Raw genomic sequence first — 983,932 nt, forward strand, 5'->3', positions numbered from 1 at the left:
GTTCAAGAAATGGGAGTGTTCCCAACACTTCATCATAAATGTCAATTGAAGGCATTTGGGTGAACATGGCTATGTTTTGGATTTGATGTATTTAGGTTGGATTTCCAATGTGGACTGGGAATTTTACGCCCAAATTAATTTGGGTCCCTGACCATGAGCCTTAGAAGCAATGGTCTTGCAACGCGGGATAAACCCAACAGCAGGGATAGAATTTAAGGGTGGCATGGGAGCACAGTGGTTAGCACTGTTGCTTCACAGTACCAGGGACCTGGATTTGATTCCTGGCTTGGGTCACTGTCTGTGTGGAGTCTGCACACTCTCCGCGTGTCTGCGTGGATTTCCTTCGGGTGCTCCGGTTTCCTCCCACAAGTCCTGAAAGATGTGCTGTTAGGTGAATTCTCCCTCAGTGTACCCGAACAGATACTGTAGTGTGATGACTAGGGTATTTTAACAGTAACTTCATTGCAATGTTAATGTGAGCCTACTTGTGACACTAATAAACATTATTATTATTATTTTTAACGTTTGAGGTGTGCTCTCTGCAGGCGGAACCAGAAACGGCCGTGAATCCCAATCCCAATTAAAACTTGCAATGTTTTGCATCCAAGTTGGTCTAGCAGGGCCAGCAGAGGCGGCACACCGTGAACTTCAGAAATGGCCTCCACAAGCCATATAACAGTCCCTGTCAGCAGAATGCCAGCAGCAGGAGTCCACAGCAGATGTGAGGGGGATTTTGGTGGCCAGCAAGTGACCCGTTACTCAGATGGCTGCATCCAAACCCTGGTGGAGGCAGCAACACACAAGAGGAATGCTGAGAGACGGGAGGAGGAGGTCAGCCTACCTCACGAAGAAGGCAAGAATTGAGGTGGCAGCGGAGGTCAGTGACTTTGCCCAGTGAATCTGAACCAAGTACCAGAAAAGATTCAGGTGCTTCTGTGCTCTGCACGGTTATGTACTGTGGGCACTGAGAAAGATGGCCATCCATGTTTGCGACCAAGTGTGTGGGTTTCATGTGGTCATGGATCACACATATCCCTGTGCATCCTAAGGCTGGAGAGATGAATCAGCAACCTCTAGTTCATCAAAGGCTCAGGAATCTGAAGTGTGGAGGTGGGGGGACAGGATGGTAATATTTGCAAACCTCTCGGGGCTGTTTTGAGATGGGAGGTGTGTGGGCAGCATGTTATGGCATTCGAGGTGAACATTGCAGCACTCGTTTGAAGTCTACACTGACTTGCAGGAGAAACGGAACCTCAACAATTGGACTGACCTGTCACTGGTGGAGGGGGGGTTGCCAAACCTGGTGGTCCTCACCAGCCATGAGCTGGGAGTTCTGGAGCTGGAGGGCGAGCGAGAGGGAAAGTTGTGAGGGCACAGTAAGACTGACAAATGTAAGGGCCCTTAGGCTGAAGCAATACACATTCAGATTGAAGGCGATGACTCAGTGTTTGGTCGACAAGAACCACCTCATTTATATGCCTGGCACAGATAAACCTCAATGCAACTAATGCTGTTTACAATGGATAGCATGCACTGAGATGTTAACCCGTGTGATATTGTCATGTGAGAGTACCTTTAAGAAATGGGTGTTTTTATAGAATAACTGTAGTGGGTGTACCGATAAGAAATGGGTGTTTATTACTGCAGTGATGTCAGAGTGTGGGTGGAGCTGGGCTGTCTGTCAGCTTTTAGTTTCACTTTGAGAAAAGCTTGGGTGTGTCTGTGTTTTTTTCGTTTCATTTCAGTGTTGGAGCTGCAGCCAAAGAAGGTGTAATGTTGTTCTCTCTGCCATGTAAAGACTATCTCTTGATCATTTGGTGAATTCAGAGTGATAACTGTTCTCAGCAGTGAATTTAAACCTGATGTGCTTCTGTTAAAGGTCTTATGGATGTTAAAAGGAAAGCTTAAGGATTACTTAGTGTTGTATTCTTTGGGGGTTGTATTTGAATTAATGGTTGCTCAGATGTCCAGTGACTGTTTTAAAAAGGTTAACTTGAGTTCGTAGAATAAACATAGTTTTGCTTAAAAAAATACTTTTCGATTTCTGCTGTACCACACCTGTAGAGTTGGCTGTCTGCTCCCCATACCACAATCTAATAAAAGTCATGGGTCAGGTGAACTCCATGGTACACTTTGGGGTTCTCTAAACCCTGGCCCATAATAATATGACTCATAAATAGTACCCTTTGTTTTCATCCCTCAGATGAGCCATCCAACAGAACCAGCCAAGAATAAGACGACCCCACCTTGACGCCCGAGACATCGAGGGATACATGCGTGGCACATCATTTCTCAACATCAACACCGGCGGAGATTCATGCTCACCATGTCGGGAGGACATAAGGCGGCAAATGTTGGATGTCCAGTGGAACACTGTGCCACCCCTATAAGTACTAATTTTGGTTTGCTGCTGCACATGTTGCGACAAGCTGAAAATCATACAGGAAATGTTAAATTTGGGTCAATTGGGGGTTTAATCCACTTAATTGCATCCCTGCCACTAAGCGAAAGATTGTGCGAGTGCGTGATGATGTTGGGATACATGTCCAATGGCATTACATGCTATTTCATGGTCTTCTAGGTCAGGCACACAGTCAATTGGCCACTGCAAAATTCGACCCCAGGTCTTTGCTCTTCCTGGTGTTCAAGGAAAAATCACACGCTATCAAAGGTCTTTGTCAATACTCCAACGATCTGTCCTGGTTCTTCTTCAGTCTGAGCACTAACTTATGCATTATCAGCCTATTGTAGTTCCAATACAGAAGTGATCATTCCCTAAGTTGTGGCCTTCAACTGGTTGAAGAAATTACCAGCTGCGATAGGTTATTGCTACACCTGAGGGAAACCTGTCTGTAGTAATTTGCAGCATTTGTTCAGACATACCTCTGTTTGACAGGGCAGGGGTCTGTGGAGGAGACATTGCTTGGTACTGTTATTTGCGTATTGTCTTGCAGGAGACGGATGTTGGATATCGGCATCCATATGCAGCAGCACGCTCCAAACGGCAGTTTCATTCATTGAGTCAAAGTTTTGTACGATCAAAGGAAGCCATGTTCTGCTCACCGCACTGTTTCTGAAATCTGTGCGTTGTGCAAATCATTTTAATTTTGTTCCTCTGGTATGTTGGAAATCACAAATTGGACTCTGGAGGAACCTTCTCTGCAATTAGCGAAAGGCAGTTGAGAAGTAAACTAGCTAGGGCTTGGTCAACAGTAAGGGGCAAGGCAAAACCCTGTGTTTGCTACATTTTGACTTGGCATTTTTGAAGATTGTGATCACCATGGTGCATTCAAAGTCACTTAGAATTTCTTCATCCTGCCCGAGCTTCTCAAAAGGGCCATGTAGATGAGAGATCAATGTATATCCATGCACAGGAGAAATCAGTGTATCTCCATGTATACAAGAGATCAGTGTTTCTCAATGCATACGGGAGATCAACATGTTTCAAGATGAGAGGTCAGTATGCCTCCATGTATACACGAGATCTTATGCAAAAGAGAACAGTGTATCTCTATGTATACAAGAGACAAATATATCTCCATGTATACAAGAGATCAGTGTATCTTAATGCATACTGGTGATCAGCATGTTTCGAGATGAGAAATCAGTATATTTCCATGTATACGAGAGATAAATATATCTATATTAATACGAGATCAGTATATCGCCATGTAGACAAGAGATCGGTATGTCCCCATGTGTATGAATGATCAGTCTATCTCCATGTCATAGAGCCATATAGAGGTTTGCAGCATGGAAACTCGTCCTTTGGCCCAACTTGTCCTTGCCGCCCAGTTTTTACCATTAAGCTAATTCCAATTGCCCGCATTTAGCACATATCCCTCTATACCCGCCTTACCCATATAACTGTCTATATGATTTTAAAAGGCAAAATTGTACCCACCTCTATTACTACCTCTGGCAGCACATTCCAGACACTCACCACCCTCAGTATGAAAAAATTGCCCCTCTGGACCCTTTTGGACTTCTCCCCTCTCAACTTAAACCTATGCCCTCTAGTTTTAGACTCCCCTACCTTTGAGAAAATATGTTTACTATCTACCTTATCTATGCCCCTCATTATTTTTTGGACCTCTATAAGATCACCCCTAAGCCTCCTACGTTCCAGGGAAAAAAGTCCCAGTCTACTCAGCCTCTCCTTATAACTCAAGCCATCAAGTCCCGGTAACATCCTAGAAAATCTTTTCTGCACTCTTTCTAGTTCAATAATATCCTTTCTATAATAGGGTGACCAGAACTGTACACAGTATTCCAAGTGTGGCCTTACTAATGTCTTGTACAACTTCACAAGACGACCCATATTCAATGTTCTGACCAATGAAACCAAGCATGCCGAATGTCTTCTTCACTACCCTGTCCAGCTGTGACTGCATTTTCAAGGTGCTATGAACCTGTACTTCTAGAACTCTCCAAAACACCCTACCATGAACTGAGAAAGTCTTGCCCCAATTCTATCTACCAAAATGCATCGCCTCACATTTAGTAAATTAAACTCCATCTGCCATTCATCTGCCCACTGGCCCAATTGATCAAGATCCCGTTGCAATCCTAGATAACGTTCTTCACTATCCACAATACCACCAATCTTGGTGTCATCTGCAAACTTACTAACTATGCCTCCTAAATTCTCATCAAAACCATTAATATAAATAACAAATAACAGTGGACCCAGCACTGATCCCTGAGGCACACCGCTGGTTACAGACCTCCAGTTTGAAAAATAACCTTCAACAACCACTCTCTGTCTTCTGTCATCAAGCCAATTTTGTATCCAATTGGATACCAATTGGCTAACCCTAACCCTAATTGGATCCCGTGAGATTTAACCTTATGTAACAACCTACCATGCGATACCTTGTCAAAGGCCTTGCTAAAGTCCATGTAGACAATGTCGACTGCATTTCCCTCATCTACCTTCTTGGTTACCCCTTCAAAAACCTCAATCAAATTTGTGAGACAGGATTTTCCACTCAGGGACCCGCAATTTTCTCCCAAGCCTCCCACAACATCCTGGGATACATTTCATCAGGTCCCGGGGATTTATTTACCTTGATGTGCTATAAGACTTCCAGCACCTCTTTCTCTGTAATATGTACACTCCTCAAGCATCACTATTTGTTTCCCCAAGTTCCCTAACATCCATGCCTTTCTCAACAGTAAATACCAATGAGAAATTTTCATTTAGGATCTCACCCATTTCTTGTTGACCGGCACATAGATGTATACGAGAGATCAGTATATCTCCATGTACACGAGTGATCGGTATCACCCATGTATACGAGTGATCAGTATGTACCCATGTATATGAGTGAACCAGTATATCTCTATGTATACGAGTGATTAGTATATCTCCATGTACACGGGAGATCACTATATCTCCATGTATACGTGTGATCAGTATGCCCCCATGTATATGAGTGATCAGTATGTCTCCATGTATATGAGAGATCAGTATATATGCTTGTATACAAGTGATCAAAATGTCTCCATGTATATGAGTGATCAATATATCCCCATGTAAACGAGTCATCAGTATGTCCCCATGTATACCAGTAATCAATATATCTCCATGTAAACGAGTGATCAGTATGTCTCCATGTATATGAGAGATCAGTATATCCCCATGTATAGGAGTCATCAGTATGTCCCCATGTATACCAGTAATCAATATATCTCCATGTATACGAGTGATCAGTCTGTCTCCATGTATATGAATGATCTGTATGTCTCTACGTATGGTAGAGATTAGTATGTCTCCATGTATAGGAGCTGTCAGTATGTCTCCATGTATAGGAGAGATCAGTATGTCTCCATATATACAAGTTATCAGTATGTCTCCATGTATATTACAGATCAGTATATCTCCATGTATATGAGAGCTCAGAATGTCTCCATGTGTACGAGAGGTCAGTATATCTCCATGTATACGAGAGATCAGTATATCTCCATGCATATGAGAGATCAGGATTTCCCCATGTATACGAATGATCAGTATGTCTCCAAGTATATGAGAGCTCAGTATGTCTCCATGTATACGGGTTATCAATATATCTCCATGTATACGAGTGATCAGTATGCCCCCCATGAATACAAGATATCAGTGTGTCTCCATGTATACGAGAGCTCAGTATGTCTCCTTAAATAGGAGAGATCAGTATACCTCCATGTATACGAAAGATCAGTATGTTTCCATGTATACGAGTGATTAATATGTTCCTTGTATAGCATTTGGATACTAAGCGACAATTTAGCATGGCTGATCCACCTAACCTACACATCTTTTGGCTGTGGGAGGACACCGGAGCACCCGGAAGAAACACACGCAGACACGGAGAGAACATGCAAACTCCACACAGACAGTCACCCAAGGTCAAACCGAACCCGGATCACTGGCGCTATGTGGCAGCAGTGCTAACCATGTGCCACTGTGCCACCTGACTGACATAGACTGGTAGATGGCAGTAGTTTGATCTTTGATGTTGCCAGGATGTCTTTATACTTTTTCATTGGTAGAGAAAGGTATTTGTGACCACAAAATTGTGCTCAGCCCACAGGGCAAGGAAGCACACATAGTTGGAATTGGAGCTCCAACTCCATGCTTTCTAATGGTGTGCAGTAATGATCATGGTTGTCCCCCACCCTAGCTGCCATTGAGATCATTGACACTGACTGGGTGGGATTCTCTGTCCCACCGGCCCCATTTTCCAGTGCGGCGTGCGGTGGCAGCGGGATTCTCCGTTCCCGCAGCCGGCCAATGGGGTTTCTCATTGTGGCCACCCCCACGCCTTCAGGAAACCCGTGGACGTGGGTGCGCTGGCAGCGAAACGGAGGATCCCACCGACGGAGAATTCCACAGACTGTGTTGTTACTGCTGCCAAAGTTGTGTCTTGGTTGGATTAAGTTTCTTTCACTTCACCCTAGGAGTCCATTAGCACTGATGAGGGTGGCTGCTTGATTGCCTTTGAACTTAAGACCGAGCGTCATAAGATGATCCCAACAGAAAAATCGTGGAGTCCCTAATGTAAGGTTCCTTCCTATTTATCCCTTATTTGCCCTTTCTTTTATTTTGCCATTATCATTTTTGATCCATGGGTGATTAATGGACATGTATCTTTAAGTCAAGCAGCAGAGTGAATGACGAACTCAGAAGTTACAGGAAAGAATATTCTGCTGGTGTCTGTTGAACAGGAGCTTCAGACTTTTCGGCATCAGAAAGAGAGATGGGGTGGGAATACGGCCAAAAAGCCATATTCTGCAAAGTAACAGGTGGTGATTGGTTATTAGAGACCTCAGCGAGATGTTGAATCCTAGACATGGAAGGTCTGCTTTTCTCTCCCTCTTCAGAAAGAGTGTGAGTGTTGGATTACTGAAGCTGCAGAGAACTTAAATGAAGGAATCTGCAGGAAAGCCATTAAAGGTGGCAAGCAAATATCAGCTGCGGGATTCCCCATCGGCGGGATCCTCTGCTTTGCTGGCAGCGCACCCGCCCGCGGGTTTCCCGATAGCGTGGGGGTGGCCACAATGGGAAACATCATTGATCGGCTGCGGGAATGGAGAATGGAGAATGGAGAATCCCACTGCCAGCACACCGAGCCAGAAAAAGGGGCTGGTGGGACAGAGAATCCCACCTGAATGAAACTACAGTGAAAACTTCGAACTGAAAACAAAGTCTGAAGAGGACCAAGGTGCTGGAAACGTCCATTTGAAACAAAGACTCTTTTTCACTTTTACTTTTTTTTTAACCCCCTTTCTTCCTTTCTTTGTTTGTCTGTCTTGTGTGCGTGTGTGCATGTATGTGTGTGTAGAGGATGGATGGCAAGTTACGTGGGAAATTAGGAATTAGATGATAGTTAACCAGGTGTTTTGCTGCATATTCCATTGTAGTTCTAGTTATAAATAAAAAGTAATTGTGTTTAAAGTTAGAAACCAGGGGCGAGATTCTCCCCTACCCGGCGGGACGGGCGGTCCCAGCGGGATGAGGTGGCGGGAACCACTCCGGCGACAGGCCGCCCCAAAGGTGCAGATTTCTCCACACTTTTAGGGGTCTTGAGGGGCTAGGCCCGCTCCGGAGTGGTTTCCACTTCCCCGGCTGGCGTGGAAGGCCTTTGGCATGCGCAGGGGGGTGTCTCTTCCGGGTTGGCCATGGTAAATGCTGTGGCTGAGGCAGAGGGAAAAGAGTGCCCCCGTGGGCCAGGCCACCGTGGGGGCACCCCCCAGGGCCAGATCATCCCGCGCCCCCCCAGGACCCCGGATCCCGCCCGCGCAGGCAGGTCCCGCCGGTAAGAGAGGTGGGTTGATCCTCACCGGTGGGACAGGCATTCCAGCAGCGGGACTTCGGCCCATCGCGGGCCAGAGAATCACCGGGGGGGGGCCTCGACCGGCGCGGCGCGATTCCCGCCCCCGCCGAATATCCGGTGCCGGAGAATTCGGCTAGGCGGGGGCGGGATTCACGCCAGTTCCCGGCGATTCTCCGACCCGGCGGGGGGTCGGAGAATTCCGCCCCTGGTGACTGAAATTATTTGACAGCCAAGGGCCAAAGTTTTTGGATATTTTTGGAAATATTATTGGTTAATTCACTTGTGTTGTGACTCTGGTCAAGTGGAGCAGGAATTGACTACGCAATAGCCCAGGGTGTCATAACATAATTTGGGGGCTCAGGTCTGGGATCTTTGGAACGGTAGATGATGAAGTTTGGGTGACAGTATAAATTAAATTAAACAGAGACACCAGGGGCGAAATTCTCCCCCAACGGCGCGATGTCCGCCGACTGGCGCCAAAAACGGCGCCAATCAGACGGGCATCGCGCCGGCCCAAAGGTGCGGAATGCTCCGCATCTTTGGGGGCCGAGCCCCAACATTGAGGGGCTAGGCCGACGCCAGAGGGATTTCCGCCCCGCCAGCTGGCGGAAATGGCGTTTGTTGCCCCGCCAGCTGGCGGAAATGGCGTTTGGTGCCCCGCCAGCTGGCGCGGAAATGCGGCGCATGCGCGGGAGCGTCAGCGGCCACCGACAGTTTCCCGCGCATGCGCAGTGGGGAGAGTCTCTTCCGCCTCCGCCATGATGGAGACCGTGGCGGAGGCGGAAGGGAAAGAGTGCCCCCACGGCACAGGCCCGCCCGCGGATCGGTGGGCCCCGATCGCGGGCCAGGCCACCGTGGGGGCACCCCCCCGGGGTCAGATCGCCCCGCGCCCCCCCCAGGACCCCGGAGCCCGCCCACGCTGCCTGGTCCCACCAGTAAATACCAGCTTTGATTTACGCCGGCGGGACAGGCAATTTCTGGGCGGGACTTCAGCCCATACGGGCCGGAGAATTGAGCGGGGGTTCCCGCCAACCGGCGCGGCCCGATTCCCGCCCCCGCCCAATCTCCGGTACCGGAGACTTCGGCGGGGGCGGGATTCACGGCGGCCAACGGCCATTCTCCAACCCGGCGGGGGGTCGGAGAATGACGCCCCAGGTTTGTAGTGATAGAACAGGGTGGCACTGGAAGCTGCTAAGATTTTTCTTCAGGTGGACTACTTGTCCCTGGTTTATTTAAAAGAGCTTCGAAAAGACAAGGTAGTTGAATTGGCAGGGGAATTAGAAATAGAGTTACCAGTTAGAGCTAGGAAGGTGGAGATAACTGATGCGATTTCTCAGCATTTAAATTTGAAAGAGATGCGAGGAAAATAGGGGAGCCCACGCAGTACTGTAGCATTAAATACATTTTCTAGTGGAGAAATTGAGCTGGAGAGAATTTGGTTGCAGTTTGAGCATGAAAGGCAATGAAAAATAATAGAAAAAGAGATGGAGATGCAGCAAAAAGAAAAAGAAATGGAGACGGAAATGAGGAGGTTGGAATTAAAGAAAGAAATAATTACAGCTTAAGGCACCGGAAATTAGGGTGGAGCTTAATCTTCGAATGGAACCCAGTGGCGATATGTTTAAATTTATACAGAACCTCCTAAAATTCAAAAAGAAAGAGGTAGAAACTTACTTAGGGCTTTTGAGAAAAGTGGACATTATCCATGCAGAGTAATTTGACAGGGCGGGCACAGGAAGTTTATGCTGCACTCTCAGAGTGGATGTCCAAGAATTATGTCTAGCCAAGAAAGGTTATTCTAGGTGCATATGAATTGGTTCCTGAAGCATATGGGCAAAAGTTTTGGAATTTAAGGAGACAGCCAGGACATACGTATGCTGAAATCGAACGGGTTAAGCAGAACGATTTTGATGGATGGATATGAGCATTGGGAGTTGCAACCACCGATGAGGCTCTGAGAGAGGTCCTTCTCGTAGAGGAAGTTAAGAATTTCTTACCTTCTATAATAAGAATCCATGTTGAAGACCAGAGGGTGAAGACTGCTAGACCAGCAGCAACTATGGCTGACGATTATGAGCTAATTAATAAATTTAAACCTTTGTTCCGTCACCCCCATAATTTTGAAAAGGATAGGAAGTGGGAGAGTGAAATAAAGGCAGGTAGCCGAGGTAAAGAATGAATAGCTGGGAATGCACTGAGATCTCCTCCTCAGACCGAGTACTGTCACGCTGACGCATCTCCTTTCCCCCTTAAAGTTCTTTGCACCCTATTTATGAAGAGACAACCATTTACAAGAACAGTCCGTTAAAAGATGGTGAGGTAACGCAATACGTTTACTCAATATTTCAGTCTATCAGGAGACTTCTGAATTTTCTGACAACGCCTTAGCTCCCTGGCCGGCTCTGCCCCAGTTGAGGTAGCGATGTCTTGAGCAGCAATCAAGTGGTTTGTTGTTTCAGGACGTGCAATAGTGCAGACAACTGCTTCAGTTCCCATTGGGACAACACGGGGTCCTTTCTCTGGAGTAACCGTTTCCAATGAACGTGGCACTGTTGGAGGAACACTGGTAGGTGTTGCTGGTTCAGCCTGCTCTGCTTGTATTGTGTCAGTTGCTCTCTTTCTTATGTTGTCCAAATGTTCCTTACTTTTGTCCTTGAGGTAAACCAGATAGGACACAGGGCCTGATTTTGTTATGATCTTCCCGGGGACCCAGGCTGGGCCAACTTTGAATCGTTGGATGAAAAGTCACCTCGAAGGACCTATACTTTTAACGGAATTGTGATATGTCGTTTGTATACCTTGTTTTACCTCCACCTTCCTGCTATATTGTGGAACACTAGGTCTAGTCTGGTCCCGAGACGCCTTCCCATTAGTAACTCTGCTGGGGATACTCCAGTAGAAATGTGGGATGAAGTCCTGCGAGTTAGGAGGAATCCAACAAACTTCAATCATAAGAGTGTGGTCGGCTGACTTGAGCGACTGGACAGCTCTTTCTGCTGAACCATTTGAGGCTGGATGATAGGGCGCCATGCGCACAAGTTTTATTACAAAATGCTGAAACTCTGCCTCTGTTAAAGGCCAAGCTGTTATCAGAGACTAAAACTTCTGGCAGGTCTTGCATAGTGAAGGTTTGCCGTAGTTTTTTGATTGTTGCAGATGATGTTGTTGTTCTCATTTCATAAATGTCAAGCCATTTGGAATGGCCATGAATAATAATTAAGAACATAGTATTCATAAAAGGACCTGCAAAATCCCCGTGTAACCATCCCCAAGGTCGGCCAGGCCACTCCCATGGGAGCAAGTGAGTTTGTTGGGATTGGCATTGATCACAACTCGTGACTCAATTTCCGATATGCTTATCAATGCCTGGCCATGCAATATGACCTCTGGCGAGCATTTTTATTTTGGTCTAACCTATGTGAGCACTGTGTAACTCCTACAGCAGGGTTCCTCTTGCTGGGCCTTATACATTAATGATCTGGAAGAAGGAACTGAAGGCACCGTTGCTAAGTTTTCAGATGATACAAAGATCTGCAGAGGGACAGGTAGTATTGAGGAAGCAAGGGGGTTGCAGAAGGATTTGGACAGGCTAGAAGTGTGGGCAATGAAGTGGCAAATGAAATACAATGTGGAAAAGTGTGAGGTTATGCACTTTAGAAGGAGGAATTTAGACATAGGCTATTTTCTAAATGGGGAAATGCTTAGGAAATTAGAAGCACAAAGAGTCTTGGGAGTCCTTGTTCATGATTCACTTATGGTTAACGTGCAGGTTCAGTCGGCAGTTAAGAAGGCAAATGGAATGTTAGCATTCATGTCAAGAGGGTAAGAATACAAGACCAGGGATGTATTTCTGAGGCTGTACAAGGCTCTGGTCAGACCCCCATTTGGAGTATTGTGAGCAGTTTTGGGCTCCATATCTAAGGAAGGATGTGCTGGCCTTGGAGAGGTTCCAGAGGAGGTTCACAAGAATGATCCCTGGAATGAAGAGCTTGTCATATGAGGAACAGTTGAGGACTCTGGGTCTGTACTTATTAGAGTTTAGAAGGATGAAGGGGGATCTTATTGAGATTTTTTTGTTCAAGCCTGGTGCGTTTGGCTTGGCAATTAATTCGGACGTGGCCTCTCCGATTGCAGTCAAAACAGATAGAATACCGGAATTAAAATTTTTCCTTGGGGGTAATCTACCCTGCACCTATAGCACTAATTAGAAATCTTCTGTCACCTGTCTTGCTCATTGAGATTTTGCTCTAGCTCTTCTGTGCACTCCACTTGCAGATGTTTTGCACCATAGCTGATTCACCTTTTCTGTCTGCACGCACTGTGCTTTCCAATCATTCAAGCGTGTGATTTCACTGCACTTACATCTCTTTGATGTGGTCAATGTTTACAGACATTGAGGATTCACCACTTAGGCCACTCAAGCGTGAAAAACTGGCGTGAAAAGGTAATTTATTCAGGGGGCTCACAGAGACCTGAGGGGAAGCTTGTTTTCGGTGTCGGGGTGCGGAGGCCAGAGTCTCCCAAACAGAGAATCCAGCCCTCAGAGTTACTAGAGATGCCCAAATTTCTAATAAGATTGCAAGTTTGGGTCTAAATCCTGGAGCTGGCAACTGCAGTCCCGATTTACCTTAATAGCTGCGAGGCTCAACAGTGCTAAGCAGGTGAAAGTTCTCAAATGTGTTTCTTGCAGTTTAAGTATATACAAAGGAGGACAAAGAATGCCACTCTACCTCTTAACTCCCTGGGCGTCGAATGGCCAGTGCTCAACTGCTGCTCCATGGGTTTGTATTCGTATTCCGCCACTCTGAAAGTCAACTGCCAACTCGCGCACTGCCACTCAACAAGTCAGCTGCCGCTCCACGAGTTTGGACTCCCGTTCTGCCACTCCACGAGTCAACTGCCAATTCGCGCTCCGCCACGCGAGTCAATCACCGCTCCACAGGTTCTGCCACGCTACCACACTTATCAATTCCAACAAATTCTGGATTATTTTAACATGTTTGTGACCCGTTATTTTTAAGAGATGTTGATGCACACTTGAGGCTGAGCTTTTACAGCTTTTTGGAATTGTGTTGGAAGGTGGGAGGTCTTAAAATAGCACGGGGTCTTTGAGAGAAGAACTCAATGTCTTCCCACTGTCATGGCATATTTCCTCCAGTGGGAATGCTGGTCACATGGCCACCCTAATTGAGCCATTTGTGGCCAATTAAGGGGCACTTATCCCCACTATGGGCACCTTGCCCACATCGGGATATGGGATAAACCCTGCCGCGTCCCAGTAGTTTTGCAGTGGGGGGAACCCTTTGATGGCTGTGCCATGGCCTGCAGAGGGCAACAGGGACATGGGGGAACAAAACTGCCAATGCACCACAACCACATCCCTAATTTGCCATGGTCTGCCTGCCTGGCTCCAGCTTCCCCCATCCTAACTCTCCTCTATTCAAGGTCACTCTGCCATAATGGCCCCTCTCCATAGTCATGCACTCTCAGCAATAGCCTCTGTCAGTGGTGATGCTGCTGAGGTGCCAGTCCTCTGATTGTCCTCAATTGGACTCTAGCCTTGATGACAGCTTCTTAATTGGCCGCTGCCAGCAATATACCACTACAGGTTCACACTGCCTGCCGGCGCAGGGACAGATTTTGCTTTCGGTCCTGGAAGTGAGACTTCATCATCTCAAGCAAATTCAATCCTTTATTTCCACAAGGCTTTTTTTCCAATGAACTGATAGTTAACACAGTGCAATAATGAAAAGGAGAGCGGATTTCAAATGTAATTAATTTTCCTGCTCATCTTTTCTTACTTCTGATTTATTATAAAACCTAACATGAATAAGTATATATAACTCAGTATTTACATATTCTAATTGATGAACAGGTAGCTTGATTTCTGACTTCTCAGTATCTATCTCGAGCACACTTGTTGGCAATTGGTGGAAAATCGTCGCCTATCTTTGCCTTCTTTTACAATTTGCCTGAGAAAAAGGCGACCCCACAAGTCTTAGAAAAAAGGCTACAAGTCCAAGCGATGCATTTCTTCAAAAACCTCAAACATTACCAGATCCTTGGCAAAATAACAACTCATTTTATGATATCTGACTTCAGGAAAATCTGGATTACTGGACAAAGATTCTATTAAACTATTCCTCTGAAATCTTATCTGGGTTCAAATCGCAGGACTGTCTTGATAATGCAATTTGTCAGTCAGAGATTTAGATCTTTGTCAGTTCATAGTAAGTCTTAGTGAGGTTTTCACTCGAGAATAAACATCTCGCGTTGAAGTAAGAGGGAGCAATGTGCAAAGCTTTTGTCTTGTCAGCTATGCATGCAGCATTAGTAATAACAATGGTAGAAAAACGTTTGGTACATTTGTGTGAGTACAGAAATGAACAAGGATTATTAAAACAAATATGTCTGATGTAAACTTCTGTCAATGAATTTTATTCTCATTAAAATTAATTCCTTGAGTTATGATTCTGATTTTTCAGGTATATAGCAATAAATGTGCATTTGTTTACAAAAGCGAACTTCAGTTAAACATTCACTTCTTACAAACCGGGGGTAGCCTTTATCATTTGATGCTCGATTAATAATTCCAGAAGCGAGATTGGATGACAATTGAAGGCTTTGTTGGACTCGATGTTTCCCCCAGCAGCGCAGGTATAGAATGCAGCTGCTAGGGAGACACAGACTCTTATACTCCGCCTTACTGGGCGGACCAGCAGGCAGGCTTCACCAATGATATTGCTGTCTCAGGTACCTCCCACACAAATGGTCTTACAGCATCAACCTGGGTACCGTAATACCCCTAATACCGACTACCACATTCACCCTCTGTTGAAAAAAAGAGTCCGGCGGGGGTGGTGGTCTCGCGTTATACAGTGGTAGAGGTTGAGGTTATGTTGGTACCCGGTATACATTAGTACAGTGTTTTGCCTTGTTACATGTCGCAACTATTTACAGTATTTATTTACATTCAAAATGAAGCAATTAGTCGGCCGAGGGCCCTGGTCGTCCTCTACGATCATCGCAGTTTCGGTGGTGATGCAGGCGGCGGCTCGGGCATCCGTGGCTCCAGGAGTGTGGCTTTGGCTTCTTCGGCAGCTTCATCACCCCCATATGGGACCAGTGGGAGAACCGATCCACCTGGGAAGGGGGCGGATGTGGGGTGCGCCGGTGGGGCTGAGGATGGGGACCCAGTGGGCGCCAGGTCCCGTAGGGAGACCCTATCCTTTCGGCCGTTGGGGTACGCCACGAAGGCATATTGAGGGTTAGCGTGAAGGAGGTGGACCCTCTCGACCAATGGGTCTGACTTGTGCACCCGCAACTGTTTGCGGAGCAGGATGGTTCCAGGAGCTGCCAGCCAGGTTGGGAGTGAGGTCCCAGAGGAGGACTTCCTAGGGAAGACAAGGAGACGTTCGTGAGGTGTCTGGTTGGTCGTGGTACATAGCAGTGATCGGATGGAGTGGAGAGCATCCGGAAGGACCTTCTGCCAGCGGGAGACTGGGAGATTCCTGGACCGTAGGGCCAGTAGGACGGTCTTCCAGACCGTTCCGTTCTCTGTCTCTACCTGTCCGTTTCCCTGGGGGGTGTAACTGGCCGTCCTGCTCGAGGCAATGCCCTTGCTGAGCAGGAATTGACGCAGTTCATCGCTCATAAAGGAGGACCCCTTATCGCTGAGTATGTAGGCGGGGAAGACAAACGGTGTAAAGATACTGTGGAGGGCTTTTATGACGGTGGATGCGGTCATGTCGGGGCAGGGGATGGCGAATGGGAACCGGGAGTACTCGTCAATCACATTCAGGAAGTACGTGTTGCGGTCGATGGGGGGGGAGAGGCCCTTTGAAGTCCATACTGAATCATTCAAAGGGACGGGAAGCCTTTATCAGGTGCGTTTTCTCTGGCCTGTGGAAGTGCGGCTTGTACTCCGCGCAGATTTGGCAGTTCCTGGTGGCGGTCCTGACCTCTTCGGTGGAGTAGGGCAGGTTGCGGGTCTTAATGAAATGGAAGAATCGAGTGACCCCCAGGTGGCAGAGGTCCTCGTGGAGGGCCCGGAGTCGGTCCACTTGTGCATTGGCGCATGTGCCGCGGGATAGGGCATCAGGAGGCTCGTTTAGCTTCCCGGGACAATACAAGATCTCATAATTGTAGGTGGAGAGCTCGATCCTCCACCGTAAAATCTTATTGTTCTTTATCTTGCCCCGCTGTGCATTATCGAACATGAAAGCAACCGACAGTTGGTCAGGTAGGAGAGTGAATCTCCTGCCGGCCAGGTAATCCTCCAGTGCCGCACATCTACTATGACCTGGGCCTCCTTTTCAACTGAGGAATGGCGGATTTCTGAAGCGTGGAGGGTGCGTGAGAAGAAGGCCACGGTCTGCCCGCTTGGTTGAGGGTGGCCGCCAGAGCTACATCGGACGCGTCGCTCTCGACTTGGAAGGTAAGGGATTCATCGATTGCGTGCATCGTGGCCTTTGCAATGTCCGCTTTGATGCGGCTGAAGGCCTGGCGAGCCTCTGCCGACAGGGGAAAAACCGTGGATTGAATTAGTGGGCGGGCCTTGTCTGCATAGTTGGGGACTCACTGGGCATAATATGAAAAAACTCCCAGGCAGCTTTTCAGGGCTTTGGAGCAGTGGGGGAGGGGAAACTCCATGATGGGGCGCATGCGTTCGGGATCTGGGCCTATAACTCCATCATGCACTATGTAGCCGAGGGTGGCTAGATGGTCGGTGCTGAACATGCATTTGTCCTTGTTGTAGGTTAGATTAAGGATTTTTGCGGTATGGACGAATTTTCGGACGTTGGTGTCGTGGTCCTGCTGGTCGTGGCCGCAGATGGTGACGTTATCGAGGTATGGAAACGTGGCCCACAAGCCATACCGGTCAACCATTCGGTCCATCTCCCGTTGGAAGACCGAGACTCCATTTGTGACACCGAAGGGAACTCTTAGGAAGTGGTAGAGCCACCTATCTGCTTCGAAAGCAGTGTATTTGTGGTCGCTAGGGTGGATGGGGAGCTGGTGGTAGGCGGATTTTAGATCCACCGTGGAAAAGACCTTGCATTGTGCAATCTGATTAACCAGATCAGATATGCGGGGGAGAGGGTACGCGTCGAGCTGCGTATACCTGTTAATGGTCTGACTATAACCGATGACCATCCTATGCTTCTCACCGGTCTTTACAACCACTACTTGAGCTCTCCAGGGACTGTTGCTAGCCTCAATAATACCTTCCTTCAGTAACCGCTGGACTTCCGACCTAATGAAGGTCCGGTCGTGGGCACTGTACCGTCTGCTCCTGGTGGCGACAGGTTTGCAATCCGGGGTGAGGTTAGCAAAAAGGGAAGGTGGATCGACCTTGAGGATCGCTAGGCTGCAGACAGTGAGTGGGGTATAGGGCCGCCAAATTTAAAAGTTAAACTCTGGAGGTTACATTGGAAATCTAACCCTAGGAGCGTGGCAATGCAGAGGTGAGGGAGGATGTAGAGGCGGAAATTTTTATATTCCCTTCCCTGGACCGTGAGGTTCACTAAGCAGAACCCTTTAATCTCTACAGAGTGAGACCCGGAGGCCAGGGAGATGTTTTGAATAACTGGGTGGATAGGAAGAGAACAGCGCCTTACCGTGTTGGAGTGTATGAAGCTCTCTGTGCTCCCGGAGTCGATCAGGCAGGATGTTTTGTGCCCATTGATGAGCACAGTCGTCGTCACGGTCAAGAGCGTTCGGGGCCGAGACTGGTCCAGGATCACCGAGGCAATTCGTGGCAAAAGCTGGAGGTTTTCCTTGGGTGTGGTCATCCGAATCGGGGTCCTGAGACTCCAGATAAGATGGCGGCGCCCACTGGTTGCACATGGCTGGGGGTGTGCAATATGGCGGCGCCCATCCGTCGCACGTGGTCCCTGGGGAACAAGATGGCGGCGCCCGGGGCCCCGCACGTGGCTCTGGAACAGGAAGATGGTGGCGCCGCTGGCCGCACGTGGCTCGTGGAGAGGGTTGTGGTGGCGGTCCCGGTTCGCCCCCAGAGACCGCGGCGACCACCCGGGCCTGGCATACCGCCACAAAAAGGCCCTTTTTGGTGGACCCTTTGCAGGTGGAGGAGCGGGCCGAGCAGCGCTGCCAGGGGTTCTTGGCTTGCCCGCAAAAATAGCAGTGGGGCCTCCCGGGGTTGCCTGGTAGTCGCGCAGCACAAGATTGTGGGGGGATGGGGGATGCATCGGAGTCGGCTGCGGGGGTGTTCCACGCTGCCCAAGGGGCCGCCACGCGGTCGGGTACATAAGCGCGGACATTTCGGGAGGCCACATCCAGGGAGCTAGCAAGGGCCCATGCCTCCTTGAGGCCTAGTGTCTCTTTTTCTAGCAGCCGCTGGTGGATTTGGGAGGACAGCATACCTGCAACGAATGCGTCCCGGATCAAAAGTTCTGTGTGGTCGCTGGCTGAAACTTGTGGGCAGTCACAGTTCCTACCTAACACCAGGAGCGCACAGTAGAATGCCTCCAGCGATTCCCCGGGGATTTGTCGCCTCGTCGCGAGCAGATGTCGGGCGTAGACCTGGTTTACTGGGCGAATATAGTGTCCTTTCAGCAGGGTCATTGCGGCCTCGAAATCGTCCGCATCCTCGATGAGGGTGTAGATCTCTGGGTTCACCCTCGAGTGGAGAACTTGCAGTTTCTGGTCCTCCGTAGGTGCAGTCGTGGCCATCCTGAGGTACCCTTTGAAGCATGCCAGCCAGTGTTTGAAGGTTGCCGCTGAGTTTGCCACGTGGGGGCTGAGTTGCAGACACTCAGGCTTGATTCGGAACTCCATTCTTTAAAATTCAGTCAAATAAATTGATGCTCGATCAATAACTCCAGAAGCAAGATTGGATGTCAGTTGAAGGCTTTATTGGACTAGATGTTTTCCCCCCCGCAGCGCCGGGATAGAATGCAGCTGCTAGGGGCGACACAGGCACTTATACTCCGCCTTACTGGGCGGAACCAGCAGGCAGGCTTCACCAATGATATTGCTGTCTCAGGTACCTCCCACACCAATGGTGTTACAGCATAAACCTGGGTACCGTAATACCCCTAATACCGACTACCACATCATTATAGTAACGGGAGGTGGTGTCGGGGTAACTTTGTTCTCTGTTCGATCTGAGGGAAGCAGCCACGCATTAGCCGTAGGTTAGGGCACAGAGGTTTATTTATGACTTATAATCAAATCACCACTCTTTTATTACACTCCTTTATTATTTTTTATTACACTTCTTTGTGTGTTTTGATATACTACTGAGCGTAATATAATACTGAGTGTCAAACCTTGGGTACTGATGAGGTCTTCTGAATCTCGATGAAGAAGACTCAAACTCGTCCAGTGGTAACAAAAGGTTTATTGAGTAACTATAACAATAATTGTGTGAGTTCTTTACTTTAACATTGATACTAGTGATAAGGTTAACAAGATCTAATTACAGTAACTATGCGTAACTACACTAACCATCTGAGCTAATCTGATACTCCTGTCCTGATCACAGTACACCCGAATGAGCGAGAGAGAGCGAGAGAGGCACAATGCGGTTGCTTTTATACCCCTGTTGGCCCGACCCTCTAGTGATCATCTGGTGCTACTGATTGCACATTAACCCCTTATGTACATGCACATAGAGATCACTACAACCACCACTCCCATGGGGTCTCCTTTCCTGACCTGCAGGGCAGTGTTTTTATACTAGAGGGGCTGCACCTAATATGGGGAAGTCTTGCCCCTTTACCAAGGAAGTTCTTGTTCCAGGGAGGGCAAAGGAAACTTGAATGGTTCCTACCCAGTGACCTCCGCTGGGGTTATAACATCACACTGGACTAGCAATCCAGAGACTCATGGTAATGCTGTGGGGATCCTGGGTTTGATTTACACCACAGCACATGGTGGAATTTGAATTCAATAAAAATCTGGAATTAAAAGTCTAATGATGATCATGAAACCATTGTTGATTGTCGTAAAAACCCACCTGCTTGACTAATGTCCATTAGGGAAGGAAATCTGCATCCTTACCTGGTCTGGTCTACTTGTGATTCCAGATCCACTGCAATGTGGTTGGCTCAAATTGCAAAAAAAATCAATTAAAAGGAATAAAACCAGATGGACCACCCAGTATTAGCCAAAATTCCTGAAACGGCAATGCAAACCCAGCCCTGTCGACCCTGAAAAGTTCTCCTGACTAACATATTGGGATCATAGTCTCACAGACTTGCCAAGCAATAGTTTGGAACAGTCATACCCATGGAATCATATCTTACAGATGACCATCACCACTTGCCCTGCGAGTCCTCAACATCGATTCCGATCCCCATCAGTCTCATGACAGATCAAACATGGGTGAGAAAACCACTCCCCATTACAGCTTGGAGGAAGCACTGAGGGTGGCAAGGGTGCAGAATGTACACTGGGCAGGACACTTCAATGTCCATCACCAAAAGTGGCTTGATAGAACTACTACAGGTCAGGCTGGCAGAGTCCTAAAGGAGAGAGCTGTTAGAATGGGCCTGCAGCTGGTGTTCATTGAACCAACAAGAGCGGAAAAAATGAGCCAACCAGCCTGCTGTCCGTGACAGTATCATTGGAAGAGTCAAGCTTGGTTCAGTGAAGAGCCCAGGAGGGCATGTCAGGGCCCATTCCCAAAGCTGGGAAGCTTGTACTCTGCGTGGCTCACGGAGAGGCTAATTGGTCCATAACAATCAAAGTAGATTGATTGAAGGGATCAACTTGCACTATATTTGAGGGCGACATGTGGCGCAGTTTGGTCTTCGGCCTCGCCGCCCCTCGGTCATTGCGCGCATGCGCGGGAGCCCGGGAAAAACGTGCAAAATGGCCGCCCTCATCCAGGCTTAGGCCCTGGAGCTGTTTTACAGCCTGCACCCGCTCTGCTTCATGGGGGCCTTGCCGCGCCGCCTCTGCCGCTTGAATGTACGAGTATCGGTTAGTGGCGTGCTCATGCAGAACGCAGGTTTCGATCGCTATAGCGAGGGTGAACTGTTTAGCTTTGAGGAGTTCCTGGCGTAGGGGGTCCGATTGCACGCCGAAAACGATCTGGTCACGGATTATTGAATCGGAGGTGGAACCGTAATTGCGAGGCCGAAGACCAAACTGCGCAGGCGCGCACTACGTACGACCGCACCGCGCATGCGCGGTGGCGCACTGAACGTTCTGATGTCACGACGTGCGACAACTGTGGCTCCTCCTACTTAAAGCGACAATGTCCCGCAAAATCTCAACGCTGTCTCCAGTGTGGCAGGCTTGGCCACTACGCAGCCCTGTGCGGGTCTGCTCAAGAACCTGCCTCCCGTCGCTCCCACCAGCAGCGCAGGGACGTCCGAACGATACAACAAACGGTCACCGATTCCGACTCCGACATGGTTCCAGACCCTGACACCGAGGATCTCAAATCCCCACTCCAGGTGGGCATCATCACCAAGCACACGGTGCTTCAAAAGAAAAAGGCCAAGCCCTTCCCAGTGATGAGCATTGATCCGGACGATGAGTGGTGTGCTACCCTCACGGTCAACAAATCTCGTATCCGATTCAGGCTGGACACCGGCGCTTCAGCCAACCTAATTGTGCGGTCTGACCGGGACAGCCCCCACGTTAAGCCGACCATCCTTCCATCGCCTACCAGCTTCTCGACTACAGTGGCAATGCCATTGCTGCCAGCGACTCATGCCAGCTTGTGGTGTTGCACCATTCCTTAAAGGCCACCCTGCCCTTTGAGATTGTAGGGGCCACTAAAGCTTCCCTGCTCGGTGCTCAGGCATGCAAGATCCTGAACCGCATCCAAAGGGTTCATTCCATGTCACCTGCTGAGGCTTCAGCATCACCAGATGCCGACTTTCAAACACAACTGAAGAACATCATCACTCGATACCACAGCATTTTCGAGGGCATGGGCACACTCCCACGTACAAAATTCTTTTAAAACCAAATGCCACGCCTGTGGTTCATGCACCTCTCCGGGTACCGGCGCCCCTCAAGGACCGCCTCAAGCAGCAGCTGCAGGACCTCCAGGACCAGGACGTCTTATCTGAAGTAACAGAACCAACCGACTGGGTCAGCTCCATGGTGTGTGTTAAGAAACCATCCGGAGAACTATGCATCTGCATGGACCCCAAAGATCTGAACCGGAACATCATGAGGAAACACTACCCTTTCCCAAAGCGCGAAGAACTCACTTGCGAGATGGCTCGCGCCAAATTTTTCACAAAGCTGTGCGCATCCAAGGGGTTCTGGCAGATACAACTTGACGCATCCAGTCGGAAGCTCTGCACCTTTAACACCCCATTTGGCCGGTTTAGTAACAACCGGATGACGTTTGGCATCATCTCAGCCTCGGAGGTGTTCCACCGAATAATGGAGCAGATGATGAAATGAAAAATGAAATGAAAATCGCTTATTGTCACAACTAGGCTTCAAATGAAGTTACTGTGAAAAGCCCCTAGTCGCCACATTTCGGCACCAGTTCAGGGAGGCTGGTACGGGAATTGAACTCTGCTGGCCTGCCTTGGTCTGCTTTCAAAGCCAGCGATTTAGCCCTGTGCTAAACCATCCCCTAGGGGGGCTGCTAGCCCCTAGCCCGATGGAGGGCATCGGAGGGGTGCGGGTATATGTAGATGACATGACCGCCTGGTCTACCACCCCGCAGGAACACATTGATCGTTTCCAACGCGTCTTCCGGAGAATCCATGAGCATGGCCTCCGCCTCAACAGAGCCAAATGCTCCTTTGGTCAAATAGAACTAAAATTCCTCGGTGACCACATATCAGTTTGGTGTGCAGCCGGATGCAGACAAGGTGTCGGCAATCAATGCCATGAAGACACCGGAGGACAAGAAGGCGGTCCTCCGCTTCCTGGGCATGGTCAACTTCCTGGGGAAGTTCATCCCCAACCTCGCATCCCACACCAAGGCTCTCCGCAATCTGGTGAAGAAGACAACCAAATTCCAATGGCTCCCCGCCCACGAGCAAGAGTGGCGTGAACCCAGGGCGAAACTCACCAAGGCCCCGGTATTGGCATTCTTCGACCCTGCCAAGGAGACGAAGAACTCCACTGATGCGAGCCAGTCCGGCATTGGAGCAGTGCTTCTCCAACGCGGCGACACCTCCTCATGGGCTCCAGTCGCATACGCATCGCATGCAATGACACCCACCTAGCAACGCTATGCGCAAATCGATAAAGAGTGCCTGGGCCTCCTCACGGGAATTGTCAAATTCCACGACTACGTCTATGGACTCCCCAAATTTACTGTCGAAACCGACCACAGGCCACTGGTCAACATTATACAGAATTACCTTAACGATATGACGCCACGCCTGCAACGCATCCTCCTTAAACTCAGGCAGTATGACTTTGAACTGGTCTACACCCTGGGTAAGGAGCTCATCGTCGCCGATGCACTCTCCCGTTCTGTCACTACGCTCTGCGAGCCGTCGGGCTTCGTGTGCCAAATTAATGCTCATGTTGAGTTCTGCGCATCTAACTTGCCCGCCACGGACGAACGACTCATCCAAATTCGTCGTGAAACAGCCAATGATACTTTGCTTCAACGCGTCATGCGCCATCTTACAGACGGATGGCTCAAGGGCCAATGCCCGCGATTCTACAATATCAAAGATGACCTGGCAGTGGTAGTTGGAATTCTGCTAAAGTTGGACAGGATCGTTATCCCGCACAGTATGCGGGAGCCCGTCCTTGAGCAGCTCCATGAGGGTCACCTGGGAGTGGAGAAGTGCCAACAGTGGGCCCGTGAGGCAATGTACTGGCCTGGCATCAACCATGACATCGCCAACGCCATTCTCAACTGCCCGACATGCCAACGGTTCCAGCCAGCTCAGCCAAAAGAGACCTTGCAGCCACATGAACTGGTGTCGTCCCCCTGGACCAAGGTTGGCATTTATCTTTTCCATGCATTAGGCTGGGACTATGTCCTCATAGTGGACTACTTCTCTAACTACCCAGAGGTAGTTAGGCTGCATGACCTCACGTCGACAGCAGTCATCCGTGCGTGCAAGGAGACCTTTGCTCGCCATGGCATCCCACTCACGGTCATGTCCGATAATGGCCCGTGTTTTGCTAGTCAGGAGTGGTCCAACTTTGCCCAGTGGTATAATTTCACGCATGTCACCTCAAGTCCCCACTACCCCCAGTCGAATGGCAAAGCTGAGAAGGGGATACACGTTGTCAAACGACTCCTGTGCAAAGCGGCTGATGCGGGATCCGACTTTTACCTCGCACTACTTGCCTGCAGGTCAACTCCATTGTCCACTGGCCTGTCACCAGCTCAATTGTTAATGAACCGCACATTACGAATGACGGTGCAAGCAATACACGCCCCAGACTTGGACAACTTACCTCGTCCTGCGTTGAATGCAACTGTCTCGGGCCCAACACAAGACGGCGTACGACGCCCGCGCCACAGATCTCACTGCTCTCGTTCCTGATGACCAGGTTTGTGTACAACTTCCTGAAGGTGGCTGGTCTGCCGCCACGGTGGTAATCAAGCAAGTGGCCCCCAGGTCGTTCCTGGTTCGTATGCAGGATGGCTCTTTTCTTCGCCGAAATAGGTGGGCACGGCGGCTCCTTCCATTCTCGCCGCCAGATCATGATGCCCTGCCTCGCCCTCAGGACAGGCCCATCCAAGAGCTCGCAGATCTGTTGCCACCCTCTGCGACTGACACAGTCCCGCCCGTTCCAGAGCAGGCGGCCCCTGACCCACCCTTGCGGCGGTCAACCAGAATTCGTCGCCCACCACAGAGACTGAATTTATGAACTGCCTGAATTTATGAACTCTCTAAACTCATGGACTGATTGTTTTGTTACCCTGGTTATTTGTTCACTAGTTTGTACATATTGTTATTCATGTCCCGTGTTTTGTTACATACAGTCTATCTGCACTCGACACCCTCCCGTGTAAATATGTTAGAATTCTATACTCTGTCTTGACACTGCTACAGCAGAGGTTTGGTGAATTATTGGCCCTCTTTTTCCCAGCGCTTGGCGTGAACTGCCATGTCCACCATAGACTGCACACAGGAGGGTAACAAGAGCGGTCTCACTGAATCTGAGTGCAGTTTGTCCCTTCTGGAATGCCTCTCCCCTCACTCCAATGATGCAGATATCTAGGCATGGAAATATGTAATAAAAGTACCAGTCCTTTCTGCTAAAGGTGATAGATATGCGGAATTATAAACTTTCTGCTGCCTATGAAAAATGACATGGTTGACAGAGAGGTTAGCTGAAATTTAAATGGACTTACCTGGCCAGACTGGAAAATGCAAAAATCTTCACTATGTCTAGTAGATGCACTCAATTGATCATCTGATGGGTCACCCGACACTGACCCATGCCAGGGGGCCCTTTAATGTGCTGGCTATTACGTTGTTCCAGGTCATAGTCCTCCAACAATTGGGCAGGATGGCGGTCTGTAAACCACCCTTGCCGCTAATTTGTGGTAAATATTTGGCAGGCACCTAACGTGAGCTTGGAAGCCAGAACGCCACTGCCTTGCGGTGTGGAACCTGCCCCAGGCGGGCGATTGTACGATTCAGCCCCTCATATTTGTACAGGTATGTGCAGCAGTAGAATTGTCATTGGTACCAGAACTGATTTGAAATATGTGTAAGGGTTTAAGTTCCCCAATTTAATATCGTTTCACTTTTCAGAATGGCTTACCAGTCACACTTGAGAATATGAAATTTTAAACAGGTGACCTAATTTCTTTACAAATTAATGTATATCATTATGCATTTCTTCATGTTTTGAATGGAACTATGTATTCTTCCTTCTTCTTTCTGGAAGATTTGGCTATGACTTCAACTTGGACCAATGGAAATCAAATTTGCAACATTTGCCAGATCTAATTGATTCAAAGTTAACTGGTTGGCAATTTCATGGTCTAAGGTGTCTTTGTGTTCTTCATGAAATGTGGGTAGACTTGTTCATTTGGCTGGATGGCGGAACAATATTACAGGGTGACTCATTCACATGTTTGCGCACAACACTGAGAATGCCATGTTCCTCTGAGGTAACAGCACTATTTAGTTTATGGATGTTTGGCACTGTGATTGTTAATTAAAACAAACTGGACTACTTCTTGGGAGAACAGGGGCAGGGGGGAGGGGGGCCTTGATATCCCAATTCATGCTTCACAGTACAGATAATGAGAGAGTATCTTTATTGTATTTATTGAGAACAAAATAATCAAGCACATGTTGACTGGTTAAGTTGTTTCGTTTCCACAAACAGCAAGTCTTGCATGTCGAAGAGAAATTGAAATCTTGAACCCAATAAACACACACTGTATATATATACATTCCTAAAAAGGAAAAACAATTAATTAATCTAATCCTCTTATCATATAATGATGTCTGCTTACATTTAATCAGTATTTGTGCAGTATAATTCATGTCAACGAATGTAAACCTATACATCAAATTAGTGAGCTGCTTAACCCATCTCGTTTTAAACAATTAATGATGTACTGTGCAAGGCTGACAGCAGTCAGAATCTGTTCCTTGTTCTATTTTTTAAAATTAGGCTGCTGCTACTGTGCAAATTGCATTATCCATTGATCTGTTCTGTTTGTCTGCCCCTGCTGAATCATTTACGCATAGAACATTAGTACTGAAACGTAGACTCCTTATACCGTATGCGAGTGCTGGTGTCTGCTGTCAGTTCAGTTGTATTTGATTTTCCCTCATTGTGCTGATCCAGCAATACTTGATGCAGGGGTGGAGAGTGCACCAGAAAAGGGACCATCCCCAATTAATGCCGAGATTCGACATTACCGAACAACACAGCAGCCAATCGGCTGCCAGCACTGTGAAATACAGCAATGTATCACTAGAGGGATTTCTGGGAAACTGCAGTGCTTTTACTATGATGCTGACCTAAACATTTCAGCACTTCTCTCTCTCTCCCCCCATCTCTCTCTCTCTCTCTCTATTCCAGCTTCCTCTCCTCGTGTTGTGGGTCAGTGTTCATTTAAAAAGGGTAAAGTTGTCTTAAGTCATTAGGAACCTGTTTTCTTTTTCCTGCTCTGGCTGAGAGACTGTCCTGAAAATCCTATTGACGAGAACTTCCCTATAAGGAGCACAGGCTAAGGTAAGGCTGCCTCGCTGCAATAGATGATTGAAAGTACTTCTCTCAATTGCATGCATCATTGTCAGACTGCTGTTGCCTTACTGCACTGCAGCCAGAGATTTCCCTGTTTATACAAAGCTGCAGCTCTCTTGGTGTGTTGAATATAATTTGGTAAGAGTTTGATGCCTTTGTAACAAATTGAAATGAATGACATGAGAAACCAAATTATAATGATTGAGAGGGAGACAGAAAATTGCACTATAGTATATCTCTCAACATATAGATTCTGAATAGAAAAAAACATATAGTCTGTGCTAACACTGTAGATCACCAGTGTCTTTTTCTTCATAGTTGTAGGTTTTCAGGCTGCATGAAGCTGTACATCCAGCATAGTATTACTTCTGCAATTGTAAAAAGTAAATGGTTTGCTGCTGTATACCTGCCTCTGAATGAATGTTACACACTGAATGTTACCAATGTTATTACTCAGACTGAGTGAAATTCAGAGATGCTTCAAACAATTCTTTATTGTTTAATTAAACTGAAATTAGAATCTGTATGTGTATAGAACATTACTGCTAAAAATTAATCATGAGTTTAATCAATAAATGATATTGTTAATTTATTAAATGAGTGAAAAGTTAACAATTGGTTGCATTTTTTTGTGATACATATGGTGCATGTTTTTCCCCAAAACTCAAAGGTGGCTTGGACAAGCCTGAAGACCAGAAATGAAGTTTGCTTCAAAGACTCAGCTCTGACCTTCTTAAGAAACAGACCATTTTTACAGAATGTTCTATTCATCACTAAAATTGGGAGAATCTTTCAAGAAATGTAACTTCACTTCTATTTCTTGGCACTGGAGTGCATTGTAGAAATAGATTGTGATCACAACAATTGTGGTGCAGAAAATCTTTGTTACTGGGCTGTTGAGAATAATGGAAGAGAGGACAAACTGGAGCGAGAGTATGAAGGGTGGCGAATCTTGAGTGAAATAAAACACTGTAAGAGGCTACACTTCAAAGCTTTGCTGTACATTTACCGATCTGACCACTACCACATTAGGGGTAGGTGTTAGGGTTAAATTTCAGTAGAGCTGTGAGTCCTTTGTTTTCTCTCCAAAATTTATAAATTACAGCTACTTATTGTAAGCTCTTTGATTCCTTCATGTGTTGAGAATAATGTTATTTGATTACGGATGTTCCTGTTGACTAATCAGCTTCTGTCTTTTCTCCATTGGAGATAGAAGTGTGGATATGTTCCAATTAAAAGTGTCATTGGTTTGAGTTAGATTAAACCAAACTACGCAGCTTAGTACAGTAAATGCACTTTATTTTATATGGATCATTGTTTTAAGTATATGAAATGAAGCTTGATCAATTAAAGATTGTCATTTTATTGACCAGAGAATAAAGTTTGAGACTGATTTCTTCAGTATACTCCTTCAAATATTTGGGGAAAAAACCATAGCTAATGTCATGAACATAAATAAAATCAGCAATAGATGAAATATGAAATTGTGAAATACCTTAATGTCATAGTTGACAAAATATAATTGAATTAGGTTTAAAAATGTCTATGGAAGTCTGGTGAGAGATCGCTATTAAAATGAAGGCAGCATGAAAATTCTGTAATCCATTGGGTATAGACACCGACTGCATTTCTAATAAATTACTACCTTCTGCTGCCAAATGAATATTTCCTGTTAATTTTGGAAGAGAAAAAGTCATGTTTCTAGGCTCTAATCGATCGTGGCTCTGAAGGGGTTGTGACTACGGATATTCCACATTTGAATCCAAATTAACTCCTTGTAAAACTCTTTCCACTGCATCTTTTTTTGGTGTAGTTGTGAGCATTGGATGATGAATTATAACATACTGTACTAACCTCGTGGCAATTATAAAACTGGAGAGAAAAAAGCTGTTTCACACCTTAAGATTAGTTGTGAAGCATTCATTATGCTGTCAAAGCTTAATAAAATGAAGGTTAACTATAATTACACAAAAATGTTTGCAGTACAACACTATAGAGTGGCCAAGGTGTATTCCCTCTGATTTACTGAACATTGCACGGCATTGCCCTTGGCTCAAGAGTTCCACCTTGAATCTCTTATCCTGGCACAACCTTAATGTGATTGAGCAGCAGTCTAAACCAATCTTGAATGTGTATCTGATATATGCCTTGATGAAATGGATGAAGGCTGAGTAATTTAATTTTGGTGGGGAATATGGCCATTCATAGAATTGGTATGAGAGTGCTACAAATGAACCTGTAAATGATGCCACACCGTAGGTGCAAGGCAGTTTCCTGTTGAGCGTAAATTGAAACTCCAGACCCAAAGTGACTTTGAGGCAAAGTGCCTTGAGGTTCCTTTCTTCCTGGGGAGTCTCACACCTCTTTACACTGTTGTCAGGCTGGACCCTAACTGCACATTCTCCACTGTAATTCCGGTGCCCACTGTGAGGCAAAACTGCAATGCCACGGTGGCAGAGTGATACATCCTTGCACATAATTCTAGCGATGCACAACGTGCCACTAAATAAAATACATTTTACAGGCTTGTTGCAATCAGCGTTTGACACATAACAATTATGTTGGAAAATTGTATGGTGCTTCAACATTATTGTACAACAGCATATTAGAAATCACTAAAACTGTTTTTTTTAATACTGACCAATTAAGCAAGCTTACTTGAGTAATTATCTGAAGGATCAAGTCAATTCTGACAAAGCTAAGGATGTTTTAAAACAGCTCTTGTTATGTTTTCTGACTTCGAACCAACTCATGCTTTTTAAGAGCAATGGTCTTCAACAGTCGATGGTACAATGTTGAACATCAAAGAAAATAATATTCTGTTTTTCAATTTGGGTGCAAATAAAAATTAAAAATTCTTACTTCATATTTTAACATTTTATAACTTGGGGGACCTCATCCAATCCAAAATACAAAGATGCTGCAGAAACAACAATTTCAGCAGTGAGAGGAGAGAGAAGAAAAAGCCTGAGTCTTTCCCTGTTGGTTTTAAAAAAGACCTTTCTCTGTCACAATCAGTAACTTGCTGCAGTACTTGAGGTTCTCCAGGACTCGCTTCCAGTAAGTTGTCCTTGAGTGCTTTTATGTAGTTGTCCACTTACGAATGAAAATGTGTGAAGCAGCCAGGAAAAGCTCAATACATCAACTGAACTTTTCAGACTGCCAAAATTTGAAATATTGCATGTTGATATATTGCTAATTACATGCTGGAAATCCAGTTGTATTAATTTGTTAACACAATGCCATTGGATACTGATTGATATCAATCTGTACCCATTTACAGCTTCGGACCAGACACTTGGAAAAAGTGAGAAACTCATTGCTAGAAATGACACCAAGCAAATGAACTCTGGGCAATCAATCTATCAGCATGAGATAAATCCCTTCTGTTGGCAGACATGTAATGGCAAAATATTTCAGTGTGCGCTTTCTGCCAAACCTGAATCTTTGCTGTGCATGTGCCACCACACACACTGTTTGGTGTTACCTTACATATGGTTTATAGTGGCACTGTAATTTTCTGTTAATCTCAATAGAATAGCCAGTAATTTGGTTCACCCAGCGCTGCCACCGTGCTCGCTAGCCTACATTGGTCCCCGGTTTCAAATCTCTCCACGGCCCCTCGCCTCTCAATTTCTGTAATTTCTTCCAATGTTGCAACACCCCTCTCCATCCTCTTCTAATTCTGGCTTCTCATGCAGCCATGATTTTTAAGATATCACTGTGCCTTCAGCTGTCTAGGTGCTGAACTTTGGAATTCCTCCCGCCACACATCTCTGACTCTGCACCCGTCTCGCCTCATGCTCCTTAAAACCTTTCCTTTCCTAACGTCACCTTAGGAAATGTAAATCAGGTGGGATTTCCTGCCACTTCATCTGCTGGTGAGATCTTCTGGCCCCACTGAAGGTGACCACTCTTGGCACACTCCGGTTGGCAGGATGGGTGTACCAGGCAAAGCACCATAGAGACTAGTGGGACTGGAAGATCTCGCCGCTGAATAATGGCGAGCCACCTCCACTGCTGAAAAAGACACCGTGTCGGGGGTGGGGCGTGAGGTGATGGATATCATGACCTCATGTCAAACTTTGATTGCAAATGTTAAGTACCTTGTATCAGTTTTCGAAACACATGTAATGTAAACGCAAGTTGTCAATTAACTTATGGATATATAATCCAGCTTCCAACAGCCTCCAAATCACTCTGTCTTTGCCAAGTGCCACTGACTACTCATATCCATGGATTTCGAACATTTATGCCCTTTTTCATTCAAATCCTACCGCAACCTCATTTTCCATAGTTCTGCTATTTCTTCTGGTCCTAGGTGCAAAGACTGATTATTTTTTAGCCCCAGCATATTCATTTTTATCTATTCCTCATTGTTTTTCTTTACCGTAGGGAGAACTACTTCAGCCACAATGCAATCCCATCTTCTTGATATCCTCCCTTAGCAACTCAACCATTTCACCGCTTTGTCCCCAAACCTTCACTTTCACGCTGATCCTTTTTGAACATCCCTCTGCTTGACAATTTTCTCCCCAACTCATTTACTCCATAGTTATCAACCTGTAAGTTGAACGGCATAGAAATGCAAGTTTTGTGCCTTGTATTAAACTAACAGCATGCATCAATATTTCTTCCAGCAGTTACATGATCCCAATGTCAATAATACACAATTAGAGTAATCTATCTAAAATAGAATTATGTAGGTCAAAATATTTAATTGTGTAAGCATGGGGGTCAGTCATTCCTTTTAATATTGCACACCACTTGTCTTTCTTGACATGTGATTCACACCTACATTTGTAGATTATCCCTATTAATATACTTCAGAATTCATTTCTTCAATTATAAATCTTTAAAACATGAGACTTGTTGCCATTATTGTTGTTTGGATCATTTGTTTACCTGTGGTATGTGAAATCTGGAAACTTTTTCTTTGACACTTAAAATGCCATGTAATGCTGAGACAGAAAACTGGAGCTAACTTTACAGGGCTAGGTTTCCAATGTTCTGGTTGATTTGAATGTGAGGCCTTATGATTAACAAGGGAAGCTTTGGACTGCGTGTGAATTTGTAGATAAATAGCTTTTTTTCTTATCAATTGTATGCCTGAAAATGATGGATGATGTGAGTTGCGATAGTTATTTGCCTTGCATCGTCTCAAAGTTAAATAGTTAGTTGCTATGAGGGGAGTATTCAATAGTTGCTACGAAGGGAGTGTTTGATAGTGTATATGGATGATGTTTTTGAAGCATGCCAAAATTTATGGATTGGTTATGTGTTATTATTGAAATGGATGATATGTGTGACAATATATACGTACTTGTAGCAAAGGTATGAAATTGTGATGTAAATGTGGGGGAGTAAAATAAGATGTCCCTGAGTAGAATTCAAATCACATCTGATAGTTGAAAATTGAACGTGATTTGCTACATCCCATATCATCTTTCACCTACACTGACAATAAGGGCACAGATATTTTGCAAGCTAATGCTGGCATCAGTACTGATTGCAATCAGTGTCGATGAAATGACTGATTGGAAGAATGATGGATGACACTGCAAACCTGCATTTAATGTGACATTTAATGGCCATTCTTCATTGTTTCAGCTGAGAGTTCAGTTCAGGGAGGAGTTTGGAAATTCTCCTGGCAGTTCTCTCTGATATAGGAACAGAATTAGGCCATTCAGCCCATAGAGTCTGCTCCACCATTCGATCATGGTTGATATGTTCCTCATCCTCATTCTCCTGCCTTCTCCCCAAATTAATCAAGAACCCCTTATTAATCAAGAACACCAGATTTGTGTTGGAGGTGCTTTTACCTACAGGGCTACAGACCAAGAGCTGGAAGGTGGACTTAGAATAGTTATTCCTCCAATTGAGGTTTCCAAAGGTGGAAGAGGGACTGATGGCAGGACTGGGGGCCCCGATTGGGCTGGAGGAGCTGATCAAAGGGATAGGAAGCATGCAGGCGGGGAAGGCACCGGGGCCGGACAGTTTCCCGGTCGAGTTCTATAAAAAATATATGGACCTGTTGGGCCCGCTGTTAGTTAGGACCTTTAATGAGGCAAGGGGGGTGGGCTTTACCCCCGACGATGTTCCGGGCACTGATCTCCTTGATCCTGAAGCGGGACAAGGATCCCCTGCAATGTGGGTCTTACAGACCGATTTCCTTGCTAAATGTAGATGCCAAGGTGCTGGCGAAGGTCTTGGCCACGAGGATTGAGGATTGTGTGCCGCAGATCATCCATGAAGACCAGACGGGGTTTGTGGAGGGGAGACAGTTGAACGCGAATGTGCGGAGGCTTTTGAACGTTATCATGATGCCGGCGAGGGAGGGGGAGGCGGAGATAGTGCTGGCGATGGACACTGAGAAAGCCTTCGATAGGGTAGAGTGGGGGTACCTGTGGGAGGTGCTGAAGAGGTTCAGGTTTGGGGAGGGGTTAGTCAGGTGGGTTAGGCTGTTGTATGAGGTCCCAGATGGCGAGTGTGGCCACAAATAGGAGGAGGTCCGAGTACTTTCGGTTGCACCGAGGGACGAGACAGGGGTGTCCCCTGTCCCCCCTGCTCTTCACACTGGCGATTGAACCCCTGGCTATGGCACTGAGAGAGTCGAGGAACTGGAAGGGGTTGGTGCGGGGTGGGGAGGAGCATAGGGTGTCGCTTTATGCGGACGACCTGCTGCTGTATGTGGCGGACCCGGTGGGAGGAATGCCAGAGGTAATGAGGATCCTTAGGGAATTCGGGGACTTTTCGGTGTACAAGCTCAATATGGGGAAGAGCAAGCTGTTCGTAGTTCAGCTAGGGGACCAGGAGAGGGGGATTGGCGAGCTCCCACTAAAAAGGGCGGAGAGGAGCTTCAGATATTTGGGGGTCCAGGTGGCCAGGAGCTGGGGGGCCCTGCATAGGCTTAACTTTACAAGGCTGGTGGAGCAAATGGAGGAGGAGTTCAAGAGGTGGGATGCGTTGCTGCTGTCCTTGGCGGGTAGGGTGCAGTCAATCAAAATGACGGTGCTCCCAAGGTTTTTGTTCCTGTTCCAGTGCCTCCCCATGTTTAACCCGAAGGCTTTTTTCAGGCGGGTTAACAGGAGTATAATGGGGTCTATGTGGGCGCGAGGGACTCAGAGGGTGAGAAGGGTGTTCCTGGAGCGGAGTAGAGATTGGGGGGGGGGGGGGGGGCTGGCGCTGCCCAACCTCTGTGGGTACTACTGGGCCACAAATGCGACAATGGTGCGCAAGTGGGTGATGGAGGGGGAGGGGGCTGCATGGAAGAGGCTGGAGACGGCGTCCTGTGTGGGTACGAATCTGGGGGCGCTGGCAACGGCGCCACTGCCGCTCCCTCCAAGGAGGTATACCACGAGCCCGGTGGTGGTGGCGGCCCTCAAAATTTGGGGGCAGTGGAGGCGGTATAGGGGGAAAGTTGGGGCTTCGGCATGGACCCCATTACGGGGGAACCACCGGTTCACCCCAGGAAGAACAGGTGGAGGGTTTTCGGGGTGGCACAGGGCAGGGTTACGAAAGTTGGGGGACCTGTTTGTGGACGGGAAGTTCGCGAGCTTGGGTGAGCTGGAGGAGAAGTACGGGCTCCCACTGGGGAACCCCTTCAGGTACTTACAGGTAAGGGCGTTTGCCAGACAGCAGGTGGTGGAATTCCCGCGGCTACTGCCACACACAGTACAGGACAGGGTGCTCTCGGGGGTGGGGGGGGGGGGGGGGGGGGAGTGGGGAAGATCTCGGAAACTTACCAGGTGATGCAGGAGGAGGAGGAGGCCTCGGTGGTGGAGTTGAAAGGTAAGTGGGAGGAGGAGTTGGGAGAGGAGATCGAAGAGGGGACGTGGGCAGATGCCCTAGGGAGGGTGAACTCTTCCTCATCGTGCGCAAGGCTCAGCCTCATACAGTTTAAGGTGCTGCACAGGGCACACATGACCGGGACAAGGATGAGCCGGTTCTTTGGGGGTGAGGACAGGTGTGTTAGGTGTTCAGGGAGCCCAGCAAATCACACCCATATGTTCTGGGCATGCCCAGCGCTGGAGGAATTTTGGAAGGGCATAGCGAGGACGGTGTCGAGGGTGGTAGGATCCAGGGTCAGACCGGGCTGGGGGCTCGCAATATTTGGGATGGCAGAGGAGCCGGGAGTGCAGGAGGCGAAAGAGGCCGGAATTCTGGCCTTTGCATCCCTGGTAGCTCGGCGAAGGATTCTCCTTCAGTGGAAAGATGTGAGGCCCCCAAGCGTGGAATCCTGGATCAGCGATATGGCAGGGTTCATTAAATTGGAGAGGGTGAAATTCGCCTTGAGAGGGTCGGTACAAGGGTTCTTTAGGCGGTGGCAACCGTTCTTAGACTTTCTGGCAGAACGATAGACATTGGTCAATGGCAGCAGCAGCTCGGGGGGGGGTTACTTTATTTTTGTTTATGTTATTTACACTGGAGGGTCTGAGGGAGTGTATATACCTGTTGTGTTAAGTCGGGGTGTTAATGTTAATTTATTATTTATGTACAGTGGGGGAGGGGTTGGGGGGTTGCTTTTTTAGATTGTGTTTTGTACTTAACCCTGTTGGGTTCTTTTTTCTTTCTCATTTTGTTATTGATATTTTATGAAAACCTTTAATAAAATTTTTTTTAAAAAAAAAGAATAGTTATTTCTTAGAACATAAGAACTAGGAGCAGGAGTAGGCAATTTAGCCTCTCGAGCCTGCTCCACCGTTCAATACGATCATGGCCTCAAATCAACCATCCTAGCCATCCTTCAACCCCCAGTACTAATTAAAAATCTGTCTAACTCCTGAAATTTACTCACTGTCCCAGCACCCACCGCACTCTGGGTAGCGAATTCCACAGATTCACGACCCTTTGGGAGAAGTAGTTTCTCCTCATCTGTTTTAAATTTGCTGCCCCTTATCCTGAGACTATGACCTCTCGTTCCAGAATGCCCCACAAGAGGAAGCATACAATCCACGTCTACTTTATCCATACCTTTTACCATCTTATATACCTCAATTTGATCTCCCCTCATTCTTCTAAACTCTCTACAAAGTCGAGGCTTATACTACTCTAACTCTCTTCATATTCCAGGTGCAGTCTCAACAATACCTTGTATAGTTGCAATAACACTTCCTTACCTTTATACTCTATTCCTTTAGCTATAAATGCTAACATTCCATTTGCTTTCTTTATTATCTATTGTACCTGCATGCTAGTTTTTTGCAACTCATGCGCGAGGACACCCAGATCCCTCTGCACCGGAGCACCCCAAAGTCTCTCCCCATTCTGATTATAACATGTTCACATCCAGCACATTTGACAACAATACACTCACTATAGAATTCTTACAAAAGCCTGTTATTGGAAATTTACTTAATAATTATTTTCAGCTTTATTAGATATTTTTATTTGTAAAATATTATGGATACTTTTGCAGTACAAAGTTGCAATGGGTTTATCAGCTCTTAAAGTAGTTAATTCAAATAGATTATACCAAGTTTATGATGAATATTATTTTTCTATTGCTGTGTTTATCACTGTAAATCAATCAGGATAAAAACGTGGGGCCATTACTTTGACAGCAACCTGGTTCAATTCTTAAATGGAGGCTTTTAAAATATTTGTTCTTTGCTGTAGTTTAGTACAACTAAATTGTGTGGAGGTAATAGTTAATGATCAGAGAGTCTTGGTGAGGAATTTCCAAAAGTATCAAGAAAGAATCATGACTGAGTCGATTCTTTATACTTTTCTGTAATAACGCATATATTTTAATCAGTGCACCATTACTGTCTAGACAAAATTTGGTGTGTGGCTGAATCAGTACCCTTTTTTAGTTTTTTTACAATGCAACTTCATGATGGTGGAAAATTAATCAATTTTGTCTCAATCATAGAATCATACGGAACAAAAGAAGACCATTTGACCCATGGGTGTGCTAACATTTCTTTTCAAAAGCTATCTAACTATTCCCATTCCCCTGCACTTTCCACAAACCTATAAATTTATCCTTCTGAAATAAGTATCCAATTCTTTTTTCAGAGTTACATTTCATACATCTCTGCATTTAATTTAACCTGACATGTATGCCAATTTCACCAGTCCGTCAAAATCCTCCTGCAGTCTTTATTTAAAAATAAATTTAGAGTTCCCAATTCTTTATTTCCAATTAAGGAGCAATTTATCATGGCCAATCCACCTACCCTACACACCTTTGGGGATGAGAACAACGCAGACACTGGGAGAATGTGCAAACTCCACAAGGCTAGTGACACAGGGCCAGGATCAAACCCTGGTCCTCAGCACCATGAGGCAGCAGTGCTAACCACTGCGCCACCATCCTATAAAATAATAATCGCTTATTGTCACAAGTAGGCTTCAATGAAGTTACTGTAAAAAGCCCCTAGTCGCCACATTCCGGCGCCTGTTTGGTGAGGCCGGTACGGGGAATTGACCCCGTGCTGCTGGCCTTGTACAGCATTACAAGCCAGCTGTTTAGCCCACTGTGCTAAACCAGCCCCTGCAGTCTGCTTCTCTCTTTCTCACTCTTTACTACATTTCTGAGTTTTTTTTCATCTGTTAACGTTGAAACTTTGCCACCTTAACCCAAGTCCAGGACATTCATACATACTGGGCGAAATTCTCTGCTTCGCGCCGCCAGTAGTAGAGTTCCCAGTGAAATGGAAAATCCTGCAGTGGTGAAGAAAAGGGATCGACAACGGGTGCCGATCTGTTCCGATGCCCCGGCCCCATGCTGGCGTCTGCATCGAGGTCCGTGTCCCACGCCAGAGGATGCAAGTGGGCCATTAAGACCCATTACATCCACTTAACGGGCCGGGCACCATATTCTTCGGGCACACATGAATTACTACTGCTATTGATAAGCATGCCCCTGGAACGTGGGACCTCGCGATGGGCCATGGGGGTAACTCTTTATGGGAGTTGCCCCCCGAAAGTCCATCCGAGTGCCATCCGCCGCCCCCTCCCCTCCCCACCCCCACCACCACAATGCCTCTGCCTGGACTGCTGTCTAGCTTCCCAACACGGGTTTCTTTTCTTGGAGGCTTCCTGACAGGAGTCTCTTTTCTGGAGGGTGAGGGACAGCACAGGAACAGGCCCTTCGGCCGTCCAAGCCTGAGCCAAACATGCTACCCATTTAACCTACAAACCTCAACGCTCCGGGATCCGTATCCCTCTATTCGCATCCTATCCATGAATTTGTCAACACGTCCCTTAAAGGTCACTATCTTACCTAGTTCCATCACCTCCTCCGGCAACAAATTTCAGACACCCACTACCCTCTGTGTAAAAAAACTTATCTTGCACAACTTCTCTAAACTTTGTCCCTCGCCTAAACCTATGTCTCCCTAGTAATTAAATTTTCCACCCGGGAAAAAGCTTCTGACTAGCCAATCTGTCCGTGCCCTTCGTAATCTTGTAGACTTTTATCAGGTCGCCACTCAACCTCCTTCGTTCCAGTGAGAAAAAAACGGATTTATCCAACCTCTCCTCATAACTAATGCCCTTCATACCAGGCAACATCCTGGTGATCCTCTTCTGTACCCTCTCCATAGCCTCCACATCCTTCTGGACCACAGAATCATGTAGCAAACCGAATTGAACACCATGGACTGGACTCTTCTGCCCCGCCCGCCGCAAGAACGCCACGGTCGAGACACAGACACCGGACCGCGGGCGGGATTCTTCGGTCGCCGGGCGGGCACAGCCGGAGAATCTCACCCTACATTCCAACTGGGATACTATATTCCTAGTGTCCTGACAGGTGTCCCTTTTCTAGGGTATCACGGTGGCGCAGTGGGTTAGCACTGCTGCCTCACGCCGCCAAGGTCCCAGGTTTGATCCTGGCTCTGGGTCACTGTCCGTGTGGAGTTTGCACATTCTCCCCGTGTTTGCATGGGTTTAGCCACCACAATCCAAAGGATGTGGAGGATAGGTGGATTGGCCACGCTAAATTGCCCCTTAATTGGAAAAAATGAATTGGGTACTCTAAATGTATATATTTTTTAAGGAGTCCCTTTTCTGCAGGGTCTGAGGGGGTCTCTGAGGGGAGGGTAGAGACTAGCCCGCGGGACCTCTCTCTTGGGCCACCCGCTCAAAATGGTGGGATTGCCTCGAGAATCCTTTCGATGCTCGCCATGCATAGATTTGCATGGTGAAGGAATGGGAATTGCTTTCTGCTTTGTGCTCCCAGCACTAGCGCTAATCAGTTGCAGCTCCACTCCAGCAGGAGAGCATTGGGTGAGATTCCCTGTTCCCCGATGCCGATTTTATACGCCATTGGGACGGCCTCAGCGGGTCAAATGAAGACCCTACCCCCCATTCCGCGGCTGCTGACTGTGTCCAGCGCCACCACAGTCAGGCAGGTGCCATATTGCTGGCTGTTGGGGCTTCTGCGAGGGCTGGGGGGACTGGTGAGTGGTGGCGAGGGGTTGGCTGGGGGTTGGCTGGGGGCGCGCTATCTGGCAGGTCGGGTCCGCGCACAGCTGGCGCCATGTTTTACGTCTCGACCGCTGCAGGACGTCACCGCGAGCATCCGCGGCCACGGAACCAGCCATTCTCCAGGCATTTATTTCATGGAGCCCTGGAGTTTTACGCAGCACAGCTACTAGCCCCTCACCAGTCGCAGGATCAGTGAGGGGGCAATGCCGATTTTTTTCCATGTAAAACGCCACAGATCCTCCACATTTATCCTCCAAAACGGAGAATCAGGCCCATAGTTATCCAATCGGAGAATTGCCCACTGTATCAAGAACAGAAGTCCCAACACTGACACCTAGGGATCACTACTGTTGTGTTACCTGCGTGGTCGATAACACGTGTTACTCAATCGTTGGTTGATGGTGAGGTCCTCTGAATCTTGTTGAAGAAGACTCAAACTTGTCCAGTAACAACAAAGATTTATTGAGTAACTATAACTATTAATGCATGAGCTATTTACCTTAACATGGAAACTAGGAATTGGTTAACAAGATTTAACAATTATAACTAAACGTAACTGCACTAACTATCCATATGATTCTGATGTTACCCTGTCCACAGCACACCCACGAGAGAGAGAGTGAGAGACCCCGTGTGGCTGCCTTTTATATTCCTGTTGGTCCAGCCCTCTAGTGATCATGTGGTGCTGCTATCTACCCATTAATGCCTTGTTTGCATGCACCTACAGAGATCACTACAACTACCCTATCTTTTCTACAGTCGGACAAATAACGATTCACAGCTTCAGTCAGAAAAATAACGATTCACAGCTTCAGTCAAATAACGATTCACAGCTTTCTGTCTCTTTGCTAATATTGTGTCCATACTGCCACTACCCTTTTTAATCTCATGTGTTTCAAATTTGTGATAAGGAAGACTTCCATTCATGGAGCACCTGTCATGACTACCAGATATTCTAAAATGCTTTACAGCCAATGAATCAGGGATTGTCCTTCTACAGCCTCCCAGGCAGGGTCGGCGAACTTGCTGGTTGGATGTCTGGCCGATGACGGGTACAGATTGACGCCTCTGCTCAACACCGTCCAGACGTTTGGTGAGACTTGGTGTTGTCCCTCTGTGAAACATGGTGTTGTCTTCCTGGCAGCCCCCCCACCCCTCCCCCCTCCCTCTCCCCCCCCCTCCCTCTTTCCCCCCCTCCCCCCCCTCTTTCCCCCCCTCCCCCTCTCCCTCCCCCCCCTCCCTCTTTCCCCCCCTTCCCCCCCTCCCTCTCCCCCCCCTCCCTCTTTCCCCCCCTCCCCCTCCCTCTCCCCCCCCCCCCCACCCACCCACTCCCCTAGACTTCAAACAAGTGATGTGAAGTGCCGGGGAGGCATTTAACAGGAGTGGCCACTGATTGCACAGATTTGTTTTACCGGGGCGAGTAAATCAGAGGCAAACCACCACGAGCGAGGCGTGAAACACGTGGAGAAGTGAATCTTTCTGAAAGGGGCTGAATATATGGCGATGGCACCGGCGGGATTCTCTGCGGTTTTCTCACCGGACCTGGCACCTTGAAAGAATATTGGAAAACTCTGCCCATTCTCATTGCTGGAATGCAGGAAATGCAGCATCTAATTTTTCACAGTAAACTCCCACAAGCAGCCATGCGATAATGAGCATCTAATCCACTGAGATAACCCCACAGTGTGAAGAAGGTGATGGGCGCTCCACCCCTGCCTTTTCTCTCGATTCTGCCCAAGTGTCAAAAATCGTGAACCAAAGGATCCAGTTAATAACCATGCTAGAGGCAGTCACAGCAGGAAAATCCAAACCTGTTGACAGGAGCCACCATAAACTACTCCAAATTACAGCTGTATATTTATAACATTGAGTTGCAAACCAAACAATTGGGCAGAAGACTCTTCAATGAGCTCCAGCGACATCAATGTTGTTTGGAACACTTGCCTCAGTTATATGAGCTGGTAAATGACTGATTCAAGTAAAACTTGTCTGAACTGGCTTTGTGTACCTGAAAATGGAACACCAGTCTTGTGTTATGCTGCTCCGTGTAGCATGAGCTGCTTCCTTGATGTATGCTTTGACAAAGGAAGCTCCAGACTAGGACATGAGTTCAACTTGTTTATTGAACTATTAATACAGTTCTTAAATGAGTTTGACTCTCTGCTAATCTAACTGTAGTAACTCAGTCTATCTTTATCAGCCTGCTCTAAGCCACGTGCTGGGTGTGATGCTGCTGATCAACCCTGCTGTACTCTCTAGATGTCTCTCTATGGAAAGAGGCAGAGCATGTGTGCCCTATCCTTTTTATATGGGTTGTGAAGTGCCCCCTTGTGGTAATGCCACCTCTGGGTGTCCTGATTACCCATTGGTTGTGTCCTGTTCTAATGACCCATTGGCTGTATGTCTGTGTGTAATGACATCTCTGGTGCTCCCTCTGGTGGTTACTTAGTTGTAGTTGTCATGATATTCAAACACACACATCATGATAGACAGACCAACAGACAAATCAGCGCACACAACACGACAACCAATCACAGACAAGGACAGAGACAGTATAAGAGAAGAAACACGACACCTGGTGGCCAGTCCATCTAGAGACCAGGACAAGGACAGGACCTGATTAACAACACACTCAGGGAGTCACCACGTGCAGAGTATCAAGACAGAACTGTAAATAGCATGTTAGAATAAAACAGCGTTGTACCAAATGCAACCGTGTTGGCTCATCTGTACATCAGAGCACCCAACACCACAGTAGTGTATTTACTTTAACCTCTTGTGTATATACAGTGATGCATATCACCACAACCGGCAGTAGTTCTACCAGCAGTGTTTGTTTTTGACAATCTTGAATTGGCATGAACTGACCTTCGCTCATTTTTATCACTTCTATCTTTTCTATCATGTACACTAAACCTTACTGTGCATTTTTTCAGTAACATGTCACTGAGTTGTAACTCAGAGCTGAAATAAACTTCAAAAATGGGTATTCTGCACGATGCATTGCATTATCAACTCCAAGCAGTGTTGATATTGCATTATCTACTCCAAGCAGTGTTGATTCCTGAAGTATTCCAATTTAAATCTTCAAGAATCCACATTTTGATTTCTGATTTAACTTGCCATGTTAATTTTTCAATAAAGAGTGACTTCCAAATTGATAACTAGTATTATAAAAGATATTGATATTTTTATTTTCTCTTCTCCCTCGCCCTCTTTAAGTCTTCAGTTTTATCTGCCTCCTTATTTACCCCAGTATTATGTACAGCTTTAGGCAGCTTGCTCAACTGCTCTGGGATCTCTTCCAACTCATTCTGTAACCTACTCCCAGAAGAGGAAAAAGAGCATCTCGAAATGACAATTCTTTTAAATTTGCCTTCCAAGATTGAAGCTCCAATTTTCCAAACGTAACAACTCAACGCTCTTAGAACAGTTCAAAATACCTTTTCTCTACATTGCTTTGGAATGTTAGGTAACTAAACCCATTTGACTTCTATCTATAGTTAAAGCTGAATTCATGCAGAAATGTTACTGTTCCTGTGATACAATTCCTATTTCTGGAAGCTAAAATGAGTGTGATTACTATTACAACAACACCTAAGCTCTTTCATGACAGATGTAGATCTGCAGTCAGCCTGATCAGACTCTGACCTGACCCATAGGCTGGGACTTTCTGTCACCGGGTCACGCCGGCGTAAATCAAACAACATTCTTAATGGCGTCAACCAGTCGTGCTGGTGGATGCCGGCCAGCGCGGAGGTATGGGTCGGCGTGGGGTGGCCGGTGGGGATGTGACGGCACGGCCGTAGGTGGGGGGGGGGGGGGGGGGGGGATCCGCAGTGCCGGTGGAAGGTGCATGCTAGTGATCGTGGTCGGTGCCGGGGGTGTGCCGGGAAGGGGGGTTCCTGGGGAGGATGAGTGCTGGGAGGGTGAGTGCCGGGGAGGGGGGGTACTGGGAGGGTGAGTGCTGGGAAGGGTGAATGCCCTAACCCTAACCCTAATTTAGGGGGCGGGGGGGGGGAGGGTGAGTGCCAGGGAGGGTGAGTGCTGGGGGGCGGGTGGGGGGGGCAGGGTGGGTGAGTGCTGGGAAGGGAGGGGGCTGGGGTGGTTGAGTGCCAGGAGGGGGGGGGCTGGGGAGGAATGATTGCCGGGGAGGGGGAGATTGGGGAGGGTCAGTGCCGGGGAGGGTCAGTGCCGGGGGGGGGGGTTAGTTGCCTGGCCAGGTTCCAGGTGGCAACAGTCGTGACCATGTAGCTCATGGCACCTGGCTGTGCCTGTGGAGGGGAGTATGTACAATGATGATATGTCGTCCATACCCCCTCCCCACCCCCTGCAGGCCGTAATGTTTGGGCATCACCCAGCTATGTTGGCCGCCGTGTCGGGAGCTATCCTTCTACATGTTGCCCTGGGGGACCTGGAGCAGGAGCGTGCCAGGGAGGCGGCGGAGGCTGTCGCAGAGGAGCGTGCCGCAGAGAGGCAGGTAGCAGCTGCCCAGGCTGGAGGGCTGCCTGTCCGACAGGATGAGGAGGAGGTGGTGCCATGGCGACGGAGACGCCCGATGAGGCCTTGTGTGTACCGGCACCCGCACGTCGTACCAGGACCTCACGGACCGGGCATGCAGGAGCCGAATCAGGATGAGCCGGGAAACCGTCACCCATATCTGCCACCTGATGGCACACCTGGCACCGCGTGGCACTGGGGAGGACACCCTCTCCCGGTGGCCGTCAAGGTTACGGTGGCCCTGAACTTCTACACGCCGGGGTCAATCCAGTCACCGAGTGGGGACCTGTCCAGCATCTCATACATACATACAATTTACAGTGCAGAAGGAGGCCATTCGGCCCATCGAGTCTGCACCGGCTCTTGGAAAGAGCACACTACCCAAGCTCACACCTCCACCCTATCCCCATAACCCAGTAACCCCGCCCAATACTAAGGGCAATTTTGGACACTAAGGACAATTTAGCATTGCCAATCCACCTAACCTGCACATCTTTGGACTGTGGGAGGAAACCGGAGCACCCGGAGGAAACCCACGCACACACGGGGAGGACGTGCAGACTCCGCACAGACAGTGACCCAAGCCGGAATCGAACCTGGGACCCTGGAGCTGTGAAGCAATTGTGCTATCCACTATGCTACCGTGCTGCCCCCGTAGGCATCGGTGCACCGGTGCAACCGTGCAGTGACGGATACATCGCGGAGCGCTACATCCAGTTCCCTGTGGACCAGGCCAGCCAGGATGCCCGGGCAGTGGGCTTCGCTGCCATGGCCAGGATGCCCATGGTCCAGGGGGCGATCGATGGGATGCAAGTCGCCATGCAGCCACCAGCTGATAACAGGGCTGTGGTCACGATTAGGAAGGGGACCTACTCCATGAACATTCAGGTGGTCTGCGACAACCGCATGAGGATCCTGCACGTCTGCGTCCGGTACCCGGGCAGTGTACATGACTCGTTCGTATTGGCGCAATCGTTTATCCCCGCAATGTTTGAGGGACGCCACACCCGGCTGAGGGGCTGGTTGCGGTCGTGATTGTTGACGCCTCTACGGAGGCCACAGACTGACGTGGAGAACTGCTACAATAATGCCCATGCAGAGAGGTACTTTGGGCTGCTGAAGAGGTGCCTGGACCGCTTTGGAGGGGTCCTCCAGCACCCTTCGGATAGGGTCGGCCGCATCGTTGTGGTCTGCTGCGTCCTGCACAAACTACCCAGCAGAGGAGCAATGTGCTGGAGGCAAAGGAGGGGGAGGGAGAGGGGGAGGGGAAGGGAGAGGGGGAGGGGGAGGGAGAGGAGCAACACTACGAAGGGCAGGCCTCCCCAGATGAGGAAGATGGGGGCAATGTACAGGACAGACGGGCTGGACATGGACGGGAGACTGCCCAGCGTTACCGGCTGGGCCAGCGGGCACGGGACGGGTTGATAGCCACCCGGTTCACAGACTAGGGGGTGTGGGAATCGCCGGGTATGGGCACAGACAGCACAGTATGGCACCAGCCTACCACACTCACCCCACCCACCAACCACCAGTCACCCTTACCCCACTCATCCACCACCAACCACCCTCCCCCCACCCACCCACCACCAACCACCCTCACACTCACCTGAGGCCGACGTCCTATCACCCCTCACACACACACTGGCGCTCACCTCACACCCACCCCCGCATGCATCGGACAGAGCACAGAGGCAGCTTCTGTAGGTGTGAAAGTGATTTTAATGACAAACAGTTCATACACATGCCCTCGCCCCTATAACTAATCTGCCCTGCACCCGTGCCAACTTACTCAGTGTCTAATTTTGTGGCGTTACGGGCCCTATGGCTACTTCTAGGTGCTTCCCCAGATGGTACAGCAGTACTGGAGGTGGACTCCTGTGATTCCTGCCCTGTGACTAGAGACCCCTTTGGCCGCCGTTTCCTGGGGACCCGGCCTAGATGGGCCAGGCTGCAGCTCGGGCGATTGGGATGGCGAGCTGCCAGCCTGTCCAGCCCATTGCCCACCAGCTGCACCCGGGACGGAAGGGGAGGTGTCCGAGTTGTCACGGTGTTCCGGGACCTCCCCTGCAGGGGGACCCGCAACGGGCCCCAGCACCTCCTCCTCCCTAGGGGTGCCCAATGGCCCCAGGGCATTTCCATGGGTCGGGTGTGCGAACAGATCCAGCATCCGATGCACCCCGGCACCTGGCACTGCCAGTCCTGGAGGCCTGCCCTGGTACCAACAATGGTCTGCAAGTTTGCAGCCATGGAGCTCAGGGAGTTGGTCATCCCTGTCTGTGTCTGGGCGACGCCGGCCAGCATTCGGGCAATGGCGCCGATGCCTTCAGCGATGGCCTGTTGAGACTGGGCAACGGCATTGAGCGCCTCTGCGATCTGCTGCTGGCTCTGGCTCATGGCTTCCTGTGAGAGGGCAGCCATGTCCTGGGCCATGGACGCCGCCTGCACGGAAAGCCCCAGGCCTTGCATACTGCTCCCCATGTCTGACACCGTCACCCCCATTGTCTCCACCGCGGACGCCACCCGTGCGGTGTCGGCCTGGGTGGCACGCATGACCAGCACCACTCCCTGCTCCTGCACACGGGTGGACTACTCCACCTGCGTCTGCAGCTGCCGCAAGCCGGCCATCACCCACTTCGATCGTCCCTGGGCCCATGACTGCATCGGGCCTATGGGTGGGTGTGGTAACTCCAGGAATCCGGGACCTTTCTGGGCGGCAGATGGTTGCTTGCACCGGGCTGCCCTCCGACCGTCCGGCCCCTTGGCTGCTTCTACCTCCACCTGCTGTACCAGGACGGCTGTGTTGTGCGCACCAGTTAGTGTACCAGAGGCCACATCGCTAAAGTACCCAACCGAAGTGAGTGTCTCTGCGATGGTGGAGAGTGCAGGAGATAGCAGTGGCGTAATGTCAAGGTCCTCATCCGACCTGAAGTCCGGGGTCCCTTGGAGTGGTGTTTCCTGGCCGTCCGACTCCTGTGTGGGTGTGTCTCGTGTGGGTGTGTCTCGTGTGGGTGTGTCCCGTGTGGGTGTGTCCTGGGTGCTTGTGTTGTGTGTGTCAGTGTCCCGGGTCGACTGGGACGGGGGCCTGTTGCTGTGGCTGCCCTCCTTGGCGCTGGGTGTGGCCCACCGGCGTCGCCGCACTGGCACTAGCTCGTGGGCGCCCTTGCACTGGGTGGGGGTGTCGTATGCCTAATGGGCCGGAGCTATCGCTGTCTCGTGGGAGCCCTGGCACTGGGTGGGGGCGGCGTATGCCTGATGCTCCGGGTCTATCCCTGGCTCGTGGGCTCCCTGGCACTGGGTGGGGGTGTCGTATGCCTGACGGGCCGGGGCTATCACTGTCTCGTGGGAGCCCTGGCACTGGGTGGGGGCGTCGTATGCCCGACGGGCCGGGTCTATCCCTGTCTTGTGGGCGCCCTGGCACATCTCGGGGGCGGTCGGCATCCGCAGGGATGGGTGGGTCGACATTTGGTCCTGCAATACACAATACAGCATGCATGGTTAGACACACAGACGAGGAGGGTGGATGGGGTAAAGGGGGGTGGGGGCTGAGAGGAGCGGGGAAAGGGTAAAAGGGGGGGAAAGGGGAGAGGGGAGACCAGCAGTGGTGTGTATGATGGCATGGGTTCACATCCCATCCATGCAGCCTGCATGGGTGGGTGCAGCCATGTCGGTTTCAGCTAGGGCTGTCCCACCCATCGCGGAGTGGGGAGGGGGTACCCACCACCCATCGCGGAGTGGGGAGGGGGTACCCACCCTCGCTGCCCTGACTAGGTCATTGACTTTCTTGTGGCACTGGATACCTGTCCTGGCTATTACGGCCACGCGCTAACGGCCTCTGCCACCTCCTTCCACAGGCGCCGGCTGAGGTGAGGTGCGGCCCTGCGGCCGTGCCCAGGGTACAGAGCCTCCCTCCTCTGCTCCACTGCGTCCAGGAGCGCCTCGATGTCGCGCTCCTGGAACCTCGGCGTTGCGCGGCGGGCGGCCGTTTTGCCGGGTCTCCGGCGGGGGCGACTTTTGTGCTGCGATGCCGCGCGCGCGATTCCATCGCAAATGGCGTCACGCCGCTGCTAGCCCCTTCTGGGCCGGAGGTTTTCCTATGTTCCGATTGGCCCGATGCCGGTGTGGTTCGCGCCATTTTTGACGCTGGCGTCGGGCCATCGCGCCGATCACAGAGAATCCGCCCACTGTCCTTAAATGTAGCATCGCGTGAGACTGCTGGAGGAGTGACTCTCACATCGTTTGGTTTTGTCACTGTAGGTGTCTGACACTCCAGTGCTGTATGAAACCTGGTTTGAAACATATACTGGATCCTTTGAACTGTTTGGACACTTCTTTCAATCTATCTGCAGCTCTTGTAAATATTTAGAAAGTGCTGTTATTCCGACCTGCACTCTCAACGCTTTTTAACTTGAATGTCTGGGTTAAGGGTTGTGCATGTGTGTAAATATCAGTTACAGCACAATATAAACAAGGTGCTGCTAGACCATAATCAATAATGCAACTGTTGGTCTCGACCCTTATGTGTTTCCTAACTACATTTTTCTCGTGGAGAGCATGTTCCAAGATTTTAAAATAAACGACTCCTGAAATGTGACTTTTCATATGTCTATGAATTTTAAAGTCTTATTTTCTCTCTGGCATACTTTAGTTGACACTTGGGTCAGATCGGCAGGAAGTACATATTCTGTACTGCAGCACTTAGTCATGTTGGACTTCCTCTTGGGGTCTATATTAAATGAGTAGATCTCCTTCACCTTTTATTGCACTTACGTTTGCAACAACAGCAGATGTGGTTACTTTTTTTTTAAATTGAAACTGCATTTATTAATATAATATAGGGAAAGCAAGTTTCTAGTTTCATGCTACTTTTTAATTATTTGTGTAATATTAATATGTACAAATGGACTTATTCTTTCTCCATAAATATAGCATCATTAGAAAGTGGAAGAAAGTACTGGGATAGTTTCACTAAACACGAAGCTGTTTTTCGTAAAGTGGAAAAAGTTTAAAGCAACTTTTATGAGGATCTATTTTATTCAGGTATCTTCCATTATCTTTCAATGCAGTTAACCTTTTGTAATCGTTCTTGTCAAAACATAGTGAGCTTGTATCACAACCCCCATGAGATCCATGGAGAAACCATTAATGATTCTCTCCCCCCCCCTCCTCCTCCTAGTGGGGCTGGTGGAGTACGACCTTCCCCAGTAGTGGGCAGAGGCACTCTCGGTTGGGGATTCTAAAGCCGAGCATAAAAGCTGTTCGAGCAGGGACCGGGCGGTTGATTGTCCCAACGGGGCCTGTGATTTGTAGATACTTTATGTTAAAGTAAAAAAAATCTTTAGCATTCCTACTGCTGGCTTCCTTCGTTATTAAAACTTGAAATTCAATGATCCATCATGACAGATTAACCTGGAAATATGAATTATTCTGGCCTTTAAAGCCAATATTAACATTTTCTTCAGTATTGCCGCAAGAAATATTGACAAGCAAAGGAATCTGAGCGCATTTACATAGTATTTAGTAGTTCCTCATGTACAAGTTGATAATACATTATCAGTTTAATTCTGCATTTGGGAACTATAGTGGATGTGAGATAGTTTGAAAGGTAGAGTTTCATACTGCTTAAGTCTGATGACATGTGGAGTTTTTACATCTAATTGAGTACATAAAATGATCAGGGATATGTTTGGTACCCTGGACACTTTTAAAGCTAAATATGCTGACAGCGAGAACACACCTTCTGATAAAACATTTAAAATCTAACAGCTTGGAATTTTGCACGAGCAGGGTACCACCCTGAATGTAGGCCTGCTACTAGGCTGTATGCATAAGGTGCAATGAATAAGTAATATAGCTATTGAGCTGAAATAAGTAGCTATATCATAACACCACTGTTGAACAATATTAATGCAGAAAAGATTGCATCTGACTGTCATGAAAACATGTTTGATATACATCTGCTTTACTTTACTCAATTTCCAGTTATGGGGTTTTACTGTATAATATGGAGGGCAGCACGGTGGCACAGTGGTTAGCTCTGTCTCACGGCGCCGAGACCCGGGTTCAATCCTGATCCCGGGTCACTGTCCGGGTGGAGTTTGCACATTCGCCCCTGTCTCACCCCACAACCAAAAGATGTGCAGGGCAGGTGGATTGGCCATGCTAAATTGTCCCTTAATTAGAAAAATAAAAGAAAACTATATAATATGGAATCAATTGAACTAAATCATCTAAATCCCATCTTTCTGTCATTTGGATGAGACAGTAAACTGTCCTGGCAGGTGGGTGGAAAAGACTCCATGACACTATATTTATAATAAAGCAAGAGATTTTCCCTGGTGTCCTGTCTAATATTTATCCCTCAGTCGACATGACAAAAAACAGATTATCTGGCCCCTCATCACATTACTGTTGTGGGAGCTTGTGTACAAATTAATCTCCGTGTTTCCTACATTACAGCAATGACTACAATTTAAAAGTGCTTCATCGGCCACAACTGTTTTTGGGACACCCTGTGGTCGGGAAAGGCGCCATATAAATGCACATCATTTTATTTTTCATTTACGTAACCCTATCCCAAGTTATTTACCAATTAGAAGCCTCTGACAATTTTGAGCAGTTTGCCAAATTAATTCCCCTTTTTGAAAATGCCAACCCTGAAGCAATTGCTTGGTGATACTCCATATGATCTAATTATGGATCTGACAAATTTTCATCCCTTTATTTAAGAATGTGTGTCAGTAAAAGTTCAGATGAGATTGGAAATAAGCCACTTTTTGAACTACAGGGATGATTGACATCCTAATATAACACATTCTGAATCCATTTTGTTCACCCAAACAAAACCTAGATTAATGTTTGGAAATTCAACCTTACAGCAGTCCCTTTCCACATATATTTGATGACAGATTAGAAAATCCATAATGAAAAAGGTAGCTGCTGGAAGCTATTACTCTACAATAGCTATTATGAAAACCAATTATATTCTGAAGTTTCATTTTTAATAGTGTAATTTGTACAAGTCTATCAAAAAGTGAATGCACATTTCTACAGAAAAAAATAACTGGAGTCATGTTATTAATGTAAAGTATAATTGGAAAAAAGAATGATTGTTGGGTTGGGCAACAGACTGAAACTTCAACCAGCGTTATTGAATTTATATTAGTATGGCTATGTGCTTTATGTGACTTGCCATTTTACCTGTTCCACCATTGCTATGTTGCTGCATCAGTGTCCCACTGATCTTCCAATAGAACAAGTACATATTCACAGCACTCCAGTGGACAGGATGCATCTGGTACATCTGACAATGTCAACAGGCTCATTCCTCTGCAGAGAGTGCACCTGAAGCCGGTCTCTGGTAGTGAATATTGCAGCAGATTCATATGGAAGCAAATAGTGCATATCTGCCATCTTGTGTGCTCTAGTGAGCCTGTCGTACAAGGCCAAAGTACTTCACAGAAACCTGTGCCAGTCCCTTATTAAAATTCACACTGACTGAAAATTCTGCATTATCTTTTGTATAGCCACAGCCGTTTGCTGTTCTCTGTTGTTTGGCCTTTCACACCTTTTTGTTCTCTCTGGGAGCTGTCATTAGCACTCTTTCCCCATAGTTTCTGTGGCTATTAGCACCCCGTTTCCCTGGGCCTCTGTGGCTATGACTCATCTGTGTACGCGAACAGGCGCCGGAATGTGGCGACTAAGGATTTTCACAGTATCTTCATTGCAGCGTAATGGAAGCATACCTGTCACAATAAAGATTGTTATCTTTCATTCTCACTCCACAGTATAAATATTTCCCACTTTCTTTATCTTATAGCTTTGAGAAAGGGACTCAAAACGTTAGCTCTTTTCTCTCCTTACAGATGCTCCCAGACCTGCTGAGATTTTCCAGCATTTTCTCTTTGGTTGCAATTAACATTGCTTGATAAAATACAAAAAGAAGAGGTAATTGCGGCAGTAGATGAGCATTTAAAATTGCCTGAGACACAGTCAGAATCATTGGAAATGGCAAGAATTCAATCATAGATCAAGCAGCTTGAACATGAAAAAGAATTAAAGCAGCTTGAATGTGAAATGAGGGAAAAATAAAGAATAGCCCGAGCAGAAAAAAAGAAAAGGAGAGAGAAGAAAGGGAAAAAGAACAAATAGTCAGAGCAGAACAAAAAGCGAGGGAAAAGGAGGTACAGATCAGGGAAAAGGAAAAGGAGAGAGAGGAAAAAGAAAAAGAGAGAGACTTTGAACTTCAGAAACTGGCCATGAAAAGTGAAAGTCAGTTCAAATTGGCGGAGGTAAAGAGAAATGTACAGTCTGAGGATAGTGATGAGGATAGTGAGCAAGAGCGCCAGAGTCGAAGGCTTGGTGGGGATCTATTTAAATATGTCCAAGCATTGCCAAGGTTTTATGAGATGGATGTAGAAGCCTTTTTCATTTCATTTGTGAAGGTAGCTAAACAAATGTAATGGCCACAGGACATGTCGGTATTACTGATTCAAACAAAGTTGGTAGGTAGAGCTAGTGAAGTGTTTGCATCACTATCAGTGGAGGTATCTTAGGTGCACATGAAGTAGTGCCTGAAGCCTACAGACAAATGTTTAGAAATTTAAGGAAAGAACCTGGTCAAACATACATGGAGTTTGAAAGGATCAAACAGAGTAATTTTGATATGTGGATAAGGGCTTTGAAAATAGACCAAACGTATCAAGCTCTGAGGGAAATTATCATTTTGAAAGAGTTTAAAAATTCAATTCCTGATGTAGTGAGAACTCATGTGGACGAGCAGAGGGTTAAAATGGTGAGATTAGCAGCAGAAATGCAGATGATTATGAATTAGTTCATAAATCAAAGTTTGGTTTCCGACATCAGTTTCAGCCTCTGAGGGCTAGAAACTGGAGAAAGGAGAAATACTCAAGTGGTAAAGGGGATCTTTTGGGAGATAATAAGGATAGTGTACCTCCGATTAAAAGGGAAATCCAGGAGGGTGGAAGAGAAATTAAAAGTTTCAGATATTTTACTGTAATAAACTAGGCCATGTAAAGTCACATTGTTGGGGGGTGAAGAAAAGCATTGGGAAGGCTGATGTGGTAAAACAGGATAAGACAGTGGGATTTGTTAAAGTGGTAAAGGAAAACCCAAATGAAGTGAAGGAGGTGGAAAAGAATGCACAGCCTGATCAAGAGGTGATTGATAGAAGGTGCCAGATCGCTTTCAAGAATTTACTTGTGTGGGTAAAGTTTAGTCGTGTGTATCAGGAGGAGCAGGTAAAGAATTCAGAATTTTAAGAGATATGGGAGCGGGTCAATCTTTGATGGTAAGAGATGAGGAGTTATGTAGTTTGGGAGGAATATTGCCAGAAAAGGTGGTAATATGTGGAATTCAGGGTGAGAAGAGTAGTGTTCCATTATATAAGGTGAGGTTGGAAAGCCCAGTGAAGAGTGGTGAAGTGGTAGTAGGAGTAATAGAGAAACTATCTTGTTCAGGAATATAGTTTATTTTGGGTAATGATATAGCTGGATTGCAGATGATAGTGATGTCTACAGTGGTTGATAAGTCAGTGGAAAATGAAACAATTGATTGTTGAAGGACGAATATCCTGGGATTTTTTTGATTGTGTAGTCACAAGGTTGCAAAGTCACAGGTTAAGACAAGAGGACAAATCAAAGAGTGAAGATAAAGTTGAAGTTGAATTATCAGAAACAATTTTTGATCAGATGGTTGGAAAAGAACAAGAACAGGTGGAGGATGAGGCGGATAATTTTAGTTCAGGAAAGTTGGCGGAGTTACAACAGAAAGATATAGAAATAAAACGGATGTATCAGAAAGCATACACGGAAGAGGAATCTGAGTGTATACCAGAATGTTATTACCTTAAAAATAATGTCTTAATGAGAAAATGGAGACCATTACATATGCAGGCAGATTAAAAGTGGGCAGAAGTTCATCAAGTGATAATGCCAGTAGGGTATAGAAAGGAGGTTTGAGTTTTTACTTTTGCTTTGAGTTTGGAGTTGGTTTGTGGCTCTGTGGGTTTTACATTCGCTTTGAGTTTTGGACTGGGTTTTGAACTGCACAGGTTGAAAGAAGTGTTTCTCTATCTTCATTTTAAAAGCTGTTTTCAGACTACTTGATAACTTAAAAGAGATAATTGCTTTCTAGAAGGAATTCAAACCTGTTTGAGAAGGGGAACAGAGTATCACTAACATGTCTTATACTAGTAAGAGTGCCATGTGCTGGCCACACCTTTAAAAAGGGGGTTTTGGTTTATGGGATCTTGTTATTGAATTGGAACAGTTAAAGGGAGAATTCAATAAGGGTACATAGATTACTGTAGCTGTGTGGGGTCTTTATATTTGTAGTTGATAATAATTCTTACTGTGTGTTTTTTTTAATTAAAAGCACGTGTTGAATAACATCTGAAAGACAGGCTCTTGTGCTCACCATAACCAAAATCAATAAACAGTTATAGGTCAGGTGAACTCCATAAAATATTTTGGTGTTTTCTAAACCCTGTCCCATAACACAATGGGTCCTGTACACAATTAAAGTAACCCCCCACCCCCCCCCGGCATGGTCAGTTGGTGTGTGCCAATATCGGGAATTTCTGCCATGGTCTTTTTTATAAATCCGTGTCGTCCCAGTTGGGTGTGTACATGTTTACCAGGACTACTGGTGCCCTGTCCAGGACACTGCTGACCATGACGTACAGTCCCCCTGGGTCCGTAACCATCGTTGTTGCCGGAAACATCGTCCTCTTACTAATCAGTATGGCTACCCACCCCAGCCTTCGTCCCATAACATGAATGGTGCGTCTGTCCCACCCAGCCTTTCTTTTACCGCAGTGGTCCTTTTCCCTCAGGCGCATCTCTTGAAGATAGACTACGTGGGCTTTCAAACTTCTCAAATGGACGAAGACTCTGGATCTTTTTATTGGGCTGTTAAGTCCCCTAGCATTCCAGATGACTATCCTGGTGGGAGATTCTGTCCCCGCCCCCCCCTCCCACACCCTGCCCTCCTCTGGGAGCAACCATACTCACTTGATGGATGTGCCCCTGCACTCCTGGGTTTCCCATCGTTAGTGGGCAACCCAAATTAGCCACAGTCGCTGTTCTCGCCATGAGGCCAGGCTCCTGCACTCTGGGGTTTCCCTTTGTCCAAGGGGCACCCAACATTGCTGACAACAGTGTGTACGCCATGTGGATAAGCCCCTGCACTCCGGAGTTTCCCTTTGTTCAGAGACCCTCCAAAGTGGCTGCTTGTGGTGCCATCTTGTTCCTTTAATCTGCACGTTACCTGCTGGAGACAATCTGGGACCCATCCCTCTCTTTTCCTTGTGTTCCCTCTTCCCCCCCTGCTGCCCCCTCTCCCATCTCCTCCCTTTACATTCCCCTTACCTGCCCCCGTGGTTTCCCCTCCCGTCAGAGGCTCCTCCCTGCCAGGAGGTGCACCGCGACCCCCCCCTTGCTGTCATACTTCCTGTGCTAACTTTCCCGGCTAGTGTGGTGGTCCCCCACTCCCGGGGCTTATCTTACCCCTTTCCCCATGCCCGCTAAATATCTGTTCCCTCTGGCTATGCCTTACCCCTCCTGCGTTCCGCTACCCTCGTCCATCTCTATGATCTGCTCTTTCTGATCAAAGTGAGGCAGTACAGTCCTGTGCAGACATAGTGTGCATCCATCATAGTTCTTTTCTTCTCTCCCTCTTTCCTCCTCTGCTTCTCCCTCAGCGTTGCCTTGTCTGCCCCTTGTCCAGGCCACTCGTCTGAACAAACTCGACTGTCTCTGCCGAGGTGTTGAAATAATGTTCCTTATTTTAAAATGTGACCCAGAGCCTGGCTGGGAACAGCATTCCAAATCTCACTCCACTCCTGTACAGAGCCAATTTCTCCTGGTTGAACTCGGCCATGCGCTTTGCCAGATTTGCCCCAAAGTCTTGGTTGACCCGGATTCTATGCCCTTCCCAACTGTTCGCCTTCGTCTACCTTATCAGGATCCTCTCATGATCCTGATAATGATGCCATTTTGCAATTATCTCCCTTGCTTGTTCTCCCACAGAGTGATCTGTACGCCCTGTTGATCTCCGGCGGATTGGCGAAGCTGACCGTCCTGACTTGGTTGCCCAGCATTTGGGCCTTTTAGCCCATTGGGTCCCTGCCTTAGATCCCCTCTGGCAGGCCCACGATCCTGATATTCTGGACTCGGGACCTATTCTCTTGGTCCTTGACTTTCTCCTTCAAGCTCCCTGGGTCGCCACCAACCTTTTGGCCTCTGTCGCTCTGGTCCATTGAACCCTTTTCCAGCTCGAGGATAGTCTTCCCCTATGCCTTCTCCTTCTTCTCCAGTCCATCAATCGCCACCTGGATGGCGACCAACGCCTCCGTCACTGCCATCTTGACCGCCACCTGGATTTCCACTCTTATTGCCTCGCTCATCGGCATCACTTCCTTCATCCAGGTAGTGGGTGGGAGACCTTTGTTCGGCTCGTCGGTCTCCCTCTCTCAGGGGTGGCCAATGACCCCTCGCCTCGTGGGTCCGCCGACTCGTCCATCCGCTGCTCATGAAATGAAAAAATGAAAATTGCTTATTGTCACAAGTAGGCTTCAAATGAAGTTACTGTGAAAAGCCCCCTAGTCTCCACATTCCGTTGCCTGTTCGGGGAGGCTGGTATGGGAATTGAACCATGCTGCTGGCCTGCCTTGGTCTGCTTTAAAAGCCAGCGATTTAGCCCAGTGTGCTAAACCAGCGGAGTGGCCTTTCCCTCCGCTTATGTTCTCTGTGGCCTCTCGAGCTTCCTTTTGATGGCATGATGATTCTGTCTTTTTCCTTTCTTAATTGTGGGAAAGATGCAACGGAATTTTCGGACTAACTTCAACTAAAAGTGCCTATTTGGCTATGTTCTGGAGGAGAGCCACCTGATGTGCATCTGCTCAGCTCAGCTCATCACTGTCACTGGAAGTCTCCGCCATTTTCATTTCCACTGCTTTCCAACACCTGGGCTCCCGCCGTGGGGGTTGCACTCTGGGTGACCAGGACCAAAGGCAAAATGTTCTTGCTGATTCCTTCCCGCACAACAAAGACCCTTGACATCTGGGATGGATGTGCCGGCACCAGGGAGTCGGCGGGATAGATTCCAGCAAGAAAATACACCCACAGCTATCGCTACCCCAATGACCATCCCAGAGGTCATTTCGTTGGCAATGAGCTGGAGGGGGCCCACTGCCTTTATTGCATTTTGACACCACAGTGACACCTATCCAAGTGACTGTCCGGATCAGTGGTTTCCCGATACGGATGGAGCTTGATACAGGAGCCACGGTTTCTGTGATCGGCTGCCACACGTACAACCAAATTCAGTCAAGCATGCGCATCTTGGTGTTACGAAATACTGACGCTCAGGTGGACATGTACACAGGGATGCCATTGGAGATCAAGGGTACCTCCGATCCAGGTGGGAAGCCTGATTGATAGTTATTTTATAATCTCCGCATAGGTGTCTCCTCCGAAGTCCCCATGGAATTCAGGGCTCAGTCGAAGAACTCCCCGTGAAATAAGGGGTTCAGTCGGCGAACTTTCCACTAGTAGTGGTAACAGTTCCGGGCCCAAATTTGCTGGGACGTGACTGACGGAAATGTCTCCAGGTGGACTGGCAGTAAATATGCCGGATGTGCCCCGATGAGCCGGAAGCAGTATTAGCAAGTTTCCCAGGGTATTCCAGGACGGTCTCGGTACCAACTGTGGGGCTTCCGCCAAGATATCAGTGGACCCAGAGGCCCAACCACACCATTTTCAGGCCTGCCCGTTCCCTATGTTTTGAAGCTAAAGGTAGATACAGAACTGGACCATTTGGAGAAGCCGGAAATCATCCACCAGCCCAATTTGCGGATAGGGTTGCACCAGTCGTGCCGGTAATGAAACCTAATGGTTCTGTCCATCGCTGCTAAGATTATAAAATGACAAGTTCTTGGGCCTGAAAAACTATTATGGGAAGTTCATCCCCAACTTGGCAACAGTTGTTGGCCCCACTGCACCTGTTGTTAAAGAAGGGCCAGTGGTGGTTTTGGGACCCACCGCAGCAGAGTGCTTCAGACAAAGTGAAACGATGACTGTTTGACTCACTTTGATCCATCAAAACCTTTGCTCACATGTGATGCCTTGCCCTACGGAATCCGGGCCGTCCTGGTGCACATGATGGACGAAGGTACCGAGCTACCAATTGCTTTCACTTCACGCACTTTGGTGGCACCAGAGCAGAATTGTGTTCAGATAGAAAAAGAAGGTCTGGCATATGTGTTCGGAGTAAAACGGTTCCATCAGTGTGTTCGGCCTAAAACAGTTCCATCAGTATGCCTATTGACATGCATTCACAGCGTATACAGATCATAAACCCTTATTAGAGTTGTTTAAAGAGGATTAGGCAATTCCCTCAGTGATGTCCACTCGCATTCAGTGTTGGATTCTCCTCTTGGTGACGTGTGAGTAGTTTTACATGGCTAGGGACGGAAATCTCCTTCGTGGACACTCAGCCGCCTACTGCTACCCACCAGTATGGCGACGGCATTGGACAAAGTAGTCGTGACCTTACATTTTATGACTGTTTACCTGGGCTGACAACCCAAGGAAAGGTATTGACGCAGACAGACCCGCTGCTGGCCAGCACCGTGTCCTCCCAGAGGACCTAAGGGCTCTTACCATAAAAGTGCTGGGACTCAGCATGGTGGAGGGCATCCTACTGTGGGTTACCAAGCGTGGCCAGGGAACAATTTTGCAAGACCTCCATAGCAGATACCCAGGGGTCTCTAAAGAGAAAATGTTGGCCTGAAGACCAGGGGCGTCATTCTCCGACCCCCCGCCAAGTTGGAGAATGGCCGTTGGCCGCCGTGAATCCCGCCCCCGCCCCCGCCGAAGTCTCCGCTCCCGGAGATTGGGCGGGGGCGGGAATCCGGCCGCACCGGTTGGCGGGACCCCCCGCTGGATTCTCCGGCCCGGATGGGCCGAAGTCCCGCCCAGGAATTGCCTGTCCCACCGACGTAAATCAAACCTGGTATTTACCGGCGGGACCAGGCGGCGTGGGCGGGCTCCGGGGTCCTGGGGGGTGCCCCCACGGTGGCCTGGCCCGCGATCGGGGCTCACCGATCCGCGGGCGGGCCTGTGCCATGGGGGCACTCTTTCCCTTCCGCCTCCGCTACGGCCTCCACCATGGCGGAGGCGGAAGAGACACTCCCCACTGCGCATGCGCGGGAAACTGACAGCGGCCGCTGACGCTCCCGCGCATGCGCTGGGAAACTGACAGCGGCCGCTGACGCTCCCGCGCATGCGCCGCATTTCCGCGCCAGCTGGCGGGGCAACAAACGCCATTTCCGCCAGCTGGCGGGGCGGAAATCCCTCCGGCGTCGGCCTAGCCCCTCAATGTTGGGGCTAGGCCGCCAAAGATGCGGAGCCTTCCGCACCTTTGGGCCGGCGCGATGCCCATCTGATTGGCGCCGGCTTTGGCGCCAGTAGGCGGGCATCCCGCCGTTGGGGGAGAATTTCGCCCCAGGAATCTCTAAAATGAGAATGGTGGCCCGACATAGACGTTGATATTGAGAAGTAAGCAAAACAGTGTACATGGTGTGAGGAGCACAAAAAGCTCCCCCCCGCAGCACCACTTCACCCATGGGAATGGCTGGGCTGGCCATTCTCCCGCCTCCCTGTAGATTTTGTGGGACCTTTTCAGGGGCGAGGTGCTTCATTATAGTAGATGCACATTCCGAATGGATGGACGTGTGATGACTGGTGATGACTATATCACCTGTCACCACCGAGCGGTTCAGTCAAACGTTCAGTGTTCACGGACTCCCCGAGGTACTTGTATCAGACAATGGCACCGCTTTTACAAGTTCAGAGTTTGCGAATTTTGTAAAGCAACATGGGGTCCGTAATGTCCGTACCACGCCTTATCACCCATCCTCAAATGGGTTGGCGGAATGTGCCATGCAGACATTCAAATTTGGGATGCGAAAACAGACCTCGGGTTCCCCAGAAATTTGCCTCGCCTATTACCTGTTCTACTATAGAGCCACGGCGCGTGCTACCATTGAGGTAATGCCCGCAGAACGTTTGATGGGACATCATTTGCGAGCACAGTTGAGCCTTGTTGCCGGTCATTGGGGATTGGGTCCGCGACCAGCAGGAACAGGTCGGAACAAAGCGAGCCAGACCCATTAGGGAACTCATTGCAGGTGACGCTGTTTATCTCCAGAATTTTGCAGGCAGACGGGGTGGAACGATAATAAAACGGTACGGGTACACGGTAAAGACTCCAACCGACACGTGGACCATCTCCGAAACCGGGTGTGAGCCGGGCACAGGAGACCCTTCAGGAAGTAGGAGGCATAAACAATAAGGAGAATAAATTGAAACTTTTCTACAGTTATTGCTTCCAAGTGGTTCGCTTGCAACTTCCCTGCTCATCTTTGAAAGAGCGTCATTAGATCACCCTTTCCTTCCTAATGCTAAGCAACAAGGTTTGATTTCCCAGATTATTACAGAGCACATCGCTTCTGCCCATCTTCCTCCTACAGCCACCCCGCTGGAATTCTCTGGCCGTTGGGATTCTCTGTTCCCGCCGGCAGCGCACCACAGTCTCCCAGCGGTGTGGGGTGGCCTCAATGGGAAATCCCACTGACAAGTGGCAGGAGTAGAGAATCCTGCCACCAGGGATCAGTGCACCACCCAGAAACACACAGTTGGGGGGACTAGAGAATACATCCCCCATCCCCAAAACAGCCACTTAATGATAATATCACTTCTGGATTTGTTGTCAAATCCGCAGCATTGATCTATGGACCCACACAAAATAAAGGAAATTTCAGGTGAAACGTAAAGGAGTAGGAGTTTGCACAAAGAGAGGGAGAAGTTTGATGATGGATTCAGGCCAGTCAACGGTTTTGCCTCAATTCAATAATGCATCAAGATTATTGAATTGAGGCAAACTGTTGGAGTCAGTGTAGCCACTTAAAATGGCCAACTCCCGATTCAAAATGGCGAACGGCAAAGGCTGATGGAAAAGTCAGCCAACAAGACAAAAATGAGCAGCTGCAGGTTGGCTGTGTATTTACCTCTGGAAAGGCCAGATACTATCAATACCAGCAACCATCAGCGTAACAAAACAACAGCCATCTGCATACTAATGAGCAATCCCTGGGAACAATAAGCAATATTTAGACACACAAAGCAAAACCAGACTCTTCGGCGCCAGCAGGAGCCTACACAAAAGGAGGTGAACGAGCACATCAAGACCGCCCATCGATCAGGGAACCGCTCCAGCATTGGAGAAAATCGAACCAAACGATTGGGACAAAGTCCAATCACTTGGGACCAGGTACAGGCTCCGCCCCGAAAGACAGGAAGCCCCTGGGGACTATAAGAATTGAGCCCTAAGTTCAAATCGCTCTTCTTCTCCACCTCTTCGCTCTGTTCACGCTCTTCTTCCTGCCCGGTCACCCAGCAACAACGAACCAACATTGACCATGACCGGAGCAGTGAAGATCGAACTTGTAAGTTTTAATTCAACGCTCGGTACAAGATAGGCGCTCCTAGCTACCAATCTGTACCAACTTCGAATCCCGCAGGCTCAGAACCCGAACGAAAGGCCATTTGTTTCCCTGACCTGGTGGGCCAGTTCCAAGTTAAGTATAGGCCTGTTAGTTGTAGAAGTAGCTTAGACGTAGAATATGTGCATGAGTAGCGATTACTGTGTATAATAAATGTGCTTTGATTTAAACCTTACTAATCGGTGTATTGGGTTATTGATCATTACTCGGACTTGAACCTCGTGGCGGTATCATAAAGATACCTGGCGACTCAAGAGCAAAGGTAATAAAACAAAGCAATTGAACTAAGGCAAAGTTAGCAACATCAATGAGGAGTAAAATAAAGGTGAGCACAGAAGCAAATTCATCTGCATTCTGTTGTCTGCATCATCCCCCTCACTCTCCTTGCCAAATCCATTCCATTGCATTATTCTCACACCCAGTTGAAATGCAAGCACACTCATTGTTTTCCTTCTATCCACTTCCTCTCATCTTCATATATTCATCTGCCACTCACCCTGATCTTTAGGCAACATGTTGCCTCTTCCTGGGGCCAGAGTTTTCACATGTACAGCAGTAGCTTGCGCAGTTCCTGGGCAATGAATCCTCAGAAGATTTGATTCTTTCTCAAGGTCCACCATACACCAGCACAGACACTCGCACTTTGATGGATCCGGATAGGCAGACTGTTAGCTTTTTACCTGGTGACTCACACATGACAATTGAGCAAATCCAGACTTTGACAGGAATCCTTTGTGATTTACAAATACTCGCGATTGATATCGAGCTGTGCTGATTGTCATGTGTGTGCAGCATGTCGCCATGAGAAACCAGCCAGAGCTGCAAATCTGGACGCCTTGCCATGTGCAAATGATTGGGAGAGTTGTGATTCTCCATCTGAACACGACAAGGATCGAAAGGCACAAATGGTGAGTGCTGTGTCACATTTCACAGTGTGTAGCCTCCAGGTACAGATGGGAACAGGTATTCTTTTAGGAGGCTGAAGATGGCTGCCATTACCTGATGGGTAAGTTTGGGCTCCCAGAAGCACTGCTATTCAATGAGATCAGGGAAGATGAATCTCTGCCTGTACACCAATTACACTGGCATTGTTTCCTGCATTGCTGCTGTTCCCCCTCTGTGCTGACCATTTGCACGTGAAGACTTTTGCTGCTGTTAATGGTCATTATGCTCAAATCTAAGCTCAAATCTTGAGGTGGCTGCGGAAGGTACATATTAATCTTGCAGCGCAAGTACTCCCAGTACGAGGGAAGAACGCATCTGTGAGCAGTGAGTATTCATTGCTGTTGTGTGCCTGACTTTTAGTGAGCTCCATATCTTTTAGCCTTCTCACCTTCGTTTCAATAGTGAGCTCCAGGAAGATTGGGAAAATTCCTGTATGTGAAATATGTGCTGGGTAAAAATATTTTTGGAATACACAGATTTAAGCATTGAAGTCATGAACCCACCTCTCTGGAAGGGGTTAAGTGTACACAGCCAAGTGCAATTTACAACCAAAGTGAGTTAAAGTTGGAAGTTTGTATACTGGAGTGAGCTTCCAGATCCACTGAGATTTTTTGAGCAATTAAGCCCTCCTAACCACAAGTAAATCCATATGTTTCTCAATGTTAGATTTCCTCCCTCTGCCGTCATTATATTTGCACTTATGACTGGATGTTCCGCACCAGAGCTTCTGAAAGATGTCATTTTATCGTAGGCTGAGGATTCCATTCCACGGCGTCCAACAGGATGGCTGATCATGTCTTCCCATTTCCAAGTAACACTCCTCCTGTCTCCTACTATTTCTCTCTCCTTAGATACCATGCCTTGAAAGAGCCTTGGTGACCATGGATTTCTGTGTTGATCCATGCTTTTGCTTTGCAATGTAGTGCAGTGATTTATGGTTGCCTTCTGAAGTTGGCTGACCACGAATCTCTTCACTCTGACAGCCTGGCTGGCATAACTTTGGTATGACAGACAGTGACTGGTATGACAGACAGTGACAATTGGAGCCATCAATTCGATTTTTTCTCTCATTTCCTCTGTGGCCTTCCTTTCCTTTCCTTTCTTTGATCTCCTATGTAGCTTTCCTCCACCAGAGATGGCAGTGAAAGACTCTTACCCCTTAGTGTAGTCATTGGGCGGGATTCTCTGTTGCCTGACACCGATATCGTAATCGGCAATCGGGCGGAGAATCCCCGTTTACAACTGATTCGGGGGCAGCACCTTTTTTCAGATGCTCCGCCACCTCCAAAACTGCATCATCGAGGAGTACGGCGCACCCCGTTGGGATGGCCTCAGGACGTTACCTGAAGGCCCTCCACCAATGCTTCGCCACGATGGGCTAAGTTCCCGATGGCGCGGTTCACTTGTGCTCTCAGTGTTCGTGAACTCGGCGTGGACTGTGTCCAGCGCCACCACAATTGGGTGGGTGGGGGCATGCCGCGAGGGGTGGGGGAACTGGTCGGGGGTGTCTGGGGGGGCACTATCTGGCAGGTCATGTCCGCGCGCGCCCAGCGCCATGTTGTACAGTGCGACCGCTGCAGGTCTTCGCCGTACGCATGCCGTCCAACATTAATAAAGTCTCCATTTATCTCTTCTGATGATGAGTGCACATCGGAGGTATCATAGCCTATTTTTCTCCACAGAAACAGATGGCCTGCTGTGTGTTTCTAGCACTTTCTGCTGTAACTTCAACAATTTACAGTACAGTTGGAAGACTCTGAGCTGGGGGGGAGGGGGGTGAGAAAAGTCTGACCTGAAACTGGAAAGTACTTATCATCTGCTTTGCAGTCAAATTTTGGTGCTTGGTATGGCATATGAGATTGAGCTCCAATCCAAAAAATAGCAAGGCTTTCAGTTTCTGCCAAGTTGTCCTGATATTAGTGTGCAATTGGCCCAAATTGTCCAAATGGGTGCAAATTCAATTTGAGCATAAATTACTGCCATAGAGTTTCCATTATCTTTTGCATTAAAAATCTGTCTACCGTGCAGCACTGCAACTAATGTCACGGCCATACTGCCGTGGCGATATTGTGACACTTAAAAAAAACTATATTTTGTGAAAACAAAACTGTGGTGACTTGAGACAATGCACTGGAGACTCCCAGAAACAGCTATAAGGTTCCTTCCTGTTTATTCCCGTATTTTCCCCATTGTTTTATTTTGCCATTATTATTTTTGATTAATGGACATGTATCTTTAAGTCAGGGGCTGAATTCATAAGTTACAGGAGAGCACTCTGCTAGCTTCTGCATATTTGAACAGGAGCTGCAGACTTGTCGGCATCAGAGAGAGTGATGGGGTGAGATTCGTTTTGTTTGATTGGCTGGTGGCTAATGAATTCGCCAAAAGGCTGTACTCTGCCCGGTAACAGGTGGTGATTGGATACGATCCCAGTGGAATGATTTTCAAAGTCCCAAGGAATTTCAGTTTGAGTCTAGGTAGCACAAAGACAAGAATCTTCTCACACATTCTCCAGAAATTTCTGGGGCTACGTAGAACCTGACGTATGGGTGAATCTACAGGAAAATGATTTCATGAAGACCAGAATCTTTTCTCTCTCTCCAGAAAAGCTGTGAGTGCGGTACTTCTGAAACTAGAGACCTGAATGCACCTACAATAAAAACTATTAACTGTTAATTGAGGGCGGCATGTGGCGCAGTGGATAGCACTGGGATTGTGGCACTGAGGACCCGGGTTCGAGCCCTGGGTCACTGTCTGTGTGGAGTTTGCACATTCTCCCCATGTCTGCGTGGGTTTCATCCCCACAACCTACAGATGTGCAGGTTAGGTGGATTGACCATGCTAAATTGCCCCTTAATTGGAAAAAAAATAATTGGCTACTCTAAATTTATAAGAATTTTTTTTTTTTTATTTTAAAAACAACTGGGGCAATTAGGGGCAGCACGGTAGCATTGTGGATAGCACAATTGCTTCACAGCGCCAGGGTCCCAGGTTCTATTCCGGCTTGGGTCACTGTCTGTGCGGAGTCTGCACATCCTCCCCGTGTGTGCTCCGGTTTCCTCCCACAGTCCAAAGATGTGCATGTTAGGTGGATTGGCCATGATAAATTCCCCTTAGTGTCCAAAATTGCCCTTAGTGTTGGGTGGGATTATTGGGTTATGGGGATCGGGTGGAGGTGTTGACCTTGGGTAGGAGGGGGGTTTTGAAGGGTAGGTGCAGTCTCGATGGGCCCTTGGGTAGGGTGCTCTTTCCAAGAGCCGGTGCAGTCTCGATGGGCTGAATGGCCTCCTTCTGCTCTGTAAATTCTATGTTAAACTGCTGAGACATTTCTGCAATTTCAAAGCCTTCACGTAAGACAACTATAATAACACAACAAAATACATCAAAACAGATTGAGATCAATTCCATTTTGATAAGTATTTTTACCTTCACCTGTACCTAGTTTGGTGACTGTGTGAGACTCCGAGTTTGTGTGACACTATAAAAGCTCAAGAGACCCAAGAAGGTGAATCAGAGCAGCAGTTTATTTTCAGCCAAAAGAAAAGGCCACAACACAGCATACAGCACTTAGGTCACAACCGGGACTACCAATCATAGCGGTCACAATCCAGGCCGGCTTTTAAAGGTTGATTCCATGAGCCACAACTGATGGGCCTCAACCCTTTAGCGGGTAAATTCGTATTTCCTGAGTCCCACTGGGAGACCAATCAGGTCGTCCCCGTGGGTCTCGGGGTGGCGGGGGGAGGTTATTACAGATACATAGGGTGGAAGTTAATGGAAAAATGTCGAAGTTCATTTGTGGCAGGTTTTTCAGGGAGTTTCCCGTTGGCTCTACCAAAAAAGTCACTTTTTTGGGGTCCTGGTTCAACCCACATTTAGAATTTTGTTCTGCACTGGGGAGCTGAACTCCGAGATCGGGCCTTCATTTTCAAAGGGTGTCCCAATCTCTAAGTGAGCTTGTGGTTTCCCCACATCATGGGCAACCTCACCACATGGGCACAACCTGAAATCCCGCAAGCGAGAACATCCTGCTGCGTGGTCCCGCCCACCCCCCCCCCCCTCCGTTCAGGATAAGCACGTCCTCTTCCAGGCCCCCCCTTCCAGGACCCATACCCGTCACCCCCTCACCTCCCAGTGGCCCCTACGTACCAGCCATGCACCTGCCCCACCCTTCAAAATCCCCCTCCACCCTTCTTACATGGACAAACGCTGCCCCTGTGCCCTGACGCTGGGCAGTGGCACCCAGGCACCCTTCCACTGCCATCCTGGCACCCTGGCAGTGCTCCTGCCAGCTTGACAGTGCCAAGGTGCCAGATGGGCAGTAGCAAGGTGCCTGCATTCCAGGGGGAGGGCCAGAGAGCCACCCTGCATTATCACTGGCCATCAGGGAGATGCCCTCCCTCCCCGGGTGCTGTTCACACATTTGTGTGGACCAGTGCTGAACGGCGCCCAGCTGCAGCCTCACCGGGGAGGCTGGTAGATCCTGGAAGCCGGTGGATCCTGGGTGAGTGTGCCTAAGTAGGTTTAAAGACAACTTAGGCATGTGCCGTTTAGTCATGCCCCTTTGGGCAGGATTCTGATTTCGACATCTCACGTCAATTGGGTATATCCCTTGAGGGGTAAAGGCTGCCGGGAAGCCTGCGGGAGGCCTCTCCCAGGATCTTCCGGTCGCATTGCTCTCTTGCCCGATCGCAGTCGGCAGATTGCATCCATAATCTATTTAATAACCTCCGGAACAAGGGTGTGGCAAAAAAAACTAATCTCTTTTGCTTGGTTCTTTGCAATTGACTAACATTAAGGGTAAGAAAAACACTCAAACAAAAATAAATGAATCATGGACAATAAAGGTAGCACCTTAAAATTGTCCATGGCGCACTGCTGCCTCACGATGCTGAAGATCCGGGTTCGATCCCGGCCCCAGGTCACTGTCCGAGTGGAATTTTCACATTCTCCCCATGTCTGTGTGAGTCTCATCCCACAACCTACAGATGTGCAGGATTTGTGGATTGGCTGTGTTAAATTGCCCCTTAATTTTTTTTTAAAATGCCCATGGCACTAATAAACAACTTTATGTCGTTAAGTTATTTAAGGTTATTTAAAATCTGGCTACTCACAGATCGTGGATTAGACACTCTGATTAAGAATGCTTAATTTTTTGTAGTAAACACTTTCTCCACAATGTTAGCAAAGTTACACAAAGTTACCACTCTTAGACATATCAAGGAATGCCTTTTAGTTCAACATTTAAAAAAAAATGTTCTAAAATATTTCTTGATTGTCCTGGTTGATTAACGTTTGCCAATATGAGTATAAGCAGAATCATAAACAAACAAATTCTGTAAACTTGTCCAATTTGAACTCAGTTTGCAGCTGGATTGCTGATTGCACCTAAAGTGGAAATTATTGACCAAAACATTTGACAAATCAGGATGGAACAGGAAATTGTATGCATTTATCTGGAAGGGTCCTTCCTGCCTAAACCCTTATTTATCTTTTTTTTATTTTGCTTTTATCATTTTTGATCTACGGATGATTAATGGACATGTATCTTTAAGTCAAGCAGCAGAGAGGAGTGAGGAATTCAGAAGTTATAGGAGAGAACACTCTGCTAGTTTGAACAGAAGACCCCAGACTTTTCAGCACCAAAGAGAGAGATTGATTGGCCAAAAGGTTATGCTCTGCCTGGTAACAGGTGGTGATTGGATCTTACTCCAGTGGGATAGTTCTCAGAGACCTCAGGGAGCAGTTGAGTCCTAGACACACAGGGACCTCCTCCAGAAATGCTGTGAGTGCTGTATTTCTGAATCTGCAGAGACCTTGAAGGAATATATGGTTTAAAAAAAACTCAATCTAAAAGCAAAAAGAAAGGTGCTAAAAACCACCATCTGAAGCAAGGACTATTTTTTCCTTTTAGTTGTGATTTTCACCCTCCCCTCCCCTCTGTATTTGTTTGTCTTGTGTGTGTGTGTAGAGGATGGGGGCAAGTTAAAATGGGGAATTAGGAATTAGATAATTGTTAACCAGTTTTACCTGCTGCATATTTCATTATAGTTCCTGTTATTAATGAAAAATAATTGTGTTTACATTTACAAACCTGGTGACTATAATTATTGGGCAGCAAAGGGACAAAGACATCAGGTATTTTTCTCAGAATTATTGGTCAATTGACTTGTGTTGTGACTCCAGGTCAAGTAGGGCTAGAATTGACCGCGCACGAGCCCAGGATGTCGTAACACATCAAAAAATACGCTAATTCTGAGTTGGAGTATTATTTCACTCTGACATGATTTATTGCTCAAATGCAGTAAATGGTGCTAATTTAACATTTGAATCTGTAGGTTTATCTGGCAATAGCCTTTCAAATTGGTAAGAATCTGAAGGGGTTGCCTCGTCATTACTGCACAATGCGCAACCACTTTCTTATTGCAGATACTCAGAAATTCTTGTTTATATTGTTGGTTGGAATTAATATTGTTGCAGCCTCTTTATTTCTTGTGAATTCACTTCACCTCCACAAAAATGTCACCTACAGCTATTTTACATAAGCCACACTTTACATGCAACCTTATCATCAAACAAAAGGACATCTGGCACTTAACAGATGGAAGAAATTGTACAATCATCAAAGGAGTAGACAGAAATGTACTAGATTAACTACCTAGAGTCATTTGTTGAAGGCAGATAACAGACAGTGATTATGTATAACGTTGCTACATTTCCATCTGCAGTTTTAGGTTGTTGGAAATTTTAAAGAGAATTTTATGGGATTCTTCTTAAAACTTAGTTTGTTTTCAACATTAATCTCCTCAAAGGTTGATGCATACAATGCACTGGAACCTTCTCCACAGGTAAAACCTGTGCACCGAGTCATACCCATTTCTAGGATGACGTCAATTCAGAATGAGGTTCCGCTAATTAATTCCGTTTGCCGAATTAACGCAAACATTTATACATCAGTGTTTTACACTTCCTAAGCAATTGCTTAAAGATTTTGGTGTGCTAGCCCAAGTGGACAATTGGTGCTCGCTCATGCTACACAGGAGTTGGCAGGCAGAAGCTGACTAATATTCTTACATTGATCACAATTCTGCTTTGTAATCGGCTGTACAAGCTGTAGTTGTGATAAGTTGATCGAGCAAAAAGATTTTGAAACCTCTGCCAAGATGATGAGATCAATGTGATTATTTTAATCCTAAAATTTGTTCAGTAGCCTTTCCTTGAGTACTTTCTTCTGGTAGATAAGGTCATTTAAAAACATTATTGTACGAGTCTCAAACCAAAACAAAGCCCACGCTAAAATATCATCCTTTTGTGTTGGATGAATGATGTAGATCTGGATTGTTTGAAAGATCTGGGAAGGACAGGAAGTGCAATGGGTTAGCACACAATGATTTCAGCCCCATCATTTATGTTTTAGTTTTCTAGGAGAATGTGCATGAATGTCTGATCTCAAATGCCTGGAACAACAATAACTGCTTATAATTATATAGGATCTTTAATGGGGTCAAATGTCCTCAGGTGCCTCACAGAAACAGACATATGACACTGAGCTGCATAAGGAGGTGGTGGAGTAGTGAGATAGGTTTTAAGGAATGACCTTCAAGAAGAAAACAAGGCAGAGGCTGAGGAAGGGAATTCCTGAGCTTAGGTCTGAGTCCGCTAAAGGCAGAAGCCACCAATGTGGAAGCAATTAAAATCAGGGATAGAAACGCTTCCAGTGGCACTCGTGAGTGGAGCGGCCGCGTTGAGAAGAGGCTCCCGCCGGTCCGCGATACTTTGGCCTTTTTCGGTAGTTTCCCCATTGTTTTTTCGATCGTGATTTCTTCGGCTTTGGAGCCTGAGGGACGGGCGCCAGATCGTGCCGGTTTGGAGCCGGTGAGGACCCCCATGGGAGTGTCCGGCGGCTGAAGGAGCAGGGGGCGGTGGGGGCGGAGCTTGGCACGAGGCAAGGCCCAAATCCAGGACGAATGTAGAGGGGGAGCACAGCACATCGGGTGGCACCCGCTGAAAATGAATCATAGATTATCATAGAATTTACAGTGCAGAAGGAGGCCATTCGGCCCATCGAGTCCGCACCGGCTCTTGGAAAGAGCACCCTACCCAAGATCAACACCTCCACCCTATCCCCATAACCCAGCAACCCCACCCAACACTAAGGGCAATTTTGGACACTAAGGGCAATTTATCATGACCAATCCACCTAACCTGCACATCTTTGGACTGTGGGAGGAAACCGGAGCACCCGGAGGAAACCCACGCACACACGGGGAGGATGTGCAGACTCCGCACAGACAGTGACCCAAGCCAGAATCGAACCTGGAACCCTGGGGATGTTTGAAGTCCGGTCCCAGGGGAAGAGATTTTTTGAATTTTGATTTTTGAACATTTCTTTTAAAATATTTTTTTTTTAATTTATTTTTTATTTAAAATCAGGGAGAGAAACATAGGAAATAGGCGCAGAAGTAGGCCATTTGGCCCTTCGACTTAAACCACCATTCAATATGATCATAGCTAATCATGCGAATTCAGTATCCCACTCCCCATACCCCTTGATCCCTTTAGCCACAAAGACCACGTCCAGTTCCCTCTTGAATATATCCAACAACAACATTCAGAATTCCACAACTTCACAACTCTCTGAGAGAAGAGGTTTTTCCTCCTCTCAATCCTGAATGGTTTACCACTTATTCTTGGACTATGACCCCTAGTTCTCAATGTCCGCAACATCGGGAACATTCTTCCCACATCTAGCCTGTCGAGTCCCATCATGATTTTACATGTTTCGATGAGGTCCCCTCTCATTCTTCTAAACTCCAGTGAGTGCAAGCTCAGTCGATCCAGTCTTTCTTTATATGTTAGTCCTGCCATTCCGGAAATTAGTCTGATGAACCTTCGCTGGATACCCTCAATAGAAAGAATGTCCTTCCTCAAGCTAGGAGACCAAAGCTGCGTACGCTACTCAAGGTGTGGCCTCCCCAAGGCCCCGTATAACTGCAGCAAGACATCCCTACTCCTATAATCAAATCCTCTCGCTATAAAGGCCAACATGCCATTAGCTTTCCTCACTACCTGCATGCCAACCTTCAGTGACTGATCAGAAGACTAGAATTAGAGGATTGCTGACATCTGGGAGGCACGGAGGCACAGTGGTTGGCAGTGCTGCCTCACCGTGCCAGTGGCCCGAGTTCGATTCTGACCTCGGGTGACTGTGTGGAGTTTGTACATTCTCCCCGTGTCTGTGTAGGTTTCCTCTGGGGTCTCTGGTTTCCTCTACATTTCAAAGATGTGCATGTTAGGTTGAATGGATAAGCTAAATTGCCCCTAGGTGGGGTTAGGGTGAAAGGGTGGGGGATTGGGCCTGGGTGGGATGATCTTTCAGGGGGTCGGTACAGACTTGATGGGCCAAATGGCCTCCTTCTGCACTGTAGGAATTCTAGGATTCTATGATCTCCAGATGGTTATTTTAAGAAATACATTCAATGAATATAGGTGCTGCAGGCTATGCCAGCATTAATTATCCTAGAGAAGGTAATGGTGAGATGCCTTCTTGAACTGCTGCAGTCCTTGTGGTGTAGGTTCACCCACAGTGCTGTTAGGGAGGAATTTCCAGGATTTTGATCCAGTGACAGTGAAGGAATGGTGAGATAGTTCCAAGTCAGGATGGTGAGTGACTTGGAGAAGAACTTCCAGGTGGTGGTATTCCCATGCCTCTGCTGCCCTTTACCTTCTAGATAGTAATAGTCGTGGGTTTGGAAAGTGCTGCCTAAGGAAGCTTGGTGAATTTCTACAGTGCATCTTGTAAATGGTATACATGGTTGCCACCGTTCATCGGTGGTGGAGGGATTGAATGTTCATGGAAGGGTGCCAATCAAGCAGGATGCATTGTCCTAGATGATGTTGAGCTTTTTTAGTATTGATTGAGCCGTACTATTCCAGGCAGGTAGAGAGTATTGCATCACACTCCTGACTTGTGCATCTATAGATGCTGGACAGGCTTTGGGGAGTCAGGAGGTGAGTTACTTGCAGCAGGATTTCTAGCCATTGACCTGCTCTTGTAGCCACAGTATTTATATGGCTAGCCCAGTTCAGTTTCTGGTCAATGGTAATCCAGAGGTCTTGTGGCAAACTGGTCCAGAGGTACGGAAGCGACCAGAGGTTCTGGGTTCAAGTCCAACACCAGATTTATTGGCCAGGGAAAGAGCTTCCATAATGTGGTTCAATGGGCTGATAATCAGTTTGGGAATCTTTCCGCCATTTTCCGATTATTCCCGAAAGGGAAAATAAGGGTGTGCGTGAAGATATGCTGAAAACAAAATGTTAATACCCCAGGATGTTGATAGTGAGGGATTCAGCAATGGTAATGCCATTGAATGTCAAGGGGCGATGTTGGAGATGGCCTTTCCCTGGCACATATGTAGCACAAATGTTACTTTCCACTTGTCAACCCAAACCAGAATATTGTCCACGTCTTGCAGCATTGGGACATGAACTGCTTCAGTATCTGAGGAGTCATGAATGCTGCTGAACATTATGCAATCATCTGTGAACAGCCCCACAACTGCCCTTATGATGGCAGGAAGGTCATTGATGAAGCAGGTCAAGCCTTATACAGCTCGGGATGACAGCGATTTGGGGGGGGTGGTTGTGGAATGGAGTGGCAGGACAGTAAGGGATTGAAAAACAAGGAAACAAATGTTATTATTGAGACAATGCTTTACTGGAAGTCAGTGTACGGCAGTGAGGTGGAGTGGTGCTGGGTGAATGACATTTATTGCGAGTTAGGACACAGAGTTTGAGTTTTGGATGACCTCCGGTTTATGAAAGCTCGAAAGTTGGAGTGTGGACAGGAAAATCATAGAATCTCGAGAGTGCAGAAGGAGGCTATTCAGCCCATTGGACCGGCACCGACCCTTCAAATGAGCACTCTACCCATATCCACTCACCTGTCCATTACACCCTATCCCTGTAACCCCATAAACTAACTTGCACATCCCTGGACACCTAAACGGTGATTTAGCATGACCAAACCTCCTAACCCGCACATCTTTGGACTGTGGGAAGGAACCGGAGCACCCGGAGAAAGCCCACGCAGACCCAGGGAGAACGTGCAAACTCCACACAGACAATCCTTTAGAATGGCCAATCCTGGAAGCAACAAAGGTATGGACGAGTGTTTCAATAGCAGAAGTTTTGAGACTGAGTGCGGAGATATGGTTGGGTGATGCACGATGTTACAGAAGTGGGAGTTGGCGGTTTTGGTGTCGTCAGGATTATGTATGGTTCAAAGCTGATCTCAGGGTCAAATATGACACCGAGGTTGTGAACAGTCCACTTCAGCCTTAGGCAGTTGCCAGGGGGAAAGGTTGAGTTGATGATGAGGGGGCAGAGTTTGTAATGAGCACCATTACAGAAAGCAGAATTTTCCAAAAAAAACGACAAAATTGTCATTTTCGATGAGCAAATAGGGATGATTTTGCCGGCCCGGTGGCTCAATCCAGACCATAATTTTCAGGCATTTAAATGTTTCTTTTCCCCCCATGTAAAACGCCATGCTTGAGGCTTGAAACAACTGATTCACCTGCCCCGGGGACATCTGAGCACTTCAATTAAGGGAGCGTTACATTTAAATGGTTCCACAGCACTTGCTCTCATTCAAGCCAAGAGGATGGCAGTAAGGAAACCAGCTCCTGGATTTCCAGAGTGGCCCTCAGCTAATTTCTGGATGCCCTGGAGGAGAGGGGAGCTACAATATAGACTCAGGCTGGCAGGAGGTGACGATCCCGCCTGGGGGATAGTGGCAACGCTGGCCAATGCAATGCAGAAAAACTGATGAGTGACCTTATGCACTCAGCCAGGGTGAGCGTTCCCTGTTTCCTCTCTGCACTCCACCCTTCTATCAACTCCCAGAATGTCACCTCGATCTCGCATGCCACCAACTTGTGGGGCTCTTGAATCTGACCTCCCACAAGCGCCCTCAAATCCCCTGGCATTAGAATCTTTCCCTGCTTAGGCACAGTGCCCACACATGCCTATTGTTATTGACTTCTGAGGCCACCAGGCTTCCAGCTCACATCATCCCTATTTGTGTTCCTGTAGGAGAAGCTTGCCCAAACCGCTGCGAGCGAGAGAAGACAGGCGGTGGGATGCCCAAACTGAAGATCCTGCCTCAGACCGAGGAGGGAGTCATAGAGCTTGCAGGGGAGGAGCAGGCAGGACTCCACTGACAGTGAGGTGGGCCTGCGACAGAAAAGTGAGGAGCCGCTGCACCTTCATCCAGATGATCAGTCTCAAGTGTGTTCTGTGTCGTCCAAACCCTTGACCAGGACATGTACTAAAACCATGTCCTTTACCTAGCAGGAACGTCAACCGAATAGCCTAGCCCCTCGACCAGCAATGTCCCACTACCCACCCTCAACACCTCGTTGGAGAAGATCTCGGTCATAGCTATCACCCGCACCATCCACCATCGCAGAGACATACACCTCGACTGGTGAACCTAGAAGGCAGGCATCTGGGTCACTAACCGGTGAGCACCACATTGCTTCTGATGTACAGCAGTTAGAGGCAGGAACGTCCCAGGGATCGGACAATCGGAAGCCTGCTAGATCCCAGGACTCAGCTGTGCCCCAGCCAGGTGCCATGCTCAGGACACATTCATCCCTCAGCTGCTTGAGGTGCAAAGGCAGAGCTGGGAATACCAGGAAAAGTTGTCAGCGACACTCCTGTGACTGCAAGGTTGAATGGAGGAGTCCCAAAGTCTTCTGTCACAGGAGGTGTTGCTGGCAATGCGTGGCACCCAGGCCAACACTGCAAGGGTAGCGTCCACTGTGGAAAGCCTAGAGCAAGAAATCAGATCCATGACTGGAGAACTCCGATGCATGGCTCAGTCTCTGAGGGCCGTGGCTGAGAGGACCAACACCATGGTGCAGTCAATGGATGGCGTCCAGGACTGGTAGCACCAGATGACAATGAGGCTACTGGATCTCACTCCAGCTTCCCCTCCATCCCATGGAGTAACCTAGGAGCCAGTGCACACCCAGAAGGAAGAGGAGCCGCTGGAGCACATCCAGGGGCCTTTCACCCAGGAGACCCTGGGAGTGAGCAGCCAATCTGAACCGCCCCTTTCTGATACTCCAGGGCAGTGGGCATAACAGGGTGATGTGGCAACAGCAGTGCCACCTGAAGGTAGGCCACGGTCCTCCAGGTCCTGGTCCTCCAGAGGACACTAGCCAAGGGCATCTTGGGAAACAGATGTAAAAGGCAGCAGGCCACCACTACCTCTGATGAATTGTGGGGGCACAGTGTGGGCATGGGTGAAGTTGGAGGGGTCATTATTACTTGTAACACCTGCACATGTCGCTGAACTAAATATTTTTGTTTGGCAACAGCTTAAAGCATTCTTTAACCCTCCTCCCAGTGGAATATCACTTCTCCCCATCTGGACACATTTCTTCTCAATGTCAGGCAGACAGTTAGGCCCACTGATGGCAAATGTTTCATTCACAGTGATAGGCCTCAGGCATAATTCAGTGAACCCTAAACCCTCACCCCTAATCCCCTCTCGAGCTGAGGGACAGAGAAATTTAGGGCCGAACCTCTCTCAGATATGGGCCGGGGAGTTAGCGTGCTGGCAGCAGACATACAGAGTCAGATATAAGCGGCAGCACAGACCACTCCTCTGTTTGAGGATTCTTCACCCTCCTGCATTAACTGGGCAGCAGGCAACGACTCCCCAACACAATGATGAGCAAGATATCTGTAACCTTCATCTGCAGTACTTGCTCCACCGGACAACATGCTGGGCCTACTCCATAATCAGGGCGTTTCTACCCCTCCTGCCCATGTGCATCCTCGCCCTCACCTGGACTCCATCCTTCAGATCCTGAGCAGCCTCTCCCTCAACTCCCTCCTGAACGTCACCCTCTTTTGAGGACAAGTGCCGCTCCTCCAGGTCTTCCTCAAGAAGATTGTCATCCTGCTGCAGAGTCAGGTTGTATGGGACACAGCAGACCACCACAATATGGGAGGCCCTCTGGGGGCTGTAATGGAGGTCCCCACCAGACCTGTCGAGGCACCGAAAGCGCATCATCAGGAGGCCGATGCACTGCTCTTTCACAGATCAGGCAGCACTGTGAGCCCCGTTGTGCCGGACCACTGCTGCCGTCTCCGACATCTGCACTGGCTCCATCAGCCTTAACATCAGGGGATAGCCCTTATTCCCCACAAGCCATCCCTGCAGCTTGGGGTGACCCCTGAAAATGCCAGTGATCTGGGATTGCCCAAGGGTACAGCCACCATGCATGCTCCCTGGAAAAAGTGCACATGGGCATGAGTCTCATCTAGTGGTCACACACCAGATGCACATTGAGGGAGTGGAACTTCTTCTGAGGAGTGGACCCCCTTCTGTTTATGGAGGGGACTCCCTGATGCCATGGGATGCATAGAACATCAAGGGTTCAATTGATCACCCTTTGCACCGATGGCAGACTAGCTATGATAAAGAATCCCATATCCCTTTCGTCTTTCTGGGCCTGGTTCAGGTCGAAATGAATAAAGTGAAAAGCCCTTGAATAAAGTGTATCCGTGACCTCACAGATGCACTTATGGGTGGATGTCTGCAAGATGCCGCACAGGTCACCCGTGAAGCCCTGGAATGATCCCATTGCATAAGAATTGAGGGCTGCCATGACCTTCACGGGCACAGAGAATAGGTGTCCTCCGCCGCCATGTGGCACCAAGTCCAGTAGAATGTGGCACAGGTACCGCACAGTCTCCCTAGTGAGGCGGAGTCTTTATTGGCCACATGTTGTCCAACAGGTTCATGAAGGACACTCCAGTCCTGTACTCCTTGGCCTCCTTCTGTGCCTTCGTGCCCCCTGCATGGTTGGTGCAACCTCCTGCCCCTGAACCCGCCTTGTGGCTCCCCTGGTCTCCTGGCACTGGGCCTTCCCTTGGTTCCACTGCACATTGCTGCTGGAGTCTGTCTTCCTCCAGCGCTGTGTAATTAGAGGAATAGCCAACTCCACTGGCTCCATAGTGATATCACTCGGTTAGTTGCAAGGGATGAGAGAGAGGGAGTGTTGCAGCCGGATAACATCACTACCTACCCTGAGCCATTGACCTCATGGACCTGGAAGCAGCCAGTCCAACACCTTATCAAGCGCCTACCACTCACTCGCAGCTCAGGTGCCCTACTATCTCCATTGCATGACTGGTCCTTACCTGTGCCCTTGCCCAGTCAGAGTTGTCTTCAGCCTCCTGTCTGGTTGTCCCCTCCCTTACTCTCGATATCACTGGGGGTTCTGACAGGAGGTTTATATGTTCGGACATCCCAAACGAGCCGGGTCCACTGGACGGTGATGTCAACCTTGAGGGCTAATGGATCCGCACTGATAGACATTGGATCCAGCACATAAGCAAGCCCCGTGCCTCTTGATCCTGTGTACCCAAGTGATTAGCCTTGAATCTTGTGGGTAGCTGACATTGTTTAGGGCTAACTCCTTTGATGGTCAATTAGTTGACAAGCATAAGTCTCAGAAATGTCAGAAGGCATAATTTATTTCTGAGCGGAAGAACGGAAGCTTATTCTACATCTAATTAATTCTATACTGGAATTACCCGAAAACGACACCAAAGGGCTGATCTTACAATAGGTGGCCGGAGGTTGCAAAATACAATTGCACTCTCAATTTTGGGAAATGTTGTTTTGTGGTTAGAAAGAAAGAAGCACTAAAGGCAAGCCAACAGACACATTAACTTGAACTGTATTACTGAATTGAGGTCCCACATCCAATGTCATAGTTTTAGATGAGGCTCCAACCTCAGCCACCAAAAAATGTGCATATAACATCTTGATGGGATTAGGCTACTTTGGAGTCAACTTGTGTTAAATTGCATGTTGGGTGGCACAGACCTTTCCAGTGCGCATGTCCTTTAAGTTCTTAATGCAGGCTCATAACATGTACCTTTAATAGCTGGAACCAAGTCCGACAACACAATGTCTGCCAGTATGTATCCATTTACTAATGAACTTCATCAAGTATTTTAGGGGGCTGGCTGAAGTGGACAGATGTGTGAACACTCTGCAACAAAACCATCTCATCAGTTATTCACTGCTTTCTCAAATGGTTGCAAAGGAAGCTGTTGTCTATTTGTGACACTGATTTGAACCTTGTCTGCAGATGCTACTCACTCCCTGGGAGTTTTATAAATTCATTAAGACAGAAAACAATGATGCCAGACACAGGAATTGCCAATTGCTCTTCCATCAACTCTCACCAGGAGGCAGGTTTAGTTGGATACCAAATTCTTTACCCTGCACTTACACATGTGGTTTACAATTTGCCTGGATCATCCCTCTGCTTAGTTTACCAGTTCAACTTGTTGTTCTGCATTTCTGTTGTAAATCAGCAACTGCTTCTTCTTCAGCTGACGACCTCCATTCCTTGGAATGCTGGCAATTGTGCTGATGCTAAGGAGGACTGTAGCTCATTTTGGGAAGAATGTATAGGAAGATCAGAAAGCACTTTATACATCATGAGCAGGATCCTCCATTCCGGAGTTCTTCCGGCGGAGTAGAATTGCTCCTGATTTATGCATGGTGAGGAGCTTGCAGGATTCCACTGGGCTGGCATCTATGAGTTGGCAGCCCGAGGTCCAGGCCCCCCGACAATGCTAATCCTGCCCCCCACTTCTGACAAGTAAGAGCATCCACCCCCCAACACCACCACACCCCAACCACCCCGGGAATTATGTGTGACCCCATCCCAGTCTGAGGGTGGCCTGCCCCTTCCCCCATCAGAGACCCCGCCCCGTCAGCTCTCTGGCATGGACCCGGCGACACAAATGGTGAGTTTCTGTGCTGTAAGTCCTTTGCAATGCATCTTGATCTACAACCAATTTCTCCCACATCAATCCACTCCACAGTTTGAAAAATCATATGGTATTTGTTCATTGTGAATGTCAGCATGGTTGGGCCACCACTTCCCTTCCTCCCTATGGTTGGATGACACCTTAGCCCATAAGCAACACATTTCAGAAGGTATTATCAAATATCATAGAATCCTTACAGTGCAGAAGGAGACCATTTGGCCCATCGAGTCTGCACCAACCTTCTGAAAGACCACCCTACCTAGGCCTACTCCCCCACCCTATCCCCATAACCCCACCGAACCTGTACAACTTTGGACACTAAGGGGAAATTTAACATGGTCAATCCACCTAACCTGCACATTTTTGGACTTTGGGAGGAAACCAGAACACCCGGAGGAAACCCACGCAGACATGGAGAGAACGTGCAAACTCCAAACAGACAGTCACTCTAGGCTCGAATTGAACCCAGGTCCCTGGTGCTGTGAGACAGCAGTGCTAACCATTGTTCCACCGTGCCACCCACACTTGAACCGGTGGCAGATTTAGAGTGAGTGGTGTCTTGTATGCGGCTTTATTTTCAGGGACCCTCCCTCAGCACCAAACCAAGGGAAAAAACATTTTCTCTTATCTCCCCCTGCTTTTCATTCTTTGCAAATGTTATAGTGCATTATCTTGCTAACTCAGTGAGGTACCCTCAATAATGATGCTTAGAGATTAAACTGTAAAGAAGGCTTTATTAGGCTAATAACTATGCTACAGATTTGGACGAGAGCTGACTGCTATACAGACCATGAGGCAGGCCTTTATGTATGGCTCCCAGATGGGCGGAGCCAGAGGCGGACTCCCCAGGGTTCCAAGCCTGGTCTTAAAGGGGACATCACCTTACATGATGATAAGGCAGTAACCGTTCATCACATTCACCCCCTATTTAAAAAGGAGTCCGGCGGGGGTGAAGTGCCATCATAGGTCCATCCGTCTCGGCGGCCGGATCGTCCTCCTCGATCTCCTCAGTTCGGGCGGTGGTGCGGCGGGCACGGACGTCCCGGTTGAGGGCACATCCGGGAGCACAGCGGTCGGAGCTTCGGTCCGGGTCGGGGCAGAGGAACTAGGCAGGGCCGGGGGTAGCGGAGCCGGCGCCGGCGGGGTGTGTCAAGGGGGGGGGCGCACGGTAGGAGCTCACCAACGGGTGGTAGGGCCGGAAGGGGGTGTGTTGTAGGGGGCGACGGGTCCTGCAGGGGAGCGGCGCGGGAAGGGGCGTCTGTGGTGGAGGATCCAGCGGGCGCCAGATCCCGGAGGGAAACCGTATCTTGCCTGCCGTCGGAGTACTCCACGTAGGCGTAACTGGGGTTGGCGTGGAGCAGTCGGATCTTTTCAACTAGGGGGTCCGTTTTATGGCTCCTCGCGTGCCTCCGGAGAAGAACAGGTCCCGGAGCCGTCAGCCAAGGTGGAAGCGAGACCCCGGAGGTAGACTTCCTGGGGAAGAGGAACAATCGCTCATGAGGGGTCTCCTTTGTGGCCGTGCAGAGGAGTGACCTAATGGAGTGTAGGGCATCGGGTAGGACCTCCTGCCAGCGGGTGGTTGAGAGATTTCTCGACCGCAGGGCCAGAAGGACAGCCTTCCACACGGTCGCGTTCTCCCTCTCCACCTGCCCGTTTCCCCGTGGGTTATAGCTGGTCGTTCTGCTCGAGGCGATGCCTTTGCTGAGCAGATACTGACGCAGTTCATCGCTCATGAACGATGTACCCCGGTCGCTGTGGATATAAGCAGGGAAACCGAACAGGGTGAAGGTGCTGTGCAGTGCCTTAATCACCGTGGCTGAGGTCATGTCGGTGCAGGGAATGGCGAATGGGAAACGGGAGAACTCATCGATCACGGTGAGGAAATAGGCATAACAGTTGGTGGACGGGAGGGGCCCCTTGAAGTCCACGCTCAGTCGCTCAAAGGGGCCCGAGGCCTTCACAAGCCGAACTTTGTCTGGCCGATAGAAGACCCATGGTGAGCGGGTCGCCGCGTGGCGCAGGCCTGTACTACGGGAGAGTCTGAGGAAGTCCGGGGGGGGCTGGCAGAGTCCGCGGGGTACGTACCCAAGTTATGTCGGGCCACCTCCAGCGAGGAGGCGAGCGTTAGCGTCTCCTGGAGGTCTTTTGCCCCGTTTTCGAGCAGTCGCTGCCGGATGTAGGTCGAGCGGATGCCGGACACGAAAGAATCTCTGATGTGCAGGTTCATATGGACTTCCCCTGTCACATCCTGATGGTCACAGTCCCTGGCCAGCGCGGTGAGTTTCTCAACAAACCCGTCGAGCGATTCCCCCGAGCGCTGCCGGCAGGTAGAGAGCAGATGCCGGGCGTGCACCTCATTGACGGGTTTGACAAACCGTTTGCGGAGCAACTCAATCGCTTCCTCATAACTCGTCGCCTTTTCCAGCGTGGCGGAGATTCTGTGACTCACCCGGGCGTGGAGTAGACGCAGCTTGCGTGGCCCCAGGATGGGGGTCTCTGAGGAGTCCAGGTAGGCCTCGAAGCACCGCAGCCAGTATTTAAAAATTTCCTTTGCCTCCGGCGTTCGTGCTTCCAGATTGAGCTTCTCTGGTTTTAGGCCTGCGTCCATCCTGAATCTAGTTTAGCCTAATAAACACTCAGCATTTACATTTAGGAGAGACTGAGGGCAGGATTTTCCAATGCGTCCCATTGGTGGAATCCTCCAGTCCCACCAGCAGCCAATGGTGAACTGCCTTCACCGCCAGAACATACGCAGTGGGAAAGGCTGGAAAATTCCGCCCGAGGAGTTGAAATATTTTATCATATACAAGCTCTCAGGGAAAGAATATTCAATACATTTTACTTGCGTAAAGTCGGGCTGTATTTAAAAATACAGGAAGCAAAGGCTTCACTTTCACTAATGCCTTAATTATGTATTTTCAACGCCCTGATAAACCAGATCAGATTTTTGCCAAACACAGGATAATCAAAATTCAAAAAAATAAATCCAATGGTGTGTAATTATTAAGTGTTTTTTGTAAAATGCAAATGAATGGTGTGCAGGCAAGAGACAGTGTGAGTCCAGACAACATCATTGTCCTTTCGGAAACAGCACTGGATAGAGGGGCCAAATGGCCTCCTCTCTGAGTACCAGGGAGCTCGATCTGGTCCATTCATAAAAACAAACCCGAGCATGGAAATTTAAAAGTTGCGAAAGGAATAACCACCAAAAGAATGCTTTGAAATAAGTTGTTAGCAGATACTAAAGTTTAATTCTACCTAACCTGTCAAGAAGCATCTGCCTCCTTTTCTACTTCAGTTGAGTGGCTGCTGAGTGCGCTGGTGGATTTGGGGTTGGACGTCCGGGTCCCATCTTGTCAGGGGAAGGAGGCCCTGTGGTGATATACATCACTTTAAGTACACAAAGGGTTAATGTACATACACGACACCTAGCTAGACACTAGAGGGAACACCAGAGACATGACACACAGACAATCAATCAATAGGTCAGTAAGATAGGACATGACCAATGGGCAGTCACGATACAGACAGAGGTGACACTATCACAGGAGGGCATTACACCAACCCATATAAAACGACACATCACACATGCTCAGTCTCTTTCCAGTGAAGACATTCAGTGAGTATAGACACAGGGTTGATTGAACATCATACCCACCACGTGGATTGTAGCAGACTGGTTCATCAGTCTGAGTCGCTATAGCAGGATTAACAGTAGCGTCGAATCCAAGTAGGAGAATTGTTAACAGTAATAAATGTGTTAAAGCTATCTCCAAGTCCGAACCTTCCTTTGTCAGAGTGCACATCAAGGAAGCAGCTTATGCTACGACAACAGCATAACAAAACATGGTTCCAGGAGTGAACTGTTTCAATCCATATGGTTAAAACCAAGCAAACAGTGACTACCGGCAACAGCAGCCAGACAAGATGATGGTCGAGATTCCGGTTCCACAGCAGCTCAGGTACCAAGGCAATCTCAGTGAAAACTGGCATTGGTTCAGGCAGAGATTCGAGATCTACCTGGTAGCGTCCGACCTTGATGGCATGGCGGATGTAGAAAAAATACCTTCCTTTGCACATCAAGGAAGCAGCTTATGCTACGACAAGAGCATAACAAAACAGGCTCCACAGCCCAGAGGGAGGGGGAGGAGATTCCTGCGACCTTGAGGGAGGGGGTTGCTCCCATGACTTGAGAAGCGGGCGGGGGGGGGGGGGGGGGGGGGGGGTGCGGGGTCCCAGGGCCTGGGGGAGAGGGGGAGCAGGGTACAAATTTGAATGGAGCAAACTGTTGTTGTGAATCTGAGAGGAGTGGATGGCAACCATTTCCCACTCGTGCTCTGTGAACACCTAACATCTGCGGCACTCATTCGTCTTCTTACCCTGTGACCTTGAACCCCCACCCCTAGTCCCACATGGGGATCTGACCTCCATGTACGCACAAACATACTCATATATAACATTTTTGCAACACCTAAAGCAGCGATCTTAGACCATGCCCAGCTCCCATTCTACCGTCTATCTTTGCAAAGGAAACCAGTAAATGTCATCCTGATTGATATCATCACTCCTTTGCACATTCATTATGCAGCAGACAAAGATGATTTTGCTTTCCCCGTTGGCAGGTTGCAATCCATTTGTCAGGTTTGTCCTGCTTTTTGGGGGGCCCCCCTGCCATACACGGTTAATTTCACAGTTAGTCCACCACAGACTTGAGCATCCTGATGCCCAAATCTCCTCCATCCCATGAACAGAACCTTAGAAATTGTGTAACATGGTGTTTCTGCTGGTACTCTTTGGAAATGGAGGTTAGAACTGCTATGGTCCACCGCAGCAAGTAGAGACATCTAGGGCGTCATTCTCTGACCCCCCCCGCAGGGTTGGAGAATCGCCGGGGGCTGCCGTGAATCCCGCCCCCGCCGGTTGCCGAAGTCTCCGGTACCGGATATTCGGCGGGAGCGGGAACCGGGCCGCGCCGGTTGGCGGGCATCCCCCCGCTCGATTCTCCGGCCCGGATGGGCCCAAGTCCCGCCGATAAATTGCCTGTCCCGCCGGCATAAATTAAAGCACCTATTTACCGGCGGGACAAGGCGGCGTGGGCGGGCTCCGGGGTCCTGGGGGGGAGCGGGGCGATCTGACCCCGGGGGGTGCCCCCACGGTGGCCTGGCCCGCGATCGGGGCCCACTGATCCGCGGGTGGGCCCGATCTGCGGGTGGGCCTGTGCCGTGGGGGCACTCTTTCCATTCCGCCTCCGCCACGGTCTCCACCATGGCGGAGGCGGAAGAGACTCCCTCCACTGCGAGCATGCGCAGGAAACTGTCAGCGGCCGCTGATGCTCCCGCGCATGCGCCGCCCCGACATGTCATTTCCGCGCCAGCTGGCGGGGCAACAAAGGCCATTTCCGCCAGCTGGCGGGGCGGAAATTCCTCCGGCGTCAGCCTAGTCCCTCAATGTTGGGGCTCGGCCCCCAAAGATGCGGAGCATTCCGCACCTTTGGGGCGGCGCGATGCCCGCCTGATTGGCGCCGTTTGGGGCGCCAGTCGGCGGACATCGCGCCGTTTTGGGAGAATTTCATCCCTAGTTTCTGTTGTATGAAGGTGTGAAAAAGGGGTTAGCATTCTTTGGTCCTTTAAAAATACATGGTGATGTGTGTTGAATTTATCTTTATAAATTATTCAAATATAGACAGCACATTTATTATTATTTGCATACTGATTTGATATTGAACAAAGAACAAAGAAAAATTACAGAACAGGAACAGGCCCTTCAGCCCTCCAAGCCTGCGCCGATCCAGATCCTCTATCTAAAACTGTCGCCTATTTTCTAAGGATCTGTATCCCTCTGGTCCTTGCCCATTCATGTATCTGTCTAGATACATCTTAAATGACGCTATCGTGCCCGCCTCTACCACCTCTGCCGGCAATGCGTTCCAGGCATCCACCACCCTCTGCGTAAAGACGTTTCCACGCATATCTCCCTTAAAATTTTCCCCCCTCACTTTGAACTCATGACCCCTAGTAATTGAGTCCCCCACTCTGGGGGAAAAAGCTTCTTGCTATCCACCCTGTCTGTACCTCTCATGATTTTGTACACCTCAGTGAGGTCCCCCCTCAACCTCTGTCTTTCTAATGAAAATAATCCTAATCTACTCAACCTCTCTTCATAGCTAGGTCTGTAGTACAGCCCCAACATTGTTACTGCACCCTTCCTATTTCTGAGCTCTGCCCATATCGCCTCACTGCTCGAGTCCTCCATAGTGCCCTCCTTCAGCACAGCTGTGATATCCTCTCTGACCATTAATACAACTCCTCCACCCCTTTTACCTCCCTCTCTATCCCGCCTGAAGCATTGATATCCTGGGATATTTAGTTGCCAATCATGCCCTTCCCTCAACCAAGTCTCAGTAATAGCAATAACATCATACTCCCAGGTACTAATCCAAGCCCCAAGTCCATCTGCCTTACCTACTACACTTCTTGCATTAAAACAAATGCACTTCAGACCACCAGTCCCTTTGCGTTCATCGTCTGCTCCCTGCCTACTCTTCCCCTTAGTCACGTTGACTTCATGATCTAGTTCCTTACAGGCTTTAGTTACTACCTCCTTACTGTCCACTAACCTCCTCATTTGGTTCTCATCCCCCTGCCACATTAGTTTAAACCCTCGCCAACAGCGTTAGCAAAAGCACCCCCAAGGACATTGGTTCCAATCCGGCCCAGGTGTAGACCGTCCAATTTGGAGTAGTCCCACCTCCCCCAGAACCGGTCCCAATGTCCCAAAAATCTGAACCCCTCCCTCCTGCACCATCTCTCAAGCCACGCATTCATCCTGCCTATTCTACTCTGACTACCACGTGGCACTGGTAGCAATCCTGAGATTACTACCTCCTGAGGTCTGACTTTTTAACTTGGCTCCTAACTCCCTAAATTCTGCTTGTAGGACCTCATCCCGTGGTTTTACCTATATCATTGGTGCCTATATGCACCACGACAACTGGCTGTTCACCCTCCCAATTCAGAATGTTCTACAGCCGATCTGAGACATCCCTGACTCGTGCACCTGGAAGGCAACATACCATTCGGCAGTCTCGTTTTCGACCACAGAACCGCCTATCTACTCCCCTTACAATTGAACCCCCCATGACTATAGCCCTTCCACTCTTTTTCCTGCCCTTCTGTACAGCAGGGCCAGCCATGGTGCCATGAACCTGGCTACTGCTGCCTTCCCCTGGTGAGCAATCTCCCCCAACAGTATCCAAAATGGTATACCTGTTTTGGAGGGAGATGACCGCAGGGGACACCTGCACTGCCTTCCTGCTTTTTCTCTGCCTTTTGGTCACCCATTCCCTTTCTCCCTCAGCAATCCTAATCTGTGGTGTGACCAATTCGCTAAACGTGCTATCCACGACCTCCTCAGCATCGCGTATGCTCTAAAGTGAGTCCATCCGCAACTCCAGGGCCGTCATGCGATCTAACAAGAGCTGCAGCTGGACACACTTCCCACACGTGAAGAAACCAGGGACATCAGCCATGTCCCTGAGCTCCCACATTGTTTGAGGGAACCCCACTTTTCTAACAATGTCCTTTGAAAAGCACCTTTTTGAGAAGTAAATACATATATATTATATTTATTTGATTTTGCCAAGCGTTCTTTGGTATAAAAAGTATTCCGCCTGAGTTAGATTTAAATTTTAGGGTAACTTTCACATAGACAATGCACACTTATACATTTTTTGACTAATTACATAGAATTTACAGTGCAGGAGGAGGCCATTCGGCCCATCGAGTCTTCACCGGCTCTTAGAAAGAGCACCCTACCCAAGTCCACACCTCCACCCTGTCCCCATAACCCAGTAACCCCACCCAGCACTAAGGGCAATTTATTATGGCCAATCCACCTAACCTGCACATCTTTGGACTGTGGGATGAAACCGGAGCACCCGGAGGAAACCCACGCAGACACGGGGAGAACGTGCAGACTCCGCACAGACAGTGACCCAGCGGGGAATCGAACCTGGGACCCTGGATCTGTGAAGCAATTGTGCTAACCACCATGCTACCGTGCTGCACTTGTACATGCTACATTGTATAGCACTTTACAATAGTGCATGTGCTATGATGTGAATCCATATATATTAATGTTACTTTTCCTCTGTGCATTATACAGAGTGAAATCGTAAACCTATTTACAAATAGTTTATAATGTAAATTACAAGAGATGTGCATTGGAAATTATCCAACCTCCTTGTGCCTACTTTGTTGGGTTCTGAAATAAGATTCATTTTTCTGGATTTATTGGACTGCTATTTTCCTGTTTGGCAGTCCGCTGTGAAGGTGAACCTGTATATGTTGCTGGATGCCTCTTTGCGGTATTTTTCAGCATTTGCTCATACAAGTCGGAAAATACAAAAAAAGTGCTGACATTTTGCAATCTGATTTATCAAACCAATTGAAGTGTAGATTTGCAAGCCTCTTGAATAGTCTTTTCATTCACATAAGGAGTCAAAATGATGTGAGGAAAACATTTTTACACCCAAATTCCTGAGAGGACGGTGGAGGCAGATTCGATTGAGGTATTCAAAAACTAATTGGATTGCTGCCTGAAAGGAAAGAATACGCAAGGTTACAGGGACACGGCAGGGGAGCAGTGATAAGTAGAATGTTGTTTCAGAGAGCCAATACAAACTTGATGGGCCACTGGCCTCCTTCTGCATTGTAAAGATTCTGTGAGGTTTAGAAGGACCCCTATATTGATGAAGCCATGAGGTAGTAATCAATTTATTGATATATTTCTAGTGTTTCAATAACTGTTTCATAAACAGGCTAGCAATGAGTGGTTTCATTGTTACTCTAAGCAGTTGTTGGAAAATTCCCCAAATTATTTATTAAAATAGCCTTTATACGTGAAGGCCAGCCAAATGCCCGTGTCCGAGTTGCATCAAGTCCTGTTCTCCTATCAACCCTGTGCTCGCTGATCTATATTGGCTCCCAGTTAAACAATGTTTTGATTTTAAAATTCTCATCAGTGTCAATTAACTCCATCACCTCTCCCCATCTCTGTAATCTCCTGCAGACCTACAAATCTCCCAAGATATCTGCACTGATCCAATCTGGCTTCTTGAGCATCATGGATTTTAATCGTTCCACCATTGGTGGCTGTGCTTTCAGGTTCCTCGGTCCCAAGCTCTGGAACATCCTCCTTACACTTCTCCACCTCTCTAACCCACTTTCATCCTGTAACCTACCTCTTTGATCAAGCTTTTGGTAACCTGCTCTAATATCTCCTTCTGTAGTTCAGTTTCATACTTTGTTTTATAATGCTCCTCTGAAACATCGTGAGATGCTTCAAGACACGATCGAAATAAAAGTTGTTGTTAAAAATGTGCAAAGTATTGACACCATGAAAGTACAGTAGTTTCATAATTTGTTCTTTGTTGTTTAAAGATCATATTTAGCTCAGTTCACAAATGTCTAACATAACCTGCTTTCTCAAATGTGCATAAGATAACAACATACAATACCTATCATTTAATAGCTACACAATTTATTTTGATCGGTACATTTTTGACAGAAAACATAACGCAGGTCGGAAAGGATGGGGGTCAGAATATTCAAACCCAAATTAATGTCAAAACAAGGATCCCTCAGCTTTGCATTTAAGAATGAGTAACAGTGCAAAAAGAGCATATATTATACGCTCATAATTAATTTTTTTTCTTATGTGATCGTTTCCCAATTCTATCCACTATGCAAAAATTTTAAACAGCTTGCATTAATTTGAATTTCTCAATGGGATGCTTTGGATTTGTTTACAATGGAACTAGCCTAAGCTAATTAATTGCTGCTCTGTATTGGCATCGCAGATGCAATATAGAAATTCCTCTTTACAATCTATTCCATGTCCTTCAATGGTGTACAATTCAGTAATTTCCACATTGTATAGTTAATGCTCCATTCCTCGCACAAACACTCCCATATAATCTGAAAAGATAAATCAGTGATATTATGTGCCCGATCCTCCGCCACATCAAGGATCCCACGGCCGGCGACAGAGGATACAGTCCTTAAACTATAACTGTGAGGCTATTGCATCTCAGACAGGATGGCTCTGATGGCCAAAATATTATGAACATCATCTGAACTCCAGCATCGCATTAAGGTCTGTAAATATTCAGACACGTATATGAAGTCGAGCGTACAGCATTTTTGTACTTGGCTGCAATCATGCTGCTGTATAGTTTAGTGCAGGTGCAGAGCTCTTCGTTGACAGTGACATGGTGACCTTCTGAAGGCAACGGACAACCAGGCAGAAGAAAATATATTGATTATCAAGTCGCATAGATACACAACTGGTCCAAAACTGAGGAGAATGATAGTGATGTAAGAAAATAGTTCACTGCTATAACCCTGATATTTTCAGATCAATGCAAAGAGTGGGTATCTGCCACAGTTAGAGTGCAATATTATCTCCAACTTGTGGTCAAGGATCAATTGGCCGGGATTATTGATGATCACGCAAAAACATTCATCATGGCATGCTACTTTAGTGTAAATGCTGACTGCCATTGTCATAATATGGTACTGTTCTATGCCACCATATATTGTACTATGGGTTCTTTCGATGTCACAATGGGGAGATTGTGAGACTTGTATATTTAAACATGAACCATTAATTGCTAGTCTTGAACTATTTATAGATCCAAGGTATGGTCATACATGGGGATATTCTATGCAAGTAGGTTGCTTACTTACAGGGATTGTCTCTGGACTGTTCTGAGTCTCTCACCATGTGACTCGACATCATACAGTGGGTGGTGCGATTCTCCAGTGCCACGTTAATCCTTGCTCTATTGATCACCTTTACTTTAGAATGGCTTGCAGGCATATAACACAACATCTCACTTTCTTCTCGAAAGAAAACGTACCTCCCTTCTACCGAATATTACAATAGAATCGTTGCATGTTATCCCTGCTCCCCCATCTCTACTCTGACTTTATAAATTTGTATGTGAGGCATGACAGTTCGACCACATCTCAGTGTCTCAAGTTTGGAGGGATGGTAGTACACTGTGTTTCTCGTACTTGGCTATTTCCATTTGATTCACTCTCTGAGTCTTGGTCCCTTTATTAACACATCTTCATTTTTTTGGACATTCTGGACTTGTCCCATTCATTATGAGGAAAATACGCACTCTGTTCATTCCTGCAGTGGACTCTTTTCATTTCCGTGGTGTCCGCCATGTTCTTGCTGGATCTTTGCATTTTACAAAGGAAACCTTCTCTTCCACCTGTTTCACATTTCAGCCAAACATTTATTTGCTGTTGTATTTTCATGTCATTTGGCAAGCTTATGAATGCTTTTAACTCTTCAGGTGCATCGCGTCTCAGTGCTGGATTTACATTTTCCGATCTCATTTCTGTCTCTTCATTCTCTGTCTGCAACAGAACTTTGAACTTGTCCTTCATTTTGCATTCACTGTTGGCCAGGTCTTTCTCCAACTAATTCTTGTGTTGTTTGTGTTGTGTATATGTGCTACTCATTGTTTCCGCTCATCCGCTCACAGCTTGGAAAGTAATATGGCTTTTCCTTTGAATGCCTCCTCTTTTCCATTTAACTACTTCACCAGCTCTTCAGCCTCTTTCTTGTAGCTTTGGGCTTCCCCTTGGATTGTGGGACATTGGTGAGTCTTCTCTGCCAACTGGTTCTTCAATGTGTTCAAAGCGATGTTAAATTAATTTTGCTTCTCTTTGTAATTTTCAAAAAGAATGAACTTTGACCGGAGGGATTCTAGTAGCATGTGAAAGTCTTTTGATAGGTTTTCCTTTTCTTTTCCAAGCTCATTTGCTTCATTTTGAGATTTCCTGTAATTCAGCAGAGTCTCCTCAAGCTTCTCTTGTTGTACTTCCATTCCGCTGTCTCACAGTCTTCATTTCTTCATGTTGCCGAATGGTGATGCATTGGTTTTGCACTTACTCATGACGGACAATAAACTGTTCTATCAACTTTTCATTCTCTGCCTCTGGGTCTCTTGTTGCCCTTGGTGATTTGTTTGGTATATGCTAGGCCACTCTTGTATCTGGTGCAACCATTTTCTTATCACAGACACATCTGACTTTTCTCATTTTCTGTCCTTGGCCTTTTGTTTTTTCTTGTATGTATCACTTTAAATGTGTTACCGCTTCAAGGCCGAAACCACTGTCTGCACTTGGTCTCTCTGCAGCTGTTAGACTTCTGTGCTGTTTGGGTTTTCAGGATTTTTTGAGCCCAATGACAAATATAGGTGCTTTACTCTTAACTTTGGGAAACTTTAGCAGTTTCTCTCCTAATTTGTAAAGACCGGTGTCAGGGCAATTTTTCTGCTTTTGTTTGACTCAGCAGGAACATTTCGCTCTCTCTATTTTTCCCATGTTTTCTCGGGGATCAGCTGTTTTGTTCCCCTGTTAAACTTTTAAAACTTTTTACTGTTTTATTTTTAAAAAAACACTACTGCCCTTAGGCCCCACAGATCTCACATTTGTCTTTGAATGTCCTGCACTTCGGGTGCTTCGGCTGGCATGTTATTATTAAGAGTCGTAAGCTGTCAGTTCCTTGGTTGTTGATTTCCTGTACTTCGGGGAAGCTGACGTGCTAGTGGTCCGTTTGGGACCCTTTTGTTTTAACTTTCAGCGATAGTGCTTCTGTTTCTTCTTTTAGCATCTCTGCAGCAGTTCTTTTTTTTAAACTCTGCAGGCTTTTCTTATTTGTTCTTATTGTGCACTGGGTTTCAGTATTTGACGAAGTCAGCCTTTTTTAAAGGTTTTTTTAAACCTTTGATTTTACTGATATGGAGACGCCGGCGTTGGAATGGGGTGAGCACAGTAAGAAGTCTTACAGCACCAGGTAAAAGTCCAACAGGTTTGTCTCGAATCACTAGCTTTCGGCGCACTGCTCCTTCCTCAGGTGAATGGAAAGGTGGTAGGTTCCAGAAACATATCTAAAGACAAAGTCAAAGATGCAAGACGATACATTGAATGTGAATCTTTGCAGGTAATTAAGTCTTTACAGGTCCAAACGGAGCAACTGGAAAGAGGGATAAGCACAGGTTAAAGAGGTGTGAATTTTCTCAAGCCAGGACAGTTGGTAGGATTTTGCAAGCCCAGGCCAGATGGGGGGTGAATGTAATGCGACATGAATCCAAGGTCCCGGTTGAGGCCGTACGCATGTGTGCGGAAATTGGCCATAAGTTTCTGCTCGGCGATTCTGCGTTGTCGCGCGTCCTGAAGGCCGCCTTGGAGAACGCTTACCCGAAGATCAGAGGCTAAATGCATTCCTGCCTGGCGATTGTCGCGTGATGTCCGTTCATCCGTTGCAGACCATGCAGACGCTCCGACAACGGATGAATGAACATCGCGCGACAATCGCTAGGCAGGAATGTTCCCTTCCAGTCGGGGAACACTTCAGCAGTCAAGGGCATTCAGAATTTTATTTTTAAAATGTCAGGATAGATGAGTGACTGTTTCACAGAGTAAGAACAACAATAATAATATTTATTAGCATCACAAGTAGGCTTACATTAATGCTGCAATGAAGGTACTGTAAAAATTCCCTGATCGCCATACTGTGGAGCCTGTTCGGGTACACTGTCGGAGAATTCAGAATGTCCATTTCACCTAACAAGCACGTCTTTTGGTACTGTTGGGAGGAAACCGGAGCATCCGGAGGAAACCCAGGCAGACACTGGGAGAATGTGCAGACTCCGCACAGACAGTGATCCAAGCCTGGAATTGAACCCGGGTCCCTGACACTGTGAAGCAACAATGCTAACCATTGTGCTACTATGTGCCCTTATATATATATATATATATATATATATATATATATAGACCAAGCATTTTAATTTTGTATATTACTCCTTCTAATTATCTTCAATGCATTACATTAAAAATGTTGCTATGCTTATAGACTTTTGAATAAAATATTCCATCATTTCTTCTGCAGTTGTTGCTGAAAGGATGAATAATGTTTTCCTGTGAAAAGGGTAAAGCCTGACTTGTCACACCTACTATTTCCACCTCCTCCATCTGTAGCATCAGCAGCAATCTCAGTCGACACCTCTCATGTTGCCCAAGGAAAGTGTGGCAGTCTAGTGTAATTGATTAGTTGTTTGTGACAATATTTATGAACTCACCATCCCCAAATCTAATTTTTAAAATGCCACATCCATGATGCAAAACTAATGAGGCCACCATTTATAGTAAGGTTACAGATCGCACGGTTGTAAAATAATTAGCATTGTTTCACCTGGCTGCATTGTCCATCTAATGGCTTCATTTGTATCAGTTTAGAAAAAACACCAACAATATGATCCAAGCGTTAAGAAGCAAGACTGATCTGCAGATTGTGCCTACCTTAGGTTCGAAATGCCTGGCCCTTGTCTTTTGCTCACCCAGGCCAGATGGTGGGGGGTGAATGTAAAGCAACATGAATCCAAGGTCCTGGTTGAGACCGTACTCATGTGTGCGGAACTTGGCTACAAGTTTCTGCTATGCGATTCTGCGTTGTCGCGCAGAAGGCCACCTTGGAGAATGCTTAACCGAAGATCAGAGGCTGAATGGCCTTGACTGCTGAAGTGTTCCCGACTGGAAGGGAACATTCCTGCCTTCCATCGGGCGATTGTCGCGCGATGTCCATTCATCTATTTTCACAGCGTCTGCATGGTCTGCATCCGGCTGCAACGGATGAACGGACTGAGGTTCCTAAGATTAGGAGGCATATGAACAGGGTGGATAGGAAGCAGCTGTTCCCCTTAGTTGAAGGGTCAATAACGAGGGGGCCTAATTTTAAGGTGAGGGGCAAGTGGTTTAAAACGGACTTGAGGGAAAACATTTGCACCCAGAGGGTGGTGGGTGTCTGGAATGCACTGTCTGAGAGGGTACTGGAGGCAGGAAACTTCACAACCTTTAAAAATTATGTGGATGAACACTTGAAATGTCATAACATTCAAGGTTGCGGGTCCAGTGGTGGAAGGTGGGATTAGTGTAGATTTAGTGCAGTTTTGTTGGTGCAAAATCAAAGGGCCAAAGGGCCTCGTCTCTCTGGCAGTCCCTCAGTGTCGAGGATGACTTGCTTCCACTCCGGGAAGGTAGGTTCTGCAATGGCTGAAAAGTCCGATCCTGGATCCGTAGACTCTGACACTCGTTTGGCAGATGGTGTTTGATGAGGTGGCAGGGACGCTCTGGATTCTGCAACCTCCTTCCACTGTTTACACTTGGCCTCCACGTGGTCCACCCTATGATGCATATAAGAGGCCAGAGACCACAGCTGTTCTGTAAACCATGAGCTTGGTGCTGGACTTGAGGGGCAAAATTCTCTGTAATCGGCGCAATGTCGGCAGACCGGCGGCAAAAACGGCGCAAATCAGTCCGGCATCGCGCTGCCCCAAAGGTGCGGAATCCTGTGCATCTTGGGGGGCCGAGCCCTAACCTTGAGGGGCTAGGCCCACGCCGGACTGATTTCCGCCCCGCCAGCTGGCGGAAAAGGCCTTTGGTGCCCCGCCAGCTGACGCGGAAATGACATTGCCAGGCGGCGCATGCGCGGGAACGTTAGCGGCCGCTCACGGCATCCCCGCGCATGCGCAGTGGAGGGGGTCTCTTCCGCCTCTGCCATGGTGGAGACCATGGCAAAGGCGGAAGGAAAAGAGTGCCCCCACGGACAGGCCCGCCCACGGATCGGTGGGCCCCGATCGTGGGCCAGGCCACCATAGGGGCACCCACTGGGGCCAGATCGCCCCGCGCCTCCCCCAGGTCCCCGGAGCCCGCCCGTGCCGCCTTGTCCTGCCGGTAAGAGAGGTGGTTTAATCCACGCCGGCGGGACAGGCATTCCAGCAGCGGGACTTCGGCCCATCCAGGCCGGTAAATCGCCGGGGGGGTCCGCCAACCGGCGCGGCACGATTCCCGCCCCCGCTGAATCTCCGGTGCCGGAGAATTCGGAACCGGCGGGGACGGGATTCACGCCAGCCCCCGGCGATTCTCCGACCCGGCGGGGGGTCGGAGAATCTCGCCCGAGGTCTTGGTCTTCGAATATTGTGTTTCGTTATTGTCCGAAAACTGCACTGGCGCATTAAGAGTCAATGTTGGATTTCATGATCAATGTCTGCTCACACCGGGAGGAGGCTCCCAAGGTATGGGAAATAATCCTCTTCTGTACTACATGACACTATGACTATGAATGAGTGAATGACTGAGTATGTGGGAACAAGTGAGTGATTTAGTCAGCGTGTGAGAGTGAGTGAGTGACTGAATGGATGTGTGGGAGTGAGTGAGTCACTGAGTTTGTGTGTGGGGGTATGAGTGACTGAGTGAGTGGGGGTGTGTGTGAGTTTGCTTTATGCCCAGCCTCAGTTTTCTCACTCACTCACCATCACACTGACACATACATACATATACCCACAAACTCCCACCCACATACACAGACTCTCCAACATTCTGAACATTTTTATTGCTTACTTTTTTTTAACTAAATAGTTTACTGCTTTGACATTGCTTTACATTTGTGAAGCAATTGTTTCTTTCCTTGAAACCTCAATTTTGTTTTGTGCCAAATCTTGCCTTTCCGAAATTTGCTTATCGACTCCTTGAGCGAGAAACCCCCCCCCTTCCCCTAAATAGGTTGGATAAACTTGTGCCAATTGATGCTCGCGGGTGTTTTATGTTGCTCACTCCACTTTTAACGGTTCACAAAATGGCATGCCTCAAAGAACAAAGAAAAGTATAGAACAGGAACAGGCCCTTCGGCCCTCCAAGCCTGTGCCGACCATGCTGCCCGTCTAAACTAAAATCTTCTACACTTCCGGGATCCGTATCCCTCTATTCCCATCCTATTCATGTATTTGTCAAGATGTCACTTGAGAATCTAGACTCAAACACACAGCAACACATACAGACAGAAAAGTGCATACACACACACACATGCAGGCACACACATACACACACACACAATCACTGGACTACGAGGCGTGATGCTGGGGCCAAGCAGGTCCCTACGGCAGTGTGTGTTAAATTCAAGCCAAAATAGGAAATGTTGCTGAAGCCCCATTAATGCATAGATCTGTGGTTTCAACCAAAGTTAAGGCAGCAGAGGAGGAGAAGCTCCAAGGAAATTCATGCTATTTTTAGGGGGCTCTGACAGCTAGGAAAGTGATTTCAAGGTTAAAAGCGTGTTCAGCGAGAGCTCCCAAGAGCAAGAAGGTAGCAGCTGAAAACATCCTGAATCAGGTGGTGACAAGGGCGTCAGAAATGGAGGCGGCTTGTGGAGTATATCAGTAAAAGTGTTCGGCAGGAAGAGAGGGAGTTGGGGATTGCAGATTTGTCTTAATATTCAATACAGAAGCACGACTAATGAAGGTTTTTGTACCTGGATGGCTCCTGAATAAAACATGCAATGGACTTGACTAAGGGGCCAAACTCAGAAATTTCTGATAAGGTAAGTCCCTGATGGAATTTACTTTTTTATGACGGTAGTAAATTCAGTGACACTGCCCCATCTTGGATCACTACAGGGTCATGAGCATCAACACATTTTACTTTTTATTAATTGCTTCTGTTTCACTTCAATATTTTCCGAATAGAAATAGCTTAATGCTAAAGGTTTGAGTTCAGTTGAAAAATATTTAATCTGCTTACATGTAAGCCCTCTTTCAGTGATTTTCTATTTACATATTATACTATCCCCTTTCCTTATGTAATGCTGTGATTTAATCTTTGCAAGGTCTGCTGTACTTCAGGTTTCTGCAAGTTCACATTTATTTCCTTTGGAATATGTTCTTTTAGCTGCAAGATATAAAGGAGAATTTAATTGCACAATGTTGCATTTCATATATAGGATTAAGGATTTTAAGGCCTTTACAACTGGCAAAGCGGCAATGTAATGGGTGATCGGTTATATTTAATTAAACGGGCCATTTAATCCCCACATTTAAGATTAGATTGCTTCCGAATGTAAAAATTATCTTCATTTTAATTTAATTAAAGATTTATTTTTCAAAATGTGCTTTGTTTGATATCTTCTAATTGGGTGATCAGTTGTAGGAACTATTGTATTTCTGTAAATCATGTAAATAATTTGCTAATTTATGACCCGTAACCTCCTGGCTTCCCAGTGTCAGATTTGGGGAGTATCCCAATGATCTGCTGGGGAATCCCTCTAGGAAGTTCCCACATAAGGATTTACCCAGCGATTAGGCAGAAGGGCTAACTTTCCTTGGGTATCTGCTTTGCGCTGGGAATAATCTGACAAAGCAACTTAAATCGCTAATTGCGGAAGGAAAAAAAAATTCTCACTTCAGAGTAACTATTTTAGACCCCTAGACGGAGTCCCGCACGGTGTGCCTCCTACATTCCTGAACCCCCATAACAAAGCAACCCACCCCCACATTATTCCCCACCATCAAACCCCCTTCCTGCCAAAACCCCTCCTCGCCACCCACAGGGGACACCCAACCTCACTCCTTTGACTTGAGCCAATCAACCCGAACGGCCTGACCCCCCCCCCCCCCCCCCTGCCCCACCACCAACCTGAATGACCTTTCCTAACCCAATCCAGCCCAACGTCCCTGACCTGCACAGCTATGGGGCATGGCTCCATGCCCTCAACCCGTAGCCCCACCCCCCCAGATGTCCCAACCCCCATATCCCATTCACTTACATGAGAAATTTACCTTCTCCCTTCACTGAGACCTTTTAATTCCCTTGCTTTACGGAAGCGAATGCTGCAAAACGGGGCGCAATCTCCTTCGCTCTACTCCTTTTACACTTCGTCACTGGAGCCAGGGACGTGCTTCACTGCCTGAGCCTTACCCGGCTTGAGTCAGGAAGATCAGGAAAGACACAAGCTTTACAATTTAAGCACTGGTTAATCGGTACGGACTGGCAAACAGCCGCTGATTGTTACTCCGAGGAGGTTACAGACGAATCACTCAGTCATTTGTAACCTTTCAAAAACTGCTATCCAGATCCATATCCCAATGTTGTGTTACAATTTTTACACTTTGTTAAGCTTTCATAATTTTACTTAAATTAAGCCATTTCTGATGCAGTCAACAGCATCACGTAGTTAAATCTAAACCAAATAAAGTACAAAATATACAAATTTACAGGTGTTGGACTAGTGAGCAAAACTGATTAAAACACAAGGAAATAGTTGAATATTCAAGTTGTCTCGCTTGTCAATTGTTGATTTGCTCTTACCAACAGGTTGCAGAGTCAGTAGTATATTGCTTTTAAAAACTGCATGGACACTCAATTAAGTGGATACCTAGGGCGCTATTCTCTTCCCCCCCCCCCCCCCCCCCCCCCACGCCGGGTGGGAGAATCGCTGGGGTGCCGCGCGAATCATGCCACGCCGCCCCGACCCCCGCACGCGATTCTCCCACCCCCCGGAAACCAGCGGCGCGCTAATTCGCACCGGGCTGCTCGGAGAAACGGCGAGCGGCGATTCTCCGGATGGATGCGCCGAGCGGCCGCTATGACACGAAAGGTTCCCGCCGGCGTCGTCCACCCCTGGTCGCTGCCGGCGGAAACTCTGCAGGAATGCTGGGGGGGGCGACCTGTGTGGGAGGGGAGGGGTGCTCCTTCACCGGGGTGGCCTCCGCTGGGGTCTGGCCCGCAATCGGGGCCCACCAATCGGCGGGCCGGCCTCTCCCCCTCTGGGCCTACCTCCTTCCCCAGAACACCGGCTCCATGTTGGTGAGGGGCCGGCGTGCGTAAGACGTTCGCCGCGCATGCGCAGGATAGCGTGGCCCAACTGCGCATGCGTGGGTTGGCATGGCGCCACCCTGTGGGGGCCAGAATAGGTTGTGTCCGGGCCCTGTTTGCGCCATTATGAAACGCGACGGCATTCACGACGCGCGAACACTTGGCCTCAATATCGGAGAATCGCCTAGTAAACGTATTACTGAGCTTTACCTACCTTTGTCTTCACCGTGCATCCTCATTATTCATTCTTGACCTTTAGATGAATCTTGCCTGAAAGGAGTTGGGCTAGATACTCATCAAATTGTACAGCATTTTCAAAAGTCTAATACTCAGCCCAACCGCATATTCAGAGGCAAGAGGCGTTCAAAAAAACAATATGGTAAGAAATTAATTTCCTGTCAGAATTGAGTATGAAGTAATGTGGAATGAGTTTCCATTCCAACAATAAGACTAAATGCAATCCAAACTTCAAAATACTTTGAGAAATTTCTGTAGTAGCAGGTTTGGTGGAGAATGATTTTAATTGGACTGTTAGTATATGCAGACATAGGGAGGTTGAATGTTCAATGATTCTCTGATTATCTGCAGTAACTTCAATGGATAATCAGAACCCCATGGAAACGGTGTAAATGACAACTTGGAATAACTTGCACAAATATTACTGGTGAAGATATTAAATATTTTATGTAAATGTGCCTGCTGCTTTTGGGTTGACCTATTGCAACAACAAAAAAAAATGACTTTGTATTATCCTGAACAAGTGAAGACCACTGGGAACATTAAACCTTCTAATGATTGTATCCCTGGCCTGGTCTATGGTAATTGCTTCCAATTCTATCAAACTGAACTGCTCAGCAGAAGACAGTGGGGCTTGAAGAGGCACTCCCGGCCCCACCTGTAAAGCAAAATAAAAAGCTTCTTTTAAAAAAGTGCTCAAGCTCAATCAAGTTCAGGGAGGGGCCCTTGCCATCTGCTCACTTCAGCTGTTTAAAATTGTTTTCTCTCAGTCAGTTTTACTCTAAGTCAGTTTTACAGTATAGCATCTAACTCTGAACTGCTCGGCAGAAGACAGTTCAGAGTTAGATGCTATACTGTAAAACTGACTGAGAGTAACCAATTTTCAAGGTCGAAACATTTATTCCATCACAAAGTTCTGTACCGGGCAGTAATTTAGTGGCAAACATTGCAAAATTGCAAGGTCCGGAGAGGGCACTTCAGCTAAGACCAGGTGAGTGGTGGGGCTGACTACTGGCACTGTCCCTCAGAAATCTGTGTTTTACAATGGAAGTGGGACCCTGTGGCAGGAGAAAGCCCGGGAATTCCTTGTGGGGCTTGAAGAGGCGCTCCCGGCCCCACCTGTAAAGCAAAATAAAAAGCTTCTTTTAAAAAAGTGCTCCAGCTCAATCAAGTTCAGGGAGGGGCCCTTGCCATCTGCTCACTTCAGCTGTTTAAAATTGGGAGTCAAGATGACTCCAGGGAGTCTAAGGAGCCTGGGTAATTTTGGCACCAATGTGCCTGACTTCAGCTGCGGAGTCAGCGTTAAGTCATCCTCCAGGTTTCCCAATTGGAGTTGAATTGTCACCCGTGTAAAAATAACGTCAGTCAGGGAATTTAGGTCGTAATTGTATATTTGATGGTAACTGTTCTGCCAACAGCAAATTATCCCCATGAAACATCTGGGTGTGTTTATCAAAACATCACTACAATTTCACCTGAAAAATCAGACTTTAAATAATTTTTGTGTTTTTTGATAATTCTCATGAGATGTCTCTTGTTTTACTTAATAAATGAATACAAACAAAATGAACATTTTTTTAAAAGAGATTTTAAACTCTTATTCAGTTGGTTAAGAGAAATTGTATAAATAAAGTTTTAGTGCTTGAGTTTTCATCTGGAATGTTAATAGAAAAAAGAAAATGCAAATCTAAACCCCTACACATCTAGAAGCAAGACGGTTTTATGGGGCGAAGTTCTCCCGAAACAGCGCGATGTCCGCCGACTGGCGCCCAAAACGGCGCCAATCAGACGGGCATCGCGCCGCCCCAAAGGTGCGGAATGCTCCGCATCTTTGGGGGCCGAGCCCCAACATTGAGGGGCTAGGCCCGCCAGCTGGCGCGGAAATGACATGTCGGGGCGGCGCATGCGCGGGAGCGTCAGCGGTGGCTGAAAGTTTCCCGCGCATGCGCAGTGGAGGGAGTCTCTTCCGCCTCCGCCATGGTGGAGACCATGGCGGAAGCGGAAGGGAAAGAGTGCCCCCACGGCACAGGCCCGCCGTGGGGGCTCCCCCCGGGGTCAGATCGCCCCCGCCCCCCCCCCCCCCCCAGGACCCCGGAGCCCGCCCACGCCACCTTGTCCCGCCGTTCAAAAGGTGGTTTAATCCACGCCGGCGGGACAGGCAATTTATCGGCGGGATTTCGGCCCATCCGGGCCGGAGAATCCAGCGGGGGGCGGGGGGGGGGGGGGGGGCGCCAACCGGCGCGGCCCAATTCCCGCCCCCGCCGAACATCCGGTACCGGAGACTTCGGCAACCGGCGGGGGCGGGATTCACGGCAGCCCCCGGCGATTCTCCAACCCGGCGGGGGGGTCGGAGAATGACGCCCATGATAATGAAGGAAATAGTGCAATACACGTTAGATGTCCTGTGCTGTCAAACAAAGTACCTGCCCCGGACCACCTCGAAACGGGCGGCACGGTAGCACAGTGGTTAGCACTGCTGCTTCACAGCGCCAGAGTCCCAGGTCCGATTCCCGGCTTGGGTCACTGTCTGTGCGGAGTCTGCACATTCTCCCTGTGTCTTCATGGGTTTCCTCCGAGCGCTCCGGTTTCCTCCCACAAGTCCCAAAAGACGTGCTGTTAGGTGAATTGGACATTCCGAATTCTCCCTGTGTGTACCTGAACAGGCGCCGTAGTGTGGTGACTAGGGGATTTTCACAGTAACTTCATTGCAGTGTTAGTGTGAGCCTACTTGTGACAATAATAAAGATTATTTAAACTTAAATTCATCAGCGTGTAAGTAGATTTAAGAACACGAGTGAAACAGCCAGTGAGAATTAGTCGAGGAGGAAGGCAGAACTTTGACCAAGGTTTCCCCCATGTCCGCGAACACAAATACAGAGCTTTTCCTTCATAGAATGTGAACTACAGATATCAATCCCGACTTTTATTACTGGATAATGACATCTGAGTGGAATACTATTTTTGAGGGTGAGGCTTAAAGGCGAAGCTCTGCAGGAAGCAAATATTTAACCGAGGTTTGTTTTTTTAAACTTGCTATATTTAGGATTGGGAACGGCTAACACAACTGCATTGTTTAAAATAGGGTTGAGAGACACATGGAAACTATTGAACAGCAAGGACATATGTTGTAGGAAGTGTCTTGGAAATAATTTTGAAGGATGAACACTTAGAAAAGCATAAATTGTTAAAATTCAAGACAGTTAGAATGCACTCAGTTAATGGAGGTTGTGTTTAATTACCCTCGTGCAGTCGACTTGGAGAAATACAATGGTTATGTACTCGGTTTATTTTGTAGAAAGCTTTTGTCTTGACAATTAATGGCTGTGGTAAAGAGACAAACATGTATGGGTAGATGTGGTGTTGGGTGCTCTGGTGCATAGATGAGCCAACACAGTTGTATGTGTTACAACTCTATTTTATTTTAACTCTTATAATACAGTTCGTTCTGGATACTCTGCACGTGCTGTCTCCCTGAGTGTGTCGTGTAGCAGGTCTGTCCTGGTCCTCCTCTCCAGCTAATACTGACCACCAGGTGTCGTGTTTGTGCTTTTATATCTTTCTGTGATTGGTTGTGGTGGTGTGTGTTCTGATTTGTCTGTTGGTGTGTCTATCATGATGTGTGTGTTTGAATATCATGACAGTAGAGACTTGGCAGGATTGGGAATTGGCTGCTGAACTTGGGTATGCTGATCAGGAAATAGCTTGAAATGCTTGCCAAAGGCAAACGGGCTGCATTAACAGAGTGATGGATTGCAAATAAAAAGTGGTTATGTTACTGCAGTATGTTTGTCAAAGTATTGTTTGTCAGCCCCACTTAGAGTACTCTATTTAGTTCTGGCCACGTAATCATAGGAAGGATGTTACTGTTTTTCAGAGGACACTAGGAGAGCAGGAGGGTTCAAGTTATAAGATGCAGGGCTCCTTCCAGTCTTTGGCAAGGCCAGGGCAGGGTGATCTGGCTGCAGCTTTCAGAGTGGGATTAGACAGGGCTACAATCAACAAATCAGACAAGAGGATTATAGTTGGAAAGCCGAGGTGTTGGTGGAAGTCAGAGACTGGAGCTGGAGGACTCAGGACAGAGCTAGGTTCAGGAATACAGTGAGCAGCCCTGGAGTGTCCAGCAGGCCCATGAAAGAGTGAAACAGAGGCAGAAAAGAAAAACAAGGACCCATGAGGAAATAGAGTGAGCAAGAAGCCTGGCCAGGAAGATTAATGAGTAAATGAATTGAAAACAATAACAGTGGCACAAAATGAATTGAAAGTATTGTGTTTGAAAATACCAATATCAAGATCAGATTATTGAATTGCATCTTATAGCTAGCAAAATAAAGATGGGGACTGTTCGAGAGGAACATGGTCACAGATTCAAAAGGACTTAGATCCTTTAAGTATCTGGCTTAACAGTTAGCGGATGCAAGTCAAAATTAGTGACAAAGCAGGGAAACAAAGTGAAATTATAGCTTGGATTTTCAACAAACAGGATGAAACAGGATCCTTTTCAAAAACGGTGAATGAGTCTCGATTCCAGATTTCCCAACACCATTCCAAGGCTTTCCAATTTTTATCAAAGCCTTATAATGGTGCAGGCTGGTACAGGCAAAATCCCACACTCCACACTTCCAGCCTGGCCAGCTCCATTGCAGGGATAGGCAAGTCCTATCCCTTTACAATTTTCATGGAGTTGGACCTGCTTTTTAAATAGTCATGGTTCGCAGCACTTCCAAGAGTGTCATGAACCATAGTATGCATGAGGGAACCTTTTGAAAGGTATATTGGAAAGATCCTACTGATGCCCTTTATGCCAAGCTATGCACCTCCACCCACCCTCAAAGCTCCTTGTATGCACTATACCAATGTAAGGTACTTCCATGCTCCTATACTATATCTAGAACCAATGAACACAGAAGGTTCAATAGGATGTGTTCAAAAAAAGTTTAAAAGAAAGCCATTCATTCATAACTTTCCACTTTAAAAAATAAAGTAATTTTAATACAGGAACTTAAAAGTGCCAATCATCCAGGCCCTTTAAATTATCAATAGTTCAAACTGCAAGCACTTGAAACCTCTTAACCGTGTGTAAATAAACATTGTGAAATTTATAGCAGACATTGGAGAGCAGCCAATGAATTGATGTTTTCCCTGGGGTTCAAATGTTTCAACAGCTTAATGGATTTCTGAGCTCTCAGCAAAGCCTCATTATGAATTATTGTATTGAAGACACGATGGACCACAAATGGGTGGAAGAGCATGTGGTGACCTGAATAGGGCTTGGGAGGTATGTGGGAAAGAGGACATGTAAGGAGTGAGTTTAAAGGGCCTTTCTTTTTTTCACAATAACTTGAACGTAGTCCCATAGCACAGAGGTGGGCCTTATAAACAGCCCGCCTCCATTCCCGGCAGCCCCTGTGGTTGCCTTATACCTCTTTCCTGAGTCAGCTGGCCTCGCCGAAGCCCACAAATGCCACCTCTGTTCCCTCCTCACTCCCCTCCCGCCACCAAACACCCCGCAATGGAAATCCCACCTTTGAGAGTATTTTCTCCCAAGACAGGCACACAAAACTGGGAATTTTCCAATTCCCGCTACCTGCCTCAAAGATGAAAATTCAGGCCTCTGTCTCAATGAAATAGCAAACACTGTGACTGATCAAGAATTAAATGGGACCTCTTAATTATCTTTCAATAAAACCTCTAAATTACTGGATCACATTCACACAAAGAGTACAAATCAAAAGAGAAGGTATTGCTGCTTTGTAAGCATAAGTCTGGCATCATCTGGGACACTGCATTTAATATTCTACGATGCTAGTCACATCACTGTATAATGGTGAGAAGTACAGTGTGCAATGAAACAGATAATTCCAGGTATCATGAGTTTAAATTATAGGAAAAGTTTAAAGGGCTTGTTTCTGTTGACATGATCTAATTATCAAAAACTTGTGTGGGGTTAACAAAACTGTCCACTACATTGAATGGCTCAAGTATCGAAGACCCTATTTTAAAAAGTAATTGATGGTAACAAGGGAAGTAAAGGACAATAGCAAGGCGGAATACGTGAAGTAGGAAGGCTATTGGAGAGTCGGCCCATGAAACGATTGGTTGCCTTCCTGGAGGTTGAAGAGTTTCTGGGATATCTTGAGGACATAGGCAGTTGAGGCCTTTTTAACTAAAAGCTTTTTTTCTTAGACACGTTATTGCTGCAATAAGTAGATTTTGGGAGGGCCACGAAGAATCCAGCACAAGTTTTAAGGATACAAAGTAATAACATTTATTTACAATAACATATATATATGACAGCAGCAGCAACTTCCCTTGCTGCACACTCCTTCCTGCTGGTTCCTAAACTGGCCAGCTTTATTTATACTAGGAGTTTACTAATAGTTTCTCCGCCCCCCTCATTGGGGAAGCTCATACTCCCACAGGATTGTGGGGTTGTCATTAGTCCCCAGCCAATGGTAAGTAGGCAGGTTATAACATCCCTCCCCCCCAAAGTCCAAGGAATCCACCGAAGACCCTGGCGAAGGAGGGCGTCGGACTCGTTTTGCCGCAGGTCGGACACCATTTGCACGCGGCGCTGGATCAGGCGGCGTGTAACGAGATGGAGACCGGCGCTTCCGTGATGACCGGCACAACGGTTGTACATCCACGGCCCGTGGACCCGAGGATTCCCCCTCTGATGCATCCTGTGTCTCCATCTCGGAGTCAGAGTCTGCTGCCTCCGTCATGTCAGCGTCGCTATCTCCATTCGGTTCTGTAACGACCTGCACAGGCTTCGAGTGAGGCACCAGTGGAATATTGTGAGGACTACCTTCCCCTGTCTCTGGTCTCTGCGGCTGTAGAAAGGAGCTCCAGTGGCGGGGAATCTTTTGAGGGGATAGTCTTCTGGACCGAGCGTGGTCTACATGTTTGCACTGGAGATGACCCTGGGCTTGCACCTGGTAAAATATAGGGCCCGTTTGGTGAAAGATTACACCAGGAACCCACTGGGCACCACCAGCAAAATTCCGAACGAACACTGGGTCACCGGGCGCAAACTGCCGAATCGGCCGATGCCGAGAGAATCCCTGTCCCTGCCATTCTTGTGTGCGGCGTACTTTTGTGCCAATGTCCGGGAAAACCATACTAAGGCGGGTGCGAAGTCTCCGGCCCATTAGGAGTTCTGCGGGAGCTACCCCAGTCACCGAATGGGGGGTGGTCCTATACGTAAACAAAAAGCGAGCCAGTCTCGTGTCCATTGATCTGGAAGACTGCTTCTTTAGGCCTCTTTTGAATGTCTGCACTGCGTGCTCTGCCAACCCATTTGAAGCCGGGTGGTAAGGGGCAGTGCGGATATGGCATATGCCGTTCATCTTCGTGAACCTCGCAAACTCCTCACTCGTGAATGGAGTGCCATTATCCGTGACCAGCACCTCGGGGAGGCCATGCGTACTAAACGACAAATGCATCTTTTCAATTGTTGCGCAGGACGTTGTCCCTTTGCACTTCTGCTAAAGAAAAATCCCATCCTCGTCGCCAGTTTTGTGAGGGCCACGAAGAATCCAGCACAAGTTTTAAGGATACAAAGTAATAACATTTATTTACAATAACATATATATATATAACAGCAGCAGCAACTTCCCTTGCTGCACACTCCTTCCTGCTGGTTCCTAAACTGGCCAGCTTTATTTATACTAGGGGTTTACTAATGGTTTCTCTGCCCCCCTCATTGGGGAAGCTCATACTCCCACAGGATTGTGGGGTTGTCCTCAGTCCCCAGCCAATGGTAAGTAGGCAGGTTATAACAGTAGATTAATATAATACTGCAATACTGATGTTTAACGAATAAATCAGATGTTCACTAATGGATACATCAGTGTGATTTTAATAATTACAATGTAGAGCATGACTGTAGCTAATTACAAGTTGAAAGTGATGGTACTCAGACAAAGAGGTGAATGTAAATAAAATGATCACTACGAATAAAAAGGTGCTGAAGGATGAGCTTAAATGGTTTTAAACTAATGCAAAGAGCATTAGGAGTAATCTTTTGGAATTAGAGGTTTAGGCACACAGTGAAAGTATTGACCTTAGCCTCTGAAACAGACTGTAAGTTGAAGATGGCAGGTGATGAGAGCTAATAGGGAGCCGAGTGTTTTACAATAGGCAGCATGAGGTTATAATGATAAGTGCAATATCCTTACAGATGGACGACCGCCAAGGATATTAACAAATAAATACATTTTTAAGGTAAATAATTATACATAGAGAGTGAGATAAAGGCTACTATATTCTACGACTCCAAATTCCTATTCTTATCTAACTGGAAACCGCGCTCAGCCCTCTGAGTTTGCATGTTCATGCCCGATTGGCTGGATGTGTCACATGACCCTCTGAGAATTCTCCCCCTTAAAGGAGAACTCTGCCACAGTAAGGCAACATGTAAGCGTTGTCTACTGGGTAAGTAAAGGATGGAGTTTTAGATGGCTGAAGAAATAGGTGCCGAAATCAATAGTTAAAGAGCAGCAAAATAAACTGGCAAGTTCACTCAATCTTCATGTTGAAATATAGACAATTGTTCAGCAAGCAAGAGCGACTGTCAGAAATCACTGTGTGATAATCATGTCTATGGGGACTTCAATGTTCTTGAGATAAAGTGAGTAGACTAGTGATATATGAGGGTGGGTTTTTTCCAGATAACAAGCTATCTCGCAGAGATGAACAATGATTGATCATTAGCGCAAATGCTAAGCAGAGGATCAGACCAGGCTCTGTAATAGACTGACTGATATATTAGTCTACCAGAGCTAACTGATAAGTTAAGAATGGATGTTCCAAATGTGTGTAGAAAATAATACATTAAAAAGCGGCACATAGGGAAAGAATGGATGACCTTCCCTTGTCTCATCCTCGCTTAGTAGTTCCCAATTTGTCCCCATTTTTGTTAATTTTTCTCCCAACTCCTTCATCAATTTCCTTTTCAACTGCTCAGTCGATTTTCATATAAACATGCAAAATAAGAGAAGTAGGCTATTTGGCCTCTCGAGCCTGTTCTGCCATTACAATAAGATCATGGCTGATGTTTGCATTTCGAATTCCACATTCCCATTTACCCCCCGCACCTACCCCGATAACCTCTGATTCCTTTGCTCAACAAGAATCTATCTGCCTCCACCTTAAAAATATTCAGTGATGCCCACCGCATCTCTGTGTAATAAAGCTTCGATTACATTCTACTCTCGTCTCGTCATAATTGATAGTGCATCACTGGTTTGACTCTCTGCTTGGGTCACTGTCTGTGCGGAGTCTGCACGTTGTCCCCGTGTCTGCGTGGGTTTCCTCCGGGTGCTCCGGTTTCCGCCCACAAGTCCCGAAAGATGTGCTGTTAGGTGAATTGGACATTCTGAATTCTCCCTCTGTGTACCCGAACAGGTGCCGGAATGTGGCGACTAGGGGCTTTTCACAGGAACTTCATTGCAGTGTTAATGTAAGCCTACTTGCGACAAAAAAGATTATTATAAAAAAAAGATAGGATGACTGGATTTAACAGTGAGGGTAGAGGACAGTCAATTTGTATGGGAAGCTGTTCACACCAATTTCCCCCAGAGATATATTTTGAGAGTGGGTTTATCTCGGAATCCAGAAAGAGGCGGAGACTCATGAACCAGTAACAAGCTTGGATCTTTTTCCTTTGGATTCAACAATACCACAATGTCACCGATGTCAAATCTCAAAAATGATCTGCCCTGCACCAGAACCCAAACGAATGGCAGCCACATAGCCTTTGCAGCATTTATACAGGTCCAACTAGTCTATGCTGGTGTTTATACTCCAGTTCTAATATTAAAATGAAAATACTGAAATGTTAGTAGGTGCCTCAACATTTCTAACAAAGTGAATGAATATGAAAGATGGATACTTGAAGCACCCTGGGCTCTGTATCTAGATCTCAATGTTGCAAAATATATCAGTGACTATTGACTGAATATATTTCACACTTGTTTTCACTTGATAAAAAAAACATGATTCACAAGTTTATACTATAAAATATGGTCCAAAAACCTATAGGCTATTCTGGCAAGTCTGTTAATAAGCTGTGATGATATTTTACTTCACTAAATTACACTGACTCTCTCCTGCGTACATTATATACTGTGCCTTTAGTCCTTAGGGTAATATTTCATTTCTGTTGTCCTCCTCCGAAGCACTCAGTGCATATATTACAGCAAGACTGATATGCTGTCAAAATATTCATACTCAAGAGTATTGCAAACCAATTTAAAGGGAAAGTACTCATTTCCTCACCCAATGAGAAAACTATAATGGAAATCGATTAAAAGAAAGTCTGTGATCGGGTATTTCAGAGCTTTTTGCCTAAAATGTAACTACTCCAGGTCTCTCCCGATAGCTCAGGTCAGTTTATTTGGTAAGTAGCTTAACCATTCAGTCCCAGGTGTGGTCAGTGAAATGACCCGTCAGTTAATCTCAACTAGGGCATAGTGGTAATACTACAATTGGCCTCAGTACCCTTTAGGTCACAGGAAAGTTAGCCAGATTGTTAGTCCTGATTACTATCTAACAGTTTCTGCTAGTCCAGGTTTGTTGACAGTGGGCAAGGATGGGGCATGATTCCCTGCACTGCACTCCGAGGTCGAATAGTCTGACTAATATCACTGATACGCCCCATACATCGATAATGGATCAGTTATACAAAGCTGGTGTCCCTTTAACTGTACTCCAGTGAGAAGTCTTGAGGAGAGGAGAAAATAAAACTGGTCAAAAAATAAATAAAACTTGAATGTAGTAAGTAAAGACTGTACATTGCAAAGAAATTATTTAGGCGAATAATGAAACAGTCATCATGACATTAAGTTTTTTTAAATGTATTTATCTCCATTTCTATATCTCAAATTTTATCTCAGGATCTATATTTATCTAGGACAATGAGTAATGTTGGCAACTCTACATTTATTGTCCACCCCAGTAGTCCTGAGAAGGTCGTGATGGGCTTTCTCCTTGAGGCACCGGTGCAGCCATTTAGTGTTGGGAGTGAGAAGATTTGAGCAGAGAAGAGGTGAACCATTCTGCATTCAAGGTCACTACTTCACACATATTTAGAAGAATATCTCAAAAATATTGTACGCGCGAGATAATATGACCCAACACGAACTACTTTCCTTCAAACCTATTATAGCTAAGTTCTGTGGAAGGGTCATATGGACTTGAAACATTCATTGTGTTTCTCTCTCCATAGATGTTGCCAGACCTGGGCAAGGATAGGGACATGGGACTGGGGTATTATAGCCAGAAGTGAAACATGGCGAAGGGAGGGCCAGGATTGGCAGCTCATTGTTCCAGGGTACAGATGCTACAGGAAAGAAGGAACAGGAGGTAAAAGAGGAAGGGCAGTTGTGTTTTTGAGTAGGGAGAATATCATGGCAGTACTGAAAGGGGATATAGCCAAGGATTCACCCACTGAGCCTATATGGGTAGAACTGAAAAATAAGAAGGGAGAGATCACTTTGATAGGATTGTGCTACAAGCCCCCAAACAGTCGGTGGGAATTTGAGAAGCAAATATCTAAGGAGATTACAGATAGCTGCATGCAAAATAGTGTGGTAATAGTTGGGGACTTTAACTTTCCCAACATTGACTGGGACAGCCAAAGCATTAGGGGCTTGGATGGAGAGAAATCTGTTGAGTGTATTCAGGAGGAATTTCTCATTCAGTATGTGGATGGTTCAACTAGAGAGGGGACAAAACTTGACCTCCTCTTGGGAAACAAGGAAGGGCAGGTGACAGAAGGGTGGGATCATTTTGGGACCAGTGACCATAATTCTATTAGTTTTAAGATCGCTATTGAGAATGATAAGTCTGGCCCAAAAGTTAAAATTCTAAATTGGGGCAAGGCCAATTTTGATGATATTAGACAGGTACTTTCAAAAGTTGATTGGGGGAGTCTGTTGGCAGGCAAAGGGATGGCTGGTAAATGAGATGCTTTCGAAAGTGTGTTAACCAGGGTTCAGGGTAAGCACATTTCTTTTGGAGTGAAGGGCAAGGCTGGTAGAAGTAGGGAACACTGGATGACTCGGGACATTGAGGCCCTGGTCAAAAAGAAGAAGGAGGCATATGATATGCATAGTAGCTGGGGTCAAGTGGATCCCTTGAAAAGTATAGAGGTTGTTAGAGTAGAGTTAAGACAGAAATCAGGAGGGCAAAAAGGGGACATGAGATTGCTTTGGCAGATAAGCCAAAGGAGAATCCAAAGAGCTTCAACAAATGCATAAAGTGCAAAAGAGTAACTCTGGAGCGAGTAGGTTCTCTTCAGGAACTACAAGGTCATCTATGTGCAGATCCACAAGAGATGGGGAAGATCCTAAATGAATATTTCTCAATTGTATTTACTGTTGAGGAAGGCATGGATATGAGGGAACTTGGGGAAATAAACAGTGATGTCTTGAGGAGTGTGCATATTACAGAGAAGGAGGTGCTGGAAGTCTTAAAGCGCATCAAGATAGATAAATCCCCGGGGTCGGATAAAATTTATCCCAGGACATAGTGGGAGGCTAGGGAGGAAATTGTGAGTTCCCTAGCAGAGATATTTGAATCGTTGAAAGCCACAGGTGAGGTGCCTGAAGATTCGAGGGTAGCAAATGTTGTGCCTTTATTTAAGAAGGGCCACAGGGAAAAGCCTGGGAACTACAGACCGGTGAGTCTAACGTCTGTGGTAGGTAAGTTGTTAGAAGGTATTCTGAGAGACAGGATCTACAGACATTTAGAGAGGCAAGGACTGATTAGGGACAGTCCGCAAGGCTTTTGTGTGTGGAAAATCATGGGCGGGATTCTCCGATCCCCCGCAGGGTCGGAGAATCACCGGGGGGCGGTGTGAATCCTGCCCCTGTAGGCTGCCGAATTCTCTGGCGGCAGGGTTTTGGCGGGGGCGGGAATCGCGGCGCGCCGGTTGGTGGCTGCTGGGCAGTGTCCCCCCCTCGGCGATTCTCCGCCCCGCGATGGGCCGCGCGGCTGCCCATTTGGGGCCGGTCCCGCTGGTGTAAATCGCAATGGGTCCTTACCGGCGGGACCTGGCTCCACGGGCGGCCAGCAGAGTCCTCAGGGGGACGCGGGGGGATCTGGCCCCGGGGGGGTGCCCTCACGGTGGCCTGGCCCGTGATCAGAGCCCATCGATCCATGGGTGGGCCTGTGCCATGGGGGCACTCTTTCCCTCCACACCGGCCGCTGTCAACCTCCGCCATGGCCGGTGCGGAGAAGAACCCCCCCTGCGCATGCGCTGGGATGACTCCAGCACACGCCGGCCGGCAGAGGCCCTTCAGCGCCGGTTGGCATAGCGCCAAACACTTCGGCGCCGGCCTAGCCGCTGAAGGTACGGAGGATTCCGCCCCTTCGGGGCGGCCCAACGCCGGAGTGGTTCACGCCACTCCTCGGTGCTGGAGTGGCCCACCCTGCCAGTTCGTGGAGAATCCCGCCCCTGGTCTCACGAATTTGATTGAATTTTTTGAAGGGGTAACCAAGAAGATAGGTGAGGGCAGTGTAGTTGACGTTATCCTCATGGACTTTAGCAAGGCCTTTGACAAGGTACCGCATGGTAGGTTGTTGCAAAGGGTTAAATCTCACAGGATCCAGGGTGAGGTAGCCAATTGGGTACAAAATTGGCTTGACGACAGAAGAGAAAGGGTGGTTGTAGAGGGTCATTTTTCAAACTGTGACCGGTGGTGTACCTCAGGGATCAGTGCTGGGTCTACTGTTATTTATTATTTAATTAATGATTTGGATGAGAATTTAGGAGGCATGGTTAGTAAGTTTGCAGATGACACCAAGATTGGTGGCATAATGGTCAGTGAAGAAGGTTATCTAGGATTGCAATGGGATCTTCATCAATTGGGACAGTGGGTCAATGAATGGCAGATGGAGTTTAATTTTGATAAATGTGAGGTGATGCATTTTGGTAGATCGAATTGGGGTAGGACCTCCTCAGTTAATGGTAGGTTGTTGGGGACAGTTATAGAACAAAGAGTTCTAAGAGTACAGGTTCATTACTCCTTGAAAGTGGAGTCATAGGTGGACAGGGTGGTGAAGAAGGCATTCAGCATGCTTGATTTCATTGGTCAGAACATTGAATATAGGAGTTGGGACGTCTTGTTAAAGTTGTACAAGACATTAGTAAGACCGCACTTGGAATACTGTGTACAGCTCTGGTCATGCTATTATAGAAGGGATATTATTAAACTAGAAAGAGTGCAGAAAAGATTTACTAGGATGCTACGGGACTTGATGGTTTGATTTATAAGGAGAGGCTGGATAGACTGGCATTTTTTCCCTGGAGAGTAGGAGCTCAGAGGTGATCTTATAGAGGTCTATAAAATAATGAGGGCATAGATAAGTTAGATAGACAACACATTTTCCCAAAGGTAGGGGAGTCTAAAACTAGAGGGCATAGGTTTAAGGTGAGAGGGGAGAAACACAAAAGGGTCCAGAGGGGCAGTTGTTTCACACAGAGGGTGGTGAGTGTCTGAAACGAGCTGCCAGAGGCTGTGGTAGAGGCAGGTACAATTTTGTCTTTTAAAAAGCATTTAGACAGTTATATGGGCAAGGTGGGTATAGAGGGATCTGGGCCAAATGCGTGATTTTGGAACTAGCTTAGTGGTAAAAGCTGGGTGGCATGGGCAAGTTGGGCCGAAGGGCTTGTTTTCATGCTGTGAACCTCTATGACTCTATCACCTGCTGAGTTTATCCAGCATTTACTGCTTTTATTCTAAGTAATGCTGTGCACAAAAGATAGAAGAGATATGTTGGAAGATATTATCAGATCATGAGTTGCAAATATATATGAGGTGATACATTCATGATGTGATATTATTTTTACGTTATGTAATGAACTCTAACCTCAACCTACATTATAATGTTCGTTGACGAGAATTCAATATTTGGAATGTTAAATCAATAAACCATTTTCCTGCAAAACAAATTTTGGTCCTTTACTATTCATTAAGTTCATAATAACTCTCTTGCCAAAGGTTTTAGTTGCTGCCAGATATTTTATTAACTTTATATAACATCTCCCATCTTCTGATACATTTCTTGTCGATTGTACTGCAGTAAGATGAATAGAATAAGCCCTTATGAGTGCCCACTTTCAACGCCATCAGTCCACAGTTGGTAAAGATAACTTGTTTTCAATCGGCTTAGCTGGAATATCTCACCTCCATTCGATAATCCATGATGTATCCAGTCTAACAACTAACAAAAACTTAGTCAACTGAATCAAGTGAGCTTTGCGTGAAGGCAAGATAGTGTTAGGGCTTTAATTAGTGACCTAACAGTTTGGAGTTGGACAAATATATGACTTAGGCTACTGTTGTAAGAGTTACTTTCAGTACATCAAAGAGCAAAGAATCCCTGAGGAGAAACAAGGAAACACTTCTTCTTTTAATCCAATACAGCCAGTTCTATATTGAAAACAATTTAGCTGTCACAGTGTTGTTTGTGACTAAGAGCAGCCAAAAAAAGATGCTTGTGGTTCCTGCTCTGTGGTAGTCACCACTGTTTGTATAATACGTGTATTAGAGGTAATACAGTAAGGCTCCTCTACTACAGGTACGGGGTTAGATCCCTGCCTGTTGGCTCCGCCCAGTAAGCAGAGTATAAATGTGTGTGCTCACAGAGCTACTGCCATTTCGGCATCAGCTGCAGGAGGCAACACATCTCTTCTAAATAAAGCCTCGATTACTCTCCACTCTCGTCTCGTCGTAATTGATAGTGCATCATGCTCTCTACATTTGAAATTTCTATAAACTCTATAAATTAGGTTTCATGCTATGCAATTTGTAATTGCCTACTATATAATGAGATTAAGTAAGGAAACAAAAATGCATTGGCGAGATTTTCCGCCCTGGATTTTGGCAGAAATAGTGACGGGAGGGAGGAGGGGGAGGGGCAAATCGATGAGGGGAAGCAAAACAGCTTTCTGGCTGATAGGATTTCCATGCTCAATTGTCTCCAACCCCCCCTGCCAATGATGTTATGGGGTTCCACGATGAAAAGTCAGGAACTGCATTGTCATTCATTACCATATACTTTAGCGGGCCTCCTTGCTGTATCCTTTCCCCCACATGGGAATTCCCTCCCCAGTCAGTGTGATGTCACATTGGCAGGGTTTACAACAAGTTGCATGAAATGGGAACCTGACGAAGAGTCTCCACTGGGGGTCTGCAGGTAAGTACAGCCCCCAAGAGGAAAACAGTCCGTAGTGATTCTAAAATTCTATAAGTCTTGCCCGAGCAGTACACTGACTGTACCTGGGCACAGCCTAGGGGCAGTGTCCGGGGAGGCTTCCATTGGGGAGGTCTACTGGGTGGTCTGGGCGGCTTCTGTTGGAGAGGACCATTGGGGGGGGTTCCGGAGTGGGCGGAGGGGTCCATGGCAGGGAGGGGTCACTGGAGAGAAGAGGGCTGTGGGGGGAACTGCTTTCTTATCTTTTTGTTTAGATTGGGATGCCTTTTAAAAAGGGGGCCCCAATCTCTTTAAGGCCAGTGCTTCTGACGGGGGTGGCTCATTCAGAGCCTGTCCTGCCAGCGTGATGAGCAGCACCTTCCTCCAGAATATTTTTTGACCAAGTGTCAAAAAACATGGCTGGAAAAGCCAGCAGTGGAACCGATGGGCTACCCATCGCTTTTCCCACCTTAGGGAAACTTAGGACGGGATTTATCGGCCACGTGTTTTCTGGCGGCAGGTTGACCAACCCCGCCATCGTCAATGAGATTTCCCAGTGACTGCACTGCACCCCTCATCGCCTGGAAACCCGTACGCCGGCGTAGGACCGGAATATCCCACCAGTGTGAACAATTGGTAGATTGCACCCTTAGTCAGAATTACGTCCAATGTGATGACATGACCTGATCCCCAATAGTTTTTGGCAAGACATTTCTGTGAAGAATATAGTTTTGCCTATTTCATTCTGACAGTGGAAACTTTACTGATTAATCTTCATAATGGATGAATATTAGATACCACACTGACCTGACTCAGGCCGGCATTCTCCCCTACCACGTCCAAGTCCCAACGTCGACATCAAAATCGGCGTGAACGACTCCGGCGTCGGACCCAGCAAAAGTGCGCGAATTCTGCGCAATGGAAGGGGCCAGCACAGGCGTCATGGGAAGCACAACAGTGCGACCCAGAACGGCGTCACTGATGCACGCGGCATAATTGATGGCGCACGGCGTCGTTGTTAAATCGACGCCATCAGCAGAGAAACGGCAGCGCGGGAAGATGGCCACCTGCCGCGCGATGCCGAGGTTCCAGGAGCAGACATCGAAGTGCTCCTGGACGCCGTGGAGTGGAGAAGGGAGGACCTGTACCCTGGACATGGCCGCAGGGTCACTGCCAACACCAGCCGGCACCAGTGGAGGGAGCTGGGAGAAGCCGTCAGCGCCGTGGGGATAAGGCCTGGACCGGCAGCCAGTGCCACAAGATGGTCAATGACCTGGTCAGGGCAGCCAGGGTGAGCACGTTCATGGAGTAGGTCCCCTTCCTGTTCGTGAACATGGCCCTGTTATCCGTTGGTGCCCACAGGGCGACGTGCACACCATCGATCGCCCCCTGGGCCATGCTGCCCGGGCATCCTGGTGGGCGCGGTCCACAGGGAGCTGGATTATCATAGAATTTACAGTGCAGAAGGAGGCCATTCGGCCCATCGAGTCTGCACCGGCTCTTGGAAAGAGCACCCTACCCAAGGTCAACACCGCCACCCTATCACCATAACCCAGTAACCCAGTAACTCCACCCAACATTAAGGGCAAGTTTGGACACTAAGGGTAATCTAGCATGGCCAATCCACCTAACCTGCACATCTTTGGACTGTGGGAGGAAACCGGAGCACCCGGAGGAAATCCACACACACACTGGGAGGATGTGCAGACTCCGCACAGACAGTGACCCAAGCCGGAATCGAACCTGGGACCCTGGAGCTGTGAAGCAATTGTGCTGTCCAGAAGGCTACCAAGCTGCCCCCACAAGGCTACCGCGATGTCACACAGGGCTCCCATCACTGCACGGATGCACCGATGTCTGGGAGATGCTGGAGAGGACCCCACTCGGCGACTGGAACGACCCTGTGGCGTAGAGGCTGAGGGCGACCGTCACCTTGACGGCCACCAGGAGATGGTGTCCACCCACAATCGCAGGCAGTGCCAGGTGAGCTATCAGGTGGCAGAAATAGGTGAGGGTTTCCAGCCTCATCCTGAATCTCCTCCTGCATGCCCTGTCCGTGAGGTCCTGGTAGGACATGCAGCGCCGGTACACACGGGGCCTCATTGTGCACCTCCGTCGCCGTGGCACCACCTCCTTTTTGAGTTGATTTGATTTATTATTGTCATATGTATTAGTATACAGTGAAAAGTATTGTTTCTTGCATGCTGTACAAACAATGCATACCGTACATAGGGAAGGAAGGAGAGACTGCAGAATATAATGTTACAGTTATAGCAAGGAGTAGAGAAAAGATCAACTTAATACGAGGTAAGTCCATTCAAAGGTCTGATGGCAGTAGGGAAGAAGCTGTTCTTGAGTCGGTTGGTACGAGACCTCAAACTTTGGCATCTTTTCCCTGATGGACGAAGGTGGAAGAGAGTATGTCCGGGGTGCGTGGGGGCCTTAATTATGCTGGCTGTCTTTCTGAGGTAGCGGGAATTATAGATAGTCAATGGATGGGAGGCTAGTTTTCGTGATGGACTGGGCTACATTCACGACCTTTTGTAGTTTCCTGTGGTCTTGGGTAGAGCAGGCTCCATACCAAGCTGCGATACAACCAGAAAGAATGCTTTCTATAGTACATCAGTAGAAGTTGGTGAAGGTCGTAGCTGACATGCCAAATTTCCTTACTCTTCTGAGAAAGTAGAGTCGTTGGTGGGCTTTCTTAACTATAGTGTCGGCATGGGGGGACCAGGACAGGTTGTTGGTGATCTGTACACCTAAAAACCTGAAGCTCTCGACCTTTTCTACTTCATTCCCATTGATGTAGACAGGGGCATGTTCTCCACTACGCTTCCTGAAGTCGATGACAATCTCCTTTGTTTTGTTGATATTGAGGCGGAGATTATTGTCGTTGCACCAGTTCACCAGATTCTCCATCTCATTCCTGTACTCTGTCCTCATCCTCCTACTCCTCCTCCTCGTCCTGTCGGGCGGCCAGCCACCTGGGCTGGGCGCCTGCCACCTGCCCCTCCATGGCACACTCCTTTGCGGCAGCCTCCGCCGCCTCCCTGGCCGCCCCTGCTCTAGCTGCCATACGGCTACATGCAGGACAGCGGCCCCCGACATGGCAGCCAACATCGCTGAGTGATTGCCAAACATAACGGTCTGCACGTGGTTGGGGTAAACAACATATCATCATTGCACATACCCACCTCTGCAACCTGGTGCCATCGGCTGCATGATTGTCACTGTTGATAGGTGGCAGCTGGCCATGAAAAATAAACCCCCGCCCCCCAATCCACACCCTCTGCAGACACCAGCCCCGGCACTCCCCATCCTCCCCAGATACCAGCCCCGACACTCTTCCCTCCCCCACCCTCCCCAGACACCAGCCCCGACACCACCCAGCACCCCCGGCCCTGGCCGGCCTCCTCCCCCGCCAAATGCACCCCGCCCCGCCAGCCACGGCCCAGCTGTCTCGACATGTGGCAGCCCCCCCACGCCAACCCCTACCTCCTTCCTCGCTGGCGTCAGCCAGCACGACTGGTTGACACCGTTAAATACCATGTTTGATTAACGCCGGCGTGAGCTGCGGTCACGTCGGCGGGACTTCGGCCCATTCGGGCCGGAGACTTGCAGCAGGCCCAGGGACCAGCACGTCGCGCCAGGTCTGCCGATTCTGGGGCCGCACGGCTCAATCCCCGTCAGCGAGCTTTTTCCCGGTTCGGTGCATCGCAGTCCCGGTGTCAGAGCAGCGCAGCGGGATTCGCGCGCCCCCCCCCGCACGGGCTCGGAGACTCCCGGACTCTGTCTCTCTTGACCGGAGATAAGACTGTATCAGGAGGGATGCAGTTGCATAGTGGTATTGTCATTGACTTGTAATCCAGAGACCCAGCGTAATGCTCTGGGGACCTGGGTTCGAATCCCATGCCAGATGGTGAAATTTGAATTCAATACAAATCTATAATTGAATGTCTAATGGTGACCATGAAAATCGTCGAGTGTCATAAAAACCCATCTGGTTCACTAATTTCCTCCAGGGAAGGAAATCTGTCGTCCTTACCTGGCCTGGTCTACAACACCAGAAAAGTGTCCTCCGGGATGGGTAATAAATGCCATTCCAACGAACGCATCTACATCCCATGAACAAGTAAATGAAAAGGATGCCAAGTGTAGCGCACAAAGACTCCGTGAGACGAATAGAGTGAAGTCGATGAGGTTTTATTAAGCGTGTCTGTTCCCCCGCAGCTCGATAGTAGAATGGCCTGCGGGGGAGGACTCCGGCTTCTTATACTCCGCCTTCAGGGCGGAGCTAGAGGTCAACGGCCAACCAGGACCCGGGATCTGTCAGCCAATGACATTAGGGCTTCCAGTCCCACATGACCCCTAATACATACTACCACATTCACCCCTTGTCAAAAATGAACCCGGCAGGGTGATGCTTCGCATGGTGGTAAGGGTTTACAGGGCTGGTCCTGGGAGGAAAACATTCACATGGCAATACAGTATGTACAATTTTGTCCTGTTTCAACTATTTACAGAAGGTATCGGGAGAAAAGCAAAATGTTCTTGTGAAAAGTCCATGTATTGATTTAGATCGACGCCACGAGTCGGTCGGGCGGTCTGGTCGTCCGTGTCGATCGCCTCGGCCCTGGTGGTGGTGGTGGTGCTTGTACCGGTGTTGTCGTCTCCGGGAGCCATACGGTTTCAGCTTGGGCTTTATTCTTGGTCGGGCCTGAGGGGAGGGGAACCGATCCTCCTGTGAAGGGGGCGGTCGCGGGGTGCGGCGGTGGCAGGAAGGGGGGTGTCGGGGGGGTGTGTGTGTTGCCGGTGGGCGCCAGATCCCGCAGGGAGACCGTGTCCTGTCGGCCGTCGGGGTACTCCATGTAAGCGTACTGCGGGTTCGCGTGGAGGAGGTGAACCCTTTCGACCAACGGGTCCGCCTTGTGTGCCCGCACATGCTTTCGGAGCAAGGTGGGTCCTGGGGCCGCCAGCCAGGTCGGCAGCGACGTTCCAGAGGAGGACTTCCTAGGGAAGACAAGGAGACGCTCATGAGGCGTTTGATTAGTGCTCGTACATAATAGCGACCGGATGGAGTGGAGAGCGTCCGGGAGGACCTCCTGCCACCGTGAAACTGGGAGGTCCCTGGACCGTAGGGCCAGTAGGACGGTCTTCCAGACCGTGCCGTTCTCCCTCTCTACTTGCCCGTTCCCCCGGGGGTTGTAGCTGGTCGTCCTGCTTGAGGCTATGCCCTTGCTGAGCAGGAACTGGCGCAGCTCGTCACTCATGAAAGAGGACCCCCTGTCGCTGTGGACGTATGCGGGGCAACCGAACAGTGTGTAGATGGTGTTCAGGGCTTTAATGACTGTGGCTGCGGTCATGTCAGAGCAGGGAATGGCGAATGGGAAGCGGGAGTATTCGTCCACCACATTAAGAAAGTATGTGTTGCGGTCGGTGGAGGGGAGGGGCCCTTTGAAATCGAGACTAAGGCGTTCAAAGGGGCGGGAAGCCTTAATCAGGTGCGCACCATCCGGCCTGAAAAAATGCGGTTTGCATTCCGCGCCGATGTGGCAGTCCCTTGTGACTGTACGGACCTCCTCTAAAGAGTATGGGAGATTGCGGGGCTTGATAAAGTGGAAAAACCGAGTGACCCCCGGGTGGCAGAGGTCCTCGTGGAGGGTTTGGAGGCGTTTAATTTGTGCGTTGGCACATGTGCCGTGGGTTAGGGCATCGGACGGCTTGTTCAGCTTTCCGGGACGATACAAAATCTCGTAGTTGAAGGTGGAGAGCTCGATCCTCCACCTTAAGATCTTGTCGTTTTTGATTTTGCCCCGCAGTGCATTATCGAACATGAAGGCTACCGACCGTTGGTCGGTGAGGAGAGTGAATCTCCTGCCGGCCAGGTAATGCCTCCAATGTCGCACAGCTTCCACTATGGCTTGGGCTTCCTTTTCCACTGAGGAGTGGCGGATTTCTGAAGCGTGGAGGGTTCGAGAGAAAACGGCCACGGGTCTGCCCGCTTGGTTAAGGGTGGCCGCTAGAGCTACGTCGGAGGCGTCGCTCTCGACCTGGAAGGGGAGGGACTCGTCGATGACGCGCATCGTGGCCTTTGCGATATCCGCTTTGATGCGGCTGAAGGCCTGCCAAGCCTCTGTCGACAGAGGGAAGGTCGTGGTCTGTATTAGGGGGCGGGCCTTGTCTGCGTACTGGGGGACCCACTGGGCGTAGTATGAAAAAAACCCCAGGCAGCGTTTCAGGGCTTTTGAGCAGTGCGGGAGGGGAAATTCCATGAGGGTGCGCATACGTTCGGGGTCGGGGCCTATTATCCCATTGCGCACCACGTAGCCCAGAATGGCTAGCCGGTTGGTGCTAAAAACGCACTTGTCCTCGTTGTACGTGAGGTTCAAGGCTTTGGCGGACTGGAGGATTTTTGAGGTTGGCGTCGTGGTCCTGCTGGTCGTGGCCGCAGATGGTTACATTGTCGAGATACGGGAACGTGGCCCACAACCCATGTTGATAAACCATTCGGTCCATCTCCCGTTGGAAGACCGAGACCCTGTTTGTGACGCCAAATGGGACCCTTCGGAAATGGTATAATCGCCCGTCTGCCTCGAAGGCTGTGTACTTGCGTTCACTTGGGCGGATGGGGAGCTGATGGTAGGCGGACTTGAGGTCCACGGTGGAGAAGACTTTATATTGGGCAATCCGATTGACCATGTCGGATATGCGGGGGAGAGGGTACGCGTCTAGTTGTGTGTACCTGTTGATGGTCTGGCTATAGTCTATGACCATCCTTTGTTTCTCCCCTGTCTTCACTACTACCACCTGTGCTCTCCAGGGACTATTGCTGGCCTGGATTATGCCTTCCTTTAGTAGCCGCTGGACTTCGGACCGAATGAAGGTCCGGTCCTGGGCGCTGTACCGTCTGTTCCTAGTAGCGACGGGTTTGCAATCCGGGGTGAGGTTCGCAAACAAGGACGGGCTTGCACCTTGAGGGTTGCGAGGCCGCAGATAGTGAGTGGGGGTATTGGGCCGCCGAATTTGAACGTAAGGCTCTGTAGATTGCACTGGAAATCTAATCCCAGTAAAGTGGGGGCGCAGAGTTGGGGAAGGACATGTAGTTTGTAGTTTTTGAACTCCCTCCCCTGCACCGTTAGGGTAACTATGCAGAAACCTTGGATCTGTACGGAGTGGGATCCTGCAGCTAGGGAAATCTTTTGTGCGCTGGGATAGGTGGTCAAGGAACAGCGTCTTACCGTGTCGGGGTGGATAAAGCTCTCCGTGCTCCCGGAGTCGACTAGGCATGGTGTCTCGTGGCCGTTTATTAGCACCGTTGTCGTCGTCGTCTAGAGTGTCCAGGGCCGAGCTTGATCGAGCGTAATTGAAGCGAGACGTGGTTGTAGTAGTGGAGTGGGGTCCGTTGTTGCCGTCCAAGCTGGCGTCGGGGATGAACAAAATGGCTGCCCCCATACATCGCACATGGCTGGGGGGTCACAAGATGGCGGCGGGGGTGGACAAAATGGCCGCCCCCACGCGTCGTACAGGTGTGGGGTGGTCCAAGATGGCGGCGCCCTTCCTCCCCTCATGGTGGCCGGGACCCAAAATGGCGGCGTCTGCGGGTCGCACATGGGGCGCTGGGGGCGTTGCGGAGCGTTAGGACCGCGCGGGGCTCCCTCATCTCTGGGGACAGCGGTGGTCGGGACCCAAGTTGGTAGCGCCGGCGGGTCAGACGTGGGGCGCGGGGGGGGGGGTTTGGGGGGGCGTTAGAGACGCGCAGAACTCCCTCTTCTCCGGGGAGAGCGGTGGTCGGGACCCAAAGTGGTAGCGCCGGCGGGTCATACATGGGGCGCGGGTGAGGGGGGTTGGGGAGCGTAAGCGGCGTGCAGGGCTCCCTGTTCTCCCGGGACCGCGGTGGTCGGGACCCAGAGCCGCTGCGCCTGCGGGTCGTACATGGGGCGCTGGGGGGTGTTGGGGAGCGTAAACGGCTTGCAGGTCTCCCTGTTCTCCCGGGACAGCGGCGACCTCGCGGGACCGGCACACAACCGCGAAATGGCCCTTTTTCCCGCAGCTCTTGCAGATTGCTGCGCGGGCCGGGCAGCGCTGCCGGGGGTGTTTCGCCTGGCCGCAGAAATAGCAGCGGGCGCCCCCGGTGCGACTTGGCGTTTGGACCGCGCAAGCCTGTGGGGTGTCCGGGGGGGGGGGGGGGGGGGGGGTTTGTCGTGACAGGTACGTACGGAGCCCAATGGGCTGCCGCGCGGTCGGGGCCGTAGGCGCGGGGATTACGCGCGGCCACGTCTAGGGAGGCTGCTAGGGCCCGGGCCTCAGAGTCCTAGCGACTCTCGTTCTAGAAGTCTTTGGCGGATTTGGGAGGAATTCATACCTGCCACAAAAGCATCGCGCATTAACATGTCCGTGTGTTCAGTTGCGTTCACCGAAGGGCAGCTGCAGGCTCGTCCCAAAATCAGCAGCGCGGCGTAGAATTCGTCCATCGATTCTCCGGGACCTTTCCGTCTCGTCGCGAGCTGGTAGCGAGCGTAGATTTGGTTAACTGGGCGGACATAGACTTTTCAGTGCTGCGAACGCCGTCTGGAAATCCTCCGCGTCTTCGATGAGGGAGAAAATCTCCGTGCTCACCCTCGAGTGCAGGACCTGTAGTTTTTGGTCTTCTGTGACCCGGCCGGTGGCCGTTCTGAGGTAGGCCTCGAAACAAGTCTGCCAGTGCTTGAAGGCTGCTGCCGCGTTCACTGCATGGGGGCTGATCCTCAGGCATTCTGGGATGATCCTGAGCTCCATAGTCCTTTTTAGGCACGCTTAATAAATTGTAGCGCACAAAGACTCCGTGAGACGAATAGAGTGAAGTCGATGAGGCTTTATTAAGCGTGTCTGTTCCCCCGCAGCTCGATAGTAGAATGGCCTGCGGGGGAGGACTCCGGCTTCTTATACTCCGCCTTCAGGGCGGAGCTAGAGGTCAATGGCCAACCAGGACCCGGGATCTGTCAGCCAATGACATTAGGGCTTCCAGTCCCACATGACCCCTAATACATACTACCACACCAAGTAACAAAAAGGAGGAAAAACAAGACAAAAGTGTCAAAAGGTGGCAAACAACTTTGATGTGCACAAGCTAATGAATGTCTTGAGAACATTCTTTCCAACAATTAATTAATTCATGGGATGTGGGGGTTGCTGGTTGGGCCAGCATTTATTGCCCATCCCTAATTGCCCTTGAGAAGGAGTTGGTGAGCAGCCTTCTTGAATCATTGAACTACATGTGGTGTAGGTACACCTACAGTGCTGTTGAGGACGAAGTTTCAGGATTTTGATCCAGCGACAGTGAAGGAACGGCGATATATTTCCAAGTGAGGATGGTGAGTGGCTTTGAGGGGACCTTGCAGATGATGGTGTCCCCATGCACCTGCTGGCCTTGTCCCTTTAGCTGGTAGGTGTCACCCTTTGTAATAGACTTGTTTATCTGATGTATGTATTACAGAAGAAGTCAATGGACCAGATTTATTTTTATACATCAAAAAAAAATTGAATGTGTTTAAGCAGTGTAGGATGTTGGTAGATGGACCTGCAGCTATGATTCCCTGCATAGTTCCCAATAATTGGTGGCAGATTAAACTTCCCTTACATTGCTGAGTGTCAAGTAGTGTGACGGTTATTTTTAATGTGAAACTTTGTTTGTGTCACTCCTATGGCATGTCTTGGGATGTCTTACTTGGTTAAACATGCTGTATAAATGCAAGCTGTTGCTAGGGATAGGGACAGAAAATCAAAGTGTCAAGCTGACTTACTCGCTCATGCAGCCTTTCGAAATGGTGCCCTGATTTCTGAGGAACCGGTCCTGCTGTCGAGCTCTGCTCCCCAATGCCAGTAAAAGTTCAAGGTGTGGCCTCGATGGCGAGAAACTTCCCAAGTCCCAGAAATGTGGCTAAGTGCCATTGGATAGTGGTGTCCATCTCGGCGTCACAGCCATTGTGAAACAATTGCCAAATGCGCCCGAGATCGCACTTCCAAATTTTTCCTGTGAATCACAACCCATATCTTTTGAGGATTCTTTAGCTCTTCCGCAATTAATGCGGACATGTTCAGCCTGTGATTACCTTCCTTCATAATTCCTAGCTGAATTTTTATGGCTTGCTTGTCTGATTCAGACATATCTGAATCAAGAAACCATGGATCTGTACACTGTCAAAACATTCTGAATTTTTATTGTAGGCCAACTGCATACCAATTCAAACCGAGGAATATTGAGGGAATTTTGAGCGTATTCTGACAATATCCATTTGACCTTCCTCCTTGTTTAATTCAACTTATTGTTGAGCATCTCCTGAAGCGCAAACTTCTCTGGCCCGATTTCCTGATGGTTTTGTTTGGGGGTTTTTTTGGCTCTCCCTCACTCGGTGTCGATCCGGCCCACACACTGATCACCCATCTTTCCCGACTGAGCGAATCCAGTGCTGACCCTCCTGATGCCTGATCCCACTAACTGAACTGGTGAGTTGCAATCTCACCATTAGAGGTCCGTTTGCTTACCAGCTCTCTACTTGAGCAGTATCCTGGCCTTTTCTGTGTACTCACCACCTTGCGATTTCAACACTCTACAATGCTGCGACCCCTCAGCGGAGTGACCAAAACGTCATGTAGCACAATCTAAAGCTGTTCACAATGCCAGACATGTACGTTACCCTGCTGCCACTCAGCTTTACCAATGCTGAACACTATCGTGCCTTTGTATCATTAGGAGTGATTGTTGTCTGTGTTATAAAGTGTTGGAAGATCCAGGAGCCCAGGGGGGGAGAGACACCGACGTTTTGGCCTTTGCCTCCCTGGTGGCCCGGAGGCGTATTTTGCTGGGATGGAGGGACTCAGAGGGCGTCATTCTCTGACCCCCCGCCGGGTTGGAGAATCGCCGGGGACTGCCGTGAATCCCGCCCCCGCCGGTTGCCGAAGTCTCCGGTACCGGATATTCGGCGGGGGCCGGAATCGGGCTGCGCCGGTTGGTGGCCCCCCCCGCTCGATTCTCCGGCCCGGATGGGCCGAAGTCCCGCCGATAAATTGCCTGTCCCGTCGGCATAAATTAAAGCACCTATTTACCGGCGGGAAAAGCAGCGTGGGCGGGCTCCGGGGTCCTGGGGGGGGGGGGCGCGGGACGATCTGACCCCGGGGGGTGCCCCCACGGTGGCCTGGCCTGCGATCGGGGCCCACCAATCCGCGGGCGGGCCTGTGCTGTGGGGGGCACTCTTTCCCTTCCGCCTCCGCCACGGTCTCCACCATGGCAGAGGCGGAAGAGACTCCCTCCACTGCGCATGCGCGGGAAACTGTCAGCGGCCGCTGACGCTCCCGCGCATGCGCCACCCCGACATGTCATTTCCGCGCCAGCTGGCGGGGCAACAAAGGCCGTTTCCGCCAGCTGGCGGGGTAGAAATTCCTCCGGCGCCGGCCTAGCCCCTCAATGTTGGGGCTCGGCCCCCAAAGATGCGGAGCATTCCGCACCTTTGGGGCGGCGCTATGCCCGTCTGATTGGCGCTGTTTTGGGCGCCAGTCGGCGGACATCACGCCGTTTCGGGAGAATTTCGCCCAGAGTCTCCAAAGTCGGGGGTTTGGGTCAGTGACATGGCAGGTTTCTTAGGCTAGAGAAGATGAAGTTTGCCTTAAGGAGTTCGTTACATGGGCTCGCTCAGAGCTGGCAGCCGTTCATCGACTTCTTCAAGGAAAATTGACCATCAGCAGGTGGGTGATGGGGGGTGGGGTGGTGGAAAGGGGAGGCATGGAAGTGACGAATAAGGGCAGGGAATCTAATGTATGGGTAGTTAGGGTTTAGGGCTGGGGGGAGTTGGGTGTGTTATTGTGGGTTTTTTGCGTGTGTCGATCTCTCTGTTGTTTAAAATGTTAAAATTATAAATGCCTCAATAAAATATTTTCTAAAAAAACACAATCACTCAAATATGCAAGTTCATTTATTAATTCTAGGCACATGTGAGCATATATATATGTATAAAAATCATGAAGACATCAGAGCTGTGTGTGCTGTGTTCTGCTCCAGGCCAACATGAAACTGAAGCTGAATAACATGACTCACATCCCTTAACATGATGGCAAATTACAACATAGATCAGTGCCACAAGAATGCAATGCCCTGTTAAAGACTAACAAGGTAACTTACTGGCCATTTTGTCTTTTATTCTTTGGTTCCCAAGGCACTCTTCACATTCTAAAACAAATGGCTGCATAAGTAACTCTAAATTCTGGTTAAGGAGTACCACTAACTCATCATTTTTACAATACTGAAGAATTTGAACCCTCCCCAACCAGAAAGTAAAGGATGTAGGTGTGCGTCAAATAAAACAGCTCGCTGCGGCACGGTGGTGCAGTGGTTAGCCCTGCTGCCTCACGGTGCTGAGGACTCGGGTTTGATCCTGGCCCCGGGTTACTGTCATGGAGTTTGCACATTCATCCCGCATCTGCGTGCCCCCCCCCCCCCCCCCCCCCCCCAACAACCCAAAGCTGTGTAGGGTAGCTGGATTGGCCATGCTAAATTGCCCCTTAATTAGAAAAACTAAAAAGAAATAAAACAGCTCCATTTCCCATCCAGTTGCTACCAATTCCCATTTTGCCACATCAGGTTTTGACAATGGATAAGGTTCTCGCTGACTACCTATGGAGACTTATTAATAATTATTTTTAAATTAAAAAAAAAACATTTTAGAGTACCCAATTCAATTTTTCCTATTAAGGGGCAATTGAGCGTGTTCAATCCACCTACCCTGCACATCTTTGGGTTGTGGGGGCAAAACCCACGCAAGCACGGGGAGAATGTGCAAACTCCACACGGACAGTGACCCAGAGCCGGGATCGAACCTGGGACCTCGGCTCCATGAGACTGCAGTGCTACCACTGTGCCACCATGCTGCCCGCCTTATTAATAATTTGAAACTGCTCCTGAGTAGGAGACCTGGACCAGCAGCACTGGCAGGCAAAGCTGTCAGCGGGTCACCAAGACTTAGGTTTAAAAAGAATTTCCTCCATGGAGCCGCGACTGATTGTCCAAATCCCACAGGAAAGTCTGAGACTCTATTCTCCGGTGCTCCAAGCCCTCGCACCACATTTGGGAGACACTAGAATTACCCACATCCTGGCTTGGTGCTGGGGGAGGGGGGGGAGCGGGCAGCCTCTGGTCCAATGATCTTTGTCCAGTTAAATTCTACAAATGCTCCAAAGAAGACTCCCATGCAGGATTATTCTGCCTGGAGTAAATGTTGACCCTTAAGTGGCATAATTTTCCTCACAGCAATTAATTGCAACTATAACAACCTTTCCTCCACTGTGGCAGATCAATATCACCAGACTGCATACATTAGCTGCCTAATACCACCTGAGAGACTGCCCTCAATCGTAAACCTTCATCTGATTGACTCCTTCACTTTTGTTGCAGGAGAAACTTGCAGACAACACATGTGCGAGGCAGAGACAAAGGGGGTCATCCTGACGTTAAAGAGCTAATTTCCTGTAATAAGCAGGAAGCTGCTTAGCAGGCAGTCTGCTCTAACTGCAGATGGTGAGACTAGTAGCACAGTGCTGGCATCAGGTGAGTTGGTCAGGTCTGCACAGTCACTGCAGCATCCTGAGAAAAGAGCACATGGCGGCAATCTTGCACAGTGTTGTCTGTCTCCATAATCCGGAGAAAGTCATGTTCACTCATTTTTAGCCAGTCCCATCCTTTCTTCCACAGCGGAGATAAAGGCAGAGGCTGAAGAAGAGGATGATGATGAACACAATGACAGAGGGTGTTCCTCAGGGACTATAAAGATGTTCTTATCGAGGTGAATGATGATAAAAAGAAGGATGTGAAGTCAAGCCATCCCATAAGTCTCAAGGTTTTGATTCTGGTCCACGTTTATCTAACCTAGTCTCCTCTGCTTCACACTCTCCATCATTTACATTCTCACTCACACACACTAGCTCAGGTACCTTGCTGCTGGGAGAAATTGGCTAATGTTATTGCGGATGTTGCAGCCGGTCAGGTACAAATCAAGGAGTGAATTTTCCCCAAGGAGGCAGGAAATAAGAGTCGGGACTGGCTTTAGGCCCTGAATCCACCTCTAATGGGAGTGCCAGGACATGCAGGTTGGATGGATTGGACATGCTAAATTGGTCCTTCATCATAGGTCATAGAATTTACAGCGCAGAAGGAGGCCATTCAGCCCATCGAGTCTATACCGGCCCTTGGAAAGAACACCCCCACTTAAGCCCACGCCTCCAGTAACCCAGTCACCCCACCAAACCTTTTCAGACACGAAGGGCAATTTATCATGGCCAATCCACCTAACCCCTAGTCGCCACATTCCGGCGCCTGTTCGGGTACACAGCGGGAGAATTCAGAATGTCCAAATTACCTAACAGCACATCTTTGGACTGCGGGAGGAAACCGGAGCACCCGGAGGAAACCCACGCACACACGGGGAGAATGTGCAGACTCTGCACAGACAGTGACTCAAGCTGGGAACCGAACCTGGGACCTTGGAGCTGTGAAGCAACTGTGCTAACCTCTTTGCTAGCGTGCTGCCATAATGTCCAGTGATGTGCAGATTAGGCGGGGTTACAGGGATAGGGTGGAGTGGACCTGGGTGGAATGCTCTTTTGGAAGGTTGGTGCAAACTTGATGGGCCGAATGGCCTTGTTGTACACTATAGGGATTCTATGTAAGGGATTCTATGAAAGATGGGCAGAAATTTGAGATTGACACCACTTTTAAAGGCTTTGCAGAGGAAAGGGCAGTAGGTAGCAATGATGGTGGGCTCAAGAATGATGGCAAAAGGGCGGCATGTGACACAGTGGTTAGCACTGGGACTACGGCTACCCATGCCTGCATGGGTTTCACCCCCACAACCCAAAGATGTGCAGGTCAGGCCGATTGGCCACGTTAAATTGCCCCTAAATTGGTAAATAAATAATTGGGTACTCTAAATTTATTTTAAAAAAGAATGATGGCAATAATTCTGAAAGTGAGGTACAGTTCCTGAGGAGAAAGAATCATTAACAATATCAGCTAACATGGCAGTCAGGAAAGGAAGGTGGGTGGTCTGTAGTTTAGTGGGAATAGGAGCGATGGTGCAGGAGATGGGTCTGATGGACAAGATAAGCTCAGAGAGGCCATAGTTGGAAACCAAGGGAACTAGAGAAGAACTCAAGTTCATAGGTCTGATCAGGCTTGATGATCTAGGGTTGATTTGTCTTTTTATTGGGAGGTGATGGAGATGTAGTTAAGGTAGCGGGGACAAAAGTAATGGTGTTAAATGGATGAGAACACTTCAGTAAACAATTGTGCTGTGAAGCTCCTTGCAGTTGTTATTAAAGAGATTCAGACTGGCAGTCTATCATAATACTTGTTTCTCTGTATTACTGCCTCCCAATCAAGGATACTTCCTTATCAACTTCCACATAAGACCATAAGACAGGAGCAGAATTAGGCCATTTGGCCTATCGAGTCTGCTTCGCCATTCAATCATGGTGTCGTGTTGGGTGTTCTGATGCACAAATGATCCAACACGGCTGTAGATGGTACAACTCTGTTTTGTTGTCTGAACAACGGTAACAACTAACTACTGGCTTGGGTACGTGCTTAGCTTACCTGTGGACCCAGCCCTATCACTATCTTAGTGAGGCACTCAGCACATGGTCTATATCTGAGTGGCGCGCTGTGAGCTCTGTGCTCTGAGCTATCTCCTGGTAGAATGAGCGGGAACTGTGGTGTTCCCTGTTTTATAGTGCGTGTGTTCTCACTGGTGATTGGCTGCGATGTTATGTGTGTGCTGGTTGGTCCAACTACCTGTCCATCAGTGTGTGTGTGATTGCACCATGATATGCTGATGTGGATATCATGACATCCCCCCCTTTCACAAAGGATATGTGCCTACATGCTAATAAATAGAAATGTGTACTGAGTGCGTCTGAGTATGTGTGTGCAATATTTACAACATGAGGCTAAACTATATACAGAGGAAGGTGTCAGGTGCAACAGAACAACAAGGTTGTACCAATAACAGAACAAATGCAATCAGCAAACGACGAGAGAAAACTTCTGGAACGATGAACGACAAGAAAAGAAACTTGTTAACAGTACTGTAAAACAATTCAGTGAGTCCAATGTGTTAACAGGCTCATAAGTCACGTCTCTCAGGTGGGCGACGAATTCGGGTGCCACCCATTCATCGCCCGGATCAATGCTGTGCACTGGCAGCGGCTGGTGGTTCCGACTTGGGGACATCCGGTTCTTGTGGATTACCGCAACGCGGAAGGGCTCCCTGTCTTCGGTATTGCTGGTCTGCATGCTATTTGGATATGACTCAGTGTAGGGAGGCTGAATCACCCGCACGTCCCTGCGAGGCTGGCGGAATTGTTGGAATTGGCAGGTTGAGCTGCTCGACAGCAGGCAGCATAGTGGCCCATCCTGCCACAGCGAAGGCATTGTCGCGCTTTGGCCGGACATTGCCGCTTTAAGTGGGCGGAGCCACAGTTGCCACATGTCGTGATGTCATGGCGTTTGTTGCGTCACCGCGCGTGCGCGGTGCGGTCCTACGTAGAGTGTGCCTGCGCATCACGTCCCTCTGCGTCAATGTCCCCTCTTTTGGCACGTACAAGCGCGGGAGGCTCGGAAAGCGCGCAAAATGGCCGCCCCCGTCCGGGCCGCGGGCTGGGAGGAACTCGATCGACTGGACCCGCTCCGCCTCGTAGGACCCGTGCCGTTTCGGCCGCCTGGATTTGGGAGTACCGGCTGGTCGCGTTCTCATGGAGGACGCAGGTCTCGATGGCAGTCGCTAGGGTGAGGCGTTTTATTTTAAGGAGCTGCTGGCGTAGGGTGTCCGAGATGACCCAAAAAACTATCTTATCCTGTATCACGGAGTCGGAGGTGGCCTCACAGCCGCAGGACTGCGCGAGGATATGGAGGTGTGTCAAATAAGATTGGAAAGGCTCATCCTTACCCTGCAGGCGCTGCTGGAATAGGTACCTCTCAAAGCTCTCATTGACTTCCACGCTGAAGTGTTCCTCGAACTTCAGAAGCACCATCTTATATTTTGTTTTGTCCTCACCTTCCGCGAATGCCAGGGAGTTATAGATGTGGATGGCGTGTTGCCCCGCCGTGGAGAGGAGGAGGGCGATCTTCCTGGTGTCCGATGCATTCTCCCTGCCTGTGGCTTTAGGAAGAGCTGGAAGCTCTGTTTAAACAGCTTCCAGTTTACGCCGAGATTATCAGCGATTCGGAGTGGCTGCGGCGGGCTGATGTTTTTCATGGAGCAGGATGGCGGATTTCTGAAAGGGTGCAGGGTAGGTCTCTCAGTCGCTGGTTAGCGTCCACTACTGGTATCATGTCGTGTTGGGTGTTCTGCTGCACAAATGATCCAACACGGCTGTAGATGGTACAACTCTGTTTAATTGTCTAAAAAACGGTAACAACTAACTACTGGCTTGGGTACGTGCTTCACCAGCTAACCTGTGGACCCAGCCCTATCACTATCTTAGTGAGGCACTCAGCACATGGTCTATGTCTGAGTGGCGCGCTGTGAGCTCTGTGCTCTGAGCTATCTCCTGGTAGAGTGAGCGGGAACTGTGGTGTTCCCTGTTTTATAGTGTGTGCTCCCACTGGTGATTGGCTGCGATGTTATGTGTGTGCTGGTTGGTCCAACTGCCTGTCCATCAGTGTGTGTGTGATTGCACCATGATATGCTGATGTGGATATCACGACACATGGCTGATATTTTCTCATCCCCATTCTCCTGCCTTATCCCCATAACCCCTGATCCCCTTATTAATCAAGAACCTATCCATCTCTGTCTTAAAGACACTCAGTGGTTTGTCCTTCTGCGGCAAAGTGTTCCACAGATTCACCACCCTCTGGCTGAAGAAATTCCTCCTCCTCTGTGTTTTAAAGGATCGTCCCTTTAGTCTGAGATGGTGTCCTCTGGTTCTAGTGTTTCCTACAAGTGGAAACATCCTCTCCACGTCCACTCTATCCAGCCCTCGCAGTATCCTGTAAGTTTCAATAATCTAGGTGATTATGAATGAGATGTTTTGCAGGCTGCATATGAACTGAAACATAATTCAAAGTCCCTTTCCATTTGTCAAGGAAGTGAAGCATCTCATTAAGAAACTGATGGTCCACTTGATGATTACTGTGGCAGAGGCCGTGCCGTGTCCCTTGCTGTTTGTACCAATCCTAGCGGGATGATTACCTACAGGAGTTGGATCTGGTGACCTGTAAGATACGGAGCGGGATTTCCATTGGCCAAAGCCAGAATCTGGAAACGCGATTGGGCGGAGAATCGGTTCCAATGCTGAAATCGTGACGGGCGCTAGTTTCACGTCAAACCGCAATTCTCCGGTGCCTCAACAGTGGCGTCAATGCATTCCACTCCGCACTTCGAGTAAACGCTGTTGGCATCTCATTAATGGGCCTGGCCTGGTATTCTCCGGGGCCTCCGCAATTCTTCGCCTCCACCGGAGGCAATTCCAGACGGCAAGGTTCACTTGTGCTTTTAAAAATCAAGGGACAGGTGCTGTGGCAGCTGAGGGAGAGAGAGGAGGTAGGACAAGGTGAGACACGACTGTAGCCTGACGGTCCTGGCACTGGCCAGGCTGACTGACTGGGTAGGTGGGGGGGGGGGGTGGGTGGGGGGGGGGGGGGGGGGAAATCTGCTGAGGGGGAGGGGGTGACGGGGGTTACAGGCTGTGGGGCCGGGGTGACCCTTTCGGGACTGGGACGGTGTCCAGGCACACACAGCCATTATTGCAGCCTGCCAGGCAGCCACCTTGCTACGCACCCCACGGACCACCCACCTTGGCCCCTGGTTCTGCAGAGTGACATCGGCCATGTGGGTGCCCCAATCCCCACCCACCTCCGCACCCCAGCTCCCACCCACACACCCCATCCTCTGCCACACCACCAAACCAGCCACCACTCACTGGCGGGGAATCACGCGGCCCACTCAAGGGCAACACTCACATTAGCCCCTACCGGGAAGGTGGATGTGCACCATGGAGCATAGGGCTCGCAAGGATAGCACCAGCCGATAGTACCCCTGACATCAGGAACGGGTCCCAGGGCCAAAGGCCCCCACGGTGCCGGGCACTGACAGGGCAAGGGGTGCTGAGATGAGGAGGCATGGAGGGGCAGAGCCCGCAGTGCCAACCGGGGCCCCCATGTAGCCCGGTGGACCTGGTTGGGCACAGGGGACCTTTTACACCACGGAGTCCTTCCACAAGCCGAGTGGGGACCTGTCTGGGATCACGCAGACCTCGGTGCACAGATGTATCCGTGCCATTATGGAGGCCCTATATGCCCAATTGACATAATACATCCATTTCAATGTGGACCGAGCCCACCAGTGGCACGGGCAGTGAAGCTCCCTGCCATCGCCGGGATGCCCCAGTTTCATGGGGTGATTGACATGATGCATTTTGCCCTACGAGCACCTGCAGGTGACAAGCAACTCTTCACAAACTGAAAGGGTTTTCTTTTGAAGAACATGCAGCTGGTGTGTGACCATCAGATGTGATTCATGCACGTTTGCGCCCTAAACCCGTCCAGTCTGCACAACGCCTTCATTCTGGCACACTCGACGATTCCCAACCTCCTCGAGGTGCACCTGTGGCTGGGGTGATGGCTCCTGGGCCAGGCGTTATCCGCTGCGGTCGTGGATGATGACACCTATCTGGAGCCCACAGACAGATACGGAGACCCGCTACAACGATGCTCATGCCGTGATCAGGGGCGTAACTGACAGTGCTTCAGCATCTTGAAGACAGGGTTCAGGTGCCTGGACCGTTCTGGAGGGGCACTAAGGTATGGTGCTGAAAGGGTCGCCCACATCAACATCGCACAGCAGAGGCACGACGTATTGGAGGAGGAGGATGAACACCAGGCCTTGTCCGACAACAAGGATGCGGGGAAGGGCAAGGATGGACAGGACATAGGGCCCAATCAGGCACAGGAGGCTACTCACATGTGCGCCAGGGTCAATGCACATGGCATGCTCTGATCGCCTCCAGGTTCACAGACTAGGGGGGAGTGGCCAGAGACACCACACCGCTGACCACCCCGCCCACCCCTTGCCCGCAACCACCTGCATCCCCCTCCTACCTTCTCGCTACGGGGTCTGGGCCTCGGTAGGCAGTAACAGCGGGTCTAGTCCATGGGATGGAGGATGATGACACCCCGCTCTTTGATGAACTCTGGTGCTCCTCTTCATTCGACAACATCTGACTCCTGCCCATGGTAGCATTTTCCACAGTCCATCTGAGTGATCCTTGCATGAGAGCTGGCCATTCCATCACACTGACCCATCGATTCCCTGGGTGGCAGATGTGGGGGCATTGGTTGAGGTGGGGAGGGTGTGGGTGCGACACCGGAGAGATGAGCGCTGGCTGGACTGGACTGGTGGGCTATCTGGAGCCCACCCCCAACATCCACCCATTCCCTCCATGGGATGGGGGTGCAAGTGGTGCTATCCCCTGAGGCTCCCCTGCCATCTGGGTCTGCATGCTCCCGGCCATGGAGCACAGGGAGTGGACCTCCTCCATCTGGGACTGCGGCACATCCCCCATTGACTGCCATCACCTTCTGGGTCTGTGCCACATCAGCCGGTGACTGTGCCATCTCCCTCTGGGACTGGGCCAGCTCCCTCTATGTCGGCCCCATGTCAGCCAGCGCCTGGGCAATGCCACCAATGCTCTGAGCCATAGTCTGCTGTGACTGGGCCACGCTCAGGAGGGCCGCTGCAATGTCCAGGTGGCTTTGGCACATGGTTGCCTGTGAGGCAGCAGCTCTGCCCTGGGCCAAGGCCACCACCTGCATATATTGCCCCAGGCCTTGGAAATGCTGATCCATAGCCGATACCCTCGCCCCCAATGCCTCCACCACGGATGCTGCCAGTGCAGTATTGGCCTGGGTTCCAGGTATGGCCGGCACCACCTCCTGCTCCTGCAGGGGTTGGTGCTGGGATGCTCACCGACAACCCTTCATGCAGTCCCTGGCTCTGCGACTGCACTTTTACGATCGGTGAGATTGTTTGTCCCAGAAGCCTGAACCCTATCTGGACACAGCTAGTCCCTGGGGTTGGCCCACACCTGCTGTACCGGAGCATGTGTGTGGTACACACCAGATAGTGTCCCAGGAGTCTCTTCACAAAAGTGCCCAACCGAGTGTCTCTGCGATTGTGGAAGGTATTGGAGATGCGTGTGATGGGAAATCAGTGTCATCATTGGACTTGAGCTCCGGGATGTACTGGATCTCGGGTCTATGGTTCGCGTCTGTGACGGTGTCATTGTCGCTGCTCAGCACCTGGAGATAGGGCTGTGGCTGGGGGCGCGGGACACAAGAAGGGCCCAGCACATCACCAGCACCTCCTGCAAGACACAAGACAAGGAACATAATTAGACTGCGGGCCTCGGGGTGGTGGTGGTGGTGGAGCGGGGTTGTGGAATGGTGGAAGGGTGATTTGGTGGTGGGTGAGGCTGGTATGGGTGTGGTGTGAGGGTGGTGTGGGTGAGATGGTGCTGTGGGAGTGTGAGGGTGGTGCTGGGAGGGTTGACACACATGTCACGGGGAGCCTCAACTCAGCAGGGTCTCATTTCCTTGCCCGACGCCGATCTCCACCCCGGCAACTGCCCTTTCCTCATGCCCACTGACCACTGCTCTGCTGCTGTGAGGGGCCGCAGGCCCGGCAGTCCCCCGCCAATCCTGGCGGTTATGGGCGACCTTCTCCGGGGGGGGGGGGGAACAGAAAATGCATAGTGTTAGACAGTCCGCCGCATGCAGCCCAGCGGGTGGGTAGCTGCTGGCCTCCGTGGTTAGGGTACCTGGCCATGTTGGCCAGTATGGCTGCCGACATGTGGTGCAGGATGGGGGATCATGTAATGCAAAACAAGGCCAGCAGGTTCAATTCCCGTATTGGCCTCCCCGGAATGTGGCGACCAGAGGCTTTTCACAGAAACTTCATTGAAGACTTGTGACAAGCGATTATTATTATTATTAGATTACTTATCGCTGTCATCTTGTTGGCCAGGATCGCATGCGTGGGAAGTGAAGTGTGTGTATGTGGCTGCAGCTTTTCAGTCTTCTGTGTGTCAATCATGAATCTGGTGAATCTTGCACCGTTTTTCTTTGTAATCGATTGTGTTCCACATGGCTCCAGTGCTAGCCCTTCAATGGTCGCCGAATGGGTCCAGGTGCGGTGCCAGTTTTGCTGTCCTAGAACTCTGCCAATCCTGCCCCGGCACGATCAGTGTCATCATTGGACTCGGGCTCCGGGATGTACTGGGTCTCAGGTCTACGGCTCGTGTCTGTGACAGTGTCCTCGTCGCTGCTCGGCCCCGGCACTTAGGGCATGATCTTCCCAAAAGGGAACAAAGTCCACGAGTGAGTGCGTTTAACCACGTGTTTCCTGGCACTTGCAGTGTTGAGAAGCACATGGTTATTCAACGCGGCTCGCTTTGAATAAAGGGCCAAAATAGGGAACGCGCAGCCGAGGCCGCATTTAGCGCTGTTTTTTAACAATAGGAGCTCTGTTCGCCGGAGCTCCCCATTGTAGCGAGAGATCTGGATGCCATTTTTAAATGGTGTCCCGATCTCCAAGGTCCACAAAAAAAACCTGACCTCCCACCCCCCCCCAACCCGAACGCAACATGGGAGATTCTCTCGGTGCCCAAGAGCACCCATGGCGGACAATCCCGGCCCGATCGCGCATATGAAAAAAATAATAGCTTTGTGCCTTGGCAATGCCAACCTGGCACCCTGGCAGTGCACTTGCCAACTGGCAGTGCCACCGGTGCACCTTGGCAGTTTCAGGCTGGCACCCAGGTAGCACTGCCAGGGTGGCAGGCTGGCATTGTCTTGGGTGCCAGGTTGAAACTGCCAAGGTACCCAGCAAAGGGCATGTAGCTGGGGGCTTCCAATCCCCTTGGGTACCCCCATGTGTGCTGTTCCATCTGGTCCCCATTTGTGGGGACCAGCACCAAATGGCGCTCTCCTGAGGTCCCTGAGGCAACACGATTGAATCCCAAAGCCTTCCGTACCTTGGGAACCTGCACACTAGTGTAAGACACGGGGAGAACGTGCAGACTCTGCACAGACAATGACCCAGCCGGGAATCGGACTTGGAACCCTGGTGCTGCTAAGCCATAGTGCTAACCACTGTGTTATCTTGCTGTGATGGGTTTAATATTTTGTGGAGGTGTGCCCACCTTAAATGTTGTCAGACTTTCCTTTCCTCCATCCTCTCTTGCCAATCCAACGCTTTCTCCTCAGTGATACTGATGTACAAAAAATATACGAACCCGGAATCCAGGAGCAGCTCCTGAGAAGTTTCCAATGTGGTAGGGGATTGGTTTATATGTCCTAGTTTATGGCTATCTAAGATAAATTGCTCCAAAGAGTCATTCTGGTATAGTAATCGCCACTGAATCTATCAGCAGGTGTTCACTTTGCAAAACATCCTTCGCTTCCAAAGATCTCTGCTGATCTCAAAAAGAAGCACACCTTGTACTCCTCAGTCTAACTTGCTGTTAGTGCTGTAAAGTTGTAAAGTCAGCATAGTCCCTGATGACCACAGGCCACTTTCCCCTTTGAGGGGGAGAGCTGACTGGTGGTGATTTTAAAAAATAAATACATTTAGAGTACCCAATTCATTTTTTCCAATTAAGGGGCAATTTAGCATGGCCAGTCCACCTATCTGCACATCTTTTAGGTTGTGGGGGCGAAACCCACGCAAACACGAGGGAGAATGTGCAAATTCCACACGGACAGTGACCCAGAGCCGGGATCGAACCTGGGACCCCGGCGCCATGAGGCGGAGTGCTAACCACTGCGCCACCGTGCTGCCTAGAGTGGTGGTGATTTAACCTGAGAATCACCACACCACAGGAGAGGGGCAAGGTTGAGAAGGCGGGGTATGGCGAGGTTATGTTCAGGAATTACAGTGCCTTTGTCCCTCGTTTAGATAAATATTAATTTGGTGCAGTGGGAATTAGTGAGAGAGAGGGCAGTAGGGTCAAGTTGTGTTTGGGAATTTAACAGTTCTGTTCAGCGAAAGCAGCTTCTGTCCCAATCTGTCAGCCAATAAAACGAGTTGGCCCAAATTTCAGGTCCCACAAACTCCCTAAAAAGCAGCTTGGAATATTTGAGAATGTGATTTCACAGCGGCTGGATTGAGCATCATATTACAAATCGGTTTTACCTGTCGAGCCAACCACAAGTTGGATCTGCGCATCTGTGTAAAGCAGCCAATTTGGTTGGAAAATCAAAGCTGCAGCAACTGAGTGAAGAAATGATTAAATGTCAATAACTGTAGAGGTCTAAAAAATATCAGTGGACATGAATTCAGATTCAGGAGAAGCACTGCAGCATGTAATGCAGTTCGCAGGCCCTCGTTTATCAAAGCTGTCATTGATTCACTGCAGAGCATGTTTGTCGCAGTAATATTCCTGGGGCACTGGGGCTTCAGCAAAGCGGGAATCACAGTGCTGAGCAGCAAAGGCTTCATATCATGGGCTGGTTTGGTGCCATGCTGTGGTCATAAAATGTACTGCAGGACAAAGTTCTGCAGTGAGGGATATCAGAATTCTTCTCCCACCCCCGCCTTAACCCCCTGCAACACACCCCCTGCAACACTGACAAAATAAATAACCTTAAGACTCAAAATGGGCCAAATCTGCCAAAGAGACTTCTGGAGACGTTTGAGTACATTCAGGACAATGGAAAAGATACAGATTTGAGCCAGAGCTCTAATTACTACAGCGTGGTTGCCACCCTGGGACATGGTGAAACCTACAGGAAAGGAAAATGGGCATAAAACTACCTCAAGGTCCCGGATAGGTGTCAACATTATTTCGTATGAGACAGGGAAATAAGTGGGGACCTGCTAATGTGACTTTATCCTCCATCATTAAGTTAAATGATCTTGTAAAAGTCAGTGAGGGTACAGCTCTAATCTTTACATTTCATCTCTAAATCAAATGTGTTTTGACTGTTTCATGTAGTTTGTTGAAATCAGTAGCGAAGGTAACTGCTTCTTTGTGCTTAATAGGAGGAGATAATAAACACAGATCATCATAGAGCAATACCTGCAACTGTGGTGTGACTGTGCATAGATTCTTTATATCCTCAATTATCCAGCAGACATATCCATTTGTGCTGTTGAGTCTCAAATGATAATCTCTTCTCCAGCGCGTGACAAACCCAGCCAAATAAGGATGTTGCAAAATCATTTGCCACATCAAGTGGAAAATCAGTTTGACCTACATTTTTTGAAAATGTCTTTTCCTAAGTTTTATTTTTGTCATCTGACCAAGAAAGTAAGTATGATTTTAGCGCATGGATATGTCACAACATGCCATCTGAAAGTGCATCTACTCACCGACCATGGCTGCCGTTTTCCTGTCTGGACAGCCCTCAATGTAATGTCTCTCCTTGTGCACATGCACTCCCATGTTGGGCACATGTCAAATGTAACATCTGCTATGGTTTGATTTAAATCAACAGCCAATTGCTTTGGCAATGCTTCGTTCACAGGAGGAAATTACAGTCGTGAATCTCAGAGCAATTCATTATTTTGTAATAAATAGAAAATGCAAATCAGCTTTATAGAAATGGATCTGCAAAGCAGGGCAACTTCACTCCTCGATCCAGCAACTGTGAAGGGGGTTGAGATCTACGTGCTGGTGCCCGTCCTGGTTAAGATGAGGGGCATTGAGGAGGGTGAACTGGTTCACGTGGTCCCTATTTTTCAAGGGAAGCGTCACAGTAGATCCAGGTGGATTTCAACAACTTACATTTATGTAGCACCTCGAAAAGCAGAAAAACATTCCAAGATGCCTCATGGGAGCGTTGTTGATTAAAGTTTAACACCGAACCACGTAAATAGATATTAGGACAGCTTGGTCAAATAAATGGGTTCTAAGAAACATCGGAAATTAAGATAAAGAGGTAGAGAAGCAAAAGGTTTTGGGGGAAGAATTCCAGAGTATAGAGCTTAGACTGCTATGTCGCCTAATCATAGAGCGGTTAAAATCGAGATGCCCAAGTAGACAGAAATGAAGGCGTACAGAGACCTCAAGGGGTTGGGAGGCTGGAAGAAGGTTAGAGAGGTAAGGAAGGGTGAGGATCTGGATGGGCTTGAAAACAAGGATGAGAATTGAAAAAATGTGAAGGCCAAGCAAAGAAGTTAAGCCGCCTGCCGTTTGATGGGAATAGGATGGAGCTGCGGAGGGTTCGTGAGGAGGTGAGAGAAAACTATATATAATGATCTAAGTTCAGGACAGAGAGGGAGCCGTTGGGGAATTTGATTTTGTGACTAGCGGAAGGGAACAGGGGAGCACAGTAAACTGAATGGATGGTTTCAATGTTAAGGATTTTCAAAGAGGAGAAGGATGTGGAGAAGTTTAGAAATTCTGACCCTGAGGCCTACACAGTGGAAAGAAGAGGGAGGTATGCATTGCATTACATATCCCCCCCGCACAGTGCATTGCACTGGATTCAGTGAAGCAAATATTTGGGGATCGGGGTTACAGAGTACAAGTAGGATCCAGAGATAAGGAGGAGCAAGGCTATCAAGGACTTTAAACACTACCATTAGAATTTTAAATTTGAAACACATGGGGCGGGATTCTCTGATCCTGAGGCTAAGTGTTGACGCCGTCGGAAACGCCGTCGCGTTTCTCGACGGTGTCTATACGGCCCGAGGATCAGTAATTCTGGCCCCTACAGGGGGCCAGCAGAGCGCTGGAGTGGTTCACGCTGCTTCAGCTGCTGATCCAGCTGTGGAATGGGCGCTGGGGGATGCGCGCATGCGCAGTGGGTCCGGTGCGAACCCGCGCATGCGCCGTCCCACCGGCGCGATTACTGTGTATGCGCGATGTGTCCTTTGTCCGCGCTGGCCCCGACCCAACATGGTGCAGGAGTACAGGGGCCGGCGCGGAATAAAGGAGGCCGGGACACAGAAATGCCAGCCCGCCGATCGGTGGGTCCCGATCGCGGGCCAGGTGACATCGGAGGCCCCCCCCTCCAGGGTCAGAACCCCCTCCCCACCCACAGGCCACTGACCCTCCAATGCCGAGGACCCGCCGGCGCCGTTCTAACCTGCTCTGAGCCGGGGGTCTTTTTACGGCCGCTCGGCCCATTCGGGCTGGAGAATCGTGGGGGGGGGGGCGCATAGAGCGGTCCCCGATCGTCGCCGGGCCGACCACGCCGGCCTCCCGCCGATTCTCTGACCCGGCGCGGGGTCGGAGAATCCCGCCCATGGCGATTGGGAGCCTGTGGTGATTGTCCCTTGAAGGGCAACACAGCAGAGTAAGTGTCACCTGGCCTGGGTGACCAATTGTGACTCAGAGTGGGAATCGCAACAGGGAAAAGAGTTCTCTGAAACAGAAGACATTCCAAACCTATCTGCAGACATGCAGCTGTTCTTGTATATCCTTGTAATTAAATGCTTTTTTGTTCACTACTGTCTCTGAAAGTGCATAGTTACATCTGGTGACGAGGATGAATTATCCTGACATTGCCTCTGGTCCAACACATGTGAGTATCCTGTTTTAATCAAAGTCTGAGAAAAATATACTCACCAGAATGCCTATCTTTGGAGCAATAGACCCACTGAGACATTGCCAGGCCCATAGTAGTGTAGAATCAGAAAATATGGACAGTTACAAGATGGGCGAGCAACAAGGAGAACAAACACATCAAGAGCCCTGGGTCAGAATCCACAAGAAAGGTGAGCAAAATACAGAAAGGTACCTGTACTTATATTGTAGACTAGGTGATGGTCCGGGAGGCTCAGTGCATGAAAGAAGCTGAACGACAGCTGCAGAAAAAAACTGCAAAATTGGCCGACAAAGTCAAAGGTTTAAAAAATAAACTCACAGAGAAAATAACCCTGCCGAGCAAGGGCTGTGTCTTCAAATTTAAAAAGAAGGAACTTGGATAGAAGGCAAATAATTGCTGCAATTAAAAAAAAGTTAAACGGTTTCAAAAAAACGGCTGGGACTAGAAAGCAGTGCTGCAGTTTTAAGAGTTACCAAAAGAAAAGAAACAGCTCAGAACACTCTGTACCTGCATTGATACATTTGTTGCAAAATACACCTTCAAAGCTTGTGTGGGGGAAAGGGTTACTGCAGTCTTAAAGCAGCAATACCCTTAATGGTGTAATACACTTAAAGTGGCAACCATAAAAAGAAACACACGGCTATGGACAGGAAAATTGGAGAAGACCCCAAACAAAGGGTGTCATGATATTCAGATAAACATCATGGTGCAAACATACATACACACTGATGGACAGATCAACGGACCAATCAACATTACAGCCAATCACAGGCAAGAGCATACACACTATAAAACGGGGAACACAACACTTCCCGCTCATTCCAGCAGGAGACAGCTCAGGGCACAGAGCTCACAGCAATCCACTCAGACATTCACCATGTGCTGTGTGCTTCTCCAAGATAGTGTTAAGGCTAGGTCCACAGGTTAGAGGGTAATGAACGAACCACAGTAACCAGTTTACAGGTTATTGTTAGTAATAAAACTGAGTTGTACCATCCGCAACCGTGTTGGTTTGTCTATGTAGCAGAGCACCCAACACGACAAAGGGCAACTCTCAAAAAGGTCCAGAGGCAATGGGAGACCTCAGAGGAGGCAATGAAGACTTCGAAGAAGAGGCAACAAAGGCCTCACAAAGGAGGCAATAGGGAAGCCCAGAAGGAGGGCAACAAAAGACACGAAATAACAGGTGACAAATGATCTCCAGAAGGAAGGAACCAAATGGGTAAATGTAGTGAATTTCAGAATGTAAAAAGTCAACACTTTACCAGAGACAAACTTGGCCAACCGTGAAGCCAAAAGAGTTTGACTGAAAACAAGTGGAAATGAAGTTTCAATTTGCAGAAACGCAGAAATTAAAAACTTCAAAAGAAATTATTAAACATATAGAGAAATCAGCAAAAATAACTAAAGCTACAGAGATGACATTAAAACAATAAGATGAAATGGCTGACAGCAAACTTGGAGAAAAATGAAGTTGCAAACATTTACATAATTTATTTAAGACAAAAGAGAAATTAATTGAGACAAACTTGATGGGCCGATTGGCCTCCTTCTGCACTGTAGGGATTCTATGAACCCTTATTAACTACATAGTATGAAACTTCGGGAGTGGATCAAGTTGGGTCCTTGGTATTTTTGTCTCTAAGACTGGACCCCTATCATAGCAAGTGGATATGGGAAGGATGGATAGTTCATCCACATAAGGATCAATTGAGTAGTAGAGAGAGGCTCCAGCAGTCAGTGTTGCCATGAAGAAATGTTTTCGAACCTGTAAGCACCAAAGTACCTGATTGACCTGTTATAGACATAGCTGATGTCTCCGAGGAAGCAAATAGCATTGAACTGCCTGTGCCAGAAGAGGTATCCGATTCTGCAGTTCCTGTTAATGGTGATCCTGTGGAAGGATCTCCAACTACAGAATTACTTCTCTCTACAAGAAACAGAAAAGCCCCTCAAAGATTCAATTTGCAATTGTCCAGCTTATGTATGCAATGTTTAGTTAGAATTTAGGACGAAGTAAATTGGTTACAGAAGATGGTATAACAGAGTTAAAGGAGGAGGGATGTGGTGATTGCCCTTTTAAGGGAAACACAACAGAGTAAGGGTCACCTGACCTGGGTGACCGATCGGCACTCAGTGAAAATCATCCCAAGGGTCGGAGTTCTCTTAGAATACAAGATGCATTCCAGAACTAGCTACTGACATGCTGCTGCTCTTGCAAATCTTTGTAAATACATCCTTTGTTATTCATTAATGAAGTCACTGAAGGTACAGTGCCATTGTATGTCAGTAAAGAAAGGGGAGATGGATGAGCAGGACCTGGTACAGAATTTGTGCAGAAAGGCTTTGAATGAGCTGAAATTCATACATTATTGGAAGTGGCCCAGATAGCGTTAGCGTAGCCAAATCCAGAGATGGCAAAGGTAATAATGAGGGTCTCATCAGCAAGTAGGTTAACGCACAGGTGAAGGTGGTCTATGCTACAGAAGTGATGTGGACATTCTCTGTGATGAAGAAAATACAGGGTCAAAAGGTAATTTCAGAGTGAAATAGTGAGCTGACGTTATGGACAGATTTTCTGAGCCCGAGCGAGAAAGAGAGGAATGAAATTGGTAGCATGGGTACAGTTATGGGCCAGGGTTTAGAAAATTCCAAAGTATATCATGGAGTACACCTGACCCGTGACTTTTAATAGATTTTGGTTATGGGGAGCACAAGGGTCCACTCTCCAGGTGTTATGCAGCAGAGATTTTTAAAACAAAACAATGTTTATTCTATGAACCCAGTTATGAACATTTCATAAACACAGTAAACATGTTATCAACCACCAACACACGTAACCCCACAGGTACAATACTCTATAGGTAACCGTTAATACCTTTCCTAGCAACATCCATAAATTAAACCCTTTTTTAACGAAGACAGCAGGTTTAAATTCTCTACAGAAACAGGTATTACTTTGAAATCATCAAGTGATCAGGAAACATTCTTTAGGTTGCAGAGAGAGATCATTACACATCTTCTTGCTTTGAATACAGCTCTCCAACTCTGAAAACAAAACCAAAAATAGAGCCACAAAGCAGCTTTACAGCTCAGAATGAAAGTAAAAAGACAAAGACAGCCTAGCTCCACCCACACACTGACATCACTGCAGCTATTTGATAAACACCCATTTCTTAAAGGTACATTCACCTGACAGTACAGAGTTGGTGATGGTGGCTAAAGACAATGACTTTGGTCTTCCAATGTTTAATTGGAGTAAATTGCAGTGATTGGCCGAGGCAGTGAAGTATCTGAGAGAAGTTGTCTGAGATGTACAGCTGGGTTTCATCATCCTACATGTGAATGCTGATGCCATGTCTGTGGATCATGTCTTCAAGGTGCTATGTGTCGATGAGGAAGAGAAACAGGCCAAGGATAAATCAATGAGTGAAAGCATTGTAAAGAAGATGGGAAGAGAATCCATTGCTAGAGCCTGCCTGATTATGAATGTATAATAAAATAAATAATTCTTGGTGATGCCTCAATGTCAAGGCTAGTGTAAATACTTTGAGGTATAAGCGATCAGGATTCACCTATGACATTTGGGCATCACAGGCAAAGCGATTAGGATTCACCTATGAGATTTGGGCATCACAGGCAAAGCTAGCGTTTGTTGCCCATCCTTAATTGTCCTTGAACTGAGGCCATTTCAGCAGTGTCAACCATACTGCTGTGGGTCTGCAGTCATTGTGTAGGTTTCCTTCATGGCAGAATTTCTTTGCTAAAGGACATGAGTGAATTAGATGGGCTTTCATGAGTAATCAGTAATAGTTTTATGCTCACCATTACTGATATCAACCAGTTGTCCATTCCAGATTTAATTAATTAAATTTCAATTATACCAGCAGCCATGGTGGGATTTGAACTCATGTCCCCAGAGCATTAACCTGGTCCTTGGGGTTACCAGGCCAGTAACATTACCACTACGCCACCATTTCCCTTCAAATCCCTGAGTAGGGAGGGTGAGAAAAGAAAGGTCACACCTGTCATAATGAAATTGATATTGATAGAGTGTCTCTGCAGCACTAAGTTCACTTGGCTGATATTTTGCACGGTTGAGCGGACGTTGCTAAGCGGATAGTAAGATTTGTGAATGAAATGAGATTGCTACAACTACATGATCAAAGAGATGAGGTTTTAAGAAGCCTTTAAAGCAGGAAAGTGAAGTACTGTACTGAAGAGAACGTTTTGGAGAAAACCAACATTTTGATACCGATAAACTTTGGGGGGGGGGGGGGGGGGGGTCAGTAGAGCTTTTACGAAAGGGGGGGGGGTATAGTCTTTAGAGCTTTTACGAAAGAGGACATGAGACAAAGAATCGTGAATTGCCAGATTTGTGCGGGAGTTGAGGCAAACAATCAGGACATTGAAGCAATTAATTTCAGAAATTATGAAAATGTAGTTTATGCAAGAGATTCTTTAAACTCTACTGCCATAACTATATTGTTGTTTTCTTCAATGTTTTATTAATATCGCCTAATCACCCTCTGCTGCTGCAAATTAATTTACACGCAATAGTTGCAGTGAATTATAACATCTTGTCCAATTATATAATTGTTACACACATATAAACTATTTTGAACTGATCAGGGGTTTGGCCATCTCTTTTTACTGATAAAGCTATATAATGGGCTGGATTTTGTGGGGCAGGCGAAGGCCTCACCCATCACTTGGGGAACCGCTGGGGAGCCCCAGTCAACTACTCCGATGGAATCAAATGCCTATTGAGTGGACACCTTCAAGCACCCCCTGTGAATGAGATCCAGGGTAGTGGAAGACACACTTGCAGAGAGTGGTGCCAGCTGGAGGCACTGCACCCACCAGAGATCCAGGAATGTCATGGGACTGCAGACCCAAAAGTCAGTGAGGGCGGGCTGGGGGCCGAATGAGGGTGGTTGACAGAATATTGGATGCAAGGGCAGGTGCGTGCATGAACATGAGAGGCCCCCCCAGTCCCTCTGGCCTCCCCCACTCTCCCTCCCCGAGAGGCCTCTCAAGGGTGCAGTTCCCGTTAAATATCTGAGGCACCACAAAATTGTGGTGAGTTTGGAGGGTAATGGGTGGAAATTGGTTCATTATGCGTCTAATTGACATCCCGCTGCTATCAGTCAGAAATCTTGCATCAGCTCCTCCCACCCTCTGACTTAATTGGGGAAGGCTGAGAGACTGACTAGAGGCCTCTCCCGCGATTAAATGCACCCGACTGCCAGGGTTCCTGCTGAAATGGGCTGCATTAGGTCCTGCCCAATGTTCTTCTCTGTCCTGAGACTAAAATTTTTGTCATTATTACGATGAAACCTTCATTTCAACATAATCTAACTGAATGGCTATTTGTAATTCAAAAGGATATCTCAAAGCGGGATTGTAAAACATAAATTTTTTCAGTAAAAAATACCCATATGCATCACAAATAAGTAATTAGTTTTCTACAATGAAGATCTCGAGTGAGTGTGATTTTGTCACACTAAATGTTACAGAGGAGTTGACCCACAGATTTGTGTGCTCTGCATGGAGATATTCAGTCATGTCTCATTTTAATTTCTCTTTCTGCTTCCCATTCTAATTCTGCAATGGGAGCAAGCTGAGAATTAATGCTGAGCAGTATTGTAATTGCATGTTCCAGCCAGGACACTTTTATTCGAAGAAGAACCCTTTGTAATTTCAATGGGCTACAAACAGGACTTTGCTGCACCCAGTTTATGCATTTAGATCAACAAAACTCACGAGAAGAAACTGCCTTAATATTTGGAACAATTCACAGATGTGCAAATTCTACTCATTTACCTGTGCCACCACTTATGTCTCCAAATCAACCGTCAGGTGTAACTGGGGTCAATAATTTATTGGATATTCTCCTGCTTCAACTTTGCTGGAAACCTTCGTTACACGCCACTGCGAGGAAATTCATGGACTTAGCCTTCTTCATGTGGCGAAGTGGAATCTGTGAGGTGATCTTCCTGAGGTATACAGCTAAAAGAGTTTGATGTGGGGGGGAGAAATCCAGAATGTTACTTTAATATAAATTGAAAGATTAGGACGCAATGTGATAGGTTCAAACTAGGAACAATACAGTTTAGATCTGATGTCACAATCAAACGTTGAATTAAAAGGGACTGAGCTTGCAAAAGGGAAATGATCGAAAACATGCTCATTCACTTGCTAGCTTACTTGGCCAACCACACACATACACACCCGCATACACTCTGCTATTTACATTTTTGTTTTATTCTTGGTTCAAGTGCAGGGTGTTGGGAGCAGATGCAGTGGTCCAGGTATGTCAGGGAGTAAGCAGCTATGAGGTAAAGGAAGGCAGAAACAGCTAGAGTTTCTTTAATTGATGCAGGCCCGTGAAGGGTACAGACTTGCTCTGTTGGCATATCTCTTTTCTGTTTTTCTGTCAGATTTCCAACCACTTGCTTCACATTTGGTAACTTGTTTCCTCGTCTGGTTGATGATTTTGAGTTATAACCACGATTTTTGTGCTCATTCCACGCGGACGCAAATCCTGTTATGGCCGCTAACTCTTACGAGAGGGCCATTATCTCAGTTTAAAATTTGCTACCCTTTATCCTAAAACTATGACCTCTCATTCTAGATTGCCTACAAGAGGAAGCATCTGCTCTGCATCTACTTTGTCAATATCTTTTATTATCCTATATACCTCAATTAGATCTCCTTTCATTCTTCTAAACTCTAGAGAGTATAGGCTCAAACTGTTCAATCCTTCTTCATAAGTCAAACCTCCTAGCTCTGGAATCAATCTGATGAACCTCCTCTGAACTGCTTCTAACCAACTACATCTCTCTTCAAATAAGGGGACCAAAACTGTACACAGTACTCCAGGTACAGTTTCATCAATGGTGGCACGGTAGCATAGTGGTTAGCACCGTTGCTTCACAGCGCCATGACCTGGGTTCGATTCCCGGCTTGGGTTACTGTGTGTACAGAGTCTGCACGTTCTCCCCGTGTATGCGTGAGTTTCCACCGGGTGCTCCGGTTTCCTCCCACAAGTCCCGAAATACGTGCTGTTAGGTAATTTGGACATTCTGAATTCTCCCTCCGTGTACCCGAACAGGTGCCTGAATCTGGTGACTGGGGTTTTTTTACAGTCACTTCATTGCAGTGTTAATGTAAGTCTACAGTTGCAGAACACTTCCTACACTTATATACTATTTCTTCAGCTATAAATGCCAAAATTCCATTGGCCTTCCTTATTACCTGCTGTACCTGCATACTAATTTTCAGCGATTCATGCACAAGGACACCCAAATCCCGCTGCATCAAAGTATTCTGAAGTTTCTCTCCATTTAGAAATGAGTTGCCTTCAAGTTTTCTGACCAAAATGGATAACCCCACACTTATCCACATTGAACTCCCATCTGCTAAATTTTAGCTCACTCGCCTAACCTATCTACATCTATTTGTAAATTTCTTCTTTCCTCATGGCAACTTACTATCCAACCTATTTTAGTGTAATCTGCAAATTTGGCTATTGTACTTCTATCACTATATCCAAGTCATGAATATATACTGGAAATAGCTGGGTCCTGAGGAACGAACCCTTTGGCATACCACTAGTTACATCTTGCTAACCAGAAAAATACCTATTTATCCCGGCTCTCTGCCCTCTGTTGGTTAGTCAGTCTTCTATCCAAGCTAATACATTACCCATAACCCCATGTGATCTTACCTTGTGTATTAACCTATTGTGCGGCACCTTATCAAATGTCTTCTGGCATTAAACTTCTGCCCATGGCACCCTGGCAGTGCCAATTGCCAGGTGGGTGGTTCTAGGAGCAGGGCCTCCAGAGAACCCCTTTGGAGGTGTCCCATTATGTGGATGGGGGAGGGCGATGATTGGGGGTGGTGCCGGCATTGGTGGGGGTGAGGAAGGAGAGAGATAATGGGGGAAGGGGCCTTGAACTTTAATTGTGATTGGGACGATCTTTAAAAATGGCACCCCGATATTTTAATCCCGGATTTAGGGCAGCACGGTAGCACAAGTGATTAGCACTGTGGCTTCACAGCGCCAGGGTCCCAGGTTCGATTCCCTGCTGGGTCACTGTCTGCACGTTCTCCCCGTGTCTGCGTGGGTTTCCTCCGGCTGCTCCGGTTTCTTCCCACAGTCCAAAGACGTGCAAGTTAGGTGGATTGGCCATGCTAAATTGCCCTTAGTGACCAAAAAAGGTTAGATGGGGTTATTGGGTTGCGGGGATAGGGTGGAAGTGAGGGCTAAAGTGGGTTGGTGCGGACTCGATGGGCCGGGTGGCCTCCTTCTGCACTGTATGTTCTATATTCTATTTGCCGGTTAGTGTCCTAATTTGCAGCAAGTTCTGCTCCCCTATTAATCCTGTGTTCACTGATCTACCTTGGCTCCTTGTCTAGCAACATCCTGATTTCAAAATTCTCATCCTTGCTTCAAATCCCTCCATTGCCTCGACCCTCCCTATCTCTATAATCACTTCCAGCTCCAAAACCCTCCAAAATATCTGGACATCTCTAATTCTGGCCTCTTGCCCCAATTTTAATTCCTCCACCGTTCGTGGCCATGCTTTCAGTTGACTCCTAAGCTCTGGTTTACTCCTCCTACATCTGTCCGTCTCCCCACCCCACTTTCCTCCTTCAAGATATTACTTTAAATCTATTTATTTAAAAAAGCTCTTGGTCATATGAGCCAATATCTCCCTATGTGGCTCAGTGGCATACTTTGTTTGATAATGTTGATGTGAAGCATGTTGGGATGGATCAGACATTAAAGACATTATATAAATATAAGCTGCTGTTGTTATTATTGTTGTGATGAAATTGTAGTTCATAAACGTAACGTTTTAAATGGACCATTTGAATGCTGAGACATTGGATACCAGCATTATGGAGGTAGCAAACGCTCAGCAAGCCCTCAGAAATGTGTTGGTTTGAGTGACCTTTAAAGTTTCCTGTACTCGAGGGGTGGACTTTGACCTTCCTGAATGATGTTGCATGCTCATCACATTTGCACTCTCTTGGGAAGGAAGATCCAAAGAAAACTAGCTTAACCAGCCAGCCCGTCCTGTAGGATTCCATTCTTTTGGGCTAACCTTAATGTCGTATTGAAACTAGCAAATTGTAAGGAAATCTAAGACTCAGATTATAAAATCTGAGGGGGAAACAAGGAAACGAGGATGAAACCGCCCAAGGAAAAAAAGAAGACATCATTGAAGATATTTTTTTCAATCAAGCAGACTGTCAGATGACAAACCCCTCCTGACATGACTGGTTGGGCCACAGACTAAAAAGGGTTCGAACTATTTTCTAATTTGCCATCGGTCAGTATTTTTAGTTAATTTCAGTTTATTGTGATGCATTCTTTCTATTGTAAAATGAGGCAGCAGTTTGGAAATTATATTTGTGAAATGTGTCTTATGAATTGAGAATATATTTCAGGAATCATTAATGAGATTTGATAATACCATGAGTGGTATTCTAGCAGATACCATAGGAAGTGACTTAGGCTGACACATCATCCTGTAATAAATCCTATCGATACTGTACATACAATATGTAACATGATTTGCTGCGCAACGTAACACAGTTTTGCACGGAAAATTCCCGGAGGCAGTAAAAATGCAGCTTTAAGAGTGGATTTGAGTGATAACAAATTACATGCCACAACAAATCACTTTGTTCTAACCATGATAGATTGCTGTTGCTGCACAGTCTCCTCCTTTTCAAATTGTCAGGGATCCGGTAGCTGCAATGTGTTGTTTTATGAATCTGTAAAAAAAACAATATTTATTTCTACCATTATGGACAAGATTATTCAAGCTGCGTAACGGGCTGTCTTCATTTCACTTCCTGTTAGGTGGACCATTAAATCAAGTGTGGCATGAGACAGCTGCAGTACCGACCTTCATTTTGATCGCCTTTATGAACCAACGTAACCCAACTTCCTGACAAATTATTTCTTTTTATGTTCTTTACCATTCTGCTCTGCTTGAGAGCAGTTACTGAAAAACAGTGACAACAAAATGTGAGTGTGGTTATGTGCTTTGCTCTGAAAATTGGAACTAAATAGGCCATGCTTATTTTGCACAGGCCACCCGGATTTGTCCTCCAGCCCAGAGGAGGAGGAATTGTAATTGGTATTCCGGAATATGGTTCCCCTGTGCCCACAGTGAAGGAACTGGTTTCCATTCAATCGATGGCTGTTGGTGGCCAAACTAAGTTGCGATCTAATGAATGCAATGGTTATTGAGATCCTTTCACTTGCTTGTGACATGAAGTAGAACTGAAATATGAATTGATTTGAAATTTCTTTCAGAACAGTTTACATAGAATTTACTATGGGAGAATTTACAGGCAGAAGGAGGCCATTCGGTCCATCGCGTCTACACCGGCCTCTGAAAGAGTACCGTACCCAAGTCCACACTTCTACCTTGTCCCCATAACCCAGCAACCCCAACCAACGTTTGGACACTACGGGGCAATGTAGCGTGAACAATCCACCGAACCTGCACGTCTTTGGACTGTGGGAGGAAACTGGAGCACCCGGAGAAACGGGGAGAACGTACAGACTCCGCATAGACAGCGACCCAAGCCAGGAATTGAACTCGGGCCCCTGCTGCTGTGAAGCAACAGTGCTAACCACTGTGCTACCGTGCCGCCCTTCAGAAATTTTACTTATTTTAACCAAATTTCTGCCTTTTCCTCTGCTTGCATATATATCCTTATACTGTACTAATATTCTTAAGACACAAAAGAATAAAAATAAAAGCAGTACGGACTGCAGGATTTGCCAAAACCAAGAATCTTAAACCATTGTGAAATGGTGAAAACCACATTTATTTTAAATGTGAGTTTTTGCCATGGTCAGCCTGCTATTATCTCACAATTATCCTCTTGGAACAACTAGCTAAAAATGAAAAAAAAAATCATCATACTGTCGTCACCTTCTTTTGTCATGAGGATCCACTGCAGACTTACCTAACTATTCAGAAAGACTTTGGGCATCAAACAGAAGTTGCGAACACTTTTTATCCATTCCTTTACTTATTATGTACAGAATTTTCTTAACTTAGGTCATGAGCTACTTATTATTCCTCATTTATCTATGAATTAGGCCACCTTCTGTCTTGTACCCAATCAATGTTTCTGTGGTGTCTATGTAGCCTCTCTATCACAGGCACGGCACGGTGGCACAGTGGTTAGCACTGCTGCCTCACAGCACCAGGGACCCGGGTTCAATTCTGACCTTGGGTTACTGTCTGTGTGGAGTTTGCACATTCTCCCTATGTCTGCATGGGTTTGCTCCGGGTGCTCTGGTTTCCTTCCACAGTCCAAAAATGTGCAGGTTAGGTGGATTGGCTATGCTAAATTTTCCCTTAATGTCCGAAAGGATAGCCATGGATGAGGCAGGGAAGTGAACCTAGGTACAGTACTCTTTTGGAGGGTAGGCGCGTACTCAATGGGCCGAATGGCCTCCTTCTGCACTATAGGGAGTCTATGTATCTATGTAGTATTACCTGTTCAGTTGTGCCTGAACAAAAATGTAAGCTGAAGGTAAACAGGTTATGACTGAGGAAATGTTACTTTGTGCATTATACAAATTTGTATTGATAGACCACTGGCAGATATCAATTTTACTCTTGTCCTCCAGTAGGGGCACAAGGAGTTTTCTGTGGAACAAGAACCTTGCCGTGGTATATCTTGTAACATACAAAGACTCTCCTGAAAATGAATGATCGGTGATTATAATTACAAATGCAACAATTTGGTGACAAAGATAATTCAAGAATATTTATAAGAGGATCTTGGATAATTTAGAGGGAGTTAAATGTAAGTTCAAGGATATAAATGTGATTAACTACTGAACTAACCCATGCTTCATTTAGCTGTAGGCTGTTGTATATCTGCAATGAGTCAATAACCATAAATCCGGGATGTCCCATGTATCCATATTTGTCTAAAATAACAATAGAATTCTACTCTTATAGGGACTCCGATTTGCTCTAACTGATCATTTTACTCCAATGCTTAACAGAAGACATAAATGTGACTATTTTGATGGGCTACACCATGCAAAAATAAATCAGGATGAATTTTCTCCATGCTTAAATGACCAAGTAGCAAAATCTAATTTCACTAATTTCTTGAAATCAAACGAATATTATAAAAAGCTAATTGCTTCAAATGTTTTGCCACTGAGCCCATATGCCAATATATCTTTAGATGGGCTTTCAGAGCTGACAAGAGCATTTGGTGCAGCTAAATGTTATGAGCAGTTGTGGAAAAGAAGCAGCAAAGCTGTGTCTACCAGATAAACAGCAAGTGAAAACCATATTGTGATGTAAAGCATCTTTCAACTCAGGTCAACTTCAAACGTAAGTGTTATGACCCAAATACTCATAACGGTACAGCAAGCAACAAAGGTTGTCTAGTAAATATTCATTTTTTTGCTGGTGCTGTCAAACATTGTACAGTGAATCACTACAAAAATAGGCAATGAAATATGCATGTCGATGATATATTGTCTACAGAAAGATAGCCTGTTGAAACAACACAGTATCCAGCAAGTTACAAAAATACAACTTGCTCTGTGCAACTATATAGAGATAGTGAAGAAATATAGCACACTATCAATTTGGTATCAACAATGAACTGATGACAATAGTGCTTTTAGTGTGCAGAGATATAACGGCACATGCTTTGAGTGAGAATGGATGTGGAGAAACAGTAAAGCCTAGATTTTGAAAAAGATCATTGGAAGTGCAAGATAGAGTGACAACAACAATAATAGGGAGAGACCGTACCCGTGTTCTGTTTGAGACTTCAACTGATTGTCACGAGAGACACTAGGACACCCACACATGGAGAAACAGTGAAAATGGGGGGACTGTAGGAAGGGATTCAGATCCCCATCTGTGCTGGAAATTCATCAACACAGTCACACTGGGGAGAGGCCTTTCGCCTGCTCCACATGTGGGAAGGGATTCAGTGCATCATCCAGTCTGCAGAGACATCAGAGAGTTCACATTGGGAAGAGGCCTTTTACCTGCTCTCAGTGGATGAGGATTCAGTGTTTCATTCACCCTGTAGAAACACCAGCGAGTTGACACTGGGGAGAGGCCATTCGCCTATTCAGAATGTGGAAAGGGATTCACTCAGTCATCCAGCCTGCTGAGACACCAACAACTTCACACTGGAGAGAGACCTTTCATCTGTTCTAAGTGTGGGAAGGGATTCACTGATTCATCTAACCTGCTTACTCACCAGCGATTTCACAGTGGGGAAAGCCCATTCACCTGCTCCAAGTGTGAAAAGAGTTTCACTCAGGTATCTGACCTGCGGACGCACCAGCAAATCCACACTGGGGAGAGGCCATTCAGCTGCTCTGAAGTGGGAAGGGATTCACTCAGTCATCCCACCTGCTGTCACACCAGCGAGTTCACAAGTGATGACAGAGGTTGGATTCTGTTGTTACTGCTGCTGTTAATCACATCACAAGGGTGGCATGGTGGCACAGCGGTTAGCACTGCTGCCTCACAGCTCCAGGGTCCTTTGTTCAATTCTGGCCCGGGTGACTGTGTGGAGTTTGCACTTTCTCCCCGTGTCTGTGTGGGTTTCCTCCGAGTGCTTCGGTTTCCTCACACAGTCCAAAGATGTGCAGGTTAGGTGGATTGGCCATGCTAAATTGCCCCTCAGTGCCCAAACAAAAGTTAGGTGGGGTTACTGGGTTAAGGGCGGGTGGAGGCATGGGCTTAAGTTGGGTGCTCTTTCCAAGGGGCGGTGCAGACTCGATGGACCGAATGTCCTCCTTCTGCACTGTGAATTCTATGAATAGCAGGGGCTGGTTTAGCACAGTGGGCTAAATAGATGGCTTGTAATGCAGAACAATGCCAGCAGCCCGGGTTCAATTCCCGTACCGGCCTCCCAGGACAGGCGCCGGAATGTGACGACTAGGGGCTTTTCACAGTAACTTCATTGAAGCCTACTTGTGACAATAAGCTATTATTATTATTATTATTATTAATAGCATTTGCCCCCTCCAGATCCTCGTCCTTCACTCTCTTTCTACCTGGGTTCTTTCCCTTGAACTTCTTTTATCTTCACTTCTTCTAAATTCTCTTCTATTATATTCTTTCACTTTTCCACTCAGAAATTCTGCCCTCCAAATTCCTTACTCCAAACGCTCAGTATGAGTGAGATATCTTCACTCCTTTCCTCACTCAGTCTCTTCACTCAACACTTTTGCATCCTTGGTGATTTCAACTTCCATCTCAACTCACCACATTCTCTCTCCTTTTTCATAACTACCCTCTCATCCCCCTTAAATCTCTCTCTCCACTCACAGAGGCCATATTCACGGCTGTTCCCTTGACCTTGCCATCTTGCATGGTCCCATCTTATCAATCAAAGATACGGCCATCTCTGATTACTTCATTGTATTACACAGAACCCACTTCATTCTGTATTCCTCCTGGGGCGGGGGGGGGGGGGGGGGGGAACTTCCCCCAATTTACTTACCACTGCACTTACAAAATCAGAAATATCTACCTTCTGCACAGTTTAGACAGTATTTCTGTTCAACTACTCATCCCTCAATCACCTCCACCATTGATGCCCTCTTCATGATTAATACAATTACACCCTCTCATCCTGGCTGTTCTCCATTGTACAGATCGCATCGCTTCACCCTAAAGTCTAAAGATTGCAGGCGGTGGAATTAGGTTTAGCCATCCATCACCAAATCTCTCAGAACCACAAAACACTGTCCAGTCTTGCCCTCATCTGCTGAAAATGTTCACTATTCTAGGATCATCCTAGCATGCAGAGGTACCCCTTTCTTATGTTCCCAACTGCAACTCTACTCTACTCTCTCCAGCAATAAGTGTGAGGAGATCATGGACTCTGTTACTAAGATTGGGACCATCCAATTAGCTGTCTCCGCCATATCCCTCTCTTCCACTTGGCCGCCAGGACAACATTTCCACTTAAGCTCCCCCAGTCCCAGTTCCGAATTTGTATTTTTCCATAGTTTCTCTCCTACCTCCTCTCATTCACTTCCCAAGCTCATCGTGTCTGTGAGATGTAGTCCTGCTTCTTTGACCACAATTCTCACTAATCTATTGACCCCCCCAACACCCCTTCCTGATCCCCGTGTAAAACAATGTTGTTAATGGTTCTCTCTCTCTTCAGATATTGATTCCTCTGCCATCATCTACCCCTGTTCGCAAACCCAACTCTTGCAAACAATTGCCTCATGTCCAGAGTCCTTCAACATGTTGTCGCCTCCCAAATTCAAGTCTATCTTTCCTGGAACTCCCATTTCTGAATCCCACCAAGCAGATTCATGCCATGGCCATAGGATGGAACCAGCTCTTACAAACTCACAAAAAACATCTTAATTGGCTGTGACTAAAGTAAACTATCCCTCCTTGACCTTCTTGACCTATCTGTAGCCTTTGACACTGTTGACCACATCCTCCTCCTTTACATCTCTCCACTACCATTGAACTGGGTGGGATAACTCTCACCTGAGTGCATTTTTATTTATATAATCGCATCTAAAGTGCAACTTGTAATGGCTTCTCTTCCTGCTTGCTGCACCATCACTTCTGAAGTCCTCCATGGATCTATCCTTAGCCCTTCACTATATCTTATCTCATATCCCTTGGCAACATCATCTGATACACAGCTTTAGTTTTCATATGTATGCTGACAACACCTAGCTCTATCTCACAACCACTTCTCTTGACTCATTGACTCTTGCTAAACTATCAGATTGCTTATCTGATATCCAGTACCGGCTGAACAGAAAACACCTTCAATTGAATATTGTTAAGACCAAATCCATTGTTTCCTGTCCTCAATCCAAACCCTCTTTCTTGGCTACCAACTCCATCCCTCTCCCTGGCAATATTCTGAGACTAAATCAGACTGTTTGCAATTTTGGTGTCGTATTTTGACCCAAAGGTGAGCTTCCAATCATATCTTTGTCATGTCATGTACTCTGGGATAACACAGGCTGCAACTGGATGCAGCTTTAACCAAAAGATACTCCGGCCCTTGAAGTTAGTTCAATCTTATTTATTGAACCAGTAGCACAGTTAGCACAGTTCTCTATGAGTTGGACTCTCTGCTAACCTAAGTGCGGTTACTCTGTCTGACAGAACCAGACTAGCTCTTAGCCACGCGCTGGAGGTGTGATACTGTAAATACACACTGACTCTCACTCTGTAGATGTTCATCAGTGGAAAGAGGCGGAGTGTGAGTGCCTCGTGCTTTTTATAGTGAGATACCACTCCTGAGTGTCCTGCCTGCTCATTGGTCATGTCCTGTTCTCTGTGTTCATTAGCTGTCTGTCTGTGCCTGTCTGCATATCATTGTCTGCATGTCTGCATATCATGACATCTCCCCTTTTATTTTAATGTTTTGTTGGCATTTGGGAACGTACTTACATGTGGTGGCATATATTAACATATTTACAAGCGGTGGCATATGTGAACGTATTTACATGTGAATCCAGATGTCCAATGTGAGAAAACAGAACATAGCAAACAAAACAAATGTTCATACGTCCAGTCTCTGGGGCTTGCGTCTGATCCTTGTCGACCACTGGAGAGGTGGTGGTGGGGACGACGGCACCTTGACAGGAGGGTTGGAAGCCTGACTGGTGGCCTCGTAGTTCGAAGTATCAGGAGGCGGCAAAACAACGGACAGAAACGGAGAAGAAAGCGGTTGCGTGAAGGCAACTTTGCGCAGTGTCCATCTGTTTCATCGCACAGCAGAACCATCAGCCATACGTACAACATACGAGCGGGGGGCAGCCTGTCGAACAACGACAGCTGGAGCAGACCAGCTACAATCCGGTATCTTGCTCCTGACTCTGTCTGCCGGGGATAACACGGGCAAATCGGTGGCATGAGCATCATAGTCCTGCTTTTGCTGGTTTCGGAGCTGCTGCACCTTCTGCAGCACCGGGAGGTGATCCAGGTTGGGCAAGTGTATGTGTATGGCTGGAAGTGTCGTCCGCAGGTCCCTGTTCATCAGGAGTTGAGCCGGCGACATGCCAGGGACACTGGGGTCATCCTGTACGCAAGCAGTGCGAGGTAGATGTCAGAAGCAGAATCCATGGCCTTGCAGATGAGCTGTTTCACAAGGTGCGCCCCTTTTTCAACCTTCCCATTGGACTGCGGATAGTGTGGGCTGGAAGTGACATGTTTAAAATGGTATGACTTGGCAAACGTAGACCACTCGTGGCTGTTGAAGCACGGGCCATTGTCAATCATGACAGTGAGTGGGATACAATGCTTGGAGAACGTCTCCTTACAGGCCTCGATGATGGTCCAAGATGTGAGGACTGAGAGCGGCCTTGCAGATGAGCTGTTTCACAATGTGCACCCCTTTTTCAACCTTTCCATTGGACTGCGGATAGTGTGGGCTGGAAGTGACATGTTTGAAATGGTATGACTTGGCAAACATAGACCACTCGTGGCTGTTGAAGCACGGGCCATTGTCACTCATGACAGTGAGTGGGATACCATGCCTGGAGAACCTTTCCTTACAGGCCTTGGTGACGGTCCGAGTTGTGAGGTCTGAGAGCTTCACGACTTCGGGGTAATTGGAGAAATAGTCAATAATCAACACGTAGTCACGACCATTCACACGGAAGAGGTCGATGCCAACTTTGGACCACGGGGAGGTCTCGATTTCATGCTGCTAGAGCGTCTCCTTGCTCTGCGCTGGCTGGAAGCGTTGACAGCTCGCTTCAGGCCATTGGCATGGACACGGCAAATACCTGCTAGAGACGGGAAACATGCTCTTCAGGGGTCGTGGACCATATGATGATGTTGTCCACGTACACACAAACCCCTTCAATGCCCTCCATCATCTGCTCCATGATGCGATGGAAGATCTCCGATGCCAAGACAATGCCAAACAGCATGCGATTATAGCAGTATCTGCCAAACGGTGTGTTGAAGGTGCAGAGCCTTCTGCCGGACTCATCCAGCTGGATTTGCCAAAATCCATGTGACGCATCTAACTTGGTGAAAAAACGTGCGTGTGCCATCTCACTGGTGAGTTCCTCCCACTTCAAGATGGGGTTATGTTCACTTATTATATTCTTATTGAGATCCTTGGGATCAATGCAGATGCGCAGGTCTCCCGAAGGCTTTCTAACACATACCATCGAGCTGACCCAGTCAGTCGGTTTGGTTACCTTGGAAATGATGCCCTGTTGCTGAAGATCCTTGAGCTGTGCCTTCAGGCGCTCCCTCAGCGGAGCCAGGACCCGGCGTAGTGCGTAGACCACTGGCTTGGCATCAGGTCATAGCAGAATCTTGTATCGATATGGCAGCGTGCCCATCCCGTCGAACACATCCAGATACTGAGTGAGGATGTCGTCAATGCCGGCCTGAAGATCCACATTGGAGGATGTTGTTGTGTAAACCTGCTGCACGAGGTTCAGCAGCTTGCAGGCATGCGCGCCAAGTAGGGATGCCCTGTCTGGCTTGACAATTCGACAACGTAACCGTGCATGGGTGCTCCAGTTGGAGACGAGTAGATGGCAGGATCCCAGTGCTGTGATGGTATTTCCGTTGTAGTCCAGGAGCCTGCAGGCTGCTGGAAGGACCCTGGGGAGCTTCTTGATGTGTTTGAAATCTCCCTGTGAGAGGAGGTTGGCAGAAGCACCTGTGTCCAACTTAAACTGGATGGAGCAGTGGTTGACCTGCATCACCGCTCGCCATTCGTCCGCAGAATCCACAGCGAGGATGGACTGAGTCTGTGATGAGTTGGATGTGGCATATTCACATTTGGTAATGATGCCCACACAGAAGGCAGAGTCCAGGCATTCTTCCTCTGCATCCGTTGTGCTGCCAGGATCAGAATCCTGTAATCGTTGTTGCACACTCTGAACGCACCATCGTCGGAATTGGGAGCGCTGGCCCCTGACTGGTGGTGCAGACCTGCACAAGGCTGCATCGTGTCCAGGCTTCCCGCAGTTTATATATCGCCTGCCTCTTGCAGGGCAGTGTTTCTTTAAGTGGGCGTTGTGGTGATATGCATCACTGTAAATACACAACGGGTTAATGTAAATACACTACGACTAAGTAAACACTAGAGGGAGCACCAGAGACGTCATGACATGCAGACATACAGCGAATGAACACATAGAACAGGACACGACCAATGGGCAGTCAAGACACCCAGAGGTGACAGTACCACAAGGGGGCATTACACAACCCATATATATGGTCAAGGCAAACATGCTCTGTCTCTTTCCACAGGCGACACTTGGAGAGTAGGACAGGGGCAGATAAGCATCACACCCACCATGTGTCTTAGAGCAGACTGGTTAGTTAGACTGAGTTACTATAGCAAGATTAGCAGGAGAGTTGAACTCATAGAGAACTGTGCTAATGGTTCAATAAATCACATACTTCAAAGTCTGGAGTATATTTTGGTCAAAGCTGCATCGAGTTGCAGCCTTTGTTATCCCAGAGTACATAACAAAACCGGCGTTGCCACAGTTCGAGCACGTCATGACGTCGGCGTCCTGACACTCCACGCATTGTTGCACATGCACAGTGCGGGTGTCGGCCGCTTCGTTATCCTGTTCGCATTGCGCATGCGTGGGACTCTGGGAAAAGCGTGCGATTTGGCCGCTTTCATCAATGCTGAGGCGCTGCATCCGGGAGATGGCCTGCACACTCTCTGCCTCGTGGGAGGCAGGTTTCTCATTTTCAGCCAATTTGCACTGGGCATAGCGATTTTTGGCATGCTCATGTCATGCACTGTGCATGTTTCAATCGTGACTAGCAAGGTCATATGCTTGATTTTCAGTAGCTGCTCTCTCAGAGGATCAGAGTGAACTCCAAAAATGATTTGGTCTCTGATCATGGGCAGCACGGTAGCATGGTGGTTAGCACAATTGCTTCACAGCTCCAGGGTCCCAGGTTCGATTCCCCGCTGGGTCACTGTCTGTGTGGAGTCTGCACGTTCTCCCCGTGTCTGCGTGGGTTTCCTCCGGGTGCTCCGGTTTCCTCCCACAGTCCAAAGATGTGCAGGTTAGGTGGATTGGCCAAGCTAAATTGCCCTTGGTGTCCAAAATTGCCCATAGTGCTGGGTAGGGTTACTGGGTTATGGGGATAGGGTGGAGGTGTGGACTTGGGTAGGGTGCTCTTTCCAAGAGCCGGTGCAGACTCGATGGGCCAAATGGCCTCCTTCTGCACTGTAAATTCTATGTAATGGAGTCAGCAATATCACCAAAGTTGCAGGACAGTGCTAGTAGGCGGAGGTTAGTTAAGAAGGAGTTGAAAGATTCATCTTTACTTTGTAGATGCTGTTTGAATATGTAGCACTCGAAGATTTCATTGGTGTCCACTTCACAGTGACTGTCAAACTTGTCCAAGATGGTCTGAAACTTTGTCTTGTCCTGGCCTTCGGTGAAGTGAAAAGAGTTGAAGAGTTCGATGGCTTGATCACCCGCTGTTGAGAGGAGAAGCGCGATCTTCCTTGCATCAGACGCACCCAAGAGGTCTGAAGCTTCGATGTACAGCAGAAACGTTTGCTTGAATGTCCGCCAGTTGGCACTGAAATTGCCAGAGATCCTGAGCTGGTGAGGAGCCTGAATCTTCTCCATGGTGCCGGGATACATTCGCTGGTCGTCACGGAACGGTAAACCACCTAGATTAAGCAGTCACCTGGTAGCATGTCGTGTTATGTACTCTGGGATAACACAGGCTGCAACTGGATGCAGCTTTAACCAAAAGATACTCCAGACCTTGAAGTTAGTTCAATCTGATTTATTGAACCAGTAGCACAGTTAGCACAGTTCTCTATGAGTTCGACTTTCTGCTAACCTAAGTGTGGTTACTCTGTATGACTGAACCAGACTAGCTCTTAGCCACGTGCTGGAGGTGTGATACTGTACATACACCCTGACTCACTCTGCAAATGTTCATCAGTGGAAAGAGGCAGAGTGTGAGTGCCTCGTGCCTTTTATAGTGAGATACCATCCCTGAGTGTCCTGCCTGCTCATTGGTCATGTCCTGTTCTCTGTGTTCATTAGCTGCCTGTCTGTGTATCATTATCTGCATGTCTGTATATCATGACAATCTTCGCATCGTCACTGAGACTACTTATTTTCACCTCTGTGTCATCTCTCGCTTTCACCCCTGTGTCAACTCATCTGCGGCTGAAATCCTCATTGTTACTTCAGTTTGACAGAAAAACACCTATTCCAGTGTTTTGTAAGAGTTTGCATCAATTCATTGTGTCTGACTATCCACCAATCTCATGTTTGTCATTCAGAAAAATCCTAGTTATCTATTTGACCTATAAAACCCTCAAGTGCGATAACTCATTAGTTGTTTACTCACATCAGTAGGTAATAAGCAACATTTGGGAAATGCTATTTGTCACCAATTCTTTGTTGTCATGTTGTTATAATGATATAAAGGAACCAGTCACTTTTTAAAAAAGAATTCCAATTAAGGGGCAATTTAGCGCGGCCAATCCGCATACCCTGCACATCTTTGGGTTGTGGGGGTGAGACCCATGCAGACACGGGGAAAATGTGCAAACTCCACATGGACAATGACCTACAGCCGGAATCAAACCCGGGTCCTCAGTGCAGTGAGGCAGCAGTGCTAACCACTGCACCACAGTACCACCCAGGACCAGTCACTCATAAAGGATTGTGTAAACATGTTGTGGGTTTGCTTATTTAGACACGGCACATGGGAACATTTACACAAAGGTAGAAAGCTTGAAGACATCAGCAGCAGAGCTGTGTGTGTGATCTGCTCAGAAGCAAAAGTGAAACAAAGACTGGATCACATGACCTCTCTTCTCGTGATGTCATGTTGCTATCTTTTTAAAAATAAATTTAGAGTACCCAATTACCTTTTCTACAATTCAGGGGCATATTACCGTGGCCAATCCACCTAACCTGCACATGTTTGGGTTGTGGGGGTGAAACCCACGCAGATATGGGGAGAATGTGCAAACTCCACACAGACAGTGACCCAGGGTCGGGATTTGAACCCGGGTCGTCAGTGCCACAGTCCCAGTGCTAACCACTACGCCACATGCCGCCCCCATGCTGCTATCCTTTAAAGATGTATTAAGACATTTGTCACAGTCAAACTCAAAGTTTGCAAATCAAACAAATCTGTTATTTCTGTTCAGCATCATCACTAAGATATATTTTCCATCATGGAAGAAAATTGTGATAATGCTGAATGAGTTTTAGCAAAGTGATAATGCAGGGAATTCTATACCTCGGTCCTTATATCTGGTCCTAAGTATAATGTCCAAGAATCCTCAGGATATTGGGCGGGACTGAATTGCAGGTGTTCTGCGGCCCCGATAGCACTCTACTCCCGGAGCTATTCAGGACATGCTAATGGACCAGCACTGGCACCTCGTGGAACTGGTGTGATTCTAACATTGGCATGCGATTCGCAGGAGTCGGGATTGGCACTCGAGAGCCCGACAAGCTGCAGCCGCATGTAAGCACTCCACTCCCCACGCATTCTCATTCCAGCCAGGAAGAGGCTGCCCCGAAGAGCTGCGCCAAGGTTTGCCGATGCAAAGCTGGAGATATTGTTGGATGCCATGTGGAAAGGCGGGACACCACGGGCGGAATTCTCTGATAATGGGGCTATGTCCCCACACCCGTGAGAAAATGGGCGCGAATCACTCTGGCCTTTCCTGGAGAAAGTCAAGAATGATTCTCTGTTTTGTAAGGGGCGAGCAGGGCCCCGGAGTATCTTGCAGATTCCAGCCCTGCACTTCCAGCCACGGGTCCATGCATGAGCGCGGCAGCCCCGCGCAACATGGCGGACCCACACAGCGGGCCGGCCCCGACAATATATGCCCCCCTCAGAACGAACGCGCCCGCCGATCGGTGGTCCCGATCGCGAGTCTGGCCGTCCTGGAGGACGCCCCTGGTGACGGATCACCCCCCCCCCCCCCCCCCCCACCAGGACGGCTGCGGACTGAGTCCGCAGATGCCACTCCGAGCTCCCGCCAGGTGGAACCATGAGTGAACCACACCGGCGGGAACTCGGCCAGTTGGCGGCGGAGTATTGCCGCGGGGGCCTCTTCCAATGGCCCCCGACCGACGCCGCGTTGACCACGCGTGCGCGACTGGTGGCGATTCTCCGGTCCCCGGAGAATCCGGAGAATTGCGGGAAGGCATCGGTCCGATTGCGGGTCTGATGCCCCATTCCCCGCCCCCGCGTTGAGTGCACATTGCGGCGCGGAGGCTCGGAGAATCCCGGCCCACGTTTCCCGGGATGGGAAGGAGACTGCCATCCACTGATGTCAGTGGCCCTGGACGCAGGGGGCAGAGGTCATGAGTACCAGGGTGAGTCACCACCAACACCTCAGGGTGACCAGGTGAGTCATCACCACCACCATGCCCCTGGCACCATCCCTATCCCACACTCACAAAGCCCATCACCCTCCGCTCCCCCTGCCCAGACAGACCACTAGGCAACGTTGGGTGAGGGCGTGCAAATCCCCAGGACAACCAGGGTGAGTCACCACAACCACCATGCCGCTGGCACAAACCCTCACCCCACACGCCCATAGCTACCTCCCTCCTAGAGGGCAATTGAACCCTACCCACCAGCAGTCCACACGCACCCCAACCTGCACCACATGCCACCAACTATACCGCCCGCCATGGCCGGGTACCCTTTGTACACAGGCCACTAGCTGCAGAGCCCTTGTGCTGCCTGTGTCGGAGTGTCTGTGCATTATCTGTCTCCCCAGGAGAAGGGTGAGAGAGAAGACCGGAGGGGCTCCACCGGACCTGTAGCCCCTCACCGCTGCAGAGCAGAAGGCCTTGCATCTGGTCAGTAGCGTCGGAGAGCGGGCAGTCGCCAAGGCGGAGGTTGGCATCGCAGATGTAAGTGAGCCCCAATAAATTACGATGGCCCTGTGACACGTGTGGCACCGCCCTGCCCCCACTCGACCCACACCCGTGATTTAACCATGCATCTTGTCTTTTGTCTTGCAGGGTCACCTGGCAATGAGGCAAGTCCATTTGGGCTCCTCCATCCCGCGGCTCACCAGGTGATGAGGCAGGACCTGCTAGTGACCCGAGCCGCAACCCCACAACACCAGGAGCACAAATCTGGGTATAACCGCTAACCACATCCAAGGCCGGCTGTTTGGCCGCGGCGAGGGGCCGTAAGGCCCCTTCCAGTCTTCTCCCACTCCTGGCGGTCATGGGCAGCCTTCTCCTGTGGAGGGAAACAGGAAACACAGAAAAAGGAGACATTTGTCAGGACTAGAAGGCTGGGAACAGACGAAGCCTGTGTGGAATATAAGGAAAGTAGGAAGGAACTTAAGCAAGGAGTCAGGAGGGCTAAAAGGGGTCACAAAAAGTCATTGGCAAATAGGGTTAAGGAAAATCCCAAGGCTTTTTACACATACATAAACAGCAAGAGGGTAGCCAGGGAAAGAGTTGGCCCACTGAAGGACAGGGGAGGGAATCTATGTGTGGAGCCAGAGGAAATGGCCGAGGTACTAAATTAATACTTTGCATCAGTATTCACCAAAGAGAAGGAATTGGTGGATGTTGAGACTGGAGAAGGGTGTGTAGATAGCCTGGGTCACATTGAGATCCAAAATGACGAGGTGTTGGGCGTCTTGAAAAATATTAAGGTGGATAAGTCCCCAGGGTCTGATGGGATCTACCCCAGAATACTGAAGGATACAAGAGAGGAAATTGCTTTGGTCTTGACAGAAATCATTGGATCCTCACTGTCTTCAGGTGATGTCCCAGAGGACTGGAAAATAGCCAATGTTGTTCCTTTGTTTAAGAAGGTAGCAAGGATAATCCAGGTCAATGAAGTTACTGTGAAAAGCCCTTAGTCGCCACATTCCGGCACCTGTTCGGTGAGGCCGGTAGGGGAATTGAACCCGCGCTGCTGGTCTTGTTCTGCATTACCAGCCAGCTGTTTAGCCCATTGTGCTAAACCAGTCCCAATTGTAGGGAAATTACTGGAGAGAATTCTTCGAGATAGGATCTACTCCCATTTGGAAGCAAGTGGTCGTATTAGCGAGAGGCAGCACGGTTTTGTGAAGGGGAAGTCGTGTCTCACTAACTTGATAGAGCTTTTTGAGGAGGTCACAAAGATGATTGATGCAGGTAGGGCAGTGGATGTTGTCTATTTGTAAGGCCTTTGACAAGGTCCTTCATGGCAGTCTGGTACAAAAGGTGAAGTCACACGGGATCAGAGGTGAGCTAGCAAGATGGTACAGAACTGGCTAGGTCATAGAAGGCAGAGAGTAGCGATGCAAGGGTGCTTTTCTGATTGGAGGGCTGTGACTAGTGGTGTTCCGCAGGGATCAGTGCTGGGACCTGATGTGTTAGGCTGACTGTTTCGATGTGGACTGCACTTAATGCAGGGAAGCTAGAAGCAGACGTCTAACACTGGAGAAAATCCAACACTATTTTATTCAACGATAGAACTGATATACATGTTCAGCTGTGGGTCGACACTATACTGAACTGACTGGAGACCTTGTATTAGCCTGACCAGACTTACTAGCTACCGCATGGTGTTTGCACTTGCTAGCTCGTGGACTCTGACTGTCTCAGTGGCTGGGTCCAGAGAGAGAGGGAAACCTAGTGCCCTCTGGCTTTATAGTGGTGGTGTCCCGTCTGGTGATTGGCTGCACTGTGTTGTGTGCTTATTGGTCGTCCTGTATGTCAATCACTGCCTGTCTGCACTTCAGTATATACATGAGTAGATATTATGACGACCTTTGCTGTGCGTAGTATATATAAATGATTTGGAGGAAAATGTAACTGGTCTGATTAGTAAGTTTGCGGACGACACAAAGGTTGGTGGAATTGCGGATAGCGATGAGGACTGTCAGAGGATACAGCAGGATTTATTTCATAGTCTTCTTATTTCATAGAATTTACAGTGCAGAAGGAGGCCATTCAGCCCATCGAGCCTGCACCGGCTCTTGGAAAGAGCACCCTACCCAAGCCCACATCTCCACCCTATCCCCATAACCCAGTAACCCCACCCAACACTAAGGGCAATTTTGGACACTAAGGACAATTTAACATGGCCAATCCACCTAACCTGCACATCTTTGGACTGTGGGAGGAAACCGGAGCACCCGGAGGAAACCCACGCACACACGGGGAGGACGTGCAGACTCCGCACAGACAGTGACCCAGCCGGGAATCGAACCTGGGACCCTGGAGCTGTGAAGCTCATAGTGCTATCCACTATGCTACCATGCTGCCCAACGATCTTAGATCGTTTGAAGACTTGGGCAGCAAGATGGCAGATGGAGTTTAATCCGGACTAATGTGAGGTAATGCATTTTGGAAGGTCGAATGCAGGTAGGGATTACACAGTGAATGGTAGAACCCTCAAGAGTATTGACAGTCATAGAGATCTTGGTGTACCACAGGTCACTGAAAGGAGTAACACAGGTAGAGAAGGTAGTCAAGAAGGCATACGGCATGCTTGCCTTCATTGGCCGGGACATTGAGTATAAAAATTGGCAAGTCATGTTGCAGCTGTATAGAACCTTAGTTAGGCCACACTTGGAGTATAGTGTTCAATTCTGGTCGCCACACTACCAGAAGGATGTGGAGGCTTTAGAGAGGGTGCAGAAGAGATTTACTCGGATGTTGCCAGGTATGGAGGGCATTAGCTATGAGGAGAGGTTGAATAAACTCGGTTTGTTCTCACTGGAACGAAGGAGGTTGAGGGGTGACCTGATAGAGGTCTACAAAATTATGAGGGGCATAGACAGAGTGGATAGTCAGAGACTTTTTCCCAGGGTAGAGGGGTCAATTACTAGGGGGCATAGGTTTAAGGTGCGAGGGGCAAGGTTTAGAGGAGATGTACGAGGTAAGTTTTTTTTAAACAGAGGGTAGTGGGTGCCTGGAACTCGCTGCCAGAGGCGGTGGTGGAAGCAGGGATGATCGTGACGTTTAAGGGGTATCGTGGCAAATACACGAATAGGATGGGAATAGAGGGATTTGGACCCCGGAAGTGTAGAAGATTTTAGTGTAGAGGGGCAGCATGGTCGGTGCAGGCTTGGAGGGCCGAAGGGCCTGTTCCTGTGCTGTTCTTTTCATTGTTCTTTGTTCAGTGTTAGATAGTCCAACGATGCAGCCCAGTGGGTGGATTGATGGTAGCTTCAGTGGCCAGGGCACCCGGCCAAGGTGGCAGGTATGGGTACCGGCATGTGGTGCAGGGTGGAGGTTCGGCCACCCTGCTGAGGGGTGGGGGTATAGAGTTACGGGTGTGTGGGAGAGGGATTGGTGCCAGGGCACAGTTCTGCCTGCACACTCTGGCCACCCTGAGGAGGTTGTGCAGTTTCTTCCAGCACTGTTGCTCGTGGCTCTTACTGCCTCTGCCACCTGTGCCGAAGCATAGCGAATGGCAACGGCTGGCAGTCTCCTTCCCGGGCCAGGGTACAGAGTGCCCGCCTCTCCTCCATGGCATCGAAGGTCTCAAGCTCGGATTCCGTGAATCTCGGGGCAGCTCTCATTGGTGCCATTTTGTTGGCTGGGATGGTGTGTGTGGGGAGTGAAGTGTGTATATGCGGCTGTAACTTGTCAGCTTCCTGAGTGTCAATCGCGAATCCGGCACCATTTCTCATTGGAATCAATTGTGTTCCACGTCCTTTAACGGTCGCTGAATCGGTCCATGTGTGGTGCCATGTTTGCTGTCGTGGAAGTCCTCAAATCCTGTCCCAGTGTCAACACTTAGACTTCGGTACGGAAAATTCTGCCGCATATATTTTCCCAACTCTCGTCTATTTGTGGGAGCACCAACTATAACTTGGCAATATGTTAAATACCCTGATCTGAAGCAATATAAGATGCTCATATCATTGGAATGTCAAAATTAAAAGGTCAATGTAATCCATAATGTTGCAGTCTCAAATCATGCAACAAAATATATGTCGTCTTCAAGGCATGGTCGCTTACTGTTTCCATGTTCGACAATTTGGCTAAAGTTACAGGGACCTTGGTGTCCATTTTCATCTGCCAGAATGAAGGTTTGAATGTGAAACATTGGGAATTATATGGGCTATGCAATGATTTCACCTCTACATTTATAGTCAACAGAGTACATTGTTATTGTGTTAATAAGCCACAAACATTTCATTATATTTTCCAAATGCACTAAACCATCTTCTGGGATCCAGTCGCTGGATATTGAAATACAAAACAGAAAATGCTGGAAATACTCAGCAGGACCTGTGGAGGGAGAAAGCGAGTTTACCTTGGTTAACCTATCACTCTTCACAGATGCTGCCAGACCTGTTAAATATTTCCAATATTTTATGTTCTTATTTCTTACGAAGTGATTGTTAACTATCATCCTGAATTTAATAATCCTGATAACTAAAGATCGCAAATCACCGATTGAGTTCCACAAATGGTTTTTGGAGAGAACTGAGGAATGCAATAATTTTGCAGCTCAGCATTCTAGATTCAAGGTAAGTAAAGTAGCTGGTACCAAATATGTTAAGTAGACGGATTGTAAGATACAAGATACACAAATCAAATGTACTATTTGCTTACTGGCAGCTTCAACAGGAGTTATCTGTCACTGAGAGTAGCATTGCATGTGGTGAGTATATAGTGCACACAGTGGAGCTGCAGAATTGAGTGATACCTCCTCTCACATTGGCTATTAAAGGATAGTGCAAATCAAAACCTTCAATGGAACTGAAGTGTGATTCCAAGGTATGCACATTAAAGAGAAAGAAGCTGTTAAAAGAGGCCTCGGCTATCAAGTGACAACTGTTAACACAAGACAGCATCATTCATCATGGCAGTTCTACCAGTTTATCCATAGCAGTAGATGGTGTTGCTCTTAGCAGGCCTTTCCATTCGGAGACTATTGGTCGAATCTTCCTCTGGGCTCAGGAAAACCTGACCTGCGCATTTTCCCAGTTCACAAAACTACATGCCTGACCCATGTGTGACTTACACACCCTTTTCTTTTCACACTAGGGTCGGGTATCCAGTGCTGTTTGGGAGTCGAGAACCAGTGAGAGAGGAGTGTGGATGCAGAGGCAGGCCAGTCAAAGTGTCAGGCTCAGCTCTCTAACACAGTATTGCAGTTCTGATAAGTATTGAACGCCCTCTAAATCTCACCCCTCACCTCCCTCATAAGCCCCATGCAAGCCAATGCGCCCCTCAGATCTCCCATACTCCCCTATGTACCCCATGTACTCTCCATAGCCCCATACCCAGTAAGCACTTTGTACAATCCCTCCAATTCTATATAATATCAATGGAAAATATGTTTCATTCCTTGGGAAAATATTAATTTCGCACCACCAAGAAAAGCCTCTAGGAGGGAAAATGCATTCTGGCATTTGAAATAAAACCTTTCAATACTTGCAATCCAATTATTTGATTAATCAATGGAGGGAAGCAAATGATCAGATTTTTTTCAAATGTTAACAGCTAGTTTTCCTTTAAATCACAGTAGAAAAGACGACAGCACAGGCTGACAGGACACTTTGCCATTTGATATTTTTGATATATGACATTTTTCATGGCATTGACGCATGTGAACAAATAGACAAGACTGGTCAATGTAAGGGTCAATTTACATTAAAGAATACATCCCTATACTGAGTCACTGCATTAAAAAAACACTGCATTACAATACAGCATTTTATAGTGACACTGAAGTTGTAAAATACTTTACGCTTCCCTTTCAGAATGGTCCAGACACCTCAGCAGACTTTCCACTCTTCACAAATTCTCAAGCCTGGCGTGCTTTTAAGAGGTTTCCAAAACCCTACATTTCCTGTTGTGTACTGTACTTGCAGGACAAAAGAATGGAAATGCTGAAGTGTGTGGGTTGAACACAATAATCAACAGAGGTTTATTAGATGGTTGTGAACTGTACAAAGGTTTGATCTAGACTGGCTCCAAGTCCACAAAGTAGCCGATGATGTCATGGACTATCACATGACTAAACTCTTAAAGTGACCATGCAACAACATAATAATGACAACCCACACAAAACACCTCCAGATGAAAATGGTGTGAGAGAAGAATTCCAATTTTTGTCCCCCATTTAAAATGGGGAAACCAACCTCAGCAGGGTCGAGTGAGCGTTTTGCAGACTTGGCATTCCTGACCCACATTAAGGCTAGGGGAACATGGCGTAAGGTCAGCAATGCTGAGGAAAATCAGATTTGTGGCTATTCAGTGTGGCTATTCAGACACTGAGAAGAGATTTGGAATTGGAATTTATATACTGAACTGCACTTCTAAACCCTGACACAAATTTGGCCTTATAGTTTATCAGTAGTTGACAACTTCTCCTGTTTCCCAGTAGTTAACACATCCAAGCCCATCAATGGCGCCATTCTATGCTATAACCATTCTGTGAATCTATAACTCCTGTTTCACACTTAGACAAGATTTTTGCATTGCATGGAATTCCAGAAGTCTTGGTTAGTTGTCAGTGTTTCAACAGTCCAATAATTAATAGATTACTTTGGATTCCTGGACCATCAATTCACAACACAATGTCACTCTCAAATGTTCCTGTGGCTAAATGATGCATGACAACCATGAATAAATGCTTTCAAGTGAACAATTTATCATAAAAACAGCAAAGTTCTGAATTCCTGCACCAACTCCTGAGCACACCTCCCCCACTATAGGTGAAGCAAGTGTAACATCTTTGTTTGATTGCTAATTGAAAATCATATGGCCTTACATTATTTTTAGAGAACAAACTATTAAGATTGTAATATTGTAACTTCTAGGCAAAAATAAAACAGTACAAAGCATGCAATGTGCCGTGTTCATACTAGTGACCGATAGCAACAGCTTGCATATAGTACGGTTAATGTAGTGAGACACTTCACAGGATCATTGCAAGACAAATTTTGATACCAAGTCACATTTACACATATTAGGGGAGGTGACCAAAAGCTTAAACAATGAGGTTTTAAGGAGTGACCTAATGGAGGAGAGATGGGTGGAGATATTTAGAGAGGAAATTCCAGAACTTGTATTTTAGCTAACTGAAGGTTTAAGTATCAGTCGTGGATTGAAGGAAATCGGCCATCGGGATTTTAGACTGGGGTTGTAAATGTCAAGGGAGTGCCCACCAGACCTCAAATGCTTCTCCAACTGCCATGTACAGCTCAGAAAAAAAAATGACTACCTGAACAAGTGATGGTCAAAATAAATAGTTCTGGTTGCTGCAACAGCTGTTTGTTGACACTTCCATGGGCACGTTCATTATGCCATTATTAATACGTGGCTGCGTTCCACAACCTAACATTATCTCAGCAATAGGGTCTGAAGTTCACTATTTGATAAATAGCTCAAAGAGGTTATCAAAGGATTAGTTGCCTTTGATGTGGGTATGTTAGCCCCAAAAAGAAGCTGAACAACTTCCACCTCCAAAGCCTCAGATGAATATTAGACACCTCCTGGCAAGACAGAGTGCTGAATAAGCAAGTACACCAATTTGCAGGGGTCTTCAGCATGTTTGTACTCTTGTGACGGGAGTGACTTCGTTGACTGGGCCATGTAAGCTGAATGGATGATGGCTGCGTCCCCAAAGACACGTTCTATGGTGAGCTTGCCAAGGGCAGGAGACTAACAGGTTGCTCACATCTTTAACCTATGGATGTCTGCAAGCGACACTCAAGTTGATTGGAGTTAGAGTTGATACATGAGAATTCCTTCCTGATGACTGGAGACAAGCTGTCAATAAGCGTGTGGAAAAAGCAGAGGACAAAATAAATGACAAGATAGCTGAAAAAAGGGCCCACAGGAAGGGGAAAAAAGCACCAGTCAACCTTGGGCTGATGCAATTCTTCTGTGCCATCTCCAAAAAGACCTGCCACTCACAAATTGGCCACTTAAGGCCACAAAAGATGACATTCACCCCAGAACTGGCACATTTCCCACGCACAACTCACTGATTCCCGAGTCAGGTGGATGCCATCACTGTGTAAAAATATATGCCTGTTTGTTTTTATAAGGAACTAGGCATTTGAATGGATTTAAATGTTTTAAATGATTGTTCATGAAAAGGAGTGTTTTGATTTCATAATAGTGAAAGCTGTAATAGATATCTAGATTATATTTTATTACATGAGATCTGCCCATGCTGGATATTGATTGAGATGGCATGGAGGATGGAAGAGCATAGGGTGGTCGGTGATGGGGGCATGGGTTATGAGTTGATGTTAAGTTGCCATGGGGGCTATAATGGACCATAGGGATGGATGGGGCATGGTATGGCATGAGTTGGCATTAAGATGACATGGGGACTACAAGAGGCCATGAGGGTGAATGGAATGTCATGGGTTGTCATGGAGGTTGTATAATGAGTGGATGGGGGTGGGGTGGGTGATGGGTTCAGAGTGGTGAGGGCTAGAAGGCAAAAAGCTGGAGGAAAAATCTAGGACAAAGTTCCAGAGAACCAAGACGGACATTTTAAACTGGCGGTTTCAGCACTTGTCATTCACCATGCTTGCCTCTTATTTGGTCCGGGATTGGAGGCAGGTGGATCCCAGGTGAACATTGGGTCTGACGGGGCACTTTTCGTGAGGCGTGTGTGGCAAGCTCATAAATTTCCCAATGCATGCTACCCGCCTTGGGAGCGAAAATCCGGCTGTATGAATTTATTTTCTGATTGTATCAATTGCAAGAAGTATGGACTTCCACTGGAAATAAGTAATCAATGTTAATAGTGATAAGCACATCATCAAGGAAGAAAAAAACATGAAAAGCATTAAATTCCCTAGCTTGTGAAATAAAATATTACTTTTCGGTTTATTTTGTACATTATATATTAAAAGCAATTTTCTCACAGATTCATTTAAAAGGCACTTATGTAGTCAAATTATACTTAAAATCAAAGCAGTGAAATACTTTTTTCTAAATGCTCAAATAGCACCAAGTGATCATAGTCACAATTGTCATGTGTACTTAATATGGACAATTTAATTCTTATATCATCTCACAAGAATTTAAAAAGAATTGTCTTGAAACCACAAGGAGTGAGTCAAAATATGTTAATCAAAATATGCAAAGTGGCTTTTTACATCCATTAAATTGGTATCAGGCTTAGCAGGCATCTTGTTCTGTGTTTTTACAGTGGTGATGCTGGGGAGATCTGTCTCAGCCCTTGATTCCAGTGTGGGCAGTTTACATTGCACTGTAATGCACAACGGCCTGGAGCTTAGCAGTTGAACCTCTTTTGAAAACAGTGAATGCATATTGCATGCACATGATAGCACTGTGGCACAGTACTGGGAGCAACCCCTCACTGGAGCAAAGATTCCAGGCATTGCGAGGATCTTAAAGGGTGAAATCTGAAGGGGACAGGAAACGTAGGAGTGTGATGTAGAAACTGCAGATAGAGTCAGGATTTCAGTTGCCATTGTTTCACTCCCCACACTTGGTGGGCACAAGGCAGACTTTCATCTGTCCCCATAGCAATCCTTTTCCTGGAAAAAGCCACTAGCCTGTCACTAGACGCTTATGGCATGGCACTCCACATCGAACATGGCTGACCCGATCACTCATACTACTACCATTTGTGTGTGATGAAAGGTTTTGCAGGTTGATACGCAACCTGTTGGCCGCCTTATGAACGCAACTTCCTTGGCCATCAGGTCCTGGGGTGGGGCTTGAAAACTGAGCCTCTGACTCAGAGGCAGGGCGGCTACATGTCGTGCCACAAGACCTCCCTTGGGATTTCTGTGGCCTTCTAAAATGAAGAGCAATGCCACTGAATTTCTTGCTGTATTTAGGATTTCTGCAATATTGCCCAAAACTTTCATTTTTACCAGGTAAATGAGGTGATTTAGTTTGAAATTTGGTACATTCAAGTCTGAAATCGATAGATTTTTGGACTCTAAGGAGGTCTCGGGGAATCAAGGCCTATGGAGATTGGGTGGCAAAGTGGAATTAAGGGCCAAGATAACTCATAATTTTATTGAATGCCAGTGCAGTCTGGAGAAGCCATTTGGCTAACTCCTCCTCTGATTTCTGATGTTCTTATGCTGTAATTAAAGTGAAAATTAGGAAATGTGTGTACATTATAGTTGAATTGAGATGGCCTGTTCTAAATATCATCTAAGGTGCAAATTATCCCCACATTACATCTTTGCGACTATCTGATTTCATCATTCTATTGTTTTAGAAAATATCTTTTAGGTTAGAAATTGAATTTTAAATGTAGATAAATGGAAACACTTGGTTGAGAAACTAGTAAACAAACCAGGGTGGTGGTGGGATTACAGTTCACATGGTAACCTGTGTCTGGTTAATAAGGGCAGAGTTAGAAGTAAGAAAACTCAAATAATGGATGGACTATCTCTGAGATTGGTTGGGAGTGGCAGTCCACAGTTATCATAATAAGGAGCTAAATGCACTTGTGAACACAAGAGAGTTTCTTGGTGGAACCAGCAACTCTGGAAAAAGAGTGGTCAACTCCACTAGAGATATAAATCATTCATGTAAGTCCCAGAATTAAAGGCTTGTTTTGTAAGTGAAAGGTAATTAGACCATCAGACCATAAGACGCAGGATCTGATGTGGGCCATTCAGCCCATCAAGTCTGCTCTGCCTTTCAATGAGATCATGACTGGTCTGATATGATAATCCTCAACTCCACTTTCCCACATTATCCCCATAACCCCAGACTCCTTTACTGATTAAAAATCTGTCTATCTCAGCCTTGAACATACATAATGACCCAACGTTAATAAGCCTCTGCAGGAAAGAATTCAAACAGATTCACTGCCCCTCTGAGACAAGAAATTCTTCCTCATCTCTATCTTAAAAGGATGTCCCCTTACTCTGAGAATATACCCTCTGGCCCTAGACTTTCCCAGAAGGGGAAACACCACTCAGTATCTACCCTGTCAAACCCCCTCAGAACCCTATATGTCTCAATTTTGTCGCCGCTCACTCTTCTAAACTCCAATGAGTACAAGCCCAACCTACTCAACATCTCCTCATAAGAATATCGCTCCTTACCCGGGATCAAAGTAATGAATGTTCTCTGGGCTGCCTCCAATGTCAGTTTATCTCTCCTTAGATAAGGGGACCAAAACTGTTCACAGTATTTCAGGTGTGGTTTAGCTGGTGCCGAGTATAGTTTTAGGAAGACTTCCCTATTTTTATGCTCTATTCTATTTGAAATAAATGCCAACATTCCATTTGCCTTCCGAATTATCTCCTGAACTTGCATGCTGGCCTTTTGTGATTTGTGCATAAGAGCCCCCAAATCCATGTCTGCTGCAGTTTTCAGCAGTCTTTCTCCACTAAATAATATTCATCTCCTTTATTCTTCCTACCAAAGTGTACAACTTTACATTTTCCGACAATATATTCCATCTGCCAAGTTTTTGCTCACTCACCTAACTTGTCTATGTCCCTCTGTAGACTCTTTGTTTCATTCTCACCACCTTGCCTTCCCACCTATTTAGGTGCCATCCGGAAATTGATTTACATTTCTATTGGGAACATCTCAACTATGCCACATTGTTGTAGTGATAGACTATACAGAGATGAATGTTTTTGGGTTATATCTGTGTTTTTACAGTGACAAAGAAGCAGTTCTGCTTGAAAACAGAGTGACAGCGAGGGAGCCAAAAAAGATAATTGTTAGCCTGACCTGCACCTTAAGCAGAGAAAGTACTTACATTATCATTCACTGCACAGAATGCAGGTGTGAGCTCATGCTCAGTTTGGAGACAGAGTTCATGAGGGGAAAAGAGGCTGGAAAATTTACCTGGCTTGGAGCTAGAGGAAGAAATCCACTATAACACACTTAGAAAACAAGCAGTCATCTTGGGAGCAGACTGGGCTTGGGAGCAGACTGGGGTAAAAGAGTATGAGTCTGTGCAGCACCTGGAGAAGGAGCACATAGTGCATTAGGAACTTTGGGCAGTTCTGATTTTCAAATCACTAAACATGAATGCAAGAGGCTCAAACTTTAGAAGACAAGTCCACATTCGTGCGGTCTCAACGAAAGATAGGAGTGAAGATCCTCTTGGTCTCAGAAGAAGCGAATGAGCTCTACAGATTCTTTTAAAGCATGCAAACGCATGGGTGGAACTAAAAAGTGGAACTGGATTTATAGCAGGAGTAATTAGAGACCATGGTGCAAGTTAGTAGTGCTTACTTTGTTTATTATTTTATATACAGTGAAGTTTGTTTTCATTGAAAAATGTGAAATCATGTGGTGTAGTTATACATAGACACATAGAAGATAGGAGCAGGAGGAGGCCTTTTGGCCCTTCGAGCCTGCTCCGCCATTCATCACGATCATGGCTGATCACCCAACTCAATAGCCTAATCCGGCTTTCTCCCCATCGCCTTTGATCCCATTCTCCCCAAGTGCTATATCCAACCGCCTCTTTAATATATTTAAAGTTTTAGCATCAACTACTTCCTGTGGTAAGGAATTCCACAGGCTCACCACTCTATGTGAAGAAGTGTCTCCTTATGTCTGTCCGAAATGGTCTACACTGAATCCTCAGGCTGTGACCCCTGGTTCTGGATACACCTATCATTGGTAACATCTTCCCTGCATCTACCCTGTCTAGTCCTGTTATATTTTTATAAGTCTCTATGAGAACCCCCCTCATTCTTCTGAACTCCAGTGAGAACAATCCCAACCTAGTCAATCTCTCATATGACAGTTCTGCCATCCCTGGAATTAGTCTGGTAAACCTTCGCTGCACTCCCTCGAGAGCAAGAACATCCTTCCTCAGAGAAGGAGACAAAACTGCACACAATACTCCCAAGTGTGGCCTCATCAAGGCACTGTACAATTGTAGCAACACATCCCTGCTTCTGTATTCGAAACCTCTTGCAATGAAGGCCAACATACCATTAGCCTTCTTTACCGCCTGCTGCACCTGCATGCTTACCTTCAGTGAATGGTGTATAAGGACACCCAGGTCCCGCTGCACACTCCCCTCTCCCAATTTACAACCATTCGGGTTTCCAATCTGCCTTCCTGCTTTTGCTTCCAAAATGAATAACCTCACACTTATCCAAATTATACTGCATCTGCATATCCTTATTTCAGCCAGTCACCTAATGTTCAACTTTCTTTTATAAAATTAACTGTCTCGATGGACATTGTAGCAACATAAAGAACATGTCAGGAAGCCACAGCACCAGGGGTTTTCAGTCTGGTTTTGGTATTATTTGAGGAAATCCAAGAATAAGGCTGATTGGTGTAGTTTGGTATGCACTTGCATATAATTTAGATTGCAGCAATCCATTTTGGCATAGGCACAGTCAATGTTGGAGTTGGTGGGGGGGAGGAGTGGAAGTTCAGGGTAGAGTTATGCAAGAGAAAAACTAGCTCAACTAGTATCTGAAAGTACAAGGGTGTGGGCACCTGTCTCATTAGCCTGGACCATAAGAAAGCCTTTTTACAGAATACTGCACACCTACATGATGGATGTGCTCTCTGAAATAAGTTTGATGTGGAGATGCCGGCGTTGGACTGGGGTGAGCACAGTAAGACGTCTTACAACACCAGATAAAAATCCAACCGGTTGGAACAAACCGGTTAGACTTTAACCTGATGTTGTAAGACTTCTTACTGAAATAAGTTTGGGGAGGGAATCTGAAATTGGATCCAATTTCTGTACAAAACCATCAGTCTCGCAGTTTCAATCAATGGGTGGGAATTGGAACGTTTTCCAATTAAATCTGGAGTCAGGCAGGGCTGACTCTTTCTCCCTTGTCCTGTTCTTGTGTTATGTCGAATGTGTTGCTGAGTCCATCAGGAATTCGGACATAAGAAGAGTGACTCCCAGGCAGTGAAGACTCAGATCAAAGCCTCTCTGCACATGGATGGTCACAGTACGAAGTCTTACAACACTTAGTGTCTATATGCGCGATCTTCCTGGAGATCCTCTCCACTTTGAGCCGGCAGTTTGCGGTGTCGATGGTAGCCATGATGTGGAGATGCCGGCGTACACACATGGATGGTGTCACCGACTTTCTGCTTAGATCTGCTGTTGGTGCGCAGACTCATGAAAACCTGTGACCAGTTCAAACTGACCTCAGGAGCCAAGGTTAATCATGACAAGAGTGAGGCCATGTTCTTTGGGAACTGCGCTGATTGATTCTTTGTCTCCTTCACCACCAAGTCAGACTGCCTGAACGTGCTAGGGATGTGATTTGGACGGACGAGAGCATGCACTAGGAATTGGAGGAACGAGTAGATTTGGTCAAACAAACTGGGCATGTGGGAGCGTTACTCCCTCTCTATTGCTACTACAAACCTGGTCATCAAGTGTGAGGTACATGGTGGAGGTCCAGCCCAAGGTTCATCCCAAGGTTCAAGGTTCATCCCAAGCAGTTCTGTGATGCAGGATTGTGTGCCCTAAAAGCTGCTCCCATATCAAGACAAACATCAACTGCAGCTGAAGGACCATCAACTCTCTGGTCTGCTGAGTGTTTGCAGACTGGCACATTCCAATGGTCCAGGACGATTTGTTGAGGGATGCACTAAAGGTTGGGTCAGCCATCGCAGCGGCGGGAGAGGTCACTGTCTAAGGCAATTGTGCACTGAGGGGCTGGAAATTGTCTCGAATCCCTCAGGCTGTATGATTCACAGTGAATGCATACCATTCCTAGAATCGTAGAATCATAGAATCCCTAAAGAGCAGAAGAAGGGTGTTCGGCCCATTGTGTCTGCACCAACCCTCTGAAAGAGCACCCCACCCAAGCCCACTTCCCCGCCCTGTCCCAATAACCCCTTAACCTAAGGGTCACTGTCTGTGCGGAGTCTGCACGTTCTCCCCGTGTCTGCGTGGGTTTCCTCCGGGTGCTCCGGTTTCCTCCCACAGTCCAAAGACGTGCAGGTTAGGTGGATTGGCCATAATAAATTGCCCTTAGTGACCAAAAAAAAAGGTTAGGAGGAGTTATTGTGTTGGGGGGATAGGGTGGAAGTGAGGGCTTAAGTGGGTCGGTGCGGACTCGATGGGCCAAATGGCCTCCTTCTGCACTGTATGTTCTATAACCTCTACACATCACTGGACACTCAGGGGAAATTTAGCATGTCCAATCCACCTAACCTGCACATCTTTGGAATGTGGGAGGAAACTGGAGCACCCATGCAGATTTGGGGGAAATGTGCAAACTCCACACAGACAGTTACCCAAGGCCGGAATTGAACCCGGGTGCTTGGCGCTGTGAGGCAGCAGTGCTAACCACTGCGCCACCCTGTTTCCCGCTTGATATTTCATGGATTAAGATTTTCTCAATGCACCTCCGAATACAGCATGGGCCGGAATTCTCTGGCCATTGCGATTCACTTTTCCTGCTGTCAGCGCACCCCCTTCCCATGGGTTGCCCAGCGAAATGGGATGGCTTCAATGGGAAATCTCATTGACAAGCGGCAGGAAGACAGAATACCGCCACCAGCGAACAGCGCACGACTGAGAAACACGGGGCTGGGGACCAGAGAATCCAGCCCATGATCGATGTAAAACATTTGAATATCATTGCACTTTCTTCAATGACCTTTTGAAATATTTTATAATATTGTTTTAGATATTTTATGAATATTTACAACAAAAAAGTCTTCAGCCTGTTAAGTATAGTATTCTTTTGACTACACTTCTAAATTGGGACCTAGCACTTTCAACCCATAATTTGACAATTAGCACATACTGGGTACAATATAGCCAAAGAACAAAATGGGCGCAAAAAGAAAGAAAAATAATCTCTAATCCATAATGTCATTAGATACAGAAGGACATTTTATTGCTATATAAATGTTTCATCAATAGATGTGTCAGCTTTCAGAAGTAAAATATTCAACTCACAATGTAAAAAAAAATGTCAAACATCTGTTAAAATCATGTCGTTTATTGGATAAGCATTTTAAATCTTGTTTTTGCAGGCTAAAATGGACTTTCATACAAAGTCCCATATTTAATTATAAAAATTATAGTAATTGAGTGCTCTTTATGTACATGTGTTTCATAACTGTACAGTGTCATTAAAAATGTTATCAGTGTTCTACAAACACTGGTACATGGGTCAATTAAAGGTTGTTGATTAAAAGGTTTTTTTCATTTAGATTGACAACCATCAATGAGCATGATTTATGGAGCTTATATTCCATTCCTAATGTATGAAGCAATAAAACGCTTACTATAAATGTCGAACTAATTACCAAGTATATTGGATTTTTCACAATATATTCTGCATGTAGCCTTTATGTAAGAGACATTTCTGAAAAATGCTGGGATGCTAAAGCGCATCAACTGGCTTATTTATCCACTCCCCTCCACCACTGATTTACTTGTTAATGCCATGCTTATTTATTCAGCAGCAATTTTTAAGCAAGGCTCCATGGGTGAGAAGGTTCCAAGCGATCTGCCAAATTGATCTCAGGACATCAGTAGAAAATGCATCAGACTAGAGCACCCCAGAAGTGATACAGGGGGAATGGAAAAAACAATCATTGAGGCACAGTGACTGATGCTCCCAAAGGACAGCCCTGATCCCCACGTTTTAACAGGTCAGCTGCGATGGGTTTCGCTGGCCAGCTTCCCAGTGGCTGACCAGGTTAGTTCTGGTAACATTGGATGCCACTCCATCACCCAGAGTGGTCCAAATCCCAACCAAGATGGCTGGCTATACAAATTCGGGAGCAATGCTCAATGGAAAATTGTTAACCAAGATAATTCCAGACTCCATCCGCAGAGGGCAGCACTCTTTTACTGGAAGGTTCTTGGTTAACCATTTTCTACACTGGGACTTACGGCAGAATTTGATGCCCGTCCCAAGGGTTGGTTTGGTAACAGTGGTTGTGTTGGTTGTGGAGGGGGCTTGTGGGGTGGGCGGGTGAAGTAATCAGGTGGGAAGATGTTTTGTGAAGATTCTGCCACCTTCCCACCTACCTCTGATATAGTCCAGGTTTGAGTGGCTCGAAGATGGCCTTCCCATTTAAAGGTCAATTAAGGCCCTTCCGTGCATGGGCCCTTCCCTGCCCGTGTTGTCACATGGACAGGGTCCATGTCACATGGGCATACCAGGGAAAACCCTGGTGGGTAGGCCTGTACCCTGGCTTCCAGGCCAGGCACTGAGTCCCCAATGGAGGCATGAAAAGAGGGGCCTAGAGTAAGAACGTTCTGTATCTTTCATATCAACCCTCCTCCCCTCACTTGCCAGAGCCTCCCTACCTAGCCAAGGAGAAACCCTCCCACTCATCATTTTCCTTGGGCTCCAGGGTCAACCCCTGGTGTAGGCCAAACTACAGTACCGACAGTGGATATCACTCCCACTGATTGGCTGGCAGCTATCTAAGGTGGGACATCTGTCCCACACAGGAATGTCCAGGATTGGGGAGTTTAGAATTCTCGCCATAGGTGCCGGGAATCCCAACATTGACCAGGCAGGTCTCCAACTGCGTTGAAAGCTACCAGGCCTCTCAGAGATAGCACGGTTTTCCAGCCATGACTCACTGAATTAAATTCTGCTCTTACTGTCTGAAAATTATTTTCAATATTTGGTTTTGGTTAACCATTCCCTCACTCACCCTTTACTAATTTCTGCACATTTGTTTTATCGCTTTGCATTTTTTAAGAATAATTTCCCATTTCAGACTTTCTTTCTGCAGACATTTTTCTCACTTTCAGTGAATGATAAACTAACATCTATAATTTTTTTGCAGCTTCTGGTGTACTGTTTCTTCTTGATTTCCCTTTCACTCCTATTCTCTGAACATTATTTACAACTTCTGTGGTGTTATAGCCCACACAAGACCAATGCGGATGATCCGATTAATCTCTCCCTGAGCCTCGTGGAGTACGAGCTCCCCCATTGAGGGATAGAGACCCATCAGCGGGCCTGTTAATTCATTGCCATAAAAGCCAGCCCAGGTAGGAGCAGAGTGAGAGAATAGTCCCGACTGGGACTTGGACTGTTGCATGTAAATACATTCCTTTTTGAAATAAACCATTTTTTAACTCTACTAAATTGGCGACGAGGATAAAGCGGAACTACAATCGGCACTGATAGCCATTTGGAGCACAGCCAGCTTTCTTCACAAAGGAATAAAGTTTGCACCATTTTGAGTATTCCGCTCCTCAGCAGGCTTGGTGCATTCGATACAGGTGTAGAGGTCTGGACTCAGTACGTGGAGCGCAACGCTCTTTTTTTAACGCACACACTGTCGTTGGGGATGAACACCTGACGAAAAACCACTACGACCCCAAGCAGTTGTCATTGTGCAGAGGTACCAACTTAATATGGCCGAGAGAACCCCAGCGGAGTCCGTTACCGGGTTTTTGACATGATTGCGCAAAATGGCAGAGTTGCGACTATGGGCCACCCGTACCTGAAATGCTGCTGGACCGCCTTGTATGTGGAGTACATAATATGGTGCCCTAGCGGAAATTGCTCGCCGACCCATTGCTGGAGCACAGAGCACAGAGAAGTGAGTCCAGGGGATGTCAGGGATGGAGGTAACAACGTAGGATACTCCCTATGCAACAAACTGTGACCCTAGTAGTGAGACCCCTGGAACTGCACCCTGGCCCGATCACAGTCGGGACCGGGTTCATTGACCAAGGGCTGTTGCAACCAGATGGGACACTGCTCCAGAATTAAAAAAAAAAATTTAGAGTGCCCAATTCATTTTTTCCAATTACCCTGCCAATCCACCTATCCTGCACATCTTTGGGTTCTGGGGGTGAAACCCACACAAACACGGGAAGAATGCGCAAACTCCACATGGTCAGTGACCCAGGGCCGGGATTGAATCTGGGACCTCGGCGCCGTGTGGCACACCGTTCCGGAATTGATGGAGGATGATCCACGGCGGTAAGGCATTTGTGGCTGGCAAAATCACAGGGATAGGAAACCACAGGCACGCCAGCAAGCTCGCCGCCCTACCCGAGGGAGAGACCAGCCGAAAGCCAGATGCCAGAAAGGGGGGAGCACGGTAGCACAAGTGGATAGCACTGTTGCTTCACAGTGCCAGGGTCCCAGGTTCAATTCCCCGCTGGGTCACTGTCTGTGCGGAGTTTGCACGTTCTCCCTGTGTCTGCGTGGGTTTCCTCCGGGTGCTCCGGTTTCCTCCCACAGTCCAAAGACGTGCAGGTTAGATGGATTGGCCATGACGAATTGCCCTTAGTGACCAAAAAGGTTAGGAGGGGTTGTTGGCTTGCGGGGATAGGGTGGAAGTGGGGGCTTAAGTGGGTCGGTGCAGACTCGATGGGCCGAATGGCCTCCTTCTGCGCTGTATGTTCTATGTTCTAGGAGCCTCCACTTCGAACAGCCTGATGATGATGAGTGTATGCAACTGCATTGCTTGGCATACCACAAGTTTCCACCGTCATGAATGACCACCCTTTAGAGGTTGATGAGGGTGTAGGGGACTGGACTCAGTACGTGGAGCGCATGCGTTCTTTTTTTAAGGCAAACACTGTCATTGGGGATGATCACTAGATAAAAAACCACTACAACCCCAAGCCGTTGGTCATTGTACAGATGTACTGCAGTTTCAGTCATCGGGAGGCAGACCTTCAAGAAAAGTCAGGACTGGAATTCAACAGCTGTGTTTGCGGGGGACCGAGGCAAGGCTAGCAACCCATATGGGGAAAGCCCTCTGCATAGCAGGCTCGACAATGACCCCATTTACATATCGGTAACAGACCATCAGGCTGCCGCTAATAATAGTGTGGGGCCCCAGACCCAGTCGCTGGGTTGTGATTGGCTACAATGCCTCTGGCTGGACTGGAAACAGATCTTCCAGGTGGGCACTGGCGGACGTTATAAAGCCTTGAGGAAGTACCCAGCAGTCTTCCAGGATGGCCTGGGCAAAACTAAGGGGACCATGGCCAAGATATATTTAGACCCTGAGGCCCAGTCAAAAATACTTCAGAGCCTGCCCAATCTCCTATGCATTGCTGATGAAAGTCGAGGGTGAGTTCAACCAATTGGAAGGCTTTGGGTGGGATTCTCCGTTTTGCCCGCGCCCAGGGGTTTCCCGACGGTATGGGGTTGCCCCACATTGGGAAACTCCATTGACCGGCCGGTGGGTCGGGCTGAAATGTTGCATGGCGGGCCGGAGAATCCAGCCCCTTAACTTTCACATTCATAAACTTTCACATTCATCTGGCCAGTATGATTTGCTGATTGGGTAACGGCAGTAGCCTCGGTACTAAAACCTGACAAAACCATACGCCTGTGCGGAAATTATAAGCTGACGGTAAACAAGGTCTCCCATCTGACAGGTACCCAATGCCACAGATAGAAGACCTATATGCAAATGTTGCTGGGGGTCATTCCTTTTCCAAGCGTGATATAGGCACACCTATCTTGGAGCGGGCCACTGATTCCAGGCCTTACGTAACCATTAATACACACAGGGGCCTCTATGAATATACAAGGTTGCCATTTGGAGTGTCATTGGCTTGCACAATTTTGCAGCATGTCATGGAGAACATCCTGAGAGGGCTACCGCATGTGGGAGTCTGCTTGGATAATGCCCTGGTCACCGGAGCTACGGAAAGGGAACACTTGAGCCACCTGGAGGAAGTCCTCCTCTGGTTTTCTGAGACGTGCGTTCGCCTCAAGGGGGTGAAAGTGCGTTTTCTATGACGAGGTCATGTACTTGGGGTATCGAGTTGATCAAGACGGGCTACACCCAGTTGAGGAGAATGTGCGGGTGATAAAACAAGCCCCCATACTGGAAAATGCAACAGATTTGTGGTCGTTCTTAGGTCTCAGAAATTACAACAGGAAATTTCTTCCTGGCCTAGCAACATCCCTTGCCGACAACACGCATTGCTGAAGAAGCACCAAGAATGGGTGTAGAGAGGAAGACTTCATTAGGGTATAGCAGCAGCGAACATCTTCAGGGTTGTTGACCCATTACGATCCCTCCAAGCTCCCTTTAGTGATGTGCGATGCCTCGCCTTACATAATTGGGCAGTATTATCCCACTGTCTGGCTGACGGACGGGAAAGGTCGATAGCATATGCATCACAGACTTTGGATGCGTTGGAACGCAATTACATCCAAATTGAAAAAGAAATTTCATCGACATATGTATTGTCGTCGATTCACCATTGTGACATACCATAAGCCATTGCTAGGGCTTTTTAAAGAGGACAAAGCGATGCCGCCAATACCATCTGCCCGGATACAGTGATGGATCTTCAAGCATCACCTCCTCCCCCATCCAAATGCTGACAAAATTGTTTCAACACTTAAATTCACTGACATCTTGCTGGTCACCGCACCCATATATGCGACTGGACACACAAGAAATCAGTATTGGTGAAAGCATGCCCCATTGTCTTACATGGAGGCCGGCAAAGGAAGCTGCCCAAAGAACAACGGGCCTTTGACGCCATGATGCAGGAGCTCATTATGGAAGATGGCATTCTCCTGTGGGGGACTTACGTCATGGCCCCAAGCCAGGGCAGACTAGCCATACTCCAGAACCTGCACACCGGACAAGCTATGTATGTGTGGTGAGCAGGCCTGGATGACGCAATTGAATGACCGGCCCAACAAAGTACCACAAGCCAGGAGCATCAGAACCACCCACCAACTGCCCCGCTAACCCGTGGGAATGCCAGGCCGGCCTTGGTTGTGCCTGCATGCCGATTTTGCCAGGCCTTTCCAAAGGTCCATGTTTTTACTCGTAGTAGGTGCCCATTCTGGATGTCCATTGGATGTCTTCCACCACGTCAAAGACTACTGTTGAGAATCTACGGCTCTCCTTCAGCACCCACGCATCCTGAATGGTACCCCTTTCACCAATCAGGGTGAGGCACATCCGCACGGCCCCATATGACCCTTCCTCGAACGGACTGGCCAAGCTAGCAGTGCAGATCACTTCAAGAGAGGGATGAAGAAACAGACCACGGGATCCGTGGAAACGAGATTAGCACTAAGCTGCAGAAACTGGATTATTATCTCACAAGGGAAATGTGCTCTATTCCTATTTTCGCTGACAAATCCAGAGAAGATCCATTTGTTTCTATGGAAAGTAAAGATCTAAGATAACTGTTACTAGTGTTAACGAGACAAGTAGATATGAAAACAATGCTTTAATGCAAAATTATCTTGCATTTGCCACGTCGCCTTTTGCAGGGTGAACCGTACTGGAGATTTTAATGATATTCTTAGCTTACAAACATTGAACGTTGATGCGCTTTGCGTTGTTACAACCGCATACTGCAAAGTAAAATTAAACTTTCTAGTATGTAAACAAACAATAGATGGTTTATATGTAGCAGTGTACAAGTTTCAACCAAAGCAAACTGTTAGATTGAGATTGGCAGGCTGAAATCTGGCATAGTCAACAAATTGCTGTTTTTTGTTTGACCGAAATAACAATAATGAAACGATGACAGTAAATATGGGCCACAAGGGGAAAAACATGGTGTACTAAAATAACTCAGAGGAAAGCTGTTGTAAACGAAGATGGAGTTATTTATATATTTACAATAGTCTGTGTAATCCTAGCTGGGAGGATGTATCTCACCAAGCCCTGAGTTGGGCCTGCTTTTATACCTTGCCCATAATGAGCCTCAGTGGTTGGCCTCCGCTCCCTACGTGGGGAGCTTGTACCCCGCGGGTCCCACAGGGAGATCAGTGATTGTTTCCCCGTGAGGGTTATGGAATGTACCTAACCTGGATTGTACAACACTTGCAGAGCAGCAGAATCTTGCTGTGCTTATGACTATTTTTGGTCATTGTGAAGTCACAGTTGTACCACATGATTACATTAAACGGACTTCCGGGTGCGGCGATGACCAGCTGAGTCGCACGTTTCGGCAGCTCCCGGTGAAACGGACTTTTGGGCTCTTGATAGGAGCCCCAACGGCAATTTTGACGGCTAAAAACACTGTGTGGTAAACCAGAAGGGAATCCCCCCTGGATACGGATGAAAAAAGGAGGAGAAAGTGGCCGGATTGCAGTGGATCCTTTAGAACAGTGGCAAGGAAGGCAAGCAAAAGCCAAGATGGCGTCGGAAGGTGGCAGTTTAACATGGGGCCCTGAACAACAAGAGTTCTTGAAATGCTGTGTGAAAGAGCTCAAAAAGGAAATGAAGAAAGAGCTGTTGGCCCCGATACTACAGGCGATCGAAGGGCTAAAGGAGGAACAAAAGACCCAGGAGCGGGAGCTTCGGGTCGTGAAGGCAAAGGCAGCCGAGAATGAGGACGACATACAGGGCCTGGTGGTGAAGACGGAGACGCATGAGGCACATCAGAAACGATGTGTGGAAAGGTTGGAGGCACTGGAGAACAACGCAAGGAGGAACAACCTGAGGATTCTTGGTCTTCCTGAAGGTGCGGAGGGAGCGGACGTCGGGGCATATGTGAGCACGATGCTGCACTCGTTAATGGGAGCGGAGGCCCCGGCGGGTCCGTTGGAGGTGGAGGGAGCATACCGAGTGATGGCGCGAGGACCGAGAGCAGGAGAAATTCCCAGAGCCATAGTGGTGAGATTCCTCCATTTTAAGGATAGAGAAATGGTCCTTAGATGGGCAAAGAAAACTCGGAGCAGTAAATGGGAGAACGCGGTGATCCGCGTTTATCAAGACTGGAGTGCGGAGGTGGCGAGAAGGAGGGCGAGCTTTAATCGGGCCAAGGCTGTGCTTCATAAAAAGAAGATAAAATTTGGAATGCTGCAACCGGCAAGACTGTGGGTCACATATCGAGGGAGGCACCACTACTTTGAGACGGCGGATGAAGCGTGGACTTTTATTGTGGAAGAAAAACTGGAATGAGCGGGTTATTATAAAGAACGTTTGAACAAAGTGGTGGGGCGAATGTGGGGGGCGAAGAGGGGGGTTAAAAAGGGGGGAAAGAGGAGTTTTATGTACTAATCCTGCGATGTGGTAACTTTTCTCTCTTCCACAGGTGGTGATGGGGGGAGGAGGGGAGTTGGAGGAGTTGGGGCGTTGGCCATTGGGGGCGGGGCCAAGGGAGAAGCGCGGGCTTGGTTCCCGCGCTATGATAATAATGGCGGGAATAGAGAAGCAGGAAGGAGGGGGCGTCGCACGGTGCGAGCCGAGGTCACGGGGGGAAGCCGAGGTCGGCCAGAGTTTGCTGACTTCTGGGAGCAACATGGGGGGAGTAATTACGCTAGCGGGGGATCTAGCGGGGGGGGTGGGAGGGGGGAATTACTGGGTTGCTGCTGCTGGGGAGAGGGGGGAGCTGGTATGGGAGGGGATGGGCGGGGGGCACCGCCTGGGGGAGATACAGCTGCGTGGGAACCGGGTGAGGAGCTGGAAAAAGGGGATGGCTAATCGAAAGGGGAGGAGGGGGGAGGTACCTCCCCCCCCCCTCCCCTTTCGATTAGCCATCCCCTTTTTCCAGCTCCCCAACCCGGCTGATCACGTGGAACGTGAGAGGGCTGAACGGGCCGATAAAGAGGGCACGGGTACTCGCACACCTTAAGAAATTTAAGGCAGATGTGGTTATGTTACAGGAAACGCACCTGAAACTGATAGACCAGGTTAGGCTACGCAAAGGATGGGTGGGGCAGGTGTTCCATTCGGGGGCTAGATGCGAAAAACAGGGGGGTGGCTATATTAGTGGGGAAGCGGGTAATGTTCGAGGCAAAGACTATAGTGGCGGATAACGGGGGCAGATACGTGATGGTGAGTGGCAAACTACAGGGGGAGACGGTGGTTTTGGTAAACGTATATGCCCCGAACTGGGATGATGCCAATTTTATGAGGCGGATGCTAGGACGCATTCCGGACCTAGAGATGGGAAAGCTGATAATGGGGGGAGATTTTAATACGGTGTTGGACCCAGGGCTGGATAGGTCGAAGTCCAGGACTGGAAGGAGGCCAGCAGCAGCCAAGGTACTTAAAGATTTTATGGAGCAGATGGGAGGTGTAGACCCGTGGAGATTTAGCAGGCCTAGGAGTAAGGAGTTCTCGTTTTTCTCCTATGTCCATAAAGTGTACTCGCGAATAGACTTTTTTGTGCTGGGAAGGGCGTTGATCCCGAAGGTGAGGGGAACGGAGTATACGGCTATAGCCATTTCGGATCACGCTCCACACTGGGTAGACTTGGAGATAGGGGAGGAAACAGGAGGGCGCCCACCCTGGAGAATGGACATGGGACTAATGGCAGATGAGGGGGTGTGTCTAAGGGTGAGGGGGTGCATTGAAAAGTACTTGGAACTCAATGATAATGGGGAGTTCCAGGTGGGAGTGGTCTGGGAGGCGTTGAAGGCGGTGGTTAGAGGGGAGCTGATATCAATAAGGGCACATAAAGGGAAGCAGGAGAGTAAGGAACGGGAGCGGTTGCTGCAAGAACTTTGAGGGTGGACAGACAATATGCGGAAGCACCGGAGGAGGGACTGTGCAGGGAAAGGCAAAGGCTCCATGTAGAATTTGACTTGCTGACTACGGGGACTGCAGAGGCATAATGGAGGAAGGCACAGGGTGTACAGTACGAATATGGGGAGAAGGCGAGCAGGTTGCTGGCACACCAATTGAGGAAAAGGGGAGCAGCGAGGGAAATAGGGGGAGTGAGGGATGAGGAAGGAGAGATGGAGCGGGGAGCGGAGAGAGTGAATGGAGTGTTCAAGACATTTTATAAAAAATTATATGAAGCTCAACCCCCGGATGGGAGGGAGAGAATGATGGGCTTCTTGGATCGGCTGGAATTTCCCAAGGTGGAAGAGCAGGAAAGGGTGGGACTGGGAGCACAGATCGAGGTAGAAGAAGTGGTGAAAGGAATTAGGAGCATGCAGGCGGGAAAGGCCCCGGGACCGGATGGATTCCCAGTCGAATTCGAGAGAAAATATGTGGACTTGCTCGCCCCGGTATTGACGAGGTCCTTTAATGAGGCAAAGGAAAGGGGACAACTGCCCCCGACTATGTCTGAAGCAACGATATCGCTTCTCTTAAAGAAGGAAAAGGACCCGCTACAATGCGGGTCCTATAGGCCTATTTCCCTCCTAAATGTAGATGCCAAGATCCTGGCCAAGGTAATGGCAATGAGAATAGAGGAATGTGTTCCGGGGGTGGTCCACGAGGACCAAACTGGGTTTGTGAAGGGGAGACAGCTGAACACGAATATACGGAGGCTGTTAGGGGTAATGATGAAGGCCCCACCAGAGGGGGAAAAGGAAATAGTAGTGGTGATGGATGCCGAGAAAGCATTTGATAGAGTGGAGTGGGATTATAAGTGGGAGGTGTTGAGGAGATTTGGTTTTGGAGAGGGGTATGTTAGATGGGTGCAGCTGTTGTATAGGGCCCCGATGGCGAGCGTGGTCACGGATGGACGGGGATCTGCATATTTTCGGCTCCATAGAGGGACAAGGCAGGGATGCCCTCTGTCCCCATTATTGTTTGCACTGGTGATTGAGCCCCTGGCGATAGCGTTGAGGGGTTCCAAGAAGTGGAGGGGAGTACTTAGAGGAGGAGAAGAACACCGGGTATCTTTGTATGCGGACGATTTGCTACTATACGTGGCAGACCCGGCGGAGGGGATGCCAGAAATAATGCGGATACTTGGGGAGTTTGGGGATTTTTCAGGGTATAAATTGAACATGGGGAAAAGTGAGTTGTTTGTGGTGCATCCAGGGGAGCAGAGTAGAGAAATAGAGGACCTACCGTTGAGGAAGGTAACAAGGGACTTTCGTTACCTGAGGATCCAGATAGCCAAGAATTGGGGCACATTGCATAGGTTAAATGTAACGCGGTTGGTGGAACAAATGGAGGAGGATTTCAAGAGATGGGATATGGTATCCCTGTCACTGGCAGGGAGGGTGCAGGCGGTTAAGATGGTGGTCCTCCCGAGATTCCTCTTTGTGTTTCAGTGCCTCCCGGTGGTGATCACGAAGGCTTTTTTTAAAAGGATTGAAAAGAGCATCATGGGTTTTGTGTGGGCCGGGAAGACCCCGAGAGTGAGGAAGGGATTCTTACAGCGTAGCAGGGATAGGGGGGGGCTGGCATTACCGAGCCTAAGTGAGTATTATTGGGCCGCTAATATTTCAATGGTGAGTAAGTGGATGGGAGAGGAGGAGGGAGCGGCGTGGAAGAGATTAGAGAGGGCGTCCTGTAGGGGGACTAGCCTACAGGCTATGGTGACAGCCCCATTGCCGTTCTCACCGAGGAACTACACCACAAGCCCGGTGGTGGTGGCTACACTGAAGATTTGGGGACAGTGGAGACGGCATAGGGGAAAGGCTGGAGCCTTGGGGGGGTCCCCGATAAGAAACAACCATAGATTTGCCCCGGGGGGAATGGATGGGGGATATGGAATGTGGCAAAGAGCAGGAATAACGCAACTGAAAGATCTGTTTGTGGATGGGAAGTTCGCGAGTCTGGGAGCGCTGACCGAGAAATATGGGTTGCCCCAAGGGAATGCATTCAGGTATATGCAACTGAGGGCTTTTGCGAGGCAACAGGTGAGGGAATTCCCGCAGCTCCCGACACAAGAGGTGCAGGACAGAGTGATCTCAAAGACATGGGTGGGGGATGGTAAGGTGTCAGATATATATAGGGAAATGAGGGACGAAGGGGAGACTATGGTAGATGAACTAAAAGGGAAATGGGAAGAAGAGCTGGGGGAGGAGATCGAGGAGGTGCTGTGGGCAGTTGCCCTAAGCAGGGTAAACTCGTCGTCCTCGTGTGCCAGGCAAAGCCTGATTCAGTTTAAGGTATTACACAGGGCGCATATGACTGGAGCACGGCTCAGTAAATTTTTGGGGGTGGAGGATAGGTGTGCGAGGTGCTCGAGAAGCCCAGCGAATCATACCCATATGTTTTGGTCATGCCCGGCACTACAGGGGTTTTGGATGGGGGTGACAAAGGTGCTTTCAAAAGTAGTGGGGGTCCGGGTCGAACCAAGCTGGGGGTTGGCTATATTTGGGGTTGCACAAGAGCCGGGAGTGCAGGAGGCGAGAGAGGCCGATGTTTTGGCCTTTGCGTCCCTATTAGCCCGGCGCAGGATATTGTTAATGTGGAAAGAAGCCAAGCCCCCGGGGGTGGAGACCTGGATAAATGACATGGCAGGGTTTATAACGCTAGAGCGGATTAAGTTCGTTCTAAGGGGGTCGGCTCAAGGGTTCACCATGCGGTGGCAACCGTTCGTCGAATACCTCGCAGAAAGATAGATGGAATGGAAAAAAGAAGGCAGCAGCAGCAGCCCAGGATCGGGGGGGGGGGGGGGGGGGGGAGGGGTGGGGTGGGGGTGGGGGGGGGGGAGGGGGGGGAAGGAGGAACCAGAAGGACTCTCAGGGTTGTTAATATATACTGTATAATATGTATAGGTCGTTGCGACAGATAATTATATATTGGACTGTTAAATTATATTTTTGGAGAGTGTTACTTGTGATAAGGCAGTTGCCAATTAGGGTTAGTTTTCATTTTTGTTATTTATTATTTATTAATTTTTTGTTTATAAAATAGGTCATTGTTATTTGTGTTGTTATAATATTGTGTAAAGGATGCACAATGTACTGTGTTGGTTGACCAAAAATTTTCAATAAAATATTTATTTAAAAAAAAATGATTACATTAAACACTGATGGTATCACTCTGCATGTAGGCCAAAATAAACCTGCAAATTTCATTTGAACAAAAAGGAAAGTAAATAAGTTAAAACACAACCCTACACATAAATAGACACCCTTCCTTAATAACTATCTCAGAAACATTCAAACCTAATTTCCCTAATTCTCAACACCACACAACTTCTGTAAACATCAAATGACTTTGTGTCACTTTTCTTTTTCCTATTCCCATCATCAAATTATAAAACAGAAGTGAGTAGCGCAAAATATAGCTGCCAGCTATTTCCTATTAAAAAGATAAAATTATATTAAACAAATGAAGGGCAACATTTTATAAAATTAAGCCATTATTATTTGGATTTCCAAATGAGACTAGAAATAAATACCCTCAACTACAATACACATTACACAGATATCAGCAGCAGAAACTAAATGGTCAGGCACCTCTATCCAACTTAAAGTGTTGACTGAAAAATTACTGAAACAAAAACAAATGAAGAAACGAAGAAGTGTTTCTGCTGCTTTGGAAGGCATGGTGCAGAGAACAATTCCTTTCTCGCGACTAGCATTCATATTGTCCCAGTGCTGGAGAAGTGTGAATATGATCAGACTCTAATATTGAGATCATAATTAATTTCAGAAAAAAATCCTGAAGCCAATAAAATGGTATAAGCAAAAAGGAAACTTTGCCACACATTTACCCGTGCTTCCCGATATGGAGTGCGATTATATAATTTAAATGCTGTGACTCGATTTTCATGGCAAAATATTGAGGCTTCACTTTTGATCATCATGATGTGAAATGTTTGGCCGTTTAGGGGTTATGTTTCTGCCTAAAGTAGCAATCAATTGCATGTAATATTTATGTCATGGTCTTGAGATCTGTGAAAGCTGCCCAACAATAGTCCACCTCAATCAAACATGCAATTTGGGGACACCCATGCTATTGTTTTACATGCAGTCCATCATGTGCCTACAGCTGTCTCCCAGTCAGAATGGGCAGTTTGCAGAACTTCAAAATGAAAATAATCATTACTCACTGACGTATGGTTTCTTCATCATTCATTGGCTGATAGAAAGATGCTTAGCTAATGCATTGGCACCGGTACAAGTTTCATCTGTCCTTCTGTGTTTTTAGGATCCAGCAATGTCAATTTCAGTGAGACATCTGTCCTCGTTATTATTGCCTCCTGATGCATATTATGTCAATTAAAGTTACACGGGAAAGAAGCTACATGCCAACAAATCATTGGAATATGGCTTCAAAAGGTGGAAGATGAGTGTTGAAATGTTTCAACTCTGCTGCTTGGGTTTAAAAAGGTCAACAAAAGGTTGAACAAAGTGATGCCAAATTAAAAGACATGAAACAGTAGACCATAAGATGTTGGAACTGAATTAGGCCATTCATTCCATGGGGTCTGCTCCGGTATTTGATCATGGCTGATATGTTCCGCATCCCCATTTTCCTGCCTTCTCTCCATAACCCCTGATTTCCTTATTAACCAAGAACACCAAATTTGTACTTGAGGTGCTGTAACCCACAGGGCTACATACCAAGAAGGTTATTCATGAAGCCTTTTCAACTTTGCCCCTCGTCTGAAGTGTGGAGATCATCAGGTTAAATCACCACCAGTCAGCTCCCTCCCTCAAAGGGGAAAGTAGCCTATGGTCATCTGGGACTATGGTGACTTTACCTTACCCTTACCTTTTACATACCAAGAGCTGGAAGGTGGAATTAGACAGAAAAGTTATTTCTTTGAACATAAGAACTAGGGGCAGGAGGAGGCAATTTAGCCTCTCGAGCCTGCTCCACTGCTCAATACGATCCTGGCTGATCTCATCATAGCCTCAATTCCACCATCCTGCCCATTCCCTGTGACCCTTCAACCCATTACTAATTAAAAATATGTCTAACTCCTCCTTAAATTTACTCACTGTCCCAGCATCCACCATACTCTCGGGAGTGAATTGCACAGGTTCATGACCCTTTGGGAAAAGTCATCCCTGTTTTAAATTTGCTACCCTTTATCCTGAGACTAAGACCTCTCATTCTGGAATGCCCCACAAGAGGAAGCATCCACTCCATGTCTACTTTATCATCTTGTATACCTCAATTTGACTCCTCTCATCCTTCTAAACTCTAGAGAATATAGGCCTAAACTGCTCAATTTCTCTTCTTAAGACCAGCCCCTCATCTCTGGAATCAATGCCACTACATCGTTCCCCAAATAAGGCGACCAAAACTGTGTACAATAGTCCAGGTGTGGTCTCACCAGTGCCTTGTACAGTTGCATCAACACCTTCTTACCTGTATACTCTATTCCTTTGGCTCCAAGTTCCAACATTCCATTTGCTTTCTTTATTACCTGCTTTACCTGCATGATAGCTTTGTGCGGCTCATGCACGAGGACATCCAGATCTCTCTGCACCAGAGCACCCTGAAGTCGCTCCCCATTTAGATAAGTTACCTTTCATTTTTCTGGCCAAAATGGCTGCCCTCACACTTGCCAGTGCAGGCAAGATTTGCGAGATTCAACAGCCTCGTCCCGACACCAAATTGGGCACGATGAGGCCATCAAATCACACCCAGTATTTCCCGCAGGTTGTTGGACCGAAGGGCCTCCTTACATGTGGTCGATGATTTTCCACATCATGAAATCCTGACCACACCAAGTTTGGCCTGTGAAATGGAAACCTGTCAAACACTCATCTCAGTCCTGGCGTTAAATTTAAGGAGGAATTACTTGTAGGCAAGACAAAGTGAAGCTATCAATAAATGACTATAGAAATCTGACAGATGGGAAAACAAATGCAAATCTCAGTGGCCTTGTAAAATACTCCAGCCAAAATATCCTTTGAAATGAAGCCAGTATGCAAGGTAAGACTGCCAGTAAACAAGAGCTGACAGGCATAACCATCGTCCGGTTATATTTCCGACTAGGAAATCAATGTGCTGGAAATGGGAGTTCATCGGGGGTATTTTAAAGGATGCAAAGTTATACATTCCTGGGTGAAATAAATCAAATGGAAGGAAACTACTCAATGGAGAGATTGCACCACAGTGTCTGAATCATTTTCAGGATTGTCACAAAGACAGGAGTGACAGTTATGATTTTCCAATACCTGGAAAATCAAAGATTGCACTATGGTAGCTTTTTCAACATAAACCAACAAAAATTCTACGGGATCTACAAGCATTAATTATCTAAAAGTGTAGTATCTCAGTCTCATGGCAATTGTGAATTTCAGGCAATAAATTTTGTACAAATTACAAACTGTTGAATTTTTTCAACAAAAAACCAATGTCATTCAGTAAAGAGAAAAGTATTGCCCGCTATATGTTCTGGCCTACATGTTACTCAAGTCTCAAAAGCAATGGCCACCTCTAAATATTCTCAGCTCAACTTTAGATGGGCAACAAATACTTGGGCCACGGCCACGATTCAGCGGACTGCAGTTAAAGTCAGCTAAATGGCATATTTGAGTGAGATGTTCCTTGGCACCATAGCGACGAGAAAGACCCCACTATTTAATGGCACTTTGCTGATTTTTGGCCTTAGCAAGGAATTCCCCATTGAGGCTGCTCTTTAAGTCACTTCCTTAACTGGCGAGCTCAATCTTTCGACCCCCCCCCCATTCACCCCCACCATGGGCTCAGGACACCTCACTTCACCCAACTTACTTATACAGGGGTCCTCAAATCCCCTCTTATGGGCAAGGCCAACCGGGCCTGTACCCTGGCATGGGCAACCTGGGCACCTTGGTGCTGCCAGCCTGGAACCCTGGCAGTGCTCCTGCCAGCCTGACAGTGTGACCCAGTGACTCTGGCAGTGTTGGAGGGCACTACCAGGGTGCTTGGGTGGCCTTGTCAAGGTGCCGGGCTAGCAGTGCCAAGGTGCACAGGTTCCAGGGGGAGTACCAGGATGCCACTCAGTCCAGAGCCCGGCCACCCAGGGGCCTCAACGCCCCAGTGAGACCCACGAGGTGGCAACACGACATTGTGAACCAGTGCCAAATGGCGTGCAGTTGAGGCCTCGCTGGCGAGGCCGGTGAATTCCGGGTGCTGGGTGCATTGGGCGAGTGCGTATTTAAATGAGCTTAATGGCTCATTTAAATACGTGCACCTGGATCTCGCCCAGCAAGAGCGAGATTCAGATCGTGACATGCCACAATATTCCTTTGAATCTCTCGAGACATTTCGAGCATCGTGATTCTCGATGAAGGCTTCTCACGAGATTCATTGGCCTTATCTCGACACCAAGTCAAGTGTGACGAGGCCACTGAATTGCACCCAGAAATGCCATTGTTGCCTGCATCGCATGGGCAAATTAAAATACTCAAAATCTACCTGCCCAAAGAACAGCAAGGAACATAAGAAAAGCATGTAATAAAACCAAAACATGCTGGAAACTCTCAGCAGGTTAGACAGCATCTGTGTGGTACAAGATTTCCAATAAGTTCTATTGTGCTGTGTCTTGCTCTTAAATAGAATGGACCCAGAGTAGGTGCAGTAAAAATAGAGGATATCAACAATAATGCAACATCTTCCAAACTCTTGGGGGAGAAACCAAACCGAATGAAAGCCATTGTGTATCCGTTCCCTGTTGTTTATTTATTCTAATATTGCTATAGGTAGAAGAGAATATTATTAGCACATAATAATGAGATAATTTCTGAAAGAACCATCTGCAAACTGATGAAAAGCAAACAAAATCCGAATACACGTGGGTTTCACAAAGATAAGAGGGACATGCTGTTGAAGCTTTTCATCTTCCAATCATCAGGACAAATTCACAAGAATGCTAATCACGAAAGAAACAACAATTTTACTGCATGAGAAGGGCATGCTGATTGGCTGGCAGTTGAATTCTGATTGGCAGGGACATTGCTATGGAGAATGCACCAGGGAGCTATGGAGAATGCACCAGGGAACAGTTAACTGCCAATCTTTTGATGAAATTAAAATCAGGCCAAGTTGACTCTGATTGGTCAAGCCACTACCATCAGGTATGAACCAGGGAATGGCTTTGGCCCCAATGGTTTTTTTTGGTAGATAAAGGTGCAATGTGTAGGCATGCTCCTTCTTCCTGCAAAGGGCAGGGCCCTGTGTGTCAATTTTAGCAATAACATTTGCAGTGTGCCTCACTTATGTGTGCTAGAAGCTACATATATTTCACATACAGGCTTATTAAAATCTAAATGGGAATCCATTCATATTCTTTATTAACTGGCAGACCTACATGTCTTCAAATAGTGTACTTTCTGTTTCTGGTTTCCGCTCATCATCAAAGATGGCTCTACTTATGTGTGCAGAATCATCTGTTGTGCATTTTAACATGCGTGCGGGGCCCAACTACAGACTTGCCCAACTTGTAACAGTGTGGATAAGGATGAATTGTCTGATTTTGTTCTCCCTAGACTTTTATGCTTGTCTTCTGTCCTTTGCTGCTTGTATTCTATATTGTTTGAAAGAAACAACTGATCATACTGATCCTGAAAAATGAGTTGCCCCCCGGGGAATTTTTCTTTGTGCATTTTCATCCCAGTCTGTGATGGACATGCCACATTTTCTGAAGTTTGTCTTCAAGGAGTCCTTGAACCTTAATCTTGACCTACCCTGCAGGCAGTGTCCAAGTTTAACTTGTGAATACATGACTGCCTTAGGGTTCAATCATCAGTCATACGTACTCCATTCCATCTGAGCTGGACTCTGATGATGAGTGCATCAATTCCAGGCATTTCTGCTCTTTGAAGCAGGTTGGAGTTTGGCCCTTTGTAGTCCCATTTGATGCCCATGGTGTTCCAGGTACATTTGGAGTGAAACCTGTCCAAGTGGTTAATATGCCTGGGGTAGGTAGTCCCTGTCCCACTGACCTGCAGGAAGGTAATACCACAGCTTTGTATACAGAAAGTGTTGTTGCAATAAAAGCAAAGACTGCAGATATGGGAAATCTGAAATAAAAGCAGAAAATATAGGATAAACTCAGCAGGTCTGGCAGCACCTATGGAGAGGGAAACCTAGTTAAGGGGCTGGATTCTCCGGTCCCCTAGCTGCGTATTTCTCGGTGGCGCGCCGTTAACTGGCAGCGTGATTGTGGTCTTCCAGCCGCTTGTCAATGGGAATTCTTAGAATCCCTACAGTGCAGAAGGAGACCATTCGGCCCACTGAGTCTGCACCGACCCTCCGAAGGAGTACCCCACCTAGGCCCCCCCCCCCCCCCCCCCCCCGCCCTATCCCTGTAACCCCACCTATCCTTTTGGACACTAAGGAACAATTTAGCACAGCCAATCCACCTAACCTGCACATCTTTACATTATGGGAGGAAACCAGAGCACCCGGAGGAAATTCATGCAGACACGGGGAGAAAGTGTAAACTCCACACAGTCACCTGAGGACGGAAAAGAACCCGAGTCCCTGGCTCTGTGAGACAGCAGTGCTAACCACTGTGCCAACCAGCCGCCCATATTTCCCATTGAAGCCACCCCATTGAAGCGGGGTGCTGCTGGCAGGAGAAGTGAATCGCAATGGCCGGAGAACTCTGTCCAAGGTTTTGAGTCCGTATGTCTCTTCTTCAAGTTTTGTTGTAAGTCTGTTACCTCTCTTTCCTCGACAGTATTTTGCACAAACAGACACATTTCTGAGCCTGCTCCAGCAATTCTATTTGCCACCTCACTGTCACAGCAGAAATTTCTGGAAATTGTGCTTCTGGGGTAGATTAATTTATATACACTCCTCACGGTTGTGTCACTGGTGGCTACAGTAGATGAGGTATCGTCAGAATTTTGTGGTTGTTGGTGGAGTCATCAGTCACTTTTCAAAATCATCTCATGATTCTTTAAAGGCTATGCCCTCAGAGTGACAAGAGGGCATGGTCATCAGCAAGCATCAGTTCCCCTATCATCATCTCTGATGCCTTTGTTAGCGGGAATGAATCCGGAGCAATCACTTAGCACTCGGGTCTGTTCCAGATGTCAAACAGTTTATTGATTACGCCAATGGGGAGTAACTCGTTGGGCACGCCATGTGCTTCTCCACTGAACAAAGGCAAATCATCAAAACTTATACAGTTACTCAGCCCACCTAGACTGGTCACGAGCCAATTGTACAGATTATAGATTACATATCGATCCAATGAAATTGTTCCTAGACGTTGTGGGGCTGTGTGATTGGCTGATGGACAGGCAGAGACACCTTAATGATTTTTTCCAGACCCCTTATCAACTTTGGCCTTCACAATAACTTATAAGCTTGAGACTTCCTTATGCTGACTTTGGTAGCTGGTTCCATTGTTCAGAGACGGCTGCCTGGGGGTGGCTGATGAGGGGAATTCTGCTGAATAAGCTATCCTCTATGTGGCTGTGTAAACTGACCCTCTGCAGGAATGTGGCCAAGCAGACCCCATGATGCTTCTGCAAATAGTTGTACTCCATTTTAGGCAGGAAATTCCATTTTAGCTAGCATTTTTACATTCTTTGTGTAATAGCAAATAATATGTATTTAATATAAATATAACATATAATGCAGGTGACTCTGCCCTGGGAACTCACTTCAACACTTTAATTGAGGACTTCAACCATCTCAGGTTGAAGGGATTGCCGTCTGTTTTGAATTGGATATATATTCCGTCAACATTTCCACCAAATTGCCCCAAAAGGTATTGCAGCACAGAATATCCTGAAGAACACAGGGGCCATGGTGCACCCCTCTTTCACACCACTTGTGACATCAAAGTAGTCAGTGTACTCGCCACAGTCAGCGACTCTGTCCATCGTTCCATTGTGAAACTGCTGTATCAGATTTACAGGTCGATCAGCACATCCAAGTTTGGTTAAGATATCCCACAAGGCTCTGTTTATTGCGTATAACTGTCATAAAAACAAGAAAATTGCGTATGTTGGTCTTTTGTATTGGGGATAGGGATATGTAAATGACCTTCAAAGGATGCATGGCAATCTGTCAAGAGAAATTGTGCATGTTTTAATAATAATAATAATAATAACCTTCTATTGTCACAAGTATAAAGTTACTGTGAAAAATCCCTAGTCGCCACATTGACATAAAACCAGCATAAAACAGTTATGTGCAAATTTCTTTGGGGAGAAAAATGGCACAGTTCTTTATTTCTTCCTTTGAAACATTTCAGCAATGGGCCATAATATAACCATATCAGGGGCAGCACGGTGGCGTAGTGGGTAAGCCCTGTTGCCTCATGGCGCCGAGGTCCCAGGTTCGATCCTGGCTCTGGGTCACTGTCCGTGTGGAGTTTGCACATTCTCCCCATGTTTGCGTGCACCCAAAGATGTGCAGGCTAGGTGGATTGGCCACACTAAATTGCCCCTTAATTGGAAAAAATGAATTGGGTACTCAAAATTTATAAATAAAAATAATAATATAACAATATCACCAATATTTAGCTGCTTCATGACAGATCATAGTCTGATTAAAACTACTACTTAAAGGAATGAGCTGCACAATAGATTTGGATCATACTGATCCTGAAAAATGTATTGTCAGTGGAAGGTGGTTTGATTTTTGAGAAGTATCCATTTAATGATTTCTACATGTATGCTGCTGCTGACACTAGAAATAGTATTTAGTGTGCATAAAGACATTAGGAACTGCAGAATGTGCTCAACGAACCATATGGTGGTCGAGCTTAAATAAATAAGATGATGTATGGAACTGTCTGACTGGTTCAGGTTAATGGACAAATCTGATGAAGCCCATGATAACACCTGTTCTGTCTGAGTGACCCTGGCAAGATAGGTCCAAGTGATTTATCCAACTGGAAAGTTCGCACTTATCTCTAGGTTGTAGCCTGGCCGTATTTTACAAAAGTGGTATAATGTCCTGAAATACCAAAACAGAGTCATTTCAGATTATGAAGCCCAATTGTCAGTTTGAAATTTTGCGCTTATATATCTTGATATCTCAATCCTCGCCAGCTGGAAGTGTAGACTATCCATGACTTGGTGAGGTAGTTGGGAGATTCATATTTAGCTCTCCTAGTGCTCTCCTAGCTTCCCGTAACAGCCCCCCCGAACAGGCGCCGGAATGTGGCGACTAGGGGCTTTTCACAGTAACTTCATTTGAAGCCTACTTGTGACAATAAGCGATTTTCATTTCATTTCATTTCATAGTGCACAGGGTTTAAGCTGGCATTGGAAAATAGTCTCCTGGGTTTCTTGGATGTTTATACAGCACAATTTCATGATCTGCAACAATGATGAAAGATTAGGAGAAATATATGAAGTTAACAGCAAGCATTTAAAGTAACAGGAAACGACACAATGACAAACACAAGCCAGACCCTGTCGGTTAATGCACTCGATGGTCAACATGCTGAAGCAACTCGATCTTGATTTTCATTGAGAAATAATTTTCTCCTCATTGCTCAGCTCCATTCTCGATCCACCCATTCTGTCACAAAGTCTGGCTCACATGTATGTTATATTGTTGAGGTGAGGGGTATTTTTAAAAAATAATCAATTTAATGGAGTGTTACGGTACAATCACTAATCTAGACAGTAAACATTGCATTTACATAGGAGAGCTAATTGAAAGACATGAAAACTGTATCAATTCCAAATAGATCGGGAGAGTGGAAGACATGTAGTTTGATGGCGCACTTACTTTCCAAGGACCTATTGGGATGCATACAGGTGACGCAATATTCTGTTTGACTCAACATGAACACTTTGAAAGACTGAAGGCTTGCTGTACAAATCCGAGCAATTTGAAATTTGCCTGCCTGACTTGGCATTTGTTAAATACCTGGCCTACATTTTGTTGGGAAGAATGTTGCCCCTTTTGCTGTGTTTAGCAGAGAATGGCGTAAAATATCTGTCACTCAGAGCAAGCAATGACTGTGAAGTCAGTCAGTGTTTAACACAAAAAAAACTGAAGTGACCGGTTCCAGGTAAGACTTAACAAAGTTAGATGCAGAATAATAAGAGATTTTGTTTCTTCAAGTCCAGACAAACAACCTATTGACATGGGCAGTGTAGCCACGTAAAATGGCTGCGTTCCGATTAATCTGGCCAAAACCCAATTTGAAATGGCTAACCCGAAAGACTGCTGGGAAAAGCAGCTAACAAGACACAAGCAGGCAACTGCAGACAGTATTGCATATTCGGCTCTGGGGAAGTTAGCCCAGATCGATACTCAGGGCTATCAACAGCCCATCAACCCAGGTATTTGCAGTTGCATTCAGGACTGTTTGCAGCCCATCTATCCAGACATCTGCAGTTAAATCGGCTATCCCTGGGAACAATTGCAACATATTAGCAATTGAATACCGGGCCAGACCTGTCGGTGCCTGCAGTGGCCGAAACAAAGACAGGTGAACGACCACCCCCCAATCGAGGAATCGCCTCACCATTGGACACATCGACCCCAGGGATTGGGGACAAATCCAATCACTTGGGACTCAGGGTCAAGGGCCGCCCCGGGAGGCGGGAAGCCCCTGGGCCCTATAAAAGTGAGGGGCCAAGTTCAGATCTCTCTCTCTCTCCTCTTCGCCTGCTCGAGACCTTCGCAAGAACAGCAACCGGTAACAGTAAGTTTGAATCCAGCGATCGCTATCCGGTAGAGACACCTAGCCACCGACCTGTAGCAGCCTTTTGAATCCTGCGGGCCAGATCTGATTGGACAAGCCATTCGTTTCCCTGACCTGGTGGGCTCTTCCTAAGTTAAGTATTGGCCAGTAGTGATAGGTTTATTATATAGATAGTAGTATTAGTGTATTAATATTGCTTGTTGTATATACCACCGTTGTTTTAATCCTTACTAAGCGGTGTGCTGTATTATTAATCATAACCTGAACTTGAACCACGTGGCGGTATCATAAAGATACCTGGCGACTCGTGAGCAAAGGTGACGTAATCAGAGCAAATAGACTAAGGCTAAAAGGAGCAACAGCAGACATTGTGTATTCATTATTTTTGCATTATTACACAAAAATGTGTTGCACTGACTGAGCTTAACTAATTGCTCTGGATACAGATCCTTGAACGTCACCTTCCAGATCCATACCCATTTCTCCCCGAAAAGTACAAAAGTCCCTCTCTTGCACTGCTTTTGGAAGTAATTTGGAAGATAATTTATGATTAGAGGTGTGTTTAATAGGGACAGGAAGAGTTCTTTATTCCAGTTAGGAATTCACTTCAATGCACCAGTTCAAAAATATTGACATATCAGAGAATGTTACAGAGCATCCATAGGTCAAAACTAGAAAGGAAATATTTCTCACTACGCACACAGTAGATGATGTAGAACATTCCTACTCCTGACTGGCAAAATTGAATACAATTTAAAGAACATTATGCATTCTGGAAAATCATATTACTTAACCAGCAGCAAAATGGAATTTTCTTTAATCAGTGCCAGCTTAGTGAGTTAGATGCTTCAGGAAATTGGCTTCCAATTACTGTTCTGACTGCGGATATTTAATTAAATGAATAACAAAAAATGTAAATGCTTCTGCTGTTGTAAGTTGGTGCAAAATATGTACTGTTCTATTGTTTCAAAAATCTTCCTAATGTGGTTATTCGGGCTCAGTGCATTTTCAATCATTCTTATTTTGCTTCAATCCCAGTTTTACATATGATCTTGATTTCCCTGATATGTATAGGAAGATTTGTGTCCATTATATTTCCTGCCTAGGTGGAGAGCTCAAATTCAAGGTGACATTTCCAGGTAACTGAACCACTTTGAGCTGGCATTCAGTGAACTATGTAAAAAAAATAAGCCAGGTGACCTCATAAGCATTCATTAATGGGATATATAATTACTGCTTAGTGGAGCTGACTGATTCCTTCCTTTCACGCACTTAAACTGCAGCTGGGTAGAAAAGTTCAATTTGTAACCTCCAGGTTGGGAATCAAGTGCTCAGCCACTGAAGCTATTGACCTTCGTATTCAAAAGTATAATTGTGAAGCACCTGGCTTACAGCTTATCTTTCCTGCTCGTGTCTGGTAAATCTTCAAGGATCTTGAAATGATAAGCTCTTCTTTCTATTCACACCTGCAATGCATCGAAGGATGAATATTATAGGCAACCAAGTTTGTAGGTCTCTGTAGTGTCTAGAATAAAAAGCATTGATCAATATTGCCACACGAGTCAGGTCCACAATGTGCATTTCTACAGGGTACGTTCTCAGACACCGCTCCTGCTAAAAGTAGAATTGGCCTCTTCAGGTTCATTATTTTGACCATTTAGTTGATAAAGGGAATTGGTAGCATAGTTATTAGCATTGTTCATTCACAGTGCCAGGGTTCCAGGTTCAATTCCCGACTTGGGTCACAGTCTTTGCGGAGTCTGCATGTTCTCCCCACGTCTGCGTGGGTTTCCTCCGGGTGCTGCGGTTTCCTCCCACAAGTCCCAAAAGACGTGCTTGATAGGTGAATTGGTGAATTCTCCCTCTGTCTACCCGAACAGGCGGCGGAGTGTGGCGACTAGGGGATTTTCACAATAACTTCATTGCAGTAATGTAAACCTACTTGTGACAATAAAGATTACTATTACGATAATAATTGAACTATAGTTGATTGAACAGATGTAAGGAATGCTAGTCACTTCCCAGGGTCAAAAAATGCCAGTCTGATACTTGGTCTGGTAAAAGTATAAATTCAGCATCTCTCAAAGCAAGGAGACATATAGGCTGGGATTAAGACCATAAAACATAGGAGTAGAATTAGGCCACTCAGCCCATCAAATCTGCTCCGCCATTCAATCATGGCTGATATTTTTCTCATCCCCATTCTCCTGCCTTATCCCCATAACCCCTGAGCCCCTTATTAATCAAGAACCTATCTATCTCTGTCTTGAAGACACTCAGTGATTTGGCCTCCACAGCCTTCTGCAGCAAAGAGCTCCACTGATTCACCACCCTCTGGCTGAAGAAAATCCTCCTCATCTCTGTTTTAAAGATTCGTCCCTTTAGTCTGAGATTGTGTCCTCTGGTTCTGGTTTTTCCGACAAGCGGAAACATCCTCTTCAAGTCCACTCTATCCAGGCCTCGCAGTATCCTGTAAGTTTCAATAAGTTTGCCATGCCTGCGAGAATGGAGAATTTGACACTTTGCCAACACTCCATTCACTGCACCGGGAATGATGAATCCTGTCAGCATGAACGGACAGAGAATTCCGGTGATAATTTTAAAATTAGTACCATTCGGTTTATAGAGGCTGCAAGATGCTTGACGTGGGCAACCTTTGGATTTAGAATGTGTGTGAATTAAATCAGTACTTAATGTTGCATTCACTATTGTCCTGTGGTATTACTCAATTGAGGAAACTCAGTAGACACCTCTCAAATGTGCGTTTGGAAAAACCTTGGTAAACAATATACTTTGCCATTCTATTTTGTCTACATATATTTGATAGTCAACTGCTTTAATAATGCTTGTGAAATAAATCATCAAATATTTTCACAGTAACTTCATTGCAGTGATAATGTAAGATGACTTGTGACAATAAAGATTATTATCATTATCATTATTAAATAAGGAGGAGATAAAAAGTTTTTTACAAAAGTAATTGCAACACATTGAATGAGATGAGATCTGCCAAATCACTTGAACAATATTGCACAAATCACTATCTACCCTTTCTAATGCACAGTTCAACCTTTTACTTCATATTAAACAATACAAGCAAGGCTGTAAACAGGTTAATTTGCAGTATATGTTTTTGGTTTTACAATCTAAAAATAGACATTTAGCTGTGAAGTCAGGCAGAAAATGGAAAAGTTGTCTTGCTAATAAACTGAACCCTATGGAACTCAACCTGTGGGTTTTGGCTCTGAAATCAGAATCAGCGGTTGTTGTGGAATTGGAATTAACATAAGCCCCATCGAAGTAGATGATATGAGGCCTTGCTATTTTTAAAATTAAAGCAAGTTCTTATTCAATGCAGCTGGAATGGTTATAAACAGAAGGGAGAAATTATCCTCGATAGGCTTTGTCTTCAACTGGGTCAGGTGGTTTGGTTCATTCGGATTTGAACTGCAGTTTTAGCCAAAGGAGGGAAGGATGTGTGAAAGCTAAGGATGCAATGTGACTGTTAAGATAAGAATTCAGAGAGAAAGACAATCTTCTGTATTTTATAAAAGGCAAGGTGTAAATCTTTGGCTCATGTTCATGGTCCTTATCATCCTCAGCTAAAGTTATGCGAATTAACACATGACTAGTTCAGCCTAACCTCCCACCTAACTAGAAAATGTTCAGAACCACTGTGTTAACCTCAACAGTGCTTGCTAGGAAGCATAAATACCTGTCAGAAATGTAGATGATACAGGAATAGAAGAAAGAAAGGCTTTCATTTAAAGGGTGCTTTTTATGAGAACAGATGCCAGTAATAACAAACATTTCTCCAACATCACTGCGCAAAAATGTAACAGTGAAAGTAATTGTATCCTTGTCAAATTTACAGTTATTCATTTCCATGTTAAGAAAAGGTGAGTTAAAGGAATGTTCATCCTTTGTATAGCTTCCATCACATTTTCTGCTCATCCATAAATTAAGCATCACTTTACAAAACAATTAAGATGGAAGTGAACATTTTCAGGGAAGTTGTCTCTCTTCTGATGACTTTTACAAGTCAAAGAAAAATAGAGCTAACTTGCATTTATATAGTGCTTTTCATGACCTCGGGATGCACCAAAGTACTTCACATGCAACTGTTATGATCTGTAGGTGGCAAGTGCCATGAAATCCAATCCCAAAGGGAAACTTGGCAAGCTAACACAACTTTTCTTCTTGTATTTTACCATGGGAAGATACATGTACTGAAGTCAGAAGCCACAAATTACAGTAACACTTTTGGAGATTTTAAATATTAAATTAAAACATGTATTAACAAAATAAAATCAAACTTAAATACATAAAATTACATTTGAACAGCTAAAATTAGCGTTGCAGAACAATGCGAAAACAGATTTCATACTTCACTAGACTCATAAATAAATACCGCTTCAGGCAATAATCCCTCATAGATATTTATTCTATAACGTCCAGTGACAATACACCCAAGGCAAAGCTACAATCAATTTAGTTGAGCGTACCACACAGTATCTCACTCCTTGGGCTAGATTCTCCACACCTAGACGATAAAATCATGGCCGGCGCCAGGGCGGAGAATCTATTTCCCCGCACGGAATCGGGGCCGGCGCCGGTTCCCCATTTCAGCGGGCCCCGACAAGCGGGTACCTACCTGCAGCGATTGCTGGAGGCCTGCTCTGCCATTCTCCACCCCCGACTGGCCGAAGCCCCAACGGCGTGGATCTAATGTGGTCCTGCCGGTTGGGAAACTAGCGTGATGGCTGGGGACTCAGTCTGAGGCCGCCCTGGCCGAGGGCGGGCCGATCGGAGGGCAGGGGGGGGGCCGTATACGCGGCAGGGTAATGTTTGTGTGGGCGGTCAGGGGCAGGCGCGCGACCGATCAGGAGGTCTATTTTTAGTGTCCAGCTCTGTGGTCTGAGTCCGCCATGGAGCAGGGCGCGGCCGCTCGTGGCCGCTGCCATGCGCATGCGTGGCCTCCGACCCAGAAGTGCGGGGGCCAATATCTGCAGCAAAAGCTGCTGATTTTATGCCAGGTCCCTGCTAGCCCCCTCCGGGGCGAGGAATATGTGGCCCTTTCACGACAGTTTTTCTAGCGTGAAAGTCCACAGTTTTTACAACTGCGTGGGGACATAGTCCCAATAACGGAGAATCCAGCCATCTCAGCTCTACTCTGCTGTGCAAATTCAAACTTTAGGGGCGCTATTCTCTCATAATGGGGTTATGTCCCTACGCCCACAAGAAAATGGGTGCAAATCACTCTGGACTTTCTCGTTTTGCAGGGGGCTAGCAAGCCCCGGAGTGCTCATTGCAGCTCTCGCTGTCGATGCGGGGCCTGCACTTCCAGTCATGAGCCTGGCCATCCTGGAGGCTTTCTCCGGTGACGAATCCCCCCCGGAGAATCGCAGGAGCAGCGTCGGACCCAATTGCGGGCCTGACGCCCATTATCCGCGATTGCAGGGCGGAAGCTCGGAGAATCCTGGCTCCCACACCAAGGACTGAATTCTCCATTTAGGAGACTCTGTGCTGGATTCTCCGATTGCCGATGCCAAAATCACATTGGCCGATTGGCCGGAGAATCCGTTTTGATGCCAAAATCAGGGGTGGTGCCGTTTTTCAAAACGGCGTAATCGGTGAGAACCGTTGGGATGGCCTCAGGATGTCATCTGAAGGCCCTCGCCCGATGCCCCACCCCCGATGGGCTGACTTCCCCGCGGCGTGGGGCACGTGTGCTCTGAGGTTTTGTCAACCTCACGTGGCTGCTGTGGACTGTGTCCAAAGCAGCCACAGTGGGGTGGGGGGGGGGGGGGGGGGTGGGGGGGAAGCCATTCCGCTGTCCAGTGGGGCTTGGTGGGTGCTGGGAAGATTGATGGGGGGTGGTTCGAGGGTGGCGAGGAGGGTTACAGGGCGGCACTGTCTGGCAGGCCGAGTCTGGGCGTGGCCGGCGCCATGTTGTCCACCACGACCGCCGCAGTTCGCTGCTGTGAGCATGCGCGGCCACGGACCCGGCAATTCTCCATCCGTTTCTGCAGGTAAAGCAGGGTGTGGCACGGCTTTTAGCCCCCCACTGGGTGGAACATTGGGGCAGGGGAGGCACCGGCTTTTTCTTTTTGGTCATAAGACTAGACACATGCTTCGGATATAGCCTCAAAATCGAAAAATCCAGCCCTATGTTCTCCTGCCGGAGCTGAATTGCACTAGTTACATCCCCTTGCAAGCATTAAGCAGGATGCAATTCAGTGTTCCATGCCATGCAAATTTATGTATGGTGTGGAGTATTAGGGATTCCCAGGGGAATCCTGATATCGGGCCGCCATCTTGGTTGGGCAGCCCAACAACAGTGTCCTGTGTCCGGCAACCCCTCACACCTCACTTCAACCCTGACCACCACCCCGCCCCCCCACCCCCCCCCCCCCCCCCCCCCACACTGCAAATCAGCTCCGATTCCCCACCGCCCACCGCATGGCAGCCCCCACCCACAGATTACCTGTGTGTCCCCATTACGCCCAACTACGGGGGACCCAACCCCCCCTCTCACAGACCCCTGTAATAGGAGGACCCCCCACAGGGAGTCCTGCCGAAAGAAACCCCCTCCATTGACCCTCCAAAACACAGACCCTCCCCCCTCACACACAGACCCCAACACCCCCTCAGACAAGGGCTCACTGTCCCCTGTCAGGAAGCTATAGAGAAGTCCAGACAGGGGCTGTGGAAAGCAGTATAACTGTAATACTTACCTTGCAGCTCAACGTGACCATTTATTGCAGGAGAGGGCCTACATCGGGTTTCCACAGATTCACTATCTGTACTCCATTCATGGCTTACGTAGTGGTTTGTGATTGACAGATCGTAAAAACCTTCTGCAGCTTTGATCCATTCATATCCCTTTGTGCTTCAGTGACCAAAGTGGTGAAACCCCAATGTTTGTAAATATTTTCACATCAAAGAGATGAAAGTTCACTAAGTGCATTCCAATCACTCAAACTCTGGGATCCCTGTGGGGGGACCTCCATTCACAGGGGTCCCTGGAGGCGAGCTCCCCAGTCACCGAGGTCCCTGTGGGGGTTCTCCCTGTTATAGGGTCCCAAGGGGGGTCTACTATTATAGGGGTAGGTACAGGCTTATTACAGGTACAGGCTATTTCAAAGGAGGGATTAGCTTTGTTTGTTTTACAGCTCTTCACAGTCCATTAATTCTGCAATTCTTCATTTTCTGAGCAGCAGTTGTTTGTAACCATAGGTTTTTCATCAAGGCTTTTTCTTTGCTCTGAAGTGCTTCCTAGAAAGGCCAGGTGCTCAGTCTGACTGAAATTTTCATAGTGTGTCTTTTTCTACCTCTTATGCAGGAACAGTATGCCTGTATTGGAGTTTTTTGCGACCATTGAAGAAGCTGGCACAACTCAGAAATTAAAGTCCAAAGGTTCCTCAATGAGGACCTTCTTGCAGCTACTGTTTAATTCGATGGATACACATTATGACAGATCCGGGGGGCATGGAAGCCTTTGCAACCCCCGGGTGGTCAGGGGCATGGCTGGACACTGCCCTGGCACTGCCACCTGTCACCAGGGAATGCCAACCTGGCTGTCAGGGGGACAAGGGGCAGTGTCAGATTGGCACTGCCAAGGTGTGGAGCCTGAAGGGAGGGACTGATGAAGCAAGTCCTGATAGAGGGGGCAGGCCTGAAGGGGAGCCCTGAAAGGGGTGGGAGGGCTTTGCGAGCTATAGAAGGGTATCTCTCACTTGGTAAAGGAGTGTTATGCCAGTGATTGGGGGGAGCCTTTGCCAGTGATTGGTGGAAGGACCTAGCCAGTGATTGGAGGGGGTCTAGAAGGGTATCACTCACTTGGTAAGGGAGCCATGATGTGGAGATGCCGACGTTGGACTGGGGTGAGCACAGTACGAAGTCTTACAACCAGGTTAAAGTCCAACAGGTTTGTTTCGATGTCACTAGCTTTCGGAGCGCTGCTCCTTCCTCAGGTGAATGAAGAGGTCTGTTCCAGAAACACATATATAGACAAATTCAAAGATGCCAAACAATGCTTGGAATGCGAGGAAAGGATGTCCCGAAGCGTGGTACATTGGCGAGACCATGCAGACGCTGCGACAACGAATGAACGGACATCGCGCAACAATCACCAGGCAGGAATGTTCCCTTCCAGTCGGGGAACACTTCAGCAGTCAAGGGCATTCAGCCTCTGATCTCCGGGTAAGCGTTCTCCAAGGCGGCCTTCAGGACCCGCGACAACGCAGAATCGCCGAGCAGAAACTTATAGCCAAGTTCCGCACACATGAGTGCGGCCTCAACCGGGACCTGGGATTCATGTCACATTACATTCATCCCCCACCATCTGGCCTGCAAAATCCTACCAACTGTCCTGGCTTGAGACAATTCACACCTCTTTAACCTGGGGTTACCCCATCTCTGGATCTGTAAAGATTTAATCACCTGCTAATGCTCGCATTCCAAGCATTGTTTGGCATCTTTGAATTTGTCTATATATATATGTTTCTGGAACAGACCTCTTCATTCACCTGAGGAAGGAGCAGCGCTCCGAAAGCTAGTGATATCGAAACAAACCTGTTGGACTTTAACCTGGTGTTGTAAGACTTCGTACTGTGGTAAAGGAGCGTTATGCCAGTGATTGGGGGGGGCCTTTGCCAGTGATTGGTGGAGGGACCTAGCCAGTGATTGGAGGAGGTCGCTGTCGGGTTTTCAGAATTAATTCAGAATGTCCAAATCACCGAACAAGTGCATTTGTCAGGATTGGTGAGCGCTTTAAAAATGTCTCTCCACTCTCTGTGAATCCAGCCTTGTCGGATTTTTGGGTCCCACAGCACGAATTACCCCGGCACCAAAAACATTTCTAAGTGTGGGTGGATTGCGAGCTGGACTGTATTGATCTACCCGGTGAGAATCGAGCCTCATTTCCCGCAGGAGGCTACGGCCGGGATTCTCCGACCGCGTCCACCCGGCGACCAGAGAATCCTGCCTGAGGTCAATGGAGGTCTCCATTCTACATGACTCACTCATGACATTCTTGCGGCGGGTGGGGCGGAAGAATTCAGCCCTACGCTTAAAATGTTTTGGGAGAATTCCACCCACGATCTTCAAAAGGTTTGATAACGATTTTACCACATTAACTATTTCCAAATTTGGATCTAGAAAGATAGATTTGATGATTGTGACAATGTATATGTTGAATGCAATGCTACCTCATAAATTGTTCAAAAGCTAGGAAATCAATATTGTCAATTTAAGAGAAGGGAGTACTATTATTGATAGATAAGTAACTTTCCACTGGCAGATTGTGTTCAAGAAATCACTGGCAAATTTCCATTCAGTCTTCTTTCCCCAACACTGGATATAGAGAAATTAAATAAAAGAAACATCCTGCTATCCAACAGCACTTTGCTTGGAGAGTTTCTCTCCACCAAGGCCATACGAGGAGTGATTTCATGTAAAGGCTGCTAACAGATTGCAGCATTATTTTGTCTGGCAGCCCTGATTTCTTCCCCCCCCCCACCCCTTTCAGGCCCTCCCCTCACTTTATTTACCCCCCACACCCCCAACCTTGGGGAGGATTCCCAGAACATCCTAACCCCCCCCTACCTGGCACCCTGGCACTGCCCGTCTGGCTCCCTGGCATTGCCAGCGCAGCACCCTGGCACTGTCACCCGGGCACCCTGGCATGGTGACACTGTGAGGGTGCCTGTGTGGCACTGCCAGGGTGCCAGGCTGGAGTGCAAGGTGTCCAGGTCCCAGGAGGAGTGCCTGGGTGCCACCGTGCCCTGTCCCCGACCACGCGGGTATCTCTCATGGCCTGGGAGACCCCTCCATGTGTTGTTACACCTGGTCCATGTTTGTGTGGGCCATTGCTAAATAGTGCCCTGGCGAGGTCTCCCAGGCGCTGCTGTTGAGTCCTGGGCACCAGGTGAATCCGGCATCTGGGTATTCAAATAAGCAGTTCGTCTCATTTAAATTTCAGATCTGGTTCTCGCCCAGTGTGGATCAGATCCAGATCCTGCCAGGTGGAGCGAGTGGGGTGAATTGCGTTAGGCTTGGCACGGAATCCAATTTTGGGCTCGCGCATGATTCACCCTTCGTGCCCGGATCCACGCCGGGCGCAAGGGAGATCGCTGAATGACGTCCTATGACTACGTTCAGTAGCTGCTCCCCATATTTCTAAACCAAAAAGAATTTAGAATCTATCAGGCATAGTTTGACCCTTAGGTCTGACTTGTCCTGTATTAACACTAGCTGTGACCGTAACACCATCAACTGCAAGATTAAAATTGAAAGTGATGGAATACTCACCCTTTTCCTGGAGGCTGTAGCCAGACCAACACTGAAGAAGCTTGACACCATATAGAACGGAGCGGTCAGTTTTATTAGTGCCTCTACTATTTAACTATTTAACTCAGTATCCATCACCTTCAATATTATTAGATAATGACACCATCATGTATAATCAAGCAGATGCACCAAAGCAAATGACCAAATTTACTTTAAGAAGTTTTACAACACCAACACATGAGTGCGGCCTCAACCGGGACCTGGGATTCATGTCGCATGACGTTCATCCCCCACCATCTGTCCTGGCTTGAGACAATTCACACCTCTTTAACCTGGGGTTACCCCATCTCTGGATCTGTAAAGATTTAATTACCTGCTAATGCTCGCATTCCAAGCATTGTCTGGCATCTTTGAATTTGTCTATATATACGTTTCTGGAACATGCCTCTTCATTCACCTGAGGAAGGAGCAGCGCTCCGAAAGCTAGTGACCTCGAAACAAACCTGTTGGACTTTAACCTGGTGTTGTAAGACTTCGTACTGTGCTCACCCCAGTCCAACGACGGCATCTCCACATCACATTTACTTTGGAGCATCATTCAGCCATCGAACCTCTAAACGCTGGAAGCATGATCGTGGGAACATCCTCACTTCCAGATTCTTTGCCACATCATGCACCTCCCTGGCTTGAATATATACTGCCCTCCCTTCAACACAACTGGCCAGAATCATGGACGTTACTACACAATGCCATCGTGGTCAGAGGTGAGGAGGATGGTTCATATGCAATCATCAGCACAAGGGTTGCAATTGTTCTCCTCAGGGCAACAAGTGTTATGCATGCAATAAATAGAGTTCAGGTAATGGTACCCAATAGCAAATTTTATAGAGAACAATGAGAATAAGGCACTGGTATAATTCTTGTATTTAGTGCTTGTGTTGGGGTTGTTCAGGAAGCTGGAGGGATCCAGATCGGGGGTCGCCCCTGGCTGAGGTGGTAAGGGGCTTTGCGTCTGTGAGGCCTTCAAGCCATCTTCAAACATTGAGGAGACTGATAACAGGGGCAAACATAGCTGCAGCATCTCTGACCCACCAGACCCTCCCAGGACAGAGCCCTATTGCAGCTTCTCTCATGAAAGTCAGTTTCACCCCGTTTGACTGTGAGGTGGCATTAGCCTCACATCTGAATGCTATTTTAAATAAGGAATTAGCCTTGTTACTTGTGAGAGCACTTCACGCTCCTGAACTCTCAAGTGCCTCCTCGGAAAAACAGGTGCCCTGTCTGAGAGGATGATGAGTGGATTGGATGTCCTGCAGCCTTTGATGCCTGAACAGTGTTCAGTCCACTAGGAGCATCAGCCCAATATAGGCAGCTGCCAACAATCAAACACTGAAGAGCAGGGCTTCACCACTGAGGACCCTCTTGCTGCTAGATGTAAGAGTTATGGATGAGCAGAGGACAGCTCTGAAGACTAAAGTGACAAAGGCTTCACATGTGTCAGATGTGACATGTTATAATGATGAACCTTTTAATGTGACAAATCATCATTATCCCGAGGTCCGGGTAGTGACATCACCAGTGTCCACTCAGTGCTCCTCACTCTTCTTAATCTTCCGAGGTCTAGTGCTATGTCTAGGTGTGTCCCCATGTTGCACATCAGAGGTGGAGGCAGCCTGCTGCTTTGCGTGTCGTGTGGCTTTTGATGTCTTTGATGGATGTACTCTCGGGGGCCTGGAGCCGGAGCACTCTGGCCAATTTACCGATGTCGCAGATGATGCCATGCCGCCCTGTTCTGCCCTCTGCCCTTGGAATGTGCTGGTGTCAGGAGGGGTGGATTCAGAAGAACTGGAAACTGCCTTAGTCTCCTTGGGTTGGGCTCCAGCACTTCCTCCTCCCGTAGGGCCCTGTGTGACTCAATCAGATGGAGGGGCAGCTGGAGTGAGCTCCAGATGCCTCAATGTCATCTAGGACTGCCAGTCCTGGAGGATCCCCATTGTCTGCACCATAGAACCATAGAATTCTTACAATGCAGAAGGAGGGCATTCGGCCTCTGAAAGATCACCCTACCGAGGCTCACTCCCGGGCCCTAGGGGCCTTTCACAGAAACTTCATTGCAGTGTTAATGTGAGCCTACTTGTGACAATAAAGATTGTTATTATATTATTATTATCCCCGCAACCCCACCTAATCTGCACATCCCTGGACAATAAGGGGCAATTTTAGCATGGCCAATCTACTTAACCTGCACTTGTTTGGACTGTGGATGGAAACCTGGGCACCCGGAGGAAACCCAGGCAGACACAGGGAGAATGCACAAACCCCACACAGTCACCCAAAGCTGGAATTGAACTTGGGTCCCTGGCACTATGAGGCAGCAGTGGTAGCCACTGTGCCACCCATGGTGCCAACACCCTCAGCGATGGTCCTCAGTGACTCTGGAGTGCCTCAGCAATATCCACCTGCATCTAGGACATGTCCCTCATCGACTGGAAATGATCTTGAGGCCCACAGCAATGGTCGTCACAGATTGAACGATACATTGGACACCACCATTCAAGACACGGACATCGTGCTCCAGGTATTCCATGCCATCGTCACCTTAGCTGTGTTGGCCTGGGTGCCATGCATTTCTGGCACCATCTCTTGCACCTGAAGGCTTTGGGACTCCTCTAATCAGCATTGTAGTTACTGGAATGTCGATAAAACCCCCTCCTGAATTTCACGGTTACGTCCTACCATCTCTGTCCTATCGTCCTATCAGCTCTGGACAAACCTTGACCAGAGCCTCGATATCTGGCAGGGATCCAGTTGAGTCCTCGAATCCAGCAGCCATCTGACTGCTGTCTCCCCTGGACTTTCCTGCCTCACCTGATGTGCATCAGCATCTGTGTCATGCTCACCAGACTGTGCCCCCGAAGACTGTCCACTTATTTCACCCAGCAAGTTGTGTATCTCTGCACTGGTGGAAGGTGCGGGTGATAGCTGTGATGCGTTGCCTGTGTTAGCCTCAGAGCTCTCCTCAGAGGTGTTCTCTTGGGTGGTAGGGGGGATATGACTCGGGATGGTCCAGCTTCATCAGATGATGATCCTGCAAGACAATGGACATGTGGTCAGTGAGAGGGAAGGATCATTTTGTGGGACATCAACAACTCACTTGAGACAGGTCATTTGGATGAAGGGGCAGTGGATCCTCACCTCGCTGGAGTAGGCCAACCTCACTGTTGGTTACTACTTTCTCCTTGGGCAATGCGTGGTCTCCAGGGCTCATTCCTCAGAGGGGGTGAGGATTTGGAACTCTGGGTTGCGCTCCGAAGGTTAGTGGCTCCAAAAAAAACATGTTGGACTTTAACCTGGTGTTGTAAGACTTCTTACTCTTTTCCTGTGGGGAGAAGGAGAAGACATTGTGAGCTGTATGCTTGATGGATTGTGGGGGTGGGTCTATGGCAGATGGCATGCGTGGGCATCGCACCTAGACATGAAGGGGTTTGACTGGTGGGTGCCAGGGGGTTCTGAAGAACAAGCACGAAGATCATATATGAGAGGGTGTGAGGTGTCAGCCAGTGGGTTGGGGGAGAGGAGATGGGGGGGGTTTGGTAAATTGAGGGGTGGCTGGCGGGCCTTCTGCCATGGGAGAGATGGTAACTTACCCTTGCAGCTCCTTGGAGGTCGTTTGTCTTCTTCTGGCATTGGACGACGGTCCTCCTGGTCATTATGCCCGCACTCACTGCAGCTGCCTCTGCATACCAGGTGGCATTGCTGACCCTGCTGCTGGTTCTCAGACCGTCTCGGGGGAACAGGTTTCCCTGTTCTCTCATTCACGGTGTCAAGAAGCCTGGCCAAGTCGGCATCCTAAAAGCGAGTAGCAGGCCTGCGCGCTGCCATCCTCATTTCTTGCGAAACAACCCGCTAAACACGCTCAAAATTACACTCAGAAATACTTTGGTTGTAGCGCATCCAAAGTAGATTGGAGGTTGACAATTATAAGCGAAACGCACTTTCCTAAAATAGCTACTTTTGTGTGTAATTAGTAAAATTGGTCTGAAATCTAATTGAAACTTGTAAAATACCATTCCAGAAGAGCATTGTGCAGTTTGTTGTACATCAGTTACGACAATAAATAAATTCAGAGGAAATCTTAGAATTCAGCTCTGAATTTGGAACCTAATTGTCAACTGGCCCCTTGTCAATTTTCGGATTAAACCTAATTGGTTAATTTACAATTTTTGTTCCTGAATATAAAAAAATCTGATTTTTGTTTTGGTTTTTAAAGGCTTCTTGTCTATTACCACAAATAACACTTTCCATTTGGCACTGTTAGGCTGTATGGCAGCCCAAATGCTGCACATTAAGGCTCATATCACAAGTCCTTGATTGCAGGCTCAAGCTCCAGTGATAAATAAGACTCCAAGGTGCTTCTCTATCAAAGAATAAATGATATGCCATTTCTGGTAAATGAGATGAATTCAACAGGGAGAGAGAGAGAGGCACACAGGCTTATTCTGTCATTGTTGGCTGGATATTCTGCAGGTGTGTGTATGAATCACCAGAGGACCCCAAGTCTGTGGAGAATTATAGGACTGAGCTGACATTGGGTAAGAATGGAAAGTACAATTTTTAAAAAAGCATCTCTATTTTCTGTTGGCTGACTTTGCAACCTGGGCTTCAAAAATGATTTTAGAATTATTGGCAATCACAACATGAGGCATGAAATGGAAGCAACAGGAATCAAAAACCAGCCAAATATATATAAACCAACAGAGAATGAGCCTTTACTAGTCACAGCATGCAAGTGTAGCTGAGTGTTTATTGTTTTTGAACTTGAGAGTTTGGATAAAACATGAGCCAATGTATTCACAACTATAATAATTAGGTTTAGATACCTTCTAATTCATGAGTCCCTCGGGAGGATTTAAACTAGTATGGCAGGGGCGTGCGAACCAGAGCGTGAGCTCAGAAAAGTGTCATAACTGAAGGGGAAATAGAGAACAAAAATAAGAGAACAACATCACCCCCAGGCAGAGCAAAAAGCTGACAAGTGTGAGAAGGGAGGTGGTCAATGCAGGATTGAGGGTGTTGCTCCTAAATATGCACAGGATACGGAATAAGGTAAATGAACTTGTTGAGCACATTGAAATTTGTCGGTACGATGTTGTAGGCATCACAGAGACGTGGCTACAAGGGGACCAGGGCTGGGATCTAAATATACAAGAATATGGGTCCTATCAAAAGAACAGGCATATGGGGAAAGGGGGCGGGGTTGCATTGTTAGTTATGGATGAAGTTAAATCGATAGCAAGGAGCGATATAGGATCAGAAGGCATAGAATCTCTAAGGGTTGGAGTTGAGGAATCGCAAAGGTAAAAAGACACTAATGGGATTTATATACAGACCCCCTGGCATGAGTCAGGCAAAAAATAAATCAGGAGAAAGAAAAGGCCTGTAAAAAAGGCAATATTACAATAATCATGGGGGACTTCAATATGCAGGTGGACTGGGAAAATTAAGTTGGTAGTGGATCCCAAGAAAAGGAATTTGTGGAATGTCTAAGAAATGTTTTTTGGAGCAGCTTGTGACAGAGCCTACTAGGAAACAGGCAATTCTGGATTTGGTGATGTGTAATGAGGCAGACTTGATGAGGGAACTTAAGGTGAAGGAACCCTTAGGGAGCAGTGACCACAATATGATAGAATTTACCCTGCAGTTTGAGAGGGAGAAGTTGGAATTAGATGTAACGGTATTAAAATTAAATAAGGGTAACTATAAAGACATGAGGGTGGAACTGGCCAGAGTTGATTGGAAAAAGAGCCTAACAGGGAAGCCAGTGGAACAGCAATGGCAGGGGTTTTGGGGGATTATTTGGGAGGCACAACAGAAATTCATCCCATAGAGGAGGAAACCTGTTAAGGGGAGGACAAGGCATCCATGGCTGACAAGGACAGCAAAAAAGCAAAAGAAAAAGTAGACAAAGTGGTGAGGATTAGTGGAAAGCCAGAGGATTGGGAAACCTTTAAAAGCAAGCAGAGGACAACTAAAAAAGCAATAAGGGGAGAGAAGATGAAATATGAGTGTAAGCTAGCTAGTAATATAAAAGAAGATAGGAAGAGTTTTCTTCAATATATAAAAGGTAAGAGAGAGGCAAAAATAGACATTGGACCACTGGAAAATATGGCTGGAGAGGTAATAATAGGAAACAATGAAATGGCAGAGGAACTGAACAGTTACTTTGCATCAGTCTTCATGGTGAAAGACACCAGTGGAATGCCAGAGCTCCAGCAGAATCAGTGGGCAGAGTTGAATGCAGTGGCCATTACGAAGGAGAAGGTTCTGGGGAAACTGAAAGGCCTGATGGTGGACAACTAACCTGGACCGGATGGACTACACCCCAGGGTTCTAAAAGAGATAGCTCAGGAGATTGTGGAGGCATTGGTGATGACCTTTCAGGAATCACTGGAGGCAGGAAGGGTCCCAGAGGATTGGAAAGTGGCTAATGTAACACCACTGTTTAAGAAGGGAGGGAGGCAGAAGGCGGGAAATTATAGGCCGGTTAGCCTGACTTTGGTCATTGGTAAGATTTTAGAGTCTGTTATTAAAGATGAGATCGTGGAATACTTGAAAGTGCATGATAAAATAAGACTGAGTCAGCGCTCTTTTGTCAAGGGGAGATCATGTCTGACAAATCTGTAGCTTTCTTTGAGGAGGTAACAAGGAAGTTAGACAAAGGAGAACCAGTGGATGTAATTTATTTAGATTTCCAGAAGGCCTTTGACAAGGTGCCGCTTAGGAAACTGTTATATAAGTTAAGAACGCATGGTGTTAAGGGTAAGATTGTGGCATAGAACATAGAACATAGAAAAATACAGCACAGAACAGGCCCTTCGGCCCACGATGTTGTGCCAAACCTTTGTCCTAGATTAATCATAGATCATAGAATTTACAGTGCAGAAGGAGGCCATTCGGCCCATCGAGTCTGCACCAGTCATAGAATTTACAGTGCAGAAGGGGGCCATTCGGCCCATCGAGTCTGCACCAGACAGTGACCAAAGCCGGAATCAAACCTGGGACCCTGGAGCTATGAAGCAATTGTGCTATCCACAATGCTACCGTTCATGGATAGAGGATTGGCTGACTGGCAGAAGGCAAAGAGTGGGGATAAAGGAATGGCAGCCGGTGACTAGTGGTATGCCTCAGCAGTCTGTGCTGGGACCACAACCTTTCACAATATACATTAATGATCTGGAAGAAGGAACTGAAGGCACTGTTGCTAAGTTTGCAGATGATACAAAGATATGCAGAGGGACAGGTAGTACTGAGGGAGCAACGGCTGCAGAAGGACTTGGACAAGCTAGGAGAATGGACAAAGAAGTGACAGATGGAATACAATGTGGAAAAGTGTGAGGTTATGCACTTTGGAAGGAGAAATGGAGGCATAGACTATTTTCTAAATGGGGAAATGCTTAGGAAATCAGAAGCACAAAGGAACTTAGATGTCCATGTTCAACATTCGCTTAAGGTTAACATGCAGGTTCAGTCGGCAGTTAGGAAGGCAAATGGAATGTCAGCATTCTGGTGGAGAGAGGGCTAGAATACAAGACCAGGGACATACGTCTGAGGCTGTATAAGGCTAGGGTCAAAATTCATTTGGAGTATTGTGAGCATTTTGGGCGCCGTATCTAAGGAAGGATGTGCTGGCCTTGGAAAGGGTCCAGAGGAGGTTCACAAGAATGATCCATGGAATGAAGAGCTTGTTGTATGAGGAACGATTGAGGACTCTGGGTCTGTACTCGATTGAGTTTAGAAGGATGAGGGGGGATCTCATTGAAACTTACAGGATACTGCGAGGCCTGGATAGAGTGGACATGGAGAGGATGTTTCCACTGATAGGAAAAACTAGAACCAGAGGACGCAATCTCAGACTAAAGGGACGATCCTTCAAAACAGATATGAGAAGGAATTTCTTCAGTCAGAGGGTGGTGAATCTGTGGAACTCTTTACCGCAGAAGGCTGTGGAGGCCAAATCACTCCGTGTCTTTAAGACAGAGGTAGATAGGTTCTTGATTAATAAGGGGATCAGGGGTTATGGGGAGAAGGCAGAAGAATGGGGATAAGAAAAATATCAGCCATGATTGAATGGCGGGGCAGACTCGATGGGCCGAGTGGCCTAATTTTGCTCCTATGTCTTATGGTCTAATGGTCGTATGAAAGTAGCCCAAGTCAGTTGCTCAAAAGATTAATTTTTCAAAGTGCATCTTCCACATTTGTCCCAAATACAACATTATATTTTGGATGTAAACTAAATGGTGCATAATTTCAACCCATACTGCTTGTTCGGAAAACAAAAGTAGTTTTAAGGGATTTATATTTGTATTGGTAAACATTTGAAATAAGTATAGATTTAGGTGTGTTTAATTGAATGTTTCCATGCCTGGAAGGGTAAATACTATAATTGGAGAAAGGTGTTTCGATGTGTGGGGGTTGGTTGAGTTTCAACTCGATTTTTATAGTGCTCAGAGGGGGCAAATGGTGTGAAAATAATCAAAAGACAGAAGCACGTGGTAGTTGCTTAGCAACTGGAGGTCATGTAAGGTAAAAAGCTTTTAAGTTTAGTTTAGCTAATTTGAGAGCACTTAGAGGCAGAACATCAGCGAGGAAATATCTCTTAACTCTGCCAGAAGAAAGACTGGGCGGGCCGGGAGCTGCAAAGAGACAGGCTTCCTAAAGTACAAAATACCGTCCAGATAACAAAGGAATTGGGACAGAAAGAACATTTAAGGCACCTGGGGCGGGATTCTCCGACCCCCCGCTGGGTCGGAGAATTGCCTGGGGCTGGCGCGAATCTCGCCCCCGCCGGTTGCCGAATTCTCCGGCACCGGTATTCGCGGGAATCGTGCCGCGCTGGTTGCCACCCAGGCGATTCTCCGGCCGGGATGGGCCGAAGTCCCGCTGCTGGAATGCCTGTCCCGCCGGCGAGAGTCAAACCAACTCTCTTACTGGAGGGACAAGGCGGCGTGGGCAGGCTCCAGGGTCCTGGGGGGGGGGGGGGGGGGCGGGGTGATCTGGCCCCGGGGGGTGCCCCCACAGTGGCCTGGCCCGCGATCGGGGCCCACCGATCCGCGGGCGGGCCAGTGCCGTGGGGCACTCTTTTCCTTCCGCCTTCGCCATGGTCTCCACCATGGCGCATGCGGAAGAGAGCCCCTCCACTGTGCATGCGCGGGGATGCCGTGAGCGGCCGCTGACGCTCCCGCGCATGCGCCGCCCGGCAAAGTCAGTTTCGCGCCAGCTGGCGGGGCACCAAAGGCCTTTCCCGCCAGCTGGCGGGGCGGAAATCAGTCCGGCGCGGGCCTGGCCCCTCAAGGTGATGGCTCGGCCCCTCAAGATGCGGAGACTTCTGCACCTTTGGGGCGGCGCGATGCCAGACTGATTCGCGCCGTTTTTGGCGCCGGTCGGCGGACATCGCGCCGATTGCAAAGAATCCCGCCCCTGAAGTTAAGAAAACAGAGGCCAAGGTATCGTTCAGAAGAATTCAAGGAAGAGTAAACAAAACGTTCTGAGATCAAAAGACAATCACAGCAACTGGATTCAAAGTGGGAAAACAGACTTTGGAAGAAGGTGAAAAGTTTGATGCAATTTTAAGACAGCCTGGGAATCAAGAATTAAAGCAATTGTGAGGAGTTTGCACAACAGTCAAGACAAAGGAATCGTAAAGCGGTTGGTATGAAATCCAGGACTGGTTTACCTGTTGAAAAGCGGAAGCTGTGTTTGAAAGTGTAATTTGTAAAACCTGGCCTGGATTTCAGAATGCAAACTGTCAAGGGAAAATATTAGTATGAGAGGTCGAGCGTGGCCCCCTCTAAGAGGCGCTGGAGGATGTAGTCAGAGCCTACGCCCGTAACAAATGAGTCTCTCATCAGCAAATTCGAGGGTTCTGTGGCCGAAACGGCCTGACAGTCACAGTCTCTAACTGGGGGGAACAGGGCACGCCAGAAATCTTCCACCGACTCACCGGGAAGTTGACGCCGTGTGGAGAGGAGGTGCCTGGCGTAGAGTGTGTTAGTCCACTGAGCCTAGTTTTCCTTCAGTAGCACCATGGGCTCTGCGTAGGTCGGCGCGTCCTGGACAAGTGGAAAGACGTTGGAGCTCAGCCGCGTGTAAAGGATCTGGAGCTTCTGTGCTTCTGGAATTTCGTCTGGCGCAGGCCCGATGTACGCTTCAAAGTAGGCTAGCCAATGTTCAAAGTCCTTTTTGGCGTTGTCTGCTTGCGGATGCAGCTGCAGGCGATCCGGCTTGTTGCGGAGGTCCATTTTCTGAAAAACTCAGTGTAATAGATTGATGCACGATCAATTACACAAAGACGAGAGTAGGATGTGATCGAGGCTTTATTACACTGAGATGTGTGGCCTCCTACAGCAGCTGACGAAATGGCTGCTGTACTGGGAGCACACATATTTATACTCCGCCTACTGGGCGGAGCCAGCAGGCAGGCATCTACCCCCGTACCTATAGGCCTTACCATAAAGTACCTATATCAACATCCTTTATATACAATATATACATCAATGCTGACTACCACACTTATTTAACGGTTTCCTGTGCGGCACCTTGTCAAAGGCCTTCTGGAAATCTAAATAAATCATGTCCACTGATTCTCCTTTGTCTAACTTGCTTGTTACCTCCTCAAAGAACTCTAACTGATTTGTTAGACACAACCTCCCTTTGACAAAACCGTGCTGACTCAGTCCTATTTTACCATGCACTTCCAAGTGCTTCGTGATCTGGGGCGTCATTCTCCGCCGGCGGGAGTCTCCGTTTTGCCGGCGCCCGGGGGTTTCCCGACGGCGTGGGGCTGCCCCACAATGGGAAACCCCATTGACCGGCCGGTGTTACGGAGACTCCCGCCGGCCGGTCGGGGCAGAAATGTGGCGGGGTGGGTAGGAGAATTTCACCCCTCATCTTTAATAACAGACTCTAAAATCTTACCAATGACCGAAATCAGGCTAATCGGCCTATAATTTCCCGTCTTCTGCCTCCCTCCCTTCTTAAACAGTGGTGTTACATTAGCCACCTTCCAGTCCTCTGGGACCCTTCCCGCCTCGAGTGATTCCTGAAAGATCATCATCAATGCCTCCACAATTTCCTCAGCTATCTCTTTTAGAACCCTGGGGTGTAGTCCATCTGGTCCAGGTGACTTATCCCCCTTCAGACCTTTCAGTTTTCCCAGAACCTTCTCCTTAGTAATTGTCACTGCACTCACCTCTGCCCCCTGGTTCTCTTGCAGCTCTGGCACCCCACTGATGTCTTCCACCGTGAAGACTGATGCAAAGTAACTATTCAGTTTGTCTGCCATTTCTTTGTTTCCTATTATTCTCCAGCCACATTTTCTATTGGTCCAATGTCTATTTTTGCCTCTCTCTTACCTTTTATATATTGAAAAAAATCTCTTCCTATCTTCCTTTATATTACTAGCTAGCTTGCACTCGTATTTCATCTTCTCCCACCTTATTGCTTTTTTAGTTGTCCTCTGCTTGCTTTTGAAGGCTTCCCAATCCTCAGATTTCCCACTAAATCTCGCCACTTTGTATGCATTTTCCTCAACCTTTATGCTGTCCTTAACATCTCTCGTCAGCCATGGATGCCGTGTCCTCCCCTTAGCATGTTTCCTCCTCCTTGGGATGAATTTCTGTTGTGCCTCCCTAATAATCCTCAAAAACTCCTGCCATTGCTGTTCCACTGTCTTCCATGCTAGGCTCCTTCTCCAATCAACTCTGGCCAGCTCCTCCCTCATGTCTTTGTAGTTACCCTTATTTAATTGTAATACTGTTACATCTGATTGCAGCTTCTCCCTCTCAAACTGCAGGGTAAATTCTATCATATTGTGGTCATTGCCCTAAATTCCTTAATCAAGTCTCCTCATTACACATCACCAAATCCAGAATTGCCTGTTCCCTCATAGGCTCTGTCACAAGCTGCTCCAAAAAACCATCTTAGACATTCGACAAATTCCATTTCTTGGGATCCACTACCAACTTGATTTTCCCAGTCCACCTGCATATTGAAGTCCCCCATGATTATTGTAATATTGCCGTTTTACATGCCTTTTCTATCTCCTGATTTATTTTCTGCACCATCTCCTGACTACTGCTTGGGGGCCTGTACATAACTCCCATCAGGGTCTTTTTACGTTTGCGATTCCTCAACTCTACCCACAGAGATTCTATGCCTTCTGAACCTATATTGCTCCTTGCTATCGATTTAACTTCATTCCTTACTAACAATGCAACCCCGCCCCCTTTGGCCATCTGCCTGTCCTTTCGATAGGACATATGTCCTTGGATATTTATATCTCAGCCTGATCCCCTTGCAGCCACATCCCTGTGATGCCCACAACATCATACCGGCCAATTTCAATGTGCGCAACAAGCTCATTTACCTTGTTCCGTATACAGCGCGCATTTAGTTACAACATCCTCAATCCTGCAGTGGCCACCTCCCTTTTCACACTCTCCTCAGTCACTGCACCCTGTACTGTGGCCCTTTGAGTTTTGACTATGGCTTCTCTGCCTTATACTTTCCCCCTTACTGCTTTTTGTTTCTGGCCCCGTTTTACTTCCCTCCAATCTCCTACATCCATTCCCATCCCTCTGCCACATTAGTTTAAACCCTCCCCAACCGCTCTAGCAAACACCCCCCGAGGGGGGTTCCCCCTCGGTTCCAGTCCTGCCCAGCTGCAGACCGTCCGATTTGTACTGGTCCCACCTCCCCCAGAACCGGTTCCAATGCTCCAGGAAATCGAATCCCACCCTCTTGCACCACCTCTCGAGCCACGGATTCATCCTATCTATCCTGCCATTCCTACTCTGACTAGCTCGTGGCACTGGTAGCAATCCTGAGATTGCTGAGGTCACTGTCGGGAATTTGACCCATTGGAGGCGGAGAATCACGGAGGCGCCGGAGAATACCGGGTTGGGCCCGCTAATGATATGCCAACGGCGTTTATTGTACGTACATTCTGGAACGCACTGACACCGCTGTTGAGGGGATGGGGAATTGTGATTTGGCGTGAAATTGGCGCCAGCCGTGAGTTTGGCATCGGAACCAATTCTCCGCCCAATCAAGTTTCCCGATTCCAGCATCGGCTGACAGAGAATCCTGCCCACGGTCATTTGAGCCAGAGTTCCATTCTGGAATTTTTCCCTCCAGTTATAACATCAACTGGGATCATAGCATTCTCCAAATAAGAAAAGGGGATCTGCAAAAAATGAATTCAAAGAAAACTATCCAATTTATTTGAGTGGCTAATTTTAAAGTTTAAACAGCAACTGTACGAACATTGAAGTAAGCAAGGTGACCACTTTAGTGCAGTTGTTTTAGTGATCATTCTGAATTTACAAGTATTGCAGAAACATTCTGGTAAGTATTAAATTAGAAAATGATAATCACAATGAAACAGAAACAAAGTATACATAACAAAATCCAAATCCACTTTGAAACACACTTAATGTAAACATAGTATTCCAGAGTTCAAAACTGTTCTGTTCTCACCTAGAATTTGGAAGTTTTATTAAAAGCAGCAGACAGTTACTGTCTATATAGATTTATATTTATTGATGGATCAAAGGTGCTCTCATAAAAGTACAAAATGGGCTTTTCCTTTTGAAGGATAACTGTAACAAGCAACACAATTTATATAGGAACCATTGTCTTTCCAATGCAGAATCTCCCCAAGCTTTCTCGGTTCAGAAATTGTGCCTTTGGTTTGGAAAACTACAAATATTACTCAACTACTTAAGAATGTACGGTCAATTTAGCGTCAGGTTTGAGGCGATGCTGGCTGGCACCCCTCATCAGAGACTGAAGCTGGTCAAAAGTTAGCATGAATTTGTGAAGGAAAGGTCACAACTGAATAAAAGTAAAACAGAAAATGCAACGTGCATCTGGCCAGGCAGCATCTGCAGAGAGACAACTAGAGTTAACTATTTTACAAAAGATCATTAGCTTTAAACATTGGCATATCTTTTTCTTGATGTGACAAATGATGTTCCCCAGGAATTTGTACCGGAGCCTGAGCTTTTTTAGCATCCACAGGAGTAACCTCTACTTTCATAGGACTGATGTACAATAAGTCATTTCAAAGCACATTATGGTGGGACGAAACTGTGGCCATTTAGCAGGAAAAGGCAAAAATTAATTTAGGGGGGGGGGGTGCGGTCACAGTCAAAAAAGCATTTTGAAAATTGAGAGACAAGTTTAAATTGGATGGATGTGGCCTGAAACTACTTAATGGTAAGATTATAGGTGGGATTCTCAGACGGGACATGTTGCAAACAAGAATAGCGGGCGGGATTTTCCTTTTTCTGGTGCAGCATGGGATCCTCCGTCCCGGCAGCCAGCCAATGGAGTTTCCCATTATGGGCACCCCCACACTGTCAGGAAATTCGAGGGCATGAGTGCGCTGCCGGCAATGCGGAGAATCCCACTGACAGAATCCAGCCCAACAAATTTGCCAATCCAGCCAAAACTCCATTCACTTTCAGCAGCACCTGAAAATCCCAGCCGTGAACAAGGACAAAAGATTTTAACCAATAGAGCTAATAAGTAGCCATCGGAGTTTGAGGGGAGGGAGTGAGGAACAATAAAAAGCCTCACTGTTGGAGAAGCAGGGCGGATACCTATGGTGATCGCGTGGGATGCTTTTGAAAGTGTGGTTGAAAATTCTAGTTCGCCAGAGAGCGTTATGGGGATCCAACAAGGCTTGTAGAGAACAGCATGTCGTGTTAGGTACACTGGTCTAACACTGGCTGCAACTAGATGCAGCTTAGATCAGAAAGATACTCCAGACCTTGAAGTTAGTTCAATCAGGTTTATTGAACTAATAGCACAGTTAGCACAGTTCTCTGTGAGTTCGACTCTCTGCTAACTTAAGTGTGCTTACTCTGTCTGACTGAACCAGACTAGCTCTTAGCCACTTGGTGGAGGTGTGAGATTGTAACAACACCCTTGACTGACTCTCTAGATGTTCATCAGTGGAAAAAGGCGGAGTGTGAGTGCTTTGTGTCTTTTATAGTCAGATCCCACCCATGAGTGTCCTACCTGCTTATTGGTCATGTCCTGTTCTCTGTGTCCATTAGCTGCTTGTCTGTATATCATTGTGTGTGTCTGCATATCATGACACAGCAGTACTGGGAATGAAGAACTCTCACTACTCAGGATATGACTGCACAATTTTAGCTTATTTGATGCTACTGAAGATTTGAGGCAGGGAGGTCCTCTAAAGGATCAATGAAAATGAGGGGGAAAAATCGACACTAAATATGAGCCGGGATTCTCCTTCCCGGGGACTAAGTCCCCACATCGGCGGGAAAACTGCCGCCAACCACTCCGGCATCAACAGCCCCCGAAAGTGTGGAATTCTCCGCACTTTTGGGGGCTACATGGACGGCGGAGAGGTTGGCGCAGCGCCAGTCGGCACCAAAGGGACTGCGCGAGTTTGTGCTTGTGCCAAAGGGCTGGCATGATCTTGCACATGTGCGGAACCGCCGGAGTGTTTTGGTGCATGTGCTGGGGCTTATCTTCTCCACGCCAGCCATGGTGGAGCCCTACAGGGGGCGGCGTGGAAGGAAGGAGTGCCCTCACGGCATAGGCCCACCCGCAGATCGGTGGGCCCCGATCGCGGACCAGGCCACCGTGGGGGCCCCTCCCGGGGTCGGATCCCCCCACGCCCTCCCCGAGGACCGCCCCCGCCGACTTACCTGCCATGTCCCGCCGGTACGTGAGCTGAGTGATTCACGCCAGCTAAAAACGGCCGGCCGCTCGGCCCATCGGGGCCCGGAGAATTGATGGGGGGCCGCTATCAACGGCCCCCAACCGGCGTGGCGTGAACCCTGCCCCGCCCGAAAAACAGTGCCGGAGAATACGGCAGCTGGCGTCGGGGCGGCAGGGCGGGTTTTGCGCCACCCCCCCGGGGATTCTCCGACCCGGCCGGGGTCGAAGAATCCCGCTGTAGGTCATTAGTATATGCTTCCTGAATTAATAGAAATGAATTTTATTTCAAATACACTGAACAAACCTTAAGATTTATCTGTGAGGCCAGGTATATTCCCTTCAATAACTTCAGTGGAGCTTTTGATATGGAGCTCAGCAGGATAGGGAGCTCAGAGCAAGACCGTCCAATGCTGTAGGGAGATACAAGCTGTATCACTTTGATCCACAGAATTTATTTTGTTTATCCTCCATGTGTATTCAAAAATATCGGTAAAGTGATAAGAAATGTGTTTCATAGTGCATTACATTGCTTTTTGGTTGTGGATTAGTTCTGGTACAACTGGAGCAGTGCGAGTGCTAATTAAGCTCTTGTGTGATTCAGTTTGAGAATGCTAATGCTCTAATTGTTCTCTTTGAAGGAAAGAATACAATAAAGAAAATAAAGAATACAATTCCAGCAGTTAGACGCACTGTACTGATGCCATATTAATTAGATATGAAAATGTATGGAATATCATTCGATGTACGTAAAATTGCAATTGGATTCTTATTAGTTTAATCCAAAACTTTCTTTCAAATGAGTTTATAGCAGAGTGCTCAAATCTGTTTTTGCATAAAACCTTCCTCACCTTACTCCAAACAGAATTGGGGCTTCCTCATCTGCTCCATTCATTTGTATCCCCCAGACTTGACTATTCCAATGCTCTCTTGGCCGTCCTCCAGCCTTCTATATTCCACAACTTTGACCTTAACTAAAACTGCCTAAATCACACCGAGATCTGTTTAGCCGTCACCCTTCTGTTTGCTCAACTATGTCGGCTCCTGGTCCAGGACACCTTGATTTTAAAATTCATATCCCTTTGTGTAGTTCCCTTCATATACCTTGGGATTCTCCGTCGGCCGACACCAAAATCGTGAAACGTGATTGGGCAGAGAATCAGTTTTGATGCCAAAATCGTGTCCAGCGCCAGTTTCACGCCATATCGCAATCCTCCAATGCCTCAGTAGCGGTGTCAATGCGTTCCACTCCGCATGTAAAGTAAATGGCATTGGCATATCATTAGTGTGCCTGACCTGTTATTCTCCAGGGTCTCTGCAATTCTCTGCCTCCATTGGCGGGAATTCCCGGCAGCGAGGCCCATTTGTGCTTTTAAAATTTGTGAAACATGCGCCTTGGCTGCTGAGGGAGAGAGAGGGGGTACGGAAAATGTCCAACATCACCATAGTTTGATGACAGTTGTGCCGATGGCCTAGGGGCTTCTACCAGGGCCGAGGGAAGTAGGGGGTGTGGCCAGGAGATGGGCTGTGGGGTCGGGGTGGACGGGCAAGGAATACCATTGCCGTAGCCTGCAAGGCAGCCATGCAGCTGAGCGTGCTGTTGACTGGCCACAGTGCACGTAGGGCCACGGGTTGTATGGGTGTCCCCTCAGCCACCCCCTTAGGTGCCCTCTGGCCCCAGCCAACCCATCAGCTGTATGGGCGTGCTGCAGCGCCCCCACACACCATCTTGTTGGCTGGGATGATGCGTGTGGGCAGCGAAATGCGTATACGTGGCTGCAGCTTGTCAGCCTCCTGAGTGTCAATCACAAATCCGGCGAATCCCGCACAGTTTCTCATTAGAATCGATTGTGTCCATGTGGCGTCAGTGCTAGCCCTCAACGGTCCTGAGTCTGTCCAGGTATGCCGCCAGTTTTGCTGTCATGGGCGTCCATAAATCCTGCCCCAGCATCAAAACGTAGTCTCAGGAACGGAGAATCCCGCCCCCCCATCTCTATAAACTCCAACCCTACAAATTTCTACACTCCTCCAAGTCTGTTTTTTTCACATCCGTGATTTTCATCACTCCAACCTTGGTGGACGTGCCTTTAGCTGCTTCGGCTAGAAACTCTGTAACTCCATCCTTAATCCTCTCCATTCCTGGAGTAATTAATTTCTTAAACCCATCTCTTTGATCAATCTTTTGGTCACCCGACCTCATGACTCCTGATCAGGCTTGGTGTTAAATTTTGTCAGAATGCTCCTCTGAAGCATCCTATGCTAAAAGTGTGATGTAAACTGTCGATAACTTTAGAATCTTACCAGCAGCAGCATCCTTGTTAAAAATAGCTGAAATCAACTTCACCAGAACTGCAATTAAAGCAAGGTACGTATGTGATGGTTTCAATCGATATTAATCCAGCTCGTTCACACCGGTGGATTCATCAAGGTCCAGTTCCAAGTGATGTTACAAGACTCGCGAGAGCTGATTGATTATGTGATTGAGCGCTGCAGCAACACCGGCACTGCTCAGTTGAAGGGGGATCATTGAGTCAGCTAAGTATGCCATGCCCAATTCACAGAATAGATCATCAGTCACTACATTACCTGGTCATCACAGTGAGCTATCGCTGTTTTTTCTAATACTGCAAAAGTGAAGTTTTCTATTAGCTAGCTTCTTTCCATGGCGAATATTATGTTAGTAAGCTGCATTCTGCACATTTTATTTGTCAGCAATATACCATAGGCTTTGAACACCCATTTAAAATGGATGCAGGAATGAATGTACTTTCATCTGCATTAGTTGTTAATAGTATTTAAAGAAGAACTTATCAACCTTATAGGTTTCATTGCTTCAATACTCACTGCTGGTTTGAGTTTTCATGCTCTTTTCCATTGCATTTACTGATAGTTTTCTTGTGGTTACATATTGCCATTTTCTTGCAAACCTCTATTTTCCATTTTTATCTTGCTGTTGCACCTTCAGTTGCCCCATCAAGAGTGTGTGGATGAGTAAACCAAATGATGTTCTTTTCTATTTGCTGGTTATGGAGATGGCAGGTGAAGAAGGTAGAATCACACCTGAGGCAGACCTGCTGTACCCACTCATACCCAATTGCTTATCCACACACACACCAAAATGCACCTACCTATGCATTTGGGAACAAATAGGTCTTGATCATTTACAATTCACTGGGAAGACAGGAGTGTCGGCTGAATCACCCAGGAAGAGCTCTGCCAGGGCCTGTCAAGCTGACCACTGCTTTCCAATTCTCACTGGCTGTTTCTCTCGTGTTCTTAAATCTACTTACACGCTGACGAATTTAAGTTTAAATAATCCTTATTATTGCCACAAGTAGGCTTACATGAACACTGCAATGAAGATACTATGAAAATCCCTTAGTCGTCACACTCCGGTGCCTGTTTGGGTACACTGAGGGAGAATTCAGAATGTCCAATTCACCTAACAACACGTCTTTCGGAACTTGTCACCCAGGAGGAAACCCACGCAGACGTGGGGAGAACGTGCAGACTCCACACAGATAGTGACCCAAGCCGTGAATCGAACCTGGGACCTTGGTGCTGTGAAGCATCAGTGCTAACGACTGTGCTACCGTGCCGCCCACTGCATGACCTGCACATGACTTATCAGGACTGATGACTGGAACATGGAAGCCTGGAGTAGGTGAGGTATGTGGCAACTGGATTTGGGTGGGAGGAGGGGGGCAAGGTTCATAGAGCATGGCGACGGTGAAGAGGGCAGACAGAGGTGGGGTGGGGATGCCTGGTGGTGGCGGGCGGAGGTGCAAGCATGAAGCCTTGCTTTTGGTTAGGAGCAGTGGGAGAAAGGACCAAGGAGTGGTGCAAGGGGTGTGGGTGTAGCAAGGGTTAGTGTGGGGGACGATGGCAGTAGTGGTTAATGTGGGGGGGGGCAATAGGGGATCATGTTTTGAGGGGAGGCGCATTCAGAAACCCTGGGGGCAAACTAAGGATACAGGTCGTGGAAGGGAATGGTCATGATTAAAGGGGGTAGTGGAATTCTGGGAAGTTAAGGGCAGGTTAGGGTTGCTGGGGGGGGCACTCGGAAATGTATGCAAATCATAGGGGTCTGCAGAACTAGGGTGGGCATGGGGACGTTCATTGGGGTGGGTTCATCGAGGAGGATGGGCATGTGGACATTGATGTTGATGGGCTGTTGCGTTTTGGCAGGGGTGGGGTGCAAGGGTGATGGTAGGGAGGGTAAAGGTTACACTGGGCTGGATCAATGGTTATGTGGGGAGGATGTGGGTTACAGGTGGACCATGTTTGGAAGGAAACGTGCACCATTGTTGCTGAGGCACTGTCCAATCCTTTGATGTCCAACTCGCAACATTCTGGGCGGAGCTCAGGTCAACTCAATTGGAAACTGAAGGGGAATCCTTACATACAATATCGACAAGGGAAAGATGTTTCTACAGACTAGGCAATGTAGGGCAAAGAAATAGTGTGCATGGGAAACATTTGGCATGTGGCTCGCAAGGACCCTGGCAAAGATAGATGCCTCCATCAATAGGCATGATTCGGGGGGCTAGGGCTGAACTCAGGATCAGGATCTGGCTGTATCCTTTCCCTGCTGGCTCCTGCAAAGGGAGGAGGAGAGTATGATGACTGCATGGGCTGCCTCCCTCGTTGCACAGAGTCCCACCCTCAGGTTTCGATGAGCAGAGATTAAACATGCTTCCTCACTGGATGGCTATGGGGTGGCCAGCCTCATCATCACCACAGGAACAGTCACGGTCCTCACCTGCCGTCAGCAACCTGAACTTTGTACTGTGTAAAGGGGCAGAGATTGGGCACACACCACCCTGCCGCACAGGCATGGTGAGACAGCCCCCTCCCAATCCTCAAATAAAGGACATCCCTTCTGTCCTCCATTGTGTTCAAAAGTGAGTCCAGTGAGGCATTGCTGAACCTTGAGGACAGTGCTGGTTGAATGCTACCTGTCATGTCCTACTCCAAAATCCAACGTGCGATGGATGAATAGTTGTCAAGGCATCTTTTAAATACCGTGTCTGGATATGATGGTTAGGGATGTGACTTCCAACCTACTCCACCATGCACATCATCAGAAAACCCCTGGCTGCATAATTAATTAGTCCAGCACTGCATGTTTCAAAGAACAAAGAACAATATAGCATAGGAACAGACCCTTAGGCCCTCCGATACCACCCTTGGCCAAAACCCTAAAGATTTGGTGAGATTTCCTGCTGGGCTATTTGCAGGAGTTCCTCTGACTTCTTATTGCCACTAGGTGACTTGGGACGATGATTCCACGAACATCTTCAACTGTGCAGCACTCTATCAATATTGTATTGAAATGCCAACCTAGATTCTTTGTTCAGGTTTCTGGTGAGAGTCTGAACCCACAATCTTCTCAGTCAAAGGCAAGAGTGCGAAGCCACTGAATTACACCCAAATGTAATTCAGTGTTGGGGGCCCTGCCAAGCCGAACTCTGGACTGACCTGCTTGTGTTTTAAGTGATGGTTCAGAATTTGCTGACTGAGTAATAGTGAGGCGAATGGCATTCACCATTATTCGTGTGCAAATGGTGCTGCAACTCCATTTAGCAATAAAATTAATATTCAAATGTTCCACTATTTTTATACTCTGAAACATGTTATTTTTCTTTCCTTAGAATGGTTAGAATGATGAGCATTCGGGCAAGATGCACCATTTATCTAAGTAATACAGAGGTTTGTGGAAAGCATTGACTAATGCAGTACAAGTAGCGCATGCTAAATGTTTATAAACTGAAATGGTTACTTGAGAGTTCTGCACGCTTTCTCAGAGGACAAGGGTAGCAGTATTTCAATATATTTGGTCCGTTTGAAGCTCTTTAGCCATCCTAAGCTGGTGTATTATGTATATTCTTTTGAACTAGTGAAATTCCAGCATCTGAGGAGCTTAAGAAGAACTAGCATCAATAAGATGCCAAGTCTCATGGAGTTGACTCTGTTTACATCATGTTCAGATGTATGAGAATTCAGCGATTACAGATGTTAATAGCAGCTGCTTTCTGACTCCTAATTTATGGTGAAGAGTTTTATGTTAGAGGCCACATGCTCTGTTTCTCCGATTCTGGACTATTAGGCTTCACCTCCATAGATCAGTCAGTCACTACTGGTGCGATTTAATGGGGGAAAAAACAGAGTTCTGGTTTCGGCATGTTTCGCGTGGTGTTTTTTGGCACCTATAGAGCCAAGAACGACCCCACTATCAAACGGGACGATAGGGTTCTTTTGGCCCCGGCAAGGAACACCTGACCGAGGCCACACTTTCCTAGCTCAGCTTGTCAGTGCAGGAAGAAATCAGGCACCATTTTTAAATGCTGCCCCGATCTCTCGACTGCCCACCGCTGCCTCCGAACCCCCCCCCCCCCACCAAATGCTGGAACCTACCTGTTAGGGGATGCTGGAATACCCCCCACATCCCACTTCATAAGGGCAGAGCACCCCAGACCCGATCTCTGGCATGGGCACCTGGATCCTGCCAGCCTGGCACTGTGGCAGTGTCCCTGCCAGCCTGGTAGTGCCACCTGGCCATCATGGCAGTGCCAGGGTGGCATTTCCAGGGTGCCTGGGTGGCAATGCCACAGTGCCAAGTTGGCAGTGCCATGGTCCTCACTTGGCAGTGGGTGCCAGGGTACCACCCGCCCCAGAGCCCAACCAGGCTTTGGGAGAATCCGGTGCCGACATATTTAAGTGAGCCTAACTGCTCACTTAAATATGTAAATCTGATCACGCCCAATGAGGACGAGATCCAGATCGTGACATCTCGCGAGGCGTTCCGCGCATCACTAATCTCACCTGAGGCCTCTCGTATGATGTAACATCCTCGTCGCATCACCGGGTCGAGCGCGTCAAGGCTGTCAATCACGCACTACATCTCTTCTCTTAGGAAAACAATAAAAAAGGCAAATAATTTTGCCTCCTTTTCCTCCACAGCCTCCCTGACCATGATTCTGGTGGATCACATTCATCTTTCCCATCTCCTGATCAGTAACCTTCCCATCTGTTGAAGACTGCTTTTGAGAGACACTTCTCTCTGAGAGGCACCAGATGAATGAAAGTTTCTATTTTGCCCTTGGGTCATATAAAATGTATAAGTTCACTTTACAGTGAAGGTTGTAGACAGTAGTTTGGATAGGGCACTATATTTCAAACCTCAGCATTTACAAAAAACCTGTGATGTAGCCAGTCAAGGATGTAAAATCCCTCCTGTTGAAAACGTCGAGTTAAAAAAAATGCCCAAATGGGAAATCAGCTTAAAGAATTTCTGCTTTGAAAATAAACCAGTTCCAATGCTTCACTGACCTCCCGACATTGAGGCCTGTTGCCTGATCATGGATGGAACAGATTATCACTTTCCTTAGTACATTAAAGCATTAGCTACCCAGCCTACATTTAGTACATATACAGTACACTACCTTTAGTGTATAACAATGTCACTCGTATCTATCGTTTTATCAATACAATTCTGATCACTGACTTTGCTGGGAAGTGGGAGTGGAGGACGTATGTGGCCCTTATAGATATAAGAGAGCAACAAGCACTGCTTTAAAACAGATTGCTAACCAGCAGCACACAATAGCTTCAAGCTCACAGGATCCTTGTGGAATACCATTGTATTAATATCTCTGTAAGAATAAAAATGAAGCATATGTTTTCTTCCTGGCTCATTGTCCTTGTTTATGAGGTTTTTTTTTACTGGCGCATTATTGCTCTGGACTTCCTGTAAATCTTAGAAACATACATTCCTGCAATCCTGCCATGCATTGGTCCAAACTGAATCCATACAAATTTTAATTGAGAAAGAAAGTATAGCAGTCACTGATTTACAGTCAAGGCTATAAAACTACAGTGCAAACGTATTAAAATGAATGTTATGAATGACGGTTATGGGGATAAGGCATAAAAGTGTTGAGGGTTATCATATCAGATCAGTCATGATCTCGTTCAATGGCGGAGCAGACTGGATGGGCCGAATGGCTTACTTATGCTTCAAGGTCCTCTGGTCTTACGGTCGAATGTTAACTATTTCACTCTGAAAGTCAACACCTGGCAACATTCCGACTGCAGCCCATCATCTCAGAAAAACACCAGCTGATGCCATCACTGCATTTGTGTCATACAAATGTTAAATCTTCAAGTCCTTTTACAAAGGCAGGGTGCAGATTGAAACAAATAGAAGTGTCATTCCGTCGAACATTTTTGACATGATTTTCATCTTGTATGGTACTGGAATATTATGAGATTGACATCAATTGCATCAAAGCAAGTTGAAATGTAAGTCAGGCATGAGTGACATGACAGGACTCGGCCCCATTTGTAGCTGAAGCCGAAGTGTTAGCAAACAACAGTTTTAGCAGGGTAAATGTAGCTTGAGGTGCCAGACTCTGTTCGTGTTCTAAAATAATAGCCTGGTGTAGAAATGATTATCAGAATTATTGTCACAGCCCAGGTATTTGGGTTTAATGGATTCCATGCACTGGCTTGGTGAGGTACTGCCAACGCAGAAGGCATTTTGTGTTGATGGGCAGCACGGTAGCACAAGTGGCTAGCACTGTGGCTTCACAGCGCCACGGTCCCAGGTTCGATTCCCCGCTGGGTCACTGTCTGTGCGGAGGCTGCACGTTCTCCCCGTGTCTGCGTGGGTTTCCTCCGGGTGCTCCGGTTTCCTCCCACAGTGCAAGGCGTGCCGGTTAGATGGATTGGCTATGATAAATTTCCCTTAGTGACCAAAAAGGTTAGGAGGGGTTATTGGGTTACGGGGATAGGGTGGAAGTAAGTGCTTAAGTGGGTCGGTGCAGACTCAATGGGCCGAATGGCCTCCTCCTGCACTGTATGTTCTATGTAAGTGACATTTAAACTTGTATTTAATGCAACATAGAGTGCATTTTGTTAGCATGCACAAGTTTAAGTCTGTACTAGTGAAGACGGAGCTGGTTTGGTGCTCATTCACCCTAGCCTCCTACCCAAAACATTGTGCAGTATTTTTTTTGCTCTCATGGATCTCCCCTGTCTAATCATCAGTCTCAGAAAGAGCTCTCTAGTGGAACATAATTCTCATACTGCTGCTCGTACTGCACTGCAGATGTCCAAGAATACTTCTGTGGATTGGGATTGTTGATAAGAGTGTTAGGAAGTACTGCTGTGTAAATAATAATTTTCACTCAACACCTTGCTAAGTGAAACCCCGAAAGTATTCATTTCTGTGGAGAATGGTGAAATATTAATGTATAGACATGCATATTAGGATTTCATTTCAGGGAGAAAAAAAAGACAAGGAAGGAATCCCTTTGAGCACTGCAGTACTGCATCCGCACCAAACTATAGAAAATGCCCAGTAGCTGTAATTGATTTCATTTCGTTAAAAACTGTGAATGCTTTAAATGAAGAATCGGGGCGACACGGTGGCACAGTGGTTAGCATTGCTGCCTCAGAGTGCTCGGGACCCAGGTTCGATTCCGACCTGGGTCACTATCTGTGTGGAGTTTGCACTTTCTCCCTGTGTCTGCGTGGGTTTCCTCCGGGTGCTTCGGTTTCCTCCCACAGTCCAAAGGTGTGCAGTTTAGGTGGATTGGCCATTCTAAATTTCCCCTAAGTATCCAAAGGTTAGATGAGGTTATGGGGTCACGGGGTCAGGGCAGGGAAGTGGGCCTAGGTAGGATGCTCTTTCAGGGGGTCGATGCAGACTCAATGGGCTGAATGGTCTCCTTCTGCACCGTAGGGATTTTATGATTCGAATTACATAAAGATAAATGAGAATGGTGTGGGAAAAGTTATTGAAGTGGCTGATCAGCCATGATCAGACTAAATGGCAGAGTAGGTTCGATGGGTTGAATGGCCTATTCCTGCTACTATACAAACTGGCAGTACTCCTCTCCATTAATTATTCTAATAAGGGCAGCACGGTGGCGCAGTGGTAGCACTGCAGTCTCACGGCGCTGAGGTCCCAGGTTCGATCCCGGCTCTGGGTCATTGTCTGTGTGGAGTTTGCACATTCTCCCTGTGTTTGCGTGGGTTTCGCACCCACAACCCAAAGATATGCAGGGTAGGTGGATTGGCCACACTAAATTGCCCCTTAATTGGAAAAAAAATAATTGGGTACTCTAAATAAAAATAAAAAAATATTCTAATAACCATTTGCATTCTGTGTATAGAATATGAAAGCAATAATTAAAAGTAAAATTTTGGTGCCTGTCTTCTGTGTTAATTTACCTATCTTGAAGCGCTCAGGGCTACAGTTTGAGAGGTGGAAGGTTGCTGGACTTCCATTGAAGCTGCTTGGAATGATCATGACAGGTGAAATCAGCCAGCTATCTCCAGGCACCTGTGTCGAGCTTATCTATTGTACAACACTGAAATGGCTAGCTAGGATGAAAAAGAACATCACAATTTGAAGAAAAGCAGTAACTCTCTGAGGATTTCCCAATACCACCTCCATTGCTCCTCCTCCTCCCCCACCCCCCCCACCCCCAAACCCTCACTCCATTTCCTCCAGCTGGCAAAAATTAACTTCCAGATCCCCAATAACATCCAATACCTGCTTGACAAATGCATTGCAATCAGAGACTATCTTGCTTCTTATGAGATGACTCTACCTATCAACAACTGACCATAATTCTATTTTTCCCAACAGTGTTAACACCATTTTTCTTATTTCTTCATGGGATGTGGCTGGGCCAATATTTATTGCCATCCCTACATTGGCTTTGATTTGAATGGCTTGCTAGAACATTTCAGAAGGCATTTATGAATCAACCACACTGCTGTGGGCCTGGAGTCACATGATGGTAAGGATGGCAGATTCCTTTTTCTCAGGGGGCATTAGTGAACATTAGTGTATTAGTGGTTTTTATGACAATTGTTTCATTTTTTAAATTCCAGATTTTTATTGAATTCAAATGTTACCATCTGTCATGGTGGGATTTGAACCTGGGTCCCCAGAGCATTACCCTGGATTATTGGATTATTAGTTCTTGCTCTTATTAGCCTTAGTTTTATTAGCTCTAATTCTGTCACCTTTGCTCACGAGTCGCCAGGTATCTTTCTGATACCGCCACGTGGTTCAAGCTCAAGTAATGATTAATAAGACAGCACACCGCTTAGTAAATGTTAAATCAACGATCATTTATTATATACAGCAATAAATACTTACACAATAATACTACCTCTAGACTATTACCTACCACTAAAGGCCAATACTTAACTTTGGTGATGGCCCACCAGGTCAGGGAAACGAATGGCTTATCGAATTGGGTCTGGCCTGTGGGAATCAAAAAGGCTGGTACGGGTCGATAGTCTGGAACACCTATCAGGTAGCGATCGCTGGAGTAAGACTTACTTGTTCTTTCGTCGAAGGGTCTCGAAGGTTACGAGTAGGAGAAAAAAGGGTCGATCTGAACTTGGCCCCTATCTTTATAGTTCCCAGGGGCTTCCCGCCTCTCGGGGCGGACCTTGACCCTGGTCCCAAGTGATTGGACTTGGTCCCAATCACTGGGTTCGATATGCTCCAATAATGGGGCGATTCCTTGATCGGGGGGGTGGTCGTTCACCTTTCTTTGTCTCGGCCACTGCTGGCGCCGAGAGGTCTGGATCGGCTTTCAATTGCTAATTTGTTGCAATTGTTCCCGGGGATCGCCGATTAAACTGCAGATAGCTGGGTTGAAGTGCTGCTAATGGTTGCAGGTATCGATCTGGGCCGACTTCCCCAGAGCCGAATACACTGTTCTGTCTGCAGATGTCCGTTTGTGCCCTGTTGGCTGATTTTCCCATCAGCCTTTTCAGTTCGCCATTTTACATCAGGGTTTGGCCAAATTAATCGGGAATCAGCCATTTTAGGTGGCTACATAGTCCAGTGACAATACCACTACACCATCACCTTCCACAACTTCCAGGACCCCACCATAATCTACAAACTGCACTGTGAACATTCCTTATAAAGTCAGATCTGTTTAGTCAAGAGTAACCGTGTCTTCATTTAACTCTTGTGATAACTTGAGGGAGGAGCAGGTTTGATGCAGGTAAACGTAGCTTTTATTGACAAGACATACTGCGATGCGCTTATGCGCTTACATGCTTGTTGCCATCTTTCTACTGGAAACCACGGTCCTTGTGCTGCTCATGGTTGATTGACAGGCTAGAAGGACAACCAGTCCATTTACTACAGCTCTCTTCCTCCAGCATATTCTGTATCCAAGAGGTCATCATGACCTCATCTCCAAATGAGTGATGGGTATTTGGGATTTTGGGGACTATTCCTGCAGCAGAGAAGACAAAAAATTTACAATGTTCATCCCTCAATCAACAGTGCATAAAGCAGCTTTTCGATTATTTATTTCATTGCTGTTTGTAGAAAAGCTTTCCCATATTACAACAGTAAAGATATTTTATAAACTGTAAAGTGCTTTAGGATGTCCTGTGATTGTGAAAGGCACAATGCAGAAGTCTTCCTTTAACCATGCAAGGCAGCACGGTAGCACAAGTGGATAGCACTGTGGCTTCACAGCACCAGGGTCCCAGGACCGATTCCCTGCTGGGTCACTGTCTGTGTGGAGTCTGCACGTTCTCCCCGTGTCTGCGTGGATTTTCTCCGGGTGCTCCGGTTTCCTCCCACAGTCCAAAGACGTGCAGGTTAGGTGGATTGGCCATGATAAATTGCCCTTAGTGACCAAAAAGGTTAGGAGGAGTTATTGGGGTTACGGAGATAGGGTGAAAGTGAGGGCTTAAGTGGGTCAGTGCAGATTCGATGGGCCGAATGGCCTCCTTCTGCACTGTATGTTCTATGTTCTAACTATTATTTTTCCATAAATATCATCTTCACAACACTGGATGCTGGGAAGACCATACTGTCATTTAGCATTGCTACATTCAATGGAATAGATTAGAAACCTCAATGACTTTCATCCCTCTATTGAATGCATCTGATCACGTGTGATTGGCACACATTTGAGGCCACCATTTTTAAAATGTATTTTTCAAGTCCCTCACTAAGTGACATTCAAACTGCACCACAAGGGATTTTCTGCCTCTCTTGCGGCGAGGGCTTTGGCGCAGGTGGAAACCATGCAAGAAGCCTGCCAGAAACATTTAAATTAGATTGACACTGGGAAATCCATCTGGGCTGACTTCCATTATCCCTGGTGGGAAGTAGGGATTGTGTTTAGAAGTAACTTCTTGAAATCAGCTTTAAACCTGCATAACACCCAATATTTTTCTTGGGTGTCCAAATGCCTCAGAGCACTGAATAGTTACTTTTCCATACAATGGTCCAGCCATTCGTTTCGAAATCAGAGCAGATATTGTATGAACCATATTTGTTTTCCTTTGCTAATGAGGCAATTATTTTTGATGTAAAATTTGTTGTAGCTGGCTTCTGCTTAGAATCAAGCACCGTATTCCGAGTTTCCCCAATTCGGTTCCAAGTTGCCATTAAAAAAGGACATTGCCAAATTTAAAAAAAAAACATGCAGTTGAGATTATTTTGTTTATTTTTTTCAAACTACATTGATTTACAAATTCAATTCAATCTTTGTATTGTTTAATCTAAAATGATATGGCTAATGTTGACTCATGCACATTAGACAAACTGAAGAGTTTAATTTGATGATCTGCCTGAGCTTTGTACAGAAATTACATTTCTGGGTTATTACATTTTTTCTTATGCCCCTGAAAAGAGTCATGTTCGACTCAAAACTTGTTTTAACTCTCTGGCTCTTTCGATGGATGCTAGCCGAAATTCTCCAGTCGGCATCGCAACCCCGCCCACGGGTTTCCCGGCAATGTGGGGTGGTTGCAATGGGAAATCCGAATGGCAAGCAGCTGGAAGATAGAATCCCGCCGCCAGCGAATGGTGGGCCACGGCGAAACACGTGGCTGAGGGGCGCGGAGAAGCCCGGCAGCTGTCAGACTTGCTGAGCATTTCCAGCACTTCAGTCTTTTCTTCGGACAAAATTATCTTGCTGTCTCGGCTGATTTCTGTAGAAATGCACTCTTCGGTGTAAGAGACGGTGTTCATTTCTGCTAATGGGGATTGTATACTCAGCTAGTGGTTCCTCCTCTGAAGATGAAGAGAGAGGTAGGAGGGAAAGGAGAGCAACATCCCAGAGAGCGGCCTGTGGGAGGAGAGGTGCAGGAAAAAGGGGGTGCAGGGCGAGCAGGAAGATTGAGGCAGAAGACACAACTACACTGCAGTGTTCAGGTAGCGCTCGAGCTACCTCAACATGTTTGAGGACCAGTGTGAGTGATGCCCTCTCTCTAGGGACACTCTCACCATCATGTGCCAGGTCATGAGGCCAGAGATCACCTCCAGCTGTATGGGTGACACATCTGGTCCTGAAGGTTAATTACTTGCTTTCCGGCAATTGCCAATTGCGTGCTGCCCCAGCATCCTGGCTGCTGTAGTCTGCACTCACGTGGCTATCAAGGCACTAGCAAGGGTGGCATGCGGCGCAGTGGTTAGCACTGGGATTGCGGCGCTGAGGACCCGGGTTCGAATCCCAGCCCTGGGTCACTGTCCATGTGGAGTTTGCACATTCTCCCCATGTCTGCGTGGGTTTCACACCCACAACCCAAAGATGTGCAGGTTAGGTGGATTGGCCACACTAAATTGCCCCTTGATTGGAAAAGAAAAATAATTGGCTACTCTAAAATCAAAAACATAAAATCAAGGCACTAGCAGGTATGCCAGGTGGCTTCCTGAACAGAAAGGTGTTCCAGCAATGGATGTTCAGATTGTATGCAACCACAGGACACAGATTCAGCAAGTCTGTGCATGCACCCTGGCAGCTCACTTGCAGGTGCCTAGGCTGTTCATTGCTATAGCTTGCTTGAATGGATGGCTCCTGGGTGACAAGAGCTATTCCTTGAAAACGTGATTAATGATGCCACTCCGGCACCCAACAACAGAAGCAGGAGATAGGCACAATAGGAATCACAGCTCCACAGGTGTGGTGGTAGAGAGGACCATTGGGATGCTGAAGATGAGGCTCTGATCAGGGAGAGCAGTGCAATATCCTCCAGAGCAGATGTTGCTCACAGTCATTGTGTGCTGCACTCTGCGCTCTGGCAGGGGGAGACTCATTGGAGGTGGAGGATCATGAGGCATCTCCACATACTGTGAAGAATGACTCTCCTGATGGATCATAGATTATCATAGAATTTACAGTGCAGAAGGAGGCCATTCGGCCGATCGAGTCTGCACCGGCTCTTGGAAAGCGCACCCTACCCAAGGTCAACACCTCCATCCTATCCCCATAACCCAGTAACCCCACCCAACACTAAGGGCAATTTTGGACACTAAGGGCAATTTATCATGGCCAATCCACCTAACCTGCACATCTTTGGATCTGATGAGGAGCCTGGAGAGGGACAGGTGAGGACGTAGAGACAGACATGAGGAATCTTCAGGGAGACAGGGGCACCACGGAGGCCTTGATATTGCACAGATAGACTGCCAGGGAATCAAATCTCCCTCTTGCCAAGGGCACAAGCTCCTTACCAGGCATTTGTGATGAGCCAACCTAAGAACCCAAAATCCACTCACAATCTTTGCAATAAATAAATGCCATGCACCTATGACAACCATCAAGCATGGTCACACTTGTAAAACAAAATCAACCTTTATCTCACATGCAAAGTAACAAAAAACAAACATGGCATTTCTTGGTGTTAACATTGACACAATAAAGAAAGTTTACAATGATGAATGGAAATAACATTACCCGTGATAAGTGGCCATTGCGCTCAATGTGCCTTAAACTTACATTTGTGGGGTGCTGTGTCTTGCTGCCACCCCCCCTCCTCTCCCCCCCCCTCTCTCCCTCCCTCCCCCCGCCATTGGAGGCAATCCACTGATGTTGCTGTCATGACGGGCCTGATGATCTTGGCGATCATCTCCTGGTTGGCGGGGTTTGATCGGGCTCAGTCGAGACAATGTACGACATTTTAAAACAATCAGCGGCTTTCTGAATCAATCAGTCCACAACTTTCCAAAATACAGTGAATGAAGTCATCATCATTTCCTTGCACCCGGCACAGCAACAAATCTCAACCATGGATTGGCTAAAACGTAAAGCAATAGGCTTTCCGTGGGGGTTCTCCTAATTATCCGCCACAACTTTGGTGGAAGAACCCCAGAGTTTACCTCACTTTTCCTGTGTCTCTGCAGCGACAGGAAAGACCTGGGGCGGGATTCTCCACTAGCCGGCGGGGCAGGGGGTCCCGGCGGGATGGAGTGGCGTGAACCACTCCGGCGTCGGGCCGCCCCAAAGGTGCGGATTCCTCCTTCAGGGTCTAGGCCCGCGCCGGAGTGGTTGGCGCGCCGCCGGCCGGCGGGAAAGGCCTTTGGTGCCACACCAGCCGGGGCCGAAGGGACTCCGCCGGCCGGCGGAAGTCCGCGCATGCGCGGGAGCGTCAGGGGTTGCTGATGTCATCCCCGCACATGCGCAGGGGGGGTCACCTCCGCATCGGCCATCGCGTAGGCTGATGGCCGAGGCGGAGGGGAAGAGTGCCCCCACGGCAAAGGCCCGCCCGCGGATCAGTGGGCCTCGATCGCGGGCCAGGCCACCATGGAGGCACCCCCGGGGCCAGATCGGCCCGTATCCCCCCCCCAGGACTCCGGTCGCGCCGTCTGGTCCTGCCGGTAAGGGAGGTGGTTAAATTCATGCCGGCGGGTCCGGCATTACAGCAGCAGGACTTCGGCCAATCGCGGGCTGGAGAATCGACGGGGTGGGGCCCGCCGACTGGCGCGGCACGATTCCCGCCCCCGCCCAATCGCCGGTGCCGGAGAATTCGGCGGCCGGTGGGGGCAGGATTCACGCCACCCCCTGGCAATTCTCTGACCCGGCGGGGGGTCGGAGAATCCCGGCCCAGGTTACACTTCATTTAAATTAGCTGTGGTTACAAGAGCTCTGATATCTCAATGACTTACGCAAATTGGTTTATTTTAAAGTACTGTTTAGGGTGGAACTATGCCTGTCTTGGGAGGGGAGGGGTATTTTCTCTCTCTTTCTCATACACACGGTGCCCTGCATCGGTGTGTCCTTTTCCGTTGGTCTGTGCTGCTCGTTTTGGCGCCTTTCCACCATTATGGTACTAGGATTGGGGCCGGAGATGGGGGTGCGGGGGATGGGGGTGGGGGGGGGGCGCAATGGTGGTGCTGGATGTGTGCTGGCTTGAGAGCTGGTGGTTTTGTGTTTTTGGTGTCTTGTAAATGCTTTCAGCATTTTACTAATCTCCGTGACTGTTTTTAGCATGTTGCTGTTTCTTTAGTATTCCTGAGGTGTCAATAAACTTAACGCAAATGTAATTGTTCTCACTATCACATCATCTGAGCTGAAACCTTACAAATTTGACTCTGAGGATTGGATCGGCCTGCAGTTGAAGAGTTAAGATGCCTGCTGCATTTATATTCCTGTGCGACAATGTAGAGCTGCAGCTTTCTATTCACTTTAATACTCAGTTGATCCTTTTGCTAAATGTCGTTGGTCTTTTTTCCAAGTCATTGCTGATCTTTCATTTTTTTGTCACATCTTCTTCGTGATAATTTTTATCTGTGACTGCATGAGTGCCATTGAAATTAGGTTCCAGGGCAAACTATTGGTCGGGAATAATTTATTTGCACAAGATGGGAGAAAATCCTCTTGCTCGGTCACAGGGTGTTCTTGAATCCTGGCTGTGGGTGCAAACTCATCAATTTTCTGAAATACATGTGAGGAAATGGTTATTTTTAGGCTGTTGCTGACTCGTTTTCTGAGCACATAAATTACCTGATAATGTGGATCGAACATTTGCCCAGCACACTGAAAACACTCCAGAATGAACCAGAAGGGAATTATTCACAGCAAAAACTGCAGAGCGTTTAATTTTAAGCTCAGATCGTATCTATCTTTATGCATACCATAAAAAAACCAAAGTATTTTTTTTAAATGACTTTTGTGGATTGAATACTGAGTGAACAGAATTATAATTTCCCTACTAGAAGGGATTTAGCCATGTGTAAATGATTTCTGTAACTAAGACAGGTGTTGCGATGTGCTATTATAAACCTGCATAAACCACAACAATATATTTTTTAGTAATGCTAGATTTGATGTGACCTTCCCCCAGCGTGTTTTCATTTCATTTGAAAGCAGTCCTCAAATCTAATTCCGAGCTGAAAAAGATATCGGTCTGAATTTCTGTTTACCTTTTAAGACAGAACAGCTTTAAGCTCAGTTTACAAGTATCAAGGGCATTTTATAACTGCTGCAGCTGGAATCAGAGAATTAGCAGTTAACCTGCTCAAAAGGAAATGAACGCTACTTTGCAGCGCTGTGCATTTGGGAAGGCTCAATGATTCAAGCAATATTTTAATCACCAGTGTATGAACACCACCATTTTGGTTGGCCAACACCATTTTGACCATGGTTTTATAAGCAGGAATACTTACATAACAGAGTGAAACCTCCTGATTTAATTTTTTGGGGAAAACAGACATCCTCCTCTGATGAAACAGTAGCATGAGTGAAAGAGTATTGGATGTTTTGTGTCTGAAGTTTAAAAAGAAAGGTTCAGACCTCGCCTTGTGCTGCTTCTATTCATTCCTCATGTCATTGTCGTAACAACTCTTATCTCATTTGCCCCAGCCCCACTCCGGTATCTTTTTAAAGCTGCTTAGGTTCATTCAGAATAAAACTGTTCTCTACTTTTCAAAAACTAATGCTGTATAAAATCTGCAGTCAAACAAAACTTACTTTGAACTTGTGAAATAATTTACAGCAAAGGCAAGGCCATCATTTATATTTGAACCACCCTACAAAATAAAAGAAAATAAGCAACGCTCGTGATGTGTTTCTCTTGCAGAACATGTTCCTGATATCAAGCCCAAATTAAAGAATATTATGGTAGAGGAGGTACTGCCGATGTGGTGGTTTTCATCTGAAACATGTTGATAGTGTGATAAATGCTTTGATTTTCACAGCTGCGGGTAAATTGAGCACATGGCCAATTTGTACAAGCCAGTGAGAGAATGCTTCAAGTGCTGATCTACATGCCGATTCAGGCAAAAAGTCTAGCAGCCAGTGAGGCACGATCAATTTGGCTGGAGATGAAGTTGAATTCAAACTGAGGCTTTATTAGTATCTGAAGTGTGGCCTCCTACAGCAGCTGACGAAATGGCTGCTAGCTGAAGGCCACGCATATTTATAACCCGGCTCCTGGGCGGAACTAGCATACAGGTGAACCTGTAGTGCAGGTTCTACCGTACAACCCTTAATATTGGAACACAGTGGTTTACCACAGCCAGAAAATAAGATGCAAAACATGACTGAAACACAGCGAGTGGGATTTAATGCCCTTCCCCGAGTAAGATTTATTTTTGGGGGGACGGGAATTGAGGCTCTGAAGTGTGCAATTAACACACACATAAGATCCACACCCCACTAACGCTGGTATTCAACCATCAGCAGGCTGGGTGGTCACCATAGGAAGTGCCCAAAAAGCAAAAAGGTTGTTTGGTGTTTGGGGGGGGGGGGGGGGTCACTTTCACAGGGACTTGGCATCAGAAAGGGTTGTTGGGGGGGTCCTGGTGAGAGCTATCCTCTTGAGATTTCTCATGCTCCTCCTGCTCCCCTAGCCAGTGACCCCCTCTCCATGACACTCTTCCCGCCCTCACTCCCTGTGGCCTGGATCCTTCACTGATCCTGCGCCTTTGTTGGGTGTATTGTCAGCAAGTACCACCCCTTCCCAGGTGCCACTGATGACGAGCTCCCAGCCTCTGATTTGGCTGGGAGCTCTCGGTGGGTGGTGGGGGGTGAGGGGTGGGGGGTGGGGGGGGGGGGGATTTTCACCTCGTTGAGAGTATTTTGTTTATTAAACTGTCAACAGTAGCAAAGATTTGAAAATCAACGATGTAACATTCCACAAAACACACTAATGATTGAACAATAAGGCAACATTACCGTTCCACAGTGGTACCAATGCAAAGCTATATCAGCTCATTTTCACACAAAAAAACCAAATGTACAGTATCACCCTTCGCAGGTTCCTCAACAGAAATGGAGGATTAGCCTGAGAATGTGTCATCATGTTCAGAACTTGGTCATAAAAATGATCTGTCCACCAATGTGTTACTTATTCCATATATCAGTGTCAATCTCTGTCCGGGAGCTGCTGCTGTACAAGCCCTCCCACATGGTCTAATCTCACCGGAACCAAATCCTGGCATCCACATATTCCATTGGCGCTCAAGGTGCAGTTGAACATCCTTGATTTCCAGCATGTATAACCCGTGGTGACGTGCCAGTTATACGCAGCACTCACCACACCAGCAGCAAAAGCATCAGCAATCTGCGAAAGCATTCCTTCCACGGCATTAGCAGGTGGCCCATATGGAACAATGTCACGCACCAGGTCCTGCAGCGTCTTCTTGCTTCAAATCGGATTGCCTTCTGGACTCATACGTTCCCTGAGCCTGGTGTTCCTGGATCCAAGTATCTTAGGAAAAATCATCCTTCTTTCCAGCTACAGAAAAAGAAAAGCAACAGCAGCCTCCAGGCATCTGCAGCCACCAACAGGTGCAAGCAGCAAACACAACCTGCCAGTGGATATTTAAGTGCCTGACCAACATGTAACATGTCAGCAGGCAGGGAGGGATCCAGTCACCTGCATTAAATACTGCTCTGTTTTTCTGCAAGTTCCAATTTCTATTGTTCTGTGCTGTGGCATCTGACCCATAAGTAGCTATGAGATATTTGCTGGCACTGCAAAGGAAAACTACTGCAACAAAATAAAAGGAAAACATTGGGGAAACTGAACATATTTTGACCTGCTGGGTTTCCCCAGCACTTCCGTTCCTATTTTAGATTTCTAGCTTCTGCAGTATTTTGCTTTTGTTTTCCGATTACAAAAGCATTTCTTCGTGAAATGGATCCGTAATATGTTTGTAACATTTAATTCTTACTGCAGTCCATGTCATATATAAGTTGGATCTTTGACACACATCAACAGGTCCCCATGAAACGATAGTGATATGAAGTACATGTTGCACCAAACTAACCTTCATGTGTGTCTGAAGAACAAATAGAATTTCCAGTGGTTTCTAATTGTGATTAGTTCCCTTTTTGAGGGGTATTTATTTGTAAAACACTTCATATATTTAACTGCTTTTTTCTTGAAATGAAAACTGAATCTTGAAGAAATCCAGAGCATAATGCCTCTGGAGATTCCACTGTAACCTTTCTGTTCTGTTTTCTGTGGCTTTACTATACTAAAGAATTATTTACATCAGGCTTTGACTCGAGTAGACCGACACTCAGCTGGAGAAGACCACAGTGCTGTCTGTCACAATAAATTGCTACTTAGACCGTACATTCTGTATGAAGGGAGTTCAACACTGGCTTGTGGTATCACTCTCCCTCCTGTCCTACTAATGGATTCTGTTCTACTAATGGATTGCAAATGAGCCACACCTACACAACAACATCAGCCACATTAATTTAGCTTTCCTTTAATCACATTCCATTCTCATTCCAATACAATCATCAAGCAGCCAAAGATTCTGGGTTGGAATGAAATATTTCCCTGTAGTGGATGCTGCGAAATCTAACCTGAGATGTAATGAGAAAAACAATCAAGTCCAGAACCTTTGTTCTGGAATGTCATGCCAATGGGGTGTTATAATAAGGGTGGGTATAATTCACCATGTCAGAGACATGAACATCAGTGCCTCAACTCACTTTAGTACTGTACCTGTGTGTGTCACGCTGGAAGTGTTGCTATTATCCCCCCAAAAAATATTTTTGGCAATATACTGTTCATTTTAATTTTTTTATAACTCTTTGTTGGGATGTGGATGCCGCCGACAGAGCCAGCATTTGTTTGCCACCCCTAATTACCCCTGAACTGAGTGGCTTACAAGGCTATTTCAGGAGTTAAGATAAGGCTTTAACATTTGTCAGGCCACTGGGCAAGAACCCCAAACACTTTCTTTTTTAATTATTAAAGCTGTGAGGAAGTGATACTTCACTTTAGGTGTGATTCTACTGACAATAGGGATATGGTATATGAAAACAAACTTTATTATTAGCACAGGATTAAACTCATTAACATCCCAGAAAATAGCTTACAATTAACAGTTAAACAATTCTTAACAATAAAAGGAAACATTTTATCTTTTAACTGATTACTTCTCTATCTCCAATCAAGCAAAACCCATTACAGGTCAAAAGCCACTTGCAAATACAGTTAGCAAACACAGGGGTACTTGCTGTTCTCTGGGTAGAGAGTTGCTTTTAGCAAAGCAGACCCTTTCAGATATCTGCAAGTCCTTCTGTGTAGAGAGTTGCTTCCAACAAAAGAGAGGCCATTTCAGACAGGGTGGAAGTCCTTCTGTTTTTGACAGGATAAAAACTAAATTGCCTGCTGCACACCTGGCTCCTCCCAAAAATTGTGTATTCTCTATCCCACTAACTGCCTTATATCCGTCCTATTAATGCTAACACAACCCTTCAATTATCTAAACTTCTTTCTAGAAACACAATTCCATTAGCCCTATGTAGGCAAACAATTACATGGTTGGAATGAATGATGATCTCACTTTTACGACACGCAAAGCTTTGACAAAGGGTCATCTGGATTCGAAACGTTAGCTCTTTTCTCTCCCTACAGATGCTGCCAGACCTGCTGAGATTTTCCAGCTTTTTTTCTCTTTGGTTTCAGATTCCAGCATCCGCAGTAATTTGCTTTTATCCAGCCTATTACTGTGGTCTGGAGTCACATGTAGGCCAGACCAGATAAGGACACCAGATTTCCTTCCCTAAAGGACCTTACTGATCCAGATGTGTGTTTATGACAATCAAACATTTCACGATCACAGTTACTGAGACTAGCTTTCAATTTCAGATTTTATTAGCTGAATTTAAATTTCACCAGCTACCGAAACCATATAACCACCGCCAACCCCCCCCCCACCCCTCTCCTCCCCCCCCCCCCCCCCCCCCAACCACCCCACAAAATACCAGGATAGCAAGCAGCCCTGCATGAGGACTGAAAATATATCTACATTTCAAGGTGAGGAAAAATATTCTTGACGGTGCAGGGGACTGGGATACATTCTCGAGTGTGAGCTATAATACCTCTGGCAAGGATCAAAAAGACACACAAAACCATCTTCTATTAAATTCCAAACTCGTGATGAGGACGTTTCAGTAAAGCTATATTTTTATGCTAATGTATGAAAAAGGACCATCCCAATACTATCAGTATTTTTCTGCCATGTGGGAAATGTTTTCTGTTTCACCAGTGAAAAAAATAGATATTTAGCAATATTTAGTCTTGTCAAATTCTGAGTGTTTTTGATTTTCTTCCCATAATTATCACAGCTCCCGTAGTTTGGATCACACACGAGACTCTGTTCCAACTCCCTATTTCCCCAAGAATGTTTATCTGTAGAGATTTTCAAAACATATCCAGGAAAATGAATATCAAACCCAGTCTGGCAGTTGCTATTAACTATTAAATTGTTTTTGCTTCAGCTCTCTCCTCAGCCCCCAAAATTGGAACAACATCACTTGAGACCTCAAGGAGAGGGCGGTTGAATTTGTCTTGTGCCCGCAGTGAGTGAATCAAATGCTCCATGTGCAGGTGCATGCTGGCTGAAGGCCCGAAACAGCATTTCAATGCTGTCAGCGCATAACAAGGCACACATTCTGCTCATCTTTATTTTATTTTTTATTTTTTTAAACAGTAGTTTTTTTTGAATTTAGAGTACCCAATACATTTTTCCAATTGAGGGACAATTTAGCGTGGCCAATCCACCTACCCTGCACATCTTTGGGTTGTGGGGACGAAACCCATGCAAACACGGGGAGAATGTGCAAACTCCACTCGGACAGTGACCTAGAGCCGGAATTGAACCTGGGACCTCGGCGGCGTGAGGCAGTAGTGCTAACCACTGTGCCACCGTGCCCTAAATTCTGCTCATCTTTACATGAATTTTGCAATCCAGCTCCTACAACCTGCATAGGGCCTACTTGGCAGGCTTAAGCAATCCCGTGCCTGTTGCAGATGGGTATGATGGTGCACTCATTTACAGGCCTTTCTGTTTTCTAGCATTCTTAGGTGTCAATAGGGCAGCTAAGGTCCCCTTGATGCTCAATTGTTGGTTGCTCATTTATCAGGGAGATATAGGGAGATATGAGTTGAATATTCCTTTGATTTTTGTAGTTTACAATTTCAAATGATTTCATTTTTTTTAGTTTCAGCTTTGCAACCATGCTTGCCCCCGGAACCCGAAGACTTTGGTTTTCCGGAAGCTGCTCAGCTGGTCATGGGAATAACGCCACCGGATCGCTAGTCGGCATCGTTTATGGTCGGAACTACAACGGTATCTGATCATTTTCGAACCTCCGACATTCGTTCATGATTAATGAAAACATTCTTGGCAAATACTTTTGCTTTATTTCGTCTCGCGCCGGTCCAAGAATTTCACCTCTAGCGGCATAATACGAATACTCCCGGCCGTCCCTCTTAATCATGGCCTCAGTTCCGAAAACCAACAAAATAGAACCATTATTCCTAGCTGGAGTATTCAGGTGACAGGCCTGCTTTGAACACTCTAATTTTTTCAACGTAAACTCTTCAGACCTCCAGGACTCTCAGCTAAAAGCATCAAGGGAGCGCCGAGAGGCGGGGGTTGGATCAGGTGGTGGCTCGCCTCCCGGCGGCCCGCCAGCTCGATCCCAAAATCCAACTACGGGCTTTTAACTACAGCAGCTTTAATATACGCTATTGGAACTGGAATTACCGCGGCTGCTGGCACCAGACTTGCCCTCCAATGAATCCTCGTTAAAGGATTTAAAGTGTACTCATTCCAATTACAGGTCCTCGAAAGAGTCCTGTATTGTTAGTTTTCGTCACTACCTCCCCGAGTTGGGAGTGTGTAATTTGTGTGCCTGCTGCCTTCCTTGAATGTGGTAGCCGTTTCCCAGGCTACCTCTCCGGAATTGAACCCTGATTCCTCGTTACCCATGGTCACCATGGCAGGCACAGAAAGTACCATTGACAGTTGGTAGAGCAGACATTCGAATGAGTCGTCACCATCATGAGGATGCGTGATCGGCCCGAGGTTATTCAGAGTCACCAAAGCGGCCGGGCAGGCCCTGATTGGTTTTGGTCTGATAAATACACGCACCTCCACGCGGGTCTGCACTCATTTGCAAGTATTAGCAAGTATTACCACAGTTACCCAAGTAACGTTTGGAACAATCACTGGAACCATAACTGATTTAATGAGCCTGTCGCAGTTTCACTGTACCGGCCGTGTGTACTTAGACATGCATGGCTTAATCTTTGAGACAAGCATATGCTACTGGCAGGATCAACCAGGTAGCTGAACCATCGTGACACCCGAGCCCACGAACAGCAGCCCAACCAAGTGTGCCGACAGGTGCAGGGCAACTTACGCCACAGTAGACCAGAAGAAAACTCCTGTTTGTGCGCGGCACATACACCACACACACTGCTTTGTCTTCATTCTAACGACATAAAAGCACTCCTGCGTCTTTGTATTTTTGTGTGTGTGCGCACACCCTCGTATGTGGGGAAAGTGCCGCCACTTTGTTTCACTTGGTCTGTCAAGTATTCATATGCCACCAAGATTTGTGTTTTGGAGATTTGAGGGTGTGCTGGTCCATTCTGTTTTGATGCAAGTGTGGCTCTCTCCTGTATCCTGAGACACACACACACGTACGGATTGGGAAAATATATAAGAGATCCAACAAGCACAGTGTGTTGTGTTTTCGTTAGCAGCATCGTTAGCACCCTCATTTAACCGGAAAAGTGCCGCCACTTTGCTTTACTTAGCCCGAGTACAGTCACCAAGATTTATAGAAAATGATTTGAGAGTGCTGGTCCATCCCGTCATCGATGCCATGTGTTGTTGCTCCGGGGTCCTTGGAAACAAACTCACACACACACACACACATGTCCCTTTTGTACGGATTCGTGACAGTATGGTGTGTTTCGCATCATTTTAGTGTGCATGCGCACCCTCATTTCAAGTCGGGAAAGTGCCGCCACTTTGCTGTCCTGTGAAGTATTCATCTGTCGCCATAATTTTGTTTTCATGATTTGAGGGTGCTGGTCCATTCATACATACGTGTGTGCGTCTGCCACACATATACACACACCGACACGCATACGGGCACACAAACACAAGGCACCAAGTCTATCATAAAGATGTGACATGAGTGGGGAGGGGGGTGGGGGGGGGGGGGCAGGGTGTGCAGCAACAAGGGTGGTGAACACGATCATAGTGGTCAAGTTGCCAAGGCCCTTGGGACACACCCGCTTGGAGTCGCCGGTCAGTGCTGTGTGTGTCTGACGGGGGGGTACACGGCTTCCCTCCCGATAGGGAATCAGGTACCGGGTGCAATCAACTCATGCCGTCAAGTGGAAGAGGTATGACACACACACAGGAACTGTGTGTGACCCTTCATTTCTTCCTTTTGTTGCCAGAGAAAGTGTGTTCGGCCATAGGAACAGGGACACAGTGCTAGAAAAGCCGACACTGGGGACTCGGAGTCTGCCCGTTCCAGGGCTCGAGATATTGCCACTGGGATCTTCCAAGAGAATAAATGCATGCCTCGGCCTCACAAGGGTCAAATGAATTCATTAAATGAGCAATGAATAAGTGAATAATCTGTCAGTGACATAATAACTATGTATTTGTCACAAAAACTGTTTTATATCTAAACCCACAACTTGACAAAATAATAAAGCATGGATCTTTTGGCTGTTCACGCCGGCGGGATCTTCCGGTTTCCAGGCATTGTGGGGTGGATTCAGTGGGAAATCACATTGATAGCAGCAAGGCCAGAAAATTCCACCACTGACCAATGGCAGGCCCCCTCCTGCTGCCGAGGAATATGCCAAGGGGAGGCTGGAGAATCTCGTCCATAGTCTGTGTGATCTAACATCAAGCTATTCTTTTATGGAATATTTTAATAAACATAGGGCTGGATTTTATGACCCATGCACCCTCCGCAGACATGTTTTCAATGGTGGAGGTGTCACATAAACTATGACTAGCCCACCGCCTTTCTGTCCACCCCACACCTAGTTCCCATAATACAGGGGATGGGTGAAACATTCACTGGGCCAGTCAACCTTAGGTCACCAGAGCCCCAACTACCCTCCCTGCTCCATCCTCCTCAGGTGCCTTCCCGCCCAAAAAGCCTAAAGTTTACCTCACTCTGGTCACAATCGCTCTTCATCTTGAGGCCTGGATGCAGTCCCAGCAGCCCCCTAGGATCTGGCACAGCTTTGATTGCTGGAGCTGTCCAAAAAGTAGTGCCAGCCTGGTACTCTGACAGTGCTACCTTGGAGCCAGCCTGGCACTGTCAAGGTGCCCAAGTGGCACTGACAGCTGGCAGGGGCAATGCCAGGGTTCCAGGTTGGCACTGCCAAGCTGCCATTTTATGTGCGCTGGCGATCAGGCCGGAGGTTCCCTGGGCGGGTGTTGGGGTGGGGGTGCGGGGGCCGGCTGGGGACTTTCCCATAGTGCATTGGGGCCTGGGGGAGGGGGGGGGGGGATCGGGTGTCACGTCAGGGGTCTTGGAGCAAAATGGTTTCCTGATCTCTCGCTGCACTGAGGAGTTCCGGCGAGCAAAGCTCCTGAGTTCAGAAAATGGGGCAATGTGCAACCTCAGCCACGCATTCCCTGCGGCTAAATAAATGCGCTTGCTATGGGACTTTGTTCCCTTTTAGTTGAATCGCACCCATGATAATCAATGTGCACAATGCATAACCCCACAAACCCCACAGCAATGTGATAAATGATGAGATAATCTGTTTTACGGGTGTTGGTCAAGGGATAAATATTGACCAGGATAAGAACAAGGTTCAACTTAATTGTCTATCATAATTAAATAAACCACATGATCTGCATTCCTTCAAAGTTACTTTGCTTCCTGCAGTTCGAAAGCCACTTTGAACCAATGGTGGTACACTAATTTAGGCTCAGTTTGACAGGGGCTGAATATGTGGGACTTCCTAAGGATACTGATAAAGCTACAATGATGTAGCTTGTCAGAATTAAAGCTATGGTAAGATTGTTCAGCTGCGATCACCCTATCTGTTAAGATGTTGGCTTACAAAGTTATCTGAAACCAAGGAGGAGGAGACATCTCAACCCAACATGACAGGCATAGTCCTTCAACTCTCAATAATCAATGCAGATTGGTCAATCTCCCTTGGTGCTCTGGAGTTTTATCTAACTGTCAGGTTGCCTGGTGTTGAGTTGTCAGATCTGTCAGAAGGTCTTAATTTTCACGATGAATCATGAATATTTATTTATTAATTTTAGCATCATTCTGCAACCTACTTGACCCCAAACAGTAGAATGCAATTCAGTGTCCTTCACAAATCATAAAATTAAAATTATCATTACAAATAAAGCTCTCGTACACACCACAGCATTTACTGGAGCATGTACCATTTTTCATTCACCTTGCCAAATGAGGAGCTTTGAAGAAATGCCCAATCTAAAATACCTCATTGTGAAACTCCTACATATTTCTAATGACTTTCCTCCTAATTCATAAATTATACAGTTCCCTCTGATGATTAAACCAAAACCCGACACGCATTGAACCCACTTTCACAAAGCACTTATAGGAACAAATTTGCTGTTAATTAATTTGACTAGTTTTGTTCTTTTAATGACTTGCTGACTGGATTATACAGAGGATTGTTCACCTGCTACTTAGTTATCAAGATCTGGAAACTTGTCAACAGAAAGTGGCTGTTTGTTCCTACAAATCATGGATCCAGTCAATAAGCTAATTGCTCAGTTATTTGTAGCAGACATTAGCAGTTAGGTTTTTTGACTTCATGAGTACACCAGCTGTCAATTGGTAAATTTGTCAATTTTCTGAGGTTTGTAAACAAACACTTAAAATGCTTGACTCTATGTAAATAAGCTTTATGAATACATTTTCCAATTGTATATTAAATTTACTTTAGCGCGTTAGTTTCCTTTAGTATTTCACCTCTTCTAGGGGCGAGATTTAATGCGCGAAGAACAAATTCCTGTTTCGGGCATGTCTTTCTCAGAGCCTGTAGTGCTGAGAACGACGCTGCTATCTAACAGGACTTGCCGTTATTTCTGGCCTCGGTCAGGAACAGCCCACCTTAAACCTAAGAGAAAAGAAAGGCGAACCACAGGAGAAGGGAAGTGGGGAAGGGGGGGCCGAAGGGGTGGGAGCGGGGGGAAGAGGGAGGAGACAGGGAACAATAGAGGGGAACCAGAGAGGGGGGGGGGGGGCGAGGGAATGATAGCCGGAAGGAGAACATGGGAAACGACAACAAACTCGGCAAACACAGTAACAGAGAGCAAGGAAAATACGGGCAAAAGACGGGACGAACGGCCAAAGTGGAGGTGAACGTGCAACGACAACGGCAGCAAAAAACGTCAGGGAGAAGCAAGTAATAACCCCAACACCAGATCCATTCTCGTATTGCCCTCCCTGTATTGGTGCCTACTTATTTGTTAAACATACTGCTAACTGTACAGAGTTGCTGTTGTTGAGCTAGTGCACAATATCCTACCAGTTTATTTTTATTTTTTTTCTCTTCTATATATATATATATTTTAATCTGTGTACATAACTGTAAATATACTATGTTCAAAAAAACCAATAAAAAAACATTTATAAAAAGAGGAACAGCCTTCCGAGGCCACACTTACCTCACTTCCTGCACTGACTAGCTCAGCTCGTCAATACAGGAAGAGATCGGGGTGCCATTTTTAAAATCCACCCCAATCTTTCGACCCCCCTCCCCCTCGGAATCCCTACTGCATCAACTTGACCTCTTAGGGGGTCCTCGGGACCCTTGTCCTTCACCCCACCTCTTCTGGGCTGGCACCCCTGGGCCAGATCCCTGGCATGGGCAACCTGGCAACTGGGCACCTTGGCACTGCCAGCATGGCACCCTGGTAGTGCCACCTAGGTGCCATGGCAGTGCCAGGCTAGCAGTGCCCTGGTGTCAGTGGGAGTGCCAAGGTACCACCCTGCTCAGAGCCCAACCACGCAGGGGGTTCGGAGGGCTTTGGAGACCCCCCCCCCAGGTGCCGTTACATCTGGTCCACATTTGTGTGAACCAGTGCTAAATGGCGCCATGACGAGATCTCTCAGGCACGGGCACTCTTTCACAGGTCTCAGGAGAATTGGGTGCAGACATATTTAAATGAGCCTAATTATAATGATAATTTACTGAACAGATAGGAAACTTCTCCACATGCTCTCCCTTCAATCCAAATCCCAATCACTCCAACTTCAGTCATTGAGCTCCAGTTTGCTGATCATGGTGGCAAAAAACGCAGTCCACAACAGTATCTTCACCCAATCCAACACAACCAGCATTGAGGCTCTATACACTCAATAACAGCTCTGTTGGGCAGGACATATCATTGGTATGCCTGATACCAGATTCTGAAGCAACTATACCATGTTTAGCTTGTTCGTACTCGAAGACACCCAGAAGGGCAGTGAAAATGCTTTAAGGATATCTTCAAACATCCCCCAAGAGGTCAAACATTCCCAGTGAGTCATAGGTGGCCCTGGCTTATGACCAACCAAAATGGAGAAAGTTCCTTTTAGGAAGGCACTGAACACATCAGGAGATGTCATTGGGAACATGGAGAGGTGAAGTTGAGATATCGCACAATAGGATCCAAACAACCCTACTACCCAACCCTTCAAGCACCACCTGTCCCGTAAGGTGGCAGACTCTCCACATCACGCATTGGACTCACCAGCCATCCTAGAACTGGAATGGCATCAAGTCATCCTTGATTCCGAGGGAGTGCCTCAGAGGGTAAAGCACACCTTATAACTATTATCAGGGGAAGAGGAATATTTAGCCATGGACATCTTTTTGACATCCAACTACTTTGACTTTCAGCAGGGTGGCACAGTGGTTAGCAGGGACCCCGGTTCAATTCCAGCCTTGGGTGACTGTGTGGAGTTTGCACTTTCTCCCCGTGTCTGCGTGGGTTTCCTCCAGGTGCTCCAGTTTCTTCCCACAGTCCAAAGACATGTAGGTTAGGTGGATTGGCCATGCTAAATTGTCCCTTAGTGTCCAAAAGGTTAGGTGAGGTTACTATGTTATGGGGATAGGATGGAGGCATGGGTTTAAGTAGGGTGCTCTTTCAAGGGCAGGTGTAGACTTGCTGAGATGAATGGCCTCCTTCTGCACTGTAAATTCTATGATTCCAAGACATCTTGCTGGAGGGTCCCCTTGGTCCCCAAGGAGTATAGGAGATGGATGCTGGGCCAGGAAGAGTAACAACCAGCCACTGCAAGTGAGATGAACAGGAGGGTGAAGTGGTGTCCTTCCCTCCCCACTCCCTTGATGGGTACAGAACATCCCTTCTCATCTGGGCATCGTCCAGTGCCATGTCTGAAACATGTGGGCCTTCTCATTTGGTCATTGAGCTATCCTGAAAATGCCATTGTCCACCAGCCAGGGCACTCTACATTTTCAGTGGAAGTGGGTGCAAGGAGCCAAATATCCTGCTTCATGAAATCTTTATCTAATCTGCACTTGACTGCTAAACCTGCATGTTTCTGATTTATCAGTCAAGACAAGTTCAAATTATGGTAACCAACAATCAGGCCCAATTGTATGCTAAATTCAGACTTCCAAACAGGCGTGCCTTTTCAACACCCTCTTAATGCCATTGCCCAGAATAATCACCCAGTTCTCTGACAACCTATCCAGGTAAGGACGGCAGATTTCCTTCCCGAAAGGTTTTGATGAACCAGATGTGTTTTTTTTACAACAATCGATAATCATTATGTTCATGAGACCACAAAATTGTTGGTGATGCGGGTGGGACATCGAAAGTCAGAAGATGGCCAGGAGGCTCCAAGAGAGCAAGGGGCAGAACAGGCTGTGTCCCGAAAAAGACGTGCTTGCTCTGAGGCCTTTAAAAATGGTTCTTAATGCTTTCCTTGAAATTAAACTAGACCAACTATCTCAAGTCTGTCATTGGAGATGCAAAACCTCCCCAAGGAATGAGACGATAAGAAGACTACGGGCGCGATCCTCTGGCCTCCCCACAGCGTGTTTCTCGATGGTGGGAAGCCGCCCGCCATTGGCTGGCGATGGGATCTTCCGGTCATGCCTCTGTCAACGGGTTTTCCTATTGAATCCACCCCACGCCATCGGGAAACCCACGGGGCAGGGGTGGGGGGGGAGGATAGGTGGGGAGGGGGGAAAGATGCACCATTGGCTGGACTGGATGATCCCAATCGCATGAACAGCTAGGTGATCTCGCCTATAGTAACAGTAAAACATCACTAAATCTGGGCAACAGCAGAAAACAGTATAGTTTACTTCAACCTGGTATCAGTAGCAAAGTCAAAGGAAAGTATGACAAAGTGAAGATAAGTCATGAATCATTTGGCCTAAGACAGGTCTGAAGGCCATGGTGATATACCACCAGGTGATTTGAAGTATGTGTTTGTAGTTGTTACAAAGCGACTTGATGCATTCCTTTATCTAATGAAAATTGAAGAGTGACACCGTCAATGTCACCTCGATCATTTGCTTGAAAGAGGAAATCTGACAAATGAAGAGGACGAGGAACCTCCAATAGTCCAAATTCTTAAGACTGCCCAAAGTAAAAGTCAAAAAGAAGGGCAGCATGGTGGCGCAGTGGTTAGCATTGCTGCCTCACGGCATCGAGGTCCCGGGTTTGATCCCGGCTCTGGGTCACTGTCCGTGTGGACTTTGCACATCCCCCCCACCGTGTTTGCGTGGGTTTCGCCCCCACAACCCAAAGATATGCAGAGTACGTGGATTGGCCACGCTAAATTGCCCCTTAATTAGAAAAAAAATAATTGGGTATTCTAAATTTATTTTTAAAAAGTCATCAAGTAAATGAAAGTAAAATAATAACCTAAAGTTTGCTGGTGTCACAGAGTCCACCAATCGAGCAAAGTGAGTTGGGGTCTTTGTTTAAGACAAATTAATAAATGTCAAAGTATCAACCATTAAATAGAGTTTGTAGTCAAAGTCAAAGTTAATAATTGGAGATGTAGAGCGAGCATAATTCATAATCAACATCACTGCTGTTTCCACTGTTTCCATCACCCACATCCAAAACAACAGCTACATTCAAGGGTGACAATTTGATTATTACAGCTGAAAACAGTTTTATTACAAAAAAAACATTTTTCTTTTATCACAAAAAAAGCCTTTTTAATCAGAATACCCAACCAGCCAACTGAAACCAGAACTTAAGTATCAATGAAAAAAGAGATATGTTGAAGCATTTTATCTTACACTCATCAGAACAACAGACTTCAATATATATATTTTTTCAGCAATACTCAATTATTTTACTATCTAATGACTATTTGTAACCAGAACAGTGAATTCTGATGAAAAGTCACTGACCTGAAACTTTAGCTCTCTTCCTCTCTCCAGAGATGCTGCCTGACCTGCTGATTATTTTCAACATTGCGGTATCTATTTTAGATTTCCAGCATCCGCCGTGTTATGGTTTTGTAATTGTTGCACTTTGCACCGGCACTAAACTAAACTGGAATTAAAAGTCTAACGATGACCATGAAACCATTGTCGATTGTTGTAAAAACCCACCTGGTTCACTAATGTCCTTTAGGGAAGAAAATCTATCGTCCTTACCCAGTCTGACCTGTACGTGACTCCAGATCCACAGCGATGTGGTTAATTTTTAAATGCCCTTGGGGATGGGTAATAGATGCTGGCCCAACTAGCGATGCCCTCATCCCATGAAAGAAAAATGAAGCTCTGATGTTAACAGTTGAAGCATATTTACGAATTCCTCTCTGAGAATAATGTTTATTTTTTTCCTGCCCCTCTCTCTGGGGAAAGAATTACCATAATTTGGGTGGCAGAATCTTAAAAAATAATTATTTAGAATTTCCTCGGTGTTTCTGACTGCAATATTTTCTGTTTGAAGCTCTTAAAAAATATAATGAGGCTGTGTGGCGTTATGAAGTAATTAAAAACAAAACCCTGAAAATTAAAGGGGCACGTTTCAACAGAGATACTTCAAATTTAATCTTGCTTTGAATGTGACCTTGTTTACTGTCCTTTGTTTTCCCATAACAGTTAGTTATTGCAGATCATTATTAATTTAAGAGAAGTGCAATGCTATTTATTTCTCTGACCCGAATAGATCAAGATCGGTAGAGAAACAAAATTGCACTGAAACCTTGATAGAATGTGTTTTTGATAAACAACTTTTCTTTTCCTATATGAATTCCTTGCCGATGCCAAAGACTTATTCAAGGTCACCTTGCACGAGAAGCAAATATTCATTCAACATTTGTCCCTTTTATCTGTTATATTGTTTGTCACTTGTCAATATCAAGATTATTTTTGGCTATGACTGAGGGTGATTTTATCAGAGTTAAACTATATTCTTTAATCAGTGGATAATCGGTGAGCGTGCTCTGTACTATGCTGGAATTTTGGAAGTACTGCATTGCAGTATTTTAAAGTACAGCATTCTCTATGGTGAGCTGTACTTCACATACTCAATTTCAGGACTCTTCAATAACATTCATGCAGGCTACATTCCTTCCCATTCAGATCATCCTATTTTCTGGCTGGCAGATTTAGTACCATTTTACACCCCATGCCACATGTTACAACCTTTATTTTGGGGGGACGGCTTTGGTTAGCTTTACCAGATATTAAATTACCAATTAATGTACTCAGTTGCAGAACGCTTTGTTTAGTTTTGCAAACATTAGCCTCTGTAGGGATTTTCATCATGTATTTGTACAAGAAGTACATTTTATGGAGGGAACTGTAAGGTGTACTGATGTAGAGATTGCACCCTCAGTTTTTAGGCTGTGTGGCTGCCAAAAATCACAATTGTCCCCAGTCTTGCAGCTTGTAAAAGTCTGCAGAAATTTGTGACATACACAGCAGGAATTATTGTGCATCTGACAACTCAAAGATGGATGCTGAGCATTTCAGGATCTCCCCCCTTCATGTTCTGCAATAGTTGCCATCAAAAGGCAGGAAGGTGACATGCTCTCGCTTTCATTATTACACTTTGCTGTGTAGGAACAGCCTGGAGTGACTTTCTCTCCCTCTCTTGCAGTAAGAGCTTGTCTGCACCTTTTATAGTCCGAGAAATGACGGGCATAACCCCACAGCGAGTTTTATGCTTTGAAGTAGAGAGAGAGACACACTGTGCCATTCGCCAGTGAATTCTTCACTGAATAATGCCTCCTCTGGCTGCACATTCAGTTCTCAGTCAACCAGCTGCGATACATTCCTTAGCATTCGTTCGTAACAAGCAAATTCACCCAGTCACAGAAGACAGCCTGGATGGAACAACAGCAGAGCAGCAGCTGTTTCCCCCCTCTCACCTCTCGATAGGAATTCCTTGATGTTGTGTGAGGCATTGTTACAAAGGCTTCTGTAAAAGTTTGATTATTGATTCCACTGGATGAACTATAAGGAATCCTTCCAAAACCTTTTCAGTATGATCACACACAGTGGCCAATGTGGTCCAAATTCTTCACGAGGTCTGCAGAGGGACTCAGGAAAGAGCACCTGACAACTTCAGTGCATCGTTTTGAACAAAATACTGGAAACAAAATTAACTTGTTCCTTAATAATGGTGAGATGAGGGAATGTTATGACTTAGAGGTCAGTGACAGAAAGAACGGCACTCGCCATTCATTACAATTGTAGCTGCTCACAGATATTTTGTTGTCTTCAGAGCAACAACCCGCTGTTGTCAGGCACCCAACCCTGTGCAGTGCCCTGGACAGGGTAACCTGGGGCATTTGTGAACATGGCAAGGCGAGCAACAGCGTGCCTCCTCAACCAATCAGATTTGGGAAACCTCACAAAGGCATGCAGCCTTCGATATTAAACACTGAGTTGCTACATGGGCAGGTCAGAAAAACATTTCACTGGATATCCACAGGTTTGGAAGACACTAGCTGCCTACACAGGAGAACCTTTAAGGATTAAAGGCACCGCAATGACCACAGCGACCTGCAGACAGCAATCAAACCAACTTCCACTCATCATTGTGCGAGGTCAAGGGCCAAGTCTTATGGGGCAGATATTGGTTCCAGTGGGTCAGGCTGAAATGGCTAGAGATTTTCAGGCTGTGTGTGGGAGGACTATATGAAGTCATCAGCAAATACCCTGAAGTCTTCCAGGAGGGACTTGGAAAAATAAAAGGAGTCAAAGTTAAAATTTATGCTAATAATAAGAATCTTTATTAGTGTCACAAGTAGACTTACATTAACACTGCAATGAAGTCACTGTGAAAATCCCCTAGTCGCCACATTCCGGCGCCCGTTCGGGTACATTGAGTGAGAATTCAGAATGTCCAATTCACCTAACAGCACGTCTTTCGGGACTTGTGGGAGGAAACCAGAGCACCAGGAGGAAACCCACGCAGACACGTGGAGAACATGCAGACTCCGCACAGACAGTGACACAAGCGGGAATCAAACCTAGGATCCTGGTGCTATGAAGCAATGGTGCTAACCACAGTGCTGCCATGTTGGCCCTGATGCTACGCCTAAATATTTTAGAGGTTGCATATTCCCTGTTGGAAAAAGTAGAGACCGAACGTCAATGCCTGGAAACTCGTTATTATAAAACCCGTACAATTCGAAGCTAACGGTCAGTTTGGTTTCTAAGCTGGATAGGTATCTCATGCTTCTAACCGAAGATCTGTATGCCAAGCTAGTAGGTGGCCAGACATTCATTAATTTAGATATGAGCCACGCCTATCGTCAACTCGAATGAGACGATCCTTCCGCAAGTATGTTACAATCAACAAGCACTAGGGCCCACAAGAGTATATGTGTTTGCCCTTCGGGATCTTATCAGCATGTGCCATATTCCAATGGATCATGGAGAACACACTGCAAAGATTACCTAAAGTGGCGGTGTACTTGGATCTCGTTCTGGTCATGGGGACTTCAGAACGTGAGTTCCTGGCAAATCCAGACGAGATCTTGTGGCAATTTTCGGAAGCTAGGGTACATCTGAAAATGGACAAATATGTTTTCCAAGCGAGCGAAGTGACCTATTTTGTTTATCGGATAGATAAAAAAGGTTTACATCCAGTAGAGGACAAGGTGAGGGCCATCAGGGAAGCACCAACTCCAAGAAACACCACAGAGCTGAAATCCTTACTGTGATTAGTAAATTATTATGAAAAGTTTATCCCGAATCTGGCATCCTTTATGATCGCGACACACACTATTGCAAAGTATTAAAAATGGTCTTGGGAGGCTCCAGATTTGGAGGTCTTTGAGAATGTGGAACAACAGCTGCTGTTGTCCAACTTATTGGCCCATTTCAACTCCAAAAAGGAACTCATTGTGACATGTGATGCTTCCACTTATGGATTGGGCGATACTTTCACATCGCCAAAAAGATGGAACAGAAAGGCCCATCACCTTCCCATCCAGAACCCTTTCGGATGCCGAGAGGGGGGTTTTCAAATCAAGAAGTAGAGCTCAACGATCATGTTTAATATAAAAAGGTTTCACCATTCGTCTATGGTGTTTAATAACAGTGACTGACCACAAGCCCTTCTTAGGACCTTTTAAAGAGGATAAGGCTTCCATTCGGATACGGCGTTGGGCCCTGTTGCTTGGAGCTGATGAATATCTCTTTGAATACCGCCCGGGAATGCAAATAGCTAACACTGATTCCATGAGACACATCCCACTGTTCTAAAGCCCGGTTCCCTTGCCAGCTTTGGAAGAGGTTGTGATGACCCTAAATCTTTTCGAGACTTTACCAGTGTTTGCAGGGTAGATCAAGGCGTGGACACAAAGGGATCCAACACTGTCAAAATTGAAGCACATGATTCTGAATGACGGAGTCCGAGGACAACCCCCAGAAGAAATTAAACCTTATCTGACCAAGAAAGATGACATAAGAAATGAGGAAGGCATCATTCTTTGGGATCCTAGGTAGTTGTCCTTTGCCCAGGGGGGGTGCCCTATACCAGTGAAACTACATAATGGCCACCCTGGGGTATCTAAAATGAAACTACTCGCCAGGAGTGATGTCTGGTTGCCCAGCCTCAACTCAGACATGGCGGATTGGTGAAACAACGTAGTTCACCCTCATAAACGGCTCCCTTTAGCCTCCCTACGTTAGTGAGAGTGACCAGGCAACCCATGAGTGTGAGTGCACGTGGACTTTGCTGGGCTTTTTATGGATTCTGTGTTTTCGACCCTGGGGGATGCACACACAAAATGGTTGGAGATACACCAACCTCCACTATGACCTCCACTACCTTCCACTCTATGAGCGAGAAAGTGTTTTCACACATGGAAGTCCCGGTATTCAATGGTACTCCCTACACAAACGGGGAGTTCCAAGCTTCAAGCACTCCAATGACAATTTAGAACAACTCATCACCCGTCATCAAATGGACTAGTCGAACAGGTGGTACAGAACTTTAAAATTAGCACGAAGAAACAGCCGTAGCATCTGTAGAGACCAAACCAGCATGGTTTTTATTTGGCTATAGGACCACTCCTTATACAACAACAGGGGACTGTTAATGAGACAGAGACTTCATATGAGACTAAGCCCAAACCTGGCGGGGAGGGTGAAGTCCTTACACGAGAACAAGAAAGTAAATTACAACTCTGCAAGAGCCGAAAGAATATTCAAGACAGGTGATCTGGTCTATGTGAGGAACTTCGGAGATGGTTACAGCTGGGTCCCCGGAAAACGGGCCCAGTGTCCGACAAAGTGAAAGTCCAAGCTGTGTCATGAGGAAACACCTGGATCACCTCAGAAGTAAAGGGTCCATCTCCGAGTGAACCTCATTACCAGCCATGGAGGTGATCGCCACTAGTACAGGCCACCGCCCAAAGCAAACCCTGCGTTCATCTCCCCTGATCTCGAGGACACAAATTCCAAGATGGAAGCAGAGCAAGCCGGTGTTCAGCTGGAGCAGACCGTGAGGGGGAATCTGCTTAGTAACTCTGCAATGCTCCCTCTGGAAGTGAAGGTCTCCAATTCAGTTCACACCTCCAGATCCAGTTCCACTCTCAAGGGACCTTAGACCGATTGTGAAGTGGCAGGAGAGCTCTCCCTGCGCAAGAGTGCTGAGGGAAAAATGGACTTGAGGAGGAAGGGATGTTATGGTTGCCATGAAGGACATGGGTGATCTGAATAGATCTCCCCATACCTTTGTGGAACATGAATTCCCCTAATGGGTGGTAGCTCGTCCTATAGGAAAAATACAGGGGGTACTTAAAATCCACTGCTCCAACCCAGGCCAGTATTCCATAGGGCCCCAGGCTTGGACCCATGTGCTGTAAGCCATGGCAGTGGCCTTTTTTGTTACTTTAATAGAAGGGTTTGGTGCTGGACTACTGACCTTGGTGAAGTTATTACAGCCGGTAAAATTTCAGCTTGCAATAAGTTGAAGGAGATCCAGTTCAAGATTCTACGCCGCATGCATATTACACCTAGTCTTAGACACAGGTTCGATCCTGACTTATCCCGGTTGTGCCTGAAGTGACAGGTAGTCGAGGGCGATTGAGTACATTGTCCAAGGGTCTGTGTCAAGATTAAATCCTATAGGTCAGGTGTGATGAGAGAGCTGGAGAGGATTTTTGGACAGAGCCTTAGAGTCTAATCCTGTATTTCTGATTCTGGGTCGCCCAGGCGGGAGAATCACGGATTCTAATGAAAAAAGGTTTCATAATATTCTGACTTTTGCCACTTACAAGAATATCCTATGTTCCTGGATTATTGACAAATATCCTTCTATCCAAACTGGCATGGGCTGATTATGGAATGGGACCCCATGGACTTTTTGACATCCGCTCTCTGCTGTAAATCTGATGCGTAAAGTATTGTGACCCTTATCTTAAATTTATAGGCTCCACTTTGGCTGAATTGCTTCTGGTGGGCTTTCCACAAGGGAATTAAATTTAATTGATCTCAGGTTGTTAGTTTGAATCGCTATACTTTGGGGTGTGCGACCAGTATTATTATCTGTCAGTATTAATTTAATCTTAATAATTAATAACCTTTATTGTCGGAAGTAGGCTTACATTAACACTGCAATGAAGTTACTGTGAAAAGCCCCTAGTCGCTACATTCCAGCACCTGTTCGGGTACACAGAGGGAGAATTCAGAATATCCAATTCACCTGACAGCACGTCTTTTGGGAGGAAACCTGAGCACCCACAGGAAACCCACGCAGACACAGGGAAAACATGCAAACTCCACACAGACAGTGGCCCAAGCCGAGAATAGAACCTGGGACCTTGGAGCTGTGAAGCAACTGTGCTACCCACTGTGCTACCATGCCACCCCTCTTGCCCTCTTTTCACCACTCACTTTGATATCTCATTGTTGGATTGACCCGGCATTCAGAACATAGAACATAGAATTTACAGTGCAGAAGGAGGTCATTCGGCCCATCGAGTCTGCACCGGCCCATGGAAAGAGAACCCCACTTAAGCCCCACACCCCCACCCTATCCCCGTGACCCAGTCTAGCCTTTCTTGGACACTAAGGGCAATTTATCATGGCCAATCCACCTAACCTGCACATCTTTGGACTGTGGGAGGAAACCGGAACACCCGGAGGAAACCCACGCAGACACGGGGAGAACGTGCAGACTCCGCACAGACAGTGATCCAAGCCGGGAATTGAACCCGGGACCCTGGCGCTCTGAAGCAACCATGCTAACCACTGTGCTACCGTGCTGCCCCCATTTAAGATAGAGGCTCTGGTCCCTCAATTGTCCTATTCTGAATCTATTCTGTACTGTTTGCTTGTATTTATGCTGCCAATAATTCTTGTTCTGTCTACACACGTTTTGCACCATTTTTTCTGTTATTTGCTGTGTTTATTGTTTAAAAAAATGGGGAAAACCTAATAAAAATTATATTTAAAAAAACTGCCCCATCAATTCGAAATCAGTAAATGTAAGATAGAATATTTAATTCAATGTAAAATCATATACAGATAGAAAAATAAAGAAAGGGAGAGGTGGAATTAAGAGATAAAGAGATAGAAAGAAAAAGTTAAAAAATATGTACTTTTGAATCTCCAACAATAAATAAAATCTGAAAAATAGGACACACCTAGAAAAGATAATTTTTAGTACCATAGTATTCCTACAGTGTAGAAGGAGGCCATTCAGCCCATCGAGTCTGCACCGCCCCTCTGAAAGAGCACCCTACCTAGGCCCACTCCCCCGCTCTATCCCCGTAACCCAACTAACCTGTATGTCTTTGGGCACTAAGGCCAATTTACCTAACCTGCACATCTTTGGACTGTGGAAGGAAACTGGAGCACCTGGAGAAAACCAAAGCAGACACGGGGAAAAAGAGCAAACTCCACACAGACAGACATCCGAGGCGGGGATTGAACCTGGATCCCTCGTGCTGTGAGGCAACAGTGCTAACCACTGTGCCACCATGCCGCCCTGTAGGATTACCAGAAAGGTTACTTCTTGGTAATTAACTTATGTCATTAAAAATGAACTTATACCTGAATGAACATGCTCTAACCTTTTCTGTTTAAGGGGGTAATTTGAGAGTAGGTACAGTAACCTCATGCCTTTGCATATATTTCAATGTTGAACCTCTTGGCGAGGTGCCAATTTAACGAAGCTTGTGGACAAACAGGGCAATTCAAATAGCAACGTCCCAATTTCCATGAGTAACTGCTCACATAGGGACACCAAAATTAACGTCTGATTTACTCCAAGTAGAGATGGTCTCTGATAGCCTCAGAATCAGTGTTATTATTACCGTACAATTTTGGCCATTAACTTGTACACTAACTTTTAAAGTGATTTCCAAGTACCCTAGTCTGTAGCCAAATATGTCAGTGAAACTGGAGATTTCTTTACATACAAATCTTGTGGATAGAGTTTCCTAAACTAGACAGGAGGTGTAGTATAAGGTCAATATAGACTAGAGGAAAACAAAATGCTTCCATTTTTGATATTTACTTTATGGATTGAAATTTCATTAGAAACGTTGGAATGAAGGGAACAAGAGAACAGGGCCCTTAAGACACTGCAAAGTTTTTCACAACACGTTGGAAGTGTTGTCCCAGTTATAACGTGTGCATATGTGGCAGCCATCTTTTCACTTTACTGCACAAACAGCAAGGAGATCGATGACCAGTGATAACAATTTCAGTGGAAAAAACAATGGATTTTTTTCACCAAGGAAATACAGACCTGGTTTAACATCGCAAAGAAAAAGCACTTTTGATTTTAGTATGCACTGAAATGCCAGCCTACGTTATATGCTTAAGTCTGGTGGCGGAGCTGGATACTTCCGCAGAACTGTCTCGGCAGTACCAGAGGCACTCAGACATGTGAGCTCCACATCCAAAATAAGGTGACTACTTTACTAGCCCTAATAACCAGAAAAATCACAATTTTGATTCTGGAAGAGTATTGGAGGTTCAGTGTGGGATTGAAGTCGCAAATGTGACAGGCTTAGAAACAAATCCTTGTTGAATTGAAAGTAGCTACAATTTCTTTGCACCTTCAGAGTAAAACTTATCAGTTTTTGTGGTACCGCTCTTGATAGAAACCATAAAATACAAAAGATAAATGGCGTTCTGAGTTGTAGAAATAGTGCCTGGAAGTTCATGGTGCTCTATCTGCCAATATTGGTGCAGCAGAGTGGAACCAATTCCTGTCCTTTCCTGAGGCTTTTTCAGGACACAGACTGATTTGAGCAGCCAGAGCCTGCGGCAGCATTGAGCACTGTGACCTGGTTGTATTTGCATTTCTGAGCTAGAACAGAGTCTTCCGGAGGCCCAAATCAAAGCATGCAGTTTTTAATTCATCCCCCTCTTTAATTTCCGTAATTGAACCCTCCAGGATCAATCAGATTACTCTAGTGAAAATGACCCCGAAACGTAAGAATTGAGAATTTCTACTTTGAGCTCAGTTTGTGATCTGTGCTCGAAATTGCACTCGTTTTCAAGAAGTCTTTTATTTTGCTCACGTTTTTGTTCAAATTCATTTCCATATTGCCAAACGTAAAATCTTCCATTAACTGTTGCATATCGGCAGCATTATAGAACATATTTTTACCTCCTTAATTTATTTATGAGTGAACATTGTTCAGTTTTAGTAATACAGCTGAGAATACCTTTATCACAAAGAATTAACATTTTGGCAATTGTCTAGTCCACCATCAGGGTGACCTGATCTAAATAACTGAAATGGGCTTATTAAGAAAAAAAGCTATCCAGCATCACTTATTAGATGCATTGGTGTCCAGTTGCCAGCTTCTTAGAAAATTAAAGAAACAAAGTATTCGGGTCTTTTAAAATACTCCTAATGGTGTCCTTGTACATAAGACAAACGCCTAATTTATAGAGCCTTGTCGAAGGCCCATAAAGAGCCAAAGTTGGTTATTCCGTCTGGTATGTGGCCAGTTTTGTATGCATCACTATATTCTAGCATGTCATTTTAAAACTGCTGAAACAGATCCTGCAGACATAATTTGTACTGGGTTTAATTTGTTCTGGAATCTCCTCAATCTTTGACACAGGTTTAGCCAATTTGGGGAAAATGGCACTGAAAAAACAACTCAACCTATTGCAACTCCTGCCCACATTCTGCAACATCCATGAAAGGAAGACCACCTCTATTTACTGATGTTCTTGGCTATCACCTTCATTATAACATGCATCTTACTGATGCTGCCAGTTGATAATGTTTGTGAACCATTAACTCTCCTATTCACTCCTTGAGTGATGCATGAGGTACAAAAATTGTTTTACAATATCTGCCATAACCCACAGGAAAGTTCCAACATTAAACTGTTGAATTGAAGACACTGGGGGGGACTTCCTGCTCCTGTTTCCGGAGGACAGGATCAATGGCGGGAGCGGGAAATCCCAAGGGAGTCCCAAGACACTGTTTACGTTGGCAGGATTTCCTGTGGTGGCAGTCCCTGCCCCCGGCCAATGAAGTGATGGAAATCCTGACGTTCAATGTCGTGTCCTCCATTTGAATACATTTAACTTATTATCAGGCCTTTGCACCTGATAATCCTCTCCCCCATTCTCCACCCCCTCCCTCCCCAAAATGAATCGCAACAGGTCTCCCAGGATGTGCACCTGGTGCGCAGAACCTGTCAGAGGAGTTCACGGGGTCATGCCCAGTCACTGTCTCTGGCACTGCCTTGGCAGTGCTGAGGATCATGCACAGACAGTGCAAGGGGTCACTGACGGGCGCAGTGCCGAGGGGGTGTTCCTTGGGGTTGAGCGGGTGGAGGTGTTACGTTGGTGGATGTTGCGACGGGGGTGTTCCATGCAGGGGTGTGTATTGTGGAGTAGGTTCTGTGGGAGGGGGGGTGCTCAGTGGAGTGATGATTGGAGGGGGGTTCTATTTTAATATTTTGTATCACCCTTTGAAAACGGCATCCCGATCTTTTAGAACCTGAGTTGCTATGGGGACATTCATTAAGAGCCCGTCCCACCAGCGTGAGACTCGCCTCTTGGAATCTTTTTTCAAATGTGCCTAATAATGCGGCAGAGGAAGCCAGCATTGGGGCCGCAACTTCCACGTGTTATTACCACTTGCTGCCACACTGTAAAAATATGAGATAATCCACCCAATATTGAGTGTAGTTCTGTATTGAGTTGATAAAGTTTCAGACCAAATATAATGTTCTGAGTAAAGGTGCAAATTGAAATTATTTAACCGGAGACATATGAACAAGTGAGTTCAAAATGAACCAGTATGTCTATGTGCAAAAACATGTTGTGCACGGCCTGACAGAATTGTTAATGCATTCGAAGTGAAGAGCTTAGGCCTTTAGTTCAAATAGCAGAGTTTCAAACAAACCTGTGAGCATATATTTGTTGTTAATGCCCTATCCATCTTAGCCATAACCCACTCCAGAGTCTCTTCCTGTAGTCCTGGCAGCCAAGCATATCCAGTAAGGATACACTGACATTCAATTGACTGATCCACTCTAATTCAACAGCTAGTGGGCTAATACCGTCAATAATGTTTGGTGCATAAATTTGGGTGTCAGCAATTGAGGTGTAGCGGATATGAAGCAATATCTTATCTTCCACACTCAAGTTGCCTGTACAACATAAGCAGCATGTGTACAGATCTTGACACTCAACCAGTACAAATGTCATTTGTAAATCAGTCATCATTGTATTTGCCTTTGTCAGTAAAACACACAGATAACATGATACTCTTCTGGTATGTTTTGTACACTTTGGTTTGTCAATGTTACTGAGGTCTCATTGGGGCAACAGCACAAAGAAGCGGTTGACAAGTCAAGGGCCAACAAATGTAGAGTTGTAATAAATGAAAATCTTGATAAAATTAATTTGTCTGCTATTGAGCAATGGGACTACAAAAGGAGATGTGTTGAACATTATTGAAGAGCTGTTCAAGTGCTCATTTGGGCATTCCCAGGTGAAGCTGTCTTTTATATTTGAAGTTGTTTTGTTTCCTCAATAACTTATTACATTTGAAAAAAGAACAACTTGGCATTTTAATAACACAGGAAAAGAAAACAGGTGAAAAAAACCTCAATTTCACTTACCATTATGAAATGGATGATATCAAAATTATCTATCATGTCTGCTAAGTATACTAATTTTGCAATGGGAATGGGTGATTTTGAGGCAAGTTTAAAAATGTAAAACAAATTGGATAGCACATTTGTTGAAAATATTACCAGGATTATTGATCCGAGTTAGAATTATCCTGAACCGGGAGCAGACCTAGAGTTGGGATGCATTGTGGCTGTTTAGCACAGGGCTAAATCGCTGGCATTGAAAGCAGACCAAGGCAGGCCAGCAGCACGGTTCAATTCCCGTACAAGCCTCCCCGAACAGGTGCCGGAATGTGGCGACGAGGGGCTTTTCACAGTAACTTAATTTGAAGCCTACTTGTGACAATAAGTGATTTTCATTTCATTTCATTTCATTGGAGAGGAGCCGGCTTTCCTGGAGGGAACAGCATATAATAAAGACAGAGCAATGAAAAGAATAGTCAAGATAAGTGGCTTCAGCATGTTTATATCAAAGTTGCTGGAGACCGGGTTGTATCAAACTGATGGTTCTGAAAATATAACCACCCAGGTGTTGTTCGTGGGAATACTACAAATAATCTGTATTAAAATGTCAATAAATATTGCATTGCAGTAGTGAACAATTGGCCTCAATGCATTAGATTTGTAAAAGGACAGAAAAAAAGACAATGGGTCTTAGGGGAGAAATGGAAACAGAGTCCAGTAATGCATGCGATTAGCCGGGTGTGTCCCAGCACTCAGAGAAACACCACGCTATCAAACTGCCATTCCAGCAGGGTACATGCGGCCAAGAGCGCACTTAGTTCCGTTTTCTGCTCTGAGGAGCTCTGCTCACTGGACCTCCTGATGAAATGAAAATCGCTTATTGTCACAAGTAGGCTTCAATGAAGTTACTGTGAAAAGCCCCTAGTTGCCACATTCCGGCACCTGTTCGGGGAGGCTGGTACGGGAATCGAACCATGCTGCTGGCCTGCCTTGGTCTGCTTTAAAAGCCAGCGATTTAGCCGAGTATGCTAAACCAGCCCCTGCTGGTTTAAGTGCAAGATGAGATCGGGACGCCATTTCAACCCCCTGACGTGACCCCTGAACCTCCCAAGCCCAAATCACCTATAAGGGGGGTACTCAGGCCTCCCCCAAACCCCCTCCCCTACAACTCCCCCACATGGTAGCCCCCAGGTCCGATCTGCAGTGCTGTGAAAATGCCAGCTTGGCACCCTGGCAGTGCCCCTGCCAACTGGCAATGCCACCTGGGTAGCCTGCCCTCCAAAACACTGCCTGTGAGGTGGTGGGAGAGGCAGTCACCGCTGCCAGTCTCACCAAGAGGAGACAACTGGTGATCCGGAGGGCTGAGGTTCACTGATGAATCCTCTACCCTGAAAGGGGCAGAGAACCAGGAAGGGTTCCAAAGGCTATGATGCAGAGCTCCACTGGTTGGGGAGAGCTCTTATGATCCCCCGCGTCCTCTGCAATGGGACAGCGCTTCTGAGGGGTGCAAACACTTGGTGGGCAACTGATTAGGCTTGGCCCTTGGTGACACAGCTGGGGTATGAGGATGTCCAGAGGGATGGTCTGGGTGGGCTCTCAGACGACCGGAGGCCTTCTGAGTATTTAATGGACATAGGCAGCACTCAGCAGTGTGAGCAGCCAGGTGCTTGTAAGTAACACCAAAGGGGTGTGTTTAAAAGTCAGACTGTAGCAAGTTTGAGGGGTTTGAGCCAGGCCACCCTGATCCCGAGGGGGACACCCCAAGTCCATGGATATGGCACCAAGTCATTACCTGCTACTGCCCCTGGTCTGGGCAGCCACCACCCCACCCCCACCCCAGCAAGCCCGAGAGTTTTCAACAGTTATTTAATGTTTTATTTAGCCTCCCGCCTCCCCACCCCAGCCATGCAGCCCAGTCCACGTTTGCAAATACTTGCAACAATTCATGCCCACAAGCCATCCACCTGAGAGGAGCAGAGCATCGTGGAGGGGCGGGGCATATTATGTCCAACCCATGAGATTCATGCAATTGCCAGTTTTGTATGCCGCTCATCAGCGTGGGGCGTAAACCAGCGAGGGACCGGAGTGTGGCGCCCGAAGCGAAGCCGGATGCAGCGTCAGTTTTGGCCCGAACGTGGTTCGCGTTTGCGGTGTCACGAAGCGGAGAATATCGCCCAATAATTTGTAAACAGATGTAGTGTAAACTGAATAAAAAATACCTCAGACAGAAAACAGATACCAATAGAATTAAGTTAAAATCATAGAACGATGCCGTTAGGGAGGATATGGGAACTTTCACTTTTTATAAACAAGTCTTTTCAGTCGTGTATTTGCCGTTCCACAATTCAGCCAGTAGGAGGTGTAGCACACACTGCATCGTGGGCAGCTCGATCCTCACCAGTAACCAGAAAAATACAGCACCCACATTACTGCTGCCAAGGGGGCTGATTCTGCAAAATCTTTATCATGTTGTATAACTTCTGTTTTCAGCTACATAGGACAAAACCTTATTCAGCAGGAGAGCAATTATTTAATGCACCAAATAGAAGTCTATATATGCATGCCTTATATATTTGTACAGTATCTATATAATATGCCAAAAAAATCTATACAATTCCAGGCGGGTGGTTGATGGGAATGGGTGAAAAAATGTCCATCCCAGATACTGCCTACCAAGGCCAGGCAAGAGACCGGACTGACTGCAAGGGACCATCATTTAGGTGTCTTGCAATCAAGATGGAGCCTAAGTCCTTGATAGGGGAACATTCAATCTATTCCTGACCCCACAAAGGAGGCAAAAATAAAATCTCGCCCATTGTATGAGTGAGGAGAGGAGAGAGCATCATTTGGCACAGTTATTCACAGCTGTCCGTACCCTTCCCCATAAAAAAGGAAGGCTTGCATTTTATTTTGTGCGTTTCATGACCACTGGACATCTCAAAGCACAAACAGCCAATGAAGGTGCAGTCACAGCTATAATGTCGGAACCGTGGCAGCCAATTTGCATATAAGCTCTTGCACAAACAGCAATGTGATAATGACCAGATAATAAGGATATCTATTGGCCAGGATTCATAGAGCCATGGACCCTTGGAGTGATTCAGGTGTCTGCCTTTGCACTGAGCTGTGGAGATTGGGGAGTGGAAGAAAATATCTACCTCACAAGGAGTGGTTTGTGTGTGAATTGTCTTGAAGTTTGTATTTGCACCCCTCACAAGAAACCATTCCAGAGCAGTGCTTAAATTGGCAATCTATTTCCAGCACACCATTTCCCCACGCAAACTTCCATGGGGAAACTTAATATTCAACAGCAGCCACAAAGAACATGAGATTTTCATATATACAAATTTGGAGCAAGAACACTTAGATCCTCGAGCCTGCAGCGGCATTCAATAAGATTATAGCTGATCTGATTGTTACCTCAATCCACCCTCGGTAACCTTGCACCTTGTTAATAACCTTATGAATCGAGAATCTATCTAGCTCTGCCTTAAAAACATTCAGAGACTTTGCTTCCACCGAATGTCTTCTCATCTCAGTCTTCAATTGGCGACCCCTTTTTTTAAACAGCGATCGATCCTTAGTTCTAGATTTTCCCCCAAGAAGAAACATCCTCTCCACATTCACCCTATCAAGACCTCTCAGGGTCTTAAAGATTTCAATCAGGTCACCTCTTTCTCATCTAAACTCCATTGGATATAAACCTAACCTGTTCACCCTTTCCTTATAACACAACCCACCCATTCCTGGTATTAGCCTAGTCAACCTTTTCTGAACCGTTTCTAACACAGTTACATTCTTCCCTAAATAAGGAATACTCCAGAAGTGGTCTCCTGAGTGCCTTGTACAACTGAAGCATAAACTCAACAGAAAATGTTGGACAATCTCAGCCGGTCTGACAGCATCTGTGAAGAGAGAACTGTTCTGGCAGACCTGCTGAGATTGTTCAGCATTTTCTGCCTTTGTTTCAGACTCTCGCATCCACAGTAATTTGCTTTTATCGTAATGAAGCGTAACATCACAACTTTTATATTCAATTCCCCTCACTATAAACAATATCTTTCCATTAGTTTTCCTAATTACTTTATGTGCCTACGTGCTAACTTTTGCGCTTCACGCACGAGGACACCCAGATCTCTCTGAATCTCCAAGCTCTGCAATCTCTCAATAATGTGCAGTTTTAGTCTCCTCCTCTAAGAAATGGAATACTTTCCATAGAGAGAGTGCAGCGAAGGTTTATCAGACTGAATGCTGGGATGGCAGAATTGTCGTATGCGGAGAGGTTGGGCCGTCTGCACCTGTGTTCACTGGAGTTTCGAAGAATGAGGGGAGAGCGCGTTGAACTATATACAATTCTGGCAAGTATGCAGTGATATTGTTTCCTCTGGCTGGGAAATCCAGCACAAGGGGTCACAATCTCAGAATAGGGGGTAGGCCATATAGAACTGAGATGAGGAGAAATATCTTCACTCAGAGGATAGTGAACCAGTGGAATTCTCTACTACAGAAGGCTGTGGAGGCCAGGTCACTGAATAAATTTAAGGAAACGTGATTTCAAGACTCTAAAGATGTCCACGGGTATGGGGAGACTGTGGGGTATGGTGATGAGATAGAGGATCAGCCATGATATTAAATAGTGGAGCAGACCCGATGGGCTGAATGGCCTCCTCCTGCTCGTATTTTCTATGTTTCTCTGTTTCCATTTTTATTGTTCTTGCCAAAATGGAGAATTTCACACTTGCCCACATTACACTCCATTTGCCAGATTTTTTCCCACTCAGTTAACCTATCAATGTCCCTTATGTCCTCTTCGCAACTTGCTTTCCTGCCTATCTGTGTGTCATCAGCAAATTTAGCAACCATACCTTCGGTCCCTTCATCCAAGTCATTTAGATAAATTGTAAAAAGTTGAGGCCCCAACATTGATCCCTCTGGCACAGCACTCGTTATATCCTGTCAACCAGTCCTGACCATCACTGTACTGAGAGAGATTTCAGCAACTTAATGGCAATAAAACAGAGCCCTGTGTTGGGCGCATTTAGCCGGGTGTTTCTAGGCTTCATTTCTAGGCCTCGCTGAGGAGTGATCTGCCAAGGCAGCACTTTGTCCCCTTTCCTGCACTAACAAGCTCTGCTCACCAGCGCAGGAAGAGAAAAAAATGGCACCCGATCTCTAGAACCCCACCGCGGCCTCTGGACAGCCCCAACCCACCAACCTACCTACAAGGGAGTCATCAAGCCCCCCGCACCTCATCTCATAAGGGCAGAGCACCCCTGGGCCCGTTCCCCAGCTTGGGCAAAATGCCAACTGGGCACCCTGGCAGTGCCACAGTGCCCAGGTGGCATCAGGGCACCACCCTGCACAGAGTCCAACCACCCAGGGGCTCCTAATTGCTTGGCGAACACCCCCTCCCCCAAGTGCCAGTTGCCTGGTCCACATTGGCACTCACTTAGGGTCTCTGAGGCATGGGGTTAGAACCCACACCTTGGGTAACTCTGGCGAGAGCACATTCAAGTCAGACTGACTGTATATGTGCAAATTTGGTTCTGCGGTCGTGGCACCTTGCGAGATCTCGTTAGATTTCATGAGGCGTGACGAGGTTGGTAAAGTTACCGGCCTCTTTGCGTCCCGAGTCGGGCGTGATGAGGTCGGTAGATTGCGGCCCTCCTCTCATGCTGGCAACTGAGGTTGATGTGTGTCCTTTAGAAAAAAATAAGAAACCAAACCTTTATGGCATATGGCAGTCATGGTGTTGCATCACAAATTTTGAATAACCTCCAAAATAAAAATAAAAATTGACTGGAACTCTGTGCAACCTGATTCTATCGTAGGTAAATTTAGTGTCTCTTTATCATTGAGATTGAGTGACTAGTTTAACTTTTAAATAAGTGTCAAGTGGGTTATTTAGTAGTACACTCACTTCTGGACTACAAAATTCTGGTTCAAACCGCACTCCCTAGATTTGATTATATAATCTAGGGTGACACTTCAGTACGCAACAAGTCCAACACTGTGAAAGAGGGCATCTTTGGTTGTGAATTTGAAACTATGGACACTAAACTATCCGGGTGAATGCAGGTTAAAAACATAAAACTCAGCAGATCTCACAGTAGCACAATGGTTAGCACAGTTGCTTCACAGCGCCAGGGTCCCAGGTTCGATTCCCGGCTTGGGTCACTGTCTGTGAGGAGTCTGCACATTCTCCCCGTGTCTGCGTGGGTATACTCTGGGTGCTCCGGTTTCCTCCCACAAATCCCGAAACACGTGCTATTGGGTAATTTGGACATTCTGAATTCTCCCACCGCGTACCCGAACAGACGCCGGAATGTGCCGACCAGGGACTTTTCACAGTAACTTCATTGCAGGGTTAATGTAAGCCTACTTGTGACAATAAAGATGTGGCAGTATCTGTGGGACCTTGAAGAAGTGTCATATGGACTCAAAACATGGGTAAGATCTTCCGGCGGGTCACGATGCAGGCCCGCCCTTGATTGTGGCGGGAACAGAAGTACCCTCCGCCGGCCAATGGTGGCCTGCCTCACACTGCCGCGAAACACGCCACGGGGAGACCAGAGAATCTCACCCTCTGCTTCTCTCTCTGTAGATGCTGCCAGACTTTCTGAGTTTATCCAGCATTTTCTCTTTGAATTTCAGACTTCCATCATCCACAGTATTTTGCTTCTATTTTAATGTAAGTGACGGGAAGGCACCTTTCAAAGAAGAGTATTTGGAGTTTTTGTGGAATACTGGCCAACAACGTTCTCTCAATCAGCGTGACCAAAGCATTAAAGAGCCATTTATTCCCTATTTAGAGGATTTGCTGTACAGATGTACATGCAAACTCACACATGTGGCAGCGACAAGTTTTGGATGTAATAGAGTGGTTGTGAAGAAGTTGGCTTGTACTAAGGTGCAAGGCAGGTGTTCAGGTATTTTTGAAATGGAAAATAAGCATGCTGCTATCTTTGAGAAACAGAAAGGCTCGGCTCAGCTGGTTTGCTGATAGCTTTTTTTTTCCAAGTGTGTGAATGCTTCTTTTAAAATAGCTTCATTCTTGACAGTTTTGCATTTTTACAATAATCAGGAAATGACCATACATATAACAACTGTTACAATTGTAAGGTTTGTAAGATTACTATATTTTAGGGCTGTATTTGAAAATTTACAGTAAATAGAGAAAGGTCATGTGATCTGTTCTGTCACCTGCCTGATGGTCAACCTGGGTGGTTTGATTGTCAGAGATCAAAGGAAGGTTTAGATTGTTTTACTGAGAAGAAGGCATTTATGCTTTGAGGTAAAGGCAGCAGTGTCTGAGTTTATAGTGAGTAGACTCTGAGATCTAGGTTTTTGTGGCGTTGTGGAGATTCCACGTCATATCCCCAGGATGTATTTCGGAACCCAAATCTATAAGTTCCATCCCATTTCCAAGAGATACTATTTTCACCTGTAGGAGATCTAGGACAGACCGTGACTCATATATGAGGGAGGCTTGAAATGACTGCTGAGTTCAATCAGACCTATTTTTTCCTGGAATGAGGGTATTATCACGTCATTTCTGAGTTACACATCTTTGGAATGGGCCTGCATGTCCGTAAAAGGTGGATAATGTCAGTGAAACTATCAAGCTGCCAAATTATTTAAATCTCCCATCCTTCAAATTTAAAAAAAGAAAAAGGAGGGGCAGGGATTCTCCGTTGCCCTACGCTGATATCATAATCGGCAATTGGGTGGAAAATCCCTTCAGACGGCCAAATCCGGGGGGGGGGGGGGGATTGATGCCGGTTTTTGCCTCTCCTCCCGTTCTGAAATGGCGCCATTGCATCACGCACTGCACGCTGTTTCACCCAGCGCCGCTGCTAGCCCCTCACCAGTCCAGAATCAGTGAGGGTTTGACGCCGATTTTGCAGTCGTAAACACCCGTGAATTCTCCGTTTAGCCGCTGAAACGGAGAATCCAGCCCAACATGTCTGTGTATGTGATTTTAAAAAATCTGTGCTTGCCGTTTCCATTGATGTTTGTTGACAGAGCCCTAAGTGCCAGTATTATTGCTTCTTTACTGCTTTCAACAGTGTCTTTTTATTACAGGAGAGGGGCTATAAATTCAGTTTGCTTGATAGCTCTAAAATGTTATTCAACAATTGTCTTTCTTTGTGGGGTCATGAATACAAATGTTTGTTTCTGTGGTGGATTAAGAACATTAAAAATATTGAATTTTGTTATGACTGCAAGTGTTGTTTTACATAGTGATGTCAGTCATAAATGCTTCAAACTTCATTTTATTTAATCTCAGAACACCTCCTGATGTCTGCCCTGGTGAATATTGGGTGAGTTGGCAGCAAAGGGTGTAAAGGGCAACAGGTAGGTAGGGGAATGGGGTTGACATGGGATATAAGGGGCCAAATGGATGGGTTGGTTTCAAAGGCTGGCATTTGTTCGTACTAGGTTAACATGGGGCTATAAAAGACTATGGGGATGAGTAGGGAATCATGAGTTGGCACTAAGTAGGTATAAGGGGCTTTGGGGATGAGTGGGGACCATGAGTTGACAGGGAAGGTATGAAGGGCCGTTGAGGAGGGTGGAGAATAAAGGTTGGAAAAATTTGCCATGAATGGGGCATAGTGGATGTGTGGGGAGTGTGTGAAGGCGTGTGAGGCATGTGAACTAGAAGGTCTGATATTTTAAAACACAGTAGGGAGGATGTCACATAGTACCAAGGCTGGCCTTTTAACCAGGCTGCCTTGGCACTCAGCAGTCCCTGTGCCCACCGATCTTGTCATTCGGGGCATTTTTTTCCTGAGGTGGGTGTGGTGAGCTGGGTGATTTCCCTACTGGAAACAGAAATCTAGATCTAGTTCTCCCAAAGTCCCGGAAAGCATTGTTGATATCAGATTGTAAGCAATTGTGTTGTAAACTATTAATCTACTCCTATGTTGAAAAGCAGTTGGGATCAAGGTTGGGTAATTAGCATTTCCACCTTAATACAAAGTTAACGGGCTGGATTCTCCGTTTTTTCGACTAAGTGCCCACACCGTTGTGAAAACTGTGGTCTTTTACGCCTGGAGAACTGGTGTCAAAAGGCCACAGATTCACCGTTTTGCTGGGGGCTAGCAGGCAGCCATCATAGAGCTCGCAGCTCGAGCTGCCGATACGGCCTCCATCACTTCAGAAGCTGCGCATGCGCAAGGCGGCGGTCTACAGCGGCCGCGCCGTGCTTGATGGAGGACTCAGCCCGTGGACCTGGACCGGCAAAATAATGCCCCACATCGGCCGCTTGTGCGCCCCGGACCACTCACCCATATTACCCCCAGCCCCAAATGAAGCCCCCTCCCCCCCCCCCCCCCCCCGCCCGCAGTTCGGCCCTCTCCCGACTGTGGCGGCCTCAGACTTAATCCGCAGCCGCCACGCGAGGATCCCAGATGGTGAGACCACACCAGTCCCACGCCGTCGGGAATTCGGCCGGTTGGCAATGGAGCATCGTGGGGTGGGCCTAAGGCAATGGCCTGACGCGGTGGATACTCGGTGCGGCGTACTCCATGAGTACGCCGATTTTCGGGGGGCGGAGAGTTTAAAAACTGGCGCCGCTCTAGATGTCGGCACCAAAACGAATTCTCCGCCTCGTCACCGAACGCATTTTTGCCTTTGGGGGGCAAAGAATCCACCCCAATGTGTTTTACATTCCAGAGGAAGCTATTTTTGAAATCAGTTCTAGACTACCCTACAAATTAATGTGCATCACAGACAATGGGTTTTGTGTGGTCAGCAGAGACAATAGGCTGCTTGAAATTGCAAGTTGCCACAGCCTGAAACAGGAGGGAAATGGATTCTAGTCGATGCTCTCTAAAAACTAAGGAAAGCACCTGGAGGTGGTCACTTAAAGTTGCTTCTTGGCCAGAATGCGGTTACAGACACCCACTGGAAGCTGGAAGCAATGATGAACTATTTGCTAAAAGGACTGTAATTCCGTAAGATATGTGATGAGTACAAAAAGGGATTTTTTTCTCTCCTAAGTTGCCTACAAAAAAAATGTTTTATTCAATGGTACTATTAGTCATGTGTTACAGAAAAAAATTTAAATTGTGAACTCTTGCCATGTTCTTCTTTCAGCTGGTGACTGGAAGTTTAAATCTTCTTTTGAAACGTTATCAATCTCTACAGAGATCATGGGCAAAATTCTCCACCAACGGCGCGATGTCCGCCGACAGGCGCCAAAAACGGCGCCAATCAGACGGGCATCGCGCCGCCCCAAAGGTGCGGAATGCTCCACATCTTTGGGGGCCTAGCCCCGACATTGAGGGGCTAGGCCGACGCCGGAGGGATTTCCGCCCCGCCAGCTGGCGGAAATGTCGTTTGTTGCCCCGCCAGCTGGCGCGGAAATGCGGTGCATGCGTGGGAGCGTCAGCGGCCGCTGACAGTTTCCCGGCGCATGCGCGGGAGCGTCGGCGGGCGCCGACAGTTTCCCGCGCATGCGCAGTGGGGAGAGTCTCCATGATGGAGGCGGTGGCGGAGGCGGAAGGGAAAGAGTGCCCCCACGGCACAGGCCCGCCCGCGGATCGGTGGGCCCCGATCGCGGGTCAGGCCACCGTGGGGGCACCCCCCATGGTCAGATCGCCCCGCGCCACCCCCAGGACCCCGGAGCCCACCCACTCCGCCTGGTCCCGCCGGTAAATACCAGGTTTGATTTACGCCGGCGGGACAGGCAATTTCTGGGCGGGATTTCGGCCCATAAGGGCCGGAGAATTGAGCGGGGGGTCCCGCCAACCGGTGCGGCCCGATTCCCGCCCCCGCCCAACCTCCGGTACCGGAGACTTCGGCGGGGGCGGGGGCGGGATTCACGGCGGCCAGCGGCCATTCTCCAACCCGGCGGGGGGTCGGAGAATGACGCCCCATAATACAACTTAATAAAGTTTAATTCAATTAATGCATCTGAAATTATAAAGCTTGTCTCGCAACGGTGACCAAGAAACTATCATTGATTGTCTAATAAAACCCATCTAGTTCACGAATGTTATTTGGGGTAGGAAATCTTCCTTTCTTCTCAAGTCTGGCCTACACGTGACTCCAGACCCACAGCAATATAGTTAACTCTGAAATGACCTCTTGAAATGGCCTAGCAAGCCACTCAGTTCAAGGGAAATTAATGTCCCATGAAATAAGAAAATGGAAAAATTAAATACAACAGTGGTCTTATGCCCCACCCGTAACTAGGAGGACGGGGCGAAGAAATACAACAGAACAAGGACCCCCCACCGGGTCGGGGAATTGCCGGGGGCCGGCATGAATCCCGCCCCCGCCGTGTCCTGAATCCTCCGCCACCGGAGATTCAGCGGGGACGTGAATCGCGCCGCGCCAGTCGGCGGAAATCCCCCGGCAATTCTCCGGTCTGCGATAGGCCGAAGTCCCGCTGCTGTCAACCCACGCCAGCCGGCGTGGATTGAACCACCTTTCGAACGGCGGGACAAGGAGGCGCGAGCGGCCTCCGGGGTCCTGGGGGGGTGCGCGGGGTGATCTGGCCCCGGGGGGTGCCCCCACGGTGGCCTGGCCCGCGATCGGGGCCCACCGATCCGCAGGTGGGCCTGTGCCGTGGGGGCACTCTTTTCTTTCCACCTTCGCCATGGTCTCCACTATGGCGGAGGCGGAAGAGACCCTCTCCACTGCGCATGCGCGGGGATGCCGTGAGTGCCCGTTGACGCTCCCGCGCATGCGCCGCCCGGCAAAGTCATTTCCGTGCCAGCCGGCGGGGCACCAAAGGCCTTTCCCAGCAGCTGGCGGGGCGGAAATCAGTCCGGCGCGGGCCGAGCCCCTCAAGGTGAGGGCTCGGCCCCTCAAGATGCAGAGAATTCCGCACCTTTGGGGCGGCGCGATGCCGGACAGATTCGTGCCGTTTTTGGCACCGGTCGGCGTACATCGCGCTGATTGCGGAGAATCCCGCCAAAGATCTCTTTGGGACAGACCCTTTGAAATTCTTTTAATGAGAAATTAACCGATGGTTCTTTACTCAAATGTCAATGGATTTGTTCTGTACTTCCAGGGGTTCCTGTTTTTATTTCACATTTTAATGAGTAACATTTTTTTTTTCTTTTTATCCCATATGGAATTATTCTTTCAGAAGACTGCAAAGATAGTTTTAAATGAACACAGGAACCTGCGTCCCTCTGTTCTCATGAAGGTAGGAAGTCCTGTGAAGAGCTGAATCTGGAAAATATAAACTAAATAAACAAAACAGAGCAAGAAGAAAGAGAGTAGAACAGAAGCCATGATAGAAGTCAGGTAAAACAGAGAAATCATGGATGTAGAAACAGCAAGAACTTTATTAAGAAACAAAGAATCGATTTCAGGTGAAATCCTTGAATAAACAGGGAAGACATGAAAGTGAAGGGAATTGGAATTGAAATTGATAAAGAGTACACAGAATTGTTTTAGTCATTAAATGAAAATGAAAATGAAAATCACTTATTGTCACAAGTAGGCTTCAAATGAAGTTACTGTGAAAAGCCCCTAGTCACCACATTCCGGCGCCTGTTCGGGGAGGCTGGTACGGGAATAACTGAGGGAGTAGGAGACTCTGTGCTGTTTGACAATGTCCAAGCAGTTAAGAGACCTCATCATCTTCTCTGGGTCCTCCTGTGAGAAGGAAACAAAGATTCAGCAAAAGGATATTGAGAGGTTTAGTCAGATTTGCCAGGTATAATATTATTTGGGGAGGTGCAAGGCTGTCCACTTCGGCAGGAAGAATAGAAAAGCATACATTATTTAAAGGTAAGGTAGCCATTTTCCCAGATGACCGTAGGCTGCTGTTCCCTTTGAAGGGGAGAGCTGACTGATGGCGGCTTGACCTGAGGATCACCACAGGTTGAGAAGGCAGGTCTTCATGAATAACCTCAGCTGGTACAGGAATTGAACCCACGCTTTCTGCATCACAAACTATCTGTCTAGCCCACTGAGCTAAACCAGCCCCAATGGATGGAGATAGCAGAATGTTGCAGTACATGAAATTATATGTGTCCTTGTCACTAACTGTCAAAAATATTAGCATGAAGGCACAGCAAGTAATTAGGGCGAGGAATGGAATGTTGGCCTTTATTATAAGGGAGGTAGAATAGAATAGTAGGGAAGTCTCACTATAGTAGAGCAGGACATTGGCAGGACCTCACCTAGAATGTTATGTGCATTTTTGACCTCCTTACTTAAGGAGAAATTTACTTGTAAATGCGTTGGGGGGAGGGGCATTGGTTAGCTCAGTTGGCTTGACGGTTGGCTCATGATGTGGAGCAATCCCAATTCCTGAACCGGCTGAGGTTATCCATGAAGGCCCCAGCTTCTCAACCTAACCCCTCACCTGAGGTGTGGTGACTAGTCACCACCAGTCAGCCCTTTCTCTAAAGGAGAGAGCAGCCTATGGTCCTCTGGGATTGTAGTAACTTTCACTTTCGTACTTGCATTGAAAGCAGCGCAACCAGGTTGATTGTCTTACGAGGAAGCGTTGAGCATGTGATGCCTATACTCACTGGAGTACAGAGGAATGGGAGGTGATTGAGCCACATAAGATTGTGAAGGAGTAGAAGCTAAAAGGAGGTTTTCCCTTGTGGAGGATTCTGGAATTGAGGGTCAAATTAAGGAGTCTCCTAATTAAGATTGAGATGGGGAGGAATGAATGTCATTCGTCTTTGGAATTCTCTTCCACAGGGAACAGTGGAGGCTGGTATACATTTAAGGCCGAGTCAGACAGTTTTTGACCTACATGGGTGAAAAGAATTATAGTGGACAGGCACAAAAGTGGAGTTAAGGCCACAATCAGATCAACCTTAATCTTACTGAATAGTAGAAAAGGCTTAAGAGGCCAAATGGCTTACTCCTGCTCCTATTTCTTATGCCCTCTCATAACTGCAGAACCAGATGCAAGATCGGCAGTTTATGTTGTCATTGGTGGTTCTTGCCGAAACCTCAACAGCTCCACCTATGATCATGTCAGATGTTGTAGGTTTGGTGTAGATGTCAATTTCAGTCACATAGACCAGTTGGCTGCAGTGTTTTCCCAAGTTAGGTGGTCTGCAATACAGAAGATTGTAAGGCCCTTATTTAGAGTGTCCTTATCATCCCTTATCTCCGAATGCAAATTTCTACCCATAGTTGAATTGCATGGCGAGAATTTAACTTGGCCATATTTACTTCAAGTGCATGCCATTTGTATCTAAACCTTTTGATCTCCTAAAGCTTGCAGCACACTGTCTTCAGTTGAAATAAATTAGTCACACACACAAACAAACAAGCTTGCTTCACAGAATAATACAATAAACACCAAAAATAGATTTAAAAATAATATAATATTTCATCACAGTTGTGTGTTAAATAATATGCATCTTTTTGCAATGTTGCCAGATGTTTCTTCCAAATCTCGTGTTCATGAGTGAAAGTACCCTTTAATTACATAATTACATAACATAAAATAAGATTTTGTCTTTTGACTGTAAAAGTGTACTTCTTAGTTGTATACTTGTGGGAAAAGAATACGACATTTGACACCTTGTGTCTTTAGCTTATGCAATATCTTCAGTAATGACCATAGAATAAGAGACACCAGTAACCATATTTATACAGAAATGATTTAAGAGCTTTATTGAGGATTAGCTTTTTTAAAGTTAATTTTATTTTCATGTAGTTTGTCATGTAACGATCACAGGATATTCGTCTCATGGACACCAAGCTAATGATAAAGTGGTTTAACAAGCAACAGTCTTCATTAGTTTAACATAATGCTGAGAATAAGTGAGTCCTGAGAGGGATGCAAATAGAGTTTAGTCAGTGTAATTTAATTTAGACAGAAGCCAAAGAATTACAGTCAGAAACACAGTCAATAATTAATAACACTTTTTCACCAGTTCCCTCTTTCCATAATATTTTATTCCTTGATGATACATTCAACAGAAGCATCTTGATTTGACATCAATTAATTTGCTGTACTGCAGTAATCATACACAATCTATTTATGTGCGTGTTTACAGCCGTTGCCTTCTAGCCAGTGGGCAATATTCTATTTTGTATACAACAGCCTTGTTGAAAATTTCAGCGAATAGCTAAGTTGATTTTGCACTGCAATAATGTCCAATGCTTTTGAAGGAACAACATTAAAGTAATGAGCAAAGTGAATTCATTTTGCATTTGCCAGAAATCGTTAAACATTTAGTTCAGATTTTTTTGTTTCAGAACATTTTGAATTATTTTATTAGTAAGTCAGCCTATTTTAAGCACGTCAAAACATCATGGGCGGAATTCTCCCCACCCCCCACGCCGGGTGGGACAATCGCCCGGGCGCCGTGCTTGTTTGCTCTACCAATTTCTTCCACTTTAAGATTGTACCACCACGCCCCCCCGACGCCCGCACGCGATTCTCGCCCCCCCAAACCGGCGTGACGCAAATCACGGCTGGCTGCTGGAGGATCGACGCTTGCCGTTGGTAACGGGCGAGCGGCGATTCTCCGGCCCGGATGGGCCGAGCGGCCTGCCCAACACGACAGGTTCCCACTGGCGCCATCCACACCTGGTCGCTGCTGGCGGGAACAGCGCGGGAATGCTGGGGGGGGCCTGTGGGGGGCGAGGGGAGTTCCTGCACTGGGGGGGCTCAAAAGGGGTCTGGTCCGCGATCGGTGCCCACCGATCGGCGGGCCGGCCTCTCTGAAGGAGGACCTCCTTTCCTCCCTGCCCCGCAAGATCGATCCGCCATCTTCTTGCGGGGCGGCCACGGGGAGGACGGCAACTGCACATGCGCGGGTTGGTGCCGGTCAATCCGCGCATGCGCGGGTGACGTCATTTACACGGCGCCGGTCGCGTCATTTACGCGCCGCCGCTTTTACGCGGCGCCAAGGCCCGCCGTGTGTAAATGATGCGGCGCCGCTCCTAGCCCCCCCCGGGGGTGGGAGAATAGGGAGCTGGGAACGGCCTCCGACGCCGGAGTGCAACACTCCGGTTTTCCCTCCGGCATCGGGACTTTGTCTCCCGATGGGGGAATTGCGCCCCATATATGTTGAAAATTTGTGCATATTTATTTCTAGGTGGGTCTTATATTAATATTCAACTGGCAAATTCACTACTGTCCAAAGCTGATAATTTACAGAGCCATTGATATAAATGTATGCCCAAAGACTTTTCAATGTGTACCCTCGTTTTCCATATTGGGAATTTAGGTGATAGCTGCATGCAATGAGCGGAATTCCCTTTCACGGGAACAGGACGTGAGGTGGAGATTTTCACATTTCATGGGTCCCAATGGCACCAGGTGGTGAACCCGCCATCTTGTTGACTCCTCCTCCAATGAAATCCAAGGCTGGAAAGGTTGAGGTCCGCCTTCCATCCCCAATGCTGAGTGAGGCCCTTAAGTGGCCAATGAAGGCCACTGCCACTGGTATTCTACTCGCACCAGGGAAGCCACAGCATGTGGGCAGGCCACAAGGTATATCCTGGCAAACCTGTCCATGGCCTTGGGGTTGTGGGGGTTGCTTTCTCCTTGCATACCCTGTTCCCAATAGAGGGGCTCTTCAGCAGCAAGGGCTGTCTTCCAGTAAGTCCTCCTCCTGCCGCCTGTAAACTGACTCACTGCCTTATCCCCTTCCTGGGGTCAGTCCGGCAGGCTACTGGAAGACTCCCATCTCCCGTAAGCCCCCTTCTCCTGTTCTACTTATCTGGGTACTCCAGTGATATTTATTCGCTTAAGCCTCCTGCAGTACTGGCAGTGGCCACTGCTCCTGTGGTGCTGTTAATGCTGAAGAGCTACCAACTTCTGATTGGTCAGCAGCTTTGGAATTGGGCCTTCTATCACTTAGGCCCCAGGAACCCTGATGCTAGAAAGGTAGGTGTTTGTTAGGCTTTAAAGCTCATCGTGGCTGGGAATGGCCATAGCAGAATTTCCACTAGCTCGCCAATGGGTGGTCAGAGCCATGCCACAGCCATTAAATCCAGCACAATACCTTTCTGGCCCTGTAAAATAATGATCAGAAAACTCACCTCCTCTAGCAAGACCTCCAGTGCATCATTCAAAAATCTTGGAGACCACCCTCTCCTGTTGCACCATTCCTCACTTATCCCGGTACAGATTTGCTTCAACCACAACTCCCAGCACCTGCTAAATGGTTCTACCAAGTTACAAATTTGGACCCTCCACTGATGTGTGCAACTAATGAACACTGTGATGAACACTGGCTGCCCGCAGCAAACATTCAAATGTGCTAGCAACACAATTGGTGAAAGCTGTGTCCAAAAGCCTGTGACACACAACCAATGGATCAGATCTAAGCATTCCCAATACACAAGTGATTCGCTGTAGTTCCCTCCCCACCGACCCCCCAAATCCCCAGTGATGGGTTTTTGCGCGGCGGAAGCAGCTTGCCATTGGCATCTTAAGGTCCCGCCGAAGTCTTTGGCATTTTACATGGCTTGCACACACTGATTGCTTGGCCAGAACATCCCACCAGCAGAAAGGGCCAGAAAATTCTACACATGTTGTGCATTCTCAGCAACCTTCTTTTGTTGGCCCTCCATTACATGCAGTGCCAGTATCTAAATTGTTGGCTCTTAGTGTGGGATGGAGTGACAGTGTTTCATCATCATTGATCATCTTCTTCCATTTCACACTCCTGCACCATTACCTAGCAACTATCGGGTTCTGGTGAGTGGATGGGGAGAAAGAAAGAGATGCACACTTAAACCACGTGCAACTTGGGGTTCTGAAGAGATTTTGCAATATGTGAAGTGCGATGTAAGGAGAACGATTAGGTATGGGCAGTCCTTCAGCTTTGATTCTTTCAAGTCTGCCTATAGCCACAGCCCCAAAGCTCCAATAATGAAGCTCACCATTTTCATCATCAAGGTGAGGGCATGCAATCATGCCTGCCCCCCTCACCCTCAGTTGTGATTAATTGAAAGTGTTGGGAGGTGAGAGATATGAGTGTGGAACACAGAGCAGTGTGCGAGATGAGTGATGCATTTCATGGCTTTTGTCATTTGAAGATGTATCAACGAAGCTTGATCACTTGTGTGAGCTCATTCAACTAATTACATCATGCAGGTCCTCCGGGCTATTCTGCTAACATTAGCCTAGGATGGCTAAATGCTCCCATTGCCTCCTCAATATTTGTCTTGAGGGTTTCCAAGCCCCTGTGCAAAGAAGACCTCCCTCATCCTCCTGTTGGCCTCCTGCATTAAGATCTCCAGTGCTAGGAAAGAGTTAATGTTCACTCGTTCTTAAGATAGAATTGGGGTTTTAATTGTCTAATAGATTGCACTTATTGTTTAATAGGCTGCACCAATATATAAAGGGGATACAGGAAGCACTGTTTTGTTGTTGGAGAAGTTATTATTGAACACAATAGATTTGAATTTGAAGAAGTCAAGACTTTCTCCCAGTTCTTTGTTTTGAGTTACAATTGGGGCTAAACAATGGTAGCAGAGAATGCTTACTGCCTGTAAGAAAAAAGGATTGCAAACTAAGATATCTTCAGATGAAAAAACGTATTCTGAATTCTAACTGAAAGAGTGATTTAGAGTAAACTAGGAAATAAATGGCTGAAACAAGTATAAAGTGTCAGGCTATGACTCTACCCACCATTGTTTTCTGAGCATCAATCCTATGACCAATGGAAGAATGAAGTTACCATGTGGAAATGGGTTATGTACTTACCCAAGAAACAACAAGGAATGGCCCTGGCACTTTTGCCAGTGTACAAAAGCAAAATAAGATGCAAGGTTTTTTCAGAATTGGAACCGGAGTACATTTATAGTCAGATGAAAGTTTGGATACATTATTACCTTTCACAAATAAGATTTACAAAAAGAGTGACTTAAGTGTTTCTGAGGCTTGGTCAGATTTTGACAAATGTAGAAAGTCGGAGGAGACCTCCATGGAAGAGTGCACATTGGAAATTAGAAGACTATACAAGGCTGCAAAATTCTTGCCAGAGATTTCTCAATCTGTGCTGGAGTTCAAGTTACTGGGCTGTGCTAAAGTTACAAAACTGACTTCTGGTTTTGACAGGAGTTAGATTTCAGAGCCACACCCTGCTAGAACAACTGTCAGAGCTCTAAAAAAACAAAGTCTTTGGGCAAATATTTCCCCCCCGGCAGCATTCATGACCACAAATAGGCCGATCAGCAATTGAACAGACTATGGAAGGCACAATGTTAATGGGATGGTGAGGTGGTCTAGAAACAGGTCACCAGCATCAATACGAAATAGGATTTACAACTTAAAAATAGTGAGGACAGGAACACCTTTAACAATTGTGGCAGGAGTAATGCAATGGGAAATTTCAATCGAAAAATGAACTCTAGAAATGCCCAGGGTGCGGTCAATTGGTGTTTTAGGTGTGGTTCAAAGTTCCATTACTCAATAAACTGTCCTAAGCAATATAATGGTGTTTGAAACCAAACACGAGATAGAAGACTCGGAAAAAGAAGAGGAAGATACAGTGAAGGCATTGTTTTAGTAATAAAAGGTTTTAGTCTGATGATGAAAGTGCTGGTCGCAAGTCCTTCAATTGTGCTTTATTAGACAGTGGATGTATCACAGAATAATACAGTGCAGAAGAGGCCCTTCGACACATCAAGTGGGTCTGCACCGACACATGAAAGACACCTGACCAGCCTACCTAATCCCATTTGCCAGCACTTGGCCCATAGCCTTGAATGTTATGACATGCCAAGTGCTCATTCAGATACATTTTAAAGGATGTGAAACAACCCGCTTCTACCACCCTCCCAGGCAGTGCATTCAGAACGTCACCACTCTCTGGGTAAAAAGGTTTTCCTCATATCCCCCCTAAATCTCCTGCACCTCACCTTGAACTTGTGTCCCCTTGTAACAAGATCTTCAACTAAAGGGAACAGCAGCTCGCTATCCACCCTGTCCTTGCCTCTCATAAACTTGGACACATCGATCAGGTCGCCCCTCAGTCTTCTCTGCTCCAGCGAAAAACAACCCAAGCCTATCCAACCTTTCTTCATAACTTAAATGTTCCATCCTAGACAACATCCTGGTGAATTGCCTCTGCACCCCCTCTAGTGCAATAACACTCTTTCTATAATGTGGTGACCAGAATTGCACACAGTACTCCAGCTGAGGTCTCACCAAAGTTCTATACATCTATATCTACAATATGTGGAATGGACTGGTTGAAATGTTACCTGGACTCTTAAGTGAAAAAAATTGGAACAAAGTTAAGGAATTTGGAAATTCCACAGGTTTCAGATGTGGAGATGATAATACCCTTAAATCGCCGAAAAGAATCGTGTTCCTTGTAAAATCGCCGGAAAGAATCATTTTATTTTCCGTGTGGAGTTTGCATATTCTCCCCGTGTCTGTGTGGGTCTCACCCCCACAACCCAAAGAGGCGCAAGGGTGGTGGATTGGCTACTCTAAATTGCCTCTTAATTTGAAAAAATAATTGGATACTCTAAATTTATATTTAAAAAAAGTAAGAAAACATTTTTAAAAAAGGAATAATTTTATTAGCACGGATGCATATTCAGCGAAATACCTTTATTATTGAGCTGACCATCGATGAAGAAAGCACATATGAAACTTGACATGAAAAACGACAAAGCCATCATATTTGGAAAAACTGTGGACTTACAATAAAATTGTATCCCATTAATTAATGCTTAATTTTCTTGCAAATAAATTAATGAAGTACAGTTAGCAGCAGAGAAAAGGAATCTAGAAAATAACAAGTTTGCTCAGGAATGTGGAAAAGGAGATGAAGAACACACCATACTTAAGAAACAGATAAGCGATAGGTGTGATATATGTAAGGAATATTAAAAAAATACCATCGTGACTCTTAGTGACAGATTTTAATTAAGTTGTGGCTATGGATCATAAGCTGTGGGTTAAAGAAAAGAACATTGTTATTTTACACTTTTAAACACGGTATAGTGAGTTGACGATTAAACATAGTAAAGAAAAGAAAATATCTGGAACAGAAAATAGGAAATGAAAAGCGTCCAAACTGGGGCCACCGGCAAAGTTCTCACTGATAATGGGGGGAATTTGTAAATACAGCTGCAGAAAGCCCGGTTAGGGGCGACACAGTGGTTAGCATGCTGCCTCACATTGCTAAGGCACCGGGTTCAATCCCAGCCCCAGATCACTGGTCGTGTGGAATTTGCACATTGTCCCAGTGTTTGTGTGGATCTCACCCCCACAACCCCAAGATGTGCAAGATAGGTGAATTGGCCATGCTAAATTGCCCCTTCATTGGAAAAAAAAGAACTGGGTATTTTAAATTTTTAAAAAAGAAAGCCCATTTAGTAACGGAGTGTGCAAGAGGAATCATGGTGTGATAGATGAAATGATTCGTAAAATTTTGGCAGATAGGTCAAATTGTGTCAAATTGTAAATTAAATTTGGCTTTAGCATGGGCCATCCATGCATCCATGCAACTACAGATAGTTGGGGGCTACAGTCGACAGCTGTTTGAGGGAGAAATCCCCAAATTCCTTCAGTCATGAATGATCATCCTCCAGCTTGGGAGGAGACTATGATTAGTTCTACCTTTTCTGAGTGTTTGAATGCACTGCACGCAGTCAGAAGAGCATTCCTTAAAGCAGAAATCTCAAAGAATTCAGAGAGCTTTGAGGCACAATGTATGGCCACTGGAAACTATTTTCAAACAGGGAGACATGGCATGATGTAAAAGAGATGGATTTAAGGAGTGGAAAGATCCAGGAAAGGTTATAGGTACAAATAGCAAAACAATCATTCTGCAGCATGGCAACCAGAATGTTTGGGAATATTCGTCAAGATTAGTGGGCCTTGATTGCAAATTTGCACATTAAAAAGGGTTATTGAACATGCTGAGGAACCAGATACTTCTCATATGCATGTAAGTCCAGATTGTGGAAATTGACAGAGTATTTGAAGAGGGACATAGTAATTCTGATTACCCAGATAAGGCTATTTGTCCCAAAGGGAAACTGCCAAAAATTGGCACTGTAAGTGACATATTTTCCAGAAAAGGACAGTCAGTGGAAGATGGTAACTATAATTGGTAGAAAAGTTAAGGCCACCGGAAACTACAAAAAACTGGTTGAATGTACAAGATAAAGGGAAGGAGGTTAGACCCATAGATTGGGAACATGAAGTACAAGAATGGAGAGCACAGAAATATAGTCAGTTTGGAAATTAGGTCTGGCAGTGAATATTCCCTTCGGATGAGGTCAAGAACTGGGGAAAGAACATCTCATAATAGGAAGGAGAGATCGTGCACCACCTGTCCAGAACAAGATATAAGACAGGATAAAGGGCACATTTTAATAGGTCAAGAAATATGGTACAGGCCAGGAATGCTACAAGGAGCAGAAGCCCATATGATTGGGAGGTCTTGGTGGCTCCCAACAAATTAGATGATAAATTAATAAAAGATACAAAACAGAAGAAAATGCAAAGTTGGAAAGAATTTGGGTGTACGCAGAGGTCCCAGATAGAGATCAAGGTGTTCTACCACATAGATATGCACGGATAAGGTGCTTCCTGATGGTACTTATAAGGCTAAAGCAAGGCTAGTGGCATGAGGTTTTGAAGAATGTTTGAGTGAACATTATGTAAGGAGAGGCGGTGGCATCGTGGTATTATTAATGGACTAGTAATCCAGAGACCCAGGATAATAATTGGGGACCTGGGTTTGAAATCCACCACGGCAGGTGGATGGAATTTAAACTCAATAAAATATTTGGAATTTTAAAAAGTCCAATAATGACCGTGAAACCATTGTCGATTGTTGTAAAAACCCATTGGTTTACTAATCTCCTTTAGGGAAGGAAGTCTGCCATCCTTACCTGGTCTGGCCTCCAAGTGACTCCAGACCCACATCAAAGTGGTTGACTCTTAACTGCCCCCTCAAGGGTAATTAAGGATGGGCAATAAATGCTGGGACAGTCCCATGAACGAATAAAAAAAAAAATCACCAACGGCAGGAAAGGTTATTTTGAAGATCTTTTTGGCTCTGGTCGTCACAAATGCTTGGGAATGGAACTTGATAGATATTAAAGCTGCTTTATTACAGGAAGATCAGCATGAAAGATAAATTTTTCTTTGCCCTCTGAGAGATGTGCCAAACAAAGAAAGGGTACTCTGGAAGTTAAATAAATGTGAATATGGGTTGAATGGTGCCTCCAGAGTTTGGTATTTCTCATTGAGGTTGGTCTGTCTTCAGCTGAAAGCAGGCCCTGTGATGTTTTATTGGCACCATTGAGGGAAACATACGGGCATCTTCATGACGCATGTCGATTTTTTTTGTGGGGTGGTAGTAATGAATTTGGAAATACTTTATTAACAGGCTTGGAACGGATTTCAAGATTGGAAGTCAGACCTCTGGAGCATTCAAATACATTGGGTCAGAAATCGGACAGAGTGGTTCGCAGGTCACTCTACATCAGCAGCCTTACTTGGAGAATATTAACCCCAACGCAATTATGACAGCTTCTAAAATGGAAAAAGAGGAACTCCGAAGTTTAGTTGGGCAACTGAATTGGAAGATTCTATGCCTGTTTTGATGAACAATCTTAAAGTGGAAGAAATTGGTAGAGCAAACAAGCACGGCGCCCGGGCGATTGTCCCACCCGGCGTGGGGGGTGGGGAGAATTCCGCCCATGATGTTTTGACGTGCTTAAAATAGGCTGACTTACTAATAAAATAATTCAAAATGTTCTGAAACAAAAAAATCTGAACTAAATGTTTAACGATTTCTGGCAAATGCAAAATGAATTCACTTTGCTCATTACTTTAATGTTGTTCCTTCAAAAGCATTGGACATTATTGCAGTGCAAAATCAACTTAGCTATTCGCTGAAATTTTCAACAAGGCTGTTGTATACAAAATAGAATATTGCCCACTGGCTAGAAGGCAACGGCTGTAAACACGCACATAAATAGATTGTGTATGATTACTGCAGTACAGCAAATTAATTGATGTCAAATCAAGATGCTCCTGTTGAATGTATCATCAAGGAATAAAATATTATGGAAAGAGGGAACTGGTGAAAAAGTGTTATTAATTATTGACTGTGTTTCTGACTGTAATTCTTTGGCTTCTGTCTAAATTAAATTACACTGACTAAACTCTATTTGCATCCCTGATTGTGGCCTTAACTCCACTTTTGTGCCTGTCCACTATAATTCTTTTCACCCATGTAGGTCAAAAACTGTCTGACTCGGCCTTAAATGTATACCAGCCTCCACTGTTCCCTGTGGAAGAGAATTCCAAAGACGAATGACATTCATTCCTCCCCATCTCAATCTTAATTAGGAGACTCCTTAATTTGACCCTCAATTCCAGAATCCTCCACAAGGGAAAACCTCCTTTTAGCTTCTACTCCTTCACAATCTTATGTGGCTCAATCACCTCCCATTCCTCTGTACTCCAGTGAGTATAGGCATCACATGCTCAACGCTTCCTCGTAAGACAATCAACCTGGTTGCGCTGCTTTCAATGCAAGTACGAAAGTGAAAGTTACTACAATCCCAGAGGACCATAGGCTGCTCTCTCCTTTAGAGAAAGGGCTGACTGGTGGTGACTAGTCACCACACCTCAGGTGAGGGGTTAGGTTGAGAAGCTGGGGCCTTCATGGATAACCTCAGCCGGTTCAGGAATTGGGATTGCTCCACATCATGAGCCAACCGTCAAGCCAACTGAGCTAACCAATGCCCCTCCCCCCAACGCATTTACAAGTAAATTGGCAAAATTAAAATTTGAAAATTCTGTTTTGAAATTCCCATCTTTGGTTGATCTCTTTGATGGCTTTTCAAGTGCAGGAGGATTTATTTATTTATTTTTTAAATTTAGCGTACCCAATTCATTTTTTCCAATTAAGGGGCAATTTAGTGTGGCCAATCCACCTATCCTGTACATCTTTGGGTTGTGGGGGCGAAATCCACACAAACACGGGAGAATGTGCAAACTCCACACGGACAGTGACCCAGAGCCGGGATCGAACCTGGGACCTTGGCACCGTGAGGCAGCAGGGCTAACCCACTGCGCCACCGTGCTGCCCTGTGCAGGAAGATTTATCATTTTACTTCTTGGGGCGAAAGATAAGTGTTGTCCTTCGCCATGTGAAACTAAAAAACATAAGTGGTAAAGGGTACATTGGCAGCGGGGACACTTCCTCTAGTGGAGGCAGTAAATATGGCATTTTTTATATCCAGGACCATGACTGAAATTTTAAATGGAATAGGGTATTCGGGAGCAGTACTTAGAATGCCACATAGACAATAAGTCCTTTTGAGAAAATGTCCACGGACAAAATTTGTCAATGAAAAGAGACTACAGATTGACATAGCGAGCCTAAAACAGATGCTGGAGAACAGGGTGATTCACAAGATTAGATGGATTGATAACAATTACCAATTATCTGACTGGCGAAAAGAGGAGCGAGCTTGAAGAAGTTATTATAAATTATTAAAGGGGCATCTTTTCCTATAAGGGAGAGATATGTGAGTGAAAAAAGGAGGAATAGGATGCATTTATTGGAGAAATACATAAATATGTTTGTGATATGGTATATTGTAAAAATTAAAGATTTTTTTAAAAGGGGGAATCTGTTAGGAAAGAGTTAATATTCTCCAGTTCTTAAGTTTGACTTGGGGTATTAGTTGTTTAATAGATTGCTCCAATACATAAAGGGGGATACAGGTGGCACTGTTTTGTTGTTGAAGTGATTATTGAACACGATAAACTTGTAATCGAAGAAATCAAGAATTGCTTCCTAGTTCGTATTGTTGAGTTGCCTTTGGACCTTAACATCCAGTGTTGGATTGGAGAACCTTGGAGCCAGCTCTGTGACATGCTTTGCCCTTCCAGTGTTTTTTACAGGTCAAAGTTCCTTGTGCAATGAATTTAAGCATTTGCTCTGGCCAGAATGTGCCTCCCCTTTAAAAGGTGCAAACCAGCTTTAAAGTAGCGTAAGTTGACTTGAACTAATGCATTCATTATTTTGCACCCCCATTCAGGCATGTGTCCACAGCGTGCACCAACAGGGTGTTTAATGTTGGCTGCATGCTACAATTATATAAATAATCAGGAAGCACAAAGTTTGCCAGCTGCCTGCACTGGAACAGGTGCATATCAGTCACACGTTGCCATCCCTACCCTTGCGTTTCGATCTAATTGAATGTGTCCTGCTTGGTTTTTAATTTGTGTGTCATTTATTGTATGCACTAATGGGTACCACTACTGTATTTTGCACTAAACCACTCACAAATTAGATCTTCTCCATCTATTGAATGATAAAATAGACCTTCCTTTTCCTAATGCACTACCGACCAGACTATTAGTCGGTGTGGAGGCACTTAAATACATTTTACCTCCTGTAACAGTAGCTCCAGGCACTGCTGGCAGGCACTCGGTTATATAAGTGAGTTGGTAAACACAGCATTTCACAGGCACTTTTCTGTGCACCTGCATACCTCTGAAAAAATTGGTCTGAAGTTTCCTTTGTATAATGGCAGAAGGAATGAGTCGGGGAATGAGCGAATTTCCCTGCTGATTTCTGCTGCTCTTGTAAGAAGGAAAGTTAAGAGATTATGATTTGATTCTATGCAGAGCTACCAGCCGAATCAGTGACATTTATTCTTCTAATTTCAGTTTCATTCCATTGTTATTTTCTGCTTAATGCATTTTTCATCAGAATTTCAACACTTTAAGCAACAGTTTGATGGCACAGTATTTCACATACAGAAGATACTTCAAAGCTTATTAAAACCGGCACACTTTCAATTTCTGACTGTACCATTCCATAAACAATAAAAAGGTTGACAATTTTATTGGACATTTAAGCTGCACACAGATAGCGATAGGTTTTGAATCCTGGATTTAAGCTTTGGCACCAATTTAAATTACTAATCACACTTGACATAAAAATACAGTTTTCCATTAAAAATGATTGGAAAGCTGAGCTCATGAACTTCAGCGCGCAAATGGTGGTAGACTGCAGGTGTGAAGGATGATGCATCTTATGAATAAATTCAGCCCCACAATGCCTGTAATTTCTTTTGCCTGATAGTCTTATCCCAATAAACACAACTGTTGTGTTGCAAAGTAATGATGAAATGCATTTAAACAAAAGGTTCCCTGAAGATAAGGGGCCACAGCACAGAGAGAGACCTTTCACACATTATAACTCTCCTGGCTCAGTGTGTGTTAGCCGCTGTCTGCCTGCATTCAAAGATCAGCCAGCTGTAGCAGGTTATATTATAATACAGGTCAATACTTGAGGCTTTTGTAATAATGAATTGCACACTTCCATTCCCTCTGCCATTCAGTCTCATTAGTGTGGTTCAACACTGCAGTCAGATCAATACAAGACAGCTGTCAACTAAACTCCTTTGTTATACACAGCGCTTTGCAGGACACATTTTGTTCAGGTGACATTCTCGGTAAAGATACAATAGGAACTGTTTCATTTGTTTTGTAAAACAATAAATTACACCATTTCTGGTCGGGAAGAGTGCAGATGGGTGGGCGGTTGAAATTGTTGCTGTGTACTTGCCACTCTCTTCAAGCTGTGTTCCCAACCAATCACCATTTTAACCACACAGTTTTCAGAATCAACTGAAGTACCTACACAGCCCATTAGGGCCTCATGAATAGATGAACAGTGGGATTCTATTACCCAATTAGGATCCGTCACCATGTTGGCACAAAATCATGCATGCCCATGTGGTGTCGAACTTGTTGATGTTGGGAACAAGGTTGCAAGCAATGCGTTGATCAGTCTGAGTTGGGATAGCATTTTGCAGTCCTTGGTAGTGTATAGATGCGGTTGCAAGTTACATAGAATTTACAGGACTGAAACAGGCCATTCAGCTCAACTGACCTATATCCTTGCTTATGTTCTACATGACCTTTCTTCCCATCTTACTTCATCTCACTCAATTAGCATATGTTTCCTTTCCATTCTCTCTCATTTATTTATCTTATAATATATTAATAATAATCTTTATTGTCACAAGTAGGCTTACACGATTCCCCTTCAAGGCATCCTCACAATTCATTTCAACCAATCCGTGGTGCGTTCCATATTCTAACATTCTCTCGGTAAAGACATTCCTTCTAAATTCTTCATTGGATTTATTACTTCCCACCTAAGCATTTGACTCCCCTACAAGTGGAAAATATCTTTGCCATGTCTACCGCATCCAACCTCTTCATCCTTCTTTTTCCTGACAAAAATATCTGCTAAGTCTTCCCTATGCTTGTACCATTTAAGGATCTATATTTTGAGTAGCCTATAATTCAGGGTGACTCTTGCAAGATTCCGTATTCCTTTAATTCAGAAATATAAGTCAAATTCCAATGATAAGCTTTTCTATAACTGCAGTGTACGATTAGTATGGGAAGAGTAGCAGTTCTTCAAGAACTTATATTGCACATAAACCTTAGCTACATAGTTATGATGCATTGATTTATGAAACATTCAGTAGTTGCTGTGGTTTGTATAAAAGTGACAGTAGATGCAGATGCCATTTCCTGCTGAGCACAGTGAGGGATTTACTCTTTATCACTGTTCTAGTTTCCAATGAATAGAACAACTGCTGTGCAGCCTCACTGTGCTTCAATCCATGAGACAAATCTGCCGGGACTTGTGCATTAATAGTGCCACTCACACATATTGATTTATAAAGTTAATCTTTAAAATAAACTCTGTTGAAAGCACACATAGCACAATTTGCTTAACTGTATTTGTGACCTGTATCACTGTTCCTATTCATTAATCTTGCACCTAAAATTCCCTCCATGCTCTCAGTCTCGCTTTAAAGCAGGCATGAAACATGTGTATTTGAATGCAATTACCTTTAGACAGGAAGCTAGCTGGAAATGGATTATGTGGTACTGATTCTGTTGCAATTTAGTAATGGTAGATTATTAAAAATCTTCTGTCGGTTGTGCTTTACCTGTCCAAGTGTCAGACTTCCTGTTATTAAGATTTCTGGTTTTGCTGTCAGTATTTGCTTTCGTTAATTATTGTGTTTACATTTCCCATTTCACTTTGCTGCATCAACATTTTTCTGAATCGTTCGACAGGTTGTGGGTGACCATAATGTCAGATTCATAAAATAGCCACAAATCACAACTTTACGGGTAGGCATTGCACCAATTTGCAAGAAAGTTTGAAAGCCAACAACCATGGCATTCAAAATATTGCATCTCTTGAATAGGAGGTCAGTCAAAAATAAAAATCACAAATTACTTTTCAAAATGTCGTTTGCTGAGAATTTCAAGTCGTCAGCCAACCAACTACACCCAGGTAATAAAAAAGCAACTTAAACAACACAATAAACACTTGATAAATTTGATATTTATCAACAATATTTCACATTGTCCACAAATGGGCCTAACTTCAGTGGGAAAGGAATCCACGGTGTTTTGCCTCCTGAGACCGCTTCCCTTCAGGATTCAGGTATGCCTCTGAAAGAAACAGTTACATTTATATCCAAAGAGAAAATGCTGGAAAATCTCAGCAGGTCTGGCAGCATCTGTAGGGAGAGAAAAGAGCTACCGTTTCGAGTCCAGATGACCTTTTGTCAAAGCTGACCAAAGAGAAAATGCTGGAAAATCTCAGCAGGTCTGGTTTATCCAGTTACATTTATATGGTGCCTTTCACGGCTTATAAATGATCAATATCATGAGAGATTTGCAAGTAGCTGTAAAAAAAAGCGACAAGTCTGAATATCCCAATTGCTCTCTGTCGAAATGTCTTTTTCTGAATATTTACACTGAATCGCATTTAATTATACTGATCTCATCAACGAGTTAATCCGTCAGGAGGAGTTATTGAGTTGACCTTGTGATTTAATATCAATGAATGTCGAATCATTAACCCAGGGAGAATCAGCAGTCTTGAGTGTGTCAATACTGCACCCACACATTAAATGGTACAGTAATTTATCCAAGCCAGTTCCTGTAATTGATTTCATCAAGACTCACCATTAAAGCAATTTGTGAATAAGCAGAAGTAGCGAAAAACATACTAGTTTCATTAAAGAATTAATCATAATTCTATGTGGTTACAGAATTTTTAAAGCACTTTTAATGGAAGTCTACTTGAGCATGTTAAGTGCTTAGTAATGTCTGAAAGCTGATTTTAATTGTTGCAATCATGGGAGGGAATCCATTCCTCCTTGATTTGCCAAACAGGACTCCATGCATGGGCTGTTCATTCAGAAGTTTAGCCTTGTACCTGTGTATTTCACCAGTGGCACCATCCACAGTTTTATTCAAATCATGCCATTCAAAATAAAACCTCACTCACCATGACACTTTTTTCCAGAAAGCTTTGATTAAAATACTGTTTGTGTGAATGAGTCCCAATCATCTTAGCCCCAGGACATTGCTGCAGGAGTTCCACAGGGTAGTGTCTTGGCCCAACCATTTTCAGCTATTTCGGCAGTGACCTTGGGCGGGATTCTCCGACCTCCCGCTGGGTCGGAGAATCGCCGGGGGGCGGCGTGAAGCCCACCCCCGCCGGCCACCGAATCCTCCGGCACCGAAAATGTTCGGCGGGGGCAGGAATCGCGCCGCGCCGGTTGGCGCGCCCCCCCCCCCCCCGGTGATTCTCCGACCCGCGATGGGCCGAAGTCCCGCTGCTGTCATGCCACTCCCGCCGGCGTGAATCAAACCATCTACCTTCCCGGCAGGACTGGCGGCGCGGGCGGGCTCCGGGGTCCTGGGGGGGGGGGGGTGGGGGGGCGGGGTGATCTCGCCCTGGGGGGCCTCCGCGATGGCCGATGAAGAAGTGACCCCCCCCTGCGCATGCGCAGGGATGATGTCAGCAGCTGCTGACGCTCCCGCGCATGCGCGGACTTCCGCCGGCCGGCGCAGACCCTTTGGCCCCGGATGGCGTGGCGCCAAAGGACTTTCCCACCGGCTGGTGGCGCGCCAACCACTCCGGCGCGGGCCTAGCCCCTCAAGGTGAGGACTTGGCCCCTACAGGTGCGGAGAAATCCGCATCTTTGGGGCGGCCCGACGCCGGAGTGGTTCCATCCACTCCATCCCGCCGAGACACCCCGCCTCGCCGGGTAAGGGAGAATGTCGTCCCTTCTCTTCATCATAAGGTCTGAATTGGGTATGTTCACTGATGATTGCACAGTGTTCAGTACCAAAAGCAACTCCTCAGCTTCTGAAGCTGTTAGTACCTGCATGAAGCATGCCCTGGACAATGCTTGGACTTAATAAGTGGTAAGTTATATATATACCCTCCTGACTCCCCAGAGACCATTCACATCTGCAAGGCACAATTTAGAAGAGTAATGGAATACTCCCCACTTGCTTGGATGAGTGCAGCTTCATCAAACTCAAGAGGCTTGACACCATCCAAGACAAAGCAATCACATGACTGGCACCTCATCAACCACCTTTAACATTCACTCCTGCCAATGCGCAGTGGCAGAAGTGTGTACCATCTACAAGGTGCTACAAGACCACCATTTCTGAAGGGATGAGCTCAGTAAATTGCCCTCATTTTGCATCCAATTTTGCAGATGGCATTAAGTCCTGAATTTTTGTAAAGTCAGAAGAGTTTCATCCCTTACCCAAAATGGTGGCAGAACCAGGAATGAGGCAGGCACCCACCTCCAATCCGGCATTTCCACTGGGGTGTAGGGATTGGTGGGGAGTGGTGGCGAAGGGACGGAGCGAGGGGGTGTGAGGTATTTCACACATCTACGGTTCCCAGAGAAAGCTGCAGATTTAAAAGTGAAACTGCATTCAACCAGAAACAATTTTGGTCATCAAAATTTCATAAGTACAATTCATGTACTTAGGCATTTGATGAAAATGTCGGAACCTACAGGTTTATTTGGAGAGGTAAGATACCCTTTTTGGAGAGGTAATGTACTATTTTTGGAGAGATACTGACCCCTTTAGGAGAGGTCAGATACCCCTTTGAGAAAGCCAGGTACCCTGGCATTATTGAGAATAGACATGAATGTGCATGTAAAGTGGATAAGCTCTGTGGAACTGTCAAATTGTCAAGGGATTAAGTACTTGAAGGAAGTGTTCATTTTGTAATGTGACCAAGTACTTGAATTAAATGTTCGTTTTTATAAGGGATGTAATGTACTGATTGGATTTTTATTAATTAGTGTTTTTTAAATATAATGAAATCTGTAATTGATACTTGGAACGTTTATGCTACTTCATCTCACCATAGCTCCTGAAGTCTAGTCATTGTGAATACTGGGTATGTTGGCATGGAGGGTGTAAGGTCTGAGGATGGTTGATGGGGGGGCATGAGTTGGCACTAAGTTGGCATAAAGAATATTGAGGCAAGTAGAGGGGCATTGGTTGGCATGGAGCATATGGGGGCCATGTGGTCAATGGAGGCATGATGTGAAATGATTTGCCGTGGATGAGCATGGGAAGTGTGTGGGGGTGAGTGGTGTGAAGTGTTAGGGCTGCTTTCGGTTACATTTCTTTTATAAATAACTGGGACGAAGTCTCAACAACATCTATGGCTGCCTCCAAACTCTTTCCAGGGTGGCAGGCCCGACTCCCATTGGCACCGACCCCCTTACTGGAATGCAAATTTTACCATTGGGTAGTTTTTCTCCAGTTGGGTTTGTGGAGTCAGAAATTTTCCAGAATCTGTGCAGCAATCCGGGAGCGAAATTGTGCACTAGGTTCAGATGATTGGTAAGTGGTGCAGAGCGAGCAATAAGCGGCAATGAGAGATAGCGAGTGGACAAATCTATGGCAAATTCAATGCCATGTGGGAAAGTGAGATCTTCCACTTTAACACACAGAAAATAAATCAGAGTATGTTCTAAATGATAAGAAACTAGGAAAAACAGAGCAAGGTGATATCAGAGTCGAAGTACACAAATCATTAAAAGCTAGTAGACAAGTACAAAAAGCAATCCAAGAGACTAATGCAATATTCACCATTATCTCAAGGGGCAGAAATACAAAGACTGGGAAGTTATTCTTCACTTGTACCGAGGCTTGATCAGACCCCCACCTGGAAAACTACATTCAGTTTTAACACCACACCCAGGGCGACACGGTGGCGCAGTGGTTAGCATTGATGCCTCACGACGCTGAGGTCCCAGGTTCGATCCCGACTCTGGGTCACAATCCATGTGGAGTTGCACATTCTCCCCGTGTTTACGTGGGTTTCGCCCCCACAATCTAAAGATGTGCAGGTTAGGTGGATTGGCCACACTAAATTGCCCCTTAATTGAAAAAAAAATGAATTGGGTACTCTAAATTTATAAAATAAAAATATTTAAATATTTAAACATCACACCCAGAATGAGTATTGGGCCATAATAATAATAATATTTAATGTCACAAGTAGGCTTACATTAACACTGCAATGAAGTTACTGTGAAAATCCCCCAGTTGCAACTTCCCGGCGCCTGTTCGGGTACACAGAGGTAGAATTCAGAATGTCCAAATTACCTAACAGCACGTCTTTCGGGACTTGTGGGAGGAAACTGGGGCACCCGGAGGAAACCCACGCAGACACGGGGAGAACATGCAGGCTCTGCACAGACGGTGACTTGAATTCTTAAGTGCCTATCTCAGTCACCCTTTCTGACTCAGGCCGGGTGAGATTCAGGCAGCAGAATGTGTCCCCGGCTCCAGTGATGAAGTGCCAAAGAAACAAAACAAAGGAGGAAATGTCTCCTTTTACAGAACTAGCTGTCGTACAGCAGGTATGTTCTAGTGTCCCATTGAAAATAACAGGCCAGGCAGAAGATATGTGTCTAAGGTAAATAAATGGAATGTGGGGGTTGAGACATTGGGCGGGCAGGAGTCGAACATTTGGGCAGGGAGTTGGACAGTGGAAGGGGTGGGGTTTCGGACATCAGTAGCAGCTCAGGCATCAGGGGTTCGATTTGAACTTGAGAGGTCTGGGGGTTTCGGACAAAGGGCTGGGGGGTGGGGGGGGGGGGGGGATCAGGTCATGATGTCCAGACATTGTGTGGGATTTGGCTGGGGGGGTGTCTCAGGCTGGGAATTCGGGTCAGGGGATGGGTGGTTTGGGGGCCCGGTTGGGGGTACGGGTCGGGGATTGGGGGTCATGTGGGGGGATGGAGCTCGGGTCCAGTTGGGTCGATCAGTCAGGTTGACGGGGTGGGGGGGGGGGGTGAATCAACTGCAGGTGGGGGCTGAATACCATGGGGAGTGGGGTGCATAGCTGAGGGGACAGGGCGTCCCATGGGAGATCTGCGGTGTGGGGGTGTTCCATACAGGGTCAGCCTGAGTATTTAAATAGAAGTGCTTTTTTTTCTTCTAAATCTTTTCGAGTAACTATTAGCGTATCAATGGCGAAGTTGGCAATTTAAATCGCTTTGTCGGATTAAGCCTAGCCCAGCGCAATTTTCCTGGGGAAGTTAGCGCTCCTAGACAATTCCCAGGTGCCATTACCCCCAAGTCCGACACTGGGGCACCAGGAAGTTAGGGGCCCTTTGGAGAGGGTGCTGTACCGATTCACCAGAATTATACCAGGGTTCAGAGGGGTAAATTATAGAGAAACTAAGTTTTGAAGTTTGAGCGTGATTTCATTGGTGTGTATAAAATGATAAAGGAATTCATTTGATTAAGCCATTCAGAGGTCAATTCAGGATGCACATTTTTTACTTTTTAAGGGTGCAGCAAATCTGGAATGTGCTCTGCCAAATTCAATTAAAGTTTGCACGGCTGAGATTGACAAATTTATTAGTTGAGGGTGTCGAGGGTTATGGATCAATGATGGGTACATGAAATTGAGGTATAGATCAGCCAATAGAGTAACATCAACTCAAGGAGCTAAATGACCTCTGCTTATTATATTTGAAATTAGCTTTAATGTAATAGAAACTGCAGGCCCCATGCAGACGTTTTATTGCTTCATCAATCTGATGTCCATTTTAAATAATGCAATTTGATGTCATAATGCAAGCAAGCCAATTAATTGAATCGGTTTAGTGCATTTCGAGTCATAGAATTTGAGAATTGTGCCGAGGCCAATGATTGCTCCATGAAGGAACCCTAAACCTCTAATTCCATCCCACAACTCTTTCTCCAACATTAGCCTAATCCATTGTTCAATATTGTGATGTCTGGACTTTAATATTTAACTCTAATACTTTATTTAGATGCCATTAGCTCCTCAGACTTTAAAGTTACTGATCCTGGGTGTATCTCCCATTGTTTCGGAAACACTGACCAATGGGAATAAGTTCTCAACGCTTTGTGATACATTTCTCTTTGTTCCCTTCTCCGAACCACATTTTCTTCAGTTAATACAGACTTGGGTTTTTTTGTTATAACATCTAAACACAGCTTTGCCCACTAACCCTGGTATCATCTTTATGAACCTACATTGCACCTTTATCCAAAAGCGACACAAAATTAAAACCACAAATTCTGCGATAACTGCAAAGATTTATTTTTAAAAAAATATGATATCAATTAAGTAATTTGTTGAACATTACGCCAAATATGTTGCAATTTGTTGAGCATCATAAACTCAATAATGAGCATCACTTGATTAATAAGATTTTATATAATTTAGGACAAGCTGTACTGTGCACAGTAATGAACAGTAAACAGCCTGTTTTATATGCAGATGGTTGGTTGTACCTATGTCTCATACCAGAAAAAATTCATTTAACATGCGGCCTTAATCAGAAGAAATTAGAACAATTTTATTGGAGATTAAACTGATGCCGTCTGGATGTAAAAGTGAGTTTAAAGTTTTGCTTTTGTTTCAAACACTGCATTGACTTCTTTCTTTACACAATGCTTTTATTTGGGGTTTAATTTTTCATATCATTCTGTTTCTAACAAATATGAACATTCCATCATGAAAATCATTAGACATGCCTGGGAGGTGTAGCTCTGATCACCATGGGGTGTGGATACCAGATAACCACACAGTGTACTTTCCCCAGCACTGACAGAAATCAATGTGCACTCAACAATTGTTTCTCCCTTCATTGGTGGCTTCAGATATAGAACTATTGAGTCCACACGTTTCAGCCTCAACTCGCATATTCACAATCAAACATCCAACACTTCTGGTTTTTGGATGTGCTGGATCTCCTGGAGCAGGAGGAAGGGAAGAGGCAGGGGCTGGAGGAGCCGTGAGGGCCAAAGGAGGTGATAGAGTGTATTGGCATGATGCAGTCGGTTAAGGCACCGGGCCGGATGGCTTCCTGGTGGAATTTTATAACCAGTTCATGATGGAGATTTTGGGCATGTTCAGTGAACATAGAACATAGAACATAGAACGATACAGCGCAGTACAGGCCCTTCGGCCCACGATGTTGCACCGAAACAAAAGCCATCTAACCTACACTATGCCATTATCATCCATATATTTATCCAATAAACTTTTAAATGCCCTCAATGTTGGCGAGTTCACTACTGTAGCAGGTAGGGCATTCCACGGCCTCACTCCTCTTTGCGTAAAGAACCTACCACTGACCTCTGTCCTATATCTATTACCCCTCAGTTTAAAGCTATGTCCCCTCGTGCCAGCCATTTCCATCCGCGGGAGAAGGCTCTCACTGTCCACCCTATCCAACCCCCTGATCATTTTGTATGCCTCTATTAAGTCTCCTCTTAACCTTCTTCTCTCCAACGAAAACAACCTCAAGTCCATCAGCCTTTCCTCATAAGATTTTCCCTCCATACCAGGCAACATCCTGGAAAATCTCCTCTGCACCCGCTCCAAAGCCTCCACGCCCTTCCTATAATGCGGTGACCAGAACTGTACGCGATACTCCAAATGCGGCCGTACCAGAGTTCTGTACAGCTGCAACATGACCTCCTGACTCCGGAACTCAATCCCTCTACCAATAAAGGCCAACACTCCATAGGCCTTCTTCACAACCCTATCAACCTGTGTGGCAACTTTCAGGGATCTATGTACATGGACACCTAGATCCCTCTGCTCATCCACACTTCCAAGAACTTTACCATTAGCCAAATATTCCGCATTCATGTTATTCCTTCCAAAGTGAATCACCTCACACTTCTCTACATTAAACTCCATTTGCCACCTCTCAGCCCAGCTCTGCAGCTTATCTATATCCCTCTGTAACCTGCTACATCCTTCCACACTATCGACAACACCACCGACTTTAGTATCATCTACAAATTTACTCACCCACCCTTCTGCGCCTTCCTCTAGGTCATTGATAAAAATGACAAACAGCAACAGCCCCAGAACAGATCCTTGTGGTACTCCACTTGTAACTGAACTCCATTCTGAATATTTCCCATCAACCACCACCCTCTGTCTTCTTTCAGCTAGCCAATTTCTGATCCACATCTCTAAATCACCCTCAATCCCCAGCCTCCGTATTTTCTGCAATAGCCTACCATGGGGAACCTTATCAAACGCTTTGCTGAAATCCATATACACCACATCAACTGCTCTACCCTCATCTACCTGTTCAGTCACCTTCTCAAAGAACTCGATAAGGTTTGTGAGGCATGACCTACCCTTCACAAAGCCATGCTGACTATCCCTGATCATACTGAAACTTCACACCTCATCTTCACATAGGCCTCCTTCTTCCTCTTAAGAAGAGATTCCACTTCTTTGGTAAACCACGGTTCCTTCGCTCGACGCCTTCCTCCCTGCCTGACCGGTACATACCGGTACATACCGGTACATAGTGAAGTGGTGGAAAAGGGAGAGCTGCTAACGACTTTGGTGCAGGCGTCGATTTCGCTGTTCCAAAAAAAGGGGAAGGATCCATTGGAGTGTGGGTCCTATAGATCCATCTCACTGCTAAACACGAACATGAAAGTCTTGGCAAAGGTACTGACAAGAAGGTTGGAAGGGTGTGTGCCAGAGGTGGTTTCGGAGGACCAAACGGGCTTTGTGAAGTGGAAGCAGCTCTTTAGTAATATTAGGAGGTTGCTGAGTGTAATTATGACCCCACCAGGGGGTGGCGAGTGCCAGAGGTGATAGTGTCCATGGACGCAGAAAAGGCCTTTGATCAGGTAGTGTGGAGGTATCTGTTTGAGATTTTGGGGAGGTTTGGTTTTGGGCCGAGATTTGTGGCACGGCTCCGGTTGTTGTTTGCGTCCCCCATGGCAAGTGTGCGAACATATGAGACAAACTGGGTTGTATACGGGGACGAGGCAGGGGTGTCTTCTGTCACTGCTGGGGGGGGGGGGTGGGGGGGGGGTGCGATTCTGGGGACTCTGCCATTCAATGTGACGAGAAAGCAATTTTGGTACCTGGGGATCCATGAGTGAGCCATAGGTGGAACCTTACAGGGTTACTGGAGGAGATCAAGGGGGACCTTAAAAGGTGGGATACACTGTACCTGATATTGGCGGAGTGGGTGCAGGTGGTGAAGGTGAACTTGCTGCTAAGGTTTCTTTTTGTGTTCCAGTCCCTCCCGACCTTTTTCCCCAAGGCCTTTATCCGGAGGGTGGGTGTGCTAGTTTTGGAATTTGTGTGGGCAGGGAAGGTGTCAAAGGTGAAGAGGGCTTTGTTGCAAATGCAGAGGAGGCAAGGGGAAGGCGTCGGGACTCCTGAACTTGTTGCATTACTATTGGGTAGCGAATGTGGAGAAGGTGAGACGATGGTGAGAGAGGGCGGACTGATGCCATTGTGTGGGAATCATACGTTCAAGCCTGGGGGTGATGGATGGGATATATGGTGGTGGTGGGAGGGGTTGGAGCAGGACAGGGACATGTTTTCAGAGTTGAGGTTCGTTGGTCTAGGGGAGCTATGGGAGAGGTTTGAGTTACCAAGGGGAAGTGAGTTTAGGTACTGGCAGGTAAGGAGCTGCCTTTAATCCCTCAGGTACCGGAGTGTACGCTTCTAGAGAAATTGCAACTCCCAGATGAGGGATGGCATGATTGGAGATATATATAGGTGGTTGGGAGAGGGGCGCAAGACAGTAGTGAAAACGATAAAGTGGAATTGGGAAGAGGAATTTGGGAGGGAGCTAGGATGGGGATTTTGGTGGGGGGGGGGGCATTAAAAGGGGAAAAGGTAGAAACTGTACACTTTGATTGGATGTTAAGCTTGTGTTATTTTGTTGATTGTGTTTGGAATAAAATACCCTCTAAAACCCATCCGATATGGGGACAGCACGGTGGCACAGTAGTTAGCACCGCTGCCTCAGGACCCAGGTTCGATCCCAACCCTGGATCTCGGTCTGTGGGGAGTTTACACATTCTCTCCATGTCTGCGTGGGTCTCACCCCCACAACCCAAAAAGATGTTCAGGGTGGGTGAATTGGCCACATTAAATTGCCCCTTAATTGGAAAAGAAAGAATTGGGTATTCTGAATTTATTAAAATAAAAAAATAAAAAAAGAATCCTACACTTCTACCAATTGTGTCATAGAAAAATTACAGTACAGAGGAAGCCAGTCGACCTATCTTGTCCATGCCAGCTCAAGGACATCCAGGTGCCTTTTCTAATCCCACTTCCTGCACCCGGTCCATAGCCCTGTAGCTTTGAGCACTTAAGATGCCGATCCAGTAGTTTTAAAACACTTCAGGGTCTCTGCTTCCACCATCAACTGGGGCAGCAAATTCCGGACTCCCACTACCCTCTGCATAAAAAGGTTTTTCCTCATGTCCCCTCTCCACCTTCTGCCACTAATCTTGAATCTATGTCCCTGGTTCTAGAATTCTCCACCAGGCGAAATAATTTTATCCTGTGCACCCTATCTCTTCCCCTCATAATTTTGTACAGCTCAATTAAGTCGCCCCTCAGCTTTCTTTGTTCCAAGGAAAATAACCCCAGCCTATCCAACCTCTCCTCATAGCCACACTTTTCTAGCCCTGGCAACATTCTTGTAAACTTCCTCTGCACTCTCTTCAGAGCAATAAAGTCCTTCCTGTCATGTGGCGACCAGAACTGTGCACAATATTCCAGTTGCGGCTTCAAAGTTTTATACAATTCCAACATTATATCCTTACTTTCATATTCTATACCTCTGCCAATGAAGGACAGCATTCCATATGCTTTCGTGACAATTTTGTCTACTTGAACTGTTGCCTTTAGGGACCTATCTACCTGTATGACAAGATCGCTCACTTAATCTATCCCTCTTCATATATTCCCATTTATTGTGTACTCCTTACAACTGTTCGACCCCCTAAATGCATGACCTCACACTTCTTATAAACATATATAAAAATCAACAAGAGAACTAACAGGAAATCTCATAACAAATAAACAACTGCTCATCCTGCCATGATGTCCTTCTGGATTAAGCTAGTTACCCCCAGAGAAGAAAAATTACATTAGCTAGGGGCCTTATTTACGTTAGCTAGGAGCCTTGTCTTATTTTACTCTTCTATTGTGATTGTACGCTATGAATCTATACTCTTTTATTTATTTAGTTTTAGTCCCAACTAAGTTAAGCAATTAATTGGATTAAAAGATTGAAAAAAAAACTCACTTGGACTATGATGTGTTGGGTGTTCTGGATCACAAACAGGTCACCAACACTGGAAGTGGTGCAACTCTATTTTATTACAAGGTTAACTATATTAACATACTTGAACTGTGGGTAAATGCAATACCAGCTTTAACTGTTGACCCTTGCCTAGTCCTAACCAGGTGATGCACTCAACACATGGTGAATGTCTGTGTTGCAGGCTATGAGCTCTGTGCTCCAAGCTGGCTGCTACTAGAATGAGCGGGAACTCTCCTGTCCCCTGTCTTTATAGTGCGTGTGCTCTCACTGGTGATTGGCTGCGGTGTTGTGTATGCTGATTGGTCCCACTGCATGTCCATCAGTGTGTGTGTGTGTGTGTGTCTGCACCATAATACACTGGTGTATATTATGACATCCCCCCTTTTATACAAAGAACATGTGCCTGCGTGACAATAAATATCATGTAGTGAATGTACCTGACTATGTGTGTGCGTGTTATTTACATGACTATGTACATGAGGCTAATCTATTTACACGGGAAGGTGCCTGGTGCAGAGAAATAGGGTGTCACACCAACAACGAAATTAACATTATATACAAACTACTGGAACGGTGAAACAGGATAACAGAATAGATCAAAGAGTCCAACATTGTAAACCTCATAAGTCAAGTCTCTGAGGTGGGCGATTAATTCTTGTTGACCGTCAGGGTGGCATCACCTGGTTAGGACTAGGCAAGACAATGCTGTGCACCGACAGCAGCTGGTGGTTTTGATTCGGGGACAGCCTGTTCTTTGTTATAACAGCGACTCGAAAAGGCTCCCTCGGGTCCTCAGTGTCACTGATCTGCGGGAAGTCGGATTCGGACTCGGTGAACGTGGGTAGAATTGCTCGAACGTTCCTGCGAGGCTGGCTGAAGCGATGCGAATTGGCAGGCTGAGCTGCTCGACAGCAGGCAGCATAGTGGCCAAGTCTGCCACATCGTAGGCATTGTCGTGATTTTTCAGGACATTGCCGCTTTAAATGGGCGGAGTCACAGTTGCCGCATGTCGTGACGTCAGTACGCTCATTGCGCCACTGCGCATGCGCGGTGCGGTCCTGCGTGGTGCGTGCCTGCGCATTACGTTCCTCCACATCACCGTCCCCTCGTTTGATGCGTACAAGCGCGGGAGGCCGCGAAAAGCGCGCGAAATGGCCGCCCTTAGCCAGGCTGCAGCCTTTGGAGGTGTTCAATTGTTTGGACCCGTTCCGCCTCGTGGGGACCTTGCCTCGCCGTTTCAGCCGCCTGTATGTGGGAGTACTGGCTGGTGGCATTTTCATGGAGGACACAGGTCTCAATGGCAGTCGCTAGGGTGAGTTGCTTAAGTTTGAGGAGCTGCTGACGCAGGGGGTCCGACAGAACACCAAATACGATCTGGTCACGTATCATGGAGTCAGAGATGGGCCCGTAGCCGCAGGACTGCGCAAGGAAGCGGAGGTGTGTTAAAAAGGATTGGAAAGGCTCGTCCTTACCCTGCACGTGCTGCTGGAACAGGTATCGTTCGAAGCTTTCATTGACCTCTATGCTGAAGTGGGTATCGAATTTGAGGAGAACCATCTTGTACTTTGTCTTGTCCTCGTCATCTGCGAATGTGAGGGAGTTGAAGATGTGGATGGCGTTTGTTTCCCGGCCGTGGAGAGGAGCAGAGCAATCTTCCTGGTGTCCGAGGCGTTCTCCCTGTCCGTGGCTTTGAGGAAGAGCTGGAACCGCTGTTTAAAAATCTTCCAATTGACCCCGAGATTGCCAGCGATGCAGAGCGGTGGCGGCGGGTTGATGTTCTCCATACTTCAGGATGCCGGAATGCTGATTAGTTGCAGGTGGGTCTCAGAAGTGCTAGTATGCAACCACTCCTTGTACCATGATGTGTTGGGTGTTCTGGATCACAAACAGGTCACCAACACTGGAAGTGGTGCAACTCTATTTTAGTACAAGGTTAACTATATTAACATACTTGAACTGTGGATAAATGCAATACCAGCTTTAACTGTTGACCCTTGCCTAGTCCTAACCAGGTGATGCACTCAGCACATGGTGAATGTCTGTGTTGCAGGCTGTGAGCTCTGTGCTCCAAGCTGGCTGCTACTAGAATGAGCGGGAACTCTCCTGTCCCCTGTCTTTATAGTGCGTGTGCTCTCACTGGTGATTGGCTGCGGTGTTGTGTATGCTGATTGGTCCCACTGCATGTCCATCAGTGTGTGTGTGTGTGTGTGTCTGCACCATAATATTATGACAGACTGCTCACCAAATCAGCTGCTTTGGTTGGTCCCATGCCACTTTCTGAACCAGCGTTTTTATTTATTATTCTCCTCTCCCACTCTTTCAAACTTCCAGCTCCTCTTGTTCTTTCAAATTCTCGCTCCTCTCGCTCTTTCAAACTCCCAGCTCCTCCCACTCTTTCAAACTCCCAGCTCCTCTCACTCTTACCCCTTCTTCTCTGCTCTTGCTATTAAATAATTTATAACTGCACTCACCAATTAGCTCTTTTTGATTTCCTGGTTCTATTTTCAGAGTCATTTCTCCTTTATTCTCCAAGCTTGGTTCTCTAGCTGTTATTTTTTTCAGTTAGAGCTGTGATGATATGCATATGCACAGCAATGTGTATAGTTGGATGCACAATCTCCAACCAGGAGTGGGGGGGTAAAGGTGATCCACCACATGACTCCATAGATCGGGCAGTTGGAAGTAAGTTGTACTAGAGGACAATTGCATTAGAAGTAGCTCCAGGAGAATTCACTTATCGTTACCTTTTGTATTATAGTTCTTTAGTTATCGTTCCACATTTTTATTTTGTTAACAAACTGTCATAATATACACCAGTATATCATGGTGCAGATACACACACACTGATGGACACACAGCAAGACCAATCAACACACACAACACCGCACCCAATCACCAGTTAGAGCACACGCACTATCAAGACAGGGGGCATCAGAGTTCCCGCTCATTCGGGATGCAGCCTCCTACAAGGACAGAGCTTAGACCTTACAGCACAGATCCTCACCATGTGCTGAGTGCATAGATTGGGTTGGACAGGCATAGGTCCTTAGTTTAATCCAACATCGTGTTAACCCACAGTGAAAGTATGTTCAACAGTTTCTAACTTAATAAAATAGTGTTGCATTATTTTAAGTGTTGGTGGCCTGTATGTGTTCCACAGATCCAGAGCACCCAACACATCACAAAACCATCTAGTAAAGAACTAGATGTTCTTTGTGCATCTTTACAATGGCCACAACATAGAGCATAACAGCTATTTAGACGCAGTCCCTAATATCTCACCAACAAATCAGCTCACCGCTTTTCTGTGATGTTACTGCCTTGAACCCCAGCACACTGTTTGAACAGCTCCCGAGAAGGCTGTCCCTCGTAGGTCCGCTGCTCTCTCCTCCCGAAGGGACGTCACCACAGTTACCTAAAACCTCCCTTGTGAATAGCTCAAATACTATAGTTGTACCACAAAAAGAGCAAGTTATACTGCCCGCAGAGTGTCAGCATCCTGTATGAGATTGATTTTGCAACAATGGCCCAGGTTATAATGGGCATAAATGACACAAATGGGGTGTTCAGGGAAACCCTAAAGTGGTTGGCGTGAAATCCCAAACTTCAAGTAAAACTTTGGAGTGCTGTGGGGACTGATTTTAACTGGTTAAAACCTACAATACTGGGGAAGTAGTGGTCTCAAAAGTGTTTGTGGATTTAATGGGGGTGGCTTTGTGCCCACATTCGCCATCACTGAGAACGGTGGTTGCAAAATCTCACGGAAGTCTGGAAGCGAGGTTCTTGCCGGCGAGATTCCGGGAATCGCATTTAAATACATTTTGATTAATTTACATATTACTAAAGGGCCCACATGCCACCTCACTGAATATTCAAACATTGCCAATGTGACTTCACGTCGGTTAAGTTCATAAAAGTTCAGAAGACAGGAATCAGTTGGGATTTTGCGAGGGCGCCAAGGTCACTATAACCCTGGGAGAAGAAGACATGCCTGGGCATTGCCCCCAGCCACAGGTTGGCATTGCCAATCTGCCAGTGATAACCTGTGCCAGGGCGGGACCACTGGGGAGCCCAATTCAGGGGGATTCGCATTATGTGGGGGGAGGGCCTTTGAGAGGGAGACTTGGCAGTGAGGGAGTTAGCCATTGCGGAGGGGAACATGCATTGGATGGAACAGTGCAATACTGCTGCAGTGGTTGTGGGGGAGAGAGCCCCTGATAGTTGTGCAGTGGGGTAAGGGGGTGGAGAGCCCCCGATCGTGGCGTGAGGGGGTGGGGGGGGGGAAGGGCAGGGGGGCGAAAGACCCTGTGAAGTAAGCAGAAAAGGGGACTCCAAGGAGTTCCGATGAAAGACATTGTCCCCCCCCGACGCCGGGTGGGAGAATCGCCGGGGCGCTGTGCAAGTCCCACTACGCCGCCCTGACACCCGCACGTGATTCTGCCCCCCCCCCCAAACCAGCGCCACGAGAATCACGCCTGGCTGCTCGGAGAATCGCCGCTCGCCGTTTGCAAAAGGCGAGCCCCGATTCTCCGGCCCGGATGGGCTGAGCGGCCGCCCCCAACACGACAGGTTCCCGTCGCTGCCGGCGGGAACTGCGCGGGAATGCTGGTGGGGCGGCCTGTGGGGGGGGGGGGTTTCCTGCACCGGGGGGGGCCTCCGATGGGGTCTGGCCCGCAATCGGTGCCCACCGATCGGCGGGCCGGCCTCTCTAAAGGAGGACCTCCTTTCCTCCGCCGCCCCGCAAGATCCATCTGCCATCTTCTTGCGGGGCGGCCTCGGGGAGGACGGCAACCCGCGCATGCGTGGGTGACATCATTTACGCGACGCCATCCGCGTTATTGACACGGCGTCACTTTTTACGCGGCGCCAAGGCCCCGCGCACGTAAAATACGTGACGCCGCACTAGTGCCCCGGGGGTGGGAGAATAGGGGGCTGGGAGCGGGCTCCGATGCCGGAGTGAAACACTCCGGTTTTCACTCCGGTGTCGGGACTTTGTCTCCATTTCGGAGAATCGCGCCCATTTATTCAGCATAACAGCAGTATTTACACAGGGCCCGGTCACGCACCTCGGGGTCCTCACTACATCCTATCAGCTGTTACACTAATGCTGGTTAACTCACAACCCAATCAGCACAAGGGAACAATCATCCCTCGCTGGATGAGTCCTATGAAGGGTGTTATGGGCCAGGGTTTAGAGAACCCCAAAGTGTATCATGGAGTTCACCTGACCCACAACTTTTAATAGATTGTGGTATGGGGAGCACACGGCCCACTCTACAGGTGTGGTACAGCAGAAATGGACAAGTATTTTTTAAAGCAAACCAATGTTTATTCTATGAACTCAAGTTAACTCAAGTATATTCTTAAAATATACAGTGAACATCTTAGCAACCATTAATTCAATACAATCCCCAAAGAATACAACACTAAGTAATCCTTTAAGCTTTCCTTTTAACATCCATAAGACTTAAAAACACCTATTTACAGAAAGACATCAGGCTTAACTTCACTACTGAGAACAGTTACCACGTTGAAATCAGCAAATCATAAGCTTGCAGAGATTCATACCCATCCTGCTGTGATTGCAGCTACTCCAAAACTAAAATGAAACCAAACCAACCATGCAGCAAAAAGCCTAAAGTGAAAGTAAAAAGCTGACAGACAGCCCAGCTCCATGCACTCTCTGACATCACTGCAGTAATAAACACCCATTTCTTAAAGGTACACCCACTACAGTTATTCTATAAAAACACCCATTTATAAACACCCATTTCTTAAAGGTACTCTCACATGACAAGGGTTATAACACACATTTCCCCCCAAAAAAGTCCAAAACTCACAAAAATGACCATGGAGAGGCTCAAAAAAATTTGAAGAGAACACGGACGTCAAAACTGTAATGGTGAGACGACAACAACATCACAGTCCCAACAAGGTGCCACAAAAACCGGGGAACAGGGCACACCGACATACACCCCACTGAACATTACACCTGGACCAACACCCCCAGCAACCACACAAAGGACGAAGCCGCTCACAGTTGAGCCTGGGGACGGTGCACACCATCGCATCTGACTCATCAATCGAAGGGCTTACCGGTACTACTTCTAGCCACAACGGGACCAGGTGAGGGGGGTGGGGGGGAGGAAACCATCAGACAACACCCAACGATACACCCCATATACCCCAAAACACCCGCCTCAGCATACAGAAAAAACAAAGGGGAACTAATGGCACCCAACAAACACCCAGGGAGCTGTCACCGCAGAATCTATATTGTACCAATTCAATCAGGCACATCACACAAAAAACAATATCCCATACTCCACACACACCAACAGTGTCTGCAGAACAAACCTGTAGCCATGCAGAAATATCAATTGCCATGTAAAATACCGCTGTAGTCCATCTCATACTCCCAACCATCATGGAACAGTCTTTCAAAATCCACACCGCCTCACAAACCCTAATGACAGTCCAAAGGGAGGCAGCCATCTGTAATAAGAACTCCCCAGTGAACCTGCCACAGCAGGCCAGCATCACAAAAGATCACAAATAGAAAACGGACGAAAATGTTGTGCAATATCACCAGACATCACCCTGTTAATGTTGCCTCCAGTACTACCGGATGCAACAGACCCCGGAACTATCCCAGCACACGTGCTCCACAAGCTGGCATCAATCCTCAGCCAGGCACTCATCTGCTCTTTCAACACAGGTTCCAAAAAAAAGGCCTCACAGCAAAAAACGCCTGTACCTCAGTCCACATTTTAAACAAACATTTGTGGGAAGTTTGCCGACCGCTCCAATTCATCCTGGTCACCGGGGAAGTAAACAACAAAGGGGAGTCCAAGGAGTTCCTTAAAAAGACATTTATTCAGCATAACAGCAGTATTTACACAGGACCCAATCACACATCTCAGGGTCCTCACTCTCTCTTGTCAGCCACTACAGTAGCTGACCTATTATGCTAATGCTGGTTAACTCATAACCCAATCAACAGTAGGGAACAAACATCCCCAGCTGGATGAGTCCCATGCAGGGTTATACATTTGTGATGTAGGTGAGTGTGGGTGGGGGGGGGGGGGGTAGGTGAGTTTTGGGGTGGGGGGGTTTAAGGTGAGTTCTGATCGGGGTTTGCTTTAAAGATGGCGCCCTGATCTTGGTGGAGACAGCCTTGCTGTCTCTATCACGCCCCCAGATCTTTCTTTGCCAGAGTGGCTCAGGTTCTCCAGATTAGTGCTTTGCCCTCCCATTTTTCACAGCAGAGAGCATTTAGCTGCTTTGGTGTGGTGAGGACCTGTCAATCATAATACAAGTGTTTGTAAGCATTGTGGTTATCATCAAAGCAGTGTAATGGAGATGCATTCAAGCATGAAGCGCGCAGAGCCCGTTTTGGTTGGCTGACGCTCGATGGGGAAACCAACTACCGGTGGCGGGCAGCGGAGTATCCACTCGCTGGTCTGAAAACCTGGAGAGATGCAAGCCAGTCTTCAGTCAGAGCCTCGAGCCTGACACTCTGACAAATTATGGATGCTCTGGTAGCTGCTGTTTTGAAAGTGTCTTCCCCTGAATGATTTAAACTGTCACTTGTTTCAGGGATATGGTACTGATTATGCAGGTCTAATCCCTTAAAAGATTGGCTTTGATTTGATTTGATTTGATATATTGTCACATGTACCGAAGTACAGTGAAAAGTATTTTTCTGCGGCCGAGGAAACGTACACCGTACATACATAGTAGACAAAGAGAATAATCATTAGAGAACATTGACAAATGGTACATCGACAATCAGTGATTGGTTACAGTGCGGAACAAGGGGCCAAACAAAGCAAATACATGAGCAAGAGCAGCATAGGGTGTCATGAATAGTTCTTACAGGGAACAGATCAGTCCGGAGGAGTCGTTGAGAAGTCTTGTAGCTGTGGGGAAGAAGCTGTTCCTATGTCTGGATGTGCGGGTCTTCAGACTTCTGTAACTTCTGTTTGATGGAAGGGTCTGGAAGAAGGCAATGCCTGGGTGGGAGGGGTCTCTGATGATGCTGTCTGCCTTCCTGAGGCAGCGGGAGGTGTATACAGAAGCAATGTGGGGGTGGCAAGCTTGTGTGATGCGTTGGGCTGAGTTCACCACACTCTGCAGTTTCTTGCGATCTTGGACCGAGCAGTTGTCATACCAGGCTGTGATGCAGCTGGATAGGATGCTCTCTATCGCACATCTGTAGAAGTTTGATAGAAGGTGATATACTTCATCCATGTATCCTGGTGTTGAAGATCTGAAGAATATATATATCATCCACCTCAATCCCTGTAAATTGCTTGCATTAGAGCCTCCCATTTTAGGCACGGAAATAGATTGTTGGAAATGTAAAAATCAGGCCTTGGAAATGCTCCTACAGACGGGATAGGAGAATTCCACCTGTTATTTTCACTACTAATTTCAATGGCTATCCTGTCACAATACCATAGCTAATCTCAAACTCTCCGGTATTTTGATAACATTGCAAATAGTTGGTGTGACCTAGTGTTGGAAATGTAAAAATCAAGTTTGTATTTTTAGCTATTTTTGGACCAATATATGTAGCTTTCCTTTACGAAATGCAACAACTTTCATTCCTGTGCCTTTAGGTTTGGTGCCACTTCCTCACAGAGCATCCATATGCTAAGGGCTGTGTGCATTAAATGTCAGATAGCTCATTAGCAGTTGTTAGGATAACAAGTTATTATAATTTCATTATTTTACTATCAGATGCTCTAATTTAGCTTTTGCAATAAATTGGTCTGTGGAAAGATGGTAATAGCATCTAAATGGTATGGCAGATTTGCTGTGTATTGTTGGCATTAATTACCACCAAGTCTGTACACGATATTCCTATTGATCGTAAAGCGCAAGAGATTAACCAAACCCCATTAATCATTTGTATTTGCTAACTGATTCAATTTAATCAAGCTTTTCAATATATTGGTGATTGTTTGAGATTAGCTATGATATTGTGACAGGATAGCCAGTGAAATTAGTAGTGAAAAACAGCAGGTGGAATTGTCCTATCCCGCCTGTAGGAGCGTTTCCAAGGCCTGAGTATTGAGCCAGCCTTTACGTGGGGTTGCTCCCTCATTGTTATGGCTGAGCTTAATAAACAGAGCAGACACACAACCTGGTTAAGACGGGTTTATTATACTAAGCTTACTTTTGTGTACACGAGAGATGGATCTGGATAAATGCCAAGATCGACCTGCTAAACACTGACAAAAACACATCAATTTATGATTTTCCAAAAATCAGTAGCCCACCCCAGTTGGACTTGATCCAATCCTTGGAGCTATCATATCCATATTTTCCAGTAAAATTGTGATCAGCCCATGATTTAACCCCATCCTGTCACCTGTTGTTTACCAGGATCTCGTGTCCATTCTAAAGCTGTTTTTTGGACATTCCCATCCTGACATCGCAGTCAATTCATGTCCAATTCATTGTCCATCCAGGAGCAGGATACCAGAACTGGCTTCCTCTTTACTCCATGGATTGTTTCAGGCAGGATATTGGGGCACTGATAAAAATTGTTTACTAAATCCACCATGTAAACTGCTGACCACACATCTCTTGTGTCTCAAAAACATGGGCAAGTTAGCTAGCCTAAATCCCATCATGCATTGTGGCCACTCCTTCTAGCTAGAGTTTAAATGATTATCACTGCTATGTCCTAAAATACAGGTTTAATGGTTAATCATGATTACTGGGTATATTTTCTATGATTAATAATAATAATAATAATAATAATCTCAATCCTTAATAAACTAACTTATGTAGAACTATCCTAGTATTATCCTAGCTATTCAGTTTTAAGAGGTCTCATCTCTGGACACCCCCTTCACCGCCCACAGCGGGTTTGCTGGTGGGCAGGTTTGGAGCATCTAGTGGGACTCAAAGAGTCAAAAACCCGGCGACATAAATTCAGGTTGCAGTTCTCCCAACAACGGGTTAATGGTAGGTTGGGCTTGCCGCTGGCTGGTGGCATGAACACCATTTCCATTCATTTGCCTCTCATGAGCTTGTTAAAACAGCTGCCCATTGATTCCCTGTCAGACCTTTCAATTGTGCGTCACGCTGGCAGGAAATCACGTTGCATCAAAGCCAATTGTTAAAGAGTGGCGTGCTCTGTTGGCAAGAGACTTCAATGTGAGTGCAACAAAGAACAACGGGGGCAATGTGGAAGGAGGGCTGGGTAAGGAGGAGGGTTGGGGAAAGGGCGAAGGCTTATGATGGCAGACAGAGGGACAAGGATGAAGAAGACAAACAATGGAAGGCAGAGGGAAGACTAAGGCGAGGGAAGCTGGACCCTGACAAGCCTGCGTTTAATGCTCACAAACAAGAGGGTCAAAGGGATACCACATCATTTACTAGAAGGGGATGGATGAAGACTCCCGAGGTGGTGGGTAGTGGTCCAAGTGGGGCATGGGCCCGGTGATGGGTTTGGGGGAAGGTGATTGAATTGAAAAAAAGACTTCTTCTTGAGGCTGCTAGCCTTTCCTTTTGGGTTGCCGACATACTGCACAGTCTGGTGAAGACAGGTGGGCTGGAGAGAGTGATATGAGTTTGCCGGGACTGGGGTTTAAATATGGCGCCGAGATCTTCAAACCTTCAGCTGAGGGCAGGCAGACAAATCACCTCCTGGCCCACCAGGTGATTTGGAGGGAAACTCGCTTGTGCATAATTAACGAAGTTCCAAGTGCAAGATCCAGCCATTCTGGCCTGCATGACAAGTGCCGCTGGAGCCACCTGCCTCCACACTTAGTCTCAAAATAGTTCACGAGTGGGATTCTCAGTTGGCCGATGCCAAAATCGTGAAATGTGATTGGGCGGAGAATCATTTCCAACGGCGAAATTGCGGCAGGTGCCGATTTGATGACAAATCGCAATTCTCGGTCGCCGGGTTGACGCCCGGCAGGACTGGAATGGTGTCCATGCACGGACCGTCATTGCCACGGCCTGCAAGGCAGCCATCTTGCCGTGCACCCTACTGACAATCCACCTTGGCCCCTGGTTCTGCAGAGTGATATCGGCCGTATGGGTGCCCCCACCCCCCCCCACCACACCCCAGCTCCCACCCTCAGCCACACCTCCCACCACCCACCCAGCCAACACCCAGTGGCGGGGAACCACGCGGCCCAATCATGGGCAACGCTCACATTAGCCCCTCTGAGGGCATCGGACTAGGTCGGGAGCTTTTGGCCAGCAAGGGCAGCACCAGCCGATGGTACCCCGGCACACGAGTGTGTGGAAAGGGGCTTAGTGCCAGGGTCACAGTGCTGCCTACCTACCCTGGCCGCCCTGAACAGGTCATGCAGTTTTTTTCCGGCATTACTGGCCGGTCCGGACTGTGTTTCTCACGGCGTTCACTGCCTCTGCCACCTGCGCCCAGACACAGTGAATGGCGGCGGGTAGCAGCCTCCTTTCCGGGCTGGGATACAGGGCCAACTGCCTCTCCTCCACCGCATCCAGGAGGGTCTCCAGATCGGCGTCCATAAATTGTGGAGCTGCTCACCTCGCTGCCATCTTCTTGGCTGGGATGGTGGGTGTGGGGAGTGAAGTGTGTATATGCGACTGCAGCTTGCCAACCTCCGGAGTGTCAATCGCGATCTGGCACTGTTTCTCATTGGAATCGATTGTGTTCCACATGGCACCGGTGCTAGCCCCTCAACAGTCGCTGAATTGGTCCAGGTGTGGTGCCACTTTTGCTGTTGAACCCTCGAATCCATGAATCCTGCTCCAGCATCAAAACTTCGGCTCAGGAACAGAGAATCCAGCCCCACATTTTTAGGAAGTACAATTAGTCTTCATCCTGTTAAGCAATAAGGCAGTGAGTTTACAGTGATCAGAAATACAACCACATGCAAGGCTTGCAGCAAAACCGATGAGATTAATTTTATTTAAGGAAACAAGGGGTGTACAAATTATTGGTTGAGATGATAAATCATCCTTAGGCACTCAGCAAATAATAAGAACAATCTATTTCATTCCCGAATATTCTAATTGACCAAGATGTAGATGAAAAGGAATGGTTTTAACAGTTTAAGTTTTGCATAACTACGCAACAAATTACATAAGATATGTAATATATACATGTATATATAGTATTAAACATGCCATTCTGCCCAACCTATCCCTGCTAGCATAATGTGTAAATGAAATGAATACCAATGATAAATATTCATGTTGTGATGGATATTGCGTTCTGTGTAATGCAATGGGTTAGCAAAGAGCTCTTGTACCTCTGGGATATTAGCTTCAATCCAGACTGGACAGATGGTGTGGAGTTTGCCTATTCCTGCCAAATATCAAGTGCCTACTGCACAGGACTGCCCACAATTAGGAACAAAGAGTTGTCGAATTGGCGCTCTCCCTAGAACAGGACATCATAATGGGTAGCGTTGAAAATAGGGAAATTCATACTGTGAAGATACATGTTTGCAACAAAGTAGTTAAGACTATTAAACATGCTGTATTTATTATTTAAGGTCATAATGCAGATACCACAAGTGTAAACGAGAAAAAATAATTGAAAGTTAGCGATTGAAGACCAATACCTGCCAAGAGGCAGTGCATGTATATCAGACACAGTTTTAATCCCATATTGTTCTCTTAAAATTAATTTATGTGCATATTCATTTATGATCATCCCTTGGGGTTTACCTCTTTCGCGAATTAGGTAGAATCATCATAGCCCCAGATGACCATAGGCTGCTTTCACCTTTGAGGAGGAGAGTGAAACTGGTGGGTTCAACCTGAGCATCACCGCACCTCAGGCGAGGGACAAGGTTGAGAAGGCGGGCTTTCAACATTTTATTTATTTATAAACATTTTATTGAGGTATTTATGGTTTTATAACAGTAACAGAAGAAACCGTGTACATACAAATATAAATATAATGCAAAAGCCGTCTTTCTCTCTCACAGGTCCCACCTTCTCTAGTCTCCTACTCCACACTGAACTACCCTCACGGACCTCCCCCCCGCCCCCATTCTGCTGATGGTTAATTTTCCCTAAAGAAGTCGACGAACGGCTGCCACCTCCGGGCGAACCCTAACATTGACCCTCTCAGGGCGAACTTGATTTGCTCCAAACAGAGAAAGCTCGCCATGTCAGATAGCCAGGTCTCCAACTTCGGGGGCTTTGAGTCCCTCCAACCTAATAATATCCGTCTCCGGGCTGCCAGAGAGGCAAAGGCCAGAATGTCTGCCTCTTTCTGCTCCTGGATTCCTGGGTCTTCCAACACTCCAAAAATCACCACCTCTGGACTTAGTGCCACACTTGTTTTCAATACTTTGACATCCGCAAACCCCTGCCAGAATCCCCTAAGCTTCGGGTATGTCCAGAACATGTGAACATGGTTCGCTGGTCCTCCCGCACACCTTGCGCACCTGTCTTCCACCCCAAAGAACCTGCTCATCCAGGCCACTATCATATGAGCCTGATGGACGACCTGAAACTGTATCAGGCTAAGCCTGACACATGTTGTGGACGCGTTGACTTTGCTCAACGCATCCGCCCAGAGACCATCCTCTAACTCTCCACCTAACCCCTCTTCCCATTTGAGTTTCAGCTCCTCGGTCTGTGTTTCCTCTGACCCCATAAGCTCCTTATAAATGTCTGAAACCCTCTCTTCTCCCACCCACACTCTGGAAACGACAGTAACCTGTATCCTCCTTGGTGGTAGGAGCGGGAAGGTTGAGACCTGCCTGCATAGGAAGTCTCGCGCCTGCAGGTACCTAAATTCATTCCCTCCCGTCAGTTCAAATTTCACCTCCAGTTCCCTCAAGCTGGGAAAGCTCCTTTCTATAAATATATCACGCATCCTCTCGATCCCTGCTCTCTGCCACCTCCGGAACCCTCCATCGAACTTCCCCGGGGCAAACTGGTGATTATTACAAATTAGGGCCCAGACCGATGCTCCCAATGCTCCCACATGTCTCCTCCATTGCCCCCAGACTCTCAGGGCTACCACCACCACGGGGCTGGTGGAGTAGCGTGCCGGCGGGAACGGCAGAGGCACCGTTACCAATGCCTCCAAACTAGCTGCCCTTACAAGATGCCGCCTCTACTCGCTCCCACACCGATGCCCCCCCCCCCCCCCCCACCCGCCCTCACCCCCCCACCCCAACCATCCACTTCCTAATCATGGCTATATTCGCCGCCCAGTAATAATTACTAAAGTTCGGGAGTGCCAGCCCGCCCTAACCCCAGCTGCGCTCCAACATCCCTTTTTAGCTCATGGGGTCTTACCCGCCCATACAAAGCCCGAGATCACCTTGTAGACCCGTTTAAAAAAGGGCCAAGGGATAAAGATGGGGAGACACTGAAATACAAACAGGAATCTCGGGAGAACCGTCATTTTCACTGTCTGTACCCTCCCAGCCAGTGACAACGGGAGCACGTCCCACCTCCGAAAATCCTCCTTTATTTGGTCTACTAGTCGGGCAGATTAAGCTTGTGCAGCCGTTCCCATTCCCACGCCACCTGGATGGCAAGGTACCGAAAGCTTCTCCCTACCACTCTAAACGGCAGCTCCCCCACTCACCTCTCCTGCCCCCTTGCCTGGATCGCTTTTCCCCATGTTCAATTTATAACCCGAAAACGGGCCAAAATCCCCCAGAATCCCCATAATTTCTTCCATCCCTTCCAATGGGTACGACACATATAAGAGCAGATCGTCCACGTATAGCGAGACTCTGTGTTCCACGCACCCCTCCCCCCCCACCCCCGCAACCCCCACCCTACCCCGGACCAGTCCCTTCCAGCCCTTTGAGGCTCTCAACACAATTGCCAGTGGTTCTATGGCCAGTGCGAACAACAACGGGGAGAGGGGGCATCCCTGCCTCGTCCCTTGGTGCAGCCTAAAATAGCCCGACGTCAGCCTGTTCGTCCGAACACTTGCCATGGGCGCCTGATACAGCAGCCTGTCCCAGTCGATGAAGACCCGCCCAAATCTAAATCGCCCCAATACCTCCCACAGGTAATCCCATTCCACCCGGTCAAATGCCTTCTCTGCGTCCATTGCGACCACTACCTCTACGTGCCTACCCTCTGGGGGCATCATGATAACATTCAACAGCCTTCCGATGTTGGCCGCCAACTGCCTCCCCTTAACAAATCCCGTCTGGTCCTCCCCAATCACATCATCGGGGGAAGCACCCCTCTCTCCCTTGCCTCATTAAATGTCCTCATCAGCAGCGGCCCCAGCATCCCAGAGAACGTTTTGGAGAACTCCACGGGGTACCCACCCGGTCCCGGTACTTTACCCGACTGCATGGCCTTCAGCCCATCTGCTATCTCTTCCAACCCGATCAGGGACCCCAGCCCTTCTACCAAGTCTTCATCAACCTTCGGGAACTTCAGCCCCCCTAAGAATTGCTTGATCCCCTCCGGCCCAGCTGGGGGTTCCGACTCATCCAGCCTGCTGTAAAATTCCTCGAACGCCTTAATGGCCCCAGCTGAATCTCCGACCAGGTTCCCATTTCTGTCCCTTACTTTCCCAATCTCCCTGGCCGCCTCCCGCTTTCTAAGCTGCTGTGCAAGCATTCTACTGGCCTTCTCTCCATATTCATAGATCGCCCCCCCTCGCCTTCCTCAGCTGCTCTACTGCCTTCCCTGTAGTTAACAAGCCAAACTCCATCTGTAGCCTCCGTCGTTCCCTTCGAAGCCCTGCCTCTGGGGTCTCCACATACCTCCTTTATCAGTATTTCCTTTATCAGTCGGTCCGTTACTGCTCTGTCTGCCTTCTCCCTGTTGGCCCATATCGAGATCAGCTCCCCTCTAACCACCGCCTTCAGCGCCTCCCAGACCACTGCAGCTAAAAACTTCCCCTGTGTCATTGAGTTCCAGATAGTTCTGGATACATTTCATCAGCCATCCACACACCTCCTCATCAGCTAAAAGTCCCACGCCCAGCCTCCAGTGCGGGCGCTGGCTACTCTCCTTGCTCACCTGAAGGTCAACCCAGTGCGGGGCATGATCCGAGATCGTATCCACTACCCCCGTCAGTAAAGCCCTGTTCAGGATAAAAAAGTCAATCCGGGAGTACACTTTATGCACGTGCGAGTAGAAGGAAAACTCCTTCACACTCGGCCGCCCAAATCTCCTTGGGTCCACCCCCACCCCATCTGCTCCATAAACCCCTTTAGCCCCTTTGCCATTGCTGGCACACTGCCAGTCCTTGAGCTGGATCGGTCTAGCCCTGGGTTAATGACTGTGTTGAAGTTCCCCCCGCCCCCCATAACCAGCTTATGCGAATCCAGGTCCGGGATCTTCTCCAACATCCTCCTCATGAACTCCACATCACTCCAATTCGACACATACACATTCACGAGTACCATCAGCAGTCCCTCCAGCTTTCCACTGTCCATTATGTACAGACCCCCCACGTCCGTAACTATTCTTCCCGCTTCGAATGACACTCGCTTATTAATCAGGATTGCGACCCCTCTAGTCTTAGAGTCCAGCCCTGAGTGGAAAACCTGTCCAACCCATCCCTTCCTTAATCTAATCTGATCAGTTACTCTGAGGTGCGTCTCCTGCAACATTGCCACGTCCGCCTTCAGTCCCCTCAAATGCGCGAATACGGCATTTAGCCGGCCCATTTAGCCCTCTTACATTCCATGTGATTAGCCTGGTTGGGGGGCTTCTCGCCCCCCCCTCCCCCTCCGCCGATCAGCCATCACCTTTCTTGGGCCAGTCTCCAGCCCGCGCCCCACGCATCCGTAGGCCCTCCCCCCCGACAGCCTCCGTCCCCAACCTCCCTATTGTCCCACAGCAAAAGTTCCTCCCCCATCAGTAGAACATTTCCCCCCGCCCCTAGTAACAGCACTATACACACAGCCCCCTCCAACAAGCATAACATCTGCTCACCCACCACTGTGCTTCCGTGAGCTAGCCTGCCCTGCTAGCTTGGTGGCTCCCACCCATGGCACCAGATATTTTCCCACCTATTGTTTCCTCCCCCACTCCCCCACACTCAGACACACATATGCAAACGTAAACAATCCGAACCCAATTTCCCAAAAGAAACACGCAAAGAAAATCAAACATCAAACACCTAACATCTAACATTCACACCTGCATCCCCCATCAGTGCAAATGTAAATTTTAACTCAAGCAGCTCGTCCTCAGACCCCAACTCAATACAAAAGGCATTACAAGTAACATCCAAAGACAAAAACGTTTCTTTTTTTAAAACAATATAACTGAAGAGAAGAGAAAAAAAACCACATGAGCACTGCAGAAAAGTTCAGTCCAACATCTCAGTCCGATACCAGTCCTTTCCTTCTTGCGAAGTCCATCGCTACCTCGGGCTACTCGAAGTAGAAATGTTGCTCTTCGTGCGTAACCCAAAGACAGGCCGGGTACAGTAGTCCAAACTTTACCTTCTTCTTAAAAAGGGTCAATTTTATCTGGTTGAACCCTGCTCTTCTCCTGGCCACGTCCGTGCTCAGATCCTGATATATACGCAGGACACTGTTCTCCCATTTGCAGCTCTGCGTCTGCCTGGCCCACCGTAGAATGCACTCCTTGTCCAGGTACCTGTGGAATCTCACCATCATTGCTCGCGGGGGGGGCGGGGGGGGGGGGGGGGGGGTCACCCACACGCGGCTTCCTTGCTAGCGCTCTGTGCGCCCTGTCCACCTTCAAGGGTCGGGAGAATGTCCCCTCTCCCAATAGCTTCTCAAACATAGCCGCTATGTATGCCCCTGCATCCGTTCCTTTGGATCTCTCCGGGAGACCCACAATTCTCAGGTTCTGCCGGCGGGACCTGTTCTCTAGATCCTCCACCGTCTCCCGGAGCCTTTTCTGTTGGTCTCTCAACATTCCCACCTCCAACTCCACTGCAGCTTGGTGCTCCAGCTGCTCAGTCAATGCCTTCTCCACTTTCTGGATTGCCCGATCTTGAGCATCCAGTCTGAGTTCCAGTCCCGCAATCGACTCCTTAATCAGATCTAAGCATTGCTGTTTCTGCTTGGCAAAATCCTCCTGTATAAACTGCATCAACTGCTCCGTCGACCGCTGGGTCATCAAGCCAGAACTCTGGTCCTCTGCCATGCTTTCTCCTGTTGCAGCCTCAGCCCAAGCCTTCTCCATTCACCTATTTCTTCCTTTGCGAGCACTCCTGGTCCGCTTCTCCATGCACTGATGTAGGATTCCTCTGCACAATTGCATCCAACATCAATTTTCCACTTCAGATCCAACAAATAATCGGGGAAATAGGTCCCAAGTTCCGACCCGAGCCGGAGCCACCAAATGTGCGACCTACTCCTTCATAGCCGCCACCAGAAGTGGGGGCTTCATAATGGCTTTCATAGCCACTGATCTATCTCGAATGTTCAGAAAAGTCTTCTAAATTGAGAACATTTATCTATTTGTTATCTATTGAATCCTGGTGGAAATTGTGGAAATGGACTAGGTTTGGCTAATGCAAAACCAAAATGCTGAAGGTCAGAATAAATAACTGAAGATGCTGGAAACATTCAGGTTAGGCAGCGTCTGTCAAGTGAGAACCAGCTTGCATTTCAGGATGAGAACTGGTAAAAGGTAGAGGTGTAACAGGTCTTCAGGAGGTGGAGGAGGGGAGGGAAGAACAAAAGGAAAATTCTGTGATCAGGTGGGTGATAGGAGAGATAAAGTGAAAAAAGGGATGATGGGGTAAGGCAAATAGGATGGTAAAAGGACAGGAAAGTAATTAAAGATGGGTCTAGAGGAGGTGTTAATGATAATAGCAGAATAATTTGTAGTGCCCCGGTCTGAAAAAATGAGAGTAGTATTTATGATCTAAAATCGGTGAACTCAATGTTGCATCCATTGAGGTTTTTTGAAATAGTGTAGGAGACTGGGAATAGGAAAGTCAGAGTTGGGGTCGGACTGATAATTAAAATGACAAGTAACCCAAACCTCAGAATCATTCTTATGGACTGAACGGAGGAGTTCAGCAAAGTGATCTGTCAATCAGCATTTCGTCACCCTGGTATAGAGGAGACAGTATCGTGAGCAGCGAATATGGTATATTAATTTGAAGGAAGTACAAGTAATCGCAGTTTCATCTGGAAGGACTGCTTGGGGTTCTGGGCCATGGTAAGGGAAGAGATGAAAGGGGATGGGGTGGGAAAGTTGAATCCCTTGCACATGCTTGGGCAGCATGGGAGGTGAAATGGTTGCTGTGATTATCAAAGAATGCACAAGAGTTTTTATTTGATGGCATTCACTGTCTGCTTCACTTGAGGAGCAGTAGTGTACATGGGATATCAAAGAGTCACTGCTTCCCATAAAACTAAAAGAAGTGTGCTTTAAATCTGCCTTCGTTTTTTGGGGGTCACAGTGGTTTTGATCACTTTTGAAAAATGAAATGAAATTAAATGAAAATCGCTTATTGGCACGAGTAGGCTTCAATGAAGTTACTGTGAAAAGCCCCTAGTCGCCACATTCCGGCACCTGTTCGGGGAGGCTGGTACGGGAATTGAACCGTGCTGCTGGCCTGCCTTGGTCTGCTTTAAAAGCCAGCGATTTAGCTCAGTGAGCTAAATAGTTCAAGTATTTTACGCTCAAGAGGGTGCCCATGCTGTCCAATATCTGATTACATGGTGGCATAACTTAAGGGTGTGACTCCTTGGTGTGAATTTCCAACAATGCTCACCTCTGGGAGCATCCAGTCCCGCTGAAAGTCAATGGACTTGCGGCTAGGCGAATCTCCCACAATGGATCCCGCTGCGACAGTGCCAGAAAATCCCGCCCCTTGTCGTCTAACCTCAATATTGTATCTTTACTCAGTGTCCTCATGTGCTTACCTAATTTGTCTGTAGGCAAGCTAAGAAACATTTTCGAAGGATACAGTGTGATGCAAATCATTAAAGTGCTTTAAGTTGCAGACGCAAGAAAAGATGCTGAATGAAATTAAGTCAATGCAAATCTCACCAACCTCACATGATCCAGTTACATCTTGAACCTTGTCTGGTTCATGGCTGACCTGGTTGCTTTTGGTATTTTATTTTATAGACAGCTTCTAATTGCAATGAATGACTGACTGACTGTCTACTTTTCAGCTAACAGCTTAGGATCCAGGCCTGCACTTCCTGCTTTTTTGATTGTGATATCCGAAGGTAAGGACTTCATGCAACGCCAGGTAGGCAGGATAACAACTAGGTTTATTTACTCTACACACAATATTACAACTACACTACTCCCCACCTCGCAGGATCATCCTCCCCGACCTGCTCCCAGATTGGGGTTTGTATCCTGTGAAGTTCCTCCCAATTAAGGGTGGGGCTCTGCACCCCTTCCCCATCACCTGGAGAGTTTGTACTCAAAGGTGTTGTGGCGTTCCTTTGTGTTGCTTATTCAGGATGGATTGCGTAGTGTTCCACAAAGACCACAGTACAGCATTTACGTAAACAAAGCTATGGCAAGGGTGCAGAGGAGATTTACCAGAATGTTGCCTGCTATGGAGGGAAGATCTTCTGAGGAAAGGCTGAGGGACTTGAGGCTGTTATCGTTAGAGAGAAGAAGGTTAAGAGGTGACTTAATTAAGGCATACAAGATGATCAGAGGATTGGATAGGGTGGACAGTGAGAGCCTTTTTCCTCGGATGGTGATGTCTAGCACGAGGGGACATAGCTTTAAACTGAGGGGAGATGGATATAGGACAGATGTCAGAGGTAGGTTCTTTACTCAGAGAGTAGTAAGGGCGTGGAATGCCCTGCCTGCAATAGTAGTGGACTCGCCAACACTAAGGGCATTCAAATGGTCATTGGATAGACATATGGACGATAAGGGAATAGTGTTGATGGGCTTTAGAGTGATTTCACAGGTCGGCACAGCATCGAAGGCCGAAGGGCCTGTACTGCGCTGTAATGTTCTATGTTCAATGTTCTATAGTTTTATTTACACTACTAAACTGGGTTTCAACACTTAGTCCTTTTAGAATACAGAATTGATCAATAACATTGAGCTACACTCATCTACTGCTAATCTCACTAACTGGCATAAACTATAATCTAACCTTCTCACACTAACTGTTCTTATGACCTTCACTAACTGTCTTCTGCATACACCCCTCCCTCCCTGAGGTCTAGAATCACTGCTTTATATAGTAGTATCTGCAGCTCCCTCCAGTGGCTATTCATGGTACTACATTGACCCTTGGAATGCTGATAGTTATGATAATACCACAGGTGTCGGAGGGGAACCACATACAAATATAGGGTTTGGCCCCTGAGGGGTGGGGGGGAGGGCGTAACATTGATTAAAACCTTTCTGGCCACCCTATCTCCAATCCCTTAAACATGTTGTTGTCAGTAATGAATTTCCATTGCTTAACTCCCTGTGTGCTAATGCCACAGCTAATTCTCAGTGTGATGGTAATCTTGTTAAATTTGCATACATTATCTATTGCTGTATCAGTAAATTGAATTCCTTCTTCAGAGTGGAAATAAAGTTTGATATCGCTCACGGGGTGACTTTTTAGTTTGTGTTTCACCTTCTGTCACCTACATTCTCTTTGTATTTACAATAAATGAAAGATTAAACTTTCTGACTCCAGTGCCATTTGAGGATTGAGCAGTTACACCTGCCAACCAAATTGAACTTGCACTTGTACCATGTTTTTAACAATGTCAGGGTGTCTCAAAATGTTCCTAGCTAATTAAACACTATTGAAATGTAATCACGGTCTAATTAATGGAAAATGGCAATGATTTGTGCACAGTAAGCTGTCACAAAGAACCAAATAATTTACTTTGTGAGAGAAGATTGAGTAATGAATGTTGGCTAGGACACAAATGGAACTATAAATATTTGTACTACAACTGGTGACTGATTTATCATGAACATTCACAGCAACCTCAAAACAAACTTTCATGTGCTTAGGCTCATGTGAGCCCTCGCTCATGTGTTTCATGTGAATACTGATCTACATTTCCCAGTTCTGTTTTTGTGTGAATTCAACACACTGATAGCTACGTTTAATTGTAACATTCTGAAGACAAATTTTTTTAAAATCCTGAAACACGATACATGGCCAAGGGGGAAAATAAATTATCTTTGTTTTGGTGGTTTCGGACCCAATATAATTGCTTTCTCACTATCCACAAGGGCAGACACAAACTAAATGCAGTACAGGAAACAATATCCATGTACAGAAGAGTAAATTAGTTTCCTGCATATCTGTGGAAAAATGGCACAAGATGAAAACAGCTGCTTTGTAAAAGAACAGGCGCCTGAGAACCCAGTGCGATTCAATGTTCAGCTATGTTCAGCACTCAGTCCTGGCAATAATGCCAAAAAAAACAACCTTAAAGCATCTAAAACCTAAACGAGTTAGCTCTATTCAAACATGAACCGAATGCAGCATTCTTGTCCTCTAAGCTTTCAAGATAAAGATTGACTGAAAGTGACTAATAGCTGAGAAGGTCTTTTGTCCCATCATCCCCATGCTAGCTCTTTGAAAGAGCTTTCTAATGAGTCAATTGCTAGGAGGCATAGGCTTAAGGTGCGAGGGGCAAGGTTTAGAGGAGATGTACGAGGCACGTTTTTTACACAGAGGGTAGTGGGTGCCTGGAACTCGCTGCCGAGGAGATGGTAGAAGCAGGGACGATAGTGACATTTAAGGGGCATCTTGGCAAATACATGAATAGGATGGGAATAGAGGGATACGGACCCAGGAAGTGTAGAATATTTTAGTTTAGATGGGCAGCATGGTCGGCACAGGCTTGGAGGGCCGAAGGGCCTGTTGCTATGCTGTACTTTTCTTTGTTTTTTGTTCTTTGTTCTTTGGAAGCCTCCAGTGCATGACTCAAGCTACTTCATTGGCGACGAGGTAAAAATGTTTGATCATCGTGAATTGAGGAGAGAAGAAAGGAACAGTTGAGAAAGCAGAGAAGCTCCAGCAAGAGTTGGAGTCATTTAAAAAGTGAGTGGAAATGCCTATCATTGGTAAACTGGACCCATTTGCCCAAGGGGTACATCAAAAGACTCCATTTCTTCTTTACTGTGAAAAGGTCACAGGCTAGGACAAGTAGAAAGTGATACTTCTGACAGTTTGCAGGCCCCAGACCTATAATTTGATTAGGATCCTCACTTCCCCGGCCACACCTGACTCAAAGACTTCGACCAGATTGTGAAATTGGTTAAAGAACAATACAACCCAAGGCCCTCGATTGTCCTCCAACGTTATAAGTTTAACTCTGCAGTGAGGGATCATGAAGAGTCTGTCTCAACTTTCATAGCCAACCTTCGCCAGCTTGCTGAGCACTGAGAGTTTGGGACCATGCTTAGTGACATGTTGTATGACCGTCAGGTTTGTGGGAACCGTAACCTTAATATCCAGAAGATGTTTCTGGCAGAGACCACAATTACATTGGAAAAAGCGATCGGGATAGCTTAGGCGATGAAGTGCGCCGAAAAACGCGCCATTGAGCTTCAAAGCAGGCCTGAAGGGGGGGGTTAACCAAGTATGGGGCGGTATGGCCACAAGGTCTGCGATGGGATCAACAAAAACAGCTCAGATCTAGACAGTCCTTGGGAAACGACCGGAACCCAAGTAGCAAATATGGATTGCATTTTTGCGGGGGGACCATCAACAGGAGTCATGCCATGTGTGGGAGTTTGTGTCCTTCTGTTGCAACCAAAGGGGGAACTTTCAAGAATGTTACCCCGTGAGGCAAAGAGTGCCAATGGGAAAAAAAACAGCAGCAGATGTCCACAGTGCTCCTGAACATAGTGGAGAAGAGTTCTAGAGAAGAGAATGTACTGTACCAGTTGAATGCAATCCAATTGAATAAAATGGCTCCGATTTATACTGTCTTAAGAGCAAATAGCAAACCCCCTTAAAATGGAAGTTGACACCAGGTTTTGGTGACCATAGTGGGTAAGCAGACCTTCCAATATCTATGTGCAGAAACACAGTCTTTAAGCTTAAAGAGTACTGCAGCCAAGGTTTCAACATCCATCGGGAAGATCTTGAAGATCCTGGGAACAGCCAATACCTCAGAGGCCTATCATAGATTATCATAGAATTTACAGTGCAGAAGGAGGCCATTCGGCCCATCGAGTCTGCACCGGCTCTTGGAAAGAGCACCCAAGGTCAACATCTCCATCCAATCCCCATAACCCAGTAACCCCACCCAACACTATGGGCAATTTTGGACACTAAGGGCAATTTATCATGGCCAATCCACCTAACCTGCACATCTTTGGACTGTGGGAAGAAACCGGAGCACCCGGAGGAAACCCACACACACACGGGGAGGATGTGCAGACTCCGCACAGACAGTGACCCAAGCCAGAATCGAACCTGGGACCCTGGAGCTGTGAAGCAATTGTGCTATCCACAATGCTACCGTGCTGCCAAATAATAATCGCAATGAAGTTACTGTGAAAAATCCCTAGTCACCACATTCCGGTGCCTGTTCGGGTACACAGAGGGAGAATTCAGAATTCTCAGCTGGTACAGGAATTGAACCTGCGCTGCTGGCCTTGTTCTGCATTACAAGCCAGCTGTTTAGCCCGCTGTGTTAAACCAGCCCCTATAGAGGACAGGAGTCCAATCTGACTTTGTTTGTAATGGACGGACATAGATCCAGTTTGTTGGGAAGAGACTGGTTGTTGAAGATTAGCCACAATTGGCTGAAATCGTCAAAATATCTGATAGCGTCCTCCATGGCATCTTAAGGCGATATGAAGACTTCTTCCACAAAGAATTGGCCGAATTTAGGGTGTAAATGCGAAGGGTGTAATATGTCAATCCAGTTTTGACACCCCAAGTTCTTCGGAGCCAGGCCAGTGCCATGCACGTTTCATCAGAAGGTTGAAGCAGAGTTCAAGAGATTGGAAGAGCTGGGAATAATCAAGCCAGTTCAGTTTTCAGAGTTGACGGTGCCGGTAGTCCCTCTCCTCAAACCTGATCGGCTGATGATGATTTGTGGGGAATATAAGCTGACCATAAATCAAGATGCCCAGGCCAATTGGTATCTGATTCCCCAAATTGAAGGCCCCAACGCCAAGCTGGCAGGAGGCCTCACCTATTTGAAATTGGACATCAATCACGGCTACCTGCAACTAGAGTTGGATGAGGAGTCTCAGAGATTTGCTACAATCAATACTCACAAAGGCCTCTTCCAGTATACCAGGCTGCCATTTGGCATTACTTTCGCCTGCGCTATCATCCAGCGCACGATGGAGAACTTCCTCTAGGGGATTCCCAAGATGACGGTTTTCCTTGATGATGTGTTTGTCACCGGCAGTACACCAGAATAACACATGGCCAGCAGAGAGGATGTATTAAAGAGGCTTTGTGATGCTGGGGTCCACCTAAAACATGAAAAATGTTCTTTTCAGGCCAGTGCAATAGCGTACCTAGGATTTCCCGTTGATGTGATATGGTTGCACCCTTTGCAAGAAAACGTCAAAGCCATACAAGATGTTCCCACACCCAAAAATGTCAGCAAGCTTAAGTCCTTCATTGGTGTGGCCAATTACAATGGAAGGTTTATTTTGAATCGAGCCACAACATTACACCAACTATTATGAATGCTCTGGTTTCCTTCCACAGTTCAAATATGTGCAGGTTAAGTGGATTGGCCATGCTAAATTGCTCCTTAGTGTCTAAAGATGTGCAATTTAGGTGGATTGGCCATGATCAATGTGCGGGGTTGCGGAGATAGGGCATGGGAGTGGGCCTGGGTAGAGTGACTTTCAGAGGCTAGGTGCAGACTAGATGGGCCGAATAGCCTCATTCTGCAACTTAGAGATTCTATGGAAGAATGAATCAGCGGTGGCAATGGAAGGAGCCTCAAAAAGAATCTTTCCACGTCGTGCAGCAAGCGTTACAATCATCAAACCTCTTGGTGCATTTTGATTCGGGAAAATCAATCGTGCTAACATGTGATGCATCCCTTAAGGTATGGGAACTGTTTTATTCCACAAAATGAGAGATGGTTCGGAACGACCTATTGCCTTAGCCTCAAGGACACTTTCTAAGCAGAAAGAAACTATGCCCAGATTAACAAGAAGGGCTTGGCGGTTATATTCAGTGTTAAGAAATTCCAGTATGTATATGGTAGGTGAATTAACATAGTGACTGACCACAAGCAAATACTGGGTTGTTAAGGGAAGGTAAACCCATACCACCCATAGCCTCAGCAAGGGTGCAGAGTTGGGCCCTGCTGTTGGCAGCTTGCAACTGTGCTTTTCAGCACCGACCTGGGATGCAAATTGCGAATGCAGATGCATTAAGTCGCTTACTCCTACCCAACAGCATTCAGCCACCACTGGTACCCCAGGAGATCATTCTCGCCCTGAACTTCCTCGGCACCCTGCCAGTGTCAGCGGAGTATATCCACAACTAGACCCAAAGATACCCTGGGCAGGATTCTCCATCCAGCCAGCTCCGCTTTCTGGTGCAGCGCACCCCTGCCTGCAGTGGGATCCTCCGTTCCGACAGCCGGCCAGTGGGGTTTCCCCATTGTGGCCAACCAATGCCGTCATAAACCCGCAGCCTATTCTTTCAATGTTTAAATGAATGATACAGTCTGGCTAGCGTTACGAGAAGCCTGAACAGATGAGGTCTTACTTCACTCATCAGGATGAGTTGACATGTGAAGATGGTGTGATTTTCTGGGGATCACAGGTGGTCATGCAGCCTCAGGCTAGGAGGCCCGAGCTTCAAGAATTACACAGCACCCAGTCAGGGCTGACAAAATGAAGATATTGGTGCACAGTTACATCTGATGGCCAGACATAGACACAGCATTGAAGAATTAGTCCAACAGTGCCTTCCTTGCCAAATACATCTATCTTTACCATCTTATTCCACCCTTTGCCTTTGGGAATAGCCAGGTCGCCTGTGGATCAATAACCTTGTTGATTATTCGGCCCCGTTTTGGGGCAAGATGTTTTTGGCGCTAGTAGATGCCCACTACCCATTCAAAGTGGTTATCAGCCCTTGAGATGGGGACCACTACTTTGTCAGCCACAGTAGATGCCCTGCATAGAGTGTTTGTCATTCAGGGGCTTACCGAGCCAATTGTTTTCCAGCATTATGTGAGAACAAATGGCATTCGGCTCACATGAGTACAACCCCCTACCACCCAGCATCAAATGGTCTGGCTGCGTGGGCCATTCAAACATTCAATAACGCCATGTAAAGCAGTCAAATAAACCACTTCACCAGAGGTTGGCTAATTTTTTTGTTATTGTACAACTCAACCCTTCATTCACCCGCAGGGGTCATGCCAGCTGAGAGGCTCATGAGCTATTGGTTGAGAACCTGATTGTGTTTCCATATTTGGTGGGAAGGGTAGAAGCACCTCAGGCCTCCCAGAAGAGTCAGCGGTCAGAGCAGAGAGGTGACCGGTTGTTCCGGGTGGAAGACCCGGTTTTGGTCTGTAAGTTTGTAGCAGTTTGCCTTGGTTAGAAGGACAGGTTTTAACCAAGTGAGGGCCAGTGTCTTATGTGGTTGATGTTAATGGGAAGACAGATAAGAAGCATATTGTGGAATCCATGGGTGGCGATCCCCAGCACGGAGTCAATGAGTCCAGCGGGCATTGTGAATACTTCTGTAACTCGGTCCAGCCAAGAGGAGCAAAAGACTCCCGTTTCTTTTCAATCAGCTGCATCTGTCGAAGCCAGTGAGGCTCGTTTGCCTGTCTTTGAAATAGTTCAGCCTGAGGAGGCATCGACTGTGCACCAATCGATTACCGAAAAGAGTGCAGAACCTATGGCTGGGCAACAGAGGCACAAGAGGACCTGGACCAATTTTTTTGAATTTTTAGAAGGATTCTCTTTCCTCAGTTGTCCCTGTTAACAACTGTAACTTTTTTGGATTGTGTATTAAGGGTCTTAAGGGGGTACGGATGTGGTAACATGGTCCCTTTAAGGGGGTGAACTGCACTGAACATGGGACTGGCGAGAGGACAATCGTGCAGGAACATGCAAACCCTGACCAATGGGGAGTTTGCGCGGGGCCCTGTGAACAGGACCCCAGATAGTGTGGACCAGGAACTGAAGTGTAAGGACCTGCTGTATCGTGTTCTGTGCCGGTTATCTAACTGCCATTGCCTTTCATCAATCAACCCCTTTGTTAACTACTGGAAGCCTCCAGTGTTTTACTCTTACTAACATCTAAAGGGCCCATTCATGCTCAGATTGACATTTGTCCTGGGCTGTCTGTGACCTTCACAACATTCTGTGTAATTTTTCCAAACATTCCTCACTCTGTATACCTCTTCAATAGTTTTAACAATGTCATGGGCTCTTTTAAATAGGCAAGTGGGATAGAAATTGGTCACACACTAAACAGGTGGTATCCAATCTGCCACCCATTGTCTGCAGTTCTGTTAACTTCTTTAGAACTGATTATTAAGTGAGGAGTACATCAGGCACCTGATGCCAAATTACCTGTTTCATACTACATTCAAGACAAGCTTCTACCCTGCATGCATTTTACTTATAAAACTACTAACTGATTATGATTTCAGAATATCTTGAGGAGTCAGATCAGTGGCTTCTGCTACAATATTTTGTGACACCACCCTTATTCTTTGTTTTTAAAAAAAGAAATAAACTTCTGACAAGAAACAAATATGAGCATACAGGAATGATGGGCAGGAAAGCCCGACCTGGTTCATCAAGCCTGCCCCAGCCTCCTGATGCCAGTAACATCTTCGGGACAGGAGAACGTCAGTCAGCCCAACAAGCCTGCTCCACCATTCAACTCAAACATGTCAGACCATCCACCTCAATGCCACTTTCTTGCGCCATCTCCATTTTCCTTGTTGCCATTTGTCTCCAGAAATCTATCTATTTCTGTCGTGAATATGCTCAATGATTGAGCTTCCATGGCCCTTCTGGGGTAGAGAATTCCAAAGATTTGCCACGCTCAGGGTGAAGAGATTTCTCCTCATCTCAGTCTAAAATGGCCCGCCCCTCATTATGAGACTGTGTCCCCAGGTTCTAGACTCACCAGCCAGGGGAAAAAATATTTCCTATCCACATACAGCTTGTCACACCCTGTAAAAAATTCATAACTTTCAACGGGGAGACATGGTGTCACAGTGGTTAGCACTGCTGCCTCACAGCGCCAGGGTCCCGGATTTGATTCCGACCTCAGGTGACTGTGTGGAGTTTGCGCGTTCTCCCTGTGTCTGCGTGGGTTTCCTCCGGGTGCTCCAGTTTCCTTTCACAGTCCCAAGATGTGCATGTTTGGTGGATTGGCCATGATAAATTGTCCCTTGGTGTGCAAAGGTTAAGTGTGGTTACGTGGATAGGGTGGGGGATTGGACCTAGGTAGGGTGCTCTTTCGAAGGGTCGGTGCAAACTCAAGGGGTCGAATGGCCTCCTTCTGCACTGTACAGATTCTAGGATTCTATGAGGCCACCACTCATTCTTTGAAACTCTGGAGAATATAGGCCAAGCTTCCTCGATCTCTCCTCTTAAGCCAATCTTGTCATCCCAGCGATTTGTCGAGTGAACCTCTGTTGCACTCTTTCTATGGAAAGCATGTCCTTCCTCCAATAAGGAAGCTAAAACCACAATCTCACCAAAGCTCAAAACAATTGCAACAAGATGTCCTTACTCCTGAACTCAAATACCCTTGCAATGAAGGCCAACATACCATTTGCCTTCCTTATTGATTGTTGCGCCTGCATGGAAGCTTTTAGTGGCACACAAATGACCAGTTATTTCTTAAACCCCACCCATCCCCAATTCCTGTAACCATGGGAGAAAAAAAATCAGAAAGACCCATAGGTCAATAAGAAAAAAACTCTGGAAAATCCCTCTCTGGCATATGAAGGGTTGACAGGAGAGTAAAAGTAAATTTGGGTACCTCTTGTAGTAGTAGTAATTGAAATTGGAATGGAAAATTTACAGGTGATCCTTAATCAATGGAAAAATTTCCCTTTAATTTATGTGGATGTTCAGTTTTCAATCCGCTGATGAAGTTTTAAAGGAATAGTTGGTCATTTGGGAAGTCATGTTGAATTTGACTAAAATGGCTGAGTTCCCTCCACTGTGGCTGAAAGCTGGCGGTAACCCTGCTTTAAATGAGTGGTAGGTCCAAGAGAGGCATCTTCCTGGCAATGTTCAATGACATGGCGTTTGCTGGGGCTCCTGTTTCTATGAAGGATGGTGTTTGGCCTCCAAGAGCGGCCTGCCCAATCAGAGGGCGGCCATCTCTGCAGCCTCAACAGTCACCACGAGTGATGGCCCTTTCTGAGACTGCAGCAGCAGTGAGAGAGCTCCTCAATGGTCAGGCCTCCTTTAAGGAGTAGAATTTAGAATCTGGGGACGTCGAGGCCACACCACCAAGCCCAGTGACAGGGCTTTAAGGCCTCAATGGACAGGCGGGGCTGTTGCTATTGTGGTGGTTGGATGGGTGGTAAGGGTTGGGGTGGAGGGGGGGAGTTGTGTCAGCATCCTCTTGGGACATGTGCCGCTCAAAAAGAAGCCGCTTTCCCCCAGAGACCACTGGGAATCTGCTGGGCTTCACTTGATTTTATCCTCCCCTGGTAGCAGGCCTCCTCCCTGACAAGGGAAAAATGCCCATAGAGTTGGAAAGTTGCCCTTAACTGGCCACTTGAATGCTCAATTGAGTTTCAGTCAAGGACCTAATCTACCATTTTTGCAGCCACTGGCAAAATGGCATAGCAGCAGGACGATATCAAGCATGCCCCGCGACCCTTTCCGAGCTCTTTTTCCAGTCTTGCCACATTTAAGTTCATCAGCAAAGGCCTAGTAAAATTGAGATCCATGGTGTTACCACCTGAAAAATGGACAAGAGTTAAAATAGTCCTCAAGGGTAAAAACGCAGGAAAATAACACTCCCAAGTGTTTCAACACAGCGTTTGAAAAAATTGTCACTACTCGGTCACGCATTATTTGTACTTTAATTTCATTCTCAACTTTGCGTCAACTTTAAATGTTTGAAATATGATACATTTTTAGTTTCAAGTATTCATTATGAACTGACTGTTAGGGAGATTTGTTCTTGGGCAACAACTAGAGTCAAAACAAATTGGCTGCTATCTTTAACACTGCAACAGCATATTATGATGGGCATAGTTACAAGCTCACAATTAATTTATGGCTTATATTCTTTAACACTTAACTCAAACTTGAATAGAAAATTGGAATGCGCTAGATAAACTAGAGGTGCAATTCTCCGGAAGAATTTGTAAGAGTGGTAGAGAGCGGGAATTGTCGCGAGCTTCCCGGCGCTCGGCCCTACGAGGCTGGCAACGCAAATCAACATCAATTGGTCGATTTCAGGAGACCTCAAGAGCTTCTCGTCGCAAATGAAGAGTCGCCACCTGATTTGCCGGGACCGAGCTCACCAGCCTCCCCCGCTAACAAGGTCGAGCAGCACATAAGCTGCACTAGCTCAGCCAACCCCAAACAGCTCGCAATAATGGCACCCAGGATTAACGGCCCCTGGATTCGGGGATACTGACCTGGGGAGGCTGCTAGACTGTGTGGAGGCCAGGAGGGATGTCCTGTTCCTCCGAGGGTGCCAGAGGGTGAGCCACAAGGCAGCCATTGCTGCCTGGGATGAGGTGGCGGCAGTTGTCAGCTCGGGGAGTGTGACCAGGAGGACTGGCCTTCAGTGCAGGAAGGTCAACAGCCTACACTGGGCAGCAAGAGTGAGTAGACACCAACCACCCCCCCCCACCCCCCCACCAGGAGCATCCACCCCCAAATCCTCATGTGGCCCCCAGCCCTTTCACCGGCCCTCACCCCCCACCCCTCCCAAAACCTCCTTCACAGCCCCTTCCCACTACTGAGAACCATGCTTGTTGCTAACGATGCCCTCTCTGTCTCCCCTCAGGAAAAGCTTTCCCATAATCGGCGGGAGAGGGCCCAGATCGGCAGTTGGGTGTCGGACATAAGGATCCTCACCTCCTTCGAGGAACATTCCCTGAAGGTCATTGGGGTGGCCAAGGACAGATTGGTCAGTCACACCGAGGTCGGTGGACGCCGCAGAGGTGAGGAACCACCGTGCTCCACCCGGAAGACCTGTCAAATGTGAGTAGTGACTGCCTTACTGACTGACTCATCCCTCCCACTGACCACATGTCCATTCTCACGCAGGTCCTCCAGCCGATGGTGCCGGCCCATCCGGGTGCAACCCTCTTCTGACTCCGAGGTGAACACCTCGGAGGAGAGCTCCGAGGATGCCACCGTAGTCATGGCACGGCTGTCATCTTCACTCCCCCCCACCAGCGTAGATACACACACATTGGTGTGATATGTTAGTGGACAATCTGGGCACAATCTGATGAGAACCACTACGCTGATGATGCACATCGGGTGGAGGCAGGAACCCCCAGGTGAGACAGCTACTGGATGCCAGGACCCAGCTGGGTCCCAGCCTGATGCTGAGCCTGTGGTACAGAGGTACCTGGTGCTGATGAAGACATTATGGACCACCTTGAAAGTTCAGAGGGAAATGTCAGCATCACTCCAGCAGATCCATAACCGCTTGGAAGAGTCCATGAGGCTCGAGGTGTAGGAGATAGCGCCAGCAATGAGTCACACCGAGGTCAACACTGCAAGGTTGGCGACCGCAGTGGAGAGCCTGGTGCATGACATCGGCATCGTGAGTGAAGGTGTACAAGGCCATGGTTAAGGCCCCAGAAAATGTCAGACTCACTGAGGGATGTCACCCAGTACCAGGCTGACCTTGATGAGGTTCTGCGGGACATGTCCTGCTCTCAATTTTGCCAAGGTTTCTTGATGTCATGCTCAGTCAAATGCCGCCTTGATGTCACTCTCACCTCCCATCTTGAGTAGAGCTCTTTTGTCGATGTTAGGACAAATTAGTACAGCATCTGGGATCTTGGGCTTCATAATTATGGGTATTGAGTACAAAAGGACGGAAGTATTATTGAAATGGAACTCTCATCAGGTCACAGCCTTGTAAGTTTGTTTCCTTCATGTGCCCATCTAATGCCTTCTAAAATCATTGATCATCTCTGCTTTCACCACCCTCATAGGCAGCGAGTTCCAGGGTGCTCTGCAACCATTCAGGAATCCTCACATGCTTCCTAAATTATGATGATCAGAACTGGTTGCAATACTTTAGCTGCGGCCTAACGTGGACTTTGGGCCAAATTTCCTCCCAATCACATGGATTTTTATCTTTGACGTGATAATCATTAGTCAGACCATTTCCTGAAATTGCGATCCTGCTTGGCAATGGCGATCAATGCTATTTTCATCATGAGATGGTGGGAGTGGGCTGCAGTCAACAGTGCAGCCTTTGGAAGCAGGCCAAAAACAGAAACGGAGGCATGCAGATACTGAATTGCTCAGATAGAAGGCCTGCTTCAGTGCCCTGGAACATTGGCGCAGAGTGAGTGTGAGATCATCACCTCATACCCCTCACCACCTTGGCCCCTCATCCCCATTCCCTCATACTCCCTTTCAGTCCAATGCCCACCCATCCAGAATCTACTACGTACGGACCTCTTTAGCCCTATAATAACATTGGAAATTAGCCCTACAATAACATTGGAACATGAGATGCTCATGAAACTATCAAAATACAGTGATTCAAAACACACCTTTAAAAAATATTATCCTTTTAAATGGTCATAAAACTGTCAACATAAATAAATGAAGTCTTGACAGCTGCTGAGCTGAATATTTAGTATGCATTAGAGTTCAGCTGAACATACATAATTAAATTATCTTGAATGGCTATGTTAACAACCCCTGCTGAGATGAATCCATTATTGGGGCTTGGAACTCAGCCGAGCACTTATAATGTACAGCCACATAAACAAAACATCTAACCTGAATATATGAAAACCTTTAGTCATTAAAAGAGCTAAGCTATCTGTTCAACCTTTGAGTGTGGGAACAGATGTTTGAGCTGTCAATCAAAGATCTCTGCCATCTGCTCAACCTGAAAAGCAAGGGAATGGATATTTTACTCCTGGTATTTTACTTGTGGTGAGGGGTATCCACACTATGTGAAACATGCATTTGCTTTATCTGTGTGGGTTGGGAATGTGGGTTGTTGGGATAAGGGTCTCCTTTTAATGTTTCCCTGAAGTACCTTTCCACTCTTCACCCCCCCCCCTTCTAAAGGTAATCCCTACCCCCCCTTTAAAACCTGGACTCTTGAACCTAGCCCTTCATCCACCTCATTCCCCCACCACTGAGACCCCTGACCCCAGATACATGGATTTTTCTGTGTGGGAGGCTGCCTATAATCTTAGCAACATCCATCACTCCTGTTTGGTGTTTCTGGGACAACAGAGCTTCCAAGCATCTAATTGGCTAGCAGCTCTGTAAGGTGGGACTTCCTGTGAGATAGAGGCGGAAGATTCGCCTTCAAGAAATTAACATGTAACTCAAGGTATAAATGTTTTCATGTCAGTCTCTGATGGTGCACATTATCATTAGAATTTTAAACATCTCTCAAAATATTCGGAATCAATATGTAGAAGAGTCAGTTTAGTGCATAACAAATTGGAAGATTCCAGAAAGAAAGTATAAAAAGTCTTGACATTTTTATATCTGAATTTCTAACATAAAACCAAAGATCAAAATACTCACCTAATCTCGATTCCGTTGACGTATATCATGTTGAATGTATTTTAGTTCAAGGAAATTCTATCAAATTTGCCACATTATGAGAGATTTAAGCAACAAGGGATGAACTTGCCACAATGAAATACAGGGCTCAATTTCTGAAAGCATCCTAGCTAAAACAAATCAGAGTTTCAGTGTCATTAACGTGTACTTTGTTGCCTAGCAATTCAAAGGTGCTGTACATACATAAGGAATAAAACATTCAGCTAGTTTCTTTACCAGCTCTACTGATGGCAATGCCTCCCACCATAGGCACAACAGTGATTTGTATGAATTTTACAACATCTACAGAGGGAATTGTTTTTAAGACTGCAGTCTCCCTCCTGAGGCCGACATCAAAGAGTTCTATAATGTCCGAGAGAGACTCAGAGCTACTGTTGCCATAAGAACAGGATAGAGTGAAATTGCAATAGAGAGAGAGCAGTGAGAATATGGAACTCATTACCACAGAGAGTTGTTGAGGCAAATAGTCTCAATGCATTCAAGGGAAAGCTAATAAGTGTATGAGGGAGAAGGGAATAAACAGTTATGCTGATAGGGTTAGGTGACAAAGAATGCAAGGAAGCTTCTTTTGAGTTGAACATAAAGCTGACAAGGACTGGTTGGACCAAGTGGCCTGTTTCTAAGCTGCATATCCTATGAAAAATAATTGCAGTGAAAGAACAAGCGTAAGAGAAGAAAGAGTTATATATATATATGAAGATTTTTGAAATGAATGACGATTATATATGTAAAACACCAGAATTATCTGCTGATCATTAGGGATTATTGGAATGTGGAATAAAATGGGGCAGGGCATTGATGTGCTCCCAAATCGTCCAGGTCCCAGCAGCTGTGGTGCTGGCATGATGTAAGTGGGCCACATTTGGTGCCAGCAGGATACCAGCTTCAGCAGACGGGCACCTTGCTACACCATAAGAAGTGCCGGCTGTGCCAACTGAATATTTACTTTTATTTGAAGAGTCAGGTTTTGAATGTTCTGCTTTCTCAAGCTAACAGGCAATCCACTGCCATGGGGAATCTGCGGAATTCTCCACTCCCACGCCGAAGTGGCCGCGCCGTCGTGAACGCCGTCGAGGTTCACGACGGCGCGAAAAGGCCCCGGTCCCGACCGATTCAGGCCCTGACAATGGGCCAGGATCACGACCGCGTCATCTACACGCGCCAGGCCTTGTCGCCCGCGTAAAGGCGGCGCCGCATAGATGACGCGGCCAGCGCCGCATAACAGGCGTCATCCGCGCATGCGTGGTTGCCGTCCTCTCTAAGTCCGCTCCGCAAGAAGGTGGCGGACGGATCTTGCGGGGCCGCGGAAGGAAGGAGGTCCTCCTTCAGAGAGGACGGCCCGACGATCGGTGGGCACCGATCGCGGGCCACCCCACATCTGAGGTACCCCCGGTGCAGGATCCCCCCTCGCCCCCCCCCGCAGGCCACCCCCACAGCGTTCACACACCGCTCACGACTGCAGCGACCAGGTGTGGATGGCACCGGGGGGAACCCGCCGTTTTGGCTTGGCCGCTCGGCCCATCCGGGCCTCAGAATAGCGGGGGTGCCGGAGAATCGCCATTTTCGGTGTCTCCGGCGATTCTCCGGCCTGCGGCCCACGAAACCCGACCGGGCCGTTCCAGCCGCTTGGGAGAATCGTGGGAGGGCGCCGGACCGGCGTCCCAGGGAATTTTGGCGGCCCAGGCGATTCTCCCAACCAGCGTTGGAGTGGAGAATCACGCTAGGCCTTTGAAATAAAAATGGGTCAAACTCCTCTGAAATGCGATCCTAGCACAATATTGCTCTGCATTATGCGAAGGAGCATGCAGTGAAAATGGCAGCATTTATAGCTATTGAAGTCATGCTGCCAGTCTCATTTCTGTAAAGAATGCCCACATAAGGTGCGGCGTGGTGGCACAGTGGTTAGCCTCCTAGCATCAGGGACCCAGGTTCAATTCCACCCTTGGGTAACTGTGTAGAGTTTGCATTTTCTCCCCGTGTCTTCGTGGATTTTTTTTCTGGGCATTCCGATCTCCTCCCACAGTCCAAAGATGTGCAGGTTAGGTGGAGTTATGGGGGTAGGGCACTCGTTGAGAGGGTTGGTGAAGACTTGATGGACCGAATGGCCTCCTTCTGTAGGGATTCTATGAGAGCCCACAACAAACACCTACACCCACTTTGGGCGAAAATAAATGGTCCCATTGCAAACTTCAATCTTGCATGTCCAGATAACAGTGGCTTTGAGTTCTAACATCTCAGGAATTGCAAGGTTTTCATCTTTATTTGAGGGTCCTGGGAAATGAGTAATTCATTTTTACGTTTTTCTTAGATTTATCTTTTAAAGCAACTAAACGTGGTGATGATTTACTGAGTTAGCACTCAATGATATATTACAAAGATGAATCTTTTTTTCTGCTACGTTTCAGATTTTTGTACAAATAGCTTTAGTTCAACCTTCTCCCTCCCCAACAAGACTCGACTCAAAGAGACAGTTTAATTTCTTTACATCCTTTTTTAAAAAAATTGCCTCTCAGACTTTTGTAAATTAAATGAAGCAAAATATAAGATTGATATTTCATCACATATTGGAGTTATACTTCCCAATAAAATCAAACCATAGACACTTGTGAACGATCCGACAAACTCATACTAAAATATTGATTGGAAACGTCTCTCTGTCACGATTGCTCTACAATAAATGGCTAGAGCACTTTAATTAAACATTTTGGATGGTAGCCTCATGTTAATCAATATTGGCTCCATTTATGTATTCCTCATGCACTCTGAAACTATCACCCAAATGGCTTAAAATGCAGTTCACAAAAAACTCTATAATTTTGCATGTCGTCAATGATATGATGAAAAATGCTTGGTATTTAATCCTTGTGCTCAAGTCTGAAGGCTGGCATCTTTTTAGTTAAATACTCATGTTCAAGTAAGCTATTCTGATGTTTTATTCATCCACTACATTAGCAGTGACAAAATAAGGTTGCAACTTTAGAGTGAAACGACTTCTCAATCTCCCTGCTAACATTTATTTCTTTACCCTACCCCACTTCCTCCCAAAGGTACAGAGAGAAGGTAAGAAAGCTAAACCAGTAATTTTGCTGATATTAGATTTTGTATCATTTTCAAGTATGAAAGCTGAAGGAAACATGGTCTACTGAGAGTGGCATAGGTGACATACTCCTTTATGTTTTGGAAAGATTGTCAGGCTTGAGATTTCTTACAATGCAATATGTTTTGTCATAATAACCTTGAGCAATGATATCAAACGCCTTCAAAGGATTATTTCTTCTCACTTGTATCTATACTACACCAATGCTATTTTAAGAGAAGGGTTCACTTCACCGAAAAAGTGCTGGAAAAGCAACTTAATATTTGAAATCCAATACAGTGAAACTTAAATGGAACAATAGTTGCTTACAGCACAGAAGGAAATAATTTTGTCCGTCGTGTCTGTTTTTCAAACTAATTCCACCACTCCACTCTCAGGCTGTACCCTCTGAATCTTAAAGCGCTTCAGATATTTGTCAATTTGTTTCTTTAAAAAATGATTTGGTCTTTACTTCAACCATTACCTACAGCAAAGAATCCATTAGCAAACAACCTCCTGTGGAAAGAATTGTCCCCTTGATCAGTCTCCCCTTTTTGTAGAGAAAATTCTAAATTAATAACCCTTCAACTTCAAAATTGGGTGGCGGTGTTGACCTTGGGTAGGGTGCTCTTTCCAAGAGCCGGTGCAGACTCGATGGGCCGAATGGCCTCCTTCTGCACTGTAAATTCTATGAAAATCTGGATGTGGGGAATGAAATTATTAATGCGAAAGATTTCAACAATTGTGGCGACTAGGGGCTTTTTACAGTAGCTTCATTGAAGCGGGCAGCACGGTAGCACAAGTGGAGAGCATTGTGGCTTCACAGCGCCAGGGCCCCAGGTTTGATTCCCCGCTGGGTCACTGGCTGTGCGGAGTCTGCACGTTCTCCCCGTGTCTGCGTGGGTTTCCTCCGGGTGCTCCGGTTTCCTCCCACAGTCCAAAGATGTGCAGGTTAAGTGGATTGGCCATGTTAAATTGCCCTTAGTGACCAAAAAGGTGAAGAAGAGTTATTGGGTTACGGGGATAGGGTGGAAGTGAGGGCTTAAGTGGGTCGGTGCAGACTCGATGGACCGAATGGCCTCCTCTGCACTGTATGTTCTATGTTCTATGAAGCCTACTTGTGACAATAAGCTATTATTATTATTAAGAAATGCGTGTTTTGCATCAATGAAACAAAACGCACAACAATGTAACAATGGTAATTAATTATACATACTCTTCCTGGATTTACTGGAAATGTAGTTGAAATTGTATCAGAAGCTTTACATCTATCAAATAGTTTTGAAGGTTTCCAAATGGGAGTGCAGTAGCACAAAATAAGCAGTCATACCCAACCTACACAAAATGGCTGAAATTTTCCAGCTCTTCCCGCCGGCACAATCTTCCGGTCCTGACGATGGCGAACCCCCCCCCCACCCCCCACCTCCTGTGGATTTCCTGGTGGCTGATGTTGCGAGCAATGGAAAAGCTGTTGACATCGGCGGGACTGGAGGATTCCAACTGCTGGCCAATGGCAGGCTGCCTTTGCTACCGCAAAGCATGCCACATGGGGTGGTGGGGGGAAGGGGGGCAGCAGGGGAGGGGGGGTTGCAGGGGGTGGAAATCCAGCTCAAGGTTTTTTTGGGAAAGCTCAAACAAGAATTGCAAACATCTCCACAACCTCTATTAATGTTATTCTGTGCACAGGTGACATGGCTTCTTGGGATTGAGCCCCCCCCCTCCCCCTCCCCCTCCCCCTCCCCCTCCCCCCCCGCCCCCTCCCCCCTCCCCCCCCCCCGCCCCCTCCCCCCCCTCCCTCCCTCCCCCCCCTCCCCCCCCCTCCCTCCCTCCCCCCCCTCCCCACCCATCATCCATCCGTTCCTATTGCCTGGTGCTATTTTTTTTGTATCTTTTGAGTACCCAATTTTTTTTTTTTCCAATTAAGGGGCAATTTAGCGTGGCCAATCCACCTAACCAGCACATCTTTGGGTTGTGGAGGTGAAACCCACGCAGACACGGGGAGAATGTGCAAACTCCACATGGACAGTGACCCAGGGCCAGGATTCAAACCCGGATCCTAGTGCTAACCGTTGCCCGCGTCTAGTACTATTTTTAATGCTTTTTTCAAACTCAGGTAGCAAATCGGAGGCCAGCAATTCCTGATATTGGGATCTGAAATCAGTTGGCTGTGGGAGCTTAGGAACAGGAGTGGGCAATTAGCACTTCCAGCCTGCCTCACCATTCAGTGAGATCATGGCAAATCTGCAGCCTAACTCCATAAACGCACCTTTGCACGATACCCCTTAATACCTAACAAAAATGTATCAATCTCAGTTTAAAAATTTACAATTGATCTCGAGTCAATTGCAGTTATCAGAAGAGAGATTGAAACTCGCGCCACCCTCTGCATGTGGAAGTGTTTCCTAATTTCCTGAAAACTGTGGCTCTAATTTTTTGACTACACCCATTAATCCTCAACGAGTGGAAATAGTTTTGCCCAATCTACCATAGCTGTTCACCTGAATATCTTGAAAACTTTGATCATGTCACCCCTTATACTTCTAAATTCCAGAGAATACTAATTGAATTTGTTTAACCTCTCCTTGTAGATTAACCCTTGAAGTCATCATTCTAATGAATCTATACTGCGCTCCCTCCACAAGGTCAATATATTCTTCCTAAGGTGCAGTGCCTAGAACTGCTCACAATCCTCCCACTGTTGCCTAAACAGGGGATAGCTGAAACATGACTTCTGTCTGTATGTTTTATTCTCTTAAACAATAAAGCATTCCATTAGCATTTTTAATTATTACCTGTACATGATATTTTAATGATCAATGTATCTAGATCCCCAAGTCTCTATGGATTTCCACTATTTCTAATTTTTCACCGTTTAAAAGAACCTTTCTCAACCCTTTTTATGTCCAAAGTGGATGGTCCCACATTTGCCTCCATTGGAATCCAAATTGGCACAGTTTTGCGTATTCAATTGATGCTGCTTACAATACAACCTGCCTCTGCGTTATCCACAGATTTGGATATCTGGCATTCTATCCCATCCCATCATCTCAGTCATTATTAAGTAAAGTGAATGGCCCCAAGATAGGTGCCTGAGTAATACAACCTGGGAATTAGAGCACTGAGTAGAGTAACATTTAGTCACCCTATTTTGTGCAGACACGTGGTTCTGTGTTCTAACGTACTACACCGCCAGTCTGTCAGTTGATTATCCAGGGTGAAGGGCAGCCAAATCAAACCAGCATCAATAATACACTTGGGGCTCATAACTGTGATTTTAAGAATTTATGTTTCAAAAATGCAGAAGTTGAGCTGTGCTAAGCAAGTTTGATATACTGCTCACCGTGTCTTTCCCTGAGCAAAAATGGTAAAGGTAGCAAAACTAATTTGAATTAGTCCTTTTCCAGTTCCTAATGGAAAGATTACATGTATGTCATAGTATAAAATTCACCAAATCTGGAAATATGTTGCTCGGCTGACTTAGAAAGAGTCTATGAATGGTTGTTGTAAGAAAAATAGATGGCACAGTGATTCAATAGGTGCGACTGTTCTGGGGTATAGGGGCATCATTATACATCTTATCTATGCTATAACAGACCATGGAATATTTGATTCTAACATTAGATTATAAAAATGTAAAATAATTCCTTTTCTCTGCATTTTTCACAGTAACTATCACAAATTCTCAATCTCTATCCTCACTCTAATGGCCACAAAATCTTACTCCCAGATATCTGATTTTTTTACTGCAGAATCTGTGTCACGTGGTGACATTCTAGGATGAGCTGCTGCAATCATCGTTTTGGTGAAGAAATTAGTGGGGAACGTCCACTGGACGTATGGAGGCAGATTGTGACACTAATCAGGGTAGTGCATTGATTAAATGCCTGCAGTGCCATGTTGGAGCTCAATGTCCCAGCTAATGCCTTCTCTTAATATCATCCAGCTGATCATATGTTGAGCAGCGGGAAGGATGACCTGCTAATACTCTTTAAGGGATCATGAACCACTTTCAGGTTGGTTGATCTCTATTGGCTATTACTGTAATTTTAAAAGTATTTGGTAGTTTGTTAAAATTGCTCATGGGTCGTAACTTCCTCAAAGTGGCAATCAGCGTCAGATTGCCACTCCATGCCCACTTACCTGTGCCACAATTCCTCTGTGCCTGTCTCGCCCGGCTCTCAGACTCAAGCGGCAAGATTCAGAAAATGCAGCTGTCTCCAAAGTCCAGCTTCACAGTCCAACAGAATCAGACTGAAGGAGGATACACCCCTTTTTTTACATACCAGCTGCCAAAAAACAGGTAGGTTTAAAGGTCCATTAAGTTAACAGGCCAGGGAGAAGCTAAGTGCCAAAGGTAAATGGATAGGATTTGATGGGTAGGGGGATCGGGGGCCAGGGAGGTGGTAGGGGGTGGGGGGGGCGGGGGTGGGGGTGGGGGGGGGGGGGGGGGGGAGGTGGGGGGGGGGGAGCTGCATGGCCGGACATCAGGGAGGTTGGTGGGGGTCCGGGGTCGGATCTAATATTAATAATCTTTATTATTGTCACATGTAGGCTTACATTAACACTGCAATGAAGTTACTGCGAAAATTCCTTAGTCGCCACATCGGCGCCTGTTCAGGTACACCGAGCGAGTATTCAGAATGTCCAATTCACGTAACAAGCATGTCTTTTGGGACATTTGGGAGGAAACCGGAGTACCCGGAGGAAACTCACGCAGACACGGGGAGAACATGCAGACTCCGCACAGACACTGGTCCAAGCCGGGAATCAAACCTGGGACCCGGACGCTGTGAAGCTATAGTGCTAACCACTGTGCAACCGTAATCTCAGATGAGGGTGATCTGAGTTTGGAGGGTGGGATGGTCACCTGCTGGACTGGGGTCCAGTTATGTCAGGGGGGGGGAGGGGTTAGGTGGGATGATAGGGGGTCTGGTCAGGGGGCAAGAATCAAGCTCACGGAGGGTTGGGGAAGTCCTGTGCAGGTGGGGGGGGGGGGGGGGGGAAATCCCATGGGGAGTCCGAGAATGGGTATGGAGCACCTGGAGGAAACCCACGCAGACACAGGGAGAATGTGCAGATTCCGCACAGACTGTGACCCAGCGGGAAATCGAACCTGGGACACTGGCGCTGTGAATCCACAGTGCTAGCCACTGTGCTACTATGCTGCCCCGTGGGATATTACCGTGCTAATGCCTACCTGTATCATTCTGAGAGGGATTCCCGGCATTGCTTTGTGGAACCACTTCAATCCAAGCCTGAGGAACTGTGAATCTATGGCTTAATATCGACAGGACATCATGTGACACATTCTGAAGCACTTTGTCCTGGCTTTAAGGATTTTGCATAACGCACTTGCTTCAAGCCAAGGCTGGAGGATTATCCATTTCTCATGGGTTACAGAATGGCACGGAAAATAAGCTCAGAACAGGTCAACCTGCTTGCAGCGGGAGTGTTGTATATTGGTAAAAGCAAATTACTGTGGATGCTGGAATCTGAAACAAGAACAGAAAATACTGACAGCATCTGCAGAGAGAGAAGGGAGCTAACGTTTTGAGTCTGGATGATTCTTTGTCAAAGCTCTTTGTCAAAAGAGCAAGACAGTAAATTAACTATCTTTTTTCTAGAAGACACAGCTTAGAATGCAAATAATTTCAGAATCAATGGAACACTGCTGTTAAAAATTCAGAGTATGGCTTGTAATCAGGCATTACATATTCCCATTAAATACCACATGGATTTTATGCAGAAATGTGCAAATCTGGTTTAATGACCTTGTATTTGGAAATGCTTTACCAAGCAGTGAAAATAAACTAATTGTTGCAATGAGTCGCAAATAAAGCAAAAATTACTCACTGCGTTAATGCATAACTATGCATTTAATGAAGACCTTGGGCGAAATTCTCCGGAAATGGCGCGATGTCCGCCGACTGGCGCCCAAAACGGCGCCAATCAGACGGGCATCGCGCCGCCCCAAAGGTGCGGAATGCTCCGCATCTTTGGGGGCCGAGCCCCAACATTGAGGGGCTAGGCCGACGCCGGAGGAATTTCCGCCCCGCCAGCTGGCGGAAACGGCCTTTGGTGCCCCGCCAGCTGGCGCGGAAACGACATCTCCGGGCGGCGCATGCGCGGGAGCGTCAGCGGCCGCTGACGGCATTCCCGTGCATGCGCAGTGGAGGGAGTCTCTTCTGCCTCCGCCATGGTGGAGACCGTGGCGGAGGCGGAAGGGAAAGAGTGCCCCCACGGCACAGGCCCGCCCACGGATCGGTGGGCCCCGATCGCGGGCCAGGCCACCGTGGGGGCACCCCCCGGAGTCAGATCGCCCCGCGGCCACCCCCAGGACCCCGGAGCCCACCCACGCCGCCTTGTCCCGCCGGTAAGGTAGGTGATTTAATTTACGCCGGCGGGACAGGCAATTTATCGGCAGGACTTCAGCCCATCCGGGCCGGAGAATCGAGCGGGGGGGCCCGCCAACCGGCGCGCCGCGATTTGTGCCCCCGCCGAATATCCGGTGGTGGAGACTTGGGCAACCGGCGGGGCGGGATTCACGCCAGCCCCCGGCGATTCTCCGACCCGGCGGGGGGTCGGAGAATATCGCCCATGGTGGCTGCATAGTTGGAAGTAATGTCAATTAAAAGCAAACTTGTACATTTGAACTTTGATCTCTGCTGTTGAATGAAACAAGCACAGGAGATCTTTGGATTTTAATGGTTTGGCCTTGTGGCTCTGCAAAGCTGAGATACCATTTGTTGACAAAAAACAAATCCAATAAACAAATCCAATCCAATTAAGGTCAAATTTTAGATAACCATCCACCACCTTATATATTCCCCAATGATGCAATGTGGTTATATTGCATTATCTACAGGATGCACTGTGACAATTTGTCAAGTAAGAAGTCTTACAACACCAGGTTAAAGTCCAACAGGTTTGTTTCAAATCACTAGCTTTCGGTGCACTGCTCCTTCCTCAGGCTCATTCACCTGAAGAAGGAGCAGTGCTCCAAAAGCTAGTGATTTGAAACAAATCTGTTGGACTTTAACCTGGTGTTGTAAGACTTCTTACTGTGCTCACCCCAGTCCAACGCCGGCATTTCCACATCACAATTTGTCAAGGCTTTTTCATCAGCGCCTTCCATAACCACAATCTCTACCATCTAGAAGGACCAGGATGGCAGGGACCTGCAAGTTCCCTCCAAATCATAACCATCCCGCTTTGGAACTGGCGCTGGGTCAAAATTCTGGGGCGCCCTCTCTCACAGCAATGTGGGTGCGGCATAAACTGCTGCGGTTCAAGAAGCCACCAGTGCTTTCTAAAGGGCAATTAGAGACAGGCAATAAATACTGGGGGGAGGTCTTGTGGCACTGTGAGTAGCAACCTGCCTCTGAGCCAGAAACTCCGGGTTTGAGTTCCCCTGCCACATGGCTGGATGGTCAAGGAAGAGATGTTCATAACGTGCTCAAATAGGTTGAGTATGCCAACCTGCAAATCCTTCCGAACATGCCAATGGTAAGAGCGGGAGAGACTCCTGGTCAATCACACTTGATATGGAGTGGTGCCCCTCAAGCTATAGACCCCTGGTGACTGTTCCAGGAATAATTACCGATGGAGACAGACGGAAGTCTGTCTTAGCGCAACACCCGGAGCGAGAAGAGAATTGGATTGGAATAAATACTAGCCTTGCCAGCAATGGAGAGACTCCTGGTCAATCACACTTGATATGGAGTGGTGCCCCTCAAGCTATAGACCCCTGGTGACTGTTCCAGGAATAATTACCGATGGAGAAGACGGAAGTCTGTCTTAGCGCAACACTCGGAGCGAGAAGAGAATTGGATTGGAATAAATACTAGCCTTGCCAGCAATGCATACTTCCTATCAACAAATAGATCAAAAACATTAACTTAATCAGTATTTAGATTCAATTAGCATCAGTAGGTTAAGGGAGCATTTTATAGAGAGGCCAATAATGGGAGGGTCATGATTTATTGAGCTGTGTCTGGGTCCAGTGGGGCATTTGGTGGAATATGTATTTGAAGATACATTTGCTCACCTTGACCACTCATTGAAATTTTGTAACCCCCTACATCGGGACTTGACCTCTGGTATTGATTGCCAGGATTCCGCTGCTTTTACAAAATTTGCCCGAGGAGCTTTCTGATTAACATAGTTTGATTATTAAATACAGAGATCACTACAAAGTGCAGATTAGGGAATGAATACAAATGTCCCAATCAAATTGACTCAAATTTACTGCACTGCAGATCCGAGCCCTGTAGGGATCTGTGTGTAAATCACACCTCTCCTCCTCCTCCATCTCGGCATCCAGCGCAGCAGCAGAGAACCTCTACAGCGTGGTGCCGTAATCTTCTTCCTGCTCAGACTCGTTTGCATAAACAGTTTGTGTACCCATTCCAAGCTGAATGTACCTCCCCTTTAAGAGGTGTGTTATATTGCGATATGTAATATATTTATTACTCTCTCAATCAAACTGAGTTGTTAAATGATAGCCGTAATCTTCCAGTAATAATTGAGCAATTTATTGAGTAATACAAACTAATCTTGTGAGTTCTTTTTACTTAATACTAAACTAGTAAAACAAATAAACAGCTGTAGGATATTAACTATTAAATAAGTTGATATAAAACTCTGATAACTAATAACTTCTCTCCAGCTTTCGCACTTCTGTTCTCTCTGCAATCCTGACACACACTCCTCTAAGAAAGAGCGGGAAAACATTTATGTAGGTCCTGATAGTGAGGCCATCTAGTGTTCATTTGCCTGTACTTGTTCAACATAGCCTGATCATGTATTATTAAATACAGAGATCACTACAAGGTGCAGGCTGTCTTTATGTAGTACCTGTTATCTTTAAGCCCCCCACAAATGTTAGCTCACTTGCTGAGGCATACCCCCACTCAGTAGCGGATTTAGCAATAGCTACATGCAGCAGTCATGCAAATTAGCAGACAGTATGACCCCTGCACCGGAAGCAAAGGGGTTAATCACGCATTGCAATACCATGCTTGATTTCAGTGGGCTATTGGATTGTGCCCCAGAAAGTTTCTGTGGGGAAACGTATTTTTCAGAAGCTTAAACATTCCACAGATTAGAGAATGAATACAAATGTCCCAATCGAATTGACTCAAATTTACTGCACTGCAGATCTGAGCCCTTTAGGGATCTACATTGTATTTCATATTGGGTTAATTCAGATTCCTTCATTCTTACTGTTCAAGGTCAGTGAGAACTGATAGCTGCTGCTATGCAAAATGCCTTTTATTAGTTCTCCCTCCGTCTTCTGCCTGCGGTACCCCACCCACTGCAACTGAAAGCAAATCCTCCTCTGAGATAATCAGCAGTGAGCAGAGGGACGAGGAATTGCGAGAGAATCTGCAGAACATTCTGCTCGCCAGGGCTGGGGGCTCTGAAAATGCAGCAGCACTTTTTTCAACAAAAGGAGAATAATTGACTTCTTGACTTTAATCATTTGGGCATTGCACTAGTATCAATACTCTCACTTTTTTATATATTGCAGTGCCCTAAATGGCTGATCCAGACAAGATAATACTCATATTTTGAGTCAATGTTCATCTGGCTATGGTTTATAATAATATTAGCGAACAAAATATTTAGAAATTAAAGACATAGTTTTCTCTCTCTTTCTATTTCAATCAGCGATATCATTAAAGGCACTGAAAATGTATCTTATAGTTTCACATCTCTGCCAGTTCATATTATTCAACATGAAGGTTTATGAAAATGATTTTCATTTCATCTACCATTTTATTTCAAAAACCTAGGTCCTATTTTTAATCGAATTTGGTGTCTGATTATTCTTTAAGGGATGAGGATTAATGAATTATGCTAATTTGACCTACTTTTACAAATCTGATTTAGGATTAATTGGAAGCTGGTCTTTTCACTATAAATTAAAAGCCACATTCCTTCTGAAACTTAGAGTGCAAGTGCTTCTACTGTTTGCACAAAACATTAATGAATCATGGTAATTAGACCTAATTTTCATATGCAATTAGGGAAATGAGAAAGTAATCCTTTCTAGTAGCTTAAAGAATGTTTGTGTAAGTTTAGCTGCTATATATCAAACAAATATATGCATAAAGTCTAACAATTAAACTTAAATTATACATACAAATTTGGGGGCATTTTCTTGATGGATCTTAAGTCAGACCACCGGTAGCTTTACTTAGCGAAGACTCCACGGGAATCAGGGGCGGGATTCTCCGTAATCGACGCGATGTTCGCCGACTGGCGCCAAAAACGGCGCAAATCAGTCCGGCATCGCGCCGCCCCAAAGGTGCGGAATTCTCCACATCTTGAGGGGCCGAGCCCTTACCTTGAGGGGCTAGGACTGCGCCGGACTGATTTCCGCCCCGCCAGCCGGCGGGAAAGGCCTTTGCTGCCCCGCCAGCTGGCGCAGAAATGACTTTGCCGGGTGGCGCATGCGCGGGAGTGTCAGCGGCCGCTCACGGCATCCCCGCGCATGCGCAGTGGAGGGGGTCTCTTCCACCTCCGCCATGGTGGAGACCATGGCGACGGCGGAAGGAAAAGAGTGCCCCACGGCACAGGCCCGCCTGTGGATCGGTGGGCCCCGATCACGGGCCAGGCCACCGTGGGGGCACCCCCTGGGGCCAGATCGCCCCGCACCCCCCCCCCCAGGACCCCGGAGCCTGCCTGCGCCGCCGTGTCCCGCCGTCCCAAAGGTGGTTCAAACCACGCCGGCTGGCGTGGGTTGACATGGCGGGACTTCGGCCCATCGCAGACCGGAGAATCGCTGGGGGATTCCCGCCGACCGGCGCGATTCCCGCCCCCGCCGAATATCCGGTGCCGGAGAATTCGCGACACGGCGGGGGTGGGATTCACGCCGCCCCCCGGGGATTCTCCGACCCGGTGGGGGGGTCGGAGAATCGCGCCCATGTTATGGGCACAATTCTCCATCTTGCACCGCCGGTTGCAGAGTTACCGGTGAGGCTGAGAATCTTGCGTTCGTGAAGAAAACGGGAACGGGATCGGGGCTGATCTGTTTCCAATGCTCTGCACCACCCCCCTGGTGTCGGGATCGAGTGCATGCCCCGCATCAGCGGGAGGATGAAGATAGGTCATTAAGACTCATTTGCACCCACTTAGGGGACCGGGCACCACATTCTCAAGAAGCCCCCAGAAAGAGTCCCCTGTCAGGAAGCTAGAGTGCAGTCCAAACAGGCAGGGGAAAAAATGACAGTTGTAGCACTCTCGTGGGCAATACACTGGCCCAGACATAGGAAGCACCACATCATTGCAATTTCTGCAAAGAGAAAAGCAGTCAGCTGTGTTTAAACCACTCAGATCCGTGAGCTGCAAGCCATTCATTCATTTTCGTTACTAGGCTGTGATTGACAGCTTCCACACACACACACACACACACACACACACACACACACACAACTGTTATCTTTGCTCCATTCAGCTTCCTTCATGCTTGAGTAACTCTGAAGTGCTTTAATCACAATATTTATCAACATCAACCACCAAACAGAGTTAAGTGCCATCAATTTCCAGCTGGATTCTTTGTTGGTGGGATCCTCCATTTAACCGGCAGCGCACTCACGCTCACTGATTTCCCGACGGCGTGGGGGTGCCCACAATGGAAACGCCATTGGCCGGCTGCCGAGACGCAGGATTCCGCTGCCTCCGGGGGCGAGCCGCACCAGAAAACGGATATGGCGGGACGGAGAATCCCGCTGATCATCTCCCAAATGGGGAATTTCTCCCGATATTTAAATGACGATTTAACTGTCACACCAATCCAACTTGGAACTAAAAACAGCCAGTGGAACACATCACAATACTACTTTATGCATAGTCAGGGTCTGCGTACGGTTTAACAATATCTTTTGAGCTGTTCTATGTCTGACCTTCCGTTAGAAATCCCGAAAAATTAATCAGAAATTAATCAGAAAGCTAGTTTAAAGATAGTTACGATTTGGCGATAATTGATGCAATTTTCAAACAGGAAAATCATAAATTAAGAACTGTACATAATAGGCAACTTTAAAACATGAAATGTAACTCAAAAATATAGAAATATAGAACACTTAAAGCGCAGAACGAGGCTATTCAGTGCTTCATTTTAGTACTGGTCAGAAAAGAGTTATCCGGCCTAATCTCATTTTTCCAGAGCTTGGTCTGTAGTTTTTATAAGGCCACGAAGGAATCCACACCAAGTAGCTCAAAAGAAACCTAGTTTATTTACAATATGTATTGTATAACCACACAGTAGATCCCAACTGGGTCTGTCTTGCCAGTGCCAAAATGGCCGGCTTTATATACAGTACAACTATACATTGCTTAGAGGACCCCTGCCCCCTTAACGGAGGAACTCGTATACTGCAAGGTTCACGGGGACATTAATTGTTGCCACCCTGTAAGACCCATGTGGGTTATAACAGTAGCCCTCTAGGTTACGGCACGCAAAGTGCATGCCCAAGTATCTTTCAAATGTGGTCAACAAGGTCAGTTTATGACAGCTGCAGGTTCTGCAGTGTGAAGAGACTCCCAGTGTCAAACGGTATAAACCTGATAAAACTCTAATTTATCCTTTCAGTTTGCCAAGGTTGTCAGATGCATGCTTCTCACCTATTCCAGGGCTAGAGCAGCAACATGGACATGGTACTGTTCAGGATCCAAGGACTGGAGGAGCATTCTGGAGCCTTATGAAGTATTGCTGCTGAAATTTTGCAGAGTCAAAATCTGCATAACAACATGTTGGCATCTCTTTGTGAAATGCTAAAGAATGCTTGTTTTTCTTTGAAGAGTATTCAGTTAAGAATTTCCAGACACCATGCAAAAATTGTAGTGCATTAGTGGAACCCAACTTATTCCAAAGAAGAAGGTGGCAAACTGCAATCCAATTTTACCACAAACGACGGTGCAGTTAAAGCTTCTAAACGTGAAATATTTTTACCAGCCCTGATAGCATCACTATCAAGCTGCTTTGCTTTTGGTTCTGAGCAGGATATCTTCAAAACAAACCTCAGGTGAATGATGACAACATAATATTGGCCTATCCACTTCAATTCTTAAACAAACCATGTGCAATTTCTCCAATCGTGGATTCCACCCTTTAATTTCCCACCAGAAGAGTTTACAATCCTTCCCCATGAACATGAAAAACACGCCATTTGATTGAGGATACAATGGGCTCAAGTGATGTGATTAAAATTGTGATTAAAATTGTACTTTTCTGCAAATTGTGTCCACTCCCAACTCGTGAAGCAAGGACCATTGTCAGAGACAACACGCAATGGTATCCCTTGGCGAGCAAATATGGATTTGGCTGCCCGTATTACAGAACTTGTCGTTGGATCATTCAGCATCATCACCTTGGGATAGTGGGAATAATTGTCGCTGATGACTAGATAGTCACGACATTTAAAGTAGAACAAATCCATACCAATTTTGATCCATGGATTGATGATGAGTTCATTTTCTTTCATACTTTCTTTGCACTGCACAGATTGATGTATTTGGCAGATTGTGCATTCCTGTACATGATTGTCCACATCCTTGTTGATTCCAGGCCAGTACAGAGATTGTCTTGCTCGTCTACGACATGTTTCAGTATCCTGATGACCCTGTTGTATCTGTTCCAGAATTCCTTGTCGGAGGCATGCAGGAATAACTATCCTTTCTCCTTTGAGTAGGAATCCATCTATTCCGTTGATACTGCGAAAGGCTGAGGAACATCCATTGGGCCATCCTTGTTTGAGGTATTTGATTACCCTTTGGACATCCAAATCCTTTTCTGTTTCTTCCTTGATGATTCATAGTTTTTGGTCAACACTGGGAGCATCTCGGCAATAAGAACATAAGAACTAGAAGCAGGAGTAGGCCATCTGGCCCTTCGAGCCTGCTCCGCCATTCAATGAGGTCATGGCTGATCTTTTGTGGACTCAGCTCCACTTTCCCACCCGAACACTATAACCCTTTATTCCTTTATTCTTCAAAAAACTATCTATCTTTACCTTGAAAGCATTCAATTAAGGAGCCTCAACTGCTTCACTGGGCAAGGAATTCCATAGATACACAACCCTTTGGGTGAAGAAGTTCCTCTTAAGCTCAGTCCTAAATCTACTTCCCCTTATTTTGAGGCTATGCCCCCTAGTTCTGCTTTCACTCGCCAGTGGAAACAGCCTCCCCGCATCTATCCTATCTATTCCCTTCATAATTTTATATGTTTCTGTAAGATCCCTCCGCATCCTTCTAAATTCCAACGAGTATAGTCCCAGTCTACTCAAACTCTCCTCAGAATCCAACTCCCTCAGCTCTGGGATTAACCTAGTGAAACTCCTCTGCACACCCTCCAGAGCCAGTACGTCTTTTCTCAGGTAAGGAGACCAAAACTGAACACAATATTCCAGGTGTGGCCTCACTAACACTTTATGCAGCCTTAACCTCCCTAGTCTTAAACTCCATCCCTCTAGCAATGAAGGCCAAAACTCCATTTGCCTTCTTAATCACCTGCTGCACCTGTAAACAAACTTTTGTGACTCATGCACTAGGATACCCAGGTCCCTCTGTACAGCAGCATGTTTTAATATTTTATCATTTAGATAATAACCCTTTTGCTGTTATTCCTATCAAAATGGATAACCTCACATTTGTCAACATTGTATTCCATCTGCCAGACCCTAGCCCATTCCAAATCCCTCTGAAGACTTACAGTATCCTCGGCACTTTTTGCTTTACCACTCATCTTAGTGTCGTCTGCAAACCTGGACACATTTCACTTGCTCCCCAACTCCAAATCATCTATGTAAATTGTGAACAATTGTGGGCCCAACACTGATCCCTGACTACTGATTGCTAACCAGAGAAACATCCATTAATCCTCACTCTTTGCTTTCTATTAATTAACCAATCCTCTATCCATGCCAGTACTTTACCCTTAACGCCATGCATCCTTATCTTATGCAGCAACCTTTTGTGTGGCACCTTGTCAAAAGCTTTCTGGAATTCCAGATGTACCACATCCATTGGCTCGCTGTTATCTACCGCACTGATAATGTCCTCGAAAAATTCCACTAAATTAGTTAGGCACGACCTGCCCTTTATGAACCCATGCTGCGTCTGTGTAATGGGACAATTTCCATGCAGATGCCTCACTATTTCTTCCTTGATGATAGGTTCCAGCATCATCAAGGCGAAGTTGAGCTAACTGGCCTATAATTACCCGCTTTCTGCCTACCTACTTTTTTAAACAGTCATGTCACATTTGCTATTTTCCAATCCGCTGGGACCATCCCAGAGTCTAGTGAATTTTGGTAAATTATTACTAGTGCATTTGCAATTTCCCTAGCCATCTCTTTTAATACCCTGGGATACAATCCATCAGGACCAGGAGGCTTGTCTACCTTTAGCCCCATTAGCTTGCCCATCACTGCCTCCTTAGTGATAACAATCATCTCAAGGTCCTCACCTGCCAAAGCCTTATTTCCATCAGTCACTGGCATGTTATTTGTTTCTTCTACTGTGAAGACCGGCCCAAAAAACCTGTTCAGTTCCTCAGCCATTTCCTCATCTCCCATTATTAAATCTCCCTTCTCATCCTCTAAAGGGCCAATATTTAGCTTAGCCACTCTTTTTTGTTTTATATATTTGTAGAAACTTTTACTATCTGTTTTTATATTCTGAGCAAGTTTACTCTCATAATCTATCTTACTCTTCTTTATAGCTTTTTTAGTAGCTTTCTGTTGCCCCCTAAAGATTTCCCAATCCTCTAGTCTCCCACTAATCTTTGCCACTTTGTATGTTTTTTCCTTCAATTTGATACTCTTCCTTATTTCCTTAGATATCCACGGTCTATTTTCCCTCTTTCTACAGTCCTTCCTTCTTGTTGGTATAAACTTTTGCTGAGCACTGTGGAAAGTCGCTTGGAAGGTTCTCCACTGTTCCTCAACTGTTTCACCATAAAGTCTTTGCTCCCAGTCTACCTTAGACAGCTCTTCTCTCATCCCATTGTAATCTCCTTTGTTTAAGCACAAAACACTAGTGTTTGATTTTACCTTCTCACTCTCCATCTGTATTTTAAATTCCACCATATTATGATCACTCCTTCCGAGAGGATCCCTAACTATGAGATCATTAAGCACAAAACACTAGTGTTTGATTTTACCTTCTCACTCTCCATCTGTATTTTAAATTCCACCATATTATGATCACTCCTTCCGAGAGGATCCCTAACTATGAGATCATTAATCAATCCTGTCTCATTACACAGGACCAGATCTAGGATTGCTTGTTCCCTCATAGGTTCCATTACATACTGTTCAAGGAAATTATCGTGGATACATTCTATAAACTCCTCCTCAAGGCTGCCTTGACCGACCTGATTAAACCAATCGACATGTAGATTAAAATCCCCCATGATAACTGCTGTACCATTTTTACATGCATCAGTTATTTCTTTGTGTATTGCCCACCCCACCATAATGTTACTATTTGGTGGCCTATAGACTACCCCATCAGTGACTTTTTCGCCTTACTATTCCTGATTTCCACCCAAACCGATTCAACCTTATCCTCCATAGCACCGATGACATCCCTCACTATTGCCCGAATGTCATCCTTAAATAACAGAGCTATACCACCTCCCTTACCGTCCACTCTGTCCTTCCAAATAGTTTGATACCCTTGGATATTTAATTCCCAGTTGTGACCATCCTTTACCCATGTTTCAGTAATGGCCACTAATTCATAGTCATTCATGATGATTTGCACCATCAACTCACTTATTCCGAATCCTACGAGCATTCAGATAAAGCACCCTTATGTTGGCTTTTATACCTCCATTTTTATACCTCCAGTTTTAATCTTAACACCTCTATCAGTAACCTCTCCTAAGCTATTTTTCCTTTTAACATTTCTCCTAATTTTCCTTATCGTTGAACCCATACCTTCATGTAATAACCTGCTGCTTCACTTTCCATTTATTTGGAACATTTTTTGCCTTATGCCGGACAATTTGTTTTTGCTGTGGGCGTGGTCACAGCTTGTTCACGTCATCACGCTCACGTTGTCACTCTCAAAATGGTCGCCAGCCATTGTACGCAGTTTTCTGTGCTGCGACACAGCATTAATGGCGCTAGCCATGTTTCCCGACTCCGTACTCTTTTGCCCTGAACGCCGCATATTCGGAGGATGGTTGTTCACTGGCTTTGCGCATATTAATTGAATCTTCTAGTGGCAAAATCAGTCATCTTGTGGGCTGCACAGTGGCACAGTGGTAGCACTGCAGTCTCACGGCACCGAGGTCCCAGGTTCGATCCCGGCTCTGGGTCACTGTCCGTGTGGAGTTTGCACATTCTCCCCGTGTTTGCGTGGGTTTCGGCCACACAACCCAAAGATGTGCAAGGTCGGTGATTTGAGCACACTAAATTGCCCCTTAATTGGAAAAAATTAATTGGATACTCTAAATTTAAAAAAAAAAAATCAGTCATCTTAGCATTTTTTCACGCAAATGTTCGTCATTTATCCCAAATACAACTTGATCGCAAAGCATTGAATCGGCAGTGGAGGAGAAGTTACACGATTGTGGTCTTAAATTTAAAGCTGTAATGAAAGATTCTACTGATTCCCCTTTTAGCTGCAACCTTTTACTGAACATGTAGCGCTCATAGGTCTCAGTCACCTGCTTCTTGCAGTGTGTATCGAACTTCTGCAGCACTATGTTTTATTTTGTTTTATCCTCATCAGCAGCATATTCAAAGGAGTTATAAAGCTCCAATGCTTGCGTTCCAGCCAAATTAAGAAGAAGTGCTATTTTTCCTAGATTAGAAACATTTTCAAACTCGGAGGCAGATAGCAAAACTTCAAATGCTGTTTAAAGGATGCCCAGTTTTGACATAGTTTACCATTTGTTCTGAAGTAGTCAGGCCTCTTTAAACTTTCCATGTTATGATCCTTCTTTTGTCTAGATTTTCTGATCAGTGGAATGGGGTGATTGTTTTCTTCAATTTTTTTTAAAGCTAACGTTTGTAATCTAACTGCTTCTTATTTGTAGAAATAAACTCCTGGTACCATGTGGTGTTCTGTGTGTTGCTAAATTCAGGATGGTTGGCATTGTGTTCACAAAAAACACAAAATAGTTTTAAATTGAACAAAGCTATAAATGTATTAATACTACTAATGTGGACACTCCTATATAATATACAGTTGATAATTAACATATAATCTGCACATCTACTATTAATCTCTACACTATAATAAACTATGATCTGCTCTCACTCACACTACCTTTCCTTCAGTCTGTACTCTAGCTCTTTCCTTAACTTCTCTTCCCCACAAGTCTTAGCATCAATGTCTTATATACTTGTAACTCTAACTCCCTCTCGTGGCTGATCTAAACATTTCATTCGCCCTTGCAGTTCTTACATGCTTGATAATACCACACATCCAAATTAAGATGTTGAGCACACCATAATAAATGTTGCCTTCCATTTCGTAAAGTCTACAGCTGAAGAAGTAAACTGTTTTGCAATGAATTGTTTAAAAGGTACAAGTCATTTGCAGGTATTGGGGAATAGATTATTGGGATATGAGCAGATAACTTCAGTTTGCATTCAGATCTTACAATTTAGAACATCTGAAGTCAAGCTAAATGGGTTCTTTTTAAATAAAAGCAACTACTACAAATAGTATTTCTTAATATTCATAACAGTACTGCTCTCAGTAGTATTTGGTAAACCAGACAGTGGGGATTTGAGCATTACATATAAAAGAGTGTTTGTGCTATTTCCTTTTAAAAGGGATGCCTTTTAAATTCCAAATTACCCAAATAATTCTGAATTTTGGTTGTATGTAGGTTGATTTGAATACAGAACGAACTCTGGGACTGATGGTGGCACTCAACACTTACAAGTTGTGCTCAGCTGAACATTGTTAAAAAAAACTATTCCAGGGCAAACCAATAGATGCATGTATTTTTAAAAATTTTCAGTTGTTCCTGGGATGAGGCAAGCATTTATTGTTTATACCTAGTCATCTGTGAGAAGGTGCTGGTGGGCTTCCTTCTAGATCTGTTGCAGTCCCAGGGAGGCAGTTTCAGGGTTATGACCCCATGACGATGAAGGCCCAGCGATATTTATCCAAACCAATGAGCGATTCTTTGTGGAAATTGGAGGTAGTGCTGTTCCATGTTTCTGCTGCCGTGATTTACCGAGCGCACTGTCTTGTAGATGGCGCACACTGCTGTCGCTATGCATCAGTGGTGGAGGAAGTGAAGGTTTGTGAAGGTGGATGGTCGATTAAAGCAGGCTGCTTTGTCCTGGATACTGTCAAACTTCTGGAGTGTTTGGAGCTGTTCTCATCCAGGCAAGTGGACAGTGTTCCATAACATCCCTGAGTTATGACATGAAGATGGCGGGGAGAGGAAGAAAACTTTGGGGTGTCAAGAGGCGAGTTACTGTCTGAAAAATACCAAGCGTCTGGTATATTCTTGTAGCAACTGTTAGCGGGAGAGGATCTCAAAGAAATCACTCAATGCCCAGGGCTACTGGTCCTCGCATCAAATGGTTTCGTTCGCCGGCGGGGAGATGGCGTCTGTTAAAGTCGCAGACCATCTCTCCACCGAACAAAGGAAAACATCTATTCGTATATTTTTCAAAACAGCTACACAGCCCATTTCGGCTGGACCTTGCCCAATAATACTGATTATAGATTACATACATTATATATATATCCAGTTAAATTTACATTACGTAAAGTGGATTGGTATCTTACCAGCCCCAAACTTCATGAAGAAGTCACTCATACTAACTGTTAAAGTTATGACTCCTCCCTGCACCTGGAGATCTTGAGCTGGTGAGGATACACAATGCTCTCTGTCCTGTGGAGCTGTTATCAGTGGCTGGTAAAGTACTCCCTAGAAACTCCCATGTTTGTGTCCCATTCAATGCCTTGATATCAATCAATCCTGCCTCCCTGACTAACTCTGCTATCTGTAATTAAATGATGTTATTTATACCAGTTTGCCAGCTGATGATTGTTCAGGAATGTGACTAGTTCAGCTAACAGCCATTTTGTGTCCTTTCTGATATTAGTAATTCTTAGCTTATAAAATCACAAGCATTGTGTATACACTATCTATTCCTACAAATTGCCTCTTAAACAGGCATCTAAGCCAATGGGTACCTTTTATCTAAAAATCTTCTTCCTAAATCTGACTTCAACACCACTGTATTTCCTTTTTATTTATTTGTTAATGGGGTGTGGGCATCACTGGCAAGGCCAGTATTTTTTGGCCATCTTTAATTGTCTTTGAAATGAATGGCTTGCTGGACAATTAAGAGTCAACCACATAGCTCTGGGTCTGGAGTCACTTGTAGGCAAACCAGGTAAGGACGGCAGATTTCCTTCCCTAAAGGACATTAGTGTGCCAAATGGGTTTTTATTACAATTGATGATGGCTTCATGATCACCGTTCCTAAGACTAATTTTCAATTCCAGATGTTATTTATTGAACTTAATTTCCACCAGCTGGGCCTCTGGAGTACTGGCCCCATGACATTACCACCATGCCACCACCTCCCTTATATGGATGGTCCAGTTAAGATTGTGGTCAATGGTGATGCCCCAGGGGCTGGTTTAGCACACTGGGCTAAATCACTGGCTTTTAAAGCAGACCAAGCAGACCAGCAGCATGGTTCAATTCCCGTACCAGCCTCCCCGAACAGACGCCGGAATGTGGCGACTAGGGGCTTTTCACAGTAACTTCATTGAAGCCTACTTGTGACAATAAGCGATTTTCATTTTCATGTTGATGGTAAAGGATTCAGACATGGGAATGCTGTTAAATATCGAATGGATATTGTCAAACGTTCTCTTTTTGAAGATGATTATTGCCTGTGTTATGATCCTCAATGGGGGAACTTTTGCAAACCAAATAACCAAATTGTCCCCAAATGATGTAATTAGCAATCTCACTAAATAGCAATGGTTTGAGGGAAAATAGGTGAGAAATAATTAACTAATGAGCCTGATCGACATCCGGCTGGCATTCCCACATCAGCCCCTTGCGACCTCTGAATTAATCTGACCAATATACGACATAGGAGCAGAAATAGGCCATTCTGCCCCTCGAGCCTGCTCCGGCATCCAATAAATCCATGGTGGATCTGTTCATTCTGATTTTCAGATTCCTCTTCTATCCCCAATAATCTTTGCTTTTCTTGCAAAATAAGAATCTAGCTGCCTCTGCCTTTAAAATATTCAGTGACCCAACTTCCTCCGTCTTCTGAGACAGAGAATTCCAAAGTCGCAAACATTTTCCTGGGGGGCGGGGCGGTTCTTTGCCCCCCCCCCCCAATTGCCCCCCACCACGGAGTTCCTGATGAGGCAGAGAATATCATGTCAGGCAAAGAAATGGGATCGACACTGATCCGTTTCTAATACTCCAGTTCCCTACTCGCAGTGGCCATGAGCTTCATGTACTGCACCAGACGGAGGTTGCAAATGGGTTATTTGAACACACTGTTTCTGTTTCACTGTTTCTTCCTGAACTGCTCTTTAGTTTCCAGGCAGAGGTGGTTGATGAGGGGAGTTGCTCTGATATGGGCGGGGTGAGGGGGCGGGCTCTGATGTGCAGGGGTTTCTGATGGGGGGGTCTCAGGTACAAGGGGGCCTCTGATTGTGGAGTCTGGTGGGAGAGCCTGATGGGGAGGTCTGATGGGGGTCTATGGTGAGCTCTCTGGTAGAGGTGTCTGGTAGTGGTCTCTAATGGGGGGGGGTCTGATGGGAGGGTCTCTGATGGGGATTCGGTGGGGGGGGATCAGGTCACCCTCTTGCATGCGTGCTGGTGGAGGTGGGATGACAAGGCAATTTTAGTGATGGGCAGTAGAGGACTCCCCTACGTGTTGTACTTGTCAGCGGGGAGTCATGTTTTGCAGGGGGGATGGGGGCCAGCCTCTGGCCCTCGCGATTGGGCGTTCCCTCAAAATGGAATCCCTTGCACTCCACGCCATGCATAAATTTGCATTGCAAGGGAGAATGAATTGCTTCTAGGCACCACTCCCAGCGCTGGCACAAACCAGAAGCAATTCAGCTCTGGCAGGATAACACCAGTGCGCCATATAGCGAATCCAGCCCCTCATCTCTGTTCTAAAAGGGCACACCCTAATTTTGAAATAGTGCCCACTAGGTCCGGACTCACCCACAAAAGGAAAAATTCTTTCAACGACCACCTTGTCAATACCGTCCTGGATCCTACTTCAGTAAAGTCAACCCTCACTCTTCCAAACTCTAGTGGAAACAAGCCCAGCCTTTCCAAGCTATCCTCATAAGACAACTCATTCATTTCAGGTATCAATCTAGTCAACCTCCTCTGAACCATCTCCAATACTTTTACATCCCTCCTTAAATATGGAGACCAAAACCGCACACAGTATTTGAGATGGAGTCTCACCAATGCCCAGTATGACTGAAGCATGAAATCCTTACTTTTATGTTCAATTCCTTCATAGCGAGAGGATTCCAGCACAGGAGCAGGGATATCTTGCTGCAATTATACAGGGCCTTGGTGAGGCCACACCTGAAATATTGTGTGCAGCTTTGATCTCCTTATCTGAGAATGCCACTGCATGTCATACTTGTCAGCGGGGAGTTCCTGTTCTAGAGGGAGTGCAGCGAAGGTTTACCAGACTGATTCCTGGGATGAAAGGATGGAGGTTTGAGGAGAGATTGAGTCAGTTAGGATTGTATTCACTGAAGCACAGAAGAATGAGGCGGAATCTCATAGAAACCTATAAAATTCTAACAGGGTGAGGCAGGGTAGATGCAGAAAAGATGTTCCGGATGGTGGGAGTGTCCAGAACCAGGGGGTCAAAGTCTGAGGATACGGGGTAGACCATTTAGGACAGAAATGAGGAGAAATGTTTTCACCCAGAGAATGGTGAGCATGTAGAATTTGTTACCACAAAAAGTAGTTGAGGCCAAAGCATTGTATGTTTTCAAGAAGCAATTAGATATAGCACGTGGGCCAAAGGATATGGGGGGGAAGGCGAGATTAGGTTATTAGTTGGATGATCCGCCATAATCATAATGAATGGCGGAGCAGGCTCGAAGGGCTGGCTGAATGTCCTCCTCCTGTTTCTATTTTCTATTTTTATATGTAATGAAGGTTAGTATTCAATTAGCTTTCTTGATTACATGTTGCACCTGCAAACCAACTTTTTGTGACTCATGCATGAGAGCACTTAACTCCTCCTCGACCTTGCAGTTCTGCAGTTGTTCTCCATTTAAGTAATACTATGTTTTTTATCCTTCCTGCCAAAGTGAACAACTTCACACTTTTTCTCACATTATACTCCAACTGCCAAACTTCTACCCGCTCACACAACCTATCGATATCAATCTGCAAACTATGTCTTATTCGAGGGGCTGGTTTAGCACACTGGGCTAAATATCTGGCTTTTAAAGCAGACAAAGGCAGGCCAGCAGCATGGTTCAATTCCCGTACTAGACTCCCCGAACAGGTGCTGGAAAGTGGCGACGAGGGGCTTTTCACAGTAACTTCATTGAAGCCTACTTGTGACAATAAGCGATTTTCATTTCATTTCATTTCACAACAAATTTTCCATCTATTTTTGTGTTATCAACTATGCCTTCACTCCCCTCATCGAAGTCATTGATGTAAATTGTAAAACGTTGAGGCCCCAGCACAGATCGCTGCGGAACTCCACTCGGGAGAGGCTTTGCACATGCCGAGAGACTGTCGCAAGGCCTCTTCCACTATTAAGTGGATCAGACTGCCATCGTTCCCTCTGTGAAAGGCTGTATTAAATTCCACCCAATGTTGAGGACTCCAAGGTGTACTGCTTCCTGACGGTATACCACTCAGCCACTACGCTGCTGGATCCATTCTGCAACTGGGACAGGGCATACGCAGATATAGTGGGCGGGATTCGCTCAGCTCTGGGCCGGACAGGAGAATCCCCGCGAACGGGCCACGCCGCCCCGATGCTGGCACGCGATTCTCCACAGAGCGGAGAATCGGCGCCATTGGCGCCGGCGTGGTTGGCGTGGCGCCGGTTGCGGGCCGCTCTCCAAGGCCGGCCCACCGATTCTCCGGCCCAGATAGGTCAAGCGGGCCGTAAGAAAAAAGCCGAGTCCCACCAGCGCCAGTCTAACCTGCTCTGAGCCGGCGGGACCTCAGCGTTGATGGGTCGGGTGGTGGCCTGTGGGGGGGCAGGAGGGGTCCCACCCCGGGGGGGCCTCATGTGGCCTGGACCGTGATCGCGGCCCACCAATCGGCGGGCCGGGCCTCTCTGGCTGGGGGCCTCCTTTCCCATGCGCTGGCCCCTGTAGTCCTGCACCGTGTTGCATCGGGGCCGGCGCATTGAAGGAGGCCACTGTGCATGTCCTCGATGGCTCTGCGCAACTGAGCATGCGCGGATCCCGTGGCCCACAATTCACACCGGGATTGGCAGCTGGAGCGGCGCAAACCACTCCAGCGCTGTGCTGGCACCCTATAGGGGCCGGAATTAGTCCTGGGAGTGGTCCATTCACGCCGTCGTAAAACGTGACGGCGTTTACAACGGCGTGGATACTCTGGAGAATCCCGCCCAGTAACTGAGGAGTCTTGGACATTAGCAGAAAGGTATGATTCAGTAAGTATGACTTTATCAGGTTGTTGCTTGACCAGTCTTTGGGACAACTCTCACAATCTTAGCACATGTCCAAAGGCGTTCGTGAAGACTTTGCAAAGTGGAAAACTGTCTTGCCTGAAACCCAGGTTGACACCATGTTGTTTAGCTGATTTTATTCTCATTCAACTTTTCTGTAGCGGTTTAATACAACTTTCTGACTTGCTAGGCTACTTTAAAGGGTGAGTTAAGGGTCAACCATATTGCTGTGTGTCTGGAATCACATATATGCCAGACTACAGAGTAAGGGCGATAGATTTTCTTCCCAAAGAGACATTCGTAAATCAGGTGGGTTTTTAATGTTTATATGGAGATTTCATGATCATAATTACTTGATATTCACTTTTTATTCATGATTTATTTAATTCACTGTATTATGGGCCAGGATTGAGAGAACACCAAAGTATATCATGGTGTTCACCTGACCCACAACTTTGAATAGATTTTGGTTATGGGGAGCAGAAGGGCCCACTTTACAGGTGTGATGCAACAGAGATCTAAAATATATTTTATAAACAAAAACAATGTTTATTCTATGAATCCAGTTAGCATTTTATAAACACACAGTAAACACCTTATCAACTACCAACCCTGATACTCCCCCCCCCCTCCCTCCCCCGCCGCAAAGATACAGTACTTTATAGATAGTAAGACCTTGTAGACCTGGGAAGAAACTTGCAGTGTATTTTATATACCACTAAATAGTACAAGTACCGCAGATTATTGAACAATTTAAAACTGTTTGATTAAAATATAACCCTCACCCCTACATAGTTACCCTTAGTAACTTTCCTAACAACATCCATAAGCCAAAAACTATTTTTAACAAAGACAGTAGATTTGCATTCCTTACAGAAACAGGTATTACTTTGAAATCATTAAGTGATCTGGAGACATTCTTTAGCATGCAGAGAGAAAGACCAAGATACACCTCCTTGGTTTGAATGCAGCTCTCCAACTGAAAACGAAACTAAAACTCAGAACCAAAAACAGCTTCCAGCTCAAAACGAAAATAAAAAGCAGAGTCAGAGCCCAGCTCCACCCACACAATGGCATCACTGCAGCCACTTGAGAAGACAAACATTTCTTAAAGTAACATTCCCATGACAACTGAATGTACATATCCCAGCTGCCATTTTGGGGGAGTTGAACTCATGGCTATAGATCATTCGTCCAAGCGTCTGGATTACTGGTCCAATAAAATAGCCATTCTGCTACTGTAATTGAGGAAGCAACACAATGCTAGCGCAATCTCTGCCTGTGAGAGAAGAGTTACTGAGCACTTGGTTTGTGCATTCATGGGAATACTCCATATTCCATTTTTACAGTGGAATGGAATTATACAATCATAGAGTTTATAATGCAGGAGGCCATTCAGCCCATCGAGTCTGCACTGGCCCTTGAGCACTTAATCCCATGCTCGCACCATATCCACGTAACCCCGCCTAATCCTTTGGACACTAAGGAGCAATTTATCACGGCTAATTCACCTAACCTGCACACCTTTGGACTGTGGGAGGAAACCGGAGACATGGGGAGAAAGTGCAAACTCCACACAGACACCCGAGGCTGGAATTGAACCTGGAGCTGTGAAGCAGCAGTGATAACCAATGTGTCACCGCGCTACCTCTCAAATTTGACAATAAAATATCATTCACTATTTGGACCTGGGAAGAAACTTGCACTGTATTTTATATGCCACTAAATAGTACAAGTACCGCAGATTATTGAACAATTTAAAACTGTTTGATTAAAATATAACCCTCACCCCTACAAACACACCAGCTTTAATGCAAACCTGGCTTTCATTTAACCTTCCTTTAATATCATGCATTTTTTTCAAACTGTCTGACCTAATGAGTAAAATACCACATGTTCAATGATTCTTCAAATCATAGCCAATCAGATAAAAACTCAAGCAATGAAAGACCCACATATCAGCCCCAGCGTGTGCAATAATACTATTCCCCAGGGAATTGAAAAGAATGAGTGCTGAAGCAATGACAGCTTTGCAAAAGAAGCAGGTCAAATGCTAAAAGAGAAAAATTGCCTGTGCATTACATTCGTCTCAGAGGCAAAACTATAATAGGTGCCTGAGTTTGTCCCTGAGATAAATGTACTGTACAAAGGAGCATTAATGAACACTGAAGATGAAACTATCCTTACAAACCCGAAATTGCTGCATCAGGAACAGTCAAACATTTTGTGATCACCTGGAGGTGTATAAATTCCAATTTGTGAGTCTCGTGTATTGTCATTCATCTGGCCAATTGTTTGTGAACAGCTGCTCTGCACCTACATTTTAGATTTCCAGCTTTATTTCAGTGTGGAAAACAAGCACCCATACAGCAGTCTCCTCAGGGAACCGGCATTCATAGAACCAGAGGTTCTGAGTGCAGCTGTGACCATTTTCAGAGGGAGCATGTCTGGTGCTGAAATCTCACTGTGAAAGTATGGCGAGGCCCAAGATTTCCTGATAGTGGTGTAGTCTAGATGTGAAGTGCCAGTGCTGAGTTGTGAGCAGACCCAAATGCTATTTGCACCCAATATTTGAACGCTAAACGTTGACTCATTTCCATAGCTTCAGGTGCAGGCTTGAACATCTGTAGATTGCACTCCAGTGACAGGAGCAAGAAACATTGTGAAAGCCACACTTAAAGAGAAAGAGATTATCAAAAGAAAACATCAAAACAAGGAGTTAACATTTTCCAAAGTCTGACAAAGCTCAGAACGTATTTCAATTCTGGCTGAGGAGGAGGGCATCAAGATCTAACAAATAAATAAAAGCAAATTACTGCGGATGCTGGAACCTGAAACCAAAAGAGAAAATGCTGGAAAATCTCAGCAGGTCTAGCAGCGTCTGTAGGGAGAGAAAAGAGCTAACGTTTCGAGCGGTGCAGTGATTAGCACCTCGGCACTGAGGACCCAAGTTTGATCCCGGCCCCAGGTCACCATCCTTCTGGAGGTTGCACAATCCCCCCCTTGTCTACGTGGGTCTCACCCCCACAAACCAAAAAGATGCACAGGGTAGGTGAATTGGCCACGCTAAATTTCCCCTTAATCAGAAAAAATAAGAATTGGGTACATTAAAAAATAAAGAACTAACAGGCAAAGGTAAAGAGGAAGAAAATATTGGTGGTGAAATTGGGCTTAGTATTGCCTCTTCTTTGGGTGCTGGAAGGCCCCCTTAATATCACCAAATGCTGTTCATCTTTGCAAAGGTGTTTGTGTGCATGTGCACCTGTCATCTGGAGGCAGCAGACAGAGCAGGCATGATGTTTTGCATTAGTTTGACGGCAGCGCTGCCATTTTGAAGGTCCGTTCTCCAGGATATGCCCTCTCTTAATTTACAGATAAACCTGGATTCAGTAGTATGAACAACTGTGCCAGATAAAGGATTGTCAATCACTTGGAGGTCAGTGGATGGATGAATGGATGGATGGATTTATTTATTGTCACGTGTATCGAGGTACAATGAAAAGTATTTTTCTGTGAGGAGCTCAAACGATCATTTAGTACATGAAAACAAAATGAAAGAAAAGGAAAATACATAATAGGGCAACAGCATCGGATAAAGCATACAGGAGTGTAGTATTAATCAGGTCAGTCCATAAGAGGGTCGTATAGGAGTCTGGTAACAGCGGGGAAGAAGCTGTTTTTGCATCTGCTCGTGCGTGTTCTCAGACTTTTGTATCTTCTGCCTGATGGAAGAAGTTGAAAGAGTGAGTAAGCCGGGTGGGAGGGGTCTTTGATTATGCTGCCCACTTTCCCCAGGTAGCGGGAGGTGGAGATAGAGTCAATGGATGGGAGGTAGGTTCGTGTGATGGATTGGGCGGTGTTTACGACTTTCTGAAGTTTCTTGCGGTCTTGGGCCGAGCAGTTGCCATACCAATTTGGTGATGTGCACCCCTAGGAATTTGAAGCTTTCAACTGATATGTTGGGTAGGCTGGGTCGATGTGGACTGCACTTGATGCAGTAAAACGAGAGACAGACCTCCAACACTTGATAAGATGCAACACAATTTTATTTAACATCTAAACTATTATACATGTTCAACTGTGGGTTGACACTATGGTGACTTGACTGGAGACCTGATACTAGCCTAACCAGACTTACTAGCTACCACATGGTGTTTGCACTGGCCAGCTCACTAACTCTGACTGTCTCAGAGGCTAGGTCCCGAGAGAGCGGGAAAACTGGTGCCCTCTGGCTTTATAGTAGTTGTGTCCTGTCTGGTGGTTGGCTGCTCTGTTCTGTGTGCTTACTGGTCATCCTGTGTGTCAATCACTGCCTGTCTGCACTCCATTATATACATAGATGTATATTATGACATCTCACCCCCCGTTTTTTTGTATTGTGTGTGTTGAGATAATAAATATTAAAGTGCATGTGCGTGTGGATGTGTATATGTGCGTGACTATATACAGAATGTGCTAAAATGGACTTATGTACACAGAAAGGTGTCGCTAGTGCAGATATAGAGCAGATGAAACGGTAACAAACGATATTTACAGAGGTCAAAACGATAAGGTAACACAGTTGTGCAAGAGTTCAGTCTTTAAGTTTAGTCTCTGCGGCGGGCGACGAATTCTGGTTGACCGCCTCAAGGGTGGATCAGGGGCCGCCTGCACTTGGATAGGCGGGATCGCCACCAATGTGGTGGTCACAGAGGTCGGCAGGATTGCTGGTAGATCGGTGGCCTCGTGGTAGGGCACGTCCGGAGGAAGCATTGTGTGAGGCGGAACATCATGGTTAGGTGGCGGGCGTGGAACTCTGCGCAGCGCCTGTCTGTTGCGTCGTAGGAAGGAGCCACCAGCCATGTGGACAAGGAACGATCTTGGGGCCACTTGCTTGACCACCACAGCTGTGGCGGACCAGCCGCCGTCAGGCACCTGCACAAGAACACGATCAGTTGGGACAAGCTCGGGGAGATCCGTTTCATGAGCGTCGTATACTGATTTCTGTTGGGCCCGAGACTGCTGCACCTTTTGTATGACCGTGAGGTGGTCAAGGTCTGGAACATGGATGGCTGGAACCATCATCCACAGAGTGCGATTCATCAGCATTTGCGCGGGAGACAACCCAGTGGACAGCGGGGATGCTCTGTATGCCAGCAGCGCCAAGTTGAAGTCGGAGCCTGAATCTGCAGCCTTGCATAGTAATCTCTTGATGATATGAACCGCTTTTTCGGCCTTCCCGTTTGACTGCGGATAGTGGGGGCTGGAGGTTACGTGACGAAAGTTGTATAGGCGGGCAAAATCAGACCATTCCTGGCTGTAAAAACAGGGACCGTTGTCACTCATCACCGTGAGCGGTATCCCATGCCTGGCAAACGTTCTTTGCATGCTTTAATCACCGCCTTCGTCATGAGGTCGGACAGTTTCACCACTTCTGGGTAATTGGAGAAGTAGTCGACCAGGAGGACATAGTCACGCCCCTTGGCGTGGAAAAGGTCGACATCGACTTTGGACCATGGGGCGGTCACTATCTCATGTTGCTGCAGAGTTTCTTTGGGTTGAGCTGGCTGAAATTTCTGACATGTGGGGCAGTTGAGGACCGTGTTGGCAACATCCTGGCTGATGCCCAGCCAATAGACTGCCTTTCGAGCTCTGCGTCGATATTTCTCGACCCCCAGGTGACCCTCATGGAGTTGGCCGAGCACCATAGCTCGCACGCTCTGCGGAATCACAATCCTATCGAGCTTCATGAGGATGCCGTCCACTACCTTCAGGTCGTCCTTGACGTTGTAAAACTGGGGACACTGTCCCTTCTGCCAGCCATTCGTGAGGTGCTGCATCACACGCTGTAGCAGAAGTTTCCTCACGAATTTGGATGACCCTCTCATCAGTGGCCGGAAGGTTGGAGGCACACAATTGCATCTGCGCATCGATTTGGCAGACAAAGTCAGTTTGTTCACACGGTGTGGTGATAGACCTGGAAAGGGCATCTGCAACAATGAGTTATTTGCCTGGCGTGTAGACAAGTCCAAAGTCATAGCGGCGTACCTTGAGAAGGATTCGTTGTAACCGAGGCGTCATGTCATTCAAATCCTTCTGGATTATGTGGACTAATGGCCTGTTGTCCGTCTCAACCGTGAATTTTGGGAGACCACACACATAGTCGTGAAATTTGTCGATTCACGTTAGGAGGCCCAGGCATTCCTTCTCGATCTGAGCGTACCGTTGCTCAGTGGGCGTCATGGCTCTGGAGGCAGACGCAACTGGGGCCCATGAGGAGGAGTCATCCCATTGGAGAAGCACCGCCCCAATACTGTCCTGGCTCGCGTCAGTGGAAATTTTGGTCTCTTTGATAGTGTCGAAGAATGCCAGAACCGGGGCTGTGGTGAGTTTTGCCCTCAGCTCACGCCATTTGTTCTCATGAGTGGGCAGTCACTGGAATTCCGTCGACTTTTTGACGAGGTGTGGTGTGTGCCACCATGTTGGGAATGAACTTCCTGAGGAAGTTGACCATCCCTAGAAAGCGGAGGACCGCCTTCTTGTCCTCTGGGGTCTTCATGGCGTTGAGCGCCGAGACCTTGTCAGCATCTGTCCGCACACCTTGCTGCGAGATGTGGTCACCAAGGAATTTGATTTCTGATTGACCGAACGAGCACTTGGCTCTGTTGAGTCGGAGGCCATGCTCATGGATTCTGTGGAATACCTGCTTAGGCGATCGATGTGTTCGTGAGGAGTTGTGGACCAGATTATGACATCGTCAACATACACGCGCATCCTCTCGATACCCTCCATCATCTGTTCCATGATGCGGTGAAATACCTCTGAGGCAGAGATGATGCTAAAAGACATCCAGTTGTAGCAGTAGTGACCGAACGGGGTATTGAATGTGCACAGCTTGCGACTGGATGCATCCAGCTGTATTTGCCAGAACCCCTTGGAGGCGTCCAGCTTCATAAAGAGTTTGGCATGAGCCATCTCGCTGGTCAACTCTTCTCGTTTTGGTATCGGGTAATGTTCCCTCATGATGTTGTGGTTTAAATCCTTGGGGTCGATGCAGATTGGAAGCTCCCCTGACGGCTTCTTGACAAGACCATGGAGCTGACCCAGTCTGTGGGTTCTGTGACCTTTGATATGATGCCCTGGTCCTGGAGGTCCTGTAACTGCTGCTTGAGGAGATCCTTGAGGGATGCTGGCACCCGACGTGGTGCGTGGATCACAGGGGTGGCGTTTGGTTTGAGCAGGATGTTGTATTGGTATGGGAGTGTGCCCATTCCATCGAACATGCTGTGGTACTGCGTGATGATGTCATCAATTTCAGCCAGGAAGTTCTCATCAAGTGAGGCCGTCGCCTGTGAGGATGACATGGTGTGGACTCGCTGAACCAAGTTCAGGAGTTTGCAGGCCCGAGCACCGAGCAGGGAGGCTCTGTCAGGTCCCACGATCTCAAATTGCAGTGTCGCTTTAAATGACTTATTGGAAACTCCGAGTTGGCATGAGCCACTGGCAGCTATGGCATTGCCATTGTAGTCAAGGAGCTGGCAGGCCGGTGGAAGAATGCTTGGTCTGACGCGGTTGGTATCGAGATCGGATTTGGAGAGGAGATTCGCCGATGCGCTGGTGTCCAGTTTGAACCGGATGCGAGCCTTGTTGACTGTGAGGACAGCATACCACTTATCGTCAGGATCCACGCTGAGGATCGGGAGGTGCTTCGCTGTCTTGGAGAAAGGCAGCGCATGCTTCGTAATGATGCCTACCCGGTATGGAGATTTGAGGCACGCAGCATCAGGATCTGTTGGGCTGTCGGGTTGGAGCCTGGCATGGCCTGATGTATTGAACAGATGCTTCTGCACCACGGCTGGGATCGCCGGATGCTGGGCAGTGGAGCAGATCTGCAAAGGGCTGCGTAGTGGCCAAGCTTGCCACACTGTAGACACCGTTGTGATTTTGACGGACATTGCCGCTTTAAATGGGCGGAGCCACAATTCGGACACGTCATGGCGCCTACGTCAGCGCGTTCCGTGCGCCATCTCGCATGAGCAGTGCGGTCAAACGAAGTACGCACCTGCGCAGTCTGGTCATCGGTCTCGCCGTCCCCTCGGTCGTGGCGCGCATGCACAGGGGCCCGGGAAAAGCACGCAGAATGGCCACTCTCGTCGATACTTAGGCCCTGCATTTGTGCGATGGCCTGCACCTGTTCCGCCTCGTGGGAGGTTAGCTTTGCCGTTTCTGCCGCCCTGATGTGGGAGTACCTTTTGTTAGCATGTTCGTGGAGAACGCACGTTTTGATGGCGATGGTGTGGGTGAGCTGCTTGACCTTCGGGAGCTGCTCGCGAAGGGAATTGGAGTGGACCCCGAAAACGATCTGATCCCGGATCATGGAATCAGTGGTCGGGTCATAGTTACATATCTGCGCGGGGATGCGGAGATGGGTCAGAAAGGATTGAAAAGGTTCATCCTTACCCTGAAGCCTCTGCTGGAAAACGTACCGTTCAAAGTTCTCATTCACCTCAATGTCGCAGTGGGTGTGGAACTTCAGTAGGACTGTTTTAAATTTCGTCTTGTCTTCACCTTCAGCGAATGTAAGGGTGTTGTAGATGTGGATGGCGTGGTCCCCGGCTGTGGAGAGGAATAGTGCGATCTTCCTGACTTCCGATGCGGCCTCGAGGTCGGTGGCTTCTAGATAGAGTTGGAACTTTTGTTTGAAGATTTTCCAATTTGCACCGAGGTTGCCGGCGATGCGGAGCTGCGGAGGAAGGCAGACGTTTTCCATGTCACCGGATGGCTGTTTGCTGGTCAACGCTGATTCACTCAAGGTAGGTCCGTCAATTTTCAGCATCACTCACTGGTACCATGATGTGTTGGGTAGGCTGGGTCGATGTGGACTGCACTTGATGAAGACCTCCAACACTTGATAAGATGCAACACGATTTTATTTAACATCTAAACCATTATACATGTTCAACTGTGGGTTGACACTATGCTGACTTGACTGGAGACCTGATACTAGCCTAACCAGACTTACTAGCTACCACATGGTGCTTGCACTGGCCAGCTCACTAACTCTGACTGTCTCAAATGTTGGGTCCCGAGAGAGAACGGGAAAACTGGTGCCCTCTGGCTTTATAGTGGTCGTGTCCTGTCTGGTGATTGGCTGCTCTGTTCTGTGTGCTTACTGGTCTTCCTGTATGTCAATCACTGCCTGTCTGCACTCCATTATATACATAGATGTATATTTATGACATCAACCATCTCCACCTCGGCCCCGTTGATGCAGACAGGGGTGTGTAGATTACTTTGCTTCCTGAAGTCAATGACTAGCTCTTTAGTTTTGCTGGCATTGAGGGAGAGATTGTTGTCGCTGCACCACTTCACTAGGTTCTCTATTTCCCTCCTGTATTCTGACTCATCGTTATTCGAGATCCCACCCACTATGGTCATGTCATCAGCAAACTTGTAGATGGAGTTGGAACCAAATTCTGCCGTGCAGTCGTGTGAGTATAGGGAGTATAGTAAGGGGCTAAGTATGCAGCCTTGCGGGGCCCCGGTATTGAGGACTATCATGGAGGCGGTGTTGTTTATTCTTACAGATTGTGGTTTGTGTGTCAGAAAGTCGAGGATCCAGTTGCAGAGTGAGGAGCCAAGTCCTAGGTTTTGGAGTTTTGATATGAGCTGAGCTGAGATTATGGTGTTGAAGGCGGAGCTGTAGTCAATAAATAGGAGTCTGATGTAGGATCCAGTAGCTGGATTATTTCTTCTAGCTGTTGCTGTAAATCTACACATTTCAACGCTTGTAAAATATTTCAATATTCTGGCTAGTGCTGAAGTGATGGTTTGTTAGGGAAAGAGAGAAGCTATTTACACTGGTTGGGTGTCTAGAAGTAGGGGACATAGCATAAAACTACAGCCTGACCTTCCAGGAGTGAAATTAGAAATCAAGTCTGCATGCAAAGGTCGGTTGAACGTTTCTTCCATAAGCAGTAAACCAGTTACTTCCAACAGTTACATCTAGGATGGCACGATGACACAATGGTTTAGCACTGCTTCCTCACAATGCCAAGGACCCGGGTTCAATTCCCGCCTTGGCTGACTGTCTGTGTGGCGTTTGCACTTTCTCCCATGTCTGTGTGGGTTTCCTCCCAGTGCTCCAGTTTCCTCCCACAGTCCAAACGTATGTAGGTAGGTGGGGTTACGGGGATAGGGCGGGTGCTCTTTCAGAGGGTCGTGCAGACTCGATAGACTGAATGGCCTCCTTCTGTCCTATAGGAATTCTAAGGTTCTATACGTGGTCTAGTAGGCATTGGGCATGACTAGGCGATGAGCAGAGGTTATGCAGAGAAGGACAAGTTACTGGATGAGGAAAGAGGAGGAGAGGGAGAGGGGCTCTCAGAATGATGATGACCCTCAGAGGGTCTTTATGGAGCATTTCTGTTGAAAACGTTATCACAGGAATCTTGTGATGTCCTGATGCCTTGATGCATAATGGTATCCAAGCCGTGCTGACATCAGTATAAAATATTCATCTCATGACATTGAAGATAAATTGTTGACCTGAATAAGAAATTGGCTGAGCAACATATAGCAAGTAGCAAAGAGCACTGATGGGATAGAGTCACTGATCCAAGCTGGTCATTGCCGCAAAGATTTATATTCATTCCCAGGATGTGAGCTTCGTTAATTGCCCTTGAGACGGTGGTGGTGAGCTGCCTTCTTGTATCACTTCAGTGCATGTGGTGCAGAAACAGCCACGGTGCTGTTGGGGAGGGAGTTCCAGGGATTTGACCCAATAACAGTGAAGAAATGGCGATATATTTTCAAGTCAGGATGGTGTGTGGCTTGGAGGGGAGCTTGCAGGTAGTGGCATTTCCATCTGCTACCCTTGTCCTTAATGGTAGTGGAGGACGTGGGTTTGGAAGGCGCTGTTGAAGAAGCCTTTGTGAGTTCCTGCAGTGCATCTTGTAAATGGTAAACACAACTACACTGCACCTCAGTGATGGAGGGAATGAATGTTAAAGGTGGTGAACGAGATGTTATCAAACAAGCTGCTTTGTCCTGAATGGTATCGCGCTTCGTAAATATTGTTGGAGTTGCATACATCCAGGCAAGGAAAAAATATTCCATCACACTTCTGACTTGTGCCACGCTTTGGGGAGTCCGGAGATGAGTTACACACCGCAGAATTCCTAGACTGTTACCTGGTCTTGTAACCATGTATTTATGTGGCTGGTCCAGTTTATCTTCTGGTCAAAGCTCTTATCAGTGGAGCTGCAATGGATGGATAATGGAAATAATCAAAAATTCTGGTGGAATGGTGGACTAAGACACAAGGAAAGGCATGCTTCATCTAAACACAGTGCTGGTCATATCACACCTGGAGTGCCATCAGAAACGCTGGGCATCACGCCTTAGGAAAGCCTTGGAGAGAGGGCAGTGTAGATTTACCAGCATGATCACTGGAGTTCAAGGGTTAAATTCCAAGGAGACAGTAAGGAAAGTAGGTTTGTATTCCCTAGAACTTAGAAGGTTAAAGGGTAATTTGTTCAAAGTCTCAAGCTTTTAAGTGAAACTTATAGGGTAGAAACTATTTCCACTCATTGGGGAGTCCAGAAGTATGGGACATAGTTTAAAGGTTACAGCCAAGCCTTCCAAGGGCAAAGTTAGGAAATACTCCACACGCAAAGGGCGATGGAACTTTGGAACACTGTCTAATAAATGGAAATTGATGTTCAGACAAGTGCTCATTTTAATTCTGAGAATGATGGATTTTTGTTCATGAAATATATTAAGGGATATGGATTAGGTGAGTATATGGAGTTAGGTCACAGAACAGCCATGATCACATTGAATGGCAGAATAATTTCAAGGAGCTAAATGGCCTACTCCTCTTCCTTCATTCCTGCCTTCCAGCACAACATCGTATAATTCTGAGGACCCATCTCAAGGACAATTGGAATGGAAAATCAATGCTATCCAACGATATTCACATCCCAAGAATGCATCTTAGTGCAATTAGCTATACTGATATAAAAAGAGCGGGAGCTGAAAGTCAGAGCGGAGATATAAAAAGAGCGGGAACTGAGAGTTGGAGCAGAGATTTAAATAGAGAGGGAGCTGAGATTCATAGCGGAGATTTAAAAAGAGAGGGAGCTGAGATTCATAGCGGAGATTTAAAAAGAGAAGGGAGCTGAGAGTCAGAGTGGAGATTTAAAAAGAGCGGGAGCTGAGAGTCAGAGCGGAGATTTAAAAAGAGGGGGAGCTGAGAGTCAGAGTGGAGATTTAAAAATAGCGGGAGCTGAGAGTCAGAGTGGAGATTTAAAAAGAGCGGGAGCTGAGAGTCAGAGCGGAGATTTAAAAAGAGAGGGAGCTGAGAGTCAGAGAGGAGATTTAAAAAGAGCGGGAGCTGAGAGTCAGAGCGGAGATTTAAAAAGAGCGGGAGCAGAGAGTCAAAGCGGAGATTTAAAAAGAATGGAAGCTGAGAGGCAGAGTGGAGATTTTAAAAGAGCGGGAGCTGAGAGTCAGAGCGGAGATCTAAAAAGAATGGAAGCTGAGAGTCAGAGCAGAGAATGAAAAAGAGCGGGAGCTGAGAGTCAGAGCGGAGATTTAAAAAGAGAGGGAGCTGAGAGTCAGAGCGGAGATTTAAAAAGAGAGGGAGCTGAGATTCAGAGTGGAGATTTAAAAAGAGAGGGAGCTGAGAGTCAGAGTGGAGATTTAAAAAGAGCGGGGGCTAAGAGTCAGAGCGGAGATTTAAAAAGAGCGGGAGCTGAGAGTCAGAGTGGAGATTTAAAAAGAGCGGGAGCTGAGAGTCAGGGCGGAGATTTAAAAAGAGAGGGAGCTGAGATTCAGAGCGGAGATTTAAAAAGAGAGGGAGCTGAGAGTCAGAGTGGACATTTAAAAAGAGTGGGAGCTGAGATTCAGAGCGGAGATTTAAAAAGAGAGGGAGCTGAGAGTCAGAGTGGAGATTTAAAAAGAGCGGGAGCTGAGAGTCAGAGCGGAGATTTAAAAAGAGCTGAAGCTGAGAGTCAGAGCGGAGATTTAAAAAGAACGGGAGCTGAGAGTCAGAGCGGAGATTTAAAAAGAATGGAAGCTGAGAGTCAGAGCAGAGATTGAAAAAGAGTGGGAGCTGAGAGTTAGAGCGGAGATTTAAAAAGAGCGGGAGCTGAGAGTCAGAGCGGAGATTTAAAAAGAGCGGGAGCTGAGAGTCAGAGCGAAGATTTAAAAAGAGCGGGAGCTAAGAGTCAGCGCGGAAATTTAAAAAGAGCGGGAGCTGAGAGTCAGAGCGGAGATATAAAAAGAGCGGGAGCTGAGCGTCAGAGTGGAGATTTAAAAAGAGAGGGAGCTGAGAGTCAGAATGGAGACTTAAAAAGAGAGGGAGCTGAGAGTCAGAGTGGAGATTTAAAAAGAGAGGGAGCTGAGAGTCAGAGTGGAGATTTAAAAAGAGAGGGAGCTGAGAGTCAGAGCGGAGATTTAAAAAGAGCGGGAGCTGAGCGTCAGAGTGGAGATATATATTTTTATTTATTTTTTATAAATTTAGAGTATCCAATTCATTTTTTCCAATTAAGGGGCAATTTAGTGTCGCCAATCCACCTACCTGCACATCTTTGAGTTGTGGGGGCAAAACCCACGCAAACACGGGGAGAATGTGCAAACCCCTCACGGACAGTGACCCAGAGCCAGGATCGAACCTGGGACCTTGGTGCCCTAAGGCAGCAGTGCTAACCACTGCACCACCATGCTGCCCCAGAGTGGAGATTTATAAAGAGCAGGAGCTGTGAGTCAGAATGGTGATTTAAAAAGAGGGGACGTTGAGAGTTCAGAGTGGAGATTTTAAAAGTGCAGGAGCTAAGAGGGACACCTCTGGGCAGCGGGCTGAGTTAGAAACAAAATCCTGGTGTGATGTCATAGGAAAACGGTAAATTAACTGGCTGGTAAGTAACTGTCAATTTGCACGACCTATTCTAAATTGCTTTCAGATTAAAGGTAAACAGATATTCTACAGATTAGAAAGACTAAAACTAGCTGGCAATTAAAAAAAAAAAAATCTAATTAAATAAAATAGAAATGTAGGGCCAGGTGATATGTTGTTCCTGCATGATGTGGGAGTTGGTGGACCCCATTGTGGTTCCCAGTGACCACATCTATAGTGAGTGTTGGTTGCTTGAGGAACTCCGGCTCAGAGTTGATGAGGTGGAATGTGAGCTTCGGACACTGCGACACAGCAGGGAGGGAGAGAGTTACCTGGACACTGTTTCAGGAGACAGTCACACCCCTTAGACTCACTAAGTTGAATTTGGCCAGCGGTCAAGGATAGAAGGGTGTGGCTGCAAGTGAGGCAGGTAGAGGGATCCAGGAGGTAGGGTTGCAAGAGCCTCAGCCCTTGACCTTGCCCAACAGGTTTGAGGCTCTTGCTCCCTGTGTGAACAGGAACGGGACTACAGTGAGAATGAGCAAACTGACCACAACACCATGGTACAGAGAGCCATTCAATTTGGGTGAGAGAAAAGAAATATAGTCGTAATTAGGAATAGTACAGTTAGGAGCATAGACACTGTTTTCTGTGACCAGGATCGAGAGTCCCGAAGGTTTTGTTGCCTGCCTGGTGCTTGGGTTCGGGATATCTCATCTTGGCTGCAGAGGAACTTGGAGTGGGAGGGTAAAGATCCAGTTGTCGTGATCCGCATAGGTAGCAACGACATAGGTAGAACATGAATAAAGGTTCTGCTGAAGGAATATGAGCAGCTAGGTGCTAAATAAAAAAGCAGAACCGAAAAGGTAGTAATCTACCTGAGCCACGAGCTAATTGGCACAGGGCACAGGGCCAAGACAATTAAAGAGGTAAATGCATGCCTCAAAGGTTGGTCTGGGAGAAATGGGTTGAATTCATGGAACATTGGCCCCAGTATTGGGGAAGGAGGGAGCTGTTCCAATGGGACGGTCTTCACCTGAGTCAATCTGGGACCAAAGTTCTGGCGAATCACATAACTAGGCTGTAGATAGGGCTTCAATCTAAATAGTAGGGGAGGGGTAAGGTTCACTTGAATGGAAAATTAGAAAACCAAAGGCAAAGAAGAAGTTGAGAGTGCAGATTAATCATGAGGACTTTAAATGAGTTAAAGGGGCTGAGGGCTCAGGAGAAGTTAGTAATAGAGAAGAGAGTATAGAAAGCGGCAGGAATCCAACTTCAGGCACAGCAAAAAAATGGACAACGATGAGAAGGGGGCAGTCAATGCAGAACTGAGTGTGCTGGACCTAAATGTGCGCAATATACAAAACAAGGTAAATGAGCTTGGCTGCAAGATGATCGGGACTGGCATCTAAATAGCCAAGGATGAAGGACAGGCAGGTGGATAGAGGGGTCAGGGTTGCATTGTTAGTAAGAAATGAATTAAAATTGATAGCAACAAGCGATATAGAGCCAGAAGGTGTAGAATCATAGAATAGAATAGAATTTACAGTGCAGGTGGACTTGGAAAGTCAGGTTGGTAGTGGATCCCAAGAAATGATATTTGTGGAATGTCTAAGAGATGTTTTTTTGGAGCAGCTTGTGGTCGAGCCTAATAAGGAACAAGCAATCCTGGATTTGGTGATGTGTAATGAGGCAGACCTGATGCGGGAACTTAAGGTGCATCGTACCCTTAGGGGACAGTGACCACAATACGATAGAATTTACTCTGCAGTTTGATAGGGAGAAGCTGGAATTAGATGTAACAGTTTTACAATTGAATAAAGATAACTACAAAGATATGAGGGAGGAGCTGGCCAGAGTTGATTGGAAGGGGAGCCTAGCAGGGAAGACAGTTGAACAGCAATGGCAAGCGTTTCGGGGGGTTATTCGGGAGGCACAACAGAAATTCATCCAGAGGAGGAGGAAACATGGTCAGAGGAGGGTGAGGGAACCATTTTTTTATTTTTAAAAAATAATATTTATTAGAGTTTTCTCAAAATATCAACAACAGAATGGAAAAGAACCCCCGTGTCCCCCCCTTATACATAAATAATATATTAACACCCCGAGTTTAGCACAAAGCAAACATAGCAAATATATACACCCCTCAGATCCCCCAGGGTAAATAAACAAAAATATAATTGAACCCCCCCCCCCCCCCCCCCCCCCCCGGCCGGGTTGCTGCTGCTGTTGACCATTGTCTACCGTTCTGCCAGGAAGTCCAAGAACGATTGCCACCGCCAAAGAACCCTTGAACCGATCACATTAAGGTGAATTTCACCCTCTCCAATTTAATAAAACCCGCCATATCGTTGATCCAGGATTCCACGCTTGGGGGCCTCGCATCCCTCCACTGAAGAAGAATCCTTCACCGGGCTACCAGGGACGCAAAGGCCAGAATACCGGCCTCTTTCGCCTCCTGCACTCCCGGCTCCCCTGCAATCCCAAATATTGCGAGCCCCCAGCCCGGTTTGATCCTGGATCCTACCAGCCTCGACACCGTCCTTGCTACGCCCTTCCAAAATTCCTCCAGCGCTGGGCATGCCCAGAACATATGGGTGTGATTCGCTGGGCTCCCTGAGCACCTAACATACCTGTCCTCTCCCTCAAAGAACCGGCTCATCCTTGTCCCGGTCATGTGTGCCCTGTGCAGTACCTTAAACTGTTTGAGGTTGAGCCTCACACACGAAGAGGAAGAGTTCATCCTCACTAGGGCATCTGCTCACGTCCCCTCTTCGATCTCCTCTCCCAACACACCTTTCAACTCTACCACCGAGGCCTCCTCCTCCTCCTGCATCACCTGGTAAGTTTCCGAGATCTTCCCCACTCCAACCACCCACCCCCCCCCCCCCCACCCCACCCCACCCCCGAAAGCACCCTGTCCTGTACTGTGCATGGCAGCAGCCGCGGGAAGTCCACCACTTGCCGCCTGGCAAACGGCCTTACCTGTAAATAACTGAAGGCGTTCCCCGGGGGGGAGCCCATACTTCTCCTCCAGTTCACCCAGGCTCGCGAACTTCCCGTCCACAAACAGGTCCCCCAACCTTCTTATCCCTGCCCTGTGCCACCCCGAAAACCCTCCATCTATTTTCCCTGGGACAAACCGGTGGTTCCCCCGTATTGGGGTCCACACCAAGGCCCCAATTTACCCCCTGTGCCGCCTCCACTGCACCCAGATTTTGAGGGTAGCCGCCACCGCCGGGCTCGTGGTATACCTCATTGGAGGGAACGGCAGCGGCGCCGTTGCCGGCGCCTCCAGACTCGTACCCTCACAAGACGCCGTCTCCAGCCTCTTCCATGCAGCTCCCTCCCCCTCCATCACCCACTTGCGCACCATCGCCGCATTGGTGGCCCAGTAGTACCCACAGAGGTTGGGCAGCGCCAGCCCCCCCATCCCTACTCCGCTCCAGGAACACTCTTCTCACCCACGGAGTCCCTCGCGCCCACACAAACCCCGTTATGCTCCTGTTGACCCGCTCAAAGAAAGCCCACGGGATAAAAATGGGGAGGGACTGGAACAGGAACAAAACTCTTGGGAGCACCGTCATCTTAACTGACTGCACCCTACCCGCCAGGGACAGCGGCAGCGCGCCCCACCTCTTGAACACCTCCTCCATTTGCTCCACTAGCCTCGTGAAATTAAGTCTATGCAGGGCCCCCCAGCGCCTGGCCACCTGAACCCCCAAGTACCTGAAGCTCCTCTCCGCCCTTTTTAGTGGGAGCTCGCCAATCCCCCTCTCCTGGTCCCCTGGGTGAACCACGAACAACTCGCTCTCCCCCATGTTGAGCTTGTACCCTGAGAAATCCCCGAACTCCCTGAGGATCCTCATTACCTCCGGCATTCCCCCCACCGGGTCCGCCACATACAGCAGCAAGTCGTCCGCATAGAGCGACACCCTATGCTCCTCCCCGCCCCTCACCAACCCCCTCCAGTTCCTCGACTCCCTCAGTACCATAGCCAGGGGTTCAATCGCTAGTGCGAAGAGCAGGGGGGACAGGGGACACCCCTGCCTCGTCCCTTGATGCAACCGAAAGTACTCAGACCTCCTCTTGTTCATGGCCACACTCGCCATCGGGACCTCGTACAACAACCTAACCCACCTAGCAAACCCCTCCCCAAACCCGAACCTCTTCAGCACCTCCCACAATTACCCCCACTCTACCCTATCCAAGGCCTTCTCAGCGTCCATCGCCACCACTATCTCCGCCTCCCCCTCCCTCGCCGGCATCATAATCACGCTCAGGAGCCTCCGCACATTCGCGTTCAACTGCCTCCCCTTCACGAATCCCGTCTGGTCTTCGTGGATCACCTGCGGCACACAATCCTCAGTTCTCGTGGCTAAGACCTTCGCCAGCACCCTGGCATCTACATTTAACATCAAAATCGGCCTGTAAGTCCCACAGTGCAGGAGATCCTTGTTCCATTTCAGGATCAAGGAGATAAGTGCCCGGGACATCATCGGGGGCAAAGGCCCCCCCTCCCTTGCCTCATTGAAGGTCCTAACTAGCAACGGGCCCAACAGGTCCACATATTTCTTGTAGAATTCGACCGGGAAACCATCCGGCTCCAGTGCCTTCCTCGCCTGCATGCTCCCTATCCCTTTGGCCAGCTCCTCCAGCCCAATCGGGGCCCCCAATCCCGCTACCAGTCCCTCATCCATCTTCGGAAACCTCACTTGGTCCAGAAAGCGGCCCATCCCTCCCTCCTCCCGCGGGGGCTCAGACCGATACAATTCCTCATAAAAGTCCTTGAAGACCCCATTGATGTCAACCCCACTCTGTACCACACTCCCTCCCCTGTCCTTAACTCCCCCGATCTCCCTAGCTGCATCCCGCTTCCGAAGTTGATGCGCCAGCATCCGGCTTGCCTTTTCCCCATACTCATAAATCGCCCCCTGGGCCTTCCTCCACTGCACCTCCGCCTTCCTGGTGGTCAACAGGTCGAATTCGGCCTGGAGGCTACGCCTCTTCCTCAGCAGTCCCTCCTCTGGCACCTCCGCATACCTCCTGTCTACCCTCACCATCTCCCCCACCAGCCTCTCCCTCTCCCTCTGCTCTCTCCTCTCCTTGTGGGCCCTAATGGAAATCAGCTCTCCCCTAACCACCACCTTCAGCGCCTCCCATACCATCCCCACTCGGACCTCCCCGTTATCATTGGCCTCCAGGTATCTCAGCTTCCTCGGACCCGCTCACTCACCTCCTCGTCTGCCAACAACCCCACCTCCAAGCGCCACAGCGGGTGCTGGTCCCTCTCTTCCACCAGCTCTCGGTCTACCCAATGCGGGGCGTGATCCGAAATGGCTATCGCCGAGTACTCGGTATCCTCTACTCTCGCTATCAGCGCCCTACTCATAATAAAGAAGTCGATCCGAGAGTGAGCCTTATGGACATGCGAGAAGAATAAAAATTCCCTAGCCCCCGGCCTTGCAAATCTACAAGGGTCCACCCCTCCCATCTGGTCCATAAACCCCCTCAGCACCTTAGCCGCCGCCGGCTTCCTACCCCTCCTAGACCTGGAGCGATCCAGTGCCGGATCCAACACCGTGTTAAAGTCCCCCCCCCATGATCAGGCCCCCCACTTCCAAGTCCGGGATCCGACCCACCATGCACCACATAAAACCCGCATCATCCCAGTTCGGGGCATACACATTGACCAGCACCACCCTCTCCCCTTACAAGAACAAAGAACAAAGAAATGTACAGCACAGGAACAGGCCCTTCGGCCCTCCAAGCCCGTGCCGACCATGCTGCCAAACTAAACTACAATCTTCGACATTTCCTGGGTCCGTATCCCTTTATTCCCATCCTATTCATGTATTTGTCAAGATGCCCCATAAATGTCACTATCGTCCCTGCTTCCACCACCTCCTCCGGTAGCGAGTTCCAAGCACCCACTACCCTCTGCGTAAAAAACTTGCCACGTACATCTACTCTAAACCTTGCCCCTCTCACCTTAAACCTATGCCCCCTAGTAATTGACCCCTCTACCCCGGGGAAAAGCCTCTGACTATCCACTCTGTCTATGCCCCTCATAATTTTGTAGACCTCTATCAGGTCGCCCCTCAACCTCCTTCGTTCCAGTGAGAACAAATCAAGTTTATTCAACCGCTCCTCATAGCTAATGCCCTCCATACCAGGCAACATTCTGGTAAATTTCTTCTGCACCCTCTCTAAAGCCTCCACATCCTTCTGGTAGTGTGGCGACCAGAATTCAACACTATACTCCAAGTGTGGCCTAACTAAGGTTCTATACAGCTGCAACATGACTTGCCAATTCTTATATTCAATACCCCGGTCAATGAAGGCAAGCATGCAGTATGCCTTCTTGACTACCTTCTCCACCTGTGTTGCCTCTTTCAGTGACCTGTGGAACTGTACACCTAGATCTCTCTGACTTTCAATACTCTTGAGGGTTCTACCATTCACTGTACATTCCCTACCTGCATTAGACCTTCCAAAATGCATTACTTCACATTTGTCCGGATTAAACTCCATCTGCCATCTCTCCGCCCAAGTCTCCAAACAATCTAAATCCTGCTGTATCCTCTGACAGTCCTCATCGCTATCTGCAATTCCACCAACCTTTGTGCCGTCTGCAAACTTACTAATCAGACCAGTTACATTTTCCTCCAAATCATTTATATATACTACAAACAGCAAAGGTCCCAGCACCGATCCCTGTGGAACACCACTGGTCACAGCCATCCAATTAGAAAAGCATCCTTCCATTGCTACTCTCTGCCGTCTATGACCTAGCCAGTTCTGTATCCACCTTGCCAGCTCACCCCTGATCCCATGTGACTACCATGAGGGACCTTGTCAAAGGCCTTACTGAAGTCCATATAGACAACATCCACTGCCCTACCTGCATCAATCATCTTAGTGACCTCCTCGAAAAACTCTATCAAGTTAGTGAGACACGACCTCCCCTTCACAAAACCATGCTGCCTCTCACTAATATGTCCATTTGCTTCCAAATGGGAGTAGATCCTGTCTCGAAGAATTCTCTCCAGTAATTTCCCTACCACTGAAGTAAGGCTCACCGGCCTGTATAGTTCCCTGGATTATCCTTGCTACCCTTCTTAAACAGAGGAACAACATTGGCTATTCTCCAGTCCTCCGGGACATCACCTGAAGACAGTAAGGATCCAAAGTTTTCTGTCAAGGCCTCAGCAATTTCCTCTCCAGCCTCCTTCAGTATTCTGGGGTAGATCCCATCAGGCCCTGGGGACTTATCTACCTTAATATTTTTTAATACACCCAACACCTCGTCTTTTTGGATCTCAATGTGACCCAGGCTATCTACACACCCTTCTCCAGACTCAACATCTACCAATTTCTTCTCTTTGGTGAATACTGAATTCATTTAGTACCTCTCCCATTTCCTCTGGCTCCACACATAGATTCCCTTGCCTATCCTTCAGTGGGCCAACCATTTCCCTGGCTACCCTCTTGCTTTTTATGTACGTGTAAAAAGCCTTGGGATTTTCCTTAACCCTATTTGCCAATGACTTTTCGTGACCCCTTCTAGCCCTCCTGACTCCTTGCTTAAGTTCCTTCCTACTTTCCTTATATTCCACACAGGCTTTGTCTGTTCCCAGCCTTTTAGCCCTGACAAATGCCTCCTTTTTCTTTTTGACGAGGCCTGCAATATCTCTCGTTATCCAAGGTTCCCGAAAATTGCCATATTTATCCTTCTTCCTCACAGGAACATGCCGGTCCTGAATTCCTTTCAACTGACACTTGAAAGCCTCCCACATGTCAGATGTTGATTTGCCCTCAAACATCCGCCCCCAATCTATGTTCTTCAGTTCCCGCCTAATATTGTTATAATTAGCCTTCCCCCAATTTAGCACATTCATCCTAGGACCACTCTTATCCTTGTCCACCAGCACTTTAAAACTTACTGAATTGTGGTCACTGTTCCCGAAATGCTCCCCTACTGAAACATCTACCACCTGGCCGGGCTCATTCCCCAATACCAGGTCCAGTGCCGCCCCTTCCCTAGTTGGACTGTCTACATATTGTTTTAAGAAGCCCTCCTGGATGCTCCTTACAAACTCTGCTCCGTCTAAGCCCCTGGCACTAAGTAAGTCCCAGTCAATATTGGGGAAGTTGAAGTCTCCCATCACCACAACCCTGTTGTTTTTACTCTTTTCCAAAATCTGTCTACCTATCTGCTCCTCTATCTCCCGCTGGCTATTGGGAGGCCTGTAGTAAACCCCCAACATTGTGACTGCACCCTTCTTATTCCTGATCTCTACCCATATAGCCTCACTGCCCTCCGAGGTGTCCTCCCGCAGTACAGCTGTGATATTCTCCCTAACCAGTCGCGCAACTCCGCCACCCCTTTTACATCCCCCTCTATCCTGCCTGAAACATCTAAATCCTGGAACATTTAGCTGCCAATCCTGCCCTTCCCTCAACCAGGTCTCTGTAATGGCAACAACATCATAGTTCCAAGTACTAATCCAAGCTCTAAGTTCATCTGCCTTACCCGTAATACTTCTTGCATTAAAACATATGCACTTCAGGCCACCAGACCCGCTGTGTTCAGCAACTTCTCCCTGTCTGCTCTGCCTCAGAGCCCCACTGTCCCTATTCCCTAGTTCTCCCTCAATGCTCTCACCTTCTGGCCTATTGCTCCCGTGCCCACCCCCCTGCCATACTAGTTTAAACCCTCCCGTGTGACACTAGCAAACCTCGCGGCCAGGATATTTATGCCTCTCCAGTTTAGATGCAACCCGTCCTTTTTATATAGGTCACACCTGCCCCGGAAGAGCTCCCAGTGGTCCAGATAACGGAAACCCTCCCTCCTACACCAGCTGTTTAGCTGCTCTATCTTCCTATTTCTAGCCTCACTGGCACGTGGCACAGGGAGTAATCCCGAGATTACAACCCTAGAGGTCCTGTCTTATAACTTTCTGCCTAGCTCCCTGAACTCCTGCTGCAGGACCTCATGCCCCTTCCTGCCTATGTCGTTAGTACCAATATGTGCAACGACCTCTGCCTGATTGCCCTCCCCCTTCAGGATGCCCTCTACCCGTTCGGAGACATCCTGGACCCTGGCACCAGGGAGGCAACATACCATCCTGGAGTCTCTTTCACGTCCACAGAAGCGCCTATCTGTGCCACTGACTATAGAGTCCCCTATTACTATTGCTCTTCTGCGCTTTGTGCCTCCCTTCTGAACATCAGAGCCAGCCGTGGTGCCACTGCTCTGGCTGCTGCTGTTTTCCCCTGATAGGCTATTCCCCCCGACAGTATCCAAAGGGGTATACCTGTTCAAGAGGAGGACAACCACAGGGGATTCCTGCACTGACTGCCTATCCTTTCTGGTGGTCACCCATTTCTCTGCCTGCACCTTGGGTGTGACCACATTTATATAACTGCGATCTATGACGCTTTCTGCCACCTGCATGCATGCTTACAGCTTACCACTTACCATTACGTACCTGCCGCCATTGTCTGTCACAATGCTCGACACCTCGAACGACACCCTCTTTCCCACCAAGATCACCACCCCCTAATTTTTGGCAGCCAACCCTGAGTGAAACACCTGACCTACCCACCCCATCCACAATCTTACCTGGTCTGCCACCTTCAGGTGTGTCTCCTGGAGCATGACCAAATCCGCCTTCAGCCCCTTCAGGTGCTCGAACACCCGGGCCCGCTAGATCGGCCCGTTCAGTCCCCTTACATTCCAGGTTATCAGCCGGATCGGGGGGCCACCCGCCGCCCTCCCCCGCCGACTAGCCATAACCCCTCCTTGGCCAGCCACGTGCCCGCACCCCACACCCGGCCCGTTCCCCACGGCGGCAGACCCCCGTCCCCACCCCCAGCTACGATCCCTCCTAGCTGCTTTACTCCGCCCATTGCACTCCCGCAAGTCAGCTGACGCCTGCTGACCCCGGCTACTCCCGCCTCTCCTTCGACTCCTCCCATTGTGGGACATATCCTCCTCCTCCATTACCCATCCACAGGCTCTACGCCTCCCCCTTCCATCCCAGGCGCGGAAAACAACCCTCGCTTCCCCGCCCCCTCCAGCCTTCAGCGCGGGAAAAAGCCCGCACTTTCCACCTGCCCGGCCCCGCCACCCCTGTCGCTGTTCATTTTATAGGCCCAGTCCCCTCACCCCCGACTTGGGCCTCACCCTCCCCCGCGGCGCCCCATCCCCCCTACCAGCCATCCACCCCTACTCCATTTACTTACCCCCCCTCCCAGAGCCCTCCCGACAGACCCATCCAAAACAGTGCCCAACCCACCCTAACCACCCACATCAAACCAAACAGAAATAAGGGCAAAGAACCCCCCCTCAAAGTGTAACACCCCAACAACAATCCCCGACCACCCATCCCGACCCTCAGTTTGTGTCCCGTTTCTCGGCCTGAACAAAGGCCCACGCCTCCTCCAGATTTTCAAAATAATGGTGCTGGTCCTTGTAGGTGACCCACAGTCGCGCCGGCTGCAGCACGCCAAACTTCACCCTCTTTCTGTGCAGCACTGCCTTCGCCCGATTGTACCCGGCCCTCCTCTTCGCCACCTCCGCACTCCAGTCCTGGTACATCTGAACCTCCGCGTTCTCCCACCTGCTGCTCCTCTCTTTCTTGGCCCACCTGAGCACACACTCCCGATCAGCAAACCGATGAAACGGCACCAGCACCACCCGCGGTGGCTCGTTAGCCTTGGGCCTCCTCGCCAGCACTCAATGGGCCCCTTCCAGCTCCAGGGGCCCCTAGAAGGACCCCACTCCCACCAGCGAGTTTAGCATGGTGACCACATAGGCCCCCACGTCCGACCCCTCCAGCCCCTCTGGGAGGCCCAGAATCCGCAAATTCTTCCGCCTCAACCGATTCTCCATCTCCTCGAACCGTTCCTACCATTTCTTGTGGAGCGCCTCGTGCGCCTCCACCTTTATCGCAAGGCCTAAGATCTCGTCCTCGTTGTCGGAGACCTTTTGTTGGACCTCACGGATTGCCACCCCCTGGGACGTCTGGGTCTCCAGCAGCTTGTCTATAGAAGCCTTCATCGGCTCCAGCAGGTCCGCTTTAATCTCCCTGAAGCAGCGCTGGATAACCTCCTGCTGCTCCTGCGACCACTGCATCCACGCTGCCTGGTCCCCGCCCGCCGCCATTTTGCTCTTCGTCCCTCGCACCTTCTTTGGGTTCACCACCACTTATTTAGTCGCCCCGCTTCTGGTCCAAGCCACACACTGTTGGGGAACTATTGCAATCTCCTTCCCACACCAGGAAACGTCGAAAAAGTGCCGTTGAGGGCCCTGAAAAGAGCCCAAAAGTCCGTTTTTAGCGGGAGCTGCCGAATGTGCGACTTAGCTCCGCATAGCCACAACCGGAAGCCAGGGTGAGGCAACCATGACTAACAAGGGAAGTCAAGGACAGCATAAAAGCAAAGGAAAAATACAATGCAGCGAGGATTAGTGGGAAGCCAGAGGATTGGGAAGCCTTTAAAAGCAAGCAGAGGCCAACTAAAAAAGCAATAAGAGGGGAGAAGATGAAATATGAATACAAGCTAGCATGTAAAATAAAAAAAGATAGGAATAGTTATTTTTAACTTATATATATATATTAATAATATATATGATTGGAACACTGGAAAAAGATGCTGGAGAAGTAGTAATAGGGAACAAAGGAATGGCAGAGGAACTAAATATGTACTTTGCATCAGTCTTCACAGCGGAAGACACCAGTAGCATACCAGAACTTCAAGAGAGTCAGGAGGCAGAGGTGAATGCAATGGCCATCATTAAGGAGAAGGTGCTGAGAAAACTGAAAGGTCTGAAGGTGGGTACATTACCCGGACCGGATGGGCTATGCCCGAGGGTTCTGAAGCAGATAGCTGAGGAGAGTGTGGAGGCGTGGCGGTGATCTTTCAGGAATCACTGGAGGCAGGGAGGGTCCCAGAAGATTGGAAAATGGCTGATGTAACACCCCTGTTTAAGAAGGGAGGGAGGCAGAAGACAGGAAATTATTGGCTGGTTAGCTTGACTTTGGTTGTTGGTAAGATTTTAGAGTGTATTATTAAGCATGAGATTGCGAAGTGCTTAGAAGTACACGATAAAATAGGACTGAGTCATCATGGATTCGTCAAGGGGAGTTAATTTTGACAAATCTGTTAGAATTCTTTGAGGAGATAATGAAGACGTTAGACAAAGAAGAATCAGTGGACGTGATCTATTTGGATTTTCAGCAGGCTTTTGACAAGGTGCCGTAAAGGAGGCTGCTAAATAAGGTAAGAGTGCATGGTGTTAGGGGGAAAGTATTGGCATGGATAGAGGATTGGCTGCCTGGCAGAAGGCAGAGAGGGGGGATAAAGGGATCCTTGTCAGGAAGACAGTTGGTGACTAGTGGTGTTCCACTGGGGCCAGTGTTGGGGCCACAGCTATTCACGGTATACATTAATGATCTGGAAGAAAGAACTGAGGGCATTGTTGCGAGGTTTACATATGATACATAGATATGTAGAGGGACAGGTTGTGTTGAAGAAGCAGAGAGGCTGCAGAAGGACTTGAACAGGCCAGGACAGTGGGCAAAGAAGTGACAGATGAAATACAATGTAAAAAAGTGTGAAGTTGTGCACTTTGGTAGGAAGTATAAAGGCAAAGACTATTTTCTAAATGGGAAAAGGCTTTGCAAATCAGAAGCACAAAGGGACTTAGGAGTTTCTTAAGGTTAACGTGCAGGTTCAGTTGGCAGTTAGGAAGGCAATTGCAAGTTATCATTCATGTCGAGAGGGTTAGAATACAAAAGCAGGGATGTACAGTTGAGGCTTTATAAGGCTCTGGTCACACCCTATTTGGAATATCGTATGCAGTTTTGGACCCCGTATCCAAGGAAGGATGTACTGGCCTTAGATAGGGTCCAGAGGAGGCTCACAAGAATGATCTCCAGAATAAAGGATTTGTCATATGAGGAGTTGTTGAGGACTCTGGGTCTGCACTCGCTGGAGTTTAGAAAGATGAGGGGGGATCTCATTGAAACCTACAGAATACTGAGAGGTCTCGATAAAGTGAACGTGGAGAGGATGTTTCCACAAACAGGAGAAACTAGAACCCGAGGGGACAGCCTCAGACTGAAGGGACGATCCATTAAAACAGAGATGAGGAGGCATTTCTTCAGCCAGAGAGTGGTGAATCTGTGGAATGCATTGCCGCAGAAGGCTATGGAGGCCAAATCACCGAGTGTCTTTAAGACAGAGATAGATAGGTACTTGATTAATAAGAGTATCAGGAGTTATGGGGAGAAGGCAGGAGAATGGGGATGAGAAAAATATCAGCCATTATTGCATGATGGAGCAGACCCGATAGGTCAAATGGCCTAATTCTGTTCCTATGTTTTATGGTGTGTCTCAGCAGCCTTTACGAAGAGGAAATTCAATGCCCACTATTTGTCTACCATGTCAGGTTTGGCCACCTCTGTTCACAGGTTCAGAGTTGATGTTCTTTTTTTAAATAAATTTAGAGTACCCAATTAATTTTTTCCAATTAAGAGGCAATTTAGCGTGGCCAATCCACCTATCCTGCACATCTTTGGGTTGTGGGGGCGAAACCCACACAACCACGGGGAGAATGTGCAAACTCCACATGGACAGTGACCCAGAGCCAGGATTGAGCGTGGGACCTCGGCGCCATGATAGAGTTGATGTTCTTCACGCATGAATACAGAACATACTTCTTATGCAGTTTGATTTGCAATGTATCCCAGCAGTGGCCCTACTCTTTCAAGTGCCTCAAATAATAGGATTCCCGCTGGGTAACATATTGTTGCCATAATGTACCTGAGGGCAAAAAAGAAAATTATTTGAGCAATTGGCACAAAATGAATCACATTAATCTAAATCCCAGCAGGGAAAAATATAACCTTCCGCTGCCCATATTTCGTAATTTACATCTGCCATCCTGCATGGGTACGCCTCTGGATTACATTCAGCAAACAAATATCAGAGAGATGCCAGCCAGGCTGTGGATCAACATGCTGATGAAATGTTCTGTCCTGCTAATCCAGATAGATCTTGCTGTATCTTTTTCTGTCCATGATGGGTGGAAGGATGTCATCACCCATACTTGAAGGTGCTCGCTTCATTTCTGAGGACCAATCCCATTGGTTTGCCTTCATCTCAGCCCATTCAAAAGGGACGCAATGTCACTGCAGTACACTCTGGACTTCCTGGTCACTGACCAGCTGTACGTTGAGGCTTTTAAAGCCTTTTTTCTTCAAAGTAAGTTACTGCATTGTACTTTAAGGCCCAGCTTTAGGATATTCTGCAGTGCAATGAAGTATCCTGTCGTATCACTGTTAGGAAAACAGATAAAAATTTTGATTTTATTGAACAATGTAATAATTGTGGACTGTAATGCCCATGCACCTGTATCTGAAGGTGTGTGAATAATGCCACTTTAAAAAAAAATGGAGAATGGACAATCTAAATTGTAACAAGATGGATGAAGGGGTCAGAGTTGAAGGGGTCAGGTGACCTCCCTCCTTGTCTGTCAATTACACATGTACCTAACCATGAACCTATAAGTACCCTACTTATCTGGTCAAGACATTAATTGTAAATGATCGTTTGGAACATTCCTTTGAGAAGACATTAAAAATGCAACAGTTCTCTCCAGTGGATTTAACAGCTACTACTGTCTCAATACCCACGGCCACTGATTCACAATGAATGACAACACAGACTCAATGGCTGCAGAATAAAATTTCGCAGAATGCATCTGAAGAAAAACCGTTCTAACACAAGGAGATGCAAATTGCCAAGATTCAAACTCCATTCTGTGTCAATGCTAAAGTTATCAGTGATCATTTGTGTGGACAATATGTGTCATTGTATCAGTGTTATACTGTCAATTCACTGTGAGACCATGAGAACGAGCGAAAATTAGGCTTTAATATCCATGAACTCGCCTGCCAGAGTCGGCTGTACAAATGAGTGCCACCCACAGGTGGCCGGACTATATATGGCCCCGGTGAGGGCGGAGCCAGAGGCGGAGCCCGCTGGGGTTCCAGTACAGTACCTGGAAGTAGTCCGTATCATCACTTCCAGGTCATGGGTCACATCATTATACAGACAGTACAGACAGCTCATGCATTAGGTGAAATACATTCACCACATTCACCCCCTGTTAAAAAAATCAAGTCCAGCAGGGGTGACATGGGGTCATTAGAGATTCAGTCTGTCTTGAGGCCAGATCGTTCTTTTAGACCTCCTCAGCTCTGGCGATGCGGCGGGCACGGTCGTTGCCGATGGTGACTCAATGGCTGCAGAATAAAATTTTGCAGAATGCATATGAAGAAAAACCGTTCTAACACAAGGAGATGCAAATTGCCAAGATTCAAACTCCATTCTGTGTCAATGCTAAAGTTATCAGTGATCATTTGTGTGGACAATATGTGTCATTGTATCAGTGTTATACCGTCAATTCACTGTGAGACCATGAGAACGAGCGAACATTGGCTTTAATATCCATGAACTCGCCTGCCATAGTCGGCTGTACAAATGAGTGCCACCCACAGGTGGCCGGACTATATATGGCCCCGGTGAGGGCGGAGCTAGAGGCGGAGCCCGCTGGGGTTCCAGTACAGTACCTGGAAGTAGTCCATATCATCACTTCCATGTCATGGGTCACATCATTATACAGACAGTACAGACAGCTCATGCATTAGGTGAAATACATTCACCACATTCACCCCCTGTTAAAAAAATCAAGTCCAGCAGGGGTGACATGGGGTCATTAGAGATTCAGTCTGTCTGGAGGCCAGATCGTTCTTTTAGACCTCCTCAGCTCTGGCGATGCGGCGGGCACGTTCGTTGCCGATGGTGACTCCGGGGGCGTTGTATCTGGAGCTTGAGCCTCAGTCCGGCGTGTCGGAGACGGTTGGGGGTGGGGGTAGCGGGTGGAGGCAGTGCCAGCGCGGGCCAAGACAGGAGACCCAGGGGGGTGTAAAGGGCACAGGGGGTGGGTGTAGGCAGCAGGGAAGGGGGCGCGTTGGCAGGGGAACCAGCTGGCGCCAGATCTCGTAGGGAGACCGTATCGTGCCATCCGTCCTGGTTCGCGATGTAGGCGTACTGGGGGTTGGCGTGCAGCAGCTGGAACCTGTCGACCAGGGGGTCGGTCTTATGGCTCCTCATGTGCCTCCAGAGAAGGAAGGTTCCGGAGTTGTCAGTCAAGGTGGAAGCGAGACCCCGGAGATGGACTTCCTAGGGAAGAGAAACAAGCGGTCGTGAGGGGTCTCGTTTGTGGCTGTGCCGAGGAGTGATCTAATGGAGTGGAGGGCGTCGGGGACGACCTCCTGCCAGCGGGGGGTTGGGAGATGTCTAGACCGGAGGGCCAGAAGGACGGCCTTCCATACCGTCGCATTCTGCCTCTCCCCCTGCCCATTTCCCTGCAGGTTATAACTCTTGGTCCTGCTCTACGCGATGCCTTTGCTGAGCTGGTACTGACGCAGCTCATCGCTCATCGCTCATGAACGATGTGCCCCGGTCGCTGTGGACGTAAGCAGGGAAACTGAACAGTGTGAAGATGCTGTTCAGTGCCTTTATCACAGTGACCGAGGTCATGTCGGGGCAGGGGACTGCGAAGGGGAAGCGGGAGTACTCGTCGACGACGGTTAGAAAGTATATATTACGGTTGGTAGAGGGAAGCGGACCTTTGAAGTCCATACTTAGGTGCTCAAAAGGCCGGGAGGCCTTTACCAGGCGGGCCTTGTCTGGCCGGTAGAAGTGCGGTTTGCACTCTGCGCAGACCTGGCAGTCCCTGGTCATGGACTTGACCTCCTCGGTGGAGAAAGGCAGATTGCGGGCCTTAATAAAGTGGGTAAGCCGGGTGACTCCCGGATGGCAGAGGTCATCATGGATAGCCCGAAGACGGTCATCTTGCGCGCTGGCGCATGTGCTGCGGGACAGGGCATCTGGGGGCTCACTGAGCTTCCCAGGACGATACTTGATATCGTAATTGTAGGTGGAGAGTTCGATCCTCCACCTCAGGATTTTGTCATTTTTTATTTTGCCCCGTTGTGCATTGTCGAACATGAAGGCGACCGACCGCTGGTCGGTGACGAGGGTGAACCTCCTACCGGCTAGGTAGTGCCTCCAGTGCCGCACGGCTTCCAATATGGCTTGTGCTTCCTTCTCGACTGAGGAGTGTCGGATTTCGGAAGTGTGGAGGGTTCTAGAGAGGACTGCGAAGGGGAAGCGGGAGTACTCGTCGACGACGGTTAGAAAGTATATATTACGTTTGGTAGAGGGAAGCGGACCTTTGAAGTCCATACTTAGGTGCTCAAAGGGCCGGGAGGCCTTTACCAGGTGGGCCTTGTCTGGCCGGTAGAAGTGCCCTGCCCGCCTGGTTGAGTGTGGCGGCCAGTGCGATGTCTGACACATCACTCTCTACCTGAAAGGGGACGGACTCGTCCACCGCGTGCATAGCGGCCTTGGTGATGTCGGCCTTGATGCGGCTGAAGGCCGAGCGGGCCTCAGCCGTCAGGAGAAAAGTGGTGGTTTGAATAAGTGGGCGGGCTTTGTCCGCATAGTTGGGGACCCACTGGGCATAGTAGGAGAACAGCCCCAGGCATCATTTGAGTCTGTGGGGAGGAGGGAGTTCCGTGAGAGGGCACATACGGTCGGGGTCGGGCCCTAGCACTCCGTTCTCCACGACGTAGCTGAGGATGGCCAGTCGTGTAGTGCGGAAAACGCACTCATCTTTGTTGTACATGAGTTTGAGGGATTGGGCGGCCTGGAGGAACCTCTGGAGGTTGGCGTCATGGTACTGCTGACCATGGCCGCAGATGGTGACATTGTCCAAGTATAGGTATGTAGCCCGCAAACCGTACTGGTCCATCATTCGGTCCATCGTTCACTGAAAGACCGAGACTCCGTTAGTGACGCCGAAGGGGACCCTGAGGAAGTGGAAGAGTCGGCCAGCTGCTTCAAAAGCAGTGTAGTGGCGTTCTTCCGGGCGGATTGGGAGCTGGTGGTCGGCCGACTTCAGATCGACTGTTGAGAACACATGGTACTGTGCGATCTGATTGACCATCTCCGATATGCGGGGGAGGGGGTACGCATCCAGTTGCGTGAACCGGTTAATAGTCTGGCTGTCGTCTACAACCATCCGGTTCTTTTCCCCGGTCTGGACGACCACCACTTGCGCTCTCCAGGGGCTGTTGCTGGCCTCGATGATCCCTTCACTCAACAGTCGCTGGACCTCCGACTTGATAAAAGCCATATCTTGGGAACTGTACCGCCTGCTCCTGGTGGTGATGGGCTTACAGTCGGGAGTGAGGATCGCAAAGACCAAAGGGGGGGGGGGACCTTGAGGGTCGGGAGGCTGCATACCGTCAGGGGGGGGTAAGTGTCTGCCAAATGTAGGGTCAGGCTTCGGTGACTGCATTGGAAGTCTAATCCAAGCAGTAGGGGGCGTAGAGATGAGGGAGGACGTACAACTTAAAACGGGCGTACTCGGCGCCCTGCATCGCGAGGTTAGCGATACAGTACCCCCGGATATGGACTGAATGGGATCCGGAGGCAAGGGAGATGGTTTGGGATGCGGGGTATATGGGAAGGGAGCAGTGCCTTACCGTGTCAGGGTGAACAAAGCTCTCCGTGCTCCCGGAGTCAAAAAGACAGGGGGTCTCGTGCCCGTTGACCCAGACGACCATCATTGAGTTTTTCAAGTGCTGCGACTGGTCGAGGGTGACTGTGCCCAGCTGCGGGTAGCCAGCGTGGTCGGCGGTGTCGTGGTCACAAATGGCGGCCCCCATGAGTCACACGTGTCGGGCTGGGTGGACGATGGCGACCAAGATGGCCACCCCCACGAGTCGCATGTGTTGGGCCGGGTCGAAGATGGCGAGCAAGATGGCTGTCTCCATCGGTCGCACGTGTCGGTCGGTGTTGGAGCCGGCGGGCAAGATGGCGGCCCCCACAAGTCGCACGAGGCTGATGGCGCGTCTGAAGGGGGTGTTCCGGGCAGGCACGCAACCAAGTTGCGGGGTCTGCGGGCCTGTGAGTCCGCGGGTCGGGCCTGGTGAGTGTTCGATTTCTGGGCTTTAGGTCGGCCCAGACAGACTCTGGTGAAGTATCCCTTTTTCCCACAGTTGCTGCACGTTGCTGTGCAGACTGGTCAACGCTGCCGGGGGTGTTGACCTTGACCGCAGAAGTAGCACTGCGGTTCCCCGGGCTGGACTGGCAGCCGCGCAGCCCAGGGCCGTGACATAGTCAGGTCCGACAGGGGTCACGATGATGGCGTCCATGAGGGGTTCGCAGGGTCCACGGGCAACGCACTGAGGCTCTGGTAGGCCACGAGGTAGCTAGCTATGCCGTGTCCCGCAGGTCAGTGTCCCGTTTTCCAGCAAGCGCTGCCTGATGTAGTTCGATCGGACCCCAGCCACGTAGGTGCTCCGGATCTGTAGGTTCATGTGTTCCTCTGCCGTCACATCCTGGTCGCTGCAGTTCCTCGCGAGTAGGGTCAGTTTTTCCAGGTAGTGATTCCCCAGTGCGTTGACGGCGAGTCATGAGGAGATGTCGGGTGTACACCTCGTTTACAGGCTTCACGAAATGCGCCTTGAGGGTTGCGACCGCCGCCTCGTACGTGGCCGCTTTCTCGATCAGCACGGAAATTCGATGGCTCACTCGAGCGTGGAGGAGTCACAGCTTGAGGGTTTCAGTGGGAGGCGTTGTGGAGGAGTCGAGGTAGGCCTCGAAGCAGCAAAGCCACTGTTTGAAGATCTCCTTGGCTTCTGATGCGCGCGCGTCCGGTTAGAGCATATCTGGCTTTAGAGCGGCTTCCATGATGCTGTCTATGGATATTAAATTGTTATACCGTCAATTCACTGTGAGACCGTGAGAATGAGGGAGCATTAGGCTTTAAAATCCATGAACTCGCCTGCCAGAGTCGACTGTACAAATGAGCGCCACCCACAGGTGGCCGGACTATATATGGCCCCGGTTAGGGTGGAGCCAGAGGCGGAGCCAGAGGCAGAGCCCACCGTGGTTCCAGTACAGTACCTGGAAGTAGTCCGTATCATCACTTCCAAGTCATGGGTCACATCATTATACAGACAGTACAGACAGCTCATGCATTAGGTGAAATACATTCACCACAATCAGCAAATGCAGATACTTCCAGAATACAAAAAGACAAAGCTGAATACAAAACAGTCAGTAATACAGTAGAAAGTACCCCCAATACCCCAAAACAGTAACCACCAAATAATCAACAAGAAAACAAAACCATCAGCATTCAAGCCAGCACCACCCCCCCTCCACCCCCACCCCCCCCCTCCGCCTCCCCCCCCCCCCCCCCATCCCGCCACCGCCCCTACAAATGGCGCCCAAACGAGCAGCAAAGACCACTGGAAAAAGACACACTGATATAATAATAATAATTATAATAATAATAATCGCTTATCGTCACAAGTAGGCTTCAATGAAGTTACTGTGAAATGCCCCATGGCGAAAGAGAGAGAGGGAGAACACCCCGCCCCTCACCAGCACAGGAGGAGACCCAAGGCCCCAGTGCACAGAAGCACGAGGGGGGGGGGGGGCTGAGTTCAGCCCAAATAACAGTTCCATTACACAGGCGATTAAAATACAGGGTAACCACAAAAACCACAGAACAGACACAATACGAAAAAAAAAAATCAACTATACACCAAAGACAAAACTCAATAAACAGTCAATAACAAGACCAACCGCCAGAGCTGAAGCCAGCGAATGCTCACCCCCCCCCGCCCCATCCCAATCTGGCTCCAGCAGCAGTCCCACATCGGTGGAAAGGTGCCCACGAGCAGCACAGTCCACTGTAAAAGGACACACAGGCACGGAGCATGACTGAGGAGAGAGATAGAGAACACCCCTCCCCTTCACCAGCATGGGTGCAAACCCAAGCCCTCAGCGCACAGAAGCACGAGGGACTGCAATCATAGATTATCATAGATTATCATAGAATTTACAGTGCAGAAGGAGGCAATTCGGCCCATCGAGTCTGCACCGGCTCTTGGAAAGAGCACCCTACCCAAGGTCAACACCTCCACCCCATCCCCATAACCCAGTAACCCCACCCAACACTATGGGCAATTTTGGACACTAAGGGCAATTTATCATGGCCAATCCACCTAACCTGCACATCTTTGGACTGTGGGAGGAAACCGGAGCACCCGGAGGAAACCTACGCACACACGGGGAGGATGTGCAGACTCTGCACAGACAGTGACCCAAGCCGGAATCGAACCTGGGACCCTGGAGCTGTGAAGCAATTGTGCTATCCACAATGCTATCGTGCTGCCCGTCACGGGTGAGCACCCAGCTGTTAGGCACAAAACGAAAACTACAATAACACAATAACAAACATACAATCACCCCCCACCCCCACCCCCCCACCCCCAGTTAAACAGAGACCAAAATCAAGACAAAAGAAAAACAAAAAACACGGGAGATACCCTGATACGGTCTCCGAGTTACAGAGTCAATTGGGCTGCCGCCCTGCCGCTCCCACAGTACTTGCATCCGGTCTTCGGACGCCATCCAGTTCAAAAACTACAAGAGCATGCTCTCTTCAGCCCAGCAGCAGGCCAACCAAAATCTGCCCCTTGCTTCACTGCAAGGCCAAGAAGCAAAATGGCAGCCGTAAGCAAATAGACAGCCCCAAGCATGTTCATCAACAGACAGGTTCTCTCCTCTCTCTCCCTCCCCTGTTAGCAACTTCCAGCAGCAGGCTCCACTTCCCCTTCATCAAACCAGTAGCAGGCTTGTTCTGCCCTGCCTCAGTCCAGGCTGTCAGAAAAAGGCAGCCGGCATACAAAACAGCAAGTCTGGAATCAGTATTAAAGCTAAAACAGCAGGAGCTCAGAGAAACACATAAATTTTAATTTATTAACTCCATAATACAAAAGACTACAGCTGAATACAAAACAATCAGCAATACACTAAAATACACCAAACCAAAACCAATGAATAATCAAGAAAGCAAAACCACCAGCTTTCAAACCAGCACATGCCCACCTCCTCACTCCACCACCGCTCCAATGGTAGCCACACATCGGTGGAAAGGTACCTAAAGGAGCAGCACAGACCACCGGAAAAGGACACATCGATGCGGGGCACGGCGGAAGAGAGAGACCCCACGTGATTCAGCAACTGTGGAGGGGCTAACACCTTCACGTGGATCACAATCAATTCCAATGAAAAATGGTGCATGATTCGCCGGGTCCGTGATTGACACTCGGGAGGCTGACAAGCTGCAGCCGCATATACACATTACAATCCCTACAGACTCTCATCCCAGCCAACAAGATGGCACTGGTTGTGCTGGAGCACGCCCATACAGCTTATGGGTTGGCTGAGGCCAGAGGGCGCATAGGGAGATGGCCTGCGGGGACACCTATACAACCCGTCGCCCTAAGCTCACAGCGAGCTGTCCACAGTGTGCGTAGCTGCATGGCTGCTTTTCCGGCTGCTGCAATGGTGTTCCGTGTCCGCCCGCCCTGACCCCACAATCCACCTCCTGGCCACACCACGCTACTTCCGCCAGCAATGACAGAAACCCCCCCGTCCAGCGGCATAACTGTCAGCAAACTGTGGCGAAGTTGGACACTTTCCGTACCCCCTCTTTCTCCCTCTGTAGCCACCACACCTGTTTCACGATTCTTAAAAGCACAAGTGAACCGCGCCAACGGGAACTCGGCCTATCGGAGGCGGAGCATCGTGGAGACCCCGGCAAATACCAGGTGAGGCCTGCTAATCGTATGCAAACGGTGTCTACTGTATGTGCGTTCTGAACCACATTGATGCCGCTGTCAAGGTGACGGAGAATAACAATTTGGCAGCAAATTGGTGCTCGTCGCGATTTTAGCGTCGGAACCTATTCTACGCCCAATCGCGTTTCGTGATTTCGGCCTCAGCCAACGGAGAATCCCACCCTGTATCTCTGCCGGGCTTTGGGCAGAATTAACTTGCTGAAGGTAAATCACAAGCGGCTGTGTTGTTCCTCCATCATATGCCAACATTTGATATTAACAATGCGAACAAGATATGATGGTCATCTGACAGAAACCGCTTGTGTTAGGAGGCATTTATTAGTGAACATCTTGAGAGTAGCCTCAGATGTCAGTCAGGCTGGAATGCAAGGGAACCACAAAAGGAAGCGATGCTGCCCAGAACCCTCCAGCACCCAAAGAAGTAGGGCTAGCGTTTTACCTGTAGATTTGCAGGACCAAGCCTGACCTTTGCCACAGGAGCTCGGGGCAGGATTCTCCCAGCCCTGGGCCGGGCCAGAGAATCCCCGCGATCGGGCCATGCTGCCCCGACGCCAGCACGCGATTCTCTGCAGGGTGGAGAATTGGCGCTATTGGCGCCGGCGTGGTCGATGGGCCAACGGGTGTAAAAAAAAACGAGTCCCCCTGGCACCGTTCTGACCTGCTCTGAGCCAGCGGTTCCTCGGCGTCGAAGGGTCGGGTGGCGGCCTGTGGAGGAGGAGGGGGGATCCGACCCCAGGGGGCGTCTTGATGTAGCCTGGCCCGAGATCAGAGCCCACCGATCGGCGGGCCGCCCTCTATGGCTGGGGGCCTCCTTTCCTACATGCCGGGCCCTGTAGCCCTGCGCCATGTTGCGTCGGGGCCGGCGCGTTGAAGGAGGTCACTGCGCATGTGCCAGTTGGCGCCACTGTGCATGCGCGGATCCCGCAGCGCACAGTTTGTGCCGGAATCGGCAGCTGGAGTGGCGCGAACTGCTCCAGCGCCGTGCTGGCCTCCTGTAGGGGCCAGAATTAGTCCTGCAGCGGCCCTTTCACGCCGTCGTAAAACGCGACGGCGTTTACGACGGCGTGGACACTCTGCCACGGGGTTAGAGAATCCCGCCCTCGGCTACAACGTAAACTGGAGCAAAGCTGCTTATCTGAATAATTATTTGAAACTAAGCCCATTTAAAAGGGAGGCTATATGTTCTGGTCTTCCCGATCACTGAGCAGCTGTATATAGCACTTGGGGAGAATGGGTCGAAGGCTATGGGGAGAAAGCAAGATTAGGCTATTGAGTTGGATGATCAGCCATGATCGTGATGAATGGCAGAGCAAGCCCGAAGGGCCAAAAGACCTCCTCCTGCTCCTATCTTCTATGTATCTCTACGTATCTATCTATGTATGTTGAGGCTCTTGAAACCTTTTCTGTTCATAGTACATTACTGCATTGGAAGACCCAACTAGATACTGTTCTTTAGGAAAACCTGCAGTGAATTATCCTGACATATCATTGTTAGGAAAATAGATAAAAAAGTAAGCCACTGTCAACTAATCACCAGAAATGTCCAACCTTCTTTTTGTTCAGCGAGCTAAATAAATCATCAGGCCTGCAAAATTATTTTTGTAATCACCTTTTTTTGTGTGTGTGGGTGTATAAGTGGGTGTTGTTATTACATTCCAGTGTTGAGAAATTAACATTTATTCTTTCTTGTTTTTAAACTTATTTGAAATCCTGTTTTGCACCTGTTCTTGAAAGTCACAGCACTCAAGGGGTTAAAACAATTAATCTTTAAAACCCATCTTGTTGCAGTTAGTCAAGAGTTAATTAAAAGGGGGGAACCACCCTCCCATCTCTCCCCTGTCCATAACAGGACAGAAAGTTAAATGGCAGATAGCCATTAGGTGGCCCGCAAAGAACTGGAGTCCTTAAAGCTAAGGATTGTGTTCACTTTGGTAGTGCTGTCCCGATTACGAAAGTTGGCAGTAATTCCAGCTATGAAATGTGTCATATCTCTGTAGCTACCTCCCTGCTGCTGCTCCTTCTGTCCCTGAGAATGAAGTCCTGTTAAAGGAATGCTTTGGAAATGGTTATTTATGTAAAAGGGCAATGTGCCTTTAAGAGTTTGCTTCTCTGCAGCCAATAATGCTGCTGGTCTTCAATAGCCACTTTAACTGGACAAAGAAGAGCTTGGTTCTGAAACACAGAAGATCAAGTGCTGCATTGCAATGGCTTCATTAGCAGGGAATATGAATGCTATATAAGACTCTCACAACAAGACCGCTGGGAAAAATCTAAGAAAGCATAGTGTATAAACAAGCAGCAGCTGGGGAGTTCAGCAAGTCCCAACTTCTCAGTTATCATTAGCAGGATCATTCCATCAAGTGCAACTTCTAACCTACATGCACAAGATCGACAAATTGAGTTTCACATGCAGATTAATGAATGAATTAGTTTTTTCTAATGTAATGAGTCATAGTTGCATAAAAAACTAAGTCATACCAGGTAAGAGGAAACATGCAATGTAAGTTACTACAGCAATGTGGTGTGGATATGGACATCAATAAACTCAATGAGGATGGTTCACTCTATTCACCTTTAACAACATTAAATTGGTGTAGCCCAACCATTTTATGTGATCATATCTTACGCGTTACGACAGAAGTTGCTAATGCTTTGCCCAGACGACAGGTTTATGCCAGAAGAACAAGCAATACAGTGGCAGCACCTTTATTATTTGATCAATCAAACTGACAAGCAATACCAGAGGAAATATATCTCTACTTTTGTCTGGGGAGCTTTCTCGGGGACAGTGTTATCAACTGGAATTCTGCTCCTTAAAGAAGTTTACATCACATTACACTATTGGGTCAGATATATTCAAGCTTTATTGGTCATGTAAATATGCATCATCGAGCCTGAAGAACCACTCCTAATGATTCCATCAATTTTCATAAAATGTAAGGGTGGGATTCTCCAGCTTGGCCGAGTGCCTAGGCTTTCCGGTCCTGTCGAAAGTCAATGGACTTCTTCCTTGGCCGCTGAATCTCCCACAATGGGTCCTGCCGCAACAAGGCTGAAAATCCCGGCCTACGTTGCTGATAACAGATCTCAGCGTTTTCATTCAGCATATCCGCATCGATGAATAAAAGTTGGTCTACAAAATTCTAATGACAATACGAAGTATGAGCACAAAAAGGATTTAGTTGCCTGGTCTTTGAGGGACAAAATGTCAGGATGTGGAAGAGTGGGCTGGGTACCTGTATGGTACACAGTAACAAACCTTTGGCCCAGCTATTGATGTTGCTGTGAAGTTTCTGAAGGTTCTTTCATGCTCATGGCAGCAATCAGGATCGAATTTAAGAGATAGAAATTCTCAATACAGTTACTCCCAGTTGCATCTTCTCTTATGTCAACTTAATATGCAGGAACACAAACCAGAGCTTCAATGCTTTGGTCTTGATAAGGCAAAGTTAAACAAGATTGTGTATGTGAAACCAGTAAGGACAAAGATCACAGCAAGGATTATAGAACAAATATCCCAATGGGTTAGGAAAGCCGGGCTTCAAGATACAGCGGCAGCTGTGATTTACAATTGTACTAACTCAGTTAAAAATCATGGTAAACACAATGCCTGCAATCGACACAACATTTCCTGTTTGAATAAAAATAAATTACATTTAATATCTGGATTGCTCAATTCTATTACTATCCTCCTGATTAGACTTGGTTAACTTGGTTATTTTTCAGATTAAGACCATAAGACCATAAGACATAGGAGCGGAAGTAAGGCCATTCGGCCCATTGAGTCCACTCCACCATTCAATCGTGGCTGATTTCAACTCCATTTACCCGCTCTCTCTCCAAAGATTAAGAATCTTTAGTGAAGCCCATTAAAAGGTTCAGAAATCGAACGGTATGTCAGTGGTCAAAATAGTCAGTAAAACAAACAGCAGTCCGAGTGTCTCAGTGAAATACTTCTAACTAACTAACCATGCATCATAGTATGCCAGAAAGAGTGAATTAAAATCAAAAATTTCTCCTGGATGAAGAGTCCGCCTAGGATGCTACAGGATGCAAAACAGAAGATTAGAGGGTTTTTTCAAACACTGAGTCAGTTGATTTCAGCCAACATAACATTTAGAGAATTATAACTGGCCCCAGTGTTCTTAGGTTAACGCCAGAGAAAAGTTCAGTCAGGGTTTCCACTCTGTTCTCTTGTGAACCCTGTTGGGACATAGTTGGGTGTGCAAAGAGATTGAGGGCATGATTAGATTGTTCTCACAGTCACTCTCAAGCCTCATGTTTGAAAAATGGCCACTTGGACAGGATAACATTCAGCATCCAGAGACGATAGGCTGAGCTTTTGCACTCGAGTCAGGAGCACAAAGTGGGGAAAACTCCAAACTCCATAAACCCCACTTTGGAGAAAGTGCCCCAGACAGTCAAGATTTCATTCCTGGCAGGCGGGTAATAGCTGGAGATAAAGCCTGCTGCCTCAGAAACAGTGTTGAGGCAGATTGTTTAAAAGGGCTGCTTTGGTGCTCTGGGACCCAGTCCCAAATTCATCCCCATGGCCCTTTATGACCCTGTGACAACTTAATGCTGCTCATGCCAGCACATGTATAGTGCCCAAAAGGTTAGGTGGGGTTACTGAGGTTACGGGGATAGGATGGAGGTGTGGGCCTAAGTAGGATGCTCTTTCCAAGGGCTGCAGACTCTATGGGCCGAATGGCCTCCTTCTGCACTGTAGGGATTCTATGGTCTATGATCTATGCCCTCCCACTTAACACTGTTTGCTCTTAAGCTCCCATGCCAATTCACCCAGAATCCAACATAGGCAAACGCCAGGAGCCATTCTGAGATGAAATAAAATAATATTCCAGGTGACTAATGCAGACTTTATTTTTTTTAGATGTGCTAGATGTTAAAGACCCATTCAATACATTTAAATTTCTTCAAACACTTAATCCCATATGGAATCACGCATTTGTATTCATAGCCCCATATCAAAGAATTGGAGCTGTCAATCAAACTGTGTACATAGAAGCCCTCCACTGTGATAATTGTACATTGTGGACTCAAGCATAGGGCACTAATCCTGTAATGATAGTGCTTAGATTTTTATATACAGATATATACATTGAAATTGCAAGATTGATTACAATGCAGAGTGATTTTTTTTTTAAATTCTAGAGCTTGGGGATTAAATGCTTTGTCAACTTGGCAGTTCCACGGAGTCCACTTGTATTTATATTTACGTCTACCGTTAACAATCCCAAAGGTCAGCTGACCTCTCCCAAAGACGCACAACCTCTCCCAAACTGGCACTTGACCTGTCCCAAAGGGCTACCTGAATCCTTCCAAAGGAGAACCCTTCCTCTCCAAATAACCCACAATCTCTGATCTTTTACTCAAAGGTCTGGGGCTGGATTCTCCTCACCCCGACGCCAAAATCGCATTCGAAATCCAGACCGGCAGCGATTCCGCGATTCTCCACCCCCACGAAAAGCGGCATACTTGGGGAGTACGCCACGCCGTTTATCCACTGCCTCAGACCATTGCCTGTGACCCACCCCACTATTCTCCGTCCCCAACCGGCCAAATTCCCGACGGCGTGGACAACTCATGGTCCCACTGTCCGTGATACTCGCATGGCGGCTGCAGACTCAGTCTGGTGCCACTACAGTCAGGGGAGGGCCGATCAGAGGGCAGTGTGGCGGAACCTCATTTGGGACTGGGGACTATGTTTGCGGGCGGTCCGAGTCGGGCGAGCGGCCGATGCGGGGCACTATTTCAGCGATGCAGGTCGCCGCCATGCACATGCGCGGCCTCTCACCCGGAACTTCGGGGAGATGTATCAGGAGCTGGACCTGCAAGCTCCACGACAGCTGCCTGCTAGCCCCTTGCAGGACTATGAACCTGTGGCCTTTTGACGCCAGTTTTTCTGTCGTAAAAGGCCACAGTTTTCACAACAGCGTGGGGATATAGAACATAGAACGATACAGCGCAGTACAGGCCCTTCGGCCCACGATGTTGCACCAAAACAAATATTATATAGTCCCAAAACAGAGAATCCAGGCCACTGAAGTACATGAGTCATGTTTTGAACATACCGCAAAGAAATTGGATCTGTTTGAAGACAGCTGCAATTTTACATGTGCAGCTTCCTCAGTGAACCATGGATGTGCAGCCTACTATCCGCCCCCCATTCCTCCACTCACCAAAACTGGTGGGTGCTTGGTTCAGTGCTGGGACTTATAGATTTCGGGCTCCGGCACCTCTGGATCCATAACTTCAGGAAAGGAGGAGGGTAATTCTGAGCATTTCAAAGAAACTAAATTAAAAGACAGTTGTTTTTTTTTAGAATCCTTAAATTAAATAAGTGTAATCAACAATAAACCCAATTAAGAACTCGGGAGAAATATCTTTTCTCTGAGAGAGCTGAGAATGCAGAACTCATTAGCACATGATGTAATTGAAGTGAATAACACAGATGCATTCAGAGGGAAGCTAGATAAGTGCATGAGGGAGAAAAGAATAGAAGGATAGAGGCCGGTGTGGAGAATAAGTGCCATTGGATGAATGGCCTAGTTCTGTACAGTAAATACCATCTAGTTCATGTAAAGTTCGTAAGCTACCTGAAGCGTGAATTCTAAATTTTTCAGTGAAAGCAAACTAATGTTGTCATACAATAATGGCAAACAATGTCACAAAATCTCAAAACTAGGGTGAGTCGAATAAATCAATAGTCACAGAGTTCATCGAATCTCTGGGGGTGCAGAAGGAGGTCATTCAAGTCTGCACCGACCCTCTGAAAGTGCACTCTACCTACGCCACTCCCATAGTCCATAACCCCCCCAAACCTGCACATCCCTGGACACTAAGGGGTAATGTATCATGGCCAATCCACCTAACCTACACATCTGTGGACTGTGGGAGGAAACCGGAGCACCTGGAGGAAACCCACGCAGACACAGGGAGAACGTGCAAATTCCACACAGTCACCCAAGGGCAGAATTGAACCTGGGTCTCTGGTGCTGTGAGGCAGCAGTGCTAACCACTCACTAACCAATAGTGAGTAGTGAGGGGAAAATAACTGTGAATCTGAAGACTAAACAAAGTAAATTGAGAAGTAGAATATATTCCTCTAATAAAGAAATATGCTTTGGGTGAGTGACATGAATCAAGAAAAATACTTAAAGAAGAAGACGACAAGAGAATTTGTCACAAAGAGGAAATAAAGGTAAGAGCAGAGGCCTGGAATTTAATATTTTTCTTTTAGCTGCTTTCTCAGCGTGAACGTTTAGGATTGGGATGTGAAATGGCCAAGTTGTAATCTGTGGTTCATGGTCTGATCATTCAATAAATTCCCTGAAGACCCTGTTATGAGATCTTCTGGTGAATTATTTCCTAGCTGTCAGGATAAAGACAGTATGCTCATAATGCCTTGACAGTGAGAAACCTCTCTTGAATTGAGATGTAATCTGAGTAGAGATGGTCATTCAGGACATTCACGAATTCGACAAAATGTAGGGTTTGGCACTGTTGTAGTTTTGTTCAAAAAAAAACCAGGGAAAAGGTTTGTTTCTGAACAATGTTCTGAGCTAATAAACCTGCGACATTGCAAATATGAATGACTTGACAAAATCTCAAATACATACTCAGAATATAAAGTAATTACAGCCAGTGATAATTCAGGCAATTTGACAACTGGTGGTGCATCAACTCATTAATAGTAACCCTTTCACTACAGCTTCTGGTAATATATATGTTCATGAATATGCACAAAGTTGTGGATGCTTTAGGATTAATTTTGCATTTTGCTTTTGTCTGCTAATTGCTGAGATATGGGAAGTAATTCCTTGTTACCCTCTGTGTAACAGCTTGATCCGCAAGGAGCATTCTTAAAAAAACATTAAAGGTAGAGCATTGAACACTGTGAATCTTCAGGAATTATACTTTGCAATCCAAAAGAGCAAGACTGATTATAAATCTATTTCTACAGAGCAATATCTATTGGTGAATAACAGGCATCAAAATGGGCAATTATCACTCCAAATAAATGAGGCTTGATAGATGTGGATAAAGTACATTGTCACACAACACTTTATTATAACGGCACACAGAGGAATGCATATTCAGTAATGTCATGACAAGCCACTGTTACTGAGACTACACTGTTACGATATTTAACAGTGAAAGAAAAAGAGTGTTTTCACTGTAGGGACATCAGTGCACTGTAAGTCCAAGTACAACAGGTTCAACTATTGTTCATTCCTTCTGTATGCCCCCCAACCTTACTAGTCCAGATTGTCCTTCCTAAGAAGATTTGGCATTTCTGCTTCAGAATGGAGGCAGTCAACCTGCAGGCAACATTTACTAAAGGGATAGTTTTTTTCCAAAAGGGATGAAGGTCACTGCTGCATTAAACATTTACAAACTTTCAAAATTGTCAACATTCCTCAATCAGTCAGTCAGATGTATACAGCGCAGACCCATCATCTAGTAAGGCCCTTTCTGCAAAGGGAAAAGAGTATATCACATTCCCTGTTGAAAGGAAGCACTTGCTTCAGTGCTAAACCTTTTCTGAGTAATAGGTTAGCCAAGCGGGCAGAACATTGTAGTCAGCACTTGTGTACTGTTTAACCTGATCACCATTACTTGACGAGCACTCTGCAACAATATGCCCACTCTGGCTCGCCATCAACCAGTGGGTTAATTACTGTGCCCCTGTGTAAATTCTGCAACACTCCATTTTAATTGCACTTACATTTTGCCTGATATGTTCTACCATAGGGCCCCAATCATTTATAAATGTTCGTACTCAAACTTTATATAACCATGTCACTTTAAATTGGAGCTCAGTAGGCTTGCTGGCAGAGCTGTCCAAAGCTGTACTGAGTTTCAGATAAGTTCACACTACAAGATTGAACCCACCACCTCCATGCACTTTTGGCTAGTTTTTCACCACTACTTAGACACTAGCACCAATCTTAGTAGGCCTACAAAATGATGGCTGGTGTCAGTTGGGGCAGGAAATTGCCATACACAAAGGCAATTCCATATTAACAATTAATACACAGAGATAATAAAATAACCCACCAAAGATGTTTCTTGACAGAAGCTGTTCTTATGAAAGGCCATAGTGTACAACCACAGATTTATAGGTTTTCCCATGCAGAAGAAAATCCATAATGAACTATCACTAGAACACAATCCCTATATAATTCACACTGGATTACCTTCAAAACACAGGATTTTTCTCTTTTATGAAAACCTCTGTTTCCGCCATGTAATTATTACATGGCTTCTGAATGTAAGTTGTTAATAGGGAATTTAATTCAGTCACACTGGGTTTCTTGGAACTCTTGTGCAGCCAGACACACATGAAATGACACATAGAAACTTTTCCGTTAGATCGCGCCCAATAATCTGGGCTACTGAATGTAGAAAAGAGATGAACTGGCCTTGGTAATATTCGGATTATAAACTTACTGTTGTGAAACTTCAGACAGATGGAGCGAAATTCTCCCCCAACGGCGCGATGTCCGCCGACTGGCGCCAAAAACGGCGCCAATCAGACGGGCATCGCGCCGGCCCAAAGGTGCGGAATGCTCCGCATCTTTGGCGGCCTAGCCCCTCAATGTCGGGGCTAGGCCAACGCCGGAGGGATTTCCGCCCCGCCAGCCGGCGGAAATGGCGTTTGTTGCCCCGCCAGCTGGCGCGGAAATGCGGCGCATGCGCGGGAGCGTCAGCGGCCGCTGTCAGTTTTCCACGCATGCGCAGTGGGGAGAGTCACTTCCTCCTCCGCCATGGTGGAGACCGTGGCGGAGGCAGAAGGGAAAGAGTGCCCCCACGGCACAGGCCCGCCCGCGGATCGGTGGGCCCCGATCGCGGGCCAGGCCTCCGTGGGGGCACCCCCCGGGGTCAGATCGCCCCGCACCCCCCCCAGGACCCCGGAGCCCGCCCACGCCGCCTGGTCCCGCCGGTAAATACCAGGTTTGATTTACGCCGGCGGGACAGGCAATTTCTGGGCGGGACTTCGGCCCATCCGGGCTGGAGAATCCAGCGGGGGGTCCCGCCAACCGGCGCGGCCCGATTCCCGCCCCCGCCCAATCTCCGGTACCGGAGACTTCGGCGGGGGCGGGATTCACGGCGGCCAACGGCCATTCTCCAACCCGGCGGGGGGTCGGAGAATGACGCCCATGATTGTGAAAATGTGAACCATAATATCTTTTGGGTTGAAAATCATTTTATATGATACCTCAAAAAGAAAAGTTGCAATTGTCTCCTGCTTCAAATAAAAATTGGTGAAGTTATTCATTAATTCCTGTGTTTTCTGCCTGAAGATAGGCGCTTGGCACATTGTCTGCTACTGCATCATCCTGTGCTGGTTCCATGGTAGTTTTTGTCATTTGAGGTTTGCAGTATTGTCTGTCCATTCTCATCGGCAGAGCAGAGAGCTGGTCCCAGGGCTACCTCAACCAGAGCAGGAATTGAACCTGTGCTGTTGTTGTTATTGTGAATCACACGCTAGCCGGCTGAGCCAACCACCACCCCACCCCCAAACCTTGCGGACAAATAGAGAAACCAAAAAAGTAAAATGCTTTGTGGAAAATGTGAGAAATTAAACAAAGAAGTTGCAAATCCAATCGTAACAGCGATATGTTTCCACACAGTGTCTACCTCATCTATATTTCTGTACACATCACACAAGTCAAAATGATAGAGGTGCACCTTGAGAACCCAACAGGCAAATAAATTCATTGAACCATTTAAATCAGGAATGTCCCATTTTCAATCTCTGGCCTGGAATGAATGTGTTAGTCTTGTCCAAAGCACTAATGTAGACAGCTGCCTTATAGTATGGGAAGGAGATGAATTCTACTTTCACGTGTGTTTAAATAGAATACTTTATATTTGTGCTATATCTTGTGAGCAGAGGAAATCTTCCCCCACATCTATTATAATCTTTATTGGCACAAGTATACTTACGTTAACACTGCAATGAAGTTACTGTGAAAAGCCACTAGTCGCCACACTCCAGTGTCTGTTCGGGTACACGGAAGAAGAATTCAGAATGTCCAAATTACGTCTTTCGGGACATGTGGGAGGAAACCGGAGCACCCGGAGGAAACCCATGCAGCCACGGGGAGAACGTGCAGAGTCCGCACAGACAGTGACCCAAGTCGGGAATCGATCCTGGGACCCTGGCGCTGTGAAGTGACAGTGCTAACCACTGTGCTACCGTGATCTCTGGGCAAGGGAAGGGTAACTCAGTTCAGGTTGTTGATATTGCTATCCATTGACTTCTACTGGAGAACTAGATGTGTGGAACTGTAAGATAAGGGCAACATTCTGCTTGGCCATGGTGCCTCCAATCGTTCAATAGCATCATGGCATGATATATGTCCATCAATGTCAGCTAACTGAGGATTGGTGACATTCACAAAACTATGACTGTGACTGATCAATATCCTTCACATGAGGGGAAATTTTGTAACAGGGAGATATCACCCTGGTACATTGCATCATAGGACAGAAAAATGCATCTTCTGTACCCATTATCCCTCTCCCTTCATTCACTTGGCTAAAACCTACTATAATACAGAATTTGTGAAATCATTTTAAATAAAAGTAAAGCCTCATTATAAGATGAGATGAATGAATATGAAAACATAGATTAAGCACTTTTACTTTGTACTTTTTCAAGTCAAATGGCAAAAAATATCATAAATTCTCATTGTGAAAAATAATGGAAGCTGCTGCATTGGCGATGTGAGTTTTATCAGAGGAAATTGGATGAAAGAAAGTTATGCTTACGAACAGATGTGAATTACATTTGTATTTTGCCCCACTTCCACGGCAGTTTATTTTTACAAAATTACATTGATGATCTAATTAGTGTGATGACTGGAAGACTTGAGGAATATTGGATTTCTAAGTATTGGATACTTTAAGGGCTAAAACCCTGAGGTTAGAATGCGTTTGACTTCAGTGGTCACGTTTTTAAAAAGATAATTCTGTTTTGCATGGCCTGTGTGCTTTTAGCAGCCAGAAGGTGAAATTGACAAAGCAATGTGTTTTACTGTCTGGACTAATGGGCCATAGTTTGACTGGGAAAGTCCCTGGGGACTTAATACATAGAATTACATAGAATTTACAGTGCAGAAGGAGGCCATTCGGCCCATCGAGTCTGCACCGGCTCTTGGAAAGAGCACCATACCCAAGTCCACACCTCCACCCTATCCCCATAACCCAGTAACCCCACCCAGCACTAAGGGCAATTTAGCTTGGCCAATCCACCTAACCTGCACATCTTTGGACTGTGGGAGGAAACTGGACCACCCGGAGGAAACCCACGCAGACACGGGGAGAACGTGCAGACTCCACACAGACAATGGCGCAGCGGGGAATCGACCCTGGTACCCTGGAGCTGTGAAGCAATTGTGCTGACCACCATGCTACGCTTTGCAGCCTGCAGAGAGAATTTTTTTTAGCTTGGGGAGATGAGATCATTGCTGGGAGGAACCAAGAAATGAAGAGAGATTTCTTTTGAAAAGTTTTAGTGAGGCAGTTTTTGGAGATAGCTTTGGAGAGAGGAGTTGAATTCTGATCTGCCTGATGCTGAGTCCTCCATTCTCCCACAGAAAGGTAGATTGAGAGCTGTATGTTTCTTTTCTTGTTGTTTAATGGGAAATTGAGTAGTAGCGGGGCTAAATCGCTGGCTTTGAAAGCAGACCAAGGCAAACCAGCAGCATGGTTCAATTCCCATAACAGCCTCCCCAAACAGGCGCTGGAATGTGGCGACTAGGGGCTTTTCACGGTAAGTTCATTTGAAGCCTACTCGTGACAATAAGCAATTTTCATTTCATTTCATTTCAATTGTACGTTGTTAATTTTGAGTGTGCAGTTAAAAAGTTTAATATTTTATTCATAATAAAGTTTTGTTTTTAAAAATAACCAAGCCCTATTTCTTCATGTAATCACTCCTGGGGTGAATCATTCTTTCCGCACCGACTTACAAATAACTAAAATATTGGGGTTTCGGTCCAGTATCGAAGCCACTGTTGGGGTATGGTCCAGGATCGTAATATTAGCAAATAGATTTCAAGTTGTATTCTTCAGCAATCTAAAGAGGCCTCCATCTGTTTATCTTGTAGAATGCATCAGCCATAAATGGCAAACCACCATTAAAGAAAGAACAGAAGAACATCATGATCTCAAGCTGTTCCAAATCTTTTTACAGCCAATTAAGTCCTTGTTACAATTATGATGTTTAAAAGATTTTTATGAACCAAATATCTGGACCATCAGAGGCCGAACGTGTGACTGAAATGTGGTCAGGACCCTGTGGAAGTCCTGATACATGGACCTATGTGGAAATTTCCCAGGAAAATTCAACTTATGATGGGCAATACTCGGGACCCTCCATGAAGAGCTCTAACTCTGAGTTAGACTTGGAGACTTGGAACAGTTCTGATATGCTTACCTGGATAGTTGCCCAGGAAATGTTAGATTGATTAAAACATTGTCAGACTTCTGGATAACTATAAAGCTAACCCCCCGTTACTTACTCTGACCCCTGACTAACCCCTCCACCAAAGCCCTGACCACCCAACTACCCTTCCAACCACCACCCAGCAAGGCAATTACTAACTACACAACAACAGCCCAGACTGGACTCTACCCACCAACCCTGATCAAACCCAACCACAAGCTTGACCAGACACGGCCACCCCTTGACCACCTGACTACCACCTCGACCATCCAACCATCTCCAACCATCTGACTATCCTAGACCACTGATTTCCCCCTACCACACCCCCCACCCTGACCAGACCAAACTATCACTCTGAATATGATGAAACAAAAAAAAAGGAGGATATATGATGCAAGTCAGGTAAATTCTTCCAAGCGAGAACTAGGTAAAACTAGGTAGGAAGTGAAAAGAAAAATAAGACTGCCAAAGAGAGAATATCAGAATAGAATGGGAGTTAACATAAAAGGGAACCCAAACCTCTTCTACCAGCATTTAAATAGTCGTCATATGTAAGAGGTAGATTGGGTCCTATTAGGGACAAAAGGGGTGATATGTCCTTCGAAGTGATGTATGCTTAGTGAGGCTACAATGCGTAATAAGTACTTTGTATCAGTGTTTTCCAAGGAAGATGAATCTGACAAAATATTGGGACAAGTAAAGATGGCAGTATACAGTAGTTAGCACTGCTGCCTCACGGCGCGAGGTCCCAGGTTCGATCCCGGCTCTGGGTCACTGTCCGAGTGGAGTTTGCACATTCTCCTTGTGCTTGCATGGGTCTCATCCCCACAACCCAAAGATGTGCAGGGTAGGTGGATTGGCCATGCTAAATTGCCCCTTAATTGGAAAAAATGAATTTTGTACTCTAAATTTATTTTTTAAATAATTTTTTTTAAAAAGATGGTAGTCTAATACATGGGGTGCAAATTGAGAGAGAGTGGATCCTGGAAAATCTGGTTATGCTTAGAATGGATATGTCACCTGATCTGGGTGGTTTGCAGCCTTGGTTGTGAAAGGCAGTAGGGGTGGAGATAGTGGAAGGGCTTGCCATCCTTTTATATACTACTAAAGTTATGGGGGAGATGCCGGAGGATTGAAGAGAGATAAATATGACAGCCTTAGAGAAAAAGGTTTGTAAGAACAGTCCGAGTAACTAGAGGCCAGTTAGTTTGACATCAGCGGTCGGTAAGGGTTTAGAAACAATAACCAAGGGGTTGGGGGAGGTGAGATCGGTGAGAGTTAAAGTCATTTGCAAACCTGGGCTGATATCCCAGTGAATGAAGCAAGTTAACCTGCCCCCTCTTGGCATTTGCTCAAATCCTTGATGACTTTCTAAACCTTCTGTACAGATTCAATTCACTGCACAATATACCGTGGAAATTATATAGTGCAGACAGAGGCCATTCAGCACATTGTGTCTGCGGTGGCCAAAAAAGAAAAAAAAAGAAGCTGGCTGCTCATTTTAATCCCACTTTGCAATATTTTTCTACCATCTTTTCTTCTGTAAATGATTTTATAACAAATAATTGCAATTCATTATTCCACTTACAAAAATCTGGGGTCGGGATTCTCCGACCCCCCGCTGAGTTGGAGAATAGCCGGGGCTTGGCGTGAATCCCGCCCCCGCCGGTTGCCGAATTCTCCGGCACCGGATATTCGATGGGGGTGGGAATCGCACTGTGCTGGTCGGCGGGCCCCCCACGGCGATTCTCCGGCCCGCGATGGGCCAAAGTCCCGCTGCTGGAATGCCTGTCCCGCCGGCGAGAATCAAAGCACCTCTCTTACCGGCGGGACAAGGCGGTGCGGGCGGGCTCCAGGTCCTGGGGGGGCACAGGGCGATCTGGCCGCGGGGGGTGCCCCCACAGTGGCCTGGCCCGCGATCGGGACCCACCGATCCGCGGGCGGGTCTGTGCCGTGGGGACACTCTTTTCCCTCCCTGACCACAGCCTTCACCATGGCCGACGCGTAAGAGACCCCCCCCCTGCGCATGCGCGGGAATGACGTCAGCAGCCGCTGACTCTCCCGCGCATGCGCGGACTTCCGCCGGCCGGCGAAGTCCTTTCGGCCCTGGCTGGCATGCCACCAAAGGCCTTTCCCGCCAGCCGGCGGTGCGCCAACCACTCTGGTGCGGGCCAAGCCCCTCAAGGTGAGGGCTTGGCCCCTAAAGGTGCGGAGAAATCTGCACCTTTGTGGCAGCCCGAAGCCAGAGTGGTTCCCGCCACTCCATCCCGCTGGGACCCCCCCGCCCCGCCGGGTAGGGGAGAATCCCGGCCCTGGTTTGTGTGGTAGTTTTAAATAAACAAACAAACAAGAGTTTTACTGGAAAGGCATTTACTCTGCAGGCTTTATGATAACTGCTCGTTTGCCTGCACAAACAGCCAATGTCATCATGTGATCGGACTCTTAAAGTGACCCTATTCCAACTGGGAATGAATATGAATACACAGCAATGTCCTTGCCCCTGTCCCCCTTTAAGGGGGCGAGGTCCACTAACCACGTGACCTGCCCAGGGTTAATCGCATTGGAGCAGGTGAATCCAGGCCAATGGGGAGTTCGCCCGGGGCCCTGGGAGCAGGACCCCAGGCAGCATGGAGCAGAAAGCTGAAGAGTAAAGACCTATTATATAGTGTTCTATGCCTGTTGTCTAACTGCCTATCATCAATAAATCTCTTTGTTACTACTGCTCGTAGTATACATAAATGATTTGGAGGAAAATGTAACTGGTCTGATTAGTAAGTTTGCAGATGACACAAAGGTTGGTGGAATTGCGGATAGCGATGAGGACTGTCGGAGGATACAGCAGGATTTAGATTGTTTGGAGACTTGGGCAGAGAGATGGCAGATGGAGTTTAATCCGGACAAATGTGAGGTAATGCATTTTGGAAGGTCTAATGCAGGTAGGGAATATACAGTGAATGGTAGAACCCTCAAGAGTATTGAAAGTCAGAGAGATCTAGGTGTACAGGTCCACAGGTCACTGAAAGGGGCAACACAGGTGGAGAAGGTAGTCAAGAAGGCATATGGCATGCTTGCCTTCATTGACCGGGGTATTGCGTATAAGAATTGGCAAGTCATGTTGCAGCTGTATAGAACCTTAGTTAGGCCACACTTGGAGTATAGTGTTCAATTCTGGTCGCCACACTACCAGAAGGATGTGGAGGCTTTAGAGAGGGTGCAGAAGAGATTTACCAGAATGTTGCCTGGTATGGAGGGCATTAGCTATGAGGAGCGGTTGAATAAACTCGGTTTGTTCTCACTGGAATGACGGAGGTTGAGGGGCTACCTGATAGAGGTCTACAAAATTATGAGGGGCATAGACAGAGTGGATAGTCAGAGGCTTTTCCCCAGGGTAGAGGGGTCAATTACTAGGGGGCATAGATTTCAGGTGAGAGGGGCAAGGTTTAGAGTAGATGTACGAGGCAAGTTTTTTACACAGATGGTAGTAGGTGGCTGGATCTCGCTACCGGAGGAGGTGGTGGAAGCAGGGACGATAGTGACATTTAAGGGGCATCTTGACAAATACATGAATAGGATGGGAATATAGGGATACGGACCCAGGAAGGGTAGAAGATTGTAGTTTAGTCGGGCAGCATGGTCGGCACGGGCTTGGAGGGCCGAAGGGCCTGTTCCTGTGCTGTACTTTTCTTTGTTCTTTGTTCTACTACATCGTCCCAAGTTTAAACCATGTAGGAGACCGGTCCTGCCTGTGCTAAGACAATGGCAGCTATCCATTTCTCGCTGGTGGTATAGTTCCTTGCCAATAATTCCTGACCTTTCTGAAAAACATAGCATTTAGCCCTGTTCTCATGTTGCAAAACCTGACTTTGCTGCTCTCTGTCAACAATTTCTCTTGACTTAGGCGGCTTCAGCAAATCAACACTGTGCATAATTGATGTTTTACGGGCAGCACGGTGGCGCAGTGGGTTAGCCCTGCTGCCTCACGGCGCCGAGGTCCCAGGTTCGATTCTGGTTCTGGGTCACTGACCGTGTGGAGTTTGCACATTCTCCCCATGTCTGTGTGGGTTTCGCCCCCACAATCCAAGGATGTGCAGGGTAAGTGGATTGGCCACACTAAATTGCCCCTTAATTGGAAAAAATGAATTGGGTACTCTAAATTTATAAAAATAAAAAAATAAAATAATAATTTACCATGAGTAGGGCAGCTCGGTGGCCCAGTGGTTAATACTGCTGTCTATGGCGCTGAGGACCCCGTTTAGATCTCGACCCCGGGTCACTATCTGTGTGGAGTTTGCCCATTCTCCCTGTGTCTGCATGGGTTTCATCCCCACAACCCAAAGATGTGCAGCTTAGGTGAATTGGCCACGCTAAATTGGAACAAAAATAATTTTAAATTTACCATGAATGTGCAAACTCCACACGGACAGTGACCCAGGGCCGGGATTCGAATCCGGGTCCTCAGCGCCGTAGGCAGCAACGCTAACCACTGTGCCACCGTGCTGCCCATTAAAGCATAGGCTACTTGCCTTAAAGACACATGTCCATAAGTCACTTAGGGGCAGCACGGTAGCCTTGTGGATAGCACAATTGCTTCACAGCTCCAGGGTCCCAGGTTCGATTCTGGCTTGGGTCACTGTATGTGCGGAGTCTGCACATCCTCCCCGTGTGAGCGTGGGTTTCCTCCGGGTGCTCCGGTTTCCTCCCACAGTCCAAAGATGTGCAGGTTGGATGGATTGGCCATGATAAATTGCCCTTAGTGTCCAAAATTGCCCTTAGTGTTGGGTGGGGTTACTGGGTTATGGGGATAGGGTGGCGGTGTTGACCTTGGGTAGGGTGCTCTTTCCAAGAGCTGGTGCAGACTCGATGGGCCGAATGGCCTCCTTCTGCACTGTAAATTCTATGATAATCTATGATAATCTATGATTGCAGTCCCTCGTGCTTCTGTGCACTGAGGGCTAGGGTTTGCACCCCTGCTGGTGAAGGGGAGGGGTGTTCTCTATCTCTCTCCTCAGTCATGCTCCGTGCCTGTGTGTCCTTTTACAGTGGACTGTGCTGCTCGTGGGCACCTTTCCACCGATAATCTATGAGTAATGCTGAAGAATTTTGAGTTGTTGAATATGATATATTCCTGTACGTCAACAGGAATTGGCTTGGTCGTTAGACCATGATCCTTGTTCATGAGATACCTTCAACGAATGCTTCATTGTCTCAACAAACCTTTCAAGCAGCCCATTTGTGGCAGGATGATTCGGAGCAGATCGGATGTGATGGATTCCATTCTCCTTTAGATAATTTGTGAATATTCGCGAAATTAACTGTGGCCATTGTTGCTAACAGGCTGTTCAGAGTAACCAAATATTGCAAAAATCTCACCCAGCCTTTCTATTGTTTTCTCCGCGGACATAGTCTTCGTATGGCGACTTCAGGCCATTTCAAGTGCGCATTCACTACAATGAAAATCATTCATCCTTTGAATAACACAGAGGGTGGAAAGGGATATAAGATAATAATGATGAAGGTCAAAAGATAAGTCTTTGATTCAGATGGTGGTTCGTTAACACACTTTCTTTGTAGCAAGCTCGCTGATTAAAGTCTCTGATTTACAGCTTGTAATGGTCTTCTTTGTAGAGTCATTCATTCAGGGTTCCTGTAGTTTAGAAAAATGCAGTACTCACAGGCAGCAAGCTTTCTGGAGGGACACTTTATTTCTCATCAAACTTCAGCTCAAGGTTCGCATTCAGGCCTCTATCTTTCTGTAGATAAAAAGTTGGCCGGTTCTGCCTTTGCCTTTCAGAAGAGAGAGTTAGTCGGTTCTGGACTCTGCCTGTACGTAGATTCATCCAAGCTTCCTGCCAGTTCAGAGACACAGCCTTTCCAGAGAAAAATGGAGAGGAGAGGATAGCATATCCTCTCAAACCAAACTCAACCTCTGAAGCTCTGAAAGACATTCCAGTGGGATCAGATCCAATCACCATCTGTTACCGGACAGAGCACAGCATTTTGGGGCAATTCATTGACCACCAGCCAAATCAATCAGGCGGAGCCCCAGACAATCCCTGCCAGTGAGTCTACAGTTACAGTTTGAAACAACACAGATGAGCGCAGTGATCTCTCTCTTGCTGCGAAAATCCTCTTTTTTTTTTTCTTTATAAATTTAGAGTACCCAATTATTTTTTCCAATTAAGGGGCAATTTAGCATGGCAAATCCACCTACCCTGCACATCTTTGGGTTGTGGGGGTGAAACCCACGCAGACACGGGCAGAATGCGCAAACTCCACACGGACAGTGACCCAGGGCCGGGATTCGAATCCGGGTCCTCAGCGCCGTAGGCAGCAACGCTAACCACTGCGCCACCGTGCTGCCCATTAAAGCATAGGCTACTTGCCTTAAAGACACATGTCCATAAGTCACTCATGAATCAAAAATGTAACAGCAAAAATAAAAGAAAGTGGAAATAAGGAAATAGTCATGAAATAAACACGTACACAGGGGGCACAATTCTCTGAAATGGAGACAAAGTCCCGACGCGGAGTGAAAACTGAAGTGTTTCACTCCGGCGTCGGAGCCTGCTCCCAGTCCCCTATTCTCCTGCCCCCGGGGGCTAGGAGCGGCGTCGCGTATTTTATGCTCGCTGGGCCTTGCCACCACTTAAAAAGCGGCGCCGCATCAATGACACGGCCGCCGTCGCATAAATGACATCACCCGCGCATGCGCGGTTGCCACCCTCCCTGAGGCCGCCCCGCAAGAAGATGGCGGATGGATCTTGAGGGGCGGCAGAGGAAAGGAGGTCCTCCTTTAGAGAGGTCAGCCCACCAATCGATGGACACCGATCGCGGGCCAGACCCCATCGGAGGGGGCCCCCCCGGAGCGGGAACCCCCCACTGAGGCCGTCCCCTCAGTGTTCCCGCGCAGTTCCCGCCGGCAGCGACCAGGTGTAGATAGCGCCGGCGGGAACCTGTTGTGTTGGGAAGGCCGCTGAGCACATCCGGGCCGGAGAATCACCGCTCGCCTTTTGCAAACGGCGAGCAGTGATCCCCGAGCGGCCAGGCGTGTTTCTCGCAGCGCTGGTTTGGGAGGGGTGGGAGAATCGCATGCGGGTGTCGGGGAGGTGTGGCGGGACACGTGCGCGCCCTGGCGATTCTCCCACCCTGCGTGGGGGGGGGGGAGAATTCCGCCCAGGGTACTTGCTACGCGCAGTTCTCCCTGTATTTTCCCAGACTCTTATGGACAGAGCACATAGCAAGCTTTTTTTCAATGTTGTTTCCTCCAAAATCTATATGTAAACTTTGGTTTGGCTTTGCTACCGATATTGCCCCCCACCCCCAACTGCCATCACCTCCTTCCCCCCTAGTCACCAGCTTTGGGGTGGTGAAGCTTTTACTTTCCTTATCCTATTCAAATGTCTGTGCATGAATCAACAATTTTTCTATTTGTTTGTTACTCCTCTGGAAATCTGCCAGTGTGGTTCTGATCTCCTCCTCGCCAGTTGCCTTTGTGGCATTTTTAAAGGATATGCTTGCAGACCACAAAGGTACTTACAAACAAGAGGTTTTTTGGAAAGGTGTTTACTCTTCAATCTGTTAGGATAGACTGCCTGTTTGCCCGCCCAAACAGTCAATGACATCAATATGTCACGTTAAAGTTACCTTGTTCCAACTTGGAACAATATGAATACACACCAGTAGTGAGTTTTATTTTCTATTTATTTAGAGAGTGAGAATCTTCCATGCAATTTATAACACATACGCCGAATTATTCGGCACAAGATGCAGGTTGAAAGATGCAGATTTCCCATTGTAACAAAAATTGTATTCCATTAGAGCCAGATCATTTGAGCAAAAGTGGGGTTAGAAAAATCATGAGAACTATAACGGTTTGCTCACGTGAACATTGATGCCTAAAACATTCCACACCGTAGATGATACGCACTCTTTTTAATCAACGTTTTGTAACTCATTTGTGTGCTCTCAATACATTTATCCACAGGTACCGTTATTCTCTGCAAACTTGGTAAACTCATTTATGCAGGTGCAGTAGATACTTGTCGCTGCTTTGGGAATTATATCCAAAATAAAGGTTGACTTTCAAGTAATTTGCAATGTTTAATCGCTAGGTGGTTGCTTTGCAATGAAGCAGATAACATTAAGCCATAATCTGATAATGTTGCTGCTGAAGAAAGGAGGCCAGGAAATAATTGGAATCGAAGGGAAAGTAAAAGGACTGCAAAAGAAAGACTCAGCAATTATAAATGGATTTAAAATGAATAGAAAAATGCAGAAAGTTGCAATTTTTATGCCCTTACTGACTTTTGTTTTCCCTCAAACAACACAAGTCTTCTTTTTAATCAAGGTAAATGAGCTTGGGCACCACCATTCCTTTAAAATTGTTTTGTTCTTGTGTTTGTAAATTCAAGCAGAGTGAGTCTTTTCATTTCTGTGATGCAGTCGCGTGGGAGATTGGAAATTGATATTCTGCAGAGGTTTTTGGTTGTTTGGAAACAATTACTGCTTCTGCATGTGGGTGTGGAATATTTTTACTCTGTTGTTTTGAAATGCAAATCGGTTCCGTATTACTGGACACTTCCTTATCACTTTGTTTTGTATTCATTCTCCCTGTGCAGTGTATTGTGGTGCAAACACTGCAATGATGGACAAGAACTTTTATGTAGTCAGAAAATTGATAGCAGTAAGGGAACAAGGGATGGAGATAGACTGAGATTAAGGCACAGGTGATCACAGGCTAAGTAGACCAGCAGAAGGAGGAACAATAGAAAACAAACAGGCAGGGGGTGAGACACCATTGAACCAGACAGAGTTATCATGTGAAAGAAAGATGAGCTTGCATTTATATAGCACTTTCCCTGAGCTCTGCACATCTCACAGTGCTTCACAGTCAATGAAACACTTTTGAAGTGCAATCATTGTTGTAATCTAGGAAATGTGGCAGCCAATTTACACACCACAATCAGCAATGTGATAATGATCAGGTAATCTGTTTTTATGGTTTTCAGTGGAGGGAATAAATATTGGCCAAGACATCAAGGAGAACTCCCCTGATCTCCTTTAAATAGTGCTGGGGATCATCCACATCCACATCCACTCAAGCAGGCGGTTGGGGCCTTTGATTAACATCCCATCTGAAAGACAGCACTTCCGACAATGCAGCACTTCCTCAGTACTGCAGTGGAGTGTCAGTCTTGGGATGGGATTTTTTTGCCCTTCCCAGCAGCGGGATTGGAAGCCCCCTTCCCGCTGTCGGTTCCCCGGCAGTGGACCGGGAGAGCCACACAAAATGCCATAGGCATCAACGGGATCAGAAGTTGCCACCGGCAGCCAATGATGAGTTGCATCTGCTGCCAGAAAACACACTGTGGGAGATGGCAGAAATCCTGCCCTTGATCTTTGTGCTTAAACCCTGGAGAGGGAGAAAGTAACCTGAAAGTCTTCAAGAAAAAGAGACAAGACCCATCAAAAGTACAATAGTGATTGTAGAAAGAAAAAAAATAATGATTGTAGAAAATTAATGAGCATCAATAAGGATTTGCCTGCTTTTTAAAAATCTGCTAATCAACAATTTTATGACAGCGGCATTTGTGCAAAGAATCCATAGAATCCCTACAGTGCAGAAGGAAGCCATTCAGCCCATCGAGTCTGCACCAACCCTCCAAAAGAACACTCTGCCTAGATCCACTCTCCCGAGCCCTATCCCCACAACCCCACATATTGATCATGCCAATCCACCTAACCTGCATATCTTTGGACTATGGGACCAGAGTACCCAGAGGAAAAACCACGCAGACACAGGGAGAACGTGCAAATTCCACACAGACAGTCACCCAAGGCCGGATTTAAACCCGGGTCTCTGGCGCTGTGAGGCATCAGTGCTAACCACTGTGCCACCGTGTCACTCAGTTTTGAATCAAGATCAAGAAAAAGAGTCAACCAGTCTGCATCATTTCTATTACAATAATTGCTTTGAAATACAGAGACACATTTCAACATAAACCACCTTTTGCTCTGAGGTAAAATTTGCTTTTCCTTCCAAACAATTTTGAAGGTTATATTGATATATGTAGCTGTAAAATGGCGACCTATCTATATTTCAAGTTACTGTAATGAAAGTCAACATGGCTATTTTGGGAAATGACATTTTATTTATTTATAATTTTATGAAACAAAAAATGATTTGAAAGGAAAGGCATCATATTTTCTAAGAAACACAGCAATCTCTTTGACCTAATTGTACACATCAGAAGAGAAAGAAAATCTGAAACCCAATTTTGACATTCTCCACTACTACCTATACTTTAGCCACATCATCTATTGAGAAAATGAGATACAATTATCTGCCCTCAACAAATTGGCTCCTTGTTATTGTTTCCCAGCCATTTATCTCCATGTACCTCAATGTTTCCTTCCTCCAGAAACCATATCTAATTGTCTATTGAGCCTACATTTTTTTCTTTATACTTATTTATGGGCAAGTCAACATTTTTGTATCACCCAAATTGCCCTTGAGAATATTGTACTGAATTGTCTTCCGAACAACTAAATGGGTTATTTATGCAATTTCAAAAGACAGTTAAGCATTAATCAAATAGGTGTGGGTCTGAAGTCTGTAGACCAGAGCACGTAAGAACGGCAGATTTCCTTCCCTAAAATACATAGTGAACCAGCTGAGATTGTAATGACAACCTGGTAGTTATATGGGCCGAAATTTTCCGACCCACCACCGGGAAGGAGAATCGGCGGGGGCTGGCGTGAATCCCGCCCCCGGCGTGTCCCGAAGTCTCCGCCACCAGAGATTCAGCGGGGGCAGGAATCGCGCCGCACCGGTCGGCGGGGGTGGGAATCGCACCGTGCCGGTCGGCGGGCCCACCCTCACCGATTCTCCGGCCCGCGATGGACCGAAGTCCCGCTGCTGGAATGCCTGTCCCGCCAGCGTGGATTAAATCACCTTTTGAACGGCGGGACATGGCGGCATGGGCAGGCTCCGGGGTCCTGCGGGGGGGGCGGGGGGTGATCTGGCCCCGGGGGGTTCCCCCACAGTGGCCTGGCCTGCAATTGGGGCTCACCGATCCGTGGCGGGCCTGTGCTGTGGGGGCACTCTTTTTCTTCCGCCTTCGCCATGGTCTTCACTATGGCAGAGGCGGAAGAGACCCCCTCCCCTGCGCCGGCGTGGGGATGATGTCAGCAGCCGCTGACGCTCCCGTGCGTGCGCCGACCCGCGTCGCCCGGCGAAGACCTTTCGGCCTCAGCTGGCATGGCGCCAAAGGCCTTTCCCGCCAGCCGGTGGAGCACAAACCACTCCGGCGCAGGCCTAGCCCCTCAAGGTGAGGGCTTGTCCCCTAAAGGTGCGGAGACTTCCGCACCTTTAGGACGGCCCGACGCCGGAGTGGTTCCCATGACTCCATTACGCCGGAACCCCCCGCTCCGCCGGGTAGGTGAGAATCCCACCCATGTTCTCCATTATTGATAATAGTGGGGGGGTTTTGCCAATTCTAGACTTTTTAAATTAACTGAAGTTAAAAGAACCCAGATGCCATAGTGGGATACGAACCATGTCTACAGATCATACAGTCCAGGCTTTTAGGTTGCTACACCAGTTACATAAACATTGTGTGCTATCATTCCCAAAGTGCTAATTATTTCAGTATTTCTCCATTGTAACTTTCCTTGGAAATTGATTTTCCGCATTACACAGTTGAGCACACAATGTTCCTACAATGCTCTCTACTGTCGACCAGCAGGGCAGGACTACCCTGGGCTTCATTTTTATCTTTCAGTCATAGCCTAGAGACCGAACTGCACTGGCAACCCTTTCCGCTCCTGTTCCATTCTCGGCTGAGGGACTTGAGGCTGTTTTCGTTGGAGAGAAGAAGGTTAAGAGGTGACTTAATTGAGGCATACAAGATGATCAGAGGATTGGATAGGGTGGACAGTGAGAGCCTTTTTCCTTGGATGGTGATGTCGAGCACGAGAGGACATAGCTTTAAATTGAGGGGAGATAGATATAAGACAGATGTCAGAGGTAGGATCTTAACTCAGCGAGTAGTAAGGGCGTGGAATCCCCTGCCTGTAACAGTAGTGGACTCGCCAACACTAAGGGCATTCAAATGGTCATTGGATAGACATATGGACGATAAGGGAATAGTGTAGATGGGCTTTAGAATGGTTTCACAGATCGGCGCAACATCGAGGGCCGAAGCGCCTGTACTGCGCTGTAATGTTCTATGTTCATGCTGTTGTTGCGACACCCTTGGCTAGTGTGCGGTCAATTACAGCCCCACTTGACCCAGAGTCACAACACAAGTGAATTAACTAATAATTCTTAGAAAAATACCCAAAGTTTTTGGCTCTTGGTTTGCCCAATAATTACAGTCACCAGGTTTGTAAATGTAAACACAGTTACTGTTTATTTATAACAAGAACTATAATGAAATATGCAGCAAAACGGCTGGTTAACTATTGCCTAATTCTGAATTCCCCACTTCAACTTTACCAGGCCCTCTACACACACATACACAAGACAGAAAAACACAGAGGGGGAGAAAGGGGGTTAAAAGAATAAGTGAAAGAGAAAAAGAATATTTGTTTCAAATGAGTGTTTGCAGAATATTACTCCTCTTCAAACTTTGCTTTCAGTTTGAGGTTTTACTGTAGATTCCTTCAGGTCTCTGTAGTTTCATGAATACAGCACTCATGACCTTTCTGGAGAGAGAGAGAGAGAAAGTGAGAGTCAGTGGGGTGGATTCTCCGCTGTCAGGATGCTCCATTTTGCCGGCAGTTCGCGGGTTTCCGAACGGCGTGGGATTGCCTCACAATGGGAAACCCCATTGACCAGCTGGCGAAACGGAGCATCCCGCCGGCGTGCTGAACCAGAAATCTGGCGGATGGAGAATCCCCAGCCACTTGTCTTTTGTTTGCAGCCTCAAGTGGTTTTCCTGTAGATTTATTCATTCATTCTCTGAAGTTTCAGGAATACAGCACTCACAGCCTTCTGGAGAGAGAGAGAAAGCATGTCCTCGTCTTTCTGTGTCTAGGACTCAACTGCTCCCTGAAGTCTCTGAGAACCATCCCACTGGGATAGGACCTAATCACCACCTGTTACTGAGCAGAGTATGGCCTTTTGGCCAACTCATTGGTCACCAGCCAATCAATCAAACCAAGTGCCACTCCATCTCTCTCTCTGGTGCCAGACTCCTTTTCAAACTTGCAGAGATTAGTAGAGTGTTCTCTCCTGTAACTTCTCAATTCCTCATTCTTTCTGCTGCTTGACTTAAAGACACATGTCCATTAATCACCCATGGATCAAAAATGATAACAGGAAAATAAAAGAAAGGGCAAATAAGGGAATAAACAGAAAGGACCCCCACACTGTCCTTCTTTGATATCAGCTATAAGCACAAGATCAGTTTACTCACATATTCTGATGGCACCTTGTGCTGATCCGATGCCTCTGATTTGCTAGTCTGCATTATCGACATTCAGTGCTGGATGAGCACAAATTTCCTCCATCTAACTATTGGGAAAATGGAAGCCATTGTCTTCTGTCTCTGCCATGGTCTCCATTCCCTAGCTACTGACTCCACTCCTCTCTTGCCGGAGGCTAAACCAGACTATTCGCAAATTTGGCACAATTCTGGTCTTGAAGTGAGCTTCTGGCTCCATATCCACTCTGACCACTCCATCCTCAAGATGCTTTACTTTTCCCAACATAGCATTACCACTTCTTATCTCTGTATCTCCTCCGAAATCCCAGTCCCCCAGTTCTTTGTGTTTGTCCATTTATGATATTCCCAATTTTAACCACTGCAACATTAGCAAATATGCCTTCAGCTGTCTGGGCCATGAGGTCTGAAATTCTCTCCCTAAACCATTCTGCATCTCTCTCTCTCTCTCTCGCCCCTTTTTTCAGGTGGTCCTTTCAACCTACCTGTTTGTCCTAGCTGTTGGTGGCCTGTCCAAATTTTGACTTATGTGGCTCAATGTCAAATTTTCTTTGACAATACTTCTGTTGCTTTGGGACTAAAGTTGTTATTTAAATGCAAGTTGCTGTTTAGCAGAATTAAGTTGCATCTTCATGGTGGTGGGAGCTTCGACACCTACAGAGGTGCAGCTTTAACCCTGGATAATGTTTCAGCTTTGAGGTTGTGGTTAGATGCCCAACTCTCACTTGCAATGAGTGTCCTGAATGGCTTTAGCAGGTCTTGGAAGCCTGCGGCAGTACCATGTTGCCTCTGAGCAGCTGATTGAACTTCCAGTCTAAGCGATTGTCATTGATTCCTCTGCAATTGATTATATTGTTTTTTTTCCCCATTCAATTTCTTTCTCCTCCTGGTGCCAGCCCTTCAATTGCTGGACTCCAAGACTGAGGCAGCATCCATTGTGCTACTGTTGCCATGATGCAAATAACAGGAAACTGGTCAGATGATTAGTCAGTACAGCATCTTAAATCCGGCTGTCCAAAACCAAAGTTATCTGAAAACCATAAATTTTTGGAATGTGCCATGCATAAATTTTAATTGTGTAAAGTATTTGAAAAAATATCTTAGTTGGACAATTTGGCTAAGCACTGCATTGGCGCCTGTGGCATCTGACCAGTAATCCATTTGACTGCTTGTTTGCCAGTTTATTCCAATGCTCCAAGCAACCCTTGACCCACCGAACCCCAATTGACCCAAACCAACTATGGCTCTTGCTGCCTGAGCTCGAATCCGGCGAGACCTGAAATCTGGCACGGCCCCAGACCAGAGGCTGATGGTTTTGAGATACTATGCTTTTACTTGTGCATTGTTACAGGGCGGGGAATTACTTCCTGCCCTCTCTGAGACTGGCAATTCCCATCCAAGGTCAATGGATCTTTCAATCGTCCTTCAAGTTTTACGTCCCACCTACGGCGATTCCTGTGGGGGACAGGACTGGGAGATTTACCCCATTGTGTACACCCATATACAGTTGGGAAATCCCCAAAAGAATGTGAAGTTAATAGACTGATTCCTAATGCAGTCATCCACCAAGTCATCGCCAGTTGTACAAGGGAGCTGGTATCGAGAGATTCAGCAGAACGTTCTGCACATTTTGGGCTGGATTCTCCAAAAATGGAGCAATGGCCCCACGCCAGCGTAAAAACACTGGCATTTCACTCCCCAGTTTCCTGCAAAAAAATAAATGGCTATTCACCTACCTGCAAGGGGCTAGCAGGAACCCGAGGAGCTTCACGCAGCTTTGGCTGCGAATACGGGCCCCCACACTTCCAGTTCCAAGTCCACGCATGTGCACGGCGGTGGCCTCCAGCAGCTGCGCCGAGTGCCATGGCGGACTCGGACTGCAGACCCAGACCATGAAACAAGGACATCCCGATCGTCCAGGTGCCACTGCATCGGATCGGCCCGATCGCTGCCCAGTCCGTCCATAAGGCCCCCCCACTGGTGCTTGATTCCCCCCGCCCCCCACCAGGGCAGCTGCGGACTCATGCGAGAGTCCCGACCGGCCATACCACATTAGTTCCACGCCATCGGGAACTCGGCCTGTCGGGATCGGAGTATCTTTGTGAGGGTCAATGGCAATGGCCCCCCCAGCCTCGGGCCGTATTTCGTGGACGAGCAATTCTCCGGGGGCCGGAGAATCGCCGGAGCGGCACCAGGCCCGATTCGGTCTGGAACATCGATTGTCCGCCCCCGCGCCGAACGCGATTTCAGCTCGGGACTGCAGAGAATACAGCCCTATGTCTCCCACTATCTGTGTGAAGTGGTTTTATTGATTTTCCATTCCTTTTTAAAGAAAATCCCCTTTAGATCTTAGACCATTTGTCAATATGAACATCTTGGATTGATGCATCAAGCATCTTCTAGGTCACCTGGAAACCTCAGGTTTTTTTTTCCAAAGAAACTAGGCTTGACTTCCTTTGTCTTTCCTTATAGGTCAGTTTTGTCAGATCGGAAGTTATCTTCGTTGCCATACATTTCATGCTCTCAATAGTAATATCCATACAGTGAACAAAACAGTGACCTGTATTCACATCATAATTGACGTACAGTCTCTAATTAAATACTATCTGTAACCGACCGGGATTCTCCAAAAACGCGACTAGGTGTTGACGCCAGCAACATGGCGGAGCCACACAGGGGGGCGGCGCGGAAGAAGGTAGGACCCCCCCCCCCCCCCCCCCCACAGATCGCGCGCGTCCGCCGATCGGTGGCCCCCAATCGCGGGCCGTGGAGAAATAATGGGTGAGTGCTTCTCCCTTTCCCACAAAAGAAACTAGGCCGCCCAAGCCCATTCCACACCACTGAATGTAAATGATAAGGAGAGGTGGAACCTGGATTCCTGCTTGATTTCCCTCCCTACCCCTACCCAAGGAGCACAAGGAAAGGTGTGGCAGTCGAACCCGGGACAGCAGAGCAAGACCCGTTCAATTCATTTTTGAAGGGAGAGGGAACAGTAAATGCATTCCCCTCTTTCCTAAGGCCATATTGTCAATCTTCCATACAATCCGCTCACGGGGACATCTTCTGAACTTTTAAAACACAATCCTCAGGTTCTTCTCCTTCCTACCCACCTTGATCGTGAATCAATTCACTTCTGGAATTAGAGTGGATGGGCCCACTGACAGACTCTCAGAATCAACTAACTTCAGAAAACTGCACTCCTGAACAAATTGTTTCCAAATTCAATACAGAAAATCAGCAAAAGCATTGGAAATCTCAGCACCTTCAATTTCATCTGATTTAATCCAATCCTGTGGGTTTTTTTGACTGTGTAACAATAGCCAGTAGAAAGGTAATGGGACATCAATTTCTTTCATTTTTAGCACTGTCTAATTATTCTGCAATCAAAGCTAAACAGTGCAATGTAAGATTGGATCTGAAATATTAAGCTTCAGTAGTTTTATTGATTAAGGTGTAAATGGCATTTTTATTTTTCCATTCAGCTGAATCAGTGAAAAGAATCGTCTTTGACCAGCACCGCAATGTGTAAGTATTTCTTCGCATTTTTCCATATCTCATATAAAAGAAAATCAGGTTACATGTACAAATGCATGAAATATTGGTTTTTGGGTTAGGCGATAGATTTCTCTAAATTTTGATCAATGACTGGGATTCTTTTTGTGCGTAAAATCTTTACCGCCAGAATTGTAAGACAAAAAGAATTGATGTACAGAGGCAAAGATTGTTTTTTTCTGAAAATATTACTGCAATGCCTTGCTCTTTATTTATTGAATCAGATGTGATTATGAGTCTCATTTGACTGTAAACGAGTATTGGATCTCAGTTGATGTTATAACTGATAACTGAACGGTAAGATTCCAGAATGGAACACTGGCTCATAAGACCGCAACTTTGTTCCTTCTTTTAGAAAATGTGGGGGAACATGGCTGCTAATTAGTTTTAACAAAAAGGAGAAAAAAGCACTTATTAAACACAAAAGGTTGGATTATGCTACAATGCCCCTTTGCTCCTCCCTTATCTTAACGCATACACACAGATTTTAAAACTAATATGGATTGCAAAGTATATCTTAAGCTACAATGGTCTCAGTAACATAGAGTTCCTTTAACACATAGACTGGCTGTGTCAGAACACACACACCACTCTGAACCCAAGTTGGCATCTGTGGATATCTTTTCAGAATCCCCAAAATGATGAGACTTTCCAGACTCTACTCCCCCCAAAAACATGCTTTAAAATCTTTCATTACAATGCTTTCCATCAGCGGATTGCATTCCGAAATTGAGTCCAAGTTTTCCAAATTACTCTTTAAACCAAGATTTCATTCTGCCTTTAACAATGAATCCAATATCCAGGTTTTGCACCCCCTTCAGGATTTATTTATATTGACTGATGTAAAACTGTTCACAACTACTTTACCTCTCAATTCCCAGGCGCTATTAAAATAACATCAAACGTTTGATTTACCTTTGAAGTCTGCTTTCCTACTTTAATTCTGGTTACTGCAACTGTCTCTTTAACTCAGAACACGGTTTTTACCGTTCCCTCCAATTCTTCTGAACAATACCTTAATCTCTGTTTTCTTAACTTCAATCTTCTTAAGACATTCTCTTTGTCCCAATTCCCTGGTTATCTGGACTGCATCTGGTTCTTTGGGCAATCTGCTTCTTTACAGCTCCCTTGTCCTGTCCAGTCTCTCTTCTGGCAGAGTTATGAGATGTTCACTCCCTGGCGTCTTATGCCAACAAATTCAGCTAAAAACTAAACTCAAAAGCCTTTCTGCAATAAAAGGGCCTCCAGTTGCTAAGCAACATCCCAAACATCTGCTATTTTAGATTTTCTTCATGATTTAGCCCTCACTATGCACACTAAAAGCACAGTTGAATTTGAAGCCAACCCTCTCGAAACATTTGTCCATAGAAACACAGAAAATAGAAGCAGGGGTAGGTTATTCGGCCCTTTGAGCCTACTCCACCATTCATTATTATCATGGCTGATCATCAAGTTTAATACCCAGACCCCACCTTCCCCCATATTCCTTGATCCCTTTAACCTCAAGAGCTATATCTAATTCCTTTTTGAAATTACAATGCTTTGGCCTCAACTACTTTCTGTGGTAGCGAATTCCACAGATTCACCACTCTCTAGGTGAAGAAATTTCTCCTCACCTCAGTCATAGAACATATAGTGCAGAATGAGGCCATTCGGCCCATCGAGTCTGCACCAACCCACTTACCCCCATCGAGTCTGCACCACCTCCACCCTATCCCCGTAACACAATAACCCCTCCGAACCTTTTTGGTCACTAAGGGCAATTTATCATGGCCAATCCACCTAACCTGCACTTCTTTGAACTGTGGGAGGAAACCAGAGCACCCGGAGGAAACGCACATAGACACGGGGAGAATGTGCAGACTCCGCACAGACAGTGACCCAGTGGGGAATCGAACCTGGGACCCTGGCGCTGTGAAGCCACAGTGCTATCCACTTGTGCTACTGTGTTGCCCAGTCCTAAAAGGTTTACCTCTTATTCTCGAACTATGACCCCTAGTTCTGGACTTCTCCCACCATCGGAAACAGTGTTTCTGAATCTACCCTGTCCACTCCTGTTAGAATTTTGTAAGTTTCTATGAGATCCCCTCTCACTCTTCTAAACCCCAATGACTATAACCCTAACTGACTTAGTCTCTCCTCATATGACAATCCCGCCATCCCAGGAATCAGTGTGGTAAACCTTTGTTGCACTCCCTCCATAGTAAGAACATCCTTCCTCAGATAAGGACACCAAAACTGCACACAATACTCCAAATGTGGCCTCACCAATGCCCTATACAATTATAGTAAAACATCTCTATCCTATACTCAAATCCTCTCGCTATGAAGGCCAACATACCATTTGCCTTCTTTACTGCCTGCTGTACCTGCATACTTACTTTCAGTGACTGATGCACAAGGACCCCAATGTCTCGCTGAGTATCCACCTCTCTCAATTCACACCCATTCAAATAACAATCTGCCTTCCTATTTTTGCTACCGAAACGGATAATCTCACATTTATTCACATTAAACTGCATCTGCCCACTCACTCAGCCTGTCCAAATCCTGCTGATTCATCTCTGTATCCTCCTCACAGCTCACCCTCCCACCCAACTTTGTATCATCTGCAAATTTGGAGATAATGCATTTAGTTCCCTCATCCAAATCATTAATATATAATGTGAACATTTGGAATCCTACTACCCCACTAGTCACTTCCTGCCAATCAGAAAAAGACCCATTTTTTGCTTCCTGTCTGCTAACCAGCTTTCTATCCAATGCAAGACACTACCCGTAATCCCATGCGCTTTAACTTTACATATTAATCTGCTATGTGAGACCTTGTCGAAAGCTTTCCAAATGTCTAAATAAACCACATCCATCTGTTCTCCCTGGTCAACCCCACTAGTTATATCTTCAAAGAATTCTCGTAGATTTGTCTAGCATAATTTTCCTTTTGTATATCCATGCTGACTTTGTCTGATTACACCACTACTTTCCAAATACTGTGCTATGGAATCCTTGATAAAGGACACCAGCAATGTCCCCACTCCCGACATTAGGCTCACTGTTCTATAGTTCACTGTTTTCTCTCTACCTCCCTTTTTGAATAGTGGGGTTACACTCGCTACCCTCCAATCTGTAGAACCATTCCAAAGTACAAAGAATTTTGGAAAATGGCCACCAATGGATCTACTATTTTTAAGGCCACTTCATCAAGTACTCTGGAATGAAGATTATCAGGCCCTGAAAATTTGTCCACCTTCAATCCCATTAAATTCTCCAAAACCATTTCTTTACTAATACTAATTTCCTTCAGCTCCTCACTAAAACCTATCCAGCATGAATCTAACTATAGGCTTTATCCTTCCTTCCACAGAAACATTAAATCAAACCCACTTGAACTCTGCCTTATTTCTAATGCTTACCAATGCAAATATAAATTTACTATTACCTTTTGTTTTCCTAACACATTCTACATTTAGCTAACTGGGTTGTTGGCATGGTATGTAAGGGTGAAAGCATAAGTAAGTTCCAGTCCACACATATTTGCACTTTATCCCTGTGCTTGTTATTTTGTAAGATGTACATTTTTTCTTTAAATATCTGTTCATAAAATGTTAGTCAGAGGATGTAGAGATCTTGCCCACAGATGTTTCAAAGGGACAGTAACAGAATTTCGGTAAGAGGTAGAAATATCGCCTGCACAACTAGACACAAGAACATTTATCTTACAAGGTATAACACTTTTGTGGGGGGATAAAAATGGGAAGGGAATTCATTCTGTTCAAAAGTATGACACTGCAATGACAAGTGGACATTGCAAAAACAGCTTCAATTGAGTGTGTTGGGATCAAACCATGCAAGAAAAAAATCAGTCAGAAACTTACTTCAAATATCATAGAAAGACCTGATCAACAATGTTATATAGGTGTGATAAATATATCACTTAAGAGATGACTGTATTTTCATCAAGTTATCTATATCCATTACTTCCAAAATTGCTGAGTTTGGACAAACATAGGTCTCTGCTTCAATATAAATACCACTCCTTGTTGGATTATTGCTTGCTTATTGCAGTTTCATCAAGTGCACCAGTAACGTCTGAAAAAAAAGCTCTCTCTGTATTATTGATTGTTTGATGAACGGGACTTTGTTGTTTTATATAAAGAAGGAATAGAAATTTCAACCGAAGGGAACTGAATAAAATATGCTTGCAGCATGGAAGCACAAAGCAACAGGCAACAGAGAATCAGAAGCCAGAGAAGGAAGCCATGATCAGAGATAAAACAAATATTAATTTTATTTACAAACTGGTGAGGGCTGTTGTTTTTCAGGTGAGAAAGGCTGTCAACTAACATTTCTCAGGCATGTTTTTGAGAACAATATGTCAGCCTGGGGCTATACTCTGTTTATTGATAAATACTAGACATTCCATTGTCTGAACAGAGCTGTGTGCATATACATTGGACTTACGAGTTCTTGCTCAATATAGGATTAAAGCCTTGATGAGGCATTACTTCGATTTACGTCCAAAGTCAATTCATATTGTCACTGAAATAGAAATTGCAGCATAGGAGGCTTCACTGGCTGGAAAACCTTGGTTCAATTTTCAAACTTGATTGCCATTTCTATTCAGCCTTACCCCATGCTGAGCAGGTGCAATCATGTTGTCTAACTATTCAGCATGAAGGAAAATTGTTTGGTGTTGTAACTAAGGTAACACTCAAAATTTCATGTACTTGGAAAGCACAAAGTGGTTTTAGTTGAGAGTGCAGGGTTTTCACGGTCGTACAGCAGATTGTGTCAAATTGGGTACAATGTGTGTGTGGCCGAGAGGTCTAAAACAAAAATGTACCCATATCGCACAGTGTGAGACTGCCAAGAAATCACCACCCCGCCCTGAAGTGTTGGGTACACTGATACACAGACAAACCAACACGGTTGCGAATGGTACAACGCAGTTTTATTTCAATGAACTAATAACATATTAAACTCTGGTATTCAGCACATGGTGAACCTCTGAGTGGCTGGCAATGAGGTCTGTGCCCTGAGCCCTCTCCTGTTCGAGTGCCCAGGAAGTGTCATGTTCCCTGCTTTGTACTGTGTATGCTCTTGTCCGTGATTGGCTGTTGTGTTTTGTGTGTTGATTGGTCCATTGATCTGTCCATCATTATGTGTGTATGTATGTGCTGTGATGTTCATCTGAATATCATGACATCCCCCCTTTTTGTACAGGATTATGTGCCTACGTGTTTATAAATAGAGATGTGTACTGAGTGTAGCTAAATGTGTGTGTGTGCAATATTTACAGCATATACATGGGGCTTAACTGTATACAAGGGGCGATGTCGGGTGTGACATAACAACGAGGTTGTACCATAAACAAAGAACGGGGAAATGTTGAACGATAAAACAAATTCCTGTAACGATAAGAACATAAACATATTAACAAAGTGGTTGCATGAGTTCAATGTATAAACAGTCTCATAAGTCCAGTCTAGTAGGTGGGCGACGAATTCGGGTTGACCACCTCAGGGGTAGGTCTGGAACCACCGGCTGAGGAACGGGCCTGGCCACGGGCGATGACGGAAGGGGCATGGTAGCAGGCAGCTCCACAAAGTCGAAACCAGGAACAACAGGAGGGCATGGTGTCGGTGTAAGGTCTCGTAGCGAGCGTGGAAGCAGGTGAAGAGCCCGGAGATTGCGCCTACGAATGGATCCATCAGGCATGCGAACCAGGAACGAGCGGGGAGCCACGCGTGGGAGAACTTCGGCGGGTGCTGACCAGCCACCTTCTGGTAGGTGGGTGCGGACTTCATCTCCAGGGGCCAGGGCAGGAAGATCAGTTGCCCGTGTGTCATATGACCTCTTCTGGCGACCGCGCTGTAGTTGCATCCTGTGCAGTACCGGAGCATGGTCGATTGTGGGCACCAGAATGGAAGGCACAGTAGTCCTGAGGGCGCGACCCATCAACAGCTGGGCTGGTGAGAGACCAGTGGCTAGTCCGGCTGAGCGATAGGCCAGCAGGGCGAGGCAGAAATCCGATCCGGCAGCAGTAGCCTTACAGAGGAGCCGCTTGACAATGTGAATACGCTTCTCCGCCTTTCCGTTGGACTGGGGGCGCAGAGGGCTAGACGTCACGTGTATGAAGCCATATGAGGCAGCAAACGATGACCATTCCTGGCTGGCGAAACAGGGCCCATTGTCCGACATGACCGTCATCGGAATGCCGTGGCAAGCGAAGGTGTCTTTGCAGGCCCTTATGACAGCGGACAACGTCAAATCGTGTAGGCGTATGACCTCTGGGTAGTTGGAGAAGTAGTCAACGACGATGACATAGTCCCTGCCGAGCGCGTGAAAGAGGTCCACACCCACCTTTGCCCATGGGGACGTCACCAGCTCATGGGGCAGAAGCGTTTCAGGAGGTTTCGCCGGCTGAAACCTTTGGCAGGTTGGACAGTTGAGCACCATATTGCCAATATCGTCACTGATGCCCGGCCAGTATACCACCTCTCGGGCCCTCCTTCTGCACTTCTCGACTCCCAGGTGGCCTTCGTGTAGTTGGTCGAGTACCAGCTTGCGCATGCTGTGCGGAATCACAATCCGGTCCAGCTTCAGAAGGACACCATCAATGACGGCCAAGTCGTCTCGGACATTGTAGAACTGCGGGCATTGCCCTTTGAGCCACCCTCCCGTCATGTGGCGCATCACATGTTATAGAAGGGTCGGCCACAGTCTCTCTGCGAATGCGGGCCAGACTGGAGTCGTCAGCTGGCAGATTTGCCGATGTGAAGGCCACCTGCGCCTCGACCTGACATACGAAACCCTCCGAATCTGGCGGCGTGCTCACTGATCTCGATAGGGCATCCGCAATGATAAGGTCCTTCCCTGAGGTGTAGACTAGTTGGAAGTCATACCTCCTGAGTTTAAGTAGAATGCGCTGGAGGCGAGGGGTCATCTCGTTCAGGTCCTTGTTTATGATGCTGACCAGGGGGCGGTAGTCAGTTTCAACAGTGAACCGGGGAAGACCATACACATAAACATGGAACTTGTCTAAACCAGTTAGCAAGCCCAGGCACTCCTTTTCGATCTGCACGTAGCGCTGCTCTGTGGGGGTCATAGCCCGCGAGGCATAGGCGACCGGGGCCCATGACGCAGTGTCATCCCGCTGCAGGAGCACTGCCCCAATGCCAGACTGGCTGGCATCAGTCGAGATTTTAGTGGCACGATACGTGTCGAAAAATGCCAGTACCGGTGCAGTGGTGAGCTTGAGTTTGAGCTCCTCCCATTCCTGCTGGTGTGTGTGCTGCCACTGGAACTCCGTGGACTTTTTGACGAGGTGGCGCAGAGCTGTCGTGTGGGAGGCAAGGTTGGGAATGAACTTCCCCCGGAAGTTGACCACGCCTAGGAAGCGTAGTACTGCTTTCTTGTCTGCCGGATGCGGCATGGCTGTGATGGCACTCACCTTTTCTGCATCCGGACGGACCCCTGACCGGGAAATGTGGTCCCCCAGGAACTTCAGCTCGGTTTGGCCGAAAGAGCACTTGGCTCGGTTGAGGCGCAGGCCGTTTTCACGTATGCGTGCAAAGACGCGTTGGAGACGATAGATGTGCTCCTGTGGTGTGGTGGACCAGATGATGACGTCATCCACGTAGACGCGCACCCCTTCGATGCCTTCCATCATCTGCTCCATGATCCTATGAAAGACCTCGGATGCCGAGATGATGCCAAATGGCATTCGGTTGTAGCAGAACCTGCCGAAAGGGGTGTTGAAAGTGCACAGCTTTAGGCTGGACGGATCTAGTTGGATCTGCCAAAAGCTTTTCGAGGCATCCAGTTTGGTAAATATTTTCTGCTGGGCCATTTCACTCGTGATCTCTTCCCATTTGGGTCTGGGGTAATGTTCCCTCATAATATTGTTATTGAGGTCTTTTGGGTCAATACAGATCCGGAGCTCGCCGGAGGGCTTCTTGACACACACCATGGCGCTGACCCACGGCGTGGGCTCCGTGACCCTGGATAGGACCCCTTGGTCCTGGAGATCCTGCAGCTGCTGCTTGAGTCGGTCTTTGAGTGGCGCAGGAACCCTGCGAGGTGCGTGAATGACCGGGGTGGCATCTGGTTTGAGCCGAATTCTATAGGTGTATGGCAGTGTTCCCATGCCCTCGAATGCCTCCTGGTTGTGGGCGAGGAGCGATTGGAGCTGTGCGTTAAACTCTGCATCCGGGAAGTCAGATGTTCTGTCTGGAGAAAGAGAGTGGACTCGTTGCACGAGGTGGAGAGCCTTGCATGCCTGTGCGCCTAGCAGGGAATCCTTCGATGAGCCGACTATCTCGAATGAGAGTGTTGGCGTGTGTGTGTTGTGTGTCACCTGGAGCTGGCAGGATTCCATAGCCGGGATAACGTTCCAGTTGTAGTCGACCATCTTGCACCGGGACGGCCGAATTGGTGGTCTGACCTTCATGGCGTAGAAGGCTGACCATGCTATGAGGATGGCGGAGGCGCCAGTGTCCAGGCGGAAAGTTATCAGCGATCGGTTGACCGTCAGGGTGGCACACCATTCATCACCCGGATTGATCGTGTTAATTCGGTTCCCATCAATGAGGGCGTCTCGGTCATCTGTGTCACCGGTCTGGATGTCGTCTGGGCAAGATTCGTGATGTGGAGGCTGAATGGTCCGCACGTACCTGCGAGATTGTCGGAATTGTGGAAGATTGACAGGTTGAGCTGCTCGACAGTAAGCAGCGTAGTGGCCCCCCTTGCCACAGCATAGGCATTGTCGGGTTCTTGCGGGACATTGCCGCTTTAAATGTGCAGCTCCACAGTTGCCGCACGTCGTGACGTCATGACGTTCGTTGCGCCACTGTGCATGCGCAGTTCTGTCTTGTGTCGGGCGAGCCTGCGCATCACGTCCCTCAGTGTTGCCGTGGGTTTTGGCACGCACAAACGCGGGAGGCCCCGAAAAGCGCGCAAAATGGCCAACGTCGTCCGGGCCACGGGCCGGGAGGAACTCGATCAGCTGGACCCGTTCGGCCTCGTGGGGCACCTGGCTCGCCGATCCGGCCGCGTAGGACCCGCGCCGATTCGGTCGCATGAAATTGTGCATAGCGGCTAGTCGCGTTTTCGTGCAAGACACAGGCTTCGATTGCGGAGGCTAAGGTGAGGCCTTTTATTTTTAAAAGCTGCTGGCGTAGGGTGCCCGAGGCGAACCCAAAAATGATCTGGTCCCGAATCTTGGCGTCTGAGGTGGTTTCGTAACCGCAGGACTGCGCGAGGATGTGGAGATGGGTAAGGAATGACTGAAAGAGCTCATCCTTACCTTGCAGGCGCTGCTGGAAGACATATCTCTCGAAGCTTTCGTTGACCTTGATGTTGAAGTGTTGGTCGAGCTTGAGAAGGACCGTCTTGTATTTGGATTTGTCCTCACCTTCCGCGAACACCAGGGAGTTGTAGACGTGGATGGCGTGCTGCACTGCGGTGGTGAGGAGGATGGCGATATTTCTGGTGTCGGAGGCGCTCTCTCTTTCGTTAGCTTCCAGAAAGAGCTGGAAGCGCTGCTTGAACAACTTCCAACTTATGCCAAGGTTCCCAGCGACTTGCAGCGGCTGCGGTGTGTCGACGGTGTCCATGGCGCAGGATGGCAGATTTGTGGGTAGGTGTCAAATCACTCCTGGTATCATGAAGTGTTGGGTACTCTGATACACAGACGAACCAACACGGTTGCGAATGGTACAACGCAGTTTTATTTCAATGAACTATTAACATATTAAACTCTGGTATTCAGCACATGGTGAACCTCTGAGTGGCTGGCAATGAGGTCTGTGCCCTGAGCCCTCTCCTGCATGAGTGCGTCATGTTCCCTGCTTTGTACTGTGTATACTCTTGTCCGTGATTGGCTGTCGTGTTTTGTGTGTTGATTGGTCCGTTGATCTGTCCATCATTATGGGTGTATGTATGTGCTGTGATGTTCATCTGAATATCATGACGCGCCCCATTTAACCACTGAAGTTCCCAGCAGATCAGACAGAGAAGATATTGACCAGTTGTTAGACTTGATTTATAGATATAGTTTAAAGAGAAAAAAGTCCATTCTTATTTTGCCGAGTGTGAACATGCACAAGGATTTATTTAGTTGTTTTTGAAATTGTGTCACTTGTGTACCTGTAAATAGTTAATTGCACACTCCGTTTCCCCTATAATGCTTTTCAAATGTGCCCAGTGCTTAATGATGTCATTAAACTTTTGATTTAACCATCTTGGCATCTGTGTTTTACGAATTCCTTGCAACTTATAACTGATTTTCTTGATGAGGTGGAATTAGAATGCAAAAATATCAGCATCAAACTCCAATGATGAACAAAATAATCTAGTTCCCAATCAGTTAGCTGGTAGGAGGGCAAAGACTTTAGTCGGTTTATGCACGCCCTGAGCTTCACCATCTCCTCAGGGTTCTGCTGCCCATCGAATTCAACCACTGACTACACTGGCTTTGAGTAACATGCTTCCCCCTCCCCCCTCTCTCCACTCCCCCCACCCCCTCCCAACTCCCTCCACTCCCCCCACCCCCTCTCCCCTACCTCCACTCCCCCCACCCCCTCCCTCCACTCCCCCCACAACCCCATCATCAGGCTGGAGCAACAATAGCAATGCATCATCTTAAAGATCATTTGACATGAACCTTGAAACTCATGTTACAACCTTGCTGATGCTCCTTCCTGAAGGAGAAAGTATGGAAATTGGAAGACAATATGGATGAGGAAATTTGTAAAAAGTTGCAATATAGCTTTATTCTATTTGTTAATTGTTATATATTATGAATAAATTCTTGGAGCATAACTAATCTATCTGTCACTGTTTTTGACATGGTCGGCAGGATCCTCAAGCAGGTAGGCAAATGAGAACATTATAAATTGTTGAAGAGTCCTCAGTAGCTTTGCCAGCTTAGTCATTGAGTAGTTGAGCCAGACAGTCCAGAAAGTGGTCACTGGAGGATATTGATCTGCACTCAGTGCTGATTTGGCTTAGCAAGAATATGGATCTTATAATTGACCTCAGCACCCTTGGGGTTAAGCAGGAGAAGAAGACAGAGGTTAGTCAGTCCTGATCTCAACCAACGAATGTCTGTTGGAATTGCAAGAGAGTGAGGACATTATTGTGCATTGTCGTAATGCTCCCGGCAATTAAGTAGCCTGCTGATTCTCATTGACAGAACTTACACACATGGACAATGGCTAGTCGAAAATGTTGCTCAAGGATCTCAGGCACCCAAAGAGCCATAGCCCAACAAATTGAAGCTTTCAAGAGTAAGAGAGGAAAGAATTTGTGAAGAAAATTGACGAGATAATCAAACAATATTTTTTTCATATTAGGATTTTCTGGGGGCATAAATACAAATTGTCAAGTCAGATGTTTTAAATAAATAGTGACAAATTATTAGCAGCGCTGTTTTTCTTGCATTCTATATATATATATAAAGAATTGATCATTATTTGAGACTAATCACTTGGGCAATTTGCAATGAAATTGGAGAAGAGGAAACTCAGTACAGCAGTACATGATGGATTACTTAGACAAGAAGACCCTTTGCTTCAACTGAACCATGCCAGAGGATGCTAGCTTAGCACAACAAAGAGTTTTTTGATACATCATTTTTCTTATTTGAAGAAGTTTTGCTTTTCTACAATGTGCTTGCTGAAAGACATTCACAATTTAATTTTGCGACTGTACAGCATCTGGCTGACCAAGATGGCCTGACCAAGAACGTAAGAACAATATCGGTATTGACACTGAATTGAAATGTCAGGTAAGTTGTGAACATGCAGTCCACAGGGTTTTTGGGGTGCGCAGCTTAAGTGCTGTAATAAGCCCACTGTTCGCCTGTAATAAGCCATCATTGGCCAGTAGTTGAAATAGCTGGACAATTGTTTTCAAACCAGAGAGCTTTATGCGTAGCTCTAGGATTAACTGATGTTGAAGTTTCTTTCTGCCTGAGTGATTGGGTAAAATTTTACATTTGCACAGAGGGCGGATGACCTCTCCGATCTGCTATAAAATTGGGCTTGGTGACGTTAGGCCACACACTCTGGCTGGAATATCATGGAAGGCGAAAGGGCAAAAAGTCAGAAGCCCATCCGTCTTCCAATACAGGCCAATTAAAAGCTAGTCGTGGTAATTAAGTTGCCAATTCACTGCAACTTTCCACCTGCCTGGGTGATTTCATGATGGTCGCACAAGTTGCAACAGCGGGAGAGAATCTCTGCAGGGTCATCTAAGGAGCACAAGAACAGGATACATGTTTCCATCAGTAAAACCCATGAGGAGTTGGAGGATGAAACTGAGACTGCACGAGCGGTGAGAGAAATTGTTTACTGAGCACTCTGAACAAATGTGTGATGCTGAGTCAGTGCAGAGTTCAGCTGTGAGAGAGTCATTTGGAAGAGGAGATTGCCAGGGGGCAGGCAGAAACAAAGGAGGAACAGGAGGGGATAGTACCCTCCAGAAGCTCCTTGAGTGAGAAGGAGCAGAAAAGGAAGGAGCAGAGTTCAACTAGTCAGCAGCAGCCAGCTTGCCAGCCACTTGCACAGCATGGTGATGCTGAAGGGCCAGAGCATAGTGTAGGCAGAGCCACTCAAGGAGAAAATGTTACCCTGCCGGAGGGGTATACAGGCAGCGTTCAAATTACCTTCAGGTGCCAGAATGACAGTGTCGCAAAAGGCTACATTTCTTCAGGGTTGTAGTCAAATCTATTAACAAGATGATTGCAGGGGAGATTTGTCCTAATTGCATGGGTGGCCATCCAATGCCTATGGCCCCAAAGATTATGGTAATCATAAATTTCTATGCCATGGGATAGTTTCAAAGCTGAGCAAGTGAGCCCTCCAGTGTGCCGCAATTATCAGCTCATCATTATATCAAGATGCAATGTTTAGGAGAGTGGACAACTTTATAATATTTACCATTCAGGGCAACAACCAAGTGGAGAGAGCAAGGGGGCTTGCAGGCATCCTGGGATTTCCTAAAGTGCAAGAGGCCATTGATTGCATGGATGTAGCCAACAAGGGTTCGCGAGTGGCATTTATGAATGAGAAAGGATTTAATTCTCTCAATATGCAGATAGTATGTGCGGGCCATTGTGGATCCTGTAGATGCATACGGTACCCGGGGCATCACCATTCGGCCTGTATCCTCAGGCAGTCTCAAGTGCCTTAGCTGATGGCGCCCCCAGCACAACTAGATGGTTGGTTAATAGGAGACAAAGTGATCTGATAAAGAGTGGCTTTTGACACAAAGCAGACATCCACATGCAGAGGCAAAGGTGAGGTAGAATGCGGGCCATGCTTCCAACAGGACGGCTATAGAAGGAACAATTGGTCTGCAATAATTGAGATTCCACTGCCTCCAATGATAAGCTGGCACCTTGCAGTACACATCACCTTATGTCTCCTTACGCACTGGCACGTGTCTCCTTCCAGTACGCACAGGCTTGTGTCTCCATACAGTACACACCGGCTCGTGTCTCCTTGCAGTACACACCGGCTCCATCTGAAACCTGAAACTTGTCCACCCCTATTTTTAGTTTATCCTTTCAAGGGATGTGGGCATCCCTGGCTTGGCCTCATTGCCCATCCCTAAGTGCCCTTGAGAAGGTGGTGCTGAGCTGCCTTCTTGAACTGTTGCAGTCCATGTGGTGCAGGGACATTCCCCGGTGCTGTTCGGTATGGTGTTCCAGGATTTCAACCCAAACACTTGCTGCATCTGAATGGCTCACGGCAACACAATTCTCTTTGGAGTGCCGCTCAATTCCATCGGGAAAGGTCATGCTGTTGCCACCTAAATCACTATCAGGTGGCCTGAAGACCCCTTATAAAGATGGCCATAAGAGTTATCTATCATTGAATGAAGTGCATGAGAACAACATAATCAGCCATTCGCATCCCATAATCACCTCCTGATGACCCTTCAGTATCTACAGCGACTTTAGTTCATGTGCGCTACGCATGGTTCTGCCATATTGCCATATTTTATTCTCAATGCCTTCTTGTCTTGGAAGAGCTTGGTGGGCGTCTTCTGTTCACTGGAGGGCCCTGGCATTGTTTGGACTCTTACCTGGTGCCATGAGCCTCCTCGCTCACTGACACATCCTGAGATACTGGTGTCACTGGCAGAGGTGGTGAAGGAGACGTTGTCACCATCAGCAGTGCCCTCAAGGAACCGCAGATGTAGACAGCTGCAGCTCCTCCTTGTTTATCTAAGATGACTAGGAAACTAATTTTGACTCCAAATGCTTTGTGCATCTCTCACTGGCAATGCCGACTGAAGGTCATTGACTCTGCAATGGTTTGTAAGTCTGAATGTATGTGCAGAATCTTTTGATTGTGCTGCAAGGTCTGGTATGGCAGGAGAGTCGCAAATCTCTTGACAGAAGAAGCCACACATTCAGAGGGAGATAGCAGTGTTCAGGACATAGGTGGACTCCTCAACTCTCTTTGCCAGGGCGCACACACTGTCTGGAATCTCTGCCAGATCTTCACACATCTCCTTTAGGACAGTCAACATCTGCCACCTCAGGGACAACTCCAAAGGCTTGTCACCTGCCAGGGGCTCAACATCGAGCTGGACTCCCACACAGTTCTGAGTGTCAATATCCTGGACTGTCACAGCCTCTGGCAGCTGGTCTGGCAATTATGCAATGCTCAAACCAATGGGTTTCATCGGCCTGGACTATGCACTCATACACACCAAGGTTCTAGCAGCTGGGCTGATGCTAGGTAAGGAGCAAGGTTGGGACGGTGCACCCTCTGAGTACCCCTCCTCATCCGCAGAAGATAACCCAAGTCTTTTAGGGAAGGTGAGGGGTGTTTCCCCTTGTGGGAGAATCTAGAACTGGGGAAATTGTGCAAAATTAAGGATCCCCTGTTTAAGACTGAGATGAGGAGTTTTTTTTCACTCATTTATTAATCTGTGGAATTCTATCCTCAGAGAGCCATGGAGGCTGGGTCATGAATATATTCAAGGCTGGGTTAAAGAGTTTTGATTGAAATGGGAGTCGAGGAGCTATGGGGCAGCCAGGGAAGCGCAGTTTAATCCATAATCAGATCAGCTATGATCTTATCGAATGGTGGAGCAGGCTTGAGGGGCTGAACGGCCTACTCCTATTCTGACGAAGAGCCATATTGTAGTTGAAACATTATCTGTTTTTATCTCTCCATAGATGCTGCCAGACCTGCTGATATTTTCCAGAACTTGTGTTTTTATTTCAGAGCTCCAACATCTATTTATTTTGCTTTTTCCTCACTTTTTATAACAATAATAATATTTGTTGTCGCAAGTAGGCTTATATTAACACTGCAATTAAGTTTCTGTGAAAATCCTCGAGTCGCCACATTCCGGCGTCTGTTCGGGAAGATGGAGGGAAAATTCAGAATGTGTTGTTTTCCTGTTATTGCCTCCACATCATATTCCCAAAAGGTTATTTGTGTTTGCAGTTCATCGGCCTTATTCACACTTTATGTCTGGGATATTGTGATCCGCCCCCCCCCCCCCCCCCCCCCCCCCGCCCCCCACCCCAAGTCCGACCCCCAAGTCCGAATCCCAAAGGCGGGAAGAGCTGGAAAATCCTGCTCAGCATTCATTGTAAACCTGCCTTTTCATTCCTCATAATTCTTTTTAGCCTGCTCCTATCAAATGGTACTACCTCCATCTCTGGTACTCTCACTCCTTTATGCACCTTATTCCTCTTTTCTATTTCTACATGTTGGGTTTCCATCTGTTGGTTGAGTTCAATCAGTTTTTAGTTGGGTCACAAGAGGGAGTACCACATTCTTAATGTGAAGTTGAGGAAAATAGATCGCATTCAACTTGCTGATTTAGACCTTTTTGCTAATAAGCTGTTAGTGGGCGTGATGGTGGCTCATGAAGAAATAGAAAAGCAAAACAGCCCATCTCCCCACTGTTCTAAGCTGAATAAGAATACTTAAGTTTATTTGAAAATTTGATAACTCATCTGTAACTTCAGATATGTAACATTGGTTTGAGTTATCAGTACAAGCCAGTTAATGGGTACGAACTGTTGAGAATCTTCTCACACAGTTTTAGTGTCAAAATACTCTTAACAGAAAATATGTCGGCTTATCTGAGTGAAAGCTTTATAAATACAGTTGTTAGCATTGTGCTGATCTTTTGTTAGATTCACAGCTATATCCTACGAGACCATGGTAAATGGTTCCTCCTCATCTTTCTCGACATGCCTGTGACCTTTGACACAGTTGCCCACATCATTCTCCTCTGCATCTCTCTTATGTTGGGTGGCTGGGTGCTTGCCGGGTTGCATTCCTATCTATTCAGTCATAGCCAGAGTATCAATTTCAAGGCATCTCTTCCCAGTCCTGCGCAACTCCCCGTAGTGTTCCCCCAGGACCTATCCTTGCCCCTTCCTAATTCACGTCTACACGCTGCTTCTTGGCTACATCAGGTTCCACGCATATACTGATAACACACAGTTTACCTCACCACTACCTCTCTCAGACCCTTCACTGTCTCTAGATTGTTAATCTGTTTGTCCAATGTTAAGTACTGTATGAACAATTTCCTCCAATTAGGTATTGTGAAGACCAAAGCCATTCCTAGCCACTACATCCATTACATAGCCATTGACCTCATTGGTCGCCCTGGCAGCTACCTGAGGCTGAACCAGACTGTTTACAATCTTGGTGTTATATTTGAGTTTGGGATGGGTCTTCGACCACCTGTCTATACCATTATTAAGATTGACAATTTTCACATTTGTAGCTTCACCCCGTCTCAGCTTACCTCTTATTGAAATCCTCATCCACATCTTTGTTGCCTCTGATTGTCATTCGTCACCCATATGCTCACATATTTGTTTTTGTAAATTTAGAGTACCCAATTCATTTTTTCCAATTAAGGGGCAATTTAGTGTGGCCAAACCACCTAGCCTGCACACCTTTGGGTTGTGGGGGCGAAACCCACGCAAACACGGGGAGAATGTGCAAACTCCACACGGACAGTGACCCAGAGCCGGGATCGAACCTGGGACCTCAGCACCGTGAGGCAGCAATGCTAACCACTGCGCCACCGTGCTGACCATTCCCTGTGCTCACATTTGCATTGTCCCCCAATGCGACAAAAAAAAGCATTGAAACATTTCCATTTGTTTTCAATAGCCTCATCCCTGTAACCTCTTCCAACCCTGAAGCTCCGCCGAGTCATTTCTGCTCCTTCAACTTGGATCGCTTGCGCCTCCCCTATTTTAAACTTTCTACCAATGGCCACAATGCTTTCAGCTGCCTTGGCCTTCAACTCTACAACTCTCTCCTGAAATCTTTCTGCCTCTCTACCTCTCTCTCTTTATTTAGGACTCATTGACCAAGCCCTTGGTCATCTGTCAGAAATATATTCTTAACGTGGTTAAGTGTCAACATTTGTTTGATGCTCCTTTGGATCACCTTGGGACATGTTTCTGCATAAAAGGCACAACATAAATGCAAGTTGTTATTTTAAAAAATGAAATTAAACAAAATAAATAAAAATGTAACTTTTGTTGTCATTCAACTAAAGTTGCAAAGGTAGTAAAGGATATGGGACAAAGGCAGGAATGCGGATATCAGCCATTATGTCACTGAATGGCAGAATAGGCTTGAGGGGCCAAATGGCCTACTTCTGCCTCTCTGCTCTTATGTTCATGACGAGTGTAAATTAGATTAACAGCTGATTATGCAACTTGAATAATGGACAAGTAATTTTTTTATTACAGCAAAGCATTATAGGTTTTGGTATTTCTTTTGGATTTTTTTCCCCCTTTTAACCCCCAAATCAGGAACCTGAATTCTATTTTGTTGTTGTCACAAATAAAGCGGTTGCTAGCAACCTGAGTGGATAAATCTCAATGCTTGTCAAACGTTAATAAAAACCATCTTAAGCAATACTTTAATTACTTAATTTGCTGGCCAGGTCAGGGACACTTTTTGGCCAATTGGAATTAAGGCACATTTTGATTGTTGAGGACTCTCCACTATTTCAGCAACTGTTTGCACTTTACAGAAAGAAAGATGAACTCCAATAATGCAGTCTGTACATACATTCATTTACATTACTTACCTGCCATAAACTCCCTGGAAAACAACTCATTTTCCATTCACATTATCCTTCAAGCTTCCACCTTATCCCCGCCTTGAAAAATTACAGGTCTGACAGATTGACAAGTAGATTAGTCATACAAAGAATTAGTCATGCTCTAATACACTCTCCTACACCTTAAGTACCAGAGTACAAATATATTCTTGCATCCATTTAGATTCTCTATAAAAAGCTACTATTAGTGTAATTATTAACTTGTTCAATTGTTCAGAGGACTAAGGATAAAGTTAATAGTAATTGTGTGAATTGAGATTATGACAAGTTTTGCAATATAACTGTAGACAATTGCGAAATTATTGATTTTTAAAAAATAGATGTTTTTCAACATAAAGAGAACAGGTAGCAGAGTTTTGGTTTTCAAAAAGTACATTGTTAATTGTGACTCATGTTAAATGTGCATTGTAAATTTTGGATATTTTTAGTTGTGGAAATTTTAGTTATTGCCCTTGATCCTGAGTTGAGCTGCCAAGCATATATGATCTCTATCACCAAGTCTACCTAATCCCGCTTCTGTATCTTCGCCCTTCTTTACCACTGCATCAGCTTATCTGCCACCGAAACCCTCATCCATGCCTCTGGACTCAACTATCCCAGTTACCCTCTTGGCCATCCTCCAACCTCCTCCGCAAACCTGCTGACCTGTAAAACCTCACTGCCTATATTCTACCTTGCACTGTCCCATTCACCCGTCACCATAAACATTTCCACCTCTTTACCTCTCTCTCCCCCTCCTTTAAGACGCTCCTGAAAACCTTTCCCTTTGAGCAAGTTTTTGTTCACCTATCCTGATATTTCTTTACATGGCTTGATGTTAAATTTTTACTTGATAACACTTCGGTGGTGTGCTTTTCCAAAGATCCCTGAAGGCAGCAGGATAGATAGATAAGGTGGTTGAGAAAGCATTTGAGATATTTGCAGTTATTAGCTGAGGCATAGAATATAAGAAGGAGGTTAAGATGGAACTGCATAAAAGGTTTGTCAGGCCACAATTAGATTATTGTGTGCAGTTCTGGTCGCCACACTACAGGAAGGAAGTGTTTGCACTGGAGAGGGTGCTGTGGAGATTCACCAGGATGTTGGCTGGGCTGCAGCATTTCAGTGATGAGGAGAGGCTGGTTCAGCTGGGGTTGTTTTCCTTGCAGCAAAGAAGGTTGAGGGGCGACCGAACTGAATGTGTGAAAAATCATGAGTGACAGAGATAGGGCAGATAGGAACAAACATTTCACTTTAGTAGAGGAGTCAATAATCAGGGGGCATAGATTTAAGTTCGGGGCTAGGAGATTTAGAGGGGATTTGAGGAAAAATATTTTCACCCAGAGGGTAGTGGGAATCTGGAACTCACTGCCTGGAAGAGTGGTAGAAGTTGGAACTCTCACAACATTTAGGAAACATTTAAATGAGTATTTGAAACGCCGTAGCATACAAGGCTTTGGACCAAATGCTGAAAGATGGGATTAGAGTAGATAGGTGCTTGATAGCTGGTGCAGACACAATGAGCTGCAGGGCCTTTTTCTGTGCTCTAAAGTTCTGCGACTTTGGGACTTATTACTCAGTGGTAGGCGCTATATAAATGAAAGTTGTTGCTGTGGGATTAATTACTTCAGTTCGGAATGCTACCTCACTAGCATGAGCATTCCTGCATATTTTTCCATTTTTTAAATCACAAACCACTCTTCTGTAAAATGATGACATTTGTTTCTACTGTGTTATTGGCATATCTGCATAACCATCTGGTGTGCTCACCCACTATGAATTCCATTCTCTTCTGATTCATTAATTGTTTGTTACTTAAACTCCGGAGTCCTACCCTGAGATCCACAAGACATAATCAGATAATGGGTTTAAAAAGCATTTTTAAAAATATGTATCAATATTTACTATTTTGTGCTATTTTGAAGAAATGCAATGGATGTTGTTGGAGATGACTCACAGGTTAATAGGTGTCCCGACTCTGAGTCACGCATAAAGATATAACAATATAAGTTGTTCCTCTTCCTATTTCTTGCACATTCAGGTTGTGATCAAAATACAATATTGTACAGATAGAAATATTTCATTTGAACAATTGTTTTCACATTGACAGAGATCCAATAATCTTTTGAAAGGAATAGCGCTTAACTGATTTATCTTATTCAGGGTCTATTTTTTTGCTTTCTTGTTGTACCATGTACCCATATGCCAAAATAATTTTCATCCAATTTTATAAATGCTTCTGTGCAGTTGGGATTTACTGACGTGACATTTTGTATTCCCCTCATTTGTGGACCTGTAAGTGTTTCCAGTTTTTGCACTCAGATTCCCAGCATGTGCAGCATTCTGTTTTCTGCCGATAGGAGCAAGGACTGGATTAGTAGCATGATGCCTGAAGCACATTCTAAAATGTTGACAGATATGGAAGCCAGTTTATTTACTAAAGACAGCACGATTTTAGCTGGTCTCTGATAGTGAATCATTCTGACATGGGCAGATGTGGTGGATCAGTCTTACTTTACCAATGGCGACATTGCTATTTCCACGCACATTGCACCTTATGACTTTTTATGCCAATTAGATTTTTTTTATGGGCAGTTTTAGTGATGTCGACTCATTCGCAGGGGAAATGTTACTACCTGCTACATTTGCTTCACTCAAGGTGTCCAGTAGGCAGCAGAGTGGAAACTTGATTCCACATGTGCAGTTTGACTTCAAATCCTAGTCATAGCAGTGACTACAACCTTTGAGCACAGTGTGGTAGTCATCACTGATGTATATATTGTATATATAGGATGTTGATATAGGTGATTTACGGTAAGGCCCCTGTACTACAGGTGCGGGGTTAGATCCCTGCCTGCTGGTTCCGACCAGTAGGCGGAGTATAAATATGTGTGCTCCCAGTACAGCAGCCATTTTGTCAGCTGCTGTAGGAGGCCACACATCTCAGTGTAATAAAGCCTCGATCACATCCTACTCTCGTCTTTGTGTAATTGATCGTGCATCACACAGGTTACAAATCTCCTTGATGCATCAGCATTATTGACGTTTTGTCAACTGCAGACTTGTCGGAGTACTCTCGCGGTTCATGGTCCCACTGCGCTACTTTACCACAGAGATCTGTAGTAGGCGCCATGCTCTCCTGTTGGATTTGTGGAAGTCGAAATCAAGTTTTGTGGAAAATGTCAGCCAAGGCTTCCAGTAGGAGCAGTAGGCTGTGTTACCTTAATTCGGTAATGTATGATGACTGGGACACATGAGTTACATTTCCAGCCAGAGTAAAGAAAACTCTGAAGCACAAAACCAAGCATTCCTTTTGCTTCCAGCAGTATATAATTATGCTGTTTAATCTTGGCAGTGATGAGCAAAGGTCCTGAGTCATGAACAATATAAATGTTGTTACAGTGATGGTTTCCATGGTAGCCTATGTGCCATTTAGTCTTCCGAAAGATGCACTCTGCCCTTAACCCTGTGCCTTTGGCAGTTGTACACAAATTAATGCATTCGTAGCCGATCTAATAAGCAAACAAGTTGTTTGAGGGCTAAATGTGTAACAATTCTTACTGCATCATGTTAGTTAAGGCAAAGGAGTGAGAACACTTCAGCATTGAGATTGACAATGCATCCCAAATATTCAATATGGAAACATAATTTAATAGAATAACAGGAACATTTTTTTTTAAAAAACGAGAATGTACAAAACCTTCCAAAACGGTATTTAATTTTCTTTGCCAAATTGTATTTGTTTGCAAGGAAATTGCTTGCATCAAGACTACTAACAAAAAGCACTAGCGTAAAATAAGATTGCGTGGCAAAAAGCAAAGTAACACTTTTTGGTGGCTGATTGATTTGCTAAAGTGTTGACAGAGCTGGTCCTTTCCGATAAACTCGGTTCTTCGTAAATATCCATTACAAAAAAGAATTAGCTATCAACTGAAGTCCAAAAAGGTATGTTGTGCTGCCGGGTTACTTAGCAAGCTGTTGTAATTTGGCTTGTGCCAGGGAGGTTGGATTGACAGAATTCACGATTGAATAAAAGTAAGCAGCCAACGTCGAATGAAATCATCTTGTAACTCAGGTAACAAGACCTTTCTGATGGGTGCTGCGCCTTTGGGGAAAGGTAAAGATTTACCTTTCTCCTCTATTATCAAACAGAGAAGCTGTTGATGAATACAACTGGAACTCAAACCTAATCGGCCTTTGCTGCGCTGTCTCTCAGTAACTTGTTTGAAGGCACGATACCATGTGACGCCAGGGGCTAATGAATCAGGAATTAAGTTTGATTAAAGGCAGCTTCAGGATGGCTCGGTGGCATAGTGGTTAGCACTGTTGCCTGTGGCGCTGAGAACCCGGGTGCAATTGCGGCCCCAGGTCACTGTCTGTGTGGAGTTTGCACATTCTCCCCGTGTCTGCTTGGATTTCACCCCCATAACCCAAAGATGGGCAGGTAGGTGGATTGGTCACGCTAAATTAATAATAATAATCCTTTATTGTCACAAGTAGGCTTACATTAACACTGCAATGAAGTTACTGTGAAAAGCTCCCAGTCGCCATATTCCGGCGCCTGTTCGGGTACACGGAGGGGGAATTCAGAATTCTTGCCACTTTTTTGGAAAAAAATAATTGGGTTCTCTAAATTTATTTTGAAAAAAGGCAGCATCCAATCATCACCCACAACTCTGCATCTTCGTGGAGCCTCCATTGCTGTATCTCAACAAAGTCAAATCCCAAGTGTTGAATCAGGCGAGAAAAGCTGTGTGAAACTCACTGACTTCACAGATGCCGTATCTCACGTGATTGAGTAACACTCTGTGCAATTTCAAAGTGCTGTCGAGGATCCCCCCCCCCCCCCCCCCCCCCCCCTGCCCTCACTGTCACTGGGAGGAGAGGGGCTGGAAAGAGATAAATAAAAATGATTGATATACATTATAATCGAACGAACATATGAAATAGGAGCAGCATCTCCAGCCTGCTCCACCATTCGGTAAAATCATCCTGATCTGCCTGTGTTTCAAGTTGTGCATTCCCATCGACCCCGATAGCCTTCGATTCCCATGCCTAGCAAGAATTTATCTACCGTCACCTTAAAAATATTCAGTTACACCTCCCCACCACCTTCAGAAGCCTGAATCAGAGAGTTCAAAGTCATACAACCGTCTGATAGAAAAGATTTCTTTGTAGCCCAAACCAATGATTTTAATGGAAATGAATGTTGCAAAGTTTCCATGAGGATGGCTAATCCTCAATACATATTCCGACAGCTGAGTAAATATTCCGAGGCTAATCTTCAATATCAAGCAATGAGTTGCAAAATCAAACGCATCCAATCTATTCCAGTGTTGTATGTTCCTTTAACAGAAAGCGGCATGCGATTATTGTATTAAAGTCCTTGGCAGAGCAGGAATAAACGTGAGATTGAAAAGCACTGCCCACAGAATGGTGTAGTGGGTCACCTGATAGACTGTGGTGCAGAGTATAGAAGGGGCCAGCATAGCGACAGCACCCACATATGGCAGTAACTCGGATACGTACATAGTTCTGGGTTAACAATAAATGGTTTATATTTGGGGCGGCATGGTGGCGCAGTGGTTAGAACTGCTGCCTCACGGCATTAAGGACCTGGGTTCGATCCCGGCCTGCATTACTGCCCGTGTGGAGTTTGCACATTCCCCCTGTGTCTGTGTGGGTCTTACCCCCACAACCCAAAGATGTGCAGGGTAGGTGGATTGGCCGTGCTAAATTGCCCCTTAATTGGGGATAAAAAATTGGGTACTCTAAGTTTATCAAAAAGATTTTATTTTTATTAATTTAGAATACCCAATTCATTTCTTCCAATTAAGGGCAATTTGGCATGGCCAATCCACCTACCCTGCACATCTTTTGCGTTGTGAGGGCGAAACCCACGCAAACACGGGGAGAATGTGCAAACTCCACACGGACAGTGACCCAGAATCGAACCTGTGACCTCGGCGCCGTGAGGCCGCAGTGCTAACCCACTGCGCCACCGTGCTGCCCTCCAAAAATAATTTTTTAATGGTTTATATTTAACCAGACAAGTATTCAGACCTGTTTGTGAGATGCCGAATGAACCCTTACAACATTCAGATCATAAACTTATTGTTTTTCTCAAGGAGAGTAACTGGAGCAATGCTTCAAGGCACATCTTTGGCATTGCTGATGCACTGCATAGCATTGCCTTCTGTGTATTAGGAATACTGAACTCCATTGTGATTTCCAATTATTATGTGGCGAATTTCAAGATATCATGGAGAAGATGATTTAAAAACAGAAATATTGGCTTTGATCAATGGGAAACCATCAGATACCTAACATAGAGCTTTTAGTTACAGCTGTGTTTTTAGCTGCTACTGTGTTACGTACCTTTCTTTTTTGTTCAGATTAGAGAAAATAAAATACAGGACAGTTAATTGCAGCAGTTTTAAAAGGATCTGCCACAATGCTTGCTGGCTTAGAAATTATTTCAAAATTTACAATTATTGAAAAGCCTTTAACACAGCCTTGAGTGTATAATTATAGGAGAAAGCTTACTCTATAAATACAAAAACAAAACATTTTCTGAACTTCTCGCCAAAATGCAAATCATTCCAATCCAGCAGGAAGAAAGGCTAAAACTGCAAAGAATGATGTTCTTATTTAAATTCTATTCTGGTCCACTTTGAAATCAACTATTTTCTATGCCCAGTAATTATTTTACCAAAGTAAAATGCAATATCGTCAGCTGTTATATTTTTTAGAGTCAGAGTCAGAAAGTCATACAGCACAGAAACAGGCCCTTCAGTCCACCATGTCTATGCTGACCCCATCAAATACCAATCTATTCTAATCTATACTATTCCCATTTACCAGCACTTGGTCCATCGCTTACTAAGCTTAGATGATTAAGTGCTCGTCCAGATGCTTCCTCAATGTTACAAGAGTACCTGCCTCCACCACCCTCTCAGACAGCACGCTCCACATTTACACCACCCTCTAGGTGATAAATGTTTCCTCAGGTCCCCCTCTAAACCTCTTACTCCACAATTTGAACCTATGCCCTCTGGCCTTTGACACCTCTGCCATGGAAAAAAAGATTCTATCACCCTAAACAAGCCTCTCATAATTTTGTATACCTCGATCTGATTTCCCCCCCCCCCCCCAGCAGCTATCTCTGCTCCAGAGAAAACAAACCCAGCCTATCCAGTAGTCTCCTCAGAGCTGAAACATTTCCATCCTAAGCAGCATTCTGGTGAATCTCCTCTATAATATAATATAATATAATATAATTTTTGTGAGGGCCACGAAGAATCCAGCACGAGTTTTAAGGATACAAAGAAATAACATTTATTAACAATAACATATATATACAACAGCAGCAGCAACTTCGCTTGCTGCTCACTCCTTTCTGGCTGGTTCCAAACTGGCCAGCTTTATTTATGCAGGGAGTCTGCTAATGATTTCTCCGCCCCCTCATTGGGGAAGCTCATACTCCCACAGGATTGTGGGATTGTCATTAGTCCCCAGCCAATGGTAAGCAGGCAGGTTATAGCATCCCTCCCCCCCAAAGTCCAAGGAATCCACCGAAGACCCTGGCGGAGGAGGACGCCGGACTCGTTTTGCTGCAGGCCGGACACCATTTGCACGGGGCGCTGGATCGGGCGGTGTGTAATGAGACGGAGACCGGCGTTTCCGTGATGAACGGCGTAACGGTTGTACATCCACGGCCCGTGGGCCCGAGGATTCCCCCTCTGAGGCGTCCTGTGTCTTCATCCTGCCCTCTTCGCCAGTTTTGTGAGGGCCACGAAGAATCCAGCACGAGTTTTAAGGATACAAAGAAATAACATTTATTAACAATAACATATATATACAACAGCAGCAGCAACTTCGCTTGCTCCTCACTCCTTCCTGGCTGGTTCCAAACTGGCCAGCTTTATTTATGCAGGGAGTCTGCTAATGATTTCTCCGCCCCCCCTCATTGGGGAAGCTCATACTCTCACAGGATTGTGGGATTGTCATTAGTCCCCAGCCAATGGTAAGCAGGCAGGTTATAACAATAACATAATATAATATAATATAATCTTTAATTATTGTCACAAGTAGGCTCACATTAACACTGCAATGAAGTTACTGTGAAAATCCCCTAGTCGCCACATTCCGGCGCCTGTTTGGGTACACTGAGGGAGAATTCAGAATGTCCAAGTCACCTAACAAGCACGTCTGTCGGGACTTGTAGGAGGAAACCGGAGCACCCAGAGGAAACCCTGGCAGAGATGGGAAGAACGTGCAGACCCCACACTGCCAGTGACCCAAGCCGGGGACCGAACCAGGAACCCCAGCGCCGTGAAGCAACAGTGCCAACCACTGCACCACATTGCCGCCCGTGCACCCGCTCCAGTGCGATCATGTCATTCTAATGGTGTGGCAATCTTATGTAATATATGTTACTCGTTTGCTTCTTACCAAGATGATCTTTTACTCGATGTAGATTAACACTCGTAGTCTCCCAATTAAAGCAAATAATTTATTGAGTAGCATTAACAAATAAACTGTGAGTTTGTTCTCTCTCCAACACTTATACTAGATATTCAATGAACAAGATTGAATAAGAATTAACTATCATTAAGAACACTTGCACTCTGAGCTATCTCCATCTACCTCTGGTCACTAGTCACTACACACACGAAGAGGCGGGAACTCGGCTTGAGTCTGTCTTTCATACCCATCTCTAATGCTGCCATCTAGTGATTACTTAGCTGTTATGTCTATACATTAACTCCTTGTATACAGATATGTAGATCACTACATCAGCAAGATGAATACAAACGTATAGGGTCCATTAGAGTAACATATTCAGATCATTAATTTTACTGGGTGTGACTCAGTGGAGGCTCTCTCGGCTCTACATCAGCTGTTTGAAGGTTTCCAGCGACACTGTTAGAAGTCCCAGCTTTTGGACGTCAGGTGGACATGAAAGATCTGTTACTTTTTCTCACCTCCCGACCTACAGCATCAAGATGCCTTTTAAAGAAATGGCTCACCCCTTGAGTGCTGCAACTCTCAAGAGCAGATACAGGAGAGGTTTTCTCGTACGTTTAGGCAAACAGAAAGAATAAAAGTTACTTTCTCAATACCCAAATGTAATCGCAACAGCATCCACTCACACTCCGACACACGCATAAAACAACAGGTGACAACAAAAGAGTTAGTACTTACTTTAAGGTCTTAAAGAGTCCAAAAAGTCACTATACTATTGCCCTTCAAGGTGGAAGCTGGGAATGTTGCAGTCGGGTGATCTAATCTTTTGGTTTCCTGAAGGAAATTGAGGTTGCCAGCTTCTGGTAAAGAATTTACAGTGGCTTCAACCTTGCAAAAGTAATGGGCGGGATTCTCGCAGCCCAGGGCGGGGCCGGTGAATCGCCCTGACCGGCGTTAATCGCGCCACATCGAGCGGAGAATCAGCGTCATTGTCGCCAGCGTGGTTGGCGCGGCGCCAGACGGGGGCCGCTCTACGCGGCCCCCCCCGGTGACTCTTGGCCCGGGATGGGCCGAGCGGCCGGAAAAGAAAACCCAAGCCCTGCCGGCGCCGTTCCAATCTGCTCTCAGCCGGCGGGACCTCGGCGTGGAAGGGTCCGGGGGCGGCCTGTGGGGGGGAGGGGGGATCAACCCCAGGGGGGGGCCACTGTTGTGACCTGGCCCGCGATCGGGGCCCACCGATCGGCGGGCCAGCCTCTCGGGCTGGGGGCCTCCTTTCGTCACTGACCCCTGTAGCCCTACGCCATGTTGCATTGGGGCCGGCGCGGAGAAGGGAGCCATTGCACATGCATGCATTTGCGCCAGTGCCACTGCGCATGCGTGGCCCCCGTGGGGCCCAGTTGATGCCGGGATCAGCAGCTTGAGAGGCGTGGGGCGCTCCAGTGCTGTGCTGGCCCCCTGTAGGGGCTAGAATTGCTGATCCTGAGGCCATGTTAACACCGTTGAGCAACGTGACAGCATTTCCGAAGGCGTCAACACTTAGCCTCAGGATCAGAGAATCCAGCCCAGAATTCTGGCTTTGGCCCGGTGAAGGTTCAGTTGAGCCCCTGTGGTGAAGGATGGCTTGGTTCTGCAGATAAAAGGAAAGCTCCATTTCTCTGCCTGTTGGGTGAATTCCAGGCCGTTTCTCTGCTGGGTAGGCTGTCTTTGCACTGTGGTCTCTTTGTCTCCAAGACTGACTGACCTCTGCTCTCAAGATGTCTGCTAATTAATGTTTCTTTACATATGCTGTTTTCTGTCAGGTGACGATAGTATTGATGTTCCCACTGTCCATACAATTAGACCCTGACGCCATTAGCATTGACACATAATGGGATTTGAATCTCAGCCATTTGCGTCTTCTTGTGATTCCTTCACATTCCTTTCAATCTGCAACCAGTAAGTCTGAGTGGTCATTGTACAACAGTTTCTGTAGACATTTAGACAACAATCTCTCTGCCAGTAAATGTCCCAAAAATCTTGTTTACATTTTAATGTCCTGTCCAGACAAGCAAGCTACTTCCAGCTTTGTGCATTTCCAGATATAGTTGCAGACAAGGAGGGAGGTCACCCTTGACTCCATCTTGTTAAGTAGTGTTTATTACTATAATGGTGTTGGTGCCAGAACAGTGTCTGTTAAGGAAATATTTTTGTCTCCCGCATATTAACACCAAGGGCTGGATTCTCCGTTCCTGTGGCTAAGTGCCGACGCCGTCGTGGGACCCATGGTGTTTCACAAAGTCCTCACCGATTCCGATATCAGTGAGGGGCTAGCACCGGCGCCGGGTGAAACGGCTATGCATCGTGCAGAAAACGGCTGGAGAATGGCCGGGTCCCGGGCTGCGCATGCGCATGGCTGATGACCTGCAGCGGTCGCACCATAAAATATGGTGACGGCCGTGCGCGTAACCTAACCCACAAACCGCAACCCCTAGACATCCCCCACCAGTCCCCCCAGCCCTTGCAGAAGCCCCCCCCAACTAGCGCCACAGATCCCGGCCAATTTTGGCGGCACTGGATACAGTCCGCAGTCATCACGCCAGGTTCCTGCATGGTTGGGACCACACGTGTCCCGCGCCATTGGGAACTCGGCCCATTGGAGGCGGAGCATTGCGGGTAGGCTGTCCAATGACACGGCAATGCCGTTGAAGCGCGCACCACCTGTGCTACATTTCAAGTTCACATTCTGTCGTTGTGCTTTTTCCAATTTGAATGACCTCATGCTCTTTAGTGAGAACTTTACATTTGCTTGCCATTCTATGTTCTTGATTTTCATCTCATCATGTACCTCTTTGAGAATGTAATGTTTTTCCAAGGTTCCTTCCAAATGTGCAACTGTTTCTTTCGGCACTGCAGTCTCTCTCTTGTATCTCTCGGCTTCCTCTCAGAATATTGAACATTTCTGAGTCTTCTCTGGAAACTGGTTTGCCAGTTCCCTCAGAGTGGCATTAAATTCATTTTGTAATGTTCCTGAGGGTAAGAATTTGGACCTGAAGGATTCTTGGAACAGGCGATGGTCCTTCAACAGGTTTACCTCTTTACTATGAAGCGTAAGCACTTCATCTTGCGTTTTCTTGAAATTTACCAGAGTCTCATTAAGTTTTTTCTGTTGTTCTGTCATTTTGCTGATTGGGCTCTTCATCATTCCATCATGTTGCACAAGGGCAATGGACTGTCTTTGAACCTGATCCTTCAGGACAATTAGCTTTTCTTTCAATTATTTATTTTCCTGTTCAACTCTTATCTTCTTATTCTGCATTTCAGTGTATAGCTTTGTCACTACTGAGAGCTTCAATTTTACTTTTACCTGAAGTGGCATCCAACATATTTTCCAAGTCATTATGTTTTTCCAAGAGCATGTGTTCATTTCAAGGCAATGACTTCTGTGAGTGCCTTTCCTGTCTGCTGTTGTGCCTGACTGTCCTTCTGGTTGACTTAATCCATCTCAGCTTTAAGAGGAACATTTCCTGATTGCACTTCTGCTTTTTCTTGATCCATCAACCTCAGGGCCTTTTTTCTTATCATTTGCTGCCAGCTCTTGGTATAGTTCCGGAAATGTGCCTACGTCTTCGAAAAGCAGATCATTTGGTACTTCTGTCTCAGGCTTCCAAAAAGATTAGTGAGGCTTCTTGAAAGTTCTGTGCCTGTGTGGCATCCTTGTGTGGTTTGATCAGATGTTGCCTTTTGCCTTTTTCATTGTTTTGCAGGGGGTTTCCTCTGTCTCTTTTTAAACTTTGTATGCTTCTATACTTGAAGATTAAAAATTTGTCAAAGGTTGTTAATATTTCATCGAATCTGATTGAGGCCTCATCAATATATTGGATTAAGATTACATTGCGGCATGTGGCGCAGTGGATAGCACTGGGGCTGAGGACCCGGGTTCGAATCCCGGCCCTGGGTCACTGTCCGTGTGGAATTTGCACATTCTCCCCATGTCTGCGTGGGTTTCACTCCCACAACCCAAAGATGTGCAGGTTAGGTGGATTGGCCTGCTAAATTGCCCCTTAATTGGAAAATAAAAAAATAATAATTGGGTATGCTAAATTTATTTTTTTTAAATTAAAGATTACATTGTTAGCAAGTTCACCAAATGAGGATTACAGGTATTAATTTGGACTTCTTTTGATTTCTTACTGAGGCAGAATGATCTCCAGTAATTTAAAAATTACATTCTCTTGGTCATTGAATTTTTCCTTTGGCTTCGTCTTGGGTTGAGTCTAAACCGGTATGCTAAATTGGGTTTTTGATTCATGGTGATTTAATATTTCTCCTGCAATCACAGCTTCAACTATTGTTGCCCTTTTAAGAAAGGCTGTGCAGTAACCGTTTCTTTCCTCATTCTTTTCAACAGTTGGAGAATTAAATGTTATCACCCGTTTAAGAATCACTGCTCAGGAACTGTTAATTTTCTTCAAAATGGCTCAGCCGATACCATTTTTTCTTCTACTTCCAAACTCTGCGTGCTTTGTAACATTCAGCGGATTCCCTCTGCAATCGTGGCATTTGAGAAAAAAATTATTAACTGTATAACTCAGCAAAAATGTTTTGAGCTAGTTGGGCTGAATTTTACATGCCGGCTGGTGCGTTTCCCATGGGGGAGGGGGGAACATAAAATGGGGTAGGCACTGTCCCACCACCGACACACTCATCCCTGAACTCACCCTCAAAATATAGGGGGTGGATAGGTGCCGAGATTTCAAAGGATCTGTTTTGGGGCCACTGCTGTTTGTCATTTTTATAAATGACCTGGAGGAGGGTGTAGAAGGATGGGTGAGTAAATTTGCAGATGACACTAAAATCGGTGGAGTTGTGGACAGTGTGGAAGGATGTTACAAGTTACAGAGGGACATAGCTAAACTGCAGCGCTGGGCTGAGAGGTGGCAAATGGAGTTTAATGCAGAAAAGTGTGAGGTGATTCATTTTGGAAGGAATAACAGGAAGACAGAGTACTGGGCTAATGGTAAGATTCTTGGCAGTGTGGATGAGCAGAGAGATCTCGGTGTCCATGTACATAGATCCCTGAAAGTTGCCACCCAGGTTGAGAGAGTTGTTAAGAAGGCGTACGGTGTGTTAGCTTTTATTGGTAGAGGGATTGAGTTTAGGAGCCATGAGGTCATGTTGCAGCTATACAACACTCTGGTGCGGCCGCATTTGGAGTATTGCGTGCAATTCTGGTCGCCGCATTATAGGAAGGATGTGGAAGCATTGAAAAGGGTGCAGAGGAGATTTACAAGAATGTTGCCTGGTATGGAGGGAAGATCTTATGAGGAAAGGCTGAGGGACTTGAGGCTGTTTTCGTTAGCGAGAAGAAGGTTAAGAGGTGACTTAATTGAGGCATACAAGATGATCAGAGGATTGGATAGGGTAGACAGTGAGAGCCTTTTTCCTCGGATGGTGATGTCTAGCACGAGGGGACATACCTTTAAATTGAGGGGAGATAGATATAAGACAGATGTCAGAGGTAGGTTCTTTACTCAGAGAGTAGTAAGGGATTGGAATGCCCTGCCTGCAACAGTAGTGAGCTCGTCAACACTAAGGACATTCAAATGGCCATTGGATAGACATATGGACAATAAGGGAATAGTGTAGATGGGCTTTAGAGTGGTTTCACAAGTCGGCGCAACATCAAGAGCCGAAGGGCCTGTACTGCGCTGTAATGTTCTATGTTCTATGTTCTATTGGTAACCCACACCCCATACTTACATGAACAGTTAACGGTCAATTGGACTTCTTATCAATCCAATTAGCCCTGATAATAGGTATGAGCAGGTTTGATATTATGACTAAATGGCTTTTTTGGGATCCTACGACTCAGAAAAAGCCCACCACTATATATTTTAAAATATTATCCTTCTTGCTATTTATTTTTTATACTGGTCTTTTTCTGCTGTGCACAGAAAAATAAGATGGCTGCTACAAGCCACCTGATCACAAGGTTGACCCTCTGTCTGGGAGCTATCCATAGAAGTTTCAAGGATAAAATAGTTATTTTCTCAGTTTCTGGATGTCAAACTCATTATGCCTATAGAGTTACTAACAGAGTCATCACACCCCGACTGTTCAGACCAATTTCAAAGTGATGTCATTTGCATTTGATAAGCCAACCTTGCTTTTGGAGTCAGTGCGCCTGCTGAGGTACGGCCTTCCCAAATGCCAGACTTTCAACAGACAGCTTTCAACAGCAAAGCCAATTCCAGACATTGGGCGTGGGATTCTCCGATCCCCAGCCGCGGGTTTCTTGACAGCATACCATTCGCATTTAGGCAGGGTTCTCTCTTCCCGTCACTTGTCAATGGGATTTCCCATTGAAACGACCCCATGCTGCCGGGAAACCCGCAGGCGGGGGTGCTCTCCCAGAGTGAAAAGAGAATCCCAACAGCCAGAGAATTCCGACCTGGATAAACATCCTTTTTGAAGTGACTGTGAAGATGGAAAGCGACATGATCCTAGCCTCTGGCCTCTTGGACAGTTTAATATTATAGCTTTGGCCTTCACAACCAGGCTGCAGTTTAACAATAAAAAGACAGATTTCCAGCAGCCAGACTTGATAAATGGTCTCAACTCCAGTTCTCTGATCAATGCCTGGCAAGTGGTCTGAACACAGAAAAAACCCTCATGCAGTAGCATCATTTGTTTCAAAGATTTTTGCACCGTTTAACCATCCAGAAACTCATTAGAACAGAACCCCACCATGAAGGAAACCTACTTTGGACTCTGACACTTATATGAACTAATACTCATTTTTCTTTGGGTCTTTATACTGTAAAACTCCTTTTCTCCATCTCCCCCTTTTTTTACTGTGTGTGTATGTGGATGGGAAATGGCATACACTCCTTTTTCGGATTTTGAATGTGAAAATTAACTAACCTTTCGAGTCAACCCTAACTCGGGTTTACTGTGGCTTATTAGTAAATTGGATCACAAAACCCGTGGAGTTGGGAAAACACTCCACCGGCTACTCCTTTTAAAAAAACAAATTCAAAACAACTTCTCCTGCCCATAACACTGACTATTCAGGCTCACACGAGGAATGTAGACCAGATTTCAAAGGGATCACCAACACCCATTTGAACCATAACCCAACACAAGACTTTAAAGAGAAGATAAGCCGGGAAGAAAAATCAGAGGAGGTCAAGAAAATGCCCCAAAAAAGCCTTTAGAACCTAACTCCTCAGGTATTAAAGCAGAATACTGCAGATGCTGGAAATCTTAAATCACAACAGAAATTACTGGAAACCTCAACAAGTCGGGCAGCATCTAAGGCGACAGAGACATTTCAGGTTGATGATTTTGCAACAGGATTGGAAGATGTTCAAGATTTGCCAGATTTTAAGTAAGTACAAAACTAAAGGAGAGTGGGGGAGGGGACGAAAAAACAAAAGAGAAGACCTGTGATAGGGGAGGACAAGTGATTAAAGTGACTGGAGTGATGAGACTGAAGGACAAAGCGGGATTCTAATGGGACAATGAACTCAAGAGATGTGGACCAGAGTAGAGCCATTGTCAGCACTTTCTACTCAGGAAAATGGGAGCACTATCAGCTGACGTTGTCGCGGTCGACAGGTTATAGCATGCCTCGGGTAGAAGCTTCGTCCACTTACTACATTTGCTGCCATGCCACGAGCTATAACTCTGAGACTGCCAAATCATAAAGTAAATTGTTTGAAGTATAACTGGAAGCTTATACTATGTGCATATATTTTCTTGACATAAGTCACCATCCAATTATCCATTGATTTATAAATTATTCAGGCCCTACAGTACCGCTATTTAAATTTGGCTGTCAGTCAACCCTTTTATTCGTTATTTGCATGCTATGTTTTAATACATCATATTTTCTTCAAAACGTGGAGAGTCATAAAACCCTACATGGCCGAAGGGGAGCCATTCATGTCTGTGAAAGAGCCAAACAATTACGCCCACTCCCCTCCTCTTCCACCATTGCCCTGCAAATGATAATGTTCAAGGTGTGCAGACACAGTCATTTCCTCCAATTCCCATGGAACTGTTTATTGAACTGTCAAAAATAGGGTGGCACGGTAGCACATGGTTAGCACAGTTGCTTCACAGCTCCAGGGTCCCAGGTTTGATTCCCGGCTTGGGTCACTGTCGGTTCGGCGTCTGCACGTTCTTTCCGCGTCTGCATGGGTTTCCTCCGGATGCTCCGGTTTCCTCCCACAAGTCCCGAAATACGTACTGTTAGGTAATTTGGGCATTCTGAATTCTCCCTCAGTGTACTCGAACAGGCGCCAGAATGTGGTGACTAGGGGCTTTTCACAGGAACTTCACTGCAGAGTTAATGTAAGCCTACTTGTGACAATAAAGGTTATTATTATAATAAATATCAGCTTCTTATCAGATGCTACCAACTGTACAGTCTTTCTACATTGATCAGAATACCTGCCAGAGTATTGTAGGTTGATCGTAGGGCAGGATTTTATACTCCCCAAAGATGAGTTTGAAGGATGTGAAGGAGATTTGATCAGGCGGGATGGTGCAGGTTGGTTAGGATTCAGGAAAGTCACATTCCTGAGAAAATGAAGGTTAAATATGGGAAGTTTAGGGAGCCTTGGATAACGAGGGATATTGTGAACCTTGTCAAAAAGAAAAAGGAGACTTTTGTACGGTCTAGAAGGGTGGGGACAGTCAAAACCCTTGAGGAGTATAAAGAAATTAGGAAGGTATTTAAGCGGGAAACTAGGAGGGCTAGGAGGGGTCATGAAAATTCCTTGGCATGTAGGATCAAGGTGAATCCCAAAGCTTTTGATTCATATGTAAAAGAAAGAGGCTGGCCAGGAAAAGGATTGGACCACTTGAGGACAATGGGGGGAATCTATGTGTTGAGCCAAAGGAAATGGGTGAGGTACTAAATGAGTACTTTGCATCAGTGTTCGCCAAAGAAAGGGACTTTGTGGAAGATAATTCTTGCGGTGTGGACAGTCTGGATCATGTTAACATCGAAAAGGAGGAAGTATTGGGTCTTTTAAAAGATATTAAGGTAGATAGGCCTCCTGGGCCGGATGGGATTTACCACAGAATACTGAAGGAAGTAAGGGAGGAAATTGCTGGGGCCTTGACTGCCATCTTTGTATCCTCATTGGCTACAGGTGCGATCCCAGAGGACTGGAGAATAGCTAATGTGGTACCACTGTTTAAGAAAGGTAGCAGGAATAATCCTGGAAACTATAGGCCGGTGAGCCCCACATCGGTAGTAGGTAAATTATTGGAGAGAATTCTCAGGGACAGGATTTATATCCATTTGGAAACAAATGGACTCATTAGCGATAGACAGCATGGTTTTGTGAAGGGGAGGTCATGCCTCACTAACTTGATCGAGTTTTTTGAGGAGGTGACAAAGATGAATGATGAGGGGCGGGCGGGGGATGTTGTTTACATGGACTTCAGTAAAGCCTTTGATAAGGTGCCTCATTGCAAACTGGTACAAAAGGTGAAGTTACATGGGATCAGAGATGATCAGATGGATACAGAACTGGCTCGGTCACAGAGGTAAAGGGTAGCAGTGGAAGGGTGTTTTTCTGAATGAAAGGTTGTGACTAGTGGTGTTCCATAGGGATCTGTGCTTGCGCCTCTGTTGTTTGTACTGTACATAAACGATTTGGAAAATGTAGCTGGTCTGATTAGTAAGTTTACAGATGACACCAAGGTTGGTGGAGTGGCAGATAGTGTTGAGGATTGTCAGAGTATACAGCAGGACATAGATAGGTTGGAGACTTGGGAAGAAAAATGGAGTTTAATCATGACAAATGTGAGGTAATGCATTTTGATAGGTCTAACATACAGGGAAATATACCGTAAATAGCAAAATTCTTAGGAATATAGAAAGTCAGAGAGATCTGGATGTGCAGGTTCACAGATCTTTGAAGGTGGCAACTCAAATGGACAAGGTAGTCAAGGAAGCATACGGAATGCTTCAACAGAGGGTGTTGAGTGCCTTGAACGTGTTGCCAGGGGAGGTGGTAGAAGCAGATACATTAATGTCGTTCAAAAGGCATCTTGACAAATACATGGATAGGATGGGTATAGAGGGAAACGACACAAGGAAGTGCTGAGGGTTTTGGCAAAGGTTGGTATCATGACCGGTACAGGCTTGGAGGGCCAAAGGCCTGTTCCTGTGCTGTACTGTTCTTTGTTCTTTAGTGACCTCGCCACCTTCACAACTCACCCCAATCAAGCTGCAGGTGTGAAGAGTGGAGGGTGGCCTACCCATAAGGCTCCTAAATAACAACCTATGCGTCACTGATGAGTCTCTTTCCACTACTGCTGGAATACTATCAGCAGCTGGCGAGAAATGCGCCATGTGGGACAACTGCACATCAAACCCTGTTGGTGTTGCCTGCGGGCCATTGGGAGGAACTTTCATACTCAGGTGCCCTATGCCCCGATCACGTGACTCTGAATATGGATGAGAGAACTGACAGGAAGGCACCTGGCTCTGCTGTCGACCCTCTCCTTCATTGCTGATGCCCCTCCCTCCTCTCAGTACCTCATTCTGCCCCATTTACTCATGGATTCCATCCTCGATCCCTGGTGCGGGCCCCACTGTGGTACTGGCTTCCAGTGGCACTGCCATTGCTGAGTCGTTGCCAGCCTCTGATTGGCCAGCAGTTCTCAGGGTTGGGGTATATGTCCTGCACCAGGCTTAATTCAACAGGAGGCCTGATGCTGCCTTGGTAAGTGCCTAATGCATACAAGATTGTGTCAGACCTCCCGGAGATGTTCATTGTGGAGTTCCCATTGGTTCTCCAGCAGGTGGAAGTGAACCCCACCCCGAACCTAATCTCAGCCCATAGGCAGATTTACAATGAAACACACCGTGCGGTGGCACATGGCCCTGACCAACGGATGGGCCCCACACCAGATCCGGTAAGCATCAGCTTGACATGGCCAGAGCGGACAATTAGCAGGGCATTCAATCAGAGGCTGATTACGCTGCATTGGCTGCTGATTGGCTGAAACAAATGTGCCTATCAGCAACAAATGCAGAGAGAGTGAAATCAGATTCTGATCTGGGTGTGTCTCCAAGAGCGGGAAAAGTAACAGTTGTGGGCAGCAGGCGCATATGCGTGAGACCACGAGGCCCACGAAAGCACGAGAGGAAAAGCCAATCAGGCAGAAGCAGATTTATGCCGGCAGTATAGTGGAACGGACTCCCCCCCCACCCCCCCCCCCAAAACCTGCAACAAGTTCTGCAGAAGAACAGACCCCCAACCAGCAACAAGCTTGTGACGACAGCTTGAGGCAACGAAGAGATGCGAAGGTCACGACAAATATACCGTATGGATGATACCTTGAAGATCCCAGGCGAGTGAGGTAAGTGAGAATCGTGTCATGATATTCAGATAAACATATCATGGTGCAAACACACATACACACTGATGGACAGATCAACGGACCAATCAACACACACACAACATCACAGCCAATCACCAGTGAGAGCACATGCACTATAAAACGGGGAACACCACAGTTCCCGCTCATTCCAGCAGGAGACAGCTCAGGGCACAGAGCTCACAGCGTGCCACTCAGACATACACCATGTGCTGAGTGCCTCTTAGATAGTGTTAGGGCTGGGTCCACAGGTTAAAGGGTAAATTACGAACCACGGTCATAAGTTTACAGATGTTGTTATTAAAAGTAATAAAACTGAGTTGTACCATCTACAACCGTGTTGGTTCATCTGTATAGCGGAACACCCAACACGACAAATCGGAGAGTGTGAGGGGTGGAGGGAGGGAGAGTGTGTGAGGTGGTTGGGTTGCAGACTTGCAGGGAGGGAGAGTGTGTGGTGGGGTTTCAAGATCTATGAGGAAGGAGAGCTTATATGTTGTGTGGGGAGGAATGTGCAGGAGGAGAGTAGAGTGACTGTTGTTTGAAATTCATGATCAGAATCACAGCTTCATAGATAAAAAGACGAATCCCATTTCTGCAGAGCTTGAACCTGTTAAAAATGTGGGATTGACTGTGCAAACACCCGCTCTTCGGACACTTTATTAACTGCCTAAAATGAAGATCAGTTTCTTCTGCAATATGAAGCAACACTATCAAGTTGGCAGTCAAAAATGCAGAAAATTGAAGGTGAGGCAAGAGGATAAAACTATGCAAAAAGACAGTTTGTCATTTTACTTTAAAAAGTTTGAAATATTGAGCAGTGTGCATTCATCCTCATCCAAAAGCATGGGTGAATTATCTGATGATTTAGACTTGCTGATTTCTGGAGATACCACATTGCTTGAAAAAGCTGAACAATAAGTGGGCTCTGAAATGAAAATGAAATGAAATGAAAATCACTTATTGTCACGAGTAGGCTTCAATGAAGTTACTGTGAAAAGCCCCTAGTCACCACATTCCTGCGCCTGTTCAGGGAGGCTGGTACGGGAATTGAACCGTGCTGCTGGCCTGCCTTGGTCTGCTTTACAAGCCAGCGATTTAGCCCAGTGTGCTAAACCAGCCCCTGACAAATGACAATGAAACGACAAGATATTGCTGATTCAGGGGTGGCACGGTGGCGCAGTGGTAGCACTGTTGTCTCACGGCGCCGAGGTCCCAGGTTCGGTCCCGGCTCTGGGTCACTGTCTGTGTGGAGTTTGCACATTCTCCCATGTCTGTGTGGGTCTCACCCCTACAAACCCAAAGATGTGCAGGACAGGTAGATTGGCCATGATGATTGCCCCTTTATTGGAAAAAAAGAATTGGGTACACTAAATTAAAAGAAAAGATATTGCTGATTCTGTTGAAGTGATGGAAGAAAATGACCCTGAAGACATTTCCTTTTGACCAAAATATGTTCCACTGTTTATGATAGAATATTTCATCCTAAATAAACTAGGAAACATAGGTAATATGCAAAATTTGAGAAAATAGTTTTGAGATTGGAGACCGAAAGCAGGTGTCTCAGGTGTCTGAGGGTGAAGAGAAATGGGATGATGGAAATTAGAAATTGGATGATTTTTTTGGAGACCTCAAAGGCAGACTACTGTTACGTTTGCAAATTATTCTCTGACCGTCGTAAGGGAAAGCAAGTATTCATCGACAGGTACTGTAATTGGAGAAACGTCGGAAGAGATATTGCTGATCATGAAACTTCCAAAGCTAATATTAAGACTATGTGTGCGTTCGTTCAAAGATGTAAACTATCTGGAAGAATTGATTCTGCATTATCAGCTAAGTTTGAAAAGGAGTGTTCTTACTGGACGGGAAGTGCTGAGATGTGTTGTTGGCACGGTCAAACTGCTATCTTCTTTGGGACTACCTCGAAGAGGACATAAGACCATAAAACTATAAGACATAGGAGCAGAATTAGACCACTCGGCCCATCAAGTCTGCTCCGTCATTCAATCATGGCTGATATTTTTCTCATCCCCATTCTCCTGCCTTCTTCCCATAACCCCTGATCCCCTTATTGATCAGAAACCTATCTATCTCTGTTTTAAAGACACTCAGTGATTTGGACTCCCAAGCCTTCTGCAGCAAAGAGTTCCACAGATTCACTATCCTCTGGCTGAAGAAATTCCTCCTCATCTCTGTTTTAAAGAATTGTCCCTTTAGTTTGAGATTGTGTCCTGCTTCTAGTTTTACCTACAAATGGAAACATTCTCTCCACGTCCACTCTATCCAGGCCGCAATATACTGTAAGTTTCAATAAGATCCTCCGTCATCCTTCTGAACTCCAACGAGTACAGACCCAGAGTCCTCAACCGTTCCTAATACGACAAGCTCTACATTCCAGGGATCATTTTTGTGAACCTCCTCTGGACCCTTTCCAAGGCCAGCTCATCCTTCCTTAGATACGGGGCCCAAAACTGCTCACAACACTCCAAATGGGGTCTGACCAGAGCCTTATACAGCCTCAGAAGTGCATCGCTGGTCTTGTACTCTGGCCCTCTCGACATGAATGCTAGCATTGCATTTGCCTTCCTTACTGCCGACCGAACCTATATGTTAACCTGAAGAGAATCGTGAACAAGGATTCCCAAGTCCCTTTGTGCTTCTGATTTCGTAAGCATCTTCCCATTTAGAAAACCGTCTATGCCTCCATTTCTCCTTCCAAAGTGCACAACCTCATACTTTTCCACATTGTATTCCATCTGCCACTTCTTTGCCCACTCTCCTGGCCTGTCCAAGTCCTTCTGAAGCCCGCCTGCTTCCTCAATACTACCTACCCCTCTACAGATCTTTGTATCACCTGCAAACTTAGCAACAGTGTCTTCAGTACCTTCTTCCAGATCATTAATGTATATTGTGAAAGGTTGTGGTCCCAGTACAGACCCCTGAGGCACACCACTAGTCACTGGCTGCCATCCTGAAAAAGACTCCTTTATCCCCACTCTCTGCCTTCTGCCAGTCAGCCAATCCTCTATCCATGCCAAGATCTTACCTTGAACACCATGGGCTATTAACTTATTTAACAGTCTCCTATGCGGCACCTTGTCAATGGCCTTCTGGAAATCTAAATAAATCACGTCCACTGGTTCTCTTTGTCTAACTTCCTTGTTACTTCCTCAAAGAACTCTGAACAGATTTGTCAGACATGACCACCCCTTGATGAAGCCATGCTGACTCAGTCCTATTTTATCATGCACTTCCAGGTACTCCGCTATCTCATCTTTAATAATGGACTCTAAAATCTTGCCAATGACCGAAGTCGGGCTAACTGGCCTATAATTTCCCATCTTCTGTCTCCCTCCCTTCTTAAACAGTGGTGTTACATTGCCACTTTCCAGTCCTCTGGGACCCTTCATGCCTCCAGTGATTAATGATCATCACCAATGCCTCCACAATTTCCTCAGCTATCTTTTTTAGAACCCTGGGGTGTAGTCTATCCGGTCCAGGTGATTTATCCACCTTCAGACCTTTCAGTTTCCCCACAGCCTTCTCCTTAGTAATGGTCACTGCACTCACCTCTGCCCCCTGGTTCACCTGGAGCTCTGGTATCCCACTGGTGTCTTCCACCGTGAAGACTGATGCAAAGTAACTATTCAGTTTGTCTGCCTTTTCTTTGTTTCCTATTATTACTTCTCCAGCCACATTTTCCAGTGGTCCAAAGTCTATTTTTGTCTCGCTCTTACCTTTTATATATTGAAAAAAACTCTTCCTATCTTCCTTTATATTACTAGCTAGTTTGCACTCATACTTCATCTTCTCCCCCTATTGCTTTTTTGTTGTCCTCTGCTCACTTTTAAAGGCTTCCCAATCCTCTGGCTTCCCACTAATCTTCACCACTTTGTATGCTTTTTCCTTAGCCTTTATGCTGTCTTTGACTTCCCTCATCGGCCATGGATGCCTTGTCCTCCCCTTAGCATGTTTTTTCCTCCTTGGGATGAATTTCTGTTGTGTCTCCTGAATAACCCCCAAAAGCTCCTGCCATTACTGTTCCACTGTCTTCCCTGCCAGGCTCCTTTTCCAATCAACTCTGGCCAGCTCCTCCCTCATGTCTTTGTAGTTACCCTTATTTAATTGTAATACCGTTACATCTGATTGCAGCTTCTCCCTCTCAAACTGCAGGGTAAATTCTATCATATTGTGGTCACTGCTCCCTCTGGGTTCCTTCACCTTAAGTTCCCTAATCAAGTCAGCTTCATTACACATCACTCAATCTAGAATTGCCTGTTCCCTAGTAGGCTCTGCCACAAGCTGCTCCAAAAAAACATCTCTTAGATATTCCACAAATTCCTTTTCTTGGGATCCACTACCAACCTGATTTTCCCAGTCCACTTGCATATTGACGTCCCCTATGATTATTGTAATATTGCCTTTTTTACATGCCTTTGCTATCTCCTGATTTATTTTCTGCCCCATCTCCTGACTACTGCTAGGGGGCCTGTACATAACTCCCATCAGGGTTTTTTTACGTTTGCGATTCCTCAACTCTACCCACAGAGATTCTATGCCTTCTGATCCGATATCGCTCGTTGCTATCAATTGGAATCATAGAATTTACAGTGCAGAAAGAGGCCATTCAGCCCATCGAGTCTGCACCGGTAAGAGCACCCTACTTAAGCCCCCCGCCTCCACCCTATCCCCTTTATCCCCCTAACCCAGTAGCTCCACCTAAGCTTTTTGGACACTAAGGGCAATTTAGAATGGCCAATCCACCTAACCTGCACATCTTTGGACTGTGGGAGGAAACCGGAGCAACCGGAGGAAACCCACGCACACACAAGGAGAACGTGCAGACTCCGCACAGACAGTGACCTAAGCTGGGAATCAATCCTGGAACCCTGAAGCTGTGAAGCAACTGTGCTAACCACTATGATGTCTTTCTGCCCTTCATTCCTTACGAACAATGCAACCCCGCCCCCTTTGCCCAGCTGCCTGTCCTTTCGATAGGACACATATCCTTGTATATTTGGAGTCCAGCCCTGATCCCCTTGCAGCCACGTCTCTGTGATGCCAATAACACCGTACCAGCCAATTTCAATGTGCGCAACAAGCTCAGTTACCTTGTTCCGTATACTGCACGCACTTAGGTACAACACCCTCAATCCTGCATTGACCACCTCCCTTTTCACACTTGTCACCTTTTTTGCTCTGCCTGAGGGTGATGTTCTTTTATTTTGATTCTCTATTTCCCCTTCAGTTATTACACCTTCTAAGCACACATTCTGGTTCCCACCCCCCTGCCAGACTAGTTTAAATCCTCCCGAGTGAATTTAGCAAACCTCCCAGCCAGGTTATCAGTGCCTCTCCAGTTTAGATGCAACCCGTCCTTCTTGTACAGGTCCCACCTGCCCCGGAAGAGATCCCAATGGTGCAAAAACCTGAAACCCTCCCTCCTACACCACCAGTTTAGCCACGTGTTTAGCTGCACTATTCTCCTATTTCTAGCCTCACTGGCACGTGGCACAGGGAGTAATCCTGAGATTACAACCCTAGAGGTCCTGCTTTTTAACTTATTGCCTAACTCCCTGAACTCCTGCTGCAGGACCTCATCACTCTTCCTGCCTATGGCGTTAATACCTATTTGTACTACAAATTCTGGCAGTTCACCCTCCCCCTTCAGGATGTCCTGTGTTTTTTCAGAGACATCCTTGTCCCTGGCACCATAGAGGCAACATACTGTCATAATATACACCAGTATATCATGGTGCAGATACACACACACTGATGGACACACAGCAAAACCAATCAACACACACAACACTGCAGCCAATCACCAGTTAGAGCACACTCACTATAAAGACAGGGGGCATCAGAGTTCCCGCTCATTCGGGATACAGCCTCCTACAAGGACACAGCTTACAGCACAGATCCTCACCATGTGCTGAGTGCATAGACTGGTTCGGACAGGCATAGGTCTTTAGTTTAATCTAACATCATGTTAACCCACAGTGAAAGTATGTTCAACAGATTCTAACTTAATAAAATAGTGTTGCACTATTTTAAGAGTTGGTGGCCTGTATGTGTTCCACGGATCCAGAGCACCCAACACATCATGATACCAGGAGTTGAGGGATATTAGAACTTCTTTGACCTACCTGCAAGTGATCTGCCTTCCACCAGCAAACAGTCATCCTGCAAAATGGACAGCGTCCGCCCGCCGCCGCCGCTCCGCATCACCGGTAACCTAGGGGCCAACTGGAAAATATTCAAACAACGCTTCCAGCTCTACCTTGAAGCCACAGACCGGGAAGATGCCTCGGACACAAGGAAGATCGCTCTCTTCCTATCCACGGCCGGGGAACATGCCATCCACGTTTTCAATTCTCTCACCTTCGCTGATGATGAAGATAAATCAAAATTCAAGACGGTCCTCCGCAAGTTTGACACTCACTGCAGCATAGAGGTGAATGAAAGTTTCGACCGCTATGTATTTCAACAGCGTTTGTGGGGTAAGTATGAACCTTTCCAGTCCTTTCTCACCCACCTCCGCATCCTTGCGCAGTCCTGTAATTACGGGCCCACCTCCGACTCCATGGTCGTTTTCGGTGTTCAGTCAGACCCCCTACGCCAGCAGCTCCTCAAGGTGAAGCAGCTCACCCTAGCGACCGCCATCGAGACCAGCGTGCTACACGACCACGCCACTAGTCGGTATTCCCACATCCAAGTGGCTGAAACGGCGTGGCAAGGTCCCCACGAGGCAGAACGGGTCCAAGCAATCGAGCAACTCCAGGGCCTCAGCCTGGATGAGGGCGGCCATTTTGCACGCTTTTCGGGATCTCCCGCGCTTGTGCGCACCGAACAAGGGGACGGTGACGTCGACGAATGTACTATGCAGGCGCACACCACGTACGGCCGCACCGTGCATGCGCGGTGGCGCAGCGAACGTGCTGACGCTACAACGTGCGGCAACTGTGGCTCCGCCCACTTAAAGCGGCAATGCCTTGCCAAATCCCGACAATGCCTGAGATGTGGCAAACTTGGCCACTATGCTGCTTTATGCAGATCAGCTCAGCCTGCCAATTCGTATCGCTCCAGCCAGCCTCGCAGGAATGTCCGGGCCATTCAACCCACGGTCACCGAGTCTGATGCGGACCTACTACCCGATATTGACACCGAGGACCCGAAGGCACCTTTCCGAGTCGGTATCGTTTCAAAAAACAGGGTGTCCCCGAAGCAAAGAATCCAGCCTCTGTCGGTTTACAGCATCGATTCGGACGATAAGTGGTGTGCCACCTTTACGGTCAAACAGAATCCGTCGCCCACCTCAGAGACCTGATTTATGAACTTTGCGGACTTAGAGACTCTCTGAATTGTTTCGTTGCTTTGTTTGATCGTTTCCCTGGTTTGTATATAGTGTTGATCTCGTTATTCTTGCATACTGCTTCTCTGCACCAGGCACCTTCCCATGTAAATAGCTTAGTTCTCATGTACGTAGTCCTGTAACTATGTCTTCGCACCCCACACATAGTTAGGAACATTCTCACCATACATTATTTATTGCCACACACATACATTCTTTTATAAAAGGGGGGATGTCATAATATACACCAGTATATCATGGTGCAGATACACACACACTGATGGACACACAGCAAGACCAATCAACACACACAACACCGCAGCCAATCACCAGTTAGAGCACACTCACTATAAAGACAGGGGGCATCAGAGTTCCCGCTCATTCGGGATACAGCCTCCTACAAGGACAGAGCTTACAGCTTACAGCACAGATCCTCACCATGTGCTGAGTGCATAGACTGGTTCGGACAGGCATAGGTCTTTAGTTTAATCTAACATCGTGTTAACCCACAGTGAAAGTATGTTCACCAGTTTCTAACTTAATAAAATAGTGTTGCACTATTTTAAGTGTTGGTGGCCTGTATGTGTTCCACGGATCCAGAGCACACAACACAGCACATACCTCCTGGAGTCTCTTTCACATCCACAGAAGCGCCTATCTGTGCCCCTTACTATAGAGTCCCCTATAACTATCGCTCTCCTGCACTTTGCCCTCCCCTACTGAGTCATTATTGTCAAATTGAAGAGGTAATTTTTTTAGCCTGCCTTGAATATCTCAGTAAATATGACGAGCTTCTCAAAGAGCAGGCCTGAATGTTTACCTGAACCTTCTTACACCCTGACTACAGCAGATAAAGTATTTTGTCGTAAATACCAAAGTGATCTTTTTTTCTCATCGTCAGCTCTTGTGATGTAAGCTGAAATTTCTCATTTGACTGAACTGATAACAGCAGAAAGTGAACCAGCTGAAAGAATAAAAGAGAAAAATAGTAATGATAAAAGCAACAAAATATAAATTGGTAACTGTCGGAGCTCAGATTGAACAGAGAGACAGAAGGCTGGTTATATACGAAGAGTTTATCACAATATGATAATTACAGGAACTGGCGTTGACCAGGAGCAACTAATAGGGAGGAGGTAAAAGGAGAAGCAAATTCACAAAAGACGTCAATGAATGATTCTTAATATTTTTTCAATATTAAATGTTTGAATTATTATTAGGAGAATAATTGGTTTATTCTCAATTTGCCTTTTTCCTCTTATGGCATTATCTTTTCCATTCATGCTTTTTCTATCTTCTTCCCCTGCCTTCTCTTTAGCCCTTCAGTTTCTTTGTTATTTGTAAAACTCAAAAGATGTTTTAAACTGGCATGTTTTTTGTTGTTGCATTTACTATATATTTTTAAAAACCCATAGTAAACCAGATTTTACTGCTGGTGAAATGCATGTTCATAAAACGCCCTCTGTCATGTTCTGATGACTGGCTAAAGTGAATGATAAACTACAGAACATTTGGTTTAAATGATTTATTGTAGAACAACTGCGTGATAAGATAATTAGGATAAATAAAATAATAAACTACTAACAGTAATTAACTATTATGGAACTACTGGAAAATACATCTATCCTCCAGCGCAACCTACTCCCCACTCCCAGACGACAGGGTCATGTGATGAGTTTACACTGCCACCTAGTAGTCGGAGGTTGTGCATAACATTATGTACAAACTTGCCTTATGCATATCATCACACTCCATTGTTATTCGAGCACAGGAACTTAACTTAATATAAAATTAATGGACAAAGGAATATCTCAGGAACATGTTAAATATCCATCTACAAACATTGTCAGTAATACTTCGCTAAACCTGGTGATGTATTAGAATCATAGGCTTTGGACTAAAAGTTTTGAATAAAAGCTACTCAATTAAAGTTGTGTTCATTCTCTGTACCTTTTTCCATCTCTAACTCTGATATGTTGCTGTTGTATTACATTTTTGAAGAGAAATAAAGTACTCTTACTCATGTACCTTCAATTATTTTGCAACTTTTTCCATTTGCTAATTCCATGCCAACTGCAAGTGAGTCAGCAAACATAAAGTATAATTACAATTCTAATAGGTAATGGAGGACATTGTGATATAATCTGGAGGGATTCGAACAGAAATGATGAACATCTCAAATTGTATCAGCTGCGATGAGCTACTCTGTGTTGAAAAACATCGATGAAGATAAAGAGATTATGTCATTAGAACTCTACAAGGCAAAGACCTGAAATTACTATAAGCGATGTTATCATGCTAATTCTTAATGTTTTCATGAGAAGGTTTAGAATCATTTAACAGCATCACTGAAATATCAGAGACAAAGATTTGACATGAACATAGAAGCATAGAATCCCTACAGTGCAGAAGGAAGCCATTTGGCCCATTGAGTCTGCACCAAAACATTTTTTTTTAAAAAAGAGCACCCTATCTAGGCCCAATCCCCCACCGGGGGTTGGATTCTCCCAAAATGGGACTGTGTCCCCACGCCGACGTAAAAATGCAGGCGATTTACTCTGGAGATTTCTGGGGAAAAGTGCAGCCGATTCAATGGCCTGCAGGGTTCTAGCAGGGACCTAGAGTAGTTCACGCAGCTTTAGCTGCGGATACGTTCCCCCACACTTCCAGTTTTGAGTCCGCACATGTGCACGGCGGCGGCCTCCAGCAGCCGCGACGAGCGCCATGGCGGGCTCAGACCGCGGAGGCAGACATAGAAATTAGATCCCCCCCCCGATCGGCCACGCGCCCAAAGATCTGACCACTCCGATCTGTCCCCTGTCCACCTATGAGGCCTCCCCTGGGGTCCAATTCCCCCCGGCCCCCACCAGGGCGGCTGCGGACTCAGTCAGCGAGCATCCCGACCGGCAATAGGTGGTTATAACCACGCCATCGGGAACTCAGCCGGTTGGGAGCGGAGGATGGCTGGGCTGGCCTCTGGCAATGGGCCCCCCAGCCGCGCAGAGTACTCTTGGTGGGGTATGTCCCTTCCTCACCACCATCTGCTGGTCAATTTGCAATGTGCATCATTCAGAGGCGGTTATTTTTTCAGAAAAATCTGGGTCCTGTGGTGACCATTCATAAACAGCATAAACCACCAATAAAGAGAGCCTAATATGAATTTAAACAATGCTTTATTAAACATAATCTTATCTTTTTTTCCTCCTGTTTCCCATCCCAGTTTATTTGTTGCTTTAATCTTGAATGCTTCACACTTTACAATACATAATGGAGGCTTTATTTGCAACAGCTCCTTCAGGTGGTAATGAGCCACCAAGGTAGGTAAGAATGGAGTCTTGTAATGAAACAACAGTTTAGTCCATGTTTAATGCAAGCTTGCAAACAGCTGCTCATAAGGTAATTAAGGAGTTGATTGTCAGTTAAATTCCTGGCTCGTGCTTTTTAATGAAGGTGCCAGCATTTGGGTGGATAACGTTTGACTAACATCGTCCTCAAACAAAGACCAGCTGATCAGAAGTAAGCAAGTTGTTGCTGAGGCTTCTGAGTACCACTTAAAGGCGTAATCATCGATCACTTCATTTGTTGCCAAAGGTTTGAAAAGGACTTTTGAGCTTCTGGGATATTTTTGTCCAGATTTCATGAACACTCTGGGCGCGATTCAGCAGACTTCAAGCCAAGTCCGGTTCGGACGGGTTTGGTGGGGTATTTCTCGGCAGCTGCAGCGCCGAGATTCACCTTGCTATTCAACAGCACTTTGCCATTTTTCTGGGGCCTTGGGGAGGTTCTTCCCGCCGAGCCAACACTTTAGTCGATTTCCTGCTGGCGAGCTGAGCTTGTCAGCAAAACCATTTTGACTGGCAGGCCCAATCTCTGCACTCCTCCATCCAGCCCCCCCCTGTTTACTGGACCACCCCTTCTTCATCCACCCAACCTTCATGTGGCCCTTGGTACCCCCCCCTAACCACCCCCTCTCGAGTGGACAAGACGCCCCCCTGGCCCGACATCTGGCAATGCCAACCTGGCCCGACATCTGGCAATGCCAACCTGGCACCTTGGCACTGCCAGTCTGGCACTTTGGAAGTGCCACCTGGGCACCCTGACAATGTCAGGTGGCACTGCCAGGGTGCCCAGCCTAGCACTGCCAAAGCACCAGGCTGGCAGGGCCAGGATGCCAAGGGGAATGCTGGGACACTACTCTGCCCTATCCCTGACCACCTGGGATTCTCTAAAGGCCTGCAACACGCCTAGGTGCCATCATGCCTGATCCATGTTTGTGGAAACCAATGCTGAAGCTTGCCTGGTCAAGATCTTGCAGGCATGGCCATTGACTTTCGGGCAGCAGGTGAATATGGCATCTGGGTATTTAAATTACCCTAATGGTTAATTTACACATGTTGATTTGGATCACACCCAGTGTAGGCATGATCCCGATCGTGCCAGGCGACATGCGGTGGCTGAAATGTACCTCGTGTTCTTAGATTTTATTCTGGAACGCTTTATACTGGAAATTTTCTAAGGGCTTCACCTTGAAAAGAATGAGTGCTTTGCTACTCCACATTAGTTGAGTCACCAGGAGAAAGGTAGGGAATGGTCAAGTGAATTTTGCTAGGGGTCACTCTTGGAAGAAGAATCAGGGGAGGACATGAGCAGAACAGACTGACTGCTGTGGGAGAGAGGAATGGAGGGGTTCAGTGGACTCAATGCCCTGAGTACAGGTCAGCATTCCACCACCAGTACCATCGGTTCTGTGTCAGAGAAACAGTCCACCCTCTCCCTCAGGGCTGAGCAACCTAGGAAACGGCCGCTGCATGTCAGCCAGGCCCTTCCGCAGCTTCAGTGGAAATGGATGAAAGGAGCCCACATGCACTGTTCCACAAAAATTGCTTCCAAACAGGATTGTGTGTTAATTCTGCAGATGTCTTTAGCAACTTCAGGCAATTTCTAATTATTATAATCCAGAATTCAGACCAAACCATGTGTTAAAATAGACTTTCAAACAGGCGTGCCTTTCCAGCATAGCACCCATTTAGTACCTATGTGCCATTTCACCAACGTAACCCTTAGATGTACAGTGGATGATGTGGCGAAAGATTTGTTTGCATAGCACTATTTCAAAGCAAGGTTACATGGACTACGTCAATTCCCCGGGGACAGACAATACCACAAACTGCGACCTGCGTGACCCCCAATTGAGGTACTGAGGAGGGTTTACAAGTGCCGGCTGACAGCTATGTTTGTCCCCAGTGCATCAATGCAATCTATGAAGTACTACTTTGAAGTAGTGCCACACAAATACATTTTTAGTCCCACATGTGCAGAGCTGAGTGTTACCGGCCATATTAGCTAATGTTAATTCCTGTCATAGGGTCATGAGTTTTTGGAACTCCCTTCCCCAGAGAGCGGTGGAGGCAGGGTCAATTTTTAAAGGCAGGGGTAGATAGTTTCTTGCCTAACAAATGAGTTCAAGGTTATCGGGAGTAGGCAGAATGTAAAGTTGAGGCCAAAATCAGATCAGCCCTGATCTTAATGAATGGTGTGGCAGGCCCAAGGGGCCGAATGGCCTACTCCTGTTCCTAATTTGCACGTTCATCTGCTGATAACAAAAAGCAGAGCCAGTGCTTCACCGGAGAATGACAGGGGCACAAATCACCATCTAGGAAGCTGGTTAATCTTTTTGAATAAACTAGTTGACTTGAATTTTATAGAATGGGATGATGACTCGTCTGCTTGGCCAACAGTGATCTAACAAAAGATAATTGTGGGTTTTGGCAACTCATGAAACAATAAACCATATAAAACTAGATTGGTGGGTTTGTGGAGCTTACGGGTGGGATTTTCCAGCCTACCAGTCAAGTGTTTCTCGGCAGCGTGGGGGGCAACGTGCCGTTGACTGGCGGCGGGACTCCCTGCTCCTGGTGCTGTCAATGGGAATTCCCAGTGAAGCCACCTGACGCCTTCGGAAAACCCACAGGTGGGGATGCGCTGCTGGCAGGACCAGAGCCATCAGCAGACGGCCAGAGAATTCCGGCCTACATATTCAAAATCCATATGTACAATATATATCCCACTTGACATTTACAAATGCAATGCAATATCAGAGCCACCCACTGAACAAAGATCTGGGGTGGGATTCTCCCTCCCGCTAATCCTCTTTTTCCGGCATGCTGTGCCCCCACCAGCAGTGGAATTCTCTGTTGCCGCAGCTGGCCAATGGGGTGTCCCATTGTGGCCACCCCACGCTGTTGGGAAACCCACAAGCCTGGGTGTGCTGCCGGTGTAGCGGGGGATCCTGCTGATGGAAAACCCCGCAGCTGGAATTTACAATAATTAAATTGGAATGAAAAATGGAGGGGAAAACACCAGGAAAACTGTGAGTACATATAAAGTGAGAATATAAGGTACACACACATGACCATACTGACACATCATGGAGAAGGAGAAGCTCTGAGTCAGGGAGCATGGGTCAAATCATTAGAATGCAGAGGTGCGTTGGAGGGGTTTGTTCCTTTAAGGATATTTTCAGTGACATAGCAAGAAGCTCATATATTATGCATTAATTTTACATGTGGAGTATATGGCTAATAAAAAAGAAAAGCATCAACACTGTACGCTATTTCATGCATGTGAACCAGTTATTCTGTGAACTCAGGAAGTAGAGTAAATGGTTTAGATCCGAGAATGAAGTTAGGCAGGCAGGCAAGATCATTCTTGTTTCTCGCACCGAGTAAGTGAAAATGTTTTGTATAAAAATCATTGGTTAAAATTTGCTGCAGAAATCTCAGTATGCGGAAGAGGTAGCTACTATAGAAAAAGAGGCCAAAGGCCTCACTTCACCAGGGAGTGAAACAAATACTCATTGAAAAGCTTCCCGTGCATTCAAATACAATTAAGCTGTTGGCATGTCTCTCGCTGTGGATTTCGATGTAATACTGATAAAAGATTTTTAATTTTCTTCAAAATGTAGATTTTATTCTAAAATGACCCAGTCACAATGAAGTAATTATCAAATAGTTTCCACTCAAATCAATATTTCATTAAATCTTTAACTTGGGATGAGATTGTCCTATAGTTTACATATTTATACAGTTACATATTCTGTTGCTTCAAGAATGAAGGTGAGAGATGCATAAAGCTATTGGGAATCTGTGAAGAAATATTCTTGTCACATTTTTTTTTCAGTGCATAAAATTCCATCAATAGATCCACTGGATCGGGGATATCAGCTGTGAATCTATACTTTATTCTCGATCAGGCGCAAGGTGATTGCGCCCACCGCTGATTTTAAAGATAGCTGTCCATAAAGATCTTGTGAGTTCTGTGGCCCATGTTTCAATATTAATTTTATTCTGCTGTCATCGATAGGGATCACAATGTCCAGCAATAACGATGTCATCAAGCAACCAATCAACTTGGCAAATTCTCACAGACAGCAAAACAGGAAGTAAAATGCACAGATCATCCTTTACTTTTTAATAATTTCAAAGAGCAAATTAATGATTGGGGCATACTCATGAGATTAAGGCTGAAGATAAATATCATAAACAAACTTTTTAAAATATTGGGCAGAATTCTCCAATGCCCTCACTGCGGGGTTCAATGTTGGGCGTTGGGGGAGGTGGAAGAATTAGACAGGAGTCCAAAAATCGGATTCACATCAGACTGAATTCCCCACGGGACCTTCTGCTGGTGCCCATCATAGCAGATTAGGAATCCTGCTGGAGGCCAGCGTGAAACAGATTTGCATCCCACTAATGGGATACAGATGATGGCCCGACTGGAATCTTCCCCGCCCCCATGCCCAATTCTCCATTACACCAGTGGGAAAACATGCTTGCCCTATCAGGTCTGGATCAAAATGGCATGGAAAAGTCCAGATATACATTTAAGGTCTTGCTCAGATCACGGCATCCAAGGAGGAAACAAGAGACCTGAAGCTACTGGACCACAGAGGACCCGATCGAGCAAATCTGCGCGCAACAGCCGCAGCAGCCGGCTGTTACCAACGCCGGCTGCAAGCGGCCTTCAAAATGGCTGCGGACGTGTAAAAAAAATGCGGCCACACTGCGCATGCATGCCAGATCATCGCGCGCATGCGCAAAACTATGCGCACACATGCCGATGATCGGGCACGCATGCACAGTGTGGCCGCTTTTTTTTTAAACGGTCGCAGCTTTTTGTTTTACAAGTTTGGGGGGTTTTATTCATTTTATTCATTTATTATATTCATTTTATTTTTATTTTTTCATTTATTTTATTCATTTTATTTTTATTTTTTTTACAAGTTCGGGGGGGTTTAATTTGATAAAATTTGACAGGAAAAAATGCAGAACTTGGACAGATGGAGACTCCATACTTTCCGACACCGGAAGGCTTCCCTTCATCCAACAGGTTCCATTGGAGGAGCGTATACAAGGGCCAAAGGGACCCAAAACCATTTCCTCCATTTTTGTCAGCAGCAAACAAGGTAAGAGAAAATGGTGGGTCGCGCAGGTCAGCCGGTGTAGGCCGCAAAGGTCGGCTGGCGTGGGTCGCAAAGGTCGGCCGGTGTGGGCCGCAAAGGTCGGCCGGGTTGGGTCTCGAAGGTTGGCCGGTTGGTAAAAATGGGTCCCCGGAGAAAAAGTTTGAAAAACACTGGTTGAGAATGCTGTCCATGGCGCTTCTGAGAAAGTTCGAGGTTTCCATGCAGCAACTTTGGCTTGGATGATGTCGGACTTACTTTGGCACTTCCAGATCTTTCCCAAGTGCTGGCAGCCTCTTCCATGGTCTTCGCTGACTTCTCTTACTTGATTCAGAACTTCAGGATCTTCATCAAGCGCTGTTAGGGATGCAGGTAATGGGTGAGGGTAAGGAAGTTTAGGTGTGGGTGGGAGAGGGAGGTCTTAGGGATGGGGAGTGAAGGTGGTGGGGAGGGATGTAGGTGTCAGAGGGGATGAAACTGGAGGCAGGGCAATGGAAATGTCAGGGTTGTGAAGTTGGGAGCGGGGCAGATGAAGGTGTGGGGTGTAGATGAAGCTGAGAAGGGGAGAGGAAGTTTGGAGGAGTGAACGAGTAAGGGTGGAAGTAGGTTTCATGGACTCAGAAGGGGTTTGAGAGGGATTTTGTAGGTGGGTAGGTGTCTAGTGGTAGGGAGGGGTAGTGGAGAGAAGGATGCAACTGGAGGAAGGTGTCATGGGAAGGAAGGAGTTGGGGAGGGAGTTAAGAGGGGTGAAGGTGTCTGGATAGCGGAAGGAGTAAGGGAAAGAGTAACAAACAGTAAAGGAGTAAAAGGGGAGGAAGGAGTAAGAAAGGATTGAGGAGTGGGGGAGGATTAAGGAGTAGGGGGAATTAAGAATAAAGGGAAAGGAAAGATGATGGAGAGAGGGGAATGACCAAGTGAACGTGCAAGGGAGGGATTTGGGGAGTTAATGTCTGCATCCAGGGGAGCAAACTGAGGATAGGAATGGAAGGAAGGAATGGTGAGTGTGAGGGGGGCAGAGGGAGCCGGTTGGGTGGGATGGTGAGGATGCATCGGCAGCATTAGCTGGAAGGTGACTGGTGGAGACTTGAAGGCAGATATAGGGAAGGGGAAAGAGGAGGCTCGAGAGGTCAATGTGTAACACAGGAATTAGGAGCAGAAGTAGGCAATTCAGCCGTTTGAGCCTGCTCTGCCATTCAATCAGATGGTTGCTGATCTCTTTCTGGCCTCAAATCCACCTCGCTACCTCTTTCCCATATCCCTTTAACCTGTTTTTTTAATCAAAAATATACCTATCTCTTGAAACCATTTAATGACTCAGATTCCACCGCACTATGGCGCAGCGAGTTCCACAAATTCACCACCCTCTGCAAGAAGTAGTTCCTCCTCATCTCAGTTCTAAATCTACCACCTCGCAACCTATATCCATGACCTCGTTCTAGATTTAATTTGGTCTATGTTTACTTATCAATCCCATTTCGTATTTTATATACCTCGATCAGATCCCCTCTCATCCTTCTAAACTCCAGCGAGTATAAGCCCAAACTATTTAATCTCTCCTCATAAGTCAACCCTTTCATCCGCGGAATCAATCTGGTGAATCTCCTCTGAACTGCCTCCGAGGCCACCACATCCTTCCTCAAATAAGGAGACCAAAATAGAACACACTACTCCAGATGTAGTCTCACCAACACCCTATACAATTCCAACAACACTTCTCTACTTTTATACTCCAGTACTTTTGCAATGAACGCGAACATTCCATTTGCCTTTTTAATGACATGTTGTACCTGCATACGGACTTTCTGCGATTCATGAACAAAGACACCCAGGTGCCTCTGCCTAGATGCATCTTGAATCTGCTTTCCATTCAGATAATAACGTGCCTTTTATTTTTTCGACCTAAATGGATAACCTCACACTTATCCACATTAAACTCCATCTGCCAAATTTTGGCCCAATCGCCTAGCCTATCTACATCCGTCTGTAAAATCCTCATCTGGGGCGACATTCTCTGACCCCCCGCCGGGTCGGAGAATCGCCGGGGGCTGGCGTGAATCCCACCCCCGCCGGTTGCCGAAGTCTCCGGCACCGGATATTCGGCGTGGCGGGAATCGCGCCGTGCCGGTTGGCGGGCCCCCCCCGCTCGATTCTCCGGCCCGGATGGGCCGAAGTCCCGCCGATAAATTGCCCGTCCCGCCGGCGTAAATTAAATCACCTACCTTACCGGCGGGACAAGGCGGCATGGGCGGGCTCCGGGGTCCTGGGGGGGGCGCGGGGCGATCTGACCCCGGGGGGTGCCCCCACGGTGGCCTGGCCCGCGATCGGGGCCCACCGATCCGCGGGCGGGCCTGTGCCGTGGGGGCACTCTTTCCCTTCCGCCTCCGCCACGGTCTCCACCATGGCGGAGGTGGAAGAGACTCCCTCCACTGCGCATGCGTGGGAAACTGTCAGCGGCCGCTGACGCTCCCGCGCATGCGCCGCCCGGAGATGTCATTTCCGCGCCAGCTGGCGGGGCAACAAAGGCCGTTTCCGCCAGCTGGCGGGGCGGAAATTTCTCCGGCGTCGGCCTAGCCCCTCAATGTTGGGGCTCGGCCCCCAAAGATGCGGAGCATTCCGCACCTTTGGGGCGGCGCGATGCCCGTCTGATTGGCGCCGTTTTGGGCGCCTGTCGGCGGACATCGCGCCGTTTCCGGAGAATTTCGCCCCTGCTCTTCACTGCGTGCTTTCCCACCTATTTCAGTATCATCCGCAATTTTTTGCTATATTGCACTCTGTCCCTGCTTGCAGATCATTTATATAAAGTTGAGGCTGAGGACTGATCCCTGCGACACCCCGCGAGTTACAGTTCGCCAGCCAGAGAAGGACCTCGATATTAGGATGGGATGGTCAGGGAGGTAGGGAACATACCCATTCACCTGAACGTTATTAATGGGGAAGGCTTGGAGCTGAATGGAATGGTAACAGAAGGGACATCAAAGGTGATGCCAGAGGTGGTAATGGTAATGGAAGGAAGGGCATGGGTGACGGGGCTGGGGAAATGAGAGGGTAACTGATCGAAAATCTATCAATCGCCATCTTTCCAAAAATTAAAATAATCGCAGCCGCATATTGGATGGACACAGGTGCTGCATGGAAGTGGGTGGGAGGAGACGCTGGTCAGTTCAGATGGACAGCCCCAGCAGGCAGCATTGCAAAGCCCAGGACAGTTAGATGAGTGTGATGGTTGAAGGATGCGTGTTGCAGGGGCAGTGCTTGTAGGAGGGTTTGAAAGACTCTGACACAGACACGTCTCCCTCCAGAATCACTTATGGTGTGACAGTGTGCAGCTGAACTGTGTTGTGGGAGAGATAATGGGAGTGGGGAGGCCTCGCAAAGCTAATATAATGTGCTGAAAGATAACACTAGACATTATTTAGTGACAGTGTGAATATATTTACATTTCATACAGTTACAGTGATAATCTGTGCAAACACTTGTGCTCAGAACTTCTTTATTTTACTCGGCCTACTACTATGTCAGTGGTGCGGGGATGTCCCCAGCAGGAGTGGGGCAACCTGTGGAGTTGTCAGCCCCTCTTGCTTTTGATGACTTGGGCAGAGCTGGAGAGAGCTGAGGCCTGGAGGGTGTTAAGGAATGGGGGCTCTGGTTTATTTTGGTTGTCCCACTGTGGGCCAGCTACTCCCTCTGTGGTGAAAGAGGATGAGGTTTAAGGAGGTCACAGGCTGAGGGGATTCGGAGGAATGGACAAGCTGCGAAACCTGATTGGATGACCCAGGGGTGTCCAGCTGCTGTTCCTTGTCCTTTGGGTGCCCGAGTGCCCCAACTTGACATAGATATTATTTGGGAGAGGTTGGTCCCAGGCCTCGGGCCTCAGTCTTTTATTTCCATTTCATTTTTTTCCATTTCTCTGACCTGAGAAAGGTAGGCTGAAATCAAGGGGGATCTGAAAAGATAACAACTTCTAGCTTTCTCTTCAACAATCCCTGTGGAACCTATGGTCTTGAGGACCTCTGCGTAATCTTTTCAAACAGCAACTTGGGGTGTCTTAGGCCAGCCTGCATTGGGAATGTAACTTAGCTAGTCAAATTTCCTGGCCCACAATATTCAGGTAGAGTTAGATCAGAACAGGTGCTGCACACGCTGGACACACTGCAACTGTTTGGTGTCCAAGCAATAATGAAGGAGTCATATTATGGTCATCACAAACACCAAGCTGGGCACATTTATCATAGATCATAGAATTTACAATGCAGAAGGAGGCCATTCGGCCCATCGGGTCTGCACTGGCTCTTGGAAAGAGCACCCTCCCCAAGGTCAACACCTCCACCCTATCCCCATAGCCCAGTAACCCCACTCAACACTAAGGGCAATTTTGGACACAAAGGGCAATTTATCATGGCCAATCCACCTAACCTGCACATCTTTGGACTGTGGGAGGAAACCGGAGCACCCGGAGGAAACCCACGCACACACGGGGAGGATGCGCAGTCTCCGCACAGACAGTGACCCAAGCTGGAATCGAACCTGGGACCTTGGAGCTGTGAAGCAATTGAGCTATCCACAATGCTACCGTGCTGCCCACTAAATTATATCCAGCTGATATACCCACCCATTTATGCATGGGTATATCAGCTGGATAATCTTCAACCAGGCAAAAAGTCTTCCTTTGTCTGGTCACTAAAATTGGTTCCATTCATATATCGTCCGTTAAAAACCTATGAATGAATAGCAGGTGATAGGGATGTTCGACACATGAATAATCATTGAGTGACTACAATGTATATGATTTTTGCAATGTAAAATAAATATTCCCTTTAACTTTGTGAAAACATTTGTGCTTTGGGCAAAACCTGTAGTCCGGATTCTCCGCTGGCGGGACTCTCCGTTGCTCCGGCAGCACACCCACGTCCGTTGATTTCTAATGGTGTGGGGCTGTCCACAATGGGGAACCCCATTTGTAGGCTAGCGGGACCAGTTTTCTGGTGCGGCGGGACAGAGAATCCCGCCCATTTTTTTTCAGAAAGGTCTCTTTAAGACCAAAATAAAATTAGGATACTTCTAAAAAGGGGGACAACGTTTTCCTGAGCGTGAGGTCATTAAATCTCTGAGAAATTCGTTGAGATTGCTTTGGGGGTGAAGACTGAAAAGCTGAAGGAGACAGCTAATTGAAGATTGAATTACACCTGGGGCGAGATTCTCCGACACCCCGCCGGGTCGGAGAATCGCCGGGGGCTGGCATGAATCCTGGGCGTCATTCTCCGACCCCCCGCCGGGTCGGAGAATGGCCGTTGGCCACCGTGAATCCCGCCCCCGCCGAAGTCTCCGCTCCCGGAGATTGGGCGGGGGCGGGAATCCGGCCGCGCCGGTTGGCGGGACCCCCCGCTGGATTCTCCGGCCCGGATGGGCCGAAGTCCCGCCCAGGAATTGCCTGTCCCGCCGGCGTAAATCAAACCTGGTATTTACCGGCGGGACCAGGCGGCGTGGGCGGGCTCCGGAGTCCTGGGGGGGGGCGCGGGGCGATCTGACCCCGGGGGGTGCCCCCACGGTGGCCTGGCCCGCGATCGGGGCCCACCGATCTGCGGGCGGGCCTGTGCCGTGGGGGCACTCTTTCCCTTCCGCCTCCGCCACGGCCTCCACCATGGCGGAGGCGGAAGTGACTCTCCCCACTGCGCATGCGCGGGAAACTGACAGCGGCCGCTGACGCTCCCGCGCATGCGCTGGGAAACTGACAGCGGCCGCTGACGCTCCCGCGCATGTGCCGCATTTCCGCGCCAGCTGGCGGGGCAACAAACGCCATTTCCGCCAGCTGGCGGGGCGGAAGTCCCTCCGCCGTCGGCCTAGCCCCTCAATGTTGGGGCTAGGCCGCCAAAGATGCGGAGACTTCCGCACCTTTTTGCCGGCGCGATGCCCGTCTGATTTGCGCCGGCTTTGGCGCCAGTCGGCGGGCATCCCGCCGTTGGGGGAGAATTTCGCCCCCTGCCCCCGGCGTTTGCCGAATTCTCCGGCACCGGATATTCGGCAGGGGCGGGAATCGCGCCGCGCCGGTTGGTGGGCCCCCCCCGCGATTCTCCGGCCCGGATGGGCCGAAGTCCCGCTGTTAAAATGCCTGTCCCGCCAGCGTAGATTAAACTACCTACCTTACCGGCGGGACAAGGCGGCGCGGGCGGGCTCCGGGGTCCTGGGGGGGGGCACGGGGCTATCTGGCCCAGGGGGGTGCCCCGCAGGGTGGTCTGGCTGCAATCGGGGCCCACCAAAGGCCTTTTCCGCCAGCTGGCGGGGCGGAAATTAGTCCGGCGCGGGCCTAGCCCCTTAAGGTTGGGGCTTGGCCCCCCCAAGATGCGGAGCATTCCGCACCTTTGGGGCAACGCGATGCCCGACTGATTTGCGCCGTATTGGGCGCCAGTCGGCGGACATCGCGCCGATACTGGAGAATTTCGCCCCAGTGGTCTCAGAACCTGCAATTTAGACCACAGGACTTGTGTGGCAGGAAGGCATGGTAGAACAGTGGTTAGCACTGTTGCTTCACAGCGCCAGGGTCCCAGGTTCGATTCACGGCTTGGGTCTCTGTCTGTGTGGAGTCTGCACGTTCGCCCCTGTCTGCGTGGGTTTCCTCTGAATGCTCCGGTTTCCTCTCACAAGTCCCGAAAGACGTGTTGTTAGGTAATCTAGACATTCTGAATTCTCCCTCAGTGTACCCGAACAGGTGCCGGAGTGTGGCGACTAAGGGATTTCCCAGTACCTTCATTGCAGTGTTCATGGGCGAAATTCTCCTACCCGCCCCGCCACATTTCTGCTCCGACTGGCCGGCGGGAGTCTCCGGCCGGTCAATGGGGTTTCCCATTGTGGGGCAGCCCCACGCCGTCGGGAAACCCCCGGGCGCCGGCAAAACGGAGACTCCCGCCGGCGGAGAATGACGCCCAATGTAAGCCTACCTGTGACACTAATAAAGATTCTTATTTTTATTATTATTATAAAGCGGGCGGCGTGTGGTGCAGTGATTAGCACTGCTGCCTACGGCACTGAGGACCCAGGTTCAATCCCAGCCCCGGGTCACTGTCCATGTTCAGTTTGCACATTCTCCCCTTGTCTGCGTGAGTTTCACCTCCACAACCCAAAAATGTGCAAGTTGGTGGATTGGCCACACTAAATTTCCATTAATTGGAAGAAAAAATAATTGGGAATTCTAAATTGGTAAAAAAAAGGAAGAAAAAAATTCTTATTATAAAGCAAGCAAAGATCTCTAGTTTTCTGTTTGGCAGTAAGAAGAAAATTCAAATCAAGATTCTGATGGTGAAGCCGAAATGCAAGCAAGCTGAATATTTGTATCAAAGGACCAGGGGTCTCCTGGGGGTTTCCATAATTAAGGGATCTCTAGTGGGGGGATGGAGGGGGGGTGCGGGTAGTGGGCAAGGCTTGTATTGTGAACAGGGATCTTGGGGCAACTCCCTTAAAGAGTTACCGCCTTAGCACACCGCAAAGCCCACCGCATGAGGGTCACGTTTGCCAAGACTTGCACCAATTCTCACCCACGTGATTCTTGGCCCAGGGGACAGGAGAATCACGCATGCCTGGAGAATATGGTGCCCAGCCCATTAATAGGATGTAATTTGACCTTACTGACCCTTTGCATTCTCCCACTGGCGCAGGGCGCCATCCTCAATGCCACCGCCAGTGGGGGACCAGAGCATCAGAATGGCGCCGATCTCCGTTTTTTGCCCGACGCTGGATTCTCCACTGCATTGGGAACTCTGTTACCGGCAGTGAACGGCGGAGAATCCAGCCCATAGAAACCGTTACATTTTCCCAAATGAGACTAGCAGCTCCACATTTACTGACCAAAAGTGATAAACGACTTGCATTTCTTACTCATTCTAATTTAATTTGTGACCCTGTTATCGTTGAAGCAGGGTCTGTTTTCCAGGATTGTAATATATCCCATTATTCAGAAAGATCTTCTGTTGCGCATATGTCAGGATTTTCATCTTGCGGAAAGAAGGAACTGTCATGCTGCTCATAGTTGAAACACAGTTTATGGATAAAGTGTTATGTGACCTCAAGGGCCCGTCTGAGAAAAAAATTGAAGTTGGTGAAGATGAAGGACATGTTAGCGATAACTACATCTTCTGAATCTATCTATTGAACAATGTTGAAAAACAAGCGGCGTAGGGAAATGTTTAACCATGTGGAGAGACACAATTTAGAATTGGGTGAGAAGCAATTCAACATTTTTCTAAGCGAAGCTTCCGCAGTTTTTTTTTAACTGACTATGGGTTACTGGCATGGGCTGCCTTAATAACTAGCAGAGCAAAGCTTCTGCGAGATCAAATCATGCTTATTTCCCCATACTTACCAAAAATTTCAGTAAATAAATTGCACATTCAATTGAAGCCACAATTCTGATGGCATCATTTGTGCGGCCAAAAGATTTTAAATGCCACATTATGAAACAGTTGGGCCTGTCTTCAGTCAGAATATAAAACACAGATTTTTCTCTCATTATTAAAGGTATGAGAGTGGCTTAGAAATCAGACTAATTTTGAATCATGAAAGGCTCGGAATTTTCTTCTAGCATTTCTGAAAATTCTCATTAGAAATTCATGAAAGGAGAAATGAAGGACGCAGAGGTGAATGGATTATGAAGATAAATTCAGAAACTCATGCCCTAAGTACGGAGCACACTTAAAGAATACACAGTTAGGTGAACTGGGGATCTGTTGCTATGCCCATTGTTCACTTCTAACAAATGCAGCTGGGATCATTTAATTTACATGATGGAGTACTATATACATTTAATATTTTTGGATGCCTATAATTATTTATATTAATTTACAATTTGTATAAGAAAAGGATCACACACGATTGTTAGACTTATTATTGCATTTATGCATGGTGCATCTAACATCATTGTGATTACCTAGTTTAGTTACACTACATGAGATTTTTATATATAATTGGCCATAATCTCCTGGCTCCCCAGTGTCGGATTTGGTCGGTTTTCTCAGTTGGCTACTTTGTGATGCGAAGCGACGCCTACAGCATGGGTTCAATTCCCATACTAGCTGAGGTTATTCACGAAGGCCCCGCCTTCTCAACCTTGATCCTCGCCTGAGGTGTGGTGACCTTCAGGTTGAATCACCATCAGTCATCTCTCAAAGGAGAAAGCAGCCTGGGGGATGGTGGCGACATTTTACCCCAAAGATACACTGGGGAATCCCTCTTGGAAGTTTCCACATAAGGATTTGCGCAGCAATTGTCCAGAAGTGCTGACATTCCCTGGACAACAATAATAATAATAATAACCTCTTATTGTCACAAGTATGAAGTTATTGTGAAAAGCCCCTAGTCGCCACATTCTGGCGCCTGTTCGGGTAAGCTGGTACGGGAATTGAACCCGGGCTGCTGGCCTTGTTCTGCATCACAAACCAGCTGTCCAGCACTCTGAGATGAACCAGCCCCCCCTGAACAGTTGCCCCCTAAACAATTGTGCTGGGCTGGGAACATCTGACAATGTAATTTAAATCACTAATTTCAGATGATTCTGCCAATTTAACCCTCGTAATTACTCTGAAAGAGTTAGAAGGGAAAAAAAAACACTTCTAACTCCAGATTAAGTATTTTAAGCAGCCAGATCAAACCACACGCAGTAAAACCCCTACACCCAGACTCACCGGGGATTCCCTATACCCGCAACCCCCTGCATCCCGACCCACGAGAGGATCCCCCAACCCCGACCTGATACCCAGCCTAATCGGGCTGAACCCCACATTGGCCTGACCACCCCCTGCTCCTGGTCCACTCCTCCATGTCAAGACCCGATACCACCGTCTCACTGCCCCAATGTCCGACAATCCTACATCCATCCTGATCCAACACCTCCGCCCCACTGACTCAACACCACATCTCTCCGAACAAACATCCCCCCTTGTTCGGACCCAACACCCCCACCATGCGACCCATCCCGTCCTGACCGAGCATCCCCTTTTTCTGAGCCAACATCACCCCCATGTTCAGAACCACTCAACACCCATCCCCTTCCCACCGCCAATATCCTGACATCCCCGGCCACCCCACTCCTGTCATTGGCTAGATCCTCCCCACCCCATCCCATCTCATTCAATAACTTTAAAAACTTTCCTTCACCCTTTCAATCACCCTAACCTGCTTTATGGCAACTAGTGCCGCTGGAGCCACTGACCTGCTGCGTTCCTTCAGTCTCACCTGGCCAGAATCAGGAAGATCGGGCAAGACGGGTGCTTTCCATTTTCCGTTCATTGCTACACTAAGGAAGTTGGGGACTAATTTTACATATGAAATCCACCTCCTCCTCCTTTAGGTACCACGCCCTAACAGGGCATTGGTGACCAAGTGCTTCCATTGAATTGCTCCATGATTATGCTTGGCTACGTAGTGCAATGATTTGCCATTGCCTTCTGCAGTATGTCTGAACAGGAAATTCTTCCTTCCTGCCACCAGGAAGATTTTGTGAGGATTTTGTGACTGCATGGCCCTTTTAAGCAGGTGGGCTCCATGGGCCACTTTCCGACTCAGGGCCAAGCGCACGTCAGCGCGTGAACCCTGGCCAATAGGGAGTTTGCACGGGGCCCTGGGGGCAGGGCCCTGGGTATTGTGGATCACGGATCCAAAGGTTTAAGACCTGTTGGCTGGATTCTCCACCACTGGTAGCAGGGTTCCTGATGCAGGGGAGAGTCCAACGTCAGGGAATGCTCCGATCCCCTGCTGGTGGCAGCATTGAGGTTTGCATCCACCACCAGCAAATAGGTTGAATTGGCACTTTACTGCTTTTGATGTGGTCAAGAGCTGTGGAGGGGTACCTATCAGGGGTCCCTCAATGACAGGAATCCCTGTAGTGAGTGAGGGCTTGCGGGGGGGTGGGGGGGGGGTCTAGTAGAGGTGGCGTTGTTGGGGTGGGGTTTGGCCCTTGAATGAGCTCAGATGTTGTTTTACAGTGTGGCCCTAGTGTGGTGGACCTCAGGATGGGCCAAGGGGGCAACCGTTGCCCCCTTAGCCCACCACGAGTTTCAGCACATCAGGGCCACACTGGTAAAAACCAGAAGCAATCGTCGCCCACGTAAATCGTGGCCGCGAAGACCGGAGAATCGTGGGTGGCCGGACACAGGGCGCCGGGCCTTCTAAATAGATGCAAATGGGTCATTAACACCCACTTGCATTTATTGACATGCTCCCGCTGGCATGCGACGTGGGCCTCCTTCCCTCTGCCAGTGGAGGGTGTGTGGGTGGGGGGGGTGGGGGGGTCGGAGCATGGGCACCTATCCCGATGTTGCCCCGATGCACGATTCTACGTCCCATCTGAGAATGCGATCCGGGCGTCCCAGGGTGGAGAATCTCACCCTACATATTTGGCCACATTATACATATATATGAAATCAGTTAATGATAAAGGCCGGGTGGTCACATAAGCCAGGTATGCATCAGACTGAGAGATCTTGAAACCTATTTTGGTGTGAAAAAACAAATCTGCAAATCTGAAATAAAAACTGCGAATTCCAGAAATACTCAGTGGTCTATCAACATCTGTGGAGAGAGTAATGGTATTAATGGGCAAAATCTACTGCCCTCCCCTGAGGTAGATATGGAGGAAGGGACTACTTAAATGCTTAACTGGCACTTAATACAGTCGGCCCTCTCCAAAGGAGGCAACTCGCTCCAGCTTTCTAGCAGGCAGGTGAGCTCCCCGCTGCCTGAATTAAATTCTGTCCAATGTATCGTATCTGTGACCTTTCATCAGAACTGAGAAAAGTAACAAATGTAATAGGTTTTTGTAATTAATGCCTTTCTGTATAGTATGTCAGCTGATTATGTGGTGACATCATCAGAGGCACTTGGGAGATTTCCGCCTCTTCCATCTTCGACGATGTGCAAGCTGAGGCACGATCAATTTGACTGGAGATGAAGTTGAATCCAAACTGAGGCTTTATTAGTATCAGAGATGTGGCCTCCCACAGCAACTGATGAATTGGCTGCGAGCTGGAGGCCACGCATATTTATAACCCGGCTTCTGGACGGAGCTAGCATGCAGGGGCCACAGGTGAACCTGTAGTGCAGGTTCTACCATACAACCCCTAATATCAGAACACAGTGTTTACCACACAAGTAACACCTCTATAAATAAAGTCTGACAACTGGTTACGTAGCCTACAATGTGGCGACCTGGTTATCCTTTGTCTCTACTGTGAGTAAAAGTAAAACCCCTCAAAACGTAACAGTTAAAACAAACATCCGGTGACAAGGTTGTTTTTCCAATGAAATAGTCCAAAAATAAAAACAACTCAAACCTATACCGCGAGGTGAAGATCGATTTTTGGGAGAGGACTCCACCATCCATGAATATGCAGTAAAACTGACCATCAGGAACGGGGGTTTTAACCAAGCTAAGGGTGGATATTAATTTTAAAAGTGACGTCAATGTGGTGTTGGGTGCTCTGATGTACAGATGAGCCAACACGGTTGTATTTGGTACAACGCTGTTTTATTCTAACATGCTATTTACAGTTCTGTCTTGATACTCTACACGTGGTGACTCCCTGAGTGTGTTGTTAATCAGGTCCTGTCCTTGTCCTGGTCTCTAGATGGACTGGCCACCAGGTGTCGTGTTTCTTCTCTTATACTGTCTCTGTCCTTGTCTGTGATTGGCTGTCGTGTTGTGTGTGCTGATTTGTCTGTTGGTCTGTCTATCATGATGTGTGTGTTTGAATATCATGACAGTCAACACTCAGGACGGTGTTTATATTTTTTCTATTCGACCGTAACCCGGGAGCACTCGGAGAGTCGGAGGCGGGAAAAGAGAACATTTTTTCAGCCAGAGCACCGACTGTTGTGCCAGTCGATTTGCACAATTGGTGGGCTCCGAAAAAAAGCCTCCTAGAAAAGAGAAAGCCAGGAAATAATGGGGTAAGCTGTTAAAAAATAAACAACACAAGTTACTTTTTGAGCTGGGGAATATTTCCAGCTGCGCACTTTCGCACCTGGCAAGCTGCAGTGCAGATCCTTGAACTTGGAGAGAGAGATAGACCTGCTTTTGGAAAACCATTGCCCCCAAAAGAAAAATAATGTTATATAAACCAAGATTTAGCAGAATTACAGCTGAAATTTGTTTATTTTTAAACAGATTCATTTTTGCAAAAAAAAATTCTCAAAGTCAAACCAAGAAAATAATATTTTTAAAGCAACATCAAAATAAATGGCACAAATTAAATTGGGAGAGAACAAAATTAGAGAGGAGGAAAGGTTAAAGAAAGTACTGCAACTTAAGAACTGATAACTGTAAAGCTGGGAAAGGTGGCGCTATAGAGCCACTCGATGAGAAATCAGAATCATAAGAGTTCATATGAAGAGAGATTCCAGTACTACCTTGCTGCAAACAGGATACCGAACTAAATCAAAGTAGCAACTTTCTTGAGTGTAATAGGAAGGAAAGCTTTCAACCTATTACAAAGTCTTATCAGTCCTGCAAAGCCTGGCACAATAACTTACAAGGAATTGATTAAGACCCTTGAAGAACACTTCCCGCCAAAATCATTGATCACTGATTCAGATTCCATCGACACACTCAAGAAGAGAGTGAAAATATTACACAATTTGTAGCTGTACTACCAGAGACTAGCCACGAACCGGGAGTTTTGATTGACCCTTGAGGACACATTGGGAGACAGACTTGTGTGCCGGATTGAGAAATTAGTTAATCCAGAGACAATTGCTGACTGCCAGCTCTCTAACATTCAAACCTGCTGTTGAAAAAGAAGTGTCGCTGGAGTTGGCAGCAAACAAAGCTCCCCAAATCAGAGCTGGCACCGAAATAAACAAGATGAGTAGTGACACGAGCATGCCATAGTGTGCCCAGATGGGGCATTCTCCATTGGTGTCAAAAAAACAAATGTCTTAATTGTGGCAAGAAAGGTCATGTAACAAAGGTGTGCTTGGCCAGACAAAATCCTCAAACCTTGATGCTGTGTAAACGAAAGAACACACTCAAATCCTCAAAAAGAATAACCGAAGACAATGAAAATTCTTAGGAAGGCAAGATGCCCAGTGAGATTAGGGTGTATTATCAATGCAAGGCGACACACAGAAAGGTAAAGTAGGAGTAGATACAGGAGTCTCTACATCTCTCATGTCGGAAAATTTATATCAACAATATATTAGGGGGGCACTGTGACGCAGTTTGCACTGCTGCCTCACCGCGCCAGAGAGCCGGGTTCAACTCTAACCTTGGGTGACTGTGTGAAGTTTGCACATTCTTCCTGTGTTTACATGGGTTTCCTCCAGGTTCCCGGTTTCCTCCCACATTCCGAAGTTGTGAAGGTTAGATGGATTGGCTATGCTAAATTGCCCCTAGGTGGTATTGCGGGGATAGAGCGGGGGGATTGGACCTTGTAGGATGGTGCTCTTTCAGAGGGTCGGTGTAGACTTGATGGGCTGAATGGCCTGCTTCTGCACTGTAGGGATTCTATGATTCTATGAGAAGCCCAAGAACGTACCATTAAAACTGCCTGATAAAATCTTGAGAATTTACACAGAAGAGCTGGTTCCAGCGAAGGATTATATCTTGACGCAAGTGAATGGTATATCTGAAAAATTGCCATTTCATGTGGTAAAATGAAATTTCCCTGCGCTTTTCGGAAGAGTGTGATTGAAAAAAATCAAACTAAATTGGCAAGCTGTGAATCAATTGGTTGATGGAAAAAACACATTACAGAAAGTCTTAGAAAAGGACAAGAAGATATTTGAAGATATTCAAAAACAGCTTCTTCCCCACTGTTACCAGACTCCTAAACGACCCTCTTATGGACTGACCTGATTAATACTACACTCCTGTATGTTTCAACCGATGCCGGTGTCTATGTATTTACATTGTGTGCCTTGTGTTGCCCTATTATGTATTTTCTTTTTATTTTATTTTATTTTCATGTACTTAATGCTCGCAGAAAAATACTTTTCACTGTACCTCAGTACACGTGACAATAAACAAATCCAAACATCCCAAAACACTTTTGGGGAAATGACCTGAGTCGAGGCACATCTCCAGATAAAGTCTAATAGCATCCCTAAATGCTTAAAAGCAAGAACTATGCCATATGCTTTCAAACCAAACGTCAAAGTGGAACTTGTTGATCAAAGATGGAGTGATCAAAAGTGTGACAACGAGCGTTTGGGCAACCTGAATTGTCCCAGTTATCAAGCCAGATGGTTCAGTAAGAATCTGTAGTGACTTTAAAATAATGATTAACCCAGTGTTGTGTGACGACCAGTTCAAAGATTTGTGAGATGAAGGTAAAGGTGCAGTGGAAACATTCAAGGTTTTTTATTCCATGGTCAATTTCATTACCCTTTAACTTTTTCTGGCCTTTTTTTTAGAAGCCTAAAGGTTTTGAACTGCATTGTTTACATTCAATTTCATGGAGTATTGCCTTTTACCAGCCTTTTGATTGACATGTCCAGGCAGTTTCAAAGGGAAGATTAAGATTGTTATTTATATAGCTCTGCAGGGGTCCAGTAATTTAGAGGAGCAGCTGTTTTGCTAACCACAGTTTATCTTAGGAGGCTGTCTCTTTGTTCACAGCTTATTCATTTCACAGCCCCTCCAACCCAGCACAAGCCCCTTTGACCCTCACCTCCCATGAAAGTCCCCCCCCCCCCGCCCCCCCTGAGGCAACCTGAAGGAGTTTGTACAGAGGGTACTCACCCCCTTACGACCCCTAGGAGTGCATGCCGCCAGGTCTCCTTTTCTCAGGACTTGCACCAATTCATGCCAGCAAGACTCTCAGCTGTGGGGGGGGGGGGGGGGGGGGGGGCGGAGCATCCCATGAGGCAGGTGAATCAAGTGTCCTGCCCGTTAATTGCATTCAAATCAGCTTGAATGAGCTATTTGCATGTTCCGGCCGGGTCTGGGCGGGAACCTTCTCAGGTACGTTGAAAGCTCGTCTGAACCAGTTGGATGGGCTGGAGACTCCTATCGGGTTTCATGACTGGTGTGGAACCCGTTTTTGGTCTCTGGCACCTGATCCACCGGCGGAGGACTCTGGGGAATCCCAGCATTGAGTATTTCCAGAATTTGATGGGGATCTCTTTAAATTGTGGAATTGGAAAAAGTTATAGCTCAACTGATCACTTAAAATGCCTACCTATAAAGAGTAGCACCACTAAAATGGATGGAAACGCCCAAACAAAATAAATGAATAAAAAGTTACCAAAATAACAAAATTAAATTAAAATGGCAAAATCAAAATGAAGATTACATTCGTTATCAATCAAGTATCATAATATCAGAATCAGTACATATTTCACATGATGGTGGTGTTTAATTATTAATAAGTAATTGGGTTTCATGAGATCAGACTATGCCCAGCATCTTCCAGTTGACTGGGACAGCAGTGGTGTGCTAGAGTAATGGTTGTGTTACCGCACTAGTAACCCAGAGATTGTAAATTGAAATCCCACTGAAGTTACATCAAATGGAACATCTGTGGAACTTTAGGATGCTTTTAGGATTCTAAGAGACTTAGAATACATCTATGTAAAATAGATTGTGAGTATGGAGCAAGAGATTTCACACAAGAAATTTCAAGCAAGTTAAAAGACTGTGAGAAATAATCCTGTGCGACATGGTGACACAGTGGTTAGCAATGCTGCCTCACAGTGCCAGGGACCTGGGTTCAGTTCCAGCCTTGGGTGACTGTGTGGAGTTTGCATGTTCTCCCCATGTGTGCGTGGGTTTCCTCTGGGTGCCCAGGTTTCTTCCCACAGTCCAAAGATGTGCAGGTTAGATGGAGTTATGGGGATAGGGCAGGGGAGTGAACCTAGGTAGGGTGCCCTTTCAGATGGTCGGTGCAGACCCGATAGGCCGAAAGGCCTCCTTCTGCACTGTAGGGATTCTATGATTGTGTCTTTGCATTCTCCCAACACAACTCTACTTGTCGAGTCTGTCAAGTTTGCTCAGCTGCTAATTGTGCATTCTGATGTGTTAGGCAGGTCGGTTCGGTGTGGACTGCACTTGATGCAGTGATGCGAGAAACAGACCTCTAACACTGTCGAAGATCCAACACAGTTTTATTGAACGATAGAACTAACATGCATCTTTAACTGTGGGTCGACCCTATACTGAACTGACTGGAGACCTAGTACTAGCCTGACCAGACTTACTAGCTACCGCATGGTGTTTGCACTTGCTAGCTCGTGGACTCTGACTGTCTCAGTGGCTGGGTCCCGAGAGAGCGGGAAGCCTAGTGCCCTCTGGCTTTATAGTGGTGGTGTCCTGTCTGGTGATTGGCTGCACTGTGCTGTGTGCTTACTGGTCATCCTGTGTGTCAATCACTGCCTGTCTGCATCTCATTATATACATGCGTGGATAATATGACACATTCTAGCCCCAGTGGAACATTTAACTTAAACTGCCAATGTGGGGCAGTACTGAACGAATGTTTAATTAACTGAACTGCTTGTCCTATGGATGTGATTTTGGGCTGGATTTTCGCTGCGTTGGGGTGACTCAGGGGCCCTTTGAAAATGTCGAGTGGGTTCTGATTCTGCGATTTTCAACTCCATTTACAGGCTTTCCAACACTTGGGAGAGCCTTTTAAAGGTGCAGGCTGGCTTGAGGCATGAGCCTGAATCACATGCTCCTGATCTGGCTAGCTCCATTGCGCGGACAGGCATGTCCTAGCCCTCCACAATTTTCTTGGGGTCATGGTTTGTAGCATCTCAGAGGTGACATGATCAGTAGTCTGCATGAGGGAACATTTGAAAAGTAAGTTAGAAAGGTCCTCTTTATGCACTCCACCCACCACCACCCATTACGACCCTCATGCTCCAACGTCAAGCTATGCTTCCGAAACAACCCCCAAGCCCCTCATACCTCCCATGCCAAGCTATGCCCCTCAAACAACCCCAATGGTCTCTCATGCACCCATGCTAAGGTGTGCCCCAAGAAGTCCTATGGGCCCTCATACCAAGCTATCACACTTATATGCCCATTCTCCCACTATACACTGGAGAGAAGCAATGATCCCTACAGTGATGATAGGCTGTGTTTTTAAAAAAAGCTTTCAAAGCTGTCATTCATTTATAAAATTCCAATTTCTTTAAAAAAACAAAGCCCCTCAAACTTACCATGCCAAGATATGCCCCCATCCTAAATAACCCCAATAGTCTCTTATACCCCCATGCCAAGGTATGCCCCCAACAAACGCTATAGCCCCTCTTGCTCCCACTACTATGGTGTGGCATTTACATGCCCATTCTCCCACACACTGGAAAGAAGCAATCGGCCCAACAGTGAAAGCGTTTGAAACAGTTAATCATTGATAACATTCCAATTTATTTCAACAAGACTGTTTACTACAGTCCAATAAAAGTGTCAATCATCTGGACCCTTTAAGCTATCGATTGGTGAAACCATAAGCCAGCGATGGATAACCTAGGCCCACCTTTATCTCAGTGGGCCGCAAAGTTAAAATTGGGCTTGTACACTAACAATGACCCCATGAATAAGATTAAATATATTTCATACACGCCAAATATTTCAGAACGAGTTCTAGAAAATGCTTAATCATTCATATATTAGGAGATTCAGTTTTATTGTCATGTGTACCGAGGTACAGTGAAAAGTATTGTTCTGCGTATAGTCCAGGCAGATCGCTCCATACGTGAAAACATAGAATATACGATAAGTACACATGTAAATACATAAACATAGGCATCGGGGGAAACATACGGAATATAGTGCTACAATTGTAGAGACCTAATTGACCTCTCATCAACTTCAAATGGTAAAAAAAAAATGATATTTTGGAGACAGAGGGAGCGCACGACTCTCACGGTCAATGTTGTGAGCAATCAGCGTGCACCTCACTTCACTTGCCTTTGCTTTATATGGATATCACTTCAGGCATACCGGTAGGAGAACAAACCGATGCAGATGGAAATCAGCAGAATGTGCAAGCCTGCACGTGGGAAACGGTCAACAAAATGTCTTGTGGGCTGCAATCAGAATCCAGATGAGCCGCATGTGTCCCCTGGGCCACAGGTTGTTCACCACTGATATAAGTACTTTAAACCTCTTAACATTGTGTAAAAAACATTCTGAAATTCATAGCATAGATCAGAGAGGCATGGCTATCAGTCAAGCAATGTTTTCTCCTGGGGCTCAGGTGTTTTAACAGTGTAATGGATTACAGGCTCTCAGCTAAGCCTCATTATGTATTATTGGCTGCAGGCCATGCTGTAACATGCCTTTAATGGATTTCAGCATGGCATCACTAGGCGGGAAATGTGTCAAGTAATCTCGTCTTAATTTCACCTCCACTTTGAGCACAGCACACATACAGCTCTGATGTCTTCAAGCTTTATACCTATGTATAATTGTTCTAATGTGTTCAGTCTTAATAAATGAACTCACAATCTGTTTACCCAATCCCTAATGATTGATGTCTTATAGCATTTTCATAACATTACATGGTGACAGTGGTGGGATGACGGGCGGTAGCAAGATTAAGCATAGGTTCAACACGGTGAACCATCTTAGATCATGGGCGTCATTCTCCGCCGGCGGGAGTCTCCGTTTTGCCGGCGCCCGGGGGTTTCCCGACGGCGTGGGGCTGCCCCACAATGGGAAACCCCATTGACCGGCCGGTGTTACGGAGACTCCCGCCGGCCGGTCGGGGCAGAAATGTGGCGGGGCGGGTAGGAGAATTTCGCCCCATATTTCTAGGCATCAGACAACCTTTGACATTTTGGTCAGACCACAGCAAAGTCATGGCATTGGAGAATGTCACCAACACAATGTCACCAATGTCAGTGTGGTGACAGTGAGGATAAGCTTTGCTATGAAGGTACAGCGCCAAGACAATGCTGAAATAAAGAGCTGGTAAGCAGAGAGATCCCTCATGATGAGATTGCATCGCGGTGTGCAGTCCACATCCCCAACTCCACCACTGCACCCAATATGGGCAGGCAGAGCCTGGAATTTTCCCAACTCCTACTCCTGCCTTGAGGATGAAATACGAGCTGGTTAAACCGAGGCTCTGCCAGCTTGTTCAGATGAATATTTACTTCATTGGGCAATAGTCAAAGAAGAGTAGACTCCTCCAAGTGCCCTGGCCATTATTTATTCCTTAATCATGCGCCTCTTAGCCATTTGGTAATTTTGCTATCCACAAATGGTGGCAGTGTTTACCTACACAATGTACTTCAAAGTATCGAATAGGAAGTGACTCATTTTAAGAGATGATCAATCACTCCTTCACTGCAACTCCTTTCCTTCTTCTCTGCTGATTTGGAATCTAGATTATGCAAACTGCTAGGGATTGACTTTAATTTCGCATCCACAACAAACAAGTAGGCTACATTACTGGATTGAAAGCTGAATGTAAGAATGCGCAATTGCGACATCTGGCAGCTTCTTCATTCAGCAGTCAAACGTGCCAGTTGGATTCACAGTCAAAAAATCAAATTCAAAGTTGCATAGCCTGTTTCTCGGCACATTGTACAACAGGAAAGCTTTCATATTTCTGACACCAAGCTGAGCCTGTGAAATATGCACATTGTCTTGGATCAGGGTAATGGATTATTCAAAGTAGCGTAATGTTGATTTCCCCAGATACAGCACTAACACAGTAGAGAATAATCCGCCTAATGGAGATTGCAAAAGGTATAGATCAAAAACGAGCACTATCTGCTAAATACATTGAGCTGTCATGTAAACAAATAAGATACCATTCACCTGATTAAAAAACAAATTACATTCTTTTTTTTCGGATAACATGCCATATCTTTGCTTTGATTCTTTTGCTTGTGTGCTGCACAGAATGTCAGCTGAAAGTACTGGGTAGCCTGGGTTATTAATTTGCAATTGATTTTTCCGAGGGACAGGTTGTAGTTGTCAGATTGCTTGCAAGGTGAAGGGATTGAAAAATAACCGAAAATCACATGGATTTTCTCCCTATCAATGTATCAATTAAGATACTCACCTACCCAGAGTTTTTAAGTGTTAGTTTTTGCAGTTCAGATGAATAATAACAAGTGGTACTTCAGAAATACTTCAGTTCATGTCAAGGTGTGACTCAATCTATCAGTTATACCTCTGCTTCATGCTTTGAAATCGGACTTCCCTCTATGTACACATCCTTTTCTCACTGCCATGTGGACTATATGGGGAATTACTTCTCAAATGAAAAAGGCAACAAATTATGGACAAGATTAATTTATCAGTGATGGTGCCGCACGTTCAATTGCAAAGATCTTGCACTTAGAAGTAGACTTGGTCTGTTACAATGAAAATAAAGATTGAGAACCAGCTGAGTCAATTAAAGTAAATATTGATTGCTAAGGACAAAAGCAGGAAGCTTTGCTAGTATCCTGGCCAGCATTCTTCCCTCACCTGACTAACATTCCTTCCTTAACAGGTCAACATTCCTTCCTCAATCAAACACAACGGAACTAATGCTGTAGGTGAGGGTTAAACCCAACATGCCTGAGGAAGGAACACCAGAATGAAAAATTAGAGAGGAGCTGCAATGTGCACAGAGAACTGGGAGGGACAACTAACTTTAGAATAAAGACTAGTTCAGGTGCAGGAGATATCAGGCAGAGGGGTAACTGTGAGGTAGACCAAGATGGGTTTAAAGTTAATGTGCATAAATGCACAGAGCATGGTAAATAAGATTAGTGGGCTGCAGGCACAGTTCTCACAGGTGATTATTGATATTGTGGCAGTAACAGAGATCCGGCTGAAAGAAGGGGAGGATTGATAACTTAATATTCCTGGCTACATGGTACGCAAGAAAGATAGGACAGTTTTTTTAAAAAAGCTTGGGAGGGTTGGCAGCATTGATGAAAGAAACTATTACAGCAAAGGAGAGGGATGATGCAGTTGAGATAATTGGCAAAAAAGCTACAGGCAATATTGGGGAAAACATATGCAGCAAATTGTTGTGATTTGGAATGCGCTGCCTGAAAGGCTGTTCGAAGCAAATTCAACAATAACTTTCTATGGACAATTAGATTAATGTTTGAAGTGATTAGTGGAGTGCCACAGGGATCAGTGCTGGAGCCCCAGCTATTTACAATTCATATCAATGACTTGGATGAGGTGACTGAATGTATGGTTGCTAAATTTGCTGATGACACAAAGATAGGTAGGAAAGTGGGGGTTGGGGATTTGCTGTCCGCCCCCTGTATTATTCAGCTTGATGTTTCCACTTGAGGGAGGGACTACAATTAGGGGATTTATTTTAAAGACGGAAATGAAGAAGAAGAAATGTTTCCTCTCAGAGAGCCGTGAGTCTTTGGGGCTCTCTTCGCCAGAGAGTTGTGGAGCCAGGGCAATTGGGAAGTTTTAAGGCAAAGTTGATCGGTTCTTGACAAAAGAAGTGGAAAGGTTATGGGGGTGCAGGGGGAAAGGTGATCCTGAGGCCACTATCAGATCAGCCATGATCTTATTGAATGGCGGAGCAGGCTAGAGGGGACTAGTGTCCTATTCCAGCTCCTAATGTGTCTGTTGTTATGTAAGTGGAAATATTTGCAGGGCTAGGGGAGCTATCAATCAAGTAAGGTGAATTGGATAACCTTTTAAAGATCCAGCAGAGGTATGATGAGATAAATGGCCTCCTGCGCTGTGGATCATTCTGAGATAGTTTTGTGATATTTTGACAAATACATGAATAGGATGGGAATAGAGGGATACGAACCCAGGAAGTGTAGAAGATTTTAGTTTAGTCGGGTAGCATGGTCGGCACGGGCTTGGAGGTCCGAAGGGCCTGTTCCTGTGCTGTATCTTTCTTTGTTCTTTGTTTGTTGATTCTGAAAGTATTATCGTATTTACTATTTCAGAGACTTGTATGTAAGTTGCCTACCTTGTTTGCCTGCATTAATAAAATGGCCACAAAGCCATGTTCTGAAGATGTGAAAGATTATATATTTAGAAGTTGTATCTTTTTATTTCAGTTGTAAATCAGGTTTAGTGAGTAACCTACTAAAGAGAGAACTTGCTGGAGCTCAATTTACAGACCAACATTAAAAGCACCATTAGCCTTCTTTCTGCCACAGAATCCCTGACGATCAGAAGGAGGCTATTCAGCCCATCGGGTCTGCACCGACCCTCTAAATGGGCACCCAACCTATGCCCACTCCCCCACCCTATACCCGTAACCCATTAACCTAGCTTATACATCTTTTTTGGACACTAAAGGGCAATTTTAGCATGGCCAATCCGCCTAACCTGCACATCTTTGAACTGTGGGAGGAAACCGGAGCACCCAGAGGAAACCCACGCATACACAAGGAGAACATGCAGACTCCACACAGGCAGTCACTCAAGGCTGGAATCAAACCCGGATCCCTGGCATGAAACAGCAGTGCTCGCCACTGTGACACAGTGCTGCCCCTTTTTCTTTGCTAAATGCTGGAAGCTTGTCAAAGCACGAAAAGTATTGCTCAAATAATGTGGGGAAAATTAGGAGCATTTGTACTCATTTTCCAGGCACGATGAGCGCCCTAAGAACTCCGAAATGGCATCTGTGCCACATGCTCACACATGTGGGGCAAATTATGCTTGCCACGATATTGATGATGGCATTAGTACGCGTGTAGTGAGAGTAGACAGACTACAACTTCATTCAGTGTGCAATGCTGGTTTGACACCAGCAGCATCAATTTGGAGCTAATACCCATCTGTAAGCTCACACAACAGTAAACATATTCAGCAGCAGGAAGGACACAGCCAGCACTTCAGAAAGAGATGATCGAGATACAGGTTACTTGCTAGTTGATGTCTTCGAGATGTTTCTTTGATTCTATCAGTATTTGAAGTCCATGATCTTGAGCTGAATGACAAGCGGCATATCTACAAGCACCTCCACCAATCACTGATTGGCCTGCTGGGTTTGGCCCTCCATTTGTGTCACTGATCTCCCAATGGAGGAGGCCATGCATGCAGATGAGAGGGAGATTACAGCACTCATGACCTGGATGGCCTCCTTCATGCCATGTTTGGCGTTTGATGTCCAGCAAGGAATCTACCAAATGACTTGACTTGTCCAAACCAGGATCTTTATTGAATCACACGTGGTAAGATCGCGACCTGTTACAGAGCAAGTTATCATGGAGTTTCTTTGTACTCCTCTGGAACTCCCCTCGCACAACTGTCCACTTTTACATCTTATAACCATCTCCTTATGGCCAGATGTGTCCCCACTAATATTGGAGTGCTTTATCACATGACCACTGTCTTGAGACGGCATGTGTCTCTATACCGCCATCTGCTGTTGGAGGTCCACCACCAGCCATCTATGATATTGCTTACAGGCATATCACCACACTCCACTGGACCAGTCAGGATGATGATTTCTTCCAGAATCTATGTAAGGTATTCACTCAGCTCATGTTGTAAATCCAGCAGCTGCTGCCTCATGGACAACTCTAGAGGTATATCATCAGCCTCGGGCTCAGCAGAGGTATCTGCCACAGTGTTCTGAGTGTCAGTGGCCTTGGCTGTCATAGTTGGGCGGCAGTCATGTGCACGTGTGGTGCTCAAAATCAGGCTGTGAATTCTAATGTACCTCCAAGCACATACCAAATGAGGTGATAGTTTCTGAGCTGGTGGAGGGGGCAGCGCAAACATACGCCCTGCACTATTCGCTGAGGGTGTCTACTTAGAGGTGACTGAGTGTCTCCCAGAGACGGCAACTCTCTGGTCCTGCGATTGACCTGGATGAGAAGACAGAATGTTCAGCCCCCCACCCCCAATATTCCAGACAGAAGCTCACAGAGTTGGCTGTAGCTCAGATTAATTAGAGCTACAAGCTTCCCTCATGCCCACCTAATACATTCTATGTGCCGATTTCTGAGACAACACAGTCCCCTCTGATTGAACCCCAGCCTGACCAGCTGCAATTGGGTCCCCTGCTCCTCCCTGCCCCCCTCCTGGTAACCTGCCAGCTCCAGTTTCTGCTCCTCCATTGGTCTCAGGATTGTGATGGGCAGAATGCTGCCACTGGCCCACGCCTTCTCCTTAGTATTTTAGACCGTTTTGCCTGCCGAAACACAGGAGAATAATGTTAATGGCTCAACTACAGCAAACACAATGCCTAATTGCTTTGCATACTTGCTGCAGCTTTGGTGACTAATGGCATTGGAGGGCTGGGGACCACCATTACGTGGTTTGGCAATAACAGGCTTGCATCCTTTGCCGTAACTGTAGCCATTCTTTTCCCAGGAGATGCTGCAGCCTCCACCTTTTAGGCACTGACATGGTGGGCTCTCCTTTCCCAGAATCTGCACCATCAGACTTACCCACTTGCTGACCCCCAAAGCGGACTAAGGTTTGCCACTCACCCTGGCAGAGTGGAGAATGTTGTTGCTATGCCAGCAAAACTACAGCCAGGTCACCTGGGCAGCCCCATGGTTGCAGAACCCCTTCTGTGACCTCCATCCAGGCTTGCTTGGTTAGTGGGGGAGGTCTCCTCCATCTCTCCCTGGGGAAAAAGTGATTGGCCATGGGGTTAGGTGGATTGGCCATGATAACTATCCCCTAGGTGGGGTTATGGGGATAGGCAGGGGATTGGGCCTAGGTAGGGTGCTCTTTCAGATGGTCGGTGGAGACTCGATGAGCCGACTGGCCTCCTTCTGCACTCTAGGGACTCTGTGATATGGATGTCTGGCCTTGCCTGCGTAGCTTGGAGGAGAAGATGCAGGGAGTCACCATTGAACCGTGGATCTACCCGGGTTTTGCTTCCACCTTGCCCACAAGTAGGTTTGAACTGCATCCTACTTGGCTGGATTATCGGCAGCTACAGTTGTGAGGCTGACGGGAGGCCCTTGGTGTGAGGCAGAAGGGGTCTGATTTCAAACTGAAGGGATTCATATCACATTGCAGGCTTTCTGCTGACCATACTGGGCTTCAGGTCTCAAGTGCGGGCAGCCCTTTAAACATACCGCCAGCACATCCCTCCATGTGAGGTGATGAAATGGCCGCTGCCTCAAGCCCGCCTCTGGACGCAGAGTTGTTGGTGACCCCCACCTGCTGGCTATAATTGGTCAGCTGGTGGAAGATCGGTCCGCGATCAGGAACGCTTTCACCACCCATCCCATCGGCACAACCTCGCCAGTTCAGTTAAAGATCCACTCCCCCGTCTTGCACGACTGCCAGCACCTGCTCCAGACATCACACATTTCCCCTTAAGAAGGGACAGGTGAGCAGTGCAGGTTAGCTTTAAATGGTGCTGGGCACACACATTGTCAGCTGACCTGTGCAACCAATGAGCTGGTCAATCAACATTGCTGAAAGTATCGAAATGAGCAGGCAACATGAAGTTGGCATTCTGTCTGTTTCAACATCAAGAACAGGGCTGGTTTAGCTCAGTGGGCTAGACAGCTGGTTTGTGATGCAGAACAAGGCCATCAGCGCGGGTTCAATTCCCGTACCAGCTTACCCGAACAGTTGCCGGAATGTGGCGACGTGTGGCTTTTCACAGTAACTTCATACATAGGGGCAGCACGGTGGTATTGTGGATAGCACAATTGCTTCACAGCTCACGGGTCCCAGGTTCGATTCTGGCTTGGGTCACTGTCTGTGCTGAGTCTGCACATCCTCCCCGTGTGTGCGTGGGTTTCCTCCGGGTGCTCCGGTTTCCTCCCACAGTCCAAAGATGTGCAGGTTAGGTGGATTGGCCATGATAAATTGCCCTTCGTGTCCAAAATTGCCCTTAGTGTTGGGTGGGGTTACTAGGTTATGGGGATAGGGTGTAGGTGTTGACCTTGGGTAGGATGCGCTTTCCAAGAGCCGGTGCAGACTCGATGGGCCGAATGGCCTCCTTCTGCACTGTAAATTCTATGATAATCTATGATACTTGTGACAATAAAAGATTATTATTAAGGAGAGTGGGTCAATGGCACATTATGATCGATTTTCACAGGGGCTCTCCAATTTCACATCTCACGTGGCAATTTTATATTTCTCACATCTGGATTAGCATTTTTTAAAAACAGAAGATTATAGACATTTTATATGTTCATGTGCGTTTACTAGTATCACATCAGCAGCCATTCAGAACAATATATTGTATGAAAAACATAAATTTGATTGGGAGTAGGCGAATGCTGAGCATGGAGGCAAAATGTTGGAATTTAGGTGAAGTGAAAGTGATTCCATTTTACTCTATCTACTTAATAATATATAGTTAATGATGTACAGTTAATTAGATCAGCTTGTTACCAGTTGTTTTGCTATTTATCTCCAGTTAAGTTAGATATTGTATATTTTTTTCTATTTTGCTGTTCACTTGCAAATAAACAGCGGTTCCACCACTTGACTTACAGCCGGTTAACTAAAGCTGCTAAACTTCACACTGATAACCGTCAGGCCAAGCTCACCAGAAAAGTATGGACTAAGTGTAGAAATAAGTGCCTGACACTCCCTCTGCTGACGTTATTGAAATTATAAATAGGAAATACATGAGACAAAAAGTGGCTGAGCCTCTGTGCTTGGGTGATATTAATACAGGAACACAGACCTAAAAGATTGTCCTTCTTGAATTTGGCAACCTTTAATGGAAAACCACAAGGGGGCGTAGCATCAGGGGGGTGGGGTTGCAGTAGAAAGCAGTGTGACACCCCACACCTTCCGTGAAGGTACATACGAGTCTTCCCTCAGCACTTGACAACATTAGAGAGAATCTAATGTGAGGGGGAAGATGATAGTGCAACATCTGCTCCATGCTCCACAAGGTAGGTAGCCGTAACACAAGTATCGAATCATTGTTGTTATTGTGGACAGGTTAAGATCCTTGGGTTATAGGATTCAACTGATGTTAGAGATTGTTGCCACACATTTACTAAAGCTGAACCGGTCAAGCGTGACACCAGGAGAATAGGTTAAACCGAGTGAATGTGCATGAGCAGCATTTCAGGCGTATATTCCAGCTTGATGAAAGGGGTGTTATTTACAGAACAGAGTTACAGTCTGTTATCTGGGAGGAGAAAGGATGATAGGTACATGTGACAGAGTGTTTTTGGAGGGGCACCCACATTATGGGACTAAATGATCTTAGTTAACCTTCCATTCACACTTAAGACATCAGAAGCTGAATTATTAATCACTCAGATACAAATTAGGCTTATTGCTGTGCTCTTACCAATGAGGTTTTGTGTTCAGGCTCATTTCCACTGCAGTTTCTGCAAGGGGGCGAAATGGGCTTTGTTTAGTGTCAGTACACAAAGCACAGTCCAACTCGGTTTTGCCGTTCCCATCTGGAAAAGACTAAACTTTGTCAAGAAATGGAAGGCTTGATTAAGCAACTCCCACTCACCCGCATCGCAAAGCAGCCCTCCACCCCCCAACTACCCCCCAAACCACGACATCACAAATCAGCCCCCACCCCTGGATTTTCTGGTCCAACCCCCTTTCCCCCAAGATGGTGACCCGACCCGCCTGCCTCTCAGAGACCGCTGAATAGAGCGACCGCCCAGATAACCCCTGAATAGGGGGATGCCCCCACAAAAAACTCTTGAAGGGGGACATCCATCAGAGACTCCCCAAAGAGAGCCCCTGAATAGCAAGATGCCCCCAGAGACTCCCAGACTAGAGGGGCCCCCACAGAGACTCTCTGAATAGGGTGACCCCTCAGAACTTCCCTTAATAGGCGGACCCCACAGAGACCTCCTAAATAAAGGGGCCCGCACAGACCCCTCAGAAAAGAGATCCCTGTCTGGAAACTAGAGAGAAGTCCAGACAGGGGCAAGTGAAAAACATCCTGTTGTAACACTCACCTGGGCATACAGCTTCAGGCTCAGGCAGAGGAAGCACCACGTGTCAATTTCTGGAAAGAATGAATGGCTTGCGCCTCAAGGACCCCCCGCCGGGTCGGAGAATCGCCGGGGACTGGCGTGAATCCCGCCCCCGCCTTGTCCCGAATTCTCCGCCACCAAAGATTCGGCGGGGGCGGGAATCGCGCCACGCCGGTCGGCGGGAATCGCGCCGGTCGGCGGGCCCCCAGCGATTCTCCGGCCCGCGATGGGCCGAAGTCCCGCCGCTGTCAACCCTCACCAGCTGGTGAGGGCAGGCTCCGGGGTCCTGGGGGGGGGGGGGGCGCGGAGCGATCTGGCCCCGGGGGATGCCCCCACGCTGGCCTGACCCGCGACCGGGGCCCACCGATCCGCGGGCGGGCCTGTGCCATGGGGGCACTCTTTTTCTTCCGCATTCGCCATGGTCTTCATTATGGGGGAGGCGGAAGAGACCCCCTCCCCTGCGCATGCGCGGGGATGCCGTGAGCGGCCGCTGATGCTCCCGCGCATGCGTCGCCCGGTGAAGACCTTTCGCCGCCGGCTGGCATGGTGCCAAAGGCCTTTCCCGCCAGCTGGCGGAGCGGAAACCACTCCGGCGCGGGCCTAGCCCCTCAAGGTGAGGGCTTGGCCCCTAAAGGTGCGGAATTCTCCGCACCTTTGGGGCGGCCCGACGCCGGAGTGATCCACGCCGTTTTTGGCGCCGGGTAGCAGACATCGCGCCAGTTTGCGGAGAATCCCGCCTATGGTGTTTCCTCTGTCTGAGCCAGAAGCTGTATGCCCAGGTGGGTGTTACAACAGTAATATTTTTCACTTGCCCCTGTCTGGACTGTTCTCTAGCTTAAACACACATATCTCTTTTTCGGGTGGTCTCTGGTGGGAGGGGGGTCCCTTTATTTAAGGGGTTTCTGGGAGGGTCCCTACATTGAGGGGGCCTTGGGAGGGAATCTCTTTATTTTGTGGTTCTCTGAGGGGTCCCTTATTTTAGGGAGTCTCTGGAGGGTTCTCCCTATTTAGGTGGTCTCGGGGTGCCCATTATTTGGGGGTTTCTTTAGGGGGTCTCCGGGAGTGGGGCTCCCTATTTACAGGGTCTCTGGGGAGGGTGTTCGGGGGAATCTAGTGGGTGTGGGGGGGCAGGTCTTGCATTGTGGAGGGGGAGGGTGCCCTCAGATAAACTTTGGGGGCATCTCCTTTAAGGAGTTACCCCCTTGACCCACCGCATTCTCCCGCTGACGCAAGGGCCGAACCCCGATCCAGCCGGAAGCGGGGGTCTGGAGCATCGCAAACGTGCGCCAATCCCATTTTTACCCCGAATGCCCGATTCTCCGCCACATAGGGAACTCTGCTTCTGGTGGCAGGCGGCAGAGCATCCAAGCCAAAATCTCCCCTGAGTTACTGTCGTTAAGCAAACTTGTCAAGCTTAATTTTTTCAATACATTTTGCTTCAAGGAATCTTCCCTGATATATTTAAGGGTGATAACTTGGCAAGGTTTAATCAAGACAGCAGAAAATATATTGATCAGGAAAAGGAAAGCATTTATAATCACAATATCAATCCGCCATTATCCGTTGGCAATGTGGTTTTCAGTTACTGAAAATTACCTTTTTAAAAAATATACAGAATCATGTGCTAATTGCATTGTGATCGGTTTCTTCATAAAGTAACGGAGAAAACGAGCTACAAAAGCTTTTAAAATGTGCTTATTAATGTTCTTGGCCCCAAAAGAACAAGTTTAATTTTTAGAACCTCTTCAAAGGTCTACAAAATGAATAGAAACTCCCAGCGGTGATTAATCTAATCAGGGGTATGACCAGTTCGTCGGCAACGTTCGATTCTATTGTGATTTTTTAAAAACGACTGCAGAGGAACACAGGAACTCAATTTGTGATTAAGTTCTCCAATCTTTTGCATTTTTAGGTGTTTGGGTGAATTTATACAGAAGACCCAAGTGTTAAATTAACCAATAGGACTGCTGAGATCTATTGTCTGCAATTCCTGTCCCATGTGGCAGTTCCAGGCCATACCATGTGTCCTGAAAGCCACATATGCAGGAAGGGCCTCTAGTTGCTCGCACGCAAGCTCCTTATTTCTTGGCGAATATCCGGAGGCATTGTATAAAGGACTCTCACTGAGAATTTCTTGGAACACGTATTCACCCTGCAGCTGCTGAGAGTTTGAGAGTATAGTCAGTGGGTGGCCCATCCACAGCGTAGAAAGAGGCAATCAGTGTTGGGAGTGGAGCATTCTCATACCAGTTTTCAGCATTGAATACCAGTGAGGATGACGAAAACGATAGGAGAGTGCAGTCTTGAGTACATCCATAGCACCTTGGGGCAAACAGCTGCACCCAAGGGACACAGCAAAGTGTAGAAATGCTGTGGTCATAGGGGTTTTGCTGCCACTGGGCAATGGGCATACATTTTTGCAACTGGCAATCTGAGTCTCACATGTTTCAGCAGGGGAGAATTGGGGAACAGTGATCATAATATCATCGACTTGGAATAGTTACAGGAAAGAACAAGAATAAGCACATTTTAAAATATCCAACTGGATGAGGGATAACTGCAGTGAATTCAAGAGAGAATTGACCTTGATTGTTTGGATTCAGAAATTAGTAGGCAATCTGTTCCTTTAACAATGGAAGGCCTTCAAGGAAGAGATGGCTTGGGTACAGAGTAAACACATTTCCACGAGGAGAAAGAAGGGCATGCAAAGCTAGGGCTCCTGCATGACTAAATATGTTTAAATGTAGAGGGCATGATTAAGAAGTTCGGAGATGGCACAAAACAATTGTGATATAGGCGTGAGTTCTTTGGCCGTTGGGATTCACTGTTCCTGTTGGAACAGATTCCCCAATGGCGTAGGATGTCTTAAATTGGAAATCATATTGACAGCGGTGTGGTAGTCGGTATTAGGGGTATTACGGTACCCTGAATAATGCTGTAAGACCATTGGTGTGGGAGGAACCTGAGACTGCTATTTTCATTGGTGAAGCCTGCCTGCTGGTTCCGCCCAGTAAGGCGGAGTATAAGAGCCTGTGTCTCCCCAGCAGCTGCATTCTGTACCTGCTCTGCTGGGGGAATCATCTAGTGCAATAAAGCCTTCAATTGTCTCCAATCTCGTCTCAGGAGTTATTGATCGAGCAGCAAGCGGCGGAATCAGAGAATCCCGTCGCCAATGAACGGCACGCGGTCGAGAAACGTGCAACTGGGGGATTGGAGAATCCAGCCCGTGGTTAATAATGAGGAAGTAAGTTGTCGACTGTAGGAAGATATCAATTGACAGGAATAATAAAACTGATCGAGAAAACTTATGATAAATATTGTTTTGTAATTCAATAAGGAACTGACCTGAATATAGAAAATGCAGGGAAGAACAGAAAGGAAACAAGGGAGGCAAAAAGAGATCTTGAGAATGAATTACTGGGTAAAGCAAATGGAAACAAAAAGTATTTTATAAACATATAAATAATAAAAGAACAGTCCGACAAAGGCTAGGGTCATTCATGATGAAAAAAAAGATCTCCTTTGGAATGTGAGAACATGGCTGAAATGAGTACTTTGCATCTGACTTCACCTCTTCACAGAAGAGGTTGCTGCTATTGTATAGGGCAGAAATAGAGAAAGATGAAGCACTTAACAGGTTGCTCGCGCTCAAATTTAAAAAAAAAACACACAGCCTGGATGAGATATATCCTTGGCTGCTGAGGGAAGCTAGCATGGAAATTGCAGACGCACCTGCCACTGTCTCCTTAGATGTGAGGGATGATGCAGTGGCCAGTTGTGGAAATGCTTTTAGTGACAATGATTCTTTGCAAATTTATCGGCAATTGTAAGATATTGTAAGATAAGAAATGTAAGATACGACAAAATGGAATGTTGAAGGTAACTTGTGTTTAATTTGAGTCAGTTCTTTGATGAAATAGCAAAGAGGTTTGAATAGTGTAGTGTAGTCGGTAGAAGCATAGAAATGTTCCCAGCACCAAAGGGAGTCTCGTGTTTGAGTTGAAATAAAAGAGTAATCGCGTATCATTCCATCTTCCAGCTCTCGGTCTGTAACCCTGTTGGTTACAGTACTTACAGGACAAATCCAAGTGTTATATTAAATTAAGTGAAGATTTTTGCATCTACCAGCATTTCAGGTGATAAGTTCCAGACCTTGCTAGCAGAAGTGTAACAAGTGTTTTATAAGTTCTAGCAAATCTCCTGATCTCTTGGCCTAGATACCTTCTTGGCTACCTTATCTTCCTGTCCTGCTACCTTCGGGGATGAATGCCTTCCAGTGCTCTGACACTGCTTCTTACCTTCAAATAGCTGGTTAAAGCCAAATCACATCTCAGCTTAGTGCAATGTAAAACTTTTATTCTGGTCTATCAGTATTTGTTTCCCCAATGAATCTAAATCTCATCGAATTATAATACCACTACAGTACTGTTCCACGGACACTCCTTCTACTTGCCTAGATTAATTCCCTAAAACTATAGCTGAGATTTTCCAGTCCCTCCCCCCAGCCCGGTGGTTTCTCTGAAGGTAGAAGCCACTCACACTTAGCCGTCAGCGGGACAGAAAGATTCTGCCAGTGGGAAGGGCCGGAAAAGCCCACCCTAAGTCTACAACTTGCCCTTTCCTTGTTGGCCTGAAAAAAAGGTTCTCCTTAATACATTTTAAGAGTTCTGCACCCTCTAGGCGGGATTTACCGACCACCCCGCCACGTGTTTTTCGGCGGAGGTGGCAGCCCGCCAGCGGGCTTTACCGGTTCCGCTGTTGTCAATAGGATTTAACGTTGCCAACACCCCTCGTCGCCGGAAAGCCGTGCGGCCAGCGTGGGACTGGAATTTCCCGCCGGCGTGAACAGTCGGTAAATCCTGCCCTCTATCTTTTACACTAAGGGCTGTATTCTCCAGTCCCCCAGCCACATGTTCCTTGACTGCACGCTGTTCGCTGATGGCGGGACTCTGTTGACACTGCGATTTCCTATTGAAGACTGCCCATGCCACCAGGAAACCCATGGGCGGGGTGCGCTGTGAGCGGGAACAGAGAATTCTGGCCAAGGTTATCCCTGTTCATATTAGGGTAGTTGAAATCCCCTATCATTGCTGGACCCCTTCTGCACTTTTCAGCAATTTTCCGAGATATTTATTCTTCCATCTACGTCTGACTCTGTGGGGGGATGGTCCATATTATACTCCCAACAATATGATTGTCCTCCTCTGTTGCTCAGGTCAACATACAATTTTGTGAGGGCAGCACGGTGGCCTAGTGGTTAGCACAGCTGCCTCACGGCGCTGAGGTCCCAGGTCCGATCCCGGCTCTGGGTCACTGTCCGTGTGGAGTTTGCACATTCTCCCCATGTCTGCGTGGGTTTCGCCCCCCACAACTCAAAAATGTGCAGAGTAGGTGGATTGGCCATGCTAAATTGCCCCTTAATTGGAAAAAATAATTGGGTAATCTAAATTTATTTAAAAAAATGCAATTTTGTATATATGAACATTCAAAAGATATTTGGCAGCATGTCACATAATGGATTTGTCAGCAAAATTAACACCCATGGGGTTAAAATGACAGTGGATACAATTTTTAAAAAAAAATTTAGAGTACCCAATTATTTTTCCCACTTAAGGGGCAATTTTAGTGTGGCCAATCCACCTTTCCTGCACATCTTTTGGGTTGTGGGGGTGAAATCCACACAGACACAGGGAGAATGTTAGGGTTAGGGTGAGGGTTGGTTTAGCACACTGGGCTAAATCGCTGGCTTTTAAAGCAGACCAAGGCAGGCCAGCAGCACGGTTCAATTCCCGTACCAACCTCCCCGAACAGGCGCCGGACTGTGGCGACTAGGGGCTTTTCACAGTAACTTCATTTGAAGCCTACTTGTGACAGTAGGCGATTTTCATTTGTCATGTGCAAACTCCACATGGACAGTGACCTAGGGCCGGGATTCGAACCCAGGTCCTAAGCGCCGTAGGCAGCAATACTAACCAATGTGCCACCATGCTGCCCTCAGTGGATACAAAATTGACGAAGGAACAGAAAGTAGAGATTAATGTGGACATTTGCTTTTTAGACAGGGGGAAAGTTTATGGTGATGTTTTCCTTGGGTCCGAGCACTGTACATTTGGGTAAACGTTCATGACCTGGACTTATGAGGACAGAGTATAATTTCACTGTTTGTAAGAGGACATGAAACCCAGAATATAATAAACAATCAGGAATATTGGAGAAACTCAAGAGGACACAGAGTGGTGAAATCGGCAGACACATGATAGATGTAATTACAGAAGAGTGGGAATTGATATATTTTGAGAAGAGGAATGAAGAACAGCAGTATAAATGGTGCAATTTTGAAGTTTGTGCAGAAACAGGATGCCTTAGGTTACATGGACAGTCTTTGAAGGTGACAGGCCAAGTTAAGAAGGCTGTTGAAAAAATGTGGGATATTTGGCTTTATTAATAGAGGCACAGGTCTGGATTGTGGCTCCTGGGTCTGCACTGCATACTTGGGACATTTCCTGCCCAATAAAACTGACATGGGAACTAGAGGCCCAGGAGTTGGGATTCTTGCTCCAGGACTGGATTGGAAGTTGAACCCATCACCCCTGGTACATGTGCAGAGGCTGTCGGGATGGGCCTGCCTCTGCGCAGCTAGCACTGTGTGAAAGACAGGAAAAAACAAAAAAGAAACCCCTCAACCCTCAGGCCCCCTCAACCGTCACACACTCCCCATGCCCCATCCATGCCAACATGTGCCACCTCAGCCTGTACCAACCCCATACCCACCATGCCAACCAATGCCCTTGTATCCACCCCTCATAACCCTCCAGGTTATGATCTTTTAGATACATCTACAGGTTGACAGTTACCTTTGACAGTTACTTTTGACAGGTCCTCTTGATGGTTTGGACAGTTTATTTTAACAGGAATGATGACAGTTCAGACCAGCCCTTACCTGGTCTAACCTGCACACTCCTCCTGGCCCACCAGAATCCCACTTCAGTGAATGCAGCTGATGATTTAAATGGCCAGCTGCCTCTGTAAACCACGTATGCACAAACCCTGGCCTGATTTCAATCCAGCCCCTGCAAAAATAGGAAGTGCCGTGTTTAGGGACGGGACCTCCAGGTACACTTGCCATCTTGGCCACCCTGGAGAGGCTCTTTGTCGTGGCGAACATCCAAACCACAGGGTCAAATACAAAGAAGTTATGCTGATCCTTTATAAAACATTGGTTAGGCCTCAGCTGGAATAGTGGGCTCAACTTTAGGCACTGCATTTCAGGAAGAATGTTGAAGCTTGAGAGGGGGTGCAGCTGATTGTTTTAGAATGGTACCAGGGATAAATGAGTCTTGTGATGCAGAAGGTGGAGTCCCTGCCTCTAAGCCAGAAGCTCTATGTTTGAGTCCCACCCAGGACTTGATGGCCAAGGGAGGTGCATTCATAACCTGGCCAAACAGGTTGAGTTTCAACGTGCAAATCCACCCAACACACGCCAGCGGCAGGTGATAAGTGTGAGAGAGATTCCTAGTCAGCCATGTGATGGAAAACAAGTTGCAGCCTCTACTATCACTGAGTCTAGCTCCATCTTGCCAGAGTAGCCTGGACTCCCTGAATGAACTGTAACACACCAGCACTACCAGGGCTGAGAAAATTAGTTAGCCAGAGAGATGGGAATGCAACAGCAGAGAAGGGATTTGATAAAGGTGTTCAAAATCATGACAGGTTTTGACAGACGGAATAAGAAACATTTTCCAATGTCTGGACGATTGAGGACACAGATTTAAGGTGATTGGCAAAAAAATCAGGAGTGACATGTAGAAGCCCTTTTTTATGAATGCATTGGTTGTCATCTTCCGAAATTCCCTGGATTCTGGAATGGTGCCAGCAGATGAGAAAGCTGCAAATGTACAAGCATTGATCATGAAAGGAAGAAGACAAGAAGGTGGAAATTGAGGCCAGTTTGTCTAACATCTGTCATTAGGAAAATGCTGGAAATCATTATTTAGGAGGTTGTAGCAGGATGTTTAGAGATTCATAATACAGTCAGGCAGAGTCAACATGGTTTTGGTTTTATGAAGGAAGATCATGTTTGACAAATTTATTTGAATTCATTGAGGATGTAACAATCAGGATGGATAAAGGGTAATCAGGAGATATTGTGTAAAATGTAAATGTCGCCACAGTCACAGAGGACCATGGGCGTGATTCTCCGACCCCCCGCCGGCTCGGAGAATCACCGGGGGCCGGCGTGAATCCCAACCCCGCCGGCTGTCGAATGCTCCGGTGCCGGGGATTTGGCGGGGGCGGGAATCATGAACCGCCGGTCGGCGGCCGCTAGCAGCACCCCCCCGGCGATTCTCCTGCCCGCGATGGGCCAGGTGGGTGCCCGTTTTCGGCGGGTCCCTCTGGCATATGTTATGACAGGTACTTACCGGTGGGATGTGGCTGCGCGGGCGGCCTCCGGGGTCTCAAGGGGGCACGGGGGGATCTGGCCCCGGGGGGTGCCCCCATGGCGGCCAGGCCCGCGATCGGAGCCCACCAATCCACGGGCCGGCCTGTGTTGTGGGGGCATTCTATTCCTCCGCGCCGGCTGGCTTACCGGTCCGCGATGGCCGGCGCGGAGATTAACCCCCCCCTGCGCATGCGCTGGGATGGCGCCAGCAGACGCTGGCGCTCCCGCGCATGCGCCAACTCCGCCGGCCGGCGGAGGCCCTTCGGCGTCGGTTGGCGTGGCGTCAAGCCCCTTCCGCGCCGGCCAGCGTGGCGCATACCACTCCAGCGCCGGCCTAGCCCCGGAAGGTGCGGAGGATTCAGCACCTTCGGAGCGACCCGACGCCGGAGTGGTTCACGCCACGCCTTCCCGCCGGAGTTGCCCGCCCTGCCGGTTTCCGAAGAATCCCGCCCCATATGCTGCTATCCCCTTTCAGAGCTGACTGGTGGTGATTTAACCTGAGAGTCACCACACCTCAGGTGAAGGTTAAGGTTGAGAAGGCAGGGCCTTCATGAATAGCCTCAGCTGGTACAGGAATTGAACCCGCACTGTTGCCGTGGCTCCGCATGATGAACCAGTCGTCCAGCCAACTGAGCTAACCAACTAGTTGGATTTCCAAATGGCATTTAATAAGGTGCAAAATAAAAGATGACTATTTAAGACAATAGTTCAAGTTCGGGACTGATATATTAGCATGGATAGAGGATTGGCTAACTCTTTTATTGGTACATTGGCTGGCTAACAATAAACACAGCCAGGATAAATGGTGAGATACCCTCAATTACGACTCAGGAGAGAAGATTGATAATTCATAGGCTTTAATTACCAGAGAACCAGACAGCTGCCGAGAAATATGCTCACTGCACGCTGCCTACTGAACGTAACCTTATATACAGTTCCCCAGGGTTCCAAACCCGGTCTCAAAGGGGCCTACGCATTAAAGGTACATGTGTATACAGATATCATTCATCACAAATGGATCATTTCCAGGTTGGCAAACTGTAACTAGTGGAATGCCACATGTGTTGAGAAATCAACTATTTTTAATCTACATTAATGACTTGGATAAAAGGGCAGACTATTGTAACCAGATTTGCTGATGATACAAAGATAGGTAGGAAAGTAAGTTGTAAAATGGATACAAAGAGTCTGCAATAAGAGAGAGATACATTAAATGAGTGGTTACAAATTTGGCAGATGGAGAATACTGTGGAAAAATGTGAGATTTTCCATTTTGTCATGGAAATTTGAATAGAAGAATGGATTGTATTATTTAAATGGAGAGAGAGTGTAGAATGCTGCAGTGAAAAGGGTGTCCTTGCACATGAATTGCAGATGTTAGCAAGCAGCTATAGCAAGTAATTACAAAGGCAAATGGAATATTGGCCTTTATTGCAAGGAGGATACAGTACAAAAGTAGAGAAATCTTGTTAAAACGGGACAAAGCATAAGTGAGACTGCTCCTGGAGTACGGTGTACAGTTCTGGACTTTGATTCTCCATTTCTTCACACTGGCAGGATTCTTTGTTCCCGCAACAGTGAATGGAGATTTGGCTGAGCGCCAAATTCCCCGTCCTCGCTGGCAGCGGTAACGTGGCGGACTCACAACGGAGAATCCTGCCCCTGGTCTCCTTACTTAGGGAAGAATATATTTGCATTAGAAGCAATTCAGAGAGGGTTCACTGAGCCGATTGCTGGGATGGTGGGATTATCTTATGAAGCAAGGTTGAATAGGGAAGCCGATACTCATTGGAATTTAAAAGAATGTGACGGGCTCTTTTGGGAACATAGAGATTCTTAAAGGGCTTGGTAGGATGGATGCTGAGAGGATGCTTCCTCTCATGGGGGGAATCTATACCAGGGGGGAAGATTTAAAACTAAGGGTCCTCCCATTAAAGATGGAGATGAGAAGGAACAGAGGACTGGATTCTCTGTTTCAGAGACAAAGACTGGAGTGCAGAGGCCGGGACTGAATCGGTGATGTTCTACGACCACGGAAGCGACGTCTGTCCCGGAACAATTCAGGGTCAGTTAATGGGTTAGTACCGGCGCCATGTGGAACTAGAACAATTCCAATGAAAAATGGTGTCCGATTCACCAAGGTCGTGATTGGCACTTGAGAGGCTGACAAGCTGCAGCCCCACATGAGCACTCCACTCCCCACGCACAGCCAACAAGTTGGGAACCCGAAGAGCGACACCCCATTTTACAGATTTAGAGCTCGAGACCCTGCAGGATGCCATGGAGGAGAGGTGGGCAACCTGTACCCCGGGTGGGAAGGAGGCTGCCATCATACACTGGGCCTGGGCGCAGGTGGCAGAGGCCGTGAACACCGTGGGCCTCTACAACAACGTCAACCAGCAGTGCCGGAAAAAAAACTGCACGACCTCAGGGTGGCCAGGGTGAGTATCCAGCACTGTGCCCCTGGCCCCAACCCCCGACCCACACACCCATAATGCATCTCCCACCCAGAGGGTGACTGAAACCCACATGCCGGCAGCCTGCTTGCAACCCACCTTGCACCACATGCCAGCACCCACACCGCTCACCATGGCCGGGTCCCCTGTTCACAAAGACCACCAGCTGCCCACCCCGTGTTGCCCGCAACTGACTGCCCAACACTGTGCACTTTCTGTCTCCCTCCCCCTTGCCGCCCCGCCCCTCCCCCACCCCCTCCCCCTGCCCTAGGTGAAGGTGGTGCACAACCTCAGAGATAGAGAAAAGACTTCAGGTGGCCCGCTGGACCTGCAGCCCTACAATGTCGCTGAGCAGCAGGCACTGGACCTGATCGGCGGTCCCGGGGAGAGGGTGATCGTCAAGGCGGAGGACGACATCGGAGAACCAAGTGAGTCCCCGTTGATTTGCGGTGGCACATGTGGTACAATCCCCACATCACCCCACCATGCCCATACCACCGACCATCTCCACCCCACCCCACCACCCAACTCCACTTCCCCATCCCACCCCAGCCCAACTCCAACACCCCACCCCCCCGCACCATCACCTTAACCCGCGATCCAGCCATGCGCCATGTCTTGCAGGATCACCTGGCTCAAAGACATTCTTCTGGTGTTCCCTTGCCCCAAACACAACCCCAGGACACGATGAGCGACGAGGTGGCACTGCACAACGACACAAGCCCCAAACACCAGCCCGCTACACCCCGGAATGCTAGTCCGGGGATGACACCGACTAACCATCACAGCTACCTCCAACACCCTCCACCATCCCAAAGGCACTCACCTCGGTTGGCCACCTTAGTGAAGAGGCTCCTGGGGCACTATCTGGTGTACACCACACATAGGCAGCGGTACATCAGGTGAAGGTAGGAATCTCCGAGGGGGTGGAAGGTCGGAGGGCAGCCCGGCAGTAGGGACTAGCTACCGGCCAAACGGGTCTCAGGCTTCTGGAAATGATGGTCCCTTCGATACTGGGGATGCAGACATAGTGCCGGGGACTACATGAGGGGTTGTCAGCAACCAGCCGGAACCTGCAGGTGCGGTTGGAGGAGTCCAACCACCTGCAGGTGCAGGAGGCGGTGGTGATCATGCAAGCCACCCAGGCCAACACCGCATGGGTGGCGTCCGCAGTGGAGGCCTTAGGGGCGAAGGTATTGGCCATGAGTCAGGAACTCCAAGTCCTGGGGCACTCTGTCTGGGCACTGGCTGAGGCACAGGACAGTGCTGTCCTGTCACAGGCAGCTATGCGCCAGGACCACCTGGACATTGAAGCGGCGCTCCAGAGCTTGGCTCAGTCACAGCGGCTCATGGCTGCGGATATCAACAGTATTGCCCGGGCGCTGGTTGGCCTGAGCCAGTCACAGAGGAACCTGGCATGATTACTGAGTGACATGGCACAGTCCCAGAGGGAGGTGACCCAGTCCATGTGCTCCATGGCCGCGTGCATTGAAATTCTGGTCGAGACGATAGCGGGCTTCCAGGACTGGCAGTTCCATGAAGCAAGGGTGTCCCCGGAGCTTGCTCCAGCCACACCCCTATCCCAAGCCCATAGGCCATCGGGCATCCCAAGGTAGGAAGAGGTGATGAAGCCCGTGCCGGTGACCCCCGCAGGTAATGTGCCGCAACAACACAGCGCCTCGGATTCCCCTCCTCCTGTCCCTGGCGCATGGTGGGCAATGGGGAGAACAGGATGTCAACATGCCAATTGGGACATCCGAGAGACTGCCAGGCCCATCCAGGCCCAGAAGATCCAGAGGACGGCTGCCAAAGAGGACCCAGGTTGCAGGCCGGGAGTACAGCAAGACACCTCCGCCCCCGATGTACCACCTGGGGATCCACCTAGATGTAGCTTTAAGGCCCCTAAGGCCAGGAAGTTAGACACCAGTTAAGTTGGCATGGGTGCAGCACACAGGCTAGCGTTAGGGGCTAGGGCACAAACATTTAGAAACATGTTCATCCTGTCACCCCTGCACCCCGTCCTCATCTCCGCCACCCCAAGGATTCGGTTGGACTGTGTGGTGGAATGACCAGCTCACACACAGGGATCACCCAGGTGACCCAGGTGGAAGGTGGAAAGTGCTACTGTGGGCAGGAGTCAGACGTTGTCAAACGATACGGAGCACCAGAGCTCATCGCAGAGCGAGTCGTCATCATCCTCCAACCTACGAACCAGACCCGCTGTTTCTGACAACCCAGGGCCCGCCCCCTGTTAGGCAGGTAGGAATCACGGAAGGGGTGGTAGGTGTGGGGAGGGGCCGGGGTGGGTTGGTGCAGGGAAGGTGGCCATGGGAGGGGATGGTCAGCTGGGGGTGGGATGGGATGTTCATGCCTCCATTGGCCAGGCACCCTAGTCGGCGGACCTGGTGATGATTAGCGTGTCCCATGTACACTGGCCCTGGTGCACACATTGTGCGTACACCTATGCCTGTATGGGCCCCATACCCTGCCACCTTGGCCCTCCCCTACATCCTCCTCATCAGAAAAGATCTGGCGCTCATCGGCCTCCTCCAGCATGTTGCCCCTCGGCTGCGCAATGTTGTGGGGGACACAGCAGGCTACCATGATGTGATAGACTCTCCTGGCGCAATACTGGAGGACCCTTCCAGAGCAGTCCAGAAAATTGAACCACATCCTCAGGATGTACCACTGGTCGCACCATGGGAATCATTCAGCCGGTCTCTGCATCGGTCTGTGACTTCCAGATAAGCGTCATCAGCCATGACCACAGGAGATAATCCGTATCGCCCAGGTGTCAACTCCTTAACCGGAGGTGTGCTGGATGAAGGCGCTGTGCACAATTCCCAGGTATCGGACGCAGACATGCATGATGTGTATCATATTGCCGCACACCAGCTGCATGTTCATGGAGTGGAATCCTTGACGGCCACCGGGAGTGGGTGTCCTCTTCCATACCCCCACAATTCCAGGTGCGCTACGATCGGCAGATATGCCATCGGCTGATGCGTGAATCTCCACCTAATTGTGTTTCCTGATTCTGGTGGCGGCCGACGGAGAATGCCACCTATATTCTCTCGGGGGCTATTAGTCTTTAGAATCCTCTACCTCAGAGACCAGAGGTGGCTGGATCATTGAACATAGTCAAGGCTGAGTTAGACAGGTTTTTGCATGAAAGTGGAGAGTTAAGAGCCACAGTCATGATCTTATTGAATGGTGCAGCAGGCCCGATGGGCTGAATGTCCTATTTCTTATGATATCTTGCGTGCGTTGTTGCGATCTGGAGTGCACTGCCTGAACGGACGGTGGAAGCAGATTCAGTATTAATTTTTTTAAGGGAATTTGGTAAACTTGTAAAGGAAACATTTGGGAAAGGTGCAGCGGAGTGGGACTAAATGGCTGCCTCCTATGCTGTATCATTCTATGATTCTATGAACAGGACTCGGTTAAAAGAACTGGATGGCTTAGAGAGAAAAAAGTCCCAACCTGATTCATTCCTCTGGGCTTTAAAACTCCTTTTTTCTACAAAACAATAGAAAGGGATACAAGAATGTTGTAATTCCGTTTTCATTATCAGACTAAATTGCTTCTCTAATTGCTTTTGAGACTTGATTATCATCTGTTTGTCACTGGTAATTGTAATCAGCTCCTACATGTTTCCATCACATGTTAAAGTGCGACACTGAATTTCAGTCAAGTGTTGCCTGGGGTAAAGTTTGTTCCATATTGAACTGCCATGGGGAGGGCGGGGATTTTGGATCTGACAATACTGCTGAAATTTGATATTTTGTTTTCCTGTATCTTCATACTAAAACCTCACACTTTCAATCCATGGCTCTGTTTAAATATGAAGGGCAGTGGTTAGTAATGCCTGGTTAACTTTCTTTTAAGGGTAAATAGATGTGCCAGACTGGGCCGTCATTCATTATCTACAATGATGGTGCAATCCAAATCTATCAGTGCACAATGGGAATTTAGAACTTACATTGCCCACAGGGAGTCCCATCCGCCTGGAACACATGCTGGGACTTTCCATCCATTAACATGGAATGAATGGGAAATGTGGGAAGTGTGCCCATGCATTTCTGATATGCACTCCCAACTGGCAAGACTCCTCACTGGTATTCTACATTTCTAGTAAGTATATTGCAATATATTTTGAATACAGCAAAGTAAATTTAAGGTAATCTTTGAGTCACATGAGCGTTGAAATTATTATTCTGAACCCTCAAAACACTGCACATTGGCACAGTGATATGAAGACTCATGCATTTAAAACTCATGCATTTTTCATCCACATTCAATGCTTTGGCAGAACCATTCCTGGTCTCATGCTTTCCTGTGTCTTGTGGTTCCTACATGATAACATTGGTACTGCTTTACTCAGTGGATAAGACTGTGCTGCAAGATATAGATGGGAATACTTCATTAGCCAAGTGCATCTGCAGCAGCACAAGGCAAGAAACGGAAATCAAGGATCGGCTGCGGGACTCTCCGTCGGTGGGATCCTCCGCTCTGAACTGTGAGGGAAGGAGAGTGCCAGCATGCACGAAGAAAGTGAAAGAACAGTGCCAGTGTCAATTGTGCAAAGTGTCAGCATGAACTGGAAAGGTGAGGAGGGGAGGAGACTGTCACTTCAGACTGGGAATGTGGAGAAAAAGTGTTTGATTAATGGAGCAGTGGAGTGGCAGGATGAACTGTTAGACAGACAGAGTGCCACCAGGAACTGAAAGTGGGAAGAGAACAATAATATTACAAAACAAAAGCTTAATTTTAAAGAGCTAAAAGTAGGAACACGGGAATGAATTGATAGCACTTATCGTACTTTCAGCCTGTTACAATTGACAAAATTATGGATTTAGTGCCTGATGATTCCTTAATCTGAATTTGATTGCAATTTATAGATAGCACCAAGTGCAGGCAGGTGAACTGGAACGAATGAGAAAATTTGGAAGGTGAGAGGGTAGCAGGTAGGTGGAGGTGTGGTGGGACGAGAGTGAAGCAAAATACCATCATGAATTAGGAGGAAGAGGGAGGCGTCAATATGTTTGCAGCCATCCTGCACTATATCGGTGATGAGTGTTAGGTGTATTTGCACCTCAAGGTGAAAAATGTATCTTTATGTCACATTTTCAACACTCTTTATCTTAAAGTGACTTTCAGTGACTGACAGTCTAGCATTAAACAAAAATTAAATTTAAAAGTAAAAAAAAGATGGATTAGCAGCACTCATTGCAATATTTCAGCATAACTAACAAAATTATGGATTTAGTGCCTGATAAAGACTTATCTAAATTATGTTGTCATTTATAAACAGCACTCAATGCAGATAAGTCAAATTTTAATTTTCATGTGTCTGATACTACAATTCACGAGTGCAAAAATGCAAAGTACAGTAACATTGGTCTTATTAATTCATATTCCTTCTTCTCACTGGTGTTAGCAAGTGGTTTAATTCATGTATAGTTCAGTGACTTTGTGTTAATTCTACTTGAAATGATTCTCCAACCAGCCGCTCTTTTATTTTTATAAGTCTTGCCTGCCTTTGCCGATAAGCTTTTATTTCAAACTTTTATACCTCTGTGAATAAGTTTCAAAGCGGTGCCTATTTATGTAGAGGCTGAACCAGTAGTATTCAGCTATACTTAGACACTTGCTTCACTATATGGGAATGAAACTGCTCTGTGCATGGGCATATGAAATGTAATGTATTGGCTTGCTGTACTCTGGCTGGCTTTTATTTGAACTGAATGGAGCTGACAGGGCAGTTGCTTTTTTCGATCAGCAGAAAACAATTGGTATTACAAGAAGCCACCTGAGAGCTCCCTCAATGGCTCTGTTAGTAAAGCGAGCATATAACTCAGGCAGCTAGACTAGAGGCTCCGGGGTCGACTGTGCTAAATTAGCTGGTCTCAGTTCGTTGGCAGCGGTGATTGGCCTCAGTGGCTTAAGACAAGGGTCTCTTTCTGGACTGTGTGCGCATTGCTGTCAGGTGAGGATAGAATCAGGCTCAAATGTGATGCCATCACAGCTGAATAGCCTGCCAACACCGTCACTGCCTACATGAAGAATGGGGTAGTAAGACTGCCTGTACCATGGAACTACACTGGAATGTCAGTACATTTGAGAGAAGGGTGGAACACCGAAGAGAGGAAAAAGGCCCCCTGAGATTCCAGCACAGTCGGATGCTCTGACAACTGCAACTATGCCAAAATAAATCGACCTCCAGGAAGTTGGGGGAGAAACGGGAGATCACCTTTTTTTATGCGAGCCCCACACTGGTAAACATATTTATAAAGAATGGGTTTACTGTTTTGTGACACATTGCACGCAGAGGAAAGGTTGCTCATGCTATGGTTGGGCTGTCACTAGCAGTTGTCACTAGCACTTTCAACACTAACATGAGGAAAATGACAACATGGTAGCAATTTCAAATCAGTGATGGGATGCAAGAGAGGCCAGGCTTTCTCTTTTTTCTCTGAGGAGTGTGTACTGATGCCCAAATCATCTTCCCTTCCAGAGAGAGCACACAAACATGGCACTCCCATGAGTAACCACTTGATGAAGTGCAGGCAGGCTGCCCACACCCACGGACCCTTATCGAGGCATCAGTCAGTACCTTCAGGAGGGGAGATAAAGGGATAAAGGCTTATATTGCAACTGGGCAAAATTAGCTGATTTCTGATTGCAAACAATGCCCAATTAATTGGACTTACTTGTGATATTAATTTATCAGCACTGCAGCATACAGGGTGTTGAGTCACTTTTTCTAGACATGGGGTTAATTTCCATTCCATTTTCAGCTCAGCGAAAATACATTTCAGTGCCAGCATATTTCGTAATGAGTCAATCGACATGGGTTACTGGTCCGGTCAGATATAGCTGTGTTCTTCTTTAGCAACGTATTACAAAGCAGGGCACAGGGATGAAATTAGCTGCTCACGTACTGTCAATTCTAGTTTATTACTTTGATGTAAACATGCTTCATGAAACATTGTACTCCTTTGTCAAGTACTACATGTTAGTTTTTTTTCAAAGCAGAAACATACATATAACCAACTCCCAGGTAACTACAAATTCCTGGAGAGTGCATTTTTTCAGCTCCATCCTTTCTCACTCTTGAGAACATATCCCCGCAGATTGGAATGAGTGATTATTTTCTTCACAGCGCCACTTTCAAATTACGGTGCATTGATGTTTACCTAAAATTGGTCTCATTTTGTTCTTGTAGATTACCAAAAAGAAGACTGTATCATACGGAATTAAAGTCATGCACATAGCAAATGGAAAGCTGCTTTGAGAAATCATTTTTGCTTTCTTTTTGGGGAGGAACCCTGAAATTGCACCACAGAATTTTCAGAGAAATGTCTTTAATATATTACCTTTACTATGCCCATAGGAACGCACCTTCGGTGTTATAGGTGGAGAGAAAAGATATGGAGGAGTATCAGGAGTCTAACAAACGTAATGAGCAGGTGACAGGTGATTCATTTCTATGCCAACGGTGACCCACATACTTCACAAGTGATGCCCCCCTCAGGCAAATGTTCACGACAAAAAAATAAATGGATCCTACTCGCTCATAGAGATAGATTTTTCTAATTGTTATAAAGATTACAAGATAAAACTTGCAGGATGTCCACTATCCCATCCTCCTCCACTATTGATCCCAAATTTGTTGGCCCAGTATAGTTACAACTGGCTTTTGCAAAATCATGATACTTTATCGAAAAGAAAAGATGTCAGGAAAGAAAAACAATTGAGAACCAAGCCAAATACAGGGGTTTAGAAGGGAGGAGAAGAAGTATGTAAGAGGGATTATGAGAAAAGACTTGCAGCCGATATAAAGGGGCCGTAACAATTCTGTGAATAATGGGGCTGGTTTAGCACAGGGCTAAATAGCTGGCTTTTAAAGCAGACCAAGGCAGGCCAGTAGCACAGTTCAATTCCCGTACCAGCCTCCCCGAACAGACGCTGGAATGTGGCGACTGGGGGCTTTTCACAGTAACTTCATTTGAAGCCTACTTGTGACAATAAGCGATTTTCATTTCATTTTTTCAACATGCAATCTAGGGAGGTACTGTGTCATTTGAATGGTAAGTTAAAGCTCTGAGTCTACAATTTTCTGCATTGTCTTCTGCGTCCCTGATCTCAATTTTGGAAGACACCAAAGAATGACCAACTGGTGCTTCACAGGGAAAGGGAAAAGTCAAAAGAGCTGTGACTCCAAGTGATTCTCACACATTCCGATGGCCTGATATGAAGTGGATGGATGGAGTCTGTCATGCTGAGGAGGTAACTGAAAGTGGAAACTGGTGGTAAAAAATACATGAAAAGAAATGGCAAAGATAAGTTGGTGAGGCTTATGGGTTGCAAGGGACCCAGATTACATTTGGATGACTAATACTGTTGGAAACTATTAGAAGGCATTAGAAAACCTGCAGATTGAGCAATTAAGTGGAGAATTAATATTTACATAACTAAATCTGAGGTGATGCGCTTTGGAAGAAAAAGTGAAAACATCACCAATACAACTTGGAAAATAAGAAATTTAATGAGGTAGAAGACCAGGGGGATTTAGGAATACAAATTGACAAAGCATTAAGGCGAGCAAAGCAATTAAAGGTGCTAAAAACAATTGGGATATGAAATTTAAGCATAGTTAAGTTATAATAAACTTTTATTGGACATGGTTAGGACACACTTAGGGTATTATGCAGTGTTCTGGTCTCTACACTAGAAGGACATAGAAACATTAGAGAAAATACAAAAATGAAGGTGCCGGACTGAGAGATTACAGCTATCAGGAAAGATTGAACAGATTTGGTTCTTTTTTTTAAAGAGGTGACCCAATTAAATTATGAATGCATTGGACAATGTAGATTTGGAGAGAAGGGAGAAGAGCCATGTGGAGGAGAAACACCGGTACAGATGAATTGGGTAACATAGGCTGTAGCGGTTCAATAAGGCGCTTACCAGCACCTTCTCAAGAACAATTGGGGATGGGCAATAAAAATAATGGCCTAGCCAGTGATACTCATGTCCTGTGAAAGAATTACAAAAAAAAAACAGCCTATATATACAGGACTATATATTCTACGTAACTTTATGTAACCTTTAATTTGGAAATATGACGTTCATCAGATATAATTGTCTTATCTGAAAAATGTTGGTGGAATGGTTTGTGTTATAATCTTTAAAGCTAGGAAATAATAACAAATGTTATAAGCCTTTCTCTCCAAAACTGCCACTCAATCATTGTGGATACAACTTTGATCCCAGTCCAGAGAATGGTCGAGAAAGTTACATCCTCATGGTGGTTTGTAAAGGTTACTGTGTAATGAATTCTGTCACTCACCTTTTCTGGTCTGGCGAATCCATTTAACTACTTCATCACTGTAGGTTTTAACAATTCAATTAATTCTTTCTAAAACCTTCATTAATCACATTCTTTAGAATGGGAACTAATCTCTAGCGGTGAAGTCATTCAGTTAATTACATTACTCGTACTGCTGTGCGTTTAGACACCAGGATTTTTTCTCAGCCGATTCTTATTCCCCTGATCAGAATGCTATGTTTAGAGCTGGGTTTTTTGTGTCTATTTTAGATTCAGCTTGGATGATGCAATTGCAGGTCCCCATGCAGTCTGAAGCTACATCTAAAGTCCGATCTATGCAGCAACATTTCTGACCCACACATCTTTTAACACTTAGTAAACATTGGCCTCAATGCCATCTGGAATTATATAGACCGCTGTGTACTACCAAGAAGGAAATAGGGGGGAAAAATCTAGTTGGTGTAACATAACTTAAGCCAATGCAAAGCTCATTGTTCTCGACTCCTGCTACTTCAGGAAGAGGACCACAATCTTTACCCCAAAATGCAAAATAGATTATTCCTCCTGTGCTTTTACATGATTTTTCTTCAATTTTCTCAATCCCTCATTTACCTTCTTGGATGCTCTGCCTTTTCCATAAACCCTGTACCTATTTCTGCTTACTTCCGGGCCGAGAGTGTCAGGGTTTTTCCCCTAAAAGAGGCAAGATTTGTGTTTTTTAATTCATTTATGGGATGTGGGTTTCTCTGGCTAGACCAGCATTTATTACCCATTCATAGTTGTCCTTGAGAAGATCATGGCCTTCTTGAACTGTTTCAGTCCCTGAGATGTAGGTACACCCACAGTGCTGTTCGGGAGGGAGTTCCAGGATTTTGACCAAGCGACAATAAAAGAACGGTCACATATTTCCAAGTCAGGATGGTGAGTGACTTGGATGGGAAACTCCAGGTGGTGCTGTTCCCAGGTATGAGCTGCTCTTGTCCTTCTAGATGGTAGTGATTGTGGATTTGGAACGTGCTGCCTAAGGAACCTTGCTGACTTCCTTCAGTGCATCTTGTAGGTGGTACATACTGTCGCCACTGTTCATCGGTGGTGGAGGGATTGAATGTTTGTGGAAGGAGGAGCAATCAAGCAGGCTGCTTTGTTCATGGGTGGTGTCAAGCTTCTTGAGTGTTGTTGGAGCTGTGCTCATCCAGTCAGGTGGAGAGCATTCCACGATACTCCTGACTTGTGTCTTGTAGGTGGTGTACAGACATTGGAGAGTCAGGAGGTGAGTTACTCGCCGCAAGATTCCTAGCCTTTGACCTGCTCTCGTAGCCACAGTATTTATATGGCTCATCCAGCTCAGTTTTTGGTCTATGGTAACCTCCAGCATATTGATAGTGGGTGATTCAGCAATATTAATGCCATTGAATGTCAGCTGTTTGTGAACATTTCTCTGTCACATTGCTCTGTTGGATGATAAAGCCATGACGCTAAGGAACATGAGTGAAAGTGAGGTCAGAAGCAAAATGACTGGGTTTAAACTATAAAAAGATGATAGAAACAGGAAGAGATAATATTGCACAAGGCATTCAATTCTACTCTTTGGCAAATTCTATGGTACTAATTTCATGCTTAAGGATTCAATCGAATACCAATTTGTGACAGAAAGCCTTTCTAGATACACAGCAGATATCAATGCAATGTAGTATATTATATTATGACAGCCATTTACTGTCCCAATAGGTTATTACCCATTTGGTAAATGGGGAAAAAAGTATGCAACTTCCTGGTAATCTCTGTCTCTTTTGTCGTGTTTTCTTAACTTCTGTGACAGCTACTATTATGCACAAGGCACTGACCACTCAAACAGGATCAGTAACAGAGTAACATCAATTCTTCATTCAGAAATGGTTCTGCATGTGCACACAGATCTTCACGATACAGGTACTTTCTTCACACTGCCAACGTACAGGAGTCACATGGTGTGTTATGTCGCATTCCTTATACTGAAAAACATGCAGCTTTCAACTTTAATTATGCAGGTGCTGGGCTCCTTGAGCTAACATTTGCATCCAATTGCGTAAGTCAGACGATTTCATCTTCTTTACTTACGCAACAAGCTTTTGGAATTTGTCCACTTTATTCCTCAACGTATCGATCACCACTGATTATCCTACTCCAGACATCCAATCCTCTCCATCCGTGCTAGTTTAAGTTTATCTAGTTTCATACGTCCAATCATCGTTGTCCACAGATCTCTGCTCTCCACATGCATTATTCTGATGCAGCATTTGCTTACCTTATTAGCTTAGCTTATAAATCGTTTACAGATAATAGCAATTATAGATGAAGCTCACAAATTTCTGTTACTTATTAATCACAAGCACTTCCCTAAGACCACCAGCCTATTTGGACAGAGCGGTCTGTTCAAACATGCAGTTTACATTTTAAAACTTACTCCGGTTACTGCATTGTCAGACACTGAGTTCTACCCTTCCAATAGTACCTGGAGAAATGAATCACTAAAACAATTATTAGTAAATTAATCCATGATAATCTTACAATGGAATTATATTCGATTCTACACAAATAGCCTTAACTGTACCTGTATGGGTTTATTTTAACGTATTGGCTGTAAAATAGATATTTGGATTTTTCATGAGCGATGAGGTCAAGCTTCTATATACAAACTAAGCACAGCCCAATTACCACCCCCCCCCCCCCACCCCCACCCCCACTTGCCTGATCAAAGCATTATGTGATTGAAGTTTGGATGAGAACATACTTCACTGACTAAATGTAAAATACAAAACCATGGGAATATCTCCTCTTGTTGAGAAAGGGATGGCCATTAGTACATTTTTTTTAAAAGAACCAATTAATCCTTTTGGCTGTGATTCCACCTATGAATCCCTGTGACTTACTGCTTGCCACTGTGGCAGCAAGGAAATAATCAGGAAACGTAAGGTGATGCTGTGTTTTTTTTTGACAACCCAATTAAAAAATGGGTAATTCCTCAATGAATCTGGAATGGATCACTTTGGGTAACTTCAGGCTATGCACTTAATTCAGCACTTGTCTCATTCTATATTCAGTCTGTGGTTTAATAATATCTTTATTGTCACAAGTAGGCTTATATTAACACTGCAATGAAGTTACTGTGAAAATCCCCTAGTCGCCACATTCCGGCGCCTGTTCAGGTACACCGAGGGAGAATTCAGAATGTCATTTTACCTAATAGCACGTCTTTCAGGACTTGTGGGAGGAAACCGGTACACCCGGAGGAAACCCACGCAGACACGGGGGGAATGTGCAGACTTTGCATATACAGTGACCCAAGCCGGGAATTGAACTTGGGACCCTGGCGCTGTGAACCAACAGTGCTAACCGCTGTGTAGTTGGGCCATCGCTGCTGTTGTTTGGTGTCAGTAATTAATATAATTTATTCAGAGCCTCACTGATGTGTTGGGTGTTCTGGATCACAAACAGGTCACCAACACTGGAAGTGGTGCAACTCTATTTTATTATAAGGTTAACTATATTAACATACTTGAACTGTGGGTCAATGCAATACCAGCTTTAACTGTTGACCCTTGCCGAGTCCTAACCAGGTGATGCACTCAGCACATGGTGAATGTCTGTGTTGCAGGCTGTGAGCTCTGTGCTCCGAGCTGGCTGCTACTAGAATGAAGCGGAACTCTCCTGTCCCCTGTCTTTATAGTGCGTGTGCTCTCACTGGTGATTGGCTGCGGTGTTGTGTATGCTGATTGGTCCCACTGCATGTCCATCAGTGTGTGTGTGTGTGTGTCTGCACCATAATATACTGGTGTACATTATGACACTCACTATCTTATATAGGCTGGATTCTCCGGTCACCAGCCACTTGTTTCTCTGTGACGCGCCATTCACTGGCAGCAGGATTCTCTCTTCCTGCTGCCTGTCACTGGGATTTCTAATTGAAGTCACCCCATGCCACCGGGAAACCTACGGTTGGGGGTGTGCTGCCGGCGGGATAAGAAAATCCCGACGAGCGGAGGATTCCAACCAAAATCTACCTTTGACATCCCACTCTTAATTAAAAAAGAAAACTTTTCTTATAGAGGAAAAGGTGACCTAATGTCCTGTCGTGCTGTTTAATAATAAACCTTCTTGGGGTTCATTTGTCCTTGATCTCAAATGTTGATCCTTTTAAGTGTGTGGCTAATTAGATTCTATATCATGTTTGGCTCTCATTCACTTTAGGTTGTAACCTAGTATTTATAGATAAATATATAGACATTCCAATGGACACCACAAATCCCTTTTTCAGGAAAATTATAATCTCTGGAAATGATCAATTGTGGCTCACTCAATTTCTAATCAGCTCTTTTGAATGAACTCCAAAGACAAAATCTGTAAAATGGTTTCCCAACAGTCAAAATTTGATACACAACCCTTGTGTTTGTTTTGCAAATGTATACAGTCAGTTGCATCATGCTATCAATCCGACTTCAGAACATTAACTGGCATCATCCAATCACCACTTGATCTTTCTCCCTTCCTATTTCCAATTTTGTTTCATGAACGTCAGCACTTCACCTCAGTTTATTAATACAGTGGGATCCAGTTTCACTAGTTGTAGCAATTTGGATAAAGCACACACGTGAGGGTGAAGGCATGGAAGGTGGGGGGATTTTCTGGCCGTTCTTGCCAGCGGGATTTCCAATCCCGCCAAAGACAAACCCCCACCGTGGGTTTCCCGAAGGCAGGGTGTGGATCATTGGGAAATTCTATTTACAGCAGGAGACCAAAAGATCCCGCCACCTGCCAAAGGTGGGCCGCACAGGGCAGCACGGTGGCGCAGTGGTAGCACTGCAGTCTCACGGCGCCAAGGTCCCAGGTTCAATCCCGGCTCTGGGTCACTGTCCGTGTGGAGTTTGCACATTCTCCCCGTGTTTGCGTGGGTTTCGCCCCCACAACCCAAAGATGTGCAAGGTAGGTGGATTGTACACACTAAATTGCCCCTTATTTGGAAAAAATGAATTGGGTACTCTAAATTGAAAAACAAAAAGGTGGGCCGCACCACCCCGCATCCTGGCCACTAAGAAAGACGATGCGCGGGCGGTTGGGGGTGCAGAAAATCCCCACACATGGAGCGGGATTCTCCGGTCGCCGACTCCGAAATTGCGTTTGGCGATCAGCCAGAGAATCAAAGTTTGCGCCGGAATCGGGGGCGGCGCTGCTTTCGCGATGCATCGCCCATCCAAAGCGGCGTACTCTAAGAGTATGCTGCACGCCGTATCGATGGCCCCAGGACATTGCCTGAGGACCTCCTCCTGATGCTCCGCCCCCAACCGGCCGAGTTCCCGACGGCGTGGGTCTCTCATGGCATTACTTGTCGGGAATTCGCTGTGGCGGCTGCGGACTCAATCCAGTGGCGCCACAGTCAGGGGAGGGCCGATCCGTGGACTGGGGGAACTTTGGCATGGGCTGGGGGCACTGTTGAGGGGTGGTCCGGGGGTCGAGAGCCGGCCAAAGGAGGAGCACTATTTGGCAGGCCTGATCAGCGTGGCCGGTGCCATTTTGCTCGACCGGCCGCTGCAAGCCGCCACCGTGCGCATGCACGGCCAAGGATCCGGCAATTCTCCGACCTTATCGGCAACTAGAGCCGGGTGCTCTACGCTGCCTGTCTACTAGCCCCACACCAAACCGAGGATCGATGGCCGTTTTGCGCCGAATTGTCAGACGTAAAAAGCCACCATTCCCACGCCGGCATCAGGACATAGCCTGAAAATCGGAGAATCCAGCCCATGAAGTCAAGCCATTCCCCACATGTTAAATGCTCCCAATGTGGTTGCGCGCCACTGTTTCCTGCAAGAGGAAGGGAATTGTGTCCGGGAGCATGGTGCACAGTGTTTGAAAGATGCACCTGTTATCTTTGGATAGTTAGCAGTAGGCACAAGCTGAAATGTGGTTGTGAGGCTTGCTGTAGTGCAAAGTGTGTAAGAGAGAGTTGAAGCTCTGAGTGCCAGGTACAGGCTCTCTTTGATAGAGAATGTTGGTAAGTGATTGAAGGGATGAATATTATTGCTCCTGCTCTGATTCCTAGCTTCTTTTGCCAAATCTCAATGCTGCATTGCATTGAATATTATGTATTGACGCTCCTTTTTATTGCTTATTGTGGTCAGTTATACCACTAGGAGTTGGATACTGCTTAAAATATCCCCCTTCCCTCACCTCACTTCCCAAGAGATTCAGGAGGCACCTGCACTCACAAGTGGAAGGCTAATTCTGGGAAAGCAATCAGGCAATTTAACCCTGTGACCTTGAACCATTTTCCTGTGTTGGGGGCCAATTACATAGGCAAGGATGGTTCCCAGTGCTATCCTCATTTTATAGAGGGAGGCGACCACTATCAAAAAGTAAAGTCCAGGGGTATTGCAGTGTGACATTCACTGCAGCGCCTCAGATAACCAGAATACTCTAAATGGACGTGGCTCAGGATAAGAGCTTCATGCTGCATACACAGTGCTCAGCATTTTTAGTTACAACCTCAAACTTGGACCCTTGATTAAATGTATTGGCTCTCACTGACTTGCAGTGTGAATAAGACTTGAAATGAACGCCTTTACTATGTATTCTCTTGTCATTTCTGAAGGTTGGCCTGGTCGAGCATCATTACAGCAATCAGATTGAGGACTGCATGCCTGGACTGTGTCAGATAGAGTGCTGGTTTGCACCAGTAACTAAATCAAGCACTATATATGAATTATAGTGTCATTAAAAAATATACTGCTTTGTTACCTGTCATTAAAAGGCAATTTGTGTTTGGGGCTTTCTTTTAATGACAATATTCAATAGGTTCCTCACAAATATAATGCTTTACCGAGGGTTAAGAATGCCTGCTGTTGCTGCGGCAAGGAGAACATTGGCTTGGAGGTTGAATATCTTTCACCAAAAGGGAACCATAATTTCTCCTGGCAGCAGTTTGCTCCAGGTTCAATTAAACCACCAGTGTGCATTCTATAGCCGTTACTGTATAGCAGGCACTGAATTTTAGTTTATGACTAAAACCACAGCAGTATGAGGTTGGTTCCAGATATTTGTAAAGCCCTTCTGCGGCCTTAGATTTTTGTTCTTCATGTTGAAAATGCATTTGTCCAGCAGCCAGAGAGAAAGGCATGTTGGACAATGACTAAGTGGAAGTTTAATGCTGAAATATTTCCATTTCCCCCTTCTGTTCGCTTTACCCACTATATTCCCAAATCATGCAGACCAAATGACATTGTTAGTGGCGTGAGTTAAATGCTGGATATTGTATTAATAATCTACTTAAATCCCTCTCTTTGGAAAGGGAGTTTCTATAAAGCGATCTTTTCTACAATTGTTCAAATTTTTAAGGAGATAGAATTAACATTGCAAAATAGGAAACATATTAGGAGCTTATTATTTCAGGCCTCGCAGTTTAGAACATAATAAAAGTCAAGATTAAGAAAAGGTCAGTAGATCCTTGAAGTTCCTCGCCCCTGTGGCCTTAAACATTTAAGTGTCTAACAGCATTTTAAACTTTGCTAATGTTTTTACCTGTATTATTTCACCAGATTATTCCAGTTTTATTCTCCAAATTTATGTTTTATATTTGAAAACACCCTTTCTAAGGAGGGCTAGGCATAAAAATTTCTTGCGGATGAGTGCTCCCTCTCTCATTTTCTGGAACATGGTTCAAACGGCTTCAGATGCTGGTTGTGTGCACAATACTGTGTGCTTAAGTACCTACTTGTATCTCTCTCGTTGGGAGGGGAGTTTTTGTAATGTATTTTAAAATTACAATAGGCCCATTGACTCCCACAGGTACCGCGATTATTCTTCCTCCCACTCCAAAGCAATTACTCGGCCCAGTACATCTGTTCTGATTATGTCACCTTCCACAGCTGTGCATCTGATATATCTTCACTTTCCCTCAACTGAGGACCTGTAATGATATGTATACAGGCAAGTCAGTGAAGAGTTAATTATTACATCTCTGTGTAACTCAAACACTAGAGGGCACCACCACTTCTCTGTATATAAATCAGACCTCAGGGAATGCTGGGTAGTGTTAGTGAAGGAGAAAGCAAGAGAACAGCATTAGAAGATTAGGTTGCAGAGGGTTACACAAGGTTATTATTAGTGACTACTTAGATTATTGATTATTGCTAGACAGATTCAATATTACTTTATTATTAACTACAGCTCAGTAGCGTGTGTGAACTTCATTTAATTAATCGTTATACAATAAATTAGTTTTGTTTCAATGTAATGATTGGTGGACTCTTTGTCACCAACTCAACGGACCATTCTGGAACACAAGACAAAGAACACAACATATTACCACCAAGGGTAATACAACAGATCCCCTTCCAGAGGTTGACAGGATGTAAGGAGTGCACAAGGGTATTCATTTTTGTATGCAGTACAACAAATTCCATATTGTAAGAGCTGCTGGCCAACCAGATTACATCCTGGCAGCTGTGCATTACTGATAGTATCAGTCTGAGCCGTGGTAGCTGTTGGTAACGCAGCCAGTGAAAGGCCTGGGGTCACTGAGAGACCCACATCAGGAGGGGGTGTGCAGGAGTGAGGGCCGCATGAGAGAGAAAGGGGGGAAGTCGACCACATTGGTGGAGGGGGGGGGGGAGTGGGACTTGATCAGGCACTAAATGCCTTTCACATCTTCACCCCCATCAACCACCACCACCCTCAATACCGCATCCCCTCAACGCCTCTCTCCCCCCACCTCACCCCCACCGCCTGGGAGCCCACATGCAGCATTCATGCAGCACCAACCGAGTTTACATTTTGGCCTTCCCACGTGGTGACTACCCTGCCTGCAGCTGGTTGAATACCAATGATGGCTGGATGAGGCACTTCAGTGGGCATTAATTGCACATTTTAATTGACAGCGGGGCATTTTTTGGCTGAATTTTGGGAGTAGACTCAAAAGTCATTTGTGAGAGTCCGTGGCCTGGCTTAACCTCCGCCTTCTGTTTGATGCAGACAGTCCTCATTCGCCATCTTGTTTCATAAATCTTATGGTTCCACAACTAGGAAAAGGTAAAAGAAAACTAACAGAGGCGCGACTATTTCTGGGAATTGAGCTATCATAAAGCTTATGTTGACAAATACATCTTCGACCTGCATTACATATGCAGCAAAAACAGCTAGCTGTAACGTTTCAGCTCAGATGACATTGTTGCACGCATACTCTGCCAGTTATCATTACCCTTGCATTTTTACAACCTTTTGGCATACTGAAACCACTGTACTGTGTAGCGCGTTTGATTTTATAGTCACATCTTAGAAGAAAAAACTAAAATTATAGTCACCCACTTTGGTATGCAGAGCTGAGCTTTCCTGATGGTGCAGTTTGGAAAAGGGAAAATCCAGCAAAGGATAGTCATATGAACTGCATTTGATTCTTTGAATCAAACCAAGTTTGACCCTTTTTCCTTGTTGCATTAGTTCATCTTAACTTCAGCAACATTATGAGGGAGGGAGTACATCAGCCACGGTTTCTTCTTTAAATTGACATTAGATTGTCAACAAAATTTGATTTTGATGCCCTCCAGTAACTTTTTAAGTTCACCATCTACTGCCACACCTCAACAATGGCCAGCTGGATAACATGTCAGAGTGCTGCTGGAGGCCAAGGAACCACACCACCAAGCTGGAGTCATTGCTTTCAGGAAAGGAGATTTTGTGAGGGCCACGAAGAATCCAGTACAAGTTTTAAGGATACAAAGAAATAACATTTATTTACAATAACATATATATACAACAGCAGCAGCAACTTTGCTTGCTGCTCACTCCTTCCTGCTGGTTCCAAACTGGCCAGCTTTATTTATACAGGGAGTCTGCTAATGATTTCTCCGCCCTCCTCATTGGGGAAGCTCATACTCCCACAGGACTGTGGGATTGTCATTAGTCCCCAGCCAATGGTAAGCAGGCAGGTTATAACATCCCTCCCCCCAAAGTCCAAGGAACCCATCCTCGTCGCCAGTTTTGTGAGGGCCACGAAGAATCCAGCACAAGTTTTAAGGATACAAAGAAATAATATTTATTTACAATAACATATATATACAACAGCAGCAGCAACTTTGCTTGCTGCTCACTCCTTCCTGCTGGTTCCAAACTGGCCAGCTTTATTTATACAGGGAGTCTGCTAATGATTTCTCCGCCCTCCTCATTGGGGAAGCTCATACTCCCACAGGATTGTGGGATTGTCATTAGTCCCCAGCCAATGGTAAGCAGGCAGGTTATAACAGGAGAGGGGCAGCGGTCGGTAAACATGGAAAGCAACAGCCAGAGAGTTTCTGAAGCAGCTGTGTAACCTGCAACAGGCATCCAGTAAGGTTTCCATTTGTGTGTGTTCTTTTTCCCAAAGGACATGCTGTCTTCCCAAGGATGTGATGCCGCAGCACAGAACTATAGAGGGCAGAAGAAGAAAAACAAAATCGAAGTCCCTCGTAGTGTAAGCTTTTATCTTGCACTAGGCAAAGAAATACAACATTGTGCATGACACAGGCATAGTTTGTGGCTTGTATCAGATAGTGTTGAGTGGAGAATAAATAATTTAGCAAACGCTAACAGCTTGGTCTGATTGAAAGGCATTTGTTCTGCACATAAATGAAACAAAGACATTAATTTTTTAGAAAGGCATTAGAAACAGCTCTTGAGATTGTGCTGGGGAATAGTCCACGCCATGCTGTGAGCAAGTTTGAAGTCCAGAGATGAGTAAAGGGGCTTCAGAGCTTAAGTCTCCAGAGCAATGGTACAAATATTTATCCCAAGGTTTCAATATTGCTTGTGGAAGAGAGTAACTGAAAATATGCCACTTCCCCAACACCCCTCACCGCAACTCCAGACATAACTGTACCTGTCCTTTAGTAAATCCGTCTTAAAATTTCTTACAATCATAGCATTTAAGTACCTGCAGGGAGGGCTGCAGCCTGTGAAGCTCAGCATTACTTCCACCTATACTGGAGGGGCACTGAAGATATTAGGGACGGCATCCATACCAGTATCGCACCAGAAGCAGTCAGCCCAGATACCATTAATCATTATGGAGTGAAAGAGGCCAGGCCCTCATAGGACGTGATTGGCTGAAGAAAATCAAATTGAAATGGTTAGAAATCAGTATCACTGATGGGTTTTCCCAGGAGCATCTATGAAAATACCATGAGGTCTTGCAGAGAGAATTAGGATGCATCAAAAGTTTGAAGGCAAAGATTTATGTAGAGCCAGAAGCAACACTAACATTTTTCCACCTTATACTCTACACCAGAAAGTAGAGTGGAGCTGAAGCATCTGGAGGACCTGAGGGTAATTACTCCAATACAATTTTCAGAATGGGCAGCACCCATCATCCCAGTGTTAAAGCCAGACCGCACAGTCCGAATCTGTGGTGATTGTAGGATAACGGTGAACAAGGTGGCGAAAGTAGATAAATTGCTATATCCAGGATTGATGGTTTATTTACTAAGTTGGCTGGAGGTCTTAATTACACCAAGTCAGATTTAAGCCATGTGTACCAGCAGCTTGAGCTGAAAGAAGAGTCAAGATTGTTTGTTCCTATAAAAAAAACACAAAGGGTTGGTCCAATATACAAGACTGCTTTTCATTATATCGCCAGCCTGTGCAATATCCCAGTGCACAATGGAGAGCCTATTGCAGAAAATTCCGAAGATTGTCCGGTATCTAGATGATGTTCTAATAGCACCAGAGGAGCACAAAGCAAATTTGGAAGAAGTCCTGAAGAGATTTAAAGAAGCTGGTATTTGGTTAAAGTGGGAAAAGTGCACATTTCACACTGGTGAAGTTACTTATTTAGGTTTCAGAGATGATGCAAAGGGGTTACACCTGCTTGAAGATAAGATAAAATAAATAAAAGGTGTTCCGGAGCCAAAGAATGCATCGGAATTGAAGTTTTTAGGGATGGTCAATTATTACAGCCGCATTTTGCCCAACCTGTCGACCATTTTGGCACCCCTGCATCAACGTTTCAATAAGTACCAGTGTTGGAAGTGGGAGGAGACTCAGAGGACATCTTTTGATCAGGTCAAGCAGGCCTGCAGTCGTCAACCTTACTGGTCAATTTCAACCCATTGTTGTTACTTGAGATGCATCTCCATACGGTATCGGTGTGGTACTTTCACACAAAATGGAAGATGGTGTGGAAAGGCCGGTCGCCTTCACATCCCGAACACTACCTAAAGGAAATATTTCCATATCGACAAAGAAAGACTAGCTATCATTCATACCGTGAAAATAAATCATCAATGCGTTTATTTTTTAATAAATGTTTTTATTAAGGCAATTATATATATATACACATCAAACACAACCAAAACCAAAAAGAGAACAAACAGGAAATCTTATAACAAATAAATAATCAACATCCCCTCTCCCCACCTCCCTATTGTTACCCTCCACCCACTCAACCTCCTTTTGTTTTTAACCCCAAAATACCACCCCCCCCCATGCTTAACTATCCTGGAAGAAATCAATAAATGGTTTCCATCTCCGGGAAAACCTCTCCACAGACCTTCTGAAGGCAAACTTTCTCCACCCTGAGGAACTCTGCGAGGTTGCTTACCCACACCCGGCGGCCCCGAGTCCCTCCATTCCAACAAGATCAGTCTCTGTACACACAAAGAGGCAAAGACCACAATATCGGCCTCTCTCACTGGACTCCCGGATCTTCCGACACTCCAAAAATTCCCATTTCTGGACTCGAGACCACCTTCACCTTGAGCACCCCAGACATCAATCCCTGCCTGCCTAATGATACAGCCTAAAATACCCCAAGATCACCCGATTTTTCCTTACACACGCTGCCGGCGCTGACACAACAATGGGACCCAGTCCACAAACCCCTGCCCGAACATAAACCGTCTCAGTACCTCCAACAGATATTCCCATTCCACCCGATCAAAGGCCTTCTCCGCATCCACAACGTCCGCCACCTCCACATTCCGTCCTTCCCAGGGCATCTTTATAACATTCAACAAACACCTAACGTTAGCCGACAGATGCCTCCCCTTAACAAACCCGTCTGGTCTTCTGCTATCACCCCGGGGACACCGTTCTCAATCTGCGAGGCCAAGACCTTAGCCAATAACTTGGCGTCCACATTCAGCATTGATATTGGACAGTAGGACCCTCACTGCTCCGGATCCTTATCCCTCTTCAAAATTAAAGATATTGAGGCCTTCAATAACGTTGGGGGGGGGGAGCTACCCCTTATCCTTTGCCTCATTAAATGCCCTTACCAGCAAGGGCCCCAGGTCACCCAAAATCTTTTTATAAAGTTTCACCGGAAAACCATCTGGGTCCGGGGCCTTTCCTGCCTGCATCGCCCCCATACCCTCCATCTCCTCCACCAGAGGGGTGTTCTCGACACCTCAACCCCCTCCACCTTGGGAAACTCCAATCCATCCAGGAATCGCTGCATTCCCCCCCCCCCCCCCCCCCAGTCGGGTGTTCCTATATATAAAGCCTCCCATAAAACTTCTCAAATACCCCGTTTACCCCCACCAGTTCCAGTATCACTCCACCCCTATCACTCGTCACCCTTTCCAATTACCCTCGTCGCCTTCTGCTTCCTGAGTTGGTGGGCCAGCGTCCTGCCATCCTTCCCCGTACTCATACACTGCCCCTTTGGCCCTCTGCAATTGCCCAACTGCCTTCCCTATGGACACCAGCTCGAACTCCATCTGGAGCTTCTGCCTCTCCTTCAATAATCCTGCCTCTGGGGCCACCGAAAACCTCCTGTCCATCCGCAGCAACACTCTGTCCAAACTCCACTGCAGGAGCTGGGCCCCCCCTCCCCCAGTCCACTTGCAAGTCCACCCAATGCGGCGCGTAGTCTGACACCCACTTTGTGGTGGTCTGCTCTGTCTCCACAACCTGGCACAGGAGCGGGACGACGTGCTGAAGGGTGGGGATGAGGAGCAGGAGGACAACGCTGATGAGGACACGCCGGGCCAGCAGAGGCTGGAGGACAAGCCCGGGGATGAACAAGAGAACCAGCCAGAGGCTACAATACAGGCAGCACTGCGTGGGTCCTGCACGCCCGGAGGGCCAGGGAGGTCCTCATACCCATCTGCTTCAAATAGGACGTGGCCTAGTCTATCATCACTACCTTCCCCACCCCCATTTCCCACCCTCCCAGTGTATGTCCCACATCACTCCTGGGTGCTAGGACTGTGTCAGCACCGTCAGTGGACCACTGTCGAGGGCAGGGGGGTGATGATAATCCACAGAGAGCTGAGCACCACCGCTCTTCAATCAATGCCAGTATGATCCCTGCCTGTCTGCTGAGTGCTCGCCCGCACCCATCCCCTGCACACGGTATGCCCTGGGAGGGGGACATGTCTAGAGAGTTGGGATAATGGTTCGGAGGTCGGCCCGCATTGCGGGAGAAAGTGTCAGAGGTTTCATACTGCTTGTGGTCAACGGTTTTTAATGTGTCACTGGTGTCCAACAATGCCCCACTTTCCCCATGATGCCGCCCCAATCGCCCCACCATGCCCCTCGCCCACCCTCGCCCCTACCTATCCACGCCCACCACCATCCTCCTGCCCCCCCCCCCCCCCCCCCCGCCTGTGTCCTTAGTAATCGTCAACATGCTTAGCCTTTCTTGCTCTACCACTACATCTGAGCGATGAGGCAGCCAGCTGCTTACCTCGACCCGTGGCCTTCGGTGTCCCTGGGGGCCGGGCTCTAGGGCTGGAGGGCTCCGGTGCACTTATTGGCAGCACATGCACAGCCTTGCCGCCCTGACCCGTGTGCTGCCTGCATGATGCGGCCTCATCAGATGGAACTGGGGGGTGCTTGTGACCACCATCCCCACTCCATTGGACGGGTCCAGGTTGGCACCCAGCACCCTCATCTCCCGCTTGTGCCTATAGGGCCCGGGGATTCATCTCGGGATGGAGGGGCAGCTGATTTGAGCCCCGGCTGCCCCTGCGTCATCTGGTCCTGCCAGCCCTGGCAGCTCCCCGACACAGTCCCAGCACCCAAGAGTGATATGACACATACCCTGGGAGGGTGGGAAATGGGGCTGGGGGGGATGGGAAAGGGAGCGATGATGGACCATCGTGTCGACGCCCTCGGCGATGCGCCTGAGTGATTGGGCCATGCTCCACAGTGCCTCAGCCATTCCCATCTGAGAGCTTGATCTGTCCCGCAGGATCTCATCAAGGTCAGCCTGGTACTGGGTCACACCACCCAGTGAGTCGGGAGTTCTGCCAAGGCCCTCAGCCATGGCTGTCACCAACTGCAGCAGGCCTTGCACATCGCCAGTAATGCTGCTGATGTCGTGAACCTGGCTCTCCACTGTGGTCGCCACCCGAGCAATGTTAGCCTCAGTGCCACACATTGCCGGTGACATCTCCTGCACCCGTAGCCTCTGGGACTCATCCAATTGTAATGGACTTGCTGGAGTGTTGCTAATGTCTCCCTCTGAATGTCCCGGCTGCACCCTAGTGTCTCCATCAGCTCAGGGTATACCTGTTCCATAGGCTCAAAGTCTGGCTTCGACCCAGTTGGGTCCTGAGATTTGGCAGACCCAGGACTGGACGTTCCTGCCTCCACCTGATGTACATCAACAACTGTGTAGTGCTCACTAGATTGTGCCCAGAAGTCTATCCACTAACATTTCCCACCGAGGAGCGTGTTTCTGCGCTGGTGGAGGGTGGAGATGGCAGCTGTGACATGTCGATCATGGAATTCTCGAAGATCTCCTCTGAGGTGCTCTCATGGGAGACAGGGAGGGGCCAACCTCAGATGGGTCGGCGCCGTCGGTTGAAGGACATGCGGGAGATTGGACATTTGGGCAGTGGGAGGGATGGGTCAGTCTGTATGGCAATAACAACTCATGTTTGACAGGTCCTCAAGTTGGGCCCGGTGTATCCTGACCACTGTAGCGACCTCTGCATTGGTGACCGTTCTGTCCTCGGCCATCCCAGTCACCTCCAGGGCCCGTTGCGCGAAGATGGTGAGGATTCGAATGTCCGGCACCCCTCCGCTAGTCTGGGCTCTCTCCCAGCAATTGTGTGAGAGCTTCGCCTGTGGAAACACAGAGAGGACATTTTAGCCGCACGTGTGGTTCAACTTCAAAATGTGTAAACACATAAATTGCAGCAGAAATCCTTGGAGGATCAAAACTGGTTAAATAGTCAAATAATGTTAGCGTATGCAGTAATAAATATCTCAACCAGGCAGCAACTTCCGCAATGGCTAAACAGAGCTCTGTGAGCCCTCCACTGAATTTTGCCAAGGGGCAGTCTTCGGTGATGTGAGTCATTGATTGGGGTGCACAGCATTTGCAGTCTCGGTTGCCTGAAAGGCCCCACTTGTGCCAATTTGATGCATAAAGGCCATGGCCAGTGCGGAAACGGTTGACGATCGGTTTATCTTGGTCTGGCAATTTGAAGCCGGGAGGGCAGGCTGTGGGTTCTGTGATAGAGAAGTGGTTTTCAACGATGGCGTGTTGATTCATAGTTAGGGTTAACCCTAACCCTAGCCCTAATCTGGAATATGTTTCAAAACCTGTACCCGCCTATACCACTGCCTTGGGCAGCTCATTCCAGATGCTCACCACCCTCTGTGTGAAGGAATTTTGCCTCTGGTCTCTTTTGTATCTGTCCCCTCTCTCCTTAAACCTATGCCCTCTACCTCTACCTTCGGGAAAAGATGTTGACTAAGCCTCCTACACTCCAGGGAAAAAAGTCCCAGCCTATCCAGCCTCTCCTTATCGCTCAGACCATCAAATCCTGGTAGCATCCTCGTAAATCTCTTCTGCACTCTTTCTAGCTTAACAATATCTTCCTATAATAGGGTGACAGAACTGAACGCAGTATTCCATGTATGGTCTTACTAATGTCTTGTACAACTTCAACAAGACGTCCCAACTCCTGTATTCAATATTCTGACCAATAAAACCTAGCATGCTGAATGCCTTCTTCACCATCCTGTCCACCTGCGACTTCACCTTCAAGGAGCTATGAACCCATACCCCTAGATCTCTTTGTTCCGTAACTCTCACCACCTCCCTACCATTAACTGAGTCGGTCCTGCCCTGATTTGATCTACCAAAATGCATCACCTCACATTTATCCAAATTAAACTCCATCTGCCATTCATCGCCCACTGGCCCAATTGGTCAAGATCCTGTTGCAATCTTACATAACCTTCTTCACTATCCACTATGCCACCAATCTTGGTGTCATCTGCAAACTTACCAACCATGCCTCCTACATTCTCATCCAAATCATTAGTATATATAACAAATAACAGTGGACCCAGCACCGATCCCTGAGGCACACCGCTGGTCACAGGCCTCCAGTTTGAAAAACCACCCTCCGCAACCACCCTTTGTCTTGGGTCGTCAAGCCAATTTTGTATCCAATTGGCTACCTCACCCTGGATTCCGTGAGATTTAACCTTTTGCAACAACCTACCATGCGGTACCTTGTCAAAGGCCTTGCTAAAGTCCATGTAGACAATGTCGACTGCACTGCCCTCATCTACCTTCTTGGCTACCCCTTCAAAAAACTCAATCAAATTGGTGAGACATGACATTCTCCTTACAAAGCCATGCTGACTTTCCCCAATTAGCCCTTGCCTGTCTATATGCCTGTAGACCCTGTCCCTCAGAATACCTTCTAACAATTTACCCACTACAGAAGTAAGGCTAACCGGTCTGTAGTTCCCAGGCTTATCCCTAGAGCCCTTCTTAAACAAGGGCACAACATTTGCTACCCTCCAATCTTCATGTACCTCTCCTGTGGCTGTCGATGATTCAAATATCTCAGCTCGGGGCCGGCAATTTCTTCCCTAGCCTCCCACAACGTCCTAGGATACATTTCATCAGGTCCCGGGGATTTATCTATCTTGATGTGCTTTAATACCTTCAGCACCTCATTCTCTGTAATATGTAAGCTCCTCAAGTTACTGTTGTAATGTAAGAAATGTGGCAGCCAATTGGTACACAACATGGTTCCACAAACAGTAAAGTGACAATGATTAGGTTACCTACTTTAGTGATGTTGATTGAGGGAAGTTGAGTGAAAGAGTTTTTTCAAGGGTACAATGTGTAAGTCACTCTAGTGGCTAATATTTGGATTTGCAGTTAATTTAAGACAGCATTATGGAGGGTTTATGTTGGACATTCTGTAACAAGCTGATTTTTTTTTACCATAAGCTGTTGAGTGTTAATAATCAAATTGTTTCAAGTCCACAAATTGAACAAGTATTTTGGTATAAGTGCAACATAATTGCTGAAACTGCCGTAGTAATGTTTCAGGACTGTTTATGTAATGCTACAAAGGAGTCCAGTGGACAATAACCTTCCTGTGCTTTAAAGCAATTGGGAAAAGCAATTATAAATTGAATGTATTAGTCTTCGTAATTTGTTCACAATTGATTTATGAAATTGGTCAACTAATTAACTAAGATTGAAATCGCATCAAATCCGGCTTTACAAGAGCAAATGCTCAATGGAAAATCAGGTAATTTAAAACTGGCACAATGCAAAAAGCTACAGCGAAAGAACGAAAAACCTGAAGGTGTGTATTCTTTACGTTTTTTAATTTTTATTCTACTGCTTGCCACTGAAAATGTTGGAATGTGTTTTTTTTTGCTTAGCTCAATTAATTTTAAGCAGGGTAGTAACTTCTGTGTCTAAGCCAGTGCTGGCATTTTCACAGTGGAATTAGCTGAACAGTAGTCACTTATTCCCGCCTCTGCAGTGCACCCGAGCCCATTTCATAGGCTGTGATGGGAAGCAGTAACAGCCTCTGTGGAAAGATGGAGGAGTCGCTGGATTCGGGTTGTGGCTGGGTAACTGCAATGAAAAGAAAGACGTGACTCTAAAAAGACCTTCATCCAATTATGCAATTTTAAGGCATAACACTCCTCTTAGCTTCAGGAAGTAGGGATTGGAGACATAATACAAAGTAATTTTTTTGATTCTTTCCATGGAAGGAATATTGCCAAGCCGCCGCCATCCACAAGGTTTATGAAAGTGGTCTCGGTGGCATGCCCATCAATGTTCTGTCTTTTTCTCATTGGGTCATGCCCAGTTTTCACTTGCTGCATCTCACTCGTGTCTGCAATGTGATCAAGATCTTACTGCACAGTGAATCATAAGTAAAAATCTGCATTGCATTAGCCTGTGGTGTATCAGACTATTGAGCCAAACCGGTGCGACATAAAGTAAGATTTGTGACCTAACCAGAGAACAGGATGAGTAATGAGTGAAAGGGGTACTAAATTCTAAGAGTCAAATGCTTCCTTTTATCAGAGTGCTTATTTAATGTCCGCCACTCTTCTCCGAACAATGAGTGCTCACTTATTTAGGGCACCTGGGTGATCATTACATGTTCTTTCTGTATGCAAATGATGTAATGGGGTAATTAAGTAAAACAAATGACTTGTTCTTTGCTTGATCATTCAACAGGCAAAATGCACAAATTTGTTGCGACTTTTCCTCACTGCATTTTTTTTGTATTAGGCATGCAAAAGATAATGGGCTGGATTCTCTGCCGGCGGGGTGCTCCGTTTTGCCAGCAGCACGGGGGTTTCCTGAAGGCGTGGAGCTGCCGACAATGGGAAACCCCATTGACTAGCCGGTATAATGGAGCATCCCGCCAGCAGGGTAAAACAGAAATGTGGCGCGGCAGGGCGGAGAATCTACCCCAATGAAAAAGACTTTCAGCTGCACTGATTAGAGTAAAAGTTGCCTGTTTTAATAAGGATAGGGTTAGCACTGCTGCTTCACAGTGCTAGCGATCCGAGTTGAATTCCTGTCTGCGTGGAGTTTGCACTTCCTCCTCGTGTCTGCCTGGGTTTCCTCTCGGTGCTCCGGTTTCCTCCCGCGCTCCAGGGGTGTGCAGGTTGGGTTGATTGGCCATGCTGAATTGTCCCTTGGTGTCCGGGGATGTGAAGGTTAGGTGGGGTTGTGTGGGATTACGGGGTTGGGTGCTCTCTCGCAGGGTCGGTGCGGGCTCGATGGGCTGAGTGGCCTCCTCCTGCGCTGTAGCAATTTTATGGTTCGAGGTCCAAAGATGTGCAGGTTAGGTGGATTGGCCATGCTAAATGATCCCTTCATGTCCAAAGGTTAGGTGGAGGTGCGGGGATAGGGTGGGGGAGTGGGCCGAGTTGGAGTGCTCTTTTGGAGGGTCAGTGCAGACTCGAGAGGCCAAATGGCTTTCTTCTGCACTTTATGGATATTCTATGTTTGTGGAGTTTTAGTGAAAGCTGCATTGAGAAGCCAAACTAAATAGCAATTAATCATTTTGATGCATTTGTATCCTGTGTGAATGCTTCTCGAATGTTATTTCCTATTGCTGGTGACATTATCACATCCTAAACACATTGCTGCCTATAACATTCTGAACATCACCTATCGTTTCATCAGTGAGACTGACTATAACTTTTAATTTCATGCTGAAACTACTACAAGGGGTTCTGAATAGATCTTCTTCCCTTTTGGCTTATGACATTACAAGAAGGACAAATCTGTGTCCTGAAGAGCAGAATCACCAATTTTATTGTTCGAGCCTCTCAGCATAGTTTAACACAGAAGCCCATTATTTCCACTTTTTAATAGGGTGTACACGTAACAAGGACTGGGATTTTGCATTAAAGTACAATAAAGTGTTCTAACTAACTTCAGATTTTATGGTCTGTGCCGTTGCCATTTTCAAGAAACTAATTTAATTAAAATAGCTTTTTCCCCCGAGGGATAAAGTTCCAGTAATTTTCTGTTTTCAGCTTACAGTAATGGAACATATTGGCAGGAAGAATAATTGGCAATACCATCATTGTACAATATAAATCTGAGTGTTTTGTCAGCTTTTTTTTTAAAAGAAAAGCTTCTGATTACATTACTTTGATGGAATGAGTTTCAGAGGTTTTTTTTCCCCTATTTTCCCACATAACCAATTTTTGTTTCTCCAACCAACACTTTGGTTTTTTTTAGTGTCAGGCATGATGCTTTCTTGCACAAGTAAATATAAACTTGGAGAAGTACAACAAAAGGAACAGCAAGCTATTTCTTTCAAGTTTATTTTTATGACTTTGGAAAAGAGTTCGGGGATTTACAATCAGTCGTCCATCTCAAGCCAAACTTCCCCGGCACGGAGAAATGCTCTCAGACTGACCGCAAGATTTGCAGAAGGGTAATAATCCTTCATTTTTGTCAGGGTTCACAACAATTGAATTTTGGGGCAGATTTGGTTACATTGCCTGGCATAACAGATTGTGCACACATTATGGAGCCAACCCAATTTCTATTCCATTGATTTCAATGAAAATAAGAAAGGTTGTGAAACAACTGGGTGATCCATTTCCCAAGATTACCTGTAATTTCCCCAAGGCTCCATATAGGGTGTAAGATAGCACAATGGTTAGCACTGTTGCTTCGCAGCCCCAGGGTCCCAGGTTCGATTCCCGGCTTGGGTCACTGCTTGTGCGGAGTCTGCACGTTCTCCCTGTGTCTGAGTGGGTCTCCTGCGGGTGCTCTGGTTTCCTCAAGACGTACTTGGTAGCCGAATCGGACAGTCTGACTTCTCCCTCCGTGTACCCAAATAAGCGGTGGAGTGTGGCGACTAGGGGATTTCTACAGTAACTTCATTGCGGTGTTTATGTAAGCATACTTGTGACAATAATTTTTAAAAATAAGAGAAGATATGCTGAATTTAACTTCTCAGCTTTCAACTCAACTCCCGTATCAGCCTCGCCGAACAGGCGCCGGAATGTGGTGACTCGGGGCTTTTCACAGTAACTTCATTTGAAGCCTACTTGTGACAATAAGCGATTTTCATTTTTATTTCATTTCATTTCATTTTCAATTCCTCGAGAAATTGCTCCCAGTCCTTGTTTTGTTTTCTTTATGTCCCTATTAGGCTAGTTTTAATTAAAGGTATGCCTGTATCCTAAAGTTCTTCGCATACAGCAGGTGGTGAGTGGAGCGATGGGCTCGCCTTGAACTGAACGTACCACATGCAAGAATCCTGATTGTTCGGCCTCAACCCGGAACTGATGAGCAGCCCGCATGTTTCCATTGCTGATAGGTAGGAAGTAAATTGGATCACCCACATAGCTGAGCAAGAGGGCCCTTAAAGTGGAGCTGTCAGGACCATTTTCTAGAGGTGTAAGATGTGTACCATGCTCATTCTACTCCAAAAGAATGTTTGGCCATATTGGATTTGGTGCTTGGCAACGAACCAGGCCAGCTGTCAGATGAGTCGGAGGGAGAGCATTTCGGTGACAGTGACCACAACTCCTTGATCTTTACCATAGTTATGGAGAGGGATAGGAACAGACAGCATGGGAAGGTATTTAATTGGGGGAGGGAAAATGATACTGATATTAGTCAGGAGCTGAGGAGCATAAAATGGGAACATGTTCTCAGGGAAATGCACAACAGTAATGTGGGGGTTGTTTAAGGAGCACTTGCTGCGAGTGCTGGATAGTTTTGTCCCACTGAGACAAAGAAGAAATGGTAAGGTGAAGGAGTCTTGGATGTCAAGAGAAGTGGAGCTTCTAGTCAGGTGGAAGAAGGAAGCTTACTTAAGGTTGAGGAAGCAAGGATCTGGCACGGCTCCAGAGGGTTACAAGGTAGCCAGAAAGGAACTCAAAAATGTTCTTAGGAGAGCTAGAAAGGGGGCATGAAAAATCCCTAGCGGAAAGGATGAGGGAAAAACCCAAGGCGTTCTACACTTATGTGAGAAAAAAAAGGATGATCAGAGTGAGAGTATGGCAGATCAGGGATAGTGGAAGGAATTTGTGCCTAGAGTCTGAGGAGGTGGGGGATGCCCTAAATGAATATTTTGCTTCAGTATTCACTAGAGAGAGGGACCTTGTTGCTTGTGGGAACAGCATGAACCAGATTAATAGGCTCGAACAGGTTGATATTAAGAAGGAGAATGTGCTAGAAATGTTGAAAAGCATCAGGATAGATCAGTCCCCTGGGCCAGACGGGATATACCCAAGGTTACTACGGGAGGCGAGGGAGGAGTTTGCTGTGCCATTGGCAATGATCTTTCCGTCCTCACTCTCCACTGGAGTAGTACCGGATGATTGGAGGGAGGCAAATGTTGTTCCCCTGTTCAAGAAAGGGAAATGGGATAATCCCTGGGAACTACAGACCAGTCAGTCTTACTTCTGTGGTGAGCAAAATACTGGAAAGGATCCTCAGAGAAGGATTTATAGTTATTTAGAAAAACATAGTTTGGTTAAAGATAGTCAGCATGGTTTTGTGAGGGGCAGGTCATGCCTCACAAGCCTCATTGAATTCTTTGAGGATGTGACGGGACACATTGATGAAGGTCGGGCAATGGATGTGGTGTATATGGATTTGAGTAAGGCATTTGATAAGGTTCCCTGTGGTAGGCTCATTCAGAAAGTTAGGGGGCATGGGATACAGGGAAATTTGGCTATCTGGATACAGAATTGGCTGGCCGAAAGAAGACAGCGAGTGGTAGTGGATGGAAAGTATTCCGCCTGGAGGTCGGTGACCAGTGGTGTCCCGCAGGGATCTGTTCCGGGACCTCTGCTCTTTGTGTTTTTTATAAATGACTTGGATGAGGAAGTGGGAGGGTGGGTTAGTAAGTTTGCTGATGATACAAAGGTTGGTGGAGTTGTAGATAGTGTTGAGGGCTGTTGCAGGTTACAACAGGACATTGACAGGCTGCAGAGCTGGGCTGAGACGTGGCAGATGGAATCAACCTAGATAAATGTGAAGTGATTCATTTTGGAAGGTTGAATTTGAATGCTGAATACAGGGTTAAAAGCAGGATTCTTGGAAGTGTGGAGTAACAGAGGGATCATGGGTCCACGTACATAGGTCCCTCAAAGTTGCCACCCAGGTTGATAGGGTTGTTAAGAAAGCGTATGGTGTGTTGGCTTTCACTAACAGGGGGATTCAGTTCAAGAGCTGCGAGGTTTTGCTGCAGCTTTATAAAACCCTGGTTGGACTACACTTGGAATATTGTGTCCGGTTCTGGTCGTCTCATTATAGGAAGGATGTGGATGCTTTGGAGAGGGTGCAGAGGAGATTTACCAGGATGCTGCCTGGACTGGAGGGCATGTCTTACGAAGAAAGGTTGAGGGAGCTAGGGCTTTTCTCACTGGAGCGAAGAAGGAAGAGAGGTGACTTGATAGAGGTGTACAAGGGGTGAGAGGCATGGATAGAGTGGATAGCCAGAGACTTTTCCCCAGGGCGGAAATGGCTGTCACAAGGGGACATAATTTTAAGGTAATTGGAGGAAGGTATAGGGAAGATGTCAGAGGTTGGTTCTTTACACAGAGAGTGGTGGGTACGTGGAATGCACTGCCAGCGGAGGTGGTGGAGTCAGAGTCATTAGGGACATTTAAATGACTTTTGGGCAGGCCCATGGACAGCGGTAAATTGAAGGGGTGTCGGTTAGGTTGATCTTAGATTAGGATAAATGGTCGGCACAACACCGTGGGCCGAAGGGCCTGTACTGTGCTGTACTGTTCTATGTTCTCTAATCTCCCACAAAACCTGTGTACATTTAAATGCTCCCTTTACAGGAGGGTGGTTTACATTGAGTTCCATTGTATAATGCAGCACAAATATTGCCTCAAAGCTGTGTGGCTGCAAAAGGCAAAATTACAATCCCACAACCAACAGATCAGATCTAAGCTCTGCAGTCCTCCAACATCCAGCCATGACTGGTGGTGGACAATTAAACAGCTCACTGGAGGATGTGACTCACAAATATCCCCATCCTCAATGATGGGATGCAGTCCAATACATCAATGCATGAAATAAGGTTGAAGCAGTTTCAGCACCTTCAGCCAGAAGTGCTGAGTGGATGATCCATCATGGTCTCCTCCGGAGGTCCCCAGAACCGCAGATGCCAGTCTTCCGCCAATTCAATTCACACCACATGTTATCAAGAAATGGCTGAAGGCATTGAATACTACAAAGGCTGGGGTCTGACAACATTCTAGCAATAATTCTGAAGATTTATGTTCTAGAGCTAACTACGCCCCTAACCACGCTGTCGCAGTACAGCCACAACACTAGCATCTACCTGAAAATGTGGAAAATTGCCCAGATATGTCCTGTCTACTAAATGCAGGACAAATCCAATCTGGCCATTTCCAGCTCCATCAGCCTCTTCATGATCATCAGCAAAGTAATGGAAGGTGACATTGACAGTGCTATTAAGTGACACTTACTCAACTATAACCTGCTCAGTGACACTCAGTTTGGTTCCGCCAGGGCTGCTCAGCTCCTGACCAAATTACAGCCGTGGTTCAAACGTGGATGGAAGAGCTGAACTCAAGAAGTGAGGTGATGGCCTTGACATCAAGGCAGAATTTTCCCGAGTGTGGCGTCGAGGAGCCCTAGCAACATCTGAGTCAATGGGAATCGAGGGAAAACTCTCCACAGGTTGGAGTCATACTTTGCACAAAGAAAGATGGTTGTGGTTTTTGGAGGTCAATCATCAGGCCTGGGACATTGTTGAGGAGTTCTCCAGGGTAGTGTCATGGGCCCAACTGTTTATTCAATGTACTTCCATCCATAATAAGGTCAGATATGGGATGTTTGCTGATGATTGCACAATGCTCAACGTCATTCGTGACTGATCAGATACTGAAGCAGTCTGTATCCATATGCAACAAGTCCTGGACAATATTCAGGCTTGGGCTGATAAGTGGCAAGTAACATTCGCACCACACAAGTACCAAGCAATGATCATCTGCATAAAAGAGAATCTAACCATCTCCCCTTGACATTAAATGACATTACCATCGCCATATCCCCCAATTTAACATCTTGGGGTCACCATTGAACATAAACTGAACTGGATCAGCCATAAAAATACTGTGGCTACAAGAGCAGATCAAAGGCTGAGAATTCTGTGGACAGTAACTCCCCCCCTGACTCTCCAAATCCAGTCCACCATCTACAAAGCACAAGTCAAGAGTGCGATGAGTGCAGCTACATCAACATTCAAAAAACCCGACACCATCCAGGGCAAAGCAGCCCATTGATTGGCAGCCCATCCACCACATTGAACATTCCTACCCCATGTGTCAGCAGTGGGTACTATATACAAGGTGCACTGCAGCAACTCACCAAAGCTCCATCAACAGCACCTTCCATATCCACAACTTCTACCACCTAGCAGGACAGGGCAGCAGATACATGGGAGCACCACCAGCTGGAAGATCCCCTCCAAGTCACTCGCCAACCTGACTTGGAAATATACCGCTGTTCCATCACTGTCGCTGGGTCAAAATCTTGGAACTTCCTCTCTAACAGCACTGTGGTTGTACCTTCACCACATAGACTGCTGTGATTCAAGAAAGCAGCCCATCACCACAATCTCAAGGGCAATTAAGGATGGACAATAAATGCTGGCATATACAGCGATGCCCACACCCAAGTAAGAATAAAAAAACAGTGTGCAAATAGACCACACACAAGCTAAGTTCCCTTTAAGTGGCCACATATTACTCTTAAAGGGACCACACAGTGCAATAATCTGGTTCCGTGTAGCAAAGCAAAGTCTGAAGGAATGTTGCATAACTCCCAACTTTGTGAATAGCACTGATGCTCCTGCTTGTTACCAGCAGGAACTCTGGTTTCCCCTGTTTTGAAGACCATTCCAAAAGTGCAGAATAGCCTAAGGCAGCAGAAAAGCAGTGGAAAGTTTCTTGTTGCAAATTTTGTCTTGTCTTGTTCCCATGGATACATGGGTTTTCAGCAACATCAAAAGCATTCCACATCTTCTGCCTTATTTTAAGCATTGCTGAGGATAATCTGTTAGTTTATTGTAAATACCGAGCAATCTGTGCTACAACAACCTGCAGGATTTTTATTTATTCTTTTCAGTAATTAAATTATATTGGTTTAAAGTGACACTGGTGTAGGTCTTGCTTCCCCATTCCATGAGGCCTAAAACATGCATCAAATAACCAATTTTGGCGTTTTTTTTCTATGAAGAAACAATTGATTATCATTCCACAATCACAATTAACACACTATGAAAATCCTTTATATCTTGGAAAATAGATTTAATTTAGTTATTTCCGGGCATTGTGTTCAATTATAATTATGGCACCTTGAAGTTATTTCCTTTATGGGTACAAAATGTTTTAATATTTAATTCTACACAAAAAAAGTTTGCTTCAATGAGTTGTCGCAAATATTCGGTTCCCTGGTGGGATTTCATGCAGCTCAGTAACTGAGACTGCCAGAGAAGTCACATTAATAGAAGTCCTATCGCCCTTCCTTCTCCATCATAAACAAGGAAATAAATGCATTTAATGGACTGGGGTTGAAATTCGTCATCTCATGAAACGAGCTCTCAGCAAATTGACAGTCAATTTTATATCATGCCTCGTTTTCATTGGATTGAAGTCAGTGGACAAAGAAATGGAGCTCAGTGCCATATGGCTGCTGATTCACTATGAACTTTTTTTTGCAAGATTGGTGAAGACTAATTTCACCCCCATCATCTGGTCATTATTCTTCCCTGTTCAGGGCCTTGCTGTGTGCAAATTGACTGCTGAGGTTCCTTGCACCGCAATAGTACTTCATTGGGATGTGCCAAGATTGTGAAAGTTTCTATATAAATGCAAGTTCTTTCTTCTGCTAAAATTGGGAAGTTAAAGTACGCCTGTGAAACCTCTGGGCTTGCTATCATCCCAGTGTATCCCATTCCTCAGCATGTAAAATATCAGCTATTTATGAGTTTCCAATATGAGCTCAGCACAAAACTAATATTGGAAACTGCAGTCCTTTAAGATATTGTCCGTTGCAGTGAAAAAGATTCCAAGCACAGTATATGGAGAAACTGCTGCACTGTTACTGAAATATTTAGTTTGACGTAAACAGAAGGATTTTGTGGTTTAAATAGTTCCATGGCCTTTTATATGAATATACAAACATAGGAAATAGGAATAGAAGTGGGCCATTCAGAGCCTGCTCTGCCATTCAGTAAGATTATGGCTGATCTGTTTGCTTCCCATCTACTTCCAATGACGTTTCATTATAAACTGATAAAAACATATATACATGCTATTAAAATGTTGTACAAATTAATTATCCTTGAATAAATCTGAATAATGCTGACAATAACTTGTGCTACTAATTACCAATATCATTTTCTTACATAGTTTGTTCAGCAGTGACGGTCACAGTTATTGATCTAGGTCAAAGAGTTTCTGAGTGATTGATTGATTAATGAAATATCTATGTTATTGTGTCAGTAAAGATTTCTGTAAATATCAGAGACCTTACATTTACAGTAATACCACCAGTTTTAAGCCTTTGAAGAAAGTGACAAATGCTTATAACAAAATTAAAGCATAACAAACAAAAATGTGCATAACTGCACTATAATACTCTGAGGTTGGTAGTGTTACTTAGTTGGGTGTTACTCTTCCAGTCTGTAACTTCGTAATATCCTGAAATATACAGAGATATTCCTGATTTAATGCCAAAAGTACAATGCCATTACAATAGCTTGTCGTGGGGCATGGTTTTATTTTGGGCATGTAAACAGAATATGCCAAATATCATCATAGCCACAACACTGGGCGAGATTCTCCACTCCCGCGCCGGTTGGGAGAATCGCCTGGGCCGCCAAGATTTCCCGAGATGATGGTCCGACGAGGGCAGTAGGCCGGAGAATCGCCGGAGACACCCAAAATGGCGATTCTCCGGCACAACCGCTATTCTCAGGCCTGGATCGGCCGAGCGGCCAGACCAAAACAGCGGGTTCCCCCCCCCCGGCGCCGTCCACACCTGGTCACTGCCGTCGGGAACAGCGTGCGAACGCTGGGGGCCGGCCTGCAGGGGGGGGCGAGGGGGGATCCTGCACCGGGGGGGGTACCTCAAATGTGGGGTGGCCCGCGATCGGTGCCCACCGATCGTCGGGCCGTCCTCTCTGAAGGAGGACCTCCTTCCTTCCGCGGCCCCGCAAGATCCGACCGCCATTTTCTTGCGGGGTGGACTTAGAGAGGACGGCAACCACGCATGCGCGGATTATGCCAGTTATGCGGCGCCGGCCGCGTCATCTATGCGACAAGGCCTGGCGCGTGTTGATGACGCGGCCCCGATCCTAGCCCATTGTCAGGGCCCGAATCGGTCGGGATGGGGGCCGTTTCGCGCTGTCGTGAACATCGACGGCGTTCACGACGGCGCGGCCACTTCGGCGCGGGAGTGGAGAATCCCGCCCACTGTTTGGGAAAGTTAGCCATATTAAAGGGATCTGGGGACCTGGGTTCAAATCCCACCAAGGCAGATGGTAAAATCTGGAATTGAACGTCTAACGATGACCATGAAGCCATTGTCTAGTATCTTAAAAAGTCATCTGGTTCACTGATGTCCTTTAGAGAAAGAAATCTACCGTCTTTATCCAGTCTGGCTTACATGTGACTTCAGATCCATAGCAATGCGCTTGACTGTCAAATGCCTTCTGAAATGGAGGGCAAAAAACACTGGCCCAGCCAGTGATGCCCACTCCCAGTAAATGAATCTTTACAAAATGTGGAGACGGTTCTCTTGGAAAAGGCAACATACCAAAGATTGCATTATTCTAGATTAGTATGCTGTAAGGGAAAACTGGATTTTGAATGTATCACCAAATGAAGATTCTTCATTTATGAGTCTGAGCACTGAGTGACAGTAAGCATACTATTTGGTTATAACTGCATCACTGCTTTGGTTGTGAATATTTAACTTCGCATTGCCATAGATTGAACTTGCCTGCTGAGTTTTTCCAGTATTTTCTCATTTTGTTTCAGGTTTCCAACATCTGCAGTATTTTGCTTTTATGATTACGGCTGGAACTTGCCAGTTTCACGCATCAAAGGCTTCCCAGCTTGTCGGTTTCCCCTGAATAAGAACTCTGGTTGTTAACTGTTCGGAAAAAACCGGTCCCCTGACTGGGAAAGCCAGAATTTAGAGTTAAACGTTACGTACGAAAACTTTACCTACGAAAAGATTCAAATGCTTTATCCAGTGGCTGTATGGTGTTTCCACGTTCATTTTCGTTCTCCTCTGGGTGAATCCCAAAAGAGGCCGAGAATCTGGGGCCCAACATCATCTTTTAGGGATTGAACTCCCTTCAATGCCTCAAAACTCACCTCCTTCTGCCTGTGAAAATAGCCCTCAGTGTGCCGGTATAAGAAGGGTTAATCTGAAAAAGAGACATTAAGCACCTACTTAAGGCGCATGAATATTTTGATGCTTTTCGACGGCATTGGGCTCAGGACTGATCTGACTCGTCTGGTCAATTAATTTGAGAGCTTATTAAAACTTCCTCGTATTTTGCAGAAGAGATGGAGTTGGGCTCTTGTGCTTCTCTCCTTGGATATCATATTTAATTTGCGCCTGGAAGTTCGCAGGCAGGGTCTGAGTGTAGCAAAGCCAATCCCTTGGGAAGGATTTGCATATTGATTCCTGGGGAATGCCCTTGAATGTGCGTCCACGCCTGTCATCTCTGCATGCAGAGCCGTGTGAGCAGCATCGCAAGCAGGAAGGCAGAGAGCTGCATGTGTACTATTGCGGGTACTGCTTGACAGACAACCGGATTGCATACAGCAAAAGGGAACTGCAGGAAACAACGGACAAGAAAGAAATAGGGTTGATTATCAAACTTTTGGAGGAGGTTACCAGGAATCCTATCGCATCTGGTAAATGGTAAGGGGATTTTGCTGTTTCCGTGCTTTGTGAAAAAATGGTCTTTTATTTTCACTTAACAGCCAACTTTATAAATCAGCTGGTATGCATTCAATGTCAGAATAAAACATATTCTTTTTTCATTTTTAACAGCTGGGCAATTTAGAAATGCAGTGATAATTGGGTATTTGTGATTCATCCTATACTGCAATTAAATAATTCTCTGGCCAATCCGTAAGTAGTCTTAAAAATTAGTTACATTTCTGTGTGTGTTTGTGCGTGTGGACTTAACCAGACTGGTGAGTTTATATTATACAGCCGTTGTCGGACTTACTGTGCTAGCAATGAGTCTACATTTATTCTCCTGGTCCAGCTTTGTTTATTGTACTCAAGGACACAGCAGTGAAAAAATCTATCAGATTCTGAGCAAGAAGTAGCAGGTAATCGCGGGTGGACAGTGCGGGATACATAAGTGGCTCATGAAAATGTGAGAAAAGAAAGTCGAAGGATTAGTAATGCAGTAGTCTCGAAATGCACCTGTACTTACGACTCTTGTACCATAGTGCTAAAAGGTATAATGCCTGCAGCAGCATAGGTCCCACGTCTTGCCTTACCTATGAGATAAAGCATATAAAAATTAGGCAAGATCAAGCAGTACCTCCACAAGCCCCTTCACAGAAATGAGCCGTGGGTTCCTGTTGATCAAAGACCATGCAGTGTGCGAGGTTGGGATTGATGCTTAACCAAATGTTCCCTTAAAATGGATGTTAACATTGACCCTGTGGGTACTGCTTTTAAATTCCTTTCATCATTTGCTTTTAGGTGTGAAATCTAAAAATATTATATTTCTTTACCTAAATTCATAAATCTTTATCATCAAACAAAATATTCCAAATTTAAGTATATTAATTATGTTACATACAGACAAAATAATTTATAGCTCAAGTTACATTTGTAAGAAATCTTCAATGCAAATTAACTGATCACCTTATATTTCTAAATGATCCAGACAACCTCTTTACACATGAATGGCATTGTGAGTGTCAGCTTTACTCGATGGTAGCATTCCCCCTCACTAACTAAGAAGATTCTGCGTTCAAGCTCACCTCCAGGACAGTGTGTGATGTAGGCTAGCACTCCAGTGCAGCATCGAAGATGAGAAGCATTGTCAGTGATGCTGTCTTTTGGGGGAGACAGCAAGTCAAGACCTTGCCTACCTCTTCAAGTGGCTATCAGTGGTTCCATGGCACCATTTGAACGTGACCAGTGAGTTTTCTTGGTCTCCAGGGAAACACTTCTCATTCAAGAATCAGCAAAAATAGATGGACCATTATCCATTTTTTTGCTTTTCTTTGTGGAACTTTGTCTGCCTTTGTCCAAACAACAACATGATTACATTTTGAAAGAAATCCATTCGATACAAAGACATTTGAGAATACACAAAGGTCCTCTATACATACAAGATCTTCTGTTTTCATTATCTGAATGACCCCTCAATGATGGCATCATCTAACTGTCATGATAGGGAAATATTAGGAACTTGGGTCCAGAAATGGGGTCAAAAATGTAGCAGGGAATTTAGGGGTTAAACACACTGAGGAAAAAAACTAGGAGCAGCAGAGTCAGAGGGATATGCCACATCCTGAGTTATCTTGTCCCATTCAGACATAACCTTGGTTAGTGGGAATACACATGATATCCCAGTTTATCCAGGATGATCCACTCAAGAGCCATTTTCATTCGGGACAAGCTTGTTTGACCAGCCATTAGCTCATCACACTGTCTGATAACCTATTTGTCCATCAATGGGAGGTTAGTTGTGTATAAATAGCATAGCTCTGTTCATTTATCTAAACGGGAGTGGGAAATTAGCCAAGCTACGATGATAGGTCAAGTCTGGAAACCTGAGAGACCTTTGTTTGAGGAGTTAGGTGGAGCTTAGAGAGAGATAGAATGCTGTTCTGAACAGTTACAGAGAGCAGACGCTTGTGGAAATCAACCAGAGAGGTCATGAAAGTTACCACCGAGGCAGACTTTGGAAAAGGGTTCTGAACAAATGTCCTTAACAGAAGAAAATTTGCTTTGTAAATGCAAGTATTACCTTGACCTGTCTGTGTAAGTGGCATGGTGATTTAATGTGATGTTTGATGGGAACTAGTGTGTTAAGGTTAAGCAACTACATGCAATCTGTTTGTGTTAGAGCTGAAATAAAAAAATAAATACTGTTTTCTTTTCTTTTTGTTTTAATAAAGTTTATAGAATAACCAAGCACTATTTCTTATATTATCACTCCTGGAATGAATGGATCTCTCTGCACCACATTACAACTTAAGAAGGTTATGGCGTCTGGTCCAGTCTCTTAGCCACTGTTGTGAGCTGTCAAGGCATCCATAACACAACAAATGTCAGCTTCCACATTTATAATTACGATACCTAGCTATAATCCACAGGCACTTCTTCTAATCCCTCCACTACACCTAAATTGTCAGCCTGCCTGTCTGACATCCAGTACTGGATGAGTAGAAATGCCCTTCCAATTGAATATTGTGAAGATCAAAGATCAAAGCTATAGTCGTGATCACAAGCTCCATTCTAGCCACAGACGTCATCCATCTCCCTGGCACAATCTGAGGCTGAATCAAAGAGTTAACACTCTTGATGTCATACTTGACCCCAAAATGAGCTCTTCTGCACCACCCACCTTTCTCCGCCTCCATAACATCGCCTGACTCTGGCCCTACATCAACTCATCTCCTGAAGCCCTTCTCCATCGCTTTGATTTTCTAGGCTGCTCTTGGCCTAACTTGTACCAAGTCCTCTTAATCCATTACCCCTGTTCTCATTGACCTAAATTGGTTCCAAGTTCAGCAATACCTTGAATTTGAAATCCTCATCCTTGTTTTTAAATCTTTCCCTGGCATTGTCCCTGCCTATCTCTATAATATCCCCCAGCACAAACCCCTTCCCCAGCTCTAAAACCCTTCAAAACAACTGACCTACTTTGGTTCCCAGTCAAGCAACATCTTGACTCTAAAATTCTCATTCTTGTTTCCAAACTCCTCCTTGGCCTTGCCCCTCCCCATCTCTGTAATGATCCCCTGCTCACAACACCCAAAGATATCTGTACTCCTCAGATTTGGCCTCTTAAGCAACTCCAGTTTTCATTGCTCCACCATTAGTGGCCAAGCCTTCAGCTGGCAAGAGCTTAAGTTCTGAAACCCTTTCCCTCAACATTTATATCCCTCTTTCCTCCTTTAAACACTCCTTAAAGTCTACCTCTTTGACCAAGCATTTTGATCATCTGTCTTAATATCTCCTTTCGTGGCTTGGTGTCAAATTTGACTTTATAACATCACTGGGAAGCACCTTAGGTTTTATAGAACCACAGAAAAGTTACATCACAGAAGCAGGCCATTTGTCCCATCTTGTCCATGTCAGCCCGAGAATACCCAGGTGCCCTTTCTAATCCACTTTCCTGCACCTGGTCCATAGCCCTGTAGCTTACAGCACTTAAGGTGCAGATCCAGGTGCTAGAAACAGATATGAGCGTACCTGATTAATTAATTTGCTGGAATGATTGATAAAATATCATGACTTTTTGCTTTGGTGAAGAAAAAAAAGTTTTACAAAATTGGAACCTACACAAATTGTGAATGCTGCAATGATTCAATTTATTAACAATGTAGATAAGCAATAACAGTTTCTATTTATATAGTTCCTTTAATGTAAGGAAATGTCCCAAGGCACTTCACACTGATGAGTGCAGAATGAATTATGCTGCCCCGATCTCTCGACCCCATTCGGACTAACCACCACGGCCTCTGGACCCCCACCATGCCCCAACCATGCCGTTAGGGGGTCCTCGGGCCTCCCTTTACCCCACCTCATAAGGGCAGGGCACCCCCGGGCTTGCTACCTGGCATGGGCAACCTGGCACCTTGGTACAGCTGACCTAGGACACAGACAGTGCCAAGATGCCCAGGTGGCAGCGAGAGTGCCAGGATACCACCCTGCCCAGAGTCCAACTACCCAGGGGTCTCCAATGACCTGGGAGACATCCCCCCTCGGAACCATTCCACCTGTTTGACGTTTGTGTGGACCAGTGCTAAACAACGCCATAGCCAGGTCCCGCAGGCGTGGCCATTCATTCCCGGGTATCGGGAGATGGGGCGGCAACATATTTATTTGAGCTGAACTAATCACTTTAATATGTAAATCTGGATTTCACCCACTGACTCAGCGATGTCTTGTTAGATCTCGTGAGATGTCACCGAGTCGGGCGCAACAAGGCCATTCGATCGTGTCCTGTGTGTTCCAATATGGGGCCCTGTTTAGTCAGTTAAACTATTTCATCAACTAACTAGCCTCAGGTTTTAGAATCATAGAACCCCTACAGTGCAGAAGGAAGCCATTCAGCCCATCGAGTCTGAACTGACCCTCTGAAAGAGATGTGACAACCCGCTGAATTCAAACATGTTACTTAGCAGAGGAAAATAAACTAACAAAGATTTCCCTAGTAACTTGAAAGAGCACTCCACCCAAGCCCACTTCTCCATCCTATCCCAATAACCCCTTAATGTAAACTACACATCCCTGGATACTAAGGGCCTATTTAGCATGGCCAATTCACCTAACTTGCATGTCTTCTGGACTGTGGAAAGAAACCCGAGCACCCGGAGGAAACCTATGCAGAGACAGGAGAAAGTGCAAGTTCCACACAGACAGAGACCCAAGGCCTGAATTGTACCCGGGTCCCTGGTGCTGTGAGGCAGCAATGCTAACCACTGTGCCACCACGCCACCAAAGGCATTAGTGAACCAGGTGGGTTTTCCAACAATCAACAGTTAGACCAGATATTTTGTTGAGTTTAAATTCTGCCACCTGCCATGGTGGGATTCGAACCTGGTCCCCAGATCATTACCCTGGGTTTCTGGTCAAGTGACAATACCACTACGCCACTGGTGGATCAAGAACTCAAATTGTCTTTTTTAGTCGTTGATTTCGTTTTAAAGTAAGTTACCTCGTCATGTCACATGAGCCAAACAGTGGGGGTAACGTTGACTTTTGACTGGCAACATTAAATTGGCAAAAAGGATTCAGTCACCCGTTTTGTATCTCTCATTCTGACTTCAATAGAAATGAAAACCAAGAGAGATACATAACGCAAGGCTCAAGTTATCTCCATTATGATCTATCCAAAAATTGCCATAACACTTTGAAGAAAATCCCTCTATATCAATGCTTGTGAACAACCCAATCTTTCATTTAACCTCAGCATGAGGAACACGTGCTGCATCCGACACTTTGAGCTTGAGAAAACGTACTAAACAACCATTGCTAAATATGAGAATTGTGTGTGAAATGTGTTGGGCAAAACAACAGACTGCCTTTTATGTGCCCCCACTGAGCCTGTTTTCAACAGGGGGCACATATAAATAAGGCGCATGCCTTGGACTTCCCTGTCTCTGTGACCCATTGGGCCTTTTTGTTCCTAGCTGCAGTCCTGTCAGCGTCCACTACCTCAGTCCTGGCACTGCCAGCCATTAGGATTGACAGCTGCTCTTGAGAGTGGGACGTCCTCCCCAGTGGTGGTGGGGAGGGGGGGGGGGGGGAACTAGCATGGAATAGGTCAGCTTTGCTCCTGGAGCAGGGTGCAAACTGCCAGCCTTTTCCATTCTTTTCTGCCCGACATCTGTGATGACCTTTGCACTTTGGAGAAAGCCTGTATTTTCTTGTTGTGAGGCATCCCTAGTGCAAATTGAAACAAAGATAATTCTGGAAAGGGGTTGATGCATGATCAATTACTATTAAAACGAGGTAGTAACATAACTGAAGGCTTTAATAGACTAGAACTGTTCCCCAGCAGCTTCGGTACAGAATGAGGGCTGCTGGGGCGGCGCCAGTTCTTATACCCTGCCTGTCAGGGCGGATCTACATACAAAACAGCCAATGGTAAACTCCTAGGTTTAACCAATGGTCTTCAGCCTCTCGGGTACTGCAATACCTGATAATACCACAGGGGTTAATTTGACTTTTTCGGTATGACACCATTTCAGAGAGGTTAAACTCTGGCTGAGGTTGCTATAGAACTGAAGCAAAAAGTAAATAGGTCGCCTAATTGGGGGATCGAATTTACAGTTGGGGCCTGCTGCAGCAGGTTCAGTTGCAGGAAAAAGACAGACACAGATTTTGGTGAAGAAGCTAGGAGAAGCCTCTGAGAATAGGACCCAGACTGTAAACAATGGCTGGAAGGCAGCTGAGGTGCAAAGTCATGACAGCTGGGGAAGGAGACTAAAAAAGCAGGTTCTATGAGCACGCACGCTGCCTTTTGGGGGCCTGTGGAAATCAGGTGTATTGAGAATACTGGCTGGCGGGACTTCAGGAACACCTCCTGTGTGCACACAGGAACTAAATCTCCATCTTGGAAATCCAGGGGACTGTAGGACCCATTTGCTGAGTTTAATGCCATATTTGCTAATGGAGGAGTGCTTGTAGTATTGTATAATTTATCTGTGTTGTATCAACTATTTAAAGTGAAGTTTATCTTTTAATTTGAAGTACCATTTTGCTGTTCATGTTTGAATTATGTTGATTTATACAGTTAATGTTTTATACAGTGCAATTTTGTCCTTCAGTTTTCTTTCCAATGACATTGTTGTCATAATTTTCTTTTAAAATGTTATCGGTCTCTGCGGAGATTGTTACACTTGTTTGGAAAGATGTAACATCTATATTTACGTTAGCTATCATGAAAATGGCTCCTGTTCATAACTAAAATGCATATATGTATTATCCTTATGTTGTAAATTGGCCAAAGCCCGAGAAATAAAATGAAAATTGAATAATGCTGAAAATTTGAAATGCACAAACTGAAAATGCTGGAAATGCCCAGCAAACTGATTAGTATCTGCAGGAGAAGGAAGGGTTAACATTGTGGGTGAAGGGTGGGCTCAAAACATTGAGCTATCTTTCTGCTTATAATGCTAATTCCATGCCATCAATATAAATTATTTCGCTCATAAATAGTGGGAGGAAAATTCCTTCATGTCAGTTGTGCTGCTGTTTCTCCAGAAAGTTACAACATTCATCAGCAAATTTGCTTGGGTAGATAATATTAAATATTCTTGACACAATTCTGGTATAACTTGAACATGGAGGCAACACCAATTATTCAATCACTCCTCACCCTCCACCTCTCACCACACAATACATCAGCACAACAACGGCATCATTTAAAAAAATGTACTCCACAGATTCTCAGCAGCAGAATACTGGCAAATAGCAAGGTAGGCTACCAATTTTCATTCAATAATTTGAAGATATCTCTCCATAGAACCATAGGATTCCTACAGTGCAGAAGGAAGCCATTCGGCCCATCATGCCTGCACCGCCCCTCTGAAAGAGGACCGCACCTAGGCCCACTCCCCCACCCTATTCCCATAACCATGCTTAACCTGACACGAAGCACAATTTAGCATGGCCAATTCACCTAACCTGCACATCTTTGAACTGTGGGCGGAAACCGGAGCACCCGGAGGAAACCCATGGAGACACAAGGAGAAAGTGCAAACTTCACGCAGTCAGCCAAGGCCGGAATTGAACCCGGGTCCCTGATGCTGTGAGGCAGCAGAGCTGTACCGCTGTGCCAACCTGGCACCTGCATGATCAGTCCAGTGTTGCACTACCATATCCAATTAGGTGCCAGCTGTGCCAAAATAGCAAAGCTAACTTCACTGATCAAAATCTCCATGTCCTCTTCCAAGACATACTAATTGAAAGCCTCATGCATCTGTCTTCCTACCACATGCCAAACGCCAACAGCAGTCATGGTGGCTGTATGGAGTTGACACTGGCACTGAATATCAACTCCTTTACACCCTAGTTTAGCAACAGTGCAGAAGGAAGTAAAAACACTCCACAAGGGTAGGCAAGTGTAGCCAGTCACCAAGTCTCCCACTCTAAATTGCTCACTCTGCACAACCATAAAATACCCTCATCCAGATGCATGTCTCAGTTCACCTCATCCATCACAGTAGCCACACACTTCTTAACTGACCACCCCCGCCTCACCCGGACAACCTTCCACTCCATTAGCTTACAATAGAGTGAGTGCTTTATTTCAAATACACTGCACACCTTTCTTGTGATTTGTTATGTTAAAATTTTAGAGTAAACCATGAACAGACTGTTCAGTAGATTCAAACCTCTTCATGTCAGTGAGGTGCTGTCATCTGTTGGGTCCAGTCCCTGGTAGCTCCCTGGTTAATGTTATTCAGATTCCCTCTTGTAACCTAAAAGTATCTGGAACTAAGTTTCAGGGCTGTTATCACTTTAATTGTGACAGATCGAACAGCTGTGACAGTGGAACAACTCAGCAGACCTTTGTAATGAAGTTGGCAGAGATGTCCAAATTATATCCTGTGAGAGGCGTAGTCATTGGCCTTGCTTGATCAGTGTAGCTGGACATGTACTTGGTGGTCTGCTGTCCTATGCTATACTGACTGATTTCCCAGCTTGGACACAATGGGCGTGATTTACCTTCCTCGTCACGTCCAGCTTGGTGATGTGACTAGGCCGGTGAAACTCGTGAGAGGCCTGGCGCAAAATTGACTGAACCTCGTGAGACATAGCAAGTTGTCGAAATCCCATTTTACATATATATATGAACCAGTAGGGTCATTTAAATATTTCTGCACTAAATTCTCCCGCTGCCCGGGAACTAATGGCCTGCCAGCGAGGCCTGGACCAGGCACCGTTTAGTACTGGTCCACACCAATGAGGACCAGGCCTAATGCCATTTAACGGGTTTTCCAGGACATTGGAGACCCTGAGTGGTCGAGGACAGGACAGGGTGCCCCTGGCTCTCCCTCTGGCACCTTGGCACTGTTAGCCTGGCACCTTGGCACCGCTACCTTGGCACTGTCACCCTGGCACTATGAAGGTATTCCCTACTGCCAAGCTGTAGGGAACACTGCCAGGATGCCCAGGTGGCAGAGTCAAGGTGCCCAGGTGCCAGGGTGACTTTACCAAGGGTCTGGGCCTGAGGAGGGCCATGCCCATGAAAGGGGGGATGGGGGGTTGTATGAAGGGTGGGGATGAAGGGCGCATATGAAGGGGCCTGATAAATGTTGGGGGGGGGGGGAATGAAAGGTGGGGGTTCTGAATGGGGGAGGGGATTCGTAAGGGGTGGTGGGGAAGCCTGAAAATGGGGGCCCTCAGCGGCCACAGAGAGGGGTGTAGAGAAATGGCCACATGTGTGGGAGGTGACATTGCCCGTGGGTGGGAGGTATAGGAGACCCTCGAGCTCACTCAGAAATTGGGGCACCCTTTCAAAATGGCGCTCCTATCTCTGAGGAGTTGGTCTCACCAGCGAGTTCAGCTCCCCAGTGATGAAAAAATTTCCAAGTGTTGGCTTGACCGGGAGAAAATCCCCAAGGCCCCAAAAAATGACTAAGTGTGTTTGGATAGCGGTGGGGAACCCGCCGACAGCCTGGGGGAAACTCCCAGCCAAACCCGCCTGAAATGACACTAAGGCTGGGATTTACCAGTTCATGCCAGCGGGAACCTCCAGTCACATGCCTGCGCACGGGTTTCCCGACGACGAGGGGTGCTGTCAATGGGAAATCCCATTGATAAAGGCGGGACCGGTAAATCCCTCCTGTAGAAACTGTTCCGAGAAGTAGCACCCTCAGTGTGGTTGAATAACGGTGTGGATCTCACCGCCAAACTCACCAAAAATGACAGTTAGAAATCTTTTGGTTGACCTGCGGCAGATGTTGCTGTTCTAGCAGGATGGCATTCGGATTGCATGGAGTGGTAGGCCCAAGGGAAAATACATCATTGTATGAAGAGGATCTGGGAGTGAGTTAGGGGGCAGCTGTGTGCCAAAATCCTATTCCGAGATGAGACAACAGTGCTGCAGAACAATGAATTACATGCCAGTGATGTGAGGGAATGGGTAGAAAGAACGTTCTCAGCAGCCAGTAATCAGTTAGCAAAGTTGTTGCCCTCTTCAGTTCACCAACTCCTCAGTTATGTTTACCTGAAATGATCGCGGCTATACTGTTTCATTTTTCAGATGTAAAGTTACACAGAATGCGAGAGAATTGTAACAACAGGAAACTCTGGGTATTTGGAAGCTCAGGCAAGAAAATGAACACTAAGGCACATTGGCAGGCAGAAGGATTGAACTGTTAAAAAGACCAAGGAAGTTTGATCACAAATGTGCTAAAGCACAGGTGGCAGTGCCAAGGAGGAGTGCCAAGGTACACCGATGCAACGGGGAATCGAAAATCAGAATCGGCACAAGGCGTCGACGGGGCCAATCTAAACACGATGCTCCGGCACCCAACGTGCGGCGGGATCAGAGTTCGCACCCACACACCAGCGGGAGGATGTAAATTAATGTAAATTGGTCTTAATGCACCCACATTGGGCCCGGCACCCTATTCTTCGGCTCTCTGTGATTCTCCAGGAATCATGTGGGCAGGAATCACAAGAGGTCTCACCAAACGTGAGCCTGACGTGGTGAACCCTTGCAGTGGCCAAGGAGGTAACTCCTTAAGGGAGCTGTCACCAAAGTCCACCCACTCCACCACCACAATGCAGGACCTACCCACACTTCCTCTACCAGACCCCCCCCCTCCCACAGCCTCCACAGGGTCTTCTTAATAGGGAGACCCCCAAATAAGTAGACCCCCCCAGGGACCCCCTTAATAGGGAGACCCTCAATATGTAGACTCCCCTAGGGACCCCCTTAATAGGGCGACCCCCAATACGTAGACGCCCCTAGGGACTTCCATAATAGGGAGACCCCCCCAATAGGGAGACACCCCCAGAGATCCCCTTAATAGGGAGACGGCCAGGGATATCCTTAATAGGGAGGTCGGGAGGCCAGCCCCCCCCCAAGATGTCACCTTAATAGGGAGACCGCTCCAAGAACTTGCTTAATTATGGAGACCCCCCAAGAACTCCCTAACTGTGGGCTCCCCCCAACGGGACCCCCTTAAAAGGGATATCCCTCAGGGACCCGCTAACTCCTGGAATCCCCACAGGGACCCCCTAACTAGAGGGAGCCCCAGGGACCCCCCTAACTATAGGAACCCCCACAGGGACCCGCTAACTAGAGGTAACTCCCCGCAGAACCTCCAGAACAAAGTCTCCTGACTGGAAGCTGGAGAGCAGTCCAGATGCGGCAGTGACAGAAATTACAATTGTAACTGTTATCTGGAAGCATCACCTGTCCATTCCAGGGAGGAAAACAGCTGTGACCTGTGTTTAAACCCCTCAGGTCCATTTGCTGCAAGCCATTCATTGATTTCTCCCAGTGAGCTGTGATTGACAGCTTCCACAAAACAGCTGCAGACTTGATTCATTCATGTCCCTTCATGGGTGAGTGACTCGAAGTGCTGAAACCCCAATGTTTACAATCATCAACTACATCAAAGAGAGGTAAGTGCATTCCAATCACTAGGTGCATTCCAATCACCCAAGCATGTGCCTTGTCTTTTTCAGAGATGTGCAGGGCTCCTCCATTACTGAGGGACCCCCACAGACCCTCTGCCTCTGGTGGGAGGACATATTCGCCCAAAAGGAGAATCTCGCCCTAAATGTCAGAAGATCTAAACAGAAAACCTGGCTATGTTTCTGGCGAGAAACACATCGGTTTTCAGTCAGAACCTGGCACTTCGCCATTTTTGTTTGAACATTCCACCAATTGATGAGATTCACAACCAATTTCCCAGCTTTGTGTGTGCAAGGATGCAAAATGAAACGGGGTTTAAAATGCAAAGCTGTACTGATCTGGAGCAGAAAGTAAACTTTTTTTATTGTCCGTTCATGGAATGTGGGCGCGCTGGCTGGGCCAGCATTTGCTACCCATCCCTGAGGTCATTTAAGAGTCGAACCACATTGCCGTGAGTCTGGAGTCACATGTAAGCCAGACCAGATAAGGATGACAGATTTCCTTCCCTAAAAGACATTAGTGAACCAGATGGGTTTTTACGACATGGCCACCATTCCAAATTTTTATTGAATTCAAACTCCACCATCTGCCATAGTGGAATTCAAACCCAGGTTCCCAGAGCATTATCCTGGGTCAAGAGGCAATACCACTATGCCATCACCTCGCTATCTATTGAGCATTTCCTACTTGAACATAAAAAAAGCCTAATTTTAAGCAATTCCTCAAAGAGCCATAAATGAGAACAGCCGAGAAAAACACAGCTGGGGGAACGGAGAATCCCGCCCTAGAACTCTCGTGCACCCTGAACAAGGAAGGGAGATTGGTGTGTAAGCCACACAGACTACTCATTCGAACCTCATGTGGTTTTCAGAGATAGTACTTAAATTATTTCCAGAACATCTTGCAATCATATTCCAGGTCCAAAGCCGAAGTACCACATGTGACAAGGAAGAGTATTTTCCTGAAGTATCATATTGTTGTCCTACAATATTTGGGGTCACTTTGAACACTGGGCCAGACAGAGGTTCTGCACCATGTCTTGTCGATGTACTGTATGGTATAAACTGGCTTAAGATTGTTGGAAATAATTAAGATTTTACTTGTGACATTATACAAATATACAGCATGTGAAGAGGTAATGTTATGTTAACCCTAGCCACTAGAGGGAGCTAACGGACAGTACTATAAATTGCACTGGTTCTTGGGCTTGGGGAGGAGCTGAAGAAGACAAGATTCATGGTGCATTGCAGAGCTAGTTAAGATATAATAGTTATAGTTAGTCGATAGAGATAGTGCTAGTGAGTGTAGTTTAATTCTTATATGTATGTTTGCTATTCAGAATAAGTGTTAAACTCAAATTTAGTAGTGTTAATAAAATTAGTTTAGTTCTTTAAAAGAGCCTTGTGTATTTTTGTGATCACTATGCCTTCCATCCTGGAAACCCCTCACAAAGATCACCACATTACTATGAAAATAAAGATCTGAATTTGAACTTCCTTTAATGTGCTGCAGCCATAAACAGGCTAGCTAATGGGTAAATAGCGAAATAATATCTAGAGATGACCAGTTAACTCTAACTAAGCATTTCAAAAATATAAACCTGTAGCTTCTTAATTCAAAATGCCAGCCTCGCCAAAGTAGATCCTTCAGGGAATGGTGAAAATGGGAGAGCTGAGTGTTGTGGGTAAGAAACCTTCCCTTTACCTTTGGGAAGATTCAAACTATGATCCTGGCGATGACGAGATAAAGGTACAGGGCACCAGAAAATAATAAACGATATATATCTTCAAGCATGATTGGATTTTATTTTCCATAATAACATACCCTTTGCAAGGACAGTGTCCTGGTCTGATATGTCCCCAATCCTCTAACGATACCACCTGTACTCTTCACGTTCCACATAAGCAGCTTACCCGTGCGGTCAGTCACCTATATTAAAACATCAACTTCTATATTCTAGATAGGGCATACAGTCTGATTGACAATTCAGCAAAACAAATTTTCTCTTCTCAAATGATTAAAGGTTAAAATGTATTCCCAGTCAATATGAAATGACATTCAAAGCAGTTTTGCAGTGTTTTTGATTGCGGTCCAGCTTTGGTACTAATGTTTGCTGGTGCAGTTTCAATGTGAGCTGGCTGTTTCTTAGAGCATGTCAAGCAAAAGTGCTTGCCCTGGAGGTTCGAGTGATGAGAAGATTCCAGGTTCCCTAGAAGGATCCCGTACTCTCTCAGTAAGCTGTTCGTGAAGCCAAATTGCTTTGGGTTGGTAGATCTAAAGCTCCTGATTGAAATGCTGGATTAGAACCGCCGCTATTGAAACTTCTTAGCATGAAGGATTCACTTTTCGCTTCGACTCTTTAAAGAGGTTTGCTAAATGTTATTCAAAGGTCACTTTTGTTCTTCCCATTGTAGTGAAGAAAAACAGTGGTAGCCTTTCTATCTTTGATGTACAAGCAAAAATAATTGATGCCTCTGTATAAAATCATTTGACATTTAGCATGATGTCATTGTTCTCACAAATACAGTTGGACTTTTTTCTTCTTCATTCAGTCACAGGAGCAGTGTCACTGGCAAAGTCAGCATTTGCTGCCCTTGAAACTGAATGCCTTGCTGGGCCATTTCAGAGGGCATTTAAGAGACAACCACATTGCTGTAGGTCTGAAATCACATGTAGGTCAGGCTGGGTTAGGGTGGCCGATTTCCATCCCTAAACCTGTGACATTAGAATTTGGTGCTGGTGATATATTTCTGTCTTGAAACATCTTTACATATTACATCTTCTGACGAATCCAGGCATGCCTTTGCAATGCTATGAGATATTAATAAGCCAATTAAACCTTTTAAGCAGCCAGTATCATTGGTTGCAGGCCCCGCAGTTCATTATTTACACTGATTTTTTATTTACTAATGGGCAATCAAAAAATGCACGTTAACAGGCAACTTAAAACTTTCTGATCAAAACCTAGAGGATGCACTTTGAAAGTGTTGAATTGAAAACAGTTCTTGTACATTGATCACGTCCTCCTAGCGTTAAGGTTGAAAATTAGTCCAGAAATTCATGAAGCATTAATTTAATTATTTTCTATTAATTCATAAGCTGTGCACAGATGATGTTGCATCATTCATACTGAATGATGTTTTGCTTTGGCAAATAATAACCACGAGCTCCTGAATTGTCTAACAGTCCAATTAACCTTGACCAGAAAACAACTCCCGATTTTAAATGAATCGGAGGATAAAAGTGTATATATTTTCCCTCTTTGTTTAAAGTTGCAGCAGGGAGCAGCACTGTGTCTGCAGCTGTGACCTGGATCTTTAGTAGCCCGACTGAAATTTCTCATATTTGCTGGGGAAGGGCCAGATTTTAAATAGGGTGGGCGTGAGCCACACTTTGATATGACAGGGTAATTAGGAAAAAATTATCTTTGCTGCAAGGAAGAGGATTTGATTACTGTATAACACATTTAATTCATAAAAACCATGCAGGCTGTCGGGGATAATTTTAACTGAAGGGTCTGTACCGTCAGTTCTTTCTCGGTCAGTTTGATCCTGGTTTCGGAAACTGCAGCTGAAGGCAACAGCCCAATGGTGAATTATTGTTTGTGCTGGTTATTCTACCCCAAAATACCTTGATGTTGTAGGCTGAACAATTGTTTTATGTTGGCAAAATAAGTTAAAACTTTGGCTTTAAGACTTAGTAATTGATATCGTGCAACATCTGTAACATGGCTGTGGAGGCGTGGATTCTTGTAATTCCTTTCAGGACTTGTCATCAAATGGACAGCATTACAAATTTGAACACTTATGCTATTGAAAACATTCTTTAATGTCAAAATATTAAGAGATAGAGGTTTTTTTCTAAGAAAGATGTATTTAGTTTTGTGGAGCAGGATTTTTGAGTATTTGGGATCTAATTAAACATAATAACTTAATTATAATTTAGAGGATATCTAAGCCAGAGATCGGAGAATATTATAGTTAGCTATCTCATTTCTATTAGAAATCTAGTGCTAGGAAACAGATAGTTGACAGTAACTTTGAAATTTAAAAAAAGTATTAAAAAAAAAAAAAGACAAATTTTAATTTTAATTAATTGACGCAATGTCAGTTAGAGGGGTGCTGTGCTCTGACTGTGAGATGTGGCAGGTCCGGGAGGCTTCCAGTGTCCCGGATGGCTTCATCTGCAGAAAGTGCACCCAACTGCAGCTCCTCACAGACCGCATGGTTCGGTTGGAGCAGCAATTGGATGCACTTAGGAGCATGCAGGTGGCGGAAAGCGTCATAGATCGCAGTTATGTAAGTGTGGTCACACCCAAGGTGCAGGCAGAGAAATGGGTGACCACCAGAAAGGGCAGGCAGTCAGTGCAGGAATCCCCTGTGGTTGTCCCCCTCTCGAACAGATATACCCCTTTGGATACTGTCGGGGGGGATGGCCTATCAGGGGAAAACAGCAGCAGCCAGAGCAGTGGCACCACGGCTGGCTCTGATGTTCAGAAGGGAGGGTCAAAGCGCAGAAGAGTAATAGTTATAGGGGACTCTATAGTCAGGGGCACAGATAGGCGCTTCTGTGGACGTGAAAGAGACTCCAGGATGGTATGTTGCCTCCCTGGTGCCAGGGTCCAGGATGTCTCCGAACGGGTAGAGGGAATCCTGAAGGGGGAGGGCAAACAGGCAGAGGTCGTTGTACATATTGGTACTAACGACATAGGCAGGAAGGGGCATGAGGTCCTGCAGCAGGAGTTCAGGGAGCTAGGCAGAAAGTTAAAAGACAGGACCTCGAGGGTTGTAATCTCGGGATTACTCCCTGTGCCACGTGCCAGTGAGGCTAGAAATAGGAAGATAGAGCAGACAAACACGTGGCTAAACAGCTGGTGTAGGAGGGAGGGTTTCTGTTATCTGGACCACTGGGAGCTCTTCCGGGGCAGGTGTGACCTGTATAAGATGGACGGGTTGCATCTAAACCGGAGAGGCATAAATATCCTGGCCGTGAGGTTTGCTAGTGTCACACGGGAGGGTTTAAACTAGTATGGCAGGGGGGTGGGCACGGGAGCAATAGGTCAGAAGGTGAGAGCATTGAGGGAGAACTAGGGAATAGGGACAGTGTGGCTCTGAGGCAGCGCAGACGGGGAGAAGTTGCTGAACACAGCGGGTCTGGTGGCCTGAAGTGCATATGTTTTAATGCAAGGAGCATTACGGGTAAGGCAGATGAACTTAGAGCTTGGATTACTACTTGGAACTATGATGTTGTTGCCATTACAGAGACCTGGTTGAGGGAAGGGCAGGATTGGCAGCTAAACGTTCCAGGATTTAGATGTTTCAGGCGGGATAGAGGGGGATGTAAAAGGGGAGGCGGAGTTGCGCTACTTGTTCAGGAGAGTATCACAGCTATACAGCGAGAGGACACCTCAGAGGGCAGTGAGGCTATATGGGTAGAGATCAGGAATAAGAAGGGTGCAGTCACAATGTTGGGGGTATACTACAGGCCTCCCAACAGCCAGCGGGAGATAGAGGAGCAGATAGGTAGACAGATTTTGGAAAAGAGTAAAAACAACAGGGTTGTGGTGATGGGAGACTTCAACTTCCCCAATATTGACTGGGACTCACTTAGTGCCAGGGGCTTAGACGGGGCAGAGTTTGTAAGGAGCATCCAGGAGGGCTTCTTAAAACAATATGTAAACAGTCCAACTAGGGAAGGGGCGGTACTGGACCTGGTATTGGGGAATGAGCCCGGCCAGGTGGTAGATGTTTCAGTAGGGGAGCATTTCGGTAACAGTGACCACAATTCAGTAAGTTTTAAAGTACTGGTGGACAAGGATAAGAGTGGTCCGAGGATGAATGTGCTAAATTGGGGGAAGGCTAATTATAACAATATTAGGCGGGAACTGAAGAACATAGGTTGGGGGCGGATGTTTGAGGGCAAATCAACATCTGACATGTGGGAGGCTTTCAAGTGTCAGTTGAAAGGAATACAGGACAGGCATGTTCCTGTGAGGAAGAAAGATAAATACGGCAATTTTCGGGAACCTTGGATGACGAGTGATATTGTAGGCCTCGTCAAAAAGAAAAAGGAGGCATTTGTCAGGGCTAAAAGGCTGGGAACAGACGAAGCCTGTGTGGCATATAAGGAAAGTAGGAAGGAACTTAAGCAAGGAGTCAGGAGGGCTAGAAGGGGTCATGAAAAGGCATTGGCAAATAGGGTTAAGGAAAATCCCAAGGCTTTTTACACTTACATAAAAAGTAAGAGGGTAGCCAGGGAAAGGGTTGGCCCACTGAAGGATAGGCAAGGGAATCTATGTGTGGAGCCAGAGGAAATGGGCGAGGTACTAAATGAATACTTTGCATCAGTATTCACCAAAGAGAAGGAATTGGTAGATGTTGAGTCTGGAGAAGGGGGTGTAGATAGCCTGGGTCACATTGTGATCCAAAAAGACGAGGTGTTGGGTGTCTTAAAAAATATTAAGGTAGATAAGTCCCCAGGGCCGGATGGGATCTACCCCAGAATACTGAAGGAGGCTGGAGAGGAAATTGCTGAGGCCTTGACAGAAATCTTTGGATCCTCGCTGTCTTCAGGGGATGTCCCGGAGGACTGGAGAATAGCCAATGTTGTTCCTCTGTTTAAGAAGGGTGGCAGGGATAATCCCGGGAACTACAGGCCGGTGAGCCTTACTTCAGTGGTAGGGAAATTACTGGAGAGAATTCTTCGAGACAGGATCTACTCCCATTTGGAAGCAAATGGACGTATTAGTGAGAGGCAGCACGGTTTTGTGAAGGGGAGGTCGTGTCTCACTAACTTGATAGAGTTTTTCGAGGAGGTCACTAAGATGATTGATGCAGGTAGGGCAGTAGATGTTGTCTATATGGACTTCAGTAAGGCCTTTGACAAGGTCCCTCATGGTAGACTGGTACAAAAGGTGAAGTCACACGGGATCAGGGGTGAACTGGCAAGGTGGATACAGAACTGGCTAGGCCATAGAAGGCAGAGGGTAGCAATGGAGGGATGCTTTTCTAATTGGAGGGCTGTGACCAGTGGTGTTCCACAGGGATCAGTGCTGGGACCTTTGCTCTTTGTAGTATATATAAATGATTTGGAGGAAAATGTAACTGGTCTGATTAGTAAGTTTGCAGACGACACAAAGGTTGGTGGAATTGCGGATAGCGATGAGGACTGTCTGAGGATACAGCAGGATTTAGATTGTCTGGAGACTTGGGCGGAGAGATGGCAGATGGAGTTTAACCTGGACAAATGTGAGGTAATGCATTTTGGAAGGGCTAATGCAGGTAGGGAATATACAGTGAATGGTAGAACCCTCAAGAGTATTGAAAGTCAAAGAGATCTAGGAGTACAGGTCCACAGATCACTGAAAGGGGCTACACAGGTGGAGAAGGTAGTCAAGAAGGCATACGGCATGCTTGCCTTCATTGGCCGGGGCATTGAGTATAAGAATTGGCAAGTCATGTTGCAGCTGTATAGAACCTTAGTTAGGCCACACTTGGAGTATAGTGTTCAATTCTGGTCGCCACACTACCAGAAGGATGTGGAGGCTTTAGAGAGGGTGCAGAAGAGATTTACCAGAATGTTGCCTGGTATGGAGGGCATAAGCTATGAGGAGCGATTGAATAAACTCGGTTTGTTCTCACTGGAACGAAGGAGGTTGAGGGGCGACCTGATAGAGGTATACAAAATTATGAGGGGCATAGACAGAGTGGATAGTCAGAGGCTTTTCCCCAGGGTAGAGGGGTCAATTACTAGGGGGCATAGGTTTAAGGTGAGAGGGGCAAAGTTTAGAGTAGATGTACGAGGCAAGTTTTTTACGCAGAGGGTAGTGGGTGCCTGGAACTCACTACCGGAGGAGGTAGTGGAGGCAGGGACGATAGGGACATTTAAGGGGCATCTTGACAAATATATGAATAGGATGGGAATAGAAGGATACGGACCCAGGAAGTGTAGAAGATTGTAGTTTAGTCGGGCAGTATGGTCGGCACGGGCTTGGAGGGCCGAAGGGCCTGTTCCTGTGCTGTACATTTCTTTGTTCTTTGTTCTTTGTTCTTTGATTCCCCAGTCCTGACAGTGCACCGTTCGCTGGCATCGGAATTCTGTCTTTCTGCCGCTTCCAAATGGGATTTCCTATTCTAGCTATCCGATGCTGATGGGCAGCCGCGGGTGTGGGTGCACTGCCTGCGGCAAAAGTAATCGCAACGTTTGGATTATTGCTAAATGCACAGCAGCAGGGGAAACAGAGTTCAACTGACTGACTTGAGATTGTAGTCTGGATTGTAAAAGAGTGAGACCTGAATCAGGAAAGGAAATTAAACGTTGTCCAATTTAATTTCAGCTCTTAGTTGAACCAATTTAGTCACATATATGTCTTAGAACCAGATTGCATGGCCCTATGAACATGTACAGTACATAAATCCTTGCACTTCTATGGCCATTGGTCAATGCAGACAATAGTGCCCCAAAAAATCAATTTGAGAAACAACATTTCCTGGGTGACAAGAAACAATTGGTTACAAATCTGATTCCAGGTGATCTCGTCCATAGAAGCCGGAATATGACCAAAACCACCCCTTTTCTTGTAAGTCAAGAGATACAGTTAATCTCTTATGGTCCAGTGGAGTGTATGGTAAAAATCTGGGGCAGGATTCTCCATTTGGGAGATGATGGGCTGGATTCTCCGTTGCCCAATGCCGATATTGAAATCGGCGATCGGGCGGAGAATCGATTCCGACGCTCAGATCAGGGTCGGCGCTGGTTTGATGCCGGTCAGCCATGCTCCACCCCCTCAGAAATGATGTCACTGCGTCACATGCCGTGCACCATTGCAACGGTATTGGCGTGTCATCAGCTGGACTTCACGCAATGCTCCACCCCCAATGAGCCACGTTTCCGACGGCACGGGACACGTGTGGTCTCAGCTGTGCGGGAACCCGGCGTGGCAGCTGTAGACTGTGTCCAGCACTGCCACACTCGGCTGGCATCTGTGCCGCTGGCCGGGGGGGATTGGGGAGGGGGCGGCTTCCACGAGGGCTGGGGGGACTGCTGGGGCATGGCCAGGGATGGGTTTTGGGGTCGCAGCTGTCGGGTGTGTGTACGGCCGCCGCCATGTTGCATGACGCAACCCCTGCAGGTCGTCAGCCAAGCGCATGCGCAGCCACGGACCCGCCCATTCTCCAGACATTTGCGGTGCGGGAGTTTCACCCGGTGCCACTGCTAGTCCCTCACCGGTCCCAGAATCGGTGAGGGGTTGGCACCTATTTTTACGTCGTCAACCTCCCACATATTTTCCGTTCTTGCAAGCACTTAGCCGCTGAAACGGAGAATCCAGCCCTGTTTTCCTGCCGGAGGTGAATCACACCTGATATGGACTCACGCTGGTCCCAATCCTTTGTAATGTAAATTTATGCATGGCGAGGATTGTGAGGTATTCCCTAGGGAATCCCGCTATCGGGCCACATATTTTGAGCCATGGCTGTGAAACAAACAGAAAGCACTTAACTGTCTTGGATGTGGTCCAGGAGCTGTCAATCATAGCTTGATGTCGGTAGCACAGTGGTTGCCGCTGTTGATTCACAGCAGCAGGGTCCCAGGTTCGATTCCCGGCTTGGGTCACTGTCTGTGCGAAGTCTGCACGCTCTCCCCAAGTCTGCGTGGGTTTCCTCCAGGTGCTCCGGTTTTCTCCTACAATCCGAAAGACGTGCTGTGAGGTGAATTGGACATTCTGAATTCCCCCTCAGTGAACAGGCGCCGAAGTGTGGCAACTAGGGAATTTTCGCAGTAACTTCATTGCAGTGTCAATGTCAGCCTACTTGTGACAATGATAAAGATTATTATTATTACAGTTTCAGAGCTGGGTACTTCAAAGCCACTCAAGTATGAAGGGAGATGGATGAAACAGTGCAAACAGCTGAGTATGTGTGTGGAAGCTGCCAATCACAGCTCAGTGAAAACAATTTACAGAGAAATGAATGAAAGGCTTGCAGATCAAAGATCTGAGGGGGCTTAAACACTGCAAACTGGTTTTCTCTTTCCAGGAATTGACCAGGTGCTGCTTACTCAGCCTGAGCCAGCAGGTGTATTGCTCAGGTGAGTGTTAAAGCAGTGATTTATTTTCACTGCCTCTGTCTGGACTGCTCTCGAGCTTCCAGGCAGGGGTCTCTCTTATGAGGGGTTTCCAAGCAGGGGTCACTCTTATGGTGTCTCTGGTGGGAGTCTCTCTAATTACAGGTTCTCTGGTCAGAGTCTCTCTAATTAGTGGGTATCTGGGGGTGCCTCTCTGATTAGGTGGTCTCTGGTGGGGTCTCTGCAATTAGGTGGTCTCTGGTGGGGTCTTTCTAAATAGGGTGTCGTTGGTGGGGGACTGGTGGAGGTGGGGTATGCAAGTCTTGCATTGTGGGGGGGAGGGTGGCCCTCCGATGTACTTTCGGGGAAACTCCCTTAAAGAATTGTCTCCCTGGCCCACAGTGAGGTCCATGGCGTCAGGGCCACATTTGTCAAGACCCGCACCAATTCTCACCCGCGTGATCCCCGTCCCGGAGAAACATACAGGCCTGGAGAATGTGGTGCCCGGCTGGCATGGGGCAGGAACCTCGATCTTAATGCCAGTGAGGGACCGGAGCATTGGAACAGGCGCTGACCCTGCTTTTGCATGACGTTGGATTGTCTGCCGCACCGGAACTCCGCGACCAAAGGGGAATCAGGCCCCTGGTCTTCGATAATCAGAAGAGAGTGACATATGGCCAAATCTTGCTGGCAACGGGTCATCAATATTCAGACAAAATTCATACAATCCAAAACCTAAATGTGTCCGTTCATCCTGAACCCCAATCAACTGTGAGAATGTGGGTGCAGCACGTTGGCGCAATGGTTAGCATTGCTGCCTGACGTCACCAAGAAACCGGGTTCGATCCCAGCCCCGGGTCACTGTCCATGTGGAGTTTGCACATTCTCTCCATGCCTGCATGGTCTCACCCTCGCTACCCAAAGATATGCAGGTTAGGTGGATTGGCCACACTAAATTGCCCCTTAATTGGAAAAAAAAGAATTGGGCTTTCTAAAATTTTTTTTTTTAAACTGAGAGAATGTGAATTTAACTCCTTTTCAAGCCCATGAATCTGTTGACATATTCACTGGAAGGAAAAAGAATCTAATCTGGAAAGGGTTAGAATTCGAGCAGAATAATGTGCCACTCAGTTGGTTTAGTCAGTTGGGTGAAAAGCAGGAACATGGATTAAAGAGAGAAAATTGACAGCAATGTGATGAAAGAAACATTGAAGGAGAAATATATTTTGACAACAGATATCCTCTCACTTTAATTCCTTTGCTAAGTCAGATGTAGAAGGAAACGGTTATACATTGAGTCCCTGACATGAGAATGTCACGGAAGAGTTAATACCAATTATAATTATTCCAATTTTGCAACATTAAGTGTTGGAAGATAGTACTTTAATGAAAAACAAGGGAATTGCTTATTTTTCTTCCCCATTCTAGCTAACAAAATCATTGGAACACGGTTTTGAACTTTGTGATTCCGCAGCATGAGATTTCATTAGTGACAATGAAAATACTCGTACCCAACCGTTACATTGCAGCAATAATGATCCCTTGATGTTTCCTAAGCAGTTAATAAGTCAGTTACCAGCACACAAATCTAAAAGTTCTGTAATTCAGCTCAGCAGAAGCCTATTTTAAGGGAAAATGGAAATTCTTTTGTCAATTCAATGCCTGGAAGGTACCGAATATCAACAATTTGGCCAAGAAGAAATTGCATTACTTAAGGTACAAAGGTATTATTACTATTAAGTAACAGAACAAGCTTAGATATGCAGAAGACAAAGTCATAATTGTTAGAAGTATATGCAATAAATGTTGTACTAACAAAAAACTTCACAGCAATGTAACAAATGCAATAGTGAGAGTAGTATATTACTTAACAATTTATAAGCAATTACAGGAACAGGGAAAGGTGGGTGGGATGAAGGAAGGAAATCATAAAAGGAAAGGTCTATGATGGGGCAAAAAGCAGGAGTGACTAAATGGCAGAAGGATTAACGATGCAAGGCAGGGGGTTGTTGATGGGACCATAACAGAACAAAAGAAAGATCGAGAAGAGGCACAAAAGGCATCAGTAGAATCATTATTTGCTGGTTTATAAATGGGAGCAGTAGTTATGATCTGAAAATGTTAGACTCAATATTAAGGCCAGAAGGTTTAAAGTGCCTCATCAAAAGATGAAGTACTGTTACTCAGGCTTCCGTTGAATGCATTTATGATTTCCTACATTTAGTTCACAGAGAAAAGCTCCCTCTGGAAGAAATGTCACCATTGGTGCAATTTAATTCCTCGCAAGTAGAACATAGAACATTCAGTGCAGACGGAGGCCATTTGGCCCATCGAGTCTGCACCGACCCACCTAAGCCCTCACTTCCACCCTATCCCCGTAACCCAATAATCCCTCCTAACCCTGTTGGTCACTAAGGGCAATTTATCATGGCCAATCCACCTAACCTGCATGTCTTTGGACTGTGGGAGGAAACCCACGCACACACGGGGAGAGCGTGCAGACTCCGCACAGACAGTGACCCAGCGGGGAATCAAACCTGGGACCCTGGCGCTGTGAAGCCACAGTGCTATCCACTTGTGCTACCGTGCTACCCAAGCAAATGTCATTTTAAGTTTATAAATATAAGCTTGGTTATACAAAACGCTGCTTGAAGCAATTATTGTCAATTTTTAAGAAAGCCCATTGCATAACAGCATGAAGGGGACATGGATGACACAAACCATGAACAGGTTGCTTCATTTCAACAACTATTCTTCAAAAAAAATTCCAACTTTGATACTATTGTAAAATATTGTACTCTTTTTAGAATTGTTTCACTTCATTTATTTGATGTGAGAAATAAATTGTAATGCTGCAATATTATATAATGGGATTCTAATCAGATGCTTCAATCCCGTTGCTTCTATGGCTTCTGTATTCATCAATGTGCGATGGAGCAATGCTGACAAATGCAAACATAGACAGCAGCAATCACCTATTCCCCAGCCAGTTATAGTGCAGCAGGGCTACATACAATTCATAGCCCTTTCTCCATTCCCCCAGTCTGCCCCTTAACCCTGTCCACCTCAGAGAATAGCTCCTACTGCACTGCCGGACATCTTGCTGCCCTCCAACAGAAATCCTTTGGCTTCTCTGAATGAGATTATCCAATTAATTATAAATTAGGAACAGTTTAGTGCTCCAGGTTTGTCCACTGGGGATGAGATTGAAAATGTCCAAGCTGATTTCACTTAAGGAGCATAACAGCTGTCAGAAAGAAGAGACTTTGATCCTACAGCATAAGTTTGCAACAATAAGATGAGAGAGACAATAGGATTGTTCTGTTCAAAGATTTCCACATCTTGACAGTTTACGATTTAATGAGAATGAGTTTGGCGCACCGAGAGGTGTTTTTCTCTCCTGGGTCTGTTCTATGCTAATGAGTAAATAGCGTGTAAATTGCTTTGTCATTTGGTTTGTAATATCTGTTTTCTTGAAAAAGCTGGAGGATTTAATTTTTGAAGAGACGCAAATCATTTTTCTTATCCTTTTGGCTTCCTTCACATGTTAACTATCAAAGTAATAATATCCTTGATTACTTCTATAGCTAATAATATAAAATGTATTTAAACAATCTATATCGGAGTTAAATAATCTATGTCTGCGTTATTTTTAGAGTGTGAAGCTAAAATGGATCATGATAGGATTATAGTTTTAATATTTCTGTACCTATAAAAAGTCGTCCCACATTTACACCTTTCCCAACCAGATGAATCATTTCTGATTCCCTGCTTAAGCTATTTCTGAGGGAGGACAAGGAAGGATGTGAATATGTTTAAAGTTAATGCATCCTTCAGCTCTCCTTCCTCTGTATTGATATTGCACCTAATTGTAAATAAGTGTAAAATTTGAAATTGCAGATGGACATGTGATAACATTTTCACACCATTTCAGAATTGAAAACTTGTTTGAGCTAGTTTTTCAGGACATAATGTAACATGGTAGTCATTGTCTCAGATTTTGCGAGTGGTTCAACAAGTCTAGAATGTTGTAACACCAGACTTTTGCTGAGTAATGTAAGTGAGAAGAGCTCTCTGTGCTGGGTGCAATGGTTATTGGGCCTCATAATCTTTTTGATATAATCATCCATTTCTTTTCTTTCTTATGACTTCTATGATCCATTCCAGACATAATTCCTCTGCATCATGCATATATATATTGCAGCTCCAGTCATTTTGTTGTTTTCCCATCATAAGGGTTTGTCAAATGTAATATCATTTTTTTTCATGATTCCTTGCCCTTCTGAAAACTGAATTCCTTCATTATTGTCCTTCTCTGCAACTTCCAAGCTTTTCACTGGTTACTGATGCCCTTTTTGTCAGAGCTGGACAGTACATTCATTTCATGCCGGACCTGGCTTCACAGGGATAGAATGCAATCGGTTTCACGGCCATTGCTGGAATCCTCTAATTGCAGGGCATCATCGATTGCACCCATGTGACCCAGTGACCAACCAATGAAATCCGGCAACAGAAAGGACTTGCACTCCCTCAACGTTCAGCTGCTCAATGAGCAGCATGGTAGCACCGTGGTTAGCACAGTTGCTTCACAGCTCCAGGGTCCCAGATTTGATTCCCGGCTTGGGTCACTGTCTGTGCAGTCTGCACGTCCTCCGCGTGTCTGCGTGGGTTTCCTCCGGGTGCTCCGGTTTCCTCCCACAGCCCAAAGATGTGCAGGTTAGATGGATTAGCCATGCTAAATTGCCTCTTAGTGTCCAAAAAAGGTTAGGTGGGGTTACGTGGATAGGGTGGAGGTGTGAAGTGCTCTTTCCAAGGGTCGGTGGAGACTCGATGGGCCAAATGACCTCCTTCTGCACTGTAAATTCTATGTCTATGTCGATGCACTGCAATCACAACAGTGCTTATGTTCCTGGCAGCTGCCATTAGTTCTTCATCGAGGCTGCCTCAGGTCTTCCAACTCCCAAAGTTGGGTTTTAGGGGGCAAGGGATATCCCATGAAAAAAATGGTTATTCACCCCTTTAAGTGATGCAGCTGATACTACCCACTCCCTGGAACAAGCATTGAGCAGGCCATCAGAGTTTTGACATACTGGGCCTGCTGCTTAGCCCAGTCAGATGGCAGCATCCAATACCCTCCTGCAATGTTTTTGTGGTGGTCTGCTGTACTCTCCAAACACTGGCCTCCAGAGAGGTGTGGACCTTGAGGAAGGAGACAGGCTATCAGGGGAGGAGCAGAAGGTGAGAAAGGAGGAGGGAGAGAATGTGAAGGGAGATAATGTTGAACAGAGAGGTGCCCCTGCTGCACAACAAGGTGGCTCCTCCTGCTACCAACCAGGAAAATGGCCTCCTTCCTCTCCCTCAACATTAGATCCAGGTTGGTGTTGATGAAGTGAGAGGGAGACCTGCTTCGGGTGCCAGACCTCCAGCTCTCCTGTGACATCTGGGTTCCCCCTGGTGCTGTGGAAGACTTTGGCACAATCAACAGTTCTTCCCTCAATGATGGTGTGGAGTCAAAACCAGTTTCACACTTCATCCGACTCACCTCTTTCCCACTTCCACTGGCTCGAAGTAGACAGCAAACCTATCTCCGTATCAATTAAATGCTTGTCCCTTGAAAACTTTAACTTTAATTAGTTTCTCATAAGAGGTTCTAAGCCAAAAGCAATCTCGGGACCTGCTTCCCGTCTCTGTAGCAAAACTTTGACCCCTTGTTTTACATTTCTTCCCTTGAATTTTATCAGGAATCTGATAAATAAGAGCTATATGGTATATTGTGAGATCAGAGCATAGCATTTATATATGTTCCTGCAAAAATATATTTGCTAGATAATTCGACTCCACATTTTGTTCTACTCAGTTTATTCTATATTTCACTTACGAGAATAGTGGTGTATTTTTAAATATGGTTCATATGATTACGGTAGATTCACTTTCTCATGTAATCTATGGGATCTATTTAAATTATATATTCGAGAGAAGGCATAAGAAGGGTGGAGAAACACGCTGAGGAGTGCTGGATGCGTAAGCTCTGCTATTTACTGAATTTAGTTTTTGTCTTAGTAATGCAATCTGGTAAGTGATATTGGTGATTATCGTTAATTATTCATGAAGGCACCAGTAAGACCTGCATTTATAAACATATTCTTTGTGGAAAAGGACAGACTATTATTAATGAAGGCAACAAGGAGTCCATGCATGGCAATATCCAGAATACATAATTGTTCACTGGGTGGGTTTTTATTTTGGAACAATTTGAAATGATAGACAAATATGCAACTAATATTAAAAGATTTGATCATTCTGTGTGAGTCTGGGAACAGGGAACAATTGAGTTTGCACTCAGCACTTTGGAACATGATCCAATTCATTTTTGTGAACCCATTGATTTCTTCCATAATACTACAGCTTCACTGCTCTGCATCTCTCTTGTGCTTTAGCAATCATTCTCATTCCGGCTGTGATAAACTTGGAATAGGAAAACTAGGTAAGATTGATTCACTTGAGCTGCTGAAGAAAAATGTCTCAACTGCATCATACACTGTATTAGGAAACAGTCTTCATTCTGGGGCACAGAGTTTAAACCAGAATGGACACAGGGGATTAAAAGGTCACCCTTCTGCTCTAGTTAAGAGAGTTAAACAAAGTGGGTTTGAGCAGTTTAACTACTGCTTAATAGCACATAAATAACCACAGTTCAACACTAGTTGGGTAGTTCCACTCACACGAAGGTTGTCGACGTTTTTACCTTGTACAAAATAGAGTTTGCTATTTCCAAGATTAGGAACTACTTAATGTTGACTCTGGCAATCAAATGTTGGTTTTCCCAGTGTCAATCTTTATGAAAACAAAATAGAAATGTCTTTACTTCTTTTCATTAGCACTTTAGCTTCAGATATAATAATAATAATCGCTTATTGTCACAAGTAGGCTTCAATGAAGTTACTGTGAAAAGGCCCGAGTCGCCACATTCCGGTGCCTGTTCGGGGAGGCTGGTATGGGAATTGAACCCGCGCTGCTGACCTTGTTTTGCATTACAAGCCAGCTGTTTAGCCCACTGTGCTAAACCAGCCCCTCCTTTAGGTGGGAGTGTAAGTGGAAAGGAGGAGGTTGTTCAATAATTTCAGTACTCCCAAGTTTCTGTTTCATCCAACAGCGTAAACTGTTAAGCAGTTGTGTATTCAGTGTTGCCGATATGGGACGCGATGCCATTACGCTCGGCGCCGATCCGGGTGAATCGCACGAGAGCTCCAAATCGGGCTCCATGCCAGGCCGATCACGAGTCACCCGACATGCTCCACCCACCGTGATCTGGACGTTTCCCTTGGTGGGCGAGATCCAGACCTGAAGATTTAAATGAGCTGAGATTAGCTCACCAGCAGGAGATCATGTCTAAGTGCGACCTCGGCGGAGAAAAGATCCCCGAGGCCAGGGAAAATGGCAAAACAGCAGGGTAAGAAGTCTTATAATACCAGGTTTGTTTGGAATTACCAGTTTACGGAGCGCAGCTCCTTCGTGAGGTGAGTGATGAAGGTGAGACTTCTTACTGTGCCCACCTCAGTCCAACGGCAGAACCTCCACATGTTGAATAGCAAAATTTTTCTCGCCGCTGAAGCCACTGAGAAACGCCCTGCTAAACACACCCGACATCAGATTTGCTTTGAAGTCCGCTGAATCACGGGCATAATGTTTGAAGGAAGCCTATTAATTGCAGTGTGACAATTGGCAGGACCCTACTTCAAAATATGACAAATAACTGATTTTGAATATTGCTCCAAATACACAGGAAATGAAATACTGGACTCAAATTAAGTCTAAAATCATCTGTTGTGATCTTGTTACAGTATCCCCTCTCCATTCAGATGAGTAATTCAGACTCTAAAATGGATTAATTGAAAAGAAACATCCAGGTCACTTCTCGGGACAAATACTAACAATTGAAATATGAATCCCAAGATGACCCTTTTCTCCTTCAAGCTCTGCACTAACACTGGCCAAAATGTACTTACTGATGTTGTAAAACCTTCAAAGGATTCAAAACATTTTGCTCAAGAATTTACTGACCTCGCATCATTTCACGATGCTAAATTGATTTTGTCATCGGTGCAGTAAAACTGCTGGAGTGGCACTGGGTGTTGGAGAGAGATCCATCTAAAAGTCATGCTTCACTGCCTTTAGAACTAACCCTCTTGTGTGCAATTAAAGGTTAAAGGAAGCATGGAGAATTCATGCAACTTGACTAATTTATTGGAATTTAATCAGGAGGAAAGAATCTACCTGAAAACTACAGAGGCAATTTATTTTCACACTGTGTTGAATTCATGGTCAGCAGGTTGAGAGTTTAAAGTGTTAAGCATTTTGGGGGTTTTGCAACTTGAAAGACCAAAATATTTCAAGTTGTTGTTGATCTGCACAAGTATCTGTGATTTTAAACTCAAAGCTTGAGGATGGGGAGGCGAGGTGTTGGGTGGAAATAGTGTTGAGGTTGAGAGCCATTTTAATCTCCCATGCACAGTTATCCCACCTGGTCATGACCAAAATCAATACCTGACCATTGCTTTACTGACTTTAATTTTTCAGCTGGATACTTCGGCAATAATTTTAGCTGGTCACTATTTTAAATGACTATGCGATGCTACACCAGTGGAGAGTATATCAACTTCTCACGAATGTACAACTGGACAGAAAACAGTATTACGCTATTATGTAGTCCATTAATAAGGGAAAGGATGTACACAAAAATAAATAAGTAGACACTTTTAGATATAATAAGTTGCTTTGTTTCCTTGACTTTAACATTTTCTTGTAAATTTTAATTGGCTCGGCGTGTTTGCCCCAACATTGAGGGGCTAGGCCGACGCCGGAGGGATTTCCGCCCCGCCAGCTGGCGGAAATGGCGTTTGTTGCCCCGCCAGCTAGCGCGGAAATGCGGCGCATGCGCGGGAGCGTCAGTGGCCGCTGTCAGTTTCCCGCGCATGCGCAGTGGGGAGAGTCTCTTCCGCCTCCGCCATGGTGGAGGCCGTGGCGGAGGCGGAAGGGAAAGAGTGCCCCCACGGCACAGGCCCGCCTGCGGATCGGTGGGCCCCGATCGTGGGCCAGGCCACCGTGGGGACACCCCCCGGGGTCAGATCGCCCCGCGCCCCCCCCCCCCCAGGACCCCGGAGCCCGCCCACGCCGCCTGGTCCCGCCGGTAAATACCAGGTTTGATTTACGCCGGCGGGACAGGCAATTTCTGGGCGGGACTTCGGCCCATCCGGGCCGGAGAATCCAGCGGGGGGTCCCGCCAACCGGCGCGGCCGGATTCCCGCCACCGCCCAATCTCCGGGAGCGGAGACTTCGGCAGGGGCGGGGGCGGGATTCATGGCGGCCAACGGCCATTCTCCGACCCGGCGGGGGGTCGGAGAATGACGTCCCTGGGGCGGGATTCTCCGACCACCCGCCGGGTCGGAGAATCGCCGGGGGCTGGCGTGAATTCCTCCCCCGCTGGTTGCCGAATTCTCCGGCACCGGATATTCGGTGGGGGCGGGAATCACGTCGCGCCGGTTGGCGGGCCCCCCCTGGCGATTCTCCGGCCCGCGATGGGCCAAAGTCCCGCCGCTGTCAACCCACGGCAGCCGGTGTGGATTGAACCACCTTTGGGACGGCAGGACACGGCGGCGCGGGCAGGCTCTGGGGGGGGGGCGCGGGGCGATCTGGCCCCGGGGGGGTGCCCCCACGTTGGCCTGGCCCGCGATCGGGGCCCACCGATCCGCAGACGGGCCTGTGCCGTGGGGGCACTCTTTTCCTTCTGCCTTCGCCACGGTCTCCACCATGACGGAGGCGGAAGAGACCCCCTCCACTGCGCATGCGCGGGGATGCCGTGAGCGGCCGCTGACGCTCCCGCGCATGCGCCGCCCGGCAAAGTCAGTTTCGCGCCAGCTGGCGGTACACCAAAGGCCTTTCCCGCCAGCTGACGGGGCGGAAATCAGTCCGGCGTGGGCCTAGCCCCTCAAGGTGAGGGCTCAGCCCCTCGAGATGCGGGGGATTCCGCACCTTTGGGGCGGCGCGATGCCGGACTGATTCGCGCCTATTTTGGCGCCGGTCGGCGGACATCGCGCCGATTGCGGAGAATCCCGCCCCTGTTTTAGCAGAGGCATTCAAAGTGTGACACCTTGAAAAACATATCTCTCGAAGCCCAGAACATGTAAACCTATTTGAGGTTGTGGTTCCTATTTGCTCATTTACCCTGTTAACAATTTTTGGCGTCTATAGGATTGGAAGGGCTTGCTTTTGGTACCGTTGTGTGACTGGTGGATCAATTCTTTATTTTTGTTTGTTTTTTTATAAATTTAGAGTACCCAATTATTTTTTTTTCCCAATTAAGGGGCAATTTAGTGTGGCCAATCCACCTAACCTGCACATGTTTGGGTTGTGGGGGTGAAACCCACGCAGACATGATCCTACATCAGAAAACTGGAATTGCTAGGATTCCGGAGATGGATGCAAGTTATTAAGAACCGGGCTTTAACTTTATACGCGTCCCTAAAGGCCTAAGATTTGCATCGATGCAGCTCAGGAAAACAGTGGCTTGGTACAAATGCTTTCTGCTGTTCAAGTGTTAAATGTATGAGTCAAGGCTTTTTTTTTCACCGATGTCACCTGAACTCAGTCCCCTCCATTGCTATTAGAGTGTCAAGGCTCTTATCTCTTAAATGGCAGTATCCTCCCTAGACTTAATCAATAGCCATTTCTGTGTCACCTAATCCGATGCTATGGTCGACTTCTGAGCTGTTGGCTTTTAGGTACGTGCTATTTCTGTTCCTGCTACCGATGGTTAAGTAAAGTGGTTATTGTGAAAGTCGTGTCTATGTGATTGCAGGGCAGTTACGTAATTAAGCTGGCATCTAGAGGTTGTTAAGACAGTTGCATGATGGACATCAGGTCAAGTATCCTTTATCCAAAATTTTCGGGGCAGACTGTGTTTTGGATTTCAGATCATTTCGGTTTTCGGACACCGAATATAAACTTACATTGCCATCACCTAAGCCTAGGCTAGCTATAGTCTAAAGTAAACAAAATGGTTAGAAAAGTACAGTGTATCACTGAATAATAAGTAGTACCTGGAATACGTTTCTTTTCAACATGTTCACCACATGGTAGCACAGTGGTTAGCACTGTTGCTTCACAGCGCCAGGGTCCCAGGTTCGATTCCCGGCTTGGGTCACTGTCTGTGCGGAGTCTGCACGTTCTCTCTGTGTCTGCGTGGGTTTCCTCCGGGTGCCCCGGTTTCCTCCCATAAGTCCCGAAACACGCGCTTTTAGGTAATTTGGACATTCTGAATTCTCCCTCTCGGGACTTGTGGGAGGAAACCGGAGCACCCGAACAGGCGCTGGAATGTGGCGACTAGGGGCTTTTCACAGTAACTTCATTGCAATGTTACATAGATACATAGAAGATAGGAGCAGGAGGAGGCCTTTTGGCCCTTCGAGCCTGCTCTGCCATTTATCACGATCATGGCTGATTATCCAACTCAATAGCCTAATTCTGTTTTCCCCCATAGCCTTTGATCCCATTCTCCCCAAGTGCTATATCGAGCTGCCTCTTGAATATATTCAATGTTTTAGCATCAACTACTTCCTGTGGTAATGAATTCCACAGGCTCACCACTCTTTGGGTGAAGAAATGTCTCCTCATCTCTGTCCGAAATGGTTTACCCTGAATCCTCAGACTGTGACCCCTGGTTCTGGACACACCCATCATTGGTAACATTTTCCCTGCATCTACCCTGTCTAGTCCTGTTAGAATTTTATAAGTCTCTATGAGATCCCCCCTCATTCTTCTGAACTCCAACGAGAACAATTGTAACCTAGTCAATCTCTCCTCATACGACAGTCCCGCCATCCCTGGAATCAGTCTGGTAAACCTTCGCTGTACTCCCTCGAGAGCAAGAACTTCCTTCCTCAGAAAAGGAGACCAAAACTGCACACAATATTCTAGGTATAGCCTCACAAAGGCCCTGTATAGTTGCAGCAACACATCTCTGCTTCTGTACTCGAAACCTCTCGTAATGAAGGCCAACATACTATTAGCCTTCTTTACCACCTGCTACACCTGCATGCTTACCTTCAGTGACTGGTGCACAAGGACACCCAGGTCCCGCTGCACACTTCCCTCTCCCAATTTGCAACCATTCATGTAGTAATCTGCCTTCCTGTTTTTGCTTCCAAATTATACTGCATCTGCCATTGATTTGCCCACCTGTCCAGATTGTGCTGTAGGATCCCTGCATCCTCATCACAGTTCACCCTCACACCCAACTTGGTATCATGTGCAAACTTTGAGATGTTACATTTTGTTGATGTAAGCCTACTTGTGACAATAAGGGTTATTAATATTATTATTAAGATAAGAGTCCATGTTGTTAGGAGCAAGATACTGGCATGGGTATTGGATTGGTTGACTGGCAGAAGGCAGAGAGTGGGGATAAAGGGGTCCTTTTCAGGATGGCAGCCAGTGACTAGTGGTGTTCCGCAAGAGTCAGTGTTGGGACCACAACTATTCACGACATGCATTAATGATCTGGAAGAAGAAACTGAGGGCACTGTTGCTAAGTTTGCAGATGATACAAAGATAGGAGAGGGACGGTAATGTTGAGGAAGAAGGGGGACTGCAGAAGGTCTTGGACAGGCTAGGAGAGTGGGCAAAGAAGTGGCAGATGGAATACAATGTGGAAAAGTGTGAGGTTGGAATACAATGTCGAAAAGTGTGAGGGTATGCACTTTAGTAGGAAGAATAGAAGCATAGACTATTTTCTAAATGGGGAATGGTTTCAGAAATCTGAAGCACAAAAGGACTTAGGAGTCCTCGTTCAGGATTCTCTTAAGATTAACATGTAGGTTCAGTTGGCAGTTAGGAAGACAAATGCAATGTTAGCATTCATTTTGAGAGAGCTAGAAAACAAGAGCAGGGTTGTACTATTGAGGCTGTATAAGGCGCTGGTCACATTTGGAACATTGGGAGCAGTTTTGGGCCCCGTATCAAAAGAAGGATGTACTGACCTCGGAGAGGGTCCAGAGGAGGTTCACAAGTATGATCCCTGGAATTAAGGATTTGTCATATGAGGAGCGGTTGAGGACTCTGGACCAGTACTCGTTGGAGTTTAGAAGAATGAGGGGGGGATCTAATTGAAACTTACAGATTACTGAGAGAACTAGATAGAGAGGCAGTGGAGAGGATGTTTCCACTAGTCAGAGAAATTAGAACCCAAGGGCACAGCCTCAGATTGAAAATAAGGACGATCCTTTAAAATGAGATGAGGAGGAATTCCTTCAACCAGAGGGTGGTGAATCTGTGGAACATATTGCCGCAGAAGACTGTGGCGGCCAAATCACTAAGTGTCTTTAAGACAGAGATAGGTGGGTTCCTGAATAATAAGGGGATCAGGGGTTATGGGGAGAAGGCAGGAGAAGGGGAATGAGAAATATATCAGCCATGATTGAATGGCGGAGCAGACTCGATGGGCTGAATGGCCTAATTCTGCTCCTATATCTTATGATTTTATGGTCTTATGGTTTGGACATCCTGCCCCAGGCTTTCCACTACAGATACCACCTTTGCAGTGTTGGCCTGGGTGCCACGCAATGCTGGCAACATGACCTACATCTGAAGGCTTTGGGACTCCTACAAGCGGTTTTGCAGTTGCTGCAATGTTGCTGATACTTGGCACTGTCTTTGTGTGTCCAGCAGCTCTGGGATGAACCTTTCCAGAGGCTTGGCAACTGGCTGGGGGCTGGTTGTTTTCTGGAGTCCTGCAGACCTCCAACTGCCAGCTCTGTTCGAAGTTCCTGTCTCCAGCAGCTGTGTGCTGCTCACCAGGTAGTGATCCAGAGGCCTATCTGTTAATATGACGCACCGAGGTTATTGTCTCTGGGCTGCTGGATGGTGTGGGTGATGCCTGTGATGACTGATCAGTGTCCTCCTCGGGTCTGTCCTTCGCGGTGCTCTCCAGGGTTGCAGTGGAAGTGCCGACCCCGGATGGCCTGGCTTCATCTGATGGTGATCCTGCAAGTCAATCAACGTCGGTTCAGAAAATGGGTGGAAACAAGGATCTGGGAAATAGACAACTCACTTGAGACTGGTCATCTAGATGAAGGTGCAGTGGATCCCCACTTCTCTGTGGCAGGCCAGCATTGCTGTCCATCACGCTGGCTCTGTGCCCTCCCCCACGATCTGCAGTGCCCTTTCCTCATAGAGGGTGAGGACTCTTAACTCAGGCATTCCCCCACCCATTTTCTCCCTCTCCCTTTTATTATGGTGTTAGAGGTGAAAATATTCACACGTAGGCCTGTTTGAGTAAGTAAAGAAGCAGTTTATTATTTCATATCTGGGAGAAAGATTTGGAGACTACGCAGTCTCGCAATACTCTTTCTCACTTGAGCTAAGGTTCGCATTGGATTAATATACAGATTCAAGGGGCGGAATTAGTTGTATTCTCATTTACATACAATCAATCAACTATATTCGTGTCACAATTCAGTACATGCAGTCAATCAATTTTCTTAGCATCCCAGTTATCACATATATGGTTAAAGTGGGTGTTGTCTTACCCGCCCCAACTTCATGCAAAAGTCACTCAAGACTAACATAAGGATATGTCCTGTCTGCAGCTGGGGACCTTGAGCTTATTAAGGATGCATTGTATTCCTTGTCCTGTGAAGCTGTTATCAGCGGCTTTTAAAATACTCCCTATACATACCCACGCCTGGTTCTCATGAGGTAGTTTACACAGTTTGTAACTTATTGTTCAGGAATGTGGCTAGTTCAGCCATTTTGTGTCTTTAGTATTGCTATAATAGCTAACAGCCATTTTGTGTCCTTTCTGATATTAACAAGCATTGTGTATACACTATCTATTTCTACAAATTGCCTCTTCTGAACAGGCATCTAAGCCAATGAATACCTTTTGCCTCAGCAGAACTATTTAAAAGTAATATAGGAGCAAAAATGTAGTTACAGAGCCACCTATAATTTATATCATAGTCCAGTATCAGAAAATGTCCCCCAACAATGGACTATCTTTTCCTGCGGAAAGACATTGTGAACCGAATACCTGGCGGGTCTGGGGTCTACGTCAAGTGGCATATGTGGGCACTGTGTCTAGACAGGAAGGGCTTGTGATGAGGAGTGCCAGGAGGTTCTGAGCTGGGGGCTCAGGTGCTAGGAGGGTGAGAGGTAGTGGGGAGTGGGTTAATGGTGACATTCCAGGGGTGACGGATGGCACTGATGCCAGGAGGAGACAAGTGCTCATTCGCCCTTGCAGTTCATATGAAGTAATCCATTTTTTCTGATATTGGACGTCAGTCCTCCTTGCTAAGCTGCTGCCACTGACTGCAGCTGACACCGCATTCCAAGGAGGGATTAGCCTGGCTAGCCTTGGATCTCCCACCCACTCAGGTGTAAAGGGTGACCTACCTCTCCTCCACTGTGTCCAACAGTCTATTGAGATCTGCCTCCAGGAAATGTGGAGCAGGTCTGCTTGCAGCCATCCTCCTGGCTTGACTGAGGGTAAGTGCAGAGGGACCATTTAAATTCAGCTGTCCTTTGTTAACAATGCACATTAATACCACACCCCTGTATGCTTCACCCAATGCCGGTGTTATGTAGTTACATTGTGTATCTGGTGTTGCCCTATTATGTATTTTCTTTTATTTCCTTTTCTTTACATGTACTTAATGATCTGTTGAGCTGCTCGCAGAAAAATACTTTTCACTATACCTTGGTACATGTGACAATTCCAGCTGAGCCCCAGTTTGGGTGAATTAAATGCCTGGGGACTCCAACTCAGTCTGATTCACATGGGAATTCATTTGTTGCACAAAGTGCAGGAAGATCACAATCTGATTCTTCTGGACAGGCTAGCACAATCTGCATCGGCTTTTGCACCCAAAGTGACACTTCAGTCATTTTGGGGGGAAAATGGGGTCCAGAGATTGCATGCATATGCCTTATGGCAGAATGTTGGTGTCTAAGGAATATTCAATGTATTTTGTAACCTTAAGCTGTGATCCTGCAAAGCAATGGAACATCTCTGCAACATGATAAAGTGCCAAGCTCCATCAGATGGGGCGAGGAACACATGTATAACTCTTCTCACTGAATATTTTTGCCTCTCTTACTTTCCTCGGGGATGTTGACTCTTGCAGGTGAGTGCCTTAGAACATAAGAACATAAGAACTAGGAGCAGGAGTAGGCCATCTGGCCCCTCGAGCCCGCTCCGCCATTCAATGAGATCATGGCTGATCTTTTGTGGACTCAGCTCCACTTTCCGGCCCAAACACCATAACCCTTAATCCCTTTATTCTTCAAAAAACTATCTATCTTTATCTTTAAAACATTTAATGAAGCAGCCTCAACTGCTTCACTGGGCAAGGAATTCCATAGATTCACAACCCTCTCGGTGAAGAAGTTCCTCCTAAACTCAGTCCTAAATCTACTTCCCCTTATTTTAAAGCTATGCCCCCGAGTTCTGCTTTCACCCGCCAGTGGAAACAACCTGCCCGCATCTATCCTATCTTCCCTTCATAATTTTATATGTTTCTATAAGATCCCCCCTCATCCTTCTAAATTCCAACGAGTACAGTCCCAGTCTACTCAACCTCTCCTCGTAATCCAATCCCTTCAGCTCTGGGATTAACCTAGTGAATCTCCTCTGCACACACTCCAGTGCCAGTACTTCCTTTCTCAAGTAAGGAGACCAAAACTGAACACAATACTCCAGGTGTGGCCTCACTAACACCTTATAGAAACGCAGCATAACCTCGCTAGTCTTAAACTCCATCCCTCTAGCAATGAAAGACTAAATTCCATTTGCCTTCTTAATCACCTGTTGCACCTGTAAACCAACTTTTTGTGACTCATGCACTAGCACACCCAGGTCTCTCTGCACAGCAGCATGTTTTAATATTTTATCATTTAAATAATAATCCCTTTTGCTGTTATTCCTACCAAAATGGATAACCTCACATTTGTCAACATTGTATTCCATCTGCCAGACCCTAGCCCATTCACTGAACCTATCCAAATCCCTCTGCAGACTTCCAGTATCCTCTGCCCTTTTTGCTTTACCACTCATCTTAGTGTCGTCTGCAAACTTGGACACATTGCCCTTGGTCCCCAACTCCAAATCATCTATGTAAATTGTGAACAATTGTGGGCCCAACATTGATCCCTGAGGGACACTACTAACTACTGATTGCCTACCAGAGAAACACCCATTAATCCCCACTCTTTGCTTTCTATTAATTAACCAAGCCTCTATCCATGCTACTACTTCACCCTTAATGCCATGCATCTTTATCTTATGCAGCAACCTTTTGTGTGGCACCTTGTCAAAGGCTTTCTGGAAATCCAGATACACCATATCCATTGGCTCCCCATTATCTACTAATTCCACTAAATTAGTTAGGCACGACCTGCCCTTTATGAACCCATGCTGCATCTGCCCAATGGGACAATTACCATCCAGATGCCTCGCTATTTCTTCCTTGATGATAGATTCCAGTATCTTCCCTACTACTGAAGTTAAGCTCACTGGCCTATAATTACCCGCTTTCTGCCTACCTCCTTTTTTAAACAGTGGTGTCACGTTTGCTAATTTCCAATCCGCCGGGACCACCCGAGAGTCTGGTGAATTTTGGTAAATTATCACTAGTGCATTTGCAATTTCCCTAGCCATCTCTTTTAGCACTCTGGGATGCATTCCATCAGGGCCAGGAGACATGTCTACCTTTAGCCCCATTAGCTTGCCCATCATTACCTCCTTAGTGATAACAATCCTCTCAAGGTCCTCACCTGTCATAGCCTAATTTCTATCAGTCACTGGCATGTTATTTGTGACTTCCACTGTGAAGACCGACCCAAAAAACCTGTTCAGTTCCTCAGCCATTTCCTCATCTCCCATTATTAAATCTCCCCTCTCATCCTCTAAAGGACAAATATTTATCTTAGCCACTCTTTCTTGTTTTATATATTTGTAGAAACTTTTACTATCTGTTTTTATATTCTGAGCAAGTTTACTCTTATAATCTACCTTACTCTTCTTGAAAGCTTCTTTAGTAGCTTTCTGTTGCCCCCTAAAGATATCCCAGTCCTCTAGTCTCCCACTAATCTTTGCCACTTTGTGTGCTTTCTATGCCTTCTGGTACTTTGTTTACATTTTCGATCATTTCTCACGTCTGAAAGCAGGCGTCAGGTCCAGGTTGGTTATTTGGCTAAATGCCAAGCCAATCCGATTCACGTCCAACATCCATTTTCTAGCATTTGAAAGCAGCCAGAAGGAGCAACTCTGGCTGATTTCACCTTCAACGGCACAGTGCTTCTGAGGCCAATTGTTGAGCATTTGAAATCAGCTGAGATCAGTCAGCATAGACTGGAAACTGAAACTGGAACCTTCTGGTCCGCATGACTCAACTAAATAAAACCCAGGGCCAACATTTTCCAGCCCTTCCCGCTGGCGGGTTCTTCCGGTCCTGCCGATGGCAACCCCCCCACCCCCACCTATGGTGCAGTCCCTGCCGGCAGAGGATGTGGGGAGGAGGGATGGACATTAGTGGGACCGATAGATCTCACTGTTGACCAATGGCGAGCCATCTCCAGCACCAGAAATTACGCTGCGGGTTGTGTGGGGTGCAGACAATCCTGTCCCAGGTTACAAATTGTACAAGTAGATAAGAATATGGGCCCTTCCATTAACACCAAAGAAATATAACTTTACACTGGATTTAAGGAGGGGTGATTATTTTTGTGAAACCTAATGGCTCAGTTGGTGAAGGGTTTTATTTAGTCCTCATCTGTAGGGGCCTACTCTTCGTCCTGTCTGGTGGAGCTTGATACTTTATCAGATTGTATAGATGTCCCATCCCTTTTCAGGATCATTTTGTGCTTCATTATTATTTTGCATGATAAAGCATCATCCTTAACAACATTTTCAATAGATAATACATAAAACAATTAGCATCATGAAGTTTATTCATATGAACTGATTTCTTTATATCGGAGAAATCTTTACCACTCTTCTTTTCAGGTGCTGTATTTCACTGATAAGTTGTGAGAATTAAATTATATGTGAATAGAAATGCAGCAGAATACATTTATTTATATGTCCTATAACTGCAAAGGAATTGAGTAAGTCCATTATAGTGTACCTGTAGCACAACAATTGAATGGCTTTCATTGCCAATCATTAATTTTGTATCGAATTCCTGAAGCATTTGATCTGATTTGATAGCGCAGATATGAGTTGCCCACTTTGGGCTGGTGAAAAAATCTATTGGAACTAACTTTACAGAGAATTGATCAGTTCTAAAGCTGTTATTGATTCTCCCTCTGAAAGCAATGCATAAACCCCTGTAGTTTAGAGTCCTCTTTAAATTCACTTCTTTACAGTTCAGGATCAAATAAACTAGTACAGCCTCACCTAGAAAATCTGTCAAATTTGAACTCCCAGGCTCCATGAGCAAGCATTGCAAAGAAATCCGGGAGTTGACAATTCTTATTACAGTTAATAATTTGGCCTGATATGAGGCGAGAGGGAGTTTATCAGCTCATTGGTTTCTGGGTGCTATTACTTTGTTTCTCTTGTAGCCTTTTGTTGAACACATCTTGAATTCTGCAGTGGACTGGTTTTTCACTCACATTTAGCAACCTCAAAAGCTAGATCTGAAATTTCTTTTGTGGGGCCAGGAGGAGCAGGAATGTTTCTTTGAACCCCGTAAAAATAACCTAGGTCATTGCCAGCCCATGATTCCACATCCTCTCCGCCAAAACGTCCCTTGCTTTAGAAAGAGACAGCGCCGAACCACATAATTTTGCACCGGCCTAAATCCAGTGAGGGGAATTCACTGGTTCGAGCTAAATAAGGCATAGGGCAGTTGGAGGGGGGTGGGGAGATTGACATTTTTTTAAGTGTTGCACCTTCTACAGGGAGATAAAGGCCTCGAAGATTTTTTTTAAATGTTGCACCTTCTACTGGGAGATAAACGGGCACAAAGTCCTCAGCAATGGGGCTAGGCAGGGAAGGCGGGGGAGTGGACATAGGTAGAGTGCTCTTTCAGAGGGTTGGCGCAGACCCGATGGACTGAATGGCCCTTTTTGCACTCTAGGGATTCTATGAGAGCAACACAATGATGATAACAGGCTGATAACAGCCGGCATTTAAATTAATGGAGTGGAAATAAAAATCAAGTGTGGTGTATAATTGATATCTGATCCAATTTTGCACTATTGTCTCAAATCAAAATATTCCTGAGGTCAATACACTCAGATTCTTATTAATGTAAGAACCTAAGCATATATGAGGGTATTTAGGGATTAAGCATTGCTTAAATTACCCCAAGCTTTTTATTAGAACTGTTATTCTGCAAGATTCACTGCAAGAATCCCTGTTAGAACATAAGAACAAGGAACAGGAGTAGGCAATTCAGTCCCTCAAGCCTGCTCCATCATTCAATAATATCATGGCTGTCTCCTCTCGGCATCACCTCCACTTTCCTGCCCATTCTCCATAACCCTTCAACCCATTACTAATTAATAGGGGTCTATCTTCGTCTTAAATTTACTCAAAGTCCCAGCATTCTCTGCATTCTCGGGTAGTGAATTCCACAGTTTCATGATCCTTCGAGAGAAGTAATTTCTCCTCATCTCTGTTTAAATCTGCTACTCCTCATCCTAAAGCTATGACCACTTACTCGAGCTTGCCCCACAAGAGGACGCATCCACTCAATACCGACTTTGTCAGTACCTTTTATCGTCTTACATACCTCAATTAGAGCTCTTCCCATTCTGCTAAACTCGAGAAAGTATAGGCCTAACCTGCTCAATCTCTCTTCATAAAACAAACCCCTCAATTCTGGCATCAATCTAGCCAGCCTTGTCTGAACTGCCTCTAATGGAATTACATCCATCCTCAAATAAGGGGACCAAAACTATACAGAGTACTCCAGGTGTGGTCTCAACAATGCCTTGTACAGTTGCAGCAACACTTCCCTAGTTTTATACTCTATTCCTTTAGCTATAAAGCCCCAAATTTCATTTGTCTTCCTTATTATCTGCTGTACCTGCATATTAGTTTTCTGCGATTCATGCACAAGGACACCCTTTGCACTGAAGCAATCTGAAGTTTTCCTCCATTTAGATAATAAATTGCCTTTCAATTTTTCCAACCAAAATGGATAACCTCACACTTATCCACGTTAAACTCCATCTGCCAAATTTTGGCCCACTCACCTAACCTATCTATATCCATTTGTAAATTTGTTATTCCAAAATCTAATTGATTTTCCTGGAAGGGAGGGATAAACAGTTTGCTTCTCATTGTGAGAGTACACAGAACATTTGAAATCTGTTTGAAAAACAATCAAATATAATTCCCTTTTACAATTTATCTGAATTAAACTTTGCTGGATTGCAGCTTGATAGTATGTTTGCCAGTCTAAACGTTTATTACTTCCATTTTATTTCTCCTTTGTTAAAATGAGGGAAAGGAGAATGTTGAGCTTAGTTCCTACTTATAGATATAGTTGGAGGGCTGATTGTCTTCAAGGTGCCCAGAATGCATCATCAACTGTCGGAACAGAAAAGCGCTCGCATAAGAAAAGGATTGCCCTTAACTGAGAACCATGGAAAATTGCCTCCCGAATATTTGTTTGGTTGTGTGCAAAGCCATTTGCTTTCCTCAGTAAAACTGGAAAGTGCATGGAGGACCTGGTGCCTCAAAGTAAGGATCAGCATATTAATAAAGGCAAATCAGCCAGTGTCCTTTAACCATTCAAATGTCTTCAAGATAATGTACACCTGCCAGCTGCTAGCCAATTAGACGTAAAATGTAGCATATTCTTGTGATGTTGGTCCAAGCTGCTTCTGAATACTTGCACTCGGCAGTCTTCCATTTTATTGTTGGAGTAGTTCTTCTGCTGACATTGCAAAGCTTATTATTGCTTGTATCTCGGCTGCCATCAATATATATTTGAATTTAGATCTTTCACTGCTGTAATAAGGATGTGGGACATGGGGGAAACTGGAACAAGGAGGTATAAAATTGAAAAAAAAGTGTGTTGGACCATTTAGGGGTGAAATCAGAAAAAAACACAGTGGAAATTGGGAACACTTTCCTCAAAGGGCCATAGATGCTGGATCAAATTAAATTTTAAATACAAAGATATTGGGTTTGGCAAGAGGACTGAAGAATATTCACCAAAAACAGAGAAATGGTATTGAGGCACATATCAGCCATGATTTAATTGACTGGTTTGGGGGCCAGAATTGACTATTCCTATCCCTATGTGCCCTCAAGGATATTTTGTGTGCGCTTTAATAATAATCTTTATTGTCACAAGTAGGCTTACATTGCAATGAAGTTACTGTGAAAAGCCCCGAGTCGCCACATTCTGGCGCCTGTTCGGGTACACAGCGGGAGAATTCAGAATGTCCAAATTACCTAACAGCACGATTTTCAGGACTATGTCGGAAAGACCAAGGAACTAATCATCGACTTCAGGAAGCATAGCACGACACACACTCGTGCCTGCATCAATGGCTCCGAAGTGGAGATGGTCGATAGCTTTAAGTTCCTGGGGGTCACCATCGGCAACAGTCTGTCCTGGTCCACTCATGTTGATGCAACAGTCAAGAAAGCCCAACAACGTCTCTACTTCTTCCGGAAGCTAAAGAAATTTGGCATGTCTGCAACGACTCTCACAAACTACAGATGTGCAATAGAGAGCATCATATCCAGCTGCATCACAGCCTGGTATGGCAACTGCTCGGTCCAAGATCGCAAGAAACTGCAGAGTGTGGTGAACTCAGCCCAGCGCATCACACAAGCTTGCCACCCCCTCATTGATTCTGTATGCACCTCCCTCTGCCTCAGGAAGGTAGACAGCATTATCAGAGAACCCTCCCACCCAGGCATTGCCTTCTTCCAGACCCTTCCATCAGGCAGAAGGTACAGAAGTCTGAAGACCTGCACATCCAGATATAGGAACAGCTTCTTCCCCACAGCTACAAGACTCATCAACGTCTCCCCCTCAGACTGATCTGTTCTCTGTAAGAACATTATTCACGATGACCTATGCTGCTCATGCTCATGTATGTGCTTTGTTTGGCCCCTTGTTCTGCACTGTAACCAATCACTGTTTGTCGATGTACCATTTGTCAATGTTCTCTGTTGATTATTCTCTTTATCTACTATGTACGTACTGTGTACGTTCCCTCGGCCGCAGAAAAATACTTTCCACTGTACTTCGGTGCATGTGACAATAAATAAATCAAATCAAACTAGTGGGAGGAAACCAGAGCACCCGGAGGAAACCCACGCAGACACGGGGGCAAGGTGCAGACTCCGCACAGTCAGTGACCCAACCGGGTATCGAACCTGGGACCCTGGTACTGTGAAGCCACAGTGCTAACCAGTAGATGTTTGTCTTTAATACAAATTAGAATGGCTCTTTATAAAAGTAACTAGGAGGTGAGAGTGTTTAAAGAAATCAGCCTCATTCTGTAAAGTGGGTTGATCTGTGCTTCAGTAGTATAGCTTAATAGAAAACGGCATAGCACCAAAGAAACATAACCCTACATTGGATTTAAGGGATTAGTGGAAAGAGAATTGGTATTTAGCACAGTTAGAAAGAACACATCTCAGATTTCACAGTTAAATGTGTGTAAACACTTTGTTCTTTCCCTGATATATTATTCAGTATTTAACTAAACACTGCAGAGAATTGCGATCCATGAATGTAATACTGATTAGTGTTTCATCTGTCAGGCTGGGAGAGTTTAATACCAGAACGATTTAGTGGAATATTGTTTTATTTCAGATTTTCTTCACATCCATTATCATTCATCAATGAGATTTTTTCTTTTGCAACAGTTTCTACATTAAACGTGCATCTTTTAAACTATTCTAAAATTGCAACCATAATCAAGCTATAAATGTTGCTGTTACCTGTGGAGGGAGGAAAACATTTCAGGTCATAACCATTGACTTTGTTTCTCTCTCTGCAGATGTTACAAGATCTGCAGAGTATTTCCATCGTTTGATTTTATTTCAGATTTCCAGCATCCAGTATTCTGCTTTTGTACAAATATTGAAAATTTTGTATTTTTATCTGCACCATTATTGAAGTATAAACCAAGTATCTAGGGTGGAATATTGGATACTGCTGAGCCTGTAGTTTCAGAACTATGGGTAGGTACAAAAATAGCATCTGGGTTACCAGACTGACTTCCCGTTATTGCACACTGAACACTATCTTCCTGAGAGCATTTGCACAGCCATTAGATAATGATGAGTAAGCAGATTGTGATGTCAGTTAGCCTATTGTGCGATTAAAAGTTTGTTACATTTGGCAAAGTCAATAGAAAGCGGTGCTTCATGTGGAGGATGCCCTAGGTATGGATGCTAAAGTTGCCTTTTTAAATTTAGAATACTCCATTTTTTTTTCCAGTTAAGGGGCAATTTAGCGTGGCCAATCCACCTAGCCTTTGGCGTTGTGGGGGTGAGACCCTCGCAAACACGGGGAGATTGTGCAAACTCCAAAGGGACAGTGACCCAGGGCCGGGATTGAACCCGGATCCTCAGCGACGTGAGGCAGAAGTGCTAACCACTGCACCACAGTGCTGCCCTATAGTTGCCTTTCATGCTGGGGCAGACAACAAGAGGACAAAATGGTCACATAGAGAAGTAGAGGAGAGCTCTCAATAGGATGCTTTATCCACCAATGTTCAGTGTGGGTATGGATTTGGATTTTGTTTATTGTCACGTGTACCAAGGTACAGTGAAAAGTATTTTTCTGCGAGCAGCTAAACAGACCATTAAGTACATGAAAACAAAAGGAAATAAAAGAAAATGCATAATATAGGGCAACACAAGGTACACACTGTAACTACAAAACACCGGCATCGGATGAAGCATACAGGGGTATAGTGTTAATGAGGTCAGTCCATCAGAGGGTCATTTAGGAGTCTGGTAACAGCGGGGAAGAAGCTGTTTTTAAGTCTGTTCATGCATGTTCTCAGACTTTTGTATCTCCTGCCCGATGAAAGAAGTTGGTAGGGTGAGTAAACCGGATGGGGGGGGGGGGGGGGGGGGGGGTTGGGGGATGTCTCTGATTATGCTGCCTGCTTTCCCCAGGCAGTGGGAGGTGTAAATGGAGTCAATGGATGGGAGGCAGGTTCGTGTGATGGACTGGGCTGTGTTCACGATTCTCTGAAGTTTCTTGCTGTCTTGGGCCGAGCAGTTGCCATACCAGGCTGTGATGCAGCCAGATAGGATGCTTTCTATGGTGCATCTGTAAAAGTTGGTGAGAGTTAATGTGGACATGCCAAATTTCCTTAGTTTCTTGAGGGAGTATAAGCGCTGTTGTGCTTCCTTGGTGGTAGTGTCGATGTGGTGTACCAGGACAGATTTTTGGAGATGTGTACCCCTAGGAATCTGAAACTGCTAACCATCTCTACCTCGGCCCCATTGATGCTGACAGGCGTGTGTACAGTACTTTGCTTTCTGAAGTCAATTACCAGCTCTTTAGTTTTGGTGGCATTGAGGGATAGATTGTTGTCGCTACACCACTCCACTAGGTTCTCTATCTCCCTCCTGTATTCTGACTCGTCTTTATTCGAGATCCGGCCCACTATGGTCGTATCGTCAGCAAACGTGTAGATGGAGTTGGAACCAAATTTTGCCACGCAGTCATGTGTGTACAGGGAGTATAGTAGGGGGCTAAGTAGGCAGCCTTGCGGAGCCCCGGCATTGAGGACAAAGGTATTGCCTTTGGTTTATCAAGTGAGCATCCATAAAATTGCAATCCATCATTGGGTTGCAAGGTTCCACTGCCTGAACTGCCCTAGAGGAGGGGCAGCACAGTAGGACAGTGGTTAGCATGGTTGCTTCACAGCACCAGGACCCAGGTTTGATTCACGGCTTGGGTCATTGTCTGTGCGGAGTCTGCACGTTCTCCCCATGTCTGCGTGGGTTTCCTCCGGGTGCTCCGGTTTCCTCCCACAGTCAAAAGATGTGCAGGTTAGGTGAATTGGCCATGCTAAATTGCCCTTAGTGTCCAAAAATGTTGGGTGGGATTACTGGGTTACGGGGATAGGATGGAGGCATGGGCATAAGAAGGGTGCTCTTTCCAAGGGCCAGTGCAGACTCGATGGGCCGAATGGCCACCTTCTGCACTGTAAATTCTATGAACACTCCGATATTCACCTAACCTTGTGTCTTGATTCATGGTGGTTTTCATGACCTGACCAACATGAGGGTACAGCCTTGTCACCAGGGTATGATAAGCAGCTCAGGAGAAGGAAGAGATGGAGGGAGACAAGGAGGGGGAAGTGGAGGAACAGGATTTGGAGGGGGAATGGAAGTGGTAACCTACATACCCCCTTTCCAGCCAGGTTGACGTGATTGCCTCATTCAACTAAGCACAACCTCAAATCCTCATTGTACAACTGTCATGCACCTTACTTGGGTCTGTTCACTTTATAAATTGTAATTGTTACCTTAATTTGGAGAGAATGTTGTGAGTACTCTCTCCCTGCCACATTTCCTCAGTTTGAGGTGCTTTCAGCTGATGATGGCACAGAATGGTCCCACCTGGCATAAAGCAGCTATTGGATGAATTCTCAGCCTCCCCAGCCCTGTGTTCCAAGGTGGTGTGTCAGTGTCGGCAGAGGGTTTCTCCGTTCCCACAGCCGGCCAACGGAATTTCTCACTGTGGCCACCCCAAGCCGCCAGGAACCCCAGGGGCGGGGTGCGCTGCCAGCGGAACGGAGAATCCTGCCAGTGGGGAATTCACATTGTGTTGTTAGCTGATATAAACTTTGTGTGGCCAAATAATATGCATTTTAAATAAAATGAATGCTCACAAATTATTTCGTCCCAGATGATGATTTGAAAAGCTACCAACACTCTATTAGGGACCATTAAAATGTCCTCAGTCACAATGCTGAAATAAACAGCCATTTCAACCCAACATTATCCAACAAACCATTCAATATTCCATACAAAAGACAACTAATGACTCTTTTTGGCATTCCCTTAGTGTTTGTCCTAGCGTGCCTAAGCAGTGCTACCTGTGTCACTCAGCATGGCTGGTGGAAGTCTGCTGACTTCCAATGTAGGGGACTACAGATGACCTTGCAGGTTATCTCACACAGATTTGGATGCAGAAGGCAGATTTTGGACTGCATTGCCTCTTTAGGTATGGCAGCAGCCTGGGCTAACTGGCTGACAAGAAACAGCAGGGGCACTGGGGCAATGGCTCTATAGAATGATTGTGACTCTTCCAGGTGGAACTCCAGCTATCATAGTAGCTGTAGCTATCCTGCTGGACCACAGATTACTGAAGTGCTATGAGAGAACTTTGAACAGATTCCTTTGAGCACTAGTATCTGCAGCTGTGTAACCAATTTCCTGAGCCTGCCTGGCAACAAGCTGAGATTTCATGTCCTCCGACTCATCTTCCACTATACCACTCAGATGCTTCTATTGTATCTCAATAGAATTTGAGTCATCCAGAATCAGACATTGCCACATGGTTTGGGGTCTGCAAATGCTCTCGTGGAGTTGGCCGTGGCCTACATGCTGGAAAGAATGGTTCCAAAATCTTTCTTGAAACGTATTCTTTCACATCATGTGGGTGTCACTGGCAAGACCAGCATTTGTTGCCTTTCCCTAATTGCCCTTAAACTCAATGAATGGCTAGGCCATTTCAGAGGGCAGTTAAGAGTCAATCACAGTGCTGTGAGTCTCGAGTCACATGTGAGGGAAGTAGGAGGCAAGTAAGAGGTGGATGATTCAAGTCTGCAGCAGGTAAAACAGAGGAGATTGTGGATCAAGGGCAAGTGTCATTTGATGAGGTGGATTAGATAGGACCATACTGTCATCCTCGATGGTTTATTAATAATAATAATCGCTAATTGTCACAAGTTGGCTTCAATTAAGTTACTGTGAAAAGCCCCTAGTCGCCACATTCCGGCACCTGTTCGGGGAGGCCGGTACGGGAATTGAACCCGCGCTGCTGGCATTGTTCTGCGTTGCAAGCCAGCTATTTAGCCCAGTGTGCTAAACCAGCCCCGATTATGAGGCTATGTCCCTTTATTTCTGGAAATGTTACAAGTTGAAATGAGACAGAACAAACTACTTAAAAAATGCAAGGTCACCTTCCAAGGTTAAGGTTAAAAACAAAGACATTTCCTATACTTCAGGAACCCATCGAAACTTGTCTAAGGAAGAGGCATTAAAATGCAAAGTGCTAGATATTGAAACAATAGTTGCCACGGACAGACCCACCCAAAACCTTTTAGAAATACACAATGGGTGAAGTATTTCAGGTCAGGCTGCAGCCACTATAAGAGAACATTTCAGCAGAAGAGGGACTCAGAGAGGCTCTTTCCCTCCCTCGCTCTCTCTTTAGGACCAAGTGTGTTGCCTGGTGCGAAAGCCAACTTTACTAGAAATCTACCAGCCAACCAAGGTCATGCAATAAATTGCAACATCTTCTAAATCTGACCGCATCAACAAAATTAGCGAATCCAACTTGACCACAACATTGCAAAATCTACACCTCAAGGTCATCAAAGGATACGTATCCATATTTTCTTTCAACACGTCTTAATTGGTTTCTAACTTCCCCTATTTCTCATACCTGTGTGTGTGACATTGCATCTTTATTCTTTTTTCACTCAGGTTTTTGGTTAATTAATTTCCTCTTTCTTTGATTCAAGAAAACCATGTTTGATTGGCTCCTCAGTGAAAGGAAAAAAAATAACCTGGAGTGTAGAAAATAATCCAGCTCTCCCACATTTTGGTTTGAATTTGTGTGTCTTTCAAAATTAAACCAAATCAATATCAGGCTTCAGAAATCCAAAGAAATGTTATTCATGCAATTAAAACTAATTGTGAGTTTTTTGGGAAGTGATATATTACAAAAGGATATCTGATTATTAAATAGTACTGTTTCCTGAATTTCTGTTGTGTCTATAAGGTATGTTTTCTGGAAGAACTTCAACTTGATGGTTCTTGATGTCACAGATCATCTGAACTCACTGGCTCACTCTTTCCTCCACTGAAGACTGGTGGACAATTTTCTCTGATGTGTCACAATTCCAGAAGGAGTGCTCCCAGATGTGGGAGGCTCTGAGGAGCGGCTCCCTATCTGTGACCAAGGGGATAGGCAGCACTGTGTAATTCACTCTCTAGCTTAGACACAATGGTGAATGGACTGTCAGAATCAAAACACTAACATGCCATAACAATTCCTTGCTGCTTCCTGGAAGCTCTGGTAATGATGTGCTGGCCCTCATTAAGTACCTGTGGCATTGCTAGATTGCTATTGCGGTAGTTGTATATCAGCTCTCTGGACAGAGGTATTTGCACTCAGAAAGTCACACTGCATAGTATTGCAAAGTGCTTTGATTAAAGAATCATTTAAAAGGACTTCTTGAGCAACAACGCATGAACAATCCTTTATTCCTGAGAATGAAATTTATTTTCCACTTCAAATTAAGCTACATTACTTTGATAATAACTTGTTTTCTTTAAACGCTGCCAAGTATTTTGAATTGAGTAACCTTTGTGGTTAGACTCCTCCATACCTTGTATGCATTAGCAAATGTTTTCATTTGTTACTTTTGTCATGTAGTTTAGGAGTAGATGTAGTCGTGAAAACTGTAAACAAAAAAGCAAGGAACAATTCTTTTTTCATAATCTGTAATATTTGCAATAGCAATATATCTCACTTACAAACGTTATTAATGTTTCCAATTGAAACATTTTTTGTAACATTAACCCACAGAATTTCAAGAAATTCTTTAATGATCTGAAAAGTTCGACCATTTTTCCAAATGAATTCCCAGTTTGTAGATTATTTAGGAGTTTTCAGTGCAGTTAGACCTTAAACTGTAGAAAATCTAAAATCTCTCCTGGCCTTAATATAAGAGTGGGAGAAGAAATAGAAGCATTCTGGCGAATATTGACATACATGATGTGACATTAATTAGCCTAATATAGACTGAGAAATAGTGATAAGTGGTAGAATTTCTGATATGTGTGCAGGGTCAATGGTTCTCAGATTCAACAAGGAAGATAGCAGTTTGGGATTTGGTTCTGGGAAATGAAGTAGGGCAAGTGGAGTGCATTACAGTTGGAGATCATCTCATTAACCATGATATCAATATCATTTGGTTTAAAGTAATTGGCGAAAGAGACTACAAAATAATATCAGATCTAATTTCAGTGATGTAAGAAAGAACCAAGCATAGGGAAATTGTAAAAGATAATTCCAGGACAAAGTATCATAGAGCAATGGAGGACATTCAGGAAAGAGAGTTCAGGCACATGGCACGTTCCTTTGAAAGAAAAAGGGTAAAGCAACCAAAAATAGCCAAAATAAATATAAGTTAACATAAAACAGGAAAATGAGGCTTCGGATAAATGTAAGGAGCAAGATTCAGTTAATAACTTGGAGAATTATGGAATGTATAGGAGGGAATTGTAGAAGTTATTACCTGAGGCAAAGAAAGTTTGCAAGATTAGCAGGCATCATTGAATTGAACCTTGAGACATTTTAGAAACATATTAAGTGTGAACAGTTTACTAGTTAAAGGTTGGAGGTTTTAAGGACCCAAAGGGAAATCTTTATTTATTGAATGAGTACTTTTCATCTGTTTTCACTAAGAAAGTGGATGAAGTAAAGGTCGTACTAAAAGAGTAGAGGGAAGCTCTCGGCAGGTTAACAAAAGATTATTCACATTACAGAAACTTGATAAGTCATCTGGTCCAGATGGAATGCAAGCTAGGTTGCTGAATAGAAAATGGTAGAAGTAGCAAGAAGCATTGGTCACACTCTTTCAATCCTTATTAGACACAGTAGTTCCACCAGAGGACTGCAGTATTGCTCAAGTTATACCACTATTCAGGAAAGGGAAGAAGGAAAAGCCAATAAACTACATGCCAGTCAGCGTAACATCAGCAAGGGGGAAGTTATTGGCTACCAGGTAAGGAAGAAAATAACTTTTCATATGAAAAGGTTTGAGCTAACCAGGGATAACCAACACGGATTTGTTGAAGGGAAGTTGTACCTGACTAACTTGTTTGAATTCTTTGATGAGGTAACAGAGAAGTTTGACGAGTATAGTGCAGTAAATATGTATATGGCCTATTCGATGGCATTCAACAAGGGGCCACCCAGAAGATGTATTGAGAATCTGGAAGCCAGTGGAATTAAGAGACAAGTGGCAATATTAATACAAAATTGACAAAGAGTAAAGAGTGATTGTTAATTAATGTTTTCAGACTGCGATGTGGTTTGCAGTTGTGTGCCTGAAATCTCGGTTTTGGGTCTAGACCTCTTTTAATAAATGACTTAGCCATGGGTGTATGGAGCAACATTATAAACTTTGCAGATGATATAAAACCTGAGTTACAGGCATAAGAATGGCATATACAGGATGGTGAAATGGTCAGAAGTGTGGCAGCTGGAGAAGTGTAAAGTGATACCCTTTGCCCTAATATTGAAAGATACGACATGATTTTGAAAAATGTTTTTAGAGTAGTGATATTTCTGTGTTCATGCATCCAAATCCTTAAAGATGACAAGGCAAGTTGATAAGATGGTCAAAAATAGCATTTGGGTTTATAAATAGAAGAATATAAAAGCAAACAATTCAATCCAGAACTTTATAAATCAATGGTTAGGTTTCAGCTGGCATAGTGTAAACAACACTTGAGGTAAGATGTAAAGGATTTGGAAAAAGTACAGAGAAGGTTCACCTGGAAGCTACCGAGGGTTAAAGGATTTCAAGTTATGAGGTGAGGTTGGAAAAGTTAGAACTGTTTTCCTTTGAACAGAAAAGGTGAAGAGGTGACCGACCAGAAATTCAAGATGATAGGCTTTGACAGAGTAAATGGGGATGTGGCGGAGGGGGGGGGGGGGGCTTTGACAGAGTAAATGGGGATGTGGCGGGTGGGGGGGGGGCGGTATTCCCTCTGGTAATGGAGTCGAAGGCCATTGTGGAAGGGAAATTCATGAGTTGCCAATTTAGAAGCATGCTGGGAAATACTTGACTATAGTTAACACTGCTTTTTAGCGAAAGTAAGTGGGTCAGGCAACATAAGTGAAACACTGCTGAAATATTCTGGTTTCGGCCTTATTATGAAAACACATTGTACTCTAAAAGATAACAAAATGTGTACTCGAGTTGATTTTAGCCAAGGGCAAGAACGTACGTACTAGGTATTTCATCTTACGTACTTTCCAAGATCTATTTAATGTAAACATGCCTGTTTCCTTCAAGCTGTTATTTCAGGTTATAAAACATGCTGTCTTCAATCAAATCTTAGGGTGCAGTGCAATGGCTTTGCAGCTAGAACACTCTCTCTCCGCAAATATGTTTGTGTAAATAAATTTCCTTAAATCGAACCTCGAGGAATTTGTCTTTATTATGATTTCCACGACAGCCATGGATTTGAAATCATTGGAAAAAGATGTAGAGGGGAAGTGAGGAGAATTATTTTCACTCGGAATTGTCAGGATCTCAAAAGTGCTACCTGAAAAGGTAGTGGAAGCTGATTCCATAGAAAACTTAAAACAGAAGTTGAAGTACGTGAGGATGAGGAGCTTACAGGGTTATTGACAAAGAGCAGGAATATAGGACTAAGCACAACAGCTCTTTCAAAGAGCCAGCATGGACATGACAAACAAATGACTCACTGTTTTGTAAGATGCTATGATTTCTATGTCCCAGACTCCTGAGCTCTCTTGAATAATATGCAAGTAGAAACAGTACCAGGCAGGTTATGTCAGAGCCTCCTTTTGAACCAATTTCAGGGTGTGCAATGAGTGTAAAATAGATAACAACATTGATTGCAAGAAAACAAGTAACTAAGAGTTTCAGATAATGGCATCAACTCTCTCTGTTGTTTTCAATCCTGGATTTGAAATTGCACTTTGCAAACTCATTTACTTTAAACAGGTTAATGCTTCCTTTAAATTAACAACGGAATTGAATGCATAATTCACAGGGCATAATTTCAAGGCCCCTGAGACAGGATTATTTATTTTCCAATCACTTCCAATACTTTGGGCTTTAGCAGTTGCGAGAAAATATGTGAGAGGAGATGTACAAGTGAGGTGAGTAATGACAGAATAGCTTGCAGCTTCATGTGGTAAATGCTGGTGGTTTGCTTGTTCATTGGCTGCTATAGTCAAAGCTATAATTGTTTCTTGATCTCAAATTTACTGTATCCTGCTGGAGTTCAATCGGAGCACACACCTGTATAATTGATGCAAAAACAATGCAGTGAAAATTGCATTACTCCGTTGAACGAACACCGCTACTGAGCTGTGCCCTGATATATGTGCTGTGGAGTTAACTCTGTCCCTCTTTCCACAGATGATACCTGACCCACTGAGTACTTCTAGCATGTTTTTGTTTTTATTTTAGATTTCCAGCATCTGCAGTATTTTGGTTTTATTTTGTCATTTTCTACCATTGGGGGTTGTGGATGCTCCATTGTTGAACATATTCGAGGCAGGGATAGATGGACTTTCTGGTCTTTCTGGGACTGAAGGAATGTAGGAGCAGGTGGAAGGGTGATGTTGAGGCAGATCAACCATAGTCATACTGAATTGTAGAGCAGGCTTTAGGGGCCCTATTTTTATGTTCTTATGGCAAAGATGGTTGTGCGCAACTGCTAAATGGTACGACATTATAGACAGGTAGCCATCCAATTAGTTTGAACTGTCACTTGAATTTTAATGACGGTGTGACATTTTATGTTAATTTGCTACCCTTTTGTTGCAGTGGAGACTTGAAACCAAATTATTTTTCCACCTGTTTGTTCTCTGGAGTTTAGGAGAATGAGAGGTGATCTCAATGAAGTGAATAAAATTCTTGGACGGCTTGCCTGCATGGATGTCGCGAGGTCATTTTGACTGCTGATGAGTCTAGAACCACTCCCACAATAAGAGGTCAGGCCATTAGTCTAGAGGTGAGGAAAGATTTATTCACTCCGAGGATTGTGAATCTGTGAAATTTTCTACCTCAGAGGATGCTGAGTCATTGAATAGATAGATTTTTGGACAGGGAATCAAGGGATAAGGCAAATAGGTAGAAAAGTGTAGCTGAGGTAGGAGATTAGCAATAATCATATTAAATGGCAGTGTTTTATTATTTTTTATTTTTTTATAAATTTAGAGTACCCAATTCATTTTTTCCAATTAAGGGTCAATTTAGTGCGGTCAATCCACCTAACCTGCACATCTTTGGATTGTGGGGGCGAAACCCACGCAAACACGGGGAGAATGTGCAAACTCCACACGGACAGTGACGCAGAGCCGGGATCAAACCTGGGACCTCGGCGCCGTGAGGCAGCAGGGCTAACCCACTGCGCCACTGTGCTGCCCTGCAGTGCAGACTCAAGGAACTCTGTGACCTATTCCTGACTTTGTTTCCTACGTTTCCATGTTACTTGTTGCTGTCTAGAATTACTCAAGTCGATGTAGCATTCTCAAAAATAATTTTTTTTTAAAAATGGATGTAATTTGAAACTCTTTTTTCATGTCAGGGGCGGGATTCTCCGCAAACTGGCGCGATGTCCACTACCCGGTGCCAAAAGCGGTGCGGATCACTTTGGCGTCGGGCCGCATTTAGGGGCCAAGCCCTCACCTTGAGGGGCGAGGCCCACGCCGGAGTGGTTTCCGCTCCGCCGGCTGGCGGGAAAGGCCTCTGGCGCCACTCCAGCCGGCGCTGAAAGGACTTCGCCGGGCGACGCATGCGCGGGAGCGTCAGCGGCTGCTGATATCATCCCCGCGCATGCGCAGGGGAGGGGGTCTCTTCCGCCTCCGCCATAGTGAAGACCATGGCGAAGGCGGAAGAAAAAGAGTTCCCCCAGGGCACAGGCCCGCCCGCGGATCGGGCACCCCCCCGGTGCCAGATTGCCCCCTGCCCCCCCCCCCCCCCAGGACCCCGGTGCCCGCCCCTGCCGCCTTGTCCCGCCGTTCACAAGGTGGTTTAATCCACGCCGGCTGGAGAGGGTTGACAGCGGCGGGACTTCTGCCCATCGCGGGCCGGAGAATCGCCGGGGGTGGGCCCGCCGACCAGCGCGATTCCCGCCAACCGGCACGGCGCGATTCCCGCCCCCGCCGAATCTATGGTGGTGGAGAATTCGGGACACGGCGGGGACAGAATTCACGCCAGCCCCCGGCGATTCTCCGACCCGGTGGGGAGTCGGAGAATCGCGCCCCAGATGTTAAATGGAAAATAAGTGATTCAAAATTTACACCAATGCTTTATTTCAGATAGTGAAATTATTATTCTCCCCCGATGAAAATAAATTAGATCTTCCCCATGATTTGTTATTTTTCTCAATTTATTCATATATTTAGTATTTTGTTTGAAATAGAATCATATTTGTTAAAATGGTACGTTTATAAAATATTTCCATGAATTTCAGGAAGGCAAAGTGAATTCTGAAATCTATCAGCCAGTACAATTTCCTGAAAAAAGAATTCAAATTTAATCATTCAGCATTGTCGACCTGAACAATGATCTAAACATGCAGTCTTAAACTTGATTCAGACCTGTTACGTGAGACTCCGTTTCTCAGGAATTCTCCAGCCATTGGGGTTCTTTGTTCCTGCTGCCGTGCACCCCACCCTTGGGTTTCTGGGTGGTGTGGAGTGGCTTCAATGGGAAATCCCATTGACAAGCTGCAGGAGTAGAGAATTACTCAGCCACAGAAGGGCGTGGGGCTGAGAAACACTCGGCTGGGGGAAAGGGGAATCCCGCCCAAGATCATGGTCCAGGAATCACATTGTGCCACTCCTGCCTTTCAGGTGTGAGGAGGATGCCTGAGGGACCATTATGGTGGACAGTGTGTGTGTCCCACAGTAGAAGTGTGCTGATCTCGACCCAAGGTCTTTAAGGCAGAAAAGAGAAGTATTAAAAAAGTGTGCTGTAATATGAAAACAAGAGTCCTACATTATGAACTTGGTCTGTTTTTGGTCTGTCCCACAGCAATGCCAAGTCCAGAATGAAAATTTACTTTTTAAATTCATAGTAGTTCATAGCTTGTAGAATTAAGAATCAGCCTTGCGCAAACCCTTTCATATCTGTTTTTCATGGTTGTTCACCTTTCCTACTCTTCCGATAATGTGTATCCCCATTGATTGTCAGGGTGGAAAGCCTCTGAGCTTTCAATAGTGCTTCAGTTGGCCGTGATGGGCAACCTCAACAATTCAGGAATTTGCATTTTGCAGCATCTCTGAGTTCAGTGGGAAAATCTGGCACAGGCGGTTGTGTGGCACTGACAAGGGCGTTGGCAGAGTAGGTGCTCGGGGAACATCCATACCGTCATCCTAAGAGAGGATATCAGTTGGTTTCCTCATGGAGTCAATGCTGTTGGGGCTGTCCCTCCACACTACAGCTCTACTTGAGAATAGAGTGCAAGAATGTTGTGACAATCTGGAAACCTCTGCTAATGATGGATACCAGATGCAAGATGTATGAACTCCATAGAACCAATGTGAGCTGCCAAGGAAGGGGTCAGAGCTGGCATCGGAAGTTACATCATGGTAGGTCCCACTGAGAATCAAACTGCCAATTTCAATTGAACATTCATGATAAGGCTGCCTGTAAGATAGTCATCATTCCCCTTTGGATTATACAGTTTTCATTCTCTATTCCTTTCTTGACTCTAGGCTATTAATAGTTTGGTAGCACTTTACCACTGTTGATGTTAATGCTGCTTATATTGTAATTCTCTAGCGCACAATATGCCTAACTTGAAAAGAGATTTAAACTGGCTGTTGTGAAACACACTTTTTATATCCAATCAGCGCTGACATTTTGAATGTGTAAGGAATGAAGGAACTGGGGATGCACATTCTCATCCACCTGCAGCCTGACCTAGTTTTCCAGGCAGTGACTGGTGCAGTGACAATAGTGATAGGCTCATTATCATGACTGTCAGTGTACCTGACCCATAAACCAGGTAGGAAGGGATCAATCCTGCTACATTGAGGCATCTCTGCTTTAACCCTTTAAACATTGATGCACAACGCTAAATTGGAATGGTTTCTTGCAGAATACCCTCACGAGGGATCAGGATACATTAAAATTTGTTGTCCAAAATCAATACATAAGGAAGCTCCATTAAAGCCTGCATAATCTGGTGCTACAAGGCTAAGGTAAGATAATAAGAGTTGTTTTTCTTTTGAAGACCGCTAAACTGCAACGCTGACTTCAGCTTAGACTCTCACTGAAGTAACTAATTTGCATTGCACTGAAAGATTAATGTGTAGCTCATCTTTGTTTCATCTCCACAATGGCTGAAAAAGGTTTCTATGAGATTTAGTTCTATCACAGATTTGCCCAAAGGAATGTGGGTTGTACAGAACAGATTGTCTTAGTGCTGAGAATAACAATTTTGCATCCTTTTTGAAAAGCTAGTACTTCCTGACAAGGGTCAAGAGGTCATTTTTAAGCAGTTTAATTTTACCTTCAACACCATTCATCACCCATCATACACCTTCCAATGATTTTTCCTAACGGAAACCAACAGCGACAAAATTGCTTTTTGCATTTGCCCAATTTTAAACAAATTTTACTTCCCCCACCCCCCCCGTCCACACTTTCCTTGAGTATTGGCCATCATATACCATTCCACAGATGATTTTTACCTAAACCCCTTAATCCCAGATTTTGAAAAACCCACAACAATGGAGGAGTAAAGGTTTTCTGATTTGTTTTCCTCCTTGTGGACATATGTATAGTTTACACTCAGGATAGTGTCTGAAGGGCCGATAGAGCTTCAGAATTCATGGGGCACAATTACAGTGGGAAACCTTTTGATCCTATCAGGTTCAAACTCAATATGTAAAAACAGCCACGCTGAACTACGTGGGGCGGAATGAGGTTAGTTCAGCATAAGGTACCATGTTCAAAAAAAATGCTTCCATTGGGGAAAAAATTCTAAAATTGTTCTCAGCATTTATTTAATTCAGCATTGCTTTCATGAGGTAAACTGTAAGCATCAGTTACAGTTAACTACCGTATTATTAACCTGTTTACTCATTAAACAGGAGTCACCTTTAAACCAGGTTTTTCTCCGTCCTCAGGTAAACAACATTAAAAAAAATGTGGAAAGTATTTAAAAGGAAATCTCTCAATCAGCATGTATTGAAATCTTCATATTCAGAATTTGATGGCGACTAGAGGATGTGGTGTGCAACAATCAACTTGCTTGATATCAGCGGAATACATACACCCCCCATTTGTCTCAATGTCAAGCAGAACTTTGCAAAGAAGGTTTTTAGAAACAGAAATGAAAAATTGCCACTTCGGCAAGATACTGGTAGCTGGTTGGTGTCTGTGGAACTGTAACCCATTGTGGACACATGCCATCAAGAGAGGAGGGGAAATATTGGTAAAATTGTAACAGTAGGAAGCATTCTTATAAAAATTGCTCGGTCAAGAATTTGCGTTGAAACATATATGGTGTACCTTTAGGCAGCATTTCGTACTTCTTGAAACACTTCTATGCAATTTGCTGATGCACTTACCTGTGAAATGTAGTACAATGATTATATTGTCCTCAGCAAATGGGAGGAGTAAGGACTGGATCAGGTGATTCAATCAACCAATCTCCGATGAGTAAAACTAATTGACGTTATTGTTAGCAAATGTATGCAAGTTAATTTAATTTGTTGCAATTAATTCTACGTATCCCTGACTGAATGATTATATCATCTGATTTATTCCTGATATTGTTCCTCTCACTCAGCAGTTACAGCATAAGTATTGTATGTAATTTTAGTGGCTGATGATTTCCTACCTCAGCTCTGGAAAGCTTTTTTCGACCGGAATTGGGAAGTGTGTGTGATGGGAATCGATGAAAGTCTACATGTTTTTTTTTCTCCTCTCCTTTCAACTTCCACCTTCTTCATCTTCATCATCCAAGAAAACCCTTCTTCCCATCATCACTCGTGATCTCATTATTCAGTACTTGAGAACTGAAGGAGACCATTCCCTACCACCAACCTCCACCGAGGTGTAAGCCACAAACTAGCATTCAGTACTTTTAAAGACTATAAGATGTAAGGGCAGAAATAGGCCATTCAGCCCATCGAGTCTGCTCCACCGTTCAAAGAGATCCTGACTGATCTGATATAACCCTCAACTCTACTTTCCTGTCATATCCCCTTAACCTTTGTGTTGTAGAGCGGCGCCTCTAAGGGGCGATCATTCGCAGGACACATGACCCACCTGGGGCCTATCACGCGGGAGCATGCAAAACTTAGCAAATAGGAAGATAGTGTGAGTGTGGACCCAGGACGACCTGTTTTTCAGCTGCTGTTCCTGTTCATAGTTAACTCCATTATTAGTTCCAATAAATCACTTGTTAGTGTTCAAAAAGGCTCCTGGCTGATACCTCAAACTATTACACCTTAATTCCCTTACAGATCTAAAATCTGTCAAAGTCAGCCTAGAACATACTTAATGAACACACAAGTCCCAATTTTAGTCATGCTGTTGACAAATCATCCTCCATTCGGCAGCATTTGGCCTGAGAGATTGTGGGCTGGATTCTCCGATTCTGAACCTATGTCCTCACTCCGACGAGGGAATGGTGGCGTTTTACGGCTAAAATTTCGGCACAAAATGGCCATCTATCCTCCGTGTACCTTTGGGGCTAGCAGACAAACACCGTAGAGCACCTGGCTCTAGCTGCCGATATGGCCCGGAGAATTGCCGGTCCATGGCCGCGCACGGCGGCGGCCTGCAGTTGCTGCGTCGTGGAACATGGCCGGCCACTTGCGAACCCAGCCTGCGAAATACTGCCCCCCCTTTGGCCGGCCTGCGACCACCCCCCAACAGTGCCCCCAGCCCCTGATAAAGTCCCCCCTGCCCGCGGATCGGCCCTCCTCCGACTGTGGCAGTGCTGGACTGTGTCCACAGCCGCCACACCAACGTCCCGACGGATGAGACTACACGCGACCGACGCTGCCGGGAACTCGGCCTGTGGGGGCGAAGCATTGGGGGGTGGACCTCAGGCAATATCCTGAGGTCGTCGGTATGGCGTGCGGCATACTTTGCAAGTACGCTGCTTTGGAGGGGGCGGAGCATCAGGAAAGCAACGCCGCCCCCGATTTGGTCGTGAACAGGGATTCTCCAGCCGATCGCTGAACGCGATTTCAGCGTCGGCGACCGGAGTATCCTGCCCTGTAACTCCCGTGCCTCATTTACATAGATTCCTGCCTGAACCAGTGTGAAGTAGCTCCCAGAAAGTGGCTGGGAGCTCATCGTGGGCAACAGTAAGTTCCCAGTCATGAACTAAAAAAACAATCAGCAGCAATCTGGAAAATGGCTGGGGAAAATTCGGGAGGATTTTACTTTGGGGGAAAGGGGTGAAACCCAGAGCAGAGGAGGCAAAATGGGTTGCTTTGGTGATAGGGTGAAAGCAGGTGCTAAGTGTTTGCTGTGCAACTAAGAACTATTTTAAGATAGTGGGCGGGATTCTCTGATCCTGAGGCTAAGTGTTGACGCCATCGTAAACATAGAACATAGAAAATACTGTGCAGAAGGAGGCCATTCGGCCCATCGAGTCTGCACCAACCCATTTAAGCCCTCACTTCCACCCTATCCCCGTAACCCAATAACCCCTCCTAACCTTTTTTGGTCACTAAGGGCAATTTATCATGGCCAATCCACCTAACCTGCATGTCTTTGGATTGTGGGAGGAAACCGGAGCACCCAGAGGAAACCCACGCAGACACGGGGAGAATGTGCAAACTCTGCACAGACAGTCGTTGCTGAGCCCACACTGCAGCTCAAGGGACCTGACTTGGGCACACTGGAAGCATTTTTAGCACCATAAGAATTTGGGAAAATTACAAACATTTTTTATTCAAGTTTCCATATAGGGACCACAGTTGCTCCACCTCCTTCCGCAAAAGGGACGGCACGGTGGCACAGTGGTTAGCACTGTTGCCTTACAGCACCAGGGACCTGGGTTCAATTCACACCTTGGATGACTGTCTGTGTGGAGTTTGCACTTTCTCCCTGTGTCTGTGTGGGTTTCCTCCGGGTGTTCCGATTTCCTTTCTCAGTCCAAAGATGTGCAGATTAGGTGCTTTGGCCATGTTAAATTGCCCCTTAGTGTCCAGGAATGTACAGGTTAGGGCGGGGGATTGGGTCTGGGTTGGGTGCTCTTTCGGAGGGTTGGTGCAGACACAGTGGGCCGAATGGCCTCCTTCTGCACTGTAGGAATTCTATGATTTTATGACAATGAAACATCCATTATTCGGCCATTAACGTTCACCATGTTATTTAATCTCTCCCCTGCCCTCTGCCCTATCCCTTTTGTTCTACCTTCCCTCTCTCTCCTTTCAACAACATAGAACCCATCAAATGTCTGCATCCGTTCAGCTCCAATGGTGTCATATTCGATGCCAAGCATTAACTCTGTTTCTCCCTCCGCAGATGCTGTCAGACCTGCTGAGTTTTTCCAGCACGTTCTGTTTTTATTTTAGATTTATGACATCTGCAGTATTTTGCTTTTATTCTACACATTGGCCTCCAGTTAAAATAGTAGCCAGACCCTAATGACGTCATCAGAGCCCAACTGGATATTTGAACTAAAGGTAGAAAATGCAGCAAATACTCAGCAGGTCAGGTAGCTTCAAGGAGACAGAAATAATTCAAGTTGATGACATTTCCTCAGAACGCGAAGAATCTTGACATGTAACAGTTTTAAAACAAGTGTGGAGGTTGGGGAAATGGGGGAGGGAAGGAGGGAGCAAACTGGAAGGTGTGTGAGTACAAGAGAGATTGAATGGTGGGAGAAAAGGGATGATGGTACAGGACAAAAAGTGTGGGAATGGAAGAAGTAAAGGAGAAAAAGATGGGTCTAAATGAGGTACAAATTGGAATAGCAGAATTGATAGCCCCAAAAAATGAGAGCAGCGATTATGATTTGGAATAAAAGCAAATTACTGTGGATGCTGGAATCTGAAACCAAAGAGAAAATGCTGGAAAATCTCAGCAGGTCTGGCAGCATCTGTGGGGAGAGAAAAGAGCTAACGTTTTGAGTCCAGGTGACCCTTTGTCAAAGCTAAAAGACAGAGAAAGTGGGAAACATTTATACTGTGGAGTGAGATTGAAAGATGATTTGGAACGTTGAACGCAATATTGAGGCTGCAATGTGCCAAACTGAAAGAGGAGGTGCTGCTCCTTGAGCTTCCATCGACCCTCATTAGAGCAGAGGTCAAGGACAGAGAGGTCAGAGTTGGGTGGAGGATCATTGAAGAAGGACACAGTCGATTTTTGGTGTGGGTTGGTGGGTTACAAATGGAACCCAAGGTTGGTTGGGAGTTTGGTGGGACCTCAGCCTCAAAGATTTTAACTGTCTGCCCGTCCCAATTCCAGGGTTAAAATGACTGCTACAATTCACATGGTTCAATCTAGGGTTGCAAAACATAGTGACAATTTAAATGTGTAGCGAATCAATGAGCATGACTGAGACCTGTGTGAATCTTGCAGTGAAGCTGTTAGTGGACGCTGTGCTATCTCAATATTGTGGAAACAACATGATTTCCAATGCCTCCTGTTTAAACAAAAATTATTCCAGAAATAAGATAGCTTCAATTAATTACACATGTTACTGATGACTTCAGTTTCTGTCAGCAGAGAAAGATCTCTATCCTAGAAAGGTGGACCTCGTGTTCATTCACTGTATAATTTATTCAATGAAGATGAGTTAGTTTTCATAATGCCACTTGATTATTTTCTCAGTGATCCTATTTCATTTGATGCAAGACCTGCTTCTCTTGCAGTTCAACCTGTGTTCAATTGAACGCTCTGCAATCTTTTCCTTATGTGTGAAATATTTTAGGATCAAGCGGCAAGATTCTTCACTCAAATTTTGATGTAGTTTTGGCAATCTGACAGTTTAGGAAAGATGCTCACTTTGCCATCTGTGTATATAGCAACTTAAATTGCCAAGCCAGAAATGCATTGTGCACCATTACAGATATTAACCCCCAACTTTCTAACTGAGAGAAACTGTGGTAGTCACCACTGATGTATATATTGTATGTAGAGGAAGTCGGTGTCGGTGCTATACAGTAAGGCCCTGTACTACAGGTACAGGGGTAGTTCCCTGCCTGCTGGCTCCGCCCAGTAGGCAGAGTATAAATATGAGTGCTCCTCGTACGGCAGCCATTTGGCCAGCTGCTGTAGGAGGCCACACATCTTAGTGTAATAAAGCCTTGGTTGCATCCAACTCTCATCTTTGTGTAATTGATCGTGCATCAACTTTCTAACTGAGAGAAACAAAGTTGAACTGGACCAATGGATATGCTGACCTGTGCCTGTAGCACCAAAGATAGGTGGATCCATACTCTCTATTGAACCCCTTCCCCTAATTTCAATGGGTTAGATCCACAGGAGAGGTTTTGCACAACGAGCAAAACAGAAGTTCCATAAGGACTGCAGCTAGCCGTTAAATGAGGAACTGTGGTAAGGGTGGAGGTGCGGAGTCATTGTTCACAATGGCACAACACTGGCACATGGGTAACACTGCCCTCCTTAATTTTGAACAGGGGATATACTGAAGAACGTTGGGTAAAAGCTGTAGAAGGAGATTTAGTTTCTTGGTATCAGGAGAAAGGCAATACTAAAAGTATTCATCACAATGGCTGGCAAGAAGGTGGATACACCATGGGCGGGATTCTCCGTCCCGCCAGCCCCGTTTTCCACGTGGTGCGCGCCCGCCAGCAGCGGGATTTTCTGTTCTCTCAGCCGGCCAATGGGGATTCCCATTGTAGCCACCCCACGCCGTCGGGAAACACGTGGATGTGGGTGCGATGCCGGCGATGCGAAGGATCTCGCCGACGGAAAATCCCGCAACATATTTTTGCCCCAAACAATGCCAGTGACAAGATCAAGCCAGTCTATGGAACCTGATCCCATTCATTTCCTGTGATGCTGTGCATTATTGCAGAGTTGTGGATAGGTTCCACTGAGATATAACCGCAAATTGGCAGATTGTAGATCCAGTAATGTATTGTCAAATTGAATTGGTTAAGATTGTCGATTTAAAAATTCATTTCTGATGGTTAAATAGGGATGTTGGATGTGATTTAACAGCCTCTTCGCACCTGACTTGGTGTCGGGACATGGCCTTTGAATCTCGCAAGAGGCCTCTCACGTGATTTGCGGTGCTCAGAATGCCTCGCCAGATTTAACGGAGTATCGCGAGACATCGCAATCTGGATCTCGCCTCCACTGAGTGGGATCCAGATCAGCATAAAATATGCATTTGCGGGATTCTCCCGGTGCCCTGGACCTGACGGCCGAGCCTGAGAGACTGAGCCAGGGCGCCGTTAACTGCTTTCCACTAACGTGGACTAGTCGCAATGGCACCTGGGAGGTCTCCAAGACCATTAGAGACCCTTGGGTAGTCGGGTCAGGACAGTGTGGCTCCCTGGCACTCCCTCTGGCACCCAGGCCCCTTGACACTGCCAGCCTGGCACTGCCAGGGCACCTGGGTAGCACTGTCAGGCTGGCAGGGGCACTGCCAGAGTGCCAGGGTGACAGTGTCAGGGTACCTGGGTGCCAGGTTTGCACTGCCAGAGATCAGGCCCCGGGGGCCTTGCCAAGTGGAAGGGGTTGGTGATGGGTTATTCCTGGGGGCCTCCCTAGGCCTCCCTAGAAAGGAGAATGGGGGAAATCAGAGAAGCCATACAAAAAAGCGCCTCGATCTGCTCACCAGAAGTAAATGACTCTAAGTGTGTCCTCGGTGGAGCGAAACTCCCCAAGGCCAAAAGAAATGGCAAAGTTCACTTAAATAATGGGATGTTTCTCGGCGCTGCACCCACTGAGAAACAGTCCGCTAAATACGGCCAAAACTGGACATCAGTTATTTCCGGTTCCATCGTGCCCACCATCTCTATCTGAACTCTGACCATTGACCCCAAAATGCATCACAGAAATGGCAGAAGTTGACTAAGCAATGTGTAAAGTGGGCTGCTGATGTGATACTACACAAGGTGAATATTACCCCTATTGCCTATATCCCCAAATGAAGAATAGCCACTGGGTGAGGGGGGAAGATACTCACAGTACCTACACAAGTGTAGTTGAAGAGTCAACACTTACAAGAGAAAAAGAGAGGAGGAAATTGGAAGAAAATGGAACATAAGGGATTGGTATGGACTGGACACCTAAGCTCAAACAGTCACTTACATTTTGCTGAATTTAATCATAAATTCAATCTTAGTTTTTCAAAATATCTATATTAGTTTAGTTTCCAGATTATAATTCTGGCAACTTAAATTTAAAATGAATAAATCATTAATTATCCAGTCAAATTTTCTCTTCATTATCTGTTCAAATTCCCCTTTAAAACAGTAATCCACGTCAAGAAAACAACCTAATGCTCATAAAGTTAATTGTTTGATGTTAAGCCTGTGAGATATTAATTCCAATTTGCATTCTATACATGGGGTGTTCCAGCCCATGCCCAAATGGCTGTAAGAGAATCAATCCCACTGTTGTGCAGAAACACTCTGAATCAAGAAAACATCTGTCGCACTGTGTCAGCCACGCAGGAATCCTCATAGAAAGGTGTGGACTATTTCACCCGCGGGATATTTTGTAATGTATTCTGGAAACATAATGAAAAGGGGAATAAAACGCAAGATGAATAACCACAAAATAGGCCAAGCATTTCCGGCCCTGCTATGGTGGAACCTGTGACGGCGGACATGGCGGGCGAATCCAAACGTCCATTGTCTTCCAGTGAGTCTGGAAAATCATAACAGTGGGCAGGGCTGGAAAATCCCACCCTCTCTCACAATGATAATAATAATAAAGAACATTGTTTATTTACGAGTGACAAATGTTGTGCTGTGTCAGGTCTCAGAGAGTTCCTCTGGTGGCCCAGAAGCTCCATAAGTCATCGGTGTAGCTAGAGGAGGTTTTTAAATTGAGATTGACAAAGTGATTATGAAGTAGCTTTCCACTTCACTGGAGTTTTATTAGTGAATAATGCACCACGCCTGTGACTGTATTTAACTTTCTTCTGCTACGCAAAATGCAACTATCCTGCTCCTTCCCAAGGGAAAAATGGATGAACAATGGAAAAATAAATTATGTAGATGTCTGCATTTTAAACAACACACATGCAACCTTTGGCAAGAGTCCATTTGCAGCCAAGCTTCACTGAACTGGAGTTCAGATATGTTCGAAAACATTTGTGGTCTCCAGCTTTCCCATTTCATTTTTTACCTTTTCTTTCAATGAATTGAAGTCAGCCACATCTGATTTGATTACTGACCTGTGTCCTCTTGAATGTATAATTAGAATGTCAGGGGGAATCTTCCCCACCCCCTTTCCATCCTTTCCCAACTGCGGGAGCAATGAATTTATGTCCACTTGAACCATCTGTATTTCTAAATGACTCCCCGCAAGGGAGTTTTGTAGCCCATCTGTTTCGACTGAATTCCAACCAAGATCAACATTTTTCCAGCAAGTCAACATTTGTTCCAGTCCGCTAAACATTGGATGCAAATATATCTGGGAGCAAAATTGTAAAATACTTGAATAAGATAATTTTGGATTAACCCTCCACAGTTGGTGGTGAGCAATGTTGGGAGTGGGGTGGTGGGCAGTGTTGGGAGTGGGGTGGTGAGCAATGTTGGGGGTGGGGTGGTGGGCAGTGTTGGGAGTGGGGTGGTGAGCAATGTTGGGGGTGGGGTGGTGGGCAGTGTTGGGAGTGGGGTGGTGAGCAGTGTTGGGAGTGCGGTGGTGAGCAGTGTTGTGGGAGGGTTGGTGAGCAGTGTAGTGGGAGGAGTGGTGAGCAATGTTGGGGGTGGGGTGGTGAGCAGCGTTGGGGGTGGGCTGGTGAACAGTGTTGGGAGTGCGGTGGTGAGCAGTGTTGGGGGTGTGGTGGTGAGCAGCGTTGGGAGTGGGGTGGTGAGCACTGTTGGGGGTGGGGTGGTGAGCGGTGTTGGGGTGAGGTGGTGAGCAGTGTTGGGGGTGGGGTGGTGAGCAGTGTTGGGAGTGGGGTGGTGAGCAGTGTTGGGGGTGAGGTGGTGAGCAGTGTTGGGGGTGGGGTGGTGAGCAGTGTTGGGAGTGGGGTGGTGAGCAGTGTTGGGAGTGAGGTGGTGAGCAGTGTTGGGGTGAGGTGGTGAGCAGTGTTGGGGGTGGGATGGTGAGCAGTGTTGGGGGTGGGGTGGTGAGCAGTGTTGGGAGTGGGGTGGTGAGCAGTGTTGGGAGAGGGGTGGTGAGCAGTGTGGGGAGTGAGGTGGTGAGCAGTGTTGGGGGTGAGGTGGTGAGCAGTGTTGGGGGTGAGGTGGTGAGCAGTGTGGGGAGTGAGGTGGTGAGCATTGTTGCGGCTGGGGTGGTGAGCAGTGTTGGGGGTGGGGTGGTGAGCAGTGTTGGGGGTGGGGGGGGTGAGCAGTGTTGGGAGTGAGGTGGTGAGCAGTGTTGGGAGTGAGGTGGTGAGCAGTGTTGGGAGTGGGGTGGTGAGCAGCGTTGGGAGTGCGGTGGTGAGCAGCGTTGTGGGAAAGGTGATGAGCAGTGTAGTGGGAGAGGTCGTGAGCAGTGTTGGGTGTGGGGTGGCAGTGTTGCGGGTGGGGTGGTGAGCAGTGTTGGGGGTGGGGTGGTGAGCAGTGTAGTGGGAGGGTGGTGAGCAGTGTTGGGGGTGGGGTGGTGAGCAGTGTGGTGAGTGAGGTGGTGAGCAGCGTGGGGAGTGGGGTGGTGAGCAGTGTTGGGAATGCGGTGGTGAGCAGTGTTGTGGGAGGGGTGGTGAGCAGTGTTGAGAGTGAGGTGGTGAGCAGTGTTGAGAGTGAGGTGGTGAGCAGTGTTGGGGGTGAGGTGGTGAGCAGTGTTGGGGGTGAGGTGGTGAGCAGTGTTGGGGGTGGGGTGGTGAGCAGTGTTGGGAGTGAGGTGGTGAGCAGTGTTGGGGGTGGGTTGGTGAGCAGTGTTGGGAGTGGGGTGTTGAGCAGTGTTGGGAGTGCGGTGGTGAGCAGTGTTGGGAGTGGGGTGGTGAGCAGTGTTGGGAGAGGGGTGGTGAGCAGTGTTGGGAGTGGGGTGGTGAGCAGTGTTGGGGGTGAGGTGGTGAGCAGTGTTGGGAGTGGGGTGCTGAGCAGTGTTGGGAATGGGGTGGTGAGCAGTGTTGGGATTGGGGTGGTGAGCAGTGTTGGGAGTGAGGTGGTGAGCAGTGTTGGGGGTGAGGTGGTGAGCAGTGTTGGGAGTGGGGTGGTGAGCAGTTTTGGGAGTGAGGTGGTGAGCAGTGTTGGGGGTGGGTTGGTGAGCAGTGTTGGGAGTGGGGTGTGGAGCAGTGTTGGGAGTGCGGTGGTGAGCAGTGTTGGGAGTGGGGTGGTGACCAGTGTTGGGAGTGGGGTGGTGAGCAGTGTTGGGGGTGAGGTGGTGAGCAGTGTGGGAGTGGGGTGCTGAGCAGTGTTGTGAGTGGGGTGGTGAGCAGTGTTGGGAATGGGTTGGTGAGCAGTGTTGGGATTGGGGTGGTGAGCAGTGTTGGGGGTGAGGTCGTGAGCAGTGTTGGGGGTGAGGTCGTGAGCAGTGTTGGGAGTGGGATGGTGAGCAGTCTTGGGAGTGGGGTGGTGAGCAGTCTTGGGAATGGCGTGGTGAGCAGTGTTGGGAGTGGGGTGGTGAGCAGTGTTGGGAGTGGGGTGGTGAGCAGTGTTGGGAGTGGGGTGGTGAGCAGTGTTGCGAGTGTGGTGGTGAGCAGTGTTGGGAATGGGGTGGTGAGCAGTGTTGGGAGTGGGGTGGTGAGCAGTATTGGGGGTGGGGTGGTGAGCAGTGTTGGGTGTGGGGTGGTGAGCAGTGTTCGGAATGGGGTGGTGAGCAGTGTTGGGAGTGGGGTGTTGAGCAGTGTTGGGAGTGAGGTGGTGAGCAGTGTTGGGGGTGGGTTGGTGAACAGTGTTGGGAGTGGGGTGTTGAGCAGTGTTGGGAGTGCGGTGGTGAGCAGTGTTGGGAGTGGGGTGGTGAGCCGTGTTGGGAGTGGGGTGGTGAGCAGTGTTGGGATTGGGGTGGTGAACAGTGTTGGGAGTGAGGTGGTGAGCAGTCTTGGGGGTGAGGTGGTGAGCAGTGTTGGTAGTGGGGTGGTGAGCAGTTTTGGGAGTGAGGTGGTGAGCAGTGTTGGGGGTGGGTTGGTGAGCAGTGTTGGGAGTGGGGTGGTGAGCAGTGTTGGGAGTGGGGTGGTGAGCAGTGTTGGGGGTGAGGTGGTGAGCAGTGTTGGGAGTGGGGTGCTGAGCTGTGTTGTGAGTGGGGTGGTGAGCAGTGTTGGGAATGGGGTGGTGAGCAGTGTTGGGATTGAGGTGGTGAGCAGTGTTGGGGGTGAGGTCGTGAGCAGTATTGGGAGTGGGGTGGTGAGCAGTCTTGGGAGTGGGGTGGTGAGCAGTCTTGGGAATGGGGTGGTGAGCAGTGTTGGGAGTGGGGTGGTGAGCAGTGTTGGGAGTGGGGTGGTGAGCAGTGTTGGGAGTGGGGTGGTGAGCAGTGTTGGGAGTGGGGTGGTGAGCAGTGTTGCGAGTGTGGTGGTGAGCACTGTTGGGAATGGGGTGGTGAGCAGTGTTGGGAGTGGGGTGGTGAGCAGTATTGGGGGTGGGGTGGTGAGCAGTGTTGGGTGTGGGGTGGTGAGCAGTGTTCGGAATGGGGTGGTGAGCAGTGTTGGGAGTGGGGTGTTGAGCAGTGTTGGGAGTGAGGTGGTGAGCAGTGTTGGGGGTGGGTTGGTGAACAGTGTTGGGAGTGGGGTGTTGAGCAGTGTTGGGAGTGCGGTGGTGAGCAGTGTTGGGAGTGGGGTGGTGAGCCGTGTTGGGAGTGCGGTGGTGAGCAGTGTTGGGATTGGGGTGGTGAACAGTGTTGGGAGTGAGGTGGTGAGCAGTCTTGGGGGTGAGGTGGTGAGCAGTGTTGGTAGTGGGGTGGTGAGCAGTTTTGGGAGTGAGGTGGTGAGCAGTGTTGGGGGTGGGTTGGTGAGCAGTGTTGGGAGTGGGGTGGTGAGCAGTGTTGGGAGTGGGGTGGTGAGCAGTGTTGGGGGTGAGGTGGTGAGCAGTGTTGGGAGTGGGGTGCTGAGCTGTGTTGTGAGTGGGGTGGTGAGCAGTGTTGGGAATGGGGTGGTGAGCAGTGTTGGGATTGAGGTGGTGAGCAGTGTTGGGGGTGAGGTCGTGAGCAGTGTTGGGAGTGGGGTGGTGAGCAGTCTTGGGAGTGGGGTGGTGAGCAGTCTTGGGAATGGGGTGGTGAGCAGTGTTGGGAGTGGGGTGGTGATCAGTGTTGGGAGTGGGGTGGTGAGCAGTGTTGGGGATGGGGTGGTGAGCAGTGTTGGGGGTGGGGTGGTGAGCAGTGTTGGGAATGGGGTGGTGAGCAGTGTTGGGAGTGTGGTGGTGAGCAGTGTTGGGAATGGGGTGGTGAGCAGTGTTGGGAGTGGGGTGGTGAGCAGTGTTGGGGGTGGGGTGGTGAGCAGTGTTGGGGGTGGGGTGGTGAGCAGTGTTCGGAATGGGGTGGTGAGCAGTGCTGGGAGTGCGGTGGTGAGCAACTCTGTCGCCACCAGGAGCAGATGGTACAGCGCCCAGGACAGGACCTTCATCAGTTCCAAGGTCCAGCGACTGCTTCGGGAAGGCATCATCGAGGCCAGCAACAGCCCCTGGAGAGCCCAAGTGGTAGTTGTGAAAACTGGGGAGAAACACAGGATGGTCGTGGACTACAGCCAGATCATGAATCGGTACATGCAGCTCGACGCGTGCCCCCTCCCATGCATATTTGGTATGGTCAATCAGATTGCACAGTACCGGATCTTCTCAACTGTGGATCTGAAATCTGCCTACCACCAGCTCCCCATCCATAAGGCGGACCGCCCATACACTGTCTTCGAGGCAGATGGCTGCCTTTATCATTTTCTTAGGGTTCCTTTTGGCGTCACCAACTGGGTCTCGGCTTTCCAACGGGAAATGGACCGAATGGTTGACCTGCACATGCTGCGGGCCACTTTCCCGTACCTGGACAATGTCACCATCTGCGGCCACGATCAGCAGGACCATGACGCCAACCTTCCCAAATTTCTCCACACCGCCACTCTCCTCAACGTAACCTACGACAAGGAATAGTGCGTGTTCAGCACGAACCGCTCCGCCAACTTCGGCTATGTGGTCCAGAACGGAGTTCTAGGGCCCGGCCCCGATCACATGCGCCCCCTCATGGAACTCCCCCTCCCCCACTGCCCCAAGGTCCTCAAACGATGCCTGGGGTTCTTTTCTTATTACGCCCAGTGGGTCCCAAACCATGCGGACAAGGCCCGCCCACTCATTCAATCTATTTTTCTCTTAATGGCCGAGTCTCACCAGGCCTTCAACCGTATCAAGGCCGACATAGCCAAGGCCGCGATGCATGCAGTCGACGAGACATTACCATTCCAAGTCGAGAGCTATGCATCAGACGCTGCTCTAGCCGTAACCCTCAACCAGGCAGGCAGACCCGTGCCGTTTTTTTCATGAATCCAACATGCCTCCGAAATTCGGCATTCCTCCGTCAAGAAAGAGGCCCGAGCCATCATCATTATCATAGAATTTACAGTGCAGAAGGAGGCCATTCGGCCCATCGAGTCTGCATCGGCTCTTGGAAAGAGCACCCTACCCAAGGTCAACACCTCCACCCTATCCCCATAACCCAGTAACCCCACCCAACACTAAGGGGAATTTTGGACATTAAGGGCAAGTAATCATGGCCAATCCACCTAACCTGCACATCTTTGGACTGTGGGAGGAAACCGGAGCACCCGGAGGAAACCCACGCACACACGGGGAGGATGTGCAGACTCCGCACAGACAGTGACCCAAGCCGGAATCGAACCTGGGACCCTGGAGCTGTGAAGCAATTGTGTTATCCACAAGGATACTGTGCTGCCCATCGTTGAAGCTGTGCAGTATTGGAGGCATTACCTGGCCGGCAGGAGGTTCACTCCCCTCACTGACCAACGGTCGGTTGCCTTTATGGTCAATAACACACAGCGGGGTAAGATCAAAAACGATAAAATTTTGAGGTGGAGGATTGAGCTCTCCACCGACAATTACGAGATATTGTATTGCCCCGGGAAGCTCAACGAGCCCTCCGATGCCCTATACTGAGGTACATGTGCCAGCGCACAGGTAGACCGACTGCGGACTCTGCACGACAACCTCTGTCACCCGGGGGTCACACGTTTTTACCATTTCATCAAGGCCTGCAATCTGCCCTACTCCATCGAGGAGATCAGGTCTACCACCAGAGACTGCCAAGTCTGCGCGGAGTGCAAACCGCACTTCTACCGGCCAGACCGTGCGCGCCTGGTGAAGGCCACCCACCCTTTTCAACGCCTCAGCGTGGACTTCAAAGGGCCCCTCCCCTCCACCGGCCGTAACATGTACTTCCTCAGTGTGGTCGATGAATATTCCAGATTCCCCTTCGCCACTCCCATGCCCCTACATGACATCTGCCACCGTCATCAAAGCCCTCAATACCATCTTCGCTCTGTTTGGCTTCCCCGCCTACATCCACAGCGACAGGGGATCCTCATTCATGAGCGAGGAGCTGCGTCAGTTCCTGCTCAACAGGGGTATCGCCTCGAGCAGGACGACCAGCTACAATCCCCGGGGAAACGGGCAGGTGGAGAGGGAGAATCGGATGGTCTGGAGGTCCGTCCAGCTGGCCGTACGGTCCAGAAATCTCCCTGCCTCCCGCTGGTAGGAGGTCCTCCCCAACGCCCTTCACTCCATTCGGTCACTCCTGTGCAATGCGACTAATGAAACACCCCATGAACCTCTCTTTGCCTTCCCTAGGAAGTCCAACTCCGGGGTGTCGCTCCCGACCTGGCTCGCAGCTCCAGGACCCATACTCCTCCGTAAACACGGACGACTCCACAAGGCGGACCCATTGGTTGAGAGGGTACAGCTACTCCACGCCAACCCACAGTACGTAGCGTACCCCGACGGCCGCCAAGATACTGTCTCCCTCAGGGACCTGGCACCAGCTGGTTCCGCACACTCTCATCCACCCGGCCCGGCGCCAGCCCCCCCTCCCCCAGCGCACCCAGCCGCAATCCCCGCCCCAGGACAATCTGTCCTGCCCCTGCCCACACCCGGGGATGAAGAGGACTTCGACACGTTCCCGGAGCCACCGAAGACCAGACCGACACTGGAATCGCCGCCAGCACTGCGGCGCTCCCAACGGCAGATCAAAGCTCTGGACCGACTGAATCTGTAACATGACCTGGGCTTTTAAAACATCATCACTCTGTATATAATTTTCCCCTCCGCCCCGCTGGACTCAATTTTTTTTCTCTCTGTACTTTAAAACGTCTACCTGTATATAGTTCACCACCACCCTCGCCGGACTCAATTTTAACAGGGGGTGAATGTGGTAGTCACCACTGATGTATATATTGTATACAGAGGATGTAGTAGTAGGTGCTTTACGTTAAGGCCCTGTACTACAGGTACGGTGGTAGTACCTTGCCTGCTGGAACTAAAGTATAAATATGTGTGGTCCTCATGCAGCAGCCATTTCATCAGCTGCTGTTGGAGGCCACACATCGTAGTGTAATAAAGCCTCGATTGCATCCAACTCTCATCTTTGTGTAATTGATCGTGCATCAACTTTTTAACTGAGAGAAACAAAGTTGAACTGGACCAATGTATATGCTGACCTGTGCCTGTAGCACCAAAGATTGATGGATCCATACTCTCTATTGAACCCCTTCCCCTAATTTCAATGGGTTAGATCCACAGGAGAGGTTTTGCTAAAGCACTTGTATGGAGTACACTGGAATGGAGAACCTAACAACGAGCAAAACAGAAGTTCCATAAGGACTGCAGCTAGCCGTTAAATGAGGAACTGTGGTAAGGGTGGAGGTGCGGAGTCATTGTTCACAATGGCACAACACTGGCACATGGGTAACACTGCCCTCCTTAATTTTGAATAGTTAGAAGCCCTGCTACAGGGGATATACTGAAGAACGTTGGGTAAAAGCTTTAGAAGGAGATTTAGTTTGTTTGTATCAGGAGAAAGGCAATACAGCACGGTAGCATTGTGGATAGCACAATTGCTTCACAGCTCCAGGGTCCCAGGTTCGATTCCGGCTTGGGTCACTGTCTGTGCGGACTCTACACATCCTCCCCGTGTGTGCGTGGGTTTCCTCCAGGTGCTCCGGTTTCCTCCCACAGTCCAAAGATGTGCAGGTTAGGTGGATTGGCCGTGATAAATTGCCCTTAGTGTCCAAAATTGCCCTTAGTGTTGGGTGGGTTACTGGGTTATGGGTATAGGGTGGTGGTGTTGACCTTGGGTAGGGTGATCTTTCCAAGAGCTGGTGCAGACTCGATGGGCCGAATGGCACTCCTTCTGCACTGTAAATTCTATGATATGATGATAAAAGTGTTCATCACAATGGCTGGCAAGAAGATGGATACACCATGGGCGGGATTCTCCGTCCCGCCAGCCCCGTCTTCCACGTGGTGCGCGCCCGCCAGCAGCGGGATTTTCTGTTCCCTCAGCCGGCCAATGGGGATTCCCATTGTAGCCACCCCACGCCGTCGGGAAAGACGTGGATGTGGGTGCGATACCGGCGATGCGAAGGATCTCGCCGACGGAAAATCCCGCAACATATTTTTGCACCAAACAATGTCAGTGACAAGGTCAAGCCAGTCTATGGACCCTGATCCCATTCATTTCCTGTGATGCTGTGCATTATTCCAGAGTTGTGGATAGGTTCCACTGAGATATAACCGCAATTTGGCAGATTGTGGATCCAGTAATGTATTGTCAAATTGAATTGGTTAAGATTGTCGATTTAAAAATTCATTTCTGATGGTTAAATAGGGATGTCGGATGTGATTTAACAGCCTCTTCGCACCTGACTTGGTGTCGGGACAAGGCCTTTGAACCTCGCAAGAGACCTCTCACGTGATTTGCGGTGTTCAGAATGCCTCGCCAGATTTAACAGAGTATCGCGAGACATCGCAATCTGGATCTCGACTTCACTGAGTGGGATCCAGATCAGCATAAAATATGCATTTGCGGGATTCTCCCGGTGCCCTGGACCCGACGGCCGAGCCTGAGAGACGGAGCCAGGGCGCCGTTAACTGCTTTCCACTAGCGTGGATCAGTCGCAATGGCACTTGGGAGGTCTCCAAGACCATTAGAGACCCTTGCGTAGTCGGGTCAGGACAGGGTGGCTCCCTGGCACTCCCTCTGGCACCCAGGCCTCTTGACACTGCCAGCCTGGCACTGCCAGGGCACCTGGGTAGCACTGTCAGGCTGGCAGGGGCACTGCCAGAGTGCCAGAGTGGCAGGGTCAGGGTACCTGGGTGCCAGGTTTGCACTGCCAGAGATCAGGCCCCGGAGGCCTTGCCAAGTGGAGGGGGGTGATGATGGGTTACTCCTGGGGGCCTCCCCAGGTTGTAGGCGTTGAAAATGGCAGGATGCTGAAAGGAGAATGGGGGAAATCGGGGAAGCCAGACAAAAAAATGCCTCGGTCTGCTCACCAGAAGTAAATGACTCTAAGTGTGTCCTCGGTGGAGAGAGGAACTCCCCAAGGCCAAAAGAAATGGCAAAGTTCACTTAAATAAGGGGATGTTTCTCGGCGCTGCAGCCACTGAGAAACAGTCCACTAAATACGGCCAAAACTGGACATCAGTTATTTCCGGTTCCATCGTGCCCACCATCTCTATCTGAACTCTGACCATTGACCCCAAAATGCATCACAGAAATGGCAGAAGTTGACTTTAAAAAAACTAAGCAATATGTAAAGTGGACTGCTGATGTGATACTACACAAGGTGAATATTACCCCTATTGCCTATATCCCCAAATGAAGAATAGCCACTGGGTGAGAGGGGAAGATACTCACAGTACCTACACAAGTGTAGTTGAAGAGTCAACACTTACAAGAGAAAAAGAGAGGAGGAAATTGGAAGAAAATGGAACATATTTAAGGGATTGGTATAGACTGGACACCTAAGCTCAAACAGTCACTTACATTTTGCTGGATTTGCCAGATTATAATTCTGGCAATTTAAATTTAAAATGAATAAATCATTAATTATCCAGTCAAATTTTCTCTTCATTATCTGTTCAAATTCCCCTTTAAAACAGTAATCCACGTCAAGAAAACAACCTAATGCTCATAAAGTTAATTGTTTGATGTGAAGCCTGTGAGATATTAATTCCAATTTGCATTCTATACATGGGGTGTTCCAACCCATGCCCAAATGGCTGTAAGAGAATCAATCTCACTGTTGTGCAGAAGCACTCTGAATCAAGAAAACATCTGTCGCACTGTGTCATCCACGCAGGAATCCTCATAGAAAGGTGTGGACTATTTCACCCGCGGGATATTTTGTAATGTATTCTGGAAACAGAGTGAAAAGGGGAATAAAACGCAATATGAATAACCACAAAAATAGGCCAAGCATTTCCGGCCCTGCTATGGTGGAACCTGTGACGGCGGACATGGCGGGCGAACCCAAACGTCCATTGTCTTCCAGTGAGTCTGGAAAATCCCGGCAGTGGGCAGGGCTGGAAAATCCCACCCTCTCTCACAATGATAATAATAATAAAGAACATTGTTTATTTACGAGTGACAAATGTTGTGCTGTGTCAGGTCTCAGAGAGTTCCTATGGTGGCCCAGAAGCTCAGTAAGACATCGGTGTAGCTAGAGGAGGTTTTTAAATTGAGATTGACAAAGTGATTATGAAGTAGCTTTCCACTTCACTGGAGTTTTATTAGTGAATAATGCACCACGCCTGTGACTGTATTTAACTTTCTTCTGCTACGCAAAATGCAACTATCCTGCTCCTTCCCAAGGGAAAAATGGATGAACAATGGAAAAATAAATTATGTAGATGTCTGCATTTTAAACAACACTGACATGCAACCTTTGGCAAGAGTCCATTTGCAGCCAAGCTTCACTGAACTGGAGTTCAGATATGTTCGAAAACATTTGTGGTCTCCAGCTTTCCCATTTCATTTTTTACCTTTTATTTCACTGAATTGAAGTCAGCCACATCTGATTTGATTACTGACCTGTGTCCTCTTGAATGTAAGATTAGAATGTCAGGGGGAATCTTCCCCACCCCCTTTCCATCCTGTCCCAACTGCGGGAGCAATGAATTTATGTCCACTTGAACCATCTGTATTTCTAAATGACTCCCCGCAAGGGAGTTTTGTAGCCCATCTGTTTCGACTGAATTCCAACCAAGATCAACATTTTTCCAACAAGTCAACATTTGTTCCAGTCCGCTAAACATTGGATGCAAATATATCTGGGAGCAAAATTGTAAAATACTTGAATAAAATAATTTTGGATGAATCCTCCACAGTTGGTGGGGAGCAGTGTTGTGGGAGGGGTGGTGAGCAGTGTTGGGAGTGGGGTGGTGAGCAGAGTTGGGAATGGAGTGGTGAGCAGTGTTGCGAGTGGGGTGGTGAGCAGTGTTGGGAGTGGGGTAGTGAGCAGTGTTGGGGGTGAGGTGGTGGGCAGTGCTGTGGGAGGCGTGGTGAGCAGTGTCGTGGGAGGGCTGGTGAGCAGTGTTTGGGGTGGGATGGTTAGCATTGTTGGGAGTGAGGTGGTGAGCAGGGTGGGGAGTGAGGTGGTGAGCAGTGTGGGGAGTGAGGTGGTGGGCAGTGTTGTGGGAGGGGTGGTGAGCAGTGTTGGGAGTGGGGTGGTGAGCAGTGTTGGGGGTGGTGTGATGAGCAGTGTTGGGGTGGGGTGGTGAGCAGTGTTGGGAGTGAGGTGTTGAGCAGTGTTGGGAGTGGGGTGGTGAGCAGTGTTGGGAGTGAGGTGGTGAGCAGTGTTGGGGGTGGGGTGGTGAGCAGAGTTGGGAATGGAGTGGTGAGCAGTGTTGAGAGTGGGGTGGTGAGCAGTGTTGGGAGTGGGGTGGTGAGCAGTGTTGGGGGTGAGGTGGTGAGCAGTGTTGTGGGAGGGGTGGTGAGCAGTGTTGTGGGAGGGGTGGTGAGCAGTGTTGGGGGTGGGATGGTGAGCAGTGTTGGGAGTGAGGTGGAGAGCAGTGTGGGGAGTGAGGTCATGAGCAGTGTTGTGGGAGGGGTGGTGAGCAGTGTTGGGAGTGGGGTGGTGAGCAGTGTTGAGAGTGAAGTGGTGAGCAGTGTTGTGGGAAGGGTGGTGAGCAGTGTTGGGGGCGGGTGGTGAGCAGTGTGGGGAGTGAGGTGGTGAGCAGTGTTGGGAGTGGCGTGGGGAGCAGTGTTGGGGGTGGGGTGGTGAGCAGTGTTGGGAGTGGGGTGGTGAGAAGTGTGGGGAGTGAGGTGGTGAGCAGTGTTGTGGGAAGGGTGGTGAGCAGTGTTGGGGTCGGGTGGTGAGCAGTGTGGGGAGTGAGGTGGTGAGCAGTGTTGGGAGTGGCGTGGGAGCAGTGATGTGAGAGGGTTGGTGAGCAGTGTTGTGGGAGGGGTGGTGAGCAGTGTTGGGAATGAGGTGGTGAGCAGTGTTGGGGGTGGGGTGGTGAGCAGTGTTGGGAGTGGGGTGGTGAGCAGAGTTGGGAATGGAGTGGTGAGCAATGTTGGGAGTGGGGTGGTGAGCAGTGTTGGGAGTCGGGTGGTGAGCAGGGTTGGGGGTGAGGTGGTGGGCAGTGTTGTGGGAGGGGTGGTGAGCAGTGTTGTGGGAGGGGTGGTGAGCAGTGTTGTGGGAGGGGTGGTGAGCAGTGTTGGGGGTGGGATGGTGAGCAGTGTGGGGAGTGAGGTCGTGAGCAGTGTGGGGAGTGAGGTGGTGGGCAGTGTTGTGGGAGGGGTGGTGAGCAGTGTTGGGAGTGGGGTGGTGAGCAGTGTTGTGGGAGGGGTGGTGAGCAGTGTTGGGGTGGGGTGGTGAGCAGTGTTGAGAGTGAGATGGTGAGCAGTGTTGTGGGAGGGGTGGTGAGCAGTGTTGGGGTCGGGAGGTGAGCAGTGTGGGGAGTGAGGTGGTGAGCAGTGTTGGGAGTGGGGTGGGGAGCAGTGTTGGGAGTGGGGTGGTGAGCAGTGTTGGGAGTGGGGTGGTGAGCAGTGTGGGGAGTGAGGTCGTGAGCAGTGTTGTGAGAGGGTTGGTGAGCAGTGTTGTAGGAGGGGTGGTGAGCAGTATTGGGAGTGAGGTGGCGAGCAGTGTTGGGGGTGGGGTGGTGAGCAGTGTTGTAGGAGGGGTGGTGAGCAGTATTGGGAGTGAGGTGGCAAGCAGTGTTGGGAGTGGGGTGGTGAGCAGTGTGGGGAGTGAGGTGGTGAGCAGTGTTGTGGGAGGGGTGGTGAGCAGTGTTGTGGGAGGGGTGGTAAGCAGTGTTGGAAATGGGGTGGTGAGCAGTTTTGGTGGTGAGGTGGTGAGCAGTGTTGGGGGTGAGGTGGTGAGCAGTGTTGGGGTGGGGTGGTGAGCAGTGTGGGGAGTAAGGTGGTGAGCAGTGTTGGGAGTGGGGTGGTGAGCGGTGTTGTGGGAGGGGTGGGGAGCAGTGTTGGGGGTGGGGTGGTGAGCAGTGTTGTGGGAGGGGTGGTGAGCAGTGTTGGGGGAGGGGTGGTGAGCAGTGTTGGGGGTGGGGTGGTGAGCAGTGTTGGGAGTGGGGTGGTGAGCAGTGTTGGGAGTGAGGTGGTGAGCAGTGTGGGGAGTGAGGTGGTGAGCAGTGTAGTGGGAGGGTTGGTGAGCAGTGTTGTGGGAGGGGTGGTGAGCAGTGTTGGGTGTGAGGTGGTGAGCATTGTTGTGGGAGGGGTGGTGAGCAGTGTTGGGGGTGGGTTGGTGAACAGTGTTGGGGGTGAGGTGGTGAGCAGTGTTGGGGGTGGGGTGGTGAGCAGTGTTGGGCATGGGTTGGTGAGCAGTGCGGGGAGTGAGGTGGTGAGCAGTGTTGTGGGAGTGAGGTGGTGAGCACTCTTGTGGGAGGGGCGGTGAGCAGTGTAGGGAGTGGGGTGGTGAGCAGTGTTGGGAGTAAGGTGGTGAGCAGTGTTCGGGATGGGGTGGTGAGCATTGTTGGGGGTGGGGTGGTGAGCGGGGTTGGGAGAGGGGTGGTGAGCAGTGTTGGGAGTGCGGTGGTAAGCACTGCTGTGGGAGGGGTGGTGACCAGCCTAGTGGGAGGGGTGGTGAGCAGTGTTGGGGGTGGGATGGTGAGCAGTGTTGTGGGAGGGGTGGTGAGGAGTATTGGGAATGCGGTGGTGAGCACTGTTGTGGGAGGGGTGGCGAGCAGTGTTGTGGGAGGGGTGGTGAGCAGTGATGGGAGTGGGGTGGAGAACAGTGTTGGGAGTGAGGTGTTGAGCAGTGTTGGGAGTGGGGTGGTGAGCAGTTTTGTGGGTGGGGTGGTGAGCAGTGTTGGGAGTGGGGTGGTGAGCAGTGTTGGGAGTCGGGTGTTGAGCAGTGTTGGGAGTGGGGTGGTGAGCAGTTTTGTGGGAGGGGTGGTGAGCAGTGTGGGGATTGAGGTGGTGAACAGTGTGGGGAGTGAGGTGGTGAGCAGTGTTGGGGTGAGGTGGTCAGCTCTGTGGGGAGTGAGGTGGTAAGCAGTGTTGGGGTTTGGGTGGTGAGCTGTGTGGGGAGTGAGGTGGTGAGCAGTGTGGAGAGTGAGGTGGTCAGCAGCATTGGGAGTGGGGTGGTGAGCAGTGTTGGGAATGTGGTGGTGAGCAGTGTGGGGAGTGAGGTGGTGAGCAGTTTTGGGAGTGCGGTGGTGAGCAGTGTTGGGGGTGGGGTGGTGAGCAGTGTTTGGAAATGGGTGGTGAGCAGAGTTGGGAGTGGGGTGGTGCGCAGTGTTGGGGGTGGGTGGAGCGCAGAGGTGGGGTGGGGTGGTGAACAGTGTTGGGTGTGCGGTGGTGAGCAGTGTTGCGGTGGGGTGGCGAAAAGTGTTGGGAAAGGGATGGTGAGCAGAGTTGGGCGTGAGGTGGTGAGCAGTGTTGGGATTGGGTGGTGAGCAATGTTGGGGGTGGTGTGGTGAGCAATGTTGGGGGTGGTGAGGTGAGCACTGTTGGGGTTGGGTGGTGAGCAGTGTTGGGGGTGGTGAGGTGAGCAGTGTTGGGAGTGGGTGGTGAGCAGTGTGGGGATTGAGGTGGTGAACAGTGTGGGGAGTGAGGTGGTGAGCAGTGTTGGGGTGAGGTGGTCAGCTCTGTGGGGAGTGAGGTGGTAAGCAGTGTTGGGGTTTGGGTGGTGAGCTGTGTGGGGAGTGAGGTGGTGAGCAGTGTGGAGAGTGAGGTGGTCAGCAGCATTGGGAGTGGGGTGGTGAGCAGTGTTGGGAATGTGGTGGTGAGCAGTGTGGGGAGTGAGGTGGTGAGCAGTTTTGGGAGTGCGGTGGTGAGCAGTGTTGGGGGTGGGGTGGTGAGCAGTGTTTGGAAATGGGTGGTGAGCAGAGTTGGGAGTGGGGTGGTGCGCAGTGTTGGGGGTGGGTGGAGCGCAGAGGTGGGGTGGGGTGGTGAACAGTGTTGGGTGTGCGGTGGTGAGCAGTGTTGCGGTGGGGTGGCGAAAAGTGTTGGGAAAGGGATGGTGAGCAGAGTTGGGCGTGAGGTGGTGAGCAGTGTTGGGATTGGGTGGTGAGCAGTGTTGGGGGTGGTGTGGTGAGCAATGTTGGGGGTGGTGAGGTGAGCACTGTTGGGGTTGGGTGGTGAGCAGTGTTGGGGGTGGTGAGGTGAGCAGTGTTGGGAGTGGGTGGTGAGCAATGTTGGGAGTGGGGTGGTGAGCAGTGTTGGCAGTGGTTGGTGAGCAGTGTTGGGAGTGGGGTGGTGAGCTGTGTTGGGCGTGAGTTGGTGAGCAGTGTTGGGGGTGGGGTGGTGAGCGGTGTTGGGAGAGGGGTGGTGAGCAGTGTTGGGAGTGCGGTGGTAAGCACTGCTGTGGGAGGGGTGGTGACCAGCCTAGTGGGAGGGGTGGTGAGCAGGGTTGTGGGAGGGGTGGTGAGCAGTATTGGGAATGCGGTGGTGAGCACTGCTGTGGGAGGGGTGGTGAGCAGTGTTGTGGGAGGGGTGGTGAGCAGTGATGGGAGTGGGGTGGTGAGCAGTGTTGGGAGTGGGGTGTTGAGCAGTGTTGGGAGTGGGGTGGTGAGCAGTTTTGTGGGTGGGGTGGTGAGCAGTGTTGGGAGTGGGGTGGTGAGCAGTGTTGGGAGTCGGGTGTTGAGCAGTGTTGGGAGTGGGGTGGTGAGCAGTTTTGTGGGAGGGGTGGTGAGCAGTGTGGGGATTGAGGTGGTGAACATTGTGGGGAGTGAGGTGGTGAGCAGTGTTGGGGTGAGGTGGTGAGCTCTGTGGGGAGTGAGGTGGTAAGCAGTGTTGGGGTTTGGGTGGTGAGCTGTGTGGGGAGTGAGGTGGTGAGCAGTGTGGAGAGTGAGGTGGTCAGCAGCGTTGGGAGTGGGGTGGTGAGCAGTGTTGGTAGTGGGGTGGTGAGCAGTGTTGGGGGTGGGGTGGTGAACAGTGTTTGGAAATGGGTGGTGAGCAGAGTTGGGAGTGGGGTGGTGCGCAGTGTTGGGGGTGGGTGGAGCGCAGAGGTGGGGTGGGGTGGTGAACGGTGTTGGGAGTGCGGTGGTGAGCAGTGTTGGGGGTGGGATGGCGAAAAGTGTTGGGAAAGGGATGGTGAGCAGAGTTGGGGGTGAGGTGGTGAGCAGTGTTGGGCTTGGGTGGTGAGCAGTGTTGGGGGAGGTGTGGTGAGCAGCGTTGGGGGTGGTGAGGTGAGCACTGTTGGGATTGGGTGGTGAGCAGTGTTGGGGTTGGTGAGGTGCGCAGTGTTAGGAGTGGGTGGTGAGCAGTGTTGGGAGTGGGGTGGTGACCAGTGTTAGGAGTGGGGTGGTGAGCAGTGTTGGGGGTGATGTGGTGAGCAGTGTTGGGGGTGGGGTGGTGAGCAGTGCTGGGCGTGGGGTGGTGAGCAGTGTTGGGAATGTGGTGGTGAGCAGTGTGGGGAGTGAGGTGGTGAGCAGTGTTGGGAGAGGGGTGTTGAGCATTGTGCGGAGTGAGGTGGTGAGCAGTGTTGGGGGTGGGGTGGTGAGCAGTGTTGGGCGTGGGGTGATGAGCAGTGTTGGGGGTGAGGTGATGAGCAGTGTTGGGGGTGAGATGGTGAGCAGTGCTGGGGGTGAGGTGGTGAGCAGTGTTGGGGGTGGGGTGGTGAGCAGTGCTGGGTGTGGGGTGGTGAGCAGTGTTGGGAATGTGGTGGTGAGCAGTGTTGGGGGTGGGGTGGTGAGCAGTGTTTGGAAATGGGTGGTGAGCAGAGTTGGGAGTGGGGTGTTGCGCAGTGTTGGGGGTGGGTGGAGCGCAGAGGTGGGGTGGGGTGGTGAACAGTGTTGGGTGTGCGGTGGTGAGCAGTGTTGGGGTGGGGTGGCGAAAAGTGTTGGGAAAGGGATGGTGAGCAGAGTTGGGCGTGAGGTGGTGAGCAGTGTTGGGATTGGGTGGTGAGCAGTGTTGGGGGTGGTGTGGTGAGTAGTGTTGCGGGTGGTGAGGTGAGCACTGTTGGGATTGGGTGGTGAGCAGTGTTGGGGGTGGTGAGGTGAGCAGTGTTGGGAGTGGGTGGTGAGCAATGTTGGGAGTGGGGTGGTGAGCAGTGTTGGCAGTGGTTGGTGAGCAGTGCTGGGAATGGGGTGGTGAGCAGTGTTGGGCGTGAGTTGGTGAGCAGTGTTGGGTGTGGGGTGGTGAGCATTGTTGGGAGTGGGGTGGTGAGCGGTGTTGGGAGAGGGGTGGTGAGCAGTGTTGGGAGTGCGGTGGTAAGCACTGCTGTGGGAGGGGTGGTGACCAGCCTAGTGGGAGGGGTGGTGAGCAGTGTTGGGAGTGGGGTGGGGAGCAGTGTTGGGGGTGGGGTGGTGAGCAGTGTTGGGAGTGGGGTGGTGAGCAGTGTGGGGAGTAAGGTCGTGAGCAGTGTTGTGAGAGGGTTGGTGAGCAGTGTTGTAGGAGGGGTGGTGAGCAGTATTGGGAGTGAGGTGGCGAGCAGTGTTGGGGGTGGGGTGGTGAGCAGTGTTGTAGGAGGGGTGGTGAGCAGTATTGGGAGTGAGGTGGCGAGCAGTGTTGGGAGTGGGGTGGTGAGCAGTGTGGGGAGTGAGGTGGTGAGCAGTGTTGTGGGAGGGGTGGTGAGCAGTGTTGCGGGAGGGGTGGTAAGCAGTGTTGGAAATGGGGTGGTGAGCAGTTTTGGTGGTGAGGTGGTGAGCAGTGTTGGGGGTGAGGTGGTGAGCAGTGTTGGGGTGGGGTGGTGAGCAGTGTGGGGAGTAAGGTGGTGAGCAGTGTTGGGAGTGGGGTGGTGAGCGGTGTTGTGGGAGGGGTGGGGAGCAGTGTTGGGGGTGGGGTGGTGAGCAGTGTTGTGGGAGGGGTGGTGAGCAGTGTTGGGGGAGGGGTGGTGAGCAGTGTTGGGGGTGGGGTGGTGAGCAGTGTTGGGAGTGGGGTGGTGAGCAGTGTTGGGAGTGAGGTGGTGAGCAGTGTGGGGAGTGAGGTGGTGAGCAGTGTAGTGGGAGGGTTGGTGAGCAGTGTTGTGGGAGGGGTGGTGAGCAGTGTTGGGTGTGAGGTGGTGAGCATTGTTGTGGGAGGGGTGGTGAGCAGTGTTGGGGGTGGGTTGGTGAACAGTGTTGGGGGTGAGGTGGTGAGCAGTGTTGGGGGTGGGGTGGTGAGCAGTGTTGGGCATGGGTTGGTGAGCAGTGCGGGGAGTGAGGTGGTGAGCAGTGTTGTGGGAGTGAGGTGGTGAGCACTCTTGTGGGAGGGGCGGTGAGCAGTGTAGGGAGTGGGGTGGTGAGCAGTGTTGGGAGTAAGGTGGTGAGCAGTGTTCGGGATGGGGTGGTGAGCATTGTTGGGGGTGGGGTGGTGAGCGGGGTTGGGAGAGGGGTGGTGAGCAGTGTTGGGAGTGCGGTGGTAAGCACTGCTGTGGGAGGGGTGGTGACCAGCCTAGTGGGAGGGGTGGTGAGCAGTCTTGGGGGTGGGGTGGTGAGCAGTGTTGTGGGAGGGGTGGTGAGGAGTATTGGGAATGCGGTGGTGAGCACTGTTGTGGGAGGGGTGGCGAGCAGTGTTGTGGGAGGGGTGGTGAGCAGTGATGGGAGTGGGGTGGAGAACAGTGTTGGGAGTGGGGTGTTGAGCAGTGTTGGGAGTGGGGTGGTGAGCAGTTTTGTGGGTGGGGTGGTGAGCAGTGTTGGGAGTGGGGTGGTGAGCAGTGTTGGGAGTCGGGTGTTGAGCAGTGTTGGGAGTGGGGTGGTGAGCAGTTTTGTGGGAGGGGTGGTGAGCAGTGTGGGGATTGAGGTGGTGAACAGTGTGGGGAGTGAGGTGGTGAGCAGTGTTGGGGTGAGGTGGTCAGCTCTGTGGGGAGTGAGGTGGTAAGCAGTGTTGGGGTTTGGGTGGTGAGCTGTGTGGGGAGTGAGGTGGTGAGCAGTGTGGAGAGTGAGGTGGTCAGCAGCATTGGGAGTGGAGTGGTGAGCAGTGTTGGGAATGTGGTGGTGAGCAGTGTGGGGAGTGAGGTGGTGAGCAGTTTTGGGAGTGCGGTGGTGAGCAGTGTTGGGGGTGGGGTGGTGAGCAGTGTTTGGAAATGGGTGGTGAGCAGAGTTGGGAGTGGGGTGGTGCGCAGTGTTGGGGGTGGGTGGAGCGCAGAGGTGGGGTGGGGTGGTGAACAGTGTTGGGTGTGCGGTGGTGAGCAGTGTTGCGGTGGGGTGGCGAAAAGTGTTGGGAAAGGGATGGTGAGCAGAGTTGGGCGTGAGGTGGTGAGCAGTGTTGGGATTGGGTGGTGAGCAGTGTTGGGGGTGGTGTGGTGAGCAATGTTGGGGGTGGTGAGGTGAGCACTGTTGGGGTTGGGTGGTGAGCAGTGTTGGGGGTGGTGAGGTGAGCAGTGTTGGGAGTGGGTGGTGAGCAATGTTGGGAGTGGGGTGGTGAGCAGTGTTGGCAGTGGTTGGTGAGCAGTGTTGGGAGTGGGGTGGTGAGCTGTGTTGGGCGTGAGTTGGTGAGCAGTGTTGGGTGTGGGGTGGTGAGCATTGTTGGGGGTGGGGTGGTGAGCGGTGTTGGGAGAGGGGTGGTGAGCAGTGTTGGGAGTGCGGTGGTAAGCACTGCTGTGGGAGGGGTGGTGACCAGCCTAGTGGGAGGGGTGGTGAGCAGGGTTGTGGGAGGGGTGGTGAGCAGTATTGGGAATGCGGTGGTGAGCACTGTTGTGGGAGGGGTGGTGAGCAGTGTTGTGGGAGGGGTGGTGAGCAGTGATGGGAGTGGGGTGGTGAGCAGTGTTGGGAGTGGGGTGTTGAGCAGTGTTGGGAGTGGGGTGGTGAGCAGTTTTGTGGGTGGGGTGGTGAGCAGTGTTGGGAGTGGGGTGGTGAGCAGTGTTGGGAGTCGGGTGTTGAGCAGTGTTGGGAGTGGGGTGGTGAGCAGTTTTGTGGGAGGGGTGGTGAGCAGTGTGGGGATTGAGGTGGTGAACATTGTGGGGAGTGAGGTGGTGAGCAGTGTTGGGGTGAGGTGGTGAGCTCTGTGGGGAGTGAGGTGGTAAGCAGTGTTGGGGTTTGGGTGGTGAGCTGTGTGGGGAGTGAGGTGGTGAGCAGTGTGGAGAGTGAGGTGGTCAGCAGCGTTGGGAGTGGGGTGGTGAGCAGTGTTGGTAGTGGGGTGGTGAGCACTGTTGGGGGTGGGGTGGTGAACAGTGTTTGGAAATGGGTGGTGAGCAGAGTTGGGAGTGGGGTGGTGCGCAGTGTTGGGGGTGGGTGGAGCGCAGAGGTGGGGTGGGGTGGTGAACGGTGTTGGGAGTGCGGTGGTGAGCAGTGTTGGGGGTGGGATGGCGAAAAGTGTTGGGAAAGGGATGGTGAGCAGAGTTGGGGGTGAGGTGGTGAGCAGTGTTGGGATTGGGTGGTGAGCAGTGTTGGGGGAGGTGTGGTGAGCAGCGTTGGGGGTGGTGAGGTGAGCACTGTTGGGATTGGGTGGTGAGCAGTGTTGGGGTTGGTGAGGTGCGCAGTGTTAGGAGTGGGTGGTGAGCAGTGTTGGGAGTGGGGTGGTGACCAGTGTTGGGAGTGGGGTGGTGAGCAGTGTTGGGGGTGGGGTGGTGAGCAGTGTTGAGAGTGCGGTGGTGAGCAGTGTTGGGAGTGGGGTGGTGAGCAGTGTTGGGAGTGGTTGGTGAGCAGTGTTGGGAGTGGGGTGGTGAGCAGTGTTGGGCGTGAGATGGTGAGCAGTGTTGGGTGTGGGGTGGTGAGCAGTGTTGGGATTGGGTGGTGAGCAGTGTTGGGAGTGGGTGGTGAGCAGCGTGGGCAGTGAGGTGGTGAGCAGTGTTGGGAGTGGGGTGGTGAGCAGTGTTGGGGGTGGAGTGGTGAGCAGAGTTGGGCGTGGCGTGGTGAGCAGTGTTGGGCGTGGGGTGGTGAGCAGTGTTGGGGGTGATGTGGTGAGCAGTGTTGGGGGTGGGGTGGTGAGCAGTGCTGGGCGTGGGGTGGTGAGCAGTGTTGGGAATGTGGTGGTGAGCAGTGTGGGGAGTGAGGTGGTGAGCAGTGTTGGGAGAGGGGTGTTGAGCATTGTGCGGAGTGAGGTGGTGAGCAGTGTTGGGGGTGGGGTGGTGAGCAGTGTTGGGCGTGGGGTGATGAGCAGTGTTGGGGGTGAGGTGATGAGCAGTGTTGGGGGTGAGATGGTGAGCAGTGTTGGGGGTGAGGTGGTGAGCAGTGTTGGGGGTGGGGTGGTGAGCAGTGCTGGGTGTGGGGTGGTGCGCAGTGTTGGGGGTGGGTGGAGCGCAGAGGTGGGGTGGGGTGGTGAACAGTGTTGGGAGTGCGGTGGTGAGCAGTGTTGGGGGTGGGATGGCGAAAAGTGTTGGGAAAGGGATGGTGAGCAGAGTTGGGGGTGAGGTGGTGAGCAGTGTTGGGATTGGGTGGTGAGCAGTGTTGGGGGTGGTGTGGTGAGCAGCGTTGGGGGTGGTGAGGTGAGCTCTGTTGGGATTGGGTGGTGAGCAGTGTTGGGGGTGGTGAGGTGAGCAATGTTGGGAGTGGGTGGTGAGCAGTGTTGGGAGTGGGGTGGTGAGCAGTGTTGGGGGTGGGGTGGTGAGCAGTGTTGAGAGTGCGGTGGTGAGCAGTGTTGGGAGTGGGGTGGTGAGCAGTGTTAGGAGTGGGTGGTGAGCAGTGTTGGGAGTGGGGTGGTGAGCAGTGTTGGGGGTGGGGTGGTGAGCAGTGTTGAGAGTGCGGTGGTGAGCAGTGTTGGGAGTGGGGTGGTGAGCAGTGTTGGGAGTGGTTGGTGAGCAGTGTTGGGAAAGGGATGGTGAGCAGAGTTGGGCGTGAGGTGGTGAGCAGTGTTGGGATTGGGTGGTGAGCAGTGTTGGGGGTGGTGTGGTGAGCAATGTTGGGGGTGGTGAGGTGAGCACTGTTGGGGTTGGGTGGTGAGCAGTGTTGGGGGTGGTGAGGTGAGCAGTGTTGGGAGTGGGTGGTGAGCAATGTTGGGAGTGGGGTGGTGAGCAGTGTTGGCAGTGGTTGGTGAGCAGTGTTGGGAGTGGGGTGGTGAGCTGTGTTGGGCGTGAGTTGGTGAGCAGTGTTGGGTGTGGGGTGGTGAGCATTGTTGGGGGTGGGGTGGTGAGCGGTGTTGGGAGAGGGGTGGTGAGCAGTGTTGGGAGTGCGGTGGTAAGCACTGCTGTGGGAGGGGTGGTGACCAGCCTAGTGGGAGGGGTGGTGAGCAGGGTTGTGGGAGGGGTGGTGAGCAGTATTGGGAATGCGGTGGTGAGCACTGTTGTGGGAGGGGTGGTGAGCAGTGTTGTGGGAGGGGTGGTGAGCAGTGATGGGAGTGGGGTGGTGAGCAGTGTTGGGAGTGGGGTGTTGAGCAGTGTTGGGAGTGGGGTGGTGAGCAGTTTTGTGGGTGGGGTGGTGAGCAGTGTTGGGAGTGGGGTGGTGAGCAGTGTTGGGAGTCGGGTGTTGAGCAGTGTTGGGAGTGGGGTGGTGAGCAGTTTTGTGGGAGGGGTGGTGAGCAGTGTGGGGATTGAGGTGGTGAACATTGTGGGGAGTGAGGTGGTGAGCAGTGTTGGGGTGAGGTGGTGAGCTCTGTGGGGAGTGAGGTGGTAAGCAGTGTTGGGGTTTGGGTGGTGAGCTGTGTGGGGAGTGAGGTGGTGAGCAGTGTGGAGAGTGAGGTGGTCAGCAGCGTTGGGAGTGGGGTGGTGAGCAGTGTTGGTAGTGGGGTGGTGAGCACTGTTGGGGGTGGGGTGGTGAACAGTGTTTGGAAATGGGTGGTGAGCAGAGTTGGGAGTGGGGTGGTGCGCAGTGTTGGGGGTGGGTGGAGCGCAGAGGTGGGGTGGGGTGGTGAACGGTGTTGGGAGTGCGGTGGTGAGCAGTGTTGGGGGTGGGATGGCGAAAAGTGTTGGGAAAGGGATGGTGAGCAGAGTTGGGGGTGAGGTGGTGAGCAGTGTTGGGATTGGGTGGTGAGCAGTGTTGGGGGAGGTGTGGTGAGCAGCGTTGGGGGTGGTGAGGTGAGCACTGTTGGGATTGGGTGGTGAGCAGTGTTGGGGTTGGTGAGGTGCGCAGTGTTAGGAGTGGGTGGTGAGCAGTGTTGGGAGTGGGGTGGTGACCAGTGTTGGGAGTGGGGTGGTGAGCAGTGTTGGGGGTGGGGTGGTGAGCAGTGTTGAGAGTGCGGTGGTGAGCAGTGTTGGGAGTGGGGTGGTGAGCAGTGTTGGGAGTGGTTGGTGAGCAGTGTTGGGAGTGGGGTGGTGAGCAGTGTTGGGCGTGAGATGGTGAGCAGTGTTGGGTGTGGGGTGGTGAGCAGTGTTGGGATTGGGTGGTGAGCAGTGTTGGGAGTGGGTGGTGAGCAGCGTGGGCAGTGAGGTGGTGAGCAGTGTTGGGAGTGGGGTGGTGAGCAGTGTTGGGGGTGGAGTGGTGAGCAGAGTTGGGCGTGGCGTGGTGAGCAGTGTTGGGCGTGGGGTGGTGAGCAGTGTTGGGGGTGATGTGGTGAGCAGTGTTGGGGGTGGGGTGGTGAGCAGTGCTGGGCGTGGGGTGGTGAGCAGTGTTGGGAATGTGGTGGTGAGCAGTGTGGGGAGTGAGGTGGTGAGCAGTGTTGGGAGAGGGGTGTTGAGCATTGTGCGGAGTGAGGTGGTGAGCAGTGTTGGGGGTGGGGTGGTGAGCAGTGTTGGGCGTGGGGTGATGAGCAGTGTTGGGGGTGAGGTGATGAGCAGTGTTGGGGGTGAGATGGTGAGCAGTGTTGGGGGTGAGGTGGTGAGCAGTGTTGGGGGTGGGGTGGTGAGCAGTGCTGGGTGTGGGGTGGTGCGCAGTGTTGGGGGTGGGTGGAGCGCAGAGGTGGGGTGGGGTGGTGAACAGTGTTGGGAGTGCGGTGGTGAGCAGTGTTGGGGGTGGGATGGCGAAAAGTGTTGGGAAAGGGATGGTGAGCAGAGTTGGGGGTGAGGTGGTGAGCAGTGTTGGGATTGGGTGGTGAGCAGTGTTGGGGGTGGTGTGGTGAGCAGCGTTGGGGGTGGTGAGGTGAGCTCTGTTGGGATTGGGTGGTGAGCAGTGTTGGGGGTGGTGAGGTGAGCAATGTTGGGAGTGGGTGGTGAGCAGTGTTGGGAGTGGGGTGGTGAGCAGTGTTGGGGGTGGGGTGGTGAGCAGTGTTGAGAGTGCGGTGGTGAGCAGTGTTGGGAGTGGGGTGGTGAGCAGTGTTAGGAGTGGGTGGTGAGCAGTGTTGGGAGTGGGGTGGTGAGCAGTGTTGGGGGTGGGGTGGTGAGCAGTGTTGAGAGTGCGGTGGTGAGCAGTGTTGGGAGTGGGGTGGTGAGCAGTGTTGGGAGTGGTTGGTGAGCAGTGTTGGGAGTGGGGTGGTGAGCAGTGTTGGGCGTGAGATGGTGAGCAGTGTTGGGTGTGGGGCGGTGAGCAGTGTTGGGATTGGGTGGTGAGCAGTGTTGGGAGTGGGTGGTGAGCAGCGTGGGCAGTGGGGTGGTGAGCAGTGTTGGGAGTGGGGTGGTGAGCAGTGTTGGGGGTGGGGTGGTGAGCAGAGTTGGGCGTGGCGTGGTGAGCAGTGTTGGGCGTGGGGCGGTGAGCAGTGTTGGGGGTGATGTGGTGAGCAGTGTTGGGGGTGGGGTGGTGAGCAGTGCTGGGCGTGGGGTGGTGAGCAGTGTTGGGAATGTGGTGGTGAGCAGTGTGGGGAGTGAGGTGGTGAGCAGTGTTGGGGGTGGGGTGGTGAGCAGTGTTGGGCGTGGGGTGATGAGCAATGTTGGGGGTGAGGTGATGAGCAGTGTTGGGGGTGAGATGGTGAGCAGTGTTGGGGGTGAGGTGGTGAGCAGTGTTGGGGGTGGGGTGGTGAGCAGTGCTGGGTGTGGGGTGGTGAGCAGTGTTGGGAATGTGGTGGTGAGCAGTGTGGGGAGTGCGGTGGTGAGCAGTTTTGGGAGTGCGGTGGTGAGCAGTGTTGGGGGTGGGGTGGTGAGCAGTGTTTGGAAATGGGTGGTGAGCAGAGTTGGGAGTGGGGTGTTGCGCAGTGTTGGGGGTGGGTGGAGCGCAGAGGTGGGGTGGGGTGGTGAACAGTGTTGGGTGTGCGGTGGTGAGCAGTGTTGGGGTCGGGTGGCGAAAAGTGTTGGGAAAGGGATGGTGAGCAGAGTTGGGCGTGAGGTGGTGAGCAGTGTTGGGATTGGGTGGTGAGCAGTGTTGGGGGTGGTGTGGTGAGCAGTGTTGGGGGTGGTGAGGTGAGCACTGTTGGGATTGGGTGGTGAGCAGTGTTGGGGGTGGTGAGGTGAGCAGTGTTGGGAGTGGGTGGTGAGCAATGTTGGGAGTGGGGTGGTGAGCAGTGTTGGCAGTGGTTGGTGAGCAGTGTTGGGAATGGGGTGGTGAGCAGTGTTGGGCGTGAGTTGGTGAGCAGTGTTGGGTGTGGGGTGGTGGGCATTGTTGGGGGTGGGGTGGTGAGCGGTGTTGCGAGAGGGGTGGTGAGCAGTGTTGGGAGTGCGGTGGTAAGCACTGCTGTGGGAGGGGTGGTGACCAGCCTAGTGGGAGGGGTGGTGAGCAGTGTTGGGGGTGGGGTGGTGAGCAGGGTTGTGGGAGGGGTGGTGAGCAGTATTGGGAATGCGGTGGTGAGCACTGTTGTGGGAGGGGTGGTGAGCAGTGTTGTCGGAGGGGTGGTGAGCAGTGATGGGAGTGGGGCGGTGAGCAGTGTTGGGAGTGGGGTGTTGAGCAGTGTTCGGAGTGGGGTGGTGAGCAGTTTTGTGGGTGGGGTGGTGAGCAGTGTTGGGAGTGGGGTGGTGAGCAGTGTTGCGAGTCGGGTGTTGAGCAGTGTTGGGAGTGGGGTGGTGAGCAGTTTTGTGGGAGGGGTGGTGAGCAGTGTGGGGATTGAGGTGGTGAACAGTGTGGGGAGTGAGGTGGTGAGCAGTGTTGGGGTGAGGTGGTGAGATCTGTGGGGAGTGAGGTGGTAAGCAGTGTTGGGGTTTGGGTGGTGAGCTGTGTGGGGAGTGAGGTGGTGAGCAGTGTGGAGAGTGAGGTGGTCAGCAGCGTTGGGAGTGGGGTGGTGAGCAGTGTTGGTAGTGGGGTGGTGAGCAGAGTTGGGAGTGGGGTGGTGCGCAGTGTTGGGGGTGGGTGGAGCGCAGAGGTGGGGTGGGGTGGTGAACAGTGTTGGGAGTGCGGTGGTGAGCAGTGTTGGGGGTGGGATGGCGAAATGTGTTGGGAAAGGGATGGCGAGCAGAGTTGGGGGTGAGGTGGTGAGCAGTGTTGGGATTGGGTGGTGAGCAGTGTTGGGGGTGGTGTGGTGAGCAGCGTTGGGGGTGGTGAGGTGAGCAATGTTGGGAGTGGGTGGTGAGCAGTGTTGGGAGTGGGGTGGTGAGCAGTGTTGGGGGTGGGGTGGTGAGCAGTGTTGAGAGTGCGGTGGTGAGCAGTGTTGGGAGTGGGGTGGTGAGCAGTGTTGGGAGTGGTTGGTGAGCAGTGTTGGCAGTGGTTGGTGAGCAGTGTTGGGAGTGGGGTGGTGAGCAGTGTTGGGCGTGAGTTGGTGAGCAGTGTTGGGTGTGGGGTGGTGAGCATTGTTGGGTGTGGGGTGGTGAGCGGTGTTGGGAGAGGGGTGGTGAGCAGTGTTGGGAGTGCGGTGGTAAGCACTGCTGTGGGAGGGGTGGTGAGCAGCCTAGTGGGAGGGGTGGTGAGCAGTGTTGGGGGTGGGGTGGTGAGCAGTGTTGTGGGAGGGGTGGTGAGCAGTATTGGGAATGCGGTGGTGAGCACTGTTGTGGGAGGGGTGGTGAGCAGTGTTGTGGGAGGGGTGGTGAGCAGTGATGGGAGTGGGGTGGTGAGCAGTGTTGGGAGTGGGGTGTTGAGCAGTGTTGGGAGTGGGGTGGTGAGCAGTTTTGTGGGTGGGGTGGTGAGCAGTGTTGGTAGTGGAGTGGTGAGCAGTGTTGGGAGTCGGGTGTTGAGCAGTGTTGGGAGTGGGGTGGTGAGCAGTTTTGTGGGAGGGGTGTTGAGCAGTGTGGGGATTGAGGTGGTGAACAGTGTGGGGAGTGAGGTGGTGAGCAGTGTTGGGATTGGGTGGTGAGCAGTGTTGGGGGTGGTGTGGTGAGCAGCGTTGGGGGTGGTGAGGTGAGCAATGTTGGGAGTGGGTGGTGAGCAGTGTTGGGAGTGGGGTGGTGAGCAGTGTTGGGGGTGGGGTGGTGAGCAGTGTTGAGAGTGCGGTGGTGAGCAGTGTTGGGAGTGGGGTGGTGAGCAGTGTTGGGAGTGGTTGGTGAGCAGTGTTGGCAGTGGTTGGTGAGCAGTGTTGGGAGTGGGGTGGTGAGCAGTGTTGGGCGTGAGTTGGTGAGCAGTGTTGGGTGTGGGGTGGTGAGCATTGTTGGGTGTGGGGTGGTGAGCGGTGTTGGGAGAGGGGTGGTGAGCAGTGTTGGGAGTGCGGTGGTAAGCACTGCTGTGGGAGGGGTGGTGAGCAGCCTAGTGGGAGGGGTGGTGAGCAGTGTTGGGGGTGGGGTGGTGAGCAGTGTTGTGGGAGGGGTGGTGAGCAGTATTGGGAATGCGGTGGTGAGCACTGTTGTGGGAGGGGTGGTGAGCAGTGTTGTGGGAGGGGTGGTGAGCAGTGATGGGAGTGGGGTGGTGAGCAGTGTTGGGAGTGGGGTGTTGAGCAGTGTTGGGAGTGGGGTGGTGAGCAGTTTTGTGGGTGGGGTGGTGAGCAGTGTTGGTAGTGGAGTGGTGAGCAGTGTTGGGAGTCGGGTGTTGAGCAGTGTTGGGAGTGGGGTGGTGAGCAGTTTTGTGGGAGGGGTGGTGAGCAGTGTGGGGATTGAGGTGGTGAACAGTGTGGGGAGTGAGGTGGTGAGCAGTGTTTGGGTGAGGTGGTGAGATCTGTGGGGAGTGAGGTGGTAAGCAGTGTTGGGGTTTGGGTGGTGAGCTGTGTGGGGAGTGAGGTGGTGAGCAGTGTGGAGAGTGAGGTGGTCAGCAGCGTTGGGAGTGGGGTGGTGAGCAGTGTTGGTAGTGGAGTGGTGAGCAGTGTTGGGGGTGGGGTGGTGAACAGTGTTTGGAAATGGGTGGTGAGCAGAGTTGGGAGTGGGGTGGTGCGCAGTGTTGGGGGTGGGTGGAGCGCAGAGGTGGGGTGGGGTGGTGAACAGTGTTGGGAGTGCGGTGGTGAGCAGTGTTGGGATTGGGTGGTGAGCAGTGTTGGGGGTGGTATGGTGAGCAGTGTTGGGGGTGGTGAGGTGAGCACTGTTGGGATTGGGTGGTGAGCAGTGTTGGGGGTGGTGAGGTGAGCAGTGTTGGGAGTGGGTGATGAGCAATGTTGGGAGTGGGGTGGTGAGCAGTGTTGGCAGTGGTTGGTGAGCAGTGTTGGGAGTGGGGTGGTGAGAAGTGTTGGGTGTGAGTTGGTGAGCAGTGTTGGGTGTGGGGTGGTGAGCATTGTTGGGGGTGGGGTGGTGAGCGGTGTTGGGAGAGGGGTGGTGAGCAGTGTTGGGAGTGCGGTGGTAAGCACTGCTGTGGGAGGGGTGGTGACCAGCCTAGTGGGAGGGGTGGTGAGCAGTGTTGGGGGTGGGGTGGTGTGCAGGGTTGTGGGAGGGGTGGTGAGCAGTATTGGGAATGCGGTGGTGAGCACTGTTGTGGGAGGGGTGGTGAGCAGTGTTGTGGGAGGGGTGGTGAGCAGTGGTGGGAGTGGGGTGGTGAGCAGAGTTGGGAGTGGTGTGTTGAGCAGTGTTGGGAATGGGGTGGTGAGCAGTTTTGTGGGTGGGGTGGTGAGCAGTGTTGGGAGTGGGGTGGTGAGCAGTGTTGGGAGTCGGGTGTTGAGCAGTGTTGGGAGTGGGGTGGTGAGCAGTTTTGTGGGAGGGGTGGTGAGCAGTGTGGGGATTGAGGTGGTGAACAGTGTGGGGAGTGAGGTGGTGAGCAGTGTTGGGGTGAGGTGGTGAGATCTGTAGGGAGTGAGGTGGTAAGCAGTGTTGGGGTTTGGGTGGTGAGCTGTGTGGGGAGTGAGGTGGTGAGTTGTGTGGAGAGTGAGGTGGTCAGCAGCGTTGGGAGTGGGGTGTTGAGCAGTGTGGGGAGTGAGGTGGTGAGCAGTGTTGGGGTGAGGTGGTGAGCTCTGTGGGGAGTGAGGTGGTAAGCAGTGTTGGGGTTTGGGTGGTGAGCAGTGTTGGTAGTGGGGTGGTGAGCATTGTTGGGGGTGGGGTGGTGAACAGTGTTTGGAAATGGGTGGTGAGCAGAGTTGGGAGTGGGGTGGTGCGCAGTGTTGGGGGTGGGTGGAGAGCAGAGGTGCGGTGGGGTGGTGAACAGTGTTGGGAGTGCGGTGGTGAGCCGTGTTGGGGGTGGGGTGGTGAGCAGTGTTGGGAGTGGGGTGGTGAGCAGTGTTGGGGGTGGGGTGGTGAGCAGTGTTGAGAGTGCGGTGGTGAGCAGTGTTGGGAGTGGGGTGGTGAGCAGTGTTGGGAGTGGTTGGTGAGCAGTGTTGGGAGTGGGGTGGTGAGCAGTGTTGGGCGTGAGGTGGTGAGCAGTGTTGGGTGTGGGGTGGTGAGCAGTGTTGGGATTGGGTGGTAAGCAGTGTTGGGAGTGGGTGGTGAGCAGCGTGGGCAGTGAGGTGGTGAGCAGTGTTGGGAGTGGGGTGGTGAGCAGTGTTGGGGGTGGGGTGGTGAGCAGTGTTGGGCGTGGGGTGGTGAGCAGTGTTGGGCGTGGGGTGGTGATCAGTGTTGGGCGTGGGGTGGTGAGCAGTGTTGGGGGTGATGTGGTGAGCAGTGTTGGGGGTGGGGTGGTGAGCAGTGCTGGGCGTGGGGTGGTGAGCAGTGTTGGGAATGTGGTGGTGAGCAGTGTGGGGAGTGAGGTGGTGAGCAGTGTTGGGAGTGGGATGTTGAGCATTGTGCGGAGTGGGGTGGTGAGCAGTGTTGGGGGTGGGGTGGTGAGCAGTGTTGGGCGTGGGGTGATGAGCAGTGTTGGGGGTGAGGTGGTGAGCAGTGTTGGGGGTGAGGTGGTGAGCAGTGTTGGGGGTGAGGTGGTGAGCAGTGTGGGGGTGGGGTGGTGAGCAGTGCTGGGTGTGGGGTGGTGAGCAGTGTTGGGAATGTGGTGGTGAGCAGTGTGGGGAGTGAGGTGGTGAGCAGTTTTGGGAGTGCGGTGGTGAGCAGTGTTGGGGGTGGGGTGTTGAGCAGTGTTTGGAAATGGGTGGTGAGCAGAGTTGGGAGTGGGGTGGTGCGCAGTGTTGGGGGTGGGTGGAGCGCAGAGGTGGGGTGGCGTGGTGAACAGTGTTGGGTGTGCGGTGGTGAGCAGTGTTGGGGTGGGGTGGCGAAAAGTGTTGGGAAAGGGATGGTGAGCAGAGTTGGGCGTGAGGTGGTGAGCAGTGTTGGGATTGGGTGGTGAGCAGTGTTGGGGGTGGTGTGGTGAGCAGTGTTGGGGGTGGTGAGGTGAGCACTGTTGGGATTGGGTGGTGAGCAGTGTTGTGGGTGGTGAGGTGAGCAGTGTTGGGAGTGGGTGGTGAGCAATGTTGGGAGTGGGGTGGTGAGCAGTGTTGGCAGTGGTTGGTGAGCAGTGTTGGGAGTGGGGTGGTGAGCAGTGTTGGGAGTGAGGTGGTGAGCAGTGTTGGGAGTGGGTGGTGAGCTGTGTTGGGAGTGGAGTGGTGAGCAGTGTTGGGGGTGGGGTGGTGAGCAGTGTTGGGAGTGAGGTGGTGAGCAGTGTTGGGAGTGAGGTGGTGAGCAGTGTTGGGAGTGGGGTGGTGAGCAGCGTGGGCAGTGGGGTGGTGAGCAGTGTTGGGAGTGGGGTGGTGAGCAGTGTTGGGGGTGGGGTGGTGAGCAGTGTTGGGCGTGGGGTGGTGAGCAGTGTTGGGGGTGATGTGGTGAGCAGTGTTGGGAGTGAGGTGGTGAGCAGTGTTGGGTGTGGGGTGGTGAGCAGTGTTGGGATTGGGTGGTGAGCAGTGTTGGGAGTGGGTGGTGAGCTGTGTTGGGAGTGGAGTGGTGAGCAGTGTTGGGGGTGGGGTGGTGAGCAATGTTGGGAGTGAGGTGGTGAGCAGTGTTGGGAGTGAGGTGGTGAGCAGTGTTGGGAGTGGGGTGGTGTGCAGTGTTGGGAGTCGGGTGTTGAGCAGTGTTGGGAGTGGGGTGGTGAGCAGTTTTGTGGGAGGGGTGGTGAGCAGTGTGGGGATTGAGGTGGTGAACAGTGGGGAGTGAGGTGGTGCGCAGTGTTGGGGTGAGGTGGTGAGCTCTGTGGGGAGTGAGGTGGTAAGCAGTGTTGGGGTTTGGGTGGTGAGCAGTGTTGGTAGTGGGGTGGTGAGCAGTGTTGGGGGTGGGGTGGTGAACAGTGTTTGGAAATGGGTGGTGAGCAGAGTTGGGAGTCGGGTGGTGCGCAGTGTTGGGGGTGGGTGGAGCGCAGAGGTGGGGTGGGGTGGTGAACGGTGTTGGGAGTGCGGTGGTGAGCCGTGTTGGGGGTGGGGTGGTGAGCAGTGTTGGGAGTGGGGTGGTGAGCAGTGTTGGGGGGGGGGTTGTGAGCAGTGTTGAGAGTGCGGTGATGAGCAGTGTTGGGAGTGGGGTGGTGAGCAGTGTTGGGAGTGGTTGGTGAGCAGTGTTGGGAGTGGGGTGGTGAGCAGTGTTGGGCGTGAGGTGGTGAGCAGTGTTGGGTGTGGGGTGGTGAGCAGTGTTGGGATTGGGTGGTGAGCAGTGTTGGGAGTGGGTGGTGAGCAGCGTCGGCAGTGGGGTGGTGAGCAGTGTTGGGAGTGGGGTGGTGAGCAGTGTTGGGGGTGGGGTGGTGAGCAGTGTTGGGCGTGGGGTGGTGAGCAGTGTTGGGCGTGGGGTGGTGAGCAGTGTTGGGGGTGATGTGGTGAGCAGTGTTGGGGGTGGGGTGGTGAGCAGTCCTGGGCGTGGGGTGGTGAGCAGTGTTGGGAATGTGGTGGTGAGCAGTGTGGGGAGTGAGGTGGTGAGCAGTGTTGGGAGTGGGGTGTTGAGCATTGTGCGGAGTGGGGTGGTGAGCAGTGTTGGGGGTGGGGTGGTGAGCAGTGTTGGGCGTGGGGTGATGAGCAGTGTTGGGGGTGAGGTGGTGAGCAGTGTTGGGGGTGAGGTGGTGAGCAGTGTTGGGGGTGAGGTGGTGAGCAGTGTGGGGGTGGGGTGGTGAGCAGTGCTGGGTGTGGGGTGGTGAGCAGTGTTGGGAATGTGGTGGTGAGCAGTGTGGGGAGTGAGGTGGTGAGCAGTTTTGGGAGTGCGGTGGTGAGCAGTGTTGGGGGTGGGGTGGTGAGCAGTGTTTGGAAATGGGTGGTGAGCAGAGTTGGGAGTGGGGTGGTGCGCAGTGTTGGGGGTGGGTGGAGCGCAGAGGTGGGGTGGCGTGGTGAACAGTGTTGGGTGTGCGGTGGTGAGCAGTGTTGGGGTGGGGTGGCGAAAAGTGTTGGGAAAGGGATGGTGAGCAGAGTTGGGCGTGAGGTGGTGAGCAGTGTTGGGATTGGGTGGTTAGCAGTGTTGGGGGTGGTGTGGTGAGCAGTGTTGGGGGTGGTGAGGTGAGCACTGTTGAGATTGTGTAGTGAGCAGTGTTGTGGGTGGTGAGGTGAGCAGTGTTGGGAGTGGGTGGTGAGCAATGTTGGGAGTGGGGTGGTGAGCAGTGTTGGCAGTGGTTGGTGAGCAGTGTTGGGAGTGGGGTGGTGAGCAGTGTTGGGATTGGGTGGTGAGCAGTGTTGGGAGTGGGTGGTGAGCTGTGTTGGGAGTGGAGTGGTGAGCAGTGTTGGGGGTGGTGTGGTGAGCAGTGTTGGGAGTGAGGTGGTGAGCAGTGTTGGGAGTGAGGTGGTGAGCAGTGTTGGGAGTGGGGTGGTGAGCAGCGTGGGCAGTGGGGTGGTGAGCAGTGTTGGGAGTGGGGTGGTGAGCAGTGTTGGGGGTGGGGTGGTGAGCAGTGTTGGGCGTGGGGTGGTGAGCAGTGTTGGGGGTGATGTGGTGAGCAGTGTTGGGAGTGAGGTGGTGAGCAGTGTTGGGTGTGGGGTGGTGAGCAGTGTTGGGATTGGGTGGTGAGCAGTGTTGGGAGTGGGTGGTGAGCTGTGTTGGGAGTGGAGTGGTGAGCAGTGTTGGGAGTGAGGTGGTGAGCAGTGTTGGGAGTGAGGTGGTGAGCAGTGTTGGGAGTGGGGTGGTGAGCAGTGTTGGGAGTGAGGTGGTGAGCAGTGTTGGGAGTGAGGTGGTGAGCAGTGTTGGGAGTGGTGTGGTGAGCAGCGTGGGCAGTGGGGTGGTGAGCAGTGTTGGGAGTGGGGTGGTGAGCAGTGTTGGGAGTGGGGTGGTGAGCAGCGTGGGCAGTGGGGTGGTGAGCAGTGTTGGGAGTGGGGTGGTGAGCAGTGTTGGGAGTGAGGTGGTGAGCAGTGTTGGGAGTGAGGTGGTGAGCAGTGTTGGGAGTGGGGTGGTGAGCAGCGTGGGCAGTGGGGTGGTGAGCAGTGTTGGGAGTGGGGTGGTGAGCTGTGTTGGGAGTGGAGTGGTGAGCAGTGTTGGAAGTGAGGTGGTGAGCAGTGTTGGGAGTGGGGTGGTGAGCAGTGCTGGGCGTGGGGTGGTGAGCAGTGTTGGGAATGTGGTGGTGAGCAGTGTGGGGAGTGAGGTGGTGAGCAGTGTTGGGAGTGGGGTGTTGAGCAGTGTGCGGAGTGGGGTGGTGAGCAGTGTTGGGGGTGGGGTGGTGAGCAGTGTTGGGGGTGGGGTGGTGAGCAGTGTGGGCAGTGGGGTGGTGAGCAGTGTTGGGAGTGGGGTGGTGAGCAGTGTTGGGAGTGAGGTGGTGAGCAGTGTTGGGAGTGAGGTGGTGAGCAGTGTTGGGAGTGGGGTGGTGAGCAGCGTGGGCAGTGGGGTGGTGAGCAGTGTTGGGAGTGGGGTGGTGAGCTGTGTTGGGAGTGGAGTGGTGAGCAGTGTTGGAAGTGAGGTGGTGAGCAGTGTTGGGAGTGGGGTGGTGAGCAGCGTGGGCAGTGGGGTGGTGAGCAGTGTGGGGAGTGGGGTGGTGAGCAGTGTTGGGGGTGGGGTGGTGAGCAGTGTTGGGCGTGGGGTGGTGAGCAGTGTTGGGGGTGATGTGGTGAGCAGTGTTGGGGGTGGGGTGGTGAGCAATGTTGGGGTGGGGTGGTGAGCAGTGCTGGGCGTGGGGTGGTGAGCAGTGTTGGGAATGTGGTGGTGAGCAGTGTGGGGAGTGAGGTGGTGAGCAGTGTTGGGAGTGGGGTGTTGAGCAGTGTGCGGAGTGGGGTGGTGAGCAGTGTTGGGGGTGGGGTGGTGAGCAGTGTTGGGGGTGGGGTGGTGAGCAGTGTTGGGAGTGGGGTGGTGAGCAGTGTTGGGGGTGAGGTGGTGAGCAGTGTTGGGGGTGGTGAGGTGAGCAGTGTTGGGAGTGGGGTGGTGAGCAGTGTTGGGAGTGGGGTGGTGAGCAGTGTTGGGAGTGAGGTGGTGAGCAGTGTGGGGAGTGAGGTGGTGAGCAGTGTTGGGAGTGGGGTGGTGAGCAGTGTTGGGAGTGAGGTGGTGAGCAGTGTGGGGAGTGAGGTGGTGAGCAGTGTTGGGAGTGGGGTGTTGAGCAGTGTGAGGAGTGGGGTGGTGAGCAGTGTTGGGGGTGAGGTGGTGAGCAGTGTGGGGAGTGAGGTGGTGGGCAGTGTTGGGGGTGGGGTGGTATGCAGGGTGGGTAATGGGGTAGGTAGCGGTGTGAGCAGTGTGGGGATGGGCAGTGTCTGGAAAGTGGAGGGTGAGATGTGTCTGGGGTGGTGGTGTGTGACCAGTGTCTGTGGGGGGTGAGCAGTGTCTAGGGGGTGGAGGATGAGCAGTGTCTGGGGGGGGTGGAGGGTGAGCAATGTCTGGGGGGTGGAGGGTGAGCAGTGTCTGGGGGGTAGACGGTGAGCAGTGTCTGGCGGGTAGAGGGGGAGCAGTGTCTGGGGGGTAGAGGGTGAACAGTGTCTGGCAGGTAGAGGGTGAGCAGTGTCTAGGAGGTGGGGGTGGGCAATGTCTGGGGGTGAGCAGTGTCTGGGGGGGTGGAGGATGAGCAGTGTCTGGGGGGGTGGAGGGTGAGCAGAGTCTGGGGGGTGGAGTGTGAGCAGTGTCTGGATGGGTAGAGGGTGAGCAGTGTCTGGGGGGTAGAGGGTGAGCAGTGTCTGGCGGGTAGAGGGTGAGCAGTGTCTGGGGGGTGGAGGGTGAGCAGTGTCTGGCGGGTGGAGGGTGAGCAGTGTCTGGGGGGTGGAGGGTGAGCAGTGTCTGAGGGGGTGGAGGGTGAGCAGAGTCTGGGGGTGGAGGATGAGCAGTGTCTGGGGGTGGAGGATGAGCAGTGTCTGGGGGTAGAGGGTGAGCAGTGTCTGGGGGGTGGAGGATGAGCAGTGTCTGAGGGGGTGGAGGGTGAGCAGAGTCCGGGGGTGGAGGGTGAGCAGTGTCTGGGGGTGGAGGGTGAGCAGTGTCTGGGGGTGGAGGGTGAGCAGTGTCTGGGGGGTGGAGGGTGAGCAGCGTCTAGGTGGTAGAGGGTGAACAGTGTCTGGGGGGTGGACAGTGAGCAGTGTCTGGGGGGTGGACAGTGAGCAGTGTCTGGGGGGTGGAGGGTGAGCAGTGTCTGGGGGGTGGAGGGTGAGCAGTGTCAGGCGGTTGCAGGATGAGCAGTGTCTGGGGGGTGGTTGGTGAGCAGTGTCTGGGGGGTGGAGGGTGAGCAGTGTCTGGGGGGTGGAGGGTGAGCAGTGTCTGGGGGGTGCAGGATGAGCAGTGTCTGGGGGGTGGAGGGTGAGCAGTGTCTGGAGGGTGGAGGGTGAGCAGCATCTGGGGGGTGGAGGGTGAGCAGTGTCTGGGGCGTGGAGGGCGAGCCGCATCTGGGGGGTGCAGGATGAGCAGTGTCTGGGGGGTGGAGGGTGAGCAGCGTCTGGGCGGTGGAGGGTGAGCAGCGTCTAGGTGGTAGAGGGTGAACAGTGTCTGGGGGGTGGACAGTGAGCAGTGTCTGGGGGGTGGAGGGTGAGCAGTGTCTGGGGGGTGGAGGGTGAGCAGTGTCTGGGGGGTGCAGGATGAGCAGTGTCTGGGGGGTGGAGGGTGAGCAGTGTCTGGGGGGTGGAGGGTGAGCAGCATCTGGGGGGTGGAGGGTGAGCAGCGTCTGGGCGGTGGACGGTGAGCAGAGTCTGGGGGGTGGAGGGTGAGCCGCTTCTGGGGGGTGGAGGATGAGCAGTGTCTGGGGGGTGTAGTGTGAGCAGTGTCTGGGGTTGGGCAGTGTCTGGGGGTGAGCAGTGTCTGGGGGGTGGAGGGTGAGCAGTGTCTGGCGGGTGGAGGGTGAGCAGTGTCTGGGCAGTGGAGGGTGAACAGTGTCTGGCGGGTAGAGGGTGAGCAGTGTCTGGGGGGTGGACAGTGAGCAGTGTCTGGGGGGTGGAGGGTGAGCAGTGTCTGGGGGGTGGAGGGTGAGCAGTGTCTGGGGGGTGGAGGGTGAGCAGTGTCTGGGGGGTGGAGGGTGAGCAGTGTCTGGGGGGGTGGAGGGTGAGCAGTGTCTGGCGGGTGGAGGGTGAGCAGTGTCTGGGGGGTGGAGGGTGAACAGTGTCTGGCGGGTAGAGGGTGAGCAGTGTCTGGGGGGTGGAGGGTGAGCAGTGCTGGCGGGTGGAGGGTGAGCAGTGTCTGGGGGGTGGAGGGTGAGCAGTGTCTGGGGGGTGGAGGGTGAGCAGTGTCTGGGGGTGGAGGGTGAGCAGTGTCTGGGGGTGGAGGGTGAGCAGTGTCTGGCGGGTGGAGGGTGAGCAGTGTCTGGCAGGTAGAGGGTGAGCAGTGTCTGGCAGGTAGAGGGTGAGCAGTGTCTGGGGCGTGGAGGGTGAGCAGAGTCTGGGGGTGGAGGGTGAGCAGTGTCTGGGGGGTGGAGGGTGAGCAGTGTCTGGGGGGTGGAGGGTGAGCAGTGTCTGGGGGGTGGAGGGTGAGCAGTGTCTGGGGGGTAGAGGGTGAGCAGTGTCTGGCGGTTGCAGGGTGAGCAGTGTCGAGGGGGTGGAGAGTGAGCAGTGTCTGGGGGTGGAGGGTGAGCAGTGTCTGGCGGGTGGAGGGTGAGCAGTGTCTGGCAGGTAGAGGGTGAGCAGTGTCTGGCAGGTAGAGGGTGAGCAGTGTCTGGGGCGTGGAGGGTGAGCAGAGTCTGGGGGTGGAGGGTGAGCAGTGTCTGGGGGGTGGAGGGTGAGCAGTGTCTGGGGGGTGGAGGGTGAGCAGTGTCTGGGGGGTGGAGGGTGAGCAGTGTCTGGGGGGTAGAGGGTGAGCAGTGTCTGGCGGTTGCAGGGTGAACAGTGTCGAGAGGGTGGAGAGTGAGCAGTGTCTGGGGATGGGCTGAGTCTGGGGGTGAGCTATGTCTGGGGGGTGGAAGGTGAGCAGTGTCTGGCGGGTAGAGCCGCGTCTTTGGGTGGGCTGTGTTAGATACAGGGGGTGTCGAGAGCCAATTCTTTTGAATTGGAAGTTTAGATTTCATGCCTAAATTGGTGCCCAGTGCCCTTGTGATCCTGAATAACAGTGAACATCTCTGCTAATTGGATCAGAAGATCTGGGACACTGTCTCATTGAAATTCACCACAACGTTCAGAAAGTCCATCAGTCATAATGCACAGTGTGTTCATTTGGGCTTCATGGCTAAATGATCAAATTTTAAATTTTGCTGATAAAACAGAAGCTTTGTTGTGATATTGCAGGCTGCATCTTAAATGAGAGGATTAACATAATCATAACTTAAAAAGTTAGGCTTCTTCAACAAAATCTCCCTTGCATATAACAAGTGTAACACATTCCCCTTTATTCCCGGGTAGATCATGGCGTGTGTAGACCATAAGAGCATAAGACAAAGGAGCAGAAGTAATCCATTCGGTCCAACTAGTCTGTTCCACCATTCAATGAGGTCAGACTCAGCATCCGAATGGCCTCCTTCTGCACTGTAGGGATTCTATGGATCTATGGAACCAACCCCTCAGCATCTGCCCTGTCAAACCCCCTGAGAATCCTATGTGTCTCAAAAAGTTCACCTCTCATTCTTCTAAGCTCCAATGAGTACAGGCCCAACCTACCCAAGCTCTCCTCATAAGAAATCCCTCTATACCTGGGATCAACCAACTGGACCATCTCTGGAATTCCTCCAATTCCAGTATATCTTTCGTTAGGTAAGGGGACCAAAACTGTTCGCAGGATTCCAAGTGTGATCCAACTAGTATCATATACAGTTTTAGCAAGACCTCCCTATTTTTATATTCTATTCCCTTTGAAATATAGGCCAACATTCCATTTGCCTTCCCTATTACCTGCCAAGCTTGTAAATTAGCATTTTGTGATTCATGAACAAGGGCCACAAAATCCTACTATGCTGCAGCTTTCTGCAGTCATTTAGATAATGTTCGAGATTTCTGGCTGTTCACACCGGTGGGATATTCCAGTCCTGCTGACGATGCACTCCACGTGGGGTGGATTCAATAGGAAACCCTATTGACATCGGCGGTACAAGAAGATCCCGCCACTGGCCAGTGGCGGGCCACCTCCCATCACCAAGAAGTATATTGTGGGAGCGCCAGAAAATCTTGTGGAAAATTCAGCTCCTTTATTCTTCCTATCAAAGTACATAGCTTCACATTTTCCTCCATCATATTCCATCTGCCAAGTTTTTGCCTACTCACAACTTGCCTTCCCTATTTAGATGAATCTGCAAACTTGGCAACAGTACCTCACTTCCTTCATCCAAGTCATGAATACATATTGTAAATAACTGTAGCCCCAGCACTGATCCCTCTGGCACTCCACTGGTTACAGGTTGCCATCCTGAAAATGCCATGGTATCCAAATTCTCTGTCTTCTATCAGTTAGCCAATCCTCTACCTATACTAATACACTATCCCCAACACCATAGGCTCTTATCTTATTATGTAGCCTTTTGTGTGGTGCCTTATCAAACACTTTTTGGAAATCTAAGTATATTACATCTACTGGTTCTGCTTTATCTATCCTGCTTGTTACCATCTCAAAGAATTCTAATAAATTTGTCAGGCATGATTTCCTCTTCATGAAGCCATGCTGACTCTACTTGATTATATTATATTTTTCTAAATGTTCTGCTATTACATCCTTTATAATGGACTCTTAACATTTTCCCAAGGACAGGTGTTATGTTAACTGGCCTTTAGTTACCTGTTTTTGTCTCCCTCCCTTTTTGAATAACATTGGCAGATTTCCAATCCTCTGGGTCTTTTCTAGAATTTAAGGATTCTTGGAAGATTATTACCAGTGCATCCACTATCTCTGTAGCTACTTACTTTAATATCCTAGGATGCAGCCCATCAGGTCTAGGGGACTTACCAGCCTTTAGCACTATTAGTTTCCCTAGCATTTTTTCTCTTGTTATAGTTATTGGGCTGGATTCTCTGTTTTGTAAACTAAGCCCCCACACCAGCGTGAAAACGGTGATCTTTTATGGCAGGAAAACTGGTGCATAAGGGCCACTGATTCCCCGTTTTGCTGGGGACTAGCAGGGAGGCAGCGTAGAGCCCGCAGCTCCAGCTGCCGATCCAACCCTCAGCACTTGCGGTTCCGAGGCCGCGCTGCGCACAACAGTGGCCTGAAGACGCCACGCCGTGCTCTATGGCGGGCTCAGCCCGCAGACCTGGACCGCCAAAGTAGTGCCCCTCTCCGACCGCTCGCGCACCCTGGACCGCCCGCCCACAGTGCCGCTAGCCCCGAATAAAGCCCCCCTGCTCGCGGATCGGCCCTCCCCCGACTGTGGCGGCCCCGGACTGACTCCACAACCGCCACTCGAAGTTCCTGAACGGTTGGGACCATGAGAGTCCCACACAGTTGGGAATGCGGCCGTCGGGGACAAAGCATCGCGGGCCTCAGGCAATGGCCTGAGGACGTGGATAATCGCTTTTCAGGGGGCGGAGAATTCAAAAACCGGCACCGCTCCTGGGGCGAAATTCTCCCCCAACGGCGGGATGCCCGCCGACTGGCGCCAAAGCCGGCGCCAATCAGACGGGCATCGCGCCGGCAAAAAGGTGCGGAAGTCTCCGCATCTTTGGCGGCCTAGCCCCAACATTGAGGGGCTAGGCCGACGCCGGAGGGATTTCCGCCCCGCCAGCTGGCGGAAATGACGTTTGTTGCCCCGCCAGCTGGCGCGGAAATACGGCGCATGCGCGGGAGCGTCAGCGGCCGCTGTCAGTTTCCCAGCGCATGCGCGGGAGCGTCAGCGGCCGCTGTCAGTTTCCCGCGCATGCACAGTGGGGAGAGTCTCTTCCGCCTCCGCCATGGTGGAGACCGTGGCGGAGGCGGAAGGGAAAGAGTGCCCCCACGGCACAGGCCCGCCCGCGGATCGGTGGGCCCCAATCGCGGGCCAGGCCACCGTGGGGGCACCCCCCGGGGTCAGATCGCCCCGCGCCCCCCCCAGGACCCCGGAGCCCGCCCACGCCGCCTGGTCCCGCCGGTAAATACCAGGTTTGATTTACGCCGGCGGGACAGGCAATTCCTGGGCGGGACTTCGGCCCATCCGGGCCGGAGAATCCAGCGGGGGGTCCCGCCAACCGGCGCGGCCGGATTCCCGCCCCCGCCCAATCTCTGGGAGCGGAGACTTCGGCGGGGGCGGGGGCGGGATTCACGGCGGGGGGTCGGAGAATGACGCCCCTGATTTTGGTGGCAAAACGGATTCTCCGCCCCGTCGCTGAACGCAATTTCGGCGTCGGCGATCGGAGAATCCAGCCTATTATATGTTTTTCTTCCCCCCCCCCCCCTTTGCCTCTTGATTATTTGGTATTTTTGGAATGTTATTAGTGTCTTCTGCCGTGAAGACTGATGGAAAGTATTTATTTAACTTCTCTTCCATTTGCTGATTCCACATTATTATGTCCCCAGACTCATTATCTAAGGGGCTTATGTTCCTTTTGGCCTCTCTCTTCCTTTTTATATATTTAAAGAAGCTCTTACCGTCTGTTGTTTTATTACTTGCTAATTTACCCTCATAGTTTACCTTCTCCCTCTTTATTATTTTTTGGTCAGCTTTCCATTGTTTTTTAAAACTTTCCCAATCCTCTGGCTTACCACTAATTTTGGCACATTGTATGTTTTCTTTCTTTCAGGTTAGTACTATTGCTTATCTATGGTTGATTTATCCCTCTCCTAGAATCTTTTTTCCTCACTGGGATATATCTTTGTTGTGAGTCACGAACAATTTTCATAAACGTCTGCCATTGCTGGTCAATCTTTCCCAGTCCACTCCAGCCAACAATGACCTCATTCCTTTGTAATTAGGCATATTTAAGATTAGCCCATTTGTTTCTGACCCGAGTTTCTCACTCTCATACTGAATGCTAGATTCTACCATGTTATGGTCACTGTTTGCTAGGGAATCTTTTACTCTGTGATTGTTTAATAAACCTGCCTCATTTCACATTACCAGATCCAAAATAGCCTGATCCTTAGTCGGATTCACAACATATAGTTCTAGGAAACTGTCCCAAAAAGGTTTACATATGGCTAAGAGTAATCCAGACTGTAGTGTCATGTGAGAGTACCTTTAAGAAATGGGTGTTTTTATAGAATAACTGACATGGGTGTACCTTTAAGAAATGGGTGTTTATTACTGCAGTGATGTCAGCGAGTGGGTGGAGCTGGGCTGTCTGTCAGCTTTTTACTTTCGCTTTAGGCTTTTTGCTGAAGGGTGGGTTTGGTTTCATTTTCGTTTTGGAGAAGCTGCAATCACAGCAGGATGTGTGTGAATCTCTGCAAGCTTATGAGTGTCCATTTGCTGATTTCAACGTGGTAACTGTTATCAGTAGTGAAGTTAAGCCTGATGTCTTTCTGTTAAAAGGTGGTTTTAAGTCTTATGGATGTTAAAAGAAAAGTAAGAATTACTTAGTGTTGTATTCTTTGGGGATTGTATTTGAATTAATGGTTGCTAAGATGTTCACTGTATGTTTTAAAAAGGTTAACTTGAGTTCATAGAATAAACATCATTTTGCTTTAAAAAATACTTTTCCATTTCTGCTATACCACACCTGTATAGTGAGCCGTGTGCTCCCCATACCACAATCTATTAAAAGTTGTGGGTCAGGTGAACTCCATGTTACACTTTGGGGTTCTCTAATCCCTGGCCCATAACAGTAGGTAGAGGATTGAATGCTAAGTGACAGGGGAGCCAGTGGGTAGTAGTATTGTCGCTGGACTAGTAATTCAGAGACCCAGAGTCATTCTCTTGGGGCCTGTGTTCGAATCCCGCTATGGCAGATGGTGAAATTTGAATTAAAAAAAAAAAAATCTTTCATTGAAAGTTTAAAGATTACCATAAAACCATTGTTGATTTCTGTAAAAACCCATCTGGTTCACTAATATCCTTTTGGGGGAGGAAATCTGTCACCTTGACCTGGTGTGGCCTACATGTGACCCCCAGATCCACAGCAATGTGGTTGACTCTTAAATGCCCTCAGGGATGGGCAATAAGTGTTGGCCCAACCAGCGACGCCCACACCCCATGAATTAATTTTTTTTTAAGTCAGTGCTGGCTCTCAGTGCTTTTTTGAGAAAGCTGAAGTGAAGTTTTCCTCCCTGCTAAATGCACGTGGGTCTTGGGCAGCTGAGGCGACTAAGACACATAATCATACTGCCCTCCGTGCGACCAAAGAGAACGGAGACGCATGTTTGTTTGTGAGTCTCCCAATCAGTCACCAAAACTATCATCTTCTAAACCACTGAACCGATTCAGTTCAACAGCTGGCTTGTATATTGATGCAGAGTAAGTGTCACTGTGCAAGTATGTTGGCACGCGGAGCTTGGTTCAGTGTCAAAAATAAATTGTTGCCAAATCGAAGAAAACCTTTTTTTTTATAAACACTCAAACTTTGAATTTTGTGCATGCGCCAAACAACCCATCATAGTGCGTTGAAATCTTAATTAATCTGTAAGGAAGCTCAGTCTAAAATCAAGGAACCAAGACTGGCAATTCAATCGGATGTTGTTTTTGCTGGATCCATAATACCAACCACTTTCTATCGCTGTAAAAGTCAATTTTGAGGGTATCCATCCTTTTCCTGAGTGCTCTTGCAACACTTGGTATTTCCTTCACATTCACTGTCACATTCTTCATCACCTCACCACCTCCACCCACCGCCCCCCTCCTGCCCTTAAAATCTTATTAATGGAAAATTGAAAAATTATCCTCCGAGCTGTTACATTCATTACAGTATATTGGGAATTACTGTAAAACATTTGTCCTTCCGATTAATGCAGCACAGCAACCCTCTGGGCTGTACAGCAATGCTCAAGAAGTGGGACCCGGTTAGACGGAGGATATAATAGAGTCGGAAACAACAGCAAATATGGGATGTTGCACAACAATTGATTCTTCGCCTCATACTCAATGGCACATGTATACGAACCTTAATTCCTGATATTACTCCAGAATCGGCAGCTAGACATTCAATACGCGGGCACAAACCTTTTCAATACCTCGCAGCCAAACATTTGTTTCCAATATTCCGTATTACCCTCACAAAATGCTGTTACTAACTTTCTGCAGGAATTTGCCTTCCTAATAAATTCAGGCCCCAGGCAGGCCATTTGCTGACAATCATCAGATTTGTATGTGTCTGTTGCGATGAACCTAAGTTAGCTTCTCCAGGCCACATATTAAACATTCTATTCTTGGTATTTTTCTACTGGATCATACTCTTTCCATTACTTCTGCAGCACCAGCAAGAAATTCATTTTCACAGACAGAGAAATGGATATTTCTCTTTTGTGCTTTTGTGTTCATGCTGTCATCTCCCTCTGTCCAGGGCTTGTGGTTTATTAGTTGGCTTCCCTCACATTACAGTACCCAATATATTTCACTGATGTCCTGGTAGGTATTTTACCACAGGCAGCACAAATGATAATGTCCTCTGACGCATTCCTTCCTGGGGTTTCATGATAGCCAAAAATAGGGGGCCAGATTCTCCATTTGGGAGACTATGGGCGGGATTCTCTGTTGGCTGATGGCAAAATCACAAAACGCGATTGGGCGGAGACTAGGTTCCGACACTAAAATTGTGGCGTGCACCGATTTGAAGCCAAATCGCTATTCTCCATCATCTCGACAGCGGTGTCAATGTGGTCCAGAACACACATACAGTAAACAATGTTTGCATATCATTAGCGGGCCTGACCCGGTATTCTTCGGGACCACCGCAATGTTCCGCCTCCGATGGCCCCCTGCCAATCATTGGCAACGTGTTCCCCCCAAATGAGAGACACCAAAGGCCAACCTCATCCTTTCAGGGCCTGCCTTCCCCTCTCAGTCTCACCTTTAGACCCAATCCATTGACAATGCCAACCTGGCACTGTCAGGTACTGTCAGGGTGCCAGAGAGCAGCACTCAGGCAGAACACTGGTCTTTCGAGGGACGACTTCAGAGCAGAGGAAACCCCAGTAGAGAAAAAAAAGCACAGTTAAAACAACATGTGCTCTTTCTGGGAAGCTCTTCAGAACAAAGGAAAAGCCTCTATGAATATCTATAAGATGCTGCATTCAATTTTAATCACGCGAATGAGATTAAAATGAATGCGAATGAGTTGTGATCAGGTTCTCGCCATTTCTGGACGAGATCTTGATCAGGCCAATTGGAGCTGGCTGGGAGGATGGGAAAACTGATTCCAGCTCAAATTCCCATTTTGGGACTCTTCCCCCAATTGTTCCGACATAGAGGGATATGCACCGGGCTGGAGAATCACCCCGCTTGGCAGTGATTATTTAAATCCTCAGCTCTGCATGCCATTAATCCCACAGATAGTGTCAAAGACTATGCTCGTACACCCTATGTCGATCCAAAAACCAAGCCAGACTTTCATAATTCCTCCACGTGTTATTTTTGCCTAGGCTCTTTGGTGTTTTAGTCACTTTGGTGTTTCAGTTTGAGCACATCAAGAACAGGTAAAAAAATAGAGATCTGGAGACAAAATTCAAAAGATTATTAGATAGAGCATACATTAGACACAGATTGGGGGGGGGGGGGGGGGGGGTTACCCTCCTGTTTTCCACTCCAGCACCAGGGGGCAGTGCCGGGGACAGCCAGTGGGTGTTTCCCATTGTGGGGGGGGGGGGGTTCTCTTCCTGGACAAGTTGTTCTGTGGGTGCGGGAAGGGGGGTGGGGAGGGGTTCTATGGGAAGGTTATTCCATGGGTGGCCAAAAGTGTTCTGTGGGATGTTTAGGGATGTTCCAGGGGATGGAGTTTGGGGGGGGGGGCAGTGAGGGGGTGTTTATTTTTTATTCTTTGCATTGAGGAGTCCGTTAATAAAAAAGGAGGCCCCGATCTATCAGAAGCTAAGCTGTTGGCGGGACCACCTCAATTCGAGCCTGCCCCACCAGTGTGACGCCGTGGAACCAGCCCCTTGGAATGTTTTTTGCTATGTGACTAACAATACGGTGGAGGAAGCTGGCATCGGGGCTGGGGGCTGCCACACTCTGCAAAAAAAAAAGAGAAAATATGTGGTTAACACTGTTGCTTCACAGCGCCAGGGTCCCAGGTTCGATTCCTGGCTTGGGTCACTGCCTGTGCCGAGTCTGCACGTTCTCCCCGTGTCTGCGTGGGTTTCCTACGGGTGCTCCGGTTTCCTCCCACAGGGCCCGAAAGACGTGCTTGTTGGTTAAATTGGACATTCTGAATTCTCCCTCAGTGTACCCGAACAGACACCGGAGCGTGGTGACTTGGGGATTTTTTATAGTAACTTCATTGCAGTGTTAATGTTAATCTACTTGTGACACTAGTAAAGATTATTATTATTTTCCCAAACTTCCTTTTAATGCACAAAATGACTGCAACAGTTATCTGCCTCCATGAGCACGGATATGTATCATAAGTTTACAAAGGTAAATCAACATTTGGAATATGTTCCCCTTGTAGCAAACTCAGATTGCGGCCAGATGCAGAAATAGTAACGCAAATTAAAAACAAGTGAAAAACTAGCACAGATTCGATCATTTGGCAACATTGTGGTCAAGGAGGTGCAGGTATTTGAATTAATACAGCAGGTAATGTTATGTGTAATTACCCCAGTCGAAGATGCAATTAACTTCATGAGTGAAAATCTCGGAGACAATTGTTGTAACAAGGTAGCAGATTGAGATTTTGAGTTGCAGAATAAGACAATGAAAAGGAGTAAGAGGTAAGCTGCCTTCATGTTATGATACCCACTGCTTAATTGTGATAGTGAATTGACAGTGCCTTTCAGCAATGCACCACTGGGATCAACTTGGAAAATGTACAAACAATACGAACTGTGAGCATGGCAAATTATCCCTCAGACTGTCTCATATTATTTTATCATTTATCTTCATAAATTGGTGCGGTGAGCCACGTATGGCTACGTAAGGCTGTTGTATATATGTTCTACTGTTCTATTAGTATTGTTCTACTGTTCCATTAGTATTGTTATCTCCACTGTTGTATATACTTATTGTTATTGATGTTCTGTTATTGGTTGTTGCTGTTGTACTGTTGGAACGTTATTATTGGTGCTGCTGTTGGCTCTGCCTGTGGCTCCGCCCAGCTGTGGGGGTATAAAGCCTGTTAACCTGGGTCAGCCCTGCAGTGCGGGAGGAGCTACAGGTCGGCACATATTTAGTTTATTAAAGCATCGGTTCACTGCTTCTCAGCGTCTCGTCTGAATTGATGTCTATCAATTGGTTGAACAAACTATACAGGCTAAAGTCATTATGATCAACTTTCTGGTCCATAACTGGCAACAGGATTCTGGGGCACATGTGACCGGAAGGTCAGGGGCTGGATTCTCCGTTAGCCAAAATTGGGAAAGAAGATTGGGCAGAGAATTAGTTCCGGCGCCGAAATCGCGGCAGGTGCCGATTTGACGCCAAATGACAATGCTCCAGCACCTCGCCAGCAGTGTCAATGCATTCCGGAACGCACGTACAGTAGACACCGTTTGCATATCACTAGCGGGCCCGACCCAGTATTCTCTGGGGCCTCCATGATTCTCTGCCTCCGATGGGCCGAGTTCCCAATGGTGCAGTTCACTTGTGCTTTTAAAAATCGTGAAACCGGCATCGTGGCTGCTGAAGGAGAGAGAGAGGGGTACAGAAAGTGTTGTGCCACTGGTCCGGTGGCCCGGTGGGGGGGGGGGGGGGGGGGGGAATAGCAGGGGTGGCAAGGAGGAGGGCTGTGGAATCAGGGTGGACGGGCAGGGAACACCATTGCCGCAGCTAGCAAGGCAGCCAAGCAGTTGCGCACACCGCTAACAGCCCACTTTGAACTTTGTGCCATGGGTCCTATATGGGCACATTCCAGCACAACTATGCCAACTTGTTGGCTGGGATGTGTGTGTGTGGGGATTGTAATGTGTATGTGCAGCTGCAGCTTGTCAGCCTCCTGAGTGTCAATCCCGGACCCAGCAAATCACGCACAGTTTTTCATTGGAATCGATTGTGTTCCTCGCGGCACCGGTGCTAGTCCCTCAATAGCAGCGGAATCGGTCCAGGTGTGGCGCCAATTTTTCACCCGGTGTTATTTCACTAAAAGCAAACTGCTGCAGATGTTGCAAATGTTAAATAAAAATGGAAAATGCAGGAAAAACTCAGGGGGCGGAATTCTCCGTTTCTGAGACGAAGGGCTGGATTTTCCGATTGCCGGCACCAAAATCATATTCGGTGATTGGCCAGAGAATTCGTGTTTATGCCGAAATCGGATGCGCTGCCATTTTTCGGATGCTCCACCCCCTCAAAAACGACATCATCTCTGAATACGCCGCACGCCATTTGGGTGGCACTAAGTGGCACAGTCGGGGGGGGGGGCGTTCCGCTGGCCGGGGGGGGGGGGGGCTTCGGTGGGGGCTGGGGGGGGGACGACTGGTGGGAGGTGGTCCGGGAGTGGCGAGGGGGGTTACAGGGGGCACTATCTGGCAGGCCGGGCCCGCGTGCAGCCAGCGCCATGTTGTACGGCGTGACCGCTGTAGGTTGCCACCGTGCGTATGCGCGGCAACGGACCTGGCAATTCTCCGTCCATATCTGCAGGTAAATCCGGGGGCTCTATGTGGCATGGCTGCTAGCCCCCCACTGGGCGGAGCATCAGTGTGGGGGCAGCAGCGACGTTTTGGTCCAGACATAGGGCTGGATTCTCCGATTTTGAGACTAAGTGTTGACGCCAACGTAGAATTCATGGACTTTCACAACTGCAAAACTGCCGCCGAACCTGGATCATTTCAGCGACCGTGGAGGGGCTAGCACCGGCGCCATGGGGAACACAATCGATTCCAATGAAAAACAGTGCGGGATTCGACAGGTCCGTGATTGACACTCGGGACGCTGACAATCAGCAGCTGCATATACACATTACAATCCTGACGCACACTCATCCCAGCCAACAATATGGTGCTGGAGCGTGAAGACCCGCTGAGACTGCCAACCCAAAGCCCACTGTAATGATGCTGATAGGACCATTGGAGGTGGGTGTGGAATCTGGGGTGGGGGGCAGGAGAGGATGTGAGTGGCTATGAAGGAGTATGGAGGGGAGGGACAGGGTGGCTAAGCTGCAGGGGACAGGCCCCCATGTCAGTGAACCTGGAGGTGATGGGGTTGTCCTGTGTGCAGCAGCCCTGTGCTCATCCATAGAGCAGCCTCCTCTGCAAGCTCGGGTCCCATGCTCCGGTCCTCCTGGCCATTATCCCATCCTCCTCGTCGAATGAAGCCTGGCTTTCTTCATCCACCATGTCCCCCTCTGCTGCACGATGTTGTGTAGGATACAGCAGGCCACCGTGATGTGTGAAACCCTCTGAGGGCTTTATTGCAAAGCCCCACTTGAGCAGTCCTGGCATCTGAACCGCATCATCAGAATGTCGATGCACCACTCAATTACGCTCCTGGTTGCTGCATGAGCATTAAATAGCGGTTCTCCACCTCGGCCAGGGGCATCTGGACATGCGTCATTCTTCAAGACCTGAGCGTATAACCTTTGTTGCCCAGGAGCCAACCCCTCACCCGAGGGAGCCCCTCGAAGGTGCCAGGAATCGGCAAGTACGCTGGGATGTAGGCGTTGTGTTCACTGCCCAGGTATCGGAAACAGATGTTCATGATGTGCAGCTGGTGGTCACACACCAACTGCACATTCAGGGAGTGGAACCCCTTCCTGTTGATGAAGGGCACCCCCTCATGAGTCCGTGCCCATTGGGGGAAATGTGTCCCATCTCTCACCCCCTGGACCTGTGGAATGCCAGCGATGATGGTGAATCCTACTGCCCAGGCATCCTGGTGGATTTGGCCCCGACTGAAGTTCATGTAGTGTGCTGCCTGGGCATATCAGGCATCCCTAATGGCACAGATACACCTGTGTGCCGATGTCTGAGATATCCCAAAGCGGTCGCCACTCAACGCCTGGAAAGACCCCAAGGCAAAAAAGTTCAGGCCAACCATCACCTTGCCAGCCACTGGGAGTGGCCCTTTTCCATTCCCCCGCAGTTCCATGTGCACCATCATCTGGCACAGAGGTTGCACGGTCTCCCTGGTTAGTTGACATCTTTGCCGACATACGCGGTCTGGCAGGTCCTCGAAGGACAGGTGTCAACGGTATAAACGTGGCCTAATGCAGTGCCTCCTTCACACCACCTCTCGGCCTGTTGGACAGCCGGCTCTCCAGCCTCACCGGCTGGCGCTACTGGGGCAGGCTCCTTTTATGCAGGGTCCTCCCCGAGCAGCGCATGTGTCTGCAGCCTCCGTGCGTTTGCAACGGCAGCTGTGGCCAGGTAGATAGCAAGTATTCCGGGCTGTACTCCAAAATTCATTCTCTGCAAGGGGGGGAAAATGAAGATAAATAGATAAGAAATCCCTTGCCCATCCAATTCCAACAGGCTAAACTGTGGCCCAGAGCGGCACTTCAGCTCCACCCGCCACATTCCCCCCCCCCCCCCCCGCACCTCCCGATATGTTGCCTACCATACTGCATCCCTAATCCCATCAATGAGTGTCACCAGGGAGTCTCTCTCCTCACCCCCAGTCCCTGTCGACAGGGGTACTGCAATCCATATCAGCAATAGGCTCTGCCGACCCTGTCCTGTCTCCCCAGTGAGGTCCACTGTGGGTGTCATTCACTGGGTGGGCTATGTGTTATCCCACCAGCAGGATTGCACCTTGTTGTGTGGTGGAGGGGGTCACGGTGTGCCAGCAACTGCCTCCATGCTTAGAGGCTTGTGTGTGGGTAGCTCCTACAGATGGGGTTGAGCAAAGGGGGTGGGCATCTGCTGGGGACTTAGTTGCAGTGTAATGTGGGTCCTGGGTGTGATACACAGCTTGTGACAAACTGTCCGGGGGTAGGGTGGATGGGAGCCAGGGCACAGTGGACAGGCAGGGCTTGGAGACAGCTGATGGTTCTGCGGACAGGGCTAGCTGACAGTGTGACTGGTGAGGCCTCTGCCCTGAGAGGAGCAGTGTGCCAGGGAGGTTGCAAAGGCTATGGTGCATGTGTCCTTTGTCTGGGGTGAGCTCTGCTATTCCCCTGCTTACCCTGCAGTGGGGCTGCACTTCTGATGGATGTACTGAGGAGTGGCAGCATCTGCTTTGTGCCACTGATTGAGCTCAGCCACGTCCACCCCGGTGATAGGTCAGCTGGGGTCTGAGGGTTTCCAGAGGGGTGGCCTGGGTGTGCCCCAGAATGACTTTGTGAACATTTACTGGACACAGTGAGCAGTCAGCAGAGTGAGCAGTCAGGGGCCTGAAACTTGCACCAAATGGTTGATTTTAAAACAATTACTGCAGCAATGGTGGTCAGTGCCTGGCCACCCAGATCCCGAGGGTGATGTGTTGGGTGTTCTGGATCACATACAGGTCACCAACACTTGAAATAGTGCAACACTATTTTATTGAATCATTAACTGTTTAAACATACTCAGACTGTGGGTTAATACGATACTTGCTTTAACTAAAGACCTTTGCCTTGTCGATGCACTCAGCACATGGTGAATGTCTGCGTTACAGGCTGTGAGCTCTGTCCTCCTAGCTAGCTGCAAGTCGAATGAGCGGGAACTCTGATGCCCCCTGTCTTTATGGTGCGTGTGCTCTCACTGGTGATTGTCTGCGGTGTTGTGTGTGTTGATTGGTCCCACTGTGTGTCCATCAGTGTGTGTCTGCACCATGATATACTGGTGTATATTATGACATCCCCCCTTTTATAAAAAATGTACCTGCATGGCAATAAATAGTGTATAGTGAATGTTCCTGACTACGTGTGTGCAAAATATTTACAGGACTATGTACATGAAAACTAAGCTATTTACATGGGAAGGTGCCTGGTGCAGAAAAACAGTGTGTCACACAAATAACGAGATGAGCACTATATACAAACCACTTGAACGATTAAACGGAAGAACAGAACAAATCAGATAGTCCATAAGTCCACAAAGTTCACAAATGAAGTCTCTGAGGTGGACGGCGAATTCTGGTTGACCACCTCAAGGGTGGGTCGGGAGCCGCCGGCTGAGGAGCGGGCTGGACTGCGTCAGAGTGAGGAGGATGCAGAGTGACTGGAATCTCTGCATTGTCCAGGCCAGGGTCAACAGGAGGGCGTGGCAATGGTGGAGGATCACGTAGCGAGCGCGGAACGAGACGAAGGGCACGTCGATTGCGGCGCAGAATGGAGCCATCCGGTAGACGAACCAGAAACGAGCGAGGGGCCACCTGCCGAAGAATCACAGCAGTTGCAGACCAGCCATCATACGGAAGATGGATGCGGACGTTGTCATCTGGAGTCAGAGCAGGGAGATCAGCTGCACGGGAGTCATGAGCTGCCTTGTGCTGTGCACGAGACAGCTGCATTCGTTGAAGGACCAAAACGTGGTCGAGGTCTGGGACATGAATGGACTGCACCATCGCCCTCAGGGTGCAACCCATGAGCAGCTGGGCTGGCGACAGGCCAGTGGACAGTGGGGCCTAGCGATAGGCCAGCAAGGCGAGGTAGAAATTGGACCCAGCATCGGCAGCCTTGCAGAGGAGCCGTTTGATTATGTGGACGCCCTTCTCCGCTTTGCCGTTGGATTGGGGATACAGGGGACTGGATGTCACATGCACAAAGTTGTAACTCCTGGCAAAGTTGGACTATTCCTGGCTTGCGAAGCAGGGGCCATTGTCCGACATCACAGTGAGTGGGATGCCGTGTCGAGCAGAGGTGTCCTTACAGGCACGGATGACTGTAGACGATGTAATGTCATGTAAACGTACCACCTCCGGGTAGTTTGAAAAGTAGCCTACAATCAGGACATAGTCCCTGCCCAGCGCGTGGAACAGGTTGATGCCCACCTTGGTCCAAAGGGACGTGACCAACTCATGGGGCTGTAGGGTCTCACGTGGTTGGACCGGCTGGAAGCGCTGACAAGTGGGGCAAGTGGGGCAGTTGAGCACTGTGTTGGCGATGTCGTCATTGATGCTGGGCCAGTACACCGCCTCTCAGGCCCGTCGGCGACACTTTTCCACGGCAAGTTGGCCTTCGTGTAGCTGCTCCAAGACGAGCTGGCGCATGCTCTGCGGGATGACAATGCGGTCCAGTTTCAGGAGAACACCATCTACTACCGCCAGATCATCTCTGACGTTATAGAACTGCGGGCATTGGCCCTTGAGCCACCCGTCTGTTAGGTGGCGCATGACATGCTGTAGCAAAGGGTCAGCCGCCGTCTCGCAGCGAATTTGGACGAGGCGTTCATCCATGGCAGGTAGATTGGAGGCCATGAAGGCCACATGGGCGTCAACCTGGCAGACGAATCCCTCTGAGTCACACTGAGTGTTGACTGCCCTGGAGAGAGCGTCGGCAATGATGAGGTCTTTGCCTGGGGTATATACCAGCTGGAAGTCATATCGCCGGAGCTTGAGAAGAATAAGCTGGAGGCGAGGCATCATGTCGTTCAAGTCTTTCTGTATTATATTGACCAGTGGGCGATGGTCGGTCTCAGCGGTGAATTGAGGAAGGCCGTACACAAAATCGTGAAACTTGACGACACCGTTCAGAAAGCCCAGGCACTCCTTTTTTATCTGCGCGAAGCGCTGTTCCGTGGGGGTCATGGCGTGTGACGCATATGCAACGGGGGCCCATGATGAGGCCTCATCACGTTGAAGGAGCACTGCCCCAATGCCGGATTGACTGGCATCGGTCAAAATTTTGGTCTCTTTTGCTGGATCAAATAAAGCTAAGACCAGGGCCGTGGTACGTTTCGTTTTGAGTTCTCTCCATTCGCGCTCGTGGGCAGTAAACCATTGGAAGTCTGTCGTCTTCCTGACCAGGTTCCTGAGAGCCGTGGTATGAGAGGCAAGGTTAGGGATGAACTTCCCTAAAAAGTTGACCATGCCCAGAAATCGGAGGACCGCCTTCTTGTCCTCTGGCGTTTTCATGGCTGTGATAGCAGCCAACTTGTCCGCATCCGGCCGCACACCCAACTGGGAGATGTGGTCCCCCAGGAACTTGAGTTCCGTCTGACCAAACGAGCATTTGGCTCTGTTGAGGCGTAGGCCCTGCTCACAGATGCGTTTGTACACACGCTGGAGGCGACTGACATGCTCCTGCGGGGTGGTGGACCAAATGATTATGTCGTCGACATAGACGCGAACACCTTCAATGCCTTCCATCATTTGTTCCATGATCCTGTGGAACACTTCTGAAGCAGAAATGATCCCAAACGGCATCCTGTTGTCACAATATCTGCCAAAGGGGGTATTAAATGTACACAGTTTCCTGCTGGATTTGTCGAGCTGGATTTGCCAGAATCCTTTCGAGGCGTCGAGTTTGGTGAAGAGCTTGGCGCGAGCCATCTCGCATGTGATCTCTTCGCGCTTGGGAATCGGATAATGCTCTCTCATGCTATTGCAATTCAGATCCTTGGGATCAATGCAAATTCTCAGCTCGCCGGAAGGCTTTTTTACACACACCATGGAACTGACCCAGTCAGTTGGTTCTGTAACTCTAGAGATCACATCTTGGTCCTGGAGGTCCTGCAGCTGCTGCTTGAGGCAGTCCTTAAGGGGTGCTGGGACCCTGCGAGGTGCATGCACCACAGGCGTGGCGTTCTGTTTGAGTAGAATCTTGTAAGGATATGGGAGCGTGCCCATGCCTTCGAAGACGTCGAGGTGCTGGTCGAGGATGTCGTCGAATTGCGCCCTGAAGTCAGCATCCTGGAAGGCAGGCGTGTCATCAAGAGAGAGAGAGTGCACTCTCTGAACGAGGTTTAACAGCTTGAATGCCTGTGCGCCAAGCAGGGAGTCTTTCGAGGAGCCCATGACCTCGAAAGGAAGGATGGCTTTGCGTGACCTGTGCGTCACTTCAAGTTGGCACGAGCCGCTAGCAGGAATGACGTTGCCATTATAATCCAACAGCTGGCAGGCTGATGGAAGGATGGCTGGTTTGACACAAAGGCTTTTGAAGTCAGACCACGGCATGAGATTGGCGGAGGCACCAGTGTCCAGGCGGAATCTTTCACACACTTTTGTGTCTTTTAGCTGAGAATTTTATTGCATTTCAGGAACAAAAGGAAACCCTTTTGCTTCATTGCCATTTAACACCAAGCTCAGAAAGAAACTAATTTATGGGAAGGGCCAACTGGTGAGTCAGTCAGTGAAACTGACTGAATGAAATGGAGTGTAAATTAAGCAATCTGCCAGTCTGAACACAATTCCCGGCACGCCAGAACAAAATATGGAACAAGAGAAAAAACGTCTGGGCCAGTGATTCCACTCCTTTCAAGCAACTCAGTGCAATCAGCACAGTCATGGACGCTCACTTCCCAATTCATTTGATTTCCTGAGGGATGTGATTAAACACGAGATAAATCTGTCAAAATATGATTTTAAAAATGGCACCCAGGATTTCAATTTGACACTCCAAAGTACATTCTTCAACCTTGACCAATTGCAATTCACAAGTAACATTTTCAAGCTACCAGAAGGAGGGGAACCTCTGTTGTGTAGTGTATCTGATCAGCTGGATTTATTGTTGTGGGGTCCAGTCCTGTTTCTTCATCAGCTACTTGTCCAGTTGTTATAAAGGAGTAAATTGACACATGTGGTCTGTTCTTCATTGTGATTCCTCAGAGTGATTTAAAAGAGCCTCTGGGGAGTAGAAGTGAGGGAAGATATGCTAATTTCACTCAAGGCTACAGACTTTGTATTCGTGTCCTCGAGCTGCGTGGTTATAGTTTAATTAAATAACCTCTTTAGATTTGCATCATCCAATCTTTTCAACAAGTATTTATTTTCTCCAGTGAAAAAAGCTCAGTTCAGTATTTCCCCCCTCATAAATTAGTTTTATGTAATGGAGAAGTCACTTTTACTCTATGTATTAAACTGATAGAGTTGGTGGAACACTTTCTTGTGGGTTTCAGCTCCGGAACATTCTGACTTATAATGTGAGCTCACCACACAAGCTGGCACTCCAGCTTGATATCAAGGGAGTGCAGCATTGTCATGTCAAAATGTCCAGACCATTACATCTGCCTGTTCTGATCATTCTGGTGAATGTTAAAGATCACTTGGCATCTTGCCCTGATGAGCAGGAAGCAACATCATCCCGACAAACATTATCTTTCAATTAATACCATGAAAAATGTATTAACTGGTCATTCATCTCTTTGCTATTTGTGGATTGTTACTGTGGGAAAGCTGTTGCATTTGCCTCCAGAATAGTCATTGAATTTCAAAGTAATTTGTGTGTGAAATTCTCTGGGATGTTTTAATCCGATCTACAGGCATTATAGTTTACTGCAACAACATTTGAATGTTATTACAAAAATAAATTATACATCCAAGTCACACATAATTGAAATCATTTGATTTCATTTTCCATTATATAGTGATTGAACATAACTACCTAGAAGCTTCTTGGCAATCTGCAGTGTGGTCAAGGAGTAGGATCCTAGCAGTAAGCATTCCATAAACATATGGCCCGGTGTGATGGTGTGGAATTGAGCTGCCAAGCTGAGTCAGGGTGTATGCAAAAGATCTGCGAATGCAAAGCCCAAAACTCAGATGCATCTTTTCTTTGGCTCAACCATGGAATCACCTTGGAAGTGCCACAGACAAATGAGGGAGGCAGTGGTATTGTGGCATTATGACTGGCATAGTAATCCAAAGACCCAGAGCGAAATATGGGGACCCAGGTTCAAATCCCACGATGCCAGATGGTGAAATTTGAATTCGACAGAAACCTGAATTGAAAGCCAAGCGATGGCCATGTTGATGAAACAAATGGTGATCAGGACCCGTCACTAATGTCCTTTAGGAAAGGAAATCTGCCATCCCACACCTGACTCCAATGTGATTGACTCTTAAGCAGTATCCTGTGAATGCATAAAAAAGTGTTCATGGGTAAATCTGGAACTAGCCAGAATTGACTAAGAGGATATAGACGGGCGCACAATGTCCCCCTCTCTATCCCTGCAGAAGAAGTTAGCCCTTAATAGGTGTGAAAGGGCCCAGACGGGCAGCGGAGTTCCAGACATGGCCCTCAGCCCTTTTGAGGAACGGGCCCTGGAGATCATGGGGTCAGCCAAAGAGAGAACAGTCACTGACAGCGAGGTTGCCCAGTGCCAGAGAGTGGCTTTCTCCGGGTGCTCCGGTTTCCTCCCACAAGTCCCGCAGGACGTGCTTGTTCAGTGAATTGGACATTCTGAATTCTCCCTCAGTATACCCGAACAGGTGCCGGAGTGTGGCGACAAGGGTTTTTTACACAGGAACTTCATTGCAGTGTTAATGTAAGCTTACTTGTATTATTAAAGTACGTTCCCTCAATGAGAACTTTGTCTGATGTTACTTGAATTATTGGGAATTTTCATTGTTAAATTCCTGCCAGAAATGAAAAGCTCAGAAACCTTTTAAAACCTGACTGCAGACGAGTAATACAGCATGTTACAAGGATACGGCATAAGAATACAGCAGAAGAATTTTATTACAAATTAAATGAATATGTGTTCATAAAATATCTATGAAAATTCACAATGTTGCTATAATTTTTTAATTTGCAATTTAGTGGAAAATGAAGGGTGCGATTTAATAAAGAAAATTCTCAGTGTCATATCGGGCGGGACTTCCTGGGTATTTCCCGACGGCCGACCTGGCGAGAATGCAACCCATATTTAACGGCACTCAGTGCCCAAAATGGTCCCATGAGCTTCACGACAGTACTGGCTGTCCCGCCAGCTGATTCACCAGACTCACGCCGGGCTTTAAATGCTCCCTCCGAACTCACTCCCAGTCAGCACACAAGCATGGCACCACGCAGACCTGCTCCACTCTTCAGAGAGGATGCCCTGGCCAGGCTTCTGGAAGCTGTGGGGGCGAGACGGGACACCCTGTTACCCCAAGGGGATTGTAGGACCAGCTACAGTGCAGCCAATGTCGCCTGGGAGGCAGCGGCAGCGGCCGTCACTTAGGCCTGCTTGATCAAGAGGACCCCCATACAGGAAGAAGACCAATGACCTCCACCAGGCTGCAAGGATAAGATAACACTGGCCCACTGCATAAGTTGCCCCTGTCGCCACCCCCCCCCCCCCCCCACGACCTTGTGCCTCCCCCCCCCCAAACAGGTCAGCGGCTGGCACCTGGAACCCTCCCCACATCCGACCACCACGCTTGTGTCCCAACACACCCTGACACCCACCAGCACAACCCCTTCTTGTTCAAATGCGTTGCCCACACATTCCACCTGCCATAAACCACGCCCCAAATGCACTAGGCACGCGGCTCACAATGTCCCTCTCTCTATCCCTGCAGAAGTTAGTCCATAATAGGCGTGAAAGGGCCCAGACAGGCGGCGGATTTCCAGAGTTCTAAACCCCTATGAGGAATGGGCCCTGGAGACCATGGGGTCAGCCGAAGAGAGAGCAGCACTGACAGCGAGGTTGGCCTGTGCCAGAGAGGTGAGGATCCACCTCCCCTTCAGACAGATGGCCTGTCTCAAGTGAGTTGTTCATGTCAGACAAAATTATCCCCCTTCCCACTGACCACATGCTCCTTCTCCCGCAGGATCAGCACCTGAAGGGGCAAGGCTATCCAGGGTATATCCCCCCACCCCCCACAACCCACCACCACTACCAAGATAACACCTCGGAGGGCAGCTCCGAGGATACCACCATTGAGGTGTCAGAGGTGTAATCCTCCCCTTCCACCAGTGCAGAGACTCATACCTCGGTGGGTGACGCTTGCGGATAGGCTTCTGGAGCACAATCTGGTGAGCACCACACGGTTGCCGATGCACAGCAGGTGGAGGCAGAAACATTTGAGGGAGTTATCAGTCAGAGGTCTGTTGGATCCCAGGAATCAGCTGAGTCCCAGCCAGATGCCAAACCTCTGGGCAAACATTAGGACACAGTCGTGAGATTCAGGAGGAGATGTCAGCGACACTCCGGTGAGTGCACAGCTGATTGGAGGAGTCCCAAAGTTTACGGGCACAGGAGATGGCACCAGCAATGCCTGTCACCAAGGCCAACACTTCAAGCGTGGTGCCGCAGTGGAAAACCTGGAGCATGACGTCAGCACCTTGAGTGGTTGTGGTGTCCAAGGCATGGCTCAGTCTGTGACCACCATGGCTGAGGGCTTCAACATCAACATAGAACACAGAACATACAGTGCAGAAGGAGGCCATTCAGCCCATCGAGTCTGCACCGACCCACTTAAGCCCTCACTTCCACCCTATACCCATAACCCAATAACCCCTCCTAACCTTTTTTGGTCACTACGGGCAATTTATCATGGCCAATCCACCTAACCTGCACGTCTTTGGACTGTGGGAGGAGTCCGGAGCACCCGGAGGAAACCCACGCAGACACGGGGAGAACGTACAGACTCCGCACAGATAGTGACCAGCAGGGAATCGAACCTGGGACCCTGGCGCTGTGAAGCCACAGTGCTAATCACTTGTGCTACCGTGCTGCAGATGGACATTGCCAAGGCACTCCGGAGCATGTCCCAGTCACCAAGGAGCATTGTGAGGGTGTCAACACCATGATACAGACAACGGGGAGGGGCCAAGATGGGCAGAGCCAGATAACGCAAACACCCCTGAAGCTCACTTCAGCTGCCCCTTGTCCCATGGAGACCACGAAGGCCCTACGGGCACCATCCAGGAGGAGCGAGTGCTGGAGACCGACCCGGTGCCTGACACGAGGGAGACAGCAGTGGTCTCCACCTCACCCACATCCCACTCCCTGACTGCGGCACATCTCAAGGTCAGCAGGCAGAACAGGGTGACACAGCGAAGCTAGTGACACTGATAAGTCAGCTGGGGCCCTCCGGCTCCAGTCTCGCCAGAGGACAACCGCCAAGGGCATCAAAGGACACAGGGAGCGAAAAGCAGCAGGCTACCTTCACCTCTGATGTGCATCCTGGGGACACTGGAGGAGGGGGTGGCAACTTAGACGTAGTGGCAGGGCATGAGAAAATTGAAGATCACTGAGTGGGCACTGAGAGACACTAGGTGGCAACATCTGTAGCTAGGAACAATGGAAGATTGAAATGTCCACAATTAAACACCTAACCCCTGATACATGTGCAGCCTCTGTCACATTATTCTCCACAGAGGACCTGGCAGCACCCCCACGCCCTGTCCCCTGGGTACAGTGGTTCTAGATCAGGAGTTCCTAATACAGAAACCGTTCAGACGATGGGTGTGAGCGTGCTGTCAGCGGAAAGACAGGTGACAGACTTTGACATCAGTTGTGGAGCCCCAAAGCTAATCTCACAGCGAGTTATTATTACTCTTGGGTCACTGTCTTCCCGTGACTGCGGGAGTTTCCTCCAGATCTTCTGGTATCCCCCCACAGTCCAAAGATGTGCAGGTTAGGTAGATTGCCCATGATAAATTACCCTTAGTGTCCAAAAAGGTTAGGGGGGTTACTGGGTTACGGGGATAGGATGGAGGTGTAGGCTTAGGTAGGGTGCTCTTTCCAAGGGCCGGTGCAGACTCGATGGGCCAAATGGCCTCCTTCCGCACTGTATATTCTATGATTCTATGATTCACTCTCCTGCCTTGTATATTGACCCGCTAACAGTGCCGGCACACTGGGGTGATGTTACGCAGACCTGGAAGGGTGGGACCAGGTTGTCGTTGAGGAGGGGGTGGTAAGAGGGTCAGAGAATGGGGAAGGGAGGAAGGAGGGAAATGGGGGAAGAAGGAGAAGAACGGTAGTGGGGGTGGTGAATGGGGGGGGGAGAAGGTGAATGTGGGGACTTGCGGGGGGTGGGGAAGGGAACGAGCTGACGGACAAAGCCTCATCCTATGAGACGTGGGTGAGGATGCATGCCATCGCCGCCGTCTCCCACATTCTCTGGCTGCTGCCGGATGTCCTCCCCGGGCTGTCCTTCTGCCCTCTTGGGCTGCCCCCTCCTCAGATGAGGCTGCATGTCCCCCCTCCTCCTCCTCCTCTAGCACATCGCCCAGCTGCTGTGCCAGGCTGTGGAGGGCACAGCAGACCATCTCAAAGCATAAGACCCTCTTTGGCGTAAACTGCAATGCACCACCAGATCGGCCTAGGCATCGGAACCGCATTTTGAGCAGTCCGATGCACCACGCAATGACAGTAGTGATGGCAGCATGGGCCTCACTATATTGGGTCTCCGCATTGGTCTCCAGCCTCCGCACTGGGGTCATGAGCCTTATTCCCCAAGAGCCAGCTCATCATACTGCGATCGTCCTTGAAGATGCTGGGGATCTCTGAATGTCCCAGGATGAAGCTGTCATGCACACCCCCTGGGAAGCATGCACACACGTACGTGATCCAGAGATGGTGGTCGCACATGAGTTGAACATTCAGGAAGTGGAACCTCTTCCTGTTAATGAATGGCACTTCCTGATACCACAGTGCACACACGACATGTGTGCCATCAATTACCTCCTGAGCCAGGGGCATCCCAGCGAAGGTGGAGAATTCTGCTGCCCTGACATCTTGATGGGCTTGGTCCAGCACAAAGTTGATACAGTCAGTTGTCCGGGCATGCTGGGCATCCATAACCTCATGGGTGAACTTGTGCGTTGTAGCTTGTGATATGCCGCACAATTCCCCCCTTGAGCTCTGAAATGATCCTGAGGCATAAACATTCAGAGCTGCGATGACCTCCACAGTCACCGGGAGCAGATGTCCTCCTCCATGGTGTGCCTCAGGTGCTGCATCGCCTCCTTGTTGAGGCAGAGTCTCCTGTGGCACATGCTGTCCGTCATCTCCTCTTACAACCAATGATACCTGTGCACCTCGGGCGGTCGCCGGCATCGCCCCCGGGCTGATGGGCGACCGGGTCTGCAGGGTGTGTGGCGGCCCACTGCACATGGGGTGTCACCTCCAGCCTGCGTCATCGCTGATGCCTTTTCCGGCATCTGGCTCTGGGCTGCCACCAGCACTGTGAGGGCAGCCACTGTGAGGTTAACAACACAATCCAATGTGGTATCTGTAAGGAATTGGAGAAGGAGAGAGAACAACATTGAGTTAGGGCTTCCACCCTGGGATCCTCATGTCCGCTGGACCTCCCAGATCCGCTCCCAGGGTGCAACGAGCCCGTTGATTCACGCTCTCAAATTCCAACTAAGTAATATCAAAGCAAGAACTATGAGGTAGATAAAGGTTAATGTTGCGTAAGAACAGTTTGGAACTAATCTACCTGCACTTTTTATATATATTTACGGATCTCACACAACACTACCAGAGAAGCTTAGCAATTTATGCTCAATGGAAACTCCCCTCCAAAGCTCTTGGGAAGCAGCGATGAATGGCCACAGCGCCATTGTTTCAAGCACCAATGTTCCCATTCAGATAGTTATGAAAAGACTCCATGGATGTTTGAATGATCACACGCTGGCATAAAATGAAAATTAGAAAATGATTGGATCAGTGCATTCCATTGATCAAAAAGATGATGAGCTGTCGCCTTGAATAGGTGTGTTCTCATTGAAGTTGAACCTAAAACATTACTTGAACAAAGAGATACTGCAGTATGTTGGGGTACAGAGGGATCTGGTTGTCTTTGTATATGAATCACACAAAAAAAGCATGTTGGAACCGGGTTCAATTCTGACCTCGGGTGACTGTGTGGGGTTTGTACATTCTCCCCGTGTTTGCGTGGGTTTCCTCCGGGTCCTCCGGTTTCTTCCTGCAGTCCAAAGATGTGCAGGTAGATGGATTGGCCATGACAAACTGCCCCTTAATATCCAGGGATGTGTAGGTTTGGTTACAAGGTTATAGGGATAGGGTGGGGTGGACATCGGTGGACTGTTCATTCGAAGGGTCGGTGCAGACTCGATGGGCTGAATGGCCTCCTCCTGCACTGTAGGGATTCTACGATTCTATGGCACAGCAAATAATTAGGAAGACAAATGAAATGCTGGCCTTTGGTGTAAGGGGGCTCAGAGACAGTTCAGTGAAAACTCACTAGGGCTGAATGGGTTGCCTTAGGAGGAAAAGTTGAGAAGATTGGGCAATGCTCATTGGAATTTTTAAGAATGAGAGATCATCTTCTTGAAATATGTAAGTTGCTGAGAGGATGATTCCCCTCATGGGAGAATCTAGAAGTGGGGGATATATTTTCAGAATAAATGGCCACCCATTTAACGTGGAGATCAGGAGGATTTCTTTCTCTTGGTGGATTGTGAATGTTTGGAATTGTCTACCCCAGAGAGCTGTGGAGGCTAAGTCCTTGATTCCAGACTAAGATACACAGCGCAGAATCTAATGACCCCATCACAGCAGGGCAGGGCTGGAAAATGCAGTGAGCTGTTCAAAGGTCCATTGACTTCAGCAAAACCGGAAAGTCCTGCTGGGGGGGGGGGGGAGGGATAGTAAAATTCCACCCGTAGATTTTTGAACTACAGGGGAGTCCAGGAGTCTGGAGATCAAGCAGGAATATAGAGTTGAGGCTAGAATCAGATCAGCCATGATCTTAGTGAATGGCAGAGTCGGCTCGAAGGGTCTTGGCCTCCTACTCCTATTTCTTATGTTCTTATGTAGGGGGTTACATCCACGTTGGAGTTTGCCCATTGCTGCCTGACTCTAAACTTCAGGAGCTATTCCCTTTAAAGACTTTGTCACACCTATTCAATCATCATATTGTCCAACTTTAAACCAAGCAATAGAAAATCCAACCATGATATCACAATAGCTTGTTGTTGCACTGACCCCAAGAACATCAAAGTGGAAGAATCATCTTTGAAGCTGTAAGGAGGAGAGTTCTGAGGAGCCTCATGGGCATAACCCTGCTGATAGGATGTTGATCTTTTCTTTTTGGCATGTGATTAAGCTCCTTTCTTTCCCTGACTGCTCCAAATTGCACAATTTCTCCCAAGGGCCCTGTACTCAATATGCGGCGATGGCTCTGAATTACTTTGGACTATTCGCAAACCAAAGACTTCAAAGAACAGAAAGCAGATAGTGAAGATTTTTAAGGAACAATTGACATGTAGCCGGAGGCTACTTTGGTATACTTGAAAGAACTTAAACATTTGTCAAAGCATTTTTATGATATGCACTTCTAGTAACTGAGATTAACATCTGAATATGTAGAATATGGAATTCACTAAATAAGATGCCAGTAACTAAAAACTGGAGTTTACAAAGGTGTCAGTTTGGAGTGCAGCATCTACCTGTTATTTTGATGTATTGTGTGCTGGAGTACAGTTATTATTTTTCTTGACCAGTTTTATTATGCATTTGACAGGTATCGGGCATTCAACCTAATTTTTGTTGTTTAAAGTTGCTCGAATTTGAAGTAATGCTCCAGCAGGCCAACGTCCCTCAGTTGCGGCCATTTTGTTTTCTGCCGACGGAACATACTTCTTGATTTGATGTGCATGTAATGCCTGTGTGGAGGATGCACATTTCTGCCATATGTCCACTGAAGTTGCCATTCCTCTGTGTGTTATGTGTTAGTGCGTGTGTGTGTTTAGCAGATGGGAATTAGACAATGGTTCACACGGGACAAATTGAAAGGGGTGGGGGCATGCTTCCAGATTCGATGCTATCGGTCAATTTTCTTTTTTGTGGTCATAGAGAATTGTGATGGAAAATACTAGTTCTCTTTGGTTGTTCTCCAAAAATTCCTTGGAAATCCAACAGAAGTGCCCATCTGTTCCAATGTAGATGATTAACAGAAAAGCGGATCAACATTGGAATCTTTTTATTCAAGTTTAAATGAAAAAAATCAATATGATGCAAGTTGATAATGGGAAGTCTAATGTGTAGTGCAATAGAATAATTGAAAGTTGATTTGTATGCATAATTCCTCATATGTCTTATATTGGCCTGGATTCTCTGGCCGTTTGCTGGCGGCGGGTTTCTCCTTTCCCACAGGCATCTCATAGAATTTACAGTGCAGAAGGAGGCCATTTGGCCCATCGAGTCTGCACCGGCTCTTGGAAAGAGCACCCGACCCAAGGTCAACACCTCCACCCTATCCCCATAACCCAGTAACCCCACCCAACACTAAGGGCAATTTTGGACACTAAGGGCAATTTATCATGGCCAATCCACCTAACCTGCACATCTTTGGACTGTGGGAGGAAACCGGAGCACCCGGAGGAAACACACGCACACACGGGGAGGGTGTGCAGACTCCGCACAGACAGTGACCCAAGCCGGAATCGAACCTGGGACCCTGGAGCTGTGAAGCAATTATGCTAACCACTATCTCACCGTGGGTTTTCCGGTGGCGTGGGTAGAAAATCCATTGCCAAGTGGCGGGGATAGAGAATCGCACCGCCAGAGAACCGTGCACCAAGGTTCTCCAGCAGTAGCGGTACAGACTCGCCAATAGAGAATTCTGGCCCTTAGCCGTGTCCAGCAGAACCAGACAGTTCCCTGGATGTTGTTGGTTTGGAAAAATAAATAATGGGGCATTGTCACTGGTTGTCCCTCTCGTGTACCCCAAATCCCCAGACAGCTCAAGGGTGGCATGGAGCTAAGTCCTTGCAGCAGATTTCCCATCAGCTAATTCATGGCAGGCCTGAAAGAAGGAGAAAAGAATATAACCTGGAAACATAGAGAACGAGAACAGAAATGTGTATTTCTAAATGCAGATAACAAGCAGTTTAACATGGAAGCAAAATATTTCATTTTCAGGAGGAAGGAATAAACAAAAAACAGAATAAAAGTTCCAGTTTCCTCTCTCAAGTCCCAAAAGAACTGCTTGTTAGGTAATTTGGACATTCTAAATTCTCCCTCTGTGTACCCGAACAGGCGCCGGAATGTGGCGACTAGGGGCTTTGCAAAGTAACTTCTTTGCAGTGTTAATGTAAGCCTACTTGTGACAATAAAGAATATTAAAAAAGTAAATTATAATGGTGGAGGCTGATGGTATTGCCTGAAAAGGGAGCAATTACTGGGAGTTACAGTGAACAGAAAGAGCAGCAAATGAAGAAAAAGTGATTTTAATACAAAGGTGTTCTAGGGAACCATTTTGATCAAAACAGAGGATTAGCTGAGCCAAGCAAGCATTTCAGTTTTGTGGGCAAAACACCGATGGTTTCTTTTTTATTTTTTCCCAATTAGGAGGCTGTGAATTCAAGCCTCACTTTAGAGATCCAGGCTGAGGTGTCAGTGCAGTACTGAGGCAGAGCTGCGCTGTCACAGGTGCCATCCTTTGGGTGAAACATACAGCAGGTCTTGTCCACCTTCTCAAGTAGATGTGAAAGAAACCCTCTCCGATACTTTCTGGAAAAAGACCAGGGCGTTCTCCTGATGTCCGGACCAACATTAATCCCTCAAGCAACATCATTGTTTGTTTGTTATTGTTTGTTATTTACAGCACAGATGGAGGCCATTCAGCCCATTGTGTCTGCACCGGTTCCCAAAAGAGCAACCTAGCTAGCCCCATTCCCCAGCCTTATCTCTGTTGTCCTCTAAATTCATCACTTTCAAATATATATCCGGCTCTCTTTGAAACCTCCTGTGGAATCCACTCCATCACTGTCTCAGGCAGCGCATTCCAAACCCCAACAACTCTCGGAGTAAAGACGTTTCTCCTCATCTCACTCCTAGCTCTCTTGCTGACCACCTTGAAATTGTGACACCCTAGTCACTGGCATACCAACTGGTGGAAACAGAATATCCTTCTTTACCCTGTTAAAATTGTTCATAATTTTGAACACCTCAATAAGGTCACCTCTTAATCTTCTCTTCTCGAAGGAGAACAAGCCCAATTTCTCCACTTTTTTCTTGTATTTAAAATTCCTCATTCCTGGTATCATTCTAGTAAATCTCCTCGGCACTCTCTCCAGGGCTTTAACATCCTTCCTTAAATAGGGAGCCCAGTACTGAACACAATACTCCAAATGTGGTCTGACCAATGATTTGTACAGTTGTAGCATCACTTCATTGCTTTTATACTCTACGCTTCTATTTATAAACCCAAGGATGCTATAAGCCTTCTTAATAATTGTTTCAACTTGCCTGGTCACCTTCAAAGAATTATGCACTTGAACCTCAAGGGCCATCTGCTCCTGCACTTCCCTCAAAGTTGTACCATTGAGCCTATATTGTATCCCCATGTTCCTTCTACCAAAATGCATTACCTCACATTTCACTGCATTGAAGTTCATCCAAAACAGATTAACTGACCATTTATCTCATTGCTCTTTAAAGGATTTTGCTGCACATACATGTCATGTTCCCTTATATTAAAGTGGTGGTCAGAATTCTAGCCAGCCCTGACCACTCACCAGGAGCCCAATTGAACCACTTGAGTGGCCAAGTAACCTACCACTCTGTGGGCATTTTGCCATGTCGGATGAGCCCGCCTCCATGTGGGGAGATTGCCCAGTAAAACTGGTGGCCTCTCTGCAGGCATCAGGTTGGTCCTCCTTTTTGGGCAGTCCATGACCCTCAAGCTGGGTGTGGCCTGCTATCAATAGCCACACTGTTAAGGGTCAGGGTTTAGAGAATCTCAAAATGTATCATGGGGTTCACCTGACCCACAACTTTTAATAGATTGTGGTATGGGGAGCACACGGCTCACTCTACAGGTGAAGTACAGCAGAAATGAAAAAGTATTTTTTAAAAGCAAAACAATGTTTATTCTATGAACTCAAGTTAACCTTTTTAAAACAAACAGTGAATATCTTAGCAACCATTAATTCAAAGATAACCCCCAAAGAATACAACACGAAGTAACCCTTTAAGCTGTCCCTTTGACATCCAAAAGACTAAACAACCTTTAAACAGAAGCACATCAGGGTTTACATTCAATACTGAAAACATTTAAATTTCTGAATTCACCAAATGATCAAGAGATAGTCCTTCATGGCAGAGAGCTCAACAATACAGCTGCTTTGGCTGACTTCAGCTGCAACACACTGAAAAACGAAACCAAAAAGACAGAGACACACCCAAGCTTTTCTCAAAGTGAAACTAAAAAGCAGAACCAGAGCTCAGCTCCAGCAACACTCTGACATCACTGCAGTAACATGAGAAGCTAACCATTTCTTAAAGCGACATTCTCATAGCACCTCCCCCCATGAAAAAAAAATAAACCATCAAATTCAAGATGGTTTCATGTTTCACCTTTTCACCATCCTTTAAGAAATGCATACAGTAAATATACGTTATCATTTCAAAAAAACAACACACGCAAACAGGTATCATAATATAGTCCATTTATTTTTTTGTACTTCTTCCTCCAACTGAAATCCTTCATGATTGATAGTCTCTTTGAACAAGAAGGTCTCTGCACGATCCGTCCATTCCTCTATGCCTCGGCATTTCTCTTTAAAGTCAGATACTTTAGTTCAATCTGATCACAGAGTCCCTTGTAATTCTCCAACACACGCGCATTGGTTATCACAGCATTCAGGCAGTCAAATGCCTGTCGAAAGTCTGCTGTCCATTGAAATTTTCGACGTTTCTTAAGCAAGTCCATCAGTGGAGCAATCACGCTACAAAACTTTTGCACAAATGTTCGATCAAATCCACTCATGCCAAGAAATCGCATTATTTCCCTTTGTCTCGAGGGTATCAAAAACTCCTCAAGGAAAGTGACTTGGGCTTTTCAAAATTCACTTCTGGCTAGGTTTATAACCAAAACCACCTCCTGAAGTCGATCGAATAACTCCATCAGATGTTTTAAATGGTCTTTCCATGTCTGGATGAAAATTACCAGATCGTCGATGTATGCCGCACAATTGGGTAATCCTGAAGCGACTGTGTTAGTTAACCGTTGAAATGTGGCTGGGGCGTTTTTCATGCCAAATGGCATAACTTTGAATTGGTATATACCATCTGGAGACACAAAAGCTGAAATCTCCTTCGTCCTTTCAGATAAAGGTACCTGCCAGTAACCTTTAAGTAAATCCAATTTGGAAATAAAAGCGGACTGTCCCACTTTCTCAATGCAATCCTCCAAACGTGGGATAGGATAAGAGTCCGTTCTTGTAACTGTATTAACCTTTCTATAGTCCACACACAACCGTTGGGTACCGTCTGGTTTAGGTACCATCACAATGGGTGAGCTCCATTGGCTGGAACCCACTTCAATTATGCCATTTTTAAGCATACTTTCAATCTCTTTGTTAACCTGTGCCAATTTTAAAGGGTTAAGTCTATACGGATCTTGTTTGATTGGAACAACATTTCCCACATCTACATCATGTATAGTCATTTTAGTGCTTCCCAATTTATCTCCACAAACTTGCCCATGTGATATCAATAACTCTTTCAGGTCCGTTTGTTTTTCCTCTGGAAGATAACTCAACAATTTATCCCAATTTTTAAGAACATCCTCACTGTCCAATTTAATTTGAGGTATGTCAAATTCACAGTCATCTGGATTTGGTTTGTCACTTTGAGTTAGATTCAATAATACCTCCTTTTTTCTCTCCTTCCCTTTCAAAGTACCTTTTAAGCATATTCACATGACACACTCGGTGAGTCTTCCTTCTACCTGGTGTTTTCAACCACATAAATCACCTCACTTAATTTCCTTTCAATCTGAAAAGGTCCACAAAACCTAGCTTTTAAAGGCTCACCTTCCACTGGTACCAACACTAAAACTTTATCTCCACTGGTAAAACTACTAACTTTGGATTTCTTGTCCACGGCCCGTTTCATCACATTTTGTGCAACTTTCAAATGTTGTCTGGCCAATTCACCTGCTCTATTTAATCGTTCCCTAAAATTTGACACGTAATCCAATAATGTAATTTCCGATTTCTCACCCACTAATTTTTCCTAAATCAATTTAAGTGGCCCTCTTACCTCATGACCAAAAATTAGTTCAAAAAGACTAAATTTGGTTGACTCATAAGGTGCATCCCTAATTGCAAACAGTACGAATGGGATTCCTTTATCCCAATCCTCTGGATAATCGTGACAATAAGCCCTCAACATTGTCTTTAATGTCTGATGCCACCTTTCTAACGCTCCCTGCGATTCTGGATGTTACGCAGTTGATTTAAATTGTTTTATTCCTAAGCTATTCAGAACTTCTTTGAATAACTTTGAGGTCAAATTTGATCCTTGATCTGATTGTATTTCTATGGGTAGTCCATATCTAGTAAAGAATTTAAGTAACTTCTCCACAATATTTTTAGCTGTAATATTACGTACTGGATTGGTCTCTGGAAACCTACTAGACACATCCATTCTTGTCAAAAGATATTTATTCCCATTTTTTGTTTTAGGAAGCGGCCCTACGTAATCAATTAGGACCCTTGTAAAAGGTTCCTCAAATGCTGGAATGGGTATTAAGGGCGCTGGTTTTATCACTGCTTGAGGCTTCCCTATCACTTGACATGTGTGACATGATTGACAAAATGTAACTACATCTTTATGTAGTGCAGGCCAATAAAAATGTTTCTGTATTTTAGCGTGAGTTTTTCTTATTCCCAAATGACCTCCCACTGGTACCTCATGTGCAACTCGCAACACCTCTATTCTATACCCTACTGGCAATACTGTTTGATGAACTTTTGCCCACTTTTCATCCGCCTACATATGTAAAGGTCTCCATTTTCTCATCAAGACATTACTTTTATGGGAATAACACTCTGGTATACTCTCAGATTCCTCTTCCATATATGCTTTCTGATACATCCGTTTTATTTCTACATCTTTCTGTTGTAACTCTGCCAATTTTCCGGAACTAAAAATATCCGCCTCATCCTCCACCTGTTCTTGTTCTTTTCCAACCATCTGATCAAAAATCGTTTCTGATAATTGCACTTCAACTTTATCTTCACGCTTTGATTTCTCCTCTTAACCTGTCTTAACCTGTGACTTTGCGACCTTGTTACTACACAATCTGGAAAAATCCCAGGATATTCGTCCTTCAACACTTCAGTTGTCTGATTTTCCACTGGCTTATCAACCACAGTAGGCATCACTCCCACCTGCGATCCAGCTGTATCATTACCCAAGATAAACTGTATTCCTGGACAAGATAGTTTCTCTATTAGTCCTACCGCTTCACCACTCTTCACTGGACTTTCCAACCTTACCTTATATAATTGAACACTACTCCTCTCACCCTGAATTCCACATCTTACCACCTTTTCTGGCAACATTCTTCCCAAACTACATAACTCCTCATCTCTTACCATTAAAGATTGACTAGCTCCCGTATCTCTTAAAATTGTGACTTCTTTACCTGCTCCTCCTGATACACCGCACAAGTAAAATTTTTTAAGAGATCTGGCACCTTCTTATCAATCACCTCTCGATCAGTCTGTACAATCTTTTGCACCTCCTTCGCTTCACTTGGGCTTTCCTTTGCCACTTTAACAAACCCCACTGTCTTATCTTGTTTTGCCACATCAGCCTTCCAAGTGCTTTTCTTCAACCGCCAACACTGTGACTTTACATGGCTTAGTATATTACAGTGAAAACATTTGAAACTTTTCATTTCGTTTCCACCCTCCTGGATTTCTTTTTTAATATGAGGTTCACTCTCCTTATTATTTCCCATCAGATCACCTTTACCTTTACCACTTGAGTATTTCTCATGTCCCCAGTTTCTAGCCCACACAGGCTGAAATTGATGTCGGAAACCAAGCTTTGATTTATGAACTAATTCATATTCATCTGCCATTTCTGCTGCTAATCTCACAGTTTTAACCCTCTGCTCTTCCACATGAGTTCTCACTACATTAGGGATTGAATTTTTAAACTCCTCCAAAAATATAATTTCTCTGAAAGCTTCATACATTTGGTCTATTTTCAAAGCCCTTATCCACCTATCAAAATTACTCTGAGCCTTTCAAACTCCATGTATGTTTGACCAAATTCTTTCCTTAAATTTCTAAACCTTTGTAAGCTTTAGGCACTAATTCATATGCACCCAAGATGTATTTTTTCACCTCCTCATACGTCCCCGATACCTCCACTGGTAGTGATGCAAACACTTCACTAGCCCTACCTATCAGCTTTGTTTGAATCAATAATACCCACCTGTCCTGTGGTCATTTCATTTGTTTACCCATGTTTTCAAATGAAATGAAAAAGGCTTCTACCTCCTTCTCGTCAAACCTTGGCAATGCTTGGACATATTTAAATAGATCCCCACCACGCCTTTGACTTAGACGCTCTTTCTCACTATCCTCATCACTATCATCTACCTGTACGTTTCCTTTTATGCCTGCCAATTTTAACTGACTGTCATGTTTCATGGCCATTTTCTGAAGTTCCCTGATCTGTATCTCCTTTTCTTTTTGTTCTGCTAGTGCTATTCTTTCTTTGTTTCTTTCTTCTCTCTCCTTTTCTTTTTCTCTCATTGCAAATTCAAGCTGCTTTAATTCTTTTTCATGTTCAAATTGCTTAATCTTCAACTGGATCTTTGCCATTTCTAATGAGTCAGACTGTATCTCAGGCAACTTTAAATGCTTAGCCACCGCCATAATTACCTCATCTTTTCGCATTTTGTCAGGTAATGTTAACTGCAATGTTTTTGCCAAATGTAACAGTCTGTTTTTAGTCTCTGTCCGTAAGGTACTGCATGTGACCGTCTCCACCCCCAAAGTCTTCTGAGCCTCTGAAAGAGCCATTGTCCACAACACACACCCTACTTAAACTAAAATACCACACCTGAAAAGCAACCACAATATGCTCACCCCTCACTATCTTTAAGTTCACAAAGCCAATCCAATAGATAGACTTTTATCCTGGACGAGCCCCCAATTGTTATGGGTCAGGGTTTAGAGAACCCCAAAATATATCATGGAGTTCACCTGATGCACAACATTTAAAAAAAAAAAATTTAGAGTACCCAATTCATTTTTTCCAATTAAGGGGCAATTTAGCATGGCCAATCCACCTAGCCTGCACATCTTTTGGGTTGTGGGGCCAAAACCCACGCAAACACGGGGAGAATGTGCAAACTCCACACATACTGTGACCCAGAGCTGGGATCGGACCTGGGACCTCGGGGCTGTGAGGCAGCAGGGCTAACCCACTGTGCCACCGTGCTGCCCTCTGACCACAACTTTTAATAGATTGTGGTATGCGGAGCACACGGCTCACTCTACAGGTGTGGTACAGCAGAAATGAAAAAGTATTTTTTTTAAACAAAACAATGTTTATTCTATGAACTTAAGTTAACCTTTTTAAAACAAACAGTGAATATCTTAGCAACCATTAATTCAAAGATAACCCCCAAAGAATACAACACTAAGTAATCCTTTAAGCTGTCCTTTTAACATCCAAAAGACTTAACAACCTTTAAACAGAAGCATATCAGGGTTTACATTCAATACTGAAAACATTTGAATATCTGAATTCACCAAATGATCAAAAGATAGTCCTTCATGGCAGAGAGCTCAACAATACAGCTGCTTTGGATGACTTCAGCTGCAACACACTGAAAAACAAAACCAAAAAGGCAGAGACACACACACCCGAGCTTTTTTCAAAGTGAAACTAAAAAGCAGAACCAGATCTCAGCTCCACCCACACTCTGACATCACTGCAGTAACATGAGAAGCTAACCATTTCTTAAAGCGACATTCTCATAACAACACCCACAGCAAATGCGCTGCCTAATGACAACTGTCCCTGACCGGGTATGCTGCCAGCAAAACATTTTGGTTTACAAGCATTTCGGGATATCCTGTGGTAATGAAAGTGCAAAAAATGCTAATTTGCTCTCACTTATTAGAATGAATGACACTATTAGATAGGAAGTAAAAATGATTTACTTATTCAAAAATCTAAAAGAATGATATCCTGTAATGTGACTTGATGTTTATTGTTTTGAATATTCATAAATGGAAAAACACTTTGAAGCGCATTTGCTATTTAACTCAAGCACTGCATTTTTTTTAACAATTCAAACATTTGTGCCTCTGCTTTACTGAATTTTTGTAAAAAATATTGTGGAAAAGTTGAGAGCCGAGATGCAGCTGCTGGCAAAGAGGGAAATGATTGGATTGAAAGCCTTTAATGACGTTGTGATTAATTAGTTTAGGATCATTGAACAACAATGCCCAGTCCGCATTATTGTTACTGTGTCTAAGATTATTAAATATCCATATTCTATCAAGTAAAGCTTACAGCAATTTTTTAAAAATGTTTTTTTCCTCACTGGATTACATCAGCTATTCAATCAGAACTCATTATTTTAATTATCTCTCTGAGATAACTTGCTTTTTAATTTACTGTTTTGATTCCCCAAAACTATAAGCCTCCAAAATAATTATGAACAGTATTCAAACTACTCCTCAACATTACTTCCATAAATTTGCTACATTCAGATGTGTTGATATAGCACAGAGGTATAACCTAAACACTAAAGCACGATAAACTTCATCCCATGATCGAGAGACAACTTGAAACAAAAAAAACTACAAAATTTGTATCCATCGCTTTGTTGGTGCCTGTAGACAGGGGAGGTGAAAATGCCAGCTGTACTACAGCCAGCCACTTCCAGCATGGACCAAGCAGTTTAAGTAAGGGCGATAACATGCGAGTCCTGTGCGTGCGTGCATACATCAGAGGGTGGGCAGGTCATCAATGTGAGTTCAGCTTCAGGATGAACATCCCACTACTGATATTTAAAGGGATCAGTATGGGACCCTCAGGTGCGGTGCTTTTGACTTTATTTTCCAGTTGCAGGGTCAGTGAAAGCATAGTGTTCACTGTTGTTGGTGGAGTTCTGAAAAGGGAGTGGCGTTGAACTTCACTGGGAGGTCTTGTCAGTAGAAAGCCTTTTAGCACTACTGTGGGCGATATCTGCGGAACCTCTGGGACTGCCGTACAACAAGGATATGTAGTGTGGTGGTATGTATTAGGGGTAGTACCGTACCTGTGAAGCCGAGAGGCTATTGGCTGACAGGTCCCGGGTCCTGGTTGGATCTGCCACCTGCTGGCTCCGCCCGGAAGGCGGAGTATAAGAGCTCGAGTTCTCCCAGCAGCCGCATTCTGTAACTGAGCTGCTGGGGAACAAGTCTTACTTAATAAAGCCTCGATTGACTTCATCACTTCTTGACTTGAGTGAGTAATTGTTGCGCTACATGTAGTAGAGGCAGCAAAGAAGGAAAGCTGTGTGCAAAGGGATGAAGAGGAATCCCAATAGGAGATTTAACCAGAACAAATTCTATGTCTGGTTTTGGGTGCGTTTCTCGGGGCAATTCTCGTTGGCTTCAGCACCAAGAAACATCCCGCTAGTCAACGGCACTTTGCCGTTTTCTTTGGCCTCAGGGAGTTTCTCTCCGTCGAGGCCGCACTGGCGAGCCCAGCAGAAAGGCTCCTTATAGATCGGGGCACCCCTTGGTGTGGCTGCCCCGATTTCCCTCCCTCCCCCTCCAACCTTTCAGCCCCCCATTTTCGACCGCCCCTCATCCCCCCCCCCATCCCCCAACATCAGAGAGGCCTCCAGGAACACCCCCTCAGAGCCTAAACACAGCGGCAAAGCCTGGATTCTGAAATCGGGTGTCCTTTTTTTGCCCTTTGATCTCAAAGTTCAATTAAAGCCCTCCCCCCCCCCCCCCCCCCCCCCGCCAAAGTCTATCGGTGCGGCCTCAGTCTCAGTGGCACTGCCCCTACCCCTTCACAGGCTTCAGCCCAATCAGCCACCCCCAATTTTCAGGGCAACCTCTACCCACCACCTCTGTCCCAGAATCAGGGCCTCATGCCCTGCACCACCCAGGGGAAACCTCATTGTGCACCATTGATGTGGTCATCATGACTTGTTTTCATTTTTGAAAACCAATAGTGATGCACACCGGTGTGATGTCACGCCAGGTGGTTGGGAGGATAAGACCTGGGCCGACGTTACGAGGTCAAGGACAGTAAGTATATGTCAATGAATTTAAAATGATGGAATCAGGTTCATGTCCTTTATGATCATGAACCTGATTATGTCACCGCCGGGTAAGATCTCAAACTGAGATCTCGCCGGTGGAAATCACATTATTGGTCAGACATAAGATTTAGCAGCCAATACAGGATTTGTGCCCACGGCTAACAGGGCTGCTAGATCGCAGCATCAGTGTCTCTGCATAAATATATCTGCAGTGAATGGTGTTCGCTACACTGCACCTCAGAATGGTGTGGCACTGGTTTGGCTCCCCTATTCCCCCTATTGATGATTCATTTATTTCAATTGTGCTGGTGTGGATGGCACTACATGAAGGCAAAAGAAAATTAGGGGAATCACCAAGGCTTAGTTTCAGAAAGATATTCCCAAAGGCCTGGAACACATGAACAATCCACCCACATCTGGTCCAGTGACAGAGATTGTGTGGTTGCCCCAAAAGATGGACGGGCAGGTAAAGAAGAGCTCCTCTCTTAAAAACAAAATGCACAAATGTAATGTCAATGTTAATTTGGTCTTCTTCCTTCTTTGTCTTCAAGCCATTAGCAGTGGGGTAGAGTTCCATGCTGTCTACAGCCTTCCTATACTTCTCCTAAGAACCTTCACCAAGGGATATATTTTCAGACAATTCAGTTACATGAGACTTAACACAGCTGCATTGACATCAAGTCCTCTTTTAATGTCTAAACTTTCCAAAAGGTTTCAATGGACAATGATATGGAGCATGAAGCATAGCTGACATTTTCTTTTTCATTGGCCAGGAATGCTAAGGCCAATCGTTGCACTGGCTGGGAAAGATCAGAGGTTAGACCAGAGGTCATGTCTGATATTTGTTTGGCAGTGTAACACCAAACAGTAGATTTATCTATTGGCTTTTGTTCGCAGGAGTGTTAAGCCTCGTCAGCTATTGGTATGAGCCTGCTGAAGTTCAATACGAGGACATCCCAAACCCCAGAAGGGAAACTTGGAACACTAGTTCTTAATTGTTTATTTTTGCAATTTGGAATAATGTAAAGAGATGAAACCTGATGAGGAAATCGGTCAGCCTTGCTGTAAATTATTCAAAAAACAAAATATTTATTAAACTTTAAAATGCACGACAAGAAAGATAACTGTACAGAACATTTACAATTAACTATAATAATGGTTATCCAGACAGTGTGCTTAAATTACCCCACAAATCTAAATCAAGTATTTTCCTGAACGTTGAGAATACACTGAATACAAAAACAACATCCCATAGGTTTTAAATCCAGCAAATAATTACAACACAGGTCCTATAGTTTTTTGGGGGGAATCCTTCTTCTAGTTCAGAGCAGAAGTTCTGGGGTCTAACATAGACAGCTTCGTCAGCCTTCAGCACAACAGCTTGACTCTATGAAAGGGTAAGGATCTGTTTGCAAACTGGGCGTGGCTACGATTTGGGCCACGAGACTCCGAGACTCCATTTTTTTTCGGAGCGTATAGATTTCACCTTGCTACTAGTCTAATCTGCATCTCACAAGTCCTCAGTGCGGTTACATGCCTATCTTTCCAGTTTGTTACTTTTCATTCCATTCAAACTTTCTAACACTATTGCAATATTCAAAGTTCTCCTATGCTATTGCATGAGAGTGAATCTCACAATTGAGTGTTTAACAATACTGACCATTCATTATGAAATGTTTGATTTAATTTCACCTTTTGGGTTGTAAATCTCTTCATTGTCAGCTTTTTATCTGAAGTAACCTCATTCCTCCAGAATCGCCACAAAATAAAAATAAGCCAGAAGTAAAATATTGGGAATAAAACATATAAATGTAAAAGTTTTACATTCTGGGAAAGAAAACAATTAATTACTCTCAAAGTATTTGCATTGGCAGATTCTCTCAGGAATTTAAATACTTTGAATACTTCAAATTAATACATTGCAGATAGCGATAAATCCATGGCTTCTTCACATAGCGTTGTTCTACTCTCTCTTTATTTGAATCCATAGTTTCGAGAAACTTATACCAACCACTATCTCTACTCATTCAGCCAACAAAAGGGGAATATTCTTCTAACGTTTTACTGGAAGGAAACAAATCCTTTTCAGAAAAATGTCAGGCTTTCTGTCGATATGATTATATGTTTCAATCACTGATTTGGGAGCTTTGATTCATTTTATGTCAATCAGGTTTATCTAAGAGTCTGGGGCGAAATTCTCCGGAAACGGCGCGATTTCCGCCGACTGGCGCCCAAAACGGCGCCAATCAGACGGGCATCACGCCGCCCCAAAGGTGCGGAATGCTCCGCATCTTTGGGGGCCGAGCCCCAACATTGAGGGACGAGGCCGACGCCGGAGGAATTTCCGCCCCGCCAGCTGGCGGAAACGGCCTTTGTTGCCCCACCAGCTGGCGCAGAAATGACATCTCCGGGCAGCGCATGCGCGGGAGCGTCAGCGGCCGCTGACAGTTTCCCACGCATGCGCAGTGGAGGGAGTCTCTTCCACCTCCGCCATGGTGGAGACCGTGGTGGAGGCAGAAAGGAAAGAGTGCCCCCATGGCACAGGCCCGCCCGCGGATCGGTGGGCCCCGATCGCGGGCCAGGCCACCATGGGGGCACCCCCCGGGGTCAGATCGCCCCGCGGCCCCCCAGGACCCCGGAGCCCGCCCACGCCGCCTTGTCCCGCCGGTAAGGTAGGTGATTTAATTTACGCCGGCAGGACAGGCAATTTATCGGCGGGACTTCGGCCCATCCTGGCCGGAGAATCGAGCGGGGGGGCCCGCCAACCGGCGCGGCTTGATTCCCACCCCCACCGAATATCCGGTGCCTGAGACTTCGGCAACCGGCGGGGGCGGGATTCACGCCAGCCCCCGGCGATTCTCCGACCCGGCGGGGGGTCGGAGAATGTCACCCCTGAAGTCTCAGTGAGTGGCTATGGACTACAAGTTTGGGGCAAGTCAGTTTATTAGACAAAAAAAAATCAATTTCTTCAGTGGGTAAGCAAAAATACTGTAGCTACTGCTGGACATCTTTAATCATTAGTTCCGGAATTTAGAAAAAACAAGTATGTAAAATCTTCAGAAGCTACTAATTTTGTAAAGTCATGATTATGCTGAGCACCATTTATAGGATTGTCAAATAGGGTGGACATATTCTTGGATGTGTCACCATATGACCTCCTACTTCCAACCACCTGACCCCATCTAATTCCCATCTCCGATATTTTGTTTAAGTCCCTTCGATTTTACACCAGGTGAGTTTGGAGCATGATCAGGGGATTAAGCTTTAACACATGGTGACCCCAGGACAATCTTGAAGAGTTTGGCATTCCCCAACTATTGATGCAAATAGCAACTTCCATATTCCAGCATATATACTCCATATTCCAGAACAAAATGTAGATGTTGTATTAGATTAGCATTTATTTCTACTTCAATGAACTATTATTCAGTCATGAGAATGTTTGCTAACTTTCTGGGCAACAATAAAACTATCTCATCAACCCCAACCTGAATCTCCAATGAAGATAAATCCAGACATTATTGAAGAGATATTAAAAGTTGCCACACATAGGGCAGCATGGTGGCGCAGTGGTTAGAACTGCTGCCTCATGGCGTCGAGGTCCCAGGTTCAATCCCGGCTCTGGGTCACTGTCCGTGTGGAGTTTGCACATTCTCCCCATGTTTGCGTGGGTTTCGCCCCCACAACCCAAAGATATGCCGTGTAGGTGGATTGGCCATGCTAAATTGCCCCTTAATTGGAAAAGATTAATTGAGTACTCTAAATTTATTTTTAAAAAGTTGGCACACATAACTTTAATGAGAATTTTAGGGCTGAAAATGGCCACGTTTCGATAAAATGTAATTAATTTGATTTAATTTCATTTTGTTAGTCTTCATTATAAATTGCATCCGCAATGTGTGACCGGAATAACGTTTTTTGCCAACTCATGTAGAAAACTTATTTTGGAATTCCATCCCTCACAATCTTTTAACAAATGATTCTTTGGATAGGGACATCAATGCAAGGTCAGAATTTATTGTCATTTCCTCATTTCCCTTAAAAAGGCGGTATAATGTTGTAATAGCACCCTTTTGTGGCCATTGAATGTATGTATGTACAGCCAAAATCAGATTAAACTAGTCAGTTGAGTATTTGACATTCCATGTGGCACAATGTCTCTTTTCTGCCTGCAAAGCTCTCACAGTCTGCCAACGAGGTGGAGTTGTGGCTGTCCTTAGCTGAATAAATTTGGGTTGCAGAAGACTCTACAAAACCAATGGAGGAACAGTGAGATCTATTTTGTGGAGAAATAATTATTAAAATCCAATACTGTTTTCAAACATGGATGGGCTGATCTTTGAACTATCTGCATCAACAGGTATTACTCGGTGACAGAGAATACAGTCATGGCCAAAAGTCTTTCGGTGCGCATGTGGAGCAGCTTGAGATGTATAACTTTGCTAATAATATCCTTAATGTTCATAGTAATCTGACTATTAATTAGGCAATGGGGAAAAAATAAGGGCAACATTTTTGACTGAAGTAGGCCCAGAGGCATATGAAATGCTCAATAATTTGCTCACCCCCGTGAAACCAAAAGAAATGTCGCAGTCAGGCACTTTGTGTAAGCTTGACGGGCAATAAAATCCCAAACCATTGGAGATTGCAGAAAACTATAGGTTCAGAACCAGGAATCAGTTTCCCGGTAGGGACATTGGAAACTTTATTGTGGTTTTGACAAAACAATCTATTCATTGTAACTTTGGAGAATTTCAAGAGAGAGCATTGCAGGTCATATTTGTGTATAGTTTAATTTAATTGAAAGGTTTACAGTGGGTCGCGAGGTTTCTTGTAGTTGGGGGTTTCTTCCCAGGCGAACTTTGAACTTGGAATAGGTTAAGTACTTTGGCTGTTTGATGATCTACAGCTAGTTCCAGTGTCTGGTTCTCAGACCGGTTGATGACTGATGGTTCTGATAGATCTGCTGGGTCCTGGGGCAATGAGGTCTACAAAACCAGTTTCAATCGCGTGACCACTTGGTCAACACTTCTGAGGCTTACCCAGTCTAGTTTGGATGGCGGAGGCCATTGCGATATAACGGGAAGTGGATAGTGGCTATTGCCTTTTGATCTTCTCCTTTTTCCACGTTTGGAAAAGTATGCAGTTCAGGCGGAGGCACATCAATACAAAATATTTCAAAACTCTAGCGTAGTTGGGTCACAACATAGACAAAGATGGGTTACATCCTACCAAGAGTAATTTTCAAGCAATAGGAAATGTGTCATCCCTCAGAATAGCTCTGAGTAAGATTCTTTGGAGCTCAGTGAATTACTATGGTAAATTCACATTTGGCAATCTTACTGCAACCGTTGAATGAACTGTTGAGGAAGGATGTTCCATGGAATTGGATAAGAGAGTGTGACAAAGGATTCCAGTTGCGTAAAAGTACATTAACTAGCATATGGTTCCTCTCCATACGATGCTGTGATTGATAATGGTGAGGAGAGACTGACTGCATTTGCCTCATGCATCCACAGTGCCAGTAAGAAAAATTACTCTCAGAAAGTGAAGCATTGTCCTTGATTTTTGGAGTAAGAAGATTTCATAAATGCGTGTATGGTTGTAATTTCAGAATCAATACTGATCATCAGCCACTATTGCTTATTTTGAATCCAAAGTCTTCAGCATCCACTGTAGCTGCAGCTTGAATGCAGAAATGGGCCTTGATTTTGTCTGCTCATCAACATGACATTAAGTACAGATGATCGGAAGATTATTGTAATGCTAGTGCGATGTCTAGATTACCATCCCAACGGGGAAGATGCATTCTTCTTTTCACACAAATGAGATGCCAATCACAGTTGATGACATCAGTAGAACAACATGTAAGGAATGAGCATTGACAAGTGTCTATGACTATGGAGGCCAGCATAGACACTGGATTTAGAAATCAGCCTTTTTTTATGTGTTTGAATGTGTTGTCGGTTGATAAATGTTGCATTATGCAGGGAGCCAGAGTAATGATTCCTTAAAGGTACAGGTCACAATAGCTATGTGATCTTCATGATCAACACTTAAGGCTTGTTTGACAATGGTGGAGGCTTTCGGCATTTCCCACCTGTGGTGTGTTTCTTGGCAGCCCGCTGTTGGCTAGCGGCAAGATCTTCTGGTCCCACCTTGGCCCATCGGAGGCGGAGCATCGCAGGAGGGCCGGCCGGTGACACGCCATGCCGTTACAATGGCGCGTGACGCGGTAATGCCATTTCCGAGGAATGGAGCATGGCTGACTGGCGTCAAACTGCTGCCGGCCCCAGTTGGGGTGTCAGAGTCGATTCGCCACCCAATCACCAATTACGATATCGGCGTCGGGCAACGGAGAATCGCGCACATAGGGCAGGATGTGCCGCTTGCCGACGCCGAAATCGCATTCAGCGATCGGGGGGGAGAATCGCTTTTGACGCCGAAATGAGCGGCGGCAGCTGTTTTCGAATGCCCCGCCCACTCCAAATGAGCATCAGCGTTGCGTACGGCGCACGCTGTTGGGACAGCCTCAGGACGTCACCGAAAGGCCCTCCCCGATGCTCCGCCCTGGCGGGCCATCTTCCCAACAGTGTGGATCACTTGTGTTCTGAGTTTTCGTCAACCTCGCATGGTGGCTGCGGACTGTGTCCAGCGCCGCCACAGTCGGTGGGGGGAGGGGAGCCATTCCACTGGCCGGGGAGGGGGGGGGGTTACGGGGAGGGGGGGCACTATCTGACAGGTCAGGTCTGCGCGCGGCCGGCGCTGTGTTGTACGGCATGACCGCTGCAGGTTGTCGCCGTGCGCATGCGCAGCCACGGACCCAGCAATTCTCCGGTCCTTTCTGTCAGGAGCACCGGGGGTTTTACACCGGGCGGAGCATCGGTGCGGGGGCGCCGCCAACTTTTTTATCATTAGATTAGACACTTCTGCCGGACATAGCCTCAAAATCAGAGAATCCAGCCCAAATTATAATATATACATATTGTGAATTTTATCTTTCTGACCTTGTATAACAAAGGTTATTTATGTTTGTCAAAACCCGTGAGGTGAGCTTTTCCTGACTTTCCCATCGGCTGGATCTCCCATCCCTCTGAAGGTGAGCCACCACGACAGGTTACCAGGTTACCCGGTGGCGGGGCAGGAAAGCCAGGCAAAACACTGTGGACATCGACAGCACAGAAAGATCCCACCAGTGGCTAATGGCGAGCCATCTCTGTCACTGAAAAACATGCATTGGAGGGAGGGGGCTGCATGGTATCTTGTTGCTTTGTTCTCCTTGCAACCTTTTTGAAAAATTAGATGTTTGTGTAGTTTGTTTACTGCCTATGGGTCACAAGCGGAAATTGTGTCTGGCAACAATTTCCGTTTTTCTCAGAGGGGTTTGTAAAACGTATGAAAATGAATGGGATGAAGTATACCGGAGTTCCACTGTGTTATCTTGCTTCAAATAGAGCAGCAAGGTGGACAGTACAAATTGTTAAGCATGCTCTTGTTAAGATATTGCTTGCTACGAATTGGAAGAGCTATCACTTGTCACTGAATCACAAACTGGTAAAGTATTTTGTTTATTTATCACAGCACACTTCACTTTACTACTGGTAGACACCAGCTGAATTGGTTCTTAGAAGAGAGCCGAGAAGATGTTCATTGCTGAAGCCACATTTAGAACAGTCAGCAGAAGAAAAACAATCCAGGCAGAAAGAGCCATGATAGGGGCAGAGTGAAAGAAGTCATGAAGTTGAACCAGAGGTTGGAGTGCAATATCATTATCATAAGTGGTTGAAGCGGTTACTGGAAACCGCTGTGAAAATATGTGGGCCTCGTACAATATTTGCTCAAGATCTTTGATAACGGAACGGTTAGGGGCGGTATTCTCCGTTTCTAAGATGTGTTGACACCGACGCAGAATTCATGGACTTGCACGGCAGCAAAACAGGCGGCGAACCTGGGTCAATTCAGCAAAAGTGGAGGGTCTAGCACCGGCGCCACAATCGATTCCAATGAAAAATGGTGTGGGGTTTGCCAGTGCCGCGATTGACACTCAGGAGGCTGACAAGCTGCAGCCGCATATACACATTAAAATCACTACACACACTCATCCCAGCCAACAAGGTGGCACTGGTTGTGCTGGAGCACGCCCATACAGCTGGCGGTTCGGCTGGGGCCAGACGGCACCTAGAGGGATGGCCTGGGGGGACACCTATACAACCCGTGGCCCTGAGTTCACAGTGGGCTGACAGCAGCTGCATGGATGCCTTTCCAGCTGTGGCAATTGTGCTCCATGCCCATCCACCCCGACTCCACAGCCCACCTACTCCGTATCCTCTCTCTCTCCCTTAGCAGCCACGATGTTGGGTTCATGATTTTTAAAAGCAGTAGTGAACCCCGCCGTCATGAACTCGGCCCATCGGAGGTGGAGCATTGCCAAGGCCCTGGAGAATAACAGGTCAGGCCCGCTAATGATATGCAAACTGTATCTACTGTATGTGCGTTCCAGACCACATTGGCATCGTTGTCAAGGTGACGGAGAATGCCGATTTGGCGTCAAATAGGTGTCCGCCGCGATTTTAGCGTCAGAACTTATTCTCCGCCCATTTGCGTTTTGTGATTTCAGCGTCAGCCAACGGAGAATCCCACCCTAGGTTTTTAACACGTGGATGATACTCCACCTTCAGAAGTTCATGAAGAAGAAGGGAGTTGGGATTAATCAAATGTGTTTAATAAATCGGATAGTTGGTGATAGTTACTCAACACCAGTTCTGCCAGAAACCAGTTCAGATCAGTCAGTCAGAAAGACAGAAATGTTTGATGATGTGGAAAATTCAACTGAAGGTCGAAGTCAAAATCAGTCTTTGTTGGAGATAGATTCGCCTCAGAGTCAGGCCCAGATGGTTCCAGATCCTTGCCCAAGTTCTAAAAGTTGGGGTCAAGAAAGGAGGTAACCTCTTAGAAACAGGAAATCAGCGTATAAGTTGCACCTGTAAACAAATGGAAAACAAGAAATAAGAAGTATATAATTTGTCTGGAATTTGAACATTGTGCCACTTTTGCTTTCAGGAGGGAAGAGTGTAATAGTACCCTCTGCTGGCCATTTGTGTATGTATGTATATATAGTCAAAATGTGATTAAACTGGTCAGTTGGGTACTTGACTTTCTATGCAGAACTGCCTTTTTTCTATCCTGCAAATAAATCACAGATGGTGGGCTTTCTTCTTGAACTGATGCAGTCCATGTGTTGATGATACTCCCACACTGCTATCACATAGGTTACAGGATTTTGACCCAGCAACAGTGAAGGACCAGTCACATACATCCAAATTCTAGTATGATACTCTTAACCAACAGTTAAAGAAATAATACCCTGTCACTAATGCGTTCTTCTCTATAAAATTGTTGTTTATGCAATATTCCAGGCATGTTGAAAGTTGGATCTTAAAAAGGACAGTTAGAGTACATGTGGTAAAGTGGGGCCTGAATGATTTCTCAATGCTTGTTACCATGGAGATATAATCAGAATCTGCAGAATGAAATTAGTTTAGAACTTAGTTTTGCCAATGTTACTATCAGGCCTGTTAAAAAATATTATGCAGGGCAGCACGGTGGCACAGTGGCCTTGCTGCCTCACGGCGCCGAGATCCCGGCTCTGGGTCACTGTCCGTGTGGAGTTTGCACATTCTCCCCGTGTTTGCGTGGGTTTCGTCCCCACAACCCAAAAATGTGCAGGGTAGGTGGATTGGCCACGCTAAATTGCCCTTTAATTGTAAAAAATAATTGGGTACTCTAAATTTATAAATAAATTTTAAAAATTAAAAATATTATGCAATAGCACACAAGGATGGCGGAATTGTATTTTATCTGTAATGAATTCAACATTTTAAAGAACTAGTGTTGAGCAGCCTTCCAGAATTTATTGTGCAAGATATATTCTTCTGTAAATCATAAAAAGGAATAAGCAGTGTTCATTTTAATCCTAAATGACAAATGAAGCAATGGGTGAAATGTCAAAGAATATTAGAATAAATTCCCCTGAGAAATATAATCTTATTATATTTGTATTACCTTTTTCATTTTCAATTCATTTTCAATTTATATATCAGTCAAAAGCTATTGAAATATAAATAAACAGCATTAAATCCGTATACTTTTATGATAAGGGTTGTTACATAAACATTTTAGCCTTATTTCATTGAATTTTGTTGCAAATCATTGTCCATCCATAAATTAGATGGAAAAACTATGAATGAATTTGACTTCAGCTTTATCAGATCTGTTGTGAATAGACAATCGAATACTCAAATGCTGGATAGTGGTTTCAAATCTTTTGAAAGTTAAATGGGCCTGCTATCTTTTGCTTTCTTCTGGTCATAACTATTACTACAACAGGCACGGTTTTTACATTCTGTGACTCTTGAGGAATTTTCAAACACAAAAACCTTCACTCGGAATGAGTGAACTGGACTCGTTCAACCTGGAGCACAACAAAGAAATTCCTACTCCATGTTCATCATTATTATTAATTAATTCATCACACGCATTGAACATCTTATGATAAATCTAAATGTCACGAGTGAAGATAGCTAAGCTTACGACAGGCCACAAAACCACTCTCCCTCCACAGATCCTCCGAACATTCATTTTCTCTCTCATTATATGAACCTCAAGCTATTGTTCTCCCTATGGGCTGCTCAAGATTCCAAGGATTAATGTTCATTACTTCTCTCATTTTATAGTCAAGCTTCCTCCAGAAGAGGGCTTCATAATGCTCCTGTCCTCTTTGGGTTGACATACAAGGTTTTTATATTGGGAAGAGTCCCAGAATCCCAGTTGCTTTCTAAACAGAGTTGATGAATTCTCCAAATTGATTCTGAAGGCTCCTCATCTTCCATTGGGTACTTACCAATTCCCTTCCCAAAATTTCTATTTCTCAGTATCACTATTTTTCTTCCAGATGAATATTACAGCAACAATTCGGCCTTATTTTGTTGTTCAGCTGATAACACTTAAATATCACAAATTTTCATTAATTTCATTGGATTGGAGCTTCTGAAGAATTCTTAACGTTAAATCCATTTCCATAGTTTGCTATGTTCTCTACACTTGTGAGTTCAAGGCACCATGCCGCTTGGCATACTAACTCATCAAAGCAGATTCAAGAGGTAGGACATCCAACAGAAGCCCACACCGTAACTTTGCTTGGAGATATCCTTATCTCCACCGAAGCACAAGATGGCCCAAGAATCTGGATAAATGAAGACAGGTTGTGCAGCCAACCCTCCTGTTGGCAGAGGATGAAAGGGGATGAACTGCTGGCTGACAGCGGATAGAAGAATATAAGGAGAAATCATTGTGGGAAAACATTGCATACTGACTGTCTTCAATTTAATAACTTATAGCCAACATATAACACAGTGTAAGGAACCTTGGTTCGGTTTATTATCTTAATTTGAAAGCAATATTTGCTTTCAGGTTTACAATTGAAATCCCATTTGTTATGATAGATGCATTTGCTTCATGGTGTGTGAAACAATGAGTGCACTTTCCACTGTATACAACTTTTCTGCTTCATTGATTAATATGACTTCATTCCAGTAGAATACATCAATTACTACTTGGAGTCAGCATTCATTCTTATTTGTTGTTTTAAGTAATAAATGAGTCTAACAAAGTGTCAGTGCATTATTCACAAACTGTAACAAAGAAATCATCGGAAAGAATTATATTAGATTTAAGATCCCTGTGTCTGAAAAATAAATTCTGCTGAATGCTGACCAATTGCGTTTGTTTTTCACCCGCCAGCTCTTTTAAAGATGAAGCCGAGGGCAACCTATCCCCAGGCTTTGGTGGCACCCATCGCCACGACTACCATGATGCCTGTTGACACTGGAGATAACGCAACAGAAGCTGGAGGCCCTGGAGAAGGGAAAAATGATGTCTTTGAGAAGCTGAAAGAGAAATTTATGAATGAACTGCAGAAAATTCCATGTAAGTATGTTTTCTTTCATTTCAAAGCGCGAGATGGAGTTATTTCCTGTCACATGGTTACTGTTTTTATTTAACTGCACTTGCCGCCATTTATTCTCAGATGGAAGAGGTGTTGGCAATTCTGGACAGGCTGAAAATAGATAAGTCCCCGGGACCTGATGGGATTTATCCTAGGATTCTCTGGGAGGCCAGGGAAGAGATTGCTGGACCATTGGCTTTGATTTTTATGTCATCATTGGATACAGGAATAGTGCCAGAGGACTGGAGGATAGCAAATGTGGTCCCTTTGTTCAAAAAGGGGAGCAGAGACAACCCCGGCAACTATAGACCGGTGAGCCTCACGTCTGTAGTGGGTAAAGTCTTGGAGGGGATTATAAGAGACAAGATTTATAATCATCTAGATAGGAATAATATGATCAGGGATAGTCAGCATGGCTTTGTGAAGGGTAGGTCATGCCTCACAAACCTTATCGAGTTCTTTGAGAAGGTGACTGAACAGGTAGATGAGGGTAGAGCAGTTGATGTGGTGTATATGGATTTCAGCAAAGCGTTTGATAAGGTTCCCCACGGTAGGCTATTGCAGAAAATACGGAGGCTGGGGATTGAGGGTGATTTAGAGATGTGGATCAGAAATTGGCTAGCTGAAAGAAGACAGAGGGTGGTGGTTGATGGGAAATGTTCAGAATGGAGTTCTGTCACAAGTGGAGTACCACAAGGATCTGTTCTGGGGCCGTTGCTGTTTGTCATTTTTATCAATGACCTAGAGGAAGGCACAGAAGGGTGGGTGAGTAAATTTGCAGACGATACTAAAGTCGGTGGTGTTGTCGATAGTGTGGAAGGAAGTAGCAGGTTACAGAGGGATATAGATAAGCTGCAGTGCTGGGCTGAGAGGTGGCAAATGGAGTTTAATGTAGAGAAGTGTGAGGTGATTCACTTTGGAAGGAAAAACAGGAATGTGGAATATGTGGCTAATGGAAAAGTTCTTGAAAGTGTGGATGAGCAGAGGGATCTAGGTGTCCATGTACATAGATCCCTGAAAGTTGCCACCCAGGTTGATAGGGTGGTGAAGAAGGCCTATGGAGTGTTGGCCTTTATTGGTAGAGGGATTGAGTTCCGGAGTCAGGAGGTCATGTTGCAGCTGTACAGAACTCTGGTACGGCCGCATTTGGAGTATTGCGTACAGTTCTGGTCACCGCATTATAGGAAGGACGTGGAGGCTTTGGAACGGGTGCAGAGGAGATTTACCAGGATGTTGCCTGGTATGGAGGGAAAATCTTATGAGGAAAGGCTGATGGACTTGAGGTTGTTTTCGTTAGAGAGAAGAAGGTTAAGAGGAGATTTAATAGAGGCATACAAAATGATCAGAGGGTTAGATAGGGTGGACAGTGAGAGCCTTCTCCCGCGGATGGAAATGGCTAGCACGAGGGGACATAGCCTTAAACGGAGGGGTAATAGATATAGGACAGAGGTCAGGGGTAGGTTCTTTACGCAAAGAGTAGTGAGGCCGTGGAATGCCCTACCTGCTACAGTAGTGAACTCGCCAAGATTAAGGGCATTTAAAAGTTTCTTGGATAAACATATGGATGATAATGGTATAGTGTAGGTTAGATGGCTTTTGTTTCGGTGCAACATCGTGGGCCGAAGGGCCTGTACTGCGCTGTATTGTTCTATGTTCTATGCTAAAATTAGTGTTTTATTTCAAGCTCTTTCTGGCCAGGATGTCCGAAAATCCACATTTGGTCAAATATGTAACCCAGACTTCCGCATCTTTCCTGGAGCCCCACATCTGCTGTCAATTCAAAGGCTTTCCAAAGCAAAGGTCTTTCACGAAGGGGGAGAAAGAGGGGCATTTGAACAAAACAAAAGTTAAATGAAAATGCGTATCGAAAAATCAATTTGTTAAGGATATTATTATCACATTATTAGCAGTACCTCAATTAGTATCAGAATGCAGAAAGATAAAGGCAAATTACTGCAGATGCTGGAATTTGAAACAACAGAAAATACTGGATGATCTCAGCAGGTCTGGCAGCATCTGTGGAGAGAGAATGGAGCTAACATTTCGAGTCTGAATGACTTTGACAAAGAGTCCATTGACAAGTGGTGGGAAGAGAGAATCCTGCCACCAGCAGATGGCGCACCACTGGGAAACACGCAGCTGGGGCACCGGAGAATCATAAGAACATAAGAACTAGGAGCAGGAGTAGGCCATCTGGCCCCTTGAGCCTGCTCCGCCATTCAATGAGATCATGGCTGATCTTTTGTGGACTCAGCTCCACTTTCCGGCCTGAACACCATAACCCTTAATCCCTTTATTCTTCAAAAAACTATCTATCTTTATCTTTAAAACATTTAATGAAGGAGCCTCAATTGCTTCACTGGGCAAGGAATTCCATAGATTCACAACCCTTGGGGTGAAGAAGTTCCTCCTAAGCTCAGTCTTAAATCTACTTCCCCTTATTTTGAGGCTATGCCCCCTAGTTCTGCTTTCGCCCGCCAGTGGAAACAACCTGCCCGCATCTATCTTATCTATTCCCTTCATAATTTTATATGTTTCTATAAGATCCCCCCGCATCCTTCTAAATTCCAACGAGTACAGTCCCAGTCTACTCAACCTCTCCTCGTAATCCAACCCCTTCAGCTCTGGGATTAACCTAGTGAATCTACTCTGCACACCCTCCAGCGCCAGTACATCCTTTTTCAGGTAAGGAGACCAAAACTGAACACAATTCTCCAGGTGTGGCATCACTAACACCTTATACAATTGCAGTATAACCTTCCCTAGTCTTAAACTCCATCCCTCTAGCAATGAAGGACAAAACTCTATTTGCCTTCTTAATCACCTGTACACCAACTTTTTGCGACTCATGCACTAGCTCACACAGGTCTCTGCATAGCAGCATGTTTTAATATTTTATTATTTAAATAATAATCACTTTTGCTGTTATTCCTACCAAAATGGAAAACCTCACATTTGTCAACGTTGTATTCCATCTGCCAGATCCTAGCCCATTCACTTAACCTATCCAAATCCATCTGCAGACTTCCGGTATCCTCTGCATTTTTTGCTTTACCACTCATCTTAGTGTCGTCTGCAAACTTGGACACAGTGCCCTTGGTCCCCAACTCCAAATCATCTATGTAAATTGTGAACAATTGTGGGCCCAACACTGATCCCTGAGGGACACCACTAGCTACTGATTGCCAACCAGAGAAACACCCATTAATCCCCACTCTTTTCTTTCTATTAATTAACCAATCCTCTATCCATGCTACTACTTTACCCTTAATGCCATGCATCTCTATCTTGTGCAGCAACCTTTTGTGTGGCACCTTGTCATAAGCTTTCTGGAGATCCAGATATACCACATCCATTGGTTCCCTGTTATCCACCGCACTGGTAATGTCCTCAAAAATTTCCACTAAATTAGTTAGGCACGACCTGCCCTTTATGAACCCATGCTGCATCTGCCCAATGGGACAATTTCCATCCAGATACCATGATAAATCACCCACCATTTTCAGATTCAAATGGGGCTGATGGGTCCAGAATAGTCTGTGTGTGCTCAGTCCATAACAGATGCATGACATCAGGACGCGCCTCAGCGGACGTAAAACTATGTCTGGTGTCGGGCGCGTTTCTCAGAGCAGCACCGACAAACACCCCACGATTTCGCTCTGCTGAGGTTGCGCGTAGAGTGATTTCCTGCTGGCAAGCTGTGGTTTCTGCAAATCAGCACCAACAGCAACATGGAGCCTAATTTAAAATGCTGCCTAAATTGATTCTCAAAGAGGATATTACCACTGGGCTCGATGAAAATCTTACCAGAGAGAATGGAAGTGGAGTAGTGGTCAGGGCGCTCAGACTCGATCTATGCATGAAGCCTCCTCTGTCAGCCCCCATATAGAGTCTGGATCATTAAACCACCCCAACATTCTACCCTCTCAATGTTTGCTGCCCAGTAATAACACAGCAAATTAGATAGTGCCAACCCCCCACCCCCGATTGTCTATTCCTCTGCAGAAATGTCCTACCAACCCGAGGTGTCTTACCTGCCCAAACAAAAGAAGATATTACCTTATTGACCCTACCAAAGAAAGCCTTTCGAAAGAAAGACTGAGAGACACTGGAACAGAAACAGAAACCTTGGAAGAATATTCATCTTCACTGTCTGTCCTCTTCCTGCCAAGGTCAGAGGAAGGGCATCCCACCTCTTCAAATCAGCCTTCACCCCATCTGTCAGATTGCCAAGTTAAGCTCATGGAGTGAGGTCCAATCATGGGCCACCCTGAATTCCCAAATGTTGTATACTAATTCTGGCTGGATGAAACGGTAGCCTTCCCAGATCCGTTCCCCTCCCCAAGGGGTTCACCGGAAAAAATTCACTTTTGCCCAGGTTTACCTTATATCCTGAAATGGAGCCAAACTCCCTGAGCACCCCCATTATCTCCCCCACATTGGAGAGTGGGTCCGTGATGTATAACAGCAAATCATCCGCACATAAGGACATGCTATGTTCCCTCCCTCCACGCTCTGTGCCCTTCCAACCGGTAGACGACCTCAGCGGAATGGCTAGTGGCTCCTTCGCTAAGGCAAACAACAACAGAGATAATGAGCACCCTGCCTTGTACCCCTGTTGAAAGTACCCCGAGCTCAGGGCATTAGTATGGACAGTCACAGTGGGGGGCATATACAAAAGCCTAATCCAAGAAATAAATTTTGGTCGAAAGCCAAACCACCCCAAAATTTCAAAGAGGTGCCTCCACCAACCCTGTCAAATGCATCCAACAAAATAGTCACCTCTGGCTGGGTCACTGAGGAGGGCGACAATACCACATTCAACAATCTCCTAATGTTGGCCGACAACCGCCGGCTCTTAACAAATCCTGTCTGCTCCTCCGAAACCACCCCCGGCAGGCAGGGCTCCAAACGAGTTGTCAACACTGAGGCCGACAACGTAGTGCCGAGTGCGCACCAATTTCTGGAACATTGAGCTATCGTGAACAGTAAGGCCTAGGTCAAAAATTAAAGCTGTTTCTCTCTTGAATGTACTGCCAGGAAGCTGCACGTTCTAAGACTGTGATTGATGCCAGTTTACCAATTTTCCAAACCCTTTTGCCAGTGCCACCTTGGGCTTTGATTGCCATCGCTATTGTCAGTGGCCTGCTACTTCTCACCTGCTGCCTCTGCATTTGCAAGAAATGCTGCTGTAAGAAGAAGAAAAACAAGAAGGAGAAGGGCAAGGGTAAAAAGAATGACATCAACATGAAAGATGTTAAAAACTCTGGTGGAAATCAGGTAACGTAATGAAGAGAAAATGTAAGTCAAATTTTAATCAAGTCTGGTGTTACCCAACTACAATACATTCAAATTAAAATAATTCTGCGGTGATAGCACATAAGTCATTTAGTTAAAGAAATGTTATTCACACAATTGGTTGCAAACCCCCTGTTTAAGTTCACCTTTGCTCAGTCAGGGAATTCCTGTCAATTCCATGCAAGTAATGGCCAATTCTGTCACGTCGTAATTTAGTGTGTGATTGATGGAGCTGACCATTCACAAGCTGAAATAATGAACACGGTAGATAAGGCAGTTTTGACACCCGATCGGTTCGAATCTCTACTGCTCAGAGCAGTACAGAACTGGTTGCAATGAAGGTGAGCAGCAATGGTGGATTTTAAGCACACTCAAATCACATAATCTAAACACAAATGAATTCTAACAAAGAGAACAAAGAACAAAGAAACGTACAGCACAGGAACAGGCCCTTCGGCCCTCCAAGCCTGTGCCGACCATGCTGCCGGTCTAAACTAAAATCTTCTACACTTCCTGGGTCCATATCCCTCTATTCCCATCCTATTCATGTATTTGTCATAAATTGCCATAATCCACCACTATTAAACTTCTGAATAATTAGAAAAATTGCAAAATAATTGCTTTCATTATGAACAAGGGTAGCCTGCAATCTCTGAGGAACCAGATGATTGTGCGATTCTTGTGAGTTTCCGTCATATCAAATTGGTTTGTAACATTTCTTGCTGCCTCATGTTTCTCTGTAACAAGGGGAAAATTCATTACCTTGATCTTCGGCTGAAGAGGTAGGACATTGATTTCATGTCACAGGTGAATTGCTAAAACGCACTACAGGAACAATAACTAAATCAGAATAGCCATGCCAAATGAATGTGTTCCAAAAACTGCACAATTATTCATGGATATGACTCACAGACACTTTGGCCCATCTGTCCTTTGATTGATAAAGATTGCCTTGTTTTAATGAAATTTGTAATATGATTTTCACAAAGGACATATGGCTGTAACTTGTACAATTTTTTTTTGTTTTATGTACTCCATTACTTCAAGAAAATACTCCAGTGATAGGTCCAAATGCTATATGGTAACAATATTAGCACATGTAGGATGTGAATTGAGTGCAGAAAGGCAACTAAAAATGTAGTGTACCTGTCCCTTGAACCCTTTCACTTGTAGGTTATTTGAAGCTGGAACCAGATGACTGTTTTTAAGTTGTTAATTCCCTTATCAGCAGTATTTAATAAACTGACAAATTCTGATTGACCAAAGCATATTTATAGACTTTGCAAATGTGATTACCAAATGCTTTAGCTTAGCTGGTTGCTGCCTTAATTAAAGAGGGGGGAGAAAATCATGATTTAAAATCTGATTTGCACCGATGCTGTTTATATATAGATGATGATGTGTCATCAATAAACCCCCCTGTTTATTAAGACAGTTCAGTGCAAAACTGCAATCTGGTACGCTGTTTTGAATTCAAATACTCCAAGAAACTATTGTTTACCTTTCTGTGTACTCGCTACATCTAAATTAAAAATGAACCTTTGATGCCTATTAAAAATGTAGTGACATATATCAAAACCATATTCTACTGAGAAATAAGATAACGGCCAGCACCATACAACACAGTAGAAACTTAGCTTTGGCAGCATTGCAGGTTGCCTATCATACGCTCCACCCATTTAGTTTCATTACTTCAACAGAATTTGACATCAACCAGCGTGTATAGCAGGAAGCTGGTGTAGTCTGTTTTGTGCTATCACCCACTACAAATTTCTACCCGACTATCTCTACAGTGTTAAGGGGGCCACATCTCTTCTCACAGCTGAAGAGGTTCTATACACAAAATGCATTGCGTGGGCTATTTAGTAAGGTATTTTCTTTTCTTGGTGTTGTTCAAACCACTTTTGAATTATTTTTGTGCTTCTTTATAACTGATTGTATGTATGCTTGTTTTGACTTCCTTGAGATATGATGGACCCAGGTTTGCAGCAAAGTAGCTGGATGAGCACTTCTTTTTTTTTGTTTAACTTTATAGTACCTAATTCATTTTTTACCAATTAGGGGGCAAGTTAGTGTGGCCAATCCACCTACCCTGCACATCTTTAGGTTGTGAGGGTGAAACCTGAGCAAACACGGGGAGAATGTGCAAACTGCACACGGACAGTGACCCAGAGCCGGGATCGAACCTGGGATCTATGCGCCGTGAGGCGGCACTGTGCCATCGTGCTGCCCGCTTGATAAGCACTTCTGTCATCTTCAGTAGAAGACTGTCTCTACTTAAGCATTTTTTTGCAACAGTGGAGGCATTTGTGGAAAATAGACCTTTTTTCTAAAGATCTGCCAATAGGCTGCAAATCAAATACAAATTTGCCAACATTTTACTAACCTTCCTACTTTTCAGCTGGTCATATAGGGAGAAAGAACCTCAGAAATCAAAACTGTTCCTGCTCAGATCCAAGCTTTGGCCTTTGTTTAGGACATTCTCGCACCTTGAAGCATGCAGCCCAACTGCGATTGATTGACTTACTCACTCAGCAGGAGTCATGCCAGTAAGATTTGACATGTTTACATTTTGGTGTTTAAGAAACATGTTTACAAGTGAGACTGGTCTGAAGAATAAAATATTTTCAAGTCATTTGGTGCTTCTTTGTGGGTAGCAGAGGGAGTGAATGTTAAAGGAGTTGGATGGGATACTGATCATGCATATGGCTTTGTTCAGGGTGGTGTCAAGTTTCTTGAGTGTCATTTGAGCTGCACTTATCCAGGAAAGTATAGAGTATTCCATTGCTCCTGACTTGTGTTTATAAAATCAATGGTGGACAAGCTTTGGGTAGTCAGGACTTGAGCTACCACAGGATTCTTAGCCTCTGACTTTCTCTTGTAGCCACAGTAGCTACATGGATGATCCAGTTAAGTTTCTGGTCACTATTAACCCCCTGGATTTTAACAGTGAGGGATTCAATGATGGTGATGCCATTTAATGTCAAGGAACAAAATGGTGGAGCATATGGTTGAAATAGCAATGAGGCTAGCAGTGCTCAAGACTACTAAAAAGTAAATCTGACAGCAACCTCTGTTATCAACACAAGTGTAGATAAATGTTGGAAGCCAGAAGTTGTTGTTAAAGATATCCTGCGTCCCCATTAGGTTCAAAAGGCCTCACTCATAGGTTCAGTTTTAAAATCATTCATAGCATGAATTTACTCTTTCCAAGGGCTGGTGCAGATTCGATGGGCTGAAATGGCCTCCTTCTGCACTGTAAATTCTATGATTCTATGAGGTGTATAATGTGATTAATTTGTGTAGGCAAAACATGGAGAGACGATATAAAATAATGGGCACAATTATAAAGGGAGTGCAGCAGTAGAGGGACCTGGGTTATATGTGGACTGAAGCTGGCAGGGCAAGTTGAGAGAGCAGTTCAAAAAGCCTGTTTTATATATAGATGCATAGAGTACAAAAGCAGGAAACTTATGATAAACCTGTATGAAACACTGCTTTAGCCTCAATTGGAATATTGTTTACTGGCCTGTCCAGCTAGCATGATGGCCCCTGCCCAAGGCCTCCAACCTCCCTACCCTCCCATTCACCCCCCATTCACCTCCCCCCATCCACACGCCCCAAAAAGCAACAAAAGGTGCACTCACCCTCGATATTCCCCCATGAACATTGTCCTCCTGAAAGTCTGCCATCAAAACAAAAGAAACACTTCAAAGAGAAGAAAGGTTCAGAAAACAATTAGAGAAGAACTCACACAAACTCCTCCAAAGTTCAGTGTCCTCACTCTTCTCCCATCCATTGCCCCTCATAAACTCCATCGCTTCTTCTGGCCTGCCAAAATAGCACTCACGTTTCTGGAAAGTCAGGCCAGGTACTACACTCTGAATTTCACCCCCTTCTTAAAGAGTGCAGCCTTGACCCGGTTAAACCCGGCCCTCCTCTTTGCCAGTTCGGCACCCAAGTCCTGACACACCCGCAGCTCATTCCCTTCCCAGGTGCATTTCCTCATCTGCCTTGCCCACCAAAGGATCTTCTCCTTATCCAGAAAGCGGTGCAACCACATCAGCACCGCCCCTTGACAGCTCGCCAACTTGCGGCCTCCTCATCAATGCCCTGTGCGCTTGATCGAACTCCAGGGAGTGGTCAAACCCCCCCCCCATCAACTGCCCCAACATTTTGGCCACAAAGCTGCCAGCCTCCGCACCTTCGATGCCTTCAGGCGTCCCCACGATCCTCAAATTCTATCTTCTGGAGCGGTTCTCCAGAATCTCCACTTTCTCCTTCAGCCTTTTCTGGGTCTCCCGCATCACCCCCACCTCGGCCACTAATGAGGCTAACTGCTCCTTGTGCTCCCCCACCTCCTCCTCCACTTTCTGGATCGCCAGGCCCTAGTAATCCAGCCTCTGCTCCACTCTCTCAATCCCTGCTTTAACCGGCTCCACCACTATGGCCAAGTCTTCCAGGGCCTCCTTCCTCTGCTGGCTGAACTTTATCTTCAAAAACTCCACTAGCTGCTTCATTGACCACTGGGTGGGCAGAACAGCCCCCTTGCCCTCCCCCGTCTTATCCTGTGGCACACCATGAACACTCTCCTGTTCCAGCAGCTGTTTTCTTCTTGCTCCACTTCTAGTTCGTGGATCCATTCACCAGCCACACCAGAGGAGCAACACCTTCCACAAGCACTTCTGCACCTCTTGCCATGAAAGGTTTTGCCTTTCGTGCAGGGAAAATATCAGAAAATACCGCCTTGAGCGGGCGCCACCAAATGTGTAACCACTCACTCCATGGCCTCCAACGGAAGTCGATTTTGATATGATTTGAGTTTGTCGTTATAAATTGCTGTTTAAGATGGTAAAACCTGTTCTGTAGAATTCACTGTGTTTGGAAAATTAAGTTATAATTTGCAACAGTATTATTAATTTTTGACTAAATGTAAGTGAGAGATATTGCCAAATACACAACTTTAGGAAATAGAGCATTGTGCTGGATTTAAAGAGTTCCTGTTATCTGAAACCAGGGCGATTAAGGCAGTGCTGGCCATTATTGGGTACAAGGTCAGCCCAAGTTTGTCCATTCCACTGTTAGTACTCCACTACAACATCGAACAATTGCTGACAAATGGAAAGCTATTTGAAATGATTGGCATCAGTGTTGTGCTGTCACTCTTGTGAAAGAGTTTTCCCATGGAAGACTTCTAATTAAACTAAAAGCCTTGGGGATTGGCATGGGACAGGATTTGGGAAAAATAAAATAGAAAGCAGAGTGTACTTGTGAAAGATGAGTTGCCAGTGTGAAGGAAGTGTTGAATGAAGCCCCCCTCCAGTGGTCAACACCCCTCTTTTTCCGCACCTGTATAGCTGACCTGAAAACCAAAACTCATTGTACATTTGTCAAATTAGTGAGTAGAACCATAGAAAGCAATTTACAATTTGAAGAATATGTTAGTAATGCAAGTGAAATTCATTAATGACAAATGTGAAATAAATGTATGATATTTAAATTTGTCGTGGCAGACTTCAAGAAGAAGCCTAGTAATAATAGACAATGCATTGCTTCCCATCCAGATAACATTGCAAAATATTTTTTTACAGGAGAATATTGGAGTGTGAGCAGTAACCCATGATTGTTTTTTTTAGGAGGAAATTAATTGATTGATGTGTAGAGGCCAAGATACAATGTAGTCACTGATCCTCCCCTAAACACATCTTTCTTTATGGAAATACAGAGTTGTGGAATCACTCCGGTATAGCCATTACAGTACTGCACAAGCTAATAGAGATTATTTTAAAGTTTTATAATGTACTTGGTTGTGTTGTGCTCAGTGTTGGACATCGCAATGGAAAGGTGATATATGTGGACCAGAACCTTGCAGAAAAAAGGAACAAAAGTGACCCAAAGTATGAATGGGCTAAGCTTTCAAGAAAGATTTGTCTTCCAACCTTGGAAGAAGGCCAGTAAAGGCAGAGGGTTGTATTGAAATAGCTAAAACATAGAAAGCTTAAAATAATTTTTTCACTGTAAGTCAACCCAATAGAATCAAATGACATAGACTTAAATTAATGAGAAGTACAATTAAAAGAGGCATTGAGAATAAACTTCACTGAAAGGATAATCAAATATTTCAAATATATAAATCAAATAAAGGGTGGCATGGTGGCACAGTGGTTAGCACTGCCATCTCACAGTGCCAGGGACCCAGGTTTGATTCCCAGCTTGGGTCTCTGTGCGGAGTCTGCACGTTCACCCTGTGTCTGCATGGGTTTCCTCCGGGTGCTCCGGTTTCCTCCTACAGTCCAAAAACGTGCAGGTTAGGTGGATTGACCATGCTAAATTGCCCCTTAGTGTCCAAAGGTTAGGTGGGGTTGCGGGGATTGGGCCTAAGTAGAGTGCTCTTGCGGAGGATCGTTGCAGACTCGTTGGGCTGAATGGCCGCCTTCTGCGCTGTAGGGATTTTATGATTTTTTTAGGCCTTTGAGGTATTTCGCAAGGCATTTCACAGAGGAATGATGGAGTGTTGAGGCTAGAAACTGAGTAGAAACTGACGGTTGAGTTGGTGAATGTAATCAAAAGTAGATTCAAATATATGAAAAAAAAATATGGTCCATCAAGCTCCCTATATCCAGATAAGGTGAAGTCTTTAAGACCGCAAACATCTTTTGAGAGATGAACACTTGGAAGTCCCTTTCCAAATCCTTAAGACAATCAAGTTACTCCAGGAGATGGCTGCTTCCATTAGTTTCCCTATTCTCAGGTATTCTGTAACGTGTATAACTTGAAATGTCTTCCTCTCCAAGGAACATGCCCTGTTCCGTTTTGAACAACTACAGGGAATACATCTTCACTGCACACTCTGGAAATATGTTTCAGGTGACAGTAGCCAGAATTCGCTGGCCATTGCGATTCATTTTTCCTGCTGGCAGCAAACCCTTGCCCACGGCTTCCTGACTCATGGAGTGGCTTCAATGGAAAATCCCACTGACAAGCCGTGGGAATAGAGAATCCCGCCGCCAGCGAATGGTGCACCGCTGAGAAACACATGGCTAGGGGACCGGAGAATCCTGCTCAGTGACTCTCTCTGAACAGAAATGCCTCCTAGAATCTCCTCATTTTCTTTATTGATGTTACTCTTCCATCACTGGCCTTCTCAAATAACATCAAATTGGTCATTCATCATTTAAAAAAATCTTCAATTATATTTTCTTTAAGCCTGTGTTTTTCTCATGAAAATAGTCCCAACTCCTGGAATTAAGAAAATGACCAGATATTATTTTCACCGTCTTCCTCTAAACATTCTCCAGATCTTATCTCCACCATTCGAAGGGACCATAATCAGTCACACTACACCAAATATGGCTATGTAGTATAGCACAACAAAAGCAGTTTCCATTGCTTTATATAGCACTGTCTTAGCAAAACAGCACAAAGCTTTATTTGCTTTAACAATGGCCTCCTTATATGGACCTTCAATAATTCATTGACCCTGACATTTATGGTCTTCTGATCTAGAGCCTTTAGTGGACTCCTGTGCATTTCAAACACATGCCTGGAATGTCACAAACCCAAACATGTAATGTTGCATTTAAATACCTTGGAACACATCAGCTACACATGGCACAATTCCGTTAACTCAGTTGATAGAAATTTAAAAACCTATGCACAGTTCCAAGTCTCCAACCTTGTGAATGTATCTATTCACAATCTTCTCCAAATCATTTACGAAGGTGATGAACAATTGCAATCTGAACATCAGACTCTCTGACCTGAATCGTGCAGATCCACTCCCTTTAATTTCCCTGAGCCTCCCGTATTTCAACACATTTCCTATCCAGCATAATATCTGGCCATATTCGAAGTGGTGAAAATCCAATAGTCTTCTGGGTGGCACTTTTATCAAAGGCTTTCAGGAAATCAAAATGTACAACATCAACAGCATTCAAGAGAGAAGATTGACATATGAAGATTTGGCATTATTAATTTTTATTATTTAAAGACTGTCAAAGGTGGTGATGGTTAAGTTCAGGATAGATGATGTCTGGTGGCCATCGTGTTTTTCTTTCAAGCACAGTTGCTTTTTCACACCAATAAACAACCTCAAAACTTCTGGCTTGCAAGCATATGGGTTTTATGCCTTTAGCAATGTATTCCTTTCAAGATCCACATACTCACAATATTGGTGACATAATCACCAGGGCAGCATTGTGGTTAGCACAATTGGTTCACAGCTCCAGGGTCCCAGGTTCGATTCCCGGCTTGGGGCACTGTCTGTGCGGAGTCTGCTCCTCCTCCCCGTGTGTTCCTAGGTTTCTTCCCGGTGCTCCGGTTTCCTCCCACAGTCCAAAGATGTGCAGGTTAGGTGGATTGGCCATGCTAAATTGCCCTTGGTGTCCAAAATTGCCCTTAGTGTTTGATGGGGTTACTGGGTAATGGGGATAGGGTGGAGGTGTGGGTTTGGGTAGGGTGCTCTTTCCAAGAGCCGGTGCAGACTCAATGGACCAAATGGCCTCCTTCTGCACTGTAAATGCTATGATTTTATGTAATCCTCACTTAATAGTTGGAAAATCCATGTCCTTCGTGTCAGTGGGAAAGAAATAAATTGTGTGGGAATGATTTGATATTTTACTTGGTTTCATCCTGATTTGTGCTGAGATAGTTCTTCGAAGCTGGGGCAGCAGATGGAGTGCTGCAATTTGCCTTCACATCTCTGAACAGCAGAGAATAATCAGTCCAGGTAGTTGCTCCTGATTGCTGTTGCAAGTATGGATGGGTGGACAAGAGGTGGGGGCCGCACTGGGCTCAATGGTGTTGTCTCTGCCATTTACTGATGAGACACTAGGGGCGGGATTCTCCATCCCGCCGCCCGGTTTTCCGGTGTGGCGCACCCCTGCCGGCAGTGGGATTCTCCATTCCCGCAGTCGGCAACTGGGGGTTTCCATTGTGGCCACCCCCACGCCGTCGGGAAACCCGCGTCCGTGGGTGTGCTGCCAGCAAAGCAGAGGATCCCGCCGACGGAGAATTCTGCAGCATGTGAACAATGGCCTCTTAAATGTTGCCAAAGAGTGTTTGGCATCCCTACCTCAACAACTAAGAGCAAGGGATCAGAGGCAGTAAAATTGGAAACAAAACAATCTTAAAAGAAAGATGAACTCGATGACGAATATTACCTTTTATGTCATTTTGAATTACAGCCTATCAATTTAGGTGTAATGACAGATGCTGCACAGTGTACATTTAAGCAAACAGAATCTCTCACTCGTATCTAGAAACAGTTTTGCTCGAGCTACCCTGTGTGTGTCATATCTCTCTGTGGCGTTTTGTGAAGGTTCACTGCCTGTTTTGTCTTTTCAATTTTTTTTTCCTTGCTCTTCCTGATCTATATTATCTGACCGTATTTTCTGACTATCCTGGATTTCAACCGGATGGTAGGTTCTTCCGAGAATTTGTTTTGCATTGGTTTTAAGGTTTAACCATGCCTGCACATGTTCCCTTCTGTACTCCCTTTTTAAAAATCGTATTTTGAATATCAGTGGTGATTTGAGAACAGGGGGTTAAGGATTGCTAACAATAATTGATTGCAATTTAGAAATTACATTTGTTGCTGGACAATGTAAAGCTATGTTCTCTGCATGTTTAATAAAAAAGTTGGCTTCTTAGTGGCAAACAAAACGTTCAGATTTTTGCTGATGTACTCGAACATGAAAACATTTGTAATAGGGCTGTGAAAAAAAAAAATCAATGACAATTTAAAATAACTTATTCAGAAAAAAATGTTATTAGTCGCAACATTGTATTGCCAAAGAGTATTCCTTTGACATATCTCAACTGCTTAAATTGTTTTGGATTTCTAATAAATTGGGACGGTGATTATCTTTCTGTGTAGGAGCTGATTGGAACTGGGGTGATGGTGTGGGCAGTGGAGATGGCTTCATTAGACCTACCCAAATAAATATTCTTTCAGCTACCTGACATGGTTACGTTCCCTGAAATTGTGTCAAATGTCGTTATTCAAATTAAGAACAAATATCACTACATAACTATGAGTCAGTGGCTGTCAACAGAGCATCAACAGAAAGCCAATAGAAATTACAACAGCCTAAATAACCCACAAACTCGTAATATCAACAAATATGGTGGGCTTTTCCAGGCCTTTGGAGGGGCCCTGTTTTGAATCCCACTCGGGCCACATCTAGAATGCCACCACATTCGAATGGCTGGAAATGTGCAGCATAAGTTGCCCTTCAAGAAAGGTCATCAGCCCCAATTGTGGCCACATTAAAAAATCTTCTGTAAAAGCTAGCATTGCACCAATACGTGGCAACCACCGGTTTACTCCGGGGGGCTGGATGGTGGGTTTCGGAGGTGGCAGCGGGCGGGGATCGTGCGGTTTGGGGATATGTTTATAGATGGGGGCTTTCCGTGTTTGGAAGACTTGGAGCATGAGTTTAAGCTGCCTTCGGTAGGAATGGGTTTCACTACTTGCAGGTGAGGGACTTTGTGCTGAGGCAGGTATCGACTTTCCCGCACCTGCCACCCCAGGGGCTACAGGATAAGGTAGTGTTGAAAGTGGGAGTGGGGGAAGGGAAGGTATCAGAAATCTATAAAGAGCTTATGGATTGGGAGGGAGCCTCGATAGTGGAGGTGAAGCTGAAGTGGGAGGAAGAGTTGGGTGGGGAGTTGGAGGCTGGGCTATGGGAGGACGTCCTGAGGCGAGTCAATGTGCTCTTGAAGCGTGTGCCAGGCTTAGCCTGATACAATTTTAGGTGGTCCGCAGGGCATATATGACTGTGGCCCAGATGAGCAGGTTCTTTGAAGAGGTGGAGGATAGGTGTGGGCGGTGTGCGGGTGGGCCTGCAAATTATGTCCATATGTTTTGGGCATGTCCGAAGCTTAGGGGTTTCTGGCAGGGCTTTGTTGACGTCATGTCGGAGGCACTAAAGGTAAGGATGGTCTCGAGTCCAGAGGTGGCGATTTTTGGTATGTCAGAAGACCCGCGAGTCCAGGCGACGAGAGAGGCCGATGTCTTGGCCTTTGCCTCCCTAGTAGTCTGGAGATGGATCTTATTAGCATGGATGGACTCGAAACCCCTGAAGCTGGGAGTGTGGGTTGGTGACGTGGCTGGTTTCTCAGGCTTGAGAAGATTAAGTTCACCCTGAGAGGATTGATGCTAGGGTTTGCCCGGAGGTGGCAGCCGTTTATCGGCTTCGTTGGGAAAAATTAAGCTGTCAGCAGTGGGGCGGAATGGGAGGGGGGTAAAATGGGGAGTTTGGTAAGGTGGGGGAAGGTTGATGGGGAATTGGGGTTGGGGAGTCGTTTACGTAAGCCATGTTGGCTGGGTTTCGTTGTTTGTTTGGTGTGTGGTTGCTTATTCTGTTAAAATCTATAATATAAATGCCTCAATAAAATATTTTTCAAAAAAAAAAAAGCATGCATCCTCTTTAGTGATCCAGGCCTTAACTTTCAGGTGGGCCTTTGATTCTACCTATATACCAGGTCCCACTGAATACCTGGGAGAAATAAAAAAAAATTGTGATATATTTTGGTGAGATGAGTGGAAGCCAAGGATGAAATTTGAAATGGTGGCATTAAGAGTGGGCAAAATGTAGAATGTGGGGATCCAGAATTACCAGGGTCCAGATCTTCCATGGGGCGGCAATGATTTGGTAGATTGTGGCTATTGGGGTGGTCAGAATTTAGGAGGGGTAGTCAGGTCAGGGTTGTAGTTGAATGGTGGAGGGGTATTCCGCTCTGGAGGTAGTCGAGGGGATTTTGTTTAATTGCAAGGTTATTACTAACCATAATTAATTTAACCAGTTAACACCACACATAATTCCAATCATTAATTATGAGCAATTTATTTCCAATGGATTCTTCCAAAAATTCATACTTCTATATTACTTCTAACCGACCTGTTCACTCTCTCAACGAGGATGGAAGATTTAAGCCTCTGCCTCGACCACATTTTGAGGAAGAGAATTCCAATTCTCGCAACCCCTCAGAGAAAAACAAATCCTCATCTGTTTTAAATGGCCGAACCCTTATTTTTAAACAATGCCCCATGTTCTAGATTCTTCCACAAGACGAAACTTCTTTTCACATCCATCCTGTCAAGTCCCCTCAGGACCTTTTGATATTTCAATCCAGTCACCTTTTAATCTTCGAAGCTCCAGTGGACACAAACCAAGCCTGTCCAGTCTTTCTTCATAAGACAACCCACCCAATCCAGATCTTAGCTGAGTAAACTTTAGAACCGTAGAATCATTATAAAATTCCTACAGTGCAGAAGGAGGCTATTCGGCCCATCTAGTCTGCATTGGCCCCCTGAAAGAGCACACTGCCTAAGCCTGCTCCGTCGCTCTATCCCCGTAATCCCACCTAACCTTTGGACACTAAGGGACAATTTAGCATGGTCAATCCACCTAGTCTGCACATCTTTGGACTGTGGGAGGACACCGAAGCACCCAGAGGAAATCCTCGCAGACACGGGGAGAACGTGCAAACTCCACACAGTCACCCAAGGTCGGAATTTAACCTGGATCCCTGGCGCTGTGAGGCAGCAGTGCTAGTGATTGTGCCACTGTGCTTTTCCTGAACTGTTTCCAATGCATTTACATCTTTCCTTAAATAAGGAGACCAATACTGTACGCAGTACACCACATGCAGTCACACCAATACACTGAATAACAAGCATAACCTCACTACTCTTGCACTCAATTCCCCTTGCAACATGTGATAATATTCTATTAGCTTTCCTAATTACTTGCTGCACCTGCATACAAACCTTTTGCAATTCATGCACTAGGACGCTCAAGTCCCTCTGAATCTCAGAGCTGTGCAATCTCTCACCAGTTAGATAATATGTTTCATTTTTTATTCTTGCCAAAATGGACAACCTCGCATTTTCCCACATTATATTCTGGGCGCGATTTAGCGGCCATGACATGCCTAACCTGATGTTGGGACAAGGCTGTTGAATCTCAGGAGAGGCCTCTTGCGAGATTTACGATATTCACAGCACTTTGCGAGATGAAACGATACCTCACGGATGTCACAATCTAGACCTCGCCCTCACTGGGTGCATGGCGTCCGGGACTTAATGGCCATGCCTGGGAAACCTCGTCGGGGTGCTGTTTAGTACTGGTCCACACAAATGTGGACCAGTACTTAATGGCGCTTTTGGAGGTCTCCCAGGCCATTAGAGATGCCTAGGTGGTTGGAGCAGGGCATCCTGACAGTGCCAAGGTGCCCTGGTACCAGGTTGCCACTGCCGGGAATCTGGCCCGGGGGGGGGGGGGCCCCGAGGATGGGATTGAGGGGGTTCCGGGGGGCCTCCCCCAGGTTGTAGGGGTCAGAAATGGGGGGATACTGAAGGGGGGGGCAGGGGGTTGGGGAAGCTAGACAAAATGATGCCCCAATCTGTGAGGAGCCATTCCTGTTGAAGCAGAGTCAACATAGTTTTGTGAAAGGGAAATCAAATAACAGCTGCAGTGGATAAAGGGGAACCGGTGGATTTAGATTTTTAGAAGGCATTTGACAAGGTGCCATCAATGATCACTGTGACATGCTACTTGTCGCATCCTGCTAACCAGAAAAAGACCCATATATGCTTACTGTCTGTTTCCTGTTAGCTAGCCAATCTTCTATCCATGCCCATATATTAACCATATATCATGAGTTTCTATTTTTGGAAGTAACTGGGCAGCACAGTAGCACAAGTGGATAGCACTGTGGCTTCACAGCGCCAGGGTCCCAGGTTCGATTACCCGCTGGGTCACTGGCTATGCGCAGTCTGCACGTTCTCCCAGTGTCTGCGTGGGTTTCCTCCGGGTGCTCCGTTTTCCTCCCACAATCCAAAGACGTGCAGGTTAGGTGGATTGGCCATGATAAATTGCCCTTAGTGACTATAAAGGTTAGGAGGGGTTATTGGTTTATGGGGATCGGGTGAGGGCTTAAGTGGGTTGGTGCAGGCTCAATGGGTCGAATGGCCTCCTTCTGCACTGTATGTATGTTCTGTGTTCTAACGTTTGATGAGCCACCCTATCAGGAGTGGATGTATTAAAAGGTATGGATCAGCCTGTGACCACAATAGAGCAATAAAGGTAAAAGAGACATGAGCAACAATCCTGGAGATGCTGATGGGTGAAAGGTAGCAAGCAGAAAGACCAGGTATAGCGCCACAGTCATCTCGCAAGCAGTGATCAAGGATCTCATAGCTGTGGGGTTGGAAGATAGCAAGGCAGGGGTAGGGGCCAAAATTCAGATCAGAAGGAATGATCAAGGAGTCTAATATCTGCTGGCAGCTGAAGAACACACAGCACAGAGATTGGGGCCTCCCTCCTTCTTTAAATGTATATAGAGCGAAGACCCAATTCTGGCACTGTTATTGCTGGGGAGTTGTGTACCACATGATTTCTCCTCATGGAATTGGTCATATATGTGACTAAACCCATTGGTTCTGGGATCTGATTGGTCAAAGGAATACATCAGCAACAATACATTGTTAAAAACATAAAAATTGCCAGATAGTTTCAAATAAAATTAATTTATGCAAATATTATTTATAATTGGCAGAAAGCCCAGTGTGGAACTCACTGGCTTAGGGACATCAGACAAAAACAATTAATCCCTCTTGAGCATTCATGCGCAGTCAATCAGATGGGGATTGTGGAACCATAGAAGCAACTTTGAATTTAAAGCTTATGCAGCGGGCAAAAGTGTATTGGAATTTTAAGACGTTTGATGGGTAGGATAAGGCATGTTGGATTGCAAAGTGCACACAAACGTAGTCTATAAACCTGAAGCTGTAGCAATGCAGCAAAATACCATCAAGATTTTTTTAATGACTCTAGCATTGCTTTGCTCCCTTTGAAGCATATTATCATCTGCACGTTTGATTATTAATATTCAATCACATCAGCTTTCTTCAGATCTGCACTGCAAAATCACTCAGCCATTTAAATGGTAGATTGCCTTTTGTGGCCTATCTTTTCAAGTTCAAATGTTTCAAAAAATCAATAGCGGTCTCAATGTCTGATGAAATGATCCGCAATGCTGTTAAAATTCCACACAATATTTTTGTATTCAGTTCATAACTGAAGTGATGGTTTTAATTCACCCCTCAGCCAATATGGCAATCCCATTGCCGGTTGACTGAGGCAAAACTGCTTTCTATTTGTGCAAATCGTTAATGTAATGGCCTTGAAATCAATTCTATATAAAAGCTATCAAAAGGCATAATCTACTGCACCGACAGCTTCTCTAGTGGGGTAAAAGAAAAATGCTTTCCTTCAAATCAGGAGCTTTGCTGTCCAGATAGTGTCAATTGTAAAGGGCGACCTGGGGAGACTCAGCACGGTTGTGCTTCCTTTTCACAGACCAAACAGGACGATGATGATGCGGAAACTGGTTTAACTGAAGGTGAAGACAAGGAAGAGGAACCGAAAGAGGAAGAAAAACTAGGAAAAATACAATTTTCACTGGATTATGACTTCCAGAATAATCAGGTGAGATGCTGGCATTCTGACTTCATCACAATGGCGAACTCTTGCGTAAAGATGTTGCAGAGGTTCGTGGAGATCAGTTCATTGTGGGCCATTCCAACATTCATTTTGATCTTAGTTAAGCTGCTTAGAAATACTTTTCTGTTCAAAGGGGAAGAAAAATGGATGGTGTAACTGTTCATATGGTCAAGGTTTTCTTCTTGCTAAGCTGAGCAACTGTGACCAACAATTGTATTTGAAACCTATAAGTCTCCAGCTGGAAGGAGATGGAATATTTGAAGCACTGATATATTGTGCTGTACTGTTCTATGTTCTATGCACATTGTAATTTGCCAGTCTGCAACGGGAACGCCAAGATTTCTACCCAATGGCAGAGACGGTGCAGTGGTATATTTCCAGGTCAGGATGGTGTGTGACTCAGAGGGGATCTTGCAGGTGGTGGTGTTTCCATACATCTGCTACCCATGTTAATCTGATGGTGGGGGTCATGAGTTTGGAAGGTGTTGCCAAAGGAGCCTTGGCGAGCTGCTGCCATGCATTTAGATGGTACACACTGTTACTACTGTCAGCTGACCACAAACTAGCCAATTAAAAGATGTGAAATATGCCCTGAAGGATATCCAACCATCCTTTTTCCATAAATAATTTCTTGGTAACCCACTATGCCTAAGAACTCAGGGACAAGAGCAGACCATTCAGCCCTTTTGTGTGTTCCTAATCCGATTAGGTCACGGGTTGATCTGTACCTCAACTCATTTAACTGTTTTTGTTTCATATCCATTGATATTGCCCAATATAAATCCATCAATCTCAGCCTCGAAAAAATTGATAGATCCAGGTGTTCACAACCTTTTTGAAAGAGAGAGAGTTCTATATTTCCACTTTGCTTCTTTACTCAGCATGGTGTAAAAATGGGACTTGTTACCACATTGAGTAGTTAAAGCAAATAGTATGGATGCTTTTAGAGAAATGTAGATAAGGACAAGAGGGAGAATGGAATAGAAAGATATGTTGGCAGGGTGATATGAGGTCAATAGAGTGGATGGAGACTTATGTGGATCATGAATACCACCATAGTTGGATCAAACAACCTGTTTCTATGCTATAAATCAGATATCATTTTTATTTTCACTCTTAAATGGCTTAGCTCTTAATAATCTCTTCCTCTCAGCCTATCAAAATATTAACATATCTTTCAATTCCTTTATTCCTCAAATATATATCTAGGTTTCCCTTAAATGTATCTATATTATTTGTTTTAGCCACTCCATGTGATAACGAAGCTCATTATCTCTCGTTGTGAATTCCCCCACTAGAGGAAATATTTTTCTGTTTACCCTAACAGATACTTTTATTATTTTAAATGCCTCAATTAGATCACCCTTCAACTTTCTAAATCCAAGCTAATACAAAACTGTCCCTCATAACTTAACACTTTTGTCACTATGGTGAATCTATACTGTGCCTTTCAAAGTCCAAACATCTTTCCTGCAGCATGGAACAGTTAACTGCCCAAATTCAAGTAGGCAGATTGACTTTGATTGATCAAGCCCTGCGGAATGAACTAGGGAATGGCTGTTCCCTAAGCTTTTGTTCAGTTGAAAAAGGCACAAAACGTGGACATGTTCCTCTGTCTGCAAAGGACAGGGCGATGTGTGTGAATACATGTGGCTTCTAGCATGCAGAAGTGAGCGACACTGCAAGCCCGACTGATAATTATAAATTAATTTTCAGTGTAGTTCTTAGCACGGTCAGGATTGTTTAATAGGTGTTGTACAAATCATGAAATCACATCTTATACTGGACACTGTTTTATCTGTTCCATGTTACATTGTCTATGGCAACACCTCCACTAAACAGAGTTCATTTGCAAAACAATCAGCACACTCTTCTCAGGCAATATAAATTATTGTTCCCCATTATATCTGGTAATTTCTTGTGTGCCATTCTGGTATGTGTAAGATGAAAAGCTTTGATAGCATGTCTCATTTTTTAGCTATAGTCAAGTTCTGTATTATCAAACATCAACACGCTGCCACTCACATTGGAGACATATATTCCCATTTTGTCTTGTGCTTTAGTTTCAGTACTGCAATTGGAAAGTATATTTTACTGGCAGACATGATCATCTGTGGTACCTCCTCACCATGGCAGCCATTGCATGACTACCTACTCTTCTGTATTTAAACATGATAAAGTATCTTGCAAAGTTCTTTGCCATGACAGCACTACATAAATCTTTTAAAATGGAGTCCAATGGTCCGTTGCACTCCTGTTGCCTTGAGCCTGTAGGCATCTGATCCTAATTAAGGTCAAACCACGGTGACAGTTTCAGCGCTCACTGGAGAGCTCTGGAAATGCCAATTCAATATTACAAAGATGTCGATGGCATTCAAATCAACAAAAGCCTTTAAAGCGGTTCATTTCTGTGCCTGAGATTTTCATTCCTCACTTGAACATCAGAAATACTGTTGGTTATGCCATATTAATGAATGGCAGAGATAGCCATATATCACACTCAAGCAGATTGCTGTTTCACAGCAGAGAATAAAATTACATAATTCTATTATTTTTTTTCCTAATGTCTCTGTTTCTCTCCAAAATGCATTAACGCTTACTGCAGGAGACCTCAAGAGGCAATTGACAACTCTTCATTAATCTACTCAAGTTATTATTTTTATGCATGATCCTAGACAGTGAGTGTTGTCAGCTTAGTCAACCACATAGAACATGACAGCGGAGACAAGCCACCCAACACCTGGTAGTACATTAAATCTCCTACACCCAGGAGAATCAGGCCAGGAACAAAATTAAAATGGTGGGCCAACTGCCTTGTTTCTCCTCTGCTTCCATTTTTCCTGGGTCCTTTCACTAGACGGCTGATGCATCTACCAGAATCAGGCAGAAGACTCATTAAGCCATATAAACTGTGGTCTTGTATTATGCCATCTTTTCTGCCTAACAGGCAGAGAATGTGCTGCGGACTCTCTACTCAGCAAAACTTGGTGCTGGAGAAGAAGAACCCCAAAGGTAAATGTTTTAAAGAGCAAATTGGGGGATCTGAAGGAACAGGAGGTTTCCTTGGGGCCATACAGGAGTAATGTGGGCTGCTGCCATTCTGTGCCCTCCTCTCCAGCATATTTCCTCATCCTCACCACCCCCACCATTCCCCACCGACAGTTAATGGCAGCTCAGTTTATCTCCGATATTGCAACTCCCAGAGGCAGCAAGCAGCATCAAGCTAACTTCCTGACATCCACAGCTTGCTGAGAATATAGGAATGAGGCACTGCCCTCAAAACCGACCAGCGCTCCCGCTTGGACAATTAGATGGGAAGCTAGTGTGCTCCTCTGATCTGCCTTCAGGAGTTTAAAAACCTCGCCCCGATACCCGGACGTCATCAAAGAATCAGGACGGTGATCAGGAATCAGACTGATATTTTCCCTAACCCTAACTCAGGTGCTGAGTCCAATTGTGATGCTTCACTGTTGGCCTGGCTGAGCTCAGCTAACTTAATGACCCATCGTAGCAGCATTAAAAGAGCTTTTTTTTTATTGAAGTGGGGGATGGGGGGGGGGAGGAAATCATGCAAAAGAACATGCTGCACCAATTATCTCTGAATTGTTCAGTGTTACATTCTGCACAGGGATCGCTCAATAAACGGCAGCAATTCAGGTTTATAGAATTAACCACCCTCAGTACACAGCTTGATCTCCGCAGAATGATTCAGGTACAAATAATGTGTTTTTTTAACATCATAGAGTAATTTTAGACATTTTACTATATGAGAGTCTGACACCAAAAAATCTTAATCAGAGACAAATTAAAAGCAGCTTTCCATCCCATGTATCATCAAAATATTTGAATACCTTTCACTGCACTTGAATAGATTGCAGGTTCTTTCACTGTACTGAACTCCAGGAGGCTGCCATCTTGAGCCTCCTATGGAACCAGAACTCAGCTGGTTGTATATGATAAAATTTACATGTGTCATTTAACTTCTTGGTGGGAGAGCTGAAGTTTGCAATTGAAATTTTATTCCCATTCTATTATTGCATATAATTATATTTGCATTGCATTAAAAGCCAAAATGTCATCTTTACGAAACTCATCACATCTTACTGGCTCAATCCAAGTATTTCAATAATTGATTACTTTTAGGAGGTTGAACGGAATGCAAGTTAAAAGTTAGATTGGTATTAAGTAACATTTTAAAATATTTATGCCTCTCTCCGAAAGTCTATGGAATGTTTTTCCAGTCATATTTAAAAACTGATTGGGAGCATTTTACTCTTAAACTCATCTCCCTTCAAGTCATCTTCAATTCCTGGAGACTCCAAGCCACCCTAATTTCTTGTTTACTGCAGAAGTAACCTGGTCTTTGGGCCAATATTGGTATCACTGATTAACCTCACACAGTTGTGCACACACAAGAATACATCCTAGTTATTAGAACCAAAAGATAGGTCAGAAATGTATTGGATTTTCAGGAATTCAGGACAAGTCTTGTACCTGAACCCCCAGGTGCATGCTATATATGCCAGTGAATAGGTCAAGTACAATTAATTACCTTCCATACGAGTTCACATCTGCTGCAGGATTCCCAGACTGGGGATAAAAAAGCTCCAAACTGAGATTCTCTTTCCATAAGGCCCTTCCGCTGGACTTATGCTCCAAGTACACCAGAGGATTGTGGATTTTCAATCCCCATTTTTGGGTGTATGTATATACAAATGCACTCTGAGCTTCAGCTTTCAATAACCTAAGATTTTTTGCAGTACTGTAAATACATAGCAGAAATACATGCACAGGGTTATTGTTATAACCCACATGAGGCCTACAGGCTTAGAGCAATTGTTTCCCTGTGAGCCTCGTTGAGTACAGGCTCTCCCGCTGAGGGGCGGGGAGCCCATGAACAGGATAATAGACTTTGATATAAAAGACTGGGAATCGACACCTCAGACCCGGCTGGGATCTGAAGATCATTGTACATATTATTAGGTAGTAATAAAACTAGTTTCTCGTTATCCACTCACATCCGACTCGTCTTGGGTCACTAAAGTTGCTTAAAACGAGGGCCGTCTGCACTACTTCCTCAAGATCTGCCTCCATTAGTGCAATGTCATAATAAACAACATTTATATAATCTTTTCACCATGAGACTGACTCCTCAGGTCGCTGTACAGAGTACTGTAATACCTCTAGCGGAGGCCAGACTAGGCAAAACAAAGGTTTATTTTTCAACAGAAATAAAACTGTAGCTGCGGCAGATAATGCTCTTGTTCCAACCTGGGACCATCGGGACCTCCCGGTCCAGTTCTGGGTCACAGTACTTAAGCTCCGGCTAGTGAGCCCAATGGGCGGGCCTCCACCCCCTCCTCTCAACACAGGAACTCACACTCCACGAACCCCATGGGGTGATCTATCGATGATCTCCCATGGTCTTCGTGGGGGTTATAATATCCCTCCACCTTGGGTCCATTTCATCCCCATCATTCCCGCGATGATAAGACCTCTTCCGCGCTTTTGCAGTCCGTGGTAGGCGGAGCCAGATCGGGGTGTGTGAAGCAGACTGGTGTCTACTTCCTCAAGGAACGCCCGAGGGTCACTGATGCAGGTTCATCACCAGCATTGGTCACCGGGGATAGACCAGTTTCTTCAACTTCCATAGCAGACTCTGAGTCTTCACTGTCAGGGGAGACGGCCCTACGATCCCCTGTGCGCAGTCGCCCAGTGCCAGAGATGGCTACAATTGGAGTCAGAGACGTAGATTCCATTGGAGCAGGCTCCCCACTCCTAAGATGATCCAGCTGCTTCTTAAGGACTTTTCCTTGGACCTTAGTTTTGTAGGAGACTGGTCCTGTCTTCTTTAAAACAACTCCAGGGATCCAACTGGAGCCACCTCCGATGTTTCACCCATGTACAGCTTCCCCTGTATTAAGCGCTCTCTCCTGGTGTCATAACCTTTCTTTTGACACTTGTGTTTTGACGCCACCTTCCCCATCAAGTCTCAGCCCGATGTGAGGTCGTCATCCCATTAATAGCTTTGCTGGGACGACTTTCATCGTGAATGGAGTGTGGTGCGATAACTGAACAAGAATCGTGCCAACCTTGTGTCCATGGATCCGGTTGTGTGTTTCTTCATCCCATTTTTGAAGGTCTGTACTGGCCGCTCTACCAGATCATTGGATGATGTGTTTGATGTCGTTCGACTTCAGAAACGCCTGGAACTATCGCAAAATGTTGGCCTTGGACATACTCATGGAACTTTTTTACACTGAAGCCCCTCCTTCTGAATTTGTGAGTAGCGTCACTCTGCATCTGCCAGGGTCCTGGACTCATAGGCGATGGGCCTTTCCATGCCATCTTCCCATCAATACGGGAGGACTGTTCCCACCCAAAATTCCCTACCAGTCCAGTTGGATCTTCTAAAGCCAGAGCCTACCCATGAAACTTGGTCCCGATCCTTGTACGAATAAGACTGCGTCTGTAGGTCACTGGGGTCGTGGCGGTCCCCATAATTTGTAGAGGTTCCCTCTTATACGTGGCCAGCCTGGCTCTAGTATCTCTTAAGTTTAGGGCAGGATACCCATTCGGAGGCAACTGAATAAATGTTCACCAATGACGGAGATGCTGCTCCCCTGTCTACCTCCATCTCTAAAGAATAGCCGTTCACGAGTAGCCTTATTCTTATTGGGGCGACTTTGGTCATGATGAGGCAGTACAACTGCATCATCCCTTCATCTGGAGGCTGATTTGCCTGACTTGGCTGTGGCTTGTTGCCAGGGTAATATGCCCATTGCCGATTCTGGCAGCCTTGCCTAGGTCGTACCCTTCTGCAGCACTTAACAGCAGTCCAGTGGCTGCCACTTGAGAGCTTTCTCGGGTATATCTGAGGTTGTCTTGTTTCTTAGACCGCCAGGGCATCCTGACGGAACATTGGGTCGATAATGGGTGCTATATATGGGCACCTCCACTTGAACTGAAGGCTATCTATGTGAGGTCCCTTCCCCCCCATCCCCCTCCTCTTTCTTGAGGATGCTAGTGTCCGGTATTCCTTGATGTTCCTGAGCACCTTTTTCAGCATTCTCCAGGGACAAGGCTATATCAATGGCCTTTTTTCAGGTTGAGGTTGAGCTCCGCCAGCAATTTCTTTTGGGGCTTTGGCATTACTAATTCCACACACCAGTCTATCACGTAGCATCTCGGACAGGGACGGGCCGAATTTGCAGTACTCTGGCAATTTCCGTAACCTATGAATAAATTTTGTAACAGGCTCCACCCGAGTTCTCCCAGCCGTGTTGTGGTAGTCACCACTAGTAGTAGTATATTATATGTATTACGGCACTGCCCGTATATTAGAGGTACAAGGGTAAATCCCTGCCTGCTGGTTCAGCCCAGTAGGTGGCGTATAAATGTGTGTGCTCTTCTGTGCTGCAGCCATTCTGATTCCAGCTACAGGAGGCACAACACCTTGCTCAATAAAGCCTCTATTTGTTCCCGTATTCTCGTCTTTGTGGTAATTGATAGTGCATCACGTGTTAAAATGGCGTTGTTGGAGGATGATTGACGGCTTCGGATCATAGTGCTTTCGCACTAAGTCTATAAGCTCGTCAAAGCTTTCGGAGTTGGGAGCCACTGGGAAAGTGAGGCTTTTTATGATGCTGCGTGTTGGGGCACCACAAGCAGCCAGGAGAATTACCTCCTGCTTCTCATCCCCTCCAATGCTGTTGGCGCAAAAGAAATAGCGCATGTGCTCAGCAATATGGCCCCAGTCTTGTACGTTTGTGTCTTACGGCTTTAGTTTTCTAAATAAGGATATTTCCAAGTTGTTTTTTCTTGTCGGCATTGTTTTCTTTCTTTATAGGCTGCTTGGAGTCCCGTTCCTGCTCCTCTTCGCCAGTGTAATAACTCCAGCGGAGGTCAGTCTGGGCAAAGCAAAGGTTTATTTCTCAGCAGAAATAAAGCCGCAGCTGCAGCCACGGCGGACAACGCACTTGATCCGGCCCAGGACTGTCACGACCTCCCGGTCCGGGTCTGGGTCACAGCATTTAAGCTCCTGCTAGCGAGCCCCTATTGAGCCGGCCTCCGCCCAGTCAACATGCAAACTCGTATTCCACGAATCCCACAGGGAGATCAATCGGCGATTCCCCGTGTTCTTCATGGGAGTTACAACAGGTACACTTTCCATGTACACAGCGGGCTGCAGCTTGTTAAAAACTTGATGCACCGTTACTTATGCGCATGTGCATACAAAATGCATTAAATACCATGCACATTGGACTGTAAGAGTAACTTAGAGTGCCTGATTGTGTTATGACAGGTAAATCACTGCGGTCATTGTAAAATAGAATATATCATTCAGTGTCACCTGAGTGACCAGGTTAGCCATATCAAATACTTTGGCATGGCATCTATGGTAAATGAAAAGGTGATGCTGTAATGGAGGGTCTCTACTGAGGTGAAGTGAAAATGTTGGTACCTTTTAGGAGTTATACTCTGATGTCCTATCTTGAGCTGAATCGCACAATGTAATCACTCAATGTGGAGCCGTTTGCTTTGGAAGAAATCAGATACTCGGGGTACAGTTTTGCCTTTTTGACATGACTGCTCACAGTGAACCCAAATGAGAGAAAGGGAAGAAAACTGAAAAGTAGTCTGAAAAGTAAATTGAAAAACAAAATATCCATTACTTCAGTGTGAAGACAGTGGAATCCAAATTGCCAGTTTATATCTACTTTGAATTCATAAGTGTGTTGTGATGGAGTGCACACGTACCAGTAAAACATACTGAGCCAGGCATTTGCTTCACTCGATTAGCAGAAATCCCATAATAAAATACTAAAATTTAAATTTACTTATTGAAATTGTGTGCCTCACTATTAAGAAAAGGTCAGCTTGTCTTCTCATCTTTCTTCGCAGTTATTCTTCATCGTTAAAATAGTTCAGACTCATAGTCATCCTTATTAGCTCAACCTCTGATAATAAACTCTAACACGATGTTAGATTGTGTAACTAAGCATAGGCTGCAGGGGAGGGCAGACCTCCAGAAATGCAGCCTAGCAGTGGTGGCCATGACAGAGCATCCTGTGTGTGTGTGAGCGGCGTATTTTTTACCAATGCAACTGACAATTATTATGAGTGCAATAAATTATAGGCTGGAGGAAGAACCAGTCAGAATGAAAGATTGGGATTTGACTATGCTGGTTGAATTACAATAAGGTTCAAGTGTTGCTGTTTTGAAGTCACATTTTCTTAATATTGCAGTTTTTCATCACTCTAATGTGTTAAATTTAAATTAGAGAAAAGGTTTAGAAAAGTGGTGAAGGCACCTTCCAGCTTGAAAAATGATTCCACGTTTACAACTAAGAACATGGGGAATTCCGTTAAGTGTCACTGGTGATTTCAATTTTTTAAAATATTAATTTATGGGATGTGGGCATTGCTGGCTAGGCCAACGTTTATTGCTCATCCCTAGTTGCCTTCAGAAGGTAGTGGTGAGCTGGGTTTTCAGTCAAAGTTTTGCTCCCGAAGCCCGTAACCCTTTCGCCCTGCTAGGCCTGGTCCAGTTCGAAATGTATCAAAGCCCTAGCATAGAGTGCACCAGTGACCTCACGGATAAAATTATCATACAATCCCTACAGTGCAGAAGGAGGCCATTCAGCCCATCAAGTCTGCACCGACCCTGTGAAAGAGCACCCTACCTAGGCCCATGCTCCAACATTATCCCCTGTATTCCAACCTATCCTTTTGGACACTAAGGGGCAATTTATCATGGCCAATCCACCCAACCGGCCTATCTTTGGACTGTTGCAGGAAATCGGAGCTCCCGGAGAAAACCCACGCAGTCATAGGGAAGATGTGCAAACTCCACACAGTCACTCAAGGTTGGAATTGAACCCGGGTCCCTGGCCCTGTGAGGCAGCAGTGCTAACCACTGTGCCACTGCGATATGCCACACAGGTCATTCATTGAACTCTGGAAGGACCCCGCAGCTTAAAGGTTTAGGGCTGCTGTGACCTTTATGGCCACAGGGAACAGGTGTCTTTCACTGCCACGTGGCGCCAAGTCGGTAAGGTTGTGGCACAGGTACCTCACAGATTCCCTGGTGAGGTGGAGTTTCTGACGGCACATGTTGTCACAGTTCCACGAAGGCTACTCGAGTCCTGAGTACCCTTGGTCTCCTGCACCTTCGAGCCCCCTGCATGGCTGTTGTGACCTTTGGCCCCCGAGCCTGCCCTGTGGCCCCCTGGTCTCCTTCCACAGGGTCTTTCTTGGGTGTCGCCATTCATTGCTGTTGGAGTCTGTGCTCCTCCAGCGCTGTAATAAGAAGAATAGCCAACTACATTGGCTCTATACGGATATCGATCAGATTCCTGCAAGGGATGAGAGAGAGAGTGTCAGTTTGTGTCGCAGCTGGATAACATCATTAATTGCCCTGACCCATTAGCCTCCTGACCTGGAAGCAGTCAGTCCCAGACCTTATCCGAAGGTGACTGCTTGCTCACAGTTCATATGCCTTCCTATCTCCATTATAGGACTGGCCACGGCCTTTACCCTCCCCTAATTAGACTCGTCTTTGTCCCTCCGTCTGGTTTCCCCCTCCCTTAAGCTCCCTAACACTGGGAGCTCTGACAGGAGGTTTATGTGTTCGCACATCCCTAATAGACAGGATGAATTGGACACTGATATCTGCCTTGGGGGATAATGGATCCTGACTGGCAGGTCATGGGGTCCAGTACGGGAGCGAGCCCAGTGCCTCTTAATTACTTGCTGCACCTGCAAACCAACTTTTGTGATTCATGCACAAGGACATCCAGGTCCCTCTGCACAGCAGCATGCTGCAATTTTTTACCATTTAAATAATAGTCCATTTTGTTGTTATTCCTACCAAAATGGAGGGCCTCACATTTACCAAGATTGTACAGCACGGTAGCACAAGTGATTAGCACTGTGGCTTCACAGCGCCAGAGTCCCAGGTTCGATTCCCTGCTGGGTCACTGTCTGTGCGGAGTATGCACGTTCTCCCTGTGTCTGCGTGGGTTTCCTCCGGATGCTCTGCTTTCCTCCCACAGTCCAAAGACATGCAGGTTAGGTGGATTGGCCATGATAAATTGCCCTTAGTGACTAATAAAGGTTAGGAGGGGTTATTGGGTTACGGGGATAGGGCTTAAGTGGGTCGGTGCAGACTCGATGGGCCGATTGGCCTTCTTCTGCACTCTATGTTCTATGTACTCCATCTGCCAGACCCTTGCCCACTCAATTAAACTATCTATAACCCTCTGCAGACTTTCAGTGTCTTCTGCACACTTTACCCAACCACTCACCTCAGTGTCACCTGCGAACTTTGACACATTACTCTTGGGCCACAACTCCAAATCATCAATGTAAATTGTAAATAATTGCAGCCCCAAGACTGATCCCTGAGGCTCACCACTATCTACTGATCGCCAACCAGAAAAACAACCATTCATCTCCACTTTTTGCTTAACCAATCCTCTATCCATGCCTTACCTGTAACACCGTGCACCTTTATCTTATGCAGCAGCCTTTTGTGCAGCACCTGGTTGAATAATAATAATAATCACTTATTGTCACAAGTAGGCTTCAATGAAGTTACTGTGAAAAGCCCCTAGTCGCCACATTCCAGCGCCTGTTCGGGGAGGCAGGTACGGGAATTGAACTTGCGCTGCTGCCTTGTTCTGCATCACAAGCCAACTAGGCTAAACCAATACCTTCTGGAAATCCAGATACACCACATCCACCGGTTCCCCGTTGTCCACCGTGCGCATAATGTCTTCAAAGAATTCCAGTAAATTAGTTAAACATTACCTGCCTTTCATGAACCCATGCTGCGTCTGCCCAATGGGACAATTTTATCCAGATTTCTCATGATTTCTTCCTTGATTAATTTTGCCAGCGAATTTTGATAAATTACCACGAGCATATTTGCTATTTCCCCTGCCATCTCTTTTAGTACCCTGGGATGCATTCCATCAAGGCCAGGAGACCTGTCTAGCTTTCACCCCTTTGGCTTGTCCAACATTATCTCCTTAGTGATAATGATTGTTTCTAGGTTCTCACCTGCCAAAGCCTCCTTGCCATCAATTATTGGCATGCTATTTGTGTCTTCCACTGTGAAGACCTACACAAAATTCCTGTTCAATGCCTTGGCCATTTCATCATTTCCCATTATTAAATCCCCCTTCCCATCCTCAATGCTTACCTTAGCTACTGTTTCTCATTTATATATTTGCAGAAATCTTTGCTATCTGTTTTTATATTCAGAGCTAGATTATTCTCATAATCTATCATACTTTTCTTTATAGCTTTCTTTGTGGTTTTCTGTTGACCTTTAAAGATTTCCCAATCCTCTAGTTTCCCACTAATCTTTGCTACTTTGTATGTCTTTCAATTTGATACCCTCCTTTATTTCCTTAGATATCCATGACTGATGATCCCTTTTCCTACAGTCCTCCCTTTTCACTGGTATATACTTTTGCTAAGCACTGTGAAAAATTGCTTTGAAAGTCCTCACTGTTCCTTAATTGTCCCACTGTATTAAGCCTTTGCTCCCAGTCTACGTTAGCCAACATCTCCCTCATCTCGTTGTACTCTCCTTTGTTTAACACAATTCACTGGTAGTGAATTTTATCTTCTCACCCTCCATGGGTATTTTAAATTTAACCATACTGTGATAACTCCTTCCAAGAGAATCCCTAACTATGAGATCATTAATTATTCTTGTCTTGTTACACATGACCAGATCTAGGATAGCTTTCTCCCTCGTAGCTTCCATTAATGTTGTTCAAGGAAATTATCAGATACATTCTATGAACTCCTCAAGGCTGCCTTAACTGACCTGGTTTGACCAATCAACATGTAGATTAAAGTCCCCCATGATAATTGCCGTACCATTTTTACATGCATCCGTTATTTCTTTGTTTTTTACCAGTCCCACCATGATGTCATTATTTGGTGGCCTATAGACCAGTGTTCTTCAAACTTTTTTTCCGGGGACCCATTTTTACCAACCCGGCCAACCTTCGCGACCTACGCCGGCCAACCTTCGCGACCCACGCCGGCCGACCTTCTAGACCCACGCCAGCCGACCTGAGCGACCCACCATTTTCTCTTACCTTGTTTGGAGGAAATGGCTTTGGGTCCCTTTGGCCCTCGTACACGCTCCTCCAATGGAACCTGTTGGATGACGGTGAAGCCTTCCGGTGTCGGAAAGTATGGAGTCTTCATCTGGCTGCATTTTTTTCCTGTAAAATTTTATCAAATAAAACCACCCCGAATTTGTAAAAAAAAATAAAAAATAAAATAAATGAAAAAAAAAATTAAATGAATAAAATAAATGAATACAATGAATAAAACACCCCCGGAACTTGTAAAAAAAAAAAAAGAGTAAAATAAATGGAAGAAATAAAAATTAAATGAATAAAATAAATGAATAAAATCCCCCCCCGAACTTGTAAAACAAAAAGCTGTGAGCGCTTAAAAAAATTGCGGCTGCACTGCGCATGCGCGCCGATGACCAGGCGCGATTGCGCAATGCGGCCAAATTTTTTTTACATGTTCACGGCCATTTTAAAGGCCGCTTGCAGCCAGCGTTATTAAAAGCCGGCTGCTGCACGGGGATTTGCGCGATCGGGAGCGCCGCGAAGGACGGCTCCGCGACTCTCCCGACACCCACCCGCGGTCGTGCCCACGAGTTTGAAGAACACTGCTATCGACTATGCCTATCAGTGACCTTTTCTCCTTACTATTTCTAATTTACACCCAAATGGATTCAACCTTTTTCTCCATAGAAACTATATCATCTCTCACTATGGCCCCGAAGTCATCCTTAAATATCAGAGCTACATCTTCCCTTATCTTCCTGACTGTCCTTCCGAATAGTCTGATACCCCTGAATATTTAACTCCCAGCCATGACCACCCTGCACCCCTGTCTCTGTAAGGGCTACTATATCATACTCAGTCGCAATGATTTGGGCTGTTAACTCACCTAGTTTTGAATGCTACGAGCATTCAGGTAAAGTACCCTTATGCTAGTTTTTATACCTTTTTGAATCCCAACACCTACATTAATAACATCTCTTTAGTTCTTCTTCCCTTTAACTTTTTTCATAATTTTCCATGTACTTGAACTCCCCTCCCCACGTGTTAACCTGATGCTTTGCTTCCCATTAACATTATACTTCCTGTAGTTTGATCCTTCCCTTCCTCCCCCACTTGCTAGTTTAAAGTCCTTGTGACCGCCCTATTTATCCTTTCCGCTAGACCACTGGTCCAAGATCGGTTCAAGTGAAGACCGTCCCACTTCTTCTTTCCCTCCCCCATTACCAGCTACTTTCCTCTCTCTCTCTCTCTTTCCCCTTTTGCTACTCTGCTTCACCATCCTGTTTTCATCTCTTCTGGAAAAGAAGATCCTTGTCCTTTCAAATAAAACAAAAATCTAAATTCTCACAAGATTGCTGAATTCTTATGACATTATCCTACTTATTGTTTCCTGTAACTATTTTACCACTGGGGGATAATCTTCCTGTCACAATGCATCTGTCCTCAGGAACTGTCTTTTGCAATCCTTCCCCTATCTCTTCACTTTCTATTGTCAAAACCTAATGAAAAATCTTTCTTTTCAAAATCCCTTTTGGCCTTACTCCTTACATCTATTCCAATTTTTCCTTCTCTCTTGGTATTAGTCAGTTTTCTTCTCAATATGCAGTATTGGATCTGCCTTTTTGCCACAATGGAATGTGGATGTCTCCCGCTGCAGAAACCTACTCTCCGAGCGCCACAATGGAAAGGCGCACAGCATTACTGACACTATCATTACTGACAATTCAAGAAAGAAGATGGACCTCCTGAAAATGAAGATGGACCTCCGGGGGCGCACTGAGCCCAGAAGTTGGACCTCCTTGAGAATGAAGATGGATCTCCAAGAGTATTCTGAGGCTAAAGGATGGATCCCATCCTGAACACCCAATCTTGAGGTCCACCTGCAGATGTTAGCCCCTCCCCCACCCACTGCTGTGCTGTTCTGGGCTTCAGACCTGCTGACGACCTACGTCCTGAACTCCAGAGGCAGCACCAGGTGTGGTTCAGGTGACTTCTGACAGCCGTCCACCACATTTTCCAAGTATGTTTCACACTGGCATGTTTCCAGCTGGCACCACAGAGAATGAGGTGTGGGTGGTCAGGCCTTCATCTGCCTTCCATTAGAGTGACGCAAATGAGTTTCACACCAGCCTGCAATGGGTTCCCGGATTGGCCATGGCGGGCAACAGTGTAACATCCCGGGGGAAATTCACGCCGGTGTGAAAGTGATTTTTGGGTCTCCCGCCAAATTCTTCCCACCCTCACCCTGCACTAAACCCACTGATGGGGGCAACGGAGAATTCTATCATGTGGGTGGAATCTAATGCCTTCCCCGGGATGAGTTTGCTAGGAGCCCTGCCACCTTTCCACCTCTGAAGTCCAGGGTGGGAATGCTGGTGGACAGCATTCCTGCCCTGCCCAAACAATTAATGCCCACTTAAGGGACCCATTATGCTGCTGCTGATATTCACCCAGGGACAGGTGGGAGAGTCCTTGGTGGCAGAGCCAAGCAATGTATAAGCTGTGGGTTTTTGATTAGCTCTTGGGGACAGGACCTCAGCCCCGGTGGGTTTGGTCCTGGGGAGGGCAGTCCACATCACCATTAGTGACACTTAATTTGGCCGGCCCTCCTGAAAGTAGGCAATGTGGAGCTCTCGCTCGCTCTCCAGTTGGTGGGTGAGACCCTGTCGCCTACATTGAATTTCACTCAATGAGTGTTATATAAATGTTGATGAAGGAATAACTCATTTGAGAAGGATTGCTCTGGAACTGCAGCTGGAGCTTTTCATTGGGGTGCTCCGTCGATACCATTGAAATAAATGTTGTCAGAGCACATCCGCTTGGGACTATCGAATAGAAGTAATCGTAAACAAATTTGGTCTTATTTTATCCGCACTAAATGATGATTAGATGCTATGAATTTATTCTTTGAGACAGCCCCAGTGGTCTGCTTGTAGTCTCAACTAAGGAACCAAGAATCCTGTTTTACAATTACTTTAAAAAGAAAACAATGGCTCAAGAAGTGTCTCTGAAGATTCACACTATGCCGAAATCAATAGCCGCATTGCACCCTGGTTCTGCTAGCTGATGTCAGTGGAGTTTACCCATGTGTATGCATGAAATGTCATTCTGCCAACACCGATAAAAGAACCATTTTTGAAACATGGGTGTGGAGTAAATAAAACACTTAAGTAAGTTACATTGAAAGCATTCCTTATAAAAGTAACTGTCTCCCGTCTTTTGTAACACTGTGAAAGGACTGTTAGGATCCAAGTCTTCAGAACAAAAAACATGACATTGGCAAGGTTACTTTTATGCTTTTTAAAAAGAAAAAAGATATGAAGTTATCTGTTGCCTTGTACATATTATGCACGCTCTGTTTGCAGGTGCTTTCTTCAAATGTGTTTGTGCCCGTGAGGGTACTGTCAGAGAAAGGCCATGGAACAACCCACATTCTCACTTCATTGGAGTGCAAATGACTGCTTCCATTCACTGTATTGTGCAGCTCCTTCAATCTAACAGTTTAACTATCTTCCTTGCAGCTCTTCAAGGTCAGTTCAGGCTTAAGAATATCTACCACCTTTGTTGTGGAATCCCAAGAAATGCTTCCCTCCCACAGCCCTCAAGGGGTGTGGGGAATTGTTGATGGACATCCTCCAATTGTTGATGTGTTATTGTAGGGCAAAAAATTACGTTCTCACTTATAGATCTTCTGCAAGAAAAGGGGGAACGAAAAGCATGTTATACATTTCTAGGATGAGCATAGTATGGCTTAGTATGGTGTCTTTTCTGAATGTTAAACTTGCATTTTATAAAGTCCTCCAATCTTCTCTTTTAAGATTACACTGAAGACTTTCCCAAGGGGCATTGGGAAGCCATTGGGCATTCTCCAGTGGGTATCCTGTAGAATAGTGTAAAGACCTTTACAGTCATGCATCCCCTTAATCAATGTACAATTGGGATGGTTATACTGGGATGGCACCCATAAATGCCCCTGGCTAACAGCTTGCAGCGTCCGCAGACATTTAATTTGCATAGAGTCAGCAGGCACAAGTGGGACTGAGGGTGCAGCTATAGGGAAGGACGTGGAGGGCTGATGGAGGTTGTCCGGGTGCTTTTTAAGGAGGATGACTGAAATATTTGGTAAGAGAATAACTACTTCTGCCTTTTGGACTGTAGCCCATTGATTTGCAATGACCTCTATTAGGCGTGCTCGAAAATGTGGTAAAAAGGAGAGCCCAGGTCAAATGGATCATTGCTTATGTGGGTTCCACTGGGTTCCCACTGGAACACCTTGGACTTTAAGGAAATGTGGTTGGCATGGCAGAGCTCCAGATCTTTAACTGTTCTCCATGTCTTTTGCAGCTAACGGTGGGAATTCTTCAGGCAGCTGAACTACCTGCACTGGACATTGGTGGCACATCTGACCCCTACGTTAAAGTTTTCCTGCTTCCAGACAAGAAGAAGAAATATGAGACAAAGGTTCAGAAAAAGACTCTAAACCCTTGCTTCAATGAACACTTTACATTCAAGGTAACACTTCAGGGCACACAATGGATTTAAACTTCAATTTAAGTTTTGTTTCAGTAAGAGGCATGGTTGTCTGTATTCATTGTTTTCTTTAGTCTATGCAGTAAAATCCATCAGTAAATGCCCACTAAAGGGATTCTATGGTTTTGCTGCCCTGCAAATATTGTCACTATAGCTAGTTGATTTCCATTAACCTCATAGGCTCTATAGTGCCTTAAAAGGATCACTTGTGGAATTTTGTCGATTGCTTTTCCAAAATTCAAATAAACAATATTAATTTCATTCAATAACGTAGATTACCCAGAATTGCGTGGGTAGGATAACTATAAGATTATTATCAAAAATAACTAACTATAATAAATTAACTATGAATTAACTATAATAAATTGTGACTATCCACTACAAAGACCCTCTACCAACTCCCTGAGGTAACAGTGTCACATGGTTGTTCTCTACTTCCTCCTACTGGTTGGAGGTCTTATCTGTAGGCAGCACGGTAGCACAAGTGGATAGCACTGAGGCTTCACAGCGCCAGGGGCCTAGGTTTGATTCCCCGCTGGGTCACTGTCTGTGCGTAGTCTGCACGTTCTCCCCGTGTCTGCGTGGGTTTCTTCCGGGTGCTCCGGTTTCCTCCCACAGTCTAAAGAAGTGCAGGTTAGGTGGATTGGCCATGATAAATTGCCCTTAGTGACCAAAAAGGTTGGAGGGGTTATTGGGTTACGGGGATGGGGTGGAAGTGAGGGCTTAAGTGGGTCGGTGCAGACTCAATGGGCCGAATGGCCTCCTTCTGCACTGTATGTTCTATCACTATATACATGACTGCTTATGCATAACATCACACAGACAATCCAAAAGCACCCCCCCCCCCCACCACACACCTTTAGAGACCTCCCAGTACACTTGCAGGCATCAGGCCCACCCCATTGCTGGTACCCGCCCCCCAAGAGACTGACACCCTGCTATGGGGCTGTCAACGGCTTCCCCTTTATGGGCCTCCTCTCTAGGCCACCCCATTTTTTGTCCCCTCCACATGTCCCCTTTTCAGGCCCCCTTTCCCCCACCCCAAATCCCCCTCTTTCATTGTCATGCCCCTCTATGGCCCGGCCACTTAACAGTGCTCCTTAACACCCTGGCACGATCCCATGGCACCCTTGCAGTGCCCAGTGGCACCCTGTCCTTGACCACCCAAGGAGTCCAATGGCCTCCGAGCAGTCCCGTGCACCAATGATGCTGACCAGTGGGGACGGTGAATCCTGTAAGCTGGGAGACGCCTGCTAAAACCCAGAAATGCATATTTAAATTACTTTAAATACAAATTTAAATATGCAAATCTAGTTCAAGCCCTCTTTGGGCATGAACCGAATTGGGCTCAGTACCGCACGCTGAGAGCATGCCGCTCTGTATGGTGCTTAGTGCAAACCCTGTTTAGGGGCTCTCCCACTATTTTCCAGGAAAAGCGGGAGGTGTACCAGGCGCACCGTAGTGGGAGAATTGCCCCCAATATTTCCAATAAATTTATTCCACATGATAATATAATTGCTTTGGGCATTGTCACTTTGGCCAAAATTTTCCGGCTGTTCTCGCCAGTGGGATCTTCAGATCCCGCCGACTGCACTGTGGATTTCCCAGTGGCGAGGGGTGCTTTCAACGGGAAACTTCGTTGACTATGGCGGGATATGTGAATCTTGTGACACACATGGCGGGTTGCTTGGAAAATCCCACCTATTGTTTCTATCCCACTAATATTTAATGCTAATCTTCAACAACTCTTGGTGCTATTACTACTTATTGTATTTATTAAGAACAATATGAATTGTCCCAAGTTACTTCACACAATGATTGTTTTGTAATTACATCCGTGAATGTATTGATGTATTAATTTGCGGAATATGGATATTGCTGCAAGGCCAGCATTTATTGCCCATCTCTATTTGCCCCTGAGAAGATGGTGTTGAGCCACCTCCTTAAATACAACTGAATAGCTTGCTGGACCATCCATTTCAGAGGTCAGTTAAGTGTCAACCACATTTCTGTTTGTCTGGGGTCACATATGAACCGGTTTGAGTAAGGATGACAGGTATTCTTCTGAAAATGAAATGAAAATTGCTTATTGTCACAAGTAGGCTTCAAATGAAGTTACTGTGAAAAGCCCCTAGTCGCCACATTCCGGCGCCTGTTCAGGGAGGCTGGTACGGGAATTGAACCCACGCTGCTGGCCTGCCTTGGTCCGCTTTAAAAGCCAGCTATTTAGCCCTGTGCTTAAATAGCCCCTCTAAGGACAAATTTAAGGACATGAGTCAACCAGATGAATGATAGTTTCATTTCTGATACCATCTTTCTTTGCCAGATTAGTCACAAAGAACCATAACCACTGTGCTATTGTTGCCCTAACCTGTTGTATTCGTGGAACCACAGACAAGTTTTGTTCTGAGGGACAAATAAGGTGAAAGTCAATGACTCCACTCCTACCACTCCTCCCCAACCCCTTCACCCCTATTTGGGCAACCAATGCAAACCTGGTCAGAAGTTCAAACCAAGACTATTCAAGTTTCTACTTACTGGTGTTTACACTAGCTATTAGAAAATGTACAAAAGTGGTTCAATGCAAGACACCTTCCCTGTAATGCTTCCTATTTTCTGCAATGTGACATATGGAGTCAAGGGGGCAGCCTGACCTGAATGCTGAAGTTCAATCCATTGGAGTAAATTATTTTTATGTAAATTAGAATTCAATGCTGAGTAATAGCACCTTTTGGAAGAAATGCTAAACTGAAGCCTCCTGTGCTCTCTTATGGTGAGCGTAAAAGATTGAGGAAGAAAAGGAGAGTAACCCCGATCTCCCCTTCCCGCATCCCTCCAGTGGCCTAGCCAATAATTACCTCTTTCCCAACGTCACCAAAATAGATGATCTCATTACTATTTGTAGGTCCTTGGCATGTGTAAATTAGCTTCCATGGTCACCTGCGTTACAACAATGATGACAATACAAAAGCACTTCTCTGACTGTGAAGTTTTTTGGGTTATCCAGAGGCCATGAAAGGTGTTATATAAATGCTAATTATTTATTCTTTGATATGTATGAGATTAAAGAGCAGCAAACTATAGACTTCATATACTTTCGGTGGGTTTCTTTTGGATTCTGTTTGACTCTAAGCAGCCGATTACTTATCTTAAATAAGATATTCTGAGTATCTCACAACTGCTGTTTTATATGTAATGCACACATTTGAAAAACCCATTTGAAATGAATCATTAACGCAATAAATAACTAAAATAATACTGCAGCTATGATTCTTGGCTGTCTCATATAGTAGATCAGTCATTAAAACTATGAGATCCTGCACTTGGATGTTCAATATAATTCCTTCATGTGTTTGTAACTGATTTCATCCACAGTAAATGCCTTTGCAAACCTGCAGCATGTATTGAAATGCATTGATTGAAAGACATTTACTGTCTGATATCAATAGAATTCCTCATTGCAAGTTCTGCACAAGGCACAGTTGCCGAAACAGCAAGTTTTCAAACAGATTAAGTGAAATGTGCTGCCAAGCCAGGAATTTCTGCTTACATGAATGAAATGTTAAAATACATCACTCCAAGTTATCTTGGATCCATGTTTACTGGTGCAAAAGAAACACTAAATTATTGAAACCCCGTTAGTTGAACATAGGAACTAGGACCATAAGTAGGCCAAATGGCTCTTCAAGCCTTTGTGTAATCCCCATGGCAAACATAAACCAGAAAACCAAAATTACTGAAATGACCCCAAAAGAAGAAATTACAAGATAGCACTTTTTGTAGGTTTTACTTTAACATGAATCAGAACCAGTACAAATTAAATATGAATTAACAGGCAAATGAGACCTCAAATAAAAAGGTAGATTTATTGTCCCAGGAGGTGGTTGTCACCTAAATTAGGTTCATGACAGTATTGATGGCACAGATTCCCCAGAGATTCCTTTACCTTATCTCTTTAATAAACTCCATTAGCTGTCTGGTCAGCTCTGGCAAAACCTAGCAGCAGTAAAATTGTTCAATTCTCAAACCCTGGTCTAACTCTGCCTTTGGCTTTTGGTCCTGTTTAACACAGACAAAGCTCCTTGTAAATGTCCCTTCTTTATATAATAACCTGATGTGGCACCTTATAAAATGTGTGTTGAAAATACCAAATACACTATATCCATTGATTTTCTCTAGTAACTTACCAGGTATAATGTCAAACTCTAACAGGTTTGTCAAATATGAATTCTTTTTCATAATTCCATGTTGACGTTTCCCAATTATGTTATGAGTTTCTAAGTGCCTTGTTATCACACCGCTAATAATAGATTCTACCATTTTTCATATTACTGATGTCAGTCTAATTGACCGAAAGTGGCCAATCTTCTCTCTCCCAATCGTGAAGAGTTGGGTTACATTTTCGACCTGCTAATTCACAAGAACTATCGTAGAATCTGGAGAATTCTCAAAGATCAAAACCAATGTATCTACGAGGGCTGGTTTAGCTTATTGGGCTAGACAGCTGGTTTGTGATGCAGAACAAGGCCAGCAGCATGGGTTCAATTCCCGTACCAACTGAGAATTCTGAATTCTCCCTCTATGTACCCGAACAGGTGCCGGAATATGATGATTATGGGCTTTTCACAGTAACTTCATTGCAATTTTAATGTAAGCCTACTTGTGACAATAAAGATTATTTATTTTATTTATTTATCTCAGTAGCCAATTTTTTAAAATCAGAGAATGCAGGCCATCAGGTCCACATAGAATCATAGAATCATAGAATGTACAGTGCAGGAGGAGGCCATTTGGCCAATCGAGTCTGCACCGGCCCTTGGAAAGTGCACCCCATTCAAGCACACACCTCCAACCTATCCCCATAACCCAGTAACCCACCCAACCTTTTTGGACTCTAAGGGTAATTTAGCATGGCCAATCCACCTAACCTGCACATCGTTGGACTGTGGCAGGAAACCGGAGTACCCGGAGGAAACCCACGCAGCCATGGGGAGAACGTGCAGACTCCGCACAGACAGTGACCCAAGCTGGGAATCGAACCTGAGATCCTGGAGCTGTGGAGCAACTGTGCTAACCACTGTGCTACATGCTGCAAGATGTGTCATATTTTAGGTCCATTTAAGTCCTTCAGCTCTATTTCTCCACAAGTATTTTTTTTTAGTTCCTCATTCTCACTGGATCCTGGATTTCCACTATTTTTAGAATAGTTTTCATGAGGGCTGATGCTAGATGGCCATTTAATGCCTCCACACATTGCCTTATTCGCCATTCGAATTTACTCCAGTACCTGCTTCTAACAGTTCCACAGTTACTATTCCTAATTTCTTCCTCTTTACATACTGATATAAACAATAGATTTAAACAATTCTTCAGTCAGACCCTCGCCCTGTTATGGCTGAATAATTTCGCCAGTGCCCTTTCTGTCCTACAATGGGAATGTCCAGTGGGATTCAGCACTCAGGGTTATGAGAATGAAAGATGCAGGGGCAGTTAGCAGTCTGACTGCTCACAAACAATCGTATTTATATGCATCAAAGTTTAATCAACATTTCATTCACTGAATATCCCCCCAAATCCATTTGAAAAATAGAGAATATTGTCTTAAATAGGCTACTAGTGTAATCTATCTTCATGCAGAAATATTCTCTGCTCACGTGGATAAATCTGAAAACCTGCCATCCCAGGTAGTTTTGAACACACGGCAACATCACGAAATGTGGAAATGTAAAGATTGGAGTTTATGATGTTACTAAAAGAATAATGAATTATCCAATTCTTTCCCCAACGTCTAATATAAACACATGAATATTATTTTTACCATTCGCTTGCATGTTATTCACACCTATTGAAATATGAATGGCAATGGAGAGAGTGAACATTCCACTCACGTATGTTAGAATCATGAGGTTTATGTTTTGTTATGTTTTGGAGCTGTGTGATTAATTTAAGGTTAAATGAAGGGGTTCATTTGACCTCTTCTGAAATCTGCCTGACAACAAGCCTCGTGGTTTGATTGTTAGAAATTAAAGGGGCCCAGATTGCTTTACGAGGAAGAAGATGCAAGCTTTGCGACAATGCAGAAGCCCGGGTGCTAAAGTTGGATTGACTGAGAGTCTCCAAAGACCACGAAAAGTGTTGAGAATGTTAGGTTATAAACAATTGCACTTTAAACTGTTAATTTACTTCCAAAATAAAAGAGAGTCAAGGACAACTGGTCATCATTTCCATCTGGATGCCAGGTCCACGTAATTCACGTTGCTATGGAAATGAGCTTTCAGAAGAAAATGGTTGAAAATATCCCTGAAAACTCACAGAAAATAATGTTCGGCCAGGAGCTTGGAAAGAGAGTAGCTCTCAGTAGCAAGATAATGTGGTTTACTGCAGGAAAGTTGGTGGGAGCTTGTACTTAGATTAAAAAGTCCAAATTCATAAGGAGTTAAAACAAGGCTGGAAGATTTACCTCGCTTGTGCTAGGTAATTCTGAGATCAAAAGTAAGGGACAGAAATAAAACCTCCAGAGCTTGTCCAGGAGAATTGAATGTCTACTTAAAGGGCAGTGTAAAGTATATTTGTGAAGTGTGTTTTTGATTGTGCTAAAAGAAACAGGGGAATGTTCTGTTTTATGGTTTAAAATATAAATTATCCACAAAGATTGTGTTTAGTCATTTGTGTGTTAAATCTTTTGTTACAGTAAAAGTCTTAAAATGTGCCAGCTTGTATCATACTTTTCACTGGAAGTTCAGATTTCTTTTTAAAAGTTATCAGTCTCTATGGAGGTCATAACACATATTTCAGGCATACGTTGCACAATCAAACTAATCTCAACATTGATATATGAAGAACAACCTCCATTTGTGATAACTGTTCCAAAGGTGCCTGCGCCTTTCTAATGTCTTGAAATTTGACCATCAGTCAATGCTGACAGGTTGGTCCAAGAAAGAGGACATACCAACATTGCAGAGACTGGCAATGCCCACATATAGAACTCCTGCAGGCTGGAATTGCAAAATAGCAAGTAGACTAATAACCCTGGCAAAACCTTGGCCGGAATTCTCCAGCTGTTGCGAGTCACTTTTCCTGCCGGTAGTGCACCCCCGCCTGCAGGTATCCCTGCGGCGTGCGGTGGTTTCAATGGGAAATCCCATTGACAAGCGGCGGGAAGATAGAATTCTGAAGTCAGCAAACGATGTGCCACAGAGAAACACATGGCTGGAGAAGCAGAGAATCTCTTCCCCAGCCCAGAAATGGTCAAGGAAAGAAAACACTCCACTAAAATTGCCCAACTCAATATAGGTGGAGGACCAAGCTTCACTGGCCCGTCTGGTTCAGACCACACCACACTGCAGAGAAACTTTTCATCTTGAAGGTTTCCATGCAGAGTTTCACACACCAGGGGCATATAGTATGAATTTCAGCTCATTTGTGAGCCTGTGATTTCCCGTCCATGAAAATTAATGAGGCGTACACTCAAATTCTTGATATGTATTCCCAGTGGGGGAAGTTCTGCACTGGTAGCACTAAAAATGAAGATTCACTCCAGTATCTGCTGTCTGGTTCTCTCATGAATTATTTATCTTTCAGACCTCTGAAGGACAACCACATGGAGCTAGCTCTCTGGAATTACATTATGGGCTGTGATAGTAATACCTGGCCATAGAATTCACCACATAATCAGTATGAAATGCCGGGCTCAACTATCCATTGTCAGTAAATAGTTTACATACTATCCCACAGACAGTCACGTCCGATAATATTTGCTTCAGTCAAATTTATTTCGCAAAAGCAAAACCATAATTGTTTTCCTGCTGTCAAATGTCTAATCAGGTTAAAGGTTTCTTGCATAACCTGAAAAACATCGTTGAGAATCACTAGTAGATTTACAAAGGAGACGTTGGGAAAACTGTCCACTGTACTTAGTGGTGCAAGATATTTTCAATTAATAAATAGGTTGCTTTGTCAAATCTTGTTAGACACTATGAGTTTTTAACTGTGGCTGAAGGTTCATGACTTTGTTTTGATATTATAGTCTCAACACACTTTGATATTGTTAAACTGTTGAGATATTAAGCAATTGAGATTCACTACTCTAATGAGTCAAAACAGAGACAAGTAGCTAGATTTATCTATCGTGAATAGTTTGCAAAGTGCCCTGGAAATCACTATGAATGCACATTTCATCTCTATAAATGCTACTGACTGAAGAAGAAAATGTTTCCTACTGCAAATCAAACAAAAATTATCTGAGAATTACTATTCAGCAGTAATTGGCTCCCCCCCCCCCGCCCCCGCCCCGGCCATAAGGAAATTTGCTGTGGGTGTTGCAGTGAGATGTAGAGGAATCAGGCAGCTAACATCACATGAGGTCCATGGATTTATGTTACTTCATTTTGCCTTTAACTGAATTTCATTTGCAGGTTCCTTATCAAGAGCTGGGAGGGAAGACCCTGGTGATGGCAGTTTATGACTTTGATCGATTTTCCAAACATGACTGCATCGGTCAAGTCATAGTATTGATGACCAAAGTGGACCTTGGCCAGCAACTGGAAGAATGGCGAGATCTCGAGAGTGCTGAGAAAGAAGAGGTAGGTTTTATGCCTTGAAACTGTCGCTGACACCCATGCGGTGGCACACTATAGAAAGGAAGTAGAATAAGACAGGAAAATTTAGAATGGCACGGAACTTGCCGTTATTATGACACTAAAACTGGCGTAATTGTTGCCGCTACCATGTAAAACTGATGGCAACTTCCGGCACCTGCTTATGCGCAGTTAAACGTGGAAATTTGCAAGTTGCTGTCAGTTTCGCCTGCTCCCCTGCAGGGTAAACAGAGGCAATCAGCACAGCTAGTGATTTGACATGAATTTCAAATTTGTACACTCTCCTCTCACTGTAAAAGCTATTGAAAATGTTAACCTTTGTTGAATGCAATGTTGCGTAAGATTTTGATGCCGTACCAAGTCCTAGTCACTGCTGCGCAGTGAGAAAAGTCAAGTCCTTGTCTTGGAACAATCTGCGTTAATCATATGCTGCAAAAAACATTCAGGATTTAAGACTGAAAACTTGCTTGCATAGAGATCAGCTTTTAAATCCGTCAGTTCAGCAATAGCAATGCAGGAATTATCCTCAGATTGTGATGTGGAATCATATCTCCCTCTTTCGCTGTGCTGCTCCCATCAGTAAGCTAATCTTTTACATTATAACATGCAAAAATAGTGACACTTCTGTAACCATCCAGATTTCTGTGATATTTTCCGACAGCCAGAGAAACTCGGAGACATTTGCACCTCTTTGCGTTACGTTCCAACTGCCGGAAAACTCACTGTCTGCATCCTAGAGGCAAAGAACCTGAAGAAAATGGACGTGGGTGGCCTCTCGGGTAAGTAAGACAATCGCTCATTGGGACGTGCCAAAATGTAAGAAAAGCATTTGTGTTTGCACTAAGTACATGGACGTGATGTAATATATCTTCAACTTTCCATGAAGAAAAATTTGACTGCGCTTCTCAACCGGTAGATCCCTCAGGCACCCTTGAGGTTTTTTTTCCCTCAGTTTTCTGAAAATCATTTGATCAAAATGTAATACTGGTTGCTGGTAAGGAAATGTCAACAGTCAGCTGTTTAACTGAGAATTATACCATGGTAAAGACTTTGGGCAGAATTTTACAGTTCCCTGCCAGCAGGTCGACAGGCATGGGGTTGGAACGGTCCATAAAGCTCCCCAGATAGCCTCCTGCCTGGTCCATCCTATCGACAATTGTACAGAAGGGCCAAGCCTGTCACCTTTGCCCAATTAGGCCTTTAAATGGACAATTACTGACCATTTAATGCTGTTTCCCACCTGGCCTCAATTTTAATACTGGTGGGAGGAGTTCAAGGTTAAGCCTTTAAACCTCTCTATATCACTATCTCTCCTTTCATAGAATTGTAGAATCCCTACAGTGCAGAAGGAGGCCATCGAGTCTGCACTGCCACTCTGGAAGAGCACCCTAAACTAGGTCCAATTCCCCCACCCTATCCCTGGAACCACACCTAGGGACGATTTAGTATATCCAATCCATCTAACCTGCACATCTTTGGACTGTGGGAGGAAACCGAAGCACCCACGCAGACACGGGAATAATGTGCGACATGCATCATCCTACGTTGCTGGATGACCACCTCCTTGCTATCATTTCTGTAGCTGCAGGATAACCACTTCCTGGAACCAATACTTCAGACATTTGTCAGCCTCCCCAAAGCCTTGCAGTGACTCCAGATGTTCCTCAGAAAGCCCGAGCTTGGGTTTAAGCAACTAGAAGCATTTCCTGCAAACGTTGGTACCTTGGACTCGGGATGTACCCTGGAATTTCCACATAAGAATGGTATAGGAATTGCAGCCAATAATTTTGAGCTGTCCCAACGGCATCCTTAAACGCCTATCTAGGAGATAAGGGACTTCACTTCCTCTTTTCCTCAGCAGAAAACACTTCACTTATATTGATGTGTGAGGACCGGTCAATCATAGCTGGATGTTTATAAACATTGTGGTTAGCTTCACAGCAGAGTGCTTGAGATGCATTTAAACATGAAGGGAAACAAAAATGAACAATCCAGGCACCTGGCTGTCTGGAAGCTATTACCCTGTCAATTACAGCCTACTAAAACCTATTTCTCTTTGAAAGTGACACTTCACAGATCAAGGATCTGAGAGGATTTAAAGTCTTGTGATGTGTTTCAATTTTCTATTCAGTAATAGTTACTGCTTTTAACACTTCTATCTGAGGCAGCAAGTGTAAGCGACTGGTAAGTGAAAAGGCAGTGATTTTTCACTGTTTCTGATGACTGATGAGTGGGAGTCTCTGATAAAGGGTCTCTGATATGGGGGTCTCAGATATGGGGGTCTCTGGGATGGGCATCTGATGGGGATTCTCAGTTGGAGGTCTGGTGGGGGGTGCTGGGGAGGGCTGGAGTGGGCAGGATTTGTTTTGTGGGGGAAGAGGTACCTCTGATGACCTTTTGGAGCATCAAAGTTAAATACTTACCCCCTTGACCCACTGTAGGGTCCACTGCTTCAGGGCCATGCTTGAAAACCTGCACCAATACACACCCATGTGAATCCCGGCCAAGAGGGTTGGAGTACCATGGGGGCGTGGAGAATCAGGCCTCCAGCCAATTATGCAAATGGTTTCAGATGCACCATTTGCATCCTTCCATCGGCACGGGAAGCTTGCTCTTGCCGCTGGTGGGGATTATGCTGATCATAATATATTAACTATTGCCCTTTGATTTAAATTATTTTGTAGCTCCTTCTCCCTCTGCATTGAATGCCCTCTCTCACCAACTTCCCATTGCCACAACTGTTTAGCAAACAAGTTCTGACGGAGAACCAAAGGATTTGAAACGTTATCTCTGCTTTCTCTCCTTATGGATGCTGCTAGACCTGCAGAGTCTTCCCAGCATCCTGTGTTCATGGTTCAGATTCCGGCACCCGCAATGTTTCTTTGAGCAGATTGGTTTAGTTCAGTGCATCAGTCTAGGTTCTTCCAGCACATACCTTTTGAAACACAATAGTTGCAACAGCTCAATCAACTGCTCTTATATCATGTGGTTCCCAGAGCTTTGAAACAATCACACTTTTAGACTCAAATTCTGGAGCTTCCGGAATACATTCCTCAGGTTCAATCATGTGCCGTGGATTTATACATTGTTACTTCGATGCACAGGGCGTAGTGCAGTAGTGAATGACATGGCACTCTGGGTCTTTACGGGTTCATACGCATGAACATATAGTTCCTAAATCTTATCGGAATAGTTTAACATAACTACTGCCGGCTGCCATAATTGACAGTCAGGGAACCACTTACAGCTGAGTGACAGTTAACCGCCACTGACTTGCAGTTTATTTTTCTATTTCTTAAATTCTACTTCATAGTGTTTATCATAAATGCATTTCAAGCTGTGCCATGGGAAATGGCACATTATCAGAAATCCAAAATATCCATCAGCATTCAGTTACAACAACGTTCAGTTAAATCCAGAGACAGGGAGGCCTCGGGAAGAATTCTACATTGAGTCAAGTTGGTGTTAGCCACACACAAAGTACTGAATGATTTTCCACCAAATGCTAAGCCCTATTGTTCAGCCAATATTCTTTCCAGTTCCAGGATTTTTATGAAATAAATTAATGTTTTCATAAAACAGGTTTTGTTGGACTGTAAAGCAGTACCTTCTGCTTTATTATCTGCTACAAATCATAACTTCTTGATGAAAAAAATCAACCTCTGACATCCTCAGGCAAGGGAAGTGAAAAATAGCTTGGATTCCTGCTCTTGATTGTCGCCCCCTCACTACTGCTGGAAGGTTTGTGTGCAGACATGTTGCGAAAGAGACTCCCGTCCCTCTTTGATGCCACAAATGGGCCGTGATTACTTATTGTCTGAGCTCATAATTGGCAGGCAGCCACTTGTGTAGGATATTGTGCTTCTGCATGAGTTACTCCCTTCAAGGGGGGAGAAAGTAAATTAGGAGTTAGTGGAAAAGGTGAAGCAGAAATATCACCAGGAGTACGATGGACAAATAGTGAGATCCTCCTTTCCGGAGTCTAAGTTCTCCCTCTAGTGGAGAATCAGGACTGGTCTCCGCTGGCGCTAGCAACGTCGCCCAGGTGCTATGCTCATCCCTCGGCCATGCAAATTTATGCATGGTGGCAAGCGTGTCAGTTTCCCTTCCCTTCCAAATCTTCGGCCGGCATTTTGAACGAGCGCCCCTATCCCAGCCTCTAGAGACATGCCCCCATCTCCCCAACAATGCAAATGTTGATACCCCTCCCTCTGACAAGGGGAACGCTCCCAACCCCTCAGCAAGGAGGGCCATTCTGCCCCCCCCCCCCAGCTCGTGATTAACAAGTCACACCGCCCACATCATTCACACATGAGGGTGACCCAATACGCCCCCAAACACCCTCAGCCCCCCACCACCACCCATTCCCCCAGACCTCTCCCTTCAATCCCCGAATCCTGCCAATGGTGCCTTACCCCCTGGCACCAACACCCTGGCAGTGACACCCTACCCTAGCACAATGGACCCTGAGGGGGTCAAGGAGGTGGGCCCATTGTTCCTATGCCCCTTTCCCACTGCCAGGCTGCAGAGGAGGAGTGTCCCCCATGTGTCCTGGGGTTTGGGTGGTTAAGGGGTAGACCCTCCCCCTGAATGGGAGTCCAGTGTCTGGAGCGCCTCTTCCATCACAAGGCAACCTGAAGATCACTATTGGCAAAGTGACCTCAGACAGCCCGCTCTTCAAATTCTTCATCCTGGTTTGATATGTTTAAATGTTGAAATGGCTTTTCATTCTAAACTTCTCTGCTTGACAACTAATGAGCAGACCAGACAGTTCACTGAAGATTCCAGTCAAGAGAACTTTACCTTTCCTCACACCTGCTCCCTCCACTCAATGATTGTAAAATTGTTAGGTTTAGAAGTGTCAGAGTCTTCCTAGAAAGCCCACAGCACAGCAAAAGCCTGAAATTCCATGAAATCCTTTGAAATGGTAAACATTCGTTCAATTTACCTTTAACTAGCCTTTGATTGACAGCTTAATGTTTCAACACAGCTGCCAGAAGGTTTGTTTATTTGTTATTTCCTTCTCTTGAATGCATCTGAAGTACACCCCATTGATTAAAACCACAAAATGTATAAGCATTCTTGTTATGATTGACAGTTACTCACCACATCAACAATGCTAAGTGCTTGCTGCAGTTACAAAAGAGGAAGTAAAACCACTTAGCTGCTTTGAAGTGGTTAGGAGCTGTCAATCATAACAATATGTTTATAAACATTGTGGCTAGGATCAATACAGGGCACTTGCAATTAATTCAAGCGTGAAGGGAAAGATAAATAAACAAACAACTTGCAGCTGTGTCTGAACCATTAAGCTGTCAATCACAGACTAGTGAATGGTACTGTTCTGTGAAATTGATTGGATGCTTAGCATTTCAAAAAATCTTAGGGGATTTGAAGCCTTTTCAAGTGGTGAGGGCTTTCTAGGAAGTCTCTGACACTTCTAAAAGCGCAGTTTCAAAGGCATAGGGCTGAGGAAGCAGATGTTCAGAAGGGAATGTGTTCCTGCATTAATTTTTCACTAAACTGCCTGGAGTGCTCCTTAGCTATCAGGCAGAGCAGTTCAGGCTGAAAGGGCCACCTCAGAGTTTAAAAAGTCTGACTAGAATGATGCTGGTGACAGAGGGTTGCCTGAGATCACCATGCCAAGGGTGATCTTCAGGTTGCCCAGGGCTGGAAGAGGCAGTCCAGCCATGAGGCCCCATACTGCGGAAGAGTCCCGGGGACAAACCTTCACCTTGCGGGGGGGGGGGGGGGGGGGGGGGGGGGAGAATTGGGCTTCCAGCCATTAATTACATGTTGATGAATGCAAATTAGCACCTTGCATATCCCCGCCAGCGCGGGGTGGGTTGGGCGGTGGTACGGAAGTGGAGACTGGGGACGGGTCTGCCGCCTGGCGCCAATCCCGTTTTTCGGCCAACCCTCCATTCTCCGCCCGATCAGGATTCCCGATTGCAATGGCAGAGAACAGAGAATCCTGACCAAAATGTATTGGCTAGCAATGACAAAGGAGATGCTGTTGTGTTCTGCGTGTTTACCATGTTAGCTAGTTTGTTTGTAACCTATATGGACAGAGGAAAGTTACTTCAAAATTACACATTACCGCTCAACACCAGAACAGAAAATTACATGGCTCCATACAAATAACCATTAGTTCATCGACCCTTCACCAATTAAATCTTTAAAATAAGTCTTTCCCTAAAACTCAGCTGTTATTGTACTGATACTGATGCAGGGTTATAGCTGACAAGTACATGGCCTACTCAGCTACATATTCTACTAATTAACATTTTTAGCTATTGCCACAAAAAAATGTGGGACAAAAAAAATCACTTGTATCAACATTTATGATTTTTCTTGTTTGTCATCATTAAATTGTGCTAGAAATCTGATAATGAGGATGCAGGGTGAGCAACAGCTGCACTTGTTTACGCTAGTTACTTTGACATTTGAAAGTTCCTGGGTGTATGTACCTCTTATATCCATTTCAGAAAATATAATGTAACCGTTCACTTCACCCTTCTATTTATGGTACCATCAAGTCTTACGGGAAGTGAGCATATCTTCTGCATCGGGCTGGTTAGTACAAAAAAGACAGTAAGGGGATATTTAATTTCTGTTGTTTACTAGAGAGCAAATCAGGAAGACATTTCTGAGAAAACTTGAAAGAAAGTTGCATTCTCAGGAAGCGAGATTAGGACAAGAGAGAGAAAGGAATAAAAAGGGTAATTTGTTGATGGGGTGAGATGAAGAGGAGTAGGAGGAGACTGGCATGGATTAGTTGGGCCGAATGGACTTTTTATCTAAATGTTATGCAAGTAGAAAGGATCAGAAAGAAGGAATCAATGGCAACACAAGAAAAGGACAGTGGTGGAAGATAATAGCCCAGAAGATCGATACTTTGCAAACCTGGCTAGTGGGAATTCAACACTCCAGTGTTTTTAAAATTCACTGTTATGCTCCAGCTTGCTTTCTTGGCCTGGAGAGCATGCTTCCTTCCTGGGTCTCATTCCTGAAGGTGGAGATCACGTTGTTCAAACGGTTGCCACATAGAGACTGCAAAAGGAGACAAATCCAAATATGGAAAGTCCCAATATGGACAACCCCACTGCACTGTTCCCCCTAAGATTGCGAGTCTAATAAGGTGCCATTAGTGCATTCTCGATCATAACATCATATTTAAGAGAAAAGGTTTCCTCATGTCAGCCTTGGTTCTTATGCCAATAACCTTAAATCTGTGTTCTCTGGGTACTGACATAGATAATAGGAGCAGGATATGGCCATTCGGCCCTTTGAACCTTTCAGTCATTGGAAATAATTTCTCGTTATTTACCTTAAACAAGGTAGAAGAAAGCCATTTGGCCAGTCGTGTATGTGCTCGTTCTTTGAAGAAGCAATTTACCTACTGCCTTTCCTCTGAAATTTCTCCAGAGCTCTGCAAATTTTCCTTTTCAGATATTGATTCAATTCCTTTTTGAAAGTCTCAATTAACCATGCCTCCACCACACTCTCAGACAATGTATTCCAGATCCTAGCTACTCGCTGCGTGAAATAGCTTTTCCTCATGTCACCATGGCTTCTGTTGCCAATTACCGTAAATCTGTGCCCTCTGTTTCTCGATCCTTCCACCAGTGGGGATAGTTTCTCCCATCGAAACCCCTCATGATTTTGAATAACTTTATAAAATCTCCTCTTCACCTTCTCTTCACCGGAGAATAGTCCCAATTTCTCCAATCTCTCTACGTAACTGAAGTCCAGCATACTTGGAACCATTCTCATGAATCATTTCTGCACCCTCTCTAATGCTTTTATATACTTCCTAAAATGTCGTGCCCAGAACTGGACGCAATACACCAGTTGAGGCTGAAACAATGTTTCATGCAGGCTTAACATAACTTCCTTGCCTTTGTATTCTATACCCCTATTGATAAAGCACAGGATGCTGTATATTTTATTAACTGCTCGTTCAACTGTCCTGCTTCTTCAATTATTTATATCTTGTGCTCCTGCACTCTTAGAATTTCATCCTTTATTTTACATTGTCTCTCTGTCTCTCTGTGTTCTTCCTATCAAAATGAATCATTTCACACTTCTCTGCATTAAATTTCATTCCAGCAATCTGTCCATGTCCTTTTGTAGTTCTCCACTGTGCTCTTCATGGTTTACAATAATTCCAAGTTTCTTATTGTATCATCCACAAATTTAGAAATTGTGCCTTGGACACCAAAGCCTAGATAGTTAATGTATATCAGGAAGAAGAGGAGTCTTGCCACCCATTCCTGGGGAACGCTTCCTCCAGCCCGAAAAGCAACCGTTCACCACTACTCTGTCCCCTGTCACTCCGCCGATTTTGTGTCCACGTTGCTGATGCCTGTTTTCTTCCATGAGCTCTACCTTTGATCACAGGTCGATTATGAGGCACCATATTCAATCACTTTTGCAAGTTTATGTACACTACGTCAACACCAAATCAACCCTCTCTGGTCCCTCATCAAAAAATTCTTTGCCCTGAATAAATCCATTCTGACATTCCATAATTAATCCACATTTTCCCACATAAATAATAATTTTGTGCCTAATTGTCATTAAAAAAATATATATTTTTATTGGCATTTCTCATATTTATAAACATTTGTATATATATACACATCATATTTTTCTCGCCTGCACTAATTTCCTTTATTATACAGTGGTTTAGTTTGTCCTTCGTTTAACTGACCCAACGCCCCCCACAACTTAATCTTCTCCAAGTGCAGAAATTCCGAAAGGTCAGCGAGCCAGTCTGCAGCTGTGGGCGGTGCTTCCAATCGCCAGCCGAGCAGGATTCTCCGGCGTGCGATTAGGGAAGCGAAAGCAAAGGCGTTGGCCCCCTTCCCCATGTGTAACTCTGGCTGCTCCGATACCCCGAAGATTGGCACTATTGGGCATGGCTTCACCCTCACCCCCACAACCTTGGACATTCACAGAATTTACAGTGCAGAAGGAGGCGATTCAGCCCATCGAGTCTGCTCCGGCTCTTGGAAAGAGCACCCTACCCAAGGTCAACACCTCCACCCTATCCCCATAACCCAGTAACCCCACCCAACACTATGGACAATTTTGGATAATAAGGGCAATTTATCATGGCCAATCCACCTAACCTGCACATCTTTGGACTATGGGAGGAAACCGGAGCACCCGGAGGAAACCCACGCACACACGGGGAGGATGTGCAGACTCCACACAGACAGTGACCCAAGCCGGAATCGAACCTGGGACCCTGGAGCTGTGAAGCAATTGTGCTATCCACAATCCTCGGAGAAGGCTGTCCAGAACCCAGCAAGCTTGGGGCAAGCCCACAACATGTGGGTGTGGTTGGCCGGACCCCTCTGGCACCGCTCACAATTGTCCTCCACCTCCGGGAAGAACCTGCTCATTCGGGTTCTGGTCAGGTGCGCTCTGTGCACCACTTTGAGCTGCATTAGGCTTAGCCTTGCGCAGGAGGAGGTGGAGTTCACCCTGCTCAGTGATTCGCTCCAGAGTCCCCACCCTACCTCTGTCCCCAGTTCGTCCTCACATTTTTGTCTGATCTCGTCCAGTGGAGTCCAGGCTCTGTCCAGTAGCTGTCCGTATATTTTCCTACATAGCCCCCCCCTTCTCATTGATTGTGCCTATCAGGTCCTCTCGTAGTGCGCTTTCTGGGGCCCCAGGGTACCCCACTGTCTCTTTGCGGAGGAAGTGTTTTATTTGGAGGTGTCTCATTTCCTGTCCTTTTGCTAGCCTCCACTTCATCAGTTTGTCTAGTGTCGCCAGTCTGTACCCTACGTAGAAGTCCCCGACCGTCAATGTGCCCCCGTCCCGCCTCCATCTTTTGAAGGTGGCATCTAGCATGGCTGGGGGGAATCTGTGATTGCCGCAGATGGGGGTCATGGGGGACATTTTAGTTATCCCGAAGTGTTGTCTGAGCTGGGTCCATGTTCTCAGCGTGGCCGCTACCACTGGGCTTGTTGTGTATCTTGTTGAGGGGGATGGGAGTGCTGCTGTGGCCAGGGCCCGGAGGGTCGTTCCTTTACAGGATGCCTCCTCCATTTGTACCCAATCTGTGTCGGGTTCTTGTACCCATCCCCTCACTCTTTCTGCCGTTGCTGCCCAGTGGTAGTATTGTAGGTTTGGTAAGGCCAAGCCCCCTTTAATTTTCCTTCTTTGCAGTGTCTGTATCGGGATTCTCGGGTTCTTACTACCCCCCCCCCCCCCCACACACACACACACACACACACACAAACGCCATGATTAGACTGTCTACGTTTTGGAAAAAGGCCTTGGGGATGAAGATCGGAATGGATCTAAACAGGAAGAGGAACCTTGGCCGTACGTTCATCTTGATCGTCTGCACTCTCCCCGCCAGGGAGAGTGGGAGTGAGCCCCACCTTTGAAGGTCTCTTCTTACTTCCTCCACCAGGCTGGTCAGGTTCCACTTGTGGATCTGTGTCCAGTCTCTGGCTATCTGGATCCCCAGATAGCGGAATCTGTTCTGGGCTGTTTTGAACGGGAGCCCCTCCAGCTCTCTCCCTCCCCCGTTTGGGTTCACTGGGAATGCCTCGCTTTTGCCCAGGTTAGGTTTGTAGCCCGAGAAGGTTCCAAACTCTTTCAGCATTTGCAGTATTGCCTTTAGTCCCTCCTGTGGCTTCGAGACATAGAGGAGCAGGTCATCTGCATAGAGTGACATTCTGTGCTCTCTGTCTCCTCTCCGGATTCCCTTCCAGCTTTTCGCGTCTCACAGGGCTATCGGCAGGTGTTCGATGGCTAGCGCGAACAAGAGTGGGGACAGGGGGCAGCCCTGTCTTGTTCCTCTCTGCAGCTGGAAGTATTTAGAGCTGGTGGTGTTAGTTTGGATGCTCGCTTTGGGAGCGTTGTACAAGAGCCTCACCCAGGCAGTGAACCCCGCTCCTAGCCCAAACCGTTCCAGTACCTCGAGGAGGCATTTCCATTCGACTCTGTCGAAGGCCTTTTCTGCGTCCAGGGAGACGATCACCTCTGGTGTTCTCTCCCCAGAGGGGGTCATTATTACGTTCAGCAGCTGCCTGATGTTCGCTGTGAGCTGCCTACCCTTGACAAAGCCGGTTTGGTCCTCTGCGACCACCTCTGGTACGCAGCCCTCCAGCCTTTTGGCCAGGACCTTTGCGAGTATTTTCGCATCCACGTTCAGCCGTGAAATGGGTCTGTATGATCCGCATTCCGTCAGGTCTTTATCTTTTTTGGGTATCAGTGAAATTGTGGCCTACGCTAACGTTGGGGGCAGGGTGCCCTTGCCAGTGAGTCCGCGAACATGTCCCTTCGGTGTGGGGCCAGGACTGGTGCAAATTTTTGTAGACGTCTGCCGGGAAACCATCGGGTCCCGGTGCCTTCCCCGCCTGCATGGATCTGATGGGCTCCATGATTTCTCCCAGGTCTATTGGTGCTTCCAGCTCCGCTCGTCTGTCTTCCCCCACAACTGGTAGTTCCAGTCCGTCTAGAAACAGTTTCATCCCCACGTCCCCGTTGGGGAGCTCGGAGGTGTACAGTCCCCGGTAGAAGGTCTCAAATGCCCGATTGACCTCCTTTGGTTCTGTTACCAGTCTGCCTCTGCTATCCTTTACCTGTGCTATTTCCTTTATGGCTGCCTGCCTTCTCAGCTGGTGAGCCAATAGGCGGCCAGCTTTGTCTCTGTGTTCGTAGAAGGTCCCCCGTGTCTGACGGAGTTGGTACACTGCTTTCCTTGTGGATAGCAGATTAAAGTCCATTTGCAGCTTTTTCCTCTCCGCCAGCAGCCCTACGGTCGGGGCCTCGGAGTATTTTCTGTCGACTTCCAGGATGGAGTCCACCAGTTGTTGCCTGGCCACCCTCTCTTCCCAATCTCTGCTTGCCTTGTAGGATATGATCTCTCCTCTAATCACGGCCTTCAGTGCCTCCCAGAATGCGGAGGGTGAGACCTCCCCGTTTTGGTTGTTACTCACATAGTCGCCTATGGCCCGCGATGTTTTCTGACAGAAGGCCTTGTCGGCCAGGAGGTCCATGTCCAGCCTCCATGTGGGGCGCTGGGCATGGCCCGTCTCCAACCTCACATCCATATAGTGTGGAGCGTGGTCAGAGATAACGATCGCGGAGTACTCCGTTCCCGTGATCCCTGGAAGCACCGATTTCCCCACTGCAAAGAAGTCGATACGGGTGTATACCTTGTGTACGTGAGAAATATGAAAATTCCTTCTCTCCCGGGTGCAGGACCTCCATGGGTCCACCGCTCCCATCTGCTCCACAAATGCTCCTAGTTCCCTAGCCATGCCAGTCTTTTTCCCTGCTCTGGGGTTTGATCGGTCGGTCAGTGGGTCCTGTACACAGTTGAAGTCGGTGTGTGTCAAGGTCGGGGATTTCTGCCATGGTCTTCTTTATGAATTCTGTGTCGTCCCAGTTGGGAGCGAACACATTTACCAGTACGACCGGTGCCCCTTCCAGGACACCGCTGACCATGACGTACCGTCCCCCTGGGTCCGTAACTGTCTTGGTTTCCGTAAACTTCATCCTCTTACTAAGTAATATTGCTATTCCCCTAGCCCTCGTCCCGTAGCATGAGTGGTATGTCTGTCCCACCCAGCCATTCCTTACCAGCCGTCGGTCCTTCTCCCTCAGGTGCGTCTCTTGTAGGTAGATTATGGCTGCTTTCAGGCTTCTAACGTGGGTGAAGACTCTGGATCTTTTGACCGGGCTGTCGAGTCCCCTTACGTTCCAGGTAACAATCCTGGTGGGGAGGTTTTGACCCCCCCACTGACCATACTTACCTGGTGGGTGCGACCTGCCCTCCGGGGTTTCCCTTCTTTAGGGGGCCGTACAAAATGGCCACGGTCACCGTTCTCACCATGAGGTCGGGCCCCAGGGTTTCCTTTTGTCCAGGGGGCACCCACCATGGCCGCCAGCTGTGTGTACGCCACATGGCTGCGTCCCTGCACTCCAGGATCTTCCTTCATCCTGAAGCCCTCCCAAGTGGCTGTTTGTGGCACCGTCTTGGTTCCTCGCCCTGCTCCATGCCTGCCGAGGCCTGTGTTCGTGCTGCTTATCTGCCTCACCCTTCCCTTTGCTTCTCTTTTGTTCTGCGCTCTCCCCCCGACTTCTCTCCCCCCCCCCCCTAGTTCCTGTTCCTCTGTCCCCCCCCCCCATGTTCTTCCCCCCCTTCTGCCCTGCCCCCCCCCTTCTCTTTGTGCCAGGTGCTCCCTCTCCCCTGAGAAGCACGCCACGGCCCTCCTTTCTTCCTGCCCTCCCTTGTTAGCCCTCCTCGCTAGCACGTTGGTCCCCTTCCCAGCACTTGCCCTGTTCTAGTCCTGTTTTACCTTCCTTTTGCTAGCCCTTGTCTCGCCCTCCTGTCTGCCTTTTTCACCCTCATTCACCTTGCTTCGCTCCCCCCCCCCATTGCATTGAGAGATGGAACGAGCCCGGGAACGAGTCAGCACAGTCCCGCACAGTGCACCAAACACGTGTGTACAGTTTGTGATCGTATTGTCTCTGTTTGCGGTCTGCCCGCTGCTCTTTGTTCCGATTAGTCCATTCTTTTCCATCCCCGTCACTTTCATGATGGCCTTTGTGACTGTCCCTCCCCCAGTTTGTTTGCTCTAACGAACTCCTCCGCTGCCGCTAGGGTGTTAAAAAACAGCTCCTTCCCCTCAAATGTTACCCAGAGTTTGGCCGGGAATAACATCCCAAATTTCACATTACTTTTGTAGAGTGCTGATTTGGCCCTGTTGAATTCAGCCCTTCGTTTGGCCAGGTCCGCCCCAATGTCCTGGGACATCCGTATGGTCTTCCCTTCCCACGTGCTCGCTTTCATCTGCTGGGCCCACTTTAGGATTGTTTCCCCGTCTTGGAACCTGTGCAGCTTCACGATAATCGCTCTGGGCTGCTCCCCGGCTTTGGGCCTGGGTCGGAGCGACCTGTGCGCCCTGTCGATTTCTGGGGGGTTTGGAAACTTCTCCCTTCCCACTAGGTTGCCCAGCATTTGGGTGACGTAGCCTGTTGGATCTCTGCCCTCCATCCCCTCTGGCAGACCCACTATTTTAACATTCTGCCGTCTAGACCTATTTTCCTGGTCCTCTTAGGTTCCCCTGGGTCGTTACCAGCCTTTTCACCTCGGTTTCCTGAGTTACCATCCTGTCACTCTGGTACGAGGCGGCCCTCTCCAACTCCCGAATAGTTTTCTCCTGCACCTCCACCTTCCTTTCCAGGCCGTTGTTGGTTCGCTGTAATTTTTATTGTGGTCTCCGCCAGCATCTCCTTCATCATTGTGTGGAGCTCCATCCTGAGTGCCTCCCTCATGGCGTTTATCTCCGTTTTTATCTCCTCCTTTATGGCGTTTATTTCCGTTTTCAGCACGCTTCTCCATTCCTCCCCCTGTGCGGGGAGGGGGATGGTCGCCGCGTCCTGTTCCTGCTCAGCTGCTCGGCTCGCCAGCTTTTCCGCATCCAGATTCGCCTGAACCTCCGCCTCGCCCCGTGGGGCCGTCTGCCTGCGCGGCCGCAACTCCTGCTTTTTTCCTTCGCCTTCGCTGCTGTTCCTTCTTGCATCTCGCCGTCCCCTCAATTTATTATTTGGAGGCATATTTCTGTCTGTGCCTTCCTTTTAAAAACAATCTTTTTTAAAATAAAAAGGGATTTTTTTTTTTGAAAGTTTTTTATTCCCCTTTAAAAAAAGTTTTTCTTTTTTTTAAATTTGCAGGAGAGGAACAAGGAAGGTTGAATTTAAAAATTCTTATTTTGTCCTTGTGATCCTCTCCGTGCTCCGATTTTCAGGCCGTTTCTGAGCGATCCCCACTCCTCCTCCACGTGCAGCTCACCGGGACCAATCTCTCCTTTTTTTTTCTCTCCCTCTCCAGCTCCGTGGATTGGAGCTTTGGCGCTTGGGCAGGGCCGAATTCGCGGGGCCTAAAGAATTTTTTTTTTTTTTTTTTAATTCCCCAGGAAAACCCCCCCAAAAAAGCCATGATTTTGTGGCTGTGCGGGAGCGTCTTTGCCGAGGCCGCTCCGTTCGCGATCGCCACCGGAAGTCCTTTCCGAATTTTCATTTCCATCAAAACTCTTCATTTTAAGTGCCTCTAAAAAATTTCCTCTTAACGTTCTCGGCTGCAAGAACAAAATAAAAATTTCTACTTGAAATTAAGATAGTAGGGGGTCACAGCATAATGCTATTAATGACAGGAAACAATTGATTTTACTTTTAGAGGTACTATATAATTGTGAAGCTTTTATTATTTTTTAATACAGAAGTTTAGAGATAACCTCCTTGAAATCGAAAGTTTAAAAGTGCTGCACTATCAGAAGGATGTGGAGGCTTTGGAGAAGGTGCAGAGGAGGTTTACCAGGATGTTGGCTGTTCTGGCGGATGTTAGCTATGCGGAAAGGCTGAATAGACTCGGACTGCTGTCATTAAAACAACGGAGGTTCAGGGGCGACCTGATAGAGGTCTACAAGATTGAGGGGCATGGATAGAGTGGATGGGCAGGCACTCTTTCCCAGGGTGGAGGGGTCAGTCACTAGGGAGCATAGGTTTAAGGTCCGTGAGGCAAAGTTTAATGGAGATGTGTGAGGCAGGTCTTTTACACAGAGGGTGGTGAGTGCCTGGAACATGCTGCCAGGGGAGGTTGAGGAAGCAGATATGACAGTGTTCAAAAGGCATCTCAATAGGTGCTTGGGTGGAATGGATGTGGAGGGGTGCGGCACTGGGGGGGTGCTGGGGTTTTTGGCCAGGGATTGTGTTGTGGCCTGTGCTGGCTTGGAGGACCGGGGGGCCTGTTCCTGTGCTGTGTTGTTCTTTGTTCTTTATCTTCAAAGTTATTAATTCTGGATTTCCTTGCACATCACCTATTTTACTCATTCCACCATCTGTACGTTCTGGGATTCTATCCTTCCCAATCTTCTCCACATATTTAACAGCTTGATTTTACCAGTCCTCTGGAGTCAGGCTGTGAGGCAGTGTGGCTGGTAAAGTGGCAGCAGAAGTGGTCACGAGGGGAGCCCAATGCCATCCTTCCTCCATGACATGTTACCAGTGGCAGAACCTTTAGTGTCATAGTACCCACCGCCACTGAAAGGTGCACCCAGCTGGTTGCCAAGGCTTGCCCACCTGACACTAACATCAGAAGCAAAAGAACCTAACCTTGCCTTCAGGGGTTCCTCATTATAAAGATACCCTCTGCGACTTCCGGCTGATGTGTTAGACAAGTAGGTTCGATGTGGACTACACTCGATGCAGGGAAGCTAGAAACAGACGTCTAACACTGGAGAAGATCCAACACTGTTTTATTCAACGATAGAACTGATATACATATTCAGCTGTGGGTCGACACTGTACTGGAGACCTTGTAGTAGCCTGACCAGAGTTACGAGCTACTGCATGGTGTTTCCACTTGCTAGCTCGTGGACTCTGACTGTCTCAGTGGCTGGGTCCCGAGAGAGCGGGAAACCTAGTGCCCTCTGGCTTTATAGTGGTAGTGTCCTGTCTGGTGATTGGCTGCACTGTGTTGTGTGCTTACTGGTCATCCTTTGTGTCAATCACTGCCTGTCTGCATCTCAGCTGCAGCGTGACTCACTCTCTGATTTGGCTGACAACTTTTGGAGGCAGGCTGCCATCCTTAATTGGACAGTGGACCCAGCCACAGCCTCTTATTTGCCGTCCAGATGCCCGCTGCCTACATTCACAGGCTTGTGTTCTGCTTTCAAATCCCGCTGGCAGGATTATTAATCTTAGTAAAATTCAACCCCACGTTTCTCTTCTCTTTTAAAATGCTCCTTTAATCCACCACATTGGTCAAGTTTTCAGTCACCTGTCCTAATATCTCCTTTGTTTAATAACACTGCCGTGAAGCAATTTGCAACATTTTGCTGCATTGAGGTCAAATATATCAACGCAAGTTGTTGAATGACATTGAAACATTCAAAGGAAATGACCTAAATGTTCCCTATTGGTAGAGAGATAAAGCCCGACGAGTCTTGTGTAATGGGAAATTGTGGGTATATTTGGTAAGGTACACAGACTGTGAGCCTGGATCCTCACCAATTACATAAGAGTCAGAAAATCAATCCTCATGCATTAAAGCAGGGTCTTTTTCGTTCCGTTCTGCTGCTTCTCTCCTTAAATTAAGTCGTATCAGTAGCTTTGAAACCCATGAGGAATGCTGCAGGCCAAGTCCTATTAAAAATTCTGAAGCAGATTGCACCTCTGGCAAAGTGGTTTTGCAATGTTGTGCTTCCGTGATGCTGGGAATAAAACATTCCCGCTCGGGCATAGGGAAGTTGATTCTACAAACACAAAAATTAGTCGAAAGATCATTTCTGCGCGCACACAACAACTGATGTTGGATAGATTACAATATCTTAGCTCCGAGGAAACTGAGTATTCAAAGCAATTGCATCAGAGAATCCGTTAACTTATCTTGAATAAAATTATACTGCGGCATTCTATCGTGTTTTTCTCCATAATGACCAATCTATATTGAGATCTTTCTCTGCTTATCCAACTAGAAATTGTGGGAAAAATTAAGCTGGGGCATTGTTTGTGGGCTGGAGCGGGAAAGAAACAGGAAGTGGGGCCTAGCCACCTCCTTTGCAACCCTCTTACGAGTCCCCAAAATGCCTTGGTGAAAGGCAGCAGAAGGCCTTCAGCTATTGTCAACAACAAGCCTCGAACACAGAGCCCCTCTCTCTGCTTTCTTATTCCTTTCTAGGCCTTGGTATCTGCTGAAGCCTACACTGCTGCAGCCCATGTTCACCTTCAAGGTTCTGCTGACACTCTGAGGGCCTTCACCACATCTTGTCAGCACTATTAACTTTCCCTCTTCAGTTCTAGTGGCACACAAGCCGCACTGGGAATCTGCCTTGGAGCCTGCCCAAAAACGTCCAACCCAAGAAAATGGACAAATGCTGCATAGGGATCAGAGGCATGCAAAATTCTCCTCTGCCGTTACACCACCTCGGGGTGGGGGGGGTACATTTTGGAAATATAAATGTTGAATTATTTCTGTGTTTCAAGTGAATTTATTATACTCATATAGCATGGCTTTTTGGGATGTCTTGAGGCAGTGAAAGGTTCACATATAAATGCAGGCTCATTATTTTTTATTTCCTTACTTTCTTTTATCTCAAGCTTCTCTAATCATATACAAAACTTCTCATATAAAACTTTAACTAATTTACCAAGTGCCATTGTGGGTATAAGATGATGTGGGGGTGAGACGGGGTGGAAGGGTGCAGGGTGGAAGGAGGCAGCATGAGAAGGGATGAATGGGGAAAGGGAAGTGTGTGAGGGGTCAGTGGGTGCGAAGGCGGTGGGTCTTTCTGTCTTTATCTTCATTGCGATGAACTTTTACAGTACCAAGGTAGCCCCTGTGGTTGCCTCTGAACTCTTTCCCAAGATAAGCTGTCCTGACTCTAGCCCACTGTTACGAACCCCTTGGGGGGCCATGGACTATGTTCAGTACGGTTCCCCGAAATTACCACTGAGTAGGAACTCACCTGTTAAAAGGGGTCGGGAATATAAAAACCCCAACCTGGGTGCAGCTCGGGGAGGAGAACCCTTCAGGTCAATGAGTTTGTTAGTTTTGATTATTGTGTAGACTTAAGTAAACCTTAGTTCATTTCTATCCGATCGTGCATTCCTCCATCTCCTTCGTTTGATTCTACACCCACAAATGCTACACCCCACCCCCAGCAATGAAGACATATCTTTGCAGACATTTTACCTCGAGCCAGGCGAGCTGAATGGGAACTTTCCCGACTCCTGCAACCCACCCCATGGATGACGACTCAGCTAGATGATTGCACTCTCAATGGATTTGATTTTAAATTCCTAGGTACCCATTCATTGCAGAAACTATCCATGGTAATCTGTCCCAATGCACTTGTGGTAATGTAAAAACAGAAAATGCTGGAAAAACTCAGCAGGTCTGGCAGCATCTGTGAAGAGAGAAACTGAGTTAACGCTTCTAATCCATAAGACTGCTTCAGAGCCTGTGGTGATTTTGTAGTATGACCAAACTACCAAAGATAGTTTTCATTAGAAATGGGGATGTACAAATCTAGATTGTAAATATAACAATAACAAAGGAATGTATAATTCTAAACTGAATTATGTCAACACATCCCAGTCCAGTTACCTTTTGCCCTCCGATTCTACTTTTCCTTAATATTGTATTAAATATTTGTTCCCATGTGTAGGGTTATAGAAGATCAACTGGTATTAATTGCTTTGATTGTCCAGGTGGATAATGTGTTTGGCACTATGATTACCCCAAACCCGTATGAGATCTAATTCAACAAACTATATCTTGATTGATGGGTTACAATTAGCAAAAGGAATAAATCATAAGTCAATCAGAATTGGACATGAGTTAATGTGTTGCCTCAAAACCTATTGTGGCCCACTCACCATTGCAAACTTAAAATGGCTATAGTATTGGTAAGCTACAACTTCTTCCAGAGATACAGGTAATGTAGAAACTGCTATCATCTGCAACAGGAAAGATCTCAGAGATAGACTTAAAAATGACCTCAGTGGTGACATTTTTCATTTACAATAGCGAATAACTGTCACTGACATTGTGGGTGATAGATTGGAATGTCAAAGGTCATACAACTTTTAACACACAAGTTTCAAGTTCAGAAGCACAAAGTAATAATGGCTGGTGACGTGCCTTTATTCTGTTTTACATTTTGTGATGTGACACGACACAGGGTATTACTGAAAAATAACCAACACCGCTGGCCAGCTGCATTATGCTGCAGCATGTTTCAAACAAAATGGCATCTATTTCCTTGAAAATAAATACTGCTGTAGCTGTACAAATGGTGTCACATTCAACCCTATCAGAGAACTCTGTCTTCATATTGGGAACAGATTGAGTTCTCATTAATATTCCACGCACTGTGCTTGGTCTGACCTTTTATGACAGTCTTGATATCCTACAGGGACTGGTTTTTTTAGTATGTATACTCCACTGTGTTAATCAGTGACTTCAAAGGTCATTGCAGGGGCATAGCTGATGTTCAGCAATACATCATGTGCGTTTACAACTTTTGATGAAGCAGTTCCTTCAGCAGCTTGATGAGACTAATTTACTTACTCATTTGGAGAATAAACAGTTTTATATTAGGTTCTATAGAACCTTTGATATAATAATATACCCAACTGCAGTTCACAGTAAGGTGGGGCGGATTGGACATCCATCAGGAATTGGGAGAATGTAAGGCAAGACCAAAATGCTTGGTTTTAAGGCGGCTTTGATGTGATCCATGTAATTTTCCAAAGTAAAATCTATGGGGAGGGAGTTTGTTTCCGATCATGCCTTCCAGACAAAATGCAAGTTGGAACACTCCACCATGAAGCGCCCTCTCATTCTCCAACCTACACTGGCACTGCCCACCTCTGACAGTGTTGCTACCGATCATTCAGTTTCTGGAAAGTCTATCATTCGTCCTCAAGCCTCAGGGGCTTGGAACACTCCATGGGCAGTGGGACCCAGAAAGAGATTTGGGAGAAGGCGGCCAATTAAGTGGCTACCTACAGGAAATCCATCCAATTAAGATTGGCAGGCAGGCCCTTGAGGCTTGAGGACCAATGACAGATCTTCCAGAAACTAAACAATCGGTAGCCTCAGTATCAGAGGTGGGCAGTGCCAATGTAGGTTGGAGAATGAGAGGTTGCTTCATAGTGGAGGCACTTTTGAAGAACTTTCAAAGCTCACACATTACAAGTGGCCACAACTGTCAGACAGTCATTGTTGAAGGGCCAAACTGAAAGGGACGCTGAAGACTATTGATGTCGTCTGCCATTGGCTGCCCTTTGGCTTCAGCACACAAGCCTGCGCACCACCTGGAAAATTTCAGACAGCTTCTGATCAATGTCCTCAACAGACGATTTAATTGGCCTAATTGGCTACTGGTGGGTGGGGGAAGGGGTGTGGGGATAGAGTAGCCATTACCGCCTGATGCAGCCTGCCTCAAGAAAGCCCAGAGGTGGGAGCATGATTGTAGACAGGTAAACTAGCCTGTAGCAGGAAATTGTCATCTGGGCTGCCTCCGGTCCCGCCTCCTGAGCCCCCCCAAAAATCCAACCCTTTGTTTCCTTAACCCAACTCTCCAAAACAGGAAGAAAAATAAAAAAAATGTTCAAAGTTTCCTGGGAGTACTATGCTTTCTGACAGCAGCTCAGAATCTGACGAAACAGAGTGAATGTATTCATTAACCGGGTAGTCAACATGGGTATGTGAGCAGGAGTAGAATTAAATACTATTTTTTATTCTTTAATGGAATGTTGGGCGGCTCAATGGCGCAGTGGTTAGCACTGCTGCCTCACGGTGCCAAGGAACCAGGTTCGCTCCCTGCCCTAGGTCACTGTCTGTGTGGAGTTTGCACTTTCTCCCTGTGTCTACATGGGTCTCACCCCAACAACCTAAAGATGTGCAGGGTAGGTGGATTGGCCATGCTAAATTGCCCCTTCATTGGAAAAAAAAATTAATTGGGTCCTTTAAATTTACAAAAAATAAAGAAGAGTTTAATAGAATGTAGGTGGCTAATTGCCCTTGAGAAGGTGGCAGTGAGTTGTCTTCTTGAACTGCTGCAGACCATGTGATGTGGGTACACCCACAGTGCTGTTAGGAAGGAAGTTCCCAAATTTCGACCCAGCGACATTGAGGGAAAGTGCTGAGGGGATGCCTCAAAGTCTCTCTCTCTCGCTCGCGCTCTCACTCCTGCATCTTCTTCCATGTTGGCCCTCCAGCTTCAAGATATCTCCTCAATATTGGGCCTAGGGGTGGCAGATTCAAAACAGAAATGAGGAGGAGTTACTTCACTCAAATGGTTGTGAATCTGTGGAATTCTCGCCCGAGAGTGCAGTGGACGCCGGAACACTAAACAAATTTAAGGAGGAGACAGATGGGTTTTTAATTAGCAGCGGGGTGAAGGATTAGGGGGAGCAGGAAGGAGGGTGGAGATGTGGCCAGGATGAGATCAAACGTGATCGTGTTTAATGGCAGAGCAGGCAAAATCCAGGTGAGGTGCCTGCTTCTAGCACATTGTGGGGAAGGGACCCCCCATTTGATCACAAAACCAGAGTCCGAAACCATCAAGTAAAATCCTACCCTGTTAGTTTGTTTGTGAGTGGCGATACTTGTTGGAACAGGAGAGAGAAAATCTCTCCTAGAGAAATGATCCGAATCAGGCAGAACATGTTTAACAGCTCTATTATATTGTCAGCCCCGAGGTGATAGAATACCAACACCCTTGCAGTATTATTCTTCCTAAACTCCTTTTCTACTGCCTGATTTTCACTCTAACCTACAGTTATTGATGCAAGTGAACAAAATATTTAAGCACAGTAATAATTATAGTAATGTTTGCAATGCTTCAAAGTATTTTCCATCCATTGAAAGGGAAACTTTTCAGAAACAATCCTATCTAAGTTTTCCATCATCACTGGAACATTTCCAAACATAATCATTCCCCACAGCAGCTCACGGTCCATGGAAGATGCTCAATCTGCAAATAACATGGGTGGGATTCTCCATCCAGCAACACTGGAATCGTGAAGCACAATTGCCATGCCTCCGATGCCTCAGCAACGGCATGAATGCGTTTTACACCGCACACTGGCATGGGCATGCAAATTGTTCAGTAAAAGCCATTTGGCATACCATTAATGGGCCTGACCTGGCATTCTCCGGGCCTCCTGCGGTGCTCGGCCTTCACTTGGCAGAAGTACCGATGCCAGTTGTTCGCTAGTGGTATTTAAAATCTGGAAACAGGTGCTGTGGCTGTTGAGGGAGAGAGAGGAGGTAAGTCATATTTGCAAAAGCGCAGGCATGGGCGCCCGACCTGCCGCTGGCTGAGTACAGCACTGTTCATTCTTTCCACTTCACGGCTTTCCACACTGATATCTTTCTCTGGTGAGACGATAGCCATGCACGTGAAGTATCTTTACTAAATCATGGCACCAAAGTAAAAAGGCACCTCGGGCCTGCTCCGCCATTCAAGAAGATCAGGGTTGATCTAATTGTGATCTCAACCCCACATTACTGCCTACCCCGAATAACCTTTCACCCCATTGTTAATCAAGTACCTTCCACAGTGAAGTAGACATGAGAGTTTCAGGAAATAAAAATTTGCAACACATGTTACAGTTTCAACTTGAATTCAGGGTCCAGGTGGGGTTTCTTTAGGGTTCACCCGTGACATTTTACTGTGATAGATTTCCATGCTACAGATAGTGACCCCCCCCCCCCCACACTCCCCCCACCCCATCCCCTCCCACCAGTGCCAACTCAGTCTTCTTGATCTTTCGTAGTCTAGTGCTACATCTAGGTATGTCTCCCAGGATGCACATCAGAGATGGAGGCATCCTGCTGCTTTCCATGCCATGTGGTCTTCGATGCCTTGGCGGACGTCCTCTGGAGGGCCTGGAGCCAGTGGGCCCTGGCCGACGTACCGGTGTCACAGGCAGCGCAGTTCTGTCCTTGAATGCACTGGTGTCAGGAGGGGGGTGGATTCGGGAGAACTGTAGACTGCTGTTGTTTAATATTAATAATAATCTTTATTGTCACAAGTAGGCTTACATTAACGCTGCAATCAAGTTATTGTGAAAAGCCCCTGGTCGCCACATTTCAGCACCTGTTTGGGTACACAGAAGGAGAATTTAGAAAACCCAATTCACCTAACAGCACATCCTTCGGGACGTGTGGGAGAAAACCAGATCACCCGGAGGAAACCCATGCAGACACTGGGAGAACGTGCAAACTCCGCATAGACAGTGACCCAAGCCGAGAATCAAACCTGGGACTTTGGAGCTGTGAAGCAACAGTGCTACCCACTGTGCTACCACTGTTTCCTTGGTGGCAGGCCCTAGGTTGGCCTCCAGTGCTTCCTCTATTCTGATGATGCCCATTGGGCCCTGGGGGACTTAATGAGGTGGAGGCACAGCTGGACTGAGCTCCAGAGACTCCTGGGTCATCTGGCTCCCCATTGTCTACAACATGGCGTCAACTCCCTCAGCAATGCTCCTCAGTGACTGGGCCAGGCTCTGGAGTGCCTCAGCAATGTCCACTTGCATCTGGGACATGTCCCTCAGTGACTGGGGCATGATGTTGAGGCCCTCTGTGATTGTCATCACAGACTAAGCCATGCTTTGGGCGCCACCACTCAAGTTGCAGACATTATGCTCCAGGCTTTCCACTGCTGTTGCACCCTAGCACTGTTGGCCTCGGTGCCGCGCATTGTCGGCACCATCTGTTGCGCCAAAGCCTTTAGCTGACACCCCGTCATGAATGTCATGGCTGCATCCTATCATCTGCATCAGCTCTGGGAGAACCTTGTACAGAGGCTCGACATCTGACTGGAAACCAGCTGAGTCGTGAGATCCAGCAGACCTCTGACTGCTGTCTCCCTTGGATATTCCTCCCTCTACGTTGTACACCATCAACTGTGTAGTGCTCACCAGATTGTTCCCAGAAGCCTGTCCACTAATGTCTCCCACTATTTGCAAACTTTATAGTGTCATGGATGCTGAGATTTGGCCCTTGACGTCTGTTTCTCAATTGCAAGAAAATAGCAGACCCTACCACTTCATACCACTACCACTATTGTCCATCGACAAAGCACAAGTCTGCAGTATGATGGAATACTCTGCACTCGCTTGGATGAGTACAGCTCCCATAGCACTCCAGAAGCTCAATACCATCCGTGACAAAGCAGCCTGATTGATTGGCACCTCATCTTCCACTGGCATACAGTGACAGCACAGTGTGCCATTTATAAGATGCACTGTAGCCTCCTTCGACAACATTTTCCAAACCTGCAAACTCTAGCACCTGAAGAACGAGCAGCAAGTGCATGGGAATGCCACCACCCGTAGGTTTCCCTCCAAGCCACACCTTCGTTGTCAAAGTCAGGTGTCGAATACGACGGGCGAGAAGCACTCATTGGACACACGATAGGATACAAAGAAAAGAGATTTATCAAGATCCACTACTAAACTCCCACACGCCAAAGGGTGATCCTCCTCGACCTGCACCCAGGCCGGGGTTTTTATACTATGGAGCCTTCCCTGTTACTTGTGCTCTAGTATAACCATGCCCCTAGCCAAGCTGTTCTAGTACAGCTACAACACTAACATCTAACCAGCAATGTGGAAAATTACCCAGGCACATCCTGTCCACAAGAAGCAGGACAAATCTAACCTGGCCAATTACCGCCCATCAATCCTTTCTCGAACATCAGCAAAGTGATGAAAAGTGTTGTGAACAGTACTATCAAGCGACACTTACTCAGAATAACCTGCTCACTGGTGCTCAGTGTGTGTTCCACCCAGGGCCACAGCTTCTGACCTCATTAGAGCCTTGGTTCAGTCATTGACAAAAGAGCTAAACTCAAGAGGTAAGGCGAGAATGACTGCCCTTGACAACTCAACAAATTCTGCCCGAGTATAGCATCAAAGAGCTCAGAAAAACTGAAGTCAATGGGAATCAGGCAAAAACGCCCAACTAGTTGGAGTTATATCTGGCACAAAGGAAGACGTTTGTGATTCTTGATCAATCATCTCAGTCTCAGGATATCACTGCAGGAGTTCCTCAGGGTACTGTCCTGTAGGCCAAACCATCTTCAACTGTTTCACCAATGACCTTCCCTCCATCATAAGGTCAGAAGTGGGGATGCTCACAGATGACTGCACCGTACTCAATGCCATTTGTGACTCTTCAGATGCTGAAGTAGTCCGTGTCCATGTGCAGCAAGACCTGGTCAATATTCAGGCCTAGGCTGATAAGTGGCAAGTAATGGTCATACCACACCAGTGCCAGGCGTTGACTGACTCCAACAGGAGAGAATCCAAGCATCTTCTCTTGACATTCAATGGCATTACCATCACGGAATCCACCATTATCAACATCCTGAGGATAACCATTGACCAGAAACTGAACTGGACAAACTATATAAATTCTGTGGCCACAAAAGTAGGTCAGCAACTGGGAGTTTTGCAACAAGTAACTCACCCCCTGACAGTCCAAAGCCTGTCCACCAAGGCACAAGTCAGGAGTGTGATGGAATACTCGCCACTTGCCTGAATAAGTGCAACTCCAACAACACTTAAGAAACTCTGCAACATCCAGGACAAAGCAGCCAACTTGATTGGCACCCTATCCACCACCTTAAGCATTCTCTCTCTCCAGCACCGACGCACAGTAGCAGCATTATGTACTATCTACAAGATGCACTGCAGCAACTCGCCAAGGCTCCTTCAACAGCACCTTCCAAACCTGCGACCCTTCCCACCTCGAAGGACAAGAGCAGCAGTTGCATGGGCACACCACCGCCATCAACCTCTCCTCCAAGCTGCGCACACCATCCTGACTTGGAATAATAACACCATTCTTTCACTGTCACTGGGTTGAAATCCTTCATCTCCCTTTGGAACAGCACTATGAGTAGACACACACCAAAGAGACTGCAGCAGTTCAAAAAGATAGCTCACCATCTTCCCAAGGGCAATTACGATGAACAACACATGTTGGCCTATGCAGCAAAGCCCACATCCCATGAACAAAGAAATGCTATGGCTGTTCAAGCTGGTGGTGGTACTGCTGAAAAGACAAAGGGCTGTGCTGTGTGAGGATGGAATAACTTGTTCTTGGAATATTTGTGTATGGATTTCCATGCTTTTCATTCATACCCTCTTCATCTGCCGTAGCTGCAAAGATCAAATGATTAAGCTAGAAAGGATCTGGTTTCAAAGGGAGGAAATTCACGAGAGGGAGAAGGTAAAGAAATAGGGATGGGAAAACTAAAGAAAAATAGGAAATAAATTAGGAACTAAAAACATGACGATGAGGCAGAGTGGAAATAATTGAGGATAAGCAGACAGAAATCAAAATAAATAAATGTGGAGAGATGGGACCGCTAAACGTTAATTTATAAATGTGAAAGAATGAATGGGCTGGAAATCAAATACATTGAGACCTGTTTTTCGAATTCTGACCAAACTTAAAGCAATATTTGAAGTATGGCTCAAAAATATGGTGCACATGAAACTATGTACCTATGTGAGTGCATAAATACAACAGAAAACTTTGAAAGAAAACTAATCATTTACAAACGTGAAAGCACTTTTTTCAAGATACCATTAACAAGGAGCCTATTGTCAATGATGAGCTGCAACTTGACAAGCACAGGTGTACCTCTCTGATAGTGAGTCTGGTAGAATGGGATTTATTGCAAAAGCTCCTTCTCTCTCAATGAAAAGGATTCGTTCATTGTCCTAAATGATAATGTAATAAATGGGCAGGATGAACAAAGTGGGGGAAAATGCATTAATAGAGTGCAGTTTATTATATTACTAAAGTTAATCCTAGTGATTGGAAGCAATCTTAATGCGATCGCAATTACTTTTTATAATTAAGGAAAAGACAAACTGTTTCAAGATCCATGAACTGTGGTATGAATTTGCAATTATGAGATTTAAATAAGTTTCTTTGAAGAATAGCACCATTCATTCTGAATTTAAAGCTGGCAAAACAAAAGTTATGGGGCATTGGCTCATGGATTAACATATTAACTTATGTTGTTGATAAATTGAAATCATTGAAGTTAACCCGAAATTGAATCGGAGACGTATTGTGGTTGGGCAAACTCAGCAGGATATTGTTGTGGTGCAGGAGAGGCTGTAGTATCCAGTTATTTTACATGATTTACAAAGCAGCCAGAGTAACCTTAACTTAGGACTGGAGTCCACGGATAGATTCCCTCCCTTGTCCTTGAGTGGGCCAACCCTCTCCCTGGCTCCCATCTTGCGCTTTATATATGTATAAAAAGCCTTGGGATTTTCCTTAATCTTGCTGGCCAATGACATTGTGACCCTTTTTAGCCCTCCTGACTCATTACTTAAGTTTCTTTCTACTTCCTTTGTATTCAACATTTGCTTTGTGTGTTCCCAGCCTCCTAGCCTTGACAAATGCTTCCTTTTTCTTTTTGACTCTGCTCACAATATCACTCGTTATCCAAGATTCCCGAAACTTGCCATACTTATCCTTCACCCTTACAGGAATGTGCTGGTCCTGAATTCACATCAACTTACACTTGAAAGCCTCCCACATGCCAGATGTTGATTTGCCCTCAAACATCTGCCCCCAATCTACATTCTGGGTGAAGAAATTTCTCCTCGCCTCAGTCACTTTTCCTCAAACTATGACCCCTAGTTCTGCACTCCCCACTATCAGGAACATTGGGAAGCAATATCGAAATGCAAGTCTTTATTTCAAAACGTTAGAAAAATGAGAAGGAGTTAGAATAGGGTGTGAAGAATATGAAATAAAAATTAAACAAGAGAATATATGGAAATAGAAAAGGAAAACATATATGGGAGGAATTGCATTCTGCAGCACCCTATTCTGTGAATTTATGCAGTCCCTTAAACTACTAAAACACAGGCCACAATGCACAATTCACTTTCAATGGGAACTGAACCAGATACCATTATTTGTAAAGGTTTTACTCCACATGCACCTAATCATCAAAGGATAGGCAGATCCAGACAACTCCCCGCCTGCCCAGCTCCCCGGGATTACAGGACAAATATCCATCCGTACACCTCTTCCAAAAGTCTTGCTTGAGCTTTCCTTCCCCCATGGTCAGCCATTGTAGGTTTTCTCACAGGATATTGAGAATAATCTCAGCACCACTAGCAGCTACAATCAACCTCCCTTTTAGAGGTACAGGCTAGCTGCTGACCAGATGCCATGGCAGGGTCCTTCAGAGCTGGGGGGCTTAGGCTGGGCTGGAGATGGCAGGGTCAGGGATCTCCAAGGATGGGTGTCGCTTTGGATCTGTGAAGCCTTGAAGTCTGCTTTCTTTCATGTTTAACATCCCATAACAGGGAAAAGCACTTCACGGTCCATTAACTCTAAAATGCTCCCTCTTTTGAGTAAGTGTCCTATCTCACCCCATTTTGTCTATAGTTGATTTTTACTACTCTGCTTCTTAGAAAGCGCAGGTGCTCAGAGTGCTTTTTTTCTTGTTTTTTTTTTCAAGTCTGAAGTGCTTCCAGAAAGAATAGATGCTTGGTACGAGCGCTTTTTTTTTTTCACAGTATTTTTTGTAAAAGTCTGAAGTGCTTCCTAGAAAGAGTAGGTGTGCAGTCTGAGAGCATTTTCTTTCGACTAGATCTTTTTCAACCTCTGATGCCTGAATAGCATGCCTGCAGTGGAGGAACCTTTCCACCATAGAAGGACCTGGCACTACTCAAAGATTTAAGTGCAAGGGTTCCTCAATGAGGACCTTCACGCAGCCACTATTGAATTTATTTACTGCATAGATGTGATGACTATGTTGGGGGCTCAGAGGCCTTTGTAGCCCCTGTGTGGTCAGGGATATGGTTGGACCCTGGCACTGTTCCAGATTGACACTGCCAAGGAGAGGAATCTGAAGGGGGACTGAAGGGGGGATGCCTGAGGGGAGGAGTCTGATGGGGGGGTGGGGCCTTTGGGGACCCCATAGCGAGGTGTCGCTCACTTGGAGGGAAGGCCTAGTGACAGCGATTGAGGGGGGGTTCTTGGCCGGCGCAAATGAAGGTTGTGGAGCTTTTGTTTAAAAATGGCACCCCAATCTCTGATACTCCAGCCTAGTTGGCGTTTTCGGGTCCTTCGGCGCGATTCACTCCTGGATCCAAAAACATTTCGAAGTGTGAATGGATTGCGATCTGGATTGCGCCAATCCACCCAGCAGGAATCGTACTCTGTTTCTCGCTGAAGACTACACAAGAGATTTTTGGGGAGAATTACGCACCTTTTATGCAGTCGCAAGCAGGGTGCTAAGCAATGCAGTGAGTGGGGTACTGAGTGGCTGAGTGGAGTGAAGAGTAAAACAGTGAGGTGGGCGGAGAATGGGGTGAGCTAGTGGGTGCCGAGCATTTAACGGATAACGGGCAGTCAGTCATTTTTTAAAATAAATTTTTAGAGTGCCCAATTCATTTTTTCCCATTTAAGGGGCAATTTAGCATGAACAATCACTCTACCCGGCAGATCTTTGGGTTGTGGGGGTGAAACCCTCGCAAACACGGGGGAGAACGTGCAAACTCCACACGAGCAGTGACCCAGGGCCAGGATCGAACCTGGGACCTTGGCGCCATGGCTGGAGGGCACTCAGTGATGACATCAGAAGAGTCGCGCATGTGCCTATGGACAGAGTGGGTGCCGACTCCCTATTTAAGGCGCATGTGACACAGATTTCCTGTGCCATTGCAGTGGTGGGAGATACAGCGACTATGTAAATTAGATTCTGTAATTCTACAAGTGCCCTGTGCATGTGTCCAACCTTCCAAAAGGTAAACTGAATAATACATTAGAGGGATGAAGCTCTCTATTATATTAATTGCATTACATTAATTGATTATGATCAACTAAATTATTATTACTCGTATTATGTTTGTAAAATATTTGTAGTGGTTTTGTTTTACCTTACTTCCATAACACACCTCATCACAAAGAAAATAATAAATATACCTTTGGCATACTAATTAAGTTGAAATGAAATGAGCAAGGTGATATTAAGAAATTGTTTTGTCTGGAACCAATCCACTTTCCCCAGCGTTTGACTGCTCTGTGAATTCAATCATGAGTGAATGGCACTTAAATTCATAGTAATGTTTGAATATCAATGCCAGTGAATTCCTTTGATCACAAAATAGATACAAATCCTGAAACATGACAGCTATTTACTCCTTAAAATACAGCACCGGGTGTTTTTTAATTCAAACTGAGTAGTGTTTCCAGATTTCACAGTTCAAAAGATTGTTTTATGATAAGCCACTGAATTAATACCAAGCAAGAGCTTCGATCAAATAGTTCACGATTGGAACAACATCATCTCCATGTGCAGAATAAATTCCAAATTCATTTATTGTTTAGCTGCTGTTATAGTTTACTTTGAGAAGCTGATTTGTAAAGTCTGGAACACTGAAGAATGCTTTCATTTGCGTACTGCATTACGCAATAAGTTATCAAAATTCACATGATGTCACACCATGGATAACAAAGAAAAAAGAAAATTACAGCACAGGAACAGGCCCTTCGGCCAGCCCAGCCTGCGCCAATCCAGATCCTTTTTCTAAACCTGTCTTCTATTTTCCAAGGATCTACTTCCCTCTGTTCCCCGCCCGTTCATATATCTGTCTAGATGCATCTTAACTGATGCTATTGTGCCCGCCTCTACCACCTCTGCTCGCAAGGCGTTCCAGGCACCCACCGCCGTCTGCGTAAAAAACTTTCCACGCACATCTCCCTTAAACTTTCCCCCTCTCACCTTGAAATCATGCCCCCTTGTAATTAACACCCCCACTCTTGGAAAAAGCTTGTTGCTATCCACCCTGTCCATACCTCACATAATTTTATAGACCTCCTCAATCAGGTCCCCCCTCAACCTCGGTCTTTCCAACGAAAACAATCCTAATCTACTCAACCTTTCTTCATAGCTAGCACCCTCCATACCAGGCAACATCCTGGTGAACCTCCTCTGCACCCTCTCTAAAGCATTCATATCCTTCTGGTAATGTGGCAACCAGAACTGCACGCAGTATTCCAAATGTTGGCCTAACTAAAGTCCTATACAACTGTAACATGACCTGCCGACTCTTGTACTCAATACCCCGTCCGATGAAGGCAAGCATGCTGTATGCCTTCTTGACCACTCTATCGACCTGCGTTGCCACCTTCAGGGTACAATGGACCTGAACTCCCAGATCTCTCTGTACATAAATTTTCCCCAGGACTCTTCCATTGACCGTATAGTCCGCTCTTGAATTAGATCTTCCAAAATGCATCACCTTGCATTTGCCTGGATTGAACTCCATCTGCCATTTCTCTGCCCAACTCTCCAATCTATCTATATTTTGCTGTATTCTCTGACAGTCCTCCTCACTATCTGCAACTCCACCAATCTTAGTATCATCTGCAAACTTGCTAATCAGACCACCTATACCTTCGTTCAGATCATTTATGTATATCACAAACAACAGTGGTCCGAGCACGGATCGCTGTGGAACACCACTAGTCACCTTTCTCCATTTTGAGACACTCCCTTCCACCACTACTCTGTCTCCTGTTGCCCAGCCAGTTCTTTATCCATCTAGCTAGTACACTCTGAACCCCATACGACTTCACTTTTTACATCAACCTGCTATGGGAAACTTTATCAAGTGCCTTACTGAAGTCCATGTATATGACATCTACAGCCCTTCCCTCATCAATTAACTTTGTCACTTCCTCAAAGAATTCTATTAGGTTTGTAAGACATGACCTTCCCTGCACAAAGCCATGCTGCCTATCACTGATAAGTCTATTTTCTTCCAAATGTGAATAGATCCTATCCCTCAGTATCTTCTCCAACAGTTTGCCTGCCACTGACGTCAAGCTCACAGGTCTATAATTCCCTGGATTATAATTCCCTGGATTCCCTGCTACCTTTCTTAAACAAAGGGACAACATTAGCAATTCTCCAGTCCTCTGGGACCTCACCCGTGCTCAAGGATGCTGCAACGATATCTGTTAAGGCCCCAGCTATTTCGTCCCTCGCTTCCCTCAGTAACCTGGGATAGATCCCATCCGGACCTGGGGACTTGTCCCCCTTAATGCCTTTTAGAACACCCAAAACATCCCCCTCCCTTATGCTGACTTGACCTAGAGTATTTAAACATCCATCCCTAGCCTCAACATCAGTCATGTCCCTCTCCTTGGTGAATACCGATGCAAAGTACTCATTAAGAATCTCACCCATTTCCTCTAACTCCACACATAAATTCCCGCTTTTGTCTTTGAGTGGGCCAATCCTTTCCCTAGGTACCCTCTTGCTCCTTATATACGAATAAAAGGCTTTGGGATTTTCCTTAACCCTGTTAGCCAAAGTTATTTCATGACCCCTTTTAGCCCTCTTTATTGCGCGTTTGAGATTTGTCCTACTTTCCCGATATTCCTCCAAAGCTTCATCAGTTTTAAGTCGCCTAGATCTTATGTATGGTTCGTTTTTCATCTTAGCTAGTCTCACAATTCCACCCGTCATCCATGGTTCCCTAATCTTGTCATTTCTATCCCTCATTTTCACAGGGACATGTCTGTCCTGCTCTCTAATCAACCTTTCCTGAAAAGACTCCCACATTTCAAATGTGGATTTACCCTTAAACAGCTGCACCCAATCCTCATTCACTAGCTCCTGCCGAATTTTGTTATACTTGGCCTTTCCCCAATTTAGCACTCTTCCTTTAGGACCACTCTCGTCTTTGTCCATGAGTATTCTAAAACTTACGGAATTGTGATCGCTATTCCCAAAGTAATCACCGACTGAAACTTCAACCACCTGGCCGGGATCATTCCCCAATACCAGGTCCAGTACGGCCCCTTCCCGAGTTGGACTATTTACATACTGCTCTAAAAAACTCTCCTGGATGCTCCTTACAAATTCTGCTCCATCTACGACTCCAACACTACATGAGTCCCATTCAATGTTGGGGAAATTAAAATCTCCCATCATGACCACCCTATTGCTCCTACATTTTTCTATAATCTGTCTACATATTTGTACCTCTAATTCATGCTCACTTTTGGGAGACCTGTAGTAAAGTCCCAACAATGTTACTGCACCCCTCCTATTTCTTAGTTCTACACATATTGCCTCAGTGCTCGAATCCTCCATCCTGCCCTCCTTAATCACAGCTGTGATATCATCTCTGACCAGTAATGCAACTCCTCCACCTCTTTTACCTCCCTCTCTATCCCTCCTGAAGCATCTATACCCTAGGATATTTAGTTGCCAGTCTTGCCCTTCCCTCAACCAAGTCTCAGTAATACCAATAACATCATATTCCCAGGTACTAATCCAAGTCCTAAATTCATCTGCCTTACCTGCTACACTTCTCGCATTGAAACAAATGCACCTCAGACCACCTGTCCCTTTACGTTCATCATCTCTTCACTGTCTACTCTTCCCCTTAGTCACATAGAGTTTATTATCTAGTACCTTACTGGCTTTAGTTGCTACCTCTTTACTGACCTCTAACTTCCTAATCTGGTTCCCATCCCCCTGCCACATTAATTTAAAACCTCCCTAACAGTGTTAGCAAAAGCACCCCCTAGGTGCTTTTGCTAACGAAACAATCCAGTAACTATCTTGTTGCCGGATCCATATTACAGAAAATTAGTGCTTTAATGTCGTGCATTTTCACAATATCCAAAAACATCTCTTTTGAATTGGATTTAAATTTGCACATGATGAATGAGATTGGCCTCTCCAAGTGGACAAGCAGAATCTTATCTTTTATCTCTGCCGTAAATGTAACAGGAGGGTGCTTTACTACTCCTATTAGTATAACTTGGCATCCAAGTTGTAGGAAGTTCCTGAATTGAACCATATAAGAACATAAGATCATACGATATAGGAGCAGAATTAGGCCTTTCGGCCCATCGAGTCTACTCCGCCATTCAATGACGGCTGATATGTTTCTCATCCCCATTCTCCTGCTTTCTCTCGTTAACCCTGATCCCCTTGTTAATCAGAACCTATCTATCTCGGTCTTAAAGACCTTCGGTGACTTTGCCTCCACAGCTTTCTGCGGCAAAGCGTTCCACAGATTCAGCACCCCCTGGTTGCAGAAATTCCTCCTCATCTCAATTTTAAAGGATTGGCCCTTCAGTCGGAGGCTGTGCCCTCTGGTTCTAGATTTTCCTACTCTGGAAAACACCCTCTCCACGTCCACTCTATGCAGGCCTCTCAATATCCTGTAAGTTTCAATAAGATCCCACCCTCATCCTTCTAAACTCCAAAGAGTTCAGACCCAGAGTCCTCAACCGCGCCTCATATGACAAGCTCTTCATTCTTGTGAACCTCCTCTGGACCCTTTCCAAGGCCAGCACATCCTTCCTCAGATAGGGAGATATATCTGACATCATTTCGTAATTGATTATTGCATGTAGTCTAGTTAAATAGTTATTTAGAAAACAACACACGTTTCAAATCTCTGAAGTTTTTCTTCCTATTTTACGAACTGAATTTAACAACAAATACTAGATTCTTGAGAGAGAGCATCCCCTGTGCCTATTTCCAATCTCCTTCGCAGACACAACAGATTAAAATCAGGAGTGAGAGTAGTCCCAAAATCCATTTATTTTGACAGGTTCTCACAAGGCCAGCTTTTAAATGTCTTTTTCTGGAATCAAGCTTTGTAAGTATTACTGAACCAAACCTGTAGCCATTCTACTTGGTACTTGTAGCAAGAGTCCTCTGACAACGAACATAGAATATACAGTGCAGAAGGAGGCCATTCGGCCCATCGAGTCTGCACCGACCCACTTAAGCCCTCACTTCCACCCTATCCCCATAACCCAATAACCACTCCTAACCTTTTTTGGTCACTAAGGGCAATTTATCATGGCCAATGCACCTACTCTTTGGACTGTAGGAGGAAAACAGAGCACCCGGACACACACACACGGGGAGAAAGTGCAGACTCCACACAGACAGTGACCCAGCAATGAATGGAACCTGGAACCCTGGCGCTGTGAAGCCACAGTGCTAATCACTTGTGCTACCGTGCTGCCCTTAAATTTGACCTGCCAAATGTGAAAATGGCACAAGGTGTCCCCTTCCAGTGCTTGATAATAAACCCATGAAGCTGAAGTTTGTTTCCAATCGAGTTGTGCACTCAATGTGTAAATTAGCCCTTCACAGATTATACGCTGAGATCAATCACTCTGGAGTAGTTGGTAAAAGAAATAGGAAAACAGTCCCAGTCCTTTCAAGAAGCAAAGCTGAATGTCAATTCAGCACCATCTTGAGTGGAACTTTCCACGGAGAACAATCAAGACAGGAATAAATATTTCTGTTTGAAATCTTTAAACATTATAGTTTTAATTAGCAATCAATTGTGTGTCAGTTTCAAATTGCTCCATTTAGTGCTTAGTGATTTAGTTTAATAAATTATACTCCAGACCATTTCAGTTCTTTTATCACTTGGTTATCCTTATTCAGCAAACATCTGCCACTGATTTACATCAAACAGAACCAATTCCACATCCGGCAGTCTGCAATCGAGTAGTTTGTTTCACTGATTCATCAAGTTAGCTTTTACTCGCCATTGATAATTTTGACGAGTGCAAAGTTGGCAATGGTGAATCGGCCGGCCATTTTACACCTCTCCACATTTTATTTCTGACCTCTTGCACTGAGAAAAGATTAACGTGTGAACTCACAACTGGCAATCATTTTTTAGCAGACTTTATTTACATCTCCCCAACAGAAAGGGCAGCAGTGAGGGTTATATAACAACATGTCCGGATCTTGCAATATACTACACTTCCATTCCACTTTAAAAAAACAACTTATACATTGAAATGTAAAATGCTACATGTACATAGGGTCCCACAGTACAATATGACTAAACCAACATCAACAAACCTGAAAACTTAACAGGTTAGGACGTATATTTGATTTTATTATAATCATAAATAAAACATTACAGATGGATATAGATAGACTAGGAGATTGGGCCAACATTTGGCAGGTGGCGTTTAATATGGATAAGTGTGAGGTTATCCATTTTGGCCGAAAAAAAGTCAGGCAAATTATTATCTAAGTGGAAAGCAGCTTTAAAGTACATCTGGGCTGAGGCGATCTGGGTATCTTTGTTCATGAATCGCAGAAAGTCTGTATGCAGGTACAAAATGTAAGAAGAAAGGCAAATAGAATGTTAGCGTGTATTGCAAAAGGATTGGAGTATAAAAGTAGAGAAGTATTGTTGCAATTGTATAGGGTGTTGGTGAGACCACATCTGGAGTAGTGTTTTCAGTTTTGGTCTCCTTATTTGAGGAATGGTGTGGTGGCATTGGAAGCAGTTCAGAGGAGGTTCACCAGATTGATTCCAGGGATGAATGGGTATGAGGAGAGATTGAACAGTTTGGGCTTATACTCGCTGGAGTTTAGAAGGTTGAGAGGGGATCTGATCGAGGTATATAAAATACTAAAAGGGGTTGATAAAGTAAATGTAGACCAAATGTTCCCCCTTGTGGGGCAATCTAGAACAAGAGGTCAGAGATATGGGTTGAGAGGCGGGAGATTCAAAACAGAGATGAAGAGGAACTACTTCACGCAGAGAATTTGTGAATTTGTGGAAATCGCTTCCCCATAGTGCGGTGGAGTCCGAATCATTAAATGGTTTCAAGAGGGGGGGTAGATATATTTCTGATTAAAAACGGGTTAAAGGGATATGGGGAACAATTAGGGAGGTGGTTATTAGACCAGGAAAAGATCAGCCATGATCTGATTGAATGGTGGAGCAGGCTTGAAGGGCTAAATTGCCTACTTCTGCTCCTTATTCCTACATGACCAATATCAAAAGGATAATTTACAAAAATGCTTTTCCTTGAAACTAGTATATTTTGACAAAAATAACAATTTGCCAAAACAATAATGAAAAAAACAACTTATTTCTTCTCCTTTCTTACACACTTTCAATTAACCTATCTGGCTTCTTTCTCTTTCTGTCTGGGTATCTCCTTCCATTGCCATTAGTTTGACTCTTCTCTCAACATCTCTGACTTCATCAAATCCGAACTTTGACTCTGACTACCATGTCTGCTTAATGGTTGGGATGGTGACATTGTTTGATTTCTCTTAATCAAAGATCCTGACTCATTTTTCTCCAGTAGATTATGTAGTACTGGCAGACTTTCAGTTTCATTTTGACTTACAATTTCTTCCTGACTTTCACTTTGAAGCATAGGAGAAATTTGGACCTTAGGAGGTTTCTCATACTTTCCCTTTGTAAGATGTTCTCTTTCAAGCAATTGACCGACATAACACCGAGTCTCTCCTGAATCTTCACTGGATCTGTAAATCCAGCTGATCTCTTTACAATACTCGAATAACATTCTTCTCCTATTGCCTTGGCAATGTTTTAACCTTCTGACCAGCATTGAACACTTCCTGCTTCGTAACTCATTTTCACTTTGTCTTGCTTTGCTCTTACTGTGTTATTTCTCTTAATTTGCTATTGAAGCAAACTAAACCTGGTCCTAGGAGCATGTTTAAACAGTCGTTCATAAGGTGAGCAGCTCATAAAGTGAGCAATGTGTAATGAACTGTGGAGAACAGGAAATTGTCTAGCCTGTGTAGAATAAAAATATAGAAATTATCACTTAGCTTGTCACCTCGCAAATACTTCTGCAAAGCCACCTTCACAATCTATATACTTTCTGCACCACCATTTGATGCTGGGTGATATGATACAGCATGCCTGACTCCATTCATACTCAGAAGTGTTTCAAACTCTGACATAAGCTGTGAACCAATATCTGACACCAACACCACTGCGACCCATAAATTGCAAACCAACTTCTAAAACCTTTATAATTTTGGTTCTTGTGGTTTGGGGATAAACCGAATATTGTCCACCTGCTATGCCGATCAACCAAAATCAATTACTCTTTCCATTCCACTTCTTGTTTTAAATCAAGGTGTCATTCATAGTTTTCTTGTGTTTGGCCATGTTCTTTCTAATGTAGTCAGCTCCTTATTCACTGCTATTAGCTGCGCATCACTGGTCTTGCCCTGCAAAACCTCAGCTCTACACTGTCCTTTACCTTCAGTCTTGTGATTTTAACATTTGGTCCTCCATGCTCCAAGACCATTTTGTGCTCTATTACCACTTTCTCAATGTCACATGTACTGTTACTGATGCTGACTGTAAATAACTCAGTTTAGTTTAACTGTATTTTCTTAAGCTCTTAGATTCCCATCTGGGAGACTTGAAATGAAATGAAAATCGCTTATTGTCACAAGTAGCATTCAAATTAAGTTACCGTGAAAAGCCCCTAGTCGCCACATTCTGGCACCTGTTCGGGGAGGCTGGTACGGGAATTGAACTGTGCTGCTAGCCTGCCTTGGTCTGCTTTAAAAGCTAGCTCTTTAGCGCTGTGCTAAACCTTTCCTAAGTGTCATTTGTTTCCAATGACATATAATCGGATGTGTCATTGTATTCCACACTAACCCTAACACTGGAATACTATCACTGAAACAACTACTCAGGTTCACACCAGATACATGTACTCTTCTTCTGAGATAACAGATACGGCTACAGTGGCATCAAGATTGAAAGTTAAGTTGTGAATCACTGCTTTCGTTCTCCTATGTGTTGCAATTTTACCCTTAGCCCTATTACTCTAATCTCCCAGGTGTTGTTCATCTTGCTTTCTGCCCGAGTGCTACTTTTGATCTTCCTGCTCGATAACATCGGCTTCTGATTTATCTATCATAGGCGCATTCAAGGATTTCCAGACTTTAACTAGCTTTAGATCTACCACAAACTCGAGCTGGTACATGGTTGTGACCTGGAACTTAAACAATGCTTGGTGCATTTGGTTTCCTTTTTCCTGCATGCCTCCTGGATATGACTGACTTTGCGACAGGCATGGCACTTTGGTTGGAAATACGGGCATTTAAATGGTTGGTGGTTACCGTGACAATGATAGCATACAAGTTTCTGACTCTTTGAGAACTTGGTTGCTATGACATGGATCCAACTGAAATTTGGTGGGCCTCTCAAGCCAGCTGAGGAAAAGGACTCCCTTATGATTTGCAATGATCTCTTGCTGCTATTTCCCTGGCTGTGGCCTCACCCCAGGCCTCCTTACACACTTATTACCTTTGCTCCAAAGCTTGGCCTGAATTCTATTTTTTGTTTTTGCCATTCAGTGAGCGTGCTTCTAAGGTCAATTTCTAAGTTAGTGCCATACCGACAGTGATGAGAGAGTTTTTCTAATTCAAGAATGTAATCTGCAACAATCTTCGCTTGACAGCTGCTTCCTTTCACGGAATGCAATTCTCAGTACAATCTCATTCTTCATCGTGTCATAGTACGAGTCCAGAATCTTATTAGTTTCAAAATAGGCCATAATACTGGGGTCTCCTGCGCAACACTGGTTAGAGACCACCTCAAAGGCAACTGGCCCATCATGGTGAGGAAAACAGTCCCTTGATCCTCACCCCTATTTTATTACCTTTCAGACAAATGTGTAGCCTCCATTTGTAATTACACCTGTCCTATTTTTTAGGGTTGAATTCCCCCACTGTCTAAGTATGTCTTTGCTGCTGTTTTTTCAATTATCTACCGTGCTACCCCATTGTATTTACCTGAATACGATGTATGCATTGAGCAATCTTCCAAATGCTCAAGCTTGCTCAAAATTAACTTTGTAACACATTTTTAAAGCTCCCAATGTTCTTCACTCCTTAATTTCTCAAATGAATGTAAAAGAAAATCCCACCCTTGCCACCATCTTTCTCTTGTGTGTTTCACGGAAAAGAGTCTGTCATGGGGACTCACAGCAGGCAGCCATTATTGAACAAACTTTATTTACACCTCCCCAACAGCGAGGGCAGCAGGGAGAACAATAAAACAAAATGCTCATCTTGCAACATGCTACAATTTCTATCACAGTATGCCTTGTTTTCAGTGATACTGTATGAAATAAGTGACATCAAAGTAATCAGCAATACTCTGATGGGCTTTATCTGCCTAAAAGCCATCCACTATGCTCAGAGGCAAGCCATGATTCCCAGGGATCAAGGAACAACACACCAGCTATAGAATGGTGTCAACCTAGCTGGCTTTAGATCAGTTAGCTGGTATTAGGATCTGTATTAGGGGTATTACGGTACCTAGGTTGGAGGTACCTGATAGTGTAAGATCATTGGTGTTGGAGGTACCTGATACTGTAAGATCATTGGTGGAGCCTGCCTACTGGTTCCGCCCAGAAAGGCAGAGTATAAGAGTCTTTGTTTCCCTAGCTGCTGCATTCTGTACCTGTGCTGCTGGGGGAAACACCTAGTTCAATAAAGCCTTCAATTGTCTGACAATCTCGCTTCGGGAGTTATTGATCATGCATCAATTTATTGAACTAGATTTGAATAATGAAGCTCCGCATCAAGCCGGAGTGTCTACAACTTAGCTCCCACACGGCAAGCCCAGCGGCGACCTTTAAACACTGGCTGGCATGTTTCAACGGATACATCAGGACGGCCATGACTACACCCACAGAGGACCAGAAACGACAAGTTCTCCACTCAAGAGTGAGCCCAGAAATCTACACGCTCATCGAGGACGTGGACGGTTTCAAGGCCGCGATGGCCCTGTTAAAAGGACACTACATTCGCCAAGTAAATCAGGTTTACGCCCGACATCTCCTAGCTACCAGATGACAGATTCCAGGAGAATCGCTAGACGAATTCTACCGCGCATTGCTAGTACTAGGTAGGAACTGTGACTGTCTGCAAGTTTCAGCCAACGACTACACCAAACTTTTAATCTGGGACGCCTTTGTTGCAGGTATGCTGTCCTCGCAGATCCGCCAGCGGCTGCTGGAAAAGGAGACGCTGGGTCTCAAGGAGGCACGGACACTCGTAAGCTCCTTAGACGTAGCCTCCCACTATGCCCGAGCGTACGTCCCCGACCGCGCGGTATCCCCATGGGCAGCGTGGACCCCACCCGCAGCCGATCCCGTCGCATCCCCCAACCCCCCAGAAGCTTGTGCCGCGCGGCTGCCAGGCAACCCCGGGGGGGCCCTGATGCTATTTTTGCGGTCAGGTCAAGCACCCCCAGTAACGCTGCCCGGCCCGTTCCGCAACTTGCAAGGGCTGTGGGAAGAAGGGGCATTTCGTGGCAGTATGCCAGGCCCGGTCGGTCTCCGCAGGCGAACCGGGGCAGCCGCCATTCCCCTCCTCGCAGGCCATGTGCGGCCCATGGGTGCTGCCATCTTTGGTCCCGCGAGCCACGTGCGGACCCCGGGTGCCATCATCTTGTCCCCTAGAGGCCACGTGCAATTCATGGGCGCGCCATTGTCATACTATCCACTCATGTATATAATGAGATGCAGACAGGCAGTGATTGACACACAGGATAACCAATGAACACACACAACACAGAACAACCAATCACCAGACAGGACACCACCACTATAAAGCACACAGGGCATTAAGGCTCTCCCTCTCTCTACAGGACACAGCTACAGAGATAGAAAGAGTGCACAAGCCAGTGAGCACTATCACCATGCGGTAGAGAGTTAGTCTGGTCAAGCCAGTAGGAGGTTATCAGTTAGATTGATAGAGTGTCAACTCACAGCAGATTATGTACAGCAATCAGGAAGTTCAATAAAACAGTGTTGGACCATCTCCTGTGTCAGAAGCCTGTTTCTAGTTTCACTGCATCCAGTTGCAGTCAACGTTGAACCAACTTACTTAACACATCAGCCATCTTGCCCACCCACGGCCATGTGTGGCCCGTGGGCGCAGCAATCTTGGCTGGAGTCTCAAGACCCCAATTCGGATGACCGCACACCGCCCGAGGAGATCCATCAGCTTCTGCCACGACTTGCCTCGGTGACACTGGACCAGTCTCGGCCCTGAACCTTTCGACCACTACAACGACAGTACTCATCAACGGACACAAGACATCCTGCCTGATCGACTCCGGGAGCACGGCGAGCTTTATTCACCCCAATACGGTAAGGCGCTGCTCCCTCACTATACACCCAGTTAACCAGAAAATCTTCCTGGCCTCCGGGTCTCACTCTGTGGAGATCAAGGGGTACTGCATAGCTAACTTCACAGTCCAGGGATGAGAGTTTAACAGTTTCCGACTCTACGTCCTCCCTCACCTCTGCGCCACCACACTCCTGGGATTGGACTTCCAGTGTAACCTCCAGAGCTTAACTTTTAAATTCAGCAGCCTTATACCCCCTCTCACTGTCTGCAGCCTCGCGACCCTCAAGGTTGACCCACCTTCCCTGTTTGCAAACCTCACTCCCGATTGCAAACCCGTCGCCACCAGAAGCAGACGGTACAATGCCCAGGACCGGACCTTCATTAGGTCGGAGGTCCAGCGGTTACTGAAGGAAGGTATTATCGAGGCTAGCAACAGCCCCTGGAGAGCTCAAGTGGTGGTTGTAAAGACCAGGGAGAAGCACAGGATGGTCATCGATTGCAGCCAGACCAACAACAGGTATACGCAGCTCGATGCATACCCTCTCCCCCGCACATCTGATTTGGTCAATCAGATTGCACAATACAAGGTATTTTCCATGGTGGACCTCAAATCCGCCTACCACCAACTCCCCATTCTCCCGGACGACCGCAGGTACACTGCATTCGAAGCAGATGGGCGGCTCTACCACTTCCTGAGGGTTCCCTTCGGTGTCACAAATGGGGTCTCGGTCTTCCAACGGGAGATGGACCGAATGATTGACCGGTACGGTTTGTGGGCCACATTTCCGTACCTCGACAACGTCACCATCTGCAGCCACGACCAGCAGGACCATGACACCGACCTCCGCAAATTCCTCCATACCGCCAATCTCCTTAACCTGACCTATAAGGAGAAATGCGTATTCAGCACCGATCTTCTAGCCATCCTTGGCTACGTAGTGCACGATGGAGTCATAGGCCCCGATCCCGAACGCATGCGCCCCCTCATGGAGTTTCTCCTCCCCCACTGCTCCAAGGCCCTGAAACGTTGCCTGGGGTTTTTCGCATATTACGCCCAGTGGGTCCACAATTATGCGGAAAAGGCCCGCCCACTAATCCAATCCACAGCTTTCCCCCTGTCAGCATAGGCCCGCCAGGCCTTAGTCGCATAAAGGCAGACATCACAAAGGCCACGATGCACGCAATCGATGAGTCCCTTACATTCCAGGTCGAGAGCGACGCATCCGACGTAGCTCTGGCGGCCACCCTCAACCAGCTGGGCAGGCCCATGGCCTTCTTCTTACGCACCTTCCATGCCTCCAAAATCCGTCATTCCTCCGTTGAAAAGGAGGCCCAAGCCATAGTAAAAGCTGTGCGGCATTGGAGGCATTACCTGGCCAGCAGGAGATGCACGCTCCTCACTGACCAACAGTCGGTAGCTTTCATGTTCGATAATACACAGCGGGGCAAGATAAAGAATGATAAGATCTTACGGTGGAGGATTGAGCTCTCCACCTACAACTTCAAGATCTTGTATCGTCCCAGGAAGCTCAACGAGCCTCCTGATGCCCTATCCCGCGGCACATGTGCCAACGCATAAGTGGACCGACTCCGGACCCTTCACGATGACCTCTGCCATCCGAGGGTCACTCGTTTCTTCCATTTTATCAAAACTGCCTACTCCATCAAGGAGGTGAGGACCGTCACCAGGAACTGCCAAATCTGAGCGGAGCACAAGCCGCACTTCTACCGGACAGAGAAAGCGCACCTGGTGAAGGCTTCCCGCCCCTTTGAGCACCTCAGCATGGACTTCAAAGGACCCCTCCCCATCACCGACCGCAACACGTACTTCTTGAACGTGGTTGATGAGTACTCCCGGGTCCCATTCGCCATCCCGTCCTGACAAGACCGCTGCCACCGTCATTAAAGCCCTCCACAGCATCTTTACCCTGTTCACCGCCTACGTCCACAGCGACAGGGGGTCCTCCTTCATGAGCGGCGAGCTGCATCAATTCCTGCTCAGCAAGGGCACTGCCTCAAGCAGGATGACCAGCTACAACCCCCGGGGATACGGGTAGGTGGAGAGGGAGAACGGAACTGTCTGGAAGGCCGTCCTACTGGCCCTACGGTCCAAGAATCTCCCAGTCTGCCGCTGGCAGGAGGTCCTCCCCGATCACTCCATTCGATCACTACTGTGTACCACGACCAGCAAAACGCCTCATGAACGTCTCCTCGTCTTCCCTAGGAAATCCTCCTCCGGGACCTCGCTCCCAACCTGGCTGGCAGCTCCTGGACCCATTCTGCTCCGCAAACACGTGCAGGCGCACAAGTCGGACCCGTTGGGGGGGGGGAAAAAAAAAAGAGGTCAGCCTGCCGATCGGTGGACACCGATCGTGGGCCAGACCCCATCGGAGGCCCCCCATGGTGAAGGAGCCCCCCCCCCCCACTCACAGGCCGCCCCCGACTGTTCCCGCAGAGTTCCCGCCGGCAGCGACCAGGGGTGAACGGCGCCGGCAGATCTTTGTCGTATCGGCGTGGCCGCTCGGCCCACCCAGGCCGGAGAATCAGCGGCCCCGCCGATTCCAGTGGTCCGGGCCGGCGCCGGACCAAACGCGCCGGCACAAATGGTGCTGATTCTCCGCACCTCAAAGAATCGCGCTCCGGCGTCGTGGCGCGGTTGTGCCAATTCTCCGGCCCGGCGCGGGGCTCGGAGAATCGCCCCCGTGGCTGTTGTACCACTGGGTAGAGTAGAGGGCAGTGACTCTCATTTCAGTTGCCATCAAATTGAGAATTTGTAAGCAGCACTACTCCATTATTTATCTGAAGAGTTTTACTGTTCCCTTCACTTTCAATTGCCACTTCTTGGCCACTTCATCCTCTTTAGCTTGGCAAATGGTGACGAATGGAGAGGGGCGTGCACAAAGGGCAAAACACTGGGGCCGAAGTTCGAGTGGGGCCCCTGCTCATTGGCTGAAGAGCCTGTCAATCAAGATGGTATCTGTGCCAGGTTGACTGCTTAGGACACTGACAGGACCTGTAGACCATCCTGATTGACAGGTTACTCAACTAATGATTGCTGATGTTCTGAATAATAGCAATCATTGGCTGAGTAGGATGCGGAAGTTTCCCCAGTCCCTCATTTTGTGCTTACGTTGTGAACTGTTCTGTTTCTGTTGGGCATTGTCAGGTGCTTTCTTACTCTTCACTTTCAACCTGGCTAGAGGCTGCATGGTAACATAAAGCACCTGGTTCCTCACGTCTACATTTACTTTACCCCTAGAAAACCCTTCCTGACCTCCTCCTTCGTTGGTGTGACCCTGGCCTCACCTGACCCAGCCTCAGCCGGTACTTGAGTCGATGGCTCTGGCCTTTCCACACCCTAAATGGTATGGCCAATTTTCCCAACCTCCTCCCTTGAGTAAATGACGACAATGGAGTGTGAACCATCAGAAGCAAATGCAAGATCGGTGCTAGTAAAACCAGCTCTGCTATGGTGCCCTCTCCCTTCCATGGTGACCAGAACTTGGGGCCGATATTTAATTTTCCCTAGCTCTGTTTCTTAAGGAAACAGGAAAAAAAATTTCATTAGTTAACTCTTGTGCTTGACATGTTTTAATGGTAATTTTATTGATTACTCTTTTTTAAAATTATCAATTTATTGCTCAGCAAGTTATTCATGTTCTCTTCGTACCTAAATTTATTTTTCAGAAATTCATGTTTCTTGCTGAAGCAGGGGGGGGGGAAGGCTCACAAGACGTCTTATTGTCTTTTTGGAGGGCTGACAAAAGGAGTCATTTTTGCTCCAATAGAAACAGGAACTGTTGGAAAAGCTTAACAAGTCTGGTGGCATCCTTGTAGAGAGAAAAAGAGGCCAGTGACCTTTCAAAAGAGCTAGTACAGATCATGGGCCGGAAGCATTGAATCGGATTCTCTCCTCACAGATGTTGCCTGGTCTGCTGAGTACTTCCAGCATTTTCTATTTATATTTCAGATTTCCAGCATGTGCAGTACTTTGTTGTTGTTTCTCTTCCTGCACCTGTAGTGCGCAAGGCAGACTTTCATCTGATTCCATAGATGTTATTTCCTGGAACAGGTTGCTACCCTCTCGCCAGAGGCTTATAGCTTGAACAGCACCACTCTGCATCAAGATTGATTGGCCAGGAGTCTCACTTACTGCCTACCACTACCATGTGTTGACAAGATTTTGCAGGTTGATAGTCAACCTGTTGGCCGCGTTATGAATGAACGTTCCTTGGCCATTAAATCCTGGGGTCGGATTTGAACCCGGATCTGCTCAGTTCAGAGGCAGGGATGCTATCCACTGCACCACAAGACCTCCTATGTGCATTATTTTGCTCTCCTATTAAGTGCTCTATGGTGGGCAAATCCATAGAAATAATGTGGCCGATTACAATTTTAACTAAGAAGATATTTATCACAGTGCAAAGTGTAATTTTTCTGTTGACAAAGCCCACTTGTGTGAATAGAAATAGCATATTATCGCAGGTGAATTGGTTAGTGTTCATTTACTGAAAGGTTTTGCTACTGTTAAACTTGGAAGTGAAACCAGGAGTCATTTGTCAATGGAATAAGTCACTGCTGATTCAAGCTATTCTCATTTGTATTGGGATTGTTGTTTGCGGTGCTTCTGATGTTCAAGTCCTTTGGACGTTGTTGTCCAGATATTGCACAGGGCCAAATTCAAAGTAGAGGTGGTTGAGTAATATAAATGATCAAGTATATATGATCAATATCAAGGCTCAAGAGTGTAGAAGCCAATGTGTTTTGCTAAGCTGTATAAAACAGTTCAAACCCACTGTGACTATGATTCCCAATTTTGGGCACCCGAAGACTGTGAAGGCTTTGGCTTGAGTTCTGGCTCCAGGGCTGAGAGATTACAGGGAAACTGAGATAGTTCTCCTGAGAGTCAAGAAGCCTGAGGAAATTTGATGGTGGTAAATAAAATTATAAAGGGTTTATATAGAATTAATATAAACTGTTTCCAATGACTGAAGGATGGACAATGAGATGGGCAAGATTCAACTTCATTTAAATTGATTGGAAATGAACCAGAGGTGACTTGAACCACACAAAGGGTGGTTAGGATTTGGATTGCACCCCCTCCCCGATATTGTGGTGGGTACAGATTCAAATTAGTGTTCAAAGGGAAAATAGATAATATTTGGAAAAATAAAAAAATAGGGGAAGAGCGGATGCGGGGGAGTGTTGTTGATAAGACTACCTGGTAATAGGGAAAGAGCGGATGTGGGGGAGTGTTGTTGATAAGACTGCCTGGATTTCTGTGAAAGAATTTGCACAGAATCAATAGGTTGAATGGCCCCATCCTGTGCTGCACTATTCTAGTCTATAGCACCCAAAGGTCATCATGAGGGCACTCAACACATGCTGTTGAGGGGCTGAGAGTTAAAGAGGGGGATGATGTGTGTGAGAGACAGGGGTTTGGGGCCTGCAAACAGGAGAAGCACGAGGGCCCATTATCACCCTGGCCTTAGTGACTCATGGTCTGAGATGTTTTAAAGACTTTCAAAATATTGTCTACATTTTTGTTTCCTTACTGTGAAAGGGACCTTTAATTCCACCTTGCTTTAAACATTGCTTAAACACAATTTTCTACGCCATCTGCACTGTAAATTCTATGATCTCTTCACCTGAGCAAATCCATGCACACAAGAAAACCTGGCCAATTGTGTCTATCAAGGCATCAGGACAATCAAGATTTAGTTATTATTGCTAAAATTGTTGGCAAACAAAGAACTGTTGGCAAATGTTAATAGAACCAGAAAATAAACCAAATGTTATAAGCAGACGACCTGCCTTAATTTGAAAAGACAAAGTAATTGACAAAGGAATGAGTGCCATCAAGTTTGTTTGCATCAGGTCAATATGTGTACATCTGCTGAAGCGTCTCATTTCTGACAGATACGCAGTATGATTCAACAAGCAACCCTTCATAGTGACACAATGCCATTCACGATTTGAATTTGCTCTGATTTATCGGAACAGTTGATGTGAAAGAGCAGATCGCTGTGCTCTGTGAACTGAGCTGTGGTGTTAAGGAGCACCTAGAAAGTGGAATGAACCCAGATCTTGGATGTGAGGTTTCATCAAAAGATGTAGAAATTGCTTTGCTGAGTATTGCTCTGAATTCTCATTCTCCCTCACCATGCCAAGAGAATTTCTCAGTGACAAGATTGTGGTCATACAGGTTGACACCACTGGGCCAGTTTTACTTTAAGAGAAAATAAAATTGTTAAGAGCTAAAGTATTTTATATAATAGGAAATCAAATAAAGTCTGTAAGCTCTGGGGGTTAAAATATAAAGGTGGAAATTTTGAGCCGATTACCATTTTCAATAGACATGGCCTGATCAACAACATGTTCCACACAATCCCACAGATTTCAAAGAATTAGTCAAGTGCCTCCATACAGCCAGAAGTCACCAGATCCATTTTACTGATTTTAACAAACAATTTGAAAACACTTACTTTACAACCACTGAGGTAAAGCCAGTGACTTTGATTATTGCAGTGACTTTGAATGAATATCAACAGTGTGGTACAGTTCCTGATTTATTTTTCCTCCTTTTCAGCACAAGGATTAGTCGAGCTCATCAGGACTAAACTGTAAAATATGTGGAATCTTACATTTGTACTAAAATGGGGTCTTGGTAAGACCAACTTCATTTTCAAAAAGGAGTCTGTTGATTTCACCTCGAACCCCCACCTAGACACTCCTATCTCTATGGTCCATGACTGTTCTACCTCAGGAGAGCCTCTGTCTCCATGGTCCATGACTGTTATACATCAGGAGACATCCTGTGTATTTGGCAGCTAATCTCCATGTCTGGCAGTTGTTCCGGCTAGCCACCACCTGCCAACGGGATTGGTAGTGGCTGCTTGCCTCAACTCATTCCCCAACCATTCTATTTTATAGGCTATCTTGTGTAAAATAAAACAATCTGTGCAAACCTGGCTTTGCATGTGATTCACCATTATCTCAGGTTCTTGTGTTTCAACCCTGTGAAAGCTTTCTGGTCAAGTGATTCAAATGGGGAAGAATCAAGAGCAGAGGCCTTTTCTCTCCTGGGGTTGCCATTTCGGCAAATCCAAAATGAATCAGGGAGAGGAGGGTGTTGGATGATACAAGGAGATTGGTTATAAAGGTTTTCAATGGTATTTCATCACCCCAGAATTGAATCTGTTAGAACCAGGTGGGAAGGCGTGAACTGACTCTCCACTATTCGACTTCCTTTATTGGTCATGATGAAGGTTTAAATTTCCTCTTCACGAGGATATGTTCTTTCCAAATCAGAATATATTTAACTATTTATGTTGTCAGCCATCAGGAGCCAATCAAACAAGATTTTCTCGAGTTAAGGAAAGGGCAAAGGCAGTCTTTAGGGGCATGCACGCATGCTTGCACATGTGCGCACACATGTAAATGAGGTTTAGAGTCCAATTAAAAAAAGGTAAAAGAATATACGGTTAAGTGACCTTTGAATCTCCTTAAAGCATAGATTTTAAACATTGCAGCTGATTTAGGTTAGCTGGTTTCTTCGATGCGGTCAGACATAGATGATCTTGCCATTCCTACAAGATCTTGGTTTGCTGGTAGGTTTCTGGTAGCGGTGACTTCTTGAATCGGGTGACACACACTTTTAAAAGAGAGAGGGGGAGAGAGAGCACAGATTTTTCAGCCTGTTCGTTCTGCTGAAAAACCTTCTTAATACTTGTGTCCCTTGTAATCTCTCACTCTCCAGTGACTGCAGTCTTCTCTGTTATACTTCACCCATTGTGTCTTTCCAAGGGGGCTGTGGCAGCCATTGTTTCAGTATCCAATGCTTTGCATTTTTAATATCTCTTCCTTAGACAGTGATGGGCTTTGAAAGTTGAAAAGTTGTTTTTCAGAATTAAAGGGGTGAGTGGGGGCTGGGGGGGGCGTGGAAGGGCCTCGTGACAAGTCCACGCCCCAGCCTCATGTCCCAGATCTCTGTTCAGTTTTAGTTGCAGCAACGGATGCCGAGAACACCCTTTGCAATATTTTTTGGCACCCACTAGTTGCAGATTCATGAGTGATTGGCAAGTGTCAACCATCGACATTTTAAGCTGACAGCATTTTAACCACTGTGTCAGCCTGTCAGGATTTCAAGGGAAGAACTGATCAGCTGTTTCGATTGAAAGTGAAGTCTCTTAGTATCAATCGATCAGATTAGTTGGAGGGTGGGCTGTATTGTTCGAGTGCCTTCCATGGGGGGGGACAAAGATAGCTCAGGATCTCTTCACCACAATTAACCTTCACCATAAATCACTCTCCTGTCCTCCCCCAGCAGCACGTTCCAACTTCATGTATTTTAAGGCTTTATAATAAATGTACAGCAGGTTAAGGTGTCTCTAAAGAGGAAAACGTGGGTTGATGTTGGACTGTGGCCTTCATCAGAATTTAGATTCACTTGAATGACATTGGCTTATCTTCATTCCCCCTGTAGCTACCTGAATAATTTAAATTTACTTATTGCAATTATTAAAGGCACCAGCCCATAATCCAGGCTCCTGGACTCCTATGAGGTCCAATTGGTGGGACATTCATCAATGACCTCCATTGCCAGAGATGACCTGACCCCATCAAGTTCTACCAGATTACAGGCTTCTTTCAAAAGCCACTGACTACTCCAGCATTCTTACAGAAGGCAAAGTGAACCCCAGTCTCCCTGTCTATCTTACCAACTACCTCATGAAGGCCCACTCTGCCTTCCTCAGTACCATCACTTCTAACAGACTTGAAGTGCTCATAGATTTATAGCAGCCAAGATAGAGATCATTCATTTCACATTTCCACTTGCCCACTTAGCTAAACCTTAGAGTATAAGACCATAAGATGTCGAAGTAGGCCATTCAATGATATCATGATTGATCTGATATGTTAATCCTCAACTCAAATCTCCCACATTTTCCTACGTTATATTCCATTTGCCAAGTTTTTGCCATCTCACTTAGCCTGTCTACCCATCTGTAGACTCTTGGGCCGAAATCTTCCGGCCATTCCCACCAGCAGGATCTTCCGGTCCCACCAACGGTGACACCCCCACCGCAGGTTTCCTGGTGGCAGAGGGTTCAAACAAACAGCAGCAGGACCAATGTGCCGGCAAATAGGGGACCGGGTCCACTACTGCAAAACACGTCACAGGGGAGCCCAGAAAGTCCCACCCTTTGTGTCATCTTCACCACTTGCCTTCCCACCTTTTTGTGCCATCCACAAACTTGGCAATAATACATTCATTTCCCTCGTCCAAGTCATTAATGCATATTGTAAATAATTATGGCACTCCACTAGTTACTGGTTGCCATCCTGGAAAATCCCCTCTTCTCCCAACTCTGTCTTCTATTAGTTAGCAAATCCTCGATGCACGCTAATGAAATGAAATGAAAGTGAAATGAAATGAAATGAAAATCGCTTATTGTCACAAGTAGGCTTCAAATGAAGTTACTGTGAAAAGCCCCTAGTCGCCACATTCCGGCGCCTGTTCGGTGAGGCTGTTACGGGAATTGAACCGTGCTGCTGGCCTGCCTTGGTCTGCTTTCAAAACCAGCGATTTAGCCCTGTGCTAAACAGCAAGGAGGTGGGCTCTTATTTTATTAACCAGCCTTTTGTGTGGTTCCTTATCAAACTCTTTTTGGAAATCCAAGTATATGGGGCGGGATTTTCCGTCCTGGGACATCTGGAATCCATTCACCAATGGGATAGAGAATCTAGCGTCGGGGGAAAATCAGGATCGGCAACCCAGTGATGCTCCGAACCCCCGCTGGGTGTGTGAACGCAGTCCACAATGATCCATTTGCATCTATTTAGCGGACCCGACGCCTGATGCAAGATTCACTTGGGCGCGGGTCACTTGTGATTTCAGCAACTATGAACCTGATGTAGTGGGACTCACGGTGGGAAAAGATGGCAGTGGTTGCGAGGTTCACCACGCCAGAGCCACACAGGAAGAGATCATCTGAGCCCATGCATTGCTGGGGGGTGGCCCGTCCCGGACTTCGCTATTTGCTGCCCACTCAAGATGGCAGCCCGATTGCAGGATCCAGTGTGAATCCCTTGCAAATTTATGTATGGTGTGGAACACGGAATTGCATCCTGCTTTACGACCCCAAGGGGATCGTAAAATTGGTGTAATTCAGTTCCGACACAAGAACATAGGGTGGGATTTTTCGATTGCCGACGGCGAAATCGCATTAGCGATTGGGCGGAGAATCTCCTTTGATGCCGGAATCGGGGGGCAGCTCCTGTTTTCAGATGCTCCGCCCCCTCCAAAACGGCATTATGGTGAGTACGCCGCAAGCCTTGGGATGGCCTCAGGACGTCACCTGAAGGCCCTCCCCCGATGATCCGCCCCCGATGGACCGACTTCCCGAAGGCGTGAATCACTTGTGGTCTGAGGTTTTGGCAACATTGCATGGTGGCTGCGGACTGTGTCCAGCGCCGTCACTGTCGGGGGGGGGGGGGAGCTGTGCCGCTTGCCGGGGGCGCGGCATCATCGGGGGCTGGGGGGACTGGTGTGGGGGGTGGTCCGGGGGTGGCCAGGGGTTTAACAGGGGGTACTAGCTGGCAGACCGGGTCCGCGCGCGTTCGGCGCCATGTTGTGCAGCGCGAACGCTGCAGGTCATCGGTGTGCACATGATCGGCGACAGACCCGGCAATTCTCCGGCCGTTTCTGTCGGGAACGCCAGGGGTTTTACTTGGCGCGGCTGCTAGCCTACCACCGGGCAGAGCATTGGTGCGGGGGCCGCGCCGACTTTTTCATCGTAAGACTAGACACATGCTCCGGACATAGCCTCAAAATCAGAGAATCCAGCCCATAGTCTCCCAAACGGAAAATCTTGCCTATTACAACTACTGGCTCCCCTTTATCTATCCTTCCCCAGGCCCAATCATGTCCGTGCTCTGAAACCTTCTCTACTTTCACCTGCAGCAGCCTCTGTCACCTCAAAGTTCACCGCATTCATAAAACATAATGCCTGCTGTTCCAATTCCATTCTCATTAAACCCCTTGCTACCCAATTCCCTTTATGGCCCCCAGTGTTCCTGATATTTATTAATTGTTCTCTCTCCTTAGGCACTTTTGCTCCCTTTTCAAAACATTGTTCCACCACTCCTTAATATACCTTCAACCCTTCTGTTCTCAATAGCTAGATCCCCATATCCAACCTCTCATTATTCTTGAAGGTCCTCAAATTCATCCTCGATCCAAGCTTACCGTTTTCTTTTTTTTTCATAGAACTTTTATTTGCCAACATTTAGGGATGTGCTACGAAGAAAGCGTTACTAAGCCTCCTTCTGTGCGGGGAAAAGAACCCCGCCACCTCCCCGCCGAAAATTGCTGAGTTTTTCCAGAAAATAGCTTACCTTTTTCACTGTTTGAAACCCTCCAATCGAGATTTTGCCCTTCCTTTTTTTTTTGTTGAAAATTTAGAGTACCCAATTAATTTTTTCCAATTAAGGGGCAATTTAGCATGGCCAATCCATCTACGCTGCACATCTTTGGGTTGTGGGGACGAAACCCACGCAAACACAGGAAGAATATGCAAACTCCACACGGACAGTGACCCAGAGCTGGGATCGAACCTGGGATCTCGGTGCCGTGAGGCAGCAGTGCTATCCACTGTGCTGCCTTAGATTTTGCCCTTCCTAAAGAATTGAAAAAACAACATAAGGTAATTTTAATTATCCTCATCAAATGTACAAATTGTGCTCTGTTTCACCGTGAGCAATGGATTATCCTTCTTTGTCCATTACTACACAGTGACACAGTGGCACAATCCTCCTCCAATGTCTTTCCTCCAATGTTCAGCTTAATGGAATTGGAATTATCATAGAATTTACAGTGCAGAAGGAGGCCATTCAGCCCATCGAGTCTGCACCGGCTCTTGGAAAGAGCACCCTACCCAAGGTCAACACCGCCACCCTATCCCCATAACACAGTAACCCCACCCAACACTAAGGGCAATTTATCATGGCCAATCCACCTAACCCGCACATCTTTGGACTGTGGGAGGAAACCGGAGCACCCGGAGGAAACCCACGCACACACGGGGAGGATGTGCAGACTCCGCACAGACTGTGACCCAAGCCAGAATCGAACCTGGGACCCTGGAGCTGTGAAGCAATTGTGCTATCCACAAGGCTACCGTGCTGCCCTGTAGCTCCTGCAATGGCTTAACTATCCACTCCTGCAGTGGGATTTAAAGGAAGGTGGTGGCACAGTGGTTTTGTCACTGGTCTCGTAATCCAGAGACCCAGGGCAAGATCTGGGGACCCGGGTTCGAATCCTGCCATGGCAGAGAGTGAAATTTGAATTCAATTCAAATCTGGAATTAAAAGTTTAATGATGACCATGAAACCATTGTCGATGGTCTTAAAAACCCATCTCATTCACTAATGTCCTTTGGGGAAGGAAATTACCACCCTTACCTGATCTGGCCTACATGTGACTCCAGATCCACAGCAGTGTGGCTGACTGTCAAAAGCCCTCTGAAATGGAGGGCAATTAGGGAGGGATGGCCAACAAATGCTGGCACAGCCAGTGCCTCCCACATCCTGTCAAGAGTTTTTTAAAAATCAGGGAGCTAAAGGAGGTGGAAAATTGGAGGGGTTGTAGAGAGGACATCAATGGTAACTATATACATTTCAGAAAATAAAGCACTAACAATAGGAAAAAGAGCTGAGATATATAGCACCAAAACATATTTTATAATTTTCCTTGAAATATCAGTGTCTTCATAATGTATGAAGTCAAAATAAAAATGTTTCCGACAAGTAGATATTTCTCAGGTCCTACCCGAGTGGGAGGGCGATTTGTTTTGCGAACCCTCTGTGTCACCATTGCTGGAATATTTTCAGGGAAATTTAAGGAACCATTTTATCTGCATAGAGTGACACCGTGATGTGAAGACTTGAGTAATGCTGCAGGCTTTCCCATTGTTCCCTGGATAGGTTCAGTGTCATTCTAAACGTACATCACGCACCCAACCTTTCAGCTGTGCTCGCCAACATACAAAGACAATTAAATTTTAATGTCAGGAGAAAGCAGTGGGATCATTGATATTAAAACATTAAATCGGGCCTCACACTAACTTCCTGTAGATAGCTTCAGGCCTCCTGCTCAAGTGTGTTTTGCTTCAGCTGAGATCTGCCTTTAGTTGCATTGCACCGTTTACAGACTGTGAGTTGTAATGGCTTATTAAAGACACGGTTTCTCACTTTGGTTGTTAGTTCTACTATTCGACTACCTACGGTAAAATATTAGCGAAATTACACACCCTAGATTACAAAACGGGATTTGGGGCCTTTTTAGGCATGTCATTATTTGGTAGCCCAGCCCAGTTAAACTCCCCTTTCCAACTGTTCTTTTATCAGGTGTCACTTCCACAAAGCCACTTTTTTTCTTCTTTTGTCATTGACTTCTATTTCTGAATAGCTGTTGGTGAACAGATAGAAAGTCACCATTCATTAGTTACCTAGCTCAGAGACGGAAAAGGTCAGGTGCTGTTCTTCAGCTTTCCCAGATTTTATCAGAATACTTTGAGGGCTGTAGTTGAATTGCCCACAAATCAAGTGGGACTAAAATGACATTTCCTTCAAACAAACCAGAGCAAAAAAAAAAAACAATTCTATGGTTCTACACAGTTCTTTAATTAGCCTATAAAATGATGGTAATTATGTTGAGAGTTCTCCGATTGGGTACAAATTAGAGGTTTCAGTAAGGAAAGAGTTAAGGTCGTCTGCTTTAATGAGATTGATATTCTTTCAGCTACCATAGCATTCAACACTGAATGTTCTTTCAATGCAATTTATTTAACAATAAATAGAGCTTAATCTTTTTTTTTTAAATATGTTTTTGATTTAAATTGCGTCACAAGGGGAGACCAGGGACAAAATTCTCTGTTTGAGAGACTAGGGGCTGGATTCTCCGATTCTGAGGCTATGTCCGGAGCATGTGTCTAGTCTTACGACGAAAAAGTCGGCGATGCCCCTGCACCGATGCTCCACCTGGTGGAGGGCTAGCAGCGGCGCCCCATAAACCCCCCCCCTCGGCTGTCCCGACAGAAACAGCTGGAGAATTGCTGGGTCCACCACCACGCATTTGCACGGCGGCGACCTGCAGCGGTCGCACCATACAACATGGAGCTGGCCACGCACAGACCCGGCCTGTCAGATAGTGACCCCTGTAACCCCCCTCGCCACCCCTGGACCATCCCCCACTAGTGCCCCCCAGCCCCGCCGAAGCCCCCCTGGCCAGCGGAATGGCTCCCCCACCACCCCGCCCCCAACCATGGCGCGTGCTGGACACAGTCCGAAGCCACCACGCGAGGTTGACGAAATCTCAGACCACAAGTGATCAATGTTGTCGGGAAGTCGGCCCATCGGGGGCGGAGCATCAGGAGAGGGCCATCAGGTGAAGTCCTGAGGCTGTCCCAACGGCGTGCGGCGTACTCGTTGATGATGCTGTTTTGGAGGGGGCAGAACATCCGAAAAGAGGCGTCGCCCCCGATTTCGGCGTCAAAAGGGATTCTCCGCCCAATCACCGAATGCGATTTTGCCGTCGGCAATCGGAGAATCCCGCCCAAAGTGTTGACGCCAGGACTAAATTGTGTGCAGTTCGCATTCCCATTGGAGGCGCTGTTGGGGGAGCAATTCAGGACATGCTAATGGGCCTGCACTCTGCTGCCACGAATTCCGAGCGATTCCCGGCCCAGCGGCCGTTCTAACCGTTGGGGCTGGAGTTAGCGCCAAAGGGTCTAGCAGCTGGAACTGTTTTTAGCGCTCCACTTACCACATACTCACTGCAGCCACCAAGATGGCTCAGAGAAGACCTGTCCCCCAAGGTCGGCAGTCTGAGGTAGATCCACAGCTCCATATCATTGAGGAGCAGAGGGACACCCTCTTCCCCAGGGTGAACCGCTGACTCAAGCCTGCCCTCCAAAACACTGTCTGGGCCGTCAGAGGCAGTCAGCGTTGCCAGTCTCACCAGGAGGAGACAGCTGGTTTTTCAGTGTTTTGTTAGCCTCCCGCTCCCCCTCCGCAGCCATGGCGCCCAGTTCACTTCAATATTTGTAGTAATCCACGCCTATGAGACCTCCGCGTGAGGGGAGCGGAACATCGTGAAAGGGAGCATACTGTGTCCAACCCGCTAACCACATTTAAATGCATGCAAATGCTGGTTTGCATGCCGGCGTGGTGGGGGGGGGGGGCAAATCTCATTATATCACCAGCAGTGAGAGACTGGAGCGGGGCGCCTGAATCAGCGCTGGGCACAGACCTTAATTATGGCCGGACAACCGATTCTCTTCCCAATCGCAGTTCCCATTTGCGGCGTTGCGTGGAGGAGAATTTTGCCCCAGGTTAAAATATAGAGTGGAATTCTAACCTGAAGTTGACTTGGAGAAGCATCCAGGATTGGCAAGTATATTCTAGGCTGAGTTCGACAAATTTTTTCATCAACAAAGGGGTCAATTTAAGACCACAATCTTATAAGCTACGATCTAATTGAATGGTTCAATTTCTGGGATTCCTCAGTGTACTTTGGTTTCCTCCCACAATCCATAGATGTGCAGTTTAGGTGGATTGGCCATGCTAAATTGTCCCTTAGTGTCCAAAGATTAGGTGGGGTTACAGCGATAGGACAGGAGAGTGGGCCTAGTTAGGGTGCTCTTTTGGAGGTTGGTGCAGACTTGATGGAACGAATAGCCTCCTTCTGCACTGTAGAGATCCTATGGACTCGATGGCAAAGCAGGCTAGATGGGCTGAGTGGCCTACTCTTGTTCTTGTTTCTTATGACCTTATGTATTGTAACAATCCCAGAGGATTGTAACGAGGCTCACTCTCACAGGCTGTAACACGCTGTGACGGATGTCATGCCACTTCCTTTCAGAATACTGTCGCCCACCCTGCAGCTCGAGCTCAGCAGCACCAATATTGGAGTGGGCAAACAATCAGAAACCCGAGGGGTGGGATTCTCCGGCCTCCCAGTCAGTGGCGGGAGGCGACGCGCCTTTCGCGGGACTCTCTGCTCCTGCCACTGTCAAGGGAAATTCACGTTGAAGCTGCCCCATGCCGCCAGGAAACCCATGGGCGGGCAGCGTTGCGCTGCCCGGCGGCATCGGTGAATCCTGCCAGCAAGGAATGGACAGAAAATTGCAGCCCTCGGGTGTTTAAAAGAGATCATTTTTCTGCTTGATTTGAGAGACTATCTTTCAGAGTTACAGTGAGTTAAAAAACAATCTAACCCAATAATCTAATGGGCTAATCAACAGAGAAAAAGAGCTGAAGTTTTCAACAGTGACACGATAGCATTCAAAATAAGTGATCCAATCCCCAAATCCATCTTCGGAAGGCCATTTTTAAAATAAACTTGGCAACTGCAAGCTTATCAGTAAGGCTGCAGGGACAGAAAGTGATTGGTCTGCTAAAAATAATGAGTTTCTCCAGTTCAATTTATAATCTTCTGATATGCTTGTACTGGTGTTGAAACTTTCACTGGATGTTGAAAAATGCTGTGACACAAACAGGCTGAGCCCCCCAAAAAACCACCTTTCTTGGTGGTTGCTGGTATTGGGGTTTGCACGAGTTTGATGGGTAGGATTGATAAAATTATCTGTGGCTCGGCAGTTACATTCATGACCAGCTATCATAAAGATCACAATCTTTATTTTAACACCAATTTCTTTTGGATTGCGCCTGGAGGGCAGGGAGATACAGACAGTTACCCCACTCCGCTGAGAGAGAGAGCACATATCCAATCTTCCCACACGGCATTTGGTTTACTTACTTCACAACAGCATTGAATAAATTGTATTTTACACATTCTGTTGCCGTATTTTATTGATCATTCCATCAACATTGGTTGAGGCCAACCTCAACCAAATTGAGCAACATGCTTAAATCCTTGTTAAAATTCATAGGATTCATAAGATATTCACAGACACTTGGTCATATATGGCTACAGAAATCTCCTATTACCAGTTCTCAATGAAGAAGGGATAACGAAGGACGCTTTTTATGGAAAAGAAAGAGTCCCATTTTGGGAACATTTAGCCGGGTGTTTCCCAGCGCTTTCATCGCCTGTTATTAAACGGGACTTTCCTTCTTTTCCTGGCCTCAACAAAGAATGCCCCATCGAGGCCGCACTTAGGCTCAGTTCGCCAGTGCAGGAAGCGATCAGAGCGCCATTTTTAAATGGCACCCCAAACTCTGAACTCCCCACCGTAGCCTCCGGACCTCCCCAACACCCCAACTTACTGATTAGGGGGTCCTCGAGCTATCTGCACCCCACCTCATAAGGGCAAGACACACCCGGGCCCAAACCCAGTACAGACTCTGGGCAGGGCGATTCCCTGCCATTGCCGATGCCACCAACGCACAATGGCACTGGCAGCCTTATACCCTGACAGTACCACCTGGGTTCAGCCTGGCAATTCCAGGGTGCTCAGGTGGCACTTCCAGGCTTGCATGGGCACTTCCAGTTTGCTAGGCTGGCAGTGCCAAGGTATCTGAGTGGCATCTTGCCATGCCAGGGATCGGGCCCAGGGATGTCCTGCCCTTATGAGGTAAGGTGCTCTGGCACTCCCTAATTGGAAAGTTGGAACTTGGGGGGAGAAAGGGGGGGGGGGGGTGAGGGGTTGGGGGAATCCAGAGGCCCAATGGGTGACGAGAGTGGGGCACTTCTTTAAAATGGCATACCGATCTCTTCCTGCACCGACAAGCTGAGCTCATTATGAAGAAAATTAGCCTAAGTGTGGCCTGACAGGCCTTCCTCGCCAAGGCCTAAAAAAGCAGAGTCCTATTTAATAGCGGGGTTATTCTCGCCACTGCAGACACCAGAAACACCCCGCCAAACACACCCAAGGCCTTTTTTTTTCAATCAAATCATGCTCTAAGTCACGTCAATCTTGAGCATGGAAATTGTCTGAAAAAATGGGGAATATTTTCCAGCAACTAAACTTGAATGATCTCTGCAGCTTAATGAGGCCTGGATAGGTACACATTCACAATACAAATGGTGCGTAGGCTGACTTCTTGTTGTGCATGCACTGTTGGTTCCCAGTCAGACAGAATCCACTTTCGGATTCTTTCAGAATTCAAAATGAATCCTTTATTGGAAGAGTAACTGAATAAAAGTGAAAAGCTATTTACAAAATGAAAAAATAAATGACTTGTATCATAACTTAAATGTCATGTTATTCTCAAATGTCTTCATCTTGTTGACCTTCAGAAGTAAGCCACGTAAGCACAGTTGTCAGCAAGTCGGTCCTTCCACCCATCCACTAATGTTTACTGCTATTGTCAAGGCAATACCACCATGATGATGGAGTCTAATCATGGAAGTCATTAGGGGAGCAGGCCAACGATGTGGCCGGCAACATAGCCATCAGGTTTCCATATTTTTGAATTAAACAAATCCCAGCTCATGTTTCTTACATCTAACTTATTTAGATTTGGCCTGGACTTTGGGGTTATCCTGAGGTTGCTCCTGGGCTTGCGTGGAAATCTCATCAAATGCATTCCTGATAGCTGCGGCAGGATCTTTTCTAATGCCAGAGACTGATCCCTAAAGTGGACCCCACTAAGAGGAAAGCTTGCCAGCATGTGAGCCATACTAAACATTTCAGAATCTAAGTCCAGCTGGCCCTTTGGCAATGTGCTATTCTACCACGCCAGGTACCTTCCCTATACCCGGTTGCGTTTTCTCCTTTTTACTCTTTTACTCTGTCCTTTCTGTGGCTCTGTTCCAATCATGGCGATCAGTGAGTTTGTCCTTTCTATGTTATCAAAATTATATTGCTCAAAGTCGCCAGGTATCAAATGATACCACCACAAGGTTCAACCGGCTATTGATCAAAGAGCCAAACACGAGTTAGTTAGTTCAAGGTCAAGGGTACTTTATTTACACACAATTAGTCATGCAACATAAACACTACTAGTTAACTATGCCTATCGACTAAGACAATCTGTACTTAACTTTGGGCACCCGGCTTAGGTCAGAGAAACAGTGGCCACTGTTCAATTCTGGATCTATACGAAGGAGTAACTGCTCATCCGTCTGGTAGCGAGTGTTGAACTTGGACTTGCTTCTGATGTTGCTGCAATTGGAGATGGCCGTGACCGGGATACCAGCTCCAAGAAAGGACGAACATGTGGCGAACTCTTCTTCTTATACTTGGGGGTTTTCACGCTCTTTTAGGCGGTCCTTCAGTTTGGGCCCCACTAATTGGGTGAACCCTGACCAATAAGTGGGCGGGGATCTGGATGGCTGGGCATGTCCCAAACGGTCACTGACCCTGTTGTTTACACGTCTCTTGAACAGGGAGTAGCGCCAAAATGTCTGGGACTGTACCGGTCGCTCGAATACCAGTCCTTTGTTTTGGTGAAGATGGGCCATCAAATGCTAATCGGTCAGAGTTTCAATACCGTCTGGACTTCTTGCTTGCAAATATGCATTTCAGGCTCTGAGCCTGCCTGAGTCTTGGCTTGTCCATTTTACCCGCTAGGCTTTGCGGGTTTCTCTGTACCTAGTTGTAAGTCCCAGATGGCTACAACCCCCACTCTCTGATGCAATTAAAGGCTTTAAGTAATCCAGTTTCTGAGATGTGAGTGGGGTCACCACCAGAAAAAAGGAACATAGAACATAGAATTTACAGTGCATAAGGAGGACATTCAGCCCATCGAGTCTGCACCAGCCCTTGGAAAGAGCACCCGACTTAAGCCCCACACCATCCCCATAACCCCACCTAACCTTTTTCGACACGGAGGGCAATTTAGCATGGCCAATCCACCTAACCTGCACATCTTTGGACTGTGAGGGGAAACCGGAGCACCCGAAGGAAACCCACGCAGACGCCGGAAGAACGTGCAGACTCCGCACAGAGTGAACCAAGCCAGGAATCGAACCTGGGACCCTGGTGCTATGAAGCAACTGTGCTAACCACTGTTCTACTGTGCTGCCCTAACAGATACAGGTTTTTTGTTTGAGGTATAATGGTGCTGCAGGATTTCTTCTCTTTCATATATATTTTCAGTAAGAAGCCTTGCAACACCAGGTTGTACATTCCGAAAGCTAGTGATTCCAAACAAACCTGCTGGACTTTAACCTGGTGTTGTAAAACGTCTTACTGTGCCCGCCCCAGTCCAACGCCGGCATCGCCACATCATGTATATTTTCAAGCAGATTTATTTTATTTGAATATTTTATGATGCATTCACCAGTGGCTTTTGTAAGGGCAACGAAGACACCAGTCGGGAAACAAAAACTTACTTTATTTTATTTTACACTTATGTGCAGCTCCAGTACTTTCCCACTGGGTCACCTCTAGTCAGTGCCTTACTGGCCAACTCTATTTATACAAGGGAACATTGTTAAGAGTCCCCCACCCCCTTATCGGAGGAGCTCATATGCTGCAAGATCATCGCCACCCCTTAAGACACGTGCATGTGGGGTTGTGTTTAAGTTTGGAACCACTTGTTTGAATCTGAATGGAGGGTCAGGCAAATTTCTGTGAAAGAATAGAGGGTTCTGTGGGTTCAAATTTACAAGACATTGGCCTGTATTTCCACACCCGAGTCAGGAACAAAACAGAGCACTGACTACAAGCAGAGTGAGCTGATACGAGGTTGCTCAGAGGGTAGTTTAAGCCTCAATATCTGTCTAAAAACCTGTGCAGTTAACATTTACTGGCATTTATATAAAGTAAGTAATAAATGAATAAAGTACATTTCTTCCAGCCTGAGGCAGGGATAAACAAGTCCTGCTGGAGAGCAGCTGATTAGTTAATTGGCTAACTAAACCAACCCAGTTGTTGTACCCTCAGCTCTGTAATGGAGGTCTGGCTGCAGTTTTGCAAATGGAGTGCAGATTGCAAACAGCTACGAGCTTGGTCAGTGGGGATTCCGGTGAGGGGAGAGGGGTTGCCCTTTTTTTCTACTTTTTCCTGTACAGTGGAAGGAGCTGGTTGGTGAGTAACCGGTAAACCAATTAGGAATTAAGAAATATATAGCACTTCAGTGAAGGTGGCAGTACCATTTAATAAGCAAGCAGTATGCATAGGAATTATTCAAAGTTAAGAAAGTACATAACTAAATAGCAATGGCAGGATAAGTGTTGCGTTGAAGCTGTGGAATGTGGGAGCTCCTGGACGTTAACACAATCCAGGACAAACCTGCCTGCAGAAAGTGGAAGCGGATAGCGTAATTCTGGATTAGGATTGTTGATCTGGAAGCTGAACTGCAGACCTCGTGCAACATCAGTGAGATGGGTGGGGGAGAGATACCTGGTCACTTTGTACCAGAAGACAGTCACACTTCTTAGAATTGGGTGTCTGTTTTGATCGACGGTGAGGTATGAAGGATGTGACTGTGAGTGAGGGAGCGAGCAGACAGTAGTGGAAGAGCCTCAGATTCTGCAATTGTCAAACAGATTTAAGGTGCTTTCAACGAGTATGGATGAAAGGAAGGTCTGCAGGGTGGATGAGCAGACTGGCCGTGGAATCATGTTACAGGAAGCTAATCAAGCCGGGGGCACAAAAAGGAATGTAGTGGTAGTTGGGGCAGTATAATCGGGGAATAGACACTGCTCCCTGCAGCGAGAGCACAAATTCAGACGGTTATGTTGTCTACCTCGTGCTGGAGAGGAACTTGGAGAGGACTGGGAGGGGGAGGATCCTGTAGTCTTAGTTTGTGTATGTACCAATGGCATGGGTGGAACTTGTAAACAAGTCCTGCGCAGACAAAATGCTGAACCTCAAAGATAATAATCCCTGGATTATTAACTGAGTTACATGCAAATTGGCATAGGGTAAATAAAATTAGAGAAATTAATGCATGGCTTTAACCAGTATGGGAGAAGTAGGTTGGGTTTCTGGCACCAATACTGGGGAAACTAGGGGGAGTGCTATACCGTTCGACAGTCTACACCTTGTTATGGGTGAGGTGTTTTCAGAACCCCAAAATGTATCATGGAGTTCAGCCAACCTTCCCCTTTAATGGATTATTGCTTTTGAAGCACGCGGCTTGTTCCCAGAGTGTGATATTACAATTATGGACATGTGGTTTTAAACACAAAACAATGTTTATTCTATGAACTCAACTTAACTTTTTAAATAAACATTGGATCCCTTAACACCCCCTTACTTCAAAGATAACCCCGGAAATAATACAACACTAAATAATCCCTCAAAATGTTCCTTCAAACATCCAAAAGGCTTCAACCCTTCAAATTAGTAACACACCAGGTCACAGTTAATATATATTTTCTGTTGGATGGCAGAGATATATCAGCTTGGTTGACTTCAGCTCCAGCACCTTGCTTTTCTTCCTGCAGCTCTCTGGAAACACACAGGCACCCTCAAGCTGCTTTCTCAAACTCAAACCAAAAGCAGAAGTGAGCTCAGCTCCCCCCACCCACCCCCCCCCCCCCCTCTCCTGTGACATCACTTCAGTAATATGAGCAACTCCATTCCGTAAAGGTACATTGCTTAAACATCCATTTCTTAAAAGGTACTCTCACATGACAACCTGAATGGTACTGGGTTCAGCGTTCTGGTAAACTGTGCGAAGAGGGTTTTAAACTCAATAATGGGAGCAAGGGATCAAATGTGGGAAGATGTGGTAAACCAGAGTAGAGACCAGGCAAGAGAGGAAGGTACTAATATGAGAAATTATAAATATACTTCGACAGGAGGAATCAGAGAGTGCAAATCCACGAGTAAATTAGCAGATAAGGCTAGAGGTTACAAAAATAGTAAAAGGCCAAATCAAAAGGCTCTGTATCTGAATGCATTATCATTCAAAACAAAACCGATTAAGCCATAGCACAAATAGAAATAAATAATTATGATATGATAGCCATCACAGAGACATGGCTGCAGGATTCCATAGATTAGAACCTGAATATTGAAGGGTATATGGTGTTTAGGAAGGACAAGATGCTAGGAAAAGAAGAAAGGATGTCTCAGTTAATTAATGATAGTTTTAGTGCAATAGAGAGAGATGACCTCAGTTCAGGAAATTAGGATGCAGTAGCAGTTTGGAAAGAGGTGAGAAATGATGAACAGGAGAAGTCACTTGTGGGAACAATGTTCAGGACCCTATCAGTAGCCATTTGGTAGGACAGGGTAAAGTTAGAAATCTTGGGAGCTTGTCAGAAAGGTACAGTTATAATCATGGGGGATTTTAATCTACATATTGACTGGAAAAATCAGAAAAGCAAAGGTGATCGAAATGAAGAATTCATGGAATGTTTTTGGGATAGTTACTTAGAACATTCTGGCAACAGAATGGCAACCAGAAATCAGGCTATACTACATCGGTAATGAGATAGGATTAATTAACGACCTCATAGTGAAATAGGAGTGATCATAATATGGTTGGATTTTGGGCAGCGCAGTGGTTAGCACTGCTGCCTATGATGCTGAGGACCCCAAACCCAGGCCACTGGCTGTGTGGAGTGTGCACATTCTCCCCTTGTATGCGTGGGTTTCTCCCCCACAACCCAAAGATGTGCATGGTAGGCCACGCTAAATTGCCCCTTATTAGAAAAAGAAAATCAAAAAAAAAATTTGAAAAGAATTTTACATTCAGTTCGAGGGAGAGAAAAGTGGGCCTAAGACTAGCATTTTAAACTAAAGTGAACTGGCAAATTAGGTTAAGGGAGAAGTCATTAGAGATGCAGTGGCTGACATATAAAGGGATACTTCAGAATACACAGAATAGATGTTTTCCAACAAAGAAAAATTCCAAAGGGAGGACCCACCATCCATGGTTAACTAAAAATGTTAAAGATAGTATCAAAGATAAAGAAAAAGCATATGGGCGGGCCTCACATCCCAACGTCTTGCAAGATCACGTTAGGTCTCGCGAGGTGTAGCGAGCAGAGTAGATCCCTGAAGCAGGGTCTTCCACCATTTACTGGCCACGTTGCACCGTAGCCGGTAGACCACGCCCAACGTCTCCAAATAAACCCTGCTCTGTGTTTTTAAGAACTTAAGAGCATGGCCCCTCAAGAGCATGGCCCCTCTACTTCTTTTCTCTTTGCGGCGAACGAAGAAAATACAACAAAAGCAGTTGTCACATCAAAGGTTATTGCGGAAAAGTCCATGGTGAAGGAGGCAACATATTGACATGGATTGAAGATCAGTTAGCTAACAGGAAACAGAGAGTAGGCATAAGTGGGTTATTCTCTGTTTGGCATGATGCAACAATTATATATATATATTACTTGGATGACGAGACTGAAGGTATGGTTGCTAAGTTTGCTGATGAATCATAGAATTTACAATGCAGAAGGAGGCCATTCAGCCCATCGAGTCTGCACCAGTCCTTGGAAAGAGCACCCTCCTTTGTGACGACACAAAGATAGTTGGGAAAGTAATTTGTGCAGAGGACATAGAGAGGATGCAAAAGGATATAGATGGGTTAAGTGAGTGGGTAAAGATCTGACAAATGGTGCATAATGTAAGAAATGTAAAATTGTCTGTTTTGGAAGGAAGAATAAAAAGCACATTTCCAAATGGTGAGAGATATCAGAACTCTGAAATGCAGAGGGATCTGGGTGTCCTAGTACATAAGTCACAAAAAGTTAGCATACAGCCAGGAATTAAGACAGCTAGTAGAATGTTCATGATTATTGTGATGGGAATGGAGTACAAAACTAGGGAGGTTATGCTTCAGTTATACTGGGCAGTGATGTGATCTGCAGTACCGTGTGCAGAATTGGTCTCCTTACTTAAGTACAGATGTAATTGTGTTGAGTATTTTTAAGATAGATTAGATAGATTCTTGATGAGCAAGGGGGTGAAAGATTATCTGGGGTAAGCAGGAATGTTGAAGTAAGGTTACAATCAGATAAGCCGTGATCTTATTGAATGGCAGAGCAGGTTGGAGGGTTCGAATTGCCTACTCCTGATCCTAATTATATGTTTGTAGGGGCACAAGTTGGTAGATATCCCCACTCGACAAATGTGACCCGGGTGAAAGTATCCCAGAAGTTGGGATTTCTCTGGGAGTCAGGCTGGGTGTGCCCAGAATTATGTAGAGGCTGCCGAATGTGGAGGCATGGTGGGCGAATGCCCTGCCTCGGTGCTCCGGGACTGTGTTGACGTTTTAAGAAAAAACAGTGAAACATAAATCAGCCCTCACTCCTCACACCATCCCAAACCCACACACATCCCCATGCCCCATCCATGCCTACCTATGTGCACCACACATGGCCCTTTGTACGCACCATGCCAACCTCTGCCCCTCCCCTCATCCCCTCCATGCCAACCTGTACCATTTCATGTACCCCTGCCCATTACCTTGGCTCTTAGTAACCCCTGTGGCAACATCATGACCCGTGCACTGCACCTACCATTTCAACTCACCCAACATACACTGGACAGACCTCATGAGTCATGCTGAGATAAAATAAAATAAATTTATAAGTGTGTATTGCAGACTTTATTCAAAAAAGAAACCCTCCCATTCATGAAACCCATTTCCTATATCTACAATCCTTCAACTACATAACCCATATAAAACCAAGCATTGGAATTCATAGACCCACTTCAAAGAGTCTATGAATCTAGAACTACTTGAAGCTGTCAGTCAAACTGTGAAATAGCAGACACCCAACCATGAAAATTGAAGGTTGTGAAATCAGTCACGCAGTATTAATCCAGTAATTGTAGTGCACAGGCTTTTGTCAATGCTTAAGACAATTTTTCAAAGATTTAAAGGGCAGCAGTTCCAAATGCCTTTACAGCTTGACAGTTGCTTTTGACAGTTGCTTTGATTTTGCATTTTGATACTTTTGGCACATTTGACATTTCCAATGAGTTCACAGTTAATGAGTTTATGCACTTTTTACACACATTCATACCTAATTTTAACCAATCCCAAGGAGTGCTTTACCTCTCCCAAGGGGCAACTGGCCTTGCCCTGAATGGAACCTGACCACCCCACAAGGTGTCCCAGAGCCACATCTGAATGGGTACCTATCTCTCCAAAACAGTGCCCCACCTCCCCAAAGGACGTCACTGTTCCTACCAGGTCTAATCTGTACATGTCATGCTTCACGCATATGGGTCAGAAAAATTAGACAAGACTAGAGGTAGCTGCCTCTGCAAAACGTGCATGCCCAAATCTTGATCTAGGCCATTCCTGCTCCAGTGAAAATGGTAGGTGCTGTGATTGGCAGCAGAGATGCAAAAATCTAGGCCATTGAAAGCAACACCTCAAATAGTTAAGGTCACAAAAAAAGTTAATGCAGTACTGGGTTTTATGGTAAGAGGTAAGTCAAGGTGTAATGGTGATTCCATACAAAGCCTTACTAAGACTACAGTGTGTGAGTTACCTGCAGTTTTGGGCCTGACATATTAGAAAGATGTTGAGGCAAGTGAAATTTTTATAAGCACAGATTCATTATGAAGACTCCCAGTACGTGGAAATACAAATACATGAACTAACTTAAAGTTGTGACTGTTCTTCTCCACATAGCAAAACAATAGGGCAGATAAATGAAAGTTGGTTAAAAAGGATGAAAATGAGGAACAGAGGTAGGAGGTCAGAGAGAAATCCAGGGCTTAGGGCCTGTAATGCACAACTGCCAAATGTGGAGTGATTACATTTAGACATGTGCAAGAAAGCAGAATTGGGAGAGTGCAGATATTTTGGAGGGTTGGAGGGAACTATATAGATAGGGAGAGGGAGTGGCAAGACCATGGAGGGATTTGAAAAAAAGGATGATAATTTTAATAAAAGCAAATTACGGATGCTGAAAATCTGAATCAAAAATGGAGAAGGCTGGATAAACACAGCAGGTCAGGGCACATCTGTGGAGAGAGAAATTTGAGTCCATATGGCCCTTCTACAGACCTGATCCTTTTAAACTGGAGGCATTTCTTAGTCGGGAGCCAATGTAGATCAGTGAGCACAGAGGTAATGGGTGAACTGGACTTGGTACAAATTGGAAGATGGGCAACGAGAGTTTTGAATGAGCTCATGTTTATGTAGGGTGGAAGGTGGGAAGCTGACCAGGAGAGCACAGGAGAAGTCAAGCCTAGAGGAAACAAAGCAAGGAATAAGGGTTTCAGTAGCAGTTGATCTGAGGCATTGGCAGAGACGTGCAAGGTTATAGAGATGAGAGAAGGCAGTCTGTGATGCCGGAGATATATGGTCAGAAATTCTTCTTGGGGTGAAATACAGCACAGGGTTGTGAATGGTTTGGTTCTGCTGCAGACAACTTCCAGGGGAAGAGATGGAGTTAGTGGTTAGGGATTTGTGGTAGTGACCAAAGTTCATAAATATAGTTTGAGAAAATTTCTACTCGTCCAGTCCTGGAAGTTGAACAAGTGATCTGACAAATATGTGATAGTGGAGAGCGATGGTAGTGGGGTAGAGCTGGATATCGTACAAATAAAGAGGACATAGTCGGGATCACCATTTACATCAATTTGAATCTCATCATCAGGCTTTACGCCTGATTGTTCCCCCAAAGTTAAATTGTCCATTCACGCCAAAGTGAGGACATGCCAACGTGAATCTCTGCAGGTCCCCCACGACGTGCACTGGGCAAACAGAACCTGCCAGATGCACACACACGTGAGTATAGCCTCCCCTGGGAGGAGAGGGTCATGTCTGGGCAGCACTTTGGCACCACCCCAACACTGCATGTTTTGTGAGGGAAGTGTCTGGGGGGGGTGGGGACTTCTATAGGAGAGCAGAGGTAGTTTATTGGGGGCAGGAGGGTGGTTTGTGTTTCACTCTTTAAAAACTTTATAAATATTTCCATTTTTATTTATGTACATCGACACCCTGATCAGCTGAAGCAGCTGGTGGGGTAGGCTCATTCCGAGTCTGCCCCACCATCATGATATTGAGGTACTCTCCCCTTGAATTTATTTTGGTAAAATGTCTAAAAACGTGATGCGAAAAGCCGGCAGTGCAGCTGGTGGGCTACCCCCACCCCGCTTTTCCCGCTGGAGAGGACACCTTGCTAAGCAATTGGAAAATTCTGCCCAATTACCTTGTGATTCTGAAGGAAGCTTATGAATGAGAAATAAGGAGGGCTTCAACACCAGATCCTTGAATCACTCCAGTGATAGAAATGGTCAAGTTCATGAACCCAAAAAATATCAAAATGTTTTACAGCCAATAAAGCACTTTTTGAAGTGTAATTTCTATAGTAATACAAGAAATGTGGCAGACAATTTGAACTCAGCAAGCTTCCACAGACAGTAATAACATTAGGACAAGGTACTCTGTTTTAGTGGTGGTGATTCAGAGATTAAAATTTAGTGGTGGTGATTCAGAGATTAAAATTGGCCAAAACACCAGGATAATTCTCCTGTCTCGTGTTCGAAACCTGGGATCTTTTAAGTACACCTGAGAGAGAGCTCACCGGGCCTTGGTTCAATGCCCCATCAGAACTAGGCAAGTGTCATCACACCCAGCTGAAGGATGAAGGAGATACATTGGAGAAGGCTGGTGCACTCAATCATGTGGGAAGGTGTAGACAGGTCAAAAAGGACAAGGAAAAGCAGCTTACCGCAGTCACTGTCATACAGCATGTAATTTGTGTCTTTGATAAAAGACTGCTTCAAAATTGTGTCAGAGGAGGAAACCAGATTGGACGGACTCATAGTTCCAGAAATGGCGAACATGGATTTGAGAGGTGACAGCATGTTCAGAGAGGAAGCTTCAGGTTGTAAGGAAAGAAAATAGTTAACTTGACTCTCTGTCCCTTCATTATGGGCCCTTCTTCCTCATGAAAAGTTTCTCCTTATTTACTGTCTCCAAATCAGTTTATGATTTTGAACATTCCTATCCAATCTCCCTTAACCTGTCTATTCTGAGAGGCACACACTCCATTCCTCTCACTTTACTTTAAAATTAAAATCTCACATCATTGGTATCATTCCAGTAAATCTCCTTTTGCAACTTCTCCACAGCCTTTCCTTCCTAAAATGTGGTGTGCAGAATGGGTCAGAATACACCAGCGGGACTTAATATTTGATGTGCTCACCCTACCAATATTCTATTCCTTCCTCCCTTCTGTACTTACGTAGATTCTTCTAAACACATCTATGCTATTCACCTCAACCAGGCCAAGGAATTGGGAGTTCCACATTCTCAGCACTCCCCAATGTGATTATCTTAGCCAGAATTCTCCGGCTGTTGGGATTCTCTTTCCCCGCTGGCAACGTACCCCCGCCCGTGGGTTTCCAAACGGTGTGAGGTGGCTTCAATGGGAAATCCCATTGACAACTGGCAGGAGAGAGAATCCCACTGCCAGCAAATAGAAACATCTCTTTATCTACCTCATCAAACCCTTCATTATTATCGAAGTCTATCAGATCAATAATGAGACTTCTCTTTTCTGAAGAAGAGCCTATGGCTGAGACTTTCCACTCCCATTCGCATTGGGCAAGAGGTCAAAGGCGTGTTTCACGTCTATGTAAAAGCAGGAATTGATCGTCCCCTCCCTGCGTCAGTAGTAGGCCACATTTCCTGCCTTTCAATGTCGGGAACTTCATTGTAATAAATTGGCATGTCATTATCAGGCCCATGTGCCAGAATACCCCCACGTCAAATAATGCGTCCACAGAGGCGTGATGTCAGAACGGTGTGATGCATGATTGGTTTCAGGAGGCATGCACCTGGCAAGTAGGACGCGAAGGAGAACTCGGAGGTGAATGCAGCACTCGCAACGCCACACTTGGGGGAGCAGGTGGTGCCTGGATGACACTAGGAGTGTCAGGGTGAGGTCATGGATTGATCTAGGGTGAAGAATGTTTCCTGTGTGCTCGGTGTGTGCAGGGGCAGCCTTCTAATATGCTGCCCAAAGCATGGAAGTGCTGAGTTGATGGCAGGGGGGGGGGGGGGGGGCGAATCAGCGATACAGTGTGGTACCCACGCCTGCCACCTTTTTCAGTTACGTCCCACACCAGATGGCATAAAAAGCCTCCACAGCTGTTGGTGAGCTCGACGCTACTTCCCCTGCCCGACAGCAGTTCAATGAAGTTTGATGTCATTTTACACTGTTACCGAAACCAGAGTAATGCGCAAGCCCTGGCTGGTTTAGCACAGTGGGCTAAACAGCTGGCTTGTAATGCAGAACAATGCCAGCAGCGCGAGTTCAATTCCCGTTCCAGCCTCCCTGAACAGGTGCCGGAATGTGGCGACTCAGGGCTTTTCACAGTAACTTCATTGAAGCCTACTTGTGACAATAAGCGATTATTATTATCAGCCCAGGAACTAAATGCAATTAGCAGACAGTGTTTGATGCTTCTTTCTGGGCAGTGCTGTGGTTACACAACTCTTTCGAAGGATAGATCCTGAAGTTACTGTGCATAAGCATTTTCTGATGCCAGCAGGAAATTTCAAGCCAACTTTGGTCTCCCAATATCTCCGCATTGTCCTTTAAAGGATGTCTAAAATTAAACCACATCTCAGTTATCAGCAAACTTGGCCTCCTTCCATCCAGGATATTTGATAATAAGTGTTACGATACCCGTGGGGAATCCGAAAACCAAAATAACCAAATTCACTGAATGACCCCAAAGGAAGAGATGAACAACAAGATCCTACTTTTTAAAGCTTTTACTTTAAAATGAAACCGAACCAATGCAAATTAAATATGACAAAGGATACTTCAAATAAAATTTCACTTTAAACAATCGATACAATAAAGACACATCTCCCACAACTACAACTAACCGCATCACTCTCTGACCAACTGGGGCATTACATAGCAATACAGTTCAACAATATTCAGTTCTTTATTCACCTAAGGTAGGTCAGGAGTCCTATCTGGCAACAGCTTTCACCTGAGTTTAATGGGTATGATTATCATCAGCAAGGTACACCTTGGGTCAGCTTGGTGTAGCTTCCCAGGGTTCCTTTTGAACCAACCAACGAATAACACCACGGTTTGGCCACTTCTGGGAAAACATCAGGCTGTTTATCACCTCTGAACTTTTTACATAGCTATCCAGATTTTAGACCTCTTTAGCCAGCTTGCACAGTAACCCAAGAGCTCCTGTCTCCTTTTCTACCAAACAGAAAAACTGACCTCTTCCAGAGAGTGATTTGCTTTTTCTCCTCACAAGAACTCTGTGTGTTCCATTTTCTTTGTGTCTGCATCTGAGTATTCACCCTTCACCTCCTCTGTTTCTCATTCTCCTTTGTGTCTGCCAGTCACATGGCTTCTTATTTAACTTCCTCCCTCTTGGTTCTGCATCCTAATCAAGGGTCGTCAAGTCATATGGACCATAATTGCATATTGTCCAAGAAAAGTACAATTGATCCCTTTATATTTGATGCAAACTCTTAAAACTGCTCGTCAAACATACTTAAAATCAATTACAGATCCCACAGACCCTGTAGCTCAAGGAGGCAGCTCACCATCACCATCTCAAGAGCTATTAACGATGAGATTATTGGCCTAGCCAATGATGTCCACATCCCATTAACGAATACACTTTTTTAAAAAGATGACAATCTTTCCTGGCTGAACTGCTTCCGGCTCAAAGGTCATCACAAGTTTACCTTACATTAATGGAGGTAATGTTTCAAAGTTCGAATGACTAAATTCAGGTTTACTTCATTCATATTCTTACCTACTGATTATATAAAATTTTTAACTTTCAAGTTATAAATTTACTGTTATCATTTAAGATAACCTAAATGCAATAAAAGACGAAGGGTGAGTCCTTCACTCTTTATCAGTCAATATCTCAACATCACTCCACATCCAGGATTTGCACTTTTTTTCTAAGAATACCAGAATATTTTTGTCTTTTTTATTTTCTGGAGTCTTTTTAAGCATTACTTATCTTAATTTCACTGTGTTTAAGAAAACAACAAGCAAATTTTTCCTTGCCTCCCTCCCTCCAAAAAACTGAGCAGATAAAATAATTATACTGTGCATATCAGTAATGTGAAAGCCTGCAGTCAAATTCATTGCTACTGCTCAGGATAGCCAACAATAGCAGCTCAGTACTGTTGTGGCAAGCATCCCATTCAGATAGAGAATTGGCTGCAGAATTGCCCTACGGCAGAATTTTTCACAGATAACATTTTCTAGCTTCTTAGCTATTCACCGGTGATAATATTACTGCTTTATGACTGGGAGACAGTACAATAGAAGTTAATTAGCATAATTGCTTTCAAACTTCCCTCAAGACTGGACACTTGCTTATGAAGTGGGATAAATTGGAAATTCCTTAAAGTAAAAGGTTCCTTAGTTGAACTCACACAGCTAATATCCATTCAAATGCGTTTGAGATAAATATAGAGCTGTTGTTAGTATACCCTGTAGTTCATTAACAATTCTGTCACTTGTGCTAATTTGTAGTGTAAACTGGACTCCCCACAACACCAACATTTGTAGTTTGGCATTGCCCACCTACCAGTCTCTTTGAGCTCTCTCCTTCTCTCTGTTGGTTTCAGACAGATTGTTCAATTTGAACAAGACCGTCTGAGAAATACATTGAAAAATATGCCTGAGCCAAAATGAAATTTAAATGCCTCTTCAAACTCCTTGATAGCTATAAAATATACAGACAGACTTCTATTTGAACTGAATGGCTTGTCCCCATTCTCTCTCCTAGGGGTGACTTTCAACTGCATTATTTCCCTATTCAGACTGAAAAACAGGAGGATAGAAGACATAAAAACAATAAAACCCCTACAGCTCACTATCTGCCCAAGGCCTTTCTAACTCAATACAGGCAGACTTTAAATCTGGAAAAAATACTCCCAACCATAACAAATGGAGGCTTTGTTCAATATTTAACTTGGGAATGCTACATCAGTTGTCGAGCTCCAATGCATCTTTAATCTACCAATGGGAAGCGTGTAGTATGGGGTGAAGAGCAACCTAACTAGTGACCCCTAAATGGACAGTTGCAACCCACCCCCAAAACAGGCAAAAGAGGCCTCTTGCGATATTTAACAGCCTCATCGCATCGCCAAACCACACATGACAAGGCCGTTCTGTTGCACCCAATACTTTCAAGCAAGGTGGGGAGAAAATTGAAAGAAAAAAAAAAAGGTGAAAATTCAATCTTCCGCATGCTACTTTCTCCCCGTTTTCTCTACAACATATAAACATAGAGCAAAACATCATCGGAAACATCTGACTGTCATTTGGGAAGCAGACCAGTGACTTGATTTTTGGAGCAATCCTGTTTCGTTCTGCAGGTTTCAGGTGGATAGCTGCATCCACCTATGTTCAGGGTACACCGCAATGCAGGGAAATGAAACCAAATTAGTCTCCAATGTTATTCGTGTCTAAACAACGTGACACGAAGTGTTGCAACTCAAAACAGATCATTTGACTGGTGATGCACTATCAATTACGACGAGACGAGAGTAGAGAGTAATTGAGGCTTTATTCCGCAGAGATGTGTAGCCTCCCGCAGCTGCTGCTGAAATGGCTGCAGCTCGGAGAGCCCACACATTTATTCTCCGCCGACTGGGCAGAGCCAGCAAACAGGGATCTACCCCTGTACCTGTAGTACAGGGGCCTTACCGTAATACCCTCGTATGCAGTATATACAATACAACAGTGGTGACAACCACATTCACCCCCTGTTAAAAAAGAGTCCAGCGGGGATGGTGGAAAACTATTTACATTCAGGTGTTTAAAATTTAAGAAAGAGGTTACAAATTTAGACGATCGGGCGCCTTGATCCGTCGTTGCGAGCACCGCAGTTCTGGTGGTGATTCATGTGTTGGTTCGGTCGTCGGTGACTCCGGGAGCGTGTCGACCTCATCTTCATCCCCGGGTGGGACCAAGGGGAGGACGGATCATCCTGGAGCGAGGGCTGTGGTGGGGTGAGCCGGGGGGAGGGAGGGTGGTGCCGGGGCAGAGGGGGGGGGGGGGGGGGTGGAGACCCAGCTGGCGCCAGGTCCCTGAGGGAGACGGTGTCTTGGCGGCCATCGGGGTACGCTATGTAGGCGTACTGCGGGTTCGCGTGGAGTAGCTGTATCCTCTCAACCAATGGGTCCACCTTGTGGAGCCGCACATGCTTGCGGAGGAGAACGGGTCCTGGAGCTGCCAGCCATGTTGGGAGCGAAACCCCGGAGGTGGATACCTGGGGAAGTCAAAGAGACGTTCATGGGGAAGGGGACTCTTGAATATTCGTTGACCACATTAAGAAAGTACGTGTTGTGGTTGGTGGAGGGGAGGGGCCCTTTGAAGTCCACGCTAAGGCGTTCAAAGGGGCGGGAGGCCTTCACCAGCGCGCACCAGGGAGGTGTTAGCAATTCTGGAAAGTGTGAAAATAGTTAAGTCCCCTGGGCCGGGTGGGATTTATCCTAGGATTCTCTGGGAAGATAGGGAGGAGATTACTGAGCCTTTGGCTTTAAGTCATCTTTGTCTACAGGAATAGTGCCAGAAGACTGGATGATAGCAAATGTTGTCCCCTTGTTCAAGAAGGGGAGTAGAGACAACCCCGGTAACTATAAACCAGTGAGCCTTACTTCTGTTGTTGGCAAAGTCTTGGAAAGGTTTATAAGAGATAGGATGTATAATTATCTGGGAAGGAATAATTTGATTAGAGATAGTCAACACGGTTTTGTGAAGGGTAGGTCATGCCTCACAAACCTTATTGAGTTCTTTGAGAAGGTGACCAAACAGGTGGATGAGGGTAAAACAGTTGATGTGGTGTATATGGATTTCAGTAAAACGTTTGATCAGGTTCCCCACGGTAGGCTATTGCAGAAAATACGGGGGCATGGGATTCAGGGTGATTTAGCAGTTTGGATCAGAAATTGGCTAGCTGGAAGAAGACAAAGGGTGATGGTTGATGGGAAATGTTCAGACTGGAGTCCAGTTACTAGTGGTGTACCACAAGGATCTGTTTTGGGGCCACTGCTGTTTGTCATTTTTATAAATGACCTGGAGGAGGGCGTAGAAGGATGGGTGAGTAAATTTGCAGATTACACTAAAGTCGGTGGAGTTGTGGACAGTGCGGAAGGATGTTACAGGTTACAGAGGGACATAGATAAGCTGCAGAGCTGGGCTGAGAGGTGGCAAATTGAGTTTAATGCAGAAAAGTGTGAGGTGATTCATTTTGGAAGGAATAACAGGAAGACAGAGTACTGGGCTAATGGTAAGATACTTGGTAGTGTGGATGAACAGAGAGATCTCAGTGTCCATGTACATAGATCCCTGAAAGTTGCCACCCAGGTTGAGAGGCTGTTAAGAAGGCGTACGGTGTGTTAGCTTTCATTGGTAGAGGGATTGAGTTTCGGATCCATGAGGTCATGTTGCAGCTGTACAAAACTCTGGTGCGGCTGCATTTGGAGTATTGCGTGCAATTCTGGTCACCGCATTATAGGAAGGATGTGGAAGCATTGGAAAGGGTGCAGAGGAGATTTACCAGAATGTTGCCTTGTATGGAGGGAAGATCTTATGAGGGAAGGCTGAGGGACTTGAGGCTGTTTTCGTTAGAGAGAAGAAGGTTAAGAGGTGACTTAATTGAGGCATACAAGATGATCAGAGGATTAGATAGGGTGGACAGTGAGAGCCTTTTTCCTCGGATGGTGATGTCTCTACGAGGGGACATCGCTTTAAATTGAGGGGATTTAGATAAAAGACAGATGTCAGAGGTAGGTTCTTTACTCAGAGAGTAGTAAGGGCGTGGAATGCCCTGCCTGCAACAGTAGTGGACTCGCCAACACTAAGGGCATTCAAATGGTCATTGGATAGACATATGGACGATAAGGGAATAGTGTAGATGGGCTTTAGAAAGGTTTCACAGGTCGGCACATCGAGGGCCGAAGGGCCTGTATTGCGCTGTAATGTTCTATGTTTTATGTTCTAAGTGCGGTTTACACTCCACGCAGACCTGGCAGTCTCTGGTGACAGCCCTGACTTCCTCGATGGGGTAGGTCAGATTGTGGGCCTTTATGAAGTGATAAAAGCGGGTGACCCCTGGGTGACAGAGCTCGTCTTGCAGGGTCTGGACGCAAGTACCTCGGAATAGGGCACATGTACCTCGGAATAGGGCATCGGTGGGCTCGTTGAGCTTACCGGGGTGATACAAAATCTCGTAATTGTAGGTGGAGAGCTCGATCCTCCACCTCAAGATCTTATCATTTTTGATCTTACCCCGCTGTGTGTTGTTAAACATGAAGGCAACCGACCGTTGGTTAGTGAGGAGAGTGAATCTGCTGCCGGCCAGGTAATGCCTCCAATGCCGCACAGCTTCAACGATAGCTTGGGTCTCCTTTTCGACAGAGGAGTGCTGAATTTTGGAGGCATGGAGGGTGCGGGAAAAGAATGCCACGGGCCTGCCTGCCTGGTTGAGGGTGGCGGCCAGAGCGACATCTGATGCATCGCTCTTGACTTGGAAGGGGAGCATCTCGTCGACCTCTGCCTTGGCGATGTTGGCCTTGATACGATTGAAGGCCTGGTGAGCCTCGGCCGTCAGGGGAAAAACTGTGGAGTGGATGAGTGGGCGGGCCTTGTCCGCATAGTTAGGGACCCACTGGGCATAGTACGAGAAGAACCCCAGGTATCGTTTGAGGGCCTTGGGGCAATGGGGGAGGGGGAGTTCCATGAGGGGGCGCATGCGATCGGGGTTGGGCCCTAGAACTCCGTTCTGAACCACATAGCCGAGGATGGCTAATCGGTTTGTGCTGCACACGCACTTCTCCTTGTTGTAGGTTAGGTTGAGGAGTTTGGTGGTGTGGAGGAATTTGGAAAGTTTAGCATCATGGTCCTGCTGGTCGTGGCCGCAGATGGTGATGTTATCCAGGTACGGGAAAGTGGCGCGCAGTTCGTACCGGTCAACCATTCGGCCATCTCCCGTTGGAAGACCGAGACCCCATTAGTGATGCCGAAGGGAACCCTAAGGAAGTGGGAAAGGCGGCCGTCCGCTTCAAACCTGTGTACTGGCAGTCCGCCTTGCGAATGGGGAGCTGGTGGAAGGCAGATTTCAGGTCCTGTCTTTCTCCCCAGTTTTCACTACCACTTGGGCTCTCCAGGGGCTGTTGCTGTCCTCGATAATACCTTCCCGCAGCAACCGCTGGACCTCAGACCTGATGAAGGTCCTGTCCTGGGCACTGTACCGTCTGCTCCTGGTGGCGATGGGTTTACAATCCGGGGTGAGGTTTGCAAATAGAGAAGGCGGGTCGACCTTAACGGTCGTGAGGCCGCATACAGTAAGGGGTGGTAGGGGCCCGCAAAATTTCAGGGTTAGGCTCTGGAGGTTGCACTGGACGTCCAGGCCGAGTAGCAAGGCAGCGCAGAGGTTGGGGAGGACGTAGATCCAGAAGCCGCTGAACTCTATGCCCTGGACGGTGAGGGTGGCGATGCAGTACCCCCGGAGCGCCATGGAGTGGGATCCGGTGGCCAGGGAGATTCTCTGGTTGATGGGGTGTACCGTGAGGGAGCAGTGCCTTACCGTATCAGGGTGGATGAAGCTCTCAGTGCTCCCGGAGTCCAGAAGGCAGGATATCTTGTGCCCATCGACCTTCACTGTCGTCGACGTGGTCGCGAGGTTGTGCAGTAGGGACCGGTCGATCGTGATGGAGGCCAGACGTGGCTGGTCGGCGGCGGTTGCAGGCGATGAACGGCCCGATGATGTGCCCGACGAGCAGGGGTCCCGAGGCGGGGAAGATGGCGGTGCCCACAGGCCGCACGTGTCCTGAGGCCGGCAAGATGGTGGCGCCCACAGGCCGCACGTGTTGTGAGACGAGCAAGATGGCAAGCAAGATGGCGGTGCCCACGGGCCGCACGTGTTGTGAGGGGAGCAAGATGGCGGCGCCCATGGGCCGCACGTGGTCTGAGGCGAGGAAGATGACGGTGCCCGCGGGTCGCACATAGGGGGTGCTGGGACAATAGCGGCGACTGAGCGGGCCTGGCACAGAGCAGCAAAATGTCCTTTCTTCTCGCAGGCCTTGCAGAGCGCGCTCCGTGCCGGGCAGTGCTGTCAGGAGTGTTTGGAGTGTCCGCAGAAGTAGCACTTCGGTCCCCCGGGGTTGGTTGGCTGCCGCGCGGCTCAGGCGTGGGGTTGGCTGGGGGAGGTCGCTGATGGGGTCCACAGTGGGGTGTTTGCTTGCGGGGTCCACGATGTCCAGGAGGGGTGTGCCGTGTGGTCGGGGGCATACGCCTGTATATTGCGGGAGGCGACTGTGAGCGAGAGCGCTAGTCTCTTGGTCGCCGTGCGGTCGAGGTTAGCCTCTTCTAAGAGGCGCTGGCAGATGTAGGCCGACCCTATGCCCGTAATGAATGCATCTCTAAGTAGCAGATCAGAATGTTCAGCGGACGAAACGGCCTGTCAATCACAGTCTCTCACCAGGGCGTGCAGGGCACGCCAGAAATCTTCCACAGACTCACTGGGGAGTTGATGCCACGTGGACATGAGGTGCCTGGCGTAGATTTTGTTAGTCTGCTGAGTATAGTTCTCCTTCAGTAGCGCCATGGCCTCAGCGTAGGTCAGTGTGTCCTGGATGAGGGGAAGATATCGGAGCTCAGCCGTATGTACAGAATCTGGAACTTCTGTGCCTCTGAATGTGGGTCTGTCGCAGATCCGATGTAGGCTTCAAAGCAAGCTAGCCAATGTGCGAAGGCCGACATGGCGATGTCTGCTTGAGGGTGCAGCTGCAGGCGATCAGGCTTGATGCGGAGATCCATCGTTGTAAAATCTCTGCGTAATAAATTGATGCACTATCAATTACGACGAGACGAGAGTAGAGAGTAATCGAGACTTTATTACGCAGAGTTGTGGAGCCTCCCGCAGCTGCTGCCGAAATGCCTGCAGCTCGGAGAGCCCACACATTTATACTCCGCCTACTGGGTGGAGCCAGCAGGCAGGGATCTACCCCCGTACCTGTAGTACAGGGGCCTTACCGTAATACCCTCGATTGCAGTATATACAATATAACAGTGGTGACTACCACAACTGAAGCTGCATCAAAACTGGAGTTAGGATCAACACTATTAATTTGTTTTATTAATGAGCCCCCTGGGACTGTTCACACACTGGGAGACTTTTCTACATGCAATCATAAACCCCCATTTATTTACCCAGCTGAAGTAGTTGACCAGGTATTGGCTCTGGGTGCGACAGGAGGTCTTCAGTGGCTGGCGATTAGGTAATTCACTCTAAAGGCAGCCAATACCATTTTATTTGCTTCTTCCTTATGGAAATGAGATCCATTGTTAATGGACATAAATAACTACAGCCTTCAAGATAATGAATCTAGCATAGAGTCCAGGCATCCACTCAATCAGCATACTGTCTGTGGAGGGCTTCACGGCCAAACTAACCAGCAAGAAACCAGCCCCATTGACTTGTCTGCAACAGCGCCAGCTCGATCCTGCCTCTCACAACCAGCAGTCACGGCCAAGCCTGCCTCACATTGATCAGTGAAGCATTGTCTGGAGAGAGTGTTCGAATATCAGCTGTTGTAAAGACGACTACAGTTACAAAGCAGCATCATCAGGAGTATATTTAATTGCAAATGCTGAACCTCAAAGGATATACGGCGCGATCTATCAGTCGTGTCGTGCCGCGAGTGAAAACGAGCATGCCGGTTAGATATTGGGAGAGTCCGAAATCGGGAACCATGCCCGGTGCCGATCGGTCTCCGATCAAACCGGCCCGCTGTCGATGGCGAGATCCGGACCCCACCGCAGTGTGGCGAGAAACCAATAATCGGCAACTAAGACCAATCTCCATCCCATGAATGGGAAGTATCCCCTTTTGAATGGCCTCCCATGACCTAACCGGCTCCCCAGCGAGCGGTCAGATAGATGCCGTTCCATACACCTATTTAAAAATTTGAAGCTAGCACAATGGCTGCTATGGGGATCCGAGGAGATGAGTAGCCATCTTTGAAATCGGGTAGTTAGCCCAAGGGCACCGGGGCCGCTGCCCCAAATGCTCGGGGAAGATGAGTGAGCCCCCGGGGTGGGGTGGGGGGGGGGGGGGGTGGGGGTCACCTCTGGGCTGTGGGGCGAGGGGGGCTCAGTGCCCACGGTTCCGCTCTGCAACTCCCAGATCGTGTGTACCCATAATGGGGGCAATTCCAGGTGCTGCCTGTCTGTCCCACCCAACACCCATGTGACAGAGCCCCATCCATGGTAATATGGTGAAAGTCAATTTGACCCCTGCTGACCGCATAGCTGAAGCGTATTACTAATGGGGAATTGGCAATTCTAGTAATATGAGCATTTCACGGCTCCCAAGTGGATTCCTGTGGGTACATCTGCCATGACGCAGGCAGTTGTTATTGCCAGCATTCCCAGCAGGCTGTGAGGCCTGGACACTTATCCTGAACTCCGGAGGCATCAACACCACAGGCGCAGCAGCCAACATTTGAACATCCAAGAGCTGGGCCTCAGCACTGGGGACATCCCCATGACCAGAGGATGTGTGAGTGGACCAGGGAGGAAACTAGCACCTGGTCCTGGTCACCTTTCCATCAGGTGTCTGGGGTACAGGGTCTGGGAGCTGATGCCCAGGGGCCACTGCTGCGGCCAGAGTGTGTGTGCAGGGTGTGTTGGATGGCATCCTGAGGGTTGGCAGGGGATTTGAGCGCGGAGATGCTTAGGGCATCCTAGAGTACTGGGGTGGCATCTATAACTGACTGTCAGTTTCACATCCTCTCCAATTCCTTACAGATATTACATTATGGATGATATCTTAGACCCCACGGAAGCTGCCCTCACGGTGGCGATGCAGGCAAGGTGGCCAGGCGCCAAAGAAGACAGCAGCGGAAGCGCCGGCAGAGGCTCAAGTGCAGGGCCCCACAGTACAAATACACTAGAAAGGATAGAGAAGAGATTTAGAGGATGTCACCAGGACTGGAGAATTTTAGCACAGAGAAAAGATTGGAGAGGCTGGCTTTTTCTTCTTTGGAGCAGAGGACTCCAAGGCGAACTCTAATTGAAGTATACAAAATTACGTGGGGCCTAGAGACATTGGCTAGGAAATACCTACTTCCATTAGCAGAAAAGTCAATAATCGGGTATAGATTTCAAATAATTGTTAGAAGGGTTGAGAGCCAAGAAGAATTTTTCTTCACCCAGAGAAGTTTGGAACCCATGGTCTGAAAGGATGGTAGAGAAAGCAAATGTCATTGCATTTATAAAGTACTTGTTTAAATGTTGAGACATCACAGACGATAGGGCGATGAACCAAGAGCTGGAAGGTGGAAATTGGCTTGAAAGCTTGTTTTTCAGCTGCCACAAAGGCAATGGGTTGAGTGCCGTCCTCTTTTGCAGTTAATTTCTATGATTCTATGAATAACTACTTACGGCCGTACAAGAAGTGTTCGCATCATGGCCTATCAGCTTGCAAATACTTCCACTGATTCTAAATCCAACCCCACCACGATTCTGGGGATATAGTTTAGCAAGTCGGAAAGATTTGTGGAGAGAGACCAGAGTTCATGTTTCGGCTTGATGAAAGCTGTCTCTCCACAGATGCTGCCTGACCTGCTCAGTATTTCTGGCATCTCCTGTTTTTATTCCAGGTTTCAGAACTGCAGTATTCTGCTTTTCTGGTTCTGCGAACCCAACATGCGATATTTTTTTTTTCAATCTATGATTGCGGTTTAGAAATTCCAAAATAAATTAATCAAAGTTGCTTTCTCTGCAGAACTTGAGCTTTGAGGCTTGTTTTCCCTATCACAGACTGCTCCGCAGTATGACTCCAGGGATGGCCAAGTGAAGAGAAGCTTGAAATCCAGCTGTTTCACCTAGAGAGTCATTTTTCATTTGCAGTCGAGTTCTGTGCACCTCAGTGGCTGTGTGGTGTTAGCTTGATACTACTCATTTCAAAAGCAGATGGTTGAATATTTAAGCCTCGGGGCTGCCTGTCATTCTGAGTTGGCAGCTGTTGGTGGAAAAAAAACTTGGGGTGATCAAGAAGGTGGAATACTTTAGGAAGAGAGAGCCAGAGGAGGAACACATACCCCCTTAAACACAAAACCAGTCTGCACCACACCTCCAGCTGGCTAAGCACAGAGTTATCAGACCTCTGGATATGTGTCTCACTATCCTTGCAGACAATCTATTTGAAGGCAACAGAAGTAATGGTTGAGCAACAGGTTGGGATGCTTTGGGAATGGAGTGTAAGAGGATGAAACGGCAAGCTTTAAAAGTTTGTGAAATCACTAAGAAAGTTCATAGAAGCACAGAGTAATAGAAGCATGCAACACAAGGCAGCAGGAACCTGTACAAGCTCTTTGCAAGAGATATCCAATTAACTTCGCTCCATGAAAATGTAATGTACTATGGATATCCAATTTCCTTTTGAAAGTTAATGCTGAATTTGCTTCCACCAGCCTCTCCAGCAATGCATTCTAAATCATAACAACGCATTGTTTATAACAAGAGTTTTCATCTACACCTGCCTCTATTGTGAGTTATAAAACAATATGTGTATTATAGCAGATGTCAGAGTATTGATTGTGTTCCTGAGTTTATCTTTATTGTTCCCTTGTTAGTATTGTGCCTACTGAAAGGCCTTTTTGATTATCCTCTCGGTCATTTTTTTCCCTCTCTATTACTCTACTGCAGTTTTCCGAAGTTCTACCTTTTATTGCCTGTCCCAGTTCAGAGGGTTCAGTCTTTATTTAGTTACTATTAGGGCAGCACGGTGCACAAATGGTTAGCACTGTGGCTTCACAGCGCCAGGGTCCCAGGTTCGATTCCCCACTGGGTCACTGTCTGTGCGGAGTCTGCACGTTCTCCCCGTGTCAGCATGGTTTTCCTCCTGGTGCTCCAGTTTCCTCCCACAGTCCAAAGACATGCAGGTCAGGTGGATTGGCCATGATGAATTGCCCTTAGTGTCCAAACATGTTAGGAGGGGCTATTGGGTTAGGGGGATAGGGTGGAAGTGAGGGCTTAAGTGGGTCGGTGCAGACTTGATGGGCTGAATGGCCTCTTCTCCGCTGTATGCTCTATGTTCTATGTACTTCTTCATTGCATTCCTATCCACGCCTCTCTGAAAAGTCTGCCTGCAGCGCACACTGCACCACTGGCAAGATCACTGATCTGAGACTTTGGCAATACTACTACTTAATTAGAAGGGGATGATTTATTCACTGGTTGTGGACCTCACTGTGGCAAGGCCAGAATTTACTGTCTATCTTTAGTTGCCCTTGAGAAGATGGCGGTGAGCCACCTTCTTGAACCACTGTAGTTTCTGTGTTGTGTGTACACCAACAGGACTGTGAGGGAGGAATTTCCAGGATTTTGACCCACGGACAGTGAAGGAACAAGGAAGCATAGTATGTGACTTTAGAGGAGGTTGTGTCCACATGCACCTGGTGTCCTTGTTCTTCAAAGTGGTAGAGATTATGGATTAGGAATGTGCTGTTGAAGAAGGCGTAGCAAGTTGACAAGGTGCATCTTACGGATTGTACACACTTCTACTACTGTGCACTGGAGTTTCACTCGTCTAGGTAAGTGGAGACTGCTCTACCACACTTTTTTTGTGCCTTGTAAATGGCGAACATGCTTTGGGCAGTCAGGAGATGGCTCATGTACTGCATGAATCTAGCCTTTAAGCTGCTCCTGTAGCCACAGAATATACATAGCTAGTTTATTTAGGTTTCTGGACAATGGTGACCCACAGTTTGTTGATGGTAGGAGATAATGCTAATGCCATTGAATTTCACGGAGAATTTATCTTGTTGGAGGTGGTCATTCCTGTGACATAAATGTTACTTGCCATTTATCAGCCCGAGCCTAATGTTGGCTAGGTCCTGGTTCATGAGGGATGCTTCATGACTGCTTTATTATCTGAGAAATTGGAATTGAAAACTGTAGTCATTAGTGAACATCCCTACATCCATCCTTAAGTTGTAGGGAAAGTCATTGATGAATTAGCTGAAGTTAGCTGGCCTAGAAGACTGCCCTGAAGGATACCTGCAGAGATGCACAAAAATAACCCAACGAGATATGGCCTCTGACCTTTCGTACAGGCAAACGTCCAGCATCCACTCAGCGTCTCATCCCAGATAGCAGAAGTGAACTCAGAAATTATCATGTAAGGAATCAGAGAAGCAACTGTACATCCTATGTAGCAACATTAAACACTGTTACCATTCTGCTGCCACTTTCAGACTAATCTGCTTTCGCTTTCTATTTGTGAATGGATTAATTAAGGGACGGCTATCTACTTTTATTTTTCAGATCCTTACGTAAAGATACACCTGTTGCAGAATGGAAAACGGCTGAAGAAGAAGAAAACCACAGTTAAGAAAAACACACTGAACCCTTATTACAATGAATCGTTCAGCTTTGAAATTCCATTCGAACAAATACAGGTACAAATATTAGCCTTTAGCATACTGAAAAAACAGCACTCTCCGAAACAAAAAATCCTGATCATATATCTAACGGAGTTTGGAAATGCTTGCAAAAAGAAATTGCATACTTGTGTGATTTGTGGAGGTACACATTGTGCCATGGTTTACAAGCTCTGCAGAGTTGGATTGTGGGGGTACCATGAAGATGTGCTGGGGAACGCCTCTCAGAATGTCCCTGGTAAGGGTTTAAACAGCAATAGCCCAGAAGCACAAACTTCCTCTGTGCAATGGTCCTGCGCTGGGAACCCGTCAAAAAGGCAATTTATAAATCACAAAATTTGGATGGTTCTGACCTGATTCAACATCAGATTCCCCCCCCACCACCACAATAGCTCCTCCCCACTTGGACCTGACTCTCACCCATCCACACCCGCCTGGGCCAACCTACTCTCTACAACATGACTCAATCCCCATATCCTGACCCAATTTCGTCCCCACCCCTGGCCCGACCTGACCACCCTCCCCACACCTTACTCAATCTGACCACCCTCCTCATCCTGCAGACCTGACCCACTCCAACCCCTTAACTCCACACCAAGGTCCACCCAACCCACCCTCCCCCAGTGAGGCCCAATTCCGATCCCCTGACCGCCAACGCTTCCTGACCTCTAACCCTCGTCCTCCACCCCTTCAAATTTCCCCCCTCCCACCTCTGATCACCTTCACCCCCCCCCCCCCCCCCCCCTCCCCTCCAAATCCTATCCACCTACTTTGGACACTTACCTGCCTGTCAATTTCACTCAACCTTTTGCGTACCTGATTTAAGGTCATTGGGGTTGTGAAAAAAGGGTATGTCCTCTTTCAATTCAGTGGAGCTGGACTTCCCTGCTGGGTCTCGGGGAGAGCTGCGCTGCCTGGATCTCACCTGGCCTGAGTCGAAAGATTGGGAGAGATCGGATCGGAAGAAAAATCACGGAAGAAATTGGGCACGGAGTGGCAATCCGACGCTGATTCCCACCTTGAGGAAGAGATGGCCCAATATTGTAATCACTACATCACCTTACATTTTTTAATCTTCCAGCATGCTCCGGCACACACCATGCCAGCCTATTAAGTATTCAACAATCAATAGGAAGGTTTTTCCTTGTTTTTCTGCCTTTAAGGAAATAATTAAACACTAAGTTAATAATTCATGAGAAGAATGCCAGGACTTAGAGGTATAAATTATGAGAACACGTTACATAAACTCTGCTAGTTCCCCTGTGGAAGTTTGCATGATAAAGGCATTTAAACTAGTAATAAGATTCAAAAGGGTAGATATCGAAAAATTATTTTCTCTGTTGAGGCGGCAAGGTGGCACAGTGGTTAGCACTGCTGCCTCACAGCGCCAGGGACCCGGGTTCAATTCCAACTTCGGGTGACTGTGTGGAGTTTGCACATTCTTCCCGTGTCTGCTTGGGCTTCATTCGGGTGCTCCGGTTTCCTCCCAGTCCAAAGATGTGCAGGTTAGGTGAATTGCCCATGATAAATTGCCCCTGACAGTGGAGTTAGAGGAATGGGGCGGGGGATTGGGCCTATGTCGGGTGCTCTTTCAAAGGGTCGGTACAGACTTGAGCGGCCGAATCGCTGTAGGAATTCCATGATTCTATTCTATGATTCTATGAAATTAAGAACGAAGGGGTATAATTTTAAAATTAGAGACAAGGCATTTCGGAGAGAAATCAGGAAGCACGTTATCACAAAGATGAAATAAAGTCTGGAATTCTCTTCTGCAAAAGATGCTGAAGCTTTCAAAAATGAGATTGCTGGATACTAATGAAGCCTATCGACGAATATAGAGCAAAGGCCAAAATTGGAGTTAAGATATATATCAATCATGCTCCATTTGAATACTAGGGCAAGGCTCGAGAGGCTGAATGGCTGACTCCTGTTCATAAATCCTCAATGTTGATTCAGGTAGTCTCTTATGATGATTGTTGAACAAATAATTTTCTATGTTTCTCTTTTATGTCCTTTTCCCTCAAGTTTTTTTAAAAAACGCATTTTATTCAAACTTGTATCAAAGTAGGTTAGAGCAAATAAACACCCCGGGAAACATTCTTCCCAACAGTCAGCTATACAGTTTGTACAGATTTTTCTCCTTTTTAACCCCACCCCCTCCCCCCCACCCCCCCCACCTCCCCACCCCCCCTGCGATGAACAGCTCCTCAAACACGGTCACAAACATCCCCCATCTTTTCTCAAACTCCCTTGCTGAGCCCCTTAACTCATACTTTATCTTCTCTAACCGCAGGAAATCATGCAGGTCACCCAACCATGCTGCTACCCCCGGTGGCGATGCCGATCACCACTCCAGCAAAATTTGTCGTCGTGCAATCGGAGAGGCAAAGGCCAAGACATCGGCCTTCCTCCTCTCCATGAGCTCCGGCTTCTCTGAAACCCCAAATATTGCCACCAAAGGGTCCAGGTCCAATCCCTCCTCCACTATCCTGGCTAAGACAGCGAACGCTCCCGCCCAGATCCTTCCCAATTATTCACAACCCCAAAACATGGGCGCATGATTCGCTGGCCCCCGCCCACACCTCTCACACTCACCTGCTACCCCCTGAAAGAACCCACCCGCTCGCCTCCCTGCCCCCCCAGCTACTTATATATATCCCCAATTCTTCCCTCCCTTTCCACATCCGAAGCAGCAGTCGCTCCAGCAGGATGTATCCCGGCAATCTAGGGAACCCCTTCCAGACCTTTTGTGCAAAGTCCCTAACCAGTAGATACCTGAACTCACTACCCCTCGGCAGCTCTACCCTCTCCCTTCACTCCTCCAGACTGGCGAACCCTTCCTCCAAATACAAATCCCTCACCTTCACCAGCCCCACTTCCCTCCAGCTCCTGTATACACTATCCCCCCCCCCCCCCCCCCCGGCTCAAACCCATGATTCTTGCACAGCGGCGTTAGCACCGACATCCCTTCCACCCTAAAATGCCTCCTCAGCTGATTCCATATCTTCACCGTGGATTGCACCACTGGGCTCCCTGAATACCTACTCGGAGCCATTGGCAATGCTGCCGTCACCATAGCCCTCAAACTAGACCCCTTACAAGATTCCTCCTCCATCGTAATCCACTCTACCCATTCTCCTTTTCACCACTGCCGCACCTTATCCACATTCGCTGCCCAATAATAATGAAGCAAGTTTGGCAACGCCAACCCCCCCTGCTGCCTCTGTGGCAAGGTCCTCCCCTCCCTCGGCACCTCCCCCTCCCATACAAAGATAGAGATGATTGTGTCCACTTTCCGAAAAAAGGCCTTTGGTATAAAGATCGGGAGAGCTTGAAAGATAAACAAAAACCTTGGCAGAATATTAATTTTCACCACTTGGACCCTCCCCACCAATGTTAAGTGCAGTGTATCCCACCTCTTAAGATCCTCCCTGGCCTCCTCCACCAGCTTCGTTAAGTTCCACTTATGGAGCCCCATCCATTCCCTCGCTACCTGAATCCCCAAGTACCTAATCCTATCCCTCGCTACCGTAAATGGCATCCCCCCTAAATTAGCCCGCTGTGCCAGCTCATTCACTGGGAATACCTCGCTTTTCCCTACATTCAGCTTGTATCCCGAGAAGCCGCCAAACCTCCCAAACAGGCCCATAATCCTTCCCATACTCTCCAATGGATCCGAAACATATAGCAAGAGGTCATCGGCATAGAGCAACACCCGATGCTCCCTCTGTCCCCTCATTATCCCCTGCCACTCTGCCGACCCCCTGAGAGCCATCGCCAATGGCTCTATGGCCAGCGCCAACAGCAGCGGCGACAGCGGGCACCCCTGTCTCGTACCCCTGTGTAAGTCAAAGCTTTGTGAGCTCATATCATTCGTCCTCATGCTCGTTCTTGGCGCCACATACAGCAACTGCACCCATGCCACAAATCTCGGCCCAAACCCAAACCTTCCCAAAACTTTGAACAAGTACCGCCACTCCACCCGATCAAATGCTTTCTCCGCGTCCATGGACACCACCACCTCCGGTACCAGAGCTCTCGACGGATTTCTCACCACATTCAACAGCCGTCTAATATTACTCGCGAGCTGCCTGCCCTTCACGAAGCCTGTTTGATCATCTGCAACCACCCCCAGGACACAATCCTCCATCCTCCCCGCCAACAACTTAGCCAATACTTTCAGATCCGTGTTCAATAGTGATATGGGTCTCTACGACCCACGTTCCACCGGATCCTTCCCTTTTTTGGGGATTAGTATGATTACTGCCTGCTTCATCGTCTCCGGCAACTCCCCCTTCTCCAGTGCTTCATTAAACACCCCCAACAGATGTGGTGCCAGGTCCACCGCAAATTCCTTATAAAATTCTGTCGGGTACCCATCCGGCCCAGGGACCTTCTCCGACTTCATACCCCTGATACTATCCAGCACTTCCCTCAGCCCCAGGGGTTCCAGCTTTGCTTCCTCCACCTGGGGAAATTCCAGCTCGACCAGAAACCACCCCATGTCCCCCTCCTCCCCTCCTGGGTCTGCCTCAGAAAGTCCCTGGTAATACTCTCTAAATACCTCATTTATCTTCCCTGGCTCTGACACCACATCCCCAGCCCCAGTTCGGATCTTCAATATTTCCCTGGACGCAGCCTGCCTCCGCAGCTGGTTCGCCAGCATGCGGCTCGCCTTCTCCCCGTACTCATATTGCACCCCTCTTCCCCTACGCAGTTGCCCTACCACCCTCCCCATTGTCAAATTGCCCTGCAACTTTTTCCTCCTCGCCACTCCCTCCACGGTGGGCACCCTCGAATATTCCCTGTCCACCTCCACTATCTCGCTCACTAGACGGTCATGTTCCACCCTCCTTTCCTTATTCGCACGAACCGTAAATTAGATAATTTCTCCCCGGACCACTACCTTCAGTGCTTCCCACAAAATGCCCACCGGCACCTCCCCATTCTGATTGAACTCCACACAATCCCTAATCGCCAACCGCACCTTATCACAAAAACATCCACCCCGGCCTCTGCTCTCGTCGCGTACTGAACCGAATATCCAGCCAGTGGGGTGCATGGTCCGAGATAACTATCCCCGCATACTCTGCCCCTTCCAGTCCAACCAAAATCTCCCGACTCACTACAAAGTAATCAATCCTCGAATACACCTTATAGATGTGCAAAAAGAAGGAATACTCCCTTCCCCCTGGATTCTGAAAGCACCCATGGATCCACCAAACCCATCCTCTCCATAAACCACCCCAGTTCCCTTGCCATTCGTACCCTACCCATCGACCTGGGGCTCGATTTATCCACCTTCCAGGACACAGTTAAAATCTCCCCCCATGATCAACTGGTACATGGTCAAATCCGGGATTGCTCATAAAACCCACATCATCCCAATTTGGGGCATACACATTTACCAACACTACCGGTGCCCCTTCCAATACCCCGCTCACAATCACAATCTTCCACCTGGATCCCTCACCTCCTTCGCACTCACAAATCCCATTTTTTTGCCCATTAAAATCGCCACTCGATTTCAAATCAAACCCCGAGTGAAAAACCTGCCTGACCCACCCCTTCCTTAACCTAACCTGTTCCTTCACACAGAGGTGGGTCTCCTGCAAAAAGACAACCCCCGTTTTCAAGCTCCTGAGGTGCGCAAACACCCGCAACCTTTTAATCGGCCCATTCAGTCCCCGGATGTTCCACGTTACCAACCTTACCGGAGGCCTGCGCCTCCAATCCCCTCTACCGTCCGTCATCTTCCCCACTTAACTCCTGCCCCTTTAATTCCACTCTGTACATAGACCATCCCAGATGGCCCCTTTCTTCGTCCTTGACCATGTCATTTCTCACCCCCTGCCGTGTCGCAGAAAGTCCTCCCCCGCTTTTCCCCTTTCCCCCCTCCCCCCGGCTACCCCTCTTGGCCTTCTCCCCCACCACCTCACTTCCGTTCACCAGCATAACCTGCCAGCGCAGCTGCCCCTGCCCAAAGGCACATCCTAATGACCTCCCCCTCCCTCCCCCCCCCCCCCCCCCCCCACTCCTCAGCTCAAAGAAGAAGGCCTCCTGCTGGCCTTACCCTCCCCACCCAAACAAGGACTTCTCCTGAACTCCAGGTAGCCTTCCCCAAAAGCAAACAAACTGATGTTAAACACAAACAGCCCCATAAAACAGGAGGGGGGATGGGAACTGTTTTGTTATGTTTCCTTTGTAACATAAGCGGCTTCCTTGTGTTGCATTTGTCAAGGAAGGTCGAGACGTGTAAATAACGTCAACTCATTTATTTACACTATGTACACTTTTATAACTTGAGTTCGACACTACTGCTAATCCCATTGTAGCTACCTAAACTGACTGACCAGCTGCTGTCTTCCACGTGGTGGGTGTGATAATGAATCAACCCTGTGCCTCTCCTCACTGACTGTCTCCAATGGCCGAAGGGGGCTGATCATGTGTGTGGTGTCCTTTATGTATGGGTTGGTGTAATGCCCCCCTGTGGTCGTGTCACCTCCTTGTGTATCGTTAATGTCCATTGGTCGAGTGTGTGTGTGAGATGTTTCTGGTGCTCCCTCTAGTGTCTGTCTAGCTTACATGTATTTACAGTGATGCACATCACCACATCCTCCACTTTTTATATGTTCATATTTTCTGTACACTTTAAGAAAAACTGAACAAAGAACAGGTAGAGAAGGTAAGGTATATACAAGTCATGGGAACGGTGATTAAACAATAAGTCCAAATCATTCATGTGAGTCCATAAACCATCAATCAACATGGTCAAATGTCTCTATTGGTTATGAACGCCATCAACAGGAACCAAGAAGTGGTTGAATCACTGCGCTGTCCGATTTGGAGTCTTTTTCTTTTTTTTAATGTTTGTGGTGGTGCTGTCGGATGGCATCTTGTAGCTGATAGGTCGTGGACATTGAAGAGGTACCATCAACAGTATCATTCGAAGTCATGGATGTGCCAGATGTTGAAGTCCGATGAGACTGTGCATACTGGTTCTGGCCACATGCTGTGCTGGAAGGGTGATTCTGCTGAGAAGCGTTGAAGCATGTCGATTTGGAGACAGAATTGCTGCTCGCATCAATGTCTGGTGATGGTGTGAAACTAGAACCTTGCATCTGATAGGAATATGCTGTCTGGCCAGGCTGTGGTGCAGCAAATCCTGGGCTGTAACTAAGGCATCCAGTCTGTAGTGCAGATTGCGCTGGCGGGAGTCCTCCTTCGGTCTTGATTCCATTAGTGGGCAATCCGTAGTGCTGGCCTGTTTGAGAATATGCTGCATCGACTGCTGGCTGCTGCATGCCTGAATACTGGGTTTGTCCAGCATGAGCTGTCATTGGCCGCACTGTCGGTGTGGAACAAATGTGTGGACATAGCTGTGGTGAAAATTGGTGTATTCCTCTTGGACTGTCGCTGCTGCTTGTTATTGCTGACCCAGTGTGATTGTCACGTGATCTATCTCCTGTCGTTGTGGCATCTGCTGTCACCCTGAGCGTGCCATCACTGAGGTTGCGACACTGCCTGTCTGGAGTAAAGTCTGGCTTACGTGAATCAGGGTCGCCGTTTGGTTGCTCCCCATCTGGAGTCTGGTCTGTTTTTTGTTGATGCTCCCCGTCCGGAGTCTTAGCAGGTTCACTGGAGTCAGCTGAGATTTCTTGAAGCTGCACGTCTGGAGTCGGAACATGCAGGAGTGCATTGACTAGTGGAGAGGTTCGAGCAATTGAGGGTGGAAGTAGTGTGGTGTCACCGGAGTCACCAGTGATCTCACAGTGATCGTCGAGTGCCTCTGTACGCACTAGCTGAGGTCTGTCACTTTGCACCTTTTGCATGGGAAGTGGGATGCTGTCGTCACTCGTTTCACATACCGTGGGTAGACCCTCAGTAGCTGCTTGCTGTTCACTAGGGTTGGGTAAATGGTCAGAGTTTTCATCTGGTGGTGCAAACAATGTGGGTGGACTGTCATTGTCTTGCCGTTGTCCTTCATTTGGGCTTTTCTGCTTTGGAATTTTAAATCTTCCCCCAGACATTACAGAACCTTGTTAATTTCCCTCAATTTCTCCCATATGTAGGGCATCAAATGTTAGATCCAATGTTTCTTTCGTCATTGTACTAGTTTCCAAAGAACAGTCCGTTTCAATTTTCTTCTCAGTTACTTCATATGCATCCTTTTCTGATGTTCATGCCTTCATAGTCTCTGGCTCTGATTTTGCTGGGACTGGCACAGTCACAGTCTCTCTTTTACTGTTCTCAATTGCCCACATTCTACTCCCCAGACATAAATGCTTAAACGCTGGAGTTAATGGGGTACAATGGATAATCGGGCCGACCTTATCTGCATCTTCACCATCACTGGAAAGAACAATTGGTTCACTTGAAACTGCTGCGGGTTTTAAGTGCTTTATCTGGCTACTCGATGTCGGTGTCCTCAGGATTCTTGCTCCAATGTTCTGCTCATTTATCAGTGGAGTGTGCAGAGGTTCAATGCGATTAATATTCCCATCAGGGGTTGAAGAGTCATTACTGACTAACTGCTGGTCTCTGTAGTTGGGACTTTGCAGTTTTGTGTTGAAGGGAGACAGTTGTCCCTGCTGTAGATATGATTCAGGTTGTGTTATTTCCATGAAATGAGGATCAATGTCTTGTCCATTTTTTTGATCCGTACTAAAGCAATGGCAATTTTCAGTCTGCTCCTTGCAAGTTAGACATACAAGCAATTTCTTTAGCAAGTCCTCAGCATCCTTCTGTGACTGTGCAGCATTATTAATATCTCTTCGGCTAGAATGATCCTGAAGGTCAGCGCATAATCCTTTTTTCTTCGGGCTTGGAAGAGGCGATTCCTTTGGCTTGTCTTCATTTGGGCTTGAACAGTCATCAGCGCTGTGCCCTTCATTGTAGCATGATAGACCGTCATGATCGTCCTGCTGTGCAGTGGAGCGTGGTAGACTGTTATAGCCTTCTTGCTGTTTACGCGAGCATGGCAGACTTGCATCGTCTGCCGCTAGTTGGTCAGAGGAGGTTGCTAGACCCTCATGGTCTTGTTCCTGCAAGGACTGCGCATTGGAGTCTTGCATTGCTTCTATCGTGGAGGCCATCCACGAGCTCTCTGTGGAGGCTTGTGACACTGGAGTCACTTCTTGTTCGTGCAAGGACTGCGCTCTGGAGTCTTGCGTTTCTGCAATTCTGGAGTCTGTCCATGAGCTTGCGGTGGATGCCTGTGACTCTGGAGTCACTTCTTGTTCGTGCAAGGACTGCGCTCTGGAGTCTTGCGTTCCTTCTATCATGGAGTCTGACCATGAGCTCGCTGTGGAGGCTTGTGACTCTGGAGTCACTTCTTGTTCATGCAAGGACTGCGCTCTGGAGTCTTGCGTTTCTGCAATTATGGAGTCTGTCCACGAGCTTGCTGTGGAGTCTTGTGACACTGGAGTCACGTCTTGTTCCTGCAAGGACTGCGGTGTGGAGTCTTGCATGTCTTCTTTCTTAGAGTCGGGAACCCTGAGCGGGGCGTGGACCACGCTCTGTGTGGCAGCAGGCCGCTCTCTGTGGGCTTGTACCGCTCTCTGTCTCTTAATTTCAGGCTGCAGCATCATCCTGCACTGATGAGTTGGGACGTCATATCTGCTGGGTTGAAGATCCTCAAATCCGAAAAATGAATCCGCATCTGCGTCGGATTCAATGCGGGGGTCACCAATGTGCAACACGAAAGGTTCGTCCGAGTCGCAGTCGTATAGGACCATGGAGCTGTCATTGGGCTCGCGAGGTCCAGAAAAAATGTAGAGGTCGGTATCATCGGTTTGTGCGTAGGTAACTGCTTGTTGCAGGGTTCTTCTGAGGTTAAATTCATTTCCTTGTTCAATTTGAGGCATTATGCTGTCATTCCAGGTGAAGGAAGGTTGTTTTGCAGCTTTAAAAGATTTTTTCTTTGATTTGGGAACTTTCCCCTTTAAATTGGTGCGATCTGGATCCTCTGACGTCATGACGCGCGTGACGTAGCACGTAGGAAGCGATTGCGCATGTGTAGATCGCTGTTCCTTTACCGATGGCCGTTTTCTTGATTGCGCATGCATGGCGTCTCACGCATGCGCGAACGCATCTTCCGGTTCTGCGCACTTCTCGCGCAACTGCGCTAGTGTAGTCCCTTTAGCAAGATGGCCGCCGACCTCAACCCAAATCGCTCTCTGGTCCGGGCCCTCGGCCTCAAGGTGAGTACTGGCGCTTCTGTTACCTTTCCTTGCCGATTGGAGTGTGTTTTCCTCACCGTATTTGCCGAATTTGTCCAGGACTGCCTGGAAGTCATGCCTGTTTTGCCCCTTGGAGAACTTGAATTTTTAAAAGATTTCTTCTACTCGTGAGGAGAAACTCTACTTTTTCATTATCGGCCAGGTCTTTCAGTTCGGCTGCCACCAGGTAGAATTCAAACGCCTGCCTGAATCGCTGCCAGTTCTCGCGGAGATCGCCGTGGCACTGGAGCGGCTGCGGAATCGGGAGCCCGTACATCTTGCCCGGGTATTACTCGTTGTCATTGTACGCTGAGGTATGGCTATCTGGATTTAAGCAGTTCACCACTGGTACCATGTTTTGTTATGTTTCCTTTGTAACATAAGCGGCTTCCTTGTGTTGCATTTGTCATGGAAGGTCAAGACGTGTAAATAACTTCAACTCATTTATTTACACTATGTACACTTTTATAACTTGAGTTCGACACTACTACTAATCCTATTGTAGCTACCTAAACTGACTGACCAGCTGCTGTCTTCCACGTGGTGGGTGTGATAATGAATCAACCCTGTGCCTCTCCTCACTGACTGTCTCCACTGGCCAAAGGGGGCTGATCATGTGTGTGGTGTCCTTTATGTATGGGTTGGTGTAATGCCCCCCTGTGGTCGTGTCACCTCCTTGTGTATCGTGAATGTCTATTGGTCGAGTGTGTGTGCGTGTGATGTTTCTGGTGCTCCCTCTAGTGTCTGTCGAGCTTACATGTATTTACAGTGATGCATATCACCACAGGAACATCCATCCCCACATAAACTTTTCACCCCCACAACTACTTACAATCTCAACATTGAACAGAAACCACGCCCCCTCCCCTCACAAAAAAAGGCGAAAATCCCCCAATCCCTACACCCACTTCAAACATGCTCCCGACCATTACATAGTGCCAGCACCCCGGTTCCCAAGCATTGTCCACACAGTTCTCTCTCAGTTTATGCTCCTTAATGAAGTCTTCGGTCGCTTCTGGGTTCTCAAAATAATAATCCCTGCCTCCGAACGTCACCCATAATTTCGCCGGGTAGAGCACCCCAAACATGATCTGCCGTCGGTTCAGCACCGCCTTAGCCTTGTTGAAACCTGGCCGCCATTTTGCCAACTCGGTTCCGATGTCCTGATAAATCCGGATGTTATTTCCCTCCCAGTCGGAGCTACGCTTCTCCCTGGCCCACCGTAGAATTTTCTCTTTCTCCACAAATTTATGGAGTCTCACGATCACCACCCGCGGCGGCTCTCCAGCTCTAGGCTTTTGCCTCAGAGACCTATGCACTCGATCCACTTCAGGTGCCTTATCTAGCACCCCTTCTGCCACCAGCCCCGCCAGTATCCTCGAGACGTACCTCGTGGCACTCACACCTTCCACTCCTTCAGACAGGCCCACTATTCGCAGGTTCTGTCTTCTCAAGGTATTCTCCTGCTCCGTAACCTTTGCTCTCAGCATTTTACAAAGGTCTCCGAAGAGCCCCACCTCCACCTCCAAAGCCACCACACGATCGCTGTGGTCCGAGATCACTCCTTCAATCTCCCGAATCTGTGACCCCTGCACCTCCAAACACCTCTCCATCCACTCCAAAGTACTCTTCAGGGGTGCCACAGCTTCTGCAATGGCCTTTGCATGATCCTCACGCATTTCTTTCCTCTGTTTATGGAATTCCTCCTGGATAAAAGTCATCAGTTCCTGTATCTGGGGCCTTACAGCTTGCCCCTCCCCCGCCTGCATGCTGGAAGAGACTGTCTGTGAAGCACAAGACTGTTTCAACTTTCCAGCCAAACCTCTCACTGTTTTCTGCCGGGTCCGGTGATCAGAAGACATACCATTCCAGGGGTAAACTACTCCTCTAACATTTACCTACGCCTTTTCATCAAAATTGCACCCGGATCTGGGTAAAAAGAGCCCTTTTCTGTGACTTTGAACAGGAACAGCCCTTTATGTGACCAATCACTCCATGGTCACAAGCGGAAGTCCCTTTTCCCTTAAGTTGATGACCCCACAGAACAGTTTGTATATATTCTGCTCCGTTGAATTTGTTCCATGGAGCAGGAGTTGCATGCTGCAGTTGACACCTCAGCGACCAGAGGCTTTGTGCCAGGGGATGCCATTCAAAATGGCAGACAGTATTTGAGGCCAGATGTATTGTAATGCTGCTTGTGAAGGGGCTCACGGAATGGCTCTTGCAGATCTGCCTTTGACATTTTGCTGTTCACACTCTAATTGTAATGAGAACGCTCTCTAACACAACTTCATGTCAGTAAATGTTCTTTTCAGCAGAGTGGGAGGACCAACTGGAATCTCCATCAAGTGAACTTTCTAACAGAAGGGAAATCTGTTCTTAATATAGAGCGATGTGCATCATATCACTCAGGGGTTCCACTACAGCATCTGTCTGCATTCACTCCCAATATTACAGCCAAGATAAGCTCTTTATGGCATTTGAAAAGACTTTCGCCTTTTATTTTCACTAACATAAATATACCTCAAAGAACATTTTGCATGAGGTGATTTATGAGCGATAGGGACTGTTGTTATGGTGCTAAACTTTCAGGAGGAGGAGAGGTACTTCTTGGAAGAGATAGAGGGAACCTGGAAGAGCATGCAAAGCCATATCTTTCTTATGATTCTACTGGCAACCTTATGGGTAGATGTTGGGTTATGTTTCTCAACAATAATCCAAGCAATGTAAGCTTAGCCTCCACCATGGCAAATTGAATTTCAGTTAGAATTTGAAATAATTTGATTTGGAACAAGCTGGCATCAGTAAAAGTGACCACGGTGCTACCACATTATCATTAAAAACCCAACTGGCTCTCAGATGGCATTTAGAGAAGGAACGCTGCCATTTTACCTGGTTTTGCCCACATGTGACTGCAGTCCCACATCAATGTGGTCCACTCTAAACCCTCTCTGCGGTAGCCTAGTAAGTAACTCCATTCTATCGCCATTTCCTCATGGAGAGCTAGGGATGGGTAATAAATGCTAGCCTCGCCAGTGTAGCCCAGATCCCAGGAATGGATTTTTGAAAATAGAGCGCTGGATTCTCCAATCCCCCAGCCGCGGATGGAATTCTATATTCCCACTGCTTGTCAATGTGATTTCCCATTGAAGCCACCCCACGTCATCGGGAAACACGCGGGTGGGTGCCAGCGGGAAAAGTGAATCAAAACAGCCACAGAATTGCGGCCAGTGCTACTCTGCTGGCAGCTAAGCAAACTGTTTTGAAAGTTAATGGAGCAAAATAACTTTTTTCTCTCGCTTTTATTTGTTCCCCCTTTCTCAATCATCCTTCATAAGGAGGCAGAACGAGTGGGCAGTCAGCCAAGGGGAGACTAATCCTGGGGACAAGGATTCAACTCCCACCATGGCAGCTGGTGGAATGTAAATTCAATGAATAAATCTGGAATATGAAGCTAGTCTCAGTAATGCTGGCCATGACAACTAACTGATTGTCGTAAACCCCCATCTAATTCCCTCATGTCCCTTTAGGGAATAAAATCTGCCATCCTTACCGGGTCTGGCCTATTTGTGTGACCCCAGACCCACAATAATGTGGTGACTCTTAACTGTCCTCTCAAATGGTGCAGCAGGCGACTTAGTTCAAGGGCAATTAGAGATGGGAAACAAATGATGGACGTGCCCCTGACACCACCCTGCAGCACCCCCCCCCCCCCCCCCACATTCCATGAAATAATAAAAAATAATTTTCTACCAATGTCCATGTTGAAAGTGTTAAATGCCGGCAGTACTTGGCACAGTGGATAGCACTGCTGCCTCACGGCGCTGTGAACCCGGGTTCGATCCCCGCCCCCCGGTCACTGTACATGTGGAGTTTGCACATTCTCCCCGTGTCTGCATGGGTCTCACCCCCACCACCCAAAGATGTGCAGGGTAGGTGGATTTGCCACACTAAATTGCCCCTTCATTGGATTTTTTTTTAAAAAGGAAGTGTTAAATGCCCAAGCTGAGCTGCCAGCCATTCCATTTTCTTTTAGAATCTGAATGCCTCTTCTATGCATCTGGCTGAAGGTACTTCAGAGGTCAGTCACTCGATGTGGGTGTGAAGTGATATTCTGAGTAAATACTCCCGTCCGTAGCGATGGTTCAGTGGCACCATTCATGTTTCTGAGTAAGGATGTTCCAATGTTCAAGTCCAATCCAGAGACATGAGCTGGCACAATGGTTAGCACTGCTGCCTCACCTTGGCAGGGAACCAAATTCAATTCTGGCCTTGAGTGACTCTCTGAGTAGAGTTTGCTCTCCCAGTGTCTGCGTGGGTTTCCTCCGGGAGCTCCGATTTCCTCCCACAGTCCAAAGATGTGTCGGTTAGGTGGATTGGTCTTGCTAAATGACCCTTTAGTGTCCAAAAGGTTAGGCATGGTTACTGGTTTGCAGGGATAGGATGGAGCGTGGGCCTACGTAGGGTGCTCTTTCGAAGAGTTGGTGGCGGCTCGATGGACCGACTAGCCTTCTTCTGCACTGTAGGAATTCTAAGGTACTGTACAGTATTGGGCAACACAAGGTATACAATGTAACTACATAAGCACCGGCATCGGATGAAGCATACAGGGTGTAGTGTTAATGAGGTCAGTCCATAAGAGGGTCATTTAGTAGTCTGGTGACAGTGGGGAAGAAGCTGATTTTGAATCTGTTTGTGCGTGTTCTCAGACTTCTGTATCTCTTGCCCAATGGAAGAAGTTGGAAGAGTGAGTAAGCCGGGTGGGAGGGGTCTTTGATTACGCTACCCGCTTTCCCCAAGCAGCGGGAGGTGTAAATAGAGTCAATGGATGGGAGGCAGGTTCATGTGATGGACTGAGTGGTGTTCACGACTGTCTGAAGTTTCTTGAGGTCCTGGGCCGAGCAGTTGCCATACCAGGCTGTGATGCAGCCAGATAGGATGTTTTCTGTGGTGCATCTGTAAAAGTTGGTAAGGGTTAATGTGGACATGCCGAATTCCCTCAGTTTCCTGAGGAAGTATAGGCACTGTTGTGCTTTCTTGGTGGTAGCGTCGACGTGGGTGGACCAGGACAGATTTTTGGAGATGTGTACCCCTAGGAATTTGAAACGGCTAACCATCTCCACCTCGGCCCCGTTGATGCTGAGAGGGGTGTGTACAGTACTTTGCTTCCTGAAGTCAATGACCAGCTCTTTAATTTTGCTGGCATTGAAGGAGAGATTGTTGTCGTTGCACCACTCCACTAGGTTCTCTATCTCCCTCCTGTATTCTGACTCGTCATTATTCGAGATCCGGCCCACTATAGTCGTATCGTAGGGAAACTTGTAGATGGAGTTGGAACCAAATTTTGCCACGCAAAATTTACAGGGAGTAGAGTAGGGGGCTAAGTACGCAGCCTTGCGGGGCCCTGGTATTGAGGACTATTGTGGAGGAGGTGTTGTTCATTCTTTCTGATTGTGGTCTGTTGGTCAGAAAATCGAGGATCCAGTTGCAGAGTGGAGTTTGCACATTCTCCCAAGTCCTAGGTTTTGGAGCTTTGATATGAGCTTGGCTGGGATTATGGTATTGAAGGCGGAGCTGTAGTCAATAAATAGGAGTCTGATGCAGGAGTCCTTGTTGTCAAGATGCTCTAGGGATGAGTGTAGGGCCAGGGAAATGGCGTCTGCTGTGGACCGGTTGCGGAGGTATGCGAATTGCAGTGGATCAAGGTGTTCTGGGAGTATGGAGGTGATGCGCTTCATGATCAACCTCTCGAAGCACTTCATTATGACTGAAGTCAGGGCCACCGGACGGTAGTCATTAAGGCACGTTGCCTGGTTCTTCTTTTGCTGAAAAGAATATTTCCTGACATGAAGCTATTAGAGAGTGTTCTTTTTAAGATTGAGGTATAGACAAGCAAACATTAGATGCAGTTCTTCAAAATCAGTTCCCTGAGCACATTCACATCAACATTACAATACACCCAACCTCAAATATTGTCTGCCCTTCTGAACGGCATCCCCTGACTTAAAGCTTCTGGTTGCTCAAATGATAACTGTAGGTATTGCATTCAAGTCCTGCTCTATGGAATAAATACAGCAGAGCAGAATAAGTGGGGATTGTTCGGTGGAGTCATTAATTTAAGGCAAAAGGAACATGTCTACTTTCACCATAGAATCCTTGTAGTAGGGAATGAGGCCTTTCGGCCCATTTTGTCTGCATTGACCCTCCGAAAGAGCACTCTACCTCGGCCCATTCCCACACCCTATCCCTGTAACCCCATGCATTATCATGGCCAATCCACCTAACCTGAACATCTTTGGACACTATGGGAAAATTTAGCATGGCCAATCCACTTAACCTTCCCCACCTTTGGACCACCTTTGGGCTGTGGGAGGAAACCGGAGCACCCAGAGGAAACCCATGCAGACACAGGGAGGACGTGCAAACTCTACACAGACAGTCATCCACAGCCAGAATCGAACCCAGATCCCTGGTGTTTTGAGGCAGCAATGCTCTGCCGTGCCGACAAATGTGCGTAAAAGATCCCAGGGCAATATTTTGAAGAGACTAGGAAAATATTTATCCTCCAAGCAACATTCCTAAAACAGATAATCTGGCCATTATCACAATACTGTTCATGGGATCTTGCTGTGTACAAATTGGGAGTCACATTTTCCAACAGCCATTGGGCGCGCTCTTCCAGCCACACTGTACCAGAAAAGCATCTTGCTGCGGCACAGCATGGCCATTGAAAGCCAGGAGACCCGGCTCCCGTTATCGACCCGGCTCGCAATGCCTCACGAGATTCAACGCAATCTCGCGAGACATTGCAAGGAGAATCCTGCCCACAATGGGCGGGATCAATTTTTGGCAAATCTGCATATTAGAGCGAGGCAGCTAGCCTTACACTAAGGTGCAGATTTCCAAGGTACCTGAGGCTTTGGGATTCAATCCCTTCACCTTGTGGACGTTGGGCGAGCACCATTTGGTACTGTCTCCACAAATGAAATGGCACTTGTGGGGTCTCCAAAGGGATTGGAGGGGGTGGTGTCCTGGCACTGCTGGTGCCACTTGGGTACCCTGGCAGTGCCACCTGGGTGCCATCCTGGCACTGCTATGGTGTCCAGGTGGCACTGCCATCTTGCAGGGGCACTGCCATGGTGCCAAGCTGCCATTTTTTGCTTGTGCACGATTGAACCAGGGTTGTCCACCCTGGGTGTTGGGGGGTGCGATGGGAAGGCTGGGGGATCCTCCCATGTTACGTTTGGGCTGGGGTGGGGTGGGGTGGGGGGAGGAGATAGGTTTTTTTGTGGGCGTCGGAGATCGGGACGCCATTTAAAATGGTGTGCCGCTCTTTTGCTACAACGTGCAGTTCCAGAGAGCAGACCTCCCTGTTGTAAAAAACAGAGCTATGTGCGGCCCCGGCTGAGGATTTCCCGTTTAAGTTCCTTATTCAACCGGAGTTGCGATGAACGCGCCCGCTAGGGAACATTGTTCCCTTTTGGGAAGGTCGCGCCCACTATATTCAAACGCACTATGGGATATCTTGAGTTTGTGAAATATGACATGTAAATGCAAATTATTTCCTTCTTTTCCACTGGTGCACACCACCCTGTATATCTGTATGGCACATCACCCCCACAGCATCTGTTTGAAGTTTGAATTTTTGGTATACCAGTCCCTCCTTCCAAATTGAACATTTGAATGAAGCGAAGTTTTGCAGAATATCACAGATTACAGTTGTTAGTGTTAAAACAATTCGGTTTTACTATTAATATCAGGATTTTGTGTCGTAAGGTCACCGTGCAGCAAATGGTTAAATAAATATTTAACACAAGCAGCAGCTTCTGTGATAACCATTGGTTCCAGTTCTGCCAGCTCTCCAAACAGGCACTTCATTACAGGAATTCTCGTTATACTTTGGACACTCTGGGTTTCATTCTCTTATATAGTGCCATTTGGTAACACTTTTATTTAAGTGTCTGATGTCCAACTAATTCACCCGCACAACCCCAGATTGCGAACACCCCAGGCAGTTGAAATTATTTATCATTGTCCTGTACATGTGCCTCAAGTCCTGACAGCTGAAGACCAGCCTGGTTTATAATGTTACTGTGTGCGTTTGTTCGCCTTCCCTTTAAGGAGCTGCTAAACATTGACATGAGGGGGAAGGAAGAACAGGTGCACCTTCAAACCAGCCATGTTGAGTGCACTTCGGGGCTCTCATAATTGATTTGGAAAGGTCCACGTTCAATTGCCTCCATCTGATCACTACATCCAAGATTGTCAGAATTCATTATATATCACTTAAAATCGCTGATCTCACAAATGTCTTTCGTTATATAACTGCTGCACATGTTATTGATTGTAATGCCAGCAAGTTCACTGCATATTCGCACATTTAAAACATATTCATTTTCTTAACTTTAGAAAAAAAATTGATGCATCTTTTCTACCTACCCTGCTCACTGGAGGCTGAAGTATCTACGTTTGTGGTTTCATGGTTAGACAGGCAGGCAGCTGGTTACAAGGACTTGGGGATGATGGATTGGAAGTGGCAGAAGGTAATACATTCAGGCAGTTGGTTGAGAATCGACAGAACCTCATGACTCAGACAGGCAGAGAGAGGCAAAATATCAGGGCTGAAATAGGCCAATCGAAGTAAATAAAGCTCCAGAACTCTGAACGGAACAACTGGGAGGTGGGGGGAGAGCAGGGCCGAGGCATCAAAATCCAGGTTACCAATGCAGTTGAAAAATGTTAGTTTTTTTGTTGAAAACACAGATTAGTAGTGCTGGACCTCCAAATCTTTCAGGAGAGAATTTCACAGAACAAACTGTGAAATGCTTTCCCATGGTGAAACACTAGTGTATAATGAGGAACTGCATTGCTCATCTAATCAATACAACTGATCCCAAAGATCATGATTCATCATGAACAAATACAATCACAGTCTTGTACCAGACATAACCTTCCACTGTCTACTCCATTCAAACTGCATTGCCTTTAAATGTCATCGGACTGCTGGGACGCAACTTGTGAGGAGAGTGGGATTTTATACTTCTACAAAAGCAAGATAAAGCAGATGCTGGAAATCTAAAATAAGAACAAGCAAATGATGGAAAAACCCAGCAGGTCAGGCAGCATCTCTATCTCTCTTCACAGATTATGCCGGACCTGCAGAAAATTTCAGCATTTTTTTGTTATTTTTTCATGCTATACTTACACGCGGCTGTACCCCTCCCATATTGATGCTGATAATAGTTAACTTCCTCTCATCACGCATACTAATGTGTTAATAACAAAAGCCGCATGATTTGAAATTGTAAATTTGTGATTAATGAATACAGTATTTAGTAAATGGGATGCATCTGTTAAATACATACTGCAACTTCAGAATCCTGCTCCAAGTGAAAGGCAGACCATCTGCTCAGCATAATATGCACCCGTGAGTATCTAGTGATGATTATCCAATGTAGAAAGCTTTACTTTGCATTTCTGGCATCATTTCCTTGAAGTATTTGTGCAAATGCAATAATCTTCCATTTGCAAAGTGAGTTGGAGTCAAAATATTGATGCCTGAATTATTTTGTAATTAAATGTTGCTACATTTTTGGTATGATTCATGGACGTGTCATGGCTGACTGCGTTTCCTGACTGTGACATACTTCATATTGGATGACACGGTACCTTAAGCATGGTCCATTTTGTTACTTCTGTTTTTATTTACATGTATGCATCTCCTGTGATGTTACATATAGGAGTTGATAGCTGGGTTAGAGGCTGTGGGATAATAGGATCTGGGGGGAGAAGAGAGGAGTGCACAGGATGAGGATAAATGGAAGGTATGGGGATGAAAGTGAGAGGAGAATGAGGAAACAAGATGCGAATGGGACAGAAATGAAAGGATAGAAAACAAGAAGGGAGAGGAGGAGACCCCACCCAGCCAGGGGCGGGTTGGTGGGGGTCTCATGGTTTTTTTTGGGGGGGGCGGGGGGGAAACAGCCATATTTTCTCCGGTAATGGGGTTTGATTGCTGCAGCGGAATTGGGGGGGGGGGGGGGGGGGGAGGGGGGTGCGGTGGAGAGAGATGGTGTGCAAATCTATGACTGGCAGAGGGAATAATAAAGCATTAAAAAAGTGGAGGTGAAACATCAAAATCTAGATTACAAACTATGCAAAACTTGTGTTAAAATGTGTTATTCTTTATTTTCCATCTAATCCCTACAGTGCAGAAGGAGGCCATTCAGCCCATCTGAAAGAGCACCCTACCCAGGCCCACACCCCCACCCTATCCCCATAACTCAACATAGCCTGCACATCCTTGGACACTAAGGGGCAATTTTATCATGGCCGATCCACGTAACCTGCGCATCTATGGACTGTGGGAGAAAACCCACACAAACATGATGAGAATGTGCAAACTCCACACAGTCACCCAAGCTCGGAATCAAACCCGGGTCCCCAGCGTTGTGAGGAAAAGAAATATTTAATTCTTGCCTAACACCAACAAATACAGATTGAAAGCAATAATTGATGTTTGTATGATGCCTTAACTTAGATAAATGTCCCTGTAGGTTCTCCAAGGAGACATGATCAGAAATAAATGGAAGGCAAGCTAAAGAAAAATATATTAGATAGAGTATTTCATAGAATTTACGGTGCAGAAGGAGGCCATTCAGCCCATCTAGTCTGCACTGGCCATTAGAAAGAGCACCCTACTTAAGCCCATGCCTCCACCCTATCCCCATAACTCAGTAACCCCATCTAATCTTTTGGACAGTAAGTGGCAATTAGCATGGCCCCAATTCACCTAACCTGCACATCTTTGGACTGTGGGAGGAAATCAGAGCACCCAGGGGAAACCCACGCAGACACGGGGAGAAAGTGCAAACTCCACACAGACCAGTCACCCGAGGCTGGAATTGAACCTGGGGTCCCTGGAGCTGTGAGGCAGCAATGCTAACCACTGTGGCACCGCAAAAGCTTTGTCATGGTAGATTTAAGAAGGGTCATAGAGAAGTGGATGCCAGGGACTAGAAAAAGGGAATTCCTGTGGCTGGGGCCTTGCCATCTGAAGACATGGCCACCAGTTGTGGGTGCAATGAGGAGGGGATGTACATAAGGTCAGAATGGAGGAATGAAGTGTTTGAGAATAAGGCTGTCGAGAAAGCAGAGATAGGGAAGAGCAAGACCTGAAGGGATTTAGATATCAGGATTTCTAAGTAATCTTAATTCATAAATTGATCATTCGTTTTAATCTATGCCTAATACGCATTGGATGTTATCATGGGGTTTTGTCTCAATTGCTGCCCCGAGTGTCCTAGGCTGTAGGCCCAGATCCATTGAAAATTAGGTTGATCTCTGATACATTTGGAGTAGTATTGTATTGTTCCTTGATTTGACAATGCCCAGCAATTTACCATGACAGAAATATGATGGGCAACTTCCTGAAAGCCAGTCTGTCTGTCATCCCTTCAGAGAGGTTGGTACACAGTTGAGCAGAAGCCTTTTCGTCCAGCTGAATTTCCACCCATCTCCAAGTCAATGCACAGGGGAACAAAATTTGGCAACATCATTACTTGTTGCAATCCCAGCAAGTCAATACTCGGCAAAAATAATAATTGAAACCTATGAAGAAAAATCCCCTTGCTGCCCAAATTGAATTAAAGCCCATGGTTGGTGCTTTAGTGCTGTGTAGAACACCACAGGCTGTGAAGATCAATGGGAGTACTGTACTTCCATGTCTCGGGCCTGCTGAACAGCACAGAAGTCAGCCATGTCCAGTAGCTCATAAATGAACTTCAGCAGGAATTTTGTCCATTTTAGAATATTTCAATCCAGGTAAAACATGGATAGCTCAGTGATAATCTCAAATGGCCTGTATTTGGATCTGATATGGGGCGAACTGCTCGAGCTGATGAAATGCTGAAACCATGCAGTGAGTATTGTGGGGGGGGTGGGGGTGGGGAGAAAGAGAGTCTGCCTCAAGACCTTGCCCTGGCAAAGAAAAAAGGACAATAAATTATGATGAATAATGAATAAAAAATCTGCCATATGCCCAGATTGCTATAAAATTACAAGGTATCATTTTAGTCCAAAATGTCCTTGAGAGAGAAAATGGATTTGACCTTGATTTTGTAGGAATCAGATAAATATTTAATGAATCTGAAAACAAGTTCCAATGTCTCTTGGCTAAAGAAGCACATACATTTTTATTTTGTGCAAAACCTCTTTCAATAAATGTATTTATCTCAGTGCATCACACGGTTTAAGCCAAACTCAAATTCAACTGTTTTCTCGGAATGCTGTTTGTAGGACAGGGTGGTGAGGACCGGGAAGAAGTATTTTATCCGTGTCAGCAGTTGGACTTTTTGATATTTTTTCATCATGTGACCTTCTGTAAATATTGGTACACTCTCGTGGACATCCACCCCCTGCAAATATTGGCATGCTCTCGTGGTCCCTCTGTAAATATTGGTGAGATTAACATAGGAAGAGTCCAGAGGACCCTCTGCGAATATTCTTATTCCAATTGTCTTCCTACATCTTAGTGATGATGTGGAGATGCCAGCGTTGGACTGGGGTGGGCACAGTCAGAAGAGGTGAAAGTCCAACAGGTTGGTTTCGAATCACTAGCTTTCCTCATTCACCTGAGGAAGGAGCTACACCTCGAAAGCTAGTGAATCAAAACAAACCTGTTGGACTTTAACCTGGCATTGTAAGACTTCTTACTGTACATCTTAGTGGTGCACTGAGGTAGACTTTCATCTGTTTCCATAGCTAGTTATTTCTTGAACAGGCCGCTAGTCTGTTGCCAGAGGCTTATAACATTGAGCATATGCCACTCCACATCAAGTGGCTGTCCAGAAGTCTCTCTCGCTCTTATCATCAGCCATGAGCATGTTGGAGGGACTTTTGCAGGGTATGAATGCACCTTCTTTGACAAACAAGTCCTGGGGTGGAACTCGAACCCGGAGTTCAGGCTCTGAGGGAGGGACACTGCCCACTGCGCCACAAGACCTCCTTTGAATATTGGCATGCTATTCTAAATCTCCAGCAACTACCAAAGCTTTCCCAGGAATTCTCCATAAACACCACGTATTTCCAGGAACACACTGTGCTGACTTCTGGTAGTGCCAGCTACACAAAGCAAACTATCACCTGATGTATTGGGTGTTCTGGATCACAAACAGGTCACCAACACTGGAAGTGGTGCAACTCTATTTTATTATAAGGTTAACTATATTAACATACTTGAACTGTGAGTAAATGCAATACCAACTTTAACTGTTGACCCTTGCCTAGTCCTAACCAGGTGATGCACTCAGCACATGGTGAATGTCTGTGTTGCAGGCTGCGAGCTCTGTGCTCCGAGCTGGCTACTGCTAGAATGAATGGGAACTCTCCTGTCCCCTGTCTTTATAGTGCGTGTGCTCTCACTGGTGATTGGCTGCGGTGTTGTGTATGCGGATTGGTCCCACTGCATGTCCATCATTGTGTGTGTGTGTGTCTGCACCATAATATACTGATGTATATTATGACATCCCCCCTTTTATATAAAGAACATGTGTCTGCGTGACAATACATATTGTGTAGTGAATGTACCTGACTATGTGTGTGCGTGTTATTTACATGACTATGTACATGAGGCTAATCTATTTACACGGGAAGGTGCCTGGTGCAGAGAAATAGGTTGTCACACCAACAACAAAATGAACATTATATACAAACTACTGGAACGATGAAACAGGATAACAGAATAGATCAAAGAGTCCAACATTGTAAAACTCATAAGTCAAGTCTCTGAGGTGGGCGACGAATTCTGGTTGACCGTCAGGGTGGCACACCACTCGTCGTCTGGATCAATGCTGTGCACCGGCAGCGGCTGGTGGTTTTGATTCAGGGACAGCCTGTTCTTTGTTATAACAGCGACTCGAAGAAGCTCCCTCGGGTCCTCGGAGTCACTGATCTGCGGGAAATCGGACTCGGTGAACGTGGATTGAATTGCCCGAACGTTCCTGCGAGGCTGGCTGAAGCGATGCGAATTGGCAGGCTGAGCTGCTCGACAGCAGGCAGCGTAGTGGCCAAGTCTGCCACATTGTAGGCATTGTCACGATTTTGCAGGACATTGCTGCTTTAAATGGGCGGAGCCACAGTTGCCGCACGTCGTGACGTCAGTACGCTCGTTGCGCCACCGCGCATGAGCGGTGCGTGCCTGCGCATCACGTTCCTCCACGTCACCGTCCCCTCGTTTGGCGCGTACAAGCGCGGCAGGCCACGAAAAGCGCACGAAATGGCCGTCCTCATCCAGGTTGCAGCCTTGGAGGTGTTCAATTGTTTGGGCCCGTTCTGCCTCATGGGGACCTTGCCGCGCCGTTTCAGCCGCCAGTATGTGGGAGTACTGGCCGGTGGCATTTTCATGCAGGACACAGGTCTCGACGGCAGTCGCTAGGGTGAGTTACTTAATTTTGAGGAGCTGCTGACGCAGGGGGTCCGACAGAACACCAAATATGATCTGGTCGCATAACATGGAGTCGGAGGTGGGCCCGTAGCCGCAGGACTGCGCAAGGATGCGGAGGTGTGTTAAAAAGGATTGGAAAGGCTCATCCTTACCCTGCAAGCGCTGCTGGAACAGGAGATTGCCGGCGATGCGGAGCGGTGGCGGCGGGTTGATGTTCTCCATACTTCAGGATGCCGGAATGCTGATTAGTTGCAGCTGGGTCTCAGAAGTGCTAGTATGCAACCACTCCTTGTACCATGATGTGTTGGGTGTTCTGGATCACAAACAGGTCACCAACACTGGAAGTGGTGCAACTCTATTGTATTATAAGGTTAACTATATTAACATACTTGAACTGTTGGTAAATGCAATACCAGCTTTAACTGTTGACCCTTGCCTAGTCCTAACCAGGTGATGCACTCAGCACATGGTGAATGTCTGTGTTGCAGGCTGTGAGCTCTGTGCTCAGAGCTGACTGCTACTAGAATGAGCGGGAACTCTCCTGTCCCCTGTCTTTATACTGTGTGTGCTCTCACTGGTGATTGGCTGCAGTGTTGTGTATGCTGATTGGTCCCACTGCATGTCCATCAGTGTGTGTGTGTCTGCACCATAATATACTGGAGTATATTATGACATCACCATTGCAGAAACATTTCTCATCATTATATAATAGAAAAAATAAGTCACCAAAACTGATGAAGGGACAGAAATCTGAAAACATTGCAAAACACAAATGCTTGTGCACTTTCTTGAGACGATGTAGCTTGTGGCCCCAAGCCATGGCAACCCACAATGTCCAACCAAAACTCCTGCAATAAAACAGAAAATGCGGATAAACTCAGCAAGCCAGGCAACATCTGACCCAAGGGTCAGATGGACTCAACGTTAATCATGTTTTTTTCACTCACTCTCTCTCCCCGGAGAAGTTCACGCTTATTCCTGCATTCATTATGGAAATGATTGTATCATTCTGAAAAATAATGGAATATAGAATTTAAATGTAATATTTCTTCTGAGGCTCCATGCTATTTGGACACAGATCAAGAAAGCTCAGGCATCCCTTCTGTGAGGAATTCCTGTTCATCTGTAATCCAGGGCAGGATTCTCTCAACCCGGGGCCGGGCCGGAGAATCGCCGGGACCGGCGTGAATCACGCCACGTGCCCCGACGCCGGGACGTGATTCTCTGCAGAGCGGCCATTTGTGCCGGTGTGGTCAATGCAGCGCTGGTTGGGGGCCGCTCTATGGGTCCCCCCCCCGGCGATTCTCGGCACGGGATGGGCCAAGCGACCGTAACAAAAAGCCCGATTCCCGCCGGCGCTGTTGTAACCTGGTCTTACCCGGCGGGACCTCAGCATTGAAGGGTCCGGGTCGGCTTGTGGGGGGCCGGACCCCGGGGGGGGGGCCTCCGATATGGCCTGGCCCGCGATGGGGGCCCACCGATCGGCGGGCCGGCCTCTCAGACTGGGTGCCTTCTTTCTTCCGCACCGGCCCCTATAGCCCTACGCCATGTTGTGTCGGGGCCGGCGCGGAGAAGGGAGCCACTGCACATGCACGTGTTGGCGCCAGTGCCACTGCACATGCATGGACCCCGCGGCGCCCAGTTGACGCCGGGATCAGCAGCTGGAGCGTCGTGGGTCGCTCCAGTGCCATGCCAGCCCCCTGTCGGGACCAGAATTGCTGATCCTGAGGCTATGTTGACGCCATCGGGAAACGCAACGGTATCAGAGAATCCCGTGCTCAGTGTCTGCACCTCTTTCGTATCTCTGTTCTCTACTGGCATTCTGGGAGAACAGTGTTTGATATATGTTCAGGTTCCGGAGCCATCATTGGCCACCTCAGCTGGATCTCTTGCTAAAGCAGAGGATGACATCTTTTCAGTGTTCAGAATTGACTACCTTTTTGCTAGCATGGTGGCACAGTGGTTAGCTAGGTGCCAGGGACCCGGGTGTGATTCTCGCCATTGGGTCACTGCCTGTGTGGAGGTTGCACCTTCTCCCTGTTTCTGAGTAGGTTTACTCCCACAGTCCAAACATGTAGAGGTTTTGTGGATTGGCCATGCTAAGTTGCCCCTTAGTGTCCAAAGATGTGCAGGTTAGGTGGGGGTACGGGGTTAAAGGATTAGGGCGGGAGAGTGGGCCTCTTTCAGAGGGTCGCTGCAGACATGATAGGCTGAATGTACTGTAGGAATTCTAAGTCTTTCCAAGTCTAAAATTCCAAAAGACCATAGGCTGCAGCCACTAATATACTTGAGGCACGATCAATTTGGCTGGAGACGAAGTTGAATTCAAACTGAGGCTTTATTAGTATCTGAAGTGTGGCCTCCTACAGCAGCTGACGAAATGGCTGCTAGCTGAAGGCCTTGCATATTTATAACCCGGCTCCTGGGCGGAGCTAGCATGCAGGGGCCCAGGTGAACCTGTAGTGCAGGTTCTACCGTACAACCCTTAATATAGGAACACAGTAGTTTACCACATTCACCCCCTGTTAAAATTGAGTGCAGCGGGGGTGGTGGATAACTATGCACAATTCGCAATCTTTAATATTTACAGAACAGTGAAAGAAAAATGTCTCTGGTCATCCGGTGGGCCGGTCAGAGGTTCAGCCGGTCCGGCGCCTTGATCGTCCTCTGGGATCGACGAAGTGGAGCCGGCGATGTTGGTGCCGTCGTGGTCGAAATTGACTCCGGGAGCGTGCCAAAATCCTCTTCATCAACGGGGATGAGCAGGGGGAGGACGGACGGTCCTACGGGGGGGGGGGGGGGGGGGGGGGTGATGGGGGAGGGGAGGGTGGCGCCGGGGGCGATGGGGGTGGTGTGGGGGCGGAACCTGCTGGTGCCAGGTCCCTGAGGGAGACGGTATCCTGGCGGCAGTCGGGGAACGCCACGTAGGCGTACTGTGGGTTTGCGTGGAGCAGGTGCACCCTTTCTACCAACGAGTCCGCCTTGTGGAGCCGCACATGTTTACAGAGAAGCACGGTTCCCGGAGCTGTGAGCCAAGTTGGGAGTGATACCCCGGATGTGGACTTCCTGGGGAAGGCAAAAAGGCGTTCATGCGGTGTACTGTTAGTAGCAGTGCAAAGTAATGAGCGAATGGAATGTAGTGCATCAGGGAGGACTTCTTGCCAGCGGGAGGCCGGGAGATTTCTGGACCGTAAGGCCAGCTGGACGGCCCTCCATACCGTCCCATTCTCCCTTTCTACCTGTCCGTTTCCCCAGGGGTTGTAGCTCGTCGTTCTGCTGGAGGCGATACCGCTGTTGAGCAGGAACTGATGTAGCTCATCACTCATGAATGAGAATCCCCTGTCACTGTGGATGCAGGCGGGGAAGCCGAACAGAGTGAGGATAGAATTAAGGGCTTTAATGACGGTGGCAGACGTTATGTCGGGGCATGGGATGGCGAATGGAAACCGGGAGTATTCATCGATCACACTGAGGAAATGTGTGTGTCGGTCAGAGGAGGGGAGGGGGCCTTTGAAATCCACTCTGAGGCGTTCACCAGGTGCGCGCGGTCCGGCCGTTAGAAGTGCGGTTTGCACTCCGCACAGACCTGGCAGTCCTTGGTGATCGTCCTTACTTCCCCGACGGAGTAGGGCAAATTTCGTGCCTTAATGAAGTGGTACAACCGAGTGACCCCTGGGTGACAAAGGCTGCCGAGCAGGGTCCGGAGTTGGTCTACTTGAGCGCTGGCACATGTACCTCGGGATAGGCCGCCTGGGGGCTCCTTGAGTTTGCCAGGACGATACTTAATCTCGTAGTTATAGGTGGAGAGCTCGATTCGCCACCGCAAGATTTTGTCATTTTTGATCTTGCCCCACTGCGTGTTCTTGAACATGAAGGCAACCGACCGTTGGTCAGTGAGGAGAGTGAATCTCCTGCCGGCCAGGTAATGCCTCCAATGTCGCACAGCCTCAACGATAGCCTTTTCGTTGGGGACCTTTTCGACGGATGAGTGACGGATTTCGGAGGCACGGAGGGTGCGGAAAAAGAATGCCTCGGGCCTGCCTGCCTGGTTGTGGTTGACGGCAAGGGCGACGTCCGATGCGTCGCTTTCTACTTGGAAAGGAAGTGTTTCGTCTACAGCGTGCCTCTGCCGTCAGGGGGAAATGAGTGGACTGTATGAGTGGGCGGGCCTTGTCCGCATAGTTTGCGGCCCACTGAGCGTAATACGAGAAGAACCCCACGCAGCGTTTGTGGGCCTTGGGGCAGTGGGGGAGGGGAAGCTCCATGAGGGGGCGCATACGGTTGGGATCGGGCCCCAGAACTCTGTTCTGGACCACGTTCCTGAGCATGGCTAAGCGGTTTGTGCGGAACACACACTTCTCCTTGTTGTACGTGCGGTTGAGGGGAGTGGCGGTGCAGAGAAATTTAGCGAGGTTGGCGTCGTGGTCCTGCTGATCATGGCCGCAGATGGTGACATTGTCTAGGGACGGAAACATGGCCCGCATAACATACCGGTCGACCATTCGGTCCATCTCCCTTTGGAAGACCGAAACCCCATTGGTGACGCCGAAGGGGACCCTAAGGAAGTGATATAGGCGGCCGTCTGTCTCGAAGGCTGTGTATAGATGGTCCGATTTACAGATGGGGAACTGGTGGTAGGCGGATTTCAGGTCCACCATTGAGAAGACCCGGTACTGTGCAATCTGGTTAACCATGTCAGATATGCGTGGGAGAGGGTACGCGTCGAGCTGCTTGTACCTGTTGATGGTCTGGCTGTCGTCCACGACCATTCGATTTTTCTCCCCAGACTTAACCACTACCACTTGAGCTCTCCAGGGGCTGTTGCTGGCCTCGATGACTCCCGCCTGAAGCAACCGCTGGACCTCGGACCTGATGAAGGCCTTAACCTGGGTGCTGTACCATCTGCTCCTGGTGGCGACGGTTTGCAATCTGGAGTTAGATTGGCAAAGAGGGAAGGAGGATCGACCTTTAGGGTCGCGAGGCCGCACACAGTGAGGGGTGGTAAGGGTTCGCCGAATTTAAGGGTCAGATTCTGGAGGTTACACTAAAAATCCAGGCCAAGGATAAGTGCAGTGCAGAGGTTAGGGAGGACGTAGAGGCGAAAACCGTGGAACTCTACGCCTTGGACTGTGAGCGTGACCGTGCAGTACCCCCGGATCGCTACGCGATGGGATCTGGAGGCCAGGGAGGACTTTGATTGGTAGGGTGTACCTTAAGGGAGCAGCGCCTTACCGTGTTTGGATGTGCAAAGCTCTCGGTGCTCTCGGAGTCCAGTAGGCAGGAGGTCACGTGGCCGTGGACTTTCACGCTGGTGGATGCGTTGGTCAGAATGTGGGGTCAGGACTGTTCAATTACCATGGATGCAAGTCGTGGTTGATCGTCGGGTAGTGAGGTGGCCACTGCATCGGGGTCCTGAAACGCCGTTGGTCTCAATGTGCTGCGGGGTGGACAAGATGGCGGTGCCTGGAGGTCCTGGGGGTCACAAAATGGCGGCGCCCATGGAACGCACGTTGCGGGGGTGGAGCAAGATGGCGGCGCCCATGAAACGCACGTGTTGTGCGGGGGAGAAGATGGCGGCGGCCATTGCTCGCACATGGCCTGGGAAGGAGGGGAGGATAGCGGCGCCCATTGTCCGTGACCGGGGGGGGGGGGGGGTGTAGGGTGGGGGCGACCGCTGCCGCTGATCGGGCCTGGTGCGGGGGAGAAGATGGCGGCACCCATTGCTCGCACATGGCCTGGGGAGGAGGGGAGGATAGCGGCGCCCATTGTCCGCGACCGGGGGGTGGGGACGGGGGTGGACCGCTGCCGCTGAGCGGACCTGGCACACTGCTACATAGTGGCCCTTCTTCCCGCAGGCCTTACAAAGGGCAGCGCGGGCCAGGCAACGTTGGCGGGGGTGTCTGTTGGCCGCAAAAATAGCATCGGGGCCCCCTGGAGATCAACAGCTGGCACGTAGCGCAGGTGTACTGGGTGGGTAGCGCTGCCTGTGGGGCCTATGAAGCGTAGGAAGAGTGGGCCGCGCTGTTGGGGGCGTAGGACTGTCCATTGCGCAGGGCGACCGTCATGGAAAACGCTAGTGTTTTAATCTCTGCAAGGTCGCGCATGGCCCCTTCTAGGAGCCGCTGCCTGATAACATGGAACCCAATCCCAGTTACAAAAGCGTCCCTCATAAGGAGATCTGAGTGCTCCTTAGCTGGAACGTCCTGGCAGTCACAGTCCCAAACTAGTGGGATCAGGGCCCTCCAGAAGTCCTCGATTGACTCACCAGGTAGTTGAGTACGCGTTGCGAGCGCGTGTCTGGCGAAGAGCGTGTTCTGCTCATAACTCTCTTTGAGTCGTGTCACAGCATCAGCGTAATTGGGCGCATCCTGGATCAGCGGGAAGATTTTAGAGTTGAGTCTGGAGTACAAGATTTGAATCTTCTGAGCCTCTGGAACAGGGGTCGGCGCCGCGTTGATATACGCTTCAAAACAAGCTAGCCAGTGCTGAAAGTACTTTCTGGCGTTGCTTGCGTGTGGATACAGCTGCAGTCGATCTGATTTAATCTGGAGGTCCATCTTCTGAATCAGATACTAATAAATTGAGGCACGATCAATTTGGCTGGAGATGAAGTTGAATTCAAACTGAGGTGTTATTCGTATCTGAAGTGTGGCCTCCTACAGCAGCTGACAAAATGGCTGCGAGCTGAAGGCCACTCATATTTATAACCCGACTCCTGGGCGGAGCTAGCATGCAGGGGCCCAGGTGAACCTGTAGTGCAGCTTCTACCATATAGCCCTTAATATAGGAACACAGTGGTTTACCACAATACTCTGATTCATGCAGCCAGAATCTTGTTTTTAAGTTAAATATTCAGTAGAAAGGTGTTACATCCTTGACTACCTAAGGATTTACAAGCATATATGGTTATGTGTTAAGGTGAACCCTGGACATTGCTCTGAGAACTTATTATCTCTTGGTTATTGGTTGTTCTGGGAAATGGAGAGTTTCTATTGAGACTGGAGGCCACGAGGGAAGTAGTCCCACTTGTTTGTTTCAGATGTATTCAAAAATGACCTGATTTAGCTGGAGTGAATTGACATAATACTTTAAAAATAAAGTTTACAAATAAAGTTGTCTTATGTGATATGTCAGTCAGACCTCAGTATTGCCAAATCTACTCTACTGCTGTAAAATGGCACAATTGTAATTTGGGAATATATCAAAACTTACGTTTCCCTTCTACTACCTTCATGCATGATAAACAGAATTTTGAATGAGAGTGACAATTGACAAAGTCCTCCACTTGCTGTAAAAAAGGAATGGGATAATACATCTCCATTCCTTCAATGCCGCTGACTCAAAATCCTGGAACTGCTTCCCTTATAACACTGCATGTGTATCAACAGCACGTGGACTGCAGCGGTTCAAGAAGACAACTCTCCACCACCTTCTCAAGGGTAATTAGGGATGGACAATAAATTCAGGCCGAACCAGCGATGTCCACATTCTGCAAATGAATTTTTAAAAATTATAATCTGCTTTGATTTTCATTCCCTAGAGTATGTTTGATCATGTGCTGGAGTGTGTGTCTGGATGTTTTTTTTTCCCTGACAATCTGGTAGTTTCTAATGAGATTACCATTTTGTTAATTGAATTTAAACTCCCCCAGCTGCTGTGGTGGGAATTGAACTCCTGTCTACTGAACATTAGTCTGGGCCTTTGGATTACTAGTCCAGTAACATTACCACTACGCTACTCTATTGTATAACCTCACATAACCTCACAAAATGTGTTGTGTATTTGCATGATCATTTCTGCATAAGCATTGACATTTCTTGACCTGGCCTTGTGTTTCTAAGAGAGGAGTTAGGAAGTTGCGTGAATATATTTTGTGTTGCTTTTTGAAAACAAACTTCCTCTAAGGTAATAGTGATAGATGAGGGCATATGGAAGTTTTATTGAATGTCTTGTTGCATTCAACACTGTTCTTCAATGCTCCTTTTATCTCTGCGATAAACCAACAGTGGTGAAGCATAACATCTACAGCAAGCTATAGTATTTGCTGCATTCTTACATACAAACACCCTGCAGCTGTTTTTCGGGAAGCTACCCCCATTACTTGCATTGTAAAAACAGCGTCAATTCTGCTTCTAAATGCACTATATCTATCAGAAGCTTGTCCAACTGATATTGCTTGATGAAACTTTTTCCGCCTATTGCTTTGCAGAGCTTAAAATTGGTGCCATGTTATATCCCCCACTGGATGACCCGATTGATCTTCCCGTGGCGCTCATGGAATACAAGCTCCCCCGCTAAGGGGCGGAGGCCCAACAGCGGGGCTTCTTAATATCCACAGATAAAAGTCGGCCGGGAAGGGAACCAATATCTTCGGATGGTCCCGGCTGGGACTAATTGTACTCCCAGCGCTTTATGGCTTTCTTTTGCTCAGGAATAAAGTAATCGCTTTCAAAACCTTTTTCGGGACTCCCTCATGATCACAATATGCCTAGAATTAAATTATTATGAAGTGATGATTGCTTAACAAGGTGGCCAGTTATTCTTGGCTCACACTAATCGGTCTTGTATTTTCTTTTACTTTAATATGTAGAAAGTCCAGGTGTGCGTCACAGTCTTGGACTACGACAAGATCGGCAAGAACGATGCCATCGGCAAGATCTTTGTTGGCAGTAACGCCAGTGGTACAGAGCTTCGACACTGGTCAGACATGCTGGCAAATCCCAGGCGGCCTATTGCACAGTGGCATTCCCTAAAACCAGAGGAAGAGGTCGATCTAGCGCTTGGCCTCAAGAAGTGAAGTCATTCCCACCATCCCACAAACTCCTCATTGATCAGATGCTATCAATACCTCAGTTATGCGCCATTCTCCATTTAACCCTTTGGGGGTCACTGCAACGTCTTTGCACCATGACAAATATATATGCAAATTTGATGTGTTTTATATATTTTTTTCATTTTTTACAATTACAAAAAAAAGAGTTACAAAATTTGTGTTTTGTACTTTGGAACCTCGATATTCAAACCCTATAATTTTACGCAATCTTGTAAGATAAATTATTGATGGAATATTTATGTTTGAAAGGTGCAAGAAAATCCAGTACTCAAAGGGTTAAGACATGATTAATTTTGGTACACATTAACCACCATAGTTCTGAACTAATAAATAAGCCATCTGAGCCTCGAAGTTGTATTCCAAATTTTCCCTAAATGCTCACTTACTTTCTGCAGTTTTAGCTCTATTATGAAACTCGTGTTGATAATGCATGATGATAATTTACTGTAAATAGCAGCATGTTCAATGCAAACTCTTGTGTAGGTGTTAGGTTGTCCATGGTTTACAATCACATGCATCTGCTGTATATTTTTATGATGATGCTTCTATTTTACATAATGTGAATGGACTAGAACAGGCTAAAGTGAAAAGCCATTCACATGATTCACAACCGGAGACTGGTAGAGCATTGACATCACATCATGATACTAAAGTGAAGCCTTGATGCCCTACCAAATCGTGAAAGCTGCCATTCCATACAGATGTTAAGATGCAGCTCACTCCTCACTAAGTGATGCTGCAAAAGCCTTTTTTTAATATTATGGGTTGGCTGAATGTTTTTTTGTCTCAAAATAAGATCATGCATTCAGGCAGAAGCCGCAAAGGAGATAATCCCTTACATGCCAAGTTCCCAGAAAATATTTTAACAGCCCTGTAAGGCCCTGTACTGCACTTTTAGAAATACCTGTCTGGAAACATAAATTATGCACCGAGACACAAACCACCATGCTATGGGTACATAGTGATCTTTTAGAGACTGGAAATCTCATAACACTGTAGGCTTCCACCTTTTGTTAATGGCTGTCCAAGTAAGCTTCGCTTTCATGGAGGAGATATTTCTCAAATAGCTAATCCCTTACAGGCACCTATAATACAGACCACATCTACTCAATTCAAATAGAAATTCACTCACTCTGATTAGGACTGCACTGACCATGACTTTCAGCAATTATTTGCAGTTGAATGCGGTTTGTTCTAAAACAAAACAGAAATTGCCTACCTTGTTTTACCCGCACAGAAACCAGAGAACTATTCAGAAAACCAATTTCACTGCAACAGGGCCCTCGTTCACCTACAATAGAAAAAAGATTTTATACTTAAGGGTTCAAGTCAGATTCAGATGAGTTTGGTGGGGCAACATGGAATTTGGGAGAAGGAAATTCTACATGCTATATGAAATCAGAGATGGAAGACTGTAATGTATAGTTTGAATGACAATTATTTGCCTCATTTTAACAATGAAATCTCATAATTTATTATTGACACATAGGTTGAGATGAATAGAATAGAGTAAGAGTGCCCCACCACCCTCTCCTCCTCCTGATAGGCGATGTTACACTTTTCCAGTCTGCTGCTGCTAATCACTGTGCGAGTGTGTGTGGGTGTGAGTGTGCGTGTGGGTGAGTTTTCATATACACACTGTTAGGACAGGAACAATTGCTGAACACCATGTAATGCTAACATCAGCTCGAGAAGAATAAAATGCACTGATGTCTTTAAGATCACAAAATGACTGAAGAAGCTAATGTGCATTGCAATTTTGATAGTCAAAATTGATGGTCTGTTTGTACAGTAACAAATCTCACTAATGAAACTGACTAGGACTGAATTTTTGATGGATTATTATAATATTACCTTTCGCTTTAAAAAGATTGCAATCATTAAAGTTTTACTGTACAGAGACACATTAATATTAATGTGCTTAAGCTTTTTTTGCTATTAGTCACATTGGCTTGGCTGCTTGATATTAAGCTGATGTTGAGTGAGGTGTACTTCATCCTGTTTTTACAAAATGAGAAAAGTAAATGTGTATGACACCCCTCACTGTGATACTCTTGTTACAGAAGGAACGATCTTTGTTCCAGCATGAGTGGTGTTGCTGTCCCCTAGCACTGAGTACAATTCACAATCCCTCTCCTGCGCACTTCCCCCTCAACTCCTGCTGTGCCACTACAATGTGCACTTGAATTCTCATTTGAATGTCTGCACACTGAGGTGCTTAGAGGGGAGGAATATTCTTACAAATGAGTTCTGTAAATATTTCCATCAAAAACTTTGCCAAACAAATGAGTAAATGAGCGAGAACATTTGAGTCGGTCATCAGAAACTAAAATACCCCATTTAACTGGTATAGAAGCTTTGTTGTTCAAACTTTCTCCTGCAGTGAGAGATACGGGCACATTCTCAGGCATCCTGAATGAAGCAGACAAAAAAACTGAATTGTCTGAGTATCTGTATGCGTACTGAAGCCGCTAAAAACGAGGGACTTTTGCACATATTTCTAAAGAAGTCAATGGGGCAAATTCAATGGTTTTGAAAACTGGCAATGATCACTCCACATATTTGTTAAGTGTCATAAATGCCTGAATAACAGTAATTTTGATGTGATGGGACTCAATTTCATTCCTCCGGAACTACTTTGCGGACAACAGCATAGAGTACCACTCGGGCACTTTCATGTCAATTCCTGCAAATGTGTATTTTAAAATGCGCACAGAAAATGCATTCATTCAAAATAGGTGGGCGCCGCGGTGGCGCAGTGGTTAGCACCGCTGCCTACATGACTGGGTACCCAGGTTCGATCCCAGCCCTGGGTCACTGTCCGTGCGGAGTTTTCACATTCACCCGTGTTTGCGTGGGTTTCACCCCCACAACCCAAAGATGTGCAGGTTAGGTGGATTGGCCGCGCTAAATTGCCCCTTAATTGGAAAAAGAAATAATTGGGTACTCTAAATTTATATTTAAAAAAAGAAAATTATTTACCATGTAGGGGAGATTACATGTAATTTTTTGAATTTGGTTGAGATATTTTCTTGTCATGCAGATATTTTCAAAACTAGAAAAAATGGGTTAATAGTGCCATAGAAACATGTAATGGTCCTTGTTGGGCGTATAAAGGATAATCATGTTGAAGAACGAAATATGATGCTGTTGGTTTGCAGGGCTTTTCTTCGCTGGGTGCAATTTTGCAATTCGCTTCCTTATTGAAGGTACCAGAGCCAACATTTTTGCTTGACCATGTCACCTCCTAAAGCTGCCATGACATCAAGTAATGACTACACTGAGATTTGGGTCAACTTGAAAATTGAACAGTGAAGAATTGAAGGCATAAACATTGCTCGTGAGTCATCCAGTAAAACTCAGAGTCCTGGTTTGCTGTTTCTAAGAGATAGTTAATAAGCAGGTTCACCTGTTGGTTGTTCTAGCCTGTTTCATACACATATTCATGAATTAATTCACGCTAGAAGAAATTACTTGTAGTTTTTTTAAGCCAACCTCGTCAAGTTGGCGTGGCTTCTTATTCTTGTCACAGAGATATTAGCACTACTGTTGGCCGGCACCTTTTTTTTAAAAAGTGCAATTATACTATTTCCACATCTTAAAGGGTTGCTTTAAATTCTTCAATGAGAACATCAGTTTTAAGAATACAAGGCAATACTTATTGTTACAGATACAAAATATCATTGGCTAACAGTTCAGTTTTTATTGGTCTTTTGTATCTGACACACAAGGATATAGACTATTTTTATAGTTTAATTTTTGTTATCTTTAACATAGAGCCCATAGACACAAACAGTAAGCGACAATGCCCTACCACTTATACACTTATTATAAACCTGATTATACAGAAACAGGGTGTGCAGTTGGATACGGTTTGCTACATTAAAGATTTATTTGCCCCATTAATGTCGTGTGACATGATTCCACAAATTTGATGAGTAGCAGTCTTCTGGAACAACACAGTGAACCTCCTTGGGGGGGGGGGGGGGGAGGAATCCCAGGGAAATGGATTATAAATGACTGACTCCTTGGACTCCAACTTGGGAGAATATGTTATCATTTCTGCTGTCGCCAACAGATTTGAAAAACAAAATCAATATGTCATCACTGACTGGTAAAGACATAACATGACCAAGTGGTCCAATACTCCTAACATGTATCTGTCTAGCAGCCACTCTTGCCGGTTAAAATGGATCTCTATTAGATATGAAAGCCAAACACCCTCATAGGAATTTAACTGTTATCTTTAGATGAACTAATGGTGTGCACTTACCTCTTGTTGCTGAACAAAATCTATTGCACTTTCTGCAGATATATCGATACAGATTTTTAAATTTTGTTTACTTGGAATGACCCAAAGCACCCATTTGATGTTGTTGAACAATTATCTGCTGTTACCCTTTGGTGAGGTTGAAATCAGATATAAGGTATAGAGAGAATAATGTAAAATTGAGTCTAATATAGATTTCAATTAAGATTGAATAAATTAGCAATATATAATTTAGATACTCATATAATTGATATTGTATATCAGCAAAACAAGTACACTTACAAATAGAAGGCAAACTTGTTATGTAACTGATGCTCAAAAGCATTGAGATGCAACCACTAATTACTTAAACTTTTACTATACTTGCCATCACGGGTCTTTTGTCACTTCCACTTAGCAAACTTAACCCAAAATTCAGTTGGTGTTTTTTGCCTTACCAATTATTTCATACATATTGCTCACAAATTATGCTGTAGAAAAATAGACTTGGGTTGGGGAGGTGGTTTTAGAGACAATTGTGCTTCAATTCTGGATGTAGAAATTCCTTCTATAGTGAAGCTCTCTCTGACATCACATCCATCACTTTGTCTAAATTTCATTTGATTTTTCCCTTAACATTTTCTTCACTCTGGTGACAATTCATTCCCTTTATAAATAATCACATCTTTATAATTCTGTTTTACCTGAAAATAATTTGAACATTGCTGTTTAGTTATTGTTCCAAACGCTTAACAATCCAAAAAATTATTTATCTCCTTAAGTTTGACTTGGCTTCCCTCCAGTTTTTCCCCTTATTTAGGTCACACATGCAGATGCGCCTGAAAATAGCTTCGCCTCCAGGGAAGCTACCAAGGACTTTTAGACCTTCTTCCAACAAAAAGATTCCAGTGTTATTTTCCACATGTAAATAAGCAATGGGAACGTGAAGAGTCAGATATACTAAATTAGATCTTTAGATGCCATTCACTTAATGAAGCCTTCTGAAAACTAAATTGGAAAGTGTGAAGCAGTGGACTATACTGAGAGGTAGAGTATCAGCATGAATAGCTTGTGTCTAACCTGTAATAACTTATTCCAGGTGAGTGCCCTAACAAATGGAATCAAATGATCTGCATGCAGTCCATTCTTACGTGTCTCCACCTCTGGGAATCGCACTAATAAATTAAATAATGTAAAAACATAAAAGAGGCTGTGTAAGTCAGTGAAATTTGTTAAAATCGGAAGGATTCCATAATACTTTAAACTATGAAGACGAAAAGTGTTTTTTCTCAATGTCAAACAAATTGCCCGCTGGAAAATCAAATTTGACGCACAGTCAGGTCATCAACAAATAAATTTAAGTTATGCATTGAGTTCTGCCAATGTAAAGTTGATCTCGGAACAGCTATCATTGAGCAGAATAGTTATTTCTTACTATTTTGAAAACAATAGTCAGTTGCTAGATACAGCAATCCAAAACCACTTGTCATTTGTGTATAAATATGTATGTTAAGCTGCCTGTCTGTGCAATATACAATTTGTGAGTCAATGTGTCATAAATAAGTGTATTTTCTTTCACACCACTTGCTTGTTCTGTCTGGAAAATGCAGCTGTACTGTCCTTCGTTTTGATGAAATTTTGTACATTTTGTTTCTACTTTGTGTGAAAAGTTTGTTGTGTAGTTTGAAATCACATAAGGGAATGTAAAGCAGAGTCCATTAAATACATCTCATATCTCACTGTACAAAGTGTTGCCTGTTTGCTGACCTGGAAGCTATGACAGCCATTAACAGAAATAGAAATATCCGCCACTACTTAACCTCCCAGTAACCTGCTCTTCAACTGCCACCCTTCCAATCTTGGGGGTTCGGACTGATGCTGTTGGTAAAGTTCAATAGACATATTCTGGTACTTCACCAATAGGCTATTTTCCGCCAGGGATCCAAGGTGGTTAATGTTCTGCATTATTTGGTGCGGTGGAGATGGCATCACATCTAAACCATTCCTATTCACATCCATGGTGTGTGTATTTCTGAATACAGAAACACATGCATATGGACACTCAAGGACACACATAGGCACATACTTATACATACATTTAAATATTTACGTGCAGATATTTGCCTTCCTTTTCCAGTAGAGGTCACTGGATAGCGGCCTATAGTAGAATTCTGCTTGACTTTAACCTCCTTGGACCAATTGCAACATCACTTTCAGCAATGCAAAAAACTGCAGATGCTGGGAATCTGAAATGAAAATGCTGAAAATACTCTGCAGGTCAGTCACAGAATCAGAAAAGGCCCTACAAAACACCATAGATCAAGTAACCTCTTGAAGTTGAAAATATGGATTAAGTTTGAACATTAAAAAGACAAAAACAATTGGAGTTACAAGAAATACATTAAGAGAATCTAAGGTGAAATTTGAAGTGGATGGTGTCACAATTCACCAGAACAATTGGATACGTTTGTCTCTTTTAGACAAATGATAACAGAAGATGCGACGTAAAAGTTAGAAGAAGAATTGATAGCACAAAATAATTTAGTGAAGGTGAAGAGTGTGTTAACAACAAAAACATTTCAAGTTTGTAACAAGGACAAAAAAGCTCACAAGATGTTACATTCTGTCCACTTTCCTATATGAATCAGAAACCTGAACAATAATTGAAGATCTGTGAAAGCAAATAGAGACCTTTGAAATGGGGTGCTAAGACCAATGCTGAATATTCCATAGACCAATGAAGAGGGGCTTGAAATTGTGAAAACTAAAAACTCTAAAAAGTGACATCCCTGAGAGAAGAAAACATCAATATTGCAGCCATTTGATTGGAGCTGAAAAGCTACAGAGATCTCTGCAGGAGGATGACGTGGAGAGCAGCAGGAAGAGGGGTCTTCCTTGGCATGTCACAGAGAGGTTGAAGGTGAGCTACTGTAGATTTGTCAGGATGGCACAAGACAGACAAGCGTGACTTACCAAGATAGCAGATCGCCAGGAGTAGCAGCAGCAGGTCACATTTTTGATCAGCCTGCGTCATTTTTTGCCATATTCAGCATCAGGTTAGGTGGATTGGCCATGCTAAAATTCCCTTAGTGTCCAAAACGGTTAGGTGGGGTTACTGGATTACAGGGATAGGGTAGAGGTTTGGGCTTATGTAGGATGTTCTTTCCAAGGGCTATTGCAGATTTGATGGGCCGAATGGCCCCCTTCTGCACTGTAAATTCTATGATCTTCCCCTGCAGTTTTCTGAAGGAACCATTCCATAATATCCTGGTCTACTCTTCAATCAACACCAACACCTCCTCCTCTTCCCATAGCACTTTCCCAGGCAAACATAGAAAATGCAATTACCTCCTCCCTTCCCACCATCCAGAACTAATACCCATCCTAGGTAAATTTAATTGTGCTCCAGTAAATTTAGTTGTATTCACTGCTCACGGTGCCATTTTATCTACACTGGGAAGATCCAACACAATTTGGATGAGCACCTACAGATCAGAACACTTCTATTCAGTATGTATGCCTGTTCACCTGTCATTTTAAATCACTATCTTGCTTCCACTCTGTCCTTGGCCTCCTATACTGTTTTAATGAAGCTTAACGCAAGCTCGAGGGACAGCACATCATCCTAACTAGGCACTTCACCAGCTTCTGGACTAAACAATGAGTTCAATTGTTTCAGACCTTAGACTTGCTTAAAAACTGTTATATCTCTTAACTTTTACCAGTTGTGATGAAAGCTCATTGGCCTGAAGTGCTAATTGTGTTACTCTCCCCACAGATGCTGCTGCCTGACCAGCTGAATACTTCCAGCAATTCTGTTTTTATTACTTTCTTTAAGATAGGTTAATATCCAAGGTCAGGTAGCTCAGCATAATCAAGGGATCAAAAATAGAATTATCCTAATCTACGTCGCTCAGATCCACATTGGAAAGTGTAATAACCAAATGAAGACATCATTTTGGAGCTTTCTTAATATTAATCTCTTGTTATTCTTTGTCAAATATTGTCAAAAAAGCGACATGCAGTTAAAGCTTTTTGTCTTGCACTAATCATGGCAGCTTTTTTTAAAAATCGAGATTGAGAGGAAACTGGAGTATTGCTGGACAGAAAAGAGAGTTGCTGGTGAAGCTTTTACTCTTGCACTCATCATACACACTTTGGAACAAAGCGTGACGATGGACTGCTCATGCTAACAAATGTAACAAATATGGTATTCAGCTAAAACATGTTCGCATTTACAATTCAGCTAAATTACACAAATTCTTCAGACACAAGATCAAACTTTAGCTCTTGATCTACACCCATCTTCAGAAATCTGCTTTACCACAAAATATTTCTGGAAAATCTTTTTGAACAGATAGACTGCCTGAACATGATACAGTTGCATATCCTCAAAGATATTAGCAATGGTTTTACATTTTCAGTGAATATGTGGCATAACCATTACCTTGGATAATGCTGCTAATTTCTTCCATCTTGCAGTCACCCTTATGTGAAGATGTTTGCTTGAGTTTCCTCTTGCTATGTGAGGAAGGAATTGGATGAAAGTTATGGATGGTCGACCTGCAGCAAATCATCAGATTCTTCAGGTCACTTTTGAACAGAATATTTTAATGAAACGCGACAAAGACATCTAATTCATGGAGCAAATCTATTATAAAATTAATCAAAATCTAGAGGACTTGGAGAATAATGGCTCTGAGGAATGACTGCAAAAATTAATTAATATCCCAAGCTATACAAAACTCAAAATAAACAAGAAGCTAAAAGGTCACCGTATATCTAAATTACTATATGTTGTTCTGTTATCTACAGTACAGCACTGATTGTCAATCTCCATGTAACAAAACAAAAACATAACAAGCCTGTGGTGCACAGCTGAAGCCTGCATGGCTCTCACATTGCTGCAGCCCATCAAGGATATCAGGTTATAATTGATTTCAAACCACTGAACAAGTATCCCAATACGCTAACCTTTCTGAAAAGAAGCTAAGCAGAGCCCTTTGTTGCTGAAGGAACAAGGGACAAGCACCAAGCTAAAAGCCAGTCAGAAAGTTACACATTAAGGACATGACAGCAACAGTCACAATACATCTTTTCAGCACAATTCTTCCAAATGGAATTGCTTTGCTAAGTGGGGGTGGGGGGGGGAGAAACAGCACAGCAAGTTTTGAACTTCACTGCGAGGTACAAATCCGACTCGTATACCGACAAAGGGTGGGATTCTCCGGTCCCCCTGCCCCATTTTTCTCTGCGACAGGCCGTCCCCTGCAGCGGGATTCGATCTTCCCACTGTGTGCCAATGGGATTTCCCATTGCATCCCCCCCACGTTGCTGGGAAAAGCCGCGGGCGGGAGTTTACGCTGCCGGCTGAAAAAGTGAATCATAATGACTAGAGAATTCCGGCCAAGCTCTCAGACTACCATGGCAGAAAAAGCTCTACGTCCATAGAATTTGAACAAGGTGCTGAGAAAATTAAAATCACCAAAAGTACTGATTTCAAAATATTGAAAACATCACAATCACCAGAATAAGCCTTGGTCTTGTTCTATAAACCGATCTAAAGCATTCTGCAATCAATGAAATCACAGCATCACAAGAGCCTATTTCATCTCAACTAATAGTCATCAAAAACCAGTTAGAACTCAGTTTTGATGAGGGAAATATTCTCATATGCATAGACAGTAATCTTATCCTCACTTTGGAGCATGATAAAGTGCACACCTCATGCTATTAAACTGTAAATCAATAAAAGCTTGCAGCTCAGACATGGATATTCATATTTTGGCCTCCTTGATGGCTCCAGCCAGTGAATATTGAAGCTATTCAACAACTTGCATTTAAACAGTGTCTTGAACATGAATAAAGCTCCAAAGTGCTTTACAGAAGTATGCACATGAACGCTGAGTCAAAGACTGAGGAGGGGTGACCAAAAGTTTGGCCAAAGAGGTGGGCTTTCATGGAAACGTACAGCACTTGTGTCTCTGTTCTTTGAAAGAGTTGTGTAATTAACTCCACTACCACAGAAACATTCAAAGGCGATGGGAGAGAGAGAGAGAGAGGGGGGGGGGGGGGGGGGGAGGGGGGAGGGGGGTTGCAGAAGCGGTAGGGTTTGGGGAATGAATTTGAGTGCAGGATGGAGGCAGCTTCAAGAACAGCCACCACTGGTAGGCAAGAGGATTTGGTGGGAATAGGATAAAGACAGCAGAGCTTTGGATGAATTGAAGTGTATCAATGGTGGAGGCTGGGTGGCTAGGCAAGAAAGAACTGAAGTAGTAAAGCCTGTAGGTGACCTAGGCATAGAAGAGAGTTTACCGGCAGATGGGCTGACCTGGGCTGAGGTCAGCAACATTATAGAGATGGAAAAAAGATCGGCCCGTATACCAGAATTAGTCATTGGAAATCAATTGGCAGCAATAGGAGATAACCAGCCTATGCATACTTAGCAATTTATACGTAAATATGTACAAGCTTCTTCTTAGCCCCCATACACTTTTTAAAGGAAAGTAATCGTATTAAAATTATTTCTTCCATAACAGGACTACTATGTTTACCAGAATGCCAATCCAGATCTATCTTCTTTCACTGTTTCATTACATTTGACCACTTTGACTTCCATTGCATTCAAATTACACTTGCTTCCTTCCTTCTTGTCCCTCCCCTGTTGTTCTGGGGCAACCTGAGTTTGCAGCTGTTTTTTGAGGCATGTGCTATTTCATCACTTGTCCAAACCATGCACGTCTTGACCTCCCTTTACTTCACATTAAAACAGTCAGGCTTTGAATTAATGCTAAGATGTGTGCTGTAAATCTATTAAGTTATAGAAGAGAAAGTAAAGCAGCCACTTAATACATGTCAGTTCCTTCCTGTCTGGAGCCACACGTTTTCGAAGTACTTGGCAAACCGCCACTTCATTCGGGCACACCAATTAAACCTTTATTCACCTCGGGGCCTTCTAATTATAATGGCATAGAATTTGTTGAATGGGAATCCATTGTGAATTGTATTTTTTCTTCAGCCTACAGGTATATTCTTATTGCATCGCAAATTGTTAGAAAAGCAAATTGCTAATAATGCAGAGAGGTGAAGGAGACAACTGAACGTCGTGTATAATGGTCATCTCCTTAACTAATGACACTTCAGGGCAGGGAAAGAAACAGAGCCAACAACAAAGAAGGCCTTGGTGTGAATGCCTTGGGCAGCACGGTAGCATAGTGGCTAGCATTGTGGCTTCACAGTGCCAGTGGCCCAGGTTCGATTCCCCACTGGGTCACTGTGCGGAGTCCGCACGTTCTCCCCGTGTCTGCGTGGCTTTCCTCCGGGTGCTCCGGTTTCCTCCCAAAGTCCAAAGACGTGCAGGTTAGGTGGATTGGTCATGCTAAATTGCCCTTAGAGTCCAAAAGGGTTAGGAGGGGTTATTGGGTTATGGGGATAGGGTGGAAGTGAGGGCTTAAGTTGGTTGGTGCAGACTCGATGGGCCGAATGGCCTTCTTCTGCACTGTATGTTCTATGTTCTATTAATCAGTTAAATTAGATAGAGAGAGAAAGAAAGAGAGAAGGCCTGGATTAAGAGCAAGGACCTTAATAGATCTTAAAGGAAAATTAAGAAAACAAATTCAACATTTAACGTCAAACATTTTTTAAAAACTTCTCAAAACAATTTATTACCTGCGTGAATGGGATTTCAGTTTCATTGTTCTCATTCACATCTTCAAGGTTGTGTGGCACGTCAGGGCCATAAATCATACCATTAATATTGTCTATGTGCTGTGAAGTATAACAGCTGCGGCAACATTCATTCATATTAATGTTGCAAATCTGGCAATTTCATAACACTCAATGGTGGGGAGGGGGTCTGGTAGTGAGATGATAAGTTTATTTGGTTTTGGTGAGGCTAAAAGTTGAGCGTCAAGCAATTTGTGGTGAATTGGAGGTCACACCATGCCTGTTCCTTCCCACACATTCCTGTTTTTTTTTTTTAATGTGCTAATAATGGCATGGTGACATAAATTCACAGTTCCATTTTCAGCAACTTCTGCATTATGAAGACTTATGTTTCTATAAGAGGTTTAGAGACCAGTCAATAAATTTTGGACAAGGAGACACTTGCTGCGTGATATTAGGCAATTTGTTAAGCAACAAAATTTATACTTAACAGATCAAGGTATCCTAGCTCAAATAGTTCTTGATTTTGAATGAGTCTAGTGGCTGCAGACAACCCCTGGCGCTTTTCCTCTCTCCTGTCTTTCCCCACATCATTTTCAAATCTGTACAATCAGCTTATCCAGGTTCATTCATTTTATCCCTTGCAGACCTGTGTTGTTGTGAAATTATCTTGTTATCTATCGGTCAATGTTTACATTAATTGTCAATTGAGATCAGTAGCTACGGCCCAAGCATCATATCTGTAATGTTCTTGCCGGATGGCCTGATTTATATTACAAGAACACTTGCAGCTAAAGCTATAAACAATTTATTAACATTAACTGTGGGTCAAATATATACAAAACAACAGATGAATAATAGTATGAACATGAACAAGCAACCTCTCTCCCAGCTCCCTCGTCAGCCTGAGGTCACCTGACTCTAACATTCACTTGCATACTAATAAGACTTCTAGTGGTCAGTCATTGAATTACAACACTACCATGATATTACTATATCCCCTTTCCTTTGAAGGAATAAATGAATACATTGTCATCAATACATTTACATGTGATATCGTTAGACTGAGAGTCTAACAGTTTTAAGCTTTATCTTTAAAAATGTTTTAACTGGTTTAACAAATATATATATATGTACAAGAACAGCAAGTATGTACAAATAGTCCAAATCTACAAATTGAGTCGATCACTTTGTCATCTGCTCTGGTTGATCTTTTCAAAGTTTGACATCGCTGCTCAGAACATGTAGATTTAATGTTCTCTATGACATTCTTATGCTCAGGAACTGCTGAACTATCTGACATTACAGCTGACGTTGATTCTGACTTAGATTCATCATCCATAACGTTGATGTGAAAGTCTTTTTTGGTTTTCAAGATTGCGCAATGATTTCTTCTTAAAACCAACCCTTCCTCTGTCTGTACATTGTAGGAATGAGGTGCTACTTCTTCAAGAACAATGGCTTTTCTCGAAGAGTTTGATAATACCTGGTTTCTTCTTGGATCTCACATAGTTTCGAATCTGATACCGGTAGTACTGTGGAAATAAGATTAACATGCAGACCTACAACTTCAGCAATTTCACTACTAATGTTTTGTATGGCGCTCTCGATAATCCATCTGCTGAGAACAAATATTTGCCTGAAGTGGAGATGAGATTGAGGTCACAGCGTTGTAACTTCATCATCAACCTCTGAATGCATGGAGACATTTGGTTGAAATTCTTCTTGATGATGTCAACAAAAGGACGATGATCTGTCTCAACTGTGAAAGTTGGAAGGCCATACACATAGCCGTGGAATTTCCCCAAGCCTATAACTTGATTTGAGCGTACCTCTGCTCTGTTGTCGTCATGGATCATGATGCATATGTAACTGGTTTCCAATTATCATGCTAGAGTTGCAGAAGAACTGCTCCTCGGCCATTTTTTGATGCATCTGTTGACACTTAAATCTGCTTAAATGGGTCATAAAATATGAGAACTGGCGTGGTGGTTAGTGAAGTCTTGAGCTTCCTCCACTCTTGTTCATGCTGCTCAGTCCAAGTGAAATCCGTTGTCTTGTGCAGGAGATCACGTAGATGTGTTGTTTTTGCTGACAGGTTTGGAATGAATTTCCCTATAAAATTGATCATACCCATCACTCTTGAGATGCCTTTCTTGTTGTGTGGTATGTTGAGGATTGCTTGGATTTTGTCCTCGTCAGGTTCAATGCCATGCGATGAGAGCTTGTTACCTTGGAGTGTGACCTCAGTTACTCCAAATACTTTTGCTCGTTGAGCTTCAGCCCATTTCACCTGACGGTTGTTAGAACTTTAAGCAACCTCGTATTGTGCTCTTCGATGGTTGAGCCCCAAATGATATCATCCACAGACACATGTACACCTTTGATGCCTTTGATTATGTGCTCCATGGCAGGGTGAAATGTTTCTGATGCCAAAATTATGCCAAATGGTATTCTCAGAAAGCAATACCATCCAAATGGAGTATTAAAAGTGCAGTACTTTGTACTTTATTCCTCTAGCTTTAGCTGCCAGAAACCTTGAGTTGCATCAAGTTTTGTAAAGAATTATGCACCAGCCATCTCAGATGTGATTTCCACACGCTTTGGTATTTGGTAGTGTTTTCTTCTGACATTCTCTTAAGATCGTTAAGATCTTTGGGATCCATACATATGGAAATATCGGCATTCTTTTTCTTTACACATACCATGGAATTTACCCAATCGGTAGGTTCTTCTATCTTTCTGATTTCTTTTACTTTTGGCAATCAGTCTAGCTCCTTTTTGAGGTGATCCCGAAGAGATGCAGGTACTCTTTTTGATGCATGTATCACAGGTTTTACATCCTCTTTGAGTTGTATCTTGTAGGTGAATGGTAGTGCACCAAAACCTGTGAACACATCACTGAAATTGTAGACAGTTTTCTCAAAATCGTTGGAGTACTGCTCCAATCCTGTGTGGATGCTGTATATCAACTGCACTCGACCTATTCGTCACAGGACTGGTCACCTAATAATGAATCCAAGCCCTCGGAAATAATGCATAATGGGACAGAATAAACTGAGTTCTTCACCACCACACTCGGGTCACAAGCACCATAACATTTAATGCTTGAACCATAGTAATATCTCAGAGCGATTTTGTGATTTCTTCTAATCGGCTGAATTTTTAGATTTTTTAAATCAGTCATGTTGATTAAATTGGCTTTGGCACCAGTGTCTAACTTCAATTGGACCACTGTACCATTCACTTCAAGTGGTAGCAGCCATTTGTCCTCATCAACCACATTTATTTTAAAGGAAGCATCAGTCCTGGAGAATTTTTTGATGTCTCCAAAAAATTCTTCCTCTGTTATTACTCCAACAAACAATGGTGTTTCATCACTGGAGACTGTATCTTCTACTGTGCTGACTGATCTGGGGTTGAACTTAGAGTAACAATTCTGAGCAAAGTGATTTTTTTCTTTGCGTCTGGAATAAAACTTGCTAAACACTGTACATTGCTTAATTTGTGCCTTTGACCACATCTTTTACACAGAAATACTTCATCCTGATCTTTAACCTGTTATTATGCAAGGAGCAGCAGGGATTCTCCCGCCTTTTTAAAAAAAATTCCCGCCTTTTTGGAAAAAGGGTGGCAACCGGAGAGCTTTCCTCCAAGAAGACGCTGCCATTACTGAGAAATATTTCAGAATGCTGTGCTGCTAGCTCATGAGCTTGACAAATCTTAACTGTTTGTTACAAGGACTGCTCCAATTCCCTCAGCAACCGTTCCCTCAGCTTATTTTTATTCACACCAACCACAATTTAGTCCCGAATCATGGAAGATTCCACCACAGAAAAATTACAGATTTTAGCTTTTAACTTTAAATCAGTGATGAAATGATTTATGGACTCTTCTGTCTTCTGTAAACATGATCCAAACACATAACGTTCATAAATTTCATTCTTTCTGGGGGTGCAATGTTCATCAAATCTTTGAATTACTTTGTTAAAATATTTACTATCTTCATCATTTGCAAATTTAAATTTATTAAACACAGCAAATGCTTTGGGCCCTGCCGCTGTTCGGAGCATCACTACATTCACGAATCAGATTTATCTCCTAAATTTACTGCAGGGAGAAACAGATTATATTGTTGCTTAAGCACTTGCCAGTTGCTGTCCACATTACCATGAAATCGGAGACTCATTTGTGGCTTCAACGACTCCATGTAGTTCATTCAAAATCTCTGTGGACCTCGTGCCAGGCTTCACTCGATGATGTGATAGTTTTTTCTCAGTGTTTAATACCATCCACTCCTGGTACCATGTAATGCTCTTGTCCGAAGGCCTGATTTATATTACAAGAACACTTGTAGCTAAAGCTATGAACAATTTATTAACATTAACTGTGGGTCAAATATATACAAACAACAGATTAATAATAGTATGAACATACACAAGCAACCTCTCCCAGCTTCCCAGTCAAACATTCACTTGTATACTAATGAGACTCCTAGTGGTCAGTCGGTGAATTGCAACACAATCACGATATCACTACAATATCCTTAACATATAACAATGCATCAATACATGTGGTGCGAATTATCTAACACATAACAATGCATCAATACACGTGGTGCTAATTAACTCAGGACATACAGGCAGTACCCCCTCATGAGGGGTCAGTTAGCTCAGTTGGCTGTCTGGCTGGTTCATGATGCGGAGCGACGTCAACCGTGAGTTCAATTCCTGCACTGGTGGAGGTTATTCATCCAGGGCCCCGCCTTCTCAATCTTGCCCCTTACCCAAGGTGTGGTGACCCTCAGGTTAAATCACCACCAGTCAGCCTTCTTTCAAGAGGAGAGAAGTTCATGGGATGCTGGTGACATTTGCATTTTACTTCTTCACATGGCTAAAATTAACCCAGGAATTCATGCAAATTCACACTAAAAGAAATTCATAACACACAAATTATAAAAATGTATAAAAGCTTAATCTCCTACTGGCTACTCTATTAATTTAACTAGGAGGTAGTCTTTGGGTGGAATTTAATTCAAAGCAACTTTCCAGTGCAAAACCATTCCCCATCCATCAGAGGCTGCATGGGTCCAGGGTGATATTGATTCCATATGCTTCAATTCAATGCCAGTAATCTATGTCCTGTCCATTCCCGGCGGGAAGAGGATGTGGAACAGCTGCGGAGAGATTGAAGTTCATATTATTTTTGGCTGCTGCTAGTTTCCAGATGATCACTGGGGATGGGGTGGGGGTTTGAGTTTAAGAAAGAGTATTACACGAGGAAATATGTTGGAGCCCAAGGCAGAGGAGGCCACAATTTTGCTTCAGCCTGATGAATAAACCTTGTATATTTCCTCGTTCAGACAGCGGTTAAAACACCCACTGCTCCTATTAAACAATAATACGTCTCTAATTGCCTAAATTTGTTGGGTTTAAATCGGCTCATCATCCTTCTGTGGGTTAATATTGGAAACTGTGGGTAAGGCTCAGTTCCAAGCATAAATACCCAGCTCATTTTTAACTGCTCACATACCCTGTTCCCACAGGGGAAGAAAGTTCAAATCAATCTCACAATAAATATTTTAAAGGGACCAGTATGTGTTGTCCATGGTTAGCTGCAGGTCCATGCATTATTCTAATAAATACTCTTTGTTATTCTACCCACCTGCTGAAAGACTTTCTATTGAGAAATCAATCATTCCTTCAGACATAACTCGCTCTGTTGGTTTTTTTTGGCTTTTAATTGTCACCTTTCTGAAACTATTCATGAGCTCCCAATTGAATTGTTGCAACCTGATGTCATTCGATGTCATTCGATCATTGCTACTTCAGTTCTCCTGATTGAAGTCATGTTGTCTGAGGTACAAACAAAAAGTATCCAACACCACTGGTATCTGAGTTAACTGGTTTATATATTTCTGCCATTTGTATCTGGATATCAAAAATGATCAATTACTAACGGAGAAGCTCAATGGGCGGCGTGATTCTCAGTCCAACAGAACAGGAGTAGTCAAAATTGAATCCTTAATATGTACTGGATTAGTTAATTCCAAACTAGGAATGAAGCATTCCTCAGGAAATGTAATTCAATGAAGTGTAATTCAGGATAGGGAAAAAAAAAATCAATTAATATCTGGTGCTGCTCACTAACTAAGCTTCTTCACCAATCACTCGCTAATGAGCATGGTTGTCCACCTAAGAAACTCTGTGTCACCAGGCATGGGTTCCGTGGGTCCTTGCGTAGCTGATCAACCCAATCTTAGAGCCACATCTTCCACCGCACTCTTGGCAGTTGTTTCCGTGAGGTGGGATCACTGGCATTCCTTTCTCTGGCTCCTTTGCCGGGCCTCCTTTTGCCGCCGGGTGTCCTCGAAGAATATTAACCAATCTCATTAAATAATGGATGCTGCAGGAATGCCTATTGTACACAAATGTCAGTTGAATAGAGGATTGCAATCAACAGTGATGCTGCCATTGGTAAAACTACCCATCTGCACCACGCACGGAAAATGGATTAACAAGCTGTTGGTCCGTGTCGAGCACAAGCCATTGCCTGCAAGACAGGAGCAAACAGAAGTAAAAAAAATATATGAATAACTTCCATCATCCTAAATCCGCCTATGCCAGCCAGTTATAGCCCTGACTAAAATCTTAGAAAACAAAAGGTCTTAAAGGATATACAGCAAGGATAAGTAAACGGAGTAAGTCACAGATCAGCCATCACCTTACTGAATAGCAGAAAAGGCTCAAGCGGCTCAATGACCCATTCCTGTTCCTATTTTTAAAAATAAACTGGTCAAAATAGGAAGAAATTAAATGCTACTTGGCTTTTGGGGGGGGGGGGGGGGGGGAGGGAAGAGGTGCAGGGGGGTTTGAATCTGGTCCAGAGAAATGAATGACATTTTAGAATGGTTATGCATAAAATGCGTATGAGTCTCAACTTGACAGTTGCCCACAAATATCTTGGGGGTAGGAAGGGGTGGCACAGTGGTTAGCATCCAGGTTCAATTCCGGCCTTGGGTGACTGTCTGTGTGGAGTTTGAACCCCCCCCCCCCCCCCCCCGGTGTGGTTCCTCAGGGAGCCTTGGTTTCCTCCAACAGTCCAAAGAAGTGCAGGTTAGGTGGATTGGCCATGATAAAATTGCTACTTAGTGTCTAGGGATTTGCAGATTAGGTGGGGCTACAAGGCTAGGGTGGGGGTGATGGCCTAGGTGGGGTGCCCTTTCTGAGGGTCGGTGCAGACTCGATGGGCCAAATGGCCTCCTTCTGCACTATAGAGATTCTGTATGAAATACTTCTGGTCTTATGAAGATGGGTTTGAGGTGTATTATTGGGACGGAGTGATGGAGCTTTATTCCATTTACTGTACATGATTTGAGGATGCTTGTTGCTAAAAGAACAACATTCATACTTTTAAAAAATTGCCTAAATTGTCAGCAGTTAACACATTATCTTGATAAACAGAGAAGTGCATGAACAAACATATTTTATTCACATCCACATACCATTCGGAGATAAAAGGAAGAGCCAGTACTGTTCTTAGCCAAGCACAGAGAGGTGTCCAACAGCAGGCAGCTTGAAAGAATCAGCTCTGCAGCCTTCTGTGTAGTTGATCTGCTACTTAGCACCTTCTCTATCAGTGATGGCAGGACATTGGGAAGGTCAGGGAGGGGGTGGGTGGTGCCGCTGAAAGCCACTCCCCTGCCCTTGCATCTGACCTCTCTCCCCTCACCAGCAACCCTCTTCCTATGACCTGCATCTCATCTCTTTCGTCTGTCTCCAGGGACCCAGCCTGATCCTTTGAATTTGCATCAAAGCGTTACTGACAGCAGCTGCCACTGCCAATGCTACTGCAGGCAATGGAGTGCTGCTGACTTCTGATTGGCCAGCAGCTTTTGGGAATGGGATTTCAGCCCTCTGGGGGCCTTAGTTGCATGGAAGGCCTGACACTGGCCAGTTAAGTGCCTGAGTGCATTGGTCCTCCTACATAGAAATGGCACAGGAGTCAGTTGGTTCCTTAACCAGTGGCTGGAATCTTGTGTCCCTGGAACTAAGCTCTGGCCCAAAGTTTACAAACTCAGTCTGTGGGACATTGTAGACATGAAAGGAGCCTTATCATTTTATATCTGCACCAATTTGTTGGCATTATAATACAGGTATGTAACATTTTTAAATGAGTCAAGTCTCTGGATCATAAAAAGTAATATTTTATTTTATGAATTTATTTTAAGTGCAGGAGTGCGGCGACTAGGGGATTTTCACAATAACTTCATTGCAATGTTAATGTAAGCCTACCTGTGACAATAATAAATATTATTATTATTAATGAATGCCAAATCACCAAGAGAATGAGATGGAGTATACTGAATTGATGTGACTGTCCAGTCCTTCCCATTCACGACTACTTTACAAGAGATGACCAGCTACTAAGTAGGTTGAAAATAGGATACGTCTTATAGTGCTGAAGAACCATAGCACTTCCAGAACCTCGTCCAGTCCTACTCAACTAAGATGCCAATCTTCAGTGTCCATTGAAATATAAAATCCTTGCCGTTTTCGAATATCTTCTGGTCTAATCCCACCCTATCTTTGCAAACCCCTCGAACTCTATACCATTGTCTGGGCCCATGAGGTTTTCAATGCTATATATTCTGAGTCACCACAATCTGACAGCCGCTTAGATGTCAAACACCTCCACATTCTGAAATTACTTTCCATGACACCTTCATCTAGTAATATTTCTTCCCATCTTCGATGCCATCCTTAAACATTCAGCAGCATCTGTGGTGATGTGCATCGATGTAAATGCATGTAGGCTAGTTAGACACTAGAGGGAGCACCGGAGACATCACACACACACACTCAACCAATAGATCAGTTAGATAGGACACAACCTATGGACATTCACGATACACACACACACACACACACACACACAGAGGTGACACGACCACAGGGGGCATTACACCAACCCATATATAAAGGACACCACACACATGATCTGCCTCTTTCCAGTGGAGACAGTCAGTGAGTAGAGGCACAGGGTTGATTCAATATTATACCCACCACGTGGATTGCAGCAGCTGGTTAGTCAGTCTGGGTAGCTATAGTAGGATTAGCAGTAGTGTCGACCCGAGTAATAGAAGTGTAAACAGTTTAATAAACGTGTTGAAGTTATCTCCACGTCTGAACCTTCCTTTGTCAAGTGCACCACAAGGAAGCCTCTTATGTTACACCTAGAACATAACAAATCAGCATCTTTAACCATGTTCTTACGATCCCCTCATACTCTTTCTCAGGTCTGACATCCAACTAAGAAGGATCTTGGGTCAGTTCACTGCATTAAACATGCTATGTTAATGCAAGTCTGTGCTGGTGCTGTTCAAAATGCAGAATATAGTTAGATCACTTAATAGAGGGTAGGAATGTATATCAAAATGGATGTCTTTAAGGAAGCAAGCCACCATCTACTTTCAGGTGCCTTATTCCATCAGGTTCCCTAACATGCAATATTGGTAAGAGCTTTTCCAGTTGGCCATTACATCATCAACAATTAGATGTTAATGAGATTGTTCCGAGACTCTTCCACTCGTGGATCAATAGATGAATCTATTCCTATCCACATGTTGTACAGCCAAACACACAAAAATGCCTGAAGATGTTGTCTGTCATTTGATAAATTGAACATTCACTTGCTCACCACCAGAAAGTTTCCTCATTTCGAAATATGGCTTTTATGAAGTTATTTTTCCAAGGGTATTGTATTACTATTGCCTGGGGCTCCAGATAATTTTTTTTTAAATGGTCAAGTCTTGCGATTTGCCAGTTTGTAGGCAGTACATTGGATATAGAAAACCTCCCAACACAACTTTTCTGCTAATACCACTTTTCTTGATAAATGAGTTGTTTGGTTCGGTGCAACGTAACAATTGGAGAAGTTTTTACACTGCCCAGAAGGCACCAAGCAATATCAATGCCTTTTTCTTCCAAGCTTTTAATTTTCAAGATTAACTTTCTCACCTTGATAAATAGACAAATTAAGCACAAAGTATTTCTTCTATTCTTCAGACACAAACACAAATGAGGCTTTGATGTCTGTTGAAAAGCAGTTGGTGCAGCAAATACACTGGACGAAATTTTCCCAAAAAATGACGAGTCATTTTGGTTGGGAAAACCAGCGAGAATCCAGTCGGCTCTTCCGGCACATTCCCATCACAATTCACCCATACTTGGTCATTTTTTTTAAAGAGCTTGGGGAGACACTCTCCCTCCCCACCCCCCCCTCCCATAACTTCCTCAGTGTCGCATTTCGGGGCACCCCAAAGATGTGCTGAGGAACCCCTCTCGGAGGTTCCCATGTAAGGGTTTACCCAGCAATATTCCAGAGGGCTAACTTCCCCTGGACAATTGCGATGGCCTGGTAACTGTCCGACAAAGCGATTAAAATCATTAACTTCAGATGGCTCTGCCAGTTTTACCCTGATAGTTACCCTGAGAGAGTTAGAGGAAAAACATCAGTTCTAATTCCAGAGTCAGTATTTAATCATTCAGACCGAGCCTTGCACAGGGCACCCTGTACGCAGACGACCCCTTAGCGGATTCCCAAACCACACTCCTCTCCCTCCCGGTCCACTCCTCTCTGTCCTGGTCCACCACCCACTCCTCTCCCTCCTGGTCAACCCACCTCCTCCTCTCCCTCTCGGTCCACCCCCCTCACTGCTCTCCCTCCTGGTCTGCACCCCCCTCTATTCCCTCCAGGTCCCAACCACCTCCCTCCTCCTTTGCCTCCTCCCACTCCCACCTCCCTCTCTGTCCAGGTGTTCCAGTCCCGCTGGCAGCGCATCTCTGCTGTGGGTTTCCTGGCGGTGTGGGGTGGATTCAATGGGAAATCTTACTGACAGCTGCGGGACTGGAAGATCCCGCCAGCAACACGCCGCCTCCTGCTGCAGAGAAACACACCACGGGGAGGCCAGAGAATCTCACCCATAATCTCTGTATCCACTCTATTGTTATGGTACCTGGACCAGGCCCCAATTTATACTCGGAAACCAGGTGAGACCCCAACAATGTTTACATTTCTAAACGGTGAGAAAAGAATACTTCATTTTGGGAGTGATTCGACTGACAATGAGGGATCTTTGATGTAAAAACAAACGTTATTATTAACACAAGATTAACCCCATTCACATCTAGGAAAAACAGTTTTACAATTAACACTTGAGAGCATTAAAAAAATAAAAGGTCGTTGGGTTTACTTTCCCGTCTACTTCTAAAATTTCAACAAAGCAAAATCCACACACACAGGCCAAATGCCACTTATTAATAGAGTTAACATTCAGTGGCTTACAGATTTATTCACAAAGTCCTTGGAGAGAAACTTTCAGAAGTCAGTTTGAGAAATACACCTCCTTTCTTCAGAATCCAGAGCAGAATTCTAAAAATGGGACTAAAATAACAGACAGAGGGCAGGTTGGAAACAAAATTAAAAACAGACCCTGCCCCTCCTGTGAGTGGCCTCACAGCCTGCATAGCTGTTAATCTCTTAATCACAGCTTCAGCAGGCATATAATCTCGATGCTTTAACCCAAGCTATTTTAACAATGTTACTGCGACAGACACATAATACAATATAATTCACTACATCATACTATCGAAATTTGTCTTAATTTTAAAGAACTCTCTTCACTCTCCCCTCAGGCTTCCTTTTTCAAGAGAAGAGAGACCCAGCCTGTCCACCTTTTCTTGACATGGACACCTGTGCATTTCTGGTATCATCCTTATAAACCTACTCTGCAGCCTGTCCAGCGCCTCTATATCCAATTTCATAAAATGGCGACCAGGATTGCACGTCGTACACCAAATGTGGTCTCATCAAGGTTCAGCATGAAATTCCATCCTTTCCAAATCTATCCTGGGCACATGTTGCAATCTTATATATTCCAGACAGGAACGTTCTTTAGCAACTGTGCCAATTTGGAAAGAAATGAATTGTTGTTACCTGGTTGCTGCACATACCTGGCTAGCTGTCACAGGAACCATAAGAATAAGTTCCATTAATATATTAGTGCAGTGCATTACATAATTCCCAAGGAAATTAACAGTTCTTCTGCAGGGAAGAACAAGAGTTTCTGATGTGTTGAATAAAAAATAAGCACAACCTGTGCAGTAACTGAGATATTTTAGTCCACTTCAGTTTGTTGCTTTAATTTATTTTGCAGGCATTATTTATAGTCACTGTCCATTCATCGGATACGTTGTTGCTGTGGGATTAACGTTTAGACGGCTGCTGGTTTTCGTCTCCATGTTCTGATTGCTTGAACTGAAAAACATTTTTTTAAATGCGATGCGATTACGCTTATTGTAGCAATTCTACTTAAAGATTGGGAGTAACTTTATTACTGGAGTATTAACCCTATGCAACTAAACAGTTGGCCTATATTGGCTCTGGGTCCTCACCAAGCTTTCAAATTTTCATCCTCATGTTTAAATTCTTCTAACTGTCATGTGAGAGTACCATTTAAGAATAAACATGGTTTTGTTTTAAAAACCACTGGTCCATTTTCTGCTATACCATACCTGGAGAGTGAGCTGTGTGCTCCCCATACCACAATCTATTAAAAGTTGTGGGTCAGGTGAACTCCATGATACACTTTGGGATTCTCTTAACCCTGGCCCATAACAATTGGGGGCTCGAGGGGGATATAAGTCTATCTATTGAATTGGCTTAGTGAACCTAAAGACAGTGAGTGGTGAGCATATTGTGGTTGCTTTTCAGGTGTGCTTTTTTAGTTGAAGTGGGGCGTGTGTTGTGGACAATGGCTCTTTCAGAGGCTCTGAGGTTTTTGGGGGTGAAGACTGTTAACCGAGACAAATTTCAGTTGGAGGAAGAATGAAAAAAAAAAATGGACGATATTATTATACCTGTTTACGTGTGTTGTCTTTTTTGAAACGATAAAGTATATTTACTGTGTGCATTTCTTAAAGGATGGTGAAAAGGTGAAAAATGAAACGATCTTCAAGTTGATGGGGTTTTTTTTCTTGGGGGGAGGTGTCATGTGAGAGTACCCTTTAAGAAATGGGTGTTTAAGAAATGTACCTTTAAGAAATGAGGCTGCTCATGTTACTGGAGTGATGTCACAGTGAGGGTGGAGCTGAGCTCCACTTCCGCTTTTTTAGTTTCAGTTTGAGAAGAGCTTGGGTGTGTCTGTGAGCTGCACTGCCATTGATCTCTGCCATCTATGGATCATTTGGCAAACGCAGAATTGTAAAAAGGTCTCAGTATTAAATGTAACCCTAATGTGTTCCTGTTTGTAGGTTTGTTAAGTCTTTTGGATGATAAAAGGACAGCATACAGGTTATTTAGTGTTGTATTCTTTGGGGGATGTATTTGATTTACTGGTTGCTAAGATGTTCACTGTTTGTTTTAGAAAGGTTAACTTGAGTTCATAGAATAAACATTGTATTGTTTTAAAAACCACTGGTCCATTTTCTGCTATACCATACCTATAGAGTAGGCCGTGTGCTCCCCATACCACAATCTATTAAAAGTTGTGGGTCAGGTGAACTCCATGATACACTTTGGGATTCTTTAAACCCTGACCCATAACATGAACATTACCCTGCATTGCAATCCAACTCCCTCCAAACTGTTTCTCCAAGCCCATCCACTTATGCTGCTATGGTTTTAGCTGTCTGGGCCTCAAGCTCTGGAATTCTCCCCCTTGAGCTCATTGTTTTCTCTCTTCCTTTAAGACATCCGTATCTTAGACGGGAGACCGGTTTAGCTCAGTGGGCTAGATAGCTGGTCTGTGATGCAGAACAAGGCTGGTGTTCAATTCTCGTACCGGCTGAGGTTATTTATGAAGGCCCGCTTCTCAACCTTGCTCCTCGCCTGAGGTGTGATGATCCTCCGGTTAAATCACCACCAGTCAGCTCTCCCCCTCAATGGAGAAAGCAGCCTATCGTCATCTGGGACTAAAATAAAAAGATGAAGATCTTAGACAACTTCTTACCATCCCCCCAGATGTCCTCTTCTTTGCCTTGGTGTTCATTTTCTTTGTTAAAAGGCTGTTGCAATACATTACATTGCTCATGTAAAGACAGACAATGATAATGATAGATAGGGTAGATGGGGGAAAATATTTCCTCTTTAAAGTAAAGGGGTCAATACCACAGGGCATGGCTTTAAGGTAAGAGGCAGAAGATTTAGAGGGGATTTGAGGAAATTTTGTTCACCCAAAGGGCGGTGAGAGTCTGGAAATCACTGCCTGAAAGGGTGGTATAGGCAGGGACCCACACTACATTTAAGAAGCATTAAGATGAGCACTTGAAATGGCAAGACTAGCGACCAAGTGCTGGGAAATAGGGTTAGAATAGACAGGTGCTTGTGTGGACACAGACACAATGGACCAAAGGGCCTCTTTAGCTGTTACAAGGGGACATAACTATAAGGTTCGGGTGGGAGATATAGGAGGGATGTCCGAGGTAGGTTCTTTACTCAGAGGGTGTGGAATGGACTGCCTGCTGTGATAGTGGAGTCGGACACTTTAGGAACTTTCAAATGGTTATTGGATAGGCACATGGAGCACACCAGAATGAGAGAGAGTGGGATAGCTTGATCTTGGTTTCGAACAAAGCTCGGCACAACATCGAGGGCCGAAGGGCCTGTTCTATGTTCTGTGCTGTAAAACTCTGGCTCTGTACTGGCATCTACTAACCCTAATCTCCCTGTTAACCACTCCCTTCCCCCAATTATTGTTTCGTACTTCTTCTGAAATCCATCAGCGAGGAAAACAAACAGCAAGAAATTAACTTTTAAATGGCTACAGATGGCTTTACAAAACTATAAGACATGGTCATAGCAGGATAATCCGAGGCATGGCAAGGGTTAAACAATAATTGGTTACACTCGAGTCATGCAATCAGCCTATTAACATCAGGGATGTTATAGTGTTAGCAGCACTGTTCTCACAGCACATCACTATCGGGCTTGCGAACCATGACTTTGAGAATAAATGCCATGTAGCACCAGTGCTACATCAGACGTAGCTTTTCACTGTCAAAAAAACCCTCATTGCTATTCACTCATGCACTGTTTGCAGGCCTTTTACACTCGCAGAAAGAATAATCCTAACAAACTGCCAACACCGTTTCAACTGACAAAGAATACAAAATCACAGAACTAATTGATTCACGATATCATAGAGCACAAAAGCAATGCTTAAGTAGTTTACAGACATTGACTTCACTTTATAATAAACGGCAGTCTCATTATTCACTGCCCACCATCTTTCCCATAATATATACATACATGTGTAATGGTTGAGAATGCAATGAGAGCTAAAATAACGTTGCAATAATCTTGAGCAAAGCCTGTGAAAGACATTGGTAGCAGGAAATGACAGTGAAAGGATTTTAAGCATTAGGGAGTAAAATCACAGGGTTATCAAGATCAGAGTATGCATTATATATGCATGTGTGTTGCCTTCCACTGGTGATAATTTTCTTTGAAGAAATATCACCACTCCCTCTGGATGGAACAAACCCCCATTGCCAATCAGCTATCATCACAGGAGACACAAGTGATGCAGCAGGACCAGGTAGAAAAATACGCTGATTTGGCTGGAAAGCTCATTCATGATCACCAACAGCATGGGTTCAATTCCTGTACCGGCTAAGGTTATTCGTGAAGGCCTTGCCTTCTCAACCTTGCCCCTTGCCTCAGGTGCAGTGACCCTCAGGTTAAATCACCACCAGTCAGCTCTCAAAGGGGACAATATGGTCCTCTGAACTGGGGTAACATTTATTATAATTTACAATATTTTAGACATTTAAATGACTTAAGTGAAGTCCATTATAGTTGATGAGAAGGACGCAGTGATTTCACATTTTATTCAACCAGCCTTGTATTCAAAAAACACTTCTGTCATTGATATCATTACTCACATGTGGTAATTCAACTGTTATGCTTTCAATCATATGAGCTTCAATATTATATTCATAATGTTTTAACTATCTACGTTTAATACTAGATTCCCAGTATTTTCTCAAGGGAAGTTATTGTTTCAGCAGCTTCAAACACAAAGTCAGATCACCTAGCTTTGACAACAGAGTGCAGAAGGAAAGGGGCAATGTTGGGCTACCTTTTAAGAGAAAGAACTGGTAGCTATATCATTACCCAAGAACATCCCAAAATGCTTTACAGCCAATTAAATAGTTTTAAAAGTGTACATAGAACATACAGTGCAGAAGGAGGCCATTCAGCCCATCAAGTCTGCACCGACCCACTTAAGCCCTCACTTCCACCCTATCCCCGTAACCCAATAACCCCTAATAGTTTTTTTGGTCACGAAGGACAATTTATCATGGCCAAGCCACCAATTCCCATGTTACAATATAGACACTATTGTAACATGAGAAATTGTAACAGGTAATTTAAACATATAGGAGGAGACAAAACAAGACCCAATGGTCCTCCAAATCAAAAGGCGAAAGTGGAATTGGATAGGCCATACATTGAGGAAGCTGCAAAACAACATTACACGCCAAGCTCTCACGTGGAACCCGCAAGGAAAGAGAAAGCAAGGCAGGCCAAGAAACACATGGAGGCGGGATACAGAAAATGGGGTGAGAACCGAGGGCTATACATGCCAACAGCTCGGGAATTTGGCCCAAAACAGGATTAGATGGAGAGAATTTGTCTGTGGCCCATGCTCTGTCAAGGAGTGAAAAGGCAAGAAAAGGAGGAATTTGAACATAGCGGATCCAAATCCTACAAACAGCAATACAATAACAATCAGATAATCTGTTATTTAGTGATGTTAGCTGAGGGATAAATGCTGGCAAGTTCACCTCATCTGACTCCTCTTCAGATGCCTTGGGATATTTGCATTCAACTGAGAGGGCAGACAGCGCCTCAGTCTGGTATATAAAGAGAGAAAATACTGGATAAACTCAGCAGGTCTGGCAGCATCTATGGGGAGAGAAACAGAGTTAACGTTTCAAGTCCATGTGACCCTGCCACAGAACTAAAGATGGATAGGAATGTGATGAGATATATAGTTGGAGAGCTGGGTGGAGGAAATGAGGCAGATTAGAAGGTCAGGTAGAGGTTGGGGCTAAGGAACGATTGTCATGAACTCAAAACAGAAGGCATGTTAATTGTGGCATAAGGACTAATGAATGTGCTAATAGTGGCACAAAGGTAAGGTAGCAGAATGTATTATTTAGATTAAAGAAAAGGTCAGTGCACAGTGAAAGCACAATTGAAAAACAAGTGACTGATGGTGCAGTTGGGTAGGGGGACAAACAAAGGAGAAAAATAACACTGTGGACCAAATTAGAGGAGGAGCAAGTGAAATGCTGCTTCACCTGAAAGCACTGTTTGGGCCCTTGGACAGTGAGGAGGAAAGAGATAAAGGTGGTGTACCTTTTGCGTCGGCAAGGGATGGTGCAGTGGTAAGGTGATGAAGGGTTGGGGCAATGGAGGAGTGGACCAGGGTGTCACAGAGGGAGTAGCCCCTGCGTAATGCTGACTGGGGATGTGTTTTGTGGTGGCATCATGCTGGAGTTGGTGGAAACAGCAGAGGCTGATCCTTTGAATGCGAAGAGAGGGGAAAGGGTGAGGGCAGAGGTGCAGGAAATGGGTCAGACACAGTGTTGAATGCCCTGTCAACCACAGTGGTGGGGGGAACCTTGGTTGAGGAGAAAGGCAGAAATATTGGGCTTGCTCCAAGATGGCTTCATCAGAACAGTTGTAGCAGAAAAATTGGGAGAATGGGATCGGATCCTTGCAGGAAGCAGGACGTGAGGGGCTGTATTGAGGTAGTTGGGGAGTGGGTTTGTAATGAATATTGGTGGTCAGTCTATCACCAGAAATGGAGAGTGGTCACGGAAGGGAAGTGTCAGAGATAGATCATGCTGCCTCAACCTAGTATCTCACCAGAAAAGCGGCAACTCTGAAAGTGCAGCATTCCCTCAGTATTGCTCTGGACTATTAGTCTAGATTATACATTATAGTATATACTTGAACCCACAACATTCTGACTTATAGGAGTGGTGGGAAACCATTGAACCAAAACTGTTGGAGCATTGAGTAAGCCTTCTAGTGATAGCATTCCAGCCTTCCGAGTCCAAAGGTGTTCCAGACACTCCTGGTGACTGGCACATGGCATTCCATTTTGGAATTCTGGTTTGTCATTATAGTGGGATACTCACATTCATTGGGTTTGTATTCCCGCCAGATCCAAACCTTGCAGGTTGTAAGAGCTCATAAACCCTTTGCATTCTGCGACTAATCTCGTTACTGGTTAAAAACAAATGTCCAACTTCCTTCCATAAACTGGAAACAAAAACAACCGATTGCCTTTGAAACCTATGCTTGATTGACAGCTTGTGTAATTGCGAAGGTTAGCCTTTAAGCTAACATCAGAGGGAAAGGAACAAGTAGAATAGGAACTGTTAGCTCTTGGCTTGCAGTGCCCTCTCACTGCAAGAACTGCAAGGGGATGCAAGAACCACGTCTAAAATATAACATTAATGGCTGTGTAGACGGTCTTTCAGAATTAGTGCAGTTTTGGGACACTTGGAGAGCTGCTGAGAAATAAAATCGTCTTTAATTATACTTAAACTGTTTTACTCTTGCTTCTGTTTACTTTCATTTTTCAATAAACGCACTTATGAAATTCAACTCCATCAGTTTTCCAGCTGTGTCATGCTCTAATTTGAATTCTGTACAAGTGGGTTCATGATCTTACATTGTGCTTAATTTTTCTAATTTTAGCCAGGTCAGCATTAACGTGACATTTCCTCTGTACAAGTAAGTAAAGTCGCCATAATCCCAGGTGACCAGAGGCTGCTTTGCCCTTTGAGGGGGATTTATCCTGAAGATCACCACATCTCAGGCGAGGGGCAAGGTTGAGAAGGTTCATGAATGTATATGGTGATGATAAAAAATAATCTGCAGCTCACGTTTCTGTTGACAGTGACAATGAGTTCAGTGACTCTTGTGCTGACTGACAGAAAATACAGGAAGATGACCCCGAATCATCACGGCCACTGTATCAATGGCAAAACAGTATCGACATACATATTTCTGGTTCCTTTCGAAAATGGATTTATTGCTTATGGCACAGTATTGTTCAAATAGAAGCAATGTTATGAAAATCACCCTGTCATGACATCTACAAATTAAGGTGCAGTAATTTGTTGAACATGATTTGTAACTTCCCCTCTCCTTGTTGGGCCCCCCCTGATGGCTGACCAAAGCCAGCAAAGGAAAAGTTGCTTTATTGGCCTGTACCGCAGGAACAACTAATGCCTCTTTTGTCGGTGCTGTTTTCCCCAGAGACATCAATTCATTCGCAGGGCAGGTACCATGTCACTGATCACCAACTCAAATTCGGTAGCAGTGTGGAAATTAAATGAGGAGGAACTACATCTTGTCATGAAGATAGAATATCATGTTCTGATGAAAGGTCATCAACCTGAAATGTTCATTCTTACTCAACAGACCTGCTAAGCGTTTACCAACATTTTCTGCTTTTAATTTCAGATTTCCAGCATCCATCACATTTTTCACTTGTTCTATTGTCTTTTCCATTTATTCAAAAGCAGGAGTGAAAATGCCGGTCACACATTTGTTTCTGCCCCAGGCATAGGCCTTTGCAAACTTTCATCCCCAATCTTGTTAATAATGCATTAGCCCACAGTGTCATGATATTCAAACACACACATCATGATAGACACACCAACAGACAAATCAGAACACACACCACCACAACCAATCACAGAAAGATATAAAAGCACAAACACGACACCTGGTGGTCAGTATTAGCTGGAGAGGAGGACCAGGACAGACCTGCTACATGACACACTCAGGGAGACAGCACGTGCAGAGTATCCAGAACAAACTGTATTATAAGAGTTAAAATAAAATAGAGTTGTACCACATACAACTGTGTTGGCTCATCTGTGCACCAGAGCACCCAATACCACATGGTACAGGAGTGGATCGATACCTGCCGGCATACCTCAGTGTACACAGACAACCAGCAGTGCCCAGGCAAAATGATAGAGCTCCCGGTTCCGCAGCCGCTCCAGTGCTACGGCGATCTCCGCCAAAACTGGCGGCGATTCCAGCAAGTGTTCGAATTATTCCTGGTGGCAGCTGAACTCCAAGACCTGGATGATAGCGAAAAAATTGAATTTCTCCTCACCATCGCCGGTGCAAGGGCAAGAGAAATATTCACAAGGTTCAGGTTCTTCAGGAGGCAGCAAAGGTACGATTACCAGCCAGTCCTGGACAAATTCTCCAAGTACTGTGAAGAAAACGCAATCCAATCGGCAAGTAAAGGTAAGAAAAGCGGCAGTACTCACCTCGTGGCTGGGATCCCGGAGCCCGAATTCCCAGAGGCCGAAATCCCGGGCCTGAGAGAGGGCTGGGTCGAGGTCGGCGGCCATTTTGCTAAAGGTATCACGCTAGCACAGTTGCGCGAGCAGTGCGCAGAACCGGAAGTTTCGTTTGCGCATGCGCGAGATGCTGCGCATGCGCAGTCAAGAAAACGGCCATCGGTAAAGGAACAGCGATCTGAGCATGCGCAGTCGCTTCCTACGTGCTACATACCGAGCGTCAGGATGTCAGAGGCCCCAGACCGCACCAATTTAAAGGGGAAACGTCCCAAATCCAATTTAAAAGGGAAACGTCCCAAATCAAAAAAACAAAAATCTGTAAAACAACCTTCCCTCACCTGGAATGACAGCACATTGCCGCAAATTGACCCAGGAGATGAATTTGACCTCCGAAGAACCCTGCGACAAGCAGCTACCTACGCACAAGCCGATGATTCCGACCTCGAATACTTCGATGACGATCTTTACAGTGTTTCCGGACCTCGCGAGCCCAATGATAGCTCCGTGGTCCTATACGACTATGACTCGGACGAACCTTTCGTGTTGCACATTGGCGGCCCCCACATTGAATCCGACGCAGATGCGGATTCATTTTTCGGATTTGAGGATCTTCAATCCAGCAGATATGACGTCCCAACTTATCAGTACCGGATGATGCTGCAGCCTGACATTAACAGACAGGGAGCGGTGCAAGCACACGGAGAGCGCCCTGCTGCCACACAGAGCGTGGTCCACGTCCCGCTCAACGTTCCCGACTCTATGAAAGAAGACATGCAAGACTCCAGAGCGCAGTCCTCGCATGAACCAGAAGTGACTCCAGTGTCACAAGCCTCCACAGAGAGCTCGTGGACAGCCTCCACGATAGAAGCAACGCAAGACTCCAATGTGCGGTCCTTGCAGGAACAAGACCATGAGGGTCTAGCAACCTCTCCTGACCAACCAGCGGCAGACGATGCAAGTCTGCCATGCTCACGTGAACAGCAAGAAGGCTATAACAGCCTACCATGCTCCACTACACAGCAGCATGACCATGACGGTCTCTCATGCTACAATGAAGGGCACAGCGCTGAAGACTGTTCAAGCCCAACTGAAGACAAGCCAAAGGAATCGCCTCTTCCAAGCCCGAAGAAAAAAGGTTTATGCGCTGATCTTCAGGATCATTATAGCCGAACAGAGATTAATAATGCTGCACGGTCACAGAAGGATGCTGAGGATTTGCTAAAGAAATTAATTGAATGTTTAACTTGCAAGGAGCAGACTGAGAATTGCCAGTGTTTTAGTACGGATCGAAAAAATGGACAAGACATTGATCCTCAGGTAATGGAAATAACACAACCTGAATCATATCTACAGCAGGGACAAATGTCTCCCTTCAACACAACGCCGCAAAGTCCCAACTTCGGAGACCAGCAGTCAGTCAGTAATGACTCTTCAAACCTTGAGGGGAACATTAATTGCATTGAACCTATACACACTCCACTGATAAATGAGCAGAACATTGGAGCAAGAATCCTGAGGACACCGACATCGAGTAGCCAGATAACGAATTTAAAACCCGCAGCAGTTTCAAGTGAACCAAGTGTGCTTTCCACTAATGGTGAAGATGCAGATAAGGTCGACCCGATTATCCATTGTACCACACTAACCCCAGTGATTAAGCAGTTATGTATGGGGAGTATAATGTGGGCAATTGAGAACAGTAAAAGAGAGACTGTGACCATGCCAGTCCCAGCAAAATCAGACCCAGAGACCATGAAGGCATGTACATTAGACAAAGATACATATGAGGTACCCGAGAAGAAAAGTGAAACGGAATGTTCTTTGGAAAATAGTACAATGTCGATAGAAACATTGGATCCTATATTCGAGACCATACATATGGGAGAATTTGGGGGTAATAAACAAGGTTCTGCAATGTCTGGGGGAAGATTTAAAATTCCAAAGAAGAAAAGCCCAAATGAAGGACAACGGCAAGACAATGACAGTCCACCGACATGGTGTGCACCACCAGATGAAAACTCTGACAATTTACCCAACCCTCGTGAACAGCAAGCTGCTAATGAGGATCTATCCACGGGATGTGAGACGAGTGACGACAGCATCCCACTTCCCATGCAAAAGGTGCAAGGTGACAGACCTCACCTCGTGCGTACCGAGGCACTCGACGATCACGGTGGGACCACTGACGACTGCGGCTCATTGGCTCGAGCCTCTCCACTGGTTGGTGCATTCCTGCATGTTCCGACTCCAGAAGTGCAGCTTCAGGGTATCTCGGCTGCCTCCAGTGAACCTGTTGGGACTCCGGACGGGGAGCATCGACGGAAGGCAGACCGGACTCCAGATGGGGAGCAGCCAAGCGCCGACTCTGATTCGCGCACGCCAGACCTTGCTCCAGACGGGCGGAGTCGCGGCCTCGGTGATGGCACGCTCAGGGTGACGGCGGATGCCACGGCAACAGGGAATGGATCGCGTGGCAGTCCCACTGGGTCGGCAGTGGCGACCAGCACCGGCGGTCCAAGACGGACACACCAATTCGCGCCATCGCCAGGCGTTGATGCGAGCAACAATTCTCTCTCCAAGGCGACATGCTTCGACGTTTCTCTGCGGAGTCGCCCTTCCGGCACAGCAGATGGCCGGAACCAGCGTGCACGGGCTCGGCCAACTTCCACATCGCCTTGCATGATATTAGTGATGGTGCTACTTCGATGGCAACGACCCATCGGCTACAAGATGCCGTCCACCACAAACATAAAAAGAAAAAAGACTCCACCTTGTTCCTGGCATGCAGGGCGGATGGATTCGTGCGTAGGCGCAATCAGCGAGCTTTGCGCCGCCTTCCACGCTCGCAACTGAACCGTACGCACACACCGGATCCTCCACTGGTTCCCAAGGATGACTTTGTGGAGATGCCACGGATCATGCCCCTTCCATCGCCACCAGAACCAAACCACAGCCAAGGCAACACTAACAAAGATGTTGAATGTTATATTTGCCCGAATGAAAAACCAAGCACTGCACGAAGTACAACAAATGGAAAAGTAGAGACTTCGGCAACAGCATCACCTCCAACAGTCCAAGGTGAACCAGTGTGAACCCAAATCTCCACAGCTGAACCGGCTTGAGGACCAGCCTATTCTTGAGGCGGTCACCCATTAGACTGGACTTATAATGCTGTTCATACGTTCAAAAAGTCAAACACTTCTGTATTATAACCTGTTGTTGTTTATCGTTCCAGATATCGTCTGACCGGACCACTGTTCAAGTTGTTTTTTTTCTCGCATTCATGTTTTGTTATGGTACAACCTTGTTAGTGTGACGCACCCGACATCGCCCCATGTAAATAGTTACGTCATATACACACGCTGTACACAACACACGCACACACTCTTAGATGTACTCACGACACGATTATATTTATAACCACGTAGGCACATATCTTTGTAAAAAGGGGGGGGATGTCATGATATTCAAACACACACATCATGATAGACACACCAACAGACAAATCAGAACACACCACCACAACCAATCACAGAAAGATATAAAAGCACAAACACGACACCTGGTGGTCAGTATTAGCTGGAGGAGGAGGACCAGGACAGACCTGCTACACGACACACTCAGGGAGACAGCACGTGCAGAGTATCCAGAACGAACTGTATTATAAGAGTTAAAATAAAATAGAGTTGTACCACATACAACTGTGTTGGCTCATCTGTGCACCAGAGCACCCAACACCACACACAGTGCTGCCAACAATAGCCACAGCTATGGCAGTGACACGGAGAAGGTAAATGAGGCACATATTATTGTTGCCTCTGCATTGGCGTAAACATTTGGAAGAAATATATTAGTGCGAGCCACCATTTCCTGCCCCCCCCTCCTCCAACTGTACAGACGGACCCAATCACCCAGAAGATTCCAGCAGCAAGAAATTAAGGGCACCAATTACACCTTTCTTACACAGGGGGCAATCAAACAAATGGCGACCCTGTCAGAAAGTAAATGCAATATTGGAGATAAACTATTATAATCCTCAACTTGCATAAATGTCGCACGAGTTCCACATCCCCATTAAATTGCTCAAGGTGATAATTCCGGAGTGAGAAACAGGGTTATTGTTACTGACGGTAGACCTTTCCTCAGAACTGGGAGACGTTAAAAGATGATGAGCTTTTTAGCAAGTACAGAGCCAGGGAAAAGAGGTCAGTAAAATAGCAAAAGAAAGAGATGTGTGAGAAGAAGGAGAGCAGGAGTGATTAAATGACAAAGGGTTGATTACTCTGCCAGACACATCTCTCTGCTCTTCAAAACTACGGCGCCTGGTAATATGCTCCTATTCATAAATAGAATAGGGAAGAATTTCAGTTTTTGGAATTTAGGCCGAATCCAAAAAGATGACAAACATTTTTGCAGATGGAGTTTTATTTTGCTGCAGTTAATTTACACTGTACATCACTGATCTGTACTGCAGTCAGTGCATTGAATAACCTTGTAAAACAGTGAGGACACTGGAGAAAGGACATGTAGCATTGGCACCATCTGGTGTTCGGATTTGAGAAAGGCAGAATTTATGCATTTGTTGGAATTTTATACTTATTTTTAAACATAAGTGTCAGTAAAATGTTTTATTTTGCACAAAAATTGTAAGTAATTAAATAAGGGAGAGTAATACATGGAAAACATTTCAAAATGGCATTAAAGTTAGAAAAATAATTACCTGTAGTGTGTGTTCGGTGATCCTAACATTGCTCTTTGCTAGTCATGTATTCTGTTCATACCAATAGGATAGTTAAAATAAATATTGGTCCCGATTTTGCAGAGGCAATGATTTTTTAAAAATGTTTTTATTGGCATTTTCAATGATACTGTAAAACCTTGCATCCAACCCCCCCCCCCCCACCCCGACTTCCCCTCTCCCAGGCATCCCCCTCTTTCGTTCAGGGTGTTCTGTTCCCTAGCTCTTCTCCCCGTTCCCCCTCTTCCCTTTATGTTTTCTGTTGCAGACCTTGTGGCTTTCCTCGCACCCCCCCCCCCCCCACCCCACCCCACGCCTCTCCCTGTATTTCCTCGGAGCTTCCTCCTCCCCCCTTCCCCTTAGAGTTTTATATTCCCTGTCTGGTTTCTCCCGTCTCTCGCTTTTTCCCTACTCACTGTTGGCCTCGAACAGGTCTTGGAACAGGCCGACGAACTGTGGGTGTGGTTGGCCGGGCCTCTCTGGCACCGTTCACATTTATCTCCCACCTCCTGGAAGAACCTGTTCATTCGGGTTCTGGTCAGGTGCGCTCAGTGCACCACCTTGAACTGCAGGAGGCTGAGCAATGCTCAGGAGGTAGAGTTGGCCCTGCTCAGTGCTTCACTCCATACTCCCCAGCCTACCCCTGTCCCCAGTTCATCTCCCCATTTTCATCTGCCTTCTTCGAGTGGCAGTCTCGCCTTGTCCAGTAGCTGTCTGTACATTTTCCTGCAGTTTGTCCCTTCCTTACTGCCCGTATTTATCAGGTCCTTTAGTAATGTGGATCCCGGGGCCCTGAGAAAGTGCTTTACCTGTAGGTGTCTAAGTTCCTATCCTGTCGATAGTTTCAGGTCCCACGTCAGTTCATTCAGTGTCGCTAGTCTGTCCCCCATGTAAAAGTCCCTGATCGTTAGCGTCCCCCCGTTCTATCTCCATTTTTTGAAAGTGGTGTTGAGCATGGCTGGTGGGAACTTACCGGTTCCACAGACGGGGGACCGTGGGGGGCATCTCGGTCAAACCAAAATGTTGCCTCATCTGGTTCCATGTCCTTAGTGTGGTGACCACCACTGGGCAGGATGTGCGTTTTGTCGGGGGTGGGTGGGAGCGCTTCTATGGCGAGGGCCCGCAGGGTCGTTCCCTTGCAAGAAGACTCCTCCATCCACACCCTTTCTGTGGTGGGTTTGCATATCCATCCCCTCACTCTCTCTGCCGTTGCTGACCAGTGGTAATATTGTAAATTTGGTAGTGCCAAGCTGCCCATGTCTTTTCTCCTCTGTATTGTTGCTTTAGGGATTCTGGGATTCTTACCCCCCACACAAGCGCCATTATCATTTTTTCTATGTTGTGGAGGAAGGCCTTGGGGATGAAGATCGGTATCAATCTGAACAGGAAGAGGAACCTCGGCAGTACGTTCATTTTCATTGTCTGCACCCTCCCCGCCAGGGAGAGCATGAGCGTGTCCCATCGCTGTAGGTTCTTTTTGACTTCCTCCACCAGGCTGGTCAGATTCCACTCAAGGATGTGTGTCCAGTTCCAGGCTGTGTGAATTTCCAGGTAGCGGAATTTGTTTTGGAGTAATTTGAATGGGAGTCCCTCCAGTTCTGTCCCTCCTCCTTTGGGTTCACTGGGAATGTGTTGCTCTTTCCCAGGTTAAGTTTATAACCCGAGAAGGTTCCGAACACTTTCAAGAGCTTCATTATTGCTTTCAGTCCTTCCTGTGGTTCCGAGACGTAGAGGAGCAGGACATCCGCACAGAGTGAGTCTCTGTGCTCTTTGCCTCCTCTTTGGATGCCTTTTAGCTTTTTGCATCTCACAGAGCGATCGCCAGGGGTTCAATTGCTAGGGCAAACAGGAGCGGGGACAGTGGGCATCCCTGTCGAGTGCCTCTGTGCAGCTGGATGTATTCAGAGCTGGTGGTGTTGTTTTGAAAGCTCGTCTTGGGGGCGTTGTACAGGATTTTCACCCAGGAGATGAACCCTGCTCCTAGCCCAAACCGCTCCAATACCTCGAGGAGGTATTTCCATTCGACTTTATCGAAGGCCTTTTCTGAATCCAAGGAAACAATCACCTCTGGTGTTCTCTCCCCGGGGTGTGTGTGTGTGTGTGTGTGTGGGGGGGGGGGGGGTCATTATTACGTGGTGTTGGGGGGGGGGGGGGGTGCGGTCATTATTACATTCATCAGGTGCCTAGTGTTCGCAGTAAGCTGCCTACCCTTGACAAAGCCCGCCTGGTCCTCTGCAAGCACCTCTGGTCCACAGTTCTCCAGCCTTTTGGCCAGAGCCATCGCGAGTATCTTTGCGTCTATATTCAGCAGTGAAATGGGTCTGTACGAGCCGAGGAGGGAAAAGCCGCAAGGGACGAGTCTGATGGCAAGCTAAGGCCCAAACCAAATTGTATATAAATGTCTGTAAATGTGTATCTCAGCCATATTGGGGAATGTAAAACAGGTATGCCGATTAAAGGAGGGGTCATAGCCACAGTTGTTATTAAAATGTTTGCTTGTAAATATTCTTGTTGCATTTTGCGTTTTTTTTCTGATAACGTATAATTTATAGGATATAAAGTATGAAACTCAATTCTCAGAAGTTGCTCTCTGTAATTCTATGCATCACGAGTAGCACGGTAGCATAGTGGTTAGCACCATTGCTTCACAGCTCCAGGGTCCCAGGTTCAATTCCAGGCTTGGGTCACTGTCTGTGTGGAGTCTGCACGTTCTCCTCGTGTCTGCATGGGTTTCATCCGGGTGGTCCAGTTTCCTCCCACAAGTCTCGAAAGACGTGCTGTTTAGGTGAATTGGACATTCTGAATTCTCCCTTTGTGTACCCGAACAGGCGCCGGAGTGTGCTAAACACTCTCACTGCAGTGAAAAGCTAATTCATATGACAAATTTCTTCATTATGATAAACATTCCACATATTTTTAAAATTTACCCATCTTTATTTTAGATACAATTTTAACTCAATCATAACCCTTTAATTCACTCTCTAGAAATTTAAATTAAAAGTGAAGAATAATAAGAGCTTTTTTTTTTTACTTCCTGGTTTGCGGAGTGTAAATACTTGACTATGATTGGCTACGGTCCTCCTTGCTGACATTGTTGCTGCACTCCAAGGCACCTACCTGATTTAAGCGGATCTTGGGAAAAGGTGAAAATCCCATCACAGATCACTCATTGCGTGTGCACAGCTTTCTTGAACATCAGAGATGCGTGCTGTTGCTTCACTGCTGGCCACAAAATGGAGGCCATTAAAAATGGGTGCTATTGCTTTAAGTGTTCAGAGCTCAAGGCGTGTGGTTTCACTGCCGCATCAAAGCACACCGATGCCGCGAGGAGAGGGAAGTGGGTGAAAACAACAAATTTAGTGTTGCATGTATTATGGACCAGGGTTTAGAGAACACCAAAGGATATCATGGAGTTCACCTGACCCACAACTTTTAATAGATTTTGGTTATGGGGAGCACAAGGGCCCACTTTACAGGTGTGATGCAACAGAGAACTAAACGTATTTTTAAACAAAAATAATGTTTATTCTATGAATCCAGTTAACATTTTTATAAACCCACAATAACCAGCTTCCCAACCACCAACACTGATAACCTCCCAAAAAGATACAGTACTCTATAGGTAACCCTTAATAACTTACCAAACAACATCCAGAAGTCAAAAAACCATTTTTGACAAAGACAGGAGGTTTGCATTCCTTACAAAAACAGGTATTACTTTGAAATCATCAAGTGATCTGGAGACATTCGTTAGATTGCAGAGAGATCAATACACATCTGCTGGGTTTGAATGCAGCTCTCCAACTGAAAGCAAAACTAGACAGAGCCAAAAACAGCTTTCAGCTCAAAGCAAAAGTAAAAAGCAGAGCCAGAGCTCAGCTCCACCCACACAATGAATCACTGCAGCCACTTAAGATGACAAACATTTCTTAAAGTGACATTCACATGACACATGCTTAATTGCAAATTGCTTCTCTCCGGTATACGCGAGCAGAGGAATATCGATTGAGTCCAAGGACATGCTCTACTGGAGGAAAAAGACACATTTATAAAAAGAATAATATGATTTGATTAATTGAACACTTTTTAAATTCATACCAGATGTATTTTTAACGTCGGTAAAACATTTCTACCTTTTCACCTAAATTCGGGATACCTTTTCCTTGGGAGAATTCATTCATCACTTTGTTTCTTAGGTTTGTGGCTTTTCAACTCAATTGGCCCTTGATAATTTTTTCCAATCAGCCATCCCATTGGACACAGTGGAAGATATGGGTGATTGGGAGAAAACAGGACAGAGATCTGTTTTGGACTACCCAGGTAGACTCCAGTGTTGCAGGCAACCCCACCAGCTATCTCCATGATAGAGGATCCCACCCCAAGCACCAGCCTGTATCTCCACCAGCTCCAGTGGCTGTGGTGCAGCTACCCTCCATTATCAGCACTAATTATTTCTAAGAGAGTAGGAGCCGGGGTAAAGATCCAAAGCTGTTAAAATCGATGTTAACAATGGAAGGCAGTATCAAAAGATGAGATCCTGTTCCTCAAGTTCCTGTTGAGCTTCATTGGAAGCCAAGGACAGGAAGCTCAGAGTGGGGATGGGATGGATATTCTCTGCTCAATTAACATCAGCACATGGGAGGTAGATACTCAAATATGACCAAAGTGGCACCCCATAGTCAAATATGGTGTCAAGACCTTAGAATCAAAGAGAGCAGCCATTGAGAGAGAATGGCAAGAAAGGCAGAAAGAGAGGGCAGTTGCTCAAACCAACAATTCACCACCCCCGCCACAGGCTAACACCTGAAGTCCTCACTGTGGGAGAGCCTGTAAGAACATAGAACATACACCATACAGTACAGGAGGCCATTCAGCCCATCGAGTCTGCACCGACCCACTTAAGCCCTCACTTCCACCCTATCCCTGCAACCCAATAACCCCTCCTAACCTTTTTTTGGTCACTAAAGGCAATTTGTCATGGCCAATCCACCTAATCTGCACGTCTTTGGACTGTGGGAGGAAACCGGAGCACTCAGAGGAAACCCATGCAGACACGGGGAGAACGTGCAGACTCCGCACAGATAGTGACCCAGTAGGGAATCGAACCTGGCACCCTGGCGCTGTGAAGCCACAGTACTAATTACTTGTGCTACCGTGCTGCCCACCCACCAGCTATGCAAGGCTAAAGATAGGTCTCATAAGCCATCCGTCAACCCACAGCCAACACTGAGATCTCACTTAAGCCGAGCCAGCCACGAAGAAGAATCAGTCGCAGTACCAGGGGATTGCTGGTGTTAATGATGTGAATAATTAAAGGCACAAGGTGACTGGAAGTTCAGATTAGTCTTGCAGACTGACTGGAGGTTTCCAGCAAAGTAATGATTCAACGTAAGAGAAGGCAAGACCCTAAGCAGTGAATGTAGAACACCAAGAAACAAATAAAATGTCAGGTCATCTTAAGGAAATGTTTTTGGAGGGGGGCTACATGCACAGTGAGATGGGTGGAGATAAAAGATCTGGCGTTGCATCGTCTGCACTTTCAGAGAAGTGTGCCAAAAGTTAGGGAGGGTGCACCAGGGTATAGACAATGATCCATTTCAAATGCTGCGCAGGGAGGGGAATACATGTTTGCTGTGGCAACACTCTGGAGGTGACAGAAAATGCTGAGAATGATCCCTTGAATGTGGAGGCTGGTGGGTGGAGTCTATTCATAAAAATGCAGGTTAGTAAAGTTGAATAGAAAGGAGGAACAAAGAACAATACAGCACAGGAACAGGCCCTGCAGCCCTCCAAGCGTGCGTCAATCTTGGTACCTGCCTAAACTAAATCCGTCTGCACTTACGGAGTCCGTATCCTTCCATTCCCATCCCATTCGTATATTTGTCTAGATGTGCCTTAAATGCCACTATCGTACCTGCTTCCACCACCTCCCAGGCAGCGCGTCCCATATATTTACCACACTGTGTAAACAAACTTGCCTTGCACATCTGTTCTAAACTTTCCCCCACGCACTTTAAACCTATGTCCCCTAGTACTTGATTCTCCTACCCTCAAAAAGTGCATCTGATTATCCACTCTGTCCATGCCACTCATAATCTTGTACACCTCTATCAGGTCGCCTCTCAACCTCCCTCATTCCAGTCAGAACAGACCAAGTTTATCTAACCTCTCCTCATAGCTACTGCCCTCCATAACAGGCAACGTCCTAGTAAACCACTTCTGTACTCTTTCCAAAGCATCCACATCTTTCTGGTAGCGTGGTGACCAGAATTGTACACAATATTCCAAATGAGGCCTAACTAAAGTCCTGTACAGCTGCAACATGACTTGCCAATTTTTATATTTAATGCCTCGACCGATGAAGGCCAGCATGCCGTATGCCTTCTTGACCACCTGATCCACATGCGTTGCCACTGTCAGTGATCGGTGGACATACTCACCCAGATTTCTCTACCTGTCAGTACTCGCAAGAGTTCTACCATTTATTGTGTAATTCCTACATGCATCAGACCTTCCAAAGTGCATTCCCTATCACTTGTCTGGATTAAACTCCATCTTCCATTTCTCCGCCCAAGGCTCCAACCAGTTTATATCCTGCTGTATCCTCTTGCAATCCTTTTCACTATCTGCAACTCCATCAATTTCTGTGTCGTCTGTGAACTTACTAATCAGACCAGCTACATTTTCTTCCAAATCATTTATACCACGAACAACAAAGGCCCCAGAACTGATCCCTGTGGAACGCCGCTAGTCACAGCTTTCCATTCAGAAAAGCACCCTTTTACTGCTACCCTGTGTCTTGTGCCCAAGCCAGTTCCGTATCCAACTTGCCAGCTCTCCTCTGATCCCATGTGGCTTCACCTTTTATACCAGTCTACCATGAAGTACCTTGTCAAAGGCTTTACTGAAGTCCAAGTATACAACATCTACTTCCTTTCCCTCATCTATCATCTTTGTCACTTCCTCAAAAACTTGATCAAATTAGTGAGGCACAACCTCCCCTTCACAAAACCATGCTGTCCATCACTAATAAGTCCATTTGCTTCCAAATGTGAGTTAATCCTATCTCTAAGAATTTTTTTCCAATAGTTTCCCTCCACTGACGCAAGACTCACTGGCCTATAATTTCCTGGATTATCCCTGCTACTTAAACAATGGAACAACATTGGCTCCTCTCCAGTCCTCTGGAACTTCCCCTGTAACCAGGAGTCAGAAAAAGATCTTGTAATGAAAGGAGAAGTTTGGTAAGTGGAAACAAAGTTATTTTTACAGTTCATGATGAGATCAGGAACTGGCACAGATACAGTATCAGATAAACAGGTCAGGGAGATGACCTAACTAGGACACGGATGAAGATGTTTTACTCATCTCATGAAGTAGGAGGACTAACCATGATCCAAGTTCGTATACCAAAATCTTTCATTTGGACTAAGTAAATCTAGTTTATACAAAAAGTTGGTGTCAATGTCAGCTCCACGAGGTTGCAGGTGGGTGGTAATTGCTGGGAACCATGTTCAAGGATGATATACAGGACCCATGCACCATTTTGGTGGTGGGGAATAGAGGTGGAGAGAGTCAAAATGTCCGTAGTGAACAGGAAACAATTAGAAGAAGGAAACAGGAGATGATTAAATGGTAAAGTGACAGAGGATGCCAGAAGAGGTATAGATATCAGTCAGAAAAGACGAAAAGACGTCTGTAATTTCTGTGTGGGAACTCAACATCTCTAGATGTGCTGAAAAACCGTGTGCAGGAAGTGCTTCCAGTTGATTAAACTCAAGCCCAAGATTTCTGAATGTGAGGAGCAGCTAGAGCCATTGCAAGAAGCATAGATGCACAGGATAGTATGTGAGCGGCTATCAGACAGAGGAGAAAGAGAAGGCAGTGGAACAATCCGCCACCTGTGTGGAACTCACATACCCAGCAACAGTGCTGACATCTTGGAAGGGCGTCATCCCAAAGCACATCAACAGCACAGTGGGTTAAATGAACAATGAAAAATCGGAAATCAGCATAAAAATGAGTTCTTGAGATGTGGCTTTGTTAATTATGCCACTGCAAATCTGGATGCAAAGCCATGTGTGTTATATGCAGGGAAGTACTGGTAAATGAAAGTTTAAAATCCTCAAAACTTCAAAGGCATTTGAAGATTAAGCATGGCAAGTTAGTGGACAAACCGCTTGATATTTTTTTCAAAGGATGCAGTGAGAACTTCGTCAGATGAAGTCCTTCGCAGAAATGTAACACTGAATGACAAAGCAAGTAAGATCATGAGGACAAGGAGCCTCACCTGTCGCATTAAAGGCAAGAAATAATGGTGGGTCACAAGGTCAGCCGGCAGAGGTCATGAAGGCCAACTGGTGTGGGCCTTAAAGATTGGCCAGTTGGTAAAAGTGGGTCCCGGGGAAAAAAGCACTGGTCTGTGCCAATGCTGGAAGATATGTTCCCCCGTACAAACCAATTGCATTTAAAAGAAATTTGAACTTCGAGTTAATAGCTGAAATTATAAAACTTAACGTCTTAAAATTGCAATCTTATACTGTAACAGACTACTAAAGCTCTATTGACAAAATACTATTTTTGTATGCAACATATAAACTACAGAACAGAACTTTTAACAAGTGGAAAATCCACTAGCAGGTATACGTTACTGTGAAAGGGAAATTAATGAGTTGCCAACTTAGAAGCATGCTGGGAAATGCTTGACTATAGTTTAACACTGCTTTTGAACGAAAATAAGTAGGTCAGGTAACGTAAACAAAATACTGCTTAATATTTTGGTCTTGGCCTTATTATGATAACACATTGTCCTCTGAAAGATAACAAAATGTGTACTCGAGTTGTTTTTAGCCAAGGGCAAGAACATATGTACTACGTATTTCAGCTTACATGCTTTCTAAGGTCTATTTAATATAAACATGGCTGTTTACTTCAAGCTGCTATTTCAGACTATAAAGATGTGCTTTCTTTGGTTGAATCTCAGAGTACTGTGGAATGGCTACTTAGCCAGACAGGCCTCTCTGCAAATATATTTGTGTCAAATAAGTATCTTTTAACGAAACTCGAAGAATTTGGCTTTATTATAATTTTAACGACAAATTGGCGTAGTCGTTGCAGTTTCCCTAATTTAATGGGACATGAACCCCGAAAGGGCTCTAAATAGGATGCGCTCAGCTGAAAGGGAGAGAGCCATAGTGTGACACCAGCTGAAAGGAGGGGGGGGGGTGCGCTCGGCAGCTTTAATTACTGGCCAGTGACTCATGCTAGGATGAGTTATCTAACGGTACCTGCGTGGGAAGAAAAAGGTGCCATAGAGACTAAAATTAATTTGAAATTAAAAAAAAGATTTCGAGGTTCGCGAAAGGATAAACATCGGTGTACGCTCTCTGTAGTATTTGTAAATGATTTCCGCGGTCGTTGTTATTGTTATATATGTTCTAAAGTATTTTGCAGAAGAAACGATGTGCAATAAACTCAACGCCCCCTCACAGGTCGTTCCAAAGCCTCGGTAAAGACATCCGGAGCGAGAAAGAAAGTGAACTCCTTAAAGAAGACAGATAAGGGAGTCAAAATGAGTAAGAAAATGTAAAGAAACAATCATAAAGCAACGGAATGAGGTAGGAAAACCTATATGTCCACCATAGGAATTAAAAGGAATGACCCCCTCTCGAAACAAAAAAAAAAAAACCCAGGGGATTAAGTAGAAGATCAAGGTAAAAATGTAACAGATTTGTCTGTAGATAAGGCTAACGGTTAACTTTGACATTTACCAGCTGTGAGAAGCTGTGCGTTTTGTTTAACTAATTAATTTTAGTCAAAGAATGAAGTGCTAAGTGGGTTGTATTATTGTCGTCTGATATTGTTAGTCCGAGATTATAATTTAAGTGATTTGTGTTGAGATTTCTCTAAAGCACTGAAACATTGGAAATTAAAATCAGTTTAAAAGAAAGAAAATGCCTTTACGAATAAAAGTATTTGAACAAAATAAGTTTTCAGATCAAGTGAAGAGATGCAAATGGCATCATTCCAAGTTCTCCATCTGCAGCAGACTGTTGATCTTTTCTGAACGGACAAAGAAAAATATATGCCTCTAAGAAGAGCTAATGCCTATAAAATCAATCATTGGAAATTGACTTAAATGTGTGGTATTTATAGCCCCTTCCCAGGGGATGTTTTGCTGCTTCTAAAATACTTTAATGGTGCACCTTGGCCAGCTTTGAAGGATGGGATTGCAGTCCCACCAGGCATAAATGAGGGCTGGGTTCCCAATAATGATAATCATTTGAATGAAGGAAATGAGTCCCTCGAACACTGGCTAGCAAATAGGGGGAAAGAGGCTATCATGCAAGGGGCCAAGAAGCATTTAGCCCCCAGGAAGGATGTACCCCACCTAGCGACACCTTCCCTATTAGGCAGACAGACACTCTGCAAATTAGGAGCGGTAATGCATTGCATTGATAATGGAATGTTTATAAAACTGCCTCAAATACGAGCTCACCAGCTACTAAATTCAATAACTTCTGAGTCTGCACCCACTCTGCGTCTGGCAGCTGAACGTTAACCCTTACAGAACCACTGAAAACTGCAGGATGTCTTACAAAAGGTTAATGACCCTTGGGCACAGCTATTAAAACACTTGATAGAGTCCAAACAAGAGAATATAGTGACCCATTGCATGGCTTGGTATGCTCGGGAGGATGAGCACGCATACAATTTAGAAGCGCAATGTCACTTAGGAAAGCATGCATCATTGCATATCACTCCTTTTTTGGTAAGGTGTGATTAGGAATGTTAGTACAGTTGACCCATGGTCAGAGGGACCTTTTTAGGATGGGTTTAACTTCAAAACCCCATTTAACATTGGCCATAAGACGACTCGCTAAGGCAAAGCAAATAGGAGAACTGATCAAAAAAAAAGTAATACATGAGATTGATGTTGAAATGGACGGTCAAAATTGCCTGATAGAATTTTATGGCAAACAGGAGGGCAAAGTGACCTGGAAAGAGGAGCAATGGCCCGCTACATTTGAAAGTCAACAACCACCCGAAAGAGCCATCATTTACTCCCTTCAATCCTGGCCCATCTATGGGCCCAACATAAAAATCATGTTGGAAAAGTACATTCTGCCCCAGCGCATAGGGTGCAGTTACAGAAGAACATTGCCCTGCCCTGCTTAAAACAATACACGTTGGTGCCGGAAGCAGAAAAAGGGATAGAGGGAGTGATCAATGCACTATTACAGCAAGGGGTGCTGAAGAGAACACAAAGCCCCTGTAATACCCCTGTACTCCCCATTCCAAAGGTAGGAAGACCCAACAAGTGGTGGTTTGTGCAAGATCTTAGAGCGATCAGTAAAATTGTTATCACTATTGCTCCATTGGTGTAATTTTGTCTTCTATACCACCAACAACGGATACTTTCTCAGTCTTTTTCCCCAAACCATTACACCCGGAAAGTCAATATCTATTTGCCTTTACATATTGGAACCAACAGTATTAAAAGAGACTTAACGAGTCCCAGTTGTTTGCAGGCTCAACGACCCCTCAATATGCGGACGATTTATTGATTGTCTCAGAGGGAGGGCTAGTTTGTCAACAGAATATCCTTTTGTTATTATCACATCTGGCAGAAAGAGGGCATAGGGCCTCAATGGACAAACTGCAATTCGGTCAGGAGACAGTTCAGTATTTGGGATTTCAGCTGCAGCAAGGACAGCGGAGGCTTGGGTCTGAAAGCGTACAGGCTGTAGCAAGGGTTCCAACTTCGCGCACGAAAAAGTAAACCCTTACCTTCCTCAGAATGGTGGGCTATTGCAGGCAGTGGATGCCGGACTATAGAGAGATGGACACAGTACTGTGTCAGGCTACCCTACAAGACGTCCCTTCAGTTGTTACCTGGACCCCAGAGAGGGAGCAAGCATTTCCTAACTTGAAATAAGCCATGATTAGCGCACCTGCCTTGGGACTTCCTAATTTCAGCAAGTCCTTTACTCTTTATGTGAATGAAGCAGGGGATTTGCACCAAGGGTCCTGGTGCAAGAGCATGGAGGAGGGAAAAGACCCCTTGCCTATTACGTGGTGGCCCTATGTGCTGTGGTAAAGGGTATGCCAAATTGCTCAAGAGCAGTAGCAGCCACAGCAGCCATAGTAGAAAAATCAGTACCCCTTGTACTCGACCACCCGTGTATGGTATTGGTTCCTCACTCTGTTTTGCTGCTGCTTAATTCATCTGCAACGCAGCATTTTACTGTGGCTCACCGCACTGGGTACGAAGTAATCCTCTCTAAAACCAACTTTACCTACAAGCGAGCCCCGGCTGTCAACCCTGCAACACTCTTGCCCATGCCCTCGGAAGAAGAATATCTGTTTGCTCATGACTGTTTACAATTGGTTGAAGCCACCACAACCCCTTGACCTGATTTATTAAGTCACCCACTAGAAAATCCAGACATCATCTATTTCACCGATGGTGCAGGAAACCAACCAAATGATGTGACCCTCCTGGCCGGCTATGCAATCGTAACTCCATTTGAGATAGTGGAAGCGTTTGCTCTGCCTTCAGGAACGTCTGCTCAAGCGGCCGAATTGCTCGCGCTTACTAGGGCATGTATTCTAGCTAAAAGTCAAACGGTCAACATTTATAGTGATTCTTGATATGCTTTTGGGGTAGTACATGATTTTGGCCAATTATGGAAAAACGGGATTCATAACTTCCTCTGGCCAACCTATTAAACATACTAAATTGGTTTCAAATTTACTAGATGCTGTTCAGCTGCCCAGCAAGATAGCCGTTTTAAAGTGTGAAGCGCATACTACTGCAGACGATTAAGTCTCATGCGGCAATAGATTTACTGACAAAATAGCGAAAGAAGTGGCTTTCAAACATCAGCCACAACTGCAAGTGGCTGCAGTTGAACTTCCGTCCACCATAACAGAACCAAAGTTAAAACAGGCACAGGAGCAAGCCTCCCCACAAGGACATTGTTCTTGGCTAAAAGCCAGATGCTAACAAGACAACCATTAAATCTGGGTCCACCCCGATACCTGTGCAGTATGCCCCAGAAGTCTGTTTTTGCCACTATGTCGCCTTGCCCATGGGCAGGGTCATGTGGGCAAGAGGGATGGCACCCGCCATATGTCAACAATGGTATGTTCCAGGTATTACGGTAACAATTAAAAAAGTAGCCTGCACATGTATGATTTCTCAGAGGAATAATCGGGGTAAAACACCCGCTGTCTTTGATCATTTACCACAGCCCGAAATGCCTTTGGAAAATTTTCAGATAGATTGTGCACACATGCTGATGGCTAGAGGATGCAAATACGTGCTGGTGATAGTGGACATGTTTTCACGGTGGGTAGAGGCTTTTCCAACCAAAAGAGATGATGCTAGAACAGTGGTAAATATTCTGTTAAAGGAAATAATACCCAGGTTCGGGATACCAATGGGTATTAACAGTGACAGGGGAACTCATTTCACTAGCAAATTGACCAAAGCCTTAACAGGAGCTATGGGATTTGATTGGAAATTGCATATACCATATCAGCCACAATCCTCAGGAATGGTGGAAAGGGCGGATGGAATAATTAAAACTGCAGTTACAAAAGTGCGTCAACAAAATGGGCTGCTATGGCCAGATGCCATACCTATAACAATGTATGCCCTGAGAAATCAGAAAAATCGCAATACAGGCGTAACCCTGTATGAGATATTAATGGAACGTCCCATGACAACTGGGACTACACCCCCAATGACTCCAGCAGCAGTAGTCTTAATATGGGCAGACAAGGCATCACTCAAATATGCCCAGGCCATGTGTGAAACCACTGGAAAAATACATGAAAAGGTGCGACAGGCTGAGATGCAACCAAAAGAGGGAAATACACACCCTTTTAAACCTGGAGATCAAGTATATGTGAAAGCATTACCCAAAGATTATTTTTCTCCTAGGTGGAAAGGACCCTACCGAGTGCTGCTAACAACCTGAACAGCCATTAAAGTAAAAGAAAAGCCAGATTGGATCCACGCAACTCGGTGTAAACTACATCATGTAGAACTTTGAGAGTACGAGCGAAACGCTGACCTGAAGAGAATGACGGCGCTGCTGTTCTTATGTATTATCATATTAATCAAATATCATGTAGGAGATGAACTGCATACCAACACCTTAATATATATGTCTCACTCGTACGCAGAGAGGGTAAATAAATCCAGTTGTTGGGTTTGTACATAAATTCCCAGATGCTCAGGGGAGGGCATCCCTGTGCGACCTATCCCATTCACCAGTAACGAGATAGCAGAATGGGCCCCAAGACAAAATAGTACAGGACATGGTGAAGATACACAGAATATGTTAGATTGGAGATCAGCTGGATACGATATGAATAGGTTTGAGGGACGATGGTGGCCTAGGTTTAATGTAAGACATCAACCCGTTTGATCCTTCCCAATTATACTGGAGTCCCAAAAGGAAGTATATGCTTTAAGAAACATAAAACATATGGGACCCACTCAGTAGGCACGAGTCAGTGTGATCAGACCTTGAATTGGCAACCTCCTATGTGGTCCACCTTACAGCTAAAGGATTATTCATCTTTGATTGGTCAGGAGTTGAAAATCGAACCAGTGGAGACTCCTGGGAAGGGGATCCAATTAGAATAAGGATGACTGATAGTAGAGGAAACCTGATGGCATATAACAGCACGTATTTTATCTATGGCCGAAAGGCATACCCTTGGTTACCAGAAAATTGGGAAGGCTCCTGCTATTTGGGATATGTAGTCCCTTATGTGCATCACGTTCAGAAATTGCAGGACCATCCCCATCACAGGACGATACGAAGTATTGTGACACGGGCACAAATGCTGGGAATAATGATACCACCATTAGGAATAGCCACTAACGCATACAAACTACGTGAACTACAAGACATCCTTGAGCAGGTAGCTGATGATACTGCAGAAGCTGTTAACTAGATAGAAACTGAGATGGTTGCAATAAGAGCGTTTGCCCTGCAGAATAGAACGGCCCTTGATTTCTTGTTAGCTGAAAAGGGGGGTACTTGTGCCCTAATTGGAAGAGACTGTTGCACATACATCCCCGATAACTCAGAGAAAATTGATAATCTGGTGGATCACATTCGTAGAGCGGTAACAAGGATACATGAGGCTGGGGGATGGGACTTTGGCTTTGGGTGGTTAGGATCGTTAGGACAGAAGATTGTGTTCTGGATTATAATCGCCATTGTAATCTTGATTGGCGTATGGTTACTGTTTAAATGTTGCGCAATATATTTTTATTGTACAAACACGGGAACAGCCCTCGCCGCCTTGCCTCCTTGGTACCAGGCTCATAACACAGGGAACTGTCATACATCCATTCCTCTTACATTATAAACCACCCTTCTCTACGGAGGACACGATAATGTACTAAAAGGTGTTGAACAAAAGATCAACAAAGAGGGAATTGTGGAAGAGAAATTAATGAGTTGCCAACTTAGAAGCATGCTGGAAAATGCTCGACTATAGTTTAACACTGCTTTTGAACGAAAATAAGTCGGTCAGGTAACGCAAACAAAATACTGCTTAATATTTTGGTCTCGGCCTTATTATGATAACACATTGTCCTCCGAAAGGTAACAAAATGTGCACTTAAGTTGTTTTTAGCCAAGGGCAAGAACATACATACTACATATTTCATCTTACGTACTTTCCAAGGTCTATTTAATATAAACATGGCTGTTTACTTCAAGCTGCTATTTCAGACTATAAAGATATGCTTTCTTTGGTCGAATCTCAGAGTACTGTGAAAAGGCTACTTAGCCAGACAGGCCTCTCCACAAATATATTTGTATCAAATAAATATCTTTTAACGAAACTCAAAGAATTTGACTTTATTATAATTTCCACGACAGTTACACTGTTGGTGTTTCAATAAGGCATGGAATAAATCAAAAATTTGGTACACAAAACTTTATTCTGGTTTGCATTTTAAAATGGGCATTTGCTGAAGCAAAAGATGACTGCTGGAGGTCACATGACTTGGTTCTCTGTTCTGGAAATCCCCAAGTGCATTTACAGAGATCTACTCAGCTTTTTGGAATCTCATGCCCCATGTAAGAACACATTATAACAAAAATCAAAACTCAGCCTGCAGAGGTTCTAGCAGCCCCATCTCAAACTTGGGATGGTCACGCTCCATTTCAAAACGGAACCATTGAAAGCAAATTGCAATAACTTGCATCTTTATAACCTTACCCTTCAGCAGAGTCATAGGGTCAAGCAAGACGATGGCTATCCAAATCAGGGTCATCAGTATGAATGGTAACTTTTCCAGATAAGTCATAAAACAAAAGCCAAACCCAGACACCAGATAGGCATCCCTTTTGATATCATTGCGGATAAAAGAGCATGAGTCAAGTGACCATTTTGAAATCTCCATTTTCAGTTGAGAGCAGAGAAACAGAGTCTGGTTGAATTGCCAACAACCTGAAAAGAGCAGCTGCAAATCTCAGCTCCTCAAAGCCTGTTCATCTGGAAGCTGCTGGCCATTGCCAACCAAGCAGATCAAGTTTCCGAATATCAATCTCATCTTGCTGCACCACCCTTCACTTCAAAGGAAATTTATGCTGCTGTCCTCAGCTAGGAAAACACCAGAATTGGAACCTTTTCCCAAAGAAATGTTCCTCTGGATGGTGACTTCCTGGATCTGAAAATCACGTGGACTAATATTAATTTGTGGTTCTTTTACTGTTGCTCTCTGTAGCTGTAAAACTTGTTTTCTGTCCCATTTTACTGTATGTGTGCATGAGTGCGCAAGGTTGCAGACATCCGTCTGTTTGGGTTTGAATGTGTAAATAAACATTTGAGTTTGCTGCAGGTTATTTATAAAATTGGAGCAACTGAGGTTTGGGGGAAACACGCCACAGTCTAGTTTATAAAAAAATAGAAACATCTGTGCTTACAAACAAACAGTGAGTGAGAGAATAAAGAAGTTTATATGCTTCTGTAACACCATCCTTTAAACAGACATTCGATTTTCCTAGAATCAGTCCAAAAATGATTAAATTTAGGGTTAGCTTCCAACCTTTTCCTTTCCCAGCTTGGGACATTTTAATTTCCAGAACTGCAATGGAGTGAGTTTTTCCTACAGACTTTGCCCGAAATCTAATCTTGCTTTAATAGCCCATGAATCTGGTCTTTTCAATTGAAGTGTACCCTTCTGCATTTTGAACCATAAAGACTTTTGGACTCTGGCTGCTCTCCCAGGCCTTTGCAGATGAACTGTGTCTGAGCATTTCCAGAGACACTTTAGAAATCCTTACCCATTTTCTTGGCAACATGAATCACATGGGCCGTGTACCCATGAAGAAATGCTGATTATCTATCTTTGAGAACTCAACTATCTTTCCTCTCGGAAATAACTGGACAGTTCAAAGCACAACTGATTACAACCCAACATTCTCAACACTTTTCTACGACATTGCCTATCCTCTGCAACACATAGGTTACTGCCATTATCTCCAAGTTCATCAACTTCCCCTCCCTCACCCTTTTAATCTCTAATAATCAAACCATCCAGGCTTGCTGTCAGGGAGGCTTAAGAACAGGAGACATGACCCCCTTTGTTTTATCTTAAATTAACAATTAAGGGTCCAAAGTGTATCAATCATATAAACCACATTACTGTAAAACCTCCCAGCTAAAGGATAAAAAGTCATCACCAGGGTGATCAGTTTCATAAACACCATCCAAAATAAAACTTATATATTTTAACAATGAACTTACTGCATACATGAAAGCAATATCCTATTCCTTGTGTTGCCACATTTTACCATTAAAGAGTCAATTTTGATGCTAAATGTCACATGCATTTGTAAGTGCCTATGATGACAACTCTTAAAAGCTCCTCCTCTCAAATGTCGGAATTGATTGCTTCACTGGCAGTTTTGCCTGCTGAGATGCATTGCAGTAAATCTCTCTCAGGACAATAGACGTTCACATTGTTTCCATATCATTCGTTAGACAATTGCATCCTTGGTCTGGTTTGGTTAACCCAGTCAAGAAATTATAGACACCTGTGGCTTAGAGCCTGCAGAGAAGTTTAATTGAGACAGCTCCAATTTATTTCAAGTTGGTTTTAACACCCTGCTTTCAGTCTGAGGCTTCATTATCATTTCAATATCAGAAGATTGAGTCTTTGACTCTTTGGACACCCCTTGAGTCGAGCCATTAGTCAACATCAGATTCAGAGACGGGCATATATTTTTCAAAGTTCACAGATCTGGCTGATGCATCCTTATCTTTACCCACTTCAATGGATTTTGTGAAAGTGACTGGAGGCAGGATTTGGACTGCAGCTAGCTTGTTCCACAAGATTAAGATCAACTTTAAGAACAGGAATTTAGGCATCATTCTCACAGTAACAGACCCACTGACTAAAGCACAGTTTAAATTCGCTCTGCAAAAATGAACAGGTAAACAATTTCTATCAATCTCCTGCAATGATCACTTTGACTAGGTGAACTCTCTGGAGAGAAATTAGTGTCTTTTGACAACAGCAAACTTTGAGCTAATCCCATTTCTCTAAAAATAACAATCTTTTCGGTTCCTTTAATCAGTCAAATATAGAGCTACTTCACAGTCTAATACAAAACCCCATAACATTTTATGCTTCAATTTACACCCACCGTTAATACATTAATGGTGTTGGTTTATCATTGGCTCCACTCACATACAGCATTTCCTCTAGAAACGCAAAATGCCCATGAAAGCTATCAGCTTAGCTTTCAACTTCCAGCAGTTGGTTTTCACATCCCCTATTTTATGGAAAAAGTAACATGCTAGTGTCTTTAAATTATACTTATCTTCCACATTCTCTTTTCCACTACTCACTTTTCTGTTTTGCCATCTCCCTCATGGTAAATTAGTGTTATGTTCATTATCAACCCTTCTATCTCTCCAGCATTTCAGTGGGTTTGCACAATGTTTGCTATCCCCTACGTGTTTGTGAGATAGTTCATAATTGTCAGCCAAAGCGACACCCTTATTTTAGAAACTTTATGGCCTCCTAGTTGTGACCCGATTCCTAAAGGAATATTGTATGTGTTAGTCCCAGAGGGTTGTTGCTGAAAAGTTGGAAATCTGGAAGTATAGAATCAGAATTCTGTGGAATTTACTAGAGAAAAATAAATGATGTTTCACCAATAATGTAGAATGAAGAAGCTGAATTAAGTTTAAAAATTTTTTTTAATATGTATTATTACTAGAATAATTTATAAAGTGTGTTAGAATCATATCCCATCTAGAACGCCATAAAGTTTCTAAAATAAGGGAAGCTGGAGTTTTGGCTGATAGTTATTAAACCTTTATTTGCAAACCCACAGGAGCTGAAGAGATAAATGAGTTGATAACAAACAGAATACTAATTACCACGAGTGGGATGACAATGTTGAAAAGAGTGTAATGGAAAAGACAATGTGGAGCATAAATATGATTCAGGGAGAGCAACATCTTACTTAAACCATAATACAGGACATATGAAAGCCGACTGCAAGAAGTTGAAAGCTAAACCGGTAGCTTTCGTGGGCATAGTGTTTCTCCAGAAAATGCTGTACCAGTTACTGAAGCTTTTTTCTCGCTGTTGCTCTCTTCCCCCCCCCACCCCCCCCCACCCCACCACCACCACCACCACCCCCCACACCTTTCTTTCTTTCCTTTCTTTGTTTGTTTTTCCTTTTCTCTCTTCCCTTTGCATTTCTAATTCAAGTTACTTCATTTGTGACTGAAGTTTGGCTAACTCTACTGGCATATTATCTGGATTAATCTTTTTTCCAGGGGAGGACGAGACGGAAAGTGGGAGAATGGAACTGACTGGATTGCTCTTAAGAGTCCACGTGGACCTGATGGCTTGCCAGCTCCAGATGACCTTGGAAGTCTGCTCACTGTTTTTTCACATCCAGGGGGTCATCTCCATCATCAATTTTTGGCAATTATTTGACGTAAGCCTGTATTTCAGTCTGAGAAAAAGACAGATACTAATTACTCTTCCTCATTTACCATCTGCCCATCAGGATTTCTGACCATAATTCTGGTCACTATGCAATATATTTTTCTTCTGACTCCCTTACTAAGAGGAGTGAAGTAGAAATGACAGGTGCTGGTGGGGGAAGGGAATCATGTTTTCAAACATATCCCTTTCAAACCCACTCACTTCAGCAGTGACGGGAGGTCTGGCTGAACCCATTCTGGCACAAATGCTTCAGGGTCTAATCTACAATGATCCCAGACCAGACCCCAACCATGGCTCGGATACTGGACCAAAACCCCAATATTTTAGTTTATTAAGACTATGCAGAAAGAAGGATTCACTCCAGGAGTGATTGCATGAAACAAATTAGGGCTTTGCAAAACCTTTGTTAGAAATACAATATTAGGGTGGCATAGTGGTGCAGTGGTTAGCATTGCTGCCTCACAGCGCCAAGGACAGGTTCGATCCCCCCCCAGGTCACTGTCCATGTAGGGTTTGCACATTCTCCCCCATGTCTGCATGGGTCTCACCACTGCAACCCAAAAAGAAAAGATGTGCAGGGTAGGTGGTTTGGCTGTGCTAAATTGCCCCTGAATTGGAAAAAAACATTTTTTAAAAATTGAATATTAAACTTTTAACTTCACACCTGAAAAGAGCAGCAACACAACTATACAATTTCCCATTAAACAAAAAAGAAACATGCATACAGCTCTTAATCCATCTTAAATTTAGCAGGGCATAGAGTATTATTTGCGATACAGTGCAGATTCTAACTCTTGGATTTGGATTTTTGTGTATTGCCACGTGTACCGAGGTACAGTGAAAAGTATTTTTTTGCAAGTAGTTCAACAGATCATTAAGTACATGAAAAGAAAAGGAAATAAAAGAAAATACATAATAGAGCAACACAAGGTACACAATCCCCATCCGCACCCCCCCCCCCCCCCCCAAAATGCTGAAAAAACAAATTCTCTTTGCAGGCTGCAAAAGCACATTGGCAAAACCACAGTCCATTAACCTAAACAGAAAAACACATTCTTTCGTCAATTTCATCTGCTGGCTGTTAAATCCAGGCTCGGCAAACAGAATTATTTTTCAACAAACACATTTTAACCCCAAACTTTTAACCCTTAAATTGCCCAATATTTTTACAATCCAATTTTCCCACAATCTTCCAATCGTCACACCTGGAACTAGATTGCTTTGCCTCATCACATTGATGAAATCATTTGGTTTCTCCAATCTCCCTTCTAACTCATATTTTTGATTGACAACGAGAGTGGTCTACCCCACTTGGCATTGCCTTCAAACATTCCTTTAAAGCCATCCTCAAGTCACACAATTCTTATGCAAGACACACAAGACTTAATCTCTTGCTCCACTTGCAAAAGTCGTTTTATAATCCTTTGCTTGATCAGTTGCTTCAGCATTTGCTTCATTCAAAGACAATGGACTGGCCCTGCTGTTTAAATAAAACTTCCGTGTGATTAGCTTCTCACTCCAGAAAGATGCATTTAAATTTTGTTCATGGTATTTAGCTGCTTTGAATAAAGTTCTTTCTCCTTCTCTAGCAGATGAATTCTGTGATCCATTTCTCAGGTGACAGCATCACCCTCAACAGCTCAGCAATATTCTCCGTAAGCTAAGAGTTTCAGACCTTTCCCTGGCCTCCATATTCTACTGTCAACTTTAGTTTCTATAAAGACAATAATGTCCTCAAAATCGGTCATTGTTTGTGATGCGCAATCAATTGTACAAAGACGCAGATTGGGTACAACTGTGGCTTTATTAGAGTCAGATGCGTGGCCTCCTGCTGCAGCTGGCGAAATGGCAGGGCAATGGAGGTCAAGCATATTTATACAGATCTTAGCGGGCGGAGCCAACCTGTAGTGCAGGTCCTACCTTACATCCCATAATAGTGGTTCACCACATTCACCCCCTGTTAAAAAGGAGTCTGGCGGGGGTGATGTGAAACTATATACACATAGTGCAATTATGTACAGTGTTAAGAACGGGGAAAACAAAGAAGAAAAAAAGAAAAGTCCACGTTGACGGTCCGGATTCCGTCAAAGGTTCAGCCGATCCGGTGCTTCGTTGCGAACAGTGTAATGGTGGCGGTGAAGTCGGTGCTGGCGGTCGTGGAGGTGGCACTGATGATGGTGGTAGGGTGGTGCTGATGCTGGCCAGTCATTGGGGGACTCTGGGAGCGTGCCAAAATCCTCTTCGTCCTCTTGTGCGTGAAGGGGGAGGGGGGGGTGGAGGGGTTGGTCTGGTGGGGTCAATGTTGGCGGCACGGTGGGAGGAGGGGGAGCATGGGTGGGGGAGCGTGTTGGGGTGGAACCAAACTCACCCTGAGTGAGACAGTATCTTGGCGGCCGTCGGGGAACTCCACGTAGGCATATTGAGGGTTGGCGTGGAGCAGGTGAACCCTGTCCACCAAGGGGTCCGCCTTGTGGAGTCAGACGTGCCTACGGAGAAGGACCGGTCCTGGAGCTGCGAGCCAAGTCAGGAGCGACGCCATGGATGTGGACTTCCTAGGGAAGGTAAAAACACGTTCATGGGGTGTGTTATTAGTGGCGGTGCACATTAGTGACCGGATGGAGTGTAGAGCATCAGGGAGGACCTCCTGCCAGCGAGAGGCTGGGAGGTTCCTGGACCGTAGGGCCAGCTGGACGGCCCTCCAAACCGTCCCATTCTACTTGCCAGTTTCACCGGGGGTTGTAGCTGGTCGTCCTGATGAAGGCGATACCCCTGCTGAGCAGGAACTGACGCAGCTCATCGCTCATGAATGAGGACCTCCTGTCACTGTGGATGTAGGCGGGGAAACCGAACAGAGCGAAGATGGTGTTGAGGGCCTTGATGAGCAGCATGGTAGCATGGTGGTTAGCACAATTGCTTCACAGCTCCAGGGTCCCAGGTTCGATTCCCGGCTTGGGTCACTGTCTGTGCGGAGTCTGCACGTTCTCCCAATGTGTGCGTGGGTTTCGTCCGGGTGCTCCGGTTTCCTCCCACAGTCCAAAGATGTGCAGGTTAGGTGGATTGGCCATGATAAATTGCCCTTAGTGACCAAAATTGCCGTTAGTGTTGGGTTACTGGGTTATCGGGATAGGGGGGAGGTGTGGGCTTGGGTGGGGTGCTCTTTCAAAGAGCCGGTGCAGACTCGATGGCCGAATGGCCTCCTTCTGCTCTGTAAATTCTATGATTCTATGATGGTGGCAGACGTCATATCGGGGCAATGGACGGCGAAGGGGAATCTAGAGTACTCATCGACCGCACTGAGAATGTACGTGTTACGGTCGGTGGAGGGGAGGGGCCCTTTGAAATCCACGCTGAGGCGTTCAAAGGGGCGGGAAGCCTTCACCAGGCACGCACGGTCCGGCCAGTAGAAGTGCGGCTTGCGCTCCGCACAGACCTGGCAGTCCCTGGTGACTGTCCTTACTTCCTCGACGGAGTAGGGCAGATTGTGAGCTTTAACCAGATGGTACAATCGAGTGACCCCCGGGTGACAAAGGCTGTCGAGTAGGGCCCGGAGTTGGTCTACCTGTGCGCTGACACATGTACCTCGGGAGAGGGCATCTTGGGGGCTCGTTGAGTTTACCGGGGCGATACAAAACCTCGTAATTATAGGTGGAGAGCTCGATTCTCCACCGCAAGATTTTATCATTATTGATCTTGCCCCGCTGTGTGTTATTGAACATGAAGTACCGATCGTTGGTCAGTGGGGAGAGTGAATCTCTTACTGGCCAGGTAATGCCTCCTATGCCGCACAGCTTCAACGATAACTTGGGCCTCCTTTTCGACGGATGAGTGTCGAATTTCAGAGGCATGAAGGATGCGGGAAAAGAATGCCACGGGTCTGCCTGCCTGGTTTAGAGGGGCGGCAAGGGCGACGTCTGAAGCATCGCTTTCTACTTCAAAAGGCAATGACTCGTTCACTGCGCGCATCCCGGCTTTGGCGATGTCTGCTCTGATGCGGGCGAAAGCGTGTTGTGCCTCGGCCGCGAGAGGAATTGGGTGGACTGAATGAGTGGGCGGGCCTTGTCTGCATAGTTTGGGACCCACTGGGCGTAGTAGGAAAAGAACCCCAGGCAGCGTTTGAGGGCCTTGGGGCAGGGGGAGCTCTATGAGTGGGCGCATGCAGTCGGGGTTGGTCCCGAGAAGTCAGTTTTGGACTACATAGCCGAGAATGGCTAACCGGGTGGTGCTGAACACACACTTCTCTTTGTTATAGGTCAGGTTGAGAAGAGTGGCAGTGCGGAGGAATCTATCGAGGTTGGCATCGTGGTCCTGCTGGTCATGGCCGCAGATGGTGACATTATCTAAGTACGGAAAGGTGGCCCGCAAACCCTACTGGTCGACCATTCGGTCCATTTCCCTTTGGAAGACCGAGACCCCATTTGTGACGCCGAAAGGGACCCTAAGGAAGTGATAGAGCCGACCGTCCGCCTCGAAGGCAGCGTATGGACGGTCTGACTTCTGGATGGGGAGCTGGTGGTAGGCGGATTTCAGGTCAATTGTTGAGAAGACCCGGTACTGCGCAATCTGATTGACCATATCAGATATGCTTCGGAGGGGGTACGCGTCGAGCTGCGTGTACCGATTGATAGTCTGGCTGTAGTCCACGGCCATCCTGTGTTTCTCCCCAGTTTTAACTACTACCACTTGGGCTCTCCAGGGGCTGTTGCTGGCCTCGATAATACCCTCCGCAAGCAGCCACTGGACTTCGGACCTGATGAAGGTCTTGTCCTGGGTGCTGTACCGTCTGCTCCTGGTGGCGACGGGCCTCCAATCCGCAATTAGATTGGCAAAGAGGGAGGGGGGGGGCGGCTGACCTTGAGTGTCGTGAGGCCGCAAACGGTAAGGGGGGGCTAGGGACCCGCCGAATTTGAGGATGAGGCTCTGAAGATTACACTGGAAGTCCAGGCCCAACAAGAATGCAGTGCAGAGATTAGGAAGGAGAGGCGGAAGTTACTAAATTCTACGCCCTGGACAGTGAGGGTGACTGTACAGAAGCCTCAGATCGGGTCGGAGTGGGATCCGGAGGCTAGGGAGATCCTTTCATTGACAGTATGGACCGGAAGGGAGCAGCGCCTTACCGTATCTGGGTGTACAAAGCTTTCGGTGCTCCTGGAATCCAGCAGGCACGAGGTCACGTGGCCGTTGATTTTCACCGTCGTTGACGCGGTGGCCAGATTGGTCCAGTGTCATCGAAGCGAGCTACGGGTAGTCGTCGGATGCTTTGGATGGCGAGTGTGCGCGGTTCAGATCTCGAGATGTCTGGAGACCCTGTGGGGAACAAAATGGCGGCGCCTATGGTGCGCACATAGCGGGGTCGAGCAAGATGGCAGCACCCATGGGGTGCACATGGCTGAAGGGGGACAAGGTGGCGGCACCCATTGGTCGCACATGGCCCCGGGAGGAGAAGATGGCAGCTCCCATTGTGCGTTTGGCATGGGGAGGGGGAGATAGCGGGCGCGATCGCAGCGACTGCGTGGGCTTAGCACACAGCCGCGAAGTGGCCCTTCTTACTGCAGGATTTACAAATGGCAGTGCGGGCCGGGCAGTGTTGGCCGGGCAGTGTTGGCGGGGGTGCTTCTGCTGACCCTGGGGTGTGCGGATCGGCGTGCGATGCAGGCGTATTGGGAAGGCAGGGCCCCAGCTGAGGAGGTCGTCGACGGGGTCCAGGAGCGGTAGGAAGGGGTAGAAGGGTAGGCAGCGCGGCGGGAGGGGTAAGACTGTACATTACAGGATGCGACTGTCATGGAGAGCGCCAAGGTTTTCGTCTCCACTAGTTCGAGCGTGGCCCCTTCTAGTAATCGTTCTCGGAAGCATCGCGCATGAGGAGATTAGCGTGTTCAGCGGCCGTAACGGCCTGACAGTCACTGTCTCGGACGAGTGGAAATAGGGCGCGCCGGAAGTCTTCGATGGACTCACCAGGTAGTTGCGAGTTGGTGGCGAGTACATGCCTGGCGAAGAGCGTGTTCGTCTTTTGAGCATAGTGTTCTTTAAGGAGTGCCATTGCTTTCACATAATTCGAGGCGTCTTGGATCAATGGGAACACGCTGAAGCTCAGTCTGGAGTACAGGACGTTTATCTTCTGAGCCTCCGTTGGCACGGGGTCCGCAGCGTTGATGTATGCCTCAAAACATGCTAGCCAGTGAGTAAAATCTTTTCTGGCGTCGGGAGAGTGCGGATCCAGCTGCAGGCGATCTGGTTTGATTCTGATATCCATTCTGTGGAAACATCCAACCGCAATAAATTGATGCGCAATCAATTGCCAAAGACGCAGATTGGGTACAACTGTGGCTTTGTTGCAGTCAAATGCGTGGCCGCCTGCTGCAGCTGGCGAAATGGCAGGGCAATGGAGGTCACGCATATTTATACAGATCTTAGTGGGCAGAGCCAGCCAGCAGGGGCTACCGGCGAACCTGCAGTGTAGGTCCTACCTTACATCCCACAATACAGTGGTTCACCACAGTTTGCTTTCAATAAACATTTGGATAGTGCTAACTCAAGTTAGTCATTGGACATACGATTCAGTTTAGCTTGGTACTGGGAAGAATCAGGGATACTCTGTTCTATCTTAACATCTACAATTGTCAGTTAGCCTTTCCTTAACATGCAGCTTTAACAATTACCACAGAAAGTCATGTTTAATCTTAGTCTGGTCCCGTCATGGTTGTCATTTCCAAGTCAATTTATGGGGTACAGGTTGTTTGCAGTAAGTCCCTAATTGTGAATCAAATTAGGTTCTACAAGATTTAATGATCTGGCACGAACGAACATTTAAAATGGCAAATTCTAAAAATGTTTTAACCATTAAAAGGTAGAAAAGTAACAAGTCAAAGATAAAAAGCGAAGTTTCAATTATCAATAATCAAGAGGAGAAAGCTTAAATTTAACAATTAAACAGACTTCACAACTTTCCTTGTTTGATCAGACCAAAGAGAAATGATAATTCCAAAACCTGGATAACGAGAACAACGATGACTTCCTCAAACCTTTATTTTATAAAAAGTCCACCGGAGCCAAGTTGTAGGAAATAGCTAATTGGTCTTGAATTTGTCAATAATGTGATAAGAGGTAACCTCATTGATTTTAGCTAATTACATACATTGTCTTAACCTTATAACAATGGCCTTCCTTTCAGCTATATCTCTAAACACGTGGCTAAATAGCTGGTGTAGGAGGGAGGGTTTCCGTTATCTGGACCACTGGGAGCTCTTTCAGGGCAGGTGTGACCTGTATAAGGAGGACGGGTTGCATCTAAACTGGAGAGGCATAAATATCCTGGCCGCGAGGTTTGCTAGTGTCACATGGGAGGATTTAAACTAGTATGGCAAGGGGATGGGTACCGGAGCAATAGGTCAGAAGGTGTAAGCATTGAGGGAGAACTAGGAATAGGGCCAATATGGCTTTAAGGAAGAGCAGACAGGGAGGTGTTGCTGAAAACAGCGGGTCTGGTGGCCTGAAGTGCATATGTTTTAATGTAAAAAGTATTACGGGTAAGGCAGATGAACTTTAGAGCTTGGATTAGTACTTGGAACTATGATGTTGTTGCCATTACAAAGAACAACAAAGAACAAAGAAAAGTACAGAGCAGGAACAGGCCCTTCGGCCCTCCAAGCCCGTGCAAACCATGCTGCCCGACTAAACTACAATCTTCTACACTTCCTTGGTCCGTATCCCTCTATTCGTATCCTATTCATGTATTTGTCAAGATGCCCCTTAAATCCTATCTGCTCCTCTATCCTCTGCTGGCTGTTGGGAGGCCTGTAGTAAACCCCAACATTGTGACTGCACCCTTCTTATTCCTGATCTCTACCCATATAGCCTCGCTGCCCTCTTGAGGTGTCCTCCCATAGTACAGCTGTGATATTCTCCCTAACCAGTAGCGCACCTCCGCCACCCCTTTTACACCCCCCTCTATCCTGCCTGAAACATCTAAATCCTGGAACATTTACCTGCCAATCCTGTCCTTCCCTCAACTATGTCTCTGTAATGGATACAGAACTGGCTAGATCATAGAAGGTAGAGAGTAGCAATGGAAGCGTGCTTTTCTAATAGGAGGGCTGTGACTAGTGGTGTTCCGCAGGGATCAGTGCTGGGACCTTTGCTGTTCGTAGTGTATATAAATGATTTGGGGAAAATGTAACTGGCCTGATTAGTAAGTTTGCAGACGACACAAAGGTTGGTGGAATTGCGGACAGCGATGAGGACTGTCGAGGATACAGCAGGATTTAGATCGTTTGGAGACTTGGGCGAAGAGATGGCAGATGGAGTTTAATCCAGACAAATGTGAGGTAATGGATTTTGGAAGGTCTAATGCAGATAGGGAATATACAGTGAATGGTAGAACCCTCAAGAGTATTGAAAGTCAGAGAGATCTAGGTGTACAGGTCCACAGGTCACTGAAAGGGGCAACACAGGTGGAGAAGGTAGTCAAGAAGGCATACGGCATGCTTGCCTTCATTGGCCGGGACATTGTGTTGCAGCTGTATAGAACATTAGTTAGGCCACACTTGGAGTATAGTGTTCAATTCTGGTCGTCACACTACCAGAAGGATGTGGAGGCTTTAGAGAGGGTGCAGAAGAGATTTACCAGGATGTTGCCTGGTATAGAGGGCATTAGCCATTAGGAGCAGTTGAATAAACTCGGTATGTTCTCACTGGAACGACAGAGGTTGAGGGGAGACCTGATAGAGGTCTACAAAATTATGAGGGGCATAGACAAAGTGGATAGTCAAAGGCTTTTCCCCAGGGCATAGGGGTCAATTACTAGGGGGCATTGGTTTAAGGTGCGAGGGGCAAGGTTTAGAGATGTACGAGGCAAGTTTTTTTACACAGAGGGTAGTGGGTGCATGGAACTCGCTGCCGGTGGTGGTGGTGGAAGCAGGGACGATAGTGACATTTAAGGGGCATCTTGACAAATATATGAATAGGATGGGAATGGAGGGATACGGACCCAGGAAGTGTAGAAGATTTTAGTTTAGACGGGCAGCATGGTCGGCACGGACTTGAAGGGCCGAAGGGCCTGTTCCTGTGCTGTACTTTGTGCTTTGTTTTGTTTTCATGTTGAATTAGCCTCAATGCCAAATAATAATTGGTTACCTTAATTGGAAAATATTTAAAAATATATTACCAACCTATTGATTAAATCTATTGATCAACTACTCATTCTTTAATTGCCTCACAATTAAGGCTCTTTTTAAAAATAGATTTGGAGTATCCAATTCTTTTTTTCCCAATTAAGGGGCAATTTAGCGTGGCCAATCCACCTACTCTGCACATCTTTTTGGATTGTGGGAGTGAGACCCATACAGATATGGGGAGAATGTGCAAACTCCACACGGACAGTGACCTGGGATAAAACCCGGGTCCTCAGCGCCGCCAGGCAGCAGTCCTAGCCACTGCGCCACCATGCCGCCCAAAGCTCTTTATTTTGACTGATCTGGCTGCTTTAAATAATGCAGTAACTGGTTTATTGTTTAAAATGTCTTCAAGATTGGTTCCAAATAGCTCATGACCATGTTAGTTTACTGTGCTAGTAACTGATTCAGAATACAAAAATGGTAGTCACATTCAAACTAGTAATTTTGAAACTACCAACAATACAGAAACAAGTGAGAATTTAAGGCAGTCAATGCCAAGATTGCATTTCCGAATGAAATGGTCGAGAAAGGATAAGGGGCCAGAGGGAGGAGAGCAAGTGGAATGAGAGCTCTGAAGACAAGAGCAAAGGTCTGCTGTGGAGGAAAGGCACCATGGCCAAAGTAGGATGCGGAGGAATAATAGAATCCCTACAGTGCAGAAGGAGGCCATTCGACCCATCAAGCCCACACCGGCCCTCTCAAAGAGCACCCCACCCAGGCTTTCGCCCCATCCCAGTAACCCCACCCAATCTTCTTTGGGGGGGCACGACGGAGCAATTGTCAGCGTCAATCCGCCGAACCTGCACATCTGTGGACATCTTTTGGGATGCAAAGGGAGCACCTGGAGGAAACCCTTGCCGGAAGGAGATCTGTCCTTCACCTTGAGCTCCAAATTCATGTGGTTGAAACGGAAGCTTTTGTTGAGGACCCATAATTGGTCAATGACAAATATCAGAAGGGATGGCAAAAATGCAGCAAAGAATGATGTCTGAAGTAGGAACAGGGTCAGAAGTGGAGGGGAAGTGGTGAGAAGGTGAGTTTGTTTGTATTTGTGTTGAAGCTTGTGCTGAAAAGAAAAGAACCTGGTACCTGAAAAGAAAAATGGTTTCTGTTAAAGTGCTGGATGCGATGAAGTATCAAACGGAACAGAGGATGAGAAAAAATGTGAAATAAGTTGGTGGTACTGGAGAAAGGTTGAGGCATATGTGGTGATCTCTGTAGGTGCATGCACACAAGGGGTTAAAGGGTAGATAGCAGCACCACATGATCACCAGGGGACTGGACCAACAGGGATATAAAGGGCAGCCACATGGAGTCTCTCTCTGTCTCTCTCTCGGGTGTGCTGTGAACAGGGAAACATCAGAATCACATAGATAGTTAGTGGAGTTACATTTAGTTACAATTGTTAAATCTTGTTATCCAATTCCTAGTTCCCATGTTAAGGTAAAGAACTCACGCATTAAAAGTTATAGTTACTCAATAAACCTCTGTTGTTACTGGACGAGTTTGAATCTTTTTCAACAAGATTCAGAGGACCTCACCATCAGCCAAGGATTGAGTAACACGTGTTATCGACCACGCAGGTTACACTACATGGTACCAGGAGTAGGGTGGCCTTAACAACAAAAATAGAAACTAGCTAGATTAGGTTCGACAGACAAGAAAAAAAAAAAAACTCGGCTAAGATATTCGGCCAAGGAAGGCATCGCTACACTCGGATCTCTCGGGCACAAACCGGTACGATGGAATCACTTTCAGAACACCTCAGAACCTCTGGTTATCTCCAGTATAATTGGAAGATTTTCCTGCAACAATTTAATTTGTTTCTGGAAATTTAGGACATGACCGCTGCGCCAGATTTAAAAAAAAATTGCATACCTCTTAGCTGCGGCAGGGAAACCGGCCATGGAGATATACAACTCATTTACCTATGCCGAAGGGGAGGACAAGAATAAGTGGGACACAATTATAAAAAATTTCGATACCCACTGCAAATCGGAGGTGAATGAAACATTTGAACGCTTCAAGTACACCAGGCATATACAAAGACCAGGAGAATCATTCAGTAGCTTTCTCACTGACTTAAAGCTGCTGGCCCAATCCTGTAATTATGAGACCCTCCGTGATTCCCTCATCAGAGACCAGATTGTCAGTGGCATTTTTGATGAGGGACTCAGAAAATCTCTCCTTAAGCACAAAAATCTTGATCTTGAAATGGCTACACAACTATGTTCTGCTCATGAAATCACTGAAGCACAAGATCAACAGTTTACTTACCGGGACCAGGGCCCCCACCACGAGGTTGGAGCAGTCAAAATGGTGGCCCAGGTTTCTCAAAGGCCCTCCTCCACTGGCAATCCCGCGCGCGCGAATCTGCAAGTGGCCCACATGCGCAGTTCGCACGGAGACTGGAACCAGCTGAGAACGCTACTGCGCATGCGCAAATGTGCCAGGACGGCGTCATGACGTGTCATAACTGTGGACACGCCCACTTAAAAGGGCAATGTCCAGAATATGGCAAACAGTGCCTGAGGTGTGGAAAGTACAACCACTATGCCTTCAAATGTCGAGGTGTGCTACAAATGACTTCCACGGGACAACTAAGACCCTGCGATGTTCAGAACGTGGCATCTGTGGACCGCCAACCAATATTCAGTGATTACCTGTCCGAAAACGATGACCGTGCCTATGATATCTACCATGTGGCCATGGTCACAGTTGCGGAGGAACCTTACATCACCACGCCTCATCCAAAATGCCCGAAAGTGAACAAAAAGGGGTTTAAAGTCTCAAAACAAAAAATTATTTTCCCCAGCGACAGAATGAAGCTCGAGTTGCCACTTACAGTTAAAGATCACTGTTGCAGCACCCTGAAACATACCGTTTGCAACACCCAAAGAGAAGAGCACAATGACAAATCCATAGCAAAAGATTTGTTCATTGACGATGAATACTCAGAGGATGAGTTCCTCATTGGACAAATAGAGCACCTTGACACATCCTTGACAAGAAGCGATGATTTGCTCGCTGACGAATGCCACTCAGCCATGGATCAGTTCTCTGGATCTGATGGTCATTGCAGCAGCAACATGGGTGCCAAGTCCCATACGAGTCTCATGGTGGGAGAATCCAGTACCATGACGACATGGCAGCTTGTCGACAAAATGGATGACAACCACGTGTCATATATCCTAGCAGAAGGCGACGCCACGCAGAGAGCACAGATTGACTCCACTGAGGGAGTGATACCGGCTTCCATAGCAAGCTCATTTGACAGGCTCCAGAATGGCCACTAGCGACGACTCCGGGGCGACAGCCGTGAACGAGGAAGACTATGACGGTCTATCTGCCTTGTATGAGCAACCAGCAGCAGACATTAAATGTCTACCCACTGTTGATCAAAGCAGTGAATAAAACCACAAAAACACCAACAACAGATCTCATGATTTTGTGTCTGCGCCGCAGCAATCACCCAACCCAGCTTACAAAAAAGATGACATACGGGGTCAACACTGCAAGCACAAAAGAAAGTCCGCTACTAACGTCAGCTTACTTCAACCATTCCAATGTCTCATGATGTCCTCACGGACACACAAACACTGACGGTCACAATGACATGGCGACATCAACACTGCCAGCTCAACGACAGGCGAAAGGATCAACCTACCTGATCAAACGCATACAGTCTGGACTCAAAGTTTTTCGTTAGAATTGGACTTTTTAAACGTTGATTGACTTTGTACAGTCATTAATACCATCCCATTCTGTACACAGCGTTACTTGTTTTATCTGTTCCCAGTTGACTTAATTCATTATGTTTGTTTAGTTTTCATTACACCATACAGAAAACCTGGAGCACATTAAAAAGAGGGAGATGTGGTGATCTCTGTAGGTGCATGCACACAAGGGGTTAATGGGTAGATAGCAGCACCACATGATCACCAGAGGGCTGGACCAACAGGGGTATAAAGGGAAGCCACATGGGGTCTCTGTCTCTCTCTCGGGTGTGCTGTGAACAGGGAAACATCAGAATCACATAGCTAGTTAGTGGAGTTACATTTAGTTACAAATGTTAAATCTGGTTATCCAATTCCTAGTTCCTGTGTTAAGGTAAAGAACTCACACATTAATAGTTATAGTTACTCAATAAACCTTTGTTGTTACTGGATGAGTTTGAGTCTTCTTCAACAAGATTCAGAGGCCCTCACCATCAGCCAAGGATTGAGTAACACGTGTTATCGACCACGCAGGTAACACTACAGCATAAACATGACAGTAGGCGGCAGGAAGCAGCAAGAGCAGTGAATCTGTAATCTGAAACAAAGTGGAATTTCAGTTTGAATCCACAAAGAATAGGTAAGAGCTGGAGGAAAGACATGTGGCTGTGAAAACATATTTTAACAGAGACAACAACACAGAGAAAAATAAAGTAATTACGGTGTAAGTGATAAAATAGACAAATGGAAATCTCAGTAAGAGAACACAGAATCTCTCCAAGCTGGCCATTCCCAGAAGAGAAGTGACTCAAAAAGAGAGGAACTTTTGGGGACTTTGGAAATCTGAAATATAAGCAGAATGCCCTGGAAAATGTTCAGCACTTCACACAGAATCCTGATTCAACACTTCACTCTGTTCGGGAGTCCAATACATTCTTTTTTGAAAAACATAACACACTTCATTGTAAGTGTATGGTTCATGCCGAGACTGACAGCTTAATCATGTACAAGTAATGCAGTTATACAGAACTGTAAACACGGCAAAATATATTAACAATACAAATCCATATAAAGCAAAGATGCAATCAACCCACAAGAGTCTTAAAATATCTTGTTTGTAGCATATTCTCTGCATAATCTAATAATCTGTTAAAGCATGGACTTCATTATGTTGTTTGTGAAAAGATATTCTTGCTCACCATCAGGTCCTGCTGCTTATTTTGGACGCAACTGGATAAAGTAGTAAAAGTGATCAGAAAGGTATTTATTCTTAGTCCCAATTGGCAGAACATTTGAAATAAATAAAACCTCAGTCAGAGTACTAAAGGGCAAATGGTAGATTTTTACTTATAATAGTTTGTCGAAGAGCTGTTGATACTTTCAATGGTCTTCCATGAATGCATTGTGGCTAAATCAATTTTCCCCTTGACAAAGTTTCTGCACTTCTTTTATTCATTCATGGGATGTGGGCATGTTGGCAAGACCTCCATTCATTGCCATCTCTGTACGACGGAGTGGCTTGCTAGGTCATTTGAGAGTAGTTGAGAAGTCACATGTTGGCAGAATTGGAAGGGTGGCAGATTTCCTTCCCTAAACGACATGAGTCGACAACAATCCAGCAGTTGCATGGTCACTTTAAAAAATATATATATTTTCATTGAAGGCTTTTAATTTTTAATATAATGATATAATAACGGATGTTCCACGTTACAATATGAAAGAAACATCCCCCAAAAAAACCTATCCTCGGAACTGTAAAATTTAACCCATCCCCCAACAACTGCCGGTGACTAACTCCTTAAAAAAGGAAATGAATGGCTGCCATCTCAGATAGAACCCCTCAACTAGCCCCCGACAGTGTATTTGGCCTTCTTCAAATGCAAAAGTTCCATGAGGTCACCCAACCAGGCCGCAGCACTGGGCAGAATAGGAGACCTCCACTCAAGCAGAACTCGCCTCTGGGCTGTTGACGAGGCAAAGGAGAGAACATCCGCCTTCACCTATCTACAGAACTGACGAGACTGATACCCTGAAAATAGCCAAAGATCAAGGCTCCAGTTCGACGTCAAGAATTACTGACATGGTGTTAAAGAAGGAGACCCAAAGATTTAATGATTTGGGACATGACCAGCACATAGGAGTGTGATTAGTCGGTCCACGAGAACACCGTTCACACTTGTCCTCTCACCCCCGAAAAACCACTCATCCTAGCCTTGATCAGAGGAGCCCCATGTACCACCTTAAACTGGATTAGGCTGAGCCACGCACAGAGGGACTGCAAAGGGCCTCACTCCACACCTCCTTGCTCAAAAGACGTTCCAATTCCCCCTCTGCTTTCACCTCATCCACTGGGGCCAACTCTGCGGAAAAGATCTGGCCATAGATACCTGAAATACTCCCACTCTTCCCTCCCCTTCCCGGCTAAAGACGGAATCATCCTCAATAGGGAGGATGGTGGTGACAAGGGAATGAGGGGAAAGTCTTTCACGAGAAGTTATGAATTTGGACGTATTGGAACAAGTTCACCCCAGAGAGTTGAAACTTTACCGATAGCTCCTCAAAACTGGCAAACTGGCCCTCCACGAACCTCTCACGACCCTTCCCCTCCCATGACCTAGGAGTTGAGTATAAACTCGACTGCACAAAAAAATGGTTACCACAGATAGCTCCCCAAAGCTTAAAATGTTGTCTAAATTGCCTCCATATCCTCAAGGTGGACACCACTACCGGGTTTGAAGAAAACTTTGCAGTTTCTGCAAGGAAGTAAGGCAGTTACCAAGGGGCCCAAACTAGAGCTCCTATAAGGACTTGCACGTCCATCCATCACATACGGAACTCTGATTGCTAACCCACCCCAACATCTTCTCAATTTTAACCACCCAATAATAGAATACAAATTGGGTAACGCTAAACCCTCCCAACCATCTGCCCTTCTGGAAAAACATCCTCCGGATCCTTGGGGCTTTGCTTGCCTAAATAAAAGAGGACATCAACTTGTTAGCCCCAACAAAAAAGGACTTGGGGCGAGATTGAAAAAGAAATAAAAACCTCGGAGGACATTCATTGTAATAGTCTATACCCTGCCCGCCAAGGATAGGGGGAGGTTATCCTGATTTTGTAAATCAGATTTAACCCCACTCACCTGACTAGCATTGTTCAGCAAGGCCCAGTCATCAGTTCAATTTATGAAGCAAGGCCCAAACATGCGTCAATTTATAAAGCGAGACCCAATCTTGGGACATGTTCACTATAACCCGGCTTTGCTTTTTACTCCCAATTTAAATTCTCCAGCTGCCATGGAGAGAACTGAACTCAAGTCCCTGGATCATTAGTCAAAGTCATTGAATTATTATGCTGCAGAACCCCATGCTGGTTAATCCGCAGATCAAAAAGATCGAAATCAAACTAAATCTAAAGGATTTAGTTTAGGGTAATACAGCTTTTAATGCTAATTGTTTGTAATTGTATGTTGTTAAAAAAAATCTAATACTTGGAGCTCCCTATTTGAAGCAGAGGGGAGTTCTACCATCGGAACATCAATATCCTTAAATAAACAGCTAAGGATTTGATTTTTTTGTTTAATATTAATGATCCCACCAAAGAGGCAAGTAAAATTAGGGCCTTCGCAATACAAATGACTTTATCCAAATCAAAACCAGTGCAGTTCCTGTATTGCCAAGTATGCGTCACTTCAACGCTCTTGTCAAATGTAGGATGAAAGTCTGTATTGCTAGATGTTTGCACGAGTAGATACATAACTTTTACATCTCCACTTCTGAAACGTACTTGGTGCATGACAAACGGAACATATTTTAAAGATTTGTTTAAAGTTTAGTAATTTCAGTCATCCACATGGTATGCCAATGTTTATGGAGTGTATACAGCTGCTTATATGTATATTTCCAAGGAGATTTCTTTTCTCGTACAAATTCACTCAAACAGAGAGGTATTTTTAGAACTAAAGAAACCATTATCATAAAATAATCAAAAACATATGTTGGAAAATAATTAGCTTTGCCAAATAGGGACTTAAAAAAACCGATGCTACTTATCAAAATCAACTGCTTACAGCGCTTGTGGGTTAGGAGCTCCACGACCATATCGGGATGTATTGTGCGATCTGAACTCCCAGAATTCTATGGTAAACACAGAACAATTTTTTGCTTCGGTACAATGTTTAATTTCATATCAAGGTAGCTTTTGGAGATGATGACTAAGATGATGTCAGCCTTGGCTGAATATTAGCACTCTTGCGTGGAGTCAGAAGGCTGCACGTTCAAGTCACAGAGATATGATATGAGCACATAATCATGGCTGGGACTTCAGTGTAATATTAAGGAGGTGGTACACTGTTCGAGATGCAATCATTCAGATGAGACTTTAAACCAAAGCCCCAACAGCTTTCTCAGGTGGGCATGAGAGATCCTACGCCACTCTTACATCACTATGGGAGTTTGTTCCCCCCCCCCCCCCCCCCCCCAACCCCGTCCTGGCTATACTTATCCCTTGCTCAATATTAGTTAAACTTACCTGGTCATGATTTCATAGCTGTTTGTGGGGCATTGCGGTGGACAAATTGGTTGCATATTCTACATTACAACTGAGACTTCCCTTCTTAAGTACTTCATTGGATGTAAAGTACTTTGGGATGCTCAGAGGTTGTGAAATGTGCAATATCAATGCATTGCCTTTCTTTTTTATCCAACATGCATGACCTAGTTTTGCTCTGTTTTTTAATACACTATATAGAATCTTTCATGGAATGGGAGCATTGCTGGCAAGGCCAGCATTTTTGGCCTGACCCTAATTACCACAACTGAGGAGCATGCTAGGCCATTTCAGAAGGCATTTAAGAGTCAATCACATAACTGCAGGTTTGGAGTCACATGTAGGCTAGACCAAGGAGAGGACATTCCCTGGAGGATATTAGGGAACCAGGAGACTTTTTACAGCAATCAATGGTAGTGTCATGGTCACCATTATCGAGACTAGCTTTCCATTCCAGATTTATTAATTGAATTGCATGTTCCCGGAGCATTAGATTGGGCCTCTGAATTACAAGTCCAGTGACAGTACTATTACATTACTGTCTCCCCATTTTGAAATACTTAATGTTTCAGCTGCTCTCACACCAGAAACTATTTACAAATAAAAAATAATCAGCAGAATAATTTTCAGTTGTGGATTACTATTTTGAACACTAGAATAGTTGCATAATTAAGCCAAAACATATTTCACTTGAATGTATTAATATACACCTATATTCTTTCAAATTTATTACTGAGACATGGATGTTGTTAGCATGGTTAACATGTATTGTCCATCCTTCATTAAACTGAGAAGGTGATGGTGGGCCTTTGTCACAAACCTGCAGCATACAGTGTGGCAAGTGCTCCAACATACTATTTGGAAAAAACCTTCCATAATGCTCTTTCCTGATTTATTAGATATTTATCCATTGTAGCTTTCTCCAAGGCTTCTGCTGTACCAGCACTTTTGTTTCAATACAAGTTCCCAAAAGCACTTTATCTATGTAAGGTTGCCAAATGTACTCCTGGGCCAGATCCCATTCTGGTTCGAAAATACATTACAGCCAATCGGTGCAAGACCTAGGCGGGATGCTCCGGTTGAGAAAATATCTAAATTCATCATTTTATGTTTTGAGAACCGAATTTTAAAATGCAAAATGGGGAAAAAACCTTGGTCAAAATAAATAAAACTGGTAAACATCCCGGATGCCAATCTTTAACCAATTCGATTCACTCCACGTTATTGCAAGAAACGGCTGAAAGCACTGGATACTGCAAAGGCCCTGACAATATTCCAGCGATGGTACCGAAGACTTATGCTCCAGAACTTGCTGCACCCTTAGCCCAGGTATGGTCTGCACACAAAATTTAACAAATTGCCCAGGTATGGTCTGCACACAAAAGACAGGAATCCGGCCTATTAACACCCCAAGAGCTTACTCTTGATTATCAGTAAAGTGATGGAAGGAGTCATCAACAGTGCTATCAAGCAGAACTAACTTAGCAATAACCAGCTCAATGACGCTCAGTTTGGGTTCCACCTGGGCTACATTTGGATGTCAATAGGTAAATAAGGGATGGTCTTAAAAGCATCCATATACTTTTCAGGTCAAAAGATTAAGATATACTTTGTAATGTGTTAATACTAAAACCCGTGTGTAATTGCTAAGGGGGGACTAAAGGCGTATTGTATAATCCAATTTTTTCATGTTTAATATTTTTATTTCTTGTTAAAACTAATTAGCGGTCCTCTGTCTCTGTCCCTCCACATTACATTAAAAAAAAATAAAAGTCATAGTTCCATTCTGAAATCTTCCCATCCAGTTATATTCACTGAGATTGTAACAATATCAGGGTGGAAGGAACAGTAAAACAAGGAGCGTTCTGTTGAGACTTTCAGGCTGAAATGTTTATGAAATGTGGTGTTAAATTGTTATTCGCTTTAATTATTGTAAACATTTTGTTTAAAGCATAAATCCTTTTGGCATACACCTTATGGTGTGTTATTTTAGTTAGTAGCTGAGGAGTTCAAATTTTATTGTTTAAAGAGGTTAACCTCACTCAAGATCATAACACAATCTCAACATTTGGGCTGATACCATGTAGATGTAATTCCAGTTACGGGGTCAAACCAAGTTTAAAAAAACCTCAAGTGATCAGTCTGTCATGTGAATGGATCATTGTTATGACAAACCAATTGAACTTTCAGGTAAGACCTGTGTTTTTTGAAAAAAAGGACACGTAAGCAAATCTAGCCAAGACTGCAAAGAAACCATTTGCTGGAATTCCTACACTTGGCCAACTTGCCCAGAGAGAGCAGAATGTCAAACCTTTTTCCCCAGACAGAAACTCTTCAAAGGAAGTGATGCAATGCAACAACTGAACTGTAATCTCCCATGTAGAGATAATGTGAGCTAATTACCACCTTAGCAGAAACCATGGATGGGATTTTCCAGCCCTTCCCACTGGCAGGATCTTCCAGTCCCACGGAAGGCAACCCTCTCATCTGGTTCCCCGGCAGTGGGGCGAGTGAGTCCCATTACAAAATGTATGGACCTCGGTGGGACTAGAAGATCCCGAAGTCAGCCAATGTCAAGCTGCTTCTGCCGCCAGAAAATCTCAAACCATCTCCTGAGGGTTATTTCTCAGATTATGGACATATTGTGAGTTGAAGGAAGACAGTCGCTGGCCGAAAGACATATTGGTGTTTTTCACCTTCAACAAATACACAAGTGGATAAAAGCCAACTGCAAGTCTGGTCTTTGTGTGCTAGTCTGGTGTTCTAGTTCTATTGTGCTCATGTGTGCTGTGAAGGTCACAGCTAAAGAACATCCACCAGGCTAAAAAGTCTCTCTCTGATTGCTGGAAGAAAATCACAAGTCAGCAAAGCCATTGTCAGAAAAGAAAAAGGACAACTACTTTCAGGTAAGCTGCAAAACCAAGTATCTCCAAACCAACTGCTAAACTGCCAATGTCTGTGCTACTGGAATCGCCCAACTTAACGGTCACAGCATTCACCATCTACTCCTCACAGAGAAGTCAAAGGTTGATATTTTTAAAAAACTTTTATTATTGGACTCACTTCTCATTTCTCATTTGCTTGTGTGTGTTGCATTTTAACATTTTCTTCTTGCGTCTAAGTAACCAATAAACTCACTATTTCTTTAACTCAACAAAGCCAGGTTTAAATTGCTCCTTATTAAATTAACTTTATTGCAATAAACCGAGGGGGCTGAATAAAGGTGGTAAGCCAGTTCATCCGTCCTTACCGAGGGCTGTAACAATTTGGAGGTATCTCATTCGGAATGACGACCAATTGAGGGACCTTGCTCAGGGACCAGTTGTAACAGATCGCCTGAGCCTTTTAGACATTTCATAAGCTTCCTAAAAGAGCTGCTTACTGTTATAATAAAGCAAACACTTTGATCCAGGCTCTAATTCAATGACACATGTAAAGCCCTCTCCGTAGCATAGAAGCTATTTTTTCATTATATCCTACGCACTTGATATGAACTCAACATTAACAACTGTTACCATATTACAATATTCGTATGGAATTTTAGATGGGATTTAGGACTACGACCTCTAAATTGAGAGATTGACATTGTTATATATTGGACCACACACATTAACAGCATAAATCAAAGTGCTTGTACCGACAACAGAAAACCAGAGAAATATTTCAGATTGTTCCCTTTTTCCCCCCCCCAGAGATGGAGCCAGGATCGGAGATAATGTTGGCTCTGCCTGTGATTACGTCATCAAGAATTTACCGTTAAAGCATTTGGTCACTTACAGAATTATCAATTCATATCAGATTACCTCAATCATAGAAACTTACAGAATAGGAGGATTCAGCCCATCGTGTCCTCACCTACTAACCTTTATTGTTGTTTCTCGATTGCCCTAAACTGACATGCATGCAAGTAATTTTGAATGGTCTTGTGCAAGAGAAAAACCAGTGGGTACACGCTGTGTACACATTTTGATTTGTTGGAGAAAAGCATATGCTCACTCCTGGCCTTTCTTCAGGTCCCACTCACAAAGAACCAGTCCTACTCCTTCCAGTTACCAATACCAATGAGTCTCGTCTTCTTGCTGCTGATAGAAAATATTTCCATTACTGCATTCTGTAAGTAGAACTGGAGTACAGAACTTCACATCTATATGGTGAGCAGTCGAACTGAGGGACTACTGAGTGAGGGGCCTGTTGCAGCTCGCCCCTCGTAGTAGCAATATTGAGGCGATCTTTTCTCCAAATTCTTTCATAAATACACTTGGGAATTCAGATTTGTCAGAAATAGATAAACGTACCAGTAGATTTGGTTATTTGAAGAGTTAATGGGCATTCAACAGGATCAAAAGACTTTAAAAAATTTATTTTCTCCAACTTTCGAACTTTCCAACCAGTGACCCAAGCTCCCTCATTTCTGCCTATACAGCATTTAATTAAATTAAAAGTGTACACTCAAAAGCATTGTGTATTAATATATTTGTTTGGGAAGGAGCAATTAAAATAGAAGAGTGGCGAATATATGCCAATTAAGGAGAAAAGCAGCTGGGAAATGGATATCTATGGAGATAAGGGAGGTGGAAGTGGCATTTCTGAGGTGAGGTGGAGAAATGCTAGCGGTAACAACAGAGAGCAGAAGTGTCAACATTCAATGAGAGCGGTGCTGGAGGTAAAATGCCAACTTAATTCGAGGTGCTGTGAAAAAGGTGCTTCACTCAAACTGGGTTAGAAGTGAGAATTAATGTCAGAAAGAATTGAGGATAGAGATGGAGAAGCAACTGAGCATGAAGGGGAGGAGAATCTCATATAAACCTATAAAATCCTAACAGGGTTCTAGACAGGGTAGGTGCAAGAAGGATGTCCCCAATGGTGGGATAGTCCAGAATCAGGGGTCACAGTATGAGGGTACGGGTCCGAGACGAGGAGAAAGTTCCTCATCCAGAGTGGTCAGCCTGTGGAATTCACTACCACAGGAAGTAATTAAGGCCAAAACATTGTATGTATTGTCATGTGAGAGTACCGTGAAGAAATGGGTGTTTTTTTATAGAATAACTGTAGTGGGTGGTACTTTTAAGAAAGGGATGTTTATTAATGCAGTGATGTCAGAGAGTGGGTGGAGCTGGGCTGTCTGTCAGCTTTTTACTTTCGCTTTAGGCTTTTTGCTGCAGGTTGGGTTTGGTTTCATTTTAATTTTGGAGAAGCTGCAACCATTCAGGATGTGTATGAATCTCTGCATGCTTGTGAATGTTCATTTGCTTATTTCAACGTGGTAACTGCTCTCAATAGCGAATTTAAACCTGATCTGTGTGTTAAAAGGGTCTTTTGTCTG

At 46.7% G+C, this 983,932-nt stretch overlaps 1 protein-coding gene across 7 annotated transcripts; it reads left to right on the forward strand.

Moving 5' to 3' along the window:
• The first annotated feature begins 27,195 nt into the window (after nt 1-27,195).
• On the forward strand, nt 27,196-910,101 carry LOC140393874 (synaptotagmin-B). 7 transcript variants are annotated; one of them, XM_072480435.1, is made up of 11 exons: nt 27,196-27,443; nt 338,851-338,930; nt 448,246-448,288; nt 736,509-736,694; nt 741,818-741,993; nt 757,380-757,508; nt 774,977-775,144; nt 783,577-783,744; nt 784,421-784,538; nt 870,493-870,626; nt 903,862-910,101. In XM_072480435.1, exons 3-11 carry the CDS (start codon nt 448,285-448,287, stop codon nt 904,066-904,068), a joined length of 1,290 nt encoding a protein of 429 aa, XP_072336536.1. In that variant the 5' UTR covers nt 27,196-27,443; nt 338,851-338,930; nt 448,246-448,284; the 3' UTR covers nt 904,069-910,101. The 7 variants fall into 7 exon arrangements, with proteins under 7 accessions (XP_072336536.1, XP_072336535.1, XP_072336540.1 ...); XM_072480434.1 differs by having other exon boundaries at nt 338,851-338,907; XM_072480439.1 differs by lacking the exon at nt 448,246-448,288.
• Nucleotides 910,102-983,932: the final 73,831 nt, after the last annotated feature.

Source organism: Scyliorhinus torazame, chromosome 17, assembly GCF_047496885.1.
Source record: "Scyliorhinus torazame isolate Kashiwa2021f chromosome 17, sScyTor2.1, whole genome shotgun sequence".
NCBI lineage: Eukaryota > Metazoa > Chordata > Chondrichthyes > Carcharhiniformes > Scyliorhinidae > Scyliorhinus > Scyliorhinus torazame.

Bases quoted from the DNA above. Each gene is read 5' to 3' on its own strand.
- LOC140393874 (XM_072480435.1), top strand. The intron at 775,145-783,576 runs GTAACACTTCAG...TTTCATTTGCAG, and splicing joins ATGAACACTTTACATTCAAG to GTTCCTTATCAAGAGCTGGG. The intron at 870,627-903,861 runs GTACAAATATTA...TTTAATATGTAG, and splicing joins TTCCATTCGAACAAATACAG to AAAGTCCAGGTGTGCGTCAC.